At 39.4% G+C, this 910,861-nt stretch overlaps 1 protein-coding gene, 1 long non-coding RNA gene and 3 pseudogenes across 18 annotated transcripts in view; 3 read left to right on the top strand and 2 right to left on the bottom strand.

The window, feature by feature from the left end:
- Positions 1–1,595, bottom strand: part of LOC103350763 (E3 ubiquitin-protein ligase RING2 pseudogene) — a 1,808-nt pseudogene extending 213 nt beyond the window's left edge. Inside the window, exon 1 of the transcript XR_016212060.1 lies at positions 1–1,595. This exon is cut by the window's left edge and continues 213 nt beyond it. The product of XR_016212060.1 is annotated as an E3 ubiquitin-protein ligase RING2 pseudogene (transcript).
- A 35,659-nt stretch (positions 1,596–37,254) lies between these two features.
- Positions 37,255–904,515, top strand: ARHGAP24 (Rho GTPase activating protein 24). 16 transcript variants are annotated; one of them, XM_089303130.1, is made up of 10 exons: positions 37,255–37,325; positions 451,261–451,460; positions 609,535–609,622; positions 826,729–826,851; positions 845,855–846,062; positions 876,054–876,186; positions 878,753–878,826; positions 881,884–882,005; positions 895,454–896,528; positions 902,861–904,515. In XM_089303130.1, exons 2-10 carry the CDS (start codon positions 451,281–451,283, stop codon positions 903,102–903,104), a joined length of 2,247 nt encoding a protein of 748 aa, XP_089159256.1. In that variant the 5' UTR covers positions 37,255–37,325; positions 451,261–451,280; the 3' UTR covers positions 903,105–904,515. The 16 variants fall into 16 exon arrangements, with proteins under 16 accessions (XP_089159256.1, XP_089159255.1, XP_089159258.1 ...); XM_089303129.1 differs by lacking the exon at positions 37,255–37,325 and adding an exon at positions 360,167–360,682; XM_089303132.1 differs by lacking the exon at positions 37,255–37,325 and adding an exon at positions 360,181–360,682 and having other exon boundaries at positions 876,057–876,186.
- Positions 436,618–438,749, top strand: LOC100358110 (FMR1-interacting protein NUFIP2 pseudogene; annotated as a pseudogene).
- LOC149125111 (U2 spliceosomal RNA) lies at positions 508,008–508,096 on the top strand (annotated as a pseudogene).
- On the bottom strand, positions 720,689–725,868 carry LOC138843541 (uncharacterized). The gene is made up of 2 exons (XR_011378360.2): positions 725,733–725,868; positions 720,689–721,437 (listed from the first exon to the last, which is right to left on the bottom strand). It is a non-coding gene; the product is annotated as an uncharacterized LOC138843541 (long non-coding RNA).
- Positions 904,516–910,861: the final 6,346 nt, after the last annotated feature.

The following is a 910,861-nucleotide window of genomic DNA, read 5'->3' on the forward strand; positions in this document are numbered from 1 at the left end:
AATCCTATGAGAATTGTTTTTAAGCACAGTAAATTTGAGCCTTGGTCTTCATGAAGATTCTCTAGTTTATATAGAAAACTATAAATATACAAGACTTCGGGGGAAAAAGTCAGAATACATATTATTTAACATTCTATAGGCCTAAGAAACTTGTGAAAGGAGTGGGGAAAAGAAGACCAACTGAATCTGAAGAATACAGAAAACTATCAAACTTCCTGGGTAAAAAAGTTGCTCCAAAATGGAACCACGCTCTGTGAAAGCACACAACTTAGATGTCTTTTTAAAAGAAAAAGTACTGAATAATGGCAGTCCCTTCCAAAAGGAAATCTTAAATTAAGGGGGAAAGATTCTCCCAGTGTAAGCGAGTCTGGCTCAGAAAGGAAACTGAACAATCCAATATCTGTCCTCAGAAGCAATGATGGTACAGCTTTAATATGAAAGAACTGGGCTATAAAAAAGTTCCGTCTCGGAATTGGTTTTAAAAGCTCATTTGTGCTCCTTTGTGGGTGCATAATAAAGTTCCATGGGCTTGTTCACTTTCCAGTACTTCTCGCTGACCAATTCCAGAGAAAAAGAGCCATTTAAGACAGTGAACTGGCCACTGGCTGTTGCGATGTAGATGGTATACTGCTTCTCACTGGCTGTATCCAGGTTCATCTGGTTTGATTCTCCTTTGCTTCGAAGTTCTTCTAAAGCTAACCTTACAGCCAGATACTTGGATAAGTGATCAACAGTGGCATTACCTGAAGTTTTTATGTGTCTTGTCTGTGCACTGTCATCCTTTTCCATAAGCGTGGGATGAGGCCTGAACACTAGCTCGATTTCACTAGCCCCATCCAGCACTGGATCGATGGCCACTGATGCATTGTTGTTATCCAGCTCGAGGCCAGAATCATCAGAGGTTTTGGTCCGTTTGTTACTAGGGCCTGCTTCCTGGTTGCTGTGGGTGGATGCGTTACTGCAGTGCGAACTGTCGCCGTTATCTTCTGCTCCGCTACCATTTTCGATCTGCTGTTTCTTGCCTCGCTGTAATCTGTTCATGGCCTGGATCTTCAGTCCCTCCTCGATGCTGTGACTCAGGGCTTGCTGATTGTTGTGCTTGTTGATCCTGGCTAAGACTCTCTCCTGATGCGCTTCATATTCATCACGACTCGGATAAATTTTGCTGATGAGAGCATCAAAGTTCGGATCTGGCCTGAGTGATCTTTTGGAAACTAGCTTTTTCCGACAGATGGGACATTCTTTGTTGCCGCTTCTCAGGGCCGTGATGATGCAGTCCGCGCAGAAACGGTGCAAGCACTCCTTGGTGGTCATGGTGTTCTTCAGCATGTCCAAACAGATCGGACACATCAACTCGCTATGGAGACTTCTGGGTGACACCACGATTTCCAAGCCATCTGTTATTGCCTCCTGAGGTGTTCGTTGTAGTTCATATAAACTGAGTTCCCATGTCTTGCTTAATGGCTGAGTTCCATTTGTCTGCACAGCCTGAGACATGGCGGCTCCCGCCCCCGCCCGGGCTCTGCGGGCCGCGGCCGCAGCGAGAATCGCGCCCCAGCCGCCGCGGCCGCCGGCGCCGCCGCACAATATGGCGAGCCTCCATTGGTTGTATATTTAAAAGAGGAGTAGAATGTAAAGCCGAGATTACTACAAAAAATATTTTCACAGCCACTTATTATGACATTGACCTGATTAGACTGAATACTGATAAATTAAGGAGAAAAACTAAATTTTCCTCTATTGTAATAATTATCCAAACCAGCAATCAGGGGCTTAGTTACTCCTAGTATCATTGTTGGTAATAAAATGTTTACTTCCACCAGTGAACAGGAATGGTAATAAATAACATGCTGGTTGGTTGACTGTGCAGAAAGGTGGCTCTGGACTCTGAATAATGGCTCCCAAAGAACTCTGGGATCTGTGTGAAGATCTAGATAGAAATCAGAAAAGACCTTTGTTCTAGAATAGTCAAGAACAGCAGATACCAAGAGAGCTAGGAAAATGAAAATTGTCTTGAATTAAATGTTGAAATATTTTGGTACTTGAAAGATAATATGGACTTCAGAATGATAGAAAGGAAACCTGAGCTCAGGGGCTGAGGAGACGTAGTCAGGATGGATATAGGAATCTACACCTATCTATTTTTATTCTGCACACACCAACAGCAACTGTGTATACTCTCTTCTGCTGGCAGCAAAACTATGTATTCTTTTCTTTTTTGTTTTTAAGAAGAGTGATTTGAAGTGTTTGGATGTTTGACTTTCCACTGACATAACTGTAGGGAATATGAGAATTTCATAGCACTAGCAAGAGACCCAAAGAGAGCCTTCTATACCTCTCATATCTTGATTAACTTGTAGTTGTATTGTGCAGTCTTTTAATACTGGTGTCCCCAAAGGCAATGCCAAGGTTGTTTGCCAGCACTGAATTTTCACCCATGGACTAATCACTGACAAATGTGGTATGCTGGGAACTGCCCAAGTACAGAAGCTACAACATGTGGGACCACAAAGGCCTTTGCGGTTGAGATGCTAACAGTCTTCTCTCTTCCTATAATCTTGGGATCTGCCTTCCTCTAATCCCTGGAAGGTGTAGCCCCATATATCATGTGAATTCATTCTCTATACCATAGCTGATTGGAGCAGCATTGGATGTATGACCTACACTAAACCTGGAATTGTGGATCCTAAGAGATTGAAACAATCAATGATAGTCACTCGTCTCATGAGCTCAGGCAAACCTCTGAGTCGTGGCCTTATTTGTTACATGTAATCACAGAGAAAGAGGGAATAGAGGAAAGAGGTAAGGGCCAAGCTAATACATATGTGGCTGCTGTGTGATGGAAAAGTGTCATAGTGACATAGTCTTTTCAAGTCTAGTTCTTGTTCACACAAGGCCTGAATTTCCTTAGCTACTTTGAGGGTATAAACTTAAAATACCCACTACTTCCCATAGCTTGAGTAGGATTCTTCCCTTAAACAGTCAATTCATATTCATTATTCCATTTGATTTTTCTAACCTAGCAATAACATTGACTCACTTGCAGACCAGTTAAGATAATATATAGATAATATATAGAATGTCTTCAATCTATTGCAATCACACAGTCTTAATTACTTGAACTTTTATCGGTCTCCTTGAGAAGGTCATGAAGTATCTGAATTTTAAAACAAAGAATCTACCCAAATTTACTTCACAGACTAGGTGGCCAATTGCTTGCGGATGTTGAGTGTTGATTGAAATTTAGTAAATTTGGCTTGTGAGAGACATGTTTGGCTTGATGCCCAAAGACAAAAATCTTTCTAACTAATGACATATGTTTTCAAAAATTCCTCTCTGTGGTTTGTACATGAAAAGAATTAAGTATGTTTGCTACAATGGGAACATTCTGTTATTCCCTCTTTTTCCAATGTTAGGGATATCAGGTTCTTTCTAACTCATGGAGGGGTTAGTTTGAGGGTCATCAACTTACCTCTCCACTCCAGAGGGTTGAGGGCCAACCTGGGCCTGAGCGGAGAGCATTGGTTCATTTGGATTCCAAGTGTGTGCCGGGCATATGGTGGGATTTGCAGCTCTTAGAACATCTGGATGAACACGTATCACTATAAATTTAGTTATTTGGGTAAAATATCTTTAGAAAATAAACTTCTTTAGAGCTAATTTTCCCATTTCCAAATTAAAATAAATATTGCCTAGACAGTAACACAGTATAATATTCATTTCATTAAGCTACCTATTTATCGAATTTCCCAAGAGACTTCTTTCTTGCTTTTCTGTAATACGTTATAACATTACCATAATGGCACTTTATTATTTCTTATTTTCCACATGTGTTGCTCTGATAATTGGAAAAAGTAAAAAAAATCAACTATTAAAATGACTGACCTTTACATTTGGAAAGCTAATTTGTTTGATATAAATACAGGAACTCTCATCAGGTTTCTTAAAACACATAGAACTAATGGTCAGTTTAATTTTTTATTAAAGGAAATTACTTCCTTAATCAAAATAGTCACACGGTATCTTTGTTTAGTTCTTTTTCTTTATGTTACTAATTCGTTTATGCCTCTGCCTCCTCAAATTTAACAGGTTTTTAATGCTTATTTTTTCATCTGAGAATTTAAAGATTTTAGCTATGAGCAGTGATCAGTGTCCAGAAAATTAACAGCAGCTGGGTCAGACTAGATACAGGATGGAGCCCAAGGTCATCCCAGACTGACAAGTGGGGAAGAACAACCTTGTGCCTTCAGAGGGCTTGTTCTTTCCATTTCCTCCTCCTCCCCACTCCTTTTAAAAACACCAATTATATCAATTTGTACATTTAAAAAGCCAGGGATGGGGGTTGGGCATTTGGTTCAGCCCTTAGCTTGCTGCTTGGGACACCTACATCCCATATTAGAGTGCCTGATTTGAGTCCAGGCTCCTCCTCCTTCTTTTTTTTAGATATTTATTTATTTATTTATTTGAAAGTCAGAGTTACACAGAGAGAGAAGGAGAGGCAGAGAGTCAGAGAGAGAGGTCTTCACTCCCCAATTGGCCGCAATGACCGGAGCCGCGCCAATCCGAAGCCAGGAGCCAGGAGCTTCCTCTGGGACTCCCGCGTGGGTGCAGAGGCCCAAAGAATTGGAACATCTTATACTGCTTTCACAGGCCATAGCAGAGAGCTGGATTAGAAGTGGGGCAGCCGGGACTTGAACTGGTGCCCATATGGGATGCCAGCACTGCAGGCGATGGCTTTACCCACCACGCCACAGCACTGGCCCCCAGGCTCCTTCTAATGTATATTCTAGGAGTCAGTAAAACTTGGCTTAAGTCCTTGGTTCCCTGCCACCCATGTGAGAGACCCATACTGAGTTCTGGGATCCTGACTTGGGCCTGACCCAACCCTGGCTCTGTTGTGAGTATTTGGGGAATGAGCCAGTCGATGGAAGATAACTCTGTCTCTCTGATGAACCAGAAGTTTTTAAAAGTTAAAAAAAAAGAAAAGGAGTATTAAAAACAAGACAGAGAGGCTGATATTGTGGTATAGTGGGTTAAGCCTTACATGCAATGCCGACATCCCATATAGGTGTAGGTTCGAGTCCCAGCTGCTCTGTTTTTGTTCCAGCTCCCTACTAAAGTCCTGAGAAAGCAGCAGAAGATGGCTCAAGTGCTTGGGCCCCTGTCACCCACCTGGGAGACCTGAATGGAGTTCCAGGCTCCAAACTTTGATCTGGTCCAGCTCTGGCTGTTGAAGTCATTTGGGGAGTGGACCAGCAGGTGGAAGAACTCTCTAACTCTTCGATAAATAGATAGATAGATAGATAGAGATCTTTAAGGGGAAAAAAGGAGACAGAAAACAGCAATAGTGCCCAGGAACTTTCCTGAAGCATTTCTTTTATTTCAGCCTCTCAGGTAACTGCCTTATTGAGTTTTCAGCATAGTCCTTGGTCTTTTTGATGAGAGGTTAAAACATTCATACACAAAGGGACAGCCAGTGCAGCAGAAGGGACTTCTTCATCTCTTCTGGCTGTGTCTTGAGCAATTGAGTGCTCCAGAAGGCCAGTGTCTCTCCTCAGTGGCACAAGTAGAGGACTAGAGGATTCCCAGGGCTATTTCCAACAAATTTAACATCTCTCTTTACCTTAAACGTTTCGTCTATTAAAAGACTGGCTTCCCAGATTACATCATTTGAAAGACAGTCCTTCTCTTCTTCTAACCCTGTCTCCTGCCCCGTCCTGTCCATCCAGCCTCACGCCCTCCGCCCTAGGGAACCCATGGGCCATCGTAAGTGCACTGCCCATGTCCCCTACTCCTCATCTGGTTGTGTTTGTCTCGTTCTTGTTTAAGTAACACTGTTATGGGGCTGCCTTGGGCTTGGTTCTTTCCACTGGCAGGCTAATGACTTATGGGACAGTGAGACAAAAGTAGGGATAGTAAAGCGAAGTTTATTAAAGCACATTCCAAGGGAATGAGCCAATTGAGAAAAAACATGGCCTCCTTTCTTCCTGAGTGAGGCTAAAGTATGAGGGATGTTGATGTGACGTGGCCATCATGCTCATAATTGGCATTTTTGATTGACTTCTCTTCTGGAAGTTGCGTGTCTTTGGACTCTTTGCTCTGCCCACTTCCCAGTATGCATTGGGAATGCCCACTAGGGATGGGGGAGGGAAAACCACATGCTAATTGTATGATAATGATCATATAATGAAGCAAGGTCACTCTAATGTCAATCTGAGTTTCGTTCCACATGCACCATGAACTAGACTTTTCTGGTTTGGCTGAGTTCCCATTTTATCAGAACAATTAAACCAGAAGCTAAACCATGAAGTGGGTGGTCTTGGTGGGCTGGGGCAGATAGCAGAGTCACTGGTTTCTCCCCTGGAGGCGGGTTTGGTGGCCATTCCCTAGTCTCTCATGCCCAACTTTGTGCCTAACGACGCTGGCTTTTACTGTTACCACTTTCTCTGCAGTCCTTTCAGAGACAGCTGTTTCTCTTGTACTTCACATGAACTTCCGGTCCTTGAGGTGACTTGATGGCCTCTTACCTCCAAATTTCCCTCTCCTCTTCCTGATGAGCCTTTTGTTCTCTGGAAGCTCATGAATTCAGGGTTTACCATCACCCACCTCAAGGTGCCTTCGAGTTGTTCCTTCTCACTGCTTGGATGACTATAACAATAGTTCATTTCTTTCACTCTTTGATTTCTCTTGGCGCTGTGCTAACTTCTCAGTTCCTTGACTTTCTTATCCCCAAGAATCTCCTCTCTCCACCTTGCCCTGCCTTCTTAAAGTGTGTATTTAGTAATAGACAAGCCTATATTCCTGACAATTACCCCGTCTCCCACATCTCATTATTCTCCCAGCCTGCTAACTCCTAACTTTGAATACTCTCCCTGTGGTAATTCTACTTCTTAAAGACTTATTACGTATTGGCCCTCAAATGCTTTCTCTATTAATAACACTTTATTGTCTGCAGTCTTCTTTTTACAAACTTATATTCTAGGTTTGGGCATCCTACACATTGCTTCGCTAAACTCTTTAGCCTCTCTGCCTCCATGCATGTACCTGCAAACTGTAGCCCTGCTTAAGCCCAATTTTCTGCATATCCTGGCCTACAGCAGAGCATCTGACCATGATTGACTGGCCTTGGTTCAGATTTACAATCCCAGAATCCAAAATCAATGAGCACTGTCAGAAAAACCCTATTTCAGTTTTCTAATAAACTTGCTTTCATCCTCCCTGGATGACTATTTCACACCTCTTCTCCAGTCTCAAACATTGCTTATTCCCTCTTACTCTCAGCTGATGACTTGGTCTTGAATTTCATAGAGAAAAATAGACGCAGTCAACAAGAACTGTGTCATTATTCTACCTTCTACCTGTATTTTTAGCCACATCTTCTGCCTATCCTATTTTATTGCTCTTGGCTTGTGTTTGGGTCCATTAACTTTCCCAAATTGCGATTAGGTTTGCCAGTCCCATTTCTTTAGCACCTCTCTAAATGTTGGAGTACTCTAGAGTTGTTTTCAGCCCTCTGATTTGCCCTCGTTACATTTCCTGTTTAATCCCATGACTTTACATACCATCTATGTGCAGATAGCCCCTAAATTTTTACTGATACCGCTGCTGAGGTGTTATCCTGAAAAAATCATACATCTGATTGCTTCTTCAACCTTTTCATTTGGGTTTCTCTAACCTAACAAGGTTTCTCTTAATTCTCCATCAAAAAAATGAAAAATGAATGCAAAATTAACTCCTGTTTTTTCACAGTCCTTCCATCCAGCAGTAAATGGTGCTGTTGTCCACTCAATATATGTTTGGGCCCACAACATGTGAATTCTTCTTCAGTCCTCCCTCCCTCACTGCTTACACTGAATCTAACAGCAAATTCATTTGCCTTTGTTTGCAAATTGATTCCAAACCTGACTGCATTTCATCATTTCCAGAGCTACAAACTTTGTCACTATTAGAGGGTACTTCAAAGAGTTTGTGGGAAAATGGATTAAAAATTAGTTTCTTTTGGATACAAATTTCTTTTTTAAAATCCATGTAATGTTTTCTCACTGTATGCACTTTCTGCAAACTTTTTGAAGATCTCATGTATTTTACTTGGTGCACTTAGAAGTGCTTGAAATTGTTGTAATTCTTTGTTTACTCTCTGTTTTCCTATGTTAGAATGGAAGCTCTCTGAGGACAGAGACTTTGTCATGTTAATTGTTGTGTTCCAGGCATCATTGCCAACACATAGTAAGGGATCAATAAACAGTTTTGCTTGAATGATATTTTAGTGAGATCTTTCATTTAGTGTATGCATTGAGTTATATAGACCATATTGAAAATTTCCATTCCTAAAGTCCCAATAATCTGTCAAGTCTCAGTGCTAAAAAGCGAATCAGGCATCTGGTATCTAGTTATCCTCTGTAAACTGTTCATATAAAATGACTCTAAAAGATCATTTAAAAATATGTATCTATGTAAATACATATAAATTCACAATATATACTATAAGTGTGCATCTCTATACATACACATGCTCCTCAGGGAACTTTAAAAAGCTCATGGAAAATTTATATTATCTTTTAATTCCATTTTCCATGAACTTTTTGACCCCTTGTATGAAAGCATGCTATACTACTTACAAAAAGTGGTCATATTATTCATGCAGGTTTGGGGAGTACTTTTCTCCTTTCTTCTTTTTCATTTGCTTCTGCCTTCTCTATTTTGCCCCTACCCTTTACCATGTAATTCTCCAAATTCCAAAATAACAGTCTTCTGTGTTTTTATACATGCCACTATAATTAATAAAACAGTTAATATATTTATTCAAGCATATAATTATAGAAGACATCTTGTCATTGACTTTATTTTACAACATAGTATTATGTTATGCTTACATGTATGCATTTTACTATTCAGAATGATACTTTTATCAGTTTGACTCTAATGATTCCTCCATAAATTATAAGTGCTAATTCTTGCCATAAAAAATCCCACAAGAATTCATTGAAACACTGCAGTGATGGTTGTGTCACATAAATGAGAAGAGAGGGCTGAAGAATGACATCACTGTTTTAAACAGGCCTTGGTCAGAAGTTCAACTAAGAGCAGTCCCAAGTTTAGTATGTAATTATTATTGACTTTTAGAGAGGGAGAAATGGAGGTGCTATGCTTTGAGCATGATGTGGCTACCAAATTCATGCAGGGCATTCAACCCCAGAATCATAAGTCCTAAGAAGTTAGAAAGTTAATCCATTAATGGTGCCTAGGAGTTGAACCTAGTGGGACATCTTTAGGTCATTGGGGACATACCCTCAGAAAGTAGTTCTCATGAGAGGTTGACTCAGTCACTTTCTGCACTTCCTAGCTTGCCTGGTGATTCCTCCTTTGCAAGCACCCTGCAACTGACATTCACAACCTTCATCCGAGGCCAAACCAACAGGGGCTGTCTGATCTTGCAATGTAATCTCCAGAACTATGAACCCAAAGAAAACCCGTTTCCTTCCTAAATTTAGGCTGCCTCAGGTATTTTGTCACAATAGGGAAGAGATGAGTGATTTTGTATGCATTAGTTTACAACCTCTGCCGTGTTGTTGGAGTAGAAAGGGCACTTGCATTGGAGTAAAATGGCTCAGAGTTTAACTCATATGCTGCATCTTAACCATAGACTAAGTGCCTGTCTGCTCCTGCTGTTTTTCTTAAGTTTTGGTCAGTTCCCTAGTTGTTCATATCAGAGGAATTCAGGATAGCTCACAGATTCTGTGTAGTTCTTTCTTTGATAATCTTTTTTCATCTTTACCTCTGCTTCTTGTCTAACCTCAGATTTCTGCTTTCATCTCTTTAATTAAGATTCTATTGCAATGATCTTCTTTTAAGACCTGCATGAACTGTGTCTCTCAACTCAAGGTCTCTGTTGAATGTGCAATATTTCATGCTTGATGGATGTAAGCTGATAACCAATTTCACTTCTTGAACTGAATCCAAATGTTAGAAGCCTTTATTTCCAAACTCAGCTGGGCTCTCACAAGGATCTTGTCTTTTTATCTGTTATTTTTTTTATTTAGTATTAGACTTCAGTTAATATTAGACTAATGCTTAGTATTAGACTGCACTGGTATAGTACTTAGTAAGTTGTCTCTTAATAAGACATATTGTTGCCTGAACGCCAATGAGAAATACTCATTGATTTGAACTTTAAAGCAAACCTGTAAGAACAAATGCTTTTTAAAAACACAAGTTTCAAGAGTCTATAGAGGTGTTCTAATTACATTGCTAATACTCAGTAAATTACTTCATAGTCACCCTTTGAACAGGCCACTTTAATGAAGATACTTCATTTTGTTCCTAGTGTTCCAAAGAACTCAGTCTTAGAGCATACAAAAGATATACCATGTCAGGATATGTAGAGCCTGCCTGTGGATGATCCAAAGCTTAAGGGGAGAATGCACAGTTGTATGGCAGAACCAGTATTCCTGAAAAGGATGGCATACATGAATTTAGCCTATCACCTAAGATGGGCCAAATCAAACAAAATTAAATTTCACTGAGTTAATGTCAAGGACATAGCCAATGTCCAGATAAATAACCAGTTGAAATAAAAGATGCAAAAAACATGGGTTAGCAACAGTGTGAGAGAAAAGGAGTAAGAGTCATTGATCTTGAATTAAGCTGTTAATAATAGAGATTTTTCGCAATTGCAGGAAGATGTGACTTCCGTTGCCTGGGAATGTAGACAATTTTAAACAAAGTTCTTATTTGGAGCCAGAGAAATGGAAAGCTGGAGGTGTCCTACTTTATTTATAGAAGCTTGCAAAAAGTTCTTATGGTATAATCTCATTTGTGTAAAAATTAAATAAATCTGCACATACTTGTATACAAAAGTGTCAGGCTGCACAAAAATTGATACCAATGGTTTTCTTTATGGAGTGGTAAAAGGAGGTGACAAATGGATAGAGAGAGACTTTTGTTTTATAACTTTGAACATGCTTGAATCTTTTGAAAAAATCCTGAGTGAATACTTGTTTTATCAGGAATGCTACATGGTGCTACAGGCATTACCATTACTACTAGGTTGGACTGTGAAACCACTTTGTTTCTGGATCAGACACAGAGTACTTGTGCTTACCACATGAGAGTGCAGAAGATACCACATCTTTTTCTTTTTAACTTTTATTTAATGAATATAAATTTCCAAAGTACAGCTTATGGATTACAATGGCTCCCCCCCCATAACTTCCCTCCCACCCGCAACCCTCCCCTTTCCCACTCCCTCTCCCCTTGCATTCACATCAAGACTAATTTTCGATTCTCTTTATATACAGAAGATAAGTTTGGCATATATTAAGTAAAGCTCTTGTCATGAGCTGCCAAGGCTATGGAAGCCTCCTGAGTTCACCGACTCTGATCATATTTAGACAAGGCCATGGTCAAAGTGGAAGTTCTCTCCTCCCTTCAGAGAAAGGTACCTCCTTCTTTGATGACCCATTCTTTCCACTGGGATCTCACTCGCGGAGATCTTTCATTTAGGTTTTTTTTTTCCCCCAGAGTGTCTTGGCTTTCCATGCCTGAAATACTCTCATGGGCTTTTCAGCCAGATCCGCATGCCTTAAGGGCTGATTCTGAGGCCAGAGTGCTGTTTAGGACATCTGCCATTCTATGGGTCTGCTGTGTATCTCACTTCCCATGTTGGATCGTTCTCTCCCTTTTTGATTCTATCAGCTAGTATTTGCAGACACTATTCTTGTTTATGTGATACCTTTGGTTCTTAGTCCTATCATTATGATCAATTGTGAACAGAAATTGATCACTGGGACTAGTGAGATGGCATTGGTACATGCCACCTTGATGGGATTGAATTGCAATCCCCTGGTATGTTTCTAACTCTACCGTTTGAGGTAAGTCAGCTTGAGCATGTCCCGAATTGCACATCTCTTCGCTCTCTTATTCCCACTCTTATATTTAACAGCAATCACTTTTCAGTTAAGTTTCAGCACTTCAGAAGAATTGTGTATTGATTACAGTATTCAACCAGAAGTATTAAGTAGAACAAACAAAAAAAATACTAAGAGGGATAACATATTAAGTTGCTCATCAACAGTCAGAGTGAGGGCTGATCAAGTCACTGTTTCTCCTAGTGTTCATTTCACTTTAACAGGTTTCCTTTTTGGTGCTCAGTTAGTTGTCACCACATCTTTTATATCAAGGATCTCTCTCTCTCTCTTTTTTTTAAGAAGTAGGACCTTTTTTTATTTTAAATTTACTTGACAGGTAGAGTTATAGATTGTGAGAGAGAGAGAGAGAGAGAGAGAGAGAGAGAGAGAAGATCTTCCTTCCGTTGGTTCACTCCCCAAATGGCCGCTATGGCCGGTGATGCGCTGATGCGAAGCCAGGAGCCAGGTGCTTCTTCCTGGTCTCCCATGTGGGTGCAGGGACCCAAGCACTTGGGCCATCCTCCACTGCCTTCCCGGGCCACAGCAGAGAGCTGGACTAGAAGAGGAGCAACCGAAACTAGAACCTGGCACCCACATGGGATGCTGGCTCCGCAGGTGGAGGATTAACCAAGTGAGCCACAGCTCCTGCTCCCTATCAAGGATCTCTATAACTATTAAATCAAAGGTAATTATTCACATCACAATGATTCATATTACATTTTTATAATGTATTTCTTTTTAAAAAATATTTATTTATTTAAAAGTCAGAGTTACAGAGAGAGGTAGAGACAGAGAGAGAGGTCTTCCATCTGCTGGTTCACTCCCCAGATGGCTGCAATGGCTGGAACTATGCCAATCTGAATCCAGGAGCCAGGACATTCTTCCTGGTCTCCCACATGGGTGCAGGGGATCAAGGACTTGGGCCATCTTCTACTGCTGTTCCAGGCCATAGCAGAGAGCTGGATTGGAAGAGGAGCAGCCGGGACTAGAACCGGCACATATATGGGATGCTGGTGCTTCAGGCCAGGGCGTTAATCCACTGTGCCACTGTGCCGGCTCCTCTAATGTATCTCATATATGGTAATACTACTTAGAATGCAATAAAATGAAAAAAATTAATAACATTTGCAGCTTAGGGAAAGATTTTTGAAAAAGGAATAAAAAGATAATTGGCTAATTCATAACTTCCTCACCTATTTGGTAATTCATTACTTAGAGTTGTGATTTAATAGAAGGGCAACTAGTTGCCTGTTGCTGCTGAAAACTTAGGTGCTGTGATTAGAAGTAGACTGCCATGACTTTGTCCCTTATGAATCTATGGCCCAGTTACTTTCTTTCCTGATTAATGCTTTTGAAGAACCAAAGTTTAGTGTAAAGGTTATACTGTTATAGTTGCTGCACACATTTATATTGTAAAAGACTATGAAGATTTGAAGATTCCTTATGGTGTCCCCTCCCCAAACAAGCAAGCAGAAATAAACAGGGCTCTAGGGATGGCCTTCCCCATCCCTGTTATGAGGATATTCAAGGTTGACTTTGATATTCTGGTGTCCTGGAAATTCTGAGATTTGACAGGGCCTCTTCTAAGCCATCAATCTTGTGTTTTTGTTTTTGATGATTCTACAGTATCCTCAAGATCAAGGCTGAGTGAAATAAGTGTTCTACATTGAAAAAAACTTGAAGGATAGACATATTCAACTCTACTGCTTGAACATAAAGTGAGAAGGATTTGGTCTGCTGTCTTTGTTTTTCTGAAAACTTGCCTCTGACGATCTGTCTCTCTTACTTGATCTGTGAGGCCAAGTGCCTCTCTGTGCTCCTGTCCCCTGCCCCAGCAAAGCCCATGATTCTGGAAGGCACTGATTCCTCAAGAGGATCTTGACACTGGGGAAAGGCCGATGATCGCCTCAGGCGGCTCTGTCACTCATTAGTGATGTGGCTTGGAGTGAGTGACTTTAAAGATTTAAAGTTTTTCTCTATTGGGCTGACATAATTCTTGGGTCTGTGCACAGTATTAAATGAAATGCGAATGCTAATTCTTGGGGACCTACTAGGTGATTAACAAGTGGTAGCACCTTCATTTTTTACATTTAATTTTAGAAAATCAAAATAAAGGTAGAACATGCAGTCCAAATTCTCAAAACTTACTTGGGATGGGTGTGGAATAGCTTCCAGAAGTTATTAGTTTCTGTTTTAGTAATAATAAAAAACACTGCTCTCTTCTAGAAGAGGTTAATAAAAGAAATGCTTCAATACGTTCTAAATATCCCCAAGAATAGGAAGCGTACAACTGGTGCTTTTAAATTCTTATCTCTTAAAATACAAAAAATGAAACAAAGCTGAAGGTTTTTGTTCTTGGAAATGTTCACATGTTCTTAGGATGGTGCTATCATGACCCATACTGTGACCTGAATGTATCCCCATAAATTCATGTGTTACAAACTTAATCCACATTGCAACCATGTTGGAAGATAGGGCCCCGTGGGAGGTATTCAGGTGATGGGTGGATTAATAAGGAATTGACAGAGGCAGTTCAGTCCTTTTTGAACTTCCACTTTATGCCTTGTGAGAAATAGATTCTGTTGTTTATAAAGTACCTATTCGGTGGTGTTCTGTTATGGAGTACAAAGGCAACAGAAGTGGGCTGTTGAAATAGCAAATACCGGGGCCATTGCCGTGGCTCACTTGGTTAATCCTCCACCTGCGGCGCCAGCACTCTGGGTTCTACTCCTGGCTGCTCCTCTTCCAGTCCAACTCTCTGCTGTGGCCCGGGAAGGCAGTGGAGGATGGCCTAAGTGCTTGGGCACCTGCACCCACGTGGGAGACCAGGAGGAAGCACCTGGCTCCTTGCTTCAGATTGGCATAGCTCCGGCTGTAGTGGTCATTTGTTGGGTGAATCAATGGAAGGAAGATCTTTCTCTATGTCTCTCTCTCTCTGTCTAACTCTATCTGTCAATAAAAAATGCCTTCTCTCTAAAAAATAGCAAATACCTAAAATTGTGGAAGTGGCTTTGGAACTGGGTAATGAGTAGAAGCTGCAATAGTTTTAAAGTGAATGCTAGAAAAGCCTAGATTGCTGTGAACAGAGAATTAAAGGGAATTCTGGTTAGGGCTCAGAAGAAGAGAAGAGCTGTAGGGAAAGCCTCTATCTCTCTAGTGCTTAAGTGGCTGTAACCAGAACACTAGTAGAAATATGGAAGATAGGGACACTTCTGTTTCTCCTCTGAGAAAGAGAAGCTTCAATGCGGATGTTTGAAGATATGGAAGAAAATAATCCAACAAAACCCAGTTTGGGAATTTATGGAGTAAGGATGAATGGGGTGGAAATGGGCAAAACTAGGTGACAAAACAATAGGTGCTGGGGACATGTATGTGGAAAGTCCTGTGAGCCTGTACATTAGCACATCATGCTTTTATGCATCCTGTGTTCCAAGGCGGTTGTTGAGACATCATTAGAGGTGCATCATTTAATATTGTAATGAACCATAAGGTAACTCCTGTCAGTCTAAACTGATCTGTGCAGTCTCCAGTCACAATTTTGGCTGCAGCTCATCCTGTACGGTTTTACCAGGGACCCTAAAAAAGACAGCTCATCAGATTTTTGAATAAAGACAACTATTAGGAAATAGGAAGTTACTATGCAGCAGGTAGGCAAATGACTATTATGAGCTATGAGTTTATTAGGCAGCTGAAGCAGGCATGCTGTTAAGTAGGGAATGGGGTCTATTTTTGTCTGCAGTTTTAAAGAAAGACCCTTCTGATGAATTCTTAAATGGAAACGAGAGTTTTTTTTTTTATTGGAAGTTGGAGGGAAGACCATCATTATTGCAAAATGGCAGATAGCTTGGCTGAACTGTGTCAGAGTCCTGGGACTTTGTGAAAGACAGAACTTAGGAGCTGTGAGTTAGGAATTTGGCTGAAGACATACCTAAGCAGAGTGTTCAGTGTTCTACATTGACTGTCTTAACTGGTTGTAGTAAAATGCGAGAAGAAAGAAGTGATTGAAAAACAAAAGTTGCAATTAAAAGGGAAACAGACCATAAAGACTTGGAAAATTCTCAACCTGGCCATGCAAAGAATAAAAATGAATGTTTTTTTGGCCATGCAACCATTTGATAATGAGTTTCATATGGATAGAAGGAAGACAGGCACCATGGGTATTTATCTAGACAAGGGGACAGTAAGCATGAAAGCATTTCAGAAATCTTCTGACTGCTACATCCATTCCAGTCCCAAAGTGCCAGAGTCTTGAGGACAGAATGTTTTGAAGTTAGGGGAGCATGGTACTAATATCAACTTAAGGGCTTGCTGCCTGCAACAGCCTCAAGTCTCTGCTCCCTGCATTCCTGCACAACACTCTTGGCCTCCCTCCAGTAACTCATGTAGTTATACCTGAAGATTTGGTCACCACTCTGGGGAGCACAAACCATACTTCTTGGGCACTGTCCACACAGTGTTAACTGCAGGCTCAAAAAGTGCAAGAGCTACAAAGGCATGGCTACCTTAAGCTAGATTTTAAATATGTTTCCCCAAACAGAGCCCCCACAAAGGTAATGCTTAGTAAAGTTGTGAGGGCAGGGTTGCCTTCAAGACTTCATTACTGTAAAGGCACTCACATGTAGTACTATCCTGGAATAGCTGATTCCAGCCCATGAGAGCAGCAGTAAGTACTGTACCTAGCAGGGCCATGGGGACAGGATCCTCATGAGCATCAGGGACCTAACCCTCATCCCATAATAAGTGGAATGTGAGACATGGAGTCGAAGGACATTATTCACAAGCATTGGAATTTAATGCTTTTCCCCACCTTAGGATCTGTAATCTCTTTACTATTGCCTATTTCTCCTTTTTGGAATGAAAATGTCTATCTTATGGTTGTCCCACCAGCATATTTTGGAAGCACCTAAACTTGTTTGATTTAATAGAATCATAGAGCAGTTTGTCTCAGGATGAAATGTGCCATTGAGTCTCATCCATGTCTGATTTAGATAAGACTTTAGACTAGGCTTTTTTTTTTTTTTTGACGGGCAGAGTGGACAGTAAGAGAGAGAGAGAGAGAGAGAGAAAGGTCTTCCTTTTGCCATTGGTTCACCCCCCAATGGCTGCTGTGGCTGGCGCACCACGCTGATCCGAAGGCAGGAGCCAGGTGCATCTCCTGGTCTCCCATGCGGGTGCAGGGACCAAGGACCTGGGCCATCCTCCGCTGCACTCCCAGGCCACAGCAGAGAGCTGGACTGGAAGAGGGGCAACTGGGACAAAATCCGGAGCCCCGAACCGGGACTAGAACCCGGTGTGCCGGTGCCGCAGGTGGAGGATTAGCCTATTGAGCCGGGGCGCCGGCCTAGACTGGGCTTTTAACTGGACGCTGGAAGGAGTTAAGATTTTTGAGATCATGGGGATGGGATGAGTGCATTTTGCATGTGATAAGGATATAAATTTTAGGGCTGATGTAGAATGCTATAGCATAAATGTGCCCCTGGAAATTCATGTGTTGGAAACTTAATCCCCAATCCAACAAGCATTGGATGATGGGGTCTCTTGAAAGATGTTTAGGTCATGAGAGCTCTACTCTCGTGAATAGAGTACTGTTATTAAAAGTTCTTGATGGAGGCAGCTGGTGTTGTGGCTGTGGCATAGAGGGTTAAGCTTCCCTCTATGGTACTGGCATCCCATGTGGGCACCAGTTGGATTCCCAGCTGCACTGCTTCCAGTCCAACTCCCTGCCAGTGTGCCTGGGAGGGCAGCAGAGGATGGCCCAAGTGCTTGGGACCCTGCGCTCATGTAACTTCTGGCCCCTGGCTTCTGCCTGGCCCAGCCCTGGCCACTGTGGTCATTTGGGGAGGGAACCAGTAGATGGAGGATCTCTCTCTCTCTGTCTCTCCTTTTGTCTCTGTGATTCTTTCAAATAAATGAGTGAATCTATAAGAGAAGAAGTCTTGATTGAGGGAGTTTGGTCCTTTTTGCTCTTTCTGTCTAATGCTATATGAAGAGACTGTGGTCTTCCCCTCTGGAGGATCCAGATAGAGTTCAAATTGGAATCCTAGAAGCTGATATCAGCCCTCCACAGACAACTGAATCTGCTGCTAGCACCTTGATCTTGGACTTCCAAGCCTCCAGAACCATGAAACATAAATTTGTATTACTTATAAATTTCCCAATCTGCAGCATTTTGTTATAGCAATGCAAGTGGACTAAGGCATCACTCTTGGACATAATACACTATATTTGAATATAGGCTGTCATAATAACCAAAGTGCAGTTTAAATTTCAGAACCCATTTCATGAGTTTCATAAAGTTATGAAGATTGCAAACTATTCTGTCCAATTATAGGACACACTATGAAGGAATTTCTTGATGTCTACCATCCATTTGAAGAACTTCTGCTTAAGTCCTTTGCACATTTTAATAAGAATAAGAATTCTAATTTCTTTTTTTTTTTTTTTTTTTTTGACAGGCAGAGTGGACAGTGAGAGAGAGAGACAGAGAGAAAGGTCTTCCTTTTCCATTGGTTCACCCTCCAATGGCCGCCACAGCTGGTGCGCTGCGGCCGGCGCACCGCGCTGATCCAAAGGCAGGAGCCAGGTGCTTCTCCTGGTCTCCCATGCGGGTTCAGGGCCCAAGCACCTGGGCCATCCTCCACTGCCTTCCCGGGCCACAGCAGAGGGCTGGCCTGGAAGAGGGGCAACCTGGACAGAATCCGGCGCCCCAACTGAGACTAGAACCCAGTGTGCCAGCGCCACTTGGTGGAGGATTAGCCTATTAAGCCGTGGCGCCAGCCAAGAATTCTAATTTCAACATGTGTGACATATTTGAAAATGCATAAAGCACTTGGAAACGTAGAATGTTTCTGCAACACGAAAAGATCACAACTCTTATTTGGAACCCATCCTTCTGCATTTTGTAGTTGCCTTTCAAGTTTCTCTCAGGTCGGAGGTGCTTTTTCTCAGGCTGAGCCACATTTCATCTTACTCTGTTCAGCTAGATACTATACTCAATTATTGATTCTAGTAACTTCTTTTTTTGTTTCTTTTGAAATAACTCTTGTGGAAATGACTACTACTCCAGGTCTAACTAATTCTGGCCATGCTTATTATTTAATAATGTGAAATTCCAAGGAGAAATATCCTATCTAAACTTGAAGATGTCCTTAATGATATTCTCAGAGTTGGAGAACCATGGAAAGATCCCATTATCAAACGTTCCTGTCTGATATAGATAACGTGAGAAGTTTTCCTCATGTCTGAGGTTTCACTTAATTTTTCCTTCATATTTTGTCACTATAACAAAATACCCAAGAAAAGTAACTTCGTAAAAAGAAAATATTTATTTAGTGCGATTTTGGAAGCTCAAAGCCAAGATTGGGTGGCCCTATTGATTTGGCCTCGGATAAAGGTGGAGAAAGAGGAGCCTGGAGTATGAGTGGAGGAAGGATCACATGGTAAACCAGGAAGCAGGCATTTATAACTAGTGCTCTCATGAGAACTACCTTCTGAGGGCATGCTCCCATAGACCTGAAGACCTTCCACGAGGCCCACCTCCTGAACAGCACAGTGGGATTCAATTTTCACCCACTGAATATCATTAATTTATGCATTTGGATTTAAAGTCCTGCATGAAATCGGGAACCAAACTATACTCAAACTTTTTTACTTTGTGACTTCAAGTAGAGAATATTTGAGGAGATTGAGAATGGGTAAATAACTCTGCTTTTGGTTATTATTTGAAAGCATTAGCATCACCTGAAAAGATATTTCTCCCAATCTTGCTACAACAAACTTAATAAGATCAGTGCATTTGACTGTATGGACATTTCTCTTCCCTTGTATGTGGATCATCCATATATGAGAAACAGTGATATTTTTCAGAGGCTGTGCCCTGTAGTGGAGAAGGACAAGGTATTCAAGTCCCTTATTGTTAGTATGGCTTCAATTTTCTCATATTTAAGGTGGGTATAACAATATTGTTAACAGTTTGTTTGATGAGGTACTAAATGTACAGTACCTTGATAGTGTTTGGGACAGAGGAGTTCTTCAATAAGTTGTGCTAAGACTGGTTAGATGTTGCTGTCTGTTTAGCAGTAGCAAATCCCCAAATAGTTTATAATGGATTAAAAAAGCTTTACTTTTATAAAATGGCCTTGACAAGAATAGAAGTAGAAACTTTCACTAGCATTTTCTCTTCCTGTTTTTTTTTTAATCCCTGTTAACTTCCATCTAGAAATTAGTAGAAGATATTTATTCAAAACACACATATAAATGCAAAAACATACCTTCTTGGTCAGTTGTTTAATAGTGAATGTAAGAAGCTCTAATGCTATGAATTATGTTTAGGATTTATCTTGAATATAATAGGATCTAATCCTACAGAAAATAACTTTATAGTTCAGAACGGATAGCCTAACTCATACTTTCTGTTTCTCCTAAATAATAAACTGATTTGTCTGATGGATGGTCATGTAAACCTCCTCCCTGAGGAGATTATTGTTAATAAGCTAAGTTTGTTCTTATTGAAATCTGAAACTCTGGCAAACTGTTTTTCATAAGAGGATTAGACTGGATTTATGCGTTTTTTTGAAGGAAGGCCACAGAGATAAAATGCCATTCCATTCATATTATATCAAGGGCACCTGTTGTCAATACGACTTATCGCTGTTGATGCTGACTTTGATTCCATGACTGATGAAATATTTGTTAGGGTTCTTCCCATAAGCTTACTCTCCCCTAAACTTTTTTCCATGCTGTACCTTTTGAAGAAAGACACTTTGTTCAGTCCACATGTAAGGAGTGGGAGTTATGTCTTTGAGGGTGGAGGATCCATGTGAATTATTTGGAATTCTGCATGGGAGATTTGTATGTTTTCCCTCATTTATTTACTTATTAACCATTTATTTATATAATTATGAAGTCATGAAGTTTTTTTATGTGATTGGGAAATAAAAAAAACATAGTAAATCAGGAAATAAGATAAGAAACTAATGCTAGTTGATTCTTTTTGTGAGTAATGGTGAGTGAAAATTTAGAACTATTCCTTTTCCTTACTAACCATGCTGATTTTATGTATTTATGCAATTCCCACAATTTATCAAAAAATAAATAACAAAAGAAAGGATAAGAGTTAAGATTTATATCCCCAAGAATTCTCCATCTTAGATAATCAGGGTCAAAAGAGACTGGATGCATTAGGCTACTCAGAAAATAGCAACACATATCTGAGCTGAACCTTTGATCTTAACCCATCCAGGCTAGCAAGAAGCTTTGTGTATCGCAAGGTATAGTGAGTATTCAAAGCAGGAGCAATTTACTTCACTACTCCTGAAGAAGAAAACTAATTATCACTTCATAATTTCCTTTTAAAGTTAATCCTCTTCTTAAAAGTGAGATTTACAGTTCTGAATTCTCATTTTTCCATTTCCAAGAGAAAGGAGGATTCTCTAGGCTATTCTGATTCCATGATGATGCCCATGAGTAATTGAATTTATTCCCAAACCTGTTTGTGCAAGTTATGCTTATTTTTAAAATTACATTTTACTTCAAGATCACCAAAGAGTGATTCCTGAGGGGAATCAGACGGTAGTTGTTTCTATGAAAACTGAACTTAATACTGTGGAGAGAGCTGCTGAATTAATTTTTCTGAATTAGGTAAGGGATTGAGATGGTTAAAATAGTGAGAAGAAAATTGTAAAAATGTAGACATTTTATGCATTCAGGTTTCTTGGCCCATATTAAACATTTTATGCAAGTTAAAATAAAATGAAACAACTTCCAGATGGAAATCCTGGTGATGTATTGTGATAGGTAGGGTCACTGTGCGTCTTGGAATGCCTGGAGCTATCTTTTTTCATTTGATGTCCAGGTGTCCCATCTAATTTAGCATTTCTCCCTGAAATGAAGTGTTAGCACTAATATTTATATTGTAGTAAGCCAAGATGGGATAGCCATCTATTTTGTGTTGTGAACTTCAGCCATGGCCTCTTTACTAATGTGTGAGATGCATGTACAGTGAACAGAGAAGATTTATTGGATATTTTGTCTTGTAAAAATATTTACCGAAGTGAGGCATCCTGCCCAACAGCAAATATGGAATATTTTGAAAATATCATATTGAGATTTTATAGGCCAGCACTGCGGCTCAATAGGCTAATCCTCCACCTAGCGGCGCTGTCACACCGGGTTCTAGTCCTGGTCGGGGCCCGGATTCTTTCCCGGTTGCCCCTCTTCTAGGCCAGCTCTCTGCTGTGGCCCGGGAAGGCAGTGGAGGATGACCCAAGTGCTTGGGCCCTGCACCTCATGGGAGACCAGGAGAAGCACCTGACTCCTGCTTTCGGATCGGCGCGGTGCGCCGGCCACAGTGCGCCAGCCGCGGCGGCCATTGGAGGGTGAACCAATGGAAAAGGAAGACCTTTCTCTCTGTCTCTCTCTCTCACTATCCACTCTGCCTGTAAAAAAAAAAAAAAAAAAAAAAAAAAAAAAGGAAAAGAGATTTTATAAACTTTAGATCCAAAACTTCCCTGTAAAGGATTGAGGATATTTTTTCAGTTAAACAATATACCTATAGACAAAAGTTCATTGAAGGTGTCAATATTTTAAAATGTAGTGACTATAAAATGCAACTTTTAAAATGATTACGAGAGATTTTGTGAAAAAAGAAAACAAATGAGTAAAAGCATATTAAAAAACTGCATCAGCCAGAAAAATACCAGTGACTCAGTATGGGACAGCAATTGCTTAAAAATTGATAAAAACCTGTGGATGCAGACTAAGATGACTGAATTATTCTGCTTATTTTATTTTAGATATTCAGATAATCAATATCAAGATTGTAAGACATTTGCTTTAATATATATGAATGCACAATTCCATTTTTAGGAAGAATTTTGATTTTGAGAAATGTCTTAAAATGTAGTCATTTGTAAGTAGTTTAAAAAATTACAGTCCTAGCTTGAATGATAAATTATAAGAACATTTATAATATACATGTGGAGCATCAATCAGTAATTCTGTGATTAAAGAAAAGTCTTTGAACCTCATTTTATAGATTGGTGAAAAATTATACAATTCTATATCTAATTAAAAATACAGATGCATCATTTTTTGTATATAGTTAAATTTTACTGATGAATATATTTAATTTGGATTCATTTTAGCTATATAGAATAAAACTAGATAGAGGAAACTATATGGAAGTTTGTCTCTATCTCAATATAAAAAATAGTAAATGGTGAATCTGAGTTTAGATAAACTCTGCTGTTATTCATTGTACCATGGGTAGCAGTTATGGTATTTTCTACTATAAGTAATAAAACCCAACTACACATGCCCCTTGTAAATAACAGGGGTTTAACTCCCAAAATAATGGCAGGTCTGGTATTAGAGGTTCCACGGTTGGTTGATTTAGTGGCTAAAAAATGTCCTTAATGACTTAGGCCTTTTAAAATCCTTTAGTTCCTTGTGATTGCAAGATAGTGCAAGAACAACCAGTGAAGAAGAATAGAGCCCTGTGTGTATATGCCACATTTTCTTTATCAGTTCATCTGATGATGGACACCCTGGTTGGTTCCAAATTTTGGCTATTATCAACAGAGCTGCCATAAAAATGGAGGTGCAGTTATCTCTTTAATACACACTGTGTTCAAGACTTTTGGGTTTAACCAAATAATGGGATTGCTGGATCATATGGTAGGTCTACTTCTAGTTTTTAAGAAGTTTCCACACTACTTTCCCACCAACTGTATATAACCATTCCCCTTTCTCCACATCTTCACTAGCATTTGTTACTCTTTCTGTTTGGATTTTAGTAATTCTGAGAGAAGTGAGGTGATATCTTATTGTGGTTTTGATTGGCATTTCCCTGATGGCTAGTGATGTTGAAAACTGTCTATTTAAATCCTCTGCCCATTTCTCAACTGTATTGGTTGATTTTTGTTGTTGAGTTTTTTAAGTTGCTTATATATTCTGAATATTAATCCTTTGTTAGGTGGTTTGCAAATTTTTTTTCCCATTCTGTAGGATGTTTCTTCGCTCTATTTTCATTTCCTTTGCTGTACAAAAGCTTCTGAGTTTGATATAGTCCCATTTATTTAGTTTTGCTTTTGTTGCCTGTGCTTTGGGGGGCCTTGTCCAAGAAGTTATCCCCTACACCAGTGTCCTGGAATGTTTCACCTACATTTTCTTCCAGCAATTTCATAGTCTGAGGTCCTAAATTTAGGTCTTTGATCCATCTTGAGTTGATTTTTATATATGATAAGAGTCATGGATCTAATTTCATTCTTCTACATACATGCATCTAGTTGGCAGCACCATTTGTTGAAGAAATTATCCTTATTCCAATGTACGATTTGAGCACTTTGGTCAAACATACATACAGTTGGCTGTATGTATGTGGATTGATTCCTGTGTTCTCTATTCTGTTCCATAGATTTATGTATTGGTTTTTATGCTACTACCATGAAGTATGTTTTGAAGTCAGATATTATGATGCCTCTAGCTTGATTTTTCTTGTTCAGGATTGCTTTGGCTATTCTGGATCTTTTATGATTCTGTATGGATCTTAGGATTTCTTTTCCTAATTTTGTAAAGAATGTCACTGGTATTTTGATGAATCTATAGTTTGCTTTAGGTAATATAGATATTTTAATGATATTGATTCTTCCAATCCATGTGTGAGATTTTTTTGTTTCTTTGATGATTTCTTTCATCAGTGTTTTAAATTTTCATTATAGAGATCTTTCACTTCCTTGGTTAAATTTGTTACTAAATATTTGATTCTTTTTGTTGGCTGTTGTAAATGGGATTTCTTTCTTGATTTCTCTTTCTGTGAGTTTGTAATTAGCATATAAAAAAGCTACTTATTTTTATGTTTATTTTGTTACCTGCATCTCTACTGAATTGGTTTTTCATTTCTAACAGCTTTTTGGTGGAGTGCTTAGGTTTATCTGTGTACAACATCATGTCATCTATGAACATGAATAATTTGACTTCTTTTTCAATTTTGATTCCCTTTATTTCTTTTTCCTCCCAAATAGCTCTTGCTAAACTTCTAGTACTATGTTTATAAGAGTGATGAAAGTGGATATATACACAATGGAAGAGTAGTCAGCTATAAAAAGATTAAATTCTACTATTCACAGCAAAATTGGACACAACAGGAGGACATCATGTTGAGTGAAATCAACCAGATGCAGAAAGACAAATAGTGCGTATTCTCCCTTCTCTGTAGGAGCTAACTTTAAAAAAAAGAAAAAAAATTAAGAAATGTCAGTATGTATCAGTATTGCTGCAAATATAGTTTTGTAAAATTTCAGTTACCTTTGTCAAACCAGTGGTTAAGAATGTTATATTACTATTGCATAAGAGTTATATACTGACTGACACTTTCCATAAAATTCTGTTAAGATATTTGATTTCTGAGAAAGAATTCTTTTTTTAACTTTTATTTAATGAATATAAATTTCCAAAGTACAGCTTATGGATTACAGTGGCTTCCCCCCCCATAACGTCCCTCCCACCCGCAACCCTCCCCTTTCCCACTCACTCTCCCCTTCCAATTCTTTCTAAGTCTGTGGTGAAATCATCAGGAAATAGCATTACTGAGCAATAATAACTTTTTTTTAATTTCCAACTTTTTATTATACTTTTATATCATTTGCAGATTTGCTTTTTGTATTTACAATTTTCTATATATATAAGGTGGACAAATTTCATAGATACAGATTTAGGAGCATAGTGCTATTCCCCACTCTAAACTCCCTCCTGCCCACCCTCCCTCTTTCTTCTTTTTGTACTCTTTTAATTTTTACAATGACATACCTTTCAGTTTATTTTATAATCATAAGATTAACCCTCTGCTAAGTAAAGAATTCAACAAATAATAAAGAGCAAAAAACACTATTCCTAAACAGTTGAGACAAGGGCTATAAACAATAATCAGTTCTCAAAATGTCAATTTATTCATACACATTATATTTTTCGGTACTCTGTCAGTTGCCACAGATCAGGGAAAACATATGATATTTGTGTTTTGGGGACTGGCTTATTTTGTTAAGTATAGTGGTTTCCAGTTGCATCATTTTGTTGTAAGAAATAGTGTTTCATTCTTTTTTATGGCTGTCTAATATTCCATAATGTTAATATACCACATTTTCTTTATCCAGTCATAGTTGATGGGAATCTGGGTTGATTACATAATCTTAACTATTGTGAACTGGGTTGCAATGAAAATGGGGTACAGATAACTCTGTTGTATGCTTATTTAATTTCCATTGGGTAGATTCCCACTCATATGGTAGATCTACTTTCAGATTTCTGAGAAATTGCCATACTGTCTTCCACAATGGCTGCATTAGTTTGCATTCCTAGCAGAAGTGGATTAGGATACCTTTTCCCCCACATCTTTACCAGAATTTATTGATTTTTGATTTCTGTATGAGATCAATTCCAACTCTGGTGAGGTGAGAACTCATTGTGGTTTTGATTTGCATTTTCCTGATGGTGAGTGATCCTGATAATTTTTTCATGTGTCTATTGGCCATTTGGATTTCCTCCTTTGAAAAGTGCCTGTTCAAGTCCTTTGCCCATTTCTTAATTGATTGTTTTCTCATTGTTGAGTTTCTTGAGCTCTTATAGATTATGGATATTTATTCTTTATCAATTGACTTGTTTGCAAATGTTGTCTTCCACTCTGTCTGTTGCCTCTTCACATTGCTGAGTGTTTCCTTTGCAGTGCAGAAGCTTCTTGGCTTGATTCAATCCCATTTTCCAATTTTGGCTTTGAGTGCCTGTGCCTCTGGGGTCTTTTCCAAGAATTTTATGCCTATGCTGATGTCTTGCAGAGTCTCCCCAAAGTTCTCCTTTTGTCATTTGATGATTTTTAGTCTTAGATTTAGATCCTTGATCCATCTTCAGTTGATTTTTATTTAAGGTATAAGATAAGGGTCTTGTTTCATACTTCTGCACATGGAGATCCAATTTTCCTAACACTATTTTTTGAAGAAAGTGTCCTCAAGGTAATATACCCACAGTCAGCATCATATTGAATGGGGAAAGTTAGAAGCATTTCCACTAAGATTTGGAGCCAGACAAGATGCTATATTCACCATTGCTATTATAGTTCTGGAAGTTTTAGCCAGAACCATTAGGCAAGAAAAAGAAATCAAAAGTATACAAATTGGAAAGGAGAAAGTCAAATTATCTTTGTTTGCAGATGTTATGATTCTGTATGTAGGGAAACTAAAAGACTCCTTTAGGAGGCTATTGGAACTCATAAGAGTTTGGTAAAGTTGCAGGATATAAACTCAGTACCCGAAAATTAACAACATTTGTATACATTGACAATGCTGTGGCTGAGAAAGAACTTGTAAGATCAATCCCATTTACAGCATCTACAAAAAATTAAATACCATGGAAAAAATTTAACCCAGTAAGTGAAAGATCTCTATTATGAACATTACATAGCATTAAAGAAGGAAATAGAAGATAAAGAAAAGGGAAAAATCTTCCAGATTTATGGATTGGAAGAATTAATGTCATCAAAATGTAAATACTACTGAAAGCAATTTACAGATTCAGTACAATTCCAATCAAAATATCAAGGACATTCTTCACAGATTTAGAAAAAACAGTGCTAAATTTCATAAGGAAGCACAAGAGATTCCAAATAGCTAAAGCACTCTTAAGCAACCAAAACAAAGTCAGAGGCATTACAATATCAGACTTCAAGATATACTACAGGGAAGTTATAATCAAAACAGCCTGATACTGGCACAAAAATAGACATGTAGACAAGTGGAACAGAATAGAATCTTCAGAAATCAAAACACACATCTAGTTTTGCAAAGCTTTTAGCTTATTAAGTCACGTTGGTCATTTTGGAAGCCTAAAGTACAAATCCCTCATTTTATATGTTGGCACTAAAGCTCAGAAATACTAATTGCTGCTCTGGTCTCATGCTTCAATAACTTGAACTTGGGTTAGTGTATCAATCTCTTGACTGTATAGAACTCATCCCAGATTACTCTGTAACTTTCTCATCACATTTTTGTGAGATGCTACTTTTTCAGAATCAGGCAAATGGCATTCTAAGATTTGACAGCAAATCCTAATTTCCAAGTGAGTCTTTGAAATTAGTTGATTTTTAAAATAATTTCCTCAAAGTAATTTAATGCCTTTGGAAATGTATATATTAGGAGAAAACAGAAATATATTTAGATTTCAAATTTATTTTTTTCTACTTGGTAATGATCTGACCTCATATTAGTATGCCTTTGACTTTGACAAACCTAAATGTAATATATACTTATGTTATATACATGAAACACTGTTTTTCTTCCAAAATAACTCAACATTGTTTTTTAAATATTTCTACCTAGAAAAAACACCACTTATACATAACCAGAGGTATAAATTTCAGCTTTTTCCTTCTGACATCTTCAATTTCATGTCTTTTTGACTCTTAGGTTAAGAATTCTTGAATCTAGTGGGTGTTTTCTAGATTTTCAAAGTAATGGATTCAAATAATGAATTTCTTATGAAATTGGCAATATGATTTCCTTTTCTAAAGAATGTTTTATTTGAATGAAACTAGGAGAAAGAGAGAGAGAGAAAGAGAGAGAGAGAGATTAGGACTCCCATATGCTGATTTATTCCCCAAATGCTGGCACAGCCAGAGCTTTGTCGGATCAAAGCCAGGAGCCTTGAACTCAGTCCAGGTCTTTTACATGGGTGGCAGGGATATAAGTACTTGAGCCACCACCTTCTGTCTCTGGAACTGGAAGCAGAGCCAGGACTTGAATCCAGGCACTCCAATATTGGATATGAGTGTCCCAAGTAGCTTCTTAACTGCTGCACCTATGATTACTTCTTTTTTTTAAATGGTTCAGTCTATCATATTATCTATCCCCTCATATCTGGATTGCTAGTCTCCAGAAAGCTACTTGCAGCTCTATGCAACATTAAAATATTCTGCAAGTGCAAAAGTATTTCAGTTCTGATGGTTTTGTGAAAGGAAGCTCTGTTTATCCTTAGCTGTCACACCAGCTGAGTGATATTCCCTGGTACTTTCTACTGCAGGTGAGGACTATGAACAGGTGCACTGTTCCTATTTTCTTCCTGGAGTGAAAAGGGCTTTTCCACTAAAGTACAGTGCCAGTTTTGCTAACATAAACATTCTTGGAGAAACAGAGGCCAAATTCCAGGTAGTATATTTTTCTTTATATTGATCCCCTTGATGTTAGTAGATACTCTGTGCAGAATGGGGTAAGGGTGGCAATGTCACAACACTGCTAGGTTCACAGTGAATCATCATAACCACAGACAACAGGTGTTTCCCAGAGTTCCCCCTGCCTGCGTGCAGCCAAGGTAGTGGCTATGGATTTACAGTGTTTGGTTCCAGAGTGTTTGCAGGGAATAAGTGACAACAGACCATGGGTTGATGGCAGGGGGAACAGTTGCCTCCTGCCCCTGTTAGGAAACAAAGTTGCAGAATAGAGAGGAGGTAGTGTACGAATTCATAGCCAGACTGAATTTATTCAGAGAAAATAAATTCTCAGAAGTGTATGACCAACTGCCCACGTGCACATTGATGGAACAGATGGCAGAAGGCCTTGACCACCAGGGGCCAGGCCTTTTTATATTTTAGGAGGGTTAGGGATGGGGGTGGAGTAGTGGGCAGCAGGCAGAGGGGAATTCCTGGGACTGGTCTTTCAAGTGTTCCAGCAACTGGTCTTTCAGGTGGCTGTGAGGGGGGCAAGAAGGCAAGAAGGAGGGTATGAAGGCAAGAAGGTGTGAGACATTGAGATTCAAGGGCAAGGAATACATTCCATTGGGCAGTGAGTGACAATGTCTGAGGCTTATGTTCTTGTTCCATGAGCCCCAACCCTCCAACTCCAGCACAAGTGGCAACTTTTCAGCTGTGAGATAAGTAGGCAAGGTGCTTATAAAGTCTTGTCCTCTTATTTGCTCACTGTTCCAAAAGGTCATTCCTCTCTGTGCTTCTACATATTTCAAAATTTAGATAATTTAAGTGTGAGGATGTGTAGTTAGTAGATCTGAGTAAAAAGTTGATGACTAAAAATCATTAGGTATAAAGTTTGGCAGGCAAGGTTGCAAAATTAGGCAAGGAGCAACAGTATGAACAAAGTGTAAGCAATTCTGATTCTAGGGAGGCAAGTTTAATTTGGAATGTCTCAGACGTCGGCAATATTTAGGCAAGTTAGGTAGTTCAAAGCAGTGGTCATCTAAATATGCCTATACTACCATCATCCTGAAGCACAGATTTTCTGTGACCAGATATCTTCTCAAAAGGGAAACTAATGTGAATCCAAGAGATAGAGGTAGGTGAAGGGATGAGATCAAAGTGAGACTTAAGAATGAATGTTGTCAAAATTTTTATAAGGCCAGAATCAGCCAGTGCAAGAGGAGCTTAATAGTACAGCAATACCTCAGAAAGAAATCTCTTTCTCTTCTAGAAATATCATGCAGAAATACAAGATAGATTTCTAGGTTTGGGAACTTAACCAGTGCTACTATGCTATACTAACTCCTCATAGAGCATCAAAGGAAGTTTAGTTTATATCACAAAATACGGGGTTCTCCATAAACTTTATTAGATGATCTTATTTTTGTGATTTATTATAGAAAATTTCAAATAAAGACAAAAGAAGAGGAGACAATACAAAAATATGGTCACCCTGTTTTAACAGTTACCAGCATCAGACCAACTGCATTTCAACTAGAGTCCTTATACCTCCTCTCTCTTTCCCATGGATGTTGAAGCAAACCTCAGATAGCATATTATTTCTTCTGTTAAAATTTAGTATGTGTTGTAAAAATAAGAACTAATTTTTAAACATTATTTTTACTTTTTGAAAGAGCAACATACATATATGTACACACATATATCTTCTATCTAATAATCTCCTCAAATAATCTCCCCAAATGACTTGCAAAGCCAGGGCTAGGCCAGGTTGAAACCAGAAGCCAAGAACCCCCATCTAAGTCTCCCACATGGGTGGTAGTTACCCAAGTACCTGAGCCATCATCTGCTGCCTCCCAGGGTGTGCATTAGCAGGAAACTGGATGGGAAATGAAGTAACTAGGTCTTGTTGGTGTCTCAAGCAGTGTATTAACATTCTATGTCACAATGCTCACCTCAAGAACTTTTTTAACATCATTACACCCTTAAAGTTAATCAATTCTTCATCAGAGAGCCATTTTTACATTCATTCATCTTTTTGAGTGCTTGCTGAGCCCTTTCTTTGTGGTAGCTCCTGTGTGAAGTCCTAAGAACATGCCAAGTAAAGCAGATATGGCCTTTGCTTTCCCAGAGCTTCAGTATGACTGTGAATACCAATAGTGAGAATGTAATTGCACTTAAGCTGTAAATGTTCTAGATATGATTGCTGAATTCTACTGTTCAGCAAGTTGGTTGTTTTGTTGTTGATTTATTTCTTATTGTGCTCACTTATTAGTAGTTAATATTTAGTTATGACTCAGTGCTCTTTAATTTTACTATTAATATGTCATCTTGGTTTTTAAAAAAACCCAGTTACAAAAAACAGTAAGATAATGATTCTCACCCAGAACTTCCTAAGCATTATATAAGATAAATAATGCAGGAAGCAGAGAACTTCTATCTTATTTATCCAGTCATCCAGTTTTCAACTACTCAATGTCACTGAGGTAAGATGAATTCAAAGAAGATGGAAATGCTCAGACCAATTTGTTTTCTAAGGCCACAGAGAGGAGTAATTTGCATTGAGCAATGCCTCTTCTGTGTTTGAATGGCACTATTGCCTGAAAGTTGGGTCAGATGTTTGAGATGAAATATTTTGAGCAATGTGTTTGATTTAATAAAGCCAGTAAGAACTTGAGACAGATTGATCATATTTTTAAAAAGTTCTTTCCTTTAAAAATATAAGTAAGACTATGAGATAAGGAAATGAGTAGGGAATGTCATCCACCAAACTGAACCATGTCTTCCTTGTTTATAGCTTTACAAAGTTGTGTACCTCTTACCCAATCACTATCCCCACTTTCATGCCTGTTTCTTAATTGCCAAACACAATTTTGGCTTCCTTGTTCTATGCACTCAATACTGTATTCTTTGTTGTGACAATGAGTTGTCCTACAGCTTACTACAAATATCTAAGTGTGTGAGTATTTTTAAGTTATCCATTGGGTCTGGAAGTTTAATTCTCTTTTTTAAATCTCTGTTTATATTGAAGCTGTGAGGCTATATTTCTTGTGGAAAATTGAAGTGGTCCATTTTTGACAGCTACCTCTTTACCTGTGACTCTGAATCAACAATAAATAAAGCTACTGACTTATTCAAAGACAACAATAGGCCTTTCTCCACAGGCTCAAGGAGGTTTTAAGTCACTCATGTGTTTTATATTTACTGATTATTATTATTTTATAGAAAGCTTTTATTTAATAAATATAAATTTCATAAGTACAACTTTTGGATTATAGCTGTTCTTCCTCCTCCTACTCCCTCTCCCATTCCATTCTTCATTAAGATTCATTTTTAATTATCTTTATATACAGAAGATAAACTTAATACTAAGTAAAGATTTTAACAGTTTGCACCCATACAGACACATAAAGTATAAAGTACTGTTTGAAGACTAGTTTTACTGCTAATTCTCAGAGCACAACTCCTTAAGGACAGAGGTCCTACATGGGGAGTAAGTGTACAGTGACTCCTATTGTTGATTTAACAACTGACACTCTTATTTATCATGTCAGTAATCACTCAAGGCTCTTGTCATGAGCTTCCAAGGCTATGGAAGCCTCTTGAGTTCACAAACTCCAACATTATTTAGAGAAGGCCATAATCAAAGTGGAAGTTCTCTCTTCCCTTCAGAGAAAGATACCTCCTTCTTTGATGGACCCTTCCTTTTTTAAGACTTTATTTATTTTATTTGAGAGGTAGAGTTACAGACAGTGAGAGGGAAAGACAGAGAGAAAGGTCTTCCTTCCATTGGTTCACTTCCCAAATGGCTGCAACAGCTGGAGCTGCACCGATCCAAAGCCAGGAGCCAGGCGCTTCATCTTGATCTCCCATGTGGGTGCAGGGGCCCAAGGACTTGGGCCATCCTGTACTACTTTTTCAGGCCATATCAGTGAGCTGGATTGGAAGAAGAGTAGCCAGGATTAGAACTGGTGCCCATATGAGATGCTAGCACCACAGGTGGAGGATTAACCTACTGCGCCATGACGTAGGACCTGATGGCCCCTTCTTTACACTGGGATCTCACTCACAGAGATCTTTCATTTTGGTCATTTTTTTGCCACAATGTCTTGGCTTTCCATGCCTGAAATGCTCTCAAGGGTTTTTTAGCCAGATCCAAATGCCTTAAGGGCTGATTTTGAGGCCAGAGTGCTGTTTAGGGCATTTGTCATTCTATGAATTTGCTGTGTGTCCTGCTTCCAATGTTGGCTCATTCTCTCCTTTTTAATTCGATCAATTATTATTAGCAGACACTTGGTCTTATTGATGAGATCCTTTTGACACTTAATCTTATCTTAAACTGATTAACTAGTAAGATGGCATTGGTACCTGCTAACTTAATGTGATTTGGAGTCCAATAGCAAGTTTCTAGCTTTATCCTTAGGGGTAAGACCAAGGGAACTTGTGCTGAACTGTACATCTCCTTCCTCTCTTATTCCAATTCTTATTTTTAACAGGGATCACTTTTCAATTGGATTTAAACACCTGAGAATAATTCTGTATTAAGTAAAGAGTTTAACCAATAGTACTAAGTAGAAAAGACAATACTAAAAAGAACAAAATAGTAAGCTGTTCTTCAACAGTCAGGACAAGGGCTGATCTAGTCATTGCTTTTCATGTCAGTTTCACTTCTACAGGTTTCCTTTTAGGTGCTCAGTTAGTTGTCACAGATCAGGGAGAATGTGTGATATTTGTCCCTTTGGAACTGGCTTATTTCATTCAGCATGATGTTTTCCAGATTCCTCCATTTTGTTGCAAATGACTGGATTTCATTTTTTTAAAATATTTTGTAGTATTCCATAGAGTATATATGCCATAATTTCTTTACTCAGTCTTCTGTTGATGGGCATTTAGGGTGATTCCATGTCTTAGCTATTGTGAATTGAGCTGTAATAAACATTGAGGTGCAGATAGCTCTTTCATTTGCCAATTTAATTTCCTTTGGGTAAATTCCAAGGAGTGGGATGGCTGGGTCATATGGTAGGGCTATATTCAGATTTCTGCAGTATCTCCAAACTATTCAAAGTGTAATTTCTATTCAAGTGAGCAAGTTGAATTTAGGTTGCATCTTTTAATTCTCAGCTTTATTTCATTTTCTCCCAATGGTACTCAAGGAGAATATTTGTGTTCATTAATATTTTGTTCTTCTTATTCTTTTTCATAATTTGGTTGCCATTTATTTTCTCTTAACTTTGTCATAAGTTTCTCAAAACATTTCTCTTAGCTTTTAGTGTCCAAGGTTTAATGTATTCTTTTTCTCAATTACTTTTTTCCCTGTTTTTCTCTAAGATTATGATTTCTGTTCCTGTAGATATCAGATATGGCCAAATCACTTGTTAGACAATGGAATGAGAGTAGAAGTACCATGGACTGCTTCTCTAAAGCAGTTCTAAGAGCCATCATGTCATTCCATCATTGCCCTCCCTCTGCCATGAGAAAAAAAAAAATGAGGGCTGCTCCTTGGGTCTTCCAAGCTGAAGGCATTCAATGGGAACTGAGGCTAAGACAGTCATAAACAAAAGAAATGAATATTTGTTACTGTAAGAAATTAGGGGGTTGCTGTTATAGCATAAAGGAGCTGACAAATATAAAGGAATGTGCTAGTATCATTACTGTTGAGAGACAGTGGGATGGATTGTTATAACAAAGATGAAAGAGGGTGTTTAATGGAGTTTTATTAAGTCTGGGTTTGACTCAATTTAAATTTTACTAGTTATGAGTACTTGGCCTATTTATTTAATTATTTGAACCTCAACATTTTCCATCTGTAAAAAGGGAATAAACCCATGAATTCATTAACTCTGCTGTAAGAGCAGATGAAATGACTGCGTTGATGTATTTCTTGCTGTTATAACCAACAATCAAATGTAAAACTATATAATGACTCAAAATTCATGGAAGCTGATTTCTGATTCACCTCCACTGTACCGTGGATGTTCCTTATATTAGTTGTAATTCCTCCCAACAATGATTTAGGAATCAGACTTTTTCAATCTCTGTGGCTCTGCTGTTTACATTATGTGGCTTCTACAGTTGTCTGTTGGTCCTATCCATGAAGTAGTACATGTTGCTTCTACTCTCAGTCTATAATGATAGGAATCCAGTCACATGCTCATACCCAAAAACAGTGGAGGCTGAAAATACAGTCTGATTATGTGCTTAAGAAAAACAGGAAGTGGATTTGGTGAGCAGTTAACAGTATCTGTTGCTGTAATGTATGTAAAGGGTCTGAACTACTAACTACAATCTAACAGATGCTTAATAAATGAGTCTTTCCTATTTTATTCTCTAGATTCCTTTAAGTCTTATCAGGTACATGCCATTTAAGATAGAATATCTAGGGACAGGTGTTGTGATGCAGCAGGTTAAGCCACTGCTTGGGATGCCTGCATCCTATATCAAAGTATAGGTTCCAGTCTTAGGCTACTCCACACTTTTGACCCAGCTTCCTACTAAGGTGCCTGGGAAGCAATGTATGATGGCCTGGGTACTTGTGTTTCTGCTACTCACGTAGCGAGGAAATGGATGGAGTTTATGACTCTTGGCTTCAACTTGGTCCATCTCCAGCTATTGCAGCCATCTGGGGAATGAAACAGAAGATGAAAGTTCTCTCTCTCTCTCTCTTGGTTTCTCCTCTTTCTGTCATCCTGCTTTTCAAATAAATAAATAAATGAACCTTTTAAAATGGTATATATACAGACTTTGAAGCCATGAGATTTTTTTTTTTTTAGCTCAGGGGTCTTCCTTGCCTGATATTTCTTTTTTTTATTATTATTTATTTATTTTTTTGACAGGCAGAGTGGACAGTGAGAGAGAGAGACAGAGAGAAAGGTCTTCCTTTTGCCATTGGTTCACCCTCCAATGGCCGTTGCGGCCAGCGCATCGCGCTGATCTGAAGCCAGGAGCCAGGTGCATCTCCTGGTCTCCCATGCGGGTGCAGGGCCCAAGTACTTGTGCCATCCTCCACTGCACTGCCTGGCCACAGCAGAGAGCTGGCCTGGAAGAGGGGCAACCGGGACAGAATCCGGCGCCCCGACCAGGACTAGAACCTGGTGTGCCGGTGCCACAAGGCAGAGGATTAGCCTATTGAGCTGCGGCGCCAGCCCTGATAATTCTTGATATTCATACGGCAGCTAGGTGAGAGCAAAGGTCTTGGTTCATTGACAATCAGAATTAGAGGTAATGCTAGAGGCATTTAATAAATGTCTGCTCATTGTCTAACTGAATAAATATGCCTGTATCTATTTTAATAAAATATCATGATTGAGCTAAATGTTGGAACATTTTGCAAGTCAAATGGTGAAATATGAGGAGCTGAACTGGCTTTCTAGAGACTAGTTTTGCCATCCTTTAACTGATATTTGCCTCTTTTTACTAAGTGTTTATTTACTAATTTACTAAGGAAACTTAAAAGTGAAGTGTTAATTAAATTTAAGCTAAAATTTCATTTTTATTTTCATTGTTATTGAATGATTCCTTTGGATTTGCACTTTACTTACATTGGATACATGTGAAAGATACTGATCATTTCTGCTTGTTGAAATGAAGATTGTGAGAATCATTGCAAGCCTGGAAAGTTTTGAATCTCAGGTTTTCTCGATCTTTTCTTGAGTAGCTGACCTTGAGCAACAGACCTCACATATATGGGCCAGGATGAGGGTAAAGCCTTACTTACAATCATACATTCCTATCCTCATGAGTTTTAAATGAAGTAAAGCATATAAAACCGTGAATACATTTTCTGGCATATAATAAATCCTTAGTATGTGGTAACTTTTCTATTATTATGAATAATAGTGATGATGCCAGTAGCACGATAACAATAGAAAACTAATAAGCTGCTACCAAGGAGCACAATATTTTTTTAAGAGCTACACTATTCATGCAAAATAGGAATATTTAAATATCTATTCCTTGAGAATCCATCAATCCCTAGAAGAATGTAGAATGAGGTTGTAATCTGCTTTCTAGGACGCTCAGAGCAAACTTTTGTTCTCACCTGAGTGTTTTTGACATTGTGTAATTTGATAGTAAACAAATTATGTCACATGCTTAGTGTGTATTTCTTAATAATTTTTGAAGGGCCGCTAGAGGGTGCTACTTCGTTAGGAAAATAAAAGCACCTCCCTACAGTAGCATTCAGTCTGCAGTCGCGACGACTGAGGTTAGGGGCTAGCTTTGGGATCTCTGCTGTGAGTATCCGGACACAATTTATTCCTTTGTCGTTTATGTCAGAAGTAAATAGCAGTAGTTTAGGTAAGCCACAAAAGTTTATTCAAATAAAATGCTAGTTTTTTCTTTCAGTAAAGGTTGATATGAATTTTGTGAGGGAAAAGCTGTGATTATTTCTTACCCAACACAATTGTGAGATTGTATGACTTTGTTATGAGAGGTAATCTGGTTTTAATATATGTGTTGTGTTTTTTACTAGGTGTCTGTTGTTTTAAGTTTGGTATAATGATTTTATTCTGTCTTTGGTAGTTTTTATTATAAGGCTTGGTGAAAATGAAGATTTTGTATTTTTGCCCTCTGAAAAATACTATTTAGTGTTTCAAAGGTCAGAAATATATTCAAATTTATATGACGTGCAGATGAACTAAATGTGTGACCTTCATATTCGTGACTCTGGGTTTAAAATGACTGCTATGTTGGTGAGAGGTTGTATTAAGTGTCAGCATTAATTATGAATAACAGTCTTTAGTCTGTAGCTCATATTCAATGGCAAGTGATTCTTCCTGGAGCCAATTATCTTAGGACAAAACATACCAGTATGGGTTTGGTCCAAAGATTTCTGCAGCTTAACTCTTGTCTTTTCAGCTACCTGTGAGTTGAGATTGTCGGTAGTTTGGTGAGAGGAAGAAGTATGTAGGAGACCTAAAAGGATTCTAGTTTTCTACTAGGGGTGAACCTGGACAGGAACTCAAGTTCTCAAGTGTTTCTGCCTTTTGCATAAAAATAAACAGAGAGAGAGAGAGAGGGAGAGAGCGAGAGAGCTCTTCCATCCGTTGGTTTACTCCCTCAAATGCCCTCAACAGCCAGCGCCAGGCCAAAACCAAAAACCCAGAACTCAGTCTGGGTCTTCAGTATGAATAGCAGAGACCCAAGTACTTGAGCCATCATCAGTTGCTTCCCATTAGTGGGAAGGTGGTTTGGAAGCAGAGGAGCTAAGATTTGAATCAGCACTATGATGTGGGATGTGGGGATCCCAAACAGTAACTTAACCTACTGCACCATGACACACATCCCAAAGGGGTTCTCAGTTTTGAACTCTGACAGGCGTTCTCTTCCTGACAGTGTTTTTTTACTCCATTCTACATATTGCTTTCCAAATGTGAGAGGTGGGGAATAAGTTTTCTGATTTGTCTTGCCTTACTGAAAGGAACAGTTAAAAAGTTTGAGCCAAAATTATCTGGCTGAGCCTAGTTTTCAAGTCTTTTGTGTTCCCTTTGGCGGGGTAACTGATGAACAGTCCAGGCTATGTTTGATGAGTATGGTCATGGGGCTGGCGCAGTGGTATGTGTTTAGGTATGTGTGTACATGTATAAATTCTGCACACTCATACATGAAGGTACTTCAAAAACTTCAAAAAATGAAATTTAAAAAAAATTTAAAAACTAAATAATAGGTTTGTTTTAGTGCCAAATAACCCTGAAGTTGATGTACAGTTTTTAAATAATAGCGATTTCCATGACCTTTCAGAAGGCCCAGGTTAGTACCTTTTCATTCTCCACTTTACCCTACTTTAAGTGTTAATCCAACTTATTTGGCTTGTTTGTATGTTGCACTTTTGGAATAGCTTTGGTAAATTAAGTAATTATTGGTGATGGGAGAGGGGGAGGTGTCAGGATGGTCTGATGATTTTTTGCTGTTGGGGTGTTTGTTCTTTAATTCCACACTTCAAATCTTGTACAGAGACTTTGAGACTGGCAACATTTGCATGGCAGTATAACATGAAATACTATTTTTCTATCCATGTTTCCCATTAATGTAGATCATAGCTTTCTTTTTTATTAAGTCTACTTGAGGATAGAAATAAAGTGGAATGGGTTATCTCCATTTTAGGGGTATAAGGAAAGTCTAATCTATATTTTCTTGAAGCAGAGTAGCTGGCTAAAGAGTCCATGCAGTTGATCAGAAGGGAAATTGTCAAGTCTGAGCTAAGACTTTACTGAGAAAATGCCTGTGTTTGAATTTGCCAGCTTCATGAAAGCATGAATTACAGAAAATAATATTTAATTAGAAGGAAGTTGAGAGTTAATACCCTGGTTCTCTTCTGCCTCTCCTCATTGTGGCCTCTGACTTTACCTCAGATACAGCATAGATATAACCAGGCTTTAGTTTTTTTTGTTTGTTTCTATTTTGTAGGAAATCATACTATATTTTGTTTGTATCAGATAATTGTTTGGGTTGATATACAAACAGGTGCCCTAAATTAGAAGTCAATAAAACTGTTGCTATGTGTGTGTTAATATGGTCATCAAAATGAGCTTTATAAGATTAGTTGAATACTGCTGGGAGAATACCCCATTTTTTTTCCCATTCCATGATTTTCTTCAGCATTCTGACTTCTCATTCTATACATTGCTATCTGCTAATTGACTGCAATTAGACATTTCCTGCTGACAACAGGTGCTAAGGGTGGGATGAGGATAAGGTTGAAAAAGATGGTTCACCTTCCGTTGTGGTAAACAGATCATCACCGCCAGTACCCTACTGCTGCCTTTTTATCTTCAGTTTCTTCCTGACTTTTATATGACAAAATTCTGTCTTTATGGCACATTGTATTCTTGGCTTCTTAAGTTTAGATGCTCAAATAATTCTATGGGGTTCCCTTTACAGAGTTAGAACTTGAGTGGACATGAAACTGAAAATACTGGACTTGGAATTGTTATTTTTTCCTCATGTTTTCTCATTTGGAAACTTAAGAGGTGCAGTGTTTTTCAGTAGCTACCTTTGCCATACCTCAAGCTCTTAAGCCCTGGATCTATGCTCTCCTTTATTACCTTATTAGAAGGAATAATGTTAGGAAGCTGTCTTCTCTTGCCTTGTAAGTTCTTAATCAAGTCCAGTAATTAAAGGCCTGGATTTCCCTAAATTGATAAGATACACAAACACACACACACACACACACTCCAAATTTCTCTAAATAGGAAGAGATGGAAAACAAGGAAACCCAAATATCACCTTTATGATTGGTGAAACTCAAATTGGAGAATGAATTTGGAATGTGACAATAATGAGTATCCTAATAATAAGCTGCAGGCTTTACCAGAATCAACATAGGAGCTCCTGGGTGGGAGTCTCTAATGCTTAACTAAAAGCCATGGTGGTGCATGTATACCCTCTCTGGGCAGCAGGCTCCCCCGAGAGTGGCAGGGTTGGGGGGAAGGGGTTGAGCTATGTCTACCTATATCCTCTTCCAAATTCATCCATTAAGGTAATTGACTCCACAAATATAGGGTGAGAAGTGTTGGAAAAATCACCTTACAGAAAACTGAGTGGAGGTAAAGAACTGTCCCTTCTCTTAGTCTCCCGAATCTTCTCCATGAGTTCATTTTCCTACATTATGGAGCCTAACTCAGTCTGTGGAAAGCAGGTTACTGTTGTGTTAGAGGAGACACCTGCAGTCAATCATGAGGCTATTGTCCTACACTGATGTCCAACTTTTGGTGACTCTTCCTGGGACCACTGATGAGCGAGGCATCTGTCCTAGAAATGTCCAAAAGAGACTATACTAAAGCTGAAAATTCTCCTTTCTATTCTCAGCCCAAATTATATCCAGCTACATTGTCTAAGCTTATTAGAGATTTTTCAATGCTATTAAGTGATCACAAGACACTATTCCAATAACATGTCAAAAACTAAATTCCTTAAATTTAAATATAAATCTCTGCCCATTATTAAATTCTTCAACAAAAATTAAAGTGCAAGCTTGAACTAAACTCTGACAACCCAGACTCAAATTATTTCACTTTTGTGAGTTGAAAGAAATTAATGGAAAAAAAAATCATGCACTTCAATTTCTTATTCTGATCAATGTCAGCAGAGAGCTCTCCGTGGTTGGATTGCATGAGCTTCCTATAGCAGTTGCAGGTGAAGACATTTCTTGTGAAATAAGTGTTCCTTCCCAGCTTCAGAAATTGCATTAACTCAATGACAACTGTCTAACATGATTCATTTTCTACAAGATTATTATAGCATTGAACCCACTCCCACCAAACTTAGAAAAACATGGAATCCCTAAGACCACACAGAGCAGTTGTCCAGTGAACATTACATTCCACAAACTCAGTATTTAGTGATGTCAAAGTTTCTAGAAGAGAGTCAGGGAGACTTGAGGGCAGGGTGGATGGTCCTGATTATAGTCTGATCAGGAGGCTGCTCCATGTATGCCATTTTTTCAGAATCTATGAGTGGAGGACTTGAATTTAGTTGGGAGGAATCACCTCTAAAGAAGTTACTTTTGGCCAGCGCCGCGGCTCACTAGGCTAATCCTCTGCCTTGCGGCACCGGCACACCGGGTTCTAGTCCTGGTCAGGGTGCTGGATTCTGTCCCGGTTGCCCCTCTTCCAGGCCAGCTCTCTGCTGTGGCCAGGTTGTGCAGTGGAGGATGGCCCAAGTGCTTGGGCCCTGCACCCCATGGGAGACCAGGAGAAGCACCTGGCTCCTGGCTTCGGTTCAGCGCGGTGCACCGGCCGCAGTGCGCTGGCCGCAGCGGCCATTGGAGGTTGAACCAATGGCAAAGGAAGACCTTTCTCTCTGTCTCTCTCACTGTCCACTCTGCCTGTCAAAAAAAAAAAAAGTTACTTTTGGCCTCACGGAATTACCAGATCTTGAGGGAAAATCTGTCCACGCACACAATTTCTTTGCCTACAAATGGACAATTGAGAGATGCTGGGCAAACTTAGGAATTTGCAAGGATTTCTACATTGTTATTTGGCATGCCTCTGGCATGTGGGTTTCAGGTATCCTGATGGTAATTTAAGGGAATTCTGTCCATCGACATGTTCTCTGGTCTTTCCTGGGCCACGGGGGCAGACCCATCGCTCTTGCTGTGAAATTGCTTATCCCTACTAAGATATCTAGGGGAGTTTATTGAGAGTGGGCATCTCTCTGTGTGTTTTTTAAAAGATTTATTTTATTTGTTTGAAAGACAAAGTTACAGGGAGAGAGAGCAAGAGACAGAGAGGTCTTCCACCTGCTGGTTCACTCCCCAAATGGCCGCCAATGACCTGAGGTGGGCCAGGCAGAAGCCAGGAGCCAGGAGCTTCATCGAGGTCTCCAACATGGGTGGCAGGGGCTTAAGCACTTGGGCTGTCCTTCACTGCTTTTCCAGGCCCTTAGCACGGAGCTGAATCAGAAGTGGAGCAGCTGGGATTCAACCAACACACGTATGGGATGCTGGCATCGAAGACAATGGCTTTACCTGCTATTCGGGCTCTTCTCCCTGTGTTTTCCGAGACAGTGTATCTGGCATAAAAAATGTAAAGCCAGGACCTCACACACATGTGCTTTAAAGTGCTAATAGAACTTGGATACCTGTTCACTTTAGAGACAAGGCCTACAGACATACTTTGGAAACAGACTAAAAGCAACAAAAACTGTTTCACTTATTGTCTGTATACAATGGGTAGGTAGTGCAACGTCATGCTATAGCAGCCAGTTTCTGAAGGTCTCTGTGGCCTATGTGGCTTTATTTAAGGCCTGTGAAGCCTGGCCTGTGGAAAAACAGCCTCTCACTGTATTAAAATAACCGCACACCTGTGGACAAGCCACCACAAGCCATGGCTCGTCATCCAATTCAAAATCCCCTTGTGACCTATCCTTTAAAGGCCAAGGTCTAAAGCTGCTTAGGCCACATGGGTTACGAGCACACTGCACAACTGTGAAAACCAGTTACATGGTGCGAATCACCAAAGTCAACAACAGATGTGGCCTGACTTCACCCATTCCCTCAAGAGTCAATGTTATTTTTGCTACCCAGATTGCACTCCATATTTACCCCTCAGTGTCGCTGGCTTCAAGGCACCATATTCTAACATTCCCATGAACTGAACTTCCAAATTGTAGGCAGAGGCAGAGGATGCCTCTGGCCTCTTAAACACAGTAATTTGGATAAGAGAACTGAAGGTCTGTGTAGTACCTGGATCCCAAGACTGGGGAGGACATAGGGAGCTGGATACTTAGACACAGCTCTTTTCTGAAATTCAGCAATCAGTAACTCCACCTTGATGCCCAAGTAGCTGGTGTATTTAGAACAAATCCCTTACGCAAAGGAAAGGAGTGAAGTTCTAGTCCCCTTAACAAGACTTGAATAGATTTCCCCTGTGATAGCCTGTTCTTGAAACGAATTTCATTCTCCAGAATGAAAAAAAAAAAAAAAAAAACAACGCTCCACACTGAGCAAACAAGCACAAAAGACTTAGTGTGCTAAGTAACTGAGAACTCACTAGTGAATGGTGCCACTGATGCATCATCAATTTCAATTCTGTTGCAGAAGTTTTCCCCAGGTGCTTTACATATGTCAGCTGTAACCGATCTCTTCAAACACTCAATGTAACACTTCTCTGGAAATGCTTGGTTATGCCTCATTTTCCAAAAGTAGGCTGGAAAGATTTCAAGTAACATGGATGGGGGAAAAGGATTGAACGAATAGGAAAATGATTCACAATGTGTGCTGATACAGGCAGTTGTAATTACATTAAATTAAATGAGGTAATGCTCATGAAAGCACTTCACAAACTTGTAAAATATCATATGAAGGTAAATTTTTAGGTGTTATGTTCTTTTCACAGGGATTGCAGTTTGAAGTCCACAGTACCTATCATAAGGAACTAGTTCCACTGTCTGTGAAAGAAAGCTTGGCCTTGAAGTGGTAAATGATCTCCTCAGCTTTAGAATCCATGGTCACTAATGAAATGAATGTGCAAGTGGAACTAGAAGTCAGCTCCATTCTCTTAATGATTGGTGTCATATGTTGGTGAGTGCCAGGATTCGTGTGACAGGAAAGCCACTGTGGCATGAGACCCTGAAACAATGAAAATCTGCAGAAAAATGTTGCTGACATCAAATTTAGATATAAAAGAAGAGAAATGTATATTTTGGAACCAAAGAGAAGTTAATACCCCTTTTTGTTTTCTTTGCCTGCATTGATAAAATGTTTGATCAGTAATACCTTCTTAAGAATGATAAAATAATATTACCGAAAATCTCCAATCTGTCTCCGTTGTTCTAATCCTATATAAATTTAGTATAAGTAAATTTTAGTCAGAGCTTTAATAGCCTGTTATTTTGCTATTTTGTTCAAAAGGTTAATTCAGTGATGCATTCTCTCAAGTCTTAATAAAATATAAATCCTAACTTATAGTAAGTTCTGTAGTGCACAATGTAAAATTGTGCCAATTATGATTAATTTGAAAACACAGTTTATATATTTGGGGAACAGTTTGAGCAGGACACAGATTTTTGCCTTTCCCTCTGCTCGGTTTTGTTTGTAGGAAGTAAACTGCACATTATGAGCCAGGCCTACCCACAACTGGTGTTAGAACTTTCAGACCCATGGCACATCACCTCATTCCACCATTCCATAATAACTCAAAAGTGACAACCCTCTTGCAAACTTCAAACCTTTTTCGAGGTGAGGTGCTGTGTTTATATGCATTGTGGTATTTATGTGTTATAGTACTTAAAGTATTTATGTATTTTATGTTGTAACCATTTCATGTGTGTAAAACTGGGCCATGATTTTTATTAGATTCCTTTAAAATTTTTTATTTATTTCATTTTAATTGAAAGAGAATGAGAATGAGAGAAATTTTCTATCTACTGGTTCATGCCCCAAATGCATGCAATAGCCAGGGGTGTTCCAGGCTGAAGTCAGGATCCCAGAATTCTATCCATGTCTCCCACATGGGTGACAGGTACCCAGGTAGTTGAGCCATCATCTGCTGCCCCTCCAGGATGAGCATTAGCAGGAAGCTGGATCGAAAGTGGAAGAGCTGTGACTTGAACCAGGTTACCCAGTATGGGAGGCAGGCATCCCAATCAGTGAATTTCTGCTGTGCCAAAATGCCTGCCTCAGGTTACTGATTTTCTAAGTCACTGATGAAGGTTTTGAGTATTTTGTTGCTAATCTCTTTCTCTTTTTTTTTCAATGAACTTTATTTATTTTCCCCCAAAGAAACCTTTTACAAATATGCATCTCATAAATACAACTTTAAGAATATAGTGATTTTTCCCACCTACCCACACTCCCACCCCTCCTCCTCCTCCCTCTCCTATTCTCAGTCCCATTCTCCACTAAGATCCATGAACTTTATTGTTGTTGTAAAGCTTTATTTTATTTATTTGAAAGAGTTACAGAGAGAGGCAGAGCCAGAGAGAGAGGTCTTCATCCACTGGTTCACTCCCCAAATGACCACAACGGCCAGAGCTGAGCTCATCTGAAGCCAGGAGCCAGGAGTTTCTTCCGGGTCTCCCATGTGGGTGCAGGGACCCAAGGACTTGAGCCGCCTTCTACTTCTTTCCCAGGCCATAGCAGTGAGCTGGATTGGACGTAGAGCAGCCAAGACTCGAACTGGTGCCCATATGGGGTGCTGGCACTGCAGGCTGGGGCTTTAATCTGCTGTGCCACAGCTCCAGCCCCTCCATTAACTTCATACACAGAAGCGCAACTCTATACTAATTAAAGAGTTCAAATATTTGCACAAAAAAACAAAAATAAAAACAAAAAAAAGTTCCTCAATAGTCAAGACTAGGGTTGTTCAAAGTCTTTGCATCCTGAAGTTAATTTCACTACTTCTTCTTTTTTTGTTTTTAGAAACTTAATTAATTTTAAAGAAGCACCCAACAATGATACATCATTTGGGAGCAGTTAGATATAGTTATAATACAACTCTTTGAGGACAGACGTCCTGCATGGGAAGTTAATGCACAATGACTCTTGTTAATTTAATAATTAACACTCTTGTGTATGACATCAGTGATCACCTGAGGCTCTTGACATGAGCTGCCTAGGCTATGGAAGCCTTTTGAATCCACATATTCCATTAGCATTTAGATAAGGCCATCAGCAAAGTGGAAGTTCTCTCCTCCCTTCAGAGAAAAGTACCTCCTTTTTTGATGGCCACTTCTTTCCACTTATCTCACAGGGATCTTTTATGTAGAACATTTTTTGCCACAGTGTCTTGGCTTTCCATGCCTGAAATGCCCTTATTGGCTTTTCAGCTAGACTAGAATGCCTTAAGGGCTGATTCTGAGGTCAGAGTGCTATTTAAAGTGAGTGTCATTCTATGAGTCTGCTGTGTGGACTGCTTCCCATGTTGGAGCATTCATTGCTTTTTAATTCTATTTATTATTATTACCAGAAACTTAATCCTATCTATATGATTATTTTAACACTTAAGATGGTATTTTACTACCCAGTTTAAGGGGATTTGGGATCCCATGGCAAGTTTTTAAACTATACCCTTAGAAGTAAGTCCATAAGAATGTATGCAGAACTACACAGATTTACAGTTACAAACTTCATACATTTCATAATTACAACTTTAAGAACATGGTGATTCTTCCCATCATGACTGTCCTCCCACCCATACTTCTATACCTCTTCCTATTCCCTGTCTTTCCCACTCTTATATTTTATTGAGATATATTTTCAATTGACTTTATACACATATGTTGAATTTTATGTTAAGAGTTCATTAAATAGTATTTAAAAAGAAAACTGTTTCTCAACAGTCAAAACAAGGGCATTCAAAGTCATTGCTTCTCAAAGTGTCAATTTCACTTCTACAGATGGCCTTTTAGGTGCTCTATTAGTTATCACAGGTCAGGGAGAACATATGGTATTTGTCCCTTTGGGGTTTGCTTATTTAACTAAGTATGATGTTTTCCAGATTCATTTATTTTGTTGTACATAACTGGATTTCATTTTTAACTGCTGTGTAATATTCCATAGAGTATATACCCCATAATTATTTATCTCTTCCTCAGTTGATGGGCATTTTGGTTGATTCCATTCTTGGCTATTGTGAACTGAGCTGCAATAAGCATGTGGGTGCAGATAACTTTTATTTGCTGATTTCATTTCCCTTGGGTAAATTCCCAGGAGTGAAATGGCTGGGTCATATGGTAAGTCTATTTTCATATTTCTGAGGTATGACCGTACTGTCTTCCATAGTGGCTTTATCAGTTTGCATTTCCATCAACACTGGATTAGGGCACCTTTTCCCTTACATCCTCACCAGCATTTGTTGTTTGTTGGTTTCTGTATGAAAGCCGTTCTAATGGGGGTGAGTTGAAACCTCATTGTGGTTTTGATTTACATTTCCCTGACAGCTAATGATCCTGAGCATTTTTTCATGTGTCTAGTGGCCATTTGGATTTCCTCTTTTAAAAAATGTTTAAGTCCTTTGCACATTTCTTCACTGGGTTGTTTGTTTTGTTATTGTTAAGTTTCTTGATCTCTTTATATATTCTGGTTATTAATCCTATATCAGTTGCAAAGTTTGCAAATTATTTCTCCCATTCTGCTGGTTGCCTCTTAATTTTCCTGAGTGTTTCTTTTGCCATACAGAAGCTTCTTAATTTGATGTAATCCCATTTGTTAATTTTGGTTTTAGTTGCTTGTCATAATCTCTTTTGAAAAAAGATTTATTTATTTATTAGAAAGGCAGAGTTAGAGAGGGAAAGAGAGAGAACTTCCATCTACTATTTCACTTCCCAAATGGCCACACTGGCCAAGGCTGGCTCAGGCCCAAGCCAGCAATCAGAAGCCACATCCAGGTCTCCTACATGGGTTACAGGGACCTAAGCACTTGGGTCCTCTGCTGTTGCTTTCCAAGGGCACATGAGCAGGGAGCTGGATCAGAAGTGGAGCAGCTAGGATTTGATCCAGTGCCTAAATAGGGTGCCAGTGTCAAGACTTAATCTACTGTGCTTCAATACTGACTCTCAAGCTTGTTTTTTTAATTCTGAGAGTTTTGTATAGTACAGTAATTTTAAGAAATGTAAGTGTTGCATAATAGTAGAACAGACTAGATTTAAAATTCAGTTTTTGTTTTTATTTATATTTTAAGACAACATGCAACACAGTTCTGTATTTGTCCTATTTCTGGCCCCTATCCTTTTTGGATGGTACTATTAGCTCATTTGCAGATTCCTGCAAGATGTCCACTAGCAAGTTCCTATGGGCAGCAAGGCTGGTTTTCAATTTGCATGGACTGGCAATAATTTCTTGAAGGAATTCGTTTACAACCCTGGGCAGGAAACAACAGGAGTCTTTCTTTATGTTTGGAGATACTAATTGATAGCAGTCCTGTATCCTTGATGCTATGAATTTGAGAGGAAGTTTAGCAGTCAAAACCTTCCACATATGGTATTTAATGAAATATGTATATAAAATGTAAAGAAAAACATTTTTCCATGATTTTTTTTCTTTTGTGCATCTCTCTCAAGGCTGGTGAGCAATATAATGTATGTGAGCTCCTCAAAGTGTTCATAGAAAATGGAGTTAAAAATAAGTTTATATGGGGCCGCCGCTGTGGCATAGTGGGTAAAGCTGCCGCATGCAGAGCAGGCATCCTGTATGGGTGCCAGTTCGAGTCCTGGCTGCTCTACTTCTGATCCAGCTCTCTGCTATGGCCTGGGAAAGCAGTAGAAGATGGTCCACATCTTTGGGCCCCTGCACCCACGTTCGAAGACCTAGAGGAAGTTCTTGGCTCCTGGCTTCAGATCGGCACAGCTCCAGTTGCTGTGGCCATTTGCGGAGTGAATCAGGAGGTGGAAGACCTCTCTCTCTGCCTCTCCTTCTGTCTCTATGTAACTCTGACTTTCAAATAAATAAGTAAATCTTTAAAAATGTTTATTCAAGTACAGTTTTGAAATCCATTTGTATAATGTGTAGTCCCAAAGTTCATGGAAAACAAGTGTTATGGGGAAAAAGCATGGAATTGATGGTTGCACAAAAATAAAATTATCTTTTAACAATACATTTCTATAAACTTTTTGAAGTATCCTTATTTCCTATGATTTTTCTCTTCCATGATCTTTATTTCTGAATTTGTGTCTGGAAAGCTTTTATCTCATTCACCATTGCCCTATCCTATGCATAGTCACAGTGGATAAAGCATAAGTTATAGAACAGTATGCTCAGTGATATGAGGGGAATGTACTCGCTTATAAAAACTGTGAAGGGACATTGATGTTTATTGACTTCTTTCCATGTGCTACTCTGTTCATTTTTAACATCTCATTTAATTTTCAAAATATCCCTCATACATTTTATTCTCTCCAATGTAACTGAAGCTCAGGGAAGGTTATTATCTCCCAGTTTCAAGGAGCATTAGGGTCGTGCATCAGCTTGGGTTCTCTGAACACAAGCATGGAACTGTTTTGGCAAGATTCATTGATGGAAATGCTTGGGAAAGAATAAAGGGCAGGAATAAGAGAATCTTTGAACTGTGATTCAAATCGAACATCAGGAGGAGACAAAAGGGAACAGGAGCTGGTAGGAAGAGTCTCAGAATGCATGTGGTTGGGACAAAGTCTCAGGCAGACACTAGTGTCTTGAGAATCTTCAGGAAAAGGAAGTCTGATAGAACAGTCGAGCAATGACCCACCTCTGGTTTCCCTAGTATGCTCAGTCGTTGGCTGGGAGTAGACCTAAAGGAAGATATCTCAAGGTGTATCCAAAGGTGAGGTTGCAGGAGGCTGATGATCAATTGTGAACTCCTGAGCAAATTTTCTCGACAGGAGATCTGAGGGGTGTGCCAGGATGACCACCACAGTCACAATTCACCCCGAGATCTGCCTGATTATAAAGCTTTCTCTACATGGGTAATGTCAGCCTTGGTGGCAAATGTAGTTAGTTTCCTGCTAATCCAAATAACTCCCTTAACTGCCTCCAAACAACATAATTTGAGTAAAATCTGTGAATTTGATATGCAGACACCAGCTTGCTCTGTATAAATCTCTCCTAAAGAGAAATTGTGTACTGCCACTAAAAGCAAGGACAGAGAAGCAATTTTCTACAGCAATCGTTCTTAACCTTGGCAGCACATTAGAGTCAGAGTGAGGACATAGTTAAAGTTTCCTGTGGCTGTTCTGCACCTTGCATCAATTAAATCAGAGGTTTGGGGGGGAGAGCCTATGCATTAGTTTTTGTTAGAGGTTCTCAGGTGATTTTAATGTGCACTGAAGGTTGGGAACTACTATACTGGGGTCTTTAAAAAGTTCACAGAATATGTGTTATAAAAATACTATGAAATCCATGGTTCCAAAATAATTTTATCTATTTTCAGTTGATTTTTTGAGGTAGTCATGTATTTTAAAGTATATCTGCCTATAATAAAAGAATAAATACCGATTTCTTTACCAGTCCTACTACTCATTTCCACTCTAGGGAGTTAATTAGTTTAGGAACATTCCCGGGGCCACCAAACTTAAATTTTTTTTGATGGGACTCTATAAAAGATATTCCTATATCTAATTTATATTTGCATTCACATTTCTATTTTCATTATATTTTGATTTGAACACACTTGCTTATTTTCTTTAATGAAACAAAAATCATTATATAAATTAGGATAAGGAAGGAGTCCTGGTTCCTCTGCCTATAGTTGGTAGCATGGCTTTCAGAAGTGTCCAGAACCCTAGGGAATTCTGGCTATAGAAATAAAGAGAAGCCATTCTGCCCTCATGTAGGAAGAAACATTTCTTTATTCCTCCAAAATTTGAAAAAAAAATGTCTGGGAAGAAAGAGTATACATTGAACTGAATAGAAATTTCAGATTGGGTATGTTTTTACTTATGATTGTATTTTTACCTTAAGTTATTATCAGTAAAAGAAAGGTGCTCGTTATAACACTTGGAAAAATAGAATGCAAATATAAAAAGGGATATATTTAATATTAAAAATAGTTGTTTATAAATCCAAGCTGGTCAATAAATATGCCTCTTATGTGCCTTAAAACTTGTTTGTTAAATTAAGATGGATTGATTGTTTTTAGCCCTTGTATATACTCCTGAGGAAGAGTCGTTTTCCTACTTGTTACTTGTTGAGTTCTTTATTTAGTGGAGGATTAAGCTTGTGATTATAAAGTCAATTGAAAGTGTGTCATTGTATAAATTAAAAGAAAATTTAGGAATGAGGAGGGAGGGTGTGTACCATGGGAAGTATCACTATGTTCTCTTTTAAAAAAGATTTATTTATTTATTTATTTATTTGAAAGTCAGAGTGTGGGGAGCAACTCGGACTAGACTAAGTTACTGGAATTAAGACTTATTCTATGCATCTGCTCTCCCACAATATGGCGCTGGGAGAGGAGTAAACAGCTTCTACACAGCTGCCTCTCACCAACTTGACAAGCTGCAGGAGCTGCTCCTGATTGGAGGAGAGCAGTGTGCTCGGCATGTGGGTAGCAGAGTTGGGATTGGTGGAAGAGGACTATAAAGGAGGAGAGAGACAACATGCACCAGGAACACCTGAGGAACATCTGAGCAGCCCCCGAGAGAGCCGGCTGGCGGTGTGCCACTCCCCCGCGGAAGTGGGGAAAATGGCAGGGGGAACCGCCCCTCCACGGAGGTGGAGGGACTGTAGCCAACCCGGGAAGAACCAGCAGCAAACCCGGGAAGGGCCGAGCAGACAAAAGCACAACGCAGGGTTTAGTGTCGTTCCTCCACGAAGAGGGGGCGCGACACAGAGTTACACAGAGAGAGGAGAGGCAGAGAGAGGGAAGGAGGGAGGGAGAGGTCTTCCATCCGATGGTTCACTTTCCAATTAGCTGCAATGGCTGGAGCTGCGTCGATCTGAAGCCAGGAGCCAGGAGCTTCCTTCGGGTCTCTCGTGTGGGTGCAGGAGCCCAAGGACCTGGGCCATCCTCCACTGCTTTCCCAGGCCCTAGCAGATAGCAGGATTGGAACTGGAGCAGCCAGGTCCTGAACTGGCGCCCACATGGAATACTGGTGATTCAGGCCAGGGCAGTAACCCGCTGTGCCACAGCACTGGCCCCTCATTATGTTCTTAAAGCTGTATCTATGAAATACATGAACTTTCTTCCCTTTATATAAATATAAAAATAAGTAAAGAAAATGATGGATTAATTAGAGTCCTTGGTATTTGATCTCTATTGTAGTATTAGTTCTCTGTGATTAAGAGAAAATAACAAAGAAATCCCAAGATAGCTACTCATGTATGATAGTGGACTGAGAATAGATGTGGAACAGTAGAAACTACTGGAAATAGGCATTAAGGGTGTGCATAGTGCCTGGAAAAGTTAAAACAATAGGGACTGGCATTGTGGCATAGTTACTTAACCCCTACCTGTGACACCAGCAATCTCATATAGGTGCCAGTTTGTGCCCAGCTGCTCCACTTTTGATCCAGCTCCCTGCTAAAGTGCCTGGGAAAGCAGCAGCAGATGACTCTACTACTTGGGCCCCTTCCATCCATGTGGGAGACTTGGTAGGAACTCCTAGCTTGGGCCTAGCCCAGCCCCAGCCATTGTGTCCATTTGGAGAGTGAATAGAGGATGAAAATTCATATTCTCTCTCTCTCTCTCCCTCCCCATCTCTGTGTGTGGGTCTCCCTCTCTCTAGCTCTGTCTTCCAAAGAGATAAATAGTCTCTTTAAAAATCAAATAAGTAATAAAGCTAACCTAAAATCAGTTTTTAAGAATTGGCAACTCTAAAAGAAATCAGTGAAAAGACATTGTCCCTGAACATTTTTTTCTTGGTCTATGTTCTAAACTTCAAATTATCAAAGTTTAAAATTTATCATTTAATAAGGATTGTACTCAGATGGTGTTCTACATAGAATATTCCCACTAATAACTGTTGGCCTCTGAATTACGTGAATTCAGCTCCATTTCTTGTTTCTAGACTTTGATTGAAAAGGCTCAATATCCATACAACTCGATTGGGACATGGTTTGTCTCAAATTCCTCTGATGATATATATTCATATATTTAAACAATGCATTAGAAATAGGCAGTGGTGGCACAGCAAGAGTGCAGGTGATGAATGAATTAGAACTCGAGTTATTTCAGTGTTATCCTCTCAGAAGTCTTGGAGTTGCATTTGTGTTTACTGTGCACATGGTGAAACATTGTGAACCGTGACAGGCCACATTTTTGTTTTGTGTGTACAAATTTTAATTCTTGTATCAAATATTTTATTGAATTCAGGTAGTGTGTTTAAATGGAAATTTACTCTTCTTTTTTAAAATTTTAATTTAAAAGGCAGAGCGAGTAAGACAGAGAGAGAGAGTGAGAGAGATTGATCCTGCATTTGCTGGTTCATTTCCCAAATGCTCAAATTGTCAGGTTTGGGCCATGTAGAATCCAGGATCCTGAATTCCATCCTGGTCTCCCACAAGGGTGGTAGGGCCCAATTACATGGGCCATCTTCTACCACTTTTCTAGATGCATTAGCAGGAACCTGGGTCAGCAGTGCGATAGCCAGGACTCAAACTGATGCCCCAATATGGAATTGCAGAATCACAGTGGCAGCTAGACCACAGCCCTCTACTCTTCTTTATATCTTTGTTAATGCTTTAATGCTTTAAAATCAAACTAATAATCAAGGAACTGAATCATTGCATCAATATGATTTGGAGACTTAGATATTTGTCTTTATTAAAATTCACTTTTAACAAAACTGGTATAATTACATAAAAATTGGATAAAGGAACAAATTCAGTGTCTTCCTATGTTTGCAGGCTGCTACTCATTCCATTTCATGACTATTACTGCAGATAATGTTGCACAGAACAGGAGAGAGTTGAAAAACCATCTGCTCTGTTACCAATACTCCAGGTGCACTGTCGCTCATCTGTTTATGCAGAGAACTTGAAAGTCACTTTAGCAGGCCTGTCCTTTGCCTTTATTGTGTTGTTTTCCCCCTTTCCTCTTCTTTCGCTTGCTCCCAGCCCCCTTGCTCCCAGGACTGGGAATCTTTCCTGGAAATTTTGAAAGAAGTCGCTAATTACATTTACAGTTGTGGTTTTCCTGTGTTGTCAAAGAAGCTTAGAGTAATCCTGCCTTAGACCTGGTCAAGGATGAGCTGTGAAAGCCTGAAGAAATCGGTGAGATTGATTTGTCTGTTGCTAAAGGAAGTGTGATGCGTATTCTGCTCAGAAAGGTAATCTGATTTGGACTGTCAAAAGGAGATGGGTTAGATTAAATGGTCACTATATACTGTGAGTCCTGTTCAGTAGAAGTGTTCAAACATTTAATTGCTCTTCGGTTGGTAAGCAAAACTGACAACTTCTTTTTGAAGGTGCATAGTTAAGGGTGAAAGGGAAAATTGAATCTCCATGGATTTAGAGTATTAAAGCTTGGAATGAAAGAACTATAACACCGGAAGAATCACTTCACACCTGTACTCCTGTTTCTAAGTAGAATGACACGAAAACGTCCTTGGAGAGATATGAAAGCAGGGTGCATTAATGAAAAAGAATTTGGAGTTGGCATGCTGAATTCTCATTTCATTTCTGTACTAAATAATTGCATGAGCAGGAAAACCCACTAATCATTCTGGTAACAAAGAGAGATAAGGTAATAGGATATATGCAAGCCATACTTTAAACTATTTTTAATGGTGTTTTAAAGGCTTACTTGAATTAGAAATGTATTATAAAAAGCATCCTATTTCCTTTGATGTTATAGTCAAAGAGAAATAATTTTTGGAGTCACACTGATTTTTTCAAAAAAGTAAACTAGAGAAGAATTTTATCGATACAACATATAACTTTAGGATAAAGATATGTGCAATGTATTCCAAATGTGAATAATTAGTACTGTTAAAATGAACAGTATCACTTTAATGATCACACATATTCTAATTTCTTGAATTTTATTTATAAATCTATCTTTTTAACATGCAAATAAGTGAAAAAAGAATATAACAAATATCCATGTGCATAACACTCAATTTTACACAATTGTAATATTTTGCCATTTTTGTCTAAGAGTTCTTTTGAAGAAATTAAACACAGTGGACACTGTGCTTACTACTTCCTCATTCCCTTCCCTTCTCTTGCCCTTGGAATAAGAACCATCCTGCATTTTATGATTGTCATTGTCATATATGATAGAGGTCATGATCTGCTTTCAGTTCCTAGCCCAGTAGACTGCAGCTTTAGCTCTGCCCCCTACTATTTTGTATTTCAAGTCCCCAGAAATAGTATCAGACACCTTACAGGCATTATATATACTTCAGATTCTCTCCTGACTTGGTCTCTGGAACCTTAAGCTCCCCATTTTAGTCTGAGCTGCTGCAATGATACATTCCTTTAAGAGAAGCCAATGATCTTAAGTGCAGCAAAATAGCACTCACTGTGTACTCAGACACCTTCTGCCATGCAGCTCCTTCCTGAACGCCGGCAGGTATGGTCTCAAGTGTTTACAGACCAAAAGTATGTGAGAGGAGTGGGTAGGGGAAGAGTAAAAGACCTTTGCAGTAAAGCTTTAACTGCTGGGAGACGGGAGGCTGCGAGTGAATTTCTTTCCTCCATGGGCTGAGGAGTTGTCCATATTGCTTCTCAGAAGACAATTTTTTTCCCTTAAGATTTGTTTAAAGTCAGATTTATGGAAGGGAAGAGAGAAAGGGAAAGAGAGGGGGAGGGAGATAGATCTTCCATTCACTGGTTCACTCCCCAAACGGCTGCAACAGCGCAAGCCAGGAGCTGGGATCTTCTTCCAGGTCTCCTACGTAGATGCAGGGCTGCAACTACTTGGACCATCTTCTGCGGCTTCCCAAAGTGCATCAGCAGGGAGTTGGGTTGGAAGTGGAGCAGCTGGGACAGGAACTAGTGCCCATATTGGATGCCATTGTCGCAGGCAGCTGACTAATGCCACAATGCTGGTCCCAGAAGACAGTCTTACAAGATGGTCAGCCAAAGTTAATACCTGTAATTTCCCCCCCTTATTCTTTGTCTCACTTCTCTTTTATTTATGCCCCATGGGGTTGTTCTGCCTGATAAACTAGTAAGCCTTTGCCCTGGCCATGCTTGGAAGGCCAGGTTAGAACAGATACACTTATTTTTGTTCCAGTTCTTTTTGTCTTTTTCTGTACACATTTTGTCTATCATTTCTATATGTTTGGAGCAAATATTATCTTATTGTTCTGTCTTGAAAGAAATCAGTGATTCTGTTTTTGCAGTTGTTTTCTTGCTGGAAACATGAGCATTATTTTTGCATTCTCCAAGGAATCTTACCATTAGTTATTCATGTATTTCCTATTACATATAAAGCAACAAGAACAAGCTCTTATTAGAGAACCTGACATAGAAGAGGGATACAGTGAATATTTGTTCCTCTATTGTATCTTTTTCTAAAATGTTATTACCAAAAGGCAGGTATTTGCACAACATTTCCTATGCTTTGCACCTATTTACATACTATAGATGACGCATGCTGGTGTTTTTTTTTTTTTTAATTTATATCTGTTTTTATCCTAAGACTCTGAACTTGAGGGCAGGCATTGTGTCTCATTTATCTTTGCAAACAGCATTGTGCCTGTCCCAGCTGACTTGTTAAGGAATGTGGAATGTATGTGACATTTGATGTGTGCATAGATAAATGGGCATAAACATTTTGGCTATTTATATGCAATTCCCTTGATATCTTTCCTGAATATAGAACCCTACCAGTAGGTCGTTGGCAGTTCAGTATTGTGATGGTGTGTATGCAGCTGTTTGAACAAAATTTACTCATCACTGTGAGAGTTTGGAAAAGAGAATACTCTGTGAATAGCATGCTTCCAGTAATTCAAGATGTAATTTATAAGGGGACTCTAACATCAGAAGAAAAGTATCTGGCTAGCAATGGATGCTGTCAATGTCATTCTTCTTCAAGACGGGTCGAAATAGCACCCCTCAGTGGATTATGGAGGGTCAGAGTGATGTGATCAAAGTTGTGGACAGAGAGTTGTTGAATGATTGGGAGGGTGCCAGGATGAGGAAAAAAGCCACAGTCCAAAATGACTCTAGTGTTTAAAATGTGGGCAGTAGGAAGGATGGTCATTTCATTTGATGAGACAGAGACAGAGGGAAAAAGAAAGATGTGTAAGGAAAGTAGATGAGCTTGAGTTCTGGCTGACTTTATTTTTAAGATTTATTTTATTTATTTGAAAGACAGAGTTACACAGAGAGAGGGAGAGACAGAGAGAGAAGTCTTCCATCCTTTGGTTCACTCTGCAAATGGCCAGAATGGCTGGAGCTGAGCTGATCTGGAAACAGGAGCCAGGAGCTTCTTCCAGGTTTCCCATGTGGGTGTGGGTGAGTGGGGAGCAAGAACTTGGGTCATATTCTGCTGCTTTCCCAGGCACATTAGCAGGGAGCTGGATTGCAAGTGAAGCTGCCAGGACTCGAATTGGTGCCCATATGGGATGCCAGCATTGAGGGCTGCAGCTTAACTTGCTACGCCACAGTGCCAGGCCCCTGGCTGACTTTAACATTAAAGAACATCCATTCCTTCACAAATGGATATATGCAATATATGTTGAACACCTGTTTCTACCAAGATTTGTGGTACACTTGAAGCACGGGAATGTTATTATCTGTTAGCCTCTTAAAGAATGTGTTTTTTTTCTTTTTTAAAAGATTTATTTATTTATTTGAAAGTTAGAGTTACACACAGAGAGAAGGAGAGGCAGAGAGAGGTCTTCCATCTGCTGGTTCTCTCCCCAGTTGGATGCAATGGCCGGAGCTATGCCTATCTGAGGGCAGGAGCCAGGAGCTTCTTCCAGTTCTCTCATGTGGGTGCAGGAGCCCAAGGACTTGGGCCATCTTCTACTGTGTTCCCAGGCCATAGCAGAGAGCTGGATTTGATGTGGAGCAGCCAGGACACGAACTGGTGCCCATATGGGATGCTGGCACCGCAGGTGGAGGATTAACCTACTGCGCCATGACATAGGACTGAAGGCAGCAGCTTTACCTTCTACACCACAGTGCCGGCCCCAAAGAATGTTTCATTCACGTTTCACATGGCTCAAATGCAAGTGGAATAATTTCTTTTAGATGGCAAAATAGTAATCGAAAAATTTGTTTCACTTAATAGGTAATATTGGTGTGAAATGAGAGATGAAATATCTTAAAAATAAATTTGAGAAAAACTGATGTCTGTTGATAGTAGGCCGTAGCTGCTCCCACCATCAAATATATTCTTAAGTTATAGTAATACAGGTATATGATGAAATGGTATATATAAGACTTTTGTAAAATAAATGCATAAATGATAAACTTTTCAGATCACATGTAGGGTAGGTACTGTGTTCCATTCCAGGTGCTGTATTCTTAGCGAGGATTAGTTCATCAACCAGATGAGCCTAATTCCATGTAAGATGATAAAGAAGTGTTAAAGGGCCTAGTCACATTTAGGAGAAAAATCGCTTTGTAGTATTTAGCCTCACTACTCACTGTCAATATCTAAACTGAAAACATCTTGCTAGAATTATAAGGGAGGAATATTTGATACAAGAAAAGATATAAGAATCTAATAACTGAAACTATCCTGTGTCTTGAGAGTTGTTCACACAGAGGCTGGATGAAGGGAAGTAGCACAGGAGCGCCTGTTGAACAGCGGACTTTATCACTTGCATCAAGTTAGCTGGTGTTGGTATTCGAACAGTCGAACTCAATCGGAAGCTAAAGAAGACAGAAGGGAATAAAGGGTTCAGAGTTTGCTTGTTACCAACTTTCACACTAAATAGGAGGAAGAAGATCTGTAAAATGACTGTGCTCCAGGGCTCTGGACATTTTTTTTGTCAGTTGTGCTGCAAGGTGACATTCTCAAGGAAGAGGAAAATAAAGGGAATATTAATTTACAAGTTGGTCAAAGAAAAGGTTATTATGATTACACACAGATAAAAAGGTCATGTTGAAAGACTCTTCAAGTAGAATTACTTTAATAAAGGTCTTTTAGGAGAAAATGATGGTATATACATTTTAACTATTTATAGACCACTTGATTTTACAAAGCTAAATATTTGTGAGCAGAAACCACTGATGTTTGCAATTATTCAGGCTTATTCATTCATCTATTGTACATTTGTTAAATAACTACCAAAGACAAGGAAATAAGGAATAAAAATAAAAGGTTATATCTTTTTTTTTTTTTTTTTGGACAGGCAGAGTGGACAGTGAGAGAGAGAGAGAGAGAGAGAGAAAGGTCTTCCTTTTGCCATTGGTTCACCCCCCAATGGCCACTGCAACTGGTGCGCTGTGGCCGGTGCACCGTGCTGATCCAAAGCCAGAAACCAGGTGCTTCCCCTGGTCTCCCATGTGGGTGCAGGACCCAAGGACTTGGGCCATCCTCCACTGCACTCCCGGGCCATAGCAGAGCCTGGACAGGAAGAGGAGCGACTGGGACAGAATCCGGCGCCCCGACCGGGACTAGGACCCGGTGTGCCGGTGCCACAGGTGGAGGATTAGCCTATTGAGCCGTGGCACCGGCCAAAAGGTTATATCTTTACTACAAACATCATAGTAAGGGAGATAGAAAGTATACAAATGATTGGATGTAATGGGATAGATAATATATTAGAGGCAGTTACAGCTTAACTAAGGATGATCATCTCTTCATGGATCTGAGGGTGATTTACAGGATTGCCCGTGAAGAATAAAATTCAGATAGAGGAGAGGGGAAGGACTTTCTGCATACGAGACCCACATGCACAAATGCACAAAACACAATACACTGAAGTCCAAGTGATTTCAGGATTTTGTAGGTAATTCTGTAAAATAGCAGTAATACCACCTAACAATTGGTTCCTGCTTATTATATCCAAGATACTCCCCTGTGCATGCTATATGTATTAACTAATCTAATACATATAGCAATCTGGGGCAGTTTGGCTCCAAAATATTTTAAAAACATTTGTTTATTTGAAAGGCAGAGTGATAAAATGACCGACAGACAGAACATCTTCCATTGCTTTCCAAGGCACAATAGCAGGGAGCTAAACTGGAACCCAGCAGCCAGGACTCAGACCAGTACTCAGACATAGGATGCTGGCATCGAAGGTTGTGGTTTAACCACAGCAGTGGCCTCGCTAAAGGTTTTGCTTTTAAATTTAATTTTATATACATTCCTTGCAAAGACAGTTTGAGAGTTGATTAACTTGTCTTTGTTAGTATAGGAGAGTAGATACCTTTAAACTGAGGGAAGAGTAGAATTCAGATGCATAATAGAATTCAGATGCACATTTACATGTTGCTGCTGGGAGGGCAGATTGTCACAAATACTCTAGAAAGCAGTTTGCTGCTATCTTGTAAACCTGAAGAGGTTCAGTCCTAGTGTAGACAGAATAATTGTACTCCTAGGCTTAGTCCCTACAGAAACCCTTGAGCTTATGCTCCAGGAGACAAGTAGAAGGGTGTTTAGCATGCTTGTATTAGCACACACACAAAAGCAAAAATCCAAATGTTTATCATCAGTAGATCAGCTGTGGCAGTGGAATAGTTAAAAACATTGTGTTATATGTCCATAATGGAATACTACAGCAGTAAAAGTGAATGAGTTACAGCAACATGGATGGATTTCAGCAAGATTGCAGTGAGCAAAAGGAGCAAATTGCAGAATAGGCAAAAACCATTTGTGTAAAATCCAAAATATGCTAAGTTTAAACAATGTGTTTCTCAGATATACAAACTTATAAGGACATTGATAAGCAGGGAAATAATTTCTTAAAAATATTCAAATCATGTTACCTCTAAAGGGGTGATAGGAAAATTTGAAATGTTAGGAATATATAGATAGATGTCACAGTAATATTCAGTTCATTGTATTATTCTTTATATCCTACACATTTGTTTAAAGATTTTATTTATTTATTTGACAGGTAGAGTTACAGACAGTGAGAGAGAGAGAGAGAGAGAGAGAGAGAGAGAAAGGTCTTTCTTCCATTGGTTCACTCCCCAAATGGCTGCTGCAGCCGGCTCTGTGCTGATCCGAAGCCAGGAGCCAGGTGCTTCTTGCTGGTCTCCCATGCAGGTGCAGGAGTCCAAACACTTGTGGCATCCTCCACTGCCTTCCCAGGCCACCTCAGAGAGCTGGACTGGAAGAGGGGCAGCCGGGACTAGAACCCGGTGCCCATATGGGATGCAAGCACCGCAGGCGGAGGATTAACTTAGTGCGCCATGGCGCCAGCCCTGAATGAGCAAAATTAACATCAAATTTCTGTAAAAATCTTTCTTTGCCTAATTAGTACACGGAATGGAACTTCTTTTAATAAGCAGTTAATGATATAGTCTTTAGGGGTGACATATTTTTTAGATAAAAACTATTAAATTAAGTATTTAAATAAAGTGAACTTAAATTTTCAAATTACTATTTTACAAAATGCTAATGAGCAGTACAGTTACAATTTTTTAAAGCATTTTTGATGCTAGGCTTTTTGAATAGTCAGATGTGGAACCTGAGGATATGGAGTGTTGACTGTATGTAATGATGAAAGGGCTAAAACACCAAAAAACATAATAATCCTAGGTGTGATTATTGTACTACACAAGAGGGCAGAATGATGGAGCAACAACTAATAAAACTGAAAGGAGAAACACACAACTTCATAATTATAGTTGGCAACTTCAAGATTTTCCTCTCTCAGTAATTGATAGAGAAGACCAGACAGAAAGCCAGCAAGATCTAGAAGAATTCACCAACACCATCTACTAACAGGATCTGATCACCACTTAGGGCACTCCACACAACAACTGCAGGATACACATTCTTTTCAAGTACCCATATAGCTTACCCCAAGATGGACCATATCCTGGGCCATAAAGCAAACTTCAAAAATTTCAAATAATTGAAGTCAGGCAGAATGTGTTCTCTAACCACAGTGAAACACACTGGCCATCAATAAGTGAAAAAAAGGGAAAAATTCCAAAACATTTGGAAACTAAGCAACAGATTTCTAAATAATCCATGGATCAAATAGAAAGTCTCAAGGGAATTAAAAAAAAAAACTACATTGACCTGAATGAAAATGAAGATATAGCATTTAAAATTTGTTGGACACAACCAAAACCAAAGAAATGCTGAAAGATGAAATTTACAGCACTAACCACACACATTAGAAAGTGGGGAACGTCTCATGTTGAGAATCTAGAGAAAGAAGAACAAATGTTCAATGTAAGCCCAGGAAAAAATAATGAACAGAAATCATTGAAATTAAAACCAGAAAATTATTAGTACAGACAATGAAAATAAAAACACTCAATAAAATTGAAAACTAGTTAGCAAATCTGAAAAAAGGCAATTAAAATTATCAGTATCAGGAATGAAAAGAAGAAGGAAAACTAGGTTTTGATGGCAGCTTATGATGAAGTCAGGGATGTAAGAAGATACTCAGGAAATGACGTCATGGTGTGTGGATAGAGGATGAGGATTGAAGCCAGAACAGACTGACCAAGGCCAAAGGAGCATGACAAGGATAACTTGAAGTCTAAGGCATACTCCATGGGGCTTTTTTGAACAGCAATGATATTGAGTGGTTTCATACTATAAGAATGTAGCCCATTTCCATGAACATGATTTCTGTTGCACACAGGGTAGACTTCTTGCTTTAAGACAATTTACTTTCTCTTGATAATTAAAACATTTCAGTAAACTATAACTACTTTTACTTACCTAATGTTTCTGTGAAGTATTATTTCAGGTAGCCATTGTGGAAACTGGGCATCTGCTTTATTCATGCTGTTATATTTTCTCTATTCTGATGCTTTGGCATCTGGAGCTTTGCTGATCATACAAAAGGACCAGCAAACAACTTACCTGGGAGTGCACTTTCTATATGCAAACCAGTGAGGCTGGAACTCATACCTCTACCCCTTCCTTTACTGGGTTCTCCTAGGAATCTCCTACTTTGGATGACTATCCACCTGCCCTAATTTCCTCTGGGCCAGATGCCTAACAGCTAAGACAGCACCTGTGTCCCCTAGCCTGCTGACATATTCAAATTAGCTGCTCCTAAGCCTGTTTACCCTGCTTTGCCTGTTTCATCCCATGGAAATCACAATGAAGGCTCTTGCTTCTTTTTTACACTTGGTCCCCTCTACCTCCTGACTAACCTGGTGTTTCCTAGGTGGCTGCTTCCTCATGGTGTGCCCCGCCTACTCTTGGGAACTGTGTGTAATAAGCTATTTTTTTAAAAATTGACAATCATCTCCTGTCAACTTCATTGTACCTAAAAAAAATAATAAAACCTACATTTTAAAAACAGCATCCTAACATATTTCAAAGTGGAGCATTGGTTTGCTGTGGGTTTTAGTACTTGATATTAGGACATATATTTAGTTCTCTATACAGGGAGTTGTGTTCAACTGAAGATGGGAAGAATATTTGGCAAATGTTAACTATACTGGCTTTCTCAGTGCCGGACTAGAAAACCTTTACTTAAGGCTCATATGACATTTTTGGAACAATATAAAAATCACTCATTATTATGAAATTTTATAGTTTACAAGCCATTTTCAAGCACTTTATCTCATTTGAAACACACAATGCTACCATAATCCTTATTTTATAGCTGAGGAAATTGAAGCCCAGGGAGCTTGTGAATTGCGCAAATTCATGGCTTTTAGGTTTCAGAACCCTAACTGTTCCTAATTCAGCATCTTGTTTACTGGAATCATCCTGTGACATTTATTGTAAGAGTAATGATTTTCAATGAGACATAGGAAAAAAAAAAAAGCCAGAGAGGCCCAAAGTTCGGAATACATTTCAGAGACATGATACTATGTTAGCAATTCTGAGACCCATTTCTCTAGTTTTCCTTTGCCTAAGACTCTTCATTTAACTGATAGTTTGCTCTCGTATTTCTCCAATTACCCAAAGGCTCTGCATTATTATTATTTTTAAAGATTTATTTATTTATTTAAAAGGTTACATAGAGAAGGAGAGGCAGAGAGAGAGGGAGAGAGAGGTCTTCCATCTGCTGGTTCACTCCCCAATTGGCTGCAACAGCCAGAGCTGCGCTGGTCTGAAGCCAGGATATAGGAGCTTCTTCTGGGTCTCCCGTGCAGGTGCAGGGGCCCAAGGACTTGGGCCATCTTGTACTGCTTTCCCAGGCCATAGCAGAGAGCTGGATCAGAAGTGGAGCAGCTGGGACTCGAACCAGCACCCATATGGGATGCCGGCACTGCAGGCAATGGCTTTACCCTCTATGCTACAGTGCTGGCCCCTCCGCATTAATTTTAATTAAGCTTTTATTATTGATATTATTGTAATTATTATTATAATTATTTTATAATTGATATAATTGTAAATTCACACCCACTCTTAAAAATAATACAGAGGGGCCAGTGTTGTGGTTATGCTGCTACCTGCATTGCTGGCATTGAGTCCTGACTGCTTCACTTCTGATCCAGCTCCTTGCTAATGAACCTGGGAAAGTAGTGGAAGATGATCCAATTACATGCTCCTCTGACACTCATGTGGGAGACCCAGATGCAATTCCAGGTTCGTGGTTTCAACCTTGTCTCATTGTAGCTGTTATGGTCATTTGGAAAGTGGACCAATGGATACAAGATTCTTCTCTCTCTCCTCTCTAACTCTGCTTTTCATATAAATATTTTTTTCAGATTTTATTTATTTTTTGTTTATATAAAGTAAGCAAATTTTATAGATTTCATATATACAGATTTAGGAGCATATTGGTACATCCCACCTTACCCTCTCTCTCCTTTCTTTTCTTATTCTTTCTTTAAATTTTTATAATGACATACTTTCAGTTTATTTTATTATCATAAGATTAACTTCCCACCAGTAAGGAATTCAACAAATAGTAAGAAGTAGAAAAAAAAAACACAACATACCTCAACAGTTGAGGCAAGGACTATAGACCGTAATCCTCAAAATACCAATTTTGCTCATATATATTACATTTTTTAGACTCTGCTAGTTATCACAGATCAGGGATTTTGTATATGGTTTTTATCTTCTTGGGACTGGCTAAGTTCACTAAGTATATTGATTTCCAGTTGCATCCATTTTGTTGTGAAAGACAAGATCTCATTCCTTTGTATGACTGAGTAGTATTCCATGGTGTTTGTATACCATAATTTCTTTATCCAGTCACTGGTGATGGGCATCTGGTTGATTCCTTATCCTAGCTATTGTGAATTGAGCTGCTATGAACATGGGGGTATAGGTAACTCTTTCTTATGTTGATTTTATTTTGTTTGGGTAAATTCCCAGGAGTAGGATGGCTGGGTCATATGGTAGATCTGTTTTCAGATTCCTGAAGAATCTCCACACCGTCTTCCACAATGGCTGGGCTAGTTTGCATTCTGACCAACAATGGATTAGGGTACTTTTTCCCTACAGAAATAATATAGAAAGATTCAATGTACCTGCTATGGTTTGAATGATTTCCCCCCTGAACTCATACAGTTTATTCCACAAAGTCTTAAGTGAATGATACTAGAAGATTGAAAATTTAATCCTATTGTTATGTTGGAGGTGTGGCCTTTGGGGGGTGATTGGATTGGATTGGGTTGTTAAGATAGTACACCTATGATTGAATAGTGTTGATCTTATAAGAGACTACAGAGACATGAACAGACAAGGGCATTCTGAGTATTTTGCCATGTGATTCTCTGTGCCACTTCAGGACTCTGGCTGAACTATTGGTGCCTCCAGACTGTGAACCCAAATAAACTCTCCTTTATAAAATTAGGCTATACCCCAGTATTTCCCAACAATGACAAGATGGCTAATAGACTTCTCTATTGAACTTATCCAATGGCAACATCCTGCAAAATCTATAACAATATTGCAATCATGATGCTGATATTGTGATCATTTTCATTACTTCAAGGATCCATCATGTTGTCTTTTCATATCCATACTCATACTTTTCTAGTCCGCTTTACATTCTTAATCACTAAGGAGCACTAATATATTCTGCATTATTTCTAATTTTTAAAAACAATTTCAAGAATGTTAGTGCAAATGGAGACATATAGTATGTAAACTTTCACTTTTTTTTTTTCACTCAGAATAATTCCCTGGGGATTCATCTAGGCTGTTGAGTCCACCTGCCCCCCATCCCCCGCCCATTGCTTTGCCTTTACTCTTTTGTCAACATCAGTTGGGCATTTTTGTGCCATTTTTGGGTAGCTGTTCTTTTACATTCATCCTTCTTGTGGTTGTTTTTTATACTTACAACACTGAAATTAAATTAAGCTGTCATAGGTAGTAATGGTTGTGAAGATAAATACAGAGGATTGAAAGTGAAAATATCTACCTGTGGAAAAGTTAGGTAATTTGTGTTAGGTAATATGTGTCATATACTGCTTATGTAGCCAAGTCCTATGTAAAAATGCCTGGCTGAGGTAGGGAGATTCTGCATTCTTTGTTTATACAGAGCACCAGTTCTGTGCTAAGCTCTGAGTGCTGGTTATTTGAATGTTGCTCATCAGATTACACATCATTCTTCTTAGAGAAGCCTCTGATGGGTTAGAGTAGTTAAGACTTGTGGGCTGTAAATTAGGTGAGTTCTAAGGTAAAGGAGAAGCCCTAGAGATACTTCATCCCTGCTCTGTCTACCATCTAAATCTGGGATGCCTGATACAATCCCCACACATCTTCAGTAGGAGCATTAACTGCAGTACCTTCATTGCATGTACAAGAATAATGATTTACATGTGAAGGCATTCTTGATCCTTACGTAGAACTCAGAGCTGCTTCCTTTCAATCCCAAAGAATGACTCTCATTTTCTTACTGGAATTAAAAAACTCAGTATTTTTGAAAGTTTGTTGAAAAGCTATTTTTTTAATTGTTTCTCTTTAGAGGGGCTAAGCTATTTTGTTAACAGGCAGTATAGAAAACATGTGTGGACCGGATGGGTAAATGATATTATAACATTTCTCAGTGGATTCATTTTCATCTTTGGTGTCTACCAATTAAATGACCAGAGGATTTCATGCCCTGACTTTTAATGTATGCAAATGCATTATAGACCAGAGGTCTCCTTGATGCTTCCCTTGTAGTAAATGCTATACACAAGAAAATAGGAATCATTTGGATTCTTTCTCCAGACAGATAGATCTTGCTGTCACTTGTCTAAGTAACTTCTGCTTGTCAACATACCAAGAAGATAATTATGACTGCTGCTTTATTTAAAGAGAAAAAAAAATCTAATAATACAATCTGCTTTGTGTCTTCTAATAAAAACAGAATGCTTTTGTGTTGAGAAGGTGCTCGTCAAAAATAGCATAACATATACGCTTCATATTTTATCATGAATTCATTATCTCATTTTCTATTTATATGTTTAGAAGCTTTAACTCCTTAGTCGTGTCTATTTTGATAGATAGCATGTTGTTTCAGCTATTAGAGTTTGACAGAATCACTCAAACAGTCTCAGCTTATGTAAGTGCTGACAAACACAAATAAGTTGTCCTGATTTTACGTCTTTAGGGTACATAATTATAGATTGCTTCTATTATCCTAAATTACTTATTTAGTGTTGAAGGTATGGATAACTTTCCACAAATCTGTCACCACTGCCAGAAAAAAAGGCTAAGTTACATATTTATTTATTGTTTTTGAAAAAGTTTTATTGATATGCCATTTATTTGGCTTACAATTTAATCATTTTAGATATACTATTCAATGATTAGATAGATAAATGGATACATAGGCCAATGGATACATATATTAGATAAATGATAAGTAGAAAGATGGACAGGTAGATAGATAGTGATTATGAATCTTTTCAGAATATACTCAGAAATGGAATTGTTAGATCATATGTTAGTTGTATTTTTAATTTTGTTGAGAACCTCCATACTGTTTTCCATAGTGGCTGTACAAATTTACATTAACACCAGCAGTGTGCAGGGGTTCACTATTCTCCACATTGTTATCAACATTTGATATCTTTTTGTTTGTTTTCTAAATTTTATTTAACTTACACAAGTTTCATTTATACAGATTCAAAAACATAGTGGCACTTCCCCCTCCCCCTTCCTCCTGCCCATGCTTCAAACCTTCCTTCCCCTCCCTCTCAGATTCCCACTCTTAATTTTTACAATGATCTATTTTCAGTATATTTAATGATCGTATACTTAACCCTACTCTAAGTAAAAGAGTTCAATAAATAATATGAAGAGAAACAAAACAAAACACTGTTCCTCAAAAGAAGAGACAAGGACTATAAAAATCATTGATTCTCAAAATGTCTATTTAATTCCAATATATTATATTTCAGGTACCCTATTAGTTACCTTGGATCAGGGAAAGCATATTATATCAATTTTTTGGGGACTGGCTTATTTCACTAAGTATAATGGCTTCCATTTGTGACCATTTTGTTGCAAAAGATGGAATTTTTTTTCACAGCTGAATAGTACTCCATAGTGTATATATACCATAATTTCTTTATTCAATAAACAGTAAATAGACATCTGGGTTGATTCCATATCTTAGTTATTGTGAATTGTGCTGCAGTGTACCTGGGGGTACAGATAAGTATTTCATTTACTGATTTCTTTAGGTTTGGGTAAATTCTCAGAAGTGGGATGGCTGGAACATATGGTAGGTCTGTATTCCGATTTCTAAGGTATTTCTCTACTGTCTTCACAGTGGTTGCACTAGTGTACATTCCCACAAACAGAGGACCAGGGTACCCTTTTCCCCACATCCTTACTAGCATTTATTGTTTGTTGATTTCTGTATGAGAGCCACTCTAACTGGAGTGAAGTAAAACCTCATTGTGATTTTGATTTGCATTTCCCTGATGAGTAATGATCCTGAGCATTTTTTCTGGTATCTGTTGGTCATTTGAATTTCTTCTCTTGAAAAATGTCTGTTCAAGTCCTTTGCCCATTTCTTAACTGGATTGTTTGTGTCGTTGTTGAATTTTTTCTCCATAGATTCTGGATGTTAACCATTTATCGCATGGTTTGCAAATATTTTCTCCCATTCTTTCAGTTGCCTCTTCAGTTTGCTCAGTGTTTCTTTCGCAGTGCAGAAGTTTCTCAGCTTGGTGTAATCCCATTTGTCAATTTTAGCTTTGATTGCCTGTGCTTCTTGGTTATTTTCCAAGATGTCTTTGGGTATACCAATATCTTGTAGAGGTTCCCCAGCATTCTCTAATGATTTGATGGTATCAAGTCATAGATTTAGGTCTTTGATCCATTTTGAGTGGATTTTTGTGGAAGGTGTAGGTAGGTATCTATTTTCATACTTCTGCACATGGAGATCCAGTTTACCCAAATCCATTTGTTAAAGAGATTGTCCTTGCTCCAGGGATTGATTTTCGTGTCTTTATCAAAAATAAGTTGTTTGAAAATGCATGGATTGATTTCTGGAGTTTTTATTCCATTCCATTGCCTACAAGTCTGTTTTTGTGCTAGCACCAAGCTGTTTTGATTATAACTGCCCTGTGGTATTTCTTGAAATCAGGTATCATGATGCCTCTGGCTTTGTTTTTGTTGTATAAGGTTGCTTGAACTATTCAGTGTCTCTGTGTTTGCATATGAATTTCAATATAATTTTCTCTAGATATGCAAAGAATGTTGTTGATATTTTAATTGGCATTCCATTGAATCTGTACATTGTTTTTGGTAGTATGGAAATTTTTAAAAGATTTATTTTATATTTTAACATCAGAGTTAGAGAGAGGAGGAGGAGGAGGAGAGAGAGAGGTCTTCTATCCACTGGTTCACTCACCAAATGGCCGCAAGGGGCAGAGCTGAGCTGCTTGGAAGCCAAGAGCTTCATCCTGGTCTCCCACATGGGTGCAGGGGCCCAAGCACTTGGACCGTAATCTGCTGCTTTCCCAGGCAATAGCAGGGAGCTGGATCAGAAGAGGAGAAGCCAGAACTCGAACTGACAGCCACATGGGATGCCAGTGCTGCAGGCTGGGGATTTAACCTGCTGCACCACAGTGCCATGGCAGTATGGACATTTTGATTATGTTTATTCTTTCAATCCATGTACATGGAAGATTTTGCCATTTTTAAATGTCTTCTTCAAATTCTTTCTTTAGTATTTTGTAATTTTTATCATTGAGTTCTTTGACATCCTTGGTCAAATTTATTCCAGGTATTTGATTCTTTTTGGAGCTATTGAGAATGGGACCAATCTTAAAAGTTCGTTCTAAACTTTGATATTGTTTGTGTATACAAAGGCTATTGTTTTTTTGTGTGTGTGTGTTGGTTTTTATATTCTGCCTCTTTACCAAACTCTTTTATGAGTTGCAGTAGTTTTCAATGGAGTCTTTTTGATCCCCTATATAGAATCATGTCATCCACAAATAGGGATAGTTTGATTTCCTCCTTTACAATTTGTATCCCTTTGTTTTCTTTTTCTTGCCTAATGGCTTTGGCTAATGGCTTTTGACTAATGGCTTTGGCTAAAACTTCCAGGACTACTTTAAATAGCAATGATGAGGGTGGTGGGCATCCCTGTCTGGTTCCAGATCTTAGGGGGAATGCTTCCAGCTTTTCCCCATTCAATAAGATTCTGGCCATGGGTTTGTCCTAGACTGCCTTGATTGTGTTGACTAATGTTCCTTACATACCCAGTTTGCTTAAGGTTTTCATCATGAAAGGATATTGTATTTTATCAAATGCCTTCCCTGCATGCATTAAGATAACCATATGCTTTGTGTCATTAGTTTGTTAATGTGATGTATCACATTAGTTGATTTGCAAATGTTGAACCATCCCTACATACCGGGGATAAATCCTGTTTGATCAGGGTGAATGATCTTTCTGATGTATTGTTGGATTTGATCAGCTAATATTTTGTTGCAGATATTTACATCTATGTTCATCAGGATTATTGGTCTATATTCTCTTTCTCTGTTGCATCTTTTTCTGGCTTAGGTATTAAGGTGATGACGACTTAGTAGAAGGGGTTTGGGAGGATTCCCTCCCTTTCAATTGTTTTGAATAGCTTGAGAAGAATTGGAATTAGTTCTTTAAATGTCTGGTAGTATTCAGCAATGAAACCATCCAGTCTTGGGCTTTTCTTTGTTGGGAGAGTCTTTATTATTGATTCAATTTCAGTATTAGTACTAAAAGGGATAAAGTATTAAGTTGTTCCTCGACAGTCAGAACAAGGGCTGATCAACTCATTTTTTCTCATAGTGTCCATTTCACCTCAACAGGCAGAGTTAGACAGTGAAAGAGAGAGACAGAGAGAAAGGTCTTCCTTCCGTTGGTTCACCCCCCAAATGGCTGCTATGGCTGGCGCGCTGCACCAATCTGAAGCCCAGAGCCAGGCGCTTCCTCCTGGTCTCCCACATGGGTGCAGGCGCCCAAGCACTTGGGCCATCCTCCACTGCCTTCCCGGGCCACAACAGAGCTGGACTGGAAGATGAGCAGCCGAGACTAGAACCTGGCACCCATGTGGGATCCCAGCACCGCAGGTGGAGGATTAGCCAAGTGAGCCAATGGTGCCAGCCCTCCAACACTGTTTTTAAGTTTTCTGTTTTTTTTTTTTTCCCTTAGTCTGACTGTAAGATTTCCAAAGATTTTTCTTCTAGTTTGTATATTCTTTCTTCTGCCTCACCAAGTCTGCTGTTAAGGCTTTCCATCACATTTTTTATTTGATCTATTGAATTCTTCATTTCTAATATTTCATTTTGATTTCTCCTTAAAATCTCAATTTTATGGGGAAAGTTTTCACTCATGTCATGTATGGTTTTCTTCCATATTCTTGTTTCTTGACTTTGCATTTATTTTTAGGCATTGTGGAGTTGATTTTTTTTTCTTCTGATGGTTTTTATCTTTGCGCTATGCCTCTGTGGTTTAGTGGAATGTCTGTCCTTTCAGTGAATACCAAGAGGTGCGTGGTCAGTATGGCCAGAGAGCTCTGGTCAAGTCTCTAGACTGGGGTGAGTTTCCAAGGTCACACCCAAGTTGGGCATGGTAGATCTCAATATTCAGCTATACCCTGCATTTTCTCCTGTAACCACTGAGTCCCCACGGTCTCAACACAGAAGGCTCCCACAGTAGCCAGTTATAGAGGTTTCTCTCTTCCCTGACAACCTGTCCAGTCAACAGAGAGGCAGATGTTCCCTGAGACACCTCCACCTAGGCGTCTTAACTTTGGAAGGCTGTGGGCGCCCCACTGTCCCACGTGACTGCCCAACCACCTCCCAGCCAGGCTCAAAGTCAGTGGAGACTATGGACAATTCCTTCTGCTAGAATCTCTGGATAACATTTGCACACAAGAGCCACTGGCCTAACATTGCTGCCTGCCTGCCATTGCCTCCGGCACTGCTGATTAGGTTTTCTGTCAGTCCACTGCTGTGTGCATGCACAGAGGCTTCCGTAGCTGCCACCCTAACCTGAAATGGTGCCTGCCCTTTCTTGGCTGGGCAGCAGGTGCTGCTTTGGGTAAGTTCTGGAGAAATAAATGTCCCCCTTCACTTCCACTGGGTCCACGGGCAACCATCAGCAACTGCCAGCCCCCAGAGATCCAGTCCACATCCATGCCACACTCTCCTTCCAGCTGCAGTCTGGTCTCACCTCCATCTCCAAGCTGCTGCCTGCTCTGGCCCTCAGGTGTTGCAGCTGCGCTTGTGCTCATTCTGTGCGTCTGCACCCTCCTCACAGGTCCATGCTGTGGGGAGCAGGGTCCATCTCCCGCAACATGGTGGGGTGCCCGGAAGACAGATAAGTACTGAGACTGTGGACTGAAACTAACTCTATGCGTCTGACCTCCCACCATATAGCACTGAGAGAGCGTAACAAATCTTACACAGCTGCTTCGTTAATTAGCTCTGATTGGAAAAAGCGGCGTGCTTACCACGGGGGCAGCAGAGCATGGATTGGTGGGAGAGGACTATAAAAGAGAGAGAGCGACAACATGCAGGGGCCCCCCCTGAGAGAGTCGGTGGGAGAGCTTGCTGGTGCTGCTCCTCCTCGGAGGCGGGGGAGTGGCAGCAAATCTGGGAAGGGCCAGGGAAAGAAAACAGCGTCCCGTCCGGTGTCGTTCCTCAGTGAGTGGGGGAGCGACACCATGCCATTTTACCTTCTGTAGGACTTCCAGGGCTGTTTTCTCTCCAATTTTCCCTTGAGAGCGTACTTCCTACACTTTTCCCTTCACTGTTTATTCTTAACCCAGTGAAACATGTAACTCCCTAATCTGCCGTCTTGGAATCCTCTAAGTTACATATTTAAAAGTTATTTGGGGTAGTAGTGTCAGTTATCTCACCAAACAAATGATTATCTTTTCTATTCCTCAGACGTGAGTTTGGAGATTTTTCTCATTTACATAATAAGGAAAGCTGTGCTATTGCATAGTGTAACTTTGTATCACAGTATCACAGTGTAACGATATTTCAAGGACCACCCATGGATGATGACTATTCCATATAGCCCAGGGCTGCAGTAGGCTGTGTCATCTAGGTTTATGTAACTGCACTCTATGATGTTTGCATAATAATAAAATAAAATTGTCTAAGGACACTTTTCGCAGAATGTATCACTCTCCTTAAGTAAGTCACGACTGAGCTAAATTATTATTTGGCAGTGTAAGTACATTTCTAATAAATATAATTTAAAAAGAAGAATTCTTAAAGGCAGCATAAATGTAATTTTAAATTGCTCATATTAACATTGCTGTTTTTCTGCTTTGGGACTTGACTGAAGGGTGTTGAGCTTTTCAAGACAGCAACATGAGTGAGTCAATGTACTGATTTATTTTATACCTTACATGCAGAGCATGTAACAGAAATATCCACGAACTTTTATTGAGTATCTGCTGTGATTTAACTACTCTGCTTTATGTGACGGGTGAGGAGGTTGGATATTACAGCTGAACTCCTCTAACGGCCATAAGCAGGAGTGGCAAAATCAGTAGGGGTTTGAGCTTTGTCTGTGACACCTGTCTTCTCGTGCTATGTCTTGGTCTTGTGGATGCTTGGTCATTTGGTGTTCCCAGGCTCTGGGTTTCAATCCCTGCACCCACATTCCATCATCAACAGTTACTTGTTGTATGCCCTGCTTTTCCTATTATCCAAAATGTCAGCCACCTACTCTGATCAAGGGACATAGACACGTGTCTTCTCGTGAATAGCAAAACTTAAACCTCAGGGAGTAAGAAGCACAGGAATTTTAAATGTTGCAAAAGTTGCACAGGCTGCGTTTTCATAGGGTTCAATCTGTATATGTGTGTGTGTTCATTTGATTTTTATTGTAAAATTAAGCTCTCAATGGTAAAAATAAATAGGGAAAAGTGTTATGTCTGTGACATGTTAATTCCATTAACTTTTTTTGCAGTTCTGATATAAGTGTGGTAAGTAAAACTATGAATAGAAATGCATGAATATGTTTTGTAGTTAGATCCATAGCTTTGTGGAATTTCACCAGTGCATTGGCAGTTTTTTAAAATCAAATCACTTTTAACATTTGGGATAGTTTGGTGATTATTTCTATATGTTTTCGGATTTTTGAACATCTATCATGTATAAATTCAAACATGTTCTTCAATTCTGTTTCATGCTAGCTCTTAGTATAGCATGAAAATTTTCCTGAAGAGAAAAATAAGCTGAGTGTTTAGGACCTGTGAATCCTAAAGCAGTCAATATATATAGCTTCCCAGCTACCCATCACTGAAATGAAAGAAGGTGAAAAGCCCTCACCCTCCCCCCCCCCCCCAAAAAAAAACAACAAAAGAAGCATAAGCACAGATTTAACCCATGGTCTGTGGTCGTCAGCTTTCTACACTCTGGGTCCCCAGCTGACCTTCCTAAAGATGGAGAGCCTTTGCTGCCTTGCCTCCTCTTTATGGTATCAACTTACAGACCTTTTGCAAAAACTTTTTTTTTTTTTAGCATGCTCATCCTATCTCAGCAGCTCTGCAAGATGGATGGCAAATTTGCATTTGACCAAACCCTGGATAAGCACACCTCCCCCCTTTTGTATCAAATGAGTAGTTTCATATTGTTACTGAGACAGCTTGGTGTGCTTGTTAACCACACTGAGGTGCATTAACTGAAATAATCAGAGTCTGGTTGAAAGGTTGAAGTTTATTCAGCTAGTTAAACTAAGGATTTAAATTCAGAAAATGGCCAGCCCATTGTTTGAATTTGGTTACAGGTTTTATACTTTTCTTAAAGAGTACCTTACACTCCCTCAGGGGATGCCATCTGTAGGCAGAGAGAAGCAAACAATGGGTCCCCTAATCACTCTTCCTACTATGGTCCTAAGTCTTAAAGCTTGCTGCTTCAGGTCCAGCTGATGTTTGCTTGCCTGTGGTCAGGTTACCTGCTTCAGGGCCTCTTCCCAGTGTGGACAGCATCATTCTGATTTGGGCCGCTGAAGTCCCTGTTTAAGTTCATAGGTATTAACCTGGTTTTAATTTTATATCCAATTTGGAAAGAAAGTTACGTTGCTTTAACCTCCGACACTGAAAGATTTCTACTTAAAGAATGCTTGCAAGTGCAATTTAGAAATTTGTTTTATGTGTCATTTTGTATACCATGTAAGTTCCCAAGGAGTGTAAGTCCTTGAATGAATCATATTTGTTTTCTTTAAAATCAAACGTCATGAAAATACAAACTTCTAAACAACCATATTGTTCCATTTCAAATAAAATTAAGCTAAAAATATATACAAATTACTCTACATATATTGTAACTATATTCCTATAGTTACCAAAAGTTTCTCTTTGTTTCTTTGTGCCAATAATGCTATTGCAATGATCCTTAATTTTTATTATCATCTGTTTAGAAATTTCATAGATGTGAATGGAGCTGTTTTCCAGAGCAAATTATTTGTTTTGCCTGTCATCACCAAGCAGTAGTAATAGCTGCCTGTACTTATTTTAGTGCTAGCTTATGCAATATTGGTTACTATAAGTCATTTGTAGCATAAATTAATGCTTCTCAGAATGCAACTGTTTTACTTTGCCAACTCAGTTTTTATTTTTTATTTCACATTGAAACGCACTTTTCAGTTTAACTGTTCCCAGAAATCACTTCCATATGTAGTGTATTTTTTGATTGATTGATTTATTTGAAAGTTAGAGTTACACAGAGAGGGAGAGGCAAAGAGGAAAAGAGGGAAGGAGGGAGAGAGATAGAGATAGAGAGAGAGTGGGAGAGGTCTTTCATCCTCTGGTTCACTCCTCAGTTGGCTGCAATGGCCAGAACTGTGCTGATCTGAAGCCAGGAGCCAGGAGCTTCTTCCGTGTCTCCCATGTAGGTGCAGGGGCCCAAGTCCTTCTGTCATCTTCTACTGCTCTCCCAGGCCATAGCAGAGAGCTGGATCAGAATTGGAGCAGCTGAGACTTGAACCGGTGCCCATATGGGATGCCTGCACTGCAGACTGGGGCTTTAACCACTGAGCCACAGTGTTGGCCCCATAGTGTATTTTTTTACATGGTGTTTAAGTTTGTCACATTAGCTGCTGAGTGCTCATAAGAAGAGGGATAAGTAGTAAGATTGAATGTGACAAAGAAAGGGGTAAATATTGAATGTACATATAGCTAGAAACAGTTGGGAAGAAACAGAAGTGCTCATCTATTCTTAATGAAAAGTACTAGCCCTATACATTTGAAAGTAGAAGTGATTGACAAAATGAAATTCTTTGCTTGTGAGGCTGGAGGATCAGCATCAAAGTTGAAAGTTGATTAGCTTAATGTACATTCAGAAGATGGATTGGAGTCTGCCGGAGGAATTAAAAGCCAAGCATGGTGAAAGGGATGTTGATGAGATTACTGCTGCAACTTAGAGCTATTTCTATAGGTTCAAGGCCTATTTGAATCTGCACAACATCAAAGTGAAGAGAGAGGCTGCACATACTGATAATGTAATTTCTTAGGCAAGTTCTTCACCCAGTGAAGATGAAATTCATCTATTTTTGGGAAAAAAATGCCACTAGAAGTATATAATGAGTTGGCAAATAGAATGTAAGAAATCAGAGCTTTGAAGGACCACTCAAGCTTCCACTGGGCGAATGTGTCCTGGGATTGCAAATTTAAACCTTCTGTGTTGCAAACAGCTTTTCATTTGAGGAGTACGTTGTAACAGAGTTCACATGTAGCAGAATGGAGAATATGTTTATCCATTGCCATAGTCCTGATGATACTGTTTGTGAAGGCAAAAATGAACACCCATGCATAAATCCTAAGAATTCTGAAGTTGTCTTCTTGGTGTATGCTAAAAATTTACTTTCTGTTTTTTAAAATTGTGGTTAAATATGCATAATACAAAATTGCCATTTTAGCCATGAAGAACTGTACAGTTCTGTGATGTTAAGTACGTTCACATAATGTGCAACCATTACAACCACCACTGACAGAACTTTTTACTTTTCCCAACAGAAACTGTACCCATCTACACTAACTTGTCTTTCCACATTCCCCACCCCAGAAGCTACCATTCAACTTTGTGTATCTATGACTTCGATTGTTTTGTCTGTCAGAATGACTACTCTAGTTGTCTAATATGGGTAGAATCATACAATGGTTGTTCTTTCACAAGTGGCTTATTTCTCTCAGCATAAACTTTTCAAGGTTTATCTGTGTTGTAGCATGTATTAGATCTTCCTTCCTTTTTTAAGGCTGAATACTATTCCATAGTATAGATATAACACATTTTGCTTATCCATTCATCTGTCAGCTTACTCTTGGGTTTTTCAATCTTCTGCGTTTTGTGAATAATGCTGCCATGAACATGGTTATGTAAGTATCTGTGTAAGTCCCTGCTTTTTTTTTTTTTTTAAATTTTAGCAAGTCCCCACTATAATTCTCTTGGGTAAAGTTGGTAGTCATATGGCAATGCTATTTTTAATTTTTTGAAGAGCAGAAATACAACTTTCAGCAGTGGCTGTATCACTTTTTTTGCATCTTTTGCATTTCTGCCAACAATACATAAGAGTTCTAGTTTCTTACCAATACTTGTTATTTTCTGATCTTTGGAAAATAGATATCTAATGGATGTGAAGTGGTATCTCATGGTTTTGATTTACATTTCCCTAACAGCTAGCGATGTTGAGCATCTTTTAATGTGATTACCTGTTACTGGTATATGTCCTCTTTGGAGAAATGTCTGTTTAAGTACTTTGCCCGTGTTTAAGTTTGATTGTTGGTTTCTTGTTGAGTTCTGAGAATTCTTTATATATTCTTGATATTCACAAATAATTTTCCTATTCTGTTGGCTGTATTTTCTTTTTTATAAAATGTTCATGTGTTTCTTAATTAATTAGAGAGAGAGAGAGAGAGAGAGAGAGAGAGAAAGAGACAGAGCTACTATTAGCTAGGTCATTTCCTGAATATCTATAATGGCTGGGGTAGAGTCAAGGCTAGAGGCTGGAGCCAGAAACATCAGAATTACACAGAGAGAGGAGAGGCAGAGAGAGAGAGGGAGAGAGACGGAGGTCTTCCATTCCATTGGTTCATTCCCCAAATGACCGCCAACAGCTGGAGCTGTGCCGATCCAAAGCCAGGAGCCAGGAGATTATCCTGGGTCTCCCACGTGTGCAGGATGGCTACACCAGCTCTTTTTTTGGTTTCTGTTGGCATGGAATATCTTTTTCCATCATTTCACTTTCAGTCTGTGTGCATCTTTGTTGGTGAGATGTGTTCCCTATAGGATGTAAATAGATGGGTTTTATTTTTTAATCCATTTAGCCAGTCTGTGCCAGTTGTGGCTATTTACATTCAGGGTGACTATTGATAGTAATGACTTTGCCCTGCCATTTTTCCGTAAATATTCCCTATTTTTTACTTTGAATTACCTTTGAACTTTTACTGGGATTATTCCTTCCTTTACCTCCTTTTGTAGTGATGACTATGTTTCTGTGTTTCTGTGTGCATCACATCCTTAAACATCTTCTATAGGGCTGGATGAGTGGTGACAAATTCTTTCAGTTTCTGTTATGGAAGGTCTTTATTTCACCTTCATTCATAAATGAGAACTTTGCACAGTGCAGTATTCTGGGTTGTCAGTTTTTTTTCTCTTAAGATTTGGATTATATCTCACCATTCTCTCTTAGCCTGTAGGGTTTCTGATGAGAAGTCAGCTGTGAGTTTAATTGTAGGTCCTCTAAAAATAATCTGGCTTTTCTCTAGAGCACATTTTAAAATCTTTTCTTTATGTTTTACTGTGGAGAGTTTGATTACAATGTGTCCTGGGGAGATCTTTTTTTGGTCATGTCTATTAGGAATTCTATGTATTCCTGTACTTTGATGTTCCTTTCTTTTTCTAAATTAGGAAAGTCTTCTGTTATTATTTCTCTAAAAAGGCCTTCTAGTCCTTTCTTTCCACACCTTCAGGAACTCCTATTCCTGAATTTTGGGTTGTTTAATAGTATCCTTAGATTCCCTACAGTGTTTTTTAGTTTTCTAATTTCTTTTTTTTTCTGAATGTATAATTTCCTGTGATTTGTCTTTTAAGTTGGATATTCTTTCTTCTTCTTCATCAATTCTGTTGTTAAGGCTTTCTACTGCATTTTTATTTGTTCTATTGAATTCTTCATTTCTAAGATTTCATTTTTTAAGATTTTTAAAAATTTGTTTGAGAGAGAGATACAAACTTTGAGAGGGAGAGACAGAGATAAAGGTCTTCTGTCTGATGGTTCACCCCCAAAATGGCAGCAATGGCCCAGCTGCACTGATCCGAGGCCAGGAGCCAGAAACTTCTTCCAGGCCCCATAGTGGATGCAAGGGCCAAAGCGTCTTGGCCATCTTATACTGCTTTCCAGGGCAATGGCAGAAAGCTGAATTGGAAGAATAGTAGTCAGGAATAGAACCAGCACCCATAAGGGATGCCTGTGCTGCAGGCAGAGGCTTAGCCTACTGAGCCACAGAGCTGGCCCTGATTTCATTTTTATTTCTCTTTGAAATCTAAATTTCATGGGAGAAATCTTCTTTCATGTCATGTACATATTTCATTAGCTTGTGAATTTCCTTCTGATTACTTCTAAGTAATCCTACAGTCAATTTTTTGAATTCCCTTTCTGGTGTTTCTTCAAACTCTTCATCTTCATAATCTAGTGTTAAAGTGTTTTGTTCTTTTGAGGGCATCATATAGTCTTCCTTGTTCTTTTTCTTGAATTGGTGTATTCATTATTTGGCATTTGTGCAGATACTTGTTAGTTTCTTCATTTTTTTTTCCTGCTTTGACAGCTTTTATTTTTGGACTCTTCCTCTGTGGATTAGTGGAGTGTCTGCTTTTTTAGTGAATACCTAAAGGAGTGTGGTGGGTGTGCCATGGAGCTCTGTTCAGTGCTCCCTGGCAAAGGGAATGTCTGAGGTGACACTGAGGTTGGGTGTGGTAAATCTCATTTTTTTTTTTTAAATCTGAGGGAATGTTTGTTCTGCTCTGTTGGCACAGACTCAGCTCACCTCTTCTCCTCAAAGGAGACCAGTGCCTGGGCACTAGTCCTGATGGGTATAGTATATTCATCGTGTTTCACAAGAACTACACAAAGGATCAGTGCAGTCCTCAGTGTAAGCACAGATTTCCCAGCAATGTCCCTCACCAGGGAACCAGGGAGCCCTGAACGTGTGGAGACTCACACAGTGACTGCCCAAAGTCCCAGCCACACTCTGAGCCCTCCCACGCAGCCTCAGTGTTTTCACAGTCCCGACACACAAGCCTTCAACAGTCACAACCATCCAGGCCCACGTCAGTTCTCTTTGCCAGACAGCTGTTTCTGCTCGGCTGGTTGCTGGGCACAGACATGAACTGGCGCAGTTGTTATGTATGTCCAAAATGGTGCCCACTGTCTATCAGCTTGTTACAGGACATCATTCCAGGGTGACTAGGCAGGTACACTATCCCACACAGGGCTCCGAGCCAGATTCTCTCCAGGCTCTTCCAGCAGCTTTATCCACAGTGGTTTGTACTGCTGCAGTCTGGTCTCACCTCACTCTCCAAAGCTCTTGGCTGCTGGAGTCCTGAGTTGTGTGCATCCACACCCTCCACATAGGTCCACCGTGTCCCTCTGATTTGCATGGAGTTTCCTCTGTCCTTTGCCCCCTCACTCTTCCCTGAGATTTCACTTTCTCTAGTTTTTTAAAAAAGTATCTTCTCCTAGACTGGAGCTGTAAGCTCCTTCCTTACTCTGTCATCTTAGTTCTGTCCCCTCACTTTTTTTTTTTTTGACAGGCAGAGTGGACAGTGAGAGAGAGAGAGACAGAGAGAAAGGTCTTCCTTTGCCATTGGTTCACCCTCCAATGGCCGCCACGGCCGGTGCGCTGCGGCCAGTGCACCGTGCTGATCCAATGGCAGGAGCCAGGTACTTATCCTGGTCTCCCATGGGGTGCAGGGCCCAAGTACTTGGGCCATCCTCCACTGCACTCCCTGGCCACAGCAGAGAGCTGGCCTGGAAGAGGGGCAACCGGGACAGAATCTGGGCCCTGACCGGGACTAGAACCCGGTGTGCTGGCGCTGCAAGGCGGAGGATTAGCCTAGTGAGTTGCGGTGCCAGCTTGTCCCCTCACTTTTATTTTAAAAAAGATTTATTTATATATTTGAAAGGAGGGGGTGGAGAAAGGGTGGGGGAGAGGACAACTGAGAAGCCCTCCTTTCACTGGATTGTTCCTCAAATGGCCACAAAAGCCAGATCTATGCCAGACAGAAACCAGGAGCCCAGAACTCCATCTGGGTTTCCCACATGGGTGGTGAGGGGCCAAGCACTTGGGTCCTCATCTGTCATAGTAGTAGGAATACTGGATTAGAAACAAATGAATTGGGACTCAAAAAGAAGCTCTGATACTGGATGCCAGAGTCACAAGCAGTCACAACCAGTGTGCTATGATATCATTCCCCTTCACTGTTCTTTATTTACTTGGTCACTTCAAGTGGTAGCCATTGAATTTCCTTCCTGAGTATTTCTCAGATGTATCCACTTCTGTGAATCTTTACTGCCACCTCCCTACTTCTGACCATCATCATTCTGCCTTTAGATTATTGTGGTAACTTCTTTACTGGTTTATTTTCTTCCAACATTGTAATCCACGTGACTATAAGAGTAATATTCTTTTTTTTTTTTAAAATAAAAAGATTTTATTTATTTGAGAGGTAGAGTTACAGACAGTGAGAGGGAGAGACAGACAGAAATGTCTTCCGTCCGCTGGTTCACTCCCCAAATGGCTGCAACAGCCTGAGCTGTGCCAATCCAGAGCCAGGAGCCAGGTGCCTCTTCTTGGTCTTCCACGCAGGTGGAGGGGTCCAAGGACTTAGTCCATCTTCTACTGCTTTCCCAGGCTTATAGCAGAGAGCTGGATTGGAAGAGGAGCAGCTGGGACTAGAACCGGTGCCCATATGGGATGCCGGTGCAGCAGGTGGAAGATTAACCTGCTGCACCACGGTGCCCGCCCCAAGAATAATATTCTAATAATATAATTCTTATGATTATATCCTTGTTTATTCCTGCTAAAAACCCTTCATAATCCTAACTCCTTTCCATTGTTTATGAAGCTTTGATATTCATGGAGTGTGCCTTTATCCTCAGTCTCATTTTTGGTCATATACTGTTTACTAAACTATTTTCTTTTTTTTAAAACAGGATTTATTTATTTATTTGAAAGTCAGAGTTACACACAGAGAAAAGGAGAGGCAGAGAGAGAGAGAGAGAGTTCTTCCATCTGCTGGTTCACTCTCCAGTTGGCCATAACAGCTGGAGCTGTGCCGATCTGGAGCCAGGAGCCAGGAGCTTCTTCCAGGTTTCCCACACAGGTGCAGGGGCCCAACAACTTGGGCTATCTCCTACTGCTTTCTCAGGCCATAGCAGAGAGCTGGATCAGAAGTGGAGCAGCCGGGTTTCTAACCCGTGCCTATATAGGATGCCGACCACTGGCCATTTGTATCTTTTTCTTTATACTTGGAGCTGACTCCTTGTTCTTCACATTTGATAATTTCTCTTTTGTTTAGCTTTTGGCATAGATGTGAAATTTTGTCACCTTTTAAGTCATGTCATTGGCCTCTTAAAGTGTTCAGCCACCTTAGCACACTATATATCACGTTGTAATTGCCTGTTTGCTGTGAGGCATTTGTATTTCTATACCATCTCTGGCCCTATACCTTTACATCATGATGATGCCAGGTAAATCAGCACAGTGAGTGCTGGAAGCATTCTTGACGCTTTCCCTGCAATGGAATATTGATCAATTACTCAGTTATATAGAGATGCAACTATGAAATTCATTCATGTATCTCACTAAACTTGAACAAACTTAATCCCCAAGTGTCTCTCTAACATCATCTCTCTAAATATTCTGTAACCATGCCAATACCTCCTGACAACAGAGGAATGGGAATTTAGAATGGAAAGAGATAGTTGGATTAAATAATTGAGATAAACATTTTTAACTTTTTCAATTTTTGCAAAACTTATGAGCATTTTAAGTATATTACAAGGGATCTTGGAATGATCTATGCAAGGGAGCATCCCTGAAGTTTGGTAATTTTAAGATAAAGTTGCAATGAAAGGCAAAGCTTTCCTGGTTGAAATAGGGCTATGGGTGGAAATGGGGGCTGGAACCTGCTCCAGAATCATTCACGTCTCTCATTTCTCATTCCTGGGAAGACATTAAGAAACCCCCATGGTATCTCTGAGCATAGTTGGAACATTGCCTTACTTTCCAGTATGCTTTCCTTTAACACATACCTAGAGAACTGAATTTCCAGTAAGAAACATTAATTTTTCAAATATGGAGGGGGAAGCACAAGTCTCTTCAGCAGAAAAATTCTTTCATAGATTTAAGACTGCTCCTGTCATTTATTATCAAAAGGGTAATTCAAATTTCTACTCCTGATTTGGTGGGAAAACAGCCAACTTTCACAATCATATCAAAACAAAGCAGCAAAGACCCTCTTTTGAAAAGGAAATGATGAATTGGTAGGAAGTGCTGCTGCGAAGGCAGCGAGAGGTGGTGCAATCAGCCTGTGATTACAGATGTATTGCCTGTGGCTGCCGAGCCCTCAGGCTAGGCAGTAGTGATTAGGTTGCACAGTATAAATGCCTGCCCATATGAACACAATTTGGTAAGGAGTCTTTGAAATTTTCCATCCACAACCAAGTAATATTATTCAAGAGGGCATGTTTGTGGGACTTTGTTTGCATACTCTAGGTACCTTAACATGGAAACTATTTTCAGATTCAGTGATAACTGCCCCACTGCTGTGGCCTTGCTTACACAAAGAACAGGGGTTCTAAATGTAGCCATCATCCAAGAATGAAGGTAACCACCTTGTGGAGGAGGCATGTACTTTAATTCCTGAGGAGTGTTCCTGCTTCTTTTATTAAACATGGAATCTGTAGTCCATTATTTGTAATAATATTTGAAATAATGTCCAAATGAAACACAGTTACATAATGAATTTATAGAAAATAAAGCTCTGTTCTTGGTGCCAGGATATGAGGGAACCAATGAAATCTCTTTCAAGATCTTACAAATTTAGATTCTCTTTAGAGAATTAAACTAGGAACATAAAAATACAGAAGTTATGATTCGTTGTAAGAGCAAATATGTGGCCAAGACTAAGAGAACAGATAAATCACCAATAACGGTGAACTGGACAGAATCATTTATGTGAGAAAGGATAGGAATGAGATTGCAGTTAGAATGTGCAAAGTTCCTCAATGATTTCTGGCTCAATTTGGAGAAAGAGTAATGGAGAATGTTAAGAAAGTGAGGGGCCTTAAATGAGCAGATGTAAGACAGTCAAATGAACTAATGGTGATACTGCCCATCTTCCACCTTTTAGTCTTAATTTATCTCAGATTAAGTTTCACATATGGTGTAAAGCTGAGCTGTGATCCTCAATCCTTATGTAGGTGTTGTACTCCAAATTTGGGATTTTTCATCAAATTTTGTTTCTTGTTTGTCCTCTGCATTTTCATACAGAGTTTTTTTTTTACTTTATTTAATAAATATAAATTTCCAAAGTACAGTTTATGGATTACATTGGCTTCCCCCACCCCCCATAACTTCCCTCCCACCCGCAACCCTCCCATCTCCCACTCCCTCTCCCCTTCCGTTCACATCAAGATTCATTTTCAATTCTCTTTATATACAGAAGATCAGTTTAGCATATATTAAGTAAAGATTTCAACAATTTGCACCCACACAGAAACACAAAGTATAAAATACTGGTTGAGTACTAGTTATAGCATTACTTCACATTGGACAACACATTAAGGACAGAGATCCTACATGAGGAGTAAGTGCACAGTGACTCCTGTTGTTGACTTAACAATTTGACACTCTTGTTTATGGCATCAGTAATCACCCTAGGCTCTAGCCATGGGTTGCCAAGGCTATGGAAGCCTTTTGAGTTTGCCAACTTTGATCAAATTCTGACAAGGTCATAGTCAAAGTGGAAGTTCTCTCCTCCCTTCAGAGAAAGGTTCCTCCTTCTTTGATGGCCCCATTATTTCCACTGGGATCTCACTTGCAGATATCTTTCATTTAGGTCATTTTTTTCCCAGAGTGTCTTGGCTTTCCATGCCTGAAATACTCTCATGGGCTTTTCAGCTGGATCCGCATGCCTTAAGGGCTGATTCTGAGGCCAGAGTGCTGTTTAGGACATCTGCCATTCTATGAGTCTGCTGTGTATCCAGCTTCCCATGTTTAACATCTGCTTTAACTGATATTAATGTAGCCACTGCAGCTTTCTTATGATTATTGTTTGCATGTTCTATAATTTAACCATGGTTACTTTTTGATGTCTGTATTTTTAGGTTTAATGTTTATCTCTTCAAAATGGCATACAATTGTGTTTTGCCTTTTATCCTAATATTTAATTTGATGCCATAGTCCATTTTCATTTCTTGTAATTCTTGATATGATTTGGTTTCAGTCCATTATCTACCATTCATCCTCCATTTGTTATTTATTTTCTCCTTTTCCTGCTTTCTTTTGGACAAATATAGTCTAATGTTCCATTTTGCCTCCTCTATTATTTTTTGTTTTACATTTTTGCCATTTTTAATTGATTACTTTAAATATTACAGTATTAATCTTTTTTAAAAAGATTTTATTTATTTATTTGAGAGGTAGAGTTACAGAGAGAGAGAGAGAAAGGTCTTCTATCTGCTGGTTCACTCCACAAATGGCTGCAATGGCTGGAACTGAGCTGATCTGAAGCCAGGAGCTTCTTCCAGGTCTCTCACTTGGGTAGAGGGGCTCAAGGACTTGGGCCATCTTCCACTGCTTTCCCAGGCCATTGCAGAGTGCTGGATTGGAGAGGAGCAGCCGAGACTGGAACCATCACTCATATGGGATGCTGCTGCTGTAGGCAGAGGATTAACCTACTGCACCACAACACAGCCCCCACAGTATTAATCTTTAACTTGTTAAAATATTATACCTCTTTTTGTGAAATATAAGAAAATTCCAATGATAAAATCTCACTGATCCTCTTTATCCTTTGTGAGTGTTCTGTGTTTTACTTCTAGACATGCTGCAAGTCACCTAGTGTATTATTATTATTTTGATTTAAACTATTACTTAATTATGTTTTAGAGAAAATATGAAGTGTGAAAGAAACCATTTAAATTTTTTTCTCAATTTTCACAAACAACACTCTTGTTCCCTTTTTTGTTTTCATTTTTTTTAACCTGAAAAAGTTTCCTTAACACATCTTCAGAGAAGTTCTGTTGGTGATAAATCATTTGAGTATTTTTCCCTGAAAATATCTTTAATTCTCTTCATTGTGAAGGATATTAGCTGCTGAATGTAGGCTCCCAGGTTTGTGGTGGAATGAAAAGGCTGTGCCAAGATGGCCGCTGGCAAGTTACTCAGGAATGGCTTCAGAACCCACCTGGCAAAGGGGCCTGCCTGGCAACAGGCAGTGATAGGTTAGGGTAAAAACTGCCCCTTGACTGGATTGGCTGCCTTGGCAATATAAGCTGCTGCACCAACTGAAATAAATGAGTCTGCAGGCTGTTCTCTGGTCTGCTTTCACCCGACTCCCTGGTGTCTGTATGGTGACTCTTGCCTCTTGCACCCATCGCACTCCTCTTCTCAGAACGAATCCACAGCAACACTGGTTCACTTTCTTTTTCCTTCCTGCATTTTGAAGATGTCATCCTATTGTCTGTGGCTTGCAGTGCTTTTGAGTAGAAGTCAGTGATCATTCTTGTTGTCAATCCCATCTTTTTCAGTGTCCCTTTTCCCTCTGGCTGATTTTAGGAGTTTTTTCTTTGGCTTTCAGACATTTTAGCCTACTCTCCTAAGTGTGCTTTTTTTGACTTTATTTTGCTTGAGTATTCTGAGACTTTTGAACAGTTTTTCTTTATACTTAAAAAATAGATTTGGAAAATATCTACCCATTACATCATTAGTTAATTTCTTATTTTTTTGATACTAAAGATAGATGTCCATGAATCCACTTGTTCTATACATCACTGCATTTATGTGTAGTTTTTAAAAAATCTTTTCTGATATTTCCCACTTCTATGTGTCCTCTGGTCTATCAATTGAATTTGAAACAGCCCACTAACTGTTCTCTGCCAAGCTTTACAAAATTCTCCTTTAGAAGTTTACCTGTTAAATACAGCAAAAGACTCAAAAAAAAAAAAAAAAACTGGACCCTTGTACTCATCTCCTTCTCTGCATTGCAACTTACAGAGCTGAGTCTTTATAATATCAGTTTTGATATCATTTTGAGAGTAAACAAGAGCTGTAAGCAAGTCACAACATAGGACTGTTTCAGAAAACATTGGAGTGAAAAGGAGAAAAAAAACCTAGCATTTCTTTTTTTCTTTTTCTTTTTTTTTTTTTTTGACAGGCAGAGGGGGTAGTGAGAGAGAGAGAGAGAGAGAGAAAGGTCTTCCTTTTGCCGTTGGTTCACCCCACATTGGCCGCCACGGCTGGCACGCTGTGGCTGGCGCACTGCGCTGATCTGAATCCAGGAGCCAGGTGCTTCTCTTGGTCTCCCATGGGGTGCAGGGCCCAAGTACTTGGGCCATCCTCCACTGCACTCCCGGGCCACAGCAGAGAGCTGGCCTGGAAGAGGGGCAACCGGGACAGAATCCAGCGCCCCGACCGGGACTAGTACCTGGTGTGCCGGCGCCGCTAGGTGGAGGATTAGCTTATTGAGCCGCGGCGCTGGCCAGCATTTGTTCTTTGTTATACTTTTTTTGTTATCTAAAATAAGTTATTACAAAAGCAGCTTTTACTAATACTGAGTGTTGAAATTAAGCCAGCATATGCTGGTATAGTTATAGTGATTGTATTGTACAAACAGTGACAGCTTCAATCATGATCATGTGTAACTGCTGTCTCCATGTCCTCTGAGTGCCTGCCTCCTGCTCCCTAACAGAGCAAGTCCTAGGATGCCCCAATCCTTCATCCTGGAGCATTGTATATCTACCTATAATCTAGCAGCTTAAAAGGTTAAGATTTGGATTTGTAGGGATACTATTTGTGCTTATTGTGTAATGCAATTCATATCTTATACGGTATTAGCATGCTAATTTTTTATTTACAAGTGGTTAAATAATTTAATAGCATCCCTATTTATACAGATATTGTGATTAAACTTCAAAGTGTCTGCAAAATGACATTAAATTCACTCCCTTCCAATGGATTGAACTGATCAGAAAATTACAATTACATTCTAAATATTTGTCAGGGACCATTGCCTTGACTTTACTGCCACTTACTGGTTTTTGGAAGTTGGGAGTAGTCAGCTTTTTTGCCTCAGAATTATATGATTGATATGCAATCCACCAGTTTCTCATTTTACACACAGTTTAATTCTGAATTAAGCTAGCTGTCAAAGAGCAAATTGCTTTATCCTCCTTTGGAATTGCTTTTACTAAAGTGTGGTTGGTAGTATACAATTAGTTTGTATTGAAAGATGTTTTAAGAAATGACATTCAAAATCATCATGCCATGAGCATGGGCTCTTCGTAAGAAATCATGGGAAGAAATTGTTACCAGGACTTCGTAAGGGAGGATGGTTTAGTTACTTGACAGTAACTTGTTTGTGTGCATTTAATGAAAACTATGTGTTGAATAACTAATTTTGTTTTTCTTAGTGGATTAATCATTAACAATCTTAGAGCTAAATTTGTTACTTTTAAAACATATTCATTCTATCATTTTCTTTCCATTTTTAAAACCTCATATGGCAAATTTTTTTTGACAGGGAGAGTTAGGCAGTGAGAGAGACACACACAGAGAGATTTTATTTATTTATTTGAAAGACAGAGCTACAGAGAGAGGTAGAGATATAGAGAGAAGAGGTCTTCTAACTACTGGTTCACTCCCCAGATGGCCTCAACGGCTGGAGCTGCACCGATCCGAAACCAGGAGTTTCTTCTGGGTCTCCCACATGGATACAGGGGCCCAAGGACTTGGGCCATCTTCTACTGCTTTCCCAGGCCATAGCAGAGAGCTGGATCAGAAGAGGAGCAGCCGGGACTAGAATTGGCGCCTATATGGGATGCCAGCACTTCAGGCTAGGGCTTACCCCCTGCGCCACAGTACTGGCCCCAAATGGCAGATGTTTTTATAAATTTCTTATGATTGCTTTTTATTTAAATGTTTTTGTTTAAAAAAATAACAGACATAAAAATTGTATGTATGAGGCCGGCTCCATGGCACAGTAGGTTAATCCTCCACCTGTGGTAACGGCATCCTATATGGGTGCTGATTCTTGTCCCGGCTGCCCCTCTTCCAATCCCGCTCTCTGCTATGGCTTGGGATAGCTGTAGAAGATGATCCAGGTCCTTGGGCCCCTGCACCCACTTTGGAGACCCTGAGGAAACTCCTGGCTCCTGGCTTCAGATCGGCGCAGCTCCTGCCGTTGTGGCCACCTGGTGAGTGTACCAATGGAAGGAAGACTTTCTCTCTGTCTTCACTCTCACTGTCTATAGCTCTACCTCTCAAATAAATTAATAAAATCTTTAAAAAAATGTATGTATATATGGAGTACTATGTGATATTTGAATATATGTGTACATTGTATAATGTGCAATCAGGGTAAATGCATCTGTCTTCTCAAACCTTTGACATTTTCTTGTGGTAAAATCATTGCAAATCCTGTCTTCTAGTTTTTTCTTTCAGAGAAGTTTACAGTAAATTATCTATAGTCACCTTACTGTGTAGTAGATCCCCAGAAATTCTTTTTTTTAAATTTGACAGGTAGAGTTAGTGAGAGAAAGAGACAGAGAAAAAGGTCTTCTTTCCATTGGTTCACCCCCCAAATGGCTCTATGGCTGGAGCTATGCCGGTCCAAAGCCAGGAGCCAGGTGCTTCCTCCTGGTCTCCCATGTGGGTGCAGGGGCCCAAGCACTTGGGCCATCCTCCACTGCCTTCCCAGGCCACAGCAGAGAGCTGGACTGGAAGAGGAGCAACCGGAACTAGAACCCGGTGCCCATATGGGATGTGGGCGCCGCAAGCGGAGGATTAACCAAGTGAGCCACAGTGCCGCCCCCCCCCCCCATAAATTCTAACTCCTTTCTTGGCATAATTTAGTAACCATTAATTAATCTTTCCACATTCCTCTGTCCCCCTACCCTCTCTTCCCAGTCTGTGGTAACCACCACTGTACCTTAGTTTGTATGTTATTGCTTCACGTATGAATTAGATCATGTGATATTTGTGTATCTGGACATGGCTTATTTGACTTAACATAACAGCCTCCAATTCCATTGATATTGTGAGTGATAAGATTTAATCATTTTTATGGCTGTATTGTATTCCATTTTGGGCATTTAGGTTGTTCTGTTTCTTAGCTATTGTGAATAGAGCTGAAAAAACGTCTAGGAGTGCAGATGCTTCTTCCACAGAGAAATTTCAGTTCCCCTAGATGTACACTCTGTAGGATTGCTTAATCACATGGTAGCTCTATTTTTAGATTTTGAAGAATTTCCAAATGATTTTCCACAATGGCTGTACTAGTTTGCATTCCCACCAATAGTATATAAGGGTTACCTTTCTGCCCATCTTTGCCAATACTTATTATTATTTTATCATTTTATAATTTCTGAGATATCACAGTGATATCTCACTGTGATTTTGATTTATATGTCCCTGGTTATTAGTAATGTTGAATATTTTCTCTTGTAGTTGTTGCCCATTTGTATGTCTTTGTTTGAGAAACATCTATATGGATGTATTGCCCATTTTTAAATTAGAGTATTTATAGATCATATCTTAAACAAGTAGAAGTCTCAAATGCATAAGAGAAATATATAAATTAAATATAACAAGTTTTCCATTAAAGTGTTTTCCTGTATATTAAGGAAGCTTGGATCTAATGGCTCCATTACAAGAATAGGAGTGCTATACTTGTACTTCTGTGATGTTTTGTTTTCGACCAGAGTCCTGCACATTGCATGTCATTGATTAAAAGATGCCATGTTCCCCCTTACTACATACAATTTCCTAGTGATAAATCTAGATGAACTTTATAATTGAGAATACCTTACATTAGATAGCGGTAGTATGATAGTTATGTGTGTTTGTGAATTGTAAGGGAACAAGAAAAGGCTGTCTTCATTTTCTCTTTGTAAACTAATGGAAACCTTGACTTTTCTGCTGTTCATCACAGTCTTCATCCCCCTTCTCCATCCTCTTTGGTAATCTTAATGCATTTTTCAAGGCTAAGTACAGATATCACATTCTCTTTGAGATCTTCCTCATCTCAGGTTAGGATATCTGTTTTTATACTTTCAAGCACCCAGCGACTCTCCCATTGTACTTATCCTACTATTTTGTGATTGTTTATTTGTGTGTTAGGGAAGCACTATAGCATAATGGTTATGCACTTGGCTTCTAGAAATAAATACCTCTAGATTATGAACTCTTGGGCAAAGTAAACTCTATGATCACCTATAAAAATGGATTTTTATGATAATTTATCATGAAATTAATGTAGGAAATAAATGAGTTAACATATTTAGAACAGAGCTTGACACAGTGTTCCCACTTCTGTTCTTTCCTGCCTCCCCACTTCTTCTTCCTCCTCAACCTTTACTTCTCATTCTCTGTCTTCTTCTTCTTTTTGTCTTCTCTTCTAGAATGTGAGCACTAGAGACCAGAACCAAGTCCTAAGTCTTTTGTTTTGTTTTCCCAGAACTTACAATTTATACAACAAAGTCTATTCTACTGGATGTTTACAAATGATTGACGTTCTGTATTAGTGCTAAATCTCAAGTTGCATGTCATCTGTGCAGTGACAGGTGTATCCACATTTTGGGTAGTGTGAAAATTCCGCTATGTTGTGAAAATGCCTAATGCAATTGAGCTAGTACAATTACCAGCACATCTCTCTAAATGATGCAAAATCATTGTCTATATCGGAAAGGGTTTAGTAATTTATTTAATAAATATTAATAGACTGCCAGGTCTGTGAGGTACTGTCCAAAAACTTGGAATTGCAGAGGTGAAAGACAACCTCTGCCATCAAAGAACTAATCTAACAAGAGATGTGATATCATACTGTTTTTTAAACTGGTCACTTTATTTGATAGGAAAAGTTCTTACTTGTAACCGTTTTGGATAGTATATGAAGTAAGAAAGTCTATTGTTTCATGATTTTATTTTCTCAGAGTTGGAAGGGTGATCATGAGTATATTAATTTATTATAAAACTTTTTAATATGTATATACTTACGTTATTATAAGTATTACAGATATACACATTTACAGCACACATTTGCAAATAATGACATTTATAGTACTCTACTGAAAATCCCACACAGCCAATTGATTCTTGGTATGTGTGTGTGTCTTTTTAGCCATTTTATTTCAGAATAGTTTCAAATTTACAAAACAAAAATTGTAAAGTAGAAATAAAAAGGATTCCCATATACTCTTCCCATTTTCCTGATTACATTTGTCATAATTAATAAACTATACCCAGAGCTTTCCATCACTTTTTAATCCAAACATCTTTTATCCTTCTGCCACTCCCAGCTACTAATAAAAAGAACCTATTTCTTATTTTCTTACCTACACAGATCCATTTAAAAATTATAATTGAGTGACTAGCTGGTGGTTGACATTCCTTTAGAATGCTTAAAAATCATTCATGGTATTAGATATCATCTCAGAAAAACTTCTTCAATGACAGCTTCTTTTACTAATTTAAGTTTGAACTTGCTTAGAACCACTGTGAATTGTTAGACTGAAATATTACTCCCAACCTGTAGTTTTTCCATTGGTATCTGTTGTACTCAACTTGTCAGCACATGAGAAGTTAACTCAGTAAAACAGAGCAGTTCTTTTGGGTTTATGATGTGCTGCTAAAACAGTATTAGCAGTATGTATATATATTTTAAAAGAAATACCTTGGAAAACTGGCTTATATGGTAGGAAATGTGTTCATGAGAGAGATTATTATATATAATTTTCCTGTTTTAATTTCCTGAGGATTTAGTGTTTAATTTGTGGTTATTCCATCTGCATTAGTGCCCCCCTCCAGTTTTTAGCTGATGTTATTTCTCCCATGGTACACATCTCAGCAGATGATTCCTCCAAAATATTACATGAATTCTATATTATAGTTGATAATCTTGGAGCAGGAGTCCATTTCCTGGGCATAGTTATCAAAAGTATTCTCATTCATAGTGTTGACAATTTTGCTTCTTTCCACTCATTTGTCTATCTGGCATTGAACTCCCATGTCTTTACCATTTATGAACTACTGGCAATATTCAGACCCAATTATTATGACTCACTTGGAATCTTTGCCAGATTTCTCAGTACTTAAAAGATATTTTTCTATTTTATGTGCTCTAATTTTCACAGAGACAGTTGGCACATATGCCTTGTTTTATTCAATTTCAAAAATGAATGCCAGGTTTGTGGTTCCCATATTTAAATCATTTACACATGTAACCTCTTGTTCTAAAAACTCAGAGTAAGACATCTTTTATAGATGCCTTTAACTAGCATGGAAATGAAATTTAAGCAATGGACTTCTTTGGATGAGGCATTAGAATGAATAAAATGTTTTTTCCAGTTCTGTGAGGAAGATTGTTTATTACCTTTTAATAATTATGCTTTCTTAGTGTATCTTAGAGAAAATATTCAGTACCTGTAAACATTAGTTTTCTAATTTGTAATATTTATATCAAAGAGGCTTCTCTACAATGCTGTAAGGAATTCTTTTTAAAATTTTGTTGTGTTATGATAAGAGCACAACATGAGATCTCCTCACAACAAATTTTTAAGTGAATGACATATTATTGTTGACTATAGGAACAATGTACAGATGACTTCCAGTGCTTGTTCATTTTGCTTACTCAAAACTTTATGCCCATTATTTCGTAATTTCCCATTTCCCATTAACCTAGGCCCTGGCAGCCACCACTCCAATCTTTGCTTTCCAAATTTGACTATTTTAGATACTTTATGGAGGTAGAATCAGGTAGCATTTATCTTTCTATAATGGCTTATTTTAACTTTTTTAAAAAATAACTTTTTTAAAAAAGATTTATTTATTTATTTTAAAGTCAGGTTTACACAGAGAGAAGAGGAGAGAGAGGGATGGAGAGAACTAGAGAAATAGAAGAGTGAGTGAGAGCGAGAATACCAGGCTGAAGCTAGGAATCAAGAGTTTGTTCTGAGTCACCCCCATGGGTAGCAGGGGCCCAAACTGTTGGTCCATCTTTCAATACTTTCCCCAGGTCATTAGCAGGTAGTTGGATGAGAAGTGGAGCAGCCAGGACACAAATGACCCTCATGTGGGATGCCAGCACAGCAAGCTGTGGCTTAACCTGCTACTCCATGACGCTGGCCCCATAAAGGGTAAGTGAAAGGGGCAGCTGGATTTGAACCGAGGACCTCTTGATTTGTAGTCATGTGCTCTGCCACTGAGCTATACTCCCTTTTATTTCACTGCCTAAAGGTATTCAGGGTTCATTCATGTTGTGTTTTGCAGAATTTCTTTCTTGTTTTTAAGGATGAATTGTATTCTCTTGTTTGTATACACCACAATTTCTCCAGCCATTCATCTGTTGATTATTTGATTTGTTTCCACATTTTGGCTATTGTGAATAGTGATGCAGTGAATGTGGGGGTGCCAGTAAGTCTTTGGGATCCTAATTTCCCTAGCCTTGAGATAAATATCCAAACGTACAATTACTGGATCATGTACAAATTCAGTTGTTAATTTTTTTTAACAAAATATCCATTTGAAAGGAGGAAAAGACAGAGAGACAGAGACAGACAGAGATTGTCCATCCTACTGGTTCACTTCCCAGGTGACTGTAACAGCTAGGGCTGGACGAGACCAAAGCCAGAAACCTGATACACCATCCAGGTCTCCCATGTTGAAGGCAGGGACTCACATACTTGGACCATCATCACCTGCTGCCTCCCAGGGTCTGCATTAGTAGGAAACTGGAAGTCCGAGCAGAACTAGATTTGAATGCAGGTACTCTGACATGAGATACAGGTGTCCCAAGTAGCATGTTAATGCTTCCCCAAATGACTTCCTCGTTTTAATTTTTTTAGGGATCTCTGTATTGTTTGCTATAGAGGCTGCACAATGTTGCATTTTCACTAACATTATGCAAGATTCCAAATTCTGCAAGCTTTAACCATCACTAGTTCTCCTGTGGTTTTGATGATAATCATTATGACAGGTGTGAGGTGCTGACTGTGATTTTGATTTGCATTTCCCAGATGGATAGTGTTGTTGAGCATATTTTTTATATACCCACTGGGCATTTGTGTGTTTTCTTTGGAGAAATACCTATTCAAGTCCTTAACCCATTTTCTTGATTGATTGATTTCTATTGAACTATAGGAATTTCATAGATAGCTTAAAGTTAAATCTCTCATCATGCATATGTTTTGCAATTATTTTCTTCCATTATTTATGTTGGCTTTTCACTTTGTTGATTCTTTCTTTGCTATGCAGAAGCCTTTCCACTTGAAATAGTCTTACTTGTTTATTTTTTTCTGTTAATTTATTTTTTTTAATTTTTAATTTTTTATTATTTTTTATTTAGTAAATATAAATTTCCAAAGTACACTTTATGGATTACAATGGCTCCCCCCCATAATTTCCCTCCTACTCTCACCCTTCCCATCTCCCACTCCATCTCCCATTCCATTCACATCAAGATTCATTTTCAATTCTCTTTATATATAGAAGATTGATTTAGTATATATTAAGTAAAGATTTCATCAGTTTGCACCCACACAGAAACACAAAGTGTAAAATACTGTTTGAGTACTAGTTATAGCATTACTTCACATTGGACAACACACTAAGGACAGATCCCACATGAGAAGTAAGTACACAGTGACTCCTGTTGTTGACTTAACAATGGCGTCAGTAATCTCCCTAGGCTCTAGTCATGAGTTGCCAAGGCTATGGAAGCCTTTTGAGTTTTCTGACTTCAATCTTATTCTGACAGGGTCATAGTCAAAGTGGAAGTTCTCTCCTCCCTTCAGAGAGAGGTACCTCCTTCTTTTATGGCCCCGTTCTTTCCACTGGGATCTCACTCACAGAGATCTTTCATTTAGGTCTTTTTTTTTTTTTTTTTCCCCAGAGTGTCTTGGCTTTTCATGCCTAAAATACTCTCATGGGCTCTTCAGCCAAATTCAAATGCCTTAAGGGCTGATTCTGAGGCCAGAGTGCTTTTTAGGACATCAGCCATTCTATGAGTCTGCTGTGTATCCTGCTTCCCATGTTGGATCATTCTCTCCCTTTTTGATTCTATCAGTTAGTATTAGCAGACAGTAGTCTTGTTTGTGTGATCCCTTTGACTCTTAGACCTATCAGTGTGATCAATTGTGAACTGAAATTGATCACTTGGACTAGTGAGATGGCATTGGTACATGCCACCTTGATGGGATTGTATTGGAATCCCTGGCACGTTTCTAACTCCACCATTTGGGGCAAGTCTGATTGAGCATGTCCCAAATTGTACATCTCCTCGCTCACTTATTGCCACTCTTATATTATTTTTATTTTTGTCTTCTCTGCTTTTGATGTTACACCAATGCAGTCATTGCCAAGACCAATGTTATGAAGATTTTCTTCTGTATTTTCTTCCAGTAGTTTTACAGTTTTGGGCCATATGTTTAAGTGTTTAATTCCTTTGTGTTGACTTTTTTTTTGGTCTTTGATGTAAGATATAGATTCATTTTTTTTGTGGAATGTCCTGTTTCCCAAACACTACTCTTTTTTTTTCTTTTGACCAGAAGAGTTAGTGAGAGGGAGAGACAGAGAGAAAGGTCTTCCTTTTTCTGTTGTTTCACCCCCCAAGTGGCCGCCATGGCTGGTGTGCTGCGGCTGGCGCGCTGCGCCCATCTGAAGCCAGGAGCCAGGTGCCTCCTCCTGGTCTCTCACATGGGTGCAGGGCCCAAGGACCTGGGCCATCTTCCACTGCACTCATGGGCTACAGCAGAAAGCTGGACTGGAAGAGGAGCAACCAGGACAGAATCCAGCGCCCCAACTGGGACTAGAACCCAGAGTGCCAGCACCGCAGGTGGAGGATTAGCCAAGTGAGCTGCAGTGCCAGCCCCAAACACTACTTTTGAAGATATTATTCTGTCCCCATTTTGTATTTTTGACACCTTTGTCAAAGATTAATCAACTATATGAAAATAGGTTTATTTCTGGCCTCTTAGTTCTATTTCATTGATTTGAATACCTGTCTTAATAGCAATACCATGCTGTTTTGATTACTGGTGCTTGACAATGTATTTTGAAAGGAAGTCTGATGCCTCCAATTTTGTCCTTCTTTTGCAAGATTTATTCCTGGGGCTGGCATTATGATGCAGTAAGCTAAGCAACTGCCTGAGATGCCAGCGTTCCATATGAATGGTGGTTCCAGTCCTGGCTGCTCCCTCCCTCTGTAACTCTGCCTTTCAAATAGATCAGATATAAATCTTTTAACAATTTAGATTTGCCTATTTGTGGCATTTTTTGTTCTGTATAAATTATATATTTTTAGACCCCTGTAAACATTGGCATTGAGATTTGGTAAGGATTGCATTGCATCTGGAGACACCTTTGAGTATTAAGGACATTTTAACAATATTGAGTCTTCCAGTTCATTAGCATGGGGATATTTTCATTTATCTGTGTCTAATTTAATGTCTGTCTTCAGTGTTTGAGATTTTCCGTATATAATTATTTTATTATTATTTATATATTTGAAAGAGTTACATTGAGGGAGAGGAGAGACAGAGAGGGATATATTTTCTATCTGCTGGTTTATTTCCCAAATGGCTGCAACAACCGGAGCTGGGCTAATTTGAAGCCAGGAGCCAAGAGCTTCTTCCAGGTCTCCCACATGGGTGCAGGGGCCCAAGCACTTGGGCCATCCTCCACTGCTTTCTCAAGCGCATTACCAGGGAACTGGTTTGGAAGTAGAGCAGCCAAGACTCGAATGGGCACCCATATGTAATGCCTGCACTGAAGAGGGAAGCTTAACCCTCTACGCCACAGTGCCAGCCCCAGTATTTAATTTGTTCACATCCTCAGCTCTGTATCCTTTGGTCACATTGTCTCATTTCCTCCATCAGCCCTCTCTTTCCCACTCCCTTCCTGCACATGGTAACCACTGTTTTATTCTTTATCTCTGTATATTTGACTTTTTTTTAAAGGTTCTATATGTAAGTGTGATTATGTAATATTTTTCTTTGGGTCTCCCTTACTTTGCTTACTATAATGTCTTGTAGGTCCAACCATGCTGTGGCAAAAGGCAGAATCTCTATTATAGAAAAAAAAAAAAAAAAAAAAAAAACAAGTGATAGTGAATGTTTGTGAGAATGTGGAAAAAAAGGAAACCTTAGTATGTTGTTGGTACAGCCTTTATGAAAAGTAGTATAGAGATTCCCTAGAAATTAAAAATAATATTACCACATGATTCAATGATCCCTCTTCTGCATATAGACCCAAAAGAAATGAAATACTAGCTTGTAAAGATATCTGCCTCCCTATGTTCACTGATGTATTGTTAACAATAGCCAAGCTAATGAAACAATTTAAGTGAACACCTAAAGTGGAATGGATAAAGAAAATATGGTACATATGAGTATATGAGTGTACAATTGGATTGTTAATTAGCTAGAAGTTTATAAAATGGAGTGTTAACATTTTCTATATATATGATCAGGTTGTCTGCTGATAAGGATGTTATTTCTCTCTGTTTATTTTAAGAGATGTTTATTTCATTTCCTGACTAATTGCTGTAACCTGGTCATCTAGTATTACATTGAATTGAAGTGGTGGGAGTGCACATCCTGAGGCAGCCTGATTCTTGTTCTTGAAGGAAAAGCTTTTTGTTTTTCATAGTTGAGTCTGATGTTTTCTGTGGGATTTTTTTCTTTTCTATTTCTGTGGTGAGATTTCCTTTTAGTTCTAGTTTGTTGAGACTTTTATCATGAAAGTGTGTTGAAATTTGTCAAATGCATTTTCTGTCTGTTGACCTGATCATGTGATTTTTCTCCTGTATTCTGTTGATGTGGTGTATCACATTAGTTGATTTTCATGTGTTGAGCCATTTTTGCATCCCAGAAATGAATCTCACTTGGTTTTGGTTTGTGGTTCTTTTTTTTAAAAAAAGATTTATTTATTTATGTCAAAGAGAATCTCTCAAGCGCGCGCACACACACACACACACACTCACACACAAGCCAGGGCTCAGCTAGGCAGAAGCCAAGAGCTCCATTTGGGTCTCCCACATGGGTGGCAGGAATTCAAGTATTTGGGCCATCATCTGCTACTTCCCAGGTGAATTATCAGGAAACTGGATTGGAAGCAGAGGTGGGACTTGATCTTAGACACTCCAATATAGAATGTGGGTGTCAGAAGTGACAGCTTAACATATTATATTACATTGGGGGTAATGATTCTTCTCATGTACTGTTTGATTTGGCTTACTCATATTTTGTTGAAAATTTCTGCATCTGTATTTATTAAAGATATTGGACTGTGGTTTTCTTTTCCTATTATATATTTTTCTGGCTTTGGTATCAGGATAATGCTAGTCTTATATAATAACTTTGTAAGTGTTCCTTATTCTTCAATATTTTGGAGCAGTTTGAGAAGAAGCAGAATTTATTCTTCATTAAATGTTTGGTAGAATTCACCAGAGCACTCATCTGGTCCTGTGCTTTTATTTGTTGGAAGAGTTTTGATCAGTGAATTAATCTCCAACGTTGTTAAACGTCTGCTGGGACTTTCTATTTCTTCATGATTTAATTTTGGTAGCCTGTTTCTATGAAATTATCCATTTATTTTAGATTAATCTTGTTCATGCCCTAATGAAAAACAACTAACCATTAACAGCAAAATCCATAGTCAATACTATGGACATCTCAATTTGTTCCATGTATGCAATTATAAAAAAAAATTAAAGTGGAGCAATATTTCTCCTCAGTGGGTGCCAAAACTCCCGAATCAGCTACAGACAAGGGCAAGCCTTTCAATGCAAAATTTAAGTTTAATTATTTATTTGAAAGGCAATACACAGAGACACACAGAGAGAAAGATCCTAAATCCCTTGGTTCAATTCCCAAATGCCTACAAAGCTAGAGCCAAGCCAGGCAAAAGCCAAGAGGCTTAGAACTCCTTTCAGGTCATCCATATGGGTATCAGGGAGCCAAGCACTTGAACCTATACCTACTTCCTCTCAGGGTACTATTTGGAGCAAGCCAGATTAGAATTAGTATAGGGACTTGAATCCCACTGGTTCTATGATATGGAATCTCAAGAGGTGTGTGTTCATCACTGTGCCAGAATGCCTGCCCATCGCTGAAAATTTAAACCAGTAGGATTGAGATGGTGAAGAATTTTCTCAAAGAATTGGAACATGAGGTGAAAATGGCTTTACCAGTATGATTATGAAGGTAAAACACAATCAAAGCAATGGCTACCTAGTGGTGGAAATGGTCCTGTCAAAGCAGAAGCTGACTTGTCAAGAGTAAAGGTCACAACAACCATTTCTTTGCCTTGGTATTTTGATTGTTGACTTTTTTTGAAGGTTAAAAAATAACATCCGCTTAAAAAGATTTGTTTGCTTATTTTCAAAGTCAGATTTACAGAGAAACCGGGGAGGATGTGGGATGGGGATAGAAAGATCTTCCATTCGCTGGTTCACTCTGCAAATGGCTGCAATGAAACCAGGAGCCAGGAGCTGCATCCAGGTCTCCCACATGGGTGGCAGGGAACCAAATGCTTTTGGGCCATCTTCTGCTGGTTTTTACATGCAATTAGCAGGGAGTTGGATCCATAGTGGAACAGCTGGGACATGCACTGACACCCAGCTGGGAGGCCTGCATCACAGGTAGTGTCAACACCAGCCCCAACATCTGCTTCTTAGGAGAATGTTTTGAGAAAGCTGGCCATAGCTTTAGCAGAAAAACTTCCTGGGATATCTTCCTTTTTCTTTCTGCTCATTGCCAATGCTCTTGCTAACTCTGCTCATCAAGCCTGGGTGTTTTTGTGAGAGTTTTGATGGGAGATCACTGGGGCATATATCATGCAGTCCTGACTTGGCTCTTCCCTCACCATTTCTGTTTGCTAACCTTAAAAAAAAATCTCTAAAGCACACCTGTTTTTTTTTTTTTTTTTCAGCTATAGTAATGTAAAAAGGCTACTCTTGCTTGGTCAAATTCCCAGGACTCTTAGTTCTTCAGTGTCTTGAATGTGATAGAGCTCACATTGAGAAATAAATTTTATTTCTCTTTCATTTTTGAAGTTCAATTCCATTTTTCCATGAACCTTTTATGACATCGCCTCATATAGAGCTGAGGAGTTCGATATAAACAACTTTCTCTCTTTTTTTATGTTCATCTAATGTAAAATATTCTCTTTTCAAGTGTACAGGATTAAAAAAAACAGGCTGGGACTTTGGATGACAGCCAACTTCTTAAAAATGGTGTAGCAGAGACTTTTTTTTTTACTTTTATTTAATAAATATAAATTTCCAAAGTACATTTTTTGGATTACAGTGACTTTTCCCTCCCCTAACTTCCCTCCCACCCACAATACAGGATAAATATAGGATGTATGAAGCTATATCTAAAATGGTTATTCATTTTCTGACATAGTTATAATGATACATTATTTTCATAACTTTGTTATTGTTATGCATAGATTTGGTTACATCTTGAGACATGATATTAGACCTGATCTTTGATAGTAATTACAAGATAGGTAATCCTGTTTCCATTGCACTAAGTTATCTTAATAAAGTTTCCTCTGAAATATTTTGGAATTTTTGTTAACTAAATTTTAAATTATTGTGAAATTATCACATAATATCATTAATTATGTTGTTGGAATTGGCAAGATGTAATCCAATATAATTAAGTGAGTGGATTGACTAAGTTTATTCAGCAAGAAAATCTGTGTGTGTGTGTGTGTGTGTGTGTATACACGTGTGGAACTTCATATACTGAGTAGTTTGTGGTATTTGTCTGAGTCCTCCTAACTCTGAATTCCTATTTTCAGATAAAATAGAAACTGTAAGCAGCAATGCAGTACTGTTATCTAAATGTAGTTGTCACCATGGTCTAATAAGTTTGATTAACTCCATTAGCAGGAATGCTGGAATGCCCTATGGGGAACTTTAGATCAAACACATTAAAACCTGGATTGCCAACAAACTCTTAGTCTTCCTTGGCTGTGGGAGTGGGAGTCAATTTAAAAATTGATTGTCTCATAATTGGATTTCCTGGGGTTATCATATCAGTAGCATTTCAGTACTCCACTGATTTCCCTTTAGCTGTCTGAAACAGACTTCCCTTTTATTTTGTTGGAATAGTTCAGATTCTTACCAAAAACTTGAATGGCAAAATGAGAAAGCATAGTAAATCACTGGCTATAGCTAGTTCATGGGATTCATTTTGTTTTTATTGGTAGCTGAATTAATGAAAAGTTCACATAGAAAGAGGAATAAAGTACTTCTGCTCATAGTTAATGCCACATTATGATTTTTATATTGCTTGTATTCTTTAAAAGTAAATGTTTATATGTAAATGATTTTGATACAGAAATCAAGAATGAGATTGAACTGTTTTTTTTTTTTTAAGATTTATTTATTTATTTGAAAGGCAGAGTTACAGAGAGACAGAGGCGGCGCCGGCGGGGGGGGGGGGGTGTCCTTCCATCTGATGGTTCACTCCCCAATGGCTGCAATGGCCAGAACTGTGCTGATCTGAAGCCAGGAGCCAGGAATTTCTTCCAGGTCTCTCAGTTGGGTGCAGGGTCCCAAGGACTTGGGCCATCTTGTACTGCTTTCCCAGGCCATAGCAGAGAGCTGGATTGGGAGTGGAACAGCTGGAACTTGAACAAGCGCCCATATGGGATGCCAACACTGCAGGCCTTGGCTTTACCCACTACACCACAGCTTCAGCCCCAGAACTAGACTGAACTAGGAAAAGAAGTAGCATTACCTTCTATGGGCCATTCTCAAAAACTCATTCTAGAGATTTTATAGGTTAGTATCTCAGATTTACATCTGCGGCTCTCCTGTGTTTCTCAGCAACTGTCTCCTTAGACATGTTTACATGAAATCCCATGCCGTCTCATTGCCTGTTTCTTATCACTTCTTGCAACCCATTGACTCAAAATGCAGTCATCTCTTTTCTCGCTTTCTGCTACGGCTTTCTACAGCTGGCTGGATCACTGTATTGCCCACATTTAATCCTTTCTCCTACACACAGCTAGTATATTTGCTAAAATGCAAATGTGACCTTTTTTACTTTCCTACTTAAAACTTCATTGATTCCAAAATACCATTAAAATAACGTCTGAGTTTTCTAGCATGACAAACAAAATCATTTATGACCTAGTCTATGCTTAGTTATCCAACCTTATATCTAGGAACATTCCACTTTCCAATATAAGCTGCTGGTATACAAGCTGAACACAGGTAGTGCCTGTATTACTGAAATTTCGTGTTGTCTTGGAATTTCTGCTAAAGCCTCTATAACCTCTAAAGAGAGGTGCAGGACATTTCTGTAGGACTTTTTAAAACCCAACAAATCAAGTTTGTGACTGTGATTTTTACATTAGTCTATGTAAGAGAAAATTAGAAATAAAAAAGGCAAGTTTTCTGGAAGTGGGAGAATTACTGGAGGTAGATGGTGCTGAGGTGTTCCCACCACACAGTAGAAATTAGAGCAACTATATCCGCTCCTCCATGATGTCTGAGGGGTAATCAAGGGTATCACAGAGATGGGAGATGTCTGAACAAGGGGCACCCCAAATCTAACAGTCTTACTGAATATTTACTGTGCTGTGGAATTGCTAGTTTGGGCTCTGAAATATAATGAAGTAGAGTGTTGGAGAATACTGCCTTGGGTATTAAGAACCTATGTGAACCTGGAACCTGGAAATCTTTATCCTCTTGGTGAATTTGAAGAGCAGTAGGTTGACTGAAGTGCCAATGTGAAGGAGACAAGGCAACAATAGTTGGTAGAAGCAGCGTCCTTTAGAGCTAGGAAGTGGGAATTTTCTGTGGGTCGGGTGGACTCACCTTGTGCAAAGGTAAGGGGAATCTGGCCTTCAGCTCTGCATGAGGATGTAGCCCAGATGCAGGAGCTTGATGAGTATCTGAGGAGGGAATGTGTTGTCTGCTTGTAGCACATCAACGTGGAGGATTCTTCAGAGGTCAGGGTGGGTGTCTAAGAATACCCAGGCATCTCATAAAGCAGTTTGCATTTGAACTTCCTCTATCTGAGGAGCCTGATATATAACGGGCGTCTGCCAAAACAGAAATACAAGCATGTTCAGTTAATAAGATCTCTGTCCCCTGTCCTCTAGTCCTTCTTCCCTTTATTCCTTTTCTTGGGCCATCTTGATAGGATAGAGAGAAGACAGAGCAGAAAGAGTGAAACAAAGAAAGAGACCAATCTCTCCCAATTGCAGATGTGGGAGGCTTGTGATGGGCAGAGAAATTGCAAATGAGATATGATTTTCCCATTTCTTTGTCAAACTTTCACTGAGCATTTATTTTATGGCTGGTACTGTGTTAGGTACAGGGCACACAGGAGTTAGCAAATCACACAAAGACTGTGCCTAATAAGGGAGGAGAAATGAACAGAGTTCAACTGTAAAAATAAATATGTAGTAGGTGATTTGTGCTATGAGTAAAAAGTAAAGTGGGAAAGAGGGGAAGAGCAGTAGAATGTTGTATGTAAGAGGTGAGGAATGTTAGCCACCCAACAAAGACAACTAGATTCACTGATGGGTTGGTTCTGGAGTAAGAGATGGGAAAGTAGCTTGAATTTTGGCCTGAAAAATTGGAAGGATGAAACTCCCAGTAGCTGAGAAGGGCTGTACAGTAGGAGGAGCAGGTTGGGAGCAGGTTAATTTTGAGATGTTTGCTAGACTCCCAAGTGTAGATGTCATGCAGAATTTTAGAGTTCATGAGGGAGGTTGGGTCTGGAGATACAAATGTGAAAGTGGATACTGTATGGATGTCAATTAAGGCTATGAGATTGGGTGAGAATGATCTTTTGGTTTATATTTTTTAAAAAACTTTTTCAAGCTGAAGTTAACTGAAAAGTGATATGATTGGTGCAGGTTGGCAAAAGGGGTTCGAATTTGATAGGAATCAATGGAGCACATCAGTTAAGTGATAGGTGAGCAAGAGTGTTTCCTGTTTGTGTTCCATCACATTCAGCTCATTCAGCAGACAGGTTATACCCTAAATGTACCGTCCCATCTCTAGTCTTCTTGTATTTCCTTATGCCTGGGTATTCTCCACTCCACCTATTTTTTCCCAGATAGCTGTATGGATTTTTCTGACATTCCATTTCACAGAAGCATTTTCTAACTCATGACTCGATCTGTTCCCTTTCCATGAGCCATGAGGTCCTTACATTTCAAGATCCCATTTAATTGTTCCTTGTCCCTTTCCAAATGGTAAGTTCATTGAGAGCAGAGATTCCCTTTAATTAACCTCTGTGTCTCCACTGCGTAATATAAGACTCACACATGGGAGAGGCCCTAGAAATAAATGTCAGCAAGCAGAAGAAGGGCAGAGATCATGCTTTTTACTTTGCATCATTTCCTCTGGTGCTTGGGTAACACATGTCACACTTAGGAAAGCAATCTGTGAATGTCATTCTTGTGCAAGGAGTGCTAGTGCTGCTTGCTGGTGTTTGATCACTGTAAGGAGCAGATACTTGCTAGCAGTGGCCAGGCACAGTCCTTGTCCTTAGAAATACTGGTGAGTTCATTTATCTCTACATATACAAAGATGATAAAAAGATTTGTTGAGGATGACTGGACTTCTGGAATGAACACTGTATAATTTCTATGCATTTATCATATGTATAAATGTACAATGGGTCTGAATACTTAGATATTTCTCAGTGAAACAATATACACCCAAGTTAACGGAATCCTTTTTGGTCTGTACTGATGTTCATCTGTGTAGCTTCTAGAATGATTCTCTTACAGGTTCTGTACTGGGCTTGTATCATGTAGGATCAGATGTAGCTGAATACTCTAAAGGACCTGAAATAACAGCTCATTAAATGACATATCTGTTTATTTTTCTCTATTGCAAAAGAAATCCAAAGACAAGGAGATTGAGTGGCTACACAGTCACTAGGGCCTTGGGCTTTTTCTTGGTTTCAATTTTCTTACCCTAGCAGAGTTTCCATCTTCAAGGTCATGTCAGGCTTTGGGAAGGTTTTTGAAGTTCCATCCATATATGTGATAGACACCACAAGAAGAAAAGAAAGGACTCCGGCGCTGCAGCTCACTTGGCTAATCCTCCACCTGCAACGCCGGCACCCTGGGTTCTAGTCCCGGTCGGGGCACCGGATTCTTTCTCAGTTGCCCCTCTTCCAGTCCAACTCTCTGCTGTGGCCCGGGAGTGCAGTGGAGGATGGCCCAAGTGCTTGGGCCCTGTACCCTCATGGGAGACCAGGAGAAGCACCTGGCTCCTGACTTCGGAACTGGCTCAGTGCGCCGGACATAGCGGAATTTCGGGGGTGAACCAACGGAAGGAAGACCTTTCTCCCTGTCTCTCTCTGTCACTGTCCACTCTGCCTGTCAAATAAAAAAAAAAAAAAGGGAAGGACAATAGGGACTTTGCTTGCAATGGGGTGCTGCATTGAATCAGCCTTCCCAGGGGCCTCAGTGCATGCTTCTGCTTGTATCTCATCAGGTAGAACTTAGCGGTATGGCACCTGCTTGCTATTCCTGGTGTTATGACTCTTGCTGCTACTGCTAGGGATTATTATTTAAAAAAAAAAAAATAGGAATCAGTGACAGCGATGAATATGGTCTCTGCCATGACTGTATTCTTGTGCCAGGGTTTACTATTTACCACACTGTTGCTTATTTTATTCCATGTTCCTTTAAATACAAAGCTTTGTCTATTGATTTCCACAGAAGGCCTCATTTCCCTCCAATCGTCTGTGAAAATCCTGGCTGGCTCCTTTGCTGGTCCACAGAGGAATGATTTTGTTTGTTTGCCTGGCCTTGCTGCTCTCTGCCCTAAACTCTCCCTCTTGCGTCTGTCTTCTCACAGCCAGCTGCACTGTCCTTGGAGCGCTGAAACAGAGGGCGCAGATTTATTTTGCTCCCTTTCAGTTAAAGTCCTCACTCTCTTGTCAGAAAGTGAGCTGAAACTCTAGGCTGTCCATAAGGCATTTTGATACTTCCTGGAGAAAGGATGGTGGGGGCTGGAGGGTGTCTCCCTGTGCCCTGGTGTGGGCAGCACATTGCTGCTTATTGCCACTAGTTGCTCTTCCTTGCTGATGCCAATTCCTGGACGGGTCTCTTCCTACTCTGCCCTTATCCTTGAGATGGTCCTAAATGCAATTCTCTCAGGATCTGCTGCTGCCATCATGAAGGCGCTCTTGGAAGGGAAGCCCTTTCTGTTCCACACTAATATCAAATAAGCTCCATGAGTTTATAAGACTTTATGCAAAGACTTGAGTAACTATGCTGAATTATAATGTAGATAGTAGAAAATGTGAACTATATGAAAAATGGGATTTTTCTAAGATGGAAAGTTTGTCAGAGGGTGTGTTTCTTTGTGGTTCCTGTACCTCTTAACACCTTCGATGAAACTTCTCCTCTAACCATGGTGGCTAGTGTTATACCACAGCCTATTTAAAATATTTCTTTATTTACTGTAACAGCCAGTACTGGACCAGGCTGAACCCAGGAGGCAGGAGCTTCTTCCGCATTTCCCATGTGGGTGCAGGGGACCAATAACTTGGGCCATCCTCTGCTGCTTTTCCAGGTACATTAGCAGGGAACAGGATTAGAAGCGGAGCAGCCGGGTCGTGAACCAGCACCCATATGAGACGTAGGCGTTGCAAGTTGCGGCTTTACACACTATGCCATAGTGGAGTCCTCAAGAGCCTGAATCTCTCAACACTTTATCTCTCTAGGTTTGAATATCTAGAGATAATACCCTAGAGGGTTCACAGTCACTAATGATGTTTTTAGCTCCACAGGAGGATCCAGAGTAGGTATTAGATTTGCTGGTAGATTGGATCTATTGTAAAAGAGATGGGAAGCCAGCATGGTTTTGGCCTGAACAATGGGAAATTTCCTAAGCAGTACGAATTCTTTTCTATCTATTATCTGGAGATAGCTATTTTGTCTTCTACACATACACCCAAACGTCTTACCAAAGGCAAACAATCTAGGGTCACTTATGGCTGGTAAACAAATTATCTGACACTTACTCAGAGAAGACTTTAGGAAACTTTTCTTTTTTTTTTTTTTGACAGGCAGAGTGGACAGTGAGAGAGAGAGAGACAGAGAGAAAGGTCTTCCTTTTGCCGTTGGTTCACCCTCCAATGGCCGCCGCAGCCGGCGCGCTGCGGCCGGCGCACCACGCTGATCCGATGGCAGGAGCCAGGTGCTTTTCCTGGTCTCCCATGGGGTGCAGGGCCCAAGCACCTGGGCCATCCTCCACTGCACTCCCTGGCCACAGCAGAGAGCTAGCCTGGAAGAGGGGCAACCGGGACAGAATCCGGCGCCCCGACCGGGACTAGAACCCGGTGTGCCAGCGCCGCTAGGCGGAGGATTAGCCTAGTGAGCCGCGGCGCCGGCCAGGAAACTTTTCTACTGTGGACCATGTGTCTACTTTCATTCTAATAGAGGGTTGTTGTGTTTCCATAGCAATCTGTGTTAGAAGAAATCTATGTATGTCCTGCCGCTGCCCAGCTATTTTTGTTTTCTGTTAATTTTGTGGAGAACTTGGAAATGAAGGTTTGCTGATCCAGAAATAAAAAAAGTGACTACTTTTGAAAGAGATGTTTCAGAAGATTTTTTTTAAATATACCTTAGAAAGTATCTAAAAACCTGAGATGGGAGAGAAGTAGGACAGGGGGTTCATGGCCTGGCCTGAGGCACCAGCATCTGATATGGGCACCAGTTTGAGACCCGGCTGCTCCTTCTGATCCAGCTCTCTGCTATGGCGTGGGATAGCAGTGGAGGATGGCCCAAGTCTTTGGGCTCCTGCACTCGCATGGGATACCCAAAAGAAGCTCCTGGCTCCTGGCCTCTGATGGGCACAGCTCCAGCTGTTGCAGCCAACTGGGGAATGAACCATCGGATGTAAGACCTTTCTGTCTCTGTCTCTCTCTCTGCCTGTCTACTCTCTGTGTAACTGACTTTTGAATAAATAAATAAATCTTTAAAAAACATATTTTTGCCATCTTACGGATTTTTTGGTAGTATTGGTGAACAATTATTCATCCCACAAAGTAACATTATAATAAGGAAAAATGGACTTTATTTTTTAGAAGAGTTATAGGTTTACAGCAAAATTGAGTGGAAAGTACAAAAAGCTCTCATATACATTCTATATGGTTAACTTTAAGGTAAAATATTCATTCATTCTTCTTCTATGAAATTGTAATGAAATTAACCATACAATTGGAATTAGCAGTTTTAAGGTTAACTTTCTAGGAACTATTGGAGATAATCATGCTGGGACCCAGAATAATTCAGACATAATAGTATTTCCATTTATTCTTTCCCCCTAGATTTATATTTTATTAGCTAAACCATCATGCTGTTTTTGTATTGAAATAGTGCACCTATAATATGCATGGAATGGGTTTCATTCAAATGTATTCCCTTTATCTATTTGATGAGTGAATAATGTGAGTGTAATTTAATTATTTGTAAATCATCAATTCAATTTAAAGAACTGAATATGAAAAAAGTGGCAATGTTATGGCTTTGCTATTGAGGAAATTACTTGTTGCCCAGGTTACTCTTGAAGTAACTATAATCTCCATTGAAGGAACTATAATTTCCATGATTCTTTATCTTCCTAGTTCAATTCAACTAGCTCTGATCCTGCTAATTCTGCTTACGCTGATAATTTTTGAGATGCCCTAGAACTTCCATTTATCACACACAGTAAATGTTGGTGCTAGCATTTCTTCATGAGTTCTGTAGCTCATGCTGAGACCTTAGAAATTTCCATCCCACCAATTTATCATGAGTGGCTTGATGAGTTCTCTTTAGTGAACACTTTTAATCCAATAGAGCAGCAATGGCCTTGCCATATTGTCCCTTTCAAAGTTTCTCTTGAGGTGCTTTATGTTGGTTATGTGACTCAAGGGAGGATCATAAATGATTTTTAAAACTATCTTACCTGATTTGTGTGTGTGTGTGTGTGTGTGTGTGTGTGTGTGTTTTCACTTTCTCTTTTGGGCAATATTACAAGTTCTGGATTTAACATATACCAGGAAACTTCAAAAAGCTTATGGAAAAATGGAATTAAAAGATAAGCTTATTTTGGTGCAAACATCTTTGAAATCTATGCATGTGAGTAAGTTGGACTCTCTTTCTCTACCATTTCTGATATCTTCATAAAGATTCTCCTTGTCCCTTAAATCTTGGTGTCTTCTTAGGAGAAATAAATGTGTCGAAACTATCAGATAAATGTTTCATAAATATTTACCTGGAGAAGAAAAATTTTGGAAAGTCCAAGAATTTGCTTAATATGGTGGGCATATGCTGTACATCTCTTCTTTCAACAATTCACTCACCAGTCTGTAATGAATAACCAGTGTTCCAGATATCAGCACTAACTATTGGTAAAGTGAAGTGGGCATGTGTGATTGAGGCCTGAAGGAGCTTACAGTGGGATGCAGAGGTGGATTTGTGAATCCAGCATCATAGTCCTGTGAAATAAAGATTATGGTAGAAGTTTGCTTGGTGACAATATGAATCAGAAAGGAGAAGGACGGGATCTAGAATTGTTCTGGAGATAAGTTACCTTTGAAGTTTGAAAGGATAAGTTAGAGTTAGCTTGAAAACAGGAAGAAATAAAACATTTGAGGGAAGGGAAGTGTGAAACAGTATGTGTTTTTGAAGCGTAATAAATCTGTTGATGCACAACCAACGGGGAAAAGTGGAAAAGTGATGGAGAAATTAGATAGGTGCCTTCTCATGAAGGTGCCTTCTCATGTGTAAATCATGCATTTTCAACTTTAATATGAAAATTAATTCCAAGAAGTGGAATAGGGAAAGGGTGCACTGCTCTAGGCTAGGAGAAAATAGTACAAAAAAAAAAAAAAAAAAAGAGGAGGAAGTACATTTTCAGGGGAGAGTTAAAGAGAAAACTACAATGGAAATTCCAAGGAAGGAAGAGGTATGCTGTGGAGCTGTGTGGAATGTGTGGGTGTGCAGTGATGAGCATAGACACAGCACATAACCCCAATATCTGAGAGCCAGTGAAAGCACACCAGCTTTGAAGAGCTAGATGGGATCAGACTGCAGTGCCCATGCCACTGGTTATGCAGAGGGAGAGCCTACTGAACTACACTGTTTATTGAGTCTGGCCTGGAGCCCTAAGGGCAACAGTGTACCTGTTAACACAGCACGGAAAAAAAAGGGGGTCATGTTTCTCTCGCCACCCCAACCACCACCCCACACTCATAATGGTGCCTGGCAACCCACTGGGAGAGAACGGGCACCATTTTGGACATAAGCAGCAGCTCTAGTGTACACATCCAACTGGCCATCTTGTCAGCAGTAGTAGCAGCTGAAGTAGGCAGGCATACAGGTTAAAATTGATTAGGTTTGTGAGCTGGAAGACCACACCTTTGCCATGCCCCTGTGTGACCTCATTCCCCTACCTGGCCACACCTGGGTGCCCACCAGCCAATCAGGTTAATTAACAACTCCTCTTTGGAAGTGGATTAAAATCCTGAGACACAGTGTGTCCCGACCCTTCTCTTCTCTGGCCTCTTGCTAGGAGGGGGCTTGCTATAGCCCTGCACCTCCAGGGTACGTGGCCTTCGGGCCACACACCCTAGGCTTCCTGGCCTAGATGTTCCTCCATGTGGCTGGTTCCTTGTGTTCAGTATGAACCCAGATTTACCTCTCTCTCTTAGATAAAGTTCTCACTCTCCTATGCATCATTCTCACTAAATAAAGGCTTAAAATGTACCATGCTGCCTCGTTTATCTGTGCCAGTATTTAGAATTCTTCTCTAAATATTAGGCAAGAACCCTCTTGGGCTTATTAATATTGGGAATTTATTAATAAGCATAAGGTGATATCATATGGCACCCCAAATTCTAGTAGCATATGTGGCACCCCAGATGGCGCTTCTGGGGAACTTTGAGGGGCCACATTTTTGTATAAATTTTAGGGGGTCATTTCCAATATCAGCAGCAACAGCTCTAGTGTGCACATCTGACAATGGGCAAAGAGAAAGAACCAATCTGTTATCAGTACTGGCTTTAAAGTCTCTTGTGCGCACCTGAAGACTGATGCAGAGAAGGCACCATTGTGAAATGAATAGGGGTTGTGGCCTGTGGCTCTTATGCACAAGTGTGATCCAGGAATTTTACCAGTGGGAAAAATCCACATTCCTCACTGACTCTGAGTCTGGCTGGGAGAATTGACAAGGAGCTGGGCACCCACACAGAATAGTGAGGTACCTCCAGTCTCCCAACGTATCACAGGATCTGGGGCTAACTTAGCCTAAGGGAAGTACCCCAGACAGCTGGCTCTGGAAATGTCCCTGCCTCTCTGTGGTCAGAACAGGCTAGTAGGGTGGAGCAGATCCTCTGCACCCTGACTGTGGGAGCCTTCTGTGCTGAGACTGTGGGAATACTGTGACTGCATGAGAGGGCACGGGTTGTAGCTGGGACTCTGGATAATCATTGTGAATGGCTATACATGCTCAGAGCTCTCTGATTGCCTAGGTTAGATCATTGCAGCAGGCTTTGTGCTCACAGTGAGGACTGCACAGATCCTTATGTGGTTAATTTGGCAGTATGGGTGAGGGTTTTGCCTACTCTAGGCTAACACTTGGGCATTGATCCCCTTGGAAGAGAGGAGGTGGGATTGTTCTTAGGCTAACATAAAACATAAAAATATCCTCCTTTATGCTAACAAGAGGAGATCAACCAGGCCCACCTTGGTTGTCACTATGGATGCTTGCCCAACCCTGGAGCACTGATCAGAGCTCCCTGGCCATACCAAGCACACACCTCTTGGTATTCAATGAACGAGCAGACACTACACCAACCACAGAGGCATAGTACAAAGATAAAAGCCATCATAGAAAAAAACCAGCAAGTATTTCTACAAATACCTAAAAATAAATGTAAAAGTCAAGAAATAAGAATAAGGCAGACAACATGACCCTTGCAAAGGAATATAATATCACTTCAATATTAGAATGTGAAGATAAAGAGATTGATGAAATGCATGAAATGGACTTCAAAAAATTGATCATAGGATTATTCAGAAGCAATGAGAAGCAAATTCAAAAGTTAAAGACATCCATACATGACATAGATGAAAAATTTTCCCATGAAATTCAGATTATGAAGAGAAGTCAAAATGAAATATTAGAAATGAAGAATTCATTATGTCAAATAAACAATAAAATGGAAAGCCATAAGAACAGACTTGGTGAGGCAGAAGAAAAAATCAACTAGCCAGAAAATCAACAAAGAAACAACAGAGCTAATCAACACTATAGACCAAATGGACGTAATGGATATCTACAGGACTTTTTATCCTATAGTTGTAGAATACCCATTCTTCTCACCAGTGCAGGGAACATTCTCTAGGATAGACCACATGCTATGTCACAGAGCAAGTCTTAGTAAATTCAAAACAATAAAAATCATACCATGAAGTAGCTGACCTCAATGTGATGAAACTGGAAATCAACAATTCAAAAATCACTAGAACATATGCAAAAATGGGGAGAAGTTTATAGAAATTGGTACCTACCTTAGAAAAATGGAAAGGCACCAAATAAATTAGCTATGAGTGCATCTCAAGGACCTAGAAAAACAACAATCCAAACCCCAAATTAGTAGGAGAAAAGAAATAATTAATCTTAGAGAAAAAATAAACAAAATTGAAACAAAAATACAAAAGATCAGTTAAGAGTTTTTTTTTTTTGAAAAAAAAAAAAAACAACCAAAATTGATACACAATTTGCTTAACTAAAAAAAATGGGAGAAGACCCAAATTAATAAAATCAGAGTTGAAAAAGAAAATGTAACAACAGGTACCAGAGAAATAAAAAGGATAATCGGGAATTGCTACAAAGAGTTGTATGCCAACCAACTGGGAAACCTAGAAGAAATGAGTAGATTCCTGGACATATACAATCTACCAAAAATGATCAATGAAGACATAGAAAACCTAAACAGACCAATAGCCAATATGAAGATTGAATCAGTAATAAAGCCCCTCCTAACAAAGAAAATCCCAGGACCAGACATTTAAAGAACTAATTCCAATTCAGCTCAAGCTATTCAAAACAATTGAAATGGTTGAATCTTTTCAGACTCCTTCTGTGAAGCCAGCAACACCTTAATTCCTAAATCAGAAAAAAAATATATAAAAGAGAAAGAGAACAAAAGACCAGTTTTCCTGGTAAACATAGATGTAAAAATCCTTAACAAAATGCTAGCCAGTCGAATCCAACAACACATCAGAAAGATCATTTACCCAGATGGAGTGGGGTTTATTCCTGGTATGTAGGGATGATTCAACATTTACAAATCAATAAATGTGATACATCACATTAACAAACTGAAGAACAAAAATCATATGAATATTCCAATAGATGCAGAGAAAGCATTTAATAAATTTAACATCCTTTCATAGTGAGGACTTTGTGCAAATTGGATATAGAAGGAACATTCATCAAGACAATCAAAGCAATCTATCACAAGCCACAGTTAGCATCTTACTGAATGGTGGAAAGTTAGCTTTCCTACTAAGATCCAGAAACAGACAAGGATACACACTCTCACCATTACTATTCAGTATAATCCTGGAAGTTTTAGCCAGAGAAAAATAAATCAAAGGGATACAAATTGGGAAAGAGGAATTAAAATTATTGCTATTTACAGATGACATGATTCTATATATAGGGGATCTAAAAGATTCTAAGAGACTACTGGAACCCATAAAATAATTTGGTAAAGTGGCAGGATATAAAATTAATGCATAAAAATCAATAGTCTGTTTATATGCAGATAATACCATGACTGAGAAAGAACTTCTAAGATCAATCCCAACACAATCACTGCAGAAAAATTAAATACTTTGGAATAAATTTAACCAAAAATGTCCAAGACCTCTACGATGAAAAATACAAAACATTAAAGAAAGAAGAAGATAGAAAAATGGAAAAATCTTCCATGTTCATGGATTGAAAGAATCAGTATTATCAAAATGTCCATGCTACCAGAACAATTTACAGATTTAATGCATTCCCAATCAAAATACCAATGACATTTCACTCAAATCTAGAAAAATACAATGTTAAAATTAATATGGAAGCGAAAGAGAACCCAAATAGCTAAATCAATATTATACAACAAAAACAAAGCCAGAGGCATCACAATACCAGAATTTAAGTTGTACTACAGTGCAGTTATAATCAAAACAGCTTGGTATTGGCACAAAAATATACATGGAGATGAGTGAAATGGAATAGAAACTCTAGTATTCAATGCATGCATCTACACCCAACTAATCTTTGACAAAGGAGGTAAAATGGATCCCTGGAGCAAGGACAGTCTCTTTAATAAATGGTGCTAGGAAAATTGGATATCTGTGTACAGAAATATGGAACAAGACCCTTCCCTCCCACCTTATACAAAAATCAACTCAAATCAATCAAACATCTAAATCTATTACCCGATATCATCAAAATACTACAGGAGAATATTGGAGAAACTGAGCAATACATTGGCATAGGCAAAGATTTCTTGGAAAAGACCCCAGAAGCACAGGCATTGAAAGCAAAAGCAGACAAATGAGATTATTTCAAGGGTAGAAGCTTCTACACTGCAAAGGAATCACTCAGCAAAGTGAAGAGGTAAACAACAGAATGGGAGAAAATATTTGCAAACTATGAAACTGAAAAAGAATTAATATCCAGAATCTATAAAGAGCTCAAACTGGCGCCGCGGCTCAATAGGCTAATCCTCCGCCTAGCGGCACTGGCACACCGGGTTCTAGTCCCGGTTGGGTGCCGGATTCTGTCCCGGTTGCCCCTCTTCCAGGCCAGCTCTCTGCTGTGGCCCGAGAGTGCAGTGGAGGATGGCCGAAGTGCTTGGGCCCTGCACCCGTATGGGAGACCAGGAGAAGCACCTGGCTCCTGCCATCGGATCGGAGCGGTGTGCCGGCCACAGCGCGCCGGCCGCGGCGGCCATTGGAGGGTGAACCAATGGCAAAGGAAGACCTTTCTCTCTGTCTCTCTCTCACTGTCCACTCTGCCTGTCAAAAAAGAAAAAAAAAAAAAAAGAGCTCAAGAAACTCAACAACAACAAAACAAACAATCCAGTTAAGAAATGGGCCAAGGACTTGCACAGGCATTTTTCAAAACAGGAAATTTGAATGGTCAAGAGACACATGAAAAAATGCTCAGGATCATTAGCCATCAGAGAAATCCAAATCAAAACCACAATGAAGTTTCACCTCTTCCCAGTCAGAATGGTTCTCATACAAAAATCCACAAACTATAAATTCTGCGAGAATATGGGGAAAAATGTATCCTATACACTCTTGGTGGAAATGTGAACTGGTGCAGCCATTTTGGAAGACCGTATGGAGATACCTAAAAAATATCTAAAAATAGTTCTACCATAAGACACAGCCATCCCACTCTTGAATTTACCTGAGGGAAATGAAATAAGTATATTAAAGAGTTATCTCTACCCCATGTTCATTGCAGCTCAGTTCACTATGGTTAATATATGGAATCAACACAGATGTTCCTCAACTGATGACTAGATAAAAAATATATATATACACTATGTACACTATGGAATAGTACTCAGTGGTTAAAAAAAGATTTAAATCTGTCTTTTATATCAAAATGGGTGTAATTGGTAACCATTATACTTATGAAATACGCCAGTCTCAAAATACAAGTACCATATTTTTCCCCTGATCTGTTACAACTAACAGAATACCAAAAATGTAATGTACTGGAGTGAAATGGACATTTTGAGATTTGATGATTATTTATAGCCTTTGTCTTTGTCTCCACTGTTGAGGAACAGTGTTTTTTCCTTCATATTATTTGTTGAACTTTTTACTTAGTGTAAGGTTAATATTATGAATATAAAGTACACTGAAAATAGATGCTTGTAAATATTAAGAATGAAAATAGGAGAAGCTGGGGGAAGAAGGTGGGAGCATGGGTGGGAGGGAGCATAGGATGGGAAATATCACTATGTTCCTAAATCTGTATATGAAACACATGAAGTTTGTATACTTTAAGTGAAATTTAAAAAATAAGGTAAAAATTATAGGGATATTCAAAAGGACTTTCAAGCAGGGTTGGTAAATGATATTTACATTTTAGGATCATCATTCCAGTGGTAATTAGGAGGAGGAATTTGAAGCAGGCTGCATTGAGAGAAAGCCATCTAATTATGCTGCTACTGTGATACCGAGATGAAAAAAGGTGCGGAGTTTTACTTAGTGGGAATAGAAGGAAAGGGAAAGAATAAAAAGAAATGAAGTTGATGTCTCTACAATATCTCCTTTGTCCCTAAATGAACAAATCAGTTTGTGATACTAGTTCATAGAACAGGAAATGCAGAAAACAATATTTTTTGGGGGGATATTGTTTTTTTCATGTTCAGATGTAAGTGACACTGGTACATTAATATAGAGACATTTACTCTGAAGTTCACATTATGTGTCTGAAGTAAGAAGACACATAAAGATAGGGACTTAGGAGCTGTTGGTATAAATGAGGGAACGGAAGTGTTGGTAAATCTTAACATTTTTTAGGCTTGTAGAAGATAAACTCATGAGAGATATTGAAAATTAATTTTCTTAGTACTTATTTTTGTCATTCACATTATCTTTGTTTATATACTGTTATAAATAAGAAGCTCCAAAGTATGCTTTAAAAATTGTGGTAAAATACATGTAACATAAAATTTAGCACTTTCACCATTTTCAGTGTATAGTTCAGTGGTATTAAATGAGATAGGGTCGCAATGGAGTTTCAACTCAAATTTCCTCCATGATTAGTAATGTTGGGTGTGTTTTGTGTGATTGTCTTCTTTGGAGATGGGAGAAATGTTTATTCAAGTACTTTGGCTATTTTTGATTATTTTTGTTTTTGGTTGTTGAGTTTTCAGAGTTTTCTATATTGTGTAGAGAATTACACTTTATCAGATTTGTGACTTGCAAATATTTTCTTTCATTCTATAGATTGCTTTTTATAGTAAAATTTGATGTACAAATATAAAAATTTCATGAACTCCAGTTTACCTATTTTTTTGTTGCTCTGCTTTTGTTATCATATGATAGAAATCATTTCCAAGTCCAATATCATGAAGATTTTGTCCTGTGTTTACATCTAAGAGTTTTTGGTTTTAGTTCTTAGTTAGGTGTCTAATCCATTTTTAGTAATTGTTGTGCATAGTATTAGGTAAGAATACAACTTCATTTATTTATTAAGATGTATTATATGCTTTCTTCAGCACCATTTGTTGAAAAGATTGTCTTTTGTCTATTTAATGATCTTAATACCCTGGTTAACAATAATTTGATCATAAATAGAGGGTTGTATTTCTGGGCATTTTAATCTAGTCCATTGGTCTATATGTTTGATTTTATGCCAGTAATGTACTGGTTTGATTGTTGTATCATTGTAGCATATTTTGAAACCAGAAAGTGTGAGTCTTCCATTTTTTTCTTATTTGTCAAGAGTTTTTAAAAACCTATATGGAATCCTTAAGATTCCATGTAAATTTTAGGATGTGTTTTTCTATTTCTACAAAAATATCATTAAGATGTTGGTAGGGATTGCATTGAGTCTGCAGATTGCTTTGGGTAGTTTGGATATTTTAAATAATTCAAGTCTTCCAATCCATGAACTTGCAGGTGTTTCTACATATTTATATTTTATGTATCTTGTTCAAATCTCTTACCACTTCGGTTAATTCTTAAGCATTTTGTTCTTTTTTATGCTCTTGTGAATACAATTGTTATGTAATATTTTCATAGTATTATTTGATAGTGCATAGAGAGCAACTGATTTTTGTATACAACCTTTGTATTCTGCTGCCTTGCTGAATTCATTTATGAGTTTTAACAGTTTTTTTGTATGTGTGGGTCTTTAGACCTTTGAGGGGAAAATAGAAGGAGGAAGTAGTGAGGAAGCATACAAGGAACAAAGATTGGGTGAAAACTGATATTTTTATAATGGATAATTTGTGTATCTAAGAACATAGGATAACACAGTGGGTCCTTTTTCTATAAACTTTGAGATCAAATCTGATTTACTTTAAGAACATCTGAATTCATTCCAAATATCCTGCATTATATATCTTGATTGATTTTTTTCATAAAGCTTCCACGCAGCACCAGGGTAGGCTTTTGGGCTGTCTGTTTCTGGGCAGACCTGTGTCTTTGGGATATGCCTGAAAATGCCCAGCTCCTCAGAGCACTTTGGGAATCATACTGGATTTTCCATCTGCTTATTGGCTGTTAGTCCTACACTTGTTAGCTTATTATTCATCAGGGTGTTGGCATGAGCTTAAGTAAGCAAAAGGACAGGGTGACATTAGTGCCACAGTATTCACAGTTACCCTCTCAGGCCTCCACAGTGATTTGTTCAGGGCTTTGAAGATTAGGAAGAATACATGGATGAACTCAATTCTGAGGCAGGAGAGGATGCTTATTAATAACTTTACAGTACCAGTCTCAGTATGTAACACTTGTGCTCCAGTGGAAAAAAAAGCTGTCATCCTGGTAAAGCAAAAATATGAATTTATGAATTTAGCTCAATAGTCCATTGTTTCTGTAGCTTCCCAACCCATTTTCATTTGTGTAGATGTTCAGAGCTCTCAACCTGTCCACTCATACTTTGTGCATCTTTTCATCACTCTTCTTGATGTACTTAATCATGTGCAACCTGACTTTAATTACAACTTTCTTGTAGGAATACAAATTGAGGATTATTGTGCATAATCTAGACCCATTCCAAATATAGATCTACCTATTATCTTTACTTTTCAAGTTTGTTGTTGTTATTGTTTCCAATATTTATAAATTAGCTTGTTAAATTTTTATCTCTTCCACTTGGAAGTTACAGGAAGGAACTACTGGACATGTATTGCTAAATGAGTTGTCTTAATAAGAAGAAACAGGGGAAAAGGAGCTAATTAAAGTAATGGTTTTGTCCTTCAACAAGACAATTGACAAAAGGGATGAAGCACTTGGAAATGGTTCAGTGAAAGCAAAAGTTCAAGGCTTGTAATTAGAAAGTGGCATTTACTTTTCCTTCTGAATTCAATCCCATCAGACAGTCTCTTTTGCAAAACTGTCCTGTAAATTGTCAGCCATCTACTCTATATTTTCTTCTGAGTTAGGTTTGCCTTTCTTTTTATGTTAGCAAGTGGAAGCTTAATGAACTGCAAGACTAATATTAAAAGAAGCATTGTCACAAAGGGTAGAGGATTCCTTTGAACCCTAATAAGAAAGCAATGATGGTGAATGGCCAGGCAGCATATGAATCAAAACTTCTTTTAAGACATAAGGGCAGTACCAAGAATGAGTGCCCGTGTTTCCCTTGTACTTTGGGGAAACAAGCCGATATCCAGCAGCACCAAACATCAGATCTCACAGGAGGGACCCTGACTTTTCAGGTTAATCAATTGCTTAGGGGAAATCAGCCACTGTACAGGCATAATGCAGGACAAGGTGGTAGATCTTTAGCCTCTGGTCCTATTTTTGCCACTGCAGTAGCAAGGTTGGGGAGCATCATCTTTCCCACACACCTGATGCGGTGGTGGGACCGCAGAGGTGGTGGGACCACAGTCGCGATGGGATCCAGCCATGTGCATTGGTGGCCTGTGGGCCTGATCTGCCGCCTTAGAACTTGGTTTTGATTGACTCCTTTGAGCACGTGGCTCCAGCTGTTTCTTCCTTTTCTATAACTTTCTCTCTGAGCAGCAAGCCTGTGGCAATAAGTCTTGGGCAAATGAACACTTCCCTCTAAGTCTCTTCTTACAATCTTGTTAAATAAGCAACTGTACAACAAGGACTAAGAGAAGGCATCCTTGGACCATCACAGACCTGTCTGTGTGATGTTGAGAGTCAAAGTGGGACTGCTTCATAACACAAGGCTATATTTTTATAGAAATTTCACGTTGGTTTAAAGAATGCTTCTTTATCCAAATTTCCTCTGAGAAGCTGAGTGTGGTTCATTAATTGTGACAAATATATCAGGCTAATGTAAGATGTCAGTAATAGGAAGAGAGAAGTATGGGATATCTGGGACTCTGTACTACTTCCCAAATTCTGTTTTATAAATTAAAAAAGCTATTCTGAAATAGTTTGTTAAAGAAACAATTTTTTTTTAAATAAAGCGATTGTGTTTTTCATGTTGTAGCATTAGCTCCTTAAGAGCCCTAGTTGTATCAAATACATTTGCTAAGCAATTTAGTGTTCATATAACTAAAGTTAATGGGTGTTACCAAGTATTAGGTGCACAACGGGAGTAATGTCATTGTGTTTATATTACAGATAGGAAAATGGAGACATCAGCTTACCCAAGGTCACATAGCTAATAAGTGATTATGATGGAGTTCAAGGCCAAGTTGGTATACCCAGGTCCAAATGTAGCTAAGATCATGGCTTGTGAAAATACACATAATTCCCTTACTTACACTGATGCTGATTTTCCGAGGTCTTATATTGCAACGTCTTATTTTCTCCCAAGATCCTATAACATGATGTCATGTTGACCCAGACACAAAATTCACATCTCTAGTTTTATACAAATACACTCCACCAAATATTGATTAGTAAATATAATTTACTGAGGAGTTCATAGGAGAATCAGAGAAGGACTTTATATTACTATGATACAAATAACTTTAATTTTTGTTTGTTTATTTAAGAGATAGGTAAACAGAGATGGACAGAGATTTTCCATTTGTTTCACTCCCTAATTGCTTGCAGTAGCCAAGGTTGGGTCAGGCCTCAGCCATGATCCCAGAACTGTCTGTCTCCTACATGGGTGGCAGCAACCCAACCACCTGAGCCTCCCAGGGTACAAGGTGGGAGGAAGCTGAAATCAGAAGTCAAGGTGGGGCGTGAACCAAGGCACTCCAATAGAGAATGCAGTCATCCCAAGCAGCATCTTAACCACTGTGCCAAAGACTTGCCACACAAGTAATTTCAACTGTCAGCATGTATTTTACTATTTTCAAAGTATCTACCCTTTGATTTGTCATCACGAAGAACTTCTACCCATCTCAGCCTTTCTCCAATTATTATCTCTACTTTCTTCTCTTCATTTTTTGCCTTTCTTTGCAACTCCCTTCAGGAGCCAGTTAGCAAGAAAAACAACTAATCCAAAAGCTGATTTCTTTCTTTAGTTTCTGTTTTTCTTTTCTTTCTTTCTTTTTTTTTTTTCGACAGGCAGAGTGGACAGTGAGAGAGAGAGACAGAGAGAAAGGTCTTCCTTTTGCCGTTGGTTCACCCTCCAATGGCCACTGTGGCCGGCGCACTGCTGCCGGCGCACTGTGCTGATCTGAAGCCAGGAGCCAGGTGCTTCTCCTGGTCTCCCATGCAGGTGCTTCTCCTGGTCTCCCATGCAGGTGCAGGGCCCAAGCACTTGGGCCATCCTCCACTGCCTTCCTGGGCCACAGCAGAGAGCTGGCCTGGAAGAGGGGCAACCAGGAAAGAATCCGGCGCCCTGACCGGGACTAGAACCTGGTGTGCTGGCACTGCAGGTGGAGGATTAGCCTATTGAGCCGCGGCGTCGACCTAGTTTCTGTTTTTCTAAAGAAGCAACTTTCGTCTGTCTCTGAAGCTTTGGTACCAAATTAGTCAATACCTCACTTTCTATCTTTAGTACTTATTGGTGTATTCACTTCCTCTTCTCTCTCAACAAAATTCAGTTCATAAGATGAACATAAATGTTCATACATGTACAATTAGTAGATGGAATACTTAGTTAGCTGTAGACTTTGAGGTCTGATACTCAACATCAAGCCTCTTCTTGGTATGGAGAGCTGCACTGCTCTGCTCTGTCTGAAAGAGTTTCAGGTTGGAAAGTACAGGAAGGTAAAAGGAAGAGCCTGGGATGGGCAGGGGAGCAGGTGCTGAAGAAGTCTTTTACCTTCATGTTTTGGGGGCTTGCTTTGCATATGGACTTACAAATGTGAATGAAAAGTTTCTTCTCCTTTAGTGCAACAGATAAGACACACTTAGGATATCCACATCAAATACTGGAACACTTGGTTTTGAGTCCCAGCTCTGTTGCTGTTGCTGCTTCTTTTTTTATAAAGATTTATTTATTTGAAAGGCAGTATTATGGAGAGGGAGGAAGGGAGGGAGAGAGAGAGAGAGAGAAAGAGAGAGAGTGCTCTCTAGCTCTCTCATCTCCCATCTGCTGGTTCATTCTCCAAATGGCCACAACAGCTGGAGCTGGACCAATCTGAAACCAGGAGTCAGGATCTTTTTCCAGGTCTCCCGTGTGGGTGCAGGGGCCCAAGGACAGGGGCCATCTTCTGCTGCTTTTCTAGGCACATTAGCAGGGAGCTGGATCCAGAGTGGAACAGCTGGATAGGATGCCAGCACTGCTGGTGGTGGCTTTACCTGCTATGTAGAGCACTGGCCCACTAGCTATGCTTCTGATTCTAGCTTCTTGCTAATGCACACGGTGGGAGGCAGTTGGATCCCTGCCACTGATGTGGGAAATCTGGATTGAATTCTTGGCTCCTGGCTTCAGCCTGGTCCAATCTAGGCTGTTGTAAGCATTTGGGGAGTGAACTAGTAGATACTAGATGTCTTTCTGTATCTGGTTTTCCATCTCTCTTTCTTTCAAATAATACAGATAAAGAAAATTTAAAAATGCCCTGCTTGATCCACTACCTTTAAAGTTCTTATCTCCATGTGCTTGTTTTGTGCCTTAACTCAGAAAATAATGATTTAAAAAAATCAGAAGCAAAGATAGATTTGAGAGGAGGAAATTTGCAGGTGGAAGAGTAATGTTCACTGCCTTAGCCATCTTAAATGTTATGATTCATAGAGTTATAAAGGAAAAGTTTTCTTAAATTTTTTGAAAGGTGAGAAGGAGGACATAATTAGAATGTGTAGCACTTGTGTATTGCCAGTTTCTTTTTCTAAAAAGGTGATTTTTTAAAAAATAAATCACAAAAAATAGTGCAGATACTTTGTCTTTCAAATGATGCCATTTTGTAGGATTATAGAGTCCCTTTCTTCTGCATTTCCTCTGGACTGTGATCAGAAGAGGTTGTCATTGTCTACAGATGAACTGAGTAGTAATTGTCAAGTTAGTCATGTCCACATTCAGTTTATCTGAATGGGTTTACAAATGGGTAGCATTTGGTTCGATTGTGTCTTCCTTTCAACTGAATTGCTTTCAAGTGAAGTACTAGAAAAATCTTTTCTGAATGTGCTGTGTCAGTTAACTGTCATTCAGCATAATTAGGTAATGAAGAATTTATAGTTCATCCAATGTTTTAAGGAATCAATACCATGTATAATACCAATTTTCCCAGAAATAGAATGAGTTTTTTAAAAGTAAATTTCAACTAATTTATAAAATAGCAAATTGAAAGCTTATTCTGCTGCATAATACAGATTCTAAAATGAATGTAAAATGTATTAAACACAGCCCTTGCCCATAGGAGGCCCCCAGTTGGCAGAAAGAATAAGCTCATCTCATCTGGGTGCATGCTGCTGCCCAAGAATGCTCACACAGCACGCGGACTAAGCATGTATGCAGCTTGAGTGGGTTTCAGTGGTGATGACTGTGACCTGGCTAGTTTAAGTATGGTTTGATTGGCATAATAGCTATAATGGTGCAGTATGGATGTAAGAAACTGGGAAATGTGCTTAGAAAATGGTTCATAGTTTAGTGAGACCTGATTCTAGTTGTGCTGGGGATGCTTGTGGGAGATAAGGCAGAAAAGGTAAACCAAGACCCAATTTTAACGTAAAGCATCTTTGAGTATAGTGTTAAGTAGTTGGTACTTCTGAAAACCAGTGTCCTTCTCCCAGAAAACAGCTATGAACAAATAACTGCGCAGTGTTGGCTGTCTCCTCAGGCGTTTGCAGTAAGTAGTAACACATATGAGTGAAAGAGTAAAACAAAAAAACAAAAAAACCCTACTGTAGTAAAAAAACCGTTTTACTTTGTTTAACATGGGTTAACCCATATGTACTGAACCGTGGAATCCTTCCTTACAGAACATTTTTGAGCCATGGAAGGAAACCCATGTTTCATAGAACTCAGTTTGAGAAAAACTTCAGTCATTACGATAGGCAATGGAAAAGAATATGGAATGTTTAATTAAGGCAACAATAAAAGAATATCTTTTTTCATTCCAATTGTTTATGTATTTCAAGATAAGATAGCATCTTGGGGCCAGAATTATGAGCCATAATTGTTACTATTTTGGGTATATGTAGAAGTGTGGATTGATAAATATTTCTTATTAACAGTATGAAGGATAGTATCCTAAAATATGGGATTTCTCTGAAGGAGACACCCTATTCATGACAAAGTTAAATGCCTAGCTGATATGGCTAATATTGTGTATAAAAGTTAACTGACAATCAGTTTCTTTGACATATTCATTAACTGTTGACAAATGAGCTGCAGAATTTGCTTATAGAAATGTTCACAGATCTCACTGACCTTAAGAAAGAAGGCAACAGCGAGTAATAAGGACATTTTGGCAGTTTTTAAAAAGATGTCCCTGGGGCTGGTGCTGTGGCATAGTGGGTAAAGCTGCCACCTGCAGTGCTGGCATCCATATGGATTCTGGTTCTAGTCCTGGCTGCTCCTCTTCCAATCCAGTTCTCTGCTATGGCCTGGGAAAGCAGCAGAAGATGGTCCAAGTCCTTGGGTCCCTGCACTCACGTGGGAGACCCAGAAGAAGCTCCCGGCTCCTGGCTTCAGATCGGCGCAGCTCTGGCCATTGCGGCCACCTGAGGAGTGAACCAGTGGATGGAAGACTCTCTCTGTCTCTCTGTCTCTTCCTCTCCTTCTCCTCTCTGTGTAACTCTGACTTTAAAGTAAATAAATAAATTTTTAAAAAGTCCCTTTCCAGTACAGCAAGATGCTTTTCATTTTCTGATGAACTGCACTGAGGTTTCCTTTTGCTTCACTCTCACTTTAAGAGTTTATATGCTTTAATTCTCATCAAGATGGGGAAAGTTCTTAAAACCTCATTTAAAGTATACACAAATCTTATTTTTTAAGAGTGTGTGTTGGTAACAAATCTTTTTGTCTTGATGTCCAACATTTTAATAATTAATCATTTTTTACAAATAAAATTGAGGTACTCTTATTGAGTAGTCCTCTATTGTAGTGAGTCTTATTACAAAGAATTACATAAAATTTTGTTAAAAACTATTACATGAGATATTACAACTACATGCAATCACATGGTTACAGGGTAATCATGTCTTTATCACTAATTTCCAATTTGTGCATTTTGGGGAGTACATTGTGTCGTTGTAGATGTTCTTCCCTTTGCTCATGTTCTTTTGGAAAGGCTCTTGCCCCCATTTGTCGTCATGATTGACTTCCTCTCCACTGTGACTTGAAAATTGTGGGGAGCAAACCGGACTAGACTGAGTTACTGGAATTAAGACTTATTCTATGCATCTGCTCTCCCGCAATATGGCGCTGGGAGAGAAGTAAACAGCTTCTGCACAGCTGCCTCCAGTTCAACCAATAAACTGTAGGACTTGCTCCTGATTGGAGGAGAGCAGCGTACTCGGCGTGTGGGCAGCCGAGTTGGGATTGGCAGAGGAGGACTATAAAGGAGGAGAGAGACGGCATGCACCAGGAACATCTAAGGGGAACATCTAAGGGGAACATCTAAGGGGAACACCTGTGCAGCCCCCAGAAAGCCGGCCGGCGGTGTGCCGCTCCCCTGTGGAAGTGGGGAATGTGGCCAGGGGGAACTGCCCTTCCACGGAGGTGGAAGGGATGGTAGCCAACCCGGGAAGAACCAGCAGCAAACCCGGGGAGGGCCGAGCAGATGAAAGAACAGCGCAGGGTCCTGTGTCGTTCCTCCACGAAGAGGGGGAGCGACATAATGGTGCCGTGACTCGGATAGGAAACCTAGCTCGGATAGGAAACCCAGGACGGATAGGAAACTTAGGAGGGAAGAAACGGGAAGAACTGGGAAAATATCGGAGAGAGAGACTAGCAAACAGCCTAGGGAAAAGCCGGACGAAAAAGGTGCCGGAAGAAGCTATTGAAAGCCTAGGCATAGACTCAGATACGGACTACGGACTACGGGGGGAAGCTGGGAGAAATCTCTAAGGTCGAAAGCGAAAGTGAAAGCTAGAACAAACAGACTCAGATGCGGACTGTGGGGAGAGGCCAGGAGAAATGAGGGAAGAATATTGTTGGAGGAAAGCTTGGGGAAACATACCGGGTAGAGAAAAATGTTAGGGAAATTGAAGCCGCGGGGGGCAGGCCAGGGCGGAAACGAAAGCCACTTTGGGATTCTCAAGTTAGCCCGGGAATAGGGGGCGAAAAGTTGAAACCAGAAGCTGAAACGTGAGCCTGGTTGGGATCCGTCTGATTAGCCCGGGGAGCAAAGGACGGGAAGCCAAACCGTGGGGCGGAGACGTACGCTGGGTTGAATTCGCCAGGCTAGCCCGGGGAACTTAGATTGAATGCTAGTGGCGGACACGTAAGCTACGCTGTGTTACTCGCGGAAGCCGCCGCGTGCAGAGAGAGCACGGGGCGTGAATAGATAGGGAACGGGGCTGGCGCGAGGCCGTGGTGCAGACGCGAAGGGCGTGGAGACCGCGGAGTGCGCGAAGCCAAGCCGCGCAAAGCCGGGAAGCCGCGCAGATGAGAGAGGTGCGGGCTGAAGCGGCTCAGCCGGGAAGCCGCCGAGAAGCAGCCTTGGGGCGGGCACCGGGAGGCCGTGGGGATAAGAGAAACAGAAGTTTAGAAGTAAAATGAGAGAAATAGGAATGCTGGAAGATAGAAGTAAAATGGGGGAAATAGGAATGCCCGGAGATAGAGAAATAGAGAAATAGAAAGGCCTCCCCTCAACATGGCAATGAGAAAGCTTGGATTCGGTCTGCCTGATTAAGTGAGGCGATGAGCACCTGCGGGCGGCTAGCAGCTTATGCGCCGCAGGTCACCGAAGACAGGCACGAATTAACATCAGAAAGGCCTCCCCACAATACAGCAATTAGGAGGCTTGGATTCGGTCTGCCTGATTAAGGCGGTAAGTACCAGCAAGCAGCTCGACCAGAGTATGAGCTGCAGGTCACCGAAGATAGGCACGAACCAACACTAATAAGTCTCCCCCACAATATGGCAATGAGAAGGCTTGGATTCGGTTTGCCTGATAGGTCTTGTAAGTCCCCTGCAGGCAGAGCAGAGCATGCGCTGCGGGGCACCGAACACAGGCACGCATCAGCGCCTAAAAACCTCCTCACAACATGGCGAAGAGAGGACCCGGATTCGGTTTGCCTGATTGATAGGATGTGTAAGAACCTGTGGCAACTCTAGCAAGTAGAGCAGAGTGTGTGCTGCGGGACACCGAAGACAGGCGCGTATCAACGCCAAAAATAAAAAGAAAGGGGGATCTGTGGGGAGCAAACCGGACTAGACTGAGTTACTGGAATTAAGACTTATTCTATGCATCTGCTCTCCCACAATACGGCGCTGGGAGAGAAGTAAACAGCTTCTGCACAGCTGCCTCCAGTTCAACCAATAAACTGTAGGACTTGCTCCTGATTGGAGGAGAGCAGCGTACTCGGCGTGTGGGCAGCCGAGTTGGGATTGGCAGAGGAGGACTATAAAGGAGGAGAGAGACGGCATGCACCAGGAACATCTAAGGGGAACATCTAAGGGGAACACCTGTGCAGCCCCCAGAAAGCCGGCCGGCGGTGTGCCGCTCCTCTGCGGAAGTGGGGAATGTGGCCAGGGGGAACTGCCCTTCCACGGAGGTGGAAGGGATGGTAGCCAACCCGGGAAGAACCAGCAGCAAACCCGGGGAGGGCCGAGCAGATGAAAGAACAGCGCAGGGTCCTGTGTCGTTCCTCCACGAAGAGGGGGAGCGACATAATGGTGCCGTGACTCAGATATGAAGCCTAGGCAGGGCTTGGTGTCGTTCCTCCACGAAGAGAGGGAGCGACAAAAATAATTTACTCCTCTTACAACTCTTCCTGTGATTTGATTACCATAGTGGTGGTATTGGGAGGTGGTGCCTTTAAGATCTGATTAGGTTATTAAGTAAGAGTAATGCTTCTCTTGTGGATCTCCATTAATTATTCTAGGTCTGGATTAATTTTAGAGGGAATAGGAGAGCTCTCCTTCTCTCAAGAGTAGGTTGTTATAAAACAGGGTTACCCCTTGTGTTCTGCCTCTTGTGTACATGACCATTTGCCCTTTCATTTGGTGGCAGGAGTCATGTACAGCATGACAGAAGCCAAGCAGGTTCCGGTGCTGTGTCCTTGGACTTCCCGTCCTTCCAAACTTTGTTATTTATAAGTCACCTATCTCAGACATTCTGTTATAGCCATGGAAAATAGACTAAAACATTCCCCTTCTTCAAATCTTCTAGAGCAGATAATCCACTTTGCATGGTGAGGATATTCATAGGCTGAATCTCAAGGACAGTAGGAAGGTTCAAAGATCTAAGGGGGAAAATGTGAGACATCTTGTATTTGGAGTATGATACTAACTAACCCACAAAAGTAGACAGACATCAGTCAGGGAAGATTGTATATAAAATTTTATAATATTTTTCAAGCCTAGTGCTGGGGAGAGATGATTTGAATTTTAGAAAGATCACTCTGAAAGCAGTGTTGGGAAAGACTTGTGTGAGACTAAAAATGTTTTTTTTTTTTTTTAGTAGAATATAGTAATGTTATGGATGGAAGATTATAGGGAATTTCATTGTGACAAAAAAATTGAGAAGTTGGGATAGGGTGGCAGATAAAATATCTAAAAATCTGTTTTCACTTAGATTGATGAATATAGGTATTAGAGTAGCAGGAAAAAATAGAATATTTTCTAGCATTATTTCTAATAATTCTGGTGTTATTCTAAACTTTGGAAACTAACTGGATTCTAGTGTCCTCATTTAAAGTAAGAAATATAAGAGGATGACCATATTTTAGGGAAGGATTTTCAGTAAGGCCATGTACAAATTCAGCTTGACATGCTGTGGAAAATGGAGCTAGATAAATGATTATCAAAGTATGGTCTGTCAAGGCTTCAGATCCCCAAGAGCATTTCAAAGGGGTATGTGAGGCCAAAATAATTTTCATAGTAATATATGATTTGCAAATGTTTCTTTTCGGTTTCCAGGTTGCCTTTTCCCTCTGGTATTGGTTTCTTTTGCCACATAACAGTTTTCCACTTGTCTATTTTTGCCTTTTTATGTGCTTTCGGTAGATATCTAAGCAATGGTAGCCAAGATCAATGCATTAAAGCTTTGTCTCCCTCTTTTTCTAGGAGTTTTACAGTTGTGGGTCTTATCTCCTTTCAGTTGATTTTTGTATGTGATACTAGATACCAATTTCATTCTCTTGCATGTGTGGACTCAATCTTATCAACACATTTTTTGAAGATGCTATCTTTTTCTCATTGTTTATTGTTGGTACTCTGTCAAAGATAGTTGACTACATATGCATGGATTTATTTCTCGGCTTTGTATTGTTTCATTGGTCTGTATGTCTGTCTTTATGTCAGTACCATATTGTTTTTATTGCTTTGTATATGTTTTTGATATCTTAGTAATCTATTGTGAAATCAGGAAATGTGATGCCTCCAATTTTATTCTCCTCAAGATTGTTTTGGCTATTAGTGGTCCTTGTGGTTCCAAATGAATTTTAGGATTTTTTTTTCTATTTGTGTAATGAATGCTATTGAAATTTTGATAGGCATTGCATTGAATCTATAGATTACCTGGTAATTATGGACATTTTTACAATATTAAGTTTTCAAATTCATAAACATAGAGTAACTTTTTTTTATTTGTGTCTATTGAATCCTGATAGTAAATTTTCATTTCAGTTATTGTATTATTCAGCTCCAAATTTGTTTGCTTCTTTCTGAACATTTTATCTCTCTTCATTAAAATTCTGTTTGTTCATACATAGTCTTCTGAGCTCATTGAGAATCTTTATAAGTTACTTTTAATACCTCATCAGATAATTTTCATATCTTCTTTCTTTAGGATATGTTTGTAGAGAATTATTGCATTTCTTTGATTTAGGTTATTTCTCTTGTTTCTTTGTTTTCCCTGTAACTTTGCATTGGCATCCACATATTTGGAAAAAAAAAAGCCACATCTTCAGTCTTTAGCGAATGCTTCATGTAGCAAAAGACCTTTAGCAATCACCTTTGCTAAAAATTCTTGGCTTTCTCAAACCTCTTCTATGGATATGTCTTCCTTGGAGTTGTATGTATGGATTCCTAATTAGGAGAATTTGCATTTCTTCTTTTTAGGAGCCCATAATATTTTGCTGTCTCTGGTATCTGTGGCTCCATGTGCCCTTTGAAGCAACAACATGCCACTTAGCTCTTTTTAGTTTTTGAAACGCAGGCATCTAGAGTATATTGACTTCCTTCCCTGCTTCAAAACAAATGTGAAAGAATCCAGTGTCTTGACTGAAACACGTAAACCTGCAATATTGGACACGTGTTCTACTCTGTTCTTTCTCCCCTCAAGGAAAGCCCACATAGCTGTATTGGCCTCTGTCTGCTATACTGTAGTACTTCTGGAGAGGCAACAAGTTATGTAGCTCTCCTTTGTTCTCGGGCTTCTGCGGTATGCTGGATCCTGTCAGTGTTCCATGACCAGTAGAACAGAAGCTAGTCCCCTGGGCTTTGAGAAGTCAGAATGCTGGATGCACAGTCTAGGTTTCTCTTTCTTTCTCCAGGGAGAAACTGGGAGCTAGGAATTACTTCCTGATCACATGGTGCTGGGCTGGAAGAACTCATATCAGCAGGCCTTATTACTAATTTTAAATATTAATCATTTTGGTGGGTTCTTGCTGTCTATTCAGAGAAGAACCCTGAATATCAGCTTAAAATAAACCAGGTGGCATGGTAAGTATTTTTTTTTTTTTAATGTTTATCCAGTGAAAGAAATGTACAAGACACTGAGGGCTTTATTTAGGGCAGACAGAAATCTGGAAGCACAAGTTAGGTCCATAGTAGGCAGAAAGCAGGCCAGGAGGTACATGGAGCAAGGTGTGTGATTAGCAGCAGCCACAGCTAGCTTAGTGCAGGAAGCAAGGCAGAGGCAGAGAGGCAGCCTTTTGGCTGAGCCTGAAGGGCTGAGGGGTATAACAAGGGAGGGGCCCACTGTGCTCCAGGCCTTTTATTCACTTCCAAAAGGGAGTGGTTACATAGTCTGATTGACAGGTAGGCTCACCCGTGAGATCAGTTAGGGACCTGAGCTCGAGAAAGGGGGCAGGATGAAGGCGTGGTCTCTGGCTTACAAATCTAATCAAGTTGATCCTATCCGCCTGCCTAAATCAGAACTATGTTGAGAGGATGCCATGCATTGTGGCTTCATGCTTACCTGAGGTACAGGAACCTCTTGTTTCTGAATTTCTCACAAGGGAATTGGTTCATATATTGTTGAGTCAGTGCTTTCATGGGAGAAAAGAAAGTCTGGAGATTCTTATCCACCATACTGCTGACATTACTCTTTATCTCTTAAAAATGTTTTCTCCCATGTGTTTTTATGTCTTGTGAATTTTAAAATTAAATTTCTAAATAAATGCTGAACACTATATGTAGAACAATAGAGAGAATGAGAATGAGATAAACAGTATTTGTGCTTGAAAATATGCTGTCATTTTCCCACAGAACTCTTAATGTGAGGGCATGAAACAATTTAGTCAGGAGTTGATCTGGGTTTGCTGTTTGTCATTACTATTGTCATCCTCAGAGCACTACAAGCCTTACATTTCTCTTTTAATGGGCTGCTTTTGCTTTCGTCCTTGTGTGTGGGCTAGGGTGCCAATGAATTTGTCTGAGTGTTTGTTTTCCACCTTCCATTTTCACATGTCCCTGAGTGCCTGTACCACAAAAGGGTTCTTTTCTTGCTCTTGTTGGTAACACAATATAAGACTTGTAGTGGTGATGATGAGTTTTCTGTTGTCTGAATCCAGCTTCAATCTTACACAGAGCTTGCATACCTGGATGTTAGAAGTAGGGCTCTCTCAGCATTCCTTCTTCTGTCTCTGAAAGCTAACCCCAGTCTTGGAGCTGTGGTTTGTACTGGGCAGGAGTTTCTTCCCCCAACCCCAGCAGGAAGCCTCAACTTGGTATCCATAGATATAACTAGAACTAGAATTATTTCCTGTCCTTTCACAGTGCAGAGGGCTTTCCTTATAGCTTTCTTCTAGATGCAAAGGATCACTGACTGTTTGAGAGATACAGAAATTGCAGTTCCATTCCCAGAAGTTGAAGGCTTTCATATCTTAGAAAGGCAGGGACAAAGGAAGCTGGGAGGAATTCATATTTTATTTACTAACAGCGTCTGACCCTACCCTTTAGCCCTACAACGTTGAGGCTGGTTCTTTCTGGTCTTATACTTTGTCCTTTCTTTCTTTTGAATACCCAGAGGAAGCAAGGAAAAGCACTTGCAAGTAAGTAAAATTCCCCAGCTATTCCAGACTGACTTGGTAGTTCCGCAATGGCCTTTAATGGTGCAATACTTGATTTCTTACCCATGTTTTTAGTGGCCACTTCTTTATCCCATATTATGCCACAGGTAAAACATGTTGTAAGTTCTGTCTCAGCAAGACTAGTCTTTATTTGGAATTCAGTTTATTTGGTTGGCTTGTGAGCTTAGCTATCTAATAGGAACAAAAATTATTAGTTTGTAGTTCAACTGATTTTTTCATTGTTAAGTTGAGAATAACTATTCAATTTTCTTCATTCTGAGACCAGTGGATTTTAATTGAAAGATTGTGAAAAGATGGGGTCTGATTTAAAATTGCACATTTGAAATTACCTTTAACAACCTACCAATTGTTGAATTTCGATGTTGTATTAAAGAAGGATATTCACAAATATCTGAAAAGGCTGTTCAAATATTACTCTATTTTCCAACTACTTATCTGTGTGAGGCTGATTTTTTTGATGTGTAATTCAACCAAAAAACCTATCACAAGAAACCTAGCAGATATGAGAATCCATCTGTCTTCCATTAAACTAGGTATCAGAAACATTTGCAAAAACTAAAATCATTCTACTCAGTACTTTTAGTCTACAAAATATAGTTATTAAAAGTGTGCATTGTAGCACAGAATAAGTTCATTATTATTTTCTGATGAATCAATATTTCAGTAGTTAATAAAATAGCTATTTAAAATGCTAAATATTTTAAAAATCATTGTTTTTCTAATACGAAATTCTATAGATATAACCTGTAAAAACAATACATCTAGAATTCTCAATAATTTTAAGAGTATAAACAATTCCTACTATGAACAAATTTATATGCCACTGAGATAGGTAAGTTTAATAGTATGTGCTTGGAGCTCAGAAGGAAGATATGAGGCACAGACACTGATTAGAAACCCATAGAAAATGGTTTATAAAGAAGATTGTGGGATGGATAATGTCCAGAGAGAGTACAGAATGGTGGAGGAAGAGAGCCAAGAATAGACCCTGTAGAATCCCCATGTAATATGGCTTGGTGGAGGAAGAGAAATAATCAAGAAATACTGGGAATAAACAGTCAGGAGAATACAATACCATAGCGGTCAACAGAGTTAAATCTGAGAAGAAAAGGTTAATTTTACTGCAGCTGTGTGTTCTTCTGTTTAAATTTCATTTATCAATGAAATTATCACATTTTAATTTCATCCAATATAGGTCATTGTCAAAACCATGCTTTGGTAATCTATGTGAACTAGTAGAAACACTTTGTACCCATTCAAGCTAATGCATTGAATCCAACATTTTAATTCAGAGTATCCAAACCAATATCTTTCACTACCAAACATCTTTCACTACTTTCCCCATGCCACTAGCAGGGAGCTGGATCAGAAGTAGAGCATCCAGGACAAAGCTGGCATCCATATGGGAATTCTGGCGTTGCAGGCAACGGCTTTACCTGCTGTGCCACAGCGTGGGCTCCATGACCATTCTTGAAGTAATCCAACATTTTAATTCAGAGTATCCAAATCAATATATCTGTTTTTACAAAACTGACATTTTAAAGCACTGTATTTCAGGCAGTAACATTTTATATTTTAAAGATGCATGACATGAACTATCATTACTTTATTTTTATTGGCAATGAACTGTTTATTGCCTTCAGTTCTAATTAGTTCATAGGATCAGTTCTTGATCCTGTATTTTGAGGTTTTGTTTTCCTGACCCAAATGCAAAATTAAAAGGGTTTTAATTTAAGTTTGGGTTTTTAGGAAAAGGAACTTGAGGCTTGTACAACTGTTGGAAAAGCTGCAGGACCGGCCGGCGCCGCGGCTCAATAGGCTAATTCTCCGCCTGCGGCGCCGGCACACCGGGTTCTAGTCCCAGTTGGGGCGCCGGATTCTGTCCCAGTTGCCCCTATTCCAGGCCAGCTCTCTGCTGTGGCCCGGGAGTGCAGTGGAGGATGGCCCAAGTGCTTGGGCCCTGCACCCCGTGGGAAACCAGGAGAAGCACCTGGCTCCTGCCTTCGGATCAGCGCGGTGTGCTGGCCGCAGTGGCCATTGGAGGGTGAACCAAAGGCAAAGGAAGACCTTTCTCTCTGTCTCTCTCTCACACTGTCCACTCTGCCTGTCCAAAAAAGAAAAAAAAAAAAAGGAAAAGCTGCGGGACCAAAGTCAGAGAGGCTGCCATGAATAATTTGAAAGTCAGTTGCACAGTGGGAGGGAGAGAGAGGGAGAGAGAGAGAGACTCTTTCATTTGCTGATGCACTCCCCAGAAGCTGCAACAGCTGGGTCTGGGCCAGGCTGAAGCCAGGAGCCAGCAACTTCATCTGGGTCTCCCACACTGGTTGTAGGAGCCCAGACACTTGGGGCATCTTTCACTACTTTCCCCATGCCACTAGCAGGGAGCTGGATCAGAAGTAGAGCATCCAGGACAAAGCTGGCATCCATATGGGAATTCTGGCATTGCAGGCAACGGCTTTACCTGTTGTGCCACAGCGTGGGCTCCATGACCATTCTTGAAGTAAGACATAAGCACATCTCAAGATTTTACCAGGGACCTGACTGCAAATCTCATATCATCTGGGCTGAGCTTGCTACTGGAGAAGAGCAGACCCTCCTTTCTTAAGTGTCAGTGAATGACAGGTCTGATTGGGAATATGGAGGAAAGAGGATTCTGGGAAGTGTGTTTTCTAGCTTTCCATCTGTACAGGAGACACAATTTTAGAAAAGGGTGGTGGTGATGCTGAGTTGACCATGAGAAATTCAGAGCAGAGCCTAACGTGTTGGGGCACACTCGGAGACCTGGTAAGGTTTGCAGCCTAAAATAATGCACTAGTGTCAACAGTTAGAGAGTAACTTTTAGTGAGATTTTTTTTAATAGAGATTAACTGGCTGGAGGGCGTTCTGGCTTAAAGTGTGGCTGCATGTTGAGGCTTAAGCCAGGAAGATGGCAGAAAATGATTGACCATGAAAATTCTCCAGTATAAATTCTCATGATATCTTTCCATTCTTTTTTTTTTATTTGACAGGTAGAGTTATAGACAGTGTGGGAGAGAGACAGAAAGGTCTTCCTTCCATTGGTTCACTCCCCAAATGGCTGCTATGGCTGGTGCTGCACCAATCCGAAGCCAGGAGCCAGGTGCTCCTTCCTGGTCTCCCACACGGGTGCAGGGGCCCAAGCACTTAGGCCCTCCTCCACTGACCTCCTAGGCCACAGCAGAGAGCTAGACTGGAAGAGGAGCTACTGGGACTAGAACTCAGCACCCATATGGAATGCTAGTGCCACAGGCAGAGGATTAGCCAAGTGAGCCACGGCGCCGGCCCCTATGTTTCCTTTTTTTTTTTTTTTTTTTTTTTTTTTTTTTTTTTTTTTTTTGTGACAGGCAGAGTGGACAGTGAGAGAGAGAGAAAGGTCTTCCTGTATCTTTCCATTCTTAACATCTTGAGTTATCCCAAACCTGCTGTAGTGAAGGGATTCTTTTATTCTTCCTATCGTTAAGCTTGTGTTTCTGTTTGCTTGGGATGATTTCTCTCCTTTCCTCACATGGCCGCCTCTGTATTATTTTTTGGATCTTAGCTCAGAAGCCTTCCACTAAGATGGATATCCCTGTGTTATATCTGAGGTATTCTTATATGCAGTCACAATGCCTTGCTTATTTCTTTCAGGGCTTCTAACACAATTACTATCTTTACATTATTTATTTTAGCAAGTTTTTAGTTAGATATAAGGTAAGCATAAAAGCTCAGAAGGAAGAAATTTATAAGTGATACTAAAAGCTACTTTGTTAGCAGGCCAGTAGGAGAGTTATTTGAATAATGTGACTTTCAAGAATCCTGCAAATCATGACATGTTGGTAGCTGCTACTCTGTTTATATGCACAGGGATTGGCATTATCCATATAGGCAAGCATTATTCTTCTCTTCATCTATATCTGCATATTGTTCTTAGGTTAAATTCTTCAATTGCTCTAATGGTTGGTACATGGGCATGTAGTCAAAAATTCTGAAATTGCTTATTGGTTTATGTATTTTACAAATGCGTATATCTATTAGCTGTGCAACATTTCTAGCACTTAAATATCAGTGGTATTGAATTTGCCTGGCAATTAGATAATTAATATCATCTGTTGATACCCCTGCCTACCCATCTGCATTTACAAGATTATAGCTATAAAGGTACATTTTCTTTATATTCCATTTTATAAAATCAATCTCAAAAAAGAGAACAAAAAACACAAGAGACTGTTAGATTTCTTAAAGAAACAATTCCCTATTTGTCATTATAGATTATACTGCTAAGGTTGGTGGGAATTTGGATTACAGTATTCTTAGTAGTGGGGACAGGACTCTGATCTTTGTTATGGACAAAGACTACAGTATGCTTTTATGTATTTATTTCTTAAGATATGATTCAATACATGATAAAGCTGAATCCACTGAATAAAGATGTTCTTCTATAGAGTCAGGCTTAAATTTTCCTTATTAAATTGCACTCTTTGTATATTATTTTCATTGTGGAATCATGCATACAAAGTGGAGTATCATTTGACCATCTCATTCTGTTTGACTGCTATTTTTCCAGTATCTTCCTTCACTTTCCTTTTCAGTTCCTTCATTTGATCAGCCACAAACCCTATATATTCTCCATTTGGCATGTTTCCCAGACAAATCTTTCACATTTGTATCTATGCAGTATTAATTCAAGTCCTCCCCAGTGATGTTGTTTTTAAATGGCTGCTGCAGATTTCAAACTTTTTTTTTCTTTTCTTGAATTCGTATCTGAACTCAATCCTTACCAAGTAGGGCAAGAGGCATAGTCTGGGTTACAGTTTGTATTTAAAAATGTTTTATTCATTTATTTCTTTTAAAAGGGGAGGCATATGGAAGGAGAGAGCGAGGGAGGAGGAGAAGATAACTGAAGGGAAGGGAGGCGAGGGAAGGGGAGAGGAGGGGAGAAGAGGGAGAGAGGCTGAGATCTTCCCTCTGCTGGTTCACTCCCCAAATGCCCTCAACAGCCACAGTTGGCCAAATCCACCTGGGTCTCCCATGTGGGTGACAGGGACCCAATACTTGAACCATTTTCTGCTACCTCCCATTGTGTGTGTTAGCAGGAAGCTTGATAGGAAGCTGCAGCCCAGCTCCAGCCTAAACACTCCAATATGGGATAAAGGTGTCCCAAGTGACAGCCTAACCTGCTGTGCCATAATGCTTGCCCACAGTTTTCAGTTTACACATGGGCACATTCATACCGGCTTACTAGATTTGTTATGAAGTTTAGATTAGCTAACATTCGCAAATGCCTAGCACTTAATAAGTTCCCAACAAATAAAAGGGAAAAGAAAGGTTCTCCATAATATGGTCTGCCTCTCCAGCCTCATCTCCTTCCATGTTCTCAAATATAGTCTCTGCTGTAGTCATCTAGCCTCCTTCTGATTCCTTAAATATGCCCCCATTTTACCTCCTATCATTTCCCACTCTACCTGCTTGAATCCAACTCGAGTTAAGGTCCACTTCAAAAGCTCTGATCCTAACAACTGGGAGTAATATTCTGTTTTCTGCACTCTCCCAAGGCAGTCTTTGTGCTCAACCTGGGCCATCCCCATCCTAGCAACTCCGAATGTCCCCGAAGTTGTCTGCAGGGTCCTATTCTCCTCCCAGGAAATTACATGGTTAGAGGAGGACATGAAGAGACTTCATCCAGAGGCCCAACAGATCTGAAGCAGGTGTCCCCATTTGCTGTAAAACAGGAAGGCTTTGTACTTCTAAGATACCTCTCTTGACTCCTCCCACCCAGGGTACCAGATGTAGTAGCCAGCATGATGTCTGGCGCTTTCTCTTTCCATATCAAGTTTTATCTTTTGTCAACCTGGGACCTCCTTGTTTTTTTTAAAATTTATTTTATTTTTTTATTTTTATTTTTTTTTTGACAGGCAGAGTTAGACAGTGAGAGAGACAGAGACAGAGAGAAAGGTCTTCCTTCTGTTGGTTCACCCCCCAAATGGCTGCTGCAGCTGGCGCGCTGTGCCAATCTGAAGCCAGGAGACAGGTGCTTCTTCCTATTCTCCCATGAGGGTGCAGGGCCCAAGCACTTGGGCCATCCTCCACTGCATTCTTGAGCCACAGCAGAGAGCTGGACTGGAAGAGGAGCAACCGGGACAGAATGCAACGCTCCAACCGGGACTAGAACCCGGGGTGCTGGCGCCGCAGGCGGAGGATTAGCCAAGTGAGCCGTGGCACCAGCAGCGTGGGACTTACTTGTATCAACTATACTTTCAGCTCCTTAGATTCCCATCTGATCTCAGTCCTTAGGTGATGCTCTGTTTCTTCTCTGCCCTTCCTGTTCCCATTTAAGCTGGACTACAGGGTTGGTCATTCATTGTAGTAATGCCATCTATTTTTGCACCTCTACTTGATTTTACCTGTTAGAATTTCCACCAGAGGAAATAATGGACTTAATTCCAAGCATTTAGCTGAATCTTTAATACTGTTAGTTGTTTGTCCTTGATTTTGAGCTATGTAACTCTGTCCCAGGAGTTTACCCTACCTCTATTTCTCTGAATTGGAACCAGTCTTTTCCTGTCTCCAGGTCCCCTGTTCTTTACCCCCATTATTTCTTCTCACCTGGTGAATCCATACCAAACGTTTTGCAGGAACCGATCTTGATACTCCAGTACTTTTCATGTACCTGATATTCAGTCCCTATTTATGGGTAGTAGTGGCTTTTATTCTATAACTCCTGTTTAGTATAACTTCTGACATAATACCTTGCAAATAGGATGCATTTGATGTCAAATATGCATACTTCAAATAAATGTCCAATGTTTGAATAAAATTGATTAGTATCATGGGTTAGATTTTTAAATATCCCTTTTGAATAATGTGAAATTGTTCTATTGGTGATGGTGGGTTTTTAAGGAGGAGGGGTACAGCTAAGAAAGTGGGTTCAACCAAGCTTTTCAATTTAAATGCGCATACTTACAGGGCTGAGGGAAATTGCTCTGGGTTTCATCCTTCAAATACTAGATAGGAAAAAAGAAAACTGATGCCTCATATAGTCATTTCCTCTCCACTGCCTGCAGTTTAGACTGAGGCAGATGTTGACAAGTTACTCCAGAAAGTTCACAAGGGCTCCAAGACACCGACATAAGGGAAATGGCAGGTGACTCACAAAGTCCTTTTCAAAGGACTCCTACAAGAGGCCCAGTTATGCTGCAGATATTACTTGTCCTTGGCACTCCCCTGGGCAAGCTATATGTGCTAATTTTAACAACACAGACTACTCTGGAGGGATTCCTACTGTCAATTTGTCACGTTTCAGAATAAAAATGCTAGAAGCTTATGCTTATGTTAGCGAGCTTTCTAGTTCAACAGTGGTATCTATTAAAACTGTCAAGTTAAGGGGAATGAGAGAATATTAAAGCCAAATGGTAAGTCTATTTCCAGTTTTCTAAAGAAATATCCAGACCACATTCCCCAGTGGCTGCACTAATTTACAATCCCACCAATGCTGTGTAAGAGTTTCCCTTTGTGCACATCCTCACCAGTACCTGTTACTGTCTGTCTTCTGGATAATTGCTATTCTGACAGGGCATAGGTGATATCTCATTATGGTTTTGGTTTGCATTTCCCTGATTTGAGCATTTTTTTTCAAACATTTGTTGGCCATTTATATTTCATCTTTTGGTTGCTGTCTATTGAGGTCCGTTGCCCATTTCTTAACTGGATTTTATTGTTGTTGTTTTTGTTGAGTTTTTGAGTTGCTGATTTATTCTGGATATTAATCCTTTGTCAGATAGGTAGATTGCAAATATGTTTTTCATTCTATCAGCTGTCTCTTCACTGCATTGATTGTTTACTTTGCTGTGTAGAAGCTTCTGAGTTTGATAAAATACCATTTGTCTAATGTTGCTTTTGTTCCCTGTGCTTTGGGGGTCTTACCCAAGATGTCATCACCTGCACCAATGTCGGAAGTATTTCCCCTACATTTTCTTCCAGCAACTTCATAGAATCAGGTCTTAAATTTAGGTCTTTGGTACATCTTGAGTAGATTTTTCTGTATGATGAGAAATAGGGATCTAATTTCGTTTGTCTACATGTATATATATATCCAGTTTTGCCAGTACCATTTATTGAAGATATTATTCTTTCTCCACTATATGGTATAGGCATTTCTGTTAAAAATCAGTTTGCTGCATGTATGTGGGTTAATTTCTAGGCTCTCTGTTCTGTTCCATTGAACCTGTGTTTCAGTTTTTAAGGCAGCCCATGCTATTATAATTACTATATCTTTGTATATCTTTGAAATCAGGTATTATGATGCCTCCAGGTGTATTTTTTTTTTCTTTTTTGGACAGGCAGAGTGGACAGTGAGAGAGAGAGAGACAAAGAGAAAGGTCTTCCTTTACCGTTGGTTCACCCTCCAATGGCCGCTTGCTGCTGGCGCACCGCGCTCATCTGAAGCCAGGAGCCAAGTGCTTCTCCTGGTCTCCCGTGCAGGTGCAGGGCCCAAGGACTTGGGCCATCCTCCACTGCCTTCCCGGGCCACAGCAGAGAGCTGGACTGGAAGAGGAGCAACCGAGACAGAATCCGGCGCCCCAACCGGGACTAGAACCCGGTGTGCTGGTGCCACAGGCAGAGGATTGGCCTATTGAGCCACGGCGCTGGCCGCCAGGTGAATTTTTTAAAAATTTTGTATACAGTTTTAATAACATTATGGGAGCTGGCATTGTGTGGCATGGTGGGTGAAGCTGCCACCTGCAATGCCAATGTCCCATATGGGCAACAGTTCAGGCCCTGGCTGCCTCACTTCCCATCCAGCTCCCTGCTAAAGGCCTGGCAAAAGCAGCAGAGATAGCCCAAGTGCTTGGGCCCCTGCTACCCTACGTGGGAAACTTGGAAGAAGCTTCTGGCTCATGGCTTTGGCTTGGCCCAGCTCTGGCTCTTGCATCCATCTAGGGAATAAGTCAGTGAATGGAAGATCTCTTTCTGTCTCTCTCTGTCTCTTTGTCACTCTTACATTAAAAAAATTGCTATACTTCCTACCGTCCTTTCTCCCTTTCTTATTTTTTTTTAATTTTTGAGATAACATACTTTCAATTTATTTTATAATCACAAGCTTAATCCTCTAGTAAATAAAGAATTCAACAACTAGAAAGTAGAAAGACTACTATTCCTCTGGATTATAGAGAAGGTCTATCAACAATAATCACGTCTTGAGCTGCCAATTTCACTAATACATTACATATTTTTTGTACTCCATAATCATGATATTTGTCTTTTTGGAATTGACTTATTTCACTTGACATAATGCCCTCCAGTTGCTTCCATTTTGTTCAAAGACAGGATTTCTTTTTTTTTTTTTTTAAGATTTATTTATTTATTTATTTATTTGAAAGGCAGAGTTACAGAGAGGCAGAGGGAGGGGTAGGGGGAGAGTGTCTTCCATCTACTGGTTCACTACCCAAATGGCCACAACCGCCAGAGCTGGAGCCAAGAGTTTCTTCCTAGTCTCCTACACAGGTGCAGGATCCCAAGGATTTGCCATCTTCCACTGCTTTTTCAGGCCATAGCAGGAAGCTGGATCAGAAGTGGAGCACCTGAGATTAGAACTGGCTCCCAAATGGATTGCCGGCACTACAGGCATTAGCTTTACGTGCTAGTCCACAGTTCCGGCTCTAGTGATTTTATTTTTTTATAACTGAGTAGTATTCCATTGCGGGTGCACATACGGGTGTGTGTGTGTGTGTGTGTGTGTGTACATGTGTATTTGTATATTCAAAACATGCCTGTTCATATCCTTAGCCCAATTTTTAAATCATTTGTTTTGTTGTTGTTGAGTTTCTTCAGTTTCTTATATACTCTGAACATTAATACTTTATCAGAATAATATATAAAATATTTCCAAACTATATCTTTGATAAAGGATTAATATCCATCTTGACTTTTTTTTTTTTTGCTCGGGATTGCTGTAGCTATTCTGGGTCTTTTTTGATTCCATATGAATTTTAGGATTGCTTTTTCTAATTCTGTAGACTGTCATTGGTATCTTGATAGTGTTTGCATTAAATCTGTAGATTGTTTTAGGTAGTATAAACATTTTAACTATGTTAATTCTTCCAACTGATCAACTGATTAGCAAGGAGTACCCTTCAATTATTTTGTGTCCTTGATGATACTTTGTGTCTTGTTTAAGAAAAGTATGAGTAAAAGAAATAGGTCTTTAAATAACATATACAGTATGATTCCACTTAAATGAAGTTCAAAAATAGACCGAGAAATTATTAACACAACATAGAAGACAGTGATTTCCTGCTAGGAGGGAAGATGAGGCAAAGGGAGAGGGTACTCAGGGGGTCTTCCAGACTATTGTAATGTGGTATTTATTGGCTGGATTGAGAGTGTAGGGATGTCTATTATTGTTCTGTAAACTCCACCTGTATATTTTATACACTTCCTACATGTATGCTATCCCACACAGTTGCAAAATATTTTAAGAGTAATATAACTGCTGAACCGTAAACTACCAGGCAACTGAAATGAGAACTAACTTTAGATTTCATGTCTTTTCATTCATCTGAGCATCAGGTAATGTTGTTATGCAGGTATACCATCTGCAGAATCATCTTTATTGGGGCTAATCACTAAATATTTTTTGTGAAATATAAAACAAGCAGCAACATTGTATGCAGTAAAGTACCAAATAGTTCTGAACATAAGTAAAAATAGCTTCCAATGACCCACAATGTATTTGTTTTTTCAAAGAAAATTTTTTTAGGAGCAAAACCAAAACTAAATGGGAAAAAAAAGATGGTTAACAACAAAAACTTACCAGAGATCCAGAAACATTTTAATACTTCATATTTCTCATACTTTAAAGGACTTAGAAACCAATGTTGAAAGTAAAAAAGAAATACAAATAGTGATAACAATAATGGAAGCTAGTTCAGTTACTCAATAACCTGCTTTTCTCATGTAAGGCACCATATTTTTTTGATATTGATCCTGGTTTAAGAACAAAATATGGACTAGATTGCCTTTTCCCTCATAACTGGGTTTTGCATTCCTTCTATCCAAATTCCTTCCTCTCTATTTGGATATCTGTATGTGTGTACATGATCACACCTGTATTTATAGCTTAGAATGCTAAGGCTTTTTGAGGATTTAGGGCTTGGAATACTTTGAATAGTTGTATAGAACGCAAGTAAAGAATTTCACGCTTGGCAGATATAAATTATTAGGAGTCTATAACATGTTTCTTTGAATTTATGAAAAAACACTTTGTGTAATCAAACATGCATGTGCCAGTTAAAATTTTTGAGCTTAGTATGTATAGCAAAGAAAGGTGAAAAAAATCTATTTGGAAACATATCACTATGAATAATCTAATCAATAGAAGGTTTTTAAATGCCAAAATTTTACATTATGTGATGCATTTTATTTTAGCATATTGTGAGGTTGAGAGGAACAAAGTTTGCCGATGAAATGAGGGGATCCACCCAGGGAGGACCAGGGCTATGAAAGCTGAAATTGATGTCAACAGAGTAAAATTGCCTTAATTTTCAGTTTGGTGAGAGTCTGTTATGTATGTCTGCTCCCAAATCTTAGATGCTAATTTGCATTCTCCAGTGGAAATATCAGCTCAAAAATTAGAGAATAAAGTCATTCACCTATGGAGGTGGGAGGTATAATGGGGAAAAATAAGTTTGCACAAAAGCAAAAAGAACATATGATATCTATCCGTGTTAATCAATATAGTCTTTCTTTTTAAAATATGAGCCAATATCTAAGTACCACCTGATATTTAAGATATACAAACAATTCAAATGAGAATCATTAGGATGAAAGAAATTGAAAAATTCAACTGGAAATAAACAGATGTAACATGAGGAGCTGAAACCCAACCTACCAATGAATACTTTTTCAATTATGATTTATACCTTTAGAGAAATTGATGAAGACAATATACCTATAAAACAGAAACAACTTTTATGCAAAAGGATCTTTGAGATTAACAAAATGTTCTTGGAAATTTAAAGTATGAAAAAATACTATCAATGAAATTTTTTAGAATGTAAGGAAGATAGAACATATGATGGCAAGTTTAAGAGACAAGAAGTATTAATCTAGAAAGTTTAACATACATCCAAAAAAGGTAAGAGAAAATGAGAAAAGATAAGGAAACATTTATTAGATCTGATGGAAGATATATGTTGTCAGATTGTGAGTGTCTACTGTAGTCACTCAGCTTAAATATATTTACCAAGCACACATAGATGTATTTTTGTGAAGGTCATCAACAAGAAAGATATACTAAAAAACTCATTAAAACTTGTAGACATAGGTACAATCATAGGGAAAATAATAGGTATAAAGGCATAATAATCAGATTAATACTTGATTTCTTTTCTATCAAATAGCATAATACAATGACAGTTATGATGGGATATAATTCTGCACCTAACATTCCATACTATATCAAGCCATCACTCACAGATAAAGAAACAATAAAGATGTCCTACCATGTGCAAGAATCTGGAAACTCTCTCTATTCCTAATTTTTCCTCAGGAACAAGGAGGTGAAAACTCTTAAGTATTACTCTGAGAACAGTGGGGAATAAAGAATTCCAAGAAGAAAAGGGTTTGTAATACCAGGAAACAAAATAACTACTCAAAAATCTAGTGAAAAGAAATTCCAGTATGACAGCTGTATAGATCATTCTAGAATGTATTCAGTCCAAATTAGCACAGGAAAGCAGATTTCTTTATGAATACCTGTGAGAAGAATAGGATGCAATTTGCTCAATGGATATTATGGTTAAAAACTGGAAGTTCTTAATAACAATGAATAGAAGTATTTTCTGCAACAAGAGAAAAAAAAGCAAATTGAAATTCAATTAGAAGAAACAAATATAAAAGAAATTCTGGCCAGAATATGTAACAAATAAAAACTGGATGATTTGGGCAGTTGGAGTAAGAAAAATAAAGAAAGCGAATCCATTTGGATATGAAATATCTTAATAGTAAGGTTTAGTGAATAATCCCTTTTCTATGGGTCCACTCAATTGATGAGTTTTACAATTACTAGTAATTAGATCATAACATTGTAAATACTGTTTATTCCTTTCTAGGTTTATAAATGAAGCCCTGAAATCTTAATTAAAAGCAATCTTCAACTTAAGATGAGATTACATCACAATCAACTCATTATAAGTTGAAAATGCATTAAACATCAGAGATTAAACCAGACAGCCTTAATTATGCTCAGAACACTCACATTACAATACAGCTGGGCAAAATCATAAATGGCTTCTCTGATTCAACCACGTAGCAGATAAGTTCTAAAAAGCAGTGGTTATATGGGGCTTGAATGAGGCTAGTGAGTGGAACTCAAGGAAATAGATTCCAAGGTGTATGTGCATGTGCGTGTGTGTGTGAGTGTTAGCCATGTCATGAAGTGATAAGCATCATATTTAGCATAGCAGGACAGTAGGTTTAGAGCACAAAAGTACCAGTAAGAAATTTTCAGGGAATACATGAGTTTAGTGATCTATCAGTAAATGTTAATTAGAATGCATTAATGGAAATTGAAAGGCCATGAAAATGAGCAGTATTCTGTTGGTTTGCATCTTCCTGTTATGGTATATACGTCCTCAGGATCAGATTGATTGTGTTTGACCTTCCAGAGGTTATGGTAAACTAGGACAAGGAACTCTGATATGAATCCAGAAGTCTTCAGGTGATGAATTCCTGGTACTGCTTGTATCAAGCCGTAAAATCTGATAGACACACACAGGTATGCAGTCACAATCTGGGAACCTCCCTCTCACTGTGTGGTTCATGAGCACTTATAGTAAAAACAAATAACAGAAAAACCCTAGGGAAATCCCAGTGCTGCTCCAATCCTAGGAACTTGAATTTATAAGGAGTATACAGTGCATGATCAATGCTTTAACAAGTCTGAGCAAAAGCTCTTCAGGAAGAGTGAATTGTCCATTCTTCCTAACTAAATGGACTATTCTGGTTTTTGAGTCAGTTGTTTCTCCTATTAAATTGCACTGTATCCAAGTGATCTAATTGAATGTTATGTGGGTCTGGGTAAGGTCTGGCAATTGCTTTCACACTGAGAATATATCTGTTAGAAATGTTCCAGCTTAGCTTCTAGAACTTGTTGATCAGGAACATGCCAAGTTGCATATGAAAGGGAGTGTTATTATGACGTCATCTTGTGCTCATGACTCTGCATGCCCTGAGACTGCATCGTTTCATCTTCCAGCTCTAATCGTTCTGGGACGCTTGCAGACACTATCTAGTTTTTTGTTTTGTTTTCTTCATACAGCACTCTTCTGTTATGAACCTAGGCGTTCAGGTGTTAGTGAACACAGGTTGTGTTCAAAAACAGTTATCCAGGATGCTGTTGTATCCCTAAAAGGCTATGGGATTTATGGTGAAAAAATTTTATTAGAAACATGTGTAATAAGTGGCTGGCTTTGTGGCATCGCAGGTGAAGCTGCTGCCTGCGACACTAGCATCCCATATGGACACCAGTTCATGTCCTGACTGCTACACATTCCCATCCAGCTCCCAGTTGTAGGCTGGGGGAAAGCAGAGGAAGATGGCCCAGGTGTTTGGGCCCCAACACCCATGCGGTACATCCAGGTGAAGCTCCTGGCTCCTGGCTTTGCCCTGGCCCAGTGCTGGTGGCTGCAGCCATCTGGGGAGTGACCAGCGGATGGAAGATCTCTCTCTCTCTCTCTCCCTCTCTCTCTTAACTCTGGCTTTCAAATAAGTAAATAATTTTTTTAAAAGATTTATTTATTTATTTGAATGTCAGAGTTAAACAGAGAGAGAAGGAGAGGCAGAGAGAGAGAGAGAGAGAGAGGTCTTCCATCTGTTGGTTCACTTCCCCAATTGGCCACAATGGCCAGAGCTGTGCCGCCCTGAAGCCAGGAGCCAGGAACTTCCTCTGGGTCTCCGACACAGGTGCAGAGATCCAAGGACTTGGGCCATCCTCTACTGCTTGCCCAGGCCATACCAGAGAGTTGAATTGGACGTGGAACAGCAGGGACTTGAACACATGCCCATACTGCAGGCTTTACCTGCTATGCCACAGCGCTGTCCTTCAGAAGTAAACGAATTCTTAATAAATATGAATAATAAAATCTTAGTTTTAATTACAAAAGTATTGTATTGAATAGCTTTCCTGAAGATAGTTGATAATTATGTGTATCGTACATTAATTAATTCTGAAGATATCGGTCATCCCACTCCAAAATATTTCTGAGAGTGCCTTCTAAACCCTTAGCTAATTTTATGCCTTTCATATTTTAAAGGACAATGTAAAACACAATATGCAAAAGAAGGTTATTTAAATAGGCAATTATAGTAGAATTTATTTTATTTCATGATGATGTGTCTTTTCTCAGTGCAATGGTCACAAAATCTAATAAAAATTCACCCTGAATGCATCATTCTTTGAGATTTCTTGAAATGTTGTAAAGAAACATATTGCTTTGTGAATATCACTATTTCTATTTCTTATTGCTTTCACATGTTGTTAAAAAAGGCATATTTAGATCAAATAGAAAAAGTTTATGTGAAAGTTTGTCAAGTAGTCTTGTTTGAACAACCAAGACTTGTCCTTTGGTGTTGGAGTGGTGAAGTAGTTCTCTACCATACCCCTGCATTCTCATCTGGATCTAAGATTTCTTAAATATTTATTTATTTGAAAGATGGAGAGAAATAGAGATCTTTATCTACTGATTCACTCCCCAAATAGCATTGGATGAGGCTGGGCCAGGCTGAAGCCAGGAGCCAAAAAGTCCATCTGAATCTTCCACTTGGGTATCAGGAGCCCAAATATTTGGGCCATCCTTTGCTGCTTTCCCAGGTACATTATCAGGGAGCTGGATTGTAAGCAGAACAACCAGAAATGGAACCTACACTTTATATAGCATTGTTTCTTGAGTATTTCTAATTCAGTAACTGTTGAAACATCACGTGTTTCTACTTTACAGCTGTACAGGCTAACTAATTGTTTTTTGCTGGAGATATATTAATTCATTGAAGTAACAAGTTATGTCATATGCATTGGTGGCTCTGATCATATGTATTTTGGAAATACAATCTTCCTGCATATTTAGCCAATTATACTTCACATAATAAAATTGGCAAAATATATTATTTCTTAATCTCAGTTTCTTTGGTATATGCTGTGCTTTAAATCATAGAGTTAGGAGCAGGTGTTGTGGCACAGCTGGTTAAACCGCTGCCTGGTATGCTGGTATCCTGTATCACAGCACTGGTTTGAGTCCTGGTTGCTCCACTTCTAATCCAGCTTCCTGCTAATGTCCCTAGAAAACAGCAAGATGGCCAAATGACTTGGGTCCCTGTCACCCATCTGGGAGACCTGGATAGAGTTCCATGTTCCTGGTTCAGTCTGGCCCAGATCTGGCCCTTGTGGACATTTGGGGAGTAAAGCTGTAGATGGAAGAGCTCTTTCTCTCTCTATCTCTCTGTCTCTCTCTATCTCTGTAATTCTCTATTTCAAATTAATACAATTTATCTTTTAAAAACATGGTATTAGATGTGAAGGGGATAACAAAAAGTAAATTCTGATTCAAATATTATTGAATGTCAATTTTCAACATTTTATGCAGACTGAAGTGTGGAGGATACTGAGCACAGATCTGTAAGATATCTCATCCTTATTTGAACCAAGACAACTCCGAATATATGAGTTTTACCTATGCACGGTATCTATAATGCTAGGAAACGTGTGTGTGTGTGTGTGTATTAACAGGTTTGATGTGTTCTCATGACTTTGCATTTCTGCTTCCATGCTTTTAGCTTTAGACTTCTGCATGGATTTTAACTAAAGAAAGTATTCAGAGGCCGTAGAATATTGAAAACTAATGTTCTAGAAAGTTCTTATCTTCTATCTTTGGCTACCAGAATAGAAATAGTGCCTTTGGGTGTGGACTCTTCCAGATCACTGGTTTCAAATACTCTTTATTCAAATGCTTAGGGGTGGATGGTTTTGCAAAAAGTAGTTTTCAAAATCACTATGGTCAATTACATTTGAAAAATGTAGAGGGACCTAGGGGAAAATATAATGATCAAAAGCGATTTATTACTTTGAATAAAAGCCATCCTTCCATAGAAGTCTGCTTCAGATAGAGTATAATCACAGTGCTTTGGACATTGATTGAGAAAACCACTAGGCCGGCGCCGCGGCTCACTAGGCTAATCCTCCGCCTAGCGGCGCCGGCACACCGGGTTCTAGTCCCGGTCGGGGTGCCGGATTCTGTCCCGGTTGCCCCTCTTCCAGGCCAGCCCTCTGCTGTGGCCAGGGAGTGCAGTGGAGGATGGCCCAGGTGCTTGGGCCCTGCACCCCATGGGAGACCAGGAAAAGCACCTGGCTCCTGGCTCCTGCCATCGGATCAGCGCGGTGCGCCGGCCGCAGCGCGCCGGCCGCGGCGGCCATTGGAGGGTGAACCAACGGCAAAGGAAGACCTTTCTCTCTGTCTCTCTCTCTCTCACTGTCCACTCTGCCTGTCAAAAAATAAAAAAAAAAAAAAAAAAAAAAATTGATTGAGAAAACCAGTGCCGCCTGTGGAGAGTTATGAATGGAATACTCTGTTCCCGTGTTATTTTGGAACAGAAGCTGGGACGTAAAAGTATCTGTTCAGTGAGCTTCTTGTAACTTTATATAGTCTCATAATCTTGACACTAGACACTTCTATCTTGTCTCCTTTTCATTAAAAGAAGAGATGGCCTATTAATATAACACAAACATTCTGGGGGAAAAATGACGTTTCTTTAAATAATGTATAAAACACAAGGGTAAGAATGTCCCTGGAAACTACTCTTTGCAGCAGTGGGTGTTTAATTTAACTTAGCTCTAAGCTTAAATTAAAAATTAGGAAATTTTGCTTAAAAGGCATAATAACATAAGGTGCATTTCAAAATAAAAGAATTACAAATTTATCACCTACACATTAACTAACCAAGCATTTCAAGGTGTTCTTGATTGCTTGTGTGAAGATAAATATCTTGGTATTCTTATACTTTTGCATTTAAGCTTTTGATTTTGGGATAATTTTTATTTACAGAGAAGTTGCAAAGATGGCTTAAAGAGTTCCCATATACCCATCACCTAGTTTCCTCTTATGATATTTTACATAACTGTGGAACACTTGTTAAGAGGCTAACATCACTATAATGCTATTAACTAAACTAGAATTTATTTGGATTTCCCATTTTTTCCACTAATGTCCATTTTATATTCCATTCAAATGTATCTCACTACGATTCTCACTTCCTCAGTCTCTTCTCATTTGTGACAGTTCTATAGCTTTGCTTTTCATGACTTTGACATTCTCACAAAACACTTAAATGAAAATTTTTTTAAGAAAGTCAACAAAAGTCATTGTAACATTTAGGGCATGGTAGCTAAAAATGAGGTTTAAGATTCTGTAATGTTCTGAACTCCAGATGTCAACGATTTCCTGCAGAAAAACCTCATATCCAAACAAAAACAACTTAGTGGGTGATCTGAAGCATGTGTAAGGGAAGTAAGTTTAATGAAATGCTGGTACACAGATCAGAAGATTTGAATTCCATCACTAAAAAGTAAGACAATCTTCAGTATTCTCAAGATATACTAAGATATATTGCATATTAAGTAAAAAAAGAACTAAAGAGATAAGTGGAGAATACTGAGAATTTTTAGAAACTCCAGTGAAATTTGTCATGTATAATATTTAGGTGGTCTACAAGCTTTTTACCTTCCAAATATTTCAAGTTCTTCTGTTACTGGAGGGAAGGCCATGGAAGCCATGGGGTTCTTGTCTTCACTTTATATAGTTTCAATTTTCATTTTGTACTCACTGAGATAAGTGTGGTTTTCCTTTTGGTTTTTGGTGTGTTCATGACTTTATTCTCAGCTACGCTCATTTCATACCACCATACTCCCCAGGCAAGGAGTATTTAATTCTTTTTACAACTATGCAAATAATGAGAGGCTGTCTTCTGTTTATAGTTATGGGCCAAAATAAATTCTATTTATGGGAATGAAAGCTGTCTCCCAAATAAAAATAAAAATTATTGGGTAGTTGTTAAAGTCCACAAAAAATAGTGAAAAAAGTATTATAGGTTGTTGTTGAAAAGGAAATATGTTTGTGGATATGTTAATCAGTTTGAAATTGTCCAGATATATGCTTAGTTATTATGTGACTCCAGAAGGTATAACATTAAGGGAACATGTGTTGCAATTTTTGCATAAAATTTCAGTGTTTTTAATGAATGGTTTCAGTGACTTCTTCATAAAATGGCTTGTACAAGGAGGATACTTTACAAAGTTCATGGAGAATGGATTTAAAGGATGTATTTTGCTGAAAACATTTTCGAAATCCATGAAGCATACTTTTTACATAGTATGCATTTTCCATGAACTTTAAACAACATCTTTAAAAATTTACTTATTTGGGCCGGTGCCATGGCGCAGTAGGTTAATCTTCCACCCGTGGGGCCAGCATCCCATATCAGCGCTGGTTCTAGTCCTGGCTGCTCTACTTACAGTCCAGCTCTCTGCTGTGGCCTGGGAAAGCAGTAGAAGATGGCCCACGTCCTTGGGCCCTGCACCCACATGGGAGACCAGGAAGAAGCACCTGGCTTCGGATCAGTGTAGCTCTGGCCATTGCGGCCATTTTGGGGAGTTGTGGGGAGCAATCCGGACTAGACTGAGTTACTGGAATTAAGACTTATTCTATGCATCTGCTCTCCCACAATATGGCGCTGGGAGAGGAGGAAACAGCTTCTACACAGCTGCCTCCAGTTCAACCAATAAATAGCAGGACCTGCTCCTGATTGGAGGAGAGCAGCGTACTCGGCGTGTGGGCAGCCGAGTTGGGATTGGCAGAGGAGGACTATAAAGGAGGAGAGAGACGGCATGCACCAGGAACATCTAAGGGGAACATCTATCTGAAGGAACACCTGTGCAGCCCCCAGAGAGCCGGCCGGCGGTGTGCCGCTCCCCTGCGGAAGTGGGGAATGTGGCCAGGGGGAACTGCCCTTCCACGGAGGTGGAAGGGATAGTAGCCAACCCGGGAAGAACCAGCAGCAAACCCGGGGAGGGCCGAACAGACGAAAGAACAGCGCAGGGTCCTGTGTCGTTCCTCCATGAAGAGGGGGAGCGACATAATGGTGCCGTGACTCGGATATGAAGCCTAGGCAGGGTTTAGTGTCGTTCCTCCATGAAGAGGGGGAGCGACAGGGAGTGAGCCAGCAGAAGGAAGACTTTTCTTTCTGTTTCTCCCTCTCACTGTCTGTAACTCTGACTCTCAAATAAAATAAATAAAATCTTTTAAAAAAATAAAAATTTACTTATTTGGCAAGCAGAGAGGGAGATAGGCCGATAGAGATCTCCCATCCACTGATTCACTTCCCCAGAAAAGATCTGTAACAGCTCAGTGTGGACCAAACCAAAGCCAGGAAGCAGGAACTCAATATAGTTCTTTTGCATGTGTGTCAGGGACCCAAATATTTGAGCCATAACCTGCTTCCTCCCAGGGTGCACAGGAACAGGAAGCTAGAATTGGAAGTGTGGTGATTACTCTGACCCCAGGCACTCTACTGTGGGATGTGGGCATCCCGGGCTGTGTCTTTACAACTATGCCAAGTGCTGACCACTCCATGTGCTTTTTGAATAAGCCACTATGTATGTATTTCAAATTGTTTTACCTCCCAATCTTTTTTTTTAAAAGCTTTGTTTAAAGCCAGAATTAGAGAGAAAGAGAGAGAGAGAGAGAGAGAAAGGGAGAGAGAGAGAGATCTTTTATTTGCTGGTTCACTTCCTAGGTGGCTGCAATGGCTGGGGCTGGGCCAGGCCATAGTCAAGAGCCAGGAGCTTCCTCCTGGCCTCCCATATGGGTGACTAGGACCCAAACAATTGGGCCATCTTCAGCTGCTTTCTCACATACATTAGCAAGGGAGCCTTATTGGAAGTAGAGCAGCTGGGACCCATATCTCAGGTGGCAGCTTAACAATACTGCCCTCTACCAAATTTTTTTCCACAAACTTTGAAGCCTTATTATATTTTAAGTACAGACTTTTTTAAACAGTTTTTTTTTTTTTTTGTTAGAAGATGATTTGTTTGTTTGCTGGAAGTTGCTAAAATACATTTGTCAGCAAGGGCAGTCATCATGGCTCACACAGAATATGCTAGGTGGGAAGCCCATAATGCTCTCTTCAGAAGACTATTTTTATAAACCTGTGACAATAGCTAAGATTTTAAGGTTTTAAGATTATGATCACCACTATTAGGCTACAGGACTCTGAGAGTATGACATTTTTTATGAAATTGAACACGAAGCAGCTAATTCCCTTTTGTTGTCCCGCCCATTGGCAGATGGGCAACATTGTTATTAACATGAAACAGTCATTGATAAGAAATTCTCTGCTGTTGATAATGTGACATATTCCTCAGGTATCATTGATTTCCTTAATGGGCCTGATGATTGGATAAGCTAAAGTGCTGGGTCAGAATCAGTCAATAGGTCATGTTTTTGTTCATAGGGGATCCAGGGCAAGATTTAATTTGACATTAATTGAGAAATAAGCATGTAACATTGCTCCATAGTTTATAAGAAGTAAACACATATTTTACCTTAATAGTTGTTCTGATTGCTTAATATAAACTTTACACTTGTACAAAAAGTAATTACATTGTTTAAAAAAAATAATGATGAAACCTAGGAAATCATGTCTTCACATTCAGATTCAGTTTAACTTAGGGTCCTGGAACCATTTTGTTTTCAATTCAATGAGCACACACATCTAATAACTTTGATTTTCTCTTTGTGCCATTTTCCCACTAAGGTGGAATATTCATTCTGTATTATTTCTTGTTTAGTCTTAGATAAATGTTTTATATTTAGCCAGCAAATATTCTGTTTTGGAGTCTTAACTGGAATGCCAGTGTCTTTTCCTGGGATTTGGTGAGTGATGTGGAGAGAGAAGGATGTACAACTACGAGGTCTACTCATGGAAGTTGGACAAACAACACAGATAGTTGATAACCTGCAGTGATCACTAATTAGAGAATTAACTTGATAAGCAGGAAAAGTGTCTCTGAGTTTTAGGAATCTCTGGTGACAGTCTGATTGGTAGTGGGGGAATTCCATGAAGTAGTGTACTATTGTAAAAAGAGGATCCAGTTCAATCCCAGGGAATTTTGTGGAGGAAGAACATTGTTTATACTGAAATGAGAGTTTAGCAGAGTTGGGTCTGGAAACCCTGTACCTAGACATGAAAGGACCTGGCTGTTATTGGCATGTTGAATACTAAGTTAACAGCTAGAAACTCACAGCAAAGGAATAAGACAGAAGCAATTCAGGTATATGAGCTGAAGTTCAAGGAGCACAAATGAGAGATTGAGAAGAAGGTAGGAATTTGCTTTTTGCATCTCTGGAGCATATACTACTATTTCAGGATCTTTGAGAGACAGATCCCAAAATAGGATTTTATTAGATGAAACAGCTGTGTGAGCAAAAATGGGGAGGGAGGTGTGAAAGTCTGAGGTCAGAGGGGATGCAAATCTGACCTTGAGTGAAATAGAATAGGAAGTAAGATTGGGAGGAAGCATCTGAGTTTGCCACACAGCTCAGGAAAGATACCATGGGGCTATTTAGGAATTCACAAACTGGCGTCCCGCTATCAGAGGTCTGATTTCTCCCATGAGAGGCGGCCTGCCTGACAGTGCCCACAGAGCTCAGTCATCCATTTGGGGCAGCCGTGGCAATTGTGACATTGATGCCAATGTGGCGGTGGGTTTTGGAGCACAGCAGTTATGACTTATAGAGTTATTCTCCTTGGACAAAGAAATGTATCATAAAAGAGTCAGAACTTGAACCAGGTACTTTCATATGGGCTATAGGAATCCCAAGCAATGGCTTAACCACGGTGTCAAAAGTGGCCTAATGGATTACTTTTGTGTGAAGAGAAAAAAAAATAATAATTGGGTGTGGCAGATAATTACCATTATTCACTATATAATCAGACTTCCAAGGGATATTCATAAGAGGGTAGACCGCTTGGGATTCCTGTATCCCATATGGAAGTACCTGGTTCAATACCTGACTGTTTTCTGATTCCAGTTCCCTGCTAATGCACACTCTAGCAGAAAGCAAGTGATGGGCTCAAGTACTTGTGTCCCTGTCACCCACATGGGAAACCCAGATTGAGTTCCTGGCTCCGGGCCTGGCTCTGGATGTTAGGAGCATCTGGTGAGACAAGGGATGGGAGATGTCTATTTGCCTCTCTCTTACTCTTTCTATATTTCAAATAAATTTTAAAAAATCAAAAATACTCTAAAGATAATTTTATTTTGCTTCTATTCAGTATGAGAAACAAAGGAAATCAAAGTAGCTTATATATATGTATATATATTTATATATTACATTTATTATTTACATTATATATTAGTCCATATTCTTTTAAAGTCTTGCCGGTGATGGTATTGGTTATCTTATTTCTTATTCATTCATCTTGAGACTTTTGTCTTTTATTCATGTTGTCTTATGGGAACAGCTTCATATTCTCTCTGATCTTGGCTTTATTAAAGGTAATACCTTCACTAAAACAAACTTTTCCTGTGTTGGTCTCATCTCCTAAACTAATAGTACAGTCATTTTAGGATATGCTCTGGGCCAAATCATTGCAGTTCTTTTCAGCTAAGTGAATGTGAATCCCTGAGGACTTGTAAGGTATACACTCACAGTTCTGTTGCGTTTGCTGAATTCACTGATATACCCCTGAGAGAGAGTGTTAGAACACTGACCACTGAATCATACCTCCTTTTTTCCTGTGGTGGTTCCTCTAATCAAGAGATAGAAGCTGTTTTTATACTCTTTGTAACTAGCCTTGTGACTTGCCTTGACAAATAGAATGTGGCAAACACATTAGCACTATAGTACAAGTACAAGGGGTCTTTAGAAAGTTCACAGAAAATGCATATTATCAAAAAAAAAATCCTGTGGATTTCAAGACATTTTTATCCCAAAATAAATATTTAATCCTTTTTTTCCCACAAACTTTTTAAGGTACCCTCATTCTTTTTAGGCCTGAAGATCTCTAATAGTGTTTATCCTTATCTTATGATTAGTTCTGTTTTGTTAAATATTTTTATTTATATAAGGTGAGCACATTTCATATATTGCATCTACACAGACTTAAGAGTGCAGTGATGCTTCCCACCCTATCCTCCTTCCTGCCCATGGTCCCACTCTTCCTCCTCCTTGCTTTCTCATTCTCTCTTTAGTTTTTACAATGACATACTTTCACTTTATCTTGTAATCATAAGCTTAACCTTCCACTAAGTAAAAAATTCAACAAACAGTAAGAAGGAAAAAACAGAAAAACTGTTCAACAGTTGAGACAATGGCTGTAAATAATAATCAGATCTCAAAATGTCAATTTCAGTCATACACATTACATTTTTTTGTACTCTTTTAATTACCACAGATCAGGGAAAACATATGGTATTTGTCTTTTAGGGACTGGCCTAGTTCACTAAGTATAATGGTTTCTGTTTGCATTCATTTTTTTGCAAAAGACAGAATTTCATTGTTATTTATGACTGAGTAGTATTCCATAGTATATACATACCATACTGTTTTTATAAAGATTTATTTATTTATTTATTTGATAGGCAGAGTTACAGACAGAGAAGAAGAGACAGAAAGTGGTCTTCCATCCACTGGTTCACTCCCCAAGTGGCCGCAATGGTGGGAGCTGGGCAGATCTGAAGGCAGGAACTACAAGCTTCTTTTTGGTCTCCCCCAGAGGTGCAGGGCCAAAGCACTTGGGCCATCTTCTACTGCTTTCCCAGGCCATAGCAGAGAGCTGGATAAGAATAGGAGCAGCTGGGACACAGAACAATGCCCTTATGGGATGCCAACAGAGTTTTGACCTACTATGCCACAGTGCTGGCCCCCACGTTTTCATTATCTAGTCATGGGTTGATGGGCATCTGGGTTGATTCCATATCTTAGCTATTGTGAATTGGGCTGCATTGAACCTGAAGGTGCAAGTAACTCTCTCATAGGCTGATTTCATTTTGCTTGGGTAAATTCCCAGGAGTGGGATGGCTGGGTTATATGGTAGATTTATTTTCAGATTTCTGAGAAGTCTCCATCGTGTCTTCCACAATGACTGTACTTGTTTACATTCCCATCAACAGTGTATTAGGCACCTTTCCCCCCACATCTTCACCAGTGTGTTTTTATTTATTTATTTTTTAACTCAAATAGCCTTTTTGAAGACAGTTCAAGTGGAGGAAAATCAGTTGACAGCTTACAGCAACTGCCAGACATGTGATGGGGGTCATCTTGTACCCTCCAACCCCACTCTAGACATCAGATCGCTACAGCTACAAGTGTGATCCTAGGTGAAACTAGAGAAACTTCTCAAACTGATACTCACAGGATTATGAAAGGTGATAAGTCACTATTTTAAACATTGAAGGTTTACAATTGTTTTTTTATTCATCAATAAGTAACTGACACATCTGCAAGGAGTATGGCTTCTGCTTCCTCAGAGTTTAGGACTGAGGTATAATCCAAATTGTTACTCCATGATTAAAATTTTATTCATCTCATGTTTCCTTAAAAAAATCTGATTTTTGATTCTGTTCAGTGATATTCCTAAGTTTATTTTGATGTAGAAATAACCTAGGCCAGTGCTGCGGCTCACTAGGCTAATCCTCCACCTTGCGGCGCCGGCACACCGGGTCTCGTCCCAGTCGGGACGCCGGATTCTGTCCCAGTTGCCCTTCTTCCAGGTCAGCTCTCTGATGTGGCCAGGGAATGCAGTGGAGGATGGCTCAAGTGCTTGGACCCTGCACCCCATGGGAGACCAGGATAAGTACCTGGCTCCTGCCATCGGATCAGCGCGGTGCACCGGCCCCAGCGGCCATTGGAGGGTGAACTAACGGCAAAGGAAGACCTTTCTCTCTGTCTCTCTCTCTCACTGTCCACTCTGCCTGTCAAAAAAAAAAAAAAAAAAAAAAAGAGAAATAACCTTAAAATTTTCCTACCATTAAATACAACAGATGCTCAAGAAAAAATGCTATATTTATCCTGTGGCAACATAATCCCTTGCATACTACTTTGTAACCTCAATTGGAGCAGCATAGCATTTCTAACGTATAGCTACTAAAATGCAGAGTATCAGGAAAGAAGGTGATTTTCACTGTCTCTCCTTGCCTCTTTGAATGCTGCTTCCTCATCATTTGTGATGTGATGAGTGCTCCTGCAGTCCTTCCTCTGCATCCTTGCATCAAAGTCTTAGTTATCTGATCACAAGCAGAGTTTCCCATAAGTAACCTCAGTAAAAAGCTCTAGACCTGGTTTTGTTCAGCTCTCTACGGACCTTAGGCCTTGTTTTTGTTGAGAAAGATGTGACCTGTTCATTTTTATTGTTGCTAGAAGGAAATTAGTGGTTGCCTGGCAACCAGTTGCCCATCAGCAGCGGGAGTTATGGAGGAATCATCTTACATATTTTCTGAAAAGGTTGGACTTATCCAAATACATAATAGGGCTTGAAAAAATTATTCAGGAAGACAAGAAAATAAAGAAATGTCTGATCTTACAGTTGGCATTAGTTTTATTAAAATGTTGAAATGCTTTTATATTTACTGATAAATAGCCACAAATATGATCCAAATGATTATTCCCTGTTTCCAAGTATCTCATTTCCTCCCCATACCTCACGTTCAAAAGATTAGGATCTGGAACAATAGGACTCTGTTCTGGGATTGTGTATCAGTAATTCTGGTTGTGAAGCATTATTAATATTCCTAGAAGTGACTATACCAAATGGTTCAATTTAGATTTCACCAGAATAATTTGGACGTAGACTGAAGAAAGTATGAAATAATTAAAGAGAATATGAATTAGAGGACTTGTGCCAAAACGCCATAACTTTGATATGGTCTATCATGTCCACATCTTGATTATGAAGGGATTGAACTATTATATAATCTTTAGAGCCATGATCAGTACAAACATTTTAAGTGCTTTTAGTTAACCATTTCCTTGTTTCTAGTTGAAAGACATCTTAGCTTAGGAAATATACTATTTAAGTGTGGGCACTAGGAAAAGTCATTAAGTTGCCACTAGGGATGCCCCAATTCCTATATGAGTGTACTCTGTTTTCAATTCTGCTCCCTGCACATGCACATCCTGTGAGGCTCAAGTACATGAGTCTGTGCCAGTCATGTAGAAGATCTGGAAGTGTCGCTCCCCTTCTTCGTGGAGGAACGACACAGGACCCTGCGCTGTTCTTTGGTCTGCTCAGCCCTTCCCGGGTTTGCTGCTGGTTCTTCCCGGGTTGGCTACTGTCCCTTCCACCTCTGTGGAAGGGCGGTTCCCCCTGCCACTTTCCCCACTTCCGCAGGGGAGTGGCACACCACCAGCCGGCTCTCTCGGGGGCTGCACAGGTGTTCCTTCAGATAGATGTTCCTGGTGCATGTTGTCTCTCTCCTCCTTTATAGTCCTCTTCCACCAATCCCAACTCTGCTACCCACACGCCGAGTACGCTGCTCTCCTCCAATCAGGAGCAGCTCCTGCAGCTTGTCAAGTTGGTGAGAGGCAGTTGTGTAGAAGCTGTTTCCTCCTCTCCCAGAGCCATATTGTGGGAGAGCAGATGTATAGAATAAGTCTTAATTCCAGTAACAGTCTAGTCTGAGTTGCTCCCTACATGGAAGGAGTTCCAGGATTTTGACTTTGGCCTAGCCTGGCTCTGCCTGTTACATGTGTTCAGGTGTTTGGGGAGTGAATCAGCACATGGAATATCTCAGTCTCAATATCACTTTCTCTCTCTCTCTTTCTATCTCCCTCCTTCGCTCTCATACCCTCCCTCTCTCCCTTCTTCTCTCTGCCATTCAAAGAAATAAGAAAATAAACAAATAAAATTTAAAGCACACGCTTTAATGGTTTTTAAAACTAAGGAAAACATATACTACTTAGGTAAAAATAAACCTCAGAGTCCGGCAAGATGGCCGAATAGGAAGGGAGCACATTGATAGTCCGGGAAGACAGTTTAATAAAAGTGGAAATACTGCAGGTCCAAGGAAGAGTTATGGAAGAAATAGGAGAGGAAACTCTTCCAGAACTAGTGATTCACAGTGGACCTGTGTGGAGGGTGCGGGAGCCCACAGCTTGGGAAACCAGTGGCGGAATCTATGCACCAGCATTGGAACACAAGGTTAGCTGAAACCTAGTAGCCCGAGACGCTGGCGGGAAAGCAGAGGGAGGAGCCTAGAGGGAATGAGGCTTGAAGCTCTGTGGGGGAAAGTTCACCAGGCTAACTAGAGGAGAGAGGGAAAAAAAAGGGACTGGTATGGACACGAGTCTCTCTCTCTCTCTCTCCACTCACCTCTCAAAGGCGAGCAAAACAAAGAGCAGGTGCCATTTTGCACATACATAAAAGCTGCGCGACCTCAGGTCTGCGCCCGCCCTCAACCAAACAGAAAAACCTGACTCCGAGGGGGTGAATAACAGGAGGTTAGGATCTAGTGAATGTGTGGAGCTAATGAATTGAGACTGTGAAAACAGAGACGGTGGGTGAGAGAACTCACAGAGTTCACCTGAGTACTCTCCAGAGACGCTACAATTTGGTAACCTTGGCAACCCGGTGGGAGACTGCAGGGAAGTTTGAGCCCACACTGAAGGCAGAACAGATTTTTTGTGTGGTCTTTGGGAAAGAGCAGATGAATGTTATACCCACAGGAGCCAGAGATTGGAAGCTGACTACCTTCAGTTCTGCTCAGCTGTGTGGAATTATTTCCCTTCTGAATTAAAAAAAAAAAGAGCAATTAACCACGCCTAACTGGGGTATGTCACCTTTGGCATACCCTTTACCCTGAAGAACCAAACAGAGCTCTCTGGCCACACCCATCTCAAGCCTCTAAGGCTCCATCAAAAGCAGACAGTCCACTTAATACAGTCATAGTATAACAAGAAAAAAACACCAGAGCGAGGGAAGAAGAATCCAAAGAATATCTCCACAATGCAAAGCAACAAACACAGAAACCGAGGAAACAAGAACAAGGAAGACAATATCATGCCCCCAAATGAACAAGACACCCCAAGGCAAGATTATGAAGATGATGAGATGGAAGAAATGCAAGATACGAATTTCAAAAAATTTGTGATAAGAACAATTAAAAGTTTTCAAAAACAAATTCTAAAACTACAGAAATCATTACTGGACAGGATAGAAAATCTCTCTCGCAAAAATGAAATCTTAAGGAGGAATCAAAATGAAACACAGAAACTAGTAGAACAGGAAAGTGTAATAGTGAAGAGAAATCAAAATGAAATGAAGAACTCAATAGATCAAATGACAGACACATTAGAGAGCCTTAAAAACAGAGTCAGTGAAGCAGAAGAGAGAATATCGGACTTAGACGACAGAGCACAGGAAAGTATACAGTCAAACCAAAGAAAAGAAGAGGAAATTAGAAATCTAAAAAATATTGTTGGGAATCTACAGGATACTATTAAAAAGCCCAACATTCAGGTTCTAGGAGTTCCTGAAGGCATGGAGAGGGAGAGGATTAGAAGGCCTTTTTAGTGAGATACTTGCAGAGAACTTCCCGGGTTTGGAGGAGGACAGAGACATCCTAGAACAGGAAGCTCATAGAACCCCTAATAAACATGACCAGAAGAGATCCTCACCACAACATGTTGTAATCAAACTCACCACAGTGAGACATAAAGAAAAGATCCTAAAATGTGCAAGAGAGAAATGTCAGATTACTCTCAGAGGATCTCCAATTAGACTCACAGCTGACTTCTCATCAGAAACCCTACAGGCTAGGAGGGAATGGTGAGACATAGCCCAGGTACTAAGAGAAAAACTGCCAGCCCAGAATGTTATATCCTGCAAAGCTCTCATTTGTGAATGAAGGTGAAATAAAGACCTTTCATAGCAAACAGAAATTGAAAGAATTTGTCGCCACTCGTCCAGCCCTGCAAAAGATGCTTAAAGATGTGTTACACACAGAAACACAGAAACACGGTCATCAATATGAAAGAAGGTAAAGGAAGGAAACCTCACAGCAAAAGATCACAGGAAGTTCAAAGCATATATTAGAAAATATCTTTGGGAAAATGGCAGGGCAAAGTTACTACTTATCAATAGTCACATTGAATATTAATGGCTTCAACGCTCCAGTTAAAAGACACAGATTGACTGAATGGATTAAGGAACAAAACCCATCTATTTGCTGCTTATAAGAAACACATCTTTCCGACTCTTATCTTGTTTAGACAAGGTCATAGTCAAAGTGGAGGTTCTCTCCTCCCTTCAGAGAAAGGTACCTCCTTCTTTGATGACCTGTTCTTTCCACTGGGATCTCACTCACAGAGATCTTTTGCCAGAGTGTCTTGGCTTTCCATGCCTGAAATACTCTCATGAGCTTTTCAGCCAGCTCCAAATGCCTTTAGGGCTGATTCTGAGGCCAGAGTGCTATTTAGGACATCTGCCATTCTATGAGTCTGCTGAGTATCTCACTTCCCATGTTGGATCACTCTCCCCTTTATTTACTCCATTGGTTAGCATTAGCAGGTACTAGACTTGTCTATGTGCTCCCTTTGACTCCCAGTCCCTCCACCATGACAAACTGTGAACTGAAACTGATCACCTGGAACAGTGAGATGGCATTGGTACATGCCACCTTGATGGGATTGAATTGGAATCCCCTGGTGTGCTTCCAACTCCACCACTTGGGGCAAGTCAGCCTGAGCATGTCCCAAATTATACATCTCTTCCCTCTCCCATTCCCACCACCATGTTCAACAGGGATCACATTTCAGTTAATTTTCAACACTTAAGAATAACTGTGCATCAATTACAGAACTAAACCAGTCATATTAAGTAGAACAGATAAAAAAAACTACTAAGAGGGATAATGTATTAAGTTGTTCATTAACAGTCAGGACTATGCTGATCAAGCCACAGTTTCCCATAGTGTCCACCACACTCCAACAGGTTTCCCTCTTGGTGTTCAGTCAGTCGTCACCCATCAGGGAGAACATATGTTATTTGTCCCTTTGGGACTGGCTTATTTCACTCAGCATGATGTGTTCCAGATTCCTCCATTTTGTTGCAAATGACTGGATTTCGTTGTTTCTTACTGCGGTATAGTATTCTAAAGAGTACATATCCCATAATTTCTTTATCCAGTCTATCGTTGATGGGCATTTAGGTTGGTTCCAGGTCTTAGCTATTGTGAATTGAGCTGCAATAAACATTAGGGTGCAGACCTCTTTTTTGTTTGCCAATTTAAATTCCTTTGGGTAAATTCCAAGGAGTGGGATGGCTGGGTCGAACGGTAGGGTTATATTCAGGTTTCTGAGGAATCTCCAGACTGATTTCCATAGTGGCTTGACCAGTTTGCATTCCCACCAACAGTGGGTTAGTGTCCCTTTTTCCCCACATCCTCGCCAGCATCTGTTGTTGGTAGATTTCTGCATGTGAGCCATTCTAACCGGGGTGAGGTGAAACCTCATTGTGCTTTTGATTTGCATTTCCCTGATTGCTAATGACCTTGAACATTTTTTCATGTGCCTGTTGGCCATTTGGATTTCCTCTTTTGAAAAATGTCTATTGAGGTCCTTGGCCCATCTCTTAATTGGGTTGTTGGTTTTGTTTTTGTGGAGTTTCTTGATCTCTTTGTAGATTCTGGTTATTAACCCTTTATCTGTTGCATAGTTTGCAAATATTTTTTCCCATTCTGTCAGTTGTCTCTTCACTCTCCTGACTGTTTCTTTTGCAGTACAGAAACTTCTCAATTTGGAAACTCATGACTGGAGCATAGGGAGATTACTGATGCCATAGACAGGAGTGTCAATTGGTAAAGTCAACAACAGGAGTCACTGTGCACTTACTCCTCGTGTAGGATCTCTATCCTTAATGTGCTGTACATTGAGATTTAATGCTATAACGAGTACTCAAACAACATATTTCACTTTGTGTTTTTATGGGGGTGCAAACTGTTGAAATCCTTACTTAATGCATACTAAACTGATCCTCTGTAAAAAAAAAAAAAAAAAAAAGAAATTATCAATTCCCAACTTGACTCTCACTGGGATTAAACATGACAATAGGTCTGCTCTGATTTCATCATCGTTTAAAAAAAAATCATCTATTATTTTTCACTTTATGTTTCTGTGTGGGAGCAAACTGTTGAAATCCATACTTGATGTATACTAAGCTGATCTTCTGTATATTAAGATAATCGAAAATGAATCTTGATGTGAATGGAAGGGGAGAGGGAGTGGGAAAGGGCAGGGTTGTGGGTGGGAAGGACGGTATGGGGGGAAAGCCATTGTAATCCATAAGTCGTACTTTGGAAATTTATATTCATTAAATAGAAGTTTAAAAAAAAAAAAAGAAACACATCTTTCCAACAAGATGCATGCAGACTGAAAGTGTAAGGCTGGAAAAAGATATACCATGCCAACTGAAATGATAAAAGAGCAGGCGTTGCCATCTTAATATAAGACAACATAAGCTTTAACACAAAAACTGTTAAGAGAGACAAAGGGGGGCACTATATAATGATTAAGGGATCACTTCTACAGGAAGATATAACGATTATCAATGTATGTGCACTTAATTACAGGGCACCGGTTTATTTAAAAGATATGTTAAGGGACTTAAAGGGAGACTTAGACCCCAATACAATAGTACTGGGGGACTTCAATACTCCACTCTCAGAAATAGATCAACCAGACAGAAGATGAACAAGGAAACAGATTTAAATGGCACTATAGTACAAATGTATCTAACAGATTTCTACAAAACTTTTAATCCTACACTTAAAGAATTTACATTCTTCTCAGCAGTACATGGAACCTTCTCTAGGATTGACCACAGACTAGGCCATAAAGCAAGTCCCAGCAAATTCAAAAGAATTAGAATCATACAATGCAGCTTCATTCCACAGCGGAATGAAGTTGAAAATTAGCAACTCAGGAATCCCTAGAGCATACGCAAACACATGGAGATTGAACAACATGCTCCTGAATGAACAATGGGTCATAGAAGAAATCAAAAGAGAAATCAAAGACTTTCTGGGAGTAAATGAGGATAACAGCACAACATGCCAGAACTTATGGGATACGGCAAAAGCAGTGTTGAGGAAAATTTATATCAATAGGTGCCTACATTAAGAAATTGGAAAGGCACAAAATAAAAGAGCTTTCAATGCATCTCAAGGATCTAGTAAAACTGCAGCAAACCAGACCCAAATCTAGTAGGAGAAGAGAAATAATTAAAATCAGAGAAGAAATCAACAGGATTGAATAAAAATATTACAAAAAATCAGCCAAATGAGGAGCTGGTTTTTTGAAAAAATAAACAAAAGTGACACCCCATTGGCCCAACTAACTAAAAAAAGAAGAGAAAAGACCCAAATCAATGAAATCAGAGATGAAAAAGGAAATGTAACCACAGACACCACAGAAATAAAAAGAATCAGAAATTACTATAAGGACTTGTATGCCAGCAAACAGGGAAACCTATCAGAAATGGATAGATTCCTGGACACATGCAACCTACCTAAATTGAACCAGGAAGACATAGAAAACCTAAACAGACCCATAACTGAGACAGAAATTGAAACCATAATAAAGGCCCTCCCAACAAAGAAAAGCCCAGGACCAGATGGATTCACTGCTGAATTCTAACAGACATTTAAAGAAGAACTAACTCCAATTCTTCTCAAACTATTCAGAACAATCAAAAAAGAAGGAATCTTCCCAAATTCTTTCTATGAAGCCAGCATCACCTGAATTCCTAAGCCGGAAAAAGATGCAACATTGAAAGAGAATTACAGGGCCAGCGCCGTGGCTCACTAGGCTAATCCTCCACCTGGCGGCACCGGCACACCAGGTTCTAGTCCCTGTCGTGGCACCGGATTCTGTCCCGGTTGCCCCTCTTCCAGGCCAGCTCTCTGCTGTGGCCAGGGAGTAGTGTCTGATGGCCCAAGTACTTGGGCCCTGCACCCCATGGGAGACCAGGATAAGTACCTGGCTCCTGCCATCTGATCAGTGCAGTGCGCCGGCCGCAGTCGGCGGCTGCGACGGCCATTGGAGGGTGAACTAACGGCAAAGGAAGACCTTTCTCTCTGTCTCTCTCTCACTGTCCACTCTGCCTGTCAAAATAAATAAATAAATAAATAAATAAATAAAAGAAAAAAAAAAGAAAGAAAGAGAATTACAGACCAATATCCCTGATGAACATAGATGCAAAAATCCTCAATAAAATTCTGGCCAATAGAATGCGACAACACATCAGAAAGATCATCCTCCCAGACCAAGTGGGATTTATCCCTGATATGCAGGGATGGGTCAGTGTTCCCAAATCAATCAATGTGATACACCATATACTCAAACAGTATTTTACACTTTATGTTCTGTGTGGGTGCAAACTGATGCAATCTTTACTTAATAAATACTAAATTGACCTTCTGTATATAAAGATAATTGAAAATGGATCTTGATGTGAATGGAATGGGATAGGGTGCGGGAGATGGGAGAGTTGCGGGAGGGAGGGAAGTTATTGGGGGGAAAAGCCATTGTCATCCAGAAACTGTACTTTGGAAATTTAAATTTACTAAATAAAAGTTAAAATAAATAAATAAATAAATTTAACTGGAAAAAAAAAAAAACCTCAAGTTGCAATGCTAGTAGATGACACAAAACACGAGAAACAAAAGTACGCTGCTAGCTAAGACTAATTACAACCCTTTGGAGAAAACCAGAATAAACAAAAAGGAATAGAAGCATAAGTTTTGTAGATTATTTATTACTTTTATACATGCCACACTGAGTTGCCTTTAGAATTGGGTTTATTGATTACCAATAATAAAACTACAAGCTTTATCAAAAAGGGTTTAATAGTATGGTGAACTTTCTTTTTCTTTTTTTTTAACTTTTATTTAATGAATATAAATTTCCAAAGTACGACTTATGGATTACAATGGCTTCCCCCCCATTCCGTCCCTCCCACCCACAACCCTCCCCTTTCCCACTCCCTCTCCCCTTCCATTCACATCAAGATTCATTTTCGATTATCTTAATATACAGAAGATCAGCTTAGTATACATCAAGTATGGATTTCAACAGTTTGCTCCCACACAGAAACATAAAGTGAAAAATAATAGATGATTTTTTTTAAATGATGATGAAATCAGATCATGTTGTCATGTTTAATCCCAGTGAGAGTCAAGTTGGGAGTTGATAATTTCTTTTTCTTTTTTTTTTTTTTTACAGAGGATCAGTTTAGTATGCATTAAGTAAAGATTTCAACAGTTTGCACCCCCATAGAAACACAAAGTGAAATATGTTGTTTGAGTACTCGTTATAGCATTAAATCTCAATGTACAGCACATTAAGGATAGAGATCCTACACGAGGAGTAAGTGCACAGTGACTCCTGTTGAGTATGGTGAACTTTCTTCCACAAGAATGACATGATGTATTGTATGGGTTCCACATCCTGACAATAGATTCAGAAAGCATACAGTGTATTTTTCTCCCAAATATTTGAATTAGGGAATTGTTCTTACTTAATTTACATACATTAATAGTGATGATTAAATGAGGTTCTATGTATAAAGACATGATGGTGGACATTAGCAAAATGATGATCTATGGAGCTCCAATATGTAAAGATGGAACTTAAGACATCAATAATATGAAGTGAGGGAAATGGAGCTATATCAGGTTGGAGTTGTTGAATTAATATCAGTTCAAATTAGATTGGCCTCACTTCAGGATGTTACGTGTAAGCCCATTGATAACCACATGGAAATATCTATAGAATATGTACAAAAGGAAATGAGATGGAGGTCAAAACTTCATGATTCTTCTTACATGAGAAACTCAGCCTAGTCAAATTTACTTTGCCAGAAGGTAGAATAGTGGTTACTCGGTGCTTGAAAGAACGAGTAGTATATTATTTAATGGTTGCAGAGTTTTTGTTTGAGGTTTGAAAAAGTTCTGGTATTGATGGAGGTGATGGTTACGCAACAATGGGAATACACTTACTGTCTCTGAATTCAACATTGAAACTAGTAAATTTTATGTACCACCATTAAAACTGAAGCCAAAAATCAAATGACATGAAATAATAAAGAATCTAGATTGACATGTAATTTCTAGAACATTTTTAGAAATTATTTTGCATATATGTCTCAATTAATCAGTTTGATGAGAGGAGTCATAAGTAAATCAAAGCTAAAGGAATTAAGACAATGCAGGATGGTGAAAAAGATGTAAGTCTGTGTGGATCTGAGTAAAACTCATTCCTTCTACAATTTCATAGAAAAGAGAAGGAAATTAAAGATAGGCACTCAGAAAATTTATGATGAAATGTGCAATTAGTATATTATAGGAATATATATAAAAACAAAGTAATAACCTGCCATTCGAAAGTCTAATGTATATGGGCTTGTTACTATGAAATATTCTATTTTCAAAAATAAAGAAAATATTAGTAAAATTGATTTTATTCAATGAAACTCTTATTCACTATTTGATTTGGTTATTCCTTGTTATAATGGCAGAAGATGCAAGATATTCATCCAAGTATATGGTGTCAGGTCTTAGGACTTTAGGGATCAAAGGAGAGGAAGGCAGCTAGTTGAACTAGAGAAGTCTTTATTCTGGGGGGGACATAAAGTGGGGGAGGCAAAGCAAGAGTGGGGCTGAGCCTGTCCAGACAGTGGGCAGGGATTTGAAACTTAGACTTCATTCCCTGTGAGGAGCAGGCAGAGTTCCTTCTCAAGCTGCTTGGTAGGGGGAGGTGCAGAGATCCACAGGGACCCAGATAAGGTGGAGGGATGTGGTTAGTGGCATGTAGACAGGTTCTTACAGTACATTGCCTTAGCAGTCTGGAATGTCCCCAGGTGCAGGGCTTTCTGGAGCAATAAACATTCCAGTAGCCTTTGCATTATTTACCTGTTCTAAGATTCATCAGGCCTGGTGGTTCAGGCCCAGTGTTTTCACACATGGTTTTCTTTTCTTTCTGAGTGCATAAGCTGACTATATGTCCTGGGCTCTTTGTATTTACAAGTTATCATACTGTTTGAGTTCTAGCCAATGGGTTAAAAAAATATTGTGCATTTTTTTAACCTGTAAGATCCCCCCACCAGTGTCATGCATTTCTTTTTCCCTTTAGTTGTAAAAGATAGAGATAATATCCAGTGTGACCTTCAAAGGCACCAAGACGGCAGAAACCCTATCACCCTAAATCCTTACATAATTGTAGCACAAAGGTGTCCTATGTTCTTGTTCAACCACCTAATGTGGTTGAACAATGATCAAGAAATACATTTTTTGGTGATATATAAATATATAATTTTATATAAATATATATATTTATTTACTTCAACCTTAGAAGGAAGAAGACATTATTTCATTTGTAGCAGTATGGATAAATTTGGAGGACATTATGTTGAGTGAAATAAGCCAGACACAGAAAATCAAATACTATGTGATGTCACATGTGACACAGAAGTGAAGAATAGCATGCTAGTTGCTAAAGTATGGGAGAAATAGGGAGATGTTGGTCAAAGAGCACAAAGTTTTAGTTACAGAAGGTGAATAACTTCTAGATTTCAAGTGTGCAGCATGTTGGCAATTTTCAATACTGTTTGCTGTACTTGAAATTTGCTAAGGCTAAGAGAAGAATTTTAAATTTCTTGACACACACACAAAATTGATAATCATGTAAGATGATGGAGATAATGACTAGCTACCTTAAAGCACAAATTGAATATTACTTATTTAAAATACTTGAGGAAAGAAGTGTTGCAATTTTTGCATTTAAAAGCATTTGGAATATTAGTATGCATATAATGAGATTTCTCCAGGAAAGCACCCATGTATAAACACAAAATTCATTTATACTTTATATATATCTTGGGTAGTGTGAAAATAATTCATATAATGTTTTTAGTGCATTTGGCAGTTTGATTGCAACCTATCACATGAAACTTGGTGTGGAATATTCTACCCATGGTATCATGTTGGTTCTCAGAGAAGTTTTAGATCTGGATTTTAAGATTAGGGATGCTCAAACTGTAATAATTCCACAATATTTCACATATATCAAAACCTCATTTATATACCTTAACTATCGCTGTGATCTGAATCTTTAACTACTCCGAATTCACATGTTGAAAACTAATCACTGATGTGATGGTATTGGGAGGCAGGGTTTTTGAAGGTGATGAGGAATTGGGGCCCTTATTAAAGCGATCCCATAGAGTGCTTTGCCCTAAGGTGCCATGTGTGAATGAGAAGTGCACCTCACCAGGCATCCATCTGCTGCTGTCTTCCTATTGGACTTCTCAGCCTCCACTACTTTGAGAAATACATTTCAGTTGTTTACGAGCCTCCCAGTCTTATATTACAGTACAGTAATGTAAATTGTATTTTTCTGTAACAATCTAAACAGATTCAAAGAAATACATATAATTTTGACAATAACACCTCAAAAAGAGGATTAAAAGAAAACCTTTCATTAAAATCCAAACATTAAAAATAAAAGCTTTGGTTAAAGAAAGGAATTATAAGTTTTGGCTGTGATCATTAGAGGAGATGATAAAACTATAAATTTTTTGTGAAGGCAATATAAACTAGGATGAAAATGATAAATAAGACTAATATATAAAAGTCCATGGGATTGAATTTTATTTATTTCTAAGCTAACCACTGAAGGTCAACTCCTTGAAGGAAAGGACTGTGTTTTATTCAGTTGTTTTTCTCTTTCTAGCTGGGTTTATCACAGTTAAACTAATAAACACTTCATGGGATCTTGAAAAAAGTGTTTATTGCTACCTTAGACTCTCTGTTTCAAAATTGTAGTGATTGTAGTGAGAAACTATTACTTAAGTTTTTCTTGGAAAATTATATAGTTTAGAGCTAAAAACATTCAACAGATACAAGTTGAGAGCATAGAACATATATGTAGTATATTCATACTTCTAAATTAGAATGCTGTGTTCATGTTTTATACTAGTTCTTCCAAAATCAATAATTGATTAGATTACTCTTATATCATATATGTTATGAACTGGAGTGTTTCTCAGTTTTAATATCTCAGTATTTCTAATTAGTAACATGTTAATTGTTCTTCTTTACAATGACATTCAATGTATTTTCCCACCTAATAATTTCTAATTTATAAATAAATATATAAATTATAATTGAGTAGTTTAGCACCTTGCATATAAATTCACTTTGCATACAAATTACAAATCAAGATTGGTAAACAATAAATATCTAGTTTTATATATGTTTATGGGTAGCAAAGGGAAATTTACTCACTGGTATACATTCAATTTGCAATGCAAAATGTCACAGTAGTTGTAATTTGAATAGATATTGGGTTTTCTATTCCACTGAATTCTCTTGTTGAAAGTTTTCATAGGATGCTAACAGATGCCTAACGTGCTAATCTATCACGAAGAAAAGGACACTAAGATTATGAAGTGATGAATTGTTCCCTATCATTGCATTGCTTTGGAAATGTTGAAAATAAAAAAGAAATAGTAGTAGCAAAAACCTATTAGAGTTATGTATTACTTAATGACAGGGCTATATTCTGAAAAATGTGTCATTACCCTATTTTGCTATTGTACTATTCTGTCATTGTGTCAACATCATAGATTGTATACACACAGTCAAATAGTATTACCTACCATACCTTAAGCTTTTTAGGATGTATATATGGTATAACCTATTCTCATAGGACTCTGATTAGCAAAACAAAATGTGATCAAATCAAGCAAATAAAAAATGATGCAATCCTGAGACAAGTAAGCAAGATGTAGAAGACTGCTGCTGGTGTATTGTACAGTAAATATTTTTTATAAATAGATGGAGTATGCTCCAAAATATTGACAAAATTTATGGTTTATAGGTAAACCAGTAACACTGGTTTATTATCAATTATTATAGACTATGCATAATTGTTTGTGTTATACTTTTATACAAATGGTAACCCTGTAGTTTTGTTTATACCAGCATCACTGCAAATATGTGACTAGTGCATTGTGTGTTACATGGTTACAATGGCTGCAATATCACTAGGAGATAGAAATTTTTCTGTTCCATCCTATTCCTATCATACTTCCATTGTATATGTGGTCTGTTGTTGAAATGTTATTTAGTACAAGACTACTTTGTGAAATTTTGAAGTTAGACACTTTTTAAGAAATTATTTCTTGGTCAGGTAAATAAAGTTATAAAGTAATAAGTATCTTAATTTCTTCTGAGATTTGTCCTTTTACTTTAATATGTTTTAATCTTTGTATTTATAGTGTTTTCTGTCTTTGTCATCAAAAGCAGTGGTTCTCATCTCCAGAAGCTTAGTTTGAATGGACTTGAATGTATTTTTATATCTGTCATGCCACTAACTTATATTCTTTTTTTTTTTTTTTTTTTTTTTTTACTGTCTCCTTGTCTACATGGAATGCAGTCATAAGAAATCTTTTCCTTCTCTGGTATACTAATCCTATCATCTATGTGAACTCTAGGTTGATTTCAATTGATTGGCTTGTTCCTACTAATTATGGGTGATGTGTACTTGCTTCTTGACCTGATGTCTATAATTAATTTTATGGGCTGCCATATACTTTGAGTTTTACCTTCTTGGATGCTAGATAGGTTTTATTCCCAAAATGACACTAACTTTTATGTTGGGACACAGCTAAGTTATCTGACAACACTTGAATCCTTTTGAATCTCACTTATAGGCTTTCTTGGAGCCATACTTATTCTAGAGCCATGATGTTAAAAACCTTTTGAGTACTATTCTCACTGTCGCATGGATTACTGTGGGGAGCAACTGGGAGCAACCCGGACTAGACTAAGTTACTGGAATTAAGACTTATTCTATGCATCTGCTCTCCCACAATATGGCGCTGGGAGAGGAGGAAACAGCTTCTACGCAGCTGCCTCTTGCCAACTTGAGTGATGACCTCCAGGAGCTGATCCTGCTCCTGATTGGAGGAGAGCAGCGTACTCGGCGTGTGGGCAGCCGAGTTGGGATTGGCGGAAGAGGACTATAAAGGAGGAGAGAGACAACATGCACCAGGAACATCTATCTGAAGGAACACCTGTGCAGCCCCCGAGAGAGCTGGCCGGCGGTGTGCCACTCCCCTGAGGAAGTGGGGAAAGTGGCAGGGGGCCCGCCCCTCCACGGAGGTGGAGGGATGGTAGCCAACCCGGGAAGAACCAGCAGCAAACCCGGGGAGGGCCGAGCAGACAAAAGAACAGCGCAGGGTCCTGTGTCGTTCCTCCACGAAAATGGGGAGCGACATAATGGTGCCGTGACTCGGATATGAAGCCTAGGCAGGGTTTAGTGTCGTTCCTCCATGAAGACGGGGAGCGACAATTACGAATATTTCTACTCTGGCTAGTGGGACTTGGAGTTATTTCTTACCTTTAGTAAGCATAAATCTCCTCCTGCCATTTTTCTATTTAAGCTTCTAAAATGACTCCCATAGATATGAACAGATGGAGAAATGACAAAGATCTCCAATGTGTAATGTCTGAGAGCAGAGATAGGAGTTGTGGGAGAGGATATAGACGGTGGTGATGAGAAATGGGTAGTAGATATGTGCTAGTTAATGTGTCCTAAGACTTACCTGAATGTCTTAAATAGTGAATATTGTTGAGTAAATAACTCAAGGATGACTAGTTGAAAACAAAAGAGCTATAATTGAGAGCTCAGGAGTCATATATATAAGTTTTGAAGAATTGAAATTCGTACTTAAGAAAAAAATATAAGGCATATAGTGTGAATCTTCAAGGTAACTCTCCACAGCCTTGTGCAAGACTATTAAAGATACAACATAGTGTTTTCATTCAGTTATTTGTTTAGCAGAGATCTGAGTGTCAGAATTGAGTTCTAGAAGGGTGACAAGGATAACTTCTGAAAAACTTCCCCTTGAGCACGCTGGGCTCTTGACAACTAGTTGGCACTTCCTGAAACTGATTATGGGTTTTCTTTTAGGCAGAGAGATGGAGAAACTGATTGAGAGAGATCTCCCATCCTCTGGTTCACTTCCTAAATGGGTGCAACAGCCAAGGGGTGGGCCAGATGGAAGCCAGGAGGCTGGAACTCAATCTGAATCTCCTAGATTGGACAGCAGGAACCTAAGTACTTGAGTCAACACCTCTGCCTACCAAGGTGCATCTAGCAGAAAGCTGGATTGGGAATGGAACCAGAACTTGAACAAGCATGCACATGTGTTATGGTGTTATGAGGGCATCCCAAGTGGCATCTATAAGGCCACCACAAAACACACCAAATGCCAGAGTTAGAGGAAAGGTTTATTGTTGGGTTTGGAAAGCCTGACAGGCAGGGGGGAGAAGGTGAGAGGGTAAGAGAGAAGAGGAGAGCGTAAGAGAGAGATCAAGAGAGACATGTGTTCAGGAACAGGTCCTGTTAAACCTTTGCCAGGGGGTGGGCAGGGAAGTAAGAGTAGTGGATACCATTAAGTTGGGGGTAAAGCTGACACCTGTGGTTGGGCCATCTGGTCACCTGGCTTCCAGCAATAGCAGCTGGAGTCCAGAGCCCAAGATGGTGTCCGGGGCATAGATGGTGCCACACATAAAACTGTGCCATTTTACTAACAGTATCATAATCACTACACCCATCCCTAGGTTTAGAAACTATGGAAAAGTTAGCTAACGTATTATGGAGGATTGTTTACTAATTGTGGAATTGACCAAGCTGCTGCTGTGAGGCATTAAAGAGAAGAAAAAGCTTTGACTTGTTTCAAACTATATTTCAAAAAAAAAAAAAACCACTATATTTCTAGAGCCATACTAAATCCATGTGAAAATGTAATGTTGCAAACTGAATATTCATAAACAGTACAGATGGAAATGTTTTACCTGGTTATATCATAATCAGAGACATATCCTTCCTTCTCCTCAAATGGTTATATGATTCACATTTTTGTTCCTGGATACATGAAGACACAAAACGTGAATAATAGAGATCTTTGGGCAGTGAATTCTGAGCCCTTTGGAGTGTAATCTATAATGGACATACTTTTAAATTTGTAGACAGAATTTAGTTCAAAGACTAATTTTTTTCACAATATGGCTAACATTTCTATAAAAAGTTTTCTATTATAGTCCTTGAGTCAGGCCAATATCAACATAAATTAACTTTTTATTATACTTCAAGTTATTAATATGAAATTATATTTTGGGGATAAATTTAAAGCAATGTTAGATGCTGAGGTAGGTTTTTTTTCCTTCAAACATGGCAAATAATGCATACTTGTGTATTAAGGATAAATACACACATCCAACAAGGCAAAACATGTGCATTAGAATATGATGAGGTTTCTGCGGGATTTGTTCGTTCGTCGATTTAGTTTCTAAAAGACGGCAACTTTAACGAGTGTGATTTGCATGTGAAAGGAAATCTGAAAATATTATTTGGGAGATTTTCACACCAATGTAAATTTTTCTGACTAAAATCTGCTAGTAAGTGCCTGTGGTTATTTTATAGACATGTGAAAAGATCTCTTATTTAATAATATGGTTCTTCATCTAATAAATACAATGTATATGTCTATTGGCTGTTAGAACACCTGTGTTGATTTGGTTTTATTTTTGCAGACTGATGATCTGGAGTCTAGAATGTATCCAGGATATAAAATATATAATGTCTATAAAACTCAAGTTACTGAAAGTATAAAATGTATAAAACCTGGACCTCTGTTTTAATGTAGGAACTTTGCATATTGATGAGAGTAGTTTTCTTTTATATTAAGCAATGTATTTTTGGAATGCTTTTGTGGAATATTCATGTAATTTTTGCCACTTGTCCAATTCTCTTCTCCTGTGGTTTACATGTCAATAGGCTCTTCATTTCTTAGTCATATTCTGACAGCTGCTAGGTTCCTGTTAATAAGTTCATTTGGATTCATGCTCGTTCTTAGGTTACACACTCTCAGCGTTACTCTCTGTGAGGCAAATCTTCTAATTTTGCCAGCCTATATTGGCTGTTGTTGGTTGCTGATACAGCGTCTTGAAATATGCTGCCTGAAGATTGGGATTAATAAAGATTGAATTGCATGTGTGACATTTTCAAAAAATATTCCAACATTCATATTTACAGTGTTAAGATGGTAACGCAATAGTTAGGCTCCAAAGAAACTGTGTTTCATTTTAAGGTTTCCTTGCTAATATCAACAAGGCAGATTTTCAAGTAGTTCATTAGCATTTCATGCAAAAGTCAGTTCTTTACTTATGCAGTGTTTAGAAGTGTCTGCCTAGATGGCTCTCCTCACATCCAGGCTTAGCTAACTCCTACTCTAACCTAAAGACTCGGTTTAATACTGTCTCAGATTTACAGGTCTCCTCACACCTGTGCACCTCCTGTACTACTCCTCTCTCGTGCCCTCATCATCCGGACCTTTGGTACCTGCTACTGTAATTATCTGTTTACCTGGAAGACAGATTTAGCCTGAAGATCTTTTTCTCTAGGGTCTCTACAATTTGGCATCAGTAAGCAATTGATAAAAGTTGGCTGAATGAAGAATGGAATTACTTTTAAAAATCATTTTATAAGGTTAGTGAGTATCCTTGCCTTTTTCATTTCAGTATCTGTAAAGTATACCTTGACTACCAGCAATGTTTTAGCAGAGTTAGTTGGCTGGCAGAAAAACCTTCATGAGAGAGTTTTCTGGGGGCGGGCATTTGGTGCAGTGGTTAAGACACCACTGTGCTGCCTGTACCCCATGCTGGAGTGCTTGGGATCTGGTTCGTGCTCCTCTTCCAATCCAGCTTCCTGACACCGTGTACCTTGGGAGGCATCAAGTGATGGCTCTCAAGCACTTGTGTTCCTGCCACCATTGTTAGGGACCTGAAGGGAGTTCTGGGCGTCTGGCTCCCAGCAGAATATAGAATCTAATTTAAACTCTACAATAAGCCTTTATTCATGAATTACTGTTTCCATTTTATGGGTAAGAAAATTAAGTATAACAGAAGTTATTTCTTGTTCAGAGTTGCAGAGTTAATGATGAAGCCGCAATTTAAAACAAAACGTCTAAGAATAACAATAATAGATTTGGTAAAATAATGACTCGGGATTTTAGCCACTTTAATTTCTAAGGATCTTTTTGATGACCTTGATAAGAGAATTAATACATTTTTATTAGAAAGAGTTCACAGATACTGGAAAGATTATACTTTTATATAAACTTTAATATATGCAGACTTATAAATAATAATTTACATGTAATTATTTTCTTTTCCTAAAATAAAATTATTAATTTAAGCAACATGCTGCACATGAACTAACTGAAGAGTCTAATTAGGTTTTCTTAAATATAGTTGATGTTTTTCATCCATAGAATGTGAGGAGACAGACAACCATTCTTCAGTCAGTAACAGCCAGGTAATTGAAAGTAAGAGGTATTTGATCTGATAATGTATGGCTGCTAGCATATTGGAAGCTTTTGACATAGGATGCAAAGTTACTAAATGACCAAGGAACATATCTTTTAATGGCATATCTGAGGATATATAACTGTGTACATGTTTATTTCCTTTGGGAAGCAGTTATAATTAATGCTTATAATGAATGTTTTCCAAGGATGGAAAGTGAATGAAGATAGGTCACAACCATGTGAAAGAGTAAGGGTAGTTGTCAAGTACAGATGACAAATCAGATGGATCAATCTGTTTCCAAAAGCTATTATTGCCTGGTGTGTGTGTGTGTGTGTGTGTGTGAGTGTGTGTGTGAGAGAGAGAGAGAAAGAGAGAGAGAGAGAGAAAGAGAGAGACATTAGTTTATATATATATATTACCACTCTTTGTAAGTACAGGGTGGCCAATCACCATTCCCTAATCATCTTTGCAAGTGATGCACTAATTTTTTATGTCAAATGGAATTTGTAAACATAGTGAGTTAAAAAACATAAAAATGATTGTTTGAATCTGAAGAGGGGACTCCTAGTACAAGATCCATTTCTCAAGATTGATCTGGGAAAGCAATCCCAAAGGCAGAGAGCACTGTGGGTTCAGATTTTTGTCATTTAGTTTTCTTTTAAAAAATACAGCATCCCAACTTCTAAGAGTTTATTCAGAAATTATACCAGAAAGCAAACCTTTCTTCCCTTCTTTATCTCCCTGTCTTTTAGTTTTCTTCCCCAGAGGCAACACCATTACAGTTTTCCCAGTCTCTTCCCAGATTATGTATTTATTTTAAGCAAGGGAATTTCTGGAATGTTTTGTAATGTGTATGTCCCCATGGAACACATTAAATATGCTCTCCTTTTCTCTCCTGCACCTTTGGAGTGCTGTGGAATGAAAAATTCAAGTTGCCTGGCTATTCTGTCATCACATGCTTAATATGCTATGTAAATTGTTGGCATGGCTGCCCTCTGTGGCCCTGTCACCAGAGAACTCCCATTATAGCAGCACAATGAATGACAGGACAGATCCCGTAGCATGTGTTTAATTTTCAGTGAGCTAACATGAGAATAAAAAATAACTCTTCATGTTTAATGAAGGCTTAATCTGCTTATCCCAGCATTATATTACCTTTCTGGCAGCTGGGTGATTCTAAAAGAAAATTTAGCAGATTTGTGAGAGTTTCCTTACAAAATAGTCATATATATATATATGCATATATATATATATACATACACACACATATAGACACACTATATATATAACCATATATATTAGATTATATATATAATGATAGTTGTCTTCTATGTCATGAATGAGGGAAAATTCTATATTTAGGTTCCTTGTTCCCACATTTCTAAGTTATTATGAAGATGTTATGTATTTTAATAAGGATATGAGACCTGTAAACACAGCATTATTCACATATAATTAACTTGGTGCAAACTAGACAAGTATTTTAAGTGCTTAATTCGCTAAGTTTTGACATAGGTCTGCGTTGTGACACCATCACTATAATCAACAGAGCAAACGTATCTCTTACCCCTACGAGTTTTTTTACTGTCGCCTTGTCATTGCTCTCACCTGCCTTCCCCAACTTGTACCCGGTCAATTGGTAATTTATTTTCTGCCACTGTAGGTTACTTGGCATTTTCTAGAAATTTACATAAATGGAATCACACTGTATGTATTTTTTTCATCTGACTTCTTGCACTCAGCACAATTATTTTAAGATTCATCCATATTGTTGCATGCTTCTTTGCTTTTTATCTTCTGAGTCCAGTGTATAGATGAAGTGCAGTTTATTCATTCATTTGTTTAGGGAAATTTAAGTTAGTTCTAGCTTCGGGCTACTACAGATAAAGCTTCTATATACATTCACATTCAATTCTTTATGAGAATGTGTGCTTTGATTTATCTTGCATAAATACCAAGGCGAGGGATGGGTGAGTCACATTGTGTGTGTATATTTCATTTTTAAGAGACTGCCAAACTATATTCCAAAGTGGCTATATTATTTTATAGTCCCGCCAACAGTACATGAGAGTTTTTGTGGCATAATATCCTGCCAATTTTAGACATGGTCAGTATTTTTTTTTTAAGATATATTTATTTATTTGAAAGCCAGAGTTACAGAGAGGTAGAGACAGAGGGACAAAGAGAGAGAGAGAGAGAGAAACAAGAGGTCTTCCATCCACTGGTTCACTCCCTAGATAGCCACAATGCCCGGAGCTGGGCCAATCCAAAGCCAGGAGCCAGGAGCTTCTTCTGGGTCTCCCACACAGATGCAGGGATCCGAGCACTTGGACCATCTTCTACTGCTTTCCGAGGCAATAGCAGAGAGCTGGATCAAAAGTGGAGCAGCTGGGACTCAACCAGCACCCATATGGGGTGCCAGCATTGCAGGCAGTGGCTTTATCTGCTATGCCACAGTACCACCCCAAGTCAGTGTTTTTAATCGTTATTTTTTTTTTAAACTTTTATTTAATGCATATAAATTTCCAAAGTACGACTTATGTATTACAATGGCTTTCCCCCCATACAGTCCCTCGCACCCACAACCCTCCCCTTTCCCACTCCCTCTCCCCTTCCATTCACATCAAGATTCATTTTCGATTATCTTAATATACAGAAGATCAGCTTAGTATACATTAAGTATGGATTTCAACAGTTTGCTCCCACACAGAAACATAAAGTGAAAAATAATAGACGATTTTTTTAAATGATGATGAAATCAGAGCAGACCTATTGTCATGTTTAATCCCAGTGAGAGTCAAGTTGGGAATTGATAATTTCTTTCTTTCTTTTTTTTTTTTTTTTTTTTTTTTTTTTTTTTTTTTTTTTTTTTTTTTACAGAGGATCAGTTTAGTATGCATTAAGTAAGGATTTCAACAGTTTGCACCCCCATAGAAACACAAAGTGAAATATATTGTTTGAGTACTCGTTATAGCATTAAATCTCAATGCACAGCACATTAAGGACAGAGATCCTACATGAGGAGTAAGTGCACAGTGACTCCTGTTGTTGGCTTTACCAATTGACACTCCTGTCTATGGCATCAGTAATCTCCCTATGCTCCAGTCATGAGTTTCCAAGGCTATGGAAGCCCTCTGAGTTCTCCGATTCTTATCTTGTTTAGACAAGGTCATAGTCAAAGTGGAGGTTAATCGTTATTTTTTAAAAAGATCTATTTATTAAATTGAAAGAGTTACACAGAGAGAGAAGGAGAGGCAGAGGGGACGGAGAGAAAGTGGGGGAGAGAGAGAGAGATCTTCCATCCACTGGTTCACTCATCAATTGGCTGCAATGGTCGGAGCCATGGCAATCCAAAGCCAGGAGACAGGAGCCTCCTCTGGGTCTCCCATGCAGGAACAGGGCCCAAGGAATTGGACAATCTTCTACTGCTTCCCCAGACCATAGCAGAGAGCGGGATTAGAAGTGTAGTAGCCGGGACTCGAACCAGCTCCCATACGGGATGCTGGCACTGCAGACACTGTTTTACCTGCTATGCCACAGTACTGCCCCTTTAATTATAATTTTACCAGGAGTGTTATGTTTTGTTTTTAGTTTGTATTTCTTTAGTGAATAATGTCAGTATCCTTTTCTGTGTTATTTGTCATTTGTTTCTGTTTCTAGATGCAGGAACTATTCTAACTATTGCTTTTTTTTTTTTTTTTTTGGAATGTCTTTAGATAGTAGACAGTGATTAGCAAATGTTTCCCAGTCTATGCTTATCTTTTTGTTTTTTTGTAATGCCTTTTAAAGAACAGGTGTTCCTAATTTTGATAAAGTACAATTTAACAAAATTTAAAAAGTTGTGTGGATTGTGCTCATATCCAAGAACTCTGATAAAAGTCATACATGTTATTTCTAGATATTTTATAATTTTTGAGTTTTACATTTATGTTTATGATATCTTTGAGTTAGTTTAGTACATAGAGAAACATATTGAGCTAGGTTTATTGCTTTGCTCCCAATACTACCCTAATTTGATTACTGTGGCTTTATAATAATTACTGAAAATCCAAAAGTCTTTGTCTTCCAACTTTATTTTCCTTCTCCAAAATGCTTTTTTGCTATTTTAGGTCCTTTGCATTTGCATATGAATTTTAGATTTGCTTATCAATCTCTCCATAAAGGCATGCCTTAATTTTGATTGCCATTGCATTGAAACTATAGACCAATTTGGAGAGAACTTACATTCTACAACTACTGAGTTTTTATTCCATAAATACATTAAAGTAAGCTTACCCCGTTTGTTTAGCTCTGTTTGAATTTCTCCCAGAAATGTTCTATATTTTTTGTAGTAAATGCCGTGTACATATTTAGAGAGATTTACCCATTTCTTAAATTTTTATGCTGTTGTAAGTTATATTTAACATCTTCAGATTGATTTTTTTGCTATCATACAGATTGAAGTTTTTGATCCTGCAGCCTTGCAAAAATTCTAATTAGTTCTAATTAAGCTTTCTTTTAAGATTCAACATGATGTTATGTAGACATTCTATCATCTGCCACTAAGGATAGTTGACTTCTTTGTTTTCTATTCTGGATGCCTTTTATTTATTTTTGTTGCCTAGAACCTTTGGTACAGATTTGAATGTAAGTGATGAGAGTGATCATTTTTATCTTTTCCTGAACTAATTGTGGTAAAATAAACATAACATAGACTTGATCGTTTTAAGTATATAGTTCTGTTGCAGTAATTATATTCACATTGTTAAGTTGTCATCACCACCATCCATCTCCAGAATATTTTATGTTCCACAACTGAACCTCTACACATTATGTACTAACTACCTCTTCCACACTGCCTTCTAGCTCCTGGTAAGTAGCATTCTACTTTTTGTTTTTATAAGCTTCATTACTCAAGGTCCCTTATATAAATGTTATAATAGACTGAATATTTGTCCTTTTGTGGTTGTCATATTTGACCTAGGATAATATTCTCTAGAAAATTCCATCACACACACACACACACACACACACACACACCCCGACCCTGATATCCCTAGGGAATTGCTTCTAGGACCCTTGTGGATATAAAATCTCATAGATACTCAAGTCACGTATATAAGTAACATAGTATTTGCATATATTCTGTGCAATTCTATATATTTTTAAAATAATCTCTAGCTGATATACACTGCCTAATATTATGTAAATCCTAAATAGTTTTTATGCTTAATTGATTAGAAAATAATTGCAAGGAAAAAAGTCTGTACTTGTTCAATACAGATGAAAACTTTTTTTTCTGAATATTTTGATCAGTGATTCGTTGAATCTCTGGATGAAGAACCTACAGACATGGAGGCAACTATATCACATTTCATTTATCCGTTCATCTATCTGTGGGCTGGTACTTGGGTTGCTCCTACTTTTTAGCTATTGTAAATACTGCTGCTATGATGATAGATGTGCAAATATATATTTGAGTATTTCACTGGATTCTTTTTTGAGTATCTAGCCAGCAGTGGACAAGCTGGATCTGCTGACAATTTGATTTTGATTCTCTTTAGGCAGTACCGTACTGTGTTCTGATAGTGACTGTACCACTTTAAATCCTCATAGACCATGTGTAAGGTTCTAAGTTACCCCATACCCTTGCCAACACTTGTTATTCTTTTCTTTTCTTTTTTAAAATAGAACCCATTCTGATAAGTGTGAAGTAATATTTCATCGTGGTCTGAATTTGCATTTCCCAGTGATTAATGTTGTTGAGCAGCTTTTCATGCCCTGGTCAGCATTTGAATTTCTTTACTGAAAGAAATATCTGTTAAAGTTCTTTGTCCACTTTTTGCTCAGCTCATTTGTTTTTTGTTGGTGGTGATTGTAGAAGTTCTTTATGTATTATAAATATAAACATATTATCAAATATATTATTTAAAAATATTTTCTGCCATTCCAAGGGTTGCCTTTTTATTTGGCTGAATAAAATGTACAGAAGTATTGATTCTGATGTGGTCCTTTATTGATCTTTTACTTTTCTTGTCTGTGATTTTAGTTTCATATTTAAGAAATAATTTCCAAGTTCAATGTCATGGTGATTTTGCCTTGTGTATTCTTTGAAGAGCTTTATGGTTTTAGTTCTTATGTTTAGGTATTGGACCCATTGTGTGTGTGTGTGTGTGTATGTGTGTGTGTGTTGTGTAATCGTTCAGTTTTATTCTTTTCTAAGCAGAAATCCTGGTTTCCAGCACTATGTGTTAAAGAGTATCCTTTTCCCATTAAAGAATCTTGGCACCCTTGTCTAAAATCATTTGACCACACTTGTGAAGTTTTATTTCTGACCACTTTGTCCTGTGAAATCATTCTTTCTATTAAACCTGTTTTTTTTTTCTTTGAAGGGCATTTTCATTTGAGTTTGATGTTACAGATATGATTCCATTGTCTTCTTGCTTACAGAGTTTCTTATGAAAAACCAACAGTCATTTTTTAATTTTTCTTCTGTGCAAGTTGTGTCTTTTTCTATTTTTAATATGAATGGTCCTCAAATTTTGATTGGACTTAAAACTTTTACAGTTTACAAGAGTGGAAAAGAAATGTGTGGGCTGGCGCCGCAGCTCACTAGGCTAATCCTCTGCTTGCAGCACCAGTACCCCGGGTTCTAGTCCTGGTAGGGGAGCTGTATTCTGTCCCAGGTGCTCCTCTTCCAGTCCAGCTCTCTGCTGTGGGCCAGGAAGGCAGTGGAGGATGGCCCAAGTGCTTGGGCCCTGCACCCACGTGGGAGACCAGGAGGAAGCACCTGGCTCCTGGCTTTGGATCAGCACAGCGCACCGGCCGTAGCGGCAATTTTGGGGGTGAACCAACGAAAAAGGAAGACCTTTCTCTCTTTCTCTCTCTCTAACTCTGCCTGTCAAAAAAAATAAAAAGAAATGTTCATTTGGTAAACACTATATTTTAAATTTTGAATTTTGATCTTTTCTCAAACTGGTAAAATCATAAATTCTGTTTCCAGATGACAAGGGTGGATGACAGATACTCTACATTGTACTATGTTGCTATGGTGTAAGGTTAAGTAGCTTAGGTATATATTAAAATCAGTTTTGATTTGTAGTACTTTCAGTTTATGATGAGCTTATAAAGCTATAATTGCATCCTAAGATCAGAAGCATCTGAATTTTATTTTTCATTATCACTTTTGATAATTTGACTTTTATGTACCTCATTTTTAAGTACCTTTTTATATACATTTTTTGTGTACCTCATAGCTTTCTTTGTGTTGTTAGTGGTTGGAGTTAGTAGCATACCTGGAATCATGGGCTTACAATTTTTATGAAATTTGGAAATGTTTGTTATTATTTCTTCAGACATTGTTTCCTTCAGTGACTCTAACTATATTTGAGAGGATCTTTAAAAAGTTCAAAGAGCTGTAGGTGTTTTCCCTAGGGATTAAGATGCTTGTGGGATGCCCACATCCCAATACCTGAGTTTGGGTACTGGCTTTAGGCTCTGACTTCAGCTTCTGGTTAATGAAGACCCTAGGAAACAGTGGTGATATCTCAACGAATTGGGATTTCACCACTCACATGTGAGAACTGGATTGATTTCCTGACTCCCTGCTTCAGCTCTGGTCATTAAAGGCATTTAGGGAATGAACCAATCGAATAAATCAATTTCTGTCTATCTCTGTCTCTCTCTCCCTCTCTTAAATCAAAAACTGAATGGATTTCATTTTTGGCTCCAACATAAGGGCTTTTAATTTAATTTTCCACAAACTTTAAAAAATACCCTCATATATTAATCTTTTTGAAGTTTTCTCACAGCTCACTAATACTGTTCATTTTTAAGTCTTTCATGCTTTGTAATTCACATTTATCTTTATAGTTTCTATTGCTATGTCTTCTTGCTGATTATTATCTTTTTATGCAATGTCCAATTCAGTGTTTATTAAATTGGGTGTGTTACTCAACTAAGACATAGTAGTTTTCACCAGTAGTAGTCGTGTTTTTGTCTTTTTTGTATTTCTTGTCACTGCATTTTACAGATGATAACACTGAGGCAAGCGAGTATAAATAAATTGCCTGAGATTTTAGAGATATTGAGATGCCAGAATATAAACCCAGGCAGCCTGACTTCCCAGATACTTTATTTTTGATTACTATTTGTAGTCTTATCACGTAATGATGTATCATACTATTCTTTTTTTTAGAAAAACTTTTACTTAATAAATATAAATTTCAAAAGTGCAACTTTTGGATTATACCGGTCCTCCTCCCCCATAACCACCCTCCCATCCGCAAACCATCCCATCTCCCACTCCCTCTCCCATCCCTTTCTTCATTAAGATTCATTTTTAATTATCTTTATATATAGATCAACTTAGTATATACTAAGTAAATATTTCAACAGTTTGCACTCACACAGACACACAAAGTATGAAGTACTGTTTGAAGACTAGTTTTACTGTTAATTCTCACAGTGCAACATATTAAGGACAGAGATCCTACATGGGGAGTAAGTGCACAGTGACTCCTGTTGTTAATTTAACAATTGACACTCTTATTTATGATGTCAGTAATCACCCGAGGCTCTTGTCATGAGCTGCCAAGGCTATGGAAGCTCTTGAGTTTGCCAGCTCCAATCTTATTTAGACAAGGCCATAGTCAAAGTGGTGGAAGTTCTCTCCTCCCTTCAGAGAAAGGTACCTCTTTCTTTGATGGCCCGTTCTTTGCGCTGGGATCTCACTCACAGAGTTCTTTCATATAGGTCATTTTTTGCCACACTGTATTGGCTTTCCTTGCCTGCAAAACTCTCATAGGCTTTTTAGCCATATCCAAATACCTTAAGGACTGATTCTGGGGCCAGAGTGCTGTTTAGGGCATTTGCCATTCTATGAGTCTGCTGTGTGTCCCTCTTCCCATGTTGGATCATTCTCTCCTTTTAAATTCTATCAATTATTATTAGCAGACACTGGTCTTATTTATGTGATCCCTTCAACACTTAATCCTATCTTTGTGATCAACTATGAACTTAAACTGATAACTTTAACTAGTAAGATGTATCATATTATTCTTTCCCAAAGCATTTAGAACAGTGCCTGACACATATAAAGGATCTGTTGTTGTAAATGTTGGTGAGCTGCAAAACTCCCTCAAGATTGAAAACTCCACTCTGATGACTCTCCTGAAAATTTTCCTAATCTCTTATCACCATTGTTGAATAAGTTTCCTCTTATGCATTTCAATTCATCTTGCTCTTTCTTCTTTAACAGCTTTACAGAATTGTGACATTTGAACCTTGAATGAAATGCAAATTGGATGGTGGGTCCAAATTTTAGGGTGTGGACAGCCTGCTGGCTGCTCAGTGCATGAGATGTTTTGTGTGGTTGCCTAAAAGCAGCTCATTATATGCCAACTGGAAGATAGAGAACAAGATTACTCTGCATAGTCAATGTACCATAGAGGTGAGGCAATTTTCAAGGGCTACACTGAAGCTACCATGAGGCTTCCAGGTCTGTTGCATGTAGTGACTCAATCCCAGTTATGTGAGCAGAAGTAGCCCTGCAGAATTGCAGAGTCTGTAACCCTCACAATGGCGTGAAGCTCCCATAAGAAGCTACCAGGTAGATTGTAGACTAACGTGATCTAAACAGGAGTTGAGCTGGAGGCAAAGTGCCCAATTATTATAACTCGATCCCTGGAAGTCTGGTTGCTCCATGCTAGGCTCCTCGTATTGCTCATCTGTGCAAACCTCAACTGTGCCTTCCCTCGTTATTTACTCTATTTCTCCTCCTTGGACCCTGGGGAGTTTTTATCCTGTTTTGGGGGCAGGGTACTTTGCTCTAATTTTCTTCTTTGCTCTTAGATCCTTCAGAGTAGGCTATTAGGCTTTTACAACTTGAAAACATGGTTGTGATATAATGAATCCTCATAAAAATATGATTTTACATTAAAAAAGCAGATTATTGCAGAAATGGAGGGCACATAAGAAATACTGAAAAAGGGGAAAGCACCTATTACTATTTCAAATATATTTGTCTCCAAACTAAGCTATAAACTCCTTAGGGGTAAGGAGTATGTTATTATAAATGGGAGGAATGGATTTGAATACTTAATTTAACACTGACAAAATTGTCAACTTTTTACGTTTTTCATTGGTATTCTGCTCCAGAAGAAATTGCTATATTATGGTATCCTGTAATTTCATTCCTGAAAATGTATTGTGTAACTGATGATAATTTACCTTTGTGGTACAGAGTCGATTTATTTTATAAGACTAATATTAATTACCTTAATTTTAAGAACTGCCATACTGATTTTCCCTTCCAACCCTGATTATAGCTCATAACTACATATTCTAAGGGCTATAATGTATAAAATTATAGTTGGTAGACATCACTTGCTGGATCCAGCCAAAGTGAAACTTAAAAAATGTCATGTAAACTTGTTATTTCAGAACTATGGACTCACATTCTGGATACTCACATCATAGTTTCAGTTGTACGTGTCGCTCCCCCTCTTTGCGGAGGAACGACACAGGACCCTGTGCTGTTCTTTTGTCTGCTCGGCCCTCCCCGGGTTTGCTGCTGGTTCTTCCCGGGTTGGCTACCGACCCTTCCACCTCCGTGGAAGGGTGGTTCCCCCTGCCACTTTCCCCACTTCCGCGGGGGAGCGGCACACCGCCGGCCAGCTCTCTCGGGGGCTGCACAGGTGTTCCTTCAGATAGATGTTCCTGGTGCATGTTGTCTCTCTCCTCCTTTATAGTCCTCTTCCACCAATCCCAACTCTGCTACCCACACGCCGAGTACGCTGCTCTCCTCCAATCAGGAGCAAGATCAGCTCCTGCAGCTCAGTCAATCAAATTGGCGAGAGGCAGCTGTGTAGAAGCTGTTTCCTCCTCTCCCAGCGCCATATTGTGGGAGAGCAGATGCATAGAATAAGTCTTAATTCCAGTAACTTAGTCTAGTCCGAGTTGCTCCCCACAGTATGTATGCATTTTGTGGCACCAGGAAGCTACTGAACACCTAAAGATTTGTGATTTTTATCTTTCTGATGGGGGACTGAATTGGATCAGTTGTAGGCTTGCTGCTTGGCGTGTATGTCAATTCTGGAAAAATTATCCTTCAGGACAAATAAAACACAAATTTTACTAGTTATTTAGTTTATTGGGAAACGTAATATTTGTAAGTATAGGTAAATGTTATGATTTATCTGTGAATAAAGAGTTTCTTTATAATTGAATTTCCAAATATACAATGAAGTACTATCATGGTAGAATGTTGAGAATGAATTAAATCTGTTTCTCAAGTTGGTATATTTTGCCTCCCTACTAGCTTTCAAACCATTTAATTGAAAATGTGGTTTGTCAAACAGGCCCTCTTAATACTGAATTCTTTAAAACAAGATACAGTAGTGTTTTGAATCTAAAAGCATATGATTCCCCAAGTCCTGAGGATTGAAATGTATGATTTTCATCAACTAGAAGGCCATGGTATGAGTCTTACATTTTTGAAAAGAGCCTGCCTCTTATACACTACTACCTGCTGATCTTTTCTGCCTGTGTTCCACATGCAATCATTTTTTGTTTGTATTTGTACAGCAGTTGCAGACATTTATTTCATAATAAGAAAAGTAGAACATTTTTGTTAGAGAGGTGAGGTGGGCAGGGAAGAGGGGGAAAGCACACCCCAGAATGAGTTCTCAAACTACAGCTCAGAACTGGCATCCTAGAGCAAAAAAAGCAGATCCCACCCTCTCAGACAGTGGAGTCGTTCCTGTGCGGGGATGCAATGTTTGCATTCCGCTCCATTCCACTTTCCATTTCTGATCTGGGAGTCAGGAACTCATGCTATCCCCTGTTACATTATCCAGAGCTGAAAGAGTAGTGACCTTCATCATGGGCAAAGGTCAGAATCATGGTATAACTGTCACATATTTGAAATCCTAGGGAAGAACAATTAACTGTTTTTAAGGCAAAGATAAGGGAAATTGCAAGATAAGACCATGTTGTACCCAAAGATATTTTCCTGGTAATAACAACGTAGTTTACTATTGCAACCATATAGATTTAACCTTAAGTCCCAGGAACAAGTGCCTGGATCTTAAAATTATTTAGCAAATCTTTGGCATATGAATAAGTGGAGATGACTGGAGTTTGCCTATGAAAGGAAATTCTTTTAGGCTATATTGTGGAGAAAGATCACACATTCACCCAGTAGTGCCAGCCTCCTAATCATCTTTGAGCTATCAGTCCTTAGACCTTGGTCCTCATGAGGACAAAAACTTTTGTGTTAGTTTCAGCTTTACCTACTAGGAGACCACCTGATAAATCAGAGGCATCAGTTAAATATTTGCTGACTCAGTCAAATGAGGTTGAAAGTACTCTGGCTTTAATTTGTCTTCCAGAGTTGAAAGCTGTCACTTGCTATGTTTACAGGTAGTAGGACTTTTATGCTCAGCCCCACAGGTCTTAACAGGCAGGCTCTGTGTTTAATTAGCTATTTAACCATATTAGAGAAAGGTGTTACTGTTCATGGGGAACGGGCCTTAGAATCAAACTACAGAGACCACTAGTTCTTAACCTCTGAAGCATTTGGTTCCGTGACTCGATCTATTACAGTATTGTAATAACATTTTGCAAGTACAATACTGGCCCTTCCTGAATAGTTGCACTGATGAATTCAACTAAATGAAGCAATGTTTAAAGAAATATAAATGTAGATATGTAGATAGATTTTTGTTAACCATCATTGAAGGGCTTAGGAGCCTCATTTTTTTTTAAGATTTATTTGTTTATTTGAGAGGTAGAGTTACAGACAGAAAGAGGAAAGACAGAAAGGTCTTCCATCCACTGGTTCACTCCCCAAATGGCTGCAATGGCTGGAGCTGGATCAGTCTGAAGCCAGGAGCCAGGAGCTTCCTCCAGGTCTCCCATGCAGGTGCAGGTGCCTAAGTGCTTGGGCCATCTTCTACTGTTTTCTCAAGCCATAGCAGAGAGCTGGATTGGAAGAGGAGCAGCTGGGACACAAACCTGTGCTCGTTCAGGATGCATGCTCCACAGGAGGAGGCTTAACCTACCGCGTCAAAGCACTGGCCCTTAGTTGCCTCATCTTACTATTCAATAGTTCGTAAAACATTCAAAATGCACATTAATCATGAGTTGTTTCACATTGAAAAGAATAAAGAAGGCTCAATAGTAAGTCACATGCAGGGCCAGAATCACGAGCATGGAATCTGTTCAGTTGTCCTACTCTTGGTTAAAGCTCTTAAAATTCTCAATAAATTTTATACAAAGGATCCCAGATGTTCAATTTGCAATGCACCTGCAAATTATGTCACTGAACCTACTGTGTGACATCTTGTAAAACAGACCTTATAGATAAGTAGGGGATTGTCTGGCACAAAACAGGTACCCTTACAAAAATTGTTTTTTAAATGGATAAAATGTTTTAGTCGAATGTCATAAAAATACAAAGGCCTGTACTTAAGTTTGAGCCAAAGAGGTTTTTATTCAGACTAGCAAATGGAAGCAGAAGGAATGAAGGGCAGGAAAGAACAATCCAAAGTTATTTTCTTTCTAAATCTGAGAGAGCAGGAATCTGAACCTGAGTTCATTGCCTATGAAGCCAAATAACAGAAAATAAATTGTTACTTGTAAAAGAAAGTTATTATCTTTTAACCTCTTATATTTTTATGGAATATTTGTAACAATATACTCAGAAACATTTGAAAGTATATTAGACAACCCATTGAAAACTATTTTCTGTTATCAAATATAGATGGGCTCTTTCTAATTTCTGTGAATATCATTCCTCTTCTGTAAGTGGTATATTATGAATTGCTATACCCTTCTTGGGATTTTTATAGACTTTTGTCTCTGTAGAGCTCAATGTTGGGAAAACAGCATCTTTCTAAGCTGCCTAATATTTGACAGCACACAAGTATCAAATAAACCACAAATGCAGGGAGAATGACATTAGATCAATGACAGGAATGGAAAGGTATATCAGGCTTTCCAGTCCAACATTAGAAATTTAGATTTACCTCTATGTGGCTGTGTTTTCAGCATAATATCATACATCATTTTATGTGAATTATAGGTTTTATAAAATAATGTAAAATTGGTGAAGTCATCATCAAACACTTTGCATAACCACTGAGAACAGCACTGGTCAAAATGTCGCTGATTTGTTTAGCTTGAGATGTAGTCTATTTGATGTGTAACCAGACATATTGAAAGATTACTGCTTCTGTAATTGCCTTCCTTTGCCACTGTAGTCCTGACCATCTGCTGAGATGGGTTAGATAATGGGTTTGGTCTCATTTCAGACCTATTATTTCTATCGGGCATATAAGGACATTTCCACAAAAGCAACAGTGTGTGCGTATGTTTAAACATTAGGTTTGATGTTTAACGTCTCCATAATTTGCTAGAGACCAAGAGTGACGTATCTGATTACTTTTATTAGATGCTAATTAATAAACTATATTCTCACTAGAGAGGTGTCATTTATTCTGGAAGAAATAAATTATCTTTTCAATCTAGAAAACTAGAAAGTTTCTAGTCCATTCTGCTGCCAGTGTTAGGCATTCCACTGATAGAAAGTAGCACTTTCAGATTAAGTTGAAATATTGGCATGCTGGCTGACAGTTGCTGCTTATTTCTTTTTTAATGGAAAAAATTTAGCTAAAATGGGGTATTGATTCAGTTTCGAAACCATATTTCCTTGGAAGAGGCCTCTTTCATTTATTACAAATTAGAAGTTATTTGCCTGCCTGCTACATCTTCCAATTTCCTCGGTAACTATCTTAAACAGAATTAATGAAACATTTCAAGTTTTAACAGAGTTGTTAAATATTGGTCTTCTATTTGGGGTTTTTAGTATTAAGAAAAAATAAACATTCTGAGAAATCTAGAAACCTTAAAATATTAATATAGTACATTTTGCGTGCAGGCATGTTGGCACCTCATATTAAGTCATCATTTGGGACACCTTTTCCCATGCTGGAGTGCCTGGGATTGAGTCTTATCTCCTCTTCTGATTCAGCTTCCTGTTAATACACCATGGGAGGCAGCAGATGATGGCTTGTTTTTGAGTCTCTGTTACCCATATGGGAGACCTGGATGGAGTTTCTGGCTCCTGATTACAGCCTGTCCCAACAATGGCATTGCAGGCATTTGGGGAGTGAAGCAACAGATGGAAGATCTTTTTATGTATCTGTCTATGTTGTTTTGCCTTTCAAGTAAATATAAATTTCTAAAATAATAAAATGTAAATAATATATAATTTATTTTTAAACATATACATTTATTCTAAGTCCTTTTTATTATGTTATCACTTATCTTAATATAACTTTAAAAATGTGAAAAACAAAATATTTAAGTTATTTAACTTTATCCTTGTTAGATTCTACATATATTACTGAATAAATATGTTAGTTATGGCATTTTTTCCTGGTTGTAATAAGATTAATTTTTTTAACTAAATTTGTAAAGAAACAGAACAGAAGAATATAGGGCTAGGAATCATAAAAGAGAAATATGATACTATATGCATTTTTGAACAACTCCTACTTTGGATTTAGTCCTTATGCACCATTCATGTAATGATACAATGGCATTTCCTTTGATACAAACAATGGGTAATAGTAAAATGGGATAATTATTTTGAAGAAAAGTAGGTCAACATGACAGCTCCTTTTCCTATAACATATCTGCCAATATACATTTAGGGATAACAATAGCAGGCAAAATATGCAGCTGCTGTTTTTCAGAAATCCCACAGGTCTACTCTTCTGTTAAGTATATTTCTCTAATTTGTTTTAGGGAGAAATTGTGTCTTTTGTCTGCCAAAACAGTACAAAGCAAACATGTAGTATCATTTTACCGAGGTTCAAGTTTCAGTGAGATTTTACCTCGAGGGAGAAAATAATTCATTTTCAGAGGGCATAAAATCAGACACTGGGGAAAGTAGGAAAAGATTAGACATGGGTTTTGGTTGCCAAACAGGAAGTCATGATGATACATTCCTCAAAGTTGCTCAACTGTAGTCAGGATACCCTCTTCTGTCATCCCTTCCTCAATCACTTCAGAAACATCAGCTTCAGGGCCAGAACCGCTTGCCTCCCTGGCATTTCTCAGGTTTTGTTTTTGGTGGTGTTCATTTCTTATTTTAATGTTAACAGATTCAATGTAAGTTGTAGATACAAGTCTAAGCACTCAATTTATTCACCTCCTCCCTTCCTCTCTCTAGTCCTCCTGCCCTCCTTTCTCCTGTCCTACTTTCTGTTTCTTTTATTATTTTTGAGATGGTATATTTTAAATTTCCATTATATTAAAAGGATTAATACTTCACTTACTAAGAGATTTAACAAGTAAAAAGCAAAAAGACTCTAGTTATTGGGAATATAGACAATAGCTATAAATAATTGGATGTATAAATGACCATTTCACCCTTATACAGTTTTTCTGATCAACTAGTCATTCATAATTTCTTTTGTCCTCAACAGCCTTTTTTAATTACTTCTTTTTAAAAATTTATGTAAGGTATATAAATTTCATGTATTCACTATATACAGATTCAGGAACAAAGTGATTCTTCCCACCCTACCCTCGCTCCTGCTCATGCTCCCACCCTTCTTCCTCTTGCCTCTTCTATTCCATTTTTTTAATCCAGGAACCTTTCATTTAAGGTAAACAAACTTCATGCATTTCAAAAATACACATTTAAGAACATAGTGATTCTCCCCACCCTACTCACCCTTCCTCCTACACTCCCACCCTTCTTCCTTCTCCCTCTCCTACTCCCATTCTTATTTTTTACTGAAATCTATTTTCAATTAACATTATACACATAAAATAAACACTACCAAACATCTATTTTCAGTTAACTTTATACTCATAAGATTAACCCTACACTAAGTAAAAATTTCAACAAATAGTATGAGGAAAAACGCTGTCAACAGTCGAGACAAGGACTCAAATCTCAAAATATCCCTTTCACTCCTATAGATTTACCTTTTAGGTTCTCTAATAGTTACCACGGATCAGGGAAAAAATATAACATTGTCTTTTGGGGACTGGCTTATTTCACTAAGTATAATGGTTTCAAGTTGTATCTATTTTGTTATAAAGCACAGGATTTCATTTATTGTATGGCTGAGTAATATTCCATATTGTATATATACCATTTTTTTAATCCAGTTATCTGGGCATCTGGGTTGATACCATATCTTAGCTACTGTGAACTGCATAAACATGGGGGTACAGATAACTCTTTCATATGCTAATTTCACTTCCTTTGGATAAATTCCCAGAAGTGGGATGGCTGGGTCATATTGTAGACCTATTTTCAATTTTCTCTGGTATCTGCATACTGTATTCCACAATGGCTGTACTAGCTTGCATCGCTGTGGGTTAAGATACCTTTTTCCCCATGTCCTCCCAAGCATTTGTTGTTTGTTGATTTCTGTATGAGAGCCATTCTGACTTGGGTGAGGTGAAATTTCATTTTGGTTTTGATTTGCATTTCCCTGATGGCTAGTGATCCTGAGCATTTTTTCAACTGACTGTTGGCCATTTGATTCCTATTTTGAAAAATGTCTATTCAAGCCCTTGGCCCGTTTCTTAACTGGATTGATTGTTCTGTTGCTGTTGAGTTTTTTGAGCTCTTTATAGATTCTGGATATTAATCTTTTATCTGTTGTATAGTTTGCAATTTTTTTCCTTATTCTGTCAGTTGCCTTTTGACTTTTTCAGCTGTTTCATTTGCCATGCAGAAGCTTATCAGCTTGATGTAATCACATTTGTCAATTTTGGATTTGATTGCCTGTGCTTCTTGGGTCTTTTCCAAGAAATCTTTGCCCATGCCAATGTCTTCCCCAATGTTCTCTTCTGGTAATTTGATAGTATCAGGTTGTAGATTTAGGTCTTTCAGCCATTTTGAGTTGATTTTTGTAAAGGTGTATTGTAAGGATCTTGTTTCATACTTCTGCACATGGAGATCCAAATTTCCCAACACCATTTGTTGAAGGGAATGTTCTTTCTGCTTTGTCAAAAATTAGTTGATTGTAGAGGCCTAGATTGATTTATGGGGTTTATGTTCTTTTCCACTGGTCTACTTGTCAATTTCTGTGCCAGTACTTGGCTGTTTTGATGATAACTGCTCTATAGTATGTCTTGAAATCTGATATTGTGATGCCTCCTGCTTTGTTTTTGTTGTTTAAGATTACTTTAACTATATGGGGTCTTTTGTGATTCTGTATGAATTTAACATGTATCTTCTGAGAAGACTGTACAGGGATAATATTGAATCTGTAAACTGCTTATGGTAATTTGGACATTTTGATGATATTAATTCTCCCAATCCATAAGCATGGAAGATTTCTCCATTTTTTGTGTCTTCTTCTATTTCTTTTCTTTTTTTTTTTTTTTTGACAGGCAGAGTGGACAGTGAGAGAGACAGAGAGAAAGGTCTTCCTTTGCTGTTGGTTCACCCTCCAATGGCTGCCGCGGCCTGTGCGCTGCAGCCGGCGCACTGCGATGATCCGATGGCAGGAGCCAGGTACTTCTCCTGGTCTCCCAGGGGTGCAGGGCCCAAGCACTTGGGCCATCCTCCACTGCCTTTCCGGGCCACAGCAGAGAGCTGGCCTGGAAGAGGGGCAACCGGGACAGAATCTGGCGCCCTGACCGGGACTAGAACCCGGTGTGCCGGCTCCGCAAGGCGGAGGATTAGCCTATTGAGCCGCGGCGCCGGCTTCTATTTCTATTACATTAAAGTTTTATAATTTTCATCATAGAAATATTTGACATCCTTGGTTAAATTTATTACAAAATATTTAATTTTTTGTAGCTTTTATTAATGGGACTGATCTTACATGTTCTTTCTCAGCCATGACATTGTCTGTGTATACTAAAAGCTATTGATTTTTATGTTTTAATTTTATATCCTGCTACTTTACCAAACTCTCTTATGAGTTCCAGTAGTATCTTAGTGGAGTCTTTTGGTTCCCCAATATACAGAATCATGTCTTCTGCAAACAGGTATAATTTGAATTCATCTTTTTCTATTTGCATCCCTTTGATTTCTTCTTGTATTATAACTCTGGTAAAACTTCCATGACAATGTTGAATAGCAATGATGTGAGTGGGCGTCCTTGTCTGGTTTCAAATCTTAGGAAGAGTGCTTACAACTTTTCCCTATTCAATATGATGCTGGCTGAGATTTTGTCATATATTTCCTTAATTTTGTTGAGGAATTTTCCTTGTATACACAATTTTCTTAAGGTTTTCATCATGAAAGTATGTTGTATTTTTTCAAGTTCCTTCTCTGCATCTATTGAGATAATCCTATAGGTTTTATTATTCAGTTTGTTAATGTTATGTATCACACTTATTGATTTGTATATGTTGAACAACCCCTGTATACCAGGGATAAATCCTACTTGGTCTGGGTGAATGATCTTTCTGATGTGTTGTTGGAGTCAATTAGGTAGTATCTTGCTGAAGATTTTTGCATCTGTATACATCAATGATATCAGTCTATAGTTATCTTCCTTTTTTTGAAGATTTATTCATTTGAAAGGCAGAGTTGCAGAGAGGGAGGGAGGGAGGGAGAAAGAGAGAGAAGTCTTCCATTTGCTGGTTCACTTTCCAGATGGTTTAATGACAGGAGCTGTGCCAATCCAAAGCCAGGAGCTAGGAGCATCTTCTGAGTCACCTACACAAGTACAGGGGCCCAAGTACTTGGGTCATCTTCTATTGCTTTTCCAGGCCACTGTAGAGAGGTGGATTGGAAGTGGAGCAGCCAGGACTAGAACCAGTGCCCACGTGGGATGCCAAAACTGCAGGTGGCGACTTTACCTGCCATGCCACAACTCCATTTCCTCTCATTCTTTCTTGTATCTGTTTCTGGTTTTGGAATTAAGGTGATGCTGGCCTCATAAAACAAGTTGGGAGAATTTCCTCCCTTGCGATTTTTTGGAATAGTTTGAGAAGATCGGAATTAGTTCTTTAAATGTCTGGTAGAATTCAGCAGCAAAGCCCTCGGGTCCTGGGCTTTTCTTTTTCTCTCTCTCTTTTTTTAAGATTTTTGTTTATTTATTTACAGACAGTGAGAGAGAGATCGACAGAGAGAGAGGTCTTCCATCCAATGGTTCACCCCCCAAATGGCCAGAATGGCCAGAGCTGCGCTGATCCAAAGCCAGGAGCCAGGAGCCAGGTGCCTCTTCCTGGTCTCCCATGTGGGTGCAGGGGCCCAAGCACTTGGGCCATCCTCCACTCCATCCTTCTCAGGCCACAGCAGAAAGCTGGACTGGAGGAGGAGCAGCCGGGACTAGAATCCAGTGCCCATATGGGATGCTGGTGCTGCAGTCGGGGATTAAGCTAGTGCACCACGGCACCAGCCCCTCCTGGGCTTTTCTTTGTTGGGAGGGACTTTCTTACTTATTCAATCTTTCTTGGTTATTGGTCTGCTTCAATTTCCTATGTCTTTGTGCCCTAATTTGGTGGATTGTATGTTTCCAAGAATCTGTCATTTCGTACAGATTTCCAGTTTGTTGACACATAGCTCTTTGTAGTGATTACTGATGAGTCTTTTTATTTCCGTGGTATTCATTGTTACATCTCATTTTTCATCTCTGATTTTATTAATGTGTGTCTATCTCTCTCTCTTTTTCTCTTTGGTTAGTTAGACCTGTGGCCTATAATTTTGTTTATTATTTTGCAACAAAAAACACAGCTCTTCATTTCACTGATTTTTTTTTATTCAATTTGTTTATTCTCTAATTTTAATTGTTTATTTCCTACTAATTTTGACTTGGTTTGTTATTGTTTTTCTAGATCCTTGAGATGCATTCATAGCTAATTTATTTGATGTCTTTCAAGTTTCTTTATGTAGGCACCAATTACTATAAAATTCCCTGATAAAAATGTTTTGCTCTATCCCATAAGTTTTGATATCTTGTATTGTCATCTTCATTTATTTCCAGGATAATTTCCCTTTGATTTCTTCTATGACCAAGTGTTCATTCAGGAGCATGTTGTTCAGTCTTCATATGTTTGCATATGTTCTCAAGATTCTTGATGTGCTAATTTCTGTCTTCATTACATTGTCACAAAAGATACATAGTGTGATTTCCATTGTTTTGAATTTGCTGACACTAGCCTTATGGCCTAGCATACATTCTATACTAGAGAAAGTTCCAGGCTGTGATGAAAAGAATGTGTATTCTGGGGTTGGCGCTCTGGTATAGGGGCCAAAGCTGTCACCTAAGTACCAGCATTTCATATGGGTTCTTGTTCAGGTGCTGGCTGCTCCACTTCTGATCAAGCTCCCTGCTATGGCATGGGAAAGTAATGGAAGATGGCCCAAGTCCTTCTGAGACCCAGAAGAAGCTCCAGGCTTTGGATCGTCCCAGCTTTGGCTGATGCGACCATTGTGGGAGTAAACCAGGAGACGGAAGACCTCTCTCTTGCGCTCTCTCGCTCTCACTCTCACTCTCTCTCACTCTCTGCATCTGCCTCTCTATAACTCTGCCTTTCAAATAAATAAATAAATCTTAAAAAAAAAAGAATGTGTATTCTACAGCTGTGGGATGAAAGGTTCTGTAGATACCAGTTAGGTCCACTTAGTCCTAGTGTCAGTTCAATTAGTTGTTTCTTTGTTGATTTTCTGTGTGGTTGATCTGTCCATTGATGAAAGTGGGGTGTTTAAGTCCCCTTTTACTATAATACTGGAATCTATGTCTCTGGTTAGATCCATTAACAATTATTTTAAATAGCCAGGTGACCTGGCATTGGGTGCATATACATTTAGTATAGTCACATCTTCCTGTTTAATTGATCCCTTAATCATTACATAATGCCCTTCTTTGTCTTTTTTAACAGCTTTTGTGTTAAAGTTTATTATTTCTGATATTAGGGTGGCTATACCTGCTCATTTTGCTTTGCATTGGCATGGAGTATCTTTTTCCATCCTTCTCATTTCAATCTGCATATATCTTTGATGGTGAGGTGTGTTTCTCATAGGCAGCAAATAGATGGGTCGTGTTCTTTAATCATTTCAGCCAGTTTGTATCTTTTAACTGGAGAGTTGAGACCATTTGCGTTTAAGGTTATTATTGATAAGTAACAACATGCCCTGCCATTTTTCCATAAATATTTCCAATAATTTCTTTGTAATACCTTTGTAGTTTTAAAAATATTTATTTATGGCTGGCGGTGCAGCTCAATAGGCTAATCTTCTGCCTTCGGTGCCCGCACACTGGGTTCTAGTCCTGGTCGGGGCGCCGGATTCTGTCCCGGTTGCCCCTCTTCCAGGCCAGCTCTCTGCTGTGGCCAGGGAGTGCAGTGGAGGATGGCCCAAGTTCTTGGGCCCTGCACCTGCATGGGAGACCAGGAGAAGCACCTGGCTCCTGGTTTTGGATCAGCGTGGTGTGCTGGCCGCAGTGGCCATTGCAGGGTGAACCAATGACAAAGGAAGACCTTTCTCTCTGTCTCTCTCTCTCACTGTCCACTCTGCCTGTCAAAGAAAATATTTGTTTATTTGAAAGGCAGAGTTACACAGAGAAGAGCAGAAGGGAGAGGCAGAGAGGTTTTCTAAGCACTCTTTCACTCCCCAAATTGCCACAGTGACTGGAACTGGGGCAATCTGAAGCTAGAAGCCAGGAGCTTCTTCTTTGTTTCCCTCATAGGTGCAGGAGCCCAAGGACATGAGCCATCCTTTGCTCTTTTCCCAGACACATTAGCATGGAACTGTATAGAATGTGGAGCAGCAGGGACTCGAACCAGCGCTCATATGGTATATTGGTGTCACAGGCAGTGACTTTATATGCGCTGCCACTGCACTAGTGCCTTCATTTGTAATTTTACTATGAGATTTTCTACTTTCACAGTGATTATTATCTTTCTGTGTTTCTATATGTAGAACTTCCTTAAGCACAATTTGTAAGGCTGTGTGAGTGGTGACAAATTCTTTCAATTTATGTTTTTTTATGGAAGGTCTTTATTTCTCCTTCATTTGTGAGAGCTTTGCAGGTACAGTATTCAGAGGTGACTTTTTTTCTTTTAAGTCTATAATTATATCTCTCCATTCTCTCACAACCTATAGAGTTTCTGATGAGAAATCAGCTGTGGGTCTAATTGCCCTGAAGGTAATATGACATTTCTCTTGTGTACATTTTAGAATCTTTTCTTTATGTTTTACTGTTGAAAGTTTTACTATAGTGGGTCATGGTGAAGATCTGTTCTGGTCATGTCTATTAGGAGTTCTATGTGCTTTCTGTACTTTGATGTCCTTTTCTTTATCCAAATTAGGGAAGTTTAGGGAAGTTTTCTTGTGATCATTTTACTGAATAAGACTTCTAATCCATTCTCTCTTTCCCCACCTCCATGAACTCCTAAGATCCATATGTTGAGTCACTTGTTAGTATTCCATAAATCTCCAATACTGTTTTTAATTTTTCTAATTTCTTCCCCCCTTCCTCTTTCTCCCCCTCTCCTCCTTCTCCTCTCTGTTTTTAAGGCTTCTAAACTGTATTTTTTATTTGACATGTTGAATTCATTTCTAGTATTTCAGTTCAGTTTCTTTTCAAAATTTCAATCTTGTAGGAAAATTTTTTATCCATGTCATGTATGGATTTCTTTAACTCATGAATTTGCTTCTCATTGCTTCTGAGTAATCCTATGATCATTCTTTTGTATTCCCTTTTAGGCATTTCATCAATTTCTTTGTCTTCACATTCCAATATTGAAGGGTTGTTGTGCTCCTTTGGGGGAGTTTTATTGTCTTCTTTGTTCTCGTTTCTTGTATTTCTGTGTTTAGTTTTAGGCATTTGTGGAAACAGTTGGTTTTCTCCACTGATGGGTTTTGTCTTTGATCTATGCCTCTGTGCTTAATGGAGTCTCTGCTCTTTCAGTGAGTCCCTAGAAGTGTGTGCTGCGTGGGCCTAGGGAACTCTGGTCAGTGCTCCCTTGTGGTTTGAGAATCAGGATGTCACCAAGTTGAGCATGGTAGATGTTGTCTATTGTTCAGCTTGCGGGAGAGTATGATCACATCTATTGGCATAAGAACAACCTCCCCTCCTCTCTTTAAATGTGATCAGTACACAAGGTTAGCCCATAGTGGGCCCAACCCTCACTCACGCTGGCATGTGAACTGCACAAAGAATCTGTGCAGTCCTTAGTATGAGCATGGAACTTTCAGCAATGACTCACCCCAGGCAGTCAGGGAGCTATAAGCCTCTGACACCAGACACAGTGATTGCACAGAGACTCAGCTACACCTCACACCGAAGTCACAGGATTCCCACAGTCACAGTGCGAAAGGCTTCCACAGTCATGGGGTGCAGATGATCCCCTCTGCTTGTGAGCCTTCCCTGCCCATGGAGAGTGGAGTGGTTTCCAGAGCCAGCTGTCTGTGTGTGCTCCACCTTGGCAGTTTGAGCCCCGGAGCCTGTGATAGATTGAGAGGGTGGAGGCACCTCAGTAGGCATCCAGCACCCTGTCAACCCCCCTAGCCAGACTCAAAAGCAGTGGGAAATCTAGATTCCCCCTCTGCTAAGATCCCCTGGTGATGCACACGAGAGCCACCACAGCCTCCACTTGTGTCAAGATGGCACTTTATCCCCTCAGGTTACTTACTGGGTCCATTGTGTGAGGCTGGGGAGAAAGAAATGTGCTTTTCCTTCCCTGGATTAGGGGGTACCCTGCCCTCTATTGGGACTGGAGGCCAGACTCCAAGGCAGTGGGGTCTAGAAGGCTTTCCCTCAACCAGTATCACCGGTCACGCTGGCTGCTGCCGTCTGCTCTCATCTTGCTCTCAGAACCAGATGTCTCCTCCAGCTTCCAGCTGTGGGACTCATGGATGGTGGCCCCCGATACTTACTGTGTTTCTGTACTTCCCATGCTGCTCCACCACAGTTCCTCTTCCTTCCATAGAATTTCCACTGCAAACTTACCTCCAGCTCTCCCCTGGGAATACACTTCCTCCATTTTTTTCTGCTGTCTTGCCCTGGTCAGAATAAGCGTATCTTTTTTCCTAGTTAGCCTTACAGTTCCTGTTTTTAATCAGAAAGTTGAAAAAACTGTATATAATTTTTATGTATTGGTTAAATAATTTCCTTAAACATTCAGCACAGGTGAAATACTGACAGTTCTGTTTCTTTGTTTATCCTGAAATTTCCCACTTATTATTATTTTACAAATTAAAATACGGGCACTTCCCTTGGCTTCCTAGCTTGGAGGACACGACATGGATGTTGAAAACATAGGATAACGGGAGGCATTAAGGAACCTCAAGGAGGCCAGGACTAAGTGGCATTGCCCATGCTATGGTAGTCAGCAAAGCAGTGTGAGTGTAGCAGGACTGATGAACAGAGAGATGAGACACCAAGGCCTTTACCAGGAAGCAGTCTTTCTTATGCCAGCATAAGGCTCAGTTGGATTCATATCCAAAAGGACTGAGCCCCAAACAAAATCATTTCTTACATATTTTTTAGCTTCTTTGTCTCCCTTATATGGCTTCATACATATGTTTCATTGGATATTCTTTTTTTTTAAAGATTATTTATTTGACAGGTAGAGTTACAGACAGCGAGAGAGTGACAGAGAGAGAGGTCTTCCATCCAATGGTTCACCCCCCAAATGGCCAGAATGGCCAGAGTTATGCTGATCCGAAGCCAGGAGCCAGTTGCCGCTTCCTGGTTTCCCATTCGGGTGCAGTGTCCAAGCATTTGGGCCATCCTCCACTGCCTTCCCAGGCCACAGCAGAGAGCTGGACTGGAAGAGGAGCAACCGGGACTAGAATCCGGTGCCCATATGGGACGCTTGATTGGATATTCTAATGCTACAAGGCAGATATATGTAAGAGATAGCACATGTGTACCTAGTTGCTGATAATGTTTAACTAGTTTCCCTTGATATTTCCTAATATTTCCTTCCACACATACTGATCTGTACACTGTCTAGAACTGGCTAACACCATCACTCAGTGCTGATAGGTAGATACTGAAGCAGTTATAAGCAAGTGGATGCGTCGCATTCCATCTCAGGATAGGCCCTTTCTACCTCTGTTTCTGGAAGGCCCTGTCACATTAGGGCACATCAAGCAGTTTGTGAAAAATGCAATTAAAATATGAGATTATGTTGGTGCAAAGAAAAAGTAATTTTGCAACAGTTTTTCATGATACACATTCCATATACATTATGGAAAAATGTTTTGCATAAAAATAAGCATGCTTTTTTCTTAAAACATTTTATTGAAATATAGTATGCATACCAAGAAAAGCACATAGAGATACAGATGAGTCTTTTGTCTTCTGAACACACTCATAACCAATATCCAAATTAAAAAAAAGACATTACTAGTACCCCAAGAGTCCTCACTATTCCCCCTCCCTCTCCATTTCTCTCTTTTGTTTTAAACTTCTAGGTTTTTTTTAAAAAAAAATTTATTTATTTATTTATTTGAAATGCAGAGTTACAGAGAGAGAGAAGGAGAGCCAGATTTTTCATCTGCTGGGTCATTCACCAAATGGCATCAATGACTGGGGCTAGGACAGGCCAAAGCGAGGAGCCAGGATGTTCTAGATCTCCCACATGAGTGACAGGGGCCAAGAACTTGGGCCATCTTCTGCTACCTCCCCAGGCACATTAGTAGGGAGTTGCATTGGAAGTGGAGTAGCCAAGAATTGAAGCAGTGCCCATAAGGGATTCCTATGTTGGTAAGTGGCAACCTCATCCTCTTTGGCACAGCACCAGCCCCTATAACTCTCTTCCTCTCTCTTTTTTTTATGATAGTAAAGGATAGCGTTATATTTTCGTTTACATGGAATGTCTCAGTGAAGCAATGTTTATAACTAAATACTGAAGTGTGTGACATCCACACAATTTTTATACTCTATTAACTTTAACAAATAAGAGAAAATGTGATATATGTCTTTTGAGTCTGGCTTATTTCATTTAGTATAATGATCTCTAGTCGCATCCATTTTCTTGTAAATATCAGGATTTCATTCTTTTGTGTGGCTGAGTAATAATCCATCATGAATATAAACCACATATACTTAATTGTTAGTTGATGGACACATAGGTTAATTCCATATCTTAGCTATTGTGAATTGAGCTGCAATAAACATGGCAATGCAAATATCTCTTTTATATACTGAGTTCATTCCTTTAGATACATTCCCAGGGGTGGGATAGCTGGATCCTATCATAGATAAATTTTTAGTTTTCTGAGGAATCTCCATATTATTTTCCATAACGGTTGTAGCAATTTGCATTCACATTGACAGTGTATTAGGGTACTTGTTTCTCTACACACTTAACCAGCATTTGTTATTTTTGATTTTTGAATAACAATAGCTATTCTAAATGGAGTGAGGAAATACCACATTGTGATTTTTGTTTGTATTTTCAGGATGGCTAGTTATCCCAACCATTTTTCCTGTATCTGTTGGCCACTTACATTTTATCCTTTGAAAAATGCCTGATTACAACCTCAGCCCATTTCTTAACTGGATTGTTTGTTTTGTTGTTGTTGAGTTTCTTGATCTTCTTATATATTCTGGGCATTAACCCTTTATCAGATGCATAGTCTATAAATATTTTCTCCCATTTTGTCTGTTGCCTCTTCACTCTGTTAATTGTTTCCTTTTCTGTGCATAAAGCTTCTTATTTTGATGGGTTCCCATTTGTCCATTTTTGCTTTGATTATCTGTGTTTCTGGGGTCTTATTCAAGAAATCTTTGCCTAGGCCCATGTCTTGTAACATTTCCCCTCTATTTTCCTCTAGTAATTTGATGGTTTGAGGTCTCAGCTTTGGAGCCTCGATCCAATGTGAGTTGATTTTTGTATAGGGTATAAGGTAAGGATCTTGTTTCAGGCTTCTGCATGTGGAAATCCAGTTTTTGAAATATCATTTATGGAGGAGGCTCTCCTTTGTGCAGAAAATGATTTTAGCTAGTTTTTCAAAGATTAGTTGGTTGTAAATGTGTAGATTAATTTCTGGTGTTTCTATTCTTTTCCAATGGTCTACATATATATTTTTGTGCATCAGGCTGTTTTGATTATAACAGTTCTGTAGTATGTCTTGCAATTTGGTATAGCTTTGTTTTTATTTTTTTAAAGATTTTATTTATTTTTTTGAGAGGTAGAGTTACATACTGTGAGAGGGAGAGACAGAGAAAGGTCTTCCTTCTATTGATTCATTCCCCAGATGGCCACAGTGGCCAGAGCTGAGCCAATACAAACCAGGAGCCAAGAGCTTCTTCAGGGTCTCCCACATGGGTGCAGGTGTCCAAGGATTTGGGCCTTCCTCTTCTGCTTTCCAGGGGCATTAGCAGGGAGTGGGATCAGAAGTGGAACAGCTGGGACTTCAACTGGTACCTGTATGGGAGGCTGGCACTGCAGGCCAGGGCTTTAACCTACTGTGCCACAGTGCTGACCCCTTAACTTGCTTTTAAATCTTAATTTCAAACATACAGACACAATTAAATTATAGTTCATGAGAATGTTGGATGGAAGAATGAGTGGCAGCTGACGAGGACCTCACATTGTCCTCTGATTGCTAGAGTATTTACAAATGTATACGTGGGGACTTTAAAACGTTCTTGCAAAAGTAGAGTTAAAGAAAAGTTTATTTTGGTGCAAAAATTGTTTGAAATCCATGATTTCATAATATACATTGTCCCTGAATGTATCAAAAGCCCTCCAGTGTGTGTGGATTTCAGATTTATTTTGCAGCAAAACAAAGATCTCTTATTTCCAATTTCCATGAATTTTTTGAAGTGCCATTATGCTTATCCACATTATCGCATGACTGTAAAGTATTATGTTTTAGATGCATCTTCTGCTTTCCAGAACTGGATTTCTGGCTTCATGTAAGTTGTCAGTAATGAAAACACACATCGGAGCCCAACAGTGCCTGGCAATGCATTGCTCCTACTCCCCAAGAGCCTAACTTCCCCTTACTGGTGAGACAAAAAATAAGATCTGCTTTAGGTTCAGTTTTACCAAGTTTATCTGGAACTTGATTGGCATCCTGGAAGGAGTGAGACGTTAGAGATCCCGAGAGGGAAAGCCTGAGCTTGCCTTTCACTGTTGTGGAGAGAATGTTGCTTGGACTGAAAGGTCAAGGGCCCCAGCGTTGTCATGACAATTAAAGCTCCCCACAAAAGAAGGGCATTCGCAGAGGCAACAGTCCTCTGTTTAATCTTGATTCCTCTCAGTTCCACAATTACCAATTAAATTTTAGGGAAACTGTTAATTGAGAAGCAATATGCCATGAGATAACACGGCATCACCAGGAACTTATTACTAACAGCTTTGTAGGGAAGAGACATTTATTTTGTTTCTTGCTAATAAAAAGACTGTATGTCAAACTGTTGAAAGGTTTGTCAATATAAGGAAGATAATGTCTCAATGAAATACTGAAGTAAATATTTAGACATTTTCATGTTTCTGCCCACCTTCTTCTATCTGTGTAAGTCTTATCTGTTGAGATTACACTATCTATACAATTGTCAGTTTTGTTGATTTTTTTTACCAAAAACTATATGAAATATCTTTGCACAGTAAATATTATTAGGAAACATAATTTTAATCACTCAGCAATGATCTAAATATATATATCACATTATTTGATTCCTCATTGTTGTATATTTATGTTGTGACTAAATTTTTTTTTTGCTATTATAAATAACATTGCAATAAAAAGTTCAGGGGACATAAATATTTTCCTAGATTTTGTATTTTGTTTTCCTTGAGGCTGATTTCTGACTTACTGGCTCAGGGAGTATAAATATTTTAAGCTATTCTGGCAAATATTTATTATTCAGACTTGACATGCATTTATTCCAGCTTTCTGTCTTGATGATTTAGCATTTTTTATTAAAAGAATTTGTGTGTCCCTAAAATGTCATCAGACTCCCATACACTAGGCAGTTCATTGATCCTATTTTGAGGTGTGTGAGATTATGTGTATGTGTGCATATATATGTACGGTTATGCACATATATATCTATAGTTATATGCATATAATGACTAAACCAGTGTTTGTCAAAGTATTTTTCAGGAAGTATTAGTTCTGTTAGGTTTTAAAACATAGGCTGAGGGGTAAAATGGTTTATGTTCAGATAAACATAGGGAATCCTACCTAAATGTTATTGCATTTGCCCTGCCTAGCTACTCACCCATGGCTAACAGCTGCCTCGAGAAAGCATTGGAGAATTGTATGGAATGGAAATAGGGTCTCTAGTTTATTACCAGCAAGCGATCTTGCTATGGGACTGGTGACCTGAAATACTGTTCTTTCACATGGGGAATACTTTTCAGAGTCTATAGGAAGTCAGATGGAAAGCAAAGTTTTGGTGCTCTCTGACACATGTTGTGATGGCAGGTAAGTGATGAAGACGGGTATGTTTGACAGCTACTATAACTTTCAGGTCACAGAGGGTAATGTGGCCACTGGGATTAATTGTACTAAGTCTCACGGGCCTAGGATCCCTTACTGAGATGTATAGATTTTTACTAGGTCTTCTTCCTGTTCCTTTTCATATAGCAACTTGGACAGAATCATAATTCCACCTAAAGAAAAACACAATAGAGGTTTCATAATGATGTTTCCTAGCATATTAGAAGGTGCATGTGTCCTAAGCAAAGAAAGATCCGAGATGGTGTCTAGTGTTTGAAGAAGTCCTTTTTTCATTGAGTGATATTTTTCTTCTCATTTGTTCTCTGGAATGATCAGCTTCTGTATATTTTGATGTATGTATCTCTATGTCTCTGGTGTAGTTTAATGGTTAAAAAATATGGCCTGTGGCAGCTGTGATATTCTTTTCACAGGGGGTAGGTTGGAAGCATAGTTTCTGGTTTTTCACAAAAATCTTACGTTGCTGGTGGGTGCTGAGGAATGGACATTATTTTTCAAGAAAACTTGTCAAATATTTGTAATAAATTTTATCTTATACTTCTATAAAGGAAAACTATTTATTAAATGAGTCAATAACACATTTTTAAAACCACCATAAAATTTATCAGACCATTTTTTTTAACCAGAAACACTTTTTAGTTACTTTCAATATTTGTATTATCTTAAAAACTGAAAAATCTTTCTTTTGTTTGCCCTGTAAAATTGATTTCTAGGACAGTCACGCATTAGGAAATAATGAAAAGGTTAATAGATGCAAAATGAAAAGGGAAACTGATATAGACGATAGAATGTTCTCAGAAAAGAATAATGGAGAAGGACATGTGCTCAATATTTTAGAAGATTTTTCTTTTCACTGGGATGGGGTGTGTTCGTACTGTGGTTTGGATATGATTTAAGTGTGACCTTTGAGGTTCATTGGTCCTCACTGTGGTCTGAAGTGTTGGACCCTTCAGGAGATGGGGCTTAGTGCAAGGTAATAGGTCATTGGAGTACTGCCCTTGGAGCAGATTGATGCTGGTCTCACAGAAGGAGTTTGTTTTCATGACATGGGGCTGTAATAAAGTGAAGTTACACCATGCCATTGCCCACTTCTCCACCAAGTATTTTCCTTCCCGCTTCTTTGCCATGTGATGCAGCCAAGAAGGCCCTTATTAGAGTCCAGATGCATGGAGCCACCAGATGTTGTACTTTCAGACCCCAAAATAATGAACTAAATAAACCTCTTTTCCTTATAAGTACCCAGCTTCAGGTATTTCGTTATAGCCATAGCAAATGGACAATTTTCTCTTTGATTTCTACTCTTTGATCGTAGCTCTGTTTTTTTTTGGAATTTGCTAGAAAACATCTCATTATTCTCCTAATAACTTTTCATATATTTGAGAACAGTCATCACTGTTTCCAAGAGTGTATATTCATATTTGTACCAAATATTTCCTTTAATATCATGAATACACACATACATTTGATCATGTGTATTTGCAATTGTATGTATTTTATCACTTTTGCAATTAGACTAATTGTAATTCTTAGAAATCACTTTTGTGCTACGAATTTTTCTTCCTCACCCTGCTCAATTATTAGTAAAACATAAAATGACATTTACATATATTTCCACCTATTTCTGCAAATCAGGATAAGGCTACAGGAATCAGGCATCATTATTCTCCTAAAGGCCTTTCTTTTTCTAATAGTGTCCCCAGAAACCTAACTCTTACTCCCCTCCTGCAGGCCTCAGAGACTTGGATCACTGACGTCTTCTTTTGGAATGTGAAAGGTAATTTCTCCCAATACCATCACTGCATAATTTGAGTTTACCTAGTTATAGAGAGATGTGAATTCTCAGTTTAGAAATGCATTTCAAGGTACAAAATATGTGTAGAGATGTGGTCAGTTGAGCTTGCAGACTCAGACAAAGTTTTCTGATTCGTTGTGTGAAGCCCAGCCCCATCAGTGAAGCTTATCTTTCCCTCATCCACCTACTGGTCTCATTGTTGTACTAAACCCGTGAAAAATCAGAGACATTTCTAGACCTCATAAAGCTGCAACTAATGCTGACTTTTTATGACAGATGGTATTTAAGGGAAATTTTGTCTCTTAATAACTCTTTGAGGTTAAATAGTATATGTAAGGCACAGCAGTGGTTTTTTAAATAATTTATGTAGTAATCTTCCATAGGAAGATCATTTGAGATCAGAAGTAGAGGCCAATGGTAGCACTTGCAGATTTTAAAATGATTGAGGAATTACAGATAAAAGACACATTTGCCTGTTCAAAAATAGAACATAAGGAATCAATTTTGAGTTAATATTATGTGATTGTAATTATAACTGTAATTTTACAAGTTACTTTAAAATATAAAAAACTTGTTGAGCTCAATGGATACTCCAACTTAACACCTGAATAAGGATGTAATATCAGTGGCAAATTCCTCACCATTCTTGAATGCATGGTTCTTGATGGTACAATAATTCTCCTCACTTACGGAAACTGGAAAGGGTGTCTTCAAGACACACTGGCCCTGCTGTTAGAACTCTGGGAACCAATGGATTGGCAGTGTTGTGAGAAGCAATGACCAGAAACCATGGACTGCTTGGATTCAGATTCTGGTTCAGTCTCTTATTAGCTGCAAGTCTTGGGGCAACTAACCTACCCTCATGTTCTTCAGTACTAGAGAACTAACGATAGTCCCTACCTCACAGAGTTTTGGTATAAGCAGTGAATGAATTAATATTTCTAAGTCTCTTAGAGTCTCTCTGTTACAAGCAAATCAGAGAACCTTAAAAGTCCTTTCTGTCTCAAGAAGCCTCTCTTGTGATTTCCCTAGGACTTCCATGCACTATCAGAGTTTTCTCTCAATTTATATGTAATTACCAGGTGAGATTTTGCATTGTGACTCAACTCACTCCCACCAAACTACATCCCTTGGAATCAGGTTATTCACTTAGTGTCATCAGCACATCTAAAAAGAAGGTGACCCAGAAGGTGTTCAATGGGCAGTGCTGAAGCTTTCCATTTGGCCTGGAGGCAGTAGTCTATGTATCTGAAAATGAAGAATCATCGAGTGTCTACTGAGTATTTGGAGTCTGAGGGATTTTACAGTGTTGATAGTGAATTTGATTTATAAAAACTGACTACTTGACTAAATTAACTACATTGTCTTGGTAATTTTTGGTAATATGTAGACAATTAATCTTAGAGAATGAGTTATAACGAATTCAGTAACAGTGTTAGAAGTAGATTTAAGGAGTTCTGAAATCAAATCATGTCTTGAATTTCAGACACTTGAGGGTTTTGGAATATGTACTTTATCAGTATAACACTTCAGTAAGAGGTAGATAGAATCTGGGAGAAAATGTGTGTTGCAAGTCTGAGGCATAAGGAAAGTTATTGGAGACTTTGCAATTTAATATTTTTAATAATACTTTGCTTTTAAATTACATTGACTTGCTCTCAAAAGTACATACACTTTGAGGTGTTTTCCAATAACCATGATGATCTAAGCTTCTTTATTACTTCTCCTCAGAAGGTCTAAATTGCTCCATCAGGAATTAAAAATATTTTATCAGCTTATAAAGCAGCACACTTGAGAGGAATGAGTGAGGTCAGAAAGGAAAATAGAAAGAAGAGAGGAGGGGAAGGTAAAGGAGAGGAAGAAGGGGGGAAGGAAGCAACAAAACCAAAACAACTTCAATGCCAAAAACAGAAATAAACATGAACAAGCTGAACAACAATGATTCAATTCATTAGATTTTTTGTGTTCCTATTATTCATACTGATTGTATAAGAATGGAAAATGCAATAAATGATATATTAAGAAGAATTAATACAATATAGCTCTGACCATGGAAAATATATCTTCTACTACAATTAGGGAGTCTGGCATATAAAGTGAACTGTGTCTTATATAACAAACTGTAAAAGAGCTATGGACTAGGTGTGAGAACACTGATGGCCACTACTAGGTGTTTTCAGTATTTGAGCTGGCCACTATAGGATGACAAATGTCAACAACGAAGGAAAGAGGAAAGTATATGCAGAAATGGCAGAACAACAAAGAACATTGTTCTGAAATGAGTTCAATTTCTAGAGCAGGCAGATACTGGAAATATGGTGGATAATGTGTGGTACAAATGACCATGTGTTGCCATTTCAATAAGTTTAGAACTTGTACTATAGACAACAAAATATCACAGATGTTTATTTCCTCATAAGGATTTATGTTTTTGAAAGAAAATTCTAGATGTAGAAAATTAGTGGGTATTTTCTCTCATTTTAAGTGTCCTTGCTTATAAACCATTCATATATAAACAACCGAAGAGGATGATGGAGGATTTTTGCTGATGCATTTAACAAAGATCATTTTACATATTTGCAAATATTGATTTTTTTTCTTTACTTAGTACTAAGAAAAATGATTTTGGTAGTTTTCTAATTCAAAAAGTTATACTAATTAATTAAGATCAGATGTAGTCAAAAAAGAAAATTATCTGCTTTTTTTCTTTTAACATTTTTTCCTAGAAGAAGGAAATACTGTTTATCTACCTTTGTCAAAGGTATAACTTTAACAGTTCATCTTATTTCTACTGATTTTCAGACAGAAAATTTGATGCTTGTGTCATCTGATACTTGTGCTTATGTCATCTGATTCTAGCAATCCACGTTGATAAGAATCTTACAAACTCCTTTGCCAAGATGAATTTATAAGTTTTGGTTATTTTGCTCATTTCATGAGCAGTGAATTGTATTTAATTATGTTCCATCTTGCCTCCATCTTCCCAAATTTTACATATGGCCAATCCATTAGTGATCATAAGTCACTCTTCCTCCATGGCTATAAAATGGAGCATATAGCCACATCTCAGTTCTTTTTTGATCTGCTGAGTCTCTCACCTGTTGATGCCTATATCATCATTCTAAAGCAGTTCCAAAGCAGTCTAGAAGCTGGTGAGCCTGCTAGAAGGTATCACCTGAATATCTTGAGTTTCATGGATAAAGATTTAAATTAACTATTTGGAAAATACAATCATGGAGACTCTCAGGGTATCATACTGAAGGTTCAACAAATATCTCATGATTTGGATACAGAATTTGAGTTGCAAAGGTACAAGCAGAAAGATAATTACTGAATTATTTTTCCCCTATATTTTTCATCAAATTTTCAAGGTATGATTATACACACAATAAATTTATTTTAGGTTCATTATTGAGTGATTTAAAAATGTGTAAATTGATTTAACCATAAGCAACATCAACCTAGAGAACATTTCTCTCACCCGAAAGCATTCACTCTTCTTTCTTTTTAAGCACATTCCTACCTTCAACTGTAGGCAGCCACTGATAACTTATGATTATGGGTTCAATTTGCCTTGTCTAGAGTTCCCTTAAATGAGACCATAGAACTCAAACTCATTTGTGTCTAGCTTTTTTACGCATTACTATGTGTTTGAGATTCATTCATGTTGTGTGATTCAATAATGGAAATACTCAACAATATGGATCTACCAAATTTGTTTATTAATTTGCCTATATGGATATTTAAGTTATTTTATGTTTACTATTACAAATAAAGCTGATATTAATGTACACATATAATTCTATGTGTGCATACATGATTTCATTTCCTTGCGTAAATATCTAGGAGTATAATTCTTGTATCATCTACTAAGCATTTGTTCAATTTTCTTAGGAACTGCCCAGTTGTTTTCTACAGTATTGGTAACATTTTAAACTTCCAGCAATATGTGAGATTTCTGGTTGTATCATATTAATTATAATATTTGCAATGGTCAATATTTTTTTTTTTTTTTTTTTTTGACAGGCAGAGTGGACAGTGAGAGAGAGAGAGACAGAGAGAAAGGTCTTCCTTTGCCGTTGGTTCACCCTCCAATGGCCGCCGCGGCCAGCGCGATGCGGCCGGCGCACCGCGCTGATCCGATGGCAGGAGCCAGGAGCCAGGTGCTTTTCCTGGTCTCCCATGGGGTGCAGGGCCCAAGCACCTGGGCCATCCTCCACTGCACTCCCGGGCCACAGCAGAGGGCTGGCCTGGAAGAGGGGCAACCGGGACAGAATCCGGCGCCCCGACCGGGACTAGAACCCGGTGTGCCGGCGCCGCTAGGCGGAGGATTAGCCTAGTGAGCCGCGGCGCCGGCCAATGGTCAATATTTTTAATAGTCATTCTAACATATAGTGGTAACTTATTGGACTTTTAATTTTCATTTCTATGGTCACAAGCAATGTTAGACATATTTTCAGATGTTTACTTGTTATTTATATGTGCTTTTCTTTTTTTAAGTTTTTTTCATTATAAGTATGTATTTTTTAACCCAGAAACCTTTAATTTAAGGTATGCAAATTTTATTAATTTCATATATACAAATGTAGGTACACAGTAATTCTTTCCTCCCCTGCCCTCCCTTCTGCCTACACTCCTACGCTTCTTCCTACTTCCTTTCGTATTCCCATTCTATTTTTTACTAAAATCTATTTTCAATTAACTTTGTACACGTAAGATTAACCCTACACTAAGTAAAGAGTTCAACAAATAATATTTTAAAAAAACTGTTCCTCAACAGTTGAGACAAAGACTGTTCAAAATCATTGCATCTCAAAGTATCAATTTCACTTTTTATAGGTTACTTTTTAGATATTCTATTAATTACCACAGATCAAGGAGAAAATATGGTACTTTGTCCTTTTGGGACTGGCTTCTTTCATGATGTGTAATGGTTTCTAGTTGCATCTGTCATGTTGCAAAAGACAGGGTTTCATTTTTTTCACTGCTGTGTAGTATTTCATGGTGTACATAAAGTATTTCTTTATACATTCTTCAGTTGATGGACATCTGGATTAATTCCCTAACTTTGCTATTGTGAATTAAGCTGCAATAAACATAGGAGTACAGTTAACTCTCATATGAAGATTTCACTTCTTTTGAATAAATTTCCAGGAGTCTTATGGCTGGGTCATATGGTAGGTCTATTCGGATTTCTGAGGTATCTCCATACTTTCTTCCACAGTGGCTATACCAGTTTACATTCCCACCAACAATGGATAAGCGTACCTTTTTCCCTACATCCTTTCCAGCATTTGTTGTTTGTTGATTTCTGTATGAAAGCTCTTCTAACTGGAATAAGGTGAAACTTCATTGTGGTTTTGATTTGCATTTCCCTGATGGCTAGAGATCCTGAACATTTTTTATTTTCTGTTGGCCATTTGGATTTCATGTTTTGAAAAATGCCTGTTTAAGTCCTTTGTCCATTTCTTAACTGGATTGCTTGCTTTGTTGATGTTGAATTTCATGAGCTCTTTATAGATACTGCGTGTTAACTCTTTATCAGTTGAACAGTTTGCAGATTATCTTCTCCTATGTGGTTGGTTGCCTCTTCACTTTTCTGAGTGTTTCTTTTGCAGTGCAGGAACTTTTCAGCCTGATATAATCCCATTTGTTAATTTTGGATTCAATTGCCTATGTCTCTGTGGTCTTTTCCAAGAACTCTTTGCTTATGCCAATGTCTTGCAGGGTTTCCCCAATATTCCCAAATAATTTGGTGGCATCAGGTCATAGATTTAGGTCTTTATCCTATGTTGAGTGGATTTTTGTGTAAGGTCTAAGGTAGAGGACTTGCTTCATCTTCTGCATGCGGAGATCCAGTTTCCCCAGCACCATTTGTGAAGAGATTGTCCTTGCTCTGTGGATTTTAGCTTCTTTGTCGAAGATCAGTTGGTTATAGATGGGTGGATAGATTTCTGTAGTTTTGATTCTGTTCCATTGGACTACAAGTCTGTTTTTAATGCCAGTACCAGGCTGTTTTGATTAAAACTGCCCTATAGTATGTTTTTAAATCTGGTATTATGATGCCTCCACTTTGTTGTATAAGAATGCTTTAACTATTTTGGGTCTCCTGTGTTTCCATCTGAATTTCAGTATCATTTTTCCTAGATCTGAAAGAATGTCATTGGTATTTTGAATGGAATTGCACTGAATCTGTAAATTGCTCTCAGAAGTACGGACATTTTGATGATATTGATTCTCACAATCCAAAACATGGAAGATTTTCCATTTTTGTGTCTTCTATTTCTTTTTTTAAAATATTTTGTAATTTTCATCACAGATATCTTGGATATCCTTTGTTAAATTTATTCCAAAGTATTTTTTTTTGTGGTTATTGTGATTCATCTTAGAAGTGCTTTCTCAGCCATGTTATTGTCATTTATATGATAATTTTGTAATCTTGCCACTTTACCAAACTCTTTTATGAGTTCCAATAGTCTTTTAGTGTAGTCTTTTCGATACCCTGCATATAGAATTGTTTCACCTGCAAATAGGGATAGTTTGACTTCCTCCTTTCCAATTTGTATCCCTTTGATTTCTTTTTCTGGCCTGAAGGCTCTGGTTAAAACTTCCAGGACTATATTGAATAGCAGTGGTGAAAGTGGACATCCCAATCTGGTTATGAATCTTAAGGGGAATGCTTCCAGATTTTCCCTATTCAATAAGATGGTAGCTGAGGGTTGGTCATAAATTGCCTTGATTGTGTTATTTTCTTGATTGTGTAATTTTCTTAAGGTTTTCATCATGAAAGGATGTTGCATTTTATCAAATGCTTTCTCTGCAACTATCGAAATAATCATATGGTTTTTACATATTGATTGATTTGTGAATGTTGCGCATCCCTGCATACCAGGGATAAATCCCACTTTGTCCAGGAGAATGATCTTTCTGGTGTGATTTGGATTTGATTGGCTATTCTTTTGTTGAGGATTTTTGAGTCTACGTTCATCAAGGAAATTGGTCTATAGTTCTCTTTCACTGTTGTATCGTTTCCCGGTTTTGGAATTAAGTTTATTCTGTCTTTATAAGGAGTTTTGGAGGATTCCTTCCCTTTCAATTATTTTAAATAGCTTGAGAAGAATTGGAATCAATTCTTCTTTAAATATCTGGTAGAATCCAGTAGAGAAGCAGCTGGACCTGAGCTTTTCTTTGGAGGGTCTTTATTACTGATTTAGTCTCTTTCTTGGTTTTTGGTCTATTTAGATTTTCTCTGCCTTCGTGGCTCAATTTTGGTAGCTTGTATGTGTCAAGAAATCTATGCATTTCTTCTAGGTTTCCTGATTTGTTGGCATATAACTCTTTGCAATAATGCTTGATGATTCTTTTCTGTGGTATCTGTTGTTACATCTCATTTTCCATCTCTGCTTCTATTGATTTGGTTCTTCTCCCTTTTTTCTTTTTGATTAGTTGGCCAGTGGTGTTCACTGATTTTTTTTTTTTTCAAAAATCAAGCTCTTCATTTCACTGATCTTTTTTATTTTTTGTTTCAATTTTTTAAAAAGATTTTTTATTTATTTATTTGAGGGGTAGAGTTACAGACAGTGAGAGGGAGAGACAGAGAGAAAGGTCTTCCATCCGCTGGTTAACTCCCCAAATGACAGCAACAGCCAGAGCTGTGCCAATCCGAAGCCAGGAGCCAGGAGCTTCTTCCAGGTCTCCCACATGAGTGCAGGGGCCCAAGGGCTTGGACTATCCTCCACTGCCTTCCCAGGCCATAGCAGAGAGCTGGATGGGAAGAGGAGCACCCGGGACTAAAACCGTTGTCCATATGGGATGCTGCCACTGTAGGCGGAGGATTAACCTACTGCACCACAGTGCTGGCCCCTCAATTTTGTTTGTTTTCTAATTTTTAAATTTCTTTTCTCATACAAATTTTAGATTTGGTTTTTTGTTCTAGGTCTTTGAGATGCCTTGATAGCTCATTTATTTGGTGCCGTTCCAATTACATGATGTAGGATCAATTGCTATAAACGTAACTCTTAACACTGCTTTTGCTGTATCCCCTAAGATTTGATATGCTGTATTGTCGTCTCATTCATTTCTAGAATTTTTTAAATTTATATTTGGATTTCTTCTATAATCCCCTGTTCACTCAGGAGCATGTTGTTCAGTCTCCATGTGTTTGCATATATTCTAGATAGTAACTTGAACTGTTGATTCTTGAGTTGTTGACATTCCATTGTCATCAGAGAAGATGCATGGTATAATTTCGATTGTTTTGAATTTGCTGAGATTTTCCTTATGGCGTAGCATATGGTCTATCTTACAGAAAGTTCTTTATTTATATCCTATTGAATTGATCCCTTAATCATTAAATAGTGCCCTTCTTTTTCTCTTTTAACAGTTTTTGTGTTGAAGTCTATTTTTTCTGATATTAGTATATGGTTATACCTGCTTTTTTTTAGTTTCAGTTAGCATAAAGTATCTTTTTCCACCCTTTCAATTTCAGTCTGTGTGTATCTTTGTTGGTGAGATGTGTTTCTTGTAGGCAGCAACTAGATGGGTCTTGTTTTTTTTGTTTTTTTTTTTGACAGGCAGAGTGGACAGTGAGAGAGACAGAGAGAAAGGTCTTCCTTTGCTGTTGGTTCACCCTCCAATGGCCGCCGCGGCCGGCGCACTGCGGCCAGCGCACCACGCTGATCCGATGGCAGGAGCCAGGAGCCAGGTGCTTCTCCTGGTCTCCCATGGGGTGCAGGGCCCAAGCACCAGGGCCATCCTCCTCTGCACTCCCTGGCCACAGCAGAGGGCTGGCCTGGAAGAGGGGCAACCGGGACAGAATCCGGCGCCCCGACCGGGACTAGAACCCGGTGTGCCGGCGCCGCTAGGCGGAGGATTAGCCTAGTGAGCCGCGGCGCTGGCAGGTCAATCATTTCTTATCAATTGTAACCTTGAATGTAAATGGCTCAACTCTCCAGTTAAAAGATAGTGACTGGTTGAATGTATTAAAAAACAAGACCCATAGCCGGCGCCACGGCTCACTAGGCTAATCCTCCGCCTAGCGGTGCCAGCACACCGGGTTCTAGTCCCGGTCAGGGCGCCGGATTCTGTCCCGGTTGCCCCTCTTCCAGGCCAGCTCTCTGCTGTGGCCAGGGAGTGCAGAGGAGGATGGCCCTGGTGCTTGGGCCCTGCACCCCATGGGAGACCAGGAGAAGCGCCTGGCTCCTGCTTTTGGATCAGCACGGTGTCCCGGCCATAGCGCTCCGGCCACGGCAGCCATTGGAGGGTGAACCAGCGGCAAAAGGTAGACCTTTCTCTCTGTCTCTCTCTCTCTGTCCACTCTGCCTGTAAAAAATAAATTAAAAAAAATGATTGACCTTGCCATTTCTCCATAAATATTCCTGTTTATTTTGGATTTATTTTGTTCTTTTACTAGGAGATTTTCTCCCTTCAGACTTTCATAGTGATGTTTCTATGTTTTATTGTGTAGAAATCCTTAAGCTTCTTTTGTAAGGCTGGATGAGTGGCTGCAAATTCTTTCCATTTCTATTTGTTATGGAAGGTCTTATTTCACTTTCATTCATAAATGAGAGCTTTGCAGGGTACAGTATTCTGGGTTGACAGTTTTTTCTATTAAGACTTGGACTATGTCTTGACATTCTCTCCTAGCCTGTAGGATTTCTGATGAATAGTCAGCTGTGAGTCTAATTGGAGATTCTCTGATAGTAATAAATGGAGTTTCTCTCATGAACATTTTAGAATATTTTCCTTTTATTTTATTGTGTGTAGTTTGACTACAGTATGTCATGGTGAAGATCTTTTCTAGTCACATCTAGTAGGAGTCCTAATGTGCTTTCTGTACTTGCAAGTCCCCTTTCTTTCTCTAAATTGGGAAAGTTTTCTGTAATTATTTCACTAGATAGACCTTCTAATCCTTTCTCTCTTTCCATGCCTTCAGGAAATAAGACCCATCTGTTGGATCATTTGTAGTATTCTGTAAATCTCAAACACTGTTTTTAATTTTTCTAATTTCTTCTTTTTCTGATCTGACTATAAAATTTCCAGAGATTTTTCTTTCGGATATTCTTTCTTCTGCCTCACCAAGTCTGTTGTTAAGGCTTTCTGGCATATGTTTTATTTGAGCTATTGAATTCTTCAATTCTAATAGTTCATTTTGATTTTTCTCTATCTCCATTTCATGGGAAATATTTTCATTTATATCACATATGGATGTCTTTAATTCATGGATTTGCTTCTTATTGCTTTTGAGTAATCCTACGATCGATATTTTGAATTCCATTTCTGGTATTTCATCAATCTCTTCATCTTCACAATAGAGTTTTGAAGTATTGTTTTGTTCCTTTGGGGGTGTCATGTTGTCTTCCTTATTCTTGTTTCTTGAATTTATTTCTGCTTTTATTTTTGGGTCTTTGTGGAGATACTTATTGTTTTTTTCCTCTGATGGAAATAAAATAAAGATTAAAATAATCTTTGTACTATGCTTCTGTGGATTAGTGGAATACCTAGAGATATGTAATGGTTGTGGCCAGGGAGCTTTTTTCATTGCTCCAGAGTGGCAGGAGTATCCAGGGTGACACCGAAGTTGGGCCTGGTAGATCTCCTCTTTTATTTATTTATTTTAAATTTTATTTATTTTTAATCAGAAGGGAGGGTTTGATCAGCCTTGTTGATGTAGTCTCACCCTCACCTCCTTTCTTTCTTTCTTTCTTTCTTTCTGTCTTTCTGTCTTTTTTTTTTTTGACAGAGTTAGTGAGAGAGAGAGAAAAGGTCTTCCTTTTCTGTTGGTTCACCCCCCAAATGGCTGCTACGGCTGGCACGCTGCGCTGATCTGTAGCCAGGAGCCAGGTGCTTCCTCCTGGTCTCCCATGTGGGTGCAGGGCCCAAGCACTTGGGCCATCCTCCACTGCCTTCCTGGGCCACAGCAGAGAGCTGGACTGGAAGAGGAGCAACTGGGACGGAATCTGGTGCCCCAACCGGAACTAGAACCCAGGGTGCTGACGCCGCAGGCAGAGGATTAGCCCTAGTGAGCTGTGGCGCTGGCCCTACCTCCTCTCTTTCAAGGTAATCAATGCCTGGGCTCCAGCTGTATTGTGTGCAATATTCATCCGTGGTGCCACAAGAACCACAAAAAGGATCCATATAGTCTTCAGTGGGATCACAAATTCCTCCTCAATGACCCACCCCAGGCAATCAGGGAGCCCTTAAGATATGTAGCCACCCACAGCGACTGCACAGAGACCCAACTACATCCTGTGCCCTCCCACATAGCCACAGTTCTAGCACACAAGGCTCCCGCAGTCACAGGGTGCTAAGAATCACTCTGCCTTACCAGTCAATCCCACCTACAGAGAGGTGAAGACACTCCCAGAGCCAGCTGGCTGTGGGTGCTCTGCCTAGGCAGTTTGAGCCCCAGAGCCTGTGATGTGCTGGGAGGCTGGGGGCATCTCCCATTTCTACCTGGGTGCTCTGCCCCCTGTCCATCCTCCCAGCCAAACTCAGCCTTCTCTTCTCGGCTGGTTGCTGGGCATGCAAACACAAGCCGGTGCAGCTTTTGGGTTGTCCAGAATGGTACACACTCCCTCTCAGCCAGTTTCAAGGCACTGTTTTAAGGGGGATGAGGAGAGAGAAACATGCCCTGTTTTTCCCTTCTAGGTTGGCAGGTCCCCCACAGGGCTTCATGCAGAATCACGCCAGGCTCTCCTTGCAGCTGTATCACCAGCGGCTTTGGCTGCTGTAGACTGGTCTCACCTCACTCTCCAAAGCTGGTGCTGAGGCTTTTAGCTGCTGGGGTCCTGTGTTGTGTCTGTACTTGTGCTACGTGTCCACATCCTCCACACAGAGCCACAGTGACACACTTCCTTCTGTGGAGATTCCACTGCCATTTTTCCCTAACTTCCCTGAGATTGCACTCTCTTCACTTATTTTTTTTAATTATATTCCCCTCGCCTAGTGCAGTAAGCTCCCTCCCTACTCCACCATCTTGTACTGTCCCTAATGTGTGGTTCCTTTTCCATGAGATTGTTTTATATACACACTCATAAACCTACTATTTTTCCTTGTTACGTACTGAATTGTATCATTGCATTTCCAATATGAACTTACTTTACATTTCTGGAATTAACCCTAGTTTGTATGATTTTTATCTTTTTCATTAGTATAATATTATTAACATATATTTTTTAAAAATTCTTTCATTTAGGTGAGACATAATAATCTGACATTTCCTTATGATGCTTTTTCTGGTTTTGTCATTGACTGCTCTCTGATCTTTATTTTCTCTGATCGCACCCTCAGCAGTCACTCATCACTCAAAAGATTGTTTTCTCCTGAGAAAGGAAACAAGCTTTGCTAAGTTTTACAACTTGGGACTCCAGGGAACAATCAAGTTGGAGGACAGAATAAATTTATTTGGACATCCCTGTGCAAATAGGAACTCAAACATCTTTAAGACAGAGTCTCTGCCCTCCAGTGCCTAATTTAATCAAGAAGATAAATCATGTGTAGAAATTGACTGTTAAACAAGGTATCCTATGATGTATAATGTGTAAGTGGTTGAGTAAATGAATGCTATAGGATTCCACAAAGGCAAGAAAAACCTAGAGCCTTGTAGCATCATGGACATGTTCATCAAACATGAAGTTCTTGAGTTGCACCATGAAAAATGTGGAGAGATGGAGAAGATGAAGGAGATAATTCCCTGATACTAGTATCAATGTGTGCAAAGCAGGTACAGATCTGGGTTCTCTACTTTACCACTTAATCATGAACTTAAACAAGTGATCTCAGCTCTTTGATTCCATTTTCTGATCTGTGGAAATATGGGCAATAATGCCCAAATCAGCATGTTTTTGAGAGTTAAATAAAATATCTTGGAAGGCATTGAGTCCAGTGCCTGCAGCATGACTCAACAATGTAATCTTTTTTTTTTTTTTTGACAGGCAGAGTGGACATTGAGAGAGATAGACAGAGGGAAAGGTTGGATTATGAATTGATAAGGTGATACAAACATGTATGTTTTCTATGTTGCTCCATCTCAACTCTCTGTCACCTTTCTCTTTTCCAATAACTTAGAATCTAAAAGAAGTTAGGTAGCTATGCAGAGCAGAAAGAGGTGGAGTATATTTAGTAAGGTTTTTCTCAGGCTCTGGATTACTTATGCTTGTATCATTCCTGGGCAGTTAGGATCCTGCTAGGGTTGGAAAAGATGTTGAATTCGTGCTACTTTCTTACTCTTCTACTTAAGCTTACATCTCATTCTTAAAATGAATTATCTCTGTCCTTCTGTTTAAGGTGGTAAGGATATTATGTTCTCCTGGCTCATGAGTCAAATGCATAATTAGTGATGATAATCAGGGCCAAAAGTGGAATCAGTGCCTGAATATCTCTGAAATATATCTGTACATGGCTCCATATGTTCTAGAGTATCTGCTTCCCAAACCATTACTAAATGCTGTTGATGCCACTTTGGTTTTTATTAACATATCTGGGCTTTGTGGAATGAAAGGGTTGGAGAGGGCTGCAGGGAAGATGGTACAATGAACTCTGTGAGAACCACTAGGAAGTGGTAGTATATCAATCAGTTAATGTTATCTGTTGTTTTAGGATCAGAAAAACAGAATAGCGTGTTCAGACTTTTGGTCTCTGGGCTGACATGAAATTGTGGATTTTTGTTTTGGATTATTAGTAAGAATAAATCCTGGGGTGTTTTCAAATTTATCACATATGCAGGAGGATTGTGGGTTTTTTTTTTTTTTTATTTGACAGGCAGAGTTAGAGAGAGAGAGAGAGAAAGGTCTTCCTTCTGTAGGTTCAGCCCGCAAATGGCCACTATGGCTAACACGCTGCACCCATCCAAAGCCAGGAGCCAGGTGCTTTCTCCTGGTCTCCCATGCGGGTGCAGGGCCCAAGCACCTGGGCCATCCTCCACTGCCAGGAGGATTGTGGTTTCAACATTGATCCCTCAAGTGGTGGATCCAGTGACTTTCAGTAATGAGGATTCTAGCAGTTAAAGGGAAAATGGGAAACATAGTTGGTTTCCTAAATTTATGGGGTCAGAATCTTAAGGGTTCATGAAATCCCAGAGTCAGGAAATACTGCCCTTTTGTATACTGACTTACTAAAAAGATAAAACAGGATCAATAAAATTTTAACTCATTTATTATAGTAGCCTAGAGACAAATGGGAAATTATGCTTTAGAATCAACAGTCACTCTCTGTTCTTAGCTCAGCAAAGAGAAAGAAAGATATTCTTCAAGTGTTAAGATTTTTATTATCGACTGGCAGCATGATCACTGTGAGCTGAAAATATGGAATGTAAATTAGGTAATATTTTAGACTTTGTTTATATTAAAAAGATAGGCCATGGCAAACTCTATTTTCACAAATTGCTTGGGAAGTTTACAGAAGATGAACACTAGGGAGGGTTTTATCACAGTAATTAATTGGTAGATTCACATAGCTTCTCTGACATCATTGAGTCATCCATCAACAACCATGACATTTACTCAGAGTTCTGTCAGCTTTTATATTGCTTTTGATTCACTTACTGTGTTACACATCAACCTGTGTGTGGCTATTACTCGTTATTTCCCCAGTGTGACAGACCTTGACAAGCCCACTGTACGTGACTAACAACCTGAGAATCTATGATTTTCTTTTTTGACTCAAGTTTGTGATTCTGAACTTCAAAGTCCCAAGTGAAAGTCCTTTTAATTCTTATATTTTAAATACTACTACACATGTCCAGGCAATAATTACTCATTTTCTAGTTTCAAGGCCTTTCTGAATAATGCAATTTACTATTAATATATCATTTATCAATATATTGCTCAGTCTCCTAATAGTGGTTTCATAGACCAAATGGCATCCCAGAAGGAAATACTAACTCCCCACCTCACACCCTCTCCCCCAAATGCCATCCCAGAGCTATCTCTTAAGTAATTATTTTGCTAGATATGTCCTGTCCTTTAAATGAGTAACATCAACTAGCATTTTTTTATGTAGCTAGAGGCTATGTAGCATAGTTCTTAACTCACAACAAGACAGCAACATGGAACAATAGTGATGTTATGAATATTATGTACAATTTTATTTGCTGGACACTATGTGCGTATGTATGTTGCTCCATGTTAACCTTTTAAAGACTCGATGAGCTAGCTGCTATCATTATTATTATTAACCTTATTTTACAGATGTGGAAACTGGGGCATAAAAGAGAACAAGCGATTGTCCAAAGGCACACTGTGTGGTGTAGTCAGGTTGTCTGCAGAGCGCAAATCTGATACTGCTGTTAATGGCAGTAACCTTCACATACTAAGGCAGGCTCATGGTCATTGTAACATTTTTACACTACAACGAGCAAAGGATGAAAGTTACTGTATTCTTCTTGTTTAATTTTCTATCCTTGTTACAAGGTCTGTATGACCTTCTGAAGGATATTACATCAAATGTAAACTTTTATCAGATATTTGGAAGGGATTTAACCTCCCAAAATAGTAGGTTGCACAATTGCTCACATTGTGAGCAGACCTGTGGGCTGTTCTTCTGAGATATGATGGTGAGGATCATCTCATAGTTTTGGTGACTACATGGTGAATTTTCTCCTTAAAATACACATCTGTTATTCATTAAAGACTACTTTCATTTTCCTAAAAATTCAGCTCCATTAAATTCCCAAATTCATTTCCTTCCTTCCTTCCTTCCTTCCTTCCTTCCTTCCTTCCTTCCATTCTTTTGATTTATTTATTTGAAAGATAGAATGGCCACAGCAGCTGGGGCTGGACCAGGCCAAAGCCAGGAGCCTGGAACTCCATCCAGGTCTCCCAATTGGGTGGCAGAGGCCCAAGTATTTGAACCATCTTCTGCTGCTTTCCCAGGCACATTAGCAGGGAGCTGGATTGGAACAGCTGGAACTTAAATTGGCATTCATATGGAATACCAGTGTTGAAGATGATAGCTTAACCTGCTGTGCCACAATCTTGGCCCTTCCAGTAAATTTTCTTTTAACTGAAAATTACTTGGCCTTGATTGAAATAGACAATCACTTCTAAATGTCGGTAAAATTTTCAAAATTTAAGTTGTAAATTTTATTCTAAATTTGAACTTATTAATTATTTATTTGATAAGGAGTAAAGAAGGGTGGGAGGGAGGGAGGGAGGGAGAGAGAAGGAATAGAGAACTCTTCCATGTGCTGGTTTATTCCCAAAATGCTTAGAACAGTCAGAGCTGGGCCAGGTCAAAGCTGGGAGCCAGGAACTCAATCCTTGTCTCCCACATGTGTGGCAGGGACCCAGCTGCTTGATCCATCATCTGCTTCTTAGGCTCTGCAATGTCAGGAAACTGGAATCAGGAACTGGAGATATCAAATTCTGATATGGGACATGGGATCTGAACCAGCATCTGAACCGCTAGACCAGATGCCTGCCCCTTAATTGTTTAGTTTTAAATTTAAATTTTTAATTTCTTAGTTTCTACAGTTTCTAAATTTCATTGAAATTTTCACTAAGTTTTATTATAATGGTCACCAAATTTCAATAAAATCAATAAAAACTGAAAAAAACCCACTTGTGCTATTGAAGCATCCTGCTTTTCATTTTATTTTAAAAATTTTAAATATTATTCTCCTTCTCTAGTGCTTAGTTAAAGGGTGTTATTAGGAATTCAACCATTTTTTGTTGTTGTTTTGTTATGTTGCCTTTATTGGTCTCTAGAACACACAGTTCTTTTTGGTCTAGGGATGTTTCCCCCAGGATTTGGGACGGTGAATTTAGTAATATATAATTATTGGATTTTTTTAGATTGACCAGTAACATCTAATGAGTGCTATAGCTAAACTTAATCCAAATAGAGGGAAAAAAACCACAATTTTTGTATTCTTGAATGAAATAAGCTTTGCTTTATGATTACATTCTTAAAGTAATTTATTGCACTTTTTATTATTGTACACAATTTCTTATAGCTTCATTCTGCCTGAACAGGAAGACATTTGTCTATGGGTTTATAATTATTCTCTTTTTTCCCTCAGTTAAACCATTCCTATCTTATTGGGAGAAAATGACTACTTTTAGCTGTTTAACAGCCCTAATGAACTGGAGGTGTTCATTCTGCTCCAAAAGTTGAATAACTTGTTTTATTTTTATTAATAATATCAGACTCAAGAAACAAGTTTTTTTTTTTAACTCTACTGGCTCAAGAAGATAAGTCTAAAGAATTGTTTGATAGTACATCATTTAACTAGCATGGTGCATCCCAGAAAGTAGTTCTCATTTAAGTCTCTATTTGAATTGATAGCATCTCCTCTGCCATTTCTTCTGACACTTTATCCTGAGCCAATTTTTTCTAATCTGAACTATGATACAAACAAAACTCCCAACTCATTTCAGAGATGATAAATCATGCAACAAAAGTGTACTCTCCCTTATAGTGTAGTTCCTGATAGAAATGCCAAGCCATGGACTATTTACTCCAGGTCCTCATGCATCTTAATTAGTTGAAAATGTTGGTTTTCAGCAATGGAACATGAGGCAGAATGGAACCTATCACCTTCCCATTTCAGTAAGTTGATACACATGAGCCTAGCCAGATGTTCCACTGTCTTGGTAGGCAGGTGTTAAAGATAGCAGAGCCATGAGATGAAAATAATTTGAGGGACTGGCGCTGTGGTGCAGTGGGTTAAAGCCCTTGCCTGCAGCACTGGCATCCCACGTGGATGTTGGTTTGATTCCCAGCTGCTCCACTTCTGATCCAACTCTCTGCTATGGCCTGGGAAAACAGTAGAAGATGGCCCAAGTCCTTGGGCCCTTGCACCCACGTGGGAGACTCAAAAGAAACTCCTGTCTGCTGGCTTCAGATCAGCTCAGCTATGGCCATTGTGGTCATTTGGGAAGTGAACCAGCAGATGGAAGACTTCTCTCTCTGGCTCTACTACTTTCTATAATCCTGTCTTTCAAATAAATAAAATAAATCTTTAAAAAAAGAATTTGAATTCCTGAACCATCATTTGGCTGAGAAAAATTGTTCAGGAATACGTATTTTGAGTTTTATATGAGGGAGAAGTAGATTTCTATTATTTTGGAACATTTTAGTTTTAATTTTTGTCTTTAGCACCTAAATTTGAATGTTTAAGGTGAAACACCCTGTTTAACATCACCTTACTCATACATTCACCAAATTGTACAGAGAGCTTATGCCTTATACATACCCATGTAAATAAATATGTATTATTTACAGACAAATCTTTGTACCAGGTGCTGAGAATATACAGAAAGAAGACATATCTTTTGGCTTCAGTGACAGTGCGCTGTCTCTTTCTCTCTTCCTTCTGGAGAATTTCTCTCTTCCTGGCCTTTAATTCTCCTTTTTTTTCTGTCAACAGCAATTGTTTTCCAAAATCTTGCCTTTTGTTCTCTATGATCAATGCACTCTCTCAGTTATCCATGCTATAAATGACTTTAATTCTAACTCCAATTCTCTGGTTGTGACCTCTTAACTGTGTCCTAATTTTTCATTATAATTATTCCCAGGACATCTTTACTTGAATGTCTATGATCATGGCAAAAGGGAGTTTAAATTGTAATTAGAATTAAATTTTCTAGGAGACAATTGTTAATTGAACTACCACTAAACTGTCACTGGACTATCATGTTTTTATTAATATTTTTCTCTAAAAGAAAGCAGAACACTGCGTTTTGGTTGAAATCAATTTGTTTTGCATCTGTTTCACATAAATGAGCCTATAATGAATTCCTATATGCGCTAAGAAGAGTTGTTGCTATAGCTATTTGGAGACGTTTAACTTTCAATTTTTATCCTGTTGAGAAAACTTCAAGTACCTCCTCATGAAGGAGGCCTTTATAAAAGTGTTTGCTGACTTAAAACTCTTTCCAGGTTTTTAATAGAATTAGGGCACAAGAGCAAGGGTCTGAGCTAGAAGATGAGCATGGCCTGGATTGTTGGGAGAGCTGATGACCTAGTTATCAAGAGTTCTATTTGCATGTGGGTTTCAGAAACCTGTGAAACAGAAAGATTGGACACTCTGGAGTCTGACAGTTGTTACACCCTCTGACCCAGTACTGAGAACCACTATATGATTAGAGGACAAGAGCAGCCCTAAATATCTTGAGCTGTGTCAGAACAACACTGGAGGAAAAGAGAGTCACAGAGTTTGAGCTTTTAGTGTATTCTAGCTGGGGATCAATAGGAAGATACAATTTTAGGTATAGCAAGGGAGTATCATTCAAATTAAACCCTACCTCAATCCCCAGGGAATCAGTACCAGAGAGGCAGGGTAAGGAAGACTAAGACTGAAGATAATATTGTATGACTCCAGCCATATAAGAAATAGAATACAGCCTTCTAGGGTTTATAGTTTTATAGATTTCATTCACATACTAATCCTTCTATAAATTGTGCTTTGGAGCATGGCAGAGAAGAGACTGGAGCTACAGAAATAGTGATGTGACAGGAAAGTGATGTGTGAATGGGAAAGTTGACGGCAAACTGGGAAGGAGGAAATGGTATTTGGGACCAGATGAAGGAAATGTATACCTAGATAAGTCTTCTGAGAACATTTCCACCTGTCTTCATAATGCTTCACTTGCTTCCTCCTTTCAAACTTCATTCCTTTTTTCCATCCTTCATTCCTTCCTTCCAAACTTAGATGCTTGATACTATGGTAGGTATTAGAAATACAAAATCAGTGTCTTTAAGAAGCTCACATTCTATCATCAAATTCATAAATGTAAGTCATCCATCATAGAACAGTAGGGAAAGTGTCAGGGTAAATATAATCATGGTCTGCTTTCTGAACCCAGAGGCAAGGCACCTCCCCAGAATGGAGAAGTCAAGTAAAAGCTTTTGGAGGTGGGAAGACTGCATGGACTCCTAGGGCCATTAATGTTGATGTCTTGCATAACCAAGATGACTAGGTGAAGATTGTGTGTGCAAGGACAATGTACACAAAGGTATCTAAAAAACGTCTGACAATGAATAGATTTGGAAGCCTCAGGAAAAAGGCATCTGTGTCAGGGACTGATTGGTATTTCATTTATCATCATAGAATTAGGGTCTCACTAGTGTTTAAGAATATGGATGTGAAGAAAAGTTAAAGCCTTAGATTTGTCCAGAGCTGTTTTTGTTGTTGTGGTGGTGGTTTTTTGTTTGTTTGTTTGTTTTTTGGCGGGGAGTAGGGGCGGTATAGTGAAAGGAGAATGAATGAAGAAAAACTCAGTGAGTAATGAGAGGGTTTAGAGTAGAAAGGAGTCAGAATCCTGTGAATTTATGAATACTCTTTTTCTCTACTTTTCCTCATCATTTATATTTTCCATAAACATCAATTAAATGCTGATTTTGTGTCAGGATAGGAGGTCCTGGGAATTTCATAATAATAAGGAATTATCCTTTCCTAGAAATGTTTACAGTCTAGTAAAAAGGGATGTATACTTCAGGCACATTGAATCAGAGCTGGCGCTCACCTCCTGTTCTGGGGAAGAAGCAAATCTTGAGGTGCAGCCAGGGAAGGACCAGTGAGAAAGAAGCTGAAGAAGTGTGGAGAGCTCCTTCCTTTCCTTACCTTTTAACTTTTTTGCTAGAGCCTTCAAATTCCTATTTGCTCTCCTGCCCCTCAAAAAAAGCACAGTCATAGCACTTATTATATTTGCTTTAGTAATCTGTTAACTTGCTTTCTATAATTGAGTGTACACTATAATTGTGTAGTTTTAAAAAACACTTTATCCTTGTATAAAATTCATGGAAAATTGCAAATATAAAATGAGAGATCTTGTGTAATATTCACCCCACTTCCCCAGTGTTCACATCTTGTGTAACCATGGTATATTTCTTAAAGCTAAGGTACTAATATTGACACAATATGTTTGCCAAACTAGAGATTTTTATTTGGATTTCAACAGTTTTGCCAGTAATGTTTATCTGTGTCTCAAGATCCAAGTGAGGCTTCCACATTACACTAGTTGTCATTTCTCCTTAGTCTTCTCAAAATATAATAGTTTCTTTTAGTCTCATTCTCTTTTCCTTGCCCTTGATGACTTTGAAGAGGTGTAATTATGTTTTAACCCTAATTTGTGGTTATCCATGCCTTCTTTCTATGCTATTATCTTGGTGTTTGTAATGATTAGAGTCAATTGGATATAGTGGGAAATTCAAAGCAGCAGTTGTGTATACATGCATAAGGTTTAGCATTTTGGAATTGATATAATTCTGTAGTTTTCAGAAACCTTTACTCTCATGTCATCTTTACCTTCAAGTCTATCTTCTGTCGTCAAGGTCACTGATTGTTCAAGATTGATTATGGAACTTTCAGAAACAGGAAGAAGTTAGCTGCTTGGAATGTCTTAAAAGGCTTTTTTGGACTTCCTACCCAAAAGTGTAGGATTATATCTCACTGGTCAGAACCTAGTCAAATGGTCATATTGACAAACAAGGGGTGCTGGAAAATGTAGTCTTCCATCTAAGCTTCTAGCCACTTGCAACAAATTTGTCATTCGTCTTTAATGAAGAAGGAAGGAAGAAACAGTCTTGATTTCTACTGTCTTTTACATTTTTAAGAAGATATCAAGAATTTTCCTGAGAATTAGAGAATATACCTGTTAGTAGCAAATAGCTTCCATGGGTGATGGGGATAGTTGGGAAAGGGCAAGTAAAATGCTGAGAGCAGCACTGCTAGGTGTTAGGGTTACTTCCCTAGCAGCATTTCAAGGAATTAAAGAGCAGCTGGTGTTGCTCCTGGAATGAACTTAACTATCAGACAGTTTTTAATGTCTTGCCTTGTTAAAGAATAGGAATTATGTGTCTTTTTGGAACTCATATTTTCTTGTTGACTATGGAAGAGCCCTGTGGAAAGAAATTTCTAAATGTGGCTTGATTGGCAATGTATAAAAATAGTTGGGCTTCTACCTGTAGCATTTCCTACACACAGAGACCTAAATTATGAAGGTGATTTTGAAGGAACATATAATTGTTATTATCTCTAAATTAAGCTTGAATATAATTTTGAGTAATTATTTTTAGGGAGCTGGTTATGTTATCTTAATAATGATGAATTATTACCACCCCAAACCCCTAAGTTCTGAATTAATATTAAGTTCTGAGCATTTCACACCTCTACAAAGAGCACAGTCTTTTAGTGACAAATAAAAAGCCTGTGCCTATTTGCATGATTTTGATTAATTGTCCTTTAGGGTAAAAGTGATAAAAGCAAGGATCTGGGAACTCCATCCAATCTCCCACATGAATAGAAGGAACCCTTGGGGCCAGTGCCGTGGCTCACTTGGCTAATCCTCCAACTGTGGTGCTGGCATCCCATATGGGCACTGGGTTCTAGACTCGGCTGCTTCTCTTCCAGTCCAGCTCTCTGCTGTGGCCCCAGAAGGCAGTGGAAGATGGCCCAAGTGCTTGGGCCCTACACCCGCATGGGAGACCAGGAGGAAGCACCTGGCTCCTGGCTTCAGATTGGTATAGCTCCTGTCATAATGGCCATTTGGTAGGTGAACCAATGGAAGGAAGACCTTTCTCTCTGTCTCTATCTCTCACTGTCTAACTCTATCGTTCAAATAAAAAAAAAAAAAAAAAAAGAGTGAGCCAGACAAGGAATCCATCTACTGTAGCCAAATGGCTTGCTCCTTAGGAAAAAAAAAAAAAAAAAAAAAAGAAGGAACCCTTGTATGTGGGCCATCATCTGCTTCCCCGCTGCATTAGTAGGAACCTGGATCAGAAGCATAGAGTAGCCAGTACTCAAGTCAGGCAGTCCAACATGGGATGTGAGTGTGTTAACCAGGTGTTCCACAATGCCCACCCCCACCATCAATTTGTTAGGAAGAAATAAATGTGTATGTGTTCATTGTGGGGAGCAACTCGGACTAGACTAAGTTACTGGAATTAAGACTTATTCTATGCATCTGCTCTCCCACAATATGGCGCTGGGAGAGGAGAAAACAGCTTCTACACAGCTGCCTCCAGTTCAACCAATAAACTGTAGGACTTGCTCCTGATTGGAGGAGAGCAGCGTACTCGGCGTGTGGGTAGCAGAGTTGGGATTGGTGGAAGAGGACTATAAAGGAGGAGAGAGACGACATGCACAAGAAACATCTAAGAGGAACATCTATCTGAAGGAACACCTGAGCAGCCCCCGAGAGAGCCGGCCGGTGGTGTGCCGCTCCCCCGCGGAAGTGGGAAAAGTGGCTAGGGGGAACCGCCCTTCCACGGAGGTGGAAGGGTCGGTAGCCAACCCGGGAAGAACCAGCAGCAAACCCGGGGAAGGCCAAGCAGACAAAGAACAACGCAGGGTCCTGTGTCGTTCCTCCACGAAGAGGGGGAGCGACAGTTCATGAATTAGTTTATCAATATGATTGGTAGTAGTGTTCTGTCCAAACCCTCTAATTACTCTGGGTGGCATGCTCCCCAGTGGCATCTTATTCTAAGAATCATCCTAAGTTACATTTAAATATTAAAATAGCCCTCACCTAGTAAGCTTTAACCTAGTTTTGAAAAGTAGCCCTGCTTATTTAAAAATTCCTATCATAATTCATTCAAAATGCTTTCTGGCTCAAGCACAAGTGGCTTTCTGGTTCTAGTATCCTGAGTGCAGAGGCTTTCTTACCCTTGTCTCCTTATTCCCTGTACACACAACATTTAGTCTGCTGACAGGGAAGACAATATAAAAAAATTTCCTCGTATTACTATGTATGGTGAGTTGGCTGCTCATGGTGTTAATATTCATTTCTGTCTGCTGTTGATGCATGCCTAGCAATTTGTTAGGTTTTCAAGGAACTCTTCTTGCATATAGAGGTTCTCCTAATTCTTTCCATTTAATCTGGACACCTTTAATTCAATTCCTCTTGACCCCAGTCGATTCACCACACAGCCTCTTGTGCAGGAGCACTAATGCCCAATAGGTGACCTATATGTTGGGTGTCTGTACTTGATATTAACTTACCTAAGAAGATCACTGACTCTGTGGTGTTATCCATGCCAAAGAAAGGCAGTGTTTGAGATCCCTTTGGAATCTTTACTTCTCAGTTTTTCTATCTCTTTACTCATCCTTTGGTCATGCCCCAGCAGCCTACCTGCCCAAATGGTGTCTTTAAGTGAATTGGGAAAATTATCCCTTTCCTTGAGGGGTGACACGCTATGCCAGGTCTCACACCCTGATATTGGAGTAGGTTGTATTTTGGTCTTCATTTACAACTTTAGCCAGGTACTCTTGTGTTGGGTATAACCTCTACAATCACACAAGGAATTTCTGAGTTAGTGGATCAGTGGCTCAGCACTCAGCTACCAAATGATTTCTGTCACCAACAAGGTTGTATTGGGTGAGGACTGTTTAGTTCAAACACCCTTATAAGTATTAGTGAATCCCTTGTTCCTGGCATAAGATGAAAGGGAAGAGGAGAGGTTAGTACTATAGAAATGCTGCTCAGTGTCTAAAGGCAATCTCTTGCAAACCTACTCTTAGGATGAAGATGGGAAAAGCCAAACCAGTCGGTTTCTCTGACTGCTGGGAGCAGGGGAGTCATGTGACTTCTTTAAAGTTGTCTCTAAGGCAGTGATTCTCAACTGGGGCTAACTTTTATCCCCAGGGATGTTTGGCAATGTCTGGAGACTGGTTGTCACAACTCAAGAGGAGGGTGCTATTTCTATTTGATGGCTAGAGGACAGGGAAGCTACAAGACATCCTATAATGCATAGGACAGCCCCCCAAAGCAAAAATTTCTGTGATCAAATGGCAATGATGCTGAGGTTGAGAAATTCGGCTCTGGAGCATGGAGTGCATTGTCCCTCACATTACTGAAGGTCAGAAAATGACCTGACCCCAATCTCTCACTTCAAGGAACCAGGAGAACTAAATTCTCACTTTTGACTTTTCACTAAGCTATAGTTAAGAATAAAACTTTGCTTCTATTTCTTTTATCAAATGACTGTTGTACTGATTTCATAGGGTGATGGTGAAAATGAAATGAGAAAATAGAAATGAATATGCTTTGAAAAAATTTCAAGAAGTCACGAAACTCATTATTCCTGCCACACTGAGAGCTTTCTAGTGGACTAGAAAAGCACTGTCATTGACTGTGGCTGAGTTTCTCTTTGCTTTGTTCACTTGCTGCACTGTAATAACAAATAATCCATTTTAGAAGCACATCATTTGTTTAAGCACAGAATGTTATAGAGATGTGAGAATATGCTTGAAGTGATTGCCTCTGGAAGTCATCTTCTCTTGGACTCTGTGACTGCCCTGTCATCACATTTTGTCTGTCGATGTCAACATAGCATTTTATCTACATCCATGGAAAAAAAGTTACACTCAAACTAGATTATGAGTTAATAAAACTGCATACCATACCACCACTTTACTATGAATGGATTCAGAAGTAAATCTATATAATTTTGAAATCTATATCAAGGAAATGTACAAATTGACATTGGACATGCACAATTATTAGCCATCTTGTGACCAAATACATGTGATATTAAACAAAGATAAAAATCTAGGCATATATTCAAAACTTTCTGTACTTAGACTTTTACCCAAGCAGTGCTGAAGATAGTATGAATGAACTGAGTATGAACTTATTTTAGTGGTTTGGCATTTAGCAAAACATTACCTTTTATAGAATAAATCTTTAATCAGTAATATAATTTTGCAACTTAATCCTATGAATTAAGAGGAATCAACTGGAAAATACTATTATATACAAAGCTACTGCAAAAATTTGTGGAAATGGAATTAAAAGATACATTTATGTAGTGCAAAAAACATTTGAAATCTATGCATAGTTATTTTCTTTTTTTTTTGTTTTTTAACTTTTATTTAATGAATATAAATTTCCAAAGTACAGAATATTGATTACAATGGCTTCCCCCCCAATAACATCCCTCCAACCCGCAACCCTCCCCTTATCCACTCCCTCTCCCCTTCCATTCACATCAAGATTAATTTTCAATTCTCTTTATATACAGAAGATCTGTTTAGCATATATTAAGTAAAGATTTCAACAGTTTGCTCCCACACAGAAACATAAAGTGAAAAATACTGTTTGAGTACTAGTTATAGCATTAAATCTCAATGTACAGCACACTAAGGACAAAGATCCTACATGAGGAGTAAGTGCACAGTGACTCCTGTTGTTGACTTAACAAATTGACACTCTCGCTTATGGCATCAGTAATCACCCTAGGCTCTTGTCATGAGCTGCCAAGGATATGGAAGCCCCCTGAGTTCACTGACTCTGATCATATTTAGACAAGGCCATGGTCAAAGTGGAAGTTCTCTCCTCCCTTCAGAGAAAGGTACCTCCTTCTTTGATGACCTGTTCTTTCCACTGGGATCTCACTCATGGAGATCTTTCATTTAGGTTTTTTTTTTCCCCCAGAGTGTCTTGGCTTTCCATGCCTGAAATACTCTCATGGGCATTTCAGCCGGATCCACATGCCTTAAGGGCTGATTATGAGGCCAGAGTGCTGTTAGGACATTTGCCATTCTATGGGTCTGCTGTGTATCTCACTTCCCATGTTGGATCATTCTCTCCCTTTTTGATTCTATCAGCTAGTATTTGCAGACACTAGTCTTTTTTATGTGCTCCCTTTGGCTCTTAGTCCTTTCATTGTGATCAATTGTGAACAGAAATTGATCACTGGGACTAGTGAGATGGCATTAGTACATGCCACCTTGGTGGGATTGAATTCGAATCCCCTGGTATGTTTCTAACTCTACTGTTTGAGGTAAGTCAGCTTGAGCATGTCCCGAATTGCACATCTCTTCCCTCTCTTATTCCCACTCTTATATTTAACAGTGATCACTTTTCAGTTAAGTTTCACCACTCAAGAATAACTGTGTATTGATTACAGTATTCAACCAAAAGTATTAAGTAGAACAAACAAAAAAAATACTAAGAGGGATAACATATTAAGCTGCTCATCAACAGTCAGGGTGAGGGCTGATCAAGTCACCATTTCTCACAGTGTTCATTTCACTTTAACAGGTTTCCTTTTTTGGTGCTCAGTTAGTTGTCACCTATCAAGGAGAACAAGTGGTATTTGTCCCTTTGGGATTGGCTTATTTCACTCAACATAATGTTTTCCAAATTCCTAACAGGGATCATTTTCAGTTAAAATTTAAACACCTAAGAATAATTGTGTGTTAATTACAGAGTTCAACCAATGGTACTAAAACAAAAAAAAAATACTAAAATGGATAAAGATTTACATTGTACATCAACCGTCAGGACAAGAGCTGATCAAGTCACTGTTTCTCATAGTGTCCATTTCACTTCAACAAGTTTCCCCTTTGGTGCTCAGTTAGTTGTCGCCAATCAGGGAGAACATATGATATTTGTCCCTTTGGGACTGGCTTAATTCACTCAGCATGATGTTTTCCAAATTCCTCCATCTTGTTGCAAATGACTGGGTTTTGTTGTGTTTGACTGCTGTATAGTATTCTATAGAGTACATGTCCCATAATTTCTTTATCCAGTCTACTGTTGATGGGCATTTGGGTTGGTTCCAGGTCTTAGCTATTGTTAATTGAGCTGCAATAAACATTAATGTGCAGACTGCTTTTTTGTTTGCCAATTTAATTTCCTTTGGGTAAATTCCAAGGAGTGGGATGGCTGGGTTGAATGGTAGGGTTATATTCAGGTTTCTGAGGAATCTCCAGACTGATTTCCATAGTGGCTTGACCAGTTTGCATTCCCACCAACAGTGGGTTAGTGTCCCTTTTTCCCCACATCCTCGCCAGCAACTATTGTTGGTAGATTTCTGAATGTGAGCCATTCTAACTGGGGTGAGGTGGAACCTCATTGTGGTTTTGATTTGCATTTCCCTGATTGCTAGCGACCTTGAACATTTTTTCATGTGCCTGTTGGCCATTTGGATTTCCTCTTTTGAAAAATGTCTATTGAGGTCCTTGGCCCATCTCTTAAGTGGGTTGTTTGTTTTGATGTTGTGGAGTTTCTTGATTTCTTTGTAGATTCTGGTTATCAACCCTTTATCAGTTGCATAGTTTGCAAATATATTTTCCCATTCTGTCAGTTGTCTCTTCACTTTCCTGACTGTTTCTTTTGCAGTACAGAAACTTCTCAATTTGATGCAATCCCAAATGTTAATTTTGACTTTGACTGCCTGTGCTTCTGGGGTGTTTTCCATGAAGTCATTGCCGGTACCTATATCTTGCAGGGTTTTTCCAATGCTCTCTAATAATTTGATGGTGTCAGGTCGTAGATTTAAGTCTTTAATCCATGTTGAGTCGATTTTTGTGTAAGGTGAAAGGTAGGGGTCTTGCTTCATGATTCTGCACGTGGAAATCCAATTTTCCCAGCATAGTTATTTTCATAATACACATTTTCCATGAACTTTTTGAGGATCCCTGTGTGCATGGATTTCCAACTTTTCTGCACCAAAGTAAAGATGTCTTTTAATTCCATTTTCCTTGAACTTTTTTAAGTATTTGTGTATTAAAGATGGAGAAGAGTAGAATGGTGGAAAGGCTTTTAGTTTGTTCTTTTTCAAAGCACTGTTTAAAGGGGGCATGCTGTCCAGCTTGTGTCAGGGCATCAAACAGCTATGTTTTGGCTGATACATGTTAGTTTTCTGGTGAAAAAATGAGCACAATGAAAGAATATTTCTCACCTCTCATTTGGTTGATTCCATAATGCTCTATCAATGATGCATCTGGAATTCTTTTCTTTATTTATTTGGAATACTAGAAAGAAATCTTAAGCAAATACCTTTACTTTTACTCTCTTTTCTCGCTGGTTAAGCTTTACATTCTAGCTATAGTCATGCTTAGATGTATCATTTACTTGATTTTTAGTGTTCTGTTATTTGATCTTCCTTGTGCTAAGCTCTCTAAAGTATGCTGTACTGTTCACACATTTGCAGATTCTTACTGCATAGAAACCAGGAGCACAAAGACCTCATACTACTGCTGTTGACTTTGCCAAGGGAAGAAGAGCCAACAGGGCATAGGCTATCTCTGGCTTACAGATGAGTGTGTAAACAATGGAAATTTAATTAGGGCAATATCTTTGGATTTCGTCTGTCAGAAATATTTTTGCATTTACTTTCTTTTCTGCTATGTATTTTAATAAAAGAAACACTGTTTTAAACACTTATTCAAAATATTGCAGTTTGAGCAGGGTGGGGTGGAGGAGAGGCGGCAATAAACTGGCTTGTAAATTTATAAATTGTGACTTCACCGCTCCTTCCAGAGGCATGTATCATGAATCCCAATGAAGAAATCCCCATAGGGACATAATCAGACAATTGCTGAGTTGGCTTTATGGCAGTGGTGCAGTTGCTAAAATAGTGTAAGAAAGTATTCCTGAACAATCCCCAGAATTTAAATTGCTGTTTAATCTAAATCAACAGATTGTGACAAAATTTAAGGGCTCCTGGTCCCCACAGAAGTTGACCAGACTTTGTAGCATTTTTCTGCATTGATCTGAATGCTGTTTGCCCCATTTCTGGGGGTCAGTGGATGTTTCTTAACACCAACACTGTCAAGTGCTTTTGAATTTCCACTCAAGAACATTTATAATTCTCTGCTTCATGTACTTTCTAATTCTTCATGCTCAATGATTGGAATGAAAATTAATTACTCTGAGAATGTGTGTGTGTCAGCTTGACAAATCATTTCTATTCTGGTTTCCTTTCGTGAAACCATGGGCTGGACCCTGTTCTGTTGTCCCAGCCTGCCCCCCTCCACTTCTCCTCCATTAGATGATTTCAGAAGTGCCAAAACTGAACAAGATAATTGCCTTTTAATTTAGGTCTGGACTTTAAATGCAATATACTTTAAAACATTCCCGAGGATAGCATCTAAATTTACTTGAAATTCCCAGTTCTTTAACTCTGTAGCTTAGCCAAATATGTTGCTTTGATTTCTGATCTGCACATTCTTGGGAGCTTAGAGTCTCATTTGTCTGAAAAAGAGAGATGTAAGCCCATTTGAAGTTTTAGTTGACTTATAGTCCTTTTGTGACCTTTGCTACTAATAACTGACAGAGAATAAAACCAGACACATCAATCACTGTCTAGATTTTATAAACTATTGACAGTTTCTTGAAGGATTGTAATGGCTTTTTTATTGGTCTGTTGTAGCATAGTAGGGAATTTATAGTGTACCAAAAGAATGAAAGAACCATGACTAGGTAGTATCATCTAGATCTGCTGGTAATAGAATCACTATAGTTAATTACCATCTATTAAATGTAAATGAGCAGAAATCACACCAAGGTGCGAATCAAATCATTTCAACTCCTAGAACTCTTTTGGTATTATCGTATTTAATGCTCTGTGAAGAATTAGCTCATTTGCCTTATTTTTATTAAGCTGAAAACGTCTTAATTATTTTGTTCTAATTTTGTAATTTCTGAAGGAAGACTACAGTGCATTTATTCATATCGTCCTTGGTCTATTCATTTCCCTTTTATTTTTCCTTATGCCTTGAGGATCTGAACTCTGCCATACTGCCATGCTTCCCAGCACAGTTTCTGCCTTACCTATTGGTGATTTCCGTCACAGTTTTAGACCTCAATTTCTTGAACTTCTCTACTCAAATAATTTTGTACCACATACAGATTTAGCCACTCATTCCATTGTCCACACCCTACACCAAATTATCAAAGTGTGGTCCAAGGTACCCTGAGTCCCTAAGAGACTGGAAGAGTCCCATGGTATAAAAACCATTTGCATACTACTCAGCTGTTACTTATGTTTTCTCATGCTCATTTTCTTACAAGAGTAAAATTTTTCCCAAAATTATATGTATATATTAAACGGATTTCTTGAATACAGAAGCAGATATGAGAACCCAACTGTGTGTTATTAAAGAGAAAGGCAGAAATGTGGAAAAAATGCCACTCTTCTTATTTTGCTCTGAAAAATATGTATTTCATGAAAATATGTTATGAACATTTAACAAGTTTATTTTTTAATTAAGTAAATATTTTCAGAAGTTTTAATTTCTTTTTTTAATTTATTGACTTGTCAATAAGGTTTACAATTTGGCATTTGTGTTTAACATTATCATATGCTGTGACAATTTGACCTAATGCAAACCAAATGAAAAAATAGATTGCAAGATGTACTATTGAATAATATTTTTTACAAAGGTGGGGAATCACTTTTGAAAAGGAAAAATATATCCCTAAGTTATAAAATATTGTAGATATTGTCGCTCCCCCTCTTCGTGGAGGAACGACACTAAACACTGCCTAGGCTTCATATCCGAGTCACGGCACCATTATGTCGCTCCCCGTCTTCGTGGAGGAACGACACAGGACCCTGCGCTGTTCTTTCGTCTGCTCGGCCCTCCCCGGGTTTGCTGCTGGTTCTTCCCGGGTTGGCTACTGTCCCTTCCACCTCCGTGGAAGGGTGGTTCCCCCTGCCACATTCCCCACTTCCGTGGGGGAGCGGCACACCGCCGGCCGGCTCTCTCGGGGGCTGCACAGGTGTTCCCCTTAGATGTTCCTGGTGCATGTTGTCTCTCTCCTCCTTTATAGTCCTCTTCCACCAATCCCAACTCTGCTACCCACACGCCGAGTACGCTGCTCTCCTCCAATCAGGAGCAGGATCAGCTCCTGGAGGTCATCACTCAAGTTGGCAAGAGGCAGCTGCGTAGAAGCTGTTTTCTCCTCTCCCAGCGCCATATTGTGGGAGAGCAGATGCATAGAATAAGTCTTAATTCCAGTAACTCAGTCCAGTCCGAGTTGCTCCCCACAGATCCCCCTTTCTTTTTATTTTTGGCGTTGATACGCGCCTGTCTTCGGTGTCCCGCGGCACACACTCTGCTCTGCTTGCTAGAGTTGCCCACAGGTTCTTACAAGTCCTATCAATCAGGCAAACCGAATCCGGGTCCTCTCTTCGCCATGTTGTGAGGAGGTTTTTAGGCGCTGATGCGTGCCTGTGTTCGGTGCCCTGCAGCGCATGCTCTGCTCTGCTAGAACTGCCTGCAGGTGCTTACAAAACCTAGCAATCAGGCAAACCGAATCCAAGCCTTCTCATTGCCGTATTGTGGGGAGACTTATTGATGTTAATTCGTGCCTGTCTTCGGTGACCTGCGGCGCATAAGCTGCTAGCCGCCCGCAGGTGCTTATCGTCCTAATCAGGCAGACCGAATCCAAGCTCTCTCATTGCTGTGTTGTGGGGAGGCCTTTCTCTATTTCTCTATCTCCGGGCATTCCTATTTCTCCTATTTTACTTCTATCTACCAGCATTCCTATTTCTCTCATTTCACTTCTAGACTTCTGTTTCTCTTATCCCTGCGGCTTCCCGGCGCCCGCCCCGAGGCTGCTTCTTGGAGCCTCTCCGCCCCGCGGCGGCTTCCGGCTTTGCACTGCTTCACCCCGCGCTTCTCTCATCTGCGCGGCTCAGCTTCCCGCGCTTCGTGGTCTCCGCGCCCTTCGCGTCCACACCACGGCCTCGCGCTAGCCCCACGTTCCCTATCTATTCACGCCCCGTGCTCTCTCTGCACACGGTGGCTTCCGCGAGTCACACAGCCCCAGCTCACGTTTCCGCCACTAGTATTCAATCTAAGTTCCCCGGGCTAACCTGGCGAATTCAACCTAGCTCACGCGTCTGTGCCTTTTGGTCTGGCTTCCTGTCCTTTGCTCCCCAGGCTAATCTGACAGATTCCAACCTGGCGGCCCACGTCTCTGCCTCTGGTTCCAGATTTTCGCCTTTTGCCCCCCGGGCTGACTTAAAGAATTCCAAACTGGCTTACGTCTCCGCCTCGGCCTGCCCCCCGCAGCTTCAATTTCCCTAACATTTTTCTCTACCCGGTATGTTTCCCTAAGTTTTCTTCCAACAATATTCCTCCCTCATTTCTCCTGGCTTCTCCCCACAGTCCGTATCTGAGTCTGTTTGTTCTAGCTTTCACTTTTGCTTTCGACCTTAGAGATTTCTCCCAGCTTCCCCCCGTAGTCCGTATCTGAGTCTATGCCTAGGCTTTCAATAGCTTCTTCCGGCACCTTTTTCGTCCGGCTTTTCCCTAGGCTGTTTGCTAGTCTCTCTCTCCGATATTTTCCACTTCTTCCCGTTTCTTCCCTCCTAAGTTTCCTATCCGAGTCACGGCCCCATTATGTCGCTCCCCCTCTTCGTGGAGGAACGACACTAAACCCTGCCTAGGCTTCATATCCGAGTCACGGCACCATTATGTCGCTCCCCGTCTTCGTGGAGGAACGACACAGGACCCTGCGCTGTTCTTTCGTCTGCTCGGCCCTCCCCGGGTTTGCTGCTGGTTCTTCCCGGGTTGGCTACTGTCCCTTCCACCTCCGTGGAAGGGTGGTTCCCCCTGCCACATTCCCCACTTCCGTGGGGGAGCGGCACACCGCCGGCCGGCTCTCTCGGGGGCTGCACAGGTGTTCCCCTTAGATGTTCCTGGTGCATGTTGTCTCTCTCCTCCTTTATAGTCCTCTTCCACCAATCCGTGCTTGGCTGCCCACACGCCGAGTACGCTGCTCTCCTCCAATCAGGAGCAGGATCAGCTCCTGGAGGTCATCACTCAAGTTGGCAAGAGGCAGCTGCATAGAAGCTGTTTTCTCCTCTCCCAGCGCCATATTGTGGGAGAGCAGATGCATAGAATAAGTCTTAATTCCAGTAACTCAGTCCAGTCCGAGTTGCTCCCCACAGATATGGATTTTATTTCAGGGATATTAATATAGACTCCTTATGTATCAACACATTCTACTTTTTATTGTCTTATAATTGATATTCAGGTATGTTAAAAATGTGTCCAAAATGCTCTCTAAATATTTAGCTATTAGAAAATATAGATAGCTAGATGCTATTGTGTTCTAAGAAGTAAAATTTTCCAAATGACATGATATGGACAAATGAGAACACAATTTTACATTTTCAGAAGGATGTTAATTTGTTATTCAGTATAATTTAATACACAAATGCAGTATAGATTTTATTTGTATATTGTTCATTTTTCTAATTTGTTCATTTTTGAAAATTTTATTTAAGTTATATAAGTTTCACATATTTCATATACAGATTTATGAACATATTGGGACTTTCCCCCCTGCTCTCCCTCTTGCCCATACTCCAACCCTTCCTCCCCCTGCTTCTCAGATTCCAATTCTTAATTTTTATGATGATATATTTTCTGTTTACTTAATTATCATATAGTTAACCCTACTCTGAGTAAAGGAGTTCAACAAATAGTATGAAGAGAAAGAAAGCAAAACAAAACAAAACATTGTTCATCAATGGAAGAGATAAGGGCTATAAATAGTCATCTATTCTCAAAATATCTATTTCATTCCAATACATCATATTTCCAGTAGTCTGTTAGTTACACTGGATGAGGGAAAACATGATATCTGTCTTTCTGGGACTGGCTTATTTCACTAAGTATTATAGTTTCCAGTTACAAACATCTTGTTGCAAAAGACAGGATTTCATTTTTTAGATTTCTAATACAGTAAATATCCAAACCAAAAGCTAAAGTTATGGAACCAATCCACATGCCCACCAGCCAATGACTGGATAAAGAAATGTGGAATATATACATTATGGAATATTACTCAGCTGTAAAAATGAATGAAATCCTATTTTACAACAAAATGGATGTAGCTGGAAACCATTATATTTAGTAAAATAAGCCAGTCCCCAAAAGACAAATACCATACTTTTCCCCTGATCTGTGGTAACTAATATAGCACAAAAAAATGTAGTGTATATGTGTGAAATTGACATGTTGAGAATTGATTATTGTTTACAACCATTGTCAAAAAAGACATAGTCTACATAAATATAATTTCCTATCAGTCCAGAAACTAGAAATATAACTGCTATAATTGACTAAATTTATATGCTTTTGTTGTTTTGTAATTTTTATTTCACCATCTACTGGTGCTTTTGGAAAATGAAACAAAAATAAATCCGTAAAAAATGTATGTCTACAAACAGCCCACTGGTCAAATGCTTGAGTGAATTGGCATTGTCAAATTGTCACGTGAAATTTTCAGCTTGTTTATTCTAAATTTCTGCAGCTATGGATTGGCCCTGTTCCATGCTTATGCATTGGGTAGCACTGCTGTGGGCCTAATTATTACCAGTAATGGCCAGTCTTTCATGGAAATGACATCCCATACTCTGACCACAGCCTACTGACATTTTAGTTCAGTCCACTGGTCTCTCAACTCTAAAACTCCTTTCATTCTCATCAAGACCTTCAATCTTTTTCCCTAACACATTTTGACTTTCCTTCAGTGCATCAATTTCCTATTCCTCACTTAAATTCCATGGCCAATTAAATAGTTACTTCTTTGTGTACTCTCAAATCTCTTATCCATTTCTGATTTCCTCATGCCCACTTTAGTGACTCACAATCATATTTAAATCCGACTCCACACGCCTGCCATTCCTATCTCCATGTCGACTAATGCTCATAGCAGCCAATGTTGTCTAGCTTTGCTTTGATACCAAATGATGCAAAATCACAGTAGAAAAATGGATTTATAATTCACTTTATAAATGTATTGTGGATGAACTCTGACTTGTTACTGTGGCACTCAGGCTAATGGAGGTAGAATAGCTCCTTCCTGGCAGTGTTACTATTCTTTTTATTTTTAAGATTAATTTATTTATTTGAAAGGCAGAGTTACACAGAGGCCGGAGCAGGGTGGAATTCTGTCTGCTGGTTCATTCCCCTGGTGGCCGCAATGGCCAGAGCTGCGCTGATCTGAAGCCTGGTGCTTGGAGTTTCTTCCTGGTCTCCCATATGGGTTCAGGGGACCAAGGACTTGGGTCACCCTCTGCTGCTTTCCCAGGCCATAGCAGAGAGCTGGATCAGAAGCAGAGCTGCTGGGACTCAAACTGTAGCCCATATGGGATGCCAGCACTAAGGTGGTGGCTTTACCTCCTAAGCCATAGTACCAGAACCAAAGGTGTTACTGTTATGGAAAAGGAAAGAAGAGATGATAATACTGCATGATATTTCTTAAAGTTTACTTTCCACTTACATTTCATTCACCGAGAAATCACTTGATCAAGCCTAACATCAGGAAGGTAGGAAATTAATCTCCTTATAGGAATGAACATGATAAACAGGGGCCAATACTCCTCTGAATGTATCTATATTAATACAACCTACCACATTGCCCAATATTACAATTTCTGACATATTCACTTTTTTCTCTCAGATGAGTATTTTGTGCTTTCTCCACTAGCTCCAACTTCTAGTACTTCTCCCATTCTGTGCCTTGTTGATGACATTGCTCCCCATTTTATGGAAAACCTCAAAACAATCAAAAGAAAAATTCCACTTAGTGCCATCAATATAGCTTCCTGCATTTGAGGTCATAAACACTACCTTCCCTTGGGTTAACTTTCCACAGCCCATCTACTAGTTCACTCCTCAAATTCCCGTAACAACTGGGTCTGAGCCCGGCTGACACTTGGAGGTTGGAAATCAGTCTGAGTCTTCCATGCAGGTTGCAGGACTCAATTACTTGATTCATTACAGGTGCATCCCAGGGTATGCATTAACAGGAAGCTTGAAGTAGGAGCAGAGCCAAGACTCAAATCTAGACACTCCAGTATGAGGTTGGGTATCCCAAGCAATGTCTTAACCCCTAGGCCAAATGCTCTCTCCTACTGAGTCTTTTTCAAGGCACGTGTTCCATGAAGGCCAAACATCAAGCATATCTAGAAGTTCCTCAATAAACTCTGGGTGAATTTTTACCATTTTGGTATAAAGCTTGTACCAAGCCTTCTAAAAACTAAGAGTATAAGTGTATCCGTTGAACAGAACTTACTGCACATTAAGCATTAGGATAGTTGTAGAATGCAAGAGGCATCAAGGCCCACATGGATTTGGCCCTGTGGAGTTTTGGACCCTCTTGGGAAAGTGACCCATAAACATCAGTGCTGTACAGGGTGCAACTGCACTGGAGTGGCCAAGTGGTGTGAGTCTGGGGTACTCAGTGTTCTTAGTGTTGTTCTCTAACTGCGCTGCTAATTAGAGAAATCTTGGCCAGCTCACTAGGCTAATCCTCTGCCTGCGGTGCTAGCACTCCGGGTTCTAGTCCCGGTCGGGGCGCCGGTTCTGTCCCAGTTGCTCCTCTTCCAGTCCAGCTCTCTGCTGTGGCCTGGGAAGGCAGTGGAGGATGGCCCAAGTTCTTGGGCCCTGCACCTGCATGGGAGACCAGGAAGAAGCACCTGGCTCCTGGCTTCAGATTGGCGCAGCACGCTGGCCGCAACATGCCGGCTGTAGCGGCCACTTAGGGGGTAACCAACGGAAAAAGGAAGACCTTTCTCTCTGTCTCTCTCTCTCACTGTCTAACTCTGCCTGTCAAAAAAAAAAATAAAAAAAAATTAGAGAAATCTTTACTGAGTCTTCACTAAGTCCATCCTTGGGCTATGTGTTTTATCTGTATTAAGTCATGAAATACTGATCCAAAGCAGGTGCTAGAATGATTCCAGTTTTATAGAACAGAGACACAATAGTGTAACAAATACAACAAGGTTCTACAATCACTAAATACCGGAGCTAGAACCCCCCAGCAGAGTTGATCTCAGAGTCTTAACATATGACTATTAAGCCACATTGCTCCTAAGGGGGTCTATGTGAGAGGACCCCAGTTTTCAGTTAATGTCCAGGTGTCATTATTAATAGAATTAACATTTTCTCTCCAAAATTGTCCTGGGGTAGATAAAAATTCATGGGGTCCCTCTTCTTAGAGGTCCCAGCCTGTTACATTGTGTACTGATGTGGGTCCTTCGAGAGCTAATTTACATTTCCGTCTATGCTTTGCCTTGTTTAGGATGAACTCTTTTTGGTTTTCATTAAAATACTGTTAATTACGTGTGTGTGCTTTGGAGGAGTTTAAAGGGAATAAGAAGCCAGGTTAAGGCTGAAAGATGTGCATAAAATTCCAATGATGTAGATGCCACTGTAGCCAAGAGAAATGCATTCAGCTAGCTGTCCATAACACAGATATGCAGTCTCAAATATTGTGATTGTATACTCTGTGAAAATTATATACTTATATACATACATACACACACTGAGACAGACAAAGGAAATTAAAATGGAAATATATAATATATATAATTTATAATATAATTATAATATTAATTATAAACTTTTTAATTGTAGTTTATTATTGTAATGATCATAGAGAACACTTTCCTCTCATCAGTATAATATTTAATATAAGTAGCCCATTATTTTCAAATGTTGGGCTCAGAGATTTTCCAAGAGATTTGAAGACCTGCTCCACTTTATTTGAATACTTGCTTTAAATTTTTATCATAGGTTAACAATATAACTCACGAAGATAACCATATACCAATGGGAAGAGTGCGGTGCTTACCAAGTAGTTCCACATGTCTTCTTAGTCTCTCAGTCCTTCCTTGTTTTTCATGCCCTTGATGGTTTCCGGAAGCTCTGGTGAGGTATCTTATAGAATGAGTCCAAGTTATTAAGCTATGCAGATTTGAGAGCTTTCATACATGACACAAACATGTTATATTGCTTTTTATAACATATATAAATATAGAAAAATTTAGAAACATTTAAAATAGTCATGTTTAACACCATTCTTATTAACATTTCATAAACATGCAGCTTATAATTTATTATTAAAATAAAATCTTCATGTTGACTGGACATAGTTAGCATAGTTATTACTATTTAAAAAATTATCTGCAAGGTGCCATATTACCAAGTACTACATGTTTCAAGGAACAGATCTGCCAATTCGGAGCCCTGTCTTATAAAAGAAAATTGTGTCACTCAGCTTTGGTTCAACAACCTCTGAGATTCAGATGCAGTTAACAGATGCATCTTTGGATCATGCAGCAGATTCTCTTGCTCACTCCCCACCTCATTACTGAGCTGATATGAAGGGCTCTAATGTATTTTAATAAATGAATTACATCAATGACTTCTAGCAGCAGTTTGTGTAGCTCTAGCTTTGATTTTGCTATAATAACTTGCTTGTGAACAATGTTATGAAAGGACTTAAAAGCATGGCTCTATATATGTAATTTCTCTTCAAAAGATTTTTCCAGCCAAAATAATAGCTTTATTAATTTAATAATGTGAATTTTGTGGAAAAATCCATTTAAAAATTATTACAGAGCTCACTTTTAGTCAACAACTTCTTTTACAACTCACATTAATAGAGCTTTAATTCCATGATACACAAAAATCAGTTTTTATGTATTTTGTTTTTGAAACAAATTCTAGCAAGTGCTATCATATTAGAAATATCTGTATATTCATCAAACTTCATAGAAAGCATCTGACCCGATATAATGGTCATCCCAGTTCTCGGTTCTTCAAATTCTCAGTTGTTCTTAACATCTTCCAAAACTGTTCATTCAGGGGGAGACATATTTTGTCTATACTGTATGTATGTTTCAGCCAGTTTTTACCAAGGAAAGTAAGAAGCGTTTTTAGAAAGTATATTGTTTTAGAATTTTTCCCACAAGTGAAAAACCTTCAAAAGGGAATTGTAAATCTATCATAAAATTTAGTTAATTCTATAAAATTAAAGTGACTTTTAAACATGATTGAAAAATGTTGTAACTGTCTTCTTTTGTTCTAAGTGCTTAGTTTTAATCGGTCTTACTAATTGTGATGACTTCATACCACCAGTACAGAAAATCCCTCGGCACACTACTTATATAAGGTTATTTATGGTAGTAAAGCTTAAGTCCGTATTTCAGATAAAGTTCTTCATAATTTTGAACATTTTCCTCTACTTGTTGGGTGTGATTTTATTTTTGCCATTTTCCAGGACTGATAAAGAGTTCATACAGAAGATGGAAGAAGTGTCAGTCTTTCCATTTTCTTTATCTGCTGATTCACTTCCCAAATGCCAGCAATGTCTCCGGGTCACATTGAAACTGGGAGCTGGGAACTCAGACATGGGTAGCAGGGACCCAATAACTTGAGCCATTACCATTGTACCTAGATTCTGCATCTTCAGGAAACTGGAATCAGGAGCCAGTGTGGGCTTGAAACCTAGGCCGGTGGTGTAGCATGTGGGCATCTCAACAAGCATCTTAACCACTACGCCAAATGTCTACCGCTCTCTTTTCTTTTCTTTTCTTTTCTTTTCTTTTCTTTTCTTTTCTTTTCTTTTCTTTTTGTTTTTCTTGACAGGCAGAGTTAGTGAGAGAGAGTGAGAGACAGAGAGAAAGGTCTTCCTTTTTCCATTGGTTCACCCCCACAAATGGCCGCTACAGCCGACGTGCTGCATTTCTGAAGCCAGGAGCCAGGTGCTTCCTCCTGGTCTCCCATGCGGGTGCAGGGCCCAAGAACTTGGGCCATCCTCCACTGCCTCCCTGGGCCACAGCAGAGAGCTGGACTGGAAGAAATACTAAAAGAATAAAGTATTAAGTTGTTCCTCGACAGTCAGGACAAGAGCTGATCAAGTCATTGTTTCTCATAGTGTCAGTTTCACTTCAACAGGTTTCCTTTTAGGTGCTCAGTTAGTTATCACTGATCAGAGAGAACATATGATATTTGTCCCTTTGGGACTGGCTTATTTCACTCAGCATGATGTTTTCCAGATTCTTGCATTTTGTTGCAAATGATTGGATTTCATTTTTTTACTGCTGTATAATAGTCTATAGTGAAACAAGACTAGTGTCTGCTAATACTAACTGATAGAATCAAAAAGGGAGAGAACGATCCAACATGGGAAGTGGGATACACAGCAGACTCATAGAATGGCAGATGTCCTAAATAGCACTCTGGCCTCAGAATCAGCCCTTAAGGCATTCGGATATGGCTGAAGAGCCCATGAGAGTATTTTAGGCATGGAAAGCCAAGACACTCTGGGGGGGAAAAAAAAGAAGACCTAAATGAAAGAATGAAAGATCTCTGTGAGTGAGATCCCAGTGGAAAGAACGGGGCCATCAAAGAAGGAGGTACCTTTCTCTGAAGGGAGGAGGGAACTTCCACTTTGACTAAGACCCTGTCAGAATAAGATTGAAGTCAGTGAACTCAAAAGGCTTCCATAGCCTTGCCAACTCATGGCTAGAGTCTAGGGAGATTACTGACGCCATAAACAAGAGTGTCAAATTGTTAAGTCAACAACAGGAGTCACTTTGTACTTCCTTCTCATGTGGGATCTGTCCTTAATGTGTTGTTCAATGTGAAGTAATGCTATAACTAGTACTGAAACAGTATTTTACACTTTGTGTTTCTGTGTGGGTGCAAACTGATGAAATCTTTACTTAATATATACTAAATCAATCTTCTGTATATAAAGAGAACTGAAAATGAATCTTGATGTGAATGGAATGGGAGAGAGAGCGGGAGATGGGAGGGGTGCGAGTGGGAGGAAGTTATGGGGGAGGGGGAAGCCATTGTAATCCGTAAACTGTACTTTGGAAATTTATATTTACTAAATAAAAGTTTAAAAAGTAGTCTATAGTGTACATATCCCATAATTTCTTTATCCAGACTTACGTTGATGGGCATTTAAGTTGATTCCAAAACCATATGATTATCTCAATAGATGCAGAAAGCATTTGATAAAATACAATAGCCTTTCATGATGAGAACTCTAAGCAAATTGGGTATAGAAGGAACGTTCCTCAATACAATCAAAGCAATTCATGAAAAACCCACAGCCAGCTTCCTATTGAATGTGGAAAAGTTGGAAGCATTTCCACTGAGATCTGGTACCAGACAGGGATGCCCACTCTTACCACTGCTATTCAATATAGTACTGGAAGTTTTAGCCAGAGCCATTAGGCAAGAAAAAGAAATTAAAAGGATACAAAAGACACTATTATTTGTATATTATCCTCCATGTTCTAATGTGTGCATTTTAAAATTGAGATCACTGTGTATGTATATATATATTTATTTCTTGTTTTTGTTCACTTGCCATTTTGTTGTACAAATATTGGTAAGGTTGGGAACTATGGTACTGTAGGTTGATTAATGTCCTTCCAAAATTCCTATGTTGAAGTTTTAACCTCCAGCTCCTTTTGGAAACAGATGACCTTATTTAGAAATAGGTCCTTGTAGAGGTCATTAGTTAAGATGAGGTTATATAGGAACAGGGTGGGCCCTTAATCCAATATGACTACTGTCCTTATAAGATGAGAAATTTTGACACGAACATGAACATAGGAGATATATCACATGAAATATGTAAAATAAGGGGACACTTCTACAAGTTAAGGAACACCAAAAATGGCCAGAAAACATAAACAGAAGGGAGGCATGGAGTAGATTCTCACAGCCTTCAGATGGTCCAACTCTGCTAGAACTTTACTTAGACTTCAGACTTTCAGCTATCAGCACTCTGATATGGTAGATATTTTTTTGAAACATCCAGTTTGTGGTATTTTATTATGGCAGCTCTAGCAACTGAACGCATATGATGTGGTGATTAGGTGCATGGATAATAGAGCTGGGAGGTCTGTGTTCAGATGTTAACTCTAATAAGCTATGTCATCTGGGAGCATATTGACCTTTCTGTGTCTCAGTTTTGTTACCTATAAAGTGAGGAATGAGAATGGCTAAGACTTATTAGGATTGTTACAAAAATTAAATGAGTCCATAAGGCTACAATCTGTAAGGCGGTATTTGGCATGTAGTTGACATTGAGTTGTTCCTGTTTATCACTCTTCAAAAACATTAATAACTGAATATTGTATTCTATACATGTACCTTATTCATTCTCCATTTTAAAAATGTAAACACTACTAAGCACAGTTGTAGATAGATATTTTTCCACTGGGCTAGATCCCTTGAAGTGCAATTCTTGAGCCAAAGAGTATTAGCATTTTTAAGCCTCTTGATGTCATTTGTTCAGAATTACTCCTCTGGACAGCTACATTTTAAATAGATCCTCTCATTGTAGCTGACATCATTAAAAATTACAATTAACTAAATTTTTTGCTCATTTTTAAAAATATGCATTCTGTTTTATTTCTATATGCTACTTGAAATGGTAGTGTGATTGAACAAAATCTATTAACTTTTGGGTGGTAATAGCTAAGTGATACATATTTGGCTGGTGATAAAGAAGTCCAGTTATCATCAGAAACATACCAGAGTTAGAGAAGAGAAGTCAGGATCTTTGATGGCATTTAACCCAAGCATTGTTTTTCCCTTTTGAGATGTTGGACTCTATCGATTCGTTGCTATTAAAATTCACTTTTATTTTCAGTTTTTTCACTGTTAGCCTGCAGAGCTGCTGCTTACTCAACATCAATTGCTAAACCAATCTATAGTTGCTTTGAATATGCATCTTCCATTCATTGAGAAACAAAGACCAGTGATCAGTACAGCCTCAGAGGGGCATAAATAACACTGCATAGCATCTTTGCAATATGCTTTGTGCAGGGACTTCCCAGGTGAAAGGAGCCTTGGGAAAGAAGCAGGAAGAAACAGGCTTGGGCTCTGAGGTTGCCAGGAGCAAAAACATGGTAATCATTGCCTCTATGAATAACATTCAGCTAATATCATGCTACCATGGCTTAAATTAAGCCATACACAGACAGAGTGGCTCAACACAAGCTTTGTTCTCGAGATTGTTTTGTTGTTATTATTATTATTATTTTACTTAGGAGCTCAGCAAATTTACTAAAATAAAGTTTCAAGAAGTTCCTTGGAAAGACTCTTGCTGTCATGAGGTGCTCTTGTGATTTTTCTGGAGGTTTGTCCTCCCAGAACCCACAGCTGCGATTCCTGTCCCATGACAATGGCAGAAATGAGCCCTCTCTCCTCTCCTGCTACAGGTTACTTTCTACACCCTGCTTTAGCACTGCAGAGTCACAGAAATCTACTTCTCTGCACAGTTGGTTTAGCCTTTGGGGTAGAGACCCTTCCAATATGGTCTGTATGTGTTTTTCAGGTTCATTCCCATCTTAAGTGAAAATGCAGGTCACTTTCAGGGCAGCCCTCTAACCCACTTCTCTCACACAAACATACCCCACATTATTCTTTCTTTTTCCGCTATCGCCTTTGGGCTGATCTAACTTCAGCATCCCATATTAGTCCTTAAGCGTTCCCAACTCCACAAACACCTGTTTAGCTCCCTGACTTGATATCCTTAAAATACCACTCAGTTGACTTGGGAGACAGAAACCCTCTCCCTGGAATCTTTGGAAAAGGCAGGTTCCATAGCACTCCTGACAAATTCCAGGATTTCTGTAACTGGAATGGAGTGACTTCTCATTCTTGAAGAACAGGTTGTACCATCTATTCGCACATTTTTATAAGTGATTAGCAACTTTCTGTGGCATCTAGATATGGGTATTTTTATTTTTGCCATGATTCTCAGCCTTTGGAGCTGAAAGGATATAAAGTGAATCGCATTTATAGTCCTGTCAAATCAAGAATTAAATTAGAATGTAGAACTTTTTAACACACTGATAAATACACACACATTCACAAAAAAGAGACTTGACCAGAAATCATTAGCAAGGCATTGATAAAAAGGACTCATGGGATGTGTGTAAGGAAGGAGGCGAGGAGAATAATGCTTGCTGGTAGGGCATGTTAAAGACCGACACCAGGGGAACAGAAGGGAAGAGGAATGAATGAGAAAACGTCCTGTTCTTGAAGATTCACTAGACACTGTTCAGCGCTGATTTGTGCGCCCCCTAATTCATATGTTGAAACCTTAACTCCTGGTGTGTCAGAACAGAAGGTAACTATGTTTGAATGTAGGAGAGTAAATTAAAATGAGGCTGTTAATGAAGGCTCTAATTCAGTTTGACTGTGTCCTTGTAAGGAGGAGATCAAGATACACAAGAAGCCCCAAGGATGTTTTTTTACAGAGGAAAGGTCTTGTGAGGACGTGGTGAAAGATGGCCATCTGCAAAGGAGGTGAGAAGTCTCAGGAGAAACCAAGCCTACTGACAATTTGACCTTGGACTTGCAATCTCTAGAGATATGAGAAAATAAATTTCCATCATTTGAGATATTTTGTACTCATTCAGATGCCCAATGTGGGAGAATGGAGAACGACCCAGGACCTTGAACCAAGGTGGCATCGGGTGTGTGTCAGTCTTTGGAGAATGACTCTTTTTGTATCTTTCTCCTTCTTCTCTTTACTTTTCTTGCATGTCATTCATTTAACAATCCAGAATTCAGCCAAACAAATACACAGTTCTGTGCTAATTGAAGTTAGGGTGAGAGGACATAGAACATCATAGTTCAAAGCAAGAGTATTTGAGTCAGAAAAATCTGTGTTCAAATCCCAGCTAAACCGTTTTGTGGGAAGTTATGGAACATCTTGTGAACTGGCCAAAATCACTTTGGTGGTTTGAATTTTTTGGTTAATGTTAAATCCTTTATTATGCTAATTAATAAAAGCTCTGGTTCTATTTACAGATAAAGACAAATGAAAAATATGTGTGTCTCATCAGTTTGGTACTTCAGATGTTACTAACAACTAGGGAATAGCATAAAACTAAGTAGCAAAGGTATGCATCACAGTGTCCATAATTAAGATTTTTCCAGAGAAATGACTAATGATTTAACACTGCAAGTGCATTTGCCCATAGGCCATATGCACAATGTAAGGATTGTTGTATATCCGGTCTGTGAAGCATTGAGCTTCCTTTCTCACACCTAGTAAGAGCTTGCTTACAAGTACCTATTTTCACTGTAAGGTGATGAGAATTAAGGGAATATGAAGAAAACAGCTTGCATTTTGTTGCCAAACCAGTAACTAGTGAATCTGATGCAAAAATTTCTGGTCAGGAACAAACATTTTGGTGTCCTGTAGATCATATTAATCAAGTGGTGATCCAGAACTGATAGGTTACTCTGGTCTTGCCAGGGATAGAGACCTACCTCATAGATTCTTTGTTCTTGGATCTCTACATCCTTTCTTAGTCACATACTTATTGAGATGTTGTTATTCATATTTTTAATTCAGGAAAGCAATTTCCCTTTCGACATTTACCCATCTTTGCTTAAGAAGTATATATTTCTGTCAAGATGAGTGGATGAATATTTTGTATATCTAATTTTGAATTGTGGGCACTGAGCATAGGAATGTTTATCACCTTTGTGCTGGAAAGCTGAGCGTTGTTAAGAGAACATTTGGGTTTCTGCATTATCCTTAAGCCACTGGAACAAGAGCACCTAGACCAGCGCCTTACATTTCACTTTACCCTGAAGGCATGTATGATTGAGAATATTGTTTAAAGGCAGAACATACATTTTTGTTTTGCTAAACTGCCTCTTTTTCCTTTATCATTAACATTTGTTGAAGTCTTGCCATGTACAACTGGAAATATTGGGAGAAAATGCAATGCAAAAGTCGTGCCCTATAAAATGCCAACCATTTACATGTAAACTGAGAAAGTTAGTCAAAATGTGAATTAAGGCTATGAGATATTCCTCTCAGTATTTGGAAACATTCTAAATGGACCAAGTTGAAAGAAGGGAACTGATATTATTACAAGTCAATTTATAAACAAAGACTGATCTTTCTCTTTTCCAAAACTGTAATTTAATCAGGAAAACATGTTGCCTCAGCTACTGCAATATCTGTCAGAAATAATAACAGCTGTTTTGCCAGCAGTGTGGATTCCTTTTTCTACAATGTTAGTAGCATCAGAAAAAAAATTTTTTTTTCCTGATTTCGAAAGGACCAGCTGCTCTGATGTTTTGGGAATGTTCCAATATGTTCTGAAAGGGAAAAATTAAATGAAGCAAACCAAAGACTTCTGACTTCATAAAAGAGACAAAGCTTTTCAAGACTTTCTCAACCAGAAAGTTTATAATTAGAGTATTAATTTCCTGGAGGGAATTTTTACTTCTTTGTGTAACTTAAAGGACAAATTTTTATCCATTCTCTCATAGGATTTTGTTTTGTACTTGGAACTAATAGTCCAAGGAACCAAAAATAGTCCTTTATGGTTGGATGAGAAGCTAATTTAAGAGCCACTAGGAACGCTTTAAAACATGAATTAGTACTCAAAATCAGAGTCTTGCAGCACGTAAGAAAAATATATGACTCTTTTTACAAAAGAATAATTTCTTATCTGTATCTAAACTCACTGGCACTGCTTTGAATACACCTAGTTTATGAATATTATCAGATAATCCAAAGGAGAACCAACAGAAATTGTTCTCCCAAGAAATTTCTATGGAGGCACTAAATGGCCCACAATTGGTGAGTCAACTGGAAGTTTGAATTTCTAAGTGTAGCTTAGAAATTAGCTTCCATTTCTCCCATCTATAGTAATAGCCTTCTGTTAACCATTAGAGTCTCACGTTTATTTTTGGTATGAGAGAAGTTGAAGATCTTTTGGTCAGACCTGAACAATTTACAAAATGTATTTCAGAAATGGAGCCATATGCGTGGACTTGTATTAGAATATTTCATGAATGCTAGGGCTGTGGTGCCCTTCTCACCTGGAAATTATATATGGCCTTGGACCTAATAAATGAGTATGCTCCTTTAAGTTTGGTGAATGATCAATCTGAACTGGTCATTTGTATTAAAGAAGGAAACCTAATACAGAAAAATAGGTAAATTATGTATCTTTATCGGAAAGTAGAAATAAACAAATTCTTTTTTCATGTTTTAAGGCTCATAAGTGTTCTCTAAGCTAATATTTTAAACTCACCCTGTTTTTGCAGTATTTTTCTTTCTGCAGACTCTTAGCTTCCAAGATAATTTTGGCATCCTTTAATTTCTATTGCTTTATTTTAAAAAAAAAGCAATTGGGTATATTATAATACTTGTACAAAATACATACACATTCTTCTCTATCCAATGTTTAGGTACACACAAAAAGAAACGTCCTTTACCTTTATTTGGCTGTGACTGTTTGAGAATCAAATCTCAGCACAAAGAATCCATGTATTTCTGTAATCTGACACATCATGTAATTCTGATTTAATTTGGGAAAATGGGTATCTATTGATTGTTTTCTTGGTGACATGTTACAGTGGTTAATGATAATAGTAAATACTAACAATGAGATCAACTGATCCAGAATAGTGTGTTCCAGCCATGGAAGTATATTATATGTATATTTTCAGTAATGCATTATACAAAGTACTTTTAGAAACTTTATTTTTTTATGGATCAGGAAACCAGGGAGCACAAAGCTACTCTCAGGGGAGTTAGAATCAGAAGCAAGGTTTGCCTAACTCCAAATCCAAAGCCTTTGTTGTCTTTGTTACATCTGGGTGCTTTATTGGCTAAGGTCTCACTAGGCACAATGGGGAGGAACGTACTATTTGATATCAAAGATGGTTAAAGTCTTCATGCACTGTACCGTTTTCTTCATTTGTACATTAATATCTTTTAAATCTCCTTCCTACAACAGGCATCTAGTTCTGTAGTTCTCATGCTACCACATGCTCTTCCACATAGAAGTAATTAGGCTACTTTTCTTGAAAGATGGAAATATTTATGACAATTATATTATAAAGTTTATAGGCAGTGGGTAAGACTTACACAAATATAAAATGTGTATATATTAATACAAATAATGTATATAAGAATTGAATAATGTTATGTAGTTTATGCTGTTGGTTTAGGTTTTGGGGCATTTGGAGTTTTGCCCAAAGTACTCCTCTTGCCTTGTGGCTGATTTTCTTCCTACAGAGATGCTTGTGAGAGAATGGGCATACCTTGGAAAATAAAAAAAAACTATAATCTACCCAACCCACTACCCCAAGATCAGGTTGAAACTGCTGAATCCTATTGTGGATCAAGATACAGAAAGTACTACTTCTAAACTTTTCCTTCAGATAGAAAACATTGTTTTTTATAGGAAGGGCTTCTATCCAAAGTGGTGATGTGAGTCAGAAGAATCCACGTGAGGTGGCACTGTAAGATTAAGTGTCCTGGATGAAATGAGAACATTTTTTACCTGAACTTGACACTTGAAGCTTGTGTTTCTGTTTTAGGGTTCCTCACAGATAGGGATATTTTGCTAAGAGAGATATCACATATGTTGCCACTTTGTGAGACTACTTTGTTTTTTGGACAGATTTTGTATCCTTGGATGGCTAATTCCAGAACAATCTAATCTTAGAGACTATGTATATGAGCATGTACATGTTTATGTGACACATGTATGTGTGCCAAAGTATGTGTATATGCACGTGTGTATATGTCTCAGGGATAGAATTTTTCCTTTGTATACCAGAAATGCTACAAGTATGTAAAGGTGGTATGTTATCTCAATGGTGAATAATCTCCAAATTTTATATAGGCTTCTATACCAGTTAAGTCAAAGCATTTGTGTATTTTTTAAAATGTGAATTTATGTCAGTGAAACTGATAAAAAAGTTGGAAGTAGCTAACAAAATCCTTTATAATTGACATTATCACCCATTGGCATGGCTCCCATACCTGTTATTATCTAAAGGAATATGTGTTATTAAACTAAATAAAAATACACATAAATCACTGATTAGTTTGTGGTTTTAGCATATTTGTCGTTTGGCAAGTTAGCTTGCTACAGTGTCATTGACACTTTGTGTTATTCAGCACAGGCTGCTAAAAAGAATGTAATAGATTGGGTGGTTTAAATGGCAGAACTTTATTTCTCACAGTTCTGGAGGCTGGGAAGTCCAAGGTCCATGTGCCAGCTGACTCAGTTCCAGGTGAGGACCCTCTTCTTGGCATGCAGGTGGGCAGTTTGCTGTGTCTTCACATGGTGGAGAAAGTGAGAGAGAGAAACAGAGTGCACGAGTGAGCCCAAGAACGTGTTCTGGTCTCATCATCCCTTACAGAGATACAGTATTAGTCCATTTTATGCCTCAATAATAGAATATCAAAGACTGGGAATGTATAATGAATGGGTTTTATTGGCTTATGGTTCTAGAGAATGAGAAGCCCAACTTTGAGGGGCCAGCATCTGGTGTGGGCCTCTTACTTCATCATTCCATGGTGGAAGGGAAAAGGGCGGGGAGAGGGAGCAAGAGGTTGAACTTGCAGCCTCTAGCTCTTTCATAAGCAGCATTAAACCATTCCTGATGGTGGCGCCTTCCTGACACAAACACCTGCCATTCAGCCCCACCTCCTAACATAGTTGCATTTGGGGCTAAGTTTCTAAAACGTGCCTTCTGGGGAACACATCCAAACCAATGTAGACACCAACCCTAGCACATGAGCTCAAAGGACCCACCTCTGAATACCATCATATTGAGGATTTGGTCTTCAACATCTGTTTGGGGGAACACAGAAATTCAGTCCATAGCATATTGCTAGACCACACAGTTTCCCACTTAGAGATAAAACACAGCTCATTACTCGCCTTATTACTCAGTTTATTACATGGTTTTTCACAGCCAATATCTATAACCAGATCATCGACATTTTTGTGCCATTCCTTGTTCATTAGTTCCCACAAAGTGATATGAAGCAGGCCACGTGATACACCTGCATCCCAGCGGGTTGAGTTTTAGGAGAGGAATGCTGGCCTTAGGGAGCATGGTTTTTTTTTATAAATAGGCAGTAAGCAAACCTACCCTCTACTTTGGAGGAAAACAATACCTCTATCTGTTCAGTACACAAACTGGTCTTGAAAATACGGTCTGAAACAAAGGGAAATCTGTACTTTTGCTTTCAAGATATGTACAAATGCAAAAGACTTGTGGGGAATTATTTCTTTATAGTATTTTTCACTGTTTTCCTAATCCCTCTGTTTTTCCTCTTCCCATCACCCCTGTCACACTTGGCCAAAACAGCAGAGAAGAAAATGTTGACATCAGTTACTTCGGTATCTTAATGGTCAATTTGGATGAACTTTATAGGTGAGCTGATCATCTATGCAGAAGTTGACCTCTAGGCTGTCACAATAGCAGTTATGTGAATAAATCACGTACTAGAAAACATTTTCCCTTCTAACTGGGGTTTGAGGGTCGAAGAGTAAAGTGTCTGACTCTGGCGCAGACTGACCAGCATAGGCAGGAGCTGGGGACCTTACAGCTCACTTCCCAGAGAACAGACTCAGAGACTGGAGAGGAGGCTGAGCTCCCGCAGATGTAGAAACTATAACTCTGATCCCAGGGGCTGGCTTAGAGGAAATCCTCCCTACCGATTGGCTCCCCAGTGGTTTTGCTATTTTCTGCTTGGTCTTACCCCTGGAGCTGTTTTCCATCTGTTTTGGCCTCTCTCTCTCTCTCTCTCTCTGCCCAGAAGGATCCATCCCTACAAACTCCAGTGCCCAGACTCCCTTGCCACTTGACTCGCAGTGGGAGGTGCTAGTAGTGTCTGAGAGGGAAGAGAGAAATGTAGAGAATTTCCCCCCTGCTTGGGCCCTGTTTCTGGCGGTGACCCAGTCTCTCCATAGTCTCTCTCTAGCTCCTATCAGGCAACCCCTTCTCCAAGGCTCCTGTTCTCCTTGGATTCCAGGGTACCACCTTCCACTGTCCACAGTGTTCAGGTTGCTCCACAATTCTTAATGATTCTCTTAACTCTGCACAAACCTCCATACTTTTCCCGAGTCTTTCAAGCCTCTTTTAATCTTCTGAATTGTATTCTGTCTCCTGCTGGGACTCTAACTTAGATAACTATAGAAAAAGTCACCCTATTCTCAAGGAACCCAGCATAATAATAAACACACACAGAGTCTATATGTGCCATTTTAGCCACATGACATTTTAAGTCTGCAGTTGGCTCTGTTAAATAACTGAGAAAAACGGGCACAAAAATCTAGCATTTGAGGGGCAAGGGCTTGGATGGAGACTGAAGCTTTGCCTTTATTACTATATTACAAGACTTGTTTCTAAAGTGCTAATATCCTCTATTTCCCTGTAAGACAGAGGCTTAGCCACACAACTGGCAGAAGCAGGCAGCCTCTCAGGAGGAATAAGTTACGAGTGAAATTTTAACAACTGGTGTTCAGCCAGCCCCTGGTCCCACACTGTTTTAGTCCCACATGTCAGTATGGATTGAATTGGTGTTTTGATGTTGATACTCCCTTGCTGTGGGGATCAGGTGGCATGGAATCAGGTGGCATTTACCATGTCTAAATTTCAACCTATACAGTTGTATGTCTTTTGCAAATATAAATAGTCTTCAGAAAGTTCATGGAATATGATAATATGAAAAATCTATGCATAGATTTCAAAAACTTTTGCACCCAAAAACAAACATCTAATTCAATTTTTCCACAGACTTTTAGAAGGACCCACAGAGATATATCCATGCAAGAATTGAAATATAAATCATTGCATGCCAAGAGTGTTTAGTGCAATTCAAAACTAATCAGAGTGTGAGCATAATTTGAAAGAGAGCTGTGTATTAGTAAAATAGACTGAATTGAGTCAAACAGAATGAGCAAAACAAAAATAGCATGGACAGCTGAGTGGTGACCTGACTTTCAAATGCCTGGCACTCTTAACTTTCCTACACAACAATGAACGTGAAAACACATTGGAGACTATTAATCCAAAACAATAAAAATAGCTCATAACATTTTTGAGATCATGTGGTGGATAAAAGGAAAAGCACTATCTCATTGCCTTATAGTTACAAAGAAATTCAGTTCTCTTTGGCACCAAAGCCCAGAAGCCCCGAAGAAATAATAACAAACAGTGAAAGATTGATGAAGGAATGTTTTGAAATATCTGCATCCCAGTTCACGTTGGAAAGACAAGTAGCTGGTCTCATTGCAAATGCAATGTGGCCAGAAGAGAGAAGAAAGTAATGAATCGTTGTGAGAGACTGTGATGAGAAGTGACAGCCAGTAGCATAAACTCTCACTGGAGGCGGCTGAAGAAATACCAATTAGCTGAGTGCAGCAGCCAGCGATCAGCTGTGTGTTGGCAGGAAGCGTTCAGCACCCCTGACACCTTCCCAGTGGCGTATCTGAGGCATTGCAACCAGCAAAGGACGGGGTCTGTGGTCACAGGCAGTGATTCTGCCCTGGCAGTCTTAGAACGTGCTCTGAGGGAACAAATAAAATTAGGTAAAGCTGCTCACAATTTTCCGCTGTTGGAGATCTCAGTAAGCCTTCACACCTCTAAAGTACGTGAGAGTTGAGGTAAGAACCCCATTTGATTTTGCTTAATGCAGTCCGTGAACCTAATTCAACAGGGGAATGTTTCTCGTTCTGTCTCAAGAATGTCCTCGGGGAAATGTTGCTGGAGTCTGGCACTGCAGGGCAGGCGCAGGTGTGGAGGCACCTGTGGCAGGCAGGGCTGAGTAACGTCCAGAGAGTTGAATAGAGGGGCTGTTTGTAAAGGCGTCTGCTCAGTGTAGGCACAGGAACAGGAATGCGGGAGATACCTGAGTTAGCGATATCAGAGTCATTACTGCTCTCAGATGGCTGAAACTCCAGAGGGAGAGATGGCCTTTGGGAGAAAAACAAAGCCAACCTGTTGGGGCCCACTAGGAAGGAGAGAAGGGAACATACCCAGCCGTGGCCTTCTCCTTCCCTTTGATCCTGCTCTTGCCTCCTCTTGATGCCAGCAGGCAGGGTGGCTCCCAGGACAATTTGTGCAGGTGGCAAAGGATGGGAGGATTCTGTAAGGGGCAGAGAGAAGAAATTCACCACAACATCTTCAATGAGGGACTTTCAAAAAGTTCATGGACAATGCATATTATGAAAAAACTATGCACCAAAATAAATACTTCACACGAAAAAAAATCCTTTAATTCCTTTTTCCCCTTTTAAAAGACATTTTATTTATTTGAAAGTCAAGAGTTAGAGATACAGAAGGAGAGAGATTTTCATCTGCTGGTTCATGCCCCAAAGGCCACAACAGCAGGTGATGGGCTGGTCTGAAGCCAGGAGCCAGGAGCTTCTTCCAGATCTCCCATGTGGGTGGAAGGGTCCCAGGGGCTAACCCCCACCACTGCTCATGATTCCTTCCTCTCCAGTGCCCTGTCCAGTCTTTAGGATGGAGCTGGAAGGGAAGTGGAGCAGCCAGGACTTGAACCAGTGTCCATATGGGATGCTGGCATCACAGGTGGCGACTTTCCCTACCATGCCACAACACTGGTCCCTACCCACAAACATTTGGAAGTCCCTTTGCATTATCTTTTTTATTTTTTATTTTTTTTTTAAATTTTTTGACAGGCAGAGTGGACAGTGAGAGAGAGACAGAGAGAAAGGTCTTCCTTTTGCCGTTGGTTCACCCTCCAATGGCCGCTGCGGCCGGCGCACTGCAGCCGGCGCATCACGCTGATCCGAAGGCAGGAGCCAGGTGCTTCTCCTGGTCTCCCAGGGGGTGCAGGGCCCAAGCACTTGGGCCATCCTCCACTGCCTTCCTGGCCCACAGCAGAGAGCTGGCCTGGAAGAGGGGCAACCAGGACAGAATCTGGCGCCCCGACTGGGACTAGAACCCCGTGTGCCGGCGCCACAAGGCGGAGGATTAGCCTATTGAGCCACGGCGCTGGCCAGTCCCTTTGTATTATCAAACCAAAACTTTCTAAGTTACTGGCACATAATCTGTGAAATTTGTGTGTTATATTTAATAAGATCTTACTGGAACAGAAGCATTTTGATGGATCAGTGTAATGCTGCTCATCTTTGCTTTATAATATGACTCAGAAAGGACAATTTCTGGCAGCCTTTGAATGAAATAAAGCTGTCAGCTAAGTCCACTCATGCATGCAGCTGCATTTCGTTTGAATACCACTCGGCAAAGAGATCAGGAAATGTCGGTATCCTCAGTTCACCGCTTGCTGAAGAGTGCACACAAATCATGCGATTGAAGTTACAAAGTAAATTATGACACTAGACAATAAATACAAGGAGCAGACTTAATGACACAGGCAAATATGCAATAAAGAACAGTTTGGTGATCTACTTAGAGAAATAATGTATAACTACAGTTTATGTGTCATATGATAAAGTACATATTTTTCCATTCTGAGAAAGAGTTATTTCCTAGTCATTAAATGAAAATTTAGAGTCAGAAAGACTCGGATAACTCGTGGCTCCCTCATTTAGGTGGCAGCACCCGTGGGGCAAGTTCATCAATCTCTGCAATCTGGGACCCCTTCACCTTTGAAGTGAGGATTGTTGCTCTAGTTATCACGCAATGATAACAGGAGCTAGTGCTAACCAAGGCCTTGTTTTATGCCATGCACTCTTCTAAGGGCTTTATGTGCGTTATTCCAATAATTCCCATAAAAAATTTAGTGAAGTTATAGTTATTCCAATTTTCTTTTTTTTTAACTTTTATTTAATGAATATAAATTTCCAAAGTACAGCTTATGGATTACAATGGCTCCCCCCCCCACAACTTCCCTCCCACCCGCAACCCTCCCCTTTCCCACTCCCTCTCCCCTTCCATTCACATCAAGATTAATTTTCAATTCTCTTTATATACAGAAGATCAGTTTAGCATACATTAAGTAAAGATTTCAACAGTTTGCTCCCACACAGAAACATAAAGTGAAAAATACTGTTTGAGTACTAGTTATAGCATTAAATCACACTGTACAGCACACTAAGGACAGAGATCCTACATGAGGAGCAAGTGCACAGTGACTCCTGTTGTTGACTTAACAAATTAACACTCTTGTTTATGGCCTCAGTAATCACCCTAGGCTCTTGTCATGAGCTGCCAAGGCTATGGAAGCCCCCTGAGTTCACCGACTCTGATCATATTTAGACAAGGCCATGGTCAAAGTGGAAGTTCTCTCCTCCCTTCAGAGAAAGGTACCTCCTTCTTTGATGACCCGTTCTTTCCACTGGGATCTCACTCACGGAGATCTTTCATTTAGGTTTTTTTTTTTTTTTTTTTTCCCTAGAGTGTCTTGGCTTTCCATGCCTGAAATACTCTCATGGGCTTTTCAGCCGGATCCGCATGCCTTAAGGGCTGATTCTAAGGCCAGAGTGCTGTTTAGGACATCTGCCATTCTATGGGTTTGCTGTGTATCTCACTTCCCTAATTTTCAAATGAAGACACTGGCTCACCTGCTCAGGTCACAGTGCTAACATGTGAAAGCCTTTGGTGCAATGCTTGTAGTGACAAATGATAACATTAGCTACCAAAGATATTTTACTATTTTTTTTTGGACAGAGTACACAGTGAGAAAGAGAGAGAGAGAAAGGTCTTCCTTTTTCTGTTGGTTCACCCCCCAATGGCCTCTGATTTATTTACCATTATTATTGATAATATTGCTTGTATTGATAATACAATAGTATTATGTATAGTATGTATAGTAATATGTACAATACTATTGTATTATCAATATTATTGATAATATTTCCAAATAATAGGCAATATTATTTGCAAAATAATAGGCAAATAAAGTATCTCATAGAATAAAGCAACTGCTGATTTCTTGGATGTGATAATAATATAGGCACTCATAAAATAAAATGTAATATTGTTCTTTGAAAAATATAATTGTTCTGAAATTTTCAAAGATATAACACAATTGTTTTTTAAGTAAATTTAATATATGATGAGACAGTGGTATGCATATATTTTTCTGATTTGTTCCTCATTCAGCTTTCAGAGGACAATAAACACTTGGGCTGGCGTCGCATCTCACTAGGGTAATCCTCGCCTGCGATGCCGGCACCCCGGGTTCTAGTCCTGGTTGGGGCACCAGAATCTGTCCAGCTCTCTACTGTGGCCCGGGGAAGGCAGTGGAGGATGGCCCAAGTGCTTGGGCCCTGCACCTGCATGGGAGACCAGAAGGAAGCACCTGGCTCCTGGCTTTGGATCAACGTTGTGCGCTGGTCGTAGCAGCCATTTGGAGGTGAACCAATGGAAGGAAGACCTTTCTCTCTGACTCTCTCTCTCACTGTCTAACTCTGCCTGTCAAAATAAATAAATAAATAAATAAATAAATACCTGGTCAAAGCATTGACCTTGAGGATGCAGGTTTTTGTAGTCTGAGAAAACACTAAAGATCATTAATTCATTTACTGAGTCATGCAAAGTTAATAAGCTCCTGTTACATAGTCCAGGCAGATCAGATATCACCAGAAATTGGTCATTGGGCCGTTATATAGAAACTATATTTCAAGATCAGTTTTGCTGCTGGATTCTTTCTAAGTGAGACCCCTTGAAAACAACAGTTTATTTTAGAAGTTCTAGAGTAGGTACAAGTAACCTGTGATGAAAGGACAACAAAAACCTTTATGGGGTCATTAAAGCATGTGTATCTTGATAGATGTGTCGATCACATGCATGACCTGTTACACAATTTGTAGGGGCTAGTGCATGACAAAAATGTGGGACTCCTTTTTCAAAAGTTACAGAGAATTTCAAATGGCAGTAGCAAAGCATTAGCTAAGCACAGCACCCTTTCTAGGTTGTACAGTCCACATTTGCACAAAGGTCCCAGTACAGGCATTTGTCAACTGGAATCACCAGACCTTTAAGATCTTTATGTGAAGTATATCACAGTTTAAAGTATAAAATTAAACAAGAGTCAACACCAGGTGTAAGAATAGAGGCAAATGGTACAAATCATTCTCTCATTGTCAAAGTTTAATTAAATGGTACTGGGGTGAGTGTGTATGTTTCTGTGTGAGTATAATCTAGGCATAGTTCCTGTACTCAAGTAGCTTATATTTGGAGGCGCTTCCTCTTTAAGCTCAGGTTCAGACAGGCTTTTATTTCTGCTCACACACCCAAACTGTGTATTGATCAACTCCGTTTAGTTTTCTACTCATCAGTCAACATTGCCATGCTGACATTAGTTTGTTCTGGAAAAGCAACAAGTGTTTGACTTGAGGTTCTGGGTTCCTAGCCTCTGTCTGTGTTGCCAGATCCCACATATGCATATCCATGCTTTACGTTAGCTCATGTATCCTTGAGTTTCTGAAGTCCCCCTTGCTGCCCCCTACTATTACTGCAGTCTCTGTCTTCTGTTCAAATCTAAAAATTATATAAAATTTTTATTATCACAGTAATACCATACCTTTTGTGGTTGGAATTCTGTTAAAACTCAAATACTAAGAATGACATGGGGAAACCCTAGCCATCTGTGTTTATAACGAGTATCTTTTTGTAATGCTGTCTGATGCATATAGACTTTATGATGACATAATGTGTCATAAATAAGATACAGATGACATAACCAGTAATATTTATTCATCTAAGTAAAACAAAACAGTAAATTGAGAGTAATAAAGTATCTGGAAGTGGTAGTTTTATTCCCAGTAGCCATATAAATGTGAAGTGGCAATACCAAAGAAGAGGGGACACCATTAGAAGGTAGCCTGCATCTTTGCCCTTGGAACCAATGAATTTCCCATTAACTAAAGATGGGAGAGACATACATGTACTAAAAACAGTAGATAAGAGTTTTGATTTTTAAGTGGATGTTGAAAGAAGATAAGTTAAACTTTTCTCTACTCCAGAAGTTCTATTAGTTTATGATTCCCTATGGACCAAACCAATTATTTGGGGAAAGGCTATTTTACACTTTAAATTCAGCAACAGATTTGCTTTACAATAGTTTTCCTATAGTTAAAAGGGGTCTTCAAAACGTTCATGGAAAATGAACACTATGAAAAAGCTATGCATAGATTGCAAAACTTCTTGGAACAAAGCTAAACATGTAATAATTAGTTACAACTTGTATGAACATGATCTAGTTTGAGGCACTAAGTAGGATAAGACAGTTGGAAAAGAGTCTCCATAAGAGTAAGATGAATTATTCTAAAATTGTAGCAAGAAAAACATTAATTTTTTATATTTTTAAAAACTTTTATTTAATGAATATAAATTTCCAAAGTACAGCTTATGGATTACAATGGCTTCCCTCCCTCCCCATAACTTCCCTCCCACCCGCAACCCTCCCCTTTCCCACTCCCTCTCCCCTTCCATTCACATCAAGATTAATTTTCAATTCTCTTTATATACAGAAGATCAGTTTAGCATATATTAAGTAAAGATTTCAACAGTTTGCACCCACATAGAAACACAAAGTGAAAAATACTGTTTGAGTACTAATTATAGCATTAAATCACACTGTACAGCACACTAAGGACAGGGCTCCTACATGAAGAGTAAGTGCACAGTGACATTAAATTTACAGTGAAGCTTGGGTGAAAGAATGGTGAAATCATTGATGCTTTCTAAAAAGTTTAAGGGGACAGTGCTCCAAAGGAATCAGAAGTATACAAACAGATAACTCATTTAAGAAGGGAAGAGACCAAGTTGAGCATATAATCTACATTGGCAGGCCATCCACCTCAATTTACAAGGAAAAATTAATCTTGTTCATGAGCTAATCGAAAATGACCATTGAAAGAAGAAACAGGGGCCAGCACTGTGATGCTGCAGGTTAAAGCCCTGGTAAACAGCACCAGCATCCCACATAGGCACCAGGTCAAGGCCCAGCTGTTCCACTTCTGATCTGTCTCTCTGCTAATGTGCCTGGGAAAGTAGTGGAGGATGACCCAAGTCCTTGGGCCCCTGCTCCCATGTGGGAGAACTGAAAGAAACTCCTGACTCCTGACTTTAGATCAGCTCAGCTCCAGCTGTTGTGACCATTTGGGGAGTAAACCAGTGGATGGAAGACCTCTCTTTTCTCTGCCCTGTCTCGACCTCTCTCTCTCTAACTTTCAAATACAGTAAAATAAATCTTTTTTTTGACAGGCAGAGTTACACAGTAAGAGAGAGACAGACAGACAGAGAGAAAGGTCTTCCTTCTGTTGGTTCACCCTCCAAATGGCTGCTATAGCCGGTGCTCTGTGCTGACCCAAAGGCAGGAGCCAGGTGCTTCCTCCTGGTCTCCCATGCAGGTGCAGGGCCCAGACACTTGGGCCAACCTCCACTGCACTCCCGGGCCACAGCAGAGAGCTGTCCTGGAAGAGGAGCAACCGGGACAGAATCCGGCGCCCCAACCAGGACTAGAACCCGGGGTGCCAGCACTGCAGGCAGAGGATTAGCCTAGTGAGCCGCGGCACTGGCCATAAAATAAATCTTTATAAAAAGAAGAAACAGTAACCAACACCACAGACAATTCAGTTGGTTCAGCATACATAATTCTGAGTGACAAGTTGAAGGGAAGCAGACATCTGCTCAACATGTGCCAGAAATGTTGCACTCAGATCAGCTGGAGACAAGAGCAGAGCTTGCAATGGAAATTTGAAACAAGTGGTATCAGAATCCTGAAGCATTTCTTTGAAGAATTGGAATAGGAAATGAAACATGGCTTTACCAGTATGAGGATGAAGACAAAGCACAGTCACAGCAATGGTGACCAAGAGTGAAAGTGGTCCAGTCGAAGCCAAAGTGGAACAGCCAAGAGCATTGTGCATAGCAACATTGTTTTCGATTCTCCAGAGTTTGGGTTGTTGTCTTTCTGGAGGGTCAAAGAACAATAATATCTGCTTTTTAAAGAACAATTTAAGAAAGTTAGCCATGGCTCTAGCAGCAAAGCACCTGGCAAAGTTTCACTAGAGAATTTTTCTCCACCATGACAATGTCCTAGCTCATTCCTGTCATCAAACAAGGGCAGTTTTGCACAAGTTTTCTTGGGAAATCCACCTTCCTGATTTGGCTACTTCTGATTTCTTTTTGCTTTCTAATTTTTAAAATTATTTAAAGGGTATTCATTTTTCTTTAGTTAATAGTGTAAAAATGCTGCATTTTATGATTAAATTCTTAGGACACTCAGTTCTTTGGGGATGTCATTGGCTGATATCATCACTTACAAAAATATCTTGAACTTGATGGAATTTTATGTTGAGAAATAAAGTTTATAATTTTCATCTTTTAATTCAACTTTCCATGAACTTTTGAAGCTCTGTAAATGAAGTTATTCACCAGTTCTTTATAACCTAAGAGACAAATAGCCTTATATGGGCTTATTTTAAACAAATACCCAATTTCCCCCTTCCTTTTTGGATTATCTTTTCTGTAAATAAATCTTACTCTCTTAATTCTTTATGATATGTAATCTTCAACAGGATCATGGGTACATTACTGAATATAATCTACAAAAACAAACTAATGTTGAAGTATTTGTCCATAAAGATTCTTCCTCTCTCACAGATACTGTTTGTGAGAATCTTCTGCTTAGCTTCTCTATACTCCTTTAATTCTTTTACAAATTCTCACATCATCCTACACAAGAATAAAGTGTTTATGGGATTATATAGTTCTTCCATAGAAAGCTTAAAACAAGATTCTGGAAATTGAAATCTTGATTTGTTTCTTTTTTTTATAATTTAGTGTCTCAGCCAAAGTTTAGATTACCAAGAATTAGGTGGTACATTTTGAGTCCTATTTTTATTCACAGAATACTTAGTGCACTGCACAAAGTGCCTGAGGCAGCAGTGGATCCAATACCTTCTCATTAAATGAAGAATTAAGTCTGGAATTGGTATTTTTGCAAGAACTGGGGAATTAAACCTCATTTTGAGGTTTATAAGGTAAAATGTGTTTCAATATTAATCAATGCTAACTTTCTTAAATTTTTTGAAGGTTCTAGAAGGGCTGATTGAGGTCATTGATTATTTCCATCTCTCTTAAGTACAAAGAAAATTCTAATTCTTATTGAATTAACTACCCTCAGAGGAATTTGAGTCAGATGGGCTAAGAAGTGTAAATGAACAGCTAGGTCTGAGACAGAGACAGAGAGACAAAGATCTATTGGTTTACTATCTAAGTGGGTAACAGCCAGGGCTTGACTAGGCTGAAACCAGCAGCCTGAGCTCCATCTGAGTCTCCCATGTGAGTGGCAAAGATTAAAGTACTTGAGCCATCTCCCACTGCTTTCCCAAGCTCATTAGCAGGGAGCTGGATCAGAAGTGGTGGAGCCAGGACTTGAACTGGCCCTCTTAAGAGATGCAGATATTGCAAGCTACTGCTCGCTACACTGTGCCACAATGCAGGCTCCTAACTGGTGAATATCTACTCCTTTCCTAGTCCTTGGTGAAGTGGAATGTACTTAGTAATGATTGGTAAATGTTACCTACCTGATGGGTCACCCTATTGTTACTGTTCTTAATCAGTTTGTGCCAGTGCATAGGGTGATGTTTCGATGCAATTACTCTGTTGGCAGAGATGAACCATGACTATTTAATTCCCTTCTTTCAGAAATGGCTCTAGTGATTTCTGTTTGGGATTGTTTAAAGCAATGTCCTGTTTAATGCAATACACATGTCTATAAGCATCACCAGCCTGTAGTAGTGTCCTGATGACAGTGGGGTCAACATTCCTTTAGTGAAAGAATAGCTTTCACTGCACAGCAGACATTCTGGGCCTGCAAAGTTCTTTCCAAGTGTATTTGAGATTTGTCAAGTATATTTTACACTTCTAAATTAGGCCTCCTTTTTGCTGCTTCTGCTTCCACTGCCGGTGGCCTTCCATGGCTAATCCACACAATCCATTGACTTTGAATCCAGTGACACCACTATCTTTGCTTCTGTGTCCAGGTCTAGGGATCTACAATCATTGGTGTCATCTACCTGGGGGTGCGTATCCACTGCTGTGCATGCTAAGCAGGGCTGTAACCCTTAACAAACTCTACTACCGGAGAGGGCAGCCAGGCTGATGGCTCAGGTCAACAGTGTTCTCATCCTTCCTGGGTCTTGATTGCAAAGTGGATGTCGGCATGGCATCCTTCCTGTAGAACATGATGAGCTGTGGAGATTCCCTAGCAAGGTAGCAGAGCTGAAGGTGGAGGACAACTCCTTCTTTAGGAAAGTGTCAGTTTATTCTTTTGGGTGTATATTAACCAGACCAGAGTTGAGATGGAGAGAGATTCCGGATCCACATCTCCTCTTTGGCCCTCAAACTCTATGCTGATTTCCTCACCTTTCCATCCATATGTTTTCCTAGAGATTAAGTCTTTCACAAACTTCTGCTGGTTCTACTTCAAGTTTGCTTCTTGTTAATCCCTATTTTTTCCTGTGTCCTTTGTTTTGTAGATAAGTATATATTGTTGGTCCTCCATATCTATGTATCCTGCAACTGTGGATTCAACCAAATGCAGATTGAAAAATTTAGAAACAATTGCAAAATTTTATTTCTTGTCATTATTTCCAAAACCATGCATAATTATTTATAACACCTATTTAGATATTATTTGCATTTAGTAGGTATTAAAAGTATTCTTGAGATGATTTGGGGGGAAGTTTTTGCATAGATTATATGCTACTACTACACCATTATGTATCAGGAACTTGAACATCTGCAGATTTGAGAGAGTGTTCCTAGAGCCATCCCTCATGGATACTGAGGATGACTATCTATAGTCTTCTTTTACGAGCTCCTCAACATCTGTGTAAGTCAATTCATTATTGGGGAAGAGCTGCAAAGTGTCACAAAAACTAAAACTTTTCATTCATAAATATATGATACTCAACTAGGGATGGCCTTCAGATGTGAAAAAATAACTGTGTATATACCCTTAGGTTCTTAGAGTATTTGGGTAGACAGGTGTAACTGAAAACTTCCCTTGCATGTCTCAGATGTACTTTTCTGTGAAGATAGATACAATGAAAGGAAAGGGCAGTGGAGGGTACCCCTACCCCATCCTATACCAAAATATCCCCAGTACTACAAGGGTGCATGATAAATGCCAAGTTATAAAATGATATATATGTATATAACTTAATTGTTCCTAGACTTTATAGTTACAACAGAATTTTTAGAATCAGTCTGAGGAATTTAAAGAGTCCAAGCCTGGGAAACCTCTGCTTACAGTTCCTTTGGGGTTTTAGTTGAATCTAGTTTTGTTGTGCTGTCTACTGTGGATATTCCAAACATCATGGTTTAATTACATACCTGTCAATTTTCTGAGCTCACATCTCAGGTGGGCTTTTACATTTTTCTCATTCTACAGGAGTGGTTGGTGTGTTGACCATTTTTTTGGCCTCTTTTGTGTGGGGAGCAATCCGGACTGGACTAAGTTACTCGAATTAGGACTTATTCTATGCATCTGCTCTCCCACAATATGGCGCTGGGAGAGAAGTAAACAGCTTCCGCACAGCTGCCTCCAGTTCAGCCAATTAACTGTGGGACTTGCTCCTGATTGGAGAGCAGCGTACTCAGCCGAGTTGGGATTGGCGGAGGAGGACTATAAAGGAGGAGAGAGACGGCATGCACCAGGAACATCTATGGGGAACATCTAAGGGAACCCGTGCAGCCCCCGAGAGAGCCGGCCGGCGGTGTGCCGCTCCCCTGCGGAAGTGGGGAATGCGGCCAGGGGGAACTGCCCTTCCACGGAGGTGGAAGGGATAGTAGCCAACCCGGGAAGAACCAGCAGCAAACCCGGGGAGGGCCGAGCAGACGAAAGAACAGCGCAGGGTCCTGTGTTGCTCCTCCACGAAGAGGGGGAGCGACATAATGGTGCCGTGACTCGGATATGAAGCCTAGGCAGGGTTTAGTGTCGTTCCCCCATGAAGACGGGGAGCGACATAATGGTGCCGTGACTCGGATAGGAAACCTAGGACGGATAGCAAACTTAGGAGGGAAGAAACGGGAAGAAACGGGAAGAACTAGGGAAAATATCGGAGAGAGAGACTAGCAAACAGCCTAGGGAAAAGCCGGACGAAAAAGGTGCCGGAAGAAGCTATTGAAAGCCTAGGCATAGACTCGGATACGGACTACGGGGGGAAGCTGGGAGGAATCTCTAAGGTCGAAAGCGAAAGTGAAAGCTAGAACAAACAGACTCGGACGCGGACTGTGGGGAGAGGCCAGGAGAAATGAGGGAGGAATATCGTTGGAGGAAAGCTTGGGGAAACATACCGGGTAGAGAAAAATGTTAGGGAAATTGAAGCCGCGGGGGGCAGGCCAAGGCGGAAACGAAAGCCACTTTGGGATTCTCAAGTTAGCCCGGGAATAGGGGGCGAAAAGTTAAAACCAGAAGCTGAGACGTAAGCCAGATTGGGATCCGTCTGATTAGCCCGGGGAGCAAAGGACGGGAAGCCAGATCGTGGGGCGGAGACGTACGCTGGGTTGAATTCGCCAGGCTAGCCCGGGGAACTTAGATTGAATCCTAGTGGCGGAGACGCAGGCTACGCTGTGTTACTCGCGGAGGCCGCCGCGTGCGGAGAGAGCACGGGGCGTGAATGGATAGGGAACGCTGGCGTAGGCCGTGGTTCAGACGCGAAAGGGTTAAGCGTGGAGACCGCGGACCGTGCAAAGCCGGGAAGCCGCGCAGAGAGGCGCGCGGGCTGAAGCGGCGCAGAGCCGGGAACCCGCCGGCGGGGCGAGGTGCCGGAAAGCCGCAGGGATAAGAGAAACAGAAGTTTGGAAGTGAAGTAGAAGAGAAGTGGGAATGCTGGAAGATAGAAGTGAAATGGGAGAGGTAGGAATGCCCGGAGATAGAGAAATAGAGAAAAATAAGGCCTCCCCTCAACATGCCAATTAGAAGGCTTGGATTCGGTCTGCCTGATTTAAGGCGGTAAGCGCCAGCAAAGCTCGACCAGAGTATGAGCTGCAGGTCACCGAAGATAGGCACGAACCAACACTAATAAGTCTCCCCCACAATAAGGCAATGAGAAGGCTTGGATTCGGTTTGCCTGATAGGTTTTGTAAGCCCCTGCGGGCAGAGCAGAGCATGCGCTGCAGGGCACCGAACACAGGCATGCATCAGCGCCTAAAAACCTCCTCACAATGGCGAAGAGAGGACCCGGATTCGGTTTTCCTGATTGATAGGACTTGTAAGAGCCTGTGGCAACTCTAGCAAGTAGAGCAGAGTGTGTTCCGCGGGACACCGAAGACAGGCGCGTATCAACGCTAAAAAATAAAAAGAAAGGGGGATCTGTGGGGAGCAATCCGGACTGGACTAAGTTACTCGAATTAGGACTTATTCTATGCATCTGCTCTCCCACAATATGGCGCTGGGAGAGAAGTAAACAGCTTCCGCACAGCTGCCTCCAGTTCAGCCAATTAACTGTGGGACTTGCTCCTGATTGGAGAGCAGCGTACTCAGCCGAGTTGGGATTGGCGGAGGAGGACTATAAAGGAGGAGAGAGACGGCATGCACCAGGAACATCTATGGGGAACATCTAAGGGAACCCGTGCAGCCCCCGAGAGAGCCGGCCGGCGGTGTGCCGCTCCCCTGCGGAAGTGGGGAATGCGGCCAGGGGGAACTGCCCTTCCACGGAGGTGGAAGGGATAGTAGCCAACCCGGGAAGAACCAGCAGCAAACCCGGGGAGGGCCGAGCAGACAGAAAGAACAGCGCAGGGTCCTGTGTCGTTCCTCCACGAAGAGGGGGAGCGACATTTTGAAAGAATCTTTTCTATCATTTTGAGAATATAGCTGTAGCTATGTAGTCTTAACCCTGTTGTTCAGTGGAAAATACCAGAATCAGCTTTCAAGAGAAGAAAAATCCCAGGAGATGAAGCAGTAACTTTCTGGAAGTAAAAATATTTTTTGGAATGTGATGAAAATGGATCCATCTGATGCTTGACATCTAACAAACAAGGCAATAACAAGTTTGGATTTGCTAGCATCATGTGATTCATAAGATCACTAGCACACAATTAGAGAAACTGGAACTGGAAGGAACCTTCTAAAGCATCAACTTTCCAACTTTGTTGGTTAAACCTTAGAATAAAAAATATATTTTACATCATGACTCAGTAAGTAGGTGTGTCTGAAATACAAATTTCAAGCACACTCAAATAGTAATGGTATTTATAGGCACTTAGGGAAGTGTGTTCTTATTTAATTCTTTAAAAAAAAGATTATTTATTTGAAAGTCAGAGTTGGAGAGAGGGAGAGACAGAGATGTTCCATCTGCTGGTTTACTCCCCAGATGGCCACAATGGCCAGGGCTAGACCAATCCAAAGGAGCCAAGAACTTCATCCAGGTATCCCATGTGGGTGGCAGGGGCAACTTCTGTTGCTTTCCCCAGGCCATTAGCAGGGAGCTGGATCACAAGTGAAGCAACCGGGACACAACTGGCACCATAGGAGATCCTGGCATTGTAGCTTAGCTCACTACACCACATCACTGGTCCCTTTATTTAACTCTTGGCTCACTAAATTATTTTCATATTCCATTGTTGTGAGTAGAAATTAAAAAGCATTATTCTAGGTTACTGTTGCAAGCCTTTCACTTTATAGAGGAGTTGGGCAGCTCTAGCAATTAAGTGAATTTCACAACCTCAATGGCCGGTTAGGCCTTCACTCAGGTCTTCTCACCCTTCTGGCTGTGCCGTCTTCCGAACACCAGTGATGGGCAGTGATCAGGGAGGCATTCACTGTCAATGTATCTGTTGGACAATGTATTTGTTGAACTTCATAGGATCATTATCATAGCAATATAGTATTTCTGAATATGAATGGGCATTAAAGTTCTGTTGTAGATAATGCTACATCCAAAATCTTTGGTTGTTACTGACTTTTATTTATGTAAAGGGAACAAATTTTATGTATTTCATATGTACAGTTTTAAGAACATAATGATACTTTCCACCATACCCTGCCTCCCTCCCTTATCCTTCTTCTCTCATTTTTCTTTGAATTTTTACAAAGACGTACTTCCAATTTTCTATATAATAACAAGCCTAATCTTCCACTAAATAAAGAATTCAACAAGTAGCAAGTAGTATGCATACAAACATGTAACAAGTAGAAGCTCAGTAGTGTGAGGAATGAAATTGAAATTTACTTCTAGAGCTAGAATTTTGGGTTTCTTGTTCCCCACTGGAGTCAGATTCTCTTGATTCCTAATTAGACCACTGTCCAATGACTTAAAGCTGTGTATGACCTTGAAAGGAATCAATTAAGGGGCATTTTATATAAGTAGCAAAAGGCTTCCTTTAGAAAGGGATTTGAGTATCCTTGACTCCTAACTGATCTCTTGTTAGAAGTTAGTGCTCCTCAGATAGCCCTACTTGCTTGAATGCGGCTTTGACACTTTCCTTTCCCTCCATGACTTGGTTGTCTAGCATGAAGCAAATATTTTGAATGGCTTTGCCAGTGGATAGCAATGAGTTATAATGGACTGGTGGTCCCATTTCAAACCAGTGGGCACATATTAGAAATCCAATGGTTGACCAATTATTCTGCAAAGTAATGCCATGAGACCATTAATATCAGGTATTTTTACACAGACGGTTGCCCCCCCCACCTCCACTTATCTACAGGATCTTATCCAAGATCCCCAGCAGATGCCTGAAATCATAGCTAGTATCATGCCCTATATATATTGTCTTTTCCTATACATACATAAGTATGGAAAATTAATTTTAAATTAGCATCAAGAAAAGATTAATAACAATAGTCAATTTCATAATTATATACCATAAAGAAAATTATGTGAATGTTGTCTCTCTCTCTCTCAGAATATTGTACTATGCTCTCACACTTGTTGTGATGATGGGAGATGGCACACTACCTATGAGAAGTGATGAAGTGAGCCGAGGGATGTAGGCATTCTGCTGTAGTGTTAGGCTGCTGCATAAGGGTTACTTCAACGCAAGCACTGGGATACCACAGCAATTGATTTGATAACTGAGATGACTACTAGGTGACTGAAAGGTGGGTAGCACATGCAGTGTGGATCTGCTGGACAAAGAAATGATCATGTCCTGGGTGGAATAAAGTGGCACTGTGAGAGATTACATCACACTATTCAGATGGTTTTCAATTTAAATGAATTGTTCATTCATGGAATATTCCATTTAACAGTTTCAGCCCATGATTTATAGTGAGTAACTGAAACCTCAAAAAGTGAAACCGTGGATAAGGGGAAACTATTATATTAGAAATGTAGGATCTTTAGCTTTGCTACAGATGATCCGAGTGGATAATGAGGGGTGAGTCTGGGGATTCAAACCTTTTACAAGGTTTTCTTTCATGTACACTGGCTGATACAGTTACGTGAGGGCAGGCACTGTGTTTTGAATTTTGCTCTGGTTTGAATGTATCCCCTCCAAGATTTAGGCATTGACACTTGATGGGTAATGTGATGATAATAAGAGGTGGGCCTTTAAGAGGTGGTTGGGTCACGAGGACACATTCTCCTATGAATGGGATTAAGACCTTTATAAAAGAAACGTCATGCAGCATTGGGTTAACTTGCCCTTCTGCCATGTGGGAAGATAGCATTTCTTGGCTTGGGAGGATGCAGCAGAAAGAGTTCCAATCTTAGGAGCCGGGGGTGGAGGCAACCCTTGATCATGACTCCCCAGCCCCCAGAACTATGAGAAAGTATATTGTTCTTTATAAATTACCCAGTCTTAGATATTTTGTTGTAGCATGAAAACAGACCAAGACACTCATCATTCCATGTCTAGTGACTAGCAGAATAGACACTTCAGAAATATTTGTTGACCGAATAGCCACTTACCTCCTAGTTTATTATATTTAGTGTCTGAGGCAACTGAAAACCAATGGCTCTGAAAAGCCTAGTGAGACTGTGTGGGATAAGCACTGGGCATAATCATGTATGTATTCTCTTACATATTTCCCAAAATACTTAATACAAGTATTTTAACTTAATTAGTAGATGAATGAGTATATGCGTATGTTAAAAAATGAGAAGAATTGGAAACACTAAAAACAGATTGTTTTTCTAAGAAATTTGGAGGAAGTCATTGTTGAAAATAATTTTGCTTTTTAAACAAAAGAGATCTGAATGCTTGTAAGTTAGTTGAAAAATTAGGAACCAGTAGAGAGGGAGGTATTGTACCTATCAAAGAAACTATGGTTCTTGAAGAAGTCACATTCCAGAGGAAATGAGTGGATGTAGGATAAAGTTCCCAGTTGGAGAGCTGGTATTATAGCACAGCAGGTTAAGTTTCCAACTGCTATGCCAACATCCCATATCAGAATGTAGGTTCAATTCCTGGCTTCTCTTCTGATCCAGTTCCCTGCTAATGTGCCTGGGAAGATAACTGAAGGTGGCCCAAGTGATTTGGCTTCTGCCACCCATGTGGGAGACCTGGATAGAACAACTGACTCCCTGCTTCAACATGGCCCAGCCCTGGCCATTGTAGCCATTTGGAGAGTGAAATAGTGGATTGAAGATCAGTCAGTCAACCAATCAATCAATCTCTTTGTCATCCTCTCAGTCAATCTGCCATTCAAGTAAATAAAAATAAGATCTTTTTAAAAGAGTTCCCAGTTGGAAACATTATCTTTGCAAAGATTTGTGTTTTTTTATCCTTTTAATTTCCCTTTTAGAATACAAATTACAGCTGGGAGAAAGCAAAATCTTTAAGAAATAAATGAATACATTAGATGAAATGTAGTGCATAAATTTCTCTGTTTTATTTGTTTTGAGCTTGGAATGGCTTGAGTTTAGCTGAGTTATTCTCTGGCACGTACCCTTTGCAATTAAGGACTATTCAACATCAGCCATCAACACCTGCTATTTGTCTTAAATTTTTTACCTGGCATTATTTTCAAAGGTTCTAATTCTAAATTACACATTCCTTTTTAGAAAGAACACACCCCTAATTTGCAAAAGGAAATGGCATGTGCCCTAAAAAGCAAAATCTTTGTGAATGTGTATCTTAGTTTTTAATATGTGCATGAAAGTAAAATCTATGGAAAGGCTCCTAGTTTGTGTATTGGATGACAGTATACCACCTTGCCAAAAAGATAGCTTTTTGTTGGTTGCTGAGAGTTGGAAATTTTAAGAGCAATTTATGCTTTTCTCTGAGACCAGCTAAATTTAGTCTGTTAGACAAGGATAAGTTATGTATAACTTGTTTAATAGATCAACTGTGCAAGATGAAATGTGAATGAGTGCTCAGTCCTTTGCCAATAGAAGAAATGGCTGAACAGATTTTAAGCACACTTACTGGGCTGCTTTGGGATCAGATTAATAATGCTAATAGTAAAAGGGTAATCCTGTTTTGGTTGGTGTTTTTGATTGATAAGGCCTTGCCGGGGCTCAAGGGTTGCTCGCAAGTGGGTGCCTCAGGATTCACAGTGCTGCAAAATATGAGCTCTCAATTGCCAGGGGTGAACTGAATCGGAAATGGCTAATGTGGATGTAACCACTCAAGAACGCCTGCCAGTCACAAAGTCTACTGCATAGCCATCTCTATCAACTGTTTTTTCTTTCTTTGCTTCCTTTTTATTAAGAATATTTTATTAAAATGCATACATATGGCAAGAAATGCACATAAAGGTACAGATCAATGAGGTTTTTTTTTGTTTTCTGATCACACTCATAATCAAAACCCAAATTAAGAACAAAGCATTACTAATACCCAGAGTCCTCATTATTCTCTCCTTCCATTTCTTTTTTTTAAAGTGTGAAATGAGAGTATATTATAATTCACATAGTATGATTCAGTAAAACAATATTTATCACTCTATACAAAATTATCTGTCATCCACAAAGTTTTTATCCTGTGTATATTAACTACAACAAATAAGAGAAAACAGTATTTTTCTCTTTTTTGAGTCTGGCTTATCTCACTTAGCACAATAATCTCCATTTCTATCAATTTTGTTGCAAATGTCAGAATTTCATCTTTTTTATGGCTGAATAATATTCGATCCTGTATATATATACCACGTTGTCTATATCCACTCAGCAGTTGATGGGAATCCAGACTGGTTCCATTTCTCAACTATTGTGAATTGAGCTGCTATAAACTCAATTACATGGGATTACATGGGATTACATGTTAGTGTGTATATGCCGACTTCATCTCCTTTGGAAATATTCCCAAGAGTGGGATAGCTTGGTCCTGTGGTAGATCTATTTTTAGTTTTCTGAGGGATCTCCAAACTGTCTTTCATAATGGTTGTACCTGTTTACATTCCCACCAACAGTGTATTAGGGTACCCTTTTCTTCACATCCTTGTCAGAATTGGTTAGTTTTTGATTTTTGGATAATAGGCATGCTATTGGTGGGTGGGATGACACCTCATTGTGGTTTTTACTTGCATTTCCCTGGTGGCTTATGATCCTTAGCATTTTTTTCCTGTGTCTGCAAGCTATTTGTATTTCATCCTTTGAAAAATGCCTGTTCATATCATTTGGCCATTTATTAACTGGATTGTTTGCTTTGTTGTTGAGTTTCTTGAACTCCTTATAATTTCTGAATATTAATTCTTTATTAGTTACATAGTTTGCAAATATTTTCTCCCATCCTGTTGGCTGTCCCTTCATTTTGTTAACTGTTCTCTTTGCTGTGAGAAGCTTAGCTTGTTGTATCCCATTTGTCTATTTTAGCTTTTATTGCCTGTGCTTCTGGGATGTTATCCAAGATGTCTTTGCCTAAGACAATGTCTTGCATTATTTCCCCTCTCTTTTTCCTTTACTAATTTGATGTATTCAGGTCTTAGGTCCTTGATCCATTGTGAATTGACTTTTATATAGAATGGAAGGTAGGGGTCTTGTTTCAAACTTCTGTATGTAAAAGCCCAATTTTCCCAACACCCATTGCTGAAGAGGCTATCCTCTCTCTGGAGAGTTATTTTAGCTCTTTAATACAATAATTGGTTGAAAGTGTGTAAGTTAATATCTGGGGTTTCTATTCTGTTCTGTTGTTCTACAAGTCTAACTTTTTTTGCCAGTACTAGGCTGTCTTGATTATAACATCCCTGTAATATGTCTTGAAATCTCATATTGTGATGCCTTTGGCTTTGTTTTTGTCCTTTCAGAATTTTTGTTTCAGAATTGTGGCCATTTGGGGTATTTTGTGTTTCCATATAAATTTTAGATTTTTTTCTAAATTATTGAGAAGACTATCCTTGGTATTTTGATTGGGATCACAATGAATCTGTAAATTGGTTTGGGTAGTATGGATATTTGGATGATATAAATTCTTCCAATTCACAAACATGGAAGATTGTTCTATTTTTTAGTCGTCTTCTGTTTATTTCCTAAATGTTTTATAATTTTCATTTTATAGATTTTTCACATCCTTGATTAACTTTATACCAAGATATTTAAATTGTTTAGTAGCTATTGTGAATGATCTTAAAAGTTATTACAATCTGGCTGAAAAGCCCATGAGAGTATTTCAGGCATGGAAAGCCAAGACACTCTGGAAAAAAAAATGACCTAAATCAAAGATCTCTGCGAGTGAGATCCCAGTGGAAAGAACAGGTCATCAAAGAAGGAGGTACCTTTCTCTGAAGGGAGGAGAGAACTTCCACTTTGAGTATGACCTTGTCTAAATATGATCAGAGTTGGCAAACTCAAAAGGCTTCCATAGCCTTTGCAACTCATGACAAGAGCCTAGGGTGATTACTGACTCCATAAACAAGAGTGTCAATTAGTTAAATCAACAACAGGAGTCACTGTGCACTTACTCTTCATGTAGGATCTCTGTCCTTAATGCGCTGTACATTGTGATTTAATGCTATAACTAGCACTCAAACAGTATTGTTCACTTTGTGTTTCTGTGAGGGTGCAAACTGTTGAAATCTTTACTTAATAGATATTGGGTCTGGTATAGCTCCTCTCACTGCAGTTTGTAGGGAGAAGGGAATATTGGCATTTGCTGGTATGTTCACACTCTCAGCCCTTGTCATGCCAAGGTGAATCAGCAGATTCATGCCCTAGAGTGAGTTAACCTTGCTGTGCACCCTACCCACCCAGGCATGCTCGCCATACAGAGCTCCAATCCACTCTTTATTGTGTCCCCCAAGCCCTTTGCAAGATCTGTTCCCATCATGCAGGGAGCTCTGATTTTCTGCAGTCAGACCACGCAGGTGCACAGGAACCCAACCACAGTCTGCAGATCTTAGGATCTCAGCTGCATGACCTATGCCCAGAACTCTACACAGTCACAGGAAGTTGTGGGTATGCTTTCTGCCCTGAGAGCTGCTGCTGTTCCCTGAGTTGGAACAGAGATTGGCTGAAGCTCTACTTCAGCGATCTGAGTCTGGCACTTTGGTGGGGGGAAGGGAGGGAAGCAATGTGGTATTTACATAGTAAAGTAGTTGCTTAGTCCCTGCCAGTTCCACACGCTGGATTCAGCAGTAGCGAGGCCTGTAGAATTTTCCCTCAGTCAAAAGCGACAGTGTCAGGGACTGCAGTAGTCTCCTCTGACCTTGCCCCGGGAAGATGGTACTGCCCAGCCAGGTGTCAGCTTTGCACATGGAGAAGTTACTGGTGGCATGTGGCCAGTGGCTATGCGTCTATCCACTTTCCTCCCAGCTCAGTGGAGTTTCTGTTCTGTCTATCCTCCACTGAAAATATTTCTCAATCAGTTCCCTAGGAATATGATCCTTATTTTGTTTTTCTGGTATTGTTCTGTGACTTAGGTCAGTGCGGCTTCTCACTATTCAGCCATCTTGTATATCCAACCCTGGTTACTTCTAGTAATGGCTAGCAGTTTGATCTATAATGTATGATTAATAATAGTGCTTAACATAGAATTTCTGTGAAAGTGAAATAAGGTAATCCATGCAAACACTAAACATAATGCCTCAGAATAAGTCCTTGGAACATGTTAGCTACCGTTGTTTTTCTATATGATTATTAAAAAGCAGGATACATGAAAAGTGCAATCCACATAATGAGAGGAAATCCAGAAAATATTTTAGCTATAATTTTACTTCAGAAAACACGCCTTGATCAAGCTGTGAGATTAAAAAACAAGTAAGCAAGCAAACAAAAATTCCTGAAGCAATAGCAACAACAATGATGTAAAATATTAAAGGCTAAACTGGGTACAGTCCACCAGCTGTGAACTAAACTCTCTTAATAGAGTCCCATCCTGTGGGACCTGAAGTTTGGGGTCCTAAGTTTATCACTGTCTTTGTTGAACTGGCATTTACGTCATTATCTCATTTCTAGCACATGAGACAACTATGGATGAGAGAGGTCCTTGCACCTTGGAAAGTTACATGGGAAAAGTCTCTGAAACTGGACACAAAACATAAGGGAGTGGTGGGAGAAAGAGACACTGGGGATGAATTTTTAGTGATGTATGATTTATTTGACTCTGATTTGGAGCTGGCAGAAGTATCCTGGACTTGCATCATGTTCAAAGCTGAGCAATATCACACGGTTATTTGCCAATAAGTGGGTGCTGTTCTGAGAATAATGGAAAAAAGCCGTTACTCAGGGGCTGACAATTGTGTTGTCTGCCTATTGTGGCCTAGGAATGAGCTGTGTGTTTGGTTTTGCTTTCTAGTCCTGAATCCAGGCAGAAACCAGGTGATATAGGGACAGTCGCAATCTCCTTGGACCTCAGCTGCTGTAAAAGGAATGCTCCAAGCCAGATTATCTCTCAAGATTTCTTCACAGCCATCATTTGGTGATTTGGATGACATCAAACTGTATTTAAGCCCATGGGGAGGTAGAACGGGAACGAAGAAAATAAAGAGAATGAGAGAATATCAAAGTAAAAGAGAATTTAAGCATGAGACAGAAGAAGAAAGAAAAGGTGGGAGCAAATCAGTCAGGAGTAAGAAACATAAAATGAAACAGGTGAATGAGGGAAAGTGATGGGGAGAAGAAGTGCTATCCATAGTTATATTATTGGTCAATAGAAGAGCTGATTTAAGAAGAACTCTTGTGCCACAAATTACCTTTTCTTTAAGGCTGTGCAAATATTAGCATGACAGAAACTTGCTGTTAGAGGAAATGTGAAAGAAATGAGAATATTTCAGTAGGATAATTGGAGATTGCCTGAGCAAGGAAGGGATATCAAGACGGGAAGGGAGGCCGGCGCCACGGCTCACTAGGCTAATCCTCCGCCTTGCGGCACTGGCACACCGGATTCTAGTCCTGGTCGGGGCGCCGGATTCTGTCCCGGTTGCTCCTCTTCCAGTCCAGCTCTCTGCTGTGGCCCGGGAGTGCAGTGGAGGATGGCCGAAGTGCTTGGGCCCTGCACCCCATGGGAGACCAGGAGAAGTACCTGGCTTCTTCCATCGGATCAGTGCGGTGCGCCTGCCACAGCGCGCCGGCCGCGGCGGCCATTGGAGAGTGAACCAACGGCAAAAGGAAGACCTTTCTCTCTGTCTCTCTCACTGTCCACTCTGTCTGTCAAAAAAAATAAATAAATAAAGAAAATAAAGAAAAAAAGTAACCAAAAATCAGGGCTGATGCTTCCCTGTCTGCTGCACTGTTTGTCTCACCAAAGGTCCTGCCAATTTCAGGGACTCCTCTGTGTCTCATGTCCTTACCTCTGCTCTAGGCAGTTCTTGCTATAAGTTTATATTGGATGGAAACAATGGGAAGGTCTTTTCCCCACTATCTTTGACTCTGTAATTGTAGAATATCTTTAGAATTTTCTTCGTCCCGATGGAGTCTAGGATTCCCAGAAATCATTTTTCAGGCTTTATACATTCATGTTTCAACTAATACCTGCCCAGGCTGTTTTTTTTCCTCAGGATTCTCAGGAAGAATATGAAGAAATGCATATTTTGAATTCTTTATTTATATCTTAATGTACATTATGATGGTTAATTGAGGAGCTTTAAATATAGTTGCTCTTTGTTGTTCTAAAAACTCAATGGAACATCCCAGCCAAGGTCTCTATGCAATGACAAGGACAACAAAGATTCATAGTCACTTGTTCTCAAAAAAACATAATATGAGTAACATTAAGCAGATATTTATACAGTATCAGAAGCTGAGATATCAACAAATGCACATTTCTGTGAAGGGCAGGTGTCTGTGTTCCTGTCCTGTGAATGAAGTTCAGCATTCAAATGTGCAAACTGCAAACACTCAGGCTTCTAGAATCTTATGCAATTTGTAATACTTTTAATTTTTATTTTACAATTTTTTTGCTAACATATTCTGATACACTAAGTTTCATAAGTCTACCTAGGAAATGTAGCCCTGTTTCAAATGGCATGGGTTAGGGGTAGTCCAGGCATTAAGACCCAGACAAAGGGTCCTTTTTTTAGTTAACTAAAACAGACAATCAGTTCAGCCAATAAAATCTATCAGAGAAGATATGAAGTGAGTAGACAGAATGTTTTGATGTCTCCTACTTCACAAAGGAGTCTCAGTTTCAGTGGTCATGCTACTTGAGCTACTTGGGAGGCTCCCACTTTGAAGGAGCTCACAGCCTAGTTGTTAGCACAGTGCCACAATGGTATCCAGTGGTTTGTCTCTATCATTTAAGCCTTAGATTCTTTGGTATGGCACTATTTCTTAGTATGAGGTCTCTTGTTTTTACTGATCATTGGTCATAGAACATTTCATCATAGATTAGAATATGTTAATGGATTTGGGGGTAGTTTTCTTTTTTTTTCAAGATTTTATTTATTTGACAGCAGGAACAGCGGAGGGATAAATCAATCTTCCTTCTACTGGTTTACTCCAAAAATGGCTGCAATGGCTAGGGCTGAGCCAGGCCAAAGCCAGAAGCCAGGAGCTTCTTCCAGGCCTCCCATGTGGGTACAGAGGCCCAAGCACTAGGGTCATCTTCTGCTGCTTTCCCAGGTGCATTAGCAGGGAGTTGGATAGGTGGATAGGAAGTAGAGCAGCCGGGACTTGAACCTGCTCCCATATGCTATGCCAGCTCTGCAAACAACACCTTCACCTGCTATACTACAGCACTGGCCCTTGGTGGTACTTTTATGGAATATACTGGCTGGTGGGTGACATACATGATAATCTTTATTAACTCAAGAAAAAACTTTAAAGTTCCATTAATAATTTTATATCATAGCTCAACCACCTAAAAGACAAAGAATTTTGACATATTCCCATTGATGAATTATATACCACAATACAAAGGCAGAATTGGTCTGTAAGCCATAAATCTATGTTTGTAGAAGTCATTATTGCCAAAATTTCTAGACACTCTTATAGCAAGGTATGGCATTCACTGCTAATCCCCAGTATTCTTAAGGATTCCATAATAACAACTCTGGTAGATTGTATTTTTGTTCCCCAACTTCACACACTCATTGTGTAATTGGACTATACATTTACAGCCTTTGCATTACCTCCCTGTGGAGTAGGTGGGGTAGACTTCTCCACCCGACTGACTTCAGATTTGGTGATGTGACTGGATTTGCTGATAAAATGTTAGCAGATGTTGTGAGAGCTCTGGTTCCAAATATGCTTGCAGGGACAGGCATGGTTTCTTGTCCTTCTGCCATCTAGATGAAAAAGGACACACTCCAAAAAGCCAGTGCTTTCAGGATGAGAGGCATGTGGCGCAGGCTTGAACCTGAGCTTGACCTTCAGCCTGCAGCTGACCCATCTTGGCCAACCTGCAGAATTGTGGGAGAACAATAAATGTCTGTTGTTGTGAGCCACTGGGATTTTGAGTTTGTGTATAGACAGCGTTATTGTAGCCAAACACTGACTGATATATTACAACAATATTTTCTTTTCTGGATTCAGCTTTCAATGAGGTTTATATATTCCCAAATCCTCTTTATAATAGATACAGCTAAAGAGACATGGTGGGGTTATCTCCGCCTCAGGTCAATAAACTTCATGGCTCTCTGATGTAGGATTTGTTATTTCTTTTTGGAAGCATTCCTATGCTAAGATGTGCTTTACAGAAAAAGCCAGAAAGCTTATTTGAACTGTTCCTTCTTTTTCCTCATGTGCAAAAGTTTTTGATGGCATGCCGCATCCCAAGATAATACCTGATTTATTGATTTGGAAACAGTAGGGATTCTTTTGCTTTAGATAGTGTCATGAATGCAGAAATGTAGGGAAGCATTTTCAATCCCTTTTCAGGAAGTACACAGAAAAACTTGGAGAATTTAACACAGCTCCTCATCCTGTATCGCCTTGATGTTTGTATGGGTTGTCCGTGTCACTCTAGCACACCTTGTTACAATCCGTTTAGCCATGGACAACCACATCTTCTGCCATGAAAGCCTCAGCCCATTACAGGTTTCTCTGGTAAATGCAGGTAGTTTTTATGTAGCTCTTGCCTTTCCCAGCAGGTGGGGCTATAGAGTCTGTTATGCTCCTGCGGTGTCAATCATCCCTACTAAATGGAAGTTTCCTTACAGCCCCCTGGTAGGTGGCTATGTTAGCCCACTGATTAGGCTGTGTGTGTAGAACTACCCACTCTGACAGTGGTTAGCTTGGTTGGAACTCACTTATCTTCTGTAGCTACTCAAACACAATTATCTTCTGTAACTATTCTTTCTGAGAATAGGTTCTGTTTTTGATATCTGCAGATAGATATGAATCATTCTGCATAAATTTAGCCTCACCAATAGGGCTCCATCAACCTGGTTCTTAGTATCATCTCATAATTGTGTCTGCACATATGATGAAATTTGTTGGCTGGACCTCCTCACAGCTAATGTGAGTCCTTTGGCCACACAGTATACTGTCCTATAATTTATTACTGATTGCTCCCATTGGAGGTGTCTGTCTCCCTCAAGTCACAGATTGCTTTGCTCTCACCAACCCAGAGTGCTGGCATTCCTCATTATGCATGTTTGTAAGTGGTGTCTTTGTTTCCTTGATCTATTTTTGATATTCAGTCCCCTCATGTATTAGTCTGTGTGGGCTGCAGATATGTTGAGAGTACAAGGTATAAGTGGCGATTCTGTTAGGAGAACTGGTGGAAAGGATAGCCTTCCCCCCAGACAGCTGACAAATACATAATTTAAGAGGAAGTCAAGGTGGTTAAGCTTGAGGATGGGTACAAAGGAATCACCCAATGGCAGAGGAAAGCCAACGGCAGATGCTGAACGAATGCGAAGACATCTTGAGATCAGAGAGGTAATGATAACCAAGAGAAAACAGACAAACAGGAGAATGAACTTGATATTTTACTCTGTTTTGGTCTTGAGGTCTTAGAGAAGTTATGAATTCTAGCCCTGACCTGACAGGGCTCCAGGGGAGGTGGTCACAGATGTTTAGCATGTGACTTTCCTGGGACTGGTTTTTATTTCAGCAGATGGCCTAAAACCAAACTGACTCATGACCAGGTATCCTCCTCACAGAAAGCTTGTTCACTGGCAGATACCTTCATGGGCTCTTGTCTGACCATCTAGGAACCTTCTTGGAGAGCCCTGACTGAGAATTAGAATCATGTGTTCCGCCAGGTGAGACACACAGGAGGTGACACAAGGCATGAAACAGAAGCTGCATACAGCTCACAGAGAGAGAGAAGAGGCACCGTGCTTTAAAGGGCCAGAAGAAACAGGGTGAACCGTCTGGTTCACACATGCTGAACCAGTGGGTGGAGATAAATATGGAGAAAGAAGGATTTGTGGATCAAAGGCTTCCTTGAGGTTCCAGGTGTTACCCAAACAGGTGTTCCTGCAGGAAATTCTAATTACTAGGGTTAAAGCAAGAAGACATAAGTTATAGGAGTTCATGCTGTTACTGAATGGGGTCCCTGTGGCTTATCCTTGTAGTCCATATGGGGTGTGGGTGCCAATGAGGCATGTCAGGTCCATTGAACCTAGTTGTTCATAGGGAGGTGGCCACTAGGGGGCAGTTTAGTAAGGTAAGTATGGATTAACTATGTAGAAGAACTGGGAAAAGGTGGAAAACTGGAGAAGGCAAGGCTGACTAAGCCCTGCTGCTTACAATATAATATAAGAATTCACTATGCTGGTATGGATTGTGAGTGAATAACATGCACAGGCATCAATGCATAGGGCAAGAATTTTACAGCCTTGTTCTGTATTGCAAAAAGAGGCCAACTTCTTTAAAGCTACAGATTTATTTCTTTAAAACATATTTATTAAGCGTTTACTCTGTTCAGAGCACTTAGGATATGGAAATCAAGAGAAAAAAATCTGTGATATTTACACATTGAAGATAGAAATGGAAACAAACCTTAAGCAATTTGCCAAATTACAAAACAAAAGTATATTAAAAGGTGATAACTGCTATGGGAAAAAATAATAAGTATATGGAGAGAGCAGGAGAATGTTCAAATTAAAAGTGTGATCAGGACTGGCTTACTGAGAGGGCAACATTTCAACAGAGTGAAACAAGTCCCAGGTCTATTGTGGAATGCAGCACTGCAGACAGAGGGCAGCGCCAATACAAAAATACTAGGCCAAAGGCCTTAACAGGTTGGAAAATAAAACTGAAGACAATGTCCAAGAACCAGAACACCCACAAATAGCCCAGGGAGCTATCTGAAGGCTACAATTACCCCCAAAGAGTTATCAAGTAAGCTGACAGTGGGCTGATGGGTCAGAAAGGGCCTGAGGTTGGGAACAGGAGAGCACAGCAGTACCTACTTATCAGCTAGAAGCCTGGGCAGGCCTGGCAATGCAAATGGAGAAGTCAGGGTCTGGAGCCAGGGCTGGAGGTGAGGGCAGCCATGCCTCTGTGTGGACCAGTGGCAGCAAAGCCTGGCACCCAGACCAGACTCTATCACAGCACTGAAGCGACCAGGAATTCCTTTGTAAATTCAGTTACCTTAAGGGAAAAGGGAATGCAGGGATTTAACTGGATTTAAGTGATGTCTACTCCAGGGAAATGAATTATAAGATAAGGAAATGGTTTATTCAGATTGGAAATATGCCCACTTTTAAAAATCCTGAGCAAATATCATAGCTCATAGGTCAACTTAAATTGAATTTTTATTTTAGATCCATGAGATATGTTATATTTGCCATGTGAAAGGGTTACAGATGAAGAGAAACCAAGAGCTAATTGAAAAAAAAGGTTATTCCAACTTTTAATCCTTGAAAGTCACATACCACCTTGTTGATGGAATCATACATGTTTATCGATCTACCACTGGTCAAATATTTACTGGGTATTCCATACATAAACTCTTATCTTTGATTCCACCTAAATTACAAAGTTTAACAAGAGACCATCCCTGTAGTCAAGGAACTGACACAAAATGTAATACAAGAATGTTTGTTACTGGCAACAAATGGAAGGATCTTTGACAATTTGCTTCTTGGCAGGGAGCAGAGACAAATGTGAAGGTGAAAATTATTTTTTGAATAGTTGTAAGTTTACAAAAGTAAACAAGAAGTACAGAGAGTTACCATACCTTCTTTCACCCAAACCCCAACTTCCCCTAGTATTAACATCATACATTAGTGCTGCAGAGATTGTATAATTGAAGAGCAGCTATTTATACATTATTATTAAGTAAAACCCATGCATTTTATGGCTTTTGACAAATGTCCGAATGACAGATATTTGCCATTGTAGTTTCATGAGGATAGTGTCACTGTCCTAAAAATCCTCTCCAATTGGCCACTTCATCCTTTCCTGACTTCCAAACCATTGATCGGAATCCACTGATCATTTACTGTCTATAGTTCTGCCTTTTGCATAATAGCACACAGTTAGAACCATGTAGTGTTTAGCCTTTTCATATTAGCTTCTGTCACTTCGCAGTATGCTATGATTTTTCATGATTGGATAGGTCACTTGTTTTTATTGCTGAATAATATCCTATTTATTTACAGCATTTTGTTTGTCCATTCACCCATAAAAGGACATCGTGATGCCTTAAATAGTTTTTTTTTTTAATTTAAATCTTCTGTTCTATGGATGAATCTCATTTTTTAATTTAAATACTATGTTTTAACTAGAAAGACATTAGTATAATGTTGTAATAGAGCTTATTTAATTGCAGGTGTTAGAAACACTCCACTGAATCAACTTAAGCAAATGGTTTAATTTACTCTAATGGTACTGTGATGATACAAAGAACCTAAAGATGGAAACTAAGCCTTGGGGAAAAGTGGAACTTGTCTCAAGACATTTCCTCTTGATTGTGAAAGCAGACTGTGTCAATGTATCTGTCAAACTATCTGTGTATATCTACATATGTACACACATATATGTAACCGATTTGTTCCATATTGGTCTTTTTTTATCTAGAAAGCTTTTATTTAATAAATATAAATTTCAAAGATACAGCTTTTGGAATATAGTGGTTCTTCCCCCAATACCTGCCCTCCAACCCCTACTCCCCTCCCACCTCCTACTCCCTCTCCCATCCCATTCTTCATTAAGATTCAGTTTTAATTATCTTTATATACAGAAGACCAACTCTATATTAAGTAATGATTTCAATAGTTTGCAGCCACACAGACACACAAAGTATAAAGTACTGTTTGAAGAGAAGTTTTACTGTTAATTCTCATAGTACAACACATTAAGGACAGAGGTTCTACATGGGGAGTGAGTGCACAGTGACTCTTGTTGATGATTTAATAATTGACACTATTATTTATGACATCAGTGATCACCTGAGGCTCTTGTCATTAGCTGCCAAGGCTATGGAAGCCTTTTGAATCCACAAACTCCATCAGTATTTAGACAGGGACATAAGCAAAGTGGAAGTTCTCTCCTCCCTTCAGACAAAAGTACCCCCTTCTTTGATGACCACTTCTTTCCGCTGTAATATCACAGAAATCTTTCATGTAGGTCACTTTTTGCCACAATGTCTTGGTTTTCCATGCCTAAAATGCTCTCATGGGCTTTTTAGCCAGATCAGAATACCTTAAGGGCTGATTCTGAGGCCAGAGTGCTGTTTAGGGTGTTTGTCTTTCTATGAGTGTGCTGTGTGGCCTGCTTCACATGTTAGATCATTTTCTCCTTTTTAATTCTATTTATTGCTATTAACAGACACTTGGTCTTATTTATGTGATCTCTTTGCCACTTATTCCTATCTTATGATCAGTTATGCACTTAAAATGATCACTTTAACTAGTAAGATGGTATTAGTACCACCCAGCATAATGAGATTTGGAGTCCCATGGCAAGTTTTTAGCTTTAACCTTAAGGGTAATTCCATGGGAACATATACTGAACTGTGTATCTCCTCGCTCTTATTCCCACTCTTATTTTTCACAGGGATTAATTTTCAATTGGATTTCAATTTCCAGATTCCTCCATTTTGTTGTAAATGACTGGATTTCATTTTTTATTTTACTGGTGTGTAGTATTCTATAGAGTATATGTCCCATAATTTCTTTATCCAGTCTTCTATTGATGGGCATTTAGGTTGATTCCATGTCTTAGCTATTGTGAATTGAGCTGCAATAAACATGGAGGTGCAGATAGCTCTTTTATTTGCTGATTTCATTTCCCTTGTGTAAATTCTGAGGAATGGGATGGCTGGGTCGTATGATAGGACTATATTCAGATTTCTGAGGTATCTCCGAACAAGTGGCTTTACTAGTTTGCATTCCCACCAATAGTGGATTAGGTTACCTGTTCCCCTCATCCTCCCAGCATTTGTTGTTTGTTGATTTCTATATGAAAGCCATTCTAACTGGGGTGAGGTAAAACCTCATTGTGGTTTTGATTTTCATTTCCCTGATAGTGATCCTGAACATTTTTTCATATGTCTGTTGGCCATTTGGATTTCCTCTTTTGAAAAATGTCTGTTTAATTCCTTAGCCCATCTCCAGGTTGGTCTTTTAGCAATCTGCAACTTTAGTCAGTGGAAAGAAACTATTCTGACTTTTATTTTTGATATCAAATCTAGACTCTTGTGAAAGAAAGCAAAAAGTCTATTTTAAATACAAATTTACTAGAGCTATACAAAATATTTCTGAACGGTGGGAAAAAAAAAACTAAGAAAAACAATTTTAGTGATTATCTTATGTTTTTACTTTTCTAAATTTTACAGAATTCTTTTGTGTTTATTTTCATCAAGAAGTAGTATATTAAAAATTAGGTCTATATCCAGGTCTTTAATTAAGCTCTGTGGCAAAATATTCAGTGCATTTTTTGGACAATTCAGTGCATTTTTGGTATGTTGCTTGCTTTTCTTTATTTTGCTGCTTAAAAATGAAGGACAAGAAAGATTGTTCAGTATGCTTTGAACATATTAACCTCTTTTCAGTGTAAATACCTGCCTTGGTTTTCCTGTGTTTAGTTATGAACTTGTCTTCAGACTCATTTTGGAATGAATAAAACACAACAAAGTTAATGCATCTGAAATCATTAGCAGCATTCACAGGCTGATTAATTTAATTGTTATGGCTGGAAATAGAAATGGCAAAGGGTATAAATATGTTGTGGTTTTGTGTTTCAATACAGAAGGTAGGAATACTGTTGGATAGGCACAAAGAAGAGTAGCTATTCACTGACTACTTACCATTACTCATTTGTTAATTCAGTCAGCATTTACAGAGTATTTATTATTAAAAAATTGTCACTTTCTGTGACTCTTTAATTAGTTTGAACTCCCTGAGGAATGACCCCTGTCTTCTGTCATATCTGTCTTTGTATCCTGTAATATTGCACATGCTTCAGAGTAAGGACGTAATCAACACACATTGAGTTGAACTAAATCAGCTTCCTTGGTTCTGACACATAAGGGATGATTAAACGTTCTCTTTGCTTAGGGACCTCTGCCTAGTTAGGCAGTCACTCTTGGTGTCAAGTAAGCAACACATGATGGCAAGTTTATCCCTTTAATCAGGAAGCTACTATGTGCCACTGTCACATGTAGTACATTTAGACCTTCCAATGACCGTGTGTGTGTGTGTGTGTGTGTGTGTGTGTGGTGGGAAGAGTGTTGCTATGTTCAAAGATTAAGACAAAATTGTAACTTGGATTCAAAGTCACATTCTTTAAGAATTGTATGTTTAAATTCATTACTCATTCATATGGTGAAGGGTGGAGGGCTTGTTTATGTTTGCTATATAAAGCAGCTCCCCCTTCCTTTGAATAGTATAGGAAATGCTATTGATTTTCAATAATGCATTTGAATTGTTTTTGAAGTTGGGATTCTGCAGCTCATTAAAATGTTCATGCTGCTTCATTTGTGACCAGCAGCAGACATTTCCATGTCAAGGCCAAGGGTTCCTTAATTAGCAACTTCTTCCTCTGTGTGACACTAAGTAGCTCTATGGCTTGGGGGAGGCACTGATGAACTTGACCTCATTAATGCCATGCTTTAGTCAACAGATCTCAGTATGCTCTCCACTGTTTATTCCCTACAGCATCTCTTTGATTTGTATAACCAACAGCTTTCAGATTTCAGTAAGCCTTCCTACTAAAAATTAGATTCTGAAAACTTCAAATCCAAAAAGAGAGATTTTAATATTATTATAGACATTAAATTAAATATTAATACATTTAGTGTTTTTATATACATAATATAGAAGCATATTTGGTCAACAGAGCAATAATATTGCTATTTTTCAGTAGAGAAGAGGGGCTTTGGGTGGATTTATTCTATAGTCAGCGAGAACCTGGAGCATCTGTGACTGCTTTACACAGGATGTTTACCACCCTTTGTCAAAGTGTCTGTTTATCACTCATCCACGTGAGCACTGACAAGACATGCTGCACTCAGTAATCATTCCTTTTGTTCCCTGCAATCAACACTATTCATTGACAGTGACAAATTTTTCTTGATAGAGAATCCTGAAGCTCAATTTGTCACCACACTGTGGCCCAAAGTATGTTAAAAATTAAGAGCTTAAATGAGGTAAGAGGAAAAAATTGGGTAAACTTCTTATAGCTCACCATTTTGTAAAATAAATATTGCAGACATTGACCAATATATCTCTTTTTTAAATAAAAAACTATTTAATAAATATAAATTTCATAAGTACAACTTTTGGATTACCAATATCTCTTAAATAGTACTTGTTATATATTAATGTTAGCCATCGCAAAACACGCCGAACACAGGAGTAAGGGAAAGGGTTATTGGGAACACACAACAGACCAGAGTGAGGGGGCAGCGAAGGGAAAGAGAGAGAAGGAGACTGTAAAAGAGAGAGAGACAGAGAGAAGAGAGACGAGAGGAGGAGAGGAGCCGAGAGAGAGCCAAGAGACCAGTGGAGGAGGCTAGAGAGAAGAACCCAGAGAGAGCGAGAGAGGAGAGGAGAGAAGAGCCAAGAGAGCACGTGTTCAGGAACAGGCCCTTTTAAAACTTTGCCTGAGAGCGGGCAGGGAAGCAGGAGCAGTGAATCCCATTAGGATGGGGGTGGAGCCTGGCTCAGGTAGCTGGGCCATGCAGCACCCTGGCTAAAACTGTGCCAGTTTCCTAACAGTACTGATACCAAGCACCACTAAATCTGGTGAATAAAAGCTGTGCTTCTTGAACCCAATATATAACTCATGATGTCAAGATAGTTAAGAGTAATCTCCATATTTGAAAAATTGAGTTTACTTTGTATCTTAATTTTGATTTGCTTTGGTTAAGGGTTTTGAAGTAGTGGATCTAGTCTTTAACCTGACAGAGGCATTCCAATCCCAGTGTAGTTATCAAATTGTAATGTGAAATTTCAAGAACTGGCATAAGTGAGTCTGGAGAGAATTTCAACTTTTGAATTTTATTATAATGAGTATGCACATTTTTTAGAAAAGATTTCTTTTATTTGAAAGAGTTAGAGAGAGAGAGAGACAGACAGACACAGATAGAGTTATCTTCTATTTTCTGGTTTACTCCTCAAATGTCTTCAATAGCCAGGCCTAGGCCAGGCCTAAGCCAGGACACTAGAACTCCTTCCACATCTCCCATATAGGTGCAGGAACCCAAGAACATGAACCATATTCTGCTAATTTCCCAGGCATATTAGCAGGAAGCTGAATTGGAAATGGAGCAGTGAGGATTCGAACACAGGGCTCATATGGGATGCTGAGGGTGAAGGCGGTGGTTAACCTGCTCTGCCACGATGCTGGCCTCTGAGTACACACATGCTAATGCTTAAGATGATTTGAATATTTTAATTTATTTTATTTTATTTTATTTTAATATTTTAATTTTTATTACAAAATTAATATTTTTGATTGAAAATGAATGAAGATAATATTAAATGAACAGTGCTCTCCAAATGGACTAAAAATAAGAACTTGCTAAATACTCTAAATATTAAATTGCCTTTATGGTTATGTTTGTATTATTCCAACCTTTAAAATGAAAATAAATATGTGAAAAGTTAGAAAAGAGTAAAAATGTATTTTTGATATGTAAAAACCTGTGACTTTCCTTTTAAAACAATATTTGTTGGTTATTTCCTCATATGCCATGTACTTATAAGAAGGAATAATTCCTTATCACCTTGAGGATTTTAAAACTAAGAGATGGGGTCCAGTACTGTGGTGCAGTAGGGTAATCCTCCACCTGTGGCACTGGCATCCTTTATGGGTGCCAATTCAAGTTCTGGCTGCTCCTCTTCCCACCCAGCTCTCTGCTATGGCCTGGGAAAGCAGTGGGAGATGGCCCAAGTACTTGGGCCCTTGCACCCATCTGGGAGACCCAGAAGAAGCTCCTGGCTTCAGATCGATCCAGCTTTGGCCGTTGTAGCCATTTGTGGGGTGAACCAGTGGATGGAAGACCTTTCTCTCTGTCTCTCCCTCTCATTGTCTGTAACTCTGTCAAATAAATAAATAAAAAATCCAAAACACACACACACACACACACACATACAAACTAAGAGATGTTGATAATCCTGTCTCATGTCCATCTTGATCATGGTCCTCCAGTCCTCACCCTCCACATGACTGTCATTCTGTCCCCTTTTGACTTAAGTGCTTTTGGCATCAAGGTTTGGATCTCCTACAGGTTAGATTGAAATTTTGCCCACAACATTAACTTAATAAATAGCATTTTCAAAGATGGAGTATATTTCCACTTGAACAGGACATTAATGAACTAAACAACAAACACTTGATTGAGGTTACTTTCCCCTTAAATAAAAATGGAAAAGCATTCCAAGTGCTCATCAAATCTTCCTTCCAAATAAAAGCAAGAAACAACAACTTGCTTCCTTGAATGATCCTGCTAAATGTAGCAAGGCAAGATACTGTATATTTTCCTTATCAGAGAAAGCAAAAAAAAATTTAATGAAATCTCAATTTATAAACATTTATAATCTGAAGTATAAATATATTCACTATTCATTCCTTCAGTTAATTAGACATTGAATGTTCCAGGCACAGAAACAAATGCTGAGGTCATAAAGGTAATTAAGGAATAAGACAGCAGGAACTGTCGATGTAGGGAGATTTCACATTTGATAAAGGAAAGAAACAGCACATATCACAGCCATTTGGAAATTAAACACAGCAGTTTGTTCATAGCCTTACTTCTGGGATTCTTTGGAACCGTAGTTCCTTCCCACAAGTAGATCTATGGGACTTTGATTAATAATTGTACATGAATAAGGGTAACCAGGGAGAATAAACAGTAAGAAGAGGAACTTCTGGGGAATGTATATTATCTGAGTCACTCACTTATTAATTCAATAAATATTTATCAACCATATTATGTGACAGATACGATACTGAATTTACCTAGGGATGAACTAGACAGACACAGTATCTCTTGTGGGGAAGTCAAGCTAGATAACAAAAACAAAACAAAATTCACCAACAAAAATGCAAATGGTGAGCAAAATATTACACTAAAACATCCCCACGTCGTGACAAAGAAACCAAATGGAGGACATGGCCTGAGATGCGGCAGTCCACATCAAAGCCCTGGTTCAAGTCCCAGCTACTCTGCTTCTGATCCAGCTCCCTGCTAAATACTTGGAAAAGCAGCAGAAGGTAACCCAAGTAATTGGACCCCTGGCACCAACATGGGAGACCTGGATGGAATTCTGGGCTCCTTCCATGGCTCATCCTTAACCATTGTGACCACTTGCAGAGCAAACCGGTGGATGAAAATTTTTCTGTCTCTCCCTCTCTCTCTCTATGTCACTCTACCTTTCAAATGAATGAATTAACTAACTAAAAAATAAAAATAAAAAATAAAGGGCTTCTGTGTTAGCTTGAAAGCAAAATAATATAAAGAATTTCTACCTATTTGGCTCACAGGATTTTTAAATTTTCTTATTTATATAAATGAAAGAAATTTCATGTATTTTATATATACAGTTTTGAGAACAAAATGATACTTTTCACCCTACCCTCCCTCACTCCCATACTCCCTCTTCCTTCTTTGCTTATTTTTCTTTAAACTTTACAATGGCATACTTTCGATTTACTTTATAATCACAAGTTTCACACTCAAAACTTGATATGTGGAACCTGTTTAGTAAAGATCTGTTGAATTAAATCTGGCAGATAACAGGAGGCAGGGCTAGATCAGTGACTTCTCATATCAATGAGAAAGTTGAGTCAGTTTCCTACTGCTGCTGTAATGAATTAGCACAAGGTTAGTAGCTTTATAAAATGAAAAATAAAATTTATTCTGTGGTTCTTTTGTTGGCGATGACACATGGGTCTCACAGAGCAGAAATCAAGGTGCCAGCAGGGAAATCCATTTCTTTGCCTTTGCAGCTTCTAGGCAAGCACATATTTCGGATGTCTCAGGTACTTCTCATGCTGCCATATCTCTGGTTCTCTATCCCACTTTTAGGACTCCTGCAGTTACAATGGGAACACCAGGGTAATACAGAGTAATCTTATTTTTTAAAATTTTATTTAAGGTATACAAATTTCATGTATTTCATGTATACAGATTTAGGAACATAGTGATTCTTCTCACTCTACCCTCCCTCCTATTCATATTCCCACCTTTCTTCCTCTGAGACAAGGACTGCAAACAATCATCAAAGCTCAAAATAGCACTTTCACTCCTGTATATTGCATTTTTGGCACTCTGTTAGTTACCAGATATCAGGGAAGACATACAATATTTGTCTTTTTGGGACTAACCAAATTTCACTAAGGTTAATGATTTCCAGTTGCAATAGACATGATTCCATTATTTCTAATGGCTGAGTAGTATTCCATAGTTTATATGTACACCTTAATTTCTTTATCCAGTCATTAATTGATGAACATCTAGGTTGTTTCTGTATCTTAGCTATTGTGAATTAAGCTGCAATAAACATGGGGGTCCAGATAACCTTTTTATATGCTGATTTCATTTCCTTGGGTAAATTCCCAGGAATGGGATTGCTGGGTTATATGGTGTATCTATTTTCTGCTTGCTGAGGTATCTCCATACTATCTTCCACAATGGCTGTACTAGTTCACATTCCTACCAACAGTGGATTAGGGTTCCTTTTCCCTCACATCCTCCCCAAAATTTATTGTGTTTTGATTTCTATTTGAGAGCCACTCTAACTGAGGTGAGGTGAAACCTCATTGTGGTTTTGATTTTCATTTCCCTGCTGGCTAGTGATCATGAGCATTTTTTTTTTCATGTGACTGTTTACCCTTTGAATTTCCTCTTTTGAAAAATATCTGTTCATGTCCTTTGCCCAAATCTTAACTGGATTGTTTGTTCCATTGCTGTTGAGTTTCTTGAGCTCTTTAAACATTTTGCATATTAATCCTTTATAAGTTACATAGTTTGAAAATATTTTCTCCCATACTCTTGGTTGCCTCTTCACTTTATTGAGTGTTTCCTTTGCAGTGCAAAAGCTTCTCAGTTTGATGTAATCCCATTTGTCTAGTTTGGCTCTCATTGCCTGTGCTTCTAGGGGTCTTGTCCAAGAACTCTTTGCTTATGCCAATGTCTTGCAGAGTCTCTCCAATGATCTTCTTTAGTAATTTGATAGTATCAGGAAATAAATTCTGATCCTTGATCCATTTTGAGCTGATTTTCATGTAAGGTAATGGTCTTAGTTAATATTTAATATTTCTGAACACATAGATCCAATTTTCTTAGCACCATTTGTTGAAGATACTCTACTTTCTCCAGAGATTCATTTTATCTCCTTTTTCAAAGACAAGTTGGTTGTAGATGTGTGGATTGATTTCTATGGTGTCTTTTCTGTTCGATTGGTCTACGTATCTATTTTTGTGCCAGTACCAGGCTGTTTTGATTATAACTGCCATGTAGTATGTCTCAAAATCTGATATTGTGATGCCTGGGGCTCTATTTTTATTGTATAAGATTTCTTAAGCTATTCTGGGTCTCTTGTGGTTTTGTATGAATTTTAACATTTTTTCTAGACCTGAGAAGAATCTCATGGATAATTTTTTGAGATTACATTGAATCTTTAAATTGCTCTTGGTAGTATGGATATTTTGATACTATTGATTCTTCCAATTCACAAACATGGAAGATTTTTCCATTTTTTCTATTTCTTTTCTTTAGTTTTTTGTAATTTTCATCATAGAGATCTTTCACCTCCTTGGTTAAACAGATTCCAAGGTATTTAATTTTCTCTGTAACTATTGTGAATGGGATTGATCTTAGAAGTTCTTTCTCAGCCATTGTGCTGTCTCTGTGTAAAAAGGCTATTGATATTTGTGTATTAATTTCATATCCTGCCACTTTACCAACTCTTTCATGAGTTCCAATGGTCTCTCATTGGAGCCTTTTAGTTCCCTTATATATAGAATCATGTCATATGCAAATAGGGTTAATTTGACTACTTCCTTTCCAATTTGTATCCCTTTGATTCCTTTTTCTTGACTAATGGCTCTGACTAAAACTTCCAGGACTATATTAAATAGCAATGGTGAGAGTGGGTATCTTTATTTGGTTCTGGATCTTAGTGGAAACACTTCTAACTTTTCCCCACTCAATAAGATGATGGCTGTGTGTGGCCGGCGCAATGGCTCAATAGGCTAATCCTCCACCTGCGGCACCAACACCCCGGTTGGGGCACTGGATTCTGTCCCGGTTGCTCCTCTTCCAGTCCAGCTCTCTGCTGTGGCCCAGGAGTGCAGTGGAGGATGGCCCAAGTGCTTGGGCCCTGCACTCTCATGGGAGACCAGGAGGAAGCACCTGGCTCCTGGCTTCGGATCGAGGCAGCATGCTGGCCGTAGCAGCCATTTGGGGGGTCAACCAACGGCAAAAGGAAGACCTTTCTCTCTGTCTCTGTCTCTGTCTCTCTCTCTCTCTCTCTCTCTCACTGTCTAACTCTGCCTATCAAAAACAAACAAACGAAGTAACAAAAAAAAAAAAAAAGATGATGGCTGTGGGTTTCTAATAAATTGCCTTTATTGTGTTGAGGAATGTTCCTTCTATACCCAGTTTTCTTAAGGTTTTAATCATGAAGAGATGTTGCATTTTATCAAATGCTTTCTCTGCATTTATTGAGATAATCTTTTTTTATTCTTCAGTTCGATAATGTCAAGTATCACATTTATTGATTTGCAAATGTTGAAACATGCCTATATACTAGGGATAAATCCTACTTTGGGTGAATGATTTTTTTTTTTTTTTGATGTGTTGTTGGATTTAATTAGCTCGTATTTAGTGGAGGATTTTGCATTTTTGTTCATAAAGTATATTGGTTTGTAGTTCTCTTTCTCTCTTTTATATTTTTTCTGGTTTAGGAATGAAGGTGATGCTGGCTTCATAGAAGGAGTTTGGGAGGATTCCCTCTCTTTCAATTATTTTGAATAGCTTGAGAATGATTGGAATTAGTTCTTCTTTAAAACTCTTAAAATTTAGCAGTGAAGCCATCTGGGCATAGGCTTCTCTTTGTAGGGAGAGTCTGAATTCCTTATTCAATCTCAGTCTTGGTCATTATTCTGCTTAGATTTTCTGTCTCATGACTCAATTTAAGAAGATTTTATAGGTCCAGGAATCCATCTATTTCGTCTCGATTTTCCGATTTATTGGCATAAAGCTCTTTGCAGTAATTCCTGATGGTTCTTTTTATTTCTGTGGTATCTGTTGTTACATTTCCTTTTTCATCTCTGACTTTATTCATTTGGGCCTTTCCCTCTTTTTATTTTTTTGGTTAGTTGGACAAATGATGTATCAGTTTTTTTTTTTTTTTTAAAAACCAACTACTCATTTCACTGATCTTTTATATTATTTTTGTTTCAATTTTATTTTCTAATTTTAATTATTTCTTTCCTCCTACTAATTTGTGTTTTGTTTGTTGTTTTTCTAGGTCCTCAAGATGCATTGCTAGTTCATTTATTTGATTCCTTTCCAATTTCTTATTGTAGACACCAATTGCTATGAACTTCCCTTTAATACTGCTTTTGCTGTATCTCATAGGGTTTGATTGAGTTTTTTATCATCATCATTTGTTTCCAGGAATTTTTTTATACTCCTTTTGATTTCTTCTCTGACCCACTTTTCATTTCAGGAGCATGTTGTTCAGTCTTCATGTGTTTTCATATGTTGTAGGTATTCTTGAGTTGTTGATTTCTAGCTTCATTCCATTGTGGTCAGAGAAGATGCATGGTCTGATCTAGGTTTTGTTGAATTTCATAAGACTTCCCTTATGGCTTAGCATATTGCCTATCTTAGAGAAGTTCCATGCACTGATGTAAAGAAAATGTGTACTTCAGCTGTGGGATGAAAGGTTCTATAGATATCAGTTAGGTCCATTTGGTCCATAGTGTTGAGTAGCTCTCTTGTTTCTTTGTTAATCTTTTGTCTAGTTTATATGTCCATTGATGAAAGTAGGGTGTGATTACTATTGTGTTGAAATCTATGTCTCCCATGAGATCCATTAGAATTTCTTTTAAATAGCCAGGTACCCTGTAGTTGGGTGCATATACTTTTTTTAGAGTCACATCTTCCTGTCAAATTGATCCCTTAATCATTACATAGTGCCCATCTTTGTCTCTTTTAACCATTTTTGGTTAAGGTCTGTTTTTTATGATATTAAGAAGGCTATACCAACTCATTTTTGCTTCCATTAGCAAGGGATACTTTTTCCATCCTTTCCCTTTGAATCTGCATGTATCCTGTTGGTGAGGTGTGTTTCTGGTAGACAGCAAATAGATGCATCTTGCTTTTCTATCCATTCAGTCAGTCTGTATCTTTTAATTGGAGAATTTAGGCCATTTGCATTCAATGTTAATATTGATAAGAGATGGTCTGGTCCTGCCATTTTCTCATAAATATTCCTATTATTTGCTTTGGATTTCTATTGTACTTTTACTGGGAGATTTTCTGCCTTTACATTCTTTCATAATGACTTTCTTTTCTCTGTGTAACACATCCTTAAGCATCTTTTGTGAGGCTGTATGAGTGGTGACAAATTCTTTCAATTTCTGTTTGTTTTGGAAAGTCATTATTTCACCTTCATTCAGGTGAGAGCTTTGCATGATACAGTATTCTGGGTTGACCATTTTTTTCTTTTCAGACTTGGGCTTTGTCTCTCCATTCTCTCCTAACTTGTAGGGTTTCTGTCAAGATGTCAGCTGTGCATATAATTGGAGATCATCTGAAAGTAATATAGCATTTCTCTCGTGCACATTTTAGAATACTTGCTTTGTTTTACTGCTGAAAGTTTGAGTAAAATATGTCATGGTGAAAATCTGTTCTGGTCATGTCTATTAAGAGTTTTATATGCCTCATGTACTTAGATGTCCCTTTATTTCCCCAAATTAGAGAATTTTTCTGTAATTATTTCACTTAACAGGCTTTCTAATCCATTCTCTTTCCTTACCTTCAGGAACTCCTAGGATCCATATATTGGGTTGTTTGATAGTATCCTATAAATCTCCAACTCTGTTTTTTATTTTTTATAATTTATTCTTTTTTTTGTTTTTGTGTCTGAGAAATTTTCAAAGATTTGTCTTCTAGTTTTGATATTCTTTTTTTAATATTTTTTATTTGAAAGTTAGAGTTATACAGAAAGAAAAGGAAAGGCAGAGAGAAAGAGAGGTCTTCCATCTGCTGGTTCACTCCCCAGATGACTGCCAGAGTTGCGCCAATCTGAAGCCAGGAGCCAGGAGCTTCTTCTGGGTCTCCCACATGAGTGCAGGGGCCCAAGGACTTGGACCAGCTTCTTCTGCTTTCCCAGGCCACTAGTAGAGAGCTGGATTGGAACTGGAGCAGTCGGGACTTGAACCAGTGCCCATATGCGATGCCAGCACTGCAGATGGCAGCTTTACCCACTATGCCATAGTGCCAGCCCCTGATATTCTTTCTTATGCCTCACCAAGTCTGTTGTTAAGGATTTCAAGTGTATTTTTTATTTGACATGTTGAATGCTTCATTTCTAATATTTTCAGTTTGATTTCTCTTCAAAATCTAAATCTTGTTTGAGAATTTTTATTCCATGTCATGTATGGATTTCTTTTTTTTTTTAACTTTTATTTAATGAATATAAATTTCCAAAGTACAGAATATGGATTACAATGGCTTCCCCCTCATAACGTCCCTCCCACCCGCAACCCTCCCCTTTTCCACTCCCTCTCCCCTTCCATTCACATCAAGATTCATTTTTGATTCTCTTTATATACAGAATATCAGTTTAGCGTACATTCAGTAAAGATTTCAACAGTTTGCTCCCACACAGAAACACAAAGTGAAAAATACTGTACAGCACACTAAGGACAAAGTAAAGATTTCAACAGTTTGCTCCCACACAGAAACACAAAGTGAAAAATACTGTACAGCACACTAAGGACAAAGATCCTACATGAGGAGTAAGTGCACAGTGACTCCTGTTGTTGACTTAACAAATTGACACTCTTGTTTATGGCCTCAGTAATCACCCTAGGCTCTTGTCATGAGCTGCCAAGGCTATGGAAGCCCCCTGAGTTCACTGACTCTGATAATTTTTAGACAAGGCCATGGTCAAAGTGGAAGTTCTATGGATTTCTTTAACTGATGAATTTGCTTTTCATTGCTTCTCAGTAATCCTATGATTAATCTTTTGAATTCATTTTCAGGAATTTCATCAATCTTTTTGTCTTCACTTGCTGATATTGAAGTGTTGTTGTGTTCCTTTGGCAGAGTCATGTTGTCTTCCTTATTCTTGTTTCTTGAATTTCTGCATTTATTTTCAGGCATTTGTGGAATTACTTGTTGGTTTTCTTCTCTGATGGATTTTTTTCAGCTATCCCTCTATGGCGTAGTGGAGTGTCTGATCTTTCAATGAATATCCAGAGATGTTGCAGGTTGTGGCTAGGGAGCTCTGGTCAGTACTCTAGAGTTGGGGTGACTATCCAGGGTGACACACAAGTTGGGTATGGTAGATCTCCTCTTGTCAGCAGGAAGGTGGGTATGGTCAGCTCTGTTAGTTTCATCACACCCTCATCTCCATTCTTCCCACGTAATCAATGCCCAATGTTAACCCACAATGGGTACAGCACTCACCTGTGCTGCCACATGAACTGTACAAAGGATCTGTGCAGTCCTTGTGTGAACACAGACCCTGCTACAGTGACCCACCCCAGGCCATCAGGGAGCTCTGAGCCTCTGGCCCCATACTCAGTGATTTCCCAGAGACCCAGCTACACTCTGAGACTTCTTGTACAGTCAAAGGGTTCTCACAGTCTCAGCATACAAGGCTCCCCCTGTCACAGGTACAGAGAATCTACCCCACCGTGCTAGCCTATCCTGTCCCGGAGAGACAGAGGCGTTCCCAGAGCCAGCTGCCTGTGGGTGTTCTGCCATGGTGGTTTGAGCCCTGGGGGCCTGTGATATTTTGAGAGGCTGGAGGCCCTCGCAGTCCTACTTGTGTGCCCAGCCCCCTCTCAATCCTTCCAGCCAGACTCAAAGCTAGTGGGGAACATGGATTTTTCCCTTTGGTAAAATCCCTGGATCACATGCGTATAAAAGAGCCACTGTCATCACTAGTCATCTCAAAATGGCGGCTTCTCCCTGCTAGTTGCCGAGTGTGCACAAGTGCTGGTGCAGCTACTGTTGATTTCAGGATGGCAGCTTCTCCCCACCCATTGCTTGGTATGAGCACCCCAGCTGCCTCAGTTGCAACATGTGTTAAGATGGTCCCCTCTTCCAACTGGTTGCCAGGCACCATTGTGGGTAGAGAGAAACATGCCCTTTGGTTCACTGGGTTAGGGGGTCACATTGTCCCCCTTAGGGCTCCAGGCTGGATTTCATGTCAGGCTCTCTTTCTGGCTATATTGCCAGTGGCATGGGCTGCTACAGTCTGCTCTCACGTTGCTCTCCAAAACTGGCACTTCCTCTGGCTCTCAGGGTCATCTGCTTTGTCTGTGCTCATAGCATGTCTGTACCTTCCATGTTAATCCACAGTGTTCTTCCTTCTGTAGAATTTCCACTGTAGATTTTTCTCTCCCCTGGGAATTCCCTTTCTCCACTTTTTTTTTTTTTTTTTTTTGCTGTTGTTTTCTCATAGCCTAAAGCAGTACATTCTTTCCCCATTCTGCCATTTTGAGGCTCTCCTCTCCAGAATAGTCTTATAATGTCAAGTGATTGCAACCTGAGTATCTGTAGCAACAATCTGTTGTTGCCATGTAACCATACATGTTCCCAGATTCCAAGTATTAGGGTGTGGAAACCATTGGGAGTCTATTATTTTACCACTATGGTTTTCTCTGAGTAGTGATAATAAGTACTTGAGACATAAAAGATGAAAGAAGTCATCTTTGATGGTACATGCATGTGTGCATGTAGTCTGATTTTATGTTTCAAGATAGTATTATATTTCAAGAGAGTATCCCCTGGAATAAATCATATTAACAGGAATGGATTCAATCCAAAGCACACATTTTAGTTTTAACTATAGGAAGCTACAAGTGTAATGGTTGGGGTTCTTGAGGGAGGAGAACTGACAGTAGGTTATGAATTTTGTTGCGGGGGGCGTTGAGGAGTATGCCTGGGTCAGTCTTGAGATTGTTCTTCCTGGACAGTCAGATCTGGTCAGGGTTGATAAAGGGTGTGAAAAAGTGGGGGATGGAGGAGGCAGGGGCTTGAGCAGGGTGTGACTGTTTCTTCTATTCAATTCATTATTCATAGATGAGTCCAGATCTTTAGGCCAAGTAAGCAGGTGTTAGTAGCAGGATCTGGCCTTGATTTTTGGCTTCTAGATTCCAAAGAAGATAAATGAGGACTTGGATCATGAGAGGGAAGATTTCAGGATGTGAAGAACTGGCAGCCAAATCTGGCAAGTGTGTAACTGTTAGAGTCTGTTACTGAAAGACTTTATGTACTGGGAGAGTTTAAATGAGAAGGTGGACCTAGAAAATTTTTAAGAACTTTTTTTTAGTAAAGCAGGAATGAAGACTTTTTTTTTTCTTTTTATTCATATCCATGTGGGAAACCCTGTGAAAAAGGTAGGAAGGCATGTGTCAGCATTTCCTCATTGTAGAAAGAAATCTTAGGGAAGTAGGAAGTGTCTCTGGTGTTTTCTGAGATTCCCAGAACAGCTCCAGGCCTTTGGAGATGCTCAGTCATTGCTGGACCTCTGGATGGCATCTGTGTGCATTTCATATATTTTAACTATCGCCATCATCTTCTTCTTCATCCCATACTGCATATTAAATGCCTGCAGGTAGAAATGTTTATCAGTGAAGGACTACATATGGTATTCTGTGCTATGTGGTGATGTTAACAGATTACTGTTCAGACTGAAAATAAAGGAATGCTGCCAATATCTCCTGCTATTAAGACATCCACACCTGTGCACCATGCCAAGTGTGGCCTGGAACAGGTGATTTGGGAGTCTCAGCAGCAAGCAGATGGTCATTTGGATGCTGATTAAAATTTATAAACCATGTGCCTTTGTTTTGGTTGCTCACTTATCATGTTAACTATCTTCCAAGTGCATACATTGGTAACAAATTTAAACTCTTCAAAAATATACTGTTAAAATATTTACTTAGTATATACTAAATTGATCTTCTGTATATAAAGATAATTGAAGATGAATCTTGATGAAGAATGGGATGGGAGAGGGAGTGGGAGTGGGGATGGTTGTGGGTGGAAGAGTGGTTATGGGGGGAAAAGCTGCTATAATCCAAAAGCTGTACTTTGGAAATTTATATTTATTTTATTAAATAAAAGTTTAAAAAAAAGAAAGGAAAGAGGCAAAGAGAAAAAAAATATACTGCCTTACAAGGAATGCATTGTTTTCTGTGTTTTAAAACGGAGATCAGAGTGTAAGGAAGCTTCCTGCTAGAATATTCAGCATCAGATTATTAAAACAAAACATCAAAATTCAGTGTGGAAACATTTTAGATGGTTGATGTGAAGAAGTTCAAGTGGCACATCAGTATAAGAAACTATAGTTCTACCCACTCTCCAAACCTCTTTTGTCATTCAGTGCCCCCAGTACATCTCTTCTGTGCTACAGAGAGTTTCCAGGGTCCATTTTCCTCCTCCCAGATTCTCCCCAGTCCCATATATTCTTGGAGGAAGCTCGACTGCAGACAGAGAAATGTCAGGACTGCCATGGGAGAGTGAACCATTGGCAACAGCAAGCAATGCACTCAGCAGAGTGAATAGGAATTGCTTTGGGAGAACTTATTGAGAGCATTTCTGTAGCACACAGTTGGAATCTATAGATGGAAGAAGAGAACTTGGGATACCTCATACCCCAACACACTGCTTAAGCCTATGGGAGTCTGGAACTTGCAAGCATAGATGGAAGAACCAAATTAGTCTTAGAAGGTATTACTCAACTGACAAAAGACTTAGGTTGGCAAAAAAAAAGGAGCACTTGTATTTCTTATTTTATTTTGCTATTCTTGATCCATATGCATGTTCCTCTCTTGCAATGTTTCTATAATCCCTTTATTTTTAAAAAGATTTATTTATTCATTTGAAAGGCAGAATTCCAGAGAAGCCGAGGCAGAGAGAGAGAGAGAGGGAGATCCACTGGTTACTCCCCAAATGGCCACAACAGCTAGAGCTGCTCCCATCTGAAGCCAAGAGTTTCTTCCAGATCTCCTATGCAGGTGCAGGGACCCAAACACTTGGGCTATCTCCTACTACTTTCCCAGGCCACAGCAGAGAGCTGGATTGGAACTTGAACCTGCATCTGTATAGGATGCTGGCACTGCAGATAGCTGCTTTGCCTGCTACAACACAGCACTGGTCCCAATATAATTCATTTTTAAAAACAAACAGGAAGTCCCCATCTCAGAAGTACTTAGAGGCAAAGACAGAGAGTAACAGTTCACTGTGGCTGACAATAACAAATTTCATTGGGATTTTCATCCAGTGAAAGAAATAGAGAAAAAATAAGTTACTAGTCATTGCTGAGGAGGAAATTCTGCTTAGTTTTGGGTAAAGTTCATGGGTAGTAAAAACCTGAAAATAATCATTTTACTGTACTGTGTCTTCTATGGATTCTTGCCCAGAAATAGCCTTAGAGTTCTTTTCAATCTAAGTTCATAGCATCAGGTAGAATAATCCTAGAGCACATATTTAAGTGAGGTAGTAAGAAAATAAAATTTGCTAGACAAAATAGTCTTTCTGATGGAAGAAAGAATGGATTAGAAGGATTTAGGCAGTGTGAATTAGTTTCCTATTGCTGCTATAACAAATTACTACAGACTTATTAAATGAACCATGAGTTTAGTATCTTGCAGTTTTGGATGTCAGAATCTCTAAAATAAAAAATGCTGTAGAATTTATGTTCCTTCCTGAAGTCCTAGGGAAAATTGCTTTTCTTTCTTTCTTTCTTTCTTTCTTTCTTTCTTTCTTTCTTTCTTTCTTTCTTTCTTTCTCTTCTACCTTTTAGAGGTTGCCATAACTCCTTGGTTTATGGCCCCTTCCTCCATTGACAAAGACAAAAATATAGCATTTTTAAACTGTTTCACTCTCTTTCTAACCCTCACACTTCCTGCTCACAAGGATCCATATGAGTACTTTGTTCCACATGGATAATCCAGGTGAATTACCTCATCTAAAAATTCTTATGTTAATCACATCTGCCAAGTCCTTTTTGTCATATCAGGTAACATATTCCTAGGTTCCTGCAATTAGGACATGGATGTATTTAGGGGTCATTATTCTACCACAAGGTAGGGGAAGAATGAAATAGGAATAACATTTAGGAAACTTTTTTTTTCTAATCCAAATTAGCAATGATGATGATTTAAAATGAGGTCATGGCCAAGCAATTTCATTACTAGATGTTTTCCTAAGAATGGTAATATGTGTTGCCCAAGAGTGAAGCTAATGGTGAGATTACTTGGGAAAGGGCATGAGGGAACCACATGAGATAAGAGAAGTGTTCTGTATCTTGATTAGGGTACAGTTTACTCAGGGGTTCAAGAACATCAAAATCCAAACCATGCATTTAGGACTTGAGCATCTTCCTGTTTGTGAATTGTATATCAATTAAGATAAAATGTAATTAGAAATAAGGTAATAGAAGTAGAGATGAAAAGAAGAGGGTGCCATTTAGCCAGTAGTTAAGCCCTTGTTTTATATCAAAATGCATGGGTTATACTGTTTCCATCTAGAGTCTAGCTTCCTGTTTATGCAGATGCTGGGAGGCAGCGGTAGTGGCTCAAGCTATTGGGTTTCTGTTACGTGTGTCGGGGGCGTAAATGGAATCCCTGGTTCCTGGCTTGGCCTGGCCCAATCTTGGCAGTCATGGGTATTTTGAGAGTGAACCGGTGGATGGGAGCTTAATCTTTCTCTTGGTTTTCTCTTGCAAATAAATACATAAATAAGAGGTGAAGGATCAAGATATATTTGAATCTAAAGTTGATGATAAAATAGGAGCCATTGAATACCAGGATAGGGAAACAGAGTTCTAAACCACATTAAGAAAATGAACAGGCTGGTGCCTTGGCTCACTAGGCTAATCCTCCGCCTGTGGCGCCAGCACCCTGGGTTCTAGTCCCGGTCGGGGCGCCGGATTCTGTCTCAGTCACTCCTCTTCCTGTTCAGCTCTCTGCTGTGGCCTGAGAGTGCAGTGGAGGATGGCCCAAGTGCTTGGACCCTGCACCTGCATGGGAGACCAGGAGAAGCACCTGGCTCCTGGCTTCGGATTAGCGCAGTGTGCTGGCCTCAGCGGCCATTGTTGGGTGAACCAATGGCAAAGGAAGACCTTTCTCTCTGTCTCTCTCTCACTGTCCACTCTGCCTGTCAAAAAAAAAAAAAATGAATATATAGGGATGACTATTTGGGTTGGTGATTAGGATGCCACGTGTGATGCTCACATACTGTATTGTAGTCTTTGGGCCAGCTTCTTGCTAATATATACTGTGGGAGACAGCAGATGATGGCTCAGGTATTTGAATCACAGTCACCTATGGAAGAGAACTGGATTGAGCTCCTTGGTTCTGGCTTCAAGTAGACATAAGGCTTTAATTCAGAGGACTCATTCGTAGTGTGAGTAACCCCCAAGGGGAGCAGTGACTGAATTGGGATCTCTGGTGTGAAAAATAAGGCCTATAAGATTCAAGTTTGTTAAATGGAAAAAGCATACATAATTAATATCAACTCTGCTGTCTTCCAGGACTGATCTGTGAAGTAAATTAAACAACTAGTGTGTTCATTAGGAATACAAACAGAAGATGGCTCTTGAACATCCATGGCTTTTGCCTGCTGAGAACACCAGAGTGATCATGAATACTTTCAAACTGATTTGAAGAATAGTAACATTCGGTTACATTGCACATTATTTAAAAATGTGCTATTCTATCTAGATCTCTCATTTTTAAAATCGATAAATTGCTTTAGAGATTCTGAGAAATTGCTATGGGAATTTACTTAACATGAACAGACACTACCAGAATCTCTGTTAGGATAATTCCATTGGCTGTGTAACTCCAAAGCTATTTTCTATGTCCTCTGCCCTCCCTTTTTCTTGGCTCTATTCCATCTCCACTGTTAGCAGTTCCACAGACCATCCATGCACTGATACCTCTCAAATTTCTATGTAGGATCCACACTCCCAAGCAAGCCACAGCCTTACACATGTGTACTTCCAAAAGCTCATGGAAAGTGGAATTAAAAGACAAATTTATTCTGCACAAAAATGTTGAAATCCATGGGTACAAAACATCTTCAAAAAGTACACAAAAATGCATATTATAAAAAAATCCCTGTGTGGATTGCAATACTTTTTTGCACTTGAATAAACTTGTCTTTTAATTCCATTTTCCCACAAAATTTTTGAAGTCCCCTTGTTTACACATGTTAACCAGAAGCTTTAGCAATTCAGTGATTTGCAAGTTCAAGCTCAGAGAAACTGTGACTATATTTGTTGTCCATATCATCAAACATTGTGCATAGATTTCAGCATGGAAATGGCTTGAACTTCCGGTTGTGTAAAGTGTTCCTATTTCTCCCTATGTTTTCATATCTTCCCCAGAAATATTTTTGGGGAAGCTAGAGGAAAAAATTTTTTTAAAGTTGTACTTCACGGAGGCCAGCACTGTGGTATAGCTGGTAAAGCCACTGCCTGCAGTGCCGGCATCCCATATGGGTGCCGGTTTGAGACCTGGCTGCTCCACTTCTGCTCCAGCTCTCTGCTGTGACTTGGGAAAGCAGTAGAAGATGGCCCAAGTCCTTGGGCCCCTGCACCCACGTCAGAGACCTGGAAGAAGTTCCTTGCTCCTTGCTTTGGATTGTCTCAACTCCGGCCTTTGCGGCTAATTGGGGAGTGAACCAGTGGATGGAAGACTCCCCCTCTCTCTGGCTCTCCTTCTCTCTGTGTGTGACTCTGACCTTAAAATAAATAAATCTTTAAAAAAATTGTGCTTAAAATTGTGCTTTATGAGGTGGGCATTTAGCTTAGTTAAGATGCTATGTCTTATACTGGAGTGTCTGGGCTCAATTCCTGTCTCTGGTCCTGATTCCAGCTTCTTGATAATGCAATCAGCATTGACTACCCAAGTATTATGTCCCTGGATTAGGTTCCCAGCCCCCAGCTAGAGGCTGATGTCGGATTTTGGGAATGAACCAGTGATTAGAATGTACTCTCTCTCTTTCTCTCTGCTTCTCAAATAAACAAATAAAACGTATTTTATCACTATCTTATTAAATAGGTATGTGCATGAAATACATGAAATTGTTTCACCTTATATAAATAAAAATACTTAAAAATTATACTTTCTTTTGGACCAATAGACTCTGATGTCTTAGCTTCCTGTGTTTTTTTAACCAGTATGACTACCATCTCTTTATTTATGACTTATGTAGTTTACTATTTTAATTAATGGAGTTTTATGTATAGTTGTGCCCTAAGGCCAGTTAAAGCACAGGGTATAATTTCTGAGCCTTTTTAAAATAAATTCATCAACACAGGTGCCATTTTCAGCCAGACTAATAAAAACACATTGGTTTTCATTGACCATGAGCCACAGTACAAGCTGAAGCCCTTCATCATACCAGTCTTGTGGAGTCCCTGATGACACGTCCTAAACTGACAGCTGAACAAAGTTTTATACAATTTTGTTGAAGTGGATGGAATGAGGAAGTTAAGTTGTGTTTTCTAAGCAAGCTGAGACATGAAAATGGGTCGGGTGGAAGGAGAGGAAGGCACAGCTTACATATATGGAGGTTTCTTCTAGTGCCTCGACACCAGGGCCATTTGTGATGGGGAGAACTGCAGCTTCTATGAATTTCCCATTATGAACTTGGAATAACATTCCATTTTTGAGTGTCAGCTTAACAGCAAATGGCTTTAAGAAATCAAAAAGGATAATTGCTTCATTTCATTTTTTGAATTTTTATTGCAGAGTCTGGTTGGCAGAAATGAAATATGGGAAGGTTTTTAATTCTCCCCATTTTCTAAAATTTAAAGAATTTTTAATGTTTGAGGAAGACAGCTAAGTTTTCTGTAGGTTAAAAATCTATCACTTTGGCTGGTGCCGCGGCTCAATAGGCTAATCCTCCTCCTAGCGGCGCCTGCACACCAGGTTCTAGTCCCCGTCGGGGCGCCGGATTCTGTCCCAGTTGCCCCTCTTCCAGGCCCGGGAGTGCAGTGGAGGATGGCCCAAGTACTTGGGCCCTGCACCCCATGGGAGACCAGGAGAAGCACCTGGCTCCTGCCATCGGATCAGCACGGTGCGCAGGCCGCAACACGCCAGCTGCGGCGGCCATTGGAGGGTGAACCAACGGCAAAGGAAGACCTTTCTCTCTGTCTCTCTCTCTCTCTCTCTCTCTCTCTCTGTCCACTCTGTCAAAAAAAAAAAAAATCTCTCACTTCAAAGAAATGTTATACGATCAGGAGGTCTTATTATACTGAGGATAAACTAAACTGAGAAATTAGAAGCTAGTGTTCAAGAATAGACCATTCTTTGAACTTAAACTAATTTTTTATTGTTCATCTTCAGTTACTTACATGGTATAGACTTACATGGGCAAGTTCCTTAACCCTTCAGTTTTTTTCACTTGTAAATAGAAATTAAAATGATTTCTAAAGCATCTGCCTCATGCAGTTTTGGGGAAAATTAAATTATATAAAACCAGTAAATAGTTGAAACCAAGTCAGACATATGTATTGATTCATACATACTTCTTCACATCCTACTTCAAAATTACAGGTCCCTTAGGACAGGTGTTTAGCAGTTAAGACACCAGTTAGTACACCTGTGTCCTGCATTAGAGTACTCAGGTTTGATACCAAGTTCAGGCTTTTGACTCCAGCTTTCTACTAATGTCTACCCCAGGAGGCATCATTGATAGTTCAAGTAATTGGGTTCCTGCCTCCCGTGTGATAGATCTGGATTGAGTTCCTTCTGATTTTGGCCCTGCCAAGTCCTGACTTTTGTAGACATCTGGGGAGTAAACCAGTGGCTGTGAGTGTTTCTCTTTCTCCCCCTACCGCCGCCTCTCCCTCTTCCTCTCAAACAGATTTTGAAATGTTCCTTAATACAGTCTATTGATAAGTGATGTTAATATCAGTCTTCTGTTAATCAGGACTTTTGTGTTAGCAAATGATAGAAAACACAATTCAAATTTTCTAAAACACAAAAAGTAAATTTATTAGCAGATAGATTAAAAAAAATCCAGGAACAACTTCAATCAACCCTTGATCCTGGGACTCTAATGATGCCATCAGAATATAGATTTTTCAGGGAGTTTGATTTTTCTGTCTGTGTGCTTTATTCTTAGCTCCCCTGTAGGTATAAGCTCTTATTCACAGTCTCAAATACAGTGGAAACATAGTAGATGCTCAGTAAGCATTGATTTCCTTTCCAATTGCTCTTCTACTCTGTAAGCACACTTCCTTATCTTTACCTCTAAGTCCTTTTGATGAGTTTTTCTCTCAGGCTCTTGTGGCCCAAAGATTATTTTATCTTCTCTCTCTTTTTACTTTTTATTTCTGGCTCCCAGCCTGCCATTCTTTTTAAGAACCCGGTCTAGCTCTTCATGGACTCGTGGGTGATACAGCATAGCTAAAAGCCCCTACTCCAACGCTGGGCACAGAGACTCTTTCCCATGTTCTCTGTTTACATGAACACTGAGACAATCACCACCTAGCCTTAGAAGTCCAAATTTTCATCTGTTATAGTATTTTTAAATAATTAAAATCCATGTATTTAATTTTATAATAAAAATTCCTCCCACTTTCAAAAGCTGAACAATTGCCCTATAGGAAATTTGAAAAATACAGCAAAAGAAATATGTTAGAAAACCACAAAGAAGAAAATAATGCACCTATAGTCTCGTGATCCAGAACAACTGTTACCTTCATGTATTTCCCTTGTTCTTGCCTTCCATCTTTCCGTGATTCCTTCCTTTGTCCCTTCCTTCCTTTCTCTCCCTTCCCCCTCCCTCCCTCCCTCCCTCCCTCCCTCTATCTTTTGTCTTCTCTTGTGGATTTTCCTCATATTTCTGATTTCCAGATGTTGCTGTACTCACAGCCCGATCTTTTTTTTTTTAATTTTTGACAGGCAGAGTGGACAGTGAGAGAGAGAGAGACAGAGAGAAAGGTCTTTCTTTGCCGTCCAGACAAAGACAGAATCCGGCACCCCGACCGGGACTAGAACCCCGTGTGCCAGTGCCGCAGGTGGAGGATTAGCCTATTGAGCCGCGGTGCCGGCTCACAGCCTGATCTTCAAACATCTTTCCATCTATACTCACTTCCAAGGTGAATTCATTGAGTCCATGGCTTCAAATTCCACCTATATGGTAAAACTTTAGCTTAGACTATTCCCTTGGATTTCAAACTCATATCCAAATACTACTCGGAATTTCTGTTTGGATGTCCGGTTGGCATGTGCAAAAGAGCTATTAATTTTTATGTCTGAATTTTCTTGCGTCTAACCCAATCACACAAAATGGCAATTCTACCCTTCCAGTTACTCAGGCCAAAACCTTGATGTCATTGTTTCTATAGTTTCTTCTGTGTGCCATTAAACTGTCAGTAAAAATTTCTCTACCTAAAAATCACTTCCAGGATCCAACCCTTTCATGCTGTTGGCTACTACTTCTCTAATCTAAGCCATTATTACTGGTCTGAATTACTACATGCTTTTGGCTTGCCCTGCTCCTGGCAGAGTGATTCTTTTAAAATGTTAGTGATTACTTTTAAATGTCACTCCTCTCCTTAAAATTCCCAGAGGCTTCCCATTCACACAAAGTAAAATCCTAAAATCTCGTTATGGCTTAAAATCTCCTGGCCCTATGTGATCCGTGTCCCAGAGCAGAAGCTGCTATCTGATCTCCTCTATCATTTTCTATTTTCCTTTTTCCATTCTGGCAGGAAGCTTCTCCTTTTTCCTCCTGGTGTCTCACTGGTCTCTGAGACAGCAGTCACATTTTGCATTTGGTTGTTCACTTAAGAATAAATATATCCTGAGTTATTAAAGACCTGTGTTCTACCAGACTCCCAAGGCTGTGGCTTCATAGTGCCAATTTACTGAAAGTTACATCTTTTTTTCTCTCTTGTCACTCTTGCTGAGTTGTGCTATCCTCACTCCTTCATCCCTAAAAGGTGTCTCATTTGCTGCACTAGGACATCTTTTCCCAAGAGTACTTTCTTTGTCCTCAGTCCTTTGATATGTCTGTCTTCCATTCACTGTTTTTAGGCAGTGAAGTTAGAAAAGTAGAGTTAACAATGATCATCACAAAAAAAGCAAAATAGTATTCCTATGGCTCTGACCCATATGCTCTAGACAGACTCTGGTTTCTCTCAAATTCTTTCCAGATAGGTCAAGCAGAAATCTAGGATTGTCAGAATCTGAAGTCTAGAATAAGTGCCTCACATTTCTCTTCACCTGCCCTGGCTGAAGCCAAAAGTGGCGGATATTCCACGGAAACTGACTGGAGGTATTGCTGTTCCTCTGGAGCTGCTGATGCCCAAGGCCAATGGAGCCAATATTTTCTACTGGTCCCTTGACACTTGATATTGTGGGAACACAGCCAACACCCTCGCCTTTCACACTGTAGCTGATGGCAGCAACCTTCAGTGTCCCAGTGGAATTACGGACTCTGTCTCTTAGCTGTTCCTACCTAGTTTTTGCAGTTCACTACCCCTGCCCTGAGCCTGAGTGATGAGTAACTGTTTTGTGGCACATGACAATATGTGTACAATGCATGTATCCATTCATTCCAACAGAAAGAATGAGGTCTACCAGGCATTGAGCAGGACTCTAGGCCTTGAAAATAAAGCAGTGAGCAGAGTACATGAAGTGCTTGCTGTCATGGAGCTTACTTTCCCATGGGTGGGACAAATCATAGAGCAAGTAAGTTAGCTAGCATAATATCAACTCCTGGGTGCTATGGAAAAAAGTCAGACAAAGCAAGATTGTAGATACGTACATGGATTGGAGAGGCTTAGCATTACAAGAAAGTGGCAGTGATTACGCTTGGCTAACTAGTGGGGAAAGAAAAGGCACATTTCATCTTGACTGAGAAGACAAGTCTTGTGGAAAACCACCTCAGAACTCCCTGCAAGATCTCACATCAGTCTTGTGAATCACCCCTGGACTGCGATCACAAGGTGCTCTCTTGCTGAGAGACGATGAGATGGTGATAAAGGCCTAAGGCAAACCATGAGCAAGGAAAAATCCAATTCTGAGATTACTTCTACAACTGTGTCTCCAGTAGAACAGACTGTGGAGCGACAAAAACACTTTCCATGGCTGTTTTCTTTATTTCTTTACTCTTTATGCTAATGCATTTTGAAAGCGAAATTATTCTACAGCAAATTGCTTACAGGGAACTTCTTTGTAATTAGCAGTGTTTACTTTCTAAAGTGGTTGAGATTCACAGGCTCAAGATGGTAAGGCCAGGCCCACTTTATTATAACAAATGGAAGATGTCACTCTCAACAGTCCCAACTTGAAAAATGACATCTAAATTTAGTAAAGAAAAATGACATAAATTTAGCTGTCTTGCATGGTAAAAAGGAGAGAGGGGGAGTTAGCTGTATATAGACTTGTAAATATTTAAGCCAGATTTTTCTGACATCTCAATGAATTTTACAAATAAATCAATTTGACTCTGTGATATAAGAATTTAAAAGAAGAATGTAGTTATAATTGTCCCCTCTTAGAAAAGAGTGCTTTAATAAGAGATCTTTGAACTCACCCAGGCCTTTTTTCTCTTTAATAAGCGGGGCTACTTGAGCCTGAGGAGAGGCACAATAGTAGAGTGGTTACCAGGGTGGGGAGGTGCTGCCTTTCAGGGTTTGAAACACACTATTTCTTACCGAGAGTGGGGCCACGAACGAGTTTCATGATCTTTCTGTGCTTCCTCTTTACCAAGTACAAAGTGAAGGTAACAGTGCCCACCAATATGCACTATAATAGAATTGTTTTAACAGGAAAAGAGTCAGACAAAATGTACTTAGGAAACTGAAAATAAGTTACTATGGCAACTGTTACTCATTAATTTATCACTTGTGTTATGACATAGAATTTGTATTCTCCTGAAATCACAAAACTAAACTGCATAAAGGAAACAAATTCAAAGATAAACAGAAAGAAATGTAGTATATCAGTAACACTAATGAATAATGATAACTTAGAAAAGGAATTTCCTAAATGTTTGCGTTTTTTAGATGTGAGGATTGATCATAAGGAGACCGAAAGCCGAATTTTAGGCAAGCAAGTAGTGTTAGATGGCTCCTTGAAAGAAACAAGCATACTGATTTGTACCTAGCTTTCTCCTTGAGGAACAAGTAAATGCCATTTACATTTTGTGCCTTTTAAATCAAAGACATAAGAGAATATCTTCTAGTTAGTGTCTTCAAATTGGCTTCTCTACATCCTTCATCTTTATCAATTCATGTTATGACTTTGGTGGGCTCCACTTTCTATTCCATGTTTCTATTTCTGAATGTTTTTTAGTGCGGACCTAAATATAACTCCCTAAAGCCACATCTGAACTGAGATTCAGAAAGACTGAAAATCATAGAGCGAGCACCTACTGTGCTCAAACTCCTTGCATGTAATTCACATATATTAAATTTATTTAATTACTACATACAACAGCACCTATGTATCCCTATTATCCTCCTTGGGGTATTGGGATATTAAGTAGCTTGCCCAAGATCACTTATATAGAAGATGATACCAGTTTTGTTGACTGAACCAGATTTGTTGATTGTTAATACAATACAACTTTAATTCAACGGTTATATTCAAAGAATATAGATTTTAGAATCAGAAGCTCTCACTTCATTACTTACTAAATTTCTTTGGCAAATCACTTAACCTTCTTGATCTTTAGATTTATATTCTGTTGAATGAAACATAGACCAGCTGCCTACTATAAAGAATTGTTAAGAGGATTAAGTGAGATGATGAACAGAAATGTTTCAGAATGAGACAAATCTGGTTTCAGATCTCTACTCTACCACTTAGGAACTTGGCCTGGTTATCTACACTCACTGCTCCAGAGTGCTCCGATTGGGAAACTGAACAACAAGTGCCTGCTTTATAAGGTATAGCATCAATAATGAGAGAAACAAGCCTAAGCCAAACACTAGCACACACATTTCATAGATGGTGGTGGTTAGAAGATTTTTACAATTTAAAACATATAATTCTAGGGGCCCAGTCTACTCACAACTGTGTAATTATTGGAAACGTAATTTTGAAAATGTGAGGACATTTCTAAACACATGACAAAAACCAAAGCTAAAATTCTGCCTATATTTGGTATACAATTTGTGCAAATTGACATAATAGAATGTTTTTCAGAGTCTGAACACTAAAAGAATAATTTACATACAATAAACATTTCACTTAAACTCCCCAAATGGAAAAGTTGTAACTATTATATAGATGAGCTATTATATAGGCACTTCTCAACTTACAATGAATTACGGCATCCCCATAAATCTATCTGATGTTGGAAGTATTGTAAGTCAAAAATGCATGTATGGCCGGCGCCATGGCTCAGTAGGCTAATCCTCCGCCTAGTGGTGCCGGCACACCGGGTCCTGGTCCCAGTCAGAACACTGGATTCTGTCCTGGTTGCCCCTCTTCCAGGCCAGCTCTCTGCTGTGGCCCGGGAAGGCAGTAGAGGATGGCCCAAGTGCTTGGGCCCTGCACCCCGTGGGAGACCAGGAGAAGCACCTGGCTCCTGCCTTCGGATCAGTGCCGTGTGCCAGCCGCAGCGTGGCGGCCGTGGCGGCCATTGGAGGGTGAACCAACGGCAAAGGAAGACCTTTCTCTCTGTCTCTCTCTCTCTCACTGTCCACTCTGCCTGTCAAAAAAAAAAAATGCATGTAGTACACCTAACCAACCAGACCTCCTATCTTCCCAACACAGAACACTGAAGAGCATTGGTCATTTCCTCCTGGGTGACTGGGAGCTGTGCTCACTGCCCGGCATCATGTGGCAGTATCATACCACATATTGCTTGCCTGGAAAAAGATCAAAGCTCAAGATTTGAAATAAGTTTCAACCAAATGCAGACTGTGTTTGCTTCATTGTAAAGTCAAAAAAAAAAAAAAAAAAAAAGAAAAGAAAACTACAATTTAAACCACAATAAGTTGGGAACCAGTTGTACTTATACCTGATAAAGGCTACTCTTGTATCTTTCTGTAAACTGAAAAGAAAATGTAAACAGAAATACAAATACAACAGGTGGAACACTGATGGTTCTTTCCCACATCTTTTCTGCCTGTTTTCCTTATTAGCAGAGTCTCAGCTGTGTACATGGCTGCCTAACTTGAACTTGTGTTCCTTATGCTGTTCAGTAGCTTGGCATAAGCATGTGACAATGTCACTGCCAAGGGATATGAGCAGAAATGAGGGTGCCCCTTTCAGATCTTGTTCTTAAAGCATGGATCCTGAGCTCCTTTCTACCAGCTCACTCGCCTTTCCTTCCATGATGGTGGACACCACACAGTCTTGGAGACTATGCATTAAGGATAGCAGAGCAGCTGTTCCAGTCTGGGTTCCTGGAAAGCCTTTTATTTTCTTTATTTTTTGTGTGTGTGTTTTTTTTTTTTTTAATTTTTAGCTCCCACATAGAAGAGAGAACATGAGGTGATTGTCTTTCTTGGTCTGGCTTATTTACTCAACATGATGTCGTCTAGTTGTGTGTCCATTTTGCTGCAAATAGTAGAATTCTATTTTTTATAGCTGAATAATATTCCATTGTGAATATATACAATAGTTTCTGTATCCATTCATTTGATGATGGATACCTTAGTTGATTTCAAATTTTGGCTACTGTGAACAGTGCTGCTATAAACATGGTGGTGCAAGTTTCTCTTTGATTCATTATGTTCAAACCCTTTGGATATATACCCAGCAGTGTTGTTAATTCTTTTCTCTTTATTTTTGTCTGATTGTGTTATTTCAAAATTCTTGTCATCGAGGGCAGAAATTGTTTCCTCCACTTGGTTTATTCTGCTGTTAAAACTCTCAATTGTATTTTTTATCTCACTGCTTGAAGATTTCATCTCCAGAATTTCTATTTGTTTCTCCTTAATGAGTTCTATCTCCTTAGTAATATTTTCATCCATGGCTCTCATTGATTTCCTCATTTCTTTAATCTGTATTCTCTCACACCTCATTGAGTTTCCTTACAGTCATTATTTTGAATTCCACATCTGTCATGTCCCAGGTTTCCTTCAGTTCAGGATCTAATTCTAGAGGAGTATTGTGTTCCTTTGGAGGCATCATGCTACCTTGCTTCTTCACATCTCTGGGTCCCTACATTGAAGTCTGCCCATCTGGTGTACTCGTCCCTTCTTCTTTATGGAGTAGTTTTAATTGGAAACGTGTTCCTGGTTTAGCTGGAATGCGGAAATCACTTGGCTTATTGCTTTGGCTTTGGTTCTAGGTGAGCGCAGGAGTGTAGTCTCTGAGTGATTTCTTTTATTTAATCAATGTCAACTATGTCTGTAAGTGACACAGTGGACTCGCCTACTGCAGTTCATAGGGATAGAAGTGTACTTTAAGATGAAGAAGGGTTTTCTTGGGTGTGTATCTTCGGCCCACAGAAAGTTTAGTGTCAGTGTCCCTGGCGAATGTGATAGCCAGGGCCTTGTTCTTGGTGCTGAGGGAGACAGGGTGCCTGCCCACTTGTCATACTGGCAAGCCTGTGTGATGCTGGGACTTGTGGCACCAATTGCTATGGCTCTAGGACTGTGTGATATGGATGGACCCTTCCTCAGGTCCTGTGAAGAGAGTCCAGCTGGTCCTGTATCATACCAACAGCCCTAGTCCATGGACTAGAGGATGTGAAATGAACCTTGGTCCTGTCCTATAGGATGCCTACAAGGTATACAGGAGATTTTACTCTGAGGGTGTAAGTCCCGAGAGGTGGAATGCAGATAGGTTCTTCTCTGTGTCCAGTGGGTAGATTTCAGTGGCACCAAGAAATTCAGAATGGATTCTTATAGTCCTGGTGTTGCAGGATATAATGGGGTCATTACCCAGCTCTCTCAGGGTGGGAGTTACACAGAGAGAGGGAGGGACACACACACACACACACACACACACACAGAGATCTTCCATCTGCAGTTCACTCCCCAAATAGCTGCAGTAGCCAGGGTGAGGCTAGGCCAAAGTCAAGAGCCAGGAGCTTCATCTGAGTTTCCCATGTGGGTGGCAGGAGACCAAGCACTTGGTTTATATTCTGCTGCTTTACCAGGTTCATTAACAGGGAGCTGGACCAGAAATGGAGCAGCCAGGACATAAAGTGATGCCTGTATGGGCTGTGGCATCACAGGTGGTGGCTTTACTCAAAATGCCATGGTGCTGGCCCCTTTTTATATTCTTTAATAGCCCCAAATTTCCTCAGATGAACACAGAGTTCCCAAAAGTACTGTAACTCAATGGTGATTCAAAAACCACATGACCTTCCGCTTACAGAGAATATTACTTTCTGTTTACATAATTTAATCCAAGGTAAGTTTTAGCTTTAACAGCATGATTCTGGCAATTTTTGACCTCATTTTGGTTGGGAACAACATGAAGGAGTAATAGGCAAATATTTTTAAAGTTTCTCCCTTAAATACATTACAATTTTGATCCCTTTCTTCTAAAAGATCATGACTATTTTAGCACCTGGAAAAACGCATTTGCTTAATTAGTCTTTGGGAAACAGCAACTGAATACATGATGCAGAACTGTCATCAGTACAATAGGTGACGTACATACCCAGTGATCTCAATGTGAAGATCTAACCATACTTTCTACCCTAAAAAAATAGAGGACAATTTTCTCTTTTGCCACGGTTCTCCAAATGTTTCAAGAATGCTGGTGCACAGTTTTTAAGAATAGCTGGCAGTAATTTTGTGAGGCAAAATATGTAAAGAAACAGGCAAATATATAGTCCAATATAAATCCAGGCTGCCCTGCAAGCATCTAACTCATGAGGGCCTAGCAGTCTAAGTAACAATCAAAGCTTACCTAAGTCAGTTGGGTGGCATATTTGACAGTGATGGAAGTCACCAAAACAATAATGCCCGTAAGGAAAAGGAAATATGAAGTATTAAATTCCACCTGAAAGGCAGTAGTTTTTTTACTTAAGAACTGCTGACACAGCACCTTGAAGTAAGGGAATCTGTATTTTAATAGATTCATTGGAATTCAGATGGAAGCATGCTTTGATCCTGCTTCCCTTTGGCCTGCTAAATCACAAGACAGATAGCCCAGCTCTTCCAGAGGCAAGGAATCTGCAATTGTCTGGGACAGTAAATGAAACCATGCCCATACTAGGAGGTTGGGAACAGGAAATATCTGAATCAACAAGGGCACCACCTTCCCTGCCAAGCTCACAGCAGTCACATTATAAACTCAGAGCATCCCAAACCCAAGAAAGATGGCAGTGGTTTCTAAGGCAATGCACACTGTGGTTATATTTCAGGGGTGGTTAGTCATGACATTAACCTCAAGTTAGAACCATTTTTGTAATACAGGAGTCTTCAAACAATTCACTGCAATGAATATCATGAGAAAAATTATGTATGGACTACAAAAATTTTGTACCAAAATCTTTTTAAAAATTATTTTTCATTGTATTTGAAACACAGAGAGACAGAGACCTAATCAGAGAACTCCCATCCTTTGGTTCACTACTTAAATGCTGGCAACAGCCATGGTCTAGGGCTGTGCCAGGCCAAAGTCTGGAGCCAGGGACTCAGTCTAAGTTAGTGGTAGAGACCCAAGTATATAAGCCATCATCTGTTCTCTTCTGTTCTAATCTTAGCAGGGGGCTGGATCAGAAATGGGAGAGGCAGAACTCAAACCAGGTGCCCTAATATGAGATGCAGGTGTCAAGTGATACACTGAATGCCTGCCCCAAATTACCTTTCATTTTTTCACAAACATTTTGATGTAACCCAGTATAATTGGTTCCCTTTATTATCCTGAAGATTCTGAGGATTCCACAGACTTCACCAGACTGCCTGGGTGTCCATACTACAAAGAAATTTAAGAAATCCTGATCTTAACCTTCTTGGACCATTGAATATGGGCTGGGGCTCAGCACTCTGCTCTACCAGTTTAAGATCAGAACTGGATTCCACTTTTATGGGAGACCAAAGTTTATTGTTCTCTAAGGACGGTAGGGTTCTGTGTTAACAACCTTTCATCCCCTCTTTCTCTAACCAATATACACAATCACTGTGACTGCATTCAGTACTACGCTTTGCTTTAAAGGCATTGTTTTCTATACTGAAGTTCTCACCACCGACTTCTAAGTGATCAATGAAAATATCTCTACAAATTAAACTTGATCTAAATTCAAAAAATATTTCATAGGAAAAAAGAGTGAAATATATGGGGTAATCCTACATGTGAGATAAAATCGTAATTACTAAACATTTTTCTCTGTTATCTTTTGTCTTCTGAGAATGTAATGTTATCTTACCCTCATGGGTTGTGTTGATTGAGACATATTTTAAGCTAGATCATTTCAACTACGAGGTTTTATAAACATTTGGGGAACTTTGCTTGTCCTCTGCCAAGCATTGTCACTTCCTAACCCATTTATGTTTTAAAACAAAATTTCATTTACACATTCCTCAATGGTTTACCCATCCAAAAACTTTTGTGAAAACTCATTCAAAGCCAAAGCTATTAGGATAAATATATTTTTTGCCTTTTAGTAGAATTCAGAGTCCAAGTTCACAGTTTTTTTTCCCTCTAAATGCCAGTTAAAATTCAGAACTCCTGGCAAAATGAAAGGAAACTGTTGAGGCTAAATAACCCTGGATTCAGATGCTGCTTTGGAATTTAGTAGCTGAGAGATTTGGCCACATTGCTTAATCTGAGGTTCCTCAGACTGATAACACATTAGAAACAGAAGCTTTAAAACATGATTACCCAGTTCCCTTCCCCTTCTTGCCTCTGGCTTGATTTAGTTTGATATAATTCTAGGTTTTCACACATTTTTAAAGATTTATTTATTTTTTGAAAGTCAGAGTTACACAGAGAGAGAAGGAGAGGCAGAGATAGAGAGAGTTCTTCTATCCACTGATTCACTCCCCAATTGGCCATAAAGACCAGAGCTGGGCTGATCTGAAGTCAGGAGCCAGGAGCTTCCTCCAGGTCTTTCCATGCAGGTGAAGGAGCCCAAGGACTTGAGCCATCTTCCACTGCTTTCCCAGGCCAAGGAGAGAGCTGGATCTAAAGAACAGCCAGGTCTCAAACCGGCACCCACATGGGATGCCGGCCCTGCAGGCAGTGGCTTCATCCGCTATGCCACAGCGCCAGCCCTACACATAATATATTTTAATTTACTTGAAAAAGTGAAGGGGAGACAGAACTTCCATCTGTCTCCAGATGCCCACATCAACCAGGGCTGGGCTATCCAGATCTAAGAGCCTACAACTCATTCTGGGTTTCTGCTGTGGGTGGCAGGGACCAAGACTTTGAACCATCATCTGCTGTTTTCCCAGAATGTGCATTAGCAGGAAGCTGGATTGAAAGTAGAGCTGGAGCTGAAATCCAGGAACTTCCATATGAGTTGCAGGCATCCTAAGTGGTATTTAACCACCTCAACAAATTTCTGCCCTGAAGCATTTATATACTCTAATGGACAATGAAAGTTGATAAAATTTGTTTTTTTTTTTTTTTTTTTTTTTTTTTTTAACACCATTTGTGGAAAAAAACAACCTCAACTCTTCTGTGTCCTGGGTTTATTGGGAGAATCAACAGGAATAATGAATTTTAACACTGAAAAATGTTAAAATACTATAAAATTAATGATGATGAGACATAATAGCCCTCCATATCCTTTGGTGAGTATTGCCCGTGTTTCAGCTTTCTGTGTATCCAATGAATCAAACCACTTCAAAATATATATGGAGCAAATATTTATTATCATGGTTATTGTTTCATTACCTGGCTTGTTTATTATTTCTCACAGGATAAATGATGAAAACTATTTTATAATATTGCTAATACAAAAATATTCTTTTTGTTATTTATTTAGACATTAGGTAATCAGACAATGCTTCACTCCTATTATGAAATTAGCATTTTTATCACTGTGCATGTTTTTATAATGAATAGCTTGGATTTGGTGAATGGTTTGATAATCTGAAGTCTTATGTAATGGTATTTGGGTTTATTTTTACTCATCTTTAAGCAAGAGGTGAACACATTCCCTAAAGACTACCTGCTGCATGTGACTGAGATGTCTTTGGTCTAGATTCCCTGGAAGCAAAACTGAGATGGGGATCCAGAAGCATGTGCTTTCTGGAGGGAGTGCTCACAGGAGGCAGGGAGGAAGGACATCAGCTGGGGCAGCAGAAAAAGCTAAGTGAGGACGAATCCTCAGGAAGACTTGGTTTCAGTCTGACCCAAAGCAGGCCTAGGAGTATGAACAGCACCACAGAGCTCATCCCCCTTTGAAGTAGGGGACCTGGGCTTTCACATCCCTGTGACTGATGTAAGGGGCAGTTGTAAGGCCTGGTGCCAGACTCAGTGTATCTGGAAAATGGGCACACTCCCTGGGGAAAGAGATCAGGGAGAGGCACCAATAGCATGTACTTCAGGAGCTGTTGCTTCCTCTCCGAATTACTGTCTTTACCATTTGCCATTCAACGTGGATAGCTTCATTTCTTTGGATAGGATAAAAATAACTAAAGGATGGGGCACACCTTAGATTTACATTGATCTCTTAGCTGCAAAGGGAGATGAGACCAGTATTTATCGAGCAGCTACTGGTGTTCAATAGTCACTCAGTCTGTATTGTGATGGTGGACTGTTATCTTTCCTCAACATTTTCTCATGTCATTTAAGGGATACTTTTAAAATTTTGGTATTCTGAGAGCAAAATATATCTAAGATGAGGATTAGAAGGGGAAGAGTAATTTCAAAGGAGGTAGTTCTGTACTCTGAGGTCATGCACCAAAGTTTAATATCTTTGTGTTTCTCTAGTGTATCATGAAGGTTATTCAGGAAACTTACGCTAAACACATGAGCAAATAAATGGAACTAGAAAATAGATGACAAAGAAGAGCTGTGAATAGAATTTGATCCATCCATAGTTTTCCCGATTGTCAAATTTGCTAAGGAAAAAGAAAAAGGAACCAAAACAAGGGTTAGATTTTGCATGGAAACATGGAAACCCATTTTAAAGGCATTTTAAAGACAGTCTCTTTCTTCCATAACTTACTTTTCACTGAGAGAGGTGTGTTATTCCGAGGCATTATCTTGAAAGATGATTGACTTAATGCGGTATTCCACAAGGTACCAATTGTGTCAATATTCTGTGGACTCCTTCTCTGTTAAGCAAAACTAGAGCTTTGTTGATTTGATAACCAGAGTGGAAAACATTTGTTCATTTCCTCACAATCTTCTCAGGCAGAATGCCCATCAGATTTTCAACAGCCTTGCAAACACATTCTCCTGGCATAGCGCATGATTGTGTTCAGTTGTGCTGGAACATTCTTCCGGGGTCACAGGAAACAGACTGCAGGTGTGAGCCAGGGTATCACGTGCCCTTCCACTACAGGCTGCCATTACTATAAACTCCTGGTGGCTGCTGTCTAACCAGAAGCCTCTAGAAGCCCACATTTCCCTGTCATCACAAGTCCCTTTACCAGCAAGGATTGCTGGTCTGCATCAGGAATACTGGTATTCCGATAATTTTTTTATCCTCAACCCTCAGTACCAGAAAGATCACATATTTGCAAGAATAAGCACACCCATTTGTTTCACTTCCTCATCACTGCCATCTTGCAGCTGTCTGAAAACCACAATCTTTTCCCTTGGTCTACTCAACCATGTGAAATTTGCACTGTTTTACTCTCAAAATGTTAGCACATGTGCAAGAGTTTTACTAAAACATAGTAAGACGCCAAGAAGCTCGATACATCTTGAGTTCTGAAATTACAGACATAAATATGCTAACCTTCCTCTTGGAGAAAAACACTGTAATAAGCTAGGGATTCTCCATGAATGACAGATTTGTGGTGATCTGTTCACATTCGCTACATCACTGCCTTGGGGCTCTGCAGAGGATGCTGGAATTGCTTGGATAGATGAGGTTTCTGGTCATGCAAAAGAATAGAGCTATTTGGTGTGAAATGTGTGGTAAATGTCATGCTGTCCTGGCTGGCATTCTACCTTTGCCTTTTGCTGATCCATGTGAGAGGTACATTGGGTTTGCTGAGTACTATCCCACAGCAGGGATATTCAGGACAAAGTGAAGTGCTAGCAGAGCAGTTGTAGCTTCAGCTTACACTTTATCTGCATCCTTTCTTATTAACGCATCATATCACAAAGATAGAGAAGGCAATTGGAAACCTTATGGGGTGCGATAAAGTCCAATCCCTTGTATTCATAACTCACTTGACAACATTTTCTCCTTTGTCATGAAGATCACAGGACCAGTGACATATACTCCAGTGCACTGTAGCTCTGCAAATGCTCTGAGTGATACCACAGGCCACTTGACAAGAGAAGGTCTCCAGTCCAACCCTGATGCCTGGACACAGCCCTGAGAGGAAGTGGGGTCTCAGTGGGGGCATGACTAGAGAGGGCTTCAAGAAGAACTCATTGCAAGTTTGACCTCAACATCATAAGACTAGATCTGAAGATATCTGAAATCTCTGGACATAATCTTAGAATCAGAAACTCACTCTATAATGATCAGCTAATTATTCCCTGATAATCAGCTAATAAATCCCTCTTCATTTACATAGAAAACACAAGCCAAGAAAGGCAAGGTAAGTAGGAAAGAACATGGTATTCTTGGTGAACAAAGGGTCCACATCAGGCACCTGCTACCAATACTTTTGGTAATTAGAAAGGGTAGTAATCTCATTTTCCTGATGAGGGAACAGTTTTTAAAAGATTACATGACTTGTCCAGGTCCCATATGGAGTTACAGAACCCATCTGTCAAAACCACATATTTTTAAGACCGTGGCAAGTTTTAGCAGATTTAGAACTAAAACATAGACTTATCTACTTTCAAACTTTGACATTCTGTGAGTATCCTTAAGTGTCCAAAACAGGCTACTTTTAGTGCACTAAAATATAACTATGGAATATAGTATCAGTTTCAAATGACATGAAACATTGAAATTTGAGGGACCTTCAAAAAGTTCATGGAAAAACATATTATGAAAAAAACTATGCATGGATTTCAACATTTATTTTGTACAAAAATAAACTCATACCTTGTATTCTATTTTTCTATGAACTTTTTGAAATACCCATGTATGAATGTACTGAGGTGTACACAGTGGTTAAGTTTGGATGGTAGGATTTGAAGTGGATTCCATGTCTTCTTTTTCTCTGAGAATTTCTGATCCTTCTACAAGAAACAGCTATGACCTTGGGAAAGTTGCTTAATGATGTTGAGCCCCAGTTTGCTCATCTTTGAAATGGAAATAATAATGGGATCTACTTCATGTTTTTGTCATGGGTATTATGTGACAAAATTTTATAAAAGGTTTAAGCTGGTCCCTGGCCTACTGTATGCATTACAGACATGTTGGTCACTTGTGAAAAGGGAATTTTGTTTTAAAATAAGTTGTATTTTATATTCAATTGCTATACAAGACCTATTTACTTAACAAGTCAATTAAATTAAAATTAATGTTTAAATTCTTTGAGAGATTACCATGATTCTTGTAGATATTTGCAGTCACTGGGATGTACAACCCAAACAACACTGGATTATAGCCTACTTTTATTGCAGCCAAGGCTTTAAGTAGTGATGTATTTGGTGCTATGTAATTAATGCATGAGAGTTCAGAAGTTGCAGCTGGAGACTAAACTGTGTTGTTTACCCTGGGATTCAGGTTATGTCTCAGCATGTCCAGAGGTCTGATAAAGGCTACTTCTCATGTCTACGTTTGCCTGAGAGACTGAGGATTCTTTGGGATTAAACCTAGGGGAACATAGTGATGACACTCCAACTGGAATAAAAAAAAATAGGTTCGCAGGAATGGGGTTGACATTAAGCTATGTTCAGTATACTTTGATGAAACAAGTAGAATATCCTCCTGACCATGATTTAAAGGATACATCCAGAACTGGCGTTGGAGTGCAACAGGGAATCACATGGAAATTCAGCAAGAATCTGTAGACTCTCGGGAGCAACAGTATTCATTGTTCTGTGAGTCAGTGGATGAGCTTGCTAGCCAAAACATTTTTTTCTTGTGTTGAAAGTTTATTTAATGATATAAAAATTTACTAACATGCATATAAAATTATACATATTTATGGGGTATTATGTGATGTTTCAATATATGTATAAAAAAGAAAATTTGCTTTCTTGTCAGGCAGATTTCAAAACCAGCTAATATGTCCTTCAGGATCAAGGGGAATATCGTTAGAATCCTGAGGGATGCCAATCAGCAAACCCTTCCCCGTACTAATTGACCTAAACAACAGGATTTTGCTGCACAAGATCCTCTGTTCATGTTTTAATTTTCAGCATGAGCCCTGTCAGATATCTGAATGACTGCCCTTTGGATGGTGGATGCTGACAGCTTGCAGGGGGCCTGGGAATTCTGAAATACGGATCAGATGACATTCTTATAACTTAATTATCTTGAGTTCTCTAACATTCTTTTATCTGTCAGCATTATCATATTAAAATTTTATCATGCCCGAAATGTTTAGTCCTGCAGTCAAAATCACTACAGGTTGCAATTATTCCCCCTCTCAAATATATTGCTATTTCACCAGGCAGTTGTTTTTATTTTATCATCCATCATGATAAAAGCTGGCATACCCTCGTGCTTGAATGTCTACTGTCAACAGATCAGCATTTCTTACAGTGACACAACCATTCCGTTGAGCACAATTCATAGTCTCAGTAGGGTGGGAGCAGAGACTGCCAGCATACAGAAAGGGAAATAGAAATGACTGTGATGCTATAGCACTCAGTTGTCAGGATTTTCCTGGTCTCGGTAGGGAAGACTTGTGCCAACAAACTTCACAGGGCAGTGTCTTCCTGGCTTTACAAGCAACCTCCCCACCTCCAGGTGTGCTGCTCTTGTGATACGCCCATCAGCATCCCTCAGGGGAGAGGGCCCAGTCTTCCTCTCCCACATGTTCCTGGAAGGACCAAATCCATTGCACATCTGTACTCTGTCTCATTTCTACTCCTAAAGACAGGAGATGGGTTAATAGCTGTATAGACAGAAAATTGTTCTCAGAAGGAGTTGGGAACAGACTTGTAAAAGCATAATGTCTTCCAGACCAACATTTTGTCGTGAAGGCAACTGTAACAGATACTGGGGATTAGGTAGACAGAGGACTTCTCTCCCCCTTAGCCTTTTCTCCACTGTTGGTTGAGTTCTTTTACTAACAGCTCTTCAAATGCGGCTTTACTTTTAAAAGCTAACTGTACCAGTTTTTTTTTTTTTTTTTTTTTTTTTTTTTTTTTTTTTTTTTTTTTTTGACAGGCAGAGTTAGACAGTAAGAGAGAGACAGAGAGAAAGGTCTTCCTTCTGTTGGTTCACTCCCCTAATGGCCGTCACGGCCAGCGCTGTGCGCCAATCAGAAGCCAGTAGCCGGTGCTTCCTCCTGTTCTCCGATGTGGGTGCAGGGACCCAAACACTTGGGCCATCCTCCACTGCCCTCCCGAGCCACAGCAGAGAGCTGGACTGGAAGAGGATCAACTGGGACTAGTACCCAGCGCCCCAACTGGGACTAGAATCCCGGGGTGCTGGCGCCGCAGGCAGAGGATTAACCAAGTGAGCCATGGCACCGGCCAAACTCTACCAGTCTTGCCTTGACTCAGATTGTCCTGTGCCTGCTCTTCTCTTCCATCTATGAGCATATCTCTCGCCTCAGTCCTCTTTGTATTCTATCCACCTATCCAAATCTTTGTTTATACATGATAGCTACATCAACACTCCAATGTTGAACTAGGATTCTGGGTTCCCTCAGTTGTGTCATTTTCCTTTTTGCCTTTTTTTTTTTCTACTGATCATTTGAACCTGTTTTAAAGTTTCTTGATTTTCTTTCAGTTTTCCTGATCACGTAAATTTCCCTTTATTATGCAAGATCTGAATACTCATTGACTTTTGAGAGAAATATGTGCCTGTCATTTGGACCCAACTGGCATCCTTCATGTTAGAGAAGTTACTCCAATCTGCTTGACTTAATTATAGTTTACTTACTTGTTATGTTCTCTGCTGGCATTTTAAGTTGCTCTTGGACAACGTTTTCCTGACTGTGTTAAAGTTTTAAGCTCTAGTCTTCCATATGGAGACAGACCCTTATTCCCTTTTTTTTTTTTTTTAAGATTTGTTTATTTATTTGAAAGGCAGAATTAGAGAGAGTGGGGGGGGGGGGCATCTTCCATCTGTTGGTTCACTCCTCTAATGGCTACAATGGCCTGGTCTGGGCCAGACTGAAGCTGGGTGCTTAGGACTCCTTCCTGGTCTCCCATGTGGGTGGCAGGGGCCCAAGTACTTGGGCCATCTTATGCTGCTTTTCCAGGCACATTAGCAGAGAGCAAAGGGTCAGAAGTGGAGCAGCCTGGATTCAAAAGCATGCTCAAAGGGGATGCTGGCATTATAGCCATCGGCTTAACCCTCTGTGCTAAGACACCAGCCCCTAGACACGCTTTCTTAACAAGAATCTTCTGTCATATTTTGGGGTTGCAGTAACTCTTTTTTTTTTTTTAATTTGACAGATAGAATTAGTGAGAGACAGAGAGAAAGGTCTTCCTTCCGTTGGTTCATACCCCAAATGGCTGCGTGGCAGGAGCTATGCCGATCTGAAGCCAGGAACTGGGTGCTTCTTCCTGGTCTCCCATACAGGTGCAGGGACCCAAGCACTTGGGCCATCCTCCACTGCCTTCCCAGGCCACAGCAGAGAGCTGGACTGGAAGAGGAGCAACCGGGACTAGAACCCAGCGCCCATATGGGATGCCGGCAGTGCAGGTGGAGGATTAACCTACTGAGCCAGAGCGCCCACCCCTGCAGTAACTCTTAAGGGTAGCTGATTCTGCCATAGAACTTGGTCATTGCTAAGAACTATATAACAAAGCACTTCCAGCTGCATTTAGAAGACAAACAAGCCAGTCTCTCATTCCCCTCAGATATAAAAAGATGGGACCGCAGGGAATAACTGAAAACCATGACTGTGCCATAGAATCCTCAGACACATGGTATCTTCACCCATTTTCCTCTGTCTCTCTGTTAAAAGTCTTTGGAAACAGATTTTTTTTTTATGTTGAATGGCAGACAGACATATCTTCCACCTGCTGGTTCACTCATCAAATGCCCACAGCAGCCAGGGCTAGGCCAGGCTGAAGCCAAGAGCCTCAATCCAGGTCTTTCACCCACAGGGTACTTGAACCATTACCTGCTGCCTCTCAGAGTGCACATTAGTGTGAAGCTGGGAGCAGAAGTGGAGCTGGGACTCAAATGCAGGCACTCTCACATGGGTTGCAGCCATTCCACGTGGGATCCTCACCAGTGCACAACTCATCTGCCCCATTTTCTTCTCTTGAATGGCTTTTGCTTTCTGTTTTCTTGTACTTTAATTTTTTTGAAGACATAGTAAAACCATCTTTTTATTTTCCAGATTCTTGACAAGGTTACAGATATACTTGGAGAATATATTTTAGGCTGTCTACATATATTTGATGGTAGTTTGAGTGGAAATTTCAGTTGAAAGAATTAGGAATCTTCCATAGGGATTCAGCATTTCAGTAGGAGGCAAAAGTATTTGATCTGTGCACTCAACATGGCTGTATCTGGGGAAGTAAGTTGGTAGTAGAACTGGCTATCAGAAATAAAACGATGCTCTCTGAAAACTTTTAAAACTAAAAGGAAACTCAGTGTTCCACTTCTGTAATTTTAGAATGAGGAAAGTGAGACATAGAGAGGTTGTGCGTCCACATTTACCAAAATCAGACAGGGCCGAGCTGACTGACCCTGGTGCCCACTGCTTGACGTAGTTTAGTGACATCCCACTCAGTATTCAAATGCTCAACATCAAACTGTTTTTCAAACACCTGGGGACTCATTCCTACCATACTCCTGCCCATTCTATCTGTCTTTGAGGAGAACTCTCCAGCTTCTTAAAGAAAAATACTGTTTTTTCCCCATTAATGCATACATTTGTAACATTGCAAGCACAGATCATCATTTGGTGTGGTAATACTATTTAGTATGAAGTAGTCAGAAATAAAATAAGACTGAGTTGCTGTTTCTTTCACACTTTATCTTCCTCAAATGGTTTTCTAAAGAAAAAAAGTGACTCCAGGTATTCCTCCTCCCCTCCACTTTGCTTCCCATTTTAGTTTGCAACGTTAATACTGTGTGGGTGGAGAAATATTCAGGTAAATATTGTACATTAAGTAATATTTACTAAGGCTTTGGGGGAGTGGCCAAGAATACAGTGGGAACTTTCATGCCTGAGTGGCCTGTTTTCTGCCTATTTTTGAAATCTGTTTCATGACCTTGAGCTTCCCGTGAAAGAGGAGAACTGAGCATGTCTCTCACCTAAACTGGCCAAAGGGCATCTGAATTTACCCATCACATTTGCTTGAACATAGGGTTCCAACCACAAATTTCAAATCCCCCGCATGGTGGGATTCCTACTTACACACCAGAAAGGAAACTCACATTCCACTCTTTTAAACACATTTATTGTGTCTTTTTAATTAATTCATTCATTTGAAGGCAGAATTACAGAGAGATGGAGAGAGAGATATTCCATCTCCGGTTCACTCTCCAGATGGCTGCAACAGCCAGGGCTGGGCCAGGCCAAAGCCAGGAGCCAAGAGCTTCGTCTGGGTTGCCTCCATGGGTGGCAGGGGCCCTAGCACTTGGGCCATCTTCTAGTGCTTTTCCCCAGGCCATTAGAAGGGAGCTGAGTCAGAAGTGGAGCAGCCAGATCATGAACCAGTGCTCAACTGGGATGCCGGTGTTGCAGTCAGTGGCTTTCCCTGCTATGCCATAATGCCAGCTCCTAAACATATTTTAATTATAATTCTGGATAGTCTCTTATGTTCTGTGGTTTCTCAATAAACTGCTATTAGCAAGGAACAAACAGGGTCTTTTTTTTTATTTTTTTTTTGAGAGCCATGATATAAGGTTTGTGCAGAACTTCTTAAACTCTTGATTTAGGAGATAAAAGGAGCACTTTGTCAGGGATGCTGGCTTCCAAGGCCTTCCCTTAGCCAAACAGGTAAGTGGAAACATTAGAGAACCCTTGGGTCGGTGCTGTGGCCCAGGGGGTTAATGCCCTGGCCTGAAGCGCCAGCATCCCATATGGACGCCGGTTGGAGATCTGGCTGCTCCACTTCCCATCCAGCTCTCTGCTTATGGCCTGGGAAAGCAGTAGAAGATGACCCAAGTCCTTGGGCCCCTGCACCCGTGTGGGAGACCCAGAAGAAGCTCCTGGCTGCTGGCTTCAGGTTGGTGCAGTTTTGAACATTGCAGCCAATCGGGGAGTGAACCATTGGATGGAAGACCTCTCTCTCTGTCTGCATCTCCTCTCTCTGTGTAACTCTGACTTTTAAGTAAATAAATAAATCTTTAAAAAAAAGAGAGAGAGAGAGAGAGTCCTCACAGAGCTATTGGGCAGATCGTCTTTCGTGAGTATGGAAGCAGTCTGTTTTTGAAATGTTTGCTTCTCCAAACAGATGGAACACTTCTGATGATCCGTTTCACAGACTTGCCTCTCACCTTGGATACCTTAATTGTATGGTATTATTTATTTATTTTTTCCATACATTTCTAGACAGTGACTGTTAAGCAAAGTCAGATGAAGACAGATATAAACTGCAGTGGGTCCAAGTGCCAGTGACAGCCATTAGCAGAGATTCTAAAAGCATAAATTATCAACAGCACAGACACAGCCATCCTAGCTCGTGAATGACAGCCATCACAAAGAACAGCTTCTGGGGAATGTATCTCTCTTTCATCCAATCTCCATGAGTCAGTACGTACAAATACTCCCCTCCTCTGTTACTCAGATATTAAAATGTGAGCTTAAACATGAGGTTCCACACTGGATTTGATGCTATTTTTTTCTAAAAGAGAATCATTGTTTTTAATATTCTTTCTTCCTCTTATAGTAACTTTTATGTTATTAATTGACATTGAATACTGTATGGTTCAGTAATTATCTAAAATTCCTCATGTTACTTATTTCATGGGAGGTTTTCAACTGTTTGGTTTTAATTAGTTCTTGTATTTCTGCCCTGGCATATTTTGTCATTAATGTCAAAAAGTTCATGTAAATGGAATTTAAAAAAATTATTTTTCTGCAAAAAATTAGAACTCCATACATACAAGGAGTCTTCAAAAAGTTCATGTAAAATGCATAGTGTGAAAACACTAGGCATGGATTTCAGTTCTTTCTCCCCAAGTAAGCTTATCTTTTAATTCAATTTAGCATAAACTTTTTGATGTACCTTCCTACTTAGAAACTTGGTTCCATTTTGTTTTCACGTTGATCAATTTCTTTCTTTGATCCCTAAATACACATTGGACCAAGAACCTGTGTTTACCAAAGAAGGATATACTTTTCTCTGAAGGGAGGAGAGAACTTCCACTTTGCTTATGGCTTTGTCGAGTTAGTGGATCCAAAAAGCTTCCATTGCCTAGGCAAATCTTTTTTTTTTTTTTTTTTTTTGACAGGCAGAGTGGACAGTGAGAGAGAGAGACAGAGAGAAAGGTCTTCCTTTGCCGTTGGTTCACCCTCCAATGGCCACCGCGGCCGGCGCGCTGCGGCCGGCGCACCGCGCTGATCCGATGGCAGGAGCCAGGAGCCAGGTGCTTTTCCTGGTCTCCCATGGGGTGCAGGGCCCAAGCACCTGGGCCATCCTCCACTGCACTCCCTGGCCACAGCAGAGGGCTGGCCTGGAAGAGGGGCAACCGGGACAGAATCCGGCGCCCCGACCGGGACTAGAACCCGGTGTGTCGGCGCCGCTAGGCGGAGGATTAGCCTAGTGAGCCGCGGCGCCGGCCTTGCCTAGGCAAATCTTGTCAAGAGCCTCAGGTGATCACTGGTGTCATGCATAAGAGTGTTAATTATTAAATAAACAACAAGAGTCATTGAGCACTAACTTCCCATGCAGGACCTCTGTCCTCAAAGAGTTTTGTTATGAGACTTAATAGTAAAACTTGTTCTCAAAGAATAACTTCCTTTTAGTGTATTAAGTGGAGGATATTCTTATGTCTCGTAAGTTAGAGTTACGTCTAAATGCTCACAAAAGATGTATCATCCTTGAGTTCTTCTTTAAAGGTAAGTAAGTTCTAAAAAGAAAGAAGGGGGAAAAGGGGAAGAAAAAAACTAAATTACTTTTGAGATGTGATAACTTTGAACAGCCCTAGTTTGGACTGTTGAGGAGCAGATTTTATTATTATTATTATTTTTTACTTTCTCATGCAAAGCATTGACCTCTTTACTCAGAATAGAGTTAATTCTCTCTATATAAAGTTAAATGAAAATAGATCTTTTTTTTTTTTTTTTTTTTTTTTTTTTTTTTTTTTTTTGGACAGGCAGAGTGGACAGTGAGAGAGAGAGACAGAGAGAAAGGTCTTCCTTTTGCCGTTGGTTCACCCTCCAATGGCCGCCGCGGTCGGCGCGCTGCGGCCGGCGCACCGCGCTGATCCGATGGCAGGAGCCAGGAGCCAGGTGCTTTTCCTGGTCTCCCATGGGGTGCAGGGCCCAAGCACCTGGGCCATCCTCCACTGCACTCCCTGGCCACAGCAAAGGGCTGGCCTGGAAGAGGGGCAACCGGGACAGAATCCGGCGCCCCGACCGGGACTAGAACCCGGTGTGCCGGCGCCGCTAGGCGGAGGATTAGCCTAGTGAGCCGCGGCGCCGGCATGAAAATAGATCTTAATAAAAAGCAAGACAAGGAACAAGAGAGGGAAGAGGGGTAGGAGAGTCGGTGGGAGGGTAGATACGGTGGGAAAGGAGGGAGGAGAGAACTTCCACTTTGACCATGGCCTTGTCTAAATATGATCAGAGTCTTTGAACTCAGGGGGCTTCCATAGCCTTGGCAGCTCATGACAAGAGCCTAGGGTGATTACTGATGCCGTAAACAAGAGGGTCAATTTGTTAAGTCAACAACAGGAGTCACTGTGCACTTACTCCTCATGTAGGATCTTTGTCCTTAGTGTGCTGTACATTGAGATTTAATGCTATAACTAGTACTCAAACAGTATTTTTCACTTTATGTTTCTGTGTGGGAGCAAACTGTTGAAATCTTTACTTAATATATGCTAAACTGATCTTCTGTATATAAAGAGAATAGAAAATGAATCTAGATGTGAATGGAAGGGGAGAGGAAGTTGGAAAGGGGAGGGTTGTGGGTGGGAGAGACGTTATGGGGGGGAAGCCATTGTAACCCATAAGCTGTACTTTGGAAATTTATATTCATTAAATAAAAGTTAAAAAAATTAAAATTAAAATTAAAAAATAACAGTATCAATTGTTAAATCAACAACAGGAATCACTGTGCACTTGCTCCTCATGTAGGACCTCTGTCCCTAATGTGTTGTACCATAAGAATTAATGGTACAATTAGTCTTTAAATGGTACTTTATACTTTGTGAGTGTTAGTGGGTGCAAACTGTTGAAATCTTTACTTAGTATAGAGTTGATCTTCCCTGTAAAAATAATTTAAAGTGAATCCTAATGAAGAATGTGATAGGAGAGGGAGTAGGAGGTGTGATGGTTTGGGGATGGGAGGGCACATATGGGGGGAAGAACTGCTATAATCTAGAAGTTGTACTTATGAAATTTGTATTTATTAAATAAAAGCTTTCTATATAAAAAACAAAAGCTGAAACCAATAAAAAAAGAGATAGGCAAACTAAAAAACAGGAATATTCTTTTCTGATTCCCTGTTAGATGAGACTTTATGTTACATTTATTACATATTACATTAAAGAGGTTGTATCCATTTAAAAATTATAACCAGTTATAAGAATCTCCTTTATAATTTCTTGTATTTGTTCTTAACTGATAATATAAATAATCAGTGCATGTTTGCACAATGAAAAAGAACCTGTGTTTAGACCCTGTTCTTCACAGGCTGCAAAGGCGTGACGTGGGCCTCACGTACTCATTGAAATGATCAGTAGGGAAGAGGGCAAGTGTGCTATTTGCAGTCTGTTTACCTATAAATAATTCCAGCTGACAATTATTTAAAAATATATTGTCACCCCTAATCCCTTAATGTCTTGTTTTGTGTACTTTTTTTTATTCTCATAGATTTGGTTTTAGAATAAGAGTGACCTTATCTATATTAAAATATTTAAAATGCATGCTATCTAAATCAAGTAATAAGCTTTATAAAAATGATTTATTTGAGAGCCAGAGAGACAGATGACTCCTATGTTTCGTTTCAGTTTTCAAATACCCAGAACATCTGGCCAAAGCTGGGAGCCAGGAACTCAATCTGGGTCTTTCACATGAGAACCCAATTACTTGAACTAACATCTGCATTAGCAGGAAACTGGGGTCATCATAAGCCAGAACTGGGGATTGAACCCAGGCATACTGATATGGAAGCCAGGCCTCCTATCCAGCATCATAACAGCAATGATCTTTAAAATATTCATATTCAGGCCATCTTGATCACTAGTCATATATAAACTAAAACCAGAGAAATTCAGAGCTATCAGTTTAAGAAAAAAATGACCCAAGGCCCTTTAAATAAATGGTCATTCTGTTTCGGACACAGAAATCAAAATAATTTTACATTAGCATACTTTTACCCCTACATTGGGCTCATTGAGAATAATGATCACGTCAGAGATATGGTGAGAAAAAGCACCAGGGAAGTGGGGCTCAGGAATTGGGCAAAGAACTTTCTATCCTTGGCTGCAAAAGTTGTTAGGTAAGCTTAAAACTAACTGGGGACTAGACTCCAGGAAGCTATGACTACCTTAGAAAATAAGAAAATGACTGGGTTGTCTTTCAAAACATATTAGTAGGTCTGTAGGAATGTATGTAGAACTATACTGCTTTACAGTTACAAATTCATACATTTCAATTACAACGTTAGGATCATAGTAATTATCCCCACTATGCCTGCCCTCCCCGCCAACCCCCTTCCTCTTCCCTCTCATATTCTCACTCTTGTTTTTTTACTAGGATCTATTTTCAGTTAACTTTATACACATATGTTTAGCTCTATGTTAAGTAAAGATTAGTATGAAAGAAAAAAGATAAGTAAATTAAGATAAAGAAAAGAAAAAAAAAAGCTATTCCTCAACAGTCAAGACAAGGGCTGTTCAAAGTCATTGCTTCTCAAAGTGACAGTTTCACTTCTAAAGGTTGCCTTTTAGATACTCTGTTAGTTATCAGAGATCAGGGAGAAGATATGGAATTTGTCCTTTTGGGACTGGCTTATTTCACTAAGTATGATGTTTTCCAGTTTCATCCATTTAGCCAACAATTTTGTATTCATAGTTAAGATCTCACAAAAATCATTACTTCACTCTGCCATTTGACACTATTTACTCCCTATCAGATTTTGGCTGTATTCTTGCTTCTCATTACTCAACTTTGGTGCTGTGACTTAGTCTAATTCCCAGAAGCATGCCTTACTGCAGTCTTACTCAAGCCTGCCCTGGCTCTGTTGTGTGGTTTTGTGGTGTTGCTTCACTGCTTCCTGGCTTCCCCACCATCTGACTTTAAAGCCCAACTTCTGCAACTGTTAACCTTGTACTGTTCCAATAGGTCTCCATCTCAAAAAGAGAAGGAAGTCTTAATTTCTGGAAGAAAAATGGTTCAGTTCTGGTTCTTCTCTCCTGGGTTCTTAACTGCCAAGGATGCCAGCCAAAAGACTTAGTGACCTATCCCTACCTGCATTTTTGTGCTGCCAATTTTTTTTTATCATGCTGCCTACTATGATATGCATTAATTTTTAGGTCCCAATGTTTTAAGAATTTTATACCCCTCTCCTTTATTTCTAGACTCTAATATGTTTATGCACAATATCAGTTGACCAACAAATTAAAGTTAGGGAGCCAATTTTGCATGCATAATGTTGCTGTGGATTTGTTCTGAGAGGAGAAATGTGGTAGGGGCAAGAGGTGTGGAGTCACGACACAGACACCAGGAGTCGGGGAAAAGCGGGCTAGAGGCAAGCCACTTGCAGACTCTGTTATTTCAGTTGGTGCAGCAGCTTATGTAGCCGAGGCAACCAATCCGGTCAAGGGGTGGTTTTTGCCATAACCAGTCACTGGCTCCTTTGCCAGGTGGGTTCTGAAGCCATTCCTGAATAACTGATGCTCACTTGCCAGCAGCCATCTTGGCACGGCCTTCTCATTCCACAACAGCGTAGTTGTGTATATTCATAATCATGCTAGGCTTCGGGGGACTTATAGGACAAACATGTTAATGTTGCTGGATTTAAGGAACTTATTTTAATCTTGTTGAGACAAAAGTAAAAGTTGCGTGAATGGGCCAACCTTCTTGTACACTGCTCCAATTTAGCATACTGAGTAGAGAAAAGCTCCTAAGAGAAGAGACCCTAATGGCGAGGTCTGTAATCCATTCAGACTCTGACATCTTCTTGGCTGAAGTTGTCTTCTTGTGCATGGCGCCTACCGCTTTATTCTCTGTCATGTCTCCATTTTCTCCAGGCTAAGTATACAACAGAATTCTCTTTTTGTATTTACTTTAACATAGCAGAGATAGAAGATTATCATTAACATAACGTGTTACGAAAAAGAGGGTAAAAGAAAATGTGAATAACAACTAATCCTAGAACTTTAAGCCATAATTTGCAAATGGTGGTGGTATCTGTGATAGGTGAGGAGGGCAAAGGGTTTTGCAGAATTTGTACACATCATAAATAACACATTGTAGTTCAAAGCCAATTCAATTATGGGCCCTAACAAAATAAGTAAAATTTTCCAATTCTGGGGATACTGGGTCCAGGAAAAATGTCATAATCCAGGTTAAAATCTCCACATCCTAGAACAACTTTTACCATAGAACCTTCTCTAGATTGGAGCAATTTTGCAGCTACCTTTACTAGTCTCTTTCCCTCTTACTCACTGCCTGCCTGTGGCCATGGAGTCTACCTCAAGGTGCAGGCTTCTGGAACCTATCAATATGAACAACATACTCTACTGACAAAGAAATACCCTCTAATCAAGTCAAGCCTTTGTTTATTTTAAGCCTTTCCTGCATGTGGCATACATAATGGGAAATTTTCTTCAAATTTCCTTTCAGAGGTCCTGCCTACTTTCATAATTGATGTATACACAGTGAGTATTAAATAAGACTTTATCATTTGCTGAATTACAGTTCAGTCCTGCCTCTCCAAATAACTTACAAAAGAGAAAAAAATGAAAAAGACCTTAGGATAGGTTTAGAATTCACCATAAAATAATTCCATTTATAGTGTTAAAGTGTGTTTATTGACATTTGCATATGCAGACAATTATGCTGGAATATTGTGGCAAATAATCTAAAATTTATTGACGGCCTTTTATTGTCCAGTCACAAGGTCAGCAGCTATTGAACCATTTTCCCTTATATACTGTCTGATCATTGTCCCTACCTTGATCAGAGAATATCTCTGCCGTGGTGGTCCCCTATCCTCAAGGACTCAACTCTTCTGACAAAAGTTTCAGAGAAAAACAAGAAAGAAACTGTCTCTACCAGGACATTTTCCTTGTGGAAGGGGCTGGGCATATGTTCTGCCTGTTTAATCTACCCTACAATGCTGCATATCCCACTGCAGTAAACCCTTTCTTGGTTCTTTGACCATGTGTATCTAGTGCTATATCCATTTGTAAGGATTCCTGGGTGCTTGTTGTTTGCATGAACTTTGAGCCTGTTGCTCACTTCTGCTATTGGATGTTTGCCTACCTGAATGTGGATTCCCCCTATGTCTACCTTTTACAATTGCAGCAATGTTGCTGTCTAGTGTTAAAGCCCTATTCCTTGATATCCTGTCTCCCATGAGTATGGAGGAAAAGTTGCTCTTCAGGCGATGAGATGTCAGAATCATCTAGCAGCAATGATGACATCTTCTCCACAAGCATCTTTGTAAAATGCATCCTCCCTCTGTGGGTGTAGCTGCCTCGCTTTTGTTTTCCCTGTGGTGCTCCATCAGATTCACTGTATGAGCTCCAGTCTTCATACAACTATTTCAAAAATCTTGAAATTGAAGTGTGCTTTATTCGGGTTTGAAAAGACTGATTGCTACTCAAGAACTTATTATGAATTAGATTGTTATTGTTATTGTCACAATATTATAAAAATAATGCTGAGGGGAATCTAAAACACTGGAAACAAAGTACAATGTGATTGGTGTCCAAGACAGCCAGACTCTAATTTAGGATAAGTTTGTGATGTTAATGCCTATTTCTAAATTAGGTTTGGGGAAACATAAAATAGAGGAAAAAACATAAAAGTAGGTATTAGATAGACTTAGAATCTTATTCCAAATGGTTACTATTCCCCTTGGAAACATGGATATAACACTTAACATGACTCAGCTACTCAATGTCTTCCAGACTTCATACAGTTAATAAAACTGAGACAAATATGATAGGGTCTAGCATAATAGGCCAAAGTGGGTTCTTAATAAACATTAACCATCCATATCCTTTCTAATCACACCTTCTATTCTACACTGCCATTGCTCTATACACAAATTTGAATACATAAGTCTTAGACACGTCAGTCACTTAGAATGAAGTAAACACTCTGAATAAAGATAAAACAGCAGGACCACCATATCTGATTTTACCCTTGAAGGTACTTAATAATGCACATGTTCAGGAGGGTATTCCTATCCACCTTGCATTTCCAGTGTCCATAACAGTACTTCTTTGCCATTAGTGTTGCCTTGATTGTCTGTTGGCGATTTTTGAATCGAAACTATGTTTTCCGTATGGAAGTCAACAAGAAGTCATGCAAGAGCAAAGTATTTTTTTAAGATCTTATTTATTTATTTGAGAGGTTGAGTTACAGACAGTGAGAGGGAGAAACAGAGAGAATGGTCTTCCATCCGTTGGTTCACTCCCCAAATGGTCTTAGCGGCTGGAGCTGAACCAATCCGAAGACAGAAGCCATGAGTTTCTTCCCAGTCTCCCACGTGGGTGCAGAGGCCCAAGGACTTGGGCCATCTTTTACTGCTTTCCCAGGCCATAGCAGAGAGCTGGACTGTAAGTGGAGCACCCAGGACTAGACCTGGCGCCCATATGAGATTCCGGCTCCATAGGCAGAGGATTAACCAACTGCACCACAGCGCTGGCCCCCAAGAGCAAAGTTTTGTTGGGTTGGTCAGTTTTTCTGTTGGATGGCCAGAGGGAGGGGCACTGTGCAAGGAAGGTCTTCACTGGGCTTCAGAGGCAGGGAGTAGAAGAGCCTCTCTGGACCCACAGTGTGTATTGCTTACCAGGGTGCAGCCTGGCCTGTCAGTGACCTCAGTTCTTACTCAACTTTGGATGGGAGTGAGGGGCATGCACTTAGTGGGGTTTGGTGATCTCAAGAGAATAACTGTGCCTGAGTCTCTGTTTCACTTCCCTATGACTCTCACCTCTCTCTCACCACATCTCTTTCATCTGCTCTATTTTTTCACATTGGCAAATACCAAATTAAAAGCTATCTCTAAATCACAATGATTTTCCCTAAGTGTGTTGCCTATTTATAGTAGTCTATCTATTACCCTGACTCACAGGTTCTTTAATCTCTGTCTTTTTGTTGTTGTTGTTGTTTCCTTATTTTCCAGAATAACAGCACAAAAGAGAAGATAATTCTAGAACTAAAAATGCTTTGGTTAATATTTCCAAGACAGTATCGCATCACATAAGTATGATTCCATCACATAGAAGTATTCTGGGGCCTGTTAACAACCACGTGAACAATATTTATATGAGAAAATGTGTTCAGAATTTCAGAATTGTGAAGAATGTGTTAGCTGCTGATGCATGTGTGTCACCAGGGCACATTGCTTCCTGTCATCCTACTTGCATAAGTAGTAAGGCGTTGAACAGAGGACTCCTCCAGCTGGGAAGCTACCCATTGCAACATAAACCTGGGGGCCACTGCTCCTTTCTGGGATTGCCTCCTACCTGGAGTTCCTATTCTCTCTTGAGCTGTTCCCTTTCTTTGTAATCTCTACTAGGCTTTTCCTGTCAGCCAAGACTTATCTTCTCCCCCTGTTGACTGTGACAAAACAAAGTCTCTGCAGTGTTGGCCTTTATCTCATATGTCTGAAGTTAGTCCATAGTACTTTATTTTTTTTAGAAAACATAGGAAAAAGTCAAGAGAAAAATCAGTTCTAATTCTAGTCCTGCCCCTGTTTGTTTTCAGGGAACAATCTGTGCCCTCATCCTAATTCATTGAACTCACCTCTGAAATTAAGCACTTGAGTTAAGAATTGCAACCTCTCCCATCACTCACACCAACCATTATACAGGCACAAAACAGAGTGCAACGAGATTCATCTTCACTGAGGAGAGAACATAGTCAGTTTTTGTAAATAAAGCCATAGTTGGCACTGTATCTCCATCAGAACAGACATTCCAATATGAAGGAGAGGAGAATACAGCTGAGATAAGGCTTTTGAAAGGAATAACTGCCACCTTCTTTCCTCTTCATCCTTAGCAATCTTTCCCTAGCTCTGTGAAACCTACCCCAGGTTATTTTTAGACTGGTGTATAAAACAAGAATGAGTGCTGTAGAAAAAATAAAAAAGAAAGTAGATGAATTCTTAGGGTAGAATGAGAAATTCAATCTTCCATTTGGTTAGACAGCCATTGTATATTAAAAAGTTGTAAGTCACTTATGTATATTTCAGGAACAAATCAGAAGGTTGGATAGCATTTTGCTTTCTTGAATTAGATAAAACTGGCACATGACTGACTTTGTAAGCTTTCCAAAGTCTATATCCTTAATTTTTGTGCTTGAAATCTATGTTCTTTTCCAGAATTCGCCATAAGTGTTCATATTTATTGTATTGACTGTCTTGAGTTTTAGATGAACAGTGTTCTATTTTGATTCTTGGGAACTCATGAAGGTGAAGTTCTAAGAGAGCATAGATAGAGGTAGAGAGAGATAGAGGCGGAGTGATCTTCCATCGGCTGGTTCACTCCCTGGATTGCCAAAATGGCCATGGCTGGGCCAGGCCAAAGACAGGAACCAGGAACTTTGTCTGAGTCTTCCACATAGGTGCAGCAGCCCAAGTACTTGGGCATTTTTCCACTGCTTTCCCAGCTGTATTAGCAGGGAGCTGGATTGGAAGTTGGAACAGCCAGAACTTGAACTGCTGCCCTTATGGGATGCTGGCGCTGCAGGTGGTGGATTTGGCTAATATGCCACAGTGCTGGCCTCGAGTTATTTGATTTTAATAATGTAATTTGCTTACTATTCCTATAGCAATTTTAAAAATGGAGAAAGAAAGGTTTAAAACTTCAAATTCTATGCCAGAAGAGTCAAGGTTAGAATAAGGTTGTAAACTAGCTTGTTTATTAGCATTGTGAAAAATAATGATCAAGTTAATTAAAATTGAATTATACTGGAACCATCTAGATGGAGGCATGACAGCCATTTTAATGAGTTCCATTAAAGGTAGCAATAATGATTAAGCTGTTTTGAAACAAGCTCAATAGTTTTTATAAAAAATCTATTATGCAAATATCTCTCATTTCCCCGTTGGTAAAACTATAGTAGAGAATTCTTAGGCTGTGGACTCTAGAAATAACTGTGTCCCTGACTGCTCTGCAGTAAATTCTGATGTGAAGTAGTGCCATGCAGGCTACTGGAGGTTCATAGTTCCAATCAGCATGCGTCCCCCTGCAGCACTCATTGACTCTGAAAGCACAATGGGAACACTAAGGAAAAGGAGAGCATGTTAGGCAGAGCTTTATAACTTTTTCCCAACTCTAGGGAACTCTTTTAAATGTTAGAATATTTAAAAGTCCCTTCACATTTATGTAGCTGTAGTTTTCGAATCTTATTGATTAATAAAAGAGATAATAGCACAGGTGACCACAGGGGAATTCAGCAGTAATTTGCATTCTATTAGTCATAACTTCTGCATACAGTGGGGTCATATTAGTACATTTTTGATAGAGCTTATGATGTTTTTTGTTCTCAAAGCTGCTATGTTGTTGTCCCTCCCTTTCTCTGTCTCCCGAGGATAGGGTCACTGTATTGGAAATCTGGAAGGGAAAAGCCAAGGCCCTATGCGTGACTTCTCTTTGGGACATCTATCTGGGCACGTAGCTGGGAGGTGGGAGTGAGGGTTACTCATGTAGACCTCAACACATGTGGCATCTATTTCCATGAGAATGCTTTCTCATAGCTTATCACAAACTTCTATTATGTATTTATATGCATGTTTATAATTGAAGCACAAGTAAAGATGGATATAAGCTGGATATTCACTCTTTTCCTCAAAATCAAATATTAAGACTTTATATAATGAGTAATTCAAAGCAGATAGTAAATCAGTCTTGGTATTATTGAGCTCAGACAAGACCAAAGGTGTTGACAAATACCATTTAATGTAGATCATATGTTAATCTTTTTATTGAAGTCTTTTAAATAACTTATTTTAAAGCTTCATGACTACTAAAAACCCACCCAAATTTCTGATAAATATCGTAGATTAACTTGTTAAAGCTCATTGTCTCTGTAATAAGAAGCTATTTATTTTCCTGTGGAGATGATACCAGTAACTCTCAGAGCCAGAATCAGCCACAAGTGTGTGTCCATGCTGCAGCATCATCTCTGCTTTACCTAAAGAAAAATGGGAGAAAAGGTTTACTCTAAAGCTGTTTAGTGACCCATTCTTAAGGACTGAATGTAAAATCCTCTGTTAAATATTTCTTTATTTATTAGACACACACACAGCACATCCATCCACCATCCACTGGTTTACTCCCCAGGTGCCAACAACAGCTGGGCCTGGGTGGATCAAAGCCAGGAGCTGGGCACTCAGTCAGGTTCCCGCATGGATGGCAGGGACACCAATGCTTGTATTATCACTACTGCCTCTTGGGCTCTTCATTAGCAGGAAGTTGGAGGCAGGATCCAGAGCTGAGTTTCAGAAGTAAATACTCCAAATTGGGATATGAACATCTAGCCAGTGTTATACTAGTTACCTGCCCTAACTGGTAGATAAATATTTATTATCATGCACATTTTCCCCATATGCCTGCCCAAGTTCATTTAAATTCCTGTCGATACTTAAGTACTGCCACAAGGAATCTCAAGTGTAGAGGAAAGTATGTATGCCCAATAATGGTAAATTTATGGAGAAGATGAATACTGGGAGAAATAAACAAATTCAAGAAGTAGCTGGTTGCCATGCTACTTTATGCAAGATTTTATGCAGAATACAAAGTCAGTTCTGGAGTTGCTGGTAGGTTTCTGCCACATAGCTTGGTGCAGCTCTCCATTCTCTTTTTTTTTTTTAATTTTTATTTATTTATTTATTTATTTTTGACAGGCAGAGTGGACAGTGAGAGAGAGAGACAGAGAGAAAGGTCTTCCTTTTTGCCGTTGGTTCACCCTCCAATTGCCGCCGCGGCTGGCGCGCTGCGGCCGGCATACTGCGCTGATCTGATGGCAGGAGCCAGGTACTTATCCTGGTCTCCCATGGGGTGCAGGGCCCAAGCACTTGGGCCATCCTCCACTGCACTCCCTGGCCACAGCAGAGAGCTGGCCTTGAAGAGGGGCAACCGGGACAGAATCCGGCGCCCTGACCGGGACTAGAACCCGGTGTGTCGGCGCCGCAAGGCGGAGGATTAGCCTAGTGAGCCACGGCTCCAGCTTCTCCATTCTCTTACCCAGTGGCTTCAGTCTGCCCCAGAGTTGGACCTGTTAGACAGAGCTAGGCTTCATCTTGCTTTTGCTGCTTATTGCTTCTAAGATGCTAACCACCATCCCATCCCCAGCCCCGGTAAGAAAGACTTTCTCTAGACTGATCTTAAAATGATTTTACTTGGCTTCCCAAAGGGTAGTCTTGTTCTCTTGTGTTTTATTTGTTTTTGCCATCAAATTTCTTGATGAACACAGTTATTTTCCTCAAGTTTGAGTCAGAGTATGCTATGGTTTGAAAAACATCCTTCTTGAAAATGTTTCAGTGTCTCAGGCTGAAGTCCTAGTTACCTAAATTCCATTTCTCTGACTATACCTTGTTATCATCATTTGGAAGCATCTTTTGCTGGCCTCTTCTTGATAAAGCACACAGGGCAGAAAGTCTTCTACTGAACACATCTAGGAGAGCTTCTTAGCATTTAGAAATTCTACTCTGGTCTCAGTGTGAACTGTAGTTCATGCTCATCTTACTCCCCAGCTTAACCTCTCCACTCTCAGAAAGTGAGCCTTCCCAAAGCTTACCTTTCAAACATGAACTTGAGAAAAGAAAGCAAATAAGAACTTCGTAATCCATTTTTAAATTTTTTGTGTATGTTTAATAGCCCACATATTGAATTACCCTTTAGTTGTTGTCTTCTTAGCATATCCTGTTTATTTTGAAATTATTTGGAAAAATAACATTATTTGTATTGATTTTTGGGAAACTTTAAGTAATTTTTCAAGTATTGAGGACCAGTTGTCTCAACCCTATTCCTCATATACTACCTAAAGCAATCAACTACTACCTATTTTTTCTACATCTTAAAAAATAAGTTTATGATTTTGATTTTTCTTTAATTTTACTTTCAGATCTTAGTCTCAAGATCTTGACTATAAAACTCATTTTTCATGGACTAATTTTCAAGTTTGGGAATTATTTAAGCCACTTGCTGTTCCACTATTTCCTCCTGCTTTCTGGCCAATTCACTGATCATTAGCACCTCTAACAGATGGTGAGCACAGAGGAAAAGAAGAGCAGTTAATTTTGCTATTTGCTGGAAACTCAAATAAAAGATTTGGTGGATAGGACATTAAAATTAATACCTTAAATAGCATTTAAAATTGGTCTGTAGAAAGATGACAGTCTCTCGAGTCACTAAAGAATGGAATAACAATTATTGTCAAACACTTGGCCAGCATAAGTAATACAGGAGAGGGAAATTGTTCTGTCGTTTACATAAGGAGATATTATTGCCCATACATTAGTGAAAAGAGTCCAGAATTTGTACTTGAATAGCCTACATTCAAAGTCTTTCTCCATCCTTTATTAACTTATGTGATTGTGAGTAAGGCAAATACAATGGTCTTTGTTCTCTCTTCTGGAAAACGTAAAGAATAATGGATTTTTCATAGGATGTCTGCAATGAAAAGACATCATTTCTAGGAAAGGGCTTGAAGCACTGTAAGGACCATTCCTGTTATTTTATTATTTTTTTTTTATCATTATGAATGTGTTTGAATGAGTTATATTGATTCATTTATGCTTTCTTATTTAGTTTTCATGAAAGGTAGTTTCCTAATGATTATGCTTACACTCTTAACAATGAAATAATTTATCTTCTTGATAATACAGTTATTTTAAATATTGAAGGCAATGGCCTTCACCCCATGTCTCTAGTTAACCGAGATGAAACCCAACCAGGAAAATAACATTCGATCAAGCATAGCGTAACTATGCCTTGTATATGGGACAATTAGCAGCCTTAGCAACTTAGCTTTTATCTTGATTGTGTATTTTCTGTTACTGGGGTAAGAATCCACAAGGAGGTAAGAGTTCTTCCTTCTCTTTAATTTTGAAAATGAGACCAGATAAAGCAAGAAATGCAGAGGGGAAGAGAACAGAATTGGAGACAAAAAGCCAAGTATTATTTAAAAAGCTTGGAGTAAGATGAGAATATGATGAAATGAGCGTTGCCTAGACAGATGATGAGGCTTCGAATGTACATGACACTGCAATTAGACACATATATTATGAATGTGAAGGACTTGCTGATGATTTGCTTTCTATACATCTGAGTATATGACAATACAAACTATTTTAGAAGTCACACATGTAATTTAGGTAGATTATAAGTAAAGAATTATTGAATGAAGGTGTTTTTCCATGGCAATGTTTAATTTTCTTTAAAATTTATACTTAGTAGTATGATCTCAGGGTCAGTGCTGTAATGTAGTGGTTACCCCAATGCCTGTGACTCCGACATCCCATTTGGGCAACTGCCTTTTCAAAACCTGGATGCTCTACTTCCAATCCAGCTCCCTGCTAATGGGCCTGGGAAAGCAGCAGAAAATGGGCAGAGTATTTGGCCCCTGCCATCCACATGGGAGACCCAGATGGAGTTCAGCCTTGGTTGTTGTAGCCATTTGGGGAGTAAACCAGTGTATGGAAGATCTCTCTCTCTCTGTCTTTCTTTCCCTCTTTCTCTGTAACTCTGCCTTTCAAATAAATAAATAAATCTTTAAAAAAAGATTTCAACACGATGATAAGCTTGAAATCTACAAAATGGTATGTGTTTCAAGTGAATGTCCATATTACTGTTGCTTGCATACTCATGAAATTAGATTTTTACTACCTTGAATTTTATGCTAATTTTGTATTAAGAATTGAGTCCACAAATGGAAGGTGCATGTCTGAAGCAATGTTTCTTTTTATGGATGTGCGTGTGTGATGTGAATGCATATGGTTGATGTGTATGTGTGTGAGAGCATGTGTGAACCTGCACAGGCCTGTAATCATGGATGTATACAGAAAGCAGAGAAGACGGTGAGATAAAATGTGAATAGGGGGAAAGTAAAGACTGGAAACGACAGGAAAATGAATGAAGTTGTGAGTCAGCAAGCACAGGAAAATATAAAATAATGAGAGATTTAGAAATAGGTATGCAAGTAGAAGCAAATTTTTCTCTTGGAGCTGATTGGAGGAACTCTGCTTATCCTGGACGGACAAATTTAGTATTTTAACAGAACCCAGTAAATTCCTAAATATAGATTTAAACACAAAAGAAAACTATTTTAATTGGAAATCGAGGCTTGAATTTGAGGCCCAGACAAAAAAAGACCTTCCTTTTGTTAATAATAGAATCAAAAGCACCATCTAAGATGGGTATAAACACAAAGATTGACACTCAAATGTTGGGGCTAGTGCTGTGGTGTAGAAGGTTAAGGCTCTGCCTGCAGTGCTGGCATCTCACTGGTTCAAGTCCCAGCTCTTCCACTTCCAATCCAGCTCCCTGCTTGTGGGCCTGAGAAAGCAGTAGGAGATGGCCCAAGTTCTTAGGCCCCTGTACCCATGTGGGAGACCTGCAAGAGGCTCCTGGCTCTGGAATTCTGCCTGGCCCAGTACCAGCCATTGCAGCCATTTGGGGAGTGAACCAGTGGATGGAAAATTAATTCTGTCTCTCTATCTCTCCCCTCTCCCTTTCTATTTCTGCCTTTAAAATAAGCAAACAAACAAATAAATCTTTAAAAAATACTCAAAATGTTAACAAAACTTAACACCAATGGGAAATTTTTAATATTTCTCTGTAGTTTCTATGTTTCATTAGTTGAACTAATTTTGTAATTAGACAAAACTGAACAAAAACGATTTTGCAAATCACTTTGATTCATAGAATTGTTTATGTACAATCTGCTCTGGGAGTCTTGGGGATGATGTAGGGTGACGTGGGCTGCCACCACAAATAAGTTAATTCATAAAAGTGTGGTGAGGGTCCATACCATGCTCCTCTCAGGATCCAAATGGGCACAAAATATGCTTCATTTCTAAAGCAACTGACTGCTAGCAGGCCTGGAAGGGAATCAGAGAGGCAAGAAAGAATCTGAGCCATAATAGACTCTTCTACTATGTTCTCTTTTGCACTTTCTCTCCTTTACTATTTTTTGTAATTATTTAATTAAAAGGCGTGGGGGGGGGGCAGATGCAGATGAAGAGAGAGCTCTTATTCATTGGTTCATTCTCCAAATACCTGCAAAAGCATTGACTAGGTCAGACTGAAGCTGGGAGCCAGGAACACAATCTAGGTCTCCCACGTGGATGGCAGGGACTCAGCACTTGAGCTATCACTTGCTGTCTCCCAGGGTCTGCATTAGCAGGAAGCTGGAGTCAAGCAAGGAGCTGAGGGGTCGGTGCTGTGGCACAGCAGGTTAAAGCCCCAGCCTGCAGTTCTGGCAACCCATATGGGCACCAGTTCGAATCCCAGCTGCTCCACTTATGATCCAGCTTTCTGCTAAGTATTGTGCCTGGGAAAGCAGTGGAGTATGGGCCCAAGTCCTTGGGTCCCTGGATCCATGTGGGAGACACAAAAGCAGCTCCTATCTCCTGGCTTCATATTGACTCATCTCTGGCCATTGCAGCCATTTGGGGAGTGAGCCAGCAGATGGAAGACCTCTTTCTCTGACTCTACCTTTGTCTGTAACTCTGTTTTTCAAATAAATAAAATAAATTAAAAAAATAAAAGGGGCTGAGACTAGAAGCCAGTACTGTAATATGGGACATGTGTGTGTCCTACGTGGTATTTTAACTGCTGTGCCAAATGCCAGTCTTCCTTTTATTATCTGTCTTACAGGAATTCTATTAGATGGTTTATGTCTAAGCCATTTAAACAACAGCAGTACATACCTATTCCCTGATCCCTGTGTTCCAAAGCCACGGGGAAAAGTGGGAATGAAACTCTCTCCATTTCTATCCACCTTATTTAGCTAAGACAAAGATGAACTTTGTCCAAAAAAAGGAGATTCCACCAGGTAATAAAACGAAAACAAAAACAACACAGATGTTTGAAAGTAGACATGCTACAAAGCATAGCATTCTGTCCTAATCCTGAAGTCAGATCTCAGCATATCCCCGTTACCCACACAAATTCTGCATTGTTGGTGAGACTGTAGGAAATGTTAGGATGTTGGCAGTTCTTGACTATGCTGTTTGTTACTGCGGTTTTGCCCTCCTAGGAATTTATATTTTCTTAAAAGAAAACATAATTAAAGAGCCCAGTATCTGTTATTAATGGACAATAGGGGGACATGAATAACTCTATGCTAAGGGCTTCAAAGACTCTGGCAAGGAATCTAGGGACATTTTTGCAATTTTTAAATGATTAAATATATTCAGATATATATTTTAATCCATCTGGTCTAAGGGTAACATGTGACCCATATATCTGAAATACTAGAAAAAGCGAATATACAAACTCTTGCTGAATTTCCTTAACTGAAGTCCAGGTAAAGAAAGGCCTGAGAGAAACAGTTTCCAGAGGCTTTGTCTTTGGCTGGCTTTCCTGTCCTTGCCTCTGGCGATGCTGACCCTCAAACAACTGTCCAAGTGTAGTGAGGTCATTATCTTTTCCTTCCTCCTCCTGTTTCAGTTCTTGGCCTCTGGAATGCCTCAGGTCCTAGAAGTATTACCCATCTCCCCTGCAAACATTGAAACCCTCAAAACCTGCCCGCCTCTGATACTGACTTTTCACAGACCCTTCTTCTGAAGCTATCTAGGACCTAGGAGTCCTGCACAGTGAGCCCTTGCCCTTGAATCACTTCTGGATTTTGTAGCATTTGTCAGAAGCACACCGTTAGCTCAGAATTGAGTTTGGTTCATAAAATTCCACTTTAAGTGATCTCCTGGGCAAGTGTTTAGTCTTGACCCTGGGAACCAGGTGGCAGACACTGTTTCCCTGGAGACTCTCTCAGTCACAGCAGCATCTTCCTCTGGTGAAAACCAGACTTCAGATCTCTTGTTAAAGAGTTTCTTAAAATATTGCAATCACGCACTGGAAAGATGTCTCCTGGACCCAATTAGCCCACAAACATGGGAGAAATAGCGTACTCTGGATCCCACGAAAAGCTGACAAGTAATGACTCTCTTGCTCTACAGTCTTTGCAGAATTCCCAGGGGGCTTCTCAGAAAAGAATGCAATGGTGGTTATTATTCTGCAGAGTTGTGAAAGCGGAGGGAGTAGATGGGGCTGGTATTGGGGGGTGTGATACCCACCAATACCCACATGCCTACCGTTTCGTTTTACTGTGCTTGGTAGCTTAGGAGAATCATGAATGTATCACCAGCATCAGTGAAGTGATGTCAAGACAGAGCCAGCAGATACGAAGGGAAACGCCTTGGACACATGGAATAGGGTGTGTCTCAGAGGTGGATCTTAATCTTTCAAACTAACTTCTACCCTGTAACCACCCACCATGAATTCAATTCTGTTTCACCTTGATCTAAATTGCTGTAGTAACAATTTATTAAATCCTGAAATAGGTTGCCGACATGATAGGTTTCCGGTCTTTATCAAACGTCACAATCTTTTGAATCATACCTGCCAAGACTGGTCCTCCCAAGGCTTTTGAGTGCATCAGGCATGTGCAGATTTCATGTTGGTTAATTTTATCATTTTCTAAAACTGCTCATGGGTATTCACCTGCCAGCGCTCCAGGAACCCGCAAGACCATGTGAACTGATGAAGGGCATTTATTCCCACCAATTAGAAAATAAGCTATGTTGCTTCTAGCTAGGAATTCCATACACAGTGTTTTGGTTTTTTTGTCCCCCCCCCCTCCCAAAGGCTATATCAAAAGAGTTTTCCCTCCCCCAACACAACTTAATTTGATTCATGAAAGGGCTGAGAATTCTCTAGCCAGAAAATCAAAGTTTTCTAATAGGACCTCAGTCTGGAAGGGGGCAGATGGTTTTCTCCAAGAAACTGGAAAAAAGAGGATGATGAAGAGGAAGGACCCATCTGTGTCCATCAGACTCTCTATTTGAGGTGTTTGTTTCTAAATCGCAACACGGGGCCTCTTTCCATATCACCAGAGGCCCCTAAGGAGGACACTTGTTTGAGGTCTAGCGATGATTTCCACATAGTCTAAAGCAGAGATATTCGCAGAGCTTTCGAAATCAGTGAACTTGGCCCCGCAGGCCACCGGAAGTGTCCGATCTCGATGTGAAAGATGCTTTTGGCGATGGTGGGAAGTGGAGACCTGCGTCAGCGTCATCTGTTCATCACTCAGTCCTCCCTCCGTCTCGTGTTGTGCGTTTCTGGAACACACGATAAAGAAGCACATGCACTTTGAAGTTCTCTAAGGAGCTAACTAGCGACCATCCGTCAAAACAGACATTTCCAGGAATAGGAGAGTAACGACACAGGTACTTCTCCTTGCAGAAACGAAGATTTTTATCCAAGCAAGTAAGACCGGTGTGGAGGGTTTTGTCAAAGAAATGCAGAGGTCCTTGAGGGCAGGGGACCCGCATTCCCCATCCCCCTGGCACCCGCAGCACAGCTCTGTGACTAGCACGTATCTGTGCTGCACTTGAAACCAGCGAGGCCAGCTGCAGAGGGAGCGAGGCGGGGCGGGTTCCTTCTGTGGGCCCTGGGGCCGGGCGCCCGGCTCAGAGATAACCCGGGGCGTGGGGAGGGCGGGGCTCCTGCCGCCTCCCCGGTAGTGCGGCGGAGTCCTCTGAAGCTGCCAGTTGCCAAATGAAATCTGAAACCGGGCTGTGTCTGAGGGTTGGCCCCACTCAGTTGTTCCAGCCTCTTGTACTGTATATTTACACATTCACACACGATCACTCTTTCTAACTTCTGGGACTGCTCTTTGCGCAACGGCTAGCATTTCTCCAGTGCATGTAGCGACTCAACCCAGCTCCGGGTGCAGACCGGCGGGGCTGCGGCGGGGCTCAGAGGCCAGGGGCGCTGTCAGAACTGCGGCGGAGAGCCGCGAGGAGCTGGGCGCCGGCGGCTGCGGGGAAGCCCCCAACTTTCCACGGCCTCCGGTTCCGGTGCTTCGGGGCAGCCAAGTGAATGGGGCGCAGTCCTTGTCGCGTAGGGGAGAACTGAAGGAGCCTCGCCGCCCCGAGTTCCCTCTCCCTTTTCTTTCGGCTGGTGCCTGGAGCCCTTTCCGTTGGAGCGGCAGCCGCGGTCCGGTGGCCGGGGTGCGCGCCCAGCAGGGTAAGTGGCGCGGCTGCGGGGCTGTGTGTGCAGGAGGTGGCGTGTCCCAGCTGGCGCCGAAGGGAGGGGGCTGCTGCGGGCGAGCCGGACTCGCAGGAATCCGGGCTGGTGTAGCGTGTGTGCAAACGAGTGTGTGTGTGTGTGTGTGTGTGTGCGCGCGCGCGAGCTCGTGATGGGAAACGCGAGCTGGTTGTGTGTGTTTCTGGCTTTAAAAAAATCGCTGGGATTAATAAAAACTTTATGCGGTGAAGTTCCCTCTCTTCCTCCCGGTTGGTTTCCTCTCGTGTCTTAGAATTTTCTAGATAACAGGTATAAAAAGATAGGTTTTTATAATAAACTTTTTTTTTCTTGGTGAACACAAAGCATTAGGGGAATCTTTGAAGACTTTTAAGCTTTTTAAGCTTCTGGAAAGATTCTATCTAGATTTTTAGAAAAGATACCATTTTGATGAAGTATCCTTCTTCTCTTAAGGATAAATATGTAATATGTTCTCATTTAAAAAAAAAAAAAAAAAAAAACTTTAGACTGCCTATCTTGTATAAGTCCCCAAATAGAAGAAGTATAATGTTACCGTAAATTCCTTAGATACTAGGTTTTCACTATCAATGGTAATAGGAAGTCCAACCTCTCTTGTTGTCCGTATCTATTTTAAATCATTTCAGTTATCATTTTCAAGCATTCTCTGCCCCCATCATATTTTATGTTACTTGTTTTTTTAACCTCCCAAGCCATTATTATTTCATGTCCTTCTAAAAAGAGGACATGAATAAATCAAGCTAGACATTTGCAATATAAAAGTTGTTTGTGTATCCATAAGTAAAACAACATGTGTTGTTGTGTCTACTTGTGTAAGACAAATTAACTGAAATGCAGGGATATTTGCAGTAGAGTCTAAAAGCTTTACTCAATTAGGGGAAAGGAGATGGACAGACAGATTAAACACAAGCATTCGTACCAGATTCTCACTGGAACTCAGAGCCAGCCCGCAAAGGCCAGCCTGGGTGTCAGTGTTGAACCGGGGCTGGCAAACTTAAAGTACACGGAATTAATATATTTGAAAATGCCAGCAAACAAGTCTAAAGCTGCATCAAACTTATTATCAACTCACTCCTTCTTTGAAAATTGTTTAATACTTCCTCTTCTCTGGGGGTATTTCAACTTCCAAGGCAGCCCAGTAATAAAACTCCCCCTTTCATCTTCCTGAGTGGCTGAACCTTAGGTAGCAAGTCTGCAAATCTGTTCTCTTTAGAGCCTTTACCGAGTTGTCAGAGAGCTCACCTTAGACACTTCGGGGGACTGAGATAGTGACAAAACTTGGAGGTAAATAATGTCCCTCACAGGAGCAGTGTTTTTGGTGGGGGGCCTTCAGGTGGGAATACAGTGAAAAGCGAGTTTTTTTGCGATCTGGAAAGGAGTGTGAGGCATGTGGTAGAGATAAAGAACTCAAGGGATATTAGAAAGGAGAACCTGCAATTCTTTCTGCATGGGGAAGCCTGTTGGAAGACTGCCCTTGCCTTTCCATTATATCACTGAACTTGGATTTATTATTTCATCTTAGAGTCTGGATTTGAGAGTGCTTTCTCTCTAGTATTCTTTTGGGCCATGCATAACTGTGAACCTGAACTACTTTGATAATACAGACCTGATACCAAGTGGGAAAGAATTACGTTCTGTAGAAGAAAAATTCCACTGCGGAAGACATGACTCTTAGGATGCACCCGTCTGGACAAGAACAGGGATTTAAATGTAAAAGTGCTCAGGGAAATGCTTGCATGTTTTGCTTAGGTTGGTAACGGCCAGTGCTCTTAGAGCTTTCAGAGGTCCTGGTTTTATTTACTGTGGGATTTTGGACTCTCCAGAGTGAAGGGGGGTGGGGGTGGGCAGGAAGGGTGAGGAATGTGCAGCAGGTGGTCATGAATAGCTTGAATCTGATTACTTTGCTGTCTTAGCCAAAGCCTAGGTGGTGTTTACCAACAGTGCCCTTAATAGTTTCACCGTGACCTACTGGCCCATTGAGGAGTTTTCTTTCTGGCTCTGTTAGTGGCCCGGTTGGCTTTTCAGAGCTGAGAGAGGCAGCACCCGCAGCAAAGTTCGTGGGCCATGCATGTTGTTTCCGTTCTTATGTGTGTGGTGCTGTAGCACCATCTTGGTTTCCTACAGTTCTTTTCCTGGACAGACCTGCAGAGCTCTTGCACTATGGATTGAGGTTGTATAATGCTGATTCCTTCTTTCTTCTGTGTTTCACATTTTATTAAAAGTGAGTGTTCAGGAAAAACAAGATGGGGGGGAAGCAAGCAAAGTCTGGAGCTCTGTAAGAAGACACAGTGACTCAATGGGTCGCACGTGGGTGCGGAGGCGGTTGATAACAAGAACCAGAGGAAGAAAGCAGAAGAGAGGTAAAATAAAAAGATGCCTGCTTATTATTAAAGCTATGGCTAGAGGATTAAGTTTTTCCCAGATGAAGAAGGGCATTTAAAAATAAAATCATCAATGGTCAAGTTAGCCCTGAAATTAATGCTGTTTATGTGAGAACTATAGCCTCATGTGGAGTCTCCCAATGGTGACCCGTCTTTCTCTGCTGTGTGAATTGAAACTTTACAGGGTTCTGATGGTTCCCGCAGCTAAGTAAAATCATATTTGGGAAGGGAAGCATTATTGTGATGAAGAGTCAAAGAAGATTTAGTTTCAGAGATCATTGTGTACATGTGTGCTTTTAAGCAGCCTCTACCCACTACTGTGACATGCTACAATTAATCTTTATGAAGTCCAGATTGGATTGTATAAACCCTTTGTTCTAAAACCTTTGTTGGATCCCAGTGACCTACAATGTTAACTCTAAACTCCTCAGAGCTTCCTCTTCCTATACAAGGGCTTCTTACTGATCAGAGTTCTGAGCTGCTGTTCATGGATTCATTCAACTAGAATGCCCTCTGCCTGGAAAGTCCCTGTTGACTCTCGGTGGCCCACTTCAGATGAAACTTTCTTTGGGAAAATTTATCCAGTTCTAAGGAGGAAGAGTTAATCATTGCATCTTAATAGCTTCCATGGTGATCTTTTAAAACATATTTTGGGGGCCGGTGCTGTGGTGCAGCAGGTTAACACCCTGGCCTGGGGAGCTGGCATCCCATATGGGCGCCGGTTTGAGACCCAGCTACTTGTCTTTCAATCCAGCTCTCTGCTATGGCCTGGGAAAGCAGTGGAGGACAGCCCGAGTCCTTGGGCCCCTGCACCTGCGTGGGAGATCCAGAGGAGGCTCCTGGCTCCTGGCTTTGGATCGGCACAGCTCCAGTCGATGTGGCCAATTGGGGAGTGAACTATCGAATGGAGGACCTCTCTCTCTCTGCCTCTCCTCTCTGTGTAACCCTGACTTTTAAATAAATGAATAAATCTTTAAAAAATTAAAAAAATCATATTTTGAATAATTGTTTTAATAACTTTTGTGCACCAGGAGTCTTCAAAAAGTTAATGGAAAATGTGTATTATGAAAAAAAGCATGTGCATTTAACATTTTTTACACCAAATATGAATTTCTATTTTGATTTTAGTTTTTCATGGACTTTTTCAAGCCCTCTTATACTTTCCCCTGCTGCCCAATTTCTGTCAGTGTATTGGTGGTGGGTGTATACAGATGTCCAGTATGGTGTCTGAAACCTGGTAGCCATTTGTTAATGTTTCCTAATGAAAGAGCAAAGCAAAAATCAATACAAGGCAAAATGAATACAGTAGTGGTAGACTCTAGTTTATGGAGTTGTGTACCAAAAGTTCATTAGAGAAGTGCCTATTTGGACTCTGAGTTCATCTTCCAAAAGTAATATCCTCTAAAACACAATTTACTCTCTAGACCAGCCCATACATGCCTGTTTAATCTGTACAATAAATGAAATACTGTGCTTTTGCAATTCTAAAGCTAAAATAAAACAAACAAACAAAAGTACTGTGGAATCATCTTTTTCCTTTGAAAATCAAAAAATATATTTGAGCCTAAAGATAACAGAAACGGGCCGGCGCCGTGGCTCAATAGGCTAATCCTCCACCTTGCGGCGCCGGCACACCGGGTTCTAGTCCCGGTCGGGGCGCCGGATTCTGTCCTGGTTGCCCCTCTTCCAGGCCAGCTCTCTGCTATGGCCAGGGAGTGCAGTGGAGGATGGCCCAGGTGCTTGGGCCCTGCACCCCATGGGAGACCAGGAAAAGCACCTGGATCCTGGCTCCTGCCATCGGATCAGCGCGGTGCGCCGGCTGCAGCGGCGGCCATTGGAGGGTGAACCAGCGGCAAAGGAAGACCTTTCTCTCTGTCTCTCTCTCTCACTGTCCACTCTGCCTGTCAAAAATAAAATAAAATAAAAAAAAAAAAAGATAACAGAAACGTTTATAGCAAATATACATTTTCCACAGTTGTTTTTGTGTTACACTATAAAATCTATAATCTATCAAATCCCAGTGGGAGGTCCCAGATTTGACTATGAGGACTAATAATGAAGTTAAATTTGGAGATGCCGCCTGTGGAATGAGCAATATTCTTAATCAAACAAAATAAAAAAGGAAATTTTTGCTACTAGCAATTATCTTGAGTGCTGGTGCTTGAGGGAAATCAGATTTCATTAGGGGAGAATGTGGAGGTAGAGAGAGGGGCGGAAGTTTCAAAGGACACCTTATTTCATATAACTGATTATTATGAAGGGACTCCATAAATTTTATGGTAAATGGAATTAAAAGATAAGTTTATTCTGGTGCAAAGTCTTCCACATATACCCTATTTTTTAAAAATAAGGAAGATGAAATCCATAGAAGCTTAGTAATTTGCAAAAAATCACACAGCCACTACGTGGTGATTCTGGGATTCAAACTAACACATCTCCCTCCAAGTAAGAAACCTTTATGATTATGCTCTAGAGATTAACCTCTGGGTTCATGGCTATCATATGCTTCAGTCTTGCAACTTTGGACAAGTTGTATTCACCACTCACAGTTTTCCATTCTGTAAATATGGACATCTGATAATATCTGCTTCATAATGTTACTATATATTTTTGATTTATAAAGTGAACAATGCATAGAAAGAGACTAGAAGGATGTCTGGCACTTGATAAGTCTCAATAAAAGTCAGTGGTTGTTATGGTTAAATGATGAATAGGGTAGTCCTGAGCAATGAGTTTTCAAATTGTAGTTTTTGATCTATCATTGGCTATTAAGATGCTTTTATTGGTTCATGACCATAATTTCTTTTTGAATGAAAAAGTATATTATATGTTGGAATGGACCTGAATAGAAAAATATCAAGATTCACTATGTGCAGTAAAAGGAAAACTTGTTCTGTATGTTTTCATTTCAGGTTTGTATGTGTGTGTACCCATCTTGCATACTGGGTAGAAATGAAAGATGTGCTCCTGATTATTGATAACAGTGCAGAAAATGTATTTTAGAAAATTCTTTAAGGTGATAGTTATCAAGTGTGGTGCCAGGGCCATCAGTTCAGTTTTACCTTAAAAATATGAATTATTGAGGTCTACCAGGGACCAGCCATTATGTTTTAGCAAGGTCTCCAGGTAATTCTGTGGCACCTTAGATAAGGGCCATTTCTAAATACAGTACTTAGTAAGTGGGTTAAAGTGCTTGTTGATATCATATTGACTGAAGATTGTAGCCATCTACAAAATACTGTCCAATGTGTACATAGCTCTGATTTTGTGTATTTGTTTTTCTATACCACCTACTCACAATGCAGGTGGGTAAGTACCACAGAAGTGAATTAGTTAATATACAAAAAGACATTGAGTAGTTCAATTCTGTACTTAGAACTACAAGGTAAAAATCCCAGCATTCCTTGTGTGTAGCCCTGAATATCTAAATTGTATTTTACTTAAAGCATTTTATGATGAAAGTCCAGATGCCTGAACATATGTAAAATTAGAAAGTAAATTAAGAATTTGTAAGATAACTCAATATTATATTAATTGAGATGAAGCACATTCAAATAGGAGATAAGCAATCCAGTTAATGCAATATTAATGCTGATGTTTCAAGAAATCTACTTTGGCAAAATAAAAGTGGGATTTTTCTCTTCAAAGGAAATAATAAATATGTTTAAGGTCTTTATCAACTGTATGTTATTATTGTAAAGAGAGAACATGTAATATTGCATTATCCTGCCTTTGTTGCATGTGGTGGCATTTACTGTTCTATTTAGTTTATTATTGGTGAATATATTTACTTTAAAACTTTAAGTATTGTGTTTAAAAACACACCATCCAGATTCACTAAGAAGATGGAAGGCTTTCTTTTTCATTTTTCTTACAAAAAGAATATTACCTTAGATTTTTAAAAGGGAGCTTTTAAATTGCTGTGTATCAACTCTTCTAAAAGTTATTTATAGTGTGTGAAAATATTTTTAAGGTCAAAGTGTCAGAAAAACGAATTTTGGGGGTAAAAAAAATTCTACCTTCTCATTCACCAGTTGTAAAAATGAGTAGTTGAGCAGTTTCTTGAGAGATGTTCTGAAAGGTCCTCCTTTATTATGCATTCTCTGGTTGGAGAAGGGTGAGAGGGCATCTGGAGAAGAGCCGGGAGAATGTGAGCGCTCATCCGACTTCTGGTGTTCATTAGCATCTAGTGCGTGGGCAAATCATGTATTTTCCTAGACTTTGGTCTCCCGATCTGTAAATTAAGTGAATTGCAGTAAATATGTTCTAGGCTTGCTCCAGCATTGAAAAAGTCTGTGTTGCCAAATGGTAGTGTCTTTTGTTGGCAGTTTTCATGAGAACGTGGCTGTTTGCATGAATTTGGCAGAGCTCTGAGAAATGGTTATATATATATTTTTGTGTGTGTGAGGCTTTAGGAGGCACACACATAACATGATCAAGTTAATGTGGCTTTCCTCAACAGGTTTCATATGCCAAAGGGCCAATTTTCATTAGCTGTGGGTTGGGAGGATGGGTGATATTACTCACAAGAAAAAAATGTGAAAATGCATGAAGATGTTTTTGGTCATCACATCTGGTGCCCATGGTCCAAGCACACCGTTATGCTTGACAATGTGTGATGATCCCTCACCACAAAGAATTTTCTTTTCCCCAGCACCAAGATCACCCTTATAGAGAAAACAGATAATGAAGTTAGAAAATTCCGTTTTAACTCCATATTTTAAAGTAATCAATTGGAAATATGGCCATGTATTTTCTGCTGTTTCAGTAACACAGATGCAAGCAATATCTATTCTTAGAGAACAACTGGTGTTTATGATGCATGGGAGAGAACAGCCTCTAGCTCTTTGCACTATTTGTTAACTATGCAGTAAGAAAAGCAACAGAAATCTTGGCTTTGTTAGTACAGTGAGCAACTAACTTGAAGGCACACTAGAAATAGTTCCTTTGAGTGGAGGTTGCTAGTTTCCCTGATGACAATGATATTTGTAATGGAATAGCTTATAGAAGTTTCCATTCAAGATAACTAGGCATTGATGTTTAACTAAATGCAATGATTGAAGCATTCAATGCATAGATTTGATTCTCCATAGCAAGAAATATCACTTTTTAAAGTTCTATCCATAGTGATGACATGAGTACTTCCTTGCTGTCCTTGGGCCTCCTTCTGTGCTTGTGTTGGCTGTGTGTCTTCTGGGTAGTCTAAGGATAGAGGCCATTTAGCAAGGGTGATGCAACCAGGGCCTTTTCAAAACCTTTGCAATGTTTCAAATTTGGGCTCAATTCATTTTGGAATCATTTAAATCACAAGATCATTAACAGAAAATCTTTTCTCTCTTCCACCTTCCTTCTTGCATTTGTCAAGTCCCTGTTTATTAGTGTGTGTATTAAAACTACCATTCTTACAGCTGTCAGATGCTGTGGATGTAAAAGGTGTGGGATGCATAAACTTGCTGCCCAGCAACCCAGAACCAACTTGCTATTTTCCAGGAATGAAATGGTGCTCCTTTTCCCTGTTTTGCCTGGGTCTTTACACCTGTGCAGAAGAGGGGTGGGTAAAGAGAACCATCATTGAAGTAATTTCTCTTTTCCCATCAATTTGATGATAATTTCGGTTGGATGAGAAAGTTGAAATTGCAGAATTAAAAACAGAAAATCTTCTGGATAATCTTTCATGTTCATGATCTGTACTCGGCCTGCTCAGTAGCTCCAAAAACAGTGAGAAGCGTGCGCTACCTTCTCAGGATGAATTTGTCAAACTGCAGAAGGAAAGCTTACTTAGAAACATCTATTACCATCTCACCTCTAAAAGCTTTCCCTACAGAAAAGAAGTCCAAAGTAATTTAGGTGATTTGACCCAGAACACACCATCAGAGGAGCAAGCAGACCAGGCTCTTGCTTCTTGGTGACTGACCTCTTCCTCGGGGCCTTTCGCACTAGGGGTTTGCTGAGAACGCTCACCTTAACCCTTCTCTTAAGAGGGGTCTTCAGGAAGTCCTTGGAAAATGCAGTTTTCAAAGCACTTTTGCACTGGAATAAACCAATCTTCTTGAACTTTTTGCAGTCTCCTTGGCTGTGCAACCTGAAAGGTACTAGTTAATCCCCATCTTTGGCAGGATTGAGAATAGAGACACACGATTTTCTGTGCTCTGGAGTTCCAATGAGGAACGTGAGCTGAGGAATTCCCATATTCAGTGCCAGAAGCTGAAAGAAACCATTGAAAGCTGTCTTTTACCTAGATGGCTGTCATCCTCCCTAAGCCTCACCTTTGTTTTCCTTCTTTTAGCTAAGTGGTCTCAATATATATATATATATATATATATATTTTTTTTTTTTTTTGACAGGCAGAGTGGATAGTAAGAGAAAGAGACAGAGAGAAAGGTCTTCCTTTTGCCGTTGGTTCACCCTCCAATGGCCGCTGTGGCCAGCACACCCCTCTGATCCGAAGGCAGGAGCCAGGTGCTTCTCCTGGTCTCCCCATGGGGTGCAGGGCCCAAGCACTTGGGCCATCCTCCACTGCCTTCCCCGGCCACAGCAGAGAGCTGGGCTGGAAGAGGGGCAACCGGGACAGAATCCGGCGCCCCGACCAGGACTAGAACCCGGTGTGCCGGCGCCGCTAGGTGGAGGATTAGCCTATTGAGCCACGGCGCTGGCCTCGATATTCTTATAAACAATGAAATAGGGAGCCTGCCATTTTTCTGGGGCAGTTGGCTCCATGTTGGCTAGCTTTCCAAGTTTTTAGGTTGGAAATACATCATTATTTCTATAATCTTTAAGTTCATATACCATTACCCATATGATCTTCTGGAATGCAAACTATTGTTTTGACTATTTCAATTAAATCTAATACTGTTTAATATTAAGTAAAACAACTACATCTTGTTTTAATTAATACTCATTGCATATACTGATGCAAATTTCTTATTGTTGTATTAGAACTTACTAAACATTCACATATTTTAGATTAAATGTTTTTGTTATTAAGGTAATTTTAAAGTATAAAATTTTAACACTTGAGCAGTACTTAAATTTCTATATTAACTACAATGAATTTTTTTACTATGATATGGTAGTTTTTACAAATGCATGAAAGCATATTAGTGCAAGTAAATTTATAGTTTATGCATAATTTCTTACTCAGTAGGAAGAATAAATTTAATTCTCAAATCATATATATCATATAAATAAGATTCATTTCTAAGAATGGAATAGTTTTAAAGCATTTCTTTTGGGACAAAAATCTAATCATGAACAATTTATTCAATAAATTAATAATTTTCCTTTCTATTTAGAAATATGTATACTTCTTAAGAAGAGCAAATAGATCCACAACTAACATCTTTAAAATCATTTTAATATGTTTGGATTAACCCTAAAAGTAGCTAAAAATATATCATATTAATATCAAGGTACAACTTGTGATATTTCTTCATTTTTGGTTACATGTTTAAGCTAGTTCTTTAAATATTTTTATTTTTTAATATTAATTATGCTGAAACCATCTAATGTAAATTGAATGTTATCAATACACTGTAGCTTTTCATTCAATTCAGTATTCAAATCATACCATGATCATACATTGTTCTTTTAGTTTACGCTATTCATATTCCTGAACAACAAAGAAATATTTAATGTTTAAGAAACATAACGTAGGAAACAAAAACAAATAAAAAGCCTGGTTAATCTCTTTAAGCCAGTCCAGTGGTCGTGGAAGGTGTGAGAGAGAATGGAGGAAGAAAAGAGGACCCAGTTCTTGGTGACTGCTGTGTAAGTCTGCAAAATCACAGAGTTCTTTCCGTGCAGTGCTGTTATTTTCTCTCTGTTTGCAGTCCTGTCCAGAACTATTTAATTTGTGGAACATTCCAGGCAGTATCCTTAGCTTCCCTGGGAGGCGTCTGGGGCTGGTGCTTGAGGACCCGGAGGGACTCCTTTCTGAAACTGGGGAGGACAAATAGCGCCTTTGGCCGTGTGCGCATGCCCAGCTGGGAGAGAGCCCTTTCAGGGGGCACCATGTGAGTTCTTTGTGCAGCTGAGCTGAGCAAGCTGCTCCACGTACCTTGGCAGGCAGTTTTGAAGAGTGTAGGATGCCTTCTCAGGAACATGGGGTTAGTTCTGTGTCTCCACAGAGAGAATTCTAAACAGTTATGCTTCCTTCAGACTGTGGTGATGGCTCAGTGGTGTTACACCGGGGGCTGCTTGTGCAGTATCTTTCCACGCAAGAATAGGACACTAGTGGCTCATGATGGGGAGTGCTTATGTGTGTGTAGCAAGTAACACTCTGACCTAATGAATTGCAGTCCTAATAGCAGCATAGTCTTGCTGCAGTTTTCTGTTAGTTTGATGCAATAAATATTACATAATCTGTTAGAAATGGCCATTCAATAAAAAATAAAATTACACTGAAGTATTTTGTGGCAAAGCTATTAGTGTACGATATCATTTATGAGGTGTATTATAAAAATGAAACACTAAAGTACTTCGGCAAGAGAAAGGATATGTAAAGGTCATATTAATATGGGCCTGCAGGGAACAGAGAGGAGCTGCAAGGAGAGAGGGGAAGGAAAAGTCTATCTATCCTGTTAAGGTGGAATGTGATGGAATTACTGGCCATATTTCACATTAGTCTGTGAAACGCCGACGTACGGCTGGTGACGCTGTTTGTCAAAGCTGACAGGGAACGGATACAGTAACTGTTTAAGAGATTGCAGGTCGATTTCTGGTACCAATGTTGACCCATACATTGAAACTAGAATACTTAAGGCTTAGCAGCAGGCAGTGAAGGTCTCCGATAATCAGGTGCAATTTTCACCTTAAATCTAAGCACTGATTGGAAATAAAGGTATTAGCTGCATTTTTTTGAGTTGCTAGTTCTTTTATCTTGCAGTTTCCTGGAGTTCTATCTAAATTTTCAGAAAATTCTCTCTAGAATATGTTCACATGTGAACCAGTCTACCTGTCCCTTTTCCAAGGAACTGTGATTTTATTAATAAAAGGCGAGAAAGAACCGTTACTTTTGGACTGTTAAGAACTATGGACAGGGGCTGGCACTGTGCCTTAGCAGGTAAAGCCTGCACCTGCATGGGAGACCCAGAGGAAGCTCCTGGATCCTGGCTTCGGGTCCGTGCAGCTCTGGCCATTGCAGTCAAATGGGGAGTGAACCAGTGGATGGAGGACCTCTCTCTCTGTCTCTCTCTCTCTCTGTCTCTCTCTCTCTCCCTCTATGTGTGTAACTCTGACTTTCAAATAAATAAATAAATCTTAAAAAAAAAAACTATGGACAAATAGCCATAGACATTTTGGGGGCAGTTTTTAAGAATATTCTGGCAGCCCCAGCTGCTGTCACAATGGCACAATAACCTATCACAGGGCTATGATTCCCAACTGTGGTAAATAAGTGGCTGCTAACTAATATTTCATAGTGAATTGAAAGTTCTCTTTTTTGTTTTCCAAAACAGAGCTTGTGGTATGATATTATGAAAGCCTCGATAACTGCAAATTATTAAGGATATTTTTCCCTATGGAGACCACCTAATATAATTTGAAGAATCTCACAGTTTTAAACTTTTTCTGTCTTTAGTCCAATATAAGTGTTCCATTCTGCAACTCCAATTTAACTTTTATTAATAGGATTATTTAGTTTACATCTTCTTTTTTTAAGATTTATTTATTTATTTGAAAGAGTTACAGAGAGAGGGAGAAACAGAGAGAGAAAGAGAGAGGTCTTCCATCCGCTGGCTTACTCCCCAATCTGCCACAACAGCCTACCAGAGCTGTGCTGATCAGAAACCAGGATCCAGATACTTCCTCCAGGTCTTCCCAGGCAGGTGCAGGGGGAGGACTTGGGCCATCTTCACTGCTTTCCCAGGCCATAGCAGAGAGCTGGATCAGAAGTGGAGCAGCTGTGACTCAAACTTGCACCCATTTGGAATGCCGGCACTGCAAGGCCAAGGCTTTACCAGCCACACCGCAGTGCCAGCCCCAGTTCACACCTTCCAGTTATTCAAATAAGATTGACTTTTTTTCAACCTGTGACTGATATTTGCAAAGGTTAACATAGAACTTGTTACCCTAGGTTGATCAATTATCTTATTATCTTGCTTTATTCTCTGGAAAGTTTTGACTGAATTTGGCGTGCTATTAAAATGGATTATAATCTATCACATAAAAATAATGCTTTCTTAGACTAATTTTAAGTTGATAACCTTTTCATAATTAATAACTGTACATTATAATTTTTTTAGCTCATTGATGCTAGGGTGGTATTCTTCCATTTAATGTGAATTCTTAAGAAAATAACAATTTTGTTCGGTCTCATTTCCTTTGCTAACATTTGTGTTTGATTTTAAACGTCAGTTTCAGAAATTATGATTACATCAGTAAGTGATGGAACTTAGTCTCATCTCCTATGCATTGCCACTTACTGTTCTGTGACTTGTTCATTGGTTTTCACAAATAAGTCATCTAGGTGCTCTTTCAGCTGAGATGTTAGCTAGAGACCACTAGGACTCCCAGAGGCTGTTCACACCGTAGAAGCCAGGCTGAAGGAGAGGATTCAGGTGAACCAGTGCTTACTGAGGACCTGGAATTGTTGTTTTTTATCTAGGGTTTTGTCCTCAATCTCCACCTGTCTCTTGGCCAACAAAGGCTCTTCCAGAGTGCACTGCCAACCAGGAGACTGAGGACTTGGGCCTGTGAGGACCTTCTGGGTATCTGCAATGCTGTCTCACAGAATTAGCCTCAAGTTTCCTCGGAGGTTTCAGCTGCTTCATGTTCTGAATTCTAATGAACTTGAAACTGTACTGAGCAGGTGACAGCTGTGAGTTAGAGACCCGTCAACAGCTCATTTACTTCTATTCTAATTCAGAGTGATAGGCCCTTTCCTCTTTGAAGTTAAATATCCAGTTTCTGTCTTTACTTTCTTTGCTTTCTCTTTCTTCTAGTTGGTTCTTTTTCTTTCTTTTCTTTTTTTGTTTTGTTCTTGTGTTATCTCTTTATTACCTTAGAACGGTTTCCTGGAAGTATTAAACTTTCTTATGACCTTTCCCATTCCATATTTTCATTATTGTGAGTCAAGGTGTTTATCTGACCATCTGTCTCCTTCAATGATACATTTTCAGGATGAGCTACAGTGGCTATTTTGGGTCTTTTTGGAGCCTGCAAAGCCACTATAAATTTCTAAAACCTTCCTGAGCAAACAGTTGTATTATTAACTCCTCCTTTCTCCTCCATCTCCCATAAAGCCTTTGTAGAAATGTAAAACTGGAGAAGCAGCTGAGTTAGTAAACATTACATTCGTCAAATTACTAGGGATGCTAACTTCAGTTCCTCAGGTGAAATCTGCCCTGTTTCTGTACTGGTTTCCCTTTTATAATGAATCAGTATCACATGGAAGACTCTTTGAAACTGTGTAAGTGACCAGCTTTTCATCATACTTTAAATTGTGGATTTTAGTGCTCCTTAATCATTCTTGCCTGAAACAGATGTTATTGTAGCGTTTGCCAAATAGTGATTTTCTGTTTTCATTGTTCCATCAACATTTGCTAAAATTCTCTGTAAGGGAGAGCTTTTCCTCCACCTCACTCATTTACTTACATGACTGCTTGTATACATCACTGTGGACTCATGGGCATCTGTTTTATTCTATGAGTTACAATCTGTTACAGCTGTTATGTGGGTACTTCAGAAAGTTCATGGAAAATGCATATCATGAGACTATGCATGGATTTAAAAAACTTTCTGTATCAAAGTCAACATTTTTTTTGACAGGCAGTGTTAGACAGTGAGAGAGAGAGACAGAGAGAAAGGTCTTCCTTCCATTGGTTCACCCCCCAAATGGCCACTATGGCCGGCGCGCTGCACTGATCCAAAGCCAGGAGCCAGGTGCTTCCTCCTGGTCTCCCATGTGGGTGCAGGGCCCAAACACTTGGGCCATCCTCCACTGCCTTCCTGTGCCACAGCAGAGAGCTGGACTGGAAGAGGAGCAACTGGGACAGAATCCGGCGCCCCAACTAGGACTAGAACCCTGGGGTGCCGGCACTGCAGGCGGAGAATTAGCCTAGTGAGCCGCGGCGCTGGCCAAAGTCAACATTTTTTAATTATATTTTTCCTTGAACGTTTGGAATTGCCCTTGTATTTATTTTGTCATGGAAATTGTCCACGTTTGGCCATTGGGAGCTACTTCAAATTGGCTCCTTTCTTCATATCGCCAGCATTCATAGAGCATCGCTTCATTTCTGGTACCACAGAATGCTCCTGGCTTCTCTAATAATTCCTTTGATCCAGCCCTGTGCCCCCCACTTCTCCAAGATGCCTGAAGTGTCTCTTACTGCAGGCTAGTATTCAGGAACCAAGTGTTGAGTGTTAGTTGTGCTCATTCATAAAATAATAGAGCTAATGTTTCCTACAATACATTTAGTAATTTGCTTATGTCTTCAACGTGTACATAGTGGTTTCAGAATTGCTAATCCATATCTCTGTAAAGAACATTACTAAGTGGAGGACAATAGATAGCCTTACACTGTGGAGTCAAAATACTTTCTTTCCAAAGTTAACTTTTCTTCACCTCCCCTAATGAGAGATTTTTTTCAATGTAATTATTTTATTTATTTGAAAAGCAGAGTGGCAAAGAGAGAGAAAGGGAGAGAAATCTTCTATCTGCTAGTTTACCTTCCCAAATGACAGCAACAGCTAGGTCTAGGCCAGGCCTAAGTCAGAAGCCAGGAACTCCAGCCTAATCTCCCACACTGGTAGCAGGAGCACAAGTACTTCAGCAAACCTTCGTTGCCTTCATCCTTCATACACACATTAGCAAGAAGCTGGGCCAGAAGCAGAGCAGCCGGAACTTGAACCAGCACCCTGATATGAGGGGCCAGGCATCATAAGCAGCTGCCTAACCTGCTCCACCACAGTGCTGGCCCCCATGGAAAAGTGTTACACTTTTGTTTTTAAGCAAAACCATAGTGATAGCATCTTTTTTTTTTTTTTTTTTTTTTTTTTTTTTTTTTGACAGGCAGAGTGGACAGTGAGAGAGAGAGAGACAGAGAGAAAGGTCTTCCTTTTGCCGTTGGTTCACCCTCCAATGGCCGCTGTGGCCAGCGCACCGCGCTGATCTGAAGCCAGGAGCCAGGTGCTTCTGGTCTCCCATGGGGTGCAGGGCCCAAGCACTTGGGCCATCCTCCACTGCACTCCCTGGCCACAGCAGAGAGCTGGCCTGGAAGAGGGGCAACTGGGACAGAATCTGGCGCCCCAACCAGGACTAGAACCCGGTGTGCCGGCGCTGCAAGGTGGAGGATTAGTCAGCTGCGGTGCCGGCCCAGTGATAGCATCTTGACCTGAATCTTTGCATGCTTATGCAAGCCATCAAGTAACACATTTGCAGTATTTTCGTAGACTAATTTTGATACCTGCTCTGTGGCCAACAAAGAAATGAAGCTTTGTATCTCTAATTGTGAAATTTGCAAGAATTCTGCATATAGTTAGGAAAATGTAAAATCCCATGGAAACTAGACATAATCCTACATGAAAACTTAACTGATTTTTAAAAAGATTTGGGCTAGAATTAATATAGATTCATCTAGGAACTAATAGTTTCTTTATAGTTTTGACTACTAATATTTTTATGCTACCATTTCAAGCCCCCTTATTTAACTCTCACTGTCATTGTTCTGGATCTTTCTCAACCTGCTGTTCCCTGATGTTCATTTTAATTCTACAGTGATGACTAAATCAACCTCAGGTTGTAAACGTGCAAAGTTATGTACAATTTTATGGCCTTACTCCCTATTTCTGCTATCACTAAAAATACTATGTTTTTAAAAAACAATTCCTGAGAAGAAATATTCAGGAGACAAGAGGAACTTTTTAAAAACAACACATACCTTTTGTCACTGAAGGTATGTTCTACAGCTTTCATTGTCTGGAAAACAGGACAAAACTTCTTGCAGCAGATGTTCAGAGCCTGAGTTCATCTGTTAGCTAAATTTACCTTGTTGGTGGAGGAACTACTGAATACCAGTAACTACTGAAAACTATGTAACCAGGTGGAATTGACAAGGGAGATGACCTTCTTCCTCCCCTCCTCACCCCCCCCCACTCCTCTTCTTCCTCATATAAATCACTGTTACATTTTCTTCCAGAATGTGGCACTATTACATTTCCTGCATGTAGTAAACTCCTATCATCTGCATTTTCAATTCTCTCCCTATTTTAGGAAACTCTGTATTACAGGAGCTCAGTACCTAGGTTCTGGGTTGATGACTCAATATCTAATCCTGATCCTCTTCGCTGTGTGATTGTTGGTCATACTAGTTACTCCGTTTTGGCTTCAGTTTCTTCTTCGGAAAATTGACAACAAACCATGTAACTCCTTCTTGTGGGCCTTGAAAAGTTTAAATGAGAAAATTGTTGTCTAACACTTGCAGAAGCCTGCCTGGCACATAGTCAACACTCACAGAATGATATTGTTAGTGCTGTGACTTGTTTTTCCTGCCTTTCTTCAGACCTCATCATCATGTCTGCATTTTCTAGACCACTGCATATGTGAGGATTCAAGACGTGTGTGCTCAGTATAGAGGAAGAGGAGTTATTCTGGTGTTAGGAAGAGGTAAGACTGAGGGCCTGCACTGTGGTGTAGTGGGTAAAGCAACTGCCTGCAGTGCTGGCATCCCATATGGGTGCTGATTTGAGTCCTGGCTGCTCCACGTCTGATCCAGCTCTCTGCTATGGTTTGAGAAAGCAGTAGAAGATGGTCTCCCTGCACCGGCATGGGAGACCAGGAAGAAGCTCCTGGCTCCTGGCTTCAGATCGGCCCAGCCCCAGCTGTTGTGGCCATTTGGGGAGTGAACCAGCGGGTGAAAGATTTCTCTCTCTCTCTTTCTCTCTCTCTCGCTCTCTCTCTTTCTCTTTTTCTTCCTCTCTCTTATGTAGCTCCGTCTTTCAAATAAATAAATAAATCTTAAAAAAGAAAGTTCTTCCTCAGCCATGGCATTGTCTGTGTATACAAAGGCTGTTGATTTTTGTGCATTGATTTTATACCCTGCTACTTTGCCAAACTCTTCTATGAGTTCCAATAGTCTCTTAGTAGAGTTCTTTGGGTCCCCTAAATACAGAATCATGTCATCTGCAAAGAGGGATAGTTTGAGTTCTTCCTTCCCAATTTGTATCCCTTTAATTTCTTTTTCTTGCCTAATAGCTCTGGCTAGAACCTCCAGAACTATATTGAATAGCAGTGGTGAGAGTGGGCATCCCTGTCTGGTTCCAGATCTCAGTGGAAATGCTTCCAACTTTTCCCCGTTCAGTAGGATGTTGGCTGTGGGTTTTTCATAGATTGCTTTGATTGTATTGAGGAATGTTCCTTCCAAACCCAGTTTGCTTAGAGTTTTCATCATGAACGGGTGTTGTATTTTATCAAATGCTTTCTCGGCATCTATTGAGAGAATCATATGGTTTTTCTTCTGCAGTCTGTTAATGTGGTGTATCACATTGATTGTCTTGCGCACATTAAACCATCCCTGCATACCAGGGATAAATCCCACTTGGTCTGGGTGGATGATCTTTCTGATGTGTTGTTGCATTCTATTGGCGAGAATTTTATTGAGGATTTTTGCATCTATGTTCATCAGGGATATTGGTCTGTAATTCTCTAAGATCAATCCCATTCACAATAGCTACAAAAACAATCAAATACCTTGGAATAAACTTAACCAAAGACGTTAAAGATCTCTACGATGAAAATTACAAAACCTTAAAGAAAGAAATAGAAGAGGATACCAAGAAATGGAAATATCTTCCATGCTCATGGATTGGAAGAATCAATAACATCAAAATGTCCATTCTCCCAAAAGCAATTTACAGATTCAATGCAATACCAATCAAGATACCGAAGACCTTCTTCTCAGATCTGGAAAAAATGGTGCTGAAATTTATATGGAGGCACAAGAGACCTCGAATAGCTAAAGCAATCTTGTACAACAAAAACAAAGCCGGAGGCATCACAATACCAGATTTCAGGACATACTACAGGGCAGTTGTAATTAAAACAGCATGGTACTGGTACAGAAACAGATGGATAGACCAATGGAACAGAATTGAAACACCAGAAATCAACCCAAACATCTACAGTCAACTTATATTTGATCAAGGATCTAAAACTAATTCCTGGAGCAAGGACAGTCTATTCAATAAATGGTGCTGGGAAAATTGGATTTCCACGTGCAGAATCATGAAGCAAGACCCCTACCTTACACCTTACACAAAAATCCACTCAACATGGATTAAAGACCTAAATCTACGACCTGACACCATCAAGTTACTAGAGAACATTGGAGAAACCCTTCAAGATATTGGCACAGGCAAAGAATTTCTGGAAAAGACCCGGGAGGCACAGGCAGTCAAAGCCAAAATCAACTATTGGGATTGCATCAAATTGAGAAGTTTCTGTACTGCAAAAGAAACAGTCAGGAGAGTGAAAAGACAACCGACAGAATGGGAAAAAATATTTGCAAACTATGCAACAGACAAAGGGTTAATAACCAGAATCTACAAAGAGATCAAGAAACTCCACAAAAACAAAACCAACAACCCACTTAAGAGATGGGCCAAGGACCTCAATAGACATTTTTCAAAAGAGGAAATCCAAATGGCCAACAGGCACATGAAAAAATGTTCAAGGTCATTGGCAATCAGGGAAATGCAAATCAAAACCACAATGAGGTTTCACCTCACCCCGGTTAGAATGGCTCACATGCAGAAATCTACCAACAACAGATGCTGGCGAGGATGTGGGGAAAAAGGGACACTAACCCACTGTTGGTGGGAATGCAAACTGGTCAAGCCACTATGGAAGTCAGTCTGGAGATTCCTCAGAAACCTGAAGATAACCCTACCGTTCGACCCAGCCATCACACTCCTTGGAATTTACCCAAAGGAATTTAAATTGGCAAACAAAAAAGAGGTCTGCACCCTAATGTTTATTGCAGCTCAATTCACAATAGCTAAGACCTGGAACCAACCTAAATGCCCATCAACGATAGACTGGATAAAGAAATTATGGGATATGTACTCTTTAGAATACTATACCGCAGTAAGAAACAACGAAATCCAGTCATTTGCAACAAAATGGAGGAATCTGGAACACATCATGCTGAGTGAAATAAGCCAGTCCCAAAGGGACAAATACCATATGTTCTCCCTGATCGGTGACGACTGACTGAACACCAAGAGGGAAACCTGTTGGAGTGAGGTGGACACTATGGGAAATGGTGGCTTGATCAGCATAGCCCTGACTGTTAATGAACAACTAAATACATTATCCCTCTTAGTAGTTTTTTTATCTGTTCTACTTAATATGACTGGTTTAGATCTGTAATTGATGCACAGTTATTCTTAAGTGTTGAAAATTAACTGAAATGTGATCCCTGTTGAACATGGTGGTGGGAATGGGAGAGGGAAGAGATGTATAATTTGGGACATGCTCAGGCTGACTTGCCCCAAGTGGTGGAGTTGGAAGCATACCAGGGGATTCCAATTCAATCCCATCGAGGTGGCATGTACCAATGCCATCTCACTGTTCCAGGTGATCAGTTTCAGTTCACAGTTGGTCATGGTGAAGGGACTGGGAGTCAAAGGGAGCACATAGACAAGTCTAGTACCTGCTAACGCTAACTGATGGAGTAAATAAAGGGGAGAGTGATCCAACATGGGAAGTGAGATACTCAGCAGACTCATAGAATGGCAGATGTCCTAAATAGCACTCTGGCCTCAGAATCAGCCCTAAAGGCATTCGGAGCTGGCTGAAAAGCTCATGAGAGTATTTCAGGCATGGAAAGCCAAGACACTCTGGCAAAAGATCTCTGCGAGTGAGATCCCAGTGGAAAGAACAGGCCATCAAAGAAGGAGGTACCTTTCTCTGAAGGGAGGAGAGAACCTCCACTTTGACTATGACCTTGTCTAAACAAGATAAGAGTTGGAGAACTCAGAGGGCTTCCATAGCCTTGGAAACTCATGACTGGAGCATAGGGAGATTACTGATGCCATAGACAGGAGTGTCAATTGGTAAAGTCAACAACAGGAGTCACTGTGCACTTACTCCTCATGTAGGATCTCTGTCCTTAATGTGCTGTACATTGAGATTTAATGCTATAACGAGTACTCAAACAATATATTTCACTTTGTGTTTCTATGGGGGTGCAAACTGTTTTAATCCTTACTTAATGCATACTAAACTGATCCTCTGTAAAAAAAAAAAAAAAAAAAAAAAAAAAAGAAAGAAATTATCAATTCCCAACTTGACTCTCACTGGGATTAAACATGACAATAGGTCTGCTCTGATTTCATCATCATTTAAAAAAATCATCTATTATTTTTCACTTTATGTTTCTGTGTGGGAGCAAACTGTTGAAATCCATACTTAATGTATACTAAGCTGATCTTCTGTATATTAAGATAATCGAAAATGAATCTTGATGTGAATGGAAGGGGAGAGGGAGTGGGAAAGGGGAGGGTTGTGGGTGCGAGGGACGGTATGGGGGGAAAGCCATTGTAATCCATAAGTCGTACTTTGGAAATTTATATGCATTAAATAAAAGTTTAAAAAAAAAAAAAAAAAAAAAAAGAAAGTTCTTTGATTAAAAAAAAAAAGCGGTAAGACTAGATGTCTTCAACTTCTTAGGTGAGAATAAAGTGAAAGAGAGGATGAATCTTAAAGGCTAAATGCTATAGCCTGGGTTTTATTCCCAGAACGGGCTCCTGAACCCAGCTTCCTGCTAATGCAGACCTGACCCTGGAAGACAATAGTGATGGCTCAGGAGTTTGGGTTCTTGCCACCCACACAGGAAGCCTGGATTACATCCCCTACTCCTGGCTCTTGCTCCAGGCCAGCCCTGGATGTAGTGGCATTTGGAGAATGAATCAGCAGATGGGAATGAGTATGCCTATTCTCTCCTTCTCTCAAATAAATAGATAAAATTGGAAGCTTAAGTGATGTATTATTATGTATTTTTATTTTCTTAGTACCTTTAATATTGATCTAATGGCCTTTCATTGTAACTGAGTTTCTTTCTGTCTTGTGACTGAGTATAGGATAAAACTTCATGAAAAGTCCAAAAATTAATAAATAACTTAAGGCTAAAATGACATCCTAATCCATCTAAACTTTTTGGCTCTGTGAAAAGATGTGACCTGTGAACTACAGGGTGTAAACAGTCTTAAAAATTATTTTTTTCCCTGCCATGTCCCAAGTCTCATTAAAGATGGGTGGAGGGGAGAATCAGATATGCCAAAAAAGAAGAAGTCCAATTCAAGTAACAGTTGCATACAGAAAAAGTTGATTGATACTAATCAGGAATGATGAGATATGAAGGGAAATTGAGTTCTGTTATTACACCTATTTTTAATCTGTTAGAATATAATACTTTATAAGGGTTGACAATACTTTCTGATACCTAGGTAGAGGTAGGATAGTGAATCAGTGCTTGGACATCTCTCCTGAGTTGTAAGTGTCAGCATTATTTCTCTTGGCTGGTAAAAAGATTTTAATCGTTTAATCATACTACTTAGTGTGTGTGTGTTTGTGTGTGTGTGTGTGTATTCATATCTTGATAGCTTCTGATCTCTGGCTGATGCATGAAGTAGTTAGACTACTGTTAGTCTTGTGAGATTTTGATCTTTTATCTTACATAGCAGAATGAACTCTTTCTTTCAGTGAAAGCATTTTCCATTGTTAGTCACACTTAGTGGTTACAAAGTTCTGTGTTCTTTTATATGAAGCCAACTTTTTGTTCTTTAAACTTCCAGGTTTATGAAAGGTGTGTGGTTCAAGTTACCAGGCACCATGAAAAGGAAGATACCACAGTCCTTTATTTACTAAGAAAGTCATTGGCATGGCATTGGTAACTCTTGCCTGCAGAGTTGTGGGAAGTCTCATGGTTGCATGTGCCTTCCTGGCTCCACAGTTGCACAACAGTAACAGCTTGTGAGAATGCCCATGTGACAGGGCCATGAGCAGCAGAAATAGGTCCATCACGGTTACTGTTGATTTGTGCACAGGAATTCTTGGTATGGTAGGAATGTTTATTTGTTTACATTTTACCAAAACCAAAGAACTCCTTCCTTGAAGAAATTTATTTCTCCTCTGGTTTTTGAGAGGATTTTAATCTTTTATTTGATTTATGGATCACCTTTTCACCACAAGCATATATCATGTCATATTAGACAGGTTTTAATCATAACAGTAACCTGCGCATCTTAGCAGTGAAAATGGCCATGCAACAATGTGAAGACTCACAGAACAAGCTTCAGGGTATATTGAGCTGTAATAATTTTAAAAGCACAACCTTAGTTGCTCCATGTTCTATGGTTAGCACCACATTTTCTTGTGAGCTGTACAGAGTTCTTGCTGTAGACACTTGATCATTTTGCTATATTGATGCTTCCCAAATAACTTTTGGTCAAAGTCTGTTCTCGCTTGAAAAGGTCTTATGCATGGAATTATTGAGAAATGAGTATGAAACTTACGGATGGACACAAAAGGAAGTAATTTTATGGAGTTTACAAGTGGACAAAAAGGAAAGAAGTCATTTCAGGCGTAGAGAGCCCAAGTGCCAAGCAACAGTGTTGGGACTAGAGTATCAGGAGCTGTCTGACTAATGTCCTGGAGGTTAATCTGATTTTTGACAGTGCTGCTCAAGCGGAAGAAATGGGGTCAAGAAATGTGAAGTGTCTAAGATGACTAAACTTGGTGACTGATCAAAAGAAGGAGGCAAGAGAGAAAGGGCCTGGAAAGACCCTAAGGAGCTGAACCTATGACTCAGATGGTGGTGACCGAGTCCCACTGTGCCCGTCCTGACTAGCCCAGAATATTCACTTGCACACTTCCATGAAGCTTAAAGATATGGCTTCACATCTCAACTCTGTCAGTCATATGTGTGACTTTGGGAGGGTGACTTCTGTGCATTTACTTTTAGCATACAGAAGAGAACAGTTTCTTTCTTTCTTTCTTTCTTTCTTTCTTTCTTTCTTTCTTTCTTTCTTTCTTTCTTTCTTTCTTTCTTTCTTTCTTTCTTTCACAGGCAGAGTTAGTGAGAGAGAGAGACAGAAAGAAAGGTCTTCCTTCCGTTGGTTCACCCCCGAAATGGATGCCATGGCCAGCACGCTGTGCCAGTCCAAAGCCAGGAGCCAAGTGCTTCCTCCTGGTCTCCCATGCGGATGCAGGGCCCAAGCACTTTGGCCATCCTCCACTGCACTCCTGGGTCACAGCAGAGAGCTGGACTGGAAGAGGAGCAACTGGGACTAGTACCCAGCGCCACAACCGGGACTAGAACCCAGAGTGCCGGCGCTGCAGGCGGAAGATTAGCCTAGTGAGCCGTGGCACCAGCGAGAACAGTTATTTCTTAGGGATTCTGTGAAGACTAATTAGAGGAAATAAGTCACTTTGAAATCACTTCATAAATGCAAAATACATTGTCATCTTGTCCACTCTACTGATTGCCAACAATAAAAACATAACATCTGCAAAATCAACACCTTCATGTTAAATCAAGAATACAACACCACGTTCCTAACTTTTTATGTAAGCTATTGGAGCTGCCTTTGGACACACCACCATTTTTCCAGGTAGTCTCTTGCAGCACAGTTCCCTTCACCATCGTTTTAATTTCTAATCTAAGTGAAACAAGAGGTAGCTATGGCTAAGCTTCCTTCACTCTTCAGCTGGTTAATGGAGGGTTTGCAGTCTTCTATCCAAGTAAAATAAAGGCACAAGCCATGAAGCAATCTAATAGTTTATTTTCTTTGCTTTAGTAACAGGAACAAGGATATTTTTATAAGGATACAAAATACTTGTTTGCAAGGAATCAGTGTTAATGTGTCAAAGGTGACTAATATCTTGGATCTCATCCAGATATCTACCACAGGGGAACTAAGGACACAGTAAAATAATAGCCGTTTTTGATACCTGGGTTGGCTGTGAACACCATATCATCATGTAACTTGGTCCTGGTCAACTGGGTCAGGCTATACTCGAGCATTACAGACATTTCCTGTTCCTTTAATTCAACAATAAACAGAAGACAGCCCAACTGGCTTGAGTTTTGTTTTCTCCATGATCTGCTTCCTTTGGTATTCTAAGTTCCTCGGTTGTATTAATGGAGAAAGGAAGAGAGCTCTGGAGTGACTGTGGGCCTCATGGTTGGACTCAGTCTTCTGCTGAAAAGAAACTGACCCAAGTGGGGAAATCTCAAGGTTTCTTTCCACCCAAAGAAGAAATAGAATCCTTGTGAATGGGTGTCTGGAATCTACAGTCTAACGAATGTAGAATTCAGACTTCAGTACAAATAAGTTCAGAGTATGTACTAAAAATTCCACTACCTTCTATGGTCTTTTATTTAAAAAAATGAAATTATAGCTAGTAATAACCAGTAAGCATTTACCTACATTTCTAGGGAAGCGAAAGACAACTCTAAGAGCAAGGAACAAGTCATTATGAAGCTGTTATTTTCAAATATTGTCATACAATTTTTTTTTTCTTCCATTTGCTTCACACAGATTACAATTTCACGCATTAAGTAGGGCCATTCATGAGATCAGACAGGAAGCTTCACAGTTATGCTCCTCACACACACTCCATGGATTATTCTTATTCATAATCAGTCCGGTTTTTGTGTTATTCCTTATTTACTAGCTCTTACTAAGAGTAACTTCTAACTTAAGTTCAGTTAATTATTTTAGAGTAAGAATAAGAACCAAACCAATGTTGGAAAGAATAGATCAGCATACAGGTTGGTAATGACAGTATTGCTAGAATGAATGCATGGCTTTCTAAGCTGACTAGTGTAGAAGAGACACCAATGATAGCTTAAGCTTAGTGTACCTTGGAATTTTAAGCCTATAGTTTAATAATCAAAGATTGGGTTTGACACAATTCAGAGACTCACTTGACTTTAAGTGGGAAGGAAACACCAGAAGATGAAAAAGCCTTTTTCACCCTTTAATTTTTTCTTTTGCTCCTGTCTATGGCAATGACTCAAAGTCTAAATATTTGAATCTATTAAAAGTGAAGAGCATTTTCAAGAAGCCCAACTGATCTCTTCTTGGTCAAGTTTCATGACCTTCTAGATTGTTCCCTACTATGACTATTACTCATTATCACCTCTTAAAGGAGGACTCCTTTGAATGATAGAGTAGCAGCCAGAATAGGACAGAATATTTGGCTTAGAGATTACCTCTGAAGAAGAAATATGAATAGATATTGAGCCATGTCAGTGCTGTTCAGGGAATGCTAACTTAAAAACTATCAATTCATCAAAAATAATGAGAAATATTTGATGTGAGTGCTAAATAAATGTTTATCAAAGCGTTTTCCTTATTCCAAAATTTCTTCCCATATTTTTTAAAGAAATGTTCCTTGGTGAAGATTAGCTAAACAAACCATGTTGTCCTCAATGTATCACATTGCATGCAAATAAGCAATAACTATTTGTGAATCATCTGCTCAGAGGTGGAATGCTTGTGGGCTCATGGTCTCCGAGTAGCTGGGCCACATGGCTTTTTAGTTTTTTGACCATGAAGAATTTAGGAATGTGGTAGATATCTAAATAGTTAGAAATACAAACCAATGTATATAATAAATGATTAAATTTGGTGCAGCTTCATTTGTCCAGGAATTTAATGGAAAATCAAATGACTATAAACTGAGATTCTGGAGATAAACAGCTATAGATGGGCCTTGAGTTTATGTGGCTGGCTTTGTAGGGAGTGGGGAGGGTGCTCCAGAGATCTGCACGTTATCCCGTTGGACTTCTGTTGGGTCACTGATCACTTCCTCTGACCTTGTACTTGGCCTTTTTACTTATTGGAATTCAGACTCCTTGAGGACAATGAGCCTGTTTAGTTCATGTCCTCCAGCCCAAAGTCACTGGTACCTGGATTGTAGAATTCAGTGTATATTTGTGATTGTCAGCAGTATCTGACTGAATACCTGGCCACATCCTTATCAGAAGAAAGAGAATCACCACTGAAATAGTGCCAGCATGGGATGCAGGTAGCATCAGCCTGTCTATGGCTTTATGATTCTGTTTTTCTGACCTAAAAATAGTGCAGATGACTGAAAACTTCTTCTCAGGGTTGTTGGGGAACTTCATGTGGTAACTGAAAAGACTTCCAAAACTGTAATGTGCTATGTTAGTCTGTCTTCCCTAGTACCTGGCCATGGATAGTTCTTATTCATCCTAGACTTTTTCATCTTGCATAGAAGCAGGTATTCAATAGATCATTGTTTGATAAATGAATCAACAAATGAATCAGAGTTCATCATCTTTGCAGCATGCTATGTTTCTATTTTTTTAAACTGCCTGAAAATACAGACACCTATTCTTTTAGAAAAATGTCTACACTATGATTAAATAAACTTGGAGGAACAGTTTGGAGTCTTGGCTTATCAATAAAGTTGATGTGTACAAGTGCATGGGAATTTTTATCTCTTTTGCCTTTTCAGATTCATTTGAAAATACATATTTTTTCTTACTTGTAGATAAGTATCACTGATTCATATTTTTGAAGTGTCCCAACGTATGACCTCTGGATTGACTTTTTCTATGGTGTTAAAAACATATCTCATTTAAAACACACCTTCTCATTGCTTATGCAATAATATAAAGCCAATGGGGAAAACATGAAGATATTTACTAAAATACTGTTTAAAAAATACCTGTAGGCAATAATTTTAAGGAAGTGAGAGTGAGATTATTATTAAAGATAATGCATTAAAAATGCTAATTTACAGAGAACCACCACCTTAAGAGAAACATTTGCAGAATCAAGTAGTTTGTAGTAAAAGTTATAGGAGTGATCTTTCATTCCTAAATTATAGCTTTGAAAAAAAATGTTTCTCTTCCTGATGCCTAAGCATTTGACCTAAGGCTAAAAGACTTTTCACAATAAGCCAAAAGAGAAATGCAATGCAGATTCTAAAGATAAAACTCCAGCATGCTGTCTCTGAGCTCTGATAATTCTTGTGTAATATTCCTTTCTTCCTTTCCCATTCCTATTACCCTTGCCTAGGCCTTGCCATTTAATGCCTAGGTTATTGCTATTTTGTGTAAGTTTCACCTGTCAGCCTTTGGTCTTTACTGCAATGAAATCCCTGTTGTATATTGGCGCCAGTTAGTGTTAATAAGCCATGCCATTCACCATGTTGCTCCTCTCTGCATGAGTCTATGTTGATGACCCATTGCTGTGACCTGACAGCCATCCTGGCCCCAGCAGTCTTATTTCTCTGCGTGTTCTTCCCCATAGGCTGGGCTTTCCACAGTCTCCTCAAGTGTTCCAAGGTTCCTCCAATCCCTAGGCCTTTTCATGCATGGTATTCACCCCCAACTCTTGTCTGAGTCTTGTCAGGCCCTGCCAGGAAGCCCTCCTCCAGTCTGCCTTTGTATAAGTCATCATTCATTCTCTGAAGTTTCTGATGACTTCTTGATATGCAATGGATTGATCATTAATATAATTTGACTTTCTAGTATTGTCTTTCATGAATTCAAGTCTACTTCAAAGAGCTCATATTAAATGGAATTAAAAAAATCTATTTGATACCTAAAACTTGAAATCTGTGTATCATTTTTTCATGGTACATATTTCCATGAGCTTTTTGAAGGCTCTTCAAAAAGTTCACTTCTTACTGAAAATTTCCTACTGGAAATTTCTTACTTGAATTAAAAGAAAAGCCTTAAGACACCAGGAAAGTGATGGCTGGGTGGTAATAATGTATACACACATTGGGAGATACATGTGCCCTGTTTCAGAAACCAAGTTCTCAACTATTAAATACATTAACATTTCCTAGCACTGAATGTAGCAATGATACCTCAAGAACAGTACCTCACTAAAGAACTCTTACATTGTCCATGTGTTGAGAAATGCCCCCGTGTCTAAGCTGGCAGCATGCTGATTCTTATAGCACAATGAAGATCTGTTTGGGACCTATTTCTTTAATACTGTTGACTTTCATTTGCTTCCTTATAATGCTTTTCCTGACTTGGTTATATTAAAGATGATTATTTTTTTTACTTTGAACCCTGAAGCTTTGCATATGATTTTTAATTATATATATATATTTGTATTCATAAGATATATTATAAATATGTATCATGGTTGTATGTTTATAAATTAAATGTTACATTTTACAATACTACTTTTGACTAGGGGCTGCTGTAGTTTTGTGTATTCCTGGAGAATTCTGCTCCTAATAAGTGTGATATTCCAACGGCTCAGAGACAGGGTGGTGACAAGATGTGCTTCCACATTTATGGCCCTTGATCTTTAGTATCCAGAAATATTTCTCAAAGATCAAACCACAGCACACTTGGCTCTTGGCACCAGGAAACTTGGGCTTTGATTGTGATCAAGTATTGCATGTGATGTGGCGGCTCTTAAAAGGGACTCTGCAAAGTAAAGTGATAGGAATATACACTGCTCTTTTGTTTCAGGGAAAAGATGTTGCCAAGATGAAAAAAAAAACTGACAGTTTTATAAGAGTATTTCTTTCCTCTGGGTTTTTGGCAGGATACTTGCCTTCATGAGCAAGTGGTATAGACTGTGTTTTATCTCATTCTGTTGAAGCAGACACTAAGACCCTGAAGAAAGCCTATCAGTGATCAGAAAAACAAAATTCACACCCTCACACATAGCTTATGTCCCTGTTCCTTCCCCTTCTACCTCCTCCCTCCCTTTCTCCCTCCCTCTTACCCTTTCTCTCCCTCCTTCTCTCCCTCCCCCTTTCACACTCTGTTTTTTCTCACTCCCTTTCTCCCTCACTCCTTCCTCCTCTTTGCCTTTCACTTCTCTTTCCTTTTCTTCCTTCTCTTCTTTTTTCTCTCTCTCCCTCTCGCCCTCTTTTCTTCCTTCCTTCTCCCCACCTTCTTCCCCCCTTCTCCCTTTCCCTCTCCCTCTAATCCTCGCCCCCACCCCCAGTTTCATTTTTCTTCCTTTGCTCTTCCCACCTGTTTTTTCCTTTTCTGGTCATTTCCTTGCCAATTCTGCAACAATATAGCTTCATTATCTTTCTGTCGCTGCTGTTATCTCTCTCTCTTTCTCTCTCTCTCTTCCTCTTCCAAGTTGGTATTCTTTCTACCATTTCTTTCTACTGAAAGGAAAATCCGTATCTCTACTCCAGCATATGCTGACTGTGGAATTAGGAACCATGTGTTGTGTAAACCTGTCTCATTTGCCCACTCTAGCATTAACCTACCTCTTCTAGATAAGCTTTTATACTGTGTCCCTGCCACCTGCAAAAGACGAAGAGCCCATTTTGAAAATGAAAATTGCTTCAGTATATATTTTGGCTGGTCCAGTCACTGAAAAGGACAGAGTTAAGATATTTATAAAATATTTAAAAATATTTAAAAATAATTACAGTCATTGGTCTTAGCAGTTAAAGATGCCAACATCCCATATCAGATGTTCTGGGTTTAACTCCCAGCTCTGGCTCCTGAATCAAGCCTCCTGCTAATGAGCATTTTGAGGGAGACCCAGATTGAGTTCTTGGCTCCTGGCTTTGGTCTGTCCCAGCCCCTGCTATATTGCAGGCATTTGGAGAATGAAGCATTGGATGGAGCTTTTTCTGTCTGTCTGTCTGTCTCTCTCTCTCTCTGCCTTTCAAATAAACTATATTATTTTCAAGCTTTTTACTTATTTAATTTTTTTAAATCACAAAAATTATGTTTACCATGTTGAAAGAATTAAGCATTCTCATTTTCTAAAAACAAATTCTGTCTTGGGGCAGTCATTGTGGTGCAAGAGGTTAAGCCCACTTGGGACTCCCATGTATCATAGTAGAGTGCCTGTTCCAGTCCTGGTAGCTCCCCTTCCTTCTTGCTAATGCACTTGGAAGGCAGCAAGTGGTGGCTTAAGTACTGCCACCCATGCCGGAGACCTGGATGGAGTTCCTAGTTTCTGGCTTAGGCAAGACACAGCCCTGGCTGTTGCAGACATTTGAGGTATGAACTAGCAAATGGGAGATTCTCTGTCTCTGTCTCTGTCTCTGTCTCTTTCTGTCTCTCTCTCTCCCTCTGTCTGTCTCTCTGCTCTTCTGCCTTGCAAATGAATAAGTAAATAACATTTATTTATTTATTTAAAAATTCTGTCCTATGTGAGTCTTCATATAACTATAATATAATAAAGCTGAAAATTGTATCTATTTTATGTGTAATTAAACATTTCTTTGCTCATCTAGAAAAGACTTCCAGCTGCACTCTGAGGGGCATGGAGTTCTGGCATTGCCTGGGTCTGCCCCGGCCACAGTAGCAGAGCACCACCCTCACGAGTGTAAAACAACACCATAGGTTGTCTCACAGTTCTGAGGGCAGAAATTCCAAGGCAAGGCATCAGGTGGGCCAGTCTCCCCCGGAAGCCTGGAGGGAATCCTTGTTTGACTCCTCCTGTTTTCTGCTGCTTTGCTGGCAATGTTTTGCATTCCGTGGCTGGCAGCTGCACAATTTCAATCTCTGTCTTTGTTGTCACATGGAGTTCCCCCATGGATGTCTCTGTCCTCACACAGCCTTGTTCTAGGAGGACATTGGATCAGAGGCCATCCTTCTCCAACATGGTCTCATGCTAACTAACTGAATCTGTGAAAAGTCTTTCCAAATACGGCCAGATTTTGTTGTAATAGAGGTTAGGATGTCATTGGATCATTGTGGAGAGGACACAGTTGAACCCACAACAGGAAGACTGGGTTCAGGTCTCATCTCCACTACCAAGTGAGCCTGTGACTTTTGGCAAACTACCTTACCTCACTGAATCTCAACTCTAGCCCCTACCTCATAGCATTGTGAGGATTCATTGAGATGATGCTTAGCAAAGTGCCTGGTACAGATTGAGTACAAGTCAATGTTCACTGTTCTTTTAGAGATTATTACTTAGGTTCTTATCAGTATTGCTGTTGTAGTTGTTGGACACAACCACTATTGGTACCTGACCCATGATTGTTGCTCATTGGATGTTAAATTTCAGTCACTCAGGGCCATTATCATTTGTATACTGCAGATGCTGAAAATTTTAATAGAACTAAATTATGGCTGAGGTTACTCTGTTTTACTATAGGTTTTCCACCTGTATGCTGAGGACTATTTAATTTTTTAATGTTTATTTATTATTTGAAAGGCAGAGAGGCAGAGGAAGAGAGAGCAATAGAGATCTTTCATCCACTGGTTCATTCCCCAACTGGCTGTCACGGCTGGAGCTAGGCCGATCCAAAGCCAGGAGCCAGGAGCTTCTTCAGGGTCTCCCACGTGGGTGCAGGGGGCTCAATGACTTGGGCCATCTTCCATGGATTTGGGCCATTCCAAGGACTTGGGCCAACTTCCTGGCTTTCCCAGGCCGTAGCAGAGAGTCATATGAAGTGAAACAGCTGGGACTGGAACCAGCACCCATATGGGATGCCAGCACTGCAGGCAGCAGCTTTACCTGCTCTGCCATGGTGCCTGCCCCTGTTTTTTTTTTTTTTTTTTTTAACTTAGTTAATTTACATGTGACTGAAACAAACTAAGAATGTTCATGATGAACTCTTCTTTGATTCATAAGACATGGAGGCAGAAGCAAGTTGAATTGTTTCCTGTTGTCACAAAGGCATTCAAGTGAGTGGAGGATGGTGAGTTTGATGATAGTTAAACTCACTCCGCCAACTGTTTACACTGCAGAGGACAAAGAATCCCAAAAGAATTTGAACAGATTTTCTTCTGGATTAGTTGTGTGGTCCATTTTGACAAATCTGCGTAATCCTAGGAGATATTCCCGTCTCCTTACTACTTGAAATTTGTCTCTGCTTTGCAGCTCAGCTGCTCCCTCTGGGGCTCCACTCAATTTTCTTGCTAGCCCCTTAGAAGGAGAGCAGTGCTAGCTACCGCAGCTTCGCTATCCGCAAGAATATCCCAATCCAGGCATGACTCCACAGGGACATTTGCCATCACATCCCAGGAGAGTTGGGAAAGACGTTTGTTTGAAGTTGTCCATTCCCAAGTGGCTGGCAGACCTTCAGTTGACACCTTGAGTGAAGAGCTACCATAGAATCCGGAATGCCTGAGTGTGATTCCAGGAACTGGAGGAAGAAGCCTAAATCTTTCCTCCTTTGCTGCCACGTTCAACCATATGGGGATTCCTACTGCAGCGTTCTTTTTAGCTCCTGGGACCACTCACATGCCATTACCTGTCTGATGGCCATAATTTTCATCCGACTTATGGAAACAGTGGGAAGTCACGCTCACCACATTTAAGGAGAATATTTTCTGTCAGTGCAATTTTCAGTTCACCCAAGACCAGCTGCCTAAATAACTCCCATTTAGAATTATTTCCCTCTGTTTTTAAAGGTTCCTTGTATTTTAAAAAAGATTTGGTTGTACATGCATATTGGTCTTTTATTAAGGAGTCTTTGACTACTGAAGATAGCAAACAAATTTGAAATAGTTTTAACACAAAGAGAAAGTTATTGACTCCTGTGAGCACACTGTGGGAAAGACTGGCATGTAGTTAACATTCGGGATGACAAGGACTGGGCATTGATCAGTATCAAGACTCCACATTCTTTTTTTTTTTTTTTTTTCTCTCAGAATGAGAGCTCTAAGACTGCATTCCCCACCCCAATGGCACCTTTCTGTGGGAAGAACGCATCTAAATTTCCATAGGCTGATGACCACAAAATGAGAGTTCTTGTCTCCTCACTCGAGTTTGATCGATCTTGTCCATAGAGACAGATTAGCTCTCTTTTCCGGCCTTAGTTCCTTGTCACGCGGCTCACTTTTTATGCAGGCAGTAGGTAATCCTCTGCCCTGCATTTCTCATACATGTCATGGCCTCCCCTCAGGAGAAGAGGCCCTGCAGGGCTTTCCCCTCCTGTCCCAGCCATTTGCGATCTGGTGACTGCTTGAATCATTAGTGGCACCAAGAAAAGGGTTGGTAGAGGACACCCACGTTTTGGCCAGTGGGCTGGAACTCCACTGTCACTCTTGCTGTCTCAAGAAGACCTGCTCAGAAGAGTAGGGGATATTTGAGGCACCAAAATAAAAAAAAAAATGCCCAATGTGTCTGATATTTTGAAATTTTATTTCTTACTGTTTTGGGGGGGTTTCCTTACATGACTCTCCCCACTCTGTGATAACTTTTCCTCTCTATTCTTCAGATTGCCTGATCTGGTTTGTCTGTAATTATAGTTTTTGTCCTAGGGGATTGAGCTAAGTCTCAATTGCCCTGTCTCCTCTTGTTCTCTTTAGAAGCTGTGAAGACAAGGGTCCTAACATGTGTGCATTGGTGTGGGCTGCAGTTTTCTCACATAAAAGGTCTGCATTCTGATTTTTCTCTTCCTGGAAATTATATCTTCATGAATGTTATTGAAAGTCTTTCTGGAATGATCCATGAAAATGTAGTTCCTGAAACTTCCATTCTCTACTGAAACAAAGTCCTCCCTGTCAGCATAAGACTGCACACATGGCCGGTGCCGCGGCTCACTAGGCTAATCCTCCGCCTAGCGGCGCCGGCACACCAGGTTCTAGTCCCGGTCTGGGCACCGGATTCTGTCCTGGTTGCCCCTCTTCCAGGCCAGCTCTCTGCTGTGTCCAGGGAGTGCAGTGGAGTGCTTGGGCCCTGCACCCCATGGGAGACCAGGAGAAGCACCTGGCTCCTGCCTTCGGATCAGCACGGTGCGCTGGCCGCAGCGCGCTGGCCGCAGCGCACTGGCCGCGGCGCGGCAGCCATTGGAGGGTGAACCAACGGCAAAGGAAGACCTTTCTCTCTGTCTCTCTGCACACACAGTATGACTGCACACACAATATGACTTTTCTTGTTTGGGGGAATTTAGCTCATTGTCACCCTGCTCACCTTTTATACATTTGCATTTGGTAGCTAGTCATCTGCCCAGCAATTCTCTTGTATATCATTTATTTCACAGAAGAGAAAAGGCCCCACAGCAGTTTCTCTTCATGCCCCAGCCCTTGCAAATCTGAGTCCTGTTTGAATCAGGACTGGCAGAGAGAAGGAGGTTAGTAGAGGTGCAGGAGAAGCACATTTGTTTTCACAGTCCCCCAGAACTCTTCATTATGCTTGTCTAACATTCTTCCTCTGGGAGTGGGCATTTGGCATAAGGATTCTCAGCTCTGCTTTCAATTCCAGCTTCCTGCTAACGTGTATTCTGGAAAACAGCAGTGGTGGCTCCGGCAGTTGGGTCCCTGCCACTCATGTGGAAGACCCGTATTGAGTTCCCAGCCTCTCCCTTGGGCCTGGCCCTGCCCTACTGTTGCAAGCATTTGTGGAGTAAACCAATGAATGGAAGATTCTCACTCTCTCTCAATAAATAAATAAGAATAAAGTTCTCTTCTGGTGATTTGTTCACCACAGACCTAGTCTGGTCCTACTAACCCAACTGAACCAGATATCTTTCCACTAACTAAAAATACATGGAAGTCATTCTAAATATGTAAATAAAATTAATCTGGCCTCTCTTGGCTTGGATACTCACAGGAGCAGATGCTGAGACAGGATTTGAGTGAAAGTAGATCTGGAGAAGTGATCCAAGGCACTATGCAGAGGAGTGGAGAAGCCAGACAGCAAAGGAAGAAATGCTAAGGAAGTATGTCCATGGTGTGAGTGACTTCTCTGGGAAGATGGGGGTGCTCAGGGAGAAATGTAGGGTACACTCCAGACTTAATTTTAGGAACAGGAAGCTGGAGCCTGGGGCTCTTTCCTTAGAACTTTCAACCATCTGCATACAAGGTCCAGAAATTCCCATGATCTGAGGCTTCCTCCAAGCAGAGGGATACTTTTTTTTTTTTTTTTTTTACTCTTTTGGATTTAATTTTACTTTCTGTATGATAAATTGTATACATGGATTAGAAGTAAAAACTGAGTAAGAAGGTATACTCCTTTGTAGTCCTTGTACTCTATACCCTCCCCCCATGGAGATAATCATTTTTTTAGGTTTTTGGTTTTGCAAAATTAACTATGGTGTCTAAGTGTTCTTACTTAGCTTCCTTAATTATACAAAAGTAGGATGACACATACACTATTTTCTCTCCCTCTCTCCCTCTCTGTCTCTCTCTCTTGATTCCATGTGCTGAAGTTGTTACACTAGCATTAGAATTTCCCAAAGCTCTTCCTTGCTCTTTCTTTACAGCTTCATATGATTCCGTTGTCTGGTGTATCATAAATTTTTCTTCCAGTCTCCCATCGGTGGTCATTTAGGCTATTTCCATATATTACAGTTACAAAATAATGATGTAACCATGAGAATATGTTGTATTCTAGCTGTAGAATCTTTAAGGTAAAATTCAAGAAATGGTGTTGCTTAGTCACAGGGTAACTAACTGCATGTAGGTTTTTTTTTTTTTTTCAGCATTGTCATATTCTTAGCTTAGGGTCGTATGATTCTGCACTGCCACATCAATATGTGATAATGTCTGTACTCTGCCCTGCCAACAGGGTGTGCTGTGAAACTTGAACATTTTGGCTTATCTAATATGTGTAGCTATACTTTTAATTTCTTCTACTTTGTGAATTCTATCTGTCTTCATGTTTAAAGGCTAGGCAATTTGTATTTATTTGTATAAGTGAACTTCGTATTATGTCCATTTACTTTACCTTTTAAGATTTTGACTTTTTAGTTTGTAAGAGTTTAATAAAATGATAAAGATTTAGTCTTATGTTTGTGATATACATTGCAAATGTTTTCTCTGTTATTAGTCCTTGACTTTTTATTTAGCATGTAGAAGCCTCTTGCCCCTGTTAATGTTATGGTATTTTATCAAAATTAGAAGGGCTTTCTTGTAGCTATATTTTCTTCTAGTACTTGTATGATTTCATTTAAAAATTTTTATATATCTCATACATTTGGAATCTATTCTAGTATATGGTGTGAGGTATGGATCAATTTTTATGTTTCTTTAAATAGCTATCCAGTTTCCTCAACCTCAGTTTTTAAAGTTTATCCTTTTCTGCTAGTATTTTGAGATGACACTTTTACCATGGAATAAGTTTCCAGGGTACTGAGTCTATTTCTGGATTTTGCTGCTATTCTGTTGCTTTATTGGCCTGTGTTCGTGCCTGTGCTGGTAGGTCACTATTTCAAACATAGAAGCTTCATAGTATATTTAAACCTGTATATATAGCAAATTCAGCTCATCCAGCACAACATACTATATTTAAGTTAATAGAATATAATTTCTTTCACTTATCCCTTATTTTGGGAGAACTAGGTTTTCACCCTCCAATTTTAACAAGTATCATCATCATGTTATCTTTCCTTGTACAGCTTTTCTAAATACTCCATAATTGTGTGAATTTTTATGATGTCTTATATTCACCATCATTGATACAACTGTCACAAAATTTTAAAATTAAAAAAGTTAAAAACAGTTAATAGTAAAAAAGTTAAGAAAATTACCTTTCCTCAATTGTTAAAAAGGTTAAACATTTTCTTATTGCTCATTCACTAATTATCATCTCTCTTTGTCACTTTTCACATTGCCTCTTAGTTTAATATTTTTATTAATTTCAATATACCTGCATATAAAGATATTAACTCTTCATTAATTATGCTCAATGAAATTCTTGACCAATATCTTAGATTTTTCACATTTATTTATTTATCTGGCCCAGTGGGTATTTTAAACTTTTAGGTTTTAAATTTTGGCTGTGCTTTTATTATCTCATTAGTCATCTTAAGGTCATTTCTCAGCCATAGGTTTGATGTTTACATTTATAATTTTAAATGAACATAAATATTTATTCAAAACACAAGAATAAATCTAACTTGCCTCATAATGTTTCTTCCCTGATCTAAAGTAGGTTTGAAGCAGTAAATTAGAAGGCAGAGGGGATGTCACAGGCAGCCACACTGACAGCTTTAAGAAGTGACATCTCATAAAAGGACAAGAGACATTCTAAAAATATCACATAGAAATCCTCAAAATTGTAGCAGTCTAAGGCCATTGAAGGTCGAACAAGCAAATCTTAAAGTGCCCTAAACTAATGTCTATAAAGCAAATACATGGTCATCATGATGACATTAATCAGTGTTCAGGATATCCTGGGGAAGAAGCAAAGAAATATATAAGATGTCTTTAGAAACATTTCTGATGCAGAGAATTAAATACGAAAAAGAATCTGAGCTTGGAAGGATAAATCCTTAACTAAGAGGGAAAATTGGCTGTGATGACTGACTTGTTTGCAGATGGTATTTTACAAAACTGATTACCTGTTTTTATGGCTTCTTAAATTTAAAGTTCTTGGAAATAATGGCCACAATTAGTTCCTCAATTCCCTTTAGTGCCAGCTGTTAGTAGGTGCTGAATGTCAGGCAGGCACTGTTACTTTTACTTCCCAGTGGAGAAAAAACAAAGATTCAGAGATGCGAAGCTCCTGACCCAGGTGGTTTTCCAGCCAGGAAGGTCTGACTCTCCCTACATAGCTGATCTCCTTCCCATGATGCCGTGCACAGTCTCCTGCCTCTCCTTAGTTCAGTGTTTGCCAAGTAAGTCAGCAAATAACCTGTTATTAATTTTTGTTAATGAGAGTTTGGGAGTGGGCAAGATAGTTTACAGTTTTGTTAGAGAGAGTTTATACACATAAAACAAGATCTCAGTGAGTCAGCTCACAAGCATTGAAAAAAGTAGCAATTAGATTCTTCTAGGATCTGTGGATTTGTTTCTGGAGGGAATACAGTTTGTGTCCGCTAGCTCTAGAATGAAGGCATTATGCCATGAGTTGAGTGGCCTTTCACATGTCCCTCCACTGAATTCCTCAGTGGTACTAGCAACCTCTTAGTCTCATTGATTATAAAAGAGAACCCAGCAAGAAAGCTCTCATCTTCACAGCTCTCCTTCGCTGTGGCTTGGTAACCTCATGTTCTACATCATTTTGCACAAGATCTAGTAAATATACTTAAATTTTTGTGGAGGCCATGATTTTCTCAAATCATTTTTGTACCTTTCTATCCATTTCATTATTTATCTCATTTTTTACTTTTGTGAGGATTTAAGGGCATATTTACTTAGTAAAATGAAGCAGTTTGCCTAAGTTTAATTTTATTCATACTTGATAAACTGCCACTTTAGAAACACCCTTGGTCCCTTTCACACTGTTAAGCTGCTATTCACAACAAATGGTGTGTGTAAAAGAAGTTTTCATGTCCACATTTGGCACAGGAAAACATGTAAGAGGTAGGCAGTTTTGTGATGTAAAAGGTGAAAAGATCATCAGGGAATTTTCAAATGGTCCATGAATCTGAATGCCCTCTTAATGAAGGAGAGATTGGAATAAGTCATCAGAAACACTGCTGAACTTCTCAGGTTACAATACATTGCCTTAGAGAATACTGCAAACACCACAAAAACCTTAGCTATATTATCGATCTCTTTGGATTGCCCTTAAAGTAGGAGTCCTTTAATGAATAGGGTGGACATGGAAGATGTTCCCTTAGGGAAAGTTAGTCCTGTCCCATAACCCTCAAAAGCGTGCCAAGTGTAATGCCAAGAACTCCATGGGTACCCAGTTATTAATATTTGCAAATGTGGTAGTGATAGGGTAAGAAAATTTCCAATCTCTACCTTCTGCTCATTTATGCTACATTAATCCTTGTCTCTTACCTATATGAGTAATGTATTGATCCTTTATTTAGCTCAATCATGCAGTGCTGAGTTCTTTCAGCATTGATTCAGAAGCTATTCAGCTGAACAGATATTATGCTCGGCTCAGAGAATCTTGATCCTGATTTGAATTAGCATTGATTAGATTTTGATTGGTGGATTTCTAGAAAAGAATTTTTTTATAAAACAAATAATTTGGCGCATGAGTTTGGAAAGGAATATGTAATAAATATACTTAGAAAACACTAGGTAGCTGAGATCACTCCAACAGAGAGTATGTTGGATGAGTCAGAAACAGGTTAGAGAAGGGCATTTGACCAAGAAAAACTGCCAAACTTATATTTTCATTATTATTTTGTTTTCATCAGGGAAAAATTAAAGATTTAGGGCAGGGTACTGACATGATGAGAGTTTGTTTTAGCGAAGTGGCTCCTGGAAAGTAATAGGATGGATTAAAGAGGTGACTATTCATCTGACACAGAATCTATAACATGCTCACCTAAATGCATGGCATTTTCCCCAAGTCTTTTACAAGTGGCCTCCATGCACTAACTCTTGAAATGGCATACTAGTTTATAAGTCATAAGCAACAAGGCTATTATATTTTCTGGGTTGATGCTCTGCTTATCAATCCCACACCCCACCTTTTGAATGCCACCTTTTGAAGGCATCTAATATTGTTGTGATAAGACTTGAAAGTTACTTGGTTGGTGAGAGAGGGTATCAAGTAAATGGAGAGTAAGGTGATGCCAGACGGCCTTAAAAACAACTTGAAATGAAATATATATATGTGTGTGTATGTAATAAAATATAAAATGTAATATATAACATATATTATACATTTCCCCCCTTTTGTTTTCACCGCCTCCATCCAGATGCAACCACATTCAGACACTACCACCCTCTGCTTCACACCTGCCTGTCCTCATTCCCAGGACAACACAGGCAGCCCTCCAGCTGGAAACCTTGCAGCAACACCTCACGCATAATCCATGTGTCATCACACATAATCCCCAAGCTGCATATTCTTCTTTGTGACATTTCCAACCTTTGAGTCACTTTTCTTCTTTTAGCATCTTTACCCACTCTTGGTCCTAATGTGCTCCATGTTCAATTAATTAGAACCACCTTCTATGTCCACTTTAACTGATTTTCACCTGTTCAAAATTCTGTTAGGAACATAGTATGCATTCTTCCCACGTATCATGGGAAACTACCAAGAACTTCCCTGCTGGAGATAGTTCTACCTATTTAAGAGGCAAATATAGTGATCATTCACTATTGACAAGAGCACTAGCCAAAGTTAATGAAAAATTGTTACTTTGGAAAGAAATGATTATATGAGAATGTTAGTGGAAAAGCTATAACTATTGTTATTAAGACCTGATTATTAAAATAGTTGATGACTGTCTTGTAGAATTTCTGGAAAGTTTAAATAAAATAGGAAATGGTATATATCTCAATGTATAACACATGGTTTCCATTTGGAATCTAGAGAAATAAGGTTCTTTTGAACTCTTATGGCAAAAATTCAGTTAAAACAGGAAATAAAAATTAATAGAAAAATGCCAGAGCATCTGTTGTATTAGTACCTAAGTATCAGTGAGGCCTGTAAAAGAAAATAAAAGTACTTAATTTAACAATGATTTATTTAATACCAACTTGAAGATCTACTTTAAATGAACACATTAATAAAATTAGCAAAGCCCACAAATTTAGCTGAAACCAAACACATATAATAGAGTATTTTTGTTTTGTTATATCTCTTTGTTCTTGATCTTTAATTCAGTTAAATTACTAATGAAACATCAAAATGGCACATACCTCACTTGTTATAAATAATTATTTTCATAGCACACCCTGTATACATTGTATAATTAGAATAACTGTGTTGGTAGTGGAAGTGACAATGATGGTGACAATAGATATGGGCAATGTGTTATTATTGCTTATTTTGCTATTTTTATCATCATCCATTATTAATATTCTTGCTTGTTTCATTAGATAATATTCTAGGTACTTTATGGGCATTATATGTACACATCACAGCAGTCTAATTAGGTTGATGGTAGAGACTCATTCTCAAAGAGCTCAATATTTTTTTTAAAGATTTATTTATTTGAAAGGCAGAGTTACAGAGAGGCAGAGGCAGAGAGAGAAAGAGAGAAATGTCTTCTGTCTGCTGGCTTACTCCCCAGATGGCCGCAATGGCCAGAGCTGTGCAGATCTGAAGCCAGGATCCAGGAGCTTCTTTTGGGGTCTCCCACACATGTACAGTGTCACAAGGCCCTGGGCCATCCTCTTCTGCTTTCCCAGGCCATAGCAGAAAGCTGGATTGGAAGTGGAGCAGCCAGGACTTGAACCAGTGGCCCATATGGGATGCTAGGGCTGCAGGCCAAGGCCTTAACCCACTGCGCCACAGCACTGGCCCCAGAGCTCAATTAATATACCTCATATATTATAATTCACAATTGGTAGAGCCAAGTTTTGAATTCGGATCCCTGGCTTCAAAACTTATGCCTATTTTACAATATTGTGCTGTCATGTTATCTGAGATCTCAATTTATTCACATGATACAAAATAAGTGAATTGTACAATAACATGAACTTTTTTGGGATCCACTTAGCTGGAGAACAATGGCTCCTCACTTTGTCTTGTCTTGCCTTTCTCCTGCTGATTCAGACAATTGGTTATTTTGATATCCTGTCTGATATGAGTGTGTAAATAGCCTACCAGTCACATGATTACGTGCCAGATGGACTGGTCATTTGGCCCTCTGGCACTGAAACACTTCCAGGTGGTTCTGCCAGTCTTTGACGCGGTAGAATGGTATCCAATATATTCAGATAATGTTAGCTATTCACGACTAAGAACAAAGACCCATCCAGAAATGGAGACCACATTCTTTTCTCAGAGAGTGAGACAGACCTCTACTATTTAAGGGTGCTTACTGCATGTCTAGCACTTTCCCCTGTGTCATCTAATTTCACTGTGACACTAAAATAAAAGTAATATGTTAAGCTACTTGAATTTTCTTTTGCAGAGAACTCAAGTCCTTATCTGTATTGTAAATGACTGCTAGGTTTCCCTTTCTAAAAAGTAGCTTGGAATCATAACTTACACCATGCTTGCCCAGAGCACCTTCTCCCCACCATCCGCTGGTAAGTCTCAAAGAGCATAAATCAATTTTAGACAGGACTTAATCCGAGTGTGGTTAGGGGAGCAGCTGTGAAGGAGAGAAATGTAAGTGCTCCTTCAATAAATATAAATGTTTATTTTTTGTGTCAATGCCAGCCTCATGAGCATAAGTGAACTTTTTCCTAACCGACTCTAAACTTCAGTTATTCCATTCACCACCCTTTTTTTTTTTTTAAACTCCTGATACAAGTATGGCAGAAACTAGTAAGAGTCACAAATTGCTGTGTAGCCGCTGCACAGGGGCATTGAGGGCCTCCCCTGTGGGTCTGCATTACTGGAAGCCAGCTCCCTCACTCTCTGCTTGTGTACGTGCTGGGTGCTGAGTTGTCAGGAAGTGCTGTTTGTGTGACTGATTCATGGAACTCCTGTGCAGCATGGTGTTTCTCTCGGTGATACCCTACAATAATGAAGTGGCGATTAAAAATTAAGAATGGTATTTCCAAAGGCCCATTATTTTGACTACTGTTCTGTGAGGACTGTGGATAAATACTACTGGTATGACTTGCCTTTTGAAGCAGGGACATTTTCAAATAAAACCAAATTAGATTTTCATTTGTTATCTGCCTAGTCTAATAGATTCTATGTTTTTAAAAAAATCTTTTGTGAATTTCAATGTGGCTTAAGAAAAAAACCAAAATGTAATATTACTCAAATACTTTTTCCCTTACCTTAAAGTAAGTGCTATAAAGAAGGCATAATTGTTACAGTTTTATATTCAACCAAAGATTATTGTGTGATTTTAAACAACTGGAAGGCATAAAAGCGAAAATGTTGTTTTGGGGGTTGTTAGCATGTTTGAAGGAGCATGTGAAGTTTCTAATTTGAATTAGCACCTGTAATATGTAAGTAGAGTTAACAATAGGATCACTTAGCCAACAGATAAATGACAAATAAATATAAATTTATAAATATAAATAAAGATGAGTTGATGTGTATAAATGAGAAAGAAAAGTTATTTCTCTTCCCTGTGGAGAAAAAGGTTTTCTTGATAAGACAATGAAACAAAGTATTAAAAGAATTGATTCTATTGAATTCTTTACAACAGAATTACAGTTTTATAGCAAACTGGCACATGGATCATGCTGACTTTTAAGCCTGTATTCTTGCCATGGTTAAACTGTGATGAGATTGATCCTTTTTATTTATTCATTTGAAAGGCAGAGAGATGTATCTTCCATCTGCTGGTTCACTTCCCAAATGGCCACAATGGCTGGGGGGAGGGAGGGCAGGCCAGAAGCCAGGAGCCTTGAGCTTCGTCCAGGTCTCCCATGTGGGTGTAGGAGTCCTGGTGCTTGGCCCATTTGGTGCTGCTTTCCCAGGCATGTTAGCAGGAAGCTGGATCAGAAGTGGCAGCCAGTACTTGAACCTGTGCGCATATGGGATGCCAGCATCACAGGTAGAGGCTTAACCTGCTACTCCACAATCCCAGTCCCCGGAGATTCATGCTTATTTGGATAGATCATTTCACCTGGAGGTAGTAACGGACAACACAATTCTGTGTTCATTGTTTATATTTGTATATCTAACCATTGTTTTGGATATTGGATAATTTATCGATCACTTACAGACTAATTTCAAGAAAGCAACATTCTCTACCTTTCCCAGAGTGTTGCCAAGTGTGGTTCACCTGTGTCAGAATTACCTGGAGATCTTTACTACACAGAGCTTTTTCTTGTTTTGGATCATTCAGTCAGAACCAGAACCTTGGGAAGGGGCTAAATTTTTTTACCAGATTCTCCATGTGCTCTTAAGAACTCATTATTTGATAATCATATTCTTACATATTGATTATTCCTTGATGTTGATTCTGTTAGTCTATAGCTGGAAACATTGAATACAAGCTATTTAAAATTTTTATCATTTAATAGATAGGAATTTCACCCTATTGTAGAGTCAACAGTAATAATACAAGCTGTCACATGTTAAACACCTAAACATACAGTGAAGACCCCTGGCCATTCAAGAAGTCTAATTCTCACAACAACTTTGCTCAGCAAGTAATAGTCACATTTTATGTCTGGGGAGATGAGTTAAAGAGGATAGATAACTTGGAAAAGGCATATGTAGCATAAGAGATGGAGTTACAATTTAAGTACAAATATGGCTTAGTCCATGGCCTATACTGGTGTCACTATGACAGAGTGAACACTGGTAATCTACACATCCATGGCAATACACAGGCCCAATATTCGCTCATATGGCATCTTTACATGTAGTGGAAAAAGACCCCTCATCCTTCAGAAAAATGAGCAGAGCATCACACCTATCTTTTTGGATCATCACGTGCCCTGAGCTGTACACAGTGTGAATTACTGTGGGTGGTGGTCTAAATGTTGCTTTTCCTGTGCAGGTTCTAAGAGTCTGTAGCATAGACCTAAAAAGCATATAAAACATGTTGGACAACAGACTAAAATCTACTCGGTGTGACAAGGATGAGGTAAGGGAAAGCCAGGAGCCTGCCGATTGATTGCCCAACTCAATTGCCTGCCTTTGAGGTTCTTATGAGGTGGGACAGCTTTACACTCTGATTTGGTGATGGAGGCTACCTATGGGTTCTCTTAGTCCTTTAGCTAGTGTCTAGCATGGTTTGATTTGGTTTCATCTACATCTGCATGGAATCTACTGTTTTACTGATATCCAGATTGCATCTTTGATGCTATTATGAGCTATTTTTAAATATTCAAAACCTACTTGTATTTTTCTCCTACAGCTACATTTTTGTTAGTAGTTTCACATGCCCACATATTATCAGCAGTGTTTTCTCCTTGGTATAGCTTATGTTTGTAGCTCCTGTTATATACTTGCATTCTTTCCACACTTTGTGTAAGTTACCTGTTATCTAACTGTATCTGATTCAAGTTTTCTTTTCTATTAGATAAGGACTCATCTCAGAAAACCAAGAATTTTACAATCCAATTGAGGAAAAAGCACATGATTGTGATGAATTTTCTTAAAATAAAAAATGAATTTATCACAAATACCCAATTTCTTAGACAAAAATCATGGTTAAATCTTCAGAAGGTGCCGGCGCCGCGGCTTACTAGGCTAATCCTCCGCCTAGCAGCGCCGGCACACCGGGTTCTAGTCCCAGTTGGGGCGCCGGATTCTGTCCCGGTTGCCCCTCTTCCAGGCCAGCCCTCTGCTGTGGCCAGGGAGTGCAGCGGAGGATGGCCCAGGTGCTTGGGCCCTGCACCCCATGGGAGACCAGGAAAAGCACCTGGCTCCTGGCTCCTGCCATCGGATCAGCGCGGTGCACCGGCCGCAGCACGCCAGCCACGGCAGCCATTGGAGGGTGAACCAACGGCAAAGGGAGACCTTTCTCTCTGTCTCTCTCTCTCACTGTCCACTCTGCCTGTCAAAAAAAAAAAAATCTTCAGAAGGTACTGAAATTTGATCCAAGGATGTCATATAAACAAGCAGAACTAATTATTGAGCACCTATTGCTTATCACCTATTGTGCTAGATCCTTTGCATGTTTTTAACATGAAATTTCATCATCATAATCAATCTTTTGGATACCGAATTCCTGGGGAGTAATTAATATAGTGTGACTACCTTAGTACAACCCATCGCTGTTTTTCCTAAGAAAGAGCATCCCCATAAATATCATACTTTTGTATCAACCATGGGCATAGCTGACATAATGAGTCACAAGCTAAAGTTCTTGGATGGCTATAGTGAAATGTTCCTGGTATTGTTGTTGTCTTAGAGGTCACCTTTACTTTGTCCTCCTCTTATATGTTAGAAAAATAGATTCAGGTTTTACAGGGCCTTTATTCCTTCAGAGCCTTGTTCTTAGAGGTAACTGTATTTAATCCTTTTATTCCATTTCCCTCCACTGAAGCAGAGTCTATGGATCCAGTGAATTCAGAGTTTGTTCAGATACCTGTGTTGATGAACACTAACGTGACTGGACAGAGCATGAAATATGTTTTAAAGGTTTGGTTTCTCTTCACACCTCAATATAGCTTTCTTAAATCAGATTGTAAGATAAGACAGAGTTGCCTGGGGAAATAATGATTTCTAGTGTTAGGTGTTAATGGTATGAAGCCTGTCTTGAAGCAAGGATTAAAGGTCATGGGGTTTCTGACTGAACTAGGAGATAAAGACAATTCATATCATTTTACTGTATTTTCCTTAAATAATCATTTCACATTTTATATAATGGTAAATACTTGTTGGTATTTATTAAGCTCACTTTTTTTTCCAAACTCACTTTTGCCTCCAAAACTCCCTTTTTCATCATCTCTTTTCTTGGAAATAGGATTCTTCTGGAGATTATATTAGGTAGATACTAAAATTCTGAAGGCGGTTACCCCTTCAATTCTTGAACACTTGAGTGTCAGTAATAATCTTATGATTCTTTTATGGAGAATTTGTACATGAGGAAAATATCCTATCATCTCTAAATCTAAATATTCCCAGCATTTTTATATTAAATCTGGACTTAGAAAACAATATGTTGTGTTAATATTTGCTTTTAAGTGTATTTAGCATGATCAATAAATACATTTGTTATGTAATTAATCTCTTTAGAGTTCAAGAAGTAATTTTTCCTTGAATCTTTGTGTTTACTCACTGCTCTGCCTGTTGAGGGTCAGCAATACCCTATACACTTGATTCTCTCAAGGGTCATGGGATGGATCAATTGAATGAGTATAAGCATTTTGAACTCCAGAGAAAGGAGTGATAGAAATAGAAAGTTGAGTATAATTGGGAAAGTTATAACTGGAATTTTTCTGGGGACAATGCTGCCTTTTCTGTGTCAGTGTCTTATTCATAGTTCATTATAATTTAACATATAAACTAAACTGTATTTCTTATATTCAATGTAACCCCAGCATACTCTCACTGCCTCTTTATAAACTTCATTTATGGTTTTCACGTTATCAAACCCATTTTGGACATGAATTGTTTGTTAAACACACTGGCAGAATTGAGGGCATTATAGTCTATCTCCTGTATTAGAAGTGAACAAATGTATATCAACAGTTAAAAGGCAAGGTTGGAAATTTTGTGTGGTAAGATTTCCTTAAAACACTTAGATTTAGGGCCGGCGCCGCGGCTCACTAGGCTAATCCTCTGCCTTGCGGCGCCAGCACACCGGGTTCTAGTCCCGGTCGGGGTGCCAGATTCTGTCCCGGTTGCCCCTCTTCCAGGCCAGCTCTCTGCTGTGGCCAGGGAGTGCAGTGGAGGATGGCCCAAGTGCTTGGGCCCTGCACCCCATGGGAGACCAGGATAAGTACCTGGCTCCTGCCATCGGATCAACGTGGTGCACCAGCCACAGCACGCCAGCCGCGGCAGCCATTGGAGGGTGAACCAATGGCAAAGGAAGACCTTTCTCTCTGTCTCTCTCTCACTGTCCACTCTGCCTGTCAAAACAACAACAACAACAACAATAAAAAACAAACCCCCCCAAAAAACCACTTAGATTTAGATACAGTAGGGGCACTTCTGATCTGGGGATGCCATTCTTCTCCTGTCTCCCTATTGCCAGTCATATTCACTCAGAGACCTTGGCTTTGCATATGAGAATTTTTACTTAAGTGTGTTAACTGTTTTCCTCATCCCTTATTCTTTTGTGCCTATTTCTCTTCTTTTACTTGACTAATGGATGACAACTTTTTAATTTCTTTTGTACACTCAATCTCATCCTGCAACATAGAAATTCTCCTACTATAATGCAGCAGGTAGTTTTTTCATTCCGTATTTTAAATGACTCCTAATATTTCACATCATGTACAAAATCTTCTCATTTGGCCCAAGAAGTAGGTATGGATTTTCCTGCTATCCATCAATGACAACAAACACTCAATATCTTCCCTGGGTTCCCTAAGACATATGGTCAATATGTTTGTTTAATAGCTTTCATGTGTCAGAAAGATAAATGAATTTGGAATGCTTTTCTCAAATACAGATAAAGGAGGCACATAAACAGTAGATTCCAACATGACATAATTAGTGCTATCATAGCAGGGTTATGCTTAAAATGCATTGTGAAGAAAACAAATAGAACACCTAGTTCTAAGAGAGCTAGAAGGGGAAGAGACAGAAAGTCACTAAAGGAAAGGACCTTTCCTTTAGTCCATAGGAAGACACAGAAACATGGATAGAGATACAGATTTGGGTCAGATTGTAGCAGACCCTGTGTTCCAAACCATGACAGCTAGGTTTAAACAAGATAATGCATATTAAGTGCTTAATGCAGGGCTGTATACACAGAAGGCAAGAAAAGACTTAGCTCCTATTGCTAAAAACGTTTTTGATTATTTTAAACCATAACCCAGTAAAAATTCAGGAGCCACTGCAATTTTTTCAGAATGAGTACACGTGGTAAAGAAAAATGAATGTGACATCTAAGGATAGAATATGGGTTAGAGGGAGAAAGATTGGGAGGTAGAAGATCAATTAGAAATTGTAACAATAATGTAGGCAAGATGCAATTGAGGTCTGATGGCTTGGGTGTGAGAATAAGCTTTTTGTATTTCAGTTTCCTCTGTAGTAATGATTGAGCTTGTAATAATATCCAGTTCCCATGAGGATTAAGTGAGGTGATATTTTCAAATCTCTGATAACAGTTCCTTGTACTATTAAGCACTATATGTGTATTAAATAAAGTTCAAACATTTGACTGTGGCTTCTGTCTGGCATATGAGTCCTGGAATTTTGCAGTTTGTATATAAAGTGCTTGCTGTCAAATCATTTACATAGGAAGTAGCAAAGAACTGCTCATTTTGTTGATAATAATTATGATATTTGATAGTCAATAATTCAATATTCAATATTTAATTGTATTCAGTATTATCAGAGTTAGAGACAAATCTTGGCTTTGTGTCAAGCACATAATAATATATTGGCTGCTTTTCAGCTGATTATGTTCAGTGGTAGTAAAGTTCTCTCATGCACATTGTGTGGTAATTATTGTGGCAAATCTCAGGTGCAGATGTTAAAGGTCATATGCATGTATAATATGAAATGATTTTGTTGTCATCACGGATTCTGTTGGAATTCACATTTTTTCCTAGAAGACCTAACTGTGCTATTTTAGATGTACCAGTCATAGAACAAATGATAGCTTTTGGCAAGTACATTGACATTCATAATTTTTTGGCATGCAATTACCAAGTCTGGTAAATAATGCATATGCTTCTTAATCACTGAATTTTGTTCAATTTTGCACTACAAAAATATTTGCTTGATTTTGTCTGATATTCTGATTTTAAGTGTAAATATGTTGCTGATGGAGAATAAAATATTGATGAAACCTATCAGAGGACCTACAGAAGATCAATTGGCCTGAAATTCTTTAAGGTGGTTTTCTTTGAGTTTTCCCTCTCTTGGTTGTTTCTTGGGCTCAATCTCCATGCCTTTTTTTTTTTTTAAAGATTTATTTATTTATTTTAAAGTCAGAGTTACACACACACACACACAGAAGGAGAGAAGGAGAGGCAGAGAGAGAGAGGTCTTGCATCCACTAGCTCACTCCCCAGTTGGCTGCAATGGCTGGGGCTGTGCCAATCCAAAGCCAGGAGCCAGGAGCTTCTTCTGAGTCTCCCATGTGGGTACAGGGAAGGATTGGGCCATTTTCTATTACTTTCCCAGGCCATAGCAGAGAGGTGGATTGGAAGTGGAGCAGCCTGGTCTTGAACCGGCACCCATATGAAATGTTTGCGTGTTAGCAGGAAGCTGGAATCAGAAGCAGCAGAGACTTGATTCCAGGCACTCCAGTATGGGATGTGGGCGTCCCAAGAGGCAGCTGACCCTGCTCCACCACAGCGCCTGCCCCTTTCTTTGCCTTTCAATCGTGATGTGAGTATTCATTTTTTTCTTCTTCATATTTTAAATTTTTAATTAGTTTTTAACAGATTCAGCATGCTTTGTAGACACAATTCAAAGAACATAATATTCTCTTCCTCCCACCCCCTACCTTTTCCCTTTTATTTTTTTTAGTTTCTGAGATGACACATTTTAAATTTACAATATAGTAAAAATGTTTAACACTTCACTGGATCAGAAATTTTCAACATGGGAATTATTGGCATTGTTGGTTAGATAATTCTGTGAAGATATAGTTTTTCTGAATCATGCATCCAAAATACTGCTTTGCTCGTGATTCAAAGTCAAAGTTCCAGGGTTTTATAAACCTTCTTCAGGTAACAGTTTTATCTCTTGAGGGTAGTGTACCAAAAGTATCTTCTTCCCATTCATTTTACTAGCTTATTAATATTTAAAGTATCTCATTTGTAAGGTTTCTGTAAAGCAAAACCTCAAGTATCACCTAGATGAATATAAAGCTAATTTCTTCATTTCTGTAGCCAAACAAATGGATGTTGTGATACTATTAAAATAATTTTTTCTGTTTCTTTTGAGAGTTGGTTATATCCATTCCCATTATATTCACAATGGCAAGTACTGAAGAGAAATTCTGTTAGTATTTGTTAAAAATTCAAAAAAAATCCATAATAAAATAATTACTTCTAATATCTTTACAAAGAGAATCTGCTTCTGAAAGAAAAAAAAATTAAAGCTCTGTGAACTCCTCCAGGCTTGTGAATAAATACATGTTTCCATGCTACTTTTTATTTGTATTAAAAAAAATTAGCAGTGGAGCCAGTACTATGGTATAGTGGGTTAAGTCACTGCTTGTGATGCCAGCAGCCCATATCAAGTTCCAGTTCTGGTCCCAGCTGCTCTGTTTTGGATCCAGCTTCATGCTGATGGGCCTGTGAAACAGCAGACGATGGCCCAAGTGCTTGGGCCCCTGTGGCGGAGACCACCTATCATATGATCTGTTATCATAGTCATAAGAGGCTTTAAGAGTTGCTCTTAGGACAGGTTGGTATTATTAAGTAATCTTCTGGAAACTCAAGTTACATGGGTCAGATGACTGATTTTCCTTTCTGTGTAAAAATTCAGTCTTTCCTGGCCGGCCACGGCTCACTAGGCTAATACTCCGCCTAGCGGCGCCGGCACACTGGGTTCTAGTCCCGGTCGGGGCGCTGGATTCTGTCCCGGTTGCCCCTCTTCCAGGCCAGCTCTCTGCTGTGGCCAGGGAGTGCAGTAGAGGATGGCCCAAGTGCTTGGGCCCTGCACCCCATGGGAGACCAGGAGAAGCACCTGGCTCTTGGCTTCGGATCAGCGTGGTGCGCCGGCCGCAGTGCGCCGGCCGCGGTGGCCATTGGAGGGTGAACCAACGGCAAAGGAAGACCTTTCTCTCTGTCTCTCTCTCTCACTGTCCACTCTGCCTGTCAAAAAAATAAAAAAATAAATAAATAAGTAAAAAAATTCAGTCTTTCCTTCAGTGGCAGATGGATTCACCATATCTATGGGACTTTGTGCATCAACTTTTTGTGCAGGGCCTGTGAATTCAGCAGCTAGACTGGCACAGGTGGCAAGAATCTAGGAGCAGGAGACATGGGTAAAATGAAGATTTCAGCAAAAGAAATGTGCAATGAATTGTGAGGTAGAATATTGTTGCCAAAACATGTTGATGGTATACTTTGTTCACAGCTCTCTCCCAACACTTAAGCAGCCTCTGAACCATAGAAAACCTTTGATGAATGTCTGTTTAATGAATGAATAGATGAGTATTGCAGAAGAATGTGTGTTATTTAAGCTTTACTGATATGGGTATGTGTGTGTGGGAGGGATGAGGAGTATTTTCCAACTCACAAGTAACCTTCTTGGGATAACTTTTTTTTTTTTTTTTTTTTAAAGAAAAAAACGTAGAATTAGCCAGCGGGACACAGTTTGGATGATCCCAGTTCTGTGAAGATAGAGTTTTTCTGAATCATGCATCCAAAATACTGCTTTGCTCGTGATTCAAAGTCAAAGTTCCAGGGTTTTATAAACCTTCTTCAGGTAACAATTTTATCTCTTGAGGGTAGTGTACCAAAAGTATCTTCTTCCCATTCATTTTACTAGCTTATTAATATTTAAAGTATCTCATTTGTAAGGAACCTAATGGGACATATGCCTGCCTTCTTCTCTGCATCAGGCCTCTCTGGGTGTTGACCTTGGCCACATCCATGTCGTAGAGTTTCTTCTTTCCAGGCTGTTGGATCTGGTGGTCATTGGCCTTAACATCCACACATGATACGAGTGTGGTTGCCCTTTGTCTTCTTAATGACTCAGGGACACAGGGAACCTGATGATGACACAGTGGTCAAGCCTGATTCTCCTGTGGTTCTCTTCGGAGGATATTTGTGCTGACTCCATAGTGGTAGTGTCTTGGGCCACCAGATGTTGGGTGACACAGAGATCTTCTTTTCCTTGGCTTCAGCTTTTGGAGGGACGAGAGCTTTCCACTTTGCCTTCTGCAGCATCTTGTAAGTGGGGTTAATTTTAATTTCCATCTTCTCATTTTTACTTTAGGCTGATCATTGTAGAAAAACAAGTATGTCAATACCTAGTGTAAGCTTTGCAACCTATTTAAGTTCTTTTAAGCCTTAATATTGGCATGCTAGTGATCTTTGCGTTTTAATTTAAAATAATAACCATGCTAGGTATATTTGATATTTTCATAAAATACTCATAACTGTGATTTATTTTTGGTCTCACAATAATCTGGTAAAATAGATTTTTATTTCCTCCCTTTAACAAGAGAGGAAACAAAGCCTAAGTAAATAAAATGGTACACAATCATTTATTCAAGCTAAAAAAAATCAGTTCTGGGATCTTTGTCTGGGGTTTTTAATGTTTATCTTATTTCTGTAACATGGTATATCAATGACCATTGCCATCTCTGCTTTTGTATTTAACACCTACTAACTGTAGACTTTTAAGTTTTACAGGACTCATCAGCCCTATATATTGCCTATAGAGCAAAATTGAAGGTCAGATAAAACTCAAGAATAATAGAAAGTGATAAGCTACAAATAAAGCAAATGTTCATTAAGTTTTAAGAGTTAGTCAGTCATGTGCAATGATCATGGAGATAATGGACAGTGTTGTTTTCAGGAATCAGCTTCAAAGTCATTGTGTGAAATGAACTGTGATCTAACAATTTAGAAGTATGTGGTAGGGCATCTCATAGGTTGCTGATGGGAAAACAGAATTCACCCAACATGTTTCAGATGGAAAGACTCTAAGAAATGAATTCCTTATCAGGACAGGGAAGAACAGAGAATGATCCTACCAGAGTGAGGGCTGTGGCTGGTCAGTGGAGAGTAACTCACAGAAATGCTCATATTGAGGACTGTATGATTGATTTCTGAACATGATCTCGGTATCTGTACTTGTATCTGTACAATTCTCTTCTGATAAAGTGCATACAGTACAATTGGAGAGTAAATTTGATTTTATAAAACTATCCTTGTTTATCCACAATTAGGTTCTGCAGAATTTAGTCTCAATGTGCATCGACCATAGTAAGTTTGATGATCTTTAAAAGAAGGAAATACCAATACTGTGGTCATACCATTAATAGTCGAGCTTCAGATGGCATCTGCCAGCAACTATTCCCATCTGCCACTTCAAGATCTTGCCACAGGAAAATGTGCTCTGCTCTGGCCATTCTCATCCTGTCGTTGTGAGGAAGCCTCACCAAATCCTTAGTGTGTAAAGTGATTTTTATATTCTTCACTGCTTTTTGTCAGTGATGGAAAGCCTCTGGATTCCTGAGTTCATTCTGTTCACTGATCAGTTGGCAGCTCTCGATAGACAAAAGCCAATTCTGTCAACAACTGTGTTACCTTGGGAGAGGAAACCTCTCTGCTAAGACCAAGGGGTGACACCTGGAACAAAGTCACCGCCAAGGACACAGCTGTGTGGTTTAGTTTCCACATGTGAGGAGTTATCAATGTCCAAGGAAAATGTTCCAGATATGCTCTGTGAGAAAATACGTGAGGGTACATCAAAATGTTTGTGGAAAACTGTAATTAAATAGAAAACTCATTCTGGCGCAAACTTATTTTAAAATCTTCTTGTATAATGTGTGTTTTCATGAATTTTTTGAAGACTCCTCATATCCATGGAATCCCAAATATTCATCCCTTTGTTGTTGTTGTAAATTTTATCCTTAGAGAAGTTTTCTAGTTTTCAAGGTAGGGATGTATACTTTATATAAATGTATCCAGTGTTTTTCCTGAATTATTTTAGGTTTTGATCTTAAATTTACATTATTCTATCAGTCAAGTTATAGGATCTTAGTAGTATATTTTATTTGATGTGCACCCATCCAAGTTACTCTTTAAAATGACCCCATTTAAACAAAAAATATTCTTTAAAATGAAATCTTTAGTGTTCCATTGATTTGACAATATAGCTTTCTGTGCTTTAATTAGCTTTATAGGCAAAGACATTCTGCATTATTTATAGCAAAGAATAAGAGGAAACCTGCCTCCCAACCTGAATGTAACTTTGGATTCCAGGGTACTGCTGATGTAATCTGAAATACATCTGTCAGGCTGCCTTAGTAGTCAAATACAAGAATAAATAAGCAAACACGAGGGGCCAATTTTGTGGCACAGTGAGTTAAGCTGCTGCCAGCTCTGCTGGCATACCATATCAGAGTGCTGATAGGAGTCCCAACTGCTCTGTATCTGATCCAGCCCCCTGCTGATGCGCCTGGGAAAGTGGCGGATAATGGCCCAAGTACTTAGGCTCCTACCACCCATGTGGAAGACTAGGATGAAGGTCTTGGCTCTTGGCAATGGCCTGGCCAAGTATTGGCTGTTGTGGCCACTTTAGGGAGTGAACAAGCAGGTTAAATCCCTCTCTCTCTGTCTCTTCTCTCTTCACTCTGTCTTTCAAATAAACAAATAGTTCTAAAAAGTAAAGATGTCATTTCCAAATTTCGTGCTATTGTAGTTATGTTTATTGTGATTAAAAATATTATTGAAAATCTCAAATCACTGTAGTTCCAAACTCAGTAAGACCCTACTAGATACACTAGAATACAGTATGATAATTACTCATTTAAAACTCTCAGAAGGATTTCAGCTAAATAAATATCCTATGGTAAGTTGTTTTCTTCCAGGAGATAGAGGACTTGTAGGAACTTTATAGGTTGGAACACTTTTTCCCCTGTACAGCATTGAACTTGGTAAACCCACACATGGGAGCTCAGTTATTAGAGAATGAGAAATACTTAAGTCCTGTAGGAGGGAATTAGGCAGTGAAATGATCTAAGGACATTTGCAAAGCAGTTAAAAAGACAGTGGAAAATATAGTGGAGGAAATACTGACATCTGGATCTGACTTCTCCATGTCTAGCTTCACCTCTCTCTAGTCAGATATAAAAATGAAAAGCATTGTAAGTAAGGAAGATAAATAAGACTTGAAAAAAATACCAGGGAAAAGAAGGAAAGCTCAACATTGAGTGACTTCTATTCATTTGGCACAACATGATAATGAATAAGTTTGCTTTTGTTAGCTGAATGATCGTAAACACCTTCTCTAAGACTGCAGAATGAAGCTAGAGGCTGGGCTGGGGTTCTCACCCAGACCCCACCACAGTCTGCTCCTCTTGCCACCTGCTGTAGCAGGAGGAAGGTGGTTGGAGGGAAGAGGAACTCACGCAGTAACAGATTTGCTGGGCAGTAGTAGACGGCTGTTGGTTGGGAGAGAGCACAGTTGCAGATGATTAAGTGGGTGGAAATAGAAGGAAGGTAAGAAAAAAGTGAAGATTCTGAGAACCTTGGATCAGCTGAGGGGACCAGAGCGGAACAGCCAGCCCCATGTTATCCTGATTCCTACCTGTGCAAAAGATTATGGGCACAGTGTCTGGTTACCAATTTCAGACAAATGTCAGGTCAGCAGGACTCTTCCTTAGGCTGCCATAACCTAATCAAAGTCACTTAGTGTGGCCTCAGGGCAGGCAAAATTGAACAAGGAAAACTTGCTTACATTCCCAATCCAAAATGCTGCTGGCTAAGATCTGTTGCCCATATTTACAAGGCAAAGAATATAAACCTCAGTGAAGCCTCGTGTTTAATTTAAGTGGGTGTGAATGTCTCCTAAGAGGAGGAGCTGACAGATGTGAAACTTACACAGAGCCACTCAACCTCCAATTTCTTTGCAAAATTTATTTATGAAATGCCTCAGGTTTAGCTACAAAGGTTTCTATTTCTGTGTAGTGTACAAAAAGGCATTATTGGTACATTCCATTTATTTTTCCCTTTTAATAGATGGTAAATAAATTACTCCTTTTTTTGTTAAAGAGAAGGAAGAAAAGCTGAAATGATCGTATCCAAAATTATTCCTCACTATTGCAATCCATACACAAAGTATTCTACTTATATATTAAGAGCACACATTCATTTGAATAAAGATATCACTTCTAATTGGAATATGGGAATCAAATACACACATATGGTAAATATTTAAGAATACTTGGTGAGCACCATGTAATTGGTAGCACACAATTTGAATGAGCCTTTAGAAGGGCTCAGGGAGGATTAGAGATAAAGATGAGTCCCCAGGTCACTGGGTTTGTCAGTTCTAGAGATGATTAAAACAAAGAAAACCGTAAAAAACTCAGAAGGGGCATGGCTTGATTATGGCTCATAATCCTTGCCAAAGCAAAATAGTTTCCCACCTGAATCACACAGCCCTTCCTCCTGTCTGTCAAGTTCCTCACAACCTCCTTTTTCTCACTCTCACGCAAGACACTGAGGTTAAGTTTACACAAAGCTTCTACAACATGGTTTTGTTGTATGTCTGTGAATATGTCTCCATTTCCCCACGTGAAGTTTAAAAAACCTTATATCCCTAAGTTGTGGCTTTATCTATTCCTTGTTGCCTAGTTTTTGGGAAATTTAATATTAGTCCACAATCTGTGTCCCTATTTTTTACAGTTCCCATTCAGATCAGATTCTGTGATTCTGAAACTCTTTAAAGCCACTCATTTGCCTCCAGTCTCTGAAGTTAGCAGCCTCTCCTCGGTTTCCAGCCCCCCAGCCTTGATGCATGAACCCTGCACACCACTCAGCATTGCGGCTCTTTTCCCACCAGAACTTCCAACACGGCCTTCCCTTCACGTTCCCTGTGCTTGCATCTTGAATGTGGATGACACGAGGGCTCTATTTCACTTTCCCTACTTGGTAATCTCCTAGGTCTCATGATGCTAGTCATGACAGGTGTCACATGACTTAATTTATATCTCTAATATTCAGCTTCTACTTTTGTTCCATTCATTTAAAAAGTTTGATGACTGTTTATTGAGTCCTTCTCATGTGTCAGGCAGTGTTTGAGTTGAAATGATATAATCATGACCCCCTTACTCCAGCATAGAAAAAGTCGTGGTCATTACTCTGAAAGAACTTAAGATTACTGTGGGGACTAGATATTGACAAAAGGACCACATAAAAAATATAAAATGATATTGTGGCACGCACCACCAAAGAGAGTTATATCCTGTTGTGAACACATGAAGCCTGCTTATCAGAGAGGTTACTAACTTCCTCAGGGACATTAATGTGTCAGCCTTGTTTTCCTCTCACTTACTTGGACTCCTGCTTGAGGATCGCAGCATCATCTACAAATGGATTTATACGAACTTCCAGATGACTCATAGCCTGTTAGGGGATGTTAGTTACTACTTCCTGGTGACCAGAGTTCCCCAGAATCTTACTCCTAGGTGTGTGGGATTTCCATGTTTCCATCCTTGGTGCAGAGTGTGAAGCCCCATCAAATAATATGCTATGTTTTATTATGATTTAGCACCCTCAACATGGGAGTTAGGACATGCATATTTATCAAGTATTTCTGGCATATATTTTGATGCATAGTTTTTCTTTAGGTCAGATATGCTAGTATATAACTGAAAATACACTGGAATATTGATTAAAATATAATTTATCTTCTTTGCCATCACCTTGACTAGTCCCTTTTATTTTATTTTTAACTCTATTCCAAAAGGATTATATATATTTCATTACTCATTCAAGCTATAATCAATACATGTCTTAATTGTAATAAATAGCTGAGTGACTTAGCTGATTAACAAGAGGTAGGGATGCTTTTTGTCAGAAAGGGAATTTAGTGTTCAGATGCCAAAAGTTATAAGGATTTTGTTAAAAAAAGTAATAACATTCATGACAAATAATAGTTTCGAATAATAGGTAAATTTTGTGAACTTAAATTAACTATAGATATTGGCAAAAAATGGGGAGTGAGGAAAAATTGCCTCTTGATAAAAATGTCACTGATAAATCATTATGAAATTTAATGATTTGATGGATAGTGCATTTTTGTAACTTTAAAAAATACACACAAATATAGGAAGATTTATATATTTATAGTAATAAAATATATGTTGTCAGCATTTCAGGTCAGAGGTAATTTCATGCAGTGCTTTGCCAAAAATCAATATTCAAAGCTGCAAGAATCTGTTGCATATATACTGTTAACAACCTGGGATACCTTGGTATTCTACGCAAATTCTTTAAGAGAAATCCTCATTATTTCCCCCAATGTACTCAAGGAAAAATATTAATCCAGAGAAAGAAAATCATCTTTTCTGAGCACTATACTATAGTAGATATTCTATATTCTGCTGTTTTTATAGTTTTCATATCCACATTTTAATCAGTAAACAAGTACATATGGAGCAGCTACTTTGTGTTCAATTCAGGGTTATGTATAAGGGGGTTATAAGACACAACCCTTGATCTTGAGAAGTTTTCCAGCTGGTTGGTAAGATAAGTTTGAGGCCTAAGATACCATTGGGGAAAAACGGATCAAGCATTAATGTCAGTGCTCTCCTCTTGTGCCTAGCCATTAATACTCCAAAATTCATTGTTTTGCTATTTTTTGTTTCAAAAAACTTTATTCATTGAGGAGTAGAAGGAGACACACACTCCCATCCATTGTTTCACAGTCTAAATGCCTGAAATAGCAAGGAATGGACCAAGGGTAGCCAGGAGCCAGGAACTCATCTAGGTCTCCTATGTGAGTGACAGGAACCCAGTTACTTGAGCCATCACTACTAACCCCCAGGACCACATCAACAGAAAGCTGGAATCAGGAACTGGATCTTGATATCAAACCTAGGTACTCCTTGTGTCTTGGGTCTTTATTTTGAACAATAGCAGTATGGGACTTTAGTATGAAGGAATGAAGGCAATCAAAACAACTCAGCTGTAAAAATCCATACACAGTTGAAGGATTCCTGTAAGAAAAAATGTAATGTTCTTGCTAAATTTTGAAAGTACTCTCTAGGGTAAACTAGGTTATGATGTCTAGAAAAAGTATTGAGTTTTCAAGCATTTCTTTTGCTTGTGTTTATCTCTTTGCAGAAAACTTTCTTAAGCATTGTAATTAACTTTTGGCATCTTCAAGCTTGCTTTATTTCAAATTGCAATACTATCTTGCTTTTAGTAGCCAGTATATTACTGAGGGAAGATAATTTAATTATTGAAATTTTGCCCTTCAAGACTGCTTTCCAATTTGAAAATTGAGAAGCTTAAAAACAGGCATTCAGTATGTGCAAAGAAAGCCCAGATTTGGTGTGTGTAACTCACTTAATCAACTGCTATCTTTTTGTATGTATTTTGGTGTCAGGATTTTCCTTCACTAAATTCTGATGGAAAAGTACTTTTTAAAAATGTACAGATGCATGTACCAAGCCTGAAAGATAACTTGATAATTTAGTAAAGATGTGTACTTGGGCAAAGACATTTATGTTTTACCCTGTAATCATTCATAGTTGGTCAGAATCAGAACCCAATAATGTTTTCACTGACTTCTTCCTGGCCCTTTGAGGTATGAAGTAAGCTAGGACACAGATAATTTAGATACTCAGGTCTGAAATATATGGTCCCACATTAGCCGTGGGGGATACATTGCAAGATCCTCAGTGCATGCCTGAGACCAAATCCTGGGTATACTCTGTTTTTTTTCTGTATGTATAGAACTGTGATAATGTTTTATTTTAAGTTTCTTACTGGTAAGAGACTAACAACAATAACTAAAACTTGTTAAAGTGAAATGAACACTATGAGAAACAGTGACTTGATCAGCCCTCACCCTGACTGGTGATGAGCAACTTAATATGTTATCCCTCTTAGTATTTTTTGTTTGTTTGTTCTACTTAATACTTTTGGTTGAATACTGTAGTCAATACACAATTCTTCTTAAGTGCTGAAACTTAACTGAAAAGTGATCACTGTTAAATATAAGAGTGGGAATAAGAGAGGGAAGAGATGTGCAATTCGGGACATGCTCAAGCTGACTTACCTCAAACGGTAGAGTTAGAAACATACCAGGGGATTCCAATTCAATCCCATCGAGGTGGCATGTACCAATGCTATCTCACTAGTCCCAGTGATCAATTTCTGTTCACAATTAATCATAATGATAGGACTAAGAACCAGAGGGATCACATAAACAAGACTAGTGTCTGCAAATACTAGCTGATAGAATCAAAAAGGGAGAGAATGATCCAACATGGGAAGAGAGATACACAGCAGACCCATAGAATGGCAGATGTCCTAAACAGCACTCTGGCCTCAGAATCAGCCCTTAAGACATGCGGATCCAGCTGAAAAGCCCGTGAGAGTATTTCAGGCATGGAAAGCCAAGACACTCTGGGGGGGAAAAAAAACCTAAATGAAAGATCTCTGCGAGTGAGATCCCAGTGGAAAGAACAGGTCATCAAAGAAGGAGGTACTTTTCTCTGAAGGGAGGAGAGAACTTCCACTTTGACCATGGCCTTGTCTAAATATGATCAGAGTCGGTGAACTCAGGGGGCTTCCATAGCCTTGGCAGCTCATGACAAGAGCCTAGGGTGATTACTGACGCCATAAACAAGAGTGTCAATTTGTTAAGTCAACAACAGGAGTCACTGTGCACTTACTCCTCATGTAGGATCTCTGTCCTTAGTGTGCTGTACATTGAGATTTAATGCTATAGCTAGTACTCAAACAGTATTTTTCACTTTATGTTTCTGTGTGGGAGCAAACTGTTGAAATCTTTACTTAATGCATGCTAAACTGATCTTCTGTATATAAAGAGAATCGAAAATGAATCTTGATGTGAATGGAAGGGGAGAGGGAGTGAATAAGGGGAGGGTTGCGGGTGGGAGGGACGTTATGGGGGGGGAAGCCATTGTAATCCATAAGCTGTACTTTGGAAATTTATATTCATTAAATAAAAGTTAAAAAAAGAATAAAAAATAAAATAGAACAATCATAACAATAGACTGTCATAAAACTGCCAGCATCACTCTTCTTGTGCTATGGGGCAAGTAAAATAAGTGTTACTCAAACACAAGCACATTGATACCTCAGTAACTGATCTGATAATCCAGACAACCACTAAGTGATTAACAGGTGGGGAGTGTATATCATGTGGATACACTGAACAAAGCAATGATTTTTGACCTGGCTAGCATAGAGCAAGATGATGCAAGATTTCTTACACTATTCAGGAAACAATGATAAAGGACCTTATTGTAAATATCAGCACTCAAATTTGCTTTACATTATTAGTGACCTTTGGATTCTTACAACTTTTTGTAAAGAGTTCAGTGTCTACTTTTTTCATATTGCTGCTAATGAATATGTAGCCTATACATGATTGAATTTGTGGACTATTATGGTACATATGCAATAGTGTATGAAAGTTCACAAGCAAAATGAGAAAATATTTGCTCCCTACAATAGAATTTGGCATAGTCTCTAAGATGTGAACTAAAATATACATAACTTATTAATACAGCTGATCTATTTTCAGCTAAGACAATTTAAAAGTTATGAATTATTTATGTCTGAGATATTCCATGTAATGTTTTTGGTCCAGAGTTTAATTAATGTATCTGAGATTGCAGAAAGTGGAAGCATGGAAGGGGTGTGCATGGTACTGCTCTATTTACACAACAGAGACTCAAGAAAGGAAGTATAATGTTGTTATCTATTCTGGGCAGATAAACCAGTCGAAAAAAGGCTACAAAGGAACAATGTATTTGGAGTACACTGCAGTTGTATGTTTTATTTGTGCCTTTATATTACATTCAATCATGATTTTTCTATCTTTGCAGGTCATAATATATCAGATATCAGCAATTTGGTGTAGTTGAACTTAATCAGAAGGCTCAGGATTGGGGACAATTATACTTTGTGATGGCCTCTGAGTGACCATCTCCGAGACAGAGGATGGCCAGTAAACTCCATCCACTGAACTCTGCCTCCTCACTGGCAGAATTGTGTCTCTGTGCACCTCCTTGACTCATCATTGAATTACTGACATAAAAGTTTGAACTTTGTATCATAACTCATTGACTTTTTTTAAACTTTTATTCAATAACTATAAATTTCCAAAGTACAACTTTTGGATTACAGTGGCTCCCCCCCCCCATAACTTTCTTTGACTAGTGAGATGGCATTGGTACGTGCCACCTTGATGAGAGTGAATTGAAGTCCCCAAGCATGTACTAACTCTACCATTCGGGGCAACTCCACTTGAACATGTACCTAACTGTACATCTCCTCCCTCTCTTATTCCCACTCTTATATTTAACAGGGATCACTTTTCAGTTAAATTTAAACACCTAAGAGTAATTGTGTGTTAATTAAAGAGTTCAAACAATAGTATTGAGTAGAATTAAAAAAAAAAAAACACTAAACGGGATAAAGTATTAAGTTGTTCATCAACAGTCAGGACAAGGGCTGATCAAGTCATTGTTTCTCATAGTGTCTATTTCACTTCACCAGGTTTCCTTTTTGTTGCTAGGTTAGTTGTCACTGATCAGGGAGAACATATGATATTTTTCCCTTTGGGACTGGCTTATTTCACTCAGCATGATGTGTCCCAGATTCCTCCATTTTGTTGCAAATGACTGGATTTCGTTGTTTCTTACTGCGGTATAGTATTCTAAAGAATACATATCCCATAATTTCTTTATCCAGTCTACTGTTGATGGGCATTTAGGTTGATTCCAGGTCTTAGCTATTGTGAATTGAGCTGCAATAAACATTAATGTGCAGACAGCATGTTTGTTTGCCAATTTAATTTCCTTTGGGTAAATTCCAAGGGGTGGTATGGCTGGGTTGTATGGTAGGGTTATATTCAGGTTTCTGAGGAATCTCCAGACTGACTTCCATAGTGGCTTGACCAGTTTGCATTCCCACCAACAGTGGGTTAGTGTTCCTTTTCCCCCCCATCCTCGCCAGCATTTGTTGTTGGTTGATTTCTGTATGTGAGCCATTCTAACCAGGGTGAGGTGAAACCTCATTGTGGTTTTGATTTGCATTTCCCTGATTGCTAGTGATCCTAAACATTTTTTCATGTGTCTGTTGGCCATTTGGATTTTCTCTTTTGAAAAATGACTCTTTGACTTTTAACAGTTCTACCAAGGAACAAAAAACTAACTAAATTCTGAAAACATTTTTCAGTTATATGAATCTATATTGGAATTGAGTGTATATTTACCATTACTTTTTTGAGAGCAGAAATATATATATATATATATATATATTTCCATTCAGCTACTGGAAATATTCAAATATAAAAATTAATCTTTTATATTAGTTAACAAATGCTTCACAGTTTGTAATGGAAGATTGGTTTTATTTTACAATGATAAAGGGTATCATTGTAAATATTGGCATTCATTTTGCTTAACATTATTAATGGCCTATTTTAGGTCCTTATAACTTTTGCAAAGTGTTCTTCTAATTTTCGCATATCACTGCTAATGAGTATTGAACATATATGGTTCTTGAATCTGTAGCCAATTAAGGGGATATGTAAAATATAAATACATTGTGGAATCTGACAATTTACTAAAACATGAGAAAATGTCTGCCCCTTACTATGGAACTTGGTATGATCTCTAACTGAACTAAAGGATGGTTGGTTTATCTGTACAGCAAAGGTACATCCAGTGCAAGATAGTGTTTTGATAGAAGTGAAGATAAAATGTTCCTTGTATGTTCCATTTAGCAAGCATGTGAATTTTATCTTTTTAAGTTTTCTGTGGAAAAATAAAATATAACATAATAAAATGTAAGAATAAGACTAATTTTTAAACTTGCAATTTAATTGTATTAAGCTAACCTTTTTAAAGTTTAATGACCTACCTTTTCAAATTTGTAAAAGATATTTTATTTTTAACTGATATATCAAACAGTGTTTTAATATGAGTAAGGGAATTACTGAAGTCATATTAAAATCTTTTAATAAAATTATACATATTTATGGGATATTTTGTGATATTTAAGCATATGTATGCATTGTGTAATCAGTCTAAATATATTTAACTCTTAAACATGTAGCACTCAATAATCCTACTAAAAGTGGGTGGTAGATCTAAACAGACATTTCTCAAAAACAGACATACAAACAAAGGGCCAACAGGTACTTGAAAAGATGCGCAACACCTCTTATCGTTAGAGAAATGCAAATGAAAATCACAATGAGGTACCTCCTCAACTCCAGTTTGGTTGGCTATTATAATTCACATTGAAATTTTGTTTGACATGAATAGGAAATGACCACTAAATACAGTATGTATCCCTTATAGAAATTTGACTCAGACAATACAAAAGTGAGAAGACTTTTAGATACAACCAGAGAAATCTGATAATCTATTGGCTTTAGATGAATTTAAGAATATACTATTAATTTTGTTAATTGTACAGATATCATAGTGGCTATGTTAATTATAGTCCAATGAATTAGTGAAGGTCAAAAAGAATTGTTTGAAAGAATAAATAATATAAAATAAATTGAAAAATCATATCTAGGAGATGTAAATAAAGAAATTGGAAACTTTGTTATATATATGAAACGAGTACATTTTGCTCTTTAGATTTTGCTATTTAAGTTACCGCTTAAGGCACAAATAATTTTAAATTAGTTAAGTGCAGAAAAAATGGGAAAAAAGTCTTCATAACTTAAATTTGAAATGTTTCCTTTTATTTTCATTCTGAAGATTTGACAAGTGTTAGGTATATATGGAGAACAATGTTCTTTCAAGTAACCTTTTTTATGTTGGCATGAACTTAGATTTTTAAATAATTCACCATATTGTTAACATTATTCTGTATCAAATAATTTAGTATTTAGAGAATTTCTTTAAAAAATACATACAATATATTATGACCTCTTGATGTACGCATGTCAATATCAGGCAACAGAAGTGAAAATTTAAAAATAATGAGTAGTGGCCGGTTCCATGGCTCACTAGGCTATCCTCCGCCTGTGGTATCAGCACCCTGGATTCTAGTCCCAGTCGGGGCACCGGATTCTGTCCTGGTTGCTCCTCTTCCAGGCCAGCTCTCTGCTGTGGCCCGGGAGTGCAGTGGAGGATGGCCCAAGTGCTTGGGCCCTGCACCCACATGGGAGACCAGGAGGAAGCACCTGGCTCCTGGCTTTGTTTGGATCGGCGCGGTGCACCGGCCGTAGAAGCCATTTGGGTTTGAACCAATGGAAGGAAAGCCTTTCTCTCTGTCTCTTTCACTGTCTAACTTTGCCTTTCAAAAAAAAAAAAAAAAAAAAAAGTAGTGACTTTTTAAATTAACCTGGAACAAATAGGAATGCTCAGAGTCCCATTTTAATCATTAATTCAGTATGGCACATTTATTGAGAACCTACTGAGAATATGCAATTGGCTAATTTTTTGTCAGTTATCAACAAGATGTGACAAAACTTTTGTCCTTGAGGGGATAGCTGTCCAGAAGTTATAGTCAGCATACCTTTGTTTCTATATCAAATTCATTGGGTTATAAGTTACAAACAGTCCATGTACACTTTTCATACAAATACACGCACACACGTACACACACACACATACCACACACACACCCTGAAACCACCACCCTATATAAAATATAGAATATTTCCTTCATCCCAGAAATTTTAATTTCCTTTGTAAATCTTTATAGTCACCTTTGGTTCCTTGCAATGATTATACTGATTTCCCCCCCTCTACTGTAGTTTTGTCTATTTGAGAACATTATATGAATGAAAACATACAGTTACTAGGAAACCATCAGCTGTGGTGGTTTCTAGTTTCTGTGAGGATTCTGGATGTCCTGTGAGCAGAGGCACTGACTGCAAAGGAAAATGACTCGTTTTCCACAGGTGTTTGTGAACAGCTTGGAAGACACAGATTCTCTTTCTCCTGAGAAAAGAACAGGCTTGTTATTGTGTAGTTTCAACAGATAATGTGTCCTCCTGGTGTAAAGGTTAGGCAGACTTCTTGTCCATTTCAATAGATTCAGCTCTCCAAGGCTCAAGGTTTTTTTCCTGTAACATAATTCAGTGTTTGTACAGGTGTGACACTCTTGCTACTACTACTATCGCGGTGAGTAATAAAGTCCCTAATTTCCGGGTTGAGCCCTGAGTCTAGCAGTTAAGCCTCCCAGTTAGGATGCCTTCATCCCATCTTAGACTGCTTGGGTCTGGTCCTGACGCTGGCTCCTGATCCCAGCTTTCTGTTTTTATGGACCCTGGGAGGCAGTGATGATAGCTGCCACTCACGTGGGAGAACTGGGTGAGTTCCTGGCTCCTGGCTTTGCCTACCCTACTTAGGGAGTGAACCAGCAGATGGAAACCTTTCTCTATTTGCCTGTATATCAAAAAAAAGTCCCTTCCTTCTGACCCAGGAGTCTTGCCTCTTCTGCTGTCATCCATGGACTTTCATCATCTCACACACTGAGTAAAATCTCAGATCCTTCACAGTTCTTAACAACAGTATATATTCTTTTGTGTCTCACTTCTTGAACATAATGTTTTTGAGAATTAGTCATGTTATTTCACAATTGAATTATGAGTTCCTTTTCATTGCTGAATTATCATAATGGTACATTTATATTACAATTGATTCTTCTGTTCACTTGTTGATAGACACATTTCCTAAATAGTACTTTTTAGACCACTGATCCAGTAGTGATGTTAATAAAATCCTATAACAATACAGAAGGCATGAGTAATTACGAAGATAACTTCAAGGTGGGTTTGACGTTTGAGTTGGCTCTTAAAGAAAGATGTTTTACTATTTTTGAGCATATAGAAAATCTGGCTTGTACCCTATTAGAAAGGAATCAGGAGCCAGCGCCGCGGCTCACTAGGCTAATCCTCCGCCTTGTGGTGCCAGCACACCGGGTTCTAGTCCCAGTCGGGGCACCAGATTCTGTCCCGGTTGCCCCTCTTCCAGACCAGTTCTCTGCTGTGGCCAGGGAGTGCAGTGGAGGATGGCCCAAGTCCTTGGGCCCTGACCCCATGGGAGACCAGGAGAAGCACCTGGCTCCTGCCATTGGATTAGCGCAGTGCGCCAGCCGCAGTGCGCTGGCCGCGACAGCCATTGGAGGGTGAACCAATGGCAAAGGAAGACCTTTCTCTCTGTCTCTCTCTCTCACTGTCCACTCTGCCTGTCAAAAAAAAAAAAAAAAAAAAAAAAAAAAAAAAAAAAAAAAAAAAAAGAAAGGAATCAGGGTCCTATTCAGATTTATAGACTTGGAGTTAATTTGTATGCCTGTATGCATAGAAAATTTAATTTTTTCCCACATAGTCTGATGCAGCTGTGCTTTCTTTGAAAGTGGAAAGGTGACCCTTATATACATAAACATCATGAAACATTTATTTAGCTCTTCTATCAGATTATCTGCATATGTCCGTCACCACAGTGGCTCTTGAAGCATGAGAGGTGATATCCACCTTCTGTTATTTAAGTTTTATTATTTACATTTTCCCATAGCTGCAAATAAGGACGTCTTTAGGAAATGCAGCTATTTTATTGAACTACAATCTGTAGTATAAGTAGTGCACTTTCTTGGTGACGATAGCCTCAAAGCAAGTGTTTTCAATCTGGGGTCTTCCAACCAAGCAGAACCGTCCTGCAGGGCCTCCCATGTAGAACTTTCTGGCAACACATGCTCCGCTCTTCACCCTCGGCCACAGACCTGCTCTGTTTCAGGTCACTTTGCTGGTGATAGGAAATCGATTTTTGTACATTTTAACTAATCATAATGCTTTGGATATTTGCTCTTCATATTTATTCTTTTCACATATAATCTTTACATACAATGGTGTTCCCTATAGACTTCTGTGCTCGGGGCTAACACAATGTTCAGTGCTCGGTATAAGTTTATAATTTTTATTAACAGGATAAAGCATCATATATGAAATAATTAATGACTATTATGTTAAGTACAATGAATGCCTTGTACTAGTTGGTAATTGAGAGATGTTGGTAGTGCTTGAGTGTTGAACCTAGAACCAAAATGCCTAGTTTGAATTCTGGCTCTCTCATGTACTAGCTGTTTGAACTTGCATGAGTTACTAAACTGCTTTGGAGCTTTTGTAAAGTGGGGATGATGGTAATAATAGCATCTGCTTCAAGAGGTAATTGTGAGGATTATGCGAGTTAAATTATATAAAGCACTTAGAGCATTGCCTGGTAGATAGCAAATAATATTTGACTGTTCACTCTGTCGATGCTGCTGCTGACTACAGTAAGTTTCCAGGAGGAAAGGGTAAGAATGAACATTGCATGTCTGGGTTAAACTGGGTAGACAGATTTGCATGCCTGCTTCATAAGGTGCTTGTTGGGGAAATAATGAACAATAAGTTGGAAGGGTAGGCTGGCTAGATTATGACACCCTGAACTCGAGGCGAAGTTTCAACATGATATGCTCTGCTGTTGGCAGCTATTGAGAGTTTTAGACTATATAAAATTCATGTTTGAGAATTATCAGCCTGGCAGTCGTACTGAGAGGTGAGCCCCTATGAGCTCAGGTAGTGAGCAGGAGGATGAAGTTGTCATTGAGATAGGAGGCAAAGCGATGGTGTCAGGGGGAAAACCAACTGGTTGGGAGAGAGGGAATGGAGAGGATAGAATAAAGGAATGTGTACAGCTGTGGAAGCAGGGAAATTATATCAACCATTAGTGTAGCTGGGAAAGGAACACTTCTTACTGAATTTAGGTTGTTTAGCATTATGTTATTGATAGGACTACCGATAACTGATTTTATAGCACTACAAGACTCAATGGCTTCTAAATCTCAAATCTGAGTTTTGTTTATTGTAGCTTTGGTGGCATGAAAGCATTTTTTCTAATTAATTGGAAATTGGCCACTGGTTTAATATTTAATTAATCTGAGTGTTAGAGTTACTATGTTGGAAGATTGAATTGTTTCTGCAATTCTTTATGTTACAATTTTTGTGAATGACCCTTTACTTAATGCCCTCTTTTTAGGTTTCAATTCTTGAAATTATAAAACAGCTCTATGAAAAGTAAATACTCTTAGAGGATGTCCTCAATGGTCTGTTAAGTTTGTCACATGTTTTTATAACATTAAGCTGTGATATAATAAATATTTAAATGTCTATCTCTTTCTTTTCCCTTTATTCATCCCTTCACTTTCTGGAAAGCTGGGACGCATAAAATGGTGGTTTGTGGATAATCTGAGTATGAAGCAATGCAGTTCAATAGGAATAAAATGAGGGAAAACCCATTCAGGATCTAGATTTGTGTTCAGATCATTTTTCAGATACTTACTAGACATATGCCTTGGGCAAGTTACTTTAGCCTCTTGGTTTGTGTATACAACAGGGACATTAGCCATATCTTTAAAGGGTTTATGTGATATATAATATTTATGAAAAAGTGTGTGTGTGTGAGAGAGAGAGAGAGACAGAGAGAGATTATTTTTTCTAGAGCAATGTGTCAGACATGTTAACATGTAATAGATTTCAATTCTTACGGTTGTCCTAACTCTGTGACTTTGATCTGTCTCAGATAATTCCGTTGCTATTTAAATTCATCCTTGCATAAGAGTTGTTCAGTGTTGTATTTTTCCTTATTTCAGGTCCTAGCAAAATTGCACTTAGGGTTTCCATGAGTGATTGCCTGGCGTCTGGGGAGCTCTAACTGTGCAAAACAGGTGATGCAGGTATTGGCGCCTGGAGTGAGTGAGCACTTGGAAGTCATGCTATAATGAAATTCTTAGGACTTATCTCTTTGTACTTTCCTAACTAACAAGACACAGTGCTCTGTAGTTTCATTTTTTGTAAACAAAAAGGAATTTGTCTCATTCACTGCTAATCTTTTCGTCATAAAGGACCAAGCACATGTGCCTCATTTGTTTTTTCCTGAGCCAAGAATATCAAGTGTACCGCATACGGCTGTGTTACATTTACTGGCTCCTGCAAAGGATGGGCAAAAAGCGGCTTCCAGGCTCTTTCACTTGGCTGCGCTAAACTTGCTGAAAGGGAAAGAGCAGTCAGTTGTGGTAGGAGGTTCGCAAGGAAGGGACTGCTGAGCTTCACAATTTTAAAAGCAAAATCTCAGAATGGAAATATGTGTATAAATATCAAGAAAAGAAAACATTAGCGATATGTCTGTAACATAGGGCTATGCATACAGAATGTGTGTATATGGGTCAAGACATAGGTAGTAGGTTTTAGCAGAAGAATGTTGAAATCTTTACTTAGTATATACTAAATTGATCTTCTGTATATAAAGATAATTGAAGATGAATCTTGATATGAATGGGATGGGAGAGGGAGTGGGAGATGGAATGGTTGCAGGTGGGAGGGAGGTTATGGGGGGAAAAGCTGCTATAATCCAAAATTATACTTTGGAAATTTATGTTTATTAAATAGAAGTTAAAAAAAAGAATCAATTGGATTTTTCTAAATCCATGTGTGTGTTCTATGCTATTTATTTCCCCTTAATATTTGATAGGCAATGTGCAGTTGTGGTTAACAGCACAATCTCTGCTTCAATTCTACTTAAATTCCAATACTTGGTTGTTTAGAATCAGCCACCTTATTAACATGAGAACTGATGCTAGTTTGTGTATCTTCGTTTCCTCATCTGTGAAGTAGAAAGATTAGCAGTAGGTACTTCAGAAAGTTACTGTGAGAAAGAAATGAATGTGTACTACCCACAGGCACACACACTCGTCCCTGGAGATTGGTTCTCCTAGGCTGTGAATTGTTACATAGTTTCTTCTAGAACTTTTTGCTTGTAAATTTAGAATTCAGATCCACATTGACTTAATTTTTATATATTGTAGCTAGTTATTATTTTAAATAAAAATTTCCCATAAATATGTTCATCAAGTGTTGTTCCTTGATGTTAATAGACTCTTACGTGGCAAGTGATTGAACTAACTCAAACTGGATTCAGCAACGGAAAACTTATTTGCTCACGTTACTGGGATGAATAAGACATATCTCACAGGGCCAAAGGAAGACACACAAGAACCAGAGCAGCAGGGACTAGACCGCGGGTGGCTATTCCAGGGCTCGCTCTCCTTTCTTCTTCCACATTGGCTTCTCTCTGCATACCTTTATTTTTCAGCTCTGTGGGGCTGGGAAATGAATGCTATCGACCTCAGATGCTTATCCCTCTGGTGTTTCTGTATCTATTCTAAGGAAGGATACACTTAGCATCACTTCAGTCACACATCCATTCCCAGGGACAGTTACTCTGGCTAGGATGATCAGGTCCTGTGAGTAATCAAGTCTAGGCCTATGTCTGTAGCAGTGGGATACTGGGACCAACCAACACAACATGGCATGAGGGAGGGGGTCCACCAAAGATAAGTTTCTGAACATGCCCTAAAAAACATAGGTCCCACTAAACTGCCTAATTTCAGAAATTTTTTTTTTCCTCTGTATAGAAATTACTTGTCTTTCACTGAATTGCCAATTAAATGTATTCAGGTGCTAGGTTCCTACTCAGCTTATCTAAAATTAAAGTATAAATTAATTATACATTGAAGGGCACAAATGTGTTCAAATTTTGTGATAATTATAGTACCTTATCAACGCTTGCAGTTTAATGCATCAAAGCTCACCACGCTATGATGTGCAGTAAAATAGAACAGAAGTCATGTTTGTTTTTACTTTGACATCTTCTCCCCACCTTCCTCAGATTCAAATGAAAAAGTTGTATTATCGGTGTAATAAACCCCTGGGAGAGCAACTATGGTCCAGTGATTAGGATAAGACTTATATACTTAGTGAGCCAGTAATTTTCCTGAGCTTACAAAGCAAGCTGATGATGTTCAAGCCTCAGGATTAATTGACAAAGAAGCAGAAGTCCTCATTGGAAATCATTAAGTACCTCAGGGCTTTTATTTGAAGGAGCAAACCTGAGAGTTCATTGGAGACAAATGGCTGTCTTCTTCAAAGTTTACCCACTTGTGAAGTATTTTCTTTGAAGTATGGCTGAATAAAAAGCTGGCCCCACAGAGAGATTTGAAATGATAATATAATCAACAACATTTGATTTTCCTGGGTTAGACTCAGGAAAGGAAACTAATACTAAAAGTAGTGTTTTAGAAAAGCTCTTATCTAGGCTTCAAAATACAAGCACTGGGGTATAGAGCAGGAGGGACTCCATGGGTGAGAGGCGCAGTTCCTTTCCTAGTGTGGGTAGGACCCTGCTGAGCAGCATTGCCCCAGCTGAGCCTGTCTTTCCAGGTCCCACCTGCTTCTCTTCCCGAGCCCAGCTCCCTCCACCATGCGCAAACCACTCCCCAACCCTGCCATCACAGCCTCATCCTTTCTATAGTGAAATTCTATTACTTTCCATGTTTAGAAACTCTTTTCTTTGAGATAGCTTTTCAAAGCAGTTTTACTATGAGTCGGAGAACGGAAGGAAGCAGAACAGCTTAAAAATGAAGATGTTTAGACAGTCAAGTTTCTCTCTTGAGATGGTAGAGAGATGAGTGGTTGCCAGAGGTGGCCTGAGGAGAGGGGTGAATAGGAGTGCAGGGGATTTTTAGGGCGGTGACATACTCTGTGTCACTCTAATGGAGATCCATGTCCCCATACATGTGTCTAGGCCCAGAGAATGCACAGCACCAGGAGTGAACCCTAATGACATCCGTGAACTCTGGGGACAATGCCACGTGATCAGCTGTAACAGGTGTGCCATTTTCCTGGGGAATTTTGGTAATAAGCGACACTGTGTTTTGTGGGGACTAAGGGTTTATGGAAAATCTCCACCTTTCTCTCAGTGTTACTGTGAGTCTAAGACTGGTTTTAAAAACATCCCAAAGCAAAAAAAAAAAAAAAAAAAAAAAAAGAAAATGAAGTTTCTAACCTACTTTTGAGGATTCTAATCATAGATTGCACTAATTAATATTTTTTCATTTTTTTATTTTTTTTAATTTGACAGGCAGAGTTAGACAGTGAGAGAGACAGAGAGAAAGGTCTCCCTTCCATTGGTTCACCCCCTAAATGTCTACCATGGCCGATACTGTGCCAATCTGAAGCCAGGAGCCAGGTGCTTCTCCTGGTCTCCCATGCAGGTGCAGGGCCCAAGCACTTGGGCCGTCCTCCACTGCCCTCCCGGGCCACAGCAGAGAGCTGGCCTGGAAGAGGAGCAGCTGGGACTGGAACCCGGTGCCCATATGGGATGCCAGCCATGGCGCCAGCCTGGACTAATTAATATAAACTAAAAGGAAATACAATTTGTATTTCCATGCTTCAGATTTTGTTTCCTTGTTCCTTTTTATCACATGGTACAATTATATTTTCTATCTTTGAGCTTTAGTAAAGCAATTCATTTTTTTCTTGTTCTCATGAAAAGAAGTTGCTTTTTTCAATTCAACTAGCATCCCTTTTGGGAAGAGTGCCTCAGATTCTCTTTGATATTTAAGGAATATCTTCATTTCTTAGTTTGCTTACAGAACTAAAGAATGGGTCTTGTTCTCTTGTCCACATATGATTGATTGATTGTGACTGTCTAGAGTACAATTGAGAGGGGTTCTGCATGTGTATCCAGGTGATTAATAATGTCTGCCAAGAGCTTGCATCACAGCAGAACAATTTCCACATATCTGTAAATCCTTTCTTAATCCCATCAATAATAGTGTATTTGATTTAATTTTTATTTATGTTCAGGTTATCAGCATTGGAAACTCCAATGGTTTTCATTTTTACTTGTCTCTGAGAGAGTGATGTGATGTGGGGAACACTTCTAAGTAAATATTATAAAGCTTTTCTTGCTAGTTGAATCAAAACTTCCTATAGAGGGAGCATATTTTTCCAGAAAGGATGAAGCATGAAATATACAACCAAAACAAAGTAAATAGTTAAGAACATTTATTTTCCTTAATAAAAGGTTTATCCTAGTAAGTAATCTTTGTTTCTTACTAAGTGAATATGGAAAAATTAAAGATTAAAATGTAAATTATAGATTGGTATTCCTAATCCATCCCAACATATACATATTTTTCTACTATTGTGTCTTCTCTGATGTTTTAGATAATTTAATTTCAAATGTATTTTTAATGTTTCCTCAGGAAAACAGTCCTACATTAACAGAATTAATAGTTAGTTAATTAATACCTAGTTCTCCTAGGTGTGCCCTTTCAGTGACTATTTTAAACTTTGTATTCACGACTGTTGTATCTTATTCCATTTCTCTTGTTTTCATCATGCTTATATTCTTAATTTTTAAGAAAAATGTTTTGTTATTTTAAACTCACATCACAAGTGTCTCATGCAGTGACACAAATGACAGTATAATTTGCTCAATAGTTTCTGAAATTCAGTTTAGCTTTAAACCACTAACTCTGGGTTATGTTTAGATGAGAAAATCAGACAGGATATCCTTGAATGGTATATGCTAACTGCTTTAGGAGTTTTGTATCACATTCTGGATGAAATTGATCCTCTCAAAAACTGACAAAAGCTTTTATTCATTTATTCACTCATTTTGCTTTTGATCAACAAATGTTTGAGTTTTCACTATATGTCAGTCTATTGGGTTCAAGAAATGAGGGCAGAGAAGACCGGCAAGAATAAGCACATGGCCCATGTGTGATAATGCTCAGCATTTGATAATATGGGATCACACAGAAGGGAAATTTCATGCCTGGGGAAGGCAGTGGCATTGGTCAAGGCATGGGCATTTCAGCTGACAGGGAAGCATTGGTAGCAGAGCTAAAGTTGACCATGAAGTCCAGGCAGAGGGAAAACCATATATTAAAACCCAGGGCCCTTTCAATGTATTTGAAGAAATTAAGTTGCTTCCTGAAAGCAGAGTTAGGCTCTTGAAATTTATCTCAGGCTAAAACAATCTTCATTAGATCCTTCCCAGTTTTAGACCTACTTCTTTGTAGGTACCATAGTTTGGTTTGGTCTTCAAGCTCAGAGGTGATAAGACAATGAGGGACAGACAAAAGGTGAGCTGTTTATCACTCATCAGTTTTCTATAGTTAGATATTACTTTTTTTCTGCTTGCAACCAGCTACTAAGATCTAGTTCTTTAGATCTGCTTATTTTTGCCACATATTTTTGACAAATATACATATTTGCAACACTTTCTATATATTCAATCTCTTATATGACTCGTTGCTATGTAGAGTGTATATGTGTGCATCTGTTACCATTCTATAGTTCTATGCTTTTTTTAGTGTTATATTCCTTAGGGGATATTCATGGACTCAGCATATGACTATGGATTTAATAGACTATCCCTGCTTCCTCTGCACTGTGGCTTCATTAAAAGGCCACCATCCAGGGTGCTCACACACCAAGGGGGAGAGACAGATTAAAAAAATAGCAAGACAGAAAAGAGTTCCTTGTGTGCTGTGGAGAAAATAAAATAAGGTCAAATAGAGTATGAGGAGGGATGGGAGTGGTAGTAGCAAGGGTGGCCAATGGGAGCTTCCATGATAAGGTAACATTTAAATTGAGAATTCAGAGATATACTAAGTGAGCCCTCAGAAGCAGTCTCAGATCCTGACGGTGCAGCAGCCCGCAGCCTTAGCCAGGGAGTTCCAGCCGCTTTCAATGGAGGAGAAGCGCAGCTAGCCACTGCCTCTACACCATCACAGCCACCACCACCCACATCATCACACCCCTGCAGCAGCAGCAGAAGCAATCACACCACCGCCACCATTATTATTTCTACAACCACAGCCACAACCACGACCACCACCAGCAGCCTCACCAATACCTGCAGCATGGAGCTGAGGGCAACCCCAAAGCCCAGCCAAAGCCACTAAAACATGAGCAGAAACACACCCTCCAGCAGCACCAGGAAACACCAAAGAAGAAAACAGACTATGGTGAACTAAATGGTAATGCTGGAGAAAGAGAAATATCTTTAAATATTCTGGGTTCTTATGAAGCTACCAACCCCATTTCCAGGGTCCTTAGTGACAACCAGCAAGTTGTAGACCCTAGCCTGAAGCAGACTGTAAAGGCCAGCACCTTTGGGAAAGCAGGAATTAAAACCAGGAATTTCATTCAGAAAAACAGTATGGACAAAAAGAATGGGAAGTCTCATGAAAACAAATCTGGAGAGAACCAGTCTGTAGAGAAGACTGATACTGTAGCAATTCCACATGGTGTTGTTAACAATTAATTCAGGCTATATTGCTAACGGTTATATGGGCAAAGGAGCAGATAATGATGGTAGTGGGTCAGAGGGCAGATATACCACTCCTAAGAAAAGAAAAGTTAGGCACATTAGTGCCAAGGGTTGTGTAAACCTTAATTTAGTGCCGGAAAAAATAATGCAACAAGAGACCAGTGTCCCAACCTTAAAACAGGGACTTGAAACTTTCAAGCCTGACTATAGTGAACTAAAGGGAACACCAGTAGATGGTTCCAAGCCTGTTTGGAAATATGAACCTGGGCCTGGAGGAACAAGTCGAGGAAAACCTGCCTTGGGGAAAGCTCAGATATAAAACCTGGTGTGAGCAGCAAAAAGGTTGCTGATCGGCCCAAAGGAAAGCATGCCTCGGCTGTTGCCTCCAAGGAGGACCTGTGGACCCTATTGAAACCACCCCCAGTTTTTCCAGTGGACAATAGCAGTGCTAAAATCCTTCCTAAAATAAGTTATGCAAGCAAAGTTAAGGAAAACCTCAATAAAACTAAACAGAACTCTGTGTCACCATCTTCGCCCTCATCCTCTTCATCATCTACTGGAGAAACTCAGACACAATCTTCAAGTCGGTTATCCCAGCTTCCTCTGCCGGCACTGAAATCTGTTACTTCTGCCAGCTTTTCTAACGGGCCTGTCGAAGCAGGGACTGATGCAAGTGTGTATCCTCCAGGGGGCCAGCCACTGCTAACTACTGCTGCTAATACTTTAACACCCATCTCTTCTGGGGCTGATTCAGTGCTCCAGGACGTGAGTCTAACTTCAGCAGCTGTTAAACAAATAAAGCCTAGCCTTTTTATTTATCCTTCAAATATGCAAACTGTGCTTTTAAGCACAGCACAAGTGGATCTGCCCTCTCAGACCGATCAACAAAACCTGGGGGATATCTTCCAGAATCACTGGGGTTTATGATTTATAAATGAGCCCAGTGCTGGCCCTGAGGCTGTTACTGGGAAGTCATCTGATCATAAAGTGGTGGAGGTGACATTTCAAGGAGAATATCCTGCCACTTTGGTTTCACAGGGAGCTGAATAATCCCCTCAGGAACTGAGCATCCTGTGGTTCCCAAGGCTTATGAGCTGGAGAAACGGACTAGTGCTCAAGTTCTGAGTAGCATTCTAAAATCTGGGACTACTGAGAGGGGAGCCTTATCCTTGGAACCCAGTCATATAGGTGACCTGCAAAAAGCAGACACCAGTAGTCAAGGTGCTTTAGTGTTTCTCTCAAAGGACTATGAGATAGAAAATCAAAATCCTCTGGCCTCTCCTGCGAACACTGTGTAGGGCTCCTCCAAAGAACAGAGATACCAGAGAGGCCTAGAAAGGAAAAATAGCTGGGGTTCTTTTGACCTGAGGGCTGCTATTGTATCTCACACTAAAGAAATGGAATCTATTTGGAATTTGCAGAAGCAAGATCCCAAAAGGATAATCACTTACAATGAAGCCATGGCTAGTCCAGATCAATGAGGACCTGACTGCCTAACTGTAACCTTTCTGCAGCATTAGAGCCACTGCTTATGGGGGACACAAGGCTTTTATGCTCTTAGATCTGCAACACTGCAGAGGAACCGTAAGTAGAATCACAGGATAATATATACAAATATATATACATATACATATAGTTATTTAAAAAAAGGCAACTGAAAGTAATTAGACTTCTTAAGGATTCAAATTCATTTCAAGGACTACACATGGTACTGAATAGTTTTGTTTTCTTTTCTTTGTTAGTTTTTGTTTTTAAGTGTGAATTCAAGTGATTAATGAATACAGACTAAACTTCTGAAGTGCTTCTGAAGTTCCTGCTGTCATCAACTTTGGCAACAAATGACCCACTGGAAAGGCAAATCCACTTAAGATCTTTGTATGTTGTTCTGTGACTAAATGATACACTAATCACAGGGAACCCAGAACGATTCAACATTTTCCCCTACTCTTCCCTTGATCTTTTGCTTTTACTTTAAGCCCTGCAAGAATGCTGAAGTTTACAGTTTTTTTTTTTTTTTCCAGCAGATATAATTTGCATGCCTTGCCAGGAGTTAAGCAGCCTTTGTGTGGTGTTGTGGGGGAAACACTTTGTTTCTTTTTCTTTTTTCTTTCTTTCTTTCTTTTTTCCTTATGGGATGGGAATACGGGAGGGCAGTGAAGTTCTACAATTCTGGAATAGTTGGTGGATACATAGTTAACTTGGCTTGATTACATTCTGAAGTGAAAAGTCATTTGTGTTTTTAAATCAAAATTTTTAAAAAGTTTTAAAAATGTATAAAAAAATAAATTGCGAATTCAGTGATGAGGGATGAGTCACTCAAAGATGGGAGAGCAGTGTCCTGGGAAAGGTAGACAGCAATTATGCTAGGCCTTTTAGGTCATGACAAATAATTTGGATTTAATTGAGTGTAAATAGATCATTATGGGGATTTTTAAGCAGGGTTGTAACATGACCTCTTTTGTTTCATGATAGAAAATTCTGCTGCTATGGGAAGAATGCATCATATCCCTGCGGTAATAATGGAATCAAGGAGTAAATAGAAGGATATTATAATAAGCAAGGAAAAATATGTGATGGATCTAGATTTGAACAGTGTTTTAGATAGAGTAGGTATTCAAAATATTCTGAAGTGGTGACTCTCTCATTGCAATTACTTTCAAAGGAGTGTGTGTGTGTGTGTATGTGTGTACTTGCACATATCCGTACATGCATGCCACAGTTTTCTTCAGGGTTGAAGCACATAGCCACACACTTAATGTCTGAAATGTGGTAGGCCATGGAATCTTACTGTCTCATGATGGAAATGCTTTGTCTCCTTACACTTTACCTGTTCTTTCTGCCATCACCTATACTTCTGTCTTTCCATTCCTCCTGTTCACACTTGCACCCTCTTGTTATTATATCTTCCTGCCTCATTACTGCTTTCAGCAAAATACCCATAAACTTGGAGATGGCACTGACAAACTCATTCTCCTTGCGTTCCTGGCTTCTCTAGTTCTACCAAACTGAGAAGCCAAGTACTTCAGTGCTTTGGTTGGGACATGGAGCATGGACAGAAAGTTGGAGGCAGCAGCAGAACTTGCCTACTTGTGAGAAAGAATGGCACTAAACTCAATGTTGAATTTTTGTCACAGTATGGAAGTCAGGAGGGGAAAAGAGAGTGACAAATGTTTAGGCGACTGTAACTTGCAATGGTTTAAGGCTGGAGGTCCTTAAAGCAGAGCTAAAGGTGAGAACTCTTTTTCAAATAATTTATTAGGGGGTGATCACAGGAGAAGGCACATAAAGAAAGCAGAATGGGACAGGGAAATCAAGTTAGGAGTCAACTAGCATTGGCCTAATCTTATGGGAAGCTCTAGAGTAGAACTGCTAACAGAGAGTTGGGCTCCATGGAGCTGAGGAGGCTCCTTTTATGTTGCTTTTCCAGTTAGTCATTGGTTCATGTCCATGGATGGAGCTGAATGGTGGAGTCTCACAGTGGATTCCTCTTTACTGAGAACAGTTCTCCAGGCCTTGGAGAGGCTGTAAGTGATGAGCAGACAGTGGGGGGATGGGTACATTGGAAAGTGTCTTATTATTCTGGGGCTACCATAACAAAATGCTATGGACTGGGTGGCTTAAATAACAGACATTCATTTCATCATTCTGGAGGCTGGGAAATCTAAGGTCAAGATGCCAGAAAGATAGGTTATATTCTGAGATCTCTTCTCCTGGCTTGTAGGCAGCCACCATCTCACTGTGTTCTCACATGACCTCATTTTTGCAAATGGTATAAAAAGAGAGAGCAAGTCATAAGGTGAACTTTTTACAAGAGGACTAATCAGACTAGGACACCACCCTCATGATTTTACCTAATCCTGATTACTTCCCAAAAGGATTGTATCAAAATATTATCTAATCAAGGTAAGGGCTTTGACATATGAATTTGGGAAAATAGAGACATTCAGTGTATAGCAGCAGGTAAGAGAAATTCGATGTGAATTACCAACTTCTATTAAATGTAACAAGGGTAGGAGAGAAGGACATGGCTTTGAGAATACCCAGGAAAATCCAGATGGAATTGTGGGATGGAGAAAGGAAAGATTTAGAACTAAGAATTCACATTCAAAATTCACAGCTGTAATCAGGCACATTCAGGGTTCTATCAAACCAGGGTGGGATGACAAATCCACAACCACCATTGTATTGAATGGTGAAAAGGTGGAAGCAGTTCCACTATGATCTGGAACCAGAAAAGGACGCACACTCTCACCATTATTTTTCAGTATAATTCTGGAAGATTTATGCAGAGCTATTAGGTAAGAAAAGAAATCAAGTGGATACAAATTGGAAAGGAGGAAGTCAAATATCCCTGTTTGGACATGACACAGTTGTTTACATAGCAGAACCAAAAGACCCCATCAAGACTATTAGAATTCATAAGAGCATTTGGCAAAGTTGCAAGATACAAAATCAACACACGAAAATCAATAATATTTTTATACACCAACAATGGCTTAGAAAGAACTTGTAAGATCTGTTCCATTCACAATAGTTACAAGAAATTTTAATTAATACATTGGGTTAAGTTTAACTAAGGATATGAAAAATATCTACAGTAAAAATTAAGAAACATTAATGAAAATTAGAGGAAGACACAAACCATGGAAAAAACTTCCAGGTTCATGGATTAGAATAATTAATATCATCAGAATGCCCATGCTATGTTATGTAGTTTACAGATTCAATGTGATCCAAATCAAAATGCCAAGAACATTCTTAACAGACCTAGAAAAGACAATCCTAAAATTCTTATGGAAACACAAAAGAATCCTAATAGCCAAAGCAATCTTAAGCAATAAAAGCAAGCTGGAGATATCATGCTATCAGATTTCAGGATGAACTACAGGGTTTTTGTAATCAATCAGCTTGGTGCTGGAACAAAAATAGACATGTAGACCAATGGAACAGAATAGAAACCCCCAGAAATTAATGCATGCATCTGTAACCAACTAATCTTTGACAAATGAGTTAAAATCACTCCCTGAGGAAAGGAAAGTGTCTTCTAGCAAATGGTGTTTGGAAAATTGGATCTCCATATGCAGAAGTGTGAAACAATATCTCTATCTTACATCCTTTCCAAAAATTAACTCATAGTTGATCAAAGATCTAAATCTAAGACCTGAAACCTTCAAATTATCAGAGGAAAACACAGGAGAAACTTTGCAAGACATTATCCCAAGCGAAGACTTCTTAAATAGAACTCAGAAGCACAGGCAATAAAAGCAAATCTAGGCAAATGGGATTATATTAAGCTAAGAAGCTCCTGCACAGCAAAGGAAACATTCAACCAAGTGAGAGGCAACTTACGGAATAGGAGAAAATAGTTGCAAACTATATATCCAATAAAGGATTTATATCTAGAATATATAATACAAGAAGCTCAAGAAACTCAACAACAATAATACAAACAACTCAGTTAAGAAATGGGCAAAGAATCTGAACAGGCACTTTTTAGTGGATGAAATACAAATGACTACAAACTTATGAAAAATGCTCAGGATCACTAGCCATCAGAGAAATGCAAATAAAAACCACTATGAGGTATCACCTCATCCCAGTTAGAATGGTTATCATCCAAAAATAAAAAAATAACAAATGCTAGTAAGCATGTGGAGAAAATGGTACCCTGATGTACTGTATATGAGTGAAAGGTTTTCAGTATATGAGTGAAATGGACATCTTTTCATTTGATTATTGTTTATAACCTTTGCCTAGATTCCTGGTCTTTTAAAATTTTTATTCATTGAACTCTTTATTTAGTGGAGCATTAAGCATTTAACTATATGTATACCTCTACTGAAAAATCAAATTTTACTCCTTCAACTAAAAATAAAATAAAAATCAAAAATTGTATTTCAGGCATGGAAAGCCAAGACACTCTGGCAAAAGATCTCTGCGAGTGAGATCCCAGTGGAAAGAACAGGTCTTCAAAGAAGGAGGTACCTTTCTCTGAAGGGAGGAGAGAACCTCCACTTTGACTATGACCTTGTCTAAACAAGATAAGAGTCAGAGAACTCAGAGGGCTTCCATAGCCTAGGAAACTCATGACTGGAGCATAGGGAGATTACTGATGCCATAGACAGGAGTGTCAATTGGTAAAGTCAACAACAGGAGTCACTGTGCACTTACTCCTCATGTAGGATCTCTATCCTTAATGTGCTGTACATTGAGATTTAATGCTATAACGAGTACTCAAACAATATATTTCACTTTGTGTTTCTATGGGGGTGCAAACTGTTGAAATCCTTACTTAATGCATACTAAACTGATCCTCTGTAAAAAAAAAAAAAAAAAAAAAAAAGAAATTATCAATTCCCAACTTGACTCTCACTGGGATTAAACATGACAATAGGTCTGCTCTGATTTCATCATCATTAAAAAAAAATCATCTGTTATTTTTCACTTTATGTTTCTGTGTGGGAGCAAACTGTTAAAATCCATACTTGATGTATACTAAGCTGATCTTCTGTATATTAAGATAATCGAAAATGAATCTTGATGTGAATGGAAGGGGAGAGGGAGTGGGAAAGGGGAGGGTTGTGGGTGGGAGGGACGGTATGGGGGGGAAGCCATTGTAATCCATAAGTCGTACTTTGGAAATTTATATGCATTAAATAAAAGTTTTAAAAAAATTAAGAAATAAAGAGGAAGGGAAGTATCATTGCATTCTTAGGATTGTATCTATGAACTACATTAAATGTTCTATTTACATTAATATCACATTAACATGAGAATTAATGAGGTTTGTATTAATTATCATGAATTTGCTGTGACTCTGAGAATCTAATGTGACTCTGAGAATCTAATAAATGCCTAAAAATAATTCCAAAATGAACTAAAGTATGAGCTTTGTATTTAAAATCAAGTAGAATGTTACAGATTCACATAAAAAGGACTTATATTTTGCCCTGAAATCTGAATATTTAGAATATTAAAAATTTAATTTCTAAATCAGCCACATATTGATAGTTATTGAAGAAATGTTATGTGAAATAATAAACAGTGACTTGATCAGCCCTCGCCTTGACTGTTGATGAACAACTTAATATGTTATCCCTCTTAGTATCTTTTTTGTTTGTTCTACTTAATACTTTTGGTTGAATACTGTAATCAATACACAATTATTCTTAAGTGCTGAAACTTAACTGAAAAGTGATTGCTGTTAAATATAAGAGTGGAAATAAGAGAGGGAAGAGATGTGCAATCCGGGACATGCTCAAGCTGACTTACCTCAAACGGTAGAGTTAGAAACATACCAGGGGATTCGAATTCAATCCCATCAAGGTGGCATGTACCAATGCCATCTCACTAGTCCCAGTGATCAATTTCTGTTCACAATTGATCCTAATGATAGGACTAAGAACCAAAGGGATCACATAAATAAGAATAGTGTCTGCAAATACTAGCTGATAGAATCAAAAAGGGAGAGAATGATCCAACATGGGAAGTGAGATACACAGCAGACCCATAGAATGGCAGATGTCCTAAACAGCACTCTGGCCTCAGAATCAGCCCTTAAGGCATGCGGATCTGGCTGAAATGCCCATGAGACTATTTCAGGCATGGAAAGCCAAGACACTCTGGGGGAAAAAAAAACCTAAATGAAAGATCTCCATGAGTGAGATCCCAGTGGAAAGAATGGGTCATCAAAGAAGGAGGTACCTTTCTCTGAAGGGAGGAGAGAACTTCCACTTGGACCATGGCCTTGTCTAAATATGATCACAGTCGGTGAACTAAGGGGGCTTCCATAGCCTTGGCAGCTCATGACAAGAACCTAGGGTGATTACTGATGCCATAAACAAGAGTGTCAATTTGTTAAGTCAACAACAGGAGTCACTGTGCACTTACTCCTCATGTAGGATCTCTGTCCTTAGTGTGTTGTACATTGAGATTTAATGCTATAACTAGTACTCAAACAGTATTTTTCACTTTATGTTTCTGTGTGGGAGCAAACTGTTGAAATCTTTACTTAATGTATGCTAAACTGATCTTCTGTATATAAAGAGAATCGAAAATGAATCTTGATGTGAATGGAAGGGGAGAGGGAGTGGGAAAGGGAAGGGTTGTGGGTGGGAGGGACGTTATGGGGGGGAAGCCATTGTAATCCATAAGGTGTACTTTGGAAATTTATATTCATTAAATAAAAGTTAAAAAAATAAAAAAAGAAGTAATAAAAATCTATCAATTCACAGATACATCGCAGTAATGGCATAAACATGTTACTTAGCAAACATCATATGGGAAAGTGCTTTTATGTTCTTTGCATCATCATTAAACAATGTTAGGGTTGGGCATTTGACCTTAGTAAGTAAGATGTGGGTTTGAGTGGCCACATCTCATATCAGAGTACAGGTTTGACTCTTGGCTTTGCTCCTGATTTCAACTTCCCAATAATGCACACAGTCAGAAGCAGCATGTGATGGCCCAAGTAGTTGAGCCCTGACACCCAGGGAAACCTAGATTGAGTTCTTAGTTCCTGGCTTTGACATGTCCCAGCCTCTGCTGCTGTTAGCATTTGGGGAATGAACCAGGTGATGGGTTCTCTATCTATCTGTATGTCTCCTTCTTTCTGTCTCTTGAGTGAATTAAATACATAATTTTCCAAAAAAAAAAAAAAACAAAAAACCTACTCTAAGATCTGCAGGCAAACCCTTGCATGCCTTTCAGAGCAATGGCACTTAGTATTTTTTTTTTTTTTTATTTTGACAGGCAGAGTGGACAGTGAGAGAGAAAGACAGAGAGAAAGGTCTTCCTTTTGCCGTTGGTTCACCCTCCAATGGCCGCCGCGGCCGGCGCGCTGCGGCCGGCGCACCGCGCTGATCCGATGGCAGGAGCCAGGAGCCAGGTGCTTTTCCTGGTCTCCCCATGGGGTGCAGGGCCCAAGCACCTGGGCCATCCTCCACTGCACTCCTGGGCCACAGCAGAGAGCTGGCCTGGAAGAGGGGCAACCGGGACAGAATCCGGCGCCCCGACCGGGACTAGAACCCGGTGTGCCGGCGCCGCTAGGTGGAGGATTAGCCTATTGAGCCGTGGCGCCGGCCAGCACTTAGTATTTTTAAAATGGTTGAGGAATATTAACAAATATATTATGTTTAAGGATTTCCGTTTCCAGAGAACACACACACAATGTATAGCTACCATATCCATAATACAACTGCACCTATGCATCCACAGTCATATATGTGCTCACTCTATTAATCTTTGTATAAGTTTTGTAGTGTGAGTCATAGATACACTGCTCAATAAAATATTCTACTGCTTGACAAACCAGCATGTTAGCAACAACTACAAAACAAAAATTTCTTTTTGAGAACAATTCAAATAGATATTGGTTGTCTGTAGTTATATACTGTGTACAGTGGGGTCACATTTTACAAAGGAGTTATGTTGTAATTCCAACACAAAAAGTGACAGTTTGGTATCATCAGAATTATTCCTGAAAGCCCTATAAATCTCTCAAAAATTGCAGTATTTTACCAACATTGCCAGTTTTGTTTTAGTTTCCTTTTCTTGAGCAATAGAAATGATCACTGTTCCTTTGATTGAACAACTGGAATCGGTTATTTATCTTAAGGGGTAATGAGGCATGAAATCATGTGTACTCAAGCTCTGGGATCACAAATGCACAGCCGTTGCTGTGGGGACAGAGATGCGCTGAGTGCAGTGGAGCATTGTGGTGGAATTGTTTAGGGTGGGCCACTGAAGTTGTTCTTTCTCCTCCTCCTTTTCCACTGTAGCTCTCTCCTTTTATTTCATTTTCTCGTATTTGCTCAACATGTGTAATTGAATCTGTATAAAGGAAATTCAAATGTATTACAACTCTATGGTAACTGACATTTTATGTGTATATATCTTTGCTTATGTTTGTGCAAATTCTTGTTTGAAATGAGGTCACAAATCTAAGTTCCCACAGTTACAGGTACTTCTTACCAAAGCTAAAAAGTATAAATTCTGAAAGTCATGTGTTTTTTCTTCATAAAGGTCAGTTAGGGGTTCATTCATATGTGATGGCTTTAACATGGTGTTTAAGTATAATTTTTTGTACTAATCAAATTTTTGTATTTCAAAGGAAAAAAAAAATCAAGTTCCTAAAGTACAAACTTCCTTAAGGCATTAGCTGCAATTTAAAAATAACCCTCCAAAATGGTTTTTGTAGGAATTCCTAGTGTGATATTTATAAAATAGCTTTATTAGTTGACTCAACAAATGTTTATTGAGTGTAAGTAAACAGTGTTAAGGACACTGGGTATACTGCACTGAGGAAAACCATCCCTACAACCTCATGGAGTTTGTCATCTCCTGGTGACATAAAACAGAAAGAGAAGGGGGAGAGAGGGAAATTCAGAGAAATATCAGTAAAACAGAAGACATAGTTCTGCAATAAGGAAAAGGAGCTAAATTAATTCAGAGGGTGCTTGGAGAATGCTTAGTGAAGGAGGTAGATCTTAAGCTGACATTTAGATGAAAAGGCCTCAACTATGCAAAGAGCCTGAGCAGAGTGTTCTAGGTAGAGATCAGTAAATTTCAATACTTGAGGCATAACGAAACTTGGATATTTCCAGAACTGAGAAGAAACTGGAAGGGTTGAGTGAGGTACAGTACAGAGAAGCAGGAGGTGGCATGAGATTTGGTGAGAGAGAAAGACAGATCCCAGGTGATTCAGAGTCAAATATACCATGGGAAGTCTGGAGTTTGAAATAAATATGGTGGGAAGCCAATAACAATTTTAAGAGTAACAATCATCTGATTTGAATTTATAAAGGCTTCTTTCGTTTTTGGAGAATAAAGTATGTGTGAGCATGAACCCAGGTGTTTGCATATATTGTTATAAATGACCAGTTAGAAGGTTATTAAAATTTATCTTGTCAAAAGATAATAGTGGAGACATTATTGGTTAGGATGTCTGCACCCCACAATGGACAGAGTACCCGGGTTCCATATCTGGCTCTAGTTCCTGATTCCAGGTTCCTGCTAATGCAGGCCATGGGAAGTAACAGTGGTGGTTCAAATTTTTGGGTTCTTGCCACCCATGTGGGAAACCTTGGTTGAGTTCCTGGCTTCCAGCTTTGGCCTCAGCCCAACCTTATCCATTGTAGACATTTGGGGAGTTAATCAGCAGATAGTAACTCTGTCTGTCTCTTTGCCTCTCAAATAAATTTTTTAAACAATATAAAAAACTATGTCAAAAAAGGGATGATGGTTGTCTGGACCATAGATTAGCAGTGAAGATGAAACCAAGTGGACAGATTTGAAATATATTTTTGAGATATTATCTTCTAGAGTTACTGATTGATTTATATTTGGAGTGAGGCAAAATCAGGAATCAAATGTTCACTTTTTTTTACAACTAGGTATATCATGGTATCATTTAACAAGATCAGGTTTTGGAGAAGATCAGGTTTCAGAGAATGATCCATTCACTTTTAGACAACAGCATGGAACCTATTGCAAAATTGATTAATTCATCAAAAATTGATTAAATGTCACCATATGCCAGACGTGTGCTAAGTATTGAGGCTATCTGGTGTCCCTGCACTATAGAATTACAGAGATGCTGGATTTCAGAGAACCAGGAGTGACTATAGTTAGAAATGATCAAGTCCAACATCTTTTGTAGATGGAGGAAGGGTAGAATTTGAACCATTTAGTTTCTCCAGAAATATCTAGACTCCTTTAAAAAAATCACCATTATTTTAATAAAACTACTTAGCTTATTTAATGATAGCTGCAATATTATTTTACCTAGAGATATGAAAAATTTATTTTCATTTCCATGTTAATGAGTTGTTACAAGTAGTGTTATAAAAACACTTTCTGATGCATTCTGAAATCATGAAATTATAGGCATTATGGCTAGCAGTTCCCTGGGCATGCTGTCATTGGCTTCAACCAGACTTATAAACAAAATATGTAGAAGGAATCATAAACCATGTTCTAATTTCCAAGCATTTTTACGAAGACATTAATATGACACACAAAAGGAACTATTTATATTTTTTAACGTTATTGATAGTAGGTTGCTAATTACCTTGAAATACTTTAGAGGAGATTTAAAAAAATTTAATAGAAAGCATAAATTTGAGGGAAGATGAAAAAATAAGACCAAAGAGAATTAATTTGCTATTGTGGAATGCATTCATTTGTGTGTATATGCTGGAAAATTTGTTTTAAGGTTCTAGTTAAGTTTTAAGGTATATGGTAGGTAGAGATGATCTGGATGGTTATGAAACGGGAAATTGTGTAAATTTGAATACCTTAAATAATAGGAGACAAAAAGATTATTTAGGGTTGTCTGAATACCATGCTTATTATCTAAGTTATATTCTGGCATTTATCGTTCATTTATAGTAGGGTTTACTTGGCTCTTTATACTGGGTCAAGTACTGTGAAAGAAAGAGATGAAAGTTCCTGCCCTAGAGGCATAATAAACTTGAAGCAAAAGCATGATTCAGTCTGCGTCTGCACACACACGTGCTTGCACAAGAGAGAATGTTTCCTGCAATGAGAAGTTGCGGTCATGGGAACGCTCCATGGAGCCGTGACATTTGCATGTGTTTTGCAGAGATCTATTAATTAGACACATGTTTTGATATAAAAAGAGGAGTGGGGTAGATATGGAATGAGAGAAAATAGGTGACCTTCAAACTCAGAAAAGTGGTTTAAATAATGATGATTAAAGCAGGAAGAGTGATAGATTGGAAGTATGCCAGTGGCAATAGTAAAACTACTGGGAAGATGGTAGAAATGATCAAAATAGGTAATTGGAACCAAAGTTAGGCTTCATTCCTGCAACTGGAATGGAAAAGTAAATTCATAGAATGCACCCAATAATGGAAAGTTTGACTCCTACAAATTAAAGGAAAAAGCATAGATAACCAAAGACTGAGGAATTGAAACTTCATGGAATTTATAAGTAGGATTCTGTCTATAGAAACCGATTGAAAAACCATTGGTGAGAATAAAGACTAGAGAGAAGACAGCTTGTCCTCTAGAATCAATCGGAAGTAATACAATAGAAATTTGTGCATGAATGTACATAAACTGGAATATTCTGTTTTTTATTGTTATTCAACATCCTTATACCCTCATCAAAAACAAAAGGGTGAGAGTAGGTTTCTCACTTCCTGAATAAATCCTTAAAAATAAGTATTAGCAAGAATTCAGTGGAAGCATTTGCAACAAGAATGTCTCTTTGAATTCTTTACCCTGTGCCTGTGCTCTCCAAGGAAGCATCCCTCCTCTGCTCCTACTGGGGCAGTTTAGCATCTCAGCTGTTGTTTCATATTTTCCTGATGATGAACTTTTTTTTTTGCCATGTAGGGGGTCTGTGACCTTGTACTCCTTTACACCTCACTGCAAAACTTTCTTCTTGGCATTGACTGGGGTGCACCATGACATCCATGATGGATGTAGCGAAAAGAAACTCAAGTGACCAGACTTCTTGTATTGTTTTGTTTTTTCTCTAATTGCACTGATTCTTGACAGTAAAAGAAATTCTCAAAGAGATGCTTTTGAGGGAAGGGGCACACACTTTTTTAAAACTTTTCACATATGTGAACCAAATGTCTTCATCGAGGTTTTTCAAGTAGTCCCTTTCAACTTGGCCATGTGTTGGGACATGCCCAGACAATCCCAGACTCACACAGGCACAGTGGACTGAATGGCTTGTTATTTTGAGAACTGTGTTTTTGTTGGGCATTTAAGTTTGTGAAAAGTTGCCTTGTAGCACGTTACCTCTAGATCTTTCCCATTCTTCAGCTGTACTTAGGAAAGAAAGGTTATCATCACCCAGCTGCCAAGCTCACTGTAGAACAGAAAGCTCTTTCAAATTTCCTCGGGCATACTGCTATTGCTGTAGCTTCCAGAAGCTTAGCCAATGAGTTAGTTGATAAATATTTTTCACTTCTCCTCTTTCCCTCCACCCCCTGCTTTTCGTTGTTAAAGGATAGGGCGATTAAGAGGAAATGGAATATAACAGAGCATCTTATTATTTCCCTTTCTTTTTCTTTACTAAATAGGAAAGTCTATCAGTTTGATCATGGAGGACAACAATGACTCTGCTGAGAACCCCCAGCAAGGCCAAGGGCGGCAAAATGCCATGAAGTGTGGGTGGCTGAGAAAGCAAGGCGGCTTTGTGAAGACTTGGCATACCCGCTGGTTTGTGCTCAAGGGAGATCAACTCTATTATTTCAAAGATGAAGATGAAACCAAGCCGTTGGTAAGTAGGACAAAATAAATAGCACTGTGGGCCAAGGAGATCTACGGCGGGGTATTTGCTGGAACCTGATGGAGCATGACCCCAGCGCAATCTCTTTGGGCTCCTTAGGTGCGTCACACCTTCTCATTATTAGCTTTGATTCAGAGATGATGGACTTGCAAATTATACTTGACTGATGCTAATTTTAGTATTTCTTAAGCTGGAGCAGAATGTCTAATCCCTCAGATTAACTTACTCCATGAGAAATTTTTAGCAGACATCTTCTGGAAAATACCTATTGTGGCCAAACATCTTTCTTCTTCTCAGAAATAAGTTGAAAACACAAATTTGAAGAGAGGCTATAAACACTTTGAGTGATTTCTAAGACTTCCTTGGTATCAATTCTCTAGCTCCTCCTCTACCTAAGTCATTTGAAATATGAATGTGGTGCTAAAATGAACAACCCCCAGACATTTGGACACCATGCCTTGTGTCCAGCTCTGGGAATAGTTTCTAAGTTTCTTTGTGGTCCCCTAGCATTCTTTTGTATGCTCATTTACTTACCATGTTTCCCAAATCTCAGGACTGCCAAAATAGGGAAGAAAAGTCTCCATCTGTAGGTTTTAGCTACAATGCGCTTCCTTGGCTGTGACCGTTTTTCCTGGATGATGCGAGGCGATGTGAACTGGCTGTCACCTCTGTGTTTTTCCTCATCTCTAATCCCAGATGTATACAGGCGAGAAGAAGCAGATTACTTTATATAAACCTCTCCAACAGTTTGTTCTTGAGGCTATTGCATCTTGTGCTGAAGTTCAAGAACTTAGATAGGAATCTGGGTCAGGACTCTGCTTTAGTGTTTTAAGTTCCTGAAGCATTATAATTTCACAGGGTTCTCACTCCACTAATTGAATTACATAAAAATAGCGATGATAGTGCATACTACAAAAACCAGCCATCTTTTGAATTTGCTACTATTTTTTGTGTGTTTAACAGGGCCAGACGCTAGGCTTAGAATTTACATATATTTTCTTATGAGAGGCTTAAAGTCATTCTATGAAATAGTTATTATTAACCCTATTTATGCACAAAGAAAAGTAATACAGATTACCTGCAGTTAAACAGTCAATGGTGCCACTATTTGCCTCTAGGTAAGTCTGAGTTCAAGTTCATATAGCCTCAACCAAAGACCTCATGTATAAACTAACAAGCTTGTCCCATACTAATACCATTGACAATTATAGGGTATTTCTTGTATCTACTATTTTACTTGTCATAGCAATAGTGGAATTTTTATCACAATTAAAGAAAGCGTGGCTTAGAAATATGAAGTAACATGGCAAATACCATGTAGCATATAGAGGCAAACTTGTGGTATCTCTTTACTCTTCTCTTACCCTCTTGGGTCACTTTTTCTTGTTTTATGCTGCATAAACCTCAGAATAAGTCATTATCTTGAGCATAAAATCATTTCTGCCAAGCTCAAAAAAAGTGAGCTTGTTAATATGTAAACATGCGGAGCAAAGGAGATGTTACATGGAGGACTTTGCAGGAATATGATATATAAACTAGAAGTATGAATAAGGCTCCATGTTTGATCACAAGGTATGGAGTGGACTTGGTCACTAACCAGAATGAGTACAAAGTAAGTGATTAATTAGGTTATCCAGGACCTACACAAAGCATGGGGGGAACAAATGGAGGATTCAGGTGTTACGTGATTGGAGAATTGATGCTAGATCAAACAGATGTTGTGACTCTTCAGGGAGCCCACAGTATCTTCTTGAAATGAAGTCAAATTCAGCAGCTTGAGCCTGAATTTAGTGTTTCTCAAATTTGGGAACTTGAAAATGTCAGAGTATGCACCTGAACCTCAGTTTGAGAAGGTCTACCTTAAAATGTTCAAAGAGGGCTCATCATAGTGCCTGGGCTTTGCTCTTCTATATAATTTTTCACAAATAATGATCATTGATTTAAAAATTATACAGTTAAATAAGAAAATGCAAAAAGATATGATTAATTCAAATGAAAATCGATCTCAGCATGAATATTACTTTAATTCTTAATTCTAAGATAACTGTATTTTGATATTAGCATGTTACTGATATTTCAAGACTTACAGTAATAAGAATTAATAAAATAGAATTGTAGTAAGAAAATTTACTAACACTTTTAAAAGTCAAATATAGACCATCAACCACTACACCACACAAAATGCTTATTAGTTTTTTCTTTTTGCATATTATTTCTTAATCATTTATAATTAACTGAGCAGTCACAATTTGGGGTAAGTAATTGTGAATTGGCTCTTTAAAAATCATCTTGCATGGCAATTCAGACACAGGGATTTTGATATTGTGCTTTATAATTTTAATGTAATTATTTACACTAATGTTTAAACACACACACAAAAATTAGAGAAAACACTGGCAATTTCTGTATCAGAGAGTACCTAGTAATTTTAAAAGACCTGGTATTAGCCAATGAATGGACTAATTGCTTATTTTGAAATTTACTTTATAAATGGCTCCATATTGTGAGTGTGGTAAAATGGCAAGAAATGTGTGAGAGAGGGAAGTGAGGCCTCAGTCAAAAGGGATTTGTGTGCTGCACAGAGACTGGGTGCTCTAGGAGACAATGGGGTACAATCTCCAGCACACCTGTGACCCTCAGCTTGCACAACTCTTCTCTTAGAAAGAAATCGTGATGGCTGTTCCTTAATACTTGGATGTTGAAGCTTCAGTTAATGAATATAATTTACCAGCTCGATTTTTCTTCTGTCTGTACCTTCAATTTTTATATGTACGTGTAATTAGTACATGAAATACTTAATTACTTGTACTTAATGTTGATATTTTAGGTTTTTATGCAAATTGTACCTTGCCTTCTAAATATTCAACAGTGGATATAGAAAGTTTTATTGCCACTTTTCTTGCATTTTCTTTTTGAGCAAAAATGGAAGTGCTTCTAGGATCTCCTCTCTTGGGGGTTACTGCCTGATGTGTAAACCATGACGTTTCAGCTCTTAGCCAGGTTCCTCTGGTGATATATTTAGAAGCCCATCTCAGAATGTAGTTATTTCATATTTAAAATAATTCAAACCAGATATCTTTAATAACTAGTAATTTTTAATGAGAGAAAAATATACAACAGCTTTCAGTTCATCTAGGATAAAACTCAAGAAACTTGTCTACAAATGTTTGCAGTTACATACAATCCATTTTATTTTTAATAGCAGATTTAGAAACTAAAGAGGAATTTGTTTCTGGAACAAAATAGAAAAGTGATGTGTGCGGCCATTTTTTAAAAAATGATGTTTAATACATCCATTATTTCTGTCACTCAGACGCCACGATTGTAAGCATTTCATGGTTGTATTTTCCTAGTTTTTTAGGTAATATTTTTCTATTTTAATTTTTAATGTTTATAGTACATATTTACTTATGGAGAAAAAGCTCAAAATTGTATAAAATATCTATTAAAAAGATCTTCCCCTTCCACTGCATACTGTTAGGACTTTTGCACAGTTACTTTAAAAGGCTTTGAAACATTTAAACTGAGTTTGTGACTGTATCTGTTTTCCATCTATTATTAATAATCATGATAAATGACCCAGATGTTAATTATACAAACAGTAACATGGGAGCAAATCAGACAGAGATGAATTATAAATATTATATTTATTCTAAAGATGAGACAATGATGCATAGTTTGTTAAATGAACCCATGAATAAATTCCTGAATGCTGTTTTGGACTTTTCTGTTTTGTTTATCTTGAAGTATATTGTTACTTAAATAAAAGCCAAGGCTTATGTTTGGCTCTCCTACTCAATACCTCTGATCTACCCTCATGCTAGAAGTTGACACTAGGGAGCATCGATTTTTAGAAGCCAGTCTGAGACTCTAGATAAAATGGCTACAATCCAAACAGGCACCAACCCAATTAATCTAGTCTAGACTTTCTACAACAGATATTGATCCAATTGTGTGTGGAAGGGTTTTTTCTGGACATGATGAGGATGACACTATATTAGATCACAATGGATTTTCTTAATATAGAGAACAAAGTGGTTTTGAGTTATAACCTGAGGATTGACCTCTAAATGTACAAGAATTGATCACTGTTTTAAGAGTAGATTATAATTTTATATCTCTAATAAAGCTTATGAGTTCACGGATTTTAAAAATATTGTTGTTTTTCATTAAAATGATGCATGAGCCAGAGGAAGCCAAAACTCCAACTAAGTATTTACAGAAATACTAGAAACACTGAACATTGTGCTTTGTTCTCAAATCTAAAGCCGAGTACTTATGTAGTATCTGAGTATGTATGCACCATTTTTTGGTATGAAAAAGACATCTAAGTGGTGTTGTATGTCATAAATTTTTAGCTATTTCCTAGTAAAACTGATATCAAGAGATAGAAGGTATTATATTATTTTATTGTTAATTTAATATTTTTTATTATTTACCTCTATATTGCAATATAGGCATACATTGATTTGTTTCAGAATAGTAAAAGACAGAATTTGGAGTAATGCCATTTGGGTTGAATCTTGACTTACCTACTTAGTTTGTTTAGGAAACACTGAGCAAGTGAATTAACCATTTTAAGCTTTGATTTCCTAATCTTTACATTGAGATCCTAGCTGTACATATATAATACATTTATTATAAATAAATGAAATAATTTATGTAAGCAAATTTAGAAAGCAGTGGCACTTGGAAACTACAAAATAAATTTTAGCTATTTTTATAGTATTTTTAAAAATTGTTTCAATATAAAGAGAACAGTTCATGTATTTCATAGATAGAATTCTAAAAAGACAACCATGCTTCCCTTCCTTCCTCTCTCCCTCCATCCCCCATCCTTCCTTGCTTTCTTTTTATTCCTTTAATTTTTTTAAAGATTTATTTATTTGAAAGTCAGTTACAGAGAAAAAGAGAGAAAGAGAGAGAGAGAGAGAGAGAGAGAGAGACTGATATTTATCCACTGGTTCACTTCTCAGATGACTGCAATGGCAGAGGCTGGGCTAGGCTGAAGCAAGGAGCCAGGAGCTACTTCCTGATCTCACATGTGGGTGCAGAGGCCCAAATACTTGGGCCATCTTTTGCTGCTTTTTCCAGGCCATTAGCAGGGAGCTGGATTAGAAGAGAAGCAACGGGGGCATGAACCAGTGCCCCTAAAGGTTGCTGGCATTGCAGACAGCTTCTCCTACTATACCATAATGCTGGCCCATGTTGTTGAGTTTCCTGAGTTCTTTATAGAGCCTGGATATTAATCCTTTGTCAGATGCATACTTTGTAAACATTTTCTCTCATTCTTTAGTTCTATCTTTGTTGAGTGTTTCCTTTGCTGTGCAGAACCTTCTTCTCTTGATATAATCCCATTTGTCTATTTTAGCTTTTATTGTCTGTGCTTCTGGCGTCTTATCCAAGAAGTCTTTGTAGCAATGCTTTGAAGAGTTTCCTCAGTGTTTTCCTCTGGTAATTTGATGATAGCAGGTTGCAGATTTAGATCCTTGATTTATTGTGAGTTGATATTTGTATAAGATTTAAAGTATAGGTCTTATTTCATACTTCTATATGCATAGATCCAATTTTCCTGGCACCATTCATTGAAGAGACTGTCCTTAATGCAGGGATTGGTTTAGCTACTTTGTTAAAGATTAGTTGGTTGTAGACATGTGGATTTCCTAGGATTTCAATTCTATTCCATTGGTCTAAGTTTATTTTTATATTATATATATATATGTATATATATTACATACCTATATAACAAAAATTCAACTTTTTAAAAGATTTATTTTATTCATTTATTTGATTTTTTACATATTTATTTATTTATTTTGAATTAGAGATTTAAAGTGAGAGTTACAGAGAGAGGGAGAGACAGAGGAAGAGGGTCTTCCATCTGCTGGTTCACTTCCCTGATAGCCGCAATGCCAGGGTTGGGGCCAGGCTGAAGCCAAGAGTCAAGAGCTTCCTCTGAGTTTTCCATGTGGGTACTGGGGCCCCAACATTTGGAACATCATTCAATGCTTTTCCCAGGCTGTTAGCAGGGAGTTGGATTTGAAGTGGAGCAACAAGACATAAACCAGTACCCATATAGGAGGCTGGCATTGAAGATGGAAGCTTTACCTGCTACACTACGGTGCTGGCCCTTCATTTGATTATTTTTTGCATTGTATATTTATGTATATTGATAATGTGCTTGTACATATTGGGCTGGTTTCAGGAAATATAAAGGTTATCTTTATATCTATATTTATATCTACATCTTGATCTCCTCTCAAAATAAGACATTTAAAAGAAATCTATTTTTTCTCAGGTGAAAAATATGAAGTGATTCCAGCTAAGTGAAGAATTACTTTAAATGACTCTTTAGTAACACAGGTTACCAGTGATTTGTGTTTTTACTTTTTGCTTCCAAATACACCATGGGGTCATTTTTTCACCAGTCATCCAGGATAAAGATATATAGCAGAATATTACATAGAAGGTTTAGGTGAACCAGCTGTGTATTGTGGCACATACCACCTTCTTTATCTATCCAGTAAATTAGATATAACTGAGTCATGTGACTATACTTGACTGCAAAGCAGGTTGGACTTATAATCTAGGTTTTTCTTGGGGAGGTGGGGAGAACATGGATATTGAAAAAGAGTGAGCAGTCTCTGTCATCGGATATTAAAATAGCATCAACCATTCATGAAGAATCCATTGACTTCTAGGGGGTATAAAGAACAATTGGTCTTACTGAACAATGTGATAGATATTTTAATAGGGAAAATGGCAGAAAACATCACAGTCACAGGAGGTACACCAGCTACCACTTTTAGGCTCGTGGAGTTTTTCAGTGGGATAGATAATGAACCTGAATGACATATAGTGAAGAAAAGGCATGGGCCATGGCCCTTTGGTATGTTGTTGGGGAGTTTTAATGATCAAGTATCTCAAAAATGATCAAGAACCTAGAAAAGAAGACAAGCAATGATGAGAGATTGATTTGGAGAAGTAAGTACATGCAGGTATGTTAAGAGTCTAGGAAGTGGTGATAAATATTTTAGATTTTATCTTGTTCCATGTGCCTATTTTCCTTGATTTTTAGAGTTAGAGCAAACCAGTTAAATCAGGGCTCATTCTATATTTATCACTCTTGGTCAGGGAATCAATAATGTGTACCTACCCAACAAGGCAGCCTGAAACAATCCTGGAACTCTGCTATTTGTATAATAGACTATTTTATTTTATGGTATAATCTCTGAAAAACATACTCAAAAGCAGCGATGATACATATAAACACTTGGCCTTCAGTCATTCATTATTTTGTAAGCAGTCCTTATGGGAAGGCTCCCCAAGAAATTGTTGACTATAGGAGGCAGAGACAAGTAAATGTATTGTGGCGATAGAGGGCACCCACTGAGGAAAAGCCCCAGGGGATGTTCAAACAAAAGTAGAGATTGATGGGCAGAGGGATCGAAGCATGTGAGAAAAATTTCAACCTCATAATTTTCTCTGGAATAGACTTTGTCCACTAAGTACTTTTCCCTGGGAAGCTGTTGAGTGCTGTTGTTTTGTGTATAGCTCTTAGGATCAGATTGCCTGGATTCAGGTTAGACTTTACCACTAGCCATAGACCTTGTATAAGTAACTTCATTATTCTCATCTGTAAAATATAATTGATAATAAAACCTACCTTCCAGCATCATCATTATTGTGATGTGAAGTCATGTTTCCAGGATGTTTAAACGTGGTCACAAACACTTAATAAATATTAGCCATTGGTGCTATCATTATCATCACCATCATCACCATTTTACCATCTTTTACCATCAGGGTACAGTGGCTCAGCAGTGTAGAAGTTAGGATCTATAATGTGTACATTATTCAATGCATAATGCAGTAAATAACAGATGATCCACCCCTGTAGCATTTACAAGGAGGTTCTTTTTTCTGGTCACGCTAACTTCAGAGCAGAAGGTAATTTGTATACACTTGTGACCCAGGCTGTCAAACACTGAAGCCACTTAGAAAGATCATCCAACTAACAAGGCTTACTTTGTACTATGTCTTTCCTATTTGTTGAAATTACTGTTTAAAGCTCCTTTAACGGTAATCAGATGAGGATGGCCAAGGAGACTTGAGAGAATCTCTTTGTGAAAATAGACCACCCACGAGAGAGGCAGCATGGTCTTCTCATCTCTCCTGGAGGACTTCCTCCTCAACTCCAGTTTGGGGGAACTGGAAAGCTTCCTTAGGTTTTGCTTCTTAAATTCACTCATAATGACTGATGGCTCTTGAATTTGTGATGTAATTCAATATGTGGTGCCAGAGTCTATATTTATAATATCTTATTAGCAAAAACTGAGGTAAATTTCCATTATTACAACTGGTAAACAGAATTTATGGGAAAGAACCAATGGGTAGAAATGTAATTCATGTGTTTTTGGGGTCACAGAAATGTGTGTAATGAGATACTTATTCTGCCCTTAATATATGAAAAATTTCAGTCATTTGTCACTTATTCGTCTTTTTTAAGCTTTTTTTAATGAATGCATTTTTCACAGATACAACTTTAGAAATATGATGGTTCTTTCCCACATACCCACCCTGCCACCTCGACTCCCATCCCACCTTCTACTCCCTCTCCCACCCCCTTCTTCATTATGGTTCATTTTTATTTTAATTGTATATACAGAGGACCAACTCTATGTTAAGAACATATTTCAACAGTTTGCACCTATACACACAAACAACATATAGAGTACAGTTTGAGAACAAGTTTTGCAATTAATTCTCATAGTACATCTTGTTAAGGATGAAGGTCCTATATGGGGAGTAAGTGCACAGTGACTTCTGCTGTTCCTTTAACAATTAACGCTCTTATTTATGATGTCAGTGATCATCTGAGGCTCTTGCCATTGGCTGACAAGTCTTAGGCTTCTTTTCAATGGTTGATTTTCCTCTCTGCCCTTCTTTGACTTTATCCTACCTAAATCTAGCTGCTCTTTAAAAACATTTTGATTACTTTTAATGTACAAGGAAGCACCTCCAGATACAAAAATGATTATTTTCATTTTCCAAATTTTTACTTCTTTCCTCAGTACAGTGTTTGTAGAGTTCATCCATGCTGTGGCATGTGTTTGTAGTTCCTCTATTGTTATCACGAAATATTGTGTTAATATGCCACATTTGGTTTATGCACTTGTCAGTTTTAGGCATTTGGGCTATTTATACTTTTTGGTTATTCTGAACAATACTTCTCTGAACATCCATATACAAGTTTCTGTGTGGACATGTTTTCATTTCTTATAGTTGTATACTTTAGAGTGGGATTGCTGGCTCATAAAGTAATACTGTTTCTAACCTTTGGAGGATCTCTGTTAGTCATTTTTAATTTTTAAGTTTGAATCTAACTGAAAACTCAAGGCTCATACCCAGTTTAAATTTCTTCTGTGTCTCCCACACCCCACTATATAACTTGTCAGTCTTGGCACCTGTGCTTCAAATAGGGAAGAGGCACCTTGTGTACTTCTTCTGTCTTCCCAGCACTGGCCACTGGCAGTGAACATGCACATAAGTGTGTATGTGTGCATGAGACAAAGAGAATAAGCAAGAAAGAGCCATTGTGCTTTTTCCTTCTTAGTGGGAAGAGCACAACAAGGACAATTACATCCCTTCCTAAGAGCCATCACTGTCAGGAGACTGTACACGTGTCCATATTGGCTGCCCCTGCCTTTTTGGCTTTGTACTGTTGACCATCATCTTGACTACCTGGATGTCTAATGTTGGAGTGGAGGTTGTGTCTTGTCCCCTGTTTACTTTCTAACTCTTGGAATGGACATTGTATTCCAGCAGCCTTGCTGCTGGGATCTCATCACTAGGGGACCTACATTCCGTGGTTTCATTTGAACTCACTGGAAACCCACACGTGTTTACTTTGATGAATGTGGTCTTGAAGGCTTTTCCACAGTGTCACAGAATTGTCTGATTCTTTTGTCTATTGATTCAGGGTGGGTACAGTGCAGCACAAGCACATAACACATTGAGGAGTGAGGTCCCAATCTCCCCAGTTGTTAGTGAATGTCTTGCAGTTCTGCCCCCTTGACTGAAGTGGTCATGGATTATCCCCTGAACTCTTTGCCCTTGTCAGGAAGGGGAGCGCTGGCAGTGATGTCAGTGGCAGTGGTAGTGTTGGAGTTGAATCTATTCTGGTATCTCTTAGGACAGTGAGGCACTTCACACCTCTGTATCTCTGCTTTTAGATTCCAGAAACCATTCCAGGACAATAAGAGAACTCCAACATCATATTATAAAACCTGTGTCATACTTTTACATATAAAAAATTATAACTAATGAGTAATGTACTTCTTAATCTTATGAATAAGTAGGACAAAACAAACATTCTCTCATTAACTATTCAGAGATTGTCAAAATCCTTCATGTGTCTGACTTATCGTGGTTATTAACTTGAAACAATATTCAATCATTTATGAGCTAAGTACATTACCATATATGCAAATATGTTTTTGTTACTTCAAACCATAAAGATACCAAAATATATCACACTAAGCATTAAATATATCTTAATTTACTAACATATTATTCTTGGTTGTGTCCCAGTCATTAGAAAAGATTCAGGGGGCCGGCGCTGTATTGTAGCAGATAAAGCCCCCCGCCTGCGTTGCCGGCATCCCATATGAACGCCAGTTCAAGTCCCGGCTGCTGCACCTCCAGTCTAGCTCCCTGCTATGGCCTGGGAAAGCAGTAGAAAATGTCCCAAGTCCTTGGGCCCCTACATCTATGTGGGAGACCAGGAAGAAGCTCCTGGCTCCTGTCTTCAGATTAGCACAGCTCCAGCCATTGCGGCCATCTAAGGAGTGACCAGCAGATGGAAGACCAACCTCTCTCTCTGCCTCTGCCTCTCTATAACTCTGCCTTAAAAAAAATTAAAAAAGTAAAAGATTCAGAATCTGTTCCATTTGTTAGCAGAATCTTTAGTTCATCTTTATGATCCTGGATTCCTACTTTAACATCTTTTCCTAGATATGGGATCACACATGCTCGAATAATAGGTCTTACTAACTTTAAAAAATAATGCAGATAAATAGAGGAACACTCTTATAGGGTAATAAAAGGAATCTGTGGATAGGAGTTCAGTGAGATAGATGTTGGTTTACTGTGCTATGGTCCTGGCCTGGCCTACCTTGAAGTATGCACTGGTTATTAGAATAAACCAACATAGCCCTAATTTAACCATGCTATTTAACATTCATCACCTCCTCCAAGGAAGGCAAGAAACATCAGCTGCCAGATTCTAATATATTTTTCAGACATCTCTGAAGTCCCAAATTCCTGTATCCATTTTTAGATATTTTTTTCCTAGTTGCCTTTATTTTTTTAAGTGGCAAGATGTAATAATCATAATTTGCCTAGATTTTACAGGACACTTTCTTGATGTCATTTCTGTCTTTTGGTAATTTGAATGGTGATGCAATAGTCAAGGCCCTCCTGAGTTATGGACTTTATTTTTCTGTTAATTATTCTACCCACTTGCATTCATTAACTTTCATGGCTCTTCTGTTAAAAGATGAAACCAATGGCTTCCAAGCTGCTTTTCAACTCCAGGATTCTAGAAGTTTTGCTTAGCTCCACAAATGCTTCTGTTCTCTAAAAATTAGACCATGGTATTCTTCCCATATGCCAGTACTTTTAATTCTTTTCTTTCCTATAAAATTTGCATTGCAATATCCATAGGTACTTTAGAAATAGACCACTTTACCTAATAAATCCTTTGGGAAAATGAGCAGTATTTCAATTTTCAACCTACCCATAGATTTTGTGAATGTTCAAGTTCTCTGTGTTAGCCTGCATTTTGAATATTTGAGGAAACTTCTTTGATTAAGGCAGTTTTAGTCATCATCACAAATAATAACATGATTGCTTATCAAAACATTCAGTGTTTTAAAAACTTACTGTTCAAGATATTATCGTTTTACTGGCAATTGTGATAAAAGACAATGTTTGTTTATCATTCTTTCTTCTTGACTCCTTAAAACTACTTTAGAATATTTTCAGTTAAAAACAACAAGTATGCCCCATCTGAAGCCCTTTGCATCCAAAATGATGGGCACAAAACTCATGAGACAGAAAACTTGTATAGAAATTTAAAATCTCAGAATTTTATTACTTGAAATTCTATCAGTTGATTCTATCAATTCTGACAATTAATTTATTTTTTGAAGAATTTCCAGTATAAAGGATACCCTGAGGAAGCACCAACATTCTTTGTGTCACTCTCCAAAAAGTTTACAATGAGGTAGACTTAAATTTTGAGTATGAATCTTTAGCTCTTAGTATTATACATCTTGATATTATTGGGGGAAAATGTTCCAAATACTGATGATCTTGGGTAAGAGTCTGAAATTTTCAACATATTTCCATTAATATATTTCAGTTAGGTATTTTCATTATGTAATGTGATTTGATCTTAGAAATAATTTGTAGGAACAATATTTGTCATCTTTCCAAGTTTATATATCTGTGATCAGTCACTTTAGCAGAAATTTCATTTTTTTTCTGGCCTGTATTTTTCTTTTAATATTCTGGATTGGGAAACAGAAGTTGTGCAATGCTACCCCCTGAGGACTTCCATCATGTGGTATGCTTCACAGTTGATACTTTTCTCATCTTCCTATTTTGATGTTGTCTGAAAATATCATATTTTCTCTAGCAAAAGATACTAGCAATTTTTCCTCCATCTAAGAAACTAAAATAAGAGGCTTCTTTATTTTAGAGTATAACTGACTCAAATAATTTCTCTTTTAAATGATTTATCATAGCGCAGTTAAAAAGAATCCCAGAAAATAAAAATTGGAGACACATTTTTAAGAAGTAACACCACACTTTATTGTGCCTTTCCAGAAAGAGAAAGGGAATAAACATTTAATATGAACTAATGGGGCTGGCACTGTGGGGTAAAACGCCACCTGCAGTGCCATCATCCCATATGGGCACCCATATGGCACCCTGGCTGCTCCACTTCCGATCCAGCTCTCTGCTATGGCCCAGGGAAGATGGCCCAAGACCTTGGGCCCCTGCACCTGCATGGGAGACCCGGAAGAGGCTCCTGGCTCCTGGCTTTAGATTGGTGCAGCTCCGGCGGTTGCAGTCAACTGGGGAGTGAATCAGCAGATGGAAGACCTACCTACCTCTCTCTCTCTCTCTCTCTCTCTCTCTCTTTCTCTCTCTCTTTCTCTCCTAGGTCTGTGTAATTCTAACTTTCAAATAAATAAATGATCTTTTAAAAAAATTAACTATCATGTCCTACATTCTGTACTCTGCACTCTATTTACCTAATTTCATTAATTTTCATAATAACAATTTACACATATGCTTTTATGCTTTTAGTATAGATTGGGAGACTGAACTTTAGAAGTGTTTAAAAAAATCTATATTCTTATACTAGGGATTGGAAATACCAGGCAGAAGTATAAAAAAATATATATATAGGGATAGGAAGATAAAAATGTTCTGCAGAGGTAGGCAGGATAAAAACTAGTGTTAAGAGGGATTGTTACAGTTGATGCCTAGTTTAGTAACTGGAAATACAGTTCACATTTTAAGCATTGTTGAATAAGCCCCAAAGTCTTGAAATAAGGGATGATGATTCTGAGGCATCCTGAGGTTTTACGAATTAGGTTCATGACTCATCACTTTTGCTGACATGTGTTTGGAAAGGGGCTGCTGGCCTTCTGTAGAGCACAGTTGGTTGTTTGGGAAATTTTCCCAAAGGGTGTGTATCCAAGATGGGGTGCAGCTTGCTAAATCCCATGTACCTGCATCTTATATTCGTCTCCACAGCCATTAATAAAATGAGCCTCTAGAACTCTGTAGGCATTTGCAGGTGGTCCCTTATTTTAGTTGTTTCACATGACACCATTCTGGCCCATTAAAACCACTGACACAAACCTGAGTTTTCTTTCTGGTTGCTTTTACCAGTGCATGCAATAAGAGGATTCATGGACAAAAGTAGGTATAATACATTCTGTTTCTGACAGAAGACAAAGGCCACAGAGAGCAGTGGCTGATGTTTGCCATTAAATTACTATCGATAAGATTGAAATGGCTAACCAGGAAATGTGCCATGGATTATCTTTCCTGGGCATGTGACAGAGAACTGAGAAGAGTATGTTCAACCTACCCCTGCATGCACGTTTGTGAATTCCTGGGGAATTTACCATTGGTGGTTGAAGACTTAGAGAAGAACATGAAGAAATCCACTGCAATGACATTGATTTATTTTTTTATTTTTTAAAAAGATTTATTTATTTACTTGAAAGTCATAGTTACACACAGAGAGAAGGATAGGCAGAGAAAGAGAGAGAGAGAGAGAGAGAGAGAGAGAGAGAGGAGGGAGAGGTTTTCCATCTGCTCGTTCACTCCCCGGATGACTGCAACAGCTGGAGCTGTGCTAATCTGAAACCAGGAGCCAGGAGCTTCTTCTGGGTCTCCCACGTGGGTGCAGGAGCCCAAGCACTTGGGCCATCTTCTACTGCTATCCCAGGCCATAGCAGAGAGCTGGATCAGAAGTGGAGCAGCCAGGACTCAAACGGGTGCCCATATGGGTTGCTGGCACTACAGGGGGTGGCATTACCCACTATGCCACTGCACTGGCCCCAATAACATTCATTTATACTCCATTTCCATTTTAAAGTTATTAATTTACAAGATGAAAGACTATCAGACTTAAACACCTGATATGACAATGTTGAAGAGCAGATTTGGACATTTCTGGCAATGAATGATACTATTATTTTATAAATTGTATGGAATTCGATATATTCGATGAGAAGTGTTTGCCTTCGCTTCCATTTCCCTCCTCGTGTGCCTCAGGAAAGAAAGTTCTGCCTCCGTAGGCTGGGCTAGAGAACTGTTTTACTGGCTACTGGGCTGCTGCTGATTCATAGCAAGGATTAAATGTTCATTTGGAGCTTGGCCATACATTAGTCTTTCTTTCCTTTTTGATTCTCCAAGGACTGATATCCAGAATTAAAAGTGCCAATTATCTCTTTATCCTTTGTAACAAGTTTGTTTTTGGCCGAACATGTAAAAGACGTGATATCTCATTAGAGGATCAGTTTCTGACTTCATGAATCCCTCTGAGTCTCTGTATATCTGCATCTCCCTTGTTTTTATATTTTCTCCTATTCTGTCTCCTCCACAACCAACTGAAGGAGCACTTGTTCTTCTCTGGGATTGTCAAGTGGAATTCCCCTTGGCATTGGGACATTCTCTTGTTCTCTCTCACTTTTGCTCTGACAGTTGTTCTTGCTCATATTCTTTTAGCTTAGTTGCTGGCACAAGCATTATAGTCTATTGAAGTGGTAAGAACTCAGGCTTGTACTTGAGGTTTGGGTAGGGATAGAGGGAGTAGGATGCTGTGATTGAAGGTCACCTGTATTTACCTGTATTTACATATTTACCTGTATGAGGAGAAGGAGTCTTCCTTTGTTAGTAGTTTCTTACTAGAGATCCATGCAGAAATTTTGGGCCAAACCCTAAAACAATAATAAAATGTTTGAGGTATTGCCTGACTGCCTTTGTGCATGGTCTCAATGTAACGTGTGATTGATTGAATGAAAGTTTCAGATAGGCTGATGGTCTCTAACAAATTCCATCACAGTACCATCTTAGTAGCATGTCCATCCTTCTATCTCAAACAGAATGGATATCAAGTGTTCTATCTTTTGATAGAACAGGATATTTATAGTGAGGGAAGACTAGAGATTTATATAACAAGGTTCTCATGTTTAATAAATTTGAGAATTTCTTAGATTCTTGTAATAACTAAAAATAGCTCATGTTTTTGAGCAAGGTTTCAAATCTTAGTCTAATGCTATAAGCACTGGAAAAAGTGAGATTGGTGAGTCCTCTATCAGACATTTAGAGATATTAATAGTAACTTTTTCTAAAAATATATATGCATGGTTCTATAATTGACCAACTCAGGTTTTCAGCAGTAGTTTTATCTTTATAAATATACTTATCCCAAATAGAATTCATTATAGAAGAACAGAAGTTCATTAAATACAGAAAATGTTGTATTTCCTTAAACTGAAGGTCAAATGATGTCACCATACAGTGGTGTCTGAACAAAGTTTTCCCAGTTACTGGAACAGATATAAGTGATAGACAAATTGTGGCATCAGATGCTCCTGGACTGTAGCTCATTTATACTTTGAGTGTTAATTTTTAAAATTTTTAATCATTTAACAGATCATGTGAATGTTAATCATTTAAGTTTGGTTACTCTTTAATTTGTTCACTGCAGGCTTGTAGATTTGTTTGGTCTTACATTGATAGATTACTTTGTTACCATAAAGATATTTTAAGTTTACCTTAAAAGCCAATAGAATTCCCCCTCCTTTAAAGTATGCGCATCTGACAAATTTGGCAAATATTGACCTAATTAAACACATTTCCACCAGATGAAACAAATGCAATTGCATCAGTCTCTCGAACTTGGTAGAACAGGACTCTTGCTTCCTATCTCTCCACTCGCTCCCTTCCTTACTTCTTCCCTCCCTCCCTCCCTTCCATATGTATCCATGAATAGATTGATCCACTTTAATAAATGCCAAATACTGTGTTTGATATAAAGTAAGCCACTGCTCTTGTGAAATTCAATTATAATGAGGGAGGCAGCCATTTAAGAAGTAAAGTTCAATGAAGAAAAATGAGTAAGTACCAAGACAGACAATAATGATGTGTTGATAGTGATGATGGGGCCTATTTAGACAAAAAGGAGAAAGAGTCCCATTTAAATCAACCCCTGAAGGATGGAAAAGACAGTCATGGCAGGAGAAGAGCAAAGGTTATTCTGGACTGAGGGACCAGCACACAAAGGGAAAACAGGTCTGTGTGTAGGTAACTTTCTTAACAAGAAATGTCTTCATTAGACCCACCATTATCTTGGACATAATCTCTGCCCATCCCTTAGATAAATTGCTGTTCTCCATCACCCAGGCACTTATTGTTATGCACATGCATGACTGGGCTCCCCACAAATGCTTCCTGTTGATTTTTAATCCTTTGTTGATGATGCTTCCTGCTTACTTAATGCCTGTGATGCCCTTTAATATACTAGCTTTTGTTGACTTTTTGAGAAAATAAAATTGTTTCATGTCCTTCTCTGCCTGTCCATAATTCCCTTCTTTATTTTCTGTGTCTAGCCCAAGCGGTCAGAGTAGAAATTAGTATCTTTTGTGAGTTCCCATAAAACCCTGTAAATATCTGCTGGATAGCACTCATCAGTTAAGGTTGCTGCTATCTGACTATGACCTCTTGAGAACAGGGAACTTCTCATATAGCAGTTTGTACTGCACACAGTATGTACCCCATTCATGTCCCTTGACTGAGGAAGTAACCTAAGCTCATGTTCACTATGAGCATTCAATTCATTGAATTGCAATGATGTTAAGAAAGTCATTTCAGAGGAGTATGCATTGTTCGAGATGATTTTTAATGTTTGCTTCCATCATAGTTTAAATAGGGAGTTAAAATGGTCAAATATTTATTTGATTTCTGATATTCAAAAATGGTTAGCCGTATATTGTATTATCAATGCAAAGTTTTAACATGGGCAGGAAGAATGATAAAGATAGTGACTGCTGAAGACTTTGTCTCTGGAATACTTAACTACTCTTTCTGAACCGTTTCTAATTTAATGTAAGAAGAATTTGAAGTGGAGAAGCAGAAGTTGTCTCCTCTCTAAAGGTCATCAGGAGCTGTTTGTAGAGGTAAATCGCATACAAGGTGAAGCTTACAGGGGAAGACAGCTTCGGAAAAGAAATTGCACTGGACCTCTGAGACACTGGCAAATAATGAACAGAGATCCCATAAACTCCACCACATCCTTTTAGCGATGCCAAGTGGAGCTCCTATGGACATTTGCATGTAGATGAGTTATGTTGTATAACAAATGGAATTGTCATCCAGTAGGGGGTCAGTATCCCAGCAGTGGGTTTCAGTTCCGAATCTGTAACCCAAAACTTGGTCAGTTAAGGACTCAGTATCCTCATTTCCTCATCTTTAAAAATAAAAAGATTGCCTTAGTTGACAGCTAATGTTTCCTCTAGCTTGCAATTTTGATAACTCTTGAAATATTATTAATATTCATGCATTATTTTAACCTCCTAATGCAAACACCGGAGTATAGGAAATGTTGTTACAGGTAAACTTGGCCTGGGAAAGGAATTTTTACTTTTTACATTTAATGTTTGAACAAGTCTGTTTTTATCATAAAATTATGATAACAACATTACTGGATAATGAGTAAGGTCCTAGTAACATCTTGTACAGTTTTGGTCAGAGATATGCAAACCTTTCATTTCCTTTGCCTCTCAATAGCAAGCTGTTGTTAGATTCTCTCTTTTGAGACCAATAATTTCTCCAGGGATGTAGCTAGAGTGCTGTCTTTGGTTAGAGTGGAGGCACAGTGTACTTCCGGAAAGCCAATTCAATGGATTTTCATTGTTCATTTCACAAGAAATGGAATTTATCCCAATAACAAAAGAATAGGAAAATGTGTGAATGTTGAGATAAAATCTTGTATTTTGCATTTATGTGCCCTTTTTTGTGACAGTTTTATTTTTGAGACATCTACCATGAAAATACACATATACCTAGATAAATATAGAGAAAGCACATACTAGTTTTGTATGGTAAATTCGAGAGTTGAAATTTTGTATTTTCACTCTACAAATGTTTTTCTCCAAATTTAAGTCTAGAAGTTAGAACTGATATTTTTCAAAGCCATTGCTGCAAATTCACAGACTATGCCATATTTATGTTTCTTCAATTACAGTAATGTGCATTTTGCATGTTATTTTAGGTTATTCCCCCAGTTTCTGGAGTCAAGACAGTAAATTGTAGGCACAAAGATGGCTAATGTTAATGGAAATGAGATTTTAATTTGTTTGAAATAAGAAAACATTCCTCTTTCCTCCCTACCCCATTCTTCTCCTTTTCCTTTTCCTCTTTCTTTCATTAAAATAAGTACTTCTGGAGTCCTTGTATGTTATGCTTGTCTTCCAAAAGAGCATATTTTATAGCGGATCCAACTCTGCTGCTAGAAACTCTTTAAACCTTGTATGAACACTGTCAGTATAATTTTAAGGAAACTTAAAGATATAGTCATTGATAATTTAACATAAACATTGTGACTTTTTCAACAAATTTGCACCAATTCTTGGACATTTATATGGTAAAAATTAACGAATAGTAAAATAGCAGTAAAAACCATTAGTGTTAATTTTCGCTTTGCAAAATGAGAAAATGGACAAAAATAATTTACAATTTTCTTCCCATGCAGTACCACTAATACAGTAGAGTGGCATGTTTCTTTTCTATTAGTGTTTGGTAATCATACTCATAATGCTACAAGCTCTTATTTGCTTTCCAGTTTGATCAAAACAAATATTTCCACGCCATTCAGTTTGGAATTAGGGAGAGAGTCTTGGAAACAAGAATGGCCAAGTATAACACTGGGATGCAGAAGTTTAGTGTCAACATGCTTTTCTGTATTACTACTCTTTACTTATTTAGTCACAAGTCATTAATCCTAAGTCACATAAAGTTGCAAGTTATTTGTGCAGATATTAGAGCTTGACAAAAATTTATATTTTATAAAGTATCCTGGATTCAAGGTTATACCTTTAATACCCACATGCACACTGACATTTTCTTCATTTGAAGGGAAAGGGATGAAATTGCAGCTAGAGTTCTGAGAATGGGCATAAATCAAAACTTAATAATATCAAAGAATTCCTGTGAGCATTAAAGTGAGTTGCTGTGAACAAGGTAAGCATGTTACCTGGCAAATAAAAAATACAAGTAAATATTTTTACATAGTATTGCCTTGCTACAAGCAACCGTCACCAGCACCCACACCACAGCTATTACTAGTTTTACTACTCATCATGTCTATCGTGGCAGAAGCAAAAGTCGGTTTTGAAAACTTCTGACTTAACCATAATCTGCCCCATGCCCTTAGGTGGTTTTGTCAGATGTGGCTGCCATGGTTACTTCCCTCTCCAGACAGATTTGCTGACTCCATTCCTCTCTTCCTTCCCTAGCACCTGGAGAAGATCTGTAAAAGTCTTCTCAACCCAGCCTTCTAGGCAGTCACAGACAGCTGCTCAGTGTTAGCATAGGAAATGATACCCGTTTGCCATCCCAGCCTTTGATCTAAAAGTCATTGAGTGACCCCTGTAATCAGTCTATAAGGAAGGGAAATCTCACTTAGCTTTCATCTCTTCTGAATCCAAGAAAAAAACTACCACCGAAAGCAATAGTGGCTTTGTCTCTTTACTGTGTGTGGCCCAAGACATCTTCTGTGGCATCACAAAAGTCACCTGTATTCCTTTGTCAAATGACTCATCAGGAATCCTACATTACAAAACAAAATGAAAACATCATTTAAAATACAGCTAACTATATATGAGATGCAAAAAAATGACCAGGCAGAACCCCAAATCCATTCTTCTACTCATTTCCTTGAAGGAGAACAATGTATTCTAATTAGAAAAATGACTTTCATTAGAAGAACCTTAGCCCACAAACAATGCAACCCTGTGTGCTTTGCTTTTTGGAACAGTCTTGTTCTGCTTCATCTCTCTTCCCTTTACCACAATCTGCCAGCTCTGTTCACGCTTCAGACAACCCACCCTTTCTCTTCCCCCAGTTTTGCAGAAAGTGAAAATGTCTAAGATCCAATTACCTAGTCTTTGCTGAACTAATAACCCAAACTCAGCAAGATCACAATAGGCATTGGGAAACTCCTCCCATTCAGAGACTCAACAGAAGATCTCACTAGGAATGGGTATCTCTTGGCAGGCAAAGGGTACATTCCGTTTGTTTTGTACCTAGTTCATTTGGTACCTAGAAAGCGATAACACAAAGCACTCAACTGTAAACAAAGCAGATGATATTTATAGTTATCAGGCAGACTTGAGGCTAAGTGGCCAATTTTCTTTCAAGAACCAATGCAAACTTACCTAGGTTGGGGTTCGTGGTTTCATTTTCTTACTCAGTTTCAGTGTGTGGTATTTGCTCATCAATGTAAAACATCTCTGCTGAATTAGTAAAGCAGCTCGTACTTTTTCACTGTGGGTGATATCAAAACTTTGGAGAGCATAAATGGAAAGGTGCTATTAAATAACCAGAGTGAACAGGAAGACACAAATGTGGGCAATGGAAGGAGTTTATTAAAGAAGGGCAGGGGGCGTTGAAAACAAGCCTCACAAGATGAGACTTATGTAATCGTGAGCAAATATCTCAAAGACAGGCGTAGCAGGTGAATCATGTGAATTATATAAACTAATATTCATTTCCCAAGAGATCTGGTTAGCTGGTGTTAGATGTTGGTGATTGGTTCATACTAAGACAATTAGTAAAATATTGACCTGGTAGTGCCAATCTGAAAAATGTCATCAAAGACACCTTGGTCTAATGGGTTCCTAAGAGTGACTCTGTCCCCATCCCAGCTCCTTCCTGCATGCCAGAGCTGGGTCTCCCATCAGGATGCTGCCAACACTTTCCTCTTAATTAGAAGTCTTTGTGTCATTTTGCACAAGAACATTTAGCTGTTCCTATCTGCTTAGTATCCCCATTGGTGACCCTAGCAAGCTTTCTGGTGTGGATATGACTGGTAGAAATCAATCATGCCTGGAAATGTACCTTCATTTTCTTTGAAGAAAACCGCAGTGCTCTTCTGTGAGTTCAGTTTCATCTGCTGGACTTTCATATGCATTGTGATCCTTTGGGGAATGGAGTTAGAACTGTACCAGCACTGAAGGTCAGATATCAAGCGGAGAGTGGGCAACCAGATAGACCAGCAGTCCAGGTCCTTAGCAGAACACAGCTGCTGTTTAAAAACAACTGATGTGTGGGCATTTCCCAGTTTCTGCTTTGTGTCCCATAGAAAATGTCGTTGTCCCAGGGATGCTTGCATAAGTGCTGGATGAGGTAACAGAAGAGAAAAGAGAGGAAGCATTTTCAGTTGTTCAAGGAATTCTCTGCTGGTTTAGCTTTAGATACCTGTGGTTATGAGGAAGACAGCGAAAATCCTGCCTGCATTTTCTTCCTGTCACATTACTTGTCTCTCAAATTTAAGACCAGCTTTTCTAAAATAGAAAATGGCAAATCTGAGGGGCTGAGACCTTGAATATTCTTCTGAGATACAAGTGGAATGAAATTTTCTTACAAAACACTGTAACATGATAAGGAGACTTTGCCAAAGGTACTTAAAAGAAAAATAAAAAGAGAAGATGATCATATGGTTTAATAGCAAGATATTAATTCATTTTTACTACCATCAGAAGAATGGGATGCACTTTCAAGTTTGCCATTCTTGTTTTTCAACATTATTTACAATGTCCATCTTTTGTTTTATTTTTTGGCTAGCTATCATATTTTAAGTCCTGGTATCTCTTAAAATAAAATTACTTGAAAATATATATAAAACCATCTCTATGATCCTGAATCTTTATCTAGGAAATGTAGGAAAGTTGTATGCCTTAAATAAAATTTTTAAAAATATCTGTCAAAAAACAAAAATGAAAGCAAAAAACATGTCCATATTAAAAGAAGAATGACTAACAGAATGATGCAGTGTTCCCAGCCTGTCACTGAAAAATGCTCATTTCTTTCTTTTTTCTTTTTTTTTTTAAAGCAAGTATTTCATTACTCGTTATTCTTAGTATTGGAACATATCTTTTTAGTATTACTTTCATGAAGATGTTGGATATTCAAATCACGCACATGTAAGATTGCATTGGTATGAATTTGTAATCAGAAACAGAAAAGATAAATTTGTTAGTTTTCCTGTCTTCATTTAAAGAGGGTTAGATGACTTCTCCTTCTTTCCATCAAATGTCACCTCACACCTTCCACATGTGCCTGAGAGTTGCCTAGTGCGAAAACTCTACCGCTATACAGGAGAATACCAGGCCCTTGTTGGAGGAGAGGGAAGTGGTACCCAGAGCGGGAAAAGGGGTGGAGGGGTTGGGGTTGGTGAGAGGGGCAAGGAGAAAAGTACAAGGAAACACATTGCTTGTCCCCCATCTGTCTGTTTTGATACTTTCTCTTCAGTCATTTGGCTACCAGAAACATCTTATAAGCTGTTTCACATGGAGTCACGTTAAAAATAGAAAGTTTACACCCCTTTAGGGCAGTTGGCTATGTCTAATCTGTGCAGACACTGGCGCATGGGAGACATGAAGTGCTTGCTTAAGGAGAGTGTTATATCTGTACAGATGTAGTATTTTTATTACAGCTTTTATCTTATATATCTTGATCATTTCCATTTGGAATGGTGGCTTCAACTGGTGGAAAAGCAGAGAATCTTACAGAAAATAGAAAATTACCTTTTCAGAATATTCTGTCAATTTAACCTAAAATAAATTTAACCGATGCAATTAAACAAGAAAATTTCTCAGCTAAAATATCCATGAAGATATCTGAAGAGTTGCAAATCTGTGATTATGACAGACAATGGTACTATGAAAACATAAAAGACACTTGGGAGATTATCAAAACACATTTTATACTTCGTTTTAGTATGGAGAATGGTTTTAAGCTTTCCAAAGGGATGGATATGTTGAAGTTCAGTCTTTCACAAGAATCCTTATTCTTTATTCAACCATATGTGGAAGCAAAATATCTAGAAGCTTCATGACTTTTCAAAAGATGGATTTAATATCGTCATTTTTTAGTTTTAAAAATTCATTTTTTAAATATTTGTCAAACAAATTGTTAAGAATTACATATTACTTTAGTTTTAATGAACTGACTTTTTTAAAGATTTATTTTTATTTATTTGAAAGAGTCACAGATAGAAGAAGAGACACAGAGAAATAGAGAGAGATCGTCCATCTGCTGGTTCACTCCCCAAATGGTGGCACCTACCTGGACTAGGCCAGGAAGAAGCCAGGAGCCTGGAACCTCTTCAAGTCTTCTATGTGGGTGCACGGGCCCAAGGACTTGGACCAATTTCTGCTGCTTTCCCAGGCCCATTAGCAGGGAGCTAGGTTGGAAGTGGAGCAGCCAGGTTGCAAACCATTGCCCATAACGGATACCAGCACCACAGGCAGAGGCTAAACCTACTATTCCACAAAAACGGCACATAAACTCATTTTTAAAATGAAATAAAATTTCAGCCATGTTCTGTCTCAATACTAACTGCGCAGACATTCTTGATATATGAAAAGAGCCTGAAATCATTAGCCCCAAATTGGGGCTATTTTCACATTGAACAGTTATTTCCAAATATAATTATATATGACATTTAGACATATCAAATTCATGATGGGTAATTTTCATTTCTCCTAACATCCCTCTACCATTTCACTTATAAGGAAACTGAGACTCAGAAGGGTGAACTTTTCCTAAAGCATGTGGGTGTTTAGTTCGAGAAGTGTGTGTGTGTGTGTGTGTGTGAGCATTCTGGTTAAATTGTAAACTATTATACTGGTATATGATTCTTTGAGATTCCTGGCCCTTGAAAATAAGAGAAGACTTCAAAGATTTGTGGAAAAATGAAATTAAAAGGTGTTATTTTACAGCACTCTGGCCTCAGAATCAGCCCTTAAGGCATGCGGATCCAGCTGAAAAGCCCATGAGAGTATTTCAGGCATGGAAAGCCAAGACACTCTGGGAAAAAAAAAAAAACAAAAAAACAAAAAAACAAAAAAAACAAAACACCTAAATGAAAGATCTCCGTGAGTGAGATCCCAGTGGAAAGAATGGGTCATCAAAGGAGGTACCTTTCTCTGAAGGGAGGAGAGAACTTCCACTTTGACCATGGCCTTGTCTAAATATGATCAGAGTCGGTGAACTCATGGGGCTTCCATAGCCTTGGCAGCTCATGACAAGAACCTAGGGTGATTACTGATGTCATAAACAAGAGTGTCAATTTGTTAAGTTTACAACAGGAGTCACTGTGCACTTACTCCTCATGTAGGATCTCTGTCCTTAGTGTGCTGTACATTGAGATTTAATGCTATAACTAGTACTCAAACAGTATTTTTCACTTTATGTTTCTGTGTGGGAGCAAACTGTTGAAATCTTTACTTAATGTATGCTAAACTGATCTTCTGTATATAAAGAGAAGTGAAAATGAATCTTGATGTGAATGGAAGGGGAGAGGGAGTGGGAAAGGGGAGGGTTGCGGGTGGGAGGGACGTTATGGGGGGGAAGCCATTGTAATCCATAAGCTGTACTTTGGAAATTTATATTCATTAAATAAAAGTTAGAAAAAATAAAAAAGGTGTTATTTTAGTGCAATTGAAATTAATGCATAACATTTCCATAATATACATTTCCCATGAATCTTTGAAGAGTCCCAGTATTATATGGAAAGAATAAAATGAATGGGACCAGTTAGGGAGCTGAGTAGTAGTGTGGATCTCAGACAGTATTAATGATAGCCCATAAGAAGAATCCCCTTTGGTGGTATGATCCTAGATGGAACAGGAATTTGAATATAAAAGTTTGAAGAAATTTTCAGAATCACTTTTTATAGTATTTCCCAAGACAAATAGATGATTGCAAACTGAAAAATTATGTAAATCTAGTCATCCAATAGAAAGATAATACATGTTAAAAATGTAAGCCATATAAGTAGTTTTAAATTTTTCAGGGACCTGTTAAAAAGAACAAAATGAACAGGTGAAATTAATTTCATTAATGTATTTTACTAGGTCTAATATATACAAAGGATTATAATTTCAGTATTTGAACAATGTATAATTATTAAATTATTTTACATTTTCTTTTTGTACTGTCTTGAAAATCTGGGTGTATTTTATACTTACAGCACACCTGAACTTAATGGACCATATAGCAAGTGGGCAAAAGCCTCTGTGGCTAGTGGCTACCACACTAGACAATACAGGCATAAATGGGCTTCTATGCCTCCTGCAGTGAGAGTTAGGGAGAATGGGGGTTACAGAGAGGAGGTGATTGGCAATCTTACTGTGGAGAGATGTTTCCAAGAGGGAGCTGTCATAGAATATTAAAACGTATGCGGCCGGTGCCGCAGCTCACTAGGCTAATCCTCCGCCTTGCAGCGCCGGCACACCAGGTTCCAGTCCCGGTCGGGGTACCAGATTCTGTCCCGGTTGCCCCTCTTCCAGGCCAGCTCTCAGCTATGGCCCAGGGAGTGCAGTGGAGGATGGCCCAGGTCCTTGGGCCCTGCACCCACATGGGAGACCAGGAGAAGCACCTGGCTCCTGCCTTCGGATCAGCGCGGTGTGCCAGCCGTGGTGGCCATTGGAGGGTGAACCAACGGCAAAGGAAGACCTTTCTCTCTGTCTCTCCCTCTCACTGTCCACTCTGCCTGTCAAAAAAAAAAAAAAAAAAAAAAAAAAAAAAAAAAAAAAGTATGCAAAGCCAACACCTCGTTTTGCCAATGAGGATATTGGGGCCTGAAAGTGTTGATAGCCTGCCTGTGAGGATGGCAGTGTAGAAGTAGCTGATCTGGAAACAAAGCTCAGGTCATCTTTTACTTTCAGTCCTTTCCCTGCTGTCCTATGTGTCTTCTTGGGCAACAGAAACTGTAAAGATTGCCAGGGAAATAATGTCCTTGTACATCAAAGCTCCATAGAGCAGAAGCCCCACCCCAAAGAAAAAATCCACGATTATTAGAAGGAAACTTTTACTTTTTTAAAAAAAAAATTATTTATTTGAGAGGCAGAGTTACAGATAGAGATAGGGAGAGACAGAGAGAGAGGTCTTCCATCTGCTGGTTCACTCCACAAATGGCCACAATGGCCAGAGCTGAGCCCATCCACAACCAGGAGCCAGGAGCTTCTTCTGGGTCTCCTATGTGGGTGCAGGAGCCCAAGCACTTCAGCCATCCTTCACTGCTTTCCCCAGGCCATTAGCAGGGAGCTGGATCAGAAATGGAGCAGCCAGGACTTGAACCATTACCCAATGGGACGCCGGCACTGCAGGCAGAGGGTTAACCTACTATGTCACAGCGCCAGCCCCAAGGAAAATTTCTATTTGACTTGTTGACTCAGGTGACCCCCCTCCTAATGGATGTGTCATGCTATTAATCAGACACTGCTGCTGCTGATGAAATAGCATGGCACCTCATGATTTTCTTGAAAGAAAACATTTCCCTTGGAGAGATGCATGTGAATTGCTATTAAATGGATCCATTAAATTCTAATCTTAGGTTACATTTTTCACACTTCTGAAGTATAGAATTCTAATGCAAGTGAAAATGACTCTACTATTTATGCTGTATTTTATAATATGCTCTTTTTAAGCCCTATAACCGTAGAAATTATAGATGTTTTGTCTATTGTGGCCTTTACAGGTAACACTATTTTTTTAATTATATGAATTATTTTATTTGTTCATTCATGTAATCTGTTTTAACCCTTAATTGTATATCCAATAAACTGTGAGAAGCTGGAACTAAAATTCAGGATAAAATAGCATAATGTCAGTCTCATGGAGCTAACATTTTACTTGGAACACAATAAATACATATAAAGAAATATATAGTTGGGGCTGGCGCCATGGCAGAATGGATAAAAGTACTTCATTTCTGATCTAGCTCCCAGCTAATGTGCTTGAGAAAGCAGTGGAGTACTTGGGCCCCTGCACCCACGTGGGAGCACTGGAAGGAACTTCTGCCTCCTGGCTTCAGATTGGCTCAGCTCCAGCTGTTAACGGCCATTTGGGGAGTGAATTGGTAAATTTAAGATTTTCTCTCTCTCTCTCTCTCTCTCTCTCTCTCTCTCTTTCTCTCTCTCTCTGCCTCTGAATAATTCTGACTTACAAATGAATAAATAAATCTTAACAAAAGAGAAATATATCATTTTAAACCATGGTGCTAGTGTTGTGCCACGGTGGGTTAGGCTATCTCTTGTGCCGACAGCATCCATATCAGAGTACTGGTTTGAGTTCTGGCTGCTCTGCTTCTGATCCAACTCCCTGTTACTGTGTCTAGGAAAAACAGAGGAGGATGGGCAAAATACGTGGGCCCATGCCACCCAATGGGAGACCCTGATGAATTTCCTAGCTCCTTGTTTTGGCCTGGCACAGTCTGAACCACTGTGGCCATTTAAGAAGTGAACCAGTGAATGGAAGTCTTTCGCTCTGTCCTCTCTCTATGTCACTCTGCTTTTCAAATAAATATGTCATTCTTTAAAGGAAGCAAACCGTGTGAAATGTCATAAAGAAAAACAGAGGTTATGCTGAAATGGATAATTAAGAGTTGGAGTGAGGGATTTCTCCCAGGTAGAGAGGTCCAGTGTGGGAGGTGAGATCGGCAGGTACGAGCGTCCTGGTGTGGAGAAGAGCTTAGTGTTGCACTGACACCTCGGGGAGTAAGTGTGGTTGAAGCACATTCATTGCAGTGAGGAAAGCAGAGAATAATTTGCACCAGGTCATTCAGGCCCTGGTTAAGGATGGATTTTTTTTTTTTCTTTTTGGCCCAGCATGTAATGGGAATATGTAGTGAAGAGTTTTAAGAGAAAGCGTGATACGATCTAATTGATGTTTAATTCACTGTGGCAGCTGTGTAGAGAAAGGGTTTCAGGGAGCATGAAAGAAACATGGATTCTATTTAGGACGGTTATTGTGTGCTCCAGGTGAGGAGAAAAAAAATGCAGCCTTAATCTCTTAAAGCAAAAGATTTAGAAGACAGAGCACATTCGAATTTCGCTGTAGAGTGAGCTTTGTATTCTTGTGCCATAGAGAAATCACTTATCTGCCTTTGGAAGGCTGAAAGCCCACAGGGATTTTAGATCAAACACATAAGGTGTTTTCATAGTTGAAGCATTTCTGTGCTAAGCTACTCAACTTCAACTTGTGCTGTGTCTACTTCATGATGTGTTATCCATAATATGCTTTTCAAGGCACATGTACTGTACTCTATATATTCAAGTCTATTACCAACTCCCATGAAAACTTTTTTGAGAAAACATTCCTGAGGCAAAGTATTCAAATTGATGCATGCCTGGGAACATCTTTCTAATTTGGCATTCTGGTCATTTTTGCTAAAAGAATATAACAGACAGATGCTCAAATCAGACTTTCTTCCCCAGCAAGAACATTACTATGTGATGGCTAAAATTTAAATGTGCTCTGAAGGTGGCTTTTACAGTATGACAAAATAATATGCTTATTTGATCCTAACCCTACAATAATATTTTCATGTTGAACTTTTTTTTTTGCTGTTTATTAATTCTTATCATTACTCTAAAAATCTTTTGAGTCTTTCATTTGCATCATTCGTCAGTGTATGTTTTGTGTTTCTTGTATTGTTTTTCTCAACTGAAATGCAACTACTATGGAAATGAAATTATATCTGTTCGGTTCAAGGTGGTGTTTCCTAGGGACTTCCAGGTTTTTGGTGCATGATAAATATTTGTTAATGAACACTTGGAAATAAACTCTTGTATTTCCAATATATCAAAAGCTATTTAGTAGAAAAGCATTTGTTTGCTGTTGTACATGGCAACCTCTTCTATTTAACCTCCCCTTTGATTCCCTTTGTATTAGAGGTTTTCAGCGTTACCATTGTTGGGATTAGAGGCTTAGACATTCTTTGTTGTGGTATGACCTGTGCCTTGTGGGGTGTTTGGAAGCATTCCTTGTCTCTCACTCACTGGCTACAATGGCAAATCCCCACTTGTGAGAACCAAAACTTCTTCCAGACTTTACCAAATTCCCCCAGTTGAGAATCAGTATACTAAGAGTTGTTTCCATAGTGTGCAGCTGTGAAAGTATATAGGTTCCGAACTGTTGAATACTGAATTTGGACATTTTCTATGTAGAAGGTTTCTTTTAAATATTTTTATTAATTTTTTTTTGACAGGCTGAGTGGACAGTGAGAGAGAGACAGAGAGAAAGGTCTTCCTTTGCCATTGGTTCACCCTCCAATGGCCACTGCGGCCAGCGCACTGTGGTCGGCACACCGCACTGATCAGAAGCCAGGAGCCAGGTGCTTATCCTGGTCTCCCATGCGGGTGCAGGGCCCAAGGACCTGGGCCATCCTTCACTGCACTCCCGGGCCACAGCAGAGAGCTGGACTGGAAGAGGGGCAACCAGGACAGAATCCGGCGCCACGACTGGGACTAGAACCCAGGGTGCCAGCGCTGCAGGCGGAGGATTAGCCTATTGAGCCGCGGCGCCAGCCAAATATTTTTATTAATTAAAAAGTTTTATAGTGTATCTTATCAAGAAGGGAAACAGAAGCACTATTCCTTACATGCATTTGCTATGGCATCCCATAGCTTCCAAAGCTGTTAAGCTGTAGAAATCAACCACGAACTCACACTTTCACTAAGACTGTCCTTTGGCATTTTCTCAAGATGAGAACACAAAAGGTTCTGAGGAGGCAAAATTGGTTCTACTCATCCGACAGAAAGCTATTACTTGCATGAGAAGGAAAGAAAGAGAGCGGTGTTTGGTTAACAACACACAAAAGCTTAGGATTGTTCTAAGCCTTTGGAGTGATAGCTAGAGTCCTTTGTGTGATGGAGCTTTTAGTGGGATGTTTACATTGTGATTTCCAGAATTTCTTCTTTTTTTTTTTTTTCTTATTGATCAAAGTAAGCCATGGTGCAGATCAAACACTGCGTGGAACATGAAAAGGGAAGTAGCATTCAAAGGAAAAACACATCACACCTCACGTAATTTCCCAGGGAAGATGTGATAATCAAAGTAAATGACCACACAGCTAGTTTGTAATGAAGCTCAGCTTTTCTGAAGAAAACACAAAAGTTTAAGGGAACATTTGGGTGATGTAGAGAGAAAGCGAATTAAAAGCTCACAGAGAGATTCATTATTTTGTTTTGCTAGGACTTGTATGCTAATTGGATAAATCAATAAAGCATAACCCTATTTCAGCAGGAAGCATTAGATATGTTACTGGTGCTCACCAGAGCCATTTTCACATGAAAATGAAGTGAATTTGCTATCCTGGCACCTCACCATCTTTGTTACTCAAGCAGTTCACACATTGGTCTATATCTGATTTACCTTACTAATCATATTCCAAATTAAGATATTTAGAATTAAGGTAAATAGAACATGGAGGCACTAGGTTCAAAATAATGTAATGTGTTGTACTAAATTTTCCGTGGTTTAAGCATAACGAAACTGGAGAATCAAATAATAGCTAGTAACATGTCTCTTCTTCCCTTGGTAAGTTCTGAATGTTTCTCTTTTGGTGCTTTATTCTTACATTCCCCAGGCCTTGATAAGAAGGACTTTCATCTTAGATCTCATACTATTAGATTTTAGCTAAAAATCTTGCATGTGCATTTCAAATAACACTGAGAAAATTATCTTTGATTAATTATTATCACTTCACTACATCTCCATATGCTCTATTTCAATGTCTAATATGTTAAAATAGCTATTACTTTATTTCACTTTTTGAGGTAATAGCAACGCTGAGCAAACATGCTGCTTTCTTAAATCTCTCAGCCCATTTATTTTGTTCCACCTCTTGGCACTGTGAAGAAACCAACTGCTTAATCACTGTAAGCAAACTAATATTCCATTTTCAGGAAAAAAATTAATTTAAACTTAATTAACCCATTTTTGTCCTCTATTGTTTTGGGGGATTAGAAAGTCACATAATAAATTGGCTTTGGCAATGGTCATTTATTTTAAGTGCTGAATACTTTAGAGCACACAGATGGCTGACCAACGTGGAAATTCATCTGTGGAGGGACATTCTTCCTTTGGGCACCTAACACCTGCTGACAGGTGCAGCTTAGGTGTGACCCATTTATCATCCTTGACACCTCCCCCTATATAACAGCATATTAACTTTATCATTAATGATATTTTAGTTATGAAAATATTACAATGTTTTTCAAAGCATACTTAGGTAATTTGAATACTGAACACCTTCATTTTCAGCACATAGATATTGTGTGTGTGTGTTTGTCTATTTGAGTAAAAAACAGAAAACAAGGCCTTTAAGATCCTTAGATTGCTATTAGCCTACTCACAACTCAAGTGATGGTGAAACTGACACCAAAACAGTCATCGGTAGTATGTTAGAAAACTTGGTGTAAGTTAAAGGAGCAGAAGATTTTTTGTTCACTCTTCCATCTCGTGTTTAAATTTTAATTAGCTCATGTGTTACTAGCACTATGCTAGGTGCTAGTGATACATGTATGAGATCATCGTAATGGCTCATTCATGTGCCTGCAGTAGTATTAGGGCTTCTAATTTGGCGTTGGAATAGATTGGAATAAATGTACGTTACATTGCAGCTGTGCAGGAAAGAGAGAGTCCTGAGGCCATGAGCACCCATTATTGGGGACGCTCAGCTAACCTGCAAGGATGCATTCTCTAAGGAAGTGCTGCTTGAGCTCAGGTGTCAATAAATAGGATATAAACATGAGAAGGCAGGCTGGAGGGAGTGCGGGGGTCTGTTCAAGCCGAGGAACACTATGTGAGAGAACCCTACCAGGGAAATGACTAAAAGCAGGCTGATATGGCAGGGGCAATAAAAGGGGCAAAACAATGTGAGATGAACTTTGAGAACTATGTACAGATGGTCCACACTAAAAAAAAAATGGTGTTAATTATGATAACAATGTGAAGCTCTCATGGCAAAATGAAGAGTCTGCATATTTGAAGTTTATTCTAGCTGCAGAAGCAGAAAGGCCTAAAGGTTGTCCAAGAGAAGACTCAAAGATTTCAAAGGCCCAGAAATGTGCAAGTGAAGTTAAACCAAAGAGGTGACAGTTGAGAGGAAAAATCAAAACCACACACACACAAAAGAAAAAAAAACAAAAGAGAGTGAGGTCTGTAGGTAGTGTGGTGGGATGACATATTTTCCTACACTCTCAAGAACTCCTCTTATGAGAGGATGAGTTTTTCTGTTTGCAAAATTGGATAATCTGTGAGGTTACCAGAGGATGGTGGACTGTATTCTGAGTCAATTAAAGGCTCATATAATTTTCTCTTCAAAGTCTAAGCTATCATCAATATGACAGCACATCTTCGTGTCTGAGTTGCCACCTGATAATACACTCAGCAAAAAAGTCTGCTCATTCATCTTTTCCACTGTTCCTAGAACTCCTGGGGCCCATGCTGTGGCACAGCAGGTTAAAGCCCCAGCCTGCAGCATGGGCATCCCATATGGGTGCTGGTTCAAGTTCCAGTGGCTCACTTCTGAACCAGCTCTCTATGATTGCCTGGGAAGGCAGTGGAGGATGACCCAAGACCTTGGGGCCCTGCACTCACATGGTAGACCTGGAAAAAACTGCTGGCTCCTGGCTTCAGATGGGCTCAGCTCTGGCCGTTGCAGCCATCTGGGGAGTGAACCAGTGGAAGGAAGACCTCTCTCTCTGTCTCTTTCTCTCTCCCTCTTTCTGTAACTCTCTCTTTCAAATAAATAGAATAAGTCTTTAAAAAAAAAGAACTGCTAAAATGCAATATGCATCTTTTGCAAATCTTTGCAGATCAGTAAGTATCAGGCTCGCTGGGCAGCATGCAGTTTGTAGAACACGATGCTGCCCTAGACTACAAAAGTTGATGATGTCAAAGCTGGAAGGGAGCTTCAGACTTCCTGTTTTCCAGTAACAGATTCAGATGACTCATGAAGCCTGAATGAGATGCTTTGAACTGGGGTGACCACAACCATGGACTGCTCTGCGTGTTGAAGTGAAAAGCGCTCTCTTGGCCTGTTGTCTAGCCCGCCAGTCATAGAAAACTGCTGCTGTCCAATACTGGAAGAAAACTATGCCTGTATCTTTAGGAAACAGAGCTGGATAAGATGAATCATTGAAGAATTACTGATGTTCAATAAACATATGAAAAACATTAAATAAACTTGAAATGACATGATTAGAATTTACTTTCATAAACACTAATGGGGAACTTGGAAAGATAAATTCTGTGTGTATATCATAGCACTAAAGAGCCATTAAAATGTTCTTGTACATGAATAATACAAGGGAGAATGTGTTCATTATATTTTAATTAAAAGATATATGTATAAACCATTTCTCTTTAAAACTGTAATTGTCTTTGGATACATAGTGATGAGTATTAACACATGCCCACAAATAACTAAAGCAGAAAACAGTCACTCCTGAGTGTTCACATAGCTTGTTTGTATGTATTTCAGTATATGTGTTTTTTATTCTTCTTCATGTGTAGATTTTTCATGTTTTTTTTGTAATGAGCATTTATTATTTTTGTTGTAAAATAAGATTATAGAAAAAGAGATAATTTTTGCCTATCCAACTGTGAAACATATATTTTCAGCATAATATGCTGACATGGCTTCAGGGAAGGGTACTGTTAAAGAGAGCTTAGTATCATAAAATCTTTCCAGTTGACAAGTCCACAGTGTACCCCAGAACTTTAAAATGTCTATACTCTATCACCTAGCAATTTCACAGAAGTGAATTTATGCTAAGGGAACATCAGAGAAGCTTACAAATATTTACTTACATAATATTTGCATGGATTTGCTGATAAGATAATTCAGAACAGCAAAATGTCTACAAATATGGAAATTGTTAACATATTCACAGAAGAGCTATTGTATGGTCCTTAATACTCTTGTTGTAAGACTACTTAATAAAATTGAAATACTTGTAAGTCATTTTTGAAAAGCTGGTGGTAGTAGTACTAAAATCTCAACTATTTTAAATGCACTATAAAGATGCATAGATTTGTTTTTTCTGGTCAATGAGATTACCTATAGGAGAGAAGTTTACTCCTTTGTGTTTTTTTTCTGAACATTTCTAAAATACTGTGAAGAGCATGCACAAAGTTCAGCAACAACAAAAACATAGATGTTACCCAAAGAAGTTGGAGGGAGACTGAGGTTGGAGGTGTTTGCTCTATCAGAATTTTTGAGGACAGTAGTAGATTTCTTTGAGAATTATGCATTACTTCCAGTAATTGTCCTCTTCTGCTTCTCCTTCCAACCTCCTCAGAAACCGTCTTTCCTTCCATGGATTTTTTCCCCCAAAGGTTTTCTGGCATATGGAAAATCATAACATTGGTTATTCAGTTTCAGATGCAACAAAGTGTACTGAGTACCTACTGTGTGCCAGGTAAGCTATAACATAGCTTCACAATGGTACATCATACTGCAGGTGCATTTAGGATTTCTGTAGAAAGAAGATAAGATAAAGATTTCTAAGTTAAAATTTGGATCTAGAACTTACCACCAATTAGCTATATAACCAGAACAAGTCACATTCTTATGAGCCTTTAAATTCAGCCCTTTTTTCATTATTCATTCTTTCAACAAATGCTGCCAAGTATGAACTATCCTTATAGGCACTATTCCAAACCCTAGGGATAGGCCAGGGAACAAAACAGTCCCTCGCCGCACTCCAGCCAAGTGAGACTGACATTATATAAACACATAAATGCACAATATGCCAGAGAGAGTGAAGTGCTCTGGTGAAAAACTTCAACTGGCAGGAGGGTGAGAAAAGCCGGAGGGCGGGATGAAAGAGAACTGCCATTCCACAGACTGATAAAGTGCCAGAGAAAGACTGATAAAGTGACACTTGAGAAAAGACTCGAAGAATATGAGAGACAATTATATTAGATACATTTCTTCCCTTGCTGGGTTGTTAGGAGAACTTGATGAAAAGCTTTTGCCAGTGAGTAGGGGTATGTGTAATTCTGTAAAGGTCTGTTTGCCTTTGGCAAGAAAGAGTTGAGTTTGCTTCCACCTAACTGGAGGCATCTCCCTTTGGAGATGGGGTAGACATTACAGATACATAGAGTGAGGATAACAGCCTCACAAAGGACCAGGACAATCAGACAACTTCCATCTGCCTAAGTAGACCTCTTAAGATACAGATTACAACATTGCCTTTACAGATGTGTGCATTCTGTATCAGAAGGCCCTTAAATCCCTTTTGTTTTAGCCATGATGATTCAAAAAAAAAAAAAAAAAAAAAAAAAAAAAACAACAACTAAGAATTGTCAAAGACAGGGCAGAGGAGAGGGAGAGGAGAAGGAATGGAACACAATCTGAAGTTCATGGGTATCAGGTCACTAGCTGCCACTAATTAGTGTCACACAGCATTCTGCACCCTTTCCCTACTGTTAAATTTGCTTCATTTTCACCTCTCTCACATACTCTTCTATGAATCTGTGTGTGTTCACATGTGAGAATTTTAGATCATCAGGAAGGAAAAGAAAATTCCGAGAACTGTCAAACAATTTTTTGTGACTTCCTCATTTAGCCAGCTGTTGGAGCTGTGGCTACATGGTGCCAAGGTTCAAGGGATTTAGTCCCTCGGTCCTGTGCTTTCCCTTAAATGTTGCTGGGCTCCAGTGAGAAGGAAGACTATAGTGCCTGATGCCTGGTGCTGGCCGCAGCTCAGCCTGAACCTCTGGGGCTCAGTGTTTATACAGGTGTATTCCTCACTGCCATAATAAAAAGGAAGCTGCAAAATATCCCAGAAGTAGGGAGAAGCTAAGGATGGAATAAAAATTTAGAAATTCTTTAAAGATTTCTTCTGTGTAATTGTTTTTAACATTGAGTCTATTTCATTGCTTTTAGTGAGTGAGCAAAAAGTGTCTTATCTATTACATGTTCAAAAATATAAGTTGAATTTAAGAAGGAAGGAAAGAATATAGGAAGGAAAAGAAGTAGGGAGGGAGGGAGGGAGCAGAGGACAAAGGGAAAGGGGTTGTTCTCATTTGTAACACTCCAGGACATAAATAAGCCACATTAAAATGATATTTTAACTGTTAATTATCTAAGGCTTCCCTATTTTTGCCAATAAAGGCAGCAACTTGAGTGTTATAATTAGGGCAACTAGCCAACCATCCATGTGCTAACAACTACTTCCTCTGTACCCCACACTGATGTCACACATGACTTTATTGTATTTATTATTTACATAGATGCTTGTAAAGGGAGCAATCATCTCAATACTCCTATGTTTAATATAGGATCTGGTTGATAGACAGTACTCAAGAAATGTTTTTAGTAAGAACCCATTGATATCATTGATCTGGATGATCTTGAGTAGAGAGTTGTAAGCAGATGGAATCTGGAGCCACATGGCGTAGTTTGGAGCCCTGGCTCTCCACTTACTACCTGTGTGACCTTCTACTTGTTACATAACCTTCCCCTAGCTCAGATTTCCCACCTCTGAACCCAGACTAATATAACCTACAGGAAAGGATTATTATGATGATCAGATAACTAAATAAATTGCATATTTTATATATACATATAAAATATAGTAAGTGCCAGGGTGATGTTTGATATTGTTTAACTGGCATTAAATAAGCCCACACTCTGAAATGAGAACCCTACACAATTGCTATTTTGTTAAATGTAGACTAAATAATGTAAATTGTATATACTGCATCTTTTCTTCTTGGAGAAATTTATGAATGCCATTAGCCGAGGGAACAAAGGAGTTATTTCTCTGTTCTACTCTCAGTAACATTCCTCTGATTTCCTTGTCCTAGTCTGGTTGACCCCTCTCTGTGTCCCCCGTCACAGTTCTGCAGCAGGGGTATTACCTTGTTTCAGGACTTGTTTACCTTGTTTTAGGACTGAGATTTTGTCACTGTTTCTACAGATGCTCCCAGTTCACTGTTATTTGATCAGTTTCTAGGGCAACTTTATTTTCCTTTAACATGTGCTATAAAATATATGCCCTTACTTTTTTTTTTCTTTTTTAAAAAAATTGAGCCTGGAAACACCTTCACTTCTTTTCTAATGTGAGTGTGTGTGTGTGTGTGTGTGTGTGTGTTCTTTGCTGCTTCCATTGTGGGAGTGGGGAAGAGAAGCCGAATTTCCCCTTTCTGGAGAATGAGTAAGTCTTGATTAGGTTGTGAACTGGGAGACACTTTATTGCTTCACACTATGGCATTTTCAGTCTGAAGGCCATCAGGCAGCACCTTAGAATAGCTTACCTTATTTTTAACAGTTATGCAACTGATGTTTCTAGACTACATAATGATCAGGACATTAGATGACTTAATGAATATTGTTTGTGTGGACACCTCGAGGGCATGGCTCAAGTCTGAATCAACTGATTGCTCAGGTCTGGTGTAATGTCTGGACTGGGGTGCTGAATTGGATGGAAGGGAGTAGGGTAGCAAGCCATGCTTAGAGCTTGTATTTCTTACAAAGCACTCATGGGTATTGAGCCAAATTAATGCATTGAAATGGATTGGCTCCTTATCACCAACACAAACAGACCAGGTGTAGAAGCTGTGAGATGGTGAAGCCCAGTTGACAGGATGTCAGAAATCATCCCTCCAAAAGGTTTCCAGTGGCGTGCAGGTTTCTCACTTGTGATTCTTGCCACTGTGGTGAAGAAGTGTTTGCAGTCTAAGAGATATTATGCTTGATAATACCTTGCAAGGTTTCCATTCACATTCACTGAGACTCACTGTCTCTTTCACTGACTTTCCAGGGTAGCCCATTTACAGTATCTTAAATTCCATGGCTTTTGTGTTTTCTCTTGGCGAGCTAGGCTATATAATGGTTAAAACATGAATTTTCACCTTGCTTTGCCCAGGTTTTGGATGTGGTTTTGTTTTCTTATCTTTTCTTTCTTTCTTTTTTTTTTTTTTTGAATATCTATTTATGTATTTAATTGAAAGAGTTACAGAGAAAGAGATGAGACACACACACGCACAGAAAGAGAGAGAGAGAGAGAGAGAGAGAGAGAGAGAGAGATTGATCTTCCATACACTGGTTTATCCCCAAATGGCCATAATGGTGAGGTTGGGCCAGGCTGAAGCCAGGAGCCAGGAGCTTCCTCTGGGTCTCCCACAAGGGTGCCGGGGCACTAGGACTTGGACCTTTAGCAGGGAGCTGAATCGGAAGTGGAGTGGCCCAGATGCAACAGTTGCTCATATGGGATGCCAGCACTGCAGACAGCAGCTTAACCCACTGCATCACAGCACCAGCCTCCTTGTGTATGGTTTTCTATGAGTATGAGAGAAATAGAGAAAGACTGCTTTTAGACATCAAATACATTCATTTAAAAATAATGGTAATAGAACAGAGAATGCTCATTGGAAATAGAAGAAAATTGGAAACAGAAGAAATAAATCCATTTTTGGAAAAGGATACAATTTCACAATGAACAATAAAAATAACTGTCATTGAGACTTTATCTTGAAAGAATAGAGTTATGCCAATAAATGTATTTTACATAATACAAAACAACATAACTATGTTCTACTGTATATGTTAAACTGGGAAGAAAATTTGAAAAGGGGCTAATTTTATAGTTCACTATGTAAGTTGCATATTTGGTTCTGTAAAGGCCTTCATTTTTCAATGTAGGCTTATAAATGCAAAGACTTGGGCAATAAATTTTCAAATAATGTGTGGAAAAAAACTGACGTGCATAGAACCCATCTGCCATAAAGTTGGGTCAGTGACAATCACTGTTTAATAATAAAGCAGGAATAGCCACTGGATCTCCAGACCATTATCAACCTAAGGATGACGATGGCTCTACAAAGTGTCTGCATTTTTAGGACTTTAGAAATTATATTTAACTCTTTTTTTTTAAAAAAAGATTTTATTTATTTATTTGAGAGGTAGAGTTACAGACAGTGAGAGAGACAGACAGAGAGAAAGGTCTTCCTTCCGTTGGTTCACTCCCCAGTTGGCTGCAACGGCTGGAGCTGCACCCATCCGAAGCCAGGAGCCAGAAGCTTCTTCCAGGTCTCCCATGTGCCTGCAGGGGCCCAAGGACTTGCACCATCTTCTACTGCTTTCTCAGGCCATAGCAGAGAGCTGGATTGAAAGAGGTGCAGCCGGGACTAGAAGCAGCACCCATATGGGAAGCCAGAGCCACAGGCGGAGGATTAACCTACAGCTTCATGGCACCGGCCCCCAACTCTTTCTTTAAAAAAAAAATCAGACCACGAAAAGTTGGGATTTATTACTTAGCCTTACAAAACACAGCCGCTCTTTACCTGGGGTGTTCATTGGTGGTCCCGACTGCTGCCATCTCCTCCTCTGTCTCACCTGTTACTATGCACTCTCCTAAGGAAAACAACCGAGGCCCTTGGGCCTCCCTCAGAAAGCACAGAGTACCAATGGAAATTAAGATGATCCTTTGAGTCTGTGGCCAATGTGTGATGAAAATATGCACTGCCTGCTTGTTGAAACTTGATGAGATAAGCAGGAAGCAGGCCAGTACGATTCACTTGTTTTCAAATTCTCCCCTGGCTTTATCTGGCAGATAGGTTGTTTCTTTCTCCTTACTCCTTTCTGAAGTGTAATTATAATCCCTTACTTGACCTATACTTTTTTCCAAGTTTTGTTATACTCCTACTGGGTATGTTGTAATCAATTGCATGTACTGACAAGGAAATAACTGGTGCCAATCATTAGGGTTATATTTCTTCTTGGGTGGCTTCTCAGGCAAATACATGGATAAACTGGATTCTCTTTCACTGCATTATACACTTAGGCACACATGTTTAAGACCAATGTATGTCTAGGTAGTTTAAGTGGCAAATTTATAATTTTACAGTTAAATATTATCCTCCCATCATCTGTGAATTAATCTGATGTTATATGGTAAATGAATGATTTACATTTTTTTTCTTTATTTGAGAGAGAGAGAGAATGCATTCCCTTTTGTTGGTTTACTTCCTGGTTACACACAATGGCCAAGGCTGGGCTGTGGCCAGATGGCAGCCAACTATAATAACCAGGAGCTCTATGCAGGTCTGCCAGGTGAGCAGCAGGAGTCCAGCTGAGCTATTGCTGCTGCCTCTTAGCATCTGTATTGTCAGGAAGCTGGAGTAAGGAATCAAACCCAGGTACCCTGATTTGGGATGCAGATATCCTACCTGCCAAGGCTAAAATGTGTGATCCAAAGGAATGAGTGCTTTCTATTTCTTTCAGTTTAATATTATTTTTAGTTTTAACTGAAATATTTTTAAAAAAAACTATGAGAAGTAAAGCAATAAAAGACACCTACAGACCCTCATCTATATTTAACAGAATAAGCCTTTTGCTATGTTTTCAGAAGGCATTTCAGGAAAGGTATAAAATATTTTAGATACATCTAAACTCTATGTTTCCCCCTCCTTTTCATGTTAGAATTTCCTACTCTCCTGAAGTTTGGGTGTTTAATGTCCCTGTATATATTTGCACATTTTTACATATATACATACATAAGTAACAAATGTTATGTTGATGTTTTAAAAGTTTAATAACTATCATCACAGTTTCTACCTTATTTTGCAGTTTACTTTTCTCACTCAATATTATACTTCTGAATCTGCTGTAAATTAATACATTTAGGATGTAGTTTATTAATATTAAGTGCTATATAGTACTCCATTGCATGAAACTGGTCCTGCTATAAGAGAAGATCTTAAATTTATTAAATGCCCCCTAAATGTATGACATTATGATAGATATTAATGTATGGATGCATATACTGTTTGATTTCTTTTGTTGCCCAATTTTATCTTAATTTGAAGCTATTTACTGGCTGACAATGCTTGAAATGAGAAGCATTTTTTTTTCTGTGCAATAGAGCCCAATATTCCTGAGCTCCCTATATGTCCCCTCAGTTCTATTTGCTGTCAATTTTTTACTGTGCTTATCTATTTCTTGTATAACTTCAGCAAATACACCTGATCACCCTACTAATATTTCAGTTGCAAACCTGCTTAGTTAAGTTCACAAGTTCACTAGATAGAATTTTTCTCCCTATCCAATATTTTCTATTACATAAAATGCATCCCCATTTTTGAAATCCCCTATAACAGTTTCAGTGTCACTTATCAACTCATCCCAAAGCCAGTGAGGCATACATTAGGTTTTTGGCTCATTAATATCTCAATTCTTGGTACCAATTTCATTATCATTTACCTGTTGCCACCATGCTGCTGAATATCTTCTAACAGTGATCTGTCCTTCTTGCTTTAACATTGGATTTTTATAGCTGGAGATTGGCTGTCCTAGGTTGGACTTGGCTAGGTTTGAGCAGAAGTACAGATTGAGTACATTTCTACCTTTTCTGTTCCTTGGCTCATAGGCTACTTGGAGGTTGGTATTTATGGAAAACAGAAATACAATCACATATTTGAGTCATGTCTGTTACCATTCTTTTCTATATAATTGAAGCTCAAGAGACAGGAGTGGAGTACTCTTAAGTCTCTGGCAAAGAATACACGTGGAGAGCATAAGAAGTTAAGGAAAATAAACCAATCCCCACAATAGATAGGAATATCTTGCTTTTATTGATTGCCTCCTATGTGCCACCACTGAGAAAGGTGCTTTGCAAGCATGACCTGTCACACAATTCTGACGTACACACCATGGGATGTATTGTTATCTCCATTGTACAAACAAGAAAGCTTCAGATTCAGAAAAGCTAACTCATTATCTTAATGAATAGCAAAGCCAGGAATGAAATCTAGATCTAGAAATCCAGACATGTACTGTTTCTTCTAAAAATCATATGCTTTCAGTTACAACTTCCAAAAGCTGAAATATTAAAATGAGACATGCATAGACATGGAATTTAAAAAGAAAACATAATAGTACTGATCAGTTTTTCTTATATGTGCCCTTCAGAAACCATTTGCCTCACTGATTTTCTTGTAAGGAACAGATAAGCATCATTATTCATTTGAGGCAAAGGAAAATGAAGACAGAAAAGATAAGTGGATTGAGCTTACAGTTAAAATAAGAAGTCTGGATTTTCATTTTCTTCTTGTTTAGTTTTTTAAGTATTCAAACTCTTGTTTAGAAAACATCAGGGCAACAGATATTATCGGTATATATTGATGAAATGGCAGTAAATCCGTAGATAAAGAACTCTGTCATCTCTGTCCTTTGTCCAGGAAAAAAGCAGGGATTAACCTTATGCCTCCCAAATCTCTTATTTTCCACTAAAAAAGTAATGAGCGCTAGGAAGATGGCATCTCAACTGTACAACTTACCTGCCATGTGATTTGGGCATCTGTGTACCCTCTCTGGACTTAGTTTCCCTATCTGTACAATGGAGAAAGAATACCTACCTCCTAAAATTGTTCTGAGAATTGAGCTGTAATAAATGTTGTAAATTTCCGGTGGTTAGCAGGGAAAGAAGTCAGGGATGACTCCTGAATAATACTTATATATCTTCCATCTAAAACCAACATGAGTTCCTGTGTTCTGGCTTTACATTTGTTGGTTCTTCAAATTTTATATTATTTGTTCATAGAAATTGAAGTCTTACTGGAAAAAGCCAGTATTTTAAGGTATTGACCCTATTTCCTATTGTTGATGAGGTTATATCTGAATGACTCTGTTGAACTGGGTCTAGTGATTTTTTAGCCCTCTGAATTACATGGTTAGTTTGAATGATTATTTGATTTCTATGTAGGTTGAATATCTTCACTTATTCACCAATAAGTTAGCTACTTTTCATGAAAGTCACAGTGTTACGCAGTGCTAGGAAATACAGAGGTTAATAACATGATTCCTTCCTCAAAGGGATTGCAATCTGATATGTAAAAATGAATGTTAGCACTATGATAAAACTGAGTAACCTCAAAGAGTGCAATCACTTCCCACGTTTTGATCGCAAAATTTCATGAAGGGGAAACAGTAAAATTTTGATAGGAAAAGCAATAAGTATTCATTCTAGGAGGAGAAAATATATGTTATAAACAGGACGGCACAAGACGTGCTTATTGAGCTGGAACATAGAGTGCTTATAGACAATTAATAAAAGTTCTATGATTTGATTGACTAAGTATATCGTGGTAGCAGCACATAGTTGAACCTGTACTGATGGAGGACATCATTTAAAATAGCATAGTGTATAGAGGTCTTTGAGATTGATTTCATGTGCTATGTAAATGGGTAGTAAGAGTTTTGTATAATCAAATAGAAGACTAAATAGATACCTGAATGATTTTTTTTTCCTTGAAAAAAAGAGGTTTCAAATTCAGGTGTCCTGAGGTGTCCTGGAGTTTATTATTTGCCCCTATAAAAACCACTGAGTGTAAAAATGTTGTAACCAATATTAAAATTTTATGAATTTAGAGAAAATGGTTGAGCTACTAGAAATAAGAACAGTTGTGAAATTTAAAACACTGCTTACTGTTTATTGTGAAAAAAATAATATATATTCATATGTACATGCCACCAATGAAATATTTTTTTCTGAGGAGGCCTAAAAGTACACAGGAAGAACATAGAATACTTATAAATTATAGAAAAGATGTAGGATAACTTCTTATATTGTCTCAATAAACAGAAAATAGGAGGCAACAAATGAGAAAAATCAGTGCATGCTACCTATGATACCCTGAATTAGAGAAGAAACAAGAAAATATTAAAATCTATGTTGGGAGGATGAGGGTGAGATGGGATAAGATGGGGAAAGATTAGGAAAAAGTCTTTCTATCTATAGTGCATTAGTTTATTTTGCATAGGAAAGCAGACTTTTATTATGGGAGATGTGCAGCATATTAGCATATTCAGTTCTATCTTGAAAACAGTCTGGAGGGGAAAACAACCCTATATAAGAAAGTCCGCGAATGACCATGTGACATGCTAACAAGGAGGATTTCCCAGCTCAGTGAGGTTCCAGACCTGAACCCTCAGCCTCCAGGCTCCTTAGACCAAGACTTGATGATGACCAGCTCACTGTTGATCCATCCTAGGATATAGCAGCACAGTGACTTCAAACTAGTCTTCATTTTTTTCAGAGCCATCCACTCTGGACCACCCAGGAGGCCTGTGGACTGACTCTTAGCTTAGGCTCCAACCACAGAGGGAGTTACATACATTTGGTACCTGGCTCTCCACCATGTAATGTTCCAGGGTGAATTTTCAAATGCCTCAAAAACACTTAAATATCACTTGAACTCTTTCTCATTCATTATATATTAAGAAGTTAGTCATTTTGCATAATCCTGTCATTCCTAAAAATTGCTCATAGATCCTGTGATTAAACTAGGCTATCAATGTCACATGGGCATTTTTTTTATTTTTTATTTTTTTAAACGATTTATTTATTTTACTTGAAACTCAAAGTTACACAGAGAGAGAAGGAGAGTCAGAGAGGGAGGCAGAGAGGGAGGGAGGGAGGAAGGGAGGGGGGTACAGAGAGGTCTTCCATCTGCTGGTTCACTCCCCAATTGGCCGCAATGGTCGGAGCTGTGATGATCTGAAGCCAGGAACCAGGAGCTTCTTCCAGGTCTCCTACGCGGGTGCAAGGGCCCAAGGGCTTGGGCCATCTTCTGCTGCTTTCCCAGGCCATAGCAGAGAGCTGGATAGGAAATGGAGCATCCAGGACTCAAACCAGCGCCCATGTGGGATGCCGGCACTGCAGGCGGCAGCTTTACCCACTATGCCACAGCACTGGCCCCGGGCATTTTTATTACAAATTGCCCTCCTTCTCTATGACACCATTGTTTGTCTTAAAATGCGGTTTCACTTGATTTCATGTACCTAGAAACATTTTTAAGAAAAAAAAAAACTATAAAAAACGTATATGTCACCATGGTTGTATTTAGAGTAAAGATGTTGCCTGTCACATTATGGTTTTTCTCAAAATAACTGACAGAGAAATTTCTCTTGAATTTCATTACTTATAAAATGGGGTGTTTTTCCTTTACACCATGAGTATATTTGCTTTATAAATATTTTCAGTCTCTTAAATATTTATTATCATTAACCCTTGATTAGGGTTAAGCACACAGGATTTTAGGGCTATGCTCCTTTTACACTAACTTCCTTCCATATCCATTTTGTTTTCCCTCTTTATTTTCTTTTCATTTCCGCTTCATTACTTGTATTTTATTTCTGTTACTTTGCTATATTCTTTATCTGTAAATCTTCTTAGTTTAAACCTTTCTTAAAGCAAAGAAAGATAAAATTAACTGTATGAAAGATTATTGGAGAAAATAATAGTCATGAAGTTTTCTTTGGAATCCAGCTGTGACAAATGTAACTTAATATTCAGCTTACCTGATCAGAGATAAATAAGCCTCCCTGTGGAACAATTCTACAAGAGTTGCTGCTGCTGTGGTCCAGGATGCTAGTTTATGCATGACAAAGTCTTTTTCTCAGTTCTCAGTTTACTTGAGACACATATTGCATCCCATATATATATATATATATATCCTTAAAATTGCTGGATATCATTTTTGATAGTGAAAATGTCAGTTGAGAACATATAAACCCATGCTGTAGAATCATCTGTATTACAATACAAAGTTATTCCTTAAGCAAATGTAAACTCACAGAGAGCATGCCAGTGTTTACACACTCACTCATATCAATTACTAATCCTCCTGCAAGGAATTAGTGAAAATCTGACATAATTTGTGGAAACTATTCTATCAGCCAATAGATGCTTGTAGTTCATGTAAACATGGAAGATGCAAAAATATGCGGTCATTGAAGGTATTGTTTATGGTACTCATCCTGGAAAATTATTATTGTCTTTGTTTCAAGATCTAGCTTGTGTGTGTAACTGTGTTTCCCTGATGCTGAAATGCTGCGTGCTTGCATTGTATGACTGAAAGCTGATCAGGCTCATGGAGAACTGAGATTTAGTAACCATGAATCGGTACCTTTGTAAGGGGAGGAATCTTCAAGGCTTTCCTGCGTCATTGGTTTCTCCATATCATTTTCCAGCCTGAAAACCAAATGCATGAAACTATATTAATCCAGCAGCTGAGAGGTATATGTAAAATAAAAGATTTGAAATTATTTTTGCAATAGCTTTCCTGAAATTTCCAGGTAGTTAATATTGTGATTGGAATGGCTGACAGGCGGTTAAGTAAAGCCTAGTTTATGTCTTGCAGAGAACATTTTTATTCTAGCTTTACTGACATATTTTTTATAACCTCTGACCTTTGAGGAAAGATGGTAATTTTAAGAGTTTATACTGACTTTTTATTATGACTATTTTATTTATAGTATCTTAGATGTTTGAAGTCTCATGATATAATTCACTCTAAGGCTCCTGTTGGTCATGACTCTGTATCAATTTTCAGAAATGGAAATTAGACATTACAAAGGATATTAAATATTTATATTTATTGTATTTACATTTTTATTCCCAATTTTGCAAAGGTTTTCTTCTTTTCCTATTTATATTTTTGCTCCCTTTTAAGAATGATTTTTTACTGTAACTGTAAGATTATTTAAGGAATAAAGCTTTTCTATTTATTTACATACAAAATAATAACAAAGCATAACAGTGAGCAGTAGGAAAACATAATAATTTTATATACCTTTGATAAATATGTTTATAGCTACATGTAAAAACAATTGCCTTTTTTTTTTTTTTTGACAGGCAGATTGGACAGTGAGAGAGAGAGACAGAGAGAAAGGTCTTCCTTTACCATTGGTTCACCTCCCCCCCCCCCCCCCCCCCAGTGGCTGCTGCGGCTGGCTCACCACGCTGATCTGAAGCCAGGAGCCAGGTGCTTCTCCTGGTCTCCCATGTGGGTGCAGGGCCCAAGGACCTGGGCCATCCTCCACTGCACTCCAATTTTAAAGATATATATATATATATATATATTTGACAATATAAACATATACAAGCAGTCTTCAAAAAGTTCACAGAAAGCATATGTAATAAAAAACTTTGCATGGATTTCAAGAAATTTTGCACAAAATAAACCTACCTTTTATTTACAAAAACTTTTTGAAGTTTCCTCATATACAGATTTGTGTGTGTGTATACAAATATATTTAAAATTTTATTAAGATTTATTCATTTGAAAGAGTGACAGAGAAAGAGGTAGGTAGGGATGGGGGTTGTGGAGAGAGGGGGAGAGAGAGTGAGAAAGAGAGGAAGAGAACGATTTCATCTGCTGGTTCAGTCCCCAAAGGGCTGCAATAGCAAAGTCTGGTCCAGTCTAAAGACAGGAGCCAGGAACTCTGTCCAGGTCTCCACATGGATTGCTGGTACCTAACTATTAGGGTCATCATCTGCTGTCTCTCCAAGCAGAGAACAGAGCACTGGCACTCCGATATGGAATGCAGGCATCACAGTGGTGGCTCAACTCACTATGCTGCAATCCTGGCCCCTCACAGATATTTTTAGAGGAAATAAAAACAAAAAATTGATTATGTGGTATAATACATATTTACAGAAAAAAAAGCAAAACGTTTTCATATTTGTGTGTACATTGAATAACTGGAGGATACATTAGCAAATAGTAACAGTTGCCCTGGGAGGGTAGCTAATGGCTGAGGAATAGAAGTAGGAATAATGCTGTAGTGGACATGAGACTTCATATAACTCTTAAGAAAATCATTTACTTTGGATATATTTCCAGAAGTGGGATTACTGTGTCATATGGTAGTGCTATTTTTAATATTTAAAGAAGCCTTAATACTGTTTTCACTATTTTCATTCTCACCAACAGTGTACAAGTGTTCTTTCCCTTTTCTCAACATGCTTGCCTACGTTTACAATCTTCTGGGTTTTTTATTGCAATCATTCTAATAGATGCAATACTATTTCACTATAATTTTGATTTATATTTCTCTGATGATGACTGATATTGAAAAAAAATTTTATACCCCCTGATCATATATATATATATATATATTTAATTTATAAATGTCTTGGATAAATTCAGGTCCTTTGCTCATTTTTTTTAAGGGAAAGGGTTTATTAGGGAAAATCCAGCAGACCAGAGGGAAGGGGCGAAGAGGGAAAAGGGGAGAGAAAGAGAGTGTAAGAGAGAGAGAGACAGAGAGGAGAAGAGCCAGCAAGGAGAGAAGAGAGAGACGAGAGGAGAGAGGAGCTGAGAGAGAGGAGAGATGGAGAGAAGGGGAGAGAGAAAGTGGGCGAGAGAGGAGAAGAGGAGGCTAGAGAGCCACGTGTTCAGGAACAGGTCCTTATAAAACTTTGCAGGAGGGCGGGCAGGGAAGTAGGAGCAGTGAATCCCATTAGGGTGGGGGTGGAGCTTGACACCAGTGGTTGGGCCATGTGGCCACCTGGCTTCCAGCAATGGTGGTGGGGGCTAGAGCCTAGGATGGTGTCAGGGTGTAGATTGTGCCATAGATAAAACTGTGCCATTTTCCTAACATTCCCCCCTTTTGTTTCTAAAAAGCGGGAGTTATATAGGACTACATTAGTCCCAAAAGTCCAGGAGGGGTAGAGAGACGATGATCTATCTTTAGAGCTACTTCCTGCTGACATGGGGTGATGAGGTACTCTTTGCTGGCATTGGGTGATGTCTCAAGCTGCTGTCTCGTGGGTAGGGAGACAAGTATATCCCTGTAGCAGAATTTGGTTGACTGCCCGGTTGCTGAAGGCCTTGGTTTGTTCCATTATCACTTGCTGTAAACACTTAAATAGACACTGTAGTATACAAGTCAGTTGGTTAATTGTTTTCTCACTATTGAGTTGAGTGTCTTATGTATTATCCTCTTGTCAGATGTATAGTTTGCAAATACTTTCTCTGTAAATTGTTTTTTCACTATCTTGATTTTTCTTTCTCTGAGGAAGCTTTTTAACTGATATGACCTAATTTGTCTGTTTATTTGTTTTTGTTGCTATGCTTCTAGGGTTATATAGAAATTTTTGCTTATACCAAAGTCATGTAGCTACTCCCCAGATTTTTCTTCTAGTAGTTTTTTTTTTTGATAGTTTCAGTTCTTATGTTTAAGTCTTTTGTTTTTCAATATTTCAGTAATTTTCTTGAGAGAGAAGGAAAGAGAAAAAAGAGTGAAAGAGAAAACACTCCCTTATACTGGCACTCTCCCCTGATGTCTGCAACTGAGCAGCCAAAGCCAGGAGCTGGGACTCTGACATGTGTGTCAGGGACACAAGTACTTGCGCTATAACTGCTGCCTCTGAGAGTCTACACTAACAGGAAGTTGGAAATGGGAGCCAGAGCTATGGATTGAACTGAGGCACGCCAATGTAGGCCATGGCATCTTAACTGATTTCTTAAAGGCTAGCCCACTTGCACACCTCCCAATTTTTTTGTTTCTCTGGGAAAGTACTTGTCTTTCTTCTTCTCTGTTGGAAAGCCTTGCTAGATATAGTATTCTAGGTATTTTTTTCATTCTTTCAGCACTATATAACTCTCTCTCTCTCTCTCTCTACATATATATATATATATATATGTATATGATTCATTTATAAATTTGAAAGGCAGCATTATGGAGAGAGAGAGAGAGACAGAGAATGAGAGAGATTTTCCACCCATTGACTCATTCCCTAAATAGCTGCCATGGCCAGGGCTGGGCCAGACTGAAGCCAGGAGCTAGGAGCTTCATCTGTGTCTCCATTGTGGATGGCACAGACCCAAACACGTGGGCCAGCTTCAACTGCTTTCACAGGTGCATTAGCGGGAAGTTGGATTGGAATTAGAGCAGCCAGTACTGATCCTTTCTGCTGAGAAATCAGCTGAACATGTTATTATTGGGCTTCTCTTGAATGTGATGAGTCACTTTTTTCTTGCTGCTTTCAATATTCTCTCTCTGTTTTTGATTGTTGAAATTGTTTCATATGCTTCCTGGTAAGAACCTCTCTGTATTTGATCTTGGACTTCTTTGGATTTTGTGGATCTGAATGTTCACTTTTCTTTCCAGATTTAAGAGACTGTTTTTTTTTCTTTAATAAGTCTTTCCCCCCTTTTCTTACTTAGCTCTTCTTGGATATCCACAATGCATGTATTGGTTTCTTTGATGGGCTCCCATAAGTCCCATCAGCTTTCTTTTTATGTATTCATTCCTTTTTTAACTTTTATTAAATAAATATAAATTTCCAAAGTACAGCTTTTGGATTACATTGGCTTTTCCCCTCCATAACTTCCCTCCCACCCACAACCATCCCATCTCCCGCTCCCTCTCCCATTCCATTCACATCAAGATTCATTTTCAATTATCTTTATATACAGAAGATTGATTTAGTATATATTAAGTAAAGATTTCAACATCAAGATTCATTTTCAATTATCTTTATATACAGAAGATTGATTTAGTATATATTAAGTAAAGATTTCAACAGTTTGCACCCACACAGAAACACAAAGTGAAAAATATTGTTTGAGTACTAGTTATAGCATTAATTCACATTGTACAGCACATTAAGTCTCTGGTCCTCTGACTGGATAATTTTAAAACACCTGTCTTTGAGATTTCTGATTAATTGAGCATGCTGCTGAATCTCTCTGTGGAGATTTTCAGTTCCATTATTGTGCTTTTCAGCTTTGTAATTTCTGCCTGACTCTTCTAATGATTCCTGTTTTCATTTTAGTTATATATTGTTTTCCTGAACGTAACTCAGTTGACTATTTATGTTCACTTGTAGCTCACTTTACTTATTTAAGACTATTATTTTGAATTCTTCTTTAGGAAATTCATCAATCTCTAATTTTTTAGTGTTGGTTACTTGCTTTATTTTGTTCTTTAATGGTGGTATATGTATATTTCCCTGATTATTCATGATCTTTAGGGCCTTTTGTGGGTGTCTTCACTTTTGATGAAGTAGGCATCTCCCCTATTCTCTAGAGATTAGATTTGGCAAAGTCTTGATGAGCCAATCTCTCCAGACGTTCTGGGTGGGCCAGCTGTCAGTGTCCATGGCAGACTTGCTGCTGGAGTACTTGTGTTGGCTGTCAGGACACCTCAGTCCGTGGAGGGCTGCCTGGAGGCTGTGTTAACAGAGACCAGTCTGAAACCTGGATCCATGGGAGCAAACTACCTGATTATCTCTTTATTCTTATATTAACTAATATTGCATATTATCAAACTTTTTCATTTTTGTTAGTCCTGTGACAAATTATTTTAGGATGCTCTATTTTCATTTTTCTTTTAGAAATAAAGTTAAACACTTTTCATGTCTTATATTAGATTTCCTTTTTAAAGAATATTTTATTAATTTCTAAGAACTTTTAATATATGAAACAATTAGCCTTTGTTTATAATATTTATTTGCTAGTATTTTCCTAAGTTTGTTGTTTTTATTTGACAATGCTTATAGTACATACCACATGTGCCTCTATGTACATGTGAAGATACACACACACACTCATACACATTAATACATACACGTATAAATATAAAAGAGAAAGGTATTGGTGAAAGGTCTGTCTTTTCTCAAATTGTTTCTGGATTTTCCATCATATGATTGAAGGTCTTCCACATTCTTAAATTATTAAAACAAATTTTTATTAATTTCTCTTAGTACTTTCATGTTTTTTTCCTCCAACTTTAACCTCTGTGATTGAACAGGCATTTATTTTAGTGTATGGAACTGAGGAATAGATCCTAGTTACATTTGCATGCTGATATTTCTGAGTAAAATTTAGAATTAGCTTGGCTGCTTGGAAAAATACCTCATCACTCCTTTAATTGAAGATTAATATTTTTATAATTTAAATATTCCAATCAAGGTATGATATGACCCAGTCTCTTTTGTTATCTACAAATAATATTTTAAACTTTTCATAAATAAATTTTCTTCATTTTATTTTAAATTTGCTGTAGGTATTTGCCAGCCTTATTGCAATTATGAGAGGAAGATTTTTTTTTTTTTTTTTTTTTTACAGGCAGAGTGGACAGTGAGAGAGAGAAAGAGAGAAAGGTCTTCCTTTTGCCATTGATTCACCCTCCAATGGCTGCCGCAGCCGGCGCACTGCGCTGATCCAAAGGCAGGAGCCAGGTGCTTATCCTGGTCTCCCATGGGATGCAGGGCCCAAGCACCTAGGCCATCCTCCACTGCACTCCTGGGCCACAGCAGAGAGCTGGCCTGGAAGAGGGGCAAGCGGGACAGAATCCGCTGTCCCAACCGGAACTAGAACCTGGTGTGCCGGCGCTGCAAGGTGGAGGATTAGCCTATTGAGCCATGGCGCCGGCCTGATTTTTTTTTTATTTGACAAGGTAGAGTTATAGAGAGAGAAAGAGAGAGAGAGAGAGAGAGAGAGAGAGAGAGAGAGAGAGAGAAAGGTCTTCCTTTCATTGGTTCACTCCCCAAATGGCCGCTACAGCTGGCGCTGTGCTGATCTGAAGCCAGGAGCCAGGTGCTTCTCCTGGTCTCCCATGAGGGTGCAGGAGCCCAAGCACTTCGGCCATCCTCCACTGCCCTCCCAGGCCACAGCAGAGAGCTGGACTGGAAGAAGAGCAGCTGAGACTAGAGCCCAGTGCCCATATGCCGGCACCGCAGGCAGAGGATTAACCAAGTGAGCCATAGCGCTGGCCCCAAGATTTTTTTTTTTCAAACTGTTACTGATGATTAGATGGATAAATAGATACTATTGATTCATATCATTAACTTTGTTTGCATATGCCTTAACATATGGTCTTTGCATATGTTAGTATAACTTTGTACCATATGCTTTAACATATTATCTTTGCATTTTTCACAGATTTCTGGTTGACTCCCTGGCTATTACAACCAACCAGTCATATCTTCTCACAATTTTATATTTTATGTGATCAGTACTAGAAAACTGCAAAACCAGACACCAAATATCAGTGGTTTTAAGAAATAAGGTTGATTTTATTCAGTACAGTGCAGTATGATGCATTGCTTCTCTACTTGAGGAATAATTCAGGATATAGGTTTCTTCTGTATTCTATTTCCATCATCTTAGGAAAGAAAGTTGTCAGACACTTTTTATGTACAGGGCAGATTCTGAATATTTTAAGCTTTACTAATAATTCCATCTTTATGCAACCATTAAACTGTTGTTATAACTTAAAGGCAGTCATAGAAAATATGTAAATAAATAAGCATGACTGTGTGTAATAAAACCCAACTTACAAAGGCAGTAGGCCAAATATGGCCCCTAAGCTTAGTTTGCCAACTCCCAAGTCTCAGTTTGGGACCTTAGGGATCTCTGCTGAGTTCTCAGTATGCAGCATGAAAGGAAGAGTAGAAGGAGGTAGAATTATCTGGAGATATTATTAGATAGAGTTTATTTTAAAGATATATTTATTTATTTGAAAATCAGAGTTGCAGAGAGAGAAGGAGAGGCAGAGAGACAGAGAGAGGTCTTCCATCTGCTGGTTCACTCCCCAGTTGACTGTAATGGCCGGAGCTGTGCCAATCTGAAGCCAGGAGCCAGGAGCTTCCTCTGGGTTTCCCATGCAGGTTCAGGGGCCCAAGGACTTGGGCCATCTTCCACTGCTTTCTCAGGCCATGGCAGAGAGCTGGATCAGAAGTGGAGCAGCCGGGTCTCGAACTGGCGCCCATATGGGATGCTGGCTACTGCAGGTGGCAGCTTTACCCTCTATGCCACAGCACTGGCCCCTAGAGAGACGTTTAATTTGTGTATTTCACTTTTTCTCACATCCCACTTGTAGAATTCAGCTATTTTTCAGAATTGGGCCTATTAAGAAATTTGGATTATGTATGCTTGCACGAAAAGTAAAAGGAAATATAATAAATGCCAAAATAGTGTTACTATAGTTCTGCTTGAAAACGAATAGTTTACTTATTTTGTATTAGATATCATCACTACAAAGTGTGAAACAGTTATGGTGGTAATGAGCATCGTTTGAATTCTAATGTTGATGACCTGCTAGAAGTAGTCATTAACTTTGCTAATTAAAGATATGAAAGATGTATGGTATGGGACATGTACTCTATAGAATACTATACAGCAGTCAAAAACAACGAAATCCGGTCATTTGCAACAAGATGGAGGAATTTGGAAAACATCATGCTGAGTGAATTAAGCCAGTCCCAAAGGGACAAATATCATATGTTCTCCCTGATCGGCGACAACTAACTGAGCACCAAAGGGGAAAATTGTTGAAGTGAAATGGACACTATGAGAAACAGTGACTTGATCAGCTCTTGTCCTGACTGTTGATGTACAATGTAATACTTTATCCATTTTAGTATTTTTTTTTTGTTCTAGTACCATTGGTTGACTCTGTAATTAACACACAATTATTCTTAGGTGTTTAAATTTTAACTGAAAAGTGATCCCTGTTAGGAATTTGGAAAACATTATGCTGAGTGAAATAAGCCAATCCCAAAGGGACAAATACCACTTGTTCTCTTTGATAGGTGACAACTAACTGAGCACCAAAAAGGAAACCTGTTAAAGTGAAATGAATACTAGGAGAAACAGTGACTTGATCAGCCCTCACCCTGACTGTTGATGAGCAACTTAATATGTTATCCCTCTTAGTATTTTTTTTTTGTTTGTTCTACTTAATACTTTTGGTTGAATACTGTAATCAATACACAATTCTTCTTAAGTGCTGAAACTTAACTGAAAAGTGATCACTGTTAAATATAAGAGTGGGAATAAGAGGGAAGAGATGTGCAATTTGGGACATGCTCAAACTGACTTACCTCAAACGGTAGAGCTAGAAATATACCAGGGGATTCGAATTCAATCCCATCAAGGTGGCATGTACCAATGCCATCTCACTAGTCCCAGTGATCAATTTCTGTTCACAATTGATCGTAATGATAGGACTAAGAACCAAAGGGATCACATAAACAAGAATAGTGTCTGCAAATACTAGCTGATAGAATAAAAAAGGGAGAGAATGATCCAACATGGGAAGTGAGATACACAGCAGACCCATAGAATGGCAGATGTCCTAAACAGCACTCTGGCCTCAGAATCAGCCCTTAAGGCATGCGGATCCGGCAGAAAAGCCCATGAGAGTATTTCAGGCATGGAAAGCCAAGACACTCTGGGGGAAAAAAAATCTAAATGAAAGATCTCCGCGAGTGAGATCCCAGTGGAAAGTACGGGTCATCAAAGAAGGAGATAACTTTCTCTGAAGGGAGGAGAGAACTTCCACTTTGACCATGGCCTTGTCTAAATATGATCAGAGTCAGTGAACTCAGGGGGCTTCCATAGCCTTGGCAGCTCATGTCAAGAGCCTAGGGTGATTACTGAGGCCATAAACAAGAGTGTCAATTTGTTAAGTCAACAATAGGAGTCACTGTGCACTTACTCCTCATGTAGGATCTCTGTCCTTAGTGTGCTGTACAATGTGATTTAATGCTATAACTAGTACTCAAACAGTATTTTTCACTTTGTGTTTCTGTGTGGGAGCAAACTGTTGAAATCTTTACTTAATGTATGCTAAACTGATCTTCTGTATATAAAGAGAATCGAAAATAAAAAAAAAGAAATAATTTTCTTTGTATTTCACAACAAATTTTGTATTGTTCACATGAGCTCTTTTGGTAAGGACCTTGAGCTAAGAATGGCTTACAGCTTTTTAAATAGTTAAACAAGGGGGCCTGAACTGTGGTGCAGTGGGTTAATGCCTTGGCTGCAGCACGGGCATCCCATATGTGCGTTGGTTCATGTCCCAGCTGCTCTCTTCAGAGCCAGCTCCCTGCTAATGCATGTGGGAAAGCAGTGGAGGATGACCCAAGTGCTTGGGCCCCTGCACTCACGTGGGAGACAGAGAAGCTCCTGGCTTAAGGCTTCAGATCAGCTCAGTTCTGGCCATTGCGACCATTTTGGGAGTGAACCAGCAGATGGAAGACTTCTCTCTCTTTCTCTACCTCTCTTTTTGTAACTCTGTCTCTCATGTAAATAAAGTAAATCTTTTTAAAAATAAATAAAATTGCTTCTTGGCCTTTTGGCTAAGATCAAGTGTAAAAATAAATAAAAAATTAGTTAAACAGATTTAAAAATGTGTGCAGAGACTCTATGAGGCCCGTAAACTGAATATAATTTGCTATCTAATTCTTTTTTTAAGATTTGTTTATTTTGATGCCAGAGTTAACAGAGGGTGAGAGACACAGAGAGAGAGACAGTGACCTTCCATTCACTCGTTCACTCCAGTAGGCCACAAAGACCAGGGTAGAGCCAGGCTGAAGCCAGGAGCCAGTCGTTTCATCTGGGTCCCCACATGGGTGACAGGGGCCCCACACGTGGGCCATCTGCTGCTGTTTGCTATCTACTTCCTTAGAGAAAAATTTGCCCAGCTCCTGCTAAGTGCTGCTTCAATTATAATCTAGAGACAGCAGAGTCAGTAACACCTGGAACTTCAACAGTGTGAACCTTTTGGGCCACATAATGCTGTGTGTATTGTAGTGTATTTAGCAACAACTCTGACCTAAACCTATCAGATGCCTGTTAGTGCTCTTCCACCCAACTGCTTCGATAAAAATGTCTCTAGACACTGTCAGATGTTCCCTGGTGGACAAAATCTCCACCTGTTGAGAATGACTCCTTTAGAACCTTCTTTAATGGTCTCCTCTCAGACCTACTGAATCAGAATCCTTTGGGTAGAGAGCACCCAGTCTGTGTTTAAAAAGCTTTCCAGGGGGCCGGCGCCATGGCTCACTTGATTAATCCTCTGCCTGTGGCACCGGCATCCCATATGGGCTCTGGGTTCTAATCCCGGCTGCTCCTCTTCCAATCCAGCTCTCTGCTGTGGCCCGGGAAGGCAGTGGAGGATGGCTGAAGTGCTTGGGCCCCTGCACCCGCGTGGGAGACCAGGAGCAAGCACCTGGCTCCTGCTTCGGATTGGTGCAGCGTGGGCTGTGGCGGCCATTTGGGGAGTGAACCGACGGAAGGAAGACCTTTCTCTCTGTCTCTCCCCCTCTCTGCCAAATAAAAAAAAATTTAAAAAAACTCTCCAGATGATTCTTACTTACACTGTAGTTTGCAAACCACTGCTTCAGAGTAGAATAAAGAGCAATGGAATGATCTGCTTCTTGAAGGCTTGGTGGAGTGCTGTGTATAACTACAAGGCGCTGTTTTAGGTGGCATTCGGACAAAATTATTTATATTTCTTATGTAGTGATTTAGATTTTCTGCCTTTTCTGATGACATTTAATGAATCATGTTATCCAGGATATTCATCACTTAATCCAGGTTTTAAAAAGTATTTTCTTAGAGTCAGTAAATAATGTCCTGTGAATCTTTTTATCTAATAGCTTATTATTTTATTACTATTTCCAACAGTGATTTGTAATCATTTGTATCCATTTTCCCAATCTATTTATTCTGGCTTATATTTTTATTCCTTCCTCAATTTGACCTTCCATGGGCTTTTGAGTTATTCATTTTCAAAGTTCTTTATGTGTAATTGTTTATGTGACATTGTTAGCCTATAATGAGTATTTAAAATAGGACTATCCTAAACTCTGTTCATATGTCCCATTAGTTTTATTAGACAATTATTTTTAATAATTAAATTTTTCCACATATCCTAAGGTTTCAGTTTTAGTGTAGTTTTTGACTAATAGATTTCTGAAGACAAAATTAATTTATTTTCAGTTTCCAGTTTCTTGACTCTATTTTACTATTTTCTGGTTAATTTCTAATTTTATTAAATAGTTAGAAAATACAGTTTCTACCTTCTTGAAATAGATTAAATATTTAGAATGCATTAGATTAGTTTTTTTAACTTTAATTTAATAAATATAAATTTCAAAAGTACAACTTCTGGATTATAGTGGCTTTTTCCCCCATAACCTCCCTTCCACCCACAACCATCCCATCTCCCACTCCCTCTCTCATCCCATTCTTCCTCAAGATTCATTTTCAATTATATTTATATACATAAGATCAACTTAGTATATACTAAGTAAAGATTTCAACAGACTGCACACACACAGACACACAAAGTTTAGAGTACTGTTTGAGTAGTAGTTTCACGGTTAATTTGCATAGTACAACACATTAAGGACAGAGATCCTACATGGGGAGTAGGTGCACAGTTGATTTAACAATTGTTGATTTAACAATTGACATTCTTATTTATGACGTCAGTAATCACCCGAGGCTCTTGTCGTGATCTGCCAAGGCTATGGAAGCCTCTTGAGTTCACAAACTCTGATCTTATTTAGATAAGGCTATAGTCAAAGTGGAAGTTCTCTCCTCCCTTCAGAGAAAGGTACCTCCTTCTTTGATGGCCCATTCTTTCCACTGGGATCTCACTCACAGAGGTCTTTCATTTAGGTCTTTTTTTTTTTTTTTTTTTTTTTTTTTTTTTGCCACAGTGTCATGGATTTTCATGCCTGCAAAACTCTCGTGAGCTTTTTAGCCAGATCTGAATGCCTTAAGGGCTGATTCTGAGGCCAGAGTGCTGTTTAGGACAACTGCCATTCTATGAGTTTACTGTGTATCCTGCTTCCCATGTTGGATCGTTCTCTCCTTTTTAATTCTATCAGTTATTATTAGCAGACACTAGTCCTGTTTATGTGATCTCTTTGACTGTTAATCCTATCATTATGATCAATTATGAACTTAAACTGATCACTTTGACTAGTAAGATGGCATTGGTACATGCCACCTTGATGGGACTGAATTGGAATCCCCTGGCACATTTCTATCTCTACCATTAGGGGTAAGTCCGAGTGAGCGTGTGCCAAACTGTACATCTCCTCCCTCTCTTATTCCCACTCTTATATTTAACAGGGATCACTTTTCAGTTAAAGTTAAACAACCAAGAATAATTGTGTTCATTAAAAGAGTTCAACCAATGATATTAAGTAGAAAAAAATACTAAAAGAAATAACATAGCAGATTAGTTTTTATGAGTTATTTTTCCAGTCTGTATCTTGGATTTGTGTACTTCATGTGCCATTCACAGTATGTTGTTCTGTGAATGCTCTGTTGACATGGTGATTTACCGTATGTTGCTCTGGTCGATGTGATTGTCATGTTCTTCTCTATCATGCTTTAAGGTTGCATGTGCCATTTCTTTTGATTATTTGCTCTTTGGATATGTGCTTCCTCCATTTCATGTGTGTTACTTTGGTAAGGTGGATAATTTTACTCAAAGAAGTGTCTTTAAAATAAAAAATTATATAAATTCCTTACTTCTATATTTTAGATATATAAAGCTCCTGTAAGGATCAATGATTATGTTAACATATTTCTCTTCCTACTCTTCTTTTTTCACACCCAATTTAGTTGATGATGTTGGGTTTCTTAATTCATATTTTTGATGAACTGTCTTCTCATTCATTGGCTTTAGGTTTTCAACAGGGTGTTAGAGGAAAAGTAGCTTTGCACTTTCAAATTCTTATAAGCTTTTCCTTTTACACTCTATCCCATTTTGCTAGACTCCTCTATTGTCAGGATGTATGACATTTATAAAAAGTTCTATGACTCTAATTCTCAAGTTTTAATTAAATAGATTCAGTGTTCAGTTTGAGTGATTTTGCTGTAGTTTTATTATTCTTTCCTATTTGGCAAAAAAAAAAAATTACTCACATAATTTCTTCAAGAGGAGCACATAGCAGTATTCCTTGGTTTTGTTCATTCAAAAATGTTAATTTATTGAACAAAAGTTTGGGCTAGTGCAAAATGTTTGGGTCTCATGGCTTTGAGGCCCACCCATTTCTTCTGCTCTCTTCTAATGGTGAATATTGTAATAGAGAAAGCTGACATGTTATGGACTTATATTTATCCCCTTAAAATAATTTACTCCTTCTGCTTGGCTTCCCATAAGAATTTTTTCTTTGCAAACAATTATAACTAGTTATATCTCAACATGCAATGGTGCCATTTGTGCTCATCAATCTAATTCTTTTATTTCTGATAAATTTCCATGAATTTATATTTTAATAATTTTGAGTCTTTTTCTGAGTTCCATATATATCCCCTTATAGTACATTTATGTCTGATTTTACTTTTATTTCATTTTTTCCCTTTTACTGCTTTCCTGAACTTTAGCAGCTCATGATTCATCTACTTTGTTTTCTTACCATCTTTTCTCTGAATCTCACTTAGCCCTCTAGTCATGGAAAAATCTGGTCTATTTTATTATTCAAAATAATTAGAAAATATATGCTGATAGGCAACAAGAAGTTTCTGCCATCCATAAATTCTAACTTTCCATAGGGAATTTCTTCCTGTCCTATGCTATGTGTCATGGAACTTGGAAACTGACAACATGTGTTGCCTGAAAAACTACCGCCTCTTTTTGGTAAAAGAATAGAGATGCTTGAGGCAGGAGGTATGTTCCACATTTTTATTATTGCGCTTCACAGCAGCAAGCACTTAACCCCCTTTCACTGGATTTTACGTAACAGAATCTAAGGTAAATTAGGCACGTTGTTACCGGAAGTATAAGAGGAAAACAACCCTGTGGCCTTTCTGCATTTTGATCCTTCTCCATCACATCCATACAGTGGAGATTTCGGATTCAACTTTCTGTTAACAGGTAGGCAGTCTAGCTGCCAAGTCTGTGTTAATTAATAGCAACTTAATGTCTAATAGCAGTGGCCAATAAAATGCTTGCTGCTTCAAGCTCCATTTAGCCTTGCAATTGCAATTACCTTGTGCTGTGTGTTTCTTCATGGCATGAGGGTGTCATTTGCAGGTTTATAAATGTTTTAGAAGATCAGGAGTTAAAATTAGGTTTTGTTTTCCCTAGTGAAATAACAGATGTTCTAGAATGCTAATTACCCTAGGAACAGTATCATTTACTTAGAATATATTAGGGTCATTACACTTTTTTTTTTTTTCATTTTAGTTTTCTTCCAATGGGTAACATTTTTTCCTCTTATGTGTACGAGGGAAAAATAATAATGAGCATCCTGTTGTCCAGTGCCTACTGTTTTCAGCTCCTAGCAATACTTAGCATTAAAATACTTGGTGTATTTGTACATACAGTGTTGCCAGGCTGCCCATATGGAAATCTTGGCTCCTCTTCTATTAACATTCATCTGAATGGCTGGCTGTTTTCCTTTGCTTTTCTGTCTGCCATTTCTTAGGTTTTCCCTTGGTACTCTTTTCCTCTTGGTGCATACCTTTTTGATTACCTATCAATATAATTATCAGCTACACATAGAAAAAGTGTGTGCTTTCTGTAATAGTTAATTCTTGCTTGAGTTGTGTGAGAATAGGTAGAATGTGTCCTAGTACAAATAATTTTTGACAAATTAACATGTAGTCTCCTCTATTCTCATCAAGTATTTATTCAGTGCCTTCATTAGTACAAAACCATGTTATAATGTGTTTAACTTGGCTAATTTTTTATAACCCTAGCATCTGCAATGTTCTAAATTTTTTATGAAGATTGCTTCCTTAACTGACCTCTTAATTCATTTTGCCATTATGCAAAATACACAATTTCTTGCCAACAAGTTTTTCTACCAGAGTTATATTTACAGTCATTGGGTAGTTTTTATTTTATCTTGTGCCTCTTCTCACCCACCATGATCCAAGAAATTAGAAAATACTTTTAGATTAAAACTTTAGTTTTTATTCTCTTTAAGTAATAATTGCCAGTTAATGCTTCAAAGATACTTTTTGGACTATATTTAATTCTTCTCTGTTTCCTAAAATATGGTAAAGGCCAACCTTCTCTTAAGTTAAGCCTCAGGTTTTAAATAAATATGAAAGCAGGTGCCTCTGGTTATAGACCTCTGTGAATCAATATAATTTTCTTTCCCAAATAAATGTTTCTTTGATTTTTTCATTGATCCTTAATTGCTTTCCCAGCCACATTCTGTAGGAAAACCCCCTCTTCTGAAGTGCTGATTGCTGTTTTTATAATTTCTTTTGTTTAAATAGCATGATACTGCAATTGAATGTAATTATGTACCTGATGTCTTGCATGTAGAACATTAGCAGTCTAACCCAACTGAAGGGTGAAAAAGGCCTCACACGTGGTTCAGCCCCCTTTCCATCAATGATATTTCATCAGTATTATCAATTCTACCTCAAAATTTTATGAGTTCTATGTACTAAATACTCCATAGGATTAATCAGTTAAAAAGTTTGTTCTGGGGGCCAGCGCTATGGCATAGCAGGTAAGCCGCCACCTGCAGTGCCAACATCCCATATGGGTGCCAGTTCAAGTCCTGGTTGCTCCTCTTCCAATCCAGCCCTCTGCTATGGCCTGGGAAAGCAGTGGAAGGTGGCCCAAATCCTTGGGCCCCTGCACCCATGTGGGAGACCTGGAAGAAGCTCCTGGCTTTGGATTGACACTGCTCCAGCCATTGCAGCCATCTGGAGAAAAAACCAGTGGATGAAAGACCTCACTGTCTCTCCCTCTCCCTCTCTCACTCTCTCTTCTCCCTCTGCCTCTCTGTAACTCTGCCTTTCAAATAAATAAATAAATCTTTAAAAAAGTTATTTCTGCCTCTAATTGTCTTTAATATTTCTTAATTACTCTATTTTTAATTGTAGCCTAGAGGTGAATTAAGACCATGATAATATCAAACATAGAATTTCTCTGGTCAGTTTTCACTCAATTTTCAGTCATTTAAGCATTTTTTGAAATTTCATTTAAGTTATACAAGTTTCATGTATTTTATATATACAGATTTAGGAACATAGTGATACTTCTCCCCCTACCATACCCTCACACCCACGCTCCAACCCTTCTTCCTCCTCCATCTCCCACTCCCACCCTTAATTTTTATAAAGATGATCTATTTTCAGGTTACTTCATGATCATAAAGTTAACCCTACTTTAAGTATAAGAGTTCAACAAATCGCATGAAAAAAAAAAAAAAAACCACTGTTCCTCAATGGAAGAGACTAAGGGTTATAAACAAACTTTGAAGCTTAAAATGTCAATTTCACTCCAATACATTACATTTTAGGTACTCTGTTAATTACCATAAATCAGGAAAAAAATATAGTATCTGTCTTTGGGACTGACTTATTTCACTAAGTTTAATGGTTTCCAGTTGCATCCATCTTGTTGAAAAGACAGGATTTCATTATTTTTTCACACTGAGTAGTACTCCATAGATTATATGTACCATAATTTCTTTATCCAGTCAACAGTTGATGGACATCTGGGTTGATTCAATATCTTAGCTATTATTAATTATACTGCAATGAACATGGGGGTACAGATAACCTTTTAATATTCCTGATTTCATTTGGTTTGGGTAAATTTTCAGGAGTGGGATGGCTGGATCATATGGTAAGTCTGTATTCAGATTTCTGAGGTATCTCCATATTGTCTTCCACAGGGGCTAGACAGTTTACATCCCACCAACAATGGATTAGGGTACCTTTTCCCCCACATCCTTACCAGCATCTGTTGTTAGTTGATTTCTGTATGAGAGCCATTCTAATAGGGGTGAGGAGAAACCTAATTGTGGTTTTGATTTGCATTTCCCTGATGCCATTGATTCTGAATGTTTTTTTCACATGCTTGTTTGACATTTGAATTCTCAGCATGATGTAATACCATTCGTCAATTTTGGCTTTGATTTTCTGTGCTTCCAGGATCTTTTCCAAGAAATCTTTGCCAATGCCAATGTCTTGCAGAGATTCCCCAATGTTCTATAGTAATTTGATGATATCAGGTCTTAGATTTAGGTCTCTGATCCATTTTTAATTGATTTTTGTGTAAGGTATAAGATAAGGGTCTAGTTTTTTACTTCTACACTTCGTGATCCAGTTTTCCCAGCACCGTTTGTGAAGAGACTGTCCTTGCTCCAAGGATTGATTTTAGCTCCTTTATCAAAGATAAGTTGGTTATAGATGCGTGGATTGATTTCTGGAGGTTTTTATTCTGTTCCATTGCTCTACGTGTCTGTTTTAGTGCCAGTACCAGGCCATTTTCATTATAATTGCCCTGAATTATGTCTTGAAATCACGTATTGTGTTGCCTCAAGCTTTGTTTTTGTTGTATAAGATTGAAATTAAGCACTTTTTAATATGTCCAACTACTGAATCACTTTTCAGATGTCTGCTGTATGCACAATGATTAGTCTGACTTTCAGATAGAACCTGTCAATTTCTTCCTCTCTTGTATTACGCTTTGCTTCATCTCCTGTGTTTCATTCTTTCAGATGCACACACAAGACACAATTATTCATTCTTGTGTAAGCAAAAGTATTACTTACAATATCCAACAGTGTTAGATTTGATCTGTGTTCCTAAAGTACTCCTACCATTGATGAAACTGCAACTGTTTTTTTTTTTTTAAGTTTTGTTCTGTGTCTTTACTGTCTCTGCCCTCAGACTCATGCTTGAATACATGGGCACTCAAGAAAGACCTTTCCACTGACAAGACCATGGAGATGCTCAGAATAATTGCTATACTTTAACTCTTGTCTGTTTTCTTTAGAAAGGATATTTTCTTGTACTATGATGAAGTCTTTGTCATTTCTCATTCTTTCTTTATCCTTAAAATAAATATAACCTACCCTGTATTCATTCTGAAAGCCTAGCCAGACAAGCCTGCATGCTGAGACATACATACCATCATGTTGGGGGGGGGGGGGATCCCAGCTACACTTAGTTTTAAAATAATACCTCCTATCATCATTGGTTATCAGCTGTTTATTTCTGTTACCTAGACAGATATATGCTTTTTCTTTTTTAAAAAAAGATTTTATTTATATATTTGAGAGGTAGACAGTGAGAGGGAGAGACAGAGAGAAAGGTCTTCCTTCCATTGGTTCACTTCCCAGTTGGCTGCAATGGCCGAGCTTTGCCGTTCCAAAGCCAGGAGCAGGTGCTTTTTCCTGGTCTCCCACGTGGGTGCAGGGGCCACACTGCTTTCCTAGGCCACGGCAGAGAGCTGGATTGGAAGAGGAGTAGCTGGGACTAGAACTGGCACCCATATGGGATGCCAGCACTGCAGGCAGAGGATAAACCTACCTCGCCACAGCGCCGGCCCCAATGTATGCTTTATCTTTTATGAGGTGGTTCTATAGCAAGTACTTAAATTATTATTTAACTAATGTCCTTTTATATTTTTCACTGTAAATATATGTAATTTTCCTTTATCAATTTAAAAAACAGGTAATTCTTAAATGAGAAAATAAGGGAGAACAGAAAAATGGTCATAATTATGCTGTAAACCATAATATTAGTTTCATAAACTACATTGTACTTTTATATGTTTTCTGTGTGCCATAGAATGATGGTATATTTTATAGTATTTGATACCAGGAAATAATCCATGTCATTAAAATATATTGTTAATATTATATGAAGTGAAATCACTTATTCTACAAGAGAACACCATAGAATTAACATCAACTTTAGAGGAAGGTAATTCTAGATATGATTCCTGGTTATGGTGCTTATGAGCCATGAGAACTGGAGAAGTATACACAATATCCTGGTTTTATTCTCTTCATCTTTAAGACAGATATTATATTTATTATACAGATTATTAAGAGAGTTAAATTAGATATTTATGATATATTATGCCTGGGAGATATATAATATAATATAATATAATATATTTATATATATATATAAATTTTGCTATTCCATACCTTTTGTTGTCTCAATGACCACCACTCATTTTTTAAAAGGAATTCATTAATACATTTGATTCTCAGGGTCACAACAAGTACATGGTGTTTGCTATAACATAATTCTCATGCTAATGTAATATAAAGAGAACAGATTCCATGCAGTTCAAACACAGTTCTAAAAATATAATACTTCCTTTTCTCCCGTCCTCCTTCCCTCTCTCCCTTCCTCTTTATTTTTTTTGTCTCTTCCTCCCTGCCTTCCTTCCTTTTTTAAAATTTGAGATAACATTTTTAAAGGTTAACTTTTATTTATTTGAAAGAGTTAAATATAGAGGGAGAGAGAGAGAGAGAGAGAGATCAATCTTCCACCAGTGTCTCAACGTGTTTCCTATGTTTTCTTCCAACAACTTCATAGTCTCAGGCTTTAAATTTAGGTCTTTCATTCCTACTGAGTTTATTTTTGTATATGATTAGAAGTATGGCTCTAATTTCATTTTTATAGTTATATACATATAGTTTTGCCAATATCATTTATTGAGGAGACTATCCTTACTCCAGTGTATGGTCTTGGAACTTTTGACAAAAATCAGTTGGAGATATGTACATGAATTGATTTCTGAAGTCTCTATTCTCTATTGCATTGATCATGTTTTGTTTTTTCTGGCATTACCATGATGTTTTAATTTTGATAGCTCTTAGCATGCTTTAAAGTCAGGTTTTGTGTAGCATCCAGCTTGATTTTTCTTGTTCAGGATCATTTTGGTTATTCTGAGTCTTTTGTGATTCTGTATGAATTTTAGGATTTTTTCTAATTCTGCAAAGAATGTCATTGATATTTTGATAGGGATTGCATTGAATCTGTAGATTGCTTTAGGTAGTATAGAAAATTCAATGATATTAATTCTTCCACTCCTCTAACGTTCTTAGTCTTTTTGAAATATTTCAGTATATAAAAATACTGCAATGTTAATACCCAAGAGAAAAGCCATTATTATGTGTGTGCTGGTCAGTATATCAGTGTGGGACAGATTTTTTTAAAAACCTAAAATTTCATACCCTTAAAAAATTAAATAAAGGACTGGTGAAAGTAGAAATTCTTGTCTTTTTTAAATATGAGGACAAATGCTTTCAGCTTGTCTCCATTCAATATGCGATTGACTGTTGGTTTGTCATATGTAATTTTGAGGTATATTCCTTCTATACATAATTTGTCGGAGTTTTTTTTTTTATCATGAAGAGTTGTTGAATCTTATTAAATGCTTTCTCTGCATTATTGAGATGACCATGTAGTTTTTGTTATTCATTCTATTGATATGATTTATTATGTTTATTAATTTGTGAATGTTGAAGCAGCCTTGCATCTCTGGGATAAATCCAGGTTGATGGTGATGTCTGATCTTTTTGATATGGCATTGGAGTCAAGTTTGCTAGTATTGAGAATTATTGGGGGGCCAGCGCCATGGCTCACTTAGTTAATCCTCTGCCTGCTGCGCCAACTTCCCATATGGACACGGGGTTCTAGGCCCGGTTGCTTCTCTTCCAGTCCAGCTCTCTGCTGTGGCCCGAGAGGGCAGTGGAGGATGGCCTAGGTACTTGGGCCCTGCACCCACATGGGAGACCAGGAGGAAGCACCTGGCTCCTGGCTTCGGATTGGCACAGTGCCAGCCGTAGCAGCCATTTGGGGAGTGAACCGACGGAAGGAAGACCTTTCTCTCTGTCTCTACCTCTCACTGTCTGTAACTCTACCAGTCAAATAAAAAAAAAAAGGGGGGGCTGGTGCTGTGGCTCACTTGGTTAATCCTCCACCTGTGGCACTGGCATCCCATATGGGCACTGGGTTCTAATCCCGGTTGCTCCTCTTCCAGTCCAGCTCTCTGCTGTGGCCCAGGAGGGCAGTGGAGGATGGTCCGAGTACTAGGGCCCCTGCCCCCGCATGGGAGACCAGGAGGAAGCTCCTGGCTCCTGGCTCCGGATTGGCACAGCGCCGGCCATAGCGGCCATTTGGGGAGTGAACCAACGGAAGGAAGACCTTTCTCTCTGTCTCTCTCTCTTACTGTCTAACTCTACCTGTCAAATAAAAAAGAGAGAGAATTATTGAATTTATGTTCATTAAGGATATGTCTGATGTTTTCTTTTCATGTTTTGTCTTTGGTTTTGGTAGCATGTTGATGCTAGCAACATAAAGAGTTTGGCAGAGTTCCATTCTGTTCAATATTTTGCTATAGTATGAAAATTATTAGAGTTAGTTGCTCTTTAAATATATTGTATAATTCAGTAGGAAAGCCATAAGGTTCCAGACATTTCCTTAAAGGAAATCTTTAGTTACCACTTAAATCTCATTGTTTGTTATGGGTCTGTTTAGATCATCTGTGTCTTCTTGATTTAATCTTGTTGACATATATCAAGAAATTTCCCCACTTCTTCTAAGTTTTCCAATTCATTAGCATGTGATTCTTCATAGTAGTTTCTTATGACCCTTTCTATTTCAAGGCTATTGGTTGTAAAGTCTCTTTTTCACTTCTAGTGTTATTTTATTTGAGTTTTTTTGTCCTTTTTTCTTGGTTAGTGTGGCTAACAGTTTGCCTATTTTGTTTACCAGGAAATAAGAAACAGATTTTGTTTTGTCAATCATCATATTTTTATTAGTTGCAATTTCACTTATTTCTGCTCTGATCCTTACCTCCTGCTAACTTGGGATTTGGTTTGCTCTTTCTTTTTCTAAGTCTTGAGCTGCATCATTAGATCATTTATTTGAGATGTTTCTCTTTTGTTGAGGTAAACACTTAATGCTATAAACTTCCCTCAATACTGCTTTTCTTGTATTCCACAGGTGTTGATATATTGTGTTTTTCATTTCATTCATTTTAAGAAAGAATTTTATTTCTTTTTAAATTTCTTCAGTGACCCATTGGTCATTCAATAGCATGTTGTTTAATTTCCTTGTGTTTGTGAATGTTCGAATTCTTCTTCTGGTTGGCAATTTCTACTTTTATTCCCTTGTGGTCTGATTTCAGTCTTTTTAAATTTACTAAGACTTGATTTATGGCCTAATAGTCAATCCTAGAAAATGTTCCATTTGCTGATGAGAAGAATGTATTCTGTAGCTGTTGAGTGAAATGTCCCGTAAATGTCTATAGGTCCATTTGCTCAATTGTATGTATGGTTCAATTCCTATGTATCTCTTGTTGATCTGTCTGGATGATCTATCCATTGATGAGAGTGGGGTCTTGAAGTCACCCACTGTTGTTGTGTTGAAGTCTGTCTTACGTTTTAGGTCTAATAGTATTTGCTGGATGTATTTCGATGGTCTTGTGTTTGAAGCATATGTATTTATCACTCTTAGGTCTTCTGGCTGCATTGATTCTTCACTTTCAATCTATTTATATCGTGTGTGTGTGTGTGTGTGTGTGTGTGTGTGTGAAATGAGTTTATGTAGACAATACATAGAGGAGTCTTTCTTTTTTCATTCTTTCAACTAATCTAAATCTGTAGGCTGGAGAATCTAATCTATTCATGTTCAAAGTTAGATAGCAACTAACACCTGTTATTTTGTTGATTGGTTACTTATTATACCTGCTCTGTTAGTATATCAGGTGATGTGATCTATTTTCATGATGTTTACTTCTAATGTCAGACTCTCTTTAGGATTTCTAATAAGGCTGGTCTGGTGTTGGTGAATTCTCTCAGTTTTTGCTTATCTGGGAAATACCTTATTTCTCCTTTACTTTAAATGATAAAGCCGCTAGATAAAATCATGGTTGGAAGCATTTTAATTTTATGACCTTGAATATATTATCCCACTCTCTTCTGGTCTGTAGGGTTTCTGCTGAGAAGTCTGCTGTTAGGCTAATTGGTTTTCCTTTCTATGAAACATGATGCTTTTCTTGTACTATCTTTAGGATCTCTCCTTGTCCTTAAAGTTTAACAATGTAACTACAGTATGCCTTGGAGAAGATCTTTTTTGGTTGAGTCTGCTTGGGGTGGAGTCCTTTCAACTTCCTGAATCTGTATGTCCATGTTTCTTTCAAGACCTGGGAAATTTAAAATATTATTTCATTTAGCAGGTTTTTAAGGCCTTTTTTTCTTTGCTTGGCCTTCAGGAATTCCTCCAGTATGTATTTGTTCATTTAATTGTAACCCATATTTCATGTACACTCTTTTCATTCTTTTAAATTCCTTCTCTCTTTTTTTTCAAATTGGGTTATTCAAAAGTTTTGTCTTCCACATTAGAAATTCTTTCCTCCAACTGGTCTATTCTTCTGTTGAATCTCTGTCATATTTTTATTTCACTGATTGAAATTTTCATCTCCAAAATTTCTATTTGGTTCTATTAGTGTTTCTGTCTCCTAAGTGAATTTTTCATTTGTTTTGCCCATTGATTTCCCATTTCTTTGAGTACTCTATCTGTATTCTCTTGTATCACATTGAATTATCTTACAATCATCATTTTGAATCCTATTTCTGGTATTTCACAGATTTCCTTCACATCAGGATCTAGTTTTGGGGAGCTACTATGTTCTCTTGATGGTATCATGTTACCTTGCTTCTTCATGTTTCCTGTATCCCTGTGTTGATGTCTATGTGTATGGCGAAATAGCTCCTTCTTTTTGGAGTAGGTTTTAATGGTAAAGAGCTTATAGTTTGGATGGAGTGCAGGCTATTACTTGACTTGTTTCTTTGGCTTTGGTTCTAGGTGAGCCTTAAGTATAACCTCCTAGAGATTTCCTTTGCTTTAATGTCAGCTGTTTCTATAAGTGACACAGTAGTCTAGTTTACTGCAGTTTGTAGGAGTAGAGTGTGACTTTGAGGTGAATGTGAGTTTCTGAGGGTATGTATCTTCAGTCCCCAGAGAGTTCAATGTCAGTTACACCAGGGCTTGTGACAGCCAGGTGAGTTATTCTTGGTACTGTGGGATGTAAAGAGGACTGTTGCCTTGTCCTACTGGCAAGACTGAGTGATGCTAAGGCTTGTGGTACCAATAGTAGTAGCTCTGGGACCCTGTGATGTGGACCAGCTCTTCCTCAGGGCCTGCTGAGAGAGTGAAACTGGGAAACTGGTACTGGGGCCTCTGCTACCAACAGCCTCAGTCCCAGGACAGGGGGATGTGAACTCACTCTGGTCTTACAGGATGACTGCAAAGTATGCAGGAGATTTTGCACTAGTAGGTATGGTTCTGGAGAGGTGGAATGCAGGCAGGTCCCACCAGGTAGATTCCAGTGTGTTTGAGTAAATTAGTACTAATCGTTACAGTCCTGGTGTTTCAGGGTGCAGTCAGGTCATTACCCATACTTCCAGAGTGGGAGCCAGCTCCACGGCTGTGGCATTAGGGGAGTGAACCAGCAGATGGAAGATATTCTCCCTCTCTCTCTCTCCCTCTCCCTCTCCCCTTCCCTCTCCCTCCCTCCATCCCTCCCTCTCTCTCTCTCTCAATCCCTCCCTCCCTCTCCTCTCTCTCCTTTCCTCTCTCCCTCCATCCCTGTCTCTCCCCCTCCTTCCCCCTCCCTCCTCCCTTCCTCACCACCTTCTCTCTGTGTATCTCTGCCTTTCAAATAAATAAGCAAATCTTTTTAAAGATTTTCACCTTGTACTTGTGTTTAAATGAGAATGTTTGGGATCTATTGCATTAAATTATAAGATTCAATTCACCTGTTTTTTTTTTTTTTTTGTAGTTTGGGTTGATGCAGCTACTAGATAATTTTAGATTTAATGTTGAGCTCACAGCCATATTTCTATTATATGGAGCTAATCTAGAGATCGTTCTATGGAGCTAATTTGAGTTCGATCTTTAAGGATGAAATACTTATTGACATAGAGACTATTGCTAGAATAGCACTATTTACATTCCCATTCCTTGGCTTTATTCAAATTCTACACTCACTTCTGAGCATCACTTCTGAGCCTCATCTCCTGAGCAGAAGTGTGTACAACACACTCCATCTTTCATGCCACGTTCTCTGCCCTGTCTGTATATGAATTCTTCATCACCAGAGAGACCAGGAGTGTAACATTGCTTTGAAATAACTGCCTCTTCTCCACCCCCATCCCTCCTGTCATATGATCATGACTATGACTTAGCCCTGATTTTAAAAGATTGCTGTAGTGATTTAACTAGAGAAAGTATTTTGCACTAATCCTCTGGCACTATATTTTAGATCCAAAGATCTTTAATGATACTTATTAGACTTACACTTTGATATGATACAACTTCTGAGTAGGAATCTGTCTGCCTGCCTTCATGGTTTTAGTTCAGCTGTTTCAATAAATATGGAGAACAGCCTGTTGTAATTTAATATGTGGAGAAGAGCCTGTTGCAATTTAATATGCTTTATTAACACCTTTGGCATAGCTTGAAAAACTGATGGGATGCATTTTCAACTGATTACTCCTCTGTTATAGAAAGAGAAATTCTGCAAGTGATAGGAGTTAATTTTGCTTAAAAAAATTGTTTTTGATAGAGAGAAATATCAGTCATCCCTACTGATTCATTTCCCCAGATTTCCACACTTACTGGGGCTAAGTTTAAGGCCAGAGATGAGAAATAATTCCGATTTCCCACATGGGTTCCAGTCCCCCAATTACTTGAGCTATCACCACTGCCACCCAGGTCTGCGTTAGCAGGAAGCTGGAGTGAGGAGTTGAGGTTGATGCTGAACCTATGTGGGATGTAGGGGTCTTACCTAACGTCTTCACTACTTGGCCGAACGCCCTTCCCAGGAGCAACTTGTTTTAAACCTGGAAAAAATAAAAGAACAAGGCTATCAAATGAAAGTACAGGACAGAGGCCGGCGCCGCGGCTCACTAGGCTAATACTCCGCCTAGCGGCGCCGGCACACCGGGTTCTAGTCCCGGTCGGGGCGCCAGATTCTGTCCCGGTTGCCCCTCTTCCAGGCCAGCTCTCTGCTGTGGCCTGGGAGTGCAGTGAAGGATGGCCCAAGTGCTTGGGCCCTGCACCCCATGGGAGACCAGGAGAAGTACCTGGCTCCTGCCATCGGATCAGCGCGGTGCGCTGGCCGCAGCGCGCCGGCCGCGGCGGCCATTGGAGGGTGAACCAAGGGCAAAGGAAGACCTTTCTCTCTGTCTCTCTCTCTCTCACTGTCCACTCTGCCTGTCAAAAAAAAAAAAAAAAAAAAAAAAGAGAGAGAAAGTACAGGACAGAAGATTCTTGCTCTTTTATCCTCCTCACTTGTACTAACTTCAGCTTTGAGTTCATGACTGTGTATGCATACATATGGTACTTGGTCTGGATGGAACAGTGAAACAGTGAGTCTCCAGAAGCTTATTTAAAAATATTTTATGTATTTGTTTTATTTGAAAAGCAGAGAGGCACAGGGAGAGAGACACCTTCCATCTGCTAGTTTACTCCCCAAGTGCCTGCAACAGCCAAAGCTAGGAGCCAAGAACTCAATCCCAGTCTCCTATGTGGGTGGCAAGGACCCAAGTACTTGAACCATCACCTGCTGCTTCCCAGGGTGTGCATTAGTAGGAAGCTGGAAACTGAGAGGGAACCAAAACTTGAATCCAGGCACTCTGATATGGGATTTGGGCATTCCAAGTTGCGTCTTAACCACTGTGCCAAGTACCAGCATCTGAAGCTTATCTTTCACACTAAATTAATTAATTAATCGACTTAATTAATGTTTAATTGCTAGAGGATACTATTATGGATGGATATAAGTGATCTACCAATTTATATTTCCTATTAGAAAACCTCTTTTTCAAGTAAAATGTTGAGATAAAGACGTAATTCCCTTAAGGAGAGATAGTGATCAAAACACTACTTTTTTTTTTTTTTGACAGGCAGAGTGGATAGTGAGAGAGAGAGACAGAGAGAAAGGTCTTCCTTTGCCGTTGGTTCACCCTCTAATGGCCGCCACAGCTGGCACACTGCAGCCGGCGCACTGTGCTGATCCGATGGCAGGAGCCAGGTACTTCTCCTGGTCTCCCATGGGGTGCAGGGCCCAAGCACTTGGGCCATCCTCCACTGCCTTCCCTGGCCACAGCAGAGAGCTGGCCTGGAAGAGGGGAAAGAATCCGGTGCCCCAAAAAACACTATTAATTAAAGTTAAGAACCTAATGCTGTTGGTTCCTTTCCTTACACATTGATTTTAGTCGTAGCTGTGTCTGTGTTGCTAACATTCAGAATCCTACTGGCATCACTTTCTCAGGCTTTCTTTTATTCCAACTGGACATAGAGTGGATTACTGTTTCATTAGTTGCTGTAACATATATCTAATGAAATAATTATTTTATTATTCAATATGACAGATTTCTATTCTTGTTGATGGTTTCTCAAATTGTCCTAAGGTTAACCAGAAGAGGGGAATGTTTTTCATGACATTGAGAACCAAATATGATCCCCATTTTCACAGTCTTGGTCATAACCTGTCTCCCATCCAGCAGCTTTGCAACACGTTGACTACTAATAATTCAGTATTATTTTCCATGTGAATAAATCTTACAATCTCAATGCATTTTTTGAGATGATGATCACATAGCAAGTGTGATCCTGAGTATTATATTTTTAAAATTTTCCCAGGGGCTGTGGAAACAAAGATACCTGACCTCAATCAGGCAAAACCAAGAATAGGAGTTGGATCTTTATATATGCTGTCCAGTGTTCATTAAACCTATACAGATGATGACCTCTCAGACTTTGCTTCAAGACGCTTGCATTCAGAAAATAGTTGCTGGTGTGTCCTTTGAGTCATTGAAAAACTGATGACTTTATTAAGACTTTCTGTTAAGGGAGAGAGAGATTGAGAACCTGAGAGTGAGAGCAAGAGAGATTGAGATCTTCGATATATGAATTAACTCCCCAAATGCCTGTAATGGAACTCAGTCTGGGTCTTCCACATGGGTGGCAGGTACCCAAGTGTTCAAGCTATCACCTGCTGTTTCCCCAGAGTGTGCATTAGCAGGAAGCTGGTATTGGAAGTGGAGCTGGGACATGACTCCAGGCGCTGTGATATAGTAACGTTCAGAGGTACTGGGAGCTAGAGCTTTGGTATGAAATTTAAATGTGCACAATTCAGCCCATAACATAGTCCATACCTGATTCTTGATCTAAAACTAAAGACATCTTTTTCATTTTTGTTGCAATCATGGACTACATTGCAATTAGATTTAAGAAAAAAAAAGAATATCTCTGCAAACTAAGCTGATTAAAACCAAATACTCATACTACTACTACTACTTCACTTTTAAGAAAGATGTTATTGTCATCAAGTGAAGTGACAGTCCAGGTAGTCTTTGAGAATAAATAGTACTTGTGTGCACCTTGACACGTTTCTGTTAGGCCCAGCTTAAATCCTGCTACTTCTTTAATTGGCCACCCAGTCCTCAGTAATCCTTCCTTCATCCAAACAGCTGAAACAGTTTTGATCTTAATAAGACTTTTGGTTCTCCAACTGCATGGTTAAGTGCCACCAAAGATAAAACTATGTCCTGCATATAAATTTTTTAAAATATTTATTTATTTGAGAGGTAAAGTTACAAACAGAGAGAAGGAGAGACAGAGAGAAAGGTCTTCCATCGATTGGTTCACTCCCCAAATGGCTGCAATGGCTGGAGCTGGGTCAGGCTGAAGCCAGGACCCAAGAGCTTCTTCTGGGTCTCCCAAGCAGGTACCAGAGGACGATCTTCCACTGCTTTCCCAGGCCATCAGCAGAGAGCTGGATCAGAAGAGGAGCAGCTGGGACATGAACTGGCACCCATTTTGGATGCTGGCACTGCAGGCAGAGGTTTAGCCTACTAATCCACAGCATTGGCCCTCATATAAATGTTTTTTACATCTATTGAACAACAACAACAAAATACTGTGTTAGTAACTGTGTATTAGATCTGAAGACTATCAAGAAAACTAAAGTATGACCTTTTCCTCTAAAAGCTGAAAACCTAGTAAGGAGATATATTGATGAAATCAATACTGAGAATAATTAGAATATGCTACTTAATCTTAGTCTTTTTTTTTCTTTAAATATTTTATTTATTTATTTGAGAGGTAGAGTTAGAGACAGTGAGAGGGAGAGACAGAGAGAAAAGTATTCCTTCCGCTGGTTCACCCCCAAATGGCCACAATGGCGAGAGCTGCACCGATCCGAAACCAGGAGCCAGGTACTTCTTTCAGGTCTCCCACATGGGGGCAGGAGCCCAAGCACTTGGGCCATCTTCTGCTTTCCCAGGCCACAGAAGAGAGCTGGATTGGAAGAGGAGCAGCTAGGACTAGAACCGGCGCTCATATGGGATGCCGGCGCCGCAGGCAGAGGATTAACCTACTATGCCACGGAGTTGGCCCCTCTTTATTTTTGTTTTGTTTTGTTTTGTTTGCTACTCAATCTTAGAAAACAGCTTTTCTTGTCCTGCCTATTACCATTCCACTACTGGTCAAGGTGACCAGCACCTCCAGTACACTAAGTCCAATGGTTAATTGGTGTTCAAATTACACAATCTCTTGGCTCTCCTCTACCTCACAGTTCACTTCTCATTCTCCTCTGCTGATTTTCTTTTGATCCTCAACTTGGTGACCTCCTAGTTATGTGATACAAGGGCCTTGCAAATCAATCTTTGATACTTTTATTCTCTGTGTCTCTGTTCACTGTGATCCAAATTCTGTTTTAGTTCCATACATATGCTGATGATTCCCCCATCTGAAGGGTGTTTAAGAAGTTCATGGAAAAATTATGCATTAATTTTAATATTGTTGCATCAAAACTAGCTGTAATTCCATTTCCATGAACTTTTTGAACTACTCTTGTGTAGAGTTCCAGTCCATCTCTTTTGCTGTACTTTCAGGTTTTATTCAAATGCTAATAGTCAAGCAGAACATGCCTCCAATTGAACTCTTGGTCTTGTCCCCACACATGCTTCATCCACAGTCTTCCCCAGCTTGGATAATGACAGTCCCATCTTTCTGATTTGATTTGGATCAAAAACTATGGAGTCGTGTTGATTATTCTCTTTCTCTCATATCTCACTTAATATTCATTCCGTAAAAATGTTGTAGGTTCCCTTTTCAAAATATATCCCAAGATTTAATATGCTGTGCAGTCCACTCTATTGCTTCTATCTAAGTCATTGTCATTTCTTACCTAGATTATTATAAAAGGACCCTCACTCATTTCCCTGCATCTGTTCTTAATTCTATTTTTAACATCATAGCCAGAGGGAGTCCTTTGAAACTTAAATCAGATCATATTACTGCTTTACTCTAAACCCTGAAATATTCGTGGTTCTTAGAACGGAAGCGAGAGTCCTTGCAGTGACCTTCAAGGTCCTTTACCATCTGGCCTTCAGGTATCTGTCTGATGATGTCTCTTAACTTCTCTTGCCTTTGATCACTCTCCCTGCCTTGCATCAAAGCCCAATCATGATCACACCTTGTGGCTTTACAGTAGCTCTTCTCTCTTTTCTCGAATACCTTTCTTCCAGTTAGCGTCATGGTTAACCCGTTTTCCTTAATTCAGGCTTTGTTCAAATATCTGCTTTGTTGGCTATCACTACTTAAAACTGTCAGCTGACCTCTCCCCCCTCACTTCAAACAGCCACTAACATGAAATTTTTTTAAAAAATATCTGTTTTTAAATTCATTTTTCTGTTCTTGTCCACAGCATTTATCACCTTCTAAGATATACAATTTACTTTCATTGTTCTCATTCTTTACAGTGTATTTCTTCCACAGGAGTGCACATTTAGGAGAGCAGAGATATTAGTTTTAGTCTTTAGAAGAGTGTCTGGTTGACAGTAGTTTTTCTTATATATTTGTTGAAGAAATGCACAAGTGAATGAATTAATCAGTGTGAACTCACATTGTAATATTTAGTGATATATTCCAAGTATCCCTGACAGCTGTGGGTTTGAATCTCCCAAGAGGGTTCAGCAAAGATTAGCTTGATTCCTGGTTTAATTATCTGTAATTATGCAATTATTAAGTATCGTAGATTAAACATTAGTGTTAGTGAAAGATGATGTCTTTGGTCTCTCTCTTGGTGGATACTGCATTCATCTTTGGCCCATAAGGACAACGTCTATTTATGAAGTGCATGCAATTGTATAGCATGATTTAGGGCAAGTGCTCTGGAGTCATTATTCCTGGGTCCAAAAGAGATCAATATCTTTTTTTTTTTTTTTTTTTTTTTGACAGGCAGAGTGGACAGTGAGAGAGAGAGACAAAGAGAAAAGTCTTCCTTTGCCGTTGGTTCACCCTCCAATGGCCGCCGCGGCTGGTGTGCTGCGGCCAGCGCACCACGCTGATGCGATTGCAGGAGCTAGGTACTTATCCTGGTCTCCCATGTGGTGCAGGGCCCAAATACTTGGGCCATCCTCCACTGCACTCCCTGGCCACAGCAGAGAGCTGGCCTGGAAGAGGGGCAACTGGGACAGAATCCGGCCCCCTGACCGGGACTAGAACCCAGTGTGCTGGCGCCACAAGGCAGAGGATTAGCCTAGTGAGCCGCGGCACTGGCCAGAGCTCAATATCTTAAACGGAAGGCAACTGACTTGAACTTCAGGTGCCCTCATCTATGAGATAGCAAAGCTAAGAGGACTTATCTGACATGGTATTGTGAAAATTAAATGAGTAGTGAACCTAGAACAGGGCTTGCCATGTAGGAGTTGCCTAATATTGTGCAGATATTGTGTGGGTATTAACTCAGGAAGGAACCCTTATTTGATGTAAAGAACATCATGTGAAGTTTAAGACTGAGATCTAAGACTGGCTTCATCACAAACTAGTTATATGGGTTAAGCAAGCCATTTAAAGACTGCTTATATTGGAAAACAAAAGGGTGGTAGAAATTTCATAGAAGGCATTTTCTTGCTTTAAAATCCCATAATTCTAAAATAATTTATTGAAGACATGTTTCCTTAAAGGACCATTTATCAAATATCTAACTCATTCCTTATAGAAATGGGTTTTTATTTAATTTATTCTGTAGATAAACTACATGTTATTTAACTGATAGAATTCATGCTTCTGGCAAGGACAAGGTTGAGCTTCAAGAAATACTAATTAATGGAGATGACGCATATGTATAGCATCTCATAGATTAAAAAATGAGTTTTGAATAACATCTAAACAATCTTGATCTTTTGCAATGAATCTTTCTTTGAAGGAATATTGCAAGCCTGTGTATAGTGTTTATTTTAGTCACATGACAACTATATATTTTGCAAGATCTGACAAAATCTTATTAAATTTTCATATTTCAGTTTGATAAGTAGGAACTCATATGCCTTCAGACTGTAGATAATGGCAAGAGCAATGAACAACTCATTTCCTAAATGTTTTATAATGATCAATTCTCAAAATGATTTTCATGAAAGTACTCTATTACTTTTTTTAAAAAATTGACCATTAGAAGTAAGGGAATAGGCTAGATAGTAAAATTGCATTTAAACAGATTTCTCTTGGATAAGTTATTAAGATCGGTGGACATCTGTATGCTTTTGTTTTTGTTTTCTTTCCATTTGTAGCTTAAGGTAAACATTATAGATAGTTTAATAACAAAGAATAATTGCATCATTCAAAACACATTCTCTAAAAAAAATTCCATTTAAAAGTGTTATTTTCATCTTCTGGCCATTTGCACATTTAATTCAAACACTATTTCAAAGACAAAATTTTCAAGATAAATGGGATAGATTCATAGTAGTTTGGGCAATGGAAATGGATTTTAAATTTGTTTTCTTTTCCTTAAGGTTTGATTTTTAAAAAAATATCAATGAGATGCAATACTTGTATTACTGCTCTATAGCTAAGAATTAGAGCATCTACAAGATTATTTAAAGGAACAGTAAAGGAAAGTTTTTGGTTAGAAAGAAACTACTAGAAGTAAAAAAAAAAAATGAGGACTTATTTTATTACTTGGAACTTCTCTCTAAACATAAATGTAGTCTTGGTGTCAGATATACTTGACTCTTGAAAAGTAGATGCATATGCTACTTGGCATTGGGAAATAGACATCAAATTCATGTGCTCCATCTTGTACTAAATGCTTTTACTTTGAAATCTCATTTTAACCCTGCAAAGCAAGCACATGTTGGGAAAGAAAATTTGATTTCCAGTAAAATTTCTCATAAAAATATTTTTTAATAGTGCAAATTTACAGGCCCATAGGAATAAACTAATAATCTAGGGGAGGGAGTTTTGAAGAATCTTTGTAAAATAGATTTTGAATGGCTTTGAAGTTAGCCTAACTCTATTGGGATTTCAAAATATATTATGAATGTCCATATAGAAGAATATCTTAATGTTTGATGGTTGATGTAATATATTTTATACCATAGATGTTAGTTCAATCTCATTACATAAATATTTTCAAATGCTTCTGTGTAGTTTATGAAGTCATTCAAGTGTAGAAAAATAATATAAATACCTACATATTGCTCAGTTTTCCATTCTTTTATAATAATATTAATTGTAAGAAGTCTATAGCATTATCTCTTATACTTGTTCAATTTATGCCCACAATCTATGTTTCTCTTTTAATCAAAATATATTTTTTCAGGGACCAATATTGTGGTGGAGTGGTTTAAGGTACCACTTGTGATGCTGTTGTACCCTATCAGAGTACTGTGTAGAGTCCTGGCTGCTCCTACAATCCAGCTCCCTGCTAGTGCACCTGGGAATGCAGCACTAGATTTCCCAGGTACTTGGGCCACTGAACCCATATAGGAGACCCATGTGGCTTCTCCTGGCCCAGCCACAAGCATTGTAATCATTTGGGGTGTGTACCAGTGGATAAAAGATCTGTTTCTGTCTCTCTGTCTCTCATTCTCGCTCTCCCTCAGTCTCTCATTCTCCCTCTCTTCTTCCCTCCCTTTCTGTCACTCTACCTTTCAAATAAATAAAATAAATCTTTAAAATATAATTTCTCAAACATGCAGCATTTTAGGATTAAATAACTATGTTTTCATTGGCCTTCATTGGATAAATGATATACAAATGCCACTATTTTAGTCATTTATGATGTTAAAATATCATGGTTTTTTTGCTATTTTCTGACTCATTTGTCCTCCATGCACACTGCATTAATTTCAACATAAATGTATGGAAACCACATACAGTGATCTGACCGTAGCATAGTTTAATTATTAAAAGAAGTTGTTTGCTGTATTCTTGAGAAGACTTTTTCTTAATATGTGATACCATTTTATGAAGCATATTTACTTTGCCTAATGTTCTTCTTAATAATTGAGATGCATTGTGAAATAAAACACAATCCAATTATAGCAGAATACCAAGTTGGGCAAAATTACCTAACATTCCTCTGCATTTCCTTCTGGTATTCATCACCTTCGTTTGTCAGATAACACCCTCATGTCATGAAATATTCAGCTCACTTCACATCACATGCAATAGTAGTAATTTTACTGATTTGGGAGTCAGATAACCTGGTTTTGAGTCCTTATTGTATCCCTTACAGATGAGTGATATTGAATAAGATATTGAGCAAGTCATTTCAAAGCTTGTCACCCGTTATTTTCACATATAAAATTAATAGAAAATAATACATATCAAAAAAGATAAAATGCAGTATGGATGTATACATGAGCTTTAAATATAAAGACAATACATAAGTAGATAATAAGGATGCTGCCAACCATGGTAATGATATTGGTACAGTGGAAACATACTAAGAACTCAAATGTCAGATGTCATCTTTTCAGTGAACCTTATCAGATCATCCTTTTAAAAATTGTACCCATCTTCATTCAGTTAGACTGCCCAGTTTTTGCTTCATTTTTATCCATGGAACTTATCACCATCTGTTACACTGTACATTTTACTTATTTAATTCATGTCTGTTTTCCCCACTTAGTGTTAAGATTTATGAGTAGAGAGACTTTTTATCTCTTTTACTTGGTTCATTGCTGTATAATCAATCCTTAGAAAAGGAACTGCCATTATATGAGTATTTTCGATTGAAGAAGCACATGAATGTCTTTTTTTTATTTTTTTTTTATTTTTTAGACAGGCAGAGTGGACAGTGAGAGAGAGAGACAGAGAGAAAGGTCTTCCTTTGCCGTTGGTTCACCCTCCAATGGCCGCCGCGGCCGGCGCGCTGCGGCTGGCGCGCTGCGGCTGGCGCACCGCGCTGATCCGATGGCAGGAGCCAGGAGCCAGGTGCTTTTCCTGGTCTCCCATGGGGTGCAGGGCCCAAGCACCTGGGCCATCCTCCACTGCACTCCCTGGCCACAGCAGAGGGCTGGCCTGGAAGAGGGGCAACCGGGACGGAATCCGGTGCCCCGACCGGGACTAGAACCCGGTGTGCCGGCGCCGCTAGGCGGAGGATTAGCCTGGTGAGCCGCGGCGCCGGCCCCACATGAATGTCTTTAATAAGTTAGTTAATGCAGTCAGCTAACTATGTTTCTCACTCACTTGTCCACATATATTTTAGGCAAGAATGTATGCATTCACAGTCTAGAAAAAAAGATTGGCTCATTTACTGTAAATGCAGAAACTCCTGATCTATGTCATTGCAGGGGTTGGAGTAGACATTTTCATCATCTGTGTCTCATGGAAGTCTTGCCAAAAATGCCTGAGATGATGTAGCTTGTTCAGTTTTCTGAATAAAGTGCATTTATTCTTAGATATTCTAGTTATCAAGGTTACTTTAATATAATTTGCACTGAGTTGGAAGTAAAAGATATATGCATTACTTAACACCAGTTTAGGAAAGAAAATGAAAATGAAAAGATTCAAACAAATAGAAAGAATTGTGTTGCCTATTCTTTGGAAACACACCTGCCTGGAATATTAAATACGTATTCTACCTTGGGCTTTTGTACATAGATACACTAGCTTTATCCCACCCAGCACACTGATGACAGAACAGACAACTCTAAAGGAATCAAGCTCAAATATTTAGTAATGCTACCATTTAGTACCATAAATCATAAAACCAAATATGCACACTCCTGAAAACTGTTATTTCTTCCAAGTTTCTGATAGCAGGATTTTTCACTCAGGAGGTAGCTTGTAATTTATGTAGAAGAAAATAAAAAAATTATGTTTGAGCTAGTGAAATTCCTGCTGGTCTACTAGCTTTTAATTATTCCCCCCAAAATAGCTTTCTTTTTCTTTCTGGAGATACAGTCACCCCTGCCTCCTGGAATTAAATTGCTGTGTACTTACAGAACTGCCCAATGGCTGCCATTCAGTATCTCTGTCTAAAGCACAGTAATCCTAGTTAAACATCCTAAAATAAAGTGCATTAATAGTTTTTTTTTAAATACCATAGAAATGGTAACAACATCACAGGTGTGCATTCAGAACTCCAGGTTAAATTGTATTTTCAAATACACAAATACATATCATAGGTCTTCAAAAAGTCCATGAAAAATACATATTAGGCAGACACTGTGCATGGATTTTGAAATTTTGTGCATCAAAGTAAACTTATCTTTTAATTCCATTTTTTCACAAACTTGTAAAACATATTTATTTAAGAAGCAGGGAGACAGAGTTAAAGACAGAGAGTTCCCATCCACTACCTCAAGTGCCCACAATGGCCCTTGACAGGAGCAAGGAACACGACCCACGTCTCCTACATTGGTGGCAGGAACCCAGTTACTTGAGCCATCATGACTGCCTCCAAGGTAGTACATTTGCAGAAAGCTGAGTCAGAGGCTGAAACTGGGACTCAAATCCAGGTATGGGTTGTGGGCATGGTAACTACTAGGCTAAGTGCTGGCTTCTCCACAAACATTATGAAGTACTCATATATTTTATTTCTGAAAGCTAAATGCCAAAACAGGCTCAAAATGAACTAGGTAATTGTCTGGCTCAAGTCATAGAAATCTTTCTGTGTGATGCACTTTGGTTGCACAGTATTTACTGAATATTTCATCCATGGCTGGCACTCGATGTACTATGAGAACAATCCAGTGTCATAGTCACAGAATGGATTTAGTTAAGCAGTCATCTGACACATCTTAATCAGCATTTTAAACAGGTACTTTTTTAAATGCATTGTCATATTTAATATTTATAACTTCCCTGTGAGGATTTGGGCACCCATCTTAACACTAAGGAAGCAGTGTTAGATAAAATGTTTAGGTGAAATTGTCATAGCCATCAACGACACATCCAACGTTTCAGATTGAGGCTTGCTTACATTTTTCACTCCACCACAATACCCTCCCTCAATGATCTGATATTTTTCCTAGCTTTTAATATAAGTAACCATCTACCATTGATTAGACAAATTGGTTTAATTCAGCTTTAGGAAACCATGGACTCCTTTAACAGTTTGTCAGCATGTCTGATCCATAGAAAATGGCTCTCCAGACTTATTCTTAAAATGTGATCTCTTCTCATTGTAAAACTAGATGAGTCCAATGAAACTGGAATGAATTTCATGATAGAATCTGTTCATTTTTCTTCATTCAAAATTAATTGGAGAAGCAATAAAGTTATGTGTGAACTGTATTCCAGCACTGTGTGACATTCTGCATATAGTCAATAGCCTCAATATTGTTACTTAACAATTTTTGTGTCTCTTTGATATACATTAGGCTTTATAATGCATTCAAATGTTAGGTATGATTTTCCTGCTTTGAGAGGTAAAAACATGGATGTTTAAAGATGTCAAGGCAGTCCTCAAGCTAGTGTGTATTAAGGAGAAAAAAGGACAAAACTGCAGACTTTCCTACTCCAAATCCTAAATTTTTTGCACTACGGCAACTCCAATATTTATTATTTAAACATTATAAAAAGTACATTTTACTTTTCAGATATACAGTGTCAATATAAGAGATAAATGATCTTTCCAGAAGTGCTATCTAGCAGTGATTTGGTTTAAAAGAATTCATGTTTTCCTTTCAAAACTTGTGCCATAAGACATGTTATTATCAAGGAAACAAAAGTTATGATAGATTTTACAAGTGACCCATTTAGTAAAGTAATAAACAATATTTACAGGCTATTTAGTGTCACTGAAAGAAGCCAGGTCTCAAGCAAAGCCTTAGAAAAACCAGCCCAACACATTTTATACAAATCATCAGAAACCAAGATTATTTCCTCAAGGAATTGATCATCAATTATTTCATTCTTTCAATGTTGAATATTTATTTAACATTCTTACAGAACCATGCTTCTTGGATTTGAGACTAGGTTTACCACAAATAGAACGAACTTGGCCACAAATCTCTCCAACCTTCCAGTTTTTTTTAATCTGTAAAATAAGGAAAATGACAGTGCCCATCTTACTGTGTTCATGTGGGTAATTATATCAAAAATGAGTTAAAATATACTTAAGGACAATGTCTAGTTCCTATGATGTGCCCTATACAAGCACTTGCTTTCATTATGTCATTATGTACATTTATCATTACTGTGCATGATGCATTATAGAAATATTACAAGGAAGATGCAGGAGTCTCTGAACTCGAAATATTTGTAAACTGACTAGGAAGGTGAGCCCTGTGACACAGACTACTGAGTGAAGCCAGTAGGATTCATACTGAGGAGATGGATTCTGAGGGCAGTAAGGGAACCTGTGAAAATGAAAACAAAAATACATATTCCTAGTTCATGTTCCTTAGTCACATGCAAACTGGGCATTGACTATTAGCCTTGAGGCTATGAATCCCCTTCAATAATCCAAGCAGTCCTGGAATAACCTAGTTCTTTGCATTGACTTTAGATGGGGTGGCCAGTGACAACCTGAACAGTAAGCAGGAGCCAGCCTTGCAACAGTCTGTGAGGCAAAATGTCCCATTGGAAAGTACTGTGTTGTGAAAAGGGCCCAGCGTGGAAAATTAGCTTAGTTAAGTTGAACAAGAGGAACAATGGCAGAAAAGGAGAAAAGAGAGAGGGAAAGGCCTGAGAATACAGCGATCAGTTTGTACTAGGCACATTTCAAACACTCAGTCACAAGTGCCTAGTGGTAACCAAATTGGGCAGCACAAATTAAGGACCATTTCCATCACGGCACAATGTTCTGTTGGACACAGCTACTCTAAAGACATCTTTTCCCTGTCCTCTCATTCCCTGTTTTATTGTTACTAATCATGATAGTAGACGTGGATCTAACATGTTTGGTCCTGGAGTATGAATCAGAAAATACACAAGGCCTCTAAGCATTAGAGGTTCCCCCCTTATCATCCCCGGCTTTGCTTTCTATGGTTTCATTTATCCTTGTTAACGGAGTCATCCTTTTCTCAGAACAAGTTTGCTGCATTTGTCACCCACCTGTTAGTCACTCAGCAACCATTTTGGTTCTCAGATTGGCTGTTGCAATAACACAGTGCTTGTGTTTAAGCATTCTACTTAATCATGACCCCACAGAGTAACAGCAGTGATGCTGGCATTACAAGTGCAGTGCAAAGGGGCTTCAGAAAGATCATGGAAACTTCTTATTATCTTTTAACTCTATGTTTCTGTGAACCCTTTGAAAGCATCCTCATATGTTGTTACACTTGTTCGATCTTATTATGAGTAATTATTGCTAATCTCTTACTGTGCCTAATTACCTATGCATGTGTGTAAGAACAGGAAAAAGCATGGTATAGATGGGGTACAGTACTATCTGGTGTCAGGCATCCACTTCACTGAGGATCTTGGAAAGTATCCCCCATGGAGAACTCCATCTGCTAGGGTTACCATAACAGGATACCAGGTAGGATGACATGAACAGCAAACATTATTCCTTATAGTCCTGGAGTCTGGAAGTCCAAGATCTAGTTGTGGAAAGGCTGGCTTCTCCCAAGGCCTCTCTCTTCGGCTTGCCCATGGCTGTCTTCTCACTGCGCATTCACACGACCTTCTTGTCTTTGAGGACATCCCTCGCATCTCTCTCTCTCTCTCTCCTAAGAAGGCCATCATGATTTGAATTAGGACCCTACCCTTATGATTTCATTGAACCTTAAAATCCTTCTGAAAGATCTGCCTCCAACTGTAGCTACACTGGAGGTGAGGGTTTCGGCATATAAATTTGGGACACACAAAATTCCATCCTTCACACACACACACACACACACACACACACACTAGATGGTATAGATAGTTAAAACAATCCTACAAGAGGTTTCATTCTCCATTTTACATATGAGGAAACCATCGCCATGGCTGCTAGAAATTCAAAACTCGTCCTCTCATGTTATCTATCATGGTTTTTCTTATGTTCTTGTATTATGAATACATTCATGAATAAAAATTTTGTCTGCTTTTTGAAAACAGAAAATCTGAGACTATTTATGTAACTGATGGAAACCTTTATCTCACAGACTGGGAGGTCCTTGACTACAGATCTTTGTCTGAGTAATTAATGTTTTAAAATTGTATATTATACATTGGAGTTATGACATCATAGATATTTACATAACACAATGTAAATGTATGTGCATATATATGTGTACTTCGTATGCTTCTTTGAAGTAGTTTTTAAGGATTTAGGACACAGGTTTTGAGTATTAGAAAAATTTGTATTTATCATAAAGGCTAGATAGTGATTGAATATAGACAAAATTATCCATAGTTTTATGAGACATGCTATGTTTGACTCTTCTCGTTTATCAGCACAAAAGAGTTTGCTACAAGTAGAATTCATATTCATGTATTTTCAATGTTTTTCATTAATGTTAAAATTTAACTATTTTAGCAGCTGTTTTTAGACCCATGTGGGTGTCTCAACATTCTCAGCTGCAACTGAGTGTCCTATCTCAGTACTTAATAGTCCTGTTTCAGGGCTCTCAGTGTTTGGGGTCTGTGGGTAACAAATGGCCTTACAGTTAGGTAACTGTTGCCATGAATATTCTTGTATCTGATGAAAATTTAACCAGCTATATTATGCAATCATATTATTTTAGTATTGTTATTGGGTAATATCCTTTAGGGACTTGCTACCACAAGGTAACTTTTATAAGTAACTTTTATGAGTTCATTAGAAAATATTAATTATTACTTATTTAATCACTTATTTGGTTTAATAATTATCAAAATAATTTCTTAGGTATAACTCTGGGTCGTAGACATTGAAACTTTAACATTGAAGTTTGGATAGTACTTAAGAGATTAAGTAAACTGTGACTCAAAGATAATATTTGATGTAATTAACCAGAATAAACTAAATTAGTTTTTTCAGAAGTTGATAAATTGTATTTTATTGGGTTACTTCCCAGTAGAATAAATACGCCATTTCCTTAACTGCTGGATAGACTGCACTGAAAATTTCCAGTTTTAAAAACTATTTACAGCTTTTGCATCCTGCATGGCCACCTATAATCCTATATTCATGGATCAAACCATATTTTTTAATTACTTACTTTTAGTAAGAGAAAGTAATAACCATAAACCCAGAATTGCTTAATATTCATTAGAGGCAATTCTGAAATGCATTCAAAAACAGTCTGCTATATAAAATGAGAACAAGAAGCAATTTGTGCAATGACTGAATTTGAAATTAAAATTTGACAATTTAAATGACATTTGAAGAAACTGAAAACTCGTATTTTTTGCCTGAGATGTTTCAACTTAAAACTACTTTAACACATAAAAGAGCAGAAAGATAAAGTAAAATACATCTGGTCTGGGGTCATGTTTAACCTAGGGGTTTAGTAACAGTTCTGACTCTGGTGTTTAATAACAGTTCTGACTCTGGTGTTTAATAAACCCTGCTCCTTAAAGCATTCATTGAAACTTCTTGCAGTGGTAATTTGATATTTTCTTGTTGAATACAACAAGGAAAGTTTTTTTTTTAACTTTATTCTCATTGTTTTTAGACATGAGTATTTCTAGATCATGTTTTCTTCTAAGCCTTTCCATTTTTTTTTTCCTGAGATAGGACTAAAGTTTTCTATCTCTCCATGCCCCAATTTATGTGACTGTACAATGGACTGTACAATGTGCCTGCTCATGAGTGTGTTGTAATAATGTATATCTGCCATGTGCACTGAAACCTCAGGATGAGAGGCATTGTAGTCCAAATGGTCTACTTTGTTCTTTCTTTTTAGAGTCGTACAGTTGAGGAAGGATATTTTTTTAAAGAAGAGGAACTTTTTTTCTCTTTTAACCCTTGTCAGAACTCTTGTGCTGAAATTAACATAAACTCTTGAATATCTACTTGGCACTAACACTTTCATTGTGACTGTAAAAATATGGAGAGGAAAATGGTTGAAACCATTTTGAATGAATAATCTTTAGAAAACTTCCTATCAGCCTGCTCTCCTGCAGGGACAGGGCGTTAGGCAAAATTAATGACTTCATCCTTCAGGCAGTTTCACAAGGGAATAATATTCTCACTTGGTTGACACAGTACAAATGCTTCAGGAGTAGATAATAACTATTAAATAGAAAGTTTGCAAAATGGCACAGTTTCAGCTATTCTTCATCTACAGTAGCCTTCGATTGATCAATTTGTAATACTTCTTTTTGTCTGACAAAAGAAAATCTTCTCCTAAACAGTGTCTTGTATACATTATCTATAAAGTTCATTTTCAATAATTAGAATAAAGACATCATTTCAGGGACTCTAGGAGAGTGTTTCCTGCCATAGAAACCAATTAAGGTATTGGCACTGTAGCATAGTAGGTAAAACTGCCACCTAGAGCACCAGCATCTCATATGGGCAGCAGTTCAAGTCCCAGATGCTCCACTTCCAGTCCAGCTCCCTGCTAATGCACCTGAGAAAGCAGTAGAGGATGGCCAAGTGGGAAACCCCAATTAATCTCCTGGCTTCTGTCTGGCCTAGCCCCAACCATTATGGCCATTTGGGGAGTGAACCAGTGAATGGAAGACCTCTCTCTCTGTCTCTCCATAACTCTGTCTTTCAAATAAGCAAAATAAAGGTTAAAAAAAGGACAAACAAAAAATCAAAAGAGCTTCTATGAAAATTTTTTTAACCTTTTGCTAGAAAATTGCTCCAGTGAAAATTGTTTTTACCAACCTATTGTTTATGGGTCCAAATATGTAGAAATGTTTTCACAAACAATATTTGAACTCTCAGTTCTTTTTTTAAAGATTTATTTATTTATTTGAAAGGCAGAGTTACAGAAAGGCAGAGAGAGAGGTCTTCCATCCACTGGTTCACTCCTCAAATGGCCACAACAGCCAACTGGGCCAATCCAAAGCCAGGAGCTTCCTCTGGGTCTCCTACGTGGGTGCAGAGACCCAAGGACTTGGGCTGTCTTCTACAGCCTTTCCAAGCCATAGTAGAGAGCTGGATGAAAAGTGGAGCAGTCAGGAACTCAAACTGGTGCCTATTTGGGATGCTGGCCCTGCAGGCAGTGGCTTTACTGGCCACCCCATAGCACCGGCCCCTGAACTCTATGTTCTTATGATTCTGCTGTGACTTAAGTGAACAGTAAGCACTCTCTTGCATTCATCGTCTGGATATAAAAGTAACTCATTATGAGACCAAATTAAGTCCAACACTCTAAGAGACTAATTTTCCCAGAACCATCTTTATAAAAATATTAGCATGTTGTCACACAGTACTTGAAGAGTTTTAACTGTGGACTTTGGGGAATCGTTGAAGCCTCTTCTCTTGGTTAGCCACATCTTAGCGCTCCTTTGAAGGATCTGTGGGTGTGATGCTGGCGAGCATGTGTGGGAAAGAGAGGTTTCCCCTACCAATGCGCTACGCAGAGAAATTCAAGCCCTCCAGTTTCTCATATTCAACACCCACAAAGGGAAATAAAAAGCAAAATTAATTAAAAATAAATATATTCCCTCATAAACAGACTAAGTGAAAATTTAAATCATTCTCCAGTGTTTTCAGCATTCAAGTATATTAAAAATACTTTCTTGTTGGTTATTTTGATTTAGAAAAAGAATTAACAGGAGAAAAGTGACCCCAAGATAGATAACTAGTAATAGTGCTGCTCTCAGTTAAGGTTTTCCAGGAAACAATGGGGGGGATTTTCCTTCACAGAAAATTATACTGGATTTGTCTCAAATTATCAGATGAATTATATGATGAAATCAAGTATTACTCTTTGTGTGCAGCTGAGGTTTTCTTTGTTTTTTTTTTTTTGTCTTATAGTATCTTTTGTTGTTTCCATGGTTTAACGTGTTAATTATACTGTAATAAACATGGCTTGAATATTAAACTTTTCCTTATCCAAAGGCAGCTGAGTTTAATAGTAGAAGTCGACTGGATCAAGTAATGAAGAAATTCAGTGGATCTAGATTGTGTTGAAAGTTTTTAAGTTTTGGTTTTGACTAGATGATTTTTGTCAGATGTTTAACTAAAAATCGTGGGATAAAAGCATGGGAGCAAGGTGGGTAGGATGGGAAGTAGCATTATGCTCTTAAAGCAGTTTATATGAAATACTTAAATTTTCTTCCCTTTATAGAAATTTTTTCTTTTTGAAAAATTTTATTCAAGGTATGCAAATTTCACGTGTTTCATGTATACAGATTTAGGACTTTAGTGATTCTTTTCACCCTACTTTCCCTCCCACCCACTTTCCGACACTTCGTCCTCCTTCTTCTCATATTCCCTCTCTTAATTTTTACAATGATTTATTCTCAATTTACTTTATACTCATAAGATTAACCCTACATTTTAAAAATAAAAGGAAATTAAAAAACCTAAATAAATGGAAATACACTCCCCCCCCAAAAATGAAAAACTGTCTTGTACTTCTGTGAGTATAAAGACAATAATTCAAATCACCTTGCCTGTCAAATTCATGAACACTGCAAGAATGGTTATTGTGAAACCTCAAAATAGTTTCAAAAATTGTAAACAAAATATTTACATTTTAATTCTCCAAATCCAATAGCCAATGAAAGAAAAATTATTTTGAAAAACTCAGAAAAGTTCCCTTGAGGATCTCTCATGGTAACCCTATAAAGGTTTAATTTTTTTTTTTTTTTTTTGAGAGGATCTCAGTAATGTGCCAGAAAGTGTCCTTGACTCTGTGGACAATGCTGTCCTTCTTATGCACACAAATCCATGGAGCACGGGGCTGTCCTCAGCTCCATACATCTCATCAGGTATCCACTGGGAAGCACCACATCATAGAATAAATGAGCAAATGGTATAGTGAGATAACTGCTGTGGAGAAAAACAAATGAGGGGTATAGAAAGTAGGGGCCAGGGAAGTGCTCAGCAAAGACTCAAGTGAGTGTGATTCCCAAGGGCAGGAAACAGCAGGTAGGAAGGACTTGAGGCAAGAGTTTGTCAGGTGTGTATCAAGAACAAAGAGGCTAGAGATTGGGTTAGGATGACATGCCATCAGAGACACCTTTATAAGCTATTATAAGAACTTTGATGTTTACTCTTTGAGATAGAAAACAGTGGAAGATGTTGTGCAAGGAAGTTCATAACATTTTAACAGCATCCTATGCTGGTGTGTTGGGAACAGGTTTAGGCAGCCAAGAGTGGGAACAGGGAGTAATGCAGGACTTAGAGATGATGGCAGCTGGGTCAAGGGGAACACTGTGGAAGTGTGAGAAGGGCATGTATTTTAGTTGTCCTGAGTCACAGATGATAGGATTTGTGGCGCGATTTATGTGGAATATGAGAGAGCCAAGTTAATCGTGACTCTGAGGCAATGGTTTTTAACCAGGGGTGATTTTTCTCTGCAGAGAAAATTTGGCAATGTCTGGAGACTGTGGGGAGCAACTTGGACTAGACTAAGTTACTCGAATTAAGACTTATTCTATGCATCTGCTCTCCCACAATATGGCGCTGGGAGAGGAGTAAACAGCTTCTACGCAGCTGCCTCTCGCCAACTTGACAAGCTGCAGGACCTGCTCCTGATTGGAGGAGAGCAGTGTACTCGGCGTGTGGGTAGCAGAGTTGGGATTGGCGGAAGAGGACTATAAAGGAGGAGAGAGACAACATGCACCAGCAACATCTATCTGAAGGAACACCTGTGCAGCCCCCGAGAGAGCCGGCCGGCGGTGTGCCGCTCCCCCACGGAAGTGGGGAATGTGGCAGGGGGAACCGCCCTTCCACGGAGGTGGAAGGGACGGTAGCCAACCCGGGAAGAACCAGCAGCAAACCCGGGGAAGGCCGAGCAGACGAAAGAACAGCGCAGGGTCCTGTGTCGTTCCTCCACAAAGACGGGGAGCGACAAAGATAACTGACAAGAAAAGGGAAAAAAAGGAGCAAGATGAAGAGTTATAAAGGGCATTAAGTAGGGTGGTCAGACAAGGCTTTTTGGAAAAGACTTTTAATAGGCACTTGTGAGTTTGTTTTCCTTTCCTGTATCTAGAAAGATGATTGGCAAGGAAGTGCCCGGGAAGAACCAGCAGCAAACCCGGGGAGGGCCGAGCAGACAAAAGAACAGCGCAGGGTCCTGTGTCGTTCCTCTGCGAAGAGGGGGAGCGACAGAGACAATGCCTGGGTTGTCACACAGCTAGGTAGGACATCACAGGTATCCAGCGGCTAGAGGCCAAGGATGCTGCCAACATCCTGTGATTACAGGACACAGCTCTACCTTAAAGAATTCTCTGGGCCCAAGTGTTCATGGTGCTGAAGTTAAGAGACTCTGGGCCATGCTTTGGCCTGGGCACTTAGAAGGATAAGTTGTCAGAAACGAAAAAGGAGGCTACAGGTGTAGCAGTTTGGGAAAGGAAGGTCAGGAATTCTTCTCATTATAAGTGCCATAAAGCAAGAAAAATATTAAAATTGATCTATTCTTATATTAATGTTTAAATTATTCCCTTAGAAATTAAATTACTGTAGAAAAAGGATCATATCTCAAAATCACATCTACAATGTGGAACATAGATTCCAGTAAATATTTCAGATACATATAAAGAGCATGAATATAGTGATGTTCATTTACTCCTACTTAAATTTCGGGACATTATTTGAAATAATTCTCGCCTTAGAAAAATTTTTTTAAAAAATTTTTAGTGTAGTGGATAAGACACCACATGAGATGCCCAGATACCATACTGCAGTGCTGGATTCAAATGTCAGCCTCCCTCCCCCTTCTACCTTCCTGCTACTGTGTACCCTGGGAGGTAGCAGGTGATGATCCAAGTACCTGGGTCTTTGATACCCACATGGGAAACTCGTATTGAGGTCCCAGCTCTTGACTTCAGCCTGGTCCAGGCTCCGGTCCTGCAGGCATTTGGGGATGAGCCAGCAGATGAGAGATCTCTCTGCCTCCCACGCCTCCCTCTCTCTCTGCCTTTCAAATTATATAAATTAAGTGAATTTAAATTTTTTTAAAGAATTAGAAAATTGTGTCTCATCTTTATAAACACATTGTATAATTAAAATACAACAAAGGTTATAATTATCTTTCCTAATATGCTATAATTCTTTTATCCCTTTAATCAGTTTGATTTTTAAGAAGAGAAAATTGTCCTGCTAGGAGGACTTGGTTATCTGCAAAAAGGAAAAATTATGTTAGGAGTCTTCCTCCTTTTCATTCTTTCTCTATTCTTGCTTTCATACTACACACTTCTGCAAGCAACATTTCTGATAGTTTAGAATATCCATTTGAGACCTGAGAGTGATAGGTTTACTTTCACCTACTAGTTCTCTAAATTTAGTCCAGAATGCTTGGAGCCAAGCAAGCACCTACAAGGACAGCATGATTGTGGTTAAGGGAAGTTGGCCTTGTTCTTTCTCAGACAAGCTTAGTGGATTACATGGAAAAAATGAATCAGCAGATAGAAGACCTTTCACTCTGTCTGTCCCTCTCTCTGTAATTTTACCTCTCAAATAAATAAATAAAATCTTTTGTAAAAATTATTTAAAAAGGAGCTTTAAATGCATCTTCCAGGCCGGTGCTGTAACGCAGCCAGTTAAAGCCTTGGCTTGCAAGGTCGGCATCTCATATGTACAGTACTGGCTGCTCCTCTTCCAATCCAGCTCTCTGCTGTGACCTTGGGAAAGCAGTAGAAGATGGCCTAAGTGCTTGGGCCCCTGCACTCATGTGAGAGAACTGGAGGAAGCTTCTGGCTTGGATAAGCTCAACCTCTCTCTCTCTCTCTCTCTCTCTCTCTCTCTCTGGCTCTGCCTCTCTCTGTAACTCTGACTTTCAAGTAAATAAAATGAATCTTTAAAAAAATGCATCTTCCATATAAACCTAACAAAATAGAATAATTAATTCACAGCTACTGGTTTCAATAACTCATTCAAGGCTGTGATGGTCATATGGTGAGACTCAGGGAAGGAAAGGGAATTGCCTGAATTAATTTAAAAGGAAATCTGTAGATGGGGATTCTTTTGAGAGCTGGTGATAGACATAACCTTCAGTTATTTTTAGATTTCCAATATCTAGTACATTGGATATTTTGAGAGTTTCGGTTCACCTTCAGTTATACCACTTTTATTAAAACTTCAGACATAGAAACAGTCAAACACAGATGTCGTGATGCTTGTGGCCTGTTTTCTTATTTCTTACAGAGATGTCTAAATTCAGGCATTTGATCAGAAATGTTGCAAGGATGATTGATGCATATTATAAACCTAGGAAAGTCACTAGGAACATGCTCAGGTTCTGTTGTAAACATGTTTTGTAATAAAATTGATGTGTGGGTGCTTTTCTTTCTGAAATTGAATGAAGTGAATGGATCTTGTTGGAAATACGAAGTACAGATTGTGACTATTTAAGAACCAGCATGGAGGGAAGGTACTCATCGGACTGAGATAGAGCAAGTGGGGAGTGAATCCATCTAAAGAAGGGGCGGGGCAACCCAATTTCCAGAATTCTGGTTTATTATTTTTTTTCTGGTTGGTGAAAATGAAATAGCTCATAGTCTCAAATCAATGATAAGTCATCATATGATCTTCCATTATTTTGTTGCTTTAGACTTGCAAATTTGCAAAAACTGCAGGGTATATGAAAGTTTGATTTAGTTTACCAAAAGTATAGGTCTTGCCCAACTTTGTCATTTACTCTGTTCTCCTTTAACATCCTAAGTTATTTTACTGATATCTCTACCTATAAGCTAAATAAATATTTGTGCTTTTCTTTATCCAGTGTCATAAAGCGCAAGAGTCACTATGAAAGTTAAACAAAAAATCTGTTAGGGGAGACTTTGTTAAATTACCCATTGACTCGTCTGATTCTCTGGAAGTTTACCATAATTGTTTGCTATTTTTATTCATCTGTGTCAGGAAACAAAAAGAGGAAACCAGTCTAATTGAGGTTATGGAATCTGGTAACAATCAAAATTATAAGCAAGAATAAACAAACACAAAATTTTCCTTACATGATTGAGTAGCATAAATCGCAATGATATTTTAAATATGGAAAAGGCATGCTTCCCTAAGCTAATTTAACTGCTGTTTAGGGCTCTCTCTTGAGATCCCCTTCAGTTTTGTGGTACTTCTTGCCAATCAGCCTAACAGAAAAACGAAACAAAAGTCAGAGTATAATAATATTTTTATTAAATTGTACTTGACCCATATTCCCCTCAGTGTTTTACCTGATGTTTCCTAATACTTTCTTCACAGACTTTCATAAGACTTATTATTTATAATTTTCTCTGTCATCAGATTAAATATAGAAAATTATAAACAATTTTATTCTATTCACTAGTTTACCTATTCAACAGCTGGAAATTGAGAACTTATTGTATGTAGGTGTTGCAGTAGCTACAGAGACTACTAAAAAAGTAAAAAAAAACTATACCCGCCAGCGCCGCAGCTCACTAGGCTAATCCTCTGCCTTGCGGCGCCGGCACACCGGGTTCTAGTCCTGGTTGGGGCGCCGGATTCTGTCCCGGTTGCCCCTCTTCCAGGCCAGCTCTCTGCTGTGGCCCAGGGAGTGCAGTGGAGGATGGCCCAAGTGCTTGGGCCCTGCACCCCATGGGAGACCAGTAGAAGTACCTGGCTCCTGCCATCGGATCAGTGTGGTGCACCGGCCACAGCGTGCCAGCCGCGGCGGCCATTGGAGGGTGAACCAACGGCAAAGGAAGACCTTTCTCTCTGTCTCTCTCTCTCTCTCACTGTCCACTCTGCCTGTCAAAAAATAAATAAATAAAATAAATTAAAAAAGCTATACCCATAAGGACTTGGTAGGGGTATGGAGGTAATGAAACGGAGCCAGGGAAGCTGAGAGAGAATTACAGTGCATTTTCAAAATGCTATATAGAAGCAGACAAGTACAGGTTGCTAGAGCAGAACATAGAAGAGGCTAATGGCATCTTCATAGAAAAAAAAGGCTCTTTTTTTTTTTTTTTTTTTTTTTGAGAGAAGAAATATAAGGAGTTGGCCAGAAAGGGAGGAGGATTGGTTGTCCTTGCAAAGAGTCTGGAATTTCCAGTACATTGTTTTGTCTGAGTTTAAGACGGGAAGCTCAGGAGATAAAGTTACCTGTGGAGGAAGGTGATCTTTCCTGATGGGTGTGATGATCCAATCCACCTGAGGAGCAATGGGGATTGGTAGAAGGGTTTTAACTGTAAATTAAAATGGTAGGCTTTGCACTCAGAAGGATTTCTCTGGCTCCAGTTTTGGAGAAAAGAGGGGACAGAAAACAGCAAAGCAAAGAGGTCAGCTGTGAAGCTCGTGGGGTAACAAGGGGTGAGAGGTCTGGCCTGAGGCGAATTGAAGGCTGCAAGTGATCACACTCTATTCATGATAAGGTAAACAAAATTCTGGAACACTGAGTTTTGAAAACTCACCTGTTACATTGGTGCATAGGGAACACGTCTCAAAATTCAGTCTTTACTTCTGAGTCAAGTTGTCTGGAGACAAACACACACATGACTTTACTTAATTGAAGAAGTGTGCTACCAATCGCACTATGCATCACTCTGTGGGGCTGATTTCAGTTTCATGGTCACACATTCAACATATTATGGCAGCCCAGCTAGTTAAAAATTCATGGCACACATTATTTGGAAAGTAGGCAATAACAGCAGGTAAATAGGCCCATTCTAATCTCTCTGGGGCAGTCATACTTTATATTTTGCTAGACATAGGGGAAGCAGGAAGTTCGGAAGAGAAGTACAGAGACTTGTTTGATAGGAAGCACTGTTAAAAAGAAATAGAACATCAATAAAAGTAGATGTCTATGTATGTGTATTGCAAGGGTACCTCAAAACGTTCTCTGGTAAAATGGATCTAAAAGATGTTTATATTTGGTGTAAAATGTTTTGAATTCCATATACAATTTTCCCCCCACAATAAGTACCTTCCATGAATTTTTGAAGGTCCCATGTATGTTTAATATACATAGTTTGAAATATATATGTGTATATAAATCTAAATAAAAAGGCAAATAGGTGAACTGCATTGACCATGAACTTTCGAACATATATAACACAGGCTTCTATATGAAGCTTGTGAAGTTTCAATGCATGTAATTCTACATTCTACAGGACAGAGCTGGTCACAGAAAACAGTTATAGAAAAATAATTGAATGACACCAAAGATGTTGTAAAGAAAACCACAATGCATGGTATTGGTATTTGCAGCAATTCAGGGAAAATAACCCAGCATGTTGGCAAATGAGATTCTCCACTTGTGGAGGAAAATGTGTCAGCATCCTCTTATGGGCACTTTGATATGGGTCCCCAGGGTGCTGACCCTCCAGAGGAGGAAATAAAAGTGGCAGGAGGTAAGAAGAGGTATGAACTGTAGAGAGGAATGTTAGTGGGAGTCAATTTTTCCTACTTCGATGTTATATAACACACCTTATCCAATAAACTGCCAAGATTACGTAGCTCCATAAAGAATATGAACATAGACTACAGTACCTGGTGGTACCAGCAAAAAGAAGGAAGATGACTGGGAGATGGGGGACATTCTCTGAGGCTGACTCCTTATATCCTCACAGCCTTTAGGGGAAGATACAGTGATTATGTCTGCCATTTACCTGACATAGATGGTTAGGCTTGAAACCTGCCCATGGAGTGTGGAACTGTGCAAGTGCTGTGAGAGCCAAATCAAATGAATCTACTTCCAAATTACCAATACTTCAAACAGAGGAGAAAGCTCTGGGGCATATAAATTAAAAAGTCTCAGTCTCGTATGTAATTTACACATTGAACTCAGTCAGCTAAGCAGACGAGAACTTGAACTTTCTTCTTTCCCCTGTCTTCTCCCCATATTTCTTTTCTTGGAGAATGGTGACAGCAAACCAGAAAGGGCAGAAGGGGTGCACTTTTAAGTCACCAGTTCTTTGTCATGTACTTACTCTGGTTTTTCTCTGACTCACTTGCCTTGTCTCCTACCATAGTCCAACTTAGGACCTCATTTGTCCTTGCCCAAGAGTTTGCCTTGCCTCTTAAACCACTCATTACACTTTCATCGCCTGCAATAGGTTCTTCACATCGCCCACAAAAGGACCTACCAAGAGTCCAGCTGATGATGGGTTTCTCCTGCTCTGAATCTCTCAGAGGTCCCTTAAGAGCTGAAAGCAGTTCTTAAACAGGCAGGTGCATGGTAGATGTTGAAGATGAACGTCTGCCCTAAGAATTACAAAATTGGCATCTCTTGTTGGGGCCCGGGTGAATGTTTAGTAAAGCAATCTCTAAGTCATTCTAGTGGACAAATCTAGTTAAGAACTACTGTCCTACAAGATAGAATCCACATTACTTCGTATGACACACAGAGCCCTTCCTTATTGGGCCTCTGTGTAGGATATTCTCACAAGATACAATGTGCATGTGCTTATTAACACTGAACCCAGTTTATCTGGGGAATATATTTTTCTTTTATTCCTCAGTGCCTTTGCACTAGTTAGTCCCTGTAGCCTGCACTTACCTTGAGTTGTTCTGGGTAAAGCCTCCCTATGAAGTATTGCTTTTTCTAAGCCTCTCTGCACTCTAGCAATCATTACCTGGTCTCTCTTCTGTGTTTCCTCTATATTTTGTTCATAGATCTATTACAGGTGTTATTTTAATGGCATTTTTCCTTCCAAAAATAAAAACTAACCTTTAAGCTTCCATAGTCCAGTAACTTGTCTCAAAGTAGGTGTGAGATGAATATTTGTCGAATGAAAATATGAGCAAACACTATGTGAGTTGGCGTAGACATTGAGCACAGGTGCTAAAACATTTTGCTTGATACATCTGCATCTCATGTCAGAGTGTCTGGGTTTGAATCCTAACCTTGCTTCTGATTCCAGCTTCCTGCTAATGCATAGCCTGGGAGGAAGCAGGTAATGAAGAACTCAAGTGCTTGGCTCTGTGCCTCTCACATGGGAAACAGAGGTTGAGTTCCTGGCTCCTGTTTAAGCTGGCCCAGCCTTCGCTGTTGCAGGAATTCGGGAGTGAACTAGTAGATGGAATATCTCCCTCTGTCTCTCTGCATTTCAAATTGAAAAAGGAAAAATATAAATAAATTTAAAAATTTAAAAAGGGATGCACATTTACTAATAAAAATGAGATCATAGAAAAGATTCAACAAAGCTTATAAATAAGGAGGTTGGAGGTTGGAAGGTATACAAGAATATTTCAGAAAGTTCACAGAAAAAAATAAAATTAAAAGATATATTTATTTCAGCACAAAATATTTTGAGATCCATAGAGAATCTTTCATATTGCATATTCTTCCCAAATGTTTTGAAAACCCTTTGTGTATAAAGGCTTTTGCTGCAGCCTTTTGTGTTGAAGCTGTGATTACAGGGCTTCTAGTTCTTTTTTTTAAGATTTATTTTATTTATTTATTTATTTATTTATAAATTTATAAATTCATTTGAAAGAGTTACAGAGAGAGCTAGAGACGAGAGAGAGAGAGAGAGAGAGAGAGAGAGAGAGAGAGAAAGTCTTCCATCCAATGGTTCACTCCCCAGATGGCCGCAACAGCCAGAACTGCGCTGATGCAAAGCGAGGAGCCAGGAGCATCTTCCGGGTCTCCCACACGGGTGCAGGGACCCAAAGACTTGGGCCATCTTCTACTGCTTTCCCAGGCCATAGGAGAGAGCTGGATCAGAAGAGGAGCAGCCAGGATTAGAACTGGCACCCATATGGGATGCCGGCACTTGCCGGCCTTGATTCTAGTTCTTTTTAAAATACACATCTTTCTTTTCTGGAGTCTCCAAAAACATTTTTTCCAGGTCCAGTGTATTTATGTGACTAAGAGCAAAGCTTTCTCTAGAACTTTTCTGACCGTGACTTCTGAGGTTAGGAAATTAGAATTGAAGGCCTGGTCTGCCTATAAAAACAGATGCCTGCTGATGCCTGCACTGAAAAGCAGAAAGTGCTACAAATATACCCTGGACACACACAGGAAACTGCGAGAGCAGGTGCCAGGAACCCTCCAGAGAACTGCAGTCTGAAGTAAGCAGGGGCTTTTTCTCCACTTGAGGAGCTGAGTTAACCATCCTCTCCCGTGTCCTCTGTCTCTTTGGACCCCAGGCTGTGGACTGAAACTTCAACATATGAAAAGATGATTGCTTTTAGCAGGAACACAGCGCAGTTATTGATTCCTAAGGAGGAAACAGGATTAGAACACTTTGCACATTGGAGCAATTCTGCTGTTATTTTGAGGCATTTTGTGTGTGTGTGTGTAAAATTGGTTCCAAAACCATATTGTTGAAATTTTTCTTAAAAATGCTTAGCACGAACATAGAGAACACAGGGGAGAGCTCTGAGTGAGCTGGAATGAGGTAGGGAGAAGGGTTGCTTGATTAACTCATAGTGTGGCCAATTGAGGTCACTGAATTGTGGCTAAAGCCCCCTGTGCTCCCATGTAGTTCAGCCTTCCTTTGGGGACTGTGTAAACAGTTTCTCATGCTCTGGGACATGTTCACTTTGCTCCTGTCAATGCATAGCACATATATGGAAGTCACAGGGGAGACACTGACAGAAATGACTACTTGAACATCCTCTCTCTACCCAGCCACCCATGCCACCTTTGGGTGGAGTTTCCCAGGCTGGTCTTGGCATTTGAGTGAAGGCTGAATCATTCCCTTTGCCAGCTTGACCATGGCTTAGCATCAGCAGGCAAAGCTTGGCCACCCATCTGTTGTAACTGTGAGTCGCGATGCCAAGCAGAAAGAGGCAAGCACCTGGCTCCCATTGGGCTGTGATGGTCCTGGAAGAAACTGGCTCTGTGGATTACTTTATGGTGAGGAAAATTTAGATGCTGAGTGTCAGTGAGAATGAAGATTGGGGAAACCTTTATTTGAAAACATTTGCAATGAAGAAATGGAAACTACTGAATTCTCACATTCTCAAAGGCTGTTTGCCCTTCTTCTTGTACTTAAAGCTCTACCCTGCTGCATAACTCTTTTCTTTATGTCTGCTAGTTTGATATTCTACAGCCCTATGATACAATAACAGGCTATCTTTAGTAATGCATGGAGTTTATGTATTCTTTCTCTGAGGGTCCTGGGCTTTTTCATAGACATTCACCTCATCTCTTCTTTCTGAACTTCTGGGATTTAAGTTTCACCTTTACAAAGTGAACCAGTGAGTGTGGCATGGGTTTGATAGATCAAGCTTAAGAAATGATTTGCTTTTTAATAAGAAAAAATAGTTTTTATAAATTTATTTGAGAGAGTTATAGAGATGGAAAGAGAGAGAGCGCGCACTCTTCTATCTGCTTGTTCACTCCACCGATGGCTGCAATGGCCAGGACTGGGCCAAGCCAAAGTTAGGATCCTGGAACTCCACTTGGTTTTCCCATGTGGTGGCAGGGGCCCGAGCACTGGGGTCATCTTCCACTGCTTTCCTGGGTGCATTAGCAGGGAGCTGAATGGGAAGTGGAGCAGCTGGGACTTGAACCAGCACTTATATGGGATGCTGGTGTTACAAGGGGAAACTCAACCCTCTGAGCCACAATGCTGGCTGCTTAAGGATAAAGCTGCACTTACACACAAATCCTCAGTCTGTGGCCATGGTGCTCTATCTAGCCCTTCCCTTTGTTCGTGTCATTGCCTCCCTTCAGTGACCTGGACTCAGAGTCCCAGTGGCAGCTCTGCACTTGTGCTGCACTACCCGGGGCAGTTCTCTGCCCCCTCCCATACTGGCACTTAACCCCCAGAGCAGCCCCATTCAGCTTACAGGCAGTAAGGTAAACATAGTTTATTGTAAACATAGTAAACATATTTTATTGTAAACATAGTTTATTGTATTCTTCTTAAAACTCAATATCCTCATATATTCTTTCACAACTGGATTTTCTTTTATTTCTTTTTCTTCCCTTTCCTTTTCTTTTCATTTATTTTCTTTCCTTCATTCCTTCTTTCCTTCTTTCTTTCCTTTCTTCCTTTCTTCCTTCTTCCTTCTTTCCTTCCAGCTTTCAGTGATTTCTATTTCAACCACTTCCTGGCAGGGAGAATAAAACTTCTGTGTACTTGCTTTCCTTTCTCTGCTTCTCAATCAGGTATCTTCTCTAGCTTTTCTTACATGACTTCTGTTCTGTGAGTGCACTTTTCACAAAGTGACTGAAAGAGAAAAGAAAGAAGTCTTCAATTTAGACATAAGTGGACAGAAAAGAGCTTTTCTCTCTCACGTCACCAGCTGGCACATCTGAGCACTGAGAGGATGGCTTTCCTGCAGTTACTCTGAGGGTTGATGGCTAAATTCTGGCTGGTGTACTTGCTCACATAAAGAGCGTTTTCCCTTGTTATTCCAGGGACCATGTGTTTAGAACCCCCATATCTGTTTTCCTGGTTTGGCGAAGCACTTTTTATGAAACTCGTGAAATTACTTTTATTTTTAAAAAAATCTTCAAAGGTTTATGAAAATAGCATTTTGTTGTACAGGTCATATTTAGTGGAAATAATAACATCATAAGAAATCTGCACTAATGGAAAATCTAAGACAACTTAGTGTTGCTCATATTGCATGGAGTCTCATGGTGTCTTCTCTCCTGGGCTCTAGGCTTCCTCACTGTTTTAGTGGAATCCAGGAATGAAACTCAGTCTACTGATCTGGGTGTGTGCTTCTCAATTACTAACATTCTTCAGAACCCCCTGGAAGGCTGACTCAATAGGTCTGTGGACCTAACACTCTGTGAGTCTAACAGCTCTTCTGGATGCTACTGATGCTGCAGAACCAGTGGTTAGATGTAGAGAACCACTGCTATAGCAAAAGCAGTGGTGTTTATTTCTCTTTACTGCCAGCCTAATTAAAAAGGACTGGTGCTGGCAAATTCAACCAGTCTTGCTGAACAGACCCTTTTACCATTAAACTCAGACTATTTACCTCCCACTTTCTAAAGTGCACTCATCTTTTAAAGGAGATGATATGAATTTATATGACTTGTGTCATTTTATCATCTATCCAAGAATTATACAAAATCTCTGATAGAGGGTGGCAACAATGACACGAGTATTGAATCACCATTGAGACTTCATACTTTAGTAAATAAACACAAATTTCCTTGAACTGAGTCAACCACCCTTGGCTGTTCCACAGCAAATGTTGTTTTGTATACTTCATAGATAAAGAAAGTGAACTACTTCCAGGACAAGTGAGTTATGATCATACTGCAAGAGTGCCCAGAGGCAGCAAGGATTAGTACTGATCTTTTTGACTTCAAGTCCTATGCCATTGAACTTCCAAGTTCTTCTGATAGTGACAGATAGTGACAGTCAGTGAGTTAATGGCACCTTTCATTTTCCTGTAAGGAGGTACCAATCTGAATAATATTGCAATATGAATGATATCACTATTAATCCTATAAATTCTGTACTAATTTTTCACATGCCCTGACTCTAATAACCACCTTGAAATGACCTGAAAGGTGATACAAACAAAACAAATTCAAAAATTAGCTGCAAATAAATGTACCCGCGAATTATAGTTGTGTATATCTATTCATGGGTGCTAAGAGAACAGCCAGGCCATTTTTAGTTGGAGAGTTAAGCTGAAGGGCCTTCATGGAGCTTATTGTTGGGCAGTCTTTTGAAGAAAGATGTGCAATGTGGTTTGCATTGGAGGAGGAGAGAGTATGTCTGATAGGAGAAAAGTAAGTAAAGGTTGGTGAGCTTTTTCCTTAGTGAGTGTGAAAGCCAGAAGACTGCATTAACAGAAGGGTGAGGGCGATTAAAGAAATGAGACTTAGTTGGAAAAATCATGGTGCACATGTCCCTGAGGCCCTCAGCTAAGACACTGGTGAATACTTGCATAGTCAAGAGTTACCCGACTGGGAGTTAGGCAGGAGTCCAAATAAGAATGCGAGATATATCGCACACCTTTCTGGTCCCCTCTGAATGTTTCCTATAGGATAGTGAGCTGATAGGGAGAGTCAGCATGATTCCTGCAGCTGTGGGAAGTGGCATTCGCAGGTCAGAATGACAGGAGAGCAGCCGACAGGATGGCAGGATGCTGCATTGATTAATGCGTGTGACAACTCGGACACTGCAATGGCTAAAACATCTTCAAAAGGTTCTGTGAGAGGCAGGGATTTGAGATGACCATTTCTGGGTGCCCTTCTAGCAAAAGTATTCCTATGATACTCAAAGGCACTGAGACCAGCCTTTCCAAGATGGTAGGTACCACCTGTAGAAAGTTCCAGTTCCTGGAATGGTAATTACTCTGAACCTCCAGAGTCATGGCACTTGGATAAGGATTCATTAGTAACTGAAGTGTGCCCCTCACTTCACCTGACATTGTGTTGGGCTCCAGCTGGCTTGTGGCTCACTTCATTTAACAAAGCAAGGCTGCCCTCATGTTTGTACATGCTTCTAATGTGTAAATGCTCCTATCCTCCCCAAATCCTCCAGCAGGATGGTTACAGCCAAGCTAGTCGGTTGCAATTATGCTTGTTTGAAATGCATATATGACTCCTACCTGAGTTTAAGCACCTGGGGTGACATGCTGTATATAGTTCCCATTGTATGGTATGTCCCCCACCTTTCAGTGAAAGCTGCCTGGAAGATTCCAAAATTAAAATGGAGAAGTAAGGAAAAGAGTTTCTAAGTTATAAATAATTGATGGTGATTACAAAATCGATGGTGAATTTTCATTGCATAATTTGGCTGATATGGCAGTTATCATAGCAGCCTTGAATAGAATGCTCATGTGAACAAGATAATTTATCTCACCGAGTCTGTTTCTGCATAAATATTTTAAATTGAAAGGCATAATAAATCTGTCCACAGCATACACACAGTGGGCTGCCAAACCTGCCACCTGTTTAAGGTTTTAATGAACCATTCTGCATTCAACAAAAAAACCTATCAAATTAATGCTGACATTTTGCTTTGCTTCTGGCTGCTGTTAATATTCCAGGAACTCTGAGAGATCATTTTGCAAAACCCTCTATCCATAAATGGGGCAACTATGATCTTTCCATTGGAATTTGACAACTGTTAAGCAAGCTCCTACAGAGTCCCTGTTTACATCTGCAGTTCAGCTGGGATTTGGGGTTTGAGCCTGGGGCAGGAATGTTGGGTGAGCGAAGAGCCAGAACCCTCGTGAACTGGGAAAAGAACACTGGACAAGGACTCAAGAGATCGCAGCATTTGTCGAGGTTCTTTTGCTGTTAATTGGTAGCCTTCCTGGCTCCTGAGGACATGTTGGACTGCGCAGCCATAGATCCTGGTCTGGAGGTGGAGTGAGTGAGGGGAAGGGACGAGGACACCCGTGCAATGCCACAAAGGGGCCAAGCAGTGCCCATTCATCTTTTCAAACTCTTACTGAGACAAATAGAGCAAGGTCATGTCATTCTCTCAATATCCCACCCTTTAATTCTGTCAAAAGAAGGAGTTGTTTTGAAGCACAGTGACATATTAAGGAAAGGAGCCTCCATATTTATTTTCTAGTGTTCCTAGTAGACACCAGGACGGTGAGACTTGACAAGTGGCAACACAGGAAAGGGGCCAACAGAGCTGCTACCTCCTTGAGGCTGCAGCCACACCAGGTAAAAGGGCCACTCCTGTTAGAGAGGAGAGCGCTCAGGGTGGGGGAAAGTGGAGATTTTGTGCAGGCTCTTGCAAAAGAAGTGAAGTGTTGCTTGTAGCAGCTCGGGTGTGCTCTGCATTATGGAGTGCTGATTAAACAAAGGTCATTAGCAAGAGACACATGTGCCAGTCATGGTTTTTCCTTCTGCTCCAGCCTCCCCTCTTTATCCTGCTCACAACATCTTAATGAGTTTTTAATCCTCCATTTGTATGTTAGCATGTTTATATACAACGATTTGTCTTGCAGTCCTGATCTTGGCAGACAGTCCACATTTTGTATGCACATTTGGGCGGTGGGGATGATTCAAGTTTGCCACCCAACCTCATCAGGCCCACAGCCTGTACCTCCCTGTTGTCCCTTAGAGTGACAGCCAGGCAACAGTGGGCTTCCTTATCCCATTTCACATTCAGAATGTGTTTTCACACAGCCTTTGGGTCCTGCAGGCAGATGTTCTCATTCCTGCTGTTGCTGCTGTAGGTGGGGAAGTGAGTTTTTCCCTGTGAGCTCAATGTTAAGATCTCTTTGATCTTTTCATTTCTTTGCATAGTAATCTTATAAGAGGAGAAAAATCTAGGTTTGCTAGCCAACAACAAGGGATGCCATGAGTGCACAGAGCCTGTGTGAGGGGGTACATCCAATATCAAATGTTGGAAAAATGAACATATGTTGATAATACATATTGATTTTCAATTTAAAATTATTTTAAAGGTTTTTTTTAATGTTAAAAACAACTTCAAAATTCTGTCTAATCAGTGAGAATTTCTGAGTTCAGTGTCCAAACATGTTTTTATTTATTGTACTTTCAAAAAATAATTTAAAAGGAGCATATAATGAAAGACACAAACAAACAAAACATTAAAAAACAAGAGTCAAATAATAATGGCATTTAGAAAGTACAAGTATTACCAGGAAGCTTATATTTGCTCAGACTGTAACTCTTGGCATTCGGGGTTGGAATGAACTGTAGAGTTCAATTTATCAGACTATAAACTCAGTGCAAGATAAAATATGGCTATATTTTTATATAATTCATATTAATCTGAGTTCCAAATTCCTATCTTGGTAACAAAAACCTGATTCAAGCAATACTTAGTCATTTTTAGGTTTGCAAACAGTTGAAATAGGGTCTTCCCCTCCCCCTCTTTGTCTCCAGATTGGGTATTATGTTCCAAGGAGTGTGCTGCACTTTAATGCCCAGTCCATGTTGACATCCCCTGCAATGGAAGTATTTCCTCCAGAGAAATGACCTCTGCATACTTCTATCTCTTTAATGATGTCCCTGATCTTTCTGGCCTCTAGCCCTCAGTCTATTAATTTTCTCTCTTATGCACCCACATAACAAACCATCTGTAGTTTCAGTTTACTTCAGTGTCCTCCTTTGGGGAACATGAAGGTTAAACTGCTCTTTCATGGGAGCCCCATATTATACAGATTCTGCAACATGCTGGGATGGGGTGGGGAATCCTACCACTTGCTTGCCTGATTACCTAGTCTGAGAGGATTAAGCTAACAGGTATCCACACTGAGAGTCTCAACAGGTCTGTCTCTTTTACTTCCTTTCTTCCTCTTCCATCACAGCTCAAAGTGCGTATCCTTTTCTAATCTAAAAGTGAGTAGAAATATTGAATACATAGAAGGAAATACAAGGGTTTTACCTATTTGGGCTTTATATCATTCTTTTGGTCTGAAGCTTTTGAACTTTGCCATTAATTTGAAGATTTTCCTCTCTCATTCTACTTCCACTGAATAGATGGAAGGGTTCTTCCAGGATCAGACATGGCCATGTGATATGGTCATGATACAATAAAAAAGCTGGAGAGGGCAGCCTCAGCTCACGTGTCATCCCTTCACGGTTATCTTCAAAGCCATGAATCCAGTTGGCACACTCAGTGCCAGATGACTTTGTAGCTCCTGTTTAAATAGTTCCATCCACAGCAACTACCAAAATCCAGAGGTTTTCTTTTCTGTCCTTGAACAACTCTCATAGAAAGAATGGGTCATCAAAGAAGGAGGTACCTTTCTCTGAAGGGAGGAGAGAACTTCCACTTTGACCATGGCGTTGTCTAAATATGATCAGAGTCGGTGAACTCAGGGGGCTTCCATAGCCTTGGCAGCTCATGACAAGAGCCTAGGGTGATTACTGATGCCATAAACAAGAGTGTCAATTTGTTAAGTCAACAATAGGAGTCACTGTGCACTTACTCCTCATGTAGGATCTCTGTCCTTAGTGTGCTGTACATTGAGATTTAATGCTATAACTAGTACTCAAACAGTATTTTTCACTTTATGTTTCTGTGTGGGAGCAAACTGTTGAAATCTTTACTTAATGTATGTTAAACTGATCTTCTGTATATAAAGAGAATTGAAAATGAATCTTAATGTGAATGGAAGGGGAGAGGGAGTGGGAAAGGGGAGGGTTGCGGGTGGGAGGGAAGTCATCGGGGTGGGGGGGGAGCCATTGTAATCCATAAGCTGTACTTTGGAAATTTATATTCATTAAATAAAAGTTAAAAAAAAGACAAAAAATTTACATAACATATTGGAAACTGAAAGGCATCAGAAAGGTTTTTTAAAAGCCCTGCCTACCAATCAATGCATAGTCAATCTTCCATTGACTAACACCTCACCAAAATAAACAACAGAGCTGCAAAACACTCCTGAATGGAAACCAGTTAATACTGATCGTCTGAAGCATCTCTCTGCTTTCATTCACATTCTGAGGGTGCTAAACTGTGAGCTCATAGGTACAAGGTCTGTGGCTCCTTCATCCCAGCACACGAGACATTACTCCCAGAATGTGCTCACGAAGCATCTGAAGTTGTGAGACAAATGTTGCTTTTCCATGTTTGACAATGATATTCAGAGGGATTGTGTGACTAACCTCAGGCCCAACAGGTAGAAGGTGGCATAGTGAAGTAAAGATCAAATATTCTGAAGCCAAGTCCACATGCATGGATGCGATAGCACTAATGCATACACCATAAATTAAGACCTATACGTTGAATACCACAAATTTCCCCAAGCCCGACGGTTTTCTAAAAAGAATGAAAAATATCAATGTTGATTCCTCCTCTTCCTATTTTCTCAGTGATTTCCTAAATGTAAAGTGACAAACACTGTGGAGAGCATTTTTGGTTCTTAGAGCACATGTGGTCCTTGTAGCCAGGAGTCTTGCGTGAATACATCAAGGCTTTTATAGAAGAATTACTGCCAAATTTTCCATAAAGTCAACAGACAGCCTTTAAACATGCAGAAAAACTCCTACTATAATGTTGAGACTTGAAGCTAAAATGGCATTTTAACGTTTACCAAATCTTGCTTTCTGAGAATGTCTTTCCCCCAATGTTTCCTATGAAACAATAAGATTAAATAAGATCTGGCTGAAAAGCCCATGAGAGTATTTCAGGCATGGAAAGCCAAGACACTCTGGCAAAAGATCTCTGTGAGTGAGATCTCAGTGGAAAGAACAGGTCTTCAAAGAAGGAGGTACCTTTCTCTGAAGGGAGGAGAGAACCTCCACTTTGACTATGACCTTGTCTAAACAAGATAAGAGTCGGAGAACTCAGAGGGCTTCCATAGCCTTGGAAACTCATGACTGGAGCATAGGGAGATTACTGATGCCATAGACAGGAGTGTCAATTGGTAAAGTCAACAACAGGAGTCACTGTGCACTTACTCCTCATGTAGGATCTCTGTCCTTAATGTGCTGTGCATTGAGATTTAATGCTATAACGAGTACTCAAATAATATATTTCACTTTGTGTTTCTATGGGGGTGCAAACTGTTGAAATCTTTACTTAATGCATACTAAACTGATCCTCTGTAAAAAAAAAAAAAAAAAAAAAAGAAACTATCAACTCCCAACTTGACTCTCACTGGGATTAAACATGACAATAGGTCTGATCTGATTTCATCATCATTAAAAAAAAATCATCTATTATTTTTCACTTTATGTTTCTGTGTGGGAGCAAACTGTTGAAATCCTTACTTAATGTATACTAAGCTGATCTTCTGTATATTAAGATAATCGAAAATGAATCTTGATGTGAATGGAAGGGGAGAGGGAGTGGGAAAGGGGAGGGTTGTGGGTGGGAGGGACGGTATGGGGGGGAAGCCATAGTAATCCATTATTCGTACTTTGGAAACGTATATTCATTAAATAAAAGTTAAAAAAAAAAAAGAATGTGTGTATTGTGCTATAAGGAGCCAGCCAGCCCAGCTGACTCCAGCATGAGCAACTTGACAATCCCATGACTCAAGTCTAATTTGAGGTCCCAAATGAATAGAGATTTCTGGTTTTGTTTTAGATGCCAGTAATTTTGCTTCTTGTTCCTTCCTCCAAGAAGCACCACAAATCTAACCACATAATAAACAGCGTTTGATACAATTAAATATGATGTAAGTTCAAGGAAGCCTTTGCTAACTCGTGACATTCAGCTCTCCACTTCCCTCCCTGGATTCCTTCCTGTTTCAAAAGATAGAGCCCATTTTGGCAGGTCCACAGGAGATAACAGCTGCATTGAGCTCTTTGGCTGCATCTGGGAATCACCAGTTCACCCCAAGAGAGTGCCCATTTTTTCTAGGAAAGAGGCCAAACAGTTTATGTATATGAAAACTTTAAATGTAGTGATTCAGAAAAATCTGTGTATTCATAACCTATTTGCAAATCAACAGATAACAGTCCTTTCAGGCTTTCCAGGAGGAAATCAAACTGTCCAAGCTGGAGAGAAGTTCTGTATTACCTCTGTTAATATGCATCTATTATTCATGCCTTGTATTTTGTTCTTTGTGGAACTTTCAACTCAGTGGCAAAATGCTTTCTCATAAGGGTAGGGAAAATTAATATCAGAGTTAAGATTTATTGAACATTTGCTGTGTGTTAGGTGCTGTTCAAAATGATTTATACAGAGTACACATGTTAACTCTGAAATAGCCATAGAATGTAGGTCCTACTATTATCCTCATCTTACACAAGAAGAAACAGGAGCAAAGTGAAAGGAAATTTGTCCAAGGTCAAAAATTTGTATGGTGCCTAATTCTAGTCTGTCTGATTCAAGTCTGGGCTCCTAAGTACTATGCTACACTCTTGCTAAAAGACTGCCTGTTTGAGGAAGCATTAACCAAGCAGGGTTGGACAGTTCTCTAAGTAAGCATTAGCAGCAGTCCACTACAGATACATTAAAAATAAAAACACAGCAATCAACAAATACCATGGATAGGCAATTCTTGATTATTTATAGCATGGGATCTTACTATTATTCCAACAAAATACTCTAATTTGAACACAGTGTGCCAGTTTACTATATTACCAGAAAAAATTAAAGTATCTTACTTGAATGAGAAAAGCCAGTGGTTTGAGTTGTCTCAGACTTCTCTGTCTCAAAGCAGGGGCAATGGGATCTTTACTTCTAATATTACCTGAAGCAAGCAGAAGCAGCCACACTGGCTCTTCCAGCTCCAGTGACCTTATTACATGGCCACATGCAGATCTAACAATGGTATTTTGGGAGCCAGCAAGGAGAGAGATGATATGGAGATATAAAATCATCAGTTTGGCCCCCAGGGAGAGGATTCAAGAAGTTGCATCCAAGAAATGCAAAAGATCGGGGTTGGAACTGAATAATCAAGAGAAAAATATTCCTACCACTTTGTGTGCTTCTTTGAAGCTTGCTTGCAAAGCACGCGTTCACCTCCTCCTGACATAACTTCAGAAGCAAGCACTATGAAAACTGCATTGATTATCTTAAAAGTATCGGATTTTAGGGAAACAAGACAGTGTATAGAGAACATTGTTTGAAGGAATAGTGTTACTTGTGTCTCTCACCAGGGTAGCCAGTGCATCTCATGTGTATTCAGTATGTTATGCATTTTCAGAGACCCATATATATATATATATATATATATATATATATATTCATGAATCTTCCATTGCCAAAAATGTTCTTTCTCCTTACTCTACCTAGTATGGTTTTCCATACCCATGCTGATTTTTATATTAGGTTCAAAGATTTAACTAACCCAAGTATTCTGCTCTTCAGCTCTCGGTACTCTTACCCATCTCAGTTATATGTGTCAGTATGTATGAGAGAGGAAGAAAGAGAGACGGTAAATCGGTGCCAATGATGATTGGTAACTCTCGATGATAATTTTAAAAAGACAGTTCTTATGGCAATGACCCAGCATATGTGATGGAGCATGGCAGAAAAAGGAACATGTATGAGAGTACTTCAAAAAGTTTGTGGAAAAATAGAATTAAAAGATTAAGTTTTATTTGATGCAAAGAAATTTTGAAATCCATGCATAGTGTTTTCATGTTACACATTTGCTATGAATTTTTGAAGACTTCTCAGATGCACAGTTTTCAAATACATTTTTTGTACCAAAATAAACTTATCTCTTTTTTTTTTGAGAGACAGAGAGATAGATAAGATAAAGGGAGAAGGAGAGAGAGCAGAGGGAGAGCCCTCTCATACAATGGTTCACTTCCCAAATGTCTACAGTGACTGAAGCTGAAGCCAGGAGCCATAAGCTCAAACCATGTCTCCCACATGGATGGCAGGAATGCAATTACTTGAGTCATCACCTCTGCCTCTCAGAATCAGCATTCACAGGAAGCAGGAGTCAGGGGCTGGCGCTGGATATTGGACCCAGGTACTCACATATGTAATCTAGGCATCTTAACGACTAGGCTTAGTGCCTGGCCCAACTTGTCATTGCATTCCATTTTTGACTCTTTGAGTTACCATTAGCAACCTACCCACCTGTCAACACAAGCTTGCATAAATTTTCTCACCTGTGTAATAGTGTGGAATTGTATTCCTGTTCATGAAAGTAAACACAGATATTAATATACAGATGGGTTTATTCAAACAGACTTATCTTTCAATTGTTTGATTACTCATTTAACGCTTAACTCATCTACTTATTTGAAAAATACTTAAACTAATTGAAAACATGGTCTCTCTTAGATGAACTCTCCTAGATTATTTTAAAGTATTTTGAATTTGCTGCACTTTGTGCTTTAAAAATGTTACTTTTATTACTTTATTTTTATAAAAAACATAATATCTATCCTCTCAGATGAACTTTAACTATATAGTTCTGATAAGTGTATACATATTGTTATACAGCAAATGTCTAGAACTTTCTCAGCTTGCATGACTATAACTCATTGCTTCCCGATCCCCAACCCCACAGTCCTTGGTAACCTCCATTCTGCTTGCTGCTTCTTTGGGTTTGACCACTCTAGATAGCTCATTTATGTGGAGTCATGAAGTGTCTGTGCTCTGATTAGCTTCCTTCACTAATCATTTGGCAACTGTGGATAGTACAGCAATACATGTAGAAGTGCAGATATCCCTTCCAGATTCTGCTTGTAAGTATTTTGCTTAAATACCCAGAGGTAGGCTCACAGGGCCATATGGTAGTTCTATTTTTAACTTTTCTATGACAGCTGTACTATTCTACATTCCCACCAATAATGCCTAAGTGTCCCAGTTTCTCTCTATGTTTGCTGCTGTTACTTGTTATTTTCTCAATTTTTTTAAGATTTATTTATTCACTTGAAAGACACAGTTACAGAGAGGCAGAGGCAGAGAGAGATTGGTCTTCCCTCCCCTGGTTCACTCCCCAGATGGCTGCAATGGACAGAGCTGTGCTGATCCCGAGCCAGGAGCTTTTTCTGGGTCTCCCACATGGATGCAGGGGCCCAATGACTTGGAACATCTTCTACTGCTTTCCCAGACCATGATGGAGAGCTGGATTGTAAGTGGAGCAGCCAGGATTCAAACTGGCTCCCGTATGGGATGCCGGCACTGCAGGCGGCAGCTTTACCCACTATGCGACACTGCTGGCTCCTCGATATTTTAAAAATAATGCCCATCCTAACAGGTGTGAGATGATATCTCATTGTGGTTTTGCTTCACATCTCCCTGATGATAAGTGATATAACACATTTTAACTTTCTGAAACACCTGTTTCATCCAGAGAACCAGTGTCTTGTGGTAGACTATCTGTAGAGCACTGCTCTGTAGTCACTCAGTGACAAGTGGCCTGTTCTCGAACAGCGCCTCTCTCAGGCTGCTTCATGTGCTCCAGCAGGCTGAGACTCATGGATCTCATTTTTTTTTTTTTTTTTTTTTTTTTTTTTTTTTTTTTTTACAGGCAGAGTGGACAGTGAGAGACAGAGAAAGGTCTTCCTTTGCAGTTGCCGTTGGTTCACCCTCCAAGGGCCGCTGCAGCCAGTGCACTGCGGCCAGCGCACCGCGCTGATCCGAAGTCAGGAGCCAGGTACTTCTCCTGGTCTCCCATGGGGTGCAGGGCCCAAGCACTTGGGCCATCCTCCACTGCACTCCCTGGCCACAGCAGAGAGCTGGCCTGGAAGAGGGGCAATCGGGACAGAATCCGGCGCCCCGACCGGGACTAGAACCTGGTGTGCCGGCGCCGCAAGGCGGAGGATTAGCTTAGTGAGCCACGGCGCCAGCCTCATTTCATTTTGTACTGCCACTATCCCTTTATGCCCAAGTGCTATAGCTATAATTTTTTAAAGTACTATTTATTTATTTGAAAGGCAAGATTGCAGAGGGAGAAAGAGAGGAGATCGATCGATCTTTCATCCACTGATTCACTCCCCAAATGGTCACAACAGCTGGGAGCTGGGCCAGGCCCACGCCAGGAGCCCAGAACTCTATCCGGGTCTCCCAAGTGGGTGACAAGGCCCAAGTACTTGAGCCCCCTGCTTCTGCTTTCCCAGGTGTATTAGCAGGGAGCTGGATTGGAAGTGGAGCCGTTGATTCTCAAATACCACTCATAAGGGATGCTGTGTCACAGGCGACAGCTTAACCCGCTGAGCCACAACACGAGACCCTCAACAAAGCATCTTAATAACCACATTTTAACGATATTTACTGCTTGACTGGTAGTAATCTGGATACATTATTTGTCCTGAGACGATTTCTTATTTTTTGATCTTTTGTATTCTGGAAAATCTGAAGAGAAGAAAATAATATAAAATCTTGCTTCTTCTAATTTTTTCTTCTTAGCAGTTCATTTTTAGCTTATCTTTTTTTCTGTCAAACATTATCCTATGCACATAAAAGAGACCACTTTGCCATTTTCAGTATTATACCTGCAAATCTTAGACAAGTCTACCAGTTCAGTAGATTTTTTTTTTTCCAGCTTAACTTTACTGCATTGCTGCCAAGCGTTTTGCCTGTATATAACTGGATTCCCTCATGTCCGGCCACTAACTTCCTCCCCATCCTTCCTGCCCTCCACGGAAGTCTCCCTGAGACTGTTTTGGCTTCTGCCTAACTCCTGGTTCCAAAGTCAGTACTACCTACTTTAATTTTTTTTTTTTTTTACAAAATCAGATATTGCTTTATGTTTCTGTTGTGTGTCTCTACATGGAAAACTACACCAACACATAAGGGCTTAAGATAATAGCATTTAAGTATATGTCTTGATTGCATGATCGATAAGTTAAGCAGTTTGACAGGACAATTATTCCAATTCAACTGCCATGAGCTGAGTGACTTGATGCTGGGTCTGCTGAATATTGGAAGACTCAAGACAGCTTTACTCACATGTCTGGCATTTTGATGCAGGAAACTGGGCTGAGTCTTGACCCTTACTCAAAGCACCTGCACATGGGCTCAATAATATGGCTGTTTCAGATAGTTGGTAGCTTTTTCTTGGAGCATCAGGTATTTCAGAGAGTATTACAACAAAAGATGGGCCTGGACAAATAATTCAAAGCACTTTACATGTAAATGTAAAGTCTCTGCCTCCCACCCAACTTCTTTCCCTCTCCCTGTCCCCCTTCTCTCTTTCACTTTTGAGATAGCATGTCTTTAATTTACATAATAGTCAAGGTTTTAATGCTACACTAAGTAAAGAATTCAACAAAAAAACAAAAAGACCTTAGTTTGGTGGAACTATAGGCACATACTGTAAACAGTAATCAAGTGGAAAAATGACCGTTTCACCCACATTCGCTAACAGCAGCTAAGTGTAAGCTCTCGTGCACTTGGACAGAGCTGTGTCTTTCTTATTCACCCTGTATGCCAGGTGCCTGGAGGAGGAGAACTGTATTTTTTGAATGAATGAATAGTACTGTTAAAATTATGAATACAACTGGTAGCATTAAATTTGTATCATCTGCAACAGACTAAAAAATCTTTGTGCTGTTTGCACACATGATGAAAAATTCTTCCTGCCCATGAAGAAAGGATCCCTGACTCTAACTGACTTTCTCACCCTCCCTCCCTCATCTTCTGTGTCTGTGTGTGTTTTACATAAGATGCACATACATGCATGCATCTATTTACATATACGAAAGTATATGTTTTTTCAGGTTAGCTTTCAGACTGGAAAGAAAGTGTGTGTTAGACTCTTTTAATATGTAAATATTAAAGAGTTTCTTTCCTAATTACATAGATAACTTCATTTCATTATTGTTAGTCAGTTATGAGCCATTTTAAAAACTGCTTTAATAACAAGTTAGTTCTATACATGACACAGTGAGTGATCTGGATTCATAACAGGCATTAATGGTAATAACTAAATATAAATGCAAGAGTTAACTCAGTTGGAGCAACAATGAGAATGAAGGCAAAATGATGTGCATAATATTCCAGTGTGCCATTGTATTTTATATCATGCCTTCAGGTTTTTATTTGGAGTTTTAGAAGAACTCAAAGTCTCTAGACTTTATCTCTATTGGAAGAGCTTAATACTGCTTGGTATCTTTCAGTTTATTCTGTGTATTTCACTGTTAAAAGTAAAGCAAGAGGATGTCCTCTTGGTTCCTGTATTTATCCACTTCTATTTTCAAAATTAAATGATGCTGATTCATGACTATGGAAGTTCTCTGCCACCTTCAAAAGGCTTTGGTGGATGTTCTCTTAAGTTGGGGTGGGGGGTGTCCAGAGACAGGGTGTCTTTACTTAAATATTTGTGTATAACATGGGTATGGGGAGGGGGTGTCTTAGCTACCTCCTGGTTCATTTATCCACTTGAGAGAGACGTTAAAAACTGGAACTTATTTTAGCATAATCAGAATTACCAACAGTATCATAAAATGAAAAAAAATAGCAAGTCCTTGTGTGAGGTACCTCTTTAGAAATTTGCAGCCTTCTATTTTGATATGGAAATTCCACTGTCATAGCAAGTGTGACTATAACTGAAGGATCTGAACTCTATTTGATTGTTACTGACCCTCAAATACTATAATTAATATATTAAAAGTCTGAAGCTAAGTCAGTCACACCTAAGTTACTTGATGAGGTATCACAGCAGGAAGTCCAATAAATTAGAATTGAATGTTTTCAAATTAACTACTATCAGTTAATATTCATTAGAATAAATTCATTTAATTTCCTCTTAATCAGTTGCATTTGAAAGAGAACAAATTAATTGACATATTATGCAGTATTGACTAGTCTCTGCCTCCCACCCTCAGCACAGGATACTCAAAAGCAAATATCGGAGCCTGCGCTGTGGCATAGCAGGTTAAAGCCCCAGCCTGAAGCACTGGCATCCCGTATAGGCACTGGTTTAATCCGAGCTGCCCTTCTACTGATCCAGCTCTCTACTATGGCCTGGGAAAGCAGCAGAAGATGGCCTAAGTCCTTAGGTCCCTGCACTCACATGGGAGACACAAAAGAAGCTCCTTGTTCCTGATTTCAGATCGGTATAGCTTGCCATTGTGGCCATCTGGGGAGTGAATCAGCAGATAGAAGACCTCTCTCTCTCTCTCTCTCTCTCTCTCGTCTCTACCACTCTCTGTTACTCTTTCAAATAAATAAAAATAAATCTTTTTTAAAAAGCAAAAATAATTCCAAACAAGGAATATATAGAATAACTTGAATTTATTTTCCTGAAGGAAATGTATTAATTAATGTACAAACCATTTAAGATAGCCAGAGGGAAGTGCAAGTTTATTTTTTAGCCAAATACAATTAAAGTATAATATACAATTTTTGAGACAAACTTTTTTTATTTTTTTAAATTTTTTTTATTTTTGACAGGCAGAGTGGACAGTGAGAGAGAGAGAAAGGTCCTCCTTTTTGCCGTTGGTTCACACTCCAATGGCCACTGCAGCCAGCGCACTGCAGCCGGCGCACCACGCTGATCCGAAGGCAGGAGCCAGGTACTTATCCTGGTCTCCCATGGGGTGCAGGGCCCAAGCACTTGGGCCATCCTCCACTGCACTCCCTGGCCACAGCAGAGAGCTGGCTTGGAAGAGGGGCAACCGGGACAGAATCCGGCGCCCCGACCAGGACCACAACCCGGTGTACCGGTGCCGCAAGGCGGAGGATTAGCCTATTGAGCCACGGCGCTGGCCAAGACAGACTAACTTTCAAGATATCATGGTAATTATCATCTTATTTCCGGAATGTGTGAATTGAGGTTGGCATACAGCATCTTATTTAGGGACTAAAGGCTTTTCATTTTTGTTGAAAATTAGTTCTAAAATGCCTTATTTTTAAATTTCTAAAAGCAAATACATATTGAATATATTTACTTCTTCCTGTTTCAACATCAGTTTTAATTAAGTCTCTGCTATTTAGATTGATAACAAATAAAGGAAAAAATGTTTATACATTATTTTCACTATTAGAGTAAGGAAAAGTTAGGTATATATTCAAGAAATATACAAATGTATCTAGTAATGATTTATCTGAATCAGTTCCATTTGTTTCTTTCTTTTGCTAACATGTTTCTATCTAGACTTTAATACATGTAATAATTTTATATTATTTTAAAATAAGTTGAATATTCTTTTATACCTTTCAAGTTTTACATTAAGTGGCAATTTAGTTTGCCGAAAAATGGCTCACTGACATCACATGTACAAGCACTTTATTTATCTAGCAAATTCTTTCAACTTAACACAAAACTGGATTGTGTTCATTGTGAATACATATAACCAACAAATTATCCTCTTGGCCAAGGCTAAAACACCACTTTCAGCTAGGTAGGAGGAGTTGCCAGTCTCATATAATACACACACACACACATACACACACACACTGAAGGACCCCATGCAGACATGAGAGAGTAAATGGAACATCATCAAATTTTTGAGGATCACCCTGTCCCACCACTAGGAAAACAGACAGTGAAAGGGGATGGGTAATGACAGGAGTTCTCCTAGTGGGATGCATTTGGAGTGATAATGGGATCTAATTGAGAGCAGTTATATCAGAGGGTGATGAATGTACTGTAATTGAGAGTATAAGAAAGGTCCCCTTGGAGTTATGGAGGATCATTGGATCCATGATCAGCTGGTTGGGAATGGATCTTGTAGTTTATGTTGCTTTCTAATTCATTTAGTCATCTGGCAAGCATTTATATTATCAACATTTATTTATGTTGATATGGAGAGGACTGGGCTACATCCTAAAGATGTTGCAAAGAATAATATAACCCTGATTTTATTCAAGTAGTTTAAATATCTAGTAATGTATTGAAAATATGTATGTAAAAACAGTGAACATTATTGGATAGTATAATACACAGCTATGGCAATAAGTCCAGTTGTATAGTAGATAGTGAGTAGGGTGATATGAATATGTTCTAGAAGAGAAGTGCAGAAAGGGAAGAAATTGGAAATCACCTGTGCTGTTTTTGAGGATGAAAATAGTAAAGGTGGTCCAGCCTGAACTTTAAGCATGGGTCAAATGTGGAAGACAGAGGGCAACAGCAAGAGCCTCCCAGGTTCAGTGAACCTGAGTGCAGCACAAGAGATTGACAGGAAAATGCTCTGTGTGGATGTGGGTGAGGCAGAGAAGGGCAGAAAAAGGAAGGATGCCTTGACCAGAAGGGATGGTATACCCTGGAGAGTAATTAGAGTTCGGGGAGATCAAGTTGAAAAATCTATAAAAACTGGATAGAATTGCTGAATATATGTTCCTTTTTTTGCTATTGTTTTTTATTTTCCTTTAAAGAGAAAAAGAGGGGGATGAGAGAGAGAGAGAGAGACTCTTCTATCTGATGGTTCACTCAGCTGGAATTGGGTCAGGCCACAGCTGGGAGTGAGGGACTCCAGTCAGGTTTCTCACACAGGTGGCAGGGACCCAAGTACTTAAGCTACCATGTGCTGCTTCCCAGGGCAAACATTAACAGGAAGTTGTAATCAGAAACGGAGCTAGTAATCAAAGCCAGGCTCCATGATTGGGGATATTGGTTTCCCAAACAGCATCTTAACCACTGTGCCACATTGCTTGGCCCCATTTAAAAAAAAATGTTTTGCTTTTCATTTTCTTTCTTTCTTTCTTTTTTTTTTTTTTTTTTGTCAAACACATACTTAAACAAGAGGCTGTGCTGGAAGAAAGTAAGAAAGTGCTGGTGAGTAAGGGAAGCTAACAGTATTTATTTTATCTAACTCCTGCTAAAATTTCGCCATGGTTCTTCCCATTGTGACAATGTATGATAAAATTACATCAGTTCAGGTGTAAAGATATTTCTAGAGATGCATCATTTTGAATCATTTGGTGAACAATATTGTAGAAGAATGTCAGAGGCAAGAGGAACAGCTGGCCGACCATGTAGGACACTATTATAGTAATATATTGTAAAATATAGAGCACTAGGTAGATTCTATACATTTTTGAGAGCAAGAACTCACAAGATTTTTTGGTCCCACTGAATATTAAAAAGTCTCAAAGTTTTTTGAGGTGCTATAAATTGTATTTGAACATGAACTTTCTCCATGTAATATCTTTTGTGGCTCTGTAGTCCACATTTTAATATTTCAACACTTAATTCTCTAGTGGTGTCTTAATCTGCTCCTGCTGCCTTAAGAAGATACCATAGACTGGGTAGCTGTAACAAGAGAAATTTGTTTTTCGCAGTTCTGAAGGCTGAAAGTCGGAGATTAGGGTGCTAACGTGATCTGTTTCTGGCAAGGGCTGTCTTCCTAGCTTGCAGACAATGACCTTCACATGTGTCCCCATGTGGCAGAGAGGGAAAGAGATGAAGGAAGCTCTTATTGTCTTCCTATGAAGGTACTAAAGCCATCTAGAGATCACACCTTGGCAGTCACATATAAATTAATTGCATCCTAAAAACTCCAAATAGTGTCTTCAAGTGCCATCATAGCGGAGGTTATGGCTTCAATTCAACATATGCATTTTGGGAGGACACAAGTATTCAGTTCATAACAAGTACGTGTTCCTTGCTTGCCTCCCTGCCCCTTCCATTCCTTCCTTTCTTCCTTTATAATAGGATCTTTGATTGCTGTAGGGAAGGATTTGAATCAGAGACTAGGGCAGAATATGTCATTTATTCTGGGCACTTCCTTGCCAATCATCTTTCTAGATACAGGAAAGGAAAACAAACTCACAAGTGCCTATTAAAAGTCTTTTCCAAAAAGCCTTGTCTGACCACCCTACTTAATGCCCTTTATAACTCTTCATCTTGCTCCTTTTTCTCCCTTTTCTTGTCAGTTATCTTAAGTATTGCACAGCATCCTATTTTTGTGTATTTTTTAATCTGTCTGACATCAAGAATAAGATCCACCAAGACAGAGATCTTTCTTTTGTCCACTGATATATCCGGAGTGCTTAGAACAGTGCAGTAGGCACTTGGTATATGTTATTGAATGAACAAAAGCATAATTACTGTTTTAGCTAAATGAAAAGGATGTGTTTATCTATTAAAAATAGAACATTTTTAAGGACACAAACAGAATTGGGATTTGAAAACTCAGAGCTAGCAATGATTTTTATCTTCCTGGAGAAATCATACAGTAGCAGTAATAAGAAGCAACTGTGGCCTGCGCTGCAGCTCAATAGGTTAATCCTCTGCCTGCGACGCCGGCACGCCAGGTTCTAGTCCCGGTCGGGGCGCCGGATTCTGTCCCGGTTGCCCCTCTTCCAGGCCAGCTCTCTGCTGGGGCCAGGGAGTGCAGTGGAGGATGGCCCAGGTGCTTGGGCCCTGCACCCCATGGGAGACCAGGATAAGTACCTGGCTCCTGCCATCGGATCAGCGCGGTGCGCCAGCCGCGGCTGCCATTGGAGGGTGAACCAATGGCAAAGGAAGACCTCTGTCCCTCTCTCTCTCACTGTCCACTCTGCCTGTAAAAAAAAAAAAAGCAACTGTGGTTACGTTTGGAAGATAGAGTGAACCAGAGTGGCTCATGAACTGAGTGTGATGCCAAAGAGGAAAGTCAAGGGTAGCATGAAGACTTTTGGCAGGACACCCGGGAGGACAAGGTTTCCAGCAAGTGAAATGGGAAGGAGTAAAGGGGAGAGTGCACTGGTTGGTAATGGTGATGGTGCTTGGGAGGTAAGATGAGGAGCTTAGTTCGGGTTGAATTCAGTTGATGCTGTCTGCCAGTCGTACATCCCAGGGGAAGTGGAGTATTTGTGAATAACAAATTAAGGACATAAACTTACACTGATTTCATTTCAAAATGTTTCTATTATGAGTTTAATATGAAGTAGAGCTCACATGTGTGTTAATTTTAAGATTCTATTGTGAGAAAAATCACTGTAATTGTTTTGAGATGTGAACATTTTTCAGTAGGCAAAAGACAAAGAAATTCTCTCTCTGTGATTAGCCCAGACTTTTGAATCATTTTGGTGCAGATATGATTTGCCGAATCAGTTCCTTGATAATTTTTCCTGGAAATAATTAATTAAGTTGCTCTTAAATAGGAAGAAACATTTCATTATGAGAAATAAGTGAATAACTTCAGGTACTTTACTAATCTGTCACTCTAAGTGATAAATAAGATTTTTAAAGAAAAGTTCTAGAGAAAGAGGAACTAAAACAGTAACCACTTCCTATTTTCTCTGCCTCAAACAGCTACTTATATTTCCTCGTGGATGCAGCCACACTACACTTGAAACACTCTATCTTCATGACCACATTATCTATCTAATGTATTCATTGCCCAATAGCCACTAAGCAATTTTTGTTTCATTTTTGTAATTTGAATCATACAACAAATCTGTAACTTATGCATGATTGCATTCTATAAAATAAATGACATCATCAAGAATTTGGAACAGCCTTCAAAAAAAATAAAAGTATTTCCTTAAATTTCACAACTTCTCTGGTCAGATTTTGGTTGATTACAACTTGTTCTTCTTAAGACAGAATTGCCTGGGTGGTCCTGTTAGATATTCAGAAACCTAGTAAATTCATATTAGTACAAACTGCAGAGTTAGTACCATCAATATACAGATTTAGAAATAGGTGTACTATACATATTTGTGTTGAAAAATGGAGGCTCTAGCTGAATGAAAATGTATGGCAAATGTATTAATAATATCCTTGTTTGGGATGGCACCGTGCCTCACTTGGTTAATCCTCCACCTGCGGCTCTGGCATCCCATATGGACTCTGGTTCTAGTCCCGATTGCTCCTCTTCCAGTTCAGCTCTTTGCTGTGGCCCGGGAGTGCAGTGGAGGATGGCCCAAGTGCTTGGGCCCCTGCACCCGCATGGGAGACCAGGAAGAAGCACCTGGCTCCTGGCTTCGGATCAGTGCAGTGCCGGCCACAGCGGCCATTTGGGGACTTAACCAACGGAAGGAAGACCTTTCTCTCTGTCTCTCTTTCTCTCACTGTCTGTAACTCTACCTGTCTAAAAAAAAAAAAAAAATCCTTGTTTGAAGACTGATCATCTACATCATTTACAATGTGATCAGATCACACTTCTTCATATCTCATCTGAGAGGACAAAACAATGAAATATTGGATCCAGTTTCTCTTTCCAGGGAAGAGTATCCAGCTGTCCATCATCCCATGGTACATGCTTCTCCTTCTGAAGTTATTTACTCTCTATTGCAGTCAATCTGTGAATTTGTGTATCTTTTATCCTCTCTCTCTTGTTATAACAATGTGTGTGTAAATAGAGGTACCTGTGTATGATGAATCTTCTCCTTCATACCTGTCTGTGGTTATATAGATAAGATGAAGGGAGAAAAGGAACTTAAAAAGGGAAGTGCATTTTTATGTTTGGGTGGAGAGGCAGAATGAATTGGAGAAGTGAAATGAGACAAGATTTTTAAAAATATATACTCTTCTTTTTTTTGCTAAAAGAAAAAAATGTATGTTATATATACAGAGAAGTAATTTCTTAAAATTCGAATAAAATGTGACTTAAAACTTCTTATGTGGAAATCCTAACACAAAATAATGATAATAGCAGCAGGGGCCTTTGGGAGGTGACTTCATCATGAGGGAGATACCCTAAAGAATAAGATTCGTGGCCTTATAAAAAAGGCCCCAGAAAGGGGCCGGCACTGTGGCACAGCAGGTTACCACCCTGGCCTGAAGTGCTGGCTTCCCATATGGGCACCAGTTCTAGTCCCAGCTGCTCCACTTCCAATCCAGCTTTCTGCTATGGCCTGGGAAAGCAGTAGAGGATGGCCCAAGTACTCCCCTGCACCTGCGTGGGAGACCCGGAGGAAGCTCCTTGCTCCTGGCTTCAGATCGGCACAACTCTGGCTGTTGTGGCCAACTGGGGAATGAACCAACGGATAGAAGACCTCTCTCTCTCTCTTTCTGCCTCTCTTCTCTCTGTATAACTCTGATTTTCAAATAAATAAATAAATCTTTAAAAAAAAAATAAAGGCCCCAGAGAGATCACAGCACAAAGACGCTAGCCCTTGCCTGACCCTGAATCTGCTGGCACCTTGATCTTGAACTGCTCAGACTCCAGAACCGTGAGGAATAAGTTTCAGTTGTTTGTAAGTCACTCAGCCTGTGGTATGTCCTTACAGCAGCCGCAGTGGGCTGACGCACTGCCCTAAGTCCCAGAACACCCACAGTACTTCATTTTTTTAAGTCAGTCTTATTGAGGTCTAATTTATGTGTAGTTACATAATCAACACTACAATCAAGGTGCAGTTACACCAGCTGCCCCCACTAAGACCCCTGTGTCTCTTCAGAGTGATCCAGGCCCCCGCCCGCTGGTAACAGTGGATTTCTGTCCCTGTAGCTTTGTCCTTTCTGGATGTCATCTATATGCAATCCGCATGATACTGCCTTTGAGCTTGGCACCTTTCCTCAAGCGTAATGCATTGGAAATGTATCCACACTGTCCTGTGCTATCAATAGACTCTTCTTTTTTATTGCTGAGTAGAAGTCAATTGGATGGATATCCCCCAGTTTGCTTATCCATTCACCTACTGAAGGATATTTAGGATATTGTTTCAATGAGTACTAGCAAAGCCACTGTGTGTATTTGCATACAAGGTTTTTTTTGTTTAAGAATTGCTTATTTATTTGAATGCTAGAGTGACAGAAAGAGGAGAAAGAGAGCTTCCATTCACCGGTTCACTCCCCAAATGGCTACAACTACCAGGGCTAGGCCAGTCGGTAACCAGGATCCAGGGACTCCATCCTGATGTTCACAAATGTGGGGCAGAGACAGAAGTACCTGGACCATCTGCTGCTGCCTTCTGAGGTGCCTTAGAAGGAAGCTGTATTGAAAGTGGAGCAGCTATATTTAACAGGGATCACTTTTCAATTAAAATTTCAACACCTAAGAATAATTGTGTGTTAATTACAGAGTTCAACCAATAGTACTAGAACAAAAAAAATACTAAAATGGATAAAGTATTACATTGTACATCAACAGTCAGGACAAGAGATGATCAAGTCACTGTTTCTCATAGTGTCCATTTCACTTCAGCAGGTTTCCCCTTTGGTGCTCAGTTAGTTGTCACTGATCAGGGAGAACATATGATATTTGTCTCTTTGGGACTGGCTTAATTCACTCAGCATAATGTTTTCCAGATTCTTCCATCTTGTTGCAAATGACTGGGTTTCACTGTTTTTGACTGCTGTATGGTATTCTATAGAGTACATGTCCCATAATTTCTTTATTCAGTCTACTGTTGATGGGCATTTGGGTTGGTTCCAGGTCTTAGCTATTGTGAATTGAGCTGCAATAAACATTAATGTGCAGACAGCATGTTTGTTTGCCAATTTAATTTCCTTTGGGTAAATTCCAAGGAGTGGTATGGCTGGGTTGTATGGTAGGGTTATATTTAGGTTTCTGAGGAATCTCCAGACTGACTTCCATAGTGGCTTAACCAGTTTGCATTCCCACCAACAGTGGGTTAGTGTCCCTTTTTCCCCACATCCTCGCCAGCATCTGTTGGTAGATTTCTGAATGTGAGCCATTCTAACCAGGGTGAGGTGAAACCTCATTGTGGTTTTGATTCGCATGTCCCTGATTGCTAGTGATCTTGAACATTTTTTCATGTGCCTGTTGGCCATTTGGATTTCCTCTTTTGAAAAATGTCTATTGAGGTCCTTGGCCCATCTCTTAAGTGGGTTGTTTGTTTTGATGTTGTGGAGTTTCTTGATTTCTTTGTAGATTCTGGTTATCAACCCTTTATCTGTTGCATGTTTGCAAATATTTTTTCCCATTCTGTCAGTTGCCTCTTCACTCTCCTGACTGTTTCTTTTGAAGTGCAGAAACTTCTCAATTTGATGCAATCCCAAATGTTAATTTTGGCTTTGACTGCCTGTGCCGCCAAGGTCTTTTCTAGGAAGTTTTTGCCAGTACCTATATCTTGCAGGGTTTCTCCAAAGCTCTCTAATAATTTGATGGTGTCAGGTCATAGATTTAAGTCTTTAATCCATGTTGAGTGAATTTTTGTGTAAGCTGAAAGGTAGGGGTCTTGCTTCATGATTCTGCACGTGGAAATCCAATTTTCCCAGCACCATTTAGTGAATAGACTGTCCTTACTCCAGGGATTGGTTTTGGATACTTGATCAAATATGAGTTGGCTGTAGATGTTTGGATTGATTTCTGGTGTTTCAATTCTGTTCCTTTGGTCTATCCATCTGTTTCTGTACCAGTACCATGCTGTTTTGATAACAACTGCCCTGTAGTATGCCCTGAAATCTGGTATTGTGATGCCTCCAGCTTTGTTTTGGTTGTACAAGATTACTTTAGCTATTTGAGGTCTCCTGTGTCTTCATATGAATTTCAGCATCATTTTTTCCAGATCTGAGAAGAAGGTCTTTGGTATTTTGATTGGTATTGCATTGAATCTGTAAATTGCTTTTGGGAGAATGGACATTTTGATGATATTGATTCTTCCAATCCATGAGCATGGAAGATTTTTCCATTTTTTGGTATCCTCTTCTATTTCTTTCTTTAAGGTTTTGTTATTTTCATCATAGAGATCTTTATCATCCTTGGTTAAGTTTATTCCAAGGTATTTGATTTTTTTTTGTAGCTATTGTGAATGGGATTGATCTTAGAAGTTCTTCCTCAGCCGTGGCATTGCCTGTGTATACAAAGGCTGCTGATTTTTGTGCATTGATTTTATATCCTGCTACTTTGCCAAACTCTTCTATGAGTTCCTATAGTCTCTTAGTAGAGTTCTTTGGATCCCTTAAATAAAGAATCACATCATCTGCAAAGAGGGATAGTTTGAGTTCTTCCTTTCCAATTTGTATCCCTTTAATTTCTTTTTCTTGCCTAATAGCTCTGGCTAAAACTTCCAGAACTATATTGAATAGCAGTGGTGAGAGTGGGCATCCCTGTCTGGTGCCAGATCTCAGTGGAAATGCTTCCAACTTTTCCCCATTCAATAGGATGTTGGCCATGGGTTTTTCATAGATTGCTTTGATTGTACTGAGGAATGTTCCTTCCATACCCAGTTTGCTTAGAGTTTTCATCATGAAAGGGTGTTGTATTTTATCAGATGATTTCTCTGCATGTATTGAGATAATCATATGATTTTTCTTCTGCAGTCTGTTAATGTGGTGTATCATGTTGATTGTTTTGCAAACAATGAATCATCCCTGCATACCAGGGATAAATCCCACTTGGTCTGGGTGGATGATCTTTCTGATGTGTTGTTACATTCTATTGGCCAGAATTTTATTGAGGATTTTTGCATCTATGTTCATCAGGGATATTGGTCGGGAGGAGATGTACAATTTGGGACATGCTCAATTGGACTTGTCCCAAATGGTGGAGTTAGAAACATGCCAGGGGATTCTAATTCAGTCCCCTGAAGGTGGCATGTACCAATGCCATCTCACTAGTCCAAGTAATCAATTTCAGTTCACAATTGATCACACTGATAGATATAAGAGTCAAAAGGATCACACAAACAAGACTAGTGTCTGCTAATACTAACTGATAGAATCAAAAAGGAATTGGATGATCCAACATGGGAAGCAGGATACACAGCAGACTCATAGAATGGCAGATGTCCTAAATAGCACTCTGGCCTCAGAATCAGCCCTTAAGGCATTTGGATATGGCTGAAGAGCCCATGAGAGTATTTTAGGCATGGAAAGCCAAGACACCCTGGGGGAAAAAAAAAAAAAAAGATGACCTCAATGAAAGATCTCTGCGAGTGAGATCCCAGTGGGAAGAATGGGGCCATCAAAGAAGGAGGTACCTTTCTCTGAAGGGAGGAGAGAACTTCCACTTTGACTATGATCCTGTTGGAATAAGATTGAAGTCGGCGAACTCAAAAGGCTTCCATAGCCTTGGCAACTCATGACTAGAGCCTAGGGAGATTGCTGATGCCATAAACAAGAGTGTCAAATTGTTAAGTCAACAACAGGAGTCACTGTGTACTTACTCCTCATGTGGGGTCTGTCCTTAATGTGTTGTCCAATGTGAATTAATGCTATAACTAGTACTGAAACAGTATTTTTCACTTTGTGTTTCTGTGTTGGTGGAAACTAAGGAAATCTTTACTTAATATATACTAAATCAATCTTCTGTATATAAAGATAATTGAAAATGAATCTTGATGTGAATGGAATGGAAGAGGGAGTGGGAGATGGGAGGGGTGCGAGTGAGAGGGAAATTATGGGGGGGGGGGAAGCCATTGTATTCCATAAACTGTTCTTTGGCAATTTATATTTACTAAATAAAAAAAAAGAAAAAGTGGAGCAGCTAAAACTCAAATTGGCCCTCTGACATGGGGTGCCAGCAATGCAAGTGGCAGTTTGACCCACTGTACCATAATATCAGCCTGGCATTCAAGTTTTTAATAATACACTTACATATTCTTCTCACCACCATAGCTTCTATTCCTTGCGTCATTAAAACCACTCAGTGCTTTAAAAAATGCTTATGAGAATTTGTTCAGTTGTTAGCACCCAATTCTTTAATTTAAAATTCATACTGTAACATAGCATAGTGAGGAGACTGCAGTTAATAATAACCAAGCGGATGTTGAATGAACAAACAGAAGAATGAGGCTCCAAGCCTCTGATCAGAAACTAATGTCAAAAAAATGGAAATGTGGGGCTGGCGCCATGGCTCACTAGGTTAAATCCTCTGCCTGTTGTGCTAGCATCCCACATGGGCTCTGGTTCTAGTCCCAATTGCTCCTCTTCCAGTTCCACTCTCTGCTGTGGCCTGGGAGGGCAGCGGAGGATGGCCTGGATGCTTGGGCCCCTGTACCTGCATGGGAGACCAGGAAGAAGCACCTGGCTCCTGGCTTCAGATCGGCACAACGCCAGCTGGAATGGCCATTTTGGGGGTGAACCAATGGAAGGAAGACCTTTCTCTCTGTCTCTCTCTCTCTCACTGTCTGTATCTCTACCTGTAAAATAAATAAATAGAAAAAAAATTTTTAAAAAAAAACTGTGAAGATTGAAGTCTTCAGTATTAAAAAATTAAATAAATAAAAAGCATGAAAAAAATTTAAAATAAAAAAGGGAAATGTTAGTTGCCTTGATGTGATCAATGTCCATTGTATGCAACTGTCACATTGAAGCATATAAATATGTAATAATTAAATTATTAGTATTAAATAAAATGTAGGGGCCAATATCATGGGGCAGTGCATTAAACAACCATAAATAAATAAGTCTAAAATTTAAGAAAAACTATGAGGGTACTTTAAAAGGTTCAGGGAACATGTAATCTGGTGCAAATTTTTTTGAAATCCACACATAGTTTTCTTTGAACTTTATTTGCATGAATTTCCAAAATTTGAAAAGCAGAGAGACAGATACAGACAGAAACAGGATCGCCCTGTCTCTGTTGGTTCACTCCTCCAAGGGCTGGGCCAGGTCCAAGCCAGGAGCCCAGAACTCAATCCAGGTCTCTCTTTTCTGTGGCAGGGACCCAAGCCACCATCTGTTGTCTCCTAGAGTGTGTGTTACAGGAAGCTGGAATCAGAAGGAAGTGTCTTAAACCTGCCATGTCAACTGCCAACCTCTAAAATTTTGTTTCTTGACTCAGGTTAAAAAGACAAGTTGACAAAGAAAGTGTAAAAATATGTGTAATACAAAAAGAAAATAAGACATGTACACGTTTAAACTAAATGATTACTTGAATTAATATAAAATTGACATATATATATGTATCTTTATGAGCAAAGTGACCACACATGGTGTCACAGTAATGTAATCCAAACATCTATAGCATTAGCAAAATTATAGACTCTTTGATTGTATTATGTATCCAGATATAGAAAATTATGATCAAGCAATTTTAAGAGTTAGTATTTTTTGGTGTTCTGACCTCAAGCAGGCATTGTGTTCAGCTATCAACTGTCTTGTGAGTCCATTGCAAATAGGAGGGGTCTTCAAAAATCTCATGAAAAATGGAATTGAAAGGTAATGTGTGCTTTCTGTGAGCTTTTTGTTGTCTCTTTGTATCATATGTCTTATAGGGAAAGAGACTGTGGCAAAGAGTGTGTCAGCAATTTGCTCAAAGTCATAATTGGGTTTTCAGGTGAAGAGGTGGTCTGAATGGTGAGCTCTTTCTCTTACCCTCCACTCTGTGCCTTCTCAGGTTCTCTAGTGGGGTTAGGGCAGTTACAGTGACAGACAAGTATGGGGTTAAAGGGAGATTCCTGGGTGATGAGGCATCTGGAGACAAATTCTTCTGAACAAATGAACAGAAAGGGCATAACAAATATCAAGAAAGGGTCGGCGCGTGGCTCACTAGGCTAATCCTCCGCCTTGCAGCGCCGGCACACCGGGTTCTAGTCCCGGTCGGGGGGCCGGATTCTGTCCCGGTTGCCCCTCTTCCAGGCCAGCTCTCTGCTGCGGCCAGGGAGTGCAGTGGAGGATGGCCCAAGTGCTTGGGCCCTGCACCCGCATGGGAGACCAGGATAAGTACCTGGCTCCTGCCTTTGGATCAGCGCAGTGCGCCGGCCGCGGCGGCCATTGGAGGGTGAACCAAGGGCAAAGGAAGACCTTTCTCTCTGTCTCTCTCTCACACTGTCCACTCTGCCTGTCAAAAAAAAAAAAAAAAAAATCAAGAAAGGAAGGGGAAAGCAGGATGGGCATGATAGCTGTCCTTAGCGACATCAAGAGTTAAATATTCTGGGCCGGCGCCGAGGCTCACTAGGCTAATCCTCCGCCTTGAGGTGAGGTTCTAGTCCCTGTCGGGGCGCCGGATTCTGTCCCGGTTGCCCCTCTTCCAGGCCAGCTCTCTGCTGTGGCCAGGGAGTGCAGTGGAGGATGGCCCAGGTGCTTGGACCCTGCACCCCATGGGAGACCAGGAAAAGCACCTGGCTCCTGCCATCGGATCAGCGCGGTGCGCTGGCCGCAGCGCGCTGGCTGCGGCGGCCATTGGAGGGTGAACCAAGGGCAAAGGAAGACCTTTCTCTCTGTCTCTCTCTCTCACTGTCCACTCTGCCTGTCAAAAAAAAAAAAAAATTAAATATTCTCAGCCAATGCGGAGGCACAGAACACAGAGCTTCTCCAGGGCCAGGTTTCCACTGGGTATGAAGGAAACTTGGGAGAATCAGAGGCTTCCATGATGGAATGGACTCCCCAGGTGGTTGGACAGCCCTTCTATCTGGTGCCTTCCACAGAAGCTGCATGAAGACAGAATTGAGACATTTTGTTTGACAACGAACCAAGCAAATTTAAAATACTTCCCAGCTTTCAAGTTATGGGCAGTGTATACAGCTTAGGGGGCAGATACTTAATCGCTCTAGAAGAATCCTTTCCCTGATGGACTTTAAATTGACTTTAAAAATGCATTGAATGATACTTTATATATTTTAATGGCAATTTAAACAAATGTATTTGGCTTAATTATGAAATAAAAATGGTGGAATTTATTGAGAAATCTTCTAGTTTAAGAATAACTGCTAACATACAATCTTATCTCATTTCCTAATATTGCAGTGTCAAATAAAGAACAATATAAAGTCTACTTTTAAATCAGCATTTTCTGCAATAGTCATTAAATCGTTTAAAAATCTGTGTAAACAAATTTTTACTAAATGAGAAACACATTTTACTAAAATATCGTCTTTTCCTAAATATGTATTTTTGAGATATGTGAACACATTATTCTATTTAGTGTTTGAAATTCAAATTTCTTTCCTAATATCACTGTTATACACACACAAGAACTACTCATAACCCATATCTCTGGGTAAAAGAATGCAGAAATGTAGATAATCTGTTGGAGGCATTTTATTTTCTATATCAGAGGTATTTGTATCTCTCCCCTGTATTTCTTGAATTAATATTTTATTTTGTCTAAGAGATAAGAACTGCTAATTGTTTAATTTGTATTTTTACCATGTCTAGAAAAATATTTCCCATGACATTCCTTATTAATACCTTGAAGGTTCCAATATTCATAAAATATAGCTAAATTTTAAATTCAGATTTTATGTCCCCAAGAAGTACTGCATGAACATATAGCTAATAACAAATAGCAATCCCCTATAGGTTTTCTATTTTTCATTAGAAACAGAAATCATTTAAAATACTTTCTTTCAGGCCAGCGCCGCAGCTCACTAGGCTAATCCTCCACCTGTGGCACTGGCACCCTGGGTTCTAGTCCCGGTTGGGGCGCCGGATTCTGTCCCGGTTGCTCCTCTTCCAGTCCAACTCTCTGCTGTGGCCCGGGAGTGCAGTGGAGGATGGCCCAAGTGCTTGGGAGACCAGGAAGAAGTGCCTGCCTCCTGGCTTCAGATCGACGCAGCACTGGCTGCAGCGGCCATTTGGGGACTGAACCAATGAAAGGAAAACCTTTCTCTCTGTCTCTCTCTCACTGTCTAACTCTACCTGTCAAAAAAAAAAAAAAAAAGAAAATACTTTTTCTTCCTTTTGGACATATGTGCAAGACACAGCTATTTCCTTGAAAAAGAAACTCTAATGAACATTACCAAAGTTGGACAGTCTGTTGCCCTAACCAAAAATCAGGTCGCTGACGTCTCTGGAGCAGGAGTGAAAGTTGATTATCACAACCTGGAAACAAAAGGAAAACAGTGTGACTGTGGCACCCTGAGCTCTGAGTACTCACAAAGCACACGCTGTATGTCATCAATTACCGGCAAATTTTATGTTTCTTTTTTAGAGAGGAAAGGAAATAATAGCCTTCTTTTTCTGCACTCCACCTGCCTGTTGCTAATAGGTGGCATAATGATGTGAGCGCACTGAGGAAATTATGGTTCAGAGCTCTGGCTCATTGGAGGTCAGAGGTTTACTGTGCTTCATTTCCTAATTTGCCACAGCAAATCTCCCTAGGAGACAAACCTGCAAACTCACAGACGTATCAGCAAGAGGGTCTTGCTCAGGCCTCATGTATTCTTCAGCATGTGACATGGAGTGACATCATATATGTATGTTTGTGACCACTTTTCAACATGAGTGGAAATATGTATTAGACTAGAATATGAATGTTAATAACTTGTCCATCTAACTGAGTGTTAAAAATTAGTCAGTACCCAATGACCTACTAAACTAGATGTAGAAGAAAAGTTGACGTTAATGACGGCTGCTGTTTACTAAATGCTGGCCATGCGTCAGGCACCATGGGAAGCATTTAACTTATGTAAACATCAAAAGCAGCCTTCTGTGGAAGACTTTTTTAGGTCTATTTTATGAATGGGGAAATAGAGGTCCAGATGTTTGTAATAATTATCCCAATACTGTGTACAGGATGAGGAAATCAGAATTTAAAGGCAGTTCATCACAATCTCAAGCCTAGCTCTTACCCACTTCACTGTCTCCCTCAAATAAAAATGATTCTGATGAATGCAGGCTTCATTTGTCTTCCTGCCCTTTCGCATTTTGGTGCCCAAGTTGGAAAGAAAGTCAGAATTCAGGATTCCCCTTCTTACCGCTGTGATGTGTTCAGGGTTATGTTTGAATTCCTCTGATAAAAGGGAGCTCAGTTCACCTAAGAAAAGTAATTTTAGATTTCAGCATTCATTATTATTAAACAAAGTAAATTCTCTTGGGAGGAAAAGAACAAAATATATGAACCTTTCTATGGTGTTTTGCAGTTTACGAATTCTGCATGACTTATTTTATTCTCCAAATTATGCTCTGTGTTAGTTCAAGAATATATTATTAATGTAATTTATCTGTTTTATAGACAATGAAACTCACCAAAAGATTAGGTGGCTTCATTCATCCAACTGTTCAGTAAACTGTTATCTATGCCTTCTATATTTCTGGCACCTGCTTAACTAGTGGAGATAGAGAAATAAGTTAAATATAGTTCTAGTGTGGAAATCTTTAGGGATCATGGCATTAGAGACTTAAATTCCTTCAGTGTATCCCTCCATTCTTTCTTTTTTAAAGGATATATATATTTATATGAAAGAGCAACTTGGAGAGAGAGAGAGAGAGAGAGATTTTCCATTTGCTCGTTCACTCCGCAAATGGCTGCAATGGTCTAAGCTAGGCCAGGCCAAAGCTGAGAGCCAGGAACTTCAACTAGGTCTCCCACCTGAGTGGTAGGGCCAAGTACTTGGGCCATCATCTGCTGCCTTCCCACACACATTTATAGGGACCTAGATTGGAAGCAGAGTAGCCTGGGCTCAAACCTGAACTAGTGGGATGTAGTTCACAATGCCTTTCCTGCTATATTTCCTTAGAATGAGTTGCCTTCATTGGGAAAATTCAAAAATGGCCATTATATTATGGTTTTCTGAAAACTTAAAAAATCTCATAAAATTATATAAATGGTGTTCTCCATGTACGTGTATGATGGATATTTCTGGAGAATGAAATACACAAACACATACATATGCATATATATTGTACATCTATATATTACACTTAAACAGTTATTTGTGGAACCAAGTATGCATCAATTTGCTGCTTTTGAATTTAAGGACACTTTTATCAATCAAACATATGAGAAGAGACAGAAGATGATACCTTATGGCCAAGTTCATTAGTACAAAACTTAGGTCCAAATAGTGTTGGTCATAACTCAGTCACATATCTCACCTAGATACAAAAGTATCTGGGAACTGAAATCTTCTCAGGAAGGAAATTAAATAGTTGCATCAATACAGTATCTGCTCTGTTTCACTTTAGATTTTAGAACTAATTTTATTAATATGATACCATTGTAAGAGAAAATAATATGATAATCTCTGTAGGTAAAATGATTTTTAATAAAAATATTGTTCATTTGTATTAAAATCAAGACAAAAGAAACCCTGGTAAACTTTATTTATTTAAGATTTATTTATTTATTTGAAAGTCAGAGAGAGGAGAGGCAGAGAGAGAGAGAGAGAGGTCTTCCATCTGATGGTTCATCCCCAATCGGTTGCAACGGCTGAAGTTGCGCCAATCTGAGGCCAGGAGCCCGGAGCTTCCTCCGGGTCTCCCACGTGGGTGCAGGGGCCCAAGGACTTGGGCTTCTTCTACTGCTTTCCCAAGCCATAGCAGAGAGCTGGATGAGAAGTGGAGCATCTAAGTCTTCAATCCGGTGCCCATATGGGATGCCAGCTCTGCAGGTGGCGGCTTTACCAGCCGCGCCAAAGCGCCGGCCCCTGGTAAACTTTAAATAGAAGGAATCCTCTGAAGATGATAAGGCTCATCTTATAAAAACCTCTGGTCATCATAACAATTGTGTCATTAGTGACACACTTAAAGTGTTCCCTTTAATACCAAATTAAGAATATTAGCTTTCGGGCCAGTGCCGCGGCTCACTAGGCTAATCCTCCGCCTTGCGGCGCCAGCACACCAGGTTCTAGTCCCGGTCGGGGCACTGGATTCTGTCCTGGTTGCCCCCTTTCCAGGCCAGCTCTCTGCTGTGGCCAGGAAGTGCAGTGGAGGATGGCCCAAGTGCTTGGGCCCTGCACCCCATGGGGGACCAGGAGAAGCACCTGGCTCCTGCCATCGGATCAGCGCAGTGTGCCGGCCACGGTGGCCATTGGAGGGTGAACCAATGGCAAAGGAAGACCTTTCTCTCTCTCTCTCTCTCTCTCACTGTCCACTCTGCCTGTAAAAAAAAAAAAAAAAAAAAAAAAAAAAAGAATATTAGCTCTCATCTCTTCAGTTTACCACTTTTCTAATGGGTCCCTGTCAGCCCACAATAGAGAAATAAAGAATTGGAGAGGAATATACACAATTGCAATATTTATGTCATCTAGAGAGTATTTTATAAGTAAGAATTTATTTTTTTTTATTTTTTTTTTGACAGGCAGAGTGGACAGTGAGAGAGAGAGACAGAGAGAAAAGTCTTCCTTTGCCGTTGGTTCACCCTGCAATGGCCGCCGCGGCTGGCGCGCTGCGGCCAGCGCACCGCGCTGATCCGATGGCAGGAGCCAGGAGCCAGGTGCTTTTCCTGGTCTCCCATGGGGTGCAGGGTCCAAGCACCTGGGCCATCCTCCACTGTACTCCCTGGCCACAGCAGAGAGCTGGCCTGGAAGAGGGGCAACCGGGACAGAATCCGGTGCCCCAACCGGGACTAGAACCCGGTGTGCCGGCGCCGCTAGGCGGAGGATTAGCCTAGTGAGCCGCAGCGCCGGCCAAGAATTTAGAAATGTTGTCTACAACATCAAAATACATTTCTACTTATTAGCAGTAAATAGTCTGAAACTATATTTTAAATGCCATTTTAAAGCACAATGTATCAAAACATAGCGAATAGAAATATATAAATACATATTTGATATATACAATTAGTTTATATTTATATATATGTTAGTTATCTGTTGAAAGACATTTATTTATTTGAGAGGCAGAGTTAAAGAAAGACAGAGGAAGAGACAGATCTTCCATCCGCTGGTTCACTCCCCAAATGGTGGCAATGGCCAGAGCTGGGCCAATCCAATGCCAGAACCAGTAGTCTCTTGTGGGTCTCCCATGTGGGTACCAGGGCCCAAGCACTCAGGCCATCTTCCACTGCTTTCTCAGGCCATAGCAGAGAACTGGATCAGAAGAGGAGCAGCCAGGACTAGATGTCAAATGTGCCCAAATGTGAAGCTGGTGTTCCAGGCAGAGGCTTAATATGCTGCACCACAGCACTGGCCCCCGAAAGACATTTTTAAAACCCTAAATTAATGGAGAGAGATAGTGTGTTTAGAGATTGGAAGCATTAACCCTGTAAAGATTCAATTAATATTTTAGGATTTTTAATATTATCAGAGGCACATTGATCTATGGATTCAATGCAGTGCCATTTTGTAACTCAACAGGATTTTTGAGGGGAAGGATTGACAAGGTTCTAACTTTATGTGGAAGTAGAAAGCACTAAGAGTAGATAGAAAATTTCTGATGAAGAACAAAATGAGAAAACCTCCTTCACCAAACATGAAGATGTAATAATAACAATATGGTGTAGTGCTGGTGTAGGGTAGACAAACTGAAAAGTTATTTGCTAACAAACCTGGCATAGAATGATCCATTGGTACAGCATACTTCTCATTGAATGATTCTGGGATTATTATTCCTTTTTTTCTACTGAATCATTTTCAGCAGCAAATAAATATATTAGAACCTCTCCAAAAACAAAATAAATCAACCAACACCCTGGTCCCTGTATCCTTCCTTAGCTACCAGCACTTTTATCTGATCCTTTTCTCATGAAAACTTTTGGAAGAGTTAACTTAATAGCTGTCTCACTGTCCCATCTCAGCTGAGTCATCCTGTGGTCTTCTGCAGTTGGGCTTGCTTCTCTACCATTCCACTGAAGCTAAGTTGAGCCAAGTTCACCAATGGCTTCCTTTTGGCCAAAGCCATTTGTCATATCCCTGGCTATGCTCTCATTTGCCCAGCAGCTTTTGACACAGATGAGCATTTCTTGTAATGCTTTCTCATCATGGCTTTTGGGATACTGCACCTGGCCCCCCTCCTTCTCTGAGCCTCCCTCAGCCCTGTCTCTGGATTCCTCTTCACTGTAGGTGCTCCATATGTAGGCTTGCCATGCAGATCCTCCTGTCTTCCACCTCAGCCAGTACTCACAATCTCCCTAGATGACCTTAAGTCATTCCATGGCGTTAAATACTATTCCTAGTCTAATGGCACTCAAAATTTTATCTCCAGTCTGAATCTGCCTCTAAGCTTGATTCTCATATATTCTACTTCTACATATTTCCCTGTATGTCTACTGGACATTTTTCAAACTGAATTTGGCCCATACCAGACTCTTCATTTCCCCTTGAATCCAGTTTCTCCCTCTCTTTTATCTTCCCCATCTATAGTATGTGAGGGCATTCTGGCTGCAGTGCGCACACACAATGTCAGGTATTATCCTGGCTTCCTGTCTTTCCTTAAGCCTCACACTCAATGCTTTGCCATTTCCTGTTTACTTTCAAAAAAATGTTCCAAATTCTGCTCGTTCACATCTCAGTGGCTACAAATCTCTGTCTTGAAGTATTCTGAGCTTCTGTTTGCATTCTTGCTTCTCTACAATCCAGTTTCTATTTAGTGTCTAGAATTTTTTAAATAGAGATGATATGATACTGTGTTCACATTCTTCAATGGCTTCTCATTTCACTTAGAATAAAATCCAAACACTTATCCTTATCTTATACAAACACCACAATTCTCCTCTTTGTCTTTATGTGAAGGGATATCTCAACTAAAATGTCACCTACTCAGCCTTTCCTGCCTAGTCCCTCTAAATAAATCAGGTGCTTTCAAACATGCAACTCTTTTTATATGAACTGCATAGTATTTTATTTAATCTAAGTATTCCTTTATTTTTTAAGATTTATTTATTTGTTTGAAAGGCAGAGTTACAGAAAAGCAGAGGCAGAGAGAGAGAAAGGTCTTCCATCTTCTGGTTCACTCCTCAAGTGGTGGCAACGGGCAGAGCTGGGCCCATCCGAAGCCAGGAGCCAGGAGCTTCTTCTGAGTCTCCCACGTGGCGGCAGGGGCCCAAGGACTCGGGCCATCTTCTACTGCTTTCCCAGGCCATAGCAGAGAGCTGGATCGGAAGTGGAGCAGCCAGGTCTCAAACCAGCGCACATATGGGATGCTGACACTGCAGGCGGCAGTTTTACACACTATGCTACAGCACCAGCCCCTTCCTTTACTTATGTTTTTATTTGTTTGATATGCGTTTCTTCCTTCATTAAAATGTAAGCCCCATGACCCTGTCTACTTCTTATTCTGCTGCATCTTCAGCATCCAAAGCCTTGCCTGACCTGGAGAAAGAAAAAATGCCATAAAAATCCCTGCTGTGTTATGAGTGTAACCTGGCCTCTGGTGCATCTGTTTTGTGACAGTGCCTTCTTTATTTTATTTTATTTTATTTTTATTTATTTATTTATGTATTTGACAGGCAGAGTGGACAGTAAGAGAGAGAGAGAGACAGAGAGAAAGGTCTTCCTTTGCCATTGGTTCACCCTCCAATGGCCGCCGCAGCCAGTGCGCTGCGGCCGGGGTACCGCGCTGATCCGATGGCAGGAGCCAGGTGCTTCTCCTGGTCTCCCATAGGGTGCAGGGCCCAAGCACTTGGGCCATCCTCCACTGCACTTCCTGGCCACAGCAGAGAGCTGGCCTGGAAGAGGGGCAACCGGGACAGAATCCGGTGCCCCGACCGGGACTAGAACCCGGTGTGCCAGCGCCTCAAGGCAGAGGATTAGCCTAGTGAGCCGCGGCGCCGGCCTATTTTATTTTATTTTATTATTTTATTTTTTGCCAGGCAGAGTTAGACAGTGAGAGAGACAGAGAGAGTTATAGACAGTGAGAGAGAGAGAGACAGAGAGAAAGGTTTTTCTTCCGGTGGTTCACTCCCCTAATGGCTGCTACAGCCAGCGCGCTGTACTGATCCGAAGCCAGGAGCAAGGTGCTTCCTCCCGTTCTCCCATGCAGGTGCAGGGACCCAAGCACTTGAGCCATCCTCCACTGCATTCCAGGGCCACAGCAGAGAGCTGGACTAGAAGAGGAGCAACTAGGACTAGTACCTGGCGCCCCAACCAGGACTAGAACCCAGGGTGCCAGCGCCGCAGGAGTAGGATTAGCCAAGTGAGCCTTGGTGCCGGCCACAGTGCCTTCGTATTGTAGGAAATCAATGCATATTAAAACAGATATAAAGCCGGCGCCGCGGCTCACTAGGCTAATCCTCCGCCTAGCTGGCACACCGGGTTCTAGTCCCGGTCGGGGCGCTGGATTCTGTCCCGGTTGCACCTCTTCCAGGCCAGCTCTCTGCTATGGCCCGGGAGTGCAATGGAGGATGGCCCAAGTCCTTGGGCCCTGCACCCCATGGGAGACCAGGAGAAGCACCTGGCTCCTGCCTTCGGATCAGCGCAGTGTGCCGGCTGCAGCGTGGCAGCCGCAGCGGCCATTGGAGGGTGAACCAACGGCAAAAGGAAGCTCTCTGTCTCTCTCTCTCACTGTCCACGCTGCCTGTTTTAAAAAAAAAAAAACAGATATAAAAAACTCTTATAATTAAAAGAGGTAGGCATTTGGCTTAGGAGTTAAGACACCAGTGAGGATGCCCGCATCCTGGCTCCACTCCTGAATTTCAGTTTCCTGCTAATATACATCATGGGAGGCAGCAAGTGATGGCTCAGTTATTTGGATCCCTACCACCGCTGTGGGAGACCTGGATTGAGTTCCTGGCTTTGGACTTTAGCCTGGCCCAGCCCCAGATGTTATGGGCACTTAGGAAATTAAACCAGTGGAGTGGAGATCTCTCTGATATCTCCCTACCCCCTCCATTCCTCCCTCCCTTCCTCCCTCCTTCACACATAAATAATTTTTGAAGAATAGCAACAAAATGAATTTCTACTCAGTGTACTTGAGAGGTGGTAAGAGGGTCATATTAATTTTAACTACTGAATTAAATCAGGTTTTAATTAGATTACCACATTAATTGGCTCCGGTTGGTCTGACAGGGGCCAGGTAGAAATGAGTATTTGGATTTGCATCACCTTCCTTCTTAATCATAGCAACCAGTACAATATTTTTAAAGCAGAGAAAGAAATCATTGCACTTGAGAAGCTTGGGGCAAGAGCCAGAAACAAACAAACTGTACAACACTGTTCAATGGAACTTCCCAGGCTCAAAATATTAGACTGACTTCAAAATTAGCCAGTGATATTTTCCCTGACATTATTTTGCTAAGCAAAAACAGTAGCTGCTTGCCAAGATGACCAAAATAAATAAAACGTAAAAAGATTTCTTTTTCAATTGTTTTATTTATATAAGGTGAACAAATTTCATGTATATATTCACATACATATATATTCACATACATATGTATTCATATCCAGTGAAATGTATTCGTAGGAGCATAGTGATACAACCCACTGCACACTCCCTCCCACCCACACTCCCACCCTTTGTGCACACATACACAATTTCTTTTCTCAAAGAAACTTGGATGTGAAACAGAATTGCTTTTAAATTGTGCTTCCACTGTTATACCCTGCAGGTTTTCAATCCCTGAGCTCATACTTTCATAGATCTAGAATAACATAGAGCCCACTAGCTGTGTCGTTAACGTCGTGACTGAAATTAACTCAAAACAGCTTTTTACACAAAGGGTTTACATATTGCATTTAAAAAGGTAATATTCTTCTTATATAGTAATTCTTGAGAGAAAAATTACAAAATATTAAACATCAGTGGTGTAGCCAAAAGTACATTGTTGCTCAATTAATTTCCCCCACATATTATTTTCACTTTTAATTCAATCTGTAAATAAATTGTCCACATAGTTTCAAAAGGAAAACTGTGTTTAAGGTTTACATTGATTTTTTTTTTTTAAATCAAGTTCAGAGCATCTAAAGAGCTGTGTGATTCGGTCCCCAACGGCTTATTTGCTCTGGAGACTCTTTCTCCAAGTTGAAGTTTGCAATTTTAAGATGCAAATTTGTGAAAAACTATTTAACCATAAAATAATATTTGCTTGCTTGTTAAAAAATTTACAATATCATTGTCTTCAGCATCTCAGGTTATTTTTGACCTCTGGACTTAGCTATTATACATTTTCTTCCAAAGTTAATACTAGGTCCTTTCCAGTTAATTTTTTTAAAACAGAGTTTATTCATTAGTTAAAATAAATGGCTTAAACGGGGCTAGTTTCCATTGATTCTGGCCCACTAATGATACCGTATTGGACTCCTGTTTAGGGGCTTAGACTTTCCCATAATAAACAGTGTCACTCTTTGGCTGGGTTTGCTCTTCACATTTGTTTCATAATGAGACGCAAACTCCACACTCTTTTAAAGATTATTCTCCTACTGCCCTAAACTTTGTTTCAAGCCTCTGGCATTTATCATCCCTGAGCAGCTGACATTTCACTCTGTAGTTGAGAAATAATAAAAGTTGTAAAGTGGCAGGAATTGTGGGGCACTAAATGCAAGATCTTGGTAATTGCTTGACAAGGGTTCACCGTTACACTCAGTCCTCTCCAAATAATGGCTTTTACCTTGCCACAGACTCTGGGACAAGAGGCACATGGATTTAACAGTCTCTTGTTGAGAGGGAAGATTGGATGAAAAGGCTTGCTTTTTTTTTTTTTTTTTTTTTTTTTTTTTTTTTTGCAACTACGACTGCACAATGCAGATCCCCACCTCCACACACACAAAAATACTCACAGTTGGTTCATTGAAAGTTCTGCCCCATCTTCCAGCACTTGAGGATTGAGAAGCTCAGCTGCTTCAAGGCTTCCTGGAGGGTTTGCTTCTGGTCATTTTATGCGTTCATTCCCCTTGGCTGCTGTAACAAATGACCACAGACTTGGTGACTTCCAACCAAAGAAATGTATTCCCTCACAATCAGAATGAAGAAGTCAGAAATCAAAGACTCGAAGAAGACTTCTTCCAGTTCCCCGGGACTGTCAGCAGAGCGGCTGTGTCACTCCATCTCTGCCTCTAGGTTCACCTCGCTCTCGCCCCTGAGAGTCAGATCTCCCTGTTTCTCTCTCATAAGAACACTTGTGGTCAGACATCAGGCACACCCTGATAATCCAAAATAACCCCTCTTTCTCGGGTTCCTTAGTTTAATCACAGTGGGTAGAAAACCTTTTTCTTGATAGAGTAACACTCACAGATTTCAGTAATTAGGGCCTGATGTCTTTGGGTGGCCATTATTCCTCAAAGTATAATACCTTTAGACATTTTCTGGGACTGTCTTAATCACAGCTCCTACTACAAGGCAAAAACCTAAGCTTAAGATTCCCATATGCCACTATCCAATCCTGTCTTCACCTGTCATTTTTCTTTGCTTTTGAAGCACTTGGATATTTATCTGTTGTTTTGTTTTTAAATTTAAAACACCTAACCGTGATCATTATATTTTTTAAAGTTTTATTTATTTATTTGAAAGTTGTAGTTACACAGATAGGGAGAACAAACAGAGAGGTCCTCCATCTGCCAGCTCATTCCCCAGATGGCTGCAATGGCCAGAGCTAGTAAAATCCAAAGCCAGGAGCCAGGAGCTTCTTCTGGGTCTCCCATCTGGGTGCATGGGCCCAGGGATTTGGGTCATTCTCCACTGCTTCCCCAGCGTATTAGCAGGGAGATCAATCAGAAACAGAGAAGCCAGGACTCCAACCAGCACCCATGTGGGAGCCAGTACTGCAGATGGTGGCTTTAACCCACTGCACCAAAATGCTGGCTCCACCGAATGATATTTAAATGGGAAAACTATGAAAAATAAAAATCACATGTAATGTAACTATCCAGAGTTAACCTATGTAAATATTTCTGTTTATTTCCCTGAGCATTTTGGCATCCTCAATATATAACACATACTAAAGATATGTGTGATGAATAAGTAAGTGAAGGTACCAATACATCACTTTGTGGCTTTCTGTTATCTGGCTAAGAAGATGGACTTGAACTCTCAAGGTCAAACTGTATCTGTGCACTTTGCCAGAGGGGTGCTACTTGGTTCATGAATGCTTCAGCATCTCTTGTAACATGGTAGATCTTAGCTGTTAGCAGTTCAGTGTGGAAAAAGGATTTTATTCCAAGTGGAAAAACTTGGAATGGAAATTGTTAAGGGATAGATTTTGTGTCAACATTTAAATGTTTTTGCCTCCTAATTATAAATCATTTCAAAAATGACATAGGGCACCTTAAGAATATGACTGAGATGCAGAGACAAATGCTGAATGCCTGGTTGTGCAGAGGGTCTCATATGTTAGATAGTATTGAGAAAGGTAACTTCTAGGTCTCTCCAAATTTTGAGAAAGCGATTCCAATCTTTTGGTTTTAGGATCACAGTGCCTTCCTTTTCCCTTACCTCCAATGTGCTCCTTCTCCCCCAACAGCAGTCAAAGAATGTCTCCATGCAACAATGATTCAAAACAATGTTGACAAATAGAAGTGCCCCCAGTGTAGCTAGCATGGTGATGACTGGGCTCCCAGTGAGAGCATTCATGCAGAAGGTCTTCATCAGGGAGAGAAACCATGCTCTTTTGTTTTGTTCACAGGGAGAGTTCACATGGGGTGAAGGGTCCTTGTGTCTGAAAAGAATGGAATAAAGATCTTTGCAAGAATTATATCAAAATGCTTCCCATATTTTTTCTCCATCACAAAAAGCTTTATTGTTAGCCACAGTAGGATCTGAATATCTGTGATGATATTATGCAAATCTTGCTTTAAAATTTAAATAAACCTAGGATGACAAGGCTTCTCAAGTGTTAGATCTGCAATTTAAAATATAAAAGGGTAAGACGAGATATGTGTATAAAAGTTTTTCTGTTTTGTGGTAATTATCAAATAGCTTCATGCTGTTATCTTTGTCATTGTTAATTTAAATAATGCTTTGAAAATATTACATGTATTACTTGCTTTTCTGTTGTTTATTAGCTGAGGGAAAATAGTATATCCCACAAGATGTGTATCTTTATTAATATTATGCTATCTTTTTTTCCATAAGGCAATTTATAACAATGCTTCAGTTAGGGTTCCCCAAAGAGTTGGCACATCAGAATTAGGTAGATTCCAAAATGGTATCAGATTTGCAAGTCTCCCTTTCTCTTTCCTCTCCCTCCTATTTAACTGACTTCAGAATCTAAGAATAAACTTGATAACTGTTTCTAAAACTTCCAACTCCTTTAATTCCAGCTACTGATTAGAAAAAAAGAATATAAATTGGCTTAATAAAATAAAGGAAAAACCTTTTAAAAAGCAACTTGTATTCATTTCTTCATTTTATTTAAATAAATATGCCTTAAGAATCTACTGTGCTAGAATCTGAGATTTATTTTACTTATCCATATACTACCCATGTCACAGTCATGGGGTGAATTAACGATAAAAACATGCAAGTGTTTAGCAAAATAATAGTCAAGAAATGTTAGCCATCACCATTATGAACATCAAATGTTCTGCTATTTACAATTATGATTACAAATTAGAGGTTAACTTGCTTTAGTTCGTTTGTCCTTTCAAACCTCTCAGTAAAAAGTGACTTCAAATTTTCTACTTTATCATTCTGTTTGTTTTAGTAGATGATAACACCAGCAGGTAGATGTTGAATCTTTACTGCAATCATTTGATCATTTGAAGATTAGCAAAAAGTGGGGGGGGGGCACAATTTCCTTGAGTCTTCTGGAATATAAGATTTTCCAACATTAAAAGCAGGTAATACATACTAAGGACTAGGCATTTTTCTCCAGACTTCACATATATTAGTTCACAGTGATGTGTGGAGTAGACTCCATTTTTAGTCTCTGTAAAGGATGAGGAACCTGAGGAATAGGGAGGAGTGTTCTTCCAGAAGTGACATGGCTAACAGGTGGCAGAGCAGGAATCTGGACCTGGGCATTCTGGCTCCAGAACTGCAGACTTCACTGTTAAGGTCAGATTGTTACAGGATCCGATTCTTGGGGATGCAACTTTATATCCTTCAAAAGCATACAATATCCTGTTTCCTTTTCATAATAAAGACTTAAATGCAATATTTTTCTCAATAGTCTACTCTTCCCTGAGAGATCCAGAGATATATTCTTAGACTTTGGGGGCTTTCTCATCATTATTTTCTCTGCCCCCAGGACAGGGCCTGGCATACACCAGATGTTATTTAATAAGTATTTACTGAATGGGTTAATGAAGTTATTTGCTACAAAGAAAGAAATGAACTGGTAAGTTTCTTGAATAAAAACTGTTGAGTAATAATGGTTGCACCTTGTTCTCATTTTCTATCCTCTGGATAGTCTCATTAAAAATTTGCATATATTTTTGAGCCAGACTTTGCCTCATTCCTTGTGATGCTCTTAGCTGTTGTTCATGCTGGGGGAAGAAAACCTCACCATTGTGTTTCTGAAGCTAACAAAGCATGCATTTATTTACTGCACATGCACGCATTTTTCCAACCCAAATTCCAGAGAGTAAGATCTCATGCCTATTTGCAACAGCATCGAGGCTTCTCCCAGACTCCTGTGGTTTTGGCTCAGTGATCTGATATTAACTTGAGATGAGCTTTCTTTTTAATAGCAATTGCAGCTGAAAGCAAACTACTAGTATGGTTCTGAATTATGTCACTTTTGCCAACTCTTAGCTGTCAAACTATAAAAGATTTTATTTATCATACTCTTCCATTTTGAAGTTTTAAAGCTTCTTTATAGAAGAGGATATTCTCTATCAGGGATAAAAAATAAGTGTAATTCTAGTCTGAGTATTCTGATTAATTAATGTCCTGTGATTATTGCCATATGTGCTAAACTATCAGAAAATTACACTGACTTCTTATACTTGCCGCCTTCTCTCTGATCATCCGAAATTTGCAATGAGGCATATTGAACATCATGAGGTAATATGCCCTTAGTTAGAAAACTCAGAGATCATCACAGTGGCTATTTTACCATTCAGGAGTCAAGCAAGAAATTGATAGCTTCATTCAAAGGGAGTCATTGAAGAATGTGTGATGAGAAACAGTTTGCAAAGTGTTAGAAGGGTTCATGAAAACCAATGGGTGATGAAAACATCCTGGGGCCGAAAATAAGGAGGAAAGATTAAAACCCTTAGCTTTACTGGAACCTGGAAACCTTCCAACTGGAGGAGATGTAGACTAAGATGTGTTCCACAACAGAAGTCCCTGTGCACTTACTCCCCATATAGGACCTCGGTCCCTAATGAGTTGTACTATGAGAATTGATTGCAAATTTTGTTTCCAAACTGCACTGTATATGTTGTGTGTGTGCATGGGTGCAAACTGTTAAAATCTATGCTTAACATGGAGTTGGTTCTCTGTATACAAAATCAAACTAAAAATGAACCATAATGAAGAAGGAGATGGGTGAGGAAAAGGGAGGTGGGATGGGAGTTGGGGAGGAGGGTGGGTATGGGGGAAAGAACCACTATTTTCCTAAATTTGTATCTATGAAAAAATGCATTCATTAAATAAAACTTTAAAAAATGTGTTCCCATGCTGCTTAGTACGGAGGCAGATAGGTGAATTAATATCTTGACCTGTCTCTCTTATGGGTTTTGGGCTGTTGGTGTGGCTTCTCAAAACCCAGCAGAAGTCCAGGCAGCCAGGTTTAATCTCCTGGAGGCTGATTGTGGTACAGCAAGGTTAAGCCACCCGCTGTGATGCCGGCATCTCGTATCAGTAAAGGTTTGAGTGCTAGCTTCCCTGCTTTAGCTCCAGCTCCCTGCTAAAGTGCCTAGGAAAGCAGTGGAAGATGGCCTAGGTGTTGCACCCCTGCCACCCATGCAGGGGACCTGATTAGAGTTCCTGACTCTGGCTTTGGCCTGGCCCAGCACCAGCAGCTGCAGCCATTAGGAGATAGAATCACTGGATAGAAGATTCTGTCTATCTGCCTTTGAAATAAATAAAATAAATCTTTAAAAAAGAGCTCCTGGAGCTCAGAATAGAGGGGCCAGGTAGAGGAATGATCTGGCTGGACAAATAGAGAACATCTAGCAGAGCAGCTATCAGGAAATTTCAAAATCACATTGCTTTGGCTCAAGTACATTGAACTTTTGGAGCTTGGGTCTTCCTAATTCCCCATTTATAACAAGAGCCATCATCTTTCTTCTAAATACGCAGAAGAGAAAAATTGAAGTCATATTTAACATGTCCTGCTTTGTCCCGTGATTAAACTAAGACCAGTTTCTTTGAATGTGTCTTTAAAGTCTTTTTTTCTTCTTACTATTTAGTGAATTCTTTACTTGGTGGAGGGTTAAGCTTGGGATTATAAAATAAGCTGAAAAAAATCATTGTAAAAATTAAAAGAATAAGGAAGGAAGGAGGAAAGAGGGTGGGAGTACGGGCAGGACAGAGGGAAGGGTGGGAAGAATCACTATGCTCCTAACTCTGTATATATGAAATGCATGCCATTTACTCACCATATATATGAATGTTAACCATTTCTGCTGCTAACACATTTGCTCAGGTCTTGACTTTATCATCTTATGCCAAGTCAATTGCTTTATGATAACAAACTTTTAAGTCTGGTATGGATTTATAGTAGTGCTTTATATTTTTTAAATACTATTTTGTTAGCATGTATATTGAAAATACCTCCCAATTAGTGGTATTTATCTCAATTCTTCTTAATTAACTTATTTAGTTTTTAAGATGGGCACCTTTCACGTATGTCATATGTGCAGATTGAGGGCCATAGTGACACTTTCTACCCTACCTTCTCCCACCCACACTGCCACCTTCCCTCCTCCTTCCTTTCTTATTCTTTTAATTTTTACAACAATCTACTTTCAGTTTATTTTAATTCATAAGGTTAATCTTACATCAAGTAAAAAGTTCAATAAATAGTAGGCAGAAAATAACACTGTTCCTCAACAGTAAGACAAGAGCTGTTCAAAGTCATCCAATTTCATAGTGTCAATTTCACTTCTGGTAGATTACCTTTTAGGTACTCTATTTGTTGCTATAGGTCAGAGAAGACATATGGTATTTTTCTTTTGGGGATGGCTTATTTTACTAAGTATAGTGATTTCCAGTTGTATCCATTTTGTTGCAAAAGGCAGGATTTCATTCCTTTTTATGGCTGAGTAGTGTTCCATAATATATATATAGATAGATAGATATAGATAGATATAATGTCATATATATAAATATATAATATAATATATATATATATACACACACACACAGTCATCATTGATAGACATCTGGGTGGGATCCATCTGGGTAGTTTTAGCTATTGTGAATTGAGCTGCAATGCACAAGGGGGAGTACAGATAACTCTTTCACATGCAGATTTCATTTCCTTTGGATAAATTCCCAGAAGTAAGATCACTGGGTCATATGGTAGACCTATTTTCTGCTTTCTGTAGTATCTCCATACTGTCTTCTACGATGGTTGTACTAGTTTATATTCACATCAACAGTGGACTAGTGTAAATTTTTCTCCACATCCTTGCTAACATTTATTGTTTATTGATTTCTGTATGATAGTCATTCTAACTGGGGTAAGTTGAAATCTAATTGGAGTAAGATGAAAGCTCATTTGCATTTCTCTGATGGCTTGTGATCCTGAGCATTTTTTCATGTGTCTGTTGGCCATTTGAATTTCATTTGTTGAAAAATGCCTGTTCAAGTCCTTTGCCTATTTCTTAACTGGATTGTTAGTTTTGTTGTTGTTGAATTTCTTGAACTCTTTATATATTCTGGTTATTAATCCTTTATCAGTTGCATAGTTTGCAAATATTTTCTCCCATTCTGTTGGCCGCTTCTTTACTTTGCTGAGCATTGGCGATTTTCTTGATTCTCCATCTACTTTGCTTAAGAATTTACACTAGTTCTTGGTTGCTGTTTATATCAGTTGCAACATCTGTTGCTTATGGCTAACTTTCTGCAACACACTCTCAACATATGTAATCAACAATCTTTACCTCCTAATTATTGCTCTACGTGAGTCTTTTGCATAATCTAATGTGTTCTGCACATATGGCTCTAATTTCTGCTTTGTTGATGCTATTCCACTTTGAAAGATTACCCCTGGCTCACTAAATCTTAAAAATCTATATTCCTTTAAAGACCATTTACTTAATATTACCTTTCTGAACTAGCTAGACAGCCCCAATGACATGTTCTTCTTAAGCTTTGTTTTGTTAGCTTGTTTTTCTACATAATTTGGTGCTCGTTTGTTCTATAGTTTTTTATTGTGTTCTTTTTGTGTTAAGAGTAAGCCATTTTTTTTCTTTTGCATATCTCACTTCACCTGAGATAACCATAGGAATAAGTATCTGACATATACAAGTATTTTAATAAATTACTTTTAATTTACATTGGGTACTTGAATTATATTTGTTTATTAGTTGCTTGGTTGTTTAGCTAATTTAAGGCAACTCTGGAGAATTAACCAAACCCATACAGACATATCATGCATACTTTTTACTACTAATCTATCTTTTAGGAATTTGCCCTAAAAGACTATGTAAAGAAAAATCTCAGTGATTTAGTTTCACAGATACTTATTTAAATGTTCTTTATAATAATACTTTAGAACAATAAAAGATACAAAAGAATATATATCCAACAAAGTACTATACAGGGGGCAGGCACTGTGGCATACTAGGTTAAGCAAACACCCGTGCCACAGGCATCTCATAAGGGCACTGGTTCAATTATTGGCTGCTCCACTTCAAATCCAACTCCCTGCTGATGGCCTGGGAAAGAAGATGGCCCAAGTCTTTGGGCCCCTGCACCCATGTGGAAGACCTAGAATAAGATTCTGGTTCCTGGCTTCAAATTGGCCCAGCTCTGGCCCTTGCAGCCACTTGAAGAGTGAACCAGTGGATGGAAGACCTCTATCTCTCTCTCCCTTCTCCTCTCTCTGTAACTCTACCTCTCAAGTAAATAAGTAAATCTTTTTTAAAAAATAATATACAAGTCAACATAAAAATAATGTTGATTATTACATTTGCATGATGCCACATGACATTTAGTTTTGAAGCAGTGTTTTTTATTGATGACTATTTTTTAAAAATTTACTATATATGTTTACACATATATATATATATACAAACATACATAAAATACAGAAAGACATATATTATGCTAACATTGGTTATTGATGGTAAGTAAATGAGAGTTTTTTTTGTTTTATTTATATCTGAAGTTCTGCTATTATAAACAATGCTCAATACTTTCAAAATTACTATCACAACTAAGACACTTCTGTTAGTGATGGACTTCAACTACATGGTTTCTCTACAAGGTGATGATCTAGTTGTTTCAATTAAATGACTTTACTTACTGAGTGATTTGTTGAATTAACCACAGTAGATATTCATCAATTACAGTGTATTCTTTCCTAAATATTGTCTATTTGTTAAGGTGCTGAGAAATCTAGGTTCTTGTTTCTGATGTACAAAAGAATTAAGGTATGAGAAGTAAATAAAGTTTAGTAGATGAGTAAGATTTATAAGCAAAGCAGAAATATACATTCAAGAAGGAGTAAAGACATGCTCTAGAGAGAGCTGCAATACATGCTTCAGGATCAATCCTTTATGTGATCTGGAAGCCTAGAGAATGGAGTTTTCCAGAAATTTGGTGACTGCCCATTTTCTGGCCTTTTTAAGAAGTCTTAGAAGTGTCAAGTGCATTATGGGAGGTGGAGTGTCAGCCATGGTAATTTTATTATAATGATATTATAATAGGCTATAGATCATTGCAGGGATTAATCATAATCCATGTTGGAGATTTTTGGCCAGCACCAGTTCCGGGTAGCACCTTTGTGACAATAACAATTTTCAGTTGTTGGCTATGGGAAGAGTTTTCAGGAGAAGCCTGGTATGCAGGGTATAGTTAACAGAGTTCCTCTTCCTCTTTCTATGATCCCTGATTGTCCCTGAACTTATGCACAAACTATTATTTTTATATCACCATTTGAAAACTCAAAATATGAGCTATCTTCAAAAAAAGCTTATGGAAAAGTGCTCTATGAAAAAAAATTGCATGGATTTCAAAATTATGTACACCAAAGTTTACTTTTATTTTCATGTTCTATGAACTTTTTGAAGTTCTTTCATATAAAAATTGTTAAATGCCAAACTTCAAAATAAGAATTTCAGCCATAAGTAACTATCATAGGTACATAAAGACAAGACAATAGTGGACTGCATTACTTAAAACATTTTAATTGAAAAGTGAGCTAGTTTGGGATTTAATAGAATTGTTATTTGTTCAGGGGAGTAGTTTAAATCTGACTTATGTTAAGATCTTAAGTAAAACCTGATGGCTTAGAATTAAGTGACAGATATATACATATATACAAGTGTGTATATATGCATAAATGAATACCATATCTATCTGCAAAGTTAAGTGGTATGTTCTAAAACTAAACTAAATCATAAATTACAAAATAATTTTTAAAAGTAAAATAAATGCAAAATTGAAATATTGATATTGACTTCTTTCATAGAAACCATAGAAACTGAACATACATAGTAAAAAAAGAAAAACCTTAGTTATGATGAATACTTTCAAAGTATTGAGTAATTTTTAAAACATTATTTAAATTGGGATCATAGGTCAAAAGAAAAGTAGACACGATGAGAAGTAGGAAAAGTTATTTCCTAGAAGGAAAAAAACAAAGGAAGAGGGATATATCTAGCCTGCAATTCCTTAGTTTTAGTTAGGGAGCACTATTTTTTTAAAGATTTATTTTATTTATTTGAAAGACAGAGTTCCAGAGAGAGAGGTATTCCATCCGCTGGTTCACTCCCCAAATGGCCACAGCAGCAGAGCTGCACCAATCCGAAGCCAGGAGCCAGGAGCTTCCTCCGGGTCTCCCACATGGGTGCAGGGGCCCAAGGGCTCAAGCCACCTTCTACCACTTTCCCAGGCCATAGCAGAGAGCTGGATCAGAAGAGGAGCAGCCGGGACTAGAATTGGTGCCCATATGGGATGCCGGCACCTCAGGCCAGGGCATTAACCTGATGTGCCACAGCACAGGCCCCGGGAGTACTATGTTTTATCACTTTAATCCCAGGAAGGGGGAAATAGTTGATGACTGTAATTATGTGTGCCAAACAAGGTAGGATGAAAGTTAAGTAAAATACTGCTTGGATTAAATACTGCATCAAACTAGGAAAATGGACAATATAATATAGTGGACAAGAGTGTGGGTTTTGTGCTTAGCATCCTTGGTTTTTAATACTGGCTTTATTTCACTGGCTACTCATTCCCACAGTGATATACTTCCTTATCATTAACTGTATTAAATTGTAGACATTGGTGATAAATTAGCAAAACACAGATGAGCATAATTCTAAAAGTTTATAGAAAATGAAATTAAAAGATAAGCTCATTTTAGTATAAAAAATTTTTAAATACATGCATAGTTTTCTAATACCAGGCATTTTCCATGCAGTGTTGGAAGACCTCGTCCGTCCTTTGTGCCTTTGCAGTTAAGTCATAAGTAGAAAAACCAGCTTAGAGATGTGAGGATAGCCAGAGCTCCCAGACATTTATGCAAAAACAAATGCAAAGCCATTAAAGACTTTTAAGCAGGAACATTGGGAGATCATATTTCTATTTCTAAATATTGCTCTAAATGCATTAAAATCAATCATTTCAAATCTGTGAAAGTATTGGGAAGGATCCCTTGAGAGGGTAGTTGAAACTTTCCAGTCAGGAGATCATAGTCAAGGAACCAAGAAAGCAATGGTAGTAGAGAGAATGATTCCTACATCTGGTTTTTGCAACCAAATGGAAGGTGGTGCCATTCACTTAGGTAGGGCAGACATAATGAAGACCAGATGAATTGCAATTTGACTATGTTGAGTTGAAAATACCTTTGAGATAGCCAACTGGAAATGTCAAATAAGCTCTTGATGTAAAGGTGAGAAGTTCAGAGAGTCTTGAGTTAGAAACATTAATCTGATAGTCATTGACTTATAGATGGGTATTGAGATCATAGCCTGGAGGAGATAGCTTTGAGTAAGTACAGAGCCAGAAGAGAAAGAATCATTGGATAAGTCTGAAAAACTAATATTTTAAGGCAAACTAGAATCAACAAGAGAGCCTCTGCCAACAGAGAAACTAGGGAAAAACCTGGAGAAAGTCAAAAAAGCAAATAAAGAAGACTGTTGCGGAAAGTCAGTAGCTTGCTGTGTCTGGGGAGTTTTGTTCGCTGATGAATGAAATTTTCAATCATGCAACTAGTGAGAGTCAAGGAAGTGGAATTACGGGTGTACAGAAAAACTTGCAGTGGGCACACATAGGAATATATCAGTATAGACCACTCTTTGCTAGGGAAAAAATAGGGGAGGGGAGATGGAGTCCAAGTACATTTTTTAAATTTTTATTTATTTATTTGACAGGTAGAGTTATAGACAGTGAGGGACAGAGACAGAGAGAAAGGTCTTCCTTTCTCTTGGTTCACTCCCCAAATGGCCGCTACAGCCAGCACTGCACTGATCCGAAGCCAGGAGCCAGGTGCCCTTTCCTGGTCTCCCATGTGGGTGCAGGGCCCAAGCACTTGGGCCATCTTCCACTGCCCTCCTTGGCCACAGCAGAAAGGTGGAGTGGAAGAGGAGCAACTGGGACTAGAACCCAGTGCCCATATGGGCTGCCAGCGCCGCAGGCAGAGGATTAACCTAGTGAGCCATGGCATCGGCCCCCAAGTACATTTTTTAATAGGATGAACTTCTAAGTATGTCTCACTAGTGGTGGAAATGGCCCACTAAAGGGAGAGAAAACCAACAGAAAATAGATAATTTGATCAAAATGCTTTAATCCATTTTTGCCACTATGATGGAATATCTCTGATGGAGTAATATGTAATGAACAAAAATGTACTGGTTCATAGTACCACAGGCTGGGAAGTCCAATGTTGTTGGGCTGGTATCTGGAAAGAACCTTTTTGCTGCCTTATCCCCCCGTGGGAGATCAAAGACAAGGCAAAAGAGTAAAAGAAAGTACTCGCAGACTCAAGCCATTCCAAGACAGGCACTAATCTATTCACGAGATAGAGCACTCATGACTTAAACACCTGCCATTAGAGTCCACATCTCAACACTGTTGAATTGTAGATAACGTTTCTATCATGTGCTTTTGTGCATATTCAAATGATATCACAAGATAAGGCTCATCACATATTTGGCTAAATGTTCTGCTTTGGTTTACACAGCTCTAAAAACCTCATATAATTATTCAAACAAATAAATAATATGACAGAATGCTAAATAAAATTCCTGGCCTATAGAATGTATTTATTTTTTAAAATATTTATTTATTTATTTAAAATGCAGAGTTACAGAGAGGCAGAGGGAGGGAGGAAGGAGAGAGAAAGAGAGAGAGAGAGAGAGAGAGAGGTCTTGCATCCACTGGTTCACTCCCCAAATGCCTGCAATGGCTGGAGCTGGGCCAATCCAAAGCCAGGAGCCTGGAGCTTCTTTTGGGTCTCCCACATGGGTACAGGGGCCCAAGGACTTGGGCTATCTCCCACTGCTTTCCCAGGCCACAGCAGAGAGCTGAATCGGAAGTGGAGCAGCCAGGACTTGAACCAGCACCTATATGGGATGCCAGAAGCACAGGTGGTAGCTTTACCCATAAAACCACAGTGCTGGCCCCTAGAATGCATTTAATAAATTGATTCTTAAAATGAATCCAGTAGTTGGCCGACGCCGCGGCTCAATAGGCTAATCCTCCGCCTGTGGTGCCAGCACCCCAGGTTCTAGTCCCCGTTGGGGGTGCCGGTTCTGTTCCAGTTGCCCCTCTTCCAGTCCAGCTCTCTACTGTGGCCCGAGAGTGCAGTGGAGGATGGCCCAGGTGCTTGGGCCCTGCACCTGCATGGGAGACCAGAAGAAGCATCTGGCTCCTGCCTTCGGATCAGCACGGTGTGCCCGCTGCAGCCGCCACTGGGGGGTGAACCAACAGAAAAGGAAGACCTTTCTCTCCGTCTCTTTCTCCCGCTATCCACTCTACCTGTCAAAAAATAAATAAATAAATAAATAAATATGAATCCAGTAGTTAGCATAATGTATGATACATATTAGATGTTCAACTAGTATTTGGATTAATTTAACTCTGGTCCATGATTTCATATTTATTTATTTATTTATTTTTATTTGAAAGGCACAGAGAGAGATTTTCTTTATGCCTCTTTACTCACCAAATACCCATAACGGATAGGGTTGGACAGGCTGAAGACAGGAATTCAATCCAAGTATCCCATATGGGTGGCTGGGATCCAAGTACTTGAGCCATCACCTGCTGCTTCCAGGAATCTGGAATTGGAAACAGACCTGGGACTGCCACCTGGGCACTTCAGAAAGTCATGTGGGTGCCCCAAGCAGCATCTTAACCACTGCAGCAATGCCCACCCTGATATATGACTTTTTTAAGATTTAATTTATTGGCCGGCGCCATGGCTCACTAGGCTAATCCTCCGCCTTGCGGCGCCAGCACACCGGGTTCTGTCCCGGTTGCCCCTCTTCCAGGCCAGCTCTCTGCTGTGGCCAGGAAGTGCAGTGGAGGATGGCCCAAGTCCTTGGGCCCTGCACCCCATGGGAGACCAGGAGAAGTACCTGGCTCCTGTCATCGGATCAGCGCGGTGCTCCATCTGCAGCGCACCGGCCACGGTGGCCATTGGAGGGTGAACCAACGGCAAAGGAAGACCTTTCTCTCTGTCTCTCTCTCTCACTGTCCACTCTGCCTGTCAAAAAAAAAAAAGATTTCATTTATTTATTTGAAAGGCAGAATCACAGAGAGGAAGACACATACACACACACACATACACACACACACAGAGAGAGAGAGAGAGAGAAGAGGAGGAGGAAAAGAGAAATAGACTTCCATCTGCTGATTTGCTCCTCAAATGGACTCAGTGGCCAGGGTTGGGCCAGGCCAAAGGCAGGAGACAGAAACTCCATCTGGGTCTCCTATGTGCACTCACTCATAGGAGAAGATAGCCCAAATACTTGGGCTATCTTCCACTGCTTCCCCAGGTGCATCATCAGGGAACTGGATAGAAATGGAGCAGCTGGAACTTGAACCAGCGCTCTGATATGGGATGCTGGCATTCAAGCAGCAAGTTAACCTACTGGGCCACAACAGCTAATTTTTCATCTTAGAGATAATAATAAAGGAGCAAGATAATGATGATGATGATGAACTAAGTTGTTTGCTAACATGTTGATATCTTATGCATACTGTTCACAGGGTACTATTTTTCTGCCTGGAAATAAAGTCCTTGAACATCCCTGCAATGAAGACCACCCAGGAAAATTCCTTTTTGAAGTAGTTCCAGGTAAGATGTTTTTCTGGTTTGATTAAATTATATCCATTCCATGTTGGTAGAGGTGAAGACAGGTCAGATAGGTTTTATTCTTCTTAAGTCATGACTGAGAATATTAATTTGAGGATGTAAGTATCAGATTGAGTTTGTACTTGCACAGGGAATCATTTAGTCTTCTATACTGGTACAAATGAATGCACATACGCACATCCTTATGGCTACATGACTGATTTCCATCTGTTCACGAGACTCTCTAGTTGACCTAAAATCATGACACAGTACTTAAAGGGACTATTGGAATAAATTTTGATGTTATAGTGATTATGTGATATAAATTAGACTGGATGTTAAAGGTGCAATACTTTCCTCTGCTCATTCATTGACATATTTTCTCATAAAACTGAATTTAATTGAACTTTTGCTATAAAAATAAAACCAAAACCAAAACCTCTTTCAATGACTGCCCAAGTATTAGAATTTTGTATTGTAACTTTGTTCCCAAACACTTCCACATGTTTGGTTTGTAGAGTTGATTCTATCTCTGCCAAATCATCAGATCTTGCAGTTAAATTTCTACAGCATCTGTTCTGTTTTCCGCAGGCGTCTGCACCCATAACTTTTAGTGTACCTGACCTTCACTTAAGTCTGACTAACCCAGCAACAATTTCTCCAAGGCCATGATCCATTCTTTGATCAGTTCTGCAGCCTTTTCCTATCCACTGATATAACAAAACGGGAGTTAAAAATGTGGTTTTCCTAGTATTGGTTCTGGCCGAGCCACTTTAATGTGATGGTGATATTGATTTAACCACAGAATAGGGTGATTGTGAATTGATTTGGGTGAAAAATAAGTAATTTGTATCAATAATGCTGACACCAGAGTAGTCAATAAAACATATTTCTCCAGGTTTATAAGTGCTGGGAATATAAAACGTGAAAGCACATTTTTTCCCCTCCATGAAAGCAGCTGTAGCACTGAGTTCATCCGGCTCATGATGGAATCCATGACTAAATGTTAATTAATGCAGCTGAAGTGCAGAAAGGTTAGTCAGATGCATTGTGTTATTTGTTCCCCCCTAGGGAGAACATATTGTAAGAAACCTGAATCTTGTTTGCCCTATTAAAATCCTTTTATTCTTACTTCTTAGTAGAATACCCATATGGAACCAGATTCCAGATGTTGCAAAGTCTTTGAAGTATCAATAGAGGAAATTTCTTTCCCTATTTATTCTCAAACATTAGTGCCTGATGGCTTTTAAACCATCGTGATGTTAAACCCATGACTTTGACTTTTTATCTCCCGTAAAGCTAGAGGTCTACGTTCCCATTCAGTCTGCTAGCAGCATAGGGGTTTCAACTTTTGGTGAACGAATTCTGATGTAATATGGATGAGTATTCTCAAGACTGTGTCTTCAAGCCCAGGAAGTCATGGATAAAACTTTCCCTCTAACATTACCAAGCTATGGGATGTATTACACAGGTGTGCATATATAATAATGGCTTTTGATAAACAAAGCTGACTGTGATAAATGGAATCTGAAGGTTTTTTTTTTTTCAAGCAAGAATTCTGAGGAAATTCACACTTGTTGCTATGCTTATGAAAGTAAATATAATATGGCTACATCTTATTTGAAAAGATGCTTCCTGAATTATTAATACAATGTGTAGTAGCTTCTAAGTTGGGTTTTATAATCTGCGTCATCATATGGAGTGTGAAGAGAATTGTGCCAAAGGTTTCTTTGAAGAGAGAGCTCAAAACACATGGCTCCATTGAGAATCCAGAGTCTAGTCATGAATCTAGGTCACTAAGGTTTTACTGGCTTGACTATGACTTCAGGATGACATTTCCAGGCAAAAGCTCCTATGCTTGTTTAAGAATGTGGGGATCTGTATCACAAAATTATGAATATTTAGGGATTTCATGAGACTTGGTTTATCTTTGCAAATGGGAATGGCAAGATAATATTTTTCCAATTTCTCCAGTTGCGCGATGGTCTAACATGGAAATCTGGGATGTTATACCAGAGTGGTTTCACTGGTCAGAACTTCTAAGCGGCAGAAAGGATTGCAGAAATGTGGTAATGCCTTGTACAGGCAGGCTCTGCAGGCCTACCTGGCGGCAGCTCATAATGTGTACTCATTCTAGATGGGCTTTCCCCATGGAATTCTCTCAATTACCACTTCTGAAAGTCTATCCTAAAATGATGCTTCTAGATTCACCATGCTTCTGTCTTTATGGCTAGCATCTGAAGTCTGACTACTACAGGTATATCAGTGAGTAGGAGAGGATTAGATTATTTAATACCTTCTACAATACTGATTTCCAAACTGACAAATGGAAGCTCTTTGCTCTTTGTGTAAGTATAAAGCTCATTCATACATTCACCATGTTTTTTAATTTAATCATATATCTATATTCCAGGTAGGAATATTTGTTTTGTTTCTTATTTAGTCTGAAATGTCCTATGACATGAAGAGGGAAAATGTGAGCAAATAAAAAAAAAGATCAAAATTTGTAACAGGATTGAAGGATCAGGTCTTTGTATATTACCAATTTGCATTTTTGTGTATAATATTTCTATACAGGTTTTAGGTTTTTGTAAAAACCTACCTAAAATTTTAAAAAATAACATAGGGTTAATTACTCATGGATTCATTATCCCATGAAATGAATTATCTCTCTCTAAAAATGCCATGATTTATTGCATTTCACTCTAAGTTTTTCCAATTTCCCTACTTGATATTCAAAAAGATGTCAGCCAAATTGGCAAATTTGAAGGCTTTGCTGTTGGACATGCCAAATTTTAGACTGAAGTGAACTTTTACAGCCAAGTGCTAAGCTTGTGGGAGATGTGGTTGGGAAAGGAATGTTGGCAGATCTGTAATGTATAGTCCTTGAAGAAAGAAAATGCAGTCTTTCTCTTTGCTTCTCAGAATGTGTCCTGGTCGAGTTTTAATTATGATGTTTAAAAAATAAACACTAATTAATGGAATGATAATACTTTAACATCCTTAGGAGATAAAAAGAAAATGATTCAGAGATACATAGAGACAAGCAACACATGGCAAAGGGCTCTGCTTGTATGCAACTCCATATAGTTAAGAGCCACATCTTTCTTGCTCATTACTGTACCCATAACACCGAAGTTCATGGAACACTAGGTACTGAACAAATATTGATGGAAGTGTACGTATTTGCAAAGTTCATGGAGGAATCTCAGCCAGATGATCCTTGCCGTGCTGAACTTCTACTTCACACCATGTAGGGTGCTTCTTTCTCCCGGTGCAGCCGAGACTTCTCTGTGGCTCTGATGGCTAGAGAGGAGCAAAACTCCTCACATGTTCCTTTTCCTTCCTCTCGGATGGTGACACCCAGAGAAGGTTGGGAGGCAGTTGAAATCTTCTTACATGGGTCCTTTTGCTGATTGGCCATTATGGCCCGCTCCCAGCGTAGACTGCTTCATGGGTGTGTTTGTGGATTGTTCAGTATCTGGAGGTAGAAACCCATTCTACAAGGTAGGATCCTCCTATCTTGAAAGTCACTTCTTCTAAGTGGCACTTCTTCTTCTCTAGTCTTCCCCTTACTGTAGTCAGGGGCAGGGTTCCTTCTCTGAAATTCAGGGGCTTCCTGCAGGGAAGCGGCTACATGTGGGCTCCACTGGCCTTTTCAGTTCAGAATGTGGCATGTTAGCACTTTTTTTCTCCAGGTTGGGGCCTCAGCCTCAATTCCAGGATCGTGGGGAGGAATTGCTTTATTCGTGACTCTAGAATCTTCAGTCAGATTCGCAGCAAACACACACTGATGGAGTTACCTTGGAATCCCTATTTGGGAGTGCTCACGGAGACACTTCATCTGTAAGGAGTGAGGAAGCTACGCTGGGGCAGGAGAAGGAGAAGCTGGCCTACAATCCAGCCAAAGCACATATATATTACATACTTCTGAAATGAGCTAGTCAGAGTGAGTGTTTGGCCTAGCGGTTAAGATGCCCCCCATATTGGAGTGCCTGGGTTCAAGTCTCAGCTCTGACTCCCAATTGCAAACTCCCGCTAATGCTCATTCTGGAAAACTGCAGTGATGGCTCAAGTTGTTGGGATCCTGCTACTCATGTGGGAGACCTGGTTTGTGTTTCTGGCTCCCCACTTTGACCTGCTGTAGCGCTTGCCTTTGTAGGCATTTGGGGAGTAGGCAGGTAGATGGGCTCGCTCTCTCCATCTCCCTCTCAAATAAGTGGTTTTCTTTTAGAAAATGAGCTAGTGGAATATTAGAGGCTGAAGCATATTTTATGAAATATGAACACATGAAGTTAGTTTGTTTTAACTGACATGGATATAGTGGTATCTCTTCTCAGTTCATCCATTAAGGCTAAGAGCTTTGCCACTTGAGGTGAGAGGGTGAGAGTAGACATTTGCATTTACTTGCAACTATTTATGCATCTAATCCCATCAGGAAGTGGACAGTGGGTAAAGATGCCCACTTACAGATCTTTTGAAAGTGTATTCTAGGGCCACAACTACATCAACAGGAAAAAGTAGGGAGAAGAGACAGCCAGCCCGCAGTGATCTTACTGAAAGATTCATGACTATAGCAGAGGAGGATTCTGCCTGTGGAATGTTTTTCCCATAGAAAACTAGTACACTCTGGGGTCCAGTTCTCTTCATTAGGAAACAAACATTGCTCAAATTGTTCTCAGCTTCTTCACAAATGTCCTCCTTACACTGGCCATACTATCACTCACTGTCTAGCCACCAACAAACACACCTGATAATAATCATATGCTGGGAAGCAGTCCACCAAGCAAGCAAAGGCTCATTATAGGTTTTAAGGGCAATTGTCAGTATTCCAGATCCTCAAAGCCCCAGCTCGGCCCAGTGCCCAAAATCAGTAATAACTGTGGCTGGAGGTCTGCGTATCCTCTTCCTTCCCCAGGGAAAGGCAAGTGGCTAATGCAGAAGAAAAGGGGCTGAAGGAAGGAGTAGCCATGGAAACAGAAAAAAAAAAAAGAGAGGGAATTTTTGAAGGGTAATCTATAGTGATTTGGAGCTGCCTGGAAACAAAATTTGACCCTTAAAAATGTACAAGGTGTAGCTTACCCTTTTCTTAGCCAGAACCGTGCTAATTATTTCCAACATCTTCAGACAGTTGCATGTTACTTGTATAAATTTCAACAAAAAGTTTTTTCCATCCTAATTATTTCCCAGAAGGACTTCGTAGGAGCCAAGTCAGAAGTGAAAGGGCATGGCTGCTTGGACAATCAAATGAGTGAATCTTTTTTGTAAGACCAAAATGCATTCTTTTTTTTTGACAGGCAGAGTTAGACAGTGAGAGAAAGGTCTTCCTTCCATTGGTTCACTCCCCAAATGGCTGCTGCGGCCGGTGCTGTGCCGATCTGAAGCCAGAAGCCAGGTGCTTCCTCCTGTTCTCCCATGTGGGTGCAGGGCCCAAGCACTTGGGCCATCCTCTACTGCCTTCCCGTACCACAGCAGAGAGCTGGACTGGAAGAGAAGCAACCGGGACAGAATCCGGCACCCCAACCGGGACTAGAACCTGGGGTGCCGGCGCCACAGGTGGAGGATTAGCCAAGTGAGCCTCAGGCATTTGGCCTAACAGTTAAGACAGCCACTTGGGATGCCTGCATCCCATAGCCAAGTGCCTGGGTTCAAGTTCCAGCTCCATTCCCTATTCCAGCTTCCTGCTAATGCACACCCTAGGGGGTAGCAGGTGATGGCTCAAGCACTAGGATTCTGCTACCCATATGGAGACCCTGATGGAGTTCACAGCTTCTGGCTTTGGCCTGGCCCAGCTCAGACTGTTGTGGGTATGTGGGGAGTGAACCAGTGGATGGAAGAGCTCTGTCTGTCTGTCTCTCCCTCTTCTGTCTCTCTGCCATTTAAATAAATTAAGCACATAAATATTTTTAAATGCATTTATCTTCCAAAATGGCACACAAGTTTTGAGGGTCAAGGATCCCTCAAAACACAGTTAAGACCAGTAGCTTAAGTTTGGGACCAGAAACTGTATTCACCTCTATCTCGCTATCTCTGTCTTTATATTTAGCTAACTATATTCCTGCGTATCCATTTATTTTCAGTAGGTGCGTGCATAATTAGGACAAGTTTTCTCTATTATTTGCTATTACCTGGTATACTAATCAGCTTTATTTTTATCTCTGATTCAGTTGTTCTTTTTCCTGATTCTATGACTGAGTAACTAACAGAATTATTTCATGCATTTATAAAGGACGTTTTCCTGGATAGAACATTTCATGGGTCTGGAGGCTATAAAATTTTTAATTTACCAAAACTTGAACTTCTTTCTATGGGCAGCACAGCTGTGTTGTGTAACAGGCCAACTGAGAAATACACAGTCCTGACAGATAGTCATGGGTGTCTCTGGGAAAGAATCCTTGGCCAATCTGAGTTTTTGAGATAATTATATAACATCAGAAATGAAAATTTACCATCACTGCCTGTACTTGCTACTCCTCCCAGATTGTATAAGTAATGACTTTGGGTCCACTAACTTACTGGCATCTATTTTATATGGAAATGTAGGGATATTTTAATACTATTTTACCATAAAAACTTGATCCTTATTTTTTTGAACATTAAATATGCTGCTAAGGCATTTTCTATTACAACACTCCCTCTATCTGAACTTTTTTTCCCCTTTTGTGTTAGGACTGTAAGTTAAAGTCCATGCAATTGTATTTGTTATCCACAAGCATCTGGTACAATCTCTTTTTTTGTCTGCCTAGGTCTGTAGGCAGCCCTGATGGATTCTTGTGTTTTTGTTTTTGCTCAGTTTTAATGTGTGCAAATCATTTAGAGAATGTGAGTAGGAGTTGTTTGGGGTATGAAAACCTAATTCTATACATACAAGTAGTTCTGAACATGAGTTAAATAAATGCATCCACGAAGATCAGAATGTTTTAGCTACTGTGATTCTTTTCTTCTAAAACAAAGTTTGGGATTTTTATTTCAAAATTATCCTCCTACTCAAAATATCTTATGTACTTGCAAGAGGTTATTAACATGGTATAAAGAACATTTTGTAAATTTTTGTCATTCTTTGACATTCTGGCTGACATCATTTGAACTAATAGGCATTTGGGACATGTCTGAATCAATAGAAAGTGTGATTTTATGATCAGCCAATGAGAAGTGTCTGCAGGAGGAATGTTTTCTTATAGGGTCTGTGCACCTGTTGATCCATTCACCATCTCACTACATGCTTGGGTCGCAGTCAGCAAATGAAAGACAAAAGTCATATTTTATGCTCTTTAGGTTATAAGGTCTGTGTTCCATCTGTTCAGTTCCACCATGGTGTGTACATGGGTATGGCTGTGTTCCAATTAAGCTTTATCTGTGGACAATGAAAAGTGAATTTTATATATTTTTCATGCAGCAAGAAATATTTTTCTTATGATTTTTATCCAACTACTTAAAAATATTGAAAATAGTCAACAGGTCAGGTTTAGCACATGGGCCATACCTTGTGCTAGATTTAAAAAAAAAAAAGAAATAGGGCCGGCACTGTGGCATAGTGGGTAAAGCCACCACCTGCAGTGCCAGTATCCCATATGGGCTTCAGTTTGAGTCTTAGCTATTTAACTTTTGATCCAGCTCTCTGCTATGGCCTGGGAAAGCAGTAGAAGATGGCCCAAGTCCTTAGGCCCCTGCACCTGTATGAGAGACCTGGAAGAAGCTCCAAGCTCCTGGCTTCAGATCAGTGTAGTTCCAGCTGTTGCAGTCAACTGGGCAGTGAACCAGCAGATGGAAGATCTCTCTTTCTCTCTCTCTCTCACTGCCTCTCCTTCTCTCTTTCTCTCTCTCTCTTTTTTTATTTTTTATTTATTTATTTTTTTGATAGGCAGAGTGGACAGTGAGAGAGAGACAGAGAGAAAGGTCTTCCTTTGCCGTTGGCTCACCCTCCAATGGCCGCCACTGCTGGTGCGCTGCGGCCGGCACACCGCACTGATCCGAAGCCAGCAGCCAGGTGATTCTCCTGGTCTCCCATGGGGTGCAGGGCCCAAGCACTTGGGCCATCCTCCACTGCACTCCTGGGCCACAGCAGAGAGCTGGCCTGGAAGAGGAGCAACCGGGACAGAATCCGGCGCCCCAACCGGGGCTAGAACCTGGTGTCCCGTCGCCGCAAGGCAGAGGATTAGCCTAGTGAGCCATGGCACTGGCTCTCTCTCTCTTTTTTATTTTTTTAAAGATTTATTTATTTTATTTGAAAGTCAGAGTTACACAGAGAGAGGAGAGGCAGACAGAGAGAGAGAGAGAGAGAGAGAGAGAGAAGAAAGGGGTCTTCCTTCTGCTGGTTCACTCCCTAATTGACCACAATGGCCAGAGCTGCACCGATCCTAAGCCAGGAGCCAGGAGCTTCTTCCAGGTCTTTCACGCAGGTGCAGGGGCCCAAGGACTTGGGCCATCTTCTACTGCTTTCCCAGGCCATAGCAGAGAGCTGGATCGGAAGTGGAGCAGCCAGGTCTTGAACCGGTGCCCATATGGGATGCCGGCACTGCAGGCGGCGGCTTTACCCACTAAGCCACAGTGCCAACCCCTCTCCTTCTCTCTCTGTGTAACTTTGCTTTCAAATAAATAAATACATCTTTTTAAAAAATGAAAAAAAAGAAGCACGAGCCTACAAAAAGAAGGCTGGAGATACTAATGGAGCCACTAATCCCTATGATGTGAGCAGAGCCAGAATTAGAACTCTGGGACAGTGTGTCTCCCCAGGCTATGGCATCATCGACAGTCTCAAAATCATGATTCAGAAATTATTTGGCAACACTTTAATTTAGAAGCTCCAACTCTAAATTATGTCTTTTTAGTTTCACCACCTAAAAAGTGTTAGTGACCAAACTGAAATTCTCCCTTGCAAGCACTGACTTAGTTCATTGAGACCTCTAGATTCTAATGAGAACTGAAATCATCTGTGTGACTTTTTAAATAATGAATACCAATGATAGAAGATTGGGTGTAACTAGCTTGTAAAACCTTCCCATACTTTGGTCAGTTAGGGAAGCTCTTCCGAAATACTCTAAGAAGGAAGCAGCCCTTGTAAAATTAACTAAGCTTGATGCATTTCCTATGCACATCTGCATTCTACAGCTCCAAGTGTCTCACAGAAAATGTTATTACTTTGTTAACAGGTAAAACAAGCGAAATTTGTTTTTTAAAGATTTATTCACTGGAAACTCAAAGTTAGAGGGAGGGGGAGAGAGAGAGAGAGAGAGAGAGAGAGAGAGAGAGAGAGATCTTCCATCTGCTGGTTTACTCTCCGAGATGGCCGTAACAGCCAGGGTTGGGCCAGGCCAAAACCAATAACCAAGTATCTCATGTGGGTGGCAGGGGTCCAAGCACTTGGACGGTCTTCCACTGCTTTCCCAGGCCACTAGCAGGGAACTAGCTTGAAGCAGAGCAGTGGACCCATGAACCAGCATCCCAGGTGGTAGCTTTACCTACTACACCACAACCCCAACTCCAAACCAAATAAAATTTACAAACGTCTTAGGGACATTGTTGTGGCATATTGGGGAAAGTCTCCACCAGTGATGCTGGCTGCCCATTTGGGTGCTGCTTCATGTCTCTGCTGTTCCACTTCTGATTTAGCTCCCTGACAATGGCCTGAGAAAAGTAGCAGAAGATGGCCCAAATGCTTGGGCTCCTGCACCCACGTGGGAGTCCCGGATGAAGCTCCTGGCTCCTGGTTTGGGCCTGGCTCAGCGCTGGCCATTGCAGCCACCTGGGGAGTGAACCAGCAGATGGAAGACCTCTCTCTTTCTCTTTATCTCTCTCTGAATTTCAAAGAAATAAGTAAATTAGTTTTTATAAAAATTAACAAACATCTCAGAAGAGTGATTTTTTTTTCCTCATATTTCTTGTTTATTAACTTCTTCCTGCCCCCATTCCCACCAACTTTCCTTTGGGATTGTATGAGAGGCATTCCCATAACATTCATATTTAATGTTCACTGAAGAATGTGTCAGGCCCTGTGTTGATATATGCCAAGAGTAATATACAATGATTCATTTCATATGATCATACTTGCAATACAGTTTTTTCCATCGGTAATCAGTGGCACAGATTCCTATTCCTAATAATTACATATGATTTCAAAATTTTGTGCATCAAAATAAGCTTATCTTTATTCTATGGTTTCCATAAACATTTATTTATCTGTTGACTTGAAAGGTAGAATGATAGAAAGAGAGAGAGAGACCTTCCATCTACTAGTTCACTCCTCGAATGTCTGCAGCAGCTGGGGCTAGGCCAGGGCTGAAGCCAGGAGTCAGACTTCATCCAGATATCTCACCCAAATACGTGAGCCATCATGGCTACTTCCTGGGCACATTAGCGTGGCTCTGCGTGGGAAGCAGAGGCAGGCCTCATTCCTAGGCACTCCACTATGAAGCAGAGGCATCCCAAGCAGCAGCTTCACCCCCATGCCAGAATGCCTGCCTCCTCCACAAACGTTCAGAAATACGTGCATAAACACTAAAACCAAGATTCATGCCCATTTGAGCACCAAAAATCACAACATGCTGGGCCAGCGCTGTGGTGCAGTAGGTTAACACTCCACCTGCACTGCCGGCACCCCATATGGTGCCATATGGGTATGGTTCATGTCCCGGCTGCTCCTATTCCCATCCAGCTCTCTGCTATGGCCTGGGAGAGCAGTGAAAGATGGCCCAAAGGCTTGGGCCCCTGCACCCACATGGGAGACCTGGAAGAAGCTCCTGGCTCCTGGCTTCGGATCAACCCAGCGGATGGAAGACCTCTCTCTCCTTATCTCTTTCTCTCCCTCCCTCCCTCTTACTGTCTGTAACTATACCTCTCAAATAAGTAATAAATAAAATATTTTTAACAAAAGTCACAACATGCTACAACCTTCCTAAACCTGTAAGAATATGGCCAGATTTATAATCAGGGTAAGGTTACAAGTTTAAGAGTCAGTATACTGTACATTTCCTGTCTCTCTCCACAATATGCATTCACATTTCTTGCATTGCACTGTTTCTGTTCCATTAAATTGGAAGCTAAGAAGAGACAATCTCTATGATGTCATGGAGTGTACGTCCAATGTTTGTTTGTTGAATTAATGAATGAACTACACCTATCTATGGAATGATTGTGATGGATTGATTAGTCAAAATTGGAAGAGTCTTCCAACTCTGGATTGTTAATTGCATGGCTCGTGTTCCCAGTGCTGTAGGAGACCGGAGCCTGGAGACTCTGCTCTTTAGAAAGTAATCTACACTATCCCCTTTATTTATTCTATCGGTTGGTGTTAGCAGATACTAGACTTGTTTAATCGAAAATGAATCTTGATGTGAATGGAAGGGGAGAGGGAGTGGGAAAGGGGAGGGTTGTGGGTGGGAGGGACGGTATGGGGGGGGAAGCCATTGTAACACATGAGTCGTACTTTGGAAATTTATATTCGTTAAATAAAAGATAAAAAAAAAAAAGAAAGTAATCTGCACTGCCTCATCTTTCAGTCCTTCCCTAAATCTAAAACCAACACTGCCATCTATTACTTTGATGGCAGAGCTAATTATTACAAGTTATTTGTCAGAATAAAAGTCATTTCCCCCCTCACTGTTCGTTGTGGCTTGCTTTTAATGATACCTTTTGAGGCTATTTGTGTTTACCTGCCTCCGTTATCCAATAATGGAAAAAGGGCTTTGTAATCAAATCAAGCTGAGAAAATAAACAAGAAAATTATTAAACGAGTGTCGGCTGTTGTTACTACGAGCAGAGTTTCTCCAGGCAGTGCATTTTCTGTGGTCAGACATGTTTGAGCTAGATCTTAACAAAGGCTTGGCTCTTGCTTTTTTCCTTCCTCCCTTTCTCTCTCTCTCTCTCTCTCTCTCTCTCTCTCTCTCTCTCTCTTTTGTTCTTTCCTTTCTGCCTTCCTGCCTCCTCTCCTCTCTTCACTTTTCCTCTCCTCTCTCCCTTTCTCTCTCTCAATAGAGAACTGAGATGAAGGGATCTCAAAAGCTTCAAAACATTAAATGCCAGTGGCCATCCACGGCCCAACAATGCCTGGCTGGGCCTCTTAGACTTCTTGGCTTTTAAATGAACGTTATCATCCTACTCTTGGGAATTTACCCAAATCAAAAGAAACAAGTATATGTACCCCATGTACATTGCAGCACAATTCACAATGGCTAAGATATGGAATCAACTGAGATGTTCATCAACTGATGACTGGATAAAAAATTATGATATACATACACTATAGAATACTATTCAGCTGTAAAATAACAACAACAAAAAAGAATAAGAAAAAAATGAAATCTTACCTTTTGCAGCAAGACAGGCACAACTGGAAACCATTATAGTTAATGAAATAAGCCAGTCCCAAAAAGGCATATATCATGTGTTTTCCCTGATCTGATGCAACTAATAGAATACCTGAAATGTAATGTATTGGAGCAAAGTAAACATTTGGAGAATGGATGAGTACTTATAGCCCTTGTCTCTTCCATTGGGGAATATTCTTTTGTTTAGTTTTATTTTATTTTGTTTTGTTTTCTTTTTCTTCATACCATTTGCTGAACTCCTTTACTTAGGACAGGATTAACTATATGATCATTAAGTAAACTGATAATAGATCGTTGTAAAAATTAAGAATGGGAATTGGGGGGGCAGGGTTTGAATGTGGGCAGGAGGAAGGGGAAGCCCCATTTTGTTCCTAAAAATGCATATATGAAATATATGAAACTTGTATAACTTAAAAAAATAAATTTTGAAAAGAAAATAAAATTATCATTATTTGCATTTTCCTATTAGTCTGTAGGTTCCTGTGGCCTTGTCTTTGTTTCTAATGTTGCCCTCGTAAAAACTATCGTTCCTCACAGCTCCCCCGTCACACCAGCCCTAGAAAAGCCTGTTGGGTGGTTCATGAGAAGTCCTGAGAGGTGCTGGATCCCCCGTGAATGCCACCACCACCACCTCTAACCCTGCTGAAATCCCTACGCCCTAAGTAAGAAAACTGGTAACTTAAAGCCAGCTAGGATTTATGTTTCGGATACTTTGCTGAGCACTCTGCTCGATAGACAACTGTTTATTTTAGGCAGGTGAGAGTAGGGAAATAGAAACTGTCCTGTTTTACAGGGACCTAGGAGGAGCAGCACCTGGGGAAGAACTGTAGGACTTGATGGTGGAAAGCAAAGCCTTCAAGGCCAGCTAGAGGGCAGTGTAGCAGAGGGAAGGAGGTTTGTGACGTCTGCATCTGAGAGGACCAGGATCAAGTCCCAACTCTGCCACTGAGTCGTTTGCTTAGGTTCCCGAAACCATGATTTCCTTTCATAAAGCAAGAATACCTCCTGGATTAGGTTGTGATTAAAATGCAAGGAGATGAGAATAAGAGGTGCACGCAGCAGTCTGCCTCGCTGAGTTAGGCTGACTGAAGCGCAGCAACTTTAGGGAGCAATTGGCTGTGTAGTGCTGTATATAAGCAAGCGCTTCCCCGGAGAGTGAGGTGTCTTGCATAGGATTATAAATGGGGCAGAGGTTTAGAGAACAAAAGGTCAATGTCACTGGGATCATCAAGGCGGTCTTCCCCAAGGCAGTGAGTCGGCAGCTGAGAGTTAGAGAAACTACAGGAGTTTGATTAGTTAACGATGAGGTTAAGGATGTTGGGCTGAAAACATTGGCAAAGGCACAGAGAATGTTCTGAGACCAGAAAGGGATGTTACACAGGCCCCTTGTGCTGGAAAGGGAGGGTGTAGGAGAGAACGATGTGCCAAGGACCTGTGGTGCGACTCTTGTGAACATCCTGCCGATTCAGGGTGTCTGGAACAGATGGACATGCGGCCCCTCTTTCCCAGGTCCAGCTTGAGGAAGCCCTGACTTATAGGGAAATTAGCAGCCATTCAGATACCAGGCTGCTATCAAACACGCCATCGCACCGCGAACGTGAAATGCAAAGCTCAGTGCTCATCAGATGCTTGTGTTTCACACACAGGAGTAATGCATTTAAAATTCTGTGTCACATTCTAATTTCATCAGCCAGCCACACATCCAGTCATCTTCCACCACTTTACTGGGCGCTCACTAGGCTGTTACTGAGATGTAGCATTGACTCAGGGCTCCTCTGGTCCCATGCCAGCTTTTCCCATGAACTTGATCCACGCTATTTTTAAAATAACACTTGTGACAAGAAAGGAGAGTCAGTAGGAAGAGTGTTTTGACTATGTATTCATTTCCTAGGGCTGCGTTAACAAAATACCAGAGACGGGATGACTGAAACAACAGAAATTTGTATTCTCGGAATTCTGGAGGCAGGAAGCCCAAGATGGAGCAATTTGTAGGCAGGGTTGATGCCTTCTGAGGCCTTTCTCCTTGGCTTGTATGGCCACCTTCTCCCTATGTCTCCTCTCTATGTCTTTCTGTGTGCTAATTCCTAATTCCTATAAGGCAGAAGTTTCACTGGACTAGGAGCCAATGCTAATGGTCTCATTTCAATTAAATAACCACTTTAAAGACCCTATGTCTGAATGGGTCATCGTCTAGGTGCTGGGGTTAGGACTTCGATATATGTGTATTGGGGAAACACAACATGCCAGCCTATAATAGAATAAAACAGCAGATGACACCTGACTGCTCTTTGGGGGCTTCTGTTTATTAGGGGGCAAACTCCTCCTTGTTTTCTTGTTTTTAAAATTTATTTATGTATTTGAAACTCAGAGTTACACAGAGAGAGAAGGAGAGGCAGAGAGAGAGAGAGAGAGGTCTTCCATCTGATGGTTCACTCCCTAGTTGGCTGCAATGGCCAGAGCTACGCCAATCCGAAGCCAGGAGCCAGGTGCTTCTCCTAGTCTCCAATGCGGGTGCAGGGCCCAAGGACTTGGGCCATCCTCCACTGCCTTCCCTGGCCACAGCAGAGAGCTGGCCTGGAAGTGGAGCAGCTGGGACCCGAACCAGTGCCCATATGGGATGCCGACACTGCAGACAGCAGCTTAACCTGCTATGCCACACGCCGGCCCCTCTCCTTGTGTTTTTTTTATGACTGCTAGAGCACCGTCCTGCTCCTCAGGAAAAGAAGCAAATTCTCAGACTTTGATATATTTGTGTCCTATTACAACCCAGAATTCCACCTTCTCCTTTCATAAATACTGAAAAAAGCTAAATGATTTAGCGTCCAAAGTATTAACTAGGAGCATGTAAACCAGAACTGGGGGCTGCCTAAGGGAAAAGCAAATGTTTTATATCCAGGATACTCTTTTGTACAAGTTAATCTTGACTTTAATTTTTTTCCTTAATTTCATTCCCAGAGTATTGTTTTATGTTGTTTTAAACAGCTTGCCTAAAGGGAATATACTGGACATCTAACCTTAGTGTTGTCTTATTTGTCTTTGTTTTTGATCTTAAGTCAAAGCTAATTGTATTTGGGGACAAACTCCTTTGGAGAAGTGGCGCAGTCATGTGTTACATGCTGCTCCATGTGTCTAGTCAGCAGGAAGCCACAGGGAGGGCTTGATATATGCTGCCCATGTGCCTGAGCCTCCCACGGTGAATCACCAGCTTGTCAGGCAGGGTGTAGAGGAGCAGAGAGTATCAAGACAAACAAATAAGGCTTTTGGAAAATGGTTAGTGTAGGGGCATGACATGATGTGGGGTACCAGTTGCATCGTCTTTCTCATGACTCATTATTTCTGATGTGTCACTTGCTTACAGGAATCAGGGGGTGGGGGTAATGACTCGACTGTGCCGGGGGGCTATCTGGCTGTGATTTACAGGCTGTGATTTGTCATAATGGGTTCTTTGATTGGAAGACAAATAACTCACTCCACTGTGCATGTAACTGATGGACATCAATTATTATTTGAACAGCTGACTTACTGTGTGCTTTATTTTGATCACTTCTCTCCCCCATGTATAACCTTACTGCCAACTCAATTGTGTGGATATTCCTCCAGGTTCCTGATACCAAATATGCAAAACCACTTCCGTCTTCCATCCAATGATCTTTTCTTTTATTGCAATAGAAGAACTGTCTATTTTCCTTCCTAAATCCAGTCCTTTGGCTCTTTGAATTCTCTCTAGTCCTGTGGATTTCCAGAAAACATTATCTTTTTATTCAGTGTTTCTACATTATTATATGGCTTTAGCGTCTATAGTTCCATAAGCTTCTATATTCCATAGGCTTTTACGTGGTGCATCAGAACTAACATTTTATTCAAAATTACATCAATCCCATGCATTCTTAAGTTTAAAAAATAGAAACATTCAGTCGTGCTATTGTTTCTCTGATCAAAGTAACCAATATCCTGACCACAGTTTTCCTACCACCAAAAATCTCATATTTTGTGCTTCTTTTTGCAACAGAACTCCTCCATAATTCTACACTACACTTGTTCTGATCCCTGTCTTTGTCTCAGTCTATTTTTGTCCACCCAACTCCATTGACTTTTTCCTTATTAAAGTCATCTTTCTAAATCCAGTGATGATGTTTCAGTTCTCATAATAATGGCCTAAGTGGAATCCCTTAACATGGTAGAATACTCTTTCTTGATACACATTATTCATGTGGTTTAAGGACACCACACTTGCCTGGTTTTCTTCCTACAGTCACTGTTTCTTACTTCTCCTCTGCACCTCTCCCAGGTGGAGTGCTCAGTGTCTGGCCTTTCTGTCCTGGAGACCTGCACTATTCTTCTTGTCGCTCCCCCTCTTCGTGGAGGAACGACACAGAACCCTGCGTTGTTCTTTCATCTGCTCGGCCCTTCCCGGGTTTGCTGCTGGTTCTTCCTGGGTTGGCTACCGTCCCTTCCACCTCCGTGGAAGGGCGGTTCCCCCTGGCCACTTTCCCCACTTCCGCGGGGGAGTGGCACACCGCCGGCCGGCTCTCTCGGGGGCTGCACAGGTGTTCCTTCAGATAGATGTTCCTGGTGCATGTTGTCTCTCTCCTCCTTTATAGTCCTCTTCCACCAATCCCAACTCTGCTACCCACACGCCGAGTACGCTGCTCTCCTGCAATCAGGAGCAGGTCCTGCAGCTTGTCAAGTTGGTGAGAGGCAGCTGGGTAGAAGCTGTTTCCTCCTCTCCCAGCGCCATATTGTGGGAGAGCAGATGCATAGAATAAGTCTTCATTCCAGTAACTTAGTCTAGTCCGAGTTGCTCCCCACACTTCTTGTTTGTGTTCAGACTCTGCACTTTCCCCCTACTATGCTGCATCCATGTACCATGGCCACTGACACTTTAAAGACTGCATTTTTAAGAGACATTTTAGGCTCATAGAAAAAGTGCATAGAAGATACAAAGAGTTCCCATACACAAAGTGATATTTTTGTTATTCAAATCTGATTTTAAAAATCACCTCCTGTATTTAAAACTAGAAGAATCTTATCATGGTCTTCAAGTGTGCCCAGTGAGTTTAATCTTCTCACTTGCTATCTGAACACTAACCACTGCTGGTCATCTTTCAGTTTCGTAAATAAGCCGCGCTTCGCTCTACCCACACAGCTTCTACATATGCTATCCTCTTTTCAAAATAATTCCTCTCTTTCGTTCTAAGGTTCACATAATAACTGTACACATCCTACTCATAGTATCTCCATTGTCACTTTCTTAAGGAAACCTAAATTTTATTCTCTCTTCCACTATGTCTTAACCTATATTGAAGGCCTAGGACCTATACTTCTTACCATTTTTCTTATATAAATAATTTCTGTCTCCCCCACCAGAGTGTTTTGTTATCTTATGTAATTGTCATCAAATTTATATTTATCAAATAAAGACAGAAAGAAAGAGGAAGGGAGACACAGGAAATAATAGACAGTAAATATATATAAAATATGCTAACATTAGAAATAGGATAATATAGAATGGGTATGTTTCAGCATTGATAGCCAGGAGCCTGAGTGTTACAGCAATTCCATAATTCAATTCAAAGCTTGATTTAGTTAATCAGACATTTAGTAAAAATGAGCTCTAGGCAGATACTATGTGCCAAGTTTTTATCCACGGGAGATATTATTTATCATCCCAATTTCCATCCCTTAGAGGTAGGGTTCTACTGAATACTTCAGAAAACTCTGTTCAAGTCCACTTTTGAAGCAGAGCAGCCCTTACCAAATTAGAGGCAGAGTAGGTGGTACAGCTGCTCTGGCCATATCTCTTAGGCAAGTCTAATTCCTGTGAAATCCATTTCCTCAGCAGTGAAATGAATGTTACACCATGGAATGAACAGAGGAGGCAGCCTATGTGAATGTCTGGGAACTATTGTCACCCAAATGAAGATGGTGATCTGTGTAAATTAGTCTCCTTGGTCTCCCACCACCTGTGTCTCTATCTCATCCTCAACTCACCTCTCTTTAAAGGACTCCTCATTATTTCTAATGTACTGGAATCCAATGATAAGTATTAGTAACATCCTTCTCCATTATTTCCCCCTAGCTGGTGTGTGAAAAGCAATTCATATGAAAGCACTCGTTGGAGAAAAATCAGGATATCTGATTGCAGGTGCAAAATAAATGGATTTTTTTTTTTGTTGGACTGCATTCCTTTTCTTCTCTAAATACCAGAGGTCCAAACTTGAGGCATAAATGATCCTCTCCTCAGTCAGTTTGAACTGGTGTCCAAATTTCAATTCTACTCATTCTGCTCAGCCCATTGTTAGCCTGTGAACCCTAGTACACATGAGTTAATCTTCTCTTTGAGATGAATGTCTCCTGTTGCATTTCCTGGCATCTAGCAGTGCTATTTCATGACAGTCATGTGTTGCTTAATAACAGTATTTATTCTGAGATGTGTAGTTAGGCAAATTGGTCATTGTGTGAACCTTATAGAGTGTCCTTACACCAACCTAGATGGTATAGCCTACTATATGCCTAGGTTGTATGGTCTAGCTTGTTGCTTCTGGTCTACAAATCTATATGGTAGGATACTATGGGTAACTGAAGCACATTGGAAAATAATTGTGAATCTAAACACATATATAAACATGACATAATGCAGTTAAAATATTAGCCGATGGGTATTTTTCAGCTCCAGTATAATCTTATGGGATCCCCAAGTTATATGCATTCTGTTGTTGACTAAAATGTCATCTGTGACTCATGACAGTAGTTGTCTGGAACACGAACTCTCAAAGGCACCACTGGTACCACTGAAGAGTCTATTACTGATGAAACCAACCATACATAGGCAGCAAATGGTTGTATGTTCAGAATAACAGTTCCTGACTGATTACACAGAAAGATCCAGGCATGATGGCTCAATATGTTAATCATGACTGAGAATGTTTTGTCCATCCAAATGTAACGTTGCTCTATTTTCGGGGCTAAAAGTAGTTGGGAATGGAAAAAAAGATATATTACACTTTCTCGACTATTTGTATATCAGAGTTTTTACATGTTCTCACTTCTGCTCATACTCACCTTCAGGTTACTTACTTGATACTTAAAGTTTACTTATTTGAAAAGCAGAGTTACACACACACACACACACACACAAAGGAGAGAAAGAGAGAGGGAGAGAGAGGTCTTCCATCCACTGGTTCCCAAACACCCACACAGCTGGGCCTAGGCCAGGAGCCTAGAACTCAATCCAGACCTCCATGTGGGTGACAGGGACCTAAGTACTTCAGCTATCACCTGATGCCTCCCAGGCACGCATTCTCAGGAAGCTGGAATCAGAAGCAGGGCTGAGACTCAAACACAGTCACTCTAGTATGGAATGCTCGTGGCCCAAGTGGCATCAATCATTCCACCAAGTGCCCTGCCCTTGGACATTTTTATAAACTGAATTGTGAAGTGCATGGCCTTTATGGCTGGCTTCATTAACTTAGCCTAATATTTTGTATCATGCATTTATTCCTTATTATTGATGAATAGCAAACCATTGTATCATATCCATTGTACATTATTTTATTTATCCATTTATCTCGGGAATTTGGCACTTTTTCTTTTACCTTTTGGCTTTTATGAATAACACTGTGATGGATATTCATGCTTCTATTTTTGTGTGAACATGTATTTTCAGTTATTTGTGTATATACCTAGGAATGGAATCAGTTACATGGTAACTTTATGTTTAGCATTTGGGAGACTATCAAACTGTTTCCCAGGATGGCTGCATGACTTTGCACTCCTGTCCATATTAGAGGGTTTGACTTATCCTTTCTTACCATAGTGCATGTGAAGTGCTATCTCATTGTTGTTCATTTCATTTCCCTAAAGCTAATTGATATTAAGTCTCCTTTCATGTGATTTTAGTCATTTGTGTATCTTCCTTGGAGAAATATCATTTTAAATCTTGGCCTGTTTTGCAATTTTTTATTGTTAAATATCAAGAGTTTTTGATTTATTCTGAATATAAACCCCTTATCAGATCTATGCCTTGCAAATATTTTCTTCTATCCCACAGGTTGTCCTTTATTGATGGCATTATTGATGGCATCCTTGAAGCACAATAGTTTTACATTTTGAGTAGATCCAATTTTTTTCTTTCTTCACATTGTTTAATATATAAAACTTTACCTAAGTCAAGGTTGTGAAGTTGAATTCCCATGTTTTCTTCTAAGAGTTTTATAGTTTAGTTCTTACATTGATATCTATGATGCATTTTCAGTTAATGTTTTGTGTATGGTATAAGAAGGGGTCAAACTCATGATTTTGCATATGGATACATAGCTGTTCCAGCTGCTGTGTGTTGGACAAAGTATTTTTCTGCATTAGATTGGCTTGGCGCTGTTTTTATTTTTTAAGTTATGATGTTTTCTCCCTCTGGTTGAGTCCACTGCAGAGCACAGCACTAGGCATGTTTATTAAAAAGCCCCATTCTTTAATTTTTCAATGTGTCTCTTGTCTGATACCCATTTTCTATTTCAGCTCCGGGGAAGAGGCTCAGCTCTAACCTGGGAGCACAATGCAGTGCTTTTGATGTTATGAAGGCATTGGACATTAGAGGAGCGTTTGGGAACCATGCTGCAACTGACTTGTTCCATTAACTAACTCCTCAATGGGACTGACCCTGTTCTAGCTTTAGGCTAGGAATACTGCTCGGACTCCCTACTGACCTCTTCTGTCGCCTGCCTGCCTGTCTCCTGTTTCTTTAGCACTTGGACCTTGATTGAGTCTGCTCACACCTCTTTGATGCAGTTCTTCAAGTGGTCGATATGCGGTTAGCTGAATGAAAACCTCAGGACTCGCCAGAATCCTGTGCGCCATCCTTAAATCCTCTCTTCCTCACACTTGACTTCCAGTCCTTCAACCAGTAATGCTGATTTTGCTGCTGATTTTACATCTCCATTCTTTTTTCTCCTCTCCATACCCGGTTTCTCCATTCTCATGTAGACCATGTTGTCTCTCACTTGGATTTATACGCTTAACCTTTTGAAATCTATTTTTCTCTAAAAGTCCAAAAAGATCCATTTAAGATAAGGTAAACCCAGTCACTGGCTATGTAAAGGCCACAACAGCTTCCATTCATGTGGAACCCCTGCCTGGACTCAGACCCCTGCAGGATCCCTACCCCCTTCATTTCTTGCTCCCCATGCTCCAGTCACACTGGCTTGCCCAGGAGCCCAAAAGTGTCCAAAGATTTTTCAAAGGGAAAGCCTTTGTCGCATATTGGATGCCTTCCTTAAAATGCTCTTGCCACCCCTCCCTTTTTCTTATCATTCAAATTTCAATTGAAATATCTTCATCTCCAAAGAGGTTTCCTGTTGAAAGTAACTAACCTCCACTAGGATATTCTTTATTAGTCATCTCGCTCATATCTGCACAGAACTTGATCTCCTAAATTAAATAGCTGAGCTGTTTGTTGCCTGTTTTGCTCACCATTATATTTTATGCCAATAAAACTTAATTGCATATGGAAACTGCTTTCTTATCATCATCCTTTTTTCTCTCCTCTGTTCTTTTTTCTTTGTGTCCGTGGAAGAAGGTTTATTTTTTTTGCATTTTTAATATCTATTTATTTGAGACTGGTATTATGGTGTAGCAGATTAAGCCTCCACCTGAGATGCTGGCATCCCATATCCATGCCGGTTTGAGACCCAGCTGCTCTACTTCCAATCCAGGTCCCTATTAATGCACCTGGGAAAGCAGCAGATCATGGCCCAAGTGCTTGGGCTCCTATACCCACTTGGGACACCCAGAAAAACTTGACTCTTGGCTTTGGCCTGGCCCAGCCCTGGCCATTGTGGCCATTGGGGAGTAAACAAATGGAAACAAATGGAAAATTCTCTCCTCTCTCCCATCCCCCATATCTGTCTCTCTCTTCATCCTCTGTCTCCCCCTCTTGCTCCTCTCTCTGTAACTCTTTCAAAATAAATAAAAATAAATATTTTAAAAGATATTGAAAAGTAGAGTTATATATAGAGAGAGAGAAGCAGGAACAGAAAGAGCTTCTATCCACTAGTTCACTCCCCAGATGGCCACAATGGCAGGACTGGGCCAGGCTCAAACCAGGAGCTTCTTCCACATCTCCCATTTGGGTCTGCTTTTCCCAGACCATTAGCAGGGAACTAGATCAGAAGTGGAGCACTGGGGCATGAAACTGTACCCATATTGGATGCCAATGTCACAGGCTGTGGTGTTACCTGCTATGCCACAGAGTTGACCCCTTTTGTAAAGTGTTTTTAAACCCATGACTTGGTCTGTGTAAGACAAACCCCTACTACATCCACCATAATCTTCCGTTAAGAAAATATTGCAAAATTATATAGTGCTACCTGGTAGATACTTCTCAATAAATCTCATCTCAGAAACACGAGTGCCCTCTGCACAAAAGAGTGATAGTAACAGCGTTAGTCTGTTCATGGGTTTGTTAGCAATGCTTGGAGGAAGGGGCTATTATTATCTTCATTGTACTAAGAAACAGAAGCTTCAAGCTGAGTTACCAGACACTCTAACTAGTACTACCTGGGCCACTATCTAGCGAAATGGCAGAGGCAAGGTCTCTTTCAAAGAACAATTTTACTGCTCTTTCAGAAAGTGCTAAGAAGCAAAGACAACAGGAGGGTCTCCTCCTTTTAGCACCAGCAACCTGGATGTTTGCGTCTCACTAGACACAAGACAAAAGGAAAATATTACGGAAAATAGTATCAAGATTATACCCAAGATGATGCTGGAATGGCTTTTGTTGCTAGGGTAAAAAGGTATCTTAGAGACTATCCTTAGTGATGTCTTATTAAGATTCAGAAAGGAAAGAGAAATGTGAAAGTAATAGTAAACAGGTGGAGTGGGTGCTTGGTGTGTAGAGGTGAAGTTGCTATTATGTGTGCCTGCATCCCATATTGGATAATTTAAGTCCTGGATACTCAGCTTTGGATTAATGCACATTCCAGAAGGCAGCAAGTGATAGTTCAAGTACTTGTGGACCTGCCACCCACATGGGAGACCTAGATGGGGTTCTAGGCTCCTGATGTGCCCCTGACCCATCCCTGCTTGTTTGAGGAGTTAACCAGAGGATAGAAGATCTGTGTCTGTTTCTGTCTCTTTGACTTTCAAATTATAATGAAAATAAATTCTCTTTAAAAATAAACAGTGCTTTTGTTTTCATTTTCAGAGTTATCTCTGAATGCAAATAGTTTAAGAATAATGTCATTTTATATACAAAACTCTTATCTTCTTTGGAAGTATCTGTCTTGGAAACAGGCACAGCTAACAAATAGCTGGTAGAAGGCTGCCTACATGAGGCATGGAAGATCCTCCTCGGATGCCCCAGTGTGGGCCATTTCCTTTCCTTGGAATTGGAGGGAGAGCAACCATAGTGAGGCTGGCTGCAAGCTATTGCAGCGTCTAGTGAGATTCTGATGCATAATTTTACAAAATTACAGCTGTGTTCCATGAGTAAAAGGGGAGGAGAGAAGAGTACTGAGAAAGTAATTTCTTTTGCTCTCACTGGTGTTTCACCTGCTCCATGTTGCAATTGCATGTTACCAGGGCCGATGAAAGTACTCCGCATGGTCTGATTATGAAGTTCAAAAACCAAAACCAAATAAAATAATCTGCTATTTATAAACCCTTTTTTTCTAATGAGGGGATTATGGAAAAAGGGACAGTGATTAAAAGTCAGTGTTCTGTTTGCCCAAGTGCAGGAGAGAGTGGAAAAGTGGCATGGGCTGGGATAGACTGGCCATGGAGGAGCCAGGGCACTCACCAAGGCCAACTGCCATCTGACTCTTACGAGGTCTCTGTGGAAGACACCAGCTGCCACCATTTGGCAAGACTTTGTCGCCAGGGCACAGAGTAGACAATTGTCCTCAACCTTAGAGGCAGAGGCTGGCATCTGTCCCAAAAGTCTGTGTTCTCCCAGAAGAGATAAGAGCCATAGAGCTAAGATATGGATGGTGTCTCTTTCTTATCCTACAACATGGAAACTGGGAGAAAAAAAAGGGGGTGAGGCAGAGTATTAGAAGCCAAATAAAGAAAATGAATACTGAGTAGCTCAGTATGTCTATTAAGCTAAGCTTGAGCTTGAGTTTACCCACTAGTTGAATGGAATGGCAAGCCATCTCTGAACTGAATAGGCAACAGTTTACTAAATTAAGTGTAGGAGACAAGAATGAAAAGTGAGTATATAATGTAGATATATAGCTAGATACCAGTAGAATAATGTTGAATGTCTACACTAACCTAAAAGGTGTTTGTTAAATTTTCACAATAATACCATTAGGTTTGGTTCTTTGATGACATCCAGTTTGCAGATATGGGAACTGAGAGTTCTACCATGGCTCAGTCCCTCATTTAATATGTACTGTCTGCTAGTGTTTGTGTATTCTCTAGTATGAATTGTTTTCAAGTTATTTTCTATATCACTAGATAGTTTGTACGTTTATTAGGTGGCAAAAACAGTGCCTTAACTTCTGTTTTATCTCAGTGTCCTTTTGCAAAAATATATAAACAATCATCATTTCTTCAACTTTTAGTACATTGTTTAAACTTGCTGAAATGTGGATGTTGCGTGGTTAATAAGCTAGAAGTCCTGATATTTCACGTGGCCTCCTAGATTATTTAAGATGTGGCAAACCTCACGGTTTTTACGTGAGGCCTGGAAACCAAAGTTGTGAATAATTGCTGCTTATATAAGATTCCAGTACATGAGCAGGGACCCAGGATCTCAGTTATAATGAGGGAATCCAAATATCTGAGCGATGATAGATGTTTTGAAATTTAGATTCACCTGAGAAGCAGTCAGAAGCAATGGGATGACAGTGTTGTACGTTACTTTACAGAACTACATAGCTGGAAAAAAATAATACATCAGGGATCTTAAATGGAAGCTAAAATGCATCCCTACCATTAAGAAAATATTCACGAGGATGAGAGAAGTCTAAAACTTTGGAAGTGAAATTGACAGAAAGACAAAGGTACTTCATTTCAATATTTGAGACAATCAAAGAAGGAAAACAAGCAGAGAGGAGAAGCACTACCATTACACTGGCGTAGCAGTTCTTAATCTTGTTCTCCTTTTGTCAAAATAACACACAAGTCAGCAGAGACTGCCTGAAAGAGACCAGTGACTATAATTCCAACCTTTGCTTCCCCATTCAACGAAACACCCCCCAAATTCCAGGGAAAATAATTTAAAATCAACTTTAATCATAAGTAAGCCAGTCTCCTTAATTATCATGAATTAGCAGCTACAAGATTGCAACATAGCAGTCTGATATCAAGGCTGAAAACTAATTGATTACTTCACTTTCAGGGTCTTTTCCAGCTCTTGAATTAGGGAATTTTCACAATGGTTACCAAAAAGGGAAATTTAAAAAAAATTCTTTTAAGGAATCCATCCATTTTAAATGCATCTTTTTTCAGGGGTTCTGTTTGAGTGTGTTGAGTTTGATTATCACATCTGATCCAACTTTGTCCAAATACTCATGAAAAAAATGGAATCCATTTTCCACTTGAAAAAATGCTTTTGATTTCATAAGGCCCCAGAGTACTTTGCGAGTAATACCACAATTCAAACATGTTTGGCATTAAGCTTCAATCCTGGAGAGCAGGGAGTCTGGCTTATGTTCCTTGGAATGGTTATTTGCTTGACTTTGAATCCCACGGCCGCTGAATCCATGAATTTTCAAAATTCTGATTTTAGCCTCAGTAAGGTCCTTGTCTGATACATGTGACAAAGATATAAGAAATCACAAAATGAATGAGTAGAATTTGCCAAATAGGAGCAAAGATTGGTACTCTCCGAGCAGTCACTGAGAATGTGTCTTTGACATTGGTTATTTAATGCTTCTCCACTGCTAAAGGGCTGGAGAGAGAGGTTTCCCGAGGCTCAGAAGCAGATTGAGATTTCTCTTCCACTCTGGCCCCTCCAGTGAAGAGTTGAGCCATGTGGTTGCTTGCAGAGGTGACAGGTGACATTCCTAACTGACAGGACTGCAGAACCACTTGTAATCCTCTTCCTTCATGTTGGTCTAGGGATATTTTCCATTATGTCGTGCTGCTGGGGTTTCTTTTTAATGGTTCTTGAGTTTTTAAAAAAATATGTCTTTCCCTATGCATGCCATTTGCTAAGGCCTTATTTCAGAGAATTCTTAACAGTGTTGCCGTCATTAGAGGGAATTAGGCAGGCAATGGAGCCTCTTATATGCAACACTCCATTACATAGCCAGGCAAGTCTAAATATGCCCTCCACTTTTAGCAGCCTGCTAGCCCTTAATCTAGTTCCAACACTCTGCAATATTAATTTTTTTTTTTTGACAGGCAGAGTGGATAGTGAGAGAGAGACAGAGAGAAAGGTCTTCCTTTTGCCATTGGTTCACCCTCCAATGGCTGCTACGGCTGGCGCGCTGATCCGAAGGCAGAAGCCAGGTGCTTATCCTGGTCTCCCATGGGGTGCAGGGCCCAAGCACTTGGGCCATCCTTCACTGCACTCCCAGGCCACAGCAGAGAGCTGGCCTGGAAGAGGGGCAACCGGGACAGAATCTGATGCCCCAACCGGGACTAGAACCCAGTGTGCCAGTGCCGCTAGGTGGATGATTAGCCCATTGAGCCGCGGCGCCAGCCAATATTAATTCTAACCACTGTTCAAGTATGGTTGTAAGGTTAAAGCAAGGTTTAAAGTGTTTTCTTTAAGTGGTTGTCATCGTCAGGTATGGATAAATGGGAGCTCAGGAGAAAGTGAAAAGGAGAGGAGTTCATAAATTCAACGAGTACTTCTTGTGTACCTGCTTGCACACTGTGCAGTCTGGAAGAAATGGGAAGTAGATAAAATAGACTTGCACACATGAATAATCTAATAATAAACAAATTGGCCAGAGTACTAAAGTGCAAAACATAGAAGAATGCCCTCCATGCAGAACAAAGCCCTGAACGAATCTGTTGGACTGGATTGGAGGCTGCAACCTGTATATTTTCAAGTTCTGCAGATTATTCTAATGCTTAGCCTGGCTCCACAGTATGATGGTAGGTTTCCAAAAGTAGGATTTCCAAACTCTATCCCTTTCCTTGGAAACTAAGAACACGAGCATTTCAGCAAAAGAACACAATGAACTGATAATGTCACTGTGATGTCAGTTAAAGTCAAGCTAGGAGTAACTTTTTTGCTTGTGTGTTTTTGTTTCGTTTTGTTTTGTTATTGTTGTTGTTGTTCTTCTGCGGTACTAAGACTTCTATGGGGCAATTGAAGTGCAAGGGAAGCAGTAACATGGTGCCTTGTATCATCACCATGTGTTTTTCTCAATTGTAAGAGACGAGATCAGGGACTAAATCCTTCCTCCATGATGACATGTTGCCCAATGCCAAAAGTGGATTGGATGGACTAAAAATCTGTTGTGTGGTTAAGAATAGCCACTGGGGCTGGTGCTCTGGCATAGTAGGGTAAGCCTCTGACTACAGCGCTGGCATCCCCATTTGGGCACCTGTGCATGTCTCAGCTGCTCCTCTTCCAATCCAGCTCTCTGCTTATGGCTTGGGAAAACAGTAGAGGATGGCTCAAGTGTTTGGGTCCCTGTACCCACCTGGGAGACCTTGAGGAAGCTCCTGGGTCCTGGCTTCAGATCAGCCCAGCTCCAGCCGTCACGACCATTTGGGGAGTGAACTAGCAGATGGGAAGACTTCTCTCTCTCTCTCTCTCTCTCTCTCTCTGTCTATAACTTTACCCCTCAAAGAAATGAATAAAAAAGAATCACTATATCACTATTTACAGCACATATATTAATATTGCACTTTGTAGTCCTCTTGTCTCTGTTTTCATGGTTGTGTCTGTGAGTTTCTGTATGCCTCATCCTGTTTCCCCATCCTTAAGCCCAATGTCTCCTCCAGTAAAACCTCACAATAATCAGCTCTTGAACCAGTCGATTTCAAAGTATGCATTTGTCCTTGTGATGCTTTTGTATTTGCTGTTACTTTTTGACTCTACATTTTCAGTATTTTTGCATTCATCTTATACCTTAAGCTTTCAAGTATATTCTTAGTGCTTTGGAAAAAGGGGCTAAGCAACATGCCTGGATAGGAAAGACACTAAGTTATTTGGTTTATTTATTTCTTAATTGACACCTAGTATTTATACTTATTTATGAAGTACAGTGTTATAACAATATATATATATAGTATGTACTGAAAAATCCTGGTTATTAGCATTTCCATCTCAAATATTATCATCTATATGTGCTAGGAAGTTTCAAACTTTACCTCCAGTTATTATGAAATGGATAATTGTAGTATACTATACTCTATTGTGTTATATAGCATAAACACTACTCTCCTAAGTGTGTTTTGGTGCCCATTACCCTTCTCTTACTCTGGGAAACCATGAACACAGGACTTCAGGGTTCTTATTTGTACATGACCAAACCATGAACTTTGCCTCATTGCCAGTCAGTACAAATGCAAGGGATACTGGCTGCTTCTTTTATGTAAAATATTCTGAAAAGCATTACAAATATTGTTTTCTACCTGAGAGGAAATGCCTGGAGCAACACAAGCAAATCTCTTTTTAAATATAGGCTCCTTTTTTTCCTTATTTTTTTGCTTTTCTTATATCCTATTATCCATTTACGTTTCAGTTATGTTTTAAAATGTGAAATGTTAAAAATTTATCTAAAAGAAAAGATCTAGTACAGCTTTTGAAAAAGTCTTGTTAAAGGATCATCTTAGCAGGTATTTTTGTACATCTGTCGAGTGAAAAGGAGGATCACGCGCAAAACAAAAAAAACACACACACACACCAAATCAACTACCACATGACATTAAAATAGACAAAAATTGATCATCTGTCATTTATATTTAGCATCTGAAACAGAAGTGCTTTTATTTTTAATGCAATCAGCAAGACAGAATAGTATATAAAAATGGTGCTGTGAATAAATGAATTGAAGAGATAATATTTTTAAACATTGTGAATGACTTCAAGAATGACTTCAAAATAAGAGTAATAAACCAGACATACTTAAAAACCAATTAACCTAACCCTAGCAGGCCTGTTTCTGTTTATGCCTGGATTGTTTGGAAATAGTTTCTTGGTCAGTAGGTACAAAATGCACAGCAATACTGCCCTCTACAGGTTCTTGGTAAGGCATTCACGGGTCTTCAAGTGTGTACCTGTTTAAATGGTACTCATTTTAAATGAACCTTAACAGATGGAAGACTTTAAGTGTGTTTGACTTTCACATCTGTTGTACCAGAAAGCCACCTGAGCCATTCCTCTGCCTCAACACATGATGACCTACTTTATTATTTCTGTGGGTGTATAATATTATCAGCTCTTGAAAGATTTTTATTCTGTGGTCCAGTAGAAATACAAAGCCCCTTTTCTTAAATGCATGGCTTGCTGGAACTAAGAAAGTATTCTGATACACCAGAAATCAGTTGAATATATAAAATTTGAGGAATCTGATATTGAAAGCATTGGTGCTACTTTATTATAGTCACATCTTGTATTGGTAGTAGAGAAAGCATTAATAGACTAAATATAATTGACAGTAATAATAAAAGTCAAAAAGTAGAAAGAGTATATAAGCCAGGCTAGATTAGTTGTCCAATATCTGGGTATTTAAGTGAAATGTGGGTATTTTTATTATTATAGCTGCATTGAGAGATAAGTAGCTAATAGTCATGGTATTAATATATGAAACTTTTGCAAAAGAGACTTACATAAAAACCAAAACATCTATAGAAGAAAAAAATGTTTGATCCCTCAAATATGATACAGAAGGTGCTATTCCATGGTGCATAAGAGCCAAATCACTATGATTTCAAATCTCAGTGTTGTCACACAGTGTGAGTTTTGGCCGGTACCAAGATGGTCTGTGTCTCAATTGTGAGATTAAATTAAACTATAAAAATACTAAGTTTTTGTTGTCATTATGTTTCCTATTTTAAGAATTAGACATTTGTATAAATTTTCTTATGTATATATGTGACTTCTGAGGACATGGAGTGTTCAACTGTTACCTTCATGAGGGTGTCAGTTATAACTAGGAGAATGCAATTCACGTTAGCTTATATCAAAGAGAGAGGTAGTATTGTAAGAATTCAGGGGTGGGTGTTTGGCATAGCAGTGAAGATACTGCTTGGAATATGTATGGAAGTCCCTGGGTTTGAGTCTTGGCTCTGCTCTCCATTCTAGCATCCTGATAGTGTGCACCCTGCAAAGCAGTAGACAATGACTCAAGTAGTTGGGTCCCTGCCATTCACAGGCATTGAGTTCCTGGCTCCTGGCTTTGGCCAGGCCTAGTCCTGGCCTTTGTGGTATAAGCTAGTGGATAGGAGGTTTCTCTCTCTCTCTCTCTCTCTCTCTCTCTCTCTCTCTCTCTCTCTTTCTCTCTCTCTCTCTCTCACACACACACACATTAATTAATGGATTTTTAAGAATTCAGAGGTTTTTTCTCAGAGCTTGAGGAAGAAATTGCCACCAAGTTTCACGATATGCAAGGACATTTTACTTGACCGTCTTCCCAGCTGTATTTCTCCCTAGCTCCTGTCCTCAGATATCCTGGCACATCTGTTCCATCCCTCTCATCAGTCTGACTGTCTCTCCTTTGAAGTAGCAGAATGTGGCCACCCACATGTTGTTGCATGCCTTGTCACACAGGGACACTGATTTTTTTTCTTGGTTCTTATCCAAAATGTCCAGGACTAAGACTCTAGCCCAACATGGATGAAAATGCTCGATTGTGGTTAATCAGCTGTGACATCAGAATAGGGACTGGCAGCAGAGACAGAGACCTAATATGAGAATGTTTGCAAAATGTCATGCAGAAAGGGGGAGTTAAAAGACGAATTTATTTTGGTGCCAAAAGAAAATTGGTATCTGTGAATAGTTTCTTCATGACACACATTCTCCATGAACTTTTAGAAGAACCTTTGTATGCATGTAATTCAAAAAAATTTTGCACCAAAATGAACTTACCTTTTAATTCCATCTCTCATGAATTTTTTAAATTGCCTTTATATGTTATATTTAGATCATTGTCTATATGTAAGTTATAGGGAGCTGTTTAATTTCTGCTCTATACATGAGTCTCTAACATACCAATATTTACAATCAAAGAGTTGCTTGTTATTTGTTTGGAATTCAGAAAACACTGCCTGTGCCAACTGTGATAGTGCTGTGTCCTTGGGAAAGTCCCGCTCTCAAAGCAGGAAAAAAGTTGCAAATAAAAAAACCAGTCCACTATGCGTCTAACAAATTGTTACTAATTGCTATAAAAAAATCATAGGAGCCACACAAGAAAGAGGTTTCTGAGCAGCTGTGTTTTCATAAAAGCTTGTCAGATGGTCAAACGATGCATGCTTTTTCATGGAGGTGTGAAAACTATGGACCCACAAATATAAATAACTATTTTAGTAGTAGTGTGCTGCATTCGCTTTAAGGACAAGTAAGATCAGAGCTTCCTCTCTATGGTTTGGGCAGAAGCAGCAGCGAGAACTCCCTCCCTGATCCCTGTGTCCATCTAGACTGCCAGTAGCTGTGCATCCGTCTCCCCTAAGGGATGGGGCCTGACTCTGTCCTGCACTCAGGCGAGACAGCAGAAAACAAGACAGAGTGGTAGCTCTTCTGGAACTTGGTTTTTCTTGGGAGAAGCAAGAAATGTGAGCAAAGACAATGATGTGCCGTATAACAATGTTTCTGCTAATGACAGACCACGTGAACAGTGGTGGTCGTTAAGATTGCAATAAAACTGGGAAGTTTCATCACCTGGCAATGCTGTGGTCCTGGTAAGGTTGTGCACAACACAGCAGCCATGTGTTTGTGTGATAATGTCGTGGCCACGCAGCTGCACTGCCAGTCGCATGAGAAATGCAGTGTGCACCACTGTGTACAATTCACACTACTTAATAATGGTAATAAATGATCTCATTACTGGTCTACGTATTTACTATACTATACCTTTTATCATTATTTTCTATTATACTCCTTCTACTTATAACAAAGCCTTGACTATAAGACTGTGCTGCGTTACACCAGCAGCTGCCCTCATACATCTTACCACATGGAGTGACAGGCTTGTGCCATGAGGGTGTGTAAGAGCACTCTGTCATATTTCCAACAACCATGGCGTCTCACAATGCATTTCTCAGAACATGTTTTGGTTGTGACATGTAACTGTATCAACACTGAAGTCCCAGCTAATGTGTAAGTATCAGGTAGTGATAAGTGCTATACAGATGTGTGTGTGTGTGTGTGCTATACAGATGTGTATGTGTGTGTGTGTGAGAGAGAGAGAAATGGATTGACTGGGGAGTTTCCTTAGTTGGGTTGTGAGATCAGAGACACCTAACTCTCTTGTGTGTGTTTGTGTGTGTGTGTGTGTATATCGGCACACTAACTTGTTGAAATATTATGTGGGCGGCCAGCGCCGCGGCTCACTAGGCTAATCCTCCGCCTTGCGGTGCCGGCACACTGGGTTCTAGTCTTGGTCGGGGCGCCGGATTCTGTCCCGGTTGCCCCTCTTCCAGTCCAGCTCTCTGCTGTGGCCAGGGAGTGCAGTGGAGGATGGCTCAAGTACTTGGGCCCTGCACCCCATGGGAGACCAGGATAAGTACCTGGCTCCTGCCATCGGATCAGCGCGGTATGCAGGCCACAGCACGCTGGCTGCAGCGGCCATTGGAGGGTGAACCAACGGCAAAGGAAGCCTTTCTCTCTGTCTCTCTCTCTCACTGTCCACTCTGCCTGTCAAAAAATAAAAAAAAATAAATAAAAAAAGGAAATATTATGTGGGCTAAATTTATCTATTAATATGACTGTAAGAAATTCATGGGTTTAAAGACTCTAAATGGTCAAATGTTCACATTTTTATGTGGTTTAATCTAATAAACTTTTGTCAAATTGCTCTCCAAGTCTCTCAGCCCAACTTTGTTTGTTTTTTAATTTCTAACAGCTGCTGAGACAGGAAATATCTTGGATGCTAGGCTCTGCTGGATGAAATGAGAAAACTCTGTGGATTGTTATCACTACAGAATCATGGTTTCCTATTAACTAGATCCACATTTCCATTCAGGAATATTCCCAGGACACTACTTCCCCACTCACTCCAGCACCACTGTAGGAATTGGGCAGTTGAGTGTGGAGAAGGGTAAATAGGGACCTGGACTCCAAGTTGGCATTAGAATGACATTGAATGAATTATTTAACCTCTGTTGTTTGATTGAAATAATAAATACAGAAAGTATCTGTATTAAAAACTAAATGAAATAGGACTGAAGGTATTAACACAATACTTGGTACTAAATTATTATTCTTTTAGGATTTTATTTATTATTTGAAAGAGTGACAAAGAGAAAGACAGAGGCAGGCAGAGATCTTCCATCTGCTGGTTCACTCCCCAGATAACCTCAACAGCCAGGGCTGCTGGGCCAGTCTGATGCCAAGAGCCTCGAACTCCATTCTGGGTCTTCCACATGGGTTGCAGGGTGCAATTACTTGGGCCACTTTCTGCTGCTTTCCCTTGCACGTTAGCAGGGAGCTGGATCAGAAGCAGAGCATCTGGAACTTGAAGTGGTGCTCTGAAATGGGATGTCAGCATAGCAAGCATTGGCTTAACCCACTGTGCCACAGTGCTGACACTGACACTGAAGTCTTGCATGAATGAATCAAAACAACCTTCCTCTCTCCCTCCCTCAGTTCTTTCCTCACTTTTTTATTCTGAATCCCCAAACTACAGGGATATTGCAAAGAAGAGCGTGTTACCCTGGACCACACAGCCATCTAAGCATTAACATGTACCTGCAAGCCATTTCTGTCCCATAGACAAGCACTGAGCAGCTTCAGGATCCAACAGATGCTCACTTTGGCCTCACTGGCAGTGGTATAGGACTGCTCTCAAAGTGTGGAGCCACAGCAGCTGCATAGCTCTCACTCAGTCCCACTGCGGGTGTGCAGGTGCTGTGGAGCCCAGTGGATAAGAACAGCTTGTACCAATATTCTGTCCACCACTTGCACAACACTCTGTGTTCACCAGGAAGCATTACCTGCCCTTTTCAAAATCTTCATTTAGAATATATTGCAGAGAACCTTAACTTCACAAAACAACGCTTTGGCATCTGTTTCATTTGTATACGTGCACCATGGTTTTGTATTCCATTAGGAAATCAAAAAAACTCAAATACTTCTTTGTCTCTGTCTCTGTCTGTGTCCCTTGTCTCTATCCCTTTGTCTGTCTGTCTGTCTGTCTCTGCATCTAAAATTTTATAAAACACTGAGAAAACAAGCAAACCCTCAAATACAGTTACAGATTCTTGGCTCTCATTAAAGGTTAATCACTTAGCATGAACTATTGAAGTACACTATTTTTTGGGTGGCTGAGAAAAGAGATACTATGCATACATGTTTTCAAGAAAGCACCATGAAAAGTGGAAAGAGACAGGCCTGGGTGTAAAACCCGATGCTGGGATTTACTACTTTGATTTCTGTGAGCAAATGGCTTCATGTCACTGCGCATTGGTTTTCTCTTCTGTATTCAGGGCCAATAGTGCACTAATTGTTGGGTTGTATGTATCCCTCATGTGCTACAAGAGAAAATAGATGTATGTCTGACACAAAAGAGGCCCTTACATAAAGGTAATTCAGTTTGATTTGTGATTCTCCACATTGATCTGATACCAGAGACACTTGCTATCAAAGACTACCAGAATTTCAGGATTTTGAGGCATTTGTATTGCCAGGGATAAGACACTGTAAATTGTCGCAAACATTGTCTGAAATATTCTTCTCCTCAGAACAGGAATTGAACTTCCTTCCGCTATCTGGTTGATGTTTAATTTGGAAGAGGTTTTAAAATGAATATAGGAAGATGAAAGAGTGAAAAGATAAGGTATCTTCTGACACTTCCATGTCACTGGTGTAGACAGAGAAAAAGAATGTGTCTTTTTGAAGCTATTGTTATACTGATTAGAAAGTCCATTGTAGAATGAACAATACAGCTGAAGATTGTATACAGACAATCTGTCTGTAGGAGCTGGTTTCAAACATGGTAGGGTTTTTTGTTTGTCTTTTTGTCTTCTTATTCTGAGTTAGGAGCATAGTAGACTTGGTACATTAGAAATGTAACTGCTTTCCATAAGACGTAAACCTAGAATGGGGGCGGGAACTGAAATATGCATTTATAGATCTCAAATAGTAAGGCAGTCATTTTGTGAGCCTGGGTTTCAAAGCTCCATGCACACGTCAGGCTATAATAAGACCTGCCTTTGCTTCAATTGCTGAGAAACATTTTCCTTAATGCCAGGGCATCATCCTAGCCTTTGAATTGGCACTTGTTTCAGAAAAATGATTGGAAGCCAACATTTCAATAGAGCGATTTCTGGGCCCCCACACACAGGCTTGCCTGGTAGTTTTCCTCAAATACTTGGCTGTTAAATTGATTTTGAAAAGGAGAATGTTCCCTTTTTTGGCTTTCATTTTAGATCTGCTGTCATTATTTGTACTAGTGATAGTGTGTGTGTGTGTGTGTGTGCTTACTAAGCAATGGCCTCCTTGTGAAGCACTGTTTTTAATGTAATTTTAACTTTCAAAGTATAACTTCCATTAGCAGTATGCGGCAGTTTTTTCCTCTCCAGATTATCTTTATTAGAAAAGCTTCATTGATATTTAGATTCTTTGCATCTTTCCCGGAAGGATACAGATTGAAATAGAACTCAGAGGAAAGAAAAAGATACATATGACAGGCAATACTGTTTTAAAGACACGGATTCAGGAAGAATCCAATAGTTTATGGTAGAGTGGGCATGGAATTCTAGTGAGCAAATAATGTCTGGATATGACTCAAGAATGTATACATACAAGGAAGAGCTTTAGTTAAAGGCTTTATTTAAAGTCCTCCAAATGCTAAAATCCCCAGGCACCCTGGAGAGGGAATGAACTCCAGTCAGAAACACTGAATGTAATCTGGGCCGAGACATTAGTTACTCGTGTGACACTGGGCCAGTTCCTTAATTTTTTGTTTCTTCTGTTGACAAGTGTATGAAATGGGAATGATTGTTCCCTCCCTGTCCATTGTTGGGGGATGTTACAAGAATGAGGTTAGATGGATCATGTGAAGGGTTTTGGGCCACAAAGTTCTGTTAGAGTGGAAGCCCTTGGCCTGTAGTGTCTCTTTTTTAAGGTTTGTAAGCTTTCTGAGGACAAAGATTGAGTCTTTTCATCACAGACCCTATGTAGGTAGTGAACAAATGAATGGGCACATTACTTGTGAGGTGGTTTGTTTTTCCTGTTTACCACACCCCAGCCTGCTGATGGGGACAGTTCTCCCTTTTAAACTTGGTCAGCAAAGTCTGTTGTGAGAAGACTCATTCTCTCCTCAGTGAAATTGTTTCCCGGTGTACCTGAGATAGATATCACAAAGCTTGCCTCCATTGACTGTCACAGAATCTGTGATTTGATTGTTCTTCTCAGCCCTTGTTTATACTCATGTGGAACTGTGGCCTGTCTACCTTTCAATTATTGAATATTATGGTTAGTGGTGCATTAAGCCTGTGATTACCGAGTGGATTGAAATAATACTTTTGCAAAAATTACAGAAAAAAATAAAAGCAGGCAGGAGGGGGTTTGAGGGAGAGAAAGAAGGAGGTAGGGAAGTATGGTTATCCAGTTAGAATTGTACGTTTGAAATACATGAAGTCTGTTCTCTTTATATTAATAAAAATTAAAAAATAACAGCAACACATTGTTTTCACAGCTCTAAACTCTTCAATGATTGAATAGCATGTTTTCTTCCTTAATTGTATTAGAAATTAAAAATATTCCTTTGTGTATCAATCATTGCTTCGCCTATTGACATACGGGGAGCAAACTTAGCTGTATTGTAATTCTCCTTTCTTTCATGTAAGTTGTAATTTATATCCCTGGATTGAGTGCTGCTTAGCAGAAGTGAAAACTCTAACAAATGTAATGAAGTTTGAGTTACAGTAGCCAAGTAATGATGGATCTATACCCGTTAAATTGTTTCTTAATAGAAAGAAATGACCTGAAAATTCCATATACATACAGAATAATCACAAGTACATAAGCTTAAGGGCCATACTTAACCCACCTTCTAAAAATTAGAATTTTAACATTTTACATCTAAACACTGAAATTCTTCCTCCTAAGACTTTCTCATTATAACAGTGGTTTAAGGTATAAGTAATTAATATACATATATTCATTGGAAAAGAATTCTCAGAACCTAGTTTCTTTTTTATTGTAATTTTAAAATCTTTATTCCAGTCAATCCATGTTTATTATTTACATTATCTTACATTTAGAACTAAATATTATAATATAAATCAGTACTTTAAATGATACTTTCAGCCCTTTACACAATATACTAGTAAGTTTTTATAGTTTAAAACTTACCTTGGTTAGGGGAAAAGCAGATTAACATTTCTTCAATTGAAATGAAAAATTTTGCTACATTAGAACATAAATATATCCATACTAAACAAACACTACTGAACAAAATACATCTGCATTATTGCATCTGCACCACTTTCTCTTTATTTTTCGTGGTGATGTTGTTAATACTTTAAATTATACGCTCTTAATAAGTGTTCAAATAAAATTTTCACTTAGTAAATCAAAATGCCTATGGAGAGATCATTAAAAAAAAGGGTTCCCTGGACAGTCTTTCCATTTAGTCAACTGCAAGAACACACATTCCCCTAGGTCATCTGTAAAATATCTTAAATCAGGATGTGGAAGTATTTGGTTTCATTCAATGAACTAGAGTTCATTGTAAACAATGAGAAGGCGTGAACAAATATTTCTAGGAGCTGGGCAAGGTCTTTTCAGAGTGTCTTTTATTTTTTTAAATGACTTGAAACTTTTCACTGACTTTAGCACTTTTTGAGTTAAAACAGCCTCCAGACCGCTTGGAGAGAACACATCTGCTACATCGCCTGGAAGAGGACGCCAGACCCTTTGCTGCCTTTTGCTCACTTGTGCTTGTGCTTGCCCCAACAAGGGGGTGACTCCTGCCCTTCAGTAGATTTTTTCAACCCTTTGTGCCAGGGGCTGTTTATTGAAGTGCAGTATAATCGCATAGTCCCCTGTTGACCACAGGAGTGTGAATCAAGACTCAAGGAAGTCCTCAGGGGCTTAACTGACTCTAATTCTACAGCAATGGGGAAAGAATACATTTGTTTTGGAGTTTTACTAAGGCCCTGAGTCATCCCAACTCTGTTGCTGCTGCTGCTGTTTTCCTTACCAGAGTAGCTTAGTTGTCTGAGAGTTTCTGCAAGTCAGTATTTCTCCAGAGGTCAAATGACCTTTCTACCTTTTGGAGCCTGAAATAAATCGATTATAGCATATTTGGGCCGGAATATTTTGTCCACTTTCCCTCTGGTCTACTTCATGCTGGTTGGAACCATAGGGGATATGCCAGACTCTCACTAGAGGGCAGCAGGAGGTCAGTGGAACCAGTTCTTTAGGAACTTCCTGGACTATATTTTGTCCTGTAAAATAAATTAAAAAAAAAAAAAAAAGCCTACTATTCTAAAAGAGTTGTATTCCCTACTACTTATTAAGAATACAATGATGTCAATAACCTTTACACTTCAGAAAAACATGGACAAAATGCAAATAAAATCTCTCTAAAGGAAAGAAGTTTGTCAATACGAGGGACGGTATCAATTATACTTCCTACAGACAGCTGTGCACCTACAAGAGCAAGGCTTGGAAGAGACATTCCGTGTCTCTCATGTAGAAACCAAGCCACTTGTAAGCGGGCATTGGGAGCGGAGGTCTGGAAGCCAGCAGTGAGATTTGAAGCAGCAAAGACATAGGCCTCTCTAGTGAGCTGGGGTGATGTGCACACAACAGACGTTAGGTGAAAGACCGTTCGTCCCAGCAGAAAAAGAGTTGAACCTCTCAACTCCATTGCAGGTGTGTCTTTGCCAGAAGCAGTGTCACTCACAAGCTCATCCAACCTGGCCCCCTAGGTAATTTGGGGAAAGAGCTTGTGAGCGTATTTCAGCTTCCCACAGTGAGAGAGGGGCCTGGCATGGCACTGCATGGGACACCTTGTGAGCAGTTGACAAGGGAATGACTTTATGAGACATCACCAGGAGGAACAGCTTTGTAGAAGGTAGTGAGGACAAGGCAGAGACAAAAAAGACATGAGCCACAGAGACTATGGTCTGTGGAAAAGGGAAACTTTAGAAGTTGGGAAAAATGATGTGTGAGCCACCCTAGGATCCTTTGAAGGAACGGAGAGGGTTAGGGTACAAGAGTTGCTATTGGTTTGCTGATGAGGCTTGGATATAAAAAATTATGTTATTTTACTATTTATTGTTACTATACTCCTTTGAGCATATCCCACAGGACAGCATGAACCTAATTTATAACTAATAACAAAAAACACTCTTTAATCCTCAAATTTCACTCTCAGATGACCACTGGTAAATATACCATACCATCAAAGAATGTTGTTTTTAACCTGAATCACGCTGGAAAGATATTAATCCCAATTCCATTTCTTCCTCCAGCCATCCTCTGGAGTCCCCTTAAATTAAATCACCCGAGGTAAAATTATACACTAAGTTTAGCAAGGGCTTTTTATCAGGACTGTAGGAGAAAGATGTAACCAGATGTAAAGAGAATATAAGGAAGAGGAGAGTTGCTTTCTTCTATAAGAATTAGGAAAGATTTGATGGTGAAATGGCATTTGAACAAGTTATCAAAATGTAGGTAGGATTTTCATGAAGTCATGAGAGTAACATTGCAGTATAAAGGAACAGAAGAAATAATTCCATCTTGACTAGTCAAGAGGGCTGATGGCTGTGATACTGGTGAAGAGTCCAGGTTGTAAGAAGTTTTATGCAGAGTACTGAAGAGTTTGAAGTTTATTCTGTGGTCACTTTGGCAGGGATCTGCATGGAGTGGTATGATCAATATTGCACCTGAGGACAGTTTCTCTCTCTGCAGGCTGGGGCAGGGACCAAAGGTAAAGAAATATTAGGAAACTGGTGAAATTGTTTAGGTCAAGTGAGTCTATGAAATGGGGCAGTGGGTGTAAGGATAGAAGGAAGGAGGAGGATAGACAAAGTGGACGTTACAAAGGGAAGAAACTCATTGTTCACTTGAAACTCTGTATATGCTTTATCAAGTCTTAGAATGAGGAAAATGTTTTGTCTTCAAAAAGCTTGCATGAAGCAGGTGTTTGGTGCAGTGGTTAAATCGCTGCTTGGAAGTCTATATCCTATATTAGAATGCTTGGTTTCAAGTTCTATCTCTACTTCCAGTTCCAGCTTTCTGCTAATGCATACCCTGAGAACTAGCAAATGATAGTCAAGTGATTTGGTCCCTCCCACCATGGGAGGAGTCCTGGATTGAATTCCAGGCTCCTGATTTCATCCTTGCCCAGCCCTAATTTTTGTAGGAATTTCGAGGACTGACAACAGTGAATAGAAGATCTTTTTCTTTCTCCCCCTTTCTTTCGCTCTGCCTTTCAAATGAAATGAAAATAAATAAGTACATTTTTAAAACACCCTTTTGTATCACAGCCAGTTAAAATGGGACTGAAGGAATCCATGTCTGTTTTCAAGTCTCCATAGAATAACTCAAAGATGGAAACAGGAAGAGTTAAAGACAAAGGAAAAGTATATCTTGTTAATGCAGAGATCCAAAGGGTTACATGGAGCTGTGGTATTTTTACTTTACTCAGTAAAGTTAAAATAAACATTCCTTTTTTATTTTTTCTTCTGAAAAAATTCAGATTTATTGAGTTACATGTTAGCATATTTAATTCAATTTATTTTTAAATTAAATATCATAAGCTTATTTCAATGAGGATACATATGATTTTCATTTCAAATAATAAAAAACAAAAGTTAATTAAACCTTGGACTGACTGAAGTCAAGTCAAATTTAACCGATTCAGCATTGTATTAGTTGAATATTCTGTAAGATGATAAAATACGAGGGTACTTCAAAGCATTCATGAAAAATAGAATTAGAAGATACATTTATTTGCAAAAAATGAAATCCATGTATGATATTGTCATAATACATGTTTTCCATGAAGTTTTTGAAGATTTTTCTGATTTTCATAGGCAGGGATTTAAAAACTTGTTAGCATCCAAATAAACTTATCTTTTAATTCCATTTTCTACAAACCTTTTGGGGTCCCCTCATAGAATGCAACAACTTACTATGTGCTAACGAGCCAGGGCACTAGATAGCACTGTGCATCAAAGTCTGAAAAATACTTTCTGACTGACCACATTATGGGTTTTGGTTTTGTATCCCTTGTTGATAAATGATTCAACCATATGAAATGCCATCTTTTTTTTTTTTTCTCCAGTAGGATTTTATAGACCGAGGTTAAGAAACTTAGAATTTCCATCTGAGTTTTTCTTTAACTTTAGCATTAAGCATCCCATATAGCTATAGAAATGACAGTCTGTTTCTGCTAGTCAAGTCATCTGCTTCTAAAGAAGAAATATGGGGACAAGGACCAGACAGGCTGTGACACTTACCTTTGGAGCAAGACATGGAGCCAATTAAATCATTACCATATGATGTGCATTGGACTATAACTGCTTTCATAATGAAATGCAGGAAGAACAGAGGCCTTGGAGCCAAGAAGGACAGAGCTTGGCCGAGCTCAAGTCCTTTCCCATTAGCCGTTCTTACAAATTGGATTCAGAGGAGATCTGACTTGCCCCAAGTAGTTCACAAATTGAACAGCCTGCCTTCGTCTCAGGTACGTTTTCTGCTTTGCAATTTGACAGATGCAGGTGGGTTATATTCCGGTTGCTCTCTGAAAAAGTTTTCTTAGCTGTCTGTTTTCAGACATGCGTGAGTCTGCCTAGAGTTTATCAATAATGGAAAACAAAAACATGGAAAACAACAGTAATGAGACCTCTGCAGGCGTTGCACTGCTGACGGGACAAATGAAAACCTGGTGATGAGGAAAATGTTAGTCTCATTATTACAGGAGGGAGGAGTCCTCCCTTTGTGGTGGTGAATAGGCTGTAATTACTTCTGCAAGTAGAGCTTCAGATCCCAGTGCGGGGAGAGCCGCACTTCTTCCTCCTGTGATTCTCTCCTGTTATTCCAGGTTTCAGCAAAGTTGCAGAAATATGCACCCCAGTCTTAGGCGAGCAGCCGGCACACTTGCAGAGCTACTTCTCAGAGGATGTGGTGACTGCTCTGTAGTCTCACTGAGGGCTGAGAATCTGTCAGTCGCTGGGCATGCTCTCCTCTCCCAGGCTCATCTCCCATCAATCACTTGTGTCCATCTGAAAGAGCCCCACTCAGAGCAGGCTGATCTTTACTGGCCTGTTGTTTATAGGATGGAATTCCCCTGTTGGTTCCTCTAAGCTGGAGTTACAAGCAAGATAAAACTGAAAAAAGGATTTAGAAGAAAACTGGTTGGAAATATATAAAAAACCTGAATAGACTGATAAAAGGCTTGAGGGAAGGTATTTTATTTTCAATTAACACAAAACAACTGTACATAGGTATGGGGGTACAAGTGATGTTTCAAAACATGCATACATCGTGTGATGATCAAATCAGGGAAATTGACATATCCATCACCTTAAACATTGATCATTTCTTTGTGGAAAGAACATTAAAAAGTCTTCTGGTGATTTTGAAATATGCAACACATTATTGTTAACCACAGTCACTTTGTGGGGAGAAGGTGACCTTTTTCATTTCAGCACTGTAGATGTTTTCACCTTCCGGATACAGGCTATCCTTTTCCTGGGGAGAGTTTAACCTTCTGTGAACCAATCAGTGTGTTGAAGGTGTTTGCAGAGAGAAGGAAGCCGGAATCCATAGTAACCACTGTATTATGATCAACAGTGTTACTCTGTTTCTTCCCCAAAGTTCCTGTTTATGTCTCCGAGCCTGTATGTTGTCTTTTCAAGAACAAGCCAGTTGGCCTGTGGCCATGGTGGAATTGCACCACTAGTGAGTCTAAATCCATCCCTCCAGCGAACACATCCTTCAGTATTCTGTTGAGTTTAGTTTTCTATCTGAAGCAGCATATGGCTATGGATGAACAGAGAACAGTATTTAAGAAGGGATGATTTGCTCAAAATGGCATCCAAGTACAAAACCGTAACACCCAGAATTAGCAGTATCTTTAACATTTTTTTTTATTCTACTTTATGGAAAACCCCTCAAAAACTACAGTGTGCTCCTGCATTTGCACAATAATATTTGTGTGTTTGAGCATTGTCTCATGTTCAGAAAATCATATGGTAGTTTTTGCTTGAGAATGGGGAGGAAAAGAAAGGCAAAAAGGGGGTCACAAGGAGGATCCAGGAGAGAGAAAATACTTGCCTGGCCTCCAGCCTTCCTGTGTTAGCAGCCTACTCTGTGCCACACTGAATTAACCTAAAGGAACTTACACTGCTATTAACATGACTATGATTTCTAAAAAAGTGACTGTGTTAAGCAATTTGCATATTTTATCTCAATTACTCCTTAAACCAGATATGTGAGATAGATATTACCTCAATTTTTAAAAATTAAGAAAATGAGGGGTCGGCGCCGCGGCTCAATAGGCTGATCCTCCACCTAGCGGCGCCAGCACACCAGGTTCTAGTCCCGGTCAGGGCGCCGGATTCTGTCCCGGTAGCCCCTCTTCCAGGCCAGCTCTCTGCTGTGGCCTGGGAGTGCAGTGGAGGATGGCCCAAGTGCTTGGGCCCTGCACCCCATGGGAGACCAGGAGAAGCACCTGGCTCCTGCCATCAGATCAGCGCGGTGCGCCGGCCGCAGTGCGCCAGCCGTGGCGGCCATTGGAGGGTGAGCCAACGGCAAAGGGAAGACCTTTCTCTCTGTCTCTCTCTCTACTATCCACTCTGCTTGTCAAAAAAAAAAAAAAAAAAAAAAAAAGGAAAAAAAAGAAAGAAAATGAGGGAGACCAAAAAGTTAAAAGAAAAAAAAGTAACCCCTCCTGCCCCACCCTGCCAATTGCCTGCCTGCCCAGCCACAAGCTCCTTAACAGCAGGCGCACTAATGCAAGGGCTTATCCTTAGTTTTATTTAAATGCAGAGAGACCGAGAAAGAGACAGACAGACATGCAGACAGAGGGACTCCATATACTGGCTCACTGTCCAAATGCCTGCACCAACCACGGCTGGGTCAAGCCTAAACCAGGAGCCTGGAATCCAGCCTGGATCTCTCACATGGGTGACAGGACTCCAAGTATGTGACCCAACACCTGGTGCCTCCCGGAGTGTGCATTAGCAGGAAGCTGGAATGAGCAGTGGAACTGGGCTGCGACCCAGGCAGTCTGGTATGGAATGCAGATGTCTCAAGCACCATTTAACTGCTGTACCAAATATCCACCCGAATGGATTCTTATGTGCCTAAAAGAAAGAGATTTACTCTCTACCATTGCTTTAATGTAAATGTGAAGAACACATTAAGAGATCTCTTTTTTACTTTTTGAGGAAAAGGGAAACAAGATGACAGTGTATCAGATGGAGTACATATGATTTTTTTTAAAGTTCATGTTTAAAATTTAATGATATAGTAGCTTAAGTCTTCTTTGGGACTACTGTTTTCTTATTAATATCTAAAATAAAACATTCCCAAGAGTATCATTTGTGGTTCTTGCAAACATTACATCAATATTTTGAATATATATCCACTAATAGATTTTTGTATTCTATTTTTGTTTTTGGAGTTAATATTCCAAGTACAATGATTTGATGTCATTATTTAACTCTGAAAAAGTACGTATATTGCAATAGTTTGTGATAAATCATTGACAACCTGCTATGGTAGCCAGACCTTTATTTTCTTATATTAAGCACAAAACTGAATGCAAAAAGCCAGAATGGTATCCTGTTTAATGCTATATGCAAGAATGATTAACTAGGGTGTCTGAGGCGTTCACATAAGTAGCTGTTTCTTGTATTTTCCAGGCGATAAAACCTGTTGGTTTGGCAACTTACAGAAAAGCCATTAGATCCAGTCCAATGCCACAGGTATAACTGTAGCCCCTTGGGCTGGGTGACCAATGACAACAGGCAGGGGATGGTGGGAGAACCAAGAGGAGCCAGAGTCCTCAAGGTGCAAAAATTGTGTCCAGAATTAGGAAAATTGTTAGTCTCATGATATGTCTCTGTATTGGTTAAATTTTTAATTTGAAGAGTGAGCATATTTTAGATACTCCTTTGTTACTTTCCTGAAATATTACCACTGATAGAGTGACACTTTAAGCTTTCAGAAATCTATGATGTCCTTCATAAAGTATCATATAAGCCATCAAACATGTTTAGTTTCTTACCAAGCATAAGGCAGCTAGTCTTCCACACTAAAGGCCTTTGCAAGAGCGGCAATAAACAGGATTGATATTTACATTAACATTGTACATAAAATCCAAAAACCAGCTTCCTACATTTTCCATATCAGTGCACATATCAACTGTATTTTTTTTTTTTTTTGGACAGGCAGAGTTAAACAGTGAGAGAGAGACAGAGAGATAGGTATTCCTTCTGTTGGTTCACCCCCCAAATGGCCGCTATGGCCGGCGTGCTGCGGCCAATGTGCTGTGATGATCCGAAGCCAGTAGCCAGGTGCTTCCGCCTGGTCTCCCATGCGGGTGCGGGGCCCAAGGACTTGGGCCATCCTCCACTGCCTTCCCGGGCCACAGCAGAGAGCTGGCCTGGAAGAGGAGCAACCGGGACAGAATCAGGCGCCCCAACCGGGACTAGAACCTGGGGTGCCGGCACTGCAGGCGGAGGATTAGCCTAGTGAGCTGTGGTGCTGGCCATATCAGTGCACATATCAACTGTATTTTTAATGCTTATGTTCTGTGTCTCCTAAGAAATGTTAAGGTCTATGAGAAAGTAGATTTACAAACTTACAAGTAATAGTAAAACCCAGCATCACTTGTTATGCCAAACGTCAAAGAGTTTACCAACAATACTGAGGGTTTCTGGAGGAACTTACTGACAGTTAAACAGCCAAGCCAAATTTTCATTTCTGTAATGTTTCTTTTGTTTTTCGTACTTCATGCTTAATTTAAATTCCCTATCATAAAGAGATGTGTTGAAGGGACCTGCTTTCCTATCAACTCCAGAGAAAAGGCTCTTGTATGGAAACAGTACATTCTTGTTCTTGCCTAATATAATCAATGCAGTAGAAGGGAAGAGATCCTACACAGAATACTTAGGCGATCAATGAAATGCATTCCCAAGCAATAATAATGGGACAGAGTCTGCAGGTTGATTAGTGACCTTTTCATTCTTTGTAGAGATAACCTTTATTGATATCATTAACCAGATGAAACACTGGTTTGATGCAGCTCTTTTAACCACGGAGCTTGGTATTGATTGAGAAGCGAGAGCTGAGATTTTGTTAGTGTCGAGCTGTTTACAGAATCAGGAGGTATATTCCTTCCCCTTTCACCAGCCTCCTTAGTAATTTTTTTTTTTTTTTTTTAACCAGCAGTGAACACAGTGGAGAAACCAAGGACATTTTCTTACTTTTGGTCTGTCTTATGAACAAAAGCTATTTGGCTGAGAAAGTACTTTCTGAGTGCTCACAAGGTTGGAGGCCTTTTTATATGAGCAATTTTGGTAAGGCGTATGTAAATCTCCTTTTCTGTTCTAGTCATTATCAATGATCTCTTGTTATATAGCTCCTCATTAGTGTTTTCAATTCAGAAAGCTTAAGCAACTTGTACCAGTGTTTATGTTTAAACAAACCAGTACAGGTATGCCCCCTGCCCTGTGAAAGGCACATTTTATCTTGAGAAAACTAGAGATTTTTGTCTGTTGGCCCAAACACTGATTACCTTTAAAAGGGTTTATCTGTATCTGGCGCCATACAATGGGAATGGAACATTTGTTTAGCCGTTTAAAGTGGGTGACTTGCCAGAGGAATCAACCTTAAGTTTTAATTCTAAGAAGCTAATGTTTATGGGGCAGGGGGCATTGTAATCCATAAGCTGTACTTTGCAAATTTATATTCATTAAATAAAAGTTAAAAAAATACACGAAAAAAAAGAAGCTAATGTTTAAGTGATAGTTAACTCAAATTTAATACACTACACAGTCTAGAAAAAGAGCTTAGTGAATAGTAGCCAAAGCTTAAAACTGTGCTTTTTAACTTAACTTGAGAATCATCCCATTTCTGATGTGTGAATCGGATTGTACTGTGAGTGGAATATGAGAACATGCCTGTGAGTGGAATGATAGCGCTTTTGTTTTCATTGATTTGTGGACTAAGTTTAGAGCATGTAGGACAATCTATGGAGTCAGGATGAATAATTAATTTTTAGTAATTAAGCACAAGGGAAAAAAGGTGAGGAGATTTACTAAAGTATGTATATAAAAATATTTGTGGTGAGGGATAGAAAAAATCTTCAGCATGAAAAGTGTTTATATGTACCCCGACGTCTCCTAGCACAACAGAAATTTAAATAAAAGCTATGATTTTTTTTTATTACCAAGCTTCTGATATATTAAGAAAGAATATAATTAAGTGAAGAAATTACTACTGATTCATAGTTACAGAGGAACAAAAAGTACAAGGTAGCTATGGGAGACAGTGGGGATAGATAGTAAGATGGATAGGAGTGTTTATCATGAAACTGAATAGAAAACTCTGTAATTGTAGGTTTCAAATACAGAGATCAACTGTTCAGATGACAAGCACACTCAGTACACGGCCACGTGCTCTTTCAGCACATAAAAACTCACATGCAGCATTGTTCCTTGGCAATGACAAAGTGCAAGCAAGACAGAAGTAAATTTACCCCAACTTGCATAGAGCTTTTTGTTTGTTTGTTTGTTTGGATTTCTTTTGTTGTTCTAGTGTTTTGCCTTCATGAATTTATTTCTGCCTTTATGAATTATAATGTGAAAAAATTTTAAAATGTTTATCCGTTGCACTTAATCATTGGACCAAAGTTCTTGTAATTCATCATCTGTATTGAGCCTAAATCAACATCAACCAAGTAATGTAAAATCAAAATACTTAAAGCCCTTTGAGAAAGGATATAATAATAATACATGGGCCTCTGAATTCTGAATACCATGATTCAATCATCCTGTTATATTTAGAAGAAGGAAGCTGAGGAGACGGGTGGGGATGGGGAGTCAGAGACAGACACATTCACACCAAAGATAAGGCAAATAGGACTAAGAAAAGTACTGGAAAAAGACTCCAGAGTTGTCTGTTCATACATAGTTGTGTAGGTTGTGATGTAACACATTGAAAGAACTCCTTACTCTTCAGCTGACACAGCTCTTCTAGGTCCTTAACATTTGAACGATTCTTTTTAAGCATGTAGTGCCCAGATGCTTGCCACCCAAAAGATAACCTTTCCACCTGGGAACTTGTTCAAAATTCAAATTCAAGGATCTCCATCCCCCACCCCCTAGCAACAGAATCAGAATCTATATGCTTAGGTAAATTCCCAGGTGATTTTTATGCATATTAAAGACTAATATGGCTCCATCTATTGGCAGAATGCATACTTGTTCTTTGGAAACCAAAGACAATGAACAATGAAACATAAAATGTGAAAAACAGGGAAAAACTCTCCTATGTTGAAAGCATATATAAGAGGGAATTCAAAATTCCCCTCTCATGCTCAGTGCTCCCCACTAGAGAATAAATCACTAGGGCCATGCATTAGTTCTACCCTAAAAACAACAAGCAAAACTGGGCTCGCCTTTCTGCTTCTCAAAGTCAGACAGAAACTTTCTTATAAAATCTAACAGGTATAAACAGTGTGAGGTTGTCCTTACTAGTGTAAGTCTTCAGGTAATAATGATGTCTTAATATTTTGGTTTTGAGTGAAAGTGAATGGAAACATTTTTCTAGACTGTGTTTCTCCCAACTGGCCACTTTTAAGTTCAGCTATTTATTTTTTAGAGGTAAAATATGTTATGGATATGCTGTGATGGTACACATGCACACACACATATATAGCACATGTTCACATGTGAATGTTTCATCGCCGTTATTTGCACACCCTCGAACAACATAGTTTATGAGTTTCCTGTAGAAGAAGAAGAAGCCATGTCTGAATATACCAAAAAGCACTGGAGATTTGAACTGACTCCCAACAGCTACTAATAACAAAACCAACCTTAATACCTGGAAGGGAGAAAGAAGAAAATGACACCTGTTCTTTGGGTCGTAGGTTGCCAAAGGAGGGCAAGTTATTAAAAATGTTAAATTTTTGTAGCATATTTCAGTTAGGGTAGTAGTAAGTACTTCCTTGTTGATGTTAGCAAGTGTCAAATATGATTATAGAGAGAATGAGAGAAGCTCTTCTCAAACTGATCCCAGGTTGCAGGTAAACTCTATTGGGCTCTTTATCTGACAGATGATGTGTGACCTGGGAGACAGGGCACATGTTGTTATGAGGCACCAATACTAACTTTTGTTTATAATTTGGCCCTTGGAAATGGCTGTTGAGGGAAAGATTGGCTCTGAACTTGAAAATCTTGAGACATTCTGAGTGTACAGCCAAAGAAATGTTGCAAGTCCTGAAGAATCACCTTCTCTCTGAGGAAAAGATAAACAGTGTGCTTCCAAGGTGGGAAAGGTGCCACAGAGGTTCACACTCACAGTCCCAGAGAGCATCCACTGTTTAGATGCAGCTGCTTGGTTATCCCTGAGCAAAGTGAAATGAATTGGCATGACAGCTTGCAAACGTGCTGCAGCAAAATAATCACAATACAGGCAAAATAATTAAAAGACAAAGAAAGAAAAGTAAGAACAAATCAGGATACCCTAGTGTATATAAACTAAAAAGAATCTACAGCTGGGTAAAGTGAGACGGCAACCTCAAGTCCTCCCCAAGCACCCGTTGCTATGCATTATGGAAGAACGTTGGGAAACCGTGAATCCAGTGTACTTGAGCTCAAAGACAGAGTGATAAAACCCCAGGGACAAAAGTGCTTCTGCGTTGAAGAGACAAATCCAGCATTGAATACAACCGCGTAGCTGTGGCTGCTAACAAGTAAATTAGAATAAAGAAACACTAAAAGTCACAACCCCAAGATGTGATCCATGCAGCATAGGAGAGGAAAAATGTCTCCTCTGCCTTCCCGGGCCTCCTACTGGGCCTCAGAATTAAACTCACATAAAACAGATTAACATCTTTTAATCTCAGACACTGTAAATTCAACAAAGACACCGGGATTAACAGACCCTACAAAGCACTGATTAACATGATGAGAGACACACTACAGAGCCCAGTTTATGATGAAGGATCAGGGGAGGGTGTCTGTTCAAGGTTAGGCTTTTTATTGCTTGGTGGTCCTGCAGTGATGATGAAAATAGGGTATTTTCACATTTGAAGCAGACATGAATTTATGCAAATTTAGTGATTTATTAAAAAAGACATTCAACAAAACATGATAAAATGAGGAACGCAGGGGCCGGCACCGTGGCTCTTGGTTAATCCTCTGCCTGCAGCGCCGGCATCCCATATGGACGCCGGGTTCTAGTCCTGGTTGGGGCACTGGGTTCTAGTCCTGGCGGCTCCCCTTCCATTCTAGCTCTCTGCTGTGGCCCAAGTGCTTGGGCCCTGCACCCGTATGGGAGACCAGGAGGAAGTACCAGGCTCCTGGCTTCGGATTGGTGCAGCGCCGACCATAGTGGCCATTTGGGGAAGGAATCAACAGAAGGAAGACCTTTCTCTTTCTCTCTCTCTAGCTCACTGTCTAACTCTGTCAAAATTAAAAAAAAAAAAATGAGGAATGAGGTAGGGGGTCAGTTTATGTATGGTTATTTCCTGGCAGCATTGCCCACATTGATCAGGTCAGTGTCACTGATGTGATTTAACCTTTCACTCAACTCTTTAACTAAACCTTTGTTAGGAACTCGTTTTTCCTACACATCTTGACTACCAGTAAGATATCATTGCTCTTATTCTTCTTAGCTACCCGATACATTGTACAGATGCATCCAAGGATTTAAGAATGGAGGGCAGAGACTTTCTTTTTGATGGAGAAAAAGGACACATCTATTATCTCGCTTGCTTGTTTGTCTTTTAGATAGTGTTTTCTTTGCCAAAAACACACTTTTAGTATATATATATATTTATGTATGCATAAGTATACAAATATGTGGACAGATATAACTAGACAGATAATCTGGATGGATGCACAGCAAACTGTTGCTAGTGGTTAATTTTTAAAAATAGTATTGGTGTGAGGCCAAAGTTGCAGCACAGGGGGTAAAGCAGCCGCCTATGACGCTGGCAAACAATATGGGCACCAGTTTGTGTCCCGGCTGCTCCCTGCTAGTGGCCTGGAAAAAGCAGCAGAAGATGGCCCAAGTGCTTGGTTTGCTGCCACCTATGTGGGAGACCCAAAAGAAGTTCTGGGCTCTTGGCTTCAGATTGGCCCAGATCCAGCCATTGCAGCCAGTTAGGGAGTGGACCAGTGGATGGGAGATCTCTCTATCTCTGTCTCTCCCACTCTCTGTTATTCTGACTTTCAAAATAAATAAATAAATCTTTTTAAAAAGAGTATTGGTGTAGATTGAGAGGGTAGGAAAGTCAAACTCTTACGTTATAATCCTATGGACTTACTGTATATCACTTTTGTATTTTAAAAGACATCAATATAATATGAGGAAAAAGTGCAGCTTCCTTGTATTTGCTGAAATCGAAGATTGGGGTCAATCCAATATTCCTGTATTGATGGACGGTTTGTTTTCATTATTTTGAGAAATATGCCCATGTGTCTAGGAACTTGTCAAAAATTTTAGTCCAGGGAGGTGCTTCCGTTTTCATTTCCAACATTCTGTCTCTTAAATGTGGATCCCCTATTTCACTGTGAAAAATGACAGTGTGGGGAGCAACTTAACAATTCTGGGAGGAACCTTTCTTTATACAAACTCAGGAAGTTTGAGCCTCAGTGTGTTTGGGGAGCCAAATGTGAATATTTAAACATTATTAAGCACAATATGATTTGGCATTCTATTCCTGATACTACTTTTCCCCATAGAAAATGAAATAAAATGAATACATTTTATTCCTGATACTTTTTTCCCCACACCAAAAAAAATGAAATGCCTACTTATTCTTCATATTTGTATTATTGGAAGTCTTAAAAAACCATTGTTTTTCTTATCATTAAAATTGTTTCATCAGTAACTGAATGTTTTAATTTCCGTGTGATACAACAGATATCCCCCAATCCTAAAAAATTAAGTAAACTTTAAGGAAATTTAAAACATATGGGAGATAATTATCTCAGCAAATAGTTGAATTTCACATCTGAAAGAACCTTCAGGGTAATCTTACTAAACCCCCTTCTTTATACAGGAGAAAACTAAGCCCCAGTGAAGTGAAATGTTTTGTTCAAGGTCACACAGCCAGTTGCTGACAGAATCAAGGTTGAGGACATAATTAATTTTGGCTGATATCGCCTGTCTGTACCTGGGAATGTTTGCTTCCCATGCTGTGTTCTTTGTCTCACCTTGTAAAGGAAGCTTGCCATGCAAGGAAGTGTCCTCACCTCAAACAAGAATTCAGGAATGGGCAGGAGAATGGGTTAAGATTTGAATGAGTTTGGTGTCTATTAATATTGACTCCGTCGTAGTTAATACACTGAAAAAATAAGGCCTGTGCTTATTTTTTTAAAGATTTTTCTTTATTTGAGAGGTAGAATTACAGAGAGGTGGAGGGGAGAGAGAGAGCGGGAGAGACAGAGAGAAAGGTCTGCCCTCTGGTTCACTCTGAAAATGGCTACAATGGTAGGAGCTAGGCTGATTTGAAGCCAGAAGCTAGGAGCTTCTTCTGGGTCCCCAACATGGCTGCAGAGGCCCAAGCACTTGGACAATCTTCTACTGCTTTTCTAGGCCATAAGCAGAGAGTTGAGTTGGAAGAGGAGCAGCCAGGAGCCCACCACACCACAGCACCACCCCCTCTGCTTATTTTTAAACACTCAAAATAACTTGAGGGCACACACCTATAACCATGGTCTTTATGTTTTATGGCCAAAATGTCTATACTAACACATTATTTCTTTGGGAAACTAGAAAGTGTGTATCTGTGTGTCAGTCAGAATCCTCCTGGGAAACAGGACCAATAGGATATATAGAGAGAGGTGTAGAATGAAATTGACTATGAGGAATGAGCTCACATCATCATAGAGGCTAACAAATCCCAGACTCTGCTGTCTGCAAGCTAGAGACCTAGAAAAACCAATGGTGTTCTGACCCACATTCCAAAGCCAAGAGCTAATGGTCTACGTCCAGTCTGAGTCTGAGGGCCAAGAACCAGGATTTCTAGTGTGTGAGAGCAGGAGGAGGTAGATGTCTTAGTTCAAGCAGGCAGAGTACGTTTGTCCTTCCTCCATATTTTGTTCTATGCATGTCCTCACTGGATTGGTTGATGCCCACTGCACTGGGGAAGGCTGTCTTCTTAATCAGTCCATTCCTTCAGATGCTAATCTTTTATGGAAACATTGTCACAGACATAACCAGAAATCTGAGGGTACCTCAAAATGTTTGTGGAAAGTGGAATTAAAGACAAGTTTATTTTCGTACATATAAAAATGTTGAAATCTTTACACAGGAGGCTCTTCAAAAAATTTATAAAAATGCATATCATGAAAACTATGCATGGATTTTGATCTTTTTACTGAAATAAATGTACCTTTCAATTTCATATTCCACAGACCTTTAGAAGTAACTCCATACTATTCTATTAGTTATCTGAGCATCCGTTAGCCCAGTCTAGTTGACACATAAATTAACCAGCACAACCTGTAATCTGTGACTCTAATAATGAAGAAGAATCATTACTTTTCATTATTCTGTATCATTATTAATAAAATAAATTATAGGACTGAAGTATGTGAATTAGTATCACAGATAGTTCTGTTGCTTTAGTTTTTGATATTGAGTATTTACCTCCTTGCCCAAATTATTTTAAGAATTCGTGATTTGGAGGGCCTGGTACTATGGCACAGGGCATCAAGCCACTGCTTGGGGTGCCCACATCCCGTATGGGAGTGGTTGGTTTGAGTTCCAGCTTCCAATACAGCTTCCAGCTTATGTGACCATGGGAGGAACAGATGATGGCATAAGAGCTTGGGCCCCTGCCACCCACGTGAGAGACCCAGATGGAATTCCTGGTTCATGGATTTGGCCCTGGCTGTTGTGGGAATTTGGGGAGTAAGTAAACCTGTAAATTGAAGTCTCTCTCTCCCTCTCTTTCTCTCTCTTCCTTTCAAACGGTTTAAAAAAATAATTCTTGGTTGTTGTTTTATCTCACTTTAGGAGCTACTTACTCCAAATCCTAAGGTTTCATTCTTGATATTATCATTGTCTGGAAGTCAGTATTAATGCCTACTTCTTGGAGAGGGTGATGCATGTGCAAATCTGCCTGCAACAGTCCTGGCTTCTATCTTCAGTTCCATTGTAATTAAAAATAATGAAGAAAAATAGAGAAGAAATTATCCTATTCCAACTTTAAGCAAATACCAACAGATTCTCCCATTCAAACTGTGTCTGCCTCTTTCTGTTTTCAGTGTCTTAGAGTTTTACCTCTTCCCTTCTTGGGTTTCATTGAAACTGAGTTACCCTTCAAACTCCATGTAACTCAAAACTTAATATTTGACTTGATTGAACTAGGGTACCTGCCAAGTCCACTTTCATTCTGGTTCCCACTGGCTGTCCTAACAGAGTGTGTGAATAAGTCTTCCAGGCTTAAAATAATTAGATTACCCAGAAGAATCTGGCGAAGGATTTGTGCTTTTCAGGGTAGTTAAACATGTAGTTCCATAGAAACTATGCAAATACAATTGCTTGTGTGTTGAATCTCAAATCTGAACTTACTGTTGCCAAGGAGACATAAACAGTTCTGACCACAGACTCTCTTAAGATTTTGCCAAATTGTATTACAAACAATGCCTTCAAGTCTTTTCACTTAGTGTCCAAAATTTAGATTTCCCTCAATCAGAAAGGCAATGTAGTGTAAAGAATATGGGCTTTGTAGCCAGGAGAACAGGAGTTCAAATTTTGTCACTCCTTCAATTTGTGTGCCTCAGTTTCCTTATCTGCAAACAGAGGTTATGAAAAATGCCTTTTCTATAATGTGGATTTATTAAACTCTAGTTTCACTCAGTTCTCATACTGGATCCATTTTTCTGTAATAAATTTATAGAGTTTTTGGAAGTAAGTTTGCAAATTTTAGATCTCTCTCCTTCCTAATTCATTTCAGACTATTACAATATCTTACTTGTTTATAGGGAAAAAAAGGCTTTAGTTGGACCACCTGTTCTCAAATTCTTCCCCCATACTGCATTCTAAAAAAAAAGAAGAAAAAGAAAGAAAAGAAAATCCCTGTTTAAAATCCTTCAGTGGCTATACATTGCCTTCAGAATAAAAAGATAACCCATGAGTGTGTTTTTCCCTATCTTTCCTTCTCATGTTTTATCTATTCATGATTATCTTTCAGCCTACATTTCAGCTCAATGGAACTACTTATAAGAACCCAAGTGTGTCCTACTTCCTGCTGGGATGTTAATGCTTTCCTTTTTCTCCTGATTTCACAATGTGTGATGGTTTCATTTTATCAAGGATGCCTTCTTTGATTCCTTCCAGTCCTGCTTCCATGCACTTTGATGCTGTCCTGTAACTCAGAGATCCACTCTCCCCCAGGTAGTCAAGACACCTTTCGCACCTCTGAAAGGTTATATTTCTGAGGAAGGACTTTGTCATTGCCTCTGCACCAAGCATTTAACATTTTATGTGGGCACAGTTAGTACAGGCTTCTGTAAGTTCAGAGAAGGAAGGAGAATATAGACTTCCTGGAGTCTATATTCAAATAGTCATCCATGAGGCCAGAAGGAATAATTACACAAATTTCAAAACCTTGCACAAGGCCTTTGTCCATAAGAGAAATCAACAAATATTTATAGCTTTGATTCATGGACCAATTAAATGTCATTTATATACTTAGATTAATATATATGGGAATTTCAAAAAGTTGTTAGAAAATGAAATTAAAAGATAAACTTACTTTGGTCAAAAAAATTCTTGACATCCACAAATAGCAAGGCCTTTAAAAAGTTCATGAAAATGCATATTATGGAAAAAAAAAAACCTGTGCATGGATCCCAAACATCTTTTGCACCAAAATGAACGTCTTTTAATTCCATTTTCCACAAACTTTCTGAAGTACTCTCATGGTTAATATTTCAGGAAAAGAGCACGCCTTTGTTTGGACTGTAGTAGAAGTTGTTTGCCTCTGAGTGGTCCCACTGCTGGGTAAGAAACTTCCTTCCCCTGGCTGTTCTGGGAAGAGGGCTGTGATGGTCATTTTTCTTCTGACAAAGAATTGCCCTCTCTCTGTCTTGCCATCTCACAATCACCCTTCCGATGTGGCTGGACCCAAAGTGTTTTGAGCGGATCACGCTATTCCACAGTGTGTCGGGGCCCTGGGACCCACAGAGGCTGACTCACTAGAACAGTAATTAGGAAGCCATGGGATGTGAGACAACAGAGGAAATTCATTTACAACTCACCAGAGAGCTCCAGGTCAGTGCTGAGCAGAGCTGAGATGGGAGATTGAATTCTCTGTGTGCTCACCTCTCCAACACTGCGTGGTCTCTCCTCAGCTCTGCCCCCTGCTTTCATTTAGAAAGCATAGAGTGCGAGTGCATGATTTAGCTTTCACTTCTGAAGAGTTGGCAGGTGAAGGTGGCTTTCTGAAACCACTTGGAAAGGATAGAATTAGCTCTAGGATGGCTGTAGTTTCAATAACAAATGACTGTAGTGTTCAGGAAACTAAGGAGATGTCCGAAGACCTTCTAGCAAGTAGAATCACATATCTAGATAGGAACGTGGAGGGCACATTGGCAAGTGAAGAATATTGGTGGCCTTTGTGTCAATAAAATTCAAGACCTTAGAAACATCTTAGGTAGACACAATTCCCTGTAGTTCAGGAGGGGACTTTTCCCTGGGATCCTGTGATTCCAGCTGCTAGGTTGAAGGTAGATTTGTAGTGCTGTGTTGAATACAGAAGCAGCTTAGCCTTTTCTTCTGCTTATGGAGTTATATGTTTATTGACTGGTGATCACTAGTCCAGTAGGAAATATAACATTAATGGTTCCTTAAGGAAATACTTATCAAATGCTTGTGTTATACTAGATTCTGCTCTGAACACTTGGAATAATATGGTTGAAAAAGTCCTAAATATTACACTTCTGATCTTAAGTATACTTTCTGCTATGCTTCTGATCTTATTAAACTCATTCTAGGGGCAGATAGTAAGAAACTAATTTTGGATAGTGGTACATACTATTAAGAAAAAATAGTGTGGAGGATGGTTAGATAGAGGAGGTAGCATTTGAGATGAGTCTTGAATGAGGAAGAGATAGTTCTTTGCAGACATGAGGGAGACACATTCTAGATGCTGGGACAGTATGTTAGGAAGTTCAACAGGAAAGATAAACAGGAGCAGCTAAATCACATAGTACCTAGGAGGCCGTGGTTAGGCATTTGTATTTCTACTGGAGAGAATGTGACTCCATTTAAGAATGAAGCCAGAGAACAAAGTGACATCACCCGAGGGAATGAAGGAGAAGGATGTGGGAAACCACTGGACAACGTGAGGCACAGAAATGATGGAAACAGTGAGAAAATTATCGGGGGTGTAATAAGGCAAGTGATCACTCTGGCCACTGTGAGGAGAGGTAGTGGCCCTAAGTACACATGTGCTTAGATTAGTTTGAGAGCAGAATGGTTGATATTTTATATGCCTCAGTTCCATGCATGAAATCTCGCAGGCACAGACTATTGTGCTTTCGTAGCTACTCATGCAATCACCACCCTTCTTTGCTGTCACCAGTGAGCTCTTAGAGATTCCTTGGTACAAACCGTCTTCTAGTATTACTGTAAACTTGAAAGCTGAGAGGAGGGATCAGGAGTTAGAGAATTCCAGTTGCCTTGCTGTGCTAATATATCCTGCCCTGGAGTTCAACTTTGCTGTAAGTCCTCTGCCCATCAGTGAAATTCAGCACCATGCGTCCAGACTTCAAAACACAATAACTATTCCTCTCTAAACTACACCAGCATTCTGAAATCCATAGCATTGCCACAGGAGGCCAACTTGGAGGATGACCAGGGGACCTAAATATAGGGAGACAATTGCTTTTTTAATGGTTGAGAAACACTGGGCTATTTTAGGTTGTGTTGAATTCACATATTGACAGCACATGCTTCCCTGCCATAGTTGGGATGAACTATGCCATGAATTACAAAGTAGCTTTGAGGGCCAATTTCCTGTTGCTTGCACTTGTCACCAAAATTGCTAGGTTCCTCCTTGCTAAATCTATTTTGAGAGACTTTGATTCTTAAATTCAATACCTATAATCTATTGTCTGTGTGTCAGCCCACTCGTGCCTCAAACAATCCACTTGTACGGACTTCTCTTCACACCCTCCTTCCTTCCTGAGTTCCCTCAATTCCCTCAACTACACTTAGTTGCCTTGACTCATCCATCTGAATTTCCTTGTCTACTCACAAGTTAACTTGCTTGTCAAGATTTTAGTCATATTTCCTTCCTGCTTCTTCTAACAGACAAAATGTAAAACAGTCAACATAGGGGCCAGCATTGTGGTGTAATGGGTAAAGCCACTGCCTGTGATGCTGGCGTCTCATATGGGCACTGGTTCATGTTCTTTTTGTTCCACTTCTGATCCAGGTCTCTGCTAATGTCTGGGAAAAGTAATGGAAGGTGGCCCACGTGTTTGGGACACTGTCCCCCAAGTGGGAGACCTGAAAAAATCCCCTGGCACTTGGCTTTGGCTTGATCCAGCCCTGGCTCTATGGCTATCTAGGAAGTGAACCAGTGGATGTATGATCTATCTGTCTCTCCCTGTGCAATGCTGACTTTCAAATAAAACAATAATTTTAAAAAAGCAGTCAACATCAAAAGTAAATCTTAAGTAGAAGGACAAAATGGAAAAATTTCAGTAAACTCAAAGAAATATGTATCAATGCACCAAATTCTCATCTCATCTTCAACCTACTAGTATTATCTATTGAGTGGTCTTCAAAGAATTCATGTAAAATACATATTATGAAATACTATACATAGATTTCAAAAAATCTGCATCAAAGTAAACTTGCACTAATTTGTTATTACACATCTGAACAGGATCTTGTTGGAAGCACTGAGAGGGAAGATATGTCATTTTTGAAAACAGCACCTTTCAGAGCAAAATGAATGCTGCTAAAATAGAAGCAAGAGCAAGCATTCGATTTATTATGAAGCTTGGGTTAGTGAATTGTGAAACCATTGATGTTTTCTGAAAAGGCTATGTGGAAAATGTCCCCAAAGAAATCTGCAGGATACACTGCAGTACCTGTAATCTATTGTCTGTTCAAGATCATGTTGAAGTTTAAGTCTGTGGTGACAAAGTATCCACATCAATTTGCAAGGAAAAAAGTAATCTTATTCATGCCCTAATTAAAGAGACCCAATAATTAACACTGGAAATAATAGCTAACACCATGGACATCTCAACTTATTCCACTTACATAATTCTGAGAAGTTAAAGTGGAGCAAGCTTCCCACTCAATGGATGCCAAAACTGTTGCACACAGATCAGCTACTGAGAGGAGCCGAGCATTCAACACAACAATGTACGTGATCCTGAAGCATTTCTTGGAAGATTTGGAACAGGAGATGAAATATGGCTTTACCAATACGAACCTGAAGACAAAGTACAATCAAACCAATGGCTACCAAGAGGTGGAGATGGGCCAGTCAAAGCCACAGTGGACAAAAGCACAGGTCATGTCCATAGTTTTTAGGATGCTTAAGGCATCTTTCTTGCTGACCTTCAGGAGGAACTTACGAGAGTGTAAAGTTAGCCAAAGCCTTAGCAAAATAATTTCCTGGAGAGTTTCTCTCGAGAGTTCTCTTTCACTGTAACAAGGGTCCTACTCATCCATCTCATCAAACAAGGACAATTTTTTTGAGATTTCAGCGGGCAATAGGAAATCATTAGCCATTAATCTTATAGTCCCAATTTAGCTACCTCTGACTATTCTTTCTGTTTCTTAATCCTAAAAAAAAATAAAATAAAAAACAACTTTTAGGAGTGGGTTTTGGTGCAGCAGATGAAGCTGCCACTTTGGGCGCCTGCATCCTGTATCAGAGTAAATGGGGTAAACTTAAACTTCCCCCTCCACCTCTGATCCAGCTTTCTATTAATGTGCATCCTTGGAGGCAGCGTATGATGGTCCAAGGACGTGGGTTCCTGCCACCCGTGGGAGACCCAGATGGAGTTCCTCATTCCTAGCTTCGGCCTGGCCCAGCTCCAGCTGTTGCAGGCATTTGGGGAGTGAAGCAGTGGATGAAAGATTTATCTCTCTGTTCTTTCTCTCTCTCTCTGTCACTTTTGCCTTTAAAAAAATCAATAATTTTATAATAAAAATTTCTGATTAAAGATACCTATTTTTCATCAGTTAATAATGTAAAAAAATCTATATTGATTTAATGAAATTTCAAGGACCCTCACTCAGTTCCTTAGAGATGAACTAAGTGGCTGATATCATTGCACAAAAGTGTCTTGAAACTGGTGGGAGTTTATGTTAAGAAATAAATTACATATTTTTTAAATTTTTATTTAAGGTATACAAACTTCATGCATTTCATATATGTAAAAATAATGTTTATATTTTAATTTCTCCTTTTCTTCCACTTTTTTGTTCTGATACTTTATTTTTTCATGTTAAGGTAATTTTAATATAGTGAGAACAGATTCAGTGTAGTTCATAGATACAACTCTAAGAATATAATGATATTATATTCCTCCCCCCCTCCCCTCCCCTCCCCTACTCTCCCCTCCCCTCCCCTCCTCTCCCCTTCCCTTCCCTTCCCTTCCCTTCCCTTCCCTTCCCTTCCCTTCCCTTCCCTTCTTCTGACCATCCTCCCTTTCTCTCTCTCTTTCTCTCTCTCTCAGTTTCTTTTCTTCTTTCTTTTTTAGTTTTTGAAATAACATATTTTTAATTAATGTTACAGTCAAGGACTTAATGTTCCACTAAATAATAAAATGACTCTAGTTCAGTGGTCATATAGGCAAGGGCTGTAATCATGTTTTGCAGCTCCTTTGTGTAAATGTGCCTGTTAACATTTTGGGAGCTTACCTTTGCATAGAGCTCAATTAGATATAATTAATTGAGAATAAAAGATAGAATCCTGACATTGGGTCAAAAAGCATGAAGTACAATTTTCAGATTTCTTTCTCAGCATTGTTGTTTTGAATACTTATTTTCAGGATTGAACAAATGATATCATACCCATAAATTGCACATTTTGTTTATTTATTTATTTATTTTAGAAAGCATGTTCCCAAACATCTAATTGCCATTTTAAATATTAGACTTCTGTAATCATTTGAACATAAATGCATTATTTTCTGCCAAAGACCAGAGCAAGAGTAGAGACCTTAAAACTGCCCTTACTAGGACACGAACGATGTCCCGCTGATCAGTGGTCTTTCTGCTCCTCAGTTGTTGAACTCTTTATTCACTGGAACATTAAGCCTGCAACTGTAAAGTAGATTAAAAATGTTATCATAAAAATTAAAAAGAGAAAGAAAGGAAGGGAGAATAGGGGGTGGAAGAAGGAAAGTATCATTGTATTCATAGAATTGTATCTATGAGCTACATGAAATCTGTTCTCTTCACATCAATTTTAAAAATAAATTCATTAAAAACAGAGGTAATTAGGCCGGCGCCGTGGCTCACTAGGCTAATCCTCCGCCTGTGGCGCCGGCACACCGGGTTCTAGTCCCGGTCTGGGTGCCAGATTCTGTCCCGGTTGCTCCTCTTCCAGGCCAGCTCTCTGCTGTGGCCAGGGAGTGCAGTGGAGGATGGCCCAGGTGCTTGGGCCCTGCACCCCATGGGAGACCAGGATAAGTACCTGGCTCCTGCCTTTGGATCAGCGCAGTGCGCTGGCTGCAGCGCGCCCGCCGCGGCAGCCATAGGAGGGTGAACCAACGGCAAAGGAAGACCTTTCTCTCTGTCTCTCTCTCTCTCACTGTCCACTCTGCCTGTCAAAAAAAAAAAAAAAAAAAAAAAAAAAAAGAAAGAAAGAAAGAAAAAGAAAGAAAAACAGAGTTAGTGAGTGAAATGCCTGGCATTTGCTTATTATGCCTTTGCATTGCAGGGTGTAAAGATTTTGCTTTTTAATAACTAAGGAGTCATATACAATAGAAAAATTAATCATGATCAGAGTGATTTCAATCTGGACCACTTTATATATATTTTTTTTTTTGACAGGCAGAGTGGACAGTGAGAGAGAGAGACAGAGAGAGAAAGGTCTTCCTTTGCCGTTGGATCACCCTCCAATGGCCGCCGCTGCAGCCGGCGCACCGCGCTGATCCGATGGCAGGAGCCAGGATCCAGGTGCTTTTCCTGGTCTCCCATGGGGTGCAGGGCCCAAGCACCTGGGCCATCCTCCACTGCACTCCCTGGCCATAGCAGAGAGCTGGCCTGGAAGAGGGGCAACCGGGACAGAATCCGGCGCCCCAACCGGGACTAGAACCCGGTGTGCCGGCGCCGCAAGGTGGAGGATTAGCCTATTGAGCCACGGCGCCGGCTACCACTTTATATTTTGTCTTGTCTGACCTAAGCAAAATATTGTTGCGATTGGGGCAACTCAATAAATTTAAATAATTTATTGTGTAAATGAATTTAAGGCACTTGTTTGAAGTTTGAATATGTATATAAACCTTGGGCCCCTGCACCGGCATGGGAGATCCGTAAGAAGCTCCTGGCTCCTGGCTTTGGATCAGCACAGCTCCAGCCATTGCGGCCAACTGGGGAGTAAAACAGCAGATGGAAGACCTCTCTCTCTGTCTCTACCTCTCTCTGTAACTCTGTCTTTCAAATAAATACAATTTTAAAAAAATGTATATAAAAATAGTTACAGAAAACCGACCTTACCTCCCATTCAAATCCTGTTTACATTAAACATCCTTTGAGTTTATTTGAAAGTTACACACTTTTGTAATGAAGCTATTGTTTGTCAGTCTATTCCACATGGGAACTATAAAATAGGCTTTTAGTTGTTCATTAAATACTTGTTACATAAATTTGAAAAGTAATGAATGAACACATTTCAGAAAATAAAAAAAAATATTATAATAAGGACATTACTCATTTATTAAAGGAGAAGTAATTTCTTAATACATGAATAGGAAGTACTACATGGAAGATCCTAAATAAAAAATGTGATGTTGCTTCTCCATTTTCTGTAATGAAATATGTAATTAAATCATTAATAAATATAGTTAAAAAATCTTGAGAAATTGAACATGGGATTTGCTGTCATAATAAACATGTTCTGGTTCAAGAGTCATCCAACGGTATCACTGATAACTGGGTAGAAATATCAAAGACTTCCTGTAACATCTGTCGCAACACCATCTTCCTGAAGTTGTCCTCTGTGTAGGAAATAATGGATTTTAACATCCCCTGTATTATAGAAATATTTCGAAAATCAACAAAGGATAGATTATTTCCTAAGTACGAAAAGAAATTGGGTGTCAGAGGGAAACTTTGAATTCTGAGGATTTTAAAGCTGAGGAAAAGGCTTTCTCTGGGACAGATGGTTCTCACATCTTAATTGTGTTACTGCTCCCTGCCAGCTCTCCTGAGTCTGATACCAGGACCCAGAGGAAAAGGGTAAACTTGGTACAGTCGTACAGAGTAAGGTAGGGAGCCGTGACTCCTGGCCTCCAGAAGCGGTGGCACTAGCAAGCTGGGGAGTGGCTCATACAAGTCCAATTGTCTCTGGGCTTCAGTTTCATTCCCTTTAAATGAGTGCACTGGGTTAAATTATATTCCGGTTTCTGATGGACTGTCTATGGGTCTTATTTCCCTATGTTTGTTTCTAAATGCTCAAATACTACATTATTTAAGGTATTTTTGTCATGCCCCCACCCCCCATCTCTTTCTTCAATATATGGGATAGGAGGACACTAAGTCTGAGGGGAAGGAGGAGGAAGAAAATCAGCTTCAGGAAGGGTTTATATCCTCATCTACAAGCAAGCTTAAATAGAGCTACCACCGCTCTGAGAGGAATGGTTTACATCCAAACAGCACTTTCCAGACACGCTCTGTACTTTTTTGCCAACAGAATTAACTTTAAACTGAAGGCAGTAGACAGTTAAACAAGAGTCGACACTGGGAACAGCTGTGAGTAGACCAGACCAGTTACTTATAAGGTACTGTTTTTTCCCTCATTGAAATCTTCAGGGTTCATGTGTTTCCGGACAGAATTCTGCGGTCACTTTACCTCCTGTTTCTCCCATCTCACGTCTGTTCTGAAGGAAACCACTTTCCTTTAAAACTTTTTTTTTTCTCCTCTTCTAGCTGTCTTGTTTTATGACTGCTGATATTTGAACCTGATAGGACTTTTTTTGTTTTTGTTTTCAGGTACCAAATGGGTGATGTTTTTGTTGATTTATTTGAAAGGGTTGTAGAGCTTTGTTCCTTTGTTGCATGTTATCCTGTGCAGTTCTCATGTTTTATTGTTTGTGTTGGATGAAGAGGAGTGGATCTGCCTTCACACTACAGAATGTACAGGGTGTTCCTGACTGTGGGGGAGGGCTGGTTAATCATCTTCAACTTGAAGCACAGAACAAAAATGGAGCGAATCAGCCAGGAGGAGCGGGGTAGAGTGCTGTCAGTGAGACTCACTCCACACAGCTTGGTAGAGCTGACCTGGAAAGTATACTGTTTGGGATCAAGGCTTGCTTCCAGTTGACTTCTGTGTTTAATGGTTAATTTTAACCCTTCCTTCTCTATTCTCTTATTTATTTTTATTAAATTCTGGTAAGCCTGCTTGTCTTTTCCTCGGTTGAAGTTTTAGTTTAAGCTTCTCCGGCTAAAGGAGCACACCTTCTCGGAGTGGCATTTGTGGTAAGATAAAGGAAGTGGCCCAGAGTGGCTGTGAGGTGGGTGGGCAGGATGGACCCTGTGGCTCCGTTCATTCCAAGTGCCACCCTCCCTAGTGGCCCAGCTCACTGATAACGAATTTGCCACTGGTCAGTGAGCAGTCAGCAGAAACAACGAGGGAATTCTACAACTGAGGAGTTTCCCAAAAGCGGTATTTGCAAGTTTACCACTGAAAACTTTAAATATTTTTGGAAAAAATGAGCCCCCCCCCCTTTTTTTTTGGATCATCCTCTTTCTGAGATCTTCTATATGTCTTGATCGCTCTCTGGAGGGGAATAAATGCAGTCTGGTGTTTTCTGGATAGTAGTGCCTCATCGTGGATACACATAGAATTATTCCACACTGCGGTGAAACCTTTGGTGGAGGGTCAATGCTTAGATGGGCAACGCTGTTACTTCTTATGTCACAAGGTCACAAAACCACTGTACTTTTTAAATTCATGTACTCTTTTTATTGTGGCACATTCTTTTCTCCCGGGTCTGCCCTCTCTATGGAAGAATTATTCTTATTGTCCTAGGCAGTTTTGCGTAGCTGTAACAATCCCCTTCAAACACAGCCATCTCTTTGTAATCATATCTTGTTTGAGCAAAAGAAATAAAAACAGAAAGTTTATAAAGAATTATGGATGGAATAGGAGACAGTAAGTTTTTCTGACAGCCCAAGAGATTCTCTTATGAGAAAAGTGCATGTGCCAAAGAGCAGAGACACAGTGACGTGTATTCTGGGTGCTCAGGGTTCTTGGGCTTGAGTCCAAGTTCTCAGTTGTGTTCTGCAGTAGAGGTTGCCATGGAAGTGGTTCTGGAATAAGTAACGTGTTACTGCATCTGACACAGAAAGTGCTGTTTGTTTTCCTCTTGATAAAGTTACTGGAGGTAAGTGTCAAGGAATCAGTGACTAACCAAATCCCCAGAGGCAGAGCTAACATTCATCAGGCACTGACTCTTTTATTTTAATCCCATTCACACACACATGCTGTTCACATGCTCAGCTGGGAAATGGGAAATAGCTCAATAATACTGTGTAGGAAAGAGAGAAAAGGAAGAAACTACTGGTCTTCTGGTTTGTGCAGTTTTTCTGTGTAGAGCTGATGCTTTAAGGAAAAAATGAATAAGATAGGCCTAATTTTCCCAACAAAAAATGTTTTAATTTCTTGAACCATATTGTCACTTCCTTGAAACTTCTTTTAAGCTGAGAAATCCTATGAAGCAATTTTATAAACCCTGTACATTTGGTTTAACAGCACAGTATATGCCAATATGTGGTTTTTTTTAACTTACAATGTTTTTATGTTGTGCATTTCAGTGTAAAAAACAACTCACTGGTTTCTAAATGATCTTGATCATGATGATAATTATTCTTATTATTCCTACCCCTAACAAGAAAATAAATAAAAGTGGATAAATTAAATAGGTACATGATGCTATAAACTGAGTCTAGGGCAGTTTTAAATTCTGACTTTAATTAAAATTCTTTGCTAATTAGTTCATCATATGATTTTGGAATTGTGTTTTGAGGCCTTTTTTGTATTAGAGGTCCTTTTGTGTTTTACATTTGATTTAAAAATATAAGGTTTACTTAGTCACTGTAGAAATTTCATGAAAGCAACTTGTGGGGTTCTCTTGTATGACAAACTCTTCTGTTTAAAATAATGAGTTACGAATTGTGTTTTGTCTACAACAGTGACTCTGGGATCTACATATGATTGGCAGATTTTTCTGAGAAATTGTCCAATAATTTTGCTTGTTTTTGCTTTCTCCTTCCTGAAGTTAAGTGGCATGACTTGTTTTAAAATGTATCACTGTTCCAGCTGGAACACAGCTTTTTAAAACTGAAAATACACTATTTTAAACCATTGCAGTAATGCTCATCTTCACTTGTGAATCTTTCAGTTTCATTAAAACAATTCTTATACTCATGCCTAATCAGGGAACTTGACCTTTTAAAGAATATGTATCTTATAATGAGAACTCTAGTATTACTTTAGTACTTAAAATTCCTGAAAAGTCAATGTCATCATGAATACCCACCGAGAAAGACTTCAGTTTACAAAGATACTTGTTAAAAACTAAAAAAAGAGGTGTCAATGTTGTGGCATAGTGGGTGAAGCCACTGCTGGCATCCCGTATAGTGCTGGTTCGTGTCCCAGCTGCCCCACTTCCAATCCAGCTCCCTGCGAATGTACCTGGGAAAGTAGCAGAAGATGGCCTGAGTGCTTGGGCCCCTGCAACACACATGGGAGATGTGGAAGAAGCTCTTGGCTCCTGGTTTAGTCCTGGCCCACCCCTGGCTGTTATGCCCATTTGGGGAATGTACCAGTGGATAGTACATTTCTCTCTCTCTTTCTATCTCTCTCTTCTTTATCTCTCTCTCTCTCTCTGTCTGTCTTTCAAATAAATAAATAATTTTTTTAAACAACTGAAAAAGAAACTACAGAGAACAATTAATGCATGTTCGGGTTCACTGGTAATGTCTTATATGAGTTCTTGGCACACCTTCACGAGAATGCTGAGTGAGGACTCAGCCTTTCATAGACTGGAACTCAGTGAGTAAGGCTTGTGGTTTCCGAGGGGCTGTCCAACCTGACGGTGTACGTTCTAGATGAGGGATGGAAGCTCTCAGGATGTCTGGAGTTGTCGAACAAAGAAAAGACGGTTTTGTTTTCATAAAGCTTCACATTTACTTCATTTTCATTGCTGCCTCTCAGAGAAGAGAGGCTGCTCAACTTGACATGAGTGTGCCCTTATAGATTGACCTTTATTTAATGTATTAAATCGGTGCATTTGGACAATTTAAGAGGCAATGTGGTCCAACACCAAGATTATTGTTATGCTTCTTAGTCATGCAATAAGTGTTTCTTGAATGAATATAAAGCCTTAAAGTAAAAGTTATTGACAAATAAAATTATGGTAAAACAGCTATTTTAGGTCAGATTTTATTATTGAATATTTGTTGCTTAGTTTATTGCTGGGTCATGATAAAACATGAACACCGCAGTGAGCAATACCTCTTAAATGATGAAATTGCTATTAACAGTAATTTAGAACTGTAAATTGTGAAAGAAATAGCAGTATCTGTAGCCAAGAATTCAAAAACTCCAGTTGAAGAAAATGAAAGAATCAAGTGTTTTTCTATACCTATTTTTGTTTTATTTTGCTATAGGTGTTGTAGGAACTCTTTGTATATCATTCGGAACACTTTGTGGGGCAGAGAGGGGTTTAAAGTGTGTTGTTACATTCTGTGGCCATGCTGTGCCTAATAGAATATGGTTCCCATTGTTAGGGACTTACATTGTTTCAGCTTGTTCTGTTGTGAATTACATTAGGGTAAGCATTCTTTTACATAGGATTTTTTCTTGTGGAAGCAAATATTTATTTATTTACTCATTTATTTTTACCTAGAAACCTTTTATTTAAGGTATACAAACTCCATGCATTTCATATATACATATTTAGGAACATAGCGATTCTTCCCATTCTACCCTCCCTCCCACCCACATTCCCACCCTTCTTCCTCCTCTCTCTCCTATTCCCATTCTTATTTTTCACAGAGATCTATTGTCTATTAACTTTATACACATAAGATTAACCCTACACTAAGTATAGAGGTCAACAAATAGTATGAAAAGAAAATAAATCTGTTCTGTTCAAAATCATCCCATCTCAAAGTGTCAATTTCATTTCTATAGATTACCTTTTAGTTACTCTGTTAGTTACCACAGATGAAGGAGTACATATGGTATTTGTCTTTTTGGAACTGGCTTATTTCACTAAGTATAATAGTTTCCAGTTGTATCCATTTTGTTACAAAGGACAGCATTTTATTTTTTAACACTATGTATATGTAGTATTTCATGGTGTGTATATACCATAATTTCTTTATCCAGTCTTCAGTTAATGGACATCTTAGTTGATTCCATAGGTAAGCTATTGTGAATTGAGCTGCAATAAACATGGGGGTACAGATCACTCTGTCATATGCTGCTCTCATTTCCTTTGGGTAAATTCCCAGAAGTGGGATGGCTGTGTCATATGGTAAGTCAATACTTAGATGTCTGAGGAATCTCTCATTCTACCTTCCACAGTAGCTGTATCAGTTTACATTCCCACCAACAGTGAATTAGGGTGCCCTTTTCCCCACATCCTCGCCAGCATTTGTTGTTTGTTGGTTTTTTTGCTCAGTTGACTATTTTAGAACAGAGTCACTTAGAAATTAGTAAGCCTGATCCCTCTGCTTTTTACAGTCAGGAAATGAAGTCCAGACATATTATCCATCTACAACCAAGACTTCCAGGCCATCAGCTTAGTTTCCATATTCATCCAGAAGAAGTAAGAACTGGGTGATAAATTTATTCAGGGGCCGGAAGGGATAGCATAATTTCCTTCCATCTGAGTAAGAGGTCAACCATGTACCCTATTCTCTGAAAGTCCCCAGGGAATGGAAAGGTTCTCATACTGAAGAAAGAAGTTAAGATTCCATGCCAGAGTCTTTATTACACAAGGAGTGATAAACATATAATCGCTATGGGAACATTTTAAAATAGCTGTCATTTGGTTAATGAATATCTGCTCAAGCATTTCCTGGGCCACTGGTGTTTATGGAACTTTTAAACAAAATATTTATGAAGATGGAACTAGGACTGTCTTCATAAATTATGTCCTTCTACTTGCACCTTTGTTTTTCCTCGGTGCACAAGTGATGTTTAGGCCTTTGCTACACTAAACACACACACACACACACACACACACACTCAGCTTTCTCAGCCACACTCACTTTCTGGTGCCAAGAAAAAATTGTCTTTACTGTCTCTGCTTCCTCACTTCCCTTTGCCTCCATAACCCTTTGCAGTTTAGCACTGATTTCTACCACAATGTTATCATTGCCTGTCAGAAGTTGCAAATAGTGGCTGAGTTAACAAGTAAACCCATCACCAATAGATGCCTATCCATGCCTTCCACTCTCTCTGCTATCATTTTTACTGTTTGATGATGGGGACCTTGTACTTCCCCATGGTTCTATGCCTCTCCAGAGCTCCTTTCTTTTCTTTTTAAAGGGCTCCCGTCTTCTTCCCACCTCCTTGATTTGAATGTCTGTGTTTGTTTTCTTTCCCTCCTTAATTTTTCTTCCTTAGAAAATTTTGTCCAGTCCATGGCTTCAACTTAAAACCCAATGTAGATATTGGGTTAGGAAGGGCTCTTCTAACCTCTGTCCAAGTTTGAATAGAGGGCCCCTTTGTCTGCATGCACAGCATTTGCATCAGGATCTTCAGCTTGGCAGGGAAGGGAACTGATTGGATTTCACCTACCACATGCCCTGTAAAACACGAGGCATAGCAGAGAAAGCCCTGGCTTGGGTATTGTCTTGGCATATTCTAATCTAGTGTTGCAAATTCCTTTTCTTTTCCTCATTCAAACCAGCTCTTCATCTTTTTTTCTCCTCCCTCATTTCCTTTATAGCCAGATGTGGATTATCATAGAATTTTAAAAACTAGATTGTTGGCATTTTTGCCTCTTTATTCTCCTGGCCACCATCTTGCTCAGAATTTAATCATTTAATCACCTGCTGTCTCTTCACTGGCTCGCATCTATATTTTTCATCCTATTCCAGCCCATCCTGCATGCATTTGGCGACTTAGTGATAAATTTATTTATCTATATACATGCAGATGTATAGATACCCAGGGTTTCTTTTTCCTTAACAGAAGGACAAGAGCAAGGGCTATCGAGCTGAATTCCTTTATATTCAAGCAGAATGTAAAGTCCAGCTTTGGTACATGCCCATGTGTCATTCTCTGTGTCTATAAGCTTTCTAAATCCTCAGTAGTCTGACATCTAATGAGGGTATCAGGAATGGCTTCCCACGTACCAAAGCTTTACACATGCTGGCCACGCTGCTCCACACACTTAACATGCATTTGTTCCTTCAGCACTCAGAAGAGTAAGCATGTTTTTATTGGATTTATATTAAACATTGTAAATAAATCAAATCCAGTGAATCCAAAAGAGATTGCTTTATTCTTCATGAGTTCATTTTATTCTTCATGAGTTCATTTTCTTTTTTAAAAGAAGTCTACACTAATGTTAAGTCCAGCTAATATGAACGACCCTGGCCCACTTGCATGTGGTGGTAAAACAAAGGTAAATGAAAATTGTCTTTCATTCTGGGGCAAAGGCATCTCTTGTCCCATTTTTCTAAAAAAAGGAAAGCAAGAAAACTAAAACTTCTTTTTAACTATTGCAAATGGTTTTTTAAAACCTGCATGATGCAAATAAGTACTTTTCCTTATACGATGTACACGACTTTCCCTATTTATTCTTCATAACTCAATCTTAGAGTCACAAAAACAAGTACATGGAATAGCCAGAATCCTGCCCCAGACTTTTATTTCTTTGTTTGTTTTGGCGTGAGGCTTCCTTTGCAGGCTATGTACTTCCCTTTCTTTGACTTTAAGAATCCATGCAGCAGCATAATCAAATTTTATTGGAAAGTCAAATTCAAAGTAATGACTAAAGGTCTTCAGACATGTGCCTAGAATATTTTTTCACTATTATTTTAACCTGGAGTGTTAGGCCGAGTTAATTTTTCCAACGTGGCACCTGCCCCTTACTTTGGATAAGCAAACTGACTATTCATTCTTGCACCCAGTATGGGTTGCTAGTGGCTCTTCTACTACCGTTACTTCTGTTGGCAGACTACGGTGCTTTCTGAGCATCAAAGTGTTCTGTGGCTAATTTCATTTCTGTAAGCAACTCATTAGTTACTTACAAAAGTGAGTTGCATAAATCATATAATAGGTTACCGGGAAGAGATCTTAAAGACCTCGTAATTAAATACCCACTTACTTCAAATGACCAAAACAGTTCAAGCTAGCTTAAGCAATGTTATCAATGCTCTAGAATATATTTTCTCCATAAGAGTCATGCAGTTGTACTGTCAGCTCCTTGGAATATTGCTTGCATGGCCTGGTTCTAAATTTACAATAGAAATAAGCCCAGGCCTTCTCTTTTCTTCTTCCTTTATCTTTCAGTGTCAGCAGGAATAATTGAGATACATGGTGTTTCTTAGAGACCTATTCTCTTTTTCATTCACAAAAACTGTTTTCGTTGGGAGGAATCCTCCAAACACTGTTTTACTTTGGACTTTTTCAGTTTCTGGATGGAAATGAATGGCCTGTATAACAAATAAAATATTTATGAATCACTGTTACAGTATAGCTTCCAGTGCTGCACAGTGTTCATGGGAGTAAACTATTTCAGAGATATGCTTTTACATTTCAGATAATATTAACTTTATGTTACAGTAGCTTGTTACTATCAAGGGGTCTTTAAAAATTCATGAAAATGTATATTATGAAAAATTGTACATAGATTTCAATTTTTTCACCAAAATAAGCTTATAATTTATTCTATGTTCCTACAGACTTTTTGTAGTATTTTCATACTTCTTATGATCATGTATACACAAAATGCTGGGGAAAATGGTTTTATTCATTCTTTTAAAAAAAGCTTTATTTTTTTATTTGCTTGAAGGGCAGAGTTAAAGAGAAAGATGGGGATGAATCTTCCATCCACTGGCTCCCTCCTCAAGTGGTTGCAACAGCTGGAGCCATGCTAAGCTGAAACCAGAAGCTTCTTCCAGGTCCCCCACGTGGGTAGCAGGGCCCCAAGCATGTGGATCAGGGGCATTAGCAGGGAACTGAATTGGGAGTAGAGCAATGGAGACATAAATAGCATCCATATGGGATGCTGGCATCATAGATGGAGGCTTAACCTGATACTCCACGTTGGCCCCTTGGTTCACTTTTAACACAAGTGGACATTTAATGTACTCCTCAGTGCTGTCATCATCTCTACCAACCTTCTGATGGTGGCTTCAGCCTTTTGCCATCATCTCTCCTTTGTGTGATTTGCCATACACAGGTACTTTTCCAGCCTAGCAGACCATTCTACATCTTATGTTTCTGGAAATAATTACCAATTCTGAGACACTTTTCCTATTCCATCCCTCCTCTTTAAGTTTGTATTTTATTTATTTGAAGGGCAGAGAAATACATAGGGACACACACAGAGAGGGACAAAGATCTGCCATCAGCTGGCTTATTCCCTAAATGCTTACAACTGGCAGGGCTGAGCCAAGACAAAGCTAGGAGCCTATTACTCAGCCTGGGTTTCCCATGTAGGTGGTAAGGACCCAACTATTCAAGCTACTACCCACTGCCTCTCATTGTGCACATTAAGAGGAAACTGGAATTGGAAGCAGAGCTAGAGCTCGAATGCAGGTGCTCCGTAATGGGGTGTGGGATCCCCAGTGGTGTCTTAACTGCTGTGCCAAATGCCTACCCCCATCCATCCTCTTTAGTTCCCACAGAGCTCTGCTATGACTTTCATCACTTTGATTCTTAACTTCTTACTGTCTATCCCATTTTCTTACCTACCTCAGTCACACTGTAAGCTCTTTGAAGACAAGGGCTTTGTTGCTTTGTCTAGCATCTTTCACTGGTCAGTGTTCAGCACAGTACTTAACACATGAATTCCACATCTTGGGCTCCAGTGTTGCTGTGGTCTTGGTGTTATAAGAGCATGAGAGCTTGCTTCTGTTTCCTTTGGTCAAGATATTCCAGGATTTTGCTCTACATCTATTTTATTTCTCATTTGCTCTGATATAGTAGATGAATCATCTGGTGTTTCATTAAACTTCATATATCTTAGATTCTTCACCAGTTGCTAGAATTTCAGTAGTCTTTTCACCAAATGGAGATGTAGACTCAATGCTAACATTTGAGAACTATTTTGAGATATTAAACTCGTGGTGTGCACTTATTTTTGGCTTTGCCCACATCCCATTCATTTTATGACAAATATTACCTAAGAAAAGGAATAATTCAGAAATATAATGTTTTTGGATATTTTTGTTTGCATCAGCTTTTGAGTTTTAAAAAACAAGCTCCTTAAGGCCTTAGGTTCAAAATTTGATTTACAACAACAACAAGAAGAAAAGGGATATCCTTATTCCATACTTTTTTAAATATTTATTTATTTATTTGACAGTCAGAGTTACACAGAGAGAGAAGGAGAGGCAGAGAAGAGAGATCTTCCATCCTCTGTTTCACTCCCCAATTAGCTGCAATGGCAGGAGCTGCACTGATTCGAAGCCAGAAGCCAGGAGCTTCCTCTGGGTCTCCCACGTGGGTGCAAGGGCCCAAGGACTTGGGCCATCTCTGCTGCTTTCACAGGCCATAGCAGAGAGCTGGGTTAGATATGGAGCAGCCAGGACTTGAACTGGCGCCCATGTGGGATGCTAGCACTGCAGGCGGTGGCTTTACCCGCTACACCACAGCACCGGCCCCTCTTTATTCCATACTTACAAGCAGGTAATAATTCTCATGATAGTGAGGCAAAAGAATCAAAGAGAAGGCAGCAGAGACCTCAGGTGCTTGGGGGACGGTGTGATCCTGAATGAGTGCTCCATGTTCTGCCACTCCTTTCTCTACTCCCTGAGTTGGGTACATGGGAGACAAAAGTGAAACCCCACATCAGATTGGACAAATACAAGATGAAAGGAACCTAAGAGTCACTTGCTATATAGAGTGTGTAATGGCTATACAATTTGAATTATATTTTAGAATTCTGCATTTTGCCAGCTCATTAGAAATTGATATCTAAACAGACATATCCAAAACAGCCTTCCAGGTTATACTGGTGCCCTATGTGGAGGCAAGAAGGGAACAGAAGAGCAGTGAGAGCCAAATCCGGAGAAGACCAGGTGGCAGGCCAAAGACAATCCGGCCCCATGGTCTGTGGACCTAAGTTCAAGAGCACAGAAAGATGAGGAAATCAGCCTCTCCAAGTTGCCCATGGATGCACAGAATGGGCCAGATTCCCATGTCCCTCACCTAGGACATGAAATGCAGTGTGTTGCTGACATCAGATGATGCCCAAGAAAGTGGACCTAATTTAGCCAAGATGAAGTGTCAGCTACTTGGAAGTACTAAAGAATAGGGAGTTGGCCAGCGCTGTGGCTCACTAGGCTAATCCTCTGCCTACAGCACCGGCACTCCAGGTTCTAGTCCCGGTTGGGGTGCTGCTGGTTCTGTCCCAGTTGCTCCTCTTCCAGTCCAGCTCTCTGCTGTAGCCCTGGAAGGCAGTGGAGGATGGCTCAAGTGCTTGGGCCCTGCACCTGCATGGGAGACCAGGAGGAAGCACCTGGCTCCGGCGCAGCACGCCGGCCATGGTGGCCATTTGGGGGGTGAACCAATGGAAGGAAGACCTTTCTCCTCTCTGTCTCTCTCTCACTGTCTAACTCTGCCTGTCAAAAAAAAATCTATAAAAAAAGAATATGGAGGTTATATTTTATACATCTGAATTTGTGTACCAACAGCCGTTCTTTCTGCATAAGTTATATTTTTAATTTAAACCAATTACTTTTGCTGTCTGTTTTACAATAGGAAATTCTAAGGTGGGAATGATGGTTTATAATCTCATCAAAAGTGTAAAGTGTACTTGTTTTTCTTTGAAGTTGGATTAATCATGAGGCTTGAAAGACAAAGCATAGGATTTTCCCTTGAGCACAGAGGTGAGAGGATTTAGGAAGGAAAGGAGTCCTCTTATGGGAGAATCTCCTTTCTAGACAGTGTAATAGAGCTGCCAACTTCCCTTTCCTTGTCATCAAATTCTGACCTCCAAGGACCACAGATGTCTATTATCTTTCTAACCCTTTCCAGGGTTATCTTAAGGGATACAATGCTGCTGATGAAATTTGGGTAAATCACTCAAAAGGAAATGATCTGCTTGGCTAAAAGTACCTTATAGAGTGAATCCATGTTGGTAATGAGTGATTTTTAGTCAAATTCTTGAAACACAGCCAAGATACCCATAAAATAACAACTGCTTCAAACTATGGACTCCAGAAATCAAGGACAAAAAAGGATAATTCATTTCTGATTTCCTGGAAGGGTAGCATAATGAGAATTATACATCTGGTCTGTCCCTGTTCCTGTACTTAGCTCCTAAAACGTCTGGAATCTCTGGAGTCAAGGGTATCTTTTGTGAGCTATCACGATGACTGGTACCTGGGACATCTAGGGGACTGCATGGTAGGGACTGGTTTCCCATAGGACCAAGGCACGTTGAAAGTCAGAACACTTAGCCCTGCCCCTAACCTCTGAAGAGGCGTGATTGAAGGTTGAGTTAATCACCCATCCTTGATGATCTCATCAATCATGTCATACACCTTCAGCAAACCTGAAAATCATAGAGTTTGGAGAGCTTCTGGATTGATTAAAATATTTGGTGCTGGGAGGTTCTTTCCCAGAGGTCTGCTGGGAACCCAAGAACACTCAGGTTGGTCTCCATGAAATCACAGAAAACAGGTCAAGTAGGCTGCCTACCCCCACACCTCCCTAGAACATCAGTCAGCAGGTTGGCAGTAGTTCAGGAATAAGGCTCTTCTTAAGAAAAAAATGGTAATCAAGGTGCAGACTCATTGTGCACCTGGATTCTAGATAGTAGATGAAAACTAAGACATGAAAAATGGAAGAAAAGTGAACTTATAATAGGATAACCCCAAACCTGATCCTACCAGAGTAGTGCAAAGCTGAGTCAGCAATGAGAACCAAACGGTACTAGAGAGAAGCAGGTTAGAGATACTGGTAATCAGAGAAACCCAAACATTCTGCAGAACCATGCTGATTCTGGACTTCTGATATTATTGGTAGCATACCAGAAGGTATGGGCAAGTTAGCACAAGCTGCTCTACTGCATGCCCTTCAGAAACTGTTGCTGGCAATTACACTTGCCCACTCCCTGAGTGCCGCCATGGAAGATTCACCAGAATCCCCTTGAGAAATCCTACTCAGCCATTAGGTTGGAATTTTCTAAGATTACAGGAGTCTTATATCTCTTTGCTTTAAGGTCTAAGTAAGAATGTTTTATTACTTATTGCCTGAGTTTTTGGCCTATTTTCCAATACCCTGATTTTACACACCCTTCCCTCTGTCCTCCTCGAATAAATCTGTATGTATCCGATTTTTTTTAAGTGTAGAAATCACCTGAAGAACTTGAATGTATATTTCTGGGCCCCATGCCCAAAGTGTCTGACTCCACTAATCTGCATTGAACATGCACTGTAACAGAAACTCTGGGAGATTATAATGCAGGAGGTCCGTGGGTCACACCTTGGGAAGCACTGCCTTGGACCATCTTACATCTCCCACAGTACCTCTTGCACCTCATGTACCAGTACATTCTTTTTCACCTCATATATCTTGATTTGGAAGCATGAAAGTGATATTTATAAGTCTATCCTGGGCCAAAATATTGAGAGGGGAGGATTTTAGGATACAATTCAGAATTCATGATTGATTATGTTTTGACTGCTTTTAGTTTTGTTGTATTTATAATATCAAGGGTAGTTTATTTTTACTGAAACATAGACTCATTCTGAGATATGAAAATGGTTTCAATTTATACCAGAAATGTATGGTGGTCTCTTTTTGCTCTTCCCAGAGTGAAATATCTCTCCTTCCACTTTATTAGCGAACTGTTCTTTTAAAATGTGAATATAAAGACAGCTGTAGACTCTTGGTAGAAGTTGAAAGGGAGTGGTGGGATATTTACAGTGTCTCTTCTCGAGGTGGAAGCTAGACTGCAAGCAGTCATCACATATGGGAAAGATTTACATTGGCGGAGTGGGCTCAAGTTTGATGCAGTATGAATGGTATTTCCAAGCCCTCCAGTTCTCCAGATTTTCCATGGCTACAGTATATGCTCTTGCCTCTACCAAGAAATATGTTAGTCTAGGGAATATTAAATAAGCATTCTTCCAGGCACTGTAGTCATAGCCTTTTGTTTTCAGCCAAGTTTAGTGCAACTGTTTCACATATGATTTGCTTTTCATGAACTACATTGGAAAAAATGAAAACCTGGCCTAAAAATAAATATATTAGGCATTTAACCATTAACCCATGAACATTTGTTATTGCTAAGGTCTGTAAGAACCAAATAGTAGGCTTAGGCAGCGATTGGAGATCCCATGCTTGTCAAAACTCTGTTGTCTACTTACCCTTTTGAGCCCAACAAAGGAATAAGGAAACACAGAAAGGAAGAAACTCCAGGAAATAATGCATAAAGCCAGTCGTCTGGGAAAATAAGCAGAACTAGAATTAAATGTTTATACTTTGTGGATCTGTGCATACCTGTTTTCTTTCACAATAGCTTTATCATCAATGTATTCAGTATTATAATTTCTGCTGTTGTATTCAGATAGAGCAAGAAATCATATTTAAGCATGAAGATAGGAGTTACTAATGTAAAATAGTGCTGTCTACTAAGTGAATAGGGTTTGAGAAGCAACCTCCAAAAGAAATTGAATGTGTTCAAGTACTGCAATAGGCATGAATTCTATTCTCCAAGCATTTCCAGCTCTCTGCTCTCCAGGTACGTGAGACAATTATACTTTTTCCCTCTCTTGAGGTGGCTTGCTTTGGCCGATTAAAAATGAACAGAAGTGATGTGTCCCACTTCTGGGTAGAAGATTCAGGTGCCCTCTTCAGTGTACCTTGTGCTCTTCCCACTGTTATAGAATTCAGAAAGCACATAGTAAGGTCCTTTAATAACTGTGATAAACCAATGACCCTGCTGACCACATTGGACCTCTAATGAGAATCAGAAATATTCTTTGTTATGGAATTGCTAGTGCAGCATAACTTAGTTTTTATCCTTGCTAGTGTAAATGCATGCATGGAAAAAAATTTTTTGAGTGACTTGATAGAAAGTGGAGATTTCCCAAGTAAATGCAGAGGTTGTCAACAGTGGAGAAGTATGCATTGTATATCCCTTAATGGAACTTAAAGGCCAGCCTACTGAAGAGAATTGCACTTTGTAGTTCCATTTGCATTAGGTTTGAGTCATGTGAAACCAAAAATGATACTGCAAAGTATGCGTTAGTGTGTTTGTGTAATAAACAGCAGAAATGTACAAAAAGAAACTTGTTAATAATGATGATATTTGAAAGTTGAGATTGGGAATAAAGAGCATGGCAATTCTACTTTTCCTTTTAGCTGTTCAAACTGGTTTTTTGAATGAGCATAAGTAATACGATTAAAAACTAAAGGAATATGCTATAAAATATGATAAAAATCTAAAGTTCTGACAATTTTTAAAAAGATTTATTTATTTGAAAGGCATAGTTACAGAGAGGCAGAAAGAGAGAGAGAGGGAGAGAGAGAGAGAGGTCTTCCATCTGATGGTTCACTCCCCAATTGGCCGCAATGGCCAGAGCTGCACCGATCCTCAGTCAGGAGCCATGAGCTTCTTCTTGGTCTCCTACGCAGGTGCAGGGGCCCAAGGACTGGAGCCATCCTCTACTGCTTTCCCAGGCCATAACAGAGAGCTGGATTGGAAGTGGAGCAGCCAGGACTCGAACTTTACCTGCTTCGCCACAGAGCTAGCCCCCATGTTTCCTTTTTCTCATTCTATTTTCTTTCCTTGATTTTCTCAGTTCTCTTTTTCCATAACATAGGTTCTATCAAAGCAAAATCAAGTATGGAGGAGGCCAACTCTGTGTATTTTCTAAGTTAAAACAGCCACACATTAAAGACATAATGCTTGACAGCAGTCAAGAGCGGGGCGTGAGATGAAGACACTCATCCACACTACTGCATCGTACATGTTCCTTTCTTTTCTGTGTTTGACGGAGTTTTGAAGGATGAAATATTGGGGACCTAGTCTTTGCTTATCTGCAATTGCATCTCTTGTATCTTTATAGTGGCCACTTTCTTAAAAAAATAAGCGCTGCAGTTTTTCCATGAATGTATCTGGATCAGATGAAAGGATCAGTTATATTCTCTAGTGCATCCCTCCATGGAGCACACAAGTTAGTGATATTTTGTGGATGTCATGGCAAATCATGGGTCACGTTCCAGTGTGCTGTTCACTCAGGGAGCATTTCTGCCTTTGCTCCCTGCACTAAGTTTGGCTTTAGTTTCTTAGGAAACATCTGATTTCAAAAAGCTGGTATATTTCCTGTTTTAGACCTCCAGGATCATCGAGATGATTTATTGGGGCACAGTTTGAAGTTCTCTCAGAGTTCATTGTCATGCACCACTGAAGTATATCAACAAGTTCCACCCCACCACTGACAGCTGAGCTTGTTTTAACTCCCTGCCATTATTTAATTAGGCTCAGAAATGCCAATGTATTCAGGGAACTCATTAATTTTTTCAGTATTGCAGAAATTCTCCTTGAAATATGAAAATATTTTTCTTTTGTGTCATACATTTAAGGCAGCCAGATAAATAGAGAGTTGACAGGTACAAAAGAAGCCAAGTTGGCTCCCAGTTATATCACACTAATAAATTTTTAAAGAATGAAATTTCGTGTTTTCAGGAGGTCATAAATGTAACAGCATGCACCATTCACTACGCTGTACTTGTAGAAGCATGATATACTACAGAATTTATTTGTTTTAAGTGTGTCTGAATAGTAAGTTTCTATGCTCATGATTGTGTTTGAAATACATGCTAAAGTGTGTATTTCAAGAAAATTGCTGCAGGAATTCGAATGCTGGTTTGCAGTTAAGTTTCAGTGATGAGAAATTCTTAAGAAGACAGAATTGAGCATGTCTTGTGTCTCCAGACCTTAAAGTATTTTTTTTGTTAAAAATGTACTCATGTGCTTAAATTTTTGGTGCTGGTTTTAAAACACTGGGGATGAGCTATAAGTAAGCTGCCATAGCATAGCTGAGAGAAACAAAAACAGGGTGAGCAGAAATGTTAAACTTTATTTCCCACAGAATATTCAGAGTATGGGATAATCCTTTCTCTGCTAGTTCTATTCATGGCACTTGGCAAACTCCTCCATCACATTTTATTTTTAAACATGCGTTAAAAGTTCTAAAACCATTACCCTCAGTTTGTATATACTCTTTAAAAAAAAAAACTCTCGATAAAATTTGCAAGGGAATGAAATGAGTGTGCTTTCTTCTGCATTAACCTGCTAGTCATGGTGTGTGAGGTGTTGCCCGAGACACACAATCACAGGAAGCAAGTGTCATCTTTTTCAGCCCAGTTGATTCGTTGTCCCCACAGGCAATCTAAGAAATGGGAATAGCAAAATGATAGGTGCATGAATGAGACAGTTTCAAAGAGAATGTGCTGAGCCTTCATCTGAGAAGGAAGGCTGTGATTTATTGAACAGCACACAGTAATGACCAGAGAGAGTGCTCCTGTGAGTCTTGCAGTTCCCTTTACTGCACAGTACTCCTCACCAGCAGAGGGAAAGGCCTGGCCAGCAGCGGCTTCAGATAATCTAAATGTACACCACGGAGAGGGGAGAAAACCACACATCCTGGAATTCTGAGGGAAAAAAAATTCTACGTATCTCTGTTTTCAACAGAGACATCTATTTTCTATTACCATATTTTTGGAGTTGCTTAAGACAATTTGAAGGGACTTTGTAAGTCCTTTATAATGTAATTTATATATTTCAAGAGAATAGCTGAATTCCACTGAAATAATAAAGTGGTGGAGTGAAAAAGAGACCCCAAGCGCCACTGAGGCTTAGTTGGCTGATGTTTTCAGCACACCTTTGACAATGTTATGAACTGAGTGGTGTAATCCAAAAAGCACAAAGGAAAAAAGAATCACCCTGAAATATATCTGTAGTTTATGATGCTCTTAAAATTATATATATATATAATTTATATATAATATATTATATATCATACATTATATTATATACTACATATAATATATATTTATATATAATTTATATATATATATAATTGCTGCAAATTTGTTCATTAAGACATTGCCTCACCCCTCTGAGAGAATTCTGATTATGTGAACTTTTGAATGAGTCACGTGGAGCCTGCCCCTCTGCAGGCTCTCTCCTCCATCTCTGCTGATTAGCGTGCAGTTGCTTGGCAACCTGTACCACAGCCCCCCAGGCATCTCTTGGGTTATCCCTTCCAACAGCAGCCTGGAGGTTCAGCCATCAGAGCCAGGCAGCAATGCAGAGTGAGGCACAGCTCTTTTCACAAGGAACTAAAGGATGTGCAATAGGGAGCCCCGTGCGGCAGGCAGAAGCATGGCACTCCGCACCACCAGGTCTCCTGTAGTCCAAGTGACAGCTTTTTGTACCTTCACGTTTTTGAAATTGACATCTGTCTAAAAATTAATGTGTTCATTGATACAGAAATCCATGTGAAATTCATGCTTAGTTTCTTCATCACTCTCTTTGTCTTGGCTCTAGTTTCTGTCCTCCCCCCATTTTTTTTTTTTTTTTTTTTTCCCACTGCGAAGCAACAGGGCGGGTGGAAAGCCCCGGAGTACAACTCTAGGATTTGAACTAGAGTCCTAATTGTCTGTTTCCGTCCCCATTTTTTTTCTCCCCAGAGGAACAATACTGTCAGTGTCACAAGGCTCCTGTGGAGTCTATTGCAGCAGCACGTGTGGGAAATGGTAATTGGGTCCCTTTCCCATTGTTCTGGGTGCCCACAAGGCTCCTGCCCTCCTGCCAGGCCCTTTAGTTTGTTACCATCTCCCCTCTACATGGTTCTCATTCCATTGCTGCTCAGTGAACAAACAAGCGATTCAATAACAGAGCCAGAAACAAAAAGTATTTTTGCCATGTCTAATGACATGAGACTGTTGATACACTCTCAACTGAAAAGATAAGAAAACTGTACCCAGTTACTCTGTCTCTAACAAATCAAGACCCAATTTTAAACATGTAAACCTTTAGTTTAAATAGCCATTTCCTTTTTCATTGAAAATAAAAAGAATTTTTAGGAAAAGAATACATGGCTTCCTCCTGAATACCTCCAAAATTGAAGGGTATTAAAGGCAGAACCCATTCAACTCATTTCTTAAAAGCAGCACATTAGCCAGTAAAGTTCACAACTCAGTTATATATTCCAACCCCCTCCCTTGCCCCAAACTTCAGTGGTAGAGTATCTAATCCAAATAATTTAGTATCTCTTAGATCCCCATCTACTTTTGAAGCAAATGATAGACTGAGAACAGGAAGTGGAGTGTTGTTATTAACCCTTTACCAAATAATGACCTTTGTTCCTTGTATAGCAATTATGGAAACACTAGGTTTGACCTGAGACTCGGATAGTCTTGCAATTCCTCCCATTGACCTTTTGCAGACAGCAGAAAATGTAGACTTGTGGGCAGACCTTCCTTTTTCTGTCACTGAAAGGCAACATGGTTTATTGCAAAGACTGTGGCTTGTAGATTCCAGCAAATTACAGGTGATGCTCTGCACGTTGGGGTTTTAGTCAATGCTTCTTTAATTTTTTAAGTATTTATTGATTTTGATTTAGTGGCAGAGTTTACACAAAATATTTTTATTTGTTTTTATCTTAGTACATGGGAAATTATAGTTAAGCACTAATTATTTAACATTCAGATCAAAATTGCTGTGACCTCGCCTGTTGTCTGGCAGTCAGTCTGAAACAAGGCTATTTATTGGTATATTATTTTCTTATTTGAAGGGTACCTTTCAAGGGCCATCCAGATTTTTTTTATTTTGTTTTTGTTTTTTTATTTGACTATAAAACAGGAGACATTATTTTCTGCTAATATAGCATAGTGGGAAAATAAATAGTCAACTTCTACACACACATAAAATAATAATAAAAGCATAAAACCGAACTAAAAATACCTTGTGGTCTTTCTTGGCATAAGGACCCTAGGCTTAGTTTGTATATGTCTTATGTTAAATTTATATGTATGCATTCATAGATCTTCAACTCATTCTCTGAATCAAAGATAACTATATCATACTTACTTAATGACATTGGTTCATCATCACAGTGATTAGTGTCAATTCCCTGGAAGACTGTCCCCTAGATGGGATGGCTGCGTGAAGCCTGTTCTTACAATACAGTCTTGAATCAGAGTTGTGAAGTGTACCCAGTTTGCATATGTATAATGCGTGCCTATGTATAAATATAGGTATTATGTAATTTAGAGAAAATTCCAAGTCATCGCTGTAACATCATTCCTGTATGACTGAGGAAAGTTTTCTAGTACTTGATTTTGTGTTAGTAGAGTTTAAATATCTTTTTTTAAAGATCTATTTATAGGAATTTCTAAGATAATTTTCTCTGTATTAGCTTTCCTATTAAACTTATAGATCTTAAAATTTATAGTTGTATCAGAATATTTCTAATTCCAGTAATAAAACTCAACTCTAGCCAACATTGGCCAAAAAATGGAATTTATGAGATCATAAAATTGAGAAGTCTAAGGGAAAGTTCAGCCTTCAGGCATGGCAAATCAATCTGAGTCTCATCAGGAGAGAGAACCCACATAGTCATTTGAATGGGGATGGTTTAATATAAAGACATTAACTATAATGAAATTAGAGTTCAAGGGTATATCTAGTAAGAAATAGAAAGAATACCAAGAAATTCAGGGACAGCAGATAGGGGAGCCCCCACTACTCCTCTGAGCAGGATTGAGCCCATTCCCCAGGCTGGGATCCAGTCCTCATTGCCGAAGGTGTGTCCTTGACTCCAGGGAGATACCACAGTAGTCATGATCCTATGTCCATGGAACTTTCTGGAAGGTTCTCCCAGGAACTTGCCTGAAATAAGCTCTCCAAGGTGCCATTAGCATTCTTGGTGAGGTGTCTCTCTAGAGGCCATCTGCTACAAACTGCCTTAGGCATAGAGGAGAGGGCAGGGGAGGGGAGAGGCTACCACTGGCCATTGAATGTTCTAGCCACTGTACACTGCAGGTACTTGATGCTGGAAAAGCTGTGAGTGCTGCAGGCACTGGGCCCTGAGATCAGGGTTCTGGACAAGCTGCCTGTGCTGCTGGAACCTGCAGAGCCAGCACACAAGCCCAGGAAGCAAAATCCCATTATCCTCTGTAATGTCTCTCTAGCACTCTCTACGAACAGCTTAGCATGGTGCCAGCAGGTCAAAGAAAAATTTTAAAGGGACCACATCAACTTTCACAGAGTAGGCAAAAAAAAAAAAAAAAAAAAAAAAAAAAAAAAAAAAAAGGATTCATTACAGCAAAGGTGACCAGACCCAAAAATTCAAGAGGATGTTAGCAGGATTTACTCATTTTTTTTTTTCTTTTTGACAGGCAGAGTGTACAGTGAGAGAGAGAGACAGAGAGAAAGGTCTTCCTTTTGCCGTTGGTTCACCCTCCAATGGCCGCCGCGGCCGGCGCATTGCGCTGATCTGAAGCCAGGAGCCAGGTGCTTCTCCTGGTCTCCTATGGGGTGCAGGGCCCAAGGACTTGGGCCATCCTCCACTGCACTCCCGGGCCACAGCAGAGAGCTGGCCTGGAAGAGGGGCAACCGGGACAGAATCCAGTGCCCCGACCGGGACTAGAACCCAGAAGATTTACTCATTTTTTAAAATAATTTTTATAGATAGTCAGATTTTGACATACAATTAAAGACCCTTGGAGTCAGTGTTGTAGCATAGCAGCTAACACCACCATCCCATATGGGCCTGGTGTGTGTCCCGACTGCTCTACTTCCAATCCAGCTCCTTACTAATGCGCTGAGAAAGCAGCAGAGGATGGTCCAAACACTTGGGAGACCAAGAGCTACCCATGTGGGAGACCAAGATGAATCTCCAGGCTCCTGGCTTCAGCCTGATATAGCCCAGTGAATTCATTGAGTTTGAACCCAGGATTTCTGTTAAAATAGAGTCAAAAGTTACAAAATGTGACTTCTTTTTCAATGATGAGACTATAATTAACTATATTATCTCAGCAATAATGTACAATCGTGTCTCCAATATAATTCAGCAGTACAAAGGCATAGACCACTATTGTAACCCAAAACATGGGTGGAGCCCTAAGGCATGATGATGCTGACTGAACAGCCAGTGTCAAATGGGAACCTACAGCATGGTTCCATTTTATATGACATTCTTACAGTGGCAGAAGCATATGAAGGCCTGCAAAAAATTCTTGGAAGATGCATAGTACGTGCATGGATTTCAAAACTTCTTGCACCAAAATAACCTGACCTTTTAATTCCATTTGTCTAAGTTTTTAAGGTACCCTCATCAAAACCAAGAACTGAGTTATGATTGCTAGGAGTTAGTACTGGGGAAAGGGTATGTCTATACAGGAGTACCATGAGTGAGTGTCTTCAGGGTGAAGGTACACTTCTGGATCCCAGACAGATATCAGGAGAGTAAACCAGTAGACAGGAATACTGGTGTGTGTGTATATGTGTGTGTGTGTGTGTTGTGTGTATGTGTGTATGTGTGTGTGTGTGTGTGTCTGTCTGTCTTTCTGCCTTACAAATAAGCAAATAAAAAAATTTTAAAAAATATCTGGCAAGACCCCAGTAAGCTCTGTAGTATAGTTAATGCCATTGTGCAAATGGTATTTTCCTGGCTTTACATTTTTACTATGGTTTTCATAGGGGAAGCTGAATAAAGAATACACAGGAATTATCTGTACTGTTTATGCAATTTCTGTGCAAGGATAAAATTGTTTCAAAATGAAGTTTGTAAAGGTAATCATTGAAAATAACAGCAGGAGCTGACAGGGGGGCCCAGAAAGTTAAGCTGTCCCATGCTACACCAGCATCCCATATCAGAGCAGTGGTTCAATTCCTGCTTGCCAGCTTCCAATCCAGCTTCCTGACAATGCACCTGGGCAGGCAGCAGATGAGGGTACAAGTGTTGGGCTTCTGCCACCAACAAGGGAAACCAGCATGGATTCCAGGCTCCTGGCTTTATCCTGGTCCACCCCTGGCTGTTGCAGCCATTTGAGGAGTGAACCAGTGGATGGAAGATCTATCTCCCTTTCTCTCTGTGTTTCTTCCACTCCGTCACTCTGCCTTTCAAATAAATAAATAAATCTCTCAAAAATAGTAGTAATCCCACAGTAATAATTGGTGCAGGAAAAAAAATCTATCCACAAACGCTAAAATTATCAGGCATAATCCGAACAGAATCAGTAGAGTTGCCTGTTCTTCAAGGATCTCCTCTGAAACTTTTAGTAAATAAATAATAACTACAGTGAAGAATCCTAGCAGTAACCATTAGCCAGAGTTGTTGTTGTTATTACTATTATTATTCCTACTAACGCATATCCTCAGTCTATCATGTTAACATATCAGAAAAACTCAAATTCAGGGAAACTATACAAAATCACAAACTGTAATCTTCAAAAGTGTCAATAAGGAAAGACAGGAATTGTCACAGACTGGAGAAGATAAAGAAATACAAAAATAAATTGCAACTTGGGATCTTGAATTGGATCCTGGAATATAAAAGGTTAAAAAAAAGGTAGTAAAAGCTGAATGATTTTTGTGTGTAGTGGATAATCTTGCACCAAGATATGTGGCTTATTTTTAATAAGTCATGTGAGATATTAACACTAATAGAAATTGGGTGAAGAATACACCAGACCTTTTGTTGTGGGATCTTTCCAAGTGCTCCATGCATCTGAAAGTAGCTCAAATTTTTAAAAGCTGAGAAAGAGAAAATCTCGCCATACTATTGTGACGTTGAATCAGGTTTAAGAATCACTGTGCTGTGACTGAGGACAAGTTCCTAGTAGCCGTTTCCTCTAGAAAGAGAGTTGAATTCTCAGGTGGAACCAAGCTGAATAAAGTAGGACCCAGAGGGTAAAATAATGACTCAAGCTACTGCAGACATCAGATAGGGAAGAAGAAGAAAGAAAAACAAAAAGAAGTGGATGGGGAGGGAGGAGGAGGAGAAAAGAGCAGCACCATCTGAACGTTATTTGGATGAGAAGTTAGCTTTTAGGATATAAATCTTACTTATTTCCTAAAGAAAAATCAAAAGGCTGGGACAATTATTGCTACATAGCAAACAAAACAGGACACCGTGATACAATGCTTACAACCACATGGGAAGTAAAACATTTTCTTAGCCAGTGATGGGAATTAAAACATTTTCATGCTTGCTTTACATATGATTCAAGAACATTATAGCACAGGTGGATAACTTCCTAAATATTCTGGGAGTAAATCTGTGCAATGTGCTTGATGCTCCCAGTTGAAATTTGCCGTAGTAAAAAACAATCCGCATTAAGAGATTGTTTAAAGTATGAGTGTTCTGGCCAGCACCGAGGTTCACTTAGCTAATCCTCCACCTGCAGCGCCGGCACCCCAGGTTATAGTCCCGGTCTGGGTGCCGGATTCTGTCCCGGTTGCTCCTCTTTCAGTCCAGCTCTTTGCTGTGGCCCGGAAAGGCAGTGGAGGATGGCCCAAGTGCTTGGGCCCTGCACCCGCATGGGAGACCAGGAGGAAGCACCTGGCTCCTGGCTTGGGATGGGCGCAGCACGCTGGCTGCAGCGCAACTGCCTTAGCGGCCATTTGGGGGGGTGAACCAACAGAAAACGAAGACCTTTCTCTCTCTCTCTCTCTCTCTCTCTCTCTCTCTCTCTCTCACTGTCTAACTCTGCTTGTCAAAAATAAATAAATAAATAAAGTATGAGTGTTCTTTGTTAAATACGTAAATAACACAGAACTTCCAAAGGACATACAGCTCTAAGATAAGCACAACAAATACAACCTTAACTGTGAACTATGGGTAGTTTCATAATATTCTGACAGCCAGTTGTTTTAAACTAACTACAGTTTTATAGTTTTCATTTTTTTCTTCTCTGCATTGTTGTTCAACAATTTTAAAATGCAATTAAAAATAACAGTCTAATTGGGTGATGAATTGGCTAAATGTAAATTCTACTCTCCATTCTTCCTATTATGTCCTCTTAATTAGAATAATCTGTGCCCCACACCTTTTTTATTTTGGGTGATTATTAAATACTAAATGAAAAATGTGAATTACTTTGTCTGAAAGTGTTCTAATTTTACATTAAATAAAAGCCTTGGGAAAGTCACCAAGTCCAGCTATAATTAACATTATATAAGATTTCTGTAAAGCTGTGATATGATTTAAAGGTTCTTTTCCACATCATAGAGTTACCCTGCCATGATAATTTTTATTCCAACTAAAAAGTGAAGTATGTTTGCAGTCTCCTCACTTGAGCATATGAAAAAATAGTGTGTTGTAAGATCCTTAAAATAGTAGTAACCTAAGAGAATTTTGGGGACTGTTACATTTCTATGTTCTATAGAAATCGTTTGAAAATTATAATTGTTCCTTGGAGATCAGGCTCAATGTAGCAGTAACTACACATTCAAACAAAAGGACTGTATGTGTTTCCCCATGGAAAATGAGCAGGCATTCACTTTAGCAATGTCTTAGGCAGACATGGTGAACCCATCACTAGTATATCCATGTATTCCTATTACCCAAGTTCAAGAGAATGAACTATGGAAAAGACCAGCACTCCAATACCACTAAACTTGGGGTAGGCTATTCTCATCAGTAAAATATTTTTTCTCCATGAACTTACAAAGTCAAATGACATTTGGAAGGTGACTTGGTGAACCTAGAATCTAAAGAATGGTAATTGGATGCAACAAGTGTTGAGTAATGGAACCCAGCTTTTGCATAATAGGAGTGGACTTTATGGTGGATTAAAGTAAATGGCATTCATTAACTAAGGCTCTTTCCTAACCAGTGTTTCTATGAGAACTGATAATATTGGCTTTATAATTCCAAATGAGACCAATAATTGCCACCTACACCTAACCAAATGCCCTAACCTCTCTGAAACTCTTTATAACTATTCTAAAGGATATTGTGAAGATCAATTAAGATAACATTTATATATATATGTATGTCTGTATATATATTTATATATGTGTGTGTGTATAGATCACCTATGTGAATGATTCTCAAGGATAATGGTCTTCTCCCCACTTACCACCTATTTCTTTTTTAAAACCAGAAAGATTTTAAATAAAACAGAAGATTTTAAACAAAATGACTTTTTAGGTATTCATCTGCACTCAATTGTGCTGTAACAAGAGCCATGAAACATGACATTGAGTTTGAGAGCCCAAGTTAAAAGCTGAACAAGTAGGGCCAGTGCTGTGGCACAGCAGGTTAAACCTCTGCCGCCGGTGCCTCCTGTGCCAGCATCCCATATGGGTGCCGGTTCGAGTGCTGGCTGCTCCTCTTCCAATCCGGCTCTATGCTATCACCTGGGAAAGCAGTGGAGGATGGCCCAAGTGCTCGCCCCCCCCCCCCCCATCCATGTCGGGGACCTGGAAGAAGCTCTCAGCTTCCTATCGGCCCAGTTCCAGCCATTGCACCCATTTGGGGAGTGAACCAGTGGATGAAACACCTTTCTTTCTGTCTCTCCCTCTCTGTCTGTAACTCCACCTCCCAAATAAATAAATGAAATATTTAAGAAAAAAAAAAGAGCTGAACAAGCCCATGTCTGGAGAAATAGTTGGCTTATAAATGGTGAATGAAGAGCAACGATTCCTTAATTTTAATTAATTCTTTAATTTTAAATGGAAGGAGTTAAGAAAAGCAGATTTAAAGTAGTTTACTATCCAGTTCTAAACATAATTTGTAGGATAAGTGAGGGTACTTTCTGGAGGCAGCGCGCTGAAACTAAAACATCAAGGGTTCTGCTTTTAGCTTAGGTGCACTTGCTTTGGAATTCCCAACTCTGTAGCAAGGGGAGAGGAAGTCACTTCTCACCCATGAATTTCTGTTGTCACATTTACAAAGCAACAAAATTGTAAACAATAGTTGATAAAGACAAATGATACATTAAGATATGTAAATGGACACACAGAGTTCAACATGTAGCTGTTGACATTACATAATGTCCCTGTATTCACATAAACTTGAGAATAGCAAGATGATGCCTCTGGACCTGGCTCCTGTGCAGGGCTGAGACCTGCGTGTGGGTACTCTGATATTATAGTCACCTTGTCCACTGATTGAGATTGCATCGTGTTACAGATTCCTAAGTACTAGAAAATAGTTGCTACAGAAATGTTTGCTTAGTGTTTGTAGTATTTTCCTTCAAGAAAATAGAGCTTACTTTATTTGCTGTCTAAACTGGATTCTTCCAGGATCTCTTCTCCTTAGTTGGGATGAGGACAATGTTTTATCTTTGCTTTGATGCTCACTTTACTATTCTGTAACTATATTTCCCTATGCATCTATTTCCTTATGCTTCATGGGCATGAAGCTTAGCTTGCCCCAAATCTTCTTAAATGTGAAGATTCTTCTGTTTCTAAGATTTAGAGTACAATATGTATTATACTACACATTGATGGATTTCTGGGAAACTTTAGTTAATTTTTAAAAAGACAATGCATCTGGGACCAGCGCTATGGTGTAGTGGGTAAAGCCACTGCCTGCAGTGCTGGCATTCTGTATGGACATGGGTTTGAGACCTGGCTGCTCCACTTCCAATTTAGCTCTCTGATATGGCCTGGAGAAGCAGTACTAGATGGTCCAAGTCCTTGGGTCCCTGCACCCACGTGGGAGACCCGGAAGAAGCTCCTGGCTCCTTTTGATTGGCACAGATCCGTCCATTGCGGCCAATTGGGGAGTGAACCAGCAGATGGAAGACCTGTCTCTACCTCTCCTTCTCTCTCTGTGTAACTGATTTTCAAATAAATACATAAATCTTTTTTTAAAAAAATATGATGATGCATCTGTAATGGTTTTGTATATTCCAAGACATTTTATTTTATTCCAATAAAAGCTTTCTATTCTGATGCCTTGGGTTTTTTTCTTGCTGGCCCTAGCTATATACATATAGCTATATATATATATACACACACACACACACACACACACACATAGCTCGCTCTCTCTCTCTCTCTCTCTCTATATATATATATATATATATATATATAGTGTTCTGAGATTGCCAAAGAACACAAAGTACTGAAATGAACAAACACTCACTCTCTGCAAGTTTTAGTACAAGGATCCATGGAACTTTGGAGGTGGGATGAGGGGGAACTGTGACTTTGGTCAATTTTGTTACTCAAGGGCTTCTCATCCTTTCTTCTTCCTTCTATCTCTGGTTATAATAGGCTACCATCTTATTTGCAGATAGATGCTGACAAAGTAAGAACAAAGCTATGAGATAAAAGTTTATTTGAGCTGCAGGTTTATAGCAAGCGTGAATGCAAGTTGATGAGGGAGCCTGTGGTGAGACATATTGGAGAGTCTCATAAAAATACATCATCTTGATACTTCTGCATTTGCAACTGTCTGCTGGAATACTGTCATTACTGATGATTTCTTTCAAAGTAGATGACTTTGACGGAGGATCTTGCAGCTTTTGCTTCCCCCTGCCGCCACCACCCCTCCCATTGCCTGTCTGTCGAATCAGTAAAGGTCAAGGTGGTAGGCAGGTCCTCTAAGAGGCAGTGTGGGTGAAAACAGAACAGCCCTTCAGAGCACAGCCGGGGTGATCAGCCAGCTGCTTTGATGAATTCACCGACATCTGTTCCAGAGGCAATTTTGCTGCACAAATCTACCGTTAAAAACAGTGAAGGACTTTAATTAACTGCATATACCAAGGAGTGAGACTGATAAAATGGCACCATCTGGAATAGGAAGATGTAAAATTTGCTCCTCAACAGTGTTGATTGGGGATTATATTAAAATTTGTCTTGATCACAAATGATTCCCTTGCTGTCACAGTGTTCTTTATTAGTAGCAAAAGCTTTATGACTTGAAATACTTTGCTCAGGTGTGCCACCGCATTAAAATGTAAAGCTTCAGATTTCTCCTTTGGCCTTTTGTTAATGCCCCATTAGTGCTAGTTAACTTTCCCTGCTCCAAAAGAATTATGTTGATCCACTTTGAGCTTCAAAAAGAAGAGGTCAGCCAGAACCTAGCAATACTCAAACCCCCCAGAGCTATGCTTAGCAAACCTATTTGGAAATGTAACATAAAGGCAAGTGGGTCTCCTGAAAGAAGTTCCCTTGTGCACATGGTCATAGAATTTGAGATACAATTTCAGGTTTCCTTCACTCTAAAGTCATGGATTCCAGATTAACTGTTCTCAACACCCTTATGTATTTGTGCCTGGTGCGTATAACATTGGATCTCTTTCATTTCAGGTCTACCCCCCGTCAGCTGCTTCATCTGTCCTGATTTTTCATGTTCCTCAGCAAACATGGATTTGGGAAACAACTTGTTTCCCAAATGTGCCTCTTAGCAAGGAAGCAATGCTTTCTTAATGATAAAGTTAAATTTTGTTACAGCTCAGTTTGTACTCTGAGAGGGTCTTCAGAAAGTTTGTGGAAAACAAAAGTGAAAGATATTTACTTTAGTACAAACACGTTTGAAGCCTATGTGTATGAAGGTTTTTCCAAAAAAAAAATTGATAAAAAGACATATTGTGAAGAAACGAGGCAGGGATTTCCTTTGCACCAAAGGAAACATGTTTAATTCCATTTTCCATGACCTTCTTTATGTCTTCTTGCATATGGTTTCACAATAGTGTTTGATAGACATTAATGACATGACCTAAAATTAGACATTCTATTTCTTTTTTTAGAAAAAGACTTATTTATGTATTTATTTATTTGAAAGAGTTACACAGAGAGTGGGAGATTCAGAGAGTGTGATCTTCCGTCTGCTAGTTCACATCTCAAGTGGCTACAACAGCTGGGGCTGAGCCTGGTGGAAGCCAGGAGCCAGGAACTTCAACTTCATCCCACATCAGGTCAGGGAACCAAGCACTTGGACCATCTTCCATTGCTTTTCTCAGGCCATTTGCAGGAAGCTGGAGAGACAGTGGTGCAGTCGGGACTTGAACCAGCTCCCATAAGGGATGCCAGCATCCCACGTGGTGGCTTCACCTGATACCACATGACACGGACCCCTGCATTCTACTTCTAAGGCCTTTGAGAGAAGCTTTAGTAAATAACCCAGTATGCCAGCAAGACGTGATATACATGTGTAACAACTGCTGCCTATGGCAGTGACTTTTTTTTTTAATTGCAGGTTGAATTGGGAACTCAATAGGGGAAAGTTGCTACATAACCCCCTATGATTTGATAAAACAAGCACAAAAATAATAGATAAGAAATAAACATTTTTTCACCAGCCCCCACAGTAAATTACTTTTATCAATTCACATGGATAATCACTACTTTTTTTTTTAAACTTTTTTTTATTTGATGATAATCACTACTTCTAATTTCCATTTGTAACATGCAAAAACTATTTGGTCATCAGGTAATTAAGAGAAATTTCATGACTTCCCCAAAACATATATCAGGAAGACCTTTCCAACTAAGACTTGTATCTTCAAGTTAGAAAGCTTTGGTATCTGTAAAACTGCGTGCTTATAACTGTATAATTTTACCCCACTACTGATTCAGTGCCCCAAATTAGCCTATTTTTCTAGTCCTCTTAAACCCTGAAGTTCATCTCACTAGGGTGTTGAATAAATAAAAATTTAATAGCATATATTACCATCCCTCCTTGCCTCATCTTTCCCACCCACTGTAACTGGGATTATGTTAGTGGGTATTTGGCACAGCAGTTAAAATGCTACTTGGGATGCCTGTTTCCCAGTTCAGAGTGCCTGTGTTCAAGTCCAAGCTCCATTTACACTTCAGCCTCCTGCTGATATGTGCCCTTGGAGGCAGCAGGTGATGCCTCAAGTAGTTGGGTCCCTGTCACCCACATGGGAAAGATCCAGATTGAATTTGGTGCTCCTAGTTTGGGCCTGGCCAGCCTCAGCTTTTGTAGGCTTGGAGGATGAACCTGTAGATGGAATTGCGCGCTCTCTCTCTCTCTCTCTCTCTCTCCATGCTAAATGCATGTGGTCTTCAGCCTAGGCCAGGCTGAAATGATCAACGCCCAGGCCACGAAACATCTAGTAGTGGGTGGTTCTGCTACTTCTGTGGCAGCATCTCTGAGGGCTTTGAGCTTTTATCTATTCTTGAAGCCCACGGGCCTGGAGCTAGCCCATGACATGGGCAAAACCACCATTCTGCTACAGGTTTTGTATTCTCCCTGGAACATCTCAGTGTCACTGTATTCCAGAGGCCTGCAAAGCTCCCCATGCCTTCCCAGTTAGAGAAATGTAATTACTCACCCTGAGGTCAGCAGCTTTGTTCTGTCCGCCTGTAAGCATGTTTCTTTATCTCTATCCCTACTGCCCTCTCCCAAACAATTTTCCCTATCACAAGCCCTTACAAAAACAGTGTTGACCTGCCTTTCTTGTAGTGGGAGAGTTTTTCCTGTTAACTCGCCCTAATACATATTGTTATTTACTTGTTCTGACAGTTTTACATCGTTGTTTGTTGTTTCTTATATTGAAAGAGACCAGATGTTTCAGCATTCTTGTCGTACTTTTCTTGAAATCCCTAAAGTATGCTTATCATTTCATGGTCACTCTTTTGTGAAAATTATGTAACAGGACCAATGTGAAGCAAGAATCTCAATGTTAAGTTCAAGGCATTGTCCGGCCTTGCCTTTCCAACTCAGTGTCTAGACAGGTGTGAACTTCTGAACTCCCAGCAGCGCTACATTTTTTTTCTTTTTTTAAAATGTTATTTAAGTTATTCAAGTTTCATGTATTTTCATATAAAGAGATTTAGGAACATAGTGATACTTCTCATCCTATCCTCCTTCCAACCCCTCCCCCTCCTCCCTCTCCCATTCCTACTCTTAACTTTTACAAAGGTCTACTTTCAGTGTACTGAATGATCATAAAGTTAACCCTTCACTAAATAAAAGAGTTCAACAAATAGTATGAAGAAAACAAACTAACAGAAAAACACTGTTCGTCAACAGAGGAGAGAAGGGCTGTAAACAATCATTGAATCTCAAAATGTCCATTTCACTCCGTTTTAGGTACTCTATTCATTACCTCAGATCAGGGAAAACATGATATCTGCCTTTTTTGGACTGTCTTATTTCACGAAGTATAATGGCTTCCAGTGTAACCATTTTGTTACAAGACAGGATATTTTCCTTTTTTTTTTTTTTTTTTTTTTTTTACAACTGAGTAGTACTCCTTGGTGTATATATACCGTAATTTCTTTATTCAGTCAACAGTTGATGGACATCTGGGTTGATTCCATATCTTAGCTGTTGTGAATTGAGCAGCATTACTTTTGTTAAGTTACCATCTTCCTTTTAGCTTCTCTAATCCCTCTGCCACTTCCACTGCTTTTGGGTCAGTCTTTTTTTTATTTTTTTATTTGACAGAGTTATAGACAGTGGGAGAGAGAGACAGAGAGAAAGGTCTTCCTTCCATTGGTTCACTCCCCAAATGGCTGCTACAGCTGGCACTGTGCTGATCCGAAGCCAGGAGCTAGGTGGTTCTTCCTGGTCTCCCACATGGGTGCAGGGGCCCAAGCACTTGGGCCATCCTCCACTGCCCTCCTGGGCCACAGCAGAGAGCTGGACTGGAAGAGGGCCAGCCGAGACTAGAACCCAGCGCCCATATGGGATGCCGGCACCACAGGTGGAGGATTAACCAAGTGAACCACCGTGCTGGCCCCTTGGTTCAGTCTTGCATGTTCTTTTCCCCAGTGCTCTTTCCCCCTTGCCTCGAGTGGAAGGACTTTGAGCTTCTGCAGGTAAGAAAGGCTGATGCTATGGGTTACCAGCATTCCTTAGCCCCACTGAGCAGTGGGCTGAAAACTGGATTTCCATACATCCCAAGGTGTTGTCTCCCTTTTGTCTTTTCCTCACCCCCATTCTTGTCCATAATATTGTGTTCCTGAAAGCAATCAGCAATCTGCATGTCCAGAGGGCCATAGTTATCTACTTTAATGATGAAAGAAAACGATCTAAAAGGAATAGTGGCAACTAAAACAGCAGCAACAGTGTTTTCTTGATGACAGAGGTGGGTGATTGAGATCAGTCTAGAAACATAAAGCAAGCTCTTTTTCTATATGAGCAGGGGTCAGTGCCTTTCTAGAAGTCATAGATCTTGGCAGCAGAAGCAGTCACACAACTCCTCCCACCTGTCCTCAGAGTTAAGGTAAACAGTTGTCATAAGCCTTCAGTAGAAAATCATTACCCACACTCTGTTAAAGTTTTTGGTAAACAAAGGGAGATGCCAGCCTCCAGGTCAACTGGTTTAGAACAGAAAGACATTCTGTTAATGCAGTCAAGATAAAAGACATCTTCTCTAGTTATCACTATAAATATTTATAAACATATAGCTCACCACCATTGCCAACTTTACTAACATTTTGAGGGTTTCTATACTGAAAGCAGTTTAAATTTAAAAACAAGGAAACTCTTCCATTTGAATAGAGATGAGAAGAAAGCTAGCATTGTATATGGTTAAGAAATAACTATATCCGGCCGGTGCCGTGGCTCACTAGGCTAATCCTTCGCCTTGCGGCGCCGGAACACTGGGTTCTAGTCCCGGTCAGGGCGCCAGATTCTGTCCCGGTTGCCCCTCTTCCAGGCCAGCTCTCTGCTGTGGCCAGGGAGTGCAGTGGAGGATGGCCCAAGTACTTGGACCCTGCACCCCATGGGAGACCAGGATAAGTACCTGGTTCCTGCCATCGGATCAGCGCGGTGCGCCAGCCACAACGGCCATTGGAGGGTGAACCAACAGCAAAGGAAGACCTTTCTCTCTGTCTCTCTCTCTCTCATTGTCCACTCTGCCTGTCAAAAAAAAAAAAATTAAAAAAAAAAGAAATAACTATATCCAACTAGCTGTATATCAAGATGTTGAACGCAGCATCTATAAATGAATTATTCATGTGATTAATCAAACAAGTATTCCAAGTAAGCCAGAAGACTCACCTAAACAGTAAGGCTCTACACATGACATGCATGGTCCCTTCTAAAATGTTAGAATGCACCTGAATGCATTTATGCAAATTAAAGATTATTTGATATTCTTTAGCACTCACCCCTTTTTTCAGATAGTCTACTTCAGCACCTCCAGTGATTAGTTCCCATATCTTAGCACACTGAACATTCTATTGAGCCAAACTTATAAGATGAAGGAGCTGATTGGAGTCAGTGGTTAGTATGGGGCTCTCAAGACTGGAAGCGTGATGAGAAGCGAGAGGGTATGAGGGCTATGGGGCAGGGGGCAGGTGCCACAGACAGCAAGGAGCCAGAGACATGCTTAATTAGGGGGTTTCTCTTTCTGTGGTTTCCCTGGCTTCTATCCCTAGCACAGAGTACAAACTGGGGACCCCCAAAATATGTTTGAAAGCACATTATCTTTGAGTGTAATCTTAGTTTACCACCTGACTTACATGTATTTTGGCGCTAAGCCACTTAAACTTTGAGACTATTTCCTCATCTGTAACATTAATTTTAAAATCATAAACAAAAATGATGACCTACCTCTTAAGGCTGTTGGGAGGATAATAAAAATATATACAAATTTCTTGGAGCATACCCAATGCTCAATAAATGATAGGCATTACTAAAGCTTCCTTTCTAAAAACTAACTAACAAACAGACTAACTAACTAAATAAATAAAATTCAGGTTTGCTTTCATACTCATGAATTACAAACTCTGTTAGACAATACCTTCTTTATCTTTAATTTTCAGCTCAAAACCACTGCATGACTGAAAACGCCCTTGACTTTTATATGATTCCATTACTTCACACGTGAGCTAGCAGGGATATTATCCCAAGTAATGGCAAATCTCTGCAAGACCATGACTCTAACAACATATGATCATTTTGTTCGCCGTCATTGAAACATCACAGGCACAGGTATCAAGAAGTTTCAAAGTGCAGCATAGCACAGTCACCAGGAGCCTGCACACAGGGGCCGAATGACGGCACTGCTACGTACAGTTCCTCCATGCAGTCTGCTGAGTGATCTTGGGCAAGGCATTTCACTGTTCTGTGTCTGAGTTTCTTCATTTTCTGGACTAGTAGCGCAGACAAAAATCTTTTATCCTTAAACCTCTGTTGCTTCCTCTATTGTTGTGGTGCTCTGCTTTCCAACTGTAGTAAATAGCTTTCATGAACATTTTAAATTATTTTACCACAATCTGGCTGAATGTCAACACTTTATTCTCTCACCTCAAATAAAAATACACTTTTGCAGTCATTACTCTTTTATTTATAGAATTGTACAATTATTATAACACATGTTCATTTGAAATTTAGAGTATTGTCACAAGCAATTAAATGTTGTTACAGTTATTAACACAGAGAAGGTAGTATGAAGGCAACAAGTCCCACTGATCAAAATGCCCTCAGCATGTATTTGGTGCTTTACTTTTCATGAGTGAACCTGAGGTCTCCTGCCATGCAGTTCCCGCAATATTTCCATATTTATGAAAAGTTTGGAAGGTCTCTCTTCCAATGTTAAGGGTCTACTGTAGTTTCCAGGAAAATGTATTATTTGATCAGTATTTTAAGCTTAATAATGAGGGAGGAATTTGAACTCCATGGCTACTGTCATCTAATGTGGAGATGCTATGATTTTTTGTGTGTTCCTTGGTAAGTTTATTAGCTATGAAAATTAGCAGCATTTGTAGCAATCTCTAGAGATGTAATTGGTATGAGTCAAACAGCTTTGTCTCAAGATATTACATTGTAAATGCTAAAAACTATGTAATGCAAATTTTAAAGCTATTTAAATAGTAAAGCTTCTCTCCTCTTATCCAGTATTTTCTCTGCACTCACCACCTGAGATACATGAGTTCACACAAGAACTTGGGATCTGACCTCTGGAGAATTTGGTTTGGGGGTCAGAGGTCAAGGGCAATGAGCTGCCCAGCCCAAGCTGCCGTTCACATACATGCTACTTGATCTTCATAATGAAATTTCTAGGCAGATTCTGCTCTAAAATTTCATTTTTCTGGTGCCATTACTCAATTTTTTAATCCCACTGATAAAAAGCATAAACAGGGTATTTGTCACAGTAGTTAAGATGCTGCTTAGGATGCCCGCATCCCATATCAGATATAGGTTTGAGTCCCAGCTTCGCTTCCAGTTCCAGCTTCCTACTAAGGCACACTCAGAAGGAGGTAATGGCTCAATTGTTTAGGGCCCTGCCACCCATAGTGGAGATCCAGATTGAGTTCCAAGCTTGTAGTATAGGCCTGATCCAGATCTGATTATTGCAAGAATTTGTGGAGTGAGCCAGCAGATAAAGATTTCTCTCCATGTTTTTGTCACTCTGCCTTTCAACCAGATCAGAAATTTTCTTAATATATTTTTAAATGAGCACACATGGAAAATATTGATGATAAAGATACAACCTCAATTAAAAACATCTATTTACAGATTTGAGAAAATTTTCATATATTTTTATTATGTAAATTCAGCTTATCAGCAGGACACAGACGAATAGATACATATATGCAAAATTTATCATTTCCAAATATGCTTATATTAATCTGTTGTATAGAATATATATATATATATATACACACACACATAGAGAAAGAGAGAGAGAAAGAGGGAGACAGAGAGCTGTTAACTAATTAGTATATTTTTAAGATTTTATTTATTTATTTATTTGAAACACAGAGTTTCAGACTGAAAGGGAGAGACAAAGAGGTCTTCTATATGCTGGTTCACTCCCCAATTAGCCACAAAAGCTGCAGCTGAGCCGATCTGAAGCCAGGAGACAGGAGCTTCTTCTAGGTCTCTCCATGTGGCTACAGGAGCCCAAGAACTTGGACCGTCTTCTACTGCTTTCCCAGGCTGCAGGAGAGAGCTGGATGAGATGTAGAGCAGCCGGGTCTTGAACCGGTTCCCTTTTGGAATGCCGGCACTGCAGGCAGCAGCTTTCCTGCTATGCCATAGTACCAGCTCCATAATTAGTATTTTCTACCTTTATAGAAAATATGTTTTCTGATAAAAAGTATTTGTCACTTTACAAAACCATCATTTTCATATCATTATTTTTTCATAACATTATTGAACAATAACAACTACTTAGAATAAGTGTGCTATTTATAAGATTCTTTTCAATCATAGGTTTATGGGGTTTGAAAATGATATCTTTGAGATTATTTTAGACCATCCTTAACTTCCAAAGAAAGATGCTACTTCACACTATTTCCAAACTGTAGATTAATTCAGCATAACCATTGGTATCCTAAACTGGATTATTTTCCCCTCATGAAAAACTATCTTCTCTTGCTTTAAGGAAACCACTCCCAGCTATAAGAGTAAAACCCAGATTCTCCAAGTTGTCCATAAAAGCAAAGTCTCACAGGGCTGATCCTAGCTCCCATTCTCTTTCCCTGAATGCCTTGAGAATTTTCTTCCATTCTGCAGTTACTTTTCCATTAGCTGCTTGCTATCATCATCATCATGACTTCAGGGGGCCTCTTGGTTTCTTGACTTACCAGTTCAGCCTTCCTCTTTAGAGCAAGTACGACACCTGATACAAGGCTGGGTTCTTATAAAAGACCCAGGGAAGACAAAAGATCACAATAAGCAGCTAAATCATCTGGCTATGAAAGCACCACTCACTTGCCAGGGTGCCCTGCTTCGATTACACTGAGCCCCCTTCTCTGTCTAGTGTGGTTGGCGCCAACTCAGAACCTGTCACTGAAGGGACTCTTCTAAAACATCCATGTTTCTGAAAGCTTAGACTCAAGTCTGAAAGCCTGGAAATCGTTTCCTCCTCCATTCTTTTGAGAGCCTTCTTTGTAAAGGAAGTACCTCACCTCATGGCAGAATGAAATAAGAGCGCAGCTTTCTGTAATAGTCATAGCCTTTCCTGGAAAAACTGTAACTGAAGACCACAATGGAATAGTAATGACCCCAGGACACCTCAGTGCACCAGGATTGGCGGTGGAGGCAGGCACAGGGACAAAAGGCCACCAGTCCACTTGGATTTCCCCATAAACTGCCTTGCTTTGAACAACTGGAATAATGGAGCTATAACAAGGGAGTTAAAACTATTGTACCTGAGTAGGAGTCTGGAGACAAAACTTTTGAGTAAAATAGAACAGCAATTGTAGAGCCTTAATGTGTTTTCTAGGCCTGACTCAAATGTTCAACATCTGTGTGACTTTGGGCAAGGGAGTTTTATTCGGACAGTGTCAGAATCTACACCTATAAAACTCCTACATTCGTTTTCATGTCTATGACTTCTTCAAAGTGACAGATGCTCAAATAATTGTGAGTGTCGCTTGATAGGAATCCATCATATCTGATTTTGCTGTTGTTGTTAATTGTGAAGGACAATTATATTTTTCAGATCATCCCAGCTTCATTAAGGTATATTTGACAAATAAGAATTGTATATATATTTAAGGTTTACAATGATGTTTTCATATATGCAAACATTGTGAAATGATTACCACAATCAAAGTAATTAATACATCCATCAACACAGGTACTTGGGGGGTTTCCTATTTTTTTAACCATAGTAAGGACACTTAGTATCTACTTTCTTAGCAAATGTCAATACAGTTTTTTTTTTTGACAGGCCGATTGGACAGTGAGAGAGAGAGAGACAGAGAGAAAGGTCTTCCTTTGCTGTTGGTTCACCCTCCAATGGCCGCCGCAGCCGGTATGCTGCGGCTGGTGCATCGCGCTGATCTGAAGCCAGGAGCCAGATGCTTCTCCTGGTCTCCCATGCGGGTGCAGGGCCCAAGGACTTGGGCCATTCTCCACTGCACTCCCGGGCCACAGCAGAGCTGGCCTGGAAGAGGGGCAACTGGGACAGAATCCGGCGCCCCGACTGGGACTAGAACTTGGTGTACCGGCGCTGCAAGGCGGAGGATTAGCCTATTGAGCCACGGTGCCGGCCTCAATACAATATTTTTAAGTATAGTCATCATTCTGTACATTATATTGCCAGAATTAATTCATGTTGCCCAACTGAAACTTTGCCATCCTCAGCCAGTATCTCCCCTCCTTAATCCCTGGCAGTTACCCAGTTACCAGTCTGCTTTCTTGCTTCTATGAGTTTGACATTTTTGCATTCCACATACAGGTGAGATCACACATTATCTGACATTTTGTACCAGGTTCATTTCACCTAGCATTATGTACCCTATTTTAATCTGTGTTGTCACAGATGACAAAATTTCGTCTGTGTGTGTGTGTGTGTGTGTGTGCAGGTGTGTATGTACATCATTTTCTTCAGCCATTCATTCAATGATGGACACTTAAGCTGGTTCCATATCTTGCCTATGGTGACTAATGCTGTAAGGAATATGGTATGCAGATCACTCTTCAATACAGTGATTTCATTGCCTTTGAATATGTACCCAGAAGTGGGATTCCCAGGTCGTATGTTAATTATGTTTTTAATTTTTTGAGAAATCTTCACACTGTTTTCTACAGTGTCTACCAAATTGCATTTTAACCAGCAGTACACAAGAGTTTCCTTTTCTCCATGTCCTTGGTTGTGAGGTGATATCCGATTGTGGGTTTGATTTGTGTTTCTTGGATGACTAGAGATGTTGATCATTTTTTCACATATCTACTGACCATTGGTATGTCTTCTTTATCAGATTGTCTATTCAGAGCTTCTGTCCATTTTAAAATTGCGTCATTTGTTTTCTTTCCATTGAGTTGTTTGGGTTTCCCTACATATTTTGGATATTAACCCTTTATCAAATGTATTGTATACAAATATTTTCTCCCTTTCTGTAGGTTGTCTCACCATCCTTTTGATTTTTTTCCTTTGCTGTACAGAAGCTTTTTAGCTTGATGTAATCCATGTTGTCCATTTTTATTTTGTAGTTCGTGTTTTGGGGTAATATCCAAAAAGGCGCTGCCCACACCAATGTCACGAAGCTTTCCTCCTATGTTGTCTTCTAGCAGTTTTACAGTTGCAAGTCTTATATTTAAGTCTTTAATGTACTTTGAGTTGATTTTGATATTTGCTGTGAGATAGGGTGCAGTTTCATTTATCTGCATGTGGCTATCCTATGTTCTGTATCCAGCATGTCCTTAAATGAGAAATAGGTGCCAGATTCCAATTAAGAAAGACTATCATATAATATATAAAAAATCTGTTTATTTCATGAATAATTCATTAAAAGTGTTAGTTTTCCTATATAATGCATTTGATCAGGATTAAGAGTTGCACATCTGATATTATTATTAAAGTCAAGTATAAATAGTACAGTGAGGATTATCCTTTCAATGCAAAGATGTTTACTGAGGAATTTAATACAAAATTTTGGCCTTTATACCCCAGATTCTGGGTTCTCTCCCAGTTGGCTTCTGTTTTGTTTTGATGAAATTCTTAAAGTTAGCACGACTTGTAATTGGTAATCTCACCACTTCAACTTTTCAAATCTAAATTTCTATCACTTTTTAGATTTGATCTAAGAAGATGTTATAATACTGGCCACCTACTGTGATAATGATATTGAATTTCCTTAAGTCACATTTTCCTTATCTATAGCAGGAACATAATTGCAGTAAGTCACTTCTCCATTCTTATTTCTTTTTCTTTTGAAAAGCAGTAAAGAAAATAAAGCCCAGTGCTCTGACATCACATATGCTCTTTTCATTCTCGTCTCTTTTTGGCCTAATATGGCACTATGTGAGTCAGGAAGGAAGTATTCAGGAGCAAAGCAGGGAGTGATGGGCCTTATCAGATGCATCTCAGGTGTTGGCCGGTTCCTTTTTGTGTGTCCCACTTCTTCTAATACAAGAGAACTTCAGAAAAGTGCATGGAGAAATAGAATTAAAGCATGAATTTGTTTTCACGCAATAATTTTTTATTGAAATCCATGCTTTTTTCATATTCTTTTTTAAAAATATTTATTTAATTGAAAGTCAGAGTTACACAGAGAAAAGGAGAGGCAGAGAGAGAGAGAGAGAGAAAGAGAGAGAGAGAGATGTCTTATATCCGTTGCTTCACTCCCTAACTGACCACAACAGCCAGAGCTGTGGTGATCTGAAACCAGGAGCCAGGTGCTTCTTCCAGGTCTCCCACATGGATGCAGGGACTCACGGACTTGGACTATCCTCCACTGCTTTCCCAGGCGATAGCAGAGAGCTGGATCAGAAATGGAGCAGCCAGGACTCGAACCAACGCCCAAATGGGATGCCGGCACTGCTTTACCTGCCATGCCACAGCGCCAGCCCCCATAATATTCATTTTTGTTAGCTTTTTGTAGACCCCTTGTATGTATGATTTGCAGTTTTTTTTGACCAAGCTAAACTTACCTTTTAATTCCACTTTCCGTGAACTTTTGAAGTCCCCCAACACTGCTGATCACAGCATTCAGAACTTCAGTAAGAAAGTGAAACCTCATGGTAGGGAGAAATAGTCTCACCTTCAGCTTTTCTCCCTGCACTATTCCTCATCCTTGCCAGCAAAGTGGATCTTCTGCTGTCTTCCTACAGCCAGTTATCAACACTTGCCGATGGCCAGTATTGGGTAGAGACGTTCGTGAGCTCCACTATTGCTCATGCCCGCTTGTTCATTCCATTTTTTCATCTCTTGCAAAGTGTCACGACAGCCCTCTTCATGGCAGATTGTTTGCATGGTACAGATCTTTCCTTTCCCTGGGAAATGTCATGGGGTGTGTGGAGGGCAGTGGTTATCAGAAGATATATTTTAAGAAGCACTGTTCAGCCAGTTTGAAAAGCTGTGTAGCTGTAAACAAATGCTTGTGGACTTAATTGTATATACAATTCCTCTCTCATTTGCTTTTTTCATTATTTTTCTTTATAAAGGGGAACAAATTTCATGTATTTCATATATACAGTTTTAAGAACTTAATGATACTGACCAGCGCTGCAACTCAATAGGCTAATCCTTCGCCTGCGGCACCGGCATCCCGGGTTCTAGTCCCGGTCGGGGCGCTGGATTCTGTCCTGATTGCTCCTCTTCCAGGCCAGCTCTCTGCTGTGGCCAGGGAGTGCAGTGGAGGATGGCCCAAGTCCTTGGGCCCTGCACCCCATGGGAGACCAGGAGAAGCACCTGGCTCCTGGCTTCGGATCAGCGCAGCGCACTGGCCACAGCGTGCTGGCTGCAGCGGCCATTGAAGGGTGAACCAACGGCAAAGGAAGATCTTTCTCTCTGTCTCTCTCACTGTCCATTCTGCCTGTCAAAAAAAAAAAAAAAAACTTATTGATACTTTCCACACTACCCTTACTCCTTCCCTCACTCCCACTCTCCCTCCTTCTTTTCTGATTTTGCTTTAATTTTTATAATGACATACTTCGAATTTCAATGTTGGTAGGAGCTGATGGTCATATGCCTTTAAATTCTGTTATTAGACTTGTCTGGCAGATAAAGTCATAGAGGTCAGTTTAAAATCAATGTAATATCAGATTCCTAAAGTTTAGCACAGATTATCATGTAGTCACAACTCCTTGGATTCTGTTTACATGTCATTTCTACATCCAATATCTGATTGAAAACTCACTGGACATTTAAGGAAAGTGAAACTCACAGAGAAAGGTGATTGGCCCAGGTTGCTCAAGAAAAAACATAGATTTTCCTTACAAGGCCCCTCATCAAAATTTGCAGAGAAAAGAAACAGAAATAAGAAAACTTGTGTTAATGCAAATTTATACTGGTTTCAAGCATGTTCATTCTATACATGCACACTATATATCCTTAAAAAAAAGACTGGCATTCTTATTTGATGACATGTTTTATTATAGACTTAAATAACTCAAATCCTGTGTTGTGTTTCAATATAATTCCTTAAAAGTGTGCTGTCGACTTAGTTGAAATAAGTTCAACTTAAGAAAGCAGGCTTGCAGATGACTGCTAACTTGTTTTCACAGTTATAATGTATCTTTGTTTTCTAGTTCACTTACTGTGGAAATTATGCCAGCATATCAAGCAAACTGTATGAAAATAATAAGTTAAAAATGGCTATTAAAACTATGAAATGTAAAATGTGAGTAATTTTAAACATGCCTCTGACAGCAAGTTACTGATGAGTTACAATGTGGAAATAACGACTGTTATCTTCCAATATTAATTTTTAATGAACTTTTTATATTATTAGATGTTGTTTGAAACCTTCAAAGGGCCTACACATAGAATTTATCAAATAACTGCTGTGGGTTCTTTGATTGTGTGACATTATGTGTTGGTAAATAATTAGAATGTGTAAGTCATTTAGAATGTATCAACATGTATAAACAAAAGTGGCATTTATGGGAACATCGACATCTACCTGTTTCTAGATGTTTTGTTGAAAGAGATGTTAATCCTTGTTCTAAGGATAAAGATAAGGACAGTTAAAAAATTTGCACAAACTGACCAGCATCACACACACAGAAAACTGGAATATGGTTTAAAGTAGCCAATGCATTTTATAACAGATAACTGCAAATGTGCTTATATATTCATCCTCCAACCCTTAAACATATTATCTAAAACTACTATAGATCAATTTGTCCACCTAATGGCAATATTCCAAGTAAGAATAGACTTTTTAACACAGTGACCTTTTTTTCCAGAACTTGTTCTAAAAGATTTTTGAAAAGGAAATCTACAAAAAAATAAAAATGTTCTCATAGTAGTACTATAATTGAAAAAAAAAAAAAAACAACTTGGGAATGAAGTTGATCCCCAATTAGGGAAACATATAAACAAATTTCATCATATTATTTTTTTTTTCCCCACAGGCAGAGTGGACAGTGAGAGAGAGAGGCAGAGAGAAAGGTCTTCCTTTTGCCGTTGGTTCACCCTCCAATGGCCGCCGCGGCCGGCACGCTGCGGCCCCGGTGCACCTCGATGATCCGATGGCAGGAGCCAGGTACTTATCCTGGTCTCCCATGGGGTGCAGGGCCCAAGTACTTGGGCCATCCTCCACTGCACTCCCTGGCCACAGCAGAGAGCTGGCCTGAAGGAAGGGCAACCAGGACAGAATCTGGCGCCCCAACTGGGACTAGAACCTGGGGTGCCAGCACCGCAAGGCGGAGGATTAGCCTAGTGAGCCACAGCGCCAACACATCATATTATTTTAAAAGTATTATGTAAGCATTGAAAATAAAAAGTATAACAAATACTTTTTTTAACTTTTATTTAATGAATATAAATTTCCAAAGTACAGCTTATGGATTACAATGGCTTCCCCCCATAACGTCCCTCCCACCCGCAACCCTCCCCTTTCCCACGCCCTCTCCCCTTCCATTCACATCAAGATTCATTTCATTTTCGATTCTCTTTATATACAGAAGATCAGTTTAGCATACATTAAGTAAAGATTTCAACAGTTTGCTCCCACACAGAAACATAAAGTGAAAAATACTGTTTGAGTACTAGTTATAGCATTAAATCTCAATGTACAGCACATTAAGGACAGAGATCCTACATGAGGAGTAAGTGCACAGTGACTCCTGTTGTTGACTTAACAAATTGACACTCTTGTTTATGGCATCAGTAATCACCCTAGGCTCTTGTCATGAGCTGCAAAGGCTATGGAAGCCTTTTGAGTTCACTGACTCTGATCATATTTAGACAAGGCCATGGTCAAAGTGGAAGTTCTCTCCTCCCTTCAGAGAAAGGTACCTCCTTCTTTGATGACCCGTTCTTTCCACTGGGATCTCACTCGCAGAGATCTTTCATTTAGGTTTTTTTTTTTTTTTTGCCAGAGTGTCTTGGCTTTCCATGCCTGAAATACTCTCATGGGCTTTTCAGCCAGATCTGCATGCCTTAAGGGTTGATTCTGAGGCCAGAGTGCTGTTTAGGACATCTGCCATTCTATGGGTCTGCTGTGTATCTCACTTCCCATGTTGGATCATTCTCTCCCTTTTTTATTCTATCAGCTAGTATTTGCAGACACTAGTCTTGTTTATGTGATCCCTTTGGTTCTTAGTCCTATCATTATGATCAATTGTGAACAGAAATTGATCACTGGGACTAGTGAGATGGCATTGGTACATGCCACCTTGACAGGATTGAATTTGAATCCCCTGGTATGTTTCTAACTCTACCATTTGAGGTAAGTCAGCTTGAGCATGTCCCGAATTGCACATCTCTTCCCTCTCTTATTCCCACACTTATATTTAACAGCAATCACTTTTCAGCTAAGTTTCAACACTTAAGAATAATTGTGTATTGATTACAGTATTCAACCAAAAGTATTAAGTAGAACAAACAAAAAAAATACTAAGAGGGACAACATATTAAGTTGTTCATCAACAGTCAGGGCGAGCACTGATCAAGTCATCGTTTCTCATAGTGTTCATTTCACTTTAACAGGTTTCCTTTTTGGTGCTCAGTTAGTTGTCACCTATCAGGGAGAACATGTGGTATTTGACAGGCAGAGTTAGACAGTAAGAGAGAGAGAGACAGAAAAGTCTTCCTTTCATTGGTTCACCCTCCAAATGGCTGCTATGGCCGGCGCGGTGTGCTGATCTGAGGCCAGGAGACAGGTGCTTCCTGCTGGTCTTCCATGCAGGTGCAGGCTCCCAAGCACTTGGGCCATCCTCCACTGCCCTCCCAGGCCACAGCAGAGAGCTGGACTGGAAGAGGAGCAACCAGGACTAGAACCTGGTGCCCATATGGGATGCCGGCGCTGCAGGCAGAGGATTAGCCAAGTGGGGCATGGCGCCCGCCCCACAAGTACTTTATTTTACAATTTTTATCTTTTTTAAGATTTTTATTTATTTACTTATTTGAGAGGTAGAATTACAGACAGAGGGAGAGACAGAGAGAAAGGTCTTCCATCCTCTGATTCACTCCCTAAATGGCCGTAAGAACCGGAGCTGGGCTGATCCAAAGCCAGGGAGCCTGGAGCTTCTTCCAGGTCTCCCAAGTGGTTGCAGGGGCCCAAACATCTTGGGCCACCTTCCACCGCTTCCCCAGGCCACAGCAGAGATCTGGATCAGAAGAGGAGTGGGACTTGAACAGGCACCTATATGGGATGCTGGCTCTGCAGGCTGAGGCCTGGCCTACTACTCCACAGCACTGGCCCCTATTTCATAATTTTTAAAGATTTGTTTGTTTGAAAGGCAGAGTTGCAGAGCGAGACACAGAGGGAGAGAGAGAGAGGTCTTCTATCTGTTGGTTCACTCTCTAAAAGGCAGCAACAGCTGGAGCTGGGCTAGACCAAAATAGGAGCCTGGAACTCCAGATGTGTCTCCCACCTGAGTGTCGGGGTCCAGAGCTCTTGGGCCCTGCTGCCTTCCCTGGCATAGTAACAGGGAACTGGATAAGAAGGAGAGCGGACAGGACTTGAACCAGGGTTCATATGGGATGCAGACCTCACAGGATGTGGCTTAACCCACTGTGCCAGCAATGCCAGAACCTTATTTTACAGTGTACAAAATGCTGCATAATGTATGAATTGATGATGTATGTACATGAAAAATGCTTATAAAATTCTATGTGAAATAGTAAATAAATTTATAATGAACTATGACTATAACTGCATAAAACTCTAAATGGGAAAGATTGCATTACATATATAAATGTATGTGTGTATATGTAGATGGATATACATACTATATATGTGATAAGACTGTATATATAATCTTTTTCAGTATTATGGTCTTTAAATAGAAATTTGTCTTCATAGTAGATTACTAAATTTTGAACAGGAGATGTAATATGATTATTCTCTATAGTAGATTAAAATGAAAAAGTTATTGCCTTTTTAATGATAGAATATAATTCTTAAAGCAAATATTTAAATAATATTTTATGCAAATGCATAAATTATGGGATTTTCAATTATTTGCTTGTAAAACAAATGTAATTTAATAGAATAATTTCAGCTCACTCTATATAAGTAAAACTTAAGTGTACTCAAAGTTTGTTCACCTTCCAAAAGCAACTAAAGTTATGACTATCCCAATTACAATAGAAATCATGAAAATATTTTCTTAGTTAAAGCCTAATTTAAGCTAGAATATAAGTAATTATATTTACCATTTTTCTTAAGAGAGTTTTTGGGAGATGCTTGTCAAACTGTCTTCCTTTTCATTTTGAGCCTCAATATAATATCTGAACAGTATAGTGAGCACCTAGTTTCATTTATGTTTACTTTTTTTTTTTTTAATTTATTTACTTATTTGGAAAGCAGAGTGACAGTGAGAGAGGGAACCACAAAGAAAGATAGGTGCTCTATCCACTGGTTCACTTCCCAAATGGCCACAATACGCAGGGCTGAACCAGAGCCAAGCCAGGAGCCAAGAACTCTGTCCAGGTCTCCCCCAGGGGTGGCAGCGACTCAAGTACTTAAGATGTCCCTCTGCCTTCTCAGGCTTCTTAGCAGGGAGCTGGATGTGAAGTGGAAGAGCAGAGACTCAAACCAGCTCTCTGCTCTGGGATACAGGTGTCACCGTGTTGGGTTAACTCACTGTGCCGTAAGGCCATTCCTGACTTTGTATTTAAGGAGCAAATCGCAGCTCTTCGAAATAAGCCTTGGTGAGCCAGTGAAACATTTCCTCCATGTAAGTGTGTTAGATAAAATTTATCTCCATTTGCAAAGAAAGTAGATGGCTGTGAATGAACTATTGAAAGCCGAAGTGCTTGATGTACATCCACTTAGTCTTGCTTTCTTTCCAGTCCCTCAAATGTTCTTTCAACACACGGACCAGCCAGTAGCAGGTGGGTGGATTTTAGGCTGAGCTCAGATATTCTGGCTGGGCTCAAGACTTCTGTGCTCCAGACGTCAGCTCCCGAGAAATACGTACATGTGGGAGCCAAGTCTGCTGCTCAGTCAACAGGCGGGCGCTTGTTTGTTTGTTTGTAATCCGAGTTCTCCACCAGCTGGCTCCTGCTTTTGTCAGAAAGACACATGGAAGCCAAACAGAAGTGCAAATCAGGCTTAAGTAACATGACCAATGTTATCGCTGAGCTAGGGGCCCCACTCAGCCCTAAGCAAATTTATTTTACCATTACAGAGGATATCTCTGAAATACATGCTAGAGCAGAGGACATTTTTGGTAGGAGTAGGAGATAGATTTTCTAGGCCTTGTGTGCACTGTGAGCTTACTCTTCCCCTTTTAGAAATAAAGTTACCCCAAGACTGTGATTATGGATTCACGAGTATATAGCACACTGTTTGTATCTGTAACATATCCATTCTCTCTGTGTAAGTGTCTGAGTTTGTACACACACACCCCTTTCCTTTTCCTTATATCTGTTATGTATTTCAAAAGTCAGCCCACACTGCTCCATAACTTGTCGTTCATACTTTTCAGATGTTTCTATAGTTACACACTGATCATAAAGTCCAGATCATATTTTGCACACTCTTTTTTCAATAATATCTTATAAAACGTCTTTTAAAAAGACCTAATGTAGTCTTGGACTTTCAACCATGATTGTGTCATAGCACATGGATACGTGTAAAATTATTTGGGATCTGGGACCATGTCTCTGGTGATTTTGAAGGTTTTACCATCAAGGAATATACATATTCCATGTGAACTGACTTCCTGAAGCAGGCTGAACACTGTTCTGGTGGAATGGAGAAGCAGCTGACAGCCGTCACCCAGCTGCCAGGTGCCTGCTGGGAGCCCCCGACTTCATGTCTTATGGCAGGGGAGGGGCCGATTGTACCACAAGCCTGTAGTTTCACAAAGATTTCAGATATGCCCGGTAGTCCTGATTGTACATTTTAAAATAGCTTTAAATGTCCAGGGATGCCTCCCCCGAAGACACAAGGGGTAATCTTCAGGATTTTTCTTTTTCATGCTCCTAAGTGTTTTTCTTCCTAAAACCATGTGACTTCAGCTAGAAACATTTAGGTCAAACCAGGCCAGTGGGTCTTCTCCTCTTAGAATAGAAAAAGGCATTAAGAGACACATCTTTTGCACCTGGAAAAAATTACCATGCAGTAAAAAAACCAAATTATGTTTAAGAATACAGTAAATTACGACTGCTCAGGAAGTGTTCCATTGCATGATTTTAACAACAGATGCTCTCCCCAGCTTACGATTGTCCCACTTATGGTTTTCCACTTTACAGTGGTGTCCACGTGATACACACAGTGGAAACCATACTTCACAGTGTGGATTTAGATCTTTTCCAAAAGGTGTGGGCTGACGACACGTGGCAAGATCCTCTGTGGCCATGTCACGCGGCAGCAACAGCCGTGGCTCCAGTCAGCCCTGTGATCGTGAGGGGAAACAAGGGACACTGAACGGGGTGCTGTGCTGCTAGTGGTATTGTGTATACAGCTAGTTAATAAATTACACAAGATCTTTAGCACTTATATAAGATGGACTTTGCGATAGGTGATTTTGCCTACTATAGGCTAACGTAAGTGTGCTGAGTACACCTAAGCTGGGCAAGTTGAAGGCAGGATCTTTAGTGTGTTAGGAATATTCAATTCATTTTTGATTTAATGATATTCTCAACTTATGATGGGTTTGTTGGGATGTTAGCCCATGCTGTGCAGGGACGTCCATGTGTGCCACATTTCCTATAATGTTAAGAGACTTCACACAGACTGTCTTTACACATCTGCATAAAATGACTGAAATGCTAAAAACATATGTATTTCAGATTACTCTCAATTTTTGCCCAAGTGAATTTCAGTGATTCCACAGTAATTGCTTTCCACAACTTATAGGCACTGCCACGTGGAGTTGTCTCTAAGACCTAATAAAAGAGTCAAATGGAAGGGAGTGGCCAAGAAAACTATTTTAGAAAAGTACTCTTTAGTTCACCAAGTAGAACTATCCTGCTCACCCATGAACCCAGTTCAACCCTACATGGAAAGATTACAAGGGATTCAGAACAAGTCTTCAAGAATATCTGTGTGAAGTTAAGATACTGCCATGGGGAGGTATCAGGAAGGTACCAACACTGGGCAAGGTGAAGACAACCAAGGCATCTTATTTACTCTTGCAAGTCTCAGCGTGATTCTGAATGATTTCTTCTTCCTACTTAGACTTATTTATTTTTTTAAGATTTTTATTTTTACTTATTTGAAAAGTAGAGTCAGAGAGAGAGAGAGAGAGAGAAAGAGAGACAGAGATCTTCTATCCACTGGTTCACTCCCCAGATGGCCACAACAATGACGAGGGCTGGGGAAGGCCAAAGCCAGCAGCCTGGAAGGCCAATCCAGCAGCCTGGAAGTCAATCCAGGTCTCTCCCACGGAAGGCAGGGACCCAAGTACATGAGCCATCTTTCTGCTGCTTTCCTGGGCACATTAGCAGGGAGCTGGATAGGAAGTGGAGCAGCCAGGACCTCAGAGGTAGCGGCCCAACCCATTGCATCACAACGCCAGGCCGTCTCCTTCATACTTTTAAGCTTCAATGGAAGTTTCTTTTTGATATCTGCTTCTGAAAACAGGATCTCAAGTTCCATGGGGGTGGGGATGGAAGTTCTGAGATAAAGAAAGGGAGAGGGGGAGCTCTTTCTAAACAGCTACGTCATAGGATTACTGTGAGAATTAACTGAGATACTGTCCTAAAGTTTCTCAAAAGACAGGTAGCTAGGTTGTTATTCCTTCCCTATTCACCACCTGTTTACCTCCCCATCCCCTTCCAGAACAACCTTACTTCTAAATAATGCATAAATGATTGCAGGAGCATTAGCATGTGTGGGCAGGTTCATATGTTACTGAGTTAACTCAGCAGTGACCTTAGCATTCCACCCCCAGCCTTTCCCCTTCATTAACCCTCTTCTCCAGCTAGTCGGTCAGGAGTACGCCAGGACACCTGGTGAACTGTGAGGCCAGTCATGCACCAGAACATCATCTCTCAGAGTTTCCACAGATATGGTTCTGCCTCAAAGACTAGACGGAGCTCCTGTCGCTCACCATTAACTGACCGGCCATGGAGCGGCTGCCGTCTAGATGGGTCACCAAGAAGACCCATCGCAGTTCCATAAAGTCCTAAACTCTATTCATAGCCCACTGGAAACAAGCACTCTCCTGTGAAGCCCAGCGAGTTCTCCTTGAGAACACAGGAAGTAACTCAGGACTAGGTGGGGCAGTTGCGGGTTGCGGGGTGGGCTTTAAGTGCTTTTTGTCAGCACTCTGCAGGGTACAAAGCAGTTCATCCTTTGACCCTCATACCACCCAGTCCAGGAAGCAGCTCAAACAGACTCCCTCAACAAATCCCTGTATTATAGATTAAAATCCAGATGCCTAGGACCTGAGATAAACTGCGAGTGAACAGTGGTGGCTGGAGAAGGAGGGGAAATGTCAGGGGCGAGAATTATTTCTTGTTCACGCCCTCACTTGAAATTCAGCAAATAAGTCTTTGCCTCCAAGGGAAAAAATACAGAAAGAAGAATAAAGTGTTTATAATGTATTTTGCAAGCTTAAAAATTGATCCCTCTCCACTTCTAAGAACATGAAAATATGGAAAATAAAAACTGAGATTCTCCAGGGAAATCTGTAGAAACATGTCTGTAATATATCCATGCAGAGCAATTCTGTTTTATGCAAGAGACTCCTTCTTAAAGACCCGTCCCCACACAAATTAAAGCATGCATAAGTCAAGACTAATCTTGAAAACGATGATGGGAATTTTTATGAGAAATTTTAATTGACGCTGTCAGTCAGCTCTGAAATACATCTTCACTATTTTTTTTAAAAAGTATATCAGAGTTGTTTTCATAATTCCAGTATATTAACAAAACACAAGACTTCACTGTTATATTGTTTTGCTTTTAAAAACAATTCTTAGTTTTGGCAAATACTTTAATTTTCTAAGATTCATCACCATGCCTGGTTACCTGGGCAAGGTAAGCATAAAACTTTTTGTCTTGAGATTTGTGAGAATCAGCTACACTGAAGTCTGCCTGTGTGTGAGTGTGTGTGTGTGTGTGTGTGTGAGAGAGAGAGAGAGAGAGAGAGAGAGAGAAAGCTAGAGAGAGATTATTAAAAAGCCCACCTCCCATGTTAGCTGATTGGCTCTGTGCCATCTTGGCAGTTCAGATTTACTGCTCCTCTGACCTCCTGTTGCCCTAGCTGTGATTTATGGAGTCCAGAATCTCTTGAAAGGCAAGGTGCCTGTAGTTTAGGGTCTTTCCTTAACAGCCCCTTCTCTTCCCCTGCACTGTTTTGCCTCGGGTTCACCTTGCAGTGACCTTGTAGGACTCAGCATTTTTACCTGGGCTCCGGAGCTGGCTGGCAGGGGAGAGAGAGCCGGTGGTTTCCATTCCTGGGTGATGGAGTCATGGGAGAAGCGGCAGTGAGCAAATACAGAGTAGGACCTGAGCCTGCTGAGTGTGCTGTAAGCGGCTCAGGACGGCAGCTGCTCTGTCTCCCAGCCTGCAAGTGCAGCCTGCATTTGTCACTGACCACTGAAGTGTGTGTGTGTTCAAGGTGAGAGCTGGGTGCTTTTCCTTAACGTGGAGACACATTGCCAGGTACTGCTGCTGATTGTGTTTGATACTTTGGGGATATTTCTATCACCACAAATTCAGGACTTAGACTTGTGTAAGGTTTTATTTATGCCCTTGTTTTCTGTCATGATTCATTCAGTCTGCCGTGGAGTCCAAATTGTGACAACAGATTGGACATAGCGCTGTTCTTCCACGCTGAAATGTGATCGTTACAGTGCCGATCTCTTGGATTCTTTCATTAATTGCTGCTGCCAGATGACCTGGCTGTTCCCATACAGAATTCCAGTGCTAATTTGCAGGCGCAGGCAAACGGCTTCAGAGAGAAATCTGAATTGCTGTATCCTTGAATACTTGCTGTGGTGTAGTCGTGGCTTCAGGCACAGTGTGGTGGTTGAAACTTTTGAGAGAGTAGAGTGCCTTGTGGTCTGATCTGATGCTCAAAATAACGTGGAAGTTTTCTGTGTATTTGCTTGTCAAAATGAAAACTTCTACTTGGCCGTTCGTGTGTTTATGTGTGACTTTAAAAATGACTGTTTGAGAACCAAAGGAAAACTAAATAATACTTTTAATCTTTTGATGTACTTATAGTTGACTTAATCAACCAACAAAGCCTTTATTATCAGTTATTTGAATTTTGCAACGTCACAGGCTGTGTAGGAAGGACAATACAAGCACTGTGTGAGCTTGTGAGAATTGTGGGAACACAGAGTGAGTACTCATGGTGAGTACATACAATAGGAACCAGTAAAAGCTCTTGAGTAAACAGATGGGCCTCCATCTGAACCAGATTTGAATGTTAGCTACTTAAGTGCACCTAGGAAAAACAAGGAGATGCATTGTTTTGTTATCTCTAAATAAATGTGCAAGGGGTTTGTACTTATAAAACACATATTCTTGAAAAGGAAAAAGTATGGGAATTTGGTAATATTTACATAATATAAGGAAAAGAAAAGTTATCCAATTTAGAAGGAAAAAGATGGTACATTAAAATGAGGAATAATTAAAAGGGGATATTGAAAATACTCCAACTGCTCAAATTTTTATGTCTAATGAAAGCATAATAGCATACTTAAGAAAATTCAGAGTCAGCAGAAATAAAGCCAAGAGCCCAAATTCTTAATAAAACATGTTGTCAACTCATGGAATGTACTTGTCTGTCTTAATTAAGTTGAATTCTGTTGTTGAGATCCATAAAATTAAAAGAAAAACAGTAAACTTTAAAACTTCATTTAAAATTGGCCTCCATTTCAGAAGACTTTGGAAGTTAATAAATTTAATTACAATGCAGGGAACATTAAAATTACTCAAAACAAGTGACAACATACAATATGAAAATCATCCATCCTACTCTTGAATTCAGTTAATTTAGAAAGAAAATTGTAACACTCAGCTAGAAAATCATCTTTCTACATAGTGACTGCTAAGTTCCTCGGATAATCTCTTTACAGTTTCTTGTTTTCAGAGTCTGTGAAGCTGCTGTAGGAGCTTGAGCAGAAAACACCTTCCTCTAACATTGTCAGGCTTTCTGTGCAGGGAAAGAACAATACTTGTTTAATTTCACAGATGGGTAACTTGGGGCATGCAAAGGATTGATAATTGGCATTGGTATTAGAACCCGTGTTGCATTGGCTGTTCTGCTTCTGTGTTCTAAAATTTGACCACTCTTTAAAAGTATTTAACATCACTTTATCCCCATGGCTGAAAAGATGTGCCCCAGGACCTCTTATCACTTTTTTATAAACAGAAGAAGTATTTGTTTTTGTATCACGATCAGAGTCCAAAAGGTTCACATGAGTGTCCATGTGTACCCTTGATCAGCTTACATACAAAAAATTTAGAAAGTTAGTCACTTATTTGATGAACCATAATCAGTAAAAGCAGACAAGAAATGCCTTGGATACTGTCTGCATTTATTCTTTAGATAACTAGCTTACTGCAGCATGCAAAGAGGTTTAAAAGGTTTAGAGATTATGGGTACTGACCTCAAAGCACAGGCCAGTCGTTCAAGCACATTTACTTCTATACAGTTGAGCTCTCCAGGTTAAAAGAAGAGAAAAGCCTTTAGGTATATATGTGTTAAGGATCTCTCTTCTTCTAAAACACTCAAACTTAATACTTTGTATTCCTCCTTCCCTTCGTTCTTCTTTTAGCTTGATGGCTTTTATTTTAGATTTTAAATATCCCAAGTTTTTAATGTACAGAACCTTCTTTGTTTTGACCTGTACTCAGCATCTGCACACTGGGCACAAAAGCAGTTAGGATTTATCTTCTGGGACTAAAGGAAGTCCTGCCTCCCCTGAGATGAAGAGATCACTGCCTACTGTCTGGGCAGGAAAGTGGGGAGAGAGTGGGGCAGAGTCGGATAAATAGTGGCCATGTTGACAATGACTGTGCCCATGGTGGCCAGCATTTCTGATCCTCAGGCTTTTTTGACCTATCTGATTTGTAACCAGGAACATCAACAATCATTGACACATATGAATGTAGATATACTATCACAAAGACTTTTGGTAAACTGAGATTAAATATGATATTTTCAAAGACTATCAGTTTTTTATCTATTTACTTTAGCCAGGAAATTCTGTTCTGCCTACTGACCCCTCCCAAAGCTAAGTAGATTCAGAACACATAATCAGCACTCACAGCCTTTTAACTCACTTTTACCTTATATTTTTAGATCCCTTCAGGTAGGCCTAGGTTGTTTGGAAGGTAGGGCACGTGGCGTGACTGTGCCTCTGCGCGATGTCCCTTTGAGACCACTGTTTCCTGACAGCAATTGGCAGGCCTCCATGATGAACTTCTGTGCTACAAGGGGTTTGTAGGTGGAATAGGAACAATTAGTGGCAGGTGACTCTCTGTTGGGCACAGGGACTACAAGCAATAGGAGGTACCCCCAAATAATGATCTGAAATACATATTGCAAGTTGAGAACCTTGTGATCCAAAATGCTTGGGACCAGAAGTGTTTAAGATTTTTCCCCTGGATTATAGAATATGTCCATATATATAATGAGATATCTTGGGGATGGGGACCCACATGTAACCACAGAAATTATTTATGTTTCAAATACATACGTCCTGGAGGGACTTTTATTCAGTATTTCTAGTGCAGTAGTGTTTTGACTATGATTTGTTGTATGAGGTCAGATGTGAAAGTTTATACCTATGGCATCTTGTTGGTGCTGAAAGTTTCAAATTTAGGAGCATTTGAATTTTGGGTTTTGGGATTGGGGATGCTCCACCTGTGTTACAACTAAGGCGAATCTTGTGCTTTAAACATTAAAGGTGTTTCTACGAGAGTACGCATCATATCTGATCCCAACATCTCCCCTGGTTCTGCTTAACAGCCACCTAAAAAAAGTACTAATAAACCAATTAATGTAAATTCTTTGTATTTCAATAACCAAAAACCTTATAAATATGTAATTCAAGTAATCTTCAAACAAAGTAATCACAACTTCCAAAATTTTCTCTTGTACAAGGGTACTTCAAAAACATTGTGGAAAATGGAATTTAAAGATGTTTATTTTGGTGTAAAAAATTCTGAAATTCCATGTATAGTTTTTTAATAATATGTACTTTCTGTGAGCTTTTTGAAGATACCTAAGTATATTAGACCATAGAGAATGTCTAAGAATTCTATTCCAGTATATTAAAGCCCAGAAAAGAGACCTTTATGTACTCCCTTCTGATGGAATGTTTTAACATCAGCATGCTTTGTGTATTTTGATGATAATTTACATAAAAAACTGGAGGCTGTCCTTTCTCCAGCTGTTGTTCTCTTGTTGAATGAAATTTCGCTTGACTGATAATTCATCAAAACATGCCAATGTGTTAAGAAGAATTATTTTGTAGCCACAAAGAAGTGTCTTTTTCTTCCTAAGATCATGCAAGAACTATGTTTTCCAGTATAGGTTTTACTATTTTTCAGATATAGTGAGGCCAACAGATCAGGAAAGGATTGCCATTGAAAAGTTATTTTGTCACTCTCAGATCCCAAGGGCACAGGGGCCTGCCATGGCATGCAGGGGCCATAAAGAAAAGCACCTGTGTGCATCAGGAAGCAGAGAGACCCCAGGTAAACATGGGCAAGAGCCTTTTGTGGTTTCTGCAGGCAAGAGAAAAAGGGAGGGTGAGTAGGCTCAAGGTGGCCTCCTTTATGTGATATCAGTGGACTCTAGGGTAGACGGGCTGTCCTTAATTGTCTGGCACCTGGACCTGGCATGATTAGAGCAGGGATTATGGCCCTGAGTATGAGAGCCTGACAGAGGAGGAGGCTGTGGCATGGGCTCTGGATCAGCCAGTTTGTATGTGGAAGGCATGCTCACAGGTGACTCAGTTACTATCTCTAGGTATTGGCTGGTTCAGAGGGAAAATTTCTCCAGGATCATTGAGCCATGGGTGGCCAAGCATCAGAAACACAAATATCAGAAAGCATGATTCGTATAGATCAACCCAAACAAGAACAGACTACTTAGTATTATTTCGCCAAGTTCAGTGTCCATCTGATTTGTCCATTGTAGACAACCATCTCTTGAACACAAATGCATTCCATCATTCAGGTACCTCTCTTAGTAAACTCCAAAGAAGTTTTTTCAACTGTTTTGCTTTTGTCTTTGGTTTCAGTACTTTAGACTAACAAAAGAGTTGAAGAGAAATGAATCCTCATTACTTAATGAACTTGGTACCTTTCTTCACCCTATCCAGCTATATATTATTTGGTTCAGACACTAACAGTAAATGTTTTCATATTATATTCTAGCAAAACCCCTGATCAGGGTAGAATCATAAAAGGAATCATCGCCTTTAAGCTTCATTATTCTCTTTTGTGAGAATCATATTTTAGAATGCAATAGTTATTGAATCAATAATTGCTCAGAAAACAGATACGGAAACACATCAACCAAGTTACTGGCAGAATTTTCTAGAGGTCCCCAAAGTTGCTTTTATGCTCTTTTCAGTCTCATTTTTGAAATAAAGAAGTTCAGAAAAGAAGAGTAAAGTAGTTTGACTATTTTCCTCAATTTCCTGTTATTTAAAAGGATATTTAACTAGCTGTGCCTTTATAAGCTAAAAAAAAATATGGCAAGGGATATGCCTAAATTGAGGAACAATGCAGTTTCTAGCTGAACTAGCAAAACTGTCACTCATAATATCTCTTCCTTTCGAGTAAGAAACAATGCACACAGGTAGGAAAAAACTTTTAAACATTGGAATAGGATAATTAGGTTAAAAATTAGAAGATATGAGTGGATGTTAATCCTCTCAAAATAGCATGTAATCGAGTAAGTGAAGATCTCCATAACAGGACTGTTTTCTTTGCATGTCTCATTTTTATTTTTTAAATATTGAAGACAGTTGAGAAAGCCTACATATGCTGTTTCAATGGAAATGGAATTTTTCTTTTTTTACTCTCCCTATTTAGTTTCTTCATCGCAGTTATTGGAATGTCCCACTGGAATTCGGTGTGGAAGAATGTGGAAATAGAAAACAGTAGGGGAAGAAGGAATAAGTCATTAAGAGGCATTGGGCATTGTTACAATTAGATAGCAATTTAGACTAGGAAAAGCTAGATTTAGCCCTTCTACCAAACTAAATTCCAAAAGAGTAGACGGTTTCGACATAAAACGTGAAGTTCTAAGCGTGTTACGGAGTCGCTGTGTTGTGCTTGCTTACACAGAGTGGATGCTGTACCCCTGCTGTCAGGAAGCAGCCACAGCAGGTCTGGAAGCAGCATTCTGCTGCTTGGGTAGGACCTGAGTTGTTGATAGTCCTGACATTTTTTGTAAGAAGGGAGGTATCAAAATGACCTTTTTGTGGTGCTGCCGTCCCCAGCATTCTCTCTCTCAGGCTCCCAAGCTCCTGAGAAGAAGGAGGGCAAAGAAGATACAAATCTGAATTACAAATGTCTTTTTTTAAAAAAAATATATATTTAGTTATATATTTAAAAGAAAGTGACAGAGAGAGTGGGAGAGACAGATCTCCCACCTGCTGGTTCACTCCCCCAAAATGGCTACCAAAGTCAGATCTGGGCCAGGCCAAACTCAGAAGCCAGGAACTCAGTCTGGATCTCCCACATAGGGTGCCAGAGGCCCAAGTACTTGGGCCATCTTCCTCTGCTTTCCCAGGGAGCTTGATCTGAAGTGGAGCAACTGTGAGGCCAGTGGCACATGAATATGGTATGCAAGTGGCAGCTTAACGCATTGCACCACAACAGCCCCCATTTTTTCCTTTTTAATTTCAAAGCTGATGCCTATATTTTATGCTGGAGCCAGAAAAGTATATATAAAAACAAACAAACAAACAAAAAAACTATGGACTGCTTTCTTGCTCTATCTAACCTCTCCTGATTCCTCAATCTGACACTTGACTAGGCCTCATAGTGGCATCACGTCCTCTGTTATCTGCAGGTTTTTGATCTGTGATTTCCCTTGGGTTGAAAGTGGAATGAGACGCAGGCAGCTGTGCGCACTGTCTTCCGGGATGTTATCAGACTAGACTGAATTTATTCCAAAAACTATCATGGGTGAGGGCTTGGTGGGGAGTAGGAGAGCTTCTGTTGCAAAGGTTTTTCTTTAGGGTCTGCGGATTCCTGCTTCTTTCCCACTCCCTATTCCTCTTGTCCATGTCTCCACGCTGGAATTCCTCCCCTCCTGTGACCTCACGTAGCATCTCACACCATCCTCTGACCTGGATGAAAGAAGCGCTTATGTCATTCACGCTTTGTGTCTCAGACTGGCAGGCTGTTTAGAGCAATGTGCAGTGTTCCTAGCAACAGATTAAGGCAAATCTACAGAACTTCAAAAGCCTGCAGGCACTGAAGAATCACAGAGAACCACCAGTTATATTTGGAACTTCTGCTTGTGGATTTGTGTTATTAGCTATGAAGCCCAGAGCAGTTTTTAAACACCTTTTAAAATAATTTTAATAGAAACTTGGAAGGTACAACCAATTTTTTTAAAGTCATGATGAATTTAGTCAAAGCAATATAAATGAAGACCAAATGTATTCGTGTTAGAATTTTGTAGTAGAACATTTAAAGTTTGCTTTAAATAGAGATGTTTTAGCAAACACTTATGGTATTATCATGATTTTGTGGAGGAGTGAGTTTTTTCTAGATTAACTGGAAGGATAAGGTTGGGAAAGTTATCAGAGAGAATAAAAACTAAAGGGAGTAAAATATAATAAATCTGATTTTCACAGAATGGAGATCTCCTTATCATCGTATGTTACCTCCTTCCATGAAACCCAATCCCATATTGTGTAAAAGAAAATTAAAATACCTCCAACATATGCTATGTGAAGTACAGTATTTTGATTCAGTTTCTCTATAATAGTCATCTCTTTCCCCTTGGCTTCCTTCAATTGAGACAGAAATCATGAAGAAGAGGTATGTGTATTCATATCACAAACCATGTGGAAAGAGGGAGGGATAAACCAGCATTCTGTAAGCATGCAAAGGAGCGACACACCTGTCAAACCCCAGAGGAGACCTATGAGGTCCGCATGATTGCTGGTGGAAGACAAAAGGTGACCACGGAGCTCATCCTGGAAAATCCACTGATCCTGAAGAAATATCAAGATGAGATGAGAACTTTAATATAGAGAGAGCCTTGTGGCAGTTGGTGAGGGACACATGTTTATCATCCTTCGCTTTGCAGGGGATTCTGCTTCCTCAGTCATTTCCCATGAAATGTCAAACATGACAACATTTATATGGAAATCAGAACATGACAACATCTTCCCAACGTTCACAAGGGAGTGGTGCATCCATCTAGTTGGGAATCTTGAGAGTATAAACAACAGGATGAATTATATTCAAAGGAAGTATCATGGCCAAGTATCAGAACCAAGAGTGTCACACCTTTACTTTCATGGATTTTCCAAGCATATTTTTACTCTTTTAAAGTGAAGACAAGGTCTATAATCCCTTATAACTTAAAAAAAATTTAGAAGTGTGTTTGAATCATGTTTGCTGATTTATAGGGACTCATCACTTAGGTAATGAGAGAAATTATCTCATTCTTACCTACACTCTCACGAAGAAATCCATGTGGGTTTGTCTTTCTCTACATGTATTCCTTGCAAACTTAATAGCTCTCATAATGTTATATCCAAAGGAATGCTTTATCTCATTGTAGAAAAATGCTCTGAAAAGAAACTGGTAAGACTGTTAGCAACGTGCACATGATGCAAAGAAATATAATTAAATGGGGAAGCACAGATGAGGACAGTTTTGAATAAATTATGACATTAAATTGAGCAGTATTGGCAATCTGATAGCATGTCATCCTTTTTTAAATTTGTAAAATATCTTTTCTTTATTTTCATTTTATTTGAAAGGCAAAGAGATAAAGTAATAGAGAAACAGATACAGATCTTCCAACCACTGATACACTCACAAAATATCTGTAACAGCCAGGGCTGGGCCAAGCTGAAGCCAGGAACCTGGAGATCAATCCAGCGCTCCCTCATGGGTGGAGGGATCCAAGCATATGAGTACATGCTGCATACATCCCAGTGTGTGCATTCTCAGGAAACTGGATCAGAGGCAGAGTATCCAAGGCTCAAACGAGGCTTTCCAATATGGGATGTGGGCTTCCCAAGCAGCAACTTAAGCACTGTGCCAAATGCCCAAGTGATCCTTCTTGAAGCCTGCGATGCCAGTAGGATCAATTCACGCTTTCTCGTGGGCAAACCTCCGACCTTTGTGTTGTTACCTCATCTGTGTATCAGATACTGTCCTCACATCCTTCACATTCTCAACCCATACCACTGAGTTGGGAAAAGTGATAACCATGAGAGACGGGACTGGCTGCTTCATTATAACCCTGCTATTCAGAAGGTGCGTATTGGATTGGCGGCTTCAGAGTCACCTCCGATCTGGTTGGGAAGTGGCACCTCAAGCCCCATCCTAGAACTACTGAGTGAGAACTGGTGTTCCCTGCACCTGCAGGTGATTCATTGCCTCCTCACCAAAGTTTGATCAGATTCTGTTGCTAATCAAGAGGGCGTTAGAGTAGGAAGATATGACTCGACAGCTGAATATATAATTAGCAAATCTTTCAACCAAGTAGTGTACAGTTTAATGCATTTTAAAATTGCTGTACTAAACAACAACAAAAAGAAATAAAAGATTAAAATCTATAGGACAATAGATAATTTCAAATAACTGGCTCTCGGTGGCTCGCACATGGTTACCTGGAGCTTGCCATTGAGGCTGTGTTGTCTCAGAGCTGTGTGTCCTTTGGAAGTTGTGTATTCTTGGTATACTTAACAGAGAAAAAGGATACTTTAATTTGAATAATTTCTTAATGTGAATTGTTTTTTTCACATTGACACCTTTCAGCTGAAATATTAAGCAAATTGCTTATATTCATCCTGTAAATATCTAGCAAAGGATCTGCCTATGTTATAAGGTACTTGAATAATATATGAATATAAGGCAAATATTAAAATTCTTTTAATCCATAACATGAAAAGGAGTCAAGAGCGTCATATACTTATAAATATTGTTTCAATGGAAGCTATTTCAGTTGTTGTTCTGACTCATAAAGTAGAAGCCCTATTTTCAAATGCCAAGCAAAGGAACAAAAAAGGAGCATTGTATATGTTAGGGATTCTGTAAATGTGTACCCTTAGCAAATATGGGCCATTATTCTAGCACAGCTATTACGTTTTTCAGGTAGTATTGATAGTATTGATATCTGTAGAGGCAGTTCTAGGAACCCAGTTTAGATGACCATTTGTTCTCCTTACTGTAGATTATTCCTCAGGAATGGGCCCAAAAGATGAGCACATGCAATGATAGCTCAAAGTTGTTGTTGTTGCTTTTTCCTGTGCTTAACTTTGCTTGTGCAAGTTGGTTCTTTTCAGCCGCCATCGTCTACTATTTGAGCCAACCTAACTAGTTGAGTCATACAATTTAATCCTGAAATAAGACCTGCCAAGGGGGAAGAAAATTCCCTGAGTAATGGGGAAAAGTCATTTGAGTTTATAATATGGTCTTCTAAGTGATTGAAAACATGTGGGATGTGGTGAACTCTTGCTTCACTTAGTTCTGCCTTTCCTGCCCTGCAGTCCTTGTGCTTCCACAAAAATGCGATTCAGCCGGAAGTTGTGGCTGTAGAGTCTATGTTACAGGAAGACAAGTGGAAAGAAACAAGTTTAAAATAAAAGGGGCAGAATTAGACTTTGTCCTGGAGTCATCTTGGGCAGATACTTATAATAGCAGAGGATGCAAATGTCACTTCCCAAGAGGAGCTCTGAGGTCAGGGTTCTCACGGGGGTGGGGAATTGAAGTGACATGTGATTGTCCACAGTAAACTGTGCTTAGGAGAAGTCTGCTGTCTTAAATTCCAGGATATCAGCAAGTATAAACTGTGGTCCATATTCTGGTTCCATTGAAACTGCCACGATGTGGGCGATCCTGATGATACATTTCCATACATGAGAATTAACCTTCGTAACTGCAAATTAGGAAAATATTGATGATATTTTTGTACCATCATCTCTCAAGCTTTACTCCTGGTTTAGATTTCTAGATAAGCATTGTATTTCTGACCTGTTGGCTCTATGTTAAATAGTAAACACACACTTGGAACATGTACTAACAGCATCAGTTAACTGTTGTGATCATCCCTGTCTGCTGACATTTGAGCTCAAATAATGTCTTAAAAGCATAGTGAACCTGTATGAGTATTGTTGCTATGTGCCAGTCATTCTCTTAAGTGTTCTCATCCCTGAACAATTTAAATTCTCATCTGTCCACAATGCTAACATTGATGAAAGAGGAAATTGTACAGATGAGGAAGTTGTGACATATTGATTTTAAATAAATTGCTGTGTCAACTAATGGCCAAGTCAGAATTCAACTTTGACTCCAGATCCTGTGAGCATAACCACTGTAGACACTGGCTTTGAAAAAAGACAAGTAGTCATCCTGAATGTGTCTTTGAAATGTCAAAATAACTATCTTAAAATATGCTGTTAAAATCTCCCCTATTGCATAATTATTACTGCAGGTGTTATACTCCTCTCACCTCCTTTTTCTCAGGAATTGTATCCTCTCTTAAGGCACATTTCCTTTTAGATTTAAAGCAAATAAAATGATTTCCCCAGCAGGCTTTGCTAAGCACCTGCTCTGCTTTACTCCCATGGGGGATTCACTTTGGCTGTTTCCTGGTCTTCCTCTCCTTGCTTCTTCCTCTACGTACACTGAGCTCCTCACATGTACTTGTTATCATTTTGGTCTGTAGGCAGCTCCCATAAAAATCATGTCAGTTGTCACAACCAGAGCATTACCATGGAATTTTCATGCACAACTAATAATTTAGATAACATCCTATGTATAACACCTGCTCAATTCCAGCAAGAAGAGGAAACACAATTACAATGACCTAAAAATAATAGCTACTCCCACTGCTGTTGGACAGCATCATGAAACAAGAAAGACTTAAAAATAATTGCACAAGTTATCTTAAACATTATCAACAGTAATTTGTAAATAAGCGTTGCTTAATATAGTCCTTGCTTCAAAGTATCTTTCTCAAAGACTAAAGTGTTAATGCTGATTAGAATTTGAATATCAGAGGATACTTTCTAATGTGCTGTATCCCCACCTTTTTATCAGTAGTATTCATTCAAACTTGAATCCCTGAGAACAGTGTTTTTGTTCACAGTGATTTTTTTTAAAGATTTATTTTTTCATTGGAGAGGCAGAATTACAGAGGGGCACATGGAGGGAGAGAGGGAGGGAGGAAGAAAGAGAGAGAGAAAGTCTTCCACCCACTGTTTCACTCCTCAGATGGCCACAACGGCTGGAGATGTGCCGATCAGAAGCCAGTAACCAGGGACCTCCTCTAGGTCTCCCACACATGTGCGGGGGCCCAAAGACTTGGGCCATCCTCCACTACCCTCCCAGGCGATAGCAGAGAGCTGGATCAGAAGTGGAGCAGCCAGGACTCCAACCAGAGCCCATATAGGATGCCGGCACTGCAGGCGGTGGTTCTACCATCTGTGCCATAGTGCCGGCCCCCACAGTGAATTTCTTTATAACTGCAGATAAAGCATTAAAATTGCATAATTCTAACATTATTGAGAATAAAACAATTTCACTCTGTTGACAAAGCAAATGCAACACTAATGCCTTTAACCAAGCTTAATTTAGATGCTATATGTGCTTTTCAAGCTCAATGACCTGTGTTTGGAGAGAACAGAACAAGACAAAATAGATAAAAACACATAACAGAATAAAGAAGTAGACTTTGACTTAAAAATTATTTATGAAAATTAATTCCAAGTTCACTATTACCCTAGAGAAATGAGGAATCTTTTTTGCTGGGCTGCATTTTAAATTCTGCCTCTAAGTGTCTGTAAATAAAAACTTTGAAGAAGAGGCTTCAGAGTGGTCTGAGAACCATATTGTGCAGGACTGAAGCTGGGCTGTCCCACCTCAGTGTGCTCTGTCTCAGTCCAAATTATTTGCTCTGCAATTTGTATCTCACTCTCAATTGATGTGGATCCAACACCTTGAACATTTAACAGATATAGCTCTAATGGCTTTGGCTCTCTCTATTTTTTTTTTTTTTTTGACAGGCAGAATGGACAGTGAGAGAGAGACAGAGAGAAAGGTCTTCCCTTTCCATTGGTTCACCCCAAAATGGCCACTGTGGCCAGCGCGCTGCAGCTGGCGTGCTGTGATGATCTGAAGCCAGGAGCCAGGTGCCTCGCCTGGTCTCCCATGTGGATGCAGGGCCCAAGCACTTGGGCCATCCTCCACTGCCTTCCCGGGCCACAGCAGAGAGCTGGACTGGAAGAAGAACGACCGGGACAGAATCTGGCGCCCCAACCGGGACTAGAACCTGGGGTGCCGGTGCTGCAGGCAGAGGATTAGCCTATTGAGCCGCGGCGCCGGCCTTGGCTTTCTATATTAAAAAGCCCATGCAATGTGATACTTTAGAGTTAGAGACCCTACCTGTGGTGGACCAGTATTATTGAAATATAGCTTTTATACATCAAAGTTCATTTTATTTAGTTTTGTAACACAGCCCTTAAAATATCTTAAAGCCATCAGTCATGTCACTTGATCAGTAGGGAATCTTTTGTGTTAAAATATCCCATGGTAAAAAGGTAGAGCAGATGGAGCAATATATCAATTATGCAGTCACGTAGTATTGATTAAGCATAATGATTTTAGATTTCCTACTTGATTTTAGCTTCTTCTTTTAAAAAAAACATTTATTTATTTAAAAGGCAAAATGACAAAGAAGAGAAAGAGAGATCTAGGTCTGCTGTTTCACTCTCCAAATGACAACAATAGCCAGGGCTGGGCCAGGCAAAACCCAGGAGCCAGGAACTCCACCCAGATTTTCTGCATGGGTGTCTGGGACCCAAGTAATTGGACCATCATCTACCGCCTTCTGAGGTGCATAAGCAGGAAGCTTGATCAGAAGCAAAGGAGCCAGGACTCAAACCAGCACTCTGATATGAGGTGTGGACATTGCAAATGGCAGCTTAACCCACTGAGCCCGGATGCCTGTCAACTCTTCTTTTTGGATTTGATTACTACAGACCATATAAATAGAGACATTAAAGTACCCACCTTACGACCTAGCAAAAAAACTGATAGATTGTTTTTTATTTACCTCAATGCCATTCTTGACCTAATATTATTTTTAAATGAATGAAGAATAATTGTTCAGTAGACTCTTTCCATTCAGTTGAACCTGTTTCCATAAATCCAATAGAGTACACCTGTTAAAACCATATGGCATCTCATGATGAAAATCACTTTACTAAACTGTGATTATAGAAGAATAGAATGAAGAATAAGGAAGGTGTGTGGCAATTCATTTGAACATCTATATATTTTAGCATTTTCTGGCACATAATCTGTGGTCAAAGACCATAGAACATAGGAGCAGTCTCCAACAGCTGGTATTCCTCGTAGTTCACTAAAGGGAGACCAAGAACATCACCATCTGCTGCAACAGAGAAATCCTTCCGGTTGGAGTGGATTGGGTTAGGTCTCTATTAATACAGCTCTAGGGAAGAGTGAGGCTTTTGCCAGCTTTTGTGAAGTACCAGAGGGCTTGCTGACCTGATTAGGATCGATCCATGCTGAAGGATGCGGATTCTTGTTTCTGTCAACTGCACTTACACTTTCTTTTATATTTACTTTCCGTTTACTTCTGGAAACTTCCATGTCAAATTGCTTTCATGTCATATTGTTAGGTGATAAAGCTGAAAGTCATAATTCTGAGTCAAGTTTAGATCTCAAGGGTGGTGATTGTAATTCTATGGGAAGTGTTCAGAGGAGTTTTCTTTCCTCTACAGAAGCTGCATAGCATAATGTGTAAGAGTCCAGATTTGGGAGCCAGACAGCAAACTTCCAGTTGCAGCTCCATTCTTTCCTGGGGCCTTGGATGAGTCATTTACCTTCCCCAATTTCCTCATCTACGGAATGGAAACCATAGAACTTACCTCACAGAATAATAGTGAAAATTATTTAGAATAGTTCTTGGTTTATATGAAGCCCATATATGTATTAGAGATGATTAGAGTATTATCACTGTCATTTAACAAAGGAGTTTCACTATTTCTCTCCTCATTTATTTTTGTTTGTTTTACTAGAATCTTTCTTCAAATGTAATTGGACAAAGAGGTCCAGAATATGTACAGTAGGTAAAATTCACTTTTGCCTGGCTGGAATGGTGGTGACAATCCCTTCCTCTTGCTTTATTCAAGAGTCCCCCTACAAAGAACACAGAGAACGCATTTCATCCAGCCGTGTTATACAAGTCTAGGCATCAGCCAGATGCTTATTGGTAGTCTATAAAATTGAAAGCAAGAAGTGTTGTAACTTAAAGTGACAGTTCTAAGAAATGATATCATTCTCCCTGTGTGCAGACATGGTTCTAAGCATCACAAAGCCCTGCCTTCTTGGCCCTTCCCTGTTAGATACAAGAGACCAAAAGGAGCACAAGTGTGTCTCTCAAACTGTTGAATAGTTGAACTACAATGAAAAGGTATCGCCTGTTGAACTTGTATCACATATAATGCCTGGATAGTAAATGCTGCGCGAAAACGATGCATGCATTTTGAAAGTCTTTGCAGCAGAACAAGTTTACCTTTTAATCCCATCTCCAAGAACTTTTTGGAGCATTCGTGTATGTGCCATCCTTGAGTGAGACAAAGGGAGATGCAGAGATACCCTTTAAGAAGAAATATCGAGGCTTCTCTTGTGAAATAAGTGTTCAGTGTTGAGTTCTGTGCCTTCAGCCAGAGCCCTCAGTTGAATGCTGTGGAAGGTGGATGGGAGTTTAAGCCTGTGTTCACTTTCCATGAGAATCAAGCTCTCTCATTTCTGCAAGTTTAGAGGACAGGCTCTGAGTCAGAGAGTCTGAATTCAAATTCTGACACTGCCACTTTCTCCCCAGGTGATGCTGGACAGTTTACTTAGCCTGTGCTTGTCAGTGACCTCATCTGCAAATTGGACAGAGTAATGTTATATGCATCACAAGACTGTGGCAAGGACTAAACAACATAGAATATTTTTATTGTTGTTGTTATGAGACAATAAATAGAATCCTCCTGGTCTGTGAAATGTACAAAACACTAAAGGACTACTGCTTTCCCTCAATCTGGCCTCATAAAACAAACAGCAATAAAGAACACCGCTCAATTATTCCATGGTCATGAATTCAGCCCATTGAGAGAACTGGCAGGGTGCATTCGCAACACGTCAGCTGTGGCAAAAATTAGTCAACACTGTTTGTAGAACTCCTGTGATGTCTGGATTACCAGCTGTCTGAAAAAGGAGAACATAGCTTCCTTTTTTTGTTTAACATGGTCTGCCAGCCAGCTGGCATTAGGGGACGAGGAAGGAAGCTCTTGCTGATTGAACGATAGCCTGTGCCGAGCATGCCATGTAAGTTGACTCATTCGATCCTCCCAACTTGATGGTGAGGTTAGGTATTGTTACCCCTGATGGACACATAGGGGAATGAGGCTTCGTGAGGTCAAATAACCTAGCCAGGAAGCCACATATAGTAAGTGAGATTCTGACTCCAAGGTCAGGCGGCCATACGGTTGTGAGCTATTTTTTGTGAGCTATTTTTAATGCAACAGATATTCATAATTGACCACTTTGGGGTAGCAATCAAAACTAAAAAATTAACAGTAAGAAATGATGACATTTTACATTAAGATATTTAAAGATGTGTTTCAACAAATGTTTGTTTATAAATGACCTCTTTTTTCCCCCATCAATAATTTACTCAACAACTCCTTATATCTTTCATTTCTACTTTTGTCCTATCCCTTTGTAATTTTTCATTTCTCTTCCTCTATTAAGGCAATAATGTAGAGGAAAATTGTGGAAGGGAAGAATATAATGCAACTAAGACATGTTAAACCTATGAAAACAGTTGTAAGTGCTTAAGATCTGAAGTATTCTAGACTTCTTTTCTTGTAAGTGTCAATAAGGATTGAACTCAGAGAAAGTGGTTAATTTTACGTTGTTTGTATATTATTTGTAGGATTTGTGAGATACTCTTAGGATTTAGGATTGCCTTTAAGGCTTTTAAAAGATTGGGTTGATGGTACAGTGATATATTCTATTTAGTTTAAAAATTCCATTTAAATGCTACATCATTAGTCCAATGGTTCTTCTGTTGTCTTTGTGTGTCTAGTAACATAAAAATAGATTAATAGAAGACCTGCATTCTAGTTCTAAGTTCTTTTATTTTCTGATTTACAGATAAAAATCAAAAATAAGAAGGTAACCACATACTAAGTGGTAGGGCTAATATCCAAACTCAAGATGAAACTAATATTAGAGAAATCATGATTTTTAAAAATGAGAAAATATGATAAAATATGAGAAATCTCATGATAAAAAGTTTATAATAAGTTTTTAATTTTGAACTTCAAGTCTTCTAAGTCACCCACTCCAGATCTAAAGGCCAACTTTAGTTTCTAACCATTCTCTGAAGAAAAGTCACTTTCCTTAGCTAATAAGATAATAAAATTTAAAGCAAAGAACACATTTCGCTATTAATTCCAAATATAGGATTAACATGAACTTAGCAATTAATGTGAAATAAAATAAGAAGTAAAATAGTTTATACACCTGGCTCCTGGCTTCGGATTGGCATAGTTCCGGCCGTAGTGGCCATTTTGGGGGTGAACCAATGGAAAGAAGACCTTTCTCTCTGTCTCTCTCCCTCTCACTGTCTATAACTCTACCTGTCAAATAAAAAATAAATAAATAAATAAATAAATAAATAAATATTTTGTTCTGTAGAGTTAACAGTGAGACATTGAATGTAACATGGGAGATATTACATTGTTGTGGAATTGAAAAATAAGCAGTTGTTCTTCAAATGAAATGCAATTGTTAGAGTGAAAAACAATTGTTTAACATTTTTTGTTGTTCTCAAAGTGGATAGAGGTGTGCGGGGGGGCTGTTTATAGCCATTGTCTATATTCCCACTGAAGTAGGGTTTTTTTTATTTGTTAAACTTTTTATTATGTGAAGTATTAAGCCTTTTTAAAAAAGATTTATTTACTTTTTTTGAAAGACAGAGTTACACAGAGAGGAGAGGCAGAGAGAGACAGAGAGAGGCCTTTATCTGCTGGTTTACTCCCCAATTGGCTGCAATGGCTGGAGTTGTGCCAATTTGAAGCCAGGAGCCAGGAGCTTCTTCAGGGTCTCCCACGTGGGTGCAGAGGCCCAAGGACTTGGGCCATCTTCTACTACTTTTCCAGGCCATAGCAGAGAGCGGGATCAGAAATGGTGCAGCTGGGACTCGAACCTGCACCCATATGGGATACCGGCACTGGAGGCAGCTGCTTTACCAGCTATGCCACAGTGCCAGCCGCAATAAGCCTTTTTTTTTTTTTTAATTTGACCGGTATAGTTAGACAGTGAGAGAGAGACAGAGAGAAAGATCTTCCTTCTGTTGGTTCACTCCCAAATGGCTGCTACAGCCGGCGCTGCGTGGCTCCAAAGCCAGGAGCCAGGTGCTTCCTCCTGGTTTCCCATGTGGGTGCAGGGGCCCAAGCACTTGGGCCATCCTCCACTGCCCTCCCGGGTCACAGCAGAGAGCTGGACTGGAAGAGGAGCAATCAGGACTAGAATCGACGCCCATATGGGATGTCAGCGCCGCAGGCGGAGGATTAACCAAGTGAGCCACAGTGCCGGCCCCTCTCATAAGCCTTTTTATAGTAATGTAAATTTGAAATATATTATCTCAAAAACTAAAATAGAGAAAGGAAGAAGGATAGAAGGCAGAAAGAGGGAGGGAGGAAGGGAATATCATTATGTCCTTAGAATTGTATCTACAAATTACATTGAATCTGTTAAAAACTAATCAAAAATTAAAATGCAAATTTTTTAAAATATGAGAAAACTGAGGGTGATGGAGATTAAACAGTTTGCAACAAGTCACATAGCTGATAAGAGCAGAGTTCCACGGTAACTTAGATCTTCTTACTCCCAAACTATAGATAAATCGATGCAATGAATTAGTGTAGATCTGTGTACATATTTTGGAGTTCACATAGAGGTTATGTATTTGCTTCCCCAGGATTTTTCTCTGCTTTGTGTACTCCCTCAAATGTCAGTACAAGTTTTGCTTGCATACATTTAGACACAGCAGTGCTCCTAGTTAGAAACCTACTTCACTCAGGAGGAAGTAATCACACAATTGCATAAGGGAAGTTAACAATAAATTCTGAATGATGGCATTCAGAAAAACCAGGTACAAGAGTGGAAGGTACGGTTGGTGGGTATGGGGAGACTACACTCGGATTCAATTTTATGTGAATATCAAGAAATTCAAAGACATTTGAAAAGCTTATTTAGCTACTAAGAGAATATAAAGATTTATTGGTGATTGTTAGTTTTAAGTTAAAGATGTGATTTTTATCTTTCTGTTTATTATTTCATTTTTTAATGGGGTTTTAGTGACACCACTAAAAATGCAGAAGAAAAAAAGCCACCTTCCCACAGATAACTTGCCTTCACCCTCTGCTCTGATTTCAATGCCATCAGGGACTTGGAAACTCAGTTTCACCTTCATATGTCAGGATTTCTGATTAATGGTGCTTTTGTTGAGAGATACTACTTTAATATCTGTTGCAACTGCTGAAAATTAAGTCAAACAGCTCAACATAAATCACCTACTATTGATCACTGGGCTTAGAAGAGTGTTTTTCTGCAGTCAACACTTAAAGTTCCTATTGGGATAATTACAAAATGATCAATTAATTCCCACATAATGGTAACGGGGTTATTCTCCGACATCCTATGTGGTTATTAACCAGCTTTCACTCTACTCTGTTATCTTGGCTTAAAGATAATTTGTCAGGATTCCAATACTGTTTTCATCACCATGCCATAGTTATCTAAGAAAAATTGATTTCTAGCCTTTTAATTAGGAAAAGCAATAAAGAAACAGATTTGCACAGTTTGTTTTCTGAAAAATACTTAAACAGTAGGTTATCCCTCAGTCATGAGAGTACCTTTAGAACAGTTCATTATTTATGTTCCAAGGTGAGCTATAGAGCAAGACTTACCTTATCTTGCTGCCAGCTTTTAGCTCAACTTCCTGCTAAGTCTGGAATATAATTTATCTAAAAAATTATAAATTGCTGCCTGCTGAGAGACACTGGGTGCCATCCAGGTCTAGAAACAAAAGGGAGAAATCTTGAAGACCTAGAGCCTTATAGACTATGATGGGGCTTTCTGGACATCAGCTTTCTACAAACCTTTCTGGAGTGCATGCCAAAAAACACAAAAGTAAATTTTTGTGACAATATAATGTTTCAGCATCTAGATTTTACTATTCACTTGATGACATGCGGTGGTTTTCTAATAAGGTTTAAAGTGTTACCTCATTTTTTTTTTAGCCACTAGGAAATGTACTTGATTCATTTTTTTTCATTCACCTATCAAATATATGTTGATTTATATTTTGTGACAGGTGCTACTCTGAGTCCTGAGAATATAGCACTGAAGTAAACTGATAAAGTCCACGTGTGCAGTGCTGGACACAGCAGATAGCAATGTACAGGTTTATTTGCATAAATTATGCTTAATAAAATGAATGTGAAATAGGCAGCAAGGGCCATAACGATAGGTATTGCTGAGTCAAGGAGACAAAGGGAGTGGCAGACTGCTTTAAAACACAGTGGTCAGAACAGACTGGTCCAGGAGAACTTTGAGCAAAGGCCCTCTAATTGGTAAGCTTTCTAGACAGAGGAAACCATGATTGCAAAGGCTGGGTGGGCACCTACACCTGACCTGTGTATGGTACTATAGAATACCACTTGGCTGGAACAGAGTAAGAAGTTGGGGGGAAGGGACCAGGTCAGCGATGTGGGCGTGCCAGTATGAGTAGCCCTCACTGACTCAGGGAAGATCATCTGTCCACAGCATTAGTGATTAGGGGGGTCAGGATGTGGTGGTATTTGGAGGTTAACCCTGCAGACACAGAATTCCCTATCATTCAAATTGCGAGTTGGGCAATTTCGTGTGTGTCTGTGCTACACGAACACTCACGCTAGGGAGTTCGGTATGTGTCAGAGGATCACCCAGCTGGTAAATGGGAGTGCTGGTCATTGAATCTGTGTCCCCTACCCTTTCTCCCCATCTCAGCATAGCACCTCCACAGGCAGGCACATCAACTATTTCTGTGCCCAAAGTCAGAAATATGTGGGCTGACAAATGAAATATCATTCATTTGTAAATTTGTTCACCTGAGACACAAAGTAGCTAAATTGTATGTTTGTGTTTCTGTTTCAAAAGTGTATGTGTTAATGCTGCCAGGGTTTGGCACTGTGTATGTCCCAGATTGGAGCGACTGGGTTCAAGTCTTGGCTCCAGACCTGATTCCAGCTTCCTGCTAATAAACACCCTGGGAAGTAACAGTGCTGGTTCCAGTACTTGGGTTTCTGCTACTCACGTGGGAGATGTGATTGAGTTTCCACTTCCTAGTTTCAGCTCGGCTCTGACCTGGCCATTGTGGCATTTGTGGAATAAATCAGGAAGTCGAATATTTTCTATCTCCCTCTCAGCCTCTCAACTAGATAAAACAAGTAAATAAGTAACATTATGTGTGTTACAGGGGAAAGAATTATGTGGAGTAATAATTGCCACAGAAACCCCTCAAAAGGAATAGAAGTTTCAGAGGCAATATGTAATAATTAGCAATTTAAATGTACATGACAAATAGCATTTCGAAATACAGAATTGAGAAATTAGAAAAGCAATTTCTTTTAGTGGGCTGAAGATTTGTAGTCAATACATGAGCTCCAGGACATTCTTAAATGGGGGATTGTTGCATTGTTAGCTGCTATAAATGCCCAGAAAAAAAAAAATAAGGAGCAAAATTATAAAGGGAGAAAATCGTCAGCTTGTTTAGTGAAAACTGTTGTTTCTTTTTTCCCACTTTCCCTTTCCCTTCCTTTGCCACCTTATTTATAAATTGAAGGTGCAATAAACTACCTCTAAATCTTGAAGCTTTTTCTAGAAAGTTGTAAGATTTCATAATTCCATCCCTTTATCACATTTCTCTCTTTTCCTTTTGCCTGGAAAGCCCAGAAGCCTCTTAGCTTAGTGACTGTGTGTCCATCCTCGGGCAAGAGCCAATGTGGAGCTGGTGTTCATTGTGAGCCCTGGAAAACTGCCACTTACAAGGAAATTTTCAGGGATGATTTCACGATGTAGGAACTAGACACTCAACCATTGCTGCCTGCACCTAACAGGCAGGCTTTCCTGAGAAAACAACAGCACTTGGTAACCTTAAGGTTTTGAAGTTGCCCAAAAGACAAGGTGTTGCTTATGGAACTTTGATACTGTTTTTCAAGGGCCCAGCTCTATGTTAAGTTCCCTTTGTTCTTATAGAAGTATTAACAGAGTGGCCAGATGCCATCTATTCTGTGTGGCTGGCAGTCACAACCACACCCATCACTCCAGCAGATGCAGCCATTACTTACTTTTAGTGGAGAGCTTGTCCTGAAAAATAGTTTTCTATGCACTGTCTCCCTTAATGGCAACAATACTCTGTGTATTGGGGTGTATATGTGTGAATATGAGGTGAGAGACCCTGAGCCAAGGGCAAGCTAAAATCATAAGATTCCTTTCCCAACATTTCTTTGCCTAAGCCACATAAAGCCTAAATCTGAAATGCTGGATCCAAACACAAGAGAGGTACAAAGAGAAGAGTGGAGAACTGAGAGAGAGCAAACACAGGAACAACATGTCTTGGCTAAATTTCAGTGTCATAGTCTCTGAGTGAAGAACTCAAGAGCCCAGTGATGTTTGCATTCTCTTTAGAAAAGCAGGACGCTGAGTTCTTCATTCGCTCCACCTGGCTGTGGAGTTGGCTTCTGAATGTGACGTGCAGTCACTCCTATAAAAACGCATTTTGAATGTATTGTAAGCATTCCAATGGATGTGATTGGGCTGTTATGAATATCAGGCACATTCATGGAGAGACTCAGTAATGTGCTAAAGCTGTGTGTTCAACATGAGAAACTGGCAAATCATTTTCCAAATCAGTTGCAGCATTTTAAATCCCCACCAGCACATATTTAGAATTCCAGATGCTTCTGATCACTGCCAACACTTGATATTATCAGTCTTTCTTTTAACCTTAGCTATTCCAGTGTGTGCATAGCAGTATTTCATTGTAATTTTAATTTGCATTTTTCTGATAACTAATGATGTTGAGTATCTGTCTATGTACTTTTGGACATTCATACATTCATATAATCTTTTGAACAGTGTTCGAATGTTTTTCACCTTACTTTTTTTTTTCAAATGTTTGTTTTGAAAGGTAGAATTACAAAGAGTTAAGGGGTGGGGGGAGAGACTGAGATCTTCCATCCACTGCTTCATTCCCCAGATGGCCACAATGACTAGCATTGGGCCATGGTGAAGCCAGGAACCAGGAGCTTCATCTCCCACTTGAGCCATCTTCCACTGCTTTTCCCAGGCCATTAGCATGGAGCTGTATAGGAAGTGGAGCACCCTGGACTCTAACCAGCACTCATATGGGATGTTGGCATTGCAGGAGGCAACTCCACCTGTTATGCCACAATACTAGCATCTGCCCATTTACTTATTTTTTGATTTTTTTATTTATTTTTATTAATATAAAGAGAATATTTCATGCATTCCATAGGTACTGTTCCAAGAAGACAACCACAGTTCCCTCACTCCCTGCCCCACATCCCCCTCCCTCCCTTCCCCTTCCTTTCATCAGTTTTTGCAAGGACCTAATTTTAATCCATCTATATACACAGGCTTAATCCACTACTAACCACAATATTCAATAAGAAAAATTATACCACAGTTCTACAGGAGTATAAACAAGGGCTAAAGCAACAATCAAATCACAAGATATCTGCTTCATTTCTATATATGTTTTTATTCTATATTAACTGCCACATATCAGAAAAAGCATATGGTATTTGACTTTTGGGGACTTGCTTATTTCAGTAAGCCTAATGGTTTCCAGTTGAACCCATTTTGTTGCAAAAGACAAGATTCCATTCTTTTTTATGGCTTAGTAGTATTCTATCATGTTTATATACCACAATTTCTTTATCCAGTCATCAGTTGATGGACATCTGGGTTGATTCCATATCTTAGCTATTGTGAATTGAGCTGCAATAAACATGGGAATATAGATAATTCCTTCATATGCCGATTTCATTTTGTTTCTTTAAATTCCCAGGAGTGGGATGGCTGTCTGGGTCTTGTGATAGCTTGATTTTCAGATTTCTGAGGAATCTCAATACTGTCTCCATAATGGTTGTAAATTAGTTTACATTCCCACCATCAGTGGATTAGGGTACCTTTTCCCCCACATCCTCACGAGTATTTGTTCATTTTTGATTTTTGGATGATAGCCGTTCTAACTGGGGTCAGGTAAAAATTCATTGTGGTCTTGATTTTCATTTTCCTGATGGTTAATGATCCTGAGCATCTTCCTATGTGTCTGTTGATCATTTGTCATTCTTTGAAAAATACCTGTTCATGTCCTTTGCCCATTTCTGATAAAATTGTTTGTTTTGTTGTTGATGAGTTTCTTGAGCTCTATATAGATCCTGGCTGTTAATCCTTTATCAGTTGCATACTTTGCAAATATTTTCTCCCATTTTTTCAGTTGCCTCTTTGTTTTGTTGAGTCACCCATTTACTTTAAACAGCATGCTATTTTATTATAAGGTTGTAGGGAATAATTTATATTGTGTGTATGAGTGTGTGTATATATGTGTGTGTGCATGTGTGTATGTATGTATATATATATATATATGGCCTTTACAATTTATATATAGGATGAATATTTTCTTCCAGTCTAGAGCTTGTCTTTTTATTTACTTAACCATGTCTTTCTCTAAAAATTAAAGTTTAATTTTGATGAGCTCTAATTTGTCAATGTGTCTATATATTTGAAGAGATGTAAGTATATTGAACTGAAATCATGGGTCTTGCTTACTAGAAAACTGTTATTTACAGAATAATCTCATTTTGATAAAAATATTGTTGTATATATTTATGGAAATAAATAGAAAGGATACACACTAACGACTTCCCTCAATGCTTTGATTTTACTTTTGCTCCTCACCACTTCCGCACTTTTTACAATGTGCATGTTATGCTTCTGTAATAAGTTTTTAAAGGGAAAGTACTTGAAATAAGAAGTGAAAGGGCCATTCTAGTTTTGCCATCCCAAATTTACTCTTATTAATAAAGTCTCTTACCATTTTACTACATTTTTAATGACAACTTTTAGGCATACACTTATATAAACAAAATACAATTATATCTTGGCAACTCAGTTTTTACTTAAAATATCATGCACATAATTTCAGATATGTCAGAAAGTGTTATTTCCCCTTCTCTGGATACATAGAATGATCCAGTTTTTTGTTGATCCTATCAGTAAGCATCCTGGAATGAATGTCTTTAAGAAATCAGCCTTCAACAGGTTTTTCTTAGTAACTGTGCCTGACTCCACTCAAACCTTTGAGAATGTAGAAATCAGCAAATCCAAGTGTCTGCGTTTTAGAGACTTAGTAGAATGGGGTTAATGAGGCAGCCTGTTGGCAAGAATAAACTCCCTTGATGTTTAAAGACTGTGAGAAAAGTAAAACAAAGTTTCATTCAAAATATTTATTTATATTTTATGAATTACAAGTGATTAATAAACGTTTAATGTAAGAAATAAGATTCTTAGGAAAAGAGTATCCTAACAGGCTGCTGTCTAAAAACAAAGGAATGCTACGCAAATACACCATTTCTCGTAGTTATTTGACTTCATAACAAGAAAGTATAGATTATATATTCGAATTAATCATCATGATAGATTATTTGATATTTTTGGGGTTTCCCAAAGTCCACTTAATCTGTCTTCTAATAATTTCATATCCTGTTCAGGAATGATCTCTGTGAAGTTTTTGCTGTAGGAAAATTCCTACCATTTGTTGGTGAGAAAATTCTAGCTTCTATTTTTTTTCTGATAGAAGCAAAAGACACAAGATCCCTGCTCTCTCAGCTCAAGAGAGACAGAACATAGGCAGATGTATTTGTTTTGATTGATATGATTCTCCCAATTGTAAGACAGATAAAATGAAGAGAAATAGTTGGAAGTCACAGAATTCAACAGTGGTTGCTAAGGAGGTGATGGATGCAGGTTAGTTATTTTGGGGGGCTGGTTAGTGTGCTTCTGGATTCCTGCTTTATATTTTTATTTAATTATTTTCTGGCTCCCAATACCTCTGAAGTTTGGTCCATAATTTCCTGTTGATTTTAAGTGCATGGCATATTCTCATAATTCTCCTTTTTCTTGAGCTTATTTTTTTATATCTTTTGCTTATAAATAACTTGAAGTGGACCAAAGATTACTTTGAAACATCTTTAACATTTATGATACAATATGCTCTTTCTTACCAGAACACTGTAAGAAAGAAAAATAGAATAAATAGAAGAGATGCGTGCCTTTCCTCAAACAGTTGTTTATTCACATACCATTCAAGAAATATTTACAAAATGCCCATTTTTTATGACACTACTTTTCATGGAATGAGGAAGACAATGCCAATATTTGTGAATAGAAGCAAACAAAGATACAGAGCACATTCATTGGTCCTCAGAACCCCTAAACTGATTCATATTAGATGACCAATATATGGTATTTTACTTAGTTGGCATTCTGTCAGTATTCATTTAAGCCATTTTGTTATCTAGTAACACTTCAAGAGTTCATGAAAAAATGCATGTGATGAAAAATTAATTATGCATAGATTTCATTTTTGCACAAAAAATTAACTTACATTTTAATTCCATTTCTCCATGAACTTTTTGAAGTCCCTTGTACATAGTTATGTCTTCTATCATTCACTTTGGAATTTCTCATTTGTTTTCAATAATAGAATACCAGTTAATGTTGCCCAGGTACCATGTGCTATATCTGCTCCTTTTATTTTATTGTGACAATAGCATTTGTGTAAAATCAAATTTTTATGCAGCTAAGCTGCATTCATGCACAGGATATTCAATAAATCAAAACATAGTGATTCATACAATCATTATAATAAAACAGTATCTGATATGCTATGAGTCTCCAAAGTGACTTTGTCCTTGTGGACAGAGTAAATCTAAGAAGCAGTGTCTCAGAAGTGAGAACATTTATCAGGTGAGGGTAAGAAAGGCAAAGAGTGCTACTGCAGATAAAAGAAGGTGACATGTAGAAGCAGAAGCAGCACGGTGCATCAAGGATCTGGGGGTCCCTGAAAGATTTTTATCGTACCTGGAGAGGGAAAAAGGTGCAACTGGTGAAAATAAAAATTTGTGAGTCTAGGGAGGTGTGCATATGGCAGATATTAACGAACCTTTCATACCAAGCTAACAGTATAGTACTTGGGGAAAAATTATCTGAGCCCGAGGCACATGCAGGCCATCCAATATGTGCAGTCCAATCCGCACAATCTCTATAATCCATGTCCTTCTGCCATTGCCTGTGCTGACGTCTCAGGCAAATCCCTTTTATGTAGGCCTGCAAAAGTCATTAACCCATGATCTGACAGTGGGAAAAAATAAAATGAGGAGTGGAAGTCGGACCCCAACCTTGTGCACACACACACACACACACATACACACATACGTATTTACACAAGCATGCATGCTTATAGACACAGAAATACAACATGTACAAGCTCACACAAACACACTTATACACAGGTACAGACACTCATAGCTTGGGCTTTATGCCTTTCTTGAGAAGAACTTGATCTTTATGCACTGCAGATACCAGTTCCTCCATCTTAAACCACTGAGAACTAGACATTCCTGTAGACATCCTTTAAGAGCTATTCATAAACTTCTGCCATCAGAGCTTTGATGACATTTGCTTAAATAATGTTCATGTATGGAGCAAAGATAGAAAATGGTGATAGAGCAATCTTAGCAGAATAAAAATACAGTTCTTGATGCGTACCAACACATTTTAGTAAGAAACACCAATTATTTAAATGCACACTGAATTTGGAAACAACGGCTCAAATTATCTCAATAACTGAACCTCAGGGTTTCCTCTCTTCGGATTTTCATGCGAGATTGATGTCTGAGCTTCTCACTAGACCTAGGGTAGGAGCCGATCCTGTGTGGCAAGTGAAGCAGCAGCGCCTTCACCACCCTTATAGGTTCATATCTGTGGGCTGTTTTTACTAACAAATTTTTCCAGGTTGCTGGAGCCTGGCATTCTACTTCTGGTTTCGTTGAAGGGCCTAAGCCTGCTAATGAGGCAGGTTGAGCAGCAGAAGGGAGAGAAACACAGGGCAGCCTCTCTTTTTGAACTCCTTTCATTATCTGTTAGTCTCCTGTGGGGTGCTTGTTCTTCACCACCATTTCAAAGTGGCAAACCCAACTTGTAGAGCCTGCAACTTTGAAAAATGCAAGCATTCCCCCAGGAGAGCGAGTACCATTCTCCCTGATATTAACAGGGCGAAGCTTTCCAATAAAGAGTGTGCCCTCGGCAGCCTTTAATATGTAATACTGGTATCATAGAAGTATTGACCTGAGAGTGAACGATAAATTATAAAAACACCCAGAGGCTCATGTCAAATGAATCAGAACAATTGATTTTCTTTTTAAACATGAGCTTGCTGTGGGAAGTGTTTTAATATGGCAGAAACAGACTCAAGAAGCTTAGATTCAGAATGAATTAGGCAGGCAGGATAAATTACAGGGCAAGGGATTATTTATGGAGAATATAAAAAGCAAGTGTTTGGAGAGGTGGGGAGGGCAGGATGTCTTGCTGAAATACGGTGCTCCATGAAGGCACATTGATATATTATCCAGAGAAAACATCCAAGTTGCCAAGAAGGAGCTGAGATTTACAGAGAATCTCCCCGAAGACCAAATATTAAGTGCACATGATATTTTGGGACATCTCTTCATTATGGTTTAATATTACATCTGTCAGCCCTGTTGGCCAGGACAGCCCTTCTTCACCTGCTTATTATCGGATCCATCGTGGAAAAATCACCAGCCTAACAGACTAAAAGAGTAGAGCCTTATACGGTGCGTGTCTCTGTGAAAACTGAAGGTTGGCTTGCAGTAGCTGACTTCACCTGCAGCGAAGTGACAATCACTACAGGGGAATAGGTATTAAAAATAACTGAAGTTCCTGAGGACCCAGCCACGGTAAAGTGACGAATGATGAGCAGTGGACTTAATAGTGTACCCTAGGTACAATGCAAAATGATTTGTCAGCCACACATAAAATGAAAGAGGGTATTATGGAAGGCAATTGCCAACATCCTTCTTATCTTTTCATTATTTATTAAGATGAGTCACGGCAGTCACATTTCCCACTCACCATATTTTGTGAGCAAGGTGTTTATTAATAGTGTTAAATCTTTTTTCCTGATGTTCTGAATAAATGCTTTGGGGGAATGCATTATCTTTAGGAGTGGTGTTCTCAGATCTATTTTATCAGTATTTTATATCTGTGTTTTGCCTCTGAATTTTCTCAGTCCCTTATGAGAATATGTTTTTGTCCAAGACACACACACACACACACTCACACTCACACTCACAAATACACACACAACCCTCTCCCATGTGACCATTCCTTTTGTAAATTATAAGCCAGGATGAACAAGGAACACATTTGTCTGAGACTAGATACTGTTTCAGCACCGTTATTAGAACAAAATTGCCAAAATTAATAGAAACCAATTAGCAATCTGCCTAGTAAGTTTGCTAGCTCTTGCTGGTGGTTCTGTTATCCCCATTACTTGTTTATTTTGTGTGTTTTTGTAATGTTTACGTATAAGCAGTCATCCTCTTCCTTTATAAGGAGGAAACATGGCAAGAGGTAGAGCAGCAGCAGGTGACATGCTGCGTGGTGTGGCCACATGACCATTTTGTCGTGAAGGTTTCCATGGCCAAACCACAGACTCTACACTCATTCTTCTTGTCCTTCAACATTCCTTACATCTGCGACAGAACTTCTTTGGCCCAGCGTGTACTAGTTTTGCCTTGTTGTTCATCTTACTGCTCTGTAGATGAGTGCCTCCCATCCCAGGGGAAACAAAGCATGAAGCAAAACACGTGGTGTGCACTGCTTCAGCACGTTGCCAGTGTAGATAATTCAGGAGGAAAAAAATATGAATGGCATTTGACGAAGTATTTCCTCTTTTTATTCCCCTCCTTGCCGTTTCAGGCTCCAAAGAGTTTTTTTTCCCCCTGTTGCTATGTTATTCTTTTACTCTCTCTTGAGACCACTGTTTCAGCTGCAACACTTATTCACTCACACCATGATTTCTGATATGATGTCCTGAAAGTTCACCACATCAGCCCAAGTTTCTCCTTCCTTCAGGCATTGTACATGTACAGTCGTAGTTATTTAATAATGCAAGGGATGATCAAAAATTGTACAGAAAATGTGAATTATGAAAAAAACTCATGGACATCAATTTTTTACACCATAATAAATTTATCTTTCAATTCTGGTTTCCCCAAATTTCTGAAGTCCCCTCATATACGTGCTCCATGCAACACATCCTGCTCCTTATCTCTATTATATTACCTTTGATAACTCCTTAAATTTAACCCCTCCAGAAATCATAAATGTAAAAGTTCTCTCAATGTGGTCCTTACTTATTGCTTTACTGTTTTTTCTCTCATCATATCCCTGTAAGAAATCTCAATTGCAGCTAAGCTTCTCATTTATTGTTCCACAATTAGTTTGACCAAAAACTAAGAGAGAGAGAGAGAGAGAGACAGAGAGAGAGAGAAGCCAGCTTTTTTCCTCTAATTCTTTAGGGCCTGCCCTTCTGTGACCAGGCAGTTTTCTAGAGCTTCAGCTCTCCCATCAGGGCTCACCCCCTCTCCTGAATCCCAGCCTTAGCCCTCTGCAGATTCACACATCTCACCATTAACTTCAGCATTACCTGAGCGAACCACAGTTCCACAGGCCACCTCCTACCACCAGCAGCTGTCTCTGGTTCCTTCTTATTCACTGGCCATCTAATATTTGATGGGTTCCCATATCTTCTCCATTCCTCATAATCCATTCATTCAGAGATCCTATTGGTTCTTCTGACAAAATGTATCTCACATGCTTCAATGTTTCCTTATGTTTATTGCCACAGTGTGGCACAAGCCAGCATCACTTGGAGAATTGCAACAATCTTCTAAGCTGTCACTCAAACATTCTCCATAAAGCAGCCATTCAAACCAACAAACAGGTTAGCGTTTCCCTGCTGCTTGAAACTGTTCCTAGTCTTTATCATGACCTGAAGACACAGCATGACAAGGTCTGCCTCTAACCCCATCTTGGGCTCTACTCCTTGTGCCATATTAGGTATGAGCCACACTGACCTTCTGTGGGTTCTCAGATGACACCACCAGGATTGTATAATGTACACCCCTTTCACTCAGAGCCACTGCACCCCACCGGCCTATTTTTCTTAACTGACCAGCTTCTTCTCTTTCAGGTCTCAGCTTTAAACTCAAAGAGTACTTTAGTAACAACCCTAAGTAATTTGCAGCCACCACTCCATTATTTTCTCTAACAGAGTCTTATTTATTGCCTTTATAGCACTCACTACCATGTCTAATTATTTTGTCACTTCGTTATTTTCTTGATATTGCAGTCCTTTTCAGAAATTCTCTCTCACCAACAATGAAATGTAAGCGTGGTGAAATCAGAGATGAGTTGTGCTTGTTTATCTTGCTTTTCCAGCCCTTAACACTGTACCTGAAGGTAATAGTTGCTCAGAAAGTGTTATTTAAGTAATTTAATGCTACTTTTGGTGTACAAATTAACCACTGCTTTAGACAATTGTTCACCTTTGTTGTCAGTTGATTTTAAAATATTTTGCTTACTCAATGCCTAGAAAAATATTGTAAATATACTGGGACCTCAATAAAATTTTTATTTGCTAGCATCAAAGAACCAGGAACCCTGACTTGTCAAATAGAGCATATGAGATGACCTTAGTGGAGGGGAGTTAGATTTGGTAGGAAATGGCTTATGACTTCTCGAATAAAAATCTGAATGGTGGTCAAGAACTTTAAATAAATAAAATTATAGGTAAAGACTGCCAAAGAAAACTATTCAGTTATGTAAAAGGATTGAATTAACTGTGTACAATTTTGTATAGATTTATCTGGAATTCAATATATTGTGAGAAAAATAGAATTATTCTCTCCTGGCTTAGCAAAGAAATCTATGCAAAGATCTGAAGGCCAGACTTAAGATGCACAGGCAGTTGTCTGACATGGAAGGAAAATTAGATTGCTTTTCTGATGAGCAGACACAGAATATAATCTTGAGGAGGGCACTGAGGCAGGGACTATAAATGATAGGATATGAAGGCAGGAAGAGCAAGGCTGGTCTATGATGAATGCAAGAGCCAAGATGTGTACAGAAACACCATCTAGTTAGGGAGAGGGACTTTATGTAATTTTCTTTGTTGATTTTCTTTTTCATGTGTTAGAGGAATGGAGGGGGTCTGGCTAGGTATTTCCTAGAGTGTCTTAAACTAAATAATTTATACTAACATCTTGAGAATGTGAATGCATTTGAAGTAAGTAAACTCTGCCACTTTGAGCGAATATGTTCCATATGTTGCATTCATTTCCCTTCTTCATGTGGTGGCACGGCTCTGGGAGCAAACGGACCTCATTACTCTCCAGCACTCATTAGGAAGCACTTGCGGACTTCCTGAGACTTAGAAGTAGAAAGGAATTGACGGAGTTTGCTCTTCCTCCAGGAGGACATCTCTTGTTGGCTTTCCTGTTGGGAGACATTTCAGTAGAATGCTTATTTATCTCTTTGAGATGTGAGTCCACTGCATTTTATAAGTAAAAAGCTTTTCTTTTAAAGCTAATCCTTGATTTTCTACATTAAAGGTCATTGTGACCAGGTTAAGTCCTAAGATTTCATGAATTGGCAAATGAGGCAAAATCAGTTTTTCAATGAATAAATCATAAACTATGACTGGAGAACATATTATATTTTACTTACATTTTTTCAGAATTAATTGTGTGATTTATTTCAGCAACAAGACTGGAATATTGAAGTTAAGGTATATAAAATAACAAGGATTATCCATTTCAATTATTGATTAATTACATTAAAAAACTTCTAACTAGATTTTTTGTGGAATATAATACATTCAAAATATCACTGAATTTTCAAATGTTAGCTTAAATATTTATTATTTGTATTAACTCATCACTTATTCTCTGTATATTTCTAAAGATTGTAGGCAATTTGCATTGAAAAACAAAACAAGACAAGAAAAAAAGCAGCACAAAAATCAGCTAATATTAACAGATATGGATTTAGTTGCAGGAAACATCAGTTCTGTAATGTGTGCCAAAGAGTGTCTGAGTACAATAATATCTTTTCTCATTCACTGGGTCTCTGATCCTTATAGCAATCCTTGATAGCCATTCTGGCTGGTTCATTCTATGTTAACCAGATGCAATACTATCTTGATAAATAAATGTATATTTAATATTAAGTATGCAGTATGACAGTACAGATGGAAGAAGTAGCTGAAGTACAAAGCTGTTAAATCATTTGTCTGAACACATTCAGCTCCTCAGTAACAGAGCAGAGCTAAGGCTTCAGAAGCCTGGACCAACTTCTTATGACTCACTTGCTTCACCAACCAATAGCATGTTCTGTCTGGAGTGCTCTGACTTAAACAAATTATCTTACAGGATATGCCGTGTTTTCTTGGCTGACCCTATCCATGGGCTAAGGCTACACCTGAGCTTTTGGCATATTTAAAATATGGTGTGTTTCTGTGTGTGTGTGTGTTGCTACATAAACAAACAGACTTTTGATTCTTACCCATTTAGAGAGAGTGAGTTCAAAGGTCTTTCACTGCTAGTTTTCTAGTCTATCCTGAGGAGAATACATGACATGCTGTTTCTATGCTCAAACCCTTAGGAATTTCAGTGTTTGCTGAACTATTCTATCTGCAGATTCCAATGCACTGCCCCTCAAATTCTCTGCTCCAGGGTGCCCACACCTCCCTTGCCTTATGCCTTTTGATAAAGTTGCCCGTGGAGCACCCAACCAAGTCATCACATAGATGGTCGGGAGTAATGGTGGGGTGTCTTACCCTTGACCCCCACTGTGGGTGAAGGGAAGGGTGAATCACCTCTGGCTGGTGAGATCCTTGATGAGTGCTACAGCCCAGCAGTGCGGAGCCCAGAATTCTGCTCTGGTGATTTCCTTGCTGCCTCCCATGCCTTGTGACCAGTCTTCTTATTCAACCCTCTAAGGATTACCATGGATTAATTTGCATGGGCTGTGTCCTACTGCAATGTTGATATACATGGCATCTAAGTGGTTCTGGGTTCTCTATTAATTTTTCATTATAAAAATTATATCTCTTCTGCATGCTAGTCATGGGTGTTTGAACAAATGTCTTAACCATTATTTTCTAAATGGGGTTTGAAGCACTTGCTACAGAACTAACAAGTATTACATGAAATAATCTGTGTGTAAAGCACCTGGCACCTGGCAGTAATTTTAAGTATTTTTAACAAAATTAGGACTGATTTTAGGGCACCGTTTCCTTCTGTCATGTTGCTGTTTATATGCTGTGTGCTCCCTCTTGAACACGTGTGTCGTTTTGGCCTCATTGTCATGGATTCCATTGCATTTATGCCCAACGTCAGAATTAAAAGAACGTTAGACTTGTGTTCATTGGCCAAGTAACTAATGTTGAAAATATTTGACTTTCCCATCAGCCAGGGAAAGGAGTTGATGACAGAACTAGCATTGGTCTGGGAATAGGCAATTATAAACATATGGGGTTTGTAGGATTTTTCTATTTTCCAGACAACTTCTTTTCCTCAAAATAGCATGGATCATTTAGCTCGTTAGATAAATTATGTTTTTTAGAGAAAAAAATGGAAATATAATAATGCTTGGAAGTTTAAGTTTCTCTTTTAATATCCTATTTTTGTAAGCAACTCTCAGTCCTCATTTCCATAATCAGGCAATAATGATCTAGACTATCTAAACGTCCTATAATGAATGCCTTTAGAGCTTGTGAATGAAACTGCTGAGCCCTTCCCAGAGGCGACATTCAGATTGGGAGTGTGGCCTGGTATGGCACGGAAAAGGCCATCAACATCAACACCCATGTGAAGCTGGTTGTTCGTGTTGTGACTTTGTCTTAATCTTGCTGGCTTTGGAAAGCCTGAACTTCCTGGCTTTTACATTTCCTCCACTGGCTATTGGGAAAAAAAAAAAGAAAAAATAACCATTTGAGAATACTGTCAACCTAGAATGTCAAGGAAGAAGGAAAGGGAGGGAAAATGGGGAAGAATGTGAGCCGTGTGTAGCTGAACCAGCACATTTACCCTTAACTGAAAGAAAGATAATGAAAATTTCAAAAAAAAAACCAGAACTCTTTTGAGAGATTCTAGACTTAGGGCAGGAAACACATAAAAATGAATCTGAAATGATTTGTAGTACTAGAAGTTAAAGGAGTGATACTGAAAAAAGCAAAAGCATGAGTATGTGGATATGTCAAATGGACCAAGAAGCCAACTGAAATCACTTCCAATAGATGAAGCTAGTACGATTTGAGCCCCAAAAATGGTAATGAAAAAGAGTGTCAGAGTACAGTTTAAGCCATAAATATATATGACATTACTGTTATAAATAAATGATTGAATAAATAATGAGTAGAGTAGACAAATCTGGAAGGCAGGATTCCAAACAGGTTATGTACATACTTTACCCTTAAACTGATGTACTGTCCTTTCCCACTTCTTAAACGTGAGCTGTGAATAGTAATTTTCTTATAAGGAGTATAGAAGGAAGATTAGAGGGGAAGTAAGTTTAGAAGGAGGCAAGCAGTCCCTTAATCAATTTATCAAAATTAAATCAACAGTGACAAGTCACGTTGATGGTATGATGAGAAGGGTACTTCACATCTGGGGTCTTTCCTCAAGCCCATACTTCCAGTCTGGTTGTGAGAAAAATGTCACACCTGAGATTTATTCTACTAAAACCTAACCAGTACACTGGCTCCTCCCGCGAGGCCCATGCGCTGTCGGCATGGGTGGGGCGATGGCGCTCTTCAGCAAGAAGCGCAGGAGACAAGTTTTGGTGAACATGTCCATTTACTAACGATCAAGCATAAGCTTGTAAAGGCAGGCAGAGGGGGCGTAGGTAATTCAAGGCAGCGCTAATGCTATAGAATAGAAAACCGATATTGGCGTCACTATACTTCTCCAATCAGTTTGAAGGTCATGTAGGCTACAGTAGCTTTCCTGATGAGCCTGGGCCACAGCAGGGACCAGTTTGCCTGATTGGCAGAAGGTGGGGTGGGGAGAAATGTTTCTGGGGTTCCCACTGCCTGCCAGCAGTCAGGCTAACCTTCTGCATGGGCTAGGCAGGCAGACTCAAGGGATCATTCCACACCAGAACCCCTCCAAATACCTATCTAGGTCATTGAAAACAAATAAGTCTGTTATTCCCCCCATTGTTTTTAAGTGGTATCTTTTTCCAATTGCTTTAAAATACATGTAATTAACTCTGCGTTACATGGAGAGTTCAGCCTATAGTGTGAGGTAGAGAGAGGAGAGAGAAAGAAAGAAAACAGAGGAAAAAGGAAAAAAATTGACAAAACAAAACCAAAAGGATATACACAGTAAAAAGTAACACTAGTTAACTGTCTCTCGACAATCAGAGGAGGTAGTGTAAAACTGTAAAACAGTATAGCTCTGCATACAGGCATATAGACTTACCTCTAAGGGTACAGCCGAAGAACTAATCATAGGGCTCCAAACCCATAAGAATCGGTGGTATAAACACCACCTTCACTGTTACAGTGATCAACTTAAATGTGAAAGGCAACAGATAGACCAGTTTAAGTTTAAAAGGTATGACATAAATAACATCAAATACCCCGTAAAAATGAGATAATTAAAAAAAGGAAGGAGAGACCAACATGAGAAGCAGTCCACACAGACTCCTAGAATGACTTTTGCAATAAATAACACTCTGACCTTAGAATCAACCCATAAGGCTTCCTGGTCAGGCTGAAAGGCCTGCAAGAGCATCTCAGGCATGGAAAGACAAGACTGCAGAAAAAAAAATCCTACACGGATGATCTCTGTGAGGCCTCAAAGGAAAGGAAGGGTCATCAAAGAAGGAGACACTCTTCTCTGAAGGGAGAGGAGAGCATCCTCTTTTGATTATGGTTGTGTCCAAATAACGATGGAGTCTATGGTCACCAAAGGCTTCCATAGCCCTGGCAGCCCACGACAAAAGCCTCAGATGATCACTGACATCATAAAAAGAGTGTTAATTGTTAAAGGAACGACAGTAGTCACTGTGCACTTGCTCCCCACGTAGGACCTCTGTCCCTATTGAATTGCAATATGAGAATCAACTGCAAATTCTCTTCCCAAACTGTACTCTATATGTTGTGTGTGGGCGTGGGAGCAAATTGTTGAAATCTATGATTAGCATAAAGATGGTACTCTATATATAAAGTCATACTAAAAATGATCCATAATGAAGAAGGATATGGGAGAGGGAATGGGAGGTGGGAAGGGAGTGGGGTGGCTCCTTTAGGAATACAGTTGTATACAGTAGACAACTGTATTCCTAAAGTTGTATCTATGTAAAAATGCATTCATTAAATAAATAAAAGAAAACAAACAAGTCTGATAAGCTGCCGCGGTCAAGAATTGTCAAAATAGACATGTTGACTAAGTATAATATGATACCCTAAGAAGGAGCCTGGAATGGAAGAAGACTATTAAAAACTAAGAAAATTTGAATAATGTGTGGACTTAAGTTAGTAACAGTATATTAATATTGGTTCATTAGTTACAACAAAAGTACCATGCTACTAATAGGAGATATGAAGCATAATTATATGGGATACTAAATCTCTGTGTTAGCTTTCCCATTTTTCTGTAAATCTAAAATTATTCTAAAATAGAAGTGTTTTTAATAGAACATAATCTTACCACTTTAAAAGAAATTAAAACCTCTCATTTGTATTCATTTTCAAAATGCTTCCAGAGTCCTTTATCTAAATATAAATATGATAAATGCCCCTGTTTTAATACCAAATAATGCTTACTACTTATGAATAATCCTTGACTAATTAGCAATTCCTGCTAATCTCTTTTCCTCAAGTATATCACAATTGCTTCTGTCAACAAAAAAAAGCCAACTCTTGACCTCAATGCTGGAAACTACAGATCTCTAGGAAGCCCCGTGGTGGATTCATAGTGCTTCAATAGCTCATGACGTTCAGGTTGGGGCCACTGGTCTTTCCCCAGGAGCACAAATGTGCTGCCACTGCTTCAAAGCAGGAACAGTGGACAAAATGGAGCAGTAGCCACATTTTTCTCCTTTCTGCTACCCCACCTTCTCTCATGGAGCTGTCTGCCTGAGTCTGCTTGCCCAGAATCCTAGCACTTGGCAGCAAATAGGCCCTGCTTTTCCAGTCTCTAGAAAAGCTCAGCCAGGAAGTGAGAAGTTGGGAGTAGTTGTCGATACATCCAGCTCGCAGCGTCTGTCACATCAAGAGTATTGGGCTTATTTCTATCATTCTTTGTAGGGGGTTCTGATTCTTCAGGACTTCCATAGCTGTAAGTCCCAGATGTTGTTTCAAGATGATGCTTCCAGCTGCACTTGGCTGTGGTCTTCTGTGTCCATCTAATTCTCTCTCATCTTTCACAGCCCCATTCTGGGCGTGCATGGGGCAGAAGGAGAGACAATAAAGCTGAGAAAATATCAGTGAAATTTTCACTGAGAAGCTCATTGATTTGACACTGACCTGATGAACAGAATAAGGGAGCACCTTTTTCTTTCTTTTTTTTTTTTTTTTTACATCAACAAAGGAAGTTTTCATTTTCCCATGAATTTCCATTGTCATTTTGTTTAACAGAAGCATTTTGTTATAGGCACCAATTATTATGGATTTGAGAGAACTCTGCTTTGTAAAGCTAAAATTGAGGCATACATTAGAGAAGTAGGAAAATTGTATTAAGGATTCAAGACAGACTATTTGTGATTGAAATTCTTCAGAACAGGCATGGAGGTCAACTCATTATACATATGGCTTAAAGGTGGAGAACTTGGCCTTGCATCCACAATGCTTGGATTTGATTTCCTGCTCTACCAGTGTTATGACTGTGCTTTGATTAGTGTCAGCATTTCTGTCCCTCAATTTCATCAACTGTGAAATGATAATAGAAGCAACTAAGATACTGTGTGGATTGAGTTAATGAGTGTAAGACTCATAAAAAATGCTTGATACATAGAAAACACCTAAATGTGAGCTTACTGTTATCATTAGCAGTAACAGTATCACAGAACATTAATATGTCCTCATGGTTTATACCTTTGAATACCAGATATTATTTTATTTATGTTTTTCTTTCTCTCTAACCTTAAATGTTGCCAGACAATTGAATCTAGAAATATAAAACCATTCCCTGGCCATCTTGCTAATGTTTTTGTATACATCTTTATTTTCTTTCAAAGAAGAAGGTTAAGCAGTGTAACTCACTCATTGGGTTTGGCTAAAGAAGTAGATTGACCTCAATTATTAATTTTGCTTCCCAGGAAACAAAGTCAGTTCACTGAGCTCTGCTGGCCTTTGCTTATCTATGAAAGCTCTAATATGGGTACCCGGATGTGTGTAGCAGCTTGTTTTTCATAGTTCCTCAACACTTGCAAGTGAACCTTTTCAGAGTTAAATCCCACTCATTACTGGAGATGCTTGCATAAACTCCGCTATTCAGGAGTGGTGTGAACATGTGTAACTGGAGAGTACAGATGTTTTGTAAATGGGGACAGATGCCTAGTGTTCTGAGGACATTAAAAATCCACTTATATCATAAAACCACATTTAGCTATTTAATGAGGCTTTTAGTTTCTTCCTTTGATATTAGGTGTACACAAAAGGAGAAACTGTTGAGGCATATCAAGAAGGAGTGGTTGCATTAGGCAAAGGAAGAATAATCTTTCCTTTGTTTTGAAGGTGGCAGCATACTCTGTTTCACTGTTTCATGAGTTTACTTCTAGTTTCCTTGTACTGAGTAGTAAGTACATCCTGAATGGTCCAATTGTATTTTTTGTTTGCTGACCAGGTAATGTTGAAATAAGAGGAGGAATTATCAAATAGATATGAGATTAGACTTATTATTGCCATTTATTCTCCTCTTTGAATAAAGATTTGTTTAGATCATTCCTAGTTGGGAGAAAGAATTGATTTTCTCATCTATTCCAAGGAATGTGCTTAAATCTGTTACCCAGTTGTAAAGTTTTAACCCCTACAAATTCTGCACATTACTTTCCAGACGCAAAAGAGTTCCAAATTTTGAAGCTTATGTAATTCAGGAGTCTTATGTAGGAAAAAGGATACAAGTTATGCATTAAAAATCAACTACGACTTTAGAATTAAAAAGAAGCTCACAACAAATTTATTAAAGCTGACAAATGCCCACAAACATAAAAAAATCCAAAATTTAAGACTGTTATGTATAAAATGTCCAATGCATCTGCTTTCCTGCCTTAATTGACTGCAAACTCATTGATTACCTCTGTCTTTGGCAGCTATTTTGTAAAACCATTTTTCTAAAAACATGAATCAGAAGATAATTAAATCTTTATCTGAGCCACAGATGTGCATATATTCTACCAAACTTAATCGAGATATATACCCTATACAAATTCCCCTTAACTGGTTGCCAAAAATATTATCAGCCTCTTGTACTTACTTGGCCCATGAAAAAGTGTGATAGTTGGTAAACTGGAATGGATAGAGGAGACTTAATGGTCTGTGGCTAAAATATATGTCTGTATAAGCATGTTGATACAGCTCATGAGGACCTTGGAAGACACCCATGTGACTGAACAACCTTGAAAATCAAGCGTCATTTGTTTCATAATTAATTTCTCTCTGAGGACAAAGCAATGATGGCACATTGACTGTTCATCTTACCAACAAAAAGATATATTACCTACACATTTTTGTCTCTTGGAGACTTCTAATTATTGGGTGACATTAACATGCTAGGATAAGGATAAGAAAAAAATGTTTTCATTAAAAAATAATGACGATAGCCAATATTTTTTTTTTACTTTTGTTAAATTTGATGTTTTATTTTTTTTTTACTTTTTTTTTATTATTTAATGAATATAAGTTTCCAAAGTACGAATAATGGATTACAATGGCTTCCCCCCCATACCGTCCCTCCCACCCACAACCCTCCCCTTTCCCACTCCCTCTCCCCTTCCATTCACATCAAGATTCATTTTCGATTATCTTAATATACAGAAGATCAGGTTAGTATACATTAAGTAAGGGTTAACAGTTTGCTCCCACACAGAAACATAAAGTGAAAAATAATAGATGATTTTTTTTTAATGATGATGAAATCAGATCAGACCTATTGTCATGTTTAATCCCAGTGAGAGTCAAGTTGGGAGTTGATAGTTTCTTTTCTTTTCTTTTTTTTTTTTTTTTTTTTTTTTTTTTTTTTTTTTTACAGAGGATCAGTTTAGTATGCATTAAGTAAAGATTTCAACAGTTTGCACCCCCATAGAAACACAAAGTGAAATATACTGTTTGAGTACTCGTTATAGCATTCAATTTCAATGCACAGCACATTAAGGACAGAGATCCTACATGAGGAGTAAGTGCACAGTGACTCCTGTTGTTGACTTTACCAATTGACACTCCTGTCTATGGCATCAGTAATCTCCCTATGCTCCAGTCATGAGTTTCCAAGGCTATGGAAGCCCTCTGAGTTCTCCGATTCTTATCTTATTTAGACAAGGTCATAGTCAAAGTGGAGGTTCTCTCCTCCCTTCAGAGAAAGGTACCTCCTTCTTTGAAGACCTGTTCTTTCCACTGAGATCTCACTCACAGAGATCTTTTGCCAGAGTGTCTTGGCTTTCCATGCCTGAAATACTCTCATGGGCTTTTCAGCCAGATCCAAATGCCTTTAGGGCTTATTCTGAGGCCAGAGTGGATAGCCAATATTTTTAAAACTTTATTTGCTTTTTAAACTAGACATTAGCCAAAGTCTAGTGTGTACTACATATTAAGTCTAAATCACTATAGTATCCACAGAAGGAACTGTGAAAATATTCATGAATTATTTATTCACATACTTCAAGCAGGCTGAACAAGTGTTTGTATTTATTTAAAGATTATATTTTGATTATGGATAGTGACCTTGAACTTATGAAACTTGATCTTTTACAAGTGCATTTGAATTTCCCAAGTCTCATATTAAGAAAACAGAATTGAGACATTAATACAGAAATCACTCTAAGTCTTAAAACATATCTTATACAAACTAAAATGAATCTGTTGGAAATGAACTATAAAGAAAGGAGTGAATTATTAATGGCTAAATTCTCTCCCCTGATTGGGAAGTCATTGTTAACCACAATGTTACTGACAATCCAGAGTTTAAGGAATCCTGTGGCAGACATCCATGTTATACACACACACAAAAAGCTGTGGCGTGTGAGTGTAGCTAGCCTCAGTAGAAGTCCTATTCCCTCCTTGTAGCATGAGGAAGCCCAAAATATGGATTCCCAAAACAGAGCAGTTTTCAAATTCTGGCCCAGCTACTTGATGGCTGTGTCCATCTTGTGTGACTAGATCAGCGTTGAAGCTGTAGCTTCCTCTCTCTGAACACTGTATGTACTCTGTAGGATAGCTTCAAGAATAAGTTAGACCCACAAAGTACCAGGCTGTCCTTCTGGCACTTTATGGCCAATTGGTACATGTTAACTCCTTTTTTGCTTTTCTCCACACTCCCTTTTCAATGGAGCACCCATCTTCAGTATACATCCCTGCCTTCATTATGTAAGTACTTGGGATCATTTACAGTGCACCAGGGATTTTGCCAGGTGGGGAAGATTGACTAAGATGGCTAAGACATGGTGCTCCATCCCCAGGAGTTCGTACATGAGTGGAGAACAGAAGAAACCCAAGTGTAAGGAGGTAAATATTGCCACAGGGTGTCCAATAGTATCAGAAGGAGTTCCCTCATTCTGTGTGAATGAGGTCTGTTATATCCAAGCCTCCCATTTCAGGAGACGTCATTTCATGTGTTTCTATTTCAGATCTGTCTTATATTTCTGTTACTCGATCCATTGAGAATTCTCCACTTCCACTCTCCATCAGAAGCCTATGTTTGCTTCTACTGCCCTCCACACAGGGGTAGCTCAGTCTAGTGGCTTCAATATTGATTATGTTCTCTCAATTAAAAAAAATAAATAAAGTTGAATATGCAGTTCGGTGTAAGCATATTTATTTGTTTATATGTTTTTCCATTGTACTTTTAGTATAAAACATACAGAAAATATCAATTATTAAGACTGGATCATTATATTAGCCAAATCTATTATGAATATATAGATTCCTGAAAGACTCTTAATAAAAATAGTAAGGTTTAACTTCTTGCATAGAGTTAGAGATTGCTTGAAACCTAGAGGAATTTGAAAATGCAACACAAATAAATTGATGTAAACTTTATAGATAGCACAGTTAAATCTCAATGGCAACATTTATCTCATCACACTCTAGTTTCTTCTCTTCTCGTATGAATGGCACCTAGCATGACCATTAGTCATTCCTTTGCAACATTGGCTCCTAGGCTTCTGTGTCCTCCTTTGAGATGCAGCTTGCAAAGAGTATTGCTTCTAAAGGACTTGGTTTATATCAAAATAAAAAAAAAATTTCCTAGGTAGAGGCTTCCTCATCAATCCATTGTTTGCAGTGTGGGAGACATGTCAATAGCATAACCCTTTGGAAAACTGAACACTTCTTAAAATTCCCAATGAAGCCACTACAAGAAGGCATTTGTGTAAATTTTCATCTTCTCTCTTTAGATTTTCAGTTGCTAAGCGTTTCTCTTTGACAATGAGAAAGCTTGTCTCTGATTACTTCAGGACACTGTCATTCTGGGGGAAAACCATGCATCAAGGAAAACAGCTGCCGTATCATGCTCATGTCATCCCCCTATAGTGTGAGGAAGTTTGCACCGGGGAGACACGTAGCAGAAGCAATTGTATTTTTAAAAATATTAATTTTATTACTGAAGAATAGTGAAATTCGTATTTAAATGAAAGGCGTATTTAATTTGAGGCTTTTTTTTTCAAAATCTGTAACATTTCATAAAAATGACTCTTTTGGTGACCATGATCACTGAGATAAGTTATAAGATTAGGCAGAATATGCATGCCCTACAGTTGACCCTCACTCAGTGCTAGGTCTATCAACAAAACAGCAGGTGTACATATATATTTTAAAAAGTCATGCTGCATTTTTAGTTTTGCCTACTTTTTGTCAGGCTTCATTACATTGTTCTTCTTTCAGTATACCCCATGGAATGGGCTTATGCTTGAATTACCAGCATTGTCTTGAATTTCTTGGAAGGAATCTTTTGAAACCATTTGCCCAATTCTTAACAGTTCGTTCCTTAACGTTGAATGCAGTCACCCACCACTTTACTGCACCAGGCACCCAGAGACTACATTACAGTCCATAAGCTCATAGCACAAAGACAACGGTAAGATCTCTCCTCTCAAGTCCTTTGCCTGTTGGGACTCCTCCTCTTCCCTAGGCAGTCTCCATCCTCAGTGAGGATAACCTGACACTCTGGCATACACACTGAACTGAGGGTGCCAGGGCCAATCACACTTTAAAAATTACTAATATTGGATCAATTTTTTAAATGCTATAAAAGTGATATAAAATCAAACTGTAACATTCTCTTCTAAAACCCAGAGGAAATCTTATCCCCTCTGGATGGTCATACCCCTGTCTGAAGACCCTGGGCTCTAAGTGTGATGGAGCACATATGACATTAGAGGTACGTGACCACTGTCCAGGGTGTAGGACCTCCCACTTGCTGCACTGGTCTTACCACTTCACAACAAACTTGGCTTCTCAGAGTTCTTCTGGGGCTGTTTAAGATGATAGCTGTGTGATTTCAGTTAGTCTAACTCTACCATTGGGTCATTGAAACTTTCTATCTATCTAATGTCTTATAAAAAGATTACAAACTGAGTCATGTTTTGAGATTGACATAATCAACTACTACATTATTGTAGCATTCAGTTCCTGTGAATCTTCAGAGATGTCATTTCTCTATTCTAACTCTGTCTATTGTCTATCTATGTGTCTATCTCCCTACTATCATATATATTTTGTCTTTTCATGATTGCATTACTAAAAGAGATAGTGCCTTTAAAATGTTTTAGTATTTTGTTAGTTAGCTTGAGGTAGTTTTTATTATTACTGTATTTGTTTCCTAGCTATAGTATCAATTTCTATCCTCACTGGATATTTGTTATTTAGTGCAGGGTAGTCTAGAAAAAAACAAAATAACTAATGAGTATAGATATTCATTTTGAGAGATTTCATTGAATAAAAACTTAAGGATATTATGATAGTTTATCAAAAATATAATGAAATTAAATGTGAACATACTATTCAAAAAATTTCATGTTTAATAAGTACCTATGCTGGCCAGCGCCATGGCTCACTAGGCTAATCCTCCGCCTGCAGCGCCAGTACTCCGGGTTCTAGTCCCGGTTGGGGCACCAGTTCTGTCCCAGTTGCCTGTCTTCCAGGCCAGCTCTCTGCTGTGGCCCGGGAGAGCAGTGGATGATGGCTCAAGTGCTTGGGCCCTGCACCTGCATGGGAGACCAGGAGAAGAACCTGGCTCCTGGCTTTGGATCAGTGCAGCACGCCAGCCATGGTGGCCATTTGAGAGGTGAGCCAATGGAAGGAAGACCTTTCTCTCTGTCTCTCTCTCTCACTGTCTAACTCTGCCTGTCCAAAAAAAAAAAAAAAAAAGTACCTATGCTAATGTTTCATAAGCTACTTAAGGAAATATTAAAGTTGTACAGTCAGTATGGACTTTGATTCATTTATATTTACTACTAAAAAAAAAGGTTTGGTTCATGATTGTGAAAATAACAATACACATTATATGAAGGTTCAGGAATAGATAATTATATCATTAAATATCAAATAAATGCACACTTCAAAGTTTTAGACACTTCTTTTGATGTTAAACTGGCTTGATAATAATCCTGTCTTTTGTACCTACATAAAATAAAATGTAGAATACTCTCATAATGAAAGAAGAAACACCTATGTCTTCATAATAGTAAACTGAATTATTCCTGAATTTAATAAGTCTGTTATTTCAGGTGATTGCAGTACTTAAAGATGCTTATATTATATACTTTATTTTTCAATTATGCATGTATATGTATTGATAGAAACACTGTATATGTTTGTTATATTTATTTAATTCTTTTAAGAGACCAATTTGAATCATTTAGAGTTGAGAGTAGAGTTTAGTATGCAATAGAATAGGGTGACTATCCTTTAATAAAGAAGTCAGGAAGTTTGTATGTTCATTTTTTTAAGATTGAGATTTATTTGAAAGGCAGAGTTAGAGAGAAAAGAGACAGAGAAAGAGAGATCTTCCATCCATTGGTTCACTCCCCCAAAGGGCTGTAATGGCCAGGACTAGCCCAGGCTGAACCAGGAGCTCCTTCTGGTTCACCCATGGGGTGCAGGGACCCAAGCACTTGGGCCATCCTCCACTGCTTTCCCAGGCACATTAGCAGGGAGCTGGACCAAAGGTGGAGCAGCTGGGACTCAAACCAATGGCCATATGGGATACCATAGTCCCAGGTGGCAGCATTACTCACTATTCTACAACGCCGGCCTTCTATATTCATTTTTTAAACAATGTATTCACAACAGGTGTACTATTCAATTTGGGATGGTATAGTCAGCCATTATTGTGACATTGCAGTTAATATCAATTACTATTGATTCCATTATCTCTTAAAATGTAGGAAAATGTTCATTTTTTGCTTCTTTTATTACTTGAACATTTGATTTTTGTAATTGTAACTATAACATATTAAAAATTTATTTTCTAACAATAAAAATTATAAGCTCATTGCTAATAGTAGTAATTAGAGTTCATTCATACATGAAAGTTAGTTCGAGCTTGGCCTTCTAATTTCTGATCTTACGTAATACATTTATTTCCTTGTATAAATCTAAAATACTTGCTATCACACAAGCATTTTACTATTTTGAAGCTACTCCAGGTATGTCCCTTACGAGGTATTAATAGAACAGCAATTTTAAAGCTGTTCCCTCCATCTCCATTATAATGTTTCTGTCACATTATGGCCATTTTCTCCACAACCTTGAATTTTTCTCCATTGGCCAAGCTTTATGATTTAAGGTGTCACCTCTGTGAAAGCATTAAAGGAACTGTGTAAAAACATGAAATGAAAAATTGACATGGCACTCAATCTCCACCAAGCAGTTCAACCAACCACACTCCCAAATGTTTCAATGCTTGTTGAAATATTATGAAGGATGACTGCTGGAGGAGGGGGCTGGAGTTTTACTTTGACAAAGAACTTCAAGAAATAGAGCATTTGTATATATTTTGCAGGAACATAGCATGTCTGTGAATGAGGAAAATATTTTATTTGACTTTTTTTTTTTGGCTTGAAATTTCAGAATCATGATGCTGTTTTATATATTTTCCAAGATAAAATACTCAATAAAATATGTTTTGTGCACATGTTAATTTTATATGAACTGTGAAACTACTCTTTGGTGACTTCTCTCACATTAAATGCAGTGAGATACAGTTGATTTCTGTATAATACACTGCCTGCACCTAGAGGATTTTTATAATCACCCTCTATCATATATTTGTATAAATTCATCAAGTGATAAATACCTAGAAAAAGTATTGCTTTATAGATCAAATTAAGAAAATTGACATCTAGTTACATCCATAAAAATAAAATGCCGATTTCCAGTGCAACAAATATTTTGGTAGATTCTTAAAGTTGTTGATGTCATTCCTTAGATGAAATTATGCCTTCCTTCTTGTGAAACTGCAAGTATTTATGTATTTTCAAATATAAAATTGACTTATAATTTTAATGAAAATGACATAAAATAGTGTTTGTGCTAAGGATATTAACCAAAATTGCAAAAAAATGAATAATTTAAAAATTTGTTGAAGCAGAAAATTTGTGTTTCATATTTTTCACAATCATTAACCTTGTGATGTTTTATTCATTAAAAATAAAGATGTAGTAGAAGGTGAATAGTTTGTCCAGGGTAGTTGTGCATGATTTAAGGTAACCTCTGGTATACATTTTCTTTCATTTCCTCAAGTCTACATTATTTCACAGCCATGGGGTGATTTCAAAGAATTGTCAATTTGGTCAGATCTAACTGTGCAAGTCAGTGATGCTTGTCATACCTTTGAATTGCCAAGCATGTATCTGCTGCCTGGAAAAAGGCGGCCACAGATCTGGATGTCTGAAGCACCTGGGGACCCTCTGCAACTCCAGTTCCAACTCTCTACTGGAAGCTGTGCCTTCATATTTGTGATATAAATTATATGAATAGGAACCAACCCACATTGGCAGCCCCTCTGTTCCCTTTAGTCCCTCCTCTGCATTTTGTTTAGTAAAGAAAGCAGGAAATTAACAAATTATTGCTTACGTAAAAATTAGTGATAGTGTTATGAATAAACTAAATTAGATGCTATTCATAGGGAATATATAAATATATATTATAAATATATATATTATTCATAGGGAATAATAAACATAGGCAATGACTCATCCAGTAAGAGTACCTGTTTGTTGGAAGTTTTATATCCCTGAGTCATATTGATCCCTTAGTGAAGAAAACTGCCCCAAGAAGCATTTTTCTTTAATGGAATTTAGAATTTGACATGGGCAATTAAAAATTAAAAGAGCCCATTTCAGGAACTGCATTCAGTGACATTCTTAGTTAACTCAAGACTTCTTACTACTTTATCTTTCCTAAGATTGAACTGGCAATGGAAAAGCCATAGGCTCCAGAACTGAATAGACTTGGGTTCCAAATCTATTATTTTTTCAGGAGTATAGATGTGAGAAAAAAAGTGTTCAATTTATTGATTCCCATCTTCTTCTTCTTTAAAATAAGCAAATATTATCAGTATCATAGGATTATTGTGAGAACTAGACAATACAACATATGCAGAATTCTTGTTTCTAGTAGATACTTAATCAGTAGAAGTTAGATCTGACTTCCTTCTCTGCCACTAATCTCTTGCAGGACCTGGGCCCTTTATTAAACTCTTGTTCCTGAGTTTCTGATCTATAAAATGAGGATCTTGAACATAATAATCTTTGTGTTTTTTTCTGTTGTGTTTTTAGAAGTATTTGAGTGAAATGAGCTAAGGGGCAGAGGGTGGGGGGATGTCAGAAATACTTTTTTAAAAATTTAAGCTTGTATATATTATGTTTTCAAAAATATGCTCATGACATGAATTAGCTACTTCTGACATGCTGGGTACTCTGTGGTATTACAGAATAGATAAGTAAGATGCAGTTTTTAATCTATGTTAGAGTTCAGATTTACTAACCTGGAAATCTTGACAAGCCAAGACACATTGGATGGGGAGAACAGATCTGAGGTCTGGCATAATTCCTGAGCTTATTGGAGCCACACCAAGGGTCAGGACGTAAGCCCAACAAACCACCAGCTTACAGAGTTCATTGAACATTAAGATAGTGCCCTCATGGCCAAGAGATTCAGGGGGTGTTTAACAAAGGTTTTCCAAGAGTTTCTGATAGATGTCTAGAATGTAGATAGTAGTGAATATACATGGATATTGTTAGCATTGATGTATGACCATCCAGATTGCAGTGAGTGCACACAGATCCTAGTAAAACTAGAGACTCCAAAGAGAGCCAAACAGGAAGTGAAGCAGAGTTTGCCCAGACCAGAGGGTTGGGCAAGACATAACTCAGGACTGCCAGGTACTCAGTTTACTGCACTGGAGCTACCATCAGGGAGAGGGAGAAGGAGCTTCCTGAACTGACCCAGACTCTGGCAGAAAGATATTGAGGGTATTTAAATACTACCTGCCCTGTGTTTGAATAATCTACATCAAGCATATTTGTAGGGACAATTCTGAGGAAAAAAGGAATTTATTAATTTTTTAAATGTTCATTTTATTGGAAAGGTAGACAGACAGCAAGACAGAGAGATCCCTCCATCCACTGACTCACTCATGGAATACCTAAGACATTCTGATATGGAATAAGGGGCTGTACCAGACCAAACTCAGGAGCCAGAAACTCAATCTGAGAGATCACATGGGTGGTAGAGACTCAAGAAATTAAGCCGTTATCTGCTGCTTGAACCAGGCACTCCTACATGGAAGTGTTGCCAACACTGCTGTACCAAACATCTCCCCTCCTCCAACTCCCAACCCCCAAACAAAAGAATTTAAAAACAAGACAGCGAAGAGGACTGTCACCAGTACTCTTCTAAGCTTACTGTTCAGGAGGGCTAGGATAGTCTGCGTACAAAGAAAAGTTAGGGAGGATCATCAGAAATTTGCTCAAAGAAGCATTCCAAAGGAGGACATGGACACATTTGGCTGAAAGCACTTATGAACAAGGTTTGGCGAGACAGGGAGAATTTGAATGGGGTTTTGTGGGTGTTTTTTGGCTTTTTTAAAATTGTCATTTTTAATTAGTTTTTAATAGATTAAATATGCTTTGTAGATACTATTCTAAGAACATGCAGATATTCCCTTCCTCCCTCACATCCATCCTCCTTTCTTCTCCCTTTTATTTTTAGTTTTTGAGATAACATATTTTAAATTTCTGTTACAGTAAAAAGGCTTCATACTTCCCCAAATAAGAAGTTTAACAAGTAAAAAACAAAAAGACCCTAATTTGGTGAGACTGTAGACAATAGCTACAGACATTTTTCAAAAGAGGAAATCCAGATGGCCAACAGACACATGAAAGAATGTTCAGGATCACTAGCTGTCAGGGAAATGCAAATCAAAACTACAATGAGGTTTCACTTCACCCGAGTTCAAATGGCCCTCCCTCAGAAATCAACAAACAACAAATGCTGGCAAGGATATGGGGGAAAAAGGTACCCTAATCCACCATTGGTGGGAATGTAAACTGGTAAAACCACTACGGAAGACAGTATGGAGATACCTCAAAAATCTGAGTATAGACCTACTATATGACTCAGCCATCCCACTCCTGGGAATTTATCCAAGGGAAATGAAATCAGCATATGAAAGAGTTATCTGCACCCCCGTGTTTATTGCAGCTGAATTCACAATAGCTAAGACATGGAATCCACCTAAATGCCCATCAACCAAAAACTGGATAAAGAAATTATGGGATATGTACACTATGGAATACTAAACAGCAGTAAAATAAAAATGAAATCCAGTCATTTTGCAACAATAGATAGAATTAAAAAGGAGAGAATGTTCCAACATGGGAAGCAGTCCTCACAGCAGACTCATAGAATGACAAATGCTCTAAACAGCACTCTGACCTCAGAATCAACCTTTAAGACATTCCAATCTGGCTAAAAAGTCCATGAGAGCATTTCAGGCATAGAAAGCCAAGACACTGTGGCAAAAAATGTTCTAAATGGAGGATTTCTCTGAGTGAGACCCCAGTGGAAAGAAGAGGCCATCAAAGAAGGATACACTTTGCTCTAAAGGGAGAAGAGAACTTCCACTTTGCTTATGGCCTTGTCTAAATACTGACGGAGTTTGTGGACTCAAAAGGCTTCTGTAGCCTAGGTAGTATATATCAAGAGCCTCGGGTTATCACTGATGTCATACATAAGAGTGTTAATTGTTAAATTAACAATAGGAGCCACTGCGCACTAACTCCTGTGTAGGACCTCTGTTCTCAGTGAGCTCTATTATAAGAGTTAACTGTAAAACTAGTTCTCAAACATTTTTTATGTGTGTGTGCAAATTGTTGAAATCTTTACTTAGTATAGAGTTGGTTTTCTGTGTATAAAGTTAATTGAAAATGAATCTTAATGGAGAATGGGACTGGCAAGTGGAGAGGGAGGAGGAGGAGGAGTGGGAGTGTGGGTGGGAGGGCGGGCATGGTGGAAAGTATAATTATATTCCTAAAGTTGTACTTATAAAATTTGTATTCCTTAAAAAATAAATTAAAAAATAATAATTGAATGGAAAAATGACCATTTTACCCATATACAGTAAATTTTAAAGTAATCACAGATCATTAAAACTGCAGCAGTATAACATTCTTAACCACTGGTTTTATAAAGGTATAGACCAAAGTTTTACAAAACTATGTTTGCAGCAATACTGATACACACATTCCTTTTTTTTGGCTTGTTTTATTTAAATTTCAAACCCCCCATATAAGGGAGAACATATGATATTTGTCTTTCTGGGTCTGGCTTATTTCATTCAACATGATGTCCTCCAGTTGCATCCATTTTTCTGCAAATGGTAGAATTTCATCCTTTTGCAAAGCTGAATAATGTTCCATTGTGTATATATACCACATTTTCTTTATATATTCATCTGATGACGGGCACCTGGGTTGATTCCAAATTTTGGCTACTGTGAACAGTGCTGCTATAAACATGGTGGTGCAGGTATCTCTTTGATACATTGTATTCAAGTGTTTTGAGTATATACCCAGTAGTGGGATTGCTGGATCATATGACAAATCTAATTCTACATTGTTTTTTCTTTTAAGATGTGTGTATTTATTTGAAAGGCAGAGTTACAGAGAGGCAGAGGCAGAGAGGTAAAGAGAGAGAGTGAGAGAGAGAGAGAGGTCTCCCATCCCCTGGTTTACTCTCCAGATAGCCACAAAGACCAGAGTTACATTGATCCAAACCAGGAGCCAGGAGATTCCTCTGGGTCTTCCACATGGCTGCAGGGTCCCAAGGACTTGGGCCATCTTCTACTGCTTTCCCAGGCCATAAAGCCCCCATTTATAGATTTTTAAGAAATCTCCACACTGTTTTCCACAATGGATGTACTAATTTGCATTCCTACCAGCAGTATGTATGTGTTTCCCTTCTCCAGCATTTGTTACTCTCTGTGTTTTGGATTTTAGCCAGTCTGACAGGGGTCATGTGATACCTCATTGTGATTCTGAGTTGCATTTCCCTGGTGTCTAGTGATGTTGAGCATTTTTTCATACAGTGTTGCCATTTGTATTTCTTCTTTTGAGAGCTATTAATATCTTTTGCCCATTTCTCAACTGGATTGGTTGTTTTTCTGTTGTTGAATTTTTTAAGTTGCTGACATATTTGAAATATCAATCCTTTGTCAGATATCTGGTTTGCAAATTTTTTTGCATTCTGTTGGATGTCTCTTTGCTCTATTTGCCATTTCTTTTACTGTGCAAAGCTTCTGAATTTGGTATAGTCTCATTTATTTAGTTTTCCTTTTGTTGTCTGTGCTTCGGGGACATTGGTGTGGGGGATGAGTCATCGTGTCTTGGAATGTTTCCCTACATTTTCTTTCAACAACTTTTAAGTCTTAGGTCTAAAATTTAGTTCTTTGATCCATTGATTTTTTTTTTGATACAACTTATTTTTTTATTTTTTTAATTTTTTTTAACTTTTATTTAATGAATATAAATTTCCAAAGTACAGCTTATGGATTACAATGGCTTCCCCCCCATACCTTCCCTCCTACCCGCAACCCTCCCCTTTCCCACTCCCTCTCCCCTTTCATTCACATCAAGATTCATTTTCGATTCTCTTTATATACAGAAGATCAGTTTAGTATACATTAAGTAAAGATTTCAACAGTTTTCTCCCACACAGAAACATAAAGTAGATGATTTTTTAAATGATGATGAAATCAGATCAGACCTATTGTCATGTTTAATCCCAGTGAGAGTCAAGTTGGGAATTGGTAATTTCTTTCTTTCTTTCTTTTTTTTTTTTTTTTTTTTTTTTTACAGAAGATCAGTTTAGTATACATTAAGTAAAGATTTCAACAGTTTGCACCCCCATAGAAACACAAAGTGAAATATACTGTTTGAGTACTCGTTGTAGCATTAAATCTCAATGTACAGCACATTAAGGACAAAGATCCTACATGAGGAGTAAGTGCACAGTGACTCCTGTTGTTGACTTAACAAATTGACACTCTTGTTTATGGCATCAGTAATCAACCTAGGCTCTTGTCATGAGCTGCTAAGGCTATGGAAGCCCCCTGAGTTCACTGACTCTGATAATTTTTGACAAGGCCATGGTCAAAGTGGAAGTTCTCTCCTCCCTTCAGAGAAAGGTACCTCCTTCTTTGATGACCCGTTCTTTCCACTGGGATCTCACTCACGGAGATCTTTCATTTAGGTTTTTTTTTTTTTTTTCCCCCAAGAGTGTCTTGGCTTTCCATGCCTGTAATACTCTCATGGGCTTTTCAGCCAGATCTGCATGCCTTAAGGGTTGATTCTGAGGCCAGAGTGCTGTTTAGGACATCTGCCATTCTATGGGTCTGCTGTGTATCTCACTTCCCATGTTGGATCGTTCTCTCCCTTTTTTATTCTATCAGCTAGTATTTGCAGACACTATTCTTGTTTATGTGATCCCTTTGGTTCTTAGTCCTATCATTATGATCAATTGTGAACAGAAATTGATCACTGGGACTAGTGAGATGGCATTGGTGCATGCCACCTCGATGGGATTGAATTTGAATCTCCTGGTATGTTTCTAACTCTACCGTTTGAGGTAAATCAGCTTGAGCATGTCCCGAATTGATCCATTGATTTTTGTATATGGGAAGAGATACAGGTCTAATTTCATTCATATATGTATATGTGTGTGTGTGTGTATATATATATATATATAAAATCCAGTTTTGCTTGCATCATTTATTGAAGAGACTATCCTTATTCCACTGTATGGTCAGAGAATTTTTTTTAAAAATCAAAAATCAGTTGGCTGTATGTATGTGGATCAATTTCTGGGCTTTTATTCTGTTCCATTTGTCTATGTATCAGGTTTTATGCCAGTTTTAATTACTATAGTTTTGTAGTATGCTTTTAAGACAGGTATTGTGATGTCTCAGCTTAATTTTTCTTGTTCAGCATTGCTTTGACTATTCTGGGTCTTTTGTAATTCCATATGAACTTTAGGATTGCTTTTTCTAGTTCTATAAAGAATGTCATTGGTATTTTGATAGGGATTACATTGAATCTGTAGGTAGTATAGACATTTTAACAATGCTGATTCTTCCGATCCATGAGCAAGGAATATATTTCCATTTTTTATGTCCTTGATGAATGCTTTCATCAATGTTTGATAATTTTCATTGTAGACATCCTCACTTATTTGAGTTAAATTTATTCCTAAATATTTGATTTTTTTGGTGGCTATTGTGACTTGGATTTCTTTCTTTTTTTTTTAACTTTTAATTAATGAATATAAATTTCCAAAGTACAGAATATGGATTACAATGGCTTCCCCCCCATAACGTCCCTCCAACCCGCAACCCTCCCCTTATCCACTCCCTCTCCCCTTCCATTCACATCAAAATTCATTTTCGATTCTCTTTATATACAGAAGATCAGTTTAGCATACATTAAGTAAAGATTTCAACAGTTTGCTCCCACACAGACTTGGATTTATTTCTTAAAAAAAGACTGTTTTTTGTATATTGATTTTATGAATGGCAACTTTACTGAATTGGTTTATTAATTCTAACAGCCTTTGGTGGATGCTTAGGTTTTTCCAAATTCAAAATCATGTCATCTGCAAGCATGGATAATTTGGCTTCCTCTTTTCCAATTTTGAGGTCATTTATTCTTTTTCCTCCCTAATTGCTCTTGTTAAACTCCCAGTACTATAATGAATAAGAGTGGTAAAAGTGGGCATCCTTGTCCTGTATCAGATCTAAGGAGAAATGCTTTCATTTTGTCTCAATTCAGTGTGCCATTGGCTGTTGGTTTGTCATACATAGCTTTTGTAATTTTGAGGAATGTTCCTTCTTAACCTAATTTGTGCAGGGTTTTAATCTTATCAAATACTGTCTCGGCATCTATTGAGATGACCATATGGTTTTTGTTCTTCATTCTACTGATTTATGATGTTTATTGATTTGCAAATGTTGAATCACCCTTGCATTTCTGGAATAAATCAATAAATCCCACCTGATTCTATGTATGATCTTTTTGATGTGTGTTTGGATTGAATTTGCTAGTATTTTGTTGAAAATCTCTGTATCTATGTTCATTAAGGATATAGGTCTGTAGTTTTCATATCGAGTCTGTGTTTGGTTTTGGTATCAAAGTAATTCTGGCCTCATAAAAACTGAACTTGGCAGAGTTCCATCCTGTTCAATATTTTGGAATAGTTGGAAGAGTATTGGAGTTACTTCTTCTTTGAATGTTTTGTAGAATTCTGTAGTAAAGCCATTAGGTCCCAGACTTTTCCTTGGAAGACTTCTGATTACTGCTTCATTCTCATTGCTTGTTATGGGCTGTTTAGGTTGTCTATATCTTCTTGAGTTAATCTTGGTAGGTTATATGAATACTGGAATTTATCCATTTCTTTACGGTTTTCCGGTTTATTAGCATATAATTTATCACAGTAGTTTCTTATGCTCCTTTGCATTTCATTGGTGTTGGTTATAATGCCTCCTTTTTCATCTCTAAGTTTACTTATTGGAGTTTTTTTCTCTCTTTTTTTTTTTTTTTGTTAGTCTGGCTAGAGGTTTATCTATTTTGTTTATTTCCACAAAGAAAAAAATACCCACACACAACTGCTTGTTTTGTTGATCTTTTGTATTTTTTTTTAGTTTCAATTTCATTTATTTCTGCTCTGATCCTGATTATTTCTCACTTCCTGCTAATTTGGGGTTTGGTTTGTTCTTGTTTTTCTAAGTCTTCAAGATGCATCACTGGATCTTTGAGACACTTCTCTCTTTTTTTTTTTTTAATGTAAGCACTTAATGCTATAGTGTTCCTTCTGAATACTGCTTTTGTGTATCCCACAGGTTTTGATATGTTGTGTTTTCATTTTCATTTTCATTTATTTCAAGAAAGTCTTTTATTTTCTTTCTAATTCTTTCAATGCTTCAATTATCGTTTAGTAGCATGTTGTTTAGTTGCCAACTGTTTATGAGTGTTCTATTATTCTTCTGTTGTTCATTTCTAGTTCTATTCCTTTAGGGTCTGAGAAGATACATGGTATGATTTAAATATGTTTAAATTTGTTGAGACATGATTTATGGCCTAATATGTGGTCTATCCTACAATATATTCCATGTGCTGATAAGAAGAATGTGTATCCTGTAACTGTTGGTTGAAATGTACTGCAAATGCCTATTAGGTTCATTTGCTCAATAGTATGGTTCAGTTCCAATGTATCTAATTTGATTTTATGTCTGGATGACCTGTCCATTGATGAGAATGGGCATGTTAAAGTTGTGGGGAGCAATCCGGACTGGACTAAGTTACTCGAATTAGGACTTATTCTATGCATCTGCTCTCCCACAATATGGCGCTGGGAGAGAAGTAAACAGCTTCCGCACAGCTGCCTCCAGTTCAACCAATTAACTGTAGGACTTGCTCCTGATTGGAGAGCAGCGTACTCAGCCGAGTTGGGATTGGCGGAGGAGGACTATAAAGGAGGAGAGAGACGGCATGCACCAGGAACATCTATGGGGAACATCTAAGGGAACCCGTGCAGCCCCCGAGAGACCCGGCCGGCGGTGTGCCGCTCCCCTGCGGAAGTGGGGAATGCGGCCAGGGGGAACTGCCCTTCCACGGAGGTGGAAGGGATAGTAGCCAACCCGGGAAGAACCAGCAGCAAACCCGGGGAGGGCCGAGCAGACGAAAGAACAGCGCAGGGTTCAGTGTTGCTCCTCCACGAAGAGGGGGAGCGACATAATGGTGCCGTGACTCGGATAAAAAACTTAGGAGGGAAGAAACGGGAAGAACTGGGAAAATACCGGAGAGAGAGACTAGCAAACAGCCTAGGGAAAAGCCGGACGAAAAAGGAGCCGGAAGAAGCTATTGAAAGCCTAGGCATAGATTCGGATACGGACTACGGGGGGAAGCTGGGAGAAATCTCTAAGGTCGAAAGCGAAAGTGAAAGCTAGAACAAACAGACTCGGACGCGGACTGTGGGGAGAGGCCAGGAGAAATGAGGGAGGAATATCGTTGGAGGAAAGCTTGGGGAAACATACCGGGTAGAGAAAAATGTTAGGGAAATTGAAGCCGCGGGGGGCAGGCCAAGGCGGAAACGAAAGCCACTTTGGGATTCTCAAGTTAGCCCGGGAATAGGGGGCGAAAAGTTAAAACCAGAAGCTGAGACGCAAGCCAGATTGGGATCCGTCTGATTAGCCCGGGGAGCAAAGGACGGGAAGCCAGATCGTGGGGCGGAGACGTACGCTGGGTTGAATTCGCCAGGCTAGCCCGGGGAACTTAGATTGAATCCTAGTGGCGGAGACGCAAGCTACGCTGTGTTACTCGCGGAAGCCGCCGCGTGCAGAGAGAGCACGGGGCGTGAATAGATAGGGAACGCTGGCGTAGGCCGTGGTTCAGACGCGAAAGGGTTAAGCGTGGAGACCGCGGACCGCGCAAAGCCGGGAAGCCGCGCAGAGAGGCGCGCGGGCTGAAGCGGCGCAGAGCCGGGAACCCGCCGGCGGGGCGAGGTGCCGGAAAGCCGCAGGGATAAGAGAAACAGAAGTTTGGAAGTGAAGTAAAAGAGAAATGGGAATGCTGGAAGATAGAAGTGAAATGGGAGAGGTAGGAATGCCCGGAGATAGAGAAATAGAGAAAAATAAGGCCTCCCCTCAACATGCCAATTAGAAGGCTTGGATTCGGTCTGCCTGATTTAAGGCGGTAAGCGCCAGCAAAGCTCGACCAGAGTATGAGCTGCAGGTCACCGAAGATAGGCACGAACCAACACTAATAAGTCTCCCCCACAATAAGGCAATGAGAAGGCTTGGATTCGGTTTGCCTGATAGGTTTTGTAAGCCCCTGCGGGCAGAGCAGAGCATGCGCTGCAGGGCACCGAACACAGGCATGCATCAGCGCCTAAAAACCTCCTCACAATGGCGAAGAGAGGACCCGGATTCGGTTTTCCTGATTGATAGGACTTGTAAGAGCCTGTGGCAACTCTAGCAAGTAGAGCAGAGTGTGTTCCGCGGGACACCGAAGACAGGCGCGTATCAACGCTAAAAAATAAAAAGAAAGGGGGATCTGTGGGGAGCAATCCGGACTGGACTAAGTTACTCGAATTAGGACTTATTCTATGCATCTGCTCTCCCACAATATGGCGCTGGGAGAGAAGTAAACAGCTTCCGCACAGCTGCCTCCAGTTCAACCAATTAACTGTAGGACTTGCTCCTGATTGGAGAGCAGCGTACTCAGCCGAGTTGGGATTGGCGGAGGAGGACTATAAAGGAGGAGAGAGACGGCATGCACCAGGAACATCTATGGGGAACATCTAAGGGAACCCGTGCAGCCCCCGAGAGACCCGGCCGGCGGTGTGCCGCTCCCCTGCGGAAGTGGGGAATGCGGCCAGGGGGAACTGCCCTTCCACGGAGGTGGAAGGGATAGTAGCCAACCCGGGAAGAACCAGCAGCAAACCCGGGGAGGGCCGAGCAGACGAAAGAACAGCGCAGGGTTCAGTGTTGCTCCTCCACGAAGAGGGGGAGCGACAAAAGTCACTTACTAATTATTGTTTTAGAGTCTATCTCTCCCTTTACATCTAATGGTATTTTCTGTACACATCTGGGTAGTCTTTGTTGGGTGCATATATATTTTTGATTGTTATGTCTTCATGTGGAATAGAACTTTTTATCAAAAATATAATGTCCTTCTTTATCTACACCAGCTTGTTTTTGGTTTCTGTTAGCCTGGTGTATCTTTGTCTAGCCCTTCACTTTCAGTCTGTGTGTGTCTTTGTGAAGTGAGTTTCTTGCAGGCAACATATAGGGAGGTCATGGTTCTTTATCCATTCAGCCAACCTAAGTCTTTTGGTTGGTGAATTTAATCCATTTATATTCAAGATTAGTATTGGTAGATAAGAACTAAGACCCGCCATTTTGTTGATTGGATAATGATTCTACCTTCTCTGTTGGTGAATTTGATATTGACATTTGTTTCATGTTTGCTTCTAATGCATGGAGTTTTGTGGTTTCTAACCCTGGATGAATATTGGAATCAACTTGATCACCTGGATTGCTTCTCAAGTATCACATCATGTGCTTCCTTTCCTTTCCTGGCAACTGTGATATGTAAAACAGAGGCTGAAAAGGCATTATGATAGGAGACTCTGGGAACTAGTGGCAATTTCAAGAGCCAAGACAACAAATAAACTTATTCAGGGACCTGAGAGTTATTTATCTAGGTTTGCTGGTTCAGGTCTTAGAGTACTTGGAAGAGGGAAAAAAAAATACAGCATTACACAAAGTGGGCCAATGGAAATGTCTTCATAAACTTACTAAACAAAGAGAACTGAAGACACTAAAATAACATAAGGTAGCCAAGGCCAGTGAAATTTCTAGATACCCCACTGAAAATTATAAACACGAAGATAGAAGTCAGCAAAATGTAACAATTTAATAAGCCATGCATCCTTTACATTTTCCTGCATCTTTATCTTACGTCATTAAGTCTATGAACGCTACTTGTAATAGTTTTCTTGCTTATTGACTTATAGTTTTTCATGCCTATTTAGTGAAAATCACCCTATGCCTCAATTTCCTTATTTATAGAAATTGAAACCCAATATACTTCTTTTCCACTTAAAACCCTTATGGTGTTTTGAAGGCAAGTATGTGTTCTCACAAGAATTATTGACTACAAAAATTTTGTTTAAGCGTGTAAGTTAAATTGTAATTGTTAATAATACAAAACTTAGGACTTATTTCACTAACCTTCTAAACTGCTCTAATCATTCTTTAGAGAATTGATCATTCCAGTTTATTTAACATAACCTATTTTTGAAAGAAGTTGTGCTCAAACTTTCTCAAACCAGTCCCCTTTAGGTACCATCTGATTGTAGAAGATTCCAGTCCATTTAACCTGGAAGATGCTGAAAAGTTAATGAGGGAAAACACTTTTTGCCTACTTAAACTTTAAAGACCACTGGGACAGCCAACCACTTCAAAGCCTGTCTTTTAATCTTCTCATTGTTGAGCCCTTTGTGGTGAGGGGACAAGGGGGTGTGATTTTTATCCCTGTAATCAGTTTCTGTCAAGAGGAGCTTTCTAAACATTTGCTAAGGGGGAGTTGCAGAGGTATTATGTGTGGTCACTGGTCTCTCACCCTCAGCTGATAAAAGGGGAGATGAGGGGAAGGCAGCACCATCCAGTCTGGCCGAGCCTCCCTCTGGAGGTCTATAAACTAACCCCCTTCACTCCCAGCCCACTTGCCACAAACACCCTTAATAAAGGAAGACTCCGTCTGAAAGGATCAAGTGGTGGGATGGTTGACTTTCTTCTAGAAAGGATGGAAGGTAAACACTTTGGTGTTTTTCCCCGTTATTTCTAGAAATATTTGGAAAATTCGATAAAGAATTCTTGAAGTTCGGGGTTTTGAGTCCAGACAAGAGTTGGTGCAAGGACTGAGTGTGTTGTCTTAAAGTCTTGCTATTGCAAGGTTCTATCTGCTGCAGCCACAAATAAATTATATGTATAAATACAATTACTTTCTATACAGACACATATGGTGAAAATGCATTTGGGAATTTTTTAAGTATGTATGTTTTTTATTTGTCAGGAAATACAAAGAAACACAAAGTGTGGTGTGGAGCCACATGTGGGAGGAAATAGGGAGAAAGTGAGCTTGGAGAGGACTTTTCCTCTGTAAGACAAGCAGCCTTTCTTTAGTATTGAAATTTATTCATTATTGGCCAGTGGATTTTTAGAAGGACATTTTTTTAGGATCTGGTTCCTTTGTGGTATGTATTAAATTTGTTATGATTACTCTTTGTAAAATTTAACATTGTATATGTGGTCTTTATTACAGTGTTTTAAGTGCTGTGTAACTCCCCTAGCCTTTTAGTTTTGTAATTCAAAAAGACAGCTTCATTTAAGCCTATATTTCCTTCTGGAAACTTGGTGTCTATTCCTAGGTTTTTAAATGCATGTTTTTGTTTTTAAATACATGCTTTTGTTTATACCCATTTTAAATTGTGCTTTTCAACTAAGGGCCATCTTTACAAATTCTAACTCATAGTACATTTTCCAAGAAAATCTGTATACACCTATTAGCTCCTACCCCATTTGGAGATTTTATTAATTGCCTCAGATAATGTAATGAGGTACTTTTAGAATCTTTCAGGTCATCCTTTTAGAAAGTTATTTCTTTGTCTCTGAAATTCAGGAATTGGAAATATAATAAAAGCATTGTTTAATCATATATTGTGTGGTTTAGACTATAAGATAATAGAAAATACTATGAATTTTAATCTCTATATTTTTATATATCCCTAGTAAGTTTGAGGAAAAGTAGTTCTCCTTGGGATTCTACATACTTTCAAATATTTGAAAATATCATACATATGTAACTATATGGGAAAGTAAACTACTGTGTTATTGCATATGAAGTGGTTGTTTCACTTAACAGCTGAGTTTTTAAATTTAATTGTTAAAATTAGAGTTAGAAAGAGTACATTGTATTGTTATTTTATTATCATTTCTGACTAAGAGAAAAATTCTGGATTAGTTATTCTCTGCCATATATAAGAATCTCACACAGAGAAACTGAAATGCAATGTCATCATTAGTTTCATTGCTGCACTTGTCAATAAGTTAAAGATGAATATTAATGAAAGTTACAATATCACTATTCTAGTGCTGTGGAGAATTTTGAATCATCTCCTGCCATTTCAAAATACCTTCAGGATCATGTTTATCGTCTATGTAGCAGTGCCTAAACTCAGAAGTAATTCATTGTCTAAGGACCAAAGATAATCTTTAGCAAACCGTGCATTGGGCAAAAGCTTAATGATTATCAATGTTGTTATATGACAGCATAACTTATCATTAATCCTGTACACTTAATAGAACAATTCATCTAACATTTTTACCAAGTGAAATAGAAATTGTAAACTGGGGTTGCTTAACTGATTCATGTACAACACTGAACCACTCCATGTATAGAGTTATTTTCATTTTCATCCTTACTCCCAATTAATATGTCCATAGCATGTAAACTGAGCATTTATGGAAGAATACTCAGTGCACTAGAAGTTGCTCCCAAAGTACTAAGCCTTTTCATGGTAGACCTGGCTGGCGTCTTGCTTCTGGAATCACTGCTAAAATTGAGTCTTGAGTTTATGCTACTGAAATTGATTGACAGTGGGAGGAGTAGTCATTTGATATTTACTTTCTGAGTAACACTTTTAAATTGACATATATTCCTGGGGATTTGAAAATATTAATTGAATAGCTTCTTTGATTTCAAGAACTATACTTGAATACATTATATATTCAAATCATGTCATAAAGTCACCAGGAGTAACCCACAAGGTAGACAGAGACACAGAATTTTCTTATTTACTGAATGTGTGACCTGATCATGAAATGCAGATAATCTATAATATTCAAAGCCTTCCTAATTAGTGGAAGTGGAATTTACAATATGTACAGATGAAATACTGTACTTAGGGAAATGACTCAATAAACTTTAGGTGTTATTATTTCCTTTTTAGTGTAAGACTTCTGGAAACAAAGTAAAAATAAGATACCTTGCACCCTGTCATTTGTGAGGCTTAGCTAAATGTAATAGTGGATAAGATGGTCCTGTGTTTGCAGTGCTAGAGAACACAGATAAGTATGTATTTCTCAGTGGCTTTGAGCTGCTTCTCTGCAGCCGTTTATAGAGCACAATGGATGAAATGCCAAGAGTAAACTCCAAGTATCTCATTGCGTAGAGTTCTGCCCATTAATTCTACTGAAGTTTACACAGCAATTGAATTAGCCTCCTCTATAAATAATGCCACACTTCCTGGTGTTTCTATCATTTACAGTGGATAGAAGCAGAACAGCCACAGCACTATATTTTTTAATCCTCCCAAAATGCCTTATCTCCACATAAATCATCTGAATCCAGGATGAATCTTATACTGACCCTCCAAGACTTTTATTGCCACTTTGTCCCTTTTTTATTGGCTCTTTCTTCATTTTATTCCTAAATCTATGAGTTGAAAATGGGGATGTAATTCTCATTACCCAGTGACTGATGTATGTGTGTGTGTTTGTGTGTGTGTATATGTATGTATGTATTTCCCAGCCCATTACACAGTCAGGATTTTAGAAAAGCAAATATGCCCCCTTATAAAAATTAACCTAAGAAAATTAATCAGTAGACTTCGGGGGGGGGGGCTCTACTGAGGACAGTGTCTTTCCTTTTAATGCTGTTAACACTGACAGCTAATCTTGAGCATTTACTGGGTGTGAAATACAGGTTGGTAGCTATTTTATTACCAATGCTTTCATCCATGACAACTTTCCTCTCTCACTCTTTCCATCCCTCCCTACCTTTCTCTCAAAAAAAAAAATTAAGTGGGCTTTTGTGTAAGCTTCTACTTCTTTTTTATTTTTTTCCTTTATCCTTGGTTGTTACACAAAGACTGATGAGTTACCATCATGTCAGAATTTTTGCTAAGGGCTGGCTCAGGATGCAAAGATGACTACATCATTTTTCCTGCACTTAAGGAACTGACAGCCTGGAAGGAGAGAAAGATAAACAAGCAAAGAATTATGACATTCTGTGAATATGTGCGGTGAGAGAGACATGAACAAAGAGTCCTAAAGGAATGACTAGTTAAGTGTGGCTAGAATTAATGAAGAAAACCTCACAGAATGTGAAAATTCCAAGCAATCTCTTTAAGTTTGAATAGATATGTTATAAAGAAGTAAATAGATGCAGGAGGTTACATATAGATAAATATATGTTGAGGAAGTGGCAGATAGAACTGTCTATCTTGAAAAAAATTGTGAAAAGGTGAGATTTGAGTCTATACCAACACTGGAAATGTATTTGGAAGCTAGTTTCTTAAGGGCTTGGCATGCCTCAAGACCTGGAGCTTCATTTTCTGAGGATAGATTGATAGCAGAGGTTTTTAAAAAGAAGAATTGTCAAATTTAGTTTATTACAATAGCACAGAAAAATCCATTAAGAAAGGAAGAGAGCAGGTACAAATTAAGTGTTATTTGAACAAGTATACATCCTAAAGACTGAATTAGGTCAATGTGGCATTGATAGCATACTGATGGAAAACATCAGAGTTAAGGGTTGCTATGATGAGACAGGTGCAGTAATCTCTGAACTGTGACAATGGCCATCAGTTGAGCAAGAGGTGTAAACTGAGGAGGGATGTTAGAAGTAGCACTGATACCCTCATGGGCTCTTCAGCCAGTCTTGGCATGGAAAGCCAAGACACTCTGGGAAAAAAAAAAAGAAGAAGAAGAAGAAGAAGAAGACCTAAATGAAAGATCTCTGCGAGTGAGATCCCAGTGGGAAGAACGGGGCCATCAAAGAAGGAGGTACCTTTCTCTGAAGGGAGGAGAGAACTTCCACTTTGACTATGACCCTGTCAGAATAAGATCGAAGTCGGCGAACTCAAAAGGCTTCCATAGCCTTGGCAACTCATGACTAGAGCCTAGGGAGATTACTGACGCCATAAACAAGAGTGTCAAATTGCTAAGTCAGCAACAGGAGTCACTGTGTACTTACTCCTCATGTGGGATCTGCCCTTAATGTGTTGTCCAATGTGAAGTAATGCTATAACTAGTACTGAAACAGTATTTTACACTTTGTGTTTCTGTGTGGGTGCAAACTGATGAAATCTTTACTTAATATATACTAAATCAATCTTCTGTGTATAAAGATAATTGAAAATGAATCTTGATGTGAATGGAATGGGAGAGGGAGCGGGAGATGGGAGGGGTACAAGTGGGAGGGACGTTATGGGGGGGGAGCCATTGTAATCCATAAACTGTACTTTGGAAATTTATATTTACTAAATAAAAGTTAAAAAAAAAAAAAAAGAAGTAGCACTGATAGGGCTAAGCGATTGCTTAGAGCTGCAGCCTAGGGGGAAGATGAAGGATTTCTACAGTAGAACTAAAATAACTTTCAAACAAGATTCTTTGAAAGCAAGAGAAAGTGCAGGTTTGGGATGGAAAATGAAAATGATTATTTTTATTGGGGGATATTCTATGTCTGAAGTTTATATAGTACATCTAGTCGGTGAGAGGGATGGTAGATAGAGTTGTCCAGTGAAGAATTATCACACAGTGTTAACAATCCAGGTTGGGGCAGACTTTTGGCCTAGTAATTAAGATACTGCTTAGGAGGGCTGCATCCCATAGTCATACCTGGGTGAGTCCCAGTTCTGATTCTAGTTTCTGCTTCCTGCTAATATGAACCCCTAGGTAGTAGCAGATGATTGCTGATGTACTTGGATTCCTGCCACCCATAGAGGAGACCTGGATTGAGTTCCAGGTTCCTGACTTTGATCTGGCCCAGTCCTGACTATTGTGGGTATTTAAGGAATGAGCTAGTGGATATTTCTCTATTTCATTATTTCTCTCTCTCTTTCCCTCCCTCTCTCTCCATCTTCCCTCCCTCCCTCCTTCCACTTTACCTCTCAAAATAAATACATAAATATTTTCAAAATAGCCCAACTTACAGGAGAAAAATATCTCAGTTCATAGGAAAGTTGAATTCCCCAGAAAGAGTCTCTCTCACACACACACAAACAAAAGGGTCACTATAGATGGGGAACATAGAGGAAGGCATAGCACAATGAAAGAATGAGAGAGGGAATCCAGGGAAGCAGGGAACGATCCACCAAGAGGATGTCTGTCTCTCTTCTCCAGCTCTACTCTATGGTTCGATTCTTCCCTTGGACTTTGTACATGCAACAGGCTCATACAGACCAGACATGGTTGACAATGGGAATTTTATTTATTTTCCTTTGTCAACACCAGGTAAAGTGGAATCACTTAAGAATTTAGTGGGCACTGATGACTGATTTCCACATTATTCATTAGAATATTTAGCACAAAGTAGACAAAACAGAGAATTGGCAAAGGAGTCAAAATGTAGGGCAGAATTGACATTTCTTGCTGCCAGCTTGTGTAGTCCGCCAAGGAGAATTTTACACTGATGAGCTGAGAGGCAGAACTGGCACAACCTTTGGAAATTTATCTATGCAATGACCAGTTTGTCATGTTAAAGGTATTCATCCCAAAGGGGGTCACCTGGGCTCTTGCCAGCAAGGCACTCATGAAAGACCCCCCTAGATATGACCATGGCGTTCATTCCATGCACCCAGTGACTGGATGTTCCATCTTCTGTGTTCTTGTTTTCCTGAGAAAACCTCTTTTTGTTGGGAGAGCTCTGTTCTCTTCCTCTCTCTCCCTCCCTCCCTCCTTCCCTCCCTCCCTTCCTTTCTTCTTTCTTTCTTTTTCTCCCTTCTTTTTTTTTTTTTTTTTTTGGCTTCTATGTAGACAATTGCACACCAATAATGTTATACAGCAGAATTCATACTCCTAATTTTGAATGCCTTACATCTATCCAGCCTGACTTCTGTCTGAGCAGTTTTTGAAATCAGAAGTGATTCTAGACACAAATGCTGGAATGTGTGCACAAAGGCATTTGGTGGGAATTGTGCTTACCAGGCGTGTGACAAATAAGCAACAAAACAGCTTCAACAAGGGTAGTGCTAAACCGTCCACATGTTGCTGCTTAGCATTTTGATATTGTTTCTAGACTGCCTATCTGATCATATGGAAATGTAATGCTAGTTCTTAAAACCTGTCTGGAAGATTTATAGGTCGTTTCTCTCTTTCGGGGGTGGTTTATAGATCTAACCATCTGTAGTGATCAATTATGTTAATTCCATGGAACAGAGTGTACTTCAATGTAAAGTTAATGGCTCCCAGAACTAAATGCATAATTACCTTGCTGAAACAATAACAGGAAGATAGAAGGAGGCTCAACACCTAGGTAAATAATGTTCTTGAAATCAGGTATAGTTAAACAAATGGAATATTCTATGGGAATTTTATCTTATTTGAGAGGCGGAGGTAGAGACAGCACAGTTTCCTTCACTGATTCACTCCCCAAGGGAGTGCAATGACCAAGACTGGGCCAGAGCAACACGGCGAGTCAAGGACTCAGTCCAGGCCTCCCCCATGGGTGGCAGGAAGCCAGTAACTTGAGCCATCACTGCTGCCTCCCAGGGTACGCATTGGCAAGAAGCTAGTGTCAGGATCCCAGCTAGAAGCTAGGAGCCAGGAGTTAGATCTGTATACCAGGACATACAGTGGGAGTGTACTGACTACCATCTTAACTGCTAGGCTGAGTATCAGCCCCTTGGTGGGATAGTTAAACCAGGCTTCTGTGTTTTAATGAAATGATGCAGTTGCAATAGAGATATTTGCTCTAGTTTACTTGGTTGATTTTAGATAACCAAAGTCACTTTGAAATCTGTCAAGTTAATATTACATTTTTACATTTACTATTAGTTTTTTGTTTTTTTGTTTTTTTTTTGTTTTTTTTTTGACAGGCAGAGTTAGACAGTGAGAGAGAGAGAGAGAGAGAGAGAGAAAGAGAGAAAGAGATCTTCCTTTTTCTGTTGGTTCACCCCCCAAGTGGCCGCTATGGTTGGCACGCTGCGCTGAACCAAAGCCAGGAGCCAGGTGCTTCTCCTGATCTCCCATGCGGGTGCAGGGCCCAAGGACCTGGGCCATCCTCCACTGCCCTCCCAGGCCACAGCAGAGAGCTGGACTGGAAGAGGGGCAACTGGGACAGAATCCGGCACCCCAACCAGGACTAGAACCTGGGGTGCCAGCACCACATGCGGAGAATTAGCCTAGTGAGCCGCAGCACGGGCCTACTATTAATTCTTAATTATCTTCTTATTATCTCCTCTAACACTCTTCTGAATCTTGAAGAAGCCATCATCTATTTCTCTTGTGGCCATCTGCTACCAAAAAACCACTACCTCTGTGGATTATACACTTCTTCTGACCCCTGGGTTGGGAATTCTAGACTCCTCAGGACTCCACTTAGTATGGGGTAGAACTTCCTTGTAGAAGTGGCTCACAGGTAGAATGTGTTTAAAGAGGAGGCCAGATCCCTTTCTTGAAGTTTCTGCTGTGTAACAAATAATTTGTATTCATTTCATTGTTTGAGAGAGGTGGGGCTAAAGCTCCTGTACCTCTGACATGAGATTTTACCCTTTTATGCCCACCTTTCTCTTGATGGGCAGACACTGCAGTAGCATGGAAGGTGGCCTCTCGCGTCCCAGTGCCTGCTTCTCTGCTGGCACCTCTTGTTGAAAGCCATATAAATTTGAGGCCCCATCGCGCTTTGATGTTGGAGTAGATGAGTCTACTGCTCTGCACTGCAGCACAAGGCCATTCTGTTCTTTGTGTGAAGCACAATGCTCCCCTGGTACATTGAATACACCCCTTATGTCCTGGCTTCAAAATATAGGTTCATCTTTCATGAAATTTAGCTATAAAAATTCTCTTCCAGACTCCACCTTCTCTTTTCTGCAAGCCTGTCCCCTTTGGCATTGCATGCAGATCACATTGAAGGTGACATAAAAAAAAATAAGAAACATTGTACACCACAACCGCAAGGGCAGAGGTGAGAGGCACAGAAAGAGAGAGAGGAGAAGTGGAAAGCTGCTGAGATTCATGGGAAATGTTCATATTGCTTTTGATCCTTCTCAGCCCATCAGAAGTGACCATACCCATGGACAGCGCAACCTCTGTTCTCACAGGATGAGTCCTTTCTGTACAGGCTCTGCAGTGATGCAGCAAAGCAGCCCAGCCTTGCCAGACCCCCCAGTCTGAATTCACGTGTGAGCCCTGCTTATTGGTCAAGCAAAAGCACCAACCTGGCCGGCGCCACAGCTCACTAGCTAATCCTCCGCCTGCGGCGCCGGCACACTGGGTTTTAGTCTCGGTTGGGGCGCTGGATTCTGTCCCGGTTGCCCCTCTTCCAGTCCAGCTCTCTGCTGTGGCCCGAGAAGGCAGTGGAGGATGGCCCAGGTCCTTGGGCCCTGCACCCGCATGGGAGACCAGGAGAGGCACCTGGCTCCTGACTTTGGTTCAGCGCAGCATGCCAGCCATAGCGGCCACTTAGGCGGTGAACCAATGGAAGGAAGACCTTTCGCTCTGTCTCTAACTCTGCCTGTCAAAAAAAAAAAAAAAAAAAAAAAAAAAAAAAAAAAAAAAAACCCTCTAAGTGAATATGAATTCAAAGTCAAATGTGAGGGAAAATCACTCTGTACACTGCACACAAAAAGATGTGGGTTTGCCTTTTTACTTGTTTACATCTTCCCTGAAACTACTGTCTATTTTCTAGATTTCCTTTACTCAACTGGATGATGTTTAATTTTATGATTTATTTATTTGAAAAACAAAGAGAGAAACAGAGACAGTTTGACTGTTTGACTCTCCAAATGTCCACAGTCACTGAAGTTAGGCTGGGCCAGTGCTGGGAGCTGGGCAGGCCATCCAGGTCCACCACACGGAGGGCAAGGACCCATTCACCTGAGTCATCACCACGCTCCCAGGGTCTTATTAGCTGGAAGCTGCGGTCAGGAGCCAGGGACGGAATCAAACCCAGGTACTCTGATTAGGACCTAGAAGGCCTAACTAGTGTCTTAACCGCTACACTGCATGCTTGACCCCATATAGATTATTAATCATAGGGATAAATATGACCCCAGGAGATGATCTGGGTCACTCATCTATTGAGAGGAAACTTTAATAATTAAGTATTATTGTTATTCTTATTCATTTTTAAAAACGAATCTATTTTATATTTTTTTTCTTCCCCAGAAACCTTTTACTTAAGGTATACAAACTTCATGCAGTTCATAAGTACAAATTTGGGAACATAGTGATGTTTTAATATGTTGAGTAATTGAGTGCAGAGACAAGTGAAAAATGGAAAGAAGTTCTCATAAGAGGATAAAGTTTGTGTGCACACACGTCTGTGTGTGTGTGTGTGTGTGAGTGTGAGCATTTGTTTATGTGTGCATGGCTGTGTCCATTGTGGCTTGAGTTGGAGGTAAGAGGGAGCAGGAATACAACATATTTCCTGCATTGCATTTTATCTTGGACATTTTGATGGAAGTTAGGTGTGTTTTTGGCTTTTGGCTTTTGGTTTTTGGGAAAAATCTCTAAATAACATTGTGTCCATGATATTAAATTGCTACTATCTCCCTGGAGATCCCCCTTCTTATTAGCTGTGTTATTATTATTACGATAATACTTAAACTATGGTTTGATGAACAGCTGCCAATAGGAAAAAGAACCATCCCTCCTCACACGTGGAGAAGGCAGGCCCAAGGGAGTTGAAGCAACTTCCCTCTGATCCGTGATTGCTGGAAATGGGGCTATCTCAGGAAACTTCTGCAGGATTTGCTTGGACTGACAACAGGAGTCCCTACCCCTGCCGTCTGCAGAGATCAGGAACAGCTGCATCCCACCGTGGGCGCACGTGTACTCCAGGAGGTGGATTTATATCCACATGGCCACTTGCTCTTCCTTGATTAAAGAGCAAGATGACTGCCTCAGGCTGGGACTGATGAGAAGCCCGTTTGGAATGGAGTTAGTCTAGGATATACTTCTTTTAAGATATAAAAAAGCGCATTTGGTAAATCATTTAAGAAGAATGTCAGACTGAACACGAATAAAGCCTGACACATTTTCAAAAAAAAAAAAAAAATCAGGATACCTGAACAGCTGGCAGAGCTGGAATCCTGGGAGTTTACCAGTTCTCTTCAAAAGAATACAGACCTCTAAAAATAATGTTAGTCTAATGAGAGTTGTAGGGTTTAATATATGTGTAAACTTTTATTGGCTAAATATATAACTATTGAATCCTGTGCTACAAAGTTAATCAGGTAACTTTTTTGAGAATTTTTAAAGCACAAGTTCATCAGTAATGTTTTGAATATCAAAACTATGCTTAGTTTTAGGAAATCCTTAATTTGTGAAAGAAAATCGTTGGACGGAAAAAAGGAACTACACTAAATAGTATAAATATTTATATTTTATTTACATATTTATATATATTTATTTCACTAGACAGGGAAATTTATAAAACGCTAACTGAAGTAGAATTGTACTCCCTGGCCTTTGGGACAAGGTCAGTTAATCAGTGACTCTGGCTGTGCTACAAGCCATGCTCGGTAGGACTTTCAGGTCCTGTCCTTGCTTCATCCGCACACTTCCAGAGGTCACAGTTTCTTTTCTTTGCTTTTTATATGAATATTTTCTTTATATTGAAACAGAATCACCCTAGAAAAAGAAGACAAAAATTATTTTTAATAGGTGAATGGTATTAAGGGAGTATGCTGGGAAAATGAAATGAGACTGGTATGGTAGCAAAAATAAAGTTTTAGAGACAAAATATATTTTGGGATATTGTCTGGCCACTCCCAAATAACATTAGATCTAAAGCCAACAGTAATTTATAATTCTATCTTCTTTCTGTTGATATCCAAAATCCCAAAACTTTTGAACTTCAGCATTTCCATTTGTAATATATGTTGCTATTTTAAAGTAGTCCATGTTTGTCAACATAATACTGAAAATGTGATGAACCTCGGATAGTAGAGATATTCATAGAATAAGTAATTCATGAAGATATTAGTGGAATAATATCTAAGTTCCATAACATCAAGATAGCTACTATAACAAAGAAACTGGAGGGGGGAAAAATGTGTGTATCAAAGTACTTATGCTGCAAATCTGTGCTGTTAAGAAATTGGAGTAATCAAAAAAATTATTGAATAGGAAATATACTATTCTATAACAATGTTTTAGAATGTCCACCTGCTAACTTCTATATTTACATGTTCTTAGTATCAAATGTTTCCTTACCAGACTTCAGTTTGTTTTCTCACCTCAAGGATGCAAGAGTGATCCGACAGCATTGGCTGGTCTTTTCATCTGACAGAGTGGGAAGGATTAGCATGGGCAGCAAGCAGAGACAGCATGCATTTACATGAGAAGCTAAGTCTTGTGCAGAATTTCAAGTTGCAGTATCCTGCAGATCATTTTTAATGCCAATACTTTCTTCAGATAGGAGAGTTGTTCCTGACAGCATGAGGTCAGGGGCTCCCCTGGGGACCAAAAATGCTGAGGCCAGGCTTCCTGGGCCTCTGTATTGAACAAAATCCATCTTCTAAATCCCACTCATGCTTGAATCCCACACTGTTAACTGCTCTCTTATGACAGCAGAAAAGGACAGATTCCTTTAGAAGGAGGAGCTCAGATAACTTCATGACAATGCAACTGAAACCATCTTACTCACCACATCTGGACTGACAGATGTTCAATTAGTTGGTCTACTTACAACTGTGGTTAAATCTGGGGGACTCTGACATGATATGCATATATTACTTTAATTTAAAACATTTAAGTGTATGTGCACTAGCCAATTTTAATGTGAGAAATACCTTGTTTTTGAAGATAGATCAAATACTTGGTTTACTCCGTTTTTTGCAAAAATTGTATGACATTCAGTATTTGCCCAATTCAGTATCTTTACGATGACATTTGCAATATGAGCTCAGAACCCAGCTAGTGTGCTGTAGTTTTTTTTGATGTCAGATGTATTGATAAATGTTTTCTAAATCTTTTTTACATTGCTTTATATTTGAGGTGCAGTAGGGATAGAGAGGGGGGAGGTTCCAATCTGCTAGTTCACTCCCGAAATGTCTGGAGCCAGGAACACAGTCCATGTCTCCCACATGGGCGACAAAAACCCGATTGCTTGAATTGTCACTGTTGACTCCCAGAATCTGCTTGAGCAGGAACTGGAGTCGGGAGCCTGAGCTGGAATCATTCGCAGACACTGCAGTGTGAGAGATGATATTGTAACCACTGGGCTGAATGCCTGCTCCTGGCATATGATTTTTCTATTTTGTAAAACCAATAATCACTGTTGTCCTACCCATACCCAATTTAATACTAATTTTGTTTTATATAAGCCCTGGGTAGCAAAATGCTAAGTTAGTTTTTTGTAAAAAACACTTCTCTGTTTTTGCGCCATCTTTGAAGATTTATGTTAGTATTGGTGGTACTGAGTTCCTCAGCTCATCTGTCTGTGGCTTTAAAGGGAGAGGAATGCTTCAGTTAAAGCAAGATTAGGAACTGCTAGTGTATACAAGTCACCCGGGTTTTTGGACTAACTTCTCAGAGATTGTAATCATCTCGTGTACCATGTGCGTCTCTCAGAGATGGGAGGGGAATAGAATTATATATTTGCTAAATTTATTCCATCCAAACCATCTCATTTTATTCTGCATTACTTACATTTTTAGAAGCAACAAAAAAATTAAAGCATACAGCCTATTGACTGAGGAGAAAGGAGTGGTGAGTGAGAGTATCTTAGCACATTACAATTTTGTGAATGAGAGGAAAGAAGGAAAAAGCAAGATTTGTAAAGAAAGATTTTATGGTGTTCAGAATGGTTGAATTGGAGAAACCAAAGTAAAGTTGGATTGGAGCAAAATTAAGTTGTGGTGACCTTCCTTGAGATGCATCGTTATGAATTATTACCATGACCATGAAGAAAGCTATGGTTATGTGGACCTCTTCATAGACTGGCCACTTATTTAAGATAATCCAGAATGAAAAGTAATAGTCTAATCTTCAGTCATAGGAAAAATAGAGCATGGTGAGTATCAGTGGCGTATCTAGTACAGGAGTTTCTTGGCAGTCAATGATCCACTTAATATTGTTTAACCTGAGTTATCTCAATAGTAGAACAAAGATTACAAAACCTATCTTTGCAGGATTATTCCAAGAAATAAGACGTGTGAATTGCATACAATTAATATTACTTTTCTCATCTGTTTCCACTAGAAATAAACTCCTTTGCAAACATGGCTCACATCCTTAAAGGCAGGCTTAACCCTCCACCATCTGTGTTCCTTAACTTCCTCAATGTATTCGACGTGTTTCCTCATGGATAAAGGAATCTTTACAGAACCAATTATTTTATTCACTTCTTCTGAGTTCATATTTTCTATTCTGTTTCTGGCACTAGACATGTATGACAACAAAAATATAAGAAAAGGGAATGATGTGCCAATCAGAGTTGCAGACCAATCAAAGACAAGTATTTGTGTCACAGGGACCTGCCCCCATCTTAGCTTGCTGTTTCTCTCTCTTACTGGAAGAGGAGAGGTAGTAAGAAAGGAGAGGTGATTTGTGTCTTACCAGGATCCATTATGGAAGGCCAAGGACCAAAAGGGGGAAAAAAACCTGAAAAGATCTTTTAAGCCATAAGAAAGCTGCTTCCTCATATTCAGATTTCCTACCACTTAGGAGATGAGTAGCACAGTTGGATGACAAGCTTTTTTTTTTTTTACATGAGATTTCAGAAATATTGAAAATACGAGTAGAATCATAATGCTTGTTAGGTTGTCATGTGCCCTATTGGGAAGTACGTTTTATTTACTCAGCCAAGAACTTGAGAACAAAGCTGGAAATGTCATTAAGGCAGATAACTTACCAATTACTTTAGCCACTATATTGTAGTACTGCTCTTCCACGTATGTTCAACTTATAGCCAAGAAATAATTTATTTGCCAAGCAGAAAGTGAATGCTTACTGTAGTTTTACTAACAAAAAGAAATGGTTTGTTTTGTTGACCATCTATCTACCAAACTAAATGGCATCTGGGTTTGTATTGACTGAATCCTATTAATATGTGACCCTTTCTTTGTGGTAGTGACCTCTAAAAGATGTTTAAAATCTCTGTAAACCCAGGACGTGCAAAGGGTTAAGTATCCCAGCCTACTGCTCTAATTTAGAGATCATGATAGTTTGTTTCCCAGGAAGTTTTGTTTGCAAATGGTCACATTGAGCGGATCCACTGCCTTCACACTTCCACATTCCAATGTTGGTTGACACAACACCGAAGCTCCCTGCCTCCAATAACCTTCCAACTTTTAACTGGTCACTCGTTTTGTTAAGGTTGGCCATGAGAAGAAAACAAAACTTCCATGGTCTGGTAATCATGGCTTGTCTTTATTGGTACATGTTCCCCTTGGGCTAGGTCACAAATTAGTTTTTAAAGAGACCATCATCCCTGTCTGAAAAGGAACACAAGCACAGCCAATCAGATGTAACCAGACTTTTGAAATTTGATGAAAACCTAAAACTTTCTATTGGAAACTAATCCAGAGTCTGGTAAAGGGCTTCATTGTTCTGTTCTGTATCCAAGTTTTTTTCTTTTTTTCTTTTTATCCAAGAAACAGGTTAGTTTTGTGTGTGATTTAAGAATAATTAATTAAGGCTGGAACTGAGTGTTTTCTGCAAATTATTTCTCCTTTTGAATTATTGACAAATGCAAAAACTGTGTTCAATTTTTTTCTTAAATGAGCTATTTTGTACACTTTTGTTCTAATTAACTGAACAATTTAATACTTAGTCAAAAGGATCTAAATTCTAAAAATCTAAAATATGTTGGATCAGTTGGCAATGCTAAAAGTATTGGTTTGTTTTAGGTTTGATTTTATTACATTTTGTTGCAATTTGAGTAAGCTTTTAATTTTCAAATCTTTTTAAAATTCTGTACTATTAAATCTATAGTTGATTTATCCCGGATTCTTACATTTTACAGCAATCATAATGTAGTACATTCTTTCCAGGCTGTAATGACACTGATGATGTACTGTAATGATTTAAAAGTTGTACTGAACTAACCATATAGACAGTCATACTTAAAATTTTCCGATGTTAATAATAGGAAGCTACTGCAGTGTACAACTTTAAGACTGAAAACTATTTACAGTTTAAATCATTATTTAAGATAAACGTACAATAACCCACAAAAATAATGTGTGTTCAAAATTCCCAAATTACCCCAGGAGCATTTAAAAGCTACAAATTTATAGATTCTATCCATAAGATTCTAATGCATCCCATCTGAGTTGGACACGGTCGCCTCAAGGATTTTGTTTAAAACTCTTGCCCAAATGAATCTAATGTGTATCCTGGGGATTACTACAGTATAGGGACTGGCTTAAAAATCAGTATTTCCAAAAATATATTGCAGAAAACACAATTCTCTTGAGCTATTTTACAAAGAAAAGCTTCCTGAGTCAAATTATGAAAGAGACCATTAGTGTATCACTCTTTCTTAGAGATTCTAGAAGTTTCTAACTATTAAGACTGAGGATTCCTGCAAAAAAAAAAAAACAAACAGAAACCCACTTCACTTATAATTTGTAGTTTCAGATGTATTGCTTCTGGATAACTTTCCAGTCACACAGCAATTATATCTATACCATGAAGCCTATTTTCTGAAAAAATATTCTTTGAGATATGTATTTTGACAGGATATAAATTGTTATTTACAACAGTTCTAATTTTTAATGCCGTGAAATGCCTGTGAGAATGTGTCACTTTCAAAACTGAGGATTATTTTTGCATTGCTTAGGCATATGAAGGAAATATTTCTATTGCCTAACATGTTTCTAAAAATGAAGCACGGTCTATTTTTGTATGATTTATTTTCTCATTGCATGAAATAATCAGAAATTTAGCAAAGGTAGTCAAAATATGTGATTGTTTCATTGATTTAAACTCTAAACCACTGAAGGTGCTCTTGTCACTGTACCATTAACTACCTGATGGGTTAAAATTTGGGTGCAAATAGGTTTTGTTGGTTAGTGATCTTTTTTTCCACATTAAAAGAATAAAAACTAAATAAAAGCCAGAACCAACTTAAGATTGCTTAATTGTTTTCTTTAATTGTGAAATCAAACCTAAAACTATGCCTAGGAGATAGAAGACTTCAATATTTGTTCAGTGAATTTTTGTTAATTTTTAATATGTTCAAAACAGTTTGAGCTATATTTAATTTACTTGTTTCTTCCATCGGGAGAGCCAGTGAAGAAGTGCCGGGTATGGAGAGTAGAGACAGGGTCCCAATTCTAAGAAAGGATACATGTGCATAAGGATACATGTTGCAAAATATTATCCAAAAAGGAAGGCAAAGAGCCATTAGTTTTCCCTTACTGAAAAGAGGAGAAGGGTGGGTGAGGAATGATTTGTTAACATTTTTCAGGTCCTCTGGGCTGCCTGTCCAGATAGTGACATTATCTCATTTAAGTAGCAGAAAATTTCTTCAAACCCTCTTAGACTCACAGGAAAGATGAAGTGTTGCTTGGACTGTTTACAAAAAGAAGTTGGTTAATGAACTTTGACATACCCTATCTGTATTCACACCATGGACTACTTTTCCCCGTTCTTCTTCTTTGCTCTGTTCCTTCTTCTCTTGTTCCTATTCTTCCTTCCTTTGAGAAAATACCACTGAGCCATTCACTCCAGTACGTCTGAGTGAAAACATTAGCAAGTGGACGAAGAGCCAAGGTTCCGCGTGTTTATGTGGAGAGAGGATTCCCTTGTGCTTGGTTTCCAGTGAGCTTCAGCCTTCTCCCTGAGCTTGGGCTGCACGTCAGTCCATTGTTGCATCGTTGTACATGCACAGCATTTCACCTGAAATTATAACGTCATCATAATAGCGGCACTGACAGACAACCTTCCCCCCCTCCCACGTATTTAATTAAGTAAAGCTGGAACCCTTCACATGCTTGGTTTCAGATGCAAAGATGGTCTGAAATTGTGTGCCTGCATAGGCCACTGTGCACATTCAATTCACCTTGGTTGCCTTCATGGCACTGTCACCTGGGTGCCAATTAGTACACCGGATAGCTGCCAAGAAGGAGCTGGAATTAGACTAACAGCTCTTTCATCTTCACATCAAGGTCACGGCTAAAGCTCTATTTAACCTGGTATTGGAGGCCAAAGACATTGTTTCATCTATCGAAGAGCAGTATTATATGCAGGAGCCTTATCATAATGAGAGAATATGCAGGCTTTTTTATTTTTTCATTTTCACTCTTCTCACACACATACAAAAAAAAAAAAGATAGTGAAAACCTATCACAAATATCTCAGAATTATGGCAACCACTACAGCATACAAAGTACATATTATAGTTTTTCTCACGTAATAAAACCCATCATTCATAGGAGAAAGATGTTTATATCATTCTTTCTTGTATCTTAGAGTCAGATTAATAGTGACAGCCATGTTATCTGCAGGAGGTGGTGTGCTCACTTGGCAGAAATGGGCTTGATAATATTCAAACTAAGGTCCAGGACCAGTATCCACAATATTGGACCTCCCTAATGGAAAAAAGGAAAACTCAGTAATAATGGCCCTGTCTTTATTTTGATGTTTTGTTCATTATGGATTTTCTCTGTTTACTTGTTTTTTTCTTCATTATAAATTTATTTTATTTGATTTGATTTTTGACAGGCAGAGTTAGACAGTGAAAGAAAGAGAGAGAGAAAGGTCTTCCTTTTTCCATTGGTTCACACACCCCACCCCACCCGCCCCAGGAGGCCACAACGGCCGGGGCACTGCGACTATCCGAAGCCAGGAGCCAGGTGCTTTCTCCCGGTCTCCCATGCGGGTACAGGTCCCAAGGACCTGGGCCATCCTCCACTTCCTTCCTGGGCCACAGCAGAGAGCTGGACTGGAAGGGGAGCAACCAGGACAGAATCCAGCACCCCAACCGGGACTAGAACCCGGGCTACTGGCGCCACAGGCAGAGGATTAGCCTAGTGAGCCATGTTGCCAGCCATCTTCATTATCAATTAAAACATGAGAATATTTTTTAACTTGACTATTGAGTATTTTGGTGCTCCTAACTTTTGTTTTTAACTTTTATTTAATAAATATAAATTTCCAAAGTACAACTTTTGGATTACAGTGGCTTTTTCGCCTCCATAACTTCCCTCCCACCTGCAACCCTCCCATCTCCCACTCCCTCTCCCATTCCATTCACATCAAGATTAATTTTCAATTCTCTTTCTATACAGAAGATCAATTTAGTATATATTAAGTAAAGATTTCAACAGTTTGCACACACACAGAAACACAAAGTGAAAAATACTGTTTGAGTACTAGTTATAGCTTTAATTCACATTGGACAACACATTAAGGACAGAGATCCTACATGGGGAGCAAGTACACAGTGACTCCTGTTGTTGACTTAGCAAATTGACACTCTTGTTTATGGTGTCAATAATCATCCAAGGCTCTTGTGATAAGCTGCCAAGGCTATGGAAGCCTTTTGAGTTCGCCACCTCCAATCTTATTTAGACAAGGTCATAGTTAAAGTGGAAGTTCTCTCCTCCCTTCAGAGAAAGGTACCTCCTTCTTTGATAGCCGTTTCTTTCCACTGGGATCTCACTCACAGAGATCTGTCATTTAGGTGTTTGTTTGTTTTGTTTGTTTGTTTTGTTTTGCCAGAGTTGTCGCTCCCCGTCTTCGTGGAGGAACGACACAGGACCCTGCGCTGTTCTTTCGTCTGCTCGGCCCTCCCCGGGTTTGCTGCTGGTTCTTCCCGGGTTGGCTACTATCCCTTCCACCTCCGTGGAAGGGCAGTTCCCCCTGGCCACATTCCCCACTTCCGCAGGGGAGCGGCACACCGCCGGCCGGCTTTCTCGGGGGCTGCACGGGTGTTCCTTCAGCTAGATGTTCCCCTTAGATGTTCCTGGTGCATGCCGTCTCTCTCCTCCTTTATAGTCCTCCTCCGCCAATCCCAACTCGGCTGCCCACACGCCGAGTACGCTGCTCTCCTCCAATCAGGAGCAAGTCCTACAGTTTATTAGTTGAACTGGAGGCAGCTGTGCGGAAGCTGTTTACTTCTCTCCCAGCGCCATATTGTGGGAGAGCAGATGCATAGAATAAGTCTTAATTCCAGTAACTCAGTCCAGTCCGGATTGCTCCCCACAAGAGTGTCTTGGCTTTCCATGCCTAAAATACTCCCATGGGCTCTTCAGCCAGATCTGAATGTCTTAAGGGCTGATTCTGAGGCCAGAGTGCTGTTTAGGACATCCGCCATTCTATGAGTCTGCTGTGTATCCTGCTTCCCATGTTGGATCGTTCTCTCCCTTTTAATTCTATCAGTTAGTATTTGCAGACACTAGTCTTGTTTATATGATCCCTTTGACTCTTAATCCTATCATTATGATCAATTGTGAACTGAAACTGATCACTTGGACTAGTGAGATGGCATTGGTACATGCCACCTTGATGGGATTGAATTGGAATCATCCCCTGGCACGTTTCTAACTCTACCATTTGGGCTAAGTCCGGTTAAGCGTGTCCCACATTGTACATTTGCTCCCTCTCTTATTTCCACTCTTATATTTAACAGGGATCACTTTTCAGTTAACTTTAAACACCTAAGAATAATTGTGTGTTAATTAAAGAGTTTAACCAATAGTATTAAGTAGAACCACAAAAATACTAAAAGGGATAAAGTATTACATTGTACATCAACAGTCAGGACAAGGGCTGATCAAGTCACTGTGGTGCTCCTCACTTTTTAATATTAGTAAACATTTATTTGTTTATTTGAAAGGCGGAGCAGCACAAAGTAGGAGAGAGAGAGAGAGAGAGAGAGAGAGAGAGAGAGAGAATATCTCTCATCCACTGGTTTACTCCCACAAACATCCACAGCAGTCAGGACTGGGCCAGGCCAAAGCCAAGAGCCACAGATTCCATCCTAATCTCCCCTACAGGTGTCTGAAACCCAAGTACTTCAGCCACCATCTGCCGCCTCTGAGGCACATCACCAGGAACCTAGATAAGAAGTGGATGCAGGGCTCAATCCCAGGCACTCCAATATGGGATGCTGCCATCCCAAGCAGTAGGTTAGCTGCTTTGCCACAGTGCTGGTCCCAGTGCGCTGTACATTTTATACCATCCTAGCTTTGGATCCTGACCAATCTCAGCTGAAGAAATCCAAAGGATCTATGAGTATAATAATGAAACAAAAATTACCTTGCTGACCCCATATTTCATTTTAATAAATTATGGATCTCCACATTTAGTCAGTACTAATTTTTGAGATTTTTTTTTAGTATATAAGCACGTCCAGAGCTTCATGAAGAGAGGGATAAAGAGGAAAATGTGATCTCTGTTGAAACAGGAGCCCATATTGCAGGCAGGTTGCCCTCACTGATAATTCATTCTATTCTCCATGAATCAGAGAGACATTTTCATTATTCCTCTCTAAAGAAGGGAGAAGGTTAAAATTATGGCAGAGGGCATATACTGGTAGAAATGTAGACCGAATATGCAAGGAACTGCCTTTCTTTTCATAAGAAGAAAATGAGTAGAAAATTAAATCTGATTTGCATGAAATCTTGCTTTTCTCTGACATGCAGCTATGAAATAGGGACTCAGCCTTGACTGAACTTGAGCTCCTATATTGGATTTTCAAATTCCTGCTGCCCTGCTTTGTAGTTGTTAATATATTCCTAATGTTAATAGCTTTCTAGGTCCCAAGAAAAGGGAAAACCCTCCTGTGACCAACTCATCATTTGGTTTTCCTGTAGTTGCCAACTTAAAAATGGATAACCAAACAAATCTAGTTCGTTTCATTTAAAATTTTACATTTGTTTAAATTGTCAATTTATTTTTCTCATCTGAATCACTTTATAAACCTAAGTAGACCTATCTGAATGGAATGAATTACTGTCTTGATATTTAGCAAGGATCATGCGCGTTATTCTCTTTTTGAAACTGATTTCTTGAATGACTTCAACATTATACATTTTCTCTTTTCAATTAGGTCATCTGCAAAGGAAGCCCTATCTGATACATAATTATCATAAAAGATGTGTGCGCTTGTGTGTGTGTGTGTGTGTGAGCATCTGTGTTTATGTGTGTATTTGCATATGTGTGTTTATGTATACACATGTGTTTGTGTAAGCATTGGACTTGCACAAAATTCCTTTGCTGTCCTAGGAATTAGAAATTAGAGACCTGGACACATTTATTTATTTGCCCAATGGACAAGAATTGTGTTTTAATCATCTTTGTGTCCATGGCTCTTAATTAGTTTGCTGCTTGGCATATGCAGTCATCACGTCTATGGTTTCACGTTCCTTGGTTTGTTACCTGGGGTCAGCTGTAGTCCTAAAATATTAAATGGAAAATTCCAGAGATAAACGATTCAGAGGTTTTAAATTGCATGCTGTTCTGGGTAGTGTGGTGAAATCTCATGCCGTCACACTCTGTGCTGCCCAGGAAGCAAATCCTCTTTGTCCAGATTATCCACATTATGTTCTGTACCTACTAGTTAGTCACTTAGTAGCTGTGCTAGCACTAGAAAGACTCTCACTGTATCAGTGTTGGTGTTCCTCAAACCCTTGTTTCTTGTTGCTTATTAATAACCCCAAAGTGCAAAAGCACTGATGTTGACAAGTAAAGCCATGAAGTTCTCTAATGACAAGGTGCAAGTTCATCATAGTTGTGTATGTATAGGAAAAAGACATTATGTTTGAAGGTTCATTTACTGTCCACAGTTTCAGTTCAGTATTGGAGTTTGGAAGGTATCCCCTACAGGAAAGGGGAAATTACAATAGTGTTGCCCAGCGTGAGTTCATCCCAAAGGTGATGCCTTGTTTGCTCCTCTATATTAGTGATCCTGTAATAATGGAGCAGTTATTTGCAAATGCTAAGCCCAGGGAAAGGTGGCAATGCACAGGTAAGGCAATGAAATGCTCAGAGCAAAGGGACAAAAAGAATATTTAGGAGGAAGGGGAGGCATTGTGGCACAGCAAGTTAAGTTGCTGCTTATGACACTGGCATCCCTACCAAAGTGGAATTCTTGGCTGTGGCACTTTCAATCCAGTCTCTTATAAATACACCTGGAAAAGCACCAGAAGATGGCCCAAGTATCTGGACCCCTGACACCCATGTGAGTGATCAGTGTAGTGTTCCCCAGACCTGGCATCTGTAGCCATCTGGGGAGTGAACCAGCAGATGGGAGATTCTCTGTCTGTCTGTCTCTCTCTCTCTCTCTCTCTGTCTCTCTCCCTTTCTCTCTGTCACCCTCCATTTTGAAAAATAAGTTAATTAAACCTTTTAAGAGAAAATAATATTTGGGGGCGGGAGCAGGAAGAGAGGACCTCTCAGAGCTTGGACATAGCTGTGAAGCATGTAGAGCAGGTGGGAGCCAAGCAACCTGAGGCTGTGGCAGACATTTAGGTCAGCCTGCTGGCACACTAAGTCCCCTATGCATTTCTATTCCTCTCCAGTCTACAGCAGCAGCTTGACTTTGGAACAGCTCTCCAAACACATTATTCAGATTCCTTTACTGTCAGATCATCCTTGCCAATAACACAAGTCAATATTTATTTCTTCATGATTGCACCTGATTCTGTTCAATCCCTGCTTAATCACGTTCCTCATTTCACGCCATAACTTCTTAATTAGATCACACTGTCCTGGTGACTAGAGAGTATCATAAGGTCTTTTAGTACTCATCAAAGTTCCATGGCAGACCAGAAGGTATATAGCGTTTAAATAGGCACAGCATTAAGCTAAGTTCATTCCGCTCTTCCTTTGCACTACAGGAATAGATTATCTCAGGCTTTAGGAATGAGGAGAATGTTGTGATTTAAAGAGTAAAGAATGCATTAACTGCTCCAGCTAGAATCCCAACTAATAAAGAAGACCCACTCAAAGATTTGACAAGTCTATACAAAGAGTGGATGGGCTGCAGGGGATTCATCAACAATAATGAAATAATAACAGCTCTAATGATAATGATTGAGGTTTTCCAGCCTAAAAGACAATGACAAGGAGTTGTTAGTAGAACTCTGAATCAGAAAGCCTTAGAAAAGTCTCTGAAGAGTAGTGAGATTTAGTCAAAAGAGCCAGCTGTAAACAACCTCAGAGCAAGGAGCCAGGGAAATGAACACAGGCAGTACTGAGGCATGTTTGGAAACGCAGTAGTAGTTTTAAGGGTCAGTCTGCTGACTGAGGTCTCCCCACGTGACCTTTAATATATTTTAGGTCTAGCATGTAAACATAATAAAGAACAATAAATGAAGACTTTGAATGAAGGGAGCTATATAATTCTCTAATTCCATATTCATTTATTCCAGAGATATCTTCAGTCCATATCAGTATAACTGACTATTCCTCTAGATCTGGTTTTCAAGTTAAAGGTTCGAGTCTTGCTTCTTTCAGATCTTCTGAATAGGCTCAGGCTTTTCCATTATCTAAAATATCACTTGCTAACTTTGAGGAATGTATGGAGAATGTTAAAGGGAAAATAAGTAGGCTTGATTTAAAATTGCTTTCCACTTCAAAACATTGTTTTTCAGTAAATGACTGGATTTCTATAACTTCTTTTTCTTTTTTGGGGGATGTGTATGTCATGTGTGGGCACAATCCTTCTCTCAGATAATGTAAAAGATAGCACATACCCCATTCCTTTTTGGTAGCTTCATATATATATACTATATGACTATATGTATATAGTATATATATGGATATAGTATATATAAAGAATATATATGTATATAATATATATAAATAATATATAAAGAATGTATATAATATACATATATAAATAATAAATACTTTTTGTACTCATTTAAGTGCCTTGGCAGACCTGAAAGTATATAGGATTTAAATAGGCATACCATTCAACTAAGTTTGTTATTAGATATATATGTATTTTTTAAAGAGTTATTTATTTATTTAAAATGGAGAGTGGCAGAGAGAGAGACAGAGATGGGGGGGGGAGAGAGAGAGAGAGAGATCTTCCAAATGTTGGTTCATTCACCAAATGGCCAGGCCAGGCTGATGCCAGGAGCCCAGAATGCCATCTGGGTCTTCCACTGCCTCCCCAGGCTCATTAGCATGGAGATGAATTGGAAGCAGAGCCACTGGAACTCAAATCACTGCTCTGCTTCTGGACGCCAGCATTGCAGGTGGCAACTTGGCCCGCTGCACCACAAAGCCAGCCCCTATTACATATATTTAAAAAATACTTTGTTACTTCTCACTGGGTATTTCTTTCTCTTTTTTAAAAGATTTATTTATTTGTTTGAAAGACAGAGTTACAGAGAGAGGCAGAGACAGAGAGAGATCTTCCATCCGCTGGGTCAGTACCCAGTTGGCTGCAACGGCTGGAGCTGTGCAGATCTGAAGCCAGGAGCCAGGAGCTTCTTCCAGGTCTCCCATGTGGGTGCAGGAGCTCAAGGACTTATGTCACCTTCACTGCTTTCCCAGGCCATGGCAGAGAGCTGGATCAGAAGTGGAGCAGCCAGGACTTGAACCGGCATCTATATGGGATGTTGGCACTGCAGGCAGCAGCTTTACCCACTATGCCACAGCACCGGCCCCCATTGGGTATTTTTAAGGGATTGTGCCTTTACTTTAACAATATGCCCATCGACCTGCCAATCTGCACTCTGAGTTTAGCTAGATATAGGTTGATAATTAGATATTATTCATGTAAGATGCCCCCAAACAGTGAGTGTTTTACTGACTTCTAATACTACCACAAATACCTGTGGGTGTTCATTAAATGTTAATTAATGATGGAATGCTGCCTTGAATTGACTTGTGGATTCTGGCTGATTACTCTTCAATTTAAAATTAAGAGATGCATAGCATCAATCTATCAGCAAGAATGATAAAATTTTAATTTATTGCAGGTGTCAAGAAAATCGTAGAGCTTTAGGAATTCAAAGGAGTAATTATTTGTACTAAATATGAAAGATAATATATGACCACAAAAATTATTCAGTGTGAGAGGTCTGGCAGTGTTTTCTAGGAGCTTCTCCTTGCTTTTTTTTTTCCTCTTTAATTTCAAGAAGTTCTTGAGGCTGGCATTGTGGTGTAGTGGGTAAAACTGCCACCTGTGATGCTGGCATCCCTTATGGGTGCTTGTTTGTGTCCTGGCTGCTTCACCTCCAATCCAGCTTCCTGCTAGTGGCCTAGAAAATGCAGTGGGCCCCTGCCATCCATGTGGGAGATTCACATGAAGCCTCTGGCTCCTGGCTTCAGTCTGAAGCAGCCCCTGCCATTGGGGCCATCTGGGGAGTGAAACAGCAAATGAAAGACCTCTGTCTGTCTCTGTGTGTATGAACCCCTGACTTTCAAATAAAATAAATAAATCTCTCTTTAAAAAATAAAGAAGTTCTCATTTGGATTTATTTATCCAAAGTTCATGTAAAAGCCAAGTGATTTCTACAATTTTTAGACTTTTTATTACCAAGTAAATCATTATGGGAACTTCAAGACCTTGTTATCATGAATAGATGCTATGCTAGGCTTTCACTCTGCAATGTATGGTCAGTGTTTATTAGGTTTTGGAAATAGTTGTAGATTATTTTGAGATGTGGGAAGGAGTTCCTGAAATACTTTAACACTTCCCAGCTTTCTGACTCTCCTGCTCTTTCTCTCTCTCTCTCTCTCTCTCTCTCTCTATCTCTCTCTCTCTCTTTCCATTCCTCCCTCCCTCCCTCCCCTTTTTTAAAGATTCATTTATTTTATTTGAAAGGCAGAGGTGGGGAGAGAGAGAGAGAGAGCGAGCTTCCATCTGCTGATTCACTCTCCAAATGGCCACAATGGCCAGAGCCAGGTCGATTTAAAGCCAGAAGCCAGGAGCTTCTTCCAAGTCTCCCCTAATGGGTGCAGGGGCCCATGTGCTTGGGTCACCTTCTGCTGCTTTTCCAGGTGCATTAGCAAGTAGCTGGATTGGAAGTGGAGTAGCCAGGTCTTGAACAAGCACCCATATTGGATGCTGGTGCCGCAGGCAGTGGCTTTATCCACAACTCCACAATGCTAGCCTCTGATTGTTCTCTTTAAATGATTCTCATTGGTGCTAATTTTTAAACCTAGGACTCCATAAATATGTTTCCGTGTAACCTGCAAACGCTATTGGATGTCTCATTTCTAATAGAGAATTTCAGATCTTCCTTTATCTGTTTACCTAATATTATCTAAAATCTATTAGACAAAATATTGGATTAAGAAGCAAATGCAGAGTATACTCCTTATCAGATTTAGATGAAAGAGTTTACAGAGTGAACACAGAGACCTTTCAACCTGCATTGGGAGAATAGCTCCTGTCTGATGAACCCATGGTTCACCCACTCTACCAAGTGAATTAGGAAGATAGCCCCAGGTGTCCTTACTAGTAGACACGATAAAATGCCTGAAACACCAGTATTCTCCCTGTTAGGTTTTTGACGTGTCACACAAATGTTCCATGCTCTGTGCACCAGTGTGCCTTTTTCCTCAGTGGCTGAGTTCCAAGTTCCAGACCCCTTAAAAGAAATTGTTAAACCTTGCCCTCCCAATAATAGAAACTATCTGGGGCCAGTGCTGTGGTGCAGCAGGTTAAAGTCCCCACCTGCAGTACCAGCATTTCATATGGATGCCAGTTTGAGTCCTGACTGCTCTACTTCTGATCCAGCTCTCTGCTATGACTTGGGAAAGCAGCAGAAAATGGCCCAAGTCCTTGGGCTCCTGCACCCACGTGGGAGACCCAGAAGAAGCTCCTGGCTCCTGGCTTCAAATCAGATCAGCTCAGCTCTGGCCATTGTAGTCATTTGGGGAGTGAATCAGCAGAATGGAAGATTCTCTCTCTCTCTCTCTCTCTCTCTCTCTCTCTCTCTCTCCCCCTCCCTCCTTCTCTCCTTCTCTCCCTGTCTCCCTCTCTGTCCTTAAAATAAATAAAATAATTATTAAAAAAAAAAAAAACTAAAGTTCATAGAATCCAGGAAATTCAAACAAACTGTGGGGGAAAAGCACCATGGACAGGTAAACTCTTCTAATTACAAAACTAATTTTAGTTGCTTAGGAGAACAAATTGAATGTAACATCAGAGGGTTTTTTCATTTTTCACTGATACAATCATTTTTTGAGAACAATAGTTTAAAACTATTTATCATAGTTTTTTAAATTATTTATTTTAGAGGCAGAGAGAGTGAGAGAGAGATAGGTGGTGGGGGGGGGGGGGAGAATAAGAGCTCCAATCTGCTGGTTCACCCCCAGATGCCTGCAGCAGCCAGGGCTGAGCCAGGCTAGGAACTTAATTCATGTCTCCCACATGGGTGGCAGGAAACCAGTTTATCTGTGCCATCACTGCTGCCTTCCAGGGTCTGCTTTAGCAGGAAACTGGAATCAGAGGCCAGAGCTGCAAAGTGAACTCATGTACTCTGATATGGGAGGTAGGCATTTTAACTACTATACTAAGTGCCACTTACCATAGTATTTTATTTTAAAAACATCAGTTCTTCTAAGTATACCCAAACACATTCTGTAAGACTGCTACTATGTAAAATTGGATAGTCCTCATCTTTGGCAATTAAAAACTAAGAGATATTTTATGAATAAAATTGTCTCAATTAAATTGTTGCCAAAAATTTCTTGTGGAATAAATACCAAAAATGATGTTTGAACAAAAAGAGTAAAATTTAACTTTTAAGAAGGGCTGGCATTGTGGTGCTGCAGGTTAAGCTGTCATCTGTGATTCCAGAATCTCATATGGGCACCAGTTCAAGTCCTGGCTGCTCCTCTTCCCATCCAGCTCCCTGCTAGTGTGCCTGGAAAAGCAGTAGAACATGAATTTTACTCTTTTCCAGCCTTGTTTTATCCCCACGCGGATCCATAACAAAACAGCTGCCCTGTGCTGTTTCCTTTTCTTTCAATGATTGTCTTTTAGAGTTTTATGTATTTTAAGGTAATAAGTTTTGGGAAGAAATCATTTGTGTTAATTGTCCAATCTTATTAAAGATTCTGGGGAGACGGAGGAATTTAGAGCATAGCTTTAAGGAAACAGATGAGGCTTAAAGCTGCCTCTCTCCTACATTGCCAGTTTTCCATTCTCCAGGGAATAATTCCATAAACATAAACATTCTGTACTATCTCTCATCTTAAGCCTCCTTGTACTAGAGCTCATCTACCTTCCCCCATAATACTGATCCATATCTCTGCTCCTCCATCCACTGAAATGCCTAGAAGAGGTTTTGTATCTGCACTGCCTGTTTCCACTCCTCCAGCACAGAATTTTATCCATGCCGGTCTGGTAGATTGAAACAGTTCTCTGAAGGTAATCCAGAGCCCCCTGTCACATAAGCCTGTGGTCACCATTCTCCCTGTCTGGGGGTCTGCCCTCACCCAGTCATCCTGTTCCACCTCTCCAGAGCATTGACCTCGTCCATCACTTTCAGCAGCTCCTGTTTCTCTTCCTCTCTTACTCAATGTTTGCCATTCAAGCCACCGTACAAGAGTATTTCAGAAAGTTCCTGGAAACTTGAATTATAAGACCAAGTTCATGTGGGTGCCCGAAATCCATACATAATTGTTCCCATACCATGCATTGTCCATGAACTTTTTGAAGCCCTCTCTTATTTGCTGGGGCGTACCACTCAGCCCCTTGTCTCAAAATATCACCACTTTGCTGACATATCCTCAGTCCAGAGCTCACACCTGAACTCCAGCCTTTGTTTTGTGCACGGCTGCATCCCCAGAACCTAGAACAGTAACTGGCACAATAGAACAGCTAACGAATGTGTGAGATAAATGAATGCATGCCGTGCTTCACCTCCCAGGATTGCTGTAAAAACCAAATGTGTTAAGGAAAAAAAGGTAATTTGCAAATTGAAAATCACCCTGTCATTCCCAACTGATATTATTATTAGATTTACATATTTGTTATACAGTTAACATATTTGTTAACAGTAAAAAGGGTGGTGACTGAAGGAATGTTTTAAGTTATTTTCAGCATTTTAATCTAGGTCATTAATGGCAGCATGTCTTTCCACATTCAATGTTCTACTTAACTCATCAAATTCTGGACATCAGACAAAATGGCATAATGACTCTGTATGCCAATGCAAAGAGAAACATCTTAATTTTTGCTGTGATAAACATGCGGTCTCTTTAATGCACGAGAATAACAAATTTGCCAGACTCATGTAATCCCAACTTGGATGGCAATGTCCTTGCAAAACCAGTTTCCTAGTGTTAATCATTTACACTGCAAATAAGCAATTAGGTAAGTTATATGATCCATGGCTTTAAAGCTGAGTACGTTTAGAAAGACTGGGTGTCCCTGAAGGAAGAAGACAAGGATACAAGCTGATGGGATGAGTGTGGTTGAAATGTGTGAACACTACGATTTATAGCCTCCATGGCTGCAGCAAATTCTCCAAGAGGAAAGGCCCTCAAACTTTATGATGCCACAGAATCACCTGGCAGCATCTGAAAGCACAGATGACTGGGGCCTACTGCCAGTTCCTGATTCAGGTGGGCTGGGGTCAGGCTCAAGAATTGCCAATTTTTTTTAACAAGTTGTCACATACTGCTAAAGCTATTTCCTACAGTCTTGGACATAGGCACTCTCGTTTTCATCACTCTTTGAGAAACGCTGCAATGAGGTTTTATCACCACGTTGTCTGGGGAGTATAAAGTTCCACATAATTTCAAAAACGCTTCACCTCCCAAAAGAGGGATCCCTGTTTCTTTATCAAGTTCTTCATGGCTTCCTATTGTATCCCTTCCAAGCCCATTAGGAATAACCCTACTCCTCATCCATTTAGTTGAATGTTAAAGTCATCTTCTGTACTGTCAAGAGACATCCTGATAGAACAATGCTTTTAATTTTAGGTTCTGGCAAATCCACCAACTCCCTGCCTTACTCTTTGACCATGAATGCTATTGCATTTGCTGCACATTATAGATTCATACATCAGAACTTGCTTTCTTTTGTGACTTGGATCTTCATCATAATTGTTGAAGAAACACTGACTGACCTGAATATAAATGTCATTTACTCTGCCTGCCTTTCTCCTCTAGCAGTCAGATATTTTGAATTCATTGTCTCCCAACCTACATCAAGCCAAATTAGAAGAGAACATAAATTCTAAATAAATAGGCTTGCCAGGAACACGTTCTACCTTTATTTCTCGGAAGTTTTGACCAGATGAATTTAATTAGATAATGAGGAAGTGATTAGATTCTGAAACTGACAAAAGTGAAAATTGAAATATGTTGTTGGACTTAAATTCTTGACTTCCCATTGCAGTGTGGGAACAAATATTCAAAACATAAGTTGAGCATGGGTAAAGCCTCCGCCTAGGGCATGTCATCAGGTCCCGGCTGCTCCACATCCCATCCAGCTCCCTGCTAATGGCTGGGAAAAGCAACAGAAGATGGCCCAGGTGTTTGGGCCCCTGCACACATGTGGGAGACCCAGATGGAGCTCCTGGTTCCTGGAGTACGAACCAGAAGATAGATAGATGATCTTGCTCTCTCTGCTTCTCTCACTCTCTTTCAAAATTAATAAATTTAAAAAAATTAATTATTTTACTCTTATCATTAATGTACCTAGCACAGATACTAGGCTTTTTGAAAGAATGAGCTCAAGAAATATGAAAGTAAATGGAGATATAAACTTACTCTACTTAAGATTGTAAAAGCTGTATTAATCATTTACAAGCAAACATTTCAAAAAACAAAAGCAAATGTGTCACAACTGTACTTTTAAAAATATAACCAACATGAAAATCAATATGTACTTGAAAAACAAATTGCTTTCTTATTAAAAGATTTTTCTTTACAAATTTATTCAGAATAATATTTGCCCAAAAATAAACTGCCTTCCCAAATGTTAGAAGATTCAGTTTCTCAAAATCAGCAAATGAAAGAGTTATCTGCACCTCCATATTTATAGCAGCTCAATTCATATTAGCTAAGACATGGAATCAACCCAGATGTCCATCAACTGATGACTGGATAAAGAAATTATGGTTTATATACACAATGGAATACTACTCAACCATAAAAATATTAATGAAATCATATCTTTCCCAACAAAATTGATGCAATTGAAGACCATATGCTTAGTGAGATAAGCCAGTCCCAAAAGACAAATAGGTGTTTTCTCTGGTTTGTGGTAAATAATATACAGAGTATAAAAAAAGTAATGTATATGAGCAAAATTGTCATTTTGAGATTTGATTATTGTTTATAGCCCTTGTCTTTACTCCTGAAGAACAATGGTTTTTCCACTTGTTGCTTGTTGAATTCTTTACTTAGTGGTGAGTTAAGCCTGTGAATGTAAAGAGAATTGAACGTGTGCCTTTATATCAATTCAAAAAAAAGTAAGGTGAGAAGGCAGAGGGTAGAGAGAGTAATATCATTAAGTTCTTAAAACTGTGTATAAGAGGCCGGCGCCATGGCTCACTAGGCTAATCCTCCGCCTTGCGGCCCCGGTACACCAGGTTCTAGTCCCGGTCAGGGCACCAGATTCTGTCCCAGCTGCCCCTCTTCCAGTCCAGCCCTCTGCTGTGGCCCAGGAGTGCAGTGGAGGATGGCCCAAGTGCTTGGGCCCTGCACCCACATGGGAGACCAGGAGAAGCATCTGGCTCCTGGCTTCGGATCAGCGCAGTGCACTGGCCATAGTGCGCCGACCGCAACACACTGGCCGCGGCGGCCATTGGAGGGTGAACCAACGGCAAAAGGAAGACCTTTCTCTCTGTCTTTCTCTCTCTCTCACTGTCCACTCTGCCTGTCAAAAAAAAAAAAAAAAAAAAAACACTGTGTTTAAGAAATACATGATATCTGTTACTTTCATGTGTATAAAATGTTTTAAAAAAAGGTTTAACTTATTTTTAAAAACATAGGATCAAAATTATTATACAGGGCAACAGTAATAAGAGCAGAAAGTATTCTGTGAACCTCTTCACTTAATTCATTTATAATGACTCTATGGATGGTACTGTCCTCATCCTCAGTTAAAGATGGCGACAGCTCTCACAGTGAGAAATCTCTTCCCTCCACCCAGGGAGTCTGGCTCTCTCTCCCAACTTTTAGCTACTTTTAAATACTTTTTTTCTAATACTTTTTTTATAAGAACGTGCTGGTATTTGATCTTTACTCAAAAGGCAGTGCTTTTGCTCAAATATTCACATTTTTGGACTTTTTGTAGTAAAGATTCAGGAAAAGCAAGTCTGACATAACTTGACAGTGTGCAATTCTTACGTCAATTGTTCTATGTATCTGTAGCCAAGGAGAGAGGTTCCCCCTCGAAATCATTTCTACATTTAATTGTTAGAAGTTTACCATAATTGATAAGTGCTAATAAATCCATAATCGGTTGTTAAGTACTCATTTACAACTACTTTAAACTTATACTAGCTATGTGCTGCAGGATAATTTCTTTTTACAAAGAGATTATGACCTAGGAGGGGTGTAACATATATAAAACAGTACTATAAAGTATACAGGAAATTAAAGTGAAGCATTAATCTAATTACAATGCAGGATAACAGTAATGTGTGTGTTGTGTGGTGCTGACTACATATGGAATGCTAGTAACTCCCATGGGACTGTTAGGTAGTTCTCATTTTCTGGTTTAGGAATCTTAAAATATTTAAAATATTATTGAAGAACAATGCCACTTTAAAAATGAAGATTTATTTGAAAAGCAGAACAACAGAAAGAGGGATAGACAGAGTGAGAGAGAGGTCTTCCAGCCACTGGTTCATTCCCCACATGACCCCAACAGTCCAAGCTAGCCTATCACATGTGTCATTTTAACCTGCTGTGCCCCAATACAGGTACCAGGAATGCAATTTTTTTTTCTGTTGGCAAAATGCATTTAAATCATTCCTTTCTGATATTGTTAAGGCCGGCACTGTGGCTTAGTGGGTTAAGCCACCCCTTGCAGTGCCAGCATCCCACATGGGTGTGTTTTAAGACTCAGCTACTCTACTTCTTATCCAGCTCCCTGCTGATGTGCCTGAGAAAGCAGCAGAAGATGGCCCAAGTGTTTAGGCCCCTGAACTCATGTAGGAGACCAGAAGAAGCTCCTGGCTTCAGCCTGGCCCAGCTTGGGCTTTTGTGTCCATTTGGGAAGTGTACCAGTGGATAGAATATCTCTCTCTTTCTCTCTCTCCTTCTCTCTCTCTCTCTCTATATATATATATATATATATCTGCCTTTTAAATAAATAAATATATAAAGATAAAAAATAAAAAAATTAATGTTTGGGGAAGAAAATACTTGGAAAATTCAATTGGCAAAGCATAACTAAACTCTTAGTTTTCATATGACAAAAATCTTTGTAATACACACAGTTTAATATAAAAAACTTAAACATAATATTGAATTTAAGAAAAAATGTGCTCTGTAAGGTTGTTTTCTGAGTTATGTACTATTTTGTTATTTTTGTAGCTGGTATTTATTAAGAAGCATTCTAGTATCCATAGAAGCCTTAGTCTGTTTGCTTGTACTTCAATTGTTTTCCGAGTAGCAGTCTCCATAAATGGGAAGAAATGTTTCTCCATCTCAGTAATTTTCCAGTGGTATGCCTCAGAAATACTTTAAAATTCACAATGCATCTTTAAAGTTCTATGATCAGTAAAGACCCAAAGTAAGTTTTTAAAATAATAATGCATAACAAAAAGAGCTTGCAGTTGTATGGATGAAAATTTACTACAATACTTAGAACCTTAAACTATTTTTCTGTAAGCTATAATAACATGGATAGTACAACAGTCTAGCTTTGACCTGATTTGCAATTAGGAATGAGGAAACATTGCACCCTTGAAATCATTAACAGCATCAGAGTGTTCATTGGAATGTCTTCAGGTCTGCACTGTGAGCTCATCGTGAAAACAAACTCAAATGTCTGTGACTGCAATTTCCTTGGGGGAACTCATTTTAAAATTTAAATACAAACATATAATTCCCTCCGTAGCTTTAACAGTTTGTTTACTAGTGGATGGCACACATACAAATACATCACTTCTGAAAAATTGCATTTCTTTTTAGTTCACAGTTTTATCCACAGTTTATAATTATTTTCCTCCAAAGAAGAGCAGCAGTCATCTAATTTGTGACTATTTTCCAGAAATTTCCACACAATGAGTTCAGTGAAATGCTTTTTGGGGCCTAATTTTCAGAAAGGTAATGCCTGATAACAAGTTTCTTTTATCACTGACAAAGTCCTCATCACATGGTATGATGTGGACTGCTGGACGAGCAATGGGCAGTGGCCCATCTCCCGCCCCAAATCTTCCACTGACGATGCACTTGTGGACCACCAGGAGGGCTGAGAGGCGGACGAGGTGATAGGTGAATTAGTGACCATTCACAGGAACAATTGGCAGCTGCACTCTGTGAGGTTGGTGGTCTTGACTTTGTGTCATTTAGTGTCTCCATGAACTTGGTAGGATCCACATCATGTTTTCTTTTCAGTAATTCTCTCTCTGTGTGTGTGTGGGGGGGGGGGGGGGAGTATGTGATTATAAAGTAATATATGGTAAAACAGCTGGAATATTACATATATTATTAAACAGCAATATGCTTGAACATCTGGCAAATATAGAAAAGCACCACCAAAGGAGAGTAGGAAAAAAAGATCCCAACCTCAGCATTCCGAGACAACCATGGTTAAAATGTGTATTTCAATCTAGTACCTTATTGTAGTGACTTCTTACAGTATAAAAGTGACGATAATATATATAATTTATATATTTATCTCTGTGCAATAAAAACTCATGTGCATATACTTCAAAGTACTCAGTTAGTGGCTGCATAATAAGGAATATTACCTAGACTCCTGTAACCAAGAGCCATACCTTGCCATACCATTTGCAATATTTCTCGTCAAAAATTTAAAACTTCCTTGCAAATGTATTCATCGAAAGTACCTTTAAAATCATGATTTTATATGTACTAAAGTGGTTGAGATTTTCATGGTTAATGGATACCTGTGGCTCTGTTTTGAATTAACTATTTTCCTTAATGTAGATTTCTTTAACTTGTCTTTTAATTTAGATTAGATGCTTCTTAATCTATTAAATCATTAAGTTTTTCTTATTTTACCTTTTAATTTTTGCAAATTAGTCATGTCAAGTATTTGTTTCTAATTAACTGAAAATCGCAAATGCTTGAAGTGTTAATACTAGCACTAAAGCACTGTTATCAACAGGAGTTAATAGCTTAAAGTTGTTAAAATTTACTGATATGTTGCATTCTTTAAAATGTATGCAAATTCACCATCATTGAAAATAGTACCTTAAAAATCAGGGGACCAGCATTGTGGCATAGGGGTAAACCTCCCACCTGCACCTCCAGTATCCCACATGGGCGCCAGTTTGATTCCTGGCTGCTGCACTTCTAGCCCAACTCCCTGCTAATGCTCCTGGGAAAGCAGTGGAAGTTGCCCCAAGTGTTGGGATCCTTGCACTCATGGGGGAAACCCGGAAGAAGCTCTTCTCTCCTGCCTTTTGCATGGCCCAGTGCTGGCTATTGTGGCCATCTGGAGAATAAACTAGCAGATGGAAGATCTCTCTCTCTCTCCCATTATCTCAGTAGCTCTCACTTTCAAATAAATAAATAAATCTTTTGAAAAAATTAACACTGCATTGGTATTTATGTTCAAGCAGAATTGAAGAATGGATAATGCATTCTGGCTTAAAATAATATGAAACAATACATACATATGCATGGTATATATATATGGTTAAAGAGGACAATGAAATAATCAGTTGATACCATTGATTCAGTATCAATGCTATATTTTAAAATTTCACTTCTTGAAATATTTTTTATTTGAAATTATTAAGTGAAGCATTAAAACCCAATTTTTTTTCGGGATCTTTAATTGCTAAGTACAGTCCCAGGCCTTTGGAGCTGAGGGTTTGGCTGAGGCATTTGGCCACTTGGGATGTCTGCATCTCAGAGTGCCTTGGTTTGAGCTCTGGCTGCAGTTCTAATTCCAGCTTGCTGCTAATGTGCACCCTCAGAATCAACAGGTGGTGATTCAAGGAGGGGGTCCCTGCCACCCAGGAGAGAAACCTGAGTTCATCTCCTGGCCCAGTCCCAGCTGTTAACAGGAATTTGGGAAGTGAATCAGTGATGGGAGTACTATCCTTGTCTGTCTGTTTTTCTGCCTCTCAAGTAAATAATAATAATAAAAATAATACTAATACTAATAATAGTAATGAAGAACTGAGGGCTTTTACTTTAGAAGAGATGGCATTGGGTCCTGTGTTGTGGCACAGCAGGTTAAGCTACCACCTGAGAGGCCAGCATCACATATGAGCACTGGTTCAAGTCCCAGCTGCTCCACTTCCAATCTAGCTCCCTATTAATGCACCTGGGAAAGCATCAGAAGATGGCTCAAGTACCTGGGCCACTGCACCCACGTGGGAGATCCTGAGGGAGCTCCAGGTTCCTAACTTTGGCCCACCCCAGTCCCAGTCATTGTGGCCATTTGGGGAGTGAAACAACAGATGGAAGATCTCTCTCTCTCTTTCTGTAATTCTGCCTTTCAAATAAATAAATAAATCCTTTAAAAAAATGAGATGACTCCTTCCATTAGAAAACACTATTTCCATATTGTTACAGTATAGTCTAGTTTATATCCTTACAGTGGTCTCCCTTTATTTGTGGTGGACATGTTCCAAGACCCCTACTGGATGCCTGAAACCAAAATATATTCTACCCCCCACACCACCATGTATACATGCCTATGATAAATTTTAAATGACCAATTAGCACAGTAATAGATTAACAACCATAATAACAGAAATGCAAAAATCATAATGATCCACTATAATGAAAGTTATTTAAAGCTCAGGAATTGTTTACTTCTAGAATTTTCCATGTAATATTTCCATACCATGGATAACTGGAACTGTGAATGAGGGAACTATGAAATAAATCCACATAATTGCTTTGGTCACATGTTTATTAATGAGTCTATATTTTCACCAAGATTCATAGAAAATTGTCTCCTAAGTCTCATTTCTTGCTAATTTACTTGAGGAACCAAGACCTAAGTCCACGGGTGAAATTCGCAGATGGGATTTCATATCTGTGACTGGCAGTCTTAATGATTTTCGGGGTCAGACACACAGCATCACTGGCAGAGATAAAGAATCAAATGAAAAGTCAAGGGATAATGGCTAGTTGTGCATCTCATTCCCTTTTTCTCTACTTTCAGACAGAAATACACTCTAGTAGCTGTCACTCAGTCTCACTGCTTGGGCTGTTTCTGCCTGAGCTGTGAGTGACAGGGCCGGATATTGCTGTCTGAATTGCTAAGCATCCTCCAGGCAAAGACAATAATTAAAATATTCTGATTTCAAAGGGGGTAATTTTTTTGGCTCAATAATGTGACATAAGTGGATGAGAATACAGAATCAATTTTTAGTACTGCGCCATGTTAGTGGAGCACCTTTTTGTTTTGCCATTTAGTTACTCCTATCACATGTATGTCACACAGCCATGCATATTCATGTATGGTATATGTATATGCATGGGGAGTTTATAATGTTAAAGTGCTCTGTTATCTATTTATGAATCAATGAATGGTAGCATTTAGAAGAAAATCCTAGTCACCGTTGACTAACTGTTCCCCAGCATGTTTTATCTGATGTAAATTTAATATATTCCCATTCACATTTAAAGTGGGAGATAGTAAAATGAGATAGATGCATTTAATATGTAAAGGATTTCTGTTTTAATCTAACACAGTGCTAGTATTTTTACAATTTACGTCATTCACAAAAATTTACTGTGCAGATATTACAGTCAATATGAGATAGACCTGCAATCCAGCTGGGTTTCCTTTGGCTCTTGCTCCTGAAACTATGTGTTTTCAGAGACAAGTTGCTTAGTGGTGATTGACCCAAGGTGGCTCCCAAGGTTTAAAATCATCATTGTTACTCCAAATATGAGATGTTCTGTGCAATGGGATAAGGCTCATTTTGATGATTTGGGAGATTTGTAAACATTGGAAAACCTATTTGATATGGTCCCTTGGTCCCTCCCCTTCCCCTATGCAGTTGTATAAGAGATCATCAAGAAGTTCATGGAAAATGCATAAGATGAGAAAAATTTCTGCATGAGTTTCAAAAGATTTTACACAAAAATAAATACTCTTTTAATTCTATTTAATATCAAACTGACGTGCCCTCATGTTAACATCTAAAACACCAGCTGCTCCACTAGCTGGCTTCAAGGTAGTGCACTTATCTGACCTTTCACCATTTGCATCAATGTTGGAGTAGTTGTCCTCAACCTAGGGCATTCATTTAGCATTCAGAGGCACAGACTCACATGTCTGTGGCTTTCAGAGCTGTGTGTGAACCGAGCTGGACATGAAAGATTAGAGAGTGGTGCCTTGTATAGATTGCAGCCTGTAAGCCCTCTTAACAGTATTCAGATTGACTTACGAGCAGAGACAGATGGCAATATCTCAGCCAAAGAAAACATTTGGATATTAATTAATGCAACCCAAGGCTGCAAGTTTATAATGCTTAGCAAAAATTAAATGTTGGTAGATATTTGAGTACCTCAGAAGTCGGTATAACATTAACATATTAACAGAGTTTGGTTAAATACTTACTATTCAATTTCTTTGTTTATTCCTTCTATGAGCAACACTAATGAATTTCAAAGAGAGTGAGGCAGTACAATCCATGATACTTGTCCTCAGAAATATTCCATGAACCATAAAAAAGAAAGTATATGGGAAGCCATGTCTCAAGACCTGTTTCCCAGTCAGATAGGACTGTCCCTGTTTTGTAAATGGAAACATGTAAGTCACCAGGGATACTTAAATGTGCTGTAAAAGTTTTCCAAGAAATTAGGTTACATGCTTTGGAAGTCTAGCCCTTCAGAGTTGATCTTGGAGATTAGAATGGTTTTTAAGTGCATCCCGTGTTCTTTGTTTCTTGGAGGGGAAATGGCAGAGAAGTCACCCACCTTTCCCAGAAGGCACTGGGAGGTTTTCCTGTATCTCACTCTCGGGTGTGAAGGTCTTCAGGGAGCTGATTTGGCCATTGTGGCTGGCCAGGCCTCGGTCTTCTTCCCTCTCTCCTCTTTGCCCTCCTTGATCAACCTGGGGGTGAGGCTTCTCTTCCAAGCCAGAGCCTTGGAGGACAACCTCGGGTCCATTTGTTGTGTGTGACTCTTAACCCTTTCCTATCCCCTCAGCTGTATGACCACGATGTCCTGGGGAGCTGCTTGCACTGAGAGTCTCAGGCTGTGCTCAGAGCGTCCAGCACTTGCATCAGCTGGACAATCCAGGCTCTGTGCACCACTTTTCCACCTTCTCCATCCTTCATTTTTGTTTTTGCTATTTCTCCCTATTCAGCAGCTCCGTGTGAATAGATTGGATTATGAGTTAATGCAGGCCTATGGGTGGTTGCTAGGACAAAAAACCAGGGCTTTGTTTGGGGAGTGACATTTGCTCTCCAGCCTTCTCCTAGAAACAGAAGAGCTTTTCCTTCTTAAGTAGGTTTTTCTTTCCCCCGCTTTTGGTATACAGGTGATGGTTGTACCGGCCCTGTGTGTATCACAAGGGTTCCCTGCAGGCTGATGGCGAACAATGTTCGGATGAGCTGTTGGCTGAGTGTTTCTGTGTTCAATTCCACAGGAGGCGACCGGGATCGGATGACAGCGAATCATGAGAGCTATCTCCTCATGGCGAGCACCCAGAATGATATGGAAGACTGGGTGAAGTCCATTCGCCGAGTGATATGGGGCCCTTTTGGAGGAGGTGAGTACATCTTAAATCAAGCCTGTCTACCTCTTTGCACAGCTGATGTGACTATCATCTCTTGAAGCCGTGTTAGAACAAACAGCAAAGTGCTCAGCATTATTGTTAGACGTTTAGGTACTCCTAGAGACTTTAGATCACACAGCGTTAATAGCCAACCTTTTTGCCATGAATATTTTGAATTTTAAAAGTGGATACTATCTTTCTTTTAGTTTTGAATTTTTTCCATTTTACCAACAACAGAAGCATCCTAGATATGAAACAAATATTGGGGGCTATTAGATTTGGAAGCAATCCCAGCCCCTAACTGCTCTGTGGAATGGCAGAAGTTGGGATAAGAATCTGATGATTATTGCTATTAAAAAAAATAAAGTTTGGAGCAGGTGTTTGTAAATTTGGTAGTAATAAGGTTTTTTTTTAATCTTAATGTAATGTTGAGAATACAGCATATATAAAATAAGCTTAAATGTGCTATGCACAGAACTACAATGAGGAAGGAAAGATAAAGATATGTTCTTAGTCTATCAAGCAATATAAAATGAAATGATGGAAACAGAAAAATCATTCGAAGAAAAAAATGTACAGTAAATGGAATCAAAAAAGAAGATACAAAAATATTTATGTACAAACAACATGTACTTCCAAGAATGTAAAGCATAATTCTTTTATGTTGATGTAGTTAAAAATAAATTGTATTAAATCAAATTCATGGGGCTAATGTTGTGGTGTATAGAGGGCAAAACCACCAACTGTGGTGCCAGGATCCATATGGGCCCTGGTTCCAGTTCCAGCTGCTCCACTTCTGATCCAGCTCCCTGCTAATGTGCCTGGGAAAGCATCGGAAGATGGCCCAAGTGCTTGGGTCCCTGTACCCTCAGGGGAGACCTGTAAGAAGCTCCTGGCTCCTTGCTTCAGCCGAGCCCAGCCCCAGCCATTGCAGCCATCTGAGAAGTGAACCAAGAGATGAAAGACCTCTCTCTCTCTCTCTTCTTCTCTCTCTATATCTCTGCCTTTCAAATAAATAAATAAAGTTTTTTTTTTAAATAAAACTCACATTCATTAAGGGAATCCTATATTTATATATTTTTTAAAATTTATTTGAGAGACAGAGAGAAAGATAACTTCTCTCCACTGGTTCACTCCCCGAATAGCCCCAATAGCTAAGCTAGGGCCAGGCCAAAGCCAGAAGCTGGGAACTCCATCCTGGTCTCTCATGTGGGTGGCAGGGGCCCAAGTACTTGGGTCATCGTCTTCTGCCTTTCTGGGTACTACATTATCAGGAAGCTGGATTGGAAGTAGAACAACCAAGACTCGAACTGGCAATCCAATATGGGATGCCAGCATTGTAAGCAGTGTCATAATCTGCTGTACCCCCATATTTATATTATATTCTCTTTTGTGTATTGTCAGCATCCAGAATTCAGAAAGTCAATGTTTTTCCTCTGCTTAGACTTATTGATCATTCTACATTTTAAAATAATATTTCAATGCTTAGTTTAAAAAGTTAAAAATATTATATTTAAAATAGTAAAGATTCATTGGCAACATGTTGAATATTTTACTAGTTTAATAATAACTATCCACAAATCACCTGCTTTGCAGCAGCACCTTCTGTTGGGAGAGGGGGTGTCCTAACCAGAGTGACCTTGGCTCCTGGCTGGCCTGGAAGCAGTCTGGTTTACACCTGGCCTCCTGGGCAGAGTGTTAATAGCTCTACCGTTCACTCTCACTGTGCCCTAGCTTGAATGACATCATGTGTGACCACCCTATCATACCTATGGTGGCACATGAATGTGGGAAACATTTGAAAAGACCTGCAGGCTGAAATCGCCACCCCAGAGGCCCGGGTGAGGATTTCTCGTGATAGAAGCAAGAGACATGTATTTAAGTAGGCCAAACTGACAGGTACCCTCCAGGGCCAAGGATTGGGGGGGACCCCGGGGTTGTGTCTTGTCCAAGTTCCTGTTGCTTCTAACAACCTGCTTCCCCCTCTGTCACAAGATTGCTGGGGCTGCATGAAATCACAAGAAACCTTAATTCCTGCAGAAGCACGTGGCTGTGTTGAGGGATTTTTCCATCGTATCCCGCGTTCTCCGTTTTCTCCTCTTACAAAGGAGATCCAGTGAGCATTTCCAAATAAGTGGCCCCAGACAGTCCCATCAGCCCCGAATTCTGAGAAATAACTCGCGGGGGCCTTAGCGAGAGCTGCATATCAAGACTGTGGTCCTGGATTAGTTTATAGACTCTGTGTTTTGGGACGTACTTCAGGAGTTTTACAAATATTTGATTCAAACTAACTAAGATGTATTTTAGCCTAGAGTATTCATAATAAAAACAATGCTCTCAAGAATAAATTTTCTCTGCTCTCCTTAATTAGAGATTGTGATGAGAATGCAAGACAAGCCTTTCAAGTTTTCATTTAATTTACAAGAGATCCTTTGTGATTCCTCTGGATATCAGAAGGTTCTAAAATCAATACAGAACACGGAACCAAACTGAATGTTGACACTAATATGAGTTTGGGACTGTCACTCATAATCTTGGGTTTCCAGTGTTCATGTTAATGTTAATTAATTCTATGCTAATTTATTGAAATGTAAAGAAATGTCAAAAATTTTTTAAGCAATTAATTTGTATGACTAAAAACCCTTTTAATTTTCTTATATATTAAGATTATATTTAATATTAATATTTCATTGAAAAAATTTTCTATTTCTGCAGAATACTTTAAAACCAGTATTCAGTTCAACCCTGCCTTTTATGTATTATGTAATTACGACCCAGGGTGGGTGAGTAGCAGAACTGGGAAGAAACCCATGTCTTCCTCGTGCTTTAAAAAACAGTAGGGTGATCTACTACTTTTACTGTGGTAGTAAAAACCCCACAATTACAATCCCATGTCTAATTGATGGCATGTTCTTCAGCACATGAAAATCAGGAGTTTTGAAAGTATGATAATTAGAATTATATCACTTGGTGTATCCTTCAAAAATATCTGAATTGACAACATCAAGAATGCAATAAAAAGTGAAAGCATGGGGCTGGTGCTGTGGCTCACTTGGTTAATCCTCCACCTGCAGCGCTGGCATCCCATATGGGCGCCGGGTTCTAGTCCCAGTTGCTCCTCTTCCAGTCCAGCTCTCTGCTGTGGCCTGGGAAGCTAGTGGAGAATGGCCCAAGTGCTTGGGCCCTACACCCGCATGGGAGACCAGGAGGAGTCACCTAGCTCCTGGCTTTGGTTTGGCACAGGCCTGCCAGCCGTAGCAGCTATTTGGGGGGTGAACCAATGGAAAAGGAAGACCTTTCTCTCTGTTTCTCTCTCTCACTGTCTAACTCTGCCTTTCAAATAAAAAAAAATGGATAAGTAAAATGAGGTTCAGTATTGGCTTAACGACACTTAGGTCAAGTATGGACGTGTATATGAGAGTGGTCCCTAGTGATGTCATCGCCATCTTAGTTGCTCAGGCATATTCTGATGGTCATACAATGATAAAATTGACTGATGATCATCTCTCCATCACTAAGCAACACGTGACTATATATCCATAGGATGGGTTCTTATTCAGCCATGAAAAAGAAATGAAATACTGATTCTTGCCACAAGATGAATGAACCTTGAAAGCATTGTGGTTAGTGAAAGAAGCCAGTCACAAAAGACCAAATATTATCTAATTCCATTCAACAGGGAAATCTGTAAAGGCAGAAAGTATATTACTGGTTACTTAGGTCTGGGATGAAGAGCTACAGGTGTAGCCAAAAGGTATAGTGTTTCAGGAATTGACTGGTGATGGTTGTCGGTATCTGTGAATATACTAAAACGCATTGACTCATATGCTTTAAGTGAGTGAATTTTATGGTATGTGAATTATATCTCAATAAAGCTGTTAAAAATATCTGAACTGGCATAATTTACTCTCATGAGAGGGCACATTTCCTTTTCTATATTATTTGTGGACACCTTAATCCTAAACAATGATTTCTTGGCTTCCAACCTCCTTCCCCACTGCTCATTGATAACAATGATTAGATGGGACCAGTGGCATCAGAGAAGGTTACCACACATCACCATGATTTATCCATTACAATATTCAATTTAAATTTTAAATGTGTCTATTACTTCACTGTGGCAGTTTCATATCTTATGTTTTTAGTAACTTAATGTTTTTCATAAATCACTTAAGTTTATCTTTGAGTAGGTCGTATTATATGCAAAACATTTCCTCTTTGCCATTACAATAATGGAGATACGATTACATGGAGGTTGCTGAAAATTGCATCTCTTAGAAAGTTAAAACTGTTTTGTGAAAATCATAAAATGTAGGCCTGTGTAGTTATAGGCCTTTTCTTTTATTAAACAAAGCCAAGTTATAACAGATATTCACTCCTAACATGTATATATAATTGTCAATCAAAATTTAAAAACAAATATTCAGATGGCAGAAAGGAACCAATAGAAGTATGAAACACAGACTTCCTTTTAACTCACGGACCAATTTGGTATTGAGTCTAGGTACCTCAACTGAGTGCTAAATGCTCAGTGCCACCCCCAAACAGTCAATTCTGAGTTATCATTGCTAACCTGGAGTCATGGGTTTCTGCTGTAAACTGAAGCCCAAAAATTAGAAGGTTGAAACACTGATTTAGCTGCTCTTGGAGAAGTTTTTCTTCTCTTCTCCACCTCTCTTTGTTTCTTTTCCATTGTCTGTGAGTCAGTATTGTAGAAGTGCCTAGTTGGGTTCCAGGAGAGTGAGAATTCATGAATCATTCATTAGATCTGAGTGCTGAGCCTCACTTGAGCCCCCAACAAAATCAGACCCCTCCTGCATCTTTCTGCCTCCTCGGAGACCCAGCAAGGCAGTGCAAATCCTCCTTGTGAATAAGGTTATGATGACTAAGGGACCTGTGGGCAGACAAGGGTTAATTCCAAGGCACTGTGGTCTTGCCTCACAACCAGAGCAGCTGTGTGATCCTGGATATGTGCTTTTGCTTCCGTGTGCTTCTCTTTTCTCCCTTGTGAAAGACGAAAATTGGACAAAATTACTTTTCATTGCCAGCTCCAAAAATCCTGTGCTGCCAGTGATCCCTCCATACCCATGCTGTGTTAGGTGAAGGTTTCAGTTGGCTGAAGTCCTTCCCAGGGCAGCATGCCCTGTCTTGGCGGTGCTGAGTTAGCTGTCACTGTGGTCCTTTATTTTCCTAGCAGCATGCTTTGAGACAGAAGGCAGAAAAGGCATTTGGACCATGGGGCAGAAATAACTGATAATGGTCCTTTCAATGGCAGAATATTACCTATCTGGGCATGTGAGTCAGAGGACAGATGTTTTTAATGAGAATACCTTTTTATCACTCCTAATAGTTCTGTAAAGCTCCAGTGAATGGCTGGGAAGGAAGGTACAGGCTGTGGGGGTAAGTTGGGGTTAAAACACTAGCATTCCAAGTCTGTTCATGGAACAGCCAGGTGGATGAATGATTAACCCAGGGAGTAAGTCGTTCAGTGAGCAGGTCTCAGGAGGGCGGCGGGCATGGGAGCTGGAGGAAGGGGTGTCGAGAGGGAGCATGCGAGAGCATGTGAGAATGTTGAAAACAGAATCGTTTTACTAACCACGATTGGGGAAATCTGCATCTATAGAAAATACACACAAACACACACACACACACAAACACACACACGCACACACATACACGAGTGGATTTGTTTTACCTGCAGACTCTGCTACCGGATTTAAAATAGTTTTCTCTGTTATGCTCACAAACAGGTATACATATCCATTTAGAACAAACATGTGTACATATGTTTTAATGCCATACACATGAAGTCAACATTCAAAAGTAGGTTTAATTGTAAAGAGTTTCCAAAAATGCAAGCCATGTACAGGAAGATAATAAATGCAGGTACGGAGCGGGGGGCAAAAACGGACCCCCTCAGAGGCGGTTTGGGGCCGTGTGACTTCTGGAGGGGCTGTGCCAGCCAGCTGTAAAGGTGCTGCACACACAGGAGCCAGAAGGTCAAAGAAAAGTCAAAAAGAAGAAAGGGGTTCGCACTGCAGCGTGGCATTCCCCCCTCCCCTCATATTGTTGTGACTGCACCTGCTGCATGTGACCGGCGGGCACTGGAGGCAGCCGCAGCCACAGCCATGGTGACGAGACAGCTGCAGCCCTGCCAGCTCGCGCCCGGCTCTCATTGAGAAAAGGGGAGAGGAGCGAGTGGAGGGGGTGGAGAAGCTCCCCGCAGCGCCACCTCCCCCGCGGATCCAAGGAGCCTCCCGGAATGGGCACCGGACTCCTCTGACACGGTGATTCCCTCGGGAGTTTGAAGACAGAAGGGAAAAGGCAGGAGCCTGCAGGGAGCATCAAAGGACGAGGGGTGCTGTAAAAGGCACGGGGGAGTCCTTTGAGAGGAATCCGTCAGGCACAGAGAGAGGCTTTCTGGAGAAGGGGCCATTACTTTCCTCCCCTTTGCTCAGATGAAAGAAGCCAGCAAGGACAGTCCTGAAGTATTCCTCAGGGGCCTTTCTGTTGTTGGACGGCTTTCCCCTTGTTGCGGGGCTGTTTGCTGACCTTCCCAAAGGAATCTCAGGCCAGCTGGGAAGATAGTACTTGACAATAATAATAATAGCAGTGCTAAAGCCATTGCCTGCTGCTTGAATGGGAAGTGTAGCTTGCTTGCTGCAGTACTTTTCCTGTGACATTCTGCAGAAACTTAAAGTAAAATACCTTAAAATCTCCCTGGAGTGGGCACACGATAAGGAAATTGTGGTTTTTTTGGAAAAAAAAAAAGTAATAAGAAGTAGTAACTTACCCCTAAACCTGCACCTGGATGATGAAAACCTTCGAGTTATAGAAATCAGCACTTCAAACTTAACTAATAAGCAAGCATGAGAAGGAGTGGCCGTGGGGCTTTGCACAGAGGCAGGTTTTAAGGAAGCGTGAAGCTGGCTCAGAACTTGGGGCTTGTATGATGCCTGAAGATAGAAATTCTGGGGCACGCCCCTCAGGTGCCTTAGCGTCAACTCCTTTCATCCCTAAAACTACATACAGAAGAATCAAACGGTGTTTTAGTTTTCGGAAAGGTAGGTAAATGCTGTGTTGATGTCCTTTATATCTGCATTTATTCTTGTGTGTATGTATTCTCGCTGATGCTTTAAGGTCAGTTTCTGTTCAGATAAAATGCAAGTTTGGAAACCTAGAGCTTAGAACTGCAAAAGAGCAATTCGTATGTGTCTTTGCTTGCCTGTACTAATTTTTCAAGGTCTGTATTGATCTGTTTCTCACTGCGTGTGAACAGGCTGGGTAGGTGGGGCTTAAGGAACAGTGGTCCTATAGGGATCACCTTGAGTGATGGGAGACTAAGCCAGCTGGGCTGACCCTCTGTCCACAGAGGAGGGGCCGGAGAGGCCGGAGCGGCCGAGGCTGTCTTGGGCCCTTCCCAAACCCAAAACAAGCAACCGTGGGGTGACCTCTGGAGTTAGATCCCCGGCAAATCCCTGTTTTGTGTTCCCATCTCTTCGCCTTTCCATCTGGCTGCCTGAGCTTGCCTCACCTTCACTGCTGAGAAAATATGCAAAATGATCTGTGGTGACCCCTTTGCAGGAGGCTTTCAACTGTATTGATTCATATCAGAATCAGGGTGACTCTCCAGATGTATTTACAAGGTGGCATTGGGGGAGGCCAAACACATGAACCATTAGGAACTGGGGGAGGAAAAATAGGCAATTTATGATCAGGAAAAGAACCCGAGACATTTCTGGATTGGTTTGTTTTGGGGGGACATACAGGGTGCAGCACAGGTAAAATGAAATGTATCGACATACTGTAAAATTACCCTTTGCTTTAAACTAAGAATAATTACATGGAACAGGTGTTTGAATAGGAACTAGGTGATTAACGGTAATGTCCCACCCAGTAAGCTGATAATGTAGCCAGGAGCTGAGTTGCATGACATCTTAGAGTCATTCCCTTTTCTCTTTGATCTGCCACCTATTAATTTACGATCCCTTCTGACTAAACAACAACAACAACAAAAAAAAAAAAAAAAAAAACGGGGAAGAAAACAAAATTTAAACAAATACAAAGAAATATAATAGGAACATTTCTTGTTGAAACCCTGGCTCCTTCTGGCTTTTCTTGTGAATAGTTAACATCTGGGCACGATCACCGATCACCGTGTGCTTTATTAGCAAAGAATCCGGTGCTAAAATTCCTGCCTCATCCAGCAGGGTGATAAAGAGATGTGTGTCCCTTAGGTTTTAGCTCTCTATCAGGAGTTTGTCGATTGCATGATTGATAGAGAAACTGATGAGGATAGAGGACAGGCCTGTCCCCGGGGCCTCCCCTCCTGCACAGCTGGTCTGCAGGAATCCTGGATCAGGCTGCTGCTCCTAGGTCCGCTTCCCGCCCAGGGGGGACGGCAGTGCGGTGAGGACCGCTCCCAGGGACCAGCGACAGCTGCTGCGGGCTGGTTTTAAAGCGGCGTCCTCTCCCTAGGGAGTGAGAGATGAAACATTTCTTCACCAAGCGGGTCCTTCGTGCTGTCGGAAGCGGAAAGGAGAGGAGGCGTGCGAGGCGTGCCGCCGCGGGAAGGGTCCTTTGCGGAGTCTGCGGGCTCGTCCCAGCCTGGGAGCACCTAGCAAAGGCTCAGTGTGGCCCCAGGGCTCTGCACCGCGGGAGGTCAGCGCTGTAGAGAATGAACTTCCCTCCCCAGCCTGGCTTCCGAGCCCCAGGGCGCCTCTCAGCGTGCGCTCCTTTGTGCTCTGCGAAATCTGGGCGCTAGTGTTGGGAGAAGGGGACCTGCGGCAGGTCAGCCTCAGCGGCGAGGAGAGCGTAGGGAGCCGGGGCGAGCGAGGGGAAGCAAAAGATGCGGACGTGGCCGCTTTTCCTGAGCCTCTGTTAAAGCACATTTTTCCCCGTTGTCAAGGGCAGGCCGACAGCAGAGGAGAATCGCCGAGTTTCCAGGGGCCTTGGAGAGCCCCTTAGGAGAAGGGAGGGTTTGTGAGCGCTCACTGCAAGCCAGGAGCCGCCTCCCCCGAGGCCTCCTCCCTCAGACCGCTTCGGTCGGTCCTCTGCTGCCCTCCTCTTCTCTCTCTTTCCTTGCGGGAGTCCGAATTAAGAGCACTGAAGATGTTTGTCCAGCGGTTTTAAAAATCTGAGCACTAAGACGTATCCATGGGGCGGGAAGCTGGGGTTTGTGGTTAGCTGTCATGTTCTGGTGAGATAAGATTCTAGCATTCCTTTTACCCTGTGGATTTTAAAATCCCAATTTCTCTTCGTCTGCATGAGGCCCACATCGGGAGCACCGCCGATGCTGTAATTACCGAAGTGCCTCACACTTTAGGTCTTGGACACTGCGGTCTCCCCAAAACAGGCTGGGCTGCTTGATTGCTGTGCTACCCCGACAGCAAAGTGATAACCCGATAGCAAAGTAAAATTTTAAACTCTGGCTTCTTGTTGATTTGTCCTAAGTTGCCCCTTTCCAGGCAATCAGTCACCAGTTCTCCTTTGGCTTTTGCTACACCTAGTGGCCGTACACTGTTGCTTCTTCTTTATATACCTCCAGCTCCTTTTCTGTCACCCCAGTTCTTTGTGCCTTGTTGCTTCCTGGGTGCCTCTTGTTTTCACCTAACTCGTGACTACTCAAGACAGCATCCATCCTCTCTCCGCCCATTCCCCACATTCTTCACACTGTCTTCGCCACACTGGCTGTCTTGTGAAGTGCTGTCCAGTCTCCATTTCTAGCACAGTCCTGTCCAGCCATGTGCCTGTGGGTCACAGGAGCGCGTCCTGCTCGGCATCATCATCAAGTCCTTCCAGCCACGGTCAACTGCACCTTCGTGTGCACACCCCTGCGTTTTGCAGGCCATCCCACTGTTTCTCCTGAAACAGTGTCCTACACCCCCTCTCTGTTTGTGCTGGCTTTCCCTCTGCGGTGAAGGTGGAGCTCTCTCCTCCCTGGGTGGTCCACACATCAGCTTTCTCCTCCAGGCACTGTTGTCTTTCCGTTCTTCATTAAGCTTTTTGGTTCACCATTTTTGTCTCTTACGTGTCATGTGCGCTACTATAGACTTGGTTGCCATATCCTCACAGCTATTTTAAAGAGCTTTCTACATGTCAATGGTATATACCATACACATACATAACACACACACATACACATGAGGGTAGGGGGAGTGTATGTACATCTTCTCCCAAAGTGAAAAATGGCACTAGGTCTGTTCAATCAGAGATTCCATGCTGATTGCAAACTGGTAAAATCTAATATTACTATCTTTCTTTTCCTGCTAGAGCTTGGCAATAAGGAATTGCAATAGAATGTTTTCGTAGTGGTGGTTTATTTTGTTTATGTTGTATTCATGGAAATCAGTTTGTCCAGAAGAATGCTACTTCCAAATCTACATAATGTTAGACTGCTTATAAGTGAGTCACTGATTGACTTATGTATCAAAATTATATGGGACCTCTGCCAAGGGATGCTGGGGCATGTTATGTTAGGGATGTTATGAAAAGACATGCAAAACAGGTTGTCTCAAACCTGTGAATTCAAACTGCTCAGGGATAAAGAAACATAGCTAAGTAATACCTACTCTCTTATAAGCACCACCCGAGTTCTGTAGAAAGTACGAGTGCTGATGAATCCAAGGTTGACCATGGGTTCTTCTGGAAAAACAGGAGTCACCCAAACTCATGACATGACATCAGTTTTTCTCCTGTGTGAGCCTGTGAGTAGTCAGATTCCCATGAAAACACATGTCTGTCTTTAACATAAATTGGAAAGTTTTTCAAAAATAAACAAAAGAAGAAGAGAAAGGAAGGAAAGAAAAAGGAGAGGGGGGGGAGTATCATTATATTCTTAGAATTGTATCTGTGAACTATACTGAATGTGTTCTCTATGTATCAATATCACATTAACAGGAAAAGATAAAGTGTCAGGTGGTAAAACACAAATAAGATAAAATATATTTACTATAAAGAGTGAAAACACATATCTGAATTGAAATAACATAGTGAACAAAGAAGAATTTTAGAATCCTGGACGCTTGTGTTTGTTTCCAAGTCTGCTATTTTGTACACGTGGCACCTCTGAATATGGCTCCTGTTTGTAAAAGAAAGAGCCATTGCACATTGTCTGTGAATGTCAGTGAGAAAAGGAGCTGTTTAGAAGATGTACAATGCAGAACCTGGATGCAATGGTATGTATAGCTGCCCTGCTAGAATAAGGCCAGGGACACTTGGTAACTATGCTTACCTAGCAACACTTTCTTAGTTTTTCAGTCCTTTAGTTTTGTCTCCTCTTCCCCATTGTGACAATGAAGAGTCAAGGTTCTACCAAGCAGTCACTTGTTATTATGGAGTCTGAGTAGATCTAGCCACTTAGCAAGCTGGTGACAAGCTGGAGGAAGCTTTGCCTGGCTTCCTGTCTTAGTTCTGTACTAACATGGATGCCTGTTATTTTCACCTACCCCATTTAACGTGGGTGAGTGTTCATTGCTAATTTAAATTATTACAATCCTGGTGATAGAATTTATCCTACTTAACAGAGTTTAAGTCAGAAAAAAAAAAAAAGTAAAGCAAATTCCCTCAACAGCTGAGCCTATGATCTATAAATAGGCAGAGACAGGAAGCTCTGAATAATAGCCAATAGAGAAGTTGGGCAAAAATAAGAACATTTTTAGCTTCTGACTTTTCATCATCGAAGTGTGGTTTTAGGGTTTTGTAAAAAGTAATGTCACAACCTGAGAAATATTGGTGAAGATCACTTGCACTGAAATTCTTCGTCCTTTTTCTATACTTAGGGAGGTAAAGTAGCTTGTTTTCATGTATGCGTTTATTCCACGGATGTTTATGAAGCAGTCATGCCTCAGCGATCTTTATATTAAGTTCCACTATTTAGAGAGACTTTCCTGTGGTTGGATGAAGTGCAAATGCAGCATCCCTAATCTGCAAAGCTCAAATCCAGAATGCTCCAAAATCCAGAATTTTGGGGATCCAACATGATTTTCTAGCAGAAAATTCCACAGCATGAAACTTTGTTTCATGCACAGTTATCAACACTGTGTAAGATTACCTTCAGAAAACATGTAAAACACGTATATGAAATGCAAATAAGTTTCTTGTTTAGACTTGTATTGCAACCCCAAGATATTTCATTATCATATAAGCAAATATTCCAAAATCTGAAAAAAAATCCAAAATAAATATTTTTGCTTCCAAGAATTTCAGATAAGGGGTTCATTCAACCTGTATGAACTTCAGATTCCTTTAGCGGTGGGGTCAGTCCCAATTCATGCAGTGTGTCTGTGGAACCTTGAAAAATTTACCAGTACTTTTCTGAAGCTTATAGAATAGATTGATAGTATGTAGCTGGCTTCCAATATTATTTGTAATCATAATAAATGTAAAATTACAATTATAATAATTGTAAAAGGAACTAGTTCAGTGTACACAGGTATCTATATGAATGTGTTAAGGAATCAAAGAAGAAATATATCAACTCTTGGGGTTGGGTGTGGAGGGAGTTGAGACAATTTCAGTGAAGACTTAACCAGAGATGATGTGAGCTAAATCTCACGGGGTAAAATTGTTCTAGGCTAATTGTTGAAAGCAAGACCTCCCTTCTAAAAAGAGCAGGAAGACATAAGTCACATCATATTTAGGAAACAACAAATAGTTAAGTATGGTTTGACAACATGTTGGTAGTGAGAAACAAGAGTGGATATGGCACAGTGTGTGGTACACAACACATGCTACCTAAACGTTTGTTGATTGGATGCTTGATAAGAGTTAGAGATGAGATTATGGGTGCTTCATTTCATCAATAGGAATTTGGCTGCAGAGACAGGCCAGTGGGCTTCATTGGAAGATTTAAGCCCAAGAATGGCATGATCTGACCTCATCAGTGATTTGGGAATGTAGCATTAAAGTGATATCTTCCTTCTGAGGAATGTAAGTCATTGCAGAGTGAAAGAGAGAAGGAGAGAGAGAGAGAGAGAGAGACTAAGAGAAGGTGATATAAAACATCCTTGTGGTGTCTATTGTGCTCTTCATCATGCCTTGTGTAGGGGCTACCCACTTTATAACCACAATCAGGACTACAGCTAGTAGAGCAGGTTTTACAGGTAATGTGACTTGACAAGTTTTACATATTTTAAGTTTGAGAAGGTTTTGAAATATCCATGTTGAGGGATCCAGTGGACCCTGAGAAGTCCAATGTGAGAGATTAGAACAGTAGACTATATAGAGATGTAAATCTGGGAGTAATTGATATGCATTGAGATTAGATGGAATTCAGCAGAGGAACTGTATAAAATAAAGTGAAAATTGGGTTGAGGACAGAACTCACATGGCCATCAAACTCACAAAAGGTTGCACTAGGTAGGCTAGTCAAAAAAGAGGGCATGCTGAAAGGTAAGATTCTTGTAACCTGGAAGCACCAGGGAGAAGAATGAGACTGATCATTTCACAGGGAAGGAACCATAAGACAAAAAATAAATTTGATCACCGGCAATTTGTTGGTAACTAGAAAAAGCCATTTAAGCAGAATGTCAGGTAAAGTCAAATTGCAATAGGTCAGTACAGTGGGTAAAGAGAATCAGTTATCCTTAACTGGGCATGCAGGTGCAAAGAGGCTAAGTGATTACAGAGCACATGGAGTCCCAGAAGGTTTGGCTTTGTATTTCTTTCTTTTCAGTTAGGAAGGTTGGAATTTGAATATTCATGGGTACTTTTAGAAGTTCACGGAGGGGCAGGCCATTGGCATGGCAGTTTAAGATGCTCCTTGGGAGGCCCGCATCCCATATTGGTGTGCCTGGTACCAGTGCTTTCTCCACTTCCAATTCTAGCTTCCTGTCTATGTGCATCCTGGAGGGCAGCAGATTAGGATTGAAGTATTTGAGTCCCTACCACCCACATGGGAAACGTGGATTGGGTTCCAGGATCCTGGCTTTCACCTGCTCCTGACCTGGCTGTTGCAAGCAGCTGAGGAGTGAACCAGTAGATGGAAGATCTCTGTCTCTGTCTCTCACTGCTTTTCAAATAATCTGAAAATAAATTTTAAAAAATTCAAGTTCATGGAAAATTTAATTAGATAATTTTATATTGGTGCAAAATAATTTTGAAATCCATACCTTTCATAATGTGCTTTCCCAGGAACTTTTTAAAGACCCTTCCCATTTATTTGATCACACTCACTAACTGGACAGGCTTCCTCTACAGTTGGGCCAATAAATCACCTGTAAAGAAAGGTGTCTACATTTCTCCCTCGCTCGTACCAGTTGGAACAGCCTTGGACAGGCATAATAAATTCACCTGTGTGATTTACCATCTCAGGCCAGAGAAAAGTCAGGTCCTTTCTGATGCTTTGTGACACCATCATTGTCTCCCAAGGGAAGTAAGCCTGACATGCCATCATCGGCCAGAAGCCCCACGGACAGCTCTGTCAAGAAGCGGGAAGCCTGCCTGGGCATGAGTGTGGCCTTAGGTGAACTGCCTGACCTGCAGCATAGGGAATATGCTCATTGATAATAATACACTGACCAGTGTGTCCATCCCCTGAGCTGGGAGCAAGCACCTGAGCTTTGTACATTTTTGTTAATTTTAAAATGTAAAGTTTCACTACTCTCTCAAGCAAAGTTTGAAATAAGGTAGTTCATTATCTTTTCAATTTAACTTTCTCCCTATCAATGATTTTCCCCACAAAGAACATTCCTATGCAGGAGGTTAAGCCACACCTTCCCCTGACCTACCCGCCCTGGGAGCTGGGGTGTTTGGCACTGCCTGTTTCTAGTACTGCAGAATACAGGGCACGCATCTCTGAAGGCACTTCCATCCGACCTCTTGTGGGTCACAGAACACAGGTAAGTTTACTTTGGTGCCAACATTTTTGAAATTCATGTATACAAAGGGATCTTCAGCCAGTTCATGGAAAAATGGACCGTGGATCTCAAGGTCTTTGGCACCAAATAAACTTATTTTTTAATTCCATTTTCCTCCAACCTTTTGAAGTACCTTTACTAACTGTATGCAAAACCAGTTCTACAGCAAAACACTGTCATTTCCCACTGTTTTTTTTTAAAATCATATGTGCAAATGGTCCACATGCTTTTACTTTCTTGTATATTGTATTGCTAGCAGGTATCAGCTTTTTATAAAGGAAATCACTTCCTTAAGCAGCACGCTCACTGAAGTGTCCAGAGTTTTCCCTCTGCTTTGTGTTCTGACCTTCTCCCTAATGAATATTTTCTCAGCATAGGTGACCCCTGCCCTAGTGTGCCGAGAGGAATTGGGGTCAGAGATCTAGTTAAGAGGCAGCGATCTTGTGCACACAGCAAGCAGGGGCAATGGATACAGAGGGGCTCTGAAATCCCACCACTCAGAAGAAATCTTGGTTGCACTATTTGCAAACTGTGTGACATTTGGCAACTTACTTGACTTTTTTGTGCATTAAATTCTGCATCCATAAAATGGAAGTAGTGGTGGGGCCCACACCTCTCAGTGTCCCATGAGTTTTAAATTTTTTTCTTTTTTAAATTTTAAAAAAATTGGTTGTTTGAGAGGCAGAGAGACAGAGTGCTCTTGTTTACTGGTCAGTCCTCAGATACCTGGAATGGCCTGGGCTGGATGGGAGCTGAAGCTGGGAGCCATGAACAGAATCCAGTTCTCCATAAGCATGGCAGGAACCCAATTGCTTGAGCCATACTGCTGCCTCCTGGAGTCTCATTAACAGGAACCTGGAGTTAGGAGGCAGAACTGGGTATCAACCCCAAGTACTCTTTATTGGAACATGGGCATCTTAATTAACTGCTAGGCTAAACACCTGCCCTGTCCTGTGAGTTTTTAAGGGAATTGAAATGCAGGGGCCAGCGCTGTGGCATAGCAGGTAAAGCCTCCACCCACAGTGCCTGGCATCCCATATGGGTGCCTGTTCAAGTGCAGTCTGCTCCACTTCTGATCCAGCTCTTTGCTGTGGCCTGGGAAAGCAATAAAGGATGGCCCAAGTCCTTGGGCCCCTGCACCCGTGTGGGGAACCCGGAAAGAAATCCTGGCTTTGGATCAGCCCAGTGCCGGCCGTTTCAGCCACTTGGGTAGTGAACCAGCAGATGGAAGACCTTTCTATCTCTCTCTCTGCCTCTCTTCTCTCTGTCTTTGCCTCTCTGCAATTCCGCCTTTCAAATAAATAAATAAATACATCTTTTTTAAAAAAAAGGAGAGAAATGCAGGTAAAATGTTTGGAACATGCCTGGAATCTATCTATCTATCTATGCTATTGTCACTGTTTAAAGCACAAGACAGGTGCACTATTTTACCCCATTTGGGAATTTCCAAATATTTTGCATGACTGGAAAATGAGAACTAACGATATTCGTGCCTAAATAAAAAAAAAAAAAAAGAACCGATATTCAGCAAACAGAGAGGGTTTTAGAGATGAGTAAATCTGAATATGGACTGCCATCCTGCCACATGATGCTGTGTAACTAACCTTGGAAAAGCCACTTCATCCCCCTGGGCTCCAGTTTCCTCCTATATAAATAGAATAGTCACCAGTTTCTATGATTCTTCCGATGGTCAGAGAATACGCATCAGGGACATAGTACATAATACATACATAAAGGATTTAAGTTTCTTTCTATACTTCCTGAGTAAATTCTTATTTTATTATGAGGTATCCCTGCATGCACAAGGACCTAAAAAGGAAACCAAAGCACACACCTAAAGCAAAGCTTCCTGTTCCTTTATCACCTCCCTCAGTTGTTGGCCACAGAAAGAAATCCTGGGAGTTTAAAAAAAGGAATGTTTGTTATTCCTTATAGTATAAAACTAACCCTTAGAAGTTTGGCTGTTATTCATAGCACACACAGAAGCTGAATTGGAACTTCTTTAGTTGATCTTCTGCTGGATTTGAAGAGAGCCATAATGTACTATATTTATCTATCCATAGTAAAAATATCCTAGCTACCTGGGATTATATTTCCCAATACCAATGTATTCTTCTGAATGATCCGTGCCTTTGAAAGTCTTTTTTCTTAGTTTTAGCAGAATACAGTGCAATCATTGCAAGCAAATAAGCACCACATTTGTTTTCAAAGAAATACACAGAAAAAAATCAGTATTCTCCATTCATAACCAATTTGTGGGCCTTGTTATTAAAACACTAGAATAGTTTCAGAATTATTATCACTGCTGAATGGATTAGAATTTTGTTTTTCTGCAAGTAACAGAAAGCCCATCTAACAGTGGATTGAAAACACAGGGGCTTATTTTTTCTTGCATTAAAAAAAACCTCTCTGGGGGCTGGCATTGAGGTATAGCAGGTAATGTCGCTGCCTGCAATACCAGCATCCCATATGCTTGCTTGCTGGCTCTCTCTCTCTCTCACCCTCCCTCTCTCTCTGTAACTATGACATCCAAATAAATAATTTTTTTAAAGCTATCTGGGTGCAGATGTTTGGCATAGCAGTTTAGATGTCACTTAGGACAGCCATAACTCATATCATAGTGTCTGGGTTTGAGTCCCAGCTCCACTTTCAATTCCTGCCTACTACTAATGTGTATCCTGGGAGGCACAGGTAATAGTTTCAGTACCTTGCAATATTTGACATATTGTTATCAAGGAACAGCTTGTTCTAAAGTCTACAAACTAAGCTAAATAGACCTGTTGTCTACTCTAATGTCTATTGCCCTTAGAAAATGCCATTTTCTAATTCTCCTTTATATGTACTTCAATATTGATATTAAGTCACACAACCTTATTTCCTAAAGGAATCTATGAATCCCTTTAGTGTTGGATCTGATACCAGATGTAGAATAGTTTTGTTTGGTGTTAGTGCTTCTATGTGGGCTAAGAATATTCTCTTTAGTAGAAAGTCATTATTGCTTGGAATGTGATGGCTTTGCACTACTGAATCTGGGAACAAATTATTTTACCAATGGGGAGGCAAAGCATCTGTTATTATTATCAAATCCTTAACCTAGTGGCTGGAAAGTAATCCCCCAAACATGCTGGAGTTGTACATCATTTCAACACACGGCTCTCATTTTCCTTCTCCTTTTGCGAAACTCATTAGACGATTAGAGTCATTTGGTTATTCATTCCATCTGGAAACACTGGAGTCACATTTATTCTGGCTCTTTCCCCACCTTTTCTCATAGGTTGATCTTGTCTGTTAAGCTACCACCTGATCTCAGTATATTTTAAAAGTATTGTCTCTTAGTCAGTGGGATCCCACAGGTAGAAGTGTGAGGTTGTTCAGGCCTAGTGAATACACCAAGCATGCGTGGCTTGTAGGTATTTTTAAATCATTGCTAACACAGACTTGGAGTTGACCTGCTTTTCTCTGTGTGTCAGTGATGCTAGACAGGGTACGTGATCTAATACCATCCCTACGAGAGCCAGCCACCAGGACCCCGCCTCTGCACATTCAGTGTGTATTGCTTTAGTCCCTCTCTCTCAAACAGGTGGATAACGTAAGGTTTTAAAGAGCAAACACTATCTGGAGCATTTTATGTGGAAACAAATTCAAGATTTCGTTCCTAGTCTTTTTCACCTTAATTTCAGTCATGGCATCACAACTCAATTAAAAACAAAAGAGGAAAAGAGAAATGAACCTAATTTAAACTAAATGTAAATTGGACATAAAGATAAGACTAAAAAATGTAGTTTGTCTGTTAACTGCAGAATATTACCATGTTTAAGCTTTTGAATGCAATTTCTTTCCCAGAAGAAACAAAATAAAAGCTGCAAACTGAAATCACATTTTTTTTTACAGTGCTTCTTATTTCAAAGTATATATCACAGTATTTCTATTTTGATTGAACTTAACACAAGCATAAGGCTACCCTTTCCAATTTGTTGAATTGAATAATATGAATTAATTTAGTTGTATGATAATGTGAAATATCCAATGTTTGCTAGCATTCCGGTCTTTGTTTTTCCTTTACATTGAGTTTCAAAAGAAAATAGCAAAGGGAGAAGAGAGAAATTTCTCAAGTGTACATTAATCCTTTATTTTTCCAGGTATCTTTGGACAGAAACTGGAAGACACTGTCCGCTATGAGAAGAGATACGGGAACCACCTGGCCCCAATGCTGGTGGAGCAGTGCGTGGACTTCATCCGACAAAGGGGGCTGAAAGAAGAGGGTCTCTTCCGGCTGCCAGGCCAGGCTAATCTTGTCAAGGAGCTCCAGGATGCCTTTGACTGTGGAGAGAAGCCGTCATTTGACAGGTAGATGTCTAGATTTTACTATCTTTCCTAGAGGAATTGAGGCTGAACTGAAAGGAAGCAATGAGCTGAGACAACTCAACCTTGATTGAAATGCTGTTTAGAAGGTGAATTATTTGATCAATCTTTATTAAGTTACAAAGTCAAAACTGTGATACCTAGATGTCTTTCTCTTCCATACTTTTTTTTTCCTCTGTCTTAAAATATTATTATTTGTTCTTTTCCTTTGGTCCTAAGTTAATGCTATATTAAACTATTGCATCAGAAAAAGTGGTCTTGTAAAATAAGAATATTTTTTGTTTGATTTTTTGGAAAATTCTTTTAATAAAGGGACATTTAAAGTACTGCTAAGTAGAGATTTGTATGTTTCCAATGTAAATAAAATAACTTCTTAATAATAATAAAACCATTATAATTTTAAATATATTGCTCCTCTCTCATCCTGAATACATTTACAAGGACAAAATAAATATAGCATATGTGGCCTGTGTTATGGTGCAGCAAGTTAAACTGTCACTTGCAACATGGGCAGCACATATGGGAGTGCCAATTCAAATCCCAGCCCAAACACTTTGGATCTGGCCCCCTACTAATACCCCCCTAGAGGCAGCAAGTGATGGTCCAACTACTCTGGTTCCTGCCATCTATGTGAGAGACCAGATGGAGTTTCTAGCTCCTGGTTTTGACTTGGCCCAGCCTCTGCTGTTGTGGGCATTTGGGGAATTGACCAGTGGATGAAAGAATTCTCTCTCCCTCTCAGCTTTTCAAATGAATAATTAAGTAAATCTTTTTTTTTTTTTTAAAGGAGTATAGCATAGTGAAATTCAAAAAATAATGGAAGGCTCAGAGAAAATATAAAGTCCATTGGCTATGAATTAATCAGTCAATATTTTTTAATTATCTCCTTCTCTTCACTTTTTAAAAATTTAGTAGAAAAAAATCTTTAATCCTGTGGGGAGCAACTCAGACTAGACTGTTACTCGAATTAAGACTTATTCTATGCATCTGCTCTCCCACAATATGGCGCTGGGAGAGGAGGAAACAGCTTCTACACAGCTGCCTCCAGTTCAACCAATAAACTGTAGGACCTGCTCCTGATTGGAGGAGAGCAGCGTACTCGGCGTGTGGGTAGCAGAGTTGGGATTGGTGGAAGAGGACTATAAAGGAGGAGAGAGACAACATGCACCAGGAACATCTAAGAGGAACACCTGTGCAGCCCCCGAGAGAGCCGGCCGGCAGTGTGCCGCTCCCCCGCGGAAGTGGGGAAAGTGGCTAGGGGAAACCGCCCTTCCACGGAGGTGGAAGGGTCGGTAGCCAACCCGGGAAGAACCAGCAGCAAACCCGGGGAGGGCCGAGCAGACAAAAGAACAACGCAGGGTTCTGTGTCGTTCCTCCACGAAGAGGGGGAGCGACAAATCCTAGTATTAAATACTGTACAGCAGAAATCTTTCTATATTGATAGCTGAAAAATTCCTTTTATTTGGATATGTTTTAATATTTCACCACTAACAACTTATAAAAGCATTATCTTTAATATCTAATATTTCACTCTACAGATATATTAATAACCATTTCAACATTATTAGACATTTATTTGTGACTATTTCATATTTGTAGATATTGTAGTTGATATACATTAAGATAAATGTTTTCTATTTTAGATGATTTACTTAGGGGATATTTTCTTATTGAATTTTGTAGATAAGAATAATCTTGACACAGATTGAATTTTTTCAGAGTTTGGAGCAAAGTCATGTGCCACCTAATAATTTTGTCAATGGCAGACCACGTATGTGACAGTGGTCCCTTCAGATTATATAAGCTAGTGATGATGTCTGACTGTCTTAATTTGTATAAGTACACATTCATCCAACAATGAAGTTCTTGGAATTTATCACCACTGTTAAGAAGCACATTGCGGCCGGCGCTGTGGCTGAATAGGCTAATCCTCCACCTTGCGGCACCGGCACACCGGGTTCTAGTCCCAGTCGGGGTGCCGGATTCTGTCCCGGTTGCCCCTCTTCCAGTCCAGCTCTCTGCTATGGCCCGGGAGTGCAGTGGAGGATGGCCCAAGTGCTTGGGCCCTGCACCCGCATGGGAGACCAGAAAAAAAGCACCTGGCTCCTGGCTTCGGATCAGTGCGATGCACCGGCCTCAGCACGCCGGCCGCGGTGGCCATTGGAGGGTGAACCAACGGCAAAAGGAAGACCTTTCTCTCTGTCTCTCTCTTTCTCTCTCACTGTCCACTCTGCCTGTAAAAACAAACAAACAAACAAACAAACAAACAAAAACCACACAGACATGAGTCTCTGATCACTTTGGAAAAAAAAAGAAAAGAAACACATTGCTCTACTTTCATGGACATAGTGAGACATCTTGGAGATGGGCTCCAAGTCTAAAAATTCATGTATGTGTCATAGATGCCTTACACACAAAGCCTGTGGGTAATTTAATACAATATTTTAAACAATTTTGTGCGTGAAACAAAGTTTATTTACATTGATCCCTCAGACTGGTGGGGCTCCAAAAGCTTCAGGTTTTGGGGCATTTGGGACTTTAAATTTTGGGGTTGAGAATGTTCAGCATCTGTGGAGGGGAATGGAGGGTTATTCTGTATATTTTAGAATACCTGTAAGAGATGATGTACCCAGTAAGCAAACATTTTCAAATCAAGTTCTTCATAACTTTTTTAAAAATATTAATATATTTATTTGAAAGGCAGAAAGACAGAGAGATCTTCCATCCCCCGATTCATTCCCCAAATGGCCGCAATGGCCAGGGCTGGGCCAGGCGAATCCAGGAACCAGGACCTTCTTCTGATCTCTCATGCATCCTCCACTGCTTTCCCAGGCTCATTAGCAGGCAACTGGATCAGAAGTGGAACAGCCAGGTCTCGAAAGGGCATCTATATGGGCTGCTGGCACTGCAGGCATAGCTTAACCCACTTCACCAGAGCACTGGCCCCTCTTCAAAACTTGTGACTGGCAATAAAATACTGTGCACTTTTCTCCTAATTATTAAAATGTATATATTTTTGTGTAAAGCACATCAATGCATGCATAAGCAGATGGAATAAAATGTAGCAAAAGAATTGTTTTGCCAAGAGAAATCATGAAGTGCTAAGTCTTCTGGAAACATTAACAAGGAGTCATGGTCACACCCATCAGGGCTCTGTAACTCGTGTTTTACTGACTTTGATCTTTTCCTTGTGGTCGTTTCTGTGAGAATCTTTTACCAGATGGGGCTGCAGTCACAGGCCACTCGGGTTTCTCCAGACTTTTCTTCAGAATGGAACAGTTCCTTTTGTAGTGCCTCCTCTCTCTTGCACTACCTTATATACAAATAAAAGAAGCCAACTAGTGCATTCAACATGTGGCCTGAGAACCCCCTTAGCCAGGGCCAAAAGTTCCTCAGGATTATGGACTATGTTCCAAGTTACAGAATTTGACAATGCTGTTCATTTCTCCAGCATGTTTTGCAAGCATTCACCTTTCTGTAGTCTCAAAGAGCACTTTTCCCCACTGTTCCAGATTCTGCCTGTTCCCAGTGCCAATACCATCTACCATAGATTTTTTGTTGTTGTTGCAGGAGCACCAAAAAAAAAAAAAATCCCTGTTTTATGGAATATACTGCTACATAACAAAAACTCCAAACTGGTTTTGGTTTTAAAAAATAGCAAACTTTTCAGATTCTACAATACGTGGCACAAATGCCCTGTGTTCCACTTGGTATTGGTTGCCACAATCAAGTGCAGAGAACTTGATCCTCAAGTCTAGTGCCTATGCTGGTTGAGAGCAGCCGATAGCTGATTGAACAACTTGCCTTCTCTTTCTGTTTGCAGTCTGGGATCCCTCAGGGCTTCTTCCTTTCTAAGCCCTTTCTCAATAACCCCACAAGGATGGTATATTAATTACTATGTCCTTGTGTTACAGATACAGAAATTGAAGCTTTAAAAGACAAGGAGCATCATCCAAATAATAAATGACACATTTATAGTCTGAACCAGGCCTACCTGACTTCTGTGCTCTTAATTGTTATGCTATAAACATTGATCAAAAGGATGTGGGAAGTCGTAGATCAGATGGCATAGCAGTAGTGCCTCTGGCAACAGTAGCAAACCTGTCCATGCCACGGAGCAGATACACTGCAGTGGTCTCCTCTATCACTCGTAAATCCTCCAAAGACATGTGGTACAGAACATAGGAAGAATGTCTTGTCAATTATCAGGACAGATCCTTCATAGTACTCATGTCTGGTATTCTCTAAAGTGAACTCCTACTATTTCTTCAAGTGTTTAGGTTTCAAAGTCTGTAAGGCCCAGTGTTTAAGCACCAATTTGGGTTTTTATCACACTCTCACAGCAGAACTACATGTACTTTTGTGTTTTTAGGGGAAATTTAAAAGCAGCTTTAATTCAGAGTATCCAGAGATTAAGGCAAGTTTGCTAAGCTTGTCATTGTTTTATGCTTATTTTTATACTTTTATTTGTAATACACACATAGAAACAGTACATATTTCTGGGGTAGGGTATGATATTTCAATATGTATATACAGTGTGTAATGATCAAATCAGTGTAATCAATATATGTATATGTAATATATATCAATTCAGGAATCTGTCATTTCTTTGTGTATCCTCCTTAAAGTAATGTTTGGGTGATTTGCCTATTTTTAAAGTAAGATCATTTGATTTTCCTGCTGTTGAGTTCTTCGAGATCATTATATATTCTAGGTATTAATCCCTTGTTATTTGAGTAGTTTCCAAATATTCTCTTCCATTAAATTGACTTGCTCTTCACTCTGTTGATTGTTTCACTTGTTATGCAGAAGCATTTTAGTTTAATGTAATCCTGTAAGTCAATTTTTGCTTTTGTTTCCTGTGCCTTTGGAATAATATCAAAAAATCTTTGCCCAGGTTAGTATCTTAAAGTATTCGTCTGATATTTTTCTTCTACCAGTTTCAGAGTTTGGACTCTTACGTTAAAGTCTGATCCATTCTGAATTGATTTGTATATATTTCTTGATGTGATGTATTTTGGGTATTAATGTGTGTATGTTGAGCCACCCTGTGTGCTTGGGATAGATCTCAATTGATCATAGTGTAAAATCGTTTTTAAGATTTATTTATTTATTTGAGATGGACTGACAGAGAGAGGGAGGGAGGGAGAAAGAGAGACACACAGAGACAGAGAGAGATCTTCCATCTGCTATTTCGCTCCCCAAATGGGCACAATAGCCTGGACTAGGTGAAGCTGAAGCCAGGAACCACCCAGTTTTTCCACGTAAGTGACAGGAACTGAAGTTCTTGGGCTATCATCTGCTGTTTCCCAGGTGCATTAGCCAAGAACTGCATCAGAACTGGGGCAGTTGGAACTCAAACTGTCACTAAATCGGAGTTGCAGGCATCCCAAGCAATGGTTAACCTGCTGTACCGCAATGCCTGCCCCATGTATAATCTTTTTTATGAGCTATTAGATTGGATTTGCTGACATTTTGTTGAGAATTTTTTCCTCTATGCTCATCCAGGATATTGGGCTGTAGTTTACTTTTCCACCGTGTGCTTGTCTGGTGTTAGTATTAGGGTAACGCTAGTTGAAAGTTTGGCAGGGTTTCCACCCTTTCAATAATTAGTAATAGTTTAAGAATTGGCATTAGTTCTTCAAATGTTTAGGAAAATTCAGTAATGAAGCGATCCACCCTGGGTTTTTCTTCCTTGGGAAACTTTTGTATTACTGATTTAATCCCATTACATATTATCAGACTGTCTGGGTTTTCTATTTCCTCACGGTTGTGGTTCAGTTTTGATTATATGTGTGCATAAATCGATTAATTTCTTTTGAATTTTCCAATTTGTTGCATATAGTTTTTAATATTAATCCCTAGTGGTCCTTTTAATGTGGTATCAGTTGCATATTTCCTTTTTATCTGGTTTTATTATTTGAGTTTCTCTCTCTCTGTCTGGAATTGTATCTAATCTTTATCTAAAGCTTTTCTTAGATAAAACAATTTTAGTTTTTCCCCCGCTGAGTATGATGTAGGATATCAGATATAACTAGTTTCTAAACAAAACAAAACCCTTTTTGTTTCTCTGAAACCCTGATCTTTGATTTTCCATTTTCCTTTCTTTTACTCTGGTCTCCGTTGTTTATTTCCTTATTTATTTCTTATTATGGATGTGGTTTTTGTCTTGCTTTTCCAGTTTCCTCAGTTACATCATTATGTTGTAAAAATTTTTAAACATTTTTGATGTAGGCACGTATCACTATAAGCTTTCCTCTTAGTATTTCTTTTTCTGTGTTCCATAGGTTGTTGTAGTATGTTGTGTTCTCATTTATGTTTCAAGAGAGTTTTTAATTTCCCTTTTGACTTCTTTCTTTTTCCATTTGTCATTCAAAAAGTGTTTAATTTCCATGTATTAGTACAGTTGCCAAAATTCCTCTTTTCATTGATTTGTAATTTTATTCCTTTGTGGTTGGAAAATATGCACTGGTGTTCTACTTTATTGATATTTTTTAGTCTTGTTTAATGGCTTGACATATTATCTGTTGGATAATATTCCATGTGATGATGATAAGTATGTATATTCTCGGGCCAGTGCTGTGGCATAGCAGATAAGGCTGCCGCCTACCATGCCGGCATCCCATATGAGTGTCAGTTCGAGTCCCATAAGCTCCATTTCCAATCCAACTCTCTGATATGGCCTGGAAAAGCAGTGAAAAATGGCCAGGGTCCTTGGGCCCCAGCACCTACGTGGGAGCCCTGGTGGAAGCACCAGAAGAAGCTCCTGGCTCCTTGGTATGGATCACCTCAGCTCCAGCCATTGCAGATCTTTGGGAGTGAACCAGCAGATGGAAGACCTCTCTCTCTCTCTCCCTCTCTCTCTCTCTCTCTCCCTCTCTCTCCCTCTCTCTCCCTCTCTCTCCCTCTCTCTCCCTCTCCCTGCCTCTGCCTCTCTGTGATTGTGGCTTTCAAATAAATAAATAAAATTTTTAAAAAGAGTGTATATTCTGCATCTATTATGTGAAAAGATCTGTGAACGTCAGTTTGGTTCTTTTGGTCTATAGTATAGTTTAACTCTGATGTCTCTTTGGTGTCTTTTGTCTGGATGATCTGTCCATTGATGAAAGTAAGATGTTGAAGTTCCTCACTATGGTTGTGTTAGAATCTATCTCTCAGAGACAATAATGTTTGTTTTATATAATTGACTGCTTCAGCACTAGGAGCACACATAATTGCAATCGTTTGCTCCGCTTGTTGAATTGATCTTTTTATCGTTGTATAGTGGCCCCTTTGTCTATTTTTCAGTTTTTGACATAAATTCCATTTTATATGATACAAATATAGCTACTCTTGCTTATTTTTGGTTTCTATTTACATGGTGTATCTTCTTGCATTTTGACTTATTTAGTCTATATGTGTTTGTAATGGTGAAGTGAATTTTTTGTTGGCAGAATATAGTTGGGTCTTTGTTTACCCATTCAGCCAGTTGTTATCTTTTAATCAGGGAATTTTCATCTGCTTATGGTCAAGGTTGTTATTGAAAAGTAATGACATACTTCTGTTATCTTGTTTATGTTTCTCTGACCATTTTATAATGTGTTATTAATCTTTGTGGTTTTGTTTTTTTCTGGTATTGGTAAGGTTTGATGCTCATTCTATTTGTGCATCTGCTGTACTAGTGAGTTTTATACTTTCATGTGTTTTCACAACAGAAATACTACCCTTTCTAGTGTAGAACTCCCTTAAGCATGACTTGTAAAGCCAGTCTGGCGGTGATGAATTCCCGCAGTTTTTACCTTGTCTTTCAAGGACTATTTTTCAAGGATAGTTGTGCCTGGTGTAATATTCCTGGTTGGCAATTTTTCATCTCTTTCATGGCTTTGAAAATCATAGCAAATTCTCTCTCTCTCTCTCTCTCTCTTTCTTTCTCTCTCTCTATAAGGTCTCCATTGAGATGTCAGCTGTTACCCTAATGCGTATTTCCTTATATATGACTTGAGATTTTTGTCTTCTTTTTAGTTAAGAATTCTCTTTTGATCATTTCACTATAATACCTTGGAGATCGTTTTGGTCAGACATATTAGGGGTCATTTGAGCTTCCTAGATCCAAATGTACAAATTCCCAAGATTTGAAAAGTTTTCAGAAACTACAAGGGTATTTCAAAGAGTTCATTGAAAATGGAGTAAAAGAAATTATGGTGAAAAAATTTCTAAATCCATGCATGTTTTTCACATAATATACATTTCTCATGAGCTTTTGGAAGATTTACTGCATATTATTGAATAGATTTTCTGTCTTTTACATTCTTTTCACCTTCTGGAGTATTCTTGCTAATGTTTAATTGCCTAATGATATCCCAGAAGACTTGTAGGCTTTCTTCATTCTTTTTCTTTTCTTCTGTTTCTGACTGAGTTATTTCAAAAGACCTATCTTCAAACTCAGAAATTTTTTCATCTGCTTGAAACCATTTTTCTATTTAGGCTCTTCCTTGTATTTTTAACTTTGTTTATTGAGTTGGCAGAGCCAAATTTAGTTCTTTTTTATGATTTCTATCTCTCTGCTGAATAGTATATTCATATTATGAGTTGCCTTCCTGATATTATTGAATTTTCTATATTCTCTTGTGTCTCATTAAGTTTCCTTAAAATCATTATTTTGAATTATTTTTCAGATAATTCATTGATTTCCTTCCCTTTGGAGTCTGTTGTTTGAGGGTTATCAACCCTTGGAGATTCAAACTAATAAACTTTTTTTTTTTAATTCCTATGTTGTTAAAATGTTTTTCAAAATGGAATTGAAAAATAAGTTTGTTTTGGTGAAAAAGACTTGTGAAATTCATGCTTATTTGTTTAGGCATCCAGGAGATCTAACAATTTGATTGGGTGGCTTTTGGAGTAAGACTTTCTGCTGGCGGTATGTCCTAGGATGTCAGTAGGATAGATGTGTTGCTTTTGATTCCAAGCGAGTAGTGTCAGTGTAGGTTCTTCAGTTTAATGAACATTGGTTATATCTGTGGATTTCTCAGTGTTGTAGACTGCAGGGGTTGTTGATTGAACCACCAGCAGGGATGCAGCTTTTTTAGGTGGGGTACTTTGCCTAAGAGCTCTGGTCATGGTATGCGCAGATGTGGGTGAACAACACCCATCAGTTTCTGTGGGTCATATACAGTAAGGCCATTCTAGAGGACTCATGGAGGTGAGGCACAGCTCCTGCTCCAGCAAAGGACACGGAGGCCAGGCCACTGCATGGGCTTCGGTAGGTGTGACACGGTGGATCTGGTAGCGGGATAGGACATCTCTCAGTGTCTGAGGGATACATGGATTTCTGGATGCACCAGTGAGTCCAAATGGTGTACTTGTCAATGTTTATGTGTTGCCCTGAGGACCTTTTTTTCTTATAAGATTTATTTTATTTATTTGAATGTCAGAGTTACAGAAAGGCAGAGTCAGAGAGAGAGGATAGAGACAGGTCTTCCAACTGCTGGTTCACTCCCAAGAAGGCTGCAATGGCCAGAACCATGCCAATCTAAAGCCAGAAGCAGACACTTCTTCCCATTCTCCCACATGGGTGCAGGGGCCCGAGTACTTGGGCCATCTTCTACTGCTTTCCCAGGCCATGACAGAGAACTGGATGGGAAATGCAGCCGGAGCTCAAACTGGCACCCATATGGGATGCTGGCACTGCAGGCGGTGGCTTTACCCGCCACGCCACAGTGCCAGCCCTGCCCTGAATATCTTAATGGGGTATCTGAGGCCCACCTGCTAGTGGCAGGCTTCCTGGCTGCTTCTTAGAGCCTAGTTTGAGTGGGTGAGGCCTCTCTTCTCCTTCTCAGGGCCTTAGTAGGCCAAGCTACTCAGGGCAGATTGTCAGGTGTTTGCTGAGGGTTTGGCACCTTGTCTGTTTCCTGGGCCTCTAAAGATGTGCAAATTTATTTGTAATACACACTATTTCAAGTTAGTTTCATCAAAGTTCACCAGATAAAAAAAAATGATTTTTAAAAAAGAATATAACTTGGGGCTGGTGCTGTGATGTACTGAGTTAAAGCCCTGGCCTGCAGCCCCAGCATCCCATGTGGTCACTGGTTCGAGTCCCAGCTGCTCCACTTCTGATACAACTCTCTAGTATTGCCTGGGAAAGCAGTAGAAGATGGCCCAAGTGCTTGGACCCCTGCCCCTGTGTGGGAGACCTAGAAGAGGCTCCTGGCTCCTGGCTTCAGATTGACTCAGCTCCAGCTGTTGCAGCCATTTGGGGAGTGAACCAGTGGATGGAAGACCTCTCTCTCTCTCTCTCTCTCCCTCTCTCTCTGGCTCTACCTCTCTCTGTAACTCTGTCTTTCAAATAAATACAATAAATACAAAAAAAAAAACTTAAAAAATACAGACTCTGCAAAATATTGAATGGATACTAGTATGAAAAGCAAAATACAGATATTTTTCATTATGAAGCATATTGAAGAATGAGAATGCATAAATTATTCTGTCTTTTCTAACAAGGAATGCTTCTCACTAAAGAGTCAATAGGATTTACCTTTCATCTTTATTCATTACATTATATTAAAATTTGGAAAGACGTTCCCACATGTATTCTGAAAAGATAATCTCTGTTCAGGGACATCATTGCTCTCATATAAAGCCCTGAGATTTGGTTTGTAAAGTGAACCTTCTATAATGATATATATTAACACTTAAGATTTTAACAGCATACATCTTTATTAAATTTTAGTTTAAATTTTATGAAAGTTATATTTTAAAGAATAATATTTTGTATACAATTTAAAGTATGTAGTAACATTAGGAGGAAAGATAAACATTTTATGATTCAGCAGTCCAGGAAGATCTCATTATAGATGGCATATAAATAAGGAGATGTGAAGAGATGTAGACATATAGATATAGCAAAATACAGTTGTGTGTATTTATCAAGTATTGAAACCATACAATTTTCATATCTTGCCTTTTCTCTTTAACATCATATCATGAACACTTTTCCAATGCCACACTCAGTAGAGTTCACAAACATAATCCCGAAGACTGTGTATTAATCGCATGTATCTCTATATTGCCTCTGTGATTTCTCTCGGTGTTTTCCGGATATCAGTCCTCTACTGAAGAGCATTTGTGTTAGTAAATCTGCCTGTGCTTTTCAAGTCATAGATCTGTCTGGGGTTTGCAAGATAACATTTCACATGAGTGAAAAGTATTTTGTACAGAAGAAAAAAAAAGTGATTTGGCAAAAAAGCATTTGGAAAACACATGTACCCTATTTTATTAAACCATGCACTTTCTGTTCTTCTTTAGCTACCAAAATTGCTAATGTTCCATTTCGGAATTTCAAAGTTGATATTACTATATGCATGACTTATTGTTCTTAAAGTTAAAATATTTTCTCATGGAATTCTTAACCAAAGTGAGTTTTGTGAGAAAAGACATTCTCACCCACCTGAGAGAATTTGCATTTTTATCAGTTTCTGTCAACTTTAAACAAGGGGAAATAGCCAGATTCTTTGTTTCTAGGAATGAAAACAAATTAAAATAGAACTTTTTATATTAAACTTTCCCACTTTTCAAGGGACAAAAATTAAGCATAGAATGGGTGAAATCAGATTAGAAACTGAGTGCTATTTAATTTCAAAACTCTCCAGATGCTGTTAGCTGTTAAAGAAGATTCATTTGGGGAGAGCTGGGAACGTGGGGTCCAGAAAGACAGCATGAGTGCAACACCATGAAGTTAACTGCTCCACAACAGAATAACTGCATTTAGAGAGCAAGGACAGAAGCCTTAGGAAGCTGGGGATTTGACACATTCTGTCCAAGAATCCTGTAAAACAGCTGCTGTCAGAGGCCCCCAGCTGCCCACCCACGTTCTCAGCTCAGGCTCCCCTTGTCCTTCCTTCTCGTCTCCCCTTTCATCTATTTTTTGTTTGTTTTGGTGACTAAACAAACTACAAGTCTACCAAGATAAAGTGTAAAAAACACCAGAAAAATTGAAACCAGACAAGCCAGACATATTTTAATTTAATCCCCTGTAAAACCATGTAGCTCTGGTCATTACTGAGGCGAATTATAAAAAGTGAACTTGAAAGTCCAGAGCATTGTAATCATAGTGGATATTCTAAAATATTAGTTTGCCTAATAATGACTTAGAGGAATATTTTCAGATTCACGTGCCCAGACTCCACTCACTTTCATTCTGATCTAAAAGGTTGAGGAATGCCTAGCAATTTGCATATTAAACCAATCCCCAGATAATTCCTATGTGCATGGTTATAAGTCCTTAACTTCAGAAAGAGTAGCTAGACTGCAGGCATCAGGAGTGTGGAGTGAAAGGAAGTTTTCTCATAAGAGCTGATATGCCTCAGTTTTCTCATAGAATAAATGGGAAAATCAATGTCACAATAATATTAGAAGCAACATAAAAGGGAAATGGGAAATGTTCAATGAAAAATGGAATTAAAAGGTAAGTTTATTTTGATACAAAAACAGTCTGAAATCTGGGCATAGTTTTTTGATAATGTACAATTTTCATGAACTTTTCGAAGATTCCTCATCTTAGATTTCGAATGTATGTGAGCCCATTAAACTTATACTTTAAATTCCATTTTCCATGAACTTTTTGAAGTCCTCTTATATTCATTCTGACTATGTTCTGCCAGACTCATGTGACTGGGAAAGATAAATCATTTTCTGGGGTAAACAGTTGATGTGGAAAACCATAAATTGCTCTTTTAAAAAAAAAAAAAAGGCCTGATATTTCTACACAACCTGAAGGTTACATCCCTGCACCTTTATAATTTGACCCATAGAAAGACTCAGCACTCCATAATTCAATAGCCAGCTACACAGCTACAGAGCCACAGTATGAATAAAAGATCTAAAGTACAGGCTGTGGTGAAGGAAAGTGGGAAAAGAAAACTGTAGCTTGAGGGTACGTGGATAGGCAAAAGAGAAGAATTTATCTCTCTCAAGGGTTAGAAAAGCAAAAAAAACACAGACTCTTGGTTGTTTACCCCAAGCAATCCTTGAAAGTTTAAATGGTGAACTGGCTACCTATTTTCTGCAACCTGAATGGTTTTCAGATGCTAAGAGAAGCAGCAGTCCTCGCAAGTCCTGTACGACTGTTAAGTTATGGTCATTCCTTTTTTTCCCCAGAAATCTTTTAACCTTTTATTTAAGGTATTCAAACTTCATGTGTGTCATAAACACAAATTTGGGAACATAGTAATTCTTCCCATCTGCACTGCCACCCTTCTTCCTCTCTCTCCTATTTCTATTCTTATTTTTTACTAAGATCTATCTTCCATTAACTGTATACATATAAGATTAACCCTACACTAAAGAGTTCAACAAATAGTATGGGAAAAAAAAATGTTCCTCAACAGTAAAGTCAAGGGCTGTTCAAAGTCATCGAATCTCAAAGTGTCAATTTCACTTCTATAGATTACCTCTTAGGTATTCTATTATTTACCACATATCAGGGAGATAATATGGTATTTGTCTTCTGGGGACTGGCTTATTTCACTAAGTATAAGGTTTTCTAGTTGCATCCATTTTGTTTCAACTGATAGGTTCCTTTCCATTCTTACTGCTATGTACTATTCCCTGGTGTACATATCCCATAATTTCTTTATCCAGTATTCAGTTGACGGCACCTGGATTGATTCCATATCTTAGCTATTGCAAATAAAGCTGCAACGATTATGGGGGTGCAGATAACTCTTTCATTTACTGATTTCATTTTATTGGGTAAATTCCCAGGAGTGGGACGGCTGGATCATATGGTAGGTATATATTCAGGTTTCTGATATATCTCAAACTGTCTTCCACAATGACTGTACCAGTTTTCATTGCCATCAACATTGGACTAGGGTATCTTTTCCCCCACATCCTCGGAGCATTTGTTGTTTGTTGATTTCTGTATGAGGGCCATTCGAACTTGGGTAAAGTAAAACTTCTTCGTGGTTTTGATTTGCATTTCCCTGATGGCTAGTGATCTTGAGCATTTTTTCATGTGTCTGTTAGCCATTCGTATTTCCTCTTATGAAAAATGCCTGTTCAGGGGCCTGCACCATGGCTCAATTGGTTAATCCTCTGCCTGAGGTACCAGCATCCCATATGGGCTCCAGGTTCTAGTCCTGGTTGCTCCTTTTCCAGTCCAGTTCTTTGTTGTAGCCTGGGAAGGCAGTGGAGAATGGCCCAAGTGCTTGGGCACCTGCACCCGCATGGGAGACCAGGAAGAAGCACCTGGCTCCTGGCTTCGCATCTGCACAGCATGCCGGCCGTGGCAGCCACTTGGGGGTGAACCAATGGAAGGAAGACCTTTCTGTCTCTCTCTCTCACTGCCTAATTCTACCTGTCAAATATAAATAATAAAAAAAAGAAAAATGCCTGTTCAAATCCTTTGCCCATTTCTTAATGGATTGTTTTGTTTTTGCTGAGTTTATTTAGCTCTTTATAGATTCTGGATGTTACTCCTTTATCAGTTGCCTAGTTTGCAAATAATCTCTCCCATTCTGTTGGTTACCTCTTCACTTTGCTGAGTGTTTCTTTTGCAGAAGGAAGCTTCTCAATTTTATGTCAATTTTGGCTTTGATTGCTTGTGGTTCTGGGGTCTTTTCCAAGAAGTCTTTATCTACACTGTCATGTAGGGTTTTGCCAATGTTTTCTAATAATTTTATGGTATTGGATCATAGATTTAGGTCCTTGATCCATTTTGAGTGGATTTTTGTGTAAAGTGTAAGGCAGGGATCTTGCTTCATATTTCTGCATGTGAAGATCCAGTTTCCCCAGCACCATTTGTTGAAGAGATTGTCCTTGCTTCAGGGATTGATTTTAGCTCCTTTGTCAAAGATAAGTGGGTTGAAGATGCATGGATTCATTTTTGATATTTCTATTCTGTTCCACTGGTCTATCCATCTGTTTTTGTGCCAGAAGCAGGCTGTCTTGATTATAAATGCCCTGTAGTATGTCTTGAAATCTGATATTGTGATGTCTCCAACTTTATTTTGTTGTTTAAGATTGCTTTAGCTCTTCAGGTCTTCTGTGTCTCCATGGTTATTGTTATGTTTAGGTTTTCTGTGTCTTCATGGCTCAATTTTGGTAGGTTGTATGTGTCCAGTGATCAATCCATTTCTTCTAGGTTTCCTGATTTATTGGTCTACAGCTCTTTGTAGTAATTCCTGATTATTATTTCAGCATAATTTTTTCTACATCTGAGAAGAATGTCCTTGGTATTTTTATTGGTATCAGATTGAATCTGTAAATTGCTTTCAGTAGTATGGACATTTTGATGATGCTGGTTCTTCCAATCCATGAACATAGAAGATTTTTCCATTTTTGTGTGCTTTTGTCTATTTCTTTCTTTAATATTTTATAATTTTCATCATAGAGATCTTTGATATCCTTGGTTAAATTTATTCCAAGGTATATAATTTTTTTGCTATTGGTTTTTGTGTGTTAACTTTATATCCTGCCACATTACCAAATTCTCTTATGAGTTCCCGTAGTCTCTTGAGTATTTTGGTTCCCCAGTTATATAATCATATCATCTACAAATAGAGATTATTTGACTTCCTCCTTTCCAATTAGTATCCCTTTGATTTATTTTTCTTGCCTAATGGCTCTAGCTAAAACTTCCAGGACTACATTGAATAGCATTGGTGAGAGTGGGCATCATTGTCTGGTTCCAGATCTCACTGGGCATACTTCCAACTTGTCCCCATTCAATAGAATGCTGGCCATGGGTTTGTCATAAATTGTCTTGGTTGTGCTGAGGAATGTTCCTTCTATACTCAGTTTGCTTAACATTTTCATCATGAAAGGATGTTGTATTTTATCAAATGTTTTCTCTTCATATATTGAGATAATCATGTGGGTTTTGTTCTTCAGTTTGTTAATATGATATATCACATTGATTGATTTGCAAATGTTGAACCATCCGTGCATACCAGGGATAAATCCCACTTGATCCAGATGAATGATCTTTTTGATGTGTTGTTGGATTTGATTGGCTAGTATTTTGTTGAGGCTTTTTGAGTCTATGTTCACCAGAAAAATTGGTCTATAATTCTCTTTCTTTGTTGTATCTTTTTCAGGTTTAGGAATTAAGGTGATTCTGGCTACATAGAAGGAGTTTGAAGGATTCTGTCCCTTTGAATTGTTTTGAACAAGTTGAGAAGAATTGGGAGTTAATTCTTCTTTAAATGTCTGGTAGAATTCCATAGTGAAACCATCCTTTCCTGGGCTTTCCTTTGTGGGAGAAACTTTATTATTGATTTGTTTTCTGTCTTGGTTATTGTTATGTTTAGGTTTTCTGTGTCTTCATGGCTCAATTTTGGTAGGTTGTATGTGTCCAGTGATCAATCCATTTCTTCTAGGTTTCCTGATTTATTGGTCTACAGCTCTTTGTAGTAATTCCTGATTATTATTTTTATTTCTATGGTATCTGTGGTTATATTTCCTTTTTCATCTCTAATTTAATTCATTTAAGTATTCTTTTTTTCTTTTTTGGTTAGTTCAGCCAATGGTGTATCAATTTTTTTTATTTTTTTATTTTTTGAAAAACAGCTCTTCTTTTCGCTGATGTTTTGTATTTTTTAACTTCAATTTGTTTATTTCTTCTCTAGTTTTAATTATTTATTTTCTCCTACTGATTTGGGGTTTGGTAAGCTATTGTTTTTCTAGATCCTTGAGATGTATTGATAGCTCATTTATTTGGTGCCTTTCTAATTTCTTTTAATAGGCACAAATTGCTATAAGTTTCCTGTTAACACCAATTTGCTGTATCCCATAAGTTTTGTTATGTTGTATTGTCGTATTCATTCATTTCCAGAAATTTTTTTATTTCTCTTGATTTCTTGTATGACCCACTGTTCATTCAGGAACACGTTTTTCAGTCTCCACGTGTTTGTGTATATTCTGGAGATTCCTGAGTTGTTGATTTCTAACTTCATTCCATTGTGGTCAAAAAAGATGCATGGTATGATTTTGATTTTTTTAGAATTTGCTGAGACTTGCTTTAAGGCCTAGCATGTGGTCTATCCTAGAGAAAGTTCCATGCACTGGTGAGAAGAGTGGATATTCTGCAACTGTACGATGAAAAGTTCTGTAGAATTCTATTAGGTTCATTTGGTGTACTGTGTCGATTAACTCTGTTGTTTCCTTGCTGATTTTCTGTCCAGTTGATTTGTCCATTGCTGATCATTCTTAATGTTACTTTTTTATGTAATTTTTAGACATATAGTAGTGTCACAGAGTTGATAATCATTGTGTGAGTATTTTCCAGACTTCTTTCATCCCCACACTACTATCATGATTTTAACCACATCTGTATAACATCTGTCCTAGGTTTATAGATATTTTATGTAAATGCAGTCATTATTTCCTTTTTCAATTTTGTTGTAGATGAAATTTATATCCTTATTGTTAGCTGAAAATCAGCACCAGTTACATAACTAAAAAGACAGTGTAACGCAAATGCTTGGTAACAAAAACCTAGAATTTAATGCCCCTGGATGCTTTGTAAACTCTGACTGTAAGGCCATCTGTTTATTTGATGAAAATGGAAATTAGCATGTGCTGATACCACTTTAACACAGCTCTCATCCCCCAACTGGTACTTTTTGTTAGTGTAATAGGAAAATTGAAGCCAATCAGTGAAGGGCTAATATTTGTACTGTGGGGTATGACATCGAGTCCAATTTTTGTGGTAATTTAAATAACTGGGATCAGCCTACACTTTAGAAAATGCAGTCAGCTCACTCTCTACTAGCACAGGCAGATGGAATTTCTTTGAAGCTTGGTTTCTTACCTAATTTGAGCAATAGGTGTAAACTCACTTGTGAAACTACATTGTATACAGGCATTTGAAACAATGGAATTAAGGGAAAATATCTTGTATGTGGAAAATACTTACATGGATGCGAATTCACTAAGTACTGCTTGTGAGACAAGTTGTCAACTAGAAATCTACCAGGTTTCTGAGGCCAGCGTTGTGTATTAGTGGTTTAAATCATAACCTACAATGCCGGCATTCTATTGGTGGTTTACTGGCTGCTCCACTTCCTATCTATCTCTATGCTAATGCACCTGGGAGAGGAGAGCAGCAGAAGGTGGTCCAAGTGCTTGGACCCCTGCACCCATATGGGAGACTTGGATTAAACTCCATACTCCTGGCTTTGGCCTGGGAAGTGAACGATTGGATAGAAGGTATCTCTGTATGTCTCTCCTTCTCTCTATAACTCTACCTTTCAAATTAAAAAAAAAAAAAAAAGTGTCAGGTTTCATTGTGGTTTTTAACTTTTTGTGATGGTTCTGAAAAGCTGGTACACCTGAGTTCTAGAACAAGAGCTTCACTTTCTATTCAAATCATCTTTGCAGAATTTGGACTCACTTTCACTGAAATCCAATAGGCTTATGAATAAAAATACCCAGTTAGCCTAGAAATGTCTCAGTTTTTTGAATATCTTCCAGCTGATATTTTCTACTTACTGACGGGGACACAAAGTAGGAATTATGAGTTCAGGTTTTGATGACACGTAAGGGTGGGACTACGTTCCTGGCTTCCATTTATTTCCTAGGTTAATGACCTGGGCCTATTTACTTAACCTCTCAAAACCTCCTAATATTCTCATAGAAAATAAAAATAATAACCCCATATGATCCTTGTGTTCACACATTTGAAGTGCCACTTGAAAAACTGGTCAAATGTAGTCCCTGGCATATAGTATATATTTTTGTTGCCAGTATGGTAGGCATCCATTTATTGCCATTATAAGGATGATGATGATTATGATGATGATGATGATAATTCAGAGTGACATTTTTTATGATAAAAAAGTGATATGCATGAATCCATGGAGTGCAGACTCTAATGGCTAACCATAAACTCCTCTGTGTTTGTAATGGAGGAATTCTTCATTTCTGTTTTGAAATCTCCATGGCAATTCCCACTGAAAGAAATAAGAGACCTATAAAATTTTATGATCTGAAAGTGTGTGATTTTGTGTGTTTTATAACTCAGATTGTAAAATTTTTGCATAAAATGAATTCCTTAAAGCCATATGTTTCTTGAAATAAATTTATTGAATTCTATTTTACATATAATATAATTTACCCATTTCAAGAGTATACTTCAATGATCTTTAACAAATTTGCCAAGTCATGTAACTATTACCATAAATCAGTTTTAGAATATTTTCATCACCATAGGATCCCTTATGCCAATTCACAGATATTTCCAGTATGGACATTATGTTTTCATTTCTCTTGGGTGTATAAATAGATGTGGAATTTCTGAGTCATAACTGCATTTAACATTTGAGGCACTGCTGAACTGTTGCCAAAATGGCTGACCATTTTATATTTCCACCAGTGGTGTATGAGTGTCCCAAGTTTATGTTCTAGCCATCCGAGGGGCTGGGACATGCCACCTTTAGCTCTAGTGTGCATTTCTTTAATAGCTGTGCATGTTCAGCATCTTTTCATAACTTCACAAGTCATTCATATGTCTTGGTTATGCACATGGTCATAAAAATGTTTTATTTTTCTGATTGTATTATAATTTATGGTAATAAGTAGTTAAAAATCTCTAGAGAATCACAAATAATGTTTTGAGAGTAACTATTTAAGATTGAGATAAATATCTGTGATATCATGAAGAGTGTGTCTACATACTCAAGGAATTATTACTGTAGATATTCATCTGAAACCATGAAGTTAAACTGTTAAGTCAGGAAGAAAAATCTACATGTATAACTAGAATCTGAACTCAAGGAAGGGAGAGAATGTTTTGAATCTTGGTTACCATTTTTATCCCTAACACCTAGAAAAATGTCTGGTTCAATATAGGTACACCATAAATCTTCTTGTGTAAATGAGCACAAGGAATATACTTTGAATATATTTGTTGATATTGCTATTTCTGATATGTCAAAGGCAGAAAATCCATGTGCTTATTTTCATAGGTGAGAAATTAGGAAACTTGAAAATTGTCATCTTTCAAAAGAATGCCTCAAATTTTGAAAGAATATCATGTTTGTCAACTAAGACAAAAAGCTTGACTGTGTTAATATAAGATGTCATCATCCTGTGATTGGATTTCTAATTATGCAAAAGCCACAGCTCTATATAAGACCAGTACCTTTATTATTCTATTCCCTAAATTCTCTCATGCATATGGATGCATTATATTCCCAAACAAATTGTATTTTGATTTAAAACAAGACAATAACAACAAAGCAAACAAAACTCAAATCAAAGCAAACAAACTTACTTGATCTCCATATGCCGCCACGTGCAATGCTAGTATCCCTTATGGGTGCCAATTCAAGTCCCAGCTGTTCCACTTCCAATCCGGCTCCCTGCTAAGGTGCCTGGGAAAGCAACAGAAGATGGCTCAAGTCCTTGGGCCCCTGAACCTACATGGGAGACCGGATGGAATTCCAGGTTCTGGGATCAGTCTAACTCTGACCATTGTAGTCACTTAGGGAGATGAAAGATTCTCTCTCTCTCTCTCTCTCTCTCTCTCTCTCACTGTCTGTCTCGCTGTTTCCTTCCTATAAGCTCTGCCTGTCAAATAAATAAATCTTTTAAAAATGATTGAAAAAATGGTTCAAGCAGAAAACACTAATATAATAAACATCTATATATGTGCTGACAAAATATCCTTTCCAGCAAAAAGTATCACAGAATTTTGATGTGAGAGCCACAAGAAATACTTATTGGGGCTCTCTTAAAGCTTTTCTCCCCTCCCCCATCTCCTATAAACCTGTGAGTAAACTAGGATGATAATATCTGGTCCATATGCTGAAAATACTTTCATGCTATAATAAGAGACTATTGAAATATTCAGGGAAGGGACAGGATCTGTGTGGACTTGGATAGTTTGTGTTAGCGTATAGACCTACCTTGCTATACCAGAAACCCTTCTATATGCCCTCTAACACTGAGTTAGAGGTTCAGCAATGCAAACCTGGGCCTCTATTTACTCCTCTCCTATGTAAGGCACATAGGTTTGCTTCCTGTCATGTTGATTCTATTGAGAGAAAATAAGTTTCATGGGGAAAAAAGGCTTGCATACTTCATTGCTTGTCCCAGAAGCAGACAATCACAATTCTCCAACTCTGTGATGATTGTGGAAGGAAATGCACAACATGGCACAGGGCCCTTATTGAGGACACATTCCTACGAATGAATATATATGTGTATATACACACACATATATATGTATATATATGTACATATATATGTATACACACACACATATATGAAGCTTTGGTTGTGATTTTGTTTTTGTTAGCTAGAAACATGACTATTAGGGTTTACTTATATTTTATCTCTTATTTTAAAATACATATATGGGTTTTAAATGCAATTATATTTTTTTAATTAGGCACAAATGCATCCCTTTGGCATCAGAACCTCAGTGCTTCTCTTGGTCGTTCTGGGTTGCATAATCCGAAATGTCTCAGTAGAAGAATGATTGTTGAATGTTATTATGACGACTCCACTTCCTTTGTTTCTCCTGGAACCTCATCTGCAGAGCTTAGTGAAGGAAAAAGCATGTATGCAGACAAAATAAAATCCAAAAGTAACTGAATAAAGTCCATAATGTCTCTATTTTTGCTAAGCCAAGTTCATTAACTATTTGCCAAGATTTTGAAGACCATATGAAACAAATTACAGCCCATAACATTTCAGCTCCTGGATACAATTACAGCATGAAAGGGCAATGTGATGAAGTCTCCAGCACTTATATTTACCAGTTTGAAGACAAGAAAACTGCAAGAGGCATGCAAATCCTATGAAAGAACTTCTTTGTCAAATGGTAGGAGAGGCAGCATTCTCCAATTAAACATGAAATGAAAGCTTGTGAGCATATCTAGTAATGTAACTGTGTAGTTGTGGTATACTTAGAGATTGTATGTTGTTTATCCCACTTGTTTTTATTTCCTGGGGGAAACGTGAGGTGAGCAAGATGTGTCTCATTCCATCTCTCAAATGAAATCTAGTCACATAATCCATTGGCCAGTAGGTACTTATGTTAAGTCTAATTTTTAAATGTGTTTTCTTATTTTATCTCCATGAATAGTTTCTTTATATACACCTGAAAACAGGTCATCAGAATTGATAATAACCTTACCAATCTTATTGAGCATTTTTGCATTTCTCAGCATATGTTATATTCCAAAAAGCAGTTGGAGAAAAAAGTTAGTGTGTGGATATTACTCCATTGTGAATCCCAACCTACATCCAGAACACTTAACATTTATAAACAATCTTAAACTGTTTTGTCCATTGGCAAATATAGATGTCTGTGAGACTTCAAAGCCCTCCATCTTCTCTTACACAAATACATATTATGTACATACATGCATATGTGTGCATATATGTGTGTGATATTGTATTATATATATATGTTATAGGAACATACACATATTTATAATAGACTCTTATTTGCAAACAGTATATCATCTCTTTATCATTGTTAGCTTTTTTAAAAAAATATCTATTTATTTGACAGAACCACAGAGAGAGAGGGAGAGACAGAGAGACAGAAATCTTCCATGCACTGTTCACTGCTGAGCAGGGCTTGGGCCAGTCCAAAGCTAGGAGACAGGTACCAAGAGCTTCATCCAGGTCTCTCACATGGATTACAGGGGTCCAAACACTTTGGCCATCTTCTACTGTCTTTCCCAGGCGCAGTCGCAGGGAGTTTGGACACAGAGCAGCACCTACATATGTTTGCTATGGGGACTGGGAATGGGTGCACAGACTTGCAGCACAAGACCAGTTAATATGCCATCATAATTATAGAAGAGGAGGATGTAAACTTAGACTTGAACAGTGTCAGTGTTACTGCTAAAGAAGGTATAGATTCATAAATTATCATATCAAGATATATGTGACCCCATCCTTAGTATTTTAAAAAGCTTCCCAGGCCATTCCAACGTACAATCCAGTCTGAGAAGCACTAATCCCTATTAGATTTAGAGTCTCAGGAAGAACAAAATTTAGGTTGACTTCTAGGTTTCTTGCTTGTTCGTGTGAGCCATCATGTCATTCATTATCAGAAAACACTAAAGGAAAAACAATTTTATTGCAAGGGGAGGTTTCTGTTGTCGGTGGTCAGCTTTGCTTATGTAAAATTCAGAGTATTTATGGGATATCTAAGAATTCAGCAGAAAGGACGGGTGTGGAAGTCTATTCTTTGCACCCATTGAACAAAAGTGAGAGTTGAAATCATGGATTTATCCCAAGGATTTGCAGGGAGTCCAGGAGATCAACAACACTTGGAGGCCAGCAGAGGAAAAAGAGGGGTTGGGAGCTGCCTGGCAGGAAGCGATGGCCACAGAAGAAGGAAAGAAGGTGAAAGGAAAATACCAGTGAGGTGGCAAAGAAGCAATGAAATGCAGACTTAGCCTTGAGCGATGTTTGTCAGAGGCATCCATTGGACAAATATCCATGATTTTTTTTCCAGTTTGGGGATGTAGCTACTTTCTGTTTCAAGAATCTATTGTTTAGAAGCCAGGAACTCAGACTGTGCAAAGGAATCTCTTCCTTACAGCTGTACTACAAGTTTGGGTTTCTTATACACATAAAGGGAGAAGATACATAGCTCTATGTGTGTGTGCTTGCATGCATGTGCCCACATGATGATATATTAGAATAATTGTAGATAAAATTTCAAATATCCCTTTTACATGGTTAACTAGCACTGTAATGGGTGACCCATTGCATACGTACTGCCATATATGTCATTGTAGCAATACATATGTAACTTAAGTAGGAAAGCAAAAAGGAATTAAGCATAAGCAATATTTTCCCCCCCAATGTTTCTTCTACCATCTCTTCCATTGCAGGATTCTAGAGAGACAAGTCTGTAACCAGTGGGCACCTATGGATGGTTAGAGGTGGCCAGAGGTAAACATGTGACAACTGCACACAGAAATCCCTTCTTTTCTTGAAAGTTTTCTACTCCAAATATGTATTCTATATATATTTGGCCTTGGCTGCACATGAGAAGAAAATTTCATACATAGGCTTCAATCCAGATCAATTATATCAGAATGTATAGGATCTAATCATTAATATTTTGAAAAAATTTCCAGATGATTCTAATATGCAACTGAGGTTGAGAATCAACTTTTTCTATGTCAGTTGGTTCAATCAGACAATGTTTCCACAAATCTGCATTAACCAAAAGCATGTTTCTGTTTGTCTGCTAACATTTTGTCACCTAGGACTCTAACAGCAATATTACTAGTTTTACAGGGAAGCTCACCAAATGCAGACTGGGGGACACGTTAGTCAGCTTAGGCTTCCAAAACAAGATGCAGTAGGCTGTGTAGCTTAGCCACCAGTGGTTGCTTTCTTACAGTTCTGGTGATTGAAAGTCAGAGATCAGAGTGCCAGTATGGTTGGCTTCTGGTGAGGGCTCTCTTCTGGCTGCCTTCTTGCTGGGTCTTGGCATGGCTGCTCCTCAGTGAGGAGAGAAACAATGCTCTCTAGTGTCTCCTTTTATTAAGGGCACCAATCCCTTGAGACCAGGGCCCCACCTCATGATCTCATCTGTCTCTAATTAACTCCCACAGGCCCTGTCTCCAAAAACCATCACAGTAGAAGTGAGGCTTCGATGTAAAGATGAGAGGAGGGGCACAGCTCAGTCCCTAGCCTGGGTCATCATGCAGTTCTCTACCACTGCTGCCTTACACCAGGAGGATTGTACTGGGGCAAGCACCCATTCAGTCTAGCCCAGGACTTTGCCTGGAGGGGACAGTCTTTTGATTTTGTGTGTAACTCAGTGCTAACACTTACATGACTGTAAGCCCAGGTCATTTAACCAGATCCAAGTTTCACAACCAAAAAGTGCTCAGTTTTGATGGATGCTTTAAAAATTAGTTTGAATAGAACCTGAACACTTTTTCATAGCTGTTTAGTTTAGTTTGTAGCTATGTAGAACCTTTGGATTTGCTTTTCTTTGCCATAGTGAAGCTCAGTAGACAGAGCCAAGTGTTGCTTATGTGGCGATTGTACACAAGTGTTGCTTACGTGGCGATTGGTAGTGCTGCTATGGGTTTGCAATCTACTGTGTGTTCTCCCTAGAACCCGTAATACAACATTTTGTGTCATTCTGACTGAGTTTTACATCTTATCATGGCACTTGCTGCAGATAAATCCACAATATCATTCATTACTTCCTATAAGGGTGCACTGGGAATGTATTCCATTCAGTTAAATCAAAGGATTATATTGTGTTCTGTGCATAGTATCCTAGGTGAAAAATTCCCATATCTAATTTTGAGGCTTAAATGTTACCAGGTTCTCTCTGTATAATATTAAATTTGTAATTATGGTGGCATTTGGATTTATCATTGTATATAAGTGTGTTTATTAGGGAAGGAAAACTGAGATTAGAGGATGAGCAAGGAGGAAGTCATGTCAGACTCCCCGCTCCCTGCCCAGATTAATGAGAGACCCTAGTGTACCTAGATAATAAAAGGGCAGGTAATTTTCCAGAAAATGCAAAGAACATACTGAACATCACACACCTAGCAGAGACTTAGCATTAAAGTATACATAAAGTGCTATGAAGTAGAGGAGATGAGGCATGGTATGGGAAAGTGTAGTTTGTTGTGCGTTAGAAACATAAGCCCAAAGGAGACAGAGGGTCTACGATATTCCTGTTTGACCTCACATGTAACATGAGGCAATGCATGCCATGCCACAGGCATTCAGGAACTGCAAGGGCACTTTGACAAGTCCATGAAGAGGTGGTTGTTCAACCCGGCACCTAAGATGCCCACATCTGCCATTGGAGTTCCTGGGCTCCATTTCCAATTTTGGCTCTGGGCACCAGCTTCCTGCCAATGTAGACTCTGGGATGCAGTGATGATGGCTCAAGTAATTGGTTTCCTGCCACCCATGTGGAAGATCTGGTTGAAGATCAGGCTCTTACCCTGACCCAGTCCCAGCTATTGTAGGCATTTGGGGAGTGAATCAGCTGATGGGACATCTTCCTGTGTATGTGTATCAGTCCCTATCTGTTTCTCTCCTTCTCAAATTAAAAAAACAAATTATAGACAAATGGAGTAAATAGAGGAGTTCATTTTGGTATAAAAATTCATTTCCATGAACTTTCTGAAGATTCTTCATATTTGAGAGGATAATCAAAAGATCCATGAGAAAATAAAATTATGCCAATCATAGGAAACAGGATTTAGAGTTAAAGCTCAAGTACAAGATCAAGTGAAAACAAATTGATCAATTTATCAATCAAAACAAGTTGATCAATTAAGGGACAGCAGCTACAGAGCTCTTCTTGGTCTGCTAGCTCTTTCACTCGGGATCTTTGGGCCGGCCCAGCTCTGCCTCTTTTCTATCACTAGATAGAATGAGCATGATTATTTCATCTTAATTTCTGAACAGATTCTGCCAACAGATGAATGAAACAGACTCATGTCTGTCGAATGACTTTACACTGGCAAATGATTTTGAACTCCTGCTAACCGGGCACGACCCTACAGCTCCTCATGTCTGAGTGATTCGCCAAGAGGAATCTTTATCTGTGCAGTTTCCTGTTTGAAGTGCTTCACAGGGTGCTAATGACAGAACCTGCTCTTCAGGTTGCGGTGCAGGGCTGAGGTGTATGGAAGTTGAGGTGTATGGTGGTGTTAACCAATGAGGGATTTGATCCTCCATGTTCCAGAGACTCGCCACAACATAGTCACTTCAGTGTGTTTTGTGGAAGGTTGAGATACACTCCTTTGAGGCAAGGATGGCGCTACTTCTAGTACTGTGGTAACTAACACATGACGTTGGTGTGCAATTAACTAGGGGCACACATTACAGTAAACATTTATTATGCACAGTAATGGGTTCTCAATAAGAGCAGGCAGGCTGGAGAGGTAGGTGCTGAAGGAGGTTGTTTTGTAGAGTGGATACACAGCAAGATTTTTCAGAGAAAACTGTATTTTTCCCATGACAGTAGGTAACCTACTGACAGGGCCAGAGTGGCCAGCAGCCCCTTAAAGGGAGTGAGAATTGGCAAAACATGTTGAAGTTTTTCCAGAGCTGTTTTTTTTTTTTCATTCAATGGGAAAAGACAAACCCAAAAACGAGCACAGTTAAAAAAAAAAAAAGTTTCTATTTCTATAAGCAAAGTTTAGTAAAACCCAAAAAAGTCATACATTTTTAAGTTTTAGCCTTTAAGAAAATATTTAATAACCTTTGTTAAAGGGGAAAATGCAAATATATTTGGTCATTTGTTCATCATTTTTATGTCATTAACTAAGTTCACATATACTGTAATGCTAGAAAGCTAACGCAAACTGTCACTTCAGGGAAGGAATAAAACGGCCACCCCGCTCTGCCTCTCTTATCTTGATTCATAGCTCAGATATTTCTATTCTTAGAACCCAGCTGCAGCTTCGGTGCTAAGAAAATTGCTGGCAGAGGAAGAATGAATCTGCAGACTTTCATCCCTCACGATTTTCGCACCTTCCCGCTAAATCTAATTTTGCAATCTCGCCATCTAGTGGTCAAACGTTCTCAATACCTCAGCTCACAAAAGGGCTCACTTCCGCTACGAGGAAAAGATGATGGAAAGTAGCAAGGAAGTTGCCTTAGAAATTGTGTATCTGGGGAGAATCAAGGAAATGAACGTCGGTGAAACTCCAAAACATGATTCTTGTTAAATACGTGTGTGTTTTCTTTTGATCGTTATTGTCTAACATATGTATTCCATTTATTCCTTAACCTTCCTTATGTTCTATTTACATAAACTTAGGAATGATATATAAAATGCTTTGTGTATTGAGATATATATTTTTTATAAAAATATACACTTCTGCATTATCTATTATACTTTTCCCACATTCTTCTCTGTTTTTACCTGTAACTTAATGAAATTGTGATTGACGCAGGCAGCAAAACAAACCTAACCCAGTTGGAGTGGAATCAAAATCTGGCAGTTGCTTCTGTATTAGGTTGTACTGCATATCCTGCCCCATGCTGTACTTTATTATCAATGATGGTACCTTCAAGTTCAGAGGCTTTCTATATAGTCAGAGAAACGTGGGTGGCCTTGAGCAGCATGAAATAGAGCTGCCTGCCGTAAAACAAACAAAGCTGGTGTCTTGCTTGTCTTACCACTGAGTCTATTTTAGGTCTGTTATTAAAAATTGAGGAAAATATTTTTAGGAATTAGTGAGCTTATTTAGTTTTTAAGATATCCTAAATATGTGATTTTTATTTCTTGCATCCAAAGTTATCTTTTCATTTCACTTTCCACCAACTTTTTTCCCCACAAACTTTTGTAGTACCCTCATACAGTCTTCAGATGTTGGCCTGAGTATATTTTTCAGAAAAAGTATCCAAACCCTGGGTTAGGCCCCTCATATTAGATAACATGTAATAATTTTCTTCATTACTAATTGCCACACTTTGTAATTACAGACTTGAATGACTATCAACTCAATAGCTCCTGCTCCCACTAGATTGTAGGCTGTGAGCAGGCTAGAAAAACACCTTTTTAAAAATCCTCTGGGACCCTACCCATTATTTTCTATAATACCCAATACAGAGTAGATGAGCAGCAAACACCTGAGGAAATCAACCCCTGAGTCTGACAAGTGCACTCTCCCAGCTCATACAGTTTTGCAAGGACTCTGCCTCTGTGCCGCCATTGTGGTAGGAGTATTCGTTGGAAGAGGAAACCCCACCTTCTCAAGGCTCACCCCTCTGGGGCTTGACAACTTCTGTGGCACGGCCGATTCTGAAACCCCTGACTTCCTCATTGCCCCTCTTCCTGCTTCATCACAGTCACAAGACACACAATCACAATCACACCTTTCACAAGACAAACGTTCCTCCAAAAAACTCTCTTCCTGTCTTCCTCCCCACCAGCAGGGAATAAAGGAACAGAGAGGACAAACCATGAGTTAGCATTTTAGTAAAATTATCTCACCCTCCTGTATCCAGCAGGGGTTAACAATAAATCATGCAGGTTATATGAAGAACTTGTCACATTTTCATTGTTTATGTTCATAACACTTTCCTTCTCTTTATAGAAAAATTGACTCTTAGAATACTAGATAAGCAATTATGCTGTGAATCAATCATCTTTGAAATTAGCTCTTCTTAAAAAAAAGTTACAGTGTATCCGGGCCGGCCTTGTAGTACAGTGGTTAAGTTGCCTCCCATGATGCCTGCATCTCATATAGGAACTGATTCCAGTTCCAGCTGCCCTGCTTCCAATCCTGCTTCCTGGGAACACAGCTGGAAAAAGTAGCAGAAGATGGTCAGAGTGCGGGGCTCCTGCCATCCATGTGGGAGACCAGGTGGGGTTCCTGGCTCCAGCCTTTGGCTTGGTCCAGTTCTGACTATTGTGGCCATTTGGGGAGTGAACAAGGAATGGAAGATCACTCTCTTTCTCTGTCTGTCTGTCTGTCTGCCTATCTCTTCTCTCTCCCTCTCTGTCCCTCTCTCTATTCCTCTGCCTTTTAAATAAATAAAATAAATATTTAATTTTAAAAGTTACAACATGTTATAGTAATCTTCCAGTATCCATAACCAATCACCAATGCCTTCCCAACATGAGTTCAATATTTTGAGAGATGAAGCAAGAACTCAGAATCAATTACTTTTGATGTTAAATACACCCACATGGGTTGGATAATGTTTATAAATTGTATTATATTTTATTTAAAGTCTGATACATTCTTGTTTTCAAAAATTGTTCCTTTTGCGTACTGTACCCAAGAGAACAATGGTTGAGCTTTCAGGTCGTTTCAGACCACACGAAGGATCCTGAGTGACCGGCGATGTCCAGTCTTCCCCACCAGAGATGGCCCCCAGCAGCCCCCGCGTAAATGCCCACTCCATTGATTCAAGTGCCAACTTGAATCACCCTGACCGGCTGACTTACATGTGGTGGAGCAGAAGCCAAGTGGGGTAAAGGTCACTGCTAAGAATGTCTCCGCACTTGTGTCTCCACAGCAGCACGGACGTGCACACCGTGGCATCCCTCCTTAAACTGTACCTGCGGGAACTCCCAGAACCTGTTATCCCTTACGCAAAGTATGACGACTTCTTGTCATGTGCCAAGCTGCTCAGCAAGGACGAGGAAGCCGTACGTTGATGCATTTATTTCCGATTAAGTTCTGCGCAGGGTTTTTGTCAGTGTTCTCAGTGTTTGTTTTGTACTTGTCCCTTTGTCCTAGCCTCAGTTTGTTTCCTGCGGTGCTGTGTATCGACATCACACACATGTAGATGTAACACACACAGTTCAAGTACTATTTTTTTTTAATTTCCTTCTCTGAAATGAATGTGGCTGAGTAATGATATCAGCACTCCTCACCATTTTTGCTCACCAAGTGGTTGACTGTGATGCCACACAGCCCACACATTCCATGAAAATGCGGAGACTGTTTCCTAGTCCGCTTTTCCGTGTGTGCCCACTAAATCACCTCAAGCAATAGCTGTGGACTAAGTCATACCCACTGCCTGCCTTTAAAAAAAAAAAAAAAAACTTTATTGGTATACCATTTCTATACTATGCATCACTCATTTAAAGTATGCAACTCACTACCCAGTATATTCTTAGACTTGTGCAAATATCACTAAACTCTAGTTTTAAAATATTTACAAAATGTGTTTTACGCTCAAAGAAACCTGGAACCTCTCCCTGTTCACCTCTTTCCCCAGGTCTTAGCAACTGCTCTTCTGTTTTCTGTTCCCATGGATCTGCCTGTCCTGCACATTTCCTATAAATGGGATCATTCAACCTGTGGATTCTTGTAACTGGCTTTTTCACTGTTTGGAACGTGCATCCATGTTTTACCAAATATCAGTATTTAATTCTTCTTATTTCCAAAGGACATTCTACTATTTATATGTTCACCCACTGAAGGACTTTTGTCTTATTTACACGTTGAACTACTATGAATAATGCTTCTGTGAGCATCCATATTATACCAACATATGGTTGCATGTCCCTTCGTAGAATCGCGGGCCTATCTGTAACCTTGTGCTTCCTAAGGACACACCGCAAATTTAAATTTCTACCATCAGTGTGAACAGGTTCGAATTTTCCCATGTCTTGCCATTTTGCTTGCAATTTCTCTTACTTAACACAGCCATCCTCACGTGTGCAAAATGATATCTCCTCGTCAAGCTTGGAATGGGGAATTGCTCCGATGGCTAATGGTGTTGAACATTTTTTTCATGTGCATTTTTGCTCCTCATATATTTTTGTTGGGAGTATCATTTCTCCATTTTTATTTATGCTGAAGTCATCCCAAGTCCCTAACAGAGGTTGGTTCTAGAATCCCCCCAAAACCAGAATCTGGAGATGTTCAAGTCCCTTATATACTGTGCACATCTTACGTACATCTTCCCGTGTACTTTAAATCTTCTCTAGATTAATACAGTGTAAACGCTGTGTAAACACTGGTTATGCTATCAAGCTTAGAGAAAAATGACATGATAAAAAGAGTATCTGCTTGTTTAGAACAGAAACAATCTTTTAAAAATATTTTCAATACTTGGTTGGTTGGTTCCACAGATATGGAGGACTGAATATATTTATCTTTTATTAATGAGCTTATGAGTTTAGATAGAAGCCCTTATCAGATTGATGACTTGGCAAATATTTTTCCCATCGTGTGGCTCGTCTATTCATTTCTTTGATGGTATCTTTGAAGTACAACAAAGTCTTCAATTTTGATGAAGCCCAATGTATCTGTTTTCTTTTTTTCAGTTGTGCTTTTTGTATCATATTTAGAAAGTCTTTGTGAACAGGTCACACAAACTTATTCCTGTATTTTCTCCTAAGACTTTTAGATCCTCAGCTGTTAATTTATGTGTATGACCCTCTTTCAGTTCATTTTTTATGTACAGTGTAAGGAAAGAGATCTACCCAGTTCTTTTGCACGAGGCTTTCCAGTTGCCCCAGACCAGTTGTTCAAAGCGCTATTCTTTCTCCCATTGAATTTTCTTGGCACTGTTCTCAGAAACAGCTACATATTTTTGTGGATGCAGATTTACTCTGTCATGTAGTATTATCCATGACTGCTTTTGCACTATAACAGCAGTAGTTTTGATAGAGATCATAAGTTTCATAAACATACTACAGGGAGCAGAAGAAAATCAGATTACATTATCGATTGGTTTTTCTGGGCCCATTTATGTTTGGAGGGAGACAGGCAATCAAAAGAGTAAAAGAAATTAATGTCTTGTGAAATTTCCGGGACAATTAGGCTTTCCAACCCTCCCTACAAATGTATCCTTGACATGATCCGTCCTATCGCTAGTCTATGTTTGTCTATGTTCTGGGAATGTTGTAAATGAAAAGGACCCTCTGCTTTGAGACTTTTTTCTTTAAAAGTAACCTTGACATAACTGAGGCCATCTTCCCTTTTCAGTCACTTGTGAGCAAATGTTTAAGATGTTGAAAGAGTTTTCCTTAAATATGTTTCTCCATAAATAGTAATACTTTTGGAGGTCATAGAAAATCTTTGAAAATATTTCTGTAACGTTCACCATGGTGATGGCAAATTTTCATAACAGTATCTTTCATTGATAATATGTGAAATTCATGTTTTTAAAAAAGCAGTATGGCCATTTCCCACTTGCTTTAATTTCAAGGCCAACATGAAGAGAGAGAACATTTATTCTCTTCTGTTCTTTGTTCTCAGGGTGTTAAGGAGTTAGCGAAGCAGGTGAAGAGTTTGCCAGTGGTCAATTACAACCTCCTCAAGTACATTTGCCGGTAAGAATTGTCCCAAAGTAGGTAAAAACACTGTATTTCTCCTGATGCTTGACAATAAATACAATCACTTAGTTGCTCTGAGTTAACTTCCGGAAAATTAAAAAGCTTGATAAAGTGATCACAAAAGTTTCCTTGAACGATTAAGATTGACTAATTTTCTGATTTGATGTTTTTGAGGTCTTTCCTCCTCTCTGTATTATATATACGTTACTTTGAATTTGCCACAAAGTTATTTGTACCATGTAGGGAGTGGTATTAGAAGAAAGAGCATGTCCCTTGTCATGAGAAGGACATGCATGGGCGTCTAGATTCTACCGTTGACATTTAATGTGTCTTCATACAATGTTCTCATCCTCTCTGTATTTCAGGTTTGTAATAGATGAAGTGGTAATGAGACCATGTATTTTACACAGCTGACTAGGAACTATGGAGTTTAGGAATAGTGTCAGAGGAGGGCATTATAGTCCCAGAACTTGGGACACCCACATCCTCTATCCAAGCACCAGTTCAAGTGCTGGCTATGCAGCTTCTGATACAAGTTCCTGCTCATAAACCTGGGAAGGGGCAGATGGTGCTTCTAAGTACCTGGGTTCCTCCCGCCAGCATGGGAGACTCGAATGGAGCTCCTGGCTCCTGGCTTCAGCCTTCCCAGCGCTGGTTAATGTGGGCATTTGGAGAAAGAATAGAAGATTCTCTCTCTCTCCCTGTCTCTCTCTGTCTCTCTCTGTTCTCTGTTTCTATCTCTCTCTCCCTCCCTCCCTCCCTCCTTTCTACCTCTCTCCTGCCCCATCCATCATCTCTCCCTCCATCCATCCCTCTTCCTTTCTCTGTCACTTTGAGTTTCAAATAAATAAATATTAAAAAAAAAAAGAGTTAGTGCCAGATACTGTGCAATTCAAAATTGAAACCAGAACTTTCCACCTTAAGTTTGTCTGGTAATGGTTAGGTTTGGAAGCAACAGGACCTCATGGTTCAGAATTACAGAAGGTAAGAAATGTTTGCACTCTCAGAATGGACATTACTGCAAGACTTTTGTCTCAGGACTCTGAGCAAATACAAGTTACTGTGGTGGAGAATAGACAAGCTACATTCTCCATAAATAATGGAGAAGAAAGTCTGCTTTGAGACCCATACTGCAAACCTCTATCTCCACAATAGAAAAACCTAACTTCTCCTGAAACATTCAAGCAGATTTTTTTTTTTAATTTCAGGTATTTCAAATAAGAAATGAAACTAACTCTTGCTTTCAGTTTTACTGTAGTTTAGGTTGTTCGATTGTGCTTCTAGAATAAGTTCATGGAAAATGCATATGATGAAAAAAACCTCAATGAATTCCAAAAAAATTTTTTGCACCAAAATAAATTTATTGGAGCTGGCATTGTGGCACCGTGGGTTAAGTCACTCCCTGCAGCACCAGCATCCCTTATGAATGCTGGTTCAAGTGCCTGCTGCTCCACTTCTGATACAGCTCCCTGTTAATGCACCTGAGAGAGCAGTGGAAGATGACCCAAGCTCATGGGCCCCTACCCCCATGTGGGAGACCTGAATGAAGCTCCTGGATCCTGGCTTCAGCCTAATCCAGCAATGGCTGTTGTAGTCATTTGGGGAGTGAACCTACAGGAACTCCCTCTCTCTAACTCCGCCTTTCAAATAAATAAAATAACTCTTTTAAATAAATTTACCTTTTTGAATTTCATTCTCAATGAATCTTTTGAAGTCTGCTCATGTAATAATGATGAACCTGTGAGAATAGGCACCCTTTTACAGTCATGGTGTAGCAGTTCAGAGCATGGATTTGGATTTGGACTTGGACTGCCTGGAGTCATATTGCAGCCTTGCCACTTACTGACTCTCTGTTTTTGGAGAAGATTCTTAACCCTCTGATACTTCGTGTCTCTCATCTGTAAAATAGAAACAATAATAGTACTTACTTTTGAGAATTTAACACGTGAGCACCATAAATCATACATAATAGTGCTACCTGAGTGGTATTTTTATTTTTTGTAATGTCCTCCTTATCTCATCAGTACAATAAGCAAGCTATGAAACAATAAAAGCTCTTATACAAGTGAAGACAAGTTGGTGGATAAAAAACAAGGAGAAGGGGCCGGCATCCTGGCTCACTTGGTTAATCATCTGCCTACCGCGCCGGCATCCCATATGGGCGCTGGGTTCTAGTCCCAGTTGCTCCTCTTCCAGTCCAGCTCTCTGCTGTGGCCCGGGAGGGCAATGGAGGATGGCCCAAGTGCTTGGGCACCTGCACCCGCATGGGAGACCAGGAGGGGGCACCTGGCTTCTGGCTTCAGATAGGCGCAGTGCTGGTCGTAGCGGCCATTTGGGGGATGAACCAATGGAAGGAAGACCTTTCTCTCTGTCTCTTTCTCTCACTGTCTATAACTCTACCTGTCAAATTTAAAAAACAAATAAATAAAATAAAATAAAAAAACAAGGAGAAGGCTTACTAAAAAAAATAAAAATCCTTTCTACTAAAAGCATTGTTGTGTGCCTCTTATTTTTTAGCAACTAATAAATGGAAATAATTTGTGCTTACAACTTTTTCATATCAATAGAACTAATGTACTTTCCACTGTTGATCTTATTTTTTAATAGACTATAAATTTGTAGCTTACACATTTCTCATTTGAGAGTTGATTCCCCCTTCTCCAATTTGAGGGCTTATACCACATGGTCTCATATACCGTTCTCTAACTGAGTATTCATACAAAGGGAATACTGAAAGACTGGAGGGAAATCCGTACTATTGACTGTCAAGTCCATATTAGCAATGTCCAAATACAATGATTCCTTTAATTAACACAGAAAGTCAAGCCAGGCCAGGCCGGGGCAGATATTTGATCTCATCCCTTAAGTTTGAAGCTTCATCATTTCCAATTTACTTTCTCCATATTTGAGTGAGAAATGCTTGAATTTCCAAATAATTTTATCTCCACAGTCATCTTTGGACATACTTCAGTTCATAAATTCCCCAGTGATCCAGTTTCTTCCACTGACAAGTTTAATACAGTTGTCTTTCAATCTTATTTTTGTACTCAATAGGTTCTTGGATGAAGTCCAGTCGTATTCTGGAGTTAACAAAATGAGTGTGCAGAACTTGGCAACTGTCTTTGGTCCTAATATCCTGCGCCCCAAGGTGGAAGATCCTTTGACCATCATGGAGGGTAAGTAAATGATTAAATGATTATCTTGCATCCTTATCAAAAACAGAATCAACTGTATCTTGGTTGGCCAGAATCTGTTCTTTGAACAGACTAAGGAAATAAATGAATCCATGATAACTCTGTTCGTTGACTAAAGTTCTTTAAATGTTAAATCCTCTCTTTGACCATGAGGCATTTTCTTTTTAAGTGTATGAAAAATAACCTTTACTAAATGGTGCACCAGTAGTCTTAAAAAGCAAATGGAATTTCCACAGGTCATCTGGAAAGTACAAGAAAATTCTAGGAGAAATAGAATTGAAAGCTAAGTTTATTTTGGTGCGATAAAAAAAAAAAAAAAGGAAATCCTTGCATAGTAGAGATCTTCTAAAGTGGAAATGTATATTATGGGAAAACTGTGCATGGAGTTAAAGCATTGTGGCACGGTGGGTTAAGTCAACTCCTACAACACCAGTATCCCATATTGAAGTGCTGGTTCTTGCCCATGCTATTTTGTTTATGATCCAGTTTCCTGCTAACACACTGTGAAAACAACAGAAGATGGCCCAAGTACTTCGGCACCTGCCGTCTATGTGGGAGACCAGAATAGAGTTCCTGACTCCCAGTTGTGGCCTAGCCCAGACCTGGATGTTGCAGCTATTTGAGGAGTGAACCAGTGGATGAAAGATTCCCCTCTTTCTTTCTTTGTCTCATCCCCTGCCTCTCTGCCTTGCAAATGGATAAATGAATGAAGAAATAGGGAAATTTTTGGAACAAAATAAATTTACTGTTTAATTCTGTTTTCCATGAGCTTTCTGAAGTGCCCTTGTACTATGTAGGAAATGAAAAAAAAAACGAAGAGGTATGTTTTCTAAATCCGATGCAATTTTCAGAAAATTTGTAGGATTATTTTTAGTTAATATATATTTATTAAATGTGGTTTTATTTGACTGATTCGAAAAGACAAATTTGATCTTTTATCACACAATCATGCTTGTTTTCTTATGGCTGGAAACATGCAGGAAATTTTCTTTTCCAAATTGCAGAATACCTCAAGTTGCTTTCCACCCTGAACTGCTGCTTCTGTTTGTTTCCAACACACCTCAGAGCTTAGGTGTCTTTCTTACTTGCGGCCATTAGTATCACTGCTGTTTTCTGCAAACTGACCTAGTTGAACATGGTGGAATTTTTATAAGGAAGAAAAAAAGAAGTAAGAATGATTATTTTTAGTTTAACCATAAGCTTATTTAGTTTAGAAAGATAAATCATCCCCCTTGGCCGGCGCCTCGGCTCACTAGGCTAATACTCGTCCTGCGGTGCCAGCACCCCGGGTTCTAGTCCCGGTTGGGGCTCCAGATTCTGTCCCGGTTGCTCCTCTTCCAGTCCAGCTCTCTGCATGGCCCAGGAGTGCAGTGGAGGATGGCCTAGTTGCTTGGGCCCTGCACCCACATGGGAGACCAGAAGAAGCACCTGGCCCCCGGCTTCGGATCAGCGCGGTGTGCCGGCCGCAGTGGCCATTGGAGGGTGAACCAACGGCAAAGGAAGACCTTTCTCTCTGTCTCTCTCTCTCACTGTCTACTCCGCCTGTCAAAAAAAAAAAAAAAAAATCATCCCCCCACCCCAGCAAGTTTCATGGATCTTATTTCCTGATACTCTTTCCCTATGAAAAATGTAAGTTTTCAGTCTTTGATATTTTATGTATGAGAAAAAAAGCTTTTTTGTGTGCCTGACTATATCACCCCAGGTTAATTTCCTTGTCAAATACTAAGAGTAATATAAACTTATCATCAAATTTTTGACAGTAAGATAATTATTCCAGGAAACTTGATTTCTATTCAAACAATATATCAGAGAAATGTAAAATCTGAAACTATAGAAGCTTAAAGATATTTTAGTCCATTTTTTCAAGCATTGATGATAAATTAAAATACATATAAAATGGAAAACCACTACTACCACACCCCCACACACATATCTTAGTGAATTATGTAAGACAAACTCTCTAGAAATCACCATATAGGTCAAGAAATAGAATTTTTCCAGGTATCCCCATAGTCTCTTCATACCCAACCCAATTGCAATATCTTCTATGTTAATAATCAGATAATTCATACCATTCATTTCCTTGCAAATTAAGAACACTTTAGGGGCCAGCACTGCAGAGTGGTGGAAGAGGCTGCCGTCTGCAGAACCAACAGCCCATGTGGCTGCCGGTTCAAATCCCAGCTGCTCCACTTTGGATCCAGCTCTCTGCTGAGGCCTGGGAAGGCAGTGGAAAATGGCCCAAGTCCTTGGACCCCTGCACTCATGTGGGAGACCCAGAGAAAGCTCCTGGCTCTGGCTTTGGATTGGCGCAGCACCAGCCTTTGCAGCCACCTGGGGAGTGAACCAGCGGATGGAGGATCTCTCTCTCTCTCTCTCCCACACACACACACTGCCTGTCTATAACTCTGTCTTTCAAAAAATAAATAAATCTTTAAATAAAAAATGATACAGGACTCCCTATAATTTATTAGTTATAAATTTAGGTAATCAAACATGCAGAGAGTCTCATAGTCTGAATTTTGTTGATCATGTGTGCATGGTTCAGTGTAATATTCCTCGGTGCTTTGTATTTTTGGTAAGTTGGAATCTGGACCAAATTCATGTGATTTCTTCTGTGTGACTATACATTCTCTTTTATTTTAAAATCAGGAGGCATATAACACCTCCTTATCTCTCTTTCTATGAACTTAACATAATTCCTAAAACTATTAATTAACTGGAAGTTGAAAGGGTGATATTCTAATTCTATAAATTTTTGTATAATTTTTATTGTGGTAAAATACATATAACATAAAATTTCCTATCTTAACCCATTTTAAGTACACAGTTCAGTGGTGCTAACTACATTCAGATTGTTAGGCAACCATTAACACTATCCATCTCCAGAACCCTCACCTTGCAAAGCTGAAACTGTACCTGTTAAACACTAATGTCCCCCTCCTCTCTCTGCCCAGCTCTTGGAAGCCATCATTCTACTCTCCATTATGATGAGCTTGGTGTCTCTAGATACCTCATGTAACTGGAATCACATTGCATTTGTCTTTTTGTGACTGACTTATTTTATGTAACATAATATTTTCTTAAAAGATTTATTATTTATTTGAGAGGTAGAGTTACAGACAGTGAGAGATAGAGACAGAGAGAAATGTCTTCCATCCAATGGTTCAGTCCCCAATTGGCCGCAATGGCCAGAGTTGCAGCGATCCAAAGCCAGGAGCCAGGAACTTATTCCGGGTCTCCCATGTGGGTGCAGAGGCCCAAGCACTTGGGCCACCTTCTACTGCTTTCTCGGGCCATAGCAGAGAGCTGGATCAGAAGAGGAGCAGCCAGGACTAGAACTGGTGCCCATATGGGATGCCAGCGCTTCAGGCCAGGGTGTTAACCAACTGCACCACACCAGCCCCTATAACATAATATTTTCAAGATACATCCATGTTGTACCACTTTAACATATTAGAACATTTTATCTAAAAGGATAAAATTTCTCTTCTATTTAGTATCCCAATGGTAACTTTCATGTATAAAAGGCAGGATAAATACTGCTTGAATCTTTGCCTTTATTTACCAGTTTTAAAATAATTTAGTAATTTTTTATCATCCTGTAAAAATGAGTACTACTTCTTCCTATTATAAGTATTAATGTTGTTTTACTAATATCGTCATGATCTGATGTGTTACATTTTATGAGTGAGCAGGCATTTTATCTAGCAGTTAAGATGGCTGTTTCCCACACAATGAGATACTTGGACTCAGCCCCCAGCTCCAGCTCCTGGCTCTGGGTTCCTGGTGGTGCAGAGGCCGGGGGCAGCAGCGATGACTTGAGTACTTGGGCTTCTACCACCCCTGTGGGAGTCTTGGACTGAGTTCCTTGTTCCCACCTTTGGCAAGACCCAGCCTTAGCCGCCGCGGGCATTTGAGGAGTGAGCCAGCAGATGGAAGCTCTCTCTTTCTTCTCAAATACGTATGTTTAAAAAAAAATCTTTTTGATACGAAAATACATTATGATTATTATCCTTTACTGAAGCTCAAATATTCTCATATTTGGTCAGTAGAAGCCTCTCCAAGTTGCCCATTAGTTCTTTTGATGTGGTCATAGTAGTTTTGGAGAGCTTTCTTTCCGTTTTATGTGACAAAATTTCCTGGGATCGCATTACATGTTTCCTGTCCCAACCTGGAACAGACCCATTTACAAAATGTTCTGATTTCTTTGAGCGGGGAGAAATGATGTTTCAAGGCCACAATCTTTTTTTTTTTTTTTTTTTGGACAGGCAGAGTGGACAGTGAGAGAGAGAGACAGAGAGAAAGGTCTTCCTTTTGCCGTTGGTTCACCCCACAAATGGCCATTACGGCTGGTGCGCTGCGGCCGGCGCACCGCGCTGATCCGAAGGCAGGAGCCAGGTACTTATCCTGGTCTCCCATGGGGTGCAGGGCCCAAGCACTTGGGCCATCCTCCACTGCACTCCCTGGCCACAGCAGAGAGCTGGCCTGGAAGAAGGGCAGCTGGGACAGAATCCGGTGCTCCGACTGGAACTAGAACCCGGGATTCCCACACGGCAGGTGGAGGATTAGCCTAGTGAGCCATGGAGCTGGCCAAGGACAAATCTAAGTACCAGTAATATGTTTTGCTGCTATCAGGGTCATTCCTTCAGATGACAGAACTAATCAATAAAAAAATATATATATACATACACATTCCATACATGACATATACACACATTTACATGCTAAAGGAAAGGCACCTCACAAGTTCATACTATACTACCCACTAAATCTCATGACAATGAGGTTCTATAAAAGATTTCTTTTACTTGTTTGAAAGGCAGATTGACAGAGAGAGAGGGAAGACAGAGAGAGAGAGGGAAAGACAGAGAGAGAGCGTCCATCTGCTGGTTCCCTATGCAAATGGTCTCAGTGACCGGATCTGGGTCAGGAGAAAGCCAGAAACCAGGAGATTCATCCAGGTTTCCCTCATGGGTGCAGGGGCCCAAGCACGTGGGCCATCTTCCACTGCTTTCCTAAGCACATTAGCAGGGAGCTGGATCAGAAGAGGAGCAGCCAGGACATGAACAGGTGCCCATATGGGATGCTGGCGCTGCAGGTGGCAGCTCAGTCCACCACATCACAGTGCCAGACCTGACAATCACTTCTTAAGTATTATCTGTTACTAGTTTTATCTCCTTTGTTCTGGGAATTCTTGGTGCTCAGACACTGAAGATATCAATTAAAATATCTTGTATTTAATCACTTGCCCTGTGCTTTATCATATGGAAAATAGCTCAGAACAGCAACCTTAGTAATTACCAACAGCAGTTTGATCACTTCACTTTTAAAATTTTTCAATATATGCTCTTCAAATCCTCCTTTAATTCTTTTAATATTTCTGCAATATCTACATTGATGTATACCTATCATAGACTATGCTTCCTCCCTTAGTCATCACTTTAAACACACACACATACACACGCCTATGTGATCAAAAAGTTCATAGAAAAATGAAATTTGAAGATAATGTGAATTTTCCATGAACTTTTGAAAGTCCCCTTGTGTGTGTGTGTGTGTGTGTGTGTGTGTGTATACACATAAAACTATTTGTTTAGGGGCCAGTTCTGTGGCACAGCAGGTTAAAGTCCCAGCCTGAAGCACCAGCAATCCATATGGGCACCGGTTCTAGTCCCGGCTATTCCACTTCCGATCCAGCTCTCTGCTGTGGCCTGGGAAAGCAGTAAAAAATGGCCCAGGTCCTTGGGCCCCTGGGCCCACATCACAGACCTGGAAGAACTCCTGGCTCCTGACTTCGGATTGGCTCAACTTCCATTGTGGCAATTTGGGGAATGGACCTGCAGATGGAAAACCTCTCTGTCTCTCTATCAATACCTCTCTCTCTGTAACTCTGTATTTCAATTAAATAAAAAATAAACCATTAAAAAGTATGCATTTAGTACTCACTACCAGTTCTCATATTGATGTCTCTCAAGCCTAATGGGTCCCAAAATGTGGTCCACAGATACCTGGGGGTCCCTGGGATGCACTTAGGAGGTCTGTAGGTTCATATGAAGACTTTTTGTCCTTTTGTTGCCTTGTCATTTTTACTGATGGTACAAAAGCAATGACGGGTAAAACAACGGTATCTTAGTATGAATCCTGATAGTCATTCCAAGCTCTACTAGCATCATGTACTTCACTGCCTTGCATTTAAATGCGTGAGAAAAAGCCAACTTTTCTTAAGATTGACCTTGTTGATAAGAAATTTAATTTTATTAAATCCCTAACCTAACCATACATCTTTTTACCATTCTGATGACGAGATGAACTTGCTATGTAAAGCTTGCATGCTGTCTTTGAGTAATGTAATGATTAGCTCAAGGAAAAGCATTTGTGTGATTATGTGGAGTATGAACAGTACTCAGGTTTGTTCGTGCAACTCCGTTTTTACTTAACAACCAACAAACTATGGGCATTCAGATGAGCATTTAGCACAAATCTCAAAAATGCACTGAGTCAACCTTTGACTTCAAGAAATATAACTGGCAGAATTTGTCGCCATTGATAACTTTTGAACTTTTGTGAAAAAAGCTTGTCGCTAACACCTTCAACTTGACAGCTTCCTAATACTCAACCACTTTGTGATGACATTAATGTTGACATTAACAAATATATCTTTGATACTGTGAGTCAATATGTCAACACCTGGGAGGTTGGCATAACTTGGTGATTTTTCCAAACAGCATATTATGAGAAAGCTATGCCCATGTAAAAGATCTACTTAGTGGGGCAGTTGTTTGGCAAAGCAGTTAAGATACTGTTTGGGATGCCCACATCCCACATCGGAGTGCCTGGGTACCAGTCCCACTTCATTTCTGATTCCAGCTACCTGCTAATGTGCACCCTGGAAGCCACAATAATGGCTCAATTGCTTGAGGCCCTGCCACCCACATGGGAGTCGTAGATTGAGTTCCCAGCTCCTACTTTTGGCCTGCCCCAGTCATGGCTGTTGCTGGCATTTGGGATGTGAGCCAATGCATGGAAGAGCCCTCTCTGTTTCTGTCCCTCTGTGTGTGTGTGTCTGCTTATACATAATTTTCCTAATTGAAACTTTGTCAATGACCTAGCTTCAATAGAATACCAGTATCTGAAGGTAGGATTTACTTTTCAAAATACGAATATTTTAAAATATTCCTTCATCCATTTATTCATTCACCAGATATTCAGTAGTCAACTACCTTGTGCAGAGTTCTTCAGTAAGCCTGGGAGTGAGAAGATGAACAAGGGAGAATTTTACTTTCTAGAAATGTCCAGTCTAGTTATCCACTTGTAGACTTTAACACACTAACATTTAATCGTAACGTTAAAAATATTGCCTACATAATATGCCAATGGACTATGAGAGCAAAAGTAGGGAGTGATGGCCTTTCTTTTGGAGATTAGAGAAAATTTCAGAGAGGAAGGGACATTTAAACAGTTATAGTAAGAGGGTGAGTATCCAAGGTCGTTTCGTGTTCTGTAAGGTAATCTTAGAGTTGGTATCTCACAAACAATGGGAATGTATCTTTCACATTTCTCTGGGCTGGGAAACCTAATATCAGAGCACTAGCAGATTTGGTGTCTGGCCTGGGCCAGTTTCCTTGTTCATAGACAGCTATGTTCTTACCATGTCCTCAAATTATAGAAGAGATGAGGGAGCTCTCTGGGGTCTTTTGGATCAGGGCACTAATATTCATGAGGGTTCTCCCTTCATGACCTAATCACATTTCAAAAGTTCCACCTCCTAATAGCATTGTACTGGGTGCTAGGATTTCAACGTATCAGTTTGAGGAGGACACAAACAGTGCATCTTTGGCAGTAAGAAAGGCCACAGTATACATCAGCAATCGTGGAAGGTCAGTGATATCAGGCATATAGGGAACGTTGTGGAAGGGTGGCTAAACAGACCTCGTGTTTTCAAGGATTTACAAACTAGGAATCTTTGATAATTCTTGTGCAAGAGAGGGTTGAGAGTGAGGTTTTCATTTCAGCAAAATAACTCTGGCAGCTCTGGGAAGACAGGTAGAAATCAGACTGAAAGTACACACTGACTTTCACTGGCTTTGAGTTCCAAGATCAAATTTCTGTTTGTGCTTATGCCTCTGAGTCATTTGCCTCTCATTTTATATATAAAGCATTACAATTTGATCAAATATGTTCCATGGTTGAAGTAACCCCCTGACATACAGTAGGTTTATGCAACATTAGCCTGAACTGAGTGAGTTTAATCCCTGTGTCATGGTTTCCAGGCATGTAAATAATGAAGAAAGCATGAACCAAGTCCAGAAGGAAAAAAATAGATAATAGAAAAAGACCCAAACATGGCTGGGCCAAGTCTGAGAGCAAGTCAGAATATTAAACGAGCTATTATAAATTTCAAATTATACACACACACTTCAGTAAGGTAGAGGAAAACATCAATATAATGAAGAGAGAAAGAAAAGATATTTTAAAAATCCAAATAGAATTTCTGAAGATTAAAATCATAGCTAAAGTGAATATGATGCTGATGGGATTAATAACAGAATACACATTGGAAAAGACATATAAAGAATAAATAGACACCATTGGAGGGTGAACCAATGGCAAAAGGAAGACCTTTCTCTCTGTCTCTCTCTCTCACTGTCCACTCTGCCTATCAAAAAAAAAAAAAAGAAAAAAAGAATAAACAGACATATAAAGACCTATAAATAAAAAGAGAAACTGTCAAACATGAAGTGAAGAGACAAAATGCTGATTTTTCCCCAAAAATTGGCGAAAATTACAAACACAGAGATTTCAGAAATTCAAAATATACTAAGCAGAACAAACATAAAGGAAACCACACAAAAGACGTCATAATCAAAATGATGAGAACCAGAGATAAAAAGAAAAAGTTAGAAGTGGTCTGACAGTCAAAAGACACATTACATACAGAGGATCAAAGAGAAGAGTTACAGCAGATTTCTCATTAGGGAAGTATGTAAGCCAAAATACAGATCAAAACCTTTAAATTTTTTTAAACTATCAAGCCAGGTTTCTAAATATATTTAATTATCTTTCAAAATAAAGAGAGGTTGAAGACATTTTCAGGAAGAAAACAAAACTCAGCAAATCCGTCACTGACAGCCCTGTGCTTCAAGATAAAACATCGCCCCCACCAAAAAATAAAATAAAAAATAAACAGATACCACTATATACCTCCTACAAAGTATAAAATGAATACCAAAAATATCAAGTTTGCTGCTGGTAGAAACACAAATTGTTAGAGCCAATTTGCATTTAGGCAGGTTCTTATAAACTTAAATGTACACCAGTCATAAGACCGTATAGAGCCCTGAACTAAATATTTACCAAAAAAAAAAAAGTTCATGTGAAACTTGTAGACAGATATTCATATCAACTTTATTTACAATAGCTTCATACTGAAAACAGGCTAATTCTCTATCAACTAATGAATAAATAAACAGTTGTGGCACATCTATAGCATGGAATGCAAGTCAGCAATAATACTGATATATGTCAAGAATACTATATGTATCAAAAATATTAAGCTAAATGATAAATGCCTTTACATGAAAGACTATACACAGTTTAATTCCATTTACATACAATTCTATAAAAGGCAAAACTACAATAATGACAGAAAGCACATCAGTGGTTGCCATGGGCAGGAGGTAGGGTAAGGGATTGACAGACTACAAAGGAGCACAAGGAAGCTTTTTTGTGTCATGACTGCATGATGTTACCAGAACTATGCGTATTTATCAAAACTCACAAATATCTTAAAGTCTTCAGACATGCAAAATCACACATGTACAGGTTATTTGGTGTAAGAAAATTAAAACTATATTACATTGAATGCTATCTAGATGTCCTTAAAGGAAAGATTGAGTTCCTAAGGAAATGATTATGAGAAAAGTGCCGGTATTTAAATTGCACCTGTGTGAAATTATACAGGCCATTGGGGAATTGCTGGATCACATAGCACAGTGAGACTGCAGACTCTGTGTGGACTCTATGGCATGGGCTGGTGATTATAACCACTTTGACCTCTTTATTTGGGCTTAATGTTCCCCTATTGGCCTTCTAAAGAAGAAAATGACAGAAGAGAATATAATAAAGGAAAAGTATAATCCCTACAGTGACACACACATCATTATCATTACTCCCAACCTAGTCTGTCCTAAATGGCCATCAAAATTCATCATCCACGGCCTATCGCCAGTTGTTATCCGAGGGTCTGGAGGAAATAAAGCCTCCCAACATATGAGAAAGAGAATTCTAGGTCTGTAAGGCCCTGACGCTCTGTGATTGCGGTAACTGTGCTTTGTCATAGCTGTTCACAAACGCATCATGGAGATTGGGAATCTCACGGCAATGAATTGAATGCCTCACATAGTGCATAACTGTGATTGGAAGCAAGGCAGCTTTGAATGTGAATAGTTCAGTGATGGGTAAAAAGTCCACCTTCCCAAAAACGCTAGGCAGAGTCATACACAATGGAAGCTGCAAACCTTTGAACATGCGTCTGTCACATGGACAAATAGTAACATAGCGTTAGGTACACAATGTCTTCAAACACCATCCATATTAATGACAGCGTCGACACCCATTTTAACCTTTTCAGCAGATTCACAGCATTGACATTAGATGACAAATTCAGAGGTTACTGAAAAAGGAGGAATGGACCTACTATTCATTTATTCCATCTTTTGTCTCCCACGACTATATAATAATTTATGCTGATTCAAAAGAGTGCTTTTATTTCGTTCTCTATTTAGAACTACCCAAGTTTACTTACTGCTTCTTCAGTTTTAAATCTAGAAGCCAGAACATAACAGGCAAATGCATAATTTGGAATAAGAAAACTGAGTATTAAATTCACCTGGGTCACTTATTAACCACCCTGAAACTCAGTTTTCTCATTGGAAAAAAAATATTAACTCTCATCCCACCGACCTTTGAGAAACCTAATTTTAGAGATTCAAGTGAAACATTTCCATCTACCTCAATGTCTCTCAAGCTCCAAGAGGCAGAGGAATCCCCCTGGGGATATAATGAAGCTACAGATTCTCATTCAGAAGGCCGGGGGGGGGGGGGGGGGGTGGTTCTGGAATTCGGAAACTTCCCTGTGGTGCCAGTGCTACTTCTCTGTTACTCTCCGTGTCTCCTTGAAGCCAGCAGAACTGCAAAATACAATGTGTTCCCTGCGCCCGCTCAGTGCCTCCTGAGTTAGAATTTGCATTTTACCAGGATCCCTTACTTTAGGTGAACATGGAAAACAATGGTGCAGCCACAGACCTGGCATCCTGCAGGTACTTGATCTACACGTGTGTTTTGCATCATCACAGAGCAAAGTCGTTAGTGTAGGTGGATGCAGCATGTTTTTGTTTTCCCTGTTCAAAATTTTATTTTGCATTATATTTCCAGGTGTTACTTTAAGCTAAAGAATAGCCATGCCACAGGTCAACAGCCTGCCCATTAGTATCAGAAGAAGTTGGCATTGACAAAAGCCCTTTTCATCATTTTCCTCACCAAATCTCATATTTTAAGTATTTTGTATAGAAACTACAATTACTAACTAAAATATAAGCTGTTTCTCTAAATTTATTTGTTAAAAACTACTTTAGGAACTTGGATTAGCATTCTATGCACACATTTAACATAGCCAATTGGTACAGTTCAAGCTAAAGTTAAAGATAGGTGATGTTTGAATTGGGCCATACTGCTTTATTGTGTGTCCATTTTCTTAAGTATTTATTTTATTTATTTGAAAGGCAGAGTTACAAAGAGAGGGGTAGAGATAGAGAAAGAGGTCTTCCATCCGCTGGTTCACTCCCCAGATTTCTACAATGGCCGGAGCTGGGCTGATCCAAAGCCAGGAACAAGGAGTTTCCTCTGGGTCTCCCTTAGGGGTGCAGGGGCCCAAGGGACTTGTGCCATCTTCTACTGCTTTCCCAGGCCATAGCAGAGAGCTGGATTAGAAGTGGAGCAGCTGGGTCTCAAACCAGCGCCCACATGGGATGCCGGCACTGAAGGCTATGGCCTCACCCTCACCCCCAGCTCCGGGCCCCTATTGTGTATACATTGACATTTTTATTTACTTATTTGAAATCCAAAGAGTCAGAGTGGGCAGAAAGAGATTGCATGCCTTCTCCCACCTGCTGGTTCACTTCCCCAAATACCCACAGTGGCCAGGGCAAGGCCAGGGCCCTAGCTGTGAGCCAGGGACTCGTCCAGGTCTTCCATGTAGGTGGCAGGGACCCGATAACTTGAGCCATCAATGTTCCTTCCAGGGTCTACATTAGCAGGAAGCTGGAAACAGGAGCAGTCTGGAACTCAAGCCCAGGCACTCCAATATGGATGTGGACATGCCAAGCAGCATCTTAACTGCTACACAAAATGCCTACATTTGTGAAGACATTTATAAAGTTAATACCGAATAAGGTTCTTAGAGGATTGGGGGCCCAAAGGTGGGAATGTAATCTATATCCCTAGGATTTTTTTTTTAAGATTTTACTTTTATTAGTTATTGAAAGAGTTACACAGAGAGAGAAAGAGAGGCAGAGAGAGAGGTCTCCTATCCACTGGTTCACTCTCCAAATGGCCACAGAGGCTGGAGCTGAGCCGATCCAAAGCCAGGAGCCAGGAGCCTCTTACAGGTCTCCCGTGTGGGTGCAGGGGATCAAGGTCTTGGGCCATCCTCTGCATTCCCAGGCCATAAGCAGTGAGCTGGATGGGAAGCGGAGCAGGCAGATAGAAACGGATGCCCATCTGGGATGTCGGCATTGCAGGCAGAGGCATAGCCCACTGTGCCACAGTGCCGGCCTCTATACACCTAGGTTTTAGAGACAGTTTTAGGGGAGAGAAGCCCAGCTTACCAACTGAAGAAGCATATTTGAAGATATGCTGCGAGATTTCAGTCGATATATCATGAAACGTGGTAAATCAACTGTTTTATTATTATTTTAATTTTTGACAGAGTGGACAATGAGAGAGAGAGAGACAGAGAGAAAGGTCTTCCTTTAGCCGTTGGTTCACCCTCCAATGGCCGCCGCCGCCGGTGCGCTGCGGCCGGCGCACCACGCTGATCCGAGGGCAGGAGCCAGGTACCTCTCCTGGTCTCCCATGGGGTGCAGGGCCCAAGGACCTGGGCCATCCTCCACTGCACTCCCGGGCCACAGCAGAGAGCTGGCCTGGAAGAGGGGCAACCGGGACAGAATCCGGCGGCCCGACAGGGACTAGAACCCGGTGTGCTGGCGCCGCAAGGCGGAGGATTAGCCTGTTGAGCCACGGCGCCGACCCAATCAACTCTTTTTTTTTTTTTTTTAAAGTTACCTAACTATGTCCCTTGAAGAGCCACAGTCAATATAGAAAATAAATCAGAAGTCTCTCTCACACTACTTTTTTCTCTGCAATTGCAGGCACTGTGGTGGTCCAGCAGCTGATGTCCATGATGATCAGCAAACACGACCGCCTCTTCCCAAAGGATGCAGAACTGCAGAGCAAGCCCCAGGACGGAGTCAGCAACAACAACGAAATCCAGAAGAAAGCCAGCACGGGCCATATGCAGAACAAGGAGAACAATAACACCAAGGAGAGCCCTAGTCGGCAGTGCTCCTGGGACAAGCCCGAGTCTCCCCAGAGAAGCAGCATGGACAATGGATCTCCCACAGCTCTATCCGGCAGCAAAACCAACAGCCCAAGGAACAGCGTCCACAAGCTGGATGTCTCCAGGAGCCCCCCTCTCATGGTGAAAAAGAACCCTGCCTTCAATAAAGGCAGTGGCATCGTCACCAATGGGTCTTTCAGTAGCAGCAATCCAGAAGCGGTGGAGAAGCCCCAAACCACCCCCAATGGGAGCCTGCAGGCTAGGAGGACCTCTTCGCTGAAGGGGTCCGGTACCAAAATGGGCACCCACAGTGTGCAGAATGGAACCATGCGCATGGGCATTTTGAGCAACGACCCCCTCGGGAACCCCGTGAATGGACGCAGCATGGGCTGGCTGCCCAATGGCTATGTGACCCTGAGGGACAACAAGCAGAAAGAGCCGGCCGGGGAGTCTGGCCAGCACAACCGACTCTCCACCTACGATAACGTCCACCAGCAGTTCTCCATGATGAACCTGGAGGACAAGCAGAGCGTGGACAGTGCCACCTGGTCCACCTCCTCCTGCGACATCTCCCTCCCCGAGAACTCCAACTCCTGCCGCTCCTCCACCACCACCTGCCCAGAGCAGGACTTTTACGGTGGGAACTTTGAGGATCCTGTGTTGGATGGGCCCCCGCAGGACGACCTTTCCCACCCTGGGGACTATGAAAGCAAAAGTGACCGGAGGAGCGTGGGCGGCCGAAGTAGTCGCGCCACCAGCAGCAGCGACAACAGTGAGACGTTTGTTGGGAACAACACCGGCAACCACAGTGCACTGCACAGTTTAGTCTCCAGCCTGAAACAGGAGATGACCAAACAGAAGATCGAGTACGAGTCCAGGATAAAGAGGTGAGAAGAAGCTGGGGATCCTAACTGCCAGAAAGGCTGCACCGCGGGTTCAATGCGCTGGTGTCAGAGTCGGCATTTGGGAGCCGTAGGACTTAGACAAAGTTGCCTTTATCTCTGTGGGCCCTGGTAGCCCAATGTGAAAATGCTAAATGTCGGTCATATCTACTTCCAAAGCCCCTAAGAAGTCATTGATCATTGAGGTGCTTGCTGGTTGTTATCTTCAACTATTACTAAACACGGGCATTTGTGTGAGAGCTTGGGATGGAGGGGCGGCTGTAAGGAGATGGAGAATAGAGAGCCTGCTAATTTTCACTAACATGCAAAGGATGAAAGTAGCATAAAACGATGTTCTAAAGGTAAACTAACCTTCAGTTTTCATTCTTTCAGTCATTATGTGCGGAGCGGGTGTCTTCTCTCTGCCAGGCTCAGTTGCAGACCCTTTGGGAATTTGGGTGAACTCAGAGAAGTGACAGGTGCAAGGTGACTTAAGGCCTGGACAGGGGCATTTTCAGTCTTTGACTTTGACTCTGAGATAGGAACATACAGAGGTTTTCAAGAAGAGAGATGGTGTGACCTACAGAGAAGCTAGCCTAAAATGGCAAGTGAGGAATATGACATACAAGAGAATAGTTAGGCTCACGCCTAAGTTATATAAATTTGTATCTTCCATTAAGATGATCGAGGTAGGAGTTTGCTGAGTAACTTCCACAGGAAAAAGTCTGGGTGAGACAAGTGGCCTCGGCTGCCTGTTCTGGGTTCACAGTGCCCTGGGGAGTGGGATGGGCCATTGACAGGAGAGGCAGGAAAATGAGAATGGAGGCCTGGACACATGACCGTGACCTGTGCCAGACACCCCCCATCCTCACCCCAGCCGCAGAGTGACAGATTGATTGTGCGCATGTGCTTTCAGTGCCTATACGGGAAAAACACGGAATTCTCAAGTCAGGAAGGGAGGGCCCAAAGCTCGTTTCGGGGTGAAGTAGCCCCTCTGGCGTCAGCCCCAGTTGCAAGCTCTGTGATTTGGGGAGCTCTTCCTGCGTGGTGTGTGAAGATCCTCAGTAGTTTGGTGTGCCTCACCTGCTGCTGTGGCTCCAAACCCCCTCGCTTCTTTTTATTTTATTTTATTTTTTTTAGTATATAAAGCCAATTTTAGATGATCTTAATGTTCTTCACCCATTTATCAATTATCAAGCCAAAAAGAACATATTTCCGGGAGCTATGGCAGAGTGAGTATAAACCGAAAGTGCTACTCACAAACAAGATTAAAAGATCAACTGCTTGGAAACTATTTATGCCAAGTTTCACTAAACAAGATTGTGCTTTGAATTTCTCTGTATGATACTGACAGAAAATTGAAATAAGAAGAAAGAAATGGTGTTAATTGTTTCCTGAGATCACTCTTCTTTCTGAAAGGGGTTTGGGAAGTTCCCACTAGCTACTAGAAATCTGGATTGCTGCCCTTTCATAATCATAGAGAGAACCTAGCACTGGGAGGCTGCATTTCAAGGGGCAGGGATAACACTTTGAACTTGGATTAGGAAAAGAAACAAAGTTTATCATTCTGAAGCTAGAGATGTAGGCCTGCCCTTTTTAAAAAAGATTTATTTATTTACTTGAAAGGCAGAGGAGTTATGGAGAGAGAGGGTCAGACACACACACACACACACATAGAGTCTTCCATCCACTGGTTCACTCCCCAGATGTCTGCAACGGCTGGGGCTGTGCCAGCGTGAAGCCAGGGGCCTAGAACTCCATGTGGATCTCCAATGTGAGTGGCAGGGGCCCAAGCACTTGGACCATCTTCAGCTGGGTTCCCGGGTGCATTAGCAGGGAGCTGGATCAGAAGTGAAGCAGCCGGGACTCCATCCAGAGATCCTAAGGGATGCCAGCATCACAGGCAGGGACTTAGCCCACTGCACCACAACCCCAGCCCCGGGCCTTTCTTTCTGAAGACATTGGAGATGCGTGTATGTTCTGAGACCTGGGGTACATTTCATGGACTCCGATAAAGTAATTAGAACCTTGCAATGGAGTGCAAAAGGCCAAGGGAGAGGCCTGAAGGGAGGTGGGCTGGGGCCAAACCACAGGTATATAACTGTTCAATTTCGTTTTCCATAACACCCTTTTACATTTGTATACCTTTCTTTAAATTCCTTTTTAATGCCACCCTACAAGTTCTGATGATGAATGGATAGATAGGTAGGAGGTAGGTAGGTAGGTAGGTAGGGATGGAGAGAGGGAGGAGGAGATGTGTTTCGCTTTGCTTAATAATTGCCGAGGTATATTTTCATTGCTTTTTAAAATTCGAGTGTTGTTTTCTTAGAAATAGAATACTTAGAAAAAGAAATTTCTAAATTTATTTTCTAGAAAATATCCTATCACAGTCAGAAAAATTAATTTGTATGATATCAGTTATTTGGTTTGCTAAAACTATTCCTTTTCATTGAGTTGCAATTCTATACTCATATATATGGCCAACAGATCAAATCAGTTAAACTTTTTTAATCTACAGTTCTCCTAATTTTTAGAACAGATCCACAATTTTTGAACTTCCTAACATTATTCTGGGGATATACCTTTCTCCTTATAATCCTGTTGTATTTCATATTTAACAATTTGAGGCTCTACTACTAGGTAAAGTTTAGAATGGTTTTTATATCTCCCCGATGAATCAATCTTTTCATCATTAAAAAGTTCATCTTTTATTGTGTCACTGCTTTTTGCCTGAAAGTCTATATTTTCTGATGTTAGCATTGCTATAACACCTTTCCTTTGACTAGTAAATTCCTCACATAGCTTTTCCATTTGTTTACATTCAAACTTTAATTATATGATATGAGTACTTAATATCTTTTTCAGTTCTGGAATATATTTACTCAATTTTTTGTATATTTCCAATCCCCCACTTTTTTTTGATAATTTTTTTTAACTTTTATTTAATGAATATAAATTTCCAAAGTACAGCTTATGGGTTACAATGGCTTCCCCCCCATAACGTCCTTCCCACCCGCAACCCTCCCCTTTCCCACTCCCTCTCCCCTTCCATTCACATCAAGATTCATTTTCGATTCTCTTTATATACAGAAGATCAGTTTAGCATACATTAAGTAAAGATTTCAACAATTTGCTCCCACACAGAAACATAAAGTGAAAAAAAACTGTTTGAGTACTAGTTATAGCATTAAATCTCAATGTACAGCACACTAAGGACAAAGATCCTACATGAGGAGTAAGTGCACAGTGACTCCTGTTGTTGACTTAACAAATTGACACTCTTGTTTATGGCATCAGTAATCACCCTAGGCTCTTGTCATGAGCTGCCAAGGCTATGGAAGCCTCCTGAGTTCACTGACTCTGATCATATTTAGACAAGGCCATGGTCAAAGTGGAAGTTCTCTCCTCCCTTCAGAGAAAGGTACCTCCTTCTTTGATGACCCATTCTTTCCGCTGGGATCTCACTTGTGGAGATCTTTCATTTAGGTTTTTTTTTTTTTTTCCCCAGAGTGTCTTGGCTTTCCATGCCTGAAATACTTTCATGGGCTTTTCAGCCAGATCTGAATGCCTTATGGGCTGATTCTGAGGCCAGAGTGCTGTTCAGGACATCTGCCATTCTATGGGTCTGCTGTGTATCTCACTTCCCATGTTGTATCGTTCTCTCCCTTTTTTTTCTATCAGCTAGTATTTGCAGACACTATTCTTGTTTATGTGCTCCCTTTGGTTCTTAGTCCTATCATTATGATCAATTGTGAACAGAAATTGATCACTGGGACTAGTGAGATGGCATTGGTACATGCCACCTCGATGGGATTGACTTGGAATCCCCTGGTATGTTTCTAACTCTACCGTTTGTGGTAAGTCAGCTTGAGCATGTATCCCCCACTTTTCAAAATTATTATTACAGTATGTTAGACCTTCTGTATCTGACTCACATCCCCATTAATATCTTTTTATATTAAATGTCTGTGTGTATCATTCTGTGAGGTAATTTCTCTCAGACCTCCTGCCTAGTTCACTGTCTTCTCATTCAGTTCTGCCACGGCTCCAAGTTCATGAGGAGACTTTCAGCAGTCTCTTTTTTGAAGACAGTTGACGTTCTAACTTCTCATTGGAATCACTTTCTGCCTCTCCCATTGGTGGCTCCCCTCCTGTTGCCATTTGAAAGCATAACAGAACAGAACAACAACAGAAACAGCCAGCTCCTGCCCCCAGGGTCTCCTTGCAAGGGCTGTATGCCTTGTGTGCATCCACTTTCTGGTCGACACTTAAGTTTCTTCCTTAGCTCTGAGATCTAAAGATGTTTTTTCACCCTATGTATTTTAAAAATATTTCCTTATGTGTTTTTCTATCCTTTTTGTTTGCTTGTATTGGGAGGCATTGTTTCTAATCTCAACTCAGTCCTTTGAATTCCTGCATGTTTCATGCAAGTGTACAGATTTATCAAGATACTCTTTTGTAGAAGTTGTTTTTCTTAGTAATAAACTTCGATTTCTTCCAGCAATTTTAAATCTAAAATAAATTTAGAAAGCAAAGAAAATAAGTTGTAGAATAATTCTGAGGGGCAACAAGCACATAGTACCAAATTCTTATATAAAAATGTGATCAGGCTGGCACCATGGCTCACTAGGCTAATCCTCCGCCTTGCGGTGCCAGCACCCCGGGTTCTAGTCCAGGTCGGGGCGCTGGATTCTGTCCCGGTTGCCCCTCTTCCAGGCCAGCTCTCTGCTGTGGCTAGGGAGTGCAGTGGAGGATGGCCCAAGTACCTGGGCCCTGCACCCCCTAGGAGACCAGGAGAAGCACCTGGCTCCTGCCATCGGATCAGCGTGGTGTGCCGGCCGTGGCGGCCATTGGAGAGTGAACCAATGGCAAAAGGAAGACCTTTCTCTCTGTCTCTCTCTTTCACTGTCCACTCTGTCTGTCAAGAAAAAAAAATAGTGATCATTTGTTTAAAATGGCCTTCCAAACTATGTAGGATTACAAAATAGGAAATATTATTTTTTTTAAAAATTCTACTTGCTTAAACAGGTATTCTTAGTATCTGGATGAAATGTCAATATGTGTGGCTCACTTTTTTTCAAAATAGAAAAAAAAATTGAAATTTAAATTTTTTTAATTACTAAAAAAATGTGATTTCTGGGAGCCACATGAATATTGGCCTTTTAAATTTCAGTAGTAGGTAAACACAATTGAGTCCCTTGGACCTTTAACTCAGGAGAAAGAAATGAGAAAAGGCAGCTAGTACTAGTATAAATCTTATAATGAACAAGTGCTTACTACTTTTGAGCAAACGTTTGAACACAAAAGTGTGTGTGTGTGTATCTGCTACAGGAATGTGAGGGTACTTCAAAACATTTGTAGAAAAATGGCACTAAAGATAACTTCATTTTGGTGTAAAAATTTGAAATCCATGGACAGTTTTTCATGATGTACATTTGTCCTGAACTGGTTGAAGATCTTGTGTGTGCCTGGATTTCAGAATTTTTTTCTCAACATAAACTTACGTTTAAATTCCATTTTCCACAAACATTTGGAAGTACCTTCATATTTATATGTTTTGGATCCTGTTGATTATGAAGAAAATACAGTCTCTGTTTTTAAAGAGTTTACCTATAATTCTACAATTACCTGAAAGAATACAGCTAACAATTGATAGAGATATAAAATATGGATATCCTAAAATGCATTAATATCATGGAAGGGAGTACAACTTGAGAGTAGCGGGTTATTTGTATGTGCGCTGTTTTTATGAAGTACCAGGTGCTCCTGTAACACATGTACACTCTGCCTGTCTTGTCCACGTACACTGACTGCTTTGGATTCTGAAAGAGCTTGGTGTGCACCAGAAAAGTTGCCTTCTTGGCAGTGGGCTTAATCTAACAATGGCATTATTATTATTATTATCATCAATATTTTTCCTTTGCTGGAAACCAAATATGATTTCCTACTCTTTCTTCCAACATTAGTAAAGCCAAGATCACTGTTTAACGTCCAGCAAGCTTTCTGGGTCGGGTTGTCTCCCACTGCTGCCCCTTGGATGCTGTGTGCTTGGTTTCTCTATGCTGATATTCGTTCACTTACTATCAGATGATAATGAATCGCTTCCAAGAGAAGTCTCAGGACCTCTAACAAAAATTCATCAATCATGCAAGTCAACTGTAAAATTACAAAATTAAGTATTTTTAGCCATTGGACCTAGCATCATTGATTTGATAGGGCTCATTCCAATATCCTAAGCAATGTAGAGTCAGAGTTTAAAGAAAACATTTGTATCCCTCTTGCATTCAAATGAATAAAATTATTTGTTCTTTCCCTCCACCTTCCCCCAACCTTTATAGCTTAGAGCAGCGGAATTTAACTTTGGAAACGGAAATGATGAGTCTGCACGATGAACTGGATCAGGAAAGGAAAAAGTTCACGATGATAGAAATCAAAATGCGCAATGCCGAGCGAGCCAAAGAAGATGCCGAGAAAAGAAATGACATGCTGCAGAAAGAAATGGAGCAGTTCTTTTCCACATTTGGGGAGCTGACAGTGGAACCCAGGAGAACGGAGCGAGGAAACACGATATGGATCCAGTAAGCCTGCTTTCTCCCGCCGTCTCCGATGGCTCTGGGAAGGACGTGGGGAGTCTTGGGAGATCGTATGTGGGACCAGGTGGCTGGTCACCTGGCTGTACAGAGCACTAACTGGGGAAGACGTATCATTTATTACAGACATTAACCATCCATATCTGCAATGTGTACCAAAGTTATACCATGCCTCATAATGCTACTGTCAAGTGTTACAACTGGATATGTGTATATAGAGTAGTTTTTAAAAGTAAACTAAAAATGAGAAGCATATCTCAAGAATTATTTTATTGCAAGTCTTGTATTTAAAATGTTGAATCAATATGTTGTTGCGATTTAGCTTGCTTTCAAGCTTCACCCCTTGCACTTAACATAAGCTATTTTTGGCATTGTGTTATCATCCGCTTATTTTATAGATCACTATTTTTATTTCCCCTTTTGCTGAGGAAATGAAGATAAGCAGAAATATAAATATATATAAAGATATATGAGTTATTAAAATCAAAAGAATACTTGGTGGCCGTGTTGTTTGCGCCAATAGACCTTGCCATGACCAAAAAGAGAAATGTAAATAGTTTTATAAACTACAGTCGGATCAGCAGGGACCTTGGAAATGCTCTTTAAACTCTGCCCTCACACCACTCCATTTGGCTTTGTGACGTGACTTGACACAGGCACTCAGAGAGTGTGTAAGAACATCCCCTTCCCAAGCCCCCGTCTGCCTTACCAGATCTAAAGAGCATTTCCTAAGCAGGATGCAGCATACAGGGGAGACAGGTGACGGATGGCACTTGACCATGGCCTTCTGGACTCTCTAACTGCTGGATGGTTAGAAGGTGAATTCTGCCTGCCTGTTGAACGTTGGGAAACAATGCTTGCCAAATCAACAATGCCTGTGTGCAGTCCTTCCCTCACCCAAACCTCTCCCCTGTCCCCAGCAGTTGCTCTTGGCAAGGCCAGCAGTACTGTAGCATTGCTGAGGTCCTCTTCATGAGCGTGCTCTAGTAGGTACCATTTAGCAACATTTTTCTCCCACGCAGGCCAATGTCATGTGGGATTCTCTCTGTACCACAGGCTGGCAGCTTGCAGCAAGGTGACGAGGTAGGGCAGGGCACCAGGAGGAGGAGGAAAATTAAATTTTTCTGCTTTGATTTTAACAATGCCATTTTATGTGTTAAAAACATGTTCACTCATGATAATTGTAAAATGTGAATGGTTGAAAGTCCAACGTTGACACTATGGTGGACATCAGTAATGCCAAGTTTCTAGAAATACCCAGGCTCTCTGGAGGTGGAGTTTTTGCTAGAATGATTCCTCACACTTCAATAAGGCAATGATTTTGAGAAGCCAAGTACATAAATCTCACAGCAGAACAAAAGGTCACAAAAGGTTTAATCGGAAATAAAGGCTACTTGAGTTTACGGGCTCTGCGTTGTTTGGAGATCATGTGTGTGTGTGTGTGTGTGTGTAGATTGTCAATGGGGAGAGTGATCCTGACACTACTTCTCCTCACCAGTGCCCCGCTTTTGTTTAGACCCTCTGCTGCGTGGTCCTCTGGCATTAACCAGTGTCTACACAGCAGTAACTTCTTTATCTTTGGTTCCCTATTCTGTCGTTACGATTACTTAGTCATATACTTCCACCTGGATATCCCCGAAGAAATTCAAAATCAGAATATGTAAAATTGATTTCAGTAACTTTCCCTTCGCTTTTTCCAGCCCCTATTTTAGTTCATGAAAATCTCAGTCATGATATCGTGGTTAAAAAGCAAAGGTTATAGGGCCAGTGCTGTGGCGGAGTAGGCTAAGCCTCCACCTGCAGCGTTGACATCCCATATGGGTGCCAACTCGAGACCCAGCTGCTTCACTTCCAATCCAGCTCTCTGCTAATGGCCTGGGAAAGCAGTGGAAGTTGGCCCAAGTGTTTGGGCCCCTGCACCATATGGGAGACCCAGAAGCAGCTCCTGGCTCCTGGCTTCAGATCAGCCCAGCTGTTGTGGCTATCTGGGGAGTGAACCAGTCAATAGAAGATCTTTCTGTCTGTAATTCTGCCTCTCAAATAAATAAATAAAATCTTTAAAAAAAAAAAAAAGATCAAATGTTGTGCAGACTACTGCCTGCGCTCAGGTTATCTATAATTCGACAGTTGTTCCTGAACCTTCCGGGCAAAACTCTTTTCCTCTGTGTGATTGGAAGAATAAAAGCGCTACTTCTGTTGACTTGTTATGTCGTTTTAATGAGATAGTTTGTTAGGCTGAGCGCAGTAGCTAGTACACAAGGAGGACTTGTGAGTGTTCACTCTCTTTTTCTCTACTCTGCCCTTTGGGTCACTCTTAAATTCACTTGCCAAGCAAGCTCTTCCACCTGTCTTTGCCTTTTAATCTGCTCCTTTTAACCTAGATCCTCTTGCCTTTTGATGAAAGCGTTGACCTATTCGGTTTTGTCCCAGCCTTTCTCCTCTGCTTTCACCCTTTGCAGGTTTCCTTTCCTAGGTCACCATCTGCCGTATCTTGGCCTCGCTAACGTCATGATGCTCACTTGCCCAGGATAAAGCTCTTCACGTGGCACAAAAGGCTGTGACCCCCAATTTCATTTTTACCCAATACTACTTCCCACAACACCTGCCATGCCATCCCATGCTTCTATTACTTCCTGCTGACTATGGTACTCTTCCTGCCTGCCTGCCTTTTCTCTGGCACACCCAGGCATCGTGTAAAACAACTAACTGTTCTCCAAGAAACTTCCGATGAAGTAGCATTTGGGGAGGCAGCCTGGAGGAGTGGAAATAGCAGGAATCTGAGAGCCATTCAGACCCAGCTAGGCATCACAGCGCGCCTTATGCATGCTGCTTGGCAATGACAAGTCCTTTAACCCTGTGTGCAGTGCAGCAGGTGCACTATTTTCTCTTTTAAAGTGAAAGTAATAATTCTCCCAAAGTAGGGAGGTTGTCGCGCTTGGAGATAGCACACAGGGGCCAGTGTTGTGGTCAGCAGGTGAAGCCGCTACTTGTGTGAATGCCAGTTCAAGTCTTGGGTCCTCCACTTCTGATGCAGCCCCTTGCTAATGCTCCTGGGAAAGCAGAGGCAGATAACTCAAGTGCTTGGACCCTGCCACCAGGTGGGAGACCCAGACGGAGTTCCTGGCTCTTGACCTCAGTCTGGCCCAGCTCCAACCACAGCAGCCATATGGAGAGTTAGCCAACAGATGGAAGACCCTTCTCCATCTCTCCCTGTTACTTTCAAATACATAAATTTAAAAAATAAAAGAAGAGGCATGTACTGTGCCTCGTCCGGTGTCTGCCAGTTTAGCTACACGGATAGCTCTATTAATAAATGGAGCTTCTTAAGGGCCATGATTATATTTTATTGATCTTAAATCCCTCCTCCACTACTTCTTATGCCAAGTAAAGTAACAGCTCCTAGAATTAGCATTTGTTTTGGATGAGAACATGTAATTATTTCCCTGTTATTCAGCCTTTGATTCATGAGAGATTCTGTTTGTTCATTTTAATTGTCACTCTCAATGGTGATACTCCCTGATCAGTGGATATCATGTCCATCTGGGTTTTCATTAGTTCAACTGAAAGCTTGGAAACTATCAACTGCAAATTGATAAGAGAATAAATTGGAAATTAGTAAGGATAAAAAGTAGGCAGTTTTGAGCATTTACTTACTTTATCCTATATATATTTATTTAAAACTAAGTAATTAATTATTGAAAAGCAAACTCAGGGGTCTGGTGCTGTTGCGTAGCAGGTAAAGCCACCACCTGCAGTGATGGCATCCCATATGGGCACCGGTTCAAGACCCAGTTGCTCCACTTCCTATCCAGCTCTCTGCTGTGGCCTGGGAAAGCAGTGGAAGATGGCCCAAATCCTTGGGCATGTGGGAGACCCGGAAGAAGATCCTGGCTTCTGGCATCAGATCGGCACAGCTCCAGCTATTCCAGGCATTTGGGGAGTGAACCAGTGGATGGAAGACTTTCTCTCTCTCTCTCTCTCTCTCTCTCTCTGCCTCTCTGTAAATAAACCTCTCAAATAAATAAATAAATCTTTTTATAAAAAAAAATACAAACTCCAGAGAAAGGATCTGCTTCCAGGTGTTGGGCCTACCATGTCAGCCTCACTAGTCAGACTATTTGGCTGGTTGTCCTTTGTGGAACATTTAAATTATAATTGTCTATAACATCAGGCCAACTGAAACATGAATTCATATAAATATATATACATATTACGAGATACTAAAATCTCTAGCTGTAACTAAAGTGATTCCTATTTATTTATTCATAAGATGGGATCTCCTTAAAACACTAGATAATTCCCAGGGGAGATAGTTTATATTGCAGATCTAATTTGGTTGCCTTGAACATCTGGGTGAGTACTGAACAATGTGATCCAGTCACTGCAGTCCCGCACCCTGATTACAGCAGCCTCACAGAGAAGACCACGCACGACCTTTCAGAATCAGACAACCACGTTCAACCCCACTTCCGCCACGTCGTAGCTATGTGGACTTAACACACACTGTGAATGTTTATAAGCCTGATTTTTTTTTAGCTTTTTTATTTATTTGTTGTTTTTATTTGAAGCCAGAGAGACAGAGAGAGAAAGATTCTATCTGCTGGTTTATTCCCCTAATGCCTGCAGCAGCCAGGGCTGGGCCACACAGAAGCTGAGACCCTGGAACTCCACCTGGGTCACTCGGATGGCAGGAACCCACTACTCGAGCCATGGCCCGCTGCCTCTCAGGGTCCTCTGTCCTCTCACTAGCAGGACGCTGTGACTAGCTGTGACAAGTGGGGACGCCAGCCGAGGCCCTCTCGTATGGAAGGCAGATGTCCCAACCGGTATCTTCACCGCTGCACCTTATGCCCACAACCCTGAATTTGTTCTTCTTAAACTAAGGATAATAACAGTGCCCTCTTTATCCTATGTCTGTGAGGAATAATTGAAGTGCTATCCATGCTGCTTAACACATAGCATGTGCTTAATACATGGTAGCTGTCCACCCTGAAATTCCTGCTATTGGAAGGATATTCCAGCCTCTACAGGGTACAGCAGGGTTGTAACCTCAGGAATGTGACCAGCAGTAAAACAGCGTGTCCTGCCCACAAGTGGAGCTATCATTATGTCCCTGTGCAAGGGCATTCCTCCTGCTATAATACAACCATGTGCATTATCTTAAAGAACGTCCCTGTACCTACTATTTATCAGGTCTGTCATTAGCACGCTGAAGATGATACTGGAAGTTAAAGGCGTTGGGTACAATAGGTGAAAGTGTTTAAGGCTGTGCCCCGAGACACCTGGTCTATAATGATCCCGTCTATGATATACTTTAAAAGTAATTAAGGGATCGTGAAGCTGAAGCTGGGCAAGGAATTACTGAGCCATGTTTTGATGCGAGTCCTGAAGAAGTAGCAAGTCCTCAAACAGGGTGGCAGTCTGGGGCTGCAGCCTGCCTAGCTCGTGGAGCAGAATGTGCAATGGGGTCCTCAGTGCAGAACCCAGGGAACCTTTTCAATGAATTTTAAATGACCTGGCAAGTCTGTGCCGTCAAGATTGCGCTGTGTGTAATCACGCCTCATCAGCACACCATGCAACCCCAAAACACACTTAAGCTGGGCAGCTGTTCTCCCTCCCAGAAGCCAGCCAGAGCTAGACACATTCCGCCTTGTTTGAAGTCACAAACCACAGGAAGGAGTACTGGAGCTGCGGTTCCCGCAGATCTGTTTCATGATTCTCTTTATAGTCTTCTTAATTGCACACGTGGGGGATGAATTGAAAGCTAGAACTGCCCAGTTTAAGGGCCTCTGGCTGCGAAGAGACTTGGAAAACTAACAGTTCCCCAGGCAGCCAGAATCTTCTCTCCATACTGAAAGTCTGTGAGTAGGGGTTCAGCTGATGAAAAGTGTGTTTTGGAAATCACCATCATGGCTCAGGTACAAGGCTGAACGACCTGCTTTATTTATGAATTATGCATAGCTGCTACCTGTAAGTCCCATATGGTGAAGATTACCTTTATTAAGTGGAGAACAAGAGTAATGGCAGAAAGCTGATCTGCTAGAATAGGAAGCCAAAGCAGTGTTTTCTTTTTTTTTCCTGCGGGAAACCGTCTCTTCCCTCCAAGAGAGGTGCTGAGCATCCCACCCATTCCTGTGAAAACACCACACCCATCTCAGCTCTCTCTCTTCAGTACACCCATCTTCTACCTCTTCCTGATTGCACAGATGAATTATGGGCCACGCCAATGTGACCTCCATGGTTTGAACATGTTCGGTACCCTCTGGAATTCAGGTTGGAGTCATTCAAGTTCATCACTAAGTTACATGCATTATTTTAAAAGCTAGGAAATAATAAAAATATTTTATAAAAGAGCTATTAACATTTTTTGCTTTCTTCTTGGTCTGTGTAAAATATCATTTGCATTGCAAAATTTAACTTGTGTATAATTAATTGATCACGGACAATATTTTCACCAACATGGATTTAAAAGTGTTAATGGAGGGATTGGTACTGTGGTACAATAGGTTAAACCTCCACCTGTGGCACCAGCATCCCATATGGAGGCCAGTTTATGTCCTGGTAGCTCCTCTTCTGATCCAGATCTCTGCTATGGCCTGGGAAAGCAGTGGAAGATGGCCCAAGTCCTTGGGTCCCTGCACCTGTGTGGGAGACCTGGAAGAAGCTCCTGGCTCCTGGCTTTGGATCGGCCCAGCTCTGGCCTTTGCAGCCAATTGGAGTGTAAACCAGTGGAATGGAAGGCCTCTTTCTCTTGCTCTCCCTCTCTCTGTAACTCTACCTCTTAAAAAAAAAAAAAAAGATGATAGTGGATATAGCCAGCATTGTGATACAGCAGGTTAAGCCACTGTCTACAATGGCCACGCTCCTTATGGAGTTCCAGCTGCTCCACTTCCTATCCAGCTCCCTGCTAACACACCTGGGAAAGCTGTGGAAAATGGCCCAAGCACTCATGTAGGAGACCCAGATGCAACTCTTGGCTTAGAGGTTCAGTCTGAGCCAGCCCTGGCATTTGCAGCCACTTGGAGAGTGAACCAGCAGATGGAAGTTGTGTCCCTTTCTGTAACTCTGCCTTTTAAATAAATCTTTTATAAAAAGTGCTAATGGAAGGCAAATGGTATCAGTCTTCTAGACAGAGTGTGGAAGACTTCGAAGGTGAATAACATTTTGTACTTACTTTTGAGTCACAAGTGTTCTGGACCATTGAGTGAACAGAGAGACCACAGACAAGGTCAGGTGAAAGGCAATAACAGAAGCTTGGTGATGAGGAAGTGAATCCACCCGATCCATTGAGTGAAACTTGAATCCTCTAAAGTTCCACTTTAGACCTCTTTTACATTAGGTTTCTTACCAGGATAATCATGTCTTTAAAGCAAGAAACATTTGATGTAGACTGGGTGGGAAATCGCAAAGGGTTGTTTGACTTGTTTCTATGTCATCACATGTCGTGTGCTTGAGAAACATAAATTTCTACAGCGTGCTTTGCGTGATTTAAACAGAACACACCCATCTAACTGGTTGAGCAGGTGACATCACCTGAGACAGGTGACTTTCCACAAACAGTGGTTCCCTACATGCGGTGATCTGGGGCAGTGGAAGTTTTCCATGTGTCTTGCTCTTTGCATGTCTCTTCCAAGCATGCCTTTCAAGTCCCTCAGAGAAAGGGCATGGACACCATGGTACAAATTGGTAACATCAAAAACTGTGATGTTGGCTGACACCTAGTGCTATTACTCAGCAAGTAGACTCATC

Source organism: Oryctolagus cuniculus, chromosome 8, assembly GCF_051225735.1.
Source record: "Oryctolagus cuniculus isolate XC-2025 breed Fujian yellow rabbit chromosome 8, ASM5122573v1, whole genome shotgun sequence".
Taxonomy (NCBI): Eukaryota; Metazoa; Chordata; class Mammalia; order Lagomorpha; family Leporidae; genus Oryctolagus; species Oryctolagus cuniculus.

Coding starts and splice junctions, on each gene's coding strand:
- ARHGAP24 (XM_089303130.1), top strand. CDS start 451,281: ATGGAGGACAACAATGACTCTGCTGAGAACCCCCAGCAAGGCCAAGGG. Junction 846,063..876,053: donor GAGAAGCCGTCATTTGACAG/GTAGATGTCTAG, acceptor GTGTCTCCACAG/CAGCACGGACGTGCACACCG. Junction 876,187..878,752: donor TCAGCAAGGACGAGGAAGCC/GTACGTTGATGC, acceptor CTTTGTTCTCAG/GGTGTTAAGGAGTTAGCGAA.